The sequence below is a fragment of the Diceros bicornis genome, chromosome 2, assembly GCF_020826845.1.
Source record: "Diceros bicornis minor isolate mBicDic1 chromosome 2, mDicBic1.mat.cur, whole genome shotgun sequence".
Taxonomy (NCBI): Eukaryota; Metazoa; Chordata; class Mammalia; order Perissodactyla; family Rhinocerotidae; genus Diceros; species Diceros bicornis.
In genome coordinates, this window is record NC_080741.1 from 86,068,137 (window position 1) to 86,972,772 (window position 904,636).

Consider the following 904,636-nt stretch of genomic DNA (forward strand, 5'->3'; position numbering starts at 1 on the left):
CTGGGATGAGTTCTGGTGTGAGGCGTCACTGTCAGCAGGACCCCAGTGACAGAGGCCTTGAGTGTTTGAACCTTATCCTGAAATCAATGGGGCCCTTGGAGAGCTTTGAGCGGGGAGTGACGTGGCCACGCCCGCTGTGTGGAGGACAGATTGGTGAGGGCAAGACTGCTTGAAGAGAGCCATTGAGGGGCTTGGGGAATATTCAAGTGAGGGGACTATGTCTGCTCACTGAATCCCCAGTGCCTGGCACATCCTAGGAATTCAGTTAAATATTCACAGAGGAGTGTCTGCAGTGCTTCTAGAACATCTGCCGGAGAAGTTCACGCATGTATGAAGCACAAGTGTTCTTCTCAGAAGGGTGGGTTGGCCTGGGGGTCCCCAGCACTGTGGTTGCCTCAGCTGTGGAAGGCAGAGGGTTGCTCAGATGAAGCAGTTGTAGACAACTCACGTGCCTATAGGGACAGAGCAGGCTGTGTAAATAGGTAAGGGGGACAGGTGGAACGCACCAGGGAGTGTGCCCCCTCTAAAGAGCTCAGCAGCTACTCAGCCCCAGCTCACTGCTGCCCTGCAGACGCAGTGTTGCCAGAATTTTCAAGAAGATCAAGAAGTCTAGATTTTTATGTGAACTTGCCCAATCTTTAAACTAGAGCAACCTGATAGAAATATAATTCGGGCCACACAGGTAGTTTTACGTTTTCTTGTAGCCACATTAAAAGAAAAAGTGAGGGGCCGGCCCCGTGGCGTAGCGGTTAAGTGCACGCGCTCCGCTGCTGGCGGCCCGAGTTTGGTTCCCGGACGCGCACCGACTCACCGCTTGTCAGGCCATGCTGTGGCGGCGTCCCACATAAAGTGGAGGAAGATGGGCATGGATGTTAGCCCAGGGCCAGTCTTCCTCAGCAAAAAGAGGAGGATTACCATGGATGTTAGCTCAGGGCTGATCTTCCTCACAAAAAAATAAATAAATAAAAGAAGTAAAGTGAAACAGGTGAAATTGATTTTAATGATATATTTTTATTTAACCAAATACATCCAAAGTATTATTTCAACATGTAATTGATATGAAAAAAAAGAGAAATTTTATATCTTTTTTTCATACTAAATCTTTCAAATCTTTTATTTACAGCACATCTCAGGTAAGACTAGTCACATTTCAAGTGCTCAGTAGCCACCTGAGGCTCACAGCTACCGTCTTGGACGGTACAACTTTTAACGTTGGCTCTCATTTTTTTGAAACACAGTCAAACAGAAGGGTCAAACAGAAGATGGTTCCAGGCCTGGGTGCCCAGCTGGTGGGTCATGGAGTGGAATAACTTGCCCAGGGCCCCACTCAGGCCTCCTGCTCTGGCATTCCTGCACTCAGGCCTGGGGGGGGCCCCTCCCACACCTCTGCCCATGGGAGGTGTCTGCTGAGGAGAGACACCAAGGATAATGAGGTGCTTTCAAGCCTTCAGCAGGAAGCTCCTCTTGCCTGGCGTCACCGCTCCACGGCTTGTGAAGTGTGAGGACCAGGAGGGCGGGAGTCCAGGAGCTGAGCCTTCGTATCAGCAGACGTGGCCAGCTGGTCTTTGAAACCTGGTCCCCAGTCTCTGAGGCTGAGGCACATGCACAGGTGTATGTGCTTCAGACCCTCTCTCTCGATGCTGGGGTTGTGAGCAGCTGCCCCTCCCTCAGCTTCAGCGATTTTAGTGGGGGAGGAGGGGTGCACCGGGGCTCTGCGCAGGAGAACCAGCAGAACCCATGGCTCCTGTGGCCCTGGGAAGCTGCTGAGGGAAGTCCATGCTGATGACGAGGCAGAGTGGACCCAAGAGTAGCGCTGCCTCCCTCTCTGCCTCAGGGTGGAAAAGGTTGGGCTGCCAGGCAGGAGGAGGGGAGGCCCTGCCAGCTGTGGACAGCCCAGGGAAGGAAGGATTGGTCCAGGGGATGGTCCTAGAACCTCCAGCAGGCCAAGAACATTCTAGAAGGCTTCTTTTCTATTTTTTAATTAAGGTATAATTTTTATACAGTAAAATTCACCTCTTTTAGTGTACAGTTCTGCAAGTTTGGACAGATGCATACCGTTGTGTAACCACCACTCTAATCAAGGTACAGAGCAGTTCTGTCACCCCCCAAGTTTTCCCACATCACTTGTAGTCAACCTCTTCCCCTCCCCCAAGTCCCTGGCAACCACTGATCTATAGAGTTGCCTTTTCTGTAACACCCTATGGATGGAATCATGCAGTACGTGACTTTTGAATCTGGCTTCTTTCACTCCTCGTAGTGCATTCGAGATTCTATCACACATATCAGTAGTTCGCTCCTTTTCACTGCTGAGTAGTATTCCATTGAAGGATGCCCCAGAGTTTGTTTATCCAGTCATTCGATCACCCATGGGGAGACATCAGGGTTGTTTTCAATTTTTGGTAATTATGAATAAAACCACTTTATTTTTGTATGAAAAAAGTTTTTATTTCTCCTAGGTAAATACCTAGGAGTTGGATTGCTGGGTTGTATGGTAGGTTTATGTTTAATTTTATAAGAAACTGCCCAACTCTTTTTCAGAGTGGGCACACCATTTTGCATCTCCCCAGCAATAGATGAGAGCTCCAGTGCCCCACATCCTCATCATTTATTCTTTTCTTTTTGGCCATTCTGGTATTTGTTGGGGAGGTGTTACTAAGTGCCTCCTAAGTACTGGCATTGAGCTACGTGCTCTACACACATTATTTATCTCATCAGCAGCTGGGTCTGTGATATCATTTTGCAGATTTGGAAACTAAAGCCCCGGGGGGTTCTGAGGTCCCTCAGGACAAGGGCTGGCTCAGAGGGTAGACGCTCGACTGTCTGGTCTAAAGCTGAGCCTCTCCTGCTGGCCGTTCCAAGAGGTTCTGCCCCAGTGTGGGAACAGTACCAATGCACGCTCACTCCACGGGAAACCAGGTTCAGCCCCAGGCCCACCCCTCTGCTCGAGCACATCTCTCATGACAGTCAATTCTTAGCCTGTCTGCTTCCTTTGATGGTCTGTATCCCCCCGAGGGGCTGTGCCCTGGTCATCTCTGCATCTCCAGGCCTGGGACAGACCCAGCGTGAGCGAGGCAGCGAGTGTATGAGCTCCTGCTGCGAGGCTGACTCCCGTGCTGGCCCCCAAGGGACCTCTCTCCTTCCCTGGATTCCAGCAGCTTCTGTGGGCCACTCTCATCCCCTAGAGAGGGAGCTGCTTGCAAAGGGGGGGTAGCCAGAGGTCAGAGGACCAGGCCAGGTGGGTACAGCTCTGCCAGCTAGACCCCCCACGGGGGACCGTCCTGACCCACCGCAGCCCCCAGGTCCTCCGGAGGACTGGTGTCTCAGAGCTAGACGCAGGTCCGCCCCCAACGCTGTGGGCTTTCTTCCCTCCTCGCTGCCCCAGCTCATACCCAGACGAGAAGTCAGGACCTGGGGAACTTCCCACTGTCTCCCAGCTCCTCCTAATACCTGATACACGGCTCCTGAGGCACAGCCAGCTGTGGACGACTCTTTGGGAATCCAGCTGGACTTGAAATGTACAGAGGGAGGTTGTTTCTGTGGGTCTGTTTCTAGTTCTTTTTTTCTTAACAGTAACTTTCAGTCACTTAACCCCTCTGAGCCTCACTTTGTTTGTCTGTAAAAATGGGCGTAAAAAGCACCTCTGCCTCTTCAGGTTGTGGTAGCGATTCAGTGAAATGATGCCGTGCGTCACTTAGCGGGCAGCCCCAGGCAGTGCTCTGGGAGTGCTGGGTGAGGGCAGTCACCCCCTGTCTCCCCCAGACTCCGTCTCACGTGAGTCTCACCAGGGCCCGCAGAAAATGGTGCAAAATCCCCTTAGGACATTCATGGCAGGTGGGTGGGTACCAGCCTCCCCTTCTCCCGGCTGGTAGTTTCTACATCTGTGAAGTGGGAACGTTGAACGGGACGGTCTCAACCAGCCCCCCTGCTCTGCGAACCTTCCCCTTCCAGGTTCCCTTGCCCTTTCCTGGCGGTGCAGGGTGTGGGCAGACGTAGTGAGGAGGCTCTGGAGAGGAATTGGGGCTGGGGGCCTCGTGCAGGCAAGAGGGATGTGGCCCGAGATCTCTTCCTCCAGAAATCCGTGGTGGTGCTGGTGGCACTTGGGCTGGGCGAGGCCGGCCAGAGTTTGATGGAGGGGCTCCCTGCTCTTCTTGGCTGTGCGTCTGAATCAGAGCCGGGTACACAACCTAAGTGTCCAGCGATGGGAGCTGTGGGTGTCAGTCGTGGAACAGGCAGCCATCAGAAATGTGTCTAGGAACTTGGAAATGGGTTCACAAATATCGGTGAGTGACGGCTGCTGGGCACTCAAGGCAAGGGACAGTGTGATGCTCTCTGAACATCTGTCTCCTCCTCGAGACCAGCAGGTCTCAGTGGGGTGATTTTTGCCCGCCTTATCCCCCGACGCAGGGATGTTTGGCAATGTCTAGAGACGTTTTTGATGGTCATGACTAGGACGAGCTGCCGGCATCCAGTGGATGGAGACAAGTGCACATGGCACCCCCACCACAAAGAATTCTGCACCCCAGAGTGTCCCTAGGGCCTTTGATGAGAAACCTCACCCTCGTCCAGGGCTTCACAGGAGCCCAGTGCCCTGCACAGCGCCTCGAATGCAGGCAACATGCAGTGTGTCATTTGTGAATAAATGAGTTTGTGAAAAGATCATTTGTCCCCGTGGGTAAGTAAAATCTGACAGAGAATACTCCTAAATGTGCCATCCGTGTGGTGGGGTTACTGAAGATTCTTATTTTCCTCTTTGCTTATCTGTATTTTTAAAAAATTTCCAACTATGGATTTGTATTGCTTATATAATAAAAACTTTATTTTAGGAAGAAAAATCAGAATAATGTCAGAAAGGCATAAAATGAGTACTGAATATATATAGTTATTAAATTCATTCATTCATGTAACCAATATGTACTGATTTCCCACTATGTACCATGCCTGGTTCTAGGCACTGGGGACACACAGTACAAAAAAAAACAAAGTTGCCGTCTTGGAGCTAGTGTTCCAGCAGAAGGAGACAACAGGACTAAACAAATCAATAGATGGTATTTATTGAACAGTGGACGAGACAAGCTGGTGGTGACAAGCGCATGAGGAAGACTAAAGCCGGTCAGAGGACAGTGTGATGCAGAGCTGAGTGGAGGAGGCCTCTCTGACCAGGTGACTCTGAGTAGGGACCTGAGCAAAGCCAGGGAGCAGGACATGATAAATGGACCAAATGTGGGTGTCGTGTGTGTTTAAAACAGAGACGTGCACCGCCCTTCTCTGGAAGTCTCTGTCAAGCTTTGAGCAATGGCAGGAATTCTTATTTTGGAAGTGCAATCCATCAAGATGCTCCCTCTGACACCTCTGGGAAGAGGCCATGGCGGGTTTCTAAGCAGCGCCTTCCTCTGACAAGATTGGGAAGGATGAACGGGCATTTAAAGACTAGACCTTCAGGGATGGGGAAGCTGTTCTCTCGAGGAACTTCAGAGGTTCCCTTCCTAGAGAGGCAGCCTAGGGTTCAGCTCCACCGCCTGCCAGCCCTGGGACCTGGGGCAGGTTGCTCAGACTCTGAGCGTCAGCGTTCTCATCTGCAACAGGGCAACAGTAACACCTGCTCGGCGGGGCGATGGAGGCAGGCTCAGCTGAGCTGACATGGGGACAGCTCTGCAGAGATCCTGGCACACAGGAGGGCTAACAGTGTGCCCTCCTCCCTCTCTCCTGTGCTCCCAGCATCCTTCTCTCATTCTTGCTAGTAACTTGAGTTGAGGGGCCCCGGTTGCAGATGGACCAGTTTTCCATAATGGCAGCACAAGGACATCACTGGGCGAAAGTGCTGATGTCGTGGTTTTGATCAGCAGCAGACAAATGCCATTCTTCATCTTCTCTGAAAATGTCTCAGACTAATAAGAACAACCACTAAGGGGAAAGCGCTCGGGAGGAGGAAGGAGCCTGAGCGAAGGCCTGAGGCAGTGAGCTGGCAGGTGTTCACTGCTGCCTGCTGTTTTCTGGGCACAGTTCTGAGCTCCCGAGGCACCTCAGTAGACTGAACAGAGAGGACAGAGAGTCTGTGCTCTTGGAGCGTACACTCCAGTGGCAGGACAGAGGTGTTAAACGTGGACGCAGAGAAGCTAGTTTCGCTCTCGCTGCAAAGGACTGAAATGTGCTGAGGTTGGGAAGAAGCGGGGCTTAGGGTCAAGGCATCGGCCTTTCCTTTTCGGGGCGCTGTTTGCACGTGTTGTAGGACAGGGCAGACACTCCACGAGCATTTTCTTGGGAGCTGAGGAAGTGCGGAAGGAAATCGTTAGTGGACAGGCTCTCTTCTATTTGTTGTTCCTTACACACTTGACATCAACATTTCACTGCGACTCCAAGCAATCAAAACGCAACCCCTCCCAGCCGTGGGACTGGTGAGTGACAGGACCAAGACATCCAGCCTCCCTGCAAGGGCTTCAAGACCCTGTGTGGTCTACGGCACACCAAGCATCCCTTCTGCCCAGCAGTCCAGCAACTGATGTGGTGAGAGAAATGCACAAGAACCATCTGAAGGAAAGAAAACGCAGGCAGCATGCGCTTGGTTTAAAAACAAGTGAATTTGCTGGAGATTGAGGGCCTGTCAGAGACATTGAAGGGGAAGTGGGTCTTATGACTATTCAGTAAATATTTATTAATTACCTACTGTGTGCTGGGCATGGTGCCAGGACGGCGCTGCCAGGTCGAGCCATCCAAGGGACGCCGTGCATATAAAATGCAGTGTGAACAGTACCAGCTGGAGTTATGCTGTGGCTTCCCCACCACTCCCTGAGCCACTGTCCCCACCCTGGCTGGCCACCCAGCACCTCTTCCTGGGAGTCCTTCGGGGCCTCCAAATGGGTCTCCGTGCCAGTGTGGTCTGGCCCTGCCACTGCCTCCCGGCCGCTCTCGTAGCCCCTCACATGCCAGCACCCGCCCTTCTGTAGCTTTGAAAATCACCAGGCTCCACCCACTCTGGAACTTTGCACTTGCTGTTCCCTCTGCCCCCAACACTTCCCCACATCTTCCAGGCTGGCTCCTCCTCCTCATTCCCTTCTCAGCTCAAACATCACTGCCTCAGAAAAGCCCTCTCTGACCACCTGAATACCCTCACCTCCTACTGCACACGCAAGCGTCCTGTTTCCCTATTTAATTTTCTTCAAAGCACATGTAACTCTCTGGAATGATCTTGTTGGCTTGTTTGCTCATTTCCGTGTTCATTTTCTGTCTCCCCGCTGGAACATGAGCCCCGGGGCTGAGGACCCCTCTGTCGCACCCATCCCCATGTCCACAGTGCAGGCACGTGGCAGGTGTCCCTGTGTGTCTGTTGAATGAGAGAAGATGCAGCGTCTCTGTCTGAGGACCCCCAGTCCAGAGGGGTACAGACAGACCAACAGTTGTCAACTTGGGAGTTTGGTCAACAACCTACAAAGTCTCTTGCTGACTCTGAGTCACGGACGCCTGGAGCAGCCTCTGCAGCAGCTCTGGCTGGTACCCCTCCCCAGAGCCCAGGTCCCAAAGAAAACAACGACCCCAAAACTAAGGATTTCTCCCTGGACCTAGTTGCCACACAATGCTGCTTTGGAATGGGGAAGGTATTTTTAAATGTTCTTGCAAGTGCCCAAGTGTGTCTTGTTAAAAATAAGGTTTGTGTTCATTGAAATGCCGTTCAGGTTTGCCACTCTGCAGCAGTGTTTAAATTAACCACATTGTGCACCAAGCGAATTCCGAACAGCGTGTGAATCATTTGGGGTGAAAAAGTTGGGAGCTGATATTTGCTGAAGTTGGATCTTATTTGTGTTCCGTGTTTACCTAACAACCCTTCCACCGCACTTACTCCGTGCCCGGCACCGTCCAATGTGCTTTGCAGATATCACTGTCTTTCACCCCGCACAAGCCCACGGCCTTCCCCATTTTAGTTGAGGAAATCAAGGCACGGAGTTCAACTGTCTGCGCAAGTTCCTACAGCCTGTGCCCTTGGGGGAGTTTTCGCCAACATTTTGGCCACAGGGAAAACCTTGCTTATAACCCGACTTTCGCATGTGTCCTTTTTAGGTAATTAGGCATTCGTTGCAACGCCTAGGTAAGGAGTTTCCTGCAGCGTTTCCCTCCTCCTCCTGCCCGTGGACTTGGCAGGCTTTTGGGGCCCTGCAGACAAATCGCCCATAAGCATCACTTGCGGAGTGTTCTTCTATGGGTCCCCATCACCCTGGCTTTGGGGCAGCCGTCCCCAGCTGGCTCCTGCCTCTGCCTTGTCCCAGTTATCTGGCCCCCCTTCTGGATTTCCTTTGTGTGCCCTTCTCTCACCTCCCCCATCCGGCTAAATCGCTCCCTGGATGACTCAGCTCTGATTCCGCCTCTTCCAAGAGCCTTCTGGGCTCCTCTGGCCCCGATTACCCTCATCTGCTGAACTTCTCTTGTGCTTGTAGAATCTACTTGCAACATGCAGGCTAGTCCCGTTGTGTTTGTCTCCTGTTTGCAGTGAGAGCCGGTTCCTGGAATATAGGACACTGAGGGGTTCAAACCCCAGCTCTGTGCCTCCTGGTTGCACGACCCTGGGCAGGTCCCCTCATCTCTGAGCCTCCTTTTCCACATCCATACAATGGATATCCAAGTAATTCCCAAGCTCCTATAACGTTGTTGTGAAGCTGTAACAAAATAATACAGGTAAAATCTCATAGTCTGCACTTAGTCTATGGCAGAGGGCAGCAAACTTTCCCTGTAAAGAGCCAGATAGCAGATCTTTTAGGGTTTGCAGGTTGGATGATTTCTGTTGCAGCTTTTCAACCCTGCTGTTGTAGTGTGTAAACAGCCATAGAGAATATGTAGACAAATGAGCGTGACTGTGTTCAAATAAAACTTTATTTACAAAAACACATGGCAGGCTGATTCGAGCTGCAGGCCCTAGTTTGCCGACACCTGGTCTGTGGAGCAGCCTCTATTGTGATTATCTCTGAAACGCTGTAAGGATCAGAGACAGAAGGCTCTCGGTCCCTCCCAGACGTGGAAGTTTCTGTGAGAGCACGGCCTGGAGCAGGCGGACAGGAAGGAGGGGCCGGCAGGGGTGCTGTGCGCAGGGATGGGGCCCAAAGATGAGAAAGCACGGGGGAGGAGGCTCGTGGCGGGGGATCCTGGAAGGGCCTAGAGAGTGTCAGCTGGGGCAGGTCAGGCTGGCCCTGATGCCTCACGCATCCCCGGAATCACAGATCCCCTCGTGTCGCAGGCGTTTACTGAGCACCTACTGTGTACCACGCACTGTGCCAAGGCCACGAGGAGAGCAGGACACACAGAACCCTGCCTTCATAAGAGCTTGGGTTCTGGCGGAGGAGGGAAACTGAGGCCCAGAGAGGCTCAGTGGCCCCTCGGGGGCCACGTGGCTGGTGAGCGTCCTCTGGGTTTCAGTGCCTTCCCCGGTTACGGTGGCTGCAGCTCGGAGGGCAGAGGATTTGAGGTCACACTGACCTGGATTTGAGTCCCACTCCCCCGCCATCCAGCCCCATGACCCTTGTGGGCCTCGGTTTACCTCATTGTAACGTGAGGCCATGATCCACGCTCCCCCGTTGATGCAGGATGGTTGGGACCTCAGCCCCTCCTCGAGGTTGGAGCCTCTGGGTCGGGGCTTCGTGAGTCCCTGGGGCCTCTCTGTGAGCAGGGCGGCCGGAACTCCCACCTGCCTGGGGGCGTTAGCAACCTTGTAGTGCTAAATGGAGTGACTTGTGCTAGGTTTATGGAAGAGAACCAAAAGGGGTGTCACTTCGGGGCAGACCTCCTAGGTCTCCTCCTGGGAGCACCCCAGAGGGAAGGGCAGCTGCAGAGACCCCCGTTGGCCACCCGGGTGGCAGGCCCCCTTCTGGGCACCTTTGCAGCATTATCTCTGCGAGCTTTGAGCCCCTCCTCATTCCCATTTTAAAAAGCAGAACAAGGCTGGAGGGAAGGAGAGGCCCCTCCCCCGCTAGACGGCAGTGAATCCATGGCAATCCTTGGTTGAGAACCCACAGGCACTGGGTGCCTTCTCCTCCTGAACCTTATTCTCACAGCACCCTGGAGGGCAGAGACGACCCTTCCCGCTCTCACGTGCTCTCCCTCTCTCTTTCTCTCATTGAGTAAAATCGCACAGTAAAATAAACAAATCCAAGTGTACAGCTGGATGAATTTTTACCTCTTTATACCTGTGTGACCACCGCCCAGATCCAGCTATCACACATTTCCAGCACCCCAGGGGGCTCCGTCGTGCCCCTTTCCCAGTCACTTTCTCCTGCCTCCACCCAGAGGCAACTACTGCTTCGACTTCTTACTATGGATTGGCTCTGCCTGCTCTTGAATCTCGTAGCAATAGAATCATACACTATGTTCTCTCTCGAGTCTGGCTTCTTCCACTCACCGTGTCTGTGAGATTCCTCCGTGTTGTTACGGGCATCCGTGGTCCACTCTTTTTCAGTGCTGTGTGGTATTCCATTGCACGGCTCCATCACGAGTTGTTCCTCTGTCCTGTGTGTGGGCGTTTGGGGTGTCCCTAGTTTTAAGCTATCATGAATTACGTCTCTATGAATACTCATGTCAAGTCTTTATGTGGACATATATTGCATTTCTCTTACTTGGAGTGGGATTTTTGGGCCATAGGGTAGGTGTAGGTTTAGCTTTCCTAGAAACTGTGAAAACTTTTTCCAAGGTGGCTGTTCCATTTCACACTCCCAGCAGCAGTGTATGAGAGTTCCTACTGCTCCACATCCTCTCCAACACTTGGCACAGGCAGTCATTTTCCTTTTAGCCACTCTGGTGGGTGTGTAATCATACCCATTTCATGGAAGCAGAAACTGAGGCTCAGAGATGCTGAGCCCTTTGCCCCAGACCACACAGCTACCGATGTCAGAGCAGAGACTCAGGCTCTGGGGGATTCTGGGACTGTGTGGTAGCCAGAGTTCAAGGCACGGAGCTCGGGACAGAATCAGAACGAAAGAGGTGCTCGTAAATGTTTCTGAACGTGAGGTGGATGGTTGAAAACCAGAGCTCTCATCGGTGGCAGTGATGGGCCAAGCCGGTGCTCATCCTCCTGTGGCATGGTGCCTTGGGTCCCCTCCAGCATCCCCAGGGAGAGCCCGGGCTCCCTGGTAACCCTGCTCTTCCCAGCCACGCTGCCAGGAACGCGTTCCCAGGAGCTTGCCAGGAAAGACTGTTCTTTTGCGAGCTGGCAGGACACAGTCAACATTCTGCAGCCCAGGGCTCTCTCGGAGTCCCCATCCCAGGGGCTCTGCTGTCCCCAAAGGCACTGATTGTTCCTCTCAGGAAAACAACCCGTTCTGAGGTTGGGAGATTAATGAGGGTGCCAGGGCTGCCGGAGACTCCTGGCCAGCTCTGGCCAAGCCTCAAGTTTCTAGAGCCCTGTGTTCCCCTGGGTGTGCCTTGGGAATTAAGGCTGGGGCCTGGGACCCCAAAAGCCCGAGATCCCAGGCCAGCTCTGCTGCTGTCTTGCTGGGTGACATCAGGAAAGTCACCTTCCCTCTCTGAGCCCCTGTCACCATGCATAAAATTGAGAGTGGCTAAGAAGTTGGGGAAGCCGGGCTGGTGTGGAGCTCGAAGGCCTCTCTCGGTATTTCCTGTGGCAACTTGGTGGCTTTGCCACATCTGTGGACTACCCGGCCCGGAGCTTCTCAAGCCCTAATGTGCATATGCTTCTCCTGGGGATCTTGTTCAATTCAGATTCTTCTCAGTGGGTCTGGGCTGGGGTCTGAGAGCCTGGATTTCTATCAAGCTCCCAGGCGACATTGATGCTGCTGGTCTGAGGACCACACTTGGATAGTGAGAGCCTAGGCACCCTTCCCCCAATCCATGTGGTTCTTTAAATCGCATTTTTTTTTTAACTTAGATTTATCCTAAGCAGTAACATAAATGAACCACTGGTTTGAAGTACCAGGCGTATCTTTTGCCAAACACACAATAAAATGAACCTGTTAACTATTGACACAAAGGTGGCCTCCCAGGTTACTCCAGACTCATCTCATGGGCCAGCTCTTCACGTGGCCTCTGGCCCTTTAAATAACCCTTCTGATTGAACTTAGCCTGGGTGATGAGGTGAGGTCCGGCCAGGAGCCCTCAAGCCCATAAGGGGACGTTTGCAGAGCCGCGGCAAGATTCATCGGGCCCTGCCTCCTCTCTGGTTCCAGGTCCGTCCAAGCAAGGAAGTCAGCACAGGGTCTTAGGCACCTCTGGAGGCTGGGCGCAGTCAGGAGACCTGGGTTTGAGACTTTGCTTTGCCAGCAACTAGCTGTAGGGCCTGGGCAAGGCCTCAGCTTCCTCATCTGTGAAATGGGCACGTTAGCAGCCCTCAGGGTACAGAGACGTTGTGCGGAGAAAATTGAAGGGCTTGTTAAGTGGTGATGTGTGCCTTATGGATAAGGGATGATGTTTAATTTTCCTATTTTGTTTGGAACCAAACACATGGAGTCTATAGGGCCCAGACTTTGGAGTGTTTCCAGAAGTTGGATTCTCCCTCAAGTAATCAGCCCTCCTCTAGGTTATCCTAGAAGGCTATAGATTTGGGAAAAACTCCTACACATGGCCCTGCTGGAAGCCAGAGCCTCCCTCCCGCCCAGCTCCCCCCGAGAAGGCAGGAGCGTCACAGCTCAGCCTGCTGGGTGGCCAGGGGAAATTCTCCCCCTCAAGTACCAGTGCTAAGAGCAGGACCTTTTGTGTGCCGTCCCCACCCTCGGTGCGGGCCTGGTGTGGCCTACCTGTACTGCCAGCTACGACTCCCTGAGTCAGTGTCTGCATCTCACTCCCTCGCTCAAGAACTTCCATAAATCCCTACCATCTCTGGGATTCTATACAGATCCCTCACCACGACACAAAGCCCCAACATAACTTTCTTGCCTCCCTGCTCCCTCCACAGACCCCCACGTCCTGATCTGAGAAACTGGCTCTCCCCAGAACATTCCCTGAGCTTGCCCATCACCGAGTCTGCTCCTCGGCCCCTCCTCCCTCCAGGTAGATTGTGCCTTCCTTCCTTCTCTCAGTCTCCTCCAAGGCCTGCCGTCACCAGGCCTGATCCCCCCCCCACGGCCTCCACCTCCCCCATAGCCGCGTGTGTGTTTTCTTCTTGCTCTGACCTTTACATGTGCATATATACACTACACCCATCTTCAGCTCTGATCTACACTTATCATTCGTGTGTGTGTGGTGGTTCCAGCTCCTGCCAACTGTAAAGCTAGTCCTACCTGGCCCTGGAACCACACTCAGTGCTTTTCGCAATGACCTCTTATGGTCGTTGTCTCATTTAAGCCCCATTAGCCTCAGTTTTCTCGTCTGTAAAATGGGCATGCCAGCAGGGCCCACAGGCTCTGCCCTCTCCCGCCTTCCCCCAGGTACACCCTCTGCTCAGCAATTCTGGATTGTGGTTCACACGGCTTTTTCTGGTTATGGAGCCTGACTGGGGGGGTTGGGGAACCTAGCCTGACTCCAGCCCTTCCCCTCAGGTCCCTCCCCAGGGAGGACAGGCTGTCTCGTGACCCCAGGGCCTGAGCAGTCAGGAGGGCGCAGCTTCACCAAGGATTCAGATACGCTGTTGTGTAGTCAGGGGCCTTGTGGACAGGAGGGCCCTAGGTGTGTCCCAGCCCTGCAGGCCCTGCACGCCTGCGAGAGACAGACAAGGCCAGTCCCCTGCCCTCATACCCGCCCCTGCATCTCCTACCCCCATGCGTCCTCCCCGCCCCCAAGCCTCCCACCCCCGAGTGATGCACCCCCCACCTCCCCTGAGGCCTCTTTATTCTTTGAAAATTAGTGCAAGCTTTGCCAGGTTTTTTTTTTTAATTTAATTAATTAATTAATTAATTTTTTTCTCCCCAAAGCCCCAGTAGATAGTTGTATGTCATAGCTGCACATCCTTCTAGTTGCTGTATGTGGGATGCCGCCTCAGCATGGCCGGAGAAGCAGTGCATCAGTGTGCGCCCGGGATCCGAACCTGGGCCTCCAGCAGCGGAGCACGCACTTAACCGCTAAGCCACGGGGCCGTCCTACCCATGACCTAATTTAATGTTAGAAACATCATGCAAAGTAGATGTTATTTTTAAATATTTTTTCTCTGTGTTATGCAAGTGATATAGGTGTAGTGGAACCTAAAGACCAGTTAAAAATTAGAGATAAGGAAAAATAAGAAAACAATAATCACCCAAAATATCACACTCATTTCTCAAACAGGAAACTGCGGCTCAGACACACAGACTGACCCATTTAATGCCACGTGGTTGGCAGGTGCCAGAGGTGGGGTTCGGATTGGTTCTGATTATTTTTGATGATCCCACCCTGCCTGAATTTCAAATTATTTTTCTAAAAGATCTAAAAAGTAATAAATCAACTTTATAGAAAGTTTTTTAAATAGAAGGAAAACTACGACCACTATCATGTTCTGTATTCCCTTCTGGCCTCTCTTTTTCTTTTGCGTTCTGTTATTATACAGATGTAATTATGAGGTACGATCACTTTTGTATTGTATTTGTTCAGCCTTGACTCACGTCTCAGTGCTCTCTTCTGCGAGATGGGTGATAATGCGCCTGCCTTACGGGGCTGGTGTGAGGAGGGAATGACGTCTGTACGGGGCCCAGCTCCTAGGAAGCGCTCAATCGAAATAAACGCTGCGTTGCTGTAGACCTTATAATTATGATTTTAAGTGGGCACACCCTAGAACATCAGGTCCATGTGCCGTAATTTACTGAGCCATTTCTGTGTTGCTGGACAACGAGGGGGCTTGTGATTTTTTGTTAGAAATAACACTGCGATGAGCTGGATTATGGCCTCACATCCACTTGACATGGCTGCTTCCAGCAACCAGCGGGATGGCCAAGTGCACACTTGAGGACTCCATGCACCTAGGTCAAGGAAGAGAGGGGTGAATGTTCATTGATCACCAATGGAGTACCTAGTATTAGGCCAGATACATTTACACTTGTCTCCCTTAATTCTCACAAATCTGTGAGACTTAATATTCCCATTTTACAGGTGAGGAAAACTGAGGCTTGGGCAGGAAAAAAAAAAAAGAAAAGAACCTGCTCTCTGTTAGCTGAGGTTCTTGATTAATTATAGTGTCATTTTTCTTAATATGGCACTTTTAAAAGAAAGCAAACAAAAACTCCTTTACAACTTTTAGAAGAAAACAAGTCCACATGCCCTCCAGCATCTGTCTGGGGATAAATTCAGGAGTAGCTCCTTCTCCTTCTCTGGCCCTGGCTGGCGAGGAGTTGGAGGGCTGGGAGGGGGCTCGGTTATGAAAGCCTCAGGGGTCCAAGAACGACAGAATTCCTGTGCAGCCTCTGTCCCCTGGAGATAAACAGTGTGGGGCGGGGGCAGCAGGGACGTGAGGAAGCCGGTGTGGGCAGACGGTGGGGATTTGGGAACCCCAGCTGTCGTCTCACCTGTACCCCTCGCTGTGTGACCTCGGATGAGCCTGTTTGCCTCTCTGGGCCTCGGTTTCCCCACCTGCGCGGTGATCCTAAAAGGCACTTCCAGCTCTGACATTTGGTGGAGTTTTTAACAATGAGTTGAAACGAAGTGTTTTCAATTATTTTCCTTCAAGTTCTCAATCAATAAGAAAATAGGAGAGAGAGCGGGATGAGGAGTCAGGAGCTTTTACCATATTCCATATATTTGGCATGTGAGATGTGTTCATGCACTAATGAAGAAGTAGTTCCATTAAAATGAGAGAAGGGGGTCTGGCTTCTGCTGAGCGCTTCTGAGGTTCTTTCTGAGGCCCCCATGCTCTCGGTTCCTCTGTGTCTGCCCCCCCCTTCATCCCTGGAGACAAAAGCAGCAGCACCCCTTGGCCTGTCCCCACCCGGGCTGTGTCCACCGCCCCCCGCACCGTGAAACCTCCTTTTCCGCTTCGGGCCCAGGTTGAATGCGGAGCGTGCTGGACTCGAAGCGGGGGTGTAGTAACCGCCCGCAAGAGGAGCCGGCGTGGACGAGCGCGGCTCCGTGCCCGGCGCTGCGCGGAGCCTGCCACGCGCTCTCTGCGGTCATCCTCGGTGCGGCGGTGCTGCGCCCACGCCCCTTTCACAGGGCGGAGGCTAGGTCCGGAGCGGCCAGCGCTTGCCGGGCCCCAGCAGATCCTGAATTCGGGCCGTCTAGCTCCAGAGCCCGCACCCTTGGCGACCTCGCTGGGGGCGTGAGACTCAGAGGTGGGCCTGCAGTGCTGCAGAGATGGGGCATGCAAGCTGGGCCCCTAGGGGGTGTCCTCCAGGGCCTGGGGTGGGGGAAGAGCCGGGACCAAGGTGGCTGGAACCCGGCAGTCTCCGGGAGCAGGGGTGGTCTGGTGCACGGGGCTGAATGTATATTGAAGGCGCTGCTGAGGATCGGGGCGGTGTGAGAGGCCGCACTAGAAGGAGGGGATAGAGTGCAAGTCAGTAGAAGGAAAGGTCGATACAGGGAAGGCCCCTTGCCTCCTCTGCTCTCAGACTGCCCACAGCTGGGCAGATCCCCCAGGCAGCGGACTGGACCATTCTGCTGTAGGGAAACTCACCAGCCCCAGAAGAAACACCCCGTGGACACTGCCACCTTGAGGCCTCCCAGTGCACAGCCCACCTCAGCCACCGTCAGTGGAGCCCACCCTTCACTGATCACTCCCAGCCCTCGGAGCTCCCAGTCAGCTTCTCCCCGAAGTAGAAATAGACATCCAGGCTCAGCAGGCGCCTGAAGGAAGCGGGGACCAAAACAGAGAAAAAAGAAAGTGGGAGAAAATAGAGATGATGCAGGAAGCAGAAGAGAACCACTATAATTAACATCGCAGAGAGAGGAGGGACGGCATCCGTGAAACAGAGAGACAATACAGGGACCACTGGGAGAACAAAAAGAACTCTTGGAAATGAGTGTTTTAAAGTGGCAGAAACGAGTGTTTCAGTAGGGTTTGCAGTGGGGGAGCAGGCAGCTGAATGGATGCTTGGGGAGGGCTGCAGAGGGTAGAAGAGGCTCCTGGGTTTGAGCAGGGAGGGCTGGGCAGAGCCCATATTCGCTGAGCTGGCAGCTCACGAGGAAAGGCCAGTAACGGCTTCATTTTAGATGAGTTGGGCTGGAGGGAGATGCGCCGGCAAAGAAGCAAAGGGTGGAAACCCAGGCGGAGGAAGCGGAAGCGGTTGCTGTCCCAGTCTGGAGCCTAGTGCCTCACGGGGCGTTTCTGCCTCGGCCAGCTCTTTACAGAGGGAAACCCCCAACCCAACCCCTGAGATGCTTGTTAACAATACAGATTTCCAGGCCTGCCAGCTCAAAACCTGGGGGGCCGGGAATCTGCATTTCATCCAGCTCCCCAGGGAGTCTGATACAGACCAAAGTTTGAGACCCCCTGGTCTCAGGAGCGGGTAGTAGACGGGGATCCAGGGAAGAGATGGAGAAGTCAGGCTCAGGGGAGAGGACAGGAAGTAGAGGTAGGTTTAAATCCAGGGGGCTGCTCCTGTGGTGCGCTCTGCCAGCCCACTGCGGTGAAATTATTACTAATTTCAAAATAGCAACAGCTCTTCGGTATTCATAGCAAAATCACTGATTCAGGAAGCAATTATAGACATTCAATCAATTATTCATTGCATTACTAGTGTGTAGCAGTAATCAAATTGGCCTTTTAATATGTATTTTTTTCTTTTAATTAATCCTGTCCAAAACTAGAGTAAAGATCCCATGCAGAAATGTATTTGGCTTAATTAAAAAAAAGAGGAGAGGGAAAAACAACCGTTTTACCTCTTTATCACTGTGTCTGTGGAGCCTGCAGGCAGGGCTTGCTGTGGGCATTGGTGGATGTCTTACTCATGTGGTCTGAGACACACCAGAAATCCCCATATCCCGTCTGCAGGGTCCTGAGATTCCACCATGAGTGATCAGATGAAGCCTCATTGTGTCCCTGTCTTTGGCAGAGTAGAAAGAGCACTGGACTAGGAGTCAAGAGACCCAGCTTCCAATTTTAGATCTGCTACCAAGTTACTCAGTGACCTTGAGGTTGCCTCTCTGACCTTCAGTTTCTCCCGATGAGGGGATGGGAGTCAGACACTGCTAAACAGCCTTCCAGCTCTGACATTCTTCTTCCCATCATGTAACCACGTCAGCCCTTCAGCCTGTTGGGATGAGTGAGCCGACACACCCTCCTTTAGGATGAGCAGAGTGGCCAGGCATGGTCACCCCAGAGGCGCTCACCTGGGGACTTAACTGATCGCCCCTTGGAGTGTAGTTGGAGTGTATAGCGTCACCACCCCTCCTGCTGTCTGATAATTGCTAGCATTTATCAAGCACTCCCTATTGTTTTTTGTAGTAAAACATACGTGACAGCAAATGTCCCATTTTGACCATGCTTAAGTGTAAAGTTCAGTAGCATTAAGTACACTCACCTTGTTGCACAACCATCACAACCATCCATCTCCAGAAGTTTTTCATCTTCCCAGACTGAGACTCCTGTCTGAGAGATTTATGTGGATTATTTTCATTGAATTGTAGCTAAAACTCTGTGAGATAGAGTCTATTATTATCTCCGTGTGTCAGTCAACCGTGGCCATGGTAATGCTGTGTAACAACCACCATCCCTCCGCCAGGTGCCATCATGAGCACTTCGTTAGCTCACACATCTGCAGGTGGGCCCTGGGCGGCTGATCCAGGCTGGCTCCGTTTGTCTCTGAGCCTCTGCCTGGAGCCAGCGAACTCATTGAGGGAATGTTCTCCTCATGGGGATGGCAGAGGGACAAGGGCACAGACAGAAACCCACAACACCTCTTAAGGTCTAGATTCCAATGGCGCACGTTGTTCTATTGGCCAAAGCAAGTCACACGGCCAAAAGCAAAGCCAGGGGCAGGAATCGACTGCCCTCCTTGAACGGGAGTAACTGCTAAGTCACTTAGTGAAGGCCTGGATCCAGGGCAAGCTCCAGAATGAGGGCCAATTAGACGATCTTCCATAGCTCCACGTTAGAGATGACTAAGTCCTACCTCACAGGACAGTTAGAGGATTAGCCGGGATGCCAGGGGAAGTCATGCAGGACGCTCCCGGATGCAGAGGAGAAGCCCACAGTGCTGGTTTCCTTTAGGAAAGGATTCGCCAGGGTGCACTTAGATCAGGGCGCCCCGCCACCGTGGTTTCAGCTTTCTCCAGCAGCTTGCCACTCCACCCAGAGCTTTTAGCGTGGCCTTCAGTGCTCTGGTGGCTGAGCTTGAACCGCCCGGCCAAGCTCGTCCGGCTCTGCCCTCCTTCCGGACCTCCAGATCCTGCCGGACTGTTAGTCACATACCCGTGACTGTGCCTTTCTCGTGTGGACTTCTCTGTGGAAACCCCCCAGGCTTCTGCACCCAGGTCAGGGCCCCCTCCTCCAGGCTGTCTGCTGCTAGGGAGACTCCAGGCGGAGGGCTGGCTCCCTGGGCCTGTGCAGCACAGCTGGCTCTCACAGCCCTTGGGGCCAAGGCCACAGGTCACCTGCCCCACACCCTGGCCTCCCTGCTGAAGGTTCTGTCCCTGGTGCCACTGGGCAGTCCTCCTACCCCCAGCTTCTGCCCATCTCAGGGGAGCTGGAGAGCCCCAGGGTGATGGTGTTGACCCCGTGGGCACCAAGTCAGTCTTGGGAATACTATCCTCCTCTTCATTTGGGGTAACCACAGCATGAGGAACTTCTAGAACACCTCTCCCTTCTCAGCCCCCAGAGTTTCAGACTGGACTCTTGGAGCAACTGAAAAGTGGAGAAATTTCTCTCTTTTCATTGGGGGCCTAGGATAAATGAAAAGAATGGAACAGGCCAGCCCACTGACCCAGAATTTCGTATTGACACCCAGCTTTCCATATGTGCTTCAGCAATGATAGCGAGAATTTGTCTTTGTTAAGGACCAGGGGGCCGGGGCGGGGCTCAGGTGGGTAACGTGGGCCTCTCTGGGCGTAGTGGAGGGAGGGGCCTTTCAGGCCTGGGTCAAGCTGGCGAGGTGTTGGGGGCTAAGAAATCGTGGGGAAAGAGGTCTGTCCTTGGAGGGGCCGGAAGCCCTCGGCTCTCAGCCAGGGAGGCGTTGGGCGGGGCTCCCTGGGGGCCACCTGTGCCAGCTCATTGCTCAACACACCAGGGGGTTTCCAAATAACTCTCTCCACCAAGAAGCCGGCTTTTGTGATCACATAATTTTGGCCAGAGAAAGTGAGGAATCTACCTTCTTGCCTTCATTGTGGGGGAAAATCAGTTGGGATAGGTGACAACTATTTCATTGTTTCAGGCGCAACAACTAGGACACGTTACAGCTCCAGCCCAGCCTGCTGGCAGGACAGTGGTTTCTTAAAGTCACAGAAGACAGTGGACCAAGCTGACCTCGTGGCTAAGCAGAGCAGGTGGTCACCTTAGTGATGTGACTAGAGGGGTCCCAGGAAACTCCCCCCTGCTGAAAATCACTCCCATTCACCGAATCGCCGCTGCCCACAATTCCACCATTAGCACTTGAGTCATCAAGCGTCAAGTCTCAGATTGTCGTTAGCCTCAGAACCTGTCTAGTTCAGTGTTCTGGCTCAGAATGCTCTTGGAGGGTCCCTGAACAGGCCCCTTATTTTAGAGTGAATTAGTGACAGAGCAGAGTAGAGTCCGGGGGGGTGAAATTCTCAGTCCAACGCCAGTGTGTCCCAGACTTTCCTGTGCATCTCAGTCTCCTAGGGATTTTGTTAAAAATGCACATCCTGGATCAGGAGGTCTGGAGTGTGGCCTGAAATTCTGCATTTCTGACAAGCTCTCTTGTTCAATCCTCGTGACAGTCCTGGGAGGGATGTGATTATCCTCATTTTGTAGATGAGAAAATTGAGGCTCAGCGAGTTGGGTGATGTGGCGTGCAGAATAATTGCCCCCAAAGATATCAGCGCTCTAATCTTTGGAACCTGTGAATATGTTACCTTACGTGGCCAAAGAGACTTTGCAGATGTGATTAGGGTTAAGGAATTTGAGGTGGGGAGATTATCCTGGATTATCCAGGTGGGCCCAGTCTAATCAGATGAGTTTTTAAAAGTAGAGAACCTTTCCCGGCTGTGGCCAGAGAGCACTGTGATGGTGGAAAGAGAGTCAGAGGGATGTGACATTTGCTAGTTTTGAAGATGGAGGAAGGGGGCATGAGCCAAGGAATGCAGACTGCCTCCTCTAGAAGCTGGTAAAGACAAGAAAATGGATTCTCCCCTAGAGCCTCCAGAGAAGAATGCAGTCCTGCCAAACCTCGATTTTAGCCCAGGGAGACCTGTATTGGAATTCTGACTTACAAAATTCTGAGATAATACATTGTGTGGTTTGAAGCCACTAAATCTGTGGTAATTTGTTATGACAGCTACAGAAAAAATGCAGATTTCGGTGCCCAGAGCAGGTTGTTGCTTTAACAAATACCTAAAAATGCGGAGTGGCTTTGGAGCTGGGCAGTGGGCAGATTGGAAGAATTTTGAGAAGTATGATAGAAAAATCCTAGATTGCCTTGAATGTACTGTTAGTAGAAAGATGGTTATTAACAACTTGGTTAGTGATGACTCAGAAGGAAGTGGGGAGCATCAAGAACAAACTGTTAGTAGAAACGTGGACACTAAAGGCTCTGCCGGTGAGAGCTCCGGGGGAGAGGATGGTGTTACTGGAAACTGGCAGAAAGGGGATCCTTCTTATACAGCGGCAGAAATCTCGGCAGGATTGTGTCCTGCAGTTATGCGGGAAGCACAACTTGTAAATAACGAACTTGATCTTCAGCTGAGATTTCGAAAGTGTCGAAGGCACGGCCTGCAAGTATCTTCCTGCTGCTTATAGACAAATGTGAGCAGAAAGAGATCAGTTTGAGGCAAGAACTGTTAAACAAAAAGCAAGCAGGACTTGATGATTGGGGAGTTCTCTGCCTATCTTACTGGAAGGAGAGGCTAAAATTAAGAGGTTCGTTAGGAAATCATGGCTCTGAAGAAAAAGCTGAGTGTGTGGCTATATAACTTTCTGCTAATGCCTTAGAAAGATCAAAAGTTCAAAGCATTCAGTCACACAAAAGGCTCTTTAAAGAGATTAGAGTGTGAGTCACAGATCCCCTCAATCAAGCCCAAGAATATCTCAGAAGCTTAAGGGCATGTTTCCTCAGCCGTCTCAGCAAAAGCCAAAATAAAGAATGAATTATCTAGGAAAGATATCTGGATGAGCCACATGTCTAATGACAGTGAATTTCCATGACATACACAGGAGACCCACAGGGTCCTTGAGAATGTATACCAGCAGAAACACTGCCAGCTTGGACCGAAAGAGAATATGAAATGAAAGTAGGCTGTCAGATCCCAAAAATTCTACTGACAGGACACAGGCTGGTAAAACTACTCGTCTGCAAACACACACTACTTTTTTTGTGTGTGTGTGAGGAAGATCGGCCCTGAGCTAACATCCGTGCTAATCCTTCTTTTTTTGCTGAGGAAGACAGGCCCTGAGCTAACATCTATTGCCAATCCTCCACCTTTTTTTCCACAAAGCCCCAGTAGATAGCTGTATGTCATAGCTGCACATCCTTCTAGTTGCCGTATGTGGGACGCGGCCTCAGCATGGCCGGAGAAGCGGTGCGTCGGTGTGCGTCCGGGATCCGAACCCGGGCCGCCAGTACGGAGCGCCCACACTTAACCGCTAAGCCTCGGGGCCGGCCCAACGCTACCTTTCATAAGACGGGAAGGACGACTCAGTGAGTGGAGTGGCAAACCCACAGGGCAAAGGCCTGAGCCACAGAGGATTACTCCCAGACTCTGAGACCTAATGGAATTTGCCTGGCTGGATTTCAGAATTGCTTAGGACCAGTGATTCTTTTCTTCCTTCCATTTTCTGCTGTTCTGAACAGGAATGTCTATAACTGTTACCCTATGTCTGCCCCGTCATCATATTTAGGGAACAGTTAACTTGTTTCTTTAGAGGAATTGTGCCCCAGGATGGATCATACCCAGAGCTCCACCCCAATTTACCTCATTTAGCTGATGACATTTGGGACTTCTGAGCTGAGGAGATTCAGTTGAGATTTTGAACTTCAAGTTGAGGTAACAGGATGAGAATTTTGGGGACCTTGGGATGGAGTGAATGTATTTTGCGTGTGGGTTAGACATGAATCTTAGTGGGCCACAGGGCAAACTGTGGCAGACAGAATAATGGCCCCCAAATCCACATCCTAATCCCCAGAACCTGTGAATATGTTACCTTCCTGGCAAAAGGGACTTTGCAGATGTGATTAAGGTCAAGGAATTTGAGGCGGGCAGAGTGGCCTGGATTATCCAGGTGGGCCCAGTCTAATCACATGAGTCCTTAAAAGTGGAGAACCTTTTCTAGCTCTGGTCAGAGACAGCTGTGAAGATGGAAAGAGAGTCAGAGAGAGGTAATGTTTGCTAGCTTTGAAGGTGGGCATTGGTCAAGAAATGCAGACCAACTCTAGAAGCTGGAAAAGGCAAAGAAACATATTCTGCCCTACAGCCTCCAGAGAAGAACACAGCCCTGCCAACACCTTGATTTTAGCCAGTTGAGACTCGTGTTGGAATTCTGACCTAAAGAACTGCAAGGTGATAAATTTGTGTTGTTTTAATCCACTAAATTTGTGGTAATTTGTTATGGCAGCAATAGAAAACTAATACAAGCAACTTGTGCAAAGTAGCACAGCTAGCATAGAGATGGTGCTGGAACTTGGATCCCTTTGATCCCTGGGCTTCTGTTCTTTCCCCTGTAATGAACTTGGTAGAAGTTAGCATTGACCTCTTTCTGTGAGGCCTCTTATTTTAATTGTAAGTGGTCCTGGGCAAGTAGCCCACAAAGTGCTGGATCTGCCTGGATTTTAGACAGCAAACAACAGAGATTGACCCTCAATGATTTTAGCAGAAAAGGAATTTATTAAAAGTACATTGGGGCCGGCCCCGTGGCTTAGTGGTTAAGTGCGTGTGCTCCGCTACTGGCGGCCTGGGTTCGGATCCCGGGCGTGCACTGACATACCACTTCTCCTGCCATGCTGAGGCCGCATCCCACATACAGCAACTAGAAGGATGTGCAGCTATGACATACAACTATCTACTGGGGCTTTGGGGGAAAAAATAAATAAATAAAATTATAAAAAAAAAAAAAAAGTACATTGGGCCTTGCAGGAACTCTCAGCAAGTATGAGAACCAGGCTCAGGGCTTCTTGACCAGGATCAAGGCCCCGAGCTCTGCAGCGGAACCAGCCTGGGGAAGACCCCACTCCCAATGCCAAGTCTGGAGTGGCTGCTTCTGGCCGGTGGAGCCCAGGTCACATGCCTGACCTCGTGCAGCAAAGAAGATAGGGAAGCCAGTCACAGGCACTTTCAGATTCTCGAGTGGGAAGGTGGGCATCTCCCCAGTAGAGGAAACCCACACCAGGTGGCCAGAGTAAATGACAAGTGTCCCAGGGGCAATGTGATGGGCCAGGCTGGATTTTAAACATTCTTCCTGGGGTCCAGATAAGCCATAAAATGGCCCCCAATAAGCCACCAGTTTCGCTTCCCAATTTCATTTCCTCTCTTGCCACACCTGGAAATTCTCCAAAGTCTCTTAACCGACCAGGTGTCCTAGTCTGTGTCTGTAAAATAGAGTCAGTGGGCAGAGGCTGCCCCAGGGGAGGTCAGAGCGGTCTGTGCTGTCAACCCCACCTGTCTGGAGTTCTGACCCTCGCAGGACACTTCCCTTCTCGGGCCTCGCCTCCTCCACAGTCACCCCAGAGGCCTGGCCTGAGCCCCTTCTAGCTCACCTCTCCACAAGGCTCTGAATGGCTCAGCTTGACATCTTTCTCCTTGAACTCATGCATTTTCATCATTTAAATATCACCCTTAGCTTTGTCATAAGGAATAATGTGCAAGAGGTCAGGGTTTACATTCTGGTACCGTGGTTTTTCCTGGTTCGTAAAAATAATCTAAAATAAGAAAAACAGTTTGTCCGGGTCCCCTCTGAAAGCACCTGTACCACTCTTTGGAAGAGGAAAGAAGTCAAGTTCTGTTTCCACCACCTTCTCACGTGGGACCTGGGGCAGGTCACTTCACATCTCCAAGCTCTGATCTCCTGCAGCAAAATGGGCTGAATTCTTGCCAGTAGGATGGGGGTGAGGAGTGGAGCCAATGAAAATATGTCACCTGTGTAGCCAGGACAGTGCCTTACACAGAGTAGGTGCTCAATGAAGAGTGGCTGTTGTTTTCATGATTGTCGCCTTTGTCACTATTACTCTTGGTGAAGGGTGGGCTTTGGAGCCACGTGAGGATTTGACGACCGGCTCTAATGCTCCCTGGAGCGTGAGCTCGGGTAACTCGTGTCACCTCTCTGAGCCTGAGTTTCCTCATCTGGAAAAAGAGGGCAGCGGTGCCACGTCACGGAGCTGACCCGAGGCTCAGTCGAGATGGGAAGGGCTCTGTAAATAGCAGCTGTGGTTATATTTGGCCTGATTGTTTTTTCCTGTTGATGGCAAATCTCTATCCTTGCTCTTTTTTTTTCCCTGACACTGGTCCATTGGTAGGTTTTTAGCTTGCCTGTGTGTTATTCAAACAGAAATGAGGCAGGGAAAATGGAAAGTCTAGGCTCCGTGTCTGCATTCTAAACAGCGGGAACCACGCAAATGGAAAGAGATTGTTTGGGGTTGGAACGCGCTGCCAAGGCCGGGAACGCGTTCTGAGAGTCATCTGAGCAGCTATTAAGGGATGTTGCCTGATCTTATCGGGGAAGTCACGCATGATCCCCAAACCGAGCAGGAGGCGATGGTTCCCCGAGGCCCCTCTTCCAAAGGGACATTTCTGAAGCAGTGGGAGCCAAAAATAGCTGGTAGTAAACCGATTGTTCAACAGTGAGAATCGAGGTGTGGGAGGCAAACTTCCCCCGAGTTCCAGCCGCCTGAACCCGTGTCCCTTAAATCTCAGAAGATTTTGGCTCTCTCTGAGCCTTATGTTCAGGAGGTTTTTCTTTATTTGAACATCAGGTGTGTGGATTTGCACACCACAGGCCACGCCTAGCCCCTGATCCTGCCAGGAGCCTGAAAGCCCGGGCCCGCTGAGCATCTCCTCCTGGACGCCGGGCCTTTGGCGTGTGGGCGGCAGAAGGGTGGGACCAGGCTGGCTGAGCTCCAGCCTCGTGGTCCAGGAAGCACCCCCCACCAGTCTCCCCTTTGTGGGATGGCAGAGGCAAGAAGGCTGCCTTTCCTTCTGCTCTGCACCTGCTGCTGACAGGGCCTGAGCGTCAGAGGTACAGCCTGAGCCTTGGGCCCCCGGAAAGGACCAGGCCCACCCTCCCTGGGGCTCCTGGACTCCCCTGAGGGACAGAGCCTGGCCCAGCAACAAAGGGCCTCTTCATTTTGCCTCCCGCTCGCCTGGGGGGCAGGGGTCATTTTTGAAGTTGGCCAAACAGGAGACATTGTCTTATCCCTTCACAGAAGACTGCCAACTGCCTCCTTCACACAGTTCCCTCCCTCCTCACTGACCCCGCGGGGACACTCTGACGACTCACTGACCCCACCATGAACCCAGTAACTGTTCATTCATTCCCTGAGCACCTACCAGGCCCCAGCCTGCAGGGAGTGCCCAGTCTGATCATTGTTTCCAGCACCACATCGCATTCTCCAAGCCCAGCACATATTCTTCATGTTCGTTATAATAATGGATAGAAATAATGACAATAATATAGCTAACAGTTATTGGGGGCTTGCTCTGGCCGAAGTACCTCTGCGAAGCACTTTGCGTGAATTTTCTCATGAAATTCTCATGACTGTCTTGTGAAGCAGCCCCTGTTATCATCTCCATTTTACAGATGAGGAAACTGAGGCTCAGAGAAGTCGTGCATCTTGCCCAAGGCCACAGAGCTGATAAGTGGGATCGTCGATCACAAAGCCAGGCTGGCGAGCTCCTGGGCCCTCTCCCCCTCTATGCCTCTGTCAGCATGAACAAAATCAGGATTAGCAAATGCAGGCTTGATTTGATGTCCTCCTAACATGGGAAATGTTATTATTCCAATTTGGTGATTCCAGAAACTGAGGCTCAGAGAGGCCAATAGACTTCCCTGAGGTCACCCAGCTGAGTCTTTGGTTTCAGGACTTCCAGCTGCACGTGGCTCCTAAATTCCAAAAGGACATTTTGTCCTTCAGTGGGCTTTAATTCGCTATGGCTAAGATGAAATGAAGCCTTGTAGGTTGCAGAATATGCCTTGGGCCCCTGGCCCCTGTCAGACTCTGGCTGGGAGGAGGGACGGCACCAGGAGAATCAGCTCTGGAAGGAGGGGCCCGGTCTGGCTGTCAGTGAGGGGAGTGGGGAGCTTTCTGGGTTGTCACAGTGGCTGGAGGCTGCTGGCATTTATAGACAACGAACAGGGGTGTTGTAGGCCCCACGATGCACGTCAGAGGCCTGTGCTGAGTCTGACGCAGTGTTGACTGTCTCACTGCACACTGACGTCAATGAGAATCCTGTTGGTTCATACCTAAGCCCAGAACCTAACCCTGTGTTACATGTTAACACATTAATATATCCTGGAATTTCCAGGAGTAAAACTACCAAGTAAATCGAGGGAAAACTGTACTCCATTTTGTTCAGAACTTCACCAAGAACCGTCCCCATTTTAAAGTGCAGACCAGCATCCACGGTATCTGAGGTGCTGATACAACAGCCCTGTCTGTGTTAGGGGCATCACATTCCAGTGATTCGATGTGTGTCCGCGAATATATTTATTTAGCCCTCACTTCAAAATGTCAAATATAATGAAAAGAGTTGGCAATACTCAGTTGAATATTGTCTTCTCTTCCATCCAAACCAGTTCATCCCAAGTAGGATCCAACGTCTGGCTGCCTCCTTGTCTTCTAGTGTTGTCACACCCAGGCATTGTGACGTGGCCATGTGAGTTGTGTTGTCGTAGATGACTTTCCTTTTATTCCTCCTCTATATTACAGTTGGGGCATTATATGCCTTTTTAAAATGATGTCTACTGGTAGGTTATATTATCAGTGAATTTGCTTTCAAGATAGTACAAGGGCTGTTGGGTCGGATGGGGCGGAGAACCGCCGGCATAGTGGGGAGAAACGGGGCTGGGGATGCTGCCCTGCCCCGAATTGCTGGGACCTCGGATTCAAGCGTGAGCATTAGCTCTTCCCCCAGGCCTCTGAAGTCGTTTACTTCACTTGGTTCCCCTGCTAGAGTAGTGGGTGAACAGCAGGCGTTGACAGAAGGTGGGTGATGGGCATTGGATGGACAGATAGCTGGGTGAGTGGGTGGATGGGCAGGTGGCTGCACAGACGGAGAGGCGAGTAGATGGATAGGCGTGGTAGGCGGACAGACAGATGAGTGGGCGTGTGGCTGGGTAAGAGTGCAGGTGGACGATGGGTGGCTGGCTGGGTGTGTGGGTGCACGGACAGACAGGTGGTCAGCCAATGGACTGCTGGGTGGACAGACGTGATAGATGGGCAGAAACAGGTGAATGAGTGGATGGACAGGTGGGAAGGTGGGTGGATGGATAGGTGAGTGGGTGGGTAGGTAGAAGGATGGATGCGTGAAGGTGGAAGGTGAAGCACAGAGAGGTTTCTTCACTTGCCCAAGATCACGCAGCTAGTCAGCAGGATTAGAACCCAAGCAGTCTGACTCCAGAGACCCTTCTCTTAATCACTGCGTTACATTTGATGAAGTAACTTACCCAGGTCACCAGCTAGCAATAGATGAAGCCAAGATTTGAACCCAGGTCTGTCTGATTCATTACCACCCCTCTGGGCTGAAGACTGGAGAAGAGCATGGCAGGGGTGGGGGCAATTATGAATGCTGCAGGGAGCCAGGGAGGTGGCGAAGGGCTTTGTTTGAGCCTGGCCATCACACCACCAGTTCTGAGTTTAGAAAGGTAATTCACCCAGCAATGTAGTGGCCGGTTTCAGGGGAGCCACCCTTCAGGAGGCAGTGGTAGTAACAGTCAGTGAGGAGTTGAGCCAGAGATATGGCTGAGGGGGCAGAGAAGCAAGAATGGATTCCAGAAGCTTCCAGAATGTGAGTTGTCAGGACCCGGTGACTAAAGCCATGTGAGAAATGAGGAAGAGCAGAAATGGCAGACGTCTGTGTGACCCTGGACACAGTCGCTTCCCCTTCCTGAGCCTCGCTTTCTGCGTCTAATGTGTTAGTTAGGGTGACGAGGCCTGGCCGCTGTAACAAAGAGACCCCCAAATACTGTGGCCTAACCAAGCCAGAAGCATTTTTCTAGAGAAACGGTTGGCTGCTCTAGCCTGGTGCGGGCGCTGTACTCCACAAGGTTGCTCCCTGATCCCCATTCCTTCCATTGTGTTCTCTGCCCCCCTTAGGATGGTGCCCTCGTCTGCACGGTGGAAGCTGGGTGTTGGGCATCACACTCCAGTTACAGGGAGGGGGCCAGGTGGAGGACACACACCCCATGTGTTCAGTCAAGGTCTAGAAATGGAACACACAAGAGTTCCACTCAGTGAGGATTTGGTCACATGGCTACACTTAGCTGCAGGGGCGGCTGGAAAGTGTCATCTCTGAGCAGCTGTGTGCCCAGCCAGATGTCAGTTACCTGGGATAAGAGGAGAATGAATTTGGGAGCACGATGGGAAATCTGTCACGTCTGGGAATTGTTGGGATGCAGAGTTATCACTGAGACAAAATGAGATGCTGTCCATGGAGCGCCTGGCACAGGCCTGGCGGGAGGGGGAGGCTTGGGAATGGTAGATGTCGTCACCACTATTCTTAATGGATGTGCAGGTGACCCACAAAGGGGCAGCATGGCCCTCCCAGTACTGTGAGGTCTGGCTACAAAATCAGTACCTGGTGAGGGAGATCAGAGACAGCTACAGGTGGGTTCAGAATCCACAGTCTTTCATGCCCGACTCTGTGGGGTGGGAGGGGAGAGAGGATGTTCTAGGAGGAGAGGGAAGAAAATTCAGCCCGGAGCCAGGGTTGAGCAGAGGCAGAAGGATGTTGGCAAGGAGCACGCCCCTGTTGGGGAGGAGGGGAAGGGCTGCTGGTCTAGTGGCCACCTGTGGAGCTCAGGTGGGCTCAGCTCAGGTGTGGACGTGGAGGTGCTGGAGGCCAGTCGGGACAACAGAAAGCACCCGGGCTCTACAGACAGAGGGCCTTGAATGTAGGGAACTGGTCGTGTGGTGACAGAAGAATTGAAACCAAGTAAAGGGCAGGGAGGCCACCCAGGGACTAGCAGCAGCGGAAGATTGCTGCCACCTGTGGTGTTACTGATCAGCCCCCAAGAGTCAGGTTAGCGTGAGTCTGTTCCAGTGGGCAGATCTCCTTGGCCCTAGCCAACGGGGTTGAGATGCCAGGCCTCAGAGCAGAAGCTAGACCCAGAGTGGGGGTCTGCTTGTGTCCTTGACTCTTTCTTCTCACTGGGACTTGGGAGAACTTCCGGAGTGGCCGCCCCGTGGAAACACACTTTGTGTGGGGCCTGTGTGTGTGTGGACACCACCTCATGTATGTCCCATAACTGTTGCTCATCCCCTCTATCCACTCCTGCCTCTCTGCCTGCCCCTGCCTCACCATACCTCCCATGTCCAGGAGACAGAAGAGATGAGCCCCCCAATCTCTGAAGGGCCTCCTTGTCAGAATGTGTGCTTGTTTGCTGTAGCTCCCGTGGGGGCAACTGGGCTTCACAGGTGGAAGTTAAAGCATAAGCAGACTTGATTCTAAATACGGCTCCACTGCTTAGGAGCTGTGTGTCCTTGGACAAATTGCTTAGCCTCTCTGAGCATCAGTTTCCACTTCTGCAAAATGAGGATGCTAATACTGCCCTTGGAGAACTCTCTGCAGGGATTAAATGAAATAATCATAGCAAGGTGGCTGACACAGTGGCCTGGTTTTTCTTATTCATTGTTATTAGTAATGATATCTGGTTACAATGAGGCTAATTTCAGTGTAAGAAAAATATTTCCAACAATCTGAGCCGACCAATGTGGGGAAGCTGCCTTGGCAAGTGGCGAGCTCCCTTTTACAAAAGGTATGCAAGAAGCAGCCTGAACATCGCTTATCTCCCCCTGGAGACAGGGAGGGTCGCCCTGGGTGCCCCCTGAGGTCCCTGTGAGCCCTGAAAAGTGGTGGTGGGTATATTTTCTGCCCCCTTCTGGGGGCAGTCTGGGGGCCGCCCAGGTTCAAGGAGGCTCTGATTCTCAGACTTTACAAAGTCAACCGCAACCCAGCACTGCCCGGCCGTCTCACCCACGAGGGCAGAGGGGAAAAGCCACATAAGATCTTGGCCACCCAGAGTATGAGGGGCCGAGCGGCTCCCTGGTGGCTTGAATGGATTTTCCATTTATCAGGAGGAATGTTGGTTAGGACTCCAGGTCCTGGGGGCAGGCAAAACTGGGCCTTAGTCCTGATCCAGCCGCTGCTGAGCAGTTGACCTTGCAAAAGTTAATTAGCCTCTCTGGCCTCAGTGTCCCTGTCTGTAAAGTGGTGATGATAGTGTCTTCCTCGTGGGCTGACGTGAGAACTGGATGAAATAATACATACAGAGTTCTTGGCTCAGTGTTGAGCCATAGCCAGCACTCAGTATAAGGTGCCTATATCATAACTATTCTAATAGTTAAAAAGAGAAGGATTGGTGTCAGCCTGTTTATACAATGCAACAAGGTTGAAGAGAGATGAACTAGGGAATCAGAAAATAATGGTAGGAAAATGAGATGGAACCATGGGAAGGTTAGTTCACAGCACATATGCCTTATATTTGGTTTTGAGTTTCCTAGAAGCCAAAGCAAAGAGGGAAACCAGATTTACTATGCATATATACGTAATTGCAACCATACCTAATGCAAAAACAATCATAATCATTATAGAATATATGGATAGGTATTGCATAATTTATTTAATTAATCCCCATTGATGGGCGTTTAGGTTGTTTCCAATTTTTCTTTATCGTAAACAATGTTACAGTGAATATCCTAATACCCATATGTTTGACTGATTCTTGAATGTTTGCCTAACACTGTTATCAACTCAATGACCAAGCAGACCTTCCTAGTCTTCCTGAAGGGAAAAGACAGAGACTTGGTGGGATGGGGGTCCTGGGAAGAGATTGAGAAGGGGTTGGGCGTGGGGGGCAGGGCAGGGCAAGAGGTGATTCAGGGAATGAGACATCCAGGCATCGTTGCCTGCTATCTTCCCTCCTTCCCCAAGGCCTAGTGGGAGAGAGCCTGTGGACTGAGAAGGGGCGATGAGGCAGAATCCCCCCGCAGTGGGGAAGCTCATGGTGAGCTCACACCAGAAAGGAGAGTGAGAAGAGCCGCCCCCCTCCCCCCACCCAGGCTCATGCGCAGGTCTTCAGCCGCGCCAGCCTGCTCGCCGTCCCCGTCCAGTGAGACCACCGTGCCTCTGCTGCTGTCCCGCCAGCCCGGGGCGCCCTGGCGTTGGTAAAGTCTCCAGATGCAGCTCAGGTGATCTCGCTCCATCGAGTCTTCGTCCCCTCAGCACTCAGGAGCCTCACGGCACCTCCCACGGTGGGGAGCCTCCACGGGGGATATGCTGGTGAGCCCTGTCCCCCCCGACTCCGAGTTCCCCAAGAGCAGGGAGGCTGTCTCGTGGAGTCCCTCCTGGAGGCGTGTTCTAGAAATGAAACGTGTTCTAGAAATGAGGTGCAGCTTTTGTGTGAGGTGCTCTTGGAGATGTAGGATGGCCTAGCAGTTAAAGGCAGTGACTTGAGAGGCAGGCAGGGTTTAAACCGCGGCTCTGCCATTGCTCTCTGTGTGACCTTGGGCAAGTCACACCTCTGTGAGCCCCAGCTCCGTCATGTGTCAAATGGGGCCATAACAGTACTAGCGCCATTGCTGATCCCCGTGCAGACATCACGGGCTCTCACTAAGTGTCAGGGCTCTGCTGGGAGTGAGCCCCTGTGATGCCGCCATACAACACGTAGCACTTGTGCGCAGAAACTCAGCTGCTGCCACACACCGTTCTGGCCAGGCGTCCACAGATCAGCTGACTTCTCCCTGTCACTCATTCAGACTGTCGATTGAGCACTGACTGTGTACCAGGTGTGGTGTCAGGCTCTGAGAGTATAACTGTATACAGGACAAATGCTCTCTGCTCCCAGGAGCTCTCAGCCTGGTGGGGGAGACAAGAATCAGACAAATCATCACGCAGGCAACTGCCCAATGTCCATCCCAGCTCTGTGCTCTGAGAGACACATCCAGAATGCTGTGTGAGCACAATGGGAAAAGCTTCTGATTAGAGGGTTGGGGAAGACCATTCTGCAGCACTGACCTGGATGATCTGAAGGATTTACCAGGAAGAGAGCAGGGCACAAGTCGTCCAAGCAGAGGGAGTGGTACGTGCAAAGGCCCTGAGGCAGGAACGGGTCTTGTGCACTGGGGACACTGAAGGCAGGCCAGTGTGACTGGAGCCTCAGGGCCAGAGACTGTGCTGTGAGGAAGGTGGGCAGGGGCCTGCAGGACGTGAGTGGAGTTTGGATTTCATCCTAACTGCAGGAGAGCTATTGAAGGACTAAGCTTCAGGTGATAGGATTCAGCTTCCAGAAGACCGTTCTGTTGGAGAGTGGATCATAGGGGGCAAGAGTGGAGGCCAGGAGACCAGGTGGAAGGCAGTGCGTTCATTCAGGCGAGTAATGATGGTGGACTGATGAGGTTGGTGACAGTGTAGGGGAGAGGATGTAAGAGGTACTGAATGTAGAATCTACAGGATTGGGCGGTGGGCTGGGTGTGAGCAGTTGAGGGACGGCAGGCAGCTGGTTGACTGGCTGTGGGAGCCATGTCCTGAGATGAGGAAGACGGGAGGGGCAGGCCAGGGAGAAAGGTGGGGCTCAGCTGGGGCCATGAGACTGTGAAGTGCTCTTCAGCTGTGGAGGCCTAGCACACAGTTGGGGCGGCCACGGGGAGGTTCCTTTGGTTTCCGGCACATCAGAGAGAGCGCCTCCGTGAGAAAGCACAGGTGGCCAGCCCCTCTTGTACACCTGCCTTGCTGCGTCCCTCCCCGGAGGGCGGGTCTCGGCTCTCCACCCTTCAGAAGCTTGGCGCCTTCCCGCCACAGGGCCCCATCCCCGGGCTTCCCCGGCCCGCTCCGCCAGGGACTCCTCGTCGGGAAAGGCGGCCACTACGCCGTGTTCTCCCGGCTTTGTTCAGAAGCCCAGCTGCCGCCTTTGAGTTACTCCCATCTCGTTATGCCCGGAGCTTCTACTTCCTTTTGTGGAATTGAATTGCCTGCCAGATCTGAAAGGGCCTGGACCAGCTGTTCAGGTTTGGGAAGTCAGTGAAATGCCCCGTGATCAAAGACTGCGAGAGGCCAGTGTCGTTCCCCTCAGCAGCTCCTTAAAATAGGAGCAGCTTGACTCCTCCCCGAGTAGAAACCAAGTCACTCAGCACAGCAACTTGCAAGGAAGGGTGTGAAGCAGTTGCCTGCATTTGAACTGCCTGCTGCATCTTTAAATTGTTTTGCTTTGGAAGCAGAATACCCAGTGCTCATCCTGAGCTCCCCATGGGGGACATTGGCAGAGATGGCATCTGTGGGCCTCGCGCCTCCTTGAGGTCCCTTCTCATCAAGCCCGGATGAACCTTGAGGAGCAGGTCATCTCCAAGCTCCCACCTTGCCCTCCACCCCGGACCACCAGATCTTCTCGGAGAGCAGGACTGGGAGTCAGAGGACCCGGATGCAAACCCCAGCATCACAGGCGGGGCGACCCTGAGCGTGTCTCTGTGCCCTGGATCTGCCCATCTGCAAAATGGGCTGAGAACTTCCCTGTCTACCCACTAGGTTTTTGAGAGGCCTCATTAAGATGCAAAATGTGCAAGTTCCCTGTAAACAAAAGGCTCACACCCGTCAGTGGTGACTGTTGTTCACTCATTACCCCTCCCAGGGATACGTGCATTTAAAACATAAGGAACTTAGAGAAGCAGGCCACGTTTCTCATTTCTCAGGGAAGAAAAGCATTTCTGAAATGTTGGAAAACGAATTAACGTTTGAAGGGCAGGAATAACAGGCGTGGAGTTACCTTGAGAGCCACGAGGTATAAAAATAGCAGACGAGGTGACAGGAGCAGCTGGCCTCACCCCTGGAGGCTGCGGGGCCACCTTCTGTTACTCTCCTCTCCTGTTCTCCCCTCCCCTCTCCTGCCTCCTTTCCTCCCCTTCCCGTGCGTCTACCGTCTCCTTTCACCCATCTCTTTTTTTTCCCTTATACACTGGTTTTTAAAAATTTCCCATCCTAACCATTTTTAAGGTCAGTGCAGTAGTGTTAAGTATATTTACGCTGTTGTGCAGTAGATCTCTAGAACCTATTCATCTTGTAAAACAGAAACTCTATCCTCATCAAACACTAATTCCCCCTCCCCCACCCATCTTGCTCCCTTTTTTTCCCCTAAGTTCCCTTCTCCCTTTTTTTCTCCCAAGAAAGTTATAGGCTATATAAGCCAAGAGTCTTTTTGTTGAAAGTGACTCAAACTGATTTATTATTATTATTTTTGTGTAAGGAAGATCAGCCCTGAGTTAACATCCGTGCTAATCCTCCTCTCTTTGCTGAGGAAAACCGGCTCTGAGCTAACATCTGTTGCCAATCCTCCTCCTTTTTTTTTTCCCCAAAGCCCCAGTAGATAGTTGTATGTCATAGTTGCACATCCTTCTAGTTGCTGTATGTGGGACACGGCCTCAGCATGGCCAGAGAAGTGGTGCGCGCTAGGGATCCGAACCCGGGCCGCCAGTAGCTGAGCGCGCACTTAACTGCTAAGCCACGAGGCCGGCCCCAAACTGATTTAAGCCCCAAAAGGAATTTATTGGCTTCAGTCACTGAAAAGTCCTAGGGTAACAGGCTTCAGGTACAGCTGGATCCAGGGCCTGGAACAATATCATCAGAACTTATTCTCTCCTCTCGCCATCTCTCAGTTCTGCCTCTCCCTGTGCTGGCTTCACCCTCCGGCAGCCTCTCCTTGTGTGGTGGTAACGGTGGTTCCCCAGCAGCTTCAGGCTCACACCCTTCCAGCACAGCCACCCCGGCAGAAAGAGAGCACTTCACTCCCTATAGTCTTAGCAAGGTCTTAAGGGTGACTCTCAGTGGCTCACAGGTCACATGCACATCCATGGACCAGTCACAGTGTGGGGACTCAGCGCAAAGCTTTGTTTGGCCAAGGCCAGGACTCATTCCCATCCTAGGAGCCATTTGGGATCAGACTCATCGAGCCCCACAGTCTGAGAGTGGGGATGAGCAGTTCCGCAAAGGTAGTCCAGGCTGCTGGAACCCAGAGGAGGAGACGCGGATGCCAGTGGAGGCCCCACAGGTGTCACTGTGCCAGGCAGCACCCTTCGGTCTGCTGGCAAGCGTATTGGGCTCCAGTCCCTCCTTCCTGGTACTGCCTCACTCCTGCACATGGGGGATGCCCCCACATCACCCACTTGCCACGGGGCCTTCATGGTACCATCTTCAGCCAGGAAGCAGCCTGCACCCGCAGCTTTGGGGCATGGCTGACCCCACTACTGGACCTTCTGGTCCCCCCTCCTCCCTAACCACCTTGGTCCTGTCAGCACGATGACCCACCCTCTGGTTCTTAGGAGGATGGCATAGAAACAGCATGGGCCACAGACTCACCCAGATCTGGGTTCGAATCCCTGCTCTGCCACTTACCGAGATAAATGATGGCGGGGGAAGGAGAAAAACAGAATAATGGTGTAGAACATTACCCTCTGGTACAGTGCCCATTCCAGCCACCTCTGACTGCTCTCGCTGCCCTGCACACAGCCCTCGGTGACTGCGCCCTATAGTGCCTGCCTCAACACCCGGTCCCTTTCTCCTCCCTCCCTGTGAAGCTGGCTCCAGTGCCCTGTCCTCTGGGAATCCCGTCCCCCCACCCAAACCTCGCCCTTGCATCTCCCTGCAGCCTGGTCTCTCCTGGAGACCTGCCCTGGGATCACTCTGCCACCCCCCTCCATCAGCTCTCCTACTGGAAGATTCGCCCACCTTCTTCCATTGCACCACACGGGGGCGACTGCCCTGGGAATCCAGCCTCATCCGGGCAGCCCAGATGCCGCAAAGGTGGTGAGAGACCCGAGCCGACCCGGCAGTGCGTTTGCAGTTCGACTCTCCTGACCTGTCCTCAGAGGCTCACTCTTCCCAAGCATCCGCGTGCCCTCCAGCATCTTCAGTCACCTCCTCAGCCGGCAACACTCCTGGGCCCCTGGAACTCGAACCGCCTTCCAGAGGCCACAGTGGCCATCCTAGGGCCTGCACCCCATGCTCACCTCTGCGTCTCGAACGGAGGCCCAGGCTGGCAGGCCACAGACACTGGTTATAAATACACTACACAGCCAGGAAAGGAAGGAGAGACGTCACCCCCTGGGGCCTGGAGTGACCTGTGGTGGGAGAGCAGGAATTGTGGAGTGTGAGTACCGCCCCCAGCCTGGTCTCCCAGGAGAAAAAGCAAGAACTGAAATATCACACAGTCTTGGGTTCAAATCCTGACTTAGCCACCTATCTGCTGTGTGACCTTGGGAAAAGCACTTCACCTCTCTGAGCCTTAGTTTTGCACGTCTGCAGAATGGGACGATTGTACCCACCCCAGATGGTTGCTGTGAGCATTCAATGACATAGTACATGGAAGAAGCTCAATGAATAAGAGTTTCTTATTAATAAAATAGGAAAGAATAAATACATAGGTGTAACTAAATATTTTTAATAAAATAAAGTAAATAATGTAATAACATTTCAGTTCTGCATATGTTTTCTGAGCACACACTACGTGGCTTCCTTGCTGTTTCTCAGACACGCCAGGCACACTCCCTTCTTCAAGGATTTTACCCTTTCTGTTCTCTTCCCGGGAACGCTGTTCCCCACAGGTCTGCATGGCTCACTCCATTCCCTCACTCCAGTAGGGCTTAAACACCCCCTCAGGGAGGCCTTCTCTGGCCCCCTTTTCCAAAATAGAGACCCTCTGTCCCTCCCTGCCCGTTGCCCTGCCTTCTGGTGCTTCATCACAGCCGTCCCCTTCTGATAAGTTCTGTTTTTATTTGTGTGGGTTGTTCAACGTCTGTCTGCCCTGCCACTGGAAAGTCAGCTCGTGGGGCAGGGACCTTGTTCCCTTCTGTCCCCCAGTGCTAGAGGACAGCCTGGCACTGAAGGTGCTCGGTGAAGACTGAGGGCTGTGGAAGAGAAGAATCAGACCCGCCCCTGCCCTGGGGAGCTTGGGTTTGTACTAAGAAGCATCTAAGATAATAACAACCGTTCTAATGAGAACAACTGCCGTTGGCTGCCCGCCCACTCTGTCCATCACCACGCCAGCCCCTCTCCATGTGGCAGCTCGTGTGCTCCTTCCAGCAGCCCACAGCGGAGGTGCCGTCATTGGTCCCGTCCAACAGAGGGGACAAAGCTCAGAGGGCAGGTGTGACTGGGCCGGAATCACACAGGCAGGATTCGAGCCCAGGTGTGTCTGCTGCCACGGCCCTAAACACCAAAACCAGGGTGCCATGAGGAAGCTGGATGTCCAGCACAAAGAGGGGAGCGTGACCTTGCACCGAGGGGTCAGGGAAGGCTGCCTGGAGGAGGGAGCATTTGAGCTGGACCTTAATGGATACGTAGGAGCCTTCTAGGTAAAGAGGAGAGAGAGGAGCATTCCAGTGTCGATCCTGTAGTCCATTCCACAAGCGTTCAGTGAGCAGCTTCTGTGTGCCAGGCAGAGATAATGCCCCTCCGGGAATGAGGCTCTCGAATTCCCAAGTTAGTTGAGGCGTCAGAGCGAGCGGCCTTGGGAGACCCAGGGCAGGGCCTGGGCCTGAGTGAGAGAAAGGGAGGAGCAGGCATTGAGCACCTGCTGTGTGCCAGGCGTGGTGCCACAGGCTCCCCCTTCGCCCTCTCCTGTTGTATTCTCACCATTTGATGCCAAGGGTCCGGTGCCCATTTCCAGATGAGCGACCTGGGGCTCCAAGGCCGTGGGCTGTGGGTCTGGCTCCAGGCTGCCTGTGTTTGGTGGTGGGCCGTCGTAAAACAGGCCGCTGACCTGCCTCTGGCGAGAAGAGACAGAGGAGACGGTGTTGGGGCCCGGGGTCCTCGTCCCACCTGTCGGTGGAAAACTGGCAGAGAAGTGGCCTAGAAGACCTCAGCCCTCAGGGCTGTGTCAGTAGCCCTGGGGAGGTATGACCCACACCCGGAGGTCTCTGTCACTGTCTGTGTCACTTGCTTTGTGACCCTGAGCACGTCTCTGTTTCTCTGGGCCTCTTGTTTCCTTAACTCCGAGGAGCTAATGGATTGCCGAGGCCCCCCCTTGGCTCAGCCCCGGTAGGTCACTGTTACAACGTGTCAGCTGACAGTTCTCTGGGTCACAAGTCTGACGCAGGCCTCCTGGGCCGAAACCAAGGCAGAGCTGTGTCCCTTCCGGAGGCTCTCATGGAGAACTGCTTCCCTGCCTTTTCCAGCTCCTGGGGCTGCCCTGCTCCTCACGGACCTTCCTGCATCTTCAGGCCGGCATTGGCTTTCTCACATCACATCACCTGCAAACCGCCTCTTCTGCCTCACTCTCCCACTTTTCAGGACCCTTGTGGCTCCCTTGGGCCCACCCAGACCACCAGGGTCATCTCCCATCTCCAGGTCAGCTGATGAGCACCCTCAGTCCCCTTTGCATGTCACCTAACCTAGTCACACACTCCAGAGATTGGAACATGGGTGTCTTTGGGTGGCCACTGTTCTGCCCCCCACACCTGGAAACCAAGACAGTCTGAGGAGGCCTCGGGCAAGCTGTTTCTGCTCTTTGGACCTCAACTTCCTCTGTTTTGAAATGGGGGTGAGCGTTATGACCCCACCACCTACAGCTGCTTTGAGAACGAACTGAGATGACGTGTGTTCAGGTGGGTTCTAGAGGGTCAGGCACTGTATACAGGGTTCATTCTTCATTCCTGGGGTGTCTCTGTCACTGGTAACATCAGCTGACAGCTCTCACTGGCCACTCCAGCCTTCCTAAGCTTTGCTCTGAAAGGCAGCAGCCCCCCACACACACACACTACCCCCAGAAAACAAACACGGGTCTGTCAACTGCTCCTGCTCATTATAATTTCTCGCTTCTTTTCACAGACCCCAGGGGCCCCTGGGATTTGGGAGTTGGGGAATGTCACTCAAGGATGCCTATTGAGCACTGAACAATAGCCCCTCATGAGGTCACACGGCCGCTTAGCAACTGCTCAGGCCCTTAGTAACCAGCCCAGAAGTGTTGATATTTACCCAGCAGAACCTTTGGGTATATGGATAAGGCCCAGTTCCTTCCGGAGAGCTGCAGGCCCTCAAAAGCAAGCGCCACCCCTCGTAGCTGCTGGGCCAGCTCTTCGAGAGCAGGCCCGTGAGGGAGCTGGCGCCCCGTGTTCTGTCCCAGTGCCCGCGTCTCTCGCTGGGCCTCGGTTTCCCCCACAATGTGGGGGACAGACTAAATGATCTACAAATAAGGTGACCATATGTCCTGGTTGGCCTGCAACAGTCCTGGTTTATCATGAGTATTAAAAGTGTCCTTTTCATTCTCAAAAGTGTCCCCAATTGAAAGATCAATTGTCGGTCACCCCAAGGCCACTTACAGCCCTTGATTCCATTATTATTCCCCCCACCCTCTTCCTCTGTCCTGAATTAATCCTGAAGAGTTCAGCCAAGATTTTTCAAGGACTCTCTCTGTGCCATGCCTAGAGCTGGGAGCTGGGGAAACTGAGGCAAACCAGCCCTGATCCCTGCTTTCGGGAGCTTCCAGTCCAGGGAGGAATGCCACTTAAGCACTCTGCAGAAATCTAGGGCTGCATCCAGAACCTTGTAATTCTCAGCCTCACTTGCACTCTCCTTGCTAAGCTATTTTAGTAAATAATAATAGCCCTTAGTATTCGGGTGGCATTTTGCAGTTTCTAAAGCGTTCCCCTTCTGTCCCCTCATGTAACCGTGCCATCATCTGAGGGTGTGACTTTCATGAGTCCCCATTGTACGGATGAGGAGCTGGAGGCCGGAGGTCGTAGAGGGCGGTGGTTAAGACGGTGAACGGCTGAGTGACCCTGGGAAGCCACTCAGCCTCCGCCTCCTCACCTGCGAAATTGAAACGTCAGCCCCTGCCTCACAGATCCGTCGTGAAAAGTCAGTGAGACAACACATAGAAAGTCCTTTAGAAACAGCAGCTGCCAAAAATGAGCTCCTCTGCCCGGAGCTGTCGTGGCCCTGGCAGCTGCATTTTCGGAAGGTCCTCCTGCATCTCATGTGCCCACAGACACCAGTCTGGGGGGTTCCTCACACATGTCGGAGCCCCGGAAGCAGATCCTGTAGGAATCCCAGCTCTGCCTCAGGGCAGCCGTGGGACCTGCTTCCAGCCTCAGTCTCTTTGTCTGTAAAATGGGCATAAGAACAGGTAGTTCCGAGGATGGAATGAAAGACAGCACATGAGAAGCTTGGGAGGGGGCCCAGCACATACATGGTGCTCAAAAATGGGAAGTTCTGTCTTGCTTTTTTGCTGTTCAGTGTTTGAGGAGTCTTTGCTAAGTGTTGGAGGAGTGAAGTGTTGGGGGGTGGGGGCAGGCAGCACCCTGAGGTGGGATTTGCACCCCCTGCCCCAGGAGCCTGTGCCAGCGCACACTTTGGGCTCTCTGCTTCCAGCCGTGTTGGCAGTGAGGGGGTTCAGCTGATGAAAGCTGTTCCCTGTGCACCCCACTCACCTTGCAGGAGAAGTGCCCCTCTTCCCCTTTTCTTTAGAGAGCAGCTCCACGGGGGCAAATCTGTCAGATTCCATGGTGATGCCTAAGTGGTTTCCCGCCCACGCCCCTTGCCAGCGCCGTGAGTCACCCCCCGGCACCGAGGCGGCAGCCGTGGGAAGGGTGTTCCCTCTCCGGCTGCAGAAATGCCGCTGCAGGATTGCTCCGGAAAGCCAAAACCAGGCCCACAATAAGCACAGCTACCCTCCTTATGCAACTGTTAGCATTGTTCAAAAGCAGTGTTCATGTTCCTAACTTCCATTTGCCCAGGGCTCTGGAGAGCTGGCACAGCCCAGGCCTCAGGCCCTGCTGCCAGCAGCCCAGGCAGAGGCTAGCGTCCCCATTTTACAGGTGGGGAAACTGAGGCGTGTCTAAGGCCACATGGCTAGGACACTCCCAGCCCCGGCTCTCCTCGCCAGCCCTCAAAACTGCCCCCACTGGCGGTCCAGTTAGCTTTCGGAACCAGAGACAGAGCAAAACAGGTAAATATGATACATTTTATTTTTTTTCAAATGAAACGTAATTGTGAGCAATTACGTCCGATTGTTGGACTGGAAGTTTGAACTCTAATTTCTGATAAAAACAAAGAAAAATCTATTTCTAAGTATAAGTTCATTTAAAATAGAAGCATGTTTATGGGGAAATAGTTCTTTATACAAAACTTTGTATTATTAAAGCTGGGCTGTGGAGGATGCATGTGGTAACTGAGTATTAAAAAGAAAGATGTGTGGAGGATTGTATTTTGCAAGTAGCAGTGACCATGATTGCAGAGCCTCATCTGAGTTGTCGAGGTTGGCACTTTTGCCAACCTGTCTACACTGCGCCCTTGGTATCTGCTGAAAGTCGGAGCATCCGTTCACGGCTGCCTTGCCTGGTCCTAAAACCACACCACCTGCTGTGCTGTGGGCTGTGTCTCTCGTCTTTGCACTGAGCCCCCTAGTTGTTCTTCTGCCGGATACTCACTCGTGGTCCTGTGAGCTGAGTAAGATCTGGACCTGAGCTCCAGGAGGCCCTGTGGGGGCAGGAGGGACAGAAGATATTTGCATAGTCAGTTGAGTGATTTTGCATGTCGGCTGCCTCCAGCTGGGTCCCCTTAATGAAACACTTCTGCTGTCCTGTCCAGCCCAGAGGGAAACAGGCATAAACGAGGGTGGAGGGGGCAGAAAGGGTCCACACGCCCACCCACATTCCCACCCACCTCAGTCCTGTCTGAGCCTTCGACTTGCTTGACCCGCGTTGAGAAAAGCCGGTCTGCGCCTTTCAGCCAAAGAACCAGCAGGCTGCGTCGCGTCCTGGCGGCAGCCCGGCCTGACTGGAGTATGTGCCCTGTGTCAGCCTTGGCAGCTACACAGACCAGCTTCCTTCTCTCCTGGAGCAACTGGGAATGTTTCCGCTGCGTTTGCTCCATGACCTCACCCAGCATGGATTTCCTACTATTTAAAACTCTTCTGCAACTAATTCTGTAGACTTGGGGGTGACTCGATCCTCACCGTAATCAGAAGAGTGTGTGGTGTCGGTGCTCAGGCAGCCTGGGTTCCTGGAATGGGTACATTAAGTCTCGACAGGGTCCCTGTGAAGTGAATTTCTGTACATCAGAACCTGCATTCTAGCTGACTGTCATGGGAGCACTGGAAATGTGTCCTTCTGGAAGGGAGACGTTTTTAACTCTGAAAGATAAGAGATCTGTACTTAAATTGTACTAGGTCTTTTAAAAAAAAGAATCACTTAGAGAAAAGTGTGCTATCTGAAAACAAACAAATCAAACATCTATAGAATTAGGATCCAGTTTATTTCTGTGTTAAACAGAAAAAAAAACACAAAGGAAAAAACAAAGATATTGTTATGTAGTTAGGTTAATCTTGAGATGACTGAGAAGAGAAGCAATAGCCTGTAGCAAGGGAAGATGCTCTAAGGTCCCACACCGTCCTTATTCTTCAGTCAAGTGTCTTGTCACCTGTCTGCTATTTGCTCAGGTTCTAAGCCTCAGAAGGAGTTAGTATGTCCCTTTGAAATAAACATTTATTGCTTTTGTATTGTTCACAACTCTGCAGTTCCTCTTTCTAAGGAGACTTCAGAGGCTCTGTTCTCTTCAGAGGCAGCCACAAAAGTCTCCCTTAGGCTGAGTCCCTAAGACCTGTCTTGTGATAGAAGTCATTGTTGTTATGGATTCCTTGGGACTCTTAACAGAATATGACCACATGGCAGGATGTTAGGAATCATAGGATTTGGAGTCAGATCTACTGTTTACTTGCTACGTGGCTTTAAGCAAATGACTTAACCTCTCTGAGCCGTGCGGCTCCCTCCTCTCAATTCCAACATCACCAGGCAGGGTCAGGTGCCCCTCCTCGTGCTCCCGTGCCCTTGTCCTGGCCTTTGTTCACCACACTGATCTATACAGTTCCCTGCCTATCTCCCTATCTTCCCCGGGCGCTGAGAGCTCCCTGAGGGTAGAGACTTTGTCATCTCTGTGTCCCATTGCCCAGCATAGGACCTGGCAAGGAGCATAGGGAAGGGGTTTTGGGTGGGTAGGAAGAAGAAAGGAAGGAAGGGAGGGAGGGAAAGTAGGGGAAAATGCAAACTTTAAACTCCTCTGCAATTCGTAGTTATTTATTTTAATCATAGGCTGGCCTAAGTGATAAGGCCTGCTAAAAATGAGAGTATTTCTGCTGTGTATCCCTTCCCAGTTTTCAGCACTGACACTGCCATGATCTTATAGCTAACACATGTCGAGCACTTATTTATATGTGTGAGCCTGTTTATCTCCCAGCAACCTGCGGGCTAGACACCACTGGGATCCTCCATCTGGCGGATGACAACCTCTGGAGAGGTTGAATCATTTGCCCACATCACACAGCTGGCATGTGGTTGGAGCCTGGACTTGAGCCCATGTCCCCAGGATTCCAGGATGAGTGCAATTAACTCGTGTACCCCTAGCATCTAGTTCAGGGCTTGACAAGTAGTTGATTTTGTTACCGAGCAATGGGCTCGCTCTACTCACCATGATCTTAGCCAGTTAATCACAACGAGTTAGGGATCGAGAAAGGAAGTTTTAATTCAATGAGCCGGCATAAACCGGAAAGATGGCAGACTAATGTCTCAAGAAACCATCTTCAAGGATTACAGAATCTTGAGGCAGTTATATAGAGAAAATGGGCAGTAAGGAGGGGGTCCAGGGATGTTGGTCTCCAGGTATGATGGGCTCCAGGCATCACATTGTTCCATTCTTCTGTCAGCTGTGATGGATACCTTGTAGGTGTGTTTCCTGCCTGTGGTCAGCCCGTTCCTGGAGAGAAACTCAAAGAACACAGTTTTAGTTTATCAAACTATTGGGGAGTACCTACGTAAGTGAAGGTCGTAAATCAGTAGAGCATGTGAATATTTTTAGAGTACTTGCAGAGCAGTGAGTAGTCACACAGAGGAGGGGCTGGGGCCATTTAGTGTAACAAGATGGCCTCACCTATGCTCACTTACAATTTCCCCCCGATCAGTAGTAACTCATAATCTTATGGTCAAGGGGGGGGACAGGGCGTCGTACCTTCTCTAGTTACTTCCTGCTGAATCAGGACATCGTAGGGGGACCATAGCATGGAAAAGAGTTACTTTCCTTTTAAATTCGTTGGAGGGGACCCTTAAGGGGAGCTGTTGTGTTGTTGACTTGATCAATTTGGAACTTATGGCAGAAAGGCGTTTAATACCCAACTTAAGAAGGAGAAATATTAATGCCCCAATAAATAGAACTGTGAAAAGACGGGTTATAGAAGAGATCAAAGTTTTCTTTTAAAGACATATTTTAGCTCTTCAAGAGGCTCCACCACCCACTTTTCCCTTGATACAGGAGGGATATTTTCCTATGATTTGGGGCTGCCTTGATCCAGGAGTGATGTATCCAGGGTTTCACACCTGCAAGTTTTACAGATGAGTGAGTGGTGAGAAGAATCTCAAAGGGGCCCGTCCATTTGGGTGACAACTTGTTTTCAGGTCCAGGTTTTCAGCAAACATAATCACCAGGTAGGAAGGCATGTGGAAGTACATCAGACAGATATGCAGGCCTATGAGAAGCAAACTCATGGACAGAAGTTAATACAGAGCTTAATGATTTAACATAATTAGAAGTCATAACATTCTTTACAACTTCCTGAGATTCAGTCCCAGGGGAAGATGTCTGAAAGCGTCTCTCATATAGAATTTAGAAAGGACTCAATTTAAGTCTGCTTCGGGGAGCTACTCTAATCTGTAGCAGGGCAAAGGGCAATGCCTCATCCCAAGTTAGTTGTGTTTCCTGACCAATTTTGGCAATGGTTTTCTTTAAGGTGTGATGCATTTTCTCCGTCTCCAGTTGATGAGATCTCCAAGCTGAGTGTAGTATCTATTGGATGTCTAAGCTTCTGGACACTTGTTGGGTTATTTGGGAGACAAAAGCTGGTCCGTTATCACGCTGTAAGGTATTAGGCAGACCAGACCCAGGGATGATTTCTTAGCAACATGTGAGTGACTTCTGATGCTTCTCTGTCCAAGTGGGAAAAGCTTCTACCCACCCGGTGAAGGTGTCCACAAACACTAACAAAACCTAAAATTCCCAGCTGCCCGGGGCTTCTGGGTAAGTCTGTTTGCCAGTCTTCAGTAGGCCAATTTCCTTTCTGTTAGGTGCCCAGATCCAGGGGTCCAGAAGCAGTCTTGGAGTTGTTCTTTGCACAGATTATGCAATTTTTAATCACCCGTTCATATAGTCTCGTGTCGGTGGGGCCCTATGATGTGCTCTTGGACCCATTAGATTCTCCCTCTGGGGGCCAGGGCAATGCATGATAGCTACCTGGGCAGGCTTATTAATAGCACCAAGCAGTTTTAAAGGGGCAGGAGGAAGAGGAGCCAGGGGACTCCTCGGTCCATTGTCCCCTCTTCCCTGATCTAGATATAGCAGCATAAAGGCTTAAACATAGGAGATTTCATTTTGCTTTCCTTCATTCTTGCAGAACAATTCTAGCTGCAAGATGGTATCATAATTGAGTAACCTGTTTGGGGGCCGCTTTTCTCCTGAGCCCAGTATTCACTGGGGCCAGACTACCTTACAGTAAAAGAGCGTCCTTTTCTTTGTCATGGGCTCATGACTGAAATCAGCCCAATTGGCCAGCATGCACCCTAGCGGGCTTTTTGGAACAGATGGAGTGGTGCCCATGGCGATAAAGCTTGTGTCTGACAATTAATGGACCAGGAAAAGGGTGCAGGGCTTGACTCCAGGTGTCCAGATAACTATAGGATTTATCCAAATCCCACTCTACCAGAGTGGGTGGAGTGTGGTTTTCACACCAGTGCTAAACAAGCCCAAGAGGCAAGACGTAACTGTTTAAGGTGGGATAAAGATCTAATTTCCCAGCGCCAGTATAGGAGGTTAGGTGCCTGTCAGCAAGTTTCTATTTTGCAGGAAGTCCAAGTCCAGCTTACTTTAAGCCCAAACCTAACTTCCACACAATGACAGCAAAGAAGGTGCCAGAGAAGACAGGCAGAGGGGGAAAAGAGGGTCGGGCCGGGCTCTCACGGCTTTCCCCCAAGGGTGAACACACAAACAGCAGTGACTACACTGAGGCGTACCATTCCAGCTTGACACTTGACAGAAAAGGTTGCAGACTCCACATCCCCACAGATGATGTAACAGGCACTGGAAGGATGCTGTGGGATTCTGACACGGAAAAACTGCCACACAGACTAGTGGAACACACACACACTCAGGAGAGCAGAACACACAGGCATGTGCACGGCAGAAAAACCAGAGACTAGTCTTCCAGATAATATACTGGGCAGTCTGTACTTTCCTTTATCCCTAAACAATGGCGCCTAAATCAGATGGACCTTGGCCTGCGCAAGGCCCCCAGACCAGGAAAAAGCAATATAGTACCCGAGAGGTGCACTCCGGACGACTCACCTAGCTGCAGACACAAGCTCGTCAGCTTACGATCCAGCCCTTCGTTTCCCGATCACTGAAGCATTAGAGGCGGTCGGCAAGCAAGGAAGCCACAAGGGGAATTCCTCAGGCAAGAAAAAAGAAAAAGAAAAAGTTTCCTGGCAGCTGCAGGGGAAAATCCCAAAACAGCTTCCTCCAGGTCAACTAGCCATGGGCAGAGGCTATGGTTCCATCTGGGTCGCCAGAATTTGTTATTGAGCAATGGGCTCACTCTGCTCACCATGATCTGAGCCAATTAATCACAACAACTTAGGGATCAAGAAAGGAAGTTTTAATTCACTTAGCCAGCGTAAACCGGGAAGATGGCAGACTAAGATCTCAAGAAACCATCTTCAAGGATTACAGAATCTTGAGGCAGTTATATAGGGAAAATGGGCAGTAAGGAGGGGGTCTAGGGATGTTGGTTTCCAGGCATGAGGGGCTCCAGGCATCGCATTGTTCTATTCTTCTGTCAACTGTAATGGATACCTTCCTTGTAGGTGTCTTTCCTGCCTGTGGTCAGCCTGTTCCTGGAGAGAAACTCCCAGAACAAAGTTTTAATTTATCAAGCTATTGGGGAGTGCATACATAAGCAGAGGCCGTAAATCAGGAGGGCATGTGAATTTTTTTAGAGTACTTGCAGAGCAGTGAGTAGTCACACAGAGGAGGGGCTGGGGGCCATTTAGCGTAACACGATGGCCTCACTTATGCTCATTTACAATTTCAATAAAGAGTCTTTGAGTGAATGAATGAGTGAGTGAGTGAGTTAATGTTCCTGCATGGCCGTTGTCTCATTAGACTCTTAATCTCATTCTTAGTCCTTTCTTCCTGGCATATGTAATAATTAAAACAAAACCTCTAAGATAAGTGGGCCTGGGTTCAGATGTGGGCTTTCCATGTCACCCTGAGGAGGTTACTCCTCTCTGAGCATTGGCTTTGTTCCCATCAAAAGGGGAGTAATATTAGTGCCTTCCTTCTCAGGCGGGGTTCTCCCAGCAGCAGATAGTGAGACAATGATTCAAGTGCAAGTAATTTATTTGGAATGCTGGTAGGAGAGTGGGGAAGTGAGGCAGGAAAGGGAAGGAGGTGTTTTGAAGCAAGTCAGTGATCACTGTGGGCAGCTGGGGCTCGGTTGCACTGGGGACTCTGGGAGCCAGCATAGAGCCTACAGCTTACAGTTTTCCCACCAAAGGAGCAAGGGAGCTGGGGTATTTATACACCAACTCCCAACTCCCATCAGTCATTGGCTGAGTGCTGCTGGCGTGGGGGATTGGCAGTACTTCTCCAGAACTTTCAGATGCTTTGCCCACCAGAGAAGGCCCTCAGGCAAAGAGATGCAGCTGCTGTGCGGGAAATCGTACCACAGTGGTTAGATCTGTGGGATTACAGATATGCAGCATCTGTGCACTCTTAGCATCACTATGAGGTTAAGTGGGTTCATTGATGTGAAGCTTGGAGAAGAGACCCTGGAGCATATTAAGTTCTCAATGAATGGCAGCTTCAAGGGGACTTTTCCCAGCACCCTCTGTGTGATGCAAAACAGATGCCCGTGGGATATGCTCCTTAGACCCCCCGCAACCAGTTGACAGGCCGTGACGTGGTCCTACCGAGTGCCAGGCGCTGGGGTACAGCAGTGAGCTTTGCCAGCAGGCCCTGGCCATCCAGCATTCGTGGCCCCTCCTGGCTGACAGAAGATGAATGAGAGATGACAGACATGCATCCAGTAATGACCAGGGCGGTCCCTGGCGTGGTGAGGACCCAGAGAGCCACCTTGTCCAACCCCCTCACTTTACAGAGAGGGACTCTTCCCAGGGCACATGCTGAGGGGGCAGTGCCAAGACTGGACTCCTCGTCCAGTGCTCCTCCCAGCTGCCTTTGAAGTGAGTGTCACACATTTGGAGGGCATTGGACAAAGCCTCCAGCTGGGATGCCCAGTGATTATTTTTGTATCACAGGAAACATGTTCAGCAAATGCCTAAACTGAGAAGTTTCCTGGGTGGAGAGTCCCTCCCACTTTTGGCGCAAGATGATTTTGGCTCATAAGGGGCTTCCCTGGACAGGTGCCTGGAGAGTCCGTGCCCGCAGCTTTCCTGGGGACTAGAATTCAGAAATTTCATGGAACAGATGCATGGAAACAAGGATCTGTCCTCCGTGCCACGAGCCGGCTGTGTGGCCTTCAGGCTACTCCCTCTCCCTCTCTGGGGCTGTTTCCTCGTCTGCAAAATGGGGACTCTGAGTGGAATAGTGGGCATGAGAGTGCTTTGGGAAATGTAAGCTGCAGGCATCTTACAGGTAGGAGAGTATTGTTATCATTGTTGTTGTTAGGAATGGTGTGACCTTGGACCAGCCAGTTCCTCTCTCTAAGAATCCTCTCTGCTTCTCTGCATTGGTTGTTGTTGACCCCAAAGAACCAGGAATGTAAAGGCAGCCCCCCAAGCCCTGCATCCACAGAATATGACCTTGTCAGGCCTGGAAGGAATCATATGTTGCAACTCCTTACAGTAGGGAAACTGAGGCCTGGAGAGGGGAGAGGACTTGCCCAAGGGCACCCAGCCTCAATGGAGGTCATCTTTGGCCCCGGGATGCTGATTCCCAGCCCACGGCTCTCCCCCACCATCTGCCGAGAACTGGGCCCACCCCAGCCCCTCTGCCCTCCACCCTGCCCTGAGCCCCTCTCCCCTTCCCACGCCCATATAATTGACGACCATCAGCCAGGGGAGCCTGGAGGGTGCAGGGCCTCTCGCTGCTCACTTCCCAGCTGCCTGAGCGTTCAGTCTCTGCAGCCAGTCAACATTTCTGCCTCTGAGTTGGTGTGTGGCAGATGGCACAACAGAACTGAGCCTCAGTTTATTTTTGACTCAAAGAGGACATTGAACAATTGCATAGCGCTCACAAATGGGCCAGTAAGTCTGGAGCAGGGGGCAGCAGAATCTACTGGTTTTGGGGGCCACACAGCCTGGGTTCGAATCCTAGCTTGACCACCTGTGAGCTATGCATGCTTGGTCATGTGGTCTTACCTCTAAGAGCCTCAGTCTCCCCATTTGTAAAATGGGGCAGTAAGGTCCATAGGCCAGACCTCATCAATCTGATAGGCAGGTGACTTCACAGTGGGAGAGGATGCAGATGTGGTGGGGGGACTTTAGGGTCTGATTTCTACCTCTGGAGAGGGGGAATGATGTGAAAATGGGGACCTCAGGAGGGAGGAGTCCCTGGCAGGTCCCCAGTTGGGGCTTGGAATGGAGCTATCCAAGGTGTGGTCCCGCCATGCCCCCAGGTAGGGGGTTAGTGGCCCAGCTGTGTGGAGAGGCTGGGGGCTGGGGCAGAGCCAGGCAAAGTCCAGGGACTGGCTCCTTCCTCTCTTCCCAGTAGGTGACCCTGGACAGAGGGGCTGGGTGGGGCGGCCCAGGGGAGGAGGGGTGGGGCTGAGGTGGACAAGGGGGCACACTGAGGGAGTCTTGAGTCAGGAGATGAAGGCTGGGAGGAGGGAGTGAGGTGAGGGGTGTCTGAGGCTCCTTCTCTGCCTCTCCTGCCCCCTGGTGGAGTCAAGCTGATGGAGGCTTATCAGATAGTAAACTCCAGCCTCAGGGGCAGTTGGATAATCATTTGAGGGGAGGGGGCGTGAGCGTGCTGGAGATGGGCAGGCTGGTCCTCCTGTACTGATGTGCCGTGTGCTGGCGTGTTTTTATACGTGCACGTTTATTATAGAACACGGGGAAATAGAGACATGTGACAGAAGAACCAAAAACCTTAGTCCCGCCAATGTTGACATTTGGGGAACATCTTTCAACATTATTTCTCTTTTTTTCTATACTATAAATGTAATAAGTTTCTTGTTGGGATCATGAAGATTGAGATTCTATTTTATTTCAGTTCTCTACTCTGAATTTTTCACCACAGGTTATTAAGATATTTTCCTAGGTCATTAAAAATTATTTGAAAACATGATTTTTGATAATGCATAGTATTCTATCCTGTCATCTACTTAACTAATCCCCTAGGATTGGAAATTTAGATTATGTCCCAGTTATCACCATGATGAACATCTTTATGACTGAAACATTGTTTGCATTTCCAATTATTTCTATTAAAATAAGTTCTTAAGAAGCAAAATGACTGGGTCAGACTGCACCTTTTTTCCTTTATTATGTTTTTTAATATTATATTTGATACATATTTGAAATTATGTAGCATATATTTTAGCTTAATAATACAACATATATCATGGACCCACCGCCCCACTCAAGAACTAGAATGTCACCAATAATTTGCGTATTCCTGTGTGATTGTCAGCATTTCGGCCCCCTGCCTCTTCCAGAGGAAATGGCTGTCCTGTGTTTATCATTTCCTTGCTTTCTTTTTGTTCTATAGACTGTGGTTTTTAGAGCAGTTTTAGGTTCACAGCAAAATTGAGTGGAAAGTACAGAGAATTCCCATATGCTTTTTTCAAAAAACATTTTTATCTCGCGCGTGTGTGCTTATATCACCTATTGTTTAGTTTTGCTTTTGTTTTAGTTCTTTAACATGACATTGCACAGTATGCAACCTCTTGAGTCTTGCTTCTTTTGGGCAACGTTACGTTTCTCAGACTCATCCATGTGGTTGCTGCAGCTGGAGTTCATGCATTTGCGCTGCTGTATAATATTCCCTGGCATGAAGATATCACAGTCTGTCGATCCATTCTCCTGCTGGTGGACATGTAGGTTGTCTCCAGAGTGGCTCTTGTAAATGATGTTGCTGGCAACATTCTTGGCCGTGGTGCCATCACCTAGAAAGGGAACACAGGCGGTTAGAACAGATTCAGAAGGGGCTGGAATGCAGAGTGGAGGATGCACAAGCTTGAGTGGAGGTGTCTGCAGGCTGTGAACTGATTTGATTTCAGAGGAGGACTGCAAAGGACATCTCGTGGACTCGCCTGAGCTAGTGCATTCTTTCCCAAGCTCGGCTGCCCAGGTCAGTGATCCTGGGCTTGGGGGCAAGAGAAGGACCCTCTCCCCTGCGTGCTTCAAGGAGGCAGAAGCACGATTTGTGAAGGGAGCCACTCCCCCCACCTCTTAGCCTTGGTGCCATTAAATCTGAGCATCCCTAAGTGTGGGGCATGTACCTCTGATGGTACCTAAGAGGATATTAGGTGGTCTGAAATAACAGCCCATCCCTTGGTGGGAAAACTAGTTCATTTTCAATTCTCTTTCAGTCTTCCAGGTCACGTCAAGGCAAAAGGTTCTGTCTGGAACTAGCGTATCTTTGATTACAGCCGCCTCCCCACCTAAGCGCTGGCTAAACTCTGAGCAGAGAGCAAGCCGATTTTGGAGTCAGGGCCTTAGGCAGGCAATAGGATCCACTAAACGTAAGGACATCCACTTCTTTATTTTTTTCCCTCAAAGCTATCTTAATTCTCCTGACTTCTGTCAAATTATAAAATCTAAGAGAAGAGATCTAAACAATCTGGACTTCCTTCAGAAGATCACATTGGTCCACTCTATTGATGACATCAAGGTAATGGGACCAAATAAGCAATAAATGGCCAGCATGGTGGAGTCCTTAGTAGGACTCGTGTGCTACAACGGCTGGGAAATAAATCCTGTGAAGATGCAGGGGTCTATCATGTCAGTAAAATTTATAGGGGTCCAGTAGTCTGGGACATCACCTCCAAAATAAAAGATGAATTATTGCATCTTGCATCTCCCCCCACCAAGAAGAAAGCACAATACATCCTTGCCAGTATTTGGTATGGTCAGTCTTTTTACCTTTAGCTATTCTAATAGGTGTGTAGTGGTATCTTGTTTCATTTTTAATTTGCATTTCCTCAATGACTAATGATGTTGAGCGTCTTTTCAAGTTCTTGTTTGCCATCTGGATATCTTTTTTGATGAAGTTCCTATTCAAATCTTTTACTCATCTTTAAAATTGTGTTGTTTTCTTATTGTTGATTTTTGAGAGTTCTTTCCGTATTCTGATTCAAGTCCTTTATCAGATATATGCTTTGCAAAGATTTTCTCCTAGTTTGTGCCTTATCTTTTCATTTTCTTAACAGTCTCATTTGAAGAGCAGGAGTTTTTAATTTTAATGAAGCTTAATTTATTCATTTGTTCTTTTATGGATTGTGCTTTTATTGCCTAAGTCAAGGTCACAAAGTGTTTCTTCTGTTTTCTTTTAAAAGTTTTACAATTTGAGGTTAGACATTTAAGTCTGTGATTCATTTAGAGTTAATTTTTCTATGTAGTGTGAGATATGGACTCAAGTTTGTTTATTTATTTTTGCATAAGGATGTCCACTTGTCTAAGTACCGCTGGTTGAAAAGGGTATCCTTTCTCCACTAAATTGCTTTTATGGCTTTGTTAAAAATCTGTTGCCCTTACATGTGTAGGTTTGTTTTAGGACACTATTCTGTTCCTTTGATATATGTGCCTATCTTTACGTCAAAACCACTGGTTTTTTCCCCAACACATTGTATTCTTTAAACTTACACAATGTTATATGTCAATTATATCTCAATAAAAAAAGTACATTGGGTTTGATGAAATTGATAATTATTGACTAAGATTTGATGGAAACATCCTATGAAGACAAGGAAAAATATAGAGGTCAAAAATAATTTTTGAGGGGGCCAGCCCAGGGGCATGGTTAAGTTTGTGTGCTCCGCTTTGGCAGCCCAGGGTTCGCTGGTTTGGATCCTGGGCACGGACCTACTCACCCCTCATCAAGCCAAGCTGAGGTGGCATCCCATATAGGAGAGCTGTAACTCCACAACTATGATACACAACTATGTACTGGGGATTTGGGGAAGAAAAAGAAAAAGAGGAGGATTGGCAACAGATGTTAGTGCAGGGCCAATCTTCCTCAAGAAAAATAATAATAAAATAATAATTTTTGAGTATTAAGACATTTCATAATTCTCTAATTCTTAAGAATTCATGGGGCTGGCCTGGTGGTGCAAGCAGTTCAGTGTGCGCGCTCTGCTGCGGTGGCCAGGGTTCGCTGGTTCGGATCCCGGGCACGCACCAACGCACCACTTGTTAAGCCATGCTGTGGCGGCGTCCCATATAAAGTAGAGGAAGATGGGCATGGATGTTAGCCCAGGACCAGTCTTCCTCAGCAAAAAAGAGGAGGATTGGCATTGGATGTTAGCCCACGGCTGGTCCTCCTCACAAAAACAAAAACAAAACAAAATAAAAAAGAATTCCTAATGCTTGAAACGAGTCAATAGAGAATAAAATTTTGGACATATCAGAGAAGAAATAGAAAAATGACTTAATGAGATATCAGAGGAAATCCGGGGTCTAGGTGGAGGGGGTTGTTTTGAACAGTAAAATAATATTTGAATCTGAGTTGGACAGAAGAAGTGGATTTCAGTGTAGGATACAAGTCTCACGCTGAAAAAGAAGCGGAGGTTGATGTTGGTTTTATGCTGAACTGAATGCTCCAGGTATTACAATTTACAATGGAATATATTGGAAGAGATACAATTACCTGACTGTTCTAATGCATCTGGGGCCCCACGTGTAGCTATGGGGACACTGCTTTACACAGGCACACATATGTGTGACCCTTTCTCAAGGTTCAGGAAATATAGCAGGATAATCACAACCACCGTAAAGAGTATTCAATGAACTTAAATCAATTAACTGAATGTCAAAGACATGGGACTGTGAAAGAAATGATAAGAATGGCGTATCACGGCTAGAGCGTTCCTTTGCATACATTATGCTGAGCCAGACTTATTACCTTTCCCAAGGTCCTGAGGCCAAAGTCTCTGGGAACGATTTTTATCTTGAGTTGTTGACTCAATTTTGTTTCTTTTGGACATCAACTGTTATCGGCTCCAGCTCCAATTCTGAGTAGACTACTCCAGAACTGGATTCTTAATCATAGATGTCCTGTTTGGTATCTGACCTTTAACCGGCTTGTGACTGAGTCATGAGTTCAGTGCTTGTTTTGTGGTGAGATATAAGAATATAGATATATAAGAGACTCATCTTCTTTTTTTATTATTCAATTTATTTAAACTAAAAACAAACAAAAACAGTTCAGCCATTTCTCCCACCCCCTATACCCCCCACCTCTGGCAACCACCAATCTGTTTCTATATCTATAAGCTTAGTTTTGTGTTGGTTTTTTGTTGTTTTTTTTTGGATTCCATATATAAAAGAAATCATACAGTGTTTGTCTTTCTCTGTCTGACTTTTTCACTTAGCATAATGCCCTCAATTTCCATCCATGTTGTCACAAATAGCAAGATTTTATTCTTTTTTATGGCTGAATAATATTCCATTCTATATATATACCACATGTTCTTTATCCATTCATCCACTGATGGATACTTAGGTTTTTTCCGTATCTTGGCTATTGTAAATAATGCTGCAATGAATATGGGGGTGCATATATCTTTTCAAATTCGTGTTTTTGTTTTCTGTGGATAAATGCCCAGAAGTGGAATTGCTGGATCATATGGTAGCTCTATTTTTAACTTTTTGAGGATCCTCCAACTGTTTTCCATAGTGACTGCACCAATTTAAATTCCCACACAGTGCATAAGGGTTCCCTTTTCTCCACATCCTTGTCAACACTTGTTATTTCTGGTCTTTTTGATAATCGCCATTCTAACAGGTGTGAGGTGGTATCTCATTGTAGTTTTGATTTGCATTTCCTGATCGTTAATGATGTTGAGCATTTTTTTATGTACCTGATGGCCATCTGTATGTCATCTTTAGAAAAATGTCTCTTCAAATCTTCTGCCCATTTTTTAATCAGATTGTTTATTTCTTTGCTGTTGATTTGTATGAGTTCTTTATATATTTTGGATATTAACCGCTTATCAGATATATGATTTGAAAATATTTTCTCCCATTTGGTAGGTTGCCTTTCATTTTGCTGATGGTTTCCTTTACTGTGCAGAAGCTTTTTAGTTTGGTATAGTCCCATTTGTTTATTTTTGCTTTTGTTGCTTTTGCTTTTGGGGTCAGATTCAAAAAATCATCAGCAAGACCTATGTCGAGGTGCTTACTGCCTATGTTTTCTTCTAATTTTGTGGTTTCAGGTCTTACATTCAAGCCTTTAATCCTTTTGAGTTAATGTTTGTGTGTGGTGTAAGATAGTGGTCCAGTTTCGTTCTTCTGCTTGTGGCAAAAGAATCCAGGAAACGTAAGGACATGCTGCTACACTTGTTTGTTGTGGTCATCTTTTATTTGTGGTAAGTGGCACTGATTTCTCACTGATAGTAGTGATACAAGTTCTCTTTTAAAATAAATGTGTTTAAGTATTAATTGAGCAAGTTATTAAGGAAACAAACAAACTTGATATCAATTAAAGGACGGACGTTAACCATCTTTACAGTCATATGCGATTGACCTAAGTTTGGGGAAATGCTGACCTCGATCAGCCTTTCTCAAACTTGCTGTCTCGGAACGCTTTACACTCTTAAAAACTATTGAAGACCCAAACAAGTTTTGCTTATGTAAATACTGTCTCCATATTTACCATATTAGAAATTAAAACTGAGATTTTAACACTTCTTTATTAATTCATTTAAAATAATAATCATAAACCCATTATGACAACATATTTTGTGAAAAATAACTATATTTTCCAAAACAAAAAAAAATTAGTGAGAAGAGTAACGTTGTTTTCTATTTTTGCAAATCTCTTTAATGACTTAATTGAAGACAGCTGGATTCTCATCTGCTTCTGTGTTCAGTCTATTGCCATATTTTGGGTAACGTATATGAAGAGATTCCAACTGCACAGAGATATATTGTGGGAAAAGGGAGGAGTATTTTAATAGCCTTTTCAGATAATTGTAGATACTCCTCTTTGATACTACACCCAAACTCAACAAGTGATAATGTGTTGGTCTACTGGGGCTGCCACAACAAATACCACAGACTCGAGGCTTAAACAACGGAAAGGTATTCCCTCACAGTCTGGAGGCTGGGAGTTCAAGATCAAAGAGTCAGCAGGGCTGGTTTCCTCTGAGGCCTCTCTCCTTGGCCTGCAGATGGCCGTCTTCTCCCTGTGTCCTCACGTGGTCTTCCCTCTGTGTGTGATCATCCCTGGTGTCTCTGTGTGTGTCCGAATTTCCTCCACTATAAGGACCCCGGTCAGATTCCATTAGGGTCCACCCTAACGGCCTCATTTTAATTTAATCACCTCTTCTAAGGCCCTGTCTCCAAATACAGTCACATTCTGAGGTACTGGGGGTCAGAACTACAACATATGAATTTTGGAGGGGACTCAATTCAGCCCATAATAGATAGCATCTTAAAAATTAATTGCAGTGGAGAATCTGAAACCATGTCAATGAACTTTTCCTTCTGCACATTAAAACTCATTTTTTTCTATCTTACCCTTTGATGAATCTTTTACCCGTGCATGCTTTTGTAACATCATGCACTGGTCATTTAGAAAACATTGTGTCATTGGGTTATGCAGATCTTTCAAATGTTTGCATTTGTTGTACAATACAAAAAAAAAAAATTCACGGGTTTGTTATCTTACCACTGACCTCATCAGCAATGTCTTTCAGTACTAGGGGAAGCTGTCAAGCTCATGGTGGCAGATACAAGTTTTCCAAAATTGATTTTCACTTTGAAAACTCAAATTTTATCACTGGTGAGGAATACTGTCAGTTGTTTTCCTCCAAGCGATAGGCTCATTTTGTTCATTTTTGAGAAAATGTCTGCCAGATACCAAGTCTGAATGACCGTCGTGTGTTCTTTTATATTAAAATGGTACTTATGAGAACAGAGGCTAATTCGGCTCACAACCCAAAGGATTGCTCAAGAGCTTTCCCTCCAGCACCTGTCCTACTCCGGTGTGCCACAGAAGTGCTCTGTGCGCACTTCCCATTTCATGTCTCAACTGTCAAGATTTGATAAAATTAATCATTCTTTTTTTTTTGCTGAGGAAGATTGGCCCTGGGCTAACATCCATGCCCATCCTCCTCTACTTTGTATGTGGGACACCAACACAGCATGGCTTGATAAGCGGTGTGTAGGTCCGTGCCCAGATCTGAACCTGCGAACCCCAGGCCTCCAAAGCAGAGTGCACAAACTTAACCACTACACCACCCAGCCAGCCCAAATTAATCATTCTTGCTGCTTCACCTAGGACATTCCTAAGTGAAGCTGGTGCTTTTTCCTGAAAGTGTGGGGTGATGAAGACTATGATGACCACTAGTACAATGTGGTCGCTCCCTGGACTTGTGCTGGGGCACCAGCGGGTTTACTCACCATTGCTCCTGCACCAGCAGTGCAAATATCAACAGAGTGAAGATGGCAGATAGCATCTTGGTGTAATTAGGAAAATAGTTTTGACCTCTCAGACTCCCTGCAAGGGTCTTGGGCACGCTCAGGGACATGTGGATCACATTTTGAAAACTGCCAACCTAGATAAAAATACAGAGAAGATTTGGGGCGAGACAGTGCAGAGCCTCGAAAATGACATTGGTGCCAGAGTCACAAGACCTGAGTGTGATCCCCGCTCTGCCAGTGTGGAACTAAGTGGCCTTGGGTAAGTCACTGCCCTCTGGAAGCCAGATACTTCACACACAAAGGGTGGTGGGTGCTTCCTGCTTCCCGGAACTGGGGGGGTGGGGAGGAAATTAGGCCCAGACTTGAGAGCCTCTTGTAAATGGTAATGCACAACCCAGGCAGGAGGAACCAGCAGCAGTGGGGAATGAGGCAAAGTGATGAACTTTCACATCCTAGCTTAAGCCATTCGTGATTGGCAACACTGCCCAGATCCTCATGTTCCCCTGAAGTGACCTGAGAAGGCCAGGCCTGGAGACCCTGAAAGAGATGCCCAACTGGGTTTCTAGTTTTAACAAATAAGCATCTTTGGAGTTCTGCTCCAAGACACCCATTACCACGCCTACAGCTTTGAAAGGAAAAGGCCTCCTAAAAGCCCATAGTTCCTCTAGTCTCCTGACTGGACAGATAGGCACTCACCTGAGTCAGGTAGAAAGCCAGGAGCCACGGGAAATAACAGACATCTCAGAAAATCTGAGTGTTAGCAACGTTAAGAAGGTAGAGATGATTCTAGAAAACTCCAAGGAGCTGGGAAGCACTTGTTAAGAAGGCTTCAGGTGGGCTTCTGCTTCTGGGAAGATGGAGTAAAGGTTCTTTTCCCTAAGTGCAACTAAGAGCCCTGGACATTATATATGAAACAGACATGAGAAAATCTTGAAAGACAGAGAGAAGACAGATCTGCTAGGGACCTGAGGACCCAAGAAACAACATAATAGTGAGTTCCTGGGTTTTCTTTATGCCTTATATGTCCAAGAGTGGAGCTGAAGAAGCCAGAAATGAGGACATGCCAATGGGCAGGCAAAAACAGTCCCAACAAAAGCCTGCTCTCTCTGGCTAAAGAACAAGGAGAGTGGCAACCTAGCAAAACAGACACTTGTAAACAAAAACTGCTCTGCTCCAACCAAACACCACAGAAAATGCTGTGGTTCCACCCCCACAAGCAGAGACCCATGGGGGAGACTAGACTTCTACCTTCACCAGACTATAATGAGGCATCCCTCTGGGGTGGTGTCAGAGAAGATCAAGTAGGGGCCAGGACTTTCATTCCCCACTGAGTGGTAATAAGACCTTGTCCCCAGCCCTCGTGGTGCCAGTGGAGACCATGATGGGAGCAGTAACAAGGCACTCCTACCCTTCCCAGCCTGGAAGAATCAGTGGAGGCCTAAAGGGGAGCTGGAATTCCTCAATACCCCCTTCCTCTGATGGAGTAGGGTTAGAGGAAGTCAGCTGAAATGGAAGGTTTAAATAAGATCTCGAGTCTCAAAACATAATACTCCAAATGCCCAGGTTATAACTGAAATTCACTTACAACAAGAACTAGGAAAACCTCAAACTGAATGATAAAAGGCAATCAATAGACGCCAACATCAAGATGACAGACATGTTGGAATTATCTGACAAGGATTTTAAAGCAGCCATCATAAAAATCCTTCAAGGAACAGCTATGAACATACTTGAAACAAATGAAAAAACAGAAAGTCTCAGCAAAGAAATAAAAAACATAAAGAAGAACCAAATGGTAATTTTAGAACTGAAAAATATAGAAGGAGAACTCCTAGAAGGAGATGAGAGTGGAACTGAAAAAGTACTTGAAGAAATGATGGCCGAAAACTTCCCAAATCTGGCAAAAAAAAAATATATAAACCTACAGATTAATGAAGCTGAGCACTCCAAAGAGGATGGACCCAAAGAAATCCACACCAGGATACAGAATAGTTAAACTTCTGAAAACTAAAAACAAAACAAAAATCTTGAAAGCAGTGAGAGAGAAATGACAACTCATCTGTAGAGCGGAAACAATTCAGATGACAGCAGATTTCTCATCAGAAACCATGGAGGCCAGAAGGAAGTGGCACAACATTTTTCAAATGCTGAAAGAAAAAACCTGACAACTAAGAATCCTATATCCAACAAAAATATCCTTCAGGAATGAAGGGGAAATCAAGACGTTTTCAGATGAAGGAAAACTAAGAGAATTTGTTGCCTGAAGATCTACCCTAAAAGAATGCTAAACAAAGTTCTCCAAACAGAAAGGGAACAGTTTTTAAAAAGGAATCTTGGAACATCAGGAAGGAAAAAGGAACATGGTAAGCGAAAATATGGGTAAACACGAAAGATGCTCTTTCTCCGCCTGAACTTTCTAAATTATGTTTGACAGTTGAAGCAAAAATTATAAAACTTTCTGACGTGGTTGTGAGTGTACATAGAAAGAACAAATAGAAAACAAAATTAAAATGGCAGACTTCAGCTTTAACATATCAATAGTTACATTAAATGTAAATAGTCCAAATACACCAATTAAAAGACAGAGCTTGGCAGAGTGGATTGAAAAGCATGACCCAACTATATACTGTTTACAAGAAACTCACTTCAAATATAATGATCTAGGCAGGCTGAAAGTAAAAGGGCAGAAAGAAATATATCGTAGCAAAATTACTCAAAAGAAAGTAGAAGTATCTGTATTAATATTTGATAAAGTAGACTTCAAAGCAAAGAAAATTACTAGAGATAGAGAGGGATATCATGTAATGATAAAAGGGTCAATCTACCCAGAAGACATAGCAATACTGAATGTGTATGCATCAAACAACAGAGCCACAAAATATGTGAAGCAAAAACTGATGGAACTGTGATAGAGTCTTCAACACCCCTCTCTCAATAACTGATAGAATGACTAGACAGAATATTAACAAGGATGTAGAAGAACTCAACAACACCATCAACCAACAGGATCAAATCAACAGTTATAGAACACTCCCCCCAAAGGCAGCAGAATGCACATTCTTTTCAAGTGTCCATAGAGCATATACCCTGATAGACTATGTCCTGGGCCATAAAATAAACCTCAGAAAAATTAGAATTGAAATCATACAGAGTATGTTCTTCGACCACAGTAAAATCAAACAAGAAATCAATAACAGAAAGGTAACAGGAAAATCTCCAACCACTTGGAAACTAAACAATACATATATAAATAATCTATGGGTCAAAGAAATTCTAAATGGAAATTTTTTAAACATATTGAATTGAATTGAGTGAAAATGAAATATACAGTTTGATACAACATATTAAAATTTGTGGGATATAGCTAAAGCAGTGCTGAGAGGGAAATTATAGCACTGAATGCATAATTAGCACAGAGAAAAAGTCTCTAAACAATAGTCTAAGCTCCCATCTTGAGAAACCATAAAAGGAAGAGCAAAATAAACCCAAATCAAGCAGAAGGAAGGAAAGAATAAAGGTAACCCAAATCAAGCAGAAGGAAGGAAAGAATAAAGGTAAGAGCCGGAATCAATGAAGTTGAAGACAGAAAAACAATAGAGAAAACCAAGGAAACAAAGAGCCAAGTCTTTGAAAAGATCAATAACATTGACAAAACTCTAGCAAGACAGAAACAGAGAGAGACTGAGATTGAGAGAGAGGGAGAGAGAAGACACAAATTACCAAAATTGAGAATGAAACAGGGAATATCAGTATAGATCCTGCAGCTATCCAAATGGTAAGGGAATACTACGAACAACTCTACACACGTCACAGGATAGAAGATAAACATGCAGAAATCTATTCTATCTCTACACGCTAGTGATGAACATGTGGACACCAAAATTAAAAACACAATGCCAATTACAATCATTCAAAAATATGAAATACTTAGATGTAAATATAACAAAACTGTACAAGATTTGTATGCTGGAAACTACAAAACACCAGTGAAAGAAATTAAAGCTCTAAATAAATGAAGCAATATACTGTGTTTATGGATTGGAGGACTCAACATAGTAAAGAGATCAGTTCTCTGCAATTCCTACCAAAAACCCAGAAAAATTTTTGTAGATGTAGAAAAGATTATTGTAAAATTCATACGGAAAGGGAAAGGAGCTAGAATAGCTGGAACAGTTTTGAAAAAGAAGAATCAAGTGAGAAGAATTGGTCTACCTGATTTCAAGATGTGTTATATAGAAATCAATACTGTGTGGTATGGACAGAGAGATGACACATAGATCAATGGATGGACTAGAGGATCCAGAAATGAACCCACACAAGTAAGCCCACCTGACTTTTGACAAATGTACCAAAGAAATTCAATGGAGGGAAGATGGCAACCTTTTCAGCAAATAGTGCTGGAGCAGTTGGACATCTATAGGCAAAAAAAAAAAGAACTTCTGGAGTGACGTCAGTGTCATGGTGGAGAGAGCTTTCCCGTGAACTCTTCCCCCATAAGATACAACAAAAGGAACAGTCACAGACCAACAATGGAATCCCAGACAGTGAAAAGCTAGAACGGAAAAATCCACACTCCTGCACATCTGAGAGTGGAATGTGCTGGGCCCCCTGAGGAAGTGGGGAGAGGTAAGGAGAACTCCTCTCCCTCTCCATCAGATCAGCGATCCCGGTCCACGTGGCTCCCAGAGAGGGGGGAGGGGCGGCCCTCTGCAGGGAAACTGTAGCTCTTCGGGCTCTCTCAGCTAGTGGGAAACTCCCACACAGAGGACTCAGAACTGCTACAGGGGCACCATCAACATCTGAGCACCCCAGAGAGTGGATAAGGAGGGGCGAAGGAGAAGCCCCCCACGCCAGGGACCCAGAGGGCAAAAGAGAGAGCCCCACCACCACAAACCGGACCCTGCAGCTCAGCCGACCAGACCAGACCAAGCGATCGCGGCAGACCAGATCAAGTGATCCCACCCGCGGATCACAGTGGAAAAACCGAGGATCACAGCGGAAAAACCACGGCAGAAAGCAGGGGGCTTAGCTTACACAGCCCTTTACCACCACGCAGGGCGGGTGGAAATTGCAACCAGAGATTTCCAGGATGAGGAAAAACAAAGCCAACACAGGAACCACAATGCAAAGATATATGAAATCACCAGACCAGAAGGAAAATGACAAGCACCCAGAAACCAACCCTGAAGACACAGAAATCCATAATCTAAACGACAGAGATTTCAAAATAGCTATCATAAAAAAACTCAACGAAATATGAGACAACACAGACAACAATTCAATGAGATTAGGAGTTTCTTCACAAAAGAGATTGAAATCATAAAGAAAAACCAATCAGTGCTGATGGAGATGAACAACACAATGGAGGAGATAAAGGAGAATCTGGAATCTTTAAAGAACAGAGCTGACAATATGGAGGAAAGAATTAGCATTTTAGAGGATAGGAATACAGATATGCTCCAGATGGAAGAAGAGAGAGAACTAAGACTAAAAAGAAATGAAGAAAGTCTCCGAGAAATATCTGACTCTATTAGGAAATGTAACATAAGAATTATAGGTATTCCTGCAGGAGAAGAGAGGGAAAGAGGAACAGAGAGCCTATTCAAGGAAATAATAGCTGAGAATTTCCCAAATCTGGGGAAGGAGCAGGAAATACCAGTAAGCGAAGCCAACAGGTCACCTAAATATATTAACAGACAAAGGCCCTCTCCACGACACCTAGTGGTAAGGCTAGCCAGCGTCAATGACAAAAAAACAATATTAAGGGCAGCTAGACAAAAACAAGAAATAACGTACAAAGGAACTCCCATCAGGCTCTCAGCGGATTTCTCAACAGAAACTTTACAGGCTAGGAGAGACTGGAATGATATATTCAAAATACTGAAAGACAAAAACTTTCAGCCAAGAATACTCTAGCCAGCAAAGATATCCTTCAAATATGATGGAGAAATAGTAACTCTCCCAGATAAACAAAAGCTAAGGGAGTTCATGGCCATGAGACCCCCACTATAAGAAATACTCAAGAAGGCCCTCAGGCCTGAAAAAAAGAAGAGAAAGGGAATACAAAGCTTGGAGCAAGGAGAAAAATAGGCAGACAAACTCAGAAAAATAGTAGATCTTTACCGGAATAGGTTAGCAACCACTTAAATACTAAAATCAAAGATCAAAGGAAGGAATTCACCAAAAATAAATTTAACTTCATCACTGTAAACACACAGCCACAACACAAGATAGAATAAGGTATAATAAGAACGACTTAGAAGGGGAAGAAGAAAGTGATTGAATTGACTTAGTATAAGGAAATAGGAGGCCATCAGATAATGGACTATCTCATACACAAGATTTTTTACACAAACCTCAAGGTAACCACTAAACAAATAATCAAAACAAAACCACATATGATAAACAAAGAGAAAACTAGAAGAGTCATAAGACAGAACAACCAAACTGAATTGGCAGTCTGAAACAAATGGGACAAGAAACAAAGGAAACGCAAAAGAACCAGAAAATAAGTGACAAAACAGCAACACTAAGCCCTCATATATCAATAATTACCCTAAATGTAAATGGATTGAAGTCTCCAATCAAAAGATACAGAGTGGCAGGATGGATTAAAAAGCAAGACCCAATGATATGCTGCCTCCAGGAAACACATCTCAGCACCAGAGACAAGCACAGGCTCAGAGTGAAAGGATGGAAGACAATACTCCAAGCTAATGGCAAACAAAAGAAAGCAGATGTTTCCATACTCATATCAGACAAAGTAAACTTCAAGATAAAACAGATTAAGAAAGACAAAGAAGGGAAATATGTAATGATAAAAGGGACACTCCACCAAGAAGACATATCACTTATAAATATATATGCACCCAACATAGGAGCACCAATGTACATAAAGCAGCTATTAACAAACCTAAAGGGAGACATTAACAACAACACAATAATGGTAGGGGATCTTAATACCCCACTTACATCAATGGATAGATCATCCAGACAAAATGTCAATAAAGAAATAGTAGACTTAAATGAAAAACTGGATGAGATGCACCTAGTAGACATATACAGAGCACTCCATCCAAAAATAGCTGACTACACATTCTTCTCAAGCATGCATGGAACATTCTCAAGGATAGACCATATGTTGGGAAACAAAGCAAGCCTCAATAAATTTAAGAAGATTGAAATCATAACAAGCATCTTTTCAGACCATAATGCTATGAAACTGGAAATGAACCATGAAAAAAAAAACTGGGAAAGTGACAAAAATGTGGAGATTAAACAACATGCTACTGAACAACCAATGGATTATTGATGAAATTAAAGGAGAAATCAAAAACTATCTGGAAACAAACGAAAATGAAAATATGCCATACCAAACCATATGGGATGCAGCAAAAGCAGTCCTGAGAGGGAAACTCATAGCGATACAAGCCCACCTTAACAAACAAGAAAAAGCCCAAATAGGCAACCTTAAATTACACCTAACAGAACTAGAAAAAGAAGAACAAAGAAGCCCAAAGTCAGCAGAAGGAGAGAAATAATAAAAATCAGAGCAGATATAAATGAAATTGAGACCAAAAAAACAGTAGAAAGGATTAATGAAACAAAGAGTTGGTTCTTTGAGAAGATAAACAAAATCGACAAACCCTTAGCCAGGCTTACTAAGAAAAAAAGAGAAAAGGCTCAAGTAAATAAAATTAGAAATGAAAGAGGAGAAATTACAACAGATACCATAGAAATACAGAGGATTATAAGAGAATACTATGAGAAATTATATGCCAACAAATTGGGCAATCTAGAAGAAGTGGATAAATTCTTAGACTCATACAACCTCCCAAAACTGAACCAAGAAGAAATGGAGAATCTGAATAGACCAATCACAAGTAAAGAGATTGAAATAGTAATCAAAAACCTCCCAAAAAATTAAAGTCCAGGACCAGATGGCTTCTCCAGTGAATTTTATCAAACATTCAAAGAAGATTTAGTACCCATCCTTCTCAAACTATTCCAAAAAATAGAGAAAGATGGAACACTTCCTAAATCATTCTACGAGGACAACATCACCCTGATACCAAAGCCAGACAAAGACAATACAAAGAAGGAAAATTATAGGCCAATATCGCTGATGAACATAGATGCAAAAATCCTCAACAAAATATTGGCAAACCGAATACAGCAATACATTAAAAAGATCTTACACTATGATCAAGTGGGATTTATACCAGGGACACAGGGATGGTTCAACATCCGCAAATCAATCAACGTGATACATCACATCAACAAAACAAAGAATAAAAACCACATGGTCATCTCAATAGACGCAGAGAAGGCATTTGACAAGATACAACATCCACTTGTGATAAAAACTCTCAACAAAATGGGAATAGAAGGAAAGTACCTCAACATAATAAAGGCTGTTGATGACAAACCCACAGCCAACATCATACTCAATGGGCAAAGACTGAAAGCCATTCCTCTGAGAACAGGAACGAGGCAGGGCTGCCCACTCTCACCACTCCTGTTCAACATAGTACTGGAGGTTTTGGCCAGAGCAATTAGGCAAGAAAAAGGAATAAAAGGAATCCAAATAGGTAATGAAGAAGTGAAACTCTCAGTATTTGCAGATGACATGATTTTATATATAGAAAATCCTAAAGAATCCGTTGGAAAACTATTAGAAATAATCAACAACTACAGCAAAGTTGCATGGTACAAAATCAATCTACAAAAATCAGTTGCATTTCTATATGCTAATAATGAACTAACAGAAAGAGAGCTCAAAAAGATAATACCATTTACAATTGCATCAAAAAGAATAAAATACCTAGGAATAAATCTTACCAAGGAGGTGAAGGACCTATACAATGAGAACTACAAGACATTATTGAAAGAAATCCATGATGACATAAAGAAATGGAAAGATATCCCATGCACGTGGATTGGAAGAATAAACATAGATTGCTTTTACCTAAAGCAATCTACAGATTCAATGCAATCCCAATCAGAATCCCAATGACATTCTTCACAGAAATAGAAAAAAGAATACTAAATTTTATATGGGGCAACAAAAGACTCCGAATAGCGAAAACAATCCTAAGAAAAAAGAACAAAGCTGGAGGCATCACAATCCCTGACTTCAAAACATACTACAAAGCAATAGTAACAAAACAGCATGGTACTGGTACAAAAACAGACACAGAGATCAATGGAACAGAATTGAAAGCCCAGAAATAAAACCACACGTGTACGGACAGCTAATTTTCAACAAAGGAGCTAAGAACATACAATGGAGAAAGGAAAGTCTCTTCAATAAATGGTGTTGGGAAAACTGGACAGCCACATGCAAAAGAATGAAAGTGGACCATGTGCTATCGCCATTCACAAAAATTAACTCAAAATGGATCAAAGACCTGAAGGTGAGACCTGAAACTATAAAACTCATAGAAGAAAATATAGGCAACACACTATTTGACATTGGGCATAAAGGAATCTTTTCAGATGACATGCCTACCCAGACTAGGAAAACTAAAGAAAAATAAGCAAGTGGGACTTTATCAGATTAAAGAGCTTCTACAAGACAAATGAAACCAGAATCAAGATGAGCAGACAACCCACCAGCTGGGAGAAAATATTTGCAAAACATATATCTGACAAGGGGTTAATCTCCATTATATATAAAGAACTCACACAACTGAACAACAAAAAAAACAAACAACCCAATCAAAAAATGGGCAGAGGAAATGAACAGATACTTCTCCAAAGAAGATACACAGATGGCCAATAGGCACATGAAAAGATGTTCAACATCACTAATCATCAGGGAAATGCAAATCAAAACTACACTAAGATATCACCTCACGCCCGTTAGAATGGCTATAATCACCAAGACAAAAAACAACAAGTGTTGGAGAGGATGTGGAGAAACAGGAACCCTCATACACAGCTGGTGGGAATGCAAACTGGTGCAGCCTCTATGGAAAACGGTATGGAGAGTCCTCAAAGAATTAAAAATAGAGATGCCCTATGACCCAGCCATCCCACTACTGGGAATCTATCCAACGAACCTGAAATCAACAATCCAAAGAGGCTTATGCACCCCTATGTTCATTGCAGCATTATTCACTATAGCCAAGAAGTGGAAGCAACCTAAGTGTCCCTCGACTGATGATTGGATCAAGAAAATGTGGTATATATATACAATGGAATACTACTCAGCCATAAAAAAGACAAAATCGTCCCATTTGCAACAACATGGATGGGACTGGAGCATATTATGTTAAGTGAAATAAGCCAGAAAGAGAAAGACAAACACCGTATGATCTCAGTCATATGTGGAATATAAACCAACACATAGAGAAAACTGTACTGTGGTTACCAGGGGCAGTGGGCGTGGGGGGTGGGGAACAAGGGGTGAAGGGAGTCATATGTATGGTGATGGACAAACAAAAATGTACAACCCAAAATTTCACAATGTTAAAAACCATTAAAACATCAATAAAAAAAGAAAAAAAAAAAAAGAACTTCTACCTAAGTCTCATACCTTATGTGAAAATTAACTCAAAATGGACCACAGCCTTAAATGTAAAACTATAAAACTTCTAGGAAAAAAAAGTAAGAGGAAAATCTTCAGGATCTGAGGCTTGGCAAAGAGTTCTTAGACTTGACACCAAAAACATGATTCATAAAAGAAAAAATGATAAATTGGACTTCACCAAATTAATAGCTCATGCTCTGGAAAAGGCTCTGTTAAGAGGATGAAAAGACAAGCTACAGACCAGGAGAAAATATTTGCAAACCACAAAATCTGACAAAGTACTGGTATCCAACATATATAAAAACTCTCAAAACTCATGGGGCTGGCCCAGGGGCCCAGTGGTTAAGTTTGGGTGCTCCACTTCAGCAGCCTGGGTTTGCGGGTTTGGATCCTGGGGGCAGACCTACACCACTTGTCAGCCATGCTGTGGTGGCAACTCATGTACAAAATAGAGGAAGATGGGCACAGATGTTAGCTCAGGGCTAATCTTCCTCAAGCAAAAGGAGGAAGATTGGCAACAGGTGTTAGGGCCAATCTTCCTCCCAAAAAAAAAAAACTCTCAAAACTCAACAGTAAAAAAAAAATCAATTAGAAAATGGACAAAAGTTGTGAAGAAACATTTCTTCAAAGAGAATATACAGATGGTGAATAAGCACATGAAGAGAAATTTAACCTTAGCCATTAGAGAAATGCAAATTAAAACCACAATGAGAAGTATATCACACCGATCAGGATAGCTAAAAAAAAAAATTGGCAACACCAAATGCTAACAAAGATGCAGAAAAACTGGACCATTCTTAGGTAGCTGGAGGGAATATAAAATGGTACAGCCACTCTGGAAAACAGTTTGGAAGTTTCTTTTAAAAAAGACACTAAACATGCACTAAGATGTGACCCAACAATTGCACTCTAGGGCATTTATCCCAAATAAATGAAAACTCATGTTCACACAAAAACCCTGTACACAAAGGTTTATAGCAGCTTCACTCACAATAGTCAAAAACTAGAAATAACCCCGACGTCCTCTCAAGGGTGAATGGTTAAACAAACTGTGGTACGTCCATATCATGGAATAGAACTCAACAATAAAAAGGAATGAACTATCGATACACACAACAACCTGATGAATCTCCAGAGAATTATGTGAGTGAGAAAAGCCAATCCCCAAAGGTTGCGTACAGTGTGGTTCCATTTATAGAACATCATCGAAAGAACGGCATTATAGAGATGGTGAACGGATTCGTGATTGCCAGGGCTTAGGGGTGAGACAGGGAGAGAATGGGTGTGACTATAAGGCGGTGGCTCAAGGAAGCTTGTAGTGATAGAACAGCTCTGTATCTTGATTGTGATTGTGGTTCAGTATGGCTACATACTGATAAAATTGCATGGATCTACATACACACACGAGGGCACGTAACACGGGTGAAATCTGAATGAGCTCCGTGGATTGGACTCGTGTCGCGTGCCTGTTTTTGATGGTGTGCTGTAGTTGTGCGAGAGAACACGGGGGGAGGCTGAGCGAGGGGCGCTGGACCCCCCTGTACATTTCTTCTTTGCACCTTCCTTTGAATCAATAATTATGTTGAAATAAAAAGTCACAAATAAATGAATAAAAGGGGGGAAAAGTAAATAAAAGGAGACTGACGGAGAGATGCGTAGCATCTGGTTACTTCTGCTGCTGTTCATGGACCACTTCTCTGAGCCAAGGCACACAGTATGTATTTCAGCGACTCCTCACCAAGTCCTAAAGAACAGGTATTGTTCTCTGTCCCACGGGTGGGGAAACGGAGGCTCAGGACGGTGAGGCCACTTGCCTCAGGGCCTCTGTCTCCCCAGAGCACACGCTTGTGACCACTCTGCCGTACTCCCTCTGCCCTCAGAGGCCACACCAGACAGAGGACAGAGGACAGGGAGACTTCACTCCCCTGCTAGCGGGTGGACTTTTTCTCCTAAGATGGGCTTGGGGCCCAGGAGGGGTGAAGCCCACCAGCAGGTCTTGATGGGGAAGGCAGGGCTGGGGCCCCGTATGGCTGGTCAGCTCCTGGGGGCAGGTGGGGAGAAGGGGCACCCTGCTTCTCTTCTGTCTCCATCCCCACCTGACCTCAGCCCAGTACCAGCACCTGGGGGACACTCCACACCCCTGTTCCCTTCCTGCTCCTTCCTGACCTGGGTCCCCATTGGGTCTCCCATCCTTAACCAATGCCATCTTCCCTTTTCCAGAGCTGAATTTGTCACCCAGGCCCCAGAGCCAGCAAGACATGGGCCCCATTTTCCAAATCCTGACACCTTTCATTTAACTGGAAGATGTGGAGGGTGAGTTGGAGACTGGGGTTTGGCTGGGGCTGGGAGTGGGGCAGATCTGGAAAGAGAGCGCTCTTGGGAGGGGTGGTACTAATGGGGGTCAGCTGAGTAGGAAAGCCGTGTGTGACAGCAGCCACCCCTCTCTGCCACCCTGACAGGGACACATGAATCATTTATGCACCATTGTGCTGGTTTGGAAAAATTCCCCCACATCCCTTTTGCATTTGAATAGGAAGTATGGCATAGAACAGGGAGAAGGAAGGCAGCATCACCTGACACGGTGAACTGAGTCTCGATTCCCTGATCTGTAAAATGGGGACAGCAGCAGCATCTCCCTCTTGTGAAGGCCTGGCAAAGATAATCCATGTAAAGTGCTTCACAGAGTAGCTGGAACACAGTGGTGCTCAATAAATGCTTGTTGAATGAATAGACATGCTAGGTGCCTAATGCATGTTAGTTAAATGGGGCAGCCCTCTCTCTGGGGTCGAAAGGCCACCCAGCCTTCCAGAGCCAGACCATGTGGCAGCTCTGTAGGGTTCCTCTGGCTCCAGCTGGAATTAAGCACGTCTTCCTCTGTACACCCGAGCCCTTTCTTTGGGCCTCAGTCTGCCTTGCGCTGTATATCTATGAACCTCAAAGTCCATGCCCTCCGCCCCAATTCCCACCTCTCTCAGGAACCAGAGTTCGTGCTGCTCATCTTTCAACATCAGAGCCAACTTACCTTCCAAAAGAACGTCCTCAGAGCTAGAGCTCGGAGTCACCGTCTGATCTGACCTTCCCAGTAGGTGTTGTTAGCCTTTTCCCAGAGGAGAACACTGAGGCCCAGGAAAAGTAGCTTCCCAGCCAGGAGGTGGGAGAGCCAGGATGCGACTCCAAAATGCTGAGCTCGCTTCCTGCCGCCCCACGTTGCTGGTGCCCAGGAAGATGAGTAACTCCAACCCAAATTGGGGAGGCAGCAGGCAGGCAGACTGGCCACGTGCCGGTCCCCCACCCTCAGAGAGCACCCAGACATTTTGCTTTTGTTTCTCGCCCAAGCACTTTGGGACTAACCAGATTGTTTCCAAACACATTATATAATTGCTCACATATTTATTTAATGCCATCTCTTGAATATTAAACGACCAATAATACCGAACAGAAACATGGGCGTTGAAACCCAACAGCTTTTGACAGGCGTGGGCGGGGAAGCAGGTTGAGGAGAGCCCTCTATGAGCCATCCATGGGAGGAGGAGGTGATGTCCCTCCTGTCCTCCTCCTGAGGTGGGTTGAAAGGCTTCCCAGGCCAGTGGTTGGCAACCACATGGTGGAATTTTCACCGAGGGACTCAACCTTTTTTATTATATAATAACGAAGCTGTGTTATCGTTTCCCCAAAGGATGCTTGGCGCCAGGGCTCGGCCACCTGCTCGCTGGTTTACGAGGGTTTGTTGAGCACTTCTGTGCAGTCACCATTAGGCCTGTATTCCCCCCTGAGTGCCCTCGCGAATGAAACAGACGAGGCCCCATCCTCATGGTGCTGACAGTCCAGCAGAAGGGTGACCAAATCAATAAAGGAGACGGCTTCAGGGCGTGGCAGGAACTGGGAAGAAAGCAAAACAGGGTGGCAGTCACTGTGGAGGGGACGTTTGACTGAATATCTCAATGGCAGAAGCAGCCAGCCATGCAGAGTCCTAGGGTCAGAGAGAGCACGCCGGACAGATGGGAGGCCCCCAGGAGCACATGGCCTGTGGGGTTGAGGAAGAGCGAGGAGGGCGGTGGGCTGGGGAGGGCGAGCAAGGGCCCCGCAGAGGTGATGCAGGCAAAAGAATGCCCACTAGGGCCCGTGGGGAGATGCATTGAGTCTACACGCATGCATGCAAAGCTATCGGAGGGTTCTAGCGATCTGATGGATGCTTGGACAACGTCCCTCTCCTGCTAGGAGAGGGGGTGGGGGCATGCTGGGAAGGGCTGGGTCAACGTGCTCCGTCTGGAGGGCTGGGGGTTGGCAGGGAGAATCCGGGGAGGGCTCAGGAGGGGCTGTCCAGGCCCCAAATGCTGGTGGATCTGTCCAAGGTGGTTGTGAGTTTCTCCCAGGGCAGCTGTGGAGGGCCTGGCCTGAGCTGGCAGGAATCCAGTCACTCTGATATCGATGGTGATAATAGTACCTACGGTTTACTAAGCACTTACCATGAGCCGGGCATTGGGACAAACCCCTTATCCTCACCACCAGCCTGTGATATAAGTAGTTTTATTATCCTCATTCCACAGAAGAGGGAACCAAGGCACAGAGTGGTTAACTAGAATGCCTGGGATCACTCAGCAAGTAAGTAGCAAAACTGGTCCATCTGGCTCTACACATAAGGTCCTCAATCCACGTTGGCTGAATGAATTAATAACAATAATATCAATAATAATAGCTATCACTTAATACAGCGCTCGCCCTATTCTAAGTGCTTTAAAAATATAAGTCATTTAGTCTTCACAGCAGCCCCATGAGGTAGGCACGACCACTGTCCCCACTATCCCACTATGTTACAAAAGGAGAAACTGAGGCACAGAGTTCTACGTTACTTACCCTAGCTGGGATTCGAACCCAGATCTCTGGCTCCGGAGTCCAGGTTTTTAGCAAAATGTAGTGGGAGTGGAGGAAAGTGGAGAACCAGCAATCCGACTGGGCTCTGCCTGCATTTCCAAGTCTGGGGTTAAGGCCACTCGCTCATCCAGCAAGCATTCCGCATCACCCCTTCTGGGCCAGGCCTGGCTGGGCCTGGGGATCTGGGTGTGTGGGGTGGGGACAGGCCCTCCAGCAGCTGTGGAGACCACGCAGGGCTGAACTGTCCCCCCCAGAGCCTCCTGGCTCCCCAGGGGCCAGAGCAGAAGGGCCTCGCGGAGCCTCACCCGCCTCCAGCCGCCACGATGAGCCACGATAGCCTGAGTAGAAGAATGCCCCTCCTTGATAAAGGTGTGGAGAAAGCCCATCACCTTCTCTGCCAATAGGAGGGTCCAGAGAAAGAGAGAACCGAGAGACAGGTTAATTGAGTCGGAGAACATTTATGGGAAATGGTACAAGTCTGTGCCGGAACAACACCCAAAACACCCCCAGTGGAAAGCCTTTTTAATTAAAAATTACAAGCACCCTTCCTTATAAATAAATTCTATTGGCAGAATTTCCACGTTGGAGCAGTGTATTAGGCTGTCGTAACTAACACCTGTTTACACAGCAACTCGTCCCTCCTTTAAATGTGAACGGTGATTCCCATCGGGGGCCAGTGCTGGTGGCGGGGACAACGCATGGGAAGGTGCTTTGTAAGGGGCGAGAACTTGCAGCAACGAGGGCTTTAAAAGTACTTGAGGGAGCCGGCCTGGTGGTGCAAGCGGTTAAGTGCGTGTGCTCCGCTGCGGCGGCCCAGGGTTCGCTGGTTCGGATCCTAGGCGTGCACCGATGCACTGCTTGTCAAGCCATGCTGTGGCAGCGTCCCATATAAAGTGGAGGAAGAGGGGCACGGATGTTAGCCCAGGGCCAGTCTTCCTCAGGGGGAAAAAAAAAAAGAGGAGGATTGGCAGATGTTAGCTCAGGGCGGATCTTCCTCACAAAAAAGATAAATAAAATAAAAATAAATAAATAAAATAAAAGTACTTGAGGATTCTTAAACACCTTCTCCTTTTAGGGAGTTGAGACATTTCCTTCCATCCTATTTTCTTCAATGAGAGAGTGTAGAAAAATGTGGGCCCTCCCCCTGACCAGACCTCCCCAGAATCTGAAATACAGGGGCTGGAGCAGAGGTTGGGTGGACACCCCCAGACCTCTGGTGAGGACTTGTCAACCCTGGGAGCTCTTCACGCGGGCTCTGTCTGGGGAGGCGCTGGGACAGGCTGCACGGCTCACCTCTGCCAGTTCAGGCCCTGCCCGTGCAGTCCTGGTCACCTCGTGTAATGCTCTCCCACCTCAGTTTTATATTCTTTAAAATGGGAATAAGAAGGCCTCCCTTTTGAGGATATGGGAAAGATTAAGGGGAAAGAAAATCTGATGTTTCCAGCAGGGGCCTGGGATACCACCAGCTGCTCAGTGGGTCTCTGTCCTTCTGGTAGTCCCCAGTGGGAACAGTTGCCCCAAATTGTGAGGCCCCCGGCCTCTTTCTGCTGGGACCATGTCAAACTCGCTCAGCTGCACAGCTGGGAGCAGACGGTCTGCCATCTGACTTAGTTTGCTGGGGCTGCCGTAACAGAGCACCCCAGACTGGGTGGCTTGAAGAAACAGACATGTATTGTCTCACGGTTCTGGAGGCTGGCAGTCCAACATCGAAGTGTCGGCAGGGTCAGTTCCTTCCAAGCGCCATGAGGGAAGATCTGTTCCGTGTCTCCCTCCTAGCTTCTGGTGGTTTGCTGGCAATCTTTGGTGTTCCTTGGCTCGTGGGTGCATTACTCTCATCCCCCACCTTCACATCATCTTCCCTGTGTGCATATGTGTTCAAATGTCCCCTTTTTATAAAGACAGCAGTCATAGTGGACCAGAGCCCACCCTAATGCCCTCATCTTAATTTGCCTGCCTCTGTAAAGACACTATTTCCAAATAAGGTCACATTCACAAGTACTGGGGGTTAGGACTCCTAAGTACTTTTGGTGGTGGGGGGCACAGTTTAATCCATAACACCATGTGATGGTTTGAGGTTGGCTCTGAATGGGCTGCCGGTTCATCCACAACATTTCTCAAATAGACTCAAAGGATATTTTACATCATTTTCCAAAAGGGCAATGTCCTTCTCAAAGTCACTGACTCCTTAGCTCCCAGGAGATTCCCCAATAACCCTTGGCCTCCACAAACTCCAGTGTGGGTCTCTTGGGCCATTATCTTACATGAGAGCAAGTGGGTTTGAACCCAAGCTATTTGTCAGCCCCAACTGCAAGCTGGACTCCAGGAGCACGGGAAGCCAGGTCCTGGGCTTCGAGGCGGCCACAGGGGAAGGCCACAGGACAGGCAAGTGCATTACTGGGCAGGTGGCTGCAAGGGCCCCTGGGGCCCTTCCCAGCAGTGATCTTCAAGGATGAGGAGAAGAGGCTTTCTTCCCAGGATGCTCCCTGTCTATTTGCTCGAAGAGGGATGTGCCCTTCCTGAGCACTCCCAGGACCACGGGAGAAGCCACTCACTCGCTGTGTGGTCAGATAACGAATCACTCAACTTTCATTCTGGGATGAGACCCGCCCCTGAGTCTCTGTCTACACAGGAATTCCAGATGTGCCAGGGCACCCTGAGCCCATCAGCCTGTGGCATCCCCAGCTTGGCTGGGGTCCCTGGAGAGGGGAGGGGTGGATAGTAGACCCCCCTTCTTGCCAGATCCCTATTCTTAAAATAAGCTCCCCTACCCCAAATATTGAAGGGCCCCACATTGCTTGAACTGAGAGCCGGCAATCTGTATTTCCGATGCTGTAGTGACTGCTGAGGACAATGTGCGTGAACTGGGCAGAGTGCACCAGACTAGACACGAGCATGCCTGCGTGCTGGGTTCGAGTCCCAACACTGTCAGGATGAGCTCTGTGATCCTAGGTGAATCTTGCCACTTTCCCAGTCTCAGTTTCCCCATATGCACAGCAGAGATGGCTCCCCGCTCATGAGTGAGGGATGTCTATAAAGGGCCTCGTGGGGTGCTGGGCGCCCGGCTGCACTCTGCCTCTTCTCTCTCTGGGCCTCAGTTTCCTCCCCTGCACAGGAGAGTGTTGGACAAGATGGGTTCTGGCCAGCACTGTCTGGCTCTTGGGAGTGGCCTCCAGGGTGTCCAGTCCAGTCCCGTCTGGCCGGGCAGAGGAAAGCTCCCAGGCTCACGGGCCTGCTCTGCCAGGAGCTGCTGTGTGACCTGGGGTGACTGCCCCTGCTCCATGCAGGCCTGGTGGCTCATGGTGACGGTGGCGAGGTAGCCGGAGCCTGACCTAGTGCAGCCGTCCAGAGGTCTGAGTCTGCGCCTCACCGGATGCCGTAACTTCTCATCCCCCGTCCTCCTCCTGCTCCTCATGTGCCCATCTCATGGGCTCTGAGACCTACCCAGGGTGGCAGAGCCGGGAGCCACGGCTCCAAGTCAGACACTCCCTGCCCATCCCCAGGTCCCCGGCCCTCTCTGGAGCGCTGGAGGCGAAGGCATCATGGCAGGGACACCCCAGCACTACACAGGCCACGTCTCTAGTTGGCGCCCAAGCAGTGCCTGTGGATATGAGGTTGCCGGAGCACGTCACCCAGCCTGGAGTCCAGGGCAGGATGCTTTACCCTCTCTGGGGCGGGAGGCAGCGGGGGAGTCAGTGTCCCAGGAGTGTTTATATGAGGAGCCGCAGTGGAAGGAAACGCTCGGCTGAAACCACTGTTGCACTGACAGTGGACTTGCCGGCCGGCGCCCGGGGGCAGGAAGGCTGGGGACGGGCTGCCTTCCTCTACCTTCCTCCGCGCTTCTCGTCGCAGGGTGAGGCCTGTCCCTGAGCCTTGAGAAGGTGCTGGTGGTTCCTTTTCACCGTCTCTGGGGACCCCTGCTCATCCCACTGCACCAAGGTGAGGATGAAACAAGGAAACGTGCAGGACGTGGAGGGGCACAGAGTGTGGTGGAAAGAGCATGAACTTCGGGTTCAGATCTGCCCCAGCTGGGTGACTGCGGGTGAGTGGCTTCTCTTCTCTGGTCCTCGGTTGGCTCATCTGGAAACAGACCAGGAAACAGGTCATGGGGTGGTCATGAGGATGGAAGGCGCTCCTGGAGGCCGCGTGCCCACTGCAGCCCCTTCCCACCTGCAGGCCCCCAGCCCTACAAATTGATCGCATGGCAGGACTTGCCCCCTTTGCTGGGCCCCTGGTGTTGTGTGGACAGGCCAGGCGTCCAACCTCAGATGCCAAGAGCAGAATCCCCTGGGCCCTGACTGTGCAGTCCTGGCCTGGGGGGGGGTGCCCTCTGAGTGTTGCCCTCACTTGGTCTGTCCCCAGTGGGCACTGCAGCTGTGGTGGTAGGAGCACTGTGCTCAGACAGACCAGATGGTGTCAGTCCCCCACTGTGGGGCCCCTCACTGTGCCTCAGTTTGCCCATCTGTAGATTGGACACAGCACCCCCTGCCTTGGGCGCTGGCATGGGGGTTACTGAGGTAACCAATACACGGGGCCTGGTAGGTAATTGCTCAAAACTGTTTGCTGCATCTGAGTCCAATGGGGTCGAAGGCTGACAAGCTCCCAGGCCTCACTGAGCTCCTTCAGGCCTCACTCTCAGCCTCAGCCTGCCAGGGGTCGAGGGCTCCCCTCCCCAGGATCAGTGGGAGAACTGAGGAGGGGCCGGCCTTGCCACCACTAGGCCAAGAATAATAAAACTTGTAGGATCCTGTTCTTAGAAGGAACCATAGAACTCCTCAATGACCCCACCCAATGCTAGAAGCTTTCCCCGGAGTCCTTGGCTGATAACTTTTTAATTACTTCCAGGGACGGAGACCTCACTATCTGAGGTGTGGCAAAGAGCAGAGGTGGCACACAGCTCCTGCGCTTCACGCTCAGGCATCTTACGAGCTCACTCCTCACGCAGGTCATTGTGATTCGTACTGGAGACAGAATTTTTATGCCGTGGGTCATCTGATTTCTTAAGGTCGAGAATGGAACACCCTGCTCAGGTTTCACCTCTGGAACCATTCCCAGTGTAACTTCCGTGACAACTGGTCACTCCTCTCTGTCCCTGCAGCTCTTCAGACATGCCTCCGTTGGAGAATGTATCATATTGTGTCTTATTTGGTTGTTTAGTTACATTTCTCCCGCTAGACCCTAAACTCCCCAGGAGCAGTGGGGCAGTAGAAAGAGTTTTCTTGGGCCTTAGAATCAAATAGGTCTGATTTCCATGCCCGATTTCCTCCCAGCTGTGTGACGCAGAGGAAGTGACCTAACCTCTCTGAGCATGTGGATTATGGTCAGTGTCTTCATGATCCTCTCACCCACCCTGAGCACAGAGTCCAAGTCTTCTCTGGATCCCTAGTCCCTGACACACAGCAGGTGCTCAGCACTTGTGGAGTAAAGGAAGCACAGGGAGGCCACTGGGCAGAGTAATTATGAGGTTGCAGGGGAGGGAGTTTGCTACTGGAAGCCAACACTCTGCAGTCATGCAGAGCTTGCTGTGTTGAAGCCAGGAGCAGAGACAAATGGTCGGGAAAATAAGATGCACAGGCTTAAAACCTGCGGCAGTCAGTGCTCCTTGGTGAGGGGCAGCAGAGGCAGACGCCTGGGGAGAGGCCCCCGTCGCCTCACAGGACTAGCTGGGCTGTGGTCCCCACACTGGCTGTGCTCGAAAGGAAAGTTTTCATCCAGCACCTGTGTGACTTACACTGTGTCTTAAAAAGCCAAAGGCTGGGAAGTGGAGGAAGGCGCTAGGTTGACTAAATCGTACGTTTGCATCATAGATGTTCTACTGTTTGTCAAATAGGAGCCGTTGTGATTAGCAAAATATTGATTCACTTAAAAGTGAAAAAAATAGTCAGGGGTGAGTTCCCCACCCCTGAAATGTTTAAGATAAACATCAGCACGAGAAGGGGAGGATGGCAGGAGCGGGAGAGCGCCTGCGTGGAAGCACTCCTTCTCCAGGATGTTGGAGAAAGGACCGGTGCTCTGCTTGACGGGAAACAGTGTGTTTTCTTCCTGTTCTCTGTAAACGGAGAGAAGAGGATTGATTGGCACGTTGAGGGAACAAGCAAGGAGAGTCATGGGGCCAAGAGACAGGGTGGGTGGGGGACTCTGTCACATTTTTCCCCTTTAGTCCAGAGAGGCTTCCTGGAGGAGGCGAGATCGGGCTGTGTGGCCCAGGTCCTCCTCGCCTCTCCCAGCCTGGCCTCTCCCCAGCGTTCACACTCACGTGACCCGTTTCAGCGGAAGCCTCGGTTCCTGGGTCCAACCAGATGCACACTTGGTGGCCTCCCTTTCCTCACGTTCCCAGGGCCGCTCCATGCCAGCCAGTCGTACAGGGAGTCCTCAGAACAAAAGCACTTCCAGGTAAGCAGGCCTGGAGCCAGGGTGCCGCTGATAGGATCAGAAGCCTCAAGTGAACGGCGGCCCAGGAGGAACACAGAGAAATGCCCGCCACCCACACTGCTTTTGGCACAGGCCGCTCGCTGTTTTGCCCAGCACGTGGCACTGTGGAGGCCAGCTCATGGCCCCTGGTGGCCAGCCGTGCTCCCCCGCCCCTCCTCACCCAGCCTCCCCCCTCGCTGATCCCAAGGCCGGAAAGGGAGGCAGGCCCGTGGCAGCTGGACCAGGCCCCATGGCCGCCTCGCAGGGTGTAGCCGCAGGCTGGAGAAGTCTGCTCTGGCTGTTGGTGCTGAAGCCCAGAGGTCAGAGCGGGGTTTGTGTCTGTGGCCTGGGACGCAGCGGGGACGCCGGGGGACTCGCCATCGTCTCCAGCCCAGGTATGGGAGGGTGGGTGTGCCAGGCCCTGCCCACAGCCCTGGACTGGCTGGGCCCCTCAGGGGCCTGGGTCTCCAGTGCAGGGGGGTTGCTGAGAGGGAAACAGCCTCGTGCAAGGGGAGGGCCCTGCAAGCCTTTGAGCCCTGAGCTGGGAGGGCGGCTGGAGGGGGCGGCCTGCTCCACATGAGCCCTTTGGAAATTGAGGAGGAGCCCGGCCGGGGAGGGGGCTCTAAGGCACCCTCCCTGCAGAGGGCTGCCAGAGCGTGCAAGTGTGGGTGCTCTGGAGCCAGACGGCCCAGGTTCAAATCCTGACACCTGTATGTGACTTTGCACGTTTACTTCAGTCTCTCTGTGCCTCAGTTTCCCACCCTATAAAGTGGAGGTGGTGAACCTATTTCCTAAGACTGTTGGGAGAAAATGAGGCGACAGACGGGGCCCCTTAGCACCGGTGAGTGCTCCGTAGCTCTGAGCATCGGCAATGCTCCCTGTGACTCCCCGAATGGACCGAACTTCAGAGGCTGCAGGGCCAGAGCTGGAAGGAAAGTTAAGAGACCCTTTAGGTCACCTGCCGGTTTCACAGGTGCCACTGCAAAGGAGACGACCTAGGCTGGGTTCGTATGCTGTGTCTGCAAACATTTTTAGCTGGGCAGCTTTAGACAAGTTCTCGTTCCTCTGACCCCCGTTTTTTTCATACGTGGAGATAATTATAGGACCTGCTCCCTGGGATGCTTGTAAGGATGAAATTGTGCTGCACGCACAGAGGTCTTGTCCTACACCTCTTAACGTAAATTGGGAGCCACTATCAGCACCACCACCACCGTCACTACTGTTACTGTTTATTATTATTGTTGTGGTGGTTGTTATTGCTATCAGAAAAGGGAGACTCAGAGAGGGAAAGGGACTTGCCAGTGGTCACATGGCGAGTCAGAGGGCAGGACAGGACCCAGCCCTGGCCTCCTGACCCCCAGTGCCTGTCCCTTCTGCCCGCCTGCACCTCATTGGTCTTTGTCAGCCCTCAGCGCATCCTGCCTAGAGCTTGGTTTCCCCTTGAAAGAGGGCACCCTGAAGCATCTGAGCACCTGTCTCCCAATGGCCTCATTGCTTCCGGGCACAGGTCTGGGGGTGCCACACAGGGGAAGCTGGCATCCCCCAAGAGGCTGGGCCAGCAGAGAGCTGGGGTGGGAGGTTCCCTTCTCCCCAGGATTTCCACAGCACCCCTCAGAAGCCCTCCAGCTTCCCCACTGTCCCCAGGGGTCCTTGGCCAGGGGATCCCTGAGGGGGGCAGGACGCAGCTTTTGATGGCAGACACCTGGGAGCTGCAGAACTCCCTGCACCCCCAGGGGCTCCTTAGGAAGGGAAGGATTGGGACTCCAATTTCCACCAAAGTTTCCTTGGACGTTGGGGACAGGTGTACAGGTCATCCTCAGGAGTCTCCTGGCTCCGTTAGCAGATGTGGGCCACCTCTGCAGGCTTGTCTCTGACCCCTCCACCTTCTGCTCGTCAGGGTTTGGGCCTTCCCTGGCAGGGAGGGACAAAGACACGAGAGGAGGCAGGGGAGGAAGAGGAGAGAGAGGATGGGGTTTGCTCTAAGGAGAAAGGAGAGTTGTGTCCTTGTTTTAGAAATATAAATATTACGTGAGCAATAATAATAATTGCTCCCATTTGCTGAGCACTTACAATGCACCAGGCACTGTGCTAAGAACTTTATATATGTGATCTCAGTTCATCTTCACTACAGCCTTATCGGGTAGAAAATATCATTGTACCCATTTTACAGATGAGTAAACTGGAAGAGTCTTATTTATATACCATGTGGTGACTACAGATGCCAAGCAAATGATAGAAAAGAATGATGAACTCTGAGTGGAATGTAACGGGGAGTGCTGGGGACTGTGGCAAGTTGGAGAGAGTCATTCAGTCGTGTTTTTATTGAGGCTTGATATAGCTACATTACAGTGGGTAAAGTACGCTAATCTTCAATGTACCACTTGATGATTTTTACAGATATTTATACATGTGTAACCACCGCTCAGATCAAAGTATAGACTATTTCTAGGACCCCAAAACATTCTTTCTGAGGCATTCAAATTTAATTTTTAAAAAATTCTGCAAAACTATCGCAGCCAAGAGGATCCTGAAGGGACATGATGGCTAAATATAACATGGTACCCGGGTGGGGTCCCGGAACAGCAAAGGACAAAACTAAGGAAATTTGAATCAAATATGGACTTCAGTTAATATTAACATACCAACACTGATTCATAAATTATGAAAATGTACCGCACGAATGTAAGCTGTTAATAATACGGGAAACTGGATGTGGGGTAGGTGGGAACTCTCTGTACTATTCTTAGCAATTTTTTTTATAAGTCTAAAACTAAAAGTTTGTTGAAAAGAGAGCACTGCAGATCCTCAAGCAAAATATGTCTCTGGCTGGATCTGGCCTTTGAGCTGCCAGTTTGCGACCTCCAGCGGCCTCACGCCCTCATTTTACAGATGGGGAAACTGAGGCCCAGAAAGGGGAAGCCCCTTGTGCAGGGCCTCACAGTAGGTCAGTGCCAGAGCCAGGACCGAAAGGCTGGTTAGTGCTCCATCTACGAAGAGTGGGGTCTGGGCTGTGGGTGGGGTCTGCCGGGCTCTCCCTGAATCTCTAAGTGCCTTGCTGGGGACTCACCCCGCAGGAAGCTGCCAGGGGCATGGGCTTCCCTCTGCTGCCTCCTCCTGAGCTCTCCAGGGCTGTCAGTTGGAAACCAGTTCTCCCACTGGCCTCAGCCCCAGAGGGAGTGGTCACCGGCAGTTCCTGTTCTGGGAACAGAATGTCACCTTCCTGCCCCACCCAGTCTTGATGCCCCTTACAGGGGTCCTCCGTGCCCAGCACAGGGTCTGGGTTGAGTGTTGGATGGATGGGTGAGTGCAAAAATGAAGGAGGGAAGAAATGAATGGCAAGGGTGGGCAGTTAGGGGTGTGTGGGGGGAGATAGAGGTGCCAATCGTGTAGACTCCGCAGCCAGATGGCCTGGGCCAAACCCTGGCTCTGCCGCTTCCAGCCGCGTGAGCTTGGACAGGTCACTTAACCTCTCTGTGCCTCAATTTCTTCATCTGAAAATGGAGATACAGACAGTACCTGCACCCCGCAGGATTGTTAGGAGGATTAAAGGAGTTGATTGACGTATGAGGGAGGGAAGTAGTAAATATAGGAGGGGAGGGAAGGAGAGATGGGGAAGGGTGATGATTTTGTTTTCATATTGGCATGTGGAAACTTGGACAAAGCCACAAGACTGGCCACTTCCCAGAGAAGTGGGGTGGGTAGCTTCATGCAGTGGTGAGAGCACAGATTTAGGAGCCAGGTTGCCAGGGTTCAAACCTCAAGGCCACCACTTACTAGCTGTGTGGCCTTGGGCAAGTGAGTTAACCTCTCTGTGCCTCAGTGTCCTCATGTGTAAAATGGGTGTGATAACAGTGGTACTCACCTCATGAGGTTGTTATGAGAATTAAGTGGTTGACTGGTATATGTATATTGCTTAGGACTACACCTGATATGTTTAAAACAGCCCCTGGCAGATACTGAGTGTTTGTGAAATAAATAGGAAAGGTTTTATGCCAGAAGCCTAACCTCTTCCCAGGAGGGGCCTTGGCTCTCAGGAGAGAGTGAGGTCCAGGCACTGTAAACTCACTTTCCTCCTGGAGGCAGGCGAGAACCCACCCTTGATGAAGTCAGATGGGGAGAGGGCCGACCTGGTGACCAGCTGCCCGTCTCTCTGGCCTCACCTACCTCCGGCCAACGCTGGATGGGCAGCACTTCTAATATTATAGGAGAAGCCAGAAATCTGGATTCTTATGCACAATCTCCCGGTTTTTAAACATTGGCACTTAGTTCAATTTTATTTTAAGCTCTGAGCAAAACAAACAAATTTATTTTAAGCTGGCTGCTCTCCCGAGCGGCTGGTTTGCGTCTCCTGCCCCAGTCTGGTCCTGCCAATTTGCTTTCCTTTATTTCTCTCCTGCATTTTAGAGAAAAGGAAACTGAGGCCCAGAGAGAAATGCTTGAACCCCTTGGGTGTGACCACTTAGTGGAACCAAGAAGCATCCCTAGTTCCCCTCTCATGGCTGCAGGTGACACAGGGTCCCAGGTGATCACCCAGACTTTGGACCAAGTGAGGGAGGGGAGCTCAAGAGGGAGTTTCCCCTGGCCGGGGTTCTTCGAGTAGCATATTTGAAATAGGATGTTTGTTAACCAGACGCCGTCTACAGCAGGCGTCAGGGGTGCCGCTGCGCGGGAAGCGAGAGCACCCCACTTCCGAGCCGTAGCAAAGGTTCCCGGTGGACGAGCCCAGCCTCACTCCTGGCTCTGCCGCAGCGCAGTGCAGGGCAGGCTTCCAAGGGGCTCCGGAATCTCGGGCAAAGGGAGGGAGCTCGCGGTAAGCTCTATAGTAAAGGTCGCTCAGTGAGAGCTAGAGGGGTTGAGGAAAGGAAGGAAAGGTTCTGGAGAGAAGTTTTGGAGGGGTATTTTTGGGGAAGAGGGTTGATTTATAGGCTTGTCGTGCTCTGAACTTGAGTTGTTTTTTCTTTTCTGTTGAAAACTTGCTCTTTGGTTCCCACTCACTTAACCCGTCTGCACCTCTATTTCCTCGTCTGTGAAATGGGGATAAAGCTGTCCTCCCCTCCTGCAGCTTGTCATGAAGGTGAAATGCGCCGCGTGTGCTGAGGAGTAGACAACACCAATCGGCCGGCGTTACCATTGTCCGCAGCGGCCAGCCTGCCCGTTCACACAAGTACAGGCTTGAGAACTTCTGGTCTTGGCCTCTCTTTACCCTTACCATCTATGTGTCTGTGATTTTGCCTTGTCTGGGAGTCAGGTGTCTGCCAGCTGTAGAGCACATCTCGTGGGTCAGGTTCTGTGCTGGACCTTTCCGCCCATCTGCTCTTCCTTAACCCTCAGAGCCGCCCTGGGAAGCCAACACCATCATCCTCTTTGCAGATGAAGAACCTGAGGCTCTGGGAAGGAACATGACTTATCCAAGGTCACCCCCAGGTGGGAACGTGACCTTGCGCAAGCCCCATTAGCCTCCTGAGTGTCCAGCTCCGTCCTCCCTAAAGGAGGCTCAGGACCGCCGTTCAGGGCTGCCGTGAGGATCTGTGAGGTAATGCCTTGGCAGTGTGCTGTCTGCTGGCAGTCCCAGCCAAATGACAGCATCGGCCTGGGTCCTGCAGAGTCCTGCTCCTGCGCGGGGTTCAATGCATTTTGGCAGTGAAAGCTACGGAGAAAAGTTATTTCAAGTGTCTTTTTCTTGGGTAGTTTCCAAAATGCATCTCCTCCCTTCAGCTAAGTGCGACGCTGGCTTCAGCGGAGGTTGTGCTCAAAGCAGGGAGCTTCGTGTGGAAGTTGGGAGGTGGAAAGAGGATGGGCACAATGCTCAAAGGGGAGACAGATCACAGAGAAGGGCTCAGGCTGTGAAGTCAGACAGCTGTGGGATCAAATCCTGGCTCGTCTGCTTGCTACCTGTGCAACCTTGGGCCAGTTACTTAACCTCTCTGAACCTCACACAGAGGATTGTCATGATGAGGGGGATGAGCACGGCAGCTGAGAAGAAGCAAAGCCTGGGGGTCTGTAAACATCCAGTGAGACCAAAACCAAGTCCAAGGCTGGGGCTGTAGACCATGCAGGCGTGGGGAGCAGGATAGAAACCAGTCAAGGGGCCCAGGGAGAAGGAGCAGCAGCTGAACGGGGGAGGGAAGATTGGTCAGGTAGGACGTAGCAGTACACGTACACAGGACCCCAAGCAGCTGGGGGGCAGGCACTGTGAACATCTCCCCTCGGTGACCTGGGTCACAACAGGTGCACAGCATGCGTTTAAAAAACTGAATTTAACCTTCACTTTCCTTTCTGCCCCATGCCCACCATTTAATCCCGCTTGTCTTCCCATCTCCAACCCCACTGCCTCACCCCTGCAAAATGTGGAAGAACCCAGGCTCTGCTATCTGACAGACTTGGGGTCAAATCCAAACTCTGCCTTTTCTGGCTGGGTAGCCTTGGACAAGTTGCCTTCCCTCTCTGACCCTCAGTTTCCTCTTCTGTGAATGGGCTAATACTGCTGCCCAGCAGAGTTGTTGTAGGAAGTAGAGATGATGTATGTGACAGCACCTCGCGGGGACCCTGCCATGTAGCAGGCATTCTGACGGTGGCAGCAGCAAGGGCTGTTGTTCCTACGAGCGTAGCCTGTGGCCGCCTCTGGCTTCTCTACTCGCACAGACTAAATTCCCTAGGGCATTCGCAATTTGTCTTTGTATCTCACATGGCACAATACAAGCGCCTGGGCTATATGCACCTATGAAGAGGGAAGTGTCACCCCGTTCCCTTCTTTATGCGCTTTCCACCTTGCTCCTGCTTGGTTGGACGTGGTGGGCTTAACAACATCCATAAAACACCTCAAAAATGAGCATCGACGGACAAGTCACTGGGGATCAAGGAACTCACTGCCCTCAAGGGCTAAAACACGCGTCCGGAATCCCTAACACCGTCCTCTGGCTGGGGATTTGTTAGTGTCTGTGCACATTCTCAGGGTGGAAGTTCATGAGTGAAGGGCTCTCTGGTCCCGAATCCCATGGCTTATTTTCAAGGATGAATAAACTCTGCACCATCGCTCAACTGACTATTTATGGGTCTTTCTCTGGTACCTCCTGGTATTCTGGCTAAGTTCCTGAAGGTGGGGCTGGCTCTGTGTCCCTGTGAGGACGTGTGGGGGCAGGGTAGTGCTTGGCAGGAAACCCACTCAGGTGAGGCCTGTGGGGGGGTGGGGCCCATCGAGGGGCAGCCTGCCCATGGGGTGGGGGGTGTGCCCTTGAGGTCTGCAGCTGGCCACGGTCTCAGGCCAGAGCTTGTGTATCTGGCTCACATCCACTTGCCCTATGTGCAGCACAGGCCCCGTTCTGGGAGCCTTCTCCTGAGGGCTGGGGACAGGGTTCGCCCCGTTATTAGCTGGGGAAACCCTGCTTTAATGCCTGGCACTGTTGGAGGGTCTCCACAGCCGTCCGCAAAGGCCGTGGAGAGTTTATCTGCAGCAGTGCAGCCTCATTGCCACCCTCTGACTTGGGGTGGGGTGTCGACTACAGATGTTACGTAGTTTGGTCCACTACAAATCAGAATGTAAAGGCACAATCTCTAAGCCCACTCTCGGCCCCTTCAGCCCCCATCTTTTTCTCTGCATTTATTTAGGGTTTCTCTCCACTCACCTCTCATGGGCAGCAAGAGATTCACCCAACGCTCGTTACCTGGCAAGACCGGGAGTCAGAGCTTAAACCAGCCCCCAACCCCCACCCCTTACTGACCGCTCCAGTGTGGCTCCCACACCCGCCTCTCACTCCGGGCCCCTGAGCTAATTACAGGCTTCCCTAAATCATTGCAAGGAAAAGCTAATTAAATCAGGGTCGGCCATCAATTTTCTGGCTGAGGACAAGGAACCCGACACCTGTTTTCCACTGCAGGATCCTGAAACCACAGCTGGGAGCGTCATTCAAGTTTGAGGACAGGGTCTCATCTCTTAGGGCTGATTTGAGCGAGAGCAGCAAGATGGGACAGGGTGCCCATGTGGGGTCAGGCTGGGGGCCGGAAGACTGGGGTGCAGCCAGATCTGTGCAGCTCCGGAAAGGTGTGTGAGAAGACACAGCAGGGGATGGCTGCTCCTTCGAAACTCTCCACTGAGCTGATGCCCCACATCCGCCACCAGCAATTGTGTGACGTGCGCAAAAAGCCCGGCCTTCAGTCCCAGCCGTGCCCTTGCTAGGTGAGCGCCCGGGGGCAGGAGTCTCCCCCTCTGCGTGCCTCAGTTTCCTCATCTGGTAATGCTAGTGCCTACCTCACAGAGTTGCTGAGAATTAAGTGAAATAAAGCAGCCAGCAGGGAGCAAGTGGAACCAAGTGTGTTGAATGAACAAGTGACAAGAGAGCCTGGCCCAGTGCCGCATGCAGAGTACACAGCAAACAGTATTAGTTCTCTTGTCCCTCTAGGAACCCCCGAATGTAGCTGTGAACATGCATGGGACAAGGTGGCTAAGTTCCTAGAGCCTTTACGTGAATACGTTTATTCCGCGTTTTCCCCTTTGAGACGCGAGGGCGAGAGAAGACAGAGATGAGTGGGGGCAGCGGGGGGAACTGAGGGCTCCACTCACACAGCCTACTCCTCCTCTTTCTGGGCCTCAGCATCCCCCTCGGCTTGGACAGAGGGGCACCTTGATGCAAGTCCCGCTGTGATTCTCGTCCCCTCCTGCTCTGTCCCCTCGTTACCAGTGTCCTTGCTCACTTCCTCGGAGGCGCCGATGTCCAAGACCAATGTGTGGCCTTCGTTGTTTGCTCCCACCCCGGCCACTTGATTGCAGGCAGTGAGTGACATGCTCAGCTGATTAAGGAGACCTCAAAGGCAGGGACCAAATGGGGGTGGGTCCACTGTATGGCTGAGGACCCCTCTGTGTGCCAAGTTAGCTCTGCGCTCAGGATACAGACTCTGGAGTCTGGTTTGAATCCCAGCTAGCTCTGTGACCTTGGGCAAGTTACCTAACTTTTCTGTGCCTCAGTGTCCTCCTCTGCAAAATGGGTGTGATAATAATAGTATGTCCTCCAAAGGGTTGTTGTAAGGATTAAATGAGTTCATGTGCCAAATGCTCAGAGCAGGGCCTGGTGCATAGCTGGTGCTCCCCACGTGTGAGTCGTGGCTCATATTTCAGAACTAGGACGTGGAATCCTCGCCACCCATTTCACAGGTGAGGTTCAGGAGGATAAGTCACTTGGCTACCATCACCCAGGATGAAATCCCTGCTCCGCTGCCCTCTGTCAGGGAGGAGGATCTGACGGTGCCTGTCAGGACAGGCGGCCGGGGCAGCCTGGGGTGGCGGAAGAAGGGCCGGGCCTCCCTCGGAGGTGGCTATAAATACGAGAGGCGAGGGGCTTTCTAACTAGGCCAGGAATGTGTGTTAGTCATTGAGGTCAGAACGGCCGCAGTGGCTCTTGGCTGGGAAAAGAGCGTTTCCAGGAGTGAGGTCTCCGGGGCTCAGCTGAAGCTGGAGAGCTGAGCAGAGGAGGAGGGGGACAAACAGTGCTCAGCTGGGCGGCATGCCGGCACCCCCGACCTTTGTCACGGGCAGGGGCTGGCCCCCAGGAAAGCCTCTCCTGCCGCTTCTAATCACGGAGAAATCCTTCTGTAACCCAGATCAGATCAGCTGCCTAAAACCCACCCTCGGGCTGAGGCCACAGCTGCAGTTCCCAAGGGGCAGACCCGGTCCCCATTCTGGGGTGCGAACAGGCGCAGCCTTTCTATTTTAATTCCTGTGCACTTATTTTAATGTGTTAGGAGAAAAATACCACTGGCAAAGCAAATCCATGATCTCGTGGCTCTGAGTGCTTAAGATAATACCAAGTAGGTGTACATGTGTTTTAAAAGGGAGTTGATTTAAAGAAGAATGTGAAGTCGGCGCAGTGCACCTGGAACTGGCAAACATCATTCCTGAGGTTTGGGGGTCCGGCCCACAGGTGAAACGCTACTCTCCTTGCCACGAGGGTCCAGTTGCCTTCTGCGACTCCCACCCCACTCCCAGCCCTGCCCTCCCCAAACATCCCGGGCACTTGCAGCCCTCCCCCCCTCCACGCTCACTGTGCCCACCGCCTGGAATGCCTTTCCCTCCCCCTTTCAACTAGCAAGGGCCAGGGGAAATGAGCTTCTCGCTCTGAGACCTCCTCTGGCCTAATGGAGGTATCCTCCTCCCAGCTGCCCCAGGCCCTGTGCATCCGCTGCCACTCTCTATACTGCATGAGCATCACCACGGCTGGGACCATCGCTCCCTCTGCTTTCCATGGGGAAAGCAAGCTTTGGGTGTGTCTGTCCTCCTACCTGATGTGCCCAGCTCAGTACCTGGCGCAGAGCACAGGCCCAGGAGGCAGACACTAGGTCACATTCTGGAGCCATCACTGCCTGGTGCAACACCACGCATGTGCAGCCTCACCCTTGGGGCTCCATCCCCTCCCTCACCTGTCAAGTGGGGACGACGTTTCCTTCCCCAGGGGGACGGTGCGTGGAGTCTCAGTTCACTCCACCTAAAGGCTTCCTTAGCCCAGAGCCTGGCATGTCGTTGGCGCTCCACAGATGTTGGCTCTGATCATTCGCATAGTCAGTACTATCGTCATTATCAGGGACCAGGGACATTCATTAAATGAGGCCACAGTGGTGCAGGGTGGAGGGGAGGGAAATAAGAATAGAGCATCTTTGCATTAGGATGAGGAGAAAGTTCTCTGCGCCTATTTACTGCACCCCTCTCATTTTGAATATGGGGAAACTGAGGCCCACATCACAGTCCTAGAACCAAGGCCCAGGACTCCCGCCCTTCCGTCTGTGGTTGTTCCACCACCACTTCCCTGCCAGGGTGGGGGAAGAGGTGACTGAGGCCAGGACTCACCTGCCCAGTGAGGCCCTGTAGCCCGCCGCCCCCAGCTTCCCTCCCCTCCTCCGGGTGGCGGGCCAGACCTGGGGAGGAATTCCAGGGGCCATGGCTGGGGGGCGAGTTCTCACTTCACAGAGGCAGTGAATGGAGAGGTGCATTCTTTGTATATTCCTCCATTAGGCAGGAGCAGCCTTGACCTTTGTTGTTATTTTTAGCGGAGCTGGCAAAGAATGATAGGAACCTGTATGGGAGCTGGCTATAAATAACATGCCTGTGGCATGTTGTTTTTTTTTCCCCCCGAACACATCTAAAAATTGTAGATCTAAACAAGTATTGCCCTTCAGAGTAGAATAACGGCATTAGTGCGGCGCTCTACAACCTGCAGGCCGGTTTCACCAGAGCTATTGCTGGGGAGCACCACGCAGTTCCCTGGGGGGACACTTGTATTGTCCCCATTCTGCAGATGAGGACATAAGGAATGAGATGGGCCAGTAAAGCCGTTGGCACGGTGCCTGACCCATGACAAGAGCCCAATGTATGTCATTGTCTTTATTGTGGAGTTTCCAAGAGGCCAAGTAGTTTGTCCAGTGCACACAGGGAGGAAGGACCAGGACCCCCTCGGGGCCACCTGTCCCCAAATGCAGCAGTCCACTGGCTGCTTGCAGGTCTAACAGGGCCGGAGAGGAAGAGGTAGACTTGGAAGGATCAGAGGAGTGGGCGCTGGCCTTGTAGAACCTTCGGGATGCGAGTCTGAGCGAGAAGGTGGTGGCTGGGGTGCTGGAGGCCGCGAGGAGGAGGAGGGCTGGGCAGGGCTCTGCCAGGGGAGGGGCAGAGGCGGAGAGGGAGAGAGAAGATAATTGGCTGACAGTTTTCTGGGACAGTGCCACCCCGGGGTCACCTCATCTGACACTGAGATCCCTTTGGGCAGAGCGGTGATCCTCAGCCAGCCCCACGGCGGGAGGAAAGGAGAGAAATCCCAAGAGCTGGTCGCCAGTGTTGGGATGGGCGGGGGTGGTGGGGCGGGAGGGGCGGGTCGAGGGAGAGCAGAGCAGGAAGGGCCCCGAGACAGGGGAGGCAGTGCACTCCGGGCAGCAGGCTGAGCTCCTGCTGGACTCGTGCGGTGCTCTCCGGGAGGGGGTGCCCTGCCTCACAGTGTTTGCCAATTTCTGTGGGGTAAACGCTCCCACCCTGGCAGACTGAGATCGCCAGTACACACAGCTCTCACGAGCCAGTGCGAGCAACTCCGGAACACCGCTGGGCAAGACTGCCACCGCACCAAGCCCCCAGGAGAGGATACTGCGTCCTGCTTGCTTCAAGGAGGAGAGGAGGGGCTTGTGGTCATTTTAAGCTGCCATCAATTGTGCGTGGAACACAGGACAGGCAAAATATTTTACATGCAGTGTCTCAGTTAATTCTCAGCATAATCCTCTGAGGTAGACGTTATCTCTATCTTACGGACGAAGAAACTGAGGCTCAGAGAGGTGAAGTGACTTGCCCAAGGTCACACAGCCAGTGAGTGGTGGAGTCTTGATTTAAACCCAGATCTGTGTGTGGATTCAGGCCCATGCCCCAGCCATTCAGCACCCGGCCTCCAGCCAGAACCATTCTGGGACCTGAGTTGGGGCTGGGTTTTCAGGATTTCCCACAGGGGCTATGGGTTCCTCTGTGGGGCTGGCAGCCTAGAGCCCTGACCAAGTCCCAGAGGAGATGGTCACCACCCTCGGGGGAGGTCGTGAGGGGCTTGGGACAACCCCTTATGGGGAGGGCGCAGAGCAGGATCACCACCTGCCCCTCACCCCACGGCAGAGGCACCACCGGGCACCCTCGAGGTGCTCCAAACCCTTCCCTTCCTGAGTGTCCTCCTACAGAGCCCTGCTCAGGAGACAGTCCCCACACCAACAGGCATGTAGTAGGCACTCAATTAATGCTGAAGCAATGAACCAATGATATCTTCAGATTCTCTCTCATTTTGTTTGAAATCAAAGACCAGATTTCCTACAACTTAGAAGCATTGGCACCTTTGCAGAACAGAGAGGGAGCAGGAAGCCAGGCTTCGCTGGGCGCCAACTACGTGCCCCATACATACATGCTACTCAATTGTGCCTCCCAGCATTCTCATAATCGCAGGTATTACTGTTCCCACTTCACAGATGTGGACACTGAGGTTCTAGCTGGCCAAGTGACCAGCTCGAGGCCACCCAAGAGTAAGTGGCAGAGCTGGGGTTCAAGCCCAGGTCTCTTTGATCCCTAAGCCCCTCCTCTCCTCTGCTCTACTGTGCTGTGTCCCCCAGAAACAGTTTGTCGAGATCCTTCCATTTCCTTCTGGTGTTTCACTGTTGCAAATTGGCCCGTGGGGTTGGCAGCACAGGGAGGCTATGGGAGAGGAGGGGGACTCAGACTGCAGGATGCTCCCCTGGCCCACGGCAGTTAGTCCCAGCCCGGCTGGCTCCGGGTCCAGGGCTCACCCCACCTCCTGGGGCAGCCTGTCGGTGGCCTTGTGGGGAGAGAGTCGGCCCAGCCTTGAGGGCAGTCCCATCCACTGACGGCCTGCAGAGAGGTCACGCAGGCCTGGAATCCCCCACGGATGTGGAGTCTCCTTGGACGGTGGCCGGGGTGCCTGTGCAGAGGGCGTTTGGAGACATATCTGATGAGGACGGGTTCTGAGCAAGGTGGGCCCCACAAAGTGACGGGGGCTTTCTTGGAGGGTTAAAGGGCTTCTCTGGAACCAGCATTTGCCTCCTAGCCTGGCTTGCTGCGGAGTGTCCAAGGCAGGTGGCTGCCCTTCTCTGGGCCTCAGGTTCCCCATCTGTAAATTGGAAGGGTGGGGCTGAAGGAGGGGCACGGCAGCGCCTCCCAGCCCACATATACCAGCTCCACAGGCGGATCCCAGAGAGCATTCCCTCAGCAGAGACTGGGACAGCCCTGTGGGGACGACCTTGGAGGCCATCGAGGCTCCACCATCTGCCCGTCTTCCCTCCTCAGGCCCAGCCCCGGCGCCACATCCCACTTCTATCCTGCTGCCTTCAGCCCCTTGCTGGACACCCTGGCAGGGCCCAAGCATCCCCCAGACCTATGGCAGCTTAATGAATAAGATGTCTGAGTTCAAATCCCAACACCACTTACCAGCTGGACATGTTGGCCAAGTTACATGACCTCTCTGTGCCTTGGTTTCAGCATCTGTAAAATGGGGGTAATAATCCAAACTGCCTTAAAGGGTAGGAATTAAATGAGCCAAAACATGAGAAGTTCTGAGAACAAACAGTAGCTGGCATGTGGTGACTGTTCCGTTGATGCCCCCTCTCAGTACTATTATTTGTAATTTGTAGTAATATCATCTCTTCTGCCCAGCAGCTCTCAAGCGGGGCTCCCGTTAGGGGCAGCCTAGGGCCCTGAAGGGACACTGGATTGAGAGCCCTGAGCCCAGAGCTCTCATCTCATGACCCTGGGGGGTAGAGGCCCCTTCACCTCTCCTAGCCTCAGTTTCCCCTTCTGGCAGGTGGCTTCTGTCAGCTCCCAGCATACTTAGGACTCTGGAAATGTCTACTGGATGCTCTTATCCTCGCAGCGTGGCTCTGTGCAAGCAGGACCCCTTTTCTGCTCGCCGATGTGTCCCCAGCTCAGAGTCTGCCCAGTCGTGCTTTGATGGATGAATGTTACCTGTGGAAGGTGCAAGGGTAATGTGGTGTGGCTGTCTAACACCGCTGAGGAATTCTATCGTGGGGCAGGCCCCTCACCCAGGGCTTTATGTTCCTCCTCCTGTTTAATCCTTAGAGCCCTTCTAAGGTTCCTCCGATCCCAGGATGAGGACAGAGATCTGTAACCTGGTCCACAAGGCCCCTACCCGCTCCTCGCCTTGCCCACTCTCTCCCCTTCTAGTCATCCAGGCCTCCTTTCAATTCCTTGAGAATTGCTAAGCTCTTTCTGGCCTCAGGGCCTTTTCACTTGACATTCCTTTTGCCAGCAACACCATCCCCTTCTTCTACCTAGTGAACTCCTGCACAGCCTTCAGCCCCCAGCCCAGTGGCCACCTCCTTGGGGAAATCTTCTGCCACGCCCCCTTCCATGCCCAGCAGAGACGCCGGGTCCTCCTGCTGACTGTGCTCATGGCCCCTGCCCTTCAGCTCACACCCCTTTGTACACTTACATTGGTTCGTGTGTTCACTTCATCTCACATCTGTCACTAAACCCTTGTGAGAGCAGATACCTGGGATTTTCTGCCCACAGCTGTATCCTCAGCACCCAGCACAGAACCCGGCAGGCAGTAGGTGTCAACGGATATTTGTGGAACAAACGAGCAGACAGAGGAGCAGGGACCAGATGGCACCACCCCTATTTTACAGATGAGGAGCCTGAGGCCAGAGAGACTGAGAGACTTGCCCAAAGTCACACCGCCCATCGAGGAGAGCGGGATTTGAGCTAGTCCATCAGGCCTCAGCTCCCAAGTTCTTTGCACCCACCCCCACTCCCTTGCCACCTTCGGGTGCAGTGGAGACTGAGGCAGAGGAGCCCCTTTGTGTCGCAGAGGGAGGGGCCTCGAGTGACAGGGCAAGGGCTCTTGTTCCTCTGAGAGGCCTGGCTGCTTGGAGCCCTCATAAAGGATGAGCCCGCAACTCTACTGCACCCCTGTGAGCCTTCCAGGAAAGATGTGAGTTCTAATTCTGACCCCAGCAGTGTAATCCTGGGCTCGTCACCTCCACTCTGCAGACCTCAGTTTCCTCATCAGTAAAATGGGCATGGTACCCTCCAGACAGCAGGTTCAATGTGATACATAGACGTGTGCGTCAGCACTCGAGGAAGGCACTCGGCCGAGACAGCTGATGCGGCCTGGCGGTCTCTGCCCATTCTGACCACGTGCAGACTCCCAGGACAGCCGCGTTTCCTTCTGTCACTTCCCACGATTACAGTCCCAGCAGTGTCTGGCCATCCCGTCAGTCGGCAGGTAGGCCTCTCTGCTTGCAGCATTCTCAGTTGTCACCCCTCTGCTCCCACCCTCTCTGGGGACCCTCCTTCCCTGCTGGGTCCCCTTAGCGTCCTCAGAGGGAGGACATCCAGAGATCGTGGGCTGCAGGGCAGACAGTGCTAGGTTTGAATGCTTGGTCCTGTGCCACACAGCTGTGTGCCCCTGAGTAAGCCACGTACCTCTCTGGGCTTGTCCTTCACCTCTGAGTTGAGGACTGATAACAGCAAATTCGCCAGGGGTGGTGGAGAGGAGTAAAGGACAGCTCGGGCGCGAAGTCCCTGGCACGCAATGATGGGTTCCCTTCTCTCTTCTAACATCCCTGGATTTGTTGTCCCCTCTCCCTCTGTTTCCCCCTCCTCATCTTCTTCTTCCTCCAGGGAGTCAGCCTTCCAGCAGGAGTGAACACACACACACACAAATGTTAACTAGGGACCCTACCACAGTGCCTCACATTCCAGTGAGAGCTGAATAAATATTTGCTGACTGAATAATCCAAAGAAATGAATTGCTAATGGTGAAATGTCAGGCTGTAGGTAGCTGGAGGGAGCATTTAGGGGTGGGGGCTCCTCCCTGGGTGCTCAACTCACCTTGAGTCCAGCCCTGGGCTCAGGCATCCTGGTCCCGTGGAGACATCTCTGGACAGAGATATCTGAGTGATGTTGGGGGTCTTCCTTTCTCCTTCCCAAGCTGGGCATGCAAAGGCAGCCCCATGCATTGACAGGCTCAGGAAATAGCAACTCGTACCCCAGGACCTCCAAGAGAGTCCAAAGAGTATTTCCAGAGCCACAGAGAGATGCAAATACCATTTTGAAACCACCAAGGGAATTGTTTTTTCATTCAACAAACCTGCACTTATCAGTTCAATCAATATTTATTGAGGCTCTGTGCAGTGCTGGGGATATAAAAGGCAAATGTGACCTGAACCCTATCCCCAGGGAGTCTTGTATCCTGATGGACAAGACAGAACACACATAAAGAGGTTAATTGCAACCAACACTTCTTGGGGGTGGGGATGATGGAGGGGGAACCAAGGAAGGCTTCATGGTGGAGGGGCTGCTGAAGCTGAGTCTTGAAGGATGAGTAGGAGTTCTCCAGGCAGAAAAGTGGGGAGGGAAGGCATCCCTGGCAGAGTGGATGGTGCATGCAAAGACACAGAGGCATGCAATAGCATGGGTGTGTTTGAGAAGCAGCAGAGGCTTGGTGTGGGGAAAGCAGACCGAGGATAATGGGAGGTGTCTGGAATAGTCATCCAGGCCTTATGAGCCATGGTAAGGAGTTTAGGTTTTATGCTGTAGGCACAGGGGAGCCAAAGAAGGGTTTAGAGGAATTTAGAAAGCTCTCTAAGGTGTAGGGGTGGGGAAACAGGAGGAGGATGGCAGGAGGAGAGGCAGAGAGGCTATGGTGAGGAGGCAGGATTGATGGATCAGAGTGGGCAGTGTGTACCTGTGTGTGCATTAACATGCAGCATGAACCCCAAGGGTGGTATGGATGAGGCCGTGTTTCCCATGCCTGGAAAAGGCAGCCTCCCCCAGGGAGTCCGCCCAGAGTAGCTTTGATTCCCCAGGCTCTGTTCTTCCAGGAGACCAAGGGCCAGCTCCCTAATTGACCCTCATTCCTGGCCTCTAGCCTGGAAGAGGGGTGGCAAGGTCAGCCATCCCCGCACACCTGCCCCATCCCTCCAGAAGGCTGGGGTGGGCGTCCAGGCTGAGGATTTCTACCTGTATGGCTGGGAAGACATACCTACAGCTGTGGGAAATTCACATCCCGGGTGGCTCCCGGGACCCAGTTTACGCCCACCTCCCATAAGGTCCCAGGCTCCGCGTGGAGCCTCACGGAGTCCTGGTTTCAAGCCCTGGTACCCCTACTCACTCTATGATCTTGAGCAACAGTTTCACCTCTCTCTACCTCAGTTTCCTCACCTGTAAAATGGGGATAAAAATAAGACTACCTCCCAGGCTTTTGCGACGATCACACCGTATGAGACACACGATAGGATGTTGATGTGCATGGCAGCTAGAGTTAGCCAGCAGTCCGGCCTGCACCCTCCTTACTGAGGGAGCAGAACCAGCAGGAGGAGCTGGGAACTGGGGACCTGGGTTTGAGCCTCAGCAGGGCTGCCTGGGCCCGTCAGGGTCCTGGAGGCCAGCCCTGCCCAGCCCCCCGGGTGGGATCTGAGAACCATCACACACCAGTAGGGTGAGGGACTGGAAGAAACCTCCCCAACGTTTCCCAGGGGCCTCTGGAGACTCTGACCCTCTGTGTTTTTTCTACTAATAACAGCTGCCATTCTTTGTTAGCTGCAACCCTGCCCAATAGGTATTATTGTCCCCATTTTGCAGATGAGAGAATAGGGACTCAGGGAGGTTGAAGCCTTTACCCAAGGTCACACAGCCGGTAAATGACAGAGTGGAGACTTGAACCCAGATCTGTCTGTCTGGTCACAAAACCTCAGCCCGAGATCAGTTGGCTGAGGGAGTTTGGGACTTTGGTGGGAGTGGGTGTGGGGCCCCACTGTGACTGGAGGGGAGACTTGGGATGAGCCGGCCATGTGGTCCCCTGGATGCAAATGCTATGGCCCCTCAAAGTCATGGAACTAGGAGAGCCTGAGCCATGCGCCTCACACCTGGGTGACTTTAAGAGGGACAGAAGGAAGGGCCTGGAGCTTGAGGGGCAGATCTGGGTTTGATTCTCGGCTCTGGCGCTCACTGGCTCTGTTACTCCTAAGCACGTCACTTGAGGTCTCCAGGCGTCAATTTTCTCTTCTGTAAAATGGGAAGGAGCCCAGTCTCTCTGAGGGTGATTTGTGGAGGTCAGACAGGGCAGGGATGGAAGGGGCCTTTGGAAATGTTTCCTCATCCCCTGAGGGGCCCAGCAGGCAGCTCTGTGGCAGTAGCTGCCCCAGGACCCCTTCCCGGGCGTCAGAAGACCGTGAGCTGGGTGAGGCGAGGGCAGCCGTCACCCTCATCCCTGCTTCCCCTCCAGAGGGGAAGTGACACAGGGCCCAGGTCTCCAGAGAGGACACAGCTGGCCTCTGAGTACACTCAGTTCTGCCTCCCTCAGACCTGTCTGGACCTACCTCGTCTGTCTCCCTTATGCAAATTGCCTCCATCAGACTGGACGGAGCCGCCCACCCCAGCCGGAGGCAGAGTGACCCTCTCCACTCCCCCCGCTGGCCGGAGCCTGTCCCCAAGGGAGAAACATGGTCTGGCCAACTAAACCCCATTTGAAAATCAGACTGGGCTGGCTCTCCAGCCGCCCCCCCCCCCCCCCCCCGCCGCCCCATTTCTCACACCTTCCCCCACCCTGACCCTCAATCCACATCCACCATAAGCCAAATCATGCTGGAGGCAGAAATCATTGGTAATCCTTCCGTCTGGCCTCCTGCCTCTCCCCCTCTTCCCTGTGGGTGACCCTGACCTGCCGCTTCCAACCTTCCTGGAATTGCGACACTAACGCCATTGTTTGTCTGATTTCACAACACCTCTGCCTGTCCAGTACCCCCTGCCCCCCAACATATCCTGGAAGGACAGGCCAGATGCCCCAGGTGTGTCTGCTGCAGGAAGGCGAGGCACAGGGGGCAGGGGACAGATGTCTGTGTCCAGATTCCACCCTCAAGGATGACCTTGGGCAAGCCATCCTTTTCTTGAGGCCTCAGTTTGCTCAACTATAAAATGGGAGAATTGGATAGGAGTCTTTGAAGGTCCTTCTTGTTCTGGCATGTGGTGAATCAAAATCACACAGCACAGATTCATTCACGGCTTTCCTACGGCACCTACCACGTGCTGGGAGCTAGGACTCTGGAGACATAACTGATGGGGTTATAGCCCAGTGAGGAAGACAGAGGTGTAGACCATCACAGTATGGTGTGGTCAGAGGTAGGACAGAGGCATGAACTAATTCTGTTGGTGGAATCAGAAAGGACTGTCAGAGCAAGGGGCATTTGAGCTGGACTTTAAAGGATGAATAGGAGTTCATGGGCCTAGAGTAAGGAACAACTTTCAAACTATGCTATTCAACATTTGTGCCACCTCAGAAGTTAGAAAGAATCCTGTAGTTAGGGTGTTGATGCAGAGGCTGAAGGACACAAGGCCTGGAATGCCAAGGAGATGGGAGCTGAGCTGGGTGCCAGTTCTAGTCTTAGATTCTGGGAACCCAAATCCATGAGCTCCTGCGAGTTTGCTGTCTGTGGGTGAAGGCCCAGCCCACCTCAAGCAGGGGCCAGAGAGCAGGCAGGACTCAGGACGTGGAAGGGGACGAGTGTGGGCCCCAGACGGCCCACACCCTGCTGGCCTCCACATGTAGGGCACCCTAGGCCCGGAGTCCTCAGGCCTCAGTCACAGGTTTGGTGTACCCACTCCTGGCTGAGGACCCTTGTCCCGGCACCCAGCGCCTCAGAACCCCACGCAGCTCCTTTGTCTGTAACTTGGTGCTCACAGCAGCTGGTCCAGGGGTAGATGTGATGGTCAAGCGATTCACTGGTTTGTGGGTGGCCTTTGCAAACTGTAAAGTGTTCTGGACATGAAAGGGATTATCATTGTGGAGATAGTGGCTCATCAACGGCCCATCGTGGGGCTGCTTGTTCTGTATCCAGAGAAAGGGGTTTGCCCCCACCAATGCCGCGGAAACGCCAGTGGGGTTCCCGGCACTGACACCTTTGTCTGGACTGGATGTGAGTGGCAGTGGGCCTTTCAGCCTCTGGCCTCTCTAGCCCACCCTCACCCCAGCCTTCTCAGAACACTCTTACTCGGCCCCTCATTGGGAGGCAGAGGCTGCCTCTAGCCCCTGGGGAAGAGGGGACTCCTGGCCTGGCCCAGCCCTGAGGTGAGGGCGGACTTAGAAGTCTGCCTGGAGGAGGGCTGGCAGAGTCCCCCCGTCTACACCCCCAAGAAGAGGCCGATGGGGGAGCTACCTGTCCCGGGCTGTTGGTGGGGGGCGAGAGCCTCTCTGAGAGGTGTGCCAGGCTGCTCTGTGGGGACCCCGCTGGGCGCCTTCCGGCCTGCCCTGGTGGAGCCTAAGGCCACCCACACTCAGCACCTCAGCTTCTCACATCCTCCCTGCATTGGGGCCACTCTGCTTGGTCCAGGGGCAAAGTGAGACCCTCTGGGAGGGCTGGGGAGGTGGCCGGGGGAGGATGAAGGGCAAGAGGGTGTCAGCGTGGCCCTGCTGGCAGGGAGCCTGCCGCTCGTGCTCCCAGCTCCCTGCCTTGCGCCGCCCCTTTGCCCGGCCGGGTTCTGATTTTGGTGCAGTGCAGACTTTCAGCTTAACGAGACAAATTGATATTCTGTGCCAGCCCAGGGATGGAGCGGCAGCTCAGGACACTCAGCTGGGCAGCTCAGAAGTGGGTAGGGGGTGGGGACAGGGGAAGAGGCAGCTGCCTCCTGGGGGCAACCCTCAGCCCTGACCCTCGCCCCCAGGCACCCCCTCCACACTGACAGGTGCTCTGAGACAGGTCCTGAAGGTCCTTCCATCATCAATGCCCTCCTCCCAAGCAGGGCACCCCTCTGGAGGGGTCAGGGCAGTGGTGGGGGGGCTTCAGAATCCACTGTGACCTCCTAACCTTGCTCCTGGGGCTGTCCTCCCAGCAGTCTGGATTTAAAGGGGCAGCAGGTTTGCCAGACATGAGGCAGGAAGAAGCTGGCAGCTGGTGGGGGGGGATTCCATTCCTGCAGACTCCTCGTTGGGGCTCCCTGGGGTCCTCTGGACATTGTTAGTGTCCAGCTCATCGCAGATGTCCCTGCAGATTATGTGGATGCAGAAGACATGCAGACACCCCTGCCAGTGGGCACCTGCGAGCAGAGAAGTGGCCCCTTGAGGGGGTCTTCTGCCAGACCTGCAGCCCCCAGGCAGACGGGGATACTCATGGGTGGGGTGGCGGGGCTGCAGGGGCAGTGTGTAGATGGCAGCAGGGAGCTCACTGCCAGCTCTACTCTGGTGGCCCTGCAAGCACAGATGTGTTTAGTCTGTGCTGAGTCCATGGCTCCCCCCAAGTGACCTTTGCCCCCCGGTCTGGGGGTGTCCTGACCAGAAAAAGGGGGAACCAGACCCCCTTCCCAGCAGAACAAGTCCCCCAGAAAGTAGGGGACCGCTTAGGGCCATTTGAGCAGAACCCTGCCCTCTCCGCTGTCACTCCCGCCCCCACCGCTCGCAGGACCCCTCCCCTCTGGTTCGGCCCACTCTCCCCTCACCATGCCCTCCACATTCCCTCCCACTTCGGGGGAGCGGGCATATTCCTGGGACTCGGCCAGCTTCAGTGCCTCATGATCCCACGGGAGGGATTAAAACCGCAAACAACACCGTGGTGGTTCGGTCCACGCACCCCCGCCCCTCACTCTGCTCGCCCAGTCGCCCCGAGAACGGCCGTCCCCGCGCCCCTCCCTCGGCGCCCCCCTCCCCCGCCTCCGGCAGTGCAGGGGCAGGGGCGGCCGCTGCCTCCCCGAGATCGAGATCGCAGTCAGCCGCGAGATGCTCTCCTAGAAGCCGGCGGCGCCTCCGCCCCCTGCCCCCCACCTGCGCGGGCGGGATGGTACAGTCTGCAGAGGGACCCGGGCACGCCGGCTGGGCTCCGCCGCGGCTGCTGCCGCACCGCGATTCCGGGGCTGCCCGCCTGGAAACCGTGCCGGATGGGTGGTGATTTTCGTAGCCAAGTAAGTACCGGCGTCCCCCAGCATGAGAAAATAAAAAATAAAAAGCGCCCCACTCCGCTCTCCCCTTCCTCCCTCACCCATTTTATTTTGTTGCATTTCATTTGATTTTCTTCAGTGCTAATGGTGGTGGCGGTGGCAGCGTGGAGGGGGGGTGGGAGCCGCGCTTGTTTATCGGGCGGCAGCTGAGGCTGCACTGGGATCCGCCGCCGAGGGAGACACTCGTGTGAGGGTCCGTGTGTTGGGGAGGGGGTCTGGGGTGCTGGGGACATGGGCAGGGAGGCCTCGGACAGGCGGATGCCGGGGGTCTCAGGTAGATTCCGGCAGGCTCTGGACAGCAAATGCCCCCAGTGGATGTTATGCAAGGGCCAGCAAGCTGGTGATGGGGGGCAATGCTCTCTTCCCTCTGAGCGGCGTCCCGCGGAAACAGAGGACCAGAGGGTGCCCCCTGCCCACCATGGCCAGCATCCCAGGAAAGAGGCAGAGGGAGGCCCCCATGGAGGGTCCCCTTGGTAGAGTGGGCTGCTGTGTGCCGGGACTCACCAGCTCAGGCCAGCCAGGCTGTGTGGCGGCAGGGACGAGTCCCTGGGTCTCCCAGATGGCCAGGAGCGGGGCAGGAAGGGGATGGCCAGGCCATTTTGCAGCAGTCATGCTGGTGGTGGAGTTGGCACTTTCTGCCCGGAAGCCCAGTTCTTTGGCCAGTCTGGGTGGCCTCTGGCTGAGCTGCTCTGGCACCTGGGGCACCTCCCTGCCCCCTGCAGGGTCAGGACTGTGAATCTGGAAGGGGGCCTCTGGACTCCCCAGGGGCTGCTGCGGCCAGCTGCCCCTGTCTAGCCAGGTGGCCATTCCACATCACATCTGTCCTCTGCTCACCCAGGTTGTGTGGGGAGGGGTCTCTGCGGCTGGCCCGCCCCAGTCAGACAAGGGCCTGGGGGTTTCGGGGCCCTGAAACAGAGGCCCAGCCTGGCCTGACCTTCAGAAGGGTAAATGAGCAGTCCAGCTCCGCCAGCAGAGGGTCTTGGTGTGACGCTGCACACCCCTCGCCCGGCGCAGAAGGAGCTCCCCACCACACCTGCACTGCTTTCAGATGCCTGGGAGGAGAGGCAGAGCTGACGTGTGGGGCATTTCCAGGAGTGGCAGGCGCTATCCGAGAAATTCTCCTTTGACGTGTGAAGTAGGAGGGGGCTTGGAGCACAGGCCAAGGGGCCTCTGCCTGTTAACTTCGTTGAAGGGGCAGTGGCAGAGGGGGCTCAGGGGTACCTGCAGGGGGTGTCCAGAAAAGATGCTGATGGCCCACATTATTTAGCCACCTTCGTACACCCAGTCCCATTCTTATCAGGGCATGTACATATCCACAGATTTGCACAGATGCACACATACAAATATAGTCCACACAGTAGTTCATCGTATGTGTGCAAATCATACACACACATACAGAGTGCCCATGCCTCAGATATACCCCAGCACATGTAAATACAGCTAACATCAATGCATACCACGCGCTCACCTGCAAACTACAGCCTGCGCACGAGTGCAGCATGCACACACACACACACCCCTGTGAATGCAGCATGCCCACACATGCGTGTGGCACTAACAGGAATGCAGTAGGCTGCACATGGGTGAACTGGCCTGCACGTGGTGCCCTGCAGCAGCCACAAATGTGGCATGTGCCCATGTGAGGACTGGCCCTGATGTGAAAGTGATGAGCACACACACGTGGTGTCCTGAATGCCATTTGCATGCCTGTGCATTGGCAGGCACATGGCACGCTGAAATGTGCCCACAGGTGAATGTAGGTTGCACATGTACGAAGACGACCTGGGCACGGAGATGCAGCTCCTCTGCAGATGCTGCGTGCACACACCTGCCCCTCGGCTTCCAGGCATGCTCTGTTGGAGTAAAGGTGCCTCTGTGGGCACCGGGGAGAGGCTTGCCCCTCAGGGGACTGTCCGTGAGGACAGCAGGACACTGGCTCCTGAGTGGCTGCCACAGCCCCACACAGGCCTGAGGGGAGGGCCGGCTCACATTCCCCCGGACCTGTGATTGGGTTCTGCAAGGCCACCTGGGTTATTGATGTTCTGCAGAGAAGGGTGCCCAGAGTTGGAAAAGAGACAGAGGAGGGGTAGGGGCATGGCTGCTGCCCATGGCCCAGACTACCAGGAACCCAGACTGACCTTCTGACCCCCTTCCCTGGCACCAGGAGACCGACACACTGGTGTGGGGTCTCTGAGAGCTGGGGACTGGGATCCTTCGAGCATCCCCCACAGTCCTCTCCAGACTGAAGGTCGGAAAACTGCCTGTGGCTTATGCTTTGGAGAGATTGAAATGCTGGGCTCCTCCCTCAGTTCTCCCCCGGGCCCCCTCTCCCTTTCTCCCCACCCAGCACAGGTATGGGTCGGGGCACTTGGGTAAATAATAACAGCCCAGCTAGCATTCACTGAGCTAATTGCTCTGCACACATCACTATAGTGGGGCCTCCCGCAGCCTTGTTATTCCCATGCCACAGATGAGGAAGCTGCACAGAGAAATGAAGACCCATAGTCACACAGCTGAAACATGGCAGAGATAGGGTGGAAGCCAGGTCATCAAGCTCCTTGCATGCCCTCTTAGACCCTCCCCTCCCCTCCTGTGTGAGGCCAGTTCCAATTTGGGGTGCCAGCATCTTGGGAACCAAGAGGCCAAGGACTTGGGATTTGGGGCAAGTCTCCAAGAAAGGGTCCCAAGGCTCCTGTGGGTGAAGAGAGAACCCTCCACAGGCAGGTGTGGCCGTGTCCCAGGCAGCCCGTTTGCTCTGCCACCCCTCTACCCCATGGAACTGATGGCACCTGGAAAGCCAAAGCAGACGTGTGCACTCTGAGGTTACCTGGCCTGGGCCCCTTTATAAGAGGGAAGCTGAGGCCCAGCCAGGGGAAGGGACTTGTCCAAGGTCACACTGTGCTCTCTGGAGAGCGGAGAGTCTGCCAGCCTCTCTGAGGTCTCGGGCAAGAAGGAGCAGGGGGCCTGCGGGCCCCTGGTTTTCCCCAGGTGTTTGACTCCAAGTTAAAAGGATGAACGCACAAGGCCCAGCCTCTGCTCCTGACCAGCCGTGACCAGCTGTGTGACCTTAGGCAAGGCACTTTGTCTCTGCACCTCAGTCTCCTCATCTGTGACCGGGGCATGCCTGTCCCTGCCCTGCCTTCGCCTGTGGTGGCCTGAGAGCCTTGGGCACTGTAGAGGGCTGTGCACAGAGGTGTGATTGGTGTCGAGGCCTGGAACCAGGGCAGGTGGGCACCTTGCTGCTGCAGTTGGACAAGGTCAGAAGGGGAAGCAAGGAAGGGAAATATCAAGGCCGATGGGCCTCAAGCACTAATGGACCTAAAGAATCACCTTGTGGAGACCGACTTCTGGGTCCCCCCCGTGATTCAGGGGGTCCTTGGGGCTGCATCTTCACAGGTGCCCCAGGGCTCTCATCTCTGGAGCTCTGTGTACCCCAGGGAGCCGAGGTGGTTGAGAGTAGGGGAGCTTGAGGGCTTGGGGAACTCACAGGCTCTCAGAGCTGGGGGTCACCCAGGCGTCATGCTGTCCCCCGCTCCTCCCACATCTGGGGAAACTGAGGTCTCCTGGCAAGTTGGTGGCAGAGTGTGACTGAAACCCAGGTCTCTAGCCTGCCAGTCCCCTTATCCCACCCCCAGCCCCTGGTGTCACCCTGCACAGCTGAATTAGGCCATTGGGGGGGCGGGGTCAACCTTGAAATCCAAAATGAGGCTATCTTCGCTGTGTGGCTGGGTGGGGTGCTCCAGAGAGAGCACTCGACTTGGGGTCGAGTCCTGGTAACGCCTCTCCCAAGCCATGTGACCGTGGGGGAAGTGGCTCCTCTTCTGTGAACTTCAGTCCCCCTTCTCTAAAAGGGAGAGAGATGTCAAGCAGGGCTGCTGGAAAGGTTTAAATGACGTGTCTGAAGCAGCTGGCACATAGTAGGCGCAGGGTCCAGGTGGGGGGCCGTGGGGGACCCTGAGGTGCAGGGTGTGGCTCCTCTCGGCCTCCTTACCTCCCGAGGGGCTGCAGTGGAGCTGTGTGGGGTGCAGGCGCTGGTGCCACGTGCACACGTGTAGTGGGGGTGGGCAAGCTCCCTCCCCCAGCCCCGCCTGGAACCCACAGGGCAATGCGGGTCTCCTGCCGGGAACCTGGGCCCCTTAGCCCACCCTGCCCCTCCTAGACCCGAACACTGAACCTACAGTCATTCATTTCTCCCTCCCAGTGGGAGCCTCAAACAAGAAAACATTTAGGGAGAAAGTCCCCCTAGACAGAGTCAGTGGGGTATCTGGTGCACCCCTCATTAAGAGCTGGTAATAGACAGGGAACATGGCAAGGCCCTTGCGTTCAAGGCTGTAGGCCATTGGCCATCTATAAAGTAGAGTCCAGTCGGCCCTCTGTATCCGCGGATGTGGAGCCTACGGGTAGGGATGGACTGCTGAGGGATTTGGGCACCTGAGGGGGTCCTGGAACCAATCCCCTGCAGATACAGGAGGATGACTGCAGTAACAGAACTCACCTCCCGGGCCGTCGTGGGAGGCAGTGGGCGAAGTGATGGGCACAGAGTGCCGGGCTCAGGGTGTGGCCATGTTCTTGGTGCAGGGAGTGGAGGTTGTCGAGATTGAGAATCCGTCTGGCTGAGACTCGGAGGTGTGAATTCAGAACCTGCATTGCTGCCTACGAGTGCTCTTGAGTCGGGTGCTTTGCCTCTTCAGCCCTTGGTTTTTGATCTGTAAAATGAGAACATGCTACCAGGCTGCCCCCTTCACAGGGCTGAGGTATGATGACGAGGAAAAATAGGTGACGCTGTCCACAGCTCGGAGAACCCACTGTGTGCCAGCCAGGCGCTGGGGGCTTCCCCTGGTCTCCAGGAGGGAGCCCTGCAACAGAGGGAGGGACTGTGTTGAAGACCTTCGGAGCATCATACACAACCCAGGAAACCTCTGCAGGTCCGAGGACTGGGAGGCAAGGTGGCCAGGCCTGACGGGGGAGGGCAGGGGCCAGGGCTGGTGTCCCTGAGGCTTCAGAGGTCGCCAGGTATGGGGGGAGGCCTTGGTCTGAGGGTCAGGAGAGCTGGGTTCCAGGCCCAGCTCGGTCACTGACAGGTGACCTTGCACAAGTCACGTCAGCCCTCTGGTCTCACGCTCTCCCCTGGAAAGAGGGGGCTGTGATCCTGCCCATCTTGTGTCCTCAGTGAGGCAGATTCTCCTGCCGGCTGGCCCTTAGGGCCAGGGTCTGAGCCGCTGCGAGTCCAAGGGGTAACCAGCTGCAACAGCAGTTAGAGCCTCTGGGTTTGTTTCCTGTGGCCACCAGGACAAAGTACCACAGCCTGGGTGGCTCAAAACAGCACAGATGTATTCTCTCACAGTCTGGAGGCTAGAAGTCTGAGGTCAAGGTGTGGGCAGGGTTGGTTCCTGGGGAGGCCCTGGGAGAGACTCCGTCCCCTGCCTCTTCCGAGCTTCTGGTGGTTGCCTGCGATCTTCGGCGTTCCTTGGCTTGTAGCCACATCACTCCAATCTCTGCTTCCATCTTCACATCCCCTTCTTCTTAGTGTGTCTCTCTGTGTCCTCTCCTCTTCTGATAAGGACACCAGTCATTGCATATAGGGCCCACTCTAAATCCAGAGTGATTTCATCTCGGGATCTTTAACTAAATACGTCTGCAAAGACCCTCTTTCCAAGTTAAGGTCACGTTCTGAGGTTCCAAGTGGACATGAACTGGGGGGACACTATTCAGCTCACTTAATCACTAATATTTATTAAGTCCTTTGCACAATGTCTCATCTCTTCCTTGCTGTCACTCATTTTACAGATAAGGAAACCGAGGCTTAGGAACGTGCCCAAGTCACACAGCACGTGAGGTGCAGAGCTGGGATTTGAACCCAGGTCTCTGGTGCTCTTTATCCTTTTCACCTTTTTAGAGCTGGCTAGGGGCTGCCCAGAGCCAGGAGCCCGTGGGGAGGGAACTCCAGCTAGCCCCTTGTTGACCCAGGGCCTATAGGGGCTCCTGGGCCCCAGAGAGAAGAGCTGAAGGCGGGCAGGGGAGCTCGGGGATGTGAGGGAGCCCTGCTGGCCCCGGGAGGCCCATGCAGCTGAGAGCCCACAGTCCCTTCTTACCTCTGCCACATACTCTCTGAACCTCAGTGTCCTCATCTGGAGAATGGGGACAGCAACACCAACCTTGTGGGGTAATTGCGAAGTTTTAAAATGCAAATCGTAATAGTCATTACTAATAGCTAAAATGTATTCTCAAGCACTTTACAAATACTTTATCATTCAATGTGTGGGAGGGTAATTGCTTATTCTAGGCAACGTCTTAAGTGGCTCTCCCATTACATAGCTGCGTGTGGTTGAACTAGTGACTTAAGAAGTTTGCTTCTCCATACAATGGGGCGACGTTAGGACCTACCTTCCCAGTTGTTGTGAGAGGCAGATGGAGCTGAAGTAAAGTGCCCGGCCTGGGGTTATGGTCCAGTTGAAGGCTCAAAGGATGTTTTCTCATCTGTAAAAGGGGGTAATGATAGTGTTATTATTATACTATTATTTGTTGTGGGAGGATTTGGTGAACTAATGCAAAGGAAGCACTTGGCTCAGGGCTTGTCCAGAGATCGATATTAAAGCGGCCTCCTCTTGTGCCGTCAGAGAGGCTGGAATGACGCGATGGATACATAACTGTCACGCATGGGGCCCCAGTCATGCCAGGCATTCAGAATATGTCGAGCTTCTGTCCTGCGTCTGGGGAAAGGCCCCCGGAGGGCTTCCTTAAAGATGTTCTCGGAAGGGGCAAATCCTCGTCCCGCGGGGGTGGATTCAGGTTTTGTGAAGACCGGGAGAAGTCTTGCTGTCGTGGAGCGTGGGCTTGGAGGAGCCTGTGGGAGGAGGCCGTGAATGGATGACCCCGTTTGGGATCCAAGAGCTATTTAGCTTCGAAGGATGGAAGCAGGTCTCTGGGGCTGCCACCCCGAGGGCAGTTTTCTACAAAGTGGTGGCGTTCTCCACGCTGGCTCGGGCTGCTCCACTGTCCGCGTCTGCTGCCCAGGGGCCCCTTTGCAGGGTCCTTCCCCTCTGGCTCCTGCAAACCTCTGCCCCACTGGGCTCGAGGGTGGCACGGGGCGCTGAGCTGTCACAGGGAGCTGAGGCCATGGAGGGGTGGGGGATCCTCGGGAAGCGGTTTGGGGATGGCCTTGCCTGCCTGCGGCCTCTGCACTGGGTGAGGGCCAAAAGCTCAGGAGCAAGGAGCGCCGGGCTCTGGCTGCCAGAGTCTTCTCAGCGTCTAATCTGTGCTGGGGGCCGGGCGCATGTCCCCCGATGTGCTGATGGGCTGATGTAGCAGTGATGAGGCACAGTGGGGCTCAGGACCCAGGCTGGGCCCAGCCTGCTGAGCGTCAGATCCGAGGCCTGGGCCAAACCAGCTGTGTGTCCTGCATCTCCAGGCCTCAGTTCCCTCAGCTGTAGAATGGGGACAGGGATAGTGCCTTCCCTGTAGGGTTGTCGTGATTCATGCCAAATTGCGTGGATTCCCAGGTGCAGGTTTCAGCGTCTCTGAGACAGGGGTGCCTGTCACAACTGGTGGCATGTCACCATAGAACCGCATGCCTTTTTCTTTCTCAAGTAGACGTAAAGTAGTGATGCATCCTAACAATGGATCATCTGAGATTCACTGAAATGTGGTAAATAAGGTAAAACCTATGCAGGACTTAGAACAGGGCCACCAGGCTGGCAGGAACAAGCCAGTCTCCCATCTGCCTCCTCAGCTCAGTCAGCTCACAGGAGCCCTTGTTTCCTCTTCTGAAACTATGGGCATGAGAATACCTGCCTCCCAGAGTTCTTGTGAGCAGTCAGCAAGCTTATGTGTGTATCACATGCCCAGCAGAGTACCTGTACGCAGTAGGTGCTTAATAATTGGCAGCTCAAAACAAACAACAAAGACAGTAGCACAGGGAGGAGTTTAAAGCACAGACTCTGAGATTCCAGTTCCCACTCCACCACTGCCTTGCTGTGTGACTTTGTGCAAGTTCCTTAACTTCCCTGTGCCTCAGTCCCACCATCTATAACATGGGGTAACAGAGTATCCAGTTCATAGGATTGCTGTGAGAGTTAAATAAAATTGAAGTGTTTAGGGCAGTGCTTGGCAGAAGTATAGGCAATTATTATTTGATGAACTTCTAATGAGTCTCTTCTAGTTCAATAAACAGTAGCTAAAATAGACACTAGGCCCAATAAAATAATAACAGTGCAGACTGCCCTCGCTTTATGGATGGGGTGGCTGTGGCTCAGCATGCCCAGGGTCACACAGCTGGCTCTCCCTGGAGCTGGAACCAGACCCCAGCATCAAGGCACCGGCCTGATGCTGCCTCTTTGCCCACGTGGTTCCAGGCCTCTGATTCTTATGGAGAAAGGGGTTCTTGCCAGGGGAGGGAGGGTTTCTAGAAGAAGCTTCAGCCAGATGCAGCACCCCCTAAGTCAGGGCTTGCGTCAAAAGTTGTTTCCTTCTCCCTCCACGTTTCTGCCGTCCACCACAGTCCAGGGAGGGGCTGAGCCGGGCTGTTCCCCAGGTCAGCGGAGCCTGCCAGCCACCCCACCAGCCCACAGCCAGCACTTCCTGGCCTCTGAGTGCCTTCTCCGTGGCTGCTGCAGGGTTGATGCAGCAGAACTCCCTCCTGGGGAGAACAAAGCCCCCGCTGGCCAGCTGGTCCAGCCCAGGCAGGGCCAGGGCCACGGAATGGATTGGGGCAGGAGGCGGGAGCAAGGGGGCAGAGACTTGGGTGCAGCCAGGCCTTGACAAACACTCCAAGTGACCTTGGACCTGTTACAGTCCCTCTCTGGGCGCCATTTTCCCGTCTTTGAAATAAGGACTTTGGGGCCAGATGGAGCCCCTGGAACTTCAGATCTCTGAGATGTGGAATTGCCCAGGCATTGCTGACAGTCAAGGTCTTGGAGAGGGATGGGGTTGGAGGGAAGGAGCTGTGGCTGTGTGTGGAAGGCACGTCCCTGCAGATCTTGGGCGGGGGTCCCTGGGAGCAAGCCTGAGACAGCAGCAGCTGCTGTTCATCCCAGGCGATGCCGCAGAGAAGGAGGCAGCTGGGAGCTGTAGCAGCCACAGCTGGGCTGCAGGCTGGTGAGGGCACCTGGGCCGGGCACTGATGGTGTCCCCGCTGTCGTGTGTATTTGCGAGGCAGAGGTTGCTGAGAGCCAGTCTCTTCCTAGCAACTATCTGAAGGCAGGAGATTAAGAGCTCTTTAGGCCACTTCTAAATTTATCAACTTACATGACTCACTTCAGATTAAAATGAGGTCCTTCTCCCCATCCCACCCCCAGCCAATTTCGGGTTTGCAAGCTCAGAGGATCTTGAAGAGAGGAGAGAATGTAAATCAATAAAACCAATATCAGCTGAGTACTCAGTGTGTCCCGGGCTCTGTGCCGGGCTCCTCACTGAGCCCAGAGGTGAATCAGCCCCAGAAATGGCTCTCCCTGGAGGGACGAGGCTGCCCAGATAGAAGGCGGTGGCTGGTGGCAGACGCCCAGCTCGGGGGCTGGACCACAAGTAACTTCCGTGCCCGAGACTTGGCCTCACCAGCCACAGTCTGGATCTCACAGGGCCTCGGTTTCCTCATCTGTAAAATGGGGCCAGTGTAGGGTGGAGACCGTGGCCTTGGCCACCCCTGTGCTCAAGCAGTGGTAATAGAGTTAGGAGTGGCTGGGCACTGGGGTCCAGGGCTGTTACTGGGTGTTTTTTTGCCCTCTCAGAGGCCTGCGTCTGCCCTGATGGCCTCAGGACCTCCAAAAGCTTCCCCCGGAGCCTCTCTGAACTCCAGAGTCAGACCTCCGCAATGGGACTGCGGCTGCTGAAGATGGTGATGCAAATGCACGGGCTGAAAAGCGGCCCACGAGCCTTCACGTGGTGGTCCCCCCGCACCTCGCTACAGCCGTCAAGGTGACCTGGATGATAACAGCAGCTGGCGTTAACCGGGCGCCTACCATGCCGGGCGCTCTCCGTGCACGTTCCCTTACCCCTCACAGCGGCGACAGGCCGTTTACCGTGGGGAGACCTGGTCCCCGAGAAGGGTGCTGGCTTAGGCAGGCTCTCACCACTGGAAAGGGGGCTGGGAGGAAGCCCAGTGCAGGCTCATCCTGCCCTTCACGTTGGCCTCAAGGGGAGCCCGAGCCCAGAGCAGAGCTGACTAAGGTTGCCAGTGAGAGTCTGGAAGCCCAGGACTCCCCACCCCCAAAGCTCCAGTACCACCCCAACCCTCAGGAGAAAGGGCGAGGCCTGGGGCCAGACCTCAAACCAGGGACAGGGTCCTTCATACCCGGCCCGTGTCCCCAAAGCAACTGCCCACAGGGGCAAGTTCAGGATACCCTTGAGGCTGCCCCCACAGCGGCGACAGGCCTGGACCCCAGGAATCGACCATGTCCTTGCCCTTCCTCCTCTCTCCCTAAAAGACACCTGGAAGCCCTCACAGGCTCGGAGCCACGCTGGGGCCACAGTCTGGGGAGGGGAGTGACTGACATGTCTTAGCACCTGCCAGACACTCCTGAGGGAAATGTGGTTCAAACTCCACCTTTGCCGTTGACAAGCCGTGTCCCCCGGTGAGCAGTGTCCCTCTCGGAGCCTCTGCAATGGGGGAAACGACTGTAGCTGTCGTGGCGATTATGCAGGATGTGGGTGGAAGGTCTGTGCAGCCCCTGCCCGTTGCCTGATAGCTGGTGTGATTGTCACCCCAGCTAGCGATGCATGGCTCTCATGTCATCCCGTGAGGACGGCATTCCCGTGCTCACTTTACAGATGGGGACACAGGTCCCTCAGGGGTCTAGGCCTCGCCCCTGGTCACACGGGTTAGCAGTAGAGCCGTAGGGGAGCTGGTCAGTTCATGCACTTTTTTTTTTTGTGAGGAGATCAGCCCTGAGCTAACATCCGCCAATCCTCCTCTTTTTTTTTTGCTGAGGAAGACGGCCCTGGGCTAACATCGGTGCCTATCTTCCTCCACTTTATATGGGACGCCGCCACAGCGTGGCTTACCAAGCAGTACTTCGGTGCGCGCCCGGGATCCGAACCAGCGAACCCCGGGCCGCCGCAGCGGAGCGCGCGCACTTAACCGCTTGCGCCACCGGGCCGGCCCCAGTTCATGCACTTTGAGGGGCTTGTTGTCATATTCTGGGGGCCTCAGAGGGCAGCCAAGGACACTGTCCAGAAAGAGTTTTCTCTGCCAGAGAGACAAAATCCCAGAATGCAGAAGTGTGAGATCTCAGACGGAGGAGACAGCACAAGACAGTGGTTAAGAGCAGACCTTGGAGCCTGAGGGCCTGGGCTTGATTCCCAGCCCCATTGCTTCGCAGCTGTGTGACCTTGAGCAAGTGACTTAACCTCTCTGTGCCTCAGTCACCTCACCTGTAAGATGGGAGTAAATAATAGCACCAACTTCATGGAGTTCTTGTGCAGATTAAATAATTTAGAGAGTGTAAAGAGCTCAGCACAGTGCCTGGCACTCTTCATGGGAAGCTCTGTGAAGTTTCAGCTGTTACTGTTATTATTATTCATCATGGAATCAGAATGGGAGGGGAGCCAGGCCTGCCGTTTGTCCTCTCTTCCTGAATCTCGCCCCAGCCTCTTCCATGGCCCTCCCATGGCTGCCAGGGGGCCTTCTCAGGATGTCCGTCTGGCCAGCTGCTCTCTGATCAAGGCCTCTGGGGCTCCCCATTGCCAAGAGGATAAAGCCCAAACTCCTCTGCCCCATTCAGTGCGTCTGTGATTAACCCCCACCTCCCTTCCAGCACCTTCCTCCACACTTCGCCTTCACATCACTTCTCCTTCATCAGTTAATTGCTTCATCCACTGAGTTGGTCGGAAATTTGGTCGTTCAGGATGAATTGGAGTAGCTCCTGTTCACACTGACCCTTGTCCCCACCCCTGGGCCTTTGCCCAAGCTGTGCCCATCCCTGGACCACCCATTAGCCATCCTTCAAAATCCTACTTAAGTGCCTCCTCCTTCAGGAAGCCCTCCTACCTCTCCCTTTGTTGTAAGCTCTCAGGCAGCAGACCCTGGGCCTCTGGAGTCATGCCCCAGCTGAGGAGTTTTGTTTGTTTTCAATTTTGTGTTTTTCGGAGATTTCATTAGAACATTGTTGGATAAACACATGTTGAACAAATGAAAGGATGACCTTCCTCACTGGTCCTCCATATCCTCTCTTCGTCCCCCTAATCCTCTGTGCTCCCTAAGTGGAGGGATGGATCCTTTTAACCACGTAAATCAAATTATGATGCTCCCTGCTTAAAACTTCTGCAGTCCTCCCCATGATGCGCAGGATAAAACCCAAACTCATTTCCATAGCCTCCTTTCTGGCCCCTCATCCCACCCCTCTCTCCACTCTTTTCTAGCTTACGGGCCACCTTTCCATTCCTCAAACTCATCAGCCTCCTTCCTGCCTCAGGGCCTTTCCACGTGCTATTTCCGCATCTAGAATGCTTTTTCTCCTTCTCTTTCTATGGTAGGGTCCTTCTCATCAAGCTAAATGGCGTTTCCCCATTGAGGGCTTCCCCGATCTATTTAAAGGAGCTTCCCCTGTCACTGCACTTGTTTTTTAATAGCATTTCTGGCAATTGACATTCTTTTCAGCATTTATTCCATTGTTTGTTGTCTCTTTGCCCTCCAGACAGTCAGCCCCTTAAGGACAGGGGGCTGATCTGTCTCTTTCACAGCTGTATTCAAGGGCCCGGGACAGGGGGCGGCTTTCTGGTGTGTGCAGCTGTCACCCTTGAGCCGGTACCTGCAAGACGAGAAGAGGTGATGGTGGGAGGCTGCAGGAGTCCCACGCGCACCCCACTGCCTTCAGTGAGCCTCCCTGCCCCCGTCCCCGGGAAGGGGAGGGGAGGGGAGGGCTGGGGAGGGATGCAGCTGTAATAGAGATGCACTCCCCACGTTCCAGCTGGGGAGAGAGCATTCGAGATGAGCGGTCTGTAAGTCTTCTCATACCCGGTGGCAGCGGTGGTGGCGCGGGGCAGGGTGGAGCGGAGGAGTGAAGCAGAGAAGATGCGGGAAGAAGAGCTCCCGCTCTCCCCTCTGGGGAAGCTGGGTGTTGTCACATTGTTTGTGGCTCCACTGTGTACTTTCAAGCTTGAGGAGCCCTTAGTGATGGGTCTGGGGGCCAGGCCTTAATAAACGGGAGTTTCTGCTGATGAGCCCCGCCCGGGCCCAGCTCTGGGAAGAGCACGCCTGACACTTACCTGCCCCCCCAACAATCCAGACTTCTCCACCAGCGGAGCACCCCAGAGCTGCCAGTGACTGTGTCCCCAACCCATGAGGTGGCCAGAAAAGGAACCAGGTGGCAACCGCTTGGAAAACCCTATTTTCCTTTTTTAAACCGTAGTCATTTGAATTACAAAAATAACGGCCTGCTTGTCAAAACACATGGAATGGTACAGAAGGATCTACAGCAAACGACTAATTTTCCTCTCATCCCACGTTTACCTGGTGGAACCTCTGTCGAGACCCTGTTTTGTCGATTCTGGGATGCACGTTTCCCCCATTTTCACATCCCTGCCATCAGGGTACGTCTTGCAGGTGGTAGCACATCATAGTTCTATTGGAAGAGCTTGGAGCTTGTTCTTTCTTAGTGGTTCGTAAAATTGTGGTGCGACTTAAAATTCAACTTAGATTCGATGAAACCTGGCAATTTGCTGTTTCTTTCCCTTGCTTGCTCTTTCGCCTGCTGGTGGATGTTAGTTCGGAGGGTTCTGTTTCTTTTCTGGGGGGTCATTTGTTCATGCCCACAGCTGTGTGTTGTCCCTGGTGTACTGCAGTGAGCATCTGGGCCATCCTGGTGGCTCGGCGTCTTGGAGAGGCAGCAGAGGCTGGCGCAGACGACAAGGGCTTGGGAGCTGCCAGCTCTGCTGTCTGCCAGCTGTGGGGTGCCCTCTCTGTGCCCCCATTACTGTGTTAAGGTGCCGGCACGCGTGCAGCGCCCAGCACAGCCTGGCAGGGAGTGTGCGCCCGGGGCTGGCGCTGCCCCCCTTCCCCCGCCACGTGGATGGCGTGGCGCAGCAGGACACGTCATCGCCCCCTCCTCACCCAAGTAGCCCTGAGACCCAGAGCGGGGAGACTGAAAGGTTGGCTGCAGAAAGCCCCGCGCAAACAAGGGCGGGAGGGGGAGTCAGAAAACAGGGTGAAAGGTCAGGGCAGAAAACTCTGGGCCTGCAAGGGCACTTCCCCCAAAGCAAACAAGACACGTTTTTAAAAGTCAACTGAAGCAAATAGAGGCTTCTTAGTAAGGAGAGAGTCACAGAGAGACCCTGCCCGACCAGCGCCCCCAGGGCAGGTCCAGCACGGGCCAGGAGGCCCGGGGCAGCCAGAGGCACCTCCAGCCATGGCCCCTGGGCTCTGTCCCTGCGCCAGCATCCGAATCAGGTGGCGCTGACTGAGGCGGGTCTCAGTGCTTCGTGGGACTTACTTAATATGATGTCCCTCTGGCAGCTGCTGTCCCCATTTCACAGATGAGGAGACTGAGGCTCTGTGACCTACAGTGACCTGCCTGAGGGCACCCCACCACAGGCTGACTCGAGAGCCCCCAGCTTAATCGTGACAATGGGCTCACGGTCCCAGAGCGCTGGGTCTAGCAGGGAGACCCGCTGTTGCAAACCAGGGTGCTGACAGTGGGGCGAGAGGAAGCTTGGGGCGAGGGAGCCAGAGGAGCCCGGCCAGCGCATGGGCGGGGCTGTGGGGGAACCTCCTCGAGAGGGCCCCACGGCCGCCCAGGGGAGGGGTAAGTAAGAGCTAGCCAGCTGGAAGGGAGGGAGGAGGGGGGAAGGGGGCGCCAGGCAGGGGCGCAGCTTGAGTGGGCGCGGAGGCTGCCACCAGCAGCGCAGAGCAGAAGGCGCCAGGCAGGGGTGGGGAGCGCTCGGCGGGAGAGGTGGCCGGGCCAGGCCAAGGGCAGTGGGCTGGACGGTGTTAAGCTGGGGAGTGATGTGACCACGTTGGCCCAATGGAAGATGGCATGGCCCTAGTGGGGTGGAGGGATGAGGCTGGAGGCTGCAGGCCCACGAGGAGGGGGCTGGACGGCACCCGGTGAACAGGGGCCAAAGGGAGGGAGGGGCCCAGGAGGGGCGGGAGGGTGGGGTAAGCTGGCCGGGCCTTGGGACTGATGGGGGCAGCAAGGGCGAGGCCATGGCGAGTCCCAGCTGCTGTGGGGGCTGTCCAGAAAGGCATGGAGATGGAGAGCAGGCAGATCGGGGAGAGCCCACGAACCTGTGTCATGAGAGGCCAGAGGGACGAGGACGAACAGACACGTTCAGGACCCGCTGACAGAGGGGATGTGCAGTCCTTCATAACATGAAAACAACTACCCGTGCCTCGAGGGGGACATTCATTCATTCCACACATCAGTTGAGGGCCTACTGTGTGCCAGGCCCTGGGGCTACCACACTGAATACAGCGGCCGGTTCACTGCCTCACTGCCTTGCATCTGAGGGGGTGGAGACAGACGATGAACAAAGACGCCAGCGGGTGGCATGTCGAAGAGCAGTAGGTGTGTGGAGAAAACTAAGGCAGAGAAAGGAAGACCAAGAAGGTTGTTTCAAGTAGGGAGTCCGGGAAGGCCTCCCTGAGAAGTTGGCATTTGAGCAGAGACCTGAGGGAGCCTTGTGGCTGTCTGGGGAGGAGGGTTCCAGGTGGAAGAAGCAGCCAGTGCAAAGGTCCTGAGGTGGGTGTGTTCTCAGTGAGTTCAGGGAACAGCAAGGAGTTCAGGGAACAGCAAGTGGGGTGGAGGGGAGTGAGCAAGCGGGAGGGTAGGAGATGAGTTCAGAGAGGTAATGGGGTGGGGGGCTGCAGATCATGCAGGGCCTCCTGCGCCGTCGGGGGGACTCGGGCTTTTCCTCGGAGAATGACAGGAGCCACGGGAGGGTTCTGAGCAGAAGCAAGACTTGATTTGTCTCTGGCTGTGTGTGGAGAACAGACTGCGGGGGCGAGATGAGAGGCAAGGACACCAGGAAGGAGGCTACTGCGGTGAGCATGGTGAGAGAAGATGGCGGCTTGTGCCCTGGCAGAGACTGTGGATGTGGTGAGGAGTGAGCACATTTTGGATATATTTTGAAGGTAGAGCAGACAGGATTTGCAGAGAGATATTTGGTGAGATAATTTTATTACAGAATTGAAGAGCTGGGTTGATCCCAGCACCTAGCACATCATCGAGAACTTGGTAAGCACTCAGTAAATATTGGATGAAAGGATGGATGGGTGGATGGATGGGTCGGAGGGTAGGTGGGTGGAAGAATGGGGGGACGGATGGATGGATGGGTGGATGGGTGGATGGGTGGATGGGTGGATGGATGGATGGACGGATGGATGGGTAGACGGGTGGATGGGTGGACGGATGGATGGGTGGATGGATGGATGGATGGATGGACGGGTGGATGGGTGGACGGGTGGACGGATGGATGGGTGGATGGGTGGGTGGATGGGTGGATGGATGGATGGAGGGAGGGAGGCATGGACGGGTGGGTGGGTGGGTGGGTGGATGGATGGATGGATAGGTGGATGGGTGGGTGAAGGTATGGACGAAAGGAGAGATGGATAGAGAAAGGGATGGATGGATGGGTGGATGGATGGTTGGGTGGGTGGATGGATGGTTGGGTGGGTGGATGGATGGATGGATAGGTGGGTGGGTTGGTGGAGGGAAGGAGGGAGGATTGGTGGGTGGGTGGGTGGAGGGAAGGAGGGAGGATTGGTGGGTGGGTGGGTGGAGGGATGTATGGAAGGAGAGATAGATGGAGGGATGGATGGATGGGAGGAGGGATGGGTGGGCAGGCAGATAGAAGGGTGGGTAGAGGGGAAGCATGGATGAATGGATGGAGGTAGGAAGACAGGGAGAGAGGAAAGCAGGCAAGCCTTGAATGCCAGACTAAGAAATCCAAACTTTCTCAGAGGCAGTGGGAACCATTGCAGGTTCCTGAGCAGGGGCATGACAGGATGTGAGCACTGCTAGAGGCTGTCTCAGATGGTGGCACTGGGCAGTGCCTGGTACTATGGCCCAAGCTGGTGACTCTCATGGACACTGATGGCCAGTCCTCTGTTTCCTGCTTTCCAACCCCCTACCCTCATTCGTTTATTCATTAACAAGTGTTCAGTGAGCACTTACTCCGAGCTGAGGGTGCTGGGGACGTGGTGTGAATGCACCAGACCAGCCTCTGTCCATAGGACACATTCTTCACCCCTCAGAAGGCTACAGAACCAAAGACAGGCTACAGATCCCTCCAGGGCTCAGTAGCCCACCAGCCTCATGCTGAGAAGTGGTGGATTGCCCTCTGCCCTTTCCAGCGACTTTGACTTCCTGCAGCCTCACTGGGGACCCTCAGGTAAGCAGGCAAGGCCTTACAACTGGTCGTGGAACCCTAGAGACCCCTAGAATCCCCTCCTAGCACCAGGTCTTCTCCTTTGGGGATTTTGTTCTTGGTTTCATCTGGAGATTTATTTTGCTGGTGTGTGTGTGTGTGTACGCGTGCATGCGTGCTGTGGGAAAGCTGTGCTGGGAATGGGTAAAGGAAGAGGGACTAGCGTGCATTTACTGCTCACTGTGTTTCAGGTTCATTATGTATTTGTTTGTTCATTTAACAAGCATTTCTCGAACTCTCATTACATGCCAGGCACTGCTTGAGGCAGTGGAGATATAGTGTTGAACAAGACAGAGAAGGTCTCACTAATAAATAAAATAAATAGTTCTAGGCAGTGGTGATTGTTACAAAGAAAATTAACAGGGGAATTGAAAGGACTGCCTGGGACAGCTTGAGTAGGAAGGTGAGGGAGGGCCTCGCAGAGGAGGTGAGGTTTGTGATGATGAGAACTACTTGGCCCTGCCACCGTCTGGGGGAAGAGCAATCCCAGTAAAGGAGCCAGCATGTGCAAAGGCCCTGGGGTGGAAACAAGCTAGGCATGTTCAAAGGTCGGAGGCCACTGTGGCTAGAGTGAAGTGTGTGAAGGAGTGGATGAGGTAGAAGGGGTGATGAGGGGCCGGCTCATGTGTGGTTTTGTGGGTCACGGTGTGGAGTTTGGATTTGATTCCAACACTGAAAGGTTTTGAGCAGAGGTGGGACACGTACACAGTCCCCTCTGGCTGCTGTGTAAAAGAATTGTCATCTCATTCAATTCTTGCAACAATTCTGGGCAGTTGCCGATGACATTCCCATTTTACAGGTAGAGAAACTGTGTTCCACAGCTAGTATGTGGCAGAGCAGGGCTTGAACCCACGTCTGCATGACCAAACCCTGCCCTTGATCACCGGACACCCATGGAAGGTTCCTGGACTGGGAAGTGACGTGGTGCCAGTGGGGCTGAAGGATGCTGACCCGGGGGAGGCACCTCAGGTTTGGCTCCTGCCCTGAGCACTTCTGTGTCCGTGGGGCAGACTGTCCCCTCATCCCATTCATTGCCTTTCTGCTCTGGGTTCCAGGGGCTCTGGTTCGTTCTGTGATGCCTTGGACCCACATCCACTCACAGCCATTGTGTGGGGGAGGGCTCTGGGAGCATGGATTTCACAGGATTCTGCCAGAAGCTTCTGCAAAAGCCCTCCCCTGCCATTGACACGCGGCACCCTCGCAGAGTGACCCACCCCAACTCCCAGGCCCCAGGAGCAGAGTGCTGGCGGAGAGGCCAGCCTGGCAGCAGCATTTCGGCCAGAGTGTGCAAGCCCTCTGCCCAAGCTGCACAGCTGGCCAGGACAGCTCAGCCGCGGGCTCTGTGATGCTTGGGGTGGGGGGATGGACAAGGTTCCGCCATGCCCCACTCCTCCCCCACCCCCCTCTTTTCCCCCCTCTTCTCCCCCCTCTCTGGGGAAAACGTGGAGACAGGCAGAGTAACTTTGGTTTCTTTGCTGTGATTTATAAGGGCTTTGCTTTATAAAGGAGACGGGTAAGAAGCAAAGCCAGCGGGACCCCCAGGGCTGGGGGCAGGAGAGGACCTGTCGTGGATATGCCAAGCTGTGTCCCTGGCTCACCCTGAGCAGTCGCCCACGGGAAGGGGCACAAAACCATCACCCACCTCCCCTTCTAATCCTTCCTGTCACCCCACACTGCCCCCTCTGCCCTTGCCAAGTGCAGAGCTCAGGGGTAAAGGCCCTGGCCGTGTCGCCTACCAGCCAGGTGACCCCACTGCTCTGAACCTCAGTTGCAACAGCTATAAAACGAGGTAATGAACCTTCCTGGGCAGGACTTGAGTGAGGAAGTCACAAGAAGCCCCTAACTCAGGGCCTGGCGCGTAGTCAGTGCTCAGTTTAGAAAGCAGATGGCGCGTCTGTGATGGCGGTGATGGCATGGCTACCCAGCCTCTAACCTCTGTCACCTCTTCCCCCACCCCTCCTCTCACACACACCCCCATCTAACTGAAGCCACACGAGCCTCAAACTGGACCCTCACCCAGCCTTCCTCAGAGGAGGGGGTCCACCAGGTCAGCTCCCCAGGTCTCTCCAGGCCCAGCTCTGCGCCCCGGGCTTCCACCTCATTCTCATCTTATCCCACGACCACAGCACAAGGGACATGGCCTCATTCCCGTTTCATGGCTGGGGAAACTGAGGCTCACAGCTGTGAGGGAGTCTGTGCAGAGAGGGAGGAGCTGGGCTCAGAGCCAGGTCTGCATAAGGAGTCACCCCTTTTCCTGCCCTGCAGAGGATTCTTCTTGGGTTGTTGGCTGAGGCGGTACTCCACTGTGGCCTCTGACGGCTCAGGGCTGGTCCTGCGCCTGCAGGAGAGGTGTTGGTGAAGGGAGGGGTCATGCGCTGGGTCACTGCCCCACTTCTGCCAAGCTGGGAGTTGGGACAGGCTCAGAGCTGGGGCCAGCAGACCTGCCTGGCCACTGAGTGAACATGGAGCCCAGAGTGGGGCAGCCTGGGGACAGCAGGTGAGGAATTCACGGGGGCAAGAAGGGGAGTGGCCGCAGCAGGTCGTTGTGGCGAGCTCAGAATCCACCGAGCCCCCAGAGCCGGTAGCAGTGGGATGGCTGTGGGGTGAAAGTGGGGGACGCCAAGGGCATCCCAAGGATCCTCACCTGTGTGCACATCCCTCAGCTTGTCCCTTCCTCTCGTGGAAAGGCAGCTAGGGGAGCCACGTGCCCATGGAGAGGCGGACACTGGCCGGGCAGCGAGGAGGCTGCCTGTTCACCCCCCGTCTAGCACCCTCCAGGACCCGTGAGGTGTTCAGGTCATTTTCCTTCCCAGGGACTCAGTTCCTCTGAACCCTTCCTGGCCTCAGTCTCCAGAACCCAGGAGACCCAGAGTCAGAGCCAGCACTCGTCACCAAGACCTTAGAGAGCATCCCACGAATTGCCCGCTTTCACAGGGGAGGAGCTGGGCTCGGCGAGGTCTAGTAACTGCTCAAGGTCACACATCGAATCAGTGTCAGAGAAATGGACTCCGGGCTTGTGACTCACTCCCAGGGGAGCACCTTCCTTGTTCTTTCACACTTCCCTCCAGGAAAGAAAGGGGTCCCCGTTTTCCTTGACCCCTGGGCCACTGGGTGCCCAGCTCTGTGCTGGGCTGGTGGCAGTGTGCTGACCCTCCAGCCCTTCCCTGGGCGGCTCCAGTGTCTGCTCGGCTGCAGGGGGCCAGGCCCGTGGTTCCTTTTGGAAGTGTTTTCAGGAAGGTGTTTGGAGGACAGCCAGCAGGCCTTTTCCACCACCATGGAAATTTCCAACCATGGAACTATTAAAACCTCCTGCGGCCCTTCTCCCGCCCCACTTTGTTATGAAAAACAGCTCCTTGGTGGCCAGGCGGGGACAGAGCAGCTGAGATCCCAGAGTGAACCCTGCGGAGAATTCCCCAGCGAGAGGCTCCCAAGTAGATCGCTAATCAGACCCAGGGGATCCTGGTTTGGGATCCAGGCAGCCTCCCAGGAAGGGATTCCAGCTGCTCTGGGCCAGGAGCCAGGGCGGCCAGAGTCCAGGATTCCCGCCTGTGTCAGTGCCCGGGGTGGGGTTGGCGCAGCGGGCAGGGCCCTGCACATCATTGACGCTCAATGAGTGTTTGCGGGTTGCTAGATAGGTGCCTGGATAGGCTGACGGAGGAAGGAGAGGAGGGAGGGAAGCATATGGGCGAGACAGGTTCCATTAGGATTCATCCGTGCGCTGAGACCTCTGTCGGTCACTTCACTGGGCCTCACCTTCTTATAGAATGGAGACAGTCGTACCTACCGTACAAGGCTGGCTGAAAAGAGAAACAACGCATGTGACGTGCCTGTAAACAGTAAACAGCCGCGACTTGCGTCATTCCATCATCACCCTCACCAGCGAGATGAGGTGAAATAGATAACACATGAGCTTGGGAGACAGCCTGAATCCGAGATGAGGTGAAATAGATAACACATGAGCTTGGGAGACAGCCTGAATCCGTCTTGAGAATCCCCCGTATGAGCTGTGTCCCCTTGGGCAAATGACCTTTCCTCTCTGGGCCTCAGTTTGGTTGATTGTAGGGATCAAAGGAGAGGTAAATTGGCCTGGGGGATGCTCTGCTTGTTCTGACAGGAGGGGCAGGGCAGGGGGTAGTGGCAGGTCTGGGAAACAGAGAGAGGCCTTTCCCTAGCTGGGGAGGGAGGGGTGTCGTAGTTTAGGCCCCTGTGGGTGGGCAGAATGCAGGCTTCCCCAGCTCAGTGTCAGGGGGAGGACCAGCTGAGAGGGCAGCTGTGATGAGCCCTCAGGAGACCTGGCCCCAAGGGAGCCTGGACCCGAGGTGCCCTGTGGATGCACGGCTCAGGGGCCGTGGCCACCACACTCGGGTTCCAGCCTTCATGCTCTCCCTCTCCCCTCGCCACCAACCTGCCCGGAACCAGCTGCTCTCAGGCCGGGTCTCACCCGCCGGGTGGGGCGAGGTGGGGGTTGGGCTTCTCTGGGCCCAGAAGTGGCTGTTTAGGCGACAGGAGCGGAGAGTCGGTTGGGGTGAGCAGAGCAGGCGCTATCTGGGAGGCACGTGCTGCAGGATAGTTAAGGTTGACTCTGGAGGCCGACGGAGCTGGATTCCTGTCCTGCTGCCCCAGCTGTGGCCTGGGCCATCTGCCTAAGCCTTAGGCTCCTCATCTGTAAAACGGGAAAGACAGCAGAGCCCGCCCCGCAGGCTGGCTGTGAGGATGAAATAGAAGAGTGGCGTGAATACTGCGCAGCACCGCCTGGCCGGGCCTGCGTCCGTCCACCCACTCCACTGTCGCGCGTCCTCCAGGTGCCAGCACTGATCTGGGCGGTGCGATTTTACCATAAACAAACAAGGTGGGCTGGGCCCTGGTTTGCCCGGGACATTCTTGATTTTAGCACCCAAAGTCCTGCTTCCCAGAAAACCCCTCGGTCTCCGGCAACGCAGGACAGCTGTTCACCCTAACAACCTCTGCCCTCGTGGAGCTTCAAGTTTAGTGGGGGGAGACAGACAATAAGTAAATATATAACGTGTGTGGTGGTTAAAAGTGTTATTTAAAAAATAACACAGAGTAAGGAGGTAGGGTGATGATAAGGCTTGTTATTTTCGATGGGGTGGTCAGGGCAGGCCTCTCCGAGGAGGTGACATTTGAGCAGGGACCTCAAGAGTTAGGGAGTAAGACATGTGGACACCTGGGGATTGAGCACTCCAGGCAGAGGGAACAGCATGGGCAAAAGCCCGGCGTGGGCCTGTGCTGGCATGTCGGAGGAGCAGGAAAGCGGATGGGGTGAGGTGAGGAAGGGTCGGCCAGTCAAATTAATCGGGACTCCCTTCAGAAGCAAGTGATATAAATGCCAACTCAAGTTAGCTTAAGAAAGAAAGATGTATTAGCTAACCTAACAGGATTAAAAAAAACAACAGAAGGAATGTTGGCTTCAGGTATGGCTGTATCCTGATGCTCAAATGAGGTCTTTCCATTTCTCAGCTCTGCTTGCACCTGTGTTATCTTCATCCTCAGGAAGGTCTCAGCAGCCCCAGGCATACCTCCTACCCATCTGTAACTGCAGCAGAAAGAGATGCGCTGTTCTGAAGTCCAGGCGTGGCAGGTGGGAGCAGGCAGGTCTAGTGTGGCTGGAGCATATACTGTGTGAGATAAAGACATAGGAGAGGAGGGGAGAGGGTAAGCAGGTCCTGAGCACCTGGGCCCAGTTCTTGTAGATCCTGTTAGGTCTGGGCATATGCCCAAAAGAATTGAATGCGGAGATTCAAACAGATATTTGTACACCACGTACATAGCAGCATTATTCACAATAGCCAAAGGGTGGAAGCAACCCAAGTGTCCATCAGCAGATAAATGGGTAACATGGTGTGCTCCATACAAACAATGGAATATTACTCAGCTTTAAAAAGGAAGGAAATTCTGACGCATGCTACAATATGGATGAAACTTGGAGACATTGTGCTGAGTGAAATAAGCCAGTCACAAAGGAACAGTAAATGAAAAAAATTAAATTGAGATGACTCAGAGACCTGAACGTGAAAGCTACTACTATAAAACTTCCAGAAGAAAACAGGAAAACGTCTTCACCACCCAGGAATAAGAAATGATTTTTCAGAGAAGGCACAAAAAACACATCATAAAAGAAAAAACTGACAGTTGGACCTGAGATCTGTTGAGCATGAAGTGTGGGGACTCCAGGTAGAGAGGCCAGGTTCCCGCCTGGTGGCCGTCGCTCACGACGAGGCCTGGGCTGGAGAAACCATGAGAGACTCCTGCAGTCGGCTGATATTTCAAGCTGCACCCTGCCTTTGGGGCCCACAATGGGGTCACCCGCCCTGTGACCCACCAGTCTAGACTAGGTGACTTTGGGCTGTCTCTGGAAGGGGTCTAGTTGTGGATGTCCAAGCAAGATGAGCGCTGAGCATTTTCCCAAGGTTCCTGCTCTGAGGGGTACCTCACTGGGACGAGGCTTAGACCATCCGTTTACTTCTGTCACCAAACTTGGGGTACATCTGTGATAACGGCTCTCTGCCCAGCTCTGTCACCTTCACTCCCATCCCTGGGGCTAATGAGGGAGTCCTGTGAAATCTGATTTCCTCTGGACGAGAGGCTGCTCAATTCCCATTACAGGCATTTGCCGTCTGGGAGAATTGGCTTCGTATTTTGCTTGGGAGAGAACAGCATCCGAGTCCTTTCTCCTCTGCCAGTTGGTGTCAAGGGGGTTGATGATGCCAGGATTCCCAGCCACGGGACCATAGGAAAGCTGTGGAGTGAGAAGTGATTTCCTGGTGGCTTGCCTTGCTGAGGGTCTCCAAGCATGGGGTCCCAACCTTGCTCTCTGTGGCCGTCCACAGGCCCCTGGTTTCCCGGCTCCGCCGTCTTGGTGCTGTTTCTACATGGCATCCACTGGAAAGCAGGGAGTGGACTTGGTCCTACTAGACAGTGATGCTGGGTCTCTGTGGGACGAAGGGGTCAGGGACTCCTTTGAGAATCTGATGAAAGCCACAGAAAAACATAAATCTGCATAAACCTTTACGGAGAATTTCAGCAGATTCACGGACGCCTTCTGAAGCCCCCATGGACCTCAGCTAAAGACAGCCTGATCGGGCGTCCCCAAGTGCCTTCCTGCTTCACCGTCTGGTTATCTTCTGGGGGAGCTATGATTGTGCCGGTTTTGCAGATGGAGAAACTGAGGCTCAGAGGGCTCACCCAAGCTGCCTGCCTGGTCCTGAGAGGAGCCACTGGCCCTGTGAGCTGGGAATTCCCAAACTCAGCCTCTCCTCCTGTGCAGTCTGCGTCCCCTCCCCTCCCACCCACTCCCGGCTTCTCTGAGTGGGAGGAGCGGGTATAAAGTAGTCAGTGGCGGGAGCCCCTGACCCCAGGGGATGGAGCTTTTGCTGAACCACCTTCCAGTCCCCAGCATCCAGCTCAAGGCCCCAGAATCAACTGACTGAAGGACAAGAGACATGAGCCATCACGAATGAGAGGGCCTTTGGCTCTGGAGGCAGAAATGCTCTCACATCAGCTCTGTCGTCCCCGCTCTGCGATCCGGGCCTCTCTGAGCCTCGGTTTCCCTGTGTATAAACTGGGAGCATCAGCATCCCCTAACAGAGTTGTTAGGAAGATGAACGGAGACAGCGTGTGACAGGCACTTGCACAGGGTTTCACAGCATCGTCACATGTCACCTCCCCTAAAGCCTCGGCAGGTGCATGTAAATAGAAGACACTAAGGCCCAGCACGAGGCAGCGGCCTGCCCACAGCCATGCAGCAAGTAACAGGGCTGGAATCAGAGCCCAGGCCTGCCTCACCCAGTCTGTGCCCTTGACCAGTGCACGGTGCCCAGCACCTAGTAGGTGCTCCATAAATAGGAAGTCGCCCCTCCCCTCCCCAGAGGGGCTTTCTGCAGGATCCTGTGGGCGGGAGCATTAAACACAAGCAGAGTAAAAGTGGCCCGGGGAGCATACAGGGGCTTTGCATGACTCCTCCGGGCCAAGTCCCCACTCCCTGACTCCCTCTTTGGTTTCCTACATGGTAGTCTCTCGTCATGAGCTCCCAGCCCCGGTGAAGGAAGAGGAACTTGATTGCTCTTTTTTCCCCTGCTTTTGTCTTTTTGTTGTTTTTCCCTCCTGCTGCAGTGGCAGGTGGGAGGCCCAGCAAATGCTCAGTGTGGCCACCCCTCGTTCTCACACCCGCTCATCTCCTCCCTCTGTTAACCTTCCCTCCTCCCCATCTGTTCAGAGCAGCTGCCCAGGCTCAAACTGGAAGTGACCAAGTCCCATTCTCAGCGCCCCCAGCTCTGATGGTACGTTTCAGACTCGTGGGTGACACAGGGACGGACCCTGAGGGCATGAGTGCTCACCGTGAGGCACGGGCATGCTGGGCCCTGGACGCGGAGGTGGACCGGCCCCCTCCCCCAAGGAGCTCCCAGAAAGACAGTGCGAGTGTGGTGTGTCCAGGAGGCCGTAGAAACACAGAGGCGGGTATTGCAAGTCTGCCCAGGAGGGTAGAGAAAGCTTTAGAAGAGCAAGAGTTAGAATTAATTAGCCTTTAAGGGGGCACTTCAGCCACGGGGAGCTGCCTGGGCAAAAGCCTGGCTGTGTGGCACCTCACCAGGTCTTCATTATGACCAGAAGGGAGGGTACGAGGAAGGGGCTGATGGACACGAGACTGGAGAAGTAGACGGGGCTTGTGTATGGGGTGAAGGATCTGTTCTGAGGGCAGTGGGGAGCCGCTGAAGGTGCAGGGATGTCACTGGCCAGGTCTGCCAACGTGGCTGCGTGGCTCCGTTCTTCTCTGCTGACCTCTAAGTGCTGGGGCTCAGCTCTGAGCCTCTTCCCTTCTCTCCCTGCGCTTTCTCCTCCGATGATCTCACCCTGTCCCATGGCTTTAAATATCATCTTTAAGCTGCTGATTCCCATATTTATATCTTCAGCCGGAGCCTCTCTTCTGTGCTCCCAACTTGTCATCCAACTGGCCACTTGGCATCTCTGCTTGGATGTCTCACAGCATCTCGGAGTTAACAAGTCCAAAACAGGATTCTCGCTCTTGCCCACCCACCCCCCACACCCGCTCCTTCCCCGACTTCCCGTCCCAGTAAATGGCACCGCCGTCCACCCTCTTCCCGCAGGCAGAGCCTGCATCAGCCGTGCTCCTCCTCCTCCCTCCCCAGCTCATCCTCTTGGTTCCACTTCCTAACTGCTATCTGCCGCCATCTCGTCCTCCCCACCGTCCCCCGCAGTTGGGGCCTGTCCGCACTCACCTGGATGGCACAGTAGCCACCTCTTTCTCCCAGCTCTTCCTCTCAGCCCCTGACAGTCCATTCTCCAATGGATGATGGATCTTCAAAAAAAAAAGAAAAGAACTGTGCTAACCTGATGCCTAAAATCCTCTAGAGGCATCCCTCTGCCCTTGGAATAAAATCCAAACTCCTCACCACGGCTTTGAAGAAGCCTCGCGTGATCTGGCCTCTGCCTTCTCTGAGCTCACCTCCTCACTCTCCCTCACTCACAAGCCCCGGTGTGCAGGTCCTATGTCATTAAAAGCACACCCTGCCCGTCCTCGCCTCAGGGTCTTTGCCTGTGCTGTTCCCTCTGCCTGGTGCACACTGGCCCCAGCTTTTTGCCTGTCCACCCGGCAAAATAGGTCCTCTGGCAGTCGTCATAATGCCTTATTCTCTTGAGAGCACTTTTCACTCTGTCTTCCCCAACAGGAGCAAGCACAGTGTGCCTGGCGCACAGTAGGTGCTCATTAAATAATGTGGTGAATAAGTCAGAGAATAGCAGAAGGGGGCCTACAAGCAGGAGACCAGGGGAGAGAGAATGAGACCTGGAAGGACAGTGGAAGGACAAATAGAGGAAAGGAACGAGCACCAGGTGGGATGTTTGGATTTGATCTTAGAGGCACTGGGGAGCCACAGAAGGTTCTTGAGCAGAGTCATGGAAATGGAAGTGATCATTAGAGCAGGGGAGGCTGGATGCCTGGTGGTCATGTGATTGGCTCTGAAATCAGGCTGCCTTGGGTCAGATCTTGGTTCAACAACTTCCCAACTGTGAGACTTTGGGTAAACCATTTGGCCTCTCTGAGCCTCGGTTTCCTCCTTTGTAAAACGAGCCCTGCTAGTGAAGCCCACACATGAGCTGCTGAGATGTGAAATGAGATGGTGCGTGGAAAGTTTTCGGGATATCATAAGTGCTAATAAAACATGATACTCCCTGTCTGCTGGGGGAGACAGGCAGATGACCCACTGCCTGTGATCCCCAAGACGAGCACTGTACAGAAGGTACAAGCCAGGCCCTGTGCGAGCAGAGAGTTAAATCTGGGAGAGTCAGAGAAGGCCTCCCAGAAGAAGTGACATTGGGTTTCGGGGAGACAGTTTCCTTGAGAGAATATTTTGAGTCAGCAGCCACTGGCCCGTGAACAAGGGGGGGGGGGGTGCGTTCTGCCTGCTCAGCTCCCAAAATAACCCGGATCCGAGGGCGGACAGCCCTGCAAGCTCCGGGAGCCGCCACCGTGCCTTTCCTGGCCGGGTTCCGGCGACCTTGCGGCAGTCCTAGCCCTGCCCTAGGCCCCCAGGTGGCAAGAGGGGCTAGAGGCGGGATGCCCAGGCCGGAGCTCCACCAGGGCTCAGGGGGCCGGGTGGTCAGCACGGGCACCGTGGCGGCGGAGGCCTTCTCTCCTGCTGCACACAGGCCACTGAGCTGTCCCATGACACTGGAGTCAAGTTTGCATTTTGGCTTCTGGACCAGCTTGACCGCCAGGGCCAAGGAGGACATGCTCTAGAGCTCTGTCCCTCCCCCGCCTGCCTCCGTGTCCCTCGGCTCCCGATCTCCATGTTGCAGGCTCTGTGTCTTTGCTTCAGTTCCTCCGGCTCTGTCTCCCCCCACCTCCTCCTCTCCCTCCCTCTCCACGGCTCACTTTCTCTCTTCTGAAGTCGGCCTCTGTTTCTCTCTCCCTCCTCCACCTCCTTTCCTCCCCGCTCTCCCTCCCACCCCCAGCGGCTCAAGTTGCTCTCTGCCTCACAGCTTCTCTCTCTCCCCTTTCTTTCCCCTCCACCCCTACCCCTTCCTCTCCCTCCAGTGGGAGGCATTCTAGAACATACAAGCACACACACGTGCGCGCACACGCGCACGCATGCACGCACATGCACATGCACACGCTCTCTGAGCCCCTTTGAGACCAGAGCCCAGACTCCAGCGGCCCCCGCCTCCCACACTGGCCGAGCCTGGCCCAGAACACAGGGATAAGGGCAGGATTGGCCAGAGGGGTGGAAGTTGAGGCTAATGGAGGCAGTGAGGGGAAGGAGGCCCCGTCCTTCCGCAGGTCTTCCCTCACCTCCGTGCCCAGAGCAGGGGCCGGGTGAGGTTCCTGAGCTCTTTCGTCCCCTCTGTGCAGCCACTGGGCTTCCCGGGCTGCGGATCAGGTCATTGGGCCCATTCAGCAGAATTATAAATAGCAGCTTGTGCCCAGCCTGGCCCGCAGAGCACCCACGGCCACTGCAGGGACCCAGGTCCCTGTCCTCCACCTCTCCAGCCATCCCTCTGAGAAAAGGCCTTCCCCTCCCCTGTGCCGCCAGCGGGTCCCCAGGTCAGTAGCTGATGTGCCGTCCCCATGGCAACCTACATGTCCCTGTCCAGCCCAGGCTCAGGTTGCGGGAGGTGGGGGTGTGGGCACTGAGGGAGAGGTCCAATGGCCTGGAATCAAAGGTCACCGCTCTATGCTGGGGCTTGCTGGCTCTCTTAGGGGCTGGGGAGTGGATTCCTTTCCCCAGGAAATCTCACCCTGCTGGGGGACGATGGGGCAGAGATGTCTGACACTGGGAGGCCTGGCAGAGGGGCCTCTGCCAGTGAACTAGGCACAGTGGGTCAGCCTAGGCCTTGAAGCCAGAGAGACGTCAGTTCAAAACCTACTGCTTAGGTCGCCTTGGGACGACTGCTTACCCCTGTGAGCTCGGCATCCTCAGTGTCGAGACACAAAGAGTGACGCTTCTCCCCCCAGGGTTGCTGAAGGGATCAAAGACCAGCTGTGAGGCAGGTCCCTCGGTCCTCGTCCTCGTCCTTGCTCTTCTCAGTCCTGAGGACAGTGAAGGGTTGGGGAAGCTTGCAGACTTCAGAGTCACAGTGACTTCCTATCTGGCCTCTGCCGTTACCCAGCTGGATGATCTCAAGTAGGTTGCACAATCTCTCTGAGCCTCAGTTTCCCCATCTATAAAGTGGGTGTGCAAATCTCACTGTGTTGTTTTGAGGATGAGTTGGGTGGTGGTGGGAGAAAACTCTGGCACAGGGCTGGGCACATCGCCAGCCTGCTGCACATGGCAGCTGTATTTGCCATCACATTCTGAACTGTCACTTCTGTTCCAGCCTTCTTGGCAGAGATGACCCTGCCTTCCTCGCTAACTCACTGATCACTTCAGACAACTCCCTTTCCCTCCTGGGTCTCAGTCTCCCCACCTACAGAATGACCCCACAGGACCACTCTGGCCCTGCCAGGGTCTGAGATTTGTGGATCTCCAGCAGCCCCATGGGGCTGGGCTGTATCTAATATTATATCCTGACGTCCTCACCCGGGCCCTGTCCTCAGATCCCGAAACCTGAGCTGTGTGGTTGCCTGGCAACCCAGGCGCGAGCTGAGGAGGCTTGGGTGTCAGGGTGTCCAGCTGCAGCCCCCTCCCCACATGCCAGAGGCCCCGCATTGTGCGCCCGGGGAGTGGGAGGGCTCAGGGCAGGAACCCTTGCCTGGACCAGCTCAGGAGGAGCCTTTCATTCCTCTCATACCTGGTCAGGTCCAGCCTGTGTCAGAGCCCACTTTCTCAGGATAGAAGGGGCCATTGGCCTGGGATATTTTTATAGGTGGGGCACGTGGTCAGGCTCAGAGACAAAGAAATCGGAACCTCCTCACGCTGCTAACTGATATGGCGGCTGTCACCATCACCCTCCTCCTGGAGGCCTGCAGCCCAAGTTTGCCCAAAAGCAGGGAGAATTCCCTGACCCTCCCCGAGCGATGCCCTCAGGAGGCCTGATGCCACCTGGAGCTCCCAGGTCCCTTTGCATGGCCACACTTAACACCTTGTGTCACTCTTCTGTTTACTTAGCCTCCCGGCACGACGTCCCCCACGGTTTCATTCCTTCACCCAGCAGATATTTTACTGAGCGTCCATCCCAGCTCTGTTGTGTTCTGCTTGAGTGACCTTGGGCAAGTTACATAACCTCTCTTTGCCTCAGTTTTCTTTTCTGCAAAATAGGGATAAGGGGAATACCTGCCTTGTAGAGTTGTGATGTGGATCAAGTGAGGTGATGGGTATCAAGTGCTTAGCACAGAGCTGAGCACATAGAAAATGCTCCATGAATGTTAGCTTATCGTGATTCTCTGTGTTAGTTGTTGTGACGTGCAGGCGCCGTGCCAGGCAGGGAGGGAACAACCCGAAGCTCTTTGAGAACAGGCTGTGTCCTGCTCCTCTCCATACACATTACGCCACACAGGTCCCAGCACGTGGCAGGCCCAACTCGGAAGTCTGCCAGAGGAGCGGAGGTGAGCCATGCAGTGTTTCCCCTGGAATCCACTGCTGCTCAGGGAGCTGATCGCTGAGACATCAGCTTCAAACATCTCTTACAGTGCCAGGTTTTCCTTAGAATCTATTTTGTCTGTAGCATCCACAAAGTTACCAAAGCGGATTTGAGATCTCTGTGGATTTTCTGTCTCTGCCCTGTGTTTGGGTGGGGGCGGGGCAGGTAAGCCCTGGGTGATTCGGGTGGACTGGAGTGGCAGGGCAGATGGCTGGTGGAGGGGTGGGGTTTGGCACTTACAGGAACCTGCGGGCAAGCGCCTCCTTGCACTCTACGCCCCAAGGGCCCGCTTGCCTCACCCTGGTCCCAGCTCTGTGTCTGAGTGACCTGTGTCAAGCCAGTCACTAGTCCTGTTTGAGCCTCAGTCCCCTCGTCTTTAAAACGGGCACCCTCCTCCCTCCGCCGCAGGATCGCAGATGAGACACAGGAGGTTGTGCTGTGAAGAACTCCTTCCAACAGCAGTCCTGACTTATAAGGAGATAGCGATGCTGTCCATGGAAGAGGGCCAGGCTGGTGGCCGTGCCTCCCCAGAGTCTACCATTCGTTAGCAAAGCCACGTTGGGTGGCCGCCAGCCCTCTGGCCAGGGAGCCGTTTCTAACAGCAGGTGATGCGGCCAAGCTGATGGCTCCAGAATTTCACCTGTGACTTCCTCCAAACACAGGAAGGGGCTGCCATCTGCTTCTCGCCCCTCACACCCAGCCTGCCAGGCCAGCGAGAGCCCCCGCCTCGCACCTGTCAGCAGTGTGGGGGAGAAGAACGCCACTGGGGGTTTCCTTAGTGGAGGCTAAAGCCAGTGATAGCCTGGGGACCTCCTCCCGGCCCCAGGCCACTTGGACGCTGGACGCTGGTCTTCCATCTCGGGGAGGAGGAGCGGGGCGGTCCTGGCTTTCTCTCTCCCTCCAGAACACGGGGCGGCTCCGTCTGTGCTGGTTCCAGGTCCTGAGATCTGTTGAGTGCCAAGGTCGAGAGCACAGCTTTGGGACTCAGGCCCTAAGGCAGACCCTAATGTGACCTTGGCCAGTCACCCCACTGTCTGAACCTCAGTTTCCTCATCTGTACAATGAAAAAAATAGGAGTCTCCCCCTCAGGGGCTGTTGTAGGTGTGAGTGAGATCATGCAGGGAGAAGCAGAATACAAGGAATAGCATTTGGTCGGAATAAGACTTAGCTGCTCTCACAATTGTTTTTCTGACTGTTGCTACTCTGAGGCCTTATCACCACGGCCACCTCCCTGCCAGAAATGTGATCTGTTTCCTCTGGTTCAGACACAGCTTCGATCATTCCTGGAGGTCAGTGCTGGGTACACAGCAGTGCTCATCGCATGCTCTCTGCCTTTGTATTGAAAAGCAAGGGTTTGTTAAAGAAGTGGATGAGTCCATGGCCCATGCAGTTCTGCTCTCTCCCAGTTTCTGGGGTGAAGGTACATAATCCTACAGCCGCTTTCCCACATATCCATGCTGCGAGCTTTTGTTAGGCACTAACTGTGTCTGTCAGGTGCACTGGGGACCCGGAGATGGATGGACACAGTCCCTGCCCTCGAGTGCACAGTCAAGCCCCTTGGAGCGATCATTTGATTCTCCCTGGAGAGTGGGGTCAGCATAGGGTTCACTGAGGAAGGGCCCTCTGAGCTGGGCCCTGCAGGGTGAATAGGAGTCTACCAGGCAGAGAAGCAGGAGTGAGGGAATATTTTGTGCTAAGGCATGGCAGGTGGTCCACAAGGCAGCTCTGAGTTGATTTTTTATTGTTAAAACAAGGAATTTCCCCCATAGATGTCTCAGTTTCCAGAAGATAACTCTGGCCGATCCCACGGCACAAACCTGCCCACCAGGGTGGGGGTGCTGTGAGCCAGAAAGGCCCCCTTCCCTGGGCCCTGATCCAGTGTCCAAAACTTATTTCAAGTCAACACGTGAAGGTCTCTTAGAAACCATCTAGTCTGACCTCATTTTACAGATGGAGAAACTGAGGCCCAAAGAGGGAAGGCAGTGAAGTGGGCACAGCTACTGGTGGACCTCCTAGGCAGGCTTGCCCCAGGCCTATGCACCTGTGGTTGGGGGTGACCAGCTCTGGAGCTGCATGTTCCGTGCATGATCTTGTGCCCCCAGGTCGCTCTCCAGAGATGTCACTCTCTGCGGGACCTGCCACAGGCCCCTGAATCTTTCCAGCCTTAGTTTCCTTACTTATGAAATAGAAATGACCAGAACTTCAAACTGAGAAGTGTTCTGTGCACACTCTTATAAAATGCCATTTTGTCATCACTATCATTTTGTCCAGGGTGAACCCTAGTGACAGAGTTCCGTGAGAACTAAAGGCCACCCTGCAGACAGCCCCAGAGACACTGACAAGGCGTCTGCTACAGGTCAGCCTTCTATGCTGTTTCTGGAGCCATTGTGGGTGCCCCCTCTTGGTACCCACCCACCTCTCAAACTGGGAGACTGAGATAGTCTCAAGATAGTGGTAAAACTCTTCACCATGATCCATTGCTTCCTCACACCTCCCCCCACATGGTGTGGAGTCGTATTTCCGAAATACATACACTTTCTGCCCACCTCAACACGTCACCCGCCCAGATGTGCTCAGGCAGGCTTACACACACCCCGTATGCAACCACACATGTGCTCCGCCCTGCCCTGACATGCACCACCACACATCTGTGCATGCACGCCTGGTTGCACAGCCATGCACACATTCTGCACTGCCCTGGCACACACACACACATCTATGCACTCATGGACGTGAACTTCCAGTGGAAAAGAGGGAGCAGGGATATTCTGCATGAGTCAGAAAAGGCCCATTAACTATGAAACAATAAAAATAGTTAGCAGGAAGGAAATTTCAGCTCAACCTAAAGAACTTTGGAGCCACCAGCATTGACACAGATTATCATGGAAGGAGGGAGTGAACCCCCTGTCAAGGGAGGCATGTAAGCACAAGCAGGACTTTACACAGGTGCTGTGAAGGGGCTTGGGCATCACAGGAATTTTTATCTCCGAGGCCCCTTCTGGTCTCTGGCTTCAAGTGAGTTTGGGGAATAAGGGCCTCTTCTGGCTTTTCTGTCAAGCTTTGCAAACACTGGTGCCCCCTTGGCGGCCCTGTGTAGACTCACCTTATCTTCCCAACAACCCTGTGAGGTAAGGACGATTATTATGTGTATTTGGGAGATGTGTCAGCTGAGGCTGGAGAGCCGCCTTGACTTGCCCACGGCCGCTCAATGATGGCAGAGCAAGGGTTCTCACCCAGATCACTCTGACTCTAAGCCTCGAATAAAGCTGTTCTGACCCTACTAAGTTTCAAGTCAAAGGAAAAGTGTTTAAGAATCCACAGAAGGAAGAAGCTTCTGAGGGTGGGAGGGAATTGCCAAGAGGAGATGGCACTGGGGGTTGTAGATCTAGGGACCCAGCGATGGGGTGGAACTCAACAGGGAGAGACGAGAGGGCATGCCGGGGAGGGGTCCCAGCCATGCACGTGTGGAGGGGGCCCATGATGATGGGGATAGAGGGGAGACAGGCTGTACACACCTGCCGTGGCCTTGCGTATTTTCATTTCAGGGCCTGGAGCCTCAGCAGCAGGCTGTGGCTCTGCGCAGCTTCGGCGAGTCTGGGGTCCCCTGGGCCTGCGTCCCCCGGGAGGCTGCATTCGCATCTGTGCCTGTGCAGATGGCTGGTGAGCGCAGCTAGCGCCCCCTCCACACACCCCCTTCTGTCGCCGGGATTTGGCTGCGCTGGGGAGGGGAGCGTGGTGCGGCGTTATTTTTAGAAGTGGCACCATCTGTTCAAGGTGCCGGTGGATTCTGTTCATCTCCGCAGTGGCCAGGACGGCCATGCCAAGTCAGGGAGAGAACTGCAGAGCTGACCGGCTGGGACGGCCGCCGATCAGCACGCCAGCCTGCCAGGTGGGGAACCAAAGAGATTCCTAGGCCCACAGGACATGGGCTTCTGGGGTCTGGGGCTGCCGGTGGGGAGGCTGTGGAGCCAGGGCAGCCGACACAGAGGACAGGCTCAGCGTGGGGGGACGTCCTGTGCTCCCAGCACCCCAGCTGGTCCCTGGGCCAGAGCCCGGGCCTGCCTCCTGGCAGATTCTGAGTGTCCTGCCCTGGCCTTATGCTGACCTCCAGCTTTGGGTGGAGAATGGAGAAGAGGCGGGAGCAGAAGAGAATGATGGCCAGACCACAAGGATCTTCTATGGACCTGACACTGGGTGTGGCTGAAGACACAGGCGTGACCAGTGTGGCCCAGAAGGCTGGGACATCTCCCCACCAGACACGAAACGCTTCAGTGTGTCCCACGGTCTGAGCTGCCACCACCTAGGGCTTCTGAGTCATCTCAGGAGGGACTTAGGCTGGTGATTACGAGCAGGGGCTCTGACGGCAAACTGCCTGAGTTCACATCCAACAGTTACATGACCCTAGGCAGCCTCCTAACCTGGTCAAGCCTCCGTTTGCACGTCTGTGAAATGGGGTGCCCATGGCAGCTACTTCCTAGGGTTCAGGTGCAGATTTACTGACTTGATGCCTTTAAGGCTGTGGCACGCTGGCTGGGTGCATTCAACATCAGCTCTTCCTACCGTCTAGCTGACCAGTTTCTACTTTTCAAATGCAGACTGCACCATAATATTTGTTGTCCCCAGTGTCCTTCCATGGTCAGATTGCCTTCTCAGTCATGGAAGCAGCGTTGGTGGAGGTCTGTCCATGCTGGGGGCTGGGGATGCCCTGTTCTCAGGGAGTTCGTGGTCAAGTGGGGGAGGCAGGTTGGCAAAACCCACCCTAGACTGAGGGTGGTGGGTGCAGAGTGGAGGCATGAGCCGCACGTGATGGGCTGGCAGTAGGGAGAGGGTTGAAATTGGAGCAGGGGGTTTGGAGAAGTTGGCATTGGGTCTGCCTTGGAAAGGAAGATTTTGAGTAACAGAAAAGTAGGTGTAGACAATCCCGCCTAGAGGGAACAGTGTATGCAAAAGTTGGGGGGCAGAAGCCTGCATCATTTGTTTGAGAAATGCAAGGAGTTCCCTTAGACCAGAGCCCAGGGAGGCTAGCTCAGAGCCCATCAGGCAGGATCCTGGATGCCATGGTCATCAATATGTTTTATTAAATAGGCACCAGGGAGCCAGTGATGGTTTTTAATACGGAGAATGGCGTGCTCAAATCCTAGAGGCAGCATAATGTGGTGGTTTTAGAGTCAGACAGGTCCCACTTTACTCCCAGCTTTGCCACTAGTTACTGTGACCTTGGGCATGATGTTATTTCACCTCTTTGAACCTCAGTTTCCTCATCTGTAAAATAGGCATAATAATACCTACCTCCTGGGGTTGTTGTAGGATAAGGTCTCTTCAGAGCCTAACACAGCCCCTGACATGTGGAAGCCACTCAGTAAGTGGGAGTCCCCATTAGCATCACTTTGGGGACAGTGAAGTAGAGGAGCGAGGGGCTAGTTGGGAGGTTGTGGATGAGGAGCCTGAACTACGGTCAGGAGCCCAGGGAGGTGAGGAAGAGGAGGAAGCCTGAGCATTTACTCCACCACCCCCTGGGTCTGGGCATCTGATTGGACGTGAAGGAGGGGACAGAGTCAAGGGTGACCATGATAGAGCAACTCTAAGGACCTGGGAGGCTGCTTTAGATGCTATAAGTGACACCGGGGTCACAGAAGGATGAGGACACTTGAGGGAGTCTGAGGGCCTAGAGGACCTTCAGAGGGGACATTTGGCAATCACAGGAGGGCTGGCTCTAGAGCTTGGGAGAAGGGGCAGAGTGGAAATGTCTGTCTGGGAACCACCCGTGTTAGGATGAGAGTTGATGCCAGGTGGGTGGCATTGCCCGGGGCATTAAGAAGGTCAAGGCAGGACCATGGAAAGAGCCTACAGTTGGCCCAAAACAGAGAAACCATGCAGATCCCTGCACAGACATGGTCAAAGAAACCATAGAGAGTGGAAGAAGGGGAGGAGGGTGGTCAGCCGTCGGTGAGGGCATGAAGACTGAGAAGGGCCCTGGTGTCAGCCAGTAGGAGTTGTCCCCAGAAGCCACCCAAGGGCCTGGCCTAGCAGGAAGTGGCATTTGGATGATCAGGGACAGGGAGCCAGAGGTAATTTTGAGCTGGAGGCTGGGCCACAAAAGCAGGGCAGGTTCTAGAACCCAGAACCAGGAGAGTGTTGGCTACAAGATGAAGAAAGCTGAAAGAAGGGCTAGAACAGGAGCCCCAAAGCTCTAGGGCAGTGGTTCTGCTTGTTTAAAATGCGCAGTCCCCACCACCCAAGACCGACTCCTCTCTGCAGGCTTGGGGCTGAGGATCTGCCTTTCAGCCAGCCACCAAGTGATGCCAACATGGGTGGCCCTCAGGGAGCCACACTTTGAGCAGCCCTGCTCTGGGGTCCCCACGGTCCACCCAGAGAAGCCTTTATCAGGAGAGGAAAGAGAGGAAAGAGAGGAAACCTTGCCATGGGGGAGGCTGCAGGCCAGGTACAGACCTCCACTCACTCTCCTGCTCTTAGCTCCTCCTCTGACCTCCTTTTGATTCACCTCCTTTAAGTCTGAGGCCAAGGCAGTGGCCTGGCAGAGATCTCTGGCTTTCCGCCAGGGAGACTTCAAGGGAGATAACCTGGGATCAGGCGTGGAAGGCAGTGAGCGCACAGTCACCAAACCAGGGGCAGCTCTGCTTTAGCCCATGAGGCTGGCCACAGTCGTGAGAAATAGAATCTAAAAGACACCCCCCACATATATACACCAACCCTGGCCAGCGTCTGCCTCATTCTGACTTCCCTCCTCATTTGAATCTAGGAGTTCTGCTTTTCTGCTTTTTCCCCCTTCTCCATATAGTTTTATTTCCTGGCCTCTGCCTTCTCAGGCCATACAGAATGACTTTCCCCCACACCTTAGCTTCCTGCTTCTCTGGTCTGGACCCCAGAGGACTCACTCAGCTGTTCAAAAGTAATCTCCCAACTTAGACTCACCCCTGGCATGTCTGTAGATGAATATTCCTCCTCCACTCTGTGGAGGAAAGAATTTAATAAATTCGGTGAGACTGAGATGCCACCACTTAAATATGGTCCCAGCAGGAACCAGAGGGAAAGGACCATGGACAACACAAAAGAATGGGTCACTAATGGTGGGATTTCTGGCGTTGGTGACAGATGGCACTGATGGTCCAGGTGGCTCTTCTGTGTATGCACATAAGTGTCCATGAATGGCCTTTTGTGTAGTGTCATTTTGTTGGCTCAGGCCTGCTCACTGGGACACCCCATTGCCTGAGAACCAGGCTTTGGGTGTCAGTGCAAAATATCTGGGGTCAGCTTCCTATGCCTGCTCACAGAGTTCATGGAAAAGGCCTGTGCCCTCCCCACTCCACCCACACCCAACTCCTCAGGCTCTGCAACCCCATACTCTGTCTGTCAGCACTGCTGTACTGGAAAGCTCCTAGGGGCACTTATAACCCTTTGCTCTACATCGGCACCAAAGCACATGGACAGCTCCTTGGCACATGGTCCTTAAAGCCCACTCCACATCCCTAGTCAGCACTGTGGCCTTGGGGACAGCTCCCGGTGGAGACAGTTCCCCATGCCTGCTTCTTTGCAGGGGAGCTGTCAGTCAGCACCATGACTGCATGGACAGTGCTCACTTCCAACCTCTGCTGATCAGCCTGCAGGGGAGAGAAGGCTGCAGTTATCAGGTTCCCTGACCTCAGCCACCCAATCCCTATCCAGCACCCACCTCTGTCCTTCCATCAGCACTTCATCCCCCGAGACAACTCTCTGGGGCCCAGTCCTCCACGGTCAGAGATGAAGCGTGAGGACTCACCAACCAGCCAGTGACCTGTTGTTTGTGGTCAGAGCACTGACATGGCCAAACCCTGGGCTTCACTATAGAAACCAAGAGAAAAGGCAGGAGCCTGCTCTTGTGGACAGAGGGACGTGAGTGAGCCTGGGGGGCCCTTAGGAGTGTCAGTGTGTGTGTTTGATCACGAGGTGATCAAAATTCACCTGCTGCCTTTGACGTTCACTGACCCCCGCTGGGCCTCTGCACCGCAGCATTTGCATTCCAAGATTTGTACCCTCTGTGCTCCCTGTTTAGAAATCTTCCCTTTAATAAAATGTCTTTGAGGGCCGGCCCCAGTGGCCTAGTGGTTAAGTTTGGCATGCTCTGCCTCAGCGGCCCAGGTTCGGTTCCCAGGCACAGACCTACACCACTCGTCTGTCAGTGGCCGTGCTGTGGTGGCAGCTCACATACAAAAAGAGGAAGATTGGCAACAGATGTTAGCTCAGGGCTCATCTTCCTCAGCAAAAAGAAAAAAAATCTTTGAGAGTTTTTTGCCAGCCCCCAACCAAAGGACATTACACCATCACTTCATTCCTTCTCTGTTTTCTCCCTCTATAAAACAGGGGTGCTGGCAGTACCTGTGTTGTGGGGTTGTTGTGAAGGATTAAATGAGATCACAAGCATAAAGTGTGTAAAATGGTGCTTGGCACATAGTAGGTGTGATCTAAGTGTTGCTGCTATCATGATTTTTTGTCTTCCCTTCAGGCCTCTGCTGGTAATCCATGGGGACAGAGCAGAGGGTGAGGAGAAGGAGGCAGATGAAGATAAGAGGGGACAGCGTCCCTACAGTCAGTTAGAGCTGCAGGCTTAGGGCAGCCAAGACTGCAAAGAGGTCCTCAAGAAGTTCAGTGCAGCTGTAGGAAGAGTTGGGCAGGGCTAGAGCTGAGGCTGGGGAAGTGGCCAAGGCATTTTGCTGAAACCAGAGAACAATGTCCAGAGCGGCTGGTCCATCCCAGGCAAAGCCACTGTCCCCAACCTTCTCAGTGCATGCCCCCTCTCTTGCAGCCCAAAGTGAAGTCTCCTCCAACTCTTTTTCACCTCAACTAGGCTTTTCTGTTTCCATCTTCTGATGACTTCACTGTTTTAGCTTCATCAGAAACCTCTGAAGGACTTTTTTTTAAGAGAAGATTTCTAAGCCAGGAGCACATGAAGAGTACAAATCTTGCAAGGCAGACGCTGCCTCACAGAGACCCAAGGGAGGGGCAGCAAATGTCATAGGCAGCAGGTGAATTTTGATCAGCTCGTGACTCCCTGGTTCCAGGGCATTTCTCCGTCCTTCGGCCTCCAGCCAAGCAGGGCTTGGCCTTCAACTGGAATGTCTGCTCTTTCTGGGGCCAAGAGAGCAGCAGGGAGGCCCCAGGGAAGTGCCTGTGCCTCAAGAAGCAAGTATTATGTGATGGAAGAATCCTTGAGGATGGCTCTAAAATGCCCTTTGAAACTGAGTATCTGCCCAACTCCCCCCTCATTTTACAGAAAAGGAAACTGAAGCACAGGGCAGAAGGCCCTGGTCCAGGGCCATACTGGGAACTGGTGGGGAACAATGGGACACAGAGGAGAGGCAGAGGCTTTGGACTCAAGCAGGCATATTTAAACTATGCCAAGTCCTATCCTTATTGGCTTGGCCATCTATAAGCTCTCTGAGCCCCAGCTTCCTTGCCTGTAAGGTCGGGACAGTGATACCACACAGCTCATGGAAGCATTTTGCTAAGCAGTCACTGTTAATAGTAGTGGTCAAGCCAAGATCGGGACCCAGTGAATCTGGTTTCTAGGCAAGTGCCATCTGAGTTACATCTTACCAAAATCTGAAGCAAAAGTTGTGCAGGAATCACCCAACTCAGCCTGCTGATCCTGATCATGGGTTTATCGGGGGCTCTTTATGGCAAAGTGAGCAGACTTTAAACAGTGGGCAGGAGGATCTGAGCACCTCCCTTGCTCTCCTCAGAATCCCAGTGCCCAGGGCAGGGCCTGAGATGCACCTCCTTAGGTTTATTGGATGGGTGAATGGATGAATGGATGGAAGGACAGAGAGATGGACAGATGGGTAGACAGCTGATGGATGGGTGGACAGACAGATGGATGGGTGGATGGATGAAGGGACTGACAGCTGATGGGTAGATGGATGGGTAGATGGGTGGATGGATGGATGCATGGATGGATGGATAGGTGGATGGGTAGATGGATAGACAGATGGATGGATGCATGGGTGGCTGGATGGGTGGATGGGTGGACAGATGGATAGTTGGATGGATGCATGGGTGGGTGGATGGGTAAGTGGGTGGATAGATGGACAGATAGATGAATGGGTGGATGGATGGACAGATGGACGGATGGATGGGTGGATGGGTGGATGAGTAGGTGTGTGAGGTGCCTCTAGGACCAGAAATGGGGGAGGTGATTTCCTACCTCTAACAGTGGCAACTCCTCTGGAGAACAGGGGACAGTGGAGGGAGTTGACCCTGGTGGGCAGCTAAGGGCTGAACCTGCCCTACCCCAGGCCACGCAGGAGGTTGAGAAGCTCTGTGAGAAGCTCTGGGCCCCAATAGCTGGCCCTCTGGCCCTGCTTCCGCCATCTGTGCCTTCAAGGCTGATGCGTGGCTGTTTCTGTGGGATTTTTTTTTCTTTTTAGATTTTCCTTTTCTGGTTAACAGGATAGTTTTCTAAAAATAGCACTAAATTTGCTTCTGAGGTATTCATTTTCAATTCCCTTCCTCCTTCCTCATTCTCTTTCCTGAACTGTGAGAATTCAAAGCTGAGATTATCATTGACACACACACACACACCGTGGGGCTTGCACACTCAGACAGGTGTGCGCACAGACATCTGTGGCTCACTCACACTCACAGACACGTACTCATGCTGGCATACTCCAGTAGACCTGCACAGCAAACCTTGTGCTTCGGGGTCCCCCATGCTAAGCTCCGTCTGCCGACACGCCACAGGGACCTTCTGACATACAGACACTTACAGGCCCAACCCTACACTGGCATTTTCACACTCCTGACTCAGGTGTGCCTCCAGACTATGGACGGGCTGTGCTGAACGTCCACCATAACACGCTCACGTGAATCTTGCACACTCACACTGACCCCACACACCCACACTCACACTTACAGTCACGTAGTCCTTCCAGATCCATCGGACTTTCTCCCTCTCACGCAGGCGCGCACACACACAGGACATTCCCTCCCCCAGTGAGGGCATCTCAGACAGTGGCTAAGGCTCTCTGGGTGAGGCTGAGGGGGGAGCTGTTGTCCCTCTGCCCCTGGCTACCGGCTGAGTGCACCCGTTTCCCTGGGTCAGTGCCGAGGAGAAGGGCTCCCATCACTGGGGCAGGGGGCCCTCCAGAAAGCCAGAATTTGCATCCAGGATAGGAAAGAAAATGCCCTACCCCAAGGGAACTAGTTAGTCAGGACCAGAGCAGAGGGGAGACTAGCCTCGCCTGCTGTGCCAACAAACTGGGACCCTCCCCGGCCTTCCTTCCAAGCAGTGCGGGGCCGTGTGGGGTGGCCAGTCCGTTTGAGTACTGCGTTAAGCCCAGCAGCGTGGAGGACGGTCTGCTGAGCAGAGGCGAGAGCAGGGAGTGAGTTAAGTTATATCGTAAGAGCAGTCACCGTCCAACCCATTCTTCCTCTGTGCCAGGAACTGGGCTAAGCTCCATCTCAGTTAGTCCTCACAAAACCCTGTGAGGTAGGCTGTGTGGTTGGCTCTGTTTGGTGAGGAGGAAACTGAGGCACAGGGAGGGGTTAAGAGCAGTGCCCGTGTCACACAACCATCAAAGGGCAGAGCCGGGCCTCATCACCCGGGGTCTCCAGAAGGGCGCTGTGTCCCCCACATCTGTCATTGCTGCCAGGGATGATTCAAAGGAAAAAGTGACTTTAAAAATACATATTAAGGTGGCATTTAAATTCAGCACATCTTAAAACAGAAGGATTCAGTATCTGAAAGTTATTTTTAGCACATAATTCATTTGCAATTGTCCCAGCTACCATCCTTCAGTTAGGATTTAAAAAGCTGTTGGTTTGGGGTTTAGGGGTTTTGTTTTGTTTTGTTTTTAATCCTTCCTTCGAAAGATAGACTTCTTTGTTAAATTAACTCCAAAAAAACATTGCTCTTCCTCTGCCAGCGTCCCTCCCGGCAAAGACTTTTTATTAAGGTGCCCCTAACCTATTCTTGAGTCATTGAAATGTAACAATACAGAGTCATTTAAATGCTAATAAGATGAAGCTGAAATGCATAAATTCAATATCATCAGAATGTTCTTCTGGATTCCGAAGGGCCTGGTGCATCAGAGCCTGAAGGCACCCCAGAGAATACTAGTCCAATCCCTTCACTTTCCACTTGGGGAAACTGAGGCCCAGGGAGGAAAGGGGCTTGGTGAAGGTTAAGCAGCTGGAGCTTGGAAAACAGGGAGGAGCTTTTCAATGGGCTCTGGCCTCAGTTGGCTGTGTGACCCCTAGAGTGTTGCTCACCCTCTCTGGGCCCAGGACTGGCTCCTAGGCCCATGTCTTAGGCAGCTCCGGCTGCTATAACAGTATACCATAGACTGGCTGCTTACAGAACAGAAATTTATTTCTCACAGTTCTGGAGGCTGAGAAGTCCAAGATCAAAAGGCTGGCAGATTCTGTTCCTAGTGAGAGCCCTCTTCCTGGCTTCCAGATGACCATCTGGCTATGTCCTCGCATTGCCGAGAAAGATCATCTCTCTCGTGGCTTTTTTATAAGAACACTAATCCCATTCATTGGTGCTCCACTCTCATGACCTAATCACCTCCCAAAGGCCGCACCTCCCAGTACCATCACAACGGGAATTGGGGCGTCGACATATGAATTTGGAGGGACACATTCTGTCCACAGCAGCCTGTGTGCCCATTACTTAGGGCAGGGGTGACTGTGTAGGGTTGAGAGCTGGCTGCAAATGAACCTCATTGCAACCATGAGGGAGGTGCACTTGCTGATTATGGGGGGCAGGGGAGAAGGGTGGGGGTGCTGCAGAAGTAGAGTGTCTGCTCTGGGCCAGGAGGCCACGCCAAGAGCACACCCACGGGGCCCTCAGTGGGTCCTCACAGCAGCCTGTAAGACAGATGTGTCAGCTCCACTTTGCAGATGAGGCCCATCGAGGTTAGGTGACTTCTCCCAGGTCACACAGGTCATTTAATCCCACAGCGGTAGAGTGGTGGCTCATGTGCTGTTTGGACAAGGCAGCAGAGACGTCAGAGTCTGGTGGGCCGTGGCTGAGGAGACTGCTGCCTGCCCCAGCTCATCCTCACACCCGTGCCTCATTACAGTGAAGGGAAACTGGAGGGCAGGGGAAGCATCCAAAAGAAAAAAGTACTACTACTGATTCTGATGTCTTTTCTGATCTCCAGCAAACCTGTAACATAGGCAGAGTAGGAATCGCTAGCCCATTTTACAGATGAGGAAACTGAGGTCCAAGGACCTCCCATAGTCCTTGGGATGGATGACCCAAGGGCTGATCCAATATTCATTCATTCACCAAACATTTATTGAGTGCCTTCTGGATGCCACGCGCCGTACCAGGTACAAAATAACCATGGCTACTACCCACACAGAGCTCTCAGGCTCCTGGGGAAGGGAGACAGCTAAGCAGGCCTGAGTAATGAAGTGTGAAGTGCGCTATGGTACAGGAGGCATCTGGGAGTCAGAGGCATTTACAGTCCTGGGTGGTCAGGGAAGGCTCCCATGAAAGGACCCCGTGCTGAGCAGGACAGGGCGGCGAAGGCCGGGGGCGTGGAGAGCGCTCTGTTACAGGTATCGGTCGGGGCTGGGGGATTCAAGCAACTGATGGATTCTATGCAGACGACCAGTCTTCAGCCCTATCAGTCTGTCAGAAGGTCATTGTGTGGCATCGTACAAGTGCTTCTGTGCTGGTGGACCTCACACTCTCAAATTGAGCAAATGCCACAGCCAGATCAGGTATCAAATTAATTCTGCAACTTAGAAGGAAAAATGAAGACGCCCAGAACAGGGGTGGTCTCGTGCACCCACCCGTGAGACGCAGGAGCGGGAAGATGATGGGGCGGGGGACGAGCCCCGTCAGATGAGGTGGCTGCAGTGGGAAATCGCAAAGAAGGAAGTTAAGATCAATCGCCTACAGGGGTGGAGTTCTGATTTTTAACTGATTTTATTCTCCTGACGTTTCATCCCCTATATGTGCTCACGCAAGTCCCTTCCTGCACCTTTTACTATGTCCCTCTCAACCTTTTACTAACGGAGAGTTGTACATTTCCGTTTCTTCCATGTCCATCTTTTGGCTTAAGCCCTGCTTAACCTGCAGGGGAAAAAAATATTTCCTACTTGTATTGAGAGGAAAAATTTTCCCTGATACCCTGGGCCAGGTTGGATCTTCCTGCTCCAAATGTCCACAGCGCCTGGGACTCCTGTCACGGCAAATCTGTCATGTTATGGAAGTCACTCATATAATTGTCTCCCTTCCCCTCTGGCAGCTTCTGGAATGCAGGAACCATGTCTGGATTGTCCAGTGCCTGACATGGAGTAGGTGCCCAAAACACAATTATTGGTTGGATGGATGGATGGACGGACAAATGGACAGATGGGTAGATGGGTAGATAGATGGTTGAAGATGGTTGTTCATCTTAACACAATAGTCATTAAAAGTCACCAGTAGCCTATTAACTCATGCCTGCTACTATCATCACAAATACAATTACTGCTAAGGACTCTCATAGCTCGTGCTGTGGGAGATGTAATTATCAGTGCCTGTAAGCCACGCTGCAGGTAGCAGGGAGACAGATAGAAAACAGCACCTCAGGTTTAGCAAGTCCTTTGCGGTTTGCAAGCACTTTTGTTCACATATGGCACTGCATTTAAGCATTGTAAGAACCCGTGAGGGAGATTCGCCAGGGGAGGCAGCAAAGCATCCTGGTTAAGGGTGTGTCTCTGATCTCGACTGCCTGAGTTCAAATCCCAGCTCTGCCCCTCGCTAGCTGTGTGACCTCGGGCAAGTTACTTCACCTCTCTTGGCCTCGGTTTCCTCATATGTTCTATGGGATTAACAAGACTACCTATCTTATAAAGTGGCTGTATGGATTAGTAATAATTACAATAATTACTGAGTGCTTACTGTGCGCTGGGCTTGATTCTAAGTGTTTTACTTAACTCTAAGTATTTTGAATAACTCATTTAAGCCTCATGACACCTATGAGGTAGATATTATTGTTTCTCCTCCCTTTTTTTTTTAAGATAATGAAACTAAAGTTAATTTATCTCCCATTCTGCTGGGAGGTGGAGGAGGCAGAATTTGAACCAGAGACTATGGCTTTTAGAGCCCCTACCGTTAACCTCCAAAGCATCTCCACACACAGGCGTCTTGGTCCCTCCTCACCTGCTCCTCCCAGGGACACACTGTTGGGGTCACAACTCGTGGGTTCCGGGATGGTGCATGCTGGGTGTCCAAGGAGCATGAATGCTCCTGCAGGATTGGGGGTGGGAAGCAAGCACACACTTTCTTTGGTGTCTTGTGTCTCTGCTTGAGGCATCATGTCCATTTTATGGTTCTACTCCTTAAGATACCTGTTGGTCCCAGTGTAAAAATAAGGCTTCCTACTGTAGCCTTGGGTAAAAGTGCCCTCCTGGAAGGCATGAGAGGTGTCTCTTGTGCCTCCAGCACCCCCTGGCCCATGCGAGGAAGACCCCTACCCCAGGTGGAAACACACCAGATTTGAACATGGTTTATAATTAGTTCCCAGTAAGCTGGAGGTAGCAGGGGGGCAGGAGAGAATGACTGTTGTCTTTCAGGTAAGGAAACTGGGCCTTGGAAAAGTGAAGGGACTTGCCCAGGGCCCCACAGCCGGGATGTGGGGGAGCTCGGATTGAACCCGGATTGCTCTGATTGCAGATGGTGTATTCTTCACCCCTGTCAGGCACACTCCACCCACCAGCCTCAACTCTTCCGCGCGAGCGGAGGGAGCGCCCCTTGGGGGAAGGGGAAAGAGCCTTGGGTGGGAGTCAGGAGACAGGCCCACCTCTGGGCTCCCTCCATTCTTGATCGTTGTGGCTCTGGACAGGTTCCTTTTCCTCTCTGAGCTTCAGGTTCCTCCTGCTCTAAAATTCTGTGCAAGAGGAAAGGATTGTGAAGGAGAGAGATGGGGCAGAGGAGAGGGAGGAGGTGGGACTGGGGAGGGGGCTCTGTCCCATCTCCCTCCAGCCCCTCCCCCTCGCTGTCCTGGACCTAGGATAGCCAGCTGTCCACGGCTGCTGGGCAGGGCCAGTCCTCGTGCCAGGCCCACCGGAGCTCAGCAGGGGCCCTTTGTCACCCAATGCTTGCCGGGACCTCGGCCACCAGTGTCAGGTGTCGGGGTGGATTGGATTCTCTCCTGGCAGCCCCGCGATGCGGCACTCCTGCAGGGGTGGCCGGGCCGGCAGTGCGGAGCCAGTGCTCCCTCCTCCTCCTGGACTTTCAGAGGGACGTGGCGGCCGCTGTCCATGGTGCTGGACTGTGTGGGGGCCCAGGTGAGGGCTCCGTGGACCAGAGCTCATGCTGGGGGCCAAGCTGTGAGCTCAGGGGCGTCCGGGCGAAAATGCACGAGATGGCCTCTCTGGCCGGGCTGAGGGCCTTGATTAATGTGGTTGGGGGCTGCAGGTGGAGGTGGGCGGCTTTCTCCCATCCCCGTGCCTGTGAGACCCGAGTAGGGGGAGCAGAGTATATCGGCAGGTGTAGGTGACATGGACAGGGGCAGCATCTCTACTAGAGGGTCTGAGGCTGTGTACTTGTGGGGGGGTGTGCCCCAGATTGTGTGGGCATCAGATGTGTGTAAACCTGTTGAGGACGGTGAGAAAGGCTTCTGTGTGTGCACAGAGGGCCTGTGAGCACAGGCACTTCTGAGGGCAGGAGATGGGGATGTTGAGATGTATGCCTAGAAGTGTGACTGCTTGTGACAGTGTGCATGGGGCAGGGGGGTTCCACCAGAGTGTGTGTGAAGTGGGGCCTCTATTGTGTGTGTATGGCAGTGGGGTCAGCCAGAAAAGTAGGCGGGTCGAGTGTTGCAGGGCACCCTGAGCTGTGTGTGTCTGAGAGTGTGTTTGCACCAGGGTGGATATTGTGGAGTCAGCGTGTGACATGGCACGGTGGACAGTTAGAGGGCTGGGGTGTGCTAGGAAGATGTGTCAGGCTATGCTGTGAGGGTGGCATATTATGCAGTGCCCACGTGGGCACTGGTACATTTGTATTTACAGTGAGTGCTGCTGTGTTATGAGACATTGTATGAAAAACCCGTGTTAGGGTATGTATGGGTGTAGTGGGTATTATCTGGGGTGGTGAGTGTGTGTGCATGCATGTGCAGGCTGGGCCTTCCTGAGCACCTGTCCCCACAGGCCTCCAGTGCCTGACCCCTGTCACGCCTCTGCTTGCCCCCACAGGAGCCGCCACCCCTGACCATGTAGATGCAAGCTCCAGGGAGCAGCATGGGCCCCGCTGAATGGAGACTCCTGGGTCTACAGCCCTGAGCCCTTCTGGCCCCTGGACCTCGCCCCGCACCTGGGGACAGCCCCTGGAGTTCACCACCCCTGTCACCAGCCTGCCTCGGCCGCCCCCTCCCCCTGGGACCCAGAGTCGGCCGCCAGGAGCCACAGCCATCCAGTGAGGTTGTGCTGAGGACAGCCACCCGGAGCCGTCGCCCCGCAGCCTCTCGTCCAGCGCTGACCCTCGGGCCCACCCCGAGCAGGGACTGCGGCAAACATGGGTGACATGACCAACAGCGACTTTTACTCCAAAAACCAAAGAAATGAGTCAAGCCATGGGGGCGAGTTTGGGTGCACGATGGAGGAGCTGCGCTCCCTCATGGAGCTGCGGGGCACCGAGGCCGTGGTCAAGATCAAGGAGACTTATGGGGACACCGAAGCCATCTGCCGGCGCCTCAGAACCTCACCTGTGGAAGGTAGGTGTGGGAGACTCAAACCCAGGGCCATGGCCCTGCAGCTGCCACCTGAGCTGGCCCAGGGACAATTTCATAATATTTAACCACAGGGAGGCCTAGGACACGGGCTGAAATGCCCGTGTGGCCGGTCTAGTGTATTCTAGCTGAGGGTCAGCCCTTTGGGATAGGCCAGGGAAGAGGCCTCTATTTTCCCACCATCGTGGGTTGAGGTGTGATGCGAAACACCTGCAGAGAGAACCGCAGGAACAGAGCTTGGTCGAGGCTGTGTCCTGGAAACCAGAGGCCAAAATCAGCCCGAAAGAGCAGCTCAGCACCGGCGCGGAGGTAGCTCACCATCCTGGAAATCTGGGAGGCGCCCCGTCTCCCAGGCGGGGCCAGGAGGGAGGCTGGAGGGGTCTGAAGAAAAACTACACCCTGCTTGCCTGCCTCCAGGCTCAGGCGGGGCTCCACCCAATCCACAGTGGTTGGACTTGGGGGTCCAGCCCCCCAGCCCCCGCCCTTTCTTCCCCAGACCCCAGGAACCCCCTCATCTGAGCTTGAGCATGGGACCACAGCATTACAGCCACGCAGCCAATTCCAGCTCCCCAGCCCCTGCCACTGGGCTTCATCGTGTCCAACTGACCATAATCCAGGCTCTGGCTAGGGATCCTGGGCCTCTGGGGCAGCCGTAGGCCACGGATCTGCTGGGAAGACAGGGCAGGCAGGAACATGGGCCATAACGGGAAGGGTGACAGATGCCCATGTGTGTCTTGCCCTGGAGATGGGTGTGGGGCTTTCTTGCAACTGCAAAACGAGCACGCCTGGGACCTCTGGAGAGAGAGGGTCTGAGCTTTCTGGGGGTACCTCTGGAGGGGACAGAAGCCAGGTCATCTGCCACGAGGCAGAGAGGAGAGAAACCAGCCCAGCTTGGGCACCAGAGCTCAGAGTTCAGGTCCCCATCCCCGCAGTTACCTTCCCCTCGCCGTGAGGGATAAGAGTTCCCTACAGAAACCGAAAAGGCCTGGGTGTGAGGCTCTGCCCTAGGACTCCCCAGTCCTGCAACTTTGTGCAAAGAGGCTGCACCAAGCCTCGGTTACTTCCTCTGGAAAATGGGGCCAGGGGCCCGCCCGGTGGCACAGCAGTTAAGTTCGTGCATTCCGCTTCAGCGGCCCAGGGTTCGCCAGTTCGGATCCTGGGCGCGAACCTATTCACCTCTTATCACGCCATGCTGAGGCCGTGTCCCACATAGAGCGCCTAGAAGGATGTACAACTATGACATACAGCTATCTACTGGGGTTTTGGGGAGAAAAAAAAAGTGCAGCCGGAGAACAAACTATTAAAAATAAATGGGGCCAATGCATACCTCACAGTGCCTAGTGGAGGCCTGAGCATACAGTAGGTGCTCAATAAGTGGCAGCTATTATTATTCTGAGGAGAGTGGGTGACAGACCCTCCCCCAGGTATAGACTCCAACCTGGGAGGCAGGCAGCATCTGAATTATCCCGTATACCAGACGAGAAATCTGAGGCTGGGGGTCCCTCCCACGCCGTCTCGTAACTCCAGTCCCCATGCCCTGGGCACTGCTGGGCACCAACCCTGAACACGTGTCCTGCAGAGGCTGCTTGTGGACCAAGCCGCCCAGCCGGGGCCAGGCCGTCCATCTAGTGGTTGACTGTGCCTGCACCCCCTGCGCCGGGCGGCTCTGGGCGTCTGTGTCCCTCTTCCTCCGGGGCCCTCCTCTCCTGGGTCAGGAGGAAAAGCTAACACGGTCCTCCGTCCCAGACTGGCTGCCATCTCTGACATTTGGCCCACGTGCTGAGCTGGGCGGTTTAGAAACACCTTTCTTTCTTGGTGTTTAGTTTTGTTTTGGCAGGCAGGATGGAAATAGAGGAAGCCTCTCTTCTGTGTGATTCTAGATCAGGGCTTGAGAATGGCCGCCTGTGGCCCTGAGAAGGGAGTAGGCTGTGCCAGGGGCTCTGGGCTCAGCCTCGTGTGAACACTAGCCCGTGGCACGATGGCCTGGGCTCGCCTCTGCCGTGGCCTGCTAGGAGGCAGGGTTGCCGCAGTGGCCTGTGCCTTTGCAATGGGACCAGGAGATTCTCTTGAGTCAAGGATTCTAAAGTGTCTCTGGGCTCCGGACTCTGTGGAGGGCTTGATGGCAGCTGTGCCCCCTCTCCCCGGAGAAACAGCCAACAGCTGTGGCTCACACTATTAGCAGGTTCGCAGAGCCCCTCAAAGCCAGGCCGTGGACCCAGGTTCAGAAATCCACTCTCCCACCCGCCTGACGGGCTCTCAGACCCTGGGAAATAGGGCAGCGTGTGGCAAAGCTCCAGCGCTGTGCAGGCCCGTTACCACTTGGTTCATTGTGTCCACCATCTGTACTGCTAGGGGAGCATGAGTGCACCTGAGGGCAGGGGTCCTGTCCTGCTCCTTTCTGTACATCTAACACCCAGCCTGGAGCCTGGCACAGAGGAGGGGGGGTAATTGCCCAGTAAAACCCCAAGGCATGGCCACTGAGTCCCCACCCACAGGGAGCAGCTCAGACATCTGAGCAGCCAAAACAGCAGATAACCCAGAGTGAGAGCAACAAGGGCCCCAGAGCTCAGAGGAAAGGTGAGGCGGGTGGGCAGTGAAGGCCAGGGAAGGCTTCCTGGAGGAGGCGGTGTTTGAGTTTGGCTGTGGAGGAAAAAGAAGGGAAAGAATGTAGCATGGCATAGAATAGCATTTTTTAGAATTCGACGAAATACTGGTGTGCTGCAAGAAGTTAGGCGGTATGTGAAAAATGAAGGGGACTCACTTTTCTCATCTGTGAAATGGAAAGAACCATGACAGCTCTGACTGTTACTCTGCCACCAACTTTTGTGTGTGCTTTTGGCCTTTTGTCTGACCTCTCTAAGCCTTAGTTTCCAAATTTTTCATAACCAAATGAGATCTCTGATGGGAAAGATCCCTGAGAAGGAGGAGAGCCCATAGTGGGATTGGCCAGAGCCCCCCGTGCACTGGTCCCTCGAGGGATCTCCCAGGGGGCCAGTGGAGCTGGAAGAGCTCTGGGGAGGGGCAGAAGAGCATAATGCTATCAACCCCAGACGTGGGCGACCTGATTCAAATCCCAGCTCTGCCATCACCGGCTGTGGGACTCTGGGCAAGTTATTCAACCTCTCTGTGCCTCAGTTTCCTCATCTGTAAATGGGGATAATAATAGTGGCTACTTCATAGTAGTATGTTTTGGTGAGGATAAGGTGCAGCAGCTGAGAACAGCACTTGGCACACGGGCAGTGCTGTGTGTTAGGATTCAGCCCCAGAGACCACACACCTCCGTTTCCCCATCTGTGAAATGGGTTGTGAGCATTGAATAAGATCAGGCCACGTGCCCCGCATGTCAGTGCTCAGTAAATGTCGCCTCTTGTTCTTGTTTTCATTATGATCATCACCACTCTGGAAGAGGCAGTCATGTTCTCCAGGAGGGGTAGAATCTGACTCTTCCAGAACACCAGCCACTGTCCTCACGTGGTGCAACACTTCTCCCCAGGCTGTTCTGCATCCTTATTACGCATGTTCCTGGAAGCAGGAGTTGTTGCCCCGTTTTACAGACGGGGAGCATGAGGGCTCGAGGTCACCACCACCATTCACGTCAGAGCAGCCTGAACACAGCCCCGCTGGCAGCCACGCCCAGTTGCTGCCGGCCCTGAGCCAGGCGTGAGCACCTGGGAGCAGTCCTCTGAGGCTGCCCTCTGTCTGACGAGGGCCTGCGTGGGGGGGCCACGAGGGAACTTTCCTTTATTCTCTCTCGTGTTCAGCATTTGACCTGCCCTGTTTGGCCCTCTTCTGATTTAAAGAAATGCTTGGCCTCCAGCCCCCAACTTAAAAGCCACGTGGTCTGGGGCTGTGCCAGCTCCACACGGGACTCGGGTGGGCCAGTCCCCACAGCCCTGCCCCTGATCTGTGAGCGGGGAGCCGGCCTCTGAGTCACACGACAGGAAGCTGCTCCGGCCACGCGTCGATTAGCCTTCCCGCTCACGTCAGCTGATGTTGGGCACAAAGGTCTCTGCAGGTGATGGAGGGGGTTTGCGGCCACAGAGATCGACTCCCACCAGGGCACCCCGTGCTGCCAGCACGGGCCGTGGCTCAGGCCCCGCAGCCTGGCACTGTCGGATTTTCCACCCAAAGGCACGACTCTGGTGCAGCCTCTTGGGGAAACCTGGCCCCTGTGAGGCTGGGGGCCTCCGCCCCGGATCTGGGCTGCGTTCCTCTCCTCTTCCACTGTTGGTTCTGTTCCATTCTGCTGATGCCCTTCCCTCCTTGCCCTCCACTTCTCTCTTTCCTTCCCCACCCTTCCAGCCTAGGACGGGAGGGCCCCGGAGACTCAGGGTGGAATCCTCACTGGCTCACTCTTCCAGGGATGCTGGGAGAGTTAGGGAGACCTCTCCGAGCCTCACCTGTGCAATGTGGATGATACCCCTCCTCCCTCACGGGGTGTCTGAGTACTGACTCAGATAATCCACGCTGGGGTCTTAGCACCTTGTATGGCAGACCCCAGACACTTACAGAATCGTGCTCATTATCATTGTTATTGTTATGCCCAAATATTTCTTTTTAAAAACAACATTCTTTCCAGCCCTGTGGAAGAATTAGGCAATTAAATAAGACGGTGCCTGACAGAGAGTTACTGTGCTATCCGAGGAGGCTTCCCAGAGTAGGCGGCTGCGCAGCGAGTCTGGAAAGATGGGTAGTGGATGTTGGGGTGGCCTGTGAGGCCCTGGAGGCAGGAGCTGTTTGTCATTCTCCACCGTGTCCCCAGCCCCTGCTGCAGGGTCTGGGAGCTTGAAAAATATTGGCGGGAAAAAAGCAGGAGAGAGAAAGAAGAGGCGGGGAATGCCTTGGCTCGTCCCTGTGTGGGACGGAAGGCTGCGGCCTGGGGACAGGGCACAGGACACCCTGCGTCACCCATGGAACAATTGGATTCAGTTCCCGAGCCGGGAGAGGCGCTGCTGTGAGCCGCTGGGCATGCACGGCCTCGTCCCTCCCTCCCTAACACCCGCACCTCGGCCATCAGAAGGGGCCGCAAGGACGGGCCTGTGGGGTGCTCCCCTGTCGCATGTGTCCTGGTGGGGGAAGAAGGGGAACAAGGAAGATGGGGCAGCAGGAGGGTGGGGCGGGAACTGGATACTTCGGAGTGTCATGAAATGGAACCTCCAGTTAATTTTGTATGAATCCTACCGCCTGCCCAAGCGGAGAGGGAGAGGGGCTGAGGGGGGGCAGGAGCGCAGATCATGGGGGATGGCGCCTCGTGCTGCATAAACACGACGCTCAGCGAGAGCGCCCCTCGCGCCTAGTGGGGCCCACGTCATCCACAAGCCACCACCAGCTGGGCACAGGGGAGGGCATGAAGGCAGCAAGTGGGGTCGTCTGTTGTCATTGTGACGCCCTGTTTCTCCGTGTGCTCCATCTCCCTGGGATCACTGGGGCCCTGAGGGGTGGACAGAGAGACTGAGGCAGCCACAGATTCAGCAGTGTCCTAGGCAGGGTGAAGCTGGGGGCCACTCGGCCGCAGCGTCCATTGGGGGGGAGTCCACAGCCTGGCCAGAGATGAGTGAGAACGCCTCCCCCCAGGTCTTCATATGAAGTGACCCATGCTCCTTTTTTTTTTTTGTGAGGAAGATCAGCCCTGAGCTAACATCTGTTGCCAATCCTCCTCTTTTTGCTGAGGAAGACTGGCCCTGGGCTAACATCCATGCCCGTCTTCCTCTACTTTATATGTGGGACGCCACCACAGTATGGCTTGATAAGCAGTGCGTAGGTCCACGCCCGCGATCCAAACCTGCGAACCCTGGGCTGCTGAAGCATAGCATGCAAACTTAACCACTACGCCACTGGGCCGGCCTGACCCATGCTCCATTTTAAGGCCCAGGACTGTCAGGTGCCAGGCCTGCAGGAGAGAAACCCGTCACCGTATTTAAGAGGCTCAGGAAAGGTAGCTGCCCACTTGAATGCAGGCAGGGGTGGACAGAAGGCACTACCACTGGGGAAGTGTCCCAGACTTGCCTCTGTCACCAAGTAGGCTCACGACCTCAGGCAAGATACTCAGACTCCCACGACCTCAGTGTTCTTATCTGTAAAATGGCAATTGTGCTACTTCCCTCTCTGCCATTTGGAGACAGTGAGTTGAAAATGCTTTGAAAGTTTTCTACAAAAGAATCATCATCTTCAAGTATTTACTGAGGATTTCTATCTTGTAGAATTTTATTTGATAGAAATTCACCTCAAACTGGCTTATGCAAAAACGAACTTTTCTGGCTTGTGCAACTGTGAAGTCCAGGGACTGTTCTGTCTTCAGGCATGGCTGGATCCAGGGCCTCCAGTGCTGCAGGAGAGCTTTGTCCATCCCTCTCCTGCCATCTTTCACCTCCACCATCCTCTGTGTTGGCTTCATTCTCAGGCAGGCCCTACCCTCATGGGGGCCCAACAGCTTCAGGCTAACGCCCTCCCATCCCAGCCACCTCAGCTGCTAAAGGCTCGTCTTTCTCAGGGTCCCCCCTTAAATCCCAGAACAGACTGTGAGCGGGCCACCTGGAGTCACATGGCCCGTCTGGAACCAATCCCTGTGGCCAGAGGATGGAATAGGCTGATAGGTCAGAGCCGGGTCACATGCTCACCCCAGAGGGGGCGGGTCAGTCTATTCAGATCACATGGAGACTGGGGAAGGGCAGGGGATGGAGACACAAACCACGTGCTTGTGGGCCTACTGTGTGGAGGGGCCCTACTGTGTGCGTGCTGGGGAGGGTGTGGAGGAAGACCAGGCATGCTCCGTGCCTCTGAGGGGTGCTCTGCCGGGACGGGGAGAAAGGAGAGAACAGAGGAGGCAGCTGAGGAGCAAAGGCAGGGTTCAGGAGCACCAAGTTTGGAGTGGTCATAGCCAAACCACAGCCCTGGTAATAGTGACACCAGGGGCGTGGGCATACACTGGGCCTGCTCGGGCGAGGTTGTCCATGACTGGTGTCCCAGCACTGAAGTGGCCACCTGGGTGTCATGGTCAAATCCTGGCTCCACTCCTTTCCAGCTGTGGAACATTGGGCCAGTTGCCTAACCTCTCTGTGCCTCAGTTTCCTCATCTGTGACAGGGAATAATAGCAGTGCCTCTTTCCTGGGGTTGCATAAGGCTCAGAGTAACGTGTGTAAAGTGCCTAGTGCCGCTGTTAGATGGCAGGTGCCATACCAGTGCCAGTTGTTGTGATTATTCTAGGCCGGGGACTCTGTGTGACTTTAAGGGACAGGTTGGGTTTAAATTAGTGGAGAAGAGAGAGGTGGCTTATCTGGGCAGATCAGCGGGCTTGAACAGCACACGTGAGTCTGTGGGTTAAAAAGAAACAAGTCAGCCCCATATTGGATTTGCAAGGCTTCTACACCACCCCCCACCACCAGGAAAAATAAATCCTTTAAAAGCACAGCTTTCTATGCAAGTCTGCTGAATCACGTGTGGATGCGTGCCAGAATGCCACCCGCACATCTTTCTGAATCATCAATAAAATAAACCCACACGTTGATTGAGACGTGCTCTGTTTTCCCAGGCTGGGGCAGCAGAGGCTGCTAGGCAAACAGTCCTGCAGGCCTAGGGTGACGGGAAGGGTGCGGAACAGTTAGAGAAAGGGCCTGACCTCCAGCTGACTTCCAGGTGGAGTCCCACGGGATGAGGGGGACTTTATGTCCCATGAATGCGCTGCTAGGCCTGGGTGGTGCTTGGACAGTCAGGCCCCCAGAGCGAGTGGAGGATGTGGGTGGTGGGGAAGCATTTACAGGTGGGCCTCACTTGAGGCAGATTCACCACACAAAAAGCCTGAGTCCCCAAGGCACCCCGTGGCTGTGATTTACTGAGTTCAGGCTTATCAGGGCCAGGCCCTCCCGACGCATCGGCTCTCGTGGTCCTCACTGCAGCCCCTTGAGCGGGAAGCAAAGGCTCAGAGAGGAGGCAGGCCCTGCTTCTTACTCGGAAAGCATCTTTGCTTTGCAGAATAAGTGTGAACTGAACACTAAGCGCCTACTGTGTGCTCAGAAAAGAGAAGGCGTGAGAAGAGCATTAACTTTGAGTCCCAGCTCCACTGTCGAGACCCTGAGCAAGTCACTCCATCCCCCTGAGCCTCAGTTTCTGCCCCCGTAAATGGTACCATAATAATACCCACCTTCCAGAACCACTGGATATGGGTGTTCGACGAATGTCCCCACTGCTTCCCCCACTTCTAGCATGCCAGGCAGAGATGTGGGCTGACACACATTCGTTGTTGCACAGTATGTATTGTGTACCTACTATGAGCAGGCTTGGGCCACGTTGCTCTTCTGGGAAGAGAGGTTCTGTATGCTCCTCAGGAGCAGTGTTGTGTGATGGGGCAGGGACAGCCTTCCAAGATATTCCCTCTGGGTCCAAGGAGAGGGGCGGAGCGGGGAGGTGTCAGACGGGAGAGAACTGCAGGGGTACAGAGGCAGGCAGGAACCAGCAGGAACGATGGCAGCCAGGGGCCGGGGCCAGAGCCTCAGTCCAGCGAGGGGGGGCAGGAAGGAGGCCCCTCCCGAACCCCTTCCCCTCCAGAGCTCCCTAAAGATTCCCAGGAAGGAGGGATGCAGAGTTGGGTTGTAAACTACCCCTGCCCAGGAGACTCTCCCAGTCGAGCTGTGGTGCTGGTTAGCAGCTGTGGCAGCAGTCCCAGCTGATGCTGGAGGCTCGTTTACCCATGCTTAGCACTTCGACAGGCCCTGCTCTCTGCTGAGGCTTCATGGCGTCACCTCATCTAATCTTCACGAACCCCTGTGAAGTGGGAACTGCCCGTATCCCCAGCTTCCGGATGAGGAAATCGAGGCCCAGGGCCCAGCCAGGACTGGTACCCAGGCAGGCCGGCTCCAGAACGTGCACAAATAACCTCCTTAATCTACTGCCTTCTGTTGACAAAGTACTCTACAGCAGGAGGGAGCGGGCTAAAGGTCGGAGGAGGGGGATCCCTGCCTGACTGGGGACCACATCGGGAGAGGCTGCCTCTGAGCTAGGTCTGGGACAGGCAGGAGTCGGATATGCAGAGATGGGGAGGAGAGCACATTCTTAGGGGGAAAGCAGCATGAGCAAAGGCCCTGAGGTGAGAACCGGCCGTGCATGGGGAGAAGCGAGGAACTCACTGAGCCTGGATCCTGGGACGCGTCTCAAAGGGCAGAGGACTGCAGCCCACAGACTGTGGATTGATGTTTAGACACTGGTTTTAGTTGGTTGGCTCGTGCTGTGCATGCAGACTATCAGCTTGGGTAACAGTGCTCTCCACGAGAGTGTGAAGTGAGCCGCGAGCTCCATGAGGGGCGGCCTTGAACACAGCTGCTCTCCAGGGGCCAGGTAAACCAAAGAACTTGCCGAATACAGGGAAGTTGAGGGTTTGGGGAGGTGCTTCTCATACTGGGTTCCCTGGGGCTCCACGGGAAACAGGGAGATGCTGAGTGGGTGGGGCTCTGGGCTTCCTGCCCCACCATGTACCAGAGCAGCTCCTTTTTTATCTGTTTTGCATGAGGAAGCATCTGGTAAGTTTTTTTTTTTTTTAACAGAGTTAAGAAAAGAGAAAAGAAAAAAATTTTGGAAACCTCTGATACTGGGAGAAAGGTGCTAAACTGGAGTGTCTGAAAGCCTGGTTTGGGCCCAGGTTATGTAAGTCCTCAGGCCTCGGTTTTGACATCTGTCAAATGGAGCAGGGCGTGTCCAGCTCCCGGGGTCAGTACTAGTCTGAGGATTAAAAGAGAAAACACGCAGAGTGCTGGCCCACAGGGAGCCTCGGGGGAGGTTTGTCTTGTAGCCACCCACTCTGGCCGTGGTCTGGTCTCATGTGCTGGGCCTCCCGGGGTGCAGGAAAGGAGCTTCAGGTCCCGCACCTGCGTTAGAGGACACCCTGGGCTGGGGAGACTCAGGTGGGGAGCAGCCTGACCTTGGTCCTTAGTCACCGAGACCCTCTCCAAGCTCCTCCCTGATTCTGTGCCTCGTTTCCCCATCTGGAAAGTAAAGGGCGCGGGTCTGCTCATCTCTGAGGCTTCTCCAGACTCAGACGTTCGAGAATTGTGAGCCTCACTGGCTCTGCGCCCCCCGCAGTGCGGACATCAGACTGCAAAGTGTGGCTGACTCGCAACCAGACCCCAGACCCCCCTTCCCCTGAAAGACCGCGACCTCAGAGCCCTGGGCTGTGGCTGAGGCCCCGTCACAGCCCTTCCCTACCACATGTCCTCCGACCCCTACCCACACTGGCTTCCAAAGGCCTGTGTGTGTTCCCTGGCAGCAGTTCTCTCACTCGCAGAGGCCCAGGGGCCTGGACGCCAGACTCCGATTACTTCCCCTCGCTGACTCTCGGTTTCCTCATCTGTCCAGTGGGCTGAGGGGTGAGAGATGCTGCTCAGTACCTGCAGCCTGGACTGTCTCTAGCGTGAGGGCAACCTCAGATGTCTGCCCAGCTTGGGACCCACAAAGGCCCCAGGTTCAGCTAGAGAGAGCTGAACGGCCTCTCCCTCCAGGCCCGCCTGTCACACGAGAGGCCCCAGTGGGGCAGCTGAGTTATTTATACAGGCCCCCCTCACCCCACAGCGATTATCTTACTCCTCCTGGCTCAATCCGGGCCCCCGCTGTGGTTTCAGAGCCGGAGTTAGTTACAGTCAGTGGAAATTCGCGCCTCGGCCGATGGTTCCCTGGTGCCCACCTACCGGCGTCAGCTCCACCCCAAAGGAAGGCCCCTTGCACATTTCCCTGGTCCCAGCAAATGATGGCAGGGCCCGCTTCTGAGCAGAGAAGACACTCTTTCTGTGGGATGCTTTAGACAAGATGTCATGGGGCTGAGAGGTGGAAGTGAGCACTGCCAGCTGGAGGATCTGCGAGGGCTGAATGGGGGAGGCAGTATTTGAGCAAGATGTCGAGGGATAGACAAGGTTTGCAGTGGGGAAGGGCACTCCAGGTAGAGGGAACAGTATGGGCAAAGGCACAGAGGCAAAGAAGAAGGGTGTGTAGAAGGAAGAGCCCATCATTCTGTTAGGCTGGGGCTTCAGGGAGGGAGCGGCTAGAAGTGGTGATAATAATTCAGAGTAATTGGACATTACAGATGTTGCGGACACCGTTCTGAGAGCTTCCATACATCATTACCTCATTTATTCCTCCCAGCAACCCTCTGAGTAGGCGTTGGTATCATCCCCACTTTTACAAATGAGGAAACTGAGGCACAAAGGCATTAAATCACTTGCCCACATTCACACAGCTAATCGGTAGAGGAACAGGGACTTAGACGCAGGCGAATAACTCCAGAATCCATAGCAGCAACCTCGTTGAAGAGCTCTGAATGTGGACTCCGACAGTTAGGGCTTCAGTGTAGAGGCAGGGGAGCCGTGTTGCTGAGACAGTTGGTCTGGCAGCCATGAGTTCGGTTTGGAATGGGGAGAGCCCTCAGGGAGAAACCCCCCGGGGAGAGAGGGACAGGCACCTGGAAGAGAGGTGACAGGGCTGGACCGGGGCAGGGGTGTGCTGATGGAGAGGAGGGAGCTTGAAGCAGCAGGACTCAGCCTGTGATGGATGGTCGAGGGACAGAGGTGTCAACGCAAACTCAGTTTTCAGGGCAGTGCTGGCTGGTGGTGGTGGAGACAGGGCGACAAGGATAGGGGCAAGGTCGGGATGAGATGAAAGGTTTGTGCTGAGCACCGTGCATCCTCAGGGCCTGGGGAATAGGACGGCAGAGAGGCTGGGCCTGGAGATGGGACATCTAGGTGACAGAGATGCCTATCGAGAAGTCCTGTCTCTGCTGACAAGTGCCACACCTGCACGCGGGGAGATCAGCCATGGGTGGCAGGAACTTGGGCCTGTGTTGTTCACTGCTGTATCCTGGCGCCTAGAACAGCACCCAGCGCAGAATACACTTGACGAATGTGTAGGAATGAATTCCCCTGGGGCACTCACCAAGCACAAGTCCTTAGGGAGCACCAGCTACAGGGAGCAGGCCAGAGGCAGAGCAGAAGTCAGAGAGGTAGCAGGGGAGTGTCACCTGCAGGTGGGGTGTCATCAGGGTGTCTGACACGGATAGGCAGTCACTTGCACACAGGGGTTGCCAGGAGGATTCAGGGAGGGCAGTGAAGGAGTAGCAGCCTTGAGGACAGGCTGTTGGATGAGCTCTTGGGAAACCTCTGCTGGACAGAGGAGCAGCATGGAACACTCGCTGGGGCTTCCCCGCCCCCCCCACACCAGCTCAGTGGGGTAAGAGTGGATGGGACGAGGGCCTGAGGGACTCATGGATCCATGGGACCACAGGTCTGGAACAGCTCTCAAGGACCATCTCATCCAGCAATCCCAGTGTGCACGTGGGGGCATGGAGGCCCAGAAGGGAAGGGACTTGCCCAAGCACACAGTGGGTGAGGCCCCAACCCAGGGCTGGGGCCCTCGGGTCATCCCTGGACGTAGTGAATGGGACAGACCTCCCTCCTCCCTGGCCTCCATCGCAGCCTCCCTGCCTCCCTCAGGCCCTCAGCTCTCTCATCCCTCCCTGCCGTGCTCTGTGCGAGTCTCCAGCGACTGCCATGACCAAGACTACAGAGCAGGCAGCTTAAACAGCAGAAATGTATGGTCTCGCAGTCTGGAGGCTGTGAGTCCGAGGTCAAGGTGTCTGCAGGGCTGGGCCCTCCTGCGGGCCGTGAGGGCGGATCTGTCCCAGGCCTCTCTCCTTGCGTTGTAGGTGGCCTCCTCTCCCTGTGTCTTCACATCGTCTTCCTTCCATGTGTCTGTGTCCACATTTCCTCTGTATGAAGACACCACTCGTATCGGATTAGAACCTACCCTAGCGACCTCGTCTTAACGTAGTAACTACTCCCCTCTGCAATGGCCCTCTCTCCAAATATAGTCACATTCTGAGGGACCGGGGCTTTGACTTCAGCTGTGGTTTTGGAGGACACACAAGTTCAACCCAGAGCTGTCTCACTTGAGACAGTCACTTCTGCCTTGGAGCCCCAGTCTCTGTCCTGTAAAGTGGGGACGGAGATGGGAGCAGACGAGGACTGTGGTGAGGGCAGGCGAGCCCCTGCCCCAGGGGCCTTAGGCAGTAGCAGCGCAGCCTGAGCGTAGGGCAGCAGGCCTCCTGGGTCTGGGCCCCAGCTGTGCCGCTTCCTTCCTAGCTGTGTGTGCCGAGCGAATGCCTTCACCTCTCGGAAGCTGGGTACTCGTCTGTGAAACAGCACCTGCTCCTGGGCCGTTGTAAGGAATAAATGAGCTGGCGCAAATGAGAAGACACAGCACAGTACGGGCAGCCTGCGCGGAAAGGAAGCTGCCGTTATTATTCTTACTATTGTCATCATCATCATCATCGTTAACAGATTATAGGTTTACAAAGCTGAGGCCCAGAGAGGGACAGATTTTGCCCAAGCTCACACAGCCGTTGGGCACAAAACCACATGAGAACTTGGGTCTCTCAACCCACAGTCCCAGGTTTTTAACCACATCCCTATGTGGTGTTAAAAAAAACAAAAAGTGATTCCTAAATGCCCAACATTAGGAGAGCAATGAAGCCCCTTTCAGCTTCTCCATGTGCCTGATGGAACATTATGGAAAATGATTGCTACAGAGAACATGAAGCAAGGTGGATGAGGCTCTTAAAATAAGGTGATGTGAAAAAAGCGGGGTTCAGCATTGCACACGGCGAAAACTCCGTACAGACAGATGCGAGGGGAAAGAGGCTGAAAGGAAGCATCCCAATGTGCCGTGCTGGGTTGCAGGGTGAGATTAGGGGCGATGATTTCTCTCTCAGCTTCTCTCTGTGTGTTGCTGGGGACCTCGTCCTGAGGTGGGTCAGCTAGGGCACGGTGGTTGTAAGCGACAGGAGCTATCTGGGCAGCATGAGGAAGGTCCGTGGGCAGAACGGGAGCGGTCTCCCCACTCTGGAGCAAAGGCTGGGAAGCCCAGCATGGTTTTCCAGAGGGAAACTGGGAGACGCGGGGATGGTGGCAGGACTGACACCACAGACGCCCTTTGGGGAATGTGGGGTGGGGAACAATCCACTCCAGCTGTTCTGGGTCCTTGTCCCACTCAGGATGCCCAGCAGTGCTCAGAGGTGAGCTGGCTCCTGCATGTCACTGATTCCAAGTCCACGGCGAGAGCATGTGAGTGGCCTGGCTTGGTCACATGCCCACCCTTAGGCCAGAAAGGGGGGCACATCTTGATTGACAGCCACCAAGACTCCTCCCGGTGGGGGAGACCTAATTCCTCAAAAGGAAAGAAGAAATGCCCTGACGGCCAAAACCCAACCCCTCCTTTTGCTTCGCTTTTGATAATTTCTTTAAGTTGTATTTTTTTCTCTTATGTTATCTTTTTTACTTCTTTTTTAAAAAATTTATCATTGCTTACAGACTCTTTAAAAAGAGTCCAGGACTTAATCCTGAGAACAGCAAACCAAAGGACCCAGCCAGGAGAGGCGCAGGGCTCAGAGCCACCACAGCCACCCCCACACCCCACCCAGCGCAGCCCCCCGCCTTCTGCAGGGAGGGGGATGAGTGAACGAAGCCTCCAGTCATGCTGCCTGAGAGCCCACCTTCGAGAGTCTCCCAGGAGGACACAGACACCCCCAGTTGAAGAGTATCTCAGGGCAGAGTCTTCTCAAGTACCCCTAAGGGTAGGTGAGGGTGAATGGGGACCCTCGGGGGTCTGGAGTGGCCCACATATGGGGGAAGCACCCCTGAAGGCTTAGGCCTCGTCTTGAAACTGTAGGCAGAGTGGGTACCCTGAGCCTAGTGAATCAGGATGCAGGAAGATCCAGGAAGAGGCTAGGTCTCCCTTGTGGCTGCGTGTCCCTGGCTCATGGCCACAGATGGCCACGGTGAAGAACCAGACCCCACCCGAGAACTGAGCTCCTCTGGCTGCCCCCTCACTGGGGACCATCTGGTGGGCAGCAGAAGGCCTGGCCTGCGGCAGGCCAGGAGATCCGATTCAGAAGGGAGCCCGAGGGGAGGTGCTGCCCCTCCTCCAGTAATAGCTGCGTTGGCAACCACCTTGTGCCAAGTGGTATGCCAAGATGCCACTCTTATCCCCATTTTGCAGGTGAGGAAGCTGAGGTGCAGAAGGGGCGACTCACTGGTCCAAGTCACACCCGTGGGAGTGTGTGACTTGGACACTCCCACGTGTCCAAGGGAGACGTGGCCTGGATGAGACCACACCTCGTGCTCTTAACCAACTGTCAGAGGGGATGGGGGGGCATCCCCAGGCTCTGTGCTCCCCACAGAGTGGTGCTGGGACTCTGGCCCAGAGGCCTGGGAGTTTTCAGTTGCTCCAAAACACACTGCAGGTCAGGCCCAAATATGAGAGAGAGAGGCCAGGGTGGGGACAGGCAGACATCTGATCTGTCAACGGGGTAGCCGAGAACTTGATTCTGACTTGGATTTTATGCTTGCTGAGGGCAAGGGCAGTTTCATTCGCTACTGAAGCCCCAGCACCTAGCAGGGGTTCTAAGTAGATGAAAACATGAGTGATGATTGCATGCATGTGTTCCTGCTGAGGGCTCCCCAGCCCACCTCCCCACAACCAGAAGCCACAGCCCAGCTCAGCCTGGGGACCACAGAGAGATCAGGGAATCTAACCCTGGCCAAAGCCGCCAGCGGTGTCTCCACCACCCTCCTGTGCGTGCCCTGGCCCAGCTTTCCCGCCTTCCCTCCGTCTCCAGTGTGGAAAGTATGTCCCTCTCATCCCCACCTAGAGGCTGTGTCCTGGGGGGAGGGTACCAGCCAGGAGGGGCTGTGATCTGACTAGCAGAGACGCGCCTCCTGCTGCCCCTTGCCAGCTCAAGGATGCACCAGCTGGCGCAAAGCCGCCAGCATCCTCTTGAAGTCCTGGGAGAGCTGATTACCCAGACAAGGAGCAAGTGCAGAGTGAGTGAGCCTGGGGTTTGGACTAATCAGGTTTTTGACTGCTGCAGTTAATGCAGGGCCAGGCTGCAGAATTGTCCCTCTGATGTTCTGATGACGCGCTCCTGGGACGGCTGGCTGTTTGATCTAGAACTGCCAGCTTTTCTGTAGCCCCCAAAGGCTTTCCTAAATTGTCCTAACAATTACCACCTCGGAGAGCCAGCCATGCTTCAGGCCGCGGCACAGTGACAGAGAAAGTACAGCCACGATGTGGGAGGCTGATGGAGACCCCCTGGGGCTGGAGGGGTCCCAACCCTGAGGTTTAATTCTGAGTGCTGGGGGGCCGGGGGGGAGTTGCCCTTTATATGCAGTATCTCTTTTCAGTATTAGCACCATTTTACAGATGAGGAAACTGAGGCACAGTGTGTCCAAGGTCACTTGCCAACAGGTTGCAGAGGTGACATCCAAACCCAGGTCCACCTGGCCCAAGCCCCGTCTTTCAATGTGTTCTTCCCGAAGCCCTCAGATCATAGTTTTTCCCTGGCCCTATTTCGTGTATTTAAATTTCAGAGCCTCTTGGGACACGTCATGCCAGCTCTGTCCTGAAGTTTTGTCCCTAAAATGTGCCAGAGATGATTTCCTACTAGCATGTTTCTCAGTTAATGGGTATTTTTACCTTTTGCTATAAATATCTAAAAAGAACTGCCTCCAGTAGATGTGGGGCCAAGCAGTATGGTGTTTAAGGATGTTGCCCACGCCCCTTTGCAGAAAAGCCTAAAGTGAAACGAAGGGCACGAAGGCTCGTGAACACCTACTGCGCGCCAGGCGTCGGGGAAGCTTTCGTCTCATCCGTTCCTTCAGCAGGTGTGTCCTGAGCTCCTCCTGTGTGCTAGACGTAGTTCTAGCCCTGCGGAGAGCCAGCAGTGAACAAAGCGGTCACTGTCGCTGCCCTTATGGGCACAATTCCAAGTGTGGGTGGCAAGCAAAAAAACCAAGTAAACGGGAAAACGATAGAGGTTGTCCATTGTAATAACGGCTCCGGAGGAAATCAGCAAGGGCCTGGGGTCGAGAATAACAGAGCGACCTTCTGTGACCCTGGGATCAGGAGGCAGAGGAGACCTGGAGGATGAGAGGGAGGCTGCCCGTGGAAGGGGCGGGGGAGCGTGGGCAAAGGCGAGAGGTGAAGCCAGAGGAGTGAGCAGGGGCTGGATGATGGAGAGCCTGCAGGAGGAACGTGGGTTTTTCCTCTAAAGTGAGGCCGCCATTGGGGGCTGAGAACAGGGAGTGGCGTGGTGCGTTATCTCATTCATCTTCCCCAAAGCCCTGCAAAGCAGGTACTGAATCCTCACTCCGGCAGGTGAGGGGAGGAGAGATGGCTCAGCCGGTGAGGAGGTGACAAGGCCACGTTTCTAACCCAGACCCGGGTGAGGGTCTCTGCATGGCCCTGCCCACCAGGGCCAGCCTCCCGGCACAGCGCCCTGCTCCCGAATGTCTTGGTGCTTTGTTCTGTTCCTTTAGTTTTGTTGCTGGGCCTCAGGCTGAACAGAGCTCAGTGGAAGGTGATTTGAGGGTTCCTTGGGAACATTTTGTTTCCCCGTAAAATTACAAGCTGCAGCAGAGATGTGCGTTCCTGGTTGCTAGGCAACCAGGTGTGATCCGGCGAGCAGTGGGGTGATGATTCTTCGCAGACAGAAGTGGCTGGTCCACCCACTCTTCCCTCTCCACAGCCCCCCAAGACCCAGGCCCTCCTGGCCAGGAAGGAGAGCCCCAGGGACTCAACGATGAGGGGGATACATTACAGAGTAGATGCAAGCAGGAGACGGTGACAATTCCAAACAAATATTAAATAGGTTCAGCCCCAAAGGAAAAATAAAGAGAAGGACCTATCCCAATATGTAGGGAAAGTCCTTTACGACCATGATAGTGGCCCGCAATTTTACCATGTGCCAAGCACTGTTCTAAGCACAGTAACATATATTCACTCATTGTGTCTTCACAACAACCCTACGAGGTAGGTACTGTCATAATCCCCATTTTAAAGATGGGAAAACTGAGGCACCTGAGGGTCATCACGCCCCACCTACAAGTGGCAGAGCCAGGTAGTCTGGCCTGAAGCTCAGCACCAACGCAAATGGATGGATGGCCCGTCTGAGAGATCAGATTGGGGGTCAGTGAGGAGAAATAGAACACACGCGAGATTTACTCAACAACTGGAGTTGAATCAATTCAGCTCTTGTTGGGGCCCCACTGGACAATTTGCCATATGCAGAAATGAGGTAAAGAGCTCAAGTTGGTGGGAAGGGAGTGGAGACAGACCGGAACAGGCCGTCATAATATTCACCAGGTGTGGCAGGTACTGTGAGAGAGAAGAAAAGAATGCTGGGAAAAGGTGGCATTGAGGCAGATCCCAAAGGAAAGGCGACTTAACCAGGCCTGGAAAAGGTCCAAAGGTGGAAGGAGAGGCATTTCAGGTGCATTTTATCACCTCGTATTGGAATTAATTTTGCAGACGTCTGTCTCCACCCCAGTCTGTGAGCTCCTCATAGCAGCGGTCAGGTGTAGTTTATCTCTGTATCCTTAGGAGACAAGACATACCTGACATTTTGGATACAGCAATCACAAAATGTTTGTTTAGCAAATATGTGAGCAAAGAAGAAAGGAGAGGGGAATGAATGAATGAGTGGGTGAGTGAGATTGGTCCTAGCTGTCGAACAGAGAATGTTAGACACTGTTGAGCAGTTAGAGCCATAGCAAGTTCCAGAATCGAGAAGTAAAATTCCCTAATGGGCACTTGAGATCAGAGCAGCGTACATTGTGGGTCAGAAGGTGGTGGGAGTGGGAGGGAGACCCACTAAGGAGCCATTACAGGAATAGCCAAATGAGAGATGCTGGCAGCCCAAATTCAGATAATGATCTCAAGAATGAAGAAGAAAGGTCAAATCCAGGAAATATCAAGGAAGCTGATCAATATAGTCTGAAGGAGGAATAGATGTGAAGGAAACAAAAGGTTAGTCTTAGACTTGCTGAGTTGGAGATGTGGACAAAACAACCAAGTGGGGCTAACTTGTGGGCCCCATGAAATCCTGGCCCAGGGATGGAAAAAGAGAGAGGACAGGATGACAGGATGAGAGACAGAGCAAATACCTGAAACGCAAGTCCCTACTCCTGAACCCACATCTGTGGCAGACATCACTAATCAGTCCCAGTGCTCGGGCTCCTCAAGCTCCAGGTAGCCCCTACTAATCAATCACGATTGACCTGCAAGATGAAACTTATTTGTTGTCCCTGGCCTAGGGGCAGCAGGAGGAGCCTTCAAACTGGGCCACTCTCTGAAAGCCAGAGTAAGAGAGGGAGCGGGGCACTGAAGGAGCGGAGGTGGGAGCAGGGGGCCCTCGAGGTGAACGTTGATGTAAACCACCTAAAGTCCGGGTCGGAACCATGAACTTTTCTCTCTGTAAGTCTTTAAACTCTTTTTTAAGAACGACTTTAAAGGCTTACGAGTTTAATGCTTAAACTCTTTTGAGTTTAAAAAAAAATTTTTTAAGCAAAATCATCCAGCTATTATTATTCATTCATTCCAATTAGTGAAAAAGCATTCAATCCTATGAATAATAAGATTCTGAGGGTCCGGTTTGCTAACTTTCCTGATAAGCCTAACTGTTCTCAGCTGATTTCAATGTTATTATTTGGTGAGGACTTGAAGGACGTGCTTTTCCCGCCAGTCCATCACTCCACACCTGTTTACTGAGCACCCACCGTGTGCTGGGCTCTGTTCTCGGGAACAGGACAGTCCCCACCAGCCTCCTCGTGGAACTCGCCATCTGGCAAACTAGGGCAGGACCCGGCCTCAGAGCCATCTATGGTTTCAGTGGTCACCAGGCCCAGCGACCTTTCCTCCTCCACAGACGGTCAGCTTAACAGCTGGAGAAAGAGAGAGAATGTTCTCAGCCTCCTTCCAATTATCAAGAAAGTGTCACAGCCAGCCTTCCAGCATCCCTGCTTTCCACCTGGCAAGAGCAGGGCCTCACCTCCCAGCAGGAACAGCACCACGGGGTTGACCAGGGACCTGTGGGCCCTCAGGTGTCGCAGGAACCAGATTCCTAAAACCAGACACACGCCAACTTCTCTAGTGTTTAGAGTTAGCAAAACTTCAGCAACAGATTGCTAAAGGAAGCACACACTCTCCCAAAACAGCGCTCTTCTAAATAACACTTCAGAGAGAGTGGCAGGTTTGTAGATAGAGACTTCACTGTGTAGATCAGTGTGGTGGTGACAGTGGCTGTTCCAGCTGGATTCACTGGCAGCGTTTCCCCGATGGTCACTGTGGCTCTCGTGTTCACAGGAGCCTTGGTCAGTCCCGCGTCTTCACCAAGCCCCGGTGCTGCGCTCACCAGCACTGTGACCTCAGGCCCCGAGGGAAGGGAGTGGCCGCTTCCTGCTGCACAGGAAGTGCCACCCGGCGCCTGAAATGAAAGAGGTGCCAACCCTTGGCTATTGCACAGGCAGCAACAGAGGTGGCCTTTCTCAAGTGATTGGAGAGACACACAAAACGTTTAAGTTACAAAACAATGCCTAACAGTGTGCAGTTAGGCATCAGCATAAATGATAGCTGCGTGGTGCAAATGCTTAGCCATTCCCAGAAGAGACGCGCGCACACACCAGCATCATGGAGCAACAGAATCATGGGGTCTCGGTCTCTCAAGACCTGGGTTCTAGTCCTGGTTATGCCACTAATAGCTGTGAGCTCAAACAAGTCACTTCACCTCTGAGCCTCAGTTTCCTCCTCCATCAAGTGTAGACGAGGCTATTGGCCTTATGTAGTTGAAGTCTTTACCCAGTAAATTTAGAGAGTAATTATCACTGCCCGCTCTATGCCAAACACTGTGTGCCGTGCATTGTCTCACATAACCCTCTCATCAGCCCTCTGGGGCCAGCAGGATCTCCCCATTTTATAGCCCAAGAGGCCCAGAGAAGGTGAGTGACTTGCCTCAGGTCACACAGCTGGAAAGTGGTACGGCTGGAGCCATGGTTAGTCATTGGATACTGGGACCACACGGTTCAAAGACCAGAGGATCAAAATTAAGTGCGTGTCCCACTGACTCCCAAAGGATTTTGCGACGGCATGTAGCAGCAGTATTACATGGTTGGGCCTCCAAGTGGGTGTAGATAATCCAGGAGGGTGGGAGCTGACGCTTCTGCTCACCAGGGTGCGACCCGTGCTTGGTGCAGTGCTGGGGGGGGCGGGCATGGCCACAAGTTATTGAATGAGTGAATGAAGCCAAACACGTGGGAGTTCAGAACAGGACTCAAGCCAGCTTCCCTGGGTTCAGTTGCAGCTCTGCCCCTTACCAGTTGTCTGTAAAATGGGAGAGTAATGGTACTTCCCACAAGGAGCCACTTGGAGGACTAAACAAGTTTATACAGGTAAGAGCAGTTAGCGTAGGACCTGGCACAAAGTAAGCGCCAAGTGTTGTCTGTGGTGGTCGTGAGGAGGAGGGATTTCACCAGAGGGTTGCATGTAGATGCTGTGATTGAGCATCATAGCTATCGCCCCAAGTGCTGTCACACGAATGCTCCTCCCTCCCTCCCTCCATCCTCTCTCCCCTACCCCTCCCTCCATCCTCTCCCCCTCCCTCCATCCTCTCCCCCTCCCTCCCTCCCCTCCCCCACCCTCCTTCCCTCTCCTCCTCCCACCATCCTTCCTCCCCCCACAAGCACATAGTGAGTGTTCACTGTACACCAGCCACAACCAAAGATGCAAAATGAAATGACTCAGGCCTTGTCTTTCAGGAGCTCAAAATTAAGTCACCCGGAGAGTCAGTTAAAATATCACCTACTAACTTTGTGGGGGGAGAAGGCAGCGGAGAGGGGCCATCCGGTCAGAGTGGAGCTGGTCAGGGGTGGCCTCCTGAGGAGGGCGCTGTGATGAGAGCCTGGAGGGCAGCCAGGCAGGCAGAGGGCCAGGCAGAGAGAGAGCAGGCATGGTGGAGACACGAGGTTTGCCACCAAAGTGACACTGTCAGTGGGGCACCCTGCACCCGGGTGGGAGCCTCCCCCTCTGTGCCCCACACGCAGTGCAGGTTCGTCCCCTCACTCAGTCGGCAGGGCTCTCCCCCGGGTGCTGGGCCAGGGCGCTGACCCAGCAGCCTTGGAAGGCCCCTGGTGAAAGGTCAATCGCTTCGTGAATGAATGATATGGTTACAAGAGAAGCGTGCAGGCGGATCTCAGCATGTTCAAGCAGAAGGGCCTTCAGGGAGCAAATCCGGGCCCCTCAGTCAGGAGGAAGCAGCAGCCCAGCGAGGTCATGTGTCCAGGACGGAGGCAGGTCAGCGGAAGCCAGGCCCCAGGGCTTCTCACACACTCGCTCGCCTCCCCGCCGCCCCCCACCCCGTCTTCTTTTGGCTTCCCCCAAAGCAGAGCGTGAGTCAAGGATGGGGCGCAGGCGGCGTATCTGGGAGAGATCTCAGGAGAGAGCGAGGACAGGAGAGCAGCGGAGAGGAACGCTATTGAGCTGGGTCCTGCAGCGGCGCCTGGGGCTCACCCGCCGGGCCTTTGCGGGGAGCGTGTGGGTGCGCCTCAGCATTGCCCTCCAGGGGTGCCGGGAGGCAGCGTGCAGCCTGACTCCAGCTCCCGCAAGGGGCGGCGTGGGCGACCCCCGGCACTCTCATCAGCCCTCTGGGTCCCCGGCCGGGGGCACCTGGTGACCTCCCAGCTGCAGGAAAAGCCTCGAAGCAGGAGGCAGGTCTGGTAGGCACATGAAGGGGAGCGGTGGCCAGCGCGCTCAGGAGCTGCCCACCACAGCTGCCCTTGGAGTCACGGAGGACCCTGGGGCTGTGGCCCTGTGCACAGAAAATGGATGTCACAGCCCCTTAGGAGATAATAATAGTCCAGTGATGGCTCTCGTGAATGGAGGTGTTTCCCCGCACCAGGTGCCCGCCGAGTGCATTGTGGGCGTTACCTCCTGTAACGCACAAGCCTGTCCTAGGAGGTAGGGACCTGTCATCCCCATTGTGCAGATGAGGAAACCGAGGCCCAGAGCTGTCTGTGTAACTTGTTCAGGGTCACACAGCCAGAAAGCCACAGAGCCAGGATTCAGACCCCACAGACCTCCGTAAGCCCCTGGCCGTACAGCCTCCCAGGTGATCAGAACCTTCCAGGTGGCCCAGGTGCAACGAGCCTGTCAGAGTTCAGGCTCTGAAACACTTCTCTCAAAGGAGGCTACCTACTGGCACGGACAGTCCAGAGTGCAGATCCAGGCGCCCTGATGATTCGCGCTGGGGACAGTCACTCTCCCCTCTCTGTGCCTCAGTTTCCCCATCCGGGAAATGGGCCACTCCTAGCGTCCTTCTGGCCTCCTTTGTGAGGACCCGCCTGGTTGCAAGAGCATGCAGAGGTTAGATACAGTGGGAGAGACCCCGGAAACAGTGCCTAAGTCTTAGACTCTAGGTCAGACAGACCTGGAGTTGAAATCCAGAGGGTGGGTGTCTTTACAGCCATGCCTCAGTTTCCCCATCTGTAAAATGGAGGTAACAAAATGAAGTCACAGGGAAACCATGAGAAGTAGATGAAATAAGCCCACACAGGGCCCAGCACAGAGTCAGTGCTCGAGGGCGCCGTGAGTGTCCTCATGGTTCTGGTGTTTAGGTTTGCGGCCTTGGGTCGGACCCTTAGCCCTCATCTGCCACATGAAACTCTTAGTACACACCTTGTAGAGTCACAAGGCCCACACACGGGCACAGATGTGAATGCGGTGACAGATGTGGACGCGGTGACAGATGTGGACGTGGTTCCTAAAACAACTTTCATGAGGTAGTTACTCTCGGCTTTCTGGGGTCTTCATGGGTTTTCTGATTTGCCTCCTACCTGCCACGCCATCGTCTCACCCCCACCCCCCAGAATTCTGGCATCCTGGGGGAGAATCTATTTCTGGGAGACGCCTCCTGGTCCTCAGAGAAGCTGCCTTTTTTAAGAGCGGAGAAGCTGCCATGGCAGAAGTGAAGGCGTCTCCTTCCTGGCGTCTGTGTCCGACAGTGGACCTCCCCGACGGACCCCGTAGCACCTTCAGGCACCAAGGGGAAGGCGTGAGGGACGCCCCGAGGGGAGGCTGAGGCTGGAAACATGTGTTTCCCCGACAAGTCCTTTCATGGGGGTCTGGCTGGAGGCTCCTCCGTCCCTCCTATCAGCAGCAGGGACAGAGGAGGCCGCTGAGGCCATGTGGCCTTGGACACAGAGGGGGGTGACTCAAGGAGACCCCGGTATCTCCCCCGCCCCCAGTCCTCTGCCTGAAGGTGCCTCAGAGCTGACATGGCTGTGGAGTTGAGCACTGCCCTCTTCACCTCCTCTCTTCCTGTGCAGGTGTGTGTAGGAACATTTACCACGTGTCAGACCAAGACAGACGCAGTCCCTGCCCTCATGGAGCTCAGAGTCAGCAGGGAGTCAAACATTAAGAAAAACCAATTACATTGTTAATTATTAAAATAATGATAAAATGAAAGGGATTTTCAAGGAGTTATGAGAACATTCAAAAGGGGGTCCAGCCTGGGGTGGGGGCAGGTTCAGCCAAAGGGAGTGCTGAGTTACGTGCAAGGGCGGGGAGAGCATTCCAGGCAGAGGGAACAGCATGTGCAAAGGCCCTGAGGCAGGAAAGCACCTGTGTTAAAGCCACAGAAAAGAGGCTGATGTCGCTGGAGCGTTGTGGTGGGCAGGGGCCATGCTGTACGGGGCCTTCCAGATCTTGGCAAGGAGCATGGATTTTCTCTGGGTGCAGTGGAAGCCACTGAAGCATTTTAAGTAAGGGCCTTTCATTAACACAGTGCACTTTACACTTTTAAAGCATTTCTCTGACTGCTGGGTGGAGAATGGATTGAGGGTGGGAGCAGGGAGATGGATGACATGGCTACTGAAGCCAGTGTGTGGGCAGTGAAGGGGAGTGGTCAGATCTGAGATAAGTGTTTCTTTGGGTGGAGGTACACACAGGTAGCAAGTCATGAAGCCAAGATTTGAACCCAGGAATATTTGTCCGCAAGTCCACGCTATCCAAAGGTTATATGGAAACAGACATGTATTTTCTTACAGTACATATTGATTTCCCTCTTTCAATTAAACTTTGGATTATTCAAGTAAAACATGAACACATTCTCCTGGTTAAAATTAAAATATTTCAGTGAAAGCTCGAGTCCCCTTGACAATTGCAACCAATTGTAGTGCCCTTTCCCCTCCTCGCAGGTCCTACCTTCATGTGTTTGGAGCAGATCCTTACAGACCTTTTGTTATGCATATGCATATATATGTACTCACAGAAAATACAAACTATTGTGCTGTTTAGTTTTCTGTTGTACATAAAAGGAACCAAACTATACACGTTGCTCTGTAACTTTTTCACTCAACAGTTTGTCTTGGAGAGCCTTCGATGTTAGTACATATAAATGGATCTCATTTTTTTTAACTGTTGCATAGTATTTTATGGACTGGATGTACCACAGTTTATTTAGCCCACTCGCTTTCCAAAGACAGAAATGCATTTTTCTATAAATGTTGTAGCTTTTGAAGGGCTCGTGGATTTTTTTTCTTTCAAAATATAAGACTTTTATTTATGCTAGTGAAGGAACCCACACCGTAGTGACAACACAAATATTTAGCAACACCCACCCTGTGACTAAGTTTTCCCGTCATCCTTCAGGTGCTTGGCGTCCCTGGAGCCAGCTCTTGCCTGTTGCCAAGTCTCCGTTTATAGCAAAAGGCTGTCTGGAGAGCAGCAAGGAGGGTGGTGGAGTTGTCGGCTTTGATTTCAGTGCCGGTCCTGAAGCAGGCAGCCTGTCATGGTGTGGAAAGAGTACAGCTGAGGAGCCCCAAGGACCAGGGTTCAAATCTTGGCTTTACTTGTGTGACCCTGAGCAAGTCACTTTGCCTCTCTCAGCCTCAGTTTTTCCATCCGTAAAATGGGCCTTATCATCCCTGTCTCAGAGAATGGCCGGGAGAATTAAATGAAAGCTGCGTGCATCAGGTGATGGTCATGTAAGAGTGCATACGTGTGCACTTAGCACACCGCCTCCGTCTGCAGCCTCGGTGTAGTGAGAGAGTGGAAGAGTTGGTCCTGCATCCCTGGAGGGGTCACTCAAGGTCACAGGACAATGAGAAGACAGGAATAGTCTGCCACTGCTGGCTATGCAGTGTGGGGGTGGCCTTTGAGTTCGAAGGGAGGAAAGCGATTTTCTGTGCCGATTCTGGGCCCCAGCTGTGTGTCGGGCACTGCCCACATTGCACGTCTTTCATCTTCACCCCAGCGGGCAGAGCAGATGAGGAAACCAGGGCTCAGAAAGGGGACGCCACTTGCCCCGGGTCTCAGTAAGTGGTAGGGTGAAGGCTGGCACTCGCCTCCTGTGCCTCTGCGCGCTGTCCTGGGAGGCTGCAGGCAGCAGCTCTGCAGAGCGCCCCCTCCTGGAGGCCTAGGGAAGCTCCTCTTAGGATGACGTCTCCGATGTCTGCATCAACCATCAAGACTCCTTCACAGAAGGAGAGAAAGATGGCTTTTCTGGCCTCCATTCTTCCAAGGGGATGAGACAAGGGCTTCTCAGAGGTCATCTCAGGACAGTCGGAGTCAAATCTCTTAAATGACAGAGAGAGAATATGGAATGGCTATAATGCTTGTGTGTGCAATAAGGCTCAGATCTTCAGAGCTCACTTGAGCAGGACAAGTGTCCCCTCCCTTGGGCCAGGAGTCAGGAGTCCAGCCCTGGCTCTGCAGCTGATCACTCCATCTCTGGGCCAAGCCACTTCTCCGTCTCTGGGCCTCAGTTTTTCCACCTGTCAAATGGGAGGGTGAGACTGGCTGGCTGCAGGAGTCTCGCTCTGACAGAGAGGGAGCCAAGGAGAGGGGACTGGGGGAACTTTAGTGTTGTCAGATTCAACAAGGAAAAATACAGGACATCCAGTTAAATTTGTATTTCAGATAAACAAAGAATAATTAATGTTTTTATTAGTAGTGTATCCCCAATATTATATGGGACATAACTTATACTAAAAAATTATTTGCTGTTTATCTGAAATTCAAATTTAACTGGGCACCCTGTATTTTACCTTGCAACCCTATGCAGGGCCCCAGCTCCACTGGACCCCCCTTCTTTGGTAGAGAAACTCAACCTGATTTGGGAAAGACAAGTGGTGGATTTAAATCGGTGGATAAATTCGTGTCTAAATGTGTGTTACGATGGTTAGCGGGACACAGTGTCTGTGGGTGCTCACAGGCGGCTGGTCCCATTCTGTGCCATGTCCACGTGTGTGCACAGAAACTCGCAGACACTACAGCCACGTGTTACAGAGAAGCTGGCTAGTGCTGCGTGCACACCGGCCACCAAATGCTGCGTCCACCGCTGTGTGCCGCATCTGTGTCTGCCTGTGCCGGGTCTGCGTGTGAGCATGTGAGCCGGTAAACGCTGCCTCTGTGTCATCGTCCATAATTATTAGAGCCCCCGGATCCATGCGAAACCCCACCTGGGCCATGACGTGTCAGAGAGCCGCCTCTCACCCTGCACCCCGCCCATCAGGAACCACCCACGTGGCGACGTGGAAGCAAACTCCAGGCGCTGTACACGTGCTGGCCGTGCATGCTGGATGATAGCCGTCACATCTGCTCTGAACTTGCAGCAACTGCGCAGACAGATGCAGATGCCGACCGGAGGGATGCCCGCGGTGCGGGCTGTTCTCTTGCAGAGGTGTCCTCAAGCCCAGGTTTGTCAAATGTCTCTCACAGGTGGCGTGTGGCTGCCCGTGTGTGCAGGGGCCTCTGGGCGGTCTCAGCATGCACATCCTCATGTCTGGTCCCCAGTGAGGCAGGAGAGGGAAGGAGGTTTCCTGAGGGCCTACTGTGTGCTGGCACAAGCAGCCTCCCTCCAGGGGATGGTCGCTCCAGGGGAATCAACGTCCAGAAGATAGTGGCAGCAAAGGATGGGTTTCAGTCGGCGTTTGACCCCCAGGAGCAAAACCTGGCACAGGGGAGATGCCGATAAATGTGTTGGTGAATGACTGACCGGGGTGACAGATGCTCTCAGGGAGGCACAAGAAGGATGGATTGCTCTTGCTGGATAAATGCAGGAAGGCTTTCAGCAGGTGGTGGCAAACTCTCATCTGGGTCTCAGAAGATTAAATAGCTCAACAGAGGGGAGGAGTGGGCGTCCTGGGTTAGGGGCCAGATGAGCCAAGACAGGCAGACAAGTGCCAGGCATGCTGTGGGGCCTGTGGCCTGGCCTCAAAGTGGGATAAATATGGTGGGACTGGGAGTAAGGCGGAAAGAGTCCTTTGGGACCACCTCAGAGAGGCCACAGTGAGCCCAGGAGTGGACACAGGGGTGAATGGGGAGCCATGGAAGGTTGTAGAGCAGGGCAGGGACACTGTCAGAGCAACCTTGAGCATGAGCTCCTGGCCCCACACCGCCTGATCGCCTCTCCTGGTCTCCTTTCTCTCCCCTCCTCCTTTCTGGTTTCTCTTCTCCAGACTCCGTCAGCCACCAGCAGCAGACAGAGGGTCTGAGTGTGGTCCCCACGTCCCCCTCAGCCTTGAGTCTGGGTTTGTCAGCTTTTCAAACCACAGCACATATTCCCTCCTCTGCCGCCTCGGGACAGCTGTCAGGGAGGGAGGCCGGCCCTGCGGGAGCTGGCTCCCCCTTCAGAAGGAAGGGAAAGGTAGACCAGCCTAGGTCCAGGCTCTGTCCCCCACCTGTTGTGGGACCTGGACAAGCCGCTGCCCTCTCTGAGCCTCGGCAGTGACCCCCACATCCCACGGTTGTTGGTGAGACTCAGAGGCCTAAAGCACCTGGCAGGTGAGCTCCCATCTCCTCTCCCTCTTCCCCAGGGCAGCGGTCTTCAACCGGAGCCTCATCCAGGTCCCCAGAGGAGGGCTTGTCACAACGCACGTGGCTGGGCCCCACCCCGAGGGTCTGAGTCAGCAGGTCTGGGTGGGCCCGAGAGTTTGCATTTCCAGATGATGCTGACGCTGCTGGTCCGGGAGCCACAGAGTCCTCGGCCCTGGCTGCGGGCCGGAATCCCTCCCCAAGGAGCTCTTAGGACTCCCGGGGCTGGAGCCCAATTCAGCCAGCATCTCTACGTGTGGGGCCCAGACTTTAGTGTTTTTTAAAGCTCCCTGGTGCTTCCGATGCACAGCTGAGCTAGGAGCTGGTGCCCCGGGGGCAGCTCACCAACAACGGCAGTCACAGCTAACACTCACCAAGCCCTCACCGCGTGCCGGCCGCCATCCAGCACGGTAGATGCGTTCCCTTCTCTCAGCCACACTGGGCGGTGGGTGCCGTCATCGTCCTCAAGATGCACGACAGGAAGCTGAGGCCCAGAGAGGGGAAGTCGCCTGCCCAAGGTCACACAGCTGGGAAGCAGCCTCAGGCAAGGCTTAGATTACATCTTTCCTCCCGTTTCATTGTTTTGTCTTGAACATGGTGAATTCCCAAGACATCCCAGCAGTGGTGCCTTTGTAAGCTGCCCACTCTACCTAGCCTCTGACGGTGGACGCCCCCTTGCACACGCAGCCCCGTGTGACACACCTGTGCCTGCGCATGGACGCACAGCCACACGCTGGAGCGTGCACGTACCTGCACGGATGGTGCCTCCCACATGCTGAGTCACACGCCTGCCTTCTGGGTGCCTCTCAGGCGTCCCCGGCTTGACCCTGTCTCTGTTCTTTAAATCCATGTGGCAGGGCCACAGGCCATGTTGTCTTTCCTGGGGAAGCACTTGCAATTCACTTCATCTGAAATTTCCCAGGCCCCTCGGAGTTGACAGGGTCAGGCTGGCGGGAATCCATGACTCCATCAGCTTTACCAGGTGGCGTCGCTGTGGGGCGTTGTTCCCAGCTTATAGCCCACCCCTGACTGGATCAGGCCGGAGCAGGGGGGGGTGTGACCCCCAGGCTCCATGGCAGGAGGCCTGCCTCAGTTGCCTTCCTGGCCTGTCCCTCAGTGTACATACCTGCATAGTGGGGTGATCACAGTAGAAGAACTTCACGGTTCACAGAGCGCCGTTAGAGCCATGGTTCTGTTTCATCCTCAACGGAGGGGGACTGAGGCCCCCCCGGAGAGGGTGAGTGATCTACTCAAGGTCACACAGCAAGTAAAGGTGCATCTCGGGACCTAGGTGAGGGTGTGTCAGGGCTGTAATGATGGGTTCTGACACAGAAATATCCAAGAGGCACATTACAGGCCCGGAGTAACAGTAGTAGTGGTAATGTGGCAGTTAGTAGTAGTGCTGGTAGTTAGTAGTGGTGGTAGTAGTTAGCAGTAACAACTGCATCTATCATTTACGAGAACCAGTATGTGCCCGTCACTATTTACACACATCATATTCCTGATCCTCCATCAACCCCAGAAGACACTGTATTTTTCCCCGTTTCACAGAGGTGGAAACTGAGGCTCAGAAAGGGGAAATGGTTTGCCCAAGGCACCACTGTCAACCAAAGAGCAGCTGGGATTTGAACCCAGGTCTGAGATCTCCCACAGCCCACTGTTCTCACCCACCGCGCAGCCCGTCCCAGCTGAGGGCCCCCTGCCCCGGAAACAAGGGGCCGGGCTCCCACCCGCCCACCTCAGCTTACTTCTACTTCCCGCACGTCGCTGCCTCTGCATCCTTGGCCTCCTGCGCTGGCATCTGGGGAGGCCATTTTTGTATGAACATCGAGCAGCAGATGGAGAGTCTGGGGGACGTGATTATTGTGATTTCTTTTTATTAAAATCATTTGCACAGATAGCAGACAGGTCCGCCCAGCCAGACGATGCCCCCCAATATCAGCCAGCTCCATTGGACAGAGCTCACGCCGGCTCCCACTGGGGCTAAAAACTTCTCCGGGCTCCCTTTGCTGGAAACAGGGATCTCAGCCTCATGGGGTCTCAGAGCAGGGAAGAAGAGGCCAGAGGTCATCGGGATGGCCCGGAACACTCGTCCTGAGCCCTTCCGTGGCCAGACGCCCCTACTTTTGATAGAGCACAGCCCGTTGGCATGAGGTGCTTTGTTTCCTTGCCCCACCACACACAGGAAGAGCAGAGCCCTGTTCCCAATTACAGAGCAGAAGGGAAGTCTTACTTTATATATCCCCATTCCCTCATCTCACCCCTCCGTTCTGACCTCTCCCCCAGTCCCTGCACCTTTACCTACCTCAATAGCCCCTTTTTATGCTGGTTAATTATGCATGTCCTACCTCCAGGGCAGCTTATAAAAGTTTATCTCATGCAAAAAGATTTAAAATGACTTAAATGAGGAAATTCAGATAAAGGGAAGAAAGTAGAAATAAGACGACAATTCGTAGGCACAGCACATGCCACTGAGTCCTCTAATGCAGCTGCAAGAGGGAAACGGCAGATTCACTGCTGAGCTACCAGGCAGGCAAGGGGAAAAGGGCAAAGAGATGAGTTCCATGAGCCAAAGGCTCCATTAGATACCCCCTCACCCTCACCCCAAGCCCTGCATGATGATGACCCTGTGTGGCACACAATAGAAACCGCGGGCCCCATCTGCCCCCTCTCCCGAGGAGGAAACCAGGGATGCACCAGCCACATTGGCTTTTTCCAAGCCCTTTGGAGTTTGTTCTGCCTTTGTAGACCCCCTCTCACCCACACACACCCTTTCACCTGATTAACCCCCACTCCTTCTTCCAAGCTTGCCCCATTACAGGAAACCCTTCCTGGCACCCCGATCTTCCTCACTGCAGTATCTCCAACATCTAGAACAACGTTTGGCTTATAGTAGGTGCTCAATAAATATTTGTTGATAGATTAAAAGAGCCAGTGGGGCCGGCCCCGTGGCTTAGCGGTTAAGTGCTCACGCTCCGCTACTGGCGGCCCGGGTTCGGATCCCAGGCGCGCACCGACACACCGCTTCTCAGGCCACACTGAGGCCGCGTCCCACATACAACAAGTAGAAGGATGTGCAACTATGACATACAACTATCTACTGGGGCTTTGGGGGGGAAAAAAGGAGGAGGATTGGCAATAGATGTTAGCGTAGTCCTGATCTTCCTCACAAAAAAATTAAAAAATAAAAATAAAAGAGCCAGTGGGTGACTGGACGCACACTGTCTAATACGACCCTAGCTACCTCTCTCCCTCGAGAGGATCCTGAGTCCCCGGGGGCCTGGCGTCAGCCTCTGCATGCACTCTCCCTTCCCTCCCTACATCGCCCACCCTCCTTCAGCTCACCTGAGAGAGAGGCCTTCCCTCTAAGGAAGCCAGGACCCCTCCCTGTGCCGCCTCTTCCTGGTCCCTGCTCTGTGCTCTGGGCCAGACAAGGCGAAGGCTTCCTCTGCCCCCGGAAGAACTTAAGCCGGCACTCACTGTCCCCCGGGGCTTTCCTTAACTAGAAACATGTCCCAGAGCCGGGGCCACTGTTCGGGTCGGAGAGCTCTCAGTCACTGTCCCAGCTCCTGGGGTCTGTGCGCACGCTCTCACCAAGCCCGACGTCGGGATTATGTGGAACCACCTGCATTTTTAATGTTTGTGACAAACTTCCATTTTTCAAACGTCGTGCAGACCAAACAAGACCCCTCTGATGGCCTGAGGCTGCCCTTGGCAGCACTCCAGGCTGAGTCTGAAACGGCTGAGAAAAGAGAGGAAGGCGTTCCCGGCAGAGGAGTGGGGACTGGCAGTGGCGAAGGCTCAGAGGCTGGGGGAAGACCCAGTTTGTGTCCAGGACAGCTAGATAGAGATGAATTTGGGAGCAAATGTTCCTCAAATATCCAATGACAGCAAGCAGCCATTGCAACAAATAATTCCTATACAACCAAAGTCCCCTGTGCTCTGCACTTAGCTCTCTCCTTTTAGGTAATTAGTAGAACATACAGATTCTGACTCCAGCAGAAGCATGTGGACAGGTGGTGGGGGTTCTGTGTTCTCTTCCCGTGCCAGCACACTCACTGCACCGTCACAGTTCACAGAGGGCTTCCACACACACTCCTCTCTGTGGGCTCACCGCAGCCTAGGGGTTATTTTGCTCCCATTTTATTGGTGAGAAAACTGAGTCTCTGAGGGATGAAATAACTGGCCCAAGTCCATCCACAAACCTGACTCCTCACCCAGTACTCTGTTCTCTGCCTCTTGTACAAAAAAGAAACTCACGTCTGGAAACCCCCAGCCCCACACGGCGTCTGACATCAATTCCCAGGCATTTGTGTCTCTGAATATTCAGGGCCTTGCTGGCTTTGGCCAGCGACATTTGACACAGTATATAAATTTTTAATATGATAAATGGTGAGACGCTGTTTCGTCTAAATTCAATCTCTACCACCATTCATCTCTCATGCCGGCCTCAGTTGTTTCTGCTCCCAAAAATAAGCATGTTAATTTTCAGCCAGAAGGCAGGGAGGCTCCGAGATTCCTCTCCTGGGAAGGGAGTGGGAGGTGGGCTGGACTGGGGGCCGTCCCACCTGCAGATCCTCCAGACCCCTGTCTTAGGATACGAGGTATCAGAGCCACGAGCTCCCAGCCTTCAGCTAAGCCAGTCCTTCCTGTCATGTGGGGAAACTGAAGCCCAGAGGGGAGAGGTGGCGTGTCTGCAGGCACACAGTCCTTCTGCTGTGCCTGTCCTCGCCTCGCTCACCCTCCTCATCCAAAGTCGTCTTCCTCCAGGAGGCCGCAATCAGTTACCACATCACCTACGACTGGGCAGCAATCCTCGTACGCCGTCCTCGTCTGGTGCCGGGCACAGCTCTGCACACCTTACACGAGACGTCCTGCCGAAGCCTCACCCCGCCCCCGCGAAATAGGCCCTGCTGTTGCCTGCACTTTACAGATGGGGAAACTGAGGCGCGGAGCAGTGAGGTCACTTACCCCAAGTCCTTCAGAGCTGGAATTCAAGCCCATGACATCCGAGCCCTGAGTCTTCAGGGCTTAGTGTCCCAGCTTCCAGCTCAGGCCGCCTTCCCCTGAGAGGAAGAGCATGAGCGAGACATCACGGCCACAACCTGCCGTCTCAGCCGCCCCGTATGAGCCGCAGCACCCGGGCTTCCCGGCGTGGGTTTGTATACTGGGGTGTTTGTTGTTGTGGAGACGGCCTAGCAGTTTCTACCTTGGGAGCACATGAATGTTGTTATTCCACGAGCTGTTATCTCTGAACAACAGAGGGGCTCTTAGGGGAGCAGGCAGGGCCTGGTGCCGGGGAGCAGGCAGCCCAGGAGAGGGGAGGAAGGAACAGAGAGGCTGTTCTGCTCTGGCTCCTCACCCTTCCGGTCTCCTCCCCGCTTCCCAACCCATAGCCTTGAGGGTCTCAAACTAGCAACCCAGGGGCCGAATCCAGCTCACGGATATGTGGTATTTGGCCCTGGAATGTTTTTAATGGAGAGATTTTACATCAAATTACAAGTGTCCAGCTCCTCTTAGAAGATTGGAATATCTGCCACGCTGGGCCCACATTGCCACACGGGAGCTGAGAAATAGCTGCTCTCTTTAGGAGGGCTGAGATTCTTCACGTTGCCCCAGTCTCCACCACTCTCTGTTGTCTCACACCCACCTACCTCACTCATTCACAAAACCTGGCTGGCCCTCACAGCTGTTCGAATTTGCAACCTCTGCCCTGTTCACTGTCTCAAGACCTGGGATCTCACTGCCAGGCCTGTGAGTCCCCAGCATGGCAGAACCCCTGAGCCATGGCCAGACTCCCAGAATTGGAGAACATCCACATTTTCAACTAGTCACCCTATGGACTCCAGCACATTTGAGTCATGGAGCTTCAGAAGGTTCAGAGACTCGTCTCGCTTTGGATCAGTCAGGAGGGCCCAGCAGAGGGGCTGGCTCCACCCTCACCAAGCGCCTTCCTGTGAAGCCTTTTATTTACACCAAACCTTGTGAGGAGCCCCGAAATGTGAACAGCCCCAGAGGGACCACTTCAGGGCCTGCCAACCTGGGAACCCCTGGGATCCTCAGGGCCCGCCCATCCTATTGAACTCTCTTGTTGTCAAGATGGGGAAACTGAGGCTCTGAGAAAGGAACTACCTGGCCAAAGGCACAGCAAACTGCTGTAACAGGCCAGTGTTAACTGGGCGTAGCCCCTTCCACAGAGGCCCACCACCTTCTTGAGTTTTCCCTTCTTCTCCTTATCAAAACCCGCTCCCAGGAAAAAGCCTACAACTCATTCACACCATGGTGTCCAGAACTGATGATGGCTTCCCCTCCCAGGGAAGCTAAAGGAACTGGAGCTTTTGTTAAAGGATTGAAGCCAAATGGAAGAATTTCAGACGTTGGCTGTGGGTAGAATTGAACAAAGAATGGAAGACGAGGAACCTTCCTGCAGTTTCTAGAATCACACTACATCTTGCCTGCTTGCTCTGTATATGGATATTCTAGATGGCCACCCCAGCATAGGAGGATGGAAGTAACATTTCCATGTGCTTAGAACAGGGCTGGCCTGGGTTCTCAGGCCCAGGAGCTGCCCCAAGGCAGCAGCTTGGTCTCCTGGAGGCGCCAGTCTCCACATCTGTAAAGTGAGCCTACCCCAGCTCTGGGCTCCCTATTCTCACTGCCCAGGCAGGACGTGGATCTCCAGAGCTCACATGTGCTCATAGGCAGGGCGGGTGCAGTGTCTCCCCAGGAACCAGCCATTGCTGGGCTTCCCTCAGGGTCCCAGCCAGTCTGGCTCTGGAGGCTCCTGATGGGGGTCTCATTGTCAGCCTCAGAGGAGGATCAGCTCCTAGAACCCCAGGCAGGGAACATGCCCGTCTCTCTGTACCCCTGACCCGTAGGCTGTGGACTCCCAGGACCACTGAGCTCTTATGTCCATGAGCCGCTGGGCTGCTGCCTTCACACCACTCTCCCCAGCACCCGGCACCCAGCCCCGGGGACTGGGCTGGCCCACAGTGGAGGCCCAAGAAACACAGGTTGAACGAATGAATGGATGAATAGGCCAACAAATGACAGATGGTTAGAATGCTAGAATCACGTGGAATTAGACCACTAGGCCCCATAACTATAACAGCAGAATGTTCCAGCGCTCCAACTTCAGTGCGCTGGTGGTGCTGTTCTGGAGATCCCTCTGGATTCCTCCTTCTCAGGAGTGGATGGAGGCCAGAGACCCAGTGAGGGGTGTGCCCCTCTCCCTCCCCATCTGTTCCCTTCCCCAGCTGTCCTCATTAAGGCCCAGGTGTGCTGGGGTTGGGCTGGCCTCGGGGACGGGACTGACTGCCCACCTCTGGGGGCCCGTTTGTGCTGTGTTCTCCACGATGACACCCTGGGCCAGCCTCATAACACTCAGGCATGTCACCTTCATCCAGTGGGTGGGAGGAATCTAAGGTGGTTGGTGGCCTCAGTGCCAGGCCCTGAGGGACAGGAATCAGACCAGTATTTGCCCCCAAGGCAAAGGTGGGACGTGGGACGTGGATCTGGTGGACGGCTAAGTCCTGCTGTGGGGAGGGCCATGTGGAGGTGAGGGCAGGGGGCGGCTCCCTTTGGGGGTGGAGGGGAGGGCTTCTCAGCACAGGGGCCCTGGGAGTGGGCTCGCCAGTGCAGATGGAAGGAAAGGCTCTTCCCAGCTCGCTGAACAGCATGAGCAACGCAAGAAGCATGCCAGCGTGCTTGTTATGAAAAAATTAAATGACACACCACTGACAGGGTGACATGGGGCAGCTTCAGAGGAAGGAGAGAAGCAAGGGGAAGCAGTGGCCTCCGAAAGGGCCCAGGAGATATGAGGTGGAGGAAGCCCCCCACTGGAGCTGCCCCTCTCTGTCACACACCCGGACTCCGCCGTGAGAAGTTGATCTTTCGGGCTCCTCTTCTAGGGCACAAATGCACCCGGGACGACGGGCCGCAACGCTAGTGGTGGTTCAGTGGCCGCCACGCCCAGGCACCGCTGGAGCGTGTCACGTGTGTCCACTGGGAGGTCAGCTTCTCGGGGCGGGAGCTCTGTCTGTCCTGTTCACGGCTCTGTCCCAGTGTCCGGGACGGTGCCAGGCGCATAGCAGTGCCCGATGAACCCTCGCTGACTGGGTGAATTCTCTCACGAGATGCTTACCGCCACCCATGGATCAGGAACCATCCCCGTCCCCACTGCAGAGCGGGACCCCGATGCTCAGAGAGCCAGGGGCACAGGCTGGGGTTCGAACCCAGGCAGAGGCTTCCGGGTCTGTGCTCAGCGGGGAGGCCGTGCGCTGTGTGTGGGTGTGATGGGATGTACTCGCATCCTGTGGCCTCCCTGACAAATGACCACAAGCGGTGTGGCTTTGGACAAGAGAACTCTGTCACAGTTCTGGAGGCCAGAAGTCCTACACGAGGTGTCAGGAGGGCCGTGCTCCCTCCAAGGCTGGAGGGGACGTTCCGTTCCTCTCCCCTTCCAGCTTCTGGTGGCTCCGTGGTTCCTTGGCTTGTGGCTGCGTTGTTCCGATCTCTGCCTCCGTCTTCCCCCGTATCTGTGTCTTCTCCTTCTGTCTCTCTGGGACACTTGTCCTGGGGCTTAGGGCCCATGCGGATAATCCAGGGTGATCTCATCTCCAGATCCTTAACTTCGTTACGTCTGCAAAGACCCTTTTCCTATAAGGTCACATTCACAGGTTCCAGGGGTTAGGACACGGACGTACCATTTGGGGGGTCACTATTCACCCCCTCTGTGGTATCCCTGGCGTTTCACAGGAGCCCCTCTGGGCCTGGAGCGAGCGTTAGTGCCTGTTCCCTCCTCCGACTTGCCCTCTCCGGGTCTCTGCCCCCGCCATGTGGCCGCCCACTCGGGACGATCCCAGGATGTGCGTCGTCCCTGCTGGGCCCCCGGCCAACCTCTCTGCGCTCTGTCCACAGGTTTGCCGGGCACCGCTCCAGACCTGGAAAAGAGAAAACAGATTTTTGGGCAAAACTTTATACCTCCAAAGAAGCCAAAAACCTTCCTGCAGCTGGTGTGGGAAGCGCTGCAGGACGTGACGCTGATCATCCTGGAGATCGCGGCCATCATCTCCCTGGGGCTCTCCTTCTACCACCCGCCCGGCGAGAGCAACGAAGGTGAGGGGGCTGGGCCACCGCCCCACCCCGCACTCGGGGCTCACGGCCTCCGCCCCTCGGTGAGGAAGCCAAGGCCCACGGCAGGCCTGAGCCAACCCCGGGCTCGGAGCCCCCACCCCTGGTTCTCCCATGGGTGAGATGCAAGGGTTGGACCAACAATGGTAATACTTATAGTGAGCATTTATTGAGCACTTACAGTATGCCAAGCTCTGGGCTGAGATGTCTTCCTCCTAACAACCCCGTGAGGTCAGGGCCACGATTATGTCCATTTTAAAGATGAGGGGCCAAGGCACAGAGAAGTGCATTAACTTGCTGGAGGTCACCCAGCTAAGAGAGTCCTCAGGTTTTTCAGTGCAGCTTGTTAAAGACACTGCTGCCCGGGCCACCTGCTGAGAGTCGGTTCTGTTGGACAGAGCCCAAGTGAGGTGACCCCGGACATCCGTCCAGGCTGCTCTCTGAGGGCTCCCCATTCCACGTCCAAGGATGAAGCCCCCAAATCGCTTACCCCATGGGCAGCGTCACACTCTTTGGTTTGACAGTGCTTCAGCCTTGTTGAATGAGACCCCTCTTGAGTGCCCAGCCGTCTGGGGGCTCCAGCCTCTGAGGGACCCGCTTTCAGCTCCAAGGCTGGGCTTCTCCTCAGAGCCCCCAAGTCACTGCTCCTTGAGGCGTGTTGCCACGGAAAAAACTCATGATGGGGCCGGCCCAGTGGCGCAGCGGTTAAGTGCACGGGCTCTGCTTCAGCAGCCTGGGGCTCACAGGTTCGGATCCTGGGCGTGGACCAACGCACCGCTTGTCAAGCCATGCTGTGGCGGCATCCCATATAAAGTGGAGGAAGATGGGCGTGGATGTTAGCCCAGGGCCAGTCTTCCTCAGCCAAAAGAGGAGGATTGGCAACAGATGTTAGCTCAGGGCTGATCTTCCTCACACACACAAAAAAAATGACATCAGAGCTCTTTGCCCCTGATATTCAAGGATGAGGTTGGCAAACTACGGTCCGTGGGCCAGATCAGGCTCGTCTCCTGTCTTTGCATGGCCCATCAAGATTGGCTTTTACATTTATAAATGGTTGGAAAAAAATCAAAATAATGTTATTTCGTGACATGTGACTATGAAATTCATATGTCATTGTCTAAAAGCAAAGTTTTGTTGGAGCTCTCCCATTTTTCTTCCCTATTGTCTATGGCTGCTTTCCTGCTACCGTGGCCGAGTTGAGTAACTGTGACAAAGACTGTACGGCCCACGAAGCCTAAAATATTTCCTGTCGGGCCTTTTACGGAGAACGTTTGCCGACCTCAGTCCTAGAAGATCAGGGAGGGAGGCTTTTGCCTCAAGGAAGCCGTCTCCCTGTCCCCTGTGCACCCTCCTCCCCGAGTGTGGACGGAGGATAAAATGGTTGAAGACACAGATTCTGAAGCCAGGCCCCCCGGGTTAGAATCCTGTCCCCAGCACTTCCCAGCTGTGTGACCTTAAGCAAGTCATTTTCTTTCTCTGATCCTCAGTTTCCTCATCTGCAAAACAGGGCAAATGACCTCACCTGGAAGGGTTATTGTGAGGAGGTGATAAAGGCATGCATGGCCCGTGTCTGACAGCCTGGCACGTAGAAGGTGCCCGGTGGGTGCCGGACCTGCTACCACATGGGCGTGGCTGCCCAGGGCTTCCTTCTCTGCGTCCTGCTCTGGGATCTCATCCTTCGTGCCTGCATGACAAGGACTCTCTGTCCCCGTCCTGGGGGTGGTTCAGTGTGATGCACAAACCTATGGCTGATGCCGAGTATGTCTTCCCACGTGAGGAGTCCTGGTCTTGAGAGGGGAGCCCGAAATCTGTCCCCTGGTTCTGAATGGGGACGCTGCTCTGTGGTGGAGGAAGCACGATCCCACTCACCCAGGGAGGTTCGGGAGCAAACCCACTCTTCTCAAAGTCAGGACTTAGGACTCCTAGTGGAAAATCTGGACCTCACTCATCCTCTCATTCCAGAAACCGAGTACCTGCTAGGGGCCAGGGCTTCACCAACTCCATTTCTGCTTTCCTTTATGATGGCAAAGTCTTCTAAACCTCTACCCTATAGACGCGTAGACACATAGGTAGATAGATAGATAGATAGACGCACACACACACTATGGGATATATAGGATCACAGAAGTTATACTGTTTTGTTGTTATATTGTTTTATAATCTGATTTTTTATTAGTAGGATATTGTAAACACTTGTCTTTGTTATTAATTATGATTCGATATTTCCTAGTGAATGTGCTGTGTAAATAGATAATGCTACTATGTTCACTGCTTCAGGCAGGCACATAAAAAGTGAACAGCATATAAGAAATAACCATTATGGTCCTCATTTTCCCCAAACAAGGAAGTGGTCTCTGAGGTTCCTTGAACATCTGTCTCCTCCATCTCCTCCCAAGCCAGAGTTGCTGGAGAAACTGGATAATCGAGTCTACTAGGCCAACTGCCTCAATTTTATCCATAATATTACTAAGTTAATTTTTTTTTCTAAATGACCTCTTTCCAAAGAGGCTTAAAGACACAAGAAGGACACATCTCACAAGATGAGGTCAAGTAGAAAGCCAGACAGGAAAGGAATGGAAGCAAATAAACTAACTTTACTTGCTACCATGATTGAGATTTAAATTTGGCTTTGAGCTTCCTGGCAGCCAAGGCAGAAAGGGAATTAGGATGATTTGCATAAGCTCAAGTTATCAACAAGGAGAAAAAACAGTTCTTTAGGAAGATAGCGTGTCCCCTACAGTGAGTTCTGGGGTGAAGTTTCACAGAGGACATTATAAGACATGCATAAGGGGCAGCATTCTTTGCAGAAGTTTTATAGAAAATATAGAAGAAGATTGTACATGGCTCCTTGAATAAGCCTTGAACAAAGCTAAGGGTGCAACACAAGAGCATAATAGTCACAATAATTCTTACTGCTTTTACAGCCACCGCTAGTTGGGAACTTCTATGGTAGGAGTCCGTTTGATCCTTACAACAACCCCGTGGGTAGGTGCTGTTATTATCCAGGAAACCGAGGCCCTGAGATAGTGAATGACTTGCTAGGTCAAAGTCTAGGAAGTGGCAGAACCGTGACTCAGACCGAGACGTTCTGGCTGCTGAGCCCTCGCTCCTGTCCCTCGGCTACATTTCCTCAGAAAGGGACAGGGTTGAGTCACTGCCACCCGGGTAAGTGACCTCGTGTGACCCAGTTCAGTGCAAGATTGGAGCTAGGAGAGCAGGTGGTAGAGCACTGCAGGGGGAGCATGGATCGAGCTCCAGGGATGTGCCGGGAGGAGCCTCCCCGCAGCCAGTCAGACGGCTGCAGTCACCTCCATCCTGGAGAGGTGGAAACTGAGGCCCAGAGAGGGGAAGGACTTGCCTGGGGTCACAAAGCTTGTAGGCGGTAGGGCTGGATTTTAAACCCAAGTCTTCTGTCTCTTTCCACTGCCCCTCCCTGCCTCCAGCTGAGACACTAGCTCAGGCCACACTCTGGGTTAATGAGGGCAGCTGCACACCCGCCGGCCCCAGATTCAAGTTCCTGCACTTTGTGATTGTACTTACTCCCCTCTGACACCCAGGCCCCGGCCTGAGCTCTGAGCTCTGGGCCTGCCATGTTGCCAGGACCACCCCTGCCGAGTCAGACTCAGGCCTCATCAGTTACATATAAAATGATGCTGATGGTGGACTAACAGGCTGTCGAGTCCTTGCAGCACCCACAGCCCTTCCCTGTTTCTTGGCTCAGAGACCTCCAGACACTTGTTGGAGGCCACGCGGCATGTTCGTGGCAGGGCTGCACCTGGCTTACCCAGTGCTCCCAGCTCCCTGCCTGCGACAGCTCCCCTAGTGCAGGAGAGCCAGCAGAGTGACAGGTGCAGAGTAGACGCTTAGAAAACATCTGTGGCTTGACTGCTTTTGAGGGCCCTTATTCAACGTCACGCCCTAGTAACCACCTAGGAAGCAGCTTCCCCATTTTACTGATGAACCAGTAGAAGGAGGCCCAGAGAGGCCAAGTGGGGTCCCCAAGGTCACACAGACAGAGAGAGGCCACACCCTAGGAAGCCCCAGGTCCAGAGAGGGCGGCTGCAGATTCCCCAGCCCCTGCGGTCACACTCTCCAGATCCTGTCCCTGCTCCTGTCCTAGGGCGCCCCAGGGGAGAATGCAACGGGGCCTTCCCACCCCCCTTCCTCCCCTCCTCGTCTCTTCCTCCTGATTGCACGGGCAGCAGGAGTTGTTCCCAGGCATGGGTGGCCCCCAGTGGCTGAAGGCCTAACCCAAGATCCACAGCCCGCTCTCTGGCCATCCCGAGGCGCCGTGTACCCGTCAGACAGCTCTCAAAAGAGATGAAAGCCAATGGCTTTTGCTGGCAGAGGCTCCTTGGTGTCGCATCTGCAGGGCAGCAGGCAGGCTGGGATCAAGGGAACAGGGTGCGAATCCCACTCGGCCACCGTGCCCTGGGCTCCCAGAAGCCAGTCAAAGGGGAATAGCTTAGGAAGAGGGGGAGAGGACCGTTGTTTATCGTGTACCACTATGTGCCAGGCCCTCAGGAGGCCCTGGGCTCACAAAGTCCCTGGGGTCATCCAGCTTTACAGCTGTCCAGAATGAGGCCTTGAGAGGCCAAGTCGCTTATCCAACGTCACACAGCAGAACCTGAATTTGAAGCCAGGTCTTTCCAACTTCAGAGCCCGAAAGCTTTCCATCGTCCTGGGCTGTCTCTAAGCGTCCTAAACACTCCATCACTAATGGGGGACCCGTTGACGAAGCACGCAACAAGGGAAGAACAGCCCCCCCATTTACAGAGTGTGCCGCAGGGGCAGGGAGTCAGCAGAGTCCACACTGAAGGGCTCGGTATCCCGCATGACTCCCCCGAAGTCCGAGAGTGCGCGTCCTGGTATACCGGGTTCCCATTTAGCCAAGTTCCCCTGCGTTCCCAGCCCTGGACGTTTCTCCTGGCATCGTTCATGCGGTAGAGGGGCCCTCGTCCCCTCCTCCCGTCTCCACACGGTGCTGAAGCCCAGCTGGATCCCCTGTGCCGTGGGCCTGGGACCCGAATGCAATCGTGTGCCGTATGCGGACAACAGGAAGCCTCGGCTCTAACCAAGCACTTGCTGTGTGCTCGCTGCCATGGGGGCTTTACGTGAAGGCTCTCCCTGGGTCCCCTCAGCCACCCAGGAGGGAGTCCTGTCGTCACCCCCGTTTTGCAGACGAGAACACTGAGGCACGGTGGTCGAGTGGCTGGCTCCTGGCACACAGCGGTTAAGGAGCACAGCTGGATCTGAACTCAGGGCTGGCCCGTGTCAGTTATCATTAGCACGATTCTGATTATCATCGCTGCCAGAGGCCGGGCCAGTTGAACAGTTTGAAATTATCGGAAAAGTCTGAAATTCCCAAAGGAAAAGAAGTGGCTTTGAGAACCCCACATGATGATGTGGTTGTTCACTAGCCTGCAGGGAGCGGCTGGTTCAGCGGAAGACGTGGAATTTTCCCGTGACACGTGCCACTAGGCCGCAGTGATCCTATACCGTCCCGGGCTTGTGCCCCCCAGCTGAGCTTTGACCCTCCCGGGAGCCGGGAGCCGGAAACGTTCCCTGGTACACTTGGCCTTCTTGTCACGTTGCTTCTGACCCCTGCTTCCCCGAGGCTCCTGCTGGGGTCTCTTGAAACTGCTGTTCTCTCTGCCTTGGGACTGAATTGGACTTCCAGGCAGTCAGCCATGGGTCTTTGACAATGTTTTCTACTTTCCCACATGAAGCTAGTACATAGCAGAGGGGGCCTCTGGGCTCGGGGACAGTAGGCAGGCCACATTCAGTGTCAGATTCCAGGCCCGGATTCAAACTCCAGATCTGCTGTGTGACCCTGGGTGAGTCACCATCCCTCTCTGAACTGCTTCCCTTCTCTCAGCCAGCTTGAGAATTAAAGTGAATGCTTGGCACATAGCAGGCCTTGTACATGGCCCATGCCCCTGCCCAGCCCCCCTGGGAGGGAACCACTCTGAGTTTTCCAGGCATGGATGGTCAGATGCTGCCCACAGTCACTTTCCATGGAGAGGGCCGTTCCCCACCCCGCAGTGGAAGAAAGGGCCTGGGCTAGTGCTGGCTGCAGCGCTCACAGTGGCTGTGTCGCCTTGCCTCTCTGGGCCTCAGTTTCCTCACCTGTTCTGGGGATAACACCTCTCACTATGGATCCTGTGCGGGTGCAGGAGACGGGAAGAGCGGAGGGGCTTGGAGAGGCCCTCGGGCTCAGCTCCGCTGGGCAAGACCTGCCCTTGAGTCTGAGGCCCTGGCATCAGACGTGTCTGGTGGTTTTTCTTTTTCTTTGTCGCACGCTGGGCTTGGCAGGCCTCAAGCAACTTGGAGGCCCAGACCGGGAGGTTCAATGGTGTGAGGGTGTGGGGTGCGGGGTCACTGTAGGTCAGGCTGGCAGCCCGGAGCGTCGTGTCCTCGCTGTGTAGGGGCTCAAATCCAACAAGGGCTGAGGAAGGAGCTGCTGTGTGCTGAGCGCTGGCCGGAGTGTCCACCTTCCTCTCTCGGAGCCCGGAGGGTGGTCCCCGTGCCCCCATCCTGCAGACGAGTTCGCTGCAGCTCAGGGGGTGCGAGGACTCAACCAGGATCGTGCAGGGGCGGCAGCAGGATCACGACTAGCTGGTTGGAGGGCAAGTCCAGGGCTGTGGGTCCTGCCCCCCAGCCTGGAGCCCTGCCTCCCGGTTGCTGGAAGAATGGAAGGAACAGACATCAGCAAGACTGTGCTCTGACCCTAAAGCGCGTGCAACACTGACTGCCTTCGTTCTGTTCCATCCTCACTTTCCCTCTTTTCCTGTCAATCAGGCCTATCCTCTGTGCCAGGTCTGTGCTGGGGACGCCACGGACCTCACCCCATTAAATTTCAACCCTCACCAAGGGGCCCCTGAGATAAAGAATATTCTTCCCGTTTTACAGAAGAGAAAACTGAGGTTCAGAGAGGTGAAGTCATTTACCCGAGATCTCCCAGCTAGAACAGAGGCAGGAAACCGAAGTGGCTGAGGTGGCAGGCTCTGTAGCCCGACCCCCTCGCGCCCCACTTGCCCTGCCCACGTGGCATGGCCTCTGTAAGGAGCCTCAGCCTCCGCACACATGCAATGGTGGAGGGGCACTCGGAGATGATCTGTGTGACGTGCGGGCCCTGGCACCCGCACACACTGGAGAGATGGGTCGTGACCCCTGATCGTCAGTGTTTTTACTCACTGGAGCTGGGATTTAAGTCCAGGCCCAGAGCCCCTCCTGCCTGGCTAACCCCACCCCGCCTGCGTCCTTCCGCTCTCTGCAGGGTGCGCGACCGCCCAGGGAGGGGCGGAGGATGAAGGCGAGGCGGAGGCCGGCTGGATAGAGGGGGCCGCCATCCTCCTGTCCGTCATCTGCGTGGTCCTGGTCACGGCCTTCAATGACTGGAGCAAAGAGAAGCAGTTCCGGGGCCTGCAGAGCCGCATCGAGCAGGAGCAGAAGTTCACTGTGGTCCGGGCCGGGCAGGTGGTCCAGATCCCTGTGGCCGAGATTGTGGTTGGAGACATCGCCCAGGTCAAATATGGTAAGTGTTCCAGCCACAGAGCCAGGGGCTAGAGCTGGAGTCTGGGCAGAGGTGGGACAGGCCAGGCAGACCCAGAGAGGCTAGCCCAGGGAAGGCGGGGGGGGGTCCCTGAAGGCTGGTCCCAAGCCAGGATGTCTTCTGAGATCCTTTGGGAGGTGGAAGGCTACTTCCTGGAGGAGGTAGGACTCTAGAATCCATTTAAATCAGAAGTGGCAGATCCATGGCACATGTGCCACGCTCTCAAAACCTCCACCCGTAGCAGACATTACTAATCAGTCACAGCTCAGAGCCTGGATATAGCCTCAGAAGCCTTCTCAACACAGTACGCCAAGGACCACTAACACTCACAATGGGTTTATGAGATGAAATTCGTTTCCCGTCTCTGATTTGTCTGTTGGTGGATGGTTGCTGGGCTGAAGAAGGTGTCACAGGGAGTGATGCGGAGGAGCAAACATGCCAGACCTGTGATACTGCTGTGGAGAGAGTGGTCAGGCTGGTGCCAAAGGGGGTTTAGACGAGGTATGTCCTGGGTAAGCAGAGGCAGAATATGGAGGGAGACTGGAGAGTCCCCCCTCACTCAGCCCCGGGGGGCGTGGTTTCCTCTGATAATGTGCCTGTCGTGGGGTCTCCCCAGCCTACCCAAGACAGACTAGTCCCTTCCCAAAGAATTTCCCCCAACTGTAGGTGAGACCAGAGAAGAATGAGTCATGGGGAAAACCGGACCCCAGATCCACACCTGGCTGAGAGAAGCACTTTATAAACTAAAGGGCGTGCCCCCTCCAGCTGGGATTGTTGTTGGCCTGCCCTCAGTGTCCAGGCCCTGTGCCACTGACCTGGGCCGCAGTGGGCAGCGGCCTATCGGCCTGTAATGGGCACCATCCTGGTTCCTGTACCCGGAGCCCTAGGCAGACGGTGACCGTCCCCTTGTAATCCTCCACGTGTGGGGATGTCCCAGCCTCTCCGGCCCCGAGACCATGCTCACTCCTCTGCTCCCTCCACCAGGCGACCTCCTTCCTGCCGACGGCCTCCTCCTCCAGGGCAACGACCTCAAGATCGACGAGAGCTCCCTGACGGGCGAGTCCGACCAGGTGCGCAAGTCCCCGGACAAGGACCCCGCGCTGCTCTCAGGTGAGGCGCAGCCCGCCACGGGCTCCATCCCCTCGCTGGCCCTGCCCGTGCGGTGCCATGGGCGCCTGCATCCCCTTCATCCCCTTCGTGAGCGGGAGGGTCCGGAGCCTGTGGTCCTGGCTCTAGATCTCCGCCCAGCTCAGCCCCAGACGAGCGCCCTTCCCTCTCCCCCACAAACGTCCAGGGAGCCTACTGTGCGCTCAGGTGGGCTCCAGGCCCGGGGAGAGCACAGGGAACAGAGCTGGCTGTTCCCGCCCTGTGGAACTGGCCTTCTGGTGACTTGCTTTTCTGGAAGGTCAAACACTGAAGCCCATCGTCATCAGGGATGAGTGAATCAGCCAGGTGACCACCATTTTGGACACCTGCTATGTGCCAGGCACTGGGCTGGGTGCTGGGGATACAGCAAGGAGTGAGGCGGATGAGGCCCCTGCCCTGAGGAGCGTGCAGTGTAGTGAAGAGAGACATCAATGAGAAAATTCCAGAGAGTGGTAGGTGTATCGAAATAAAGCTGGGCAATGGAAGGCAGGTGGCTGGGAAGTGGCACATGTGAGCTGAGGTGTGCATGATGAGGAGGAGCCCATCTTGTGACTTTCCAGGGGAAGCATACATCAGGCAGTGGAAATAACAAGTGCAAAGGCCCTGAGGCAGGACCGTGCTAGAGGATGGTGAGCAAGATGGAGAGGTTGGAGGGCCCAGGTCTCAGGCCTCGTGGGCCATGGTCAGGAGTTTGGAAATTTTCTAAGTGTCATGAGCATTCTCTGGAATGGTTGTAAGCAGTGAGCTGATCACATTTACATTTAAAAAACCTTACTCTGGCTGCTGCAGGGAGCAAGAGAGGAGGTGGGGAGACCCTGCACAGCTGAGGCACCTGCCAGATGAGACACCCCTTCTCCGACAGGGACACCCAGAAGTCCTCGTTGTCCGGCAGTGCTCGGCAAACATTCTCCAAGCAGCTGCTCTGGTCCTGGCTCTGGGCTGAGCACTGGGACACCCCCATGATGATTCAGACCCTTCCCCTGGCCAGATAGTCTGGGAGGAACAGACCTGCAAAGAGCTAATTCCACAGTAGAGGAGTGAGGAGGGTGTGAGAAAGCCAGGAAGGAAACAGAACTACCCAGATGAGGTGGAATTGAGCTGGGTTTTAAAGGGTGAATCGGAGCTCACCAAGCAGAGTTGTGGAGAAAGAGCCCTCCTAGCAGAGATAAACGCGTGCAGAGGCACGGAGATCTGAAGGAGTGTGGGATGTCCTGGAAATACGAAGAAGATCAACAGGTCTGCAGGGTGGGATGGTAGAAAGGAGTGAGAATTGGGACTGGGGCATTTATTTATGCAGAACTTATTAACCAACATTTATTAAGCACCTACTGTGTGCCATTGGTTAATAGGACAAACAAGGTCCCTGGTCTCCTGGAGCTTAGAATCTAGTAAAAGAGATGGACAGTAAATGAAAAAGCAAGCAAATGTGTAAGGTCATTTCGGGTAGTGATAAATCAGATGAAGACGTTATACCATTGTAGTGAGATAGAGACTCTGAGGAAGGGGACAGGAATCTTAGCTGGTCAGAGAAAGCCTGTCTGAGAAGGTTGCATTTGAGCTGAAACCAGAACAATGAGAAGAAAGAGCATTCCAGGCAGAGGGACAGCAATTGCAAAGGTTCTGGGGTCCGACCGAGAGATCATGGAAAGCCTCAAATGCCCTCTTGGAATTTAAGGCCACAAGAGAGCTCAGTAAAAGGTCATGCCCTGTGGCCCTGGTTCCAGCCTCTGGGCTAAAGTGGTTGCAGAGAGGTGATCATCCTTAGGAGAAGTAGCCTGCTGGATCATCCAGATCAGTGGAAGTTGAGGGGAGGCTCTGGGCCTGAGTGGATGGTAACGAAGCTTCCAGACAGTTTGGAAAAGGGAGAGGAGGGGTAGTTACCTGGCAGGAGGCTGGGAAGAGAAAATGTTCAGAATCACTGACCCGAAGCATCACAAACCAGCCAAGGAGGTGGGCACAGGTGTTAGAGGGAACCTGGAAAAGGGTCAGGGCAGAGATGGATGGGAGGTCAGCTGGCCAGCCCAAATTGAATCAACTGCTTTGGTCCCGACCTGTACATCTGGCTGGAAACCTAGGTAGGTCGTATAGACCCTGGGCCGCTGGATGTCAGAAGGCAGCAGCCGACCCGTGCTGCCCTGTGGGCAGGATGGAGAAGGGTGTGCGGAGGCCAGGAGGGCTCAATCGGTTTGTGCTGAGTCTTAGGTTGTGGGTAACCTGGTGGACGGTTTCTAGAGGCCTCCCCTGGAGTTCTGTCCTGTTGCAATATGGATGGTGTGCCCGTCAAGTTTGCGGAGACCGCGAGCCCAGGGAGGGTGGCGAAAAGAAAGCAAAGTTAGGACCCACAGAGATGGCCAGAGTACAGAGAGAATTAGACTGCAGAAAATGAAGCTTGACTGTGAGCTGCAGTACTGACATCCAGAAACACAGGTGCGTGGGGCTAGGGAGGGGCGAGGGGCTTGGCCCAGGCTCATGGGGAAGACAGTGAGACGAGGGCGTGGCTGGCCCAAGAGAGAGCAGTGGAACTGGAAAGAGAGGAGCTCTGTGACAGGCAGAACCGTTCTAGCACAGAAGAGGCTGCCTGGAAGGCAGTGCGTGCCCCGTCACTGGCTGTGGGGTTGGAGAGTGGGCATAAGCACTGAGTGGACGCTGTGTTCAGTGCCCTCCCAGCGGTGAGAGTCACCTAGTCACCGCCCTTGTCCTCGCCCTGGGCCTCTGCTCTAGACCCACCTGCTTGCCTCCCTCGCCCCGCCTCCCCTGAGGCTCTCCCCTCCGCCCAGATGCCCTCTCCCTTCCTCATTTAACTCTTGCCTGTCTGCTCTGGCCTCACCTCCTCTGCGGAGCCTTCTCTGACCACCCCTGCCCTGGGGCAGTCGCCCCCGTGCCTCCTGGGACTCCCACGTGAGCCTGTGACACCCACACTGTGCTTGGCTCCTTCGTGCACAGCCTCGTCACGTTGGTTGAGTTCTGCACTGCACAAACATCTCAATAAAATGAAGAATAGAACCCCTCCGCCGTCCCACCACCCAGACTGATCTAACGGCTCTCACGTGTGTGGGCCCCTGCCGTCCTTGGCCGTGGGCAGGTGGACACCTCTGTGGTGGGCTTCTGCAACCATCCTCTCACCCAGACGGGTCCATGCAGGCAGGAGCCCGAGCCTGAGGCTACAGGAGGTCTTGCCCAGCTCCATCCGGGCCCTGCGCACCTTGGGGCTCGGGCACTGTCTGCCAGAGGGAAGAGAGAGGCCGCGCTGTGCTTAGAGCTGAGCTGGGCTGGACTGGGCTCTGGATTGAACTCGCTGTGTGCTCTCGGGCACGTCGCTTCTCTTCTCTGAGCCTTGGTTTACCCGTGAGGACAACAGGGACGTCCCGGTGTGTGACGTGGTTGACTCCCCTTCCTAGCGCAGCGCCTGCAGAAGGATGCGCGAGGTGGCCTGGTTCCCTTCCCCGTTCCTCAGACAGAGCCTGGACTTGAGGATGGAGTAAGCCTGGATTCAAATTCTGACGCTGCCCCCTCATTGGCTGGGAGACCCTGGCCGAGCTTCTGACCCTTTCTGAGCCTCTGTTTCCTCACCTGTAAAATGGGGGAGTAAGCCCAGCTCGTGAGGTTGTGTCGAAGTGTCCACATCTCCCTCTCTTCCTTCTCGAGGGTCCCCACGTTCCCCCCTCTCTGGGCTGCCCGCTTCTCTCCACCGTCCAGCTCCTCCCCTCCTCCAGCTGGCACGAGCCTGCCTCCTCCAGGGGGTTTTCCTCAACTGGTCTCTTCCCCAGCGCTCTGAACTCTGGATAATCGCCATTTGGACGCTCATGTTGTGGACACTTTCTCTGTGCTGGGAGGCCTTGCTGGGCCTTCTGGTCAGATGACCCTCGGGGAACAAAGAGGGATGAAGCTGAGGACACCTTTGGGGTCCTCGTGGTGGTTTAGAAGCCCCCCTAGTGGCGTCTGGCCACTGGTTCAGCCTGGAGGAGGGCAGGGAACACTCCGATTCTGGGCCTCCACGTCCGTGTCTGTGCCGTGGGGGAGCAAACTGGGGGGGCCTTCCCTGCCGCCCACCCCACAGGGCTGGTGTGGGGATCACATGCGCGGACAGATGTGACTGTCGTTGGTGAGTGCTCTGGGTGTGAGGTGCTGGGCGGTGTGGAGCGAGCGCAGTGTTAGGAGACAGAACACCCAGGCTCCAGCCCTCCGTCAGCTCCGGCCGTGACCTCTGCCCCTCAGGACCGCTGTCTCCCGTCTGACCAATGCGGGCAGACCAGCCTTCAGAAAGACTCGGATGTCCCCAGTGCTCGGGGCACGAAGGAAATCCGAAAGGCCTGGAGCTCGTCCCCCAGGACAGACGGGGGACACAGGCCCATGTTTGAGGTGTCTTCAGACCGGGCAGATAGAAATGTTCCAGAATCAAAGCCCACACTTCCATGGGGAAGCCCGGTGGGGCTGCGATGCTCACTTTGCAAGGGGAGCCGGAAATCCCGGTGTTCATGTACACTCTCGCGACGTGTAATGTTGGCAAGAAATTCCAATTGTTTAAAAGCCGGTGAGGGTCAGCCCTGGAGGGCAAACTCTGACCTGGGCCTGTTTTCTTTTAGCTTTGGATTTTAAGATAATTTCAAACTTCCAGAAAGTTTGCACGAATAGTACAAAGAACGCCTGACAGCCCTTCCCTGGGATCCGCTGCCGTTACCACGGTGCCGCTGGCGCTCCTGGGAACCTCGCTCGCCCTCGTCATGCATACGCGACGGCCCTCTGCCCCTCCTACTGCAGGTCTGTCTGCTGAGAAGAGGGCGGTCCCGTGTGCGACCACAGCACAGCTGTCGAGTCGGGAAGCTCCGCCTTGATGCTGTACTGGCACCTGACATACCGCCCATGCTCACGTTCCGCCGACTGTCCCCACAGCGTCCTCCAGGCCGGGACCCCGTGCAGGACCCTGCGTGCCATTTGGATGTCCTGCCTCTCAGCCTCCTTAACACGGAGCGGGTCCTGGCCTTCTCTCGACTTGCGTGGAAGTCCAGTGGTTCTGAACCCTCCCGGGTCTTGAACCTCCGTGAGAGTCCCGTGGAAGCAAGGGTCCCTCTCAGGAGAAACAGATGCCCCGACTTGTGACTTTGCAGCCTTTCAGGAGATTCACACATCCCTAGAGAGCCCGGTCTTGTCCCGATTTGCAGCTGTGGAAACTGAGGCCCAGAGCAGGAGTGTAGGGCCCCGCAGAGGGCAGGGCCAGAGTGAGACCCCAGCCCTCCGGCCTCCAGCCCTGCACTCTTCCTGCAGGCCCCATGCGCGAGCGCACCTCCGAGGGCTGCCCTCCGAGGGCCTGTGACTATTCCCCAGCAGCGTGGCCTGTTGAAAGCCTCTCACAGTAACTGCCATGGGAAAACCAATGACGAGGCGCCATAGCTGTGGCCGTGGAAGGGGCGGGGGCCAGGGGCCCGGCGTCGATGGGTGGGGGCTGTTCTCAAAAGCAGCGGGGCCTGGTCCAGCAAGCCCATTGGCTTGGACCCCTGTGGGACCCCCACCCTCCTCCGTCACCTCCGGAGCCAGAGCGTTAACAGCACAAAGTTGCCCAGGACATCGGCAAAGCCTCTCGGGCCTGCTGCTCACCATGCCGAGCAGAGGCCAGGCACGGAAAGCTGGACCTGCCACCGCCGCCACCTCCAGGGAGCCTAGGATGACACCGTGACTGCAGGAAGGCCCAGTCTGCCACTCGGCCCGCGCTCTCTCCATTACACTACCCTGCCTCTTCTCCATGAGAGGCAGCGGGGTGTAGTGGATAGAGCACGGGTTCAAGTCCCTGCTCCACCACTCACAGCTGTGTGACCCTGGGCCGTCACTCAACCTCTTGGAGCCAGAGAGGCCACGGGTGGTGGAGGGGCTCGGGGTTGTGCTTGCGCCAAAACCTACCTCACAGGGCTGTTGTGAGGCGGATGGGCTTGTGGGTGCTGAAATGCTTTGCCAACTGTCTGGTGCTCTGCAAGCATCCTTTATTACTGTTATTAACTACATTGATAACAATAATTGGGGAAGAACTGCGTCTGGGCTGGGAACCATTGGCTCGGCTTGGTGCCTGTGCCTGGAAGCACTTAATAATCCCCAGAAACGGCCTCCATCCCTTCTTCACATCTCTCCCCCAAGAAAGAGACCTTTTAGAAGACAAGGCCTCTCCCTGTCCAGAGAGAAGCCTTGGGTTTGAGCCCCCGACTGTCCCTCATGGCTGTGCAACCTCAGTCGGTTGTTTGCCGTCGCTGGGCTCAGAAGCCTCATTTTGTAAAACGAAGCTCCTCCAGCTGTGCCACCAGCGGCTTGGTGCACCCCACTTGCCACTGCATGAGGTTTTGGGCCCGAGACAGCCAACATCTGGATCAGACCTGGGGGGCCATTTTCTGCTGCTCAAAGCAAGTTGGAAGCCCAGGTGGGCTTGGAGCCTGCAGTCAGGAAGGTTCTGGCTTACCCTCTGCTGCCGGGTCAAAGGCCGCAGAACTCCCCTCCATGGGGACAGGACAGGTCAGCCCGTTAGTGGGAGCCCCAGTGTTCCCTGGGCCTGAGCTCTTTTCTCCCATGGATGGACAGGAGCTGGATGGTGACAGCCCCCCAGCACTCCCCTGCCCCCATCGCACTCCCTAGGGCCACCCCAAACAGCTTTGCCCGCGGCCTTGCCGGCAAGGTGGAAAGAGCACCAGGCTGGAGCCACACACCCGGCTCCCGCCCCAGCTCTGCCCTCACAGGCTGGACGCGGAGATGACCCCTCTGAGCTGCCTCTCTGCCTGTGACGTGGGGGCATGAGGTCATGACCTCCCAGAGTAGTGGTGACAGCCAAGTGGGAAAGCAGCCCAGCTAGAACTGACACTTCGTGAATGCTCAGTCAATATTGGTTCTCTTGCGCCTTCCCCAAAATGCTTTCAGTGGCTCCCTGTTGAACCAAGCAAAGACCCAAGTCCAGTCCTCCACTTGGGCTGCGCCAGGATCCAGCCTCCCTCCCGCCCCTCCTTGTGAGCCCCGAGCTTCAGCCACGCTGACCCGCTGCCGGGCACTGTCCCACCTCCCCACCTTCGCCCGGGCCGTGCCCCCGCCAGCCTGCCGGGCCCCTGGGGCTCTGCTGTCTTGTGTTGTTGCCCTGTGTGCCTGTCCACTCCCCTCAACCCCAATGAGCCTCTGAGCTCCTGGGGGGCAGGGACTGCGAGGACCCTCCCTGAGGGCCCCGGGGCCTGGCACGGAGTTGCCCTCCACTGCGTCTGTCCATCAACCAAACGACTGGGCCCCGGGCAGGGGACCCCACCTTTGGTCAGTCTGTCCGCAGAGGGCTTGGGGCCCCATCCAAACCCTTCTGCCCCTGAGATGCAGCCTTTGAATGGAGGCTGCCCTACCCTACCCAGGAGCGGCCCTCATCTCCCCGGGACCCAGGGTGCCCAGACTTCATCGCTGAGGTGGTGACCTCCCAGACCTCCCCAGTTTACAGAGGACAACGCTGAGGATCAGAGAGGAGAGGGCTGGCCTCGGGTCACACAGAAAATCAGAAGCAGACACCAGACTGGTTCCGGGTCCCCTCCTCCTCAGCCAGGGCCCTCTTTATCCACACCCCCTCCCCGTGCTCGCGTATTCTGAGGGTCTCCGTGGGAGCTTAGAGGACCCGGAGGCTACAAAATGGTGCCCAGAGGACCGTGGACGGTGAGGTCGTGGTGCCAGGCCCTGCCGAGGTCCCACACCCCAGGGTTCTCACCTCTGCCCCCACCCAAAGACCTCGCAGTTTCCTCTGAGGAAGCCTCTGTGCTTCCTCCACTAGGGCTGCCGCCGTGGTGTTAAGCTTTGCCCTCTGCGGGGGTCCTGGAGCTGGGCTGTGACAGCCCAGGGGGTGACCTGGTCCATTGTCCTTCCTCTGGCAGGAGGGGCCGCCAGGCTCTGAGGTCCTGGGAGAGGAGAGGGATGGCACAGTGAGGAGAGGGGAGGAGGGCAGGGCTGGGGTGCATGTGACCCTCTGTAAGACCATAAAGATGGCTTGTGGGTGGTGTGGGGGCTCTGCATGATAAATGTAACATGTGCCCATGGAAAATACAAAGAAGGAGGAAGCAGTGAACACGGTGCTGGGGTTCCAGCCCCAAGCCAGGCTCTGCTGAGGGAGACTAGTACTCAGAACCCGCCCCCAAGAGGCCCACAGTCTAGTGGGGTGGCAGGTCTGGAAGCAGCCCCGGGGAGACCGCGGGGCATGTCAGAGGAGGGAGTTCCCCTCTCTCCCCTTGTGGGGGTCAGGGAAGGCCACCTAAGAGGAGGGGCATTGGTCCTGAGGCTTGAGGAGGAGGTTTTGGACAAGAGGTGGGGAAGGGCACTCAGGCAGTGGTAACTGTGAGCAAAGGAGAGGTGGGGGGCGGTGGGGAGGGGCCTGGGCACAAAGGCCAGGGGAGCCTTGCGTGCCCGCAGGGCAGAGGCCACGCGGCAGGACTCAGTGGTCAAGGGCCAGAAGGAGGCTGGCGTCTGACCCAAGGGCGCTGACCGAGACGTTTGGACTTTGGGGAGCTATTGAGGGTGTCTGAGCTGGGGGACGGTGGTCAGAGCCAAGGCTGGGGGCACTGCTGGGGCACAGAGGGAGGGCGGACCAGAGGGGGAGGGTGATGCCCCCAACTCCTTGCTCAGATCTCATGCTGGGGCCTGGAGGACCACCCTGGGGCTCATGTAAGGCTGGGCAGGGGGCATGCTGTATCTTCACCCGTGTGCCCATGTCCCCGTGTCCCCGTGTTGTGGCCAGAGGGGTGTGGCCTCCCCATCTTCCTCCTCCCTCCTCCCTGCCTCCCAGTGCAGAGCTGCCAGCTCCCTGCCGTGATGGGAGTGATTAGATTAGAAGGTGATATGGGGTCTGATTATCTTGGGTGGAAATTGGCTCCCTGTGTCTTTTTCCATCCTGCCCAGAGCTGGGGAGGTGGGGAGCGGCCTCTCCTGTTGCCACCCAGCGCTTTCCAGGGTGCGAGGGTGGGGTGTAAGGGCCTTGTTTCCTGGAGGGGAGTGGTGCGTGACACAGGGTAGGCTTGAGAGACGGGAGAGTTCAAATCCGGGCTCTTCCCCTCACCAGCGTGTGACCCTGGGCAAGCCACCTTTCTCCGGGCGTCAGTTTCCTCCTCTAAACCGAGGGCCGGTGTGAGGAGTAATGAGATGATGGTGAAGGGCTTAGCACCATGCCTGCACGGAGTTTACTGTCACTGCCGTCTACACTGTGAGTGCGGTGAAGTGTGTTCATCTCTCACCTTTAGATCTGTAGGGCCCCACCCCGTGACCTCCGTTTCCTCCTCTGTCCAACATTGCTGGCTTTTAACACCCCCTCCTGCAGCCCCCACACAATCTGAGCCGCTGCACGAGGAAGCATTTTGTCAGCAAGTTATGGTCATTACCAAGCTCCTGTTCTTGGGCCCACTTCTCCCTGTTTGTGCCCCTTGGCGGGTGGGTGGGCTCCAGGGTCTGCCTGTGATGGGGAGACACCTGCCAAGGCTGCTCCGCCTGGAGTCTGTGTCCGAGCTCATCCTGTGGTCCCCGCTATTCCCCGCCCAGGGACAGAAGAGCCCTGTCCTTCTGTCCTGGGAATGGCCAAGGAGCCAGCTAAAGGGCTCGTTGTCTGAAAATCTGGGTTCTGTTACGGCTCGCCGGGCTTCGTGCCCTCTCAGGAAGCCTTCGTGACTTGGTTTACCCATTGGTGGATGGACAGACTGACCTGTACCTGCTTTAAAGGAACTCACTGGAGTGTCTGTCTGTCTGTCTGTAAAGCACTTTAAGATCCTGAGATCCTGGAGGCCAAGAGGCTAGAACACCACACACGTGCACACACACACACGCATGCACACACACATACACGTACGTGCACACATGCGTGCACATGCACACACACACAATCTCAAGGTATCCCTCAGCTCCTAGAAGGAAAGAGAAGGAGTGGGGGAAGCCTCTTGAGAAGTGAGAATGGATTCCTCTTAAGGAAGGTGCCCAGAATCCTGACTCCTACATTCTCTACACGCTTCTTCTAAGGTTGTTGGCCTGACTGCAGGTCTGAAGCACGTTGGAAAACAAAGAGAAGGCCGTTAGAGACAAGTGACCCCGAACAGGGAGAAGTGGCAATCGGTCTTGAGGGGTAAGAAGGACAAATTCTGAAAATCATAACAGGGGTCAAGAAGCAAGTCATCTAGGCCATTTAGTGTCAAGGGTCAGAGGCCGTGGTCGTCGGGGCCCTCAGACCCTGTCTGGTAGACAGCTCTTACTGTGCGGCCTGAGGAGGGCCTGAGCCACTGTGCCAGGCTGGGACCGGGTTCTTCCTTCTCTCTTGAAGAAGGAAATATGACTGCGTTGTAGAGAGCTTTCTACCCAGAGTGGTAAAAATTAAAATCAGAAAAAAATGGGTGCCTGATGGGCCAAACTTCACATATCTAGATTCTTTACTAAAGAAAGAAACTGAGGGCCTGAGGGGGCCTCTGCAGGTGCTCTGAGCCTTCTGCAGGTGACACCACTCGGGCCCAGTCGGCTGGACGTGCCAGCTCTCCTTGTGAGTGGCCCGTCTGTTCTGTGAGGGCTACCAGGCAGGACGCAGTGGCGATGCGTCTCCAGCGCCAGCCTGAGGACGAAGGGCCAGCAACGCCGCGCCTCCTGCTGTCAAAACTGTGCTGTCGTAGCTGCTGTCCGCTTCCCAGGCCAGGTCCCAGCCGCCCTCCCTGGGGTCACTCGTTTCCCCAAAGAGGCCACAGCTTCAGTGGATTTACTTTTTTCTTTTTTTGTATTTTTTTTCCAATGTTTTTTATCATGGTAAGATATACATAACATAAAATTGACTGTTTTAACCATTTTTAAGAGTACAGTTCTGTGGCATTAAGTACATTCATACTGTTATGCAGCCGTCCCCTCCATCCATCCACAGAACTCCTTCCATCTTGCAAAACTGAAACGCTGTAGCCATTGAACACTAGCTCCCCCCGCGCCCCTCCCCCAGCCCTGGCAACCCCCATTCTGCTTTCTGTCTCTATGAATCTGACGTGCAGACGCGTCGTGCGTACTCCACGTGCACAGACTCCTTCATGTGGACAGACCACGTGTTCAGTGAGTTTGTCTTTGCATTTTGTCGTCACTCTGCCACGTTGCTCCCCGAGCCTGCATGATGGAGTGGCCAGCCTGAGAGGAGCAAGAAGACTCTCTTTTCAAACACAAGCTGACACAGAAACCCCAGAGATGAATACAAGTGGAGCCACTCCGACCGAAGGCCCCTCTCGCTCCCCACAGCTGCCCCTCCTGCCCCTCGAGAGAATTCCAGGGCCCTTTGGAACTCAGTTTGAAAAATCTAAAATTCTAGGAAAGAGCTCTTAACTTTTCTTGCACCATGGACCCTGGCGCAGCCTGGTTCAGTACGTGCCACCCCTACTCGGAATAATGCTTTGAAATGCGTAAAATAAAATATATTGGCACATAAAGGAAGCCAGTTATATTGACACAGCTAAAGTGATTAAGAAAATGTGTGGTATATTAACGTCTGTGTTTCTTCATTAGCACACTAGATAACAAGATCCAGCTGTCAGTCTAACAGCTGCCTTCATTGTAAGATAAGGATGAGCATAAATGAGCACAACGGCTGGAAAGTGATATGGAGAAAACTTGGGATTTTTGTAATGCGTGTAATGGCATTGTGGGCACCACTAACACTCCTGGGGTTTGTTGCCTGTGTTCATCATGGGGGGACATGCTAAATTTCAGTTAGACGTTTGTGAAAATAAAGAGCCATTGTTTTCTCATCCAAGTTTGCAGAGCCCTGAGTTCTCTCCCCAAATTGTTGGGAGGGAGTGGACCCCATTTTAGGCAGTCCTGTCTAGGGCTTAGTTGGCATTTCTTTGCTGGTCACAGAATTAAGCAGGATGAGATCTAGCCCTAGATCCTATTGATAAGGAAAGGAGAGGGTGGTCCCTGCGTGACCTGTGAGGGTGGAGAGGAGGAAGGAGGGAGACAGAAGGAGGAAGCGACTCTCCAGGAGAGGGTAGTGGGTGGTGGGCCTGAGCTGTTTAGGGGCCTGAGAACTGAGATGCAGCAGTGTTTGAGCCCCATGGCCATCACAGCGCTGTCCCAAGGAGAAATCATCTTCAGAGGACCCACCACACATACATAGTTTGAACCTTAACCATGGGTGATGCCCTGGGACCTCAGCAGGCAAAGAGACGGGAGCTGACTTGGACGGAGGTCCTTCCACTCCTATGGGGAGGGGGCTTGGGCTCATGCAATGGTAACTTGGCTTTTGTCCCCTTCCCCAGGAACCCATGTGATGGAGGGCTCTGGACGGATGGTGGTGACTGCTGTGGGTGTGAACTCTCAGACTGGCATCATCTTCACCCTGCTGGGGGCTGGCGGCGAGGAAGAAGAGAAGAAAGACAAGAAAGGTAAGCCCAACCCCCTTGCAGACCAGGAGAGGAGCTCTTAAGGCCACATTTTTTTGATGTTTATTCATTCACTCAACAAAATAGTTACTGAGTGCCTTTTATGTCCACACCCTGTGCCAACAGCCACCTCCTGCATCCTTGAGGTCCAGCTCAGGCAAGGAGGGCTCTGTCTGTTCCATCTCCAGGGTCTTGTCCCAGTCTCTGTCTTGTCCAGTCATGTCATGGAAGCCCCTCCTTCCCCCTGGGCCAAGTCAAGGGTGCTGAGCACTTTTTTGAGTCTCCAGCCTCAAGTGTGACCTAGTCCCATCATCACCCCTGATATCGAGTAGAAATCCCCACCCAGGCATATTCCTGCCACTGTTCTCAACTCCAGTGACGCAGAGCTACAAATTCACCCAGCACAGACTCGCCCCAGATGTGGACAGAGGAGCCTCTGAGGTGGCCAAACACTTGGCTCCAAGTCAACTGCTGTGAGCCCCCCCCTTAACCCCCCAGATCTGCCACCTCACCTGAGTTCTTGCTCCTACTCCCCCTTAGAAACAATATTCCTTATTCTCTGGGCTCCTCATCAGTGCAGCAGGCTGGCAGCCTGGGCCACAAGTGCCTCTCAGAGCAGAGGGAGTAAAGCTTAGAAGACACAAGAAGCCCAAAAACCATCAGGCTGGTCGCAAATCCAAAGGCTCAGGCACAGCTGCCTCCTTACCCAACACCCACACTCAGTCTCAGGGACAGCCCCTCTCACATCCTCAGTCTTTTGTCTTGTCTCCTTCCCCACACTCCAGAGGAAGAACTCCAACACCCAGACCTTCTGGAGTCCAGGGGAAGGAGACGAGATAGCACATGGCCCCTCCCTGAGTTTTAGGGGCAGCCCTGCCCTCCAGCTCTCAGAGGCCAGCCAGGCACAGAGCCTGGGTCATGATCAAAGGTTACTTGTTCCCAAGGGTGAAACCCATTTTCTAGTGAAGTCCCCCTAAGATTATGGCTGCCCACCAGCAGGAACAATGGAGCGAAGCTGTGATCTGGGAAATCCAGAGGCCGGAGAGAGAAAGGGGAGAGCTGAGGTTGAAACTGAGGACAGAGTCCTGGCCAAGAGGCCCATAGGGTGTCAGGACAGCGTCCGCACAATGACGTAGAACCTGTGGCCCCAGGGTGCAGGCAGTTGGGCAGATATGGGCAGTTGGGCAGGATACGGCAGCCTTTGCCTGTTTCCTTGGCCTCACTGGGGACTGGATGAGGGGCAGAAGCCCCCAGAAGCTCCCACGGGCCAGACCTGTATTTTTGAAAATACCAGTAGGAAGACAGGCGTCTCCTGCCCCAAAGCACGGGTCGGGTCCCTGGCTGAATGCATACCTGCACCCCAGTGAGACGGGGGTGTCAGTGTAGAGGGAGGAGGTGGAATGTGGAGGGGACATGGTGGAGGAAGATGGGGATCTGTGCAGCCTCTCGGGCCCCTGTGAGCAGCATGGCCAGGGCTGGGTCCCCTCAGCAGTCCCACTCCATCACTCCACCAGGGACATTGCTTAGAGCTCACCAACTGTAGGTCCCCATTTCAGGATGAGCCTGGGCGTACGAGTGTGTGTGCATGAGTGTGTGTGTGCACACGTGTGCATGCGTGCACGGATGAGGCTGTGTGCTTCACCGTCATTAACATGTTTCAAAAATCATCACACAGGTGTGAAGAAGGGGGATGGCCTTCAGCTACCAGGTACAGTAAGACACCCCTCAGGGTAGATGTGGCTTTTACAAGTAGCAGCAGCCTTTGACCACAGAGCCCTGGCCCCAGACCCCCAGCACACAGCTGGAGGAGGCTACATGATGGCTGGAGGCTTGGCGCCACCAGACCCTCCACTGTGCCGCCCTGTGATGCCAGCCCCACAGGACCGGCCAGCACCCCTCTCTGCCTACTTACCCTTCAGGTGCTTCCCCGGCCGGCCAGTGTGCATGGCACCACCACTGTCTCCACACGGCCCTCAGCCCCGCTCACCACCACATGACCCCACAGCCCTGCCACCCCCACTGCACTCCACACAGCCCATCCTGGCTTCCCCTTACCATACGGCGTGTCCACGTCACCCAGCAGTGTCTCTTCCCTCTCCTTCCCCCAGAACCCCTTTCCCCACCCCAAGAAGGAACAACAAGAGTGAATTTGACCATCTCATGTCATTTTTAGTCTCTAAATTAAGGAAAACTCACTAGTATCGCCTCTGTCTCATGTGCAAAATGTAACATGCTCGATGTCACCTTTTAAATGGTGGGGCACCTCATATGGGGGTTAGCAAGGCAGTCTTTAGGGTGCTGGTTAGGGAAGGAAGAGATGCCCATGGGCAGTGGCCTGAGTCGAGGGCTTGAATCCTGCTAAGTCACCACCATCGACAGATGTTCTGCCGGTACACAGAGATGGTGGTCACAGCAAACACCCATTCCAAGTGGCTGGTGCCTGTACTGTACCGGTTGTTGAATGTTTTGAATTGACTCCCGGCCATGGGCCCCTCTGGCCCTGATGGGCAGCCAAACCCCCTCTCCTCATGGAACCCTCTCTGAGGGGGACCCGCCTGATTGGTTATGCCAACAGGGTGCATACATCCGGACCTCAACACAGAACAGTTCCATCCCGCCTAACCACGTTTGTCATCCTCCATGTTTTATTTCAAAGACCCTCCATGTCTGAGTTTTCTCCCCCGACTTCTGTGGCATCTCTATGGGAACATTTCACACACACACCACCCCCCCCGGCCCACCGCCCAACATGAGTTTCTTAATTTCCAAGGGAGACTTTTTTTTTAGGAGTATAGTCATTATTTCCCACAAGTTGGTTCATGTCTTTATTGTTGTTGCTGTTTGCATTGTTACGTTTCTCCATTGTGACACACTGCATTTTCATCCCTCCCACCCCCGCAGCGGCCGATGGCGCGGCAGGTTCAAATGCTGCAGATAGTGCAAATACCAGCCTAGTCAATGGTACGTCTCCGATGGCGAGCTCTCGGTCTCGGGTGGATGGGCGTCTCTCTCCTCCACCCCAACTCTGTGCTTGCCTCTCCCTGGTCTGGACCGCACAGATCTCGGATGTGCATGGGCAGCCCTGGGACAGTCATCCTCTCACGTGGGACAGGCGCTTAAGAGAGGAGCCGCCACCCGGGAATCAGCTCCACACCCACGTGTGGCTGCCGAAACGGCGCTGGCTCCTGTAGGGCCCTTGACCCCCAGTGGAGCCCAGGAGAGGGACATGACCTTGGCTTCAGATCTGGCCCCCAGGAAGCAGCATCCCGCCCGGTGTGGCCCTCTCCTAAGCACTTTCCTGGCCCCGGCTTTGGGAAGAAGGCCTGGGGTCAGGACCTGGGCTGAAGCTGGCGTCTGGGTCCCCGGTGAAGGCTCCAATCCTCGACTCTAAAATTCCCTCGAGGCAGGGGACCCAGGCCGGCGTTCAGCTCCTTGGCCCCACCCCGTAGCATGGCTGAGCCACTGGTAGACATTTCTTCCTCTTCTCTTTCACGGAGCGGACGGGCAAGGGGTTCACTTGGGCTCCGGCCGAGCTCCGTCCCTCGGATGTAGACTGGGGATTCTTGCTGTTGCCTGTGCTGGAGCGTTTGTCCTGAGTCTCTGCATTCTTGCTAGCCCCCTGGGGGTGGGGGCTCAGGGGCCTGCCACTGTACCTGGAGTCTGCGTCCTAACCTCTTTACACTCAGGCAGGAAGGAATTCCATGCACTGGCCTCCAAGCCTTTAGAAGATTTCTTATTTCTATACCCTCCCATCTTCAGAGTGATAAGGCGTCTGTTTACTCAGATACGTCCCCTGTCCTCAAATTAGGTGACATGAGAGTCACCCAGGCTGCTCCTGAACTGCTGAGAGCTGTTAGGGCTCAGTCATGAAACCATTGCCCCTGAGAATCGAAGGGAGGGGAGAAGCCTTTTTTCCGGCGTCACTGCATGCCTGGCACCAGGTCCCTCACCCATCGTATCATCTACTCCTCACCTCTCCCGGAAAACGTGGAGATTGTGGCCCACCTCATCCTCCCATCCCCTGCCCCAGAGCTCAGGCTGAGCCACCTGGGTTCAGAGTGACAAAGATGGAAGCTCTCAGGGTGCGTCAGGGGCTGGGCTTCTGTGAGCGGTGCCTTCCTTACCAGGAAGGCTAATTCGGGTGTGGGTCTATTTCAGGCGCAGGAGGAAGGAGGACAGCTTGGGGCGTGGGAGGTGTCGTGCGTCAGGGAGGGGTGGCAGAGGTATGACGGGGAGAACAACGTGGGCAAACCCACGGCGGGGGAGGAACAGGAGGTGGCATCCTGCTCCCCCGGGCGGTGAGCCTGCTGGGCTCCGTGAACGTATAGACGGATGCTGGTCCCCAAAAAAGGGCAGCTTCACTTCCAAACTGTAGCCGAAAACTCCAAGTATCCCAGGAAAAACTGCAGGAAAGATGAGGTGCTGCCATCTCACGGCCGCCTCCGCTATACCAGGCACCTCGCCGGCATCTCATGCTCTCCGTCTCATTTAATCCTCATGACAACCCTGTGATGCAGAATTTATTGCCCCACTTTAAAGATGAGGAAACTGAGGCTCAGGGAGATCAAGACGCTAGCCCAAGGTCACAGAGCTAGAAAGTGGCAGAGCTGGGATTTGAACCCAGGCCTGGCTGGCTCTGAAGTGCCTGTTCCTCTTCCTGGTCCAGGATGTCCCAATGGAGTATGTCTTGTAAACTTCACAAGGATATTAAGAGGTCTTCCCCCAAAGAAAAGGTTCCTCTGGTCACAGATGCTTAAAAACCACTGGATAGAATTTGTTTCTTCCTCGTTGCAGGACTTCTCAGAGCCTTGAATGTGCTGGTGTGTAGTGGAGAGTTATAGAGCCATGCCGGGATTCCCAGGCTGAGCTGGCTGCAAGACCCTTCCCGCCTGAATCTTGTGGGATTGGTGCACTCCCATTATATACTTTGGAAAACAGTGCTCTAGGCCGTTGCTACTCAAAATGTGATTGGAGGACCAGAAGCCTGGGCATCTCCTGGGAGCTTGTTAGAAATGCAGAATCTCAGGCCCCTCCCCAGACCTACTGGATGAGAATCTGCATTCTAACAAGCTCTCCAGGCTCCAGAGTGCCTTAAAGGCTGAGAGGCGCTGGGCTGAGCCTTGGTGAGTGAGAGAATTAACTGTTCCTGTCCCCTCTTTACTCTGAGCCAAATCAGGGTGACTTGGATATGAACTCTGGTGGCAGTGGTCCCCACCCCCCCCGCCCTGCCTCCATTCCCCCACAACCCTCCCAACTGAAAGGAGGGTGCGTTCCATCCATCTTGGAGGCGTTATGATTGTCATTATTACTTTATTATTTTCTTTTACATTTACTGATAAATCACTGTTTAAGACGTCACCTCTAATCACGATTAATAACACATCACTCACCTCCGGACGCTTACGCGGCACCGCACAGGGCTTTTCATAAGCATCGTCCCGTTTCATGGAGGAAGAAACAGAGGCGCAGGGGAAGAGAAGTGACTTTCCCGGGTCTCTTGGCTTGTGGTCTGTCTCCCCAAAGCTTGTTCATCAGATCACCTCGCGGGGGGTCCTTCACATCCATGCTTTCCACACCCACGTCCCTCACGATGCAGGAAGGTAACAGACTCATGGAAAAGCTCATCTGGCATCTGATGCAGAGAGGGGCCTGTTCTCCTGCTCCTGTCTCCACCCCTGTTCCCCGTCTTGGGTCCTGTCCTCCATCCCAGCTCCCCTGAAACATAGCCCGTCCTCCTGGTCCCACGTGGGGCGGAGCTGGCTGTCCCACCACAGTTCCGGCACCAGGCGGGCTCCAGTTTGGCTGAGGAGAGCCCCAAATCAGTCCCTTGGTTCTGAGAAACCAGGCCATCTGCACTGAAGCATCCCCAGAACACCGCTCCATTCCTCAAATATACTCATTGGTGATCATTTTTCTGGCCATGTGGTCACCATGGAAATAAAAGAGGAAATTGCTAGCTTGGTTAATGGGCACGCACACACGGCTGTTGCATCTGATAATATGCAGCAAAATGAAGGCCCTTTGTGCATCTGAAACTAGCTATTGAAGCGGGCCCTCTGGCCCCTTTAGCCCAGTTAGTAAAATTATTTTAAAAAATAAAAATAATTGTTGTGGTTCATTCCTGTTTGCTCTAAAAAGCCTTTTCTGTTTTGTTTTTCAATCCAGTAAAAAAAAAAAACTTGCAATAGAGCAACGGAGGCCTTTCTCCCTAACCCCCGGGTGGGTCTCTGGCCCTGCACTTCCCTGGAGAGGTGGCCTGGGGCTGGGATCCCGGAAAGCCACTTCTCCCCTCTGAGTCACCTATAACATGGCTGTGGTGATGGTGACGACGGTGTTTATGGAACTAATAGTGCAGCCACAGGGTTATCATCAGGATGCTCCATAGAGGGGGGCTGCCTTGGAAGCTCCCTGGGCCTCAGTTTCCTCATCTGTAAAATGAGAGTGATGAAAATCCACCCCCACCCCCTTTGCAGGGTGTGGGGAAGACAGACAAGAGATGACACTTGCAAAAGCCTTTCACCCTGCAAAAGGCTGATTGGGCAAGTGGTCATTACCAAGGCAACTTTTAGGAGCTCTGGGAGGAAAGTTGCATCCCCATTTCACAGAGGTGGAAGCTGAGGCTGGGAGAGGTAAAGCCACACAGCTGGTCAGTGTCCAAACAGGGCCTTCTGGAACCCAGTCCCACCAGCGCCACCTCCACACCCCTCCCCTGGACTCCGCGGGCTGAGGGGCGGCTGCGTTCTCCCTGACTAGGGCAGAAACATGCACACACTTTGGGGCCAGCTCTCCATTCACTTGCTGAGACCCAGGCCGGCCGTCTCCCTCTCTGAGTGTCAGTTTCTCGTCTGTAAGTGGGGGCAATACAGGAGCCCCTTCGTGGGGCTGTGGTGAGGACTCAGTGGAATTGTGGAGGTCATGTCTGCCCCAGCACACAGTGATTTCTCCTGGAAAGTGAGCTGTGACAGCAGACGTTTCACAGCAGACATCCAAGGGTGACCGTCCTTCTCAGATTCCTCCCAAGATGGCAAGGCCAGCGGACAGAGCTCCCGGTGAGCTGGGTGGCTGGAAGGGCCTCCCCTCTCAGCAGTGCTACCAGGCAGTGGCCACCAGTACCCCCTACACTGAGAGCCCAGCCCACAAACTTCTGACCAGGACTGGGGAGGGGACCCCCCAGGCATCCCTGATTAGGGGGTGGGGAGCCCCAAACTCAGCCATTTCCCCAGCACTGGGCAGCTTCATGCCCTGATATGTGGGGCTGGGGTGTACCCCGGGGAGCCCACCAACCTGACTTTTCCTGCAGCCCATCAACCTCGGAATAAAGAGCACGCAGCCAATGGAGGGAGCGGTCAGCAGCTTCCCCTTGGGAGCCAGGGTGCTCCCACCAAGCCCCCTGGACACACTTAGGGACCCTCAGAGCCCACTGCTGGGGAGCCCCTGCCAGCCCTTTGTACGGGTCACTCCTGTTGGGCTGGGCAGGGGTTGTCCATGCCGTGGCCGCACACCCCTTCAGAAGGCAAAGGAGAGAGTAGAACCAGCCCTCCTAGAGACAGAAACCAGGGCACACAGTGACCAAACTCCTCCTGGTCTAGAATCCCTCTCTCTCTCTCTCTCTCTCCTATTTCTCTCCTCCTCCTCTCAGCCCACAAAAGGCACCAACTGAGTTAATCACTGGGGACCTGAGAACTCCCAGTCCTGCTTCCTGCCAGCCTACTCTGGTCTCTTTTACCCTCAAAGGCTGTCGTTTAATCTGTAAGACGCTCAGGGCCAAAATAGTTCCTATAGAAGCTCTCTCTCCGAGCCCCAGACAATCAAGACAGGCCCTGCAGCCCACACGGTGGCTGGGTTGCTCTTCTCTCGGGGGCCTGGCCCAACTCGGCTTGGCCCTTCCTTCATCTGTGACATGAGTGTCCGTGGCCCTGTTGCCTCTTCGTGATGACCGATGTGTGTTGTCTGTTCTCTGTTGTCTGTTCAAATTCTTTGTCGTGTAGGTAAAATGCAGGATGGCAATGTGGACGGCAGCCAGAGCAAAGGTAACCCTTTTGTATTAACCGGCTTCTGTGGTCCCCGCAGCCCCTCCCCACTGCCTCTGAGAGCCACGCCAGAGGCAGACACATCCGCACCTGTGGGTGCCTGACGTCTTTAGGGCGGTAGCTATGATTCACGTGGTGCCAGGCCAAATGGAGGCATCACCCGGCAAGGACAGGGGACACTCGCAGGCCAGTTTCTCCCCAGCCTTTGAGCTATGCTGCCCATTTAGCTGAAGACTTGAAGCTGGTTTTTGAGATCCTTAGGAGCTAAGGGGTAGGGCCCCTGGCCCACCAATCAGGCCTGCACTGAAGGAGGAGGGGACTTGGCACCCAGGGACAAGGGCGCCCTCTTTTACCTTTTAAGCCTCCCTTTTTGTCCCTCCTGTCTGGTGACTAATATCTTAACAACATGGCCCAGGGACCAACTGAGTAACGCCCAAGCATATGTGTCTTGTCTGAATGTGGGAAAAGCCGAGAGGCCATTTGGGGAAGGGTCTGTGGGCTTGTTCAGGCCCAGAGGGGACCCCAGCCCACTCCTGCTGGAAATCCAGGGTGGAGCCGTGTCACTCTCTGCTGAGTCCTGGATTCTAGGTCCAAGGCAGCCAGTGGCCCTGGGACCAGGGTCTCCAGCTGTAAGAGGCAGACCCCCCACCATAGGGCTTCTGTGCCAGCCATGCGGGGGCCCGGGGGGGGGGAGTAAGTGTGCCAGCACACTCCCCTGGGCAGGCAGGGTGGGCGCCCGCATCCCCACCCCGCAGGCTGACCTGCGTGTGCCTGTGTGTGTCTGTGTTTGTATACACGTGTGTGCTCTGCCCCTTGCAGCCAAACAGCAGGACGGGGCTGCTGCCATGGAGATGCAGCCCCTCAAGAGTGCCGAGGGCGGCGACGCCGACGACAAGAAGAAGGCCAACATGCACAAGAAGGAGAAGTCGGTGCTGCAGGGCAAGCTCACCAAGCTGGCGGTGCAGATCGGCAAGGCGGGTGAGGGCGCGGCCCCGGCGGATGGCGCGGTATGGGACGCAGGGCCTGCAGGGGACCCCAGGCGGGGCCCTGCCCCAAGCTGGGCCTCCATCGCCTCATCTGCAAGGAGGGGGCTTGCGTGAGATGGCCCCTGAGACCCACCTTCTCTACACACAGCAATCAGGCTGAGTCCTTAGGCGGCAGGTGCTCCGTCAGCCCTTGGAGGGGCCGAACACGAGCGCCGCTAAGAAGCCTGGGCTCCAGGGCCAGACTGCCCGCGTGCTTCTCCAGCTACGGCTCTGAGCGCGTGGCAAGCGGCAACTCCACCTGGCCCTGAGCCTCCGCCTCCTGGTCTGTGATGTTGGGGTGCTGGTCCCTACTTCACAGGCTGCTGTGAGGATTCAAGGAGATTCTGTACGCAGAGCGCTTAACACCTGGCGGGTATGGTGGCTGGAGAGGGGCAGATCCTGCAGGGCCTGGAGTTTGCAGCTCGGGCCCTCTCCTGAGGACAGTGGGAGCCGTGGAAGAGATTTGAGCAGGGAGGGCAGGCACGGATTGGGCTCTATAATGACGACTCTGGCTGCAGTGCAGAGGACAGGTTGAAGGGGTCGAGGACAAGGCCAGGAGCCCAGGGAGAAGCCCCTTGTCTGAGCCTCGGCACAGAAAGCCGGGCCTCCCTGCTGAGCGAGTAGCTGCAGGTAATGGCTGGTGCCGGCCCCTCTGGCCAGGAAGCCCAGCCCAGCCGCAAGGTGAGCCCTGGCCCTTCTGACATGGCCGCGGCCTCCCCTCTTGGGTAAGGACGTGGCAAACGCCGAGGCCTCCCCACCTGGCTGCTGGCTCCTCCGCGGCTGTCTCCGGCTCTAATTATAGGCACCACCACAGCGTGGAGAAGGGAGGCAAATTACGGGCTTGGCTGTCTACATGGAAACTCGGGGGCCTGGTGACAGCTCCCAGCTGCTGGGAGCTTGGCTTCCCACCCCTGGACTGTCAGCTGGGGACGGAGCTGCCCTGAGGCTCTGAAACTGGAGGTGGGGGAGGGGCGGTGATGGGCCCAGGGATGTCCTCCATCCCTGCCATGGAGAAGACTCCATGGAAACGTGGCCCTGGGGGGCAGGGAAGGAAGCAATGAGAACAACCCCATGGCCATCAGAGTCCTCACTCATCTCCCCCCACCCCCCACCCCGCTCCTCAGCCCTGCCAGGAACGGAGTTCAGAGTCAAGCCCTTCTGGGTTCACGTCCCACCTCTGCTTCTCTCTTGGGCTGAACTCCCTGAAAGCAGAACCTGAGATGGGTGGGCACGGGATTTTCAGGGGGGTGCTCTCGGGTGAGACCAGTAAAGCGTAAGGAGTGCGCCAGGGCTGGGAAGGAGCTAGATACAGCTGAGGTTTCCGGAGAAACCCCAGTGTCCAGCTGACCCCGCGGGGAGCTCTGGAGCGTGAGTGCCTCTGCAGGGTCTGTCCAGCCTTGCAGCAAGGGGGCCAGGCTCTTGGACCACCACATCAGCCATTGGATATTGGCTGTCACATGGCCCGCCCAGGCACTTCCTGACAAGGAGACTCCAACCGCCAGGCACGCTCCTCCTCTGCAGAGGCTGCAGGTGTGCGCAAGGCACAGCACCTGCGGCAGGTGGGCTGGGCACACCAAACTGGCCAGAGGGACCCAGGGGATCCAGGCGGGTAGCCATCTGCAGTTGCTAACTCTCCGGCGCCTGCTTGCCCTGTGGCCTTCGCCAAGTCGCTTCCCCCACTGATCCTCAGTTTCCTCAGCCAAGAGGGGCCCCTGCTGTTTCCTCTACCTGCACCGCTGTTCCCACAGGTCGCCACCTGGCTGCTCCTTCTCATCATTCCTCTGTCTGCTCCAATATCACCTCCTCCAGGAAGCCTTCCCTGGCCGCCCTAGCTAAAGTAGCCACTCCCTTACCAGCCCTTGTCACCTTTTCTTTTTTTTTAGCTTTATTGAGATATAATTTTTTTTCTTTGCCAAGCACTTTTTTTGTTTATTGCAGTAACATTGGTTTATAACATTGTATAAATTTCAGGTGTACATCATTATGCTTCTATTTCTGCATGGATTACATCATGTTCTCATGTTCACCACCCAAATACTAATTACAACCCATCACCACACACGTGTGCTGAATTATCCCTTTCGCCCTCCTCCCTCCCCCCTTCCCCTCTGGTAACCACCAATCCAATCCCTGTCTCTATGTGTTTGTTTGTTGTTGTTATTATCTACTACTTAATGAGTGAGATCATACTGTATTTGACCTTCTCCCTCTGACTTATTTCATTTTGCATAATACCCTCAGTGTCCATCCATGTTGTCACAAATGGCTGGATTTCATCATTTCTTATGGCTGAGTAGTATTCCATTGTGTATATGTACCACAACTTCCTTATCCATTCATCCCTTGATGGGCACTTAGGTTGCTTCCAAGTCTTGGCTATTGTGAATAACGCTGCAATGAACACAGGGGTGCATGTATCTTTACGCATTGGTGTTTTCAAGTTCTTTGGCTAAATACCCAGCAGTGGAATAGCTGGATCATATGGTAGTTCTATCCTTGAGTTTTTGAGGAATCTCCATACTGTTTTCCATAGTGGCTGCACCAGTTTGCACTCCCACCAGCAGTGTGTGAGAGTTCCCTTCTCTCCACATCCTCTCCAACACATGTTGTTTCCTGTCTTGTTAATTATAGCCATTCTGATGGGCGTGAGGTGATATCTCATTGTAGTTTTGATTTGCATTTCCCTGATAGTTAATGATGTTGAACATCTTTTCATGTGTCTGTTGGCCATCTGTATATCTTCTTTGGAGAAATGTCTGTTCAGGTCTTTTGCCCATTTTTAAATTGGGTTGTTAGTTTTTTTGTTGTTGAGATGCATGAGTTCTTTATATATTTTGGAGATTAAGCCCTTATCAGATGTATGGTTTGCAAATATCTTCTCTCAATTGTTAGGTTGTCTTTTCGTTTTGTTGATGGTTTCCTTTGCTGTGCAGAAGCTTTTTAGTTTGATGTAGTCCCATTTGTTTATTTTTTCTATTGTTTCTCTTGCCTGGTCAGACATGGTGCTTGAAAATATGTTGCTAAGACTGATGTTGAAGAGCATACTGCCTATGTTTTCTTCTAGAAGTTTCATAGTTTCAGGTCTTACATTCAAGTCTTTAATCCATTTGGAGTTAATTTTTGTGTATGGTGTAAGGTGAGGGTCTACTTTCATTTTTTTGCATGTCGCTGTCCAGTTTTCCCAACACCATTTGTTGAAGAGACTTTCTTTTCCCCATTGTATGTTCTTGGCTCCTTTGTCAAAGATTAGCTGTCCATAGATGTGTGGGTTTATTTCTGGGCTTTCGATTCTGTTCCATTGATCTGTGTGTCTGTTTTTGTGCCAGTACCATGCTGTTTTGGTTACTATAGCTTTGTAGTATATTTCGCAATCAGAGAGTGTGATACCTCCAGCTTTGTTCTTTTTTCTCAGGATTCCTTTACCTATTCGGGGTCTTTTGTTGTTCCATATTAATTTTAGGATTCTTTGCTCTATTTCTGTGAAAAGTGTTGTTGGAACTTTGATAGGGATTGCATTGAATCTATAGATGGCTTTAGGAAGTATGGACGTCTTAACTATGTTAATTCTTCCAATTCAAGAGCACGGAATATCTTTCCATTTCTTTGTGTCTTCTTCAATTTCTTTCAGCAATGTTTTATAGTTTTCGGTGTACAGATCTTTCACCTCTTTGGTTAAGTTCATTCCTAGGTATTTTATTGTTATTGTTGCAATTGTAAATGGGATTGTATTCTTAATTTCTCTTTCTGCTACTTCATTGTTAATGTATAGAAATGCAACTGATTTTTGTATGTTGATTTTGTATCCTGCAACTTTACTGTATTCAGAGATATAATTTATATACAAAAAATTACCCACATGTAATGTGTGCATCTCGATGAGTTCGGACATGCATCCACCTGTGGTACCATCACCACAGCCAAGGTTCTGAACATATCCACCAATTCCAGAAGTGCCCCTGGATTCTTTCATGCGGTTTTTGGGTTTTTAGTTTTTGGGTAAGAACACTGAATAGGAGATGTGTCCTCTTAGCTGGTTTTGGAGTGCACGATACCGTATCGTTACTGTGAGCACTGTGTTGTCAGGTGAGCTCTAGGACTTAGTCATCTCGCATGCCTGAAACTTTACACCCATCGAAAAACAGCTCCCCCTCTCCCCTCCCCAAAGCCCCTGGCAACCATCCTTCTATTCTCTGCTTCTGTGAGCTTGACTCTTTTACATTCTTCATGTAAGTCTTTCTGTGTCTGCCTTGTTTCCCCTAGCATAATGTCCTCCAGGTCCATCCATGGTGTCAGAAATGGCAGGATTTCCTTCTTTTTTAAGGCTGAATAATATTCCATTGTCTGTATAGACCATATTTTCTTTATCTGTTTGTCTGTCAGTGGGAACTTGGGTGGTTTTCTTATCTTTGCCCATGTCACTTTCTATCACGTCATCCTGGAGTTTTTTCTCACAGCATTCTCTGTCTCTGAACTATCTTGTTCATGTGTTTGTTTCCTGTCTGCCTCCCCCTCTAGGATCTCAGCTTCCCAAGGGCGGGGACTTGGTCCTCTCTACTGTGTATCCCTAGTTCCTGGAATAGGAACTACCATGTGCCTGAATGAGTGAGGGAATAAATGGTACCAAGTGCTCATCATCATTGCATGAGAGCACTGTGCAAGCAGTTCTTATTCATTCACGTGCTCACTCGGCACATGTTTCCTGAGCACCTACTACGTGTCAGGCGTGTGCTAGGCACTTTACATGCATTCATCACACTTGATCCTTACAAAACCATGTGAAATAAATATGCATCCCCATTGTGCAGAGGAGGAAACTGAGGCTCTATGAGGCTCAAGGACTTGCCCCAGGCCACAAAGCAAGTAAGTAGCAGAGCTGGGATGTGAGCTAGGGTCTGGCTGACCCAGGGCCCTTTCGGCCAAGGGTTTGGTCCCCATCTCACTTCCCAGGGCCTCCACCTGAGTATGTCTCCCCAACCCCGTGTTGCAGGCCTGGTGATGTCGGCCATCACAGTGATCATCCTGGTGCTCTACTTCACTGTGGACACCTTCGTGGTCAACAAGAAGCCATGGCTACCCGAGTGCACACCTGTCTACGTGCAGTACTTTGTCAAGTTCTTCATCATCGGCGTCACGGTGCTGGTGGTTGCCGTGCCCGAGGGACTCCCTCTGGCCGTCACCATCTCGCTGGCCTACTCAGTGAAGGTGAGAAGGACAGAGCAGCACTGGCCAGCTGATGCTGCTGAGATTGGCTGCCCCCAGCTGGGGGTCTATGGGTAGCCAGTGGAGCGAGGCCTGGGGTGGGGAGAAGAGCTAAGAAGAAGGGAGTGGGCACACTGGAAGCTCGGAGAGAGGATGTGTGCAGGAACCCAAAACTCGTATGCCCTTGGAGAGTCTGGGGGCCGGTGGCAAACCAGAGAGCCACAGCCTGGCTAAGGGGACAGCCACCATTCAGCTCAGCCAAGTGTCGCCTTGAGGAGATGTAGGCCCAGTGTTGCCAGATCTTCACATTTTTTCAAGAGAAGCCAGAAACCTGGACTTAATATACACTCTTCTGATGTTTAAACCTTGACAATCAACTCAATTGAAAGAAAAAATTAAAAGCGGACATCACAGTGCAGGCCCAAACCCCCCCGTCCACCAAATGTAGGCAGAAGTCTAGCCATCGTAGTCACAGGCCCCACGGTAGCCGTAGAACTTATGCAGCTCATCTCAGAGGTTGCTCCCTAAAGTTTGGAAGAGATAAGCCTAAAACAAAAAGGACGTCTGATTTTATGGAAGCCCCCTCCTCTCAGGAGATGGGCTGAAAATGTGAGGTCTTAAAAGCAGTTCAGTGAAGGGCAAGTGGGCCCGTGAGTGACTGCTGTGGAAGCTCGGGTCTGGGGCATTCCTCAGTGCTACGTTGTGGCAGGGCCCCGCCTCCCCTGCTCCAGGCCTGTGGCATGGTGGAGCCTGAATGCTGGCTGAGTGGGCCAGCGTCGCCATGGCCGCTATGCCTCTGACCCTCTTGGGGACCTTCAAGCCTGCCTCACCACAGATCCTCACACCCTGAGCTCATTCTTTTCCCTGTTGGCCCCATGGTTCCCCTCCTCGGAGGGGAGGGCCCTGCCCTCCTGTTTCCCAGGACCCCAAGGCCAGGATGTCTCTGCGAGGATGGAGGCCTGGGCATGTTTATAAACAAGGCATTCGCTCCAAGACATTGGCAGAGCCGCCGGTGGGCACAGCGGGAGTCAGTTTCCAAGCTGGAATTTGGGCTGGGCTCATCGATGTAATTTCATACAGAAAAGAGATCTCCGGGCAGGTGCCAGAAAGTGGCAGCTCTGTGTAAAGGATACGGCCCTTATCGTCTCCTTGTTTTAGGGTTCTCGAAGAAACTCCATCCCACAAACCAAAGCACAAACAGGTCACAACACGGTGCTGCTTGGAGGCCCAGGGCCTGCAGATGGAGACTCTCACACGGCCATGAGTCGGGCCCCCCGCAGCTAGCAGCTGAGCTCAAGGTCTTCCTGAAAGTTGCTCAGAGTTGGTTTGGGGGAATCATGCACAGACAGTTTCAGGCCTCTGCCCCTTCTGCAGTTCGTATCTCTGGCACCTGGTGCCTTCGGCCATCTTGGGTAGTGTTACTTCTACAGTCACTTGATAAACTTAGCACAGCACCCCAACCCAGGAGAGGCAAACTCCCCATTCTGAGGACCCAGCTGCTGGGAGCTGCCGTCAAAAGAATAGATGGTGACCACTTAGATCAGCACTGTCCAGTAGAGAGAGAATGTGAGCTGCATGAGCAATTTTGAATTTCCTAGAAGCCACATTGCAAAGAAAAAGGAAAAAGAAGCAGGTGAAATTAATTTTAATAATATCATTTACTTAACCCAATATGTCCAGATTATTATCAATCCAACATGTAGTCAATATAAAAATTACTAGAGTGACATTTTGCGTTTCTTTTTTCATAATAAGTCTTCAAAATACAATGTGTGTTTTACACTTTCAGCACATTTTTCACGTCAGACCAGCCCCATTTCCAGTCCTCAGTAACCACATGTGGCTACCGTATTAGGCAGCACAGGCCTATACATTCTTAAGCCCAATAGACAGATCATCTTCAGAGGTGGAGGTGGGCGGAGTCCCAATGGAATGATCCAGGCTGTGAGGTTAAACAGAGCTGGGTTCAAATCCCGGCTTTAACTCTCACTAGGTGTGTGATCCTGGCCAAGTCTGTTTGCCTTGGTCAACTGCCAAAGGATTGTAAGAATCCACGAAGTTTCCACAGGATTCTTATAACATCAGACAGGAAAATAAGTGTGGAGAACTTTGCAAACTGTAAAGTGTGTTGCAAATTCAAATTGCTCTTGATCCTCTGCTCAACATACATTTCCTGTTACTGTTATCACAGGTTATAATAAGAGAACTACAATCGCATATAATCCTGCCAATACTCATTTTTTGGTAACATGAACTGCTATTACAATTATTCTAATTGCACTCCTTTTTTGCCCTTGTTGTAAAGAGTTATAATGAGGAGCAAGAATAAAGGAAATCAGATTCCTAGGCACAGACTAGAACTATGTCTGATTCAGCCTCTAGCAACTTTTCATGTCCATCCTTACCACAGACGGTCGTTATGTCAGGAGGGCCCGCATTGCATGGTGGTTCCTTGAAAATTACTTTATATGCATTTCTTGTTTGAGAACCTGGAAGAAGCTAGGAGCATGGAGCTGGAAAGAGAGAAAGGGAGGCGAATACAAGAAAATTAATAATAATATGTATCTTAGGATTCCATTTTTGTTTTAAATTTAAAAATGAAGGATGTTACTATATGAGATGTATCAGTTCTGGGTGGTAGCATTATAGCTGATTTGTTTTCTTTTTTGTGTATCTATATTTAAAAGAAATTTGTGATTTTTATTATGCAACTTATGTGTTCATTGTAGAAAAAATAGAATCTATAGATTTTAAAAAGGCAATAAAAATCTCCTATAATTCTACCACCGGAAATAATGACACTAATATTTGGTATTTTTCCAGGTATTGTCCTATGTCTATAAACACATATATATGCTAAATTTATTTACTTTTGGTGAAACCAAAGTAACAATAAAAACCAGATACCAGTGAAAGATGGCACATTTGAGAAAACCCGTAATCAAATAAGGAATGGTTATTTCTCTTAGGGTGTAAGAGAAAAATATTTGAAGTAGTCAGAGAGGACCTAACCTTAATTTATCATTCTTTTCCATAAAGAATACAGATTACTTCTGTAATCCAAATTAATAGAGTCAATTAAACCTTTTAAATGACTTAACTAATTGCACACACAAAAAGAGCCCAAATGTCAGAGGCTGCAGCAACCAGAGGCAGACTGCAGCCTCATTTACTAGGAGTTTGCCCAGTGCCCCAGCCACCCGGCCCCCAGCTCCCTCTCCTCACTGTCACCCTCCTACCTGCCCCTTTCCCCAGAAAATGATGAAGGACAACAACCTGGTACGCCACCTGGACGCCTGTGAGACCATGGGCAACGCCACAGCCATCTGCTCGGACAAGACAGGCACGCTGACCACCAATCGCATGACAGTGGTGCAGGCCTACGTCGGCGACGTCCACTACAAGGAGATCCCTGACCCCAGCTCCATCAACGCCAAGACCATGGAGCTTCTGGTCAACGCCATCGCCATCAACAGCGCCTACACCACCAAGATTCTGGTAAGTGGCGCAGCCTCCACCAGAAGGAGCAATGTCCCTGTGGTGATGCAGAAGTGCTGGATGGGCTGAGCAAAGTGATTCGTATTTTTCAGTCCTGCTGATGCATTTGGGGGTGGTTAGATAGTAAGCAACTTGTTTCTCTTTGACTTAGCTATGCTGTTTGTATGACAAAAAAAAGATTATTGTTGTGTTTTTTAGATCCTCTCATTGTCCCCCCCACTACAAAAAAAGTTTTTAATAGTTAGCTTTGGCTACATAACTGCTCCAAAACTTAGTGGCTTAAAACCAAACTGTGTATTTGGTTCATAATTCTGTGAGTCAGCAATGTAGGCTGTGCTCAGATGAGTGGTTCTTCTGATCTCCGCGAGGCTCCCTCACGCATCTGCAGCAGCTCCAGTGGTCAGCTCTGCTGATCTTGGCAGGCCTGTGGACTGATCTAGGATGGCCTCAGCTGGGGCGGTTGCTCTCTGCTCTGTGCGGTCCCACCTCCTCCAGCAGTCTTGTTCACATTGTCACTTGCTGTGTCCTATTGGCCAAAGCAAGTCAAGAGTGAGGAAATGGACTCCACCTCTTGATGGGAGGAACTGCAGAGTCATGTTGCAAAGGGCGTGGATTCAGCGAGGGGACTAATTGTGGCCATTTTCATGAACAATCTACCACCAACGACATTGTTGTTGTTAGTAATAGTAGTGGTGTTCCTAGTTCTGCTAAGAAAAGCTCTTGTATTCCTGTCTCAGCTAAGCTGCCTGGACTCATCATGCTGTAATCCCTATTTGGTTTAGAAGTACAGGCTGCCTTTGTGTAATCAACCAGCCTTTGGATGGAGAGAAACACGGAATTGTGCACCCAGCGCTCGGCTGGCTCCCAGATGTAGGGCATTTCTGCAGTGCGAGCATCTGGGTGAGCGGTTGAGCTTCTTGCTTACCCTCCAGATGTGCCCTGGCCCTGACCTCTCCCTGCTGCCCCTGAGCCAGCTTGAAGCTTCATGATGAGTGGGAGCCGCCCGCAGCTTTATCTAAATGGGGAGGAGATGGTGAGTCAGCAGCGTGGTGCTGAAGGCTGATGGGGGAGGGGGTGGTGGCTTCTGCCTCCAGACACTGGGGCTGCCAGAACTGCACCCTCCGCTGTGGCTGAGCAGCCACCCGCATCACCCTGAGCCGCAGGCCGAGGAAGGCAGCGCTGACGAAGGGAGAAAGTAGGTCGGGAGAGTGCGTGCAGATGGGTGATAGAGAGCCCTGGGGGTGATGCCAGAAAGGATGACGTTCCTGTCTTCTTCCCCCGCCTCAGCCCGGTTTGGGAATCAAGGGAGATCAGCAATGCTTTATTCTGTTCCCCAGGCCTGCCTAAAATAACTGAGATGCTGTTAATGATCTCGTCCTGCAGATGTGGCAGAGAGGGGAGCTGGGCGATTCCCAGAGCAGGCTTCGGGCGATGGGGGGCTGCCGCGTGGGCAGAGCCCCTCAAGGTGGGCTTGGATTGAGATGTATGTTATGCAATTACAGTAAAAGGAGTTCTGGGATCTGCCAGGAGGGCTGTGGAAACATCTCCTCGGTGATAAGTCTCAATTAGGCGGTGTTTCACAGCGCTGGTGGCAAGGCTAAAGGCTCATTTCCAGATATTGGTTGACAGAGGCTGCGTCCAGGTGGCTTGAAGGACAGGGATCAGCCAGTCCACCTGGGGCGGAGGTGTAGCTGCCGAGACTGGAGAGAGGTCAGGGACCTGGGAACTGAGGTCCTTGGTTTGTGATCAGGCCAAGTCACTTACCTCTTGGGCACCAGTGTCCCCTTTTGTGCCTTGAACCCTCATCCTAGGACCCCCGTGCCTCTCTTTCTGGTTGTTTCCTGAAAGACTGCTGGCCACATGGTTCTCCTTGCTAGGGGCTGATGGTCATCAGTGTGTAAGGGACAGCAGAGCCCCCTGGTATGACTGGGTGGTGGGTAGAGCTCATTCTCTGGAGCCAGATGGCCTGGGTTCAAATCCCTCACTAGCTGTGTGAATGTGAACAAGTTACTTAATCTCTCTGTGCCTCAGTTTCCTGGGGGAAATGATAGGGCTTATTGTGAGGATGGAAGGAGTCAGTAAACGGAAAGTGCTTTTAGCACAATGCCTGGCACACTCAGTGTCTCTCGCTCTCAGAGAGCCCACTCCTGCGTCAGACAACAGGAAGACACACAAGACTCATTGCCCTCGTGGAGGGGCAAATACAGCCCTGCCCTCGGTCTGATTTTCCCAGGCCAGGCTCATTTCCCAGTCAAAGCTGATGGGTGGTGTGGGGAGGACATTGGAAGCCTTCCTGCCCTCTCACCTCCTGCATGATTTAGGATGTCCTGCAGTCTAGCTGTCCCAGCCTGGTTTGGAGGGCGGCTGGACTTCCACCCTGGATCAAGCAGCCCCTGACTCTTCTCAGGATTCCTCTGGGCCTAGAGGAACAGTCCCCGAGACCCCCTTTGCCCCATATGGCCGGCAGGCCTGGCTATCAATCTGACCCGCTGGACCCGAGGCCTTCCTTCCCAAGACCACCCTCTGCTAATGATTCTGCAGGATTGGTTTCAGTGACCGAGAAGCTGTCTGGACGCCCTACTCAAAAGCTGGCTTCAGGGTGTCTGTAAGTTGGCTTTGCCACTAATTGGCTGTATGATTTCGGGCATGACCTTTACCCTCTGTAGCCCTGAGGCCTCGCTGTCTATTTATTTATTGGTTAGCCTCTGCATAGCTACAGATGGAACCCCCTTTCAATGGGTGATTTTATTGCTGAATAACAACAACACTGATCATCCTGAGTGCTGAATATGTGCCAGGCATTGTGCTGAGCACTTTCCACTTGCTAACTCATTTCATCCCCACAATAATCCTATCGTTTCCCCCCAGGAAATTGAGGCACAGAGAGGTTAAGTAACTTGTTTACATTCTGAGTCATCTCTGTTCCCCCTGGCATAGGCTCTTGGGAAGTTCTGGTTGGGCAGGTGAGGTAAGTGAATTGACTGGTGAATAAATGTATGGATGTGTAATTAATGAGATGAGGACCAGGGAGGGACAGGGATAGATGGATGGGGGATGGATGGTTGGATGGATGGATGGATGGATGGATGGATGGGGGATGGATGGATGGATGGATGGGGGATGGATGGATGGATGGATGGATGGGGGATGGATGGATGGATGGATGGATGGATGGGGGATGGATGGATGGATGGATGGGGGATGGATGGATGGATGGATGGATGGGGAATGGATGGATGGATGGATGGGGGATGGATGGATGGGGAGGGGATGGATGGATGGATGGATGGGGGATGGATGGATGGATATGTGGGTGGTGTATGGATGAATATGAGTTGATAAGAGGCTCAGGACAGGACTATCTGTAAGTTCTACTTTCCTGTTCTTGTGGCCTCAGTCCCAACCCCATGGCCAACACCAGAGAGAGCACCAGTGCTCTCTCGGTGCCTCCAGCATACTGAGCTGATCTATTCTGCAGCTGCCCTCAGCTCTCTAGTCTGCATTCATCCAGAGACCTCCCAATTACCTAGTGCCTTTTATTCTAAAAAAAAAACAAAAAACAGAACTAGATGAGTATTTATAAGGGTAGGTGGTAGGTTGTAGGTTGTGCGGGTGTCATCTACATGGATTCACAGAGCTTAGAGACCACCTGGTCCAGCCCCCTCACTTTACTCTGAGGCCCAGAAATGGAAAGAGACTTGTGCTAAGTCACCTGTGGGTTAGTTAGAATCCAGATGTCCTGACGCCGGGTCCGGGAGGTAATGGTTTAAGAGCTTTGGCTCTGAAGTCCAACAGACCAAGATTCAAACCTCAGCTCCAGCACTCACCACCTGTGAGCAAGTTACCTAACCTCTTCGAGCCTGTGTTTTCCAGTCAGTAAAGTGAGCATATAATTAATAGTAATCGCTAACATTCTCTTAGCCAGGCTCAATGATGAGTGCTTACTCCATGTTGCCTCGTACGATGACCCCATGAAACAGGTTACATCACATCTCCAGTTGATAGATAAGGACACTGAGGCTGGGAGGAGTTTAAAAATGTGCCCAGAGTCCCAGAGCAGATAAGAGGCTGAGCCAGCATTAGAACCCAGGTCTGTCCAATCCAGAGCCTGTGCAGCTCACCCCTACTCCATGCCCAGCTCATCTGGCTACACCTTTGCCTCGAGGCAGTTCCAGGGCTGCTGTGAAGATCAGAAGAGAAAATGTATGTGGGGCCCCCAGCACAGGGCTTGACATGTAGCACGTGCTCAGTCCACATCAGTTATTACTCTTATTACTTCTATTACTACTTCTGAGCCTACCTTCTGTAGTTTGCTTTGCCAGCCACTGTCTTGCTTGACCCTGCACATCCCTTCCATGTAATCAAGGCAAATACGACTGTTCTCGTCTTGCAGCTAAGGAAACTGAGCTGCAGAAATGTCAAGTAACCTGCCCAGGTTGCTCCTAACCCTGGCAGAGTTGGCAGAGAATTGGCAGAGTTGGCCCAGAGAATTCTGGAGGAGTTAACCAGGCAGGCCAGGGGACAAGGGCATTCCAGGCAGAGGCACAGCCCTGCGAAGACCCAGAGACCTGGAGGTGCATGGCTCATTCAGGAAACGTGGCCATCTGTGGCCTGGGCATTTCTACAGGGCTGGAGTGATGAGAGGGGAGGCTGGGAGGGCTGGGGGGAGCTGGGTGGTAGCAGATGAGCCATTAGTAGGCTTTCTCGTCACAGTGCTCGGAAGAACCACCCCAGACAGGGCTGGAGGATGGTGCGGGGGCCAAGGCTGCTAGTAGGGAGACCAGGATGGGGGCCCAGGAGGGCCTTCTCAGGGCCCAGCCTCAACGCCACGCCCCATCCCTTCTGAAGATGGCAGAAGCTTTTTTCTTTCTAATCATTAGGAACTAAACTTGCCCTCTGAGGGAAGCTGAGTGAATATCTTTTAGTCAGAAATTGCTTCCCTGCCTCAGAAATCCTGGCACACCCTCAAATTGCCTTTGTCGTCTCTGACTCTTTGAACGTCAGGACTTCTGCTAGCGCCTTCTCGTCGCCCTGCTGCTTCTCAGAGCCACAGCTGAGCCTTCAGATGGAAATAGCTACTTCCTTAGACTTTAGAGGCACTGTGCTTTCTTGGGAAAACATTCTCTTTCCTGCCTGCGTTTATTCTGTGTACTGAAACCACCCGAGCGGACTTTAATTTTATATTTTATGAGACCTCTTTTAAAGTAGGTTGATGCTACGGTTAACCTTTGAATTATTAAACTGAGGATGGGCACTTGAGGAGCTGAACTGCTGGAAATTTATGACATATTTCTGAAAATATAAACTATAGAGAGAAAAACAAATCATCTTGGAGCCCTGGAGTGGTTCTGGAGGAAGAAGTAAGGAGGATTTTCTTAGCAGGATGGTTTTCCTGAATAAATAAGCCAAACTTCACCTAGTTAGAAACCCCAGGGCTTCAGTATACTCCATTCTAGCTGAGGTGGCTATGACGGCACCTTATCCCAGAGAGCCCCAGTAACCCCCAAAAGGCAGGAAGGACCTGCTGGACTGTATTTCCCATAAATCTTAGAACTAGAGCACCTAGGAGAATGGGGAGGGTGGGGTGGAGTGCCTCTAGGAAGCAGAGTCAACCCTAGAACCAGGTCTCCTGGCTCCAAACCCAGTGCTCAACTGAATATTCGAATGAGCCTCAAAGTCCCCCTGTCAAGCCGTGCTCTGAGACTGGGCACAGGCCAAGCCAGGGGTGCCAGAAGACGTAGAAGACTCTGGAAGTGACTTTGCAGGGCATTAAAATGGGAAGGTGGGGCGGGCTGTAGTTCTGTATGTGAAATGGCAGGGGCCTTTGTGTTGAACTCAACAACTGATTCGGTTTCGTTTTTTTGCAAATAGCATCTCTGGGAGAAGAGTTTAAAGCAAATAACCCCAGATGAGAAAATTCCGATTTTTAACAGAGCTGTTAATCGCTACATGCCACCCCCTCATCCTGCACACACACACACTACACGCACAGCACATACACACGTACGCACAACACATTGGTGAGCTTGAGAAGGTCCCCAAGGAGTCTGCTTTCCAGGAGTGTGTTTCCCCAGCGGGTTTCAGCCTGTCCTGGTCTGTCGTTCTGGACACCCTCACTGACCTTCTGCTTTCTCGGCCCCTGGGGAAGATCCTGTGGCTCGCTTATGCTCCTCAGGAGACCTGGCACCCGAGAAGCTCCTGGGGAGGCAGGCCCTTAAATGGCAATTCTGGAAGCCAAAATTCTGACAAAATTCCCTTCCATCTGGCCTCCTGTTGGCAGCACCCCCACACACAAACACAAAATTATTCATTTATTCACTTGACAAATACTCACTAGTTACCCCACAGTGGGAGGCAGAGATAAGCAAGACAGACACAGCACCCCCTCATGGACTCCAGTCCAGTCACCAACCAGTTACCTAGTTAACCAGCATCTCCAGTGCTGGTGCCGAGAGGCAGGGCTGCTGGCAGAGCGGCTGCTGGGCCCAGAGCCGAGAAGACCTGGGGCAGCTCCTAGCTCTGCCACTTACCGCAGCGTGACCTCACCCCCCCCAGGGCTCCGTGTGCACAGCTCTCGAGTGGGTGGAGACAGCCTGCCTCCCAGGAGGCCGGGAGGACACAGCTGCATGACGCTGTGGAGAGCGTAGTGAGGTGCTGAGCAGAGTGGGCATGCGAAACCGGGCGCCGCTGCTGCTGCTGAGGCTGTCGGTTCATTCATCCAGGTGTTGGGGAAGGCTTCACTTCCGGTGCCCGGCCTCCAGGGGTCAGGAGGAGCGGCTGGGCCACCTCTCTGGTTAGAGACAGCCAGTGAGCAGAAAATCATCTTCTAACACCCTCTCAACCACATCATCCTATTGCAATTGCTGTAGTTTACTGAGCTATGGTTGTTGGGTTGTTTTGGGGTGGGGGTGGGGGTTGAGGTTTTTAAAAAATTGTGGTAAAATGCACATAACGTAAAATTTACCATCTTAACCATTTTAAGTGTGCAGTTCAGTGGCATTAATACATTCACATTGTACAACTCACCACCATCCATCTCCAGCACTTTTCATCTTCCCAAACTGAAACTCTGTCCCCATTAAACACTAACTTCTCATTCCCCTCCCCCAGCCCCTGGCAGCCGCCATTCCACTTTCTATCTCTGTGAAGCTGACTATCTAGGGACCTCCTGTGAGTGGGATCATATAGTATCTGTCCTTTTGTGACTGGCTTATTTATTTTACTTAGCACAGTGTCCTCAAGGTTCATCCATTTTGTTGCATGTGACAGAATTTCCTTCCTTTTCAAGGCTGAATCCTATTCCATTGTATGTATAGACCACGTTTTGTCTATCCGTCCATCCATCGATGGACACTTGGGTTGCTTCCACCTTTTGGCTGTCATGCATGATGCCGCTGTGAACGTGGGTGCACAAATATCTGTTCAAGTCCCTGCTTTCCATTCTTTTGGGTATGCACCCAGAAGTGGGATTGCTGGATACAGTTATTCTATTTTTAATGTTTTGAGAAACGCTTTACTGTTTTCCACAGAGGCTGCACCAGTTTACATTCCCACCAGCAGTGCACGAGGGTTCCAGTTTCTCCACATCTTCGCCAGCACTTCTTGTCTGTTTTTTTTTCATGACAGCCATCCTAATGGGTGTGAGGAGGTACATGCTAGCTACGTTTTTTATGTCATTTTTACAGATGTTTATAACTCGTAGCTCTTGAAGTCAGCATTCCGTGATCTTAGCTCTAGTCACTGCCCAGCATCCCAAAACAGGTGCATGAGTTGTCCTCTCAAAATGACGCCTGTGGCTGCCCCCAGCGCTCCCAAAGGGCTCAGGGCCCAGACGGGGAGGGGTGCCGGATGAAGCTTTGCTCTGGGAATCGGGGACACCGTGGGCAGCCCCAGGCCTGACCCTCCGGAGGTCTGTGACTGGGAGCAAGTCACTTCCCTCCTGGTCCTGTTTTCTGTCCCTCAAAACCAACGCCTTAAGTCCCTTACAGAATTAGAGTCCTGGAAATGAAAGGCTCTTGGAAAGTCTACAGCAACAGCAAATCTCTGAGTTTGTCAAGATAAAAAAAGCCAAAAGAAACGAGGGGCGGGTCCCTCTTCTTCGTAACGCACGTAGGCGATTTCAGAGCTCCAGTTCACGGGAACAAATTGAATTACGGAGGAGGCACCTCTGCCATTTGCAGCCATGGGTTGTTTGAAATCCTTTTACAGGAAAATTAAAATATCTCACAGAGAGTAATAAAATGCCGGGTGTTTGCAGGCATAACCACTCAGCTCTCTTGGGCAAATAAGTAATTAGGCGTTTTTATTTAAGTCCTCCGTGTCGTCATTTTCTTTCATTAGTGGAGGGGGAAAAAAAACTTGTGGAAGATACATAAAGCTCTGGAAATCACCAGAAGGTTAATTATAAAATTGTAAAAAAAAAAGTAAATAAGTATGTAAATTTTAAAAGCACAGCATAGCAGCATGCTGCAGTGACAAAGGGGAGTGCTTAGAATTTCTTCTCCCAAACGTCAGAAATGGGGAGCTGCATGGAAGGTTCCTCTGCTTCCAAATCAGTCCCACCAAAGAGCTTGGGAGCGGGGAGCCTTGCAAGGCCTGTGGTGCTGCAGACACGGTTGGGCGTGGCATGGGAGCAGGGAGGGCGTTCTGAACCTCGTCCTCGCGCACAGCCCCCAACCCCGCACGGAGGCACCTGCAGCTGTGTCCTGCTCCACCATCCTTCACCACGACCTGCTTGAAGGGGAGGGTTGATTTCTCTCTTAGCTAGAAATCATAGGCTCCAGCCTCTCCATTTTACAGATGAGGAAACTGAAGACCAGAGCTTGAGGTCTAAGGCTGTGGGTTCCTGGATCTTAGGACCACCCTGTTATCCATGCCCATGATCCCACAGGGCTTGGGTCTGCTCCCTGGGCCCAAGCCCTAACTCTAGAAGGGGGAGTAGGCCAGGGACATGTCCAGTTGATGTCCTATCCCCTGCACAGCCGGTCCCTGCCAGCATCTTCTGGAGTCCGCCTTCTTCTTGCCTGGGCTGCTGTTTTGAGCAGTACGAGGGAGGCTGAGGGTGAGGATCCAGAGGGTTCCCGTGCAAGGCTGGTCTGAGACCTATGAGAAGCCCCTAAAGGGGGACACGGGCCTGTTCAGGGGTATTTATTCCTCTTCAAAATCTCTCTAGGTTTGGATTTATCTCTGGTGGCTTTACCACTCCCAAAGCTACCTCCTCCTGAGGTATGCGGGTGTGTGTGGGGAGGCGAGTTTACCTGCAAACGTGAGCATCCCCCAGCCGCCTGCTCATCCCACCTTTAGCACCCGTATGGGGGCATCTTGTTCTGACCTGTTACCCTGAGCCTCCCCCACTAGAATGGTCTGCATTGAGCCATCCAGCAAACAATTCGTAAGTGCCTACTGTGTGCTGGGCTGTATGCTGGCTCTGAGAACCCAGAGAGGAAAAGAACACAACTCTTTTACTCAGCGGGAGACGGGTCCACAAAGACAAGGAGCGGTCTGAACTGATCCTGAAGGGGCGAGGAGGAGCGTGCCTGGCAGGGCAGGGGGTGGGGGCGGAGGCATGAGACAGAGGGGTTCTGGCGGCCACACCAGGCAGTGAGGGGTGCTGGAGGATGTGGTCAGTGATTTCTCTGAGGGTCTTCTGGCTTGTGGTGCTCATGCAGCCCAGCACCTGGCAGGGAGTACCTGACAGCTGCTTACGAGTGTGTGCCAAACGAGCAAGTGGAGAGAAGGAAAGAGGGAGGGACCAGGAGAGTGGACAGGTAAATTGTGGCTTATTCATAGAAGGGAACGTCTAGAGCAGTTAAAAAGGGTCACACTAGTGCCATAAACATGGATAACTCGCAGAAATTTAATGTGACGTGGGTAAAGCAAGTTACAGAAGAATGTGTACAGCCTCCTTGCATGAGGTTTTCAGCACGCGAAACAGTGCTACACCTGTGTGCATTAGGTTAAACATGAAATTGACAATGCCTGACTGTTTTGGCATACAAAAACAGCAGTTGCATTTGGTTCAACCTAAACTGAAATCACAAGGGACGGTCCATCCATAGCATGGAATACTACTCAGCGATGAAAAGGAACAAGCTATTGACAACAACTTGCCTGGATTGCAAGGGGATCATGCTGAGACGAGAAGCCAGTCTCTAAAGGTTACATACTGTGTGGTTCCGTTTATATAACATGCTTGCAATGACAAAATTATGGAGATGGAGAACGGATTAGTGGTTGCCAGGCTGGTGAGGGAGGTGACTGCGGCTATAAAAAGATGGCACAGGGATCGTTATGATGAACTGTTATGTATCTTGAGGGCGGTGGTCACAAGAATACACATGTGATGCCATTGCTGAGAACTAAACACACACATGTGGGAGTGCGTGTAAAACTGGTGAAAGCTGACGAAGGTCGGTCTGATTGCATCAGTGTCTGTCTTGGTGGTGATACTGTACTAAGTCATACAACAGGTAAGCTCTGGGGGAAACTGGATGAAGGGTGTGTGACACCTCTCTGTATTATTTCTCGTTGCCTGTGACTCGAGAACTACCTCAAAATAAAACGTTAAAACACACACACACAGGGTAATGATTAAGGCCAAATTTAAGATAGAGTTTTTTTCTGGGACAAGTGCTGGATATGCAGATGGGGAGGGGCCCACAGGGGGATTCAACTTTATCTGGTAGGTTTTACCTCTTAAAAAGAAAAATATGAAGCAAACATGGCGTGATGCTAAGTACAAAGCTGGATGGTTGGTATACAACTGTTTCTGTTATTATTCTCTGTCCTGTTTTTATGTTTGAAATAGTTCGTAATTTTTAAAAAGCTGATCTTGCTTAACTCCCTTCATACAAGCCAGGATTGGGTCTGGGATGCAAAGGCCTGAGAGTGCCCGGGGAGTACAGAGGGCTCACTGAGGGGAGGGGGTGGCCGGGGCTGGCACCCACTCCCCCCACCCCCCGGACCACCAGGCGACAGCCCTGGGGCCTCGTGGGAGCCCCCTGCCTCTCTCCACAGCCCCCGGAGAAGGAGGGCGCCCTGCCTCGGCAAGTGGGCAATAAGACGGAGTGCGGCCTGCTGGGCTTCGTGCTGGACCTGAAGCAGGACTACGAGCCCGTGCGCAGCCAGGTGCCGGAGGAGAAGCTGTACAGAGTGTACACCTTCAACTCCGTGCGCAAGTCCATGAGCACGGTCATCAGGCTGCCTGACGAGAGCTTCCGCATGTACAGCAAGGGCGCCTCCGAGATCGTGCTCAAGAAGTAAGCGTCGCGGGGAGCTGGGGACCGCTGAGTCATGCAGTGCTGGCTGTCATGGGGGCAGGGTTGAAGGGGCCATCTGGCACCCAGAGGCGCAGAGAGGGCCTTGCCCGACGTCCCACAGCAAGACCGCCTCCAGGTCCCCTTGGCCAGTGCTTTTTCCACTATTTCCTCTTAAACATTTCTACAGAGAGTCCTCCCCTTCCTCCTCCCTTAGTCACTGGTAGGAACGTCGACCCATTATCGCTGCTAGATCTTCCTTACTTTACTTCCCTTAGCATAGAGTTGGTTGATGGTAGTGATTTTCATTGTTAGCCAGTCTCCTCTGACCCCAGGTGCCAGAAATAAGCCTGGAGAACTAAGCAAATCACTCCCCCTCGCTGGGCCTCAGTTTCCCCACTTGTACCTGGAGGAGATTGGTCTAGCCCCGTGCTTCTCAACCCTGGGTACACATTGGAATCACCCCAGACAGCTTTTAAAAACCACTGATTGCTGGACATGCTGAATCGGACCCTCTGGGCTGGGCTTGCACGTGGGTATTTATTCAGTGCTCCTCAAGTCGTTCTAATGTGCAGGCAGGATCAAGAACCACTGGCCTAGGTTTACACCCTTTAAAAACCATTTTAGCCATGAAACTATTTTTTCAGATGACATCTTGTGAATATAGAACAGATCAAACTAGATCTGCTCTTGCTGAATGACCTGGGGCAGATATTGGAAGAAGGCTGCCTGATTTCTTTTTGGATGATGTTGATTTCATCCCTGCCTAGGGCCCCGTAGCCAGGACCAGTCCTGAAGCATCATGGGAGATGGGCTGGACGGCCACTGGATGATTGACCACAGCCAGCAGGGAGGGGGGTGAGCTCGAGCCGGTCAGAGGGAGGGTCCATGGGCCCTTGGCTGGACCTTCCCCATCTTCCTCCTGTCCTCCCCCAGGTGCTGCAAAATCCTCAGCGGGGCAGGCGAGCCCCGGGTCTTCCGGCCCCGAGACCGGGACGAGATGGTGAAGAAGGTGATCGAGCCTATGGCCTGCGACGGGCTCCGCACCATCTGCGTGGCCTACCGCGACTTCCCCAGCAGCCCCGAGCCCGACTGGGACAACGAGAATGACATCCTCAACGACCTCACCTGCATCTGCGTGGTGGGCATCGAGGACCCCGTGCGGCCCGAGGTAGGCCCCCTACCAGCAGGCTCGGGGCACAGGGCGAGGCTGGGGGTCCAGCCTGCTGAGTGACCTGGTGTGAGTCGCCTCACCTCTCTGAGATGCCCACGGGGTCTTCTCCCTACCTGCTCCTACACACTCAGACTCCTAAGGCCAGCATAGGCCGCCCTTGGCATCGGTCTGCCGAGGATCTAGGGCAGAAGCCATAGCCTGCCAGCGGGCCTTGCTCTGCCCTGGGGCAGTCCCAGAGCCATCTACTCAGCCGCCCAGAGACCTGCCCCCTGGCCCCCGAAGGACAAACGGGAGGGCTGCCCTGCCTTAGAAGCTGCCTGCCCCACAGGAGCCAGGATCTCCTAGATTCCAGGGTCCCTACACAGGAGATGCCGAGGAACAAATGTCACCACACTCAGGAAATCCCCAACTGCGGTGTCCCCGTCAGCATTTCGAGTGTCCCCATCCAGATGCAGTTCTCCCTAGCAAGCTCGCCAGGTGACCCAGCTGGCAGTGTACTTTATCAGGTTTCCAGGGGACAGAGTGGGAAAGTCAACCGAAGGTCAGATCCTCAGGCAGAAGGGAAGGGGTATATCGGCACCCCCACCCCGTAAGGATCAAGGGAGGGGATGTAATAAATGCACCCATTGGGGTGCTCAGCTCACCATAGGTCTCCAGTCTTCTTGAGCTGAATCTGCATCTGGGGGGAAGGCCAAGAATTCAGTGCTGGGGATTTGCAGAGTGCGGGGAGGACAGGCCGTGTGTGGTTAGTCAGGCTGTGCAGGCTGGAGAGAGGCTGTGGAAGAGGAGAGGGCTGCCTGGAATCTCCAAAACGCTGCTGTGGGCAGGCAGAGCGGGTCACCTGACCCTGTGGGGCCCCAGAGGGCAGAGCCCAGGACACGAGGCACAGCACAGGACGGGCCAGCCTCTACTTCCTCCGAGGACCGACACAGCTGCTGGGCCCAGCCTGATTCCCCGGCCAGGCCCTCGCTGGGCCCAAGTTGGCCTTGGCTGTGGGATTTGGTGACGATGCCCGTCGGGGCCACCTTCCTCCACCAGGGGCAACTTGAACATTCCTCATTTGCCCTGACATCATTCTCTGGAGGTCTCTGGCCATGCTCTGCTCCTCTTGGAGCCTCCATTTCCCCCTCTTTGAAGTGAAAGGAGGTAGACAAGACATTCTTCAAGTTCCTGGCCCCGATGTTATAAGAGTCTGCCTTCCAAAGACCAAGTGAAATTAGAAGGTCACAGACGTGGATGTCCACGTTTAGGCAGCAGGGAGAGGAGTCAAGAATGTGACCCCAGACATCAGACAGACCTGGAATCCCAAGTCCCAGCGTTAATTGCTGTGGTACTTTGGGCCAGTTACATAACCTCTCTGAGCCTCCACTTCCTCATCTGTAGACTGGGATAATAATGGTATTCTGCACGCACACACACACACACGCACATGCACATGCACACCGGGATATTGTGACCTGCCAGATCATGCACTTACAAGCAACAGGCAGAGTATCTGGCATGAGGTAGGTGGCCCATAAATGTGGGTCCCCTTCCTTTATGCCCCTCCCCAGTAAATTCATTACCCTGGATCCAGTGACACGTGACAGCCCCTAACACTGAGCCTGGCCTATGGAATGTGCTCAATAAGTGTTTGTGAAATGAATGAATAAGAACAAATGGGACTTGAACCCCAGTCTTCTAATACGATGCCTGGTGCTCATCACACACACACACACAGACACACACACACGCCTCCTCACTCCTACCCAGAGCCTAAAACAGCAAGGCGATTAGCGCCTCTGCTGCTTGTTACCAGAGGCCATCCACTGTTCTCTGTAGACTCTCCCTGGACAGATGGGCCGTTGATCAGCCTCCCTGTGGGATGTCTGCTCATTACCAGCTGCTAATGGGTCCAGGCTTTGCTGCGCTGTGTTATCTCCTTACAGGCGATGGAGATGCACAATGCATGAGGCCAGCCTGGCTCCCCTGTCCTTCTTGTCCCCAGAGCCCCTGGCTCATCACCCTGCAGTGGAAACCCCTCTGAGGTGGGGAGGAAAACAGCATTGGGGACACACTTTTTTTGGCCATGACCCCCAATAACAAGAAATGTATTTTATGACATGACTCCGTAAACACACACAGTGAACCAAAATAGGAGTCTCAGAGGGTAATGTGGTGCCCTTGAGTATTTTCTCTTCTCTTCTCTTTCTCCCTTTCATTTTCTAAATGCTGGTCACCATCCAGTAAGCTGATTTTACAATCCACTCAAGGGGCGCAACTCAAGGTTTGAACTGCTGATCTCGTCCAGACACCTTCCCACACCCCCAATTCACAGATGACAAAACTAAGGCCCAAACAGGGACAGTGATGTTCCCAAAGTCTCGAGTTAGTGGCTGAGCAAATCCGGATTAGAGCAGGCTTTCTGCCTTCCTGCCCCGGGGCCTTCTCCTGGGTGCCACCAAATGAAAGGACAGGTGGTTCTAAGTCAGGAGGGCGAGGGGAGGAGAGAGAGGGCCCAAGAGGGGCGGAGCAAGGTCCTTGAGTTTTCTGTTGACACATGATCCTCCAGAGAAGCTGGCAGCAGGTGTAGACTCTGGGAGGGCTGGCAGCCCTGTCATCCTACACTGGAGAAAGGGGGCCTGGGCCCATGCCCCAGCTCTGCCACGGACAAGCACTTCCTCTCTCTGGGCCTCAGTCTCCTCCTCTGTAAAACGGGAGGTTGGCCCAGGAGCCCCTCAGGTCCCTTCCGAGCTCAGACACTCTGAGCCAGCTGACTGGAAGTCTTGCCCTCAAGCCTGTCTTCACTTCCTTCAGTCAACGCATCCCTGTTGGTGACCTTCTCCCCGCCTTGCCCCCTCCCACCCCGGGATGTGGATTCAGAAGCTGTGAGCTGTGTTGGAGAGCAGTGACATCCTGGAGTGACACAGCAGTCGAGAGACGTGGGTTCTAATCCTGCCCCTGCCACTCCTTCCCAGAAGACCTCAGGCGCATCTCTTCCCTGGGCCTCAGTTTCCCCAAGTGGACAATGAGAAAGTTGGGCATTCACAAGTGGGGGACACAGCAAGGTCGCTGGTGACCCTCCTTGAGAGTATGAAAGCTCTGACCTGTTGATCCAGCGTCTCCCAGTGTGCGGGGGTGGACGCAGGGCCTGAGCAACCAGCAGGTGTGGTTTCTGAGCTGTGTTAGGCTCGGTGATTATGCACGTGGAGCCAAATTCAAAAGTTCAATAGCTAAGACAGGTTGAAGTGTTCCCCATGCCTCCCCTGGTCCCCCAGTTCCCACCTCAGAGCAGCCACTGTCGCTAGTTTCTTGGGTGACCTTTGGGGAGTGTCGATGTCTACAGGGAGTTGTTGGTGTCAGGTTCTCCTGGGCAACTGTGAGGCCAAGCAGACGAAAACCTCAGCCTGGACTACCTCTAGGGCCCTATAAGCCTGTTCAGATACGTTGTGCAGCTGCCTCGGGGAGACAAACTCTGCCTCCCTCAGTTTCCCCTTCTGTCAAGGGGGCGAATCTCACGTTGCCTTCCTCCCTGGAGAAGACGAAGGACAGAACAGATAAGAACAGCCTCGCCACACCCCCACCGTAAGACACCACCGCGGGGACATTTTCCAAGTCGGATTGCAGCCAGCGAGGATAGGCCGTCAGGACAGCGCCAGTCAGGGATCTGCCGGGTTATCCGGGGGCGTTTGGAGCCCTCAGAGTCACAGATAAATGCTGCCGCCAGAAACAACAGATGTTTAAAAGCCTTTATTTAATGAAAACAGGAAGCGCCCATTTCCTGGCTGTTTTTCCTGGGTGAGAAATATCTAGGATAATTTTAGCAAAAGAAGGAATTTTTTATTTTTTAATTTTACAGCTAGTTTATCGATGTGGAAAGCGTATTTCACCAGATCAGTGCCTCTGGGGCTCGAGTCTTAATTTTCTCTGGGTCCTCAGTGCCCCGAAGAGTTAGAGGTGCGATAGCTGTTTGCCGAATCAGTGACTGAGTGAACAATGGAGGAGGTAGGCATGGCAGCCGAGGGAGGCGTCCTGTTGGGTTGAGGAATCCAGGATGGCTTCACGAGTAGAGAGCATTTCCCAGGAGAGATGGGAAAGCGTTCTGACACACAGAGATGGAGGGAGAGAGAGCATTCCAGGCAGAGAGGCCGCACAGAGAGAGACAAGAACGTGGGAGGGGGTGCCAAGTGTTTGGGGCCTAGTGAATGAATACCCAGTTGGATTTAGGAGAGAAAAGGCTAGAAAGGGAGTGTGGAGTTAAATTGTGAAGGGCTTGCATGTCCCCGTCCACATCCATTCTCCTGGCTCTGCGTAAAGTCCTCTGTCCCGGGTCAGGCGTGGAGGGACTTGAGCACAGAGATGTTTCACAAGGACCCCCGTTTGCAGAGCAGCTACCCTGTGCCAGGCCCCTGCGGGGGTTCTGAGTGATTGGCAGCCCGTACCCTCCAGAGCCTACGGCCTGACGACACGTCTGATGAAAGGGGAAGTGTAGACACACAGCGCATGGGAGCATAAGGCAGGCGGGACTGACGCACGACAGACGTCCAGCGAGGCGGCTACTGCCCGGAAAGGAAGTGGGGTATCTCCAGGTGGCCCGAGGGTCTCGGGTGTTTCCAGGGCCATCTCGAATTCCCTCCATATTCGAGGCAGGTCACAGGCTCCTAAGGTACCTGAGGAGTCATGGGGGGCATCCCCCCTCCCACCACCGCCAACACCTGCGCCTCCACCTGCCCCAGGTGGCCACTGCGCCCCACCCCCACTGCATCTGTATCCACGCCCTCCCTCTGCAACCCTCCACCCCCGCCCCCGGCAGAAAGAACAAACAAGGAAGACTGGGGTCAGGCATCTAGCCAGCCTCTCTCGCCCCCTCATCACCGATATCTGCTGGCCCTGTGCTTGGCGCTGTTTGCCCCCCTGTCACAGAATTCTCCAGCCTTGCTGAAGGGCGGAGACTGTCATCCCCATTTTACAGATGAGGAAACCAAGGCTCAAGTGGGACCCCAGGGCGAAACCCAGCCCAGCCTCTTGGTCCCTGAGCCCTCTCTCCTGGAGGCAGGGAAGCTTCCACTGCACAGAGAAAAGTGTGGGAGCCGTAAAAATTAGCCTCCTCCTTTTTCCTCCCGAGCCAGTTTGTTTGGGGGAGGCCCAGAGGGTGGGGACTCCAGGCAGGCAGATTTCAACTCCCTGAGACAGTCGTGAAAGCGGAAATCTTCCTAAAACATGGCACCCATCACCTCATTCCCAGTTCAGAACCTGCCATCACTCCCAGGCCTGAAGGAGCAAGTCCCTGGTTCTGGCACCTTCGGACCTCAGGCCCCTCTCCAGCTTCAGGGCCCCAGCCCGTTCCCCACCTCATCCTTCAGCCTCAGGCCCTCCAGACCACCTGCCGCGCTCTGTCTGCAGCAGCCTTCGCACCTTCTCTCCTGTGCACCTCGTGGGACAGTTCTCTGCAGCCAGGACCACAATGGAGGGGTCACCTATGGAGCCCTAGCTTGGGCACAGTGCCAGGCACCACAGCCTCAGTTAGTGTTGGCTGAACAGAAACAGCTCAAACATCCCCTCCTCCAGGAAGCTCTTTCAGATTTCTCCTCCCCACTCACTTCCTTCTAAAGTAATGGTGCCCTCCTGTGCTCCCAGAGCCCTTTGTACAGATCTATAGCAAAGACCCTGTCTCCATACAAGAGTACAGGTCTGACCCAGAGTAACTGCTCTCTTACCTGAAAAAAGAGCAGTTATGCGAAATGATACGATAGACTTGTTCCACCGTGGAGCAGTCAGCCTTAGAGGGAGTGAGCACCCTGTCATCAGAGGCGTGCAAGCTGAGGCTGGCCGACCATCTGTCTGGAAGGCATGGGAGGAGATCTAGGCAATGAGCAGAGAGTCAGAGTCGTGACCTAAAGTCCTTTCCAACTCCAAGACCTCAAGCATCTTTGAAACAAACATAACCTAAATTATTCCTTTTGGTGCAGGAGCTAGATAAGGCTTGTGTTCCGAGGGCACAGTGGCTCTTCCCTGTCCTCTGGGCCAGGAGACAGCAAGGGGTGCAACCCTGGGTTGCAGCCATTGTGAGGACACCGATAAGTTATGTAAATGGGATCTTGGACGTTCCACATTCCCACTCCCCCTGGCTCCGTGAAAAGAGGTCCTGTTTGCTTATGTAAGCAGCCACTGTGGCGTGAGGCAGAGGCCTTGCTCACGTGGCCCCCGAGCCCTGAGTGGGCACCAGAAGGCTCCTCCCCAGGCCCCGGAAATGCACTAGAGGAGGCCCATGGTCAGCTCGCCCTGCCCAGCCCTTCAACGACAGGGAGATCACTACCTACCACCACAGAGCGGGTCTCTCAGAGAACTCTAGGAGCAGGAGGGGCCGCCTCGCTTGACCCGGACCCTGCTGTCCACGGTGTTCCTCACTCCTCCCCAGGACGGCCGTGCTCAGGAGTCAGGACATTCTCTACAGGTGGCAGGGTGCAACTGCTGAGGAGAGTGACACCACAGGCTGAATTCTAGTTCAGGGTAGGGGACAGACAGAAGAGGGGCAAGGCCAGAGGCAGGGAGACTGGGGAGGGGCTGGGCAGTGACCCTAGCTTGAGATGGTGGTGCTTGGGCTGAAGGAACAGTGGCTGGTGTGGATGGAGGTAGACAGAGGTGAGATATTTTCAAGGTCTATCTTTGTTCTTAAAATTCTTGGGGGCCAGCCCCATGGCCTAGTGGTTAAGTTCAGTGCGCTCTGCTTCTGCGGCCCAGGTTCCTGGGTTTGGATCCCAGGCTCAGACCTACACCACTCGTCAGCCATGCTGTGGCAGCATCCCACATACAAAATAGAGGAAGACGGTCACAGATGTTAGCTCAGGGCCAATCTTCCTCAAGCAAAAAAAAGAGGAAGATTGGCAACAGATGTTAGCTCAGGGCAAATCTTCCTCAGGAAAGAAAGGAAAAAAATTCCTGTAGGCAGGTAGGGGAGCAGCAGGCAGGAGTTGTCCCCAGTCAGCTTTTGGACCAACGTTCTAACTCTTTGTATTCGTTTCCTGGGGCCACAGAGTGGGAGGCTCAAAGAACAGAATTGTATTGTCTCACCGGCTGGAGGCTGGAAGTCCAGGACCAAGGTGTGGGCAGGGTTGGTTCCTTCTGCGGGCTGTGAGGGCGGATCTTTTCCAGGCCTCTCCCCAGCTCCTGGTGGCTTGCTGGTGCTCATCAGCGATCCTTGTCATGTAGCAGCATCACCCCGATCTCTGCCTTCCTCTTCACGTGGCACTCTCCCTGTGTGTGTGTCTGTGTCCATATTTCCCCTCTTTATGAGGACACCAGTCACACTGGACAAGGGCCCACCCTAATGACCCGTCTCAACTTGCTTACCTCTGTAGTGACCCTGTCTCCAAGTAAGGTCACCTTCCAAGGTGCTGGGGGTAAGGTTTCAATGTATCTTTTGGGGGGAACACGGTTCAGCCCATGAGAGTCTTCAGACTCTCTCAGCAGTGGCTTGGAGGGTGGGGGGAAGTGAGCTCCAGGTGCTAAGATGTGCGAGAGGCGTGGGGGGCGGGACCCAGCCCCTCCAGGCCTGAGATTCTGAAATGCTTTTGTCTTTTCACACAATTGGATTTTTTGCCTCTGACATGTCCTCTCCCACTCAAAGACGTTTTGCAGCAAATATTGCCTTATTCTTGTATCATTCGTCACCGCCTGTGGGTAAGAATCACTTGTTCAGTTGATGCATGTTGCGTGTAAAGGGCCACAGCAGCTCCAGGCTGGTTTTTGCATCCTAATTGCTGGGCAGACCCACAGCTCTGCGGAACACGCTCTGCGGAATGAACACACACACACGCACACACACACACACACACACACACACACACACACACACACACACACACACACCAGGCCTTGCTGGCTTCTGATTGGCTGAGTTTACTCTGGCCTGACTGGCCCAGATGTCAGTCTGTCATTGCAGAGCAGGCAGGAGGCAGTCCTTACTCTTGCAGGGAAATGTCATATTTTACATGAAGCATAATTGTTTGCATTTGTTCTAAGCCAATGTCACATTCTGTAAATAAAATGCCCCCAACTGCAATGTCCCCAACCCCCCCAAAACACCCTGAAAATACACAGACATATTTATCGTTGAGTTTGCAGGAAGTGTGTACGTGGATAAAGCAGGGACAAGATCCTGGGCAGTCGTAGTGCATTCTCTACTCTTGCCTGGGGCCAGATCTGGGGGGTGTTTATTGGGGTCTTTCTCCAAGTCCTTGCCCAGGCCAGGATAGCCGATGGTTTCATCTCAGGATGGGCTATTACCGTTGATAGGTGGTGGCTGCCTGGGACTCTGCACAGAAGAATTCTAAACCACATCAGCGTTTATTCAGAGGGTGCTGTGATCGATTAACAATGCCTGCCATGGGCACAGGAAGGGAGGAGATGGTCCATGTGCCGTCAGTATCTCCTGGTCGTCTAGGCCCCTTACAGTGGGGCTGCCTGTGAATAGGGCTCACTCTGGAATCCACGAGGGCAGGGAGGACCTGCCCGAGGTGGTACCTGCCCCCATGGCTCCTGCCCTCCCGCCCAGGTCCCAGAAGCCATCCGCAAGTGCCAGCGGGCAGGCATCACCGTCCGCATGGTCACTGGTGACAATATCAACACGGCCCGGGCCATTGCTATCAAGTGTGGCATCATCCATCCTGGGGAGGACTTCCTGTGCCTTGAGGGCAAAGAGTTCAACCGGAGGATCCGCAACGAGAAGGGGGAGGTATGTGGCCAATGCAAAGGGTCCTCAGAGGGATGAGCCTGACGGGGGACTGGGAGGCACGGGCGCTGCATGATTGTACAGAAGCCATCCAGCATGCCACTGACAGCCCAGTGACTCTGGGTGAGTCCTCTCCCTTCTCTGGGCCTCAGTTTCTCTCCATGACCCCACCAACCTGCCCTCCCCATCCCTCTCCAGATTGAGCAGGAGCGAATCGACAAGATCTGGCCAAAGCTGCGGGTGCTAGCCCGCTCCTCCCCCACGGACAAGCACACCCTGGTCAAAGGTAAGGCTCAGGTGGGCGTGGGCCACTCTGCGGCCCAGGCACCAGGCCTCTGCAGCTCTCCTCTCCTGGCACCTGCACCTTCTTTCCAGAATGGAAGAGGCTATTGCCTGGGGCTCTCCTATCCTGGGTACCCCCTGGTCTCATCCCCTTTGCAGGCCTGGGACGCCTCCTCGGGGCCACAGTGGGGGGAGGAGGTGGTGAATCTTCTCTGGGCTCCTGCTCCTGTAGGAAGCGATGGGCCTGCTGGTCTAGGTCCAAAACTCACGGCCAGAGGGCTGAGTGGGGCCCAGGGCGCATTTTATTTGGGTGTGACAACACCTTTTTTATGTTGAATTTGAATGACGTGACGCAGACCCTGCTCTCTCACATTTGACACCGTCTTCACCATTCCTTGTTGTCTGACCCTCAGCCCACTTCATTTATTTATGTTCTCCGTCTGGCCCCAGAGCTTGTGAGTTTGAGACCCTTGGCCTACCTGGTCTCTGAGGCCTCTAACAAATATCTGTCACCGGGACCATGGGAGTGGGCTCTCCTGGGAATAGCAGCCTGAGAGATGAAGCCCAAAGGCAGCATCCTTCTCCTTCCCTGTCTCCCTCCAGAGAGAGGGCACACCCCTTGCTGAGCCCATCCAAGTGGCCAGATGCTGGGCTCTTTCAGAGTCACACAGCAGGCAAGGTTTCTGGCCGAGGTCATCACGAGGGCATCTTGGATTCCTCTCCCAAAGTGCTCCCCAAGGACATTGATGGAGGCAGATCTGGCCTGGGAACAGAAACACAGAACCCCAGAACCGCAGATACCCAAGCAGTGGGCCCCCAACCCATCCCCATTTCTCATTCATTCACTCATTCTCTTGATAAGTGTTTTTTGAGAATCCACTATGTGCCAGACCTGGCTCTTGGCAGACGTGGTTCTTCCCTCTTGGAATTCATGGTCCAGGTTCCATCCAGCAGACGTTAAATAGGTGGTTTCCCTACACACAGCTGAAGGCTGCACTGGTGGAAGAGAAGGGTGATCCTGGGCCCTCTGCTGGCCTCTAACTCGAGCTGAGGAGGGGCGTCAGATCACGGGCCATTGAAGGTGGGATGGGGGTCCAGGAGAAAGGTCCTGTGTTTCAGGTAGGGCGGGGAGCTGCACTGTGAGAGCCCAGAGGCAAGGATTTCCTGGCATCTTCAAGGAGTGGAAAGAAGTTCAGTTGGCTGGGCTGGGACCTTGAGCGAGGGAGGGAGACTGCAGAAGGAGACCAGAGAGGGAGGTGCAGCATCAGATCATGCAGGGCCTTGAACGTCAGGCGTGTCACCTGCAGTCTCAGCCCGGGTGGGGAGCCTGGTTGTAGAAAGCTCCCTCCCTGCTGTGTCGAGGGTGCCTGGAAGCAGAGGGACTACCGGGATTGTCCGGCTGAGGGAGGTGACGCCGGGACCAGGGTGGTGACAGTGCAGTGGGCTGGAAGGTGGCAGGTCTGAGAAGAATTTGGCAGCGGGAGGGCCTGGCCAGCGATGCTTTGGGTGCGGTGGAGGGGTGAGGGAGCAGAGGGCCCAGGAGGCCTTGGTCTACGCCTGTTTGAGAGCCTGCTGTGTGCCAGCATGCTGCCTGGCTTTTGAGTGGGCAGCTGGGTGTTAGGGGTCGCAAGAGAAGGGCTACATGTGAGGCACACTGACCCCCTCAGTTTAGGACTGGCTGAGCTGGAGGCCCTCTCCATGCAAGTGGAGACGTCCGGAAGACAGCTGGACATCCATGGAGCCAGAGCTCAGGAGAGAGAGCTGGCCGGGGATGAAGACATAGGTGGGGTATGCCAAGTAGGGAGAGCAGAGGAGCTGGCTGAACCCCGGGATCTCCCTCCTGAGTGCTGGGCAGAGGCTGAGATCTGTCTGCAGAGGGTCAGAGGGTCACCAGGAGCAGTGGGGTCCAGGAAGACAAGGAAGGAAGCCTGCTGAGGAGGCAGGGGTGGCCCACAGCGTGACCAGCTGCTAAGAGGTCCGGAGAGACAGGACAGGGTTGTGACCACAGGAGGTGGCCACAGGACATGACCGTTCATGGCGGGGCTGTGTCAGTGGCGTGGCAGGGCCAGGAGGTGGAGGAGAAGAGTCTGGGGAAGATGTTCCCCCAGCTCCTCTCTCCATTGGGAGCAGTGGAGGGCTGTGAAAAGGCCAGTGCCAGCCTGGGGAGCCACAGAGAAAAAACGGGCCCCTCCCTGCATTGGAGGAGTGTCCAGGCCGGCCAAGGGAACCAGCGGGAACAAAGGCCTCGAATGCCAAGTGGACAGAGATTAGATAGTCCTGGGCAGTGGAACGGCTGGGAGAGCAGCCAGGACGACTCCCGGAGCCCATGCCTTGGAGCTGGGCCTGGGAGAGGGTGGAACTTTGACAGTTGCAAAGAGCTGGGGGTGGGGGGGTTAGGGGGTGCAGTGCCCCAAGTCAAGGGACCCTCATTCCACAGGCTGCTGCTGTTTGCCAGGCACAGGACAGGGAGACAAATGTATGGGAGCTACAGTGATCTGATTAGGGCGGGTGGGTGTCCTCAGGGTGTCACAAAGGCTTCCCAAGGAAAGTGGCATCAGACTACAGGTGGGTGACAAGGATGGCTGGCCGAGGGAACAGCCTGTGCAAAGACAGGGGCAAGCGGGAGCTGGCTTTGCAGGACCGAGGGCCGTTTCTGTAGCTGGAGCACAGATTGGGAGTGGCCATGGGGCGAGAGAAGAGAAGATTAGAGGATGCTGAGTCCTGACCACGGAGGACCTCAGACGTCATGAGTGGAGCTGAGAACGTGCGTGTCATCCTGAGTCTCTCAGCAGGGGAACAGGCTCAGACTCGGGGGTTAGAGAGAGATCCTGGGGCCGCAGTGCAGACTGGAGGGGAGCCTGGGGTTAGTGAGAGGGGAGCATGGAGATGCTGGTGGCAGAGGGAGTAGGGAGAGAGAGAAGTGGAAAGATTCCCAGGGGATTTCGGAACTAGGACTTGCAGGCCTTGTTGATGGATTTGATGTGCGGAATGAGAGAGGGGCATGTCAATGTTGACACTCAAATTTCTGTCCTGCCTGTGGACGTCTCTGCTCGGGGCCCCAGAAACGCACACATACCCAATAATGACATTTTTCACCCACCCTTTTCCACTGGCCCCAGCTCAGTGACGAGGGCCACATGTCATCTGTTCGTTCTGTTATTCGTTGAAGATTTTATTGAGCATAAGTGTCTGGAGAGAGGTCAAACCCAGAACGGTGGTCAGGGGTCATTGGTAAATGGCACAGCCCAGGCCTCCTCAGATGTGACTGGACCTCCCAGGGAGAAGGTGTCGGGGAGCCAATGGTGGGCCCCTGGAGAACAGAGGGGCCCCTGGAGTACAGGAAAGGAGAGGTGATTCTGGCCACGGGGGCCGCTGGTGTGGCCACAGGCTGCAGAGAGCAAAGAAGGTGCAGGAGAGGCGGGCAGGCCCAGACCACAGGGGGCTGAAAGTCAGCACTGGGCTGAGGTCCCCCATGTCCCCTGCAGGTGCTGGGAGCTCTGGGGGAGCCTGGAGCCGGGAAGGACCACGATGGAAGGGGTGGCGGGGCAGGGGCCAGGGAGGAGGCTGTGCCCAGCCTGGGGTCCTCCTGAGGATCAGGGCTGGCCCAGGCTGCCCCCACCCCACCGAGGGTCCCCGGGCCCTGAGCACCGTCTTGCCCCGCCCCACAGGCATCATCGACAGCACGCACACCGAGCAGCGGCAGGTGGTGGCCGTGACGGGGGACGGCACCAACGACGGGCCTGCACTCAAGAAGGCCGACGTGGGCTTCGCCATGGTAGGAGCGGCTCACAGGGGACCCAGGGCGGCATCTGGCAGGAGCTCATAGGCAGGGGGTTAGGAGGACGTGGGCTACACAGCCTTGAGCTGGCAGTGCAGGACCCCCAGTTCACACTCAGCCCACCTACAGTCCACCTTCTGTGCCCAATGCTCTCGAGGCTCAGCCTGGCCCCCAGGGTCTTCCTGGAAGGGTAAAGGGAGGCTCCCTGAAATGATGGGTCCAGGCCAGGGGGCGGGAGGCAAAGAGAGGCTTCCTGAAGGCAGAGGGTTGGCCTCAGGGGGCTGGGCCTGTGAGGAGTAGGGGCGTGTGTGTGCATGTGTGTGTGCGCCTGTGTGTTTGTGCGTGTGTGCGCACATGTGCATGTCCCGTGTGGTCTGGCTGTGCGGGCAGTTGGGTGTGTATGTGGGGGGTTGTGTAGGCCTGAGGACGTGTGGGGGTGAGGACAGTGTTGCTAGAGCTGCTCGCCTCCCTGGTCACCCCACCCAGGCTCCTGTCCCCGTCCCCACAGGGCATCGCGGGCACAGACGTGGCCAAGGAGGCCTCGGACATCATCCTGACGGATGACAACTTCAGCAGCATCGTCAAGGCGGTGATGTGGGGCCGCAACGTCTATGACAGCATCTCCAAGTTCCTGCAGTTCCAGCTGACGGTCAACGTGGTGGCTGTGATCGTGGCCTTCACGGGTGCCTGCATCACGCAGGTGGGTCCTCCGGGGGTGGGCAGAGCGGGGCGTGCCCCCAGGGCAAGCCTGGGGGAGGGCGGACACCCACATGGGGCATTCAGGTTGTTGCACCCACCGACAGAGGGCCTGCCGAGGGCCGGGAAGTGCCTCTCAGACTCAGGGAGGCGCCAGCCTGTGGAGTGGAGGCAGTGAGGCTCAGAGGCGGTGGGGTTTGCCCAAGCCCCCCGGCAAGTGGGAGAGGTCAGGCCTCACCTCCATGTCTGCCTGACCTGCGCACAGGCCTGGCCCTTGCTCCAGGAGGCAGGAGAGGCGATCCTTGAGGGAAGGCAGGGCGCCTGGCCACAAAGGGCCAGAGGGAGGCAGGGGCAGGGCAGGGCCCGAGGGGCATCAGGTGGCTGGCGGCGGGGAAAGGAGCCAGCGGGGCCCGAGGGCCTCAGTTCTGGCGTGGAGTTGTGTTGGGAGAGGCCTGTTTGCCTGGGTTCCTGAGGCCGGGTGGGGGCAACAGGAGGGAGGCAGGGACTCGGTGATATTGGGAGAGGCAGGAATCTGTCCAGTCACCATGTCTGGGTCTTGAGCAGCCCCATGCCGAGCCCTGCGGAGCCGCCCGGCAGGCCCTGACACCTGCAGCCTCACTGCCTCCTCAACCTGCCCTGTGAGGCAGGAAGGGTGATGATCCACATTTTACAGAGGCAGCAACTGAGGCTCAGCGGATGGAGCAGCCTTCATCTGCCATTGCTCCCACAGTCTCCTGCCTCCCCCAGGGGCTGACCAGCCTGGCCTGGGGAGGACAGAGTGGGTATTCCGACGCCTGGCTCCTCCCAGCAGCCATGTGGGAAGACAAGCTGCTGCCCACAGGAGCCCCAGAGGCCTGGAGGCCAGCACTGCCCCAGCAGCTGTGTGGCCCTGGGAATGCTGCCCCCTCTGTTGCGTGCTGAGCCCTTGGGGATGTACGTGGCAGCACCCAGTACCCCAGGCCTGAGAGAGAGAGCCCTCGGGGGTGGCTGGGGGAGGGGGGGACCTTTTGCTCACAAGGACCTTCTCTCCTGGTCTGTGGGTGAGACGCTCCCTCTAGTGGTGGCTTGGGGACACTCCCATGATACTCCCTCTCACACAAGCTTTCTTGGAGACCAACTGATGCCAGATGAGGAAACTGAGGTTCCAAGAGGACTATCAGTTTGCCTGAGGTCTTGGATTGAGTTAGGGTCAGGGCCATGCAGGCCTTGGTGGGGCCATGGGGGACCCGGACCCTGAAGTGCATGTAGTCAGAGAAGGCCAGTGGGCAGGAAGAATCTGAGGGCCCTGGGGAGCGTGACTGGGCCAGGGCAGAGGTAGGAGAGAGGCCCAGGAGGTGTGATAAATAGCGAGGAGGTGAGTGAGTGTGTGCGGTGCAGGCAGAGGGGGCCTCAGGAGCCGCACTGAGAGAGGACGGAGGGGCAAGGAATGGCTCAATTCAGGCTGTTGGGCTTACAGGATCTGTGGGCTTCCTGGAGGAGCTGTTCCATCAGCAGATGAGGCTAAAGCCACAGAGGGAGGTCTGGGCTAGAGAGGGGGCTGTGGGGGGAAAGCCGGCACCTGTAGCCGGGGGACAGGTATGGAGAGGAGAGCGGGGCCGAGGAAGGGACCACGGGGAGCAGAGATTTAAAGGGCAGGGGCAGAGGGGCCCTGAGGGAGATGGAGAAGGAGCATTCAGAGAGGCCGAGGGGGACCAGGAGAGTAAGGCTGGGGCTGCAAGGGGGAGGCAGTGGCCAGACACGGTGGTGAGGTCAGTGAGATGAGGCTGGAAAATGTGTCCCTCGACTTGTGACAAGGAAGGCCCTGGTGACCCTGGAGAAGGGCATCTGGGGGGCATGGAAAGACCAAAGTCTGGCTGCTGCGGACAAGGTATGCGCGAGAGTGGGAGGAAGGAGGAGGACAAATGGATTCAGCAACTTTGGGCAGTGTAGACCACGTGATATGATTGTGCACAGACCAGTCAGTGTGTGATCCCAGTCTCAGCCAGAGAGAGGTGTGGAAGGATCCACACCAGAATGCAGATGGTGGGAACCTGTAAGTGGTGAGATTGTTGATGAGTTTTAGCTTCTTCTGCTATTCCTTACTTGCTCAAATTTTCTACCAAGAAAATATGTTATTTTTGGAATCATACACAGAATAATTGCTTAAGGTAAAGTAGGAGAGTTGAGGGGAAAGAGGCAGCGGGGAAGGGCGGAGGGAGGCAGAGGAGATGGGGTCTGTGCTGGAGATGGTGGGGGAGGTCTTGGCCTCAGCATGGAGGGGAGACGCATCCACAGGGGTTGGAGGGAGGAGGGAAGATGGTGGGGATGTGGCTAAATTTACTGGAGGGCAGGGAGCTGGTGTCCATCAGGCCTGGGGCACTCCCTTTTCTCCTTGGGGGAGAAGAGGAGGCTGAGATGGGCAGCTCTGGGCTGTTCTCTAGGGAAGGCCTGGCAAACCTGCTCAAGAAGCCAGGGGGCAGGTCAGCCAAGGGCCGATCAATGGGCAGAGCCGGCCTCAAGGCTCCAGCAGAAGCTGCTGAGACCCCAGTAATGAGCCCCTCGCCGGGCACTGCATAGCAGCAGGTGGGGCCTGCCTCCACCATGACGCCCTCTCCACGCTGCTGTCCCCAGGACTCCCCTCTGAAGGCTGTGCAGATGCTCTGGGTGAACCTCATCATGGACACATTTGCCTCACTGGCGCTGGCCACTGAGCCGCCCACCGAGACCCTGCTTCTGAGGAAGCCTTACGGCCGCAACAAGCCCCTCATCTCTCGGACCATGATGAAGAACATCCTGGGCCATGCCGTCTACCAGCTCACCCTCATCTTCACCCTGCTCTTTGTTGGTGAGTCCCCCACTCCGTCCACTGGGGACACCATGGCCTGGACCTAACGTTCTGAATTCATGACCGCCTTCCTGTTTGCCAGTGGGCCCCAGGAGGTGAAGTTAGTTGCTCAAGGTCACACAGCAAGTCTTGGGCAGAGCCAGGCCCTGTCCCAGGTCTGGCCAACCCCAAAGCCAGGGCTTTTTCCACTGATGACAGCTCCAGACACAGCATACACCATGCCTGAGGCTCTGAGCCATTCCCCGCCTTATCCTTGCCCCGGGGAAGGGAGCCTCACAGAGACTGCCTTGGGGAAGTGCCACACACCTGCCTGCCAGCAGACTGTTTCCACAGTGCCTTCATGTAGGCCGCCTTGTTTGGGGCTTCTAACCGCTTCGTGAGGGCAGCCCCGGTGCCACCACCCACATTACAGTGAGGGCATGGAGGCTGGAGAGGGTTGGTGACTTGCCCGAGGGCACGCAGCTGGTCTGAGGAGGAGCCGGCCAAGAACCAGGTCTGGCTGGGGCTAAGACTGGCCTGGTTTCCATGGACACTTCAGACTTGACCCAGGCAAAGCCTACACCCGCGTCATGGATGAGGAAACAAAGGCCCAGAGAGGGGAAGGGCTGGCCCACTGTCACAGAGAGAGTCAGGGCCAGCTCCAAGTCCCAGCCTGGAAGGCTCCCTCCACAGGAGCCTCCTCCAGCTGGGCTTGCAATGCCAACAAGCACTTGCTCTCCAAGTCTAGAGTACAGATGGAGGTGGGGCATGGATCCCATCTTGTAAATGTTGAAGGTGATGGGTTGGCAAGAGTCTTGTAAGGATGATCCTGAAAAGCTTTAGAGGAAGCTGTGTGAATGCAAGACTAGGAGCGCCAGGCAGAGAGAGCTGTCAGGCAGGGGAGGGGGGCAGGGTGGGCTCCTGGTGTACTTGCTGGCTCCCCCACTTGAATGCCTGCTCTCGGTGGGCTTGGATTCACGAGACGCCTCACACTCAGAAAACCCCACGAGCCCTCTGGGCACCAGCTTATGCAGCTTTGCCAAAAGCTGCAGGACGGCGTCAGGCATGCCCTCAGGGGCGCCCACACAGCAGCCCAGGCTACTCTGCCCCCAGCACGTGACAGCGAGGTGTGAGAGAAGGAGGCCACGTGGGTGGAGCCTAGAAGCCGCAGCTCCATATAGGAATTGACACAGCCCCTGAGCTTCCGGAAGTCTCAGCAACCACGCTCAGTTACCAGCAGCAGCCCTCTTGGGGAGCCCAGAGCCGTGGCCTCTCACAGCTATTCCTAGTTCACGCCCAGTGCTCCCAGCACGGATGAGTTTCCCAACCAGGGGGACGTTGTACACGCAATGTCGCCAGCTGGCATTCCACTTGTATCAGATTTCCACAGAAAAAGTGAAAAACAGTCCTCCCCAGGTCTTTCTCCCCAGAGGAGAAAGGGTTTGTTACCCCATCACGCCCACTCACAGCCACCCCACAGCACAGGCCCGCCCTGCCCCCTACTCCAGGGGTGCCTCTGTGTCTGGGTGACGCACCCGGCTGCTCAGAAGAGGCCCCCACATGGGGCCAGGTGTCCCCCGGTCGCGGCCCTCAGCCGCGCTCCTGCCCTCTCACCTGGCAGGTGAGAAGATGTTCCAGATCGACAGCGGGAGGAACGCGCCGCTGCACTCGCCGCCCTCGGAGCACTACACTATCATCTTCAACACCTTCGTCATGATGCAGCTCTTCAACGAGATCAACGCTCGCAAGATCCACGGTGAGCGCAACGTCTTTGATGGCATCTTCCGGAACCCCATCTTCTGCACCATCGTCCTGGGCACCTTTGCCATCCAGGTAGTCAGGCCCCCCCTCTGACCTGGGCCAGGGTGGGCAGTGGGCCACCAGAGCCCTCCGCAGGGCTGAGAGCCCAGAGCTCCGAGCTGGCCCCTGACGGCCTGTCTCTCTGTCTCTGCCTCTCTGCTCCTCTGCCCTCCAGATAGTGATCGTGCAGTTTGGGGGGAAGCCGTTCAGCTGCTCTCCGCTGCAGCTGGACCAGTGGATGTGGTGCATCTTCATCGGGTTAGGCGAGCTTGTCTGGGGCCAGGTAAGTTCTGGGTGGGTTGTACGAAGTGCCTGTCAGCGGGGGAAGGGAAAGAGCACTGGAAGGGGACTCCAGGAGCCCAGGAATGGGTCCTGGCTTGGCCATGGACTCGCTGTTGGTCCAAGATCCTCTCCATCTTTGGGGGATTGGCCCAGTTCCCAAATGCTGGTCATTGGGGTACCACCACTATGATCTTTGCCTTGTATCTATATACCACTCATCCTGTTAATTTACTTAGTATTTTCTTTCAATCACATCAGTTTTTTAACTGAAATTTATTTCATAAGGCAACTTTATATTACTAACATGATTAGAAAATGAACATTTCTTGTCATAAACAGAAGCCAACAAAAAAGTAATGTAATGAGAACGATGTTATTAAACTCTAACCAGATGTCATGGCCTGTGAAGGCTCAGAGCCTGAAGCCAGCTTGTTGTTCAGAAGGGCAGTGAGTAAGTGGTGTGAGGGTGTTGACTGAGACAAGTAGGTGGTGTGGCACCAAGCAGAGCCTCCTTCAGAAGGCTCCGAGGGGATGCGAGAGGGACGAACTCTGCCGCGTTGCAGAGCTACTCAGAGCTGTGTCTGTGGCCATCTGAGATCCTCCCTGGCTTTGGGGACACCTAGGCTGGATGCTCTGAAGGGGCCCTTCCAGCCATGACCCCAGAACATTCTCCCACCAGCTTCCTTCCCTACTTTTGCCCAAATTCCAGGCTCGCAAACATGTACACACACCCCATGTCACAGTGCTCACAGCTCACAGGCGCCTGAGCAGGACGTGGTGCTGAGAAGTGCTGGGAGCTGGGTTCTGGGCCAGAGGGCCTTTATTCCTAAGGTCATGTCATCCAGGCCATGGGGGCCACAACAAGCCTGAGATTTGTTCTTGCCATCAGGCTCTTCCTGGGCTAGAGTGAGAAGTTGCAGTGGCAGAAATTAACTAGAAGACGAAGAAGAAAATTTAGTTTCATCTAAAAGGACCTTCTTTAAACTTTGGGGCTTCTTTGGAGAGTTGATAAACTAGAACTTAGCGACTCCATTCCCTGGGCACCCTCAGGGCCAGGCCATCTTTATCCCACTGGGGCCCACACCCTCAGGGAGCTCTCGGTGTCTGGGTGAGCAGACTCCTAGTCCCTAAGGATGATGCCGGTGGGCAATGCTGACCTTAAAGTCCCAGAAAACCCCTGAGGCTGAATGTCCAGGCCAGCCCTGTCTGTCCCTCCAGGAGATGTAAGGGGCCTCCTACCTCTGCCACCTCAGCATCCCCATAGGCCCTGCCTCTCAGGCCTCAGCCCCATGGACAAGCCCTTTGCAGGAAGAGTAAGAAAGCAGGCACGTCCCCTTCCCATACTGCTTTCCCTTTCTGGGAGGGCAACCATTCCCAGAGTCCCAGGACTGGCTGCCCCCAGGCCCTGAGCCCCTGTTGCCCATGTTGGGTATCCCAGGACCCAATGACCTCAGGAGGAATGAGCCCAGAGACCTAATATGATTGGTCTCGCGCATGGCAACTTAGCCACACCATCTCGCTTAATCCTGCAACTCTGAGAATTGCCTACGGATGGGAAAACCAGAGCTCAGAGAGGTTAAATGACTTGTCCCAGGTCACACGACCAGTAGGGTCTGGAGTATTCAAAGTCACATCTGTCCAACTCCTAATGGCCAACATCTTCCACTATGTCCCCCTGACTCTAGGTGAGTGAGTGAATTAAAAATGAAATTAATAAGAAATGTAAAGATTGAGTTGAGGAATGGGTGAGGTGAGTTAAGGAGTGAGTTGAACATATAACTAGGTAAATGGCTAAGAGGAGAGGGAGGGAGGGAGAGGAAGGTGGAGGTGGCAGGGAGGGAAGGAGGCCAACTGAGGGACAGCCCCCGTCACCCTGACGGCCGTGTCCTCTGCAGGTCATCGCCACCATCCCGACCAGCAGGCTCAAGTTCCTCAAGGAGGCGGGCAGGCTCACGCAGAAGGAGGAGATCCCGGAGGAGGAGCTCAATGAGGACGTGGAGGAGATAGACCACGCCGAGCGAGAGCTGCGGCGGGGCCAGATTCTGTGGTTCCGAGGCCTGAATCGGATCCAAACCCAGGTACAGGAGGCTCCCGGGGCTGGGCCCACACCTGGCTGGGGCGGGCAGGTGATGGAGATGAGCACGCTCCATGCCACCCCCCAGGGCCACAGAAGCTGGGGTCCAGACCTGCTCTCACCATCTCACCAGCCTTCTGTATGCCCACGTTCCTCACACGTGCTGTTGCGTGGCTGCTCGAGAAACAGCAGCCTTCTCAGGAATGTTCCACCTTGCCCTCTCAGCCCGGCGAGAGGTCAGACTGGGGATCACACCCACTGTGGGTTTCCAGGGGGGGATGCCCCTAAGAGGGTGGGGGAGGGGTCACTCTGAGGGTTGAGGTGAGAGAGGGGCTCTGGTCAGGGACTGTGGAGCAGGGTGGTGAGGCGGCCACCAGGAGGGTCAGGCCAGGCTGGAGACTGGTCCACATGAGGCTAGGATGGCAGCTTCAGGCCAGGGTCACCGCCGGATTCTCCTGGACCGGGTGGTCAGCCCATGAGCCCACTTCTACACATGCACACACATCCTCTTCCTCCACGGCGGGCTTCAGACACTGCCCCCAGCCTCCACTAGGGCGTCGAGGCAGCTCTGGGGAGCAAAGCTCCGTTTTCCCCATGCACACGCAGACACACATGTGCACACCAAGGACACACGTGCAGAGCACACATGTGGGATATGTGTCCATTCAGAAGTAGGTTTCTTCTCTAAGACAGAGACTGCATGGCTGCTACATGCTGCAACCACGAGGCCCCGCCACAAGCCACACACTGGCACACAGGCCAGTGCCTCACCCTGGCCCAGATTGTAGTTCATAGCATGTGTTCACAGCCCTGTAAGATGAGGAAGAGAAGGGACTATGAAACTAAGAGAGGCTTGGTCATGCCCAGCCTACCTGGGAGAGCTGTGTCTGGGAAGTACAGAGCCCCCCTACCCTCTCACACTCTGGGAATTACAGAGCCCCCCCACCCTCTCACACTCTGGGAAGTGCAGAGCCCCCCCACCCCCTCACACTCTGGGAAGTGCAGAGCCCCCCCACCCCCTCACACTCTGGGAAGTGCAGAGCCCCCCCCAACCCCTCACACTCTGGGAAGTGCAGAGCCCCCCCACCCCCTCACACTCTGGGAAGTGTAGAGCCCCCCCCACCCCGTCACACTCTGGGAAGTGTAGAGCCCCCCGACCCCCTCACACTCTGGGAAGTGCAGAGCCCCCCCACCCCCTCACACTCTGGGAAGTGTAGAGCCCCCCACCCCCTCACACTCTGGGAAGTGCAGAGCCCCCCCACCCCCTCACACTCTGGGAAGTGCAGAGCCCCCCCACCCCCTCACACTCTGGGAAGTGCAGAGCCCCCCCACCCCCTCACACTCTGGGAAGTGCAGAGCCCCCCCACCAGGTCACACTCTGGGAAGTGTAGAGCCCCCCACCCCCTCACACTCTGGGAAGTGCAGAGCCCCCCCACCCCCTCACACTCTGGGAAGTGCAGAGCCCCCCCACCCCCTCACACTCTGGGAAGTTCAGAGCCCCCCCACCCCCTCACACTCTGGGAAGTGCAGAGCCCCCCCACCAGGTCACACTCTGGGAAGTGCAGAGCCCCCCCACCCCGTCACACTCTGGGAAGTGTAGAGCCCCCCCACCAGGTCACACTCTGGGAAGTGCAGAGCCCCCCCACCCCCTCACACTCTGGGAAGTGTAGAGCCCCCCCGACCCCGTCACACTCTGGGAAGTGCAGAGACCCCCCCCACCCCCTCACACTCTGGGAAGTGCAGAGCCCTCCCACCCCCTCACGCTCTGGGAAGTGCAGAGCCCCACTTCACTGGCCTTGGTGACATGGCCTAGCCCTTCATTTAACAAACATAACAGGCAATAGATTCCCTGGGCTGCCTCACACCCCCTCACACTCTGGGAAGTGAGACAGTGCACTGTCTCAAACATCATCTCATTGGCCTTACAGACCCCTGAGAGGTAGGTATGCCCCTCCCCCCAGTTTTAGAGGTGACAGAGGTTCAGGAGAAAGCCCTTTCTGAGAGCTAGGGTGAGGTACAGCCTGACACAGCCTGGGCTCTCCTCCTCGACAAGAACCCTGGCAGCCAGCACCCCCCCCCCGGGGGCAGCTCTCAGTGTGCATGGCCCTGGGGCTGTCGCCAACCCAGCCACGAAGACTTTCAGGGGCCTTATGATCGCAGGAGGACGGTGGGACTGTAGTTTCTTGAGTGGGCCCGAGTCCTCTCCAGCCTGGCTCTTATGGAACAGTAAGGTGGGCCAGGGGCTTTGCCACCTACAAATAACCTTGCCAGGTAGGTGGCATTGCCCTTTCTGAAGGACAAGAAACTGTGCTCAGAGAGGTGACTTGCCCAAGGTCACCTAGCTTCTAAATGGCAGAGCCAGGATTTGGGCCAAGGTCCGTCCACCCCAGAGTCCCCACATACACCATTCTGGCTCCATGCCTGGCCCTCAAGGGAATGAGCACCCCTTCTTGCCTCTAAACACCATGTTTAATCACCCCCTGACCCCCGCCTGGCCCACTGACCCCTGAGCCGCTAGAGCGGGACAAAGGTGGGACCCCCGTGTCCTCCCTGGGACCCTGGGAACCACAGATGGCCCGGCGCTGAGCAGACGTCTTCCCGAGCCTTGGAGTGTGTGGTACTTTTTGTTTTGATTTAAGTGACGTCATTGTGCCGTGGCTGCAGCTGTTATCGTGGTTGCGCCTGTCAGTCGTGTAGCTGTCGTGTCCGTTCTTCTCGCAACTTGTCTCGTTCTCTCCTCCGTTGCAGATTGAAGTAGTCAATACTTTCAAGAGCGGGGCCTCCTTTCAGGGGGCCCTGCGGAGACAGTCCTCCGTCACCAGCCAGAGCCAGGACGTAGCCAATCTCTCTAGCCCTAGTCGCGTGTCGTTGTCCAATGCTCTTTCCTCTCCGACCAGCCTTCCTCCTGCTGCAGCTGGGCGTGAGTGTGAATCCTTACCGCCTCGGGCGCCACCGACGCCAGCACTGGGCGGGCAGGGACCGGGGCACCGAGCACACGGGGGACAGCCGGTCAGCGTTCGGCCCAGGGGGCTGAGGGGCCAGAGCCATTGAGGAGGGTCCCAGTTGGTCAGGAGGTCACAGCAAGTCATGGGTGGCAGTCCCTCGGCGGGCCAGAGTCAGCTGGGGTCAGGGGTTACACTCAGTGAGAGAGTCATGAGGGTTGCAAAGGGTCAAAAAGTCTGGGTCAGTCAAAAGATCCCCATCGGTCAGGGAGGTTTCAGAGATCAAATGTCTGAGAACACTACAGGGTCACAGCAGCCAAGGGGGAGCAGTCAGCCGGGGGGCACGGCATGTCCCAGTCAGTCTAGGGTCATACTCCAGGGCAAGGATCAGAGTTGGCCAGGAGGTCACAGTTTGCAGTCAAAGTCAGGCAAAGGGTCAAGGCCCTCAGGGGTCACAGTCAGTCACAGTGGGGTCCAGCCAAGAGAAGGGACACTGTAGGTCAAAGGTCATAGTCAGTCAGGGGTCTCAGGCCACCAAGGAGATCACAGCCTGGAGGCCCTGCCCCCAGTGGTTCAGAACCCTCTGCCCTCTCCCCTTGCATACCTGATGGCATCAGCTGCCTCACACACACTTGTCTCTTCCTGGAAGGGACAAGGCTCCTGACCCATTCAGTGTGAGCTCGGGGAGAAAGCTGGTGGGCCGAGCCTCATGTCTTGGCTGGGTGCCAGCAGGCCCTGAGGAGTCTGATCTAATGCTCAGCTTCCTGCCTGCCTTCTCTGAGGGAGAGCCTGGGACTCTGGCCCCTCTGTCATCTCCCTCCTGCCAAGCTCATCTCCTCATGCCACCGCTTCTGACCTCGGTTCGGTCTCTTATCTCTGGCCTTGTCTAGATCTGTCAGAACCCCTCCATGGCTTCAGGCCCCAGAGAGAATAAGAAGTCTCTGTTTACCACCTGCCTCCCTTACCTTGTCTCCAGTCGGGCCCTCCCACCCTGCACAGGAGCCCCTGGTCTGGTCTTCTTGGATTGACCAGTGTGTTTGCTCACGTAGCCAGCCCTAGGCCTTCTCTGATGAGGAACAGACTCCAGGCCTCATCCCTTGATACTTTATAAGGGGCCTCTAGCCCCACCCAAACACAGAACACCCACAAGATACATCCTGTGCCTCCGAGCAGGAGACGACCTGTGTGCTTGGTGGGAACTCTGCCATGTGAGCCTTCTGGCAGGAGGCACAAGCCAAAAAAGAGCCTGTTGGGGCTGGCCCGGTGGCACAAGCGGTTAAGTGTGCATGCTCCGCTGTGGTGGCCCGGGGTTCGCCAGTTCGGATCCCGGGCGCGCACCAACGCACTGCTTGTCAGGCCATGCTGTGGCGGCGTCCCATATAAAGTGGAGGAAGATGGGCATGGATGTTAGCCTAGGGCCAGTCTCCCTCAGCAAAAAAAAGAGGAGGATTGGCAGATGTTAGCACAGGGCTGATCTCCTCACAAGAAAAAAAAAAGAGCCTGTTGATGGCTTATGCTCACGTCCCATGACCGTTCAGTAGATGCGGTCCTGCTAGGTATGCAGGATGGCAGGAAGGATGCAGAAGAGGGGAAAAAGCCCCTCAGTGCTCATTCATTTACACAAAAACACAGCAATGCGGGGGCCAGAGAAGCCAAGGTGAAGTGGGGACGTATTTGAGCAGATGGTGTCTGAGTCACGTTTCCATAAGGTATTGTCACTAGGAATTCACTGCCAGGCTTTCTCAGGGCAGGAACACTTTGGTCCCATCCTCTCCCCCTTCACACCAGAGAACCCTCATCTTGGTGGGAAGCCCCCACCCGGCAGACCTACTCCTGCGTCAGCTTAGCACTGGCCTTGCTTAGTGCCGCCACTTGTCTTGTGCAATGACCAAAGTGTTCCAGCCTGGAGAGCCACTTGGAAAAAAGTCTGTTTCTCTCGGTTCCTGCCACCCCTCCCAGGGACTCCTGCATCCCTCTGGCTGGGTCTGACTGCCAGAAGTCTGGCTTCTGGATGCACGCCCCGTTCTTTGTCCATCCTGGTTCAGCCTCCTTCTTGAAGTGTGGCACTTGGCACTGGCCCGACAGAGCTCGTCTGGCATTCCCGGGCACCCACGCAGCCTCTGAAAGTCTTCCCTTGGTTTAGCCCCTCATCTTTGCTTTCAGTTTAGAAGAAAGAGCTCAGTCAGCTCGAACCTTGGCAATTTCATTTTCATCTTTTCTTCTGTCATCTATAAAACCACTCAATAAGGCTGGTCCTGAGACAATCAGTCCTCGACACTTCTCCTTCAGAGAAATGCCCCATTTCTGCCCACCTTTCACTTCCTATCTCTAAACCAATCTCTTCCAAGCCAGATTAATCCCCTTTATCCCATCGGGACCCCAACTTTGGAACAGCCTTTGAAAAGGAGCCTAGAGGCCTTCGCCAAGACCCTTCATTCTCTCAGAGGTCCCAAAGTGGCTGACCAGACATGACTCCCTCACCCAACCACTAAACCATCTTGCCTCTCCCCCAGGGGCCTCCTTAAGAATCTTACATTTGTACCCTCTATTGCAGAGTCCAGCCTGTAATTCTGGGTCCCTTCTGGGACCTTTTCTTAGGCATGTGGTCTTGAAGAGAGCCTGACCATCCCCCTGCACAAGGATACTGGTTCCAAAAGGGATCACAACCTCTGTGGTTTCAAGACGCACATTTTGGTCAGCATAGTCATAATGCGAACTCTAAATAAACATGCCCTAGTTTCCCCTTTGCTTGAATAGTTTCTATAACAATGTTACCTCCTCTGGTCTCCAAGGACTCTGAGGGCCCTCTAGATACCAGGCAGGGTCCCTTCAGAAGCCAAAAGGCTTTCTTCCCACAGGGAAGCAGGTGGCCAGGAAGTAAGAGAAGGGGCCCCCGATTGGGTGGGATGGAGAGGTGGGCTGCCTCCTGCCTCGTCTGAGTAGGGTCTTCTTCCTGGGGATTCTCCAGCAGAGGAGGGTGGCCGTGTGGCTGCTGAGTCGAAAATACCTGGGGTCTGTGTGCCCTGGAAGGAGTCAAACTGCTGTCCCCTGGGAGATCGAGAGTTGACCACAAAGGCCGGGGGCAGGGCAGTGTGTACTTGGGGCTGACTTCTGACTCATTGGGGTGAGGAGCCCCCCACCACATCACACATCCCTCCCCCAACACCACTGTGAGATGGAGGGCCCCAGGCATGCAGATACGTGCAGTGACACGACAGTCCATTCAGATTGGCATCCAGAACATTCAGAAGGGAACTCTGGTCCAGTCTCTTGCTTTTCTCTTCTGACTTACACACAGATGAGTTTGTTTTTTCTGCCAAAACCTTAATGCCATGCCCCTAATGCCTTACTGAGCCTCACGCAGCATTTTCCAAAGCAGTCCCTGCTTCCTTCACTTCACGTGTGCCTCACAACTGAAATCTGAGGAGGGAGGGTCTGCCAGCACATCCACCTCACGGAGGAAGACACTGAGGCTCAGAGAAGCAAGTGAGTGGCAAGAGCTCTGACTCTTAAGGCCCTCATTCCTCCCCCCCCCCCGCCCCCTGCCCCGCAGGGCTTCCCAGACAAGGCCACACCCCACAGAGGCTGAATTTCCACTCAGAACCAGTGTCCACACCCCAGGTCAACATGAGCATTCAGCTCTTTGATCTGCGGCCGAGCTGCACAGCCCCCTTCTTACTCCCCTCAAATCCCAACACATCTCAAGCCCCCTTTGTATTCAGAAGTCTGTTGCAGGCTCGTGTTCATCAGTGAAGGTTCTGCCCCCTCACGCCACCCAGGCCAGGAGCATCAGACTCCTACCCCAGGACCAGCACTTTCTGGACGCGGTACCCTGCTCGACAGGGTGTCTCCTTCTCCCACTCCCCCTTCAGATTCCTGGTTCTGAGGACTGCTAGGGCAAGGAGTTTGCATCTCTTAGGGGGAGAAATGAAGAAGGCAAGGAAAGAAAGCTGGACCTCTCATTAGCGTTTTGGTAATTAAATGAGTGCAACCTTGGGTTGGCGAGAAAATGGCTTGCTTCTGGGGGGGACCCTAGACCTCTCCGCTGTCTGAATATTCCATGTGTTTGTTTCCCTAGAGGGCTAGAGAACCCTGGACACAGAGTTCAGCAAGAGAGAGTGAAATTAAAAGAGGTTGTGAGTCTTTAACCTTGAGCCTGAAATGAATGTGAACTAATCCCAGACTCTTGGCTTCCTTGAAGCCGGGTAAACATTCGAGTATGTCGAACCCATCCCAGCCCGGGGCCTAGGCATTTCCTCAGAGCGCCGACCATGGCACGGGTCTCCCTGCTCCCCCTGTGCTGATGAAACCAAAACGTCTGAAACCCCACAGACTGGGTCCTTCCCTCTCCCCCCACCCCACGCCCAAATGTGGCTTATGCCCCCAAGTCCCATCTTTAGAGTAGGCAGGGAAGGAAGATAGAGGAGCTTTTTTTCTTCCCATAGTTTTTTCCATTTCAGCCGCGGAGAGAACCGAAGTGGAGACTTGAGATGGCCGTGGCGGGGTGTCCCGAAAAGTCTTGTCCCCACAGTCTTGTCCAGAGCAGTTCATTCTTTCTGTTGTCTCCATGCCAGGGGGAGGGCGAGGGGCCTGCATCTCATCGTGTGTCATCCCCTCTGCGTTGTCAGTCACATGACACGGTCCTGCCACCATCCCTCCTCCTCCACCAGGCACTCTAGCTGGCATCTTATTGCAGTTCAGCCTCAGAATATGCTGGGCACTAGGTTGGGCAGCTACAATGATAATTATCATTCCCATTTTACAGACAAGAAAACTGAGGCCTGCAACACCTTTTTTGTTGTTGTTTTCACTTAATCAAGGGATAATGACCCACTTATCATGAGATCAGAATATTTAATCATCTCTACTAAACCACAAATAGGGAATCCAGGGGAAAGAAGTCTCAGAGCAGCCAAAGGGCCGTCACAGCGCGCCAGCACTAATGCATGGCGTCTACCTGGCTCTTGCTTAGCCCGTGCTGCCTCCTATTTAAAGCAGGGTTCCAACATGCGGGATTCCCTGCTGTCCCCAGGCCACAGGACGTAAGACGGGGAAGGGACAGAGATGCTCTTGAGAAGACAAGGAAAAGTCAGAACTAGTAATGATGGCTGACAGCAAAGAAGAAAAACTCAAAAAAAATCGGAACTGTGGGGTCTTACACAAGACCAAGAAGGATTATTGACAAACTTAAATTCTTCTCTGTGTACTCTAAATTAAAAGGCAGAGGATCATATGATGTGCTTTAGAAAGACTCTTCTCTGAAATAATAAAATACACCCTGAGCTATGACACTTCAGATCATCAGCCACAGTCATGGGGAAAATTCACTTCCCTGGACAGGGCTCTCCTCACCTGTGCCCCAATGAGCCACCCCTGGGTGTAGCTGAAAGCTCCACAAATCCTGGGACCACAGGGCCTCCCCACAATCGCCATATCCAGTCCTCTGCCCCCTGTGGTATGGGGGCAGCCACCACTCTGCAGGGGCACCCTCAGCACCACGGCCACCTCGGCTGAGGCTCTGCTCCTTGGAGGCATCAATGCTGCCTTGTTTTCCCTGCCACTGGCTCTGTCCGCTCTGAGTTGGGGCTGGGAAGAGATAAGGAAGACCTTTGTCCTGAGTCTCATCAGCCCCTCGAGATGACAGGCATGGCTCTCCCTCCCAGGAGTCCAGAGAGGGGACACTGTTCCAAGTGAGGATCCTGTTCCTCTGCACCCTGTGAGGCAGGACAGAGGACGACCAGCGAGGCAGTGTGGCTTGCCCACAGTCAAGGCACCAGAGTGGCTCAGGTCTTCCTGCCTCCGAGTCCAGCTCTTTCCACTGGCCCGGAAGACCCAATGTCCGGCCTCCTTCCATTCCTCAAAGAACCACAGGTTCCACTGAGACACGGAAAATGAAAGAACTTGCTGTTTGCTGTCTCAGTGACACACTCCCTTAGAGTCCCGTCCAGGGCTGGGTTTGGCCATCTGATTCTGCTTCATTTTTTGGTTTTGTGTTTTCAAAGCACAAATGAAGAAAGAAAGAAAATACCCCAGGAAATAAGGGACCCCAGAGCCAACTCCAATAACTGGCCAGGGCTTTCAGTCTATACTCGAGTGTTTACCTCCCAAATGCATGAAGGAAAGAAACGTTGGGTACAAACGGCCTCCGTTCACATTGTCCAGGCTTCCAAGTGTAGCTGTGTGTCTGTCTGTGTGTGCCGTGTGGTTCCTGACCCCCACTGTGGCATGCTCCCACCCCCAAATGTCATCGGTCTGCCGGCTCCTTCGTGCTTTCTGGCTGCCTCTGCTCTGCACCCCAGAAAGCCCTGAGTTGGCTTTGGTCTGCTTTGCTGCCTTCAGTGTGATGTTCCCGTTCTCTGTTTGGTCCTTGTGTGTCTTCTCTCATCCCAGCTCATTCAACTGTCTCTCCTTTCTGTTCCTTTTCTGTTTGTGACACGTTATCTGTTCCATGTTGTATGGTTTCTTAACTGCGTGTGGTTTTTTTAAGATTAATTTTTTTTAAATAGCCTCTCCTCCTTCCTACTTTATTCCCACCTGGTCCCACTCCCCTTCTGCATGGTTGAACCTCTGCTTTGAAGTTAACAAGGCTCAGTCTCTCACTAGGTCTGGGTGCCCGCCGGAGTGGACTATGCTTCCTCTAACCACTGTTTCCCATCACCTCTTTGATGGGGCTTGATTCCTCCTGTCCTGATGCTGTAGTTCTGACCAAAACCAAAGCAATTTTAGAAACCTCCTGGATGCATATAACCTGAGCCCCTCTTCCATTCTTCCGCCTCCTGTCCATGCTCATAACACCTAACAACTGTGGATTCCAGCCACCTGCTATGCCCTTACCCCTCCCCACCCGCCCCTCCTCTGAGCCCCCAGAGCTTGGCTGTCACCCCCCAAGGGCAGCGCTTCTCATCCCCGTGCTTCCCTTACAGATCCGCGTCGTGAAGGCGTTCCGTAGCTCTCTCTATGAAGGTCTAGAAAAGCCTGAGTCTCGAACCTCCATCCATAATTTCATGGCTCATCCTGAGTTCCGGATCGAAGATTCACAGCCCCACATCCCCCTCATTGACGACACCGACCTGGAAGAAGATGCTGCGCTCAAGCAGAACTCGAGCCCGCCCTCGTCGCTCAACAAGAACAACAGCGCCATCGACAGCGGGATCAACCTGACGACTGACACAAGCAAATCAGCTACCTCTTCAAGTCCAGGGAGCCCCATCCACAGCCTGGAGACGTCGCTTTAGCTGAGGACCCCGCCGCCACCCCCCTCCCGGGCACCCACCCATCCAGGCACCCAACTCACCAAGCAGCAACGAGCAACAACAGGAAACCAAATACTGGCAAGAAAACCAACGTTTCCACCCAACAGACCCTTTTTCTGGCTGCGATGCTGTTTGAACTCTTTTTCACTTTGAGGCAAGGGGCAGGATCTCCTCCCGGGGCTTAAGGAAGTGAGCGATTTTTCCCAGAACACGCCCTTCCTGGCTCCCGCCCAAACGTGGACCAGCCATGCACCTGCCCGGCTGCCACGTCCCCTGCATGAATGTACTGCACACTTCCAGTCCTCCCCTTGTTTGGTGTTTGGGGGGTTGGGGAGGGTTTTTTTGTTTGTTTTCTTAGGCGGGAACTGCAAACAGACTCTTTTCTGAGACTATTTATCCAATGCACTGGTCTGTGAGTTTTTGAAATGCTTGCACAGCATGGTCTCAGTTGTATAGGTTAATTTAACAACTTTTTGAAATTGCAGAGGTTAACTCGCCTCGTAGATTTGCACCAACGGAACCGAAGAACTTCATAGACATTCACAAGGTTATATCCATTTCTTTGTATCTATATCAACGTATACTTCTCCAAGACTGTATACGTCCATATAGATAGGTAGATATATATATATATATAAATATATATACATGGATATATAAAGTTTCTTTGCCGGCATGTTGCCTTGTTTCCGCTTAAATTGCTCTATTTTAACTTATTTATGTCCTAAAAGAAGAATGTAATTTGTTTACAAACCTGTAGATAACATCTTTGGCTATTTGCACGGTTTAAGAACACTGGTGGCTGAGATGCTATCAAAACACCTCAGCCCAACAGACACTTCCCTGGATTGCATCCTCGATGTTTTACGATAGCCATGTTCTGATTTTTGCCTGCTATTTCCGTTCAATAATGTCACTACCGCGAGAGGCTCAGGCAGAAGCCGAATGCTACCGAGTACCCGTCCTGAGGGTTGAAGACCACGCTCCGTAGACAAAGGGAGAGGAAGAGAGAAGGCTTCCTGGGTCTGTGGCACTGACGGCCGTCCTGGCCCCAGGACGGACAGGAGTCGCTAAGCAGTGGTTGAAGACTTTGCTTTGAAGACTTTTCTCTCAATGAAACTCGCTTAAGTTTACTAAGAGCATTTCAGAAAGAGGTTCTTTGGCACTGTCTGTACAGAGATTGAGGTAGTGTTGCAATATTATAAATGCTATTGTGTTGATTTTTTTTTTTTTTAGTTAGTAATTTAGAGGTTTATTTCCTTATAAATTGCAGCGGATGAGCTGTTGGCATATTGGATGAGGATCATTATGGCTTGCTGCTTTTATTTTTTTTTTTAAAGAATAGCCTTTTTCTCTGCACTATTTAGATCCGAACAAACCTTATGATCTGTATATTGAGATGTATTCAGTGTGATTTTTAAACCAAATTGTCTTCCTGTAGTCGCAATATATACTGTAGCCTTTTAACAGCAAGTCTTGCTTTCCCAGACAGAAAGCCATTCTGAAACCCTACAGTATCACAGGTGAGAAAAGGTGGTTATTTTCCCCCCAAGACAATAACAGCACTAGTAATCCCACTTAATAAGAGCTTATTTAATTGTATGTCAGCCTCTTAACTGCTAAGCACTTTGTGGGTATCAGCTTTTTTCATAAAAGAACTTTTGTATTTAATACAAAGTTTGCTTTGAGACTTTTCAGCATACGATCTTTTTCCATAAACTTGTACAGTGCAAAAGACATTTTGAATACCATGATCGATGACGTCCCGTGCTTCAAGGAAAACCAAACACTTTTCCGCCTCGCTTGCGAACTTCATTCCTCATATGACCCTCCCCACGGTTGCTCTGTGTCAGCCCAGCCCCTTCCCTTCTCCAGGCCCAGAGAATTCTTCCACAAACAAGATGAGAGCCACTCGGGAAAAGAGCCATAGTCAGCCAGGAGGGCCTGTGTCTGGATGGCTGTGGAGAAACCTGAGGGTTTGGGATCCTGAGCCAGCCCATTCACCTGGCAAAACCTGCGTGGAAGGAGGACCTTCTCTGTGAGCGAGCATCACCTTGATGTTGTGAAGAAACATCTCTGAATGTACCCAGCAGAGGAAACTGCATCCCCAAAGGGGTGACCAGCCCTCAGATACGCAGATTGGATTCCAGTACGACCACCGCCAAAAGCCAGCCCACAGCTCTCCTGCCGAGAAAGGAAAGACCTGCACCCGTAAAACATGGGGCAGCCTTGGAACGTGGTGTTTTTTGTCGTTTCCTTTGTCAAGGTTTTCCACCCGCTTCTTTGTTCCAATCTTGTGTCCATGACCTTATTCCATGACACCAGGGAAGCTGCGCTTGCACACCATGCTCCCTGTTCCTTTGGAGCCAGCGCGCGAGGAAGACAGGAGGGGCTTCTCTGAGTGGAGCCTAGCTTGAGGAGCAGGGAGCGACGGCGCTACCAAGAGTGCCCGACATTGCTGTTGGTTTTCTCTGGTCAGGAATGATGGCTGTTCACCCACGCACCCTCACTCTCACACTTGCACACACATCCACACACACAGGAAATGATTGGTTTGTCAAAACTCACTGTAGTACATAAAGCTTGCACTCTGCGTCCTATATCTAGCAGCATGGGGTACGTTTGGCAGTTCACCCCATTAGGGGGTAAATAATTTATGACCATTCATCTGTTTTTATGAATTTTTTTATCTAGACAATAATTGTAAATAAAGAACTCACCGTCTCTGTTCATTTACTACTATGCAACGGTTATGCTTTCAATTGCTGACTCTTCTTACTCCAGCAGTGTGGTTCTGAAATGTCTGTGGTGTAAAAAAAAAAAAAAAAAAAAAAAAAGGGCAAAAACCAACATCAAACAGAACATAGTAAATATATACTCTGTAATGTATACTTTTTCTGTTTGGGACTGGACCACCCTCTTAGCTTCTTTTCTGTCTTCTGGACAGGGGCTCCAGGAGAAGGCAGCAGATTCATTTCTGAGGTCTAAGCTCACCAACTTGTCTCCCTCCAACAGATGAGGGACGAGCAGGGGCCCATTCAGTGACCTCTGGGGCTGTAGAGTCACCTGCCTTTAAGGTGGGCAGGGAGGAAACTCAGGCGTTTCCTTCCTGCGACTCAAGCAGTGCTCTCCCTAACCCAGAAGCAGCCTCGATTGCTCCCACCAACCCCTCACCATGGCCCCTTGCCCCCTTGTCCCAACCAAAGCATAGAGCTGACAAGAGGGAGGGTGCCCTGCCTCTGACACCAGACTCATGACAATGACTGCACTGGGGCAGGGACTCTGGACCTGTCTTATCCTGGGTATCCCAGTTACTGAAGAGCCACACTTTTCCCCAGCCATCCTGAAATGCCCCCTTTACCGCAGACTGACAGCTTAGATAAATGTGGGTCTGTTTCTGGAATTTCTCTTCTGTTCCCCTATCTGTGTGTCTCATCTGGCACCAGCCACATGGTTTTAATTACTGTCGCTTTATATAATGTTTTAATATGTGCTGGGACAAGTCCCCTTCACTCTTTTTTGTTTTTTACAAAAATTTACAAAATTCCCTGGTTATTCTCTCACATCTACTCTTCCAAGTAAACTTTAAAATTTTGCCAAGTCCTCCACCTCTCCCCTCCTCCCACCCCAAATACTGGGCCCTGTCATTCTATGTGCAAACATCCCGCCACTGGAAGTACTGTCCACTCAGGCTCGTTAAATAAAGTGTCCTGTGAGGAGAGACAAAAAGGGCGCCCTGAATCTTGAGGGAAGCCCAATGTTCCTCCCATCATCTCACCTGTCCCCTAAGCCAGGGTGTCATCAGAGAGGCCACCGAGCCACCACCCAATCTCAGTTTGAGACCCAAAGTCACCCCCTTTGGTTGTGCTGGGCTAGCCCCTCCATCTGCCCTGGTCCAGATGAGAAAGAGGGGTGTCCCCCAGACCCAGAACTACCAGAATGCGGGGCCCAGTTGCCTCTATTTCTAATTCTCCTCATGGAGAAACATTTATTCCTGTCTCCCTTTCCTGAACTGCTTTTCTTTGGGGGAGGGTCAACTCTTGCTCTTCGTTCGGAGTTTTCAGTAGTTGGGTGACAGGCCCTTTGGGGTGCAGCTGTTTCTTGCCTGGCCTTTCTCACCACCCGGACTCCCCTCCCCGTTCTCGCTCTACTTACAGGAGGCTGTCACCCGGGTGCACTGTGACGTGCCTCGCACCCCAAACTCTCTCCACAGTCTCTGAGATCCCACCATTGGAAGAGCAGGGCAGGGTTGCATTTCTAGAAGGCTTTTGGGTCTTCCAGAGCCAAGGCCTAAACCAGACAACAGCAGAAAATCCCCAAGTCTTCTCCAAGTTCCAAAGCAAGCTCTCCTGACGTTGACGTAGAGATCCCACCCACCCGAGTGGGGGCCGGGGGGGTCCCAGGCCCTGGGCATCAGCCATCACCCCCTCCACCAAAAGCAAGAGATTTGAGGCCGCTTTCGGACCGCCCTTCTCAGCCCCGAGTCTGTTTTGTAATGCCTGTGGTGCTCTCCCTCCGGACCTTTCCTCTCTGGGGTCACCACACTTTGCTAACTCTTGTGTACACATATTTTATAACAGAGTAGCGAGGAAATGGTGCCACCTCCAGCTTCCACAAGCTGCCTGGGCTCTGGGGGGCTCTGGGGGGCTCTGGGACAATCGGGGCTGGGAAATGACTGTGCTCTTATTGTACACTCTTTATTTCTCTGTATCTCTGGCTTGTGCTCTTTGTAATTAATGGGATTTGTCTGCCTTTTCAACACTATACTGAGCAATAACAATAAATGCACACATGGAAATGCAGACACGGTACACATCACAAGGCCTTTTTCCGTAGGCTAGCTGGGTCCCTACCCTCCGTGGATTTGAACTTAGGGGGAAACTGAATCCCTGGGAGGGAAAGGCACTTTGCCCAAGGGTGCACAGCGCAGTGGGAAGTCTCTTTCCTTCCACCTAGTCACACCTTTCAAACATCCACCGTTCAAGGGAGACAAGTTTAACCTGCCATGAGTCATTAACCTTTCACAAGGAATGGCTGACAGTCCCAGAGAGCAAGACTTTGGGGGAAGGGGCCTCAGGAGGAGGAGGAGATTCAGGGGCAGAGGGTCTGGGAGGTAGGGGCACAAATTGGAGAAAACTAAGAATGGGCTGATTTGGGGTCTGGGATTAACCAGAGGGAGGTGATGGGAGATATGGACATGGGATGTAGGTGGCATCCCCTACTAGGGAAGGGGAAGGCAGAGGGGAGCCTGGCACCCTAAGAGTCTGAACTTTGCAAACCTCTGCTGAACATCAGCGGAGAATGAGAATGTGCCCAGATCAAGAGATGGTCCCAGTGTTGGTACAAAGGGTGAGGGTTGCACATGCACACCACACACACACACACACACACACACACACACACACAAATCCCAGCTCTTTTCAGAGAGAACTGATCCCCAGATCAAGCACCACAGGCCCATCCAACTTCCAAACACCGTTTCACATCCAAGGGTCCCTTTAATCCCAAGATCCACCTTCAGAGGAGGTATTATAACTCCCACTTGACAGAAGAGGAGACAGCAGCTCAGAGAGGTGGAAGGTGTGCCCACCTAGTAAGTAGGAGAGTCAGTACTGATACTTAGCAGTCTTGATCCCAGTATCAGCACTCAAAACCTCCATGTTATAATGCTTTTCAGTCCCACCAGCAAAGACCCTAATGAATAAGATACAGTTGCATTCCTTGTCCCAAATCCCCAGTCTCTCCAACTTCAATGCCAACACCAAGGAATTCCTTTAATAACCACTATGCCCCATGCATTATATTTGTATTATATCTAATATGCCATTGTCCCCATGTCCACTTGAGGAAGGCGAGGCTCAGAGAGAAGTGATTTGACCTTATCACCCAGAGAATCACTGGTGCAGCCACAGAGCCAAGGCCAGGGCCTGTCCCTTGAAACACAGGGGGCCCAAGAGCCCCGCCCCTTTGTTGGCTGCTCCGCCCTAACGGCACGCCTTCACACCCCTCCAATATTTCTCCATTAGAGGGAAGTGAGGAGTCTTGAAAGCTGGGGTGGGGGTGGAAGGGTGGGTTGCTGCCCAGAGGCCCAGCCCTGAGTTCTGTGAGACGCCACTCGCTGGGCCCCCGCTCCAAAGCTCCTTGATGGTCTGGGTGTGTCCCACTCTCTGAGCCTTAACATCTTCCCTCAAGCAGCACCCTCTCCAGCTAGGGTTCTCACCTCCAGTTTCAAAAGAGGAAATGGAGGGACTGCGACGTACCCAAGCAGAGTCTAGTCTCCACCCTAGTCACCGGACTCCTTACTGCCATGAGCGGCCGAGGGCTGCCAGATCTGTGTGGCTGAGGGAGCCCCCGGCCCTGTCCAGCAGTGCAGCGTTCTCACTGTGCTTGTGGGAAGCGGGGATTGGGGTCAGGAGCCCCGGGGCTTGGGTCCCGGCTCTAGCTGCAGGAGCCTGGCTGAGATCCCTCCTTGCCTGGGGGCTCTACCTGTGAGCCAGACTCAGGGGATCCCAGCTCTCCGAGGAAGGGGCAGTTTGGAGCATGGGTCCCCCGGCTTGGAGAGGGCTCAGCCTCTGGTAGGGGGCATTTCCTGGACTTCTCTGCCCCTGGTCCCAGCCTTGGGTCCTGAGGAGGGACTAACAACAAGGAAGCACGAGGACCGGTCTCCCGACTCCCCCCAGAACTAATCAACCTACAATGGTCATCACAAGGCCGGCCGCACCCAGAACCGCAGACAGGCGGGTGACGCTGTGGGTGTGAATCCTTTCTTTCGTATACGGATCTCAGGAAAAGGGAAGGGTTGATCCAGAGCAAGACAGCCTAGATCTTCATATTCCAAAAGCCCCTGGTCAGGGTCGCCGGGGGAACGAGAACCCCACCCCGCGAGTCTCGCGCGTTCTGCAAGCAGAAGGGGCGGGGCCGCGGGGGGAGAGGTGGGGGCGGCCTTTGGAAAGCGCGGAACCTTGGTGTGAGCTGGCGCGTTGCTGCCCGGAGGCTCCTGCGCCGGGGCCCCACGGCCTGCCGGCCCGGCGACGGAAGTGAGGCTTTCGGAGGCGCCGCCGGGAGCTGCCACGTCCGAGGCCGGAGCCGGCACACTGCAGACATGGTGAGCGTGGGGGCCGGGGCGCCGAGCGGGTCGCGGCCTCCCGGGATCCTTGCCGCGCCGAGGTCTGGGGGCTCCGGCCCTGCCCCGCCGGGCGGCTGGGGTGCAGAGGGGCGGCCCCGGGCCCCGCCGGAGTTGTGCGGCCGCGCCGCGCGCCCCTGCCTGTCCTCTCCTCCCCCCCCGGCGGTTGGAAAGAGCCCCCGACCCGCGGGGCTCCTGCGCCCGAGCCCGGGGGCAGCCCGGCGTGGTTGGCAGTCAGCCCGCCGGCGGCCCTCGAGCGGGCGCCGTCGCCGTCCCCGCCGACCGGCGCGGAGCCGCGGGGCCAGAGGCCAGGCCTGCGGCGCGCCGAGGGCCCGAGCCGGGATTCGCCCCGAGCAGTCCCGGTGCCGCCGCCGCTCTCGGCAGCCGCTGTGGCGGGCGCCCGGCGCTGTGCGGGGGGCTGCGCGGCCCTGCGGCGGGGCCGTGTCTGCGCCCTCCGCGCGGCTCCGGGAGTGCAGGGACGGCCGCCTGAGCCCGGCGCGGGGGTCGGGAAGGCAGGCGTGCCTGCGCCCCGAGGGAGCCCGGGGGAGCCGGGAGTCCAGACGCTGGCTGCAGCTCCTGCCCTGCAGGCGCGGGTGCGAATCGTGCATCTGCTTTAGCCTCTGGTTCCTCAGCTGCTGAGAAGAGTTGGGGTCTTGTGCTCTGACAGTTAGCTCGTTCTAAATGGACTTTTAACTCGTTAACTGATTCTGAAGAGCTGAATTGTGAGGGCTGCTTCTTAATACTTAACAAGGACCAGACGACTTGAGGTGCTTGGGAGGAAGGACTTTTTAATAAAGGGTTTTGTTTTGTTTTCTTAAAAAGCACTTGTTGAGAAGCGGGGTTCACCAATCCTGTCTGGGGTGTGAGAGTAGTTGAAAGTAAGTGCTGGTTATCTCTGAGGTCCTTTGGTTAGCTGGTATGAAACTACCAGTGAATTTTCTTCCTGACTCTCCTTAGCCCTCAGCCAGTGATTTAGGGCATTGGATGTAACAACTACTTTATGTTCTAGATGAGCAGACTAGTGGAGTGGAAAGCTCGGTGGGCTGGGAGTTAGCAGGTGGGGCTCTTCCCAGCTCCACCTTTATCTAGCTCTGGGACTTTGGCAAGTGCTTTCTCTTCTCTGGGCTTCTTCAGTTCTTTAGTCTGTCAGGCAGCTCTGATTAACTCTGCTCTTCATCGTTCCCACTGCACATGTGATGGCACTTTGTAATCTAGACAGCTTGGCACACGTAAGAGACTCTTCTCTTTTATCCTCCTTACCTGCCTTTGCAGACCGAGGGGGCCCACTTTTTAGGGAGTCTAGACTTCGGTGAGAGAACTTGTGCTTACTTGATGTGTACCTTTTGGACTGCTTGGCAGCCATCCTCTTCCAGTGTTCACCTTTCTGAAAAGTCAAGTCAGACTTTATACCTGCAGGTCTTGTGCTGGAAAAGGATGAAATGGGGAAATGGTAAGAAATATCAGTTCCAAACTGAAACCTTTTCAATCCCGGGAGTTTGAAGAGAACAGTGGTTGAGTAAAGTAAAACTGTCTGTTTTTGTTCGTTTGCTTATTCATTCCTTCTGGTTGCAAAGCATTGTGCTGGGTGATTTGAGAGGATTCAAAACTATGGCCAACGCAGACCTTGGCTTGAGGGAGCTCACCTAGTTGGGAGAAGAAACAGCGTCAAGTGTTGTAGACATTCAGTGCTGAAGATATTCAGAGGAGTCCTGCCACTTGGGGGATCTGGGAATCTTCAAAAAGGGGGGCATCATTTGAGCGGGATCAGTAGGTGACAGTCTGAGATCTGTCACAGGGGGTGGGCCAGGAAGCAGCCTCAGGAGAAACTTGAATCAGTTCTCCAGGTCTTAGGTATTAACCGTGTTATGCAAAAAACTGCCTGGAACATGTGAGCCTCTGTCATCCTGGAAGGGAACACCAGCCACAGCTCCCTCAGGGACCCTCTTCACCCCCAAAGGTAGCGAGGACTGCTTGCTATGCCCCCTCTTGGTTCCTGTTATCCCCTTCTGCTTGGACTGTGTTTTTTCCCAGTGCCACCTGGCACTTGCTCCTCATCTAAGCCCCAGTTGGTGTCTACCACTAGTGGCCCATTAGGCTGCTACAGCACTCGTAACCACCGTCAGAGCATTTATCTTGCCATGTTCAGGTTACTTATGTGCAAGCTTCGCAGGGGCAAGAAGTACCTCTTATTTGTGTCTATATCTCCAACCCCTTGGCAAAAAGAAGGTACTTAGAGTGAATGTTTACTGAATGAATGAATGAACAAATGAAGTCAAGAGCTTTAGAAATGATCTGTGGATTTAATGACATGATTGTATTCTAACTGCCATCAGTTCATTTACCAATGATAACTTTGGTTCTAGGTGTCAGTAATTAACACTGTGGACACCTCCCACGAGGACATGATTGTAAGTATTCCCTTAGCGCTCCCTCCCACACTGTGGACATGGGCATTTCTGTGGGAGGGAAACATTTCTGTTGATCATTCATGAATCCAGTGTAGCTTTGCAGCCTTTACCAGTTAGGCTGTAGCCTCAGGGGTGTGGTCAGCCTCCCAGCAGCACCCTGTGGGTTGGCAGGGCTGTGGCAGTCTGGTCGCTCTCTGGTGGGAGGAACGTAGGATTAGTTTATAGCTCAAAGCCCTCAGTCTTCTGGCCAACAAAGTAACCTGCTCTGGGATAGAAGCTGAGTGGGTATAGGTTTGACAATAGTCTTCCCACCTGTCTTCTTCCTGAGGCCACTTCTTAGCCCCATTGGAAAGGGGGTTAAAAGAACAGAGAGGAGGAAGATGACTCAGTACAAATGCAGAGGCCAGGCACAGCGAGAGCCCAAGGCAGAGCCAGGTAGGACCACCACAGACACCCTTTGACCCAGAAGACATTAACTGAGGGCATTTCCGAGAGGCAAACACAAGGCTCAGTATAAGAGGACAGGGCCGTGGAGAAGGTCCAGAGGTTAAAGTCTCCAGCAGCAAAGATGCAGACTCGGTGTCATGCAGGGCCCAGCAGTCCAGGCAGCCTTACAGCCTTTTATCCCAGAGTTCCTGCCCTCACAGCCTGCCCACCAGTAGTTGCTTTTGGGCTTCTGAGGGGTTGCCTGGTCTCAGAGTTGTATATGTTCCCTGGATGCAGTCATGTGTGGTCTAGCTGTAAGACCACACCTCCTTGGAGATAGGGTGGCACCATGGATAAGAAAATCCAACTGGAGACTCCCTAACCAATCTCTTAACTTTTCTGAGCCAGCCTTGATTTCCTTATAGCTAAAATGGGAAAAATAATGGATATGCTACCTACTTGTGTGGGTTCAGTTTGAGGAAAAGATCAGGCAAAGTAGTAATGACTGACATCTGCATACTCACTAAGTGTCAGACTCCGTGCCAAATGCTTTTCATTCAGTGCCTCATTTAACCTTCATAACAACCCTTGAAGCAGATGCCGTCATTAGCCCCATTTAAAGATAAGGAAACCGAGGTTCAAGGGGATTAGGTAATTTTTCCAAAGTTGCACAGCAGATAAGCTAAAGAGATAGCATTTAAATCTCTTAGGTGCTGTGCCCTGCTTCCTCCCCAAGTGTGTGATAGCGCTCTGCAGGAGAAGTGCTTCAGAAGTATACTTGCGGAGAAGGTCTGTCTTAACACCTGCACTGCCTGCCTTCCAAGAAGCCAAGACCTGGAATAGTGGAGGGGGTTGACTTCCAAAGAAGAGTCGGGATGCTTTCCTTAGGTAGGGAGGTGAGGAAAGAATGTTGAAGCAGACGGGATGATTGCTTCCGTTGAAAGGGTATAACTGCTCCTGATGACCGAAAAAGTGACAGCTTAGATAGTTCCTGAAACCCACAAGGTGGGACAGCCAAGGAAAGTGCCATCTGTTGGACTAGGCAGGGCCAGCAAACAGAAGGGACCAGTATGTTCAGTGGGGCAGCACGCATAGTGGCTCAGAGGAGCCATCGCCCAGATGGACAAGGAGCTACGGGCAGGGGCCAACCCTAGGTCTGGATGGCCTGTCAGCATCAAGGAAGTCGGTTCATCAGTGGTGGGACCAGTGAGTTTTAAGGCATGGGTGGAGAGTCTGGGTGCTGGGTACACTACTAGGAACAGGTCGAGTAGAGACCCAGGAATAAAGGTCCACAAAGGATCCAGGGCCATGCATGGAGGAAGGAGCCCAAATGTCTGAATGGAACCCTGTGTCCAAGCCAGATATGCATCATGGAGGACCTGATTGGGGCCTACAGGCAGTCAGACACCTGCTCCTTTGGGTCAGCATTAGCCCTAGGTTCTGGGGCTGAGCTAAACCCCCAAGTATCTTCCCTAGTAGCCCACGGAGCCTCAGAACATGGTGGGGCCTGAGAAAGGAGGAAGAGGAGAGAGGCTAGGCCAGCTTTTTTTTCTCCCATACCCACCCTACAGAACATGATTGGAAAGGACTTCCTCTGTGTGTGAAGGGTCTGAAAGCAGCTGGGTATGGTTTTTCTTGTCCCTTTCAGAAAGACACTGCCTGTCAGAGAAGTGAGAATGTTGACCTGCTAGCTTCCTGACTAATAGTGATGATTCTTTGAGGGTAGATGAATTTCATCTAGATTCTGGTCCAAATGAGACTCTCTGTCCTGGTGACTGCCCCCACCCGTCCCCATCCACCCAGCCTGCAGGCTTCCCGAGCTGTCCTCCCTTTGCAGCACGATGCCCAGATGGACTACTATGGCACCCGCCTGGCAACCTGCTCATCAGACAGGTCCGTCAAAATCTTCGATGTGCGCAACGGAGGGCAGATCCTCATCGCTGACCTCAGGGGGTAAGTGGAGGGCAAGGTCTCAGAATGGTTGGGCTTCTCAGACATGGCGGGAAAGACTGAGAGCCCAGATCAGAGCAGCCCACAGTGCAGTTAAGAGAGGTCCCCGGCTGATGGATCCAGGAGTGAATCCCAGCTCTGCTACCCAAATACCCACTAGAATACCTTGGGCGAGAGAGTTAGTATACCTCTTGGAGCTTTCACCTGCTCACCCTCAAAACAGGCTGATGCTGCCTCCTCCCAGACAGAGCCTGCTCACAGCAAGCCTTCAGTAGCTACTGCCACTTGTAAAAATGGGAAACTACGTTTTTTTTTTTTTTTACAAGTTTAGCCAGATGATCTCAATTGTCTCTCAAGGGAGGTAATGTAAGAATAATGTTAATGTAAGAGTGTACTAGTAATTATATAATCCCGTAATTCTGCCTGTTTGCCCATGGCAGGTATTCGGTGAATATTTACAAATGTTTGACTTACCCTTCTCCCTACTGAGGTTCTTAAGATCCTGGCTCTCGTTCTTATGGCCACATCTCTACTGCTTTTCCTCAGTTCACTGCCTTTCAGATTGATGCAGGTTCTTAACCTGGTTCCACAGATCTCCAGGGGTTCTGTGGATAGAATTCAGGGGTTGGTGAACTGGGGCCAGGAAGAAAAGTTACATCTTTATTTTCAGTGACTCTGATATTTAGCATATCCTTCAATTATGGACATAGGCCAGAAACCACAGTAGTTTCATGGTACCTGTCACTTTGTTACCAGTAGAAGTCACGTATCTTCATATCACATTACAGTCGTAGCTATCTCAAAATAGCGTTTGTGCTCATCACTACTTTGAAATTAGAGTGGTTATTAGACCTGCCACTAGAGTTGGTTACTAAATATCTTAACAAAGAAGCACACATGTCACTATATCATAAAGTGTTCTTTAACGGTTTGATAACTGTATTTCAACATAATTGGGTTTCCTTTATAATCCTAGCTGTATGTATGTTATCCATTATTCTGAGAAGGGGCCATAACCTTCACCAGACTGCACAAGAGAGATTAAGAAGCCCTGACAAGTAGGTGCTCAGTACACATTTGTTAACTGAATTAAGACATAACTAGGGCCAGCCCCGTGGCTTAGTGGTTAAGTGTGGGCGCTCCGCTACTGGCGGCCCGGGTTCGGATCCCAGGTGCGCACCGACGTACTGCTTCTCCGGCCGTGCTGAGGCCGCGTCCCACATACAGCAGCTAAGAAGGATGTGCAACTATGACATAGAATTATCTACTGGGACTTTGGGGGAAAAAAAAGGAGGAGGATTGACAATAGATGTTAGCTCAGAGCCAGTCTTCCTCAGCAAAAAGAGGAGGATTAGCATGGATGTTAGCTCAGGGCTGAACTTCCTCACAAAAAAAAAAAAGACATAACTAAGTCAGTAGCCACTAGCGGAGATGGGCCTAGAAGTTCCCCTTTTCCTGAGTGTCAAGAATCAAGTGACTGAAGAGCCAAATGCCACTTTTCCTGAGCAGCAGCCCCTGGCTGAGCAGAGAGCTGCTAGGGTGAGGCTTGGCTGCCAGCACTGGCAGAGGCGGTCATGTCTGCTGTCACTCAGTCCTTTCTGATCTGTGTTTTTCTTAACGCTCAAAGGGTGTGAATTATCGGAGGGATACAAAATTCACACTGTCTTCCCTAGACCAAGAGGCAGCCCCAGTAAAGAACCCAACACAGGGTACATGCTCAGACAATACTTACAGGTGAATGCATAAAGATCAGATGAGAAGAGAGAGACATGCCTTAGGAACAAATTAAAAGAGTAGTGGAAAATATCGAAATGAAACAGACACTGCCTCCTCAAGAAGTTGACCATCTGGAAGGATGAATGGTAATGCATTCTACAAATTCTCACTGAGCTCTTGTGGGTGCAAACCCTAGATTGATCCATGACTGTGCTGATGGCAATAGGTGTAGGTGGTGCTGGCTGCAGTCTGGGGCAAGTGAGTGTTCTGTGAGTCAGGACGGAGAGGCTGACTTAGAGTCCTGACTCGCTCTCGAAGTCTCTGTGACCTCCCTGGGCCTCAGGGTGCTCACTGCCCAGTGAAGGTCCCTTTTGGCAGTGGCATTCTGCAGCTCTCCCTTTTGAAATTCTTAGGTAGTTCTGTCTTGAGACCATATCTCTGCCTACGAAGGAAGCCATTCAGTTCTGTCCAGAGTAGTGGCTGGCAGAGCACAGTGGGTTCCTCTGGCCCATCTGAGCAGCCTCTCCCCTTGCAGTCATGAGGGTCCGGTGTGGCAAGTGGCCTGGGCCCACCCCATGTATGGCAATATCCTGGCATCCTGCTCCTATGACCGGAAAGTCATTATCTGGAAAGAGGAAAATGGCACCTGGGAGAAGACGCACGAGCACACAGGACACGACTCCTCAGGTACACTGAGTGTGGCAGGGCAAGGTGGGTGGGGCCTCGGGGGAGAGAGACCTCGGTCCTGGCCTGTCGCCTGGTTCCTTGTCCCTTGTGATGCTCCTCATTTGTCCCTTGGGCTTTGGTTGGCCTTTCTGCTAGTCTGTCCACATTGGAGGGAAGGCCTTAAGACCTGAAGCCAGTCCAAAGCAAAATGAGAAAAGCAGAGAGAACACACTGAGTTTTTTAAAAGCTTTATTCATTTTAAGTACTGGCCTTGATTCTCCGATTGTTGCCCATCCTGCTTTTTGTTAAGGTAGATGTGTTTATGAAATGATGATATTGGTAGGTAATGGGTTTTTTAAATCTCCTTAATTGACAAAATTATAACTTGCCCCTGGTGATCCCTGCAATTTTTTTTGGAAATTTAGTAAAATGGTAAATCTGGGAAATGAAAGTGTACTCACTGTGCCTCCCTCCTTCTTGCAGTAAACTCTGTGTGCTGGGCCCCCCATGACTACGGCCTGATCCTAGCCTGTGGGAGCTCTGATGGGGCCATCTCCCTGCTGACCTACACTGGGGAGGGCCAGTGGGAAGTGAAGAAGATCAACAATGCTCACACTGTAAGTCCAGACCCTGCCTGCGTGGAGGGGGTACTCTGCTGCCTTGCCATGTGTCTCCTGTGGACTCCCTAGAGAGTGGCAGGAGTAGTGTCGCTGCTGTGCAGTGAGCCAGGGAGGGGGCTGCTGATCAGACATGCTTGGTAGAGTAGCTTTGAGCCACTTTGCTCTGAAGCCAGACAGAAGCCGCATCCAAGGAAGCCAGGCTACACCAGCCTCATTCAGCCCAGGGCAGGGGTTGGCACTGGTTCCTCCTTGCAAGCTCCCAAGTTGAGGAGGGCCAGGGCACTGGCAAGGTGGCAGCAGCAGCCTGCCTACCCGCCACCTTTGCAATGGACACCTCAAGTTGACATGCCTTGCAGTGGTCATTGGGACCCCCTAGAACTGAGTGGTGTTATAAAAAGCATGATAGGAGTTTAGTTCCCTGTACTTCTAGTTACTGGACGTTAAGGTTGAAACACTCAAGAAAGCACTGTGGACAGGGGGGACATCTTAGATTTCTTGAGCCCCTACTGTGTGTCATGTAATCCCCACAAACATTTGTGAATGAAAGGAGAAACTAACATGTAAAGATTTGCAAGGTAAGCAGTCTTATTCCCGTGTTATGATGAGGCAAGTGAGGCTCAGAAAAAGTGACTTAGAGAAGGTACTGTGTTGGGGTTAGAACCCTGGAACCTGTGTGCCTTCTCCACACAGCAGTTCCAACTTTGATGGCTCCAGGCATGTCTGAAATTTACCCAGATGGAAACTTAAAGTCAGTAGCCCCCAAGCTTGACACTGTACTTTTGCAGTTCTCAAATTCAGGGGATCCACAGCTTGTCCAGCCCTCAAGGCCCCAGGAGCCTGTCTCAGGGTCTTGTTACGTGGGCCCTGTGATCCCCATCTGCTGACTGACTTGCAAAAATGAACAGGCTGAGAGGCTCCTGGGAAGATGGTGGGGAGTGGCATCATGGTTTTTCAGTCTTTCCACATCTTTACATAAAAACCAAGAGCACAACTAGGTAGCAAAACCAAAACCTCATGAACAACATTTACAACAAAACTGTGTAACAAGGTATTACCACAAACTCCAAAATACAAGCAGAGAGGACTGTACCGCCAACGACCATGAGACTGCATGATACTGGTGTCTCAGTAGAGGAAGAAGGAAGCAGTGGGGTTCCTTATAATAGACCTGAGAAGAGGAGTACCCCAAAATAACCAACAAGTATTCACTGGAAAGCATAGCTGGCCAGTTTGAGAACAGCAGTTGAAACTGGGAGAAATTTTGTGTTTTTGTTTTTAACTTTTTTTTTAATTAAGATATAATTCACATATAAAATTCACCCTTTTTTAAAGTACATAGTTCCATAGTTTTTAGTATATTCACAAAGTTGTGCAACTATCACCACTATCTAATTTCCAGAACTTTTTCATCACCCCAAAAAGGAAACCCCATTAGTAGTCACTCTTCACCCTACCCTACCCCCAGCCCTAGGCAACCACTAATCTACCTTCTGTCTCTATGGATTTGCCTATTCTGGACATTTCCTATAAATGGAATCAAACAATATGTGGTCTTTTGTGACTGGCTTCTTTCACTTACCATGTTTTCAAGATGCATCCATATCATAGCATATATCAGTGCTTCGTTCCTTTTTATGGCTCAATAATATTCCATTGTGTGAATATACACATTTTATTTAGCCATTCATCAGTTGATGGACATTTTCAGCTGTTATGAATTACTGCTATATACACATTCATGTGTAAATTTTTTGTGAACATTTCGATTTTCTTGGGTATATACCGGGGAGTAGAATTGCTGAGTCATATGGAAACTTTATGTTTCCATATAACTTTTTGTTTCCAGTTTCCAGTAACTTTTTGAGGTACTACTAAACTGTTTTCCAAATTAATTGCACCATGGTACAATCCTACCAGCAATATATGAGGGTTTCAATTTGTCCACATCCTTGCCAACACTTGTTGTCATCTGTCTTTTTGATTATAGCTATCCAAGTGGGTGTGAAGTGGTATCTCATTGTAGTTTTGATTTGCATTTCTCTAATGAGTGATGATGTTGAGCATCTTTTCACATGCTTAATGGCCATTTGTATACCTTCTTTGGAGCACTGACTGGGAGGGATTTTGCACTATATCATACCAGGTGAGTGCAAGGGGCCCGCTGTAAGAAAGATTAAAGGGGCTTGGAGAAATCTGATCTTATGACCCACCAGGGCTTGCCTCCATGACAGGGCCCCTCGTGGGGAGAAACTGCTGGGAGTGAAGTCAAAATTGAGCCAGAGAGGTGCACAGGAAAACAAGAGAGGACGTAGACCAAGGTGGGGGAGGGGAAGAGAGCCTGGAAATCTCGAAAGCTATCACATTTGTTAACACTACACAAAAACAGAGACTTCTGAACTTAGAAAGGCTTTCCTGAGCCTCACTTTATTAGGAAAACTAATCTTACATAAAAATAACAGAAAAGTATTTGAGGTGAAATCATATACAAAGTCTTCCTTGTCAGAAAAATAAAGAATACACAGAATAACATCCCTACAAGCAATGAAAGAAAGACATGCCCACAAAACAGAACCAAACTGTCACCCATTATTTCAAATCAAGCTAAGAGACATTTTTTAGTACACCTGAAATTTATACAATGTTATAAACCAATGTTACTGCAATAAAAAAAAAATTAGAACTTAAAATACATGCGAAAGACATGTATAGAAAAAAACTAGAATACTATACACAAAAAAGTTAACAGTGACTATTGATGGAGAGTAAAAGAGTAGACTATTTTAACTTTAATCTTTGGACTTTTATCTAGTTTCCAAATTTTATACAATGAATGCATATTACTTGGACAATCAGAAAGAAATTACATGGAAAAAAAAGAAACAAAATATGTAAGTGACTACACTTGGGAAAACCTGCAAATAAATGTTTCTGTATCTTTCTTAAAAAAAAAAAAGACTTTTTAAAAATGATATGACATGAAAAAACAGCATAAATCAAAATTAGAGAAACAGAAATGATGGGACCGGCCCGGTGGCGCAAGCAGTTTAGTGTGCGCACTCCACTTCGGTGGCCCAGGGTTCGCAGGTTCGGATCCCAGGCGTGCACCGACGCACCACTTCTCAAGCCATGCTGGGGCGGCGTCCCATATAAAGTAGAGGAAGATGGGCACAGATGTGCCCAGGGCCAGTCTTCCTTAGCAAAAAGAGGAGGATTGGCAATGGATATTAGCTCAGGGCTGATCTTCCTCACAAAAAAAAAAAAAAAAAAAAAAAAAACAGAAATGAGGTGACAACTCAAGAAAGAATTAGAAATAAAAAATTATTTCAGAAATAAAGACAACTTAGAAGGAATACAAAAGCAAATAAACACAACAGATAATGCCCTAAGAGAAATGGAGTGTGAAAAAGAGGAAAATTTCTTTTCTTTTTTTTTTTTTTTTGTGGGGAAGATCAGCCCTGAGCTAACATCCATGCTAATCCTCCTCTTTTTGCTGAGGAAGACTGGCTCTGAGCTAACATCTATTGCCAATCCTCCTCCTTTTTTTTTTCCCCAAAGCCCCAGTAGGTAGTTATATGTCATAGTTGCATATCCTTGTAGTTGTTGTAAGTGGGACGTGGCCTCAGCATGGCCGGAGAAGCAGTGCGTCGGTGCGCGCCCGGGATCCAAACCTGGGCTGCCAGTAGTGGAGCGCGCACACTTAACCGCTAAGCCACTGGGCTGGCCCAGGAAAATTTCTTAAATCAAAAAAATGAAAAGCGGCCGGCCCGGTGGCGCAAGTAGTTAAGTGCACGCGCCCCACTGCAGCAGCCCTGGGTTCGCCAGTTCGGATCCTGGGCGTGCACTGAAGCACTGCTTGTCGAGCCATGCTGTGGCAGCGTCCCATATAAAGTAGGGGAAGATAGGCGTGGATGTTAGCTCAGGGCCAGTCTTCCTCAGCAAAAAGAGGAGGATTGGTGTCAGATGCTAGCTCAGGGCTGAGCTTCCTCACAAAAAAAAAAATGAAGAGAGAAAAAGGTTTTGAGAAAAAGTGAAGACAGGCAAAGATCAAACATATGAAGAATGAGAGTCCTTGAAGAAGAAAACAGAACAAATACTGAAAACTATCTTAAAATTAAAAACAAAAAGATTTGAAACTACATATTGAAGGAGCATACACTACACTTAAGAATATCAACCCAGAATTCACCAGCCAAAGGACATAATTCTAGTAAGATTACTGGGCTTTAAAGAAAAAGAAAAAAATCCTTTGGGTATCTAGGAAAAAAGAGCCATGTGACTTGTAAGGAAAACAGATTATTGTCAGAGTTTTCAACAGCAATGATCCGTGCATAAGAAAAAAGAACCCAGTTACAATACTCAAGGAAAGAATGGGTGAGCCAAGGATTTATAACCAGCAAAATTGACTTTCAAGTTCACACACAGTCTCATACACAAAATTTCATAGCAGCCCTAATAGCCCAAAACTGGAAATAATCCACATATGCATCAACAGGTGAATGGATCAACAAATGGTGGTATATCCATACTATAGAAATGCTACTTAGCAATAAAAAGAAACAATACTGATACACAAGAAGAATGAATTTTAAAGTTATTGTCCTGAGTGAAAAAAATCAGACAAAAAAATACATACTATGATTCCACTGATCTGAAATTCCAGTAATAGCAGATCAGTGGTTGCCGAGTTTGGGGGTCGGGGGGTGGGGATGTGGAGAGATGGATTACAAAGGGACCTGAGGAAACTTGAGAATGATGGATATGTTCATTATCTTTTTTTGCAATAAAATAACTATGTTTTTATTTATTTATTTTTTTTTTTGAGGAAGAATGGCTCTAACATCTGTTGCTAATCTTCCTCCTTTTTTCCTTTTTCTCCCCAAAGCCCCAGTAGATAGTTGTATGTCATAGTTCTACATCCTTCTAGTTGCTCTGTGTGTGACGCTGCCTCAGCGTGGTTCGATGAGTGGTGAGTAGGTCCGTGCCCAGGATCTGAACCAGTGAACTTCAGGCCGCCGAAGCAGAGCACACGAACTTAACCACTGTGCCACCAGGCCGGCCCCCTGTTTTATTTTTTTATTGAGGTATTATTATGATATGCACCATTGTTAGTTTCAGGTGTTCAACATAGTGATTCGAAATTTGTATGCATTGTGAAGTGATCACCACAATAAGTCTAGTTAACATCTGTCACCATACATAGTTACCAAAAAAATTTTTTTTTCTTGTGATGGGGACTTTTAGGATCTACTCTCTTAGCAACTTTCAAATATGGAATCCGGTATTATTAACTATAGTCACCATGCTGTACATTACATCCTTGTGACTTATTTATTTTATAACTGGGAATTTGTACCTTTTGACCCCCTTCACACAGTTTGCCATTCTCCTCCCCCCACCTCTGGCAGCCACCAATCTGTTCTTTGTATCTGTGAGTCTTTGGGGGTTTTTCTGTTTTTTGTTTTTTTTCTGTCTGACTTATTTCACTTAGCATAACGCGCTCAAGTTCCATCCATGTTGTTGCAAATGGCAAAATTTCATTCTTTTTTATGGCTGAATAGTATTCCATTGTATATATATACCACATCTTCTTGAGCCATTCATCCATCAATGGACACTTAAGTTTTCCCATATGTTGGCTATTCTAAATAGTTCTGCAGTGAACATGGGGTGCATGTATAGTTTTGAATTAGTGTTTTCATTTTCTTCAGATAAATACCCAGAAATGGAATTACTGGATCATATGGTAGTTCTGATTTTTTGAGGAACCTCCGTACTGTTGTCCATAGTGGCTGCACCAATTTACATTCCACCAGCAGAGCACAAGTGTTCCCTTTTATCCACATCCTCACCAGTGTTTGTTATCTCGTCTTTTTGATGATATCTATTCTAACAAGCATGAGGTGATATCTCATTGTGATTTTGATTTGCATTTCCTTGATGATTAGTGATGTTAAGCATATTTTCATGTACTTGTTGACTATCTATCTGTATGTCTGCTTTGGAGGAATATATATTCATATCCTCTGCCCATTTCTAATTGGATTGTTTGGTTTCTTTTGCCAGAGTGTATGAGTTCTTTTATATTTTGGATATTAACGCCTTATAGTTATGTGATTTGCAAATATTTTCTCTCATTCAGTAGGTTGTCTTTTCATTTTGTTGATGACTTTCTTTGCTGTGCAGAAGCTTTCTAGTTTGATCTAGTCCCACTTGTTTATTTTTGATTTTGTTGCCTTTGCTTTTGGAGTCAGATCCAGAAAATCATGGCCAAGGCTGATGTCAAGGAGCTTACTGCCTGTGTTTTCTTCCAGCGGTTCTATGGTTTCAGGTCTTACGTTCACTTCTTTAATCCATTTTGAGTTAATTTTTGTGTATGGTATAGGATAGTGGTCCAGTTTCATTCTTTTGCATGTGGCTGTCCAGTTTTCCCAACACCATTTATTGAAGAGACTGTCCTTTCCCCACTGTATATATTCTTGGCTCCTTTCTCATAAATTAATTGACCATATGTGTGTGAGTTTATTCCTGGGCTATCTATTCTGTGCCATTGATGTAGTTGTCTGTCTGTATGGCAGTACCATACTGTTTTGATCACTGTAGCTTTGTGATATAGTTTGATTTTGAAATCAGGGAGCATGATGCCTCCAGCTTTCTTGTTGTCTCTCAAGATTGGTTTTGCTGTTTGGGGTCTTTTATGGTTCCCTGCAAATTTTAGGATTGTTTGTTCTGTTTCTGTGAAAAATGCCATCTCTTTTTTTTTTCTTAGTCTAGTTAAAAATTTGTCAATTTTGTTTATCCTTTCAAAGAACCAGCTCTTAGTTTCATCTATCTTTCTGTTGTCTTTTTGGTCTCTATTTCATTTATTTCTGTTCTGATCTTTATATTCTTCCTTCTACTTACTTTGGGCTTCATTTGTTGTTCTTTTTCTAGTTTCTTGAGGTGTAAAGTTAGGTTGTTTGAGATTTTTCTTGTTTCTTAAGGTAGGCATTTATTGCAATAAACTTCCCCTTAGCACTGCTTTTGCTGCATCCCATAACTTTTGGTATGTTGTATTTCCATTTTCATTTGTCTCAAAGTATTTTTTGATTTCTCTTTTGATTTTTTCGTTGACCTATTGGTTATTCAATAGCATGTTGTTTAATCTCCAAATATTTGTGAATTTTCCAGTTTTCTTGTAATTGATTACTGGTTTCATACCATTGTGGTCAGAAAAGATGCTTGATAGGATTTTATTCTTCTTAAATTTATTAAGACTTGTTTTGTAGCATAACATATGATCTATTGTGGAGAATGTTCTATGTGCACTTGAGAAGAATGTGTATTCTATTGCTCTGGGATGGAATGTTCTATATGTATCTGTTAAGTCCATCTGGTCTAATGTGTCATTTAAGGCCGATGTTTCCTTATTGATTTTTCTCTGGATGATCTATCCATTGATGTAAGTGGGGTATTAAAGTCTACTGTTATTATTGTATTTCTGTCTTTCTCCATTTGTTTGTTAATATTTGCTTTATATATTTAGATGTTCCTTTGTTGGATGCATAAATAAATGTTATATCCTCTTGTTGGATTGAGCCCTTTATCATTATGTAATGCCCTTCTTTGTCACTTATTACAGTCTTTGTTTTAAAGTCTATTTTGTCTAAGTGTAGCTACCTAAGCTTTCTTTTGGTTTCCATTTGCATGGAACATCTTTTTCCATCCCTTCACTTTTACTCTCTGTGTGTCCTTAGATCTGAAGTGAGACTCTTGTAGGCAGCATATAGATAGGTCTTGTTGTTTTACCCATTCAGCCAATCTATGATGTCTTTTGATTACAGAATTTAGTCCATTTACATTTAAAGTATTATTGATAGGTAGTACTTATTGCCATTTTGTTAATTGTTTTCTGGCTATTTTGTAGTTCTTCTCTATTCCTTCTTCTCTTGCTCTCTTCCTTTGTGGTTTGATGACTTTCTTTAGTGCTATGCTAGATTCCTTTCTCTTTTTCTTTTGTGTATCTACTATAAGTTTTTGCTTTGTGATTATCATGAGGCTTACCTATAACAACCTATATTTATAACAGTCTGTTTTAAGTTGATAACAACTGAAGTTTGAACACATTATAAAGCTCTACATTTTTACTTTCTCCCTACCCACATTTTATGTTTTTGATGTCACATTTTACATCTTTTGTGTATCTTTTAACTAATTATTGTAGTTATAGCTATTTTTACTACTTTTGTCTTTTAACTTTCATACTAGCTTTATAGGTGCTTAATCCACAACTTTTACTATATATTTATTTTTACCAGTGCAATTTATACTAGCATATCTTTTCTTGTTACAATTAGCACTCTTTCTTTTCAGCTTAATGAAGTTCCTTGAACATTTCTTGTAAGGCCAGTTTAGTGGTGATGAGCTCCTTCAGCTTTTGCTTGTCTGGAAAACTCTCTCTCCTTCAATTCTGAATGATAACATTGCCAGGTAGAGTGTTCTTGGTTGGAAGTATTTCCTTGCAGCACTTTGAGATATGTTTGTTATCTGGAGTGTAGTGATGGTTTTACCTATGTCAAAGTTCATCAAATTGTGCAGTTAATGTCAATTATACCTCAAAGCTCTTTTTAAAATTTGATTTTGGAATATAAAGAACACCAAGTATTATCAGCATGCAAGAAGTCAAGGACTGTTGTTTCCAGGATCCCTTCCTAAGTTATCTACTAAAGAATAAGCTTCAAATGACAAAATGACTGGAAAGACATCCATATAAATACACAGTTAATTGTGGAGAACCCAGACTAAATGAGGGTTAGAAGGCAGAGTATAGGAAGTATTGGCCATGTGTTTTGCTAAGGTAGATAGAGTACAACTGTTAAGAATAGTGTGGGGCATGAGCAGCTGGAGATCCAGATTTGTTAATGTTGGCACCATTCACACAACCGCCCCCCCCCCCAGAAAAAAACTGTGGGGGAGAATGGGGAGAGCATTGCAAACACTTTCTTAAATGTTTTTAGTGATCATATTGGCAATATTATTATTCTGAGACTGTTGTGAAATGAGAGAAAATAAGTAGTTATGTGGCAGTGAGCATCCCTAGCAGCAGATTGTAGTGTTGAAATACAGCTTCTCACTAAAAGAAACCAGAGCTCTTGAGGAAGTGGTTGATCCCAGGTCTGAGGCAGGAAGTGTATGAGCCTGGAACACTTTGTCATACCAGATAGAAAAGAAATAAAGACATACTTTGACATTCTAGGGTTATGTCAAAGGAGCCAACTTGAATGGGCTCACACTGCCAAAAATGGGCAGTTTGAGTGTCAAAAGTGAGAATAATTGCAATGAACTGAAACCCATTAAATATGCTTAAATCCCTGAGTTCCTAATGGTACTAAAAGGAGAGAATCAGTCATCTTTGGAAAATGACAGAGAACCAGTTCAGAAAGAATCATGCATTTATCCTGCCTTTCCTATCTGATCTGTACCCCTGGGGAGCCAAATATTAATGAGGAGAATTACCCCTATCTAGAGTATTCCATGTAATAAATGACAGAGAAAGAGCAGAATTACAGTATCACCATTTTGTAACTTATGCCCAGTGAATTGAGAGGCATAAATTATTGACAGGTGCTAATAATATAAAAAGACAATCTGACATCATGTGCCTCCTGATGAATATACCACCACCACCTGTAGTCTTGGCAAAGGGACCAGACCTGAGTCTGATCCAGTCTTGGATCCAGCTGACAATTTTCAGAAATTCAGGGGAACATGTTGTACTGAGTATGCAACAGCAAAAGTCAGCCTGAGAGACTACAGGTCAGATGACCGGTTCTTCAACAGAAAAACTATAAGGAAAAAAAAGATCAGAGGAGGAATCTATAAATTAGGAAATGTAAAAAACATCAAAAAAATGTTTAAATGGCATGAATAAACTGTAGTGTCTAGGGATGCACATTTGGGTGACAAAAGAGAGACAGAGAGAGATGTCAGGATAATGGTTACAGGGGAAGAGAGGAGCTGTGATTCAGGTAGGACATAATGACAGGGCTTCATGGGTAAATGGCAGTTTTATTTCTTGATCTGGTGGTGGTTACAAGAGTGCTTTAGAGTAATTCATTAAGCTATATATTTGCTTTGTGTGGTTTTCTGAATCTGTGCCCTCCCTTCATATGTTTTAATGTTTGGAAAATGTTCTGTTTCTTAAATTCCTGAGAGTCCCTAATTCCTATTTTCTTTCTTTTTTTGTGTGTGAGGAAGATCAGCCCTGAGCTAACATGCATGCCAATCCTCCTCTTTTTTTTTTTGCTGAGGAAGAGGGGCCCTGTGCGAACATCTATTGCCAATCCTCCTCCTTTCTTTTTCCCCTTTTTCTCCCCAAAGCCCCAGAAGATAGTTGTATGTCATAGTTGCACATCCTTCTAATTGCTGCAGGTGAAACGCAGCCTCAGCATGGCCTGACAAGCGGTGCATCGGTGCGCGCCTGGGATCGGAACCCAGGCCGCCAGTAGCGGAGCGCACGTGCTTAACCACTAAGCCACGGGGCCGGCCCCGCTAATTCCTACTTTAAATGCGTATTGCTGAAAAATACATGCACCATTAGGAATCCTTGAAGGAGAATTATGAGTGGCTAATCCTTAGTTGATCAAAACAGCTGTCTTACATAATCCAGTCCTGAGAACTGAGGAAGAAATGAACAGCAGCCTTGGGTCTACAGAAGCAGTGTTTTGTTGCAAGGCAAAGGGCAGAGTGACCACAAGTTCCCTTCCTTACAGATTGGCTGCAATGCTGTCAGCTGGGCCCCTGCTGTTGTTCCTGGAAGCCTCATAGACCAGCCATCGGGGCAGAAGCCCAACTACATCAAGAAGTTTGCGTCGGGTGGCTGTGACAACCTCGTCAAGCTGTGGAAGTAAGTGGGGTTCAAGGGGACACTTACCTTCTACTCTACCTACCATGACTCAGCCACAGTTCACAAGAAGCAGAATCACCTCTCTTTTTCCCTCCTGCCGGTGGAATACTGCTTTTGATCTGTCAGAAGACATCCTTTAAAAATAAACTTGCCCTTTGGTGGAGGACTTTTACTCTCACCTGATTCCCAACTGCTGAAGCCAACTTGTTGGCTGTGGAGGAAACAGAGCCTTTCCTGGAGGGTTTCTTTACAGCTGGTGAACTGAGTAAAATTCTACAGGCTCAATGAATGAAATCAGAAAAATAGAATAGCTTCTTGGCCCCTGTGGAGCCTATGGGGTGGGAGAGGAATGGAGATATGGGAAAGGCAGATAAGCTGCAACCTGCTGGATTCTCCCTTCGATCTTCCGTTAGGGAGGAGGAGGACGGCCAGTGGAAGGAGGAGCAGAAGCTGGAAGCACACAGTGACTGGGTTCGAGATGTGGCCTGGGCCCCCTCCATTGGCCTGCCCACTAGCACCATCGCCAGCTGCTCCCAGGTCAGCTCAGACCCATGAGATCGTCCCGTGTTATTTAATGTCTGAGTAAGTCCCCTCAGCCCTGACGGTCCCCCTAGGGGGAAGTCCTTGAAAGGTAAGGGTAGGGCAACAGGCGCCTTTGGACCAGGGTAGATAGGGGAGTGCATGGGGCCAGGTCATCACGCAGTGAAGTCTTGGTGGGAAACCACAAGTGGCTTACCTCCACTAAGCTAAGAGCAGGGCCACATTCAGGACCAGTGTCCCCTCCTGACCCTCGTTTGGGTGGGGAATGGAGGTGCCCTAATGCAATTCTGAGAGTGTTCACAAGCGAGGCCCAGGGCAATGGGAAATTCTAAGACCTTGAACTCACCTACTATCCACTCTTCCCAGACAGATCACAGAAGTAAGACCAAGGACAAGCCTTTAATTATATGCTACCACCACCCTAGGTCCTAAATTTGAGAGGGATTTTTTTTTTTTACTTGTCCCTTCTCATTCTCTGAGCTTGGTTATTAAACAGCCACACCCATTGAGTTGAGAAAGTACAGACAGAGCCAGAGGGAGCCAAAACAAGAAGTAATTTGGCAGACATGAGGAAAACCTCAGAGAAAATTTGAGAGGTAGCAATGCAGACAAAATCCATACCTGGAACTAGTATGAGGAAAGGAATCAGGGAGACTCCTGACCAATTTGAAGTACATTCCTGGGGTAAAGGGATAAAAGCAAGGGTGCTGGGCTGGAAATTGGTCGTTAATGTTGTGGACACCCAGGAGGTCCTCGGCTGTGCTTTGCACTGAATCCCCCACCCTATTCCTGCAGAGGTCCAATGTGGCTCTGGATTGAGAAGATATCACCAGTGCAGGATCCCTGCCCCCATCTTCTAACTCTAGCCTATCTTCTCCCAGGATGGTCGTGTGTTCATCTGGACCTGTGACGATGCCTCGGGCAATACCTGGTCCCCTAAACTGCTGCACAAGTTCAATGATGTTGTGTGGCATGTGAGCTGGTCCATCACAGCCAACATCCTGGCTGTCTCGGGCGGAGACAACAAGGTACACCCCATTTTCATGATGTGATAGACAGGGCTCTGTTTGTCTTTACTCTGCCCACTAGAGAGCACGGTTGAATTTCCCATTTCACGGCAGGCTTGGAAGGAACCTTAATGAGGACTGCGTTTAGAACATCTCTTAATTCCAGCATTAAATCTGACAATCCCCCAGAGGTATATGTCCCTCTTTCACAGACAGGAAAGACGCTGACAGAGGCAATTTGACTTGCATAGGGTCACAAAACTATTAGGTGGCAGAGCCGATAATCAGGCCCAAGTTAAATCCAAAGCCACTGCCCTGGTAGTCCATCCCCCTAACCATTTGACTACCTCATCTTTGTGATGACATCAATTAGCTCTGCCCAAAAAGCAAGTCAATAAGAAGAACTCAAACAAAAGCGAAAAGATTGGGGGGTAGGTCCAAAACACCTAAGAGTCATATTTTTAAAAATCAGTACAGTTCATTCATGAGTACTTATTATGCACCAACTGTGTACCTCTTCCTGCTATACTATGAGCCATACAAAGAAAGGGACATGGAGCCAAAATGGCTACTGGAAAACTTAGTAAAACAAAGACCAGCACAGGCTGATAGCAACAGAGCAAATGGACTTGAAAAATCATCACGACCACTGCCTTTGAAAGTTGGGGACCCTCTGCCTTAGAATGGAGAAGTCCTCAGGGCGGATGACGGTGGCTTGTTACTTCTTCCTTTCTGCAGGCAGCTTTCTTTTTTTTTTAACTGTGGTAAAATACATATAAAATTTACCATCTTACCCGTTTGTAAGTGTACAGTTCAGTAGTGTGAAGTACATTCACACTGTTGTGCAATCATCACCACCATGCATCTCCAGAACTCTTTTCATCTTCCCAAACTGAAACTCTGTACCAGTTAAACAGCACCTCCTCATTCCCCCTCCCCCACCCCCTGGCAACCACCATTCTACTTTCTGTCTCCAGGAATTTGACTATTCTAGGGACCTCATGTAGGGAGACTCATACAGAATTTGTCTTTTTGTGTGTGTGTGTGTGTGTGTGTGTGAGTGTGAGAGGAAGACCAGCCCTGAGCTAACATCCATGCCAATCCTCCTCTTTTTTTGCTGAGGAAGACTGGCCCTGGGCTAACATCTGTGCCCATCTTCCTCTACTTTATATGGGACGCTGCCACAGCATGGCTTAAAAAGCGGTGCATCGGTGTGCGCCCAGGATCCGAACTGGCGAACCCCGGGCCGCCGCAGTGGAGCACACGCACTTAACTGCTTGTGCCACCGGGCTGGCCCAGAATTTATCTTTGTGTGACTGGCTTATTTCACTTAGCATAATGTCCTCATCTATGTTGTAGATGGTTTATGTTGTAGCATGTGTCGTAGTTTCCTTCCTTTTTAAGGCTGGATAACATTCCACTGTACCGTATTCTGTTTACCCGTTCATCTGTTGACGGATACTGGGGTGCTTCCAGCTTTTGGCTGTTGTGAATAATAATTCTGTGCATCTGCGTGTACAAATAATAATCTTTTCAAGACCCTCTGCAGGCCATTGTTATCCAGCCTAGGGTCCCTTTCAGGTACGGTGGTCCCAGAAAGATCTAGCAGGCCCTATCTCAAAGCCATAGAATTTTGGAACTGGAATGACCCTCGAAGGATAACTAATCCAGCCTTCTTTATTTCTAGTGAGTGCCAGGGTGAGCAGTAGAACTCAGGTTTGGTGGCACCCAGGACAGGCCAAGGGACCTTGACTTGCCTGAGGTAGCCCTATAGTAATGTTACAAGTTAGTAAGCAAGTGCCAGGTTGTACATTCCGCGTTTTGGAGTCTGCTGTCACTATGCTTTTATGTTTCTTACTCTTCTTTACAAGCCTGTTTCCTACAAAGACTCAACTCTTTTGCTGTCTCCATAGCATTTCTTCGCTTAAGGAGTTGGTATGTTTTCAGTCCAGAGCATTCTGCACAGTGCACGTTTAGTGAAAAAAACCTGTCCCTAAAGCAGGAGTTCTTAAAATCCATATTTTTATTTTTTTATCAAATTAATACATGTACATAGCTTTAGGTAGTTTTCATTAGGTTATAATTTTTTTTTTAATGCAGTCTCCTAATTTTCACTCTCCAGGAGCAAACCTTTTCAACTCTTAGCTGTTTCTTTTGCTGTTTACTTCAATGTAGAAGTAACATGCTTGTTGATCTGTTGTCTGCCACTACCACAGTTCTCAACTTGAGCATCGTTAAACTTGTTAAAACACTGATTGCCAGGGGGCCGGCCCGGTGGCGCAAGCGGTTAAGTGCGCGCGCTCCGCTGCGGCGGCCCGGGGTTCGCTGGTTCCGATCCCGGGCGCGCACCGACACACTGCTTGGCAAGCCATGCTGTGGCAGCATCCCATATAACGTGGAGGAAGATGGGCACAGATGTTAGCCCAGGGCCGTCTTCCTCAGTAAAAAAAAGAGGAGGATTGGCGGATGTTAGCACAGGGCTGATCTCCTCACAAAAAAAAAAAAAAAAAAAACACTGATTGCCAACTCCACCCTCAGAGCTTCTGAATCAGTGGGTCTGGGCTGGGACCCGAGAATGTGCAGTTTTAACAAGCTGCCAGGTGATGTGGATGCTCCAGTCTAGGGAGCGCTCTTTGAGCACCACTGCTCTTTGCCACCCCATATCCTCTCACTGAAGCTACAGCAACTTGGTGAAAACAGCATCCATGTTTACATCATCATTATTTTGTGTTACATCATTATTATTCACAGCATTGGCATCTCTCAGCTGCTGTTATTCATACTCTTTTTCTTAAGTGTTTTTTTCCAGTTTTATTGAGATATAATTGACATACATCACTGTATAAAGTATACAGCATAATGGTTTGACTTATATATATTGTGAAATGATTACCACTATGAGTTTAGTTAGCATCCATCATCTCATATAGATACAATAAAAAGAGAAAGCAAAAAAATGAAAATTTTTTTCCTTGTGATGAGAAGTCTTAGGATTTACTCTTAATAATTTTCATATATATATATCTCATATAGCAGTGTTGACTGGTCATCATGCTATACATTATTTCCCTAGTACTTACTTACCTTGAAACTGGGAGTTAGTATCTTTTGACCACCTTTTTCCTATTCCCCCTTCCTCCACGCCTCACCTCTGGTAACTGTTAAGTCTGATCCCTTTTGTTATGAGTTTGGTTTTTTAGTTTTTTGTTTTTCTTTAGATTCCACCTGTAAGTGAGATCATATAGTGTTTGTCTTTCTCTGTCTGACTCATTTCACTTAGCATAATGCCCTCAACGTCCATTCATGTCGCAAATGGCAGGATTTCCTCATTTTTTATGGCTAAATAATGTTCCATTGTATTTATATACCACAACTTCTTTATCCATTCATCCATTGATGGACACTTAAGTTGTTTCTTTGTCTTTGCTATTATAATGCTGCTGTGAACATGGGGGTACAGATATCTTTTTGAGTTAGTGTTTTCATTTTCTTCAGATGTATTCCCAGAAGTGGAATTGCTGGACCATGTGGTAGTTCTATTTTTTATTTTTTTGAGGATCCTCCATACCATTTTCCATAGCAGGTGTATCAGTTCACAATCCCACCAACAGTGCACAAGGGTTCCCTTCTCTCCACATCCTTGCTAGCATTTGTTATCTCGTCTTTTTGATGATGGCTATTCTAGCAAGTGTGAGGTGATATCTGATTGTGGTTTTGATTTGCATTTCCCTAATGACTAATGATGCTGAGCATCTCTTTATGTACCTGTTGGCCTTTCATGTATCTTCTTTGGAGAATGGTCTATTCAGGTCTTTTGCATATTTTTTAATTTGATGATTTGGTTTTTTGCTGTTGAGTTGTATGAGTTTTTTATATATTTTGATATTAACCGCTTAGGAGATATATGGTTTCCAAATATTTTTTTCCATTCTGTAGGTTGTCTTTTCACTTGGCTTTTTTTTTTTTTTTTTTTTTTTTTGCTGTGCAGAAGCTTTTTAGTTTGGTGTAGTCCCACTTGTTTATTTTTTATTTTGTTGTGTGTGCTTCAGGTGTCATATCCAAAAAAATCATTGCTAAGACTCATGTCAAGGAGCCTTTTTCCTATTTTCTTTTAGGAGTTTCATGGTTTCAGGTCTTAACGCTTAAGTCATGAATGTATTTCAAGTTAATTTTTGTGAGTGGTATAAGATAGAGGTCTAGTCCCCTTCTTTTACATGTGAATCTCCAGTTTTCCCAGCACCATTTACTGAAGAGACTATCTTTTCTCCATTAAGTATTCTTGGCTCCCTTGACAAATATTAGTTGACTATATATGCTTGGGTTTATTTCTAGGCTGTCTATTCTCTTCCATTGATCTGTTGATTTGTTTTTATGCCAGTACCACACTGTTTGGATTACTATACTTTTATTGTATAGCTTGAAATTGGGAAGTGTGATGCCTCCCATTTTGTTCTTCTTTCTCAGGATTGTTTTGGTTATTCAGGGTCTTTTGTGGTTTCATATAAATTTTAGAATTGTTTTCTCTACTTCCATAAAAAATGCCATTGGAATCTTGATAGGGATTGCATTGAATCTATAGATAGCTTTGGGTAATATGGACATTTTAACAATATTCTTCCAATCTATGAACACGGGACACTTTTCCATTTATTTGTGTCTTCTTTAATTTCTTTCATCGATGTCTTGTAGTTTTCACAGTAGAGATGTTTCACCTCCTTGGTTAAATTTATTCCTTAGTATGTTGTTGTTTTTGATGCTGTTGTAAATGGGATCATTTTCTTTGTGTCTTTTTCAGATAATTTGTTGTTAGTGTATAGAAACACTACTGATTTTTGTATGTTAATTTTGTATCCTGCAACTTTACTGGATTCATTGATTAGATCTAACAGTTTTTTGGAGGGGTCTTTAGGATTTTCTGTATATAAAATCATGTTGTGCAAATAGAGACAATTTTACTTCTTCTTTTCCAATTTTGATGTATTTTCTTTCTTTTTCTCGCCTGATTGCTTTGACTAGGACTCCCAGTACTATGTTGAATAGGAGTGGGCACCCTTGTCTTGTTCCTGATCTTAGAGGAAAAGCTTTCAGCCTTTCACCATTGAGGATGATACTAGCTGTAGACTTGTCATATATGGCCTTTATTGTGTTGAGATGTGTTTCTTCTATAATACCTCATTTGTTAAGAGTTTTTATCATGAACAGATGTTGAATTCTGTCAAATGCTTTTTCTGCATCTATTGAGATGATCATATGATTTTTTTATTCTATTAATGTGATGTGTTAAAAAAAAAATTTAACTGAGTAAATTTGAAGACCTAGTTGGCTTTATTTAGTGATTCATGAATTGGGTAGCATCTCATCTAGCAAATAAAAAGGAGCTCCAAGGAGTATACAAAATGGAAGGTTTTTATATGCAGAAGGGGGAAAAGGTTGGATTGTTCCAGGCAAGGTCACCTTCCTTTAGGGGACAAAAGTGGTCTGTCAGTCAGATTACTTCACTGGTGCTGACTAGGAAATTCCAGACTAACAAGTTAAGATTACATTCCTGGGGGAGGGTGAAACTGCAGTTATGTTAAGTATTAAGTCTTGGTTTGTTGATATGGGGCTTAGCACAAGTGACTCCATTTTTGGCCTGTTGTCTCTTTTTTAACAGATGTATCACATTGATTGATTTGTGTATGTTGAACCATCCTTGTATCCCAAGTATAAATCTCACTTGATCATGGTGAATGATCCTTTTAATGTGATGCTCAATTCAGTTTGGTAGTATTTTATAGAGAATTTTTGCATCTATACTCATAAGGGATATTGGTCTGTAGTTTTCTGGTAGGGTCCTTTTCTGGCTTTGGTATCAGGGTAATACTGACCTCTCAAAATGAGTTTGTTTCCAGGGCCGGCCCCGTGGCTTAGCGGTTAAGTGCGCGCACTCCGCTACTGGCGGCCCGGGTTCAGATCCCGGGTGCGCACCAACGCACCGCTTCTCTGGCCATGCTGAGGCCGTGTCCCACATACAGCAACTAGAAGGATGTGCAGCTATGACATACAACTATCTACTGGGGCTTTGGGGGAAAAAATAAATTAAAAAAAAAAATGAGTTTGTTTCCTTCTCTTCGATTTTTTTTGGAAGAGTTTGAAAAGGACTGGCTTTAATTCTTCTTTAAATGTTTGGTAAAATTCACCAGTGAAGCCATCTGGTTGTGGGCTTTTCTTCATTGGGAGATTTTTGATTACTGATTCAATCTCCTTCCTAGTAATTGGTCTATTCAGACTTTCTGTTTCTTCCTGATTCAGTCTTGGTAGTTTGTATGTTTCTAAGAATTTTTCCATTTCTTCTAGATTGTCCAGTTTGTTGGCATATAGTTGTTTATAGTAGCCTCTTATGATTTTTTGTATTTCTGTGGTATCAGTTGTAATGTCTCCTTTTTCATTAATAATTCTGTTGATTTGGGTTCTCTTTTTCTTCCTTGGTTAGTGTAGCTAAAGCTTTGTCAATTTTGTTTATCTTTTCAAAGAACCAACTCCTAGTTTGGTTAATCTTTTCCATTTTCCTCTTTTCTATTTCATTTATTTCTGCTCTAATCCTTATTATTTCTTGCTGTCTGCTAACTTTGGGCTCAGTTTGATCTTCTTTTTCTTATTTCTTAAGCTGTAGAGTTACATTGTTTATTTGAGATCTTTCTTGCTTCTTAATGTAGGCATTTATTGCTATGAACTTCCCTCTTAGAACTACTTTAGCTGTATCCCATAACTTTTGGCATGTTGTGTTTCTATTTTCATTTGTCTCAAGGTACTTTTTTATTTTCCCTTTATTTGCTCCATTGATTGTTAAGGAGAATGTTTAATTTCCACGTATTCATGAATTTTCCAGTTTTCCTCCTGTTGTTGATTTCTAGATTCATACCATTGTGGTCAGAGAAGACACTTGGTATGATTTCAGTCTTCTTAAATTTGCTAAGACTTGTTTTATGGCCTAACATATGGTCTGTCCTAGAAAATGTTCCATGTGCACTTGAGAAGAATGTGTATCTTGCTGTTGTCGGATAGAATGTTCTGTATATGTCTCTTAGGTCCATTTGGTCTATAGTGTTGTTCATATCTGCTGTTTCCTTATTGATTCTCTGTCTGGATGATCTATCCATTGTTGAGAGTGGGAAATTAGAGTCCCCAGCTATTACTATTACTGTACAGTCATGCACTGCCTAACGATGTTTTCGTCAGTCACGGACTGCATATACAATGGTGGTCTCGTAAGATTAGTACCATATAGCCTAGATGTATAATAGGATATACCATTTAGGTTTGTGTAGGTACACTCTCTGATGTTTGCTCAATGATGAAATCACCTAACAGCATATTTCTCAGAACATATCCCTGTCGTTAAGCGACACATGACTGTACAGTAGTCCACCCTTATCTGCAATTTTGCTTTCCACGGTTTCAGTTACCTGTGGTCAACCATGGTCCAGAAGCACATGATCCTCCTGACATATCGCCAGAAAGTCAGTAGTAGCTTCACGCTATGTCACAATGCCTATGTCTTTCACCTCACTTCATCTCATCACGTAGGCATTTTATCATCTCACATCTCAAGAAGGGTGAGTACAGTACAATAAGATATTTTGAGAGACCACATTCACATAACTTTTTTTTTTACAGTATATTGTTATAATTGTTTTATTTTATTATTAGTTGTTAAGCTCTTACTGTGCCTAATTTATAAATTAAACTTTTTCATAGGTATGTATGTATACATAGTACATACACAGTTCAGTACGATCCATAGTTTTAGGCATCCACTGGGGGTCTGGGAACGTATGCCCTGCAGATAAGGGGGAATACTGTATTTCTGTTTATTTTTTCTTTTAGCTCTGTTAGTTTTTGCTTTATTTAGGTGCTCCAATGTTGGATGCATAGATATTTACAATTGTTGATCCTTTGATATATTGGCCTCTTTATCATTATATAATGATCTTTTTTACCATTTTTAGTTTAAAGTCTATTTTATCTGATATAAGTATAGCTACCCCTCCTTTTTTTTTTTGGTTACCATTTGCTCGAAATATCTTCTCCATCCCTTCACTCTGAGTCTGTGTGTGTTTTTAAGGCTAAAGTGAGTCTCTTGTAGGCAGCATATCAGTGGATCTTGTTTTTTTATCCATTCAGCCATTCTGTCTTTTGATTGGAGAATTTAATACACTTAAGTTTAAATTATTGATAAGTAAGGCCTTACTTTTCCCATTTTGTTGTTTTCTGGAGATCCATTGTTCCTTGTTTCTTATCTTGTTGTCCTCTTTTGTGTTTTGATGTCTTGTGGTATCAGTATGCTTTGACTTCTTTATCATGTTTTTCTGTCTAATTACTATAGGTTTTTCCCTTCTGGTTATCATGAGGCTTACATAAAACGTCTTAAAATTATAATGCTCTATCTTAAACTAATAACAACTTCAAAAGAATTCCTAAGCTTTATAATTCTACTCCCTCTCACATTTTAGGTTATTGATGTTACAATTTACATATTTTTTATATTGTGTAACTAAGATTATTGTAGTTATGGTTATTTTTTGCTGTTTGTTTTTAACTTTTTAAACTAGAGATATAAGTGAATTATTCACCACCATTACCACTTTCCAGAATCCAGTTTTAACTATATTTTTGTCAACACCAGTGAGTTTTACATTTTCTTACGTTTTTATGATCTTAGTGTCCTTTTACTTCCACTCAAAGCATTCCCTTTAGCATTTCTTGTAAGGCAGGTCTAGTGGTAATGAATTCCCTCAGCTTTTGTTTGTTTGGAAAGTCTTTATCCCTCCTTCATTTCTGAAGGACAGCTTTGCCAGATATAGTATTTTGGTTGACAGTTATTTTTCTTTCAATATATCAAATATGTCATCCTGTCCTTTTCTGGCCTGAAAAATTTCTGTTGAGAAATCCACCGATGGTCTTATGGGGATTCCCGCATATGTAACTTCACTCTTTTCACTTGCTGCTTTTAAAATTCTTTCTTTGACTTTTGACAGTTTAATTACAGGCATACCTTGTTTTATTGCTAATTACTTTATTGTGCATCACAGATGTTGCATTTTTTTTACAAGACCCTCCCCCAGCAAAAAGATTATCACTCACTGAAGGCTCAGATGATCGTTAGCATTTTTTTTAGCAATAAAGTATTTTTTAATTAAAGTATGTACATTGTTTTTTAGACATAATGCTATTGCACACTTAACAGACTATAGTGTAAACATAACTTTTATGTGCACTGGGAAACCAGAAAATTCATGTGACTTGCTCTCTCACAGTATTTGCTTTATTGCAATGGGTTTGGAACTGAATCAGCAATATCTCCAAGGTATGCCTGCATGATGTGTCTCAGTGTAGCCCTATTTGGGTTGAACCTATTTGGGGGTCCTTTGGGCCTCTTGAATCTGGATATCTGTTTTTCTCCCCAGGTTTGAGAAGTTTTCAGCCATTATTGCTTTAAATATACTTTCTGTCCCTTTTTCTTTCTCTTCTCCTTCTGCAACTCCCATAATGCAAATATTGTCTTTTCATTGTGTCCCATAATTCCCATAGGCTTTCTTCACTCTTTTTCATTCTTTTTTCTTTTTGTTCCTCTGACTGGATGATTTGAAATGTCCTATCTTCCAGGTTGCTGATTCTTTCTTCTACATGGTCAAGTCTGCTTTTGAAGCTCTCTATTGAATTCTTCAGTTTAGTTTTTGTATTTTTCAGCTCTCAGACTTGTTTATTTCTTTTTTATGGTCTGTTGCTTTGTTGAACTTCTTATTTATGCATTGTTTTCCTAATTTCATTTAGTTATCTGTGTGTTCTTGTAGTTCACTAAACTTTAAGAGGATTATTCTGAATTCTTTGATGGTTCTTAGATCTCCATTTCTTTAGGATCAGTTATTAGAGCTTTATTAGTTTCTTTTGGTGGTGTCATATTTACCTGGTTTTTGTGATCTTTGTTTCCTTACGTTGGTATCTGCACATTTGAGTCAGCAGTCTCCTCTCCCACACTTGGCAGGTTCACTTTGGCAGAGACAGTTCTTTCCCAGTCAGCTCAGTCTGGGTCTCTGAGCATGTCTACTAGTAATGTCCTTTAGCAGGTGGAGCCTGCTGTTAGGGTCTGTCTTTGTGCAGGGCAACTGATGAGCTCTGAGGTCAGGGGTTGGGGGATGTGCCACTGGCTGAGAACAGCTGGGTAGGGCTGCTGGCTTGGTTCCCTGCCCAAGTGTGGCTGTAGGATGGGCTTCACAGTTGCCCAGATTCTCTGGTCAGGCTTACTAGATGGTCAGGACTGGATACTCTAATCAGCAGTAGGTGGGGCTGTGAATTATTTTCTCTGCCCTGGCAAGGACAGGACCAAGAGCCTGCATGGCTTGTACGGGGACCTGTATCAGGCAAGAGTGCACTGAATGTCCTGGTCAGTTGAGGCCACTGGTTTAGCTCTGCAGACAGGGGAAGCCACAGGCTGTGCTCTCTGTTCCAGTGCCACTATCAGCAGGGATGTCAGACGGGCTCTGCAGCTTCCCGTGTGCTTTGGTGAGGTTCCCAGGTCGGGGAGTCTGAAGGCAGTATTCAGCCATCAGTAGGGCTACGAATTAGTTTCCCTTCCCAGGCACAGTGGGAGAAGCAGCTTTAAGGCTGCTGGTGCTCTTTGTTTGTGCTCTTGACTCAAGCCAGCCCATGCCCCAAGTGCCCTGGCTGAACAGGGCCGCTGGCATTGCTCTGGGGGCCATCAGCTCTGCCTGCCCACCTGCCTCTCAGCTCAAGAGGTGCTGGGTCACGCAGCTTCCAGGTGTTCTTGCCAGCCCTTCCTGTCAGAAGGGGCCACACTTTGCCACAGGTGGGGCTACGACGCATCTCTGCTGCCTGGGCATGAGCAGACCAGGTTCCAGGGCCAGCAAAACTCCTCGTTTGGGGATACACATTAGGCAGACCTGCACCCCACCAAGTTCCCTGGTCAGACTGTGCCCCAGACTGGGTTCTTTAGATGAGCAGACCCACTAGTTGGCTAGTACTTGAGCTCTGCAGGTAGGAACTCCACCTGACAAGATCCGAGTGCTGGTTGTTGGAAGCCCCTCCCCTCATCCCCATCACAATCAGATTCCCAGTGGCTGAGCTCCGCAGATTCGCCTATGATCCCTGTGGGGTGAAATCAGAGTAGGGGCTCCCACGAAGTGATGATGCATGATGCTGTGGGGCTGGATGTCACCCCGGGCTCTCTTGTCCCTCTGCAGGAACTGTAGGTTCAGCGTGGTGCTTTGCAGCCTAGGGGAGGGGCAGTGTGGTCGGCATATAGCTGTTCCTCTTACCCTTCTAATGCAGTCTGTCTTGGTCTCCGTGGTGCAGGGGGTGCTTCAGCCTTGCTCCCATGTTCTAGGAGTCTCACAGTGGTGTGTCCATGAATAGTTGTTAGTTCTTGTGAGGGGGAGTGAAATCAAGGTCTACCTATGTCACCATCTTGGTGACATCACTTTTCCTCTCCTTTGTGTGGATTTTTATTCCTTTTGTTTTGATGATGTTTCAGTGGGGGAACCAGGGTACGTGCTCTGTTTACCTACCAGGCCTGTGAGCCATGGTTCTTCTTTTCGTGTGTGTGAGGAGATCGGCCCTGAGCTAACATCTGCCAATCCTCCTCCTTTTTTTGCTGAGGGAGACTGGCCCTGGGCTAACATCCGTGCCCATCTTCCTCCACTTTATATGGGACGCTGCCACAGCATGTCTTGCCAAGTGGTACGTCAGTGCACGCCCGGGATCCGAACTGGCGAACCCCGGGCCACTGCAGCAGAACGTGCGCACTTAACGGCTTGTGCCACCGGACCGGCCCCCTGAGCCATGGTTCTTGATGGGGATCTTGGCCCTCATTAGGGGACCCAGTGAGATGAGGACAGCAGAGGTAAGGGGCACAAACCTGTAACAGGCTGTGTATGTGCTGGCTTGCAGGTGACGCTGTGGAAAGAGTCAGTCGACGGGCAGTGGGTATGCATCAGTGACGTCAACAAGGGCCAGGGCTCTGTGTCCACATCAGTCACAGAGTGCCAGCAGAATGAGCAGTGACAAGACAGGTGGGCCCGGCTGCCTGCTGACTCCAGGACTGCCCTTTCCTGGGCCAACTGACCAAACGGCCAGGAGGAGGAGCTCCCAACTCCAACAAGATTACTGTTCCAGGAATAGTTACAAATGCAACCAGATTAATCATCTGCCTTAACATGATTTGATAAGGTTTGCAATTTACTGTCCAGCTGAAAGCATTCATGTTATGAGGAAAAGACTTCAAATGATCTTCAAATCTATTATTTTTGGCCATTTTTATGTACCTTTTGGGTTCAGGCATTATTTGAGGGGTTTTGTTTCCAAAGTAATTAAATAAACTCATATTGCTTATAATTCTTCCTGCATTATTCTAAGCCTGCCCTAAAAAGCTCATTTTGACTCTTGTTGGTCACTATACTTGAACAACAACATTCACCAAGACCCAGGTCCTTGTTGGCCTGGCTGAACCCCACACACAAAGCTGGTCTGTCACTGTGTAAGCATCTTTGTGATCCAGTTTATACCAAAGGCACCATACAAAGCACTGTAAACAGAGCACTAGACTTGACCTTCAGTGACGTGAACTGTAGCCCTGGCTTTGCTACTTAACCTCTCTGAGTATACATCCTCTTCTACAGACTGAGACTAATAAAGTCTGCCCTACAGAATGGTTGCAAGACTCAAATAAGCTAATGCATGTGGGTGACCCACAAAATGCCATGCAAATGGAGGACAGTATTAACCAAATACCAATAGTTAAAAGACTGGCCAGGAAAGTGGGGCACAGTTCATTCAGTTTACTGACCCTGTCAGTGAAAGGAGGGGCCTGTGATGGCGAACACAGTTCTGGTCCTAATAGACCCTGAACCAAGTATCACCTCTCAGCAGTGGCCCTGGGACCCTCCCCTGAATCAATCAGCAGGCACAATAGCTACCAACCACTTACTGAGACTTGCTGTGATTCAACACTACAGTTGGATCTTGCACACATTAAGCAACATAACAGACCTCTGTAGATGGATACCCCCAATTTACCAATGAGGAAACGGGCACAGAAGGTAAAAGACCTGCCCAGGCTTGGCCACGGCCAAGTGGTAAAGCCAGTGTTTGAGTCCTGATCTGTCTCAGCTCTGAAGTTGGTACTCTCAAAGGTAGAATCAGGGAGGAGGTGTGGGGGCTCCTCAGCTGTAATCCAGGGGTTTGCTCACTCCAGACCTTTATATGAACACCCTTAGGTAAAAGCTCAGGCCACTCACCTCAGGAAGCTGTGTGCACAGCTAAGGGTGGAGGCCTGTTCTTCCACCTGCTCTTCATCCTTTGTTTTTCAGCAGCAAAACCCATATTTTAAATAAATCTTAGATCATAATACATAAAATGGAAAAAGATGGAACTACTTTGGTTGCAGTGAGGATAGAGAAGCCAGGGCCCGGCTCACCCAGCCTCCCATCATTCTGCAAAATCTAAGCTTGCAGAGAACCATATGAAAACTGCTTACTTCCTGCCGTATTCAAATGAGAATAGATTAAGGCCCAAGAAGGCACCTCTGCATACACTTCTCAGTGGTCACAAATTACAGTGAATTTTAGTTAGCTCTACATACATGTCTGCCTTTCCTAACAAACTGTCTGCTCCCCAAGGACAGGCCTGGTCTTCCTTATGGTGCCTGCTACGGAAATAAATGAATAGTGAGAAGGGACTAGTCCCGTGTCACACAGTGGGTTGGTGATAGGTCAATAGGCTCCTGACCATATACTCTCTTTGTAGCTTATACCACCGAGGATCAGTTAAAATAATCTGGAGGTAAATAAAATTACTGCCATCAACAGCTTATGCTTAGAGTGGTAACATGTTAGCCATGCCTGGGGTAAGGGGAATCCCCCAGATTTTTTACCACAAAATAGGATAATCAAATGGAAATACCAAGTGTCAATCTTCCAGGGCAGTTGCCAAGCCCAAATGAGATGAATGTAAGGATAATTTAAAAGGCATGGAGAGTTCTGGTTAGGGCAAGATGGAAGTAGCAGCCACAATGTTTTTAATCCTTTCACAAAAAGAAAGCAACTAAGCTAGCAAAAGAAACCCCCCAACAACATTAAGGTAGTCCTTCAAACTCTAGAACATGAAAGAGTAGGGCAAAACCATCCATAGCCATAAAACCTGTGTGGAATCAGCATTGGGAAGAAAATGAGACAGTTTGATGGTCCTATGAGCCATGTAACCCAAGAATTACCATCAAATACTCACCCATTCTGAACAGAATACTCAGCAAGCCAAAGTGAGAACAAGTGACAAAATTAGGAGAAGATTCATAGGCTTTCATTTATAAATGAGCACAAAAAGACTAAGGGGAGGATTTCCACTTCCATATATGAAGGATTAAGAGCTATGAGTTTCCCTCACACCATAAACAACTAGAAAACCACACAAAATGTATGAAACAACTGCTTTCAGACATAGGACGACAGGCAGTGTTTGGGAGAAGGGAAACAAGTGAGAAGGGCACCACAACTGCCCCAGTTTACTCCCTAGAGGCAGTTTCCAGGCCAAAGGGCCGAGAGACAGAATCCAGAGTCTAGTGGTCTCACTGATTTAAAGAGAGAGATCAGAGTTCAGGAAGGCTAAGCTAGAACTTACAAGGCAGAAGAGAGAAGAGGGAGCTGCTCAGAGAGAGCAAGCTCCTGACATCAGCAGAAGGGTCTCCTGGAGTCTTTGACCAAATACTAACCTGCATATATGAAGGGTGAAACTCTTCGTGACTAGAAATAGACCAAACAATTCCCAGAACTCACAGAGGAGTGGGAATAGTTCATGTTCCCAAGAAATAGAGTGCAACAACCTAAAAATACACAGGGCATTGGGTAGAGTCCTAAGAAAGATCATGCCTTAAATTAGGTACATCTTAAATTAGGTCTACGTAAAGGCTACTCTGGACCTTAAAAGCAAGACTTGAAAGGATCAAACTGACCCACAAATAATTTAACTTGGTGCCAGATCAGAGCCCAACACTCTCTAAAGGAATAGCAAAATTCATCACTTGACAATATAAAATTCACAATGTCCAGCATCCAATCCAAAATTACCAGGCATGCAAAGAAGCAGGAAAATATGACCCATAACCAGGAGAGAAAAAAAGTTAATAGACACAGACCCAGAAATGAGAGAGACCATGGAATTAGCAGATAGGGAACTTAAAAAGTTATTATAAATATATTCAAAAATGTAAAGGAAAATGAACATAAGAAAAATGGGAGATACAAAAAGTTATAAATGGAATTTCTAGAAATGAAAAATTCAATATCTGGTGAAAAATACACTGGATAGGAGTAAGAGCAGATTCGACACTGCACAGGAAAGATTAGTAAGTCTGAAGACATAGCAATAGAAACTATACAAACTAAAACAGAGAGAGAAAAAGGAACTAAAAAAATGAGCCAAGCAACTGGGACCTGTGGGACAATATCAAGTAGTCTAAAATATGTGTAAGTTGAAGTCCCAAGGAGAAAACAAAAATTTAAGGGGGGAAGCAGACAGAAAAAATAAATGAAAAAACAACAGCCAAAACTTTTCCAAATTGCATCAAAGCTATAACCCTACAGATCCAAGAAAATAACCCCAAGCAGAAGAAACACTAAACATACACATACCCCATAATAAAACTGCTGAACTAAAAAAAAATTATAAAAGCCAGAGAAAAAAGAGATATTACATACAGAGAAACAAATATAAGAATGGCAGCCAACTTATCAGAATTACACAAACCATAAGAAAATTAACAACATCTTTGAAGTGTGGAAAGGAAAAAAACGTGAACCTAGAATTCTATACCTAGTGAAAATATCTTTTAAAAATAAAGACTTTTTCAAATAAAAGATGAAAGCATGGATCACCAGCAGAGCTGCATTATAGAAATATCAAGGGAAGTTCTTCAGGCAGAAGGAACATAATACCAGATTAATATTTGTATCTACACCAAGGAATAAGGAGCATCAGAAAGAGGAAATATCTGAGTAAATATAAGACTTTTTTTTTTCATTTCTTTAATCTCTCGAAAAATATTGACCATTTAAAGTGTCATGGGGCTTATAATTTACGTAGAAATAAAATGTGTGACAGCACAAATAATGGAAGTGAGAAAATGAAAATATTCTATTGTAAGGGTGTATATGAATGGGTATCATATTTGTTGAATGTAGACTGTGATATGTTGAAGTTGTATTTGTAAATCCTAGGTCAACCACTAAAAGAATAAAGCAGAGAGTATAGCTAATAAGCCAATACTAAAGATAACATGGTATCATTAAAAAAACTCAATACAAAAGTGGGCATGAAGAGAACAAAAAAAGGAACAAAGAACAGATGGGACAAATAGAAAACAAATAGTCAGAGGGTAGACTTAAACCAAACTATATAGTTCATTACAATAAATATAAATGGTCTAAACACTCCAAATAAAAGGCCCCTGATAAGAGATTATCAGAATGGATTCGAAAAAACAAGATCCAACTATATGCTGTTTATATAAAACACACTTTAAACATAAACACTAAAACACATAAACACTAAGAGAGATTAATAGGGGCCGGCCCCGTGGCTTAGCGGGTAAGTGCATGCGCTCCACTACTGGTGGCCCAGGTTCGGATCCAGGCGTGCACCGACGCACCGCTTGTCTGGCCATGCTGTGGCGGCGTCCCACATACAGCAACTAGAAAGATGTGCAACTATGACATACAACTGTCTACTGGGGCTTTGGGGAGAAAAAGGGAAAAAAAAAAAAAAGGAGGATTGGCATTAGATGTTAGCTCAGGGCCAGTCTTCCTCAGCAAAAAGAGGAGGATTGGCATGGATGTTAGCTCAGGGCTGATCTTCCTCACACACAAAAAAAAGATGTTAATAAACATTAAAAAAACAGTAAAACAATGGAAATGATTTTTAGAAAAAGATATATAAACACTTATCAAAAGAAAGCTAAAGTCTCTATATTAATATACATATAAACTAGACTTCAAAATAAGAATAAAGGGAGACATAATAAAATGGTCACAATTCATCAAGAAGACATAACAATCCTAAATATGTATGCATGTAAAATAGAGTCTCACAAAATATGTGAAACAAAAACTGACAGAACTACTACAGTCACAGTTGGAGCTCTCAACACTCCTCTTTCAGTAACAGAACAAGTAGACCCAAAAAATGAGTAAGGTTGTAGAGTACATAAACAAACCTATCACTCAATTTGACCTAACTGGCATTTATAGCACATTCTACCCAACAACACTTAAACGCATTCTTTTCAATTGCATCTAAAATACTCATCAAGATGGACCAATTTCTGGATCCTAAAACAAACTTTAACAAATCTAAAAGAATTGAAATCATACAGAACATATTCTCTAACTATAATGGAGGTAAACTAGAAATCAATAATAGAAAGATATTTGGGAAATCCTCAAATATTTGGAAATTTAAGCAATATACATCTAAATAACTCATGAGTCAAAGAAAAAAATCACAATAAAAATAGTTACCTACAGGGGGAAAAGAAGGAACAGAGTAGAGAGGACAGGGATGGAAGACACGGTCTCTGCATGTACCTTGTTTTATAACATTGACTTTGGACCCATGCAATGTTTAATAATTAACAAATAAAATGAAGTCATAAAGGAAAAAAATCCCTAAAAACTGAAAAAGAAAATAAGATTCATTAAGCCCATGGCATAACCATACTGAGAAAATAAATATTTGAGTGACTTTAAAAGTGTTTTGACTGCACATCCCTAGTGGGTTGCATTTAGTAGTTTTATGGTTAGTAGTAATTGTAGTACTTTCATTTTGAAAGTATTATGTTGATATTGTAAGACAGAGCAAGATAAAGGTAATTTTGTTAATGTAATTAGAGACCAAGATTATTAGGATAAAGCAAAGAAATGTAAGTATAAAACCCAAAAAGTGAAAATACTGTGACCTTAAATTTTATTTTGAAATAACACTATGTACTCATGACTTATTTTTCTCCTTCTAAAAAGTCTGTATTTCTATCTCTGTGCACTGAGAAGGCCTAGAAGCAATAATATTAATAGTTAGCATCCAGATTGTGACCTCTAAAAACTATTTCCCACTAAAAGAAACCAAGACTTAGAAAAAAGGTTGATTTCAGGTCGGAGGCAGGAAGCACATGCACAAGGTGAGCCCAGGATTTCTTATTGGGACAGAAAACAAGGAAGCTATTAAAAACTATAGGGTCATGTCAAAAGCACACAGGAATGAACTCATCAAATATGGAAGCATCAAAAAGAATCATAATGACCATAATTAATGGAAACACATATAAAAAATCCATGAGTTTATGATAGGAAAAAAACTTTGGAAGTTGCTAGGACACCAGCCTTCTTTTGAAAATTAGTAAATAAATAGCAAAAGTCATGTATTTATCTTGCCTTTCCTGTACAAACCTGTATATCGAGGTAATAAAATAATTGCTGAAGGACAAAATGCTAATAAATGTAGAAAAGAACAATAGAATAGAAAATAACCATTTGCAATCCCTAATAATGGATGTGGACAACAATTGTCAATGTTAGATGAGTTCATTAAGTGAAAATTTAACAGGAAACTTTAAAATAAATGGGATCATGTAACAACACTGAACCCACAGATAAACCTTATTCTTAAAACTCACACGGTACGAGTGGAGCCACCGGACATCGTATGCCCTGTAAGGGGATGCAGGAGGACGTGCACGACACCAACAATGAAGTATTCTGGCCAAAAAGTGAAAGTTGAATCTGAATAAAACTACATCTCTAGGTGTAACTGCCAGTTTCCAAAACGCACAGGGGAGAGAGGAACAAGTTAAACACCACCACAACGAAGCAATCAGCAAAGTCCAGAATGTGGGAACTTGTACAGGACAAATAACCTGTTTGTAAAATAAATTACTTGGGATGAAAGAGAGGAGGAGCAGGTAAGGGGGATGGTTGTAGACTAAGAGACCTAAGCGATACATCAACCAAATGTGGGCTTGCTTTGGATCCTGATTGAAACAAACCAACTATAAATTTTATCTGTTAAAGATACATACTGAAGTTTTTACGGCTGAAAGTACATGATTGCAGGGATTTGCTTTTAAAATATTCCCCCAAAAGAAAAAAACAGTGTGGGGGATAAACAGATGAAGCAAGATGCTAATAAATGTTGAAGCTGATGATGGGTGCTTGGAGATTCATTATAAAATAATCTCTCTACTTCTTTTGTATGTTTGAAATTTTCCAGAAAAAGAAATTAAAATATATGTTGGGAGAGAGAGAGTTTATCTGCCATATGGCCAAATTTTCTGCTGGAAGCAAGCATTTTATAATCAGAAAGGAATTGCTTAAGATACTTGTTAAGATACGGATTCTGGGGCCCTACTCCAGACCTACTGGATCAGAATCAGGGGACGAGGCATAAAAATCTGCATTCTTATAAGCTTCCCTATGAAGCACGCCAGCACAGGCCTGCTTGCAGCAGTTGAGGTTAGACGGCGCGAAAGGCCTCACTCTGAGATCCTATGGCTCTCAGTGGTCCCTAGACGAAGGCTGCACTACCAGCAGCTCTGAGAACGGCTGTAGTGCAGTGGTGGAGATGGGCGTCAAGCTGTAGGGTTTTGAGAGGCCAGTACACAGCAAGGAACAGGATACAGGGAAAGGGAAAGGAAATTATGCACGAGGGGAAGGCAGGATCAGTGCAAAATAGACCTTTCCAGGATTAGAGACCTGGGTATATTTTAAGGCTGAGAGCAGAAGCTGTTGGAGAGAAAGATTAAAGAGAGGAAAGAGACAAATTGTTGGGGCTCCAGCCCCATGATGGCAGGAGAACAGGGAAGCCCCCGTGGGAGAGGCTGGGTTTGGACTGCAGGAGGGAGAGAGCGAGCATGGCTCAGGTTATGGGAGTTTCAAGAGTGACACCCATGATTATCTAGAACTGCGTTATCCAGTGCAGTAGCTGTGAGCCACATGTAGCTACTGAGCACTTGAAATGTGGCTAGTCTGAATTGAAATGTACTGTAGAAATAAAATACACATTGGATTTTGAAGATTTAATAAAAAGAAAAACAAGGTCAAATGTCTCAATCATTTTTACACTGATTTCTTGTCAAACTGATAATATTTTGGATATATTAGATTAAATGAAGTACATTAAAATTGATTTCACCTGTTTCTTTTTGCATTTTTTTAATGTGACTCCTAGAAAATTTAAAACTACATACGAGGCTTTTGAGGCTGGCATGATACTTCTATTGAACAATGCTGATCTGGAAGTTATAGAAGCCAGAACTAGGAGAAAAAAGAAACCCCGCAAAAAAGCCCTATCTCAAAAAATAAAAACTTTCTACAACCCCAGAATCTGCCTCATTCAGACTGAGGTTTAGCCAAATTGATGAAAAAAAAAGTGCTTGCTAAGCCAACTAATTATCAGTACAAATAAAATCACAGTGGAAAGTATATAAAGATAATCTGTTCTCAGACACCATTTACATATAGCAATTAATTCAGTAATGATGAGTCATTTTCATCCATTCACTAAGGCAAGCCCTCAAGGCCCCGCAAGGGGAAGGAAATCACCAACCAGCAAGCAATCCAGAGGAAGCATGCATACTGAGCACCTACTAAGTTCTGAGGATACAGAACAGGGAGGTGCCAAACTGGCCTCGGTATTATCCACACTTCAAAGGAATGAGGAAGAAAATGAGCCAGGGGAAAGTCAGTCCTCTCCCCAAGTCACATGGTCTTCCTTCCTCCAAACTCCTCTTCATTCAGATTTGCCTACGTTTCCCACCCCATGTCTGTCCCCACTTCCACATCTATTCTGTGAGTGGGCAGTGGGGTACTTTCTGGGTGCCATCTCCCTCCTCCCTCAACCGTTCTGACATCCATCACATCTTCCTTCCTCCCCCAACCAGCCTTGACTCTGTGGTATGTGGTTAGGGAGGTTTCCAACTCACAGGCAACCTTTCTGTTCCCCAAAGATAACACAGCGAGCAGTGGGTGTTTGCTTGCTGGTAATGTTATCTAAGATCAACACTAGCAGCACCTGCCTCCAGAGGCCTCCAGGGTCGGGATTAAGTGGAGGCTTCATGTCTCAGTAGGTGCCTGGTCACCATAGTTGGGGTTTTTTGGGGGGAGGGTGGGCTCTGAAAAAGCTGCAAGTCTTCTCTGAGGACTTGAGATTTCTCCCCACCCTTCTCCACCTTCAGTCCTTCTGGGACCTGGGGCCAAGAGGTCTAAGATCAGGTGGCCGACAAGGGTGAAGGCCTCCTGGGGACATGCTCGCATTCTGCTGGGACTGAAGGAGGGATTCCAGCCCCACAATAGGCTGGTGATAGTTTCCAGCAGGAGGGAGTCCCCCACATTCTACTGAGGGCTCAGTCCAACCCCTCTGTGCCTCCACTGTCCCTAGAGTCTCTACGAGGATCCAGTGCCCCCCGAAGTCCATCTTTCGGTCAGGTGGTCATTTGAAGGTCAGCTGTCTACTACCTCAACATCCTCCCAACTGGCTGCCCTGCCCCATTCCCACCCTGCTCAGAGCAGGCTGATTTTCCCGGAATACCATGCTCACTGTGGAAGCAGGATGCTCTATCAGAGAAAGCCCTGAACTAGGGGTCAGGAACCTAGGGGGGAGTCCCAGCATTGCCAGTGAAGGTTGTGTGGCTTTGGGGCAAGTGTGGCCCTTCTGGCGTTCAGTTTTTCTTCCAGTGAAATAGAAGCTTCAGCCTCCCAGGTCTTTAAGGTCTTTCCAACTCTTTCATTATTCTGTGTTCTGTCACTCCTCTATTCGAGAATCTTCAATGGCCTCCCTCCTACAGATAAAGCCCAAACTCCTCGTGCTAGCAGCTTTAAAGCTATGCATAACCTGACCCCAAATCTCCTTCTAGGCCTTTCCTTATGACCACCCCACCACCACCACTGCCACTCTCCTCCAAGCTACCCAGCCTTCTCATTGTTGCCCCAAAGACTCTACACCCAAGCCTCTGTTCACCTTCGCTCACGCCACTCTGCTTGCAGTGGTGCCCTCCCTTCGAGTCCTGCTCATTTCCACCATCTGCCTCTTTCATGGAGCCCTTCCTAATGTCCCAGCCCCGAGCCCTAGCCTGAAATGAGTTCCTCCTCTGAAATGCTAGAACTTCTGTGTAGATAACTCATTGGGCCCTCAGGAGTCCCTGCCTGGGCATCCAATTAGATGAAGCACTCCAGATAGGTGAGGAATCCGCTATAACGTTAATTAACTCTTCATCCAAGACCATGTGACTGTGGCCTATGCTTGCAAGCCCTATGGGCCTGGTACAAAAATAGCTGTCATCTGCATGACACCTTAGAGGTTATAAAGGATTTTTACACCCGTCACCTCATTTAATCCTCAAAGCCACTATGAGAGGCAGCCCTGAAGCAAGGGGGATTATTAGTGACCTGCCTAAGGCCAATCAATTTATGAGTAGTTACCTGTGCCAGTACTAGGTCACAGCTCTTCTGCCCAGGTCCAAACTATTCCCTCAGAACCCGGCTGGAAGAAGGGGAGCAAACCGACATGTTAAGAAACACCAAGGCAAGCAGTCATGATGCACCACCCAGAAGAAATGTGAAATGACCCTATGCCTGCTCCTTGGAGAGGACACTTGGGAGCTTGTGCTGCCACCCCTCCCAGCAGCTTCCTCATCTGTAAAACAGGACTTCCCTCACTGGGGAGGCACAGGAATTGCATGAGCTGGGTTCTCCCTGCGCTCCAGAGGTTTTTGGAAGCAGAGCAGCACTGATCAGAGAACAGCAAGTGTCAGAAAAGCTCTTGGAGATCTAGTATCGACAGTCTCCTTCTATCACGGAGGAAGGGAGTTTCAGAAAGAGCAGCAAAGCCAGCCGGACCCCAGAACCACTCCTCTCCCTCACACCTAAACTGGGCCAGGCCCACGTAAGGACAGCTGGAGCAGATGCGCCACCCCGAGCCAACCCAGCAATCTCCCAGGACATTTAACTTCTATTGTTGATTTCTACCCAGAGGAGTGAGCGTTTTTAGCTCCCCAGGAATGTAGATCAGCCCCTGGAAGCTAGGCTCCCCTGAGCTGGGGATGCTGCTTTAAAACAAACACGGGGCTTCCTATATAAGGGCCAGACAGCCACCAGGCACCACCTCCACCAGGAATCCCAGGTAGGCACTCTCTCTCAACTCTTCATGTGTGGGTTTGTCTCCAGGTTTAACTTACTGTGCCTGCTGGCCGTTCCCAGGCCCATCTAAAAGGGGAGGCTGCACAGCCCAGGGCAACCTGGCTGCAGAGACCCAGCTGGGTTCAGGAGCTGCCCCCGTCCCCCTGTGTCCCTTGCTGGTTCAGCTTCATCATCCCTGTTGAGAAACTTGGCACAAGCTCCTTGGGGCCTGGGACAAACGACATGGGGAGTCCCACTGCCAAGCATTCTTCCCTGAACCAACAGCCTTGGAAAAGAGCACACACTTCCTTCAATTCGCTGCTACCTTGGGGAGCGGGCAGAGGGAGCCCCTCTCGCAGGGGAAGGAAGAGCTTCTTCAGGAGTCACGATCCCAGGTTGAAGTCCCCTCAGCCTGTCTGCTGGGCTCCTACCCGAGTGAGTCCTGAGGCACAGTGAGGGGAGGGGAGGGCACACTGCCTGCAGACCCTCTCTCCTCCAGGCCCATCTGTCCCCACCCAGCTAAGGCCATGCCCTCCCTGGGGACCATCCGCAGCCTGCTACTCCTCAGCGTGCTCTGGGTGGACTTGACCATGGCGGGCTCCAGCTTCCTGAGCCCCGAACACCAGAAAGTGCAGGTGAGACATCTCTCCACACAGCCTCACATTCTGACTGGGGTATCTCGTTTCAGCCCTGCCACATGGCAGCCGGCTGGGTGACCCGGGAAGTGGCTCAACCTCTCTGGACCTCAGCCTTCTCCTAGAGCACAAAGGAGGACTCTAAGCCTGACCATAGGCCCATGCCTCACTCCGATTCTGGAAGGATATGGGGGCTACGGGCCCTAAAGAGAACACCTCCTCTTTCCAGCACAGAAAGGAGTCCAAGAAGCCGCCAGCCAAACTGAAGCCCCGAGCTCTAGAAGGCTGGCTCCCCTCTGAAGACGAAAGTCAGGCGGAAGGAGCAGAGGACGAGCTGGAGATCAAGGTAGGTCCCTCTGAGTTTTATGCTTTTGTGGCAGTGGAGGGGATGAGGGGAGGGCAGGGGAATGGCTATGAACAAGGACCTACTTCAAGCTACTCAAGAAATATCAAATAGCACGAAAACAGTTGACTCCACACTGCGCTCTACAAGAGGCAAATGTCTGAGAGAAGTTGCTTTGCTACAACTGATGGGAATGTACAGGAGCCCTGAGCAGAGGAGAGGGGACACTAGCAGACACCAGGTGATCTCAAAGGGGAGCCAGCAAATATGGTACCAAGAGATAAAGACACTCAGGAAGAAACAGCTGGTCATAGACTGAAGGTGATCCCTGCAAAGAACTTTCCGGTTGGCTCGGGGGCCTTTCAGACCTCACCTGGGGCTGGAGCACTCCAAGATAGCACCCTGGAGAGGCGAGCTCCCACAAGCCTGGCTCTGGTGGCCAGCACTCCCTGAACCCCATCTGTAAATGAGGACGGGACCAATCAGGCTTGTTTTGGCTCTGACAAACCTTGCATGGGGCAGGGAAAACGTTGAGAGAGAAGTGGAGGACTTATTAAATGGAGACAGATAAACGGAGGGGAGGGAGTAAAGGGATTTTATAGGGTATCTATGTAGGCTTCCTGAAAGGCTGGCTGTGGTTCAGGGAATGGTTCCAACAAGCGTGTAGGTGGTGACATACACGTCCATGCAGCCAAACCAGAATTCCTCTAGGGTAAGGACTTCATAATGGCAATTATTATACTGCTGTGCCTGTGCTCCGTGATTACCCTTACTGCATATCGTTGATTCTCTACAACAACCTGTGAGGTAAGTAAGGCTGATATTATTGCCCTCATTTTATAGACGAGAAACAGAAGTTCACACAGGTGAACTCACTTGCCTGAGGTGCCAGAGCCAGGGTGTGGCAGAGTTGCGACTCCAGGTCAGGGCTGACTCCAGTCCCCAAGCCCTCTCTTCCTCTTCACTGGTCTGGCAAACAGAGTGCACAATGGCCTAGAAGAGCCTCTTGCTCGTCTCTTCTGGCCTGGGAGCAAAGAAGTTGCAGTAGGTCCTGCCTTGGCCTCCCTCTCCCTATCCACCAGCCTCTTCTCCCGTCAAGGATGAACCCCCCAATCCACACTCCCTCTGACCCTCACCAGAACCTAGAGGTGTTCTCAGGCACTTCCTCCACACCATGTGTGAGACTCCCAACCCACCACATTCCCACTCAATGGCCTGCAAATCCTTAAACTAAAACCAGGGAAATTTCCCAGTTAGATTGCTCCAGCCGGCTGGTACTCACCCCAGCCAGAAGAGCTCTAAATTAGGCCAGAAGGGGAAGAGACTTCTGTGGCTGACGACTCAAGGCAGGGCTGGGACAAGTGGAAGTTTCCAGTTTCCATTAAGGCTGGCCTTGGACGAAATGGCCCACCCCGCCTCAACCAGAACCAGAAGTCTGAAAAGTCTGGGAAGTGCTGGGGCGGCAGGCCTGCAACACTGGCTTCGGAGCTCCCTGGACGTGCTCCTCAAACCTCTCCCGTCCTGGGGTACCAGCCCTCTCATCGCAGGCCCCTCCCACCCCCCAAACGTTTTCCTCCTAAAATTGAGTTTCAGATCTGCAAGACTTTTGAGACCAAGTCCTATCCATTCCCCCGCCCCACCCCACTCATCCTCCACTGAAGAAATGAGGCACTGAGGCCAAGGGGGCCTTTTCAGGTGACGTGAAGCAGATCTCCCACCCAACAGCCGCCATGCCACCTCTCAACTGCCCCTGCCACCAGGTCCCCAGATCGGTGCTCATGTGGTTCCTAAGAAGTCTGTTCGGGCGATCTGACCACCCCACATTAGCCACAGGGGTGGAAGAAAAACGAATAGTTACCGAAGGGAGGGAAGAGAAGGGCCCAAGTTCCCTAAAAAAATCAACCATGTCATTCCCCACTCACTCCACCTTCACAGCAGAGACAAGGGGGGAAGGTAAATTTTAAAAAGGGAACAAACAGCTATTTGTTGTTTTAATACTTCTCTGAGCATGTTTGCTCATTTGTAAAATAGAAATCATAGTGGTACCTGCCTGGGAGGGAGGTACCGAGGACTTGACAAAATGCGGGAGGAGGGCGCTTAGCCCGGGCCTGACCAGGGTGAGGGCTGCGCACTGGGCGTTACTGCAGCACCGGGACTAGAAGGAGTTCCAGGGCTGGGGGACTTAGAGGTCCCGCACTCTAGCCCTTGGCCACCAACTTCCTCTGTGGCCTCAGACAAGTCATTTAACCTCTCTGGGCCTCTGCTGCTTCATATGAAAATGAGGATAACACCTCCTGTCTGGAGAGCAGGGGGCAGAAGGACCAATGACTTAGGCTCCCTTCAGCACCAAGATTCCTTCATTCATCTTAGTGACCCATATGGCCAGGTACCAAGGCAGCTACTGGATGAACAGAGACATGGTCTCTGCTCTCAAGGGGTGAAAACAATGATGTGGCTGCAAACAGAGCTCTTTCCCATTTACCCAAAGCTTTAGCACCAGTCAATCATCTCAGAGAATGACGAGAAAGTAGGGAAAATGGGGGCACTCTCCCTGCAGAAGGGAAGAGATGGAGGCAGAGAAAGAAGAAAGGACTTGGCTCAGAGCATCTTTCCAGGAAAAGGCCAGCTTCCTGTCGGATTTTCCACGGAACAAGGAAAGGCCTGTGTACATGAGGAAGAACGCTCAGGAAAGGAGAAAGAGGTGGTGGCAACAGAGGGTCAGAGACCATCACCCAGGCTAGCGCTAGGTACACCGGGTAGACCCGCTACCCCCCAAATCTCCCTGCCAGGGCCTGAAATTCTACCACTGGCACTTCAACCTTATGTCTTCCCAAATTGCAAGGGAGCCGAAACTTGATCTAGGGGACCTCACATTTTCTTTTTATCAGCAACCTCCTTAGAGGTAAGGAAAGAGTGCAAGATAAGTCTCCTAAAGATGGTGGGGGTGGGAAGAATGGTCTAGAAAGGCAGAGCAAGCTGGCTAACTTGTCCCTCAGTGGTGCCTGCAGGCCCACAGGCCCTTCTCCCTCCCTGCCCCTGTGGTGAGACCCTGAGAGCCTTCCTTTGAGATGGGGGTGTGTTTGGGGCAGGGGTGGGAGGGTATGACCTCTGACACCTCCTGGGTTCTCCCTGCCCCCCCTCCTAGTTCAACGCCCCCTTTGATGTTGGAATCAAGCTGTCAGGGGCTCAGTATCACCAGCACAGCCAGTCCCTGGGGAAGTTTCTTCAGGACATCCTTTGGGAAGAGGCCAACGGTAAGTCCTTGCCTGGGTCAGGTCAATTCAAGAGTTCCCTTGGAGTCCCCAGTGTGAGTCCCCAATGTCACCCAATGGGTGACACAAGAGAAGTTTTCTTCCCCCACCCCTGCCTTTCAAACAGAGCTTCTAACTCCTCTTTCTCAGTATCTCCAGGCGAGTGGGCTGGGCTGGTGTCTTCAAAGAGTGCACCATTGTTTGAGGACTAGCACATTAACTAGCTTTGAGGCCCCAGGGATCCCAGCTTCCTGAACCATAAAATGGAGCTAGCACCCACTGTGAGAGCATAAAATGAGTTATGTTAGAGCACCTTTACTGTAGAATCTTACTTCACAAATAAAAGGAACTGGTGCTGTAACCGCGCTCAGAACCAGCTCCGCAACCAGCTAAGCAAAGGGTTTTGGTTCTGTTTTGAAGCCCCTCTTACCACATAAAAAGAAACCACTCAACTTTTTCCTGATCCAGGAGGCAAACACCCGCCTCCAGAAACACACTGCACTCTGCAAAGCACTTCCCTCACCAACACTGCGTCCCCTCCACCCACCAACCAGGGCAGGCAGGAGGACAGCACTCTCCATGCTGCAGATGTGGAAACCAAGAGTCAGAGCTTTCAGGGCACTCGCCTAAGGCACACAGTCCATACTCCAAGGCCAATGCTTTCCCCCATTACAACACACCACCTCCAATGTCACCACTTTGCAAGAAAAGCCATCTTTGATGGCGCTGGCAGGATGGCGGACTCAGAATTTTGATTTGACCTCTTGCTTTTTTCAGAGGACCCGGCCGACAAGTGATCATCCACAAGACTGGCCCACCTCTTTCTTTTCCGCCCAACCTTAGACGCGCTCACCTGGCTTTCAGATTGCTCCTGCAACAACTCCCAGCTCTGAGTGGCACTAGCTTAGGAGGTGAATAAATGTTCAGACTGTATGCTGGATGTTCAAAATGGGAATTTATTTCACCAAAGACGAAAATATTACATTTCTCTGAAAACAAACAATTCTTGGTCTATCGTCTGTGGTCAATAGTAAGAAAAAAGGATACGCAGCAAGGCAGGTGTTCATGCTCAGAAAACCAAATTAGATCCACATACAAGCAGACAGACTATTGGGGGAATGTATGACAGGAGGAGGAGGGGGAGAGAGGGAAGAGAGGAAGACAGAAAGACAGTTTCCTTAAACGTCAGACTCCTGAGTGCATCAAAGTTGCATTGAGAGCTTACTAACAATCAGCAAGGACTGTCTGGACAAAGAAACTTCAGGTGACATTATCAGAGCCAACATCCATTGAATTGACATTCAAGATCAGAATAGGAAGCTGGGAATGCCAAAGCATGAGTTTGAAGTTATGTGATACATAAGTGGGGTGCTAACGACGGCTACTAGCCACTGCTAGACAGGGCTGAAATAACTGCTTCTCCTTCCTCCTTGTCCACTACTGATAAGGCCTGGCAAAGCAAATGCTGTCTCATATGGACAAGGCTGGCCATTGCCTTGGCCACTTCACTGATACAGGTAGGTGTCCAAAACATATCCAACTCCAGCTCACAGCTGAAATGAGCCTTGATCCTTAGGTTCTACAACTTAAGTCCACTGAAGACACCAGTCTTTCTGGAAGGAATGTCACTTATCAGTCATTTACACTTTAGCATAAACATGTGAACTGATTACTGAGAGCTGGTGATAATAGACAGGTCAATCACAAAGGAAAGGAAAAGGCAAAGAACAGGGAGACTCCAAAGATAAGCCCTGCCAACCTGCCCATGCAGACACCTGTAGGGCACCCCTCTGCAGACAGAGTTGGGGTAATATCCACACTCTGGAAAAACCTCTATCACAGAAGGCTCTAGGAGCCAAGTATCTTCTCCAGTAAAATTCTGGCCACCTGGCACTTAAGGCACAGCCCTATGGGCACTAACCATTGATCAGACTTGGCAGGCGCACCGAAACCCAACTGCCATCCCTAATCAAGGAACTGCATGTGGTCTATGGAACGTCACCATCATCTGCGAGCCTCTTGGGAATGCAGAATCTCTGGCCCTACCCTACTATATCAGGATCTGCATTTTAACAAGATCATCTGGCTATTACATGGCTTATATAAAGTGGCTTAGAGGCAACTATTAATTTTATTTATTTATTTATTTTCCCCCCAAAGCCCCAGTAGATAGTTGTATGTCATAGTTGCACATCCTTCTAGTTGCTGTATGTGGGACGCGGCCTCAGCGTGGCCAGAGAGGCGGTGCGTCGGTGCGCGCCCGGGATCCGAACCCGGGCTGCCAGCAGCGGAGCACACGCACTTAACCGCTAAGCCACGGGGCCGGTTAGAGGCAACTATTAGAGGATCCTATTCAGGCAGCACAGCACACTGCAGAGCCACATTACCCCACCTGGCATAGAGCAGGTGTCGACTCTCATATAACTCTTAGGAAAATTCAGACCTGGCCAGATGGGGGGCTGTTTCCTCTTTGACGTACCTTCCCCCACGTCTCTAGCCTCAGCTCTCTTGTCAATTCCATGTCCATCCCTTGGGCAGACCACACACATACTCTTCTATCTCTCAGATGACTATATACACACCTGACTATATGACTACACAGTGACTTAGTTCACTGAGTCTTTGCTTCCAAAAGCATCTGCCTCTAAGCCTCAGTAATAATAGATTGGAAGGTGTTATCACCGTTAAAAGAATTTAAGGTATTGGAGAAGAGATGAACTAAGTGGGGAAAGAGAGGGAAGAGAGAGAAAGGAAGCAGAAGAGGAGGGAAATGACCCCCGTCAACCTCCGGATAGCCAGCCGCCTACTACCCAGCTCCCTAGCACTGACGCCGAGACCGACATTCTGTCCTGGAGCTGAGCCACATCCCAGTTCTATTGCTTAGTGGGGTGCAACCCTGATCATCGCTAACCATGCCCACAGCCCTCTTCTCAATAGCTAGAGAGGAGGATCCAATGCCCGCAGGTGGTCAAAGTGGTCCAGGAAACCAGCTCCTAACTCGGTGAAGCAGCAGCCACCAACTGGGCTCGGGAGAGGACGCATGCAACGCCCTGGGGGGCAAGGCTGGTCACCTGATGCTTCCTCTAGCAAAGACCAGGGCTTACTCCTCTCTCAGAGGACTCACAAGCATTCTCTCCTACTTGCCTAGGTCATTCATTCAACACCAGGCACTCTCATCTGGGCCAGGCAGCAAGGTGTGGTGGAAAGCTATGGGCTTTAGGCTCAGACCCAAATTTGAATACCAGCTGTGTGATCCAGACCAAGACACTGAATTTCTCAGGCTCCTCACATGTAAAACACCCACCTGGGTTACTGTCAAGACTGAACCTAGTATCTCCCACGTGGATACCTGGCATATAGTAGGCATTCAATTATTCTAACAGCTATCATCTACTGCATTCCTGTTGTGCACCAGGCATTGAGTTCTAAAGACTTACATGTAATTAATGTAATTTCAGTTAATTTTCACAACAAGCCCACATAAGAGAGAGAAAGCTCAAGTTCAGAGAAATTAAGTAAACTTCCAAGGTCACATAGCAAATACACTGACTACTCATATTCAGAGCTGTAGTACTCGGGGTCTCTGCTCTTTCATATTCTACTGTCAATCAACGTTACTTCCCTGGCCCTACTGCCTAGGATCCAAGGGATTTCTTTTGTTTCTGTTCTTCATTTTCCTTCATAATACACTGGGTCAACTTGGAGTGGGATGAGAACAATTTCAAGTCAACAATTGGCAGAAATAAAATTTATCAAAGGAAACAGGACACACTTGAGAAAATGTAGCATTTCACGTACAGTCCTATGTCAGCTTTCTTAAACCTCCTCCTCCATGCATCATTCAATGATACCACTAACTTAAGGTTCTCTGAAGCAGTGTGTATTTACCCCTGGGGCGAGTGAGATATTTGCTGGAGAAAACAATTCTCCTTCAAAAACACTTTTATTTTCTGCTTTAACATGTCTAGTACATTAGTATAGTAGCACATGTATTTAACTTACTACACACTTATAGGTGCATGCTCAGAAATTCTCTTATGGCGGTGTGCCAACAGAACAAAGGCCCACACTTGGCTACCTTTCCTAATCTGAATACACTTTCAAAGATCACTGAGAAATGAGTGTTTACGGTGATCACAGGGCTGGCTGGCCACTGACTGACAGTTCTCTGCCATTTTTTTTTTGACAGAGTTTGTTCAATCATCGTGTATTTCAGTGGCCATTTGCCCTTACTTTATAAAAATGAAGCAAAAATGAAAATGCTGACAGTAAATGATTAATATTGGTCTCAAACTTAATACAGAAAGATGGAAACACCAGAAAAGCCAAGAGCAGCAGATTTTCAGCCACAAATAGACCATCACTGAGTGGACGCAGTCAACTGTTTTCAACTGGAAAGGAACTGAGACAAAGTGAAGGAATATGCTGAAAATACAGTCACTAACTGTGTCTCAAAGATGAAGAATCAACCGAGATTTCGAGTTTGTTTAGCATTCTTGGAACAGAGCCTTCCTTTTTACAGGTTTACTTTTGGCTTGTGCACTTGTGTTCAAGAATACCTTAGTACAAAATTAAGAGGACTGACTCCAAGTAGTGAAACAGAATTTCCTCCCAAGTTTACCCAGACGCATCAGAGGAGTTCACATTCCAAAGCCTACAGTACAACTGATTCATCAACAACACCCCCATATACTCCATTTTTCTTCCTCCTACTGCATCGCCCTGGAAAAAAAGAAAAGGTATCCATGTACTTTTCAAAGGCTAAGAAGCAGCAGTGCATCTGAGCTCCCAGGCAGTGCAATGAAAGTTAATGCACAAAGGCAGCAGAACTTTTAAGAAGGTACCATGCATTCTCATTTCCAGTTTAATTTTGCAGAGAGGCACATACATACTTGAGAATGTCTCCAGACCTTTGGATTCTCAGGTTATAAAGCTGGCCAACAACTAAACCATTGTTATCATTATGAGAAATCTAAACAAACATGGACAACATGGGAGTTGGCTGAAGATCCATCACTTTATTTTCAGAAAGAGATGGCCAAGCTGGGGGGATACAGTGGCATTCCAGCAGCACAGCGAAAACAATCAAGTCAGCCATTCAAAAACTGAATCAAAAACAATGCCCACCAGCTTTCACACCCTCACAGGTAAAGTTTCACTGTGTAACAGCACAGAAATGATAATCCTAAATCCTAGAGAAAAAAGTATATAGCACCTGTGCTTTACCTTGGCAGGGAGACTGCATAGGCTCAGAGACATCTGTTGAGTCATCACTTTTAATCCTAACCCAGGACTAGTTGGTTTCCCACGCAGGCAGTATTGACTTGTAGGGCTTGTTGTGAAGGAGATGGATATGCTGCAGTTTATTTGGGTGACAATAAAGCACCCTGAAAATACTTAGCAGTGCCCCAAATCTTGCAAGCAGGAGAACAAGGCCCGATTCCCCACATGGGCAAATCTGAGGCACAAACAACACACAGCTGATCCACGGAAAGTCGACAGTGAATCAAGGCCTACTTCCCTGGCTAACGACTTGTGTATCAGGGCAAGACGGAAATATCAGATTTGAAATGTTAAGTCCATTCACTTTTAGTTTACAAGGTTTAAACGCACCTTCCAAAAACACCTAGAGGAATCCAGCATAAGTGATGGATTTTACAACTTAAGCTACTGGCTTCCAAGAAGCAGACAAGGGACTCAGGGTGGCCTTCTCACTGTGGGAGATTGGGGTAAAGGATCCTTTTGGACAAAGTGCAGTGTCCTCACAATTAACCCGTGACCATTATAACCTTCCGGGGCCTGTAATGAATATACTTTTACAAGGCACCAGCAGGGAGCAGGGAACAGCTCAGAACTTGAGATGACCCAGCTTCTCAAAAGACAAAGAAGAGGCTCTCACTTCCAACATGGAGAAAAGACACAGAGGAGGCAAAGGCAAGGGAGAGCCCCAAGAAGGGGAGAAATTTATAGACACCAGGCCTCCTTGTTCTGCATAGGCAATAGAACATGGCTGAGCAGGCCCAGCAGAGCTTTGGAGAATTAAATTGGTTTACCTCTCAACCTGGGTGGGGGCAATCAAGGGGCTGTTATATGGGATGAAACAGAAGAATATTTTTGGTCCAGTGTTCCAGAAGGGGGCAAAAATGGAGCAAAGGGCAGCTAGGACTCTCTGACAGTAGACTAGCAGGTAGCTTCTGCTGCACAGTGGACCCTTATTAGTTTAACACACCGGAGCTGCAGCCCTGGGGGCATCAGAAAGTGGGAACACCTTCTTTGGGGTCCTCTTCCTCAAGAAGTCCTCTTCCTTGAGTCCCCCAATCTGTCAGGATCGCCATCTGCCAGGACTTTCCCTGGACAACGATCACTCCTCTGCCCCTCCATATTGATGGCAGTGGAACCAGTGAGACCAGCAGCCAAGGTCCTTTCGCCTGTGCTGATGCAAAGCTGATGCAGCAACAGTGACAGCCAAATTGAAGAGTTATCCAGGGAAGGAAGGGGGATGACTTCATGGGTTGCAGGAAAATAAACCTCTGAGACAAGTCTCCAGTGAATGTCCCCCAGAGATTTCCCACTTAGCAGTTCATTTTTAGAACTGAGAACCAGGAACCGAGTTACACGCCCACATATGCTTAGACGAGTAGGAGGGGGACTTTATTCACAGATTGTTAAAAACACAGGCTGCAGAAAAGAGGGATGTGGATTGGCAAACTTGTTGCACCCTTTTATCAGCCACTTTCTTCTTCACTGACTGTCCTGGAGCACTGTGGCCAGGAGGCAAAACCCAGCCCTAATCCCCCTCTACTGCACCCCACCCCACACCACCCCCCAGCTGGAAGCAGAAGCCTTATGATGAGGTTTCAAGGAAAACATCCTGCCTGGTTTTCTCCACTCCAATGGGCTCTCCAAACACATCCTTGACCCGGGACACAGGCAGAGGTCAAAGCCAGCCTATGTTCCGTCAGGTTGCTGGTCGTCCTGGAGGGTTGGGAAGAGAAGAGGAAGAAGGTTGCAAACCAAGCTCACTCAAGACAAATCAGGCTTAATGCTCACTCTATGTTTCCATTCTCTACATTAAGAAAATGCAGCAAAAGACATTTTTGTCTTGATTTTTAAAAAACATATAATGTGAATTTTATGACCTTTTCTGGGAGACTCCTGACTGCACCCTCTCTGCTTAAAGGTTGTAGAGGCGACTGGTGTTCTCACGCAGAGTGGCCAAAGTACGGGAGAGCGGCTGATCTTTGACCCTGGCAATCTCTCGAACCGTATGCAAGGCCAGGCCTGGGTGGGCATACTGGCAGAGGCTTCTGGGAACCTGGAAGACATCAAGCATTCAGAACATCACTGTGCCTTCTGTGCACAGCCATTACACAGAACTCCCTCCCCAGCAAGGACCTCTTTGGGGCTGCCCTGTAGAGACCCCTTTACCTGCAGGTGCAGGGAGAGTCCTAGTCATGGGGGGCTCTGGGTGAGCGGGGTCCCACGCTTCCTTGGACTATCCTCTACAGGGTAGGGCTTTGCACTGCCTGGAAGAGAGTGGTTACCCTTCAGCTTCTCAGCCCCCTAGACTTTTGGTTCTGCAGAGCAACAATGAGGAGACATCTACACAGCCAAGGGTGGGACCTGGAAGTCACTGGGGATCTGGCCCTGCCAACCTTGTAGGGGTGACCACCCACCTCCCCACTCTCTCTCCTCAGTGCCTCAACTCAGCCTGAAGACACCCCTACCTGTCGAGGCAGGAAGTAGGGAGCATCAGTTTCCACGATGATTCTCTCCAGTGGGATCTGTTTCAGAGCTTCCCGGGCCTCCCAGGCAGAGGAGTAAGTCAGTACTGCCGTGAAGCCCACAGACATGTTGGGGAAGTGTTTCAACAGGGGCTCGATGACAGGGTAGCTGCCGGTGAAGCAATGCCTGGGAGGAAGAGAATTCCGGATCAGGGCTCTCTCACAATCCCCTCTGCAGCAGCCCCCAACTCCCTCTAGACATACTACCCCTTTTAAGTTATTTTCTGTTGATAAATCTCCAGAAATGGAAAGACCGCATCCAAGGGAAGGACTCCACAGTAAATACAGACAAGAGCTGGCTCCAACACCATGAGACCCAAGATGACGCCTGGTGAAGGACACTCACCAGTCAATCCCTTACACTGCAGAATACTACACAACCACTTGAAATGATCGCCACGAAGAACACACAGCAACAATACAGGGATAGGGTATGCTCATAACACAGAAAGAGAAGCAGAATTAAAAATTGCGGCCCCTCTAAGATTACAACTATAATAGGTAAAAATTATGTCCACGTAGTCAAATGAACTGGAAGGAAATGAAAAATACTGGGCAGTGGGACTTCAAGTGAATTTTTTTTTCTCTTAATTTGCTACTTGTTCATGTTCTTAGTGCAATGTATTTTGGTCAACAATAAAATTCAGGGCTTCTTCCATTCACAACGCTTTGTTAAGCCATCTTAGCCTTGGTCTACCTGCCACCCATTAGATTCCTTCAAAGTCAGCCCAAAATGAAACAGTGGAAAACCAACCAACCCACCCAGAAGGGCCTGGTGACTGTGCCTCATCTCTAGTGGGAGCTACCACAGTCAGAGGTCAGAGGCCTCATTCTCTCTGCTTGGGCACCTGAAAGGCTGCAGCCTAGAGGCCTGACAGCCACCACGTTCTGCCACCTGTTAAGACCTGGTTTGGGTTCTCAATTCCTTGTTTTTTCAGTTAACTCATCCCACCCATCTTGAAAGAGGCAGCCCAGGCATCACCTGACCCCTTTCTAGCCAGCTAAGCTAATGGCACCTCCTCTGGCTCCCACAGCACATTACGCCCACCTCAGCCCCACACTCTCTACAGAAGTCACCAGCTGACTCGTCTGTCCCCCACAGCTCCTCTAGGGTGCTCCTGAGCCAGGCCAACGCCGAGGAGCACATGCCCAGGCACACAGTAGGAGATCAGAGTTTACCAAACTGAACTTAAGAACCCCTAGACACCATTCAGATAAAACACATCCTAGACTTTAACCAGGGGGAAATGACCTTTCAAATTCAAAACAGGAAGACAATTTCTTTTCAGGTGCCCTGGTATGTTCTCTGTGTGCTAAGTTACTGGACCCCACAGCAGCCTCTCCCAAGATCAACAGTCCTCATCTCTGAGGACTGAGACTCCATTTCAGCCTGCCACCTGGGATGGGAGTCACAAAAGCCCCCTTCTTGGTGATTTAGGGTATTAGCTCAGACCGTATGAAGTTGCTGTTTTATAAGTAAAAAATGGTCGAATATCAGAAATTTCATACGGTTCAACCTAATACTTAATATTTAGAAAAGATACTACATAAAGACATAATATTATCAATGTTCTCCTGAGTTTTCGTTTTTCCAGCTAATGTCCGAGACAGAGCGAAGTGTTCATTTCATTTGCCCGCTGAAGCTCTCGCCTTCTAACCTATGGATCTTGTAGTCCGAGGGCACAAATTTTTTCATGATGTCCAGCAGATCTTCGTCAGCTTCTCGGCAGTGGATCACCAAGGGCTTCTTTAGAGATACGGCCAGCTGCAGCTGTCTCTCAAACACCTGGGAGAAGACAAATTGATAACACCTGTGGATTAGGGCCACTTCAGAACTCTGTCACCTCCAGAACATCCAGTCTAATGGGCACCCCCACTGTCTTTCATTCTTGATTTTTAAACTATATAATGCATAATAGCTAACACTTACTGAGTGCTTATACAGAGCCAGGTAGTGCTCAAAGCACTCTTAGAACCTGTAATCCTCACAAGCACCCCGAGGTAGTACTGCTGTTAGCCCTTCATGCGGTCAAAGAAACTGAGGACATGAGTGAGGTCAAGTAACTTGCAGCTGGTAAGCTGTCGCGCTACGATTCACATCTGGCAGTCCACACAGCAACCACCATGCAATGCTTATTTGGGGTTGCAGGGGCAGGGCAGGACCCAGAAATACAAAGTACAAGTTAGATGTCCTTCCCCTCATTGTCCCCCGCCCCTATTCCCACTCCCAAGAGGTAATCACCTTCCACATCTTTTCCTATGCAAAGGGTTGCATACACACACACACCCCCCTGCACAATGCCTGGCTCTCAGACGGTGCTCAAATATTTGTGGAAAGAATAAATATTATATATTTTTTTTCTGCAACTTGCTTTCTTTACTCAATCAAAATCAGATATCCTTCTAGGTGAATACCTACAGCTATATTACGTTCTTTTTCTTTCTTTTTTTTAACTCTAGCCACTTCTAAATATTCATTAGTAAAATACGCATGTTGTTAATAATTTAAATGAAACAAGTAGGGCTAGAACTTATTCCTTCCTCTAACAACTTCAGGTTTAGAATAAAGAACAAAAGTATTAACCCATTATAAACAAATTACCTCGTCTTAAACTTAATGTTTCCATGAGTAGTTTTTTCAACTGTGGAATATAATTCATGTTTGCATTTTTAACATCAAATAATAAGATGGTTTTGGTAATTTGAGTGAGATGATATTCACCTGAGAATGAAACTTTCAAGTCTAACACTTGTGCTACCTCTTCTCAAAATAGCAGTACTGAGCCAATACCAATTCTGACGTAACTCTTGTTGAACCTGTGTTTTCAACTAACGGAAAATCACCATAGAAACCAGAATCAGAATTCTCGTCAGGGGCTTTAAAAACAGGCTAGTTCCAATATCTACAGCTGGCTGGATCCCCTCTCCAACACATCTGCCCTCCCTGGACCCCTAAAGAGGCAGGAGATTGTAAGAGATTCTAATTCCAACATTTAATTCCTGCTTCTAAAAAATTATTCCTTAGGGTAGTTAAACTACTATAGCCTTATGATAGAATATTACACAGGTTTTTCAAAGTATATTTAATGAAACAGGAATATTTTCAAAAGTGGAACAAACATTCAAAACTATTACTTTCTTTTTTTTAATTTCCTAATTTCTTTTTTAAAAAGCATGTATATACAACACACATTTCCTTGATTCTATGACAGGAGCTTGTAGGACAAGACACCAATTGTCCCTTGCAATTCTCCAAGGGACAATAATATAAAAATATAATGTTTTGTAAAACACATCCGAATTTCGAAAACGTTAAGATGGAAGAATTCGTTGGAAGCAGTAACTTGTGGCTAGGTTACAGCTATCTAGAGCATCTGTCCTCCCCAGGAACCCAGCTGAAAAAGAACAGGAGTGAATGAAGTGCAGACCAGTTGTGCACCCAGCACATGCTTGGGGTCCCCACTGATCCATTACTTCCGGGGATTCCAGAGTTGATCAGTGTCTCCAGGGGGTGGCCCCAGGAGGCTCTTGCATACTCATCACCTCAAGAATTAATTCCAGTCAAACACAAATAGAGGCAGAAGCAGTCTGGTTCAACCAGCCCAGGCGAGGAAGGACAGTCCATTCTCCCTGGCTTTCAAACCAGATACCAGGAGATTCTGATAATCATACTGGATGATGTGAGCAACTCACACACACACTATTCAGGAGTCTTAGGAGTCAAATAGGAAGTTCACTAGTTCAATCTACGAACACACAGATAAGCAAGGAGAAAGTTAACAGTGGTTTGCTCTGGGTGGCAGGATAATTACTGATTTTTTCCCCCAATTCTTTTGGTTTTCTCTATTTTCCAATCCTTTCAGAAAATATTAGGTAACAGAACCCAAGCTCTCTGTCAGAACGAGCCAGAGCTGGCACTCTATCACTTGACCAGATATGGTCCTTCCACAGGCTCTTCTTCTTCCCTTCGCAAGATAATATATTCAGCAGGACACACCAAGAACTTGCCAACCACTGTGCTTTTAGGCAAATGCACCTCGGCGCAGATGCCCGACCAGCGCAGTTGCTAGTCACCACCACTTCTCGTTTCGGTGCTGAAGTTTAGATTTAGATCAAGAACATGGCATCCACTTCCTCCGTCCAGGCGAGGAGTCTCTAGTGTTCTACAGAAATATTTTGTCTTCCTCCCCGCCACGTGCCCTCCCCCTGCCAGCAATTTATTTCCTCTGAATCACCATTTTCCCATCTTGAGTTCCATCTGACCAAGCCAAATCATACCCGCAAGAGTATATCACCCTGTGCTATAACAAGTTCAGTCTGGTGTGCAGTATGCCCTATCTACCTCTATATGCAGATCTGATACCATTATAATTAGAAAGGAAAGGAAAAAGGAAATAATCAGAAAGGAAAAAGTTACTCTGAAATATTTAGCATATTTCCTGGCACAGAATAGGCATTCAATAACATCAGCTGTACAATTAAATACTCCCCTCCCTCCTTCCAGTTGCCTCAGCATATACATTTCTGCACTGTTCCTCTTTCCATACCACACCTGCTCTGTGCCATAAACCAGTTGGGAAAGCAGAATATTAAATATTTGTCTCACTTTCATAAAAATCTATTTTTTCCTATGTATTCAGATTTAGCTATTTTTCCATTCCCTTCTGGCTAATAAATTACCACCTCAAGCTAGAAATTGCAAGCTTCCTAGTCCTAATAGTGAAAAGGAACTCTGGACAGGCAAGAGGGTGTTCGAATGTGCAAGACAAACCTAATTCTGAACAGAAACACTATTTCTAACAGAAACTCACTAGATAAAGTCGAAAACTGAAAACATTCACACAAACAAAATCCCACCCACTGGTCTGAATGTAGATCCTCAAGTCGAAATCATCCTGTTCCGAATTTAGTAACCTTAACAGGTCCTAGCAAACTCATCTGAAAGGTCAGAACATCTGAAGTTGTTTCTTGTGTAAATTAAGTGTCAAGCTTTGCACGCTTATTGGCTGTCTTGAACAACTGTATTCAAATGAGAACCTATATCACCTATAGGTCTGGAGTCCCCTGCTTCAGCAGAAGAGCACCGGTACCTATGAACTTTCTCTCTTTGGTCAAAGGAAAATTAAGAAACCAGTGGCTCTGAAAGATTCCTTCTCTTAAACAGTTCACATAGTTAACCACAGATGCTAGTGTCAATGGGGCACAGCATCAGTGCACCATGGAGGTTGACCCAGCTGGGCCGGAGACAGTGCCAAAAGGGTAAGCTGGTATGCCCAATTCTGCTCAGGCTGGAATCCATGCACCTGCTCACCAAGGCCTGGAGCATACTGGGCATGCAGACCCAGACCTAACGGGTGTCAACAGGAAGACAGCATACAACAAACTCAACCTGGCAACACGGACCGTGATGGAGTGGGAGGGTCTTCTTGTCCTGCTCCCTCCCAAATCAGAAACTGCCATGGAAACGCTACAACTACTCTCACACTGCCAAATCTCCATGCTCAAAAAGATATGTGGAGGGAAAGATACTAAGATGGTAATAGTTGTTATCTCTGGTGGAATGGGAAATTATTTTCTTTACACCTTTTTGCATTTCCAAACATTCTACAAAGGGCATACTTAACTTTAAAATCAGAATAAAAATAAATTGCTTAATTAAAAACACAAAATTTGTTGCTTCCCGAGAAGGAAGGAAAACAAATGTTTTGACATTTATATCATTAGCCATAAGAAGTCACAAAGTATCCCCCTCTCTTACATAATAAAACTGAAAGATTGTATATAGTTTGTGAAGCATTTAACAAATGACCTCTAGACAGTCTGGATAAGAGCAATTAGATTTTTAGAGATTCTAAATTCTTTAGTTCCAAAAGTAGAGAAACCCTTATTGTTGGTCTCAACAACTAAAAGAGGAATTAAAACTATAAGCAAACTAACGAGAACCTCATTACCTTGTGCTGCTCTGGGACAGGCGTGGTGCACTTGTAAGAGTAATCCAAGCCCATTTCCCCAAATGCCACAGCTTTGGGGTGCCTTAAGGCTTGCAAAAGATTTCTTTCTTGAATATCACTGTAGTAACGTGCAAAATGAGGGTGACAGCCAAAGGCCCCCCAAACCAGATCCTCTTTCAGCAGCTCCTCCCACAGGCAATCTGTCAGTGTCCGAGGATCACAGAAGTCAGAGATGCAGCCCTGAAATTCCTTAGGGAAGGAGCTGCTATAAATTTTTCTGAACTTGGTAAAGGTCCCTTTGAAAGACAACTTGGAATAGAGCATGTCCAAGTGACAATGGGTATCGATGAAACCCTCCTCTAGGCTTGGCTCCCGATGGCTCCTTGGCAGGGAGCTAGATGCACGTCCTCCGCAAGGACGTGGTGGCGTCTCCTCCTGGAAAGTCCTTCTCTCCTTCACCTCTTCTTCCGAGCTCCTGGAGAAACGAAATGAACGAGAATTCTGGGATCTGCCCTCCTCTGTCGCCTCCAGGTCTCTGGAGGTGTTTTGGGAGCTCACCGTAGAGTTGGGAGAATAATCACTCAGGAAGCCCCGGCTGCTCCTCCCAGCCTGCGATGTGTCATTGCTGCTGCTGCTGCCACCCGCGGAGGGGTAGCTAGAAGGCTTGGGACTGCTGGTCCAAAAGCTGGCGTAGTCACACCAAGGACTACTGTATAAATGAGCTGGGTACATGACATAGTCAGTGGGGAAGGTAGAAGGCTCTGGAACTGCTGGGAGTTTCAGCGAGACGGGCTCCTCCTGAGAGAATCTGACCGTGGAGATCTCATCCACATCGGACCAGTCACTTCCTGAAGAGGTGTGCTCTATCACCACCTCCCTTTCTTTAGGCTGCAGAAAGGAAAAGAAACAACAAAGGGTTAGCCTTCCTATGTAAAGACAGCCTGCCATACTCAGTCATCTGCAGAACATAAGCTCGGGCTTACTTTTCAGGCTGTGGCGAAGGCTTTGCCTTGGCCCATTAGCTCACTTTGCCACCTGGTTTCCTTATAATTTCCAGAAAGGTTACAGCTATGAACAGTCATATCAGGTTCAGGGAACAACTTGTGACCATGGTCTCATAACACCATCCCTAAAGGGAATGTTCTGCCTGTACTCCCTTTCTGAGTGAGCCCGCTCGAGAAAAACTGCTCCCGAAAACACACTATGTATTGGAGATTTTAGAGAAAAGCAGGGCCCAGCATCTCATTGCTAACAACATGTCTCTAATACGTTCAAAATGTAAAACCACACATTTGTGGTGGTTTAAGATACGTCCACAAGTTTTTTGACACTACCTCCCATTGAAAGGCGGGGTTTGTGACCTCTCCCCTTCGATCTGGGCCAACCTAGTGACTTACTTGTACCCAATAGAAAGAAAAAGTGATACTATGCAACTTCCAAGGCTAGGTCAGAACAGCCTTATAGCTTCCTCTGGTTCTCTCAGCTTGCTCCTCTTGGGGAAGCCAACCACCATATATAAGAAGTCAGACCACCCAAGACGCCATGCTAGAGAGGTCATGTGTAGGTGCCAGCATCAACTGCCCGACGTGTGAGTGAACATCTTGGATGTCCAGCCTTGTTGAACTTTCAGATTGCAGCCCTCCCAACATGTGAATGGAACCACATGAGACACCCTCCCGGCAAGACCTGCCCAGTCTGGACCTTTCTGAATTCGACTCACAAAACTGAGAGCAAAACAGAACAGTTATTTTATGCCACTAGGTAGCAAGAGTAACCGGAACAACTACACGTTGTGTTAAATCAGTTTAGCCCTGCTAGAAGCCAAGTTCCACGAGGTCAGGAATTTTTATTTTCCTCACTGATGTCTCCCAAACACCCAGAACAGTGCCTGGATGTAGTGCTTGCTCATAAATGTTTGTAGAATGAACGGTGCAATGGTTCTTGAACTTATTAGCTCCACATGAGAACCACTAGAGAACTTTTCAAAAACAGCTTTTTAAGGCTCACCCCACACTGAGGTATTGTAATTCAACAGGTCCAGAATGAGGCCAGGGAATCTGTATTTAATTCTCCATGTAATTTTGATACAGATCAGGTTTGAAAATATGTAAACACAGAGATTTCAACTTACGAAAAAAAAACCAACTGTGCTTAAGTGCCCTTGTTTCTTCTCATTAACGAAGCCATCTATATCAACCAGCACCAGATGACTTGAGAGACCTTACAGAGCTCTTTTCTTAACAATATTTTTATAAGCAAACATAATTCATACAATATAACAAAAAATTCACTATGAAAGAGCAGTATGGATAAAATGATTACCTCCTGAAAATGAAACAAAAAATTTTTGTTTCTATTGATTATACTAATTTTCCACACCTCTATCAATACTCCAAAAGGAAACAAATGTGGGTAACAAAAAGTCCAAAGAATTATAAATTTCCCATTTGACGCTTTCCCCACTGTAGATTTTTCCCTAATACTGCTCCTTTCCTGAATAATAGAGATATCCAAGCAAGAATCTTTTCTAAAATGCAACATAACTTAAATTGCAGCACATTTAAAATTTAATCTGAACTCCTGAAGCTGGGTAATGGGTACCTGGGGGATTCGTTACACTTGTCTGTTTACTTTGAATATGTTTTAAATTTCCCATAAAATGTTTTTTAAAAGTTAATCTCTAAGGGAGAACAATCCTTCAAAAATTATCATGCTTATGATAGAAATTTCCATCAACCCAGACAATAAAAAATTGCAGTCTTGCCTGAGTTCAACTAGTTTTTTTCCCCCACTTAATTTTCCAGTGAGACTTACTGGAAATCATTACTCTACTTCTGATTATGTGCACCTGAAAGTTAAAATGTTTCTCACATACACTAACACGTAATTATCAACTTTGCAATCCAGCTTTTCAAAATATATTTTACCATTTCTTTCAATAACAAAAGTTAATCTAACTAAAATTACAAATAAATACCCAAATAGAAGGTAAGGTTTTCTCCCCAAAAACGCTCTCTCAGAAAAGGAGGCATCATTTTATACAAGTCCTTACAAAGTCTCTTGTATTATAAGATGTAATCTCTTGTATTTGAGGAAGACAAACGACCCCAAACAGACCTCAACGAAGCTAATTTTGGATGCCTATAAAGGTTGCCTAAAATCATGTTTTTAAAACAGGAGGGGAGAGAAGAGGCAAAAAAATGTAACAGATTCAATATTTATTCCTGGGGATATGACCTCACAGTTCTATTTTTTTGAAGCTCACTTTTCTTTAAGTGGTTATGCATAAAGATACACTGAAAAAATACTCAAGAAACTTATAAAGTGGTATCTAGGTAAAGGAATAGGGCAACACAGGGCCAGGTTGGAAAGTTACTTTTCACTAAATACCTTTTATTTTTTATTTTTGAACCATGGGAATATATTTACTCAAAAAGTAATCTAAAAAATAATTAGAGGTTGTTACATTGTGGCAATCCCAAAAATACACCTCTAGAAAAAAAATGAACAAACTGCCTGAATGTGATGGGAACAGCTATTTGCAACTTGGGATATAATTTCCAGGGACAGAACCATACACAGATTCAAAAAGTCCTACATCACAACAGCAAAATCTTGGCTGCAGGAAACTCTACAAGACAAAAGATCCTGTTCTTTACAACAAATAAATTATAATTCAGGGGCAAGGGGAGGAATCTACAGAGACTAAGAGACTCAACATATTTAGAAATTGCCACATATGGCTCTTATTTGGATCCTGTTTCAAACTAAAACAATCATGAAACAAACAGGGAAATTTAATCACTGACTGGCTAGTTGATATTAAGGATTTTGTGTATATGAGATAATAAAATTATATTCATGTTTGGGTTTTTTTCTAAAGATCCTATATTTTTTTGAGATACACACTGAAATATTTATGGATGAAATGATATGGTAGCTGGAATTTGCTTCAAAATTCGTGGAGAGAAAAGAGATACAGAGATAAAACAAGACAAGATTGGCAGTGAGTTAATAATTGTTGAAGATGAGTGATGGGTATGTGGGTAATGTTCATAAATGTTTTAAAATTTCCAAAATAAAAAGTTAAAATAAAAATAACATAAGTTGAAATAAAAATCCAACTCAGATGGAAGGGTGCTTCTGGCTGCTTCCCAAACTTCTCTACCATCCAGGGGTATTTCTTAAAAAAAACACCAATTCCCAGGTCCCATCCCAGACCTTCTGAGTCAGATTCTCTCTCTCTTTTTTTTTGGGAGGGGGAGGAAGATCAGCCCTGAGCTAACATCCGTGCTAATCCTCCTCTTTTGGCTGAGGAAGACTGGCTCTGAGTTAACATCTATTGCCAATCCTCCTCCCTTTGTTTTTTCCCCAAAGCCCCAGTAGATAGTTGTATGTCATAGTTGCATATCCTTCTAGTTGCTGTATGTGGGACACCGCCTCAGCATGGCTAGAGAAGCGGTGCATCGGTGCACGCCCGGGATCCGAACCCGGGCCGCCAGTAGCAGAGCGTGCACACTTAACCACTAAGCCACGGGGCCGGCCCTCTCATTCTTATTATGGAAGTTCAGGAAATCACATTACATGACTCAAAAAGTAACTCTAGTGACAACAAAGACCATGTCAAAGACACATGTGAAAAGGTTTAATAAAATTATTTAATGAAATATGAGAGTGGGAAAAAAATGGCAGAGTAGGGAAAAAAAGTGATTTCAAAAATGCACATGTAACTAGAAATACGTAGCATAAGTAGACTTAAGGATTATGTCATCTAAGTCCTTGAAAGGCTTATATAGTCAAGTTGGCCAAGTAAAGGGTTTTGGATTTTCTTTTTATGAAAATGGAAGGTTACCTATATTCAAGATTGCCCTAGGTTCACACCTATGGTAAAATTTAAAGTTACATTTATTGAGGGCCTACAATACACTAGGCACTGAGCAAAATGTTTTCACATATTAACTGAAGGTTCAGCAAACTGTGACCCACAAGCCAAATCCAATGCACTGCCTGTTGTTGTAAATAAAGTTTTACTGGAACACAGGCTCACTCACTTAAATATTGCCTATGGCTGCTCTCATATTACTACAGGAGAGTTGAATAGTTGCAACAGTGCCTTATAGCCCACAAAGCCTAAAATATTATCTGGGTCTTTAGAGAAAAAGTTTGCTGATCCCTGTATTAATTTGTGATAACATTTGAAGAACCGTGCCTTTTTACACAGAGGAAGAAACTGGGGCTCAAAAAGGTTAAGTGACTTTCTCATGATCACACAGTTCAGGTGGCAGAGCCAGGATTTGAACCCAAACTGTCTGATCTCAACTCTCATGTGCTGCACCTACTATATTATGCTGCCTACAAATATACAGCTAACAGAGACAATCTAAATGTCCAGTCTGACAAATAGGAGTTTGGGTAAATAAGTTTGGAAAGTTTACCCATACAATGGAATTCTAGGTAGCCAAAGAGGAGGAAGATCTATATTAAACAGGAAACACAACCATTATATATTTAATGGGAAAAGTAGGTTACAAAACCTACTGTTCTTGGGATTTCCAGCTAAATATAGCACATATGGTTTTTGTCCTTCCTGCCAAAAACCCTTTGAAAATTATAGGAAATGGACTTGAAAAGGCATAAACCTACACCGAGAAAGCATACAGAATAAACAGCAAAGCAAATTAAAAATTAGATGCTAGAAAGCAGACAGATGAATAGTTATTGGATAAGCAGATCACAGATGGCCAAAACCTAAGCCTACAGTGAGAAAAACCCAGAAACAGGCTGAATCACACTAAAGGACCCCAGAAAGACTCAGGAATTGGAAGTACCAGACCTTTCAAAAAGAAGGTGAAGTTGGTGATGAAAATAGGAGAATGAGTTGGAAGTCTGTGAAGTCAGATCCCCAGATCCCTGCTCCCATCCTGTGCAGAGGGGTCTGCCCTTTCCCCACCCAGCAAAAGACCAAGGTTCACACCTGGAAAAGGTGAATCAGGGAGCCTATGGAATAATCAGGGACAAGAGACACACAGTCAAGGGTGAGGCACCATCACATGTTGGACAGTGAGAACCCAGGGACCTCCCTCAACCTGACTCGAAGGACACTAGCAGGCAGATAGATGTACGCCTCCTAGGCAGAGGAGTGGAGGATTTTTCCCAGGGGACACTGAGCAGCCTCTGAGGATCAAGCTACAGATCCCATTGGGGAGCCCACAAAATTACCCAAAGTCATCATCCTATGTTAACACCAGCAGCTGATAAGTCAGAACTTCCAATTGGCTTTTTAATGCTTCATCTTTAAATAGGAACAGACAGGCAAGACATCTGAGAAAAGCCCTACCACAAACGACAGAAACGAAAATATTTAGGGGAAAAAAAAAAAGAATCAGAAGGAAACTCAGAGAAAGTAGTGCAGAAAGCAGAAGAAAACTTTAAAACAAACCTATAAAATTAATATTCTCAGAGAGACAAGAGAAGTTATTGTAAGCTCAAAACAAAAACAGGGGGCCGGCCCCGTGGCTTGGCGGTTAAGTGCACGCGCTCTGCTACTGGCGGCCCGGGTTCGGATCCCGGGCGTGCACCGACGCACTGCTTCTCCGGCCATGCTGAGGCCGCGTCCCACATACAGCAACTAGAAGGATGTGCAGCTATGACATACAACTATCTACTGGGGCTTTGGGGGAAAAATAAATAAATAAATAAAATCTTTAAAAAAAAAAACAAAAACAAAAACAGGATGTTCTAAGAAAGGAATACTCAGAACACTAAACCAGCGTTCTTAGAAATTAAGTATGTCAAAAATGAAAAAAGTACATATTATCATTATATACATTCACCTTAATTACTCATAAAGAAAACAGAGACAAAAAGTAACAGGAAAAGGGAATCTTAAGGAAACAATTAAGGGAGGCACATTTCCAACTTAAAAATGGGACAGATTCCTTATTTTGACAGTATTGAGGAAAATTTTATGGCACTAGCAGTTTGGGGATAAATTAGAGTTAGGTACAGAGAAAACTAAAGAAAAAAACAAGGTAATGATGAATTCCAAGGAAAATAAATTTTTTACAAGAAAGAAAATGTAATGAGTATACTAGGTGACTCACCTATGAACATGGTGATAATAAATCTTAAATAGATTTAGCCAAAAATTGTATTACAACACAGGGAGATGCAGGAACGGGGAGAGAATATGTTTAAGGGTGTGGGTCCTGCCAAAGTAAGTGAAGAGAACTAAATTCTCATCTTCCTGAGCAGAAAGTCCACAGACGTCTAAAATTTAAAAATCAATAAACAGTGCAAAATTACTTAGAAATATGGAGGTAAATATTAGAAGAAAGAGCTAAAAGGGGCTGCCTCTGAGGAGTGGTAGTAAAGGACGGGCAGAGATGGATAGAACAGAGGAATGCTTTTTCCCCGCAATCACAAGCTATGTTAAAAAATGCTAGTTTTGGGCCGGCCCCGTGGCTTAGCAGTTGAGTGCGCGCGCTCCGCTACTGGCGGCCCAGGTTTGGATCCCGGGCACACACCAACGCACTGCTTCTCTGGCCATGCTGAGGCCGCGTCCCACATACAGCAACTAGAAGGACGTGCAACTATGACATACAACTATCTACTGGGGCTTTGGGGAAAAAAAAAAAGGAGGAGGATTGGCAATAGATGTTAGTTCAGAGCTGGTCTTCCTCAGCAAAAAAAAAGAGGAGGATTAGCATGGATGTTAGCTCAGGGCTGATCATACTGACAAAAAAAAAAAGCTAGTTTTCCTCCAATATCATTCTCTCCTTCTTCTACAGCAAAAGAAGTTGATCTGGGTGTAAATCTGCCCAGATGGAAGTTAATTTTCCAGAATCTCTTGCAGCTAGGTTTTGGCCAGGTTTCTAGATTCTTGTCAATAGATATGAGCAATATGATGTGGACAACTCCTGAGCCAAGCTCTTAAAAGGGAGGGAGTATACTTTCCTCTTCTCTTCTCCCCATCCTACTGGCTGGAATGTCAGTGTAACGTCCTGAGTCCTATCAGAGTAGCCACCTCAGACCACAAGATGGAAACTATGCTGAGGGGCAGCAGAGCATCAAGACAGAAGGCTCCAGGGTCCCTGACACTGTGGAGCCATCCTCAAGCCAAACTTCTATTTTCTTTAAGCCACTGTTATTTTTGCCTTTGTTAAGGCAGTCAAATTCACATCCTAAAAACTTTTAAATCCTAAAAAAAAAAAGAGCACTGAATTGAGGTTTCTTAATAATTCTGAAAGGTATGTTAGAAGAGAACCATCAACTTGTTTCCTTGAGTCCTGAGTAAGTAAAAGTACTGCTTTTAATGAATAACACTTAGGATCAAACGAGAAAGACCAAATACATTTAATCAAGAGAACTAAAATCCCGTGCTTGGTATGAGCTTGACTCACCTTTTGGCTTTCTAAATGAGAGTCAGAGTCATCCAAAAACTCTAGGGGTGGAGAGCACTTGTCAATGACTGTCCTTCGGTCCCCAGGTGGCTCCTCTCTGGGTTTCTCCTGAGGGTCTATCACCACTCTCCTGTCGCAGAAGCTGCTCTCCTCCAGAACAGGCTTTTTCTCCTCTGCTCTGACTTCTGGGGCTGACTCTCTCTCTTTCTGAGGAGCAGACACAGTGACACTCCTGGCTGGTCCTTCTCTGCGGCTGGGAGGCTCTCCTGTGCTTGGTTTTGCCCTAGAGGTAGCCTCTCCCTTCCTTTTTGGCATTGACTTTCCCAGAATGCCCTGGAGAGCCTTCAGGTAGATGACTGTAGAGCCTTGGTCTCGAAGTCTATCCCTCTTCCTTTTCTGGACCTTGTTTGGTTCCTCAGTCGCATCATTCTGACCTTCAGCTTCAGCTGCAAATTCAGAGTTCATGGAATTACGAGAACTATCTTTGGAATCAACCTGGAAGAAAAACCAGAGATTATGAAAGGGTGATTTCATATAAGAAGCACTTGGCAAATCAGAAATCAGTGGTGGTTCCACTAATCAAAGGGAAAGTAATAGTGGCCATGACAAAGATTCTCTCCGGGTGGTGGTTTCCAGCCCACCCACTGAGACGTGCCACTGTAAAAGGGACTGAATTGCTGTCATTTCTTATTACTCACCTTCTCACGCTCATCAGACAACATCCTCATACTGCAGTGGGAGGAATGCGCTGAGAGATCAACAGTCTAGTAACACAAGACTGCAAGCTCCTTGAGAACAAGGATTACCGCATACTTCAGAACACACACACAAAACAGAAGCTCAAAATTTTAGCACTGGAAGGGTCCCTAGAAACCAGCTAACCCAATTCCACAAATTAACAGTAAGGAAACCCAAAGGCCAGTAAGCAGTGGACTCCAATCTCCTGAGTCCTGAGGGCACAGTGCTTCCCGCCGTACCCCAAGCCTCTTTGAAGTTCTCTGCAAACTCCTTCCCACAAATCAAAACCTTGGTGTTGGAAGGTGCCTTGTCTCCCAGAGACTACACCAGGATCAATCAAGAGACTCTAACTACCCCCTGACCCCGAATCTCCTCACAGACACAGTGAAGTCTCAGCCCCTTTCTTCGCCCCCCGACCCACTCATTCCAGGAGTCCATAAGGAAGAAGCTCAACTATTTGTTCACAACATTAATTTGCTGTGAAACTCAGATCCAGTCTAATCCCAGCCTGGTGTGAGAACGCTCCATAAATCTTCCCCCAGAACCATCCCCAAAACAGTGAACTCTAAACTTCACCAGCTGCGATCTGGATTTACCATTATCCCAAGGCATTCTACAGCCCCTACAACTTGCACTTCTAATTCACTTGCATTACAGTCCTCTCAAATGTACATACACTTAGAGAAAGGAACCCCACACTAAGCTTGCTGATCCTTTTCCTCCACTGAGGAAAAGTAGAGTCTACTCCAAGACATGTCCATCAATAAGGGACTGGTTAAATAAAGTGAACAGACATACTACCAAACACAAGGAAGCTTTTAAAAACTATGAGGGAGCTCTGATGGCCATGCTATATAGTAAGAGTAAATACCAAGTAGCCAACTAACAAGCACAGTGTAATCTCACATTTGAAAAAACAAAAATGCTTTACATGTATACATTTGCACACAAAGTCTGAAAGACAAACTGTTTCTAATGGATATCTTTGGAGATTAAGGGGAAAGAGGAAAAGGAGCTGAAGCTCTCATTTCATACGCTTTTCATATTATTTGAATTTTTTTTCCCAAGAAGCATGTAATATCTTTGTTAAAAAAAAATCATCAAGCCTTTGGAAATATATAAATCCAAATACAATATTTTTTCCTAGAAGTACTCAAATTGTTGGCAGCTATTAACTTTGGGAAGATGGACAGGAAAGGTGGCTTTTACTTTCATTTTGAACGTCTCTGAATTTTCTAACATGTTAGACATTTAAAAAAAAATCTACAGGGATTATCTGAGAAAGAAGATTATGGGCTATTTTTGTTTTCTTTACACCTTCCCATATTTAAGAAAAATCTAATAAATATTAAAAATAAGCTTGAAGGCTCCCCAGGTCTGCCCTACAGGACACAGCCACAACTTCTCAGCCCACTTCTCCACAACTCGCTTCTCCACCCCCAACCACCTGCCATCCTCGGCCCACCACACCCTTGCCGACACTGGCACTGGCACGTCTCATTTCCCCTGCTTGCGCTAGATGGCTTCGCCTCGGTCTCATTGCATGCTTGAGAAACTCCCATTCGCCCTTTAGGGCCGCACACTCCTTCTCTGACTTCTCCACCTCTGCCTGTGAGACCAGCTGCCTCTTTCCTTGCCCCCTCAGGCCAGGTGTAAGACAACATGGGAAGGCGAGGTGTACTACAAACCGAGGAGCCCCTGCGCCTTCTGAAGGGCCACAGCTCCTCACCTCAAGCCAAGTGCTGCTACTCAGGAGTACAGACCCTGAGTTATAGATTCTGGTTTTTCACGTAAAACAAGAAATCTCAAATTTAATGCATTTTTCACCCAGTCAGCAAGCATTTGTTGACCACTTACTATGTGTCAGCAGGCACTGTTCTGGATGTGGGGGTTCAGCATTCAATAAAACATATAAAAATGCCTGCTTCCTAGACCTTATATTCTAGCTGATGAGGGAAGGAAAAACCAGGGGAAAGGCAATATATATGTTAGAGAGTGGAAAGTGCCAGGGAGAAAAATAAAACAGGAAAGGGAGTAGAAAGTGGGGAAGGGGAGGGAATCACTCAAGTCTTTTGAGTTCAAGGTAGAGGTCTGGACTGGAGGCATATATTTTTAGTGTGAACTTTCCAAAATTTTAAATACTGTGAGGACCAAGCAGGCCGCATTCAGCCTATGCACCACCAGTTTGCCAACCCTGGTAGACAAGACCAGGACTGTACCTGCAGGAGGAAGAAAGGCTAGGAATATAAAAACATCAGTTATATTTTCACACGACTGACAACTGACAGGCTGCCACAGCCATCAGCCCTCTTTTATACAAAGAAGGGCAAGTGCCACAAGGCTTGTAAGTGGCAGGATTCAAACCCAAGTTCCCCTAACATCCTAGAAATCAAGGCAGGATAGCGAAAATATGGAAGTTGAGAAACAGTATCAAAGGCTGAGATGTCAAAAGCCACGAGGACCTAAGACGGATCTAGGTCATGGAAGAAGAGTTTCGACAGTGGATGAGAGGCTATGGAGGCAAAGATGAGGCAGAAAGGGCAGGAGAAGAGACAAACCACCTGGCTTTAGAAAGGAGAGATTTAGCTTTTCCCGGCAGTACTGCCTGGTGAATTGTGCATCTCTAAAGGCAGAAAGGAAAGATCAAGCGGAGATGTCATTCCAGCTCTCACCACCGCCAGCCTGAACATTTTCAACGGTTCCTAACCAGCTCCCCACCCACTCCCCATCCTTTCTCTACAGTGTGCCAGGAGGCGTTCTACAATCTGGTAACGTCATGCCTCTGCTTCAAACCCTTCAATGGCTCTGCATTTGTGTACAGAATACATCCCAAACTCCTGAGCATCACATCAGAAGCCCTTCACAGGCTAGCCCCCAACTGTCCTTTCTAGCATCACCTCCCACCTTTCTCCACACACCCAGGTGTCCGGGGAATGGAGAAAGGCACTGGAGAAGAGGGAAAAAAGGGACCTCAGGGATCAGCAGCATTTCCTGACACTTTTTGGACACACATCGTTCTTGTTGCCTTAAATGTCCTTTCCTCCTCCTCGTTCATCAGGAGAACTCAAATGACACCTCTCCTGTGAGGACTTTCCCCAATGGTTAGTCACTCATTCCTCTGACCCTTGGTATTTCAAACATCCCGGTTACAACACTCCACGCACTGTACTGTGATGAATGATTTTTCAGTGTGTCGACCACTGCCTTCTTCTTTGCACCTCCAGCCCTTGACACAGACGTCCCCCCAAGCGCTGGACATCTGCTGAGTGAAGATGCAGGAAGTGGGATCACACGTGAAAGCTCTATCATTCGAGAGCCAAGATACACAATGGTTTCTTCTGTCTGGGCTGTGTCACCCTGCAGAGAGCTCCTCCAGGAAGGATCTTGCCCTCTTCCTCTCTCCACCCCTCACACCTAATGCTGCGCCAGGACAGAGCAGGTGTTCACAGAGGGCAGCAGCGGAAAGAACACGGACTTTGAAGACATACTTATCTGGGATGACATACAGCTCTGTACAAGCTGCATGGCCTTGGTCAAGTTATTTAACCTTTCTGAGTCTCATTTTCCCAGTGCCCAAACATAGTAGGTGCTCAAATATTTATTAATTGATATGTAAATATTTGTTAACTGATATGTAAAGATAATACTACCTATTTCATGAGACTCTGAGGCTTAAGGGAGAGTCTATGGGTCAAATACTGAGAATCATATTTCAGCAACTATATTATATCATAAATGCTCAAATTTTCCCTTCCATTCTTCCCTCTCTAAATTAACTGTAGAAATTTAGATACGTCATACTGAAGACTGAATATAAGGTAGGTGAAGATGCTCATAATAGACACATTTAACCTTTTCTATGGAGTAAATGAAGATCATCAGCTGCCATGAGAATTTGAAAAAACCTCAAACAATTGTCCTAGAAGTAATAAGGAACAAACAATGAGAGGTTGGCCAGCAGGAATCTCTAGTGATTCCAACATGCCCAGACTAGCTATGATCTGAATGTGCCCCCCCAAAATTCCTATGCTGAAATCTAACCTACCATCTAAGGTGATGGTATTAGGTGGGTCCTTTAGGAAGTGACAAGGTCATAAAAGTGGAGCCCTTCCGGCCCGGTGGCATATTGGTTAAGTTCACGCGCTCTGCTCCAGCGGTCAAGGGTTCGATCCCAGGCGCGGACCTGTGCACTGCTCGTCAAGCCATGCTGTGGTGGTGTCCCGTCTACAACACTGAGGAAGACTGGCACGGATGTTAGCTCAGGGCCAGCCTTCCTCACCAAAAAAAAAACCAAACAAACCCTGCTGCTATCTGCCCCCTACCTAGCTGTCCAGCCTCCACTCTGGGCTCTTTGCTCCACCGTACCACATCGTGAGGCAGTCTTGTGACTTCCTCAGCCCTCCCAACACACTGTGTGCTCCTTAGAAGCCATCTCAGGGCTCCACAATCCAACAGACTGCTTGGCAAGCGATAACTCTCAAGTGCTTATTGACTGAAAGCAAGGCCTTGGTGGAACCCCAAGACTGCTGAGACAGGACCAGACTAGGACCAGACTCATCGCTCCACAGTTAAGCATTAAATGGATTTTTGCAAAACAAGACCTAAATGAGAGAATGGTGGGTCCATGATAGGATTAGACCCACTGGATTAGAGGACACATCCTCAAATCTGGAGTTCCTGGTCTGTACGAGAGTTGAGCCAGGGATGCAGCACACCTGAAACACTAAGCAAGATTAATTTCCTGCCCCTTCTGATACCAGGCTTCTATCTATAACTGTCACTGAAATTAAATGTAATCAATTAATATTATTTTACACTGTATCCAAATCCACTGAAACTGTATCAAGAAGGATTAATGACACTAAATTATATGAGCAAAGCCCCATATTTACCTGATTTACATCTGAGTCATATTCAGTATTCTGAGGCCAAAGACAAAGCTTTTCAACTCACTATTAAGTTAAAAAAAAAAATCCATGTCCCCACACAAGGGTTCTAACTGTGAAGTCCACACTGAAAACACCTGGAGCACTTTGCCTAAGGGTTCCCCAGGATAAACACCCAAATACAGCCTCATTGCTCAGGTCTACATAAGAACCCACCCAGCAAAGCCTTAAAGACAAACTTATTTTCTTTAGGGCCTGTTTTTATTGTTTTTGTAAAATAACTTTATCTAGGGGCAGCCCATCTCACCCAATTAAGACTTTTCCTCCAGTCCTCCACATGTAGAACTTCTCCTCCCCTTTTAAGGCCCAGAGCTCCAAGACCTAGAATGCAAACTCCAAGAGGGCAGTGATCTCTGTTTTGTTACTAGAGAATCCCAAGCAACTAGAACACTCACTGCCTGGCACAAACTAGACCCTCAGTAAAATATTTGCTCAAAACCTGAATGAATGAGTGGATGAAGCTCACACAGGATGGCCGGCGTCATTAGCTAGTGCTCGCTGTCCTCTCTCTATCGGGAAACAACGGACTACAGGAGACTGAATTGTATTTGCTTCTATTTCCAACAGACTCATGGTCAACTTTCCCTCACACAAAAACAGCTGGGAAAATTTTATTAATCCTTTTTTTAAAAGTGGATGAAATATACCTCTTCTGTGAAGTACTCCTCCATCCGCTCCCAAATACTTATGAAACCCTCCTGGGTGTGTGTTCCCATTGGGCAATTAAATGTTTAACCTCCAAAACAAACCCTGCCCCACCAAGCAAAACCCCAACATGCTGGAAACCATAACTTTGGTGAAAAGCCGCAGCAAGAACCAAATTCTTATTCTTGGTTCTACAATTCAAAGTGGTTTAAAGTACAAGGGCACAATTCCCTAAATTTACAACCAAAATAGACAGATGCATCTGTGTCTCTTGAGCATGCAATCCACCTGCCACTGCAGCGATTCTCCAACCGGCCTGCACATCACAACTACCGGAGAAGCACTGAAGAATCTGGCAGCCCAGACTACACCCCAGCCCAATTACATCAGCGTGGGAGGCAGGCACAAGTATTTTAAAGCTTTCCAAGCAAAGTGCTGCCAAGTTTGAAAACTAGCTCTCTGGGAACTTTAGGCCACCTCTGGCCAACCGCTTGGTTTCCCGGGTTTGCGTGAAGATCTCTGGGAAGACCCAGAGATTTTAAAGGACACGATCTTTTTCAGTCTCCTTCCACCAAAATTCTCAACATCTCAAGCCACGTGCAAGGGGCTTCACCGGTTGCGAGGCGTTGCAGCCACGTACCTTAAGGCTGCAGGCTCCCTCCTCGAGAGAAGCCATCTCTTCTAGCGAGGGGTTGGCAGGGCGCGGAAGGGGTTCCCTCGACGAAAGGAACCCCTGTGTGCTCCGAATCAGGCCGCCTTGGGAGGCAGCCCCGCCCACGCCTGGGCCAGACGAATGGGAGGAGGAGGAGGAATTTCCGCGGCGGGATGAGCCCCGGGACAGCCGCGGCGTGCGGGCCACATCGTCCTCGTGCTGGGCTTTCAGGCGCTTGGGGCTGCCAGCCCCTCCCGAACGCGACGCGGAGCTGTGAGCGGACCGGCGGGCGGGGGCCACATCACCGGGCTCCCGGGGGCAGCTGCGCTTGCGGGGACACCCTCCCGAAGTGCTGCTCCAGTGGTACTTGACCTTGCGCCGCTCCGACGCCATGGGCACCTGCAAGGTAAAGAGGGGGCCTGGATTCCAGCCCCACCCCTCCTGGCTGCCCGGCCTCAGACCCCCGCCCTCCCGGGGCCCCCTGGGGGAGGGCGAGCCAGAAGGTCAGAGCCAGCGGCAGGCCTCACTGACCTTTCCCCCTTCTTTCCACTGCCCATCACAGTTCTCACGGTTCCAGAGATGCCAAAGCGCTTCGACTGCTTGCGATTCCAAAGCGCTTCGGAGAAGTCAGAACGATCCAAGATTTGCCAAAGGCTCCGGTTCGACTTTCAAGCCCACAGCGTGCTTCCGCGATCACCCAGAGCTCCAGTTTGCACGGCGCTACTTCGGAGATGTCAAAGCGCTTCCGGGACTACGAAGCGCTTCCATTTAGTTTGCAACACAAAGCCCTTCAGAGACGTCAAAGCGCTTCAGAAGGCTGCAAGGCGCCTTAAGGTCCACGCATGGCGGCCGGACCCGCAGCCCTGGGGCGGGCGCGCGGCCCAGAGGCCCGGAACGCCGAGCGCAGGCCGCAGGGCAGGGCCGGACCGGCGCGCAGCCCGCCCTGCTCCCGCGGCCCCGCCGACCAGCCCCGGGCCGGAAGGGGCCCGAGCCGCCCTCAGGAGCCGGCGGTGCCCCGGTCCGCCGCCTCAGGACGCCGCCCGGCCGCCGCGGCCCAGACGTCGGCCGCGCCACCCCCACGGCCCGGACGTCCCGCCCCGGCCGCCCGCTCGCCGCCAGCCCCAGTCCCGCGGCCCCGGCCCGGCCTCCGCCCCACCTCAGACCACTCTGGCCTCCGCCGCGCCCGCCTCCCGGAACGAGCCCTGCGGCCCGCAGCCCAGCGTGCGGCGGGGGCGGGTCTTGCGCCGAATGGAGAGCGCCCATTGCTCAAATCGGCAAGGGGCGGAACCCAGAGCAAGACGGCGCTCGCCTGTTGGTCAGGAGGCTTGGAGGCGGGACCCTACGCCTTACGGAACTCGTCCATTGGTCAGACTAGGCTGGGCGGGGCAACTCACGTGGGCCCGAAGAGCGCGAAGCTGAGGCAAGGCCGCAGTTCTTCCGGGCAGCCGCGTGTGGGGCTAAGGGCTGTCTGCGGTCGCCGATCCACGAGGGTCGCTCCCTCCTGCTCAGCGCGGTCCCCCTTCGCCGGACGCTTTCAGATCCGGATAAACTCATCGCACCCACATCAACCTAATCACCCCATTTACAGGGCAGGAGACTGGCTCAGAGAGGGCAAGTGACACACCCAGAAAGCGGCAGAATTGGAATTAGAAGTTAGAAGCCACGGAAAAAAAAAGGAGACTACGCAAAAATGTAAAATATCCGCCCGGCAAAAAATATCAAAGTCCAAAGACAGGAAACAAACTTAGAAAAATATTTGCAACACGTGACAAAGGGCTGATGTTCTTACTATGTAAAAACTCTTGCAATAAGATAATTCAGTATTAAAATGGGCAAAGGAAATGAACCAATGAACAGAAACAAATTATGAAAGGCTCGTTAACGTATGAAAAAATGGCTCCACTTCAGTCGTTTAAAAAGTACGAATACAATTATGTTTTTACCCATTAGACTGGCAATGATCAAAAAGCACGATAATCTTTGTAGCTGAAGATGTGGGGAAATGCACTCCCGTACATCGATGATGGACGTTGAAATTGGTACAACCTCCTTGAAAGGCAGCACTGTTTGTAGTAGCAAGGAAGAAAACAACCTCGATATCCAGAAAGCGAAGCTAGTTCTATAAAATCCATGCAATGGAATACCAGGCAAAAAGAATGAAGTGATCCCAAAGTACTGTTGAGGAAGAATGGCCAAGAAAGACATGAAAAAACACAGGATCTGGAACAGTGTGAATGAAATACCCTGTGAGCAGCAAAAAATAATAATAAATAATAATAATAAAGGAGAGAGAAGTGGGGCCTGAAGATAAAAAAAAATTTTTTTACACCTGAGAATAACCACTGTGTATTTGTTTCTACTAGCTTTATTGAGATATAATTTACATATCATAAAATCCACCCATATATAATTCAATGGTTTTTTAGTACACAAAATGGTTTTTTAGCATATAATTCCATGATTTTTAAGTATATTTGGAGTTGTGTAACCATCACCATAACCATAATCTAATTTTAGAACATTTTCATCACCCAAAATCTTGTGACAATTGCCACCACCCCCTCCACCCCATTTCTCTCTAGATTTGCCTGTTCCATAAAAATGGAATCATACGTGATTGGCTTCTTTTACTTAGCATAATATTTTCAAGGTTCATCCAAGTATATCAGTACTTCATTCTTTTTATGACTAAATAATATTCCATTGTAGGGAATTCTGTTTATGTTTATCCATTCATACGTTGATTGACATTTGAGTTGTTTCTACTTTGGCTATTCTGAATATTCCTGCTGTGAACACTGGTGCACAAGTTTTTATATATGGATATATGATTTCATTTCTCTTAGGTAGATATCTAGGAGTGGAATAAACTATGTTTAACCTTTTGAGGAACTGCCAGACTGTTTTCCAAAGTAGCTCACCATTTTATAATCCCACCAGCCATGTATGAAGGTTCCAGTGTCTCCACATCCTTGCCAACACGTTGATGTCTGTCCTTTTTTTATTCTAGTTGTCCAAGCAGGTGTGGAGTGGTATCTCATTGTGGTGGTTTTGGGGGTTTTTTTTGGTGAGGAAGATTGGCCCTGAGCTAATATCTGTTGCTAATCGTTTTTTTTTTTTTTTTTGCTTGAGGAAGATTGTCGCTGAGCTAACATCTATGCCAATCTTCCTCCATTTTGTACATGGGACGTTGCCACAGCATGGCTTGATGAGCGGTGTGTAGGTCTGCACCTAGGATCCAAACCCATGAACCCTGGGCTGCCAAAGCAGAGCATGCGAACTTAACCACTATGCCACCGGGCTGGTGTTATCATTGTGGTTTTGATTTACATTTCCCTAATGACTAATGAAATTGAGCAACAAGATAAAAAAATGTTTTATCATCTCTGGAAGGATACCCCAAACTAGTAACAGTGGTTGCCGGTGGGGAGAAGAAATGAGGCACTAGGATCCCAGTGGTAAAAAGGCTTCCTTTCCACCGCATAATCTTTTGTACTGTTTGGATTTTTTGGTCACGTGCATCTATTAACTTAAAAATAAAAAAGGCCAATCCTCTGGAGATGCATGGAAAGACATCGCAGTGCCCATGAACCCTTGGAATTCCTATATAGAATTGTATATGTACGCATTTACAGCTTGCTGAGGAGAGAAGGCCCGTAGCTTTCATCAGATTCTCAAAGTGGTTCATTGATCTCGCCAGAAATATATGAAGCCCTGCTCTGGTAACGCAAGTATGTCTGCATAACCAGTATCCTGTTGGCATCAGCCCTCTATTGCTCAAACAGCCCGGGAACAGCACCCTGCTCATGATTGTAAGGTGCTTACCACGTGCCAGGTCCTGTTTGGAGCATGTGACACACACTCTAGTTGAATCCTCACAGCCACCAGAGCTTAGACAGGGGTGTCAGTACAGCTCACGGTTCACCGGGGCTGGAGCCCATTCGGCTTTGTGACACATCAGCACACAGCCGACCTTGCTGTGGGGCTGTTGGATGCTTTCATCAGGCAGGATCTGCCCCTTGCCCTGACAACAAACCTATGAAACAGGTACTTTTTATTCTCCCCACTGTATAGATGAAGAAACAGAGGCTCAGAATAACTCCCTAACCTGGCCCAAGATCACGCAGCTATTAACAGCCAACATTTACAGCCGGCACCCAACCTCGGAGCTACCCCACGACACCCCTCTCATGGATGCAGAGCACCTTCTCCAAACGAGTTCATCTGGACACGAATAATTACAAGATATTTGTTGACTTTACCAATGTATTTTTATTTTACAAAAAGAAAAAAGACAAAATCACTATAGTAGGATTATTTAAAACAGGACACACTGAATTTAAAATAGCATTTGTTTCACAAAAAGATTTGCAACATGACTCTTCAGAAATATAGCCACTGCATAAACATTAGGTACATGGCAGAAATATATGCTTAAATTAATTAATTAATTTATTTTATAAAACAGGACAAGTGCATTTTCAATGTACTTCTGTAGCCATGTCTTACCTGTTCTTCCCAACTGCCCAGGGAGGAAGAACGAACAGGTGTTACTAACAAAGAAACTGAGGTTCCAGAAATAAAATGAGTGACTTCATTAGCAGCAGAGTCAGACATGAAACTCGTCCTCCTGATTCTTCATCCAGCCATAAATAACACACATTCTCAAAATAAAAACCCCAGGGGCCGGCCCCATGGCTTAGCGGTTAAGTGCTCATGCTCCGCTACTGGCAGCCCGGGTTCAGATCCCGGGCGCGCACCGAAGCACCGCTTCTCTGGCCATGCTGAGGTGGCATCCCACATACAGCAACTAGGATGTGCAAATGACATACAACTATCTACTGGGGCTTTGGGGAGAAAAAGGGGAAAAAAAGGAGGAGGATTGGCAATAGATGTTAGCTCAGGGCTGGTCTTCCTCAGCAAAAAGAGGAGGATTGGCATGGATGTTAGCTCAGGGCTGATCTTCCTCAAAAAAATAAAAATAAAAATAAAAACCCCATTGAAAATATGAGCATTAGTGGGACGGGAGGATAAAGGTGCAGAGCGGGCATCAAATAAATATCTGTGGGTTGCAAGAGTTCCAGTAGAGAAAGCGGAAGACTTACAGAGCCCTTTGCCAGGTGTCTGGCGTTTGTAAGACCTGAGACCTTGAGAAAGTCAAGAACTGCACTGGGACACAAGCTGAAAATCTTTCAGGTCACAGATATTTGCAGGCGGTTGTTGGCAAACATGACCCAGAGATCTCAATGTTGGAAAGTGCCATCAGCATTCAGAACGCTGTCAGTTGTCAAGGGGTGAGAGCTGGGTGACAGCATCTGCTGGGTGGTTATTGTCACACGCTCCCTGGAACCACAAAATCGCCCACACCCTGGGCTCATGTACCAGAATTTCCGCTTCAGTCTCCTGATACCCAGCTCTGACCGACAAATCCCAGAAAGGAAGAGGACTTCACGGATTTTTGTGTCTCCCACAGCTGACATCCCTTCTCCCCTACCTCACACTGGTAAAATGGAAGTTTCTCTCCCTCCCAGGAAAGCTGATGTTTGGTTTCTGTGTTTCCTGGGAGATCTTAATTCGCCTCAGATCTTTTTCTTGATTTGACAGTCGTCTTTCCACTTTAGGACAAGTGTCCCCAGCTGTGTTCTGATCATCAGAGGCCAAAGAGCTCGACGCTGTCCAGTTGCTCCTCTTTGTAGAGCAGGATATTCTGCATCAGCTTCCTTTTGGCCTCATTGATCTCAATTTTCCACGAAGTCTCTGTAGCTGACGTTCAGCGGAAAGTAAAAAAATGCAACTTGAACAAAAGGCATTTGGAAAGAGTTACTATTATTATAATCCCTAGAAAGTCAGACTTGGTCAGAGTTTCTCCGTTAAATTAGGTTTCTGAATCACGCCGAGTGTAATGAGCGTTTTCAGCGCTTCTGCCTTTGCAGGGACGCCCTGCCACCTGCCCCCACCTTTCAGAGAGGAGGGGGCTTCCATGCTCCTCCCCACGGGGGCTGAAGTGAGGTGGTTTAGAGTGAACACTTACACCCACTGTCTCTCTTTTTCCTCTCTCCTCCCCGTGGGAGGGGAGCAATAGGACTGGTACAGCCTGGGACATTCATTAAGCCACATTTACTAGGGGACAGGGACACTGCATTGAAAAGGCCTTCAGAATTTTTATTTCGGAAGGAAGCCTGGTATATTTGGACCCAAGAGGCAAAGATAGAAGGGATTTTTAGAAGCAGCTGGCGAGGATGGGGTTCGTGTTGAGAAGCGAGGATGGAGAGGCGAGCAGGGGCAGAACACAGGCCTTGCTGATCCCGAGGAAGAGTTTTGACTTGATCTCTAAGTGCAGTGGGGAACCATATAAGGGCTTTAAACAAGGAGTGACATGAGTTGATTTTAAAAACCATTCCGGCTGGCCCCTGGAGAAAGGCCTGGAGAGAGGCCAGGGTGGCCCGGGAGGCTGTCATCCAGCAAGAGAAGAGAGTAGCTTAGATGAGGGGGGCAATGCAGAGAAGCAGATGGAGCTGAGAGGTATTTAGGAGGTCACTGGATAGGACTGGGGGAGGGACTGGACATAGGAGGGCCAGGGGGAGAGGGAGGTATCAAGGACGACTCCCCCAGTTTCTCTGTGCAGTCGGCTGGTAGGTGAATGGCTGACTAACCAAGTGAACTTGTGAACAAGGGAGGTGGAAGGAGTAAACAATACGCTGAGTTAGGGACACACAAATGAGTGTGTATACGCACTCAAACCTCTGCACACTTACCATCCCCGGGAGGCTCCGGGCTGGCACAGGCCTCAGAGGAGGAGTTAGCCTCTATTTCCACACCAGCTGGAGGCCTGCCTTCTCCATCCTCTGTCGGGGGAGGCAAGGCAGCAGCCCCAGTCCAGGGTGCCACCCCCATGGAGGAGGCGGCATCAAGGCTGGAATTGTCCACGTCATCCGTTTCTTCTGGGGTGTTGGAGGAAGAGCCTGTGCCCTCAGAAAGCCCACTCCAAGGGACCGAGGTCTCCTGACCTCTGAGCTGCTCCTCCACGGCGGCCACAGAGCCACACACCTTAGGGAGGAGACAGACAAGCACTCACCAAGAACTCTTTCTGAAATCAAGCATCTAACAGGCCTCCCAGGTCTCGGGGGAGAGAGACACTGGAAAACCAAATGTTTGTTGCTCTGTCCAGAAGAACAGCTTCCTTTCTTCGAAAAGAGCTGAACTTGCCCCCATCCAACCCAGCCACAGATGAGAGTACATGACAGAGATGGACCAGAGTATACCATTCCTCTGACCTTAATGATTGGTCCAGGTTTGGGCACATGACCCAAGCAGGCCCATCAGAATCCTTCTCTGGGATTTTTTTTCCATCTAAAGTTTACTGAGGAAAGACTCCCCTTTCCTTTCTAGCAGCAGAGCCAGACTCCCCACCACACAAAGAAAACCCATTTATAGTAGGAGTCAATGAAGCCCCCATGCAGAGTAAAGCAGAGGCAAGAGATGGAGACAGAGCCTCAGGCACAGAGACACAGTTGTACCTCTGCTGGTTGAGACCCTGGATCTAGCTACCCTAGCAATGCAGGTCCTGTCTACTGTTTGGTTCATTCATTCATTCACTCATTCATATTTTCCCTCCCTCCCTCCCCTCACCCCTCTTTCTTTGTGTGTGTGTGTCTAAGAGTTTGAGTTGAGTTTCTATCACTTTCAACTAGAAATGCCCTAAGTAATATAGATATTGCCCTTGGGGCTTTTCTGATTAGGGAGATTAAGAAAATTAGAGACAGGCAGGGAAGGAATGTTTCTTCTTTACACACACACTCCCTTAATAACAATAACAAATCTCATTTGCTCAGTGCCTTGCAATTTACAAAGCACATTTGACATGTGTTGCACCATGAGTATAGATAAAAAATTAAAAGACCAGAGAGGTTAAATTCCCTGCTGAAGGCCACCCAGCCAGTGAGAGGCAGAGCTGACCACTGAACCCAGGCCTGCTTGTCTTCAAGTCCATGACCCAGTTGATCTCTCATCTTCCTAGCTTAGTTGTGAAATACTGGGGGCAAGGACTATTTCTCATTCCTCTTTGTATACCTAAAGGGCCCTATCCCCTTTATCCTACATAGCAAATGCCTCCACATCCTTCAACGTCCAGTTCAAATGTCACCTCTTGAGATAAATCTTCATAGTATATGCCCAGTAAATATTTGCCAAGCTAAAAACTACATTCCCTTATAGCTAGGTACAGCCATGTAACTAGGTTTTGGCCTATGGGGTGTGAGAAAAAGTGATGTGTCACAACTTTAAAAGGAAGGGGGTGTGTTCCCCTCTTCCTTTTAACCACCTTTCCGTGGCTGGAATGCAGATGTGATGGCCTGAGCTAGAGCAGCCATATTGGACTCTGAAATGGAAGCCACATGGTAAGGATAGGAGAGCAACAATATAGAAGGAACCCAGCGCCGAGGCCACATTAGCTCTGGACTGTCTATGTTCAAACTGTTAAGCTAAAGAGAATAAACTTCTATCTTTTTTAAACCACTGTATTTTGGAATCTCCTCATTTTAGTACCTTCTTTGAGTGTACTTGAACTGATACGCTGAACAAATGAATGAAATAATGAAGGGATGAAAGCCTGAATGAAGGAATAAGTGGTTGCGAGAGAGAGATCTTTTTATAACATAAATATGATTATGTTCTGCCCCTGCCTAAAACCCCTAGTGACTTCCTCAAAATCCTGACTGTGCCTGCAAAGCCCTCTATTATTGGGCTCCTCCCTCAGCAGCCTCATCACCAGCCACGTTGCCCCACGTACTTTGTGTTCTTGCCACTTTGACCTTTTCCAGGCCCTTGACCCTGCCAGGCTCTCACTCAACTCAGGCCATTTGCACGAGCTGTTCCTTCTGCTTGGATTGCTCTTCCTCAGCTTACACATCACTTCCTCGGGGAAGTCCTCCTGGGTGGGGCCCCCGTCATACACTTTCCCCACGCTCACCACATAGACGATTACTGTGCAATGCCTCTGAGCTCCAGGAAAGCGGAACTGGACCTGCGCTGTTCACTGATACATCCGCCGGGCCCAGCACACAGCTGCTGAATGCACGGCTGAACGCCGTGGCACTCCGGTACTTGGAGAACAGCCCAGGCTTAGAACAATGACCAGAGTCTCTAGCTCCTGCCACATCACAGTACAAGGGGCTGAACCAGGAGTCCGGAGAGCTCTGACAGAAACTCAGTCTGTGGCCTCATCTTCTCCTCTCTGGCCCTTTACTTCCCCATCTATAAAATGGGAGGCTTGGGCTACAGCAGTGATGTTCAAAGATTTTTTTCAGCTACCTAACCCTTTCCTCAAATAAAATACTGAGAACCCAATATAATCATGAGAAGTGAAAGTGGGTGTCTGGTTGCAGTCATGGGTAGGGCCTGCAGCTCCCCACAGCCCTCTAACTGCCAACGGCAACTCCTGAGGTACTCTCCAGGAGCACTTGAAAATCCCTCAGCTAAGTGATTTCTAAGGGCCCTCTCAGGCAGCTATTTTCTCCTTACAAAGACCTAGTACCTGTTACCATGGAAACCACCTCTACACATCCTGTCCATAGGAAAATGTTTTATCCCCTCTGACGGCTGATTTCCCGGGGGTCTGCCTAGCCCATGGGACCCGGCCCTTCCACCTTCCAGAGGTTGAGCCCCTGACCACTAGGTTTACATACCAGGCCCCCCCCCCCCCCCCCCCCGCACCAACACTGGCCAACAGGTGCACCTGATCCTAGCTAGGCCAATCAGGTTCTCTCACTGAGAGGTTGGAATTGGGCCTGGGAGACCCCGTCTCTCAGTGGGGCTAGGACTATGACATATAAATGAATATGGCCACATCCCCTAACCAAGAGGACTGAGGAAAAGAGAAAGGGGGCCTACAGAGACAAGAGGAGGAACACAGCGAGGCAGAGAAAGCCGAGCTCTGTTCACAGCCGAGGGTGTGGTCCTGGGCCCTCAGGCTCCTGCGACACCCTCATCCGCACACTTCCCTGTACGCGGATGTGAGCTCCAGTAGGTTCTGCTACTTGCAGCCCAATACAGCCCTGGTTTATGACATCATGTCTGGCAGAGGGAGCCACCTCAAGCAGTGACCTGGTCTCGGGGAGCGCAGACCCACGCCCTGCCCCCCGGGAAGGGAGGCCCAGCTGACCCGGGACAGGGCCCGTCGCGGGGGAAGGCCGAGTCGGGCTCACCTCCGCCAGGCTGGCGGTCCGCCTCCGCAGGCAGAGGCAGGCGGCCGTGGCCAGCGCCTCGGCGCAGTCCTGCGGCAGCCGCCCTGCTCTCCTCTCCAGGTACGTCTGGCAGAGCTCCTTGGCCATCGCTTTCTCCACGCCCGTCTTCCTGGAGCAGAGCGAGGTGCTGCTGCTTGGAATTTCACTGAGGAGTAAATCCTTCTGTGGGAAGAAGAGTGGAAACACCCTCGTGTGGGCTGAGGGGTGTGAGATCCAACCACGTGTGCCCCACCCACCGCCGAGACTGCGGGAGTTGCAAAACTTCTCAGCAAACCAAGAGGATTTTAAAAAATAAATGCAAGGATCCCAAACAAGTAAACGAGTCAAAAACTGGGGAACTGCTAGATTCCCTGTACACACAGAACATTCCACAGTAGCTCATACCACAGACGCAGAGGCTTAATCTTTCTAGGCCTCAGCTCATCAGGAAAATGGGACAATAGGACCAACACAAAGATCAAATGATATAATGCATCCAAAGCATCAAGTGTGATACTTGACACAGAATAAACATTCAACAGTCTATTAGTGATAATAATAGTAATAATAGCTATCATTTATATAGTACTTACTACATGTGAGCACTTTACTTAGATTAATAATGTAATCTTACAATTACAGGGACAATCTCTTGTGATATAAAACAAACATGTTAGGATGTAGGATTCTGACCCATGTATATTTAACAGGAGATCTACTATATAAATAATATTATATACATTTATATATTTTATAAATTTTCTATTTACATATTATATGTTTTATAACATTTTGTACTATATAGAGAGCAGGAATCTGAACTATACAGATAACAGAAGATATTCTATATAAATAATAATAAATATTTCTATATAAATATAAAAACATTTATATAGTATAAATTATGTTACATAATATATTTCATATGTATATATTTACGTATTTGCAAATATATAAATGTTACAAATATATTAAATACTTATATTGATTAAATGTATTAAATATATTATAAGAAAATTAATATATAATATAATTATGTATAATATTGATATAATATATAATGCAATAATCTATTATATTAACATATGAAACATTTATATTTGTTTTTATATCTATATTATATTTATTTGTATAAATAATATAACATTTATATATAAATTTTCCATGTATATTCTATTTATATATATATATTTACATACATATATTGTAAACTTTAAATATGTTATATATGTATATATTTGTAATTATATTTCATAGAATATACAGTATTTTATATAGTCACTCATGTATATATAAAATATTTATGTACAAATATTTCGATGTACTTTATATGTTATACACTATATGCTATATGCATTATATATACTGTATAATATTTCATACTACATAAAATGCAAAAATTGATGAATATCCATGCTATAAATATAAAATATAAATATATAAATAATATAACCTACATGTATATATACATATATAACATAAGACCAGAGGGCAGGTGGCAAAATATTTACAGTGGTTATCTCCAAGAATGATTTCTATTTTTTTTAAACTTTCCTATATTTACCAAATGTTCTACAAGCCCATTTTGCTTTTATAATTAGAAAAATAAAAGTTAAAAGTTTTTTGTATGTGTTTGTTTTCAACGTTAAGAGTTCCTAAAGTCCTATAATATTTCCCATCTGTTAACTACAGCCTTTGGAAACCCCAGATTTTGTGACACCCTGGCACCTGCCAACCTATCCCATATCTCCTCTCCTCCCACTCTCCCTCCACTCACTGTACTCAGCCACTCGGGCTTCTTTCTGTTTTTGGAAGCCTCTAAGCATGTCCTGCCTCAGGGCCTTTGCACTTGCTGTTCCCTCTACGTAGAATGCAGCTCCCTCAAGTTTTACCATGTCCTGGTCCCTCACCTCATTTGGGTCTCTGCTCAGATGTCACCTTCTCTGGGAAGCCTTCTCTGACCTAAAATAGTCCTCCCCCTACTCCTTCACCCTATCCCCTAAGCTTACTTCACATTTCTTCATAGCACATACCACTGGCCTGGAATAGTACATATTTTCACTTGCTTGACTATCATTTGTTCCCCCCACTAGAATGAAAGCCCATGAGGGGAGAAACTTTACCTTGTTCACTCTGTATCCCCAGCACCAAGAACAGAGGCACACAGTAAGTGCCTCATAATGTTGCATAAATCGTACATACTAACTTATTTTTTGGCTGTTTCATCTTTTCTTTTTTATGTAATTTTATTATTTTTAATAGAAGTGATACATTAAATGTAAAACTAAGTTAATTTTTATTGCTTTATACAGCTTTTCATACAAATACATTTACAATTCAGAAAAAATGATTATCAGAGATTATCAGACATGGGTTGTGATATTTACTTCAAAAACAAAACAAAACAGCCCCCATCTGCCTCAGTTTCCTCATCCAGAAAATGGGTTGCCTGAGGATCCAATAATACCTAAATGCCTGACACCATCAGGAATTCAATACCTGGAGACTAAAAGCCTCTTGCAGGCAAGGACTGCATTTTTGAATACCCTTTTGCACAATTCTCTCATGGGAGTTCTGCCTTTTGAACGTTTATCTTTTTAAAAAGTGTAATGGTGTTTAAAGTTGATAAATGAATAAATAACAGTAGAAGCATATTATTTGCAGATATGGAGGCCACCACCATCTGAAACAGATTTAGAAGCTGTTCAAAGTGATTGCCCTGACAGAACGGCAGCAGCAGCAGCTCACCATCTGACTACCCTCAAGGAAGCCACCGGTCTCATCCAGAACCCGGCGTCTAGAGATGCTGACCACACTGGGTGGCGGGCTGCCGGGAAACTCAGTGAGGAAGGGAATCAGCCACTCCACCCGAGTCCTCTGGTACCCCTTCGAGCCGAAAGGACGGCTATGCGCCTCACACGGCGGCGCGATGGGGACACGGCGCCATGCAGGAGCAGCCCTGACCACGAATCTAATCCAGTCGCAGGAGCTAACTACCCGCGTACAGGAGACTCGAGGCCCAGAGAGACAAGGGTACCACAGGGACGCAATCAGCAGCAGCCAGAACCTGAAGGAGTCTATAGGACAGATGACACACTTGACACAAAAATGCAACACACAGAAAGAAAAAGGGGAGAGGGGTACAGCTAAGGATAAACGAATCTTGAGAAACAAAACCAAAGGCAACACGTGGACCTTGTTTGGATCAGTTTCAAATAAAACAACTCTAAAAAGCAATTTTTGAGACAATTTGGGGAATCTATGGAATGGGTATTAAATGATATTAAGGAATTAAGAAAACTATATTTTATGGGTGAAATAATATAATATCTGGGATGTGCTTTAGAATACAAACACAAAAAAAAGTTTTTTGGATGCAAAAGAAATAAGAAAAGCATGATGTTGGTAATTGATGGGATGGATAAACAGCAATTCCTTATATTCTTCTCTTTACTTCTGTGTATGTTTGAAATTGTCCATAACAAAAAGGGCTTTTGAGAAGTGGCCATTCCTGAGAGCAGGACGGGGACGGTGAGGAGAGGGGTATGGAGCCGCTGCCCTGGGCTGCTAGGTTTTCTAAGCCAAGCATGTGGATTACTTGAATTTAAAATGTTAAACAGAAATTATTATTACAAAAATTTTTTGTTAAAAATTAAAATAGAAGTGGTTTAAACACAGACAGATAGAACTGTTTGGTGGTTACCAGGGGCTAGGGGGTGGGGGGTGGGCACAAGGGGTGGAGGGATGCACTTATATGGTGACTGATAAACAATAATGTACAACAAAAATTTCACAATTAAAAAGAATTGAAAAAGGAAAGAATTAGAGATAATAAAAAAAATTAAAATAGAAGTGGTTTAAATTCTATGGCAAAAGTTAACCTTTCCCCTCATTTGAACTCTCCAAAGATAACCCCTGCTAATAGTTTGGATTATATTATTCTAGACTTTCTGCTACAAAAGTTGACAGCTACAGTCATTTTAGTTGCATATAATAATTATAATAATAGCAAGCAGACTCCTAAGAGATATTAAAATAACAGAAATAATAATAATAATAGCTACCACATATAGTGCTTATTATGTTCTAGTCACTATTTTAGGAACTTCACATATTATTAACTCTCACTAAACCCTATCAGGTGGGTACTATTATTAGCCCTGATTTCCTATCCCCAAACAGGAAAATATAAGATACAATTTTTTTATTCATTCATCTATTTATCACCAAAGATGGGATTATACTATACACTGTTCTGAACTTCCTTTCTCACTTGGAGATACTTCCCTGTCAAAATATATGTCTTTCTCATTTTTTTTTATAAGAACGTCTATGTCAGCTTTACTCAGAATGGCCAAAACCTGGAAACAACACAAATGTCTGGTGAATGGATAAGCAAATGGTCAGACATCCATACAATGGAACACTCCTCAACCACGAAAGCAATGAACCACTCCCACGTGCAACAACATGGATGAATCTCAAAGGCACCTCGGTAAGTAAAAGAAGCCCGAAACAAGCAGGGACACGCTCTATGATGCCATTTATACGACACTCCAGCAAAGACGGAACTATATGGACAGACATTGGATCAGTGGTTGCCAGGGGCTGGAAGTGGAGTGACGGGATTGACTATAAAGGGGCCTGACAGAATTTTCTGGAATGATGGAAATATTCCATATCTTGATTGCAGTGGTGGTTACATGACTGTTTACATTTGCCAAAACTCACACCATTTTGTACACCTCAAAAGTGTGAATGACACCTATGACCCCACGGAGACCCACACACTAGGAAAGGTACCTAGTAGCTTTATTTGTAAGGGTCAAAAGCTGGAAACTCCCCAGATGTCCATCAATTTGGTGAATGGACAAACGGTGGCATACCCATGCAATGGACACTACTCAGTGACAAAAGAAATGAACCACCAACACACACAGACCATGGCTGTATCTCAGAATAGCTACGCTGGGTGGAAAAAGCCAGACAGCAAGAGAGCACACTCTCTATGGCTTCATTTACATGCAACTCCAGAAAACAGAAACTTTTGTACAGCGCTGGAAAGCTGACCAATGGCTATGGGGGTGGCAGGGGCAGGGAGGGGTGTGAGGGTGGGATTACAAAGGAGAAGAGGTACTTCTGGGGCAGCAGGCATGTTCATTATCTTGATTTGGTGACAATTTCACAGGTATACATGTATGTCAAGACTTATCATAGTATACACTTCATCCTCATTATTTATAAATACTCATAAACTTATATTCATAGTTATTTATAAATAACTTCATGGTATTCCACGGTGTGTATGATTATGTCATATTTCTTTAACCACCTCCCCGTTGACAGATATTTCACTTGTTTACAGCACTGCACTATCACGAATAACGTTACCACGCACATCGTTGTCCATCTCTCCTTCCTCACTTGTGTGCGTGTTTCCCTAGCATACAAATGGAATTGCTGCATCAGACGCTACACACATTTTAAATTTTGGTGGAAACCACCAATGACCTCCAAAAACACTGCAGCCATGAACACTGCCCCAAGCATGGATGAGAGGCCTGCCTCCTCCCACCCTGAGGTACCAGAAGCTTCCATCTTGGACTTGAATCTTAATTACATGCATAATTTTAATTTAAACAGAAGATGGTGAGAGATCATATTTGGGTCTAGAAGAAGAGAAAAAAACTAGATTTTTAAAAAACCATATCTTCCACAATTTCAGAAACCATTAACAAAAAAAACTAGAAAATTTCACACAAGTATCTCAAAAGGCTCCTTCTCCTGTGACATTTACCCAGGGAGCCCCAGTGGACTGCTGAGGACTGCATCTTGATAAAACTGTCAGAATATGTGCAACTGCCCCAAACCACATCCGAGCTGCCCAAACCAACCTCTGAGCAGTATCTGGGGCCCAGTACTCAAAAGTGGCAGAGCTCAGGGAGTTCAGCAAAGGGACAAGTTGTGACTTTCTCTGTACAGTGGAGGCCTTTAGTTCCCCACCCCAGGGCACAGGGGATGCTTTTGGGGCCCTGTCACAAAAAAACCAGCTGCTCCCATGGCCTCAACTTCAAGTCAGAAAAGGTACCCCCTCTCAAACTGATGAAAAGGACTGAGCTTGCACAGGATTTGGAAGACACGAGTTCAAATCCCAGGCCCACCATTGACCTCACTGCGGGGCATGAAACAAGTCTCTTCACTTTGGCCTTAGTTTTCTCATCTGTAAAATGGGGATGATAATAACCCTGAATTCACATGTTTGGACTGTCACGAGAAACACTCAGGAAGGAGTGTTAGAGTTAAGAACTCAGGATCGGCAGTCTGGCAGACCTGACTCAGAATTTCTAGCTCTGACACTTAGTAAAGCTGAGATCTCAGGCAAACCTCAGAGCCAGGTTCCCTCATCTGCAGATGGACATAATGACCCTATCAATCTCATGGCAATTTGGAGATGTTTTAGAAAGATAACATACATAAAGTGCCGAACACAGAGTCGGGCTGTGTTGTCATATTTTTGAAGTGACACTATAAATACATATATATATGAATGATAGTTCTTTGAACCTACTACATGGAAATTACTGTTTTTATTATAGAAACCTGCTTAAAAGGGCTGACATTAACTTTTACCAATTTGACGACATGAAGATATGCAGAGAGAAGAAATGGGTTTCCCCTAAACATTCTAAATTCTATTACCATGGAAAACTAATTGTTGGCTGGTTAGTGAGGAGGGGAGGTGGAAGCTACCTGGCACAGATGTAAATCAAACCCTAGGCGGAGGCCTCATTAGCAACTGTCAAATAGGTACAGTGGTGGTCCCTGCCCTCCCGACCCCCACCCCCCGCAGCTGTGACCCAGGAGTGACTTGTCCCCTTACCAGGTAAACCGGGCTTCGGTCGTTATCCATCGCGGGGATGCCAGTGAGGACCTCAGCCAACACCTGGAGAGAGCACGGAGTTAGCACGGTTCAGACATGCATGTACAAGGTCAGGCAGGGGATTCTGGCCAAGAGAGAAGCTTCTTCTCAGTAACAAAGTCTAAGCTCCAGGCCCGGCTCTGCCATTTGCCAGCACGGACAATTGTCCAAAATCTGGACTGTGGGAATATCACTAAACACCTCTTCCAACTGAACACACCACCCCACTGCTAGTAGAAGGTGTGAATTAATTGATAGGAAAGCAGGGAGGATAGAAACAAACGTGTGTGTCTCACCACACATATATGTATACACACACACCTCTCTCTCTCTATATATGCACACACACACACATATATGTGATCTTTGGGCAAGTAACTAAAATCTGAGCCTGTATCCTTCACTGGTAAATGGTGAATATAAAGGAGTACCCTAGCCTTAGTGTCAAATCTGTCTTCCACAACCTGTCTCGAAGCAAGTCAGAATAGGGTCATATTTACTGCCAAGAAATCCTCCACCCCAAGAGGAAGGGCTTGCAGGTTAATGACGGACTGGCAGTGGCCAGGAGGGGGCAGCAGAGGGCCCCTGCAGCAAGAGGACGGGAGCAACTCAAAGGGGACTCTAGGACCAGCTCTTGCCAGGAAGGGAGCGAAGAACCAGGGGAAATGAACAAACAAACATTTCCTCTGCCCCTTCCACGTGGCAGGCTCTGTGGTGGGCCTTTTACAGGGGTCATGTCGTGCTCACCGAGAAACACCGTATTCCCCACAGGAGGAACTGACATTCAGAATCATACTGTCAGTCAGCGGCAGGGCTGAGAAAAAGAGTGAAGGGAGCCAGTGGGCACTCAATGAATGAATGAATGAATAAGGAAGTCAACTGTTACATCAAGAGCTGAGTTACAAAGTCAAGAGTAAACAGAAATCAGGAGTGAGGGTGTGAAGACAGAAATAACCACAATAATCATCATCATCTGGATATGTGCAGGGTACTATGCTAAAGAGTTTATAGACATCTCATTAATCTCCATATGTATCATTACCCCCATTTTACAGAGGACGAAACTGAGGCCCAGAGTTTCAGGTGATGTACCCCGGGTCACAGAGCTGAAAGTAACTGAGCTGGGACTCTAACCCATGCTCTTAAGCTCTACACTGCAACACCTGCCAGCCTCAGGGCTCAGTCCCACGGGTTCTTAAAGGAGCAGGAGCCTGGGCTGCTGAGCATCACTGAGCCACTCACAGTGGGGCTGATGGGGGCAGGGAAACCAGAGGAATCGATGGGCTGGGAGACAGGGGAAGCAGAATCTGGCATGTGGAGGTTGGGCTGAGGGCAGAAGATGGCTCAGGGCGAGGGCACTACTGGGAGAGGTAGCCAAACAGGAGACTGTGGTCAGAGAGAGGAAGTGCAGAGTTCGAGGCTGGAGAGGAAGAGAGAAAGCAAGGTCCAAGATGCAGCTGTTTGCTCTTGGCAGAGGTCAACCAGAGACTGTCACTTTTCTCAGCCAGCATTTCCCAGACTGGGTTCCATGGGACACTGATGCTGAATGATACTGAGAAAACCAGGTTCCATAGTCAAATTAATTTGGGTAACGCTGCATCCCCTTTGCCCGGCTGTGGTGAATTCACAATTACCAGATTAAAGGCTCATTACCGGGGCCGGCCCCGTGGCTTAGCGGTTAAGTGCGCGCGCTCCGCTACTGGTGGCCCAGGTTCGGATCCTGGGCGCGCACGGACACACCGCTTCTCCGGCCATGCTGAGGCCGCGTCCCACATACAGCAACTAGAAGGATGTCCAACTATGACATACAACTATCTACTGGGGCTTTGGGGAAAAAAGGAGGAGGATTGGCAATAGATGATAGCTCAGAGCCAGTCTTCCTCAGCAAAAAGAGGAGGATTAGCACGGATGTTAGCTCAGGGCTGATCTTCCTCACAAAAAAGTAAAATTTTAAAGGCTCATTACCATAGTAAAGGCTCTGATTAATTTTGCGGTAAAGAAATCTGCTTGGGGCCGGCATGGCTTAGCAGTTGGGGCTGGCATGGCTTAGCGGTTAAGTGCACATGCTCTACTACTGGCGGCCCGGGTTCGGATCCGGGCGTGCACCAACACACCGCTTGTCCAGCCATGCTGAGGCGGCATCCCACATACAGCAACTAGCAGGATGTGCAACTACAACATACAACTATCTACTGGGGCTTTGGGGAGAAAAAGGGAAAAAAAAAAAGAGAAAGATTGGCAATAGATGTTAGCTCAGGGCTGGTCTTCCTCAGCAAAAAGAGGAGGATTGGCATGGATGTTAGCTCAGGGCTGATCTTCCTCACCAAAAAAAAAAAAAAAAAAGAAATCTGCTTGACTTCGCTTAACCCAGCATTTCTCAAACCTACTTGGTCATAAAACCCTTTCAACACATCAAACCTATAGAGATCTCAAGGAATTGGTGTTCTACAGAAATAGACTCTGGAGACAGCTACACTCAGACCACGAGCTCCTGGAGGAAGGACTGTGTTTAGTTACATTTATACTCCAAGTGCCTGGTACACAGTAATGATAGACAGGGATGGTGGCGGCAGCAAGGAGGGACATTGGATGGGTAGATGGATACAGAATGGATGGGAGGTTGTTGGATGGATGGATGGATATCAGATGAATGGTTGGATGGATGATTGGACAGATGGATGGACAGATGGATGAACAAACAAGGACAAACAACTGGATGGATCATTAGATGGCTGGCTGGATGGGAACCAGGGAGGTCAGGAGATGATATCTGCAGCCTACTAGAATCTGGACTCTCATAAGTGGCTTTACCTCAAGGGTTGGCAAAATTTTTCTGTAACATGCTAGGTAGTAAATATTTTAGGCTTTGTGGGCCACAAACCAAGTCTCTGTCACAAATTCTTTTTTTTATATTATTATTGTCCAATATTTTATAAATGTAAAAACTATTCTTAGTTGTAGGCCATATAAAATAGGCCATGGGCCAGTTTTAGCCTGTGGGCCGCAGTCTGCCAACCCCTACTATACTTTGATGGAACACATCTATGAGCCTCTATTATATCCTGTGCTTAAAAGGAGCCACGGGAAGGACAAATGAGTGCAGGCCCACGTCCAAGCAGACTGGGAAGCTCTTACTATTCCACAGCTGAAGATGTCCACTCGCTTTGTCAGCTGCCCCACCCTGATGAAATCTTCTGGCAGATATGCAGCTGAGGCCTGGAAAAGGTGGGTTCTCATCACAGTGTACCTTGACCTTTCGTTGGCAGGACACAGGTGAGCCATTGGATGTGCCAGCTTAGGGGTGAAGTTTTGGTCTAGCAAAACATTGGAGCTGTGGGAAAGAAAGCAGAGAGAACCCTCTCATTCTGAGCTGGACAGGAAGAGGTTGCCATGGAGACCCTTCTGGAAAACAAGTTAGCACTGAGCAGTGTCAGCCCCTGCAAGTCAGGGTCACTGAAGACCCTCAACACGGAGTTTCTGAGCCAGTCCTGATAGAGGAAGGGAGGGTATTAGGAGCCCACCCCCACCAGCAAATGAGGATGAAGCTAAGATTAGTCCTGCTGCCCAGGAATGGCATTTGGTGTGGCAAAGAGGTGCACCCATCCTGATCCCACAGATGTCAACCCTGATCAACCTCGGCTTGCCAAGCCCATAGGTTGTGTCAGCTCAGTCCCTTCCAAAGCTGTTCTGATCCCCGAGCTCTGGCCCGGCTCACTCAAGTCTAAATGCCAGCATCCTTTGTTACTGAACCCGCCCAGCTCATGTGGAAGAAGAGCAATTAATATATTCTTGGACCCAGTTATCTAAACCGTGGGAGTGAATACTCTCAGAAAGCACTCTGAAGGGGGAAAAAAAAAAAAAACTAAGCTACATTTGCAAAAATATTCAAACTAACCTTAAGTAGTCTTTTTAAAAACTAGACACCAACTGCATATCCACTATAAGGAGCAGTTAAGTAAATTAAGGGCAAATCCCTTCAACGGAAGACTAAGAAGTCACTGAAAATGATGACATATAACATGGGGACATGTTTACCATGTTTAAATGAAGGAGAAAAAAGAGACTATGAGTTGGTTACCAGGTAAGCATGCTACCTTGGGGCTAAGACTTCTGTGTGTGCACCAGCTGAAAAAAGAAACAGAAAAGTGGAGGCCAGCTGATGAGTCAGACTGGGCAGTAGCGTCACGACGACCTCTCACCCTTCCATTTCCTTTCTTACTATTACAACTGTTTGCGCAATCAAATAATAATGAGGGGAGAGAAAAGAGGAAAGGGCTCCACTTCCTAAATGGAAAGAGAGGGAGAACTTTGGGGAAGTGTGAGTTTTATGGTTTCGAGGTCAGTTTTGCCAGATTTTCTGGTATCTTCCAGAATCTCTCTCCATGCTGCCAGTCCCCAGACAGGGATCTCTTGCTCTTGGGAGCATGTACTGAGATGCTGGGGTGCACATCTAACCTGCAGGGAGCCGCCCTGACAAGAGCTGCTTTCACCAACAGATACACAGCAGGGGGCAGGTCCCCGAGAAGATCTGAGCAAGGAGCTCAAAATCCCAGGGGGCTTGGCAGACATGGCCCAAAGCTCAAGGAACGGGTCCAGACCAGCTGCTGTGTGGGAAGTGAAATCCATCAGGGGCATGGAGAGCTTGCTGGGAAAACTCCAGCTCAGAAAGAGCGTGGTGACAAGCAGGCAGTTCATGCTGACAGCAAGCAGAGACACAACCCCAAAACACTGATTTTTTGAGGGTATAACAAAGAAAGAAAGAAGAGACCCAAGGGAGGCAAGGTGGGGAGAGACAGGCAAAGAGAAGAGAGACAGAGGGAGAGGGAGGGGACCCAGGAAGGTGTGCTGTCTCATCCTGCAGCCCGGGCCCCCACGGGGTCCAGTCCACCTCTCTCACCTCTTGATGTTGCTGTGGATGATCTCCAGGCCGTGCAGGTGCTCCACAGCATGAAGCAGCCCTGAGCAGATGCTGACGCGCTGGGGCCAGAGGAGGGGGTCCGAGCCACCCTGAGAGAAAGGAAAGGGGGAGGTGAAACAGTCCTACCTGTGCCTTTTTACAGTCCCAATGGCAGAGTCCTGGGCTCCTGTTTCTCCTCCAGCCCTCCACGTCCTCGGCGACAGGGCTTGGCCAGCATGGTTTACTGGCAGGGCACCAGTTTTGACACCAGACAGATTCAGGTGTAAATCCCAGCTCAGACACACACTAGCTGTGTGACTTTAGAAAAGACCCTCAATATCTCTGAGCCTTGGTTTCTTCAGATACAAAATGGAAACGTTAATCCCTATGCTTTAGGGTTGCCGTAAGGATTCAAAGGAGTGTATGGTGTGCCCGCAGCCTAGTGCCTGCCACACAGTGGGTGCTCACTAAGCAGCAGCTATTTTCGTCACGACTACTACACCGCAGCTCTGGAATTTATCTCCAGGAGGGGCTGGCTGGGAGAGGAGCTAGGGAGCTTGTGTTGGCACACCAAGCACATGGGCCTTAGGCCGATTTTAAGTGTATTTGGGGAGACTTCACAAGGGCTGATGGGGATTGCTGGGTGGGCTAAGGCCCCCCACCTTCCCCACATGCTGCCAATGTTGTTCTAAGGCTGAATCTCCAGGCTAAATCACCACTTATTCTTCAAGTCCTGTCCTAGGTCCCACATCCTCTAAGAACTGGCCTATACTAATAGATTTCTTCTCAAAAATTCTGAAATCTGGAACCACATGAACTCAGTTTAAACCGTAGCCCTGACACTTGTCAGCTGTGTTCCTTTGGGCAAGACACTTTGCCTCTCTGTGCCAGAGACTCCTCTTTTGGAAAATAGACAAAACCTCTTGGGTTGTGGCAAGGCCTGAAGGAGATGTGTGTAAAGCCCTTATCACAGCATCTCACACACAGTGAGAGCTCAGCAAAGCCAACAATCGTCATTATACCCTGAGTAACTGCTTTGCCTGGGCCCTGCCAAGGGAAGCGATAATTCTGTTGTGGAAGAACTTTTTTCCATCTGTTGGAGGATTTTACGGGAAAGAGCGTTGTTTTAAAAATTGTAATCTTAACAGGTATTACACTCACATGGTATAATATACAAGAGGTACAAAAGGGTGTGTATGAAAAGGTTCCCTCCTGTCCTGTGCCCAGCTACCTGCTTCTCCCAAGGGGAAGCCAAGGCACCAGTTTCTTGTATCTTTCCAGAGATATTCCATGAATACATAAGCAAATAGGTATACATTAGAACAGCATTTTTTAACAAAAATTTGCCTCTACTTTTCCATACTCTGTATCTCTCAGTTCTTTTTCTTGTCCTATTGCATTGGCTGGCACCGCCAGAATGATGTTGAATAAAATTAGTGCTATGGGATACCATTGCCTTGCTCTTGACTTAAATGAAACGCCTCCTGTCAAATAATTTTTTTTCATAGATTTTTACCCGAAGATGTTTAGCCAGATCTTATCTATCCCAGCCTCACTTCTCTCCTTGAAGGGCCTCTCTGGATGACTTCTCTCCCCTCTGGACTCCTGTAAGTCCTTGATCTTTGACTCGCTAACTGGGTGCTGCCTGATCCTGTTCTCTGACCGTGACCCAGCCCCTTACCTGACACTGGAGTCTGTCCTGTAAAGAACCGTTTGCCATGTAGGGGTAGATCAAGCTGTAAAACTGTTCTCCAGTGCAGAAGCCCAGCAGAGGTAAGACGTTGGGGTGGCAGCATCTGAAAACAGGCATCAGCGCAGGGGTGAGGAGTCAGACATAAAGAATAATCAAAGACTGCTCCATCTCCTCACCTCCCACCTCTCTTCTGCCCTCGCAACCTCCCTGAGGGCCCAGCACCAGGGTAGCAGGATGAAAACTGCCTGCCTTCAAGGAGCTTGAAGTCAAGGGGCTCCCAGTTATCCTGCCCACGGCTCTGCAGTATATGACACCTTAACCATCCCATCTTCCAGAAACAGAAGTTTAGAGGTCAAGGAACTTGCCCAAGGTCACAACTAGCAAGCAGTGAAGCCAGGATCAGACCACAGGTCTGCTTGACTCCTAGGACTGGGGTGCTTTCCCAAAATCCTCTTCTGCTGGGCTCTAAGTTTCTGTTCCCTCCTCCTTCCTCTCTGGCCACTCTTTCTTGGCCTTTTTCACTAAGACCCTCCTCCTCTGCCTTTCTCTGAAACCTGAGTCTCCTTGGCTAGGCTCATCATCTTGTTTTATAAGCCGCTCCTCCAGGTATCTCCCACCTCCATGAGGAACACTCCAAAATCTCTCACCTCCAGCCCCATCCTAAGCTCCAGACCTGAATGCCAAATTGCATCCCGATGCTCCAGGTGAACAGCCTAGACTCAGCAAGTCCCAAACCTACTCCTCCACCCACAGTTATTATCTCAGCGAAGGGCACCACCATCCATCCAGCCTCCTAGAAACCTCCTTACCTCCCTTATCTAACTAGTCACCATTCACTGTCATAAATAGCTTTCCAATGTCCCCTTCAATCCCCACTCCTCTGCTTTGGGTCAGATCCTGATGAATTCTGCCCAGGACTATGTAATGGCCTCCTGCCTGATCCCTCTGCCCTCCCATACTCCCCTCAGGCCATCCTACTTCAAACTTTTCACGCTCATTAGAGTTGCTTACACTTCACTGTCCCCACTGTGTACTCCTCACGCCCGCACTCCCTAGAGCCAAGAACGGCCTTGACAACTTGCATTTGCCAAATCAGTGAATGAAGGAATGACTGCCGACTCCAGGAAGGCACTATGCCAAGGTGGAAGGGGATTAGACTTCCAGTTTCCATTAAATGTATGTGTATGTGTATATGTGTGTATGTGTGTGTATTCATACACGTGTATGAATAGAGAAAGGATTAAAGGATGGAAATCAAAATATTAATACGGTAGTAGTTAATTATAGGTGCTATGGAAAAATAGGTGATTTCTATTTTCTTATGTATAATTTTATTTCTTAAAATACTCTACAATTATCATGCATTACTTGGCTGCTCATTGGCAGAGGAACTCAGACAGGGACTTGCTAAGGTTGAATGACAGCTGATGTCCAGCCCACAACAGGTGCCCCATACACCTTGGTTGAACTCATCAGTCAATGATGGCAGAGCCAGGACAAGTCCCCGGGTCTCCAGACAGTCCTCCCTTTCTCCTTCCCAGTCCCCACCCAGCTCTGTGACAGGGCTCACTTCACTTCTCCAGCCTCAGTTTCCTCATCTGTAAAATGAGCAGGTTTGAAGATGACTTTTGAAGGTGCTTATTGCTCAAGACCAGAGGTCAGCAAAATTTCTCTGTAAAGACCTAGACAGTAAATATTCTAGGACCATATGGTCTCTGCTGCACTCAACTGTGCACTATCACACAAAGGCAGCCATAGACGAGACAGAAATAAATGAGCGTGGCTGTGTTCCAATCAAATTTAATTATAGACAGTGAAATTTGAATTTCATGAACTTTTCATGTGTCATGAAATACTCGTCGTCTTTTTATTTTTTTCAATCCTTTAAAAATGTAAAAATCATTCTTAGCTCTCAGGCCGTACAAACACAGGCGGGGCCAGAGTTAGCCTGTGGGTCATTTGCCCACTCCTGCTCTAGAGCACTATGATTTTAAGATGGATTTGCCCCTGGAGTTGGAATCATTAAGTCTCTGTCCATCTCAAAAAATGGGATAGAAACAGATTTCTTCCTCCCTGGCAGGAAGGAGTTGGGCCAAGTGAGCCAACGTTCTCTTATAATTCTAATCTATGAATATAGTTGCTACGTAGAAAAAGCATGGATATGGAGCCAGATCAACCTAGGTTCAAATTCCAGCTCTGCCCCTTACTAGCTGTGTGATCTTGGACAAGACACTTAACCTCTCTGTGCTTCAATTGCCCATGTGTAAAATAATGTGATAATAGCAGCTACGTTACAGAATTCTTGTGAGGATTAAATGAGTTTGTACATACAGAGTGCTTAAAACATGCCTGCCACAGAAGCAGCACTATATAAGGGTGAGCCGTCATCATTATGAAACAACGTATTTTCCAAAGGAGAGGCTTACCTATGAGAGATTTGTACCTCTGCCTGGAAAAATTTTTTGATTGATCCTAGACCTGAGCAGGCCATCTGTGGGAAAAGACATTGAAACATGAAAATCTAGCCTCACTCCTGCAGCCGCCACCCTTACTAGAAACCAAGAAGTGCTCACCTCTCTGAGCTTCTTGAAGACGAAGGGCTCGCCATGCCTTTGCCCTCTGTAGATGTCAGCAAAGGTCCCCTCGCTGATTTTGTGGTTTTGGTTGAAGTTGTCAGTTGCTTGGACCACGTCCACCTCACTCCAGAAAAGGCTGTCTCCCGCCAGGCTCAAAAGAGTTTCCTGCTTAGGAATGGAGGTGCTGACATCCTAGGAATTCAGAGAGAAGAGACAGAGATCAATATGGAATTAATATGGAAAATATTATTTTCCCTACCACTTCAGGGTATCTTAGAACACCAGAGCTGAGGGGTGGAGGGGATCATCTTATGCAGTGAGGAGGAACGGTAAAAACGACACGAACAGGGCCAGCTCAAATCCCAGCCCTGCCTCAAACTTGCTCTGTGAGCTAGGACAAGTTACTTAACCTCTCTGAGCCTTAATTTCTTCTTCAGCAAAAATGAAGCTAACAATAGTACTCCAAAGAGTGATTTTGAAGATTAACTAAAATGTGAGTATTCCTGGCACATGGTTGATGTTTCCTTTTTTCACCAGTTTATAAAGGTGAGCACCAAGGGGGTCAAAGAGCTGAGGTAAGGTCACACGGCTGGGCAATGGCCAAGCTGGTGCCCCTGGTCCTATACGTGGTGTACACGCTGGGAAGCAGGACACAGGTTCACATAACCAAACACGATTCTGTCATCAGAGCTTCGGAAACTGCTTACAAGTGTAAGCCCATAAAAAGCAGCTCTGCTCCAATAACTTCCCTTCTTAAAAATAGCTGTACATAGGGGCCGGCCCGGTGGCGCAAGCGGTTAAGTGCGCGCGCTCCGCTGCGGCGGCCCAGGGTTCGCTGGTTCGGATCCCGGGCGCGCACCGACGCACTGCTTGGTAAGCCATGCTGTGGCGGCGTCCCATATAAAGTGGAGGAAGATAGGCACCGACGTTAGCCCAGGGCCGTCTTCCTCAGCGAAAAAAAGAGGAGGATTGGCGGATGTTAGCTCAGGGCTGATCTCCTCACAAAAAAAAAAAAAAAAAAAAAAAAAAATAGCTGTACATAAACCTAAATCTTTTTAAATCATACATGTTCTTATAAACAGTTTTAGAAAATTAGATGAGGAAATCATCCATAATCCCATTATCCACTCAACTGCTGTTCCAGTTTACTGTGTTCCTTGCCAATTAGATATATAAGGATTTATTTAACAAATTGGAATCATGCCACACACATAGTTTTGATTTCTGGTATTTTCACTTAACATTAAACCATGATCATTCTCCTGTTATTAAATCATTTTTGAAAATGATTAATTTTCAAAGAAAATTAAAACCCTGCTTAAGTGGCAGTCTCCTTTCTGGGAGAGCTCCATTACGCAGACCCACAGAGAGCTGGCTTCCTCACCAGGCACCCGCCCACGACACCTTTAGGGGCCCTTGAAAACGTTTCAATTTCTTTTAAAATCAGAAGAACAAAAATAAACTTTTAGAGTCAAATAAAATGTTTCACTTTTTAATCCAGCTTAGATTATGTTCCTCTTTCTACTAATGCAATCGTAAGACATAATTTAAAAAAATTTTTTTTAATGAAGGAAAGGGCTCATGAAGACAGAAGTGCTGAAAACCCACATGCGGCCCTGGACCCAAGTGATTGAAAATTCAGGATAACTCAGACATATTTCAGGTTGAAAAAAGGTTGGAAGGGAGGCAGTTTGTAAGCAAATGACTACTGCAACCAATATATTTTTGGGTGGAGGAAGATAGATGCCAATGATCAGCTCCTGTTTAAATACAAATAATGGAAAAGCTCATTAAAAACAATATTCACTAAAGTGCACCCTCTCCTGGCCCCCCGCCCCAGCTTTACTGACTCCAACACTTACAGTCTTAGAAGCTCAGAGCAATTCGATGTCTCCTCTCCCCTCACCCCAACCCCAAACCCCTAAACTGGTCTCGGAGAATAAACACATTGCATTTTTGAGGGACAGCCACAAGTTGGGGGAGATTGCTTGGTGGGAGGGATTTACCTTTGAATCAGATGAAGCGGGAAGGTCGGTTTTTAAGGAAGAAGAGGCATCTTCAGGAGGAGGCAGGAGGCTGGCTCTGGCTGGAGTGGGCCCTGGAAAGGAGGGACTGTGGGTCAGGCCACTGATCACTGTAGAAAGGCGAGAGGGGTCTCCCTCTGGTCCCCAGACCAAGCCACTCTCTCACTCACTGCACAAACACTTATTGTCAATAATGACAGCGGCCATTTCCTGGTACTTCCAGACACCGGCTTACACACTCCTCACCAGTTACCTCATTGAAGTCTTATGGCAGCCCTATGGGTCGGTCCTATAAATAATCCCCATTTGATCAATGGAGAAATCGAGGCACTGGAGGTGGCCACTTGCCCAGGGCCACACAGAGAGCAATTGGCAGAGCCAGCCTTCAAATGAAGATTCATGTGACTTCTAACCCCTACACTGTCCTGCATAAGGAGCAGAGGAGAACACAGAGGTGAAGTAGCTACGGAGCCTGCCTTCCAGAAACCTCCACCAAGGCAGGAATGGCATTAACCAACCTCTGCGGTCAGAGGCAGACGAGGCTGGCCACAGCAGGCAGGGAGATCAAGGACGGTTACACAGAGGAAGGTGCATTTGACCTGGGCTTGAAAAACAGGGAAATGTTTTTGACAAGTGGCTATGAGGCAGGAGGGCACTGAGGCAGTGGAACCGGGCCATGAGGAGGCGTGGCAGTGGGAAAGCCTGGGCGTGCAGCAAAGATTACAGGCACGCTTACTTACCCAACACTGACATCACGCCAAGCACTGTTCTAAACGCTTCACTCTGTGTTACCTCATTCGACCCTCACAATAATCCTAGGAGATAGGTACCATCATCATCATCTACTTTTTACAGACGGTGAAACTGAGGCACAGAGAGGTTAAGTAACCTTTCCAAGGGCCCACGGTCAATGGCTCCAGTCTGTGCTCTTGATCCCTTAATGAAGAAGAATCACAAGAGAGAAGACTTGAAGAGCAGTTTAGGATTAGGTAAAAGTCAGGGTAAAGAGGGTGACACTTCTTCCCTAGGCACCACGTGAAGATGAATCTGCAGACTAATGAGGCAGTCTGGGGTCTGCCGGATCAGAGCGGGTGCAGGTTGGGCATGAGACGGGCTGTGGTGGCTGATCCACATGGAAGCAGGCCTTGGCCAGAAGCCAGAAGCTTCAGATGTCACCATCTGGAAATAATCAAGTGGCTCCCCAGCAGGAATGGCCTCTGAGTAACTGGGGGCCCGCCCTTCCTAGGGAACCTGGCTTCAAGCCCAGGGTTGCTAGCCAAATCCACCTGCTTCAGGCATTTCTGGTTCATGACATCCGGAAAGGAGTGATTAATCTGGAACTTTGGCCATAAAAAAAAACTATTTCAGAAGACTGAAAATAGCACCACGGTGAAACTAGCACCAGCCTTTCTCAACTATTCACCCAGGAGCTGACAAAACAAAACTCCCTGAGACGGGGTCTGAGGCTCCTTCATCCCACAGAGCCAAGCAGAGGGGCCGCCCTATGCCTCTCTCCCCGGGGCTTCTGCTGCTTCAAGGGTCTTTAGTTCTGTTTTCTTCACATTTTCCAGGGGTGGCTATATTTGAAAGAACTACATTTACAAGGTCCCGTGTTTGCACGCCCACACTGCATCAGGGAACCCCAGAATGGGGTACTAACAATAAACACCCCTCTCCAAAATACACACACAGGTGTGCACCCCAGGCACACGCACCCTCTTGGTCCCTCAGTGCACTGTAACTGTGAACTGAGCTTCAGAGGTAAGAGCTATAGCTCAGACTGGAGGTAAACCTTTGCCAAAAAAAAGGAAAAAATAAAACCAGAATATAAAATAAAATAAATAAAACCAGCAATGCGCTGCAGACCAGCTGCTGGCAGCATAACTGCGCGGGAGCCTGCTGCTCCCCCGAATCCATCCCCCATCTATACCCGGCCCACGCTGCTCGCGGGCTGCTCCCCTGTGCCCCAGGACTGAGTGCGGAGGGGAGACTGGGGGAGACTCAGGACTCTGATGACAACTCTGGTCTCTCCAAGGACACCCTGGGAGCCTGCCTGAGACTGCAGGCAGGCAGGACACTCCCACCCAACCTGCCCACCCTCTCTCCTTCCCTTGGGCTCCAAAGGCTCCCTCAGCCCCACCAGCTCCCTCCCCATTTTCTCTCAGGCATTTGTCCTGCGAAAATCCCTGCCTGTTAATCTTGGCTTCTGTTCCCAGGTGACCTGGACTAACACAGGCCTGTGCTGGCCGCTGGCCGCTGGCAGGGGCAGGGTCCCCGCCTGGTAGAAAGGCTCCTGCCACACTCCGGGACGGAGGCCTCTGCCCTTGCCCTGCGTTCTCTTGGCCTCAGCTCCCCACCCTTGGCCGGCGTCCCACAAACCACAGCCACGCAAAGCATGGTCACATTCATCCACCTCCTCGTTGTTGGCCACCTCTCTGAGCTGTTTTCTTTCAATTCACGTTAACTCACATATTACGCATTTAGCCCTGAAACCTCTCTTTTTTGTGTGCATGTGATGTATATTTTTTCTAACACCATGTTCTCACGTACCACTGGGGGTTCAGGCTGCACACCCTGGGAATCGCAGCTCCAGAGCTTGCCTCCGCGCTGCAGCCCAGCGCCGACAGGGCAGGGCTCTCACTGCTCACCTGGCCCTGCTCCTCTCCCTTGGCCCAGAGACTCCAAGGGCAGAGCTGGCCTCACACAAGCCATGACTTTCTGGTCTGACTTGATGCCTGAGGTTTGCTGTGAGGGCTGCACCAGGCCTCTCGGGCTGAGGGGACAGCTGAGTCTGCTCTTGTGACATATGAGGGCTACTAGTTGGAAGACTGGCTGAGTCTACTTAGCCCTGTGGTTTTGGGGAGAAAAGGACTGGGATTTGGGCCAATACCGCAAGGCTGACAAATCAAATAAGCACTAGCCCTTGCTTTGTAAAGGCTTGTGGAAGGAATGGGGCAGGGAGATGCTGGTCTCCACAGGGGTCATTTCCAAAACACTAAGAGTTAACCCTTCGTGTGCCAAAAATCTTACTAAAAAAAGCCATTTCCTACAGAAATCTTTCTTGAATGTCTATTTCCCAAGCAGAATGCTCTGAATCTCATCCTGCTGAGTTGCATCGTTGTAGGCACGAGTACAGGACACGGAGCAGTGCTGTACCTGATTCGGGGTTTTCTGAGTCCTGCCCCGTGGCCGGCAGTGGCTCTGCCTCCGCAGCTTCCCCACTTGCTTTCTTGGTATCCGACAGCACTGGGCTCAAGTCCTGTCTCCATCGTTACTAAAGATATGACTGGGGCGGGGGGGGGGAGCTGTGCTTCATTTCTTTTGCTTTCTCAAAAAAGAGCAATAATAGCCTGTTCCTCGTAGAGTTCTTGTCCAGATTAAAAGAGATGACAGTCCTAGAGCACAAAGATCAGTCTCTGCTACGTACGGAGTACCAAGGCTGGTGAGACCACGTGTAGAATAAGAATCAACAGCTTCTGACTGACAGCCCGATGGCCTCTCCTATAGCCAAGGCCTGTGATAGTTACTTCAGCTACTCAAAGCCCTTTGATCGTCTAGCTTTGAGAACCTGTTTAATGAGGTGCTCAGACCTGTCCGAGGCTCACTTGCTCACATTCTCCTCCACCTCTCTTCCCCATTTTCTCCCCACCCACTGTGAAGGGGTGAGTATACAGAAGGGCTAAGATGTGGGCTCTGGGACAACCCACCTGAACTGAATCCTGGTCCCACACCTTCCCAGCCATGAGGCTCTGGCAGGTTACGCATCCTTCCTCAGCTATCGGTGAGCAACGAGGGCCCCCGCCTCCCTGGGCTGTCAGTGGGATTCAGCGAGGCCCTGCCCAGAAGCTCCCGGCCCAGCGGCCCAGCGTCTCCTGGTCAGCAGGCAGTCATTGTTCCCACCTGTCTGTGCCCTCCCCAGCCCCCACCGCCCCCACATTCTCCACTCCGACAAGATACCAATCAGCTTGAACTTTGGGGCCCAATGGAACCTTGGGGTTTTCCTAAAAGACACGATTTGGGTTATTTGATGAAATTAACGATTACACTCTTCTTTGTCATTTGGGCTTCCTGTCTCCGTCTACAAATTGTATTTATCATTTTGACCTGCCAGGGCACATGTGTTCTGGAGGGCGATTCAAGACCGTGACTGGCGCACAGGCTGGCAGAGACATGACGCTTCTTTTTTACAGTCGCCTAGATAAGGAACATCAGAAGAAGCTGCTACAACTGTGACCTCCTCCATCCCGACGAGCAAGCCCCCTAGGCTTTCCCTATTTTATTACTATTTTTCCCTCTGGCCATCAACCAGTATCACATTTGCATTAAGGCTGTTTCCTCTTATCTTTAATTGCTAATCAAAGTTCTGTACATGTTTTTATCTTTAGCTACAGGCAATAATTCAGACTCCTTAGTCTAGAACTAATTTTCTAGACTCAACCTATCTGGAGTGTCTGGAACGCTCCTAAAATCAGCTAACATTTAATGAGCACTTACATGGTGGCAACAATATGGTGACGTAGGTTCTATTATTATGCCCATTTTATAGATGAAGAAACTGAGATTCTGAGAGGCTAAGGAACTCTCCTGCTAGAAAGTGGCAGAGCTGGGATTCAAATGCGGGTCTGTCTAACGCAAAAGCCCGTGTACGTTCCTCTCAGCCAACAATGACCTTGGCTTCAGGACCATGTTAATGAACTAAGGTTTCATGGATTTGGGATCTTGGGCTCACCACAGGAGGCTGCAGGAGAGTGGAAGGGAGGCCAGGCTCCAGGGCAGAGGTGGTGAGAATGGAGATGTGGGCGTGGGTAGCAGTCCCCTTCAGGGAAGTCATCCACAGGCTGAGTCCTTCCATCATTTGGCAAACTGTCCCGAGCCCTTCCCTGGGCATGAGGGGAGGGAGACCAAACTGAAGTGGTCTGACAGGCTTTGGGACAGCAGTGTGTGCAGGGGTGAGGGACACCGCGTTCAGATCACACTGCTCAGAAGCTGCTTCCTGCTCACAGGACCTGGAGCAGATCCCTCTCCCCCTCAGTGCTTCAGGCGCTGCAGAACGAAGCAGCAAATCTGCGACTGGTAATGGAGGGAGGAAGTGGGGGCGGGCAGCACCCGCAGTGCCCCACCTCGTGGCTGCCAGGGCCAGGCCTGTGTGGGGGGGCTTGGGAACCACAGGTGAAATACCTGGGCCTGAAGCACATGACCTTGGGAGGCTACGTGACCTCTCTGTACTTCAGCTTCCTCACCTGTGACATGGGGACAGTTACAATAGCTAACTCACGCAGCTGACTGAGGGTTAAATAAGGCAACCTCTGTGAAGTGCTTGGAACAGTGTCTGGCACACAGAAAGCTTTCATTGACTGAGTTATTTCTTTCTTTTTATAAAAACAGTAAGACATGGGGGCCAGCCTCCATGGTCTAGTGGTTAAGTTCAGCATACTCCACTTTGGCAGCCAGGGTTCAGTTCCCGGGCGCGGACCTACATCACTCATCTGTCAGTGGTCGTGCTGTGGTGGCAGCTCACATACAAAAAGAGGAGGATTGGCAACAGATGTTAGCTCAGGGCAAATCTTCCTCAGCAAAAAAAAAAGTAAGAAATGGTACACATTCTTTTGTTATCTGACTTTTTAAACTCAATATATCGTAAGCATATTTCCATGTACATATAAATATCTACCTCATTGTTAACAGTATTGTTGTTAACAGTATCGTTGTTATGCAACAGTATTACTGTTGTGACCTTCTGTCATTAATTTTACCATCCTCATTGTTGTTTCCAATTTTTTGCTACTATATGCTGAGCTGAATATCCTTATAGATAAATGATTTCCTTAAATAAATTTCCTTTGAATAAAAAATTAAATTTAATTAAAAATACTTGAGCCTGGGAAGGCAGCTGTCCTCACGGGCTGCCCCTGTTCCTCTTCATCCTTGGTGTTTCTTGCAGAAGCTGCCAAAGGCCTTCCTGGCTTCACAGCATCCGGGACATATGGGATGGAAGACTTGATTTCAGGAGCTGGTTTCCCTGAAACAAGGGGGAAAGAAAGTTATTATCGGTCAATGCAGTGGGGTAGCCATTGAGGGGCTGGGTCTAGAAGTAAGAGACCGGATTCTAGTCCTGGCTCTGCCCCGAATTCACGGCGTGCCCCGGTGAGCTCTTTCCCTCTTTGGGCCTTGGCCTCCTCCTCTGTAAAATGCAGCGGTTGGACGTGACAATCTCCTGTGATCGGCCCAGCTCTGAGTCAGACACATCTGCCTTCCAATCCTAGTAGCTATGTGACCTTAGACAAGTCACTTTCCTTCTCTGAGCCTGTCTCCTCACCTATAAAATGGAGATGATAATAATGATAATTGCTGCTTGCCTATCTCACAGGGCTGTTCGGAGCAGGGGAAATGAGAACACAGACATGAAAGGACTTTGTATGGCTATACAATTCCCTGAACATGTGGGGAAGTTAAAGATATCCATCTCACTAAGTCCCTAGTCGAGCCCCTAAATATAAAAGTTCTGGCAGTCCTTTCCCTTCCACAAGCAGTGGAAACGTGTGTTCTTCCCCATTTTATAGATGAAAACCCTGAAAATAGCAGCTACATCCACTGAGTGCCAACACTGCCAGGCCCAGGCCTAGCTTTGCATACATCAAATCCTCACCAGGTCTTTGCATTTCATCCCTGTTAGAGATGAGGAAACTGAGGCCTGAGCAGGTTGAGTGGCTTGCCAAAGATCACACAGCCTGGGCAGGCAGGACTGGCCAAAGAAGCCTGGGTGGAGGTCACCTGCTTTCTTGAGAGTAATCACTTCCCCTTGACATCGATTTGGGAAACCCCGAAGGTGCTGCAAGGGTATATCCTGCCCTGGCTTCCAGCCAGCTTCTCAGAGCCTGCTCTCTGCGAACTAGCTTCCTTTCCCCTCCTCCACCTTTGTCTTGGCCGCTGCCTCCAGCTGGGGAGGCCTCCAGATCCCTAGCCAGGGCGCATCTTACTAAAACACAGATCTGGCCTCATCATTTCCTTGCTTAAAGCCTTTATGACTCTTCAGTGCCCAGATAAAGTGTACACTCCACCTGAATCCTTATATGTCCCCTTTGCCTCCCAGATCAAGTCCAAATTCTACAGCCCTGCATTCAAGGCCCTTCACCCTCTAGTGGTTTGAGGTGGACCCATGTTTGAGAATCGAAAAAACGGGGGCACTGAAGTCTGAGAGAAGGCCGCTGACTTGCTCACCCCCACATGGAGCATCAGGCAGGGCTAGACAAAATGCCTCCAGCCTTTGAGTCTCCAGGAGCATTTATTCCAACAAGTAAACTCTGTCTCTAAACAAAACCGATCCCTACCGTGGGACCAAGATTTTCAAGCCCAAGCTTTGGGGCTAGAACAATATTAAGAATGCCTAGGGGGCCGGCCTTGTGTCGCAGCAGTTAGGTGCGTGCGCTGCGCTGCAGCGGCCCGGGGTTCGCAGGTTCGGATCCCGGGTGTGCACTGACGTGCCGCTTGCTAAGCCATGCTGTGGCAGCGTCCCATATAAAGTAGAGGAGGATGGGCACGGATGTTAGCCCAGGGCCAGTCTTCCTCAAGAAAAAAGGGGAGCATTGGCATCAGATGTTAGTTCAGGGCTAGTCCTCCTCACAAAAAAAAAAAAAAAAAAAAAAAGAACGCCTAAATTCACGGCACTACACTTGTATGGCACATGCAGATTTATTTGATTTTCACGACAATCTCCAATGGTTAACAGAATTAGCTGCATTTTATTTTTGAGCATTTTGAGAATCAGATAGGTGAAATGATTTGTGCCAAGTCAAATAGCTGGTAAGATTCAAACCTGGGGCTGGTTTTACGGTCCTCCCATCTGGCTAGGGCAGAACTACACAAACACCACTGTCACTACCCGCCCTCCAGCCCTTACTCCCCTCTGCAGATGGCACCACCCTGGGGCCACTGCAGAAAAGCAGGAGAGAAGGGTGGGAACATCTCAAGAAAGGCTGGAGGGAATGGCCAAAAGGAACAAGAAGGCTGAATAGGGGATAATGGGTGACTTTGTCCTTGTGTTTCCTTTACTGTCACTGATACATTGTTCTTTGAAATGAAACTATCTTATAAAAGAAGTGGCAGAGCTTAGCTGCTCAGAGTCCAGGCTCTGGAGTGGAAACCAGTCCCATCGCTTCCAGCTATACTTACTTTGGACCCCTTTCAGGAAGACTAAGGGAGACACTGCATGCAAACCCTTCACTTGCAGTACAGGAACTTCATTACTGTTGTTGTTGTTGTTTTAAAATATTGGTTATCTCTTCAACAGCCCACATACAGAGTGGAAGGAGAGTAGGGTGGGAGTCTTTTTTTTTTTTTTTTTTTGGTGAGGAAGATTGGCCCTGAGCTAACATCCATGCCCATCTTCCTCTATTTTGTATGTGGGACACCGCCACAGCATGGCTTGAGGAGCGGTGTGTCTGTCCGCACCCAGGATCCGAACCTGTGAACCCTGGGCCACCGAAGCAGAGTGCACGAACTCAACCACTAAGCCACCGGGCTGGCCCCAAGGGTGTACGTCTTTTATTTTTCATTTAATACAACTCTGAATCATTTATACTTTGTTTTTGTTTTATTATATTTATATTTTTAATCGTGGTAAAATATACATAACACAAAATTTATCATCTTAACTATTTTTAAGTCTACAGACGGTGGCATTTAAGTACATTCACATTGTTGTGCAGCCATCAGCACATCCATCTCCAGAACTTTCTCATCTTCCCAAACTGAAACTCTGTCCTCATTAAACACAATTTCCCATTCCCCTCCTCCAGAGCCCGGCAACCACCATTCTACTTTCTGTTTGTATGAATTTAACTATTCGTTTAAATTTTTTTAACTTGTGTGGGTTTTTTTTCACTTTAATAGCAACTAAAATGATGTATGTGTATATCCATCAACATGGAAAGCTGTTAGTATATTGTTTTTTTTAATTCAGATATAATTGACATATAACATTAGTTTCAGGTGTACAACATAATGATTCGATATTTGTATATATTGCAAAATGATCACCACAATAAGTCTAGTCAAGATGTGTCACACCACATATAGTTACAATTTTTTTCCTTGCGATGAGAACTTTTAAGATCCACCTTCTTAGCAACTTTCAAATATGCAATGCAGTATTGTTAACTATAGTCACCATGCTGTACGTTATATCCCCAGGACGTATTTATTTTATAACCGGAAGTTTGTACCTTTTGACTCCCTTCACCCATTTTGTCTACCTCCCACCCTCTGCCTCTGGCAACCACAATATATTGTTGAGTGACAACGAAAGAGGATATACATTACATTACAAGTTTTTTTTGTAAAATATATTTAAAAGTATAGAAGACATCTATACATGAAGAGAAAAAGACTGAAAAATATACAAAAAATGTTAGCGATTATTTCTAGGTGGTGGTGTCACCAACTAGGTGTGAGAAACTCAAAGGTGGGTTTGGAAGCAATTAACTGTTTTTCCAAGGTGTTTCTTTTCCTTTTCTATGTTAAGGAGATGTAACCACCAGCCATCCTGAAACTGACCAAGCCTCACCACAAGAGCTATGCCCATGACCTTTGCCTTATGTTTAACGCAAAGATCCCTCCAGGAGGAGCTTAGGCCTCATTACGTGGAAGCGTGTTCTCCAGCTGAGCCTGTGCAAGCAAATTCCTGCCTCTCCCTTTTGAATATTCATTCCCCAAACAAAATAAAAGTTCCTGCTTCCCTTTGTTCAGGGATGCCATGACTTTGGAAGTGATTCCTCATGACCTCCTATTTGCTGCAAATACACTTTACTTTGTGAGACATCCTCCACTGGTGTAGAGTCTTATTTAACTCACCAGGAGGCGAGCCCACTTGGTTCGGTATCAGTGTGATTATCAATGATTTTATATTGTGGGTTTTGGGGGATTTCTTGTTTTTTAGTTTATTCACATTGTAGAATTTTTCAACAATACAGTAAATTATGTCTCGAGAAAAAAAATCAGCAAGCAAGCTAACTAAAATAAAGATTAGAACGGCGTCTTCTAAACTATAGTGAGCGGCCGTTTGCCCTGGGGAATCCGTCCGGCCCAGATTCGCAAGCAGGCGAGCTAGACGCAGATCCAGCTCACTTCCCGTTTTTTGCCACGGACTGTCTAAGATGTGTACTTTCTATTTCCACTACAAGTATCCTCACCACAACCCTGGAAGTAGCAAGTAAGGAAACGGAGATGCAGGGAGGTGAGGAGACCCACCTGAGGGAGAAAGTGAGACAAATGGACCTTGAGACAGGAAGGTGGGGAGGCCAGGGCTGTGGGCAGGATTCATGCCCCACTGTGGGAGCCCCCCAGAACACACACTTCATTTCTCCCCACCTGGGGTCCTCAAGTACCTCAGAAAGGCATCCATGGACCACACGGCCCCACCCCAACTCCCATCAGGCCAAGGCCCTCCTGGCCAAAACTGGGAGCCTAAAAGCAAGGTTCCTCCCAACAGCAGCCTTGCCAGCAGGACTCATAAAATCACAGGTCCTTGCCTTCCACAGGCCCAGGGAGAACACACAGTCCCTTGTACACAAAGACAACAGTGAACAGTTGCCCACAGTGAATGCCGATTCATGATCCGGCACAGAGCTGCCCCGCCCCGGGGTGTGTACAGAAGCAAACACTGTGTCCCTGCCCCAGGAGGAAGGGGCCACCCCAGACCACTCAGAGTCCTCATCCTCCCTGCCTTCCCGCCTCTGGCCCGGGCAGACGGCCTCTTTCCTGGCATCTTCCCTCCACAAACCGCCTTGGGTAAGATCCCACCTGTGCTCCTCAAAGGCCCACGTCAGTGGTGTCCTCATGACATCTGTGTATGAGGCAAAAGGGTGGAGGGGGTTCCTCTGTGCGAGACCAGCCACAGCCTAGCCCCGGCTCCCCTTGGACTGGGCCTGCTGGTGAAGAGGACCCCAGACAGCGATTTCCTGCAGAGCCAGGCCCACAATCGTAGGAGATGCTCCCAGCTACATCGGCTTCCTGAAGCTCCCCCCTGCACCCCAAAATGCCTGTGGCCCCAGAGGCAGCAGCACCTTCCCCCGTCTGAGGCCCAGCTGAGCCTCGGTTTCCTCATCAGCCAAATAGAGGTGAGGATGATCATCTGGTCTGACCTCACTTCAGTGTCCTATTCCTTTTTTGTTTCCTTTTCTGCACAGATCTTTGCCTCTGTCAGGACATATTTGGCAGGAACATCGAGGCCACAGCCCATTTCTGGCTCATCTCTACTGCCTCCACCCACGAGGAATATAAGAGGCTGCGTTACGTTCTCATCCTAAAGAGAATTCAGCTTTTCTCTTTGTTTTTCTTGTTCTTTTGAAGTGACATGCAATGGCGTACAGCTGGCACCCTGTGTCACATGCAAGCATACGGGGGTGGGGGACCCGCACACGGGGAAGGGACAACCATCCTGCAACATCACAGGGGCTACAGTCAGCAACTGAGCCTGTCAGCACACCTGGGGCTGACACCCACCCTCCCACCTAGTCACACTTGGAGGGCCACACCCAGCCACAGAGGTCAGCTGACAGAGCCCCAAGTCAGGCCCCAGGGCCACAGTGACAATCTGATGAGCAGTTTCAGTTTCCGGTGAAACCCCTGTTTCAGCATGCAGTGGGTTTAGATGTCTTTCAAACGCAGACAATAGACAATATGTATAAACATCAAACATCTTCATTTCCAGCCTGGAGTTGCTGATGCCCGGTCTGAGCTGGATGGCGCAGGGCAGGCCTTAGCTTGCCTCTTTCCCACCATCAAAACCAGAAGAGGGGGAAAACGTGGCTTCTCTGCTTGAGTGCCTGGAAACCTGATCTCTGATAGCTGCGCAGATACGACGACACCCACTCCAGATTGGCATGTCACAGCGCCGTTGACATAAAAATAGAAAATCGAGGGCAGGATGGGGTAAATGAGGCCAAAATGCTCAAAGGAAAGGGTTGTGACAAGCTCGAACCTCACTCAGAGCTTCCTGTCTGCCAAGGCCAAGACGGAGAAGCAAGCTGGTTATAGCACTCCTATGACTGACACCCAGGAGCAGCCTCATGCTTCCAGGACAAGCTTCTTTTCTCCCCAGGATTACATTCTCAAAAAGATTCTACATATGAAGTTTATTCTGCAGGATCATGAGATCCAAAACTATAAACTGTGATCCAGCCTCTATTGTTCCTTGCTGTGTGCCTGAGGGCAAAGGTCTTAACCCTCTGAGCTTCATTTGTATCTTCTCTGGAGTCAGAATAATTACAACCCCTCTGTCTCAGGACTATCCCAAGACTCAGTGGAGCAAGATACGTAAAGCAGCTGGCCCAAGGCCAGGGGTGGGACAGAAACTGTGCAAATGGTCATCCTCTGTCTTCTCTCCTTGCCTGAAAGGCACAGCAAAAGAACCTCTGATTTCCAACTTCAGGTCTCTGAGGGAAGCATTTGGGGTGGACGGCTATTTTCCACATTTTAAACCCTCTAATGGACACCATGACTCTCAGTGGGCAGTGGCATGGTCCTGAAAGGCACAGTGGCCGTGGGGCAGAGTAATACAGGAGCCCAGCTGGAGGAGAGGTGGGACCTGCTTCCGCCTGCCTGTGCCATAGGCAGCCAGCTTTGGCGCACACAGGACAGGCAGCTCCGGGTTCCTCTCCCTGTCCGGACTCCCAGGGATGGGGAGGGGATGGCAGGGATCCAAGTAACAGCTTTGGTGGCTGTGGGTGGAAAGGGCTTGACCTATTGGTTCTCAGACCAATTAAATCAGAGTCTGGGTGTTCCTGCAAGTTCCCTGGGCGAGGCTGAGAACAACTGGCTTAACCCAGAGTGACAAGGGCTGAATCTCAGGCACGGGGGGGACAGAGGTGGGGGAGCAGAAGCGTTTCTCTGCGCCCCCTTCACGGTTCATGGCCGGGGACGGGCCTGATGCCTTGTTCTCTCTGCTCTGTATTTTCAGGATGTCCCACACTCTCTCTAACGAGGGTGAATCACTTAATGATGGACTCACAGCACTCCTGCGTGCCTCCAACCAGCTCCTCAAGCCGCAGTCAGGCTCTCGGTGGGACCTGTCCAAGCCTCATCAACAAAGCAGAGACAGAACTGCACCCCCACCCCCAGAGAGTCGCCATGAGGATGAAGTGCTCCACAGCCATAAGCTGTCACTTGCTATCGCCACTATCACATCCCCAACCCCAGGTCGAGCTTGGTCCCACACGCATGGCCTTTTCAACTCAGATAACAGCTTTGGGGAGAAGGTTCAATCGCTATCTCTGTTTTATCCTTGAATAAAGTGAAACCTAGAATAGTTACCTATTTATATTTTGTTTATTTACACCCACTTCCTTCCCTTGAGAGGCTTCTGCATGCAGGGCCCCTGGCTGAGGGTCCTGGGGCCTCCCTCCCCGGCCGTCCAAGAACATGTAACACAGGCAAATCCGGGAGCCGCTGCTGGAGCAGAGGGGCCTCCAGCTGCCAGCAAGGCCTTTCCTCAGTAAGCACACTCTGGAAATCCCCCCACCCTTCACAGCCCTCAAGTTCAACAGTGACGTAATATTTATATATTTGTTTTCATTCTTAAGGTGACTCATCTGGCTGAAACAGATCTATCCTAGAACAAATGAAAGTGATTCAGCCATAACTGAAGACCCTTGCGGCCGGGTGGCCACATGAGGGACAAGCATAGCTTTCTGGGCCCTCTCTTTTCCTTTCCCTCCTCATCCCTGGGCTCGACCCTCCTGGGCGTCCCAAGTCTACCACACACACACAGACACACACACACGCACACCACTTACAACTCCCAACTCACGCTAGACAGGCAATTCGGCAAATCTGAGGACATGACCCCTCTTCCTAATCGCTCTGCCTCTGGCTCTCCGGTGCACCTGTACGCCACCAGCTGCTGAAATGACTCATCCTTCCTCATTCATTCACTCATTGTGTTAGGACTGGGGATGCCATCCATTATTAAAACTGACAAGAGCCTGGCATTAAGCTAGTTAAATAAGAGACATCTAATTATAAACTGGGAAAAGTTCTATGCTGAAAACAAACTTGAGGGAGGGGTACCTGATAGACCTACTTATATAGGATAGCCAGGGAAGGCTCCTGTGAGCAGGTGCCATTTAAGCAGAGACCCAAAAGATGAGAATTAGCCATGGGAAGAATGTAGTGGAGTTAGGGAGGGACCAGTGTTCTAAGGAGAAGGAATAGCATATACAAAGGTCCTGAGGCAGAAAACACTTTGGTGTATCTCCTCAAATGAAAGATGACCCTAGTGGCTGAGCTGAATGAATGAGGGGGAAAGGGGAAGAGATGCGGTGAAAGAGCTGGGCAAGGGTTAGACTCATTCACAGCAGCACTGGACTTTGAGAAATCAATCTTAGTTTTATTGAACAACTGAGATTTCAGGGTTTATCTGTGACTGCAACATAACCTAGACTATCCTGGTTAACGGATAATCCCAATATGTGTGCTGACCTTGCAACCCAGAGGAGCCTGCTTACAACAGCTTAATACAGAGCAGGAGCTCAACAAACGGCAGTTCCCTCCATTCCAGCTCTTACCCTCCCTCTCTAGAAAAGTGGGGTCTGGTTAGGGGCACTGCAGAGGCCCCTGTTCCATCCTCACATACTCCCAAGAGACCCATAGTGGTAAAAGCCTCACTTTTCCCCAATGGAATAACTAACGTGTGGAAGGAAAGTCAGGTGACCTGGCCTGAGCCACACAGCGATAACTTTAGAAAAACCTCACCATCTCTTCTGCTTTGAAGCTTCCCAGTTTACAAGGAAAGTAGACAGGGCAAGGTCTGTACCTATTTTGCAGAGGGGGAAAGGGAGACTGGATGCCATCTAGTGACCTACCCCAGGAGGGGTTAAGGTCAAGCAGAACTGAGTTCCCATCCCAGCCCATTACTCACTAGCTATGTGGCTTTGGGCATGTCACTTAATCTCTGAGCCTCAGTTTCCCCATCTATAAAATGGGGATAACAGATTTGTGAGATAAGATGCTTGCATGGCACATCTTAGGTGCTAAATACAAATTACGACTAGAACCCAGATACGCTGACTCCTGGCCAGGGGGTCTTGGCCCAACATGGTGCCACCTCCAGTGGCAAGTCTCCAGTGGCCCCAGGGTCTGAATCCTATCCATGTTTTGTTGTTCCCTAGTGGCTGGAAAGGGCTGGTGCTGGGAAACCTTCAAAGAGAGCAAACACACAAGCCCTGTCTGGCCCTTGCAACAGCTCAGGCTCTTCAGGAAAGAGTTTGTTCTCCTCTGTTCCACTTTAGGCAACAGCCAAAAATTCCCCACCCCAATGAGAGCCCGGCTCCAGGAAGGAAACGTCTTTGGCTGAGATGCCACACCAAAATTAGAAACTGTCAAGATTGCACAACCAAGAAGAGACTGCATGAAAATTGTGACACTTAAAAGAAAACTCCCAGGAAGATGGTAGCAGCAGATGGGAAGATAAAATCTTGGTCCCCTCCCAAATGCCTTCAGATTCCAGAAACTTCTTGCTCTCCTACTCAGCTGACACCTGGAACCTCACAGGCCCCCATTCCACACAGCAGCCACAATGATGGGGTACTCCCAGGTAGAAGCCCTCCAAAATCTTCCCTTTGCTCCCAGCAAAGAAAACTCTTGACGGCGACCTGTGCGGCCTGACCCTGCCCTCTTCCCAGTCTCAGCCCACCTCACACCCACTGTCCTCTAGCTGAGGCTCATGGCCTCTCTTTGGGTCCTCAAACATCGCTCCTTCCCACCACCAGGCCTTTGCTCGTGCTGTTCTCTCTGCCTAGAAATGCCTATGTGGTCCCCCACTTCAGTCAGCGCACTCGTCCTTTGAAGGGAGGCTCCAGTTTCACTTCCTCGAGGAAGCTTCCCCTGATGAGATGAAATCCTCCCCTCTTCCTCTCTCCCACCTCTCTACCCGCCCTACCATGCTTCTCCTTTGAGCACCACACCGTGGTTGGTTACGCGTCTCTGTGTCATCACGGGGAGACTCTCTCAGCCTGTAGTTAACAATCCAAGTTGACTGAGAACCCCCATTTTAGGGGCTCTGAAGAGACAGCCTCAGCAGGAAGTAAGACTGTGATCCTAACCTTTCTAGTTAGCATTCCACCTTCGTCACTTCCAGCAAGGAACCTCAGAAGACGTTCTCTGCCAGATACAGAGAGCCCAGAGGCAACTTAAGAGTGCTTCCTTCCCATCCATGTTACTGTTTCAGGTGCCCTCAAGGGAGGCTCCAAGTAAGCGTATTAAATTAAGGGGAGAGGCAGGGAAAGCTGAGCACACAGGCCACTGAATGAAAGATCAAACATTTCAGGGTTAAGAACTAACACCTATCTAGCCTGAATTGTTAGCTGTGGTTATCACATACAGAACTGATTAGAAGCCAAGAGACCAGAAGCTTCTAGTTTTTTTCAGAGAATTGCATTGCCAAAGAAACCACAGGCCTGGTGTGACAAAAGCTTGTAATTATTTGACCCCTACAGCTCCCCCCAGGTTCCCAAACCCACAATAGCAGGAAGGGGACTGTGAAAGCCGTGTAGCCCTCCATAAGGACTTTCTCCAGCTCCCATTTCAGATGAGGCCACAGAGAATAATGAACAGGAAGGGTCCCCCCAATGCCACCTCCCCCCAAGACAGAGCCAGAAGTCAGGGAACCCTCATCCACATCAGAATCGCCTGGAGGGCTTGTTAAAACAGACTCAGGGCACCTACCTCTGCAGTTTCTGAGTCAGAAGATGAGATGAGGCCCAAGAATTTGAATTTCTAACAAGTTACCAGGTGCTGCTGATGCTTAGAAGTCTGGGGAACACACTTTGAGAATCACTGGTCTACTGAGAAGAACAAGGGGCTGCCAGATGGAGCAAGCAAAGGACTTGCTCTCCTAGCCAGATGGGACCTTTTACAACTGCTGCTCAGACAGATGTGTCGACTGCTATAGACAAGTAACTACAGGGTGTTTCTCATTTCAAACAGGAGTTTTGATTGTGGCCTCTTGTTCACATTCCACCATTGAGTTTTGGGGGTGTTGGGGGGAGGGGAGCAGATAACTTCTCTTGGTGGAGAGGTACCAGATCATCAGGGGCTGACAGAGAAGACTATGCATCACTCCACAGATCCTGGGCCTTGAGCTACAGGGAGGAACGGATTAGGACTCCAGGCCTGTCTCCCTTGGGGGAGGGTGAGCATGTTCTATGTGTGGGAAGACAGGTGTATATGGATATTTGGGTGAGAGGACTGTAGGGAGACTGCTGTCCCTCCAATATTTACTCCGTCCTCTTCTAGAGTAATAGAAGCTTTAGTTGTGTACATAACCTCCCAGTTGTGAAAATTAATAAACAGAAACCTCATTTAAAATGGAGTCGGGAGGCCAGAAGGGGCGGCTCTCAAGCCGTATAATGATGGCAGAGTCCAACAGGAAGAAGAAAAACTTCCTCTTCTTGCCCAGCAAGAGCTCAGCCAATGAGAGACTGTCACAACTGAGCCAATGGAAAGCCACTACACTTCGAACTCTCAATTTCTCCGATGGACTCTTTGTTTACAGTAGCCCTCCCCACTTCCTCTTCCCCTCTATAAGAGTTCTTTCTCCCCTGGTTGCTCAGAACTTGCATCTGGCTCACCATGGTTGCAGATCCTGAACTGCAATTCTTTGTTGATCCCAAATAAACCCATTTTTGCTGGAGAAATAATTGGCTGTCTATTTGTTTAAGGCCAACATTTGGCGGCCTGTATGGGGATCCAGAGAAGAGCCCTGACAACCCCAAGGCTGGTGGGCAAACAGGTGTTGGCGCCCACAGAGCCCACTGAGCTCACTGCTTTTCCCACCAACCCTGGAGTTTGAGGGTAGGTCTTGCTCCTGGATCCAGGCTTCCACTCTCTGCACTGTGAAGCTCTTCAGGCTCTATTCAGGATCTATTTTAAGGCTTTGTCCTCTTCTGGTTAAAGCCTTGTTTTGTCTGCAACTCTTTGGAATCAGGCTGTTCCATTGGAACTGGCTGCACAGCCTTCAGTCCAATTCCTCTGGAATCAGACTGTTTCACTGGAACTGTGCCGTTCAGCCTTCGGCCTGATTCCTTTGGAACAAGGCTGTTCTATTGGAACTAGCTGCTTAGCCTTCAGCCTAACTCCTTCAGAATTAGACTGTTTTAGTGGAACTGTGCTGGTATTAAGTCTGCAGGCTGTTTGAGCTGTTCCAGCTGTTTGAAAATTATTCTTTTACTCTGGAGAAAAACCTCTGAGAAATGAGATCCTAGTTATCTAAATATTTTGAAGGCACTCCCCTACAGGGACCCTGGCCAATTTTATGTTTAAAAACCTCAGTCCTTCCTCATGTGCATTTCTAACTAAATGGACTGACTTAACCAAAGGTAATTTAGAACACCAATGGCCATTATGGGAAACTTTTGAACTCCCCGAACTTACTTTTCTTAAAACCAAATTGGATAACCATAAGTCTGTGATTTCCAAAACTGAATTGAACACCTATTTCAATCGGTATTTTGAGGCTTCCAAATGTTATCAGGAGTCTAAGATTGCCTCTTTGCACAACAAAATTTTAAGATTAACTGAGGCAAACAAACGATTAAAAAAAGATATAATGGCTTCTGAAGCCTCATGTTCCTCTCCCCCAGCTCCTTGTGCTCAGGCCTCGCCTCCAATGCCTCCTTCCTCCTCCTCTTCTATACCGTCTACACCTCCTCTCTATTCTCAGTTCCCCCAAACTACCTCTCTCACCGAACTTCCCTTTTTCCCTGAGCCTCTCCCCACTCCCTCTTCCTCTGAAACTATCAGAACCTGTCCCTTTAAAATTAAGCTTTCTGAGGATCCAAAGGCTAAACCTTTAATTTCTAATATTCCCTAGACTAAAGCTAAACTTTGAACCACAGTCAAAGATTTTCCCAGAGTAACTGAAGATCCTCACAAATTTGCTGAGGAAGTTAATATAGTCATTCAACTTATCAGCCTGGTTTCTCTGACTTATATCAGCTAGCTCATATGCTTGTCAGTGAAGGCCAGGCCCAGCACTGGATGAACACCACAAATTGGGAAAATCCTGAAAGGTCTGTAGAATTACAACCAGGAGACCAACCCACTGACCTGCTGTATGATCAGGTTCAGGCACTCGCTAGATGACTTCATCGGACAATCCCTAGGGCTTTCCCGAAGCCTGTTGATTGGAACAAAATTCAGGCTTGCTCACAAAAACCTGATGAACCTGTTCATAGCTATTACAATGGACGTCAGATTGTTAATAAAGAAAATTCTGGTCTTCCTTCAGATGTTGGTTCCACCCAGGTAGCTTTTAACTCTGTGTTTACTAATGGGCTCCTCTTCTAGTAAAAGGACCAGGATGGAATGGGAAACTCTGTCCACTTCAGATTTAGTTAACCTGGCAAACCAGCTCTCTCACACCCTAGATGAGTCACCTAAAAGAAAGACCACTAAAATTCTTAATCTTCAACTCCAGCAAATGAAGGCCCCTAAACAAAACCAAAATTCTCCTAGTTTCTGTTATTACTGCAAAGAGCCAGTCTCTTGGAAAAGAGACTGTGACATATTTAAGTGCTTCAGGCACCTTCAGCCCTCTCACCAGCCTCTCCAATGTCCTCCAAATTCCCAATGATGGGGCTCCAGGAAACCACAGGGGCTCTTCCCAATCCTCCCTCTTAATCGGCTTGGGGAAACATTTCCCAGAGTGGAGATGAATCTCTTTCTGTCCTAACTGACACCAGAGCCACATTCTCGATGCTCCAACCCAACTACAGCCCCTGCCTCAGAGTACTAAAACAGTTCAAATAGTGGGGATTTCTAATAAACTTCAACAGGTTCCTGTTTCTAAACCTAGTCCCTTTTCTTTAGGCCCTTTGAGAGACACACACCATTTTCTCCTTAGTTCCTCCGCCCCTATTCAATCATTAGGCCGAGACTTCTCGGAAAAGTATCATGCCAGGATTTCTTTCTCGCGGGGAAAATAATTCTAGAATTTGACAGTAGTCATCAAAACAGCCAACCAGGTGAATGAAATGACCCTTTGATATCTTTTATTTGCTCCATATCTGACAGTACTACAGCCAAGTCTGGAAATACTGATCATTTGTGCCTATTGAGTCAGCTACCACCCTCCTTACCGGCAAAACTTCCAACTGATATCGGTAAAATTCACAGCTCACCTCCCCTCAAGATTCAAATAGATCCCTCAAAACAACTCCCCAGAATTAATCAATTCTTTACCCTGTAAGTAAAGAAGCCCTTCAAGGTATAAAGCCCATAATAGAGGATTACAAGGCTCAAGGTCTCATTATCCCTTGTACTAGTCCCTGTAATATTATTTTACCTGTGAGAAAACCCAACGGCAGAGGGTGGAGATTTGTCCAGGACCTCCGAGTAATAAACAACATCGTTATCCCTTGATACCCTGCTGTTCCTAACTCTCATGTGCTACTAACATCCATTTCCACTGCAAGCAAATTTTCTTTTTTTTTGGTGAGGAAGATTAGCCCTGGGCTAACATCCATCCCCATCTTCCTCTACTTTATATGTGGGACGCCTGCCACAGCATGGCTTGACAAGCAGTGCGCAGGTCCACGCCCGGGATCTGAACCTGCGAACCCTGGGCTGCCAAAGTAGAGTGCGCAAACTTAACCACTACACCACCGGGCTGGCCCCTGGAAGAAAAATTGTTTTTTAAGTTTTTTTTTCCTTCCCAAAGTCCCAATACATAGTTGTATATTCTAGTTGTAAGTTCTTCTAGTTCTATGTGAGCTGCTGCTACAGCATGGCTACTGACAGATGAGTGCTGTGGTTCTGCCACTAGGAACCGAACCTGGGCTGCTGAAACAGAGCGCCCCGAACTTTAACCACTAGGCCATCAGGGCTGGCTCAGCAAATTCTTTTTTTTTTTTTTTTTTTTTTTTTTGCTGAGGAAGACCAGCTCTGAGCTAGCATCTATTGCCAATCGTCCTCCTTTTTTTTCCCCCAAAGCCCCAGTGGATAGCTGTATCTCATAGGTGCACATCCTGCTAGTTGCTGTATGTGATATGTGGCCTCAGCATGGCCGGACAAGCGGCGCATCGGTGCTTGCCCAGATCCGAATCCAGGCCGCCAGTAGCAGAGCGCGCGCACCCAACGGCCAAGCCAGGGGGCCGGCCTGGCTCAGCAAATTCTTTATGATAATTGAATTATGGAGTGCACTTCTTAGCATTCAGTTGATGAAGCTAGCTGAAACCCTTTTGGGTTCACTTGGGAAGGAAAACAATTCACCTGGACAGTAACGCCTCAGGGTTTTACTGAGAGCCCATCTTATTTCTCACAAATCCTGAAGACTGAGCTGGATGATATAAAATTCCCCAGGGGTTCTACTTGGTTGCAATGTGTGGATGGTTTGCTTCTTTCCCTCCTAAGTCTCCTCACAGGAAGACAGCATCTACTTGCTCCAGCTTTTAGTCCTAAAGAGACATAAGATTGACAAAGAGAAATTGCAGTTTGCCCAAACCCAGGTTTGATATTTAAGGCGTCTGATATCAGAACGAGGTCTACACCGAGATCCAGATAGGCTTCATGGTGTTCTAAGTTTCCCAAAGCCCAAAACCAAGCGCCAACTGCAAGGTTTTCTCAGGCTAGTTGGTTACTGGAGAAACTGGATTCCAAATTTCTCTCTTATGGCCAAACCTCTGTGTGTTTTACTCAAGAACAACAATGCCGACCCAATTTTATGGGAAAAACCAAACAACACAGCCCTTAAGGCCTTAAAGGAGAGTTTGATGAGCCCACCTGCCCTTGGACATCCCAATGATCAGATTCCTTTTTTCCTTTTTGCATATAAAAAGGAAGGGAATGCCCTTGGGATCCTTACCCAAAAACATGGGGACCACCATCGTCCCAGGGTATTACAGGCAGCAACTGGACCCTGTGGCACGGGGACACCCCCTTGCCTTAGAGCCATCACTGCCACTGCACTTTTGGTTAAGGCCATTGGGAAAACTGCTGTGGGATCCCCTTTAACCATCTCTGTACCTCATGTAGTAGAAGCTCCCCTGCATTCCCATCACACTCAACAAATTTCAGCCAGCTGCCTCACCTCCTACGAAATCCTGGCGTTAACTGCTCCTCACTTAACTTTTCACGCTGTAATAAGCTTAACCCTGCCACTCTTCTCCCCTCTGTTACCAATGAAGCTCCTGCCGACTGTTTAACACTGATGCATCACCTCCTGACCCCTCGTGACAATCTGCAGGAAACTCCTCTGAGGAATGCCGACTCGTCATGGTTCCCTGATGACAGATGACAATGGCAAACACTGTGCTGGGTGTGCTATTGCAACTCCTTTTAATACCATTGAGGCAGCACCTTTACCTATGGCTACTTTGGCCCAACAGGCTGAATTATACACTCTTACACGGGCTTGTACTTTAGCCAAGGGCAAAACTGCCAATATTTATACTGACATTAGATACGCTTCCCGAGTAGCTCATAATTTTGGAACGTTGTGGAATCAATGTGGCTTCCTTAATTCAGTGGAAATAAAATTAAAAATGACCCCTATGTTCAGGAATTATTGGATGCTATACTTTTACCTGCTGCTTTAGCTATTATGAAGACCCCAGGGCATTCTAAACTTGACTCTCTGGAAGTTAAGGGAAGTCATTTGCTGGCACTTCCACAAGGAACACTGCCCTTAAAGGAACCAACAGCAGCTAAACCTCTGTCATGGCTCAAAGGGATATTTCCCCAAATTATATGTTAGAAAAAGTGGCTAGAGAAGCCCAACGATTGGCCTCAGAAAAGGAAAAACAAGAGTGGAAATTCAACAGTTGTTGATTTGATAAAAAGAGAAAGCTCTGGTTTGGGCCATATAACAACCCAGTCCTACCAGAGACTCTAAAATCCCACTCCTAACCATTGTACCTGCATTTAACCACTGGTCTCCTGACAAAGTGATACCATTCATGAATCAATATTGGAGGAGAAATATTAACAAGGATGTAAAAAGTGCCTACCTTGCTTATCCCACTTGTCAAAAATACAACCCAGGCAACCCTGTTCGTACTGCTCCCGGACATTTTAAATGCCTAATGGACCATCTGAGGTTTGCTAAATGAATCTCACACAACTTCCTCCATCTCACAGATCTAAATATGTTTTAGCCATGGTCTGTATGTTTTCTCACTGGACAGAAGCCTTCCCTTGCAGACTGGCTACTGCCTCTTCTGTGGCTAACGTCCTTTTGGGAAAGATTATCCCTACCTGGGGAACTCCTCTCAAACTTCACAGCGCTCGAAGAATCCATTTTACTGGTCAGGTATTTCAACAAGTCTGCACTGCTTGGCCGGTTTCACAACACTCACTGCACTTGGCACCTTCAATCTTCTGGTTTAGTCAAATGCACTAACGGCATTATTGAGACTCAACTGACAAAATTTGTAGAGACCCTCCAAATACCTTGGCCAAAAGCATTGCCATCGGTCCTTCTAAATCTCAGATCCACCTCTTTTGGAACTCATAAACTCTCACCCTTTGAGATAGTCACAGGTTGCCCAATGTACTTGGTTCCTGCCTCTTTTGATGCACAGCTGATAAATGGAGATATACTCCTATATTGCAAAGGCCTGACCACTTATACTAAAAATAACCACCTTCTGGTAGAGCAATATTTTCACAGCACATTCCAGGGAGACAAAGACCCTAAGCATCACATCTTGCAACCCAGAGATTTCATCTACTGGTAAAGACACCTCCAGAAGCACTCTCTTCAACCTCACTGGAAAGGCCCCCTCAGGTACTGCTAACTAACCATTGTGCTGCAAAACTCCACGAAACAGACCTTTGGATGCACATGACACACCGAAAGAAAGCACCAAACCCTGACTAGACCTGCACATCATCGGGTGACCTAAAAGTAAAGATTTCTCAGAATTGAAGCAGACGACAGCTGAGGAGACAGCTTTGCCAAGATGTCTGGACCAGGCCTGTTGGAAGTTTGTCTGTCAAACCTTTGATGATGACATAATGCTTCAGATGATCTCCAACGCCTATGATCTTGATAACATGTGCACTTTAGAAAAGAAAAATGCCTAAGAGTTCTACCTCCTATCCCTCCTTGTTACTCAAATGTGGCTTCGATAGGTTTCCAATCTGCACTTTCCCTCCAACATGGGACACGACACACAGGAAAGGTCCTTCTAGACATCAAGGGACAAAAGACCAATGAAACTGGAAAAACCTGACTCTATCAGTGATGCTTTCACAGAAAGATCTTGATCAAAAGGGGAAAATATGAAAATTAATAAACAGAAATCCACTTAAAATGGATCTGGGAGGCCAGAAGTGGGAGCTCTCACGCCGTACAACTGTAGAGCCCAAGAGGAAGAAGAAAGACTTCTTGCTCAGCAAGAGCTCGGCCAACGAAAAGCCACTATACTTCCAACTCGCCATTCCTCCAAAAGACTCTTTGTTTACAGTAGCTCTCCCAACTACTTCCCCTGTAGAAAAGAGTTTCTTCTCCCCTTATTGTTCAGAATTTGCATGTGGCTCACCATAGTTGCAGATCCCGAATTGAAATTCTTTATTGATCCTGAATAAATGCATTTTTGCTGAAGAAATAACTGCCTGTCTTTTTGTTTAAGGTCAACCCAGATAAAGATTACATTTCCCAGCCTTCTTTGCAGCTAGCTGTGATCACATGACTAGGTCTTGGCCAACGGGGTCGTGAAAAGAAGCTAGGTGTGCAGCTTCCAGGGCACGCCCTTCTTGCTGGCTGGAATGTGCATTTGGAGGCACAGAGGAGCCGTCTCCGTTGGCAGCCAGGTGTCCAAGACAGCAGAGCGATGAAATGATCCTTGACACACGGAGCTGCTCTTTCAGCCCTGGGTAGCCTGGACTGTCACAGGAGAGAGAAATAAACGTCTGTCTTACTTAAGTCACTGTAGTCTGCCCTTAGTAACAGCAGTGAACCTGGAATGCTAATACAGGAGACTACCAAGAAATGGCTAAAAGAGTAAAAAGGAGTTGACGCTACCAAGCAGATTTGCCAAAGGAAGGAACGGGTAGTTGGGTAGTAAGCCTTCTGTACTAATTTATTCTAATTCTTATAACATTCAATGTTTGACAAATTGAATAACAATGGTCTTGGCAATTCAAGCTGAGAAAAACATCAGGAAACAGAGACCCATAGACTCAGCTCTTTACACAGTCGGACCAGCAGCCACCCATAGTACATGACTTCAAGAGACTGGACACACACACAACACGGCAGTGGATCCCACACACTGCCTTTCAGCTCAGGCACAACCTTCAGAAGACCTGTGTTAGGGGTCAGCCCGGTGGCGCAAGTGGTTAAGTGCGCGCGTTCCACTGCGGTGGCCCAGGGTTCGCTGGTTCGGATCCCAGGCGTGCACCGATGCACTGCTTGGAAAGCCATGCTGTGGCGGCAACCCATATAAAGTAGAGGAAGATGGGCACAGATGTTAGCCCAGGGCCAGTCTTCTTCGGCGAAAAAAGAGGAGGATTGGCAGATGTTAGCACAGGGCTGATCTCCTCACAAACAAAAAAAAGAAGGCCTGTGTTAAATACAAATGTATTACCTGGAGACATGAGTCTCTGAGGAAGCCACTTTATATCTAGGACTTTTGGTGTGTGTGGTTTTCAAGGACTGTTTTATTCAAACCTATTCGTAAAGCCCTTTAAGAAGTGGTGGGCAGAAGTGAGGTTCTCAAACTGCTGGAGGCAGCTGAGCAAGTTCATAAACAATCTTCAGCAAGTAAATGCAAAATAAGGTTTAACTAACGTTACAATTAGGGAAGGGAATTTGACCAGGTGGAATACAGAAAATTAAACCGCTTCACACAAGCCCTCTATACCCACCTCTAAAAGCAACAGAGATTTATAGCACCTTTTTTTTCCTAGTGAAAAAACAACAAGATACAGAAAGGGGAAGTGTCTTGAGGACTCAAAGCAATAGTAAAAACACAACCACGAGCGGGTCCAGAGGCGTGGCGGTTACGTTCGAGTGTTCGGCTTTGGTGGCCCAGGGTTCTCGGGTTCAGGTCCTGGGCGTGGACCTACGCACTGCTCATCAACCCACGCCGAGGCGGCATCCCACAAAAAGCAACTAGAAGGATGTACAACTGTGACATACAACCATCTGCTGGGGCTTTAGGGAGAAAAAAGGAAAAAAAAAACGGAGGAAGATTGGCAACAGATGTTAGTTTAGGGCCAATCTTCCTCAAAAAGCACCACCAACAAAAAAAAAAAACCACAACCAGACTCTGCAAACAAAAGAAGAGCCAGGGGATTTGTGGATGTGGAAACAGGCTTTAATCTCTCTTCCTCAGGCAATTTTAATCAGCAGGGCTAAGGGGAAGAGAAAAGAGGTTTGGGGAACAAAGGCAGCCTCTCATTGCCCTGAGAGGTCCAAGGCTGCTGGACCCGGAAACCAGGGATCCGAGCCAAGTTCGAGGCAGAAGAGAGGCTGATGGAGAAAACACCAGTTTCCTGTAAGCCCAAACACTGCCTTCAGTGAAGTTCCCAGGAGAAAAGCCAAGAATGAGGGCTCTGGATCCAGAAGAGGCTGGTGTGACCTCCCCCTCCACCCGTGACCAGACCTATGCCCTTGGGGAAGTCACTTAGCCACTCTTGGCCTCAGTTTCCTCAGATGGAAAAGGGGCTCCTGGCAGCACGCACCTTGAGGGGCTGTTGAGAGGAGCCAAGCACGCAGCTCGGCACCTGGCACGTCAAAACTGCCCGGTCAGTGTTAGCTCACCACAAAGTGTCCCGCTGTGATGACTGTGCTTCTTGAAGTCTGGCACTGTATCGTTTGTGACCTCAAATTGTTAAGAACATTCTGAGATTAGTCAGCAGCCAGGTTCTGACGTCAATGGCAAGCTGGTGTGTCCACCGGGAGGCCTGTGTCTCAATCCCCCGTGCTTCTCCGCTTTCAGGCTCAGGACACCACAGCATCTCCGCGCTCCGCGAGGACAGAGGACAGAGCCGGGGCCCGGCGTGGACCCTGCGCTGCGCCCCCTCCTGAGGGGACTGGGCCGGAGCCCGGCCCTCGATTCTGACTGCACTTCACCCAGTGGCCTTTCCCCCGCCCCTCCTTGCCTCTTTGTGAACCCATTAAGAGTTCATCATTAATTCTCTCAAAACGTGAAAAATATTGGAGGGCACAGTCACTCAATGATCGTTTCTCAGCGTCTACCATGTGCCAGGCTCTGGGCACGCAGAGAAGCCAGAGCCGGGTCCACACAGGGAAACAGGGCAGGCAGCGGTCACGCCAACTGAGCGAAACGCCACGCGGGCCGAGCGACAGTGGGGGCCACAGCCCACGAGTGTCCAGAGGAGGCTCTGTGCTTAGAGCACGAGGCACAGATGTCATGCAGCCGCCCCCACTGGACAAGGGCAGGGACTGAGGCCCAGGGAAAGGAGGGGACCTGCCCAGGTCACACAAGCCAGGGCTGAGCCTCGCGGAAACGCAGGCCTGCGGCCTCCACCTCACTGTAAACCGCCCGCGCCTCCGGCTGAGCAGAAGAGGACCTGGCCCTGGCGGGGGATGCTCGGGGAGGGTGCTGTCTGACAGCACTAGGCGGAGCCCTCTCAGGACAGAAGGGCTGGCGGGGCCGGGAGGGATTTCAGGTGGCTCCAAAGGAACGGGGAGGCTCGGGGCTGAACAGACCAGCCCCCAGCCGTCTGAGGAGGACGGTGGGCCTGGGGAGGCTGGCCAGGCGCGGGTGGAGACGGCAGACGTCTTGAGATGTGCCCACTCTTGATTTACAGAACACACCGTTGGGGGCCGGGAGGTCAGCCCTGTGTGGAGCCAGCTGGAGTCTCACGCTGGCGTGTCACTCCCACCGTGAGCAGGATCTTCACCACGACCCGCCCCCAGACGGGAACCCTGCCACCAGAGGAACTCTCCTTTATCCAATGAGACCTGGTGTCGAGAGCCCTGTGTCCCCAGGCACCCTAAGTCTTGGAGAGCCAGTAGGTGGCTGAAGGGCAGGAGATGGTCCTGCTGCCCCACTGGCCTCCTGCGCCCAGTGTGGTCTGCCCCCATGCTGCCCCTGAATGCCCAGCTGGGCTGCAGCTCTAGATCCACACCCCCTGCAGGGCCACCCCAATGTCCCCTGCTGTCCTGATTTATCTCTGAGGGTGGAAGTCTCTAAGCCCCCATCCCTTAGTTCCTTGCTCTGGATCCCACCACCTCTCCTCCTGGAAGCCCTCCCTGATTATGGAAGGCCTAAGGTACAGTCAGGCAGGTGCTATACCTGGGTCTGTTGGTTCAGCCAGGTTATTCCCAGCTCAGGAAACCCAGAGAGGACAGCTCCAGGCCCGCACAGGGCCTTCTGCAGGCCTCTGGGGCCCTGAATGCCCTGCTCTCTACCTCCCCCACCAGTTCTCTACTAGTGCCTTCAACACTGTGGGCTCTTCAGGGCCTTTGCACATGCTGTTCCCTCTCCCCTGGGCTCTCTTACCCCAAGTCTTCTTTCCGTTCCTCCAATGTCCCCTCCTCAGACTGGGCTTCCTTGACCACCGTGTTCTAGGAGGCTCCCCTACCTGGTCACTCCATCCCGTTATTTGTACTTGTTTTCCTGTCTACTGACTGTCTCCCCGTAAGACTATGCTCTCCACGAGGGCAGAGTATTCTCTGTATTCCAGAGCATCCACTGTATTCCAGAACCTGGGACAGCCCCAGGCACTGGGCAGGTGCTCAGTAAGTACCGGTTAAAAGACTAGCTCACTGCCCCACACTGAGGGGTCTCTGTGGGGACGTGAGGAGGGGTGGGGGACCTGGGGGGGGGTAACCAGCCCCCTCACCCCTGTGCCTTCTGCTGAGCACCGTCTGAACACCAGGCACGTGACGTATTCCACTTCTTCAAAAGCCACCCTTCAAGGCAGGGAGGTATTATTACCTGCTAAATACATTCCCACCATGATCGAATTCTCTCGTAGGAGGGTAATTTGGTAATATTGATATCAACATCAACCAAAACTTAAAACACACAAACTTTCAACCCAGCCATTCCAGCGCTGGAAAGTCATCCTACAGCTAGACCCACACGTGTGCAAACAGGGCACGTATGTCATAGGGCATTGTCACGACCCTGTATACAAGAGAAAACTGCTAGGAGCAACCGCAACACCGATAAGTGGGGATGCGGCAAATAAATCACAGTGCGTCTGTCAAAGGAATGCAACGCAGCTGTGAAAAGACTGTGCCAAGGAGAAGCAGCCTGTGAGACTGATTGCCAGGAGGGAAAAAGTCCACAACCGAGTGCACAGTGTGCTACTCTCTGTACTAAAAAGGAGTTTAGATACATCTACACGCTTGGCCACGCATAGGAAATTTCTAGTAAGACAGACAAGCAGTTGTTAATAGTGGTTATTTCTTGGGATGTAAAACTGGGAAGTAGAATGAGGAAGTAAATCATTTTTACTGTAGACTTTTTTGAATTTTTGTTATAGCTACTTTTTTTAATTATAATTTATGTATTTTTAGGATAGAGAACCAAAATTAAAAAGGTACAAAAGGACTTATGGTGAAGTCTCTATCCAACACCTTGTTCCCTGGCCACCCAATTCCTCTCCCTGGAGGTGCTGTTACTAATTTCTTAGTTGGATGGTCAACTCTTTCATTCAAATTTTTTTTAAGATTAAAAAAGATTATGGGACTGGCCTGGTGGCGTAGTGGTTAAGTGTGCACTCTCTGCATCAGTGGCCCAGGGTTCGCAGGTTTGGATCCCAGGAGCGGACCTATGCACCGCTTGCCAAGCCATGCTGTGGCGGCGTCCCATATAAAGCGGAAGAAGATGGGCACGGATGTTAGCCCAGGGCCAGTCTTCCTCAGCAAACAGAGGAGGATTGGCGACATATGTTAGCTCAGGGCTAATCTTCCTCACAAAACAACAACAACAACAACAAACAAAACAAAACAAAACAAAGATTAAAAACGATTTTAAGGCCGGAGAGTGCGGCTCGTGCTGAAACACGCCGGGGGGCCGGCCACGAGGGGCGCTCTTGGTTACTCACAGTTCAGGATGATCTGGGCGGCGCGGTAGAGCTCCAGGCGGCACAGGAGGTCCACCAGCTGCTGGACGGTGGCCTGCCGCATCCCCCACCACCACAGCAGCTCCCGGGTGATGCTCACGCCCTGCACCCGCTCCATCGACTTGATCTTCCGCAGCTGGGTCAGGTCTGTGACCACGTAGGAGGCTGGAGGGCGAGGGAGAGCATCTGCTTAGAGTCGGAAAGGCGGTCCCTCCGCGAGAGGGTCACCTCGCTAGCCGGGCTTCATCCACAACATCTTCCCCACCTGCCCCCAGCATACCGGAAATTCCATTAGCTGGGGTCCACAGGCAGCCCAAGCTACAAGGCTGACTCCATTCAATACCCCAGGGACTGGCACATTAACCCTTGACCGTAAAGCTCAACTTCGCCGCCACACAGGACGCCAAGACCACCAGACAAGAGGGTTGGGGCCTTGAGGTCCAGCTGCTCGTGTGCCGCAGGCAAGTCGCCTCACCACTGGGAGCCCCCGTCTCCTCGACGGTAACGGGGCTAATAGAACTCTGCCTGCCTGCCCTTCTGGAATAGAAGCCCTGTGTGGGCAGGGACTTCTATCCGTCCCACCCACTATTAGATCCCCAGAACCAAGAACAGTGTCTGGCACAGAGGAGGGGCAGGACCAGAGTGAGGCAAGGGAGGCACCCCGGGGGGAAATTTGAGGAGGTGATCGCTCAGGGCTGATCCTGCACTCGCAGCAGCTGGTGAGTAGGCGTCTCCTTAAATTTTGCGCTGGGCGTCTCATTCTCCTCACTCCTAAGTCCCCTGGTAGGGGGAACTCAATGAATGAATGAATGAATGAACCCACAGCCCACCATCCTCACAGAACTGTTATAAGGGTCAAGAGAGCCCACAGATCTAATAGCACTTTGCCAACTCTGAAGCACTGTACAAAATTTGCAGAGGGCTATAGTTGGCAATACTAAAAATAATGCATTCCTTTTACAGTTTTTATTATAAAATGGTTGTTCCTGAAAGAAAACTTGGAATATGCAAGGGAAAAAACTAATAAAACAAGTTACACATGCCCTACTTGAGTACTTTCCCTTTCCAAAACTACCCCTCAACACACACACACAGGGGTGGTTCTGGATGCAGCTGCTGCCAGACTGCAAGTAAGATCGTGCACCCTGCTTTTTCTATCAACATGACCCCATAGGCATTTCCCAAGTGGCTAGAAGCTCTTCATAAATGGCATTTTGCATGGTCACATAGTACTCCACTGAGTTTACTAAAGTGAAGGGGGCATTTTTTTTTTTTTAACTAGGAATAAAATAATCACGCTTCAGTTCCAGGATTTCAGAAATCATGGAGCAGGAATCCATGTAAGCATCAAGCCATTCCTTCATTCATTCAACAAAATATTAGTGAGCACTACTGTGTTCCAGGTCTGTGACAAGCTCTAGAGATACTGTGATGAGTCAGCCAGAAGCTCATGGAGCTTTTGTGTTCGAAAATACAAACATAAGCGAACTGAGTGGGGAAGGGGAGGCAAGAGATGAAGCCCAGGACCACACGACAAGGGGCCTTGAACACCAGGCTGCGGGGTTTGTACTTGATCCTGAGAGTCCACATGGGAGACACCGTGGACAACCTTAGGGCCAGGGAGTGGCGTGATCACGTTGCATAATCCCCTCCCCTCGGGAGGAATGGGGAAGGTTGTGACAGCCTCCTGCGGGGAGAAGTGCCGGATAGGGATGGAAAGTTCTCGAGTTGCAGCTTTAGTCACTGGAAACCCCAGGCCAGACTCCTGGTCAGTGGGAAGTGATGTCATCAGGGTCAGGGGCCGCTTCCAGCAGCAGAGAGAAAGGAGCAGAGGGAAGAGGAACACTTCCCCCAGCCCCTTCCCTGCACACGAACCTGTCCTTCAGGGGCACACCTCCCACTCTCACTCTCAGGAGGCAGCATGACGTAATGGGAACGAGAGAAGCCCAGCCTGCCCTGGTGCTCCCAGCAGCGGAAACTCCGCCTCCGCCCTCCCCCTCCGTGGGCTGCACTTTCCCCACAGGCAATGCAAGAAAATAGGAAATCAACTCTGAGATGCCTTGCAGTTTGGACATTTTAGCTCCATGAAAGTGACAAATCTTAAGGTCACGCCCAGTGAGCTTTTAACCAGACCTTTAAAACAGGGTCAAGACAGGATAAAGCTCTTGGGGTGATGAGTCACTGCCCAGGGCCCTGCTAAGTCCACAGCTCTTTTCTCAACAAACACAAGTACTACCCGGTCATTATAGAATGTTTGGAAAATGGGAGGAAATCAAAGCACCCACGAGCATCCCACTTGAAGACCCCAAGGAAAGCACTGGGTATACTTCTGATTCTAATCTTCCAGACTTTTCTATGCTTATGTCGGCAGGACAGTACAACGGTGGTTCAGAGCCCAGACTTGGGATTCTGAGGCCTGGGTTCAAATCCTATCTCTGCTACTTTCTTGCTATGTTCTTGGGGAAGGCCCTTCACCTCTCCCGGTGCCTCAGTTTCCTCATGTGCAAACAAGGATAACAACAGCACCTGCCTCAGAGGTTGTTGTGAGGATCAGATTAGCTGTACGTATAGAAGCACTTGGAATAGTGCTCAGCTCATAGTAAATGTGATATTAACGTTAGTGTAATTTTCAGCCATCTACACTCTACGAAAACCTGTTTCTATCCCTCCAGGTCTGAGTTCCTGAATCCTGCAGGGGTTCACCTGCTGCAGTAGAAAACCTTGCCCGTCTTCAAAGCCCTCTGGGGCAGACACGGCACAGCCCCCTGAAATGATCCGCCCTAGGGTCAAATGCCCCTTGTCTCGACTAACCAGACTCCTCCCTGGTTGAGAGAAGGAGAAAGTGCGCCTGTCCCCTAAGCCTCCCAGCAACTCATCCCCATTTTACAGATGAGGAAACTAAAGGCTCAGAGAGAGGCAGTCACTTACTGAAGTCACACAGCTGGGCAGGGACAAAGCAGGGGGCTATGCACAAAGGCTGGCGCATGCATGAGTGAGAGAGAGAGCGGTCAAACCAAGGAAGCCCTGCCCCCAGGCCCCTCAGAACACACCTGGGGTGGGTGAAGCTGTAAGAAGCCTGTTTTCCCCCAAGGGAAAAATGGATGCAGCTGCAATCATAGGGAAATGGACAGAAGGCAGTCACATTATCTGCCAACAACTGTCAGATCCACAGAGTGTGCATATTTGTGGCTGTGTGATTTTCTGAATCACTTTAAGGATCCTCCCAGCCCCTCTCCCCAGTACCGCAGTCAGCCCCAAGGGACTGTCTTTTCTAAAGTGACTCACAGAAGCAGACTCTTTAGGACTGGAAGGATAATGGCAATCACTTGTTCTGCTGAGGAGGAAACCAGAGAGTGCTGTGACTTGGCAAGGAGCAGCTAACCAGGGGGCACGGCTGGCTCCCAGCCCAGCGATCCTCAGCCCAGCATGGAGAGCTGGCTGACCCTGGGCTCAAAGCCATCTCTGTGGGGCGAGAAGTGGACATGGCCCACATCCTCACCACTTCTACCTCCTTGAGCTCCTCATTCATTCGAGTGGTCACTGCATGTCTGCCCACTGGCCAGGCACTGTCCTAGGCTCTGACAACACAGGCGTGAACGAGACAGGTGAGGTCCATGCCCTCATGGCGCTTACATTCTACAGAGAGAGGCAGGCATCAACAAATAAGGAACAAGGTAATGTCGAAGCATGGTAAGTGGAATGAAGGAAATAAAATACAGTGATGGGACAGAGAGTAACAGAGGGCAGGGTAGGCCTCCTGAACTAGGTGACATATGAACTGAGAACCCCCAAAAGATGTCAGTGTCCTAAACCCCAAAACCTGTGAATATGGTACCTCACATGACAAAAGGAACTTTGCAGATGGTATTAAGTTAAGGGTTTGGAGATGAGATTATCCTGGATTATCTGAGTGGGCCCAATGTAATCACAAGGGTCCTTATAAGGGGGAGGCAGGAGTGTCAGATTCGGAGAAGATATGACTACAGAAGCAGAGGTCAGACAGAAAGATTTGAAGATGCTACGCAGTTGGCTTTGAAAGTGGAGGCAGGAACCACGAGCCACAGGATGCAGGCAGCCTCCAAAGCCGGGAAAGGCAAGGAAATGCATTCTCCCCTAGAGCCTCCAGAAAGAATGCAGCCCTGCCAACATCCTGATTTTAGGACTTCTGACCTCCAGAATTGTGACGTAATAAATTTGTGCTGGTTTTTTTTTTTTTTTTGTGAGGAAGATCAGCCCTGAGCTAACAACTGCCACTCCTCCTCTTTTTGCTGAGGAAGACTGGCCCTGGGCTAACATCCGTGCCCATCTTCCTCCACTTTATATGGGACCCTGCCACAGCATGGCCTGACAACTGGTGATTGGCGCGCACCCAGGATCCGAACCCGGGCCACCAGCAGCGGAGTGTGCACACTTAACCTCTACGCCACGGGGCTGGCCCCAATTTGTGCTGTTTTTAAGGCATTAAATTTATGGTTATTTGTTACGGCTGCAAGAGGAAACTAATATGGACTAGAGAACCAGTCATGGGGAACACAAGGGGAAAATGTCCCAGGCAGAGGAAACAGCAAGTGCAAAGGCCCTGAGTCTGGACCCAGGAGGCCAGTGTGGCTGGAGCAGGGTGAGCAAGAATGGGTGTGGGAGGAGAGGTGGTCAGAAGTCAGTGGGGGTCAGCTTGTGTGAGATCAGGCAGGCCTAGTGAGGAGTTTAGATTATATCCTAAATCACAATGGGAAACCGCTGAGGACTTTGAGCAATTCTGGTGTCTCCAGTGCCTAAAAAAGGCAGAGGTATTCTCCAGAGAGGATGTACAAAGGGCCAATAAGCACATGAAAAGATGCTCAACATCATTAGTCATTAGGGAAATACCACTCAAAACCACAACGAGCTACCACTTCACACCTGCTCAGATGGCTGCAATCAAAAACACAGACAATAACAAGTGTTGGGAAGAATGTGGAGAAACTGGAACCCTCATATATTGCTGGTGTGAATGTAAAATGGTGCAGCCACTTTGGAAACTGGCAGTTCCTCAAAATGTTTATTGTAGAGTCACCACATGACTCAGTAATTCCACTCCTAGTTATCTACCCAAGGGAAATGAAAACCTATGTCCACACAAAAACTGGTACACGAATGTGCACAGGAGCATTATTCATAACAGCCAACAAGTGGAAAGAACCCAACGTCCACCAACCGATGAAAGGATAAATAAAACATGGTACATCCATACAATGGAATATTACTCAGTCATAAAAAGACATTGAGCACTGATAACATGCTACAACACGGAAGAACCCTGAAAACATGCTAAATGCAAGAAGTCAGTCACAAATGACCACATTGAATGATTCCATCTATATGAAATGTCCAGAATAGGCAATGCCTAAAGCTGAGGAAAATGGGAGGTGTGTGTGGGAGTGTTGGGAGTGACAGTTAAGGAGTATGGGGTTTCTTTTTGGGGTAATGAATATGTTCTAAGATTGACTGTGGAGATGGATGTACAACTCTGCATATACTAAATTCTATTGAATTGTACACTTTAAATGGGTGAATTATATGGTATGTGAATTATATCTCAATAAAGCTGTTTAAAAAAAAAGTCATAGGTGTGCCTTCTAAATTAATATCCTAGGAACAGAAGTTGTTCTGATGTTCACAATTGAAGCCAACATGGAAAAAACTAGAGCGAGTCTCTTACACAAAGTTTGCCCCCTGCCCAGGAAACATTCAAAGTAGTTAAATCACATTTAATCACAGAACAAAGGAACATAGCGAAGTCTAGAAACTGAGGTGGTAACAGACCTTCTCAGAGGGGCCCTGAGTGTTATCAGTGACTGCTTCTAGGGAGAGGACCCTGAGGACCAGGGAGAGGAAAGATATTTCCCTTCCTCTCTATCTCCAGTGTATTATTTACATCATTTAACATAATGCATTTGTTACTTTTTCCATTAAAAATAGTTAATAAAAATACACATTGAAAATAAAAACCTAAATCCATGTTGCTAAAGAATATTGCTTGGCAAGGAGAAATAATTGTGATATATTTTAAGTGAAAAAAGCAGACTATCATAATGTACAAAATGATATGATTTTTGAAAAACGTATACAGATATATAAATATGTTTGGGAAAAAAGACTAGAAGGCACAAAACATCTCTGCTGGCGCACAGCAAGAAGACAATAAATGTTAGCTGCCGCTGTCATTATTATTACTGGTATCCAAATAATAAGAAAGGTTATCCCCGAGTAGTGGAGTTGGAGCTAATCTATGTTTGTTTCCTACAGTATTTTGCAAGAAGCATGTATTATTTTTGCTACTGGTTTAAAATGGGGTTTCTGAACCTCCACACTATTGACACTTTGGGCCAGATAATTCTTTGTGGAAGGGCTGCCCTGGGCAGTGTAGGACGTTCAGCATCATTCCTGGCCTCCACCCGCTGCATCCCCCAAGGTGTGACAACCAAAAATCTCTCCAGACATTGGCAAATGTTCTCTAGGGAGCAGAATCGCACCTAGTAGAGAACCACAAGGTTACAACACGTTATCAGTTGCTCATACTGGATGGATACCACATACATGTTCACTTTACTATTATTCTTTCAACTGTACATATATATTATATACTCTTGTATAAATGGTATATAACATAATCTAAATTTCAAATAAAATATAGATATTATTTAAAAAATGAAGTGGCACCAGTTACACTGACTTAAAACATAAAACTAAGAATGATCATTGTTAACACTTCCTTCTTACAAGAATCTCTGACACAGCAGTGTCAGCCGCTTTTTATACAATTTTCATTCCTCACAACAACCTTCAACTTACAGATTAAGAAACTGAGGCTCAGAGAGGTTAAGCAACTCACCCAAAGTCACCAGCTGGGAGGTGGTGGTGCCTGGAATGCAGACCTCTGCTTGGGGACCTGAGAACTACACGTGCACAGCCTCCTCCTAGATGCCACGCCCTCTCGGCCAATTATCAGCCACACACCAAGCTGTTACAAGGTCCTGGCGGAGCCAGATGCCCGGGTTCAAATCCCACCCTGCCACTTAGCAACGCCATGCCCGCGGTTAAGTTACTCTACTCTCTAAATCCGTTTCCTCATCTGTAAGACGGGGTAAGAGAAACAGGCACTTTGTAGGCTGTGATGGGAATTTAATGAGACACTCCGTGTCGAGGGCCGACACCAGGGCCTGGCACACGGTAAGCACGCGGTAATTGCTGATAGCTCTTATCAGAAGCTTCACCGTCAACAGCCAAGCCCCGCCCGTCATTACTTAGCGACAGACTAACAGGAGACACCTTCCCAGATCACACAACACCTTCCCGAGGACGGACGGCACCGGGGTCCCGAGCGGGCAGCGGCCGCGCCAGCGCTCACCGCGAGGCGGGCCCAGAGGGCGGCACACAGAAGTCCTCGCGCGAGGACCCGCTTCGACAGAGGCGGGGTCGCCCGGGCGCCACTCACCGAAGTGCATCCAGTCCCACTCGCTGAGCGTGTCCATGTTGCGGCACAGGTCGTCCAGCACCCAGGAGGGCAGCTGGTAGATGTAGCAGGCCATGGCGGGGCTGCGACGGCCGCGGGCACCACGCGGGCGGCCGACCCCGACGCGCCGAGCACTCGGCTCCTCTACCGCGGGCGCGGGCGCGCGCGGGCCGTCCCAGCCGGCGGCCGCGGGGAAGTGGGCGGGGCGGGCGCTCGCGACTGCCCCCCAGCGGCCCCGCGGGCGACGCTGCCCGCTCGGCGGGACCCCGGCGGCTGGGAAACCGAACGGCCGGAGCTGGGAGGGGAAACTGAGGCCCAGAGGCACGCGGGAACACGTTGAAGGTCACACGAGAATTCAGCGACAGTCCCAGGAGGCCTTCTGACTCCACTGTCTGGCTGTTTATCCTTGTGCTAGTTCGCAGTTTTCTCTTGTAAATTGGGTTCCTGCCCCAACCACTTTGAAGGATTCCTACGAAGTTTAAATGGACCCAAAATGCTCGAGTAAACTGCAAAGTACCGAGCCCAGGAAAGGACTGCTTTTATGCGAGGCCACCTCCTGGATGCTGGGAGGGGGACACGTTTCAGTGTTCTGAGACTGCTTCTCAGAAGTCGGGTGTTTCAGCAGTGGCTGAAGGTGGAATTTGAGGTAGAGAGACTCCAGCGGTGGTCTGAGTGGGAAAGCACCTCCTCCCGGGGCAGAGGAGGACAAGGGTCCTCTTCTTTCTCTCCTTCTCTCTATTTGCACAGCCCTCGGCCTGCTTCTCCCTCTTCTGCAGGCACACAGCATGTCTTTGCATCTCCCCTCCCTTAGTACCTGGAGGTCTCTTTCCCTTGATGAGGCTTGAGGACCACAGACCGCGGCATTCAGCCTTGGCGGGTCCAGGACAGACAAGCCCCGCGGCTCCTCCCTCTGCTATCTCCTTGGGCTCCATGGCAAGTTTCCTTCTCCCCCCTAGGATTTTCTCCTTCAGGGAGGTTTCAGTAGTTCAGGGCCTGAGCAGGCCATCTTAGGGGCACATCTTGGTCCCCATTCTTTTGCACAACCTTGGTCCCCATTCTTTTGCACAACTTAGTCCCCATTTTTTTTTTTTTTCTGAGGAAGATCAGCCCTGAGCTAACATCCCTGCCAATCCTCCTCTTTTTGCTGAGGAAGACTGGTGCTGGGCTAACATCCGTGCCCATCTTCCTCTACTTTATATGGGATGCTGCCACAGCATGGCCTGACAAGTGGTGCATCGGTGCACGCCCAGGATCCGAACCCAGGTGACCAGCAGCAGAGCGTGCACACTTAACTGCTGTGCCACGGGGCTGGCCCCGGTCCCCATTCTTTAGAATAGGTTCTTCAAAGTAACAGCTTTGCTATTGTTAATTAATAGAGTTGCCACTCATCTGCCAAGCACCAGGCATTTAGCATACATTATCTGGGATCCTCACAGGCAGGTTAATTGTTCCCATTCTACAGATGAGGAAACTGAGGCTCAAGTCAATTGTAACTTGGCCAAGTCAAATTGGCCAAGTGACAGGATTCAACTGAAGTCTGACTCCCAAGGAAGTTCTCTTTCTGCTCTAGTATTCTGCTTCACCACAAAAAATTTCCTCTGATCCTGCACAGTTCATTTCTTCCCCTAAGCAGCTATTTTCTATGGCTGACACCCTCCCTACCAGGCTCAGTTAGAAATAGTTATTGAGGCTGAATGTAATTAGTTATATAGTTATGTCATTTTGACCTGTTCGTGTTTAAGTCCCTTGAAATTACAATCAGTGGTTTGGAGCTTTAAAAAACTGCATGCCCAGCCCTACCTCCAGAGATCCAGACTCAGCTATTCTGGGGTGGGGCTCAGGCACTGGCAGTTTAAAAGCTTCCCAGCTAACTCTAATTATGTGCAGGCAGAGTTGAGAACCAGTGTCACATCAGGAAGCTGGGGCATGAAGGAAGACTGATGAAGAGGGAGTGATAATAATACAGCTTCTCTATGTACTTTGCACATGTTTTTCTTTTCTAACAAAAATATTTTATTGGTTTTTCTGATAGTACATGATCATTGTCAAAAAAGAGAGAGAGTGAATTCAGGAAAAAGCCAGTCCTAGTCTTTCCTCCTCCTATGTAGGGAAAAACCCAGTGCTCCCTTCCCCTGTGTATTGCTCCTTGACTTGCACACAGAACACTTTCTGTACTTCTGACACTCTGGTCACCAAATGTGTAAGGGGTTTTCCCCACAACAAGCAATTCTCTCTGACGCTGGCTGGGTGTCCTACAATTTATCTCAGTTCTGACACTGTCTACCTGGAGATGACGTCAGATCCTGCAGGTTAAGGGTTCAGTCCCACAACCCTACCCCCATTTCAGATGCCAATCACAAGTAGCCAGTCCCCAGGTTACCCACAAATTCTGGCCAACTTGGCTACAAATCGGAGGTTCCAATGACCCCATCCTCGGGTTCGGTTAATTTGCTAGAACTGTTCACAGAACTCAAGGAAACACTTACTTACATTTATCAGTTTTTGAAAGGATATGATACAGATGAACAGCGAGATGAAGATACATATATAGAGCGAGGTCTGGGAGGGTCCTGAGTGCAGGAGCTTCTGTCCCCGTGTAGATGGGGTGCATCACCCCACCGGTGTGGATGTGTTCACCAACCTGGAAGCTCCCATCCCCCTACTGTTGGGATTTCATGAAGGCTTCCTCACATAGGCGTTATCAATTATTAACTCCATTTCCAGTTCTCTCCCCTCTCTGGAGAAGGGGCAGGGCTGAAAATTCCAAGCTTCTAATCATGGCTTAGTCTTTCTGATGACCAGCCCCCATTCAGGTGCCCACCTAGAGTCCCCTTATTAGAACAAGAGACGCTCCTAGTGCTCTTATCATGTAGGAATTTACAAGTGTTTTAGGAGGTCTGTGCCAGGAACTGAGGGCAGAGACCAATATATATTTTCTATTATCTCACAGAGAGAGAGAGAGAGAGAGGGAGAGAAAATAAACACCTTCCCACAGTCTCATCCCTGATGGACCACCATTCATAGTTTGGAATATATACTTTCCCATGTTTTTAGATCTTTATAAAATTAATTTTTTAAACATGAAAATTTTAAAAACATTTAATTTTCTGTAAATTTTTTTCAATTCATAATAAATAGCTTTTCATGTCAGTAAATAAGCATGTACCTCTTCCTTTTTAATGGCTTGTCAAGGAGCACCATACTTTATTTGGCCAATCTTCTATCAATGTACATTTATTTCCAGCACTGGGGTATGTGCCAGAGGGGTCTGCTTTCTCTTCTATGGCAGGGGTAGGAGAATCCTAAGGTCTATCAAGGAAAACCGTACACCAGTATCTGGAGAACTGCTGCCCCAGGGGCACACCAGACCACCCTCGAAATTCCTCCCTGCTGCCAGTAGTTGCTCCAGACCTGCTAGAACAACCCTCACCTTCTGTTCCCACCTGATGCTTGTGAGCCCTGGATAACCACAGGGAGCACTCGCAACATTCTTGCGGTGGACCTAGGTAAATGATCACCCTCCCACAAGTGAAGAATGTCATCTCATGTCACTCTCTATCAAGCAAATTACTAAGCTGTCCTCTGCCCAATTAACTCTCCTTCAATGTATCTGAAGATAAAATGGTTCACTATGATTTCCTCTGTGTCTTTCGGTAATGTTAGTCTGTTATTAACATTTGTGGGGCCGGCCCCAGTCCTCTAGGACTCAACTTCTCCCAACTGGAACAAAATAATCTTTTTTTGTTTTCTACCTGAATAGGGAGAGAGCATACTGCTATTTGTTTGTATGTTAAGCTGACATACTTTCCGAGGTTTCATGTTCTGAATTCTGAAACAAGTTTTGTGGGTTTCTCTCTCTTTTATATATCCAGTGCTATTGCCCAGTCCTTTTGATGACCATCACAAGTATGTCTAATTTTTCTGTCATCTGCCAAAGGATTACTGGGTATATGTGGTGAGGGGGGAGCCTCCAGGAAAATGTTTGTTGGGGCAGGGAGTTTGGGTGCGCTGACAGAAAGGGGACATCAGGCAGCCCAGCAACTAGCATGGAGGGGATTGAGGTGCTAAGAATGGGATACAGAAACCCAGCGTGTAAGCATCTGAAAAGTTCACACTGGTGTTGTTCATATGTCAAGAGTGCAAAACACTGGTATTTATCTCATATCCTTAGTGCATTGATTTCTAGCCCAGTGCCCTGTCCTTTTACCACCTTCTCAATGTAAGTGTTGGTGAAATATTAACCACTTAGCTTTCTGGTTCTTCTTTTTTTTTTATAATTTTATTTATTTATTTTATTTTTTCCCCCAAAGCCCCAGTAGATTGTTGTATGTCATAGCTACACATCCCTCTAGTTGCTCTACGTGGGACGCGGCCTCAGCATGGCCGGAGAAGCGGTGCGTTGGTGCGCGCCCAGGATCCAAACCCGGGCCGCCAGCAGCGGAGCGCACGCACTTAACTGCTAAGCCTTGGGGCCGGCCCTCTTTTTTTTTTTTTTAATAGACTTATCTTTTAGAGCAGTTTTAGGTTCACAGCATAATTGAGAGGAAGGTACAGGAATTTCCCATACCCACTTACCCCCACATTTGCACAGCCTCCCCCACGATCAACATCTCTCACCAGAGTGGTACATGTGTTACAACTGATGAACCTTCACTGACACATCATTATCACCCAAAGTCCATAGTTTACCTTAGGGTTCACTCTTTGTGTTGTACATTCTCTAAGTATGGACAAATGTATAATGTCATATATCAACTATTATAGTATCATACAGAATAGTTCCACTGCCCTAAACAATCCTCTGTGCTCTGCCTATTCATCTCTCCCTCCCCCCAAACCCTGGCAACCACTGATCTTTTCACCCCACAGTTGTGCCTTGTCCGGAACATCATGTGGTTGGAATCATCCAGTGTGTGGCCTTTTCAGATTGGCTTCTTTCACTTAGTGATATGCATTTAAGTTTCCTCCATGTCTTTTCATGGTTGACAGCTCATTTCTTTTTAGCACTGAATAATATTCCACTGTCTGGATGAACCCCAGTTTATTTATCCATTCACCTACCAAAGGATATCTTGGTTGCTTTCAAGTTTTGGCAATTATGAATAAAGCTGCTCTAAATATCCATGTGCAGATTTTTGGACATAAGTTTTCAACTTCTTTGAGTAAATACCACAGAGCACAATTGCTGGATTGCCTGATAAGAGTATGTTCAGTTTTGTAAGAAACCAGTAAACTGTCTTCCAGAGCGGCTGGACCATTCTGCATTCCCACCAGCAGTGAGCGGGGGCTCCTGTGGCTCTGCATCCTCGCCAGCATTCGGTGTCAGTGTTCCAGATTTTGGCCATTCTAATAGGTCTCGCACTGCTGTTTTAACTTGCATTTCCCTGATGCCATATGATGCACAGCACCTTCTCACAGGCTTAGCTACCATCTGTAGCTCTTCTTCAGTGACATGTCTGTTAAGGTTGGTTCTGTTTTCATGAACAAAACAAAACAAAACACCTTTGTTCCCAATGTGAATACATTTCTTCTTAATACCTTTCTGTAGTGCTTAAATTTTTTCTTACAGTGATATTTCATTTTTACAATAAAAAGAAAGCAAAAAGAAACAATGTTTTTAAAAAATCCAGGGTTGGAAAGAGAAGGGACTGAGAATGAAGCTAGTTGCCTGTATCTGCCACCCACCTCCCCACTTTAAGCCTTTAAACAACCACAGCTTTCAAAACTCTCCAAGAGCAAAGAGCCTGGTTAAAATAACACCACGACACACCTTATTTCCTTTACTCAGCACCATTTAATGTAGCAAAGAACAGCTTTTTTTCTTTTTTTAACTCAAAATAGCAAACATCACAGTCTCTTAAAAGCCACACATTTAATACATTCATAAGGTTTCAAATGAAAAACACGTATTATTCATGCTACAGGTTTTCAATCTTCCTTGGACAACACAAAAAACACAGTACTCAAACTGCATGTTTTAACAAGAGGAACATGAAATCTCATGAAAGCCTAATCCAGCACCAGCAACTTCATTAAATGCCCCATCCTATCCCATTCTCAAACTCATACAGCTGCCTTCTATACCAGCATTTCTTCTTCTCTACCCAACAATTCAACAAAAAAAATTAGATATGTAGAGGTGTGTCACTGAATGAGTACTACAACATGCTAAAAACAAAAGCTGACGTATTTGCTGAATGTTGAAAGAGAGGAATAAGATGAGGTGAACAGAGGACAGTGGGGAAACTGGGGGGCGTTGGTTCCATTCACTCCACTCCAATTTCAGAGCACAGGAACCGTGCCCAAAGGTTAGCATGGGGAACTAAAGTTGCCAAGAAACGTCCCGACATTATCTGTACAAGGAAGACTGTACTAATGTCTATGAAGAGCTTTTAATACCATGGAAAAATATTTAAGTTATAAAGTTCAATGAGAAACAGAATACAAAACTGTATATTCAGTATGATCTTAACTGTGTAAAACCAAACCAACCAAAACATGCCCTAAAAGAGGCTGAAAGTTCAAAATGTTAAGTTAGTGGTTGTATTTAAGTAGTGTATCTATAGTGATCTTTTTTATTCCTTTTACTTTTCTGTCAAAAATCTTCCCTGCTAGGAGGATTTTTTTTCTTTAATAATTTTATTTATTTATTTTTCCCCCAAAGCCCCAGTAGATAGTTGTATGTCATAGCTGCACATCCTTCTAGTTGCTGTATGTGGGACACGGCCTCAGCATGGCTGGAGAAGCGGTGTGTCGGTGCGCGCCCGGGATCCGAACCCGGGCCGCCAGCAGCGGAGCGTGCGCACTTAACCGCTAAGCCACGGGGCTGGCCCTAGGAGGATTTTTTTTTTTAACTATCAGTTACAAAAAAGGAAGCCTGACAGAAGTATTGAATTTGAGTTAACGACTTTAAGTCCAGCCTATAAGAAAGGATTTGTACATTCATAAAACTATGAAACGTTCCAGGCTACTCTTTGAGTCCACTGTGTGTTAGGATAACTTTCCAGAGGTGGAAGGGCTTCGGCCTCTCCTCCAGCCAGACGCAGGGTCACCAGATCCTGCCTGATGAAAAATGCTGACCCCAACAGAACTGTCACGACTTTACAGAAAGGAACAGAAATACCCACACTTGGCAAAAACCCATTCACAGTACAGTATTAGCTCCTTAACACAAGAACTAAACAAGAAGACAGTTATTTTCTCTTATCTTCTGTGCAGATGTCAAGTTTCAAAAAAGCCAGCATCACAATAACTGTAGAAAGCTAATCCTGGTTTAGAAACAGAAATGACAGCATTGCAACAACAGTGGACAAAGAAAAGCACAAAATTTAGAAAATTATAAAAAGTGCTTTCTATAAAAATGATTCCCTTTAAAACATTTATATACTGTACATACTTTAAGGTCCCCTCCCCTCACAATAAGAGCAAAACCTCCAAACATTTTCTACCCAAATATCCACTGGTTTGTTCCTTGAACAAACACTGACTGAAGGCTCACAGTGCGCGAGGCATGGGGTCTCAACAGGAGACAGACTTGCCCTGCCTCAAGGACATCCCGGTCTCAGAGCAGGACACAGCCGCACCCCCAGCACAACACAGCAATTAAAAGCAGATGCCACTGCTTTCCTACAATTAAAGATGCTGCAATTCGCACTGAATTACTCACCCAAAAGTCCTTACACAGGAGCTTTCCTGACTTACAAGGAGACAAAAATGCACCACTTTCCCTTGGTAAATACTTCTAGAAGGAGCAGACATTAAGTTACATTTTGTGACATCTGGCCCTAAACATCACGATGCCTAACTCTTTTAAGCAATGGAGCATTTTTTACTCCAAGAAGGAGACCCCTTGAAGCTGAGAATAAGTGACCAGTCCTACAGCGAGGTCAAGACTAGTCAGTGCCATCAAAAGCTGAGACTCGGGAGCACAAACTTCAATTAAAATCTTCGGCCTCCCCTTCTATCCGCTGATTTTCAATATGCTCCTTTGTCAGCCGCTCCAGGTCTTTCCTCACATTCGGGTGGTCTTCCAGATCTTCGTAGAGTGATCTCACGAGGTCCAGCCTCCGGTAATTCTCAGGCTTGACTAAGCTTCGGACAACCTGGAGGCATCGCTCTTTCAGGGTATACACTGCAACGGCAGAAAACCGAATCCTCAGCAGCAGACTCAGGCCTTGGGCCGGGGGATGAGCAAGAGGCTTTCCAACTATGGTAATTACATTTACTACAGACCCACTCACTTTGGGCAAAAAAAGTGAGTACCTGTGTTGTGGAAGAGTGTAACGCGATGGCTCCAGTGGACATCTCAAGGTATGCACGACCTTGTGTAGTAAATTCCTCTTGAAAGTGGCTGGGCTGCGATGTGCTCTAACTAACTGGATGTGGGTGAAGCGGCATTGTGGCAGTTCTGGGCCTAAGACTTAAGAAGGTCTGGCAACTTCTGCTTTTACGCTCTCGGGAGCCCTGAGCTACCTTGCAGGAGAGACCACACAAAGGGGGACAGGCCCTGAGGCTACAGGGGAGAGAGGCCCAGCCCCCAGCGCACCGGCCAGCAGAAGACGGCCACACCAATGACAACCATGAGCAGAACAACGACCTAGTGAGCTCAGCCCAGACTGCAAAATTATGAACAAATAAAATGGTTGTTAGTTTTGGGGTAGTTGTCACACAGCAATAGATAACCCAAACTGTGTAACTGGATTTGAGAGTAACTCAAACCCTATGCTAAACTCACTGTGGAACTTACTCTTTAAGGGTATCCTATAAGGTAAAATTTACATTTAACTTATCAGTGCTCATTTCTGTATACCCACTTCCTTAAAACAGGATCTATATACACATATTAGTTTGGACCCTATGAAGCTGCAGGTATTTTGGTTTTTTTTTTTTAACCCACAGGAACATCAGTTTCTTAGGGTTCAACCTAATAAAATCTTCTGAGTCTTAAATAAATAGTTAACTATAATCCTAATGTTTAATTTGGTGATTTATTTAACCCCTAATTGGCGCTGTGAGCTTAACCAGGTTAAATAACATTAAAAGATACAACACTAGAAGTCATATAAATAAGACATGATATCTCGTTCTCTAAATCTTGTTCTTCCCCTGGGACTCCAGGGCATAACTCTGCTCAAGCCCAGGGAAACAAAATGCATTCATAATTCTACAATCAGATATTTTAATTCAGTCCACCTCTGACAAGCCCAAAGAGCTATGAGATACCACAGCATCTGTGTTCAATACAGAGCATACAAATAAATCATTTATGGTGTAGAATAGGGCACAGAAAGGGCGTAGCATCAGGGGAAAATCAGTAAGGCCTTGGCTCCTTCAAGTGGCCTATCCTGAACTTATTACAACAGCCTTGTCTCTTTAAAAAGCGACATGGAACATTAGTACCTGGCAGTGTGATGTTGGCAAAAATAGGCTGTCCATCAACATTGAGAGATGGCACAAAGAGTTCAGTTTGGTTAACCAGAAGCCCATCATATGTCCCCGCATCTCGGAAGAGCCAAAGGTGACCTGTTAAGACAAGCAGAGGCTGGTAAGTAGCCATACACCTATTTCCTCCATCTCCCCTGACCAACAGGAAAGGCTTGCCTCATTCTGCTTAACTATCATACAAAGCCTTTCCAATAATATTATTTCATTCAGTCCTCACAATAGGCCCATTGACAGAGGAGAAAATAGGTCTGAAAAAGCCAAGTGACTTGCTCAAGGCCACAGGGACAGCAAGCAGAAGAGCATGTACTTGAGGCTCCAAATCCCACGCCCTTTCTGCGACCACGGTGGGAAAGCAAATCACAGCAAACGCTGCGAAATGAGAGACAGAAGGGCACCGACTCCTCAAATCTGGGCTTCTCAAAAACGAGGTGCAAAAACATCATGTTGAGAGAAAGGAGCCAGACAGAAAAGGGTACATTCTGCAGGAACAGGCAAAACTAATGTGTGGTGTGAAAAATAAGAAGAGTGGTTGCCTCTGGGAGAGAGGGGACTGCAGGGGAAGGGGCAGGAGGGAACTTCCTGGGGTGAGGGAAACATTTTAATCTATACTAGGTGCTGCTACACTTGTCAAAACTCCTCAAACCCTAAGATCTGTGCATTTTACTGTATGTAAATTATACTTGAATTTAAGAAACAAAATCATCATATGCAAAAAAGGGGGAGTAGGGGAGGAAGGAGGCAAACCCCCAGGCCTAAGATCCTGTTTAAGGAGGGAACGGGTTGTCGCAGAACAAATATAGCAACTGTTCACAGAGCGTAAACTTACCTGAAGATTTGGTGGGAAAATTTAAGAAATGTAAACTGGTAATTTTTTTTATTGTGGTAAAATATACCTAACATAAAATTTACCATTTTAATCACTTTTTAAGTGTGTAGTTCAGTGACATTAAGTACATTCACATGGTAAGTAATTTTAAAAATTCTTTATATTAAATCAGGCAAAGATAAATTTTGGAGTAGAATGCAAATTCACACAATTTCCTAGATAAAACAGGAGACTAAAGAAATGCTGATCCTGGGGCCAGCCCGGTGGCCCAAGCGGTTAAGTGCGCACACTCTGCTTTGGTGGCCCGGTGTTCACAGGTTCAGATCCCCACCGCGCACAGACGCACCACTTATCAAAGCCACGCTGTGGCGGCGTCCCATGTAAAGTAGAGGAAGATTGGCACAGATGTTAGACCAGGGCCAGTCTTCCTCAGCAAAAAGAGGAGGATTGGCATTGGATGTTAGCTCAGGGCCAATCTTCATCACAAAAAAAAAAAGAAATGTTGATCCTGAGAAGAATAGTGTTCTTCCTCATCTAATATTAGCGGAAGTTTGGTATAAAAGTTTGAGAAGCTTTAGCTTACTAAGTATACTACCCTCAAGGAAAAAACGATCCATCAGGACCCTCCCAGGATAGTTGTGAAAATAAAGCTAGAATAGGACTACTCTGCTTGATAGCCATGGGAAGGAAGATTACTGCCTCCTTAGGCAGTAAGGCCTAGTTATTCTTCACCTGGGTTATTACAACAGCTTCCTAACTAGTAGTCTTCCCACTCCAAACCATTTTGCAACCTGGGTGAGCTTTCCAGTATGTAAATGCGGCAGTGTCAGTTCTCCGCTTAAAAACTTGCTCCATTACCCAAAGGGGTAAAAATCACCTTTTGGGCCTCCTCTCCCACCATTCCATACCGTCTCCTCTTCCCCGCAAGCCTCCAGGTGTTAGCCCACGCCGTTCCCTCTGCCTAGAACTCGCACTTCTGTCTTGGGGTGGTGAGCTCCCGTTCATCCTGCAGGACTCCCCTTCTTCTCTGGAAAGCTCTCACTAACTGAAACCACACGCCCCCTCCCTTCACTGAGCGGGTGCCTGCTCCAAGCTCCCGCAGCCCGCTGTGCGCGGTTCCTACCGAAGCAATTACGAACTGGCCTGTTCTTACCTGCTTACGCATTCGTCTGTCTCCTCCGCTGGACTGTTCCCCGTAAAAGCAGGGACCCTACGCGGACCTGGCCCAGTGGCGACATCGCGATTCTCCCATTCACGGACTGAACAAATGGGCGTTAGGGATGGAGCACTTCTTTTAGGGGTAAATACACGAGAAGGGGCAGGGGCAACCACCATCAAAGGCAAATTATTCAGTCTTATAAAGAATGCTCTGCCACTTACTAGCAGTGTCAACTTGGATCTCCCACCACCTCTCTGGGGCCTCAGTTCCTCGTGCGTAAAATGGGAATCAGCACCTGCCTCCCGGACGGTGGAGGGGCTTCAGTGAGATCGGGCCACCGTGACTGTGGTCATCAGGCCTCGAGCGCTGGGCAGCGCCGGGCACAACTCGGCACGGGCGCGGGCAGGCGCTCGCTGCGCCCCGGGACAAAGGGGGCGACCCCGGCCCTCCTACCTCGGTAGCTGTGGATGCGGCGGCCCGTGCCGGGCGGCAGCGTCGGGTAGGGCTGCGGCTCGCCGTCGAAGTTGAGCCACACGGGCAGCACGACGCGCGGACTGCGGTTGCAGAAGATGACCTGGCTCGGCTCGCGCGAGTTCACCGAGCGCAGCACCGGCCGCGGCCGCCCGGCCTCCATCTCCCTCTCGGCGCCCGGCTCCTCCCGGCCGTACTCTTCAGGGCTGTACTCCTCGGCACCCGCCTCGGCCTCTGCCACGTTCCCCGCCTTCAGGGGCATTACCTCCCCGGGCCCTGACACCCAGGCGTCGCCGCCGCGGGATTCGCGGGCCGCGCGGGGCGGGGCGGGGCGTGCGCGCGCTCCCGGGCAGGCGTGCGTGCGGTTTCCGCGCGCGCTCAGTGGGGGAGGGAGTACACACTAGCGGAAGCGGCCGGCCGGAGACTGTGCGCACGCGCAGGTGGATCCTCCAGTCACCAGAGCCGAATCCTCACTGAGGCGGAGGGCGGCGGTAGACCACGTGGTCTCTGGGTTTCTTCTATAAATAGGCTATTTTTCCCTCCTGTCAGTTTTTGACACAGCGTTTCTTTAGCTTCATTCATTCTCTTAAGACCTTTATGGTTTTTGCCGTATCCTCCCTACCATCTGCGCTATTATTTATTTAATAATTTTTTCATTAATCAAGTTCTTTCTCCATTTTGGGTCACAAAATTCATATTTTGTACAGAAGAATATAACAAAGTAAAAATTTTCCTCTGATCCCAGTTCCCTTAGCCACCCAGAAAGAGTCCCTGGAGGCAACAAGGATCAGCAGTTTTTCATACTTCCTTTCAAAGGTATTCTATGCATACACAAGCAATTAAACAAGTTTGAGAAGAAATTTCATACCACTACCATCAATGGAAATTCATTATCACTTGCCATAGAAAAGTACAGTTGGGGGGCTGCTGGCCCTGTTGTGTAGCAGTTAAGTGCTCGCGCTCTGCTTGGAGGGCCGGGGGTAGCCGGCAGGGGTTCGCAGGTTGGGATCCCAGGCACGAACCAGACGCACCGCTTGTCAAGCCATGCTGCCCCAGCGTCCAATATAAAGTAGAGGAAGATGGGCACAGATGTTAGCCCAGGGCTAATCTTCCTCAGCAAAAAGAGAAGGATTGGCATCAGATGTTAGCTCAGGGCTGATCTTCCTCACAAAAAGAAAAAAAAAAAGTACAGTGGAACTAAGTTCAAAGAAAACAAAACAACAGTTGGTAAATATTTTTTTGTGTGTGTGAGGAAGACTAGCCCTGAGCTAAGATCTGATGCCAATCCTTCTCTTTTTGCTGAGGAAGATTGGCCCTGGGCTAACATCCTGCCTATCTTCCTCTACTGTATATGGGACGCCACCACAGCATGGCCTGATGAGCAGTTCGTAGGTCCTGCACCTGGGATCCGAACGTGCAAACCCAGGTCCCCCCCCCGCCCCCACCGGGGCGGAGCACTTAACCACTAAGTACACCACCTGGCTGGCCCCAGTAAATTTTATCCATTGTCTGTTAAAGGCTCTAAGCCTGCTCTCTCTTGGTTCAAAACCGTTAGCCAAGTGGTAGATGTTAGATGTCAAATGTTAGTTGTCAAACCAACTTTCTCCTGGACATAATCAGGAAGATTAAAGGAAAGTGAAAAGGGAGTAACTTTTTGCAAGCAGTTTGTGTGCCCTCTAAAATTGGGTGCCACACCCACCTGGGTTCTCATTCTGGGTTTAGATATTGGGCAAAACTCTAAATTCTCTGAGCCTTCAATTGCTTCTCATTGATTTTATACCCACCACCTCCAAGCCCAGGACTCCAACAGGCCTACCGCTTACTGAAAATCCACCTGGTGGCCCAGGACAAAGAGGGACAAATGGCTACGCCGACAGACTAGGACTATGGCCCTAACATTTAAAAGAAATGGCAGGAAGAAGGGAGAAATAGGCTTTTTTTGTTTTTGGCTACACTCCTGGGCGGCTGATCTCAATCAAATATGCAAATGAAGAGCTTTAGATTTATGATTTTCACCCATCTGAGCAACCTCTTTCCATTTTTTCGATTACCTGACAAGAAAGACTGATGCAAACTTTTCTCCATAAACCATATTAGAAAATGGCAACCTCATTAAAACGTGGAAAAGTTTATTTAGGATATGGAAATGAAATAAAAGGGGGGAAGAGCCATCAAATTGTATCTGTAGCATGATATTTTTGAAAAATATATGCAGTTATTCCCCCCACACACACATTTTCTGGAATGTAGTTACATTACTTTTATAATGAAAACAACTAAATCAATTCTGAAAAGCCATAGAGGACTGGTGAAGAGAGAAAATTAATCAGACCCACTATGTGCAGAGTACTATGGTGAAAATTTGGGAAAGGAGATGTTTATTTCTGGGAGATTAAAACTACAAAGTATAAACACTCATTTCTTCGTTCATCCTGTAAATATTGAGGGCCTACTATGTGCCAGGTACTGTGCTAAGAATATTGCAGAGAAAAGTCATGGTCCCTGCCTTCACAGCACTTCAATAAGAGGGTCACACAATAATCAACAATGGCACAAGTGAAAACAAAGTTGCAACTGTGACTAGTGTAACGAGAGAGACCTGTGGTGGTATGGAAGGCTGGAGATCTGATGATCAAGGAAGATGGTATATAACTGTGTAATTAAATGTTCAGTGATGTGGAACAGACTCTAAGAGGAGAAGCAGCACAGAAATATCAGGGTTCAGAGGGTTTCATTTAGTCAAAGATGAACTTCAAGAAAAAAATCTAACAAGTGCCAGGCACAGTACTAAGCATTCCACACTCATTAAAGCTATGTCATTATCTCCAATTTACAGCCAAGGAAATCGAAGGGTACATAAGGGTGTGAAGAGGGTGGTCAGAGGAGAGTGCTGGATCAGCAAGGTTCATCATCTGGTGCCTTGGGGGAAAAATGATGATATGAGTGAATCTAAGGAGTCAGACAAATCTACAAAGGAACTAACAGTCTGAACCTCTGTAATTTTGCCGTAGGCTCTCCTTGCCAGTGCATTATACAAAGAGACGGTGTATTTTGACGGCCTCCAGCAGGATTAAATGACCAGCAGTGCCGCTGGACCTCTAGCTATACTGAACATTAACAACATGGAGGGGCCAACCAGGTAGCGTAGTGGTTAAGTTCACGTCCTCTGCTTTCAGTCGCCCAGGGTTCATGGGTTCAGATCCCAGGTGTGGACCTAGACACTGCTCATCAGGCCATGCTGTGGTGGCATCCTGTGTACAAAGTGGAGGAAGACTGGCACAGATGTTAGCTCAGGGACAATCTTCCTCAAGCAAAAAGAGGACGATTCGAAACAGATGTTAGCTCAGGGCCAATCTTCCTCACCAAAACAAAAACAAAAACATGGAAACATTTGTGGAGGAAAACCCCAGGAAAAAAAAAAGGACTTCCTGTTAATAAAATTACAGTGGCTCAGAGCCATCATAATTCACAGGATTCATGCAAACACATCCTAATTTCTACTCCCAGGCTAGCGAGGTAAAACATACCAGTTTAATATTACAGAAATGCCTGCATCCCTAAAATGAGAGCAGTTGTTTAGATAAATGCAGGCCTTAAAATTGATATTGCATCACTGCAAATAATGTTTATAATAAAGATCATTTAGGCACAAGGAAAACATGTTTAGGATATACTAATAAAACTACAGACTATATTGTTCTTACACTTTCCACTATGCAAAAACAAACATGTAGAGAGGAACAGAAGAAAATGCACCCAAATATTTTAAGACAACTGACGATTTTTTTTCCCTTCTACTTTTCCATCTTCTAAATTTTCTTTTAAGACAATATATTTTGCCTTGTTTATATTTTGACCAATTAAAAAATACAAAAGTACAATAACAAAGCTAAAACTGATAGTCTCACCATATAAAATTAAGAATATGTTGTCAAATTACTTCCCTTTAAAAAAAAAAAACAGCACAAATGATGAAGCAAAAATACCCTTTAATTAATGACGCTGGTCCTATTTCACTCCTTCCTCCCCAGGGGCAGCAGCTATCATGAGTTTGATGTGTATTTATCCACGCTATGTTTTTCTAAATTTATTTTAAATTTACATATAGTAGAATTCACTCTTTGTGGTATATAGATCCGAGTTTTGACAAACGCAGAGTCGTGTAACCATCACCACAATCAAAATACAGAATATTCCATCAGCCCCAAAAACTCCTTTGTAGTCAAACCCTACACCCAGGCTTACGCCTTGGCACCCACTGATCTGTCCTCCGTCCTTAACAGTTTTGCCTTTTCCAGAATGTCATATAATGGAATCATACAGTATGGAGCCTTTTCTGTCTGGTTTTTCACTTAGCATAACTCAGTTCAGATTCATCAAGTTGCAGTGTATATCAACAGCTTAATCCTTTTTAGTGCCAAATGGTATTCCCCATCAACTCACCAACTGAAGGACGAGTTGTTTTGTTTTTAGCAATTATGAATAAAGCTGCTATAAACATCTGCGTACAGGTTTTTTTTGAATGTTTTCATTTCTCTCAGGTGAGAATCATCCAGGAGGGAGATTGCTGGGTCATATGGTAAGTGTATGTTTAACTTCATGAGAAATTGCTAAACTGTTTTCCCAGAGTGGCTGTATCATTTTACATTCCTACCGGCAATGTACGAGCCTTCCAGTTGCTCCACTTGCTTGCACTTTGCATTATCAGGTTTTTGTTTTTGTTCTATTAAAAAATTTTTAGCCATTCTAATAGATGGCATAGTGGTATCTCATTGAGGTTTTAATTTGTAATTCCCTGGTGACTAATAATGTTGAAATCTTTTCACAAGCTTGTTTGCCCTCCTTTTGTCTTCTTCCAAGTGTCAGTTCAAATCTTTTGCCCATTTCTTATTAGGTTGTTTTCTTATTGTTGAAATCTTGATAGTTCTTTGTATATTTATCCAGGCCAATTTTTAATGCTTTTCAAACACTCGTGTGTACCCATAATCTACACATAGTGATGTTTTAACGATGGTAAAAAAACAAAAAATTAAAATAACCAAAAACTAAAACAAAAACCTTGATTTCCACATACAGTTTTGGCCTCCAATATCTTTCCTATTTAATAAAGTTGACCTGCCTTGTTCTATGTGTATGTTCTTTGTGTTTTCCTGAGGTTCTTCTCCAAACGTCATTTTGGTGTCCTTTGGGAAAACAGAGTGAGTGCATAACGACTCCACTGTAAGCTCCAAGAGTAGAGACTGTGTGTCTGTTCCTCACCATTGTATCTCAGTGCCTCACATACAGTACACGTGTAATGTATTTAATGCTAACAAACAACTTCTTAGGCAAAATGTCAAAGCAAAATTGAATTACTTAACATTTATTAAATTGGAACATTTTACTCCTAAAAAAATTGTATTAATAAAATCTGTTTCACCTTATAATGCACTTATTTTCCATCTTTAAAGTCACACTGGGATTGTCACATTGAATGACTGGGATTGTCACATTGAATGAGTTCAGATTTGAGGATAAAATAAATTTCAATTCAACAGTGTTATATGATGAATATATAGAAATTCTTTGTACTCTTCTTGCAACTTTTCTATAAGTCTGAAAATTGTTTCACAATAAAATTTCTTAAAAAAACATGTTATGGGTTGGGGGATGCAGATCCTGAATACCGGAAGGATACAGATTAAGACATAAGACCAACCTCACACTTTGTAGTCTCAACAAGCCCAAAAGGGCCAAAGGAAATCCTGCCCTAGATTTTTCCAAATGAAAATGTTGATGCCAACGGACACCACTTAGCTAAATGTGACAGACAACTGCCCTTTTGCTCTCTCAGGTTGTCAATGAAATCCAGGGAGAGGCTAATAAGGGATAAGCATGGCACAGAACACTGACTTGGGAGACCCTGAACAGCTCTGTACTGATCCAGGAACAAGGAGACCTGGGCTTTCATCTTGACTGTGCCACCAGGTAACTGGATGGGCATGTCACAGAACGTATCTGGGCTTGGTTCTGCATTTTTCAAAAGGCAGGAGTGGACTCGATTCTCTCTAAAATTCTTTTTCACCTTAAAGTTCTGTGAGTTTTACTTCTAGCTAATCCTAACCTTTGGACAACTAGTGTACTGGCTAGCTTTTCTTCAGAAAATAAACCTGAGAGCCCTAAGTCAACCTGATTTTCTTGGTGTAGGGTCCACCTGACAGCTACACTGCCTTTAGAAAGCAGCTGTATTTTCGTACGTTGACACTGTCTGCAAACTACCGGAGTAAGTCTCCTAACTAACATTCTCCAGAGCCAAGTGAGGGCAAAGCTTTTTTTGCAGACAACAGTAGGAAACTGAGTACAGATTGTGGGAAGGAGCCTAGAGATGAACAACAGGCTTTCCATCCCACTTAGTGTAGCCTACAGTAACAAATAACGTTTACAAACATGGCTTTAGCTTTGCGAGATAAAGGTGGAAAGTTTACAGTACTGAGTAACAAGAGCAAGACAGAATGTGGTACATCTCTTAAAGCCAAAAAGATCAGTTCCCTATCTCTTCCTGCTTCTGAAATCCAGTTTTAAAGACAGGTTGAAAACTGCTTTATTATCAAGAGATTTGTAATCTATCTATGCCTAACGGCTCAACGGTTCAAACCCCTTACTCCCTAGTTTTTCAATAAATATGTAAATTAAGCTAACTTACAGGGTAGAAAACATTTCCAAGTATAAGAGGATGAAGAGGTTCCTGTGAAGGCTCCTATGAATGGCTGAGAAGATTTCTCATACGTAGCTCATTTCCCACTCATGTTAGAAAACAGCAAAGTCCTTCATAATTATCCTTCTTCAGAAAGCATTAAGATTTCATGAGGAAAGAAAGAGAGGCACAATGTGGATAACTTCCCTATATTGTGTAACCTGGGAAGAAAAAAAAAGAACTCAATTCAATTTTTCACTATGAGGCGACTGAGAACAATTTGGATTCAGAAAATCTGAGTATACTGAACCTTTCTAAAACTCAGTCTTCTTGTAGTTTAAATCCAAGTAACGATCCTGTCAACGTCTTAGTTTTGTTATAAGGATAAAATATTACAATGTTAAAAAAAAAAAAAGAAACAACGATTTAGTAAACATAGATGAAAATGTAAAATATAGCTTTATTGTCCTCAGTGAGGGTAAAATGTTAGTCTATCAGAACTCTAACTGCATAAGTTGAAGAAGCGACACATTGGGGACAAACTAAATGGTGGGTTAGGGTAACACATTTACGGACTGCAGTGACCTGAGCACAAAGATGTGTATGACTTAAGGAAGCTGGAAGAAGTGAAACTAGACAATATAGACATCAACGCAAACAGTTTTGCCAGACAGCAAGAAAAACCACGAAGCCTTCTTTACAAAAGGAAGGTGAGGAGGCATATAACACTAACAGATGTGTAACAGCGTAAAGAGTATCTGATGTGAGAATAGTGAAAGAGCACTGGACTAGGAATAAGAAAGAAAGTTTTAGATCTGGTTACACCACATGAAGAGTAGAACGGGTAGTCTGAGGCAGGTAGGTCTAGGTTCAAATCCTAGCACCTTCACTTACTTCGTATGTCTCTAAACTTGTTCCTCATCTGTTACATAGAGGTAAGAATGCCTACTTCTTCCAGCCTGAGGATTAAATGAAATGAAGAACATAAAACAGCACATCTAGCACACGGTCACACTCAATGAATGACAGACAGTCCTAGCTATACCTCGCTTCATTAAGCAGGTGCTAACCAGGGAAAGCACTCTGACGCCTCACAGTGCCAGGTAAGATGGAGGAGTGACTACTACTAGACAAGGCTGGGTTCACTTGTTTCCTACACCAAATGTTACCAATTGCTCTTTACAACCAGCAGGTTACCATTAGCAAGATGGTATTATTTAGAGCACTAACTTTTTTTAGAAATATTACTGTGATATCAATAAATTAACAGATTAGTATCTATAGGACCATAAAAAATTTATCGAGCATTTTCACATGTAATCTCATTAAAGGATGGGCTTTTCCTGCTTATACAAATTACCATCACTGTTGCCCCTATTACCGTCTTACATTATAGTCCTTGTATACTGGAACTCAATAAAATATCTGTTAAATTGATGGCAGAGCACCAGATAATCCAAAACTTGAACTTCAGAAGTACTTCCTTCTCTATCCTGGAAAGGACAGGGGAGATATTATGAATAATGAACTCAAGTGACTGTTAAAAGCACTCTACAGATGAGCTCAGTAACGTTCAAAAACAGCACTTACCAAAGTAAAGGATATCTGTTTTGTTTCCATTGTAAAACCCCATTTTTAAACGAAGGGACTACTTAAAATGGTCTTCTAAAGGTCTGAGCAGGAGTTCTAAAAAGATGTGACAGTACAAAGCAGCTTCAGCTCTACAAGTCAGTTCAACTGGTACTTACTGACTACGTGCCTTCTGCAAGGCACCCAGCTGGGCAATACTACAGGAAAAGGCGCTCCTGCAGACACTAAATTAGGAACAATTCATGACAAGATCAAACCCAGAGCTGAAGTGTAGTGTTAGCATGGTAGGATGGGAGGGACTGAGAAAAGGAAAAGGGCGGTGCTGAGTGAAAAAGTCAAGCCAGGAGAACTTCCTGGAGGAGGTTTGGCTTGAGCTAGACTTTTAATGGCAAGTACGATTTGAATAAGGGGAAATTAGCGTGTACAGAGCATAATGATTTCTATGTGACTAAAATGAAGATTCTATATAGGAGATAAGCCTCTAGAAGTAGGCTGGCACAAGTTCATAGCAAGCTTTGAGTGCGAGAATGAAAAGTTTTAGACTCTTCTGTTTAAACTATTTGCTTTTCAAAAGGCGATATTTAGCTTGTACCTTATAAAACTAACAGTCTGCCCTGGATTGTGGTTAAATTGTGTGGATGCTGGTATTTCACAGACTGTAAGCATCACGCCTTGACTCAACACGGTGTCTTTTATTGGAGCTTCATGAGCCTACACAGTGAGTACTTGGTAAACGTCTGCTGAGCGACCAAGGGATTCCCAGGGTGAATCAGTCAGCGCCACGTCCAAACACGGGGCTCCGACTGCTAAGCCACCTGGGCTTTGATCAAACAGCTACATCTGAAAGTTCTATGTTATGACAGTAACCCCACACATCAGATTCCGTGGAACAGATGAGTCCCATCTCTAGCTCCTCTCCCCACCACAATCGCAGCAGTCGATAAAGTTGAGGAGTTTATTAGGGAAATATGAGAGGCAAAGACACCCCAAGTGACAGAAAGAAAACTCTGAAAATGTCCCTTTAAGCCAAGTGGGGATCTGGCCTGGACCTCCCCAAAAGGACAGACACTGTTGGGTTAGCAACAACACTCTCTGGCAGCCACCTTGCCAGGACGTGAGTGTCTCAGCCAGGACTGCCTCCCACCCCCCATCAAAGGTGGGGAGGAGACAAAGACTGTTTATAGAATCAATGCAGAGGCAATGAGAGCTGTAAGGAAAGAGAGAGAGAGAGCGAGCGGTGGGGAGGACCTTAACAAGGGCTCCCGGGCTTTTGGCTTTGAATGCCTCAAACACATTGACAAGTAGTTCTACAAAATGTTACTGAAAAGGTAAAATGCCTAATGTTGTTTCCAAGAGTTCCCCCCGGACCTCTCCCCACATGCCACATCACACTCTCAGATGTACACGGCAGAGCCCAAAGGCCACATTTTTGAAGGAAAGAAAAACAAGAATAAGCCCTGTTGCTCTTTAAGGAGAGAAGGAGGAGCTGACGGCTGCTGGAGCCTTTCCCACGTAGGCCTGTGTTCTGTAAAGCAACTTCCCAGCAGCAGCATGGCACAGTTCTAGGTGAGGGTCTCACCTTTTGTCACCTGTCAAAGGAAAACTGACAATTAGATAAATTCAAAAGGATAGGAGACAGGGCCGGCCCTGTGGCTTAGTGGTTAAGTGCACGTGCTCTGCTGCTGGCGGCCTGGTTCAGATTCCGGGCACGCACCGATGCACCGCTTCTCCGGCCATGCTGAGGCTGCATCCCACATACAGCAACTAGAAGGATGTGCAGCTATGACATACAACTGTCTACTGGGGCTTTGGGGGGAAAAAATAAATAAATAAAATAAAATTATCAAAAGGATAGGAGGGATCTTAAAAAAAAAAAAAATCATTTCAGATCCTAAGTGATTGGGAGCAGTAGAAAAGACAACAGCTTTGGAGTCCCAGACACCTGGTGCCGATCCAGGCAAGGTACTTAACTTCTTTTTTTTTAATTTAATTTAATTTTATTTTTTCTCCCCCAAAGCCCCAGTAGATAGTTGTATGTCATAGCTGCACATCCTTCTAGTTGCTGTATGTGGGATGCGGCCTCAGCATGGCCGGACAAGCGGTGCGTCGGTGCGTGCCCAGTATCTGAACCCGGGGCCACCAGCAGCGGAGCGCACGCACTTAACCGCTAAGGCACAGGGCCGGCCCGGTACTTAACTTCTTGAAGCCTGTTTCTGTTTCCAGGTTTGTTTCAGCAATAAGAGGAAATATGCGTTCTCTCTTGCACAGCCATTGCCCAGCCTCATGAGGAAGCACCTTCCCACCATACTCACCCGTGCTTCAATGTACTCTATTCTCCGTTCAAGGGCTGTCAATTTCTCGTTTAGTGTTGCAAGTCTTGAACGACAAGACATATCTGGTAAAAGGAGACTGATGTTCAGGATTAATGTCATTCCAGACACAGACACACAGACAGACACACACACACACACGGCCCCTAAGCTGAAAAAACGAATGACATATCATGCAGGGTACAAATGGGAGCAGGTACACAAAGCAGGGGAGCGGAGAGGATAAGGCGAGAAGTCTCTTAGGAGCACAGATCTGTTGAACTTCCTACCAAATGTGGCAGGGAGAGAATAATGGCTCCCCCAAGATGTCCACATCCTAATCCCTGGAACCTGTGAATACGTATCCTACCCAGCAAAAGGGACTTTGCAGATGTGATCAAGGTTAAGGACTTTGAGATCCTGGATTATCTAGATGGGCCCGATCTAATCAAGTCCATAAACGTAGACGGGAAAGGCAGAGGAAAGGCAGAAGAAGAAGAGATTAGAAACGTGAAAAGACCTCAACCTGCCATTGTTGGCTTTGAAGATGGAGGAAGGGGGCCATGAGCCAAGGTATTCAAGTGACCTTTAGAAGTTGGGAACCTCAGCTGACAGCCAGCAAGGGTACAGAGATCTCAGTTCTAGAGCCGCAAGAAACTGAATTCTGCCAACAACCCAATGAGCAAGGAAACAGATCCTCTCCTAGAGCCTCCAGAAAGGAAGGCAGCCCTGCTAACACCTTGATTTCAGCCCAGTGAACCAGTGTTGGGTTTCTGATCTACACAACTGTAAAATAACAAATTTATATGGTTTAAGCTGCTACATTGTGGTAATTTGTTACCGCAGCAACAGAAAACTAAGACACGGGGGCTGTACAGATGGCCATTGGCTCATAGGCAAACCAAGAGTTTCAAGAAAGGGGAAATAACAAGAGAAAGAAAATAATCTCAATAGGGACGAAAAGTGGAGGACAAGAAAGTAGCAGAGACCATGGGGAGGAGGGAAGGTGCCAGTGTTTCTGAGCTCCCAGAAGTCACATCACTACTGTGACTCCAGGAGCGTACTCAATGCTTCATCAAGATCTGCACAGGCCTTTCAGAACGAGAGAACACTTGGAAAACATCCGATTCCTGTGGAGCCCACATTCCAACTGCAAAATTCCTTTTCTTCCTTTACTTTTTGCAATCTTTTTTCACCACCTCACCCAAAATGAAACCTAGTTTTCCTCTAAAATACCTGTTCCTCTGCAAACTTCTCTAACAAAAACTACTTGACTATTCTTTCTCCAACTATTCTCAACATACAGGAGAAAAAGGTTTCTGGGCGTGAAAATTACTTCCTACCACCTCCTTCAACACTGTCGTTCAGTCATCTCTCAATAATCTTCACTGTTTAATTCTCAAATATCCGCTCCCAGACACTCTCTCACTCAGTGACTTAACACAACTCACAACCTTCCTATCCATCCCTTCCCTGGCCGTTATGCAAAAGCGCTTCAGCACCCATTTCAACAAATCTTCCTACAGCCTGATCTGGCCTCGACTTTCATTTCATCATGTCCAAATCTTACTCATCTTACCTGTCTAAACATTCTCCTTCAAGCTTCAGTTCAAATTAGACATCAGAGGTCTCTGCCAGAAAGATACAATTCTCTCTCTTCTGTATTTACCTAAATGTTCATGGTTGAATTTCTAATCTGAAAGTTACACACTTGGTCTTAGGTTATCATTTCCCCCTTTGGATAACAGATTTAACAGACAAGAATGTTCACCACTATTACTTAGGAATAGTTTGATAAAGTATGGCATATTAATGATAGACTATTAAAACAGCCATTAAAAACTACAAGTTTGAGGGGCCAGCCCGGTGGCGTAGCAGTTGAGTTCATGAGCTCCACTTCGGTGGCAGCCCAGGGTTCACAGGTTCAATCTCAGACCTACACACTGCTCGTCAAGCCATGCTGTGGCTGCATCCCACATACAAAATGGAGGAAGATGGGCACGGGGTTAGCACAGGGCTAGGATTGGCAATGGATGTTAGCTCAGAGCCAGTCTTCCTAACCAAAAAAGAATTACAAGTTTGAAAACTATTTAATGACATGAGAAAATGTTCATGCTACAAAGCCAAATGATATTTATGTACTTGTAATTTATAATTTATTATGTCTGTCTCTCCACTAGAATTAGTTAATCAAAGACAGATAATGTCTCTTATTACTCTTTGTAACCTTAGCATCTTGCCTGGCACAGAGATGTTTATTGAAAAAAATGATGGATTCTGGTATGTCAGTGATAAAAGATTGACTCTACTGTGACTCCACTAATTCTACAAGTGGGGAAACCAAGGCCCATCTTGGATCACTGAAGGGACAAAATAGTAGCAGAGCTGAGTTCTGAAGCCAGTTCCCTCACTGGGCAGTATGGTACTCTTTCCCATCACACTGTCCCACCACACACAGCTATCATCCTTTTGAACTTCTAGGCCATAATTTATTCCCCACATCTCTTAAAATTTGCTTACAGCCCAACTCTTCCACTTTCTAGTTCTTTTTTTCTTTTTTTTTTTGGTGAGGAGGTTTGGCTCTGAGCTAACATCTGTTGCCAATCTTCCTTTTTTTGCTTTAGGAAGACTGTCTCTAAGCTAACATCCGTGCCCATCTTCCTCTATTTTGCACGTGGGATGCCCCAACAGCGTGGCTTGAAGAGCAGTGTGTAGGTCCGCGCCTGGGACCTGAACTCGTGAACTCCGGGCTGCGAAAGCAGAGTGCACGAACTTAACCACTACACTACCGGGCCGGCCCCTCTTTTTTTTTCTTTTTGTTTCCATATTAGATCCTTTCCCACTCACCCATCTTCATTGCTACTCTTCTTATTCTTTTTTAAAAATAGCTTTATTGAGATATAATTTATACACCATAAAGTTCACCTACTTAAAGTATACAATTCGATAGTTTTTAGAACAGAGTTGTGCAAGCATCACCATAATCTAATCGTAGAACATTCTCATAATCCCTTAAAAAAACCTTGTACCTATTAGTAGTCATTCCCCACTAATCTTTCTGTCTCTATGGATTCGCCTATTCTGGACATTCTTCATTCTTCTTTTTAATCTTGTTTTTTTAATCTGCTAGTGCTGCAGCTTCTAATTCCCAGGTCTAGCTTGAGTAGGAGCACCTCAGCGTCCTCCTTTTCCTGGATACACTGCCACTGCCAGGACTGCCCAACAGGACTAAATCTCTTTCAGTCTAGCTTTTAGACGCTCAAAGGCACATCATGCATGCTCTTCAGTAAGACCATGAATGTTATCACTGACAACCTGTCATATCCCATAAAAAGAGACATGCCAAAATTATCTGGGGGAGTGAGGTGGTGAAAGGGAGGGTTCCTTCCTGGATGGCTGTTCTGTTCTAGCTCTGTCAATCTGGTAATGAATCAGAATCCAAGAACACCACTACCGTATGCTACTGGCCTACATAGACAAGCACTGTTGAGAAATATAAAATGTTCTACTCCAGAAACTTCACTCATATTTCAGATCCCATTAAATACATACTGGTTCAAACAAAACACTGGGAAAACATTCAGTAGCTGGAGAAATCTGAAACCAGAGTACACTTGTGTGTACATTATCACCAGACTTTAACTAAAAATGCCAGACGTCCTCATCAGGGTGCTTGATGGTGCATGTACATTATCACTGCTGACAAATGCCAGTTACCAGACAGCTCTTCTCTGAACTCTTACTGCACACAGCCCTAGCCTACAAAAACCAACACTGACTTGTTCTTCAATTGTTTGTGCAGCTAAGTCTTATTTCTCCAACAAAATTCTAAATTTCTTAGGAGTGGCAACTATGTCCATTTATTCCTATCTATTCCTTTCTCACAGCATCTGACACCCAGCTGGGGTCACAAAAGGCATGCTAATTTGTTGGCCAAGTATAAAAACTGAGATTTTAAAATAGCCACATAGTCTATTTTTCTCTTTACACTTCTCTGCACATATCAGCTTCAGAATCAGGAAAAAAAGGGATAAAAATAAAAAGCTATCATTTGTGACAATCTATTCTTAGAAACTTCAATTCCAAAGTACAAAACAGGCCTAGTGTTAGGATGTTATTACTGCATTATGATCTGTGTTCCTCAGGTTCAGGTGGTCCTCCAACACTGAAAGAGAAAACCACAAAGAGATCATAACTCTACTCTCACCAGCTGGAATCACAGGGTAAAAGCTGTTCAGAAAGTCATTAGCTATCCTGAAAAACAGTTCCCTCTCCAAAGCACACGGCCCACACAGACTCTGGGCAGGGTAAGGATTGTAGGATTGCTGCCATTTTCAAAGGGCTCCAGATGGCCCCTAAAGTCCTAGTAAATCTTTGCACCACCAAATCTTGTTATCATAAACACAATACAAGCCCCAGAGATATACATCAGAACTGAAGACTCACACTAAGGGCTTAGAATGGGAAAATACATCCCAAACATGCTCATCCTGAGTCATCTAATGCCAAGACAATGTATTCAAGTCTATCCTCATGATTTATCCAGTTTCTCAGCCTGTTGGTCCTTGTCTAAAGCCCTGTATCATGATGTTGCCAGTCTGCAGGAACTCGCCTCAGGTATACCTGACAGCTAAGTCACCTTGCTGTAACTTTTCATCTTGCTTCATAATTCTGTTCTTACTTATAATTAATTCTTCTTTTCTTTAAAAGGACTAAATTCCCGTTGTAAAAATCTTCAAAAACCACCTAGTAATTACTCCAAACATTAGGCTATTATCATCACTTTAAGGAAGAATCAGAGCTAAGTGAATGGAAGCCATTTCTTCTGGCTCCTTAGGATTGGAATTCTGTGTGTCTGCTTCCTCAGTCCAGGACTGGTTAGAAATCTCAAACAAAAAGAAAAGTCTTTATTCTCTTATCTGATCACAAAATGTGATTCACACACATTTGATAAATTCTCAGAGCAGATATTTCCTTGCCTATAAAGCAAGAAAAGAGACATTTCTCTTCTGCAAATCCTAAGCTCAAACTCTTCAATTCTTGGTCAGTTTCAAAATTCACCCACTCTAAATTTAGTGGATCTGGTATGTCAAGAAGATTTATGTCAAAGATAAATGTATACGTATTAAAAGTTTATTAATACAAGTCAGTACTCAGAAATGAAATTTTTACATTGCCTAGATCCAAATTTGGGGGACTGAGATGCCAGATTACTTTTAAGTTTTGAAAAGCAGCCCCAGTTTGACTTGTTATTTCGGATGCTTTATTGATTGAACTGACATCCTCAATACTTTCCTTGGATATTCTGTGTGTACATTATCAGATATTAACTCCTACCAGATAAATGAAGTCTTTTAATTTTGCCTTTTAAAGTTAAAACTCTCCATGTCAGTGATTCATCCAACTCCTTACTCTGCCTCTCCAGAGTAAGCCAGTCTCAAAGCTGTGATTCTGTCATCATTCCATCCTTTCCCTAGCGTGCAATATTTTGGTTTCCCTTATCTAGTCCTTCCTCTGAGGGAATGTTATGAATACAGAAGGTTGTGAAGAACCCCCAATAATAGTTTAGCTCTCTAGGAAAGCAGAAGAAACTAATTATGAGAACTAACATTGAAAGAGTTTGCACAGAACCTTAAAAAAAAAAAAAAAAACTGAGGAAACCCAGCCTATCTGAGTGGCAGGGTAAACAGGTCAGTATTTCTCAAATGTTTTCAGTTCATTAAAATCAATTAGTCTAGCCTCTTGGAACTTGAGTTTCCGGTCTCCAAAACCACTTATCTTTTTCACTAAACCATACTCCTTCACTCATAGTCCTCAAAACAGTTTTCCAGGATACATGACATCTATGATGTCTTGACTACCACTCCCTACGACAACCTCTCTCGCAAGCTGTGTGTGTGACCATGTGTCACTGACATATATTTATAATATTCTCTTCTCTCCTCAATAGCACCTTCACCCCCACTCCCTGGTGAGTGAGGAAATCCACCACACCAAGACACGTCAGGATTATAATCCCGCACACTTTGTAGGTAAATATATTAATACAAAAACCATGTTCTGCTTTGTTCTGAAGCTGTGATTACTTCATCTTCAAGAGAGAACTTCTGTGAGTGCAGGAAACGGTTCTCATTCTGTGTTGCCCAGTGCCTGACAGAGTGCCCTGCAGTGACATCTAGTTTCTTCTGACGCTTTCTGACCAGATGCACGTTCTGTCACCTTTACCGTCCTGAGGACTCCTCAGTCCTCCAGCTAGAACATAACCTGTTTCTAAATCTTTCTATACAGCAGTTTCCCTCGCTTAATGTTGCTGAATTAGTGGAAGAGAAGCACACTAGCTGGAAAAAGATACGAAATGTCACCCCTACACCTTGTGATTATGTAAGAAGGTCTACCAGTGCCCCGTCCTCTTAAGGAAACACTTGGAGAACATGGGGTGGGAGCCTCTGCTACAGGCTTGCTGTCCAGAAGGAGACGGAACAACGCAGAAAGAAGTAGGCCGTGCCTAGGCAAGATTTTGCTACAAGCAGACGAAACACCTACTGTCGGCTAGGTGCTAGCAGTACAGAGACTTCCACGGCCTTCCACGATCTGGACCTTACCTCTGACCCCATCTCCTACCTCTCAGCACAGCAAACGCGGCAGACAGGCAGGGACCGACGGGAAGGTGGCTGAAGGGGCGACGGAAAGGGGCTGAAAGGTCGACTCGACGCTGAAGGAGACGGGGCGCCGTCACGCCTTTACACGGCCGCGGCTGCGTTCTCGAAGGCGCGCTCGGCGCAGAGAGGGAACGGGAAGGGAAGCGGGGCACAGAGGAAGAGGGGAGATCACCGACGAGAAGAGAAGACACAGAGGGCGGACGCGGCTGCCTGACGCGGCCGGGAAAACCAAGGACTGGTTAATGGATCGGGGTGACGCAATGAGGCCGACGAGCTCAACCGGGGGCAAGATTACCCCACAGCGACTGCCCGGTGGAGCCTAAGGGTCAGGGCGAGAGGCGGAAGCTGCAGCCTGAAGGAGAAAGCGAAAACCGGCCGGTGCCGAGGGCGCCCAGAGAGCCCCCTCAAAGCTTCTCAGCGTCCCCGCCGAACTGCCTCAGAGACCTCCCTCCGTCCCGCCTCCCCTGCTCGCCCGCTGACCGAACGAGTTGAGAAAGTCCGCGATTTTCTTGATGCTGCTGGTGATGACCTCAATGTACTCCCGGTTCGCCCAGTCCTGGTGAATCTCCCGCTGCACCGGATCCTCTTGTCCCGCCATGGCTGCCGCCTAAGGACGAGCGACTGCGCAGGCGCTTCGACCCTACAGGCCGCCAGTGCGCCTGCGCCGCCAGCCCACGCCCATCCCTAGGCACTCACCAATTCGCAGACATTGTGGTGCGCCTGCGCGGTGTCACGTCCTGGACTGCGGTTCGGCTCTCCTCCCACGCCCCTGAAAACAGTCGCCTCCAGCCCGGTGGGGAGAATCGAGTGCGAGTCGGGAGGCAGCCACCCCTCCTCCCCGCTTCCCCCCTGGATGCCTGGCGTTTATGGACGTTAGAGGGCGCTTGGGCCCGCGTCACCCCGTCCCTCAGCTGCTTTAAACTAAGGTTGCGGTCTGTGTCAGCGATGAGATGCGTATAGCAGATTAAACCACATTAAATACGTCGTTTAAAAAATGTCTCTCAGCAACACAGCATGATGTCGCAGCCTGCACTTATCAAATGAACAAAACGTTGTTTTTCTTAAACGTTAATATCCAGTGATGGAGGGGCTAAGGGGAAATTGATAGGCTGGTAAATAGTTGGTCACACTAAACTGGCACAGTCCCTTCAGAAGGAAATTTGTAAATTGTTAGCAAGAGCTGTAAAAATTTTCAAACTTTTTGACCTAATCATTTCATTAAGAAAATCCTTGAAAAAGAAAAAAAATACTTTAAGCACAAAGGTGCTCTTTGTAGTATTATCTACTAAAAAACAACTGTATCTCAATAGATGGTATAACCACTTACGGCAATATTATGCAGTCATTTAAATGCTAATTATGAACACTATGGCAACATAACACACATCATAAATTGAAGGGAAAAACAAAATACAAATTTTTCTTTAATTGCAACTATGCAAAAATTCTGCTTGAGGACAAGGAGGATATACCAAAAATGTCAATATCAATATCTGGCTTGTGAAGATAGTGGAATTATGGACCATTTTATTTTTGTTTCAGGGAATATTTACAATCTGATTTGTGCAGTAAATGCTTTTTATTAAAAAAATATATATATATATAGCCAAACAGTCCGTTAGTACTCCAGTAGAAGATTTTACAAGCTATAAAACTGCTTTTATAGCTTTTACCTCACTGGACCTTCACAAACCCTGTTTGTGGTAGGAAGTAAGGAAGAGGTTTCTCATTTTGCAGATGAGAAAACTGAAGTTCAAGGTCACACAGCTAATCAATTGGTAGACCTTCACCAGCCAATTCCAGACTGCATTATCTTTTTACTGTACCACTCTGAAAACAGGTTACGGTCTGAGTTCTACGTTTTCATATAAATGATTTCTAAAATAATAATAAATATAGACCCTAAATGTCGAACCCCAGGCATCCAGAAGGCTCTCTGCCATTCAAGACTCAGCTTCCTAAGTGATGCTGTTGAAGCAGTATTTTGCTCACCACGTGTCACATAGAAGTCAGATAGACCTGCTTTTCCTTTAATGGTAGGGCATCTCAGTTTCAAATCCTAAATCTACCAGAGAGGAGTCACTTCACCTCTCTGAGCTTTGGTTTCTTCACGTATAATACAAGAATAACAACATGGATGGGTTAGGATCGTTGGCAGAATTATGTGAGAAAGGATAAATAAAACTCTAACAAGCACAGTGCCTGACTCCTCACAAAGCCTGCACTCATGATCAGTTTACATTTTTTTATACAGAAAGCTAAATACACATATCTATCCACCATTTTTTTTTTTTAATAACTAGTAGTCTTCCATGGACAAGTCAGGCCCAGCTCTTCTTTTGCTTGACTTCCTACACACCTGTTCCAGATCTCCCCTGTAATTCCAAACAACTCAAGGATATGGTGCGGTCCCAGAGTGAAGAATGTTCCTGGACTTCTGGAGCTTGTCCCTAAATGCCTCATGAGACTTGCTGTCAGGCAGTCTTCCAGTAAAAGGTTTGCCAGCGTGGTCCTTCTTCATTGTAGAAATTGTTTCTGATGTGTGATGCAGGGTTGCAGAGGCAAGATTCAGGAATGCTGCTGGTGCAACTACGAGTGCTTCCTGTGGCAGATTGCCTCAGCGTGGGGGAATTAAGTCCCCGTTTTCTCTTTGAGTCCATTATACGCTTAATGGACCTTGGGGATCTTGTCAATGACTGCAGAGATAAGAATCCGCATGGAATCAAATTCTTGAAGAAATGTGTCAGTTGCATTAATCGTGGTCATCTGAGCCTCCTTTGCAATCATATGCACTTGGACCATCATTTGCACAGTTATGGATATGGCGAGTGCACCACAGCAATGTTGTTGTCTGCTTTGAAAGCACCAAATTGGCTCTTGGCAGAGGGAATGTGGATATTGTCACAAGAATCCCTGAGCAGGGCAACCAGAATGTTGAGTGCTGCGTGATACAGACCCAGGTGATGTTGTAGGACATCAGTAATGTGTAATATGTGAGATTCCGGTTTTCCATGTGTGCGTGATAGCCATGGAGCTGGAATATCACACTCACAGGTGATGGCAAATGGTACCATTTGCTGCACAGAGGACTGTGGAGCAGATTGTCATGACAGCATGAAGCCCTCTCTATCCAACAATGTTTAATTATACAATTTTGCTTTGGGGACTTTCATTAAAAAACACAATTGTGCAATAAAAACTACTGTTGTATTTGTTTTTTTAAATAACAGGTATCTCTTTAGTCAAGAGGAAAATAAAAATAAACTTACTGGAAAAAGAAAGTATTGTAATTCAAAACCATTTTACTATCTTCCAAGATTCATCATTCTCTGCCCCTCTCTCCATTTTCTGACTCCCCTCCCCCCCAGACTCTCTCGACTTACCTCTCCTTCCACAGAATGGGCATCTGACAATTCTTGACAAGTCCCTCAAGATCATCTAGTCTTCCAAACCAGGATCTCAGCCCAACCCCATCCGCCCTGCCCCCAGTCTCTCCCCTTAAACTTCACCCACAGAGCCAGACAAAAGGTGACAGCTCTTACGTGTGCTGTGTTCTACAGTTCTCAAAGTGCAAGGCCTCTTTCTGAGTGTATGAGAGAAGGGCAGGTGGGCCATTAGTTAATTCCTCCCACAGATACTGCACACTGCCAGGAACTGCCATAGGCAGGCACCAGGGATATAGGAGTCAACCGGGTAGACCTCTCTGCCCTCAGCTGTGCAAAGTAATCATTCGCAGTGATGCTTACAAAGTTGTCAAATCACTCTTTCACTATAGTGAAAGGGTCAGTTTTTCAGCCTTGTGAGAATGGGACAGCATCCTCCTTTTTGAGGTTAAGCAGAAGGCAGAGAAAAGTTTTTTTTTATGTGAGCCCGCACCACAGCCTGGCCACTGACAGACGAGTGGTGTAGGTCCGCAAGGGGAACCAACTGGCCCGCTTAAGCGTTGCATGCAGAACTTAACCACTAGGCCACTGGGGCTGGCCCAGAGATAAGTTTTTTTGGTCAGGAAGTCAAGGGGAGACATACATCTTTCTTCTTGCTCTTGACAGGCAGGTATTTATAAATTCTCTTCGTACTGGGATCATTCCAGTGCAGCCACAAAGGCCTTCAAAACTCTGGGTAACAGCCTGAATACTCGCTGAGCGCGGTTTAATGAGTAGAAACTAACTTGTAACACTAACTACAGGTCCCGGGACCTTTATGCAGGTTTGTGACCGTAGCCTTTGAAGGGGGTCGTCCTCTGTAACTAGATCAAATGCACACACGTGTGGCGGGGTGAGGAGGCGGAGGAAGGCGGCGGACGCGCGGGGCGGGGGGCGCGGTGTGTGTGTGTGAGATAATGGAGGGGAATGGAAGGGACGGGATTCGAACCAGAACTCCTTAAGGCTGAGTCCTGGACCGGGTGTTCCAACGTGGTGGGGTGGGAAGCCTAGCCCTAACGCCCCCCAGCGGGGCGCCTCGAGCTCCCACCCCGCGCCGCGGCTCGGGCTCCCCCGCGGTCCTGGATCACAGAGGCCGTTGCCAGGCGCCCGGTGGAGCAAATATGCGGTCCGGGAACAGCAGCCGCCACTCTGGAGCATTCGTCTCACGGAGTTCAGCAGGTGAGACCCCGGCCCGGATGGTGAGACCGGAAGCGGGCTCCCACCGCCACCTCTGTCTTGTCTAGAGCCGTCTGGCCCCCGCCCCCGGGTAGACAAGCCCCTTCTTCGGGCTGGGAGAGGAAGCCTCCCCCACTCCAGGCAGCTCCAGCCCCTCGGGGTCACAGTTCACGAGAACCTCAGCTGCACTTTGACCCTGCCTTCCCCTTTCCCAGGTGGTGAAATCAAGGGACCCAGTTCCTTGGAACGGGAGGAGCGGCATGAAGGGGAAGCCCTTTTAGCCAGGAGAACCAGGTGTTCCCCGTTTGGGAGCTATTAGAGCAGCTGGAACGGACTTCCAGGTTCAACCCCTCCTGGAGTGGATGCGGGTGCCTTCTGGGTGGTGGGAGTCGGAGTGGGGTGTGACGAACTATTTGTGTGCAAGTGGTGGAAAGACCTGGGGTCAGAAGCCCTCGCTCATCCCGTGTTGGTTCTGCCAACTATTTAGGCAGGACATTTGATAAAGCCTTTTACGGCTGGTCCTATTTCCTCTTAGGAAAGGAGCCAGGAAAGGCTCCTGGGATTAAGTACTTCTTTTATACTAACCATTGTCAGGGGCAGGTCTTCTGCTTTCAAATGTCACATGCAATTCTTTTAAAAAAATGAACTTTGTCTCACAGCTATGATGGAGGTGTCAACTTTTCAGCCCAGCACTTCCTGGGCAATTACTGGATGGGGTGACATCTGCTGCCGTTACCTTTTGTGGGAGATCTGCTATGCCCCTTAACATAACAAGTAGGTGCTCAAAAATGTTAGCTTCTCCTGAATTCAGTAAAACCCTTTATACACTGGCAATTTTAAGGTAGAATGATGGAGAATCCAAATTCTACTTGGATAATTTTGAGTTAGCAACTTCTTCTCAGCCGTTTATCTTCAAAAGGGGAAAAAAAAAATCAAGTTCTTAACCAGTGGGTCTCCCATAGATAAGAAAACGAAAAACAGGGGCTGGCCCAGTGGTGTAGTGGTTAAGTTCACTGCTCTGCTTCTGGCAGCCTGACGGTTTGCAGGTTCAGATCCCGGGCGTGGGCCTACACACCACTCATTAAGCCAACGCTGTGGCAGGCCTCCCACATAAAGTAGAGAAAATGGGCACAGATGTTAGCCCCGGGCCAATCTTCCTCAGCAAAACAGGGGAAGACTGGCAGCAGGTGTTAACGCGCGTGCACACGCACGCACACACACACACACACACATGCACACCAGAACATGCCTCGAAAAACCAGAAAAATCTTTAAGAATTTTTAAAGATTGGCCTTTGGAAACATTTTGCTACCAGCCTGGTGTAATTCCTCTGAGGTGGTACATACGTAGCCCAGGTTTCTGAGAGAGCTGTTCCCTTGTCTCAGAAAAAGAAGTTTTTAGGGCCAAGAGGCGACTGTCTCCATAATTAAGAATAGTGAAAGCTGAAGTTCCTTAAAAGGAACAGCACAAGTTTTTAAACTATTTAAGGTACATCAGAATCCCCTGGAGGGTTTGTTTAAATGCAGATTGCAGGGCCCTACTCCCAGAGTTTCTGATTCTTTGGGTCTGAGGTGGGGCCCAAGAGTTTGCATTTCCACCATGTCCCAGATGATACTAGTCTCTGGATCACACTTGGTGAACCACTGGTGTGAAGTTCATGGGATGTAGTCACAAATAATTAGCAAGACGTGGCCTTTCTTGAGCTTCTAACCAGAAATAACAAGGTCTCATCATGAAGTGCCAGCAGCCTCTGCCACCTCAGAGGCACAGATTCTGTCCTGAGCAGTTATCAACACAGCATAGGTCCTAGTGGTGAACTGGGATGCTCCCTTTGGACAAATCCATTTCTTCATCTGTACAATGGGTTAAAACCTACCTTCAGAGGCTTGTGATAAGGTTTAATAAAGTTTTAGTACACATAGCAGTTTCCAGATTCAATACTTGTTACCATCCCCTACTGCCCTTTATAGAATTAATAGTACCCTAACATCTATTGGAATCTGTTCATGGGAATGACAGAGTAAGTTAGTCAATAATGAGGCAAAGAAATGTGAATTTGAATGGCCATGCCTTCACTAAAAGCATGCTAGGCAAATTCCATGTTCTGATTTCTCTCCTTTAGGCCTGTCAATGGCAGGATACCAGCTCTGGTCACCGTGGTCCCCACTGGACGAGAGCCTCCAATGGCTGCGGCACACGACACCTACACCTTCTTCCAAGCACCCCTTTAGGGCTTCCCTCTGCTTCTCACACACTCCTTATCTTGAAGTGCAGCCGTGCTTTCAAGAGGTCCCCCCAGTCCTAGACAGCCCATGCCGGGAGGCTGGGGTGAGTCCTAAGTTACCCTGCCACACATCAGAGCTCCAAACTATGAACAAGAAAGGGCTGGTCAGGAAGCCCCAGCCTGTCCGCCTCAGTGGAGTGGATTCAGTCTTTGGCAGGATCATCACGGCTCAGCCACCAAGGTGGACGGGGACCTTCAGAGTTTCAGAAAAGTCAGCCTTTTGCAAAATCATCAGCCAGGAGCAGAAGTGGCCCACTGGATTCAAGGAACCTCAGATTCAGATGTTAATGACCATGTGCAAACAGATGCTGCGCTCTATGCTCTTGCTGTATGCAACATACAAGAAGTGCACCTTTGCCTTGTACCACTCCAAGTAAAGGGTCCCCATCTGATTCCTGTTCTGCACACCATACCCTTTGCTATGTGCCTGAAGCTTACAGAAACCTGTCCATGTAAATAAAACTGTGACACTGCCCCAGCCATCTTGCTTTTCTGTCAGGTGGTGACAATTCAGGAGCCTTCTCCTCCCTTCCCCTCCAAAAAAGGGCCAGTGACAGAGTAAGGGAGAACATTCCCACTGTAAAGTTGAACAACCATTTAAAAGAGAGTCAAATGTATATACAGAGTCAAATTAGCAGTGACAGGTACATGTGATAAAGAACCATTAAACAAACCATATAAACCAATGAGGCTGGTGTGAACTTACTTCAACATCTAAGACCACAGTGAGGTGGGGAAACAAATGGTGTCAAGGAAGGAGATTTTGGAGTTCTATGTGCATGAGGATGAAGGGGTCAAAAATCTATATGTGGGTCAAGGATTAATTTAAAAAACAAATAACCTCCCCCACCAAAGCAAGAACAAAAATCCCAACCAACCATACCCTAATACCACTGGAGAGTACAAAAGTGGGTAGAAATATTAACAAATATTAAACAATATTTACAACCTGGCAAGAAAGAACTAGGTAACAGCACTGAAATTGGGCTTTCTGGCAGAAGACATGAGAACTCCCCATTTTAGTTGAAGTGTACTCGTAATGTTCTATTTCTAATAAACTACAAGTAATTTTGTAGCATTCTTGTAACTAGATTATAGGGATAACTCAGAAAAATGTGGAAATAAAGTAAACATTGTATATACAAAGTCAATATGAGTTCAGTGCTGCGTTTTTCCCCTTTGTCTTGTATCTACATGATGACCAAAAATAAAAAAAAGCAGCCAAAATATTGCTTTTGATTTCAATCTTTGGGCATTGACAAGAAATTCGCCACTCTTCCAAAAAGATGACAAAGATCTCATCTCAAGCAAAGATAGTCCTTATAATAGGAAACAGATGATTTTGATTGTTAGAACTGATGTGGTGGCATCGGTCTCCATTATTTCTCCACAGAAACCCTAATTCAATTCCATCTAATCCTTGAATAATGAAGGAAATCTAGAAAGAGGAATGAGGTAGCTGAGGCAGAACCTAAAACAGAATTTATCTATAAAACTGGTAGAAGCCTAAATTCTAGAATAAATCAGAGTTTTAAAACTAGTTCCCAAAGCCCAGAATCATGACCACTCTGCAGCATAGCACTGCTACGTTTGCCCAAATTGAAAGTACTGCTACATTCAAATTCTGAGCCAGGGTCTTTGATGATGTTAGACAATCTATAAAATCCACAATTAAGTTGATTCAATAAAGCCCCCTCTTTAAGGACAAAATAGGATGCTTCCAGTTAGAAAGGCAGAGAGCAGATATCAAACCCTGAACATAAAATGCTAAGAGGATGGCAGAGATGGAGGGGTCTAATCAGAGTCGTCATCACCTGCAACACTATTGTGCTCCTTTTCTCCATCACTTGCTTTATCTTCTTCACCACCCTAAGGGGCAAAGGATAATAAAATATTTTAGGTAATCTGGAAGACTCCATGAATTGCTATGCTGCCCTCACAGGATATACAACTGTACTGTAACATTGTTAAAACCAATGATAGGTTTTAAACCATTCCTTTGAAAAATGAATCAGAGGCTCCCCCATTCTTCTTGTATCATGACCTCTAAGCCAAGACAATGAAGGGAGGCCATTTTGATACGGACTTAGGTCATTCTGCAACTGAACCAAATTTGCAAGATTTTTAAATAAGCCATGGCCCTCCAGCTCTATTGCACGTATGTGACATAGAAACAAAGTGGGCATTCAATATAGAACGAAATCTTTGTTAAATTAAAAATTCTGGTGTATTTCAACTGGAATCCAGCATAAAATTCTCTCTGGTCTGTAATTCTAATCTGGGAAGTTTGCTTAGGACAAAGTACCAAACTCATAGGATACTGTCTGCTTCAAAATTTTTTATGAGAACAAGGTTCAGGTCTACTATACAAATAAAACAGAAGGCCATGTAATAAAATATTTTTTTCATACTAAATGATCTTTCTGCATCAGCCTCACATTGCAGTACAGAGAGGCTCCACAGCAGGGGTTCTTAAATCTGAGCTTCTTGGGGTCCATAACCCACCTGAACTGTAACGAAATTTCACAAACATACACATTTTTCTTTAGCTTTCTTTAAAGCCTGGAAAACATCTGTAGTAGCCCAGAAAAGAACAAGAACCCCTACTCTTATTTTAGTCCTCAGTGGTGGCAGCTTTTGATTCTGTGCTTTGGCTCTCACATTTCTATTTTATATATTCAAACAACATGTTTAAATGGTTTATCTCATTCTTCTCAACATTCAGAGAACAATTTGACCTCTTCTTTTCTCTCCTCTAAAATGGTTTCAGATATGAATTCAGGGAAAACAGGGGACTATAATGGAAGGGAATTTTCAACTCACTAACATACGCTACAACCTGAGATACTCAAAGGTGATTATAAGATCGTGTGGGTTTTTTCTGGCCCCCACTGAATTCATATAAGCGTAGAAGCTTTTCTGGAGGGAATGGAGAAAGGCATAGAAGTATTTGATTATAAACATAAGCAGGAAAAGTTCTGCACTCAGAATAATTCACAAAATGCAACCATCAGTGCCTCATGCAGAGATACCTCCGTTGCTTTGCTCTTGGAGACCTGGGATGACGTATCATCCCCAATGTCATCTGCTGTGCTCTCCTGGGAATTCTGGGACATAATCTCTTCGCCCTAAACGTGGATGGGCCAAGACAAACGGCGGGTTATAATGATCACATTTGGGGTATCAAGGGGAAAAAGGCTTAGTTTACAGACAATACAAAGGAAGATATTCAGCCATTCAAACGTGGTCAAACATGGACACCAACCTGTGATCCAGCGTCTGGAGAAGTGATAATCAACCCAAAGTTTCTGAAATGCCTGTGGCTCTGATACAATATGGAGTTTTACAAAAGGTCCATCTTTGTATTCTAATTTACCAGATTTTACAAGGCCAGATTGTATTGGTGACTTTTTCAGTTAACGCTGAATATAGTTCCAAAATTTCCCAAATACCTTAAGGTACATGAGCATGAACACACCAACCATGAATGGCCAGGTAGAGGCTGAAGGATGGTATACTAAAGTGACTTAAGAACATCAACTTTGGATCAGGACTGTTTGGACTCAAACTCTGACTCTACTCGTTTATTGCTGAATGACTTTAGGTAGTTACTTAACCTCTCTGAGTTTCAATTTTCTCATGGAAACAATAGAATCTACCTCATAAAATTGATGTGAAGAAGGGAAGCTAATTCTCTGGGTTGCTGTTCTTTTCATATATAAGATTATAAAACTCAGATATTGCAAGCATGAATGAGAAGGGCTTGAACCCCATTTGAAAAACGTTGTAACTCCAAACTAGTAGTATAAGCAACATGAGATTTCAGCCAGTCAATCAGACAATTGAAAGAACTTAGAAATGCTCATTTGTTAAAACTAGCCAGAGAATAATTTCAGAAATAAGACAGACTGGTTTAGGGGAAAAAACCCAAAATAACTAAACAAAAAAAAAGTTATCCATATACAAAAGTGTTATTAGGAATCTACCCTCAGTGGGGCTTCAAGGCACCCCTCTAGATCTTACTGAGCTCGCTCCTCTGCCTCTGAGGCCTTGTTTCTATCAATGGTATGTTTCGGTGCTTCACTGCCTGGGATGAGGGGTGCAGCCTGTGACCGGGGCCCATAAGCAATCTACCCTAACTTTAAGAGCTAAACAGCCACAGACTTAAGAGGAAAACAGTCTCATTGAGAGAGCAGGGCTTAGGTGTCCCCCGACATGCTTTCCAATGTTCTCACAAAGAATGGGAGTAGATTATTGCTGGCAAGGCCCCAGACTTACCTGCAAGTCCCGGTTTTTGAGATTGCCCAGCCAGAAAGCCTCCCTGCAGTTGTTGAGGACGAGCATGGCTTTCACTCTGCAAACTAACAGCTCCAGGGTCTTTTTGAGCAAAGGCACATGTTTGGTGAGTTTCGTGTCCTGGTGAATCTGAATGGAAACAAATGCACCCAACTCGTCTGCATTTATCAACATGCTTTCCTGTTTCCTGAACAGAAACTTTGAATTCCTGACATCTTGAACACCGAATAGGAGCATAAACCCTGCCAGTATAGGCCCGAGACACGGTCCATCACACAGCAGTAGTTTGGCAGAGTACTCCGAAGAGAATGGCAGCCATCCTTCAAGCTAAAAGAGCCTAGAAGACATACCACCAACACCTCCAGGTTCCTCTTCATAACCTCTTATTGACCAATTATCAATGGATTTACCTGAAATATTCTTGAACATATATTATACTGGTATTAAACAACAGAGAGTAGCCCTCTTTAGCTGAGAGTTCTTAAAATTCCACTGTTAGCACCTTCTGAAGTTAGAACCAGCGGAGGAAGTGAGCAGTAGGAACTGGGTCAAAGAATCACTCTGTTTGCCAGTAACTGCAGAACTCTATGGTTCTGTGTTCCTTCAGACAAAAAGTGACAATGGTTCGCTGTAGGCTTCAAGTAGAAAAGTCCTTTAATGCTAAAATGTTCTCACAAGAGGCAGATGTGTTCCCTGACAAGTACGTAGAACAGCTGAAAAGCTCTAAAGATAGCTGCTGTTAGAACTCCCTCTTGTCTCCAGCAGAGTCATCACTTACATAATATTCCTCCTACCCAGAGTACTTTGAAGCTATAACACAGCCCCCAACATTCTATCTCTCTCACCAAAGAAGAGCTTCTAGAGGAAATAGGGCTATGAAGTTTGAGTCAAATTTCAGATAAAGAAATTCCCCTCTAGATGATCGCTCGATCTTAACCAGCAACTAAGGATCTGACCACTCTGAATAAACTTCTTTGGACAGACACAGTTCCAGAAATGAAGGCTCAAGGAGGGTAAAAAAGGAAGAAGGCACTGGAGCTCGTGGATCTCCCAATCACAACTGCAGATTAAGCCAACAGGCAAGCTGCTGACATGACCTGCTTGCCCTCTTACCTTGGAGTGCCCACACAGGTGATGAAGCAGCCTCGTGTCCAACTGGAAGGTTTCCAGTAAGCTCAGAACATCTTCCTATAACCAACAAAACTCAGAAATGCCGTATGAAATGTTCTCATTTCACTTTAGATATCCTTGCAACCAAAGGCTTTAAAGAGGATAAACCCTGCAGGTTCCAGCCGTATATTGATAATTATCTTAATTTGGCCCTCAAACAGGAGGAATGCTGGCTAGCTGTCCTCCCTCTTCTCTTTCCGGGTTATGAGGGAGCAACCAAATATTGTGAGAGTGTTTTGCAAAGTTCAACTTGCTAAATATGTGTAAGAAATCATCATCTCTGTTTCTGTCCTTATTTCACTACTCTAGCCCTGGATCCCACTTGGCTAAAACAACTCTCAAGACTGTCCATTATAACAGCAAAGAGTTTACGACACAAATGAGCTCTTTTTTTAATTATTCCCTAGAGTAGATCTAGAGAAGCACAAAGGAATAATCAAATGACACAGTGATATATGAGGTCCTGGGAGTGCAGCAGCACAATAAAATCAATCTAAAAGGAACCACCACCTTCAGATCTGGAAAAGTAGGAAGGTGGGTTTGAACCAGAGTGGGTCTGAGGAGTTCACCCTACTTTGGAATATTCCGTCCTATACAGGCATCTCTGGCAGTAGCTGAAGTGGACCAAAGGTGCCCAAGTAGAACTGTGGCCCAGAACGTGGCCAAGGGGACTGCCCCCACACTCAGCCCACGAAGCACCATGGATGTATCTTCTGAACAACTGTACAGAGCAGGTCTTTGCTCTCTGCTCTCAGTTCTTACCCGGTGTTTTCTAAAACTGAAGTCTAAGAGCGGCATACACTGCTTCAGAAATGCTTCCACAAAGAGACGCCCATACTGAAGAAGAGAAAAGACACATTGGTGATGACTTCTAGCTGAGGTCTTTCATCTGAAAGGCCCCTGCTTGGGGCAGCATAGCATCACCTAGCCCAGGGGTTTTATTTTCTTATTTTTGTATTGGGAGGGGTCCAAAAGGTTAATCTGGAGAATGTAGCTTAATGTAAAAACTAAATGGGCCTGCTAACTAAGCCCCAGTATTAGGCAGACTTACCTACCCTAGACACAGCCAATGGGCAGGGGCCTTGCTCAGCTTAAGAATGAGGGCATAGAAGAACAGAGTTCAGGAACCCCAGCTCCCTGAGGACAACTTACTCCCAAGAGGAAAAAATTGGGTAGAGCTGGGGAAGCACATGACCATTGCCAAATTTACCAATCAGATAAATCACTCCCCCTACTCCCATCTCCTACACTGGCACCAGGGTGGAGTGAGTAAAGAGGAAGAGAGAGGCCAGGAGAGAACAAGAATGGGGCGCCGTCCACTTGGAAGAAACCATCAGGAGTGAGGAAGAAGCATTCTTCCCGTAACATTCCCCAGCTCTTAACCCATTGAGTTTACCAGCAAATCTAGGGCTAATCCGGGTGATCCCCATGGGAGAGGAGCTCAGCAGTTATCAGGATATCAGCTCCCGCATTCATGAGGCTACCCATGGGCTTTAAAAAGAAAAATCAGTCACTCCTCCTTCCTCCCTGTTGCCTAGGAAGGAATGCAGGGAGTGACTACTGCTCCTGAAGTCAGCTGTCCTGAAGCCACTCCTCCTTGTGCTAAGATTAGAACCAAAAGTTTTCAAACTCATAGGAAAATTGGCTTCTCTATTCATCCAACTAGTGTAGGAAAATGTATCTACCGTCTTTTCTAAACTACCACCTGTTAACACAGATTCTGGAGACTCTGGCTTGTGGGCAAGGTATTAAGCAATTCCTGTCAGCTGAGGCCCTCTCTAGAGAGATCCGCAGGAAGAATAAACACTCAAGAGAGCCCGGGCACTCTCTCACCTTCAAACATACATGCAGAACAGGACGACTATCAAACACCTGGAGAGACAAAAGACAAGAAACCAAAGCGGAGGACTGCTCCTTTGAGCACCCCAGCCTCTTTTCCATTGTGCAAAGCACAGCTCTGGGTGTTGTAGAGAATTCTAAAATGAAGAAGGCATGCCAACAGCTAAATTAACTAGAAAGCAGAATAAAGTAATCACCATAATTGAAGTTCAAGAAAAGGAAGAGGGGAGCAAAGTGGAACAAAAAATTGATTCCAACTGGGGATGTTAAGAAGATGGCACTGTAGAGGTCCAAAACCTTGATCTGAAGCCTTAAAAAAGAGTGGATGAGAGGCGGAAAGGAGAGAACGACATTCTAAGCTGGGAGAATAGCCTGAGCAAAATCACGGAGTGGGTGAGAGATAAAGAAGGTATTTAGGGTTGGAAGAGGGAGATAGTGGGGAATGTGCTCAGATCACAGAGACCCAAGGCACGGTGAGGAAGTGGGGGAATGACACGTGGAAGGAGTCATTAAATAGTAAGTATGGTGGCACAGATGGGAAAGAGGAAGGAAGAGAAGGAAAAAGACAGTGCCTAGGGAGAGAAGGGGTTATCCAGGATGGGCAGGGGGACAGGGAAGAAGACGAGGGAGAGCAGGTTCCCAAGGAAGGTTGGGGAGAGGAGCAGGGAGAGTCCATTTGGAAGCCAGGACCCTTGTTGGTTTCTGTAGTTAGCTGATGAGATGGGTCAAGGAGCCTCCAAACTCACCTTTGTCAGGTTGATGAGGATAGTGAAGTCTCGAACAGCCCTGTGCCAGTAGAGGAGCTTCTCTTCATAAATCTGGGGGCAGCCAAATATACAGGCATCTCTGAATCACAGCCAAATACTTCTCTTACTGTACTCCCACTAATATATGGGTCTGGAATTACATAGCTATTCAGAGATTTTAGCCAATTATCTTCTTAAAGAGATATGGCAACCAGTGCACCCACAAGATGGTTCTGAGGCCTGCATATATATAAAATATTAGGGTACCTTATAGAGACTTCCTAAAAAGATGACCCCTCTTCAGTAATTTCCAAGTAGGAAAAAGCCTCTGCAACAGACCTACTGGCTATCAGATCCCTGTGGCTTCTCTGATTCCCTATGCTAGCCCTTGCTCTCAGCGGTCTAGCTCAGTTCTGGTTAGCGGGCTGCCAAGGCCCAGTACCACAGCACCTCAAACAGGCTTGCTCTCCTCATGCCAGCTTATAAGCAGCAAACTGCCAGGTGTGTGCAGCTATAAGCAAAGACTTTTTTTTCCAGAGCTAGGGCCTATGGAGCAGTCCAAGCCTTCCCCTGGATAATAGCCAGGAAAAACAGAGCCTAATCCTCACCTCCAACTAGAAGGAAAGGAAATTAAACCAGGAGCTCTTTGAAAAAAATCCTGGATCTTCATAACTCAAAGGAAATAGCTTAGGAGAAACCCTAGACCCAAGAAATAGAAGACCAGCTTCCAAGCAATTGAAGCTTGGAAGTGGGAGTATTTGACCCACCTGTTGTGAGGCTGCTGCTGTGCCAGCCTGAAGACCTTTCACTGTCTTCTCGAGTTCAGCCATCATCACACAAAAGAAAATGACAAAGGTGTGCCTAGAAGAGGGGAACAGCACGCATGCCCACATAATGACGCACTGGTTAGAAAGAACTTCCTGGAAAGAAGCCAAGGAACCAAAAGTCATTTCCTTCCCCACCTCTCTAAATGTCCTCTCACTAGGGTCCACTGTAAGACAATGGAGGAGTGGAAAGAATTCAGAAAGGAGACCAAGATGGCCTGTGAAACAATGGAATTGACTTTATGAAGGGAGATGGTGTGGTGGTATGGAAAGAGCAGTGAAGTCACGTTGAGAAGAGGCAAGTTTAAGTTCTTGGTTCCACATTTGCTTTATTGCCTGTGTAAGCCTGAGCAAGTTCCCTCTCTAACGCTCATTTTCCTCATCAGTAGAGTAGGGGTAATGATACCTACCTCATAGAACCATCAAAAGGATCAAATGAGATAAAGAATGTGAAAGTGCTTTATAAACTGTGAAGACTATACAAGTGTAATATAGCCGTTGATATTATGAGACACAAAACCCACTAAGTGAGACATACACGATTAGACAGAACAATCACTTTATCCGGTAAAGGTGGTTAAAATATTGGAAAAATAATCTCATGTTTAAAGGATGAAATTACTGATAGAAGTTTGGTGACTAAATATTCATTGCCTTTGAAGACTGTAACTACTGAAAATTCATTCCTCAGTAAGGTCCTTTCACATGGGTTGGCTGAGAGCTGCTACTAAGAATGCATAGTACACATTCTATGTGTTGAATGAATGATTGTACCTACCATCTATATCAGAATTAGATGAAGAGTAAGGTAGTTATTTGGAAACTACGGACATTGCACAGTGTGATTCTAACTTAGGGGAAGAACTGGAGGAGGGAACTCCCTTACCTGGTCAGTGTAGGGAATGTGGAAGAAGATGCATCTTTAGGAGAGTTGATCAGTCCTGGGACACCAACGCCAGCAATCTCCTCTATGGCCTTCAGAACACTGTCTGTGTGCTCCAGGTAGATGCTACATTGAGAGCCATAGGAATATGAACACATACTACAGAATTCCTAAATCAAGATTTCTCTCTTGAGATATTACCAGGTATTAAGCTTTAAAACAACTACGAGCATTTATTTTTAATAAAATAAAGATTCCAGATACTCGTCAGGAAGTAAAGGAAATGATGTCTCAATTGGAAATACAGTGTCTTGAGTATGGTAGGCAATAAATAAATAAATACCTGATTCATTGGTTAACAAGGCAGGATACAACCACAGATTCCTCCACTTCCTCTATGATTTGATTTAACAATAATGGACTAGCCGACAGTATAAAACAGAACTAGAGGATCTTACCATCCACATATTCCAAATTATGTTAACTTCTAACCTACTTCATTACTTCCAAGTTCCCCCTAACGAAGGTAATTTAATTTCTCAATCTTTGACCAGCTGAGGGATCCCAACAGTGGCAAAATGAAAGGAAACAGAGCATCTCACCTGAGCAAAATATGAAGCAGGTCATTAGGGATGCTGCTCTTCTCTTTCTCTCCATGTGGCCACACCCGACAGAGAAATTGTCTAGCCAGGGAACCTGTTGGAGAAACAAATGGACCTCACTTGTGTTTTTCAGGCTTTTGGGGATGACTGCTGATCAAAAGGAGTATTCTTTTATATCTACAATGAAGTTCCTGATCTAACAGACAATTTGAAAAGAGCTGTCATGTGTTCCTGCTCCACTGGCCCTTCTACCAGAAATAAACCCACTTGTCTAAGACCCAGAGCATCCTTACCCTCTCAACTCATCCTGACACACACAAACATGAGCTACAGAGACGCACACAGAGAAAAGGAATGCTGCTGGGCAGTGGGAAAGCCAACCTTGTTCCTCCTGGGCACGCCAATAAGCAGTGGCCATCTCACACATTCAGACCAAACCCTCTCCTTTTAATCAACAGGGAATAATAAAAGCTTGTTTTGCATTTTCTTCTTGCTTTCTGTTTGTGCTGCCAATTAGGACATATAACAAAGTGAGTTGTATTCCAAGAGCTATGGCAAAAGATAGTTAAAGAAAAAGATCAGGGATAGGGCCAAGCCTTTCTTTGCACTGATTTCACCTCATGGTTTATATCTCTTTTCGTCAAGTCAAATGTCTCAGATAATTTAGAGAAAAAAAAAAAAGGAAGGACATAAATAAACAGAATCCAAACAAAAAATTATCTAGCCAACTGAACTAACCAAATTGAGACTAAGCAATATCAGCATGGATCAGTCATAGCTCTTCTGGGAAAATGTCCTTTTTGGTATAGCAAGAGGGCACATCCACAGTTATGGAGGGATTTACGTGTAAAATATACAAGATTCTAGGAAGCCCCAAGTTTACAAGCTTGAGTTATTAATCCTATTCATGAAGAAAAAAAGAGAGGATCTGGGCTCATCACCAATTTTTCCTTTGTTCTGAGTAGGAGCTGTAGATTTCTCTAAAAGGACCATCAAAAGTTTGATGAGATAAAGAGCACACTGGAAAGTGGGAATGCTGTGATGGAAATTCTGCAAGTAATGGAAGCTCTGGCTGTAAGGAGACAGGAAAAAAAAAGGCATCACAAGTATTACAGATATGTCTAAATCCCTGAATCGTCCAAGTCCACTCAAGTGTTTGGTGGTCTAAACAGAATTCTCCTCATTTTCAGGTGCTTTTTTTTGTACCTTTTTTTGTTTTTTTTGTGAGGAAGACCAGCCCTGAGCTAACATCTGATGCCAATCCTCCTCTTTTTGCTGAGGAAGATTGGCCGTGGACTAATATTTGTGCCCATCTTCCTCTGCTTTATATGGGATGCCACCACAGCATGGCTTGATAAGCGGTGTGTGGGTGCATGCCTGGGATCCAAACCTGCGAACCCTGGGCCGCCACAGCAGAGCGTGTGCACTTAACTGCTGCACCACTGGGCGGTCCCTCAGGTGCTTTAATAGCAACCCTCTTTCAACACCTTGATAGAGAACTCTAACTTTGTATGGAGAAAGCCAGGGCAGAACAGAGCCCAGTAGATGGAATGCTGGCCTTGAAGGGGTCATGTACGTCAAGATACCCAAGGACTAGTCTAGGCCATGCTTATATGTGCAACCCTGGATAAATTATTTGCTCTTTAAGGTCTTAGGCAACACACTGAGAATGTTTAAATTCTGGGTTCACAGGGACAAAGTGAAAGCAAATTATAAGGCAGAGAAAGCAAAGCTTTTAATAAAGGTACCATATATGGTCTGCTTTCAATGCACACTGAAGTAATGGGAGATGGGGAGTCACAATTTCATCCAAAATCATAGTTGAAATAAAACTAAAGTCAACTCCTGATTGATTGGTGAGAAGGAGGACAAACAAATTTAAAAGTACTGTATTTGAAATGAAATAAGTTCCTGCCGTACAGGCAGAAATGACAAGCATTGATTGTGGACCCAGTGATAGCCTAGGCTCTCAGGGGAGATGAGAGGAAGACCAAGTTACTCTGGTTGAAGCTGGGGTAGGAGGCTGGGAGCCATGCTCCTTAGATCTCCTTCACATCCACCTCCTCCACTGCCTAGCCCTCAGCCTAGGCTCCTCTTCTTCCAAGAGTGGGAGAAGGAGACAGGCAACCAGTGATAATTAGTTGCTACCAAATTACCTAACCCTACTGGGAGATAGAGTAGGTCCCTGGATAATCAAGAGTTGACTAGAGATGGTCAGTGCTTTCATCATCATTACTTGAAAGGGCAAGCTTTATAGGATGAAGGATCCATGAAGATTGAGTATGATTTGTTCAATAGTTTCTAATGCTTCAGGATTTATCTGAATACTTAGATGAGAAAGCTCATATAACTGAGGAAAAGCAGCTGATAATACCAATTTCCCTCACAACTACTGAGAGACACCCAAGTTTTGCCAAGTAATCTTGCCAATCTCGTTCCTAGGAGTTTCTTCTGGACACTCTGGAACATGTAGTCTGACCCACCTGAGCAGTTCCTCCAAGGGCTGGTCAGGCTCTTTCTGCTTCAGTTGGCTAGTAAGGACCTCGAGGGCTGAACACAGTAAATTATAATTTTCAGGTTGAAAAAATCCACTCCTAAGGGAAAATCAAGGTAAGATGGTTTAGCTTAGTTTCAGGAAGAGTGCTTGGACAGCATCTGAGGATCCTGGCTTCCAGTCTGTACCATCAACGTAAGTCAACAGAAAGAAGGAGAAGTAGAATACCAAAAGTACGCAAGTGCCAAATTCAGCCACAGCTCTGAGTGTCAGACTAGAAGCTGAAGTGCACCTGAAATAGTCTTTCCTTAAGGACCTAACAGTCCTCCTAGGTTTATTTTCAAGGGAAAAAAGCACTCCTTCATTCCCTATATTTTAGAGATAAGTCTCAGTCTTCTACAAAAAAACAGGAATAATTTTGTCAATTTGCTAAATCAATATGTAATCCACGGTAGGCGCTCAATAAAGAGTTTATTCCTTCTTCTATATTAACAAGTCTTTTCAATTCTATCTTCAGATTATCTTTTCTACTACTGTCCCTTTCTTTCCAAGCCTGGGCCGTCACACTAGGCCAGGTCCTTATCATCATCCCATGCATAGATCCTCGCGACACCTTTTGACTGGTCTTTTTGCATCCCTTTCCAATCTGTCCTGCACACTGCTGCCAAAAGGATTTTCTTAAAACATCGCTTTCATCATACCATGGCTGTGATCACAAAACTCCAAAATTGCTTCCCTGGAGAACATTCACATTCTTCTGCCTGACCTTGGAGGCCTAGCACTGTCTGACCCCTAGATCTTGTACTCCTCTGGAAACATTTCCACATCACCAGCGGTAGGCCTTCTTCCTTTCAACAAATGTATTCTGAGGGTCTATTTTTTTTTAGACAGCTTTATTGTGGTATAATTGACATACAATAAACTGCATGTATTTAAATTGTTGAATTTGATCAGTTGACTACATAAACTCATGAAACTATCACCACAATGAAAATAATGAACATATTCAGTACCCTCAAAGTTTCCTTGTATTCCTTTGTAATCTTTCCCTCCCTCCATTCTCCCACCCAATGCTAGGCAACCACTGATCTGTTTTCTGTCACCATAAGATTATATGCTTTTTCTAGTATTTCATATAAATGGAATCAAACACTACATACTCTTATGGTCTTACTTTTAATTCAGTATAATTCTTTTTTCATCCATGTTGCTGCATGTAGTATTCTACCATATGGATATACCACCATTTGTTTATCCATTCACTGGCTGATGGACACTTGAGTTGTTTCCAGTCTGGGGTTATTACAAATAAAGCTGCTACAAGGACTCATACACAAGACTTTGTGTAGACATATGCTTTCGTTTCTCTTGAGTAAATACCTACAAGTAGAATGGCTGGGTTGTATGGTAGATGTATATCTAACTTTTTAAGAAACTGCTAAACTGTTTTCAAAAGTGGGTGTACTATTTTACAGTCCCATCAGCAGCAAGTGAGAGTTCCAGTTGCTCCACATCCTCACCAACATTTGGCAAGGTAAATCTTTTTACTTTAGCCATGGAGTGATTTTAACTTGCATTTCCTTAATAACTAATACTACTGAACATCTTTGCATGTGTTTATTTGCCATCCATCTATCTCCCTCATGAAGCATCTATTGAAATCTTTTTTCAGGCACTGTTTTTTAAGTACTAAGGATACGACAGTGACTTGTTTCTACCCTCATGGAGCTCACAGTCTAGCAGGGAACACAGATGAACAAGTAATTATAATAAAGTGTGATGAGTTCTATCATAAGAGGATAGCAGAGTATTAGGAGAGAACTGGGGGTTAGAGAGGCAGGAAGGAGGCTTACCTGGCCTAGGGTTCAGAGAAGATGCCCCTGACGAAGTGAGGTTTAAATCCAGATCTCAAGGGTGAGTTAGAAAAGACTGAGGATCAAGGAGGGTAGGAATACTCGTAGAAGGATGAGTATGCGTGAAGCCTTCCAGGTGAAAGGTATATAGGGTCCTGAAATTAATTCAGTATAGCTGGAGGCCAGAGTGCAGGACAGTGAGTGGAATATTAGGAGTCAGATAATGAAAGGCCTTAGAAGCTAGGTAAAAGAGTTTGAACTCAAGAAAAATCTAAGGGCAATCAGAAACCAAAGTTGGGACAGGACAAGACTGGATTGCATTGGGAAGACACTGATGGCTGTGTGAAGAACGGACTGAGGGGGCAACTGGAGACAGAGAGACCAACTGTGAAACCAACCTAGTCCAGGCAAGAGATGACAGGAGTCTGGAAGCAGTGGAGATGGAGAGGAGCAGATGGCTATCTAGATGTTATCTAGATGATAAAAATCAACAAGATTTGGTGATCGGATGTGGGAGAGAGAAAAGGAAGAGAGTAGAGGAAGGGACAAAGAATAACTCCTGGTTTCTGGCTCAGACAACTGGTGGTGCCATTTACCTAGCCAGGCAAAGCTGAGGGAGCGGTGGTAAGGATGACACACTCGGTTTTGGATGTGATGAGTCTGAGGTGTCAATGACACATCTAAGAGGGTGTTGAGTAGGCAGTTGGATATAAATGCCTGTAGCTCAGAAGATCAATTTTAGCAAAAATTTAAGCTTGGGTGAGATTGCCCAGGAAACCTGTATAATGAGAACAAAGGGGCCAGCGCCCAGCCCTGAGGAACAAAAACACTTAAGGGACACACCTCCCTCCTTTCTACTTTTGTCCACGCCGTGTCTTCCAACTCTTTCCTTTACCTCCCCAAAGGCCTTCTACCCTTCAAGCGTCCAACAAAGTCCCACTGCTTCCACGAAGGTATCCCTAAATACCCCAGCTCACACTGTATTCAGCTCTTTACCACATAATCTGGAATTTATCTACAACTTGTTTAGAAGCAACTTAAGTAATAGTCTCTCCGGTATTATAAAAAGCTTGCCACAGCAAACTTGGCTAAGAATCAGATGGCCAGATTTGTTACAGGTTAGCCAATAGCAAGTCACCTAATTTTCAAATGAGTTAATAAATGAGCAGCTCCATAAGACACAGAGGGTGGAAGATCAAATGAAATGATGCAGACAAAAACACTCCAAAAAGAATAAGCACCATACTTACATCAGGCTTTTGGAGCCTTCTCTTTCTGTCCTGGCATGGTCAAGTAAAAGCAAGTACACACTCGATTATCTCTACCTACCATACTTGCCACATACTCACCAAGCAAAAAGCCCATGAAAAATCTGCAGTAGCCTCTGATAGCAGGAAGACGTAATGTGGTACTCCTGAATTTTCACTCCTGGTCCATCAGCTACACCCTGATTCTCAGCAGCTAAGCACTAAAAGGGAAAAATGCTTTTAGAACAGTTGCTGCAGCAATTGCCCTCATTTTCCTTCAATATTTCTCTTACTGATTTCTAAGTCTCTGTAACGATAAGAGAGGCTTCTGACCTGAAAACAGTTGTGAATGTTCTCCAGATGGTTACACATTGGAGTCAGCAGTTGAACGATACTATAAGCAATTTCTTGGGCACATCTCTGATGGAGATGTGAGAATCAATATTCCGGCTTCCTTTACTCTATAGCAAATTCAGAGTTATCGGGGAAGAAACTGCTGGATAGCTTCTCTGGAACTAAGAGTTTGTTATGGAGTTTAGTCCAACCTGTGCCACCAAGTAGGAATGAACAGAAGAAACTGCTTGCCGAAGACTCTATTCTGAAAGAGGGATATATTCTGACAGAAGGATCTTGTTCCATCTTCAAATAACCAAGAGATTGGCTTTTGGAGAGTACAAACAATGTTTGAGAAGTATAGATCCATAATTACTAATGAGATAATGCACACACAAAAACAGAAATCATTTAGGCTGATAAGAATGTAGAGAAAATAATCAGTACAAAAAAGAAAGAATCAAGTAACTGGATATATTAATGTTTAAATGCTTACTCCTAAAATCTTCACATTTTGTTGTGTGCATCATCCAACTGCTTCACCAGATGCTATGAGCACATTTGTACATTATACACACATTCGAGGTTTTGGCCTTTTCTAGACAGCCAACTACTTACACTGAGGCTTGGGCATGGGCTTAGTTTGGGAGGCTGTTAAAACCAAAACCTAAGCAAAGAATAGGATTCAGGAATATTCAGGGCATTTAGAAACACATTTCCTGTTTTGGGTGGTTTTTTTGTTTTCTCTGTTTCAAAGTTCCTTTCTAAAGCAAGGTGAATATGGTCTGGCAATGGGGCTACCCAGTGACCCAAACACAATGCAGAGAAAGTAACAGCTTAGTCACTACTAAGACGTCTTATTTCCAAATCCACCAAGGCCAGCACCTGTGCTTCTGCCTATACTAACCTTGAGGAAGGGTACTCTCCTGGCAACAGGTATGAGCATATTCTCCACCTTCTGGGAGAGATCTTCTAGCAAGAAAAGCAGCTCAGGGGGCTTAAGTTGCACAACTTCTGTAGCCTGTCACAAGGAGAAAGGAAAGAATAATTCCAAGCATGTCCTAGCTATCTTTTTGGAGGCGCACGTCATGTTTACTCCTCCCAATGGGTGAATAATCTGACCATTACCAAAAAAGGGGAACATTTCCCCACCTCATATAAGTGGCTGTTGCGCTCTGCCAACAAATCAAAAAGTCAAGCATTTCCAAAGTAAAACAAAATTTCAAATTATGAAAATAGGAATTCGAGAGTGACATCAGCATCGTGGCAGAGTGAGCTTCCCCCATTGAACTCGCCCCCTCTAAGACACAACAAAAAGGACATTCATATTCCAACAGAAGCTATTCACACAACACCGGGGACATCTGAGGCACCCAGGCAGCCGTACACCCGAGGACAGAGGTGCTGGAATCTCCAGAGGAAGTGGAAGGAGGTAAGAGGAGCTCCTTTCCTTCCCCAAGGACTGTGACCCAGAGACTGAGACCACATGGCTCTCAGAGGAGGGGTAGGGGCGGCTCGCCGCTTGAAAAACGGTGCTCTCCAAGACCCCTCACAGCCCGAGGGGATCCCCCTATGGAGGGAGCAGAACTGTTGTGAGGGTAGTTTCAACAAGCTAGCCCCTCAGGAGAGCAGAGAGCAACAGCGAGGTGAGAAACCTCTGAGATCGGGGACGCGAAAGTAAGCACCCCTCCCTCACCCGGCCCACCTGACTGGCGCTTCAGCACAGCAGGGCTTCAGCTCAGCCCTGTCCCCCCAGTCAGCGGGCCCCACCAGCAGGGGTAGTGTGACCGCCCCACCCCCACAGGCAGCAGCCCCCAGGTGCCCGGCCCGACCAGCAGTGGGGCGAGCCTGCACCCCCGCACCAGAGGCAGCTGCAGCTTAGTCCCCACCATGCCACAGCCCCAGCTGCTCCAGCTGGATCAAGCCATGGGCCCAGCTTCCCTAGCTCCACCGTGTCACGGCCACAGCTCTTTTGGCTGGAATGTGCCCTGCCCCCAGCTCCTTCGGCTTGACCGTCCCCCCTCCCCCTGGATCTAGCTGCTTTGTCTTGGCCTATGCGCAGGCTCCAGCTGACTTGGTGCCAGCAACTTCGGCCCAGTGCACTCCAGTTCCAGCTTCTTTGGCCCAGCAGCACTCCAGTTCCTCCTTCTTCAGCCCAGCACACTCCAGTTCCAGCTTCTCCGGCCCAGTGCACTCCAGTTCCAGCTTCTTTGGCCCAGCGGCGCTCCAGCTCCTCCTTCTTCGGCCCAGCGCACTCCAGTTCCAGCTTCTTTGGCCCAGCGGCGCTCCAGCTCCTCCTTCTTCGGCCCAGTGCACTCCAGTTCCAGCTTCTTTGGCCCAGCGGTGCTCCAGCTTTTCCTTCTTCGGCCCAGCGCACTCCAGTTCCAGCTTCTTTGGCCCAGTGGCACTTCAGCTGCAGCTGCTTCAACCCACCCGCACCCGAGCCCCAGCTGCTTTGGCCTAGCTGTGCTCCAGCTCCAGCTGTTTCAACGCTTTCCGCCCAGCAGCCTCCACTCAGCCACACTGCAGATCAGCCAGGGGCCAACAAGAGTGCCCACAGATTGAGGCGGGTCAGAATACACAGCACTTGACCCCCACCCAGCAGCAGCAAGAGGAAACTGCGACCATATATTTTCACTAGGAGGAAAGGTAGGCCAAAACCAACAGGCACCATGGAAAAATATATTAAACCTCCAGACCAAAAGGAAAATGACAAGCACCCAGAAGTCAACCCGGAAAGAACAGAAGTGTATAACCTTAACAACAGAGAATTCAAAATAGTCATCATAAAAAAGCTTAATGAAATACAAGAAAACACAGACAGACAATTCAGTGAAATCAGGAGTTTCTTCACAAGAGAGATTGAAACTATAAAAAAAAACAATCAGAAATCTTAGAGATGAAAAAAACAATAGAGGAGATAAAGACAAATCTGGAAGCCTTAAGCACCAGAGCTGACAATATGGAGGAAAGAATTAGCAATATTGAGGACAGCAATGCCGAAGTGCTCCAGATGGAGGAAGAAAGAGAACTAAGACTAAAAAGAAATGAAGAAACTCTCTGAGAAATATCCGACTCAATTAGGAAATCCAACATAAGGATTATAGGCATTCCAGAGAGAGAAGAGAGGGAAAAAGGAGCGGAGAACTTGTTCAAAGAAATAATATCTCAGAAATTTCCAAACCTGGAGAAGGAGCTGGAAATACCAGTGAATGAAATCAACAGATCTCCTAAATATGTCAACACGAAAAGACCCTCTCTAAGGCATATATAGTAAAGCTGGCAAAAGTCAATGACAAAGAAAAAATATTAAGGGCAGCTAGACAAAAAAAAATAACATACGAAGGATTTCCTATCAGGCTCTCGGCTGATTTCTCGACAGAAACTTTACAGGCTAGGAGAGAGTGGAACGATATATTCAAAATTCTAAAGGATAAAAACTTTCAGCCAAGAATATTCTATCCAGCAAAAATATCCTTCAGATATGATGGAGAAATAATAACTATCCCAGATAAACAAAAGCTAAGAAAGTTCATCGCCACAAGACCCCCACTACAAGAATTGCTCAAGAAGGCCCTCATCCCCGAGGAAAAAGAGAAAGGGGATTCAAAGTTTTGAACGAGGAGGAAAATAGGTCATCAAAACCAGAAAAATTGCAGTCCTCTATCAAAATAGATTAGCAAACAATTATAAAACCAAAGATCAAGGGAAGGTAAGCACCAAGCATAAATATAACCTCATCATGTTAAACATGAACTCACAACACAAGAAGGAATAAGATGTGACAACAATAACATAAAAAGGGAAGAAGACAGGTGTCGAATTGACTTAGTCTAAGGGAATAAGAGGCCATCAAAAAATGGACTATCACATCCACGAGATTTTTTTTTTGTGAGGAAGATCAGCCCTGAGCTAACATCTATTGCCAATCCTCCTCCTTTTTTTTTGTGCCCCAAAGCCCCAGTAGATAGTTGTATGTCATAGTTGCACATCCTTCTAGTTGCTGTATGTGGGACGCGGCCTCAGCATGGCCGGAGAAGCGGTGCATCGGTGTGCACCCGGGATCCGAACCCAGGGCGCCAGTAGTGGAGTGCGCGCACTTAACTGCCAAGCCATGGGGCCGGACCCTCCACGAGACTTTTTTATACAAACCTCATGGTAACCACTAACCAAATAATCAGAACAGAATCACACATGATAAAGAAAGAGAAAACTAAGAGAATCCCCATACAGAACTACCAAACCGCATTGGTAGTCCGAAACACATGGAATGAGAAACAAAAGAAACGCAAAAGAACCGGAAAAAGAGTGATAAAATAACAACAACAAGCCCCCATATATCAATAATTACCCTAAATGTAAATGGACTGAACTCTCCAATCAAAAGACATAGAGTGGTGGCCAGGAAACACATCTCAGCTCTAAAGACAAACTCAGGCTCAGAGTGAAAGGATGGAACACAATACTCCAAGCTAATGGCAAACAAAAGAAAGCAGGTGTTGCCATACTTATATCAGACAAAGTTGACTTCAAGATAAAACAGGTAATGAGAGACAAAGAGGGGCATTATCTAATGATAAAAGGGACACTCCACCAAGAAGACATATCACTTTTAAATATATATGCACCCAATACAGGAGCACCAAGGTACATAAAGCAACTATCAACAAATCTAAAAGGAGATATTAACAACACCACAATAATAGCAGAGGATCTTAACACCCCACTCTCATCAATGGACAGATTATCCAGACAGAAAATAAATAAGGAAACAATGGACCTAAATGAAAAACTAGATGAGATGGACTTAATAGACATATACAGAGCACTCCATCCAAACGCAGCAGATTACACATTCTTCTCAAGCGCGCATGGAACATTCTCAAGGATAGACCATATGTTGGGAAACAAAGCAAGCCTCCATGAATTTAAGAAGATTGAAATCACAACAAGCATCTTTTCAGACCATAACGCTATGAAAGTGGAAATCAACCATGAAAAAAAAAAACTAGGAAAGTGACAAAAATGTGGAGATTAAACAACATGCTACTGAACAACCAATGGATCATTGATAAAATTAAAGGAGAAATCAAAAACTATCTGGAAACAAACGAAAATGAAAATATGCCATACCCGGGCCAGCCCCGTGGCTTAGCGGTTAGGTGTGTGCGCTCCGCTGCTGGCGGCCCGGGTTCAGATCCCAGGCGCGCAGCGACGCGCCGCTTATCTGGCCATGCTGAGGCCGTGTCCCACATACAGCAACTGGAAGGATGTGCAGCTATGACATACAACTATCTACTGGGGCTTTGGGGGAAAAAATAAAATAAATTAAAAAAAAATTAAAAAAAAAGAAAACATGCCATACCAAATCATATGGGATACAGCAAAAGCGGTCCTGAGAGGGAAACTCATAGCAATACAGGCCCACCTTAACAAAGAAGAAAAAGCCCAAATAAGCAACCTCAACCTACGCCTAACAGAATTATAAAAAGAGGAAAAAACTAAGCCTAAAGTCAGCAGAAGGAGGGAAATAATAAAAATCAGAGCAGAAATAAGTGAAATTGAAATTAAAAAAACAGCACAAAGGATCAATGAAACAAAGAACTGGTTCTTTGAGAAGATAAACAAAATTGACAAACCCTTAGCCAGACTCACCAAGAAAAAAAGAGAGAAGGCTCAAATAAATAAAATTAGAAGTGAAAAAGGAGAAATTACAACAGATACCACAGAAATACAAAAGATTATAAGAGAATACTATGAAAAACTATATTCCAACAAATTGGACAATCTAGAAGAAATGGATAAATTCCTAGACTCACACAACCTCCCAAAACTGAATCGAGAAAAAATAGAGAACCTGAATAGACCAATTACAAGTAAAGAGATTGAAACAGTAATCAAAAACCTCCCAAAAAATAAAAGTCCAGGACCAGATGGCTTCTCTGGAGAATTTTACCAAACATTCAAAGAAGACTTAATACCTATTGTTCTCAAACTATTCCAAAAAATACGGGAAGATGAAACACTTCCCAACACATTCTATGAGGCCAACATCACCCTGATACCAAAGCCAGGCAAAGACAATACTAAGAAGGAAAACTACAGACCAATACCCCTGATGAACATAGATGCAAAAACCCTCAACAAAATAGTGGCAAACTGAATACAGCAATACGTTAAAAAGATCATACACCATGATCAAGTGGGATTTATACCAGGGACACAGGGATGGTTCAACATCCACAAATCAATCAATGTGATATACCACCTTAACAAAAGGAGGAATAAAAACCATACAATCATCTCAATAGATGAAGGGAAGGCTTTTGACAAGATCCAACATCCATTTATGATAAAAACTCTCAACAAAATGGGTATAGAAAGAAAGTACCTTAACATAATAAAGGCCATATATGACAAACCCACAGCCAACATCATACTCAATGGGGAAAAACTGAAAGCCATCCCTCTGAAAACAGGGACAAGACAAGGGTGCCCACTCTCACCACTCTTATTCAACACAGTACTGGAGGTTTGGGCCACAGCAGTTAGGCAAGAAAAAGGAATAAAAGGAATCCAAACAGGCAACAAAAAAATGAAACTCTCACTGTTTGCAGATGACATGATGTTATATATAGAAAACCCTAAAGAATCCACTGGAAAACTATTAGAAATAATCAACAACTACAGCCAAGTAGCAGGGTACAAAATCAACTTACAGAAATCAGTTGCATTTCTATATACCAACAACGAACTAACAGAAAGAGAACTCAAGAAGACAATCCCATTTACAATTGCAACAAAAAGAATAAAATATCTAGGAGTAAATTTAACCAAGGAAGTGAAAGACCTATACAATGAAAACTATAAGACATTATCGAGCGAAATCAACAATGACATAAAGAAATGGAAAAATATTCCATGAACTTGGATTGGAAGAATAAACATAGTTAAAATGTCCATACTACCTAAAGCAATCTACAGATTGAATGCAATCCCAATCAGAATCCCAAGGAAATTCTTCAGAGAAATAGAACAAAGAATACTAACATTCATACGGGGCAACAAAAGACCTCGTATAGCTAAAGTAATTCTGAAAAAGAAGAACAAAGCTGGAGGCATCACAATCCCTGACTTCAAAACATACTATAAAGTGATAGTAATTAAAACAGCATGGTACTGGTACAAAAACAGACACACAGATCAATGGAATAGAATTGAAAGTCCAGAAATAAAACCTCATATCTATGGGCAGCTAATCTTTGACAAAGGAGCTAAGGACATACAGTAGAGAAAGGAAAGTCTCTTCAATAAATGGTGCTGGGAAAACTGGCCAGCCACTTGCAAAAGAATGAAAGTAGACCATCTTTTTTCGCCATACACAAAAATTAACTCAAAATGGATCAAAGACCTGAAGGTGAGACCTGAAACTATAAAACTCCTGGAGGAAAATATAGGTAGTACACTACTCGCTATCAGCCATAAAGGGATCTTCTTGAATTCCATGTCTACTCAGACAAGGGAAACAAAAGAAAAAATAAACAAGTGGGACTTCATCAGACTAAAGAGCTTCTACAAGGCAAATGAAACCAGGATCAAAATGAATAGGGAACCCACCAGCTGGGAAAAAATATTGGCAAACCATATATCTGACAAGGGAGTAATCTCCATAATATATAAAGAACTCACACAACTGAATAACAAAAAAACAAACAACCCAATCAAAAAATGGGCAGAGGAAATGAACAGACACTTCTCCAAAGAAGATATACAGATGGCCAATAGGCACATGAAAAGATGCTCAACATCACTAGTCATCAGGGAAATGCAAATCAAAACAACACTAAGATATCACCTTACACCCGTTAGAATGGCTATAATCACCAAGACAAAAAGCAACAAATGCTGGAGAGGCTGTGGAGAAATGGGAACCCTAATCCACTGCTGGTGGGAATGCAAAGTGGTGCAGCCTCTGTGGAAAACAGTATGGAGACTCCTCAAAAAATTAGAAATAGAAATACCTTATGATCCAGCTATCCCACTACTGGGTATCTACCCAACGAACCAGAAATCAACAATCCAAAGAGGCTTATGCACCCCTATGTTCATTGCAGCATTATTCACTATAGCCAAGACATGGAGGCAAGCCAAGTGTCCCTCAACTGATGAATGGATAAAGAAGATGTGGTATATATATACCATGGAATACTACTCAGCTATAAAGAAAGACAAAATCGTCCCATTTGCGACAACATGGATGGACCTGGAGGGTATTATGTTAAGTGAAATAAGCCAGAAAGAGCAAGACAAACAGGGCATGATTTCACTCATATGTGGAAGATAAACCAACACACGCACAGACAGAACTGTTTGGTGGTTACCAGGGGCTAGGGAGGAGGCGGGTGGGCACAAGGGGTGGAGGGATGCACTTACCTTATATGGTGACTGATAAACAATAATGTACAACAAAAATTTCACAATAAAAAAAATTTTTTTTAAAAACTGCAAAAAAAAAAAAAAGAAAATAGGAATTCGAGGCAGTATAGTTTTAGGAGACATACTTTTTCTCTAGAAATAAATGCCTCTGTGTATCCTTACAGCTATGGACCTGAGGTGCATTTCTTAAGTATCCCGGGATAAAAAATGACGAATTCAAGGGAATTTCGCTTTTTTCTGTTTGTTAAATAATCCTTTCCTATTTTCTTTCCCCTAATGTTTTGCTACTATTAACTATGGGCAGGATCCCTATAAGTGTATTACACTATCAGAAGCAGAATGGGCCAAATACAGTCTAATTTTTTTTTTTTTGGTGAGGAAGATTAGCCCTAAGCTAACATCTGTTGCAAATCCTCCTCTTTTTGCTGAGGAAGATTGGCCCAGGGCTAACATCCATGCCCATCTTCCTCTACTTTATATGTGGAACTCCTGCCACAGCCTGGCTTGATAAGCAGTGCGTAGGTCCACGCCTGAGATCCGAACCTGCAAACCCCAGGCCGCCGAAGCAGGGTGCGCGAACTTAACCACTACACCACTGTGCTGGCCACCCAGTCTCACTTTTTAAGTCTCACTGTGCACTCAAGATATGGAGAATCTCTAAGTATAAGCTGATGTAGAAAGACTGGTGGGGGAAAAGGATACTATCTCTATTCTGAAGGAGCTTAAAAATCTATGGTAAAAAATCCACGCTATTTCTCAATTTTTTTTTTAACCTATAGAAACTCTACTCTCTGTTGAAATCCCATATGAAAAGTAGTTACCTCTTCTGTGAAAACGTCCTTTACTTCCAACTTCATTATAAATACCATTCTCTTCTCAGAGTTTCACTGGTACTTGGTTCAGACCATCAATATAGCATGTACTGCTAGTTATGTCTACTTCCTTTATTAGATTATGAGCTATTTGAAGGCAAGCATCATGCTGTATGTACTACTGAAATGCCAATGTTTAGATTAGTGGCAAACACAAAAAGGCCTCGATAAGCATCTGATGGATGCTGAACAAATGTCATGAAAAAGTGAAAACAGCATTGATCTCTATAAACCAGAACAGTGCTGCTCTACAAAAGTAATCCAAATAGCTTATTATTTAGTAACCTAAGGTAAGGATCACATCATCAGCATGGTTTTTTATAATGCCTAGTATACTATTAAAAACTCAGAATTATAAACATCAAGATGATGAGGATGATCATTCATCATTAGTTTTACACGTAAAGGCTTTGGCAGCCAGAGTCCAACTTCTCTCAATGTCATGGTGTTCTTTTTGAAATAAGAATAGAACTAAGGAACTTTTTATTTTTTTTAAAGATTTATTTATTTATTTTTCCCCCAAAGCCCCAGTAGATAGTTGTATGTCATAGTTGCACATCCTTCTAGTTGCTGTACGTGGGACGCGGCCTCAGCATGGCCAGAAAAGCGGTGCGCCGGTGCACGCCCGGGATCCGAACCCGGGCCGCTAGCAGTGGAGCGCACGCACTTAACCGCTAAGCCACGGGGCCAGCCCCAGAACTAAGGAACTTTGTGAACGAAGATTAAGTTCTGGACCTCAGCTCTGTCACTTACTTCAGTATGCATTTCAGTATCTAAGATAAACTGGTCACAAGCCCACAATGCAGAATAGAGAAGACTTCAATATCCAGCTCTCGGAAAAAAGCTCGGTAGTTCTGTAGTGACACTGATGTCTTTTCTTCTTTCCCTTTGAACTCCTGTGGAGAAAGTAGCAGCAATGAATAAAATAATTAAGGCTTCTATACAAATCTAATCTTTTTTTTTTTTTTTGTGAGGCAGATCAGCCCTGAGCCAACATCCATGCTAATCTTCCTCTTTTTGCTGAGGAAGACCGGCTCTGAGCTAACATCTATTGCCAATCCTCCTCCTTTTTTTTTCCCCAAAGCCCCTGAAGATAGTTGTACGTCATACTTGCACATCCTTCCAGTTGCTCTATGTGGGACGTGGCCTCAGCATGGCCGGAGAAACGGTGTGTCGGTGCGCGCCCGGGATCCGAACCTGGGCTGCCAGTAGCGGAGCACGCACACTTAACCGCTAAACCACGGGGCCGGCCCACAAATCTAATCTTTAATGTAGATTTCAAAGTGCCATTATGCATTCATTTTATGCAAAAAGTTACATTTTCATCACATCACTGACTTTCTTTCACTAAAGTCCCTAAATATTCCAGAGACCTCATTTAATACTGGAATATAGGTCACACATCAAGACCCTTGGTAGGTTTCCAATGGATGAACTATTAGACAAATCAAGGCATTATGGTGTGCTACAGAAAACTATGAGCTTAGAAAGATCTGGCTTCAAATCCTTGTTCAACCACTTATTAACTGTGTGACCTTGGGCAAGTCACTCACCCTCTCTGGATCTTACTGTCTTCATCCATTAAATGTGGATATTAATACTAACTTTGGATTTTTAGGAGGATTAGAGGAGTTATACATAATAAATACCCAACAAACAGTACCTAAAAAACAGAAATAATTAGGATCCATGTGGTTCAGGCAATTTCACACACACATGAAACCTACTCTGTGAGTGGTACAGAGTTACAGGAAAAGGGACCTGCTGTTTACTAATGACCACAAACTGTACTAAGCATTTCATGTTATCTCGATTCATCAAGAAGTCGATAATCTGGGATTGGAAGGGGAAAGAGGCTAAAAGAAGTATATCCACATCTACGTTCTAAGCGGAATTTGACAATTGCCACAAGAGAGAATTCAAAGTACTGCTGGCATGCAAAAAAAGGGAGTAAAATACTCAAAAAAATAAGTGGAAAAAACAGTGTGGCAGTGATAAGGCCTTGGAGTCTAACTAACCCTAACTCTGTTACTGAGAGGCCACTCCAAGGCCTAGGGGAGTTCGCTTGCCTCTCCTTATCTAATTCTTCTCTCTGTAAAATGCAGAGAACAATGCTGGCCCTTTGTTAATCTCACCGGGCTGTCACACACCTTCACGGACACCCGTCATTCCAATACCTTTTCCAGCTGGCTTCTATCAGACGGTGTAGCGTCACCTTCCGAACTACCCTCCTTTGAAAGTGTGTCAAGGGAGAATGTTTTTCTGCCATCTGCTTTTCGGTTCCTTCCTCCTTATGTTAAAAAGAGAAGAGTGACTCAAAACATCAATAATCATGTTTGCTAAATATCACTGCCTTAAGGAAACAACTTGCTAAGGATTACCTGGAGGCAGAGGAGGCAATTTTATAACTGTGTAAAAGAAAGGGTTCAATTATATAATCTCTCCAATTACTGATGCTTTGATGCATATGATCTCTTTGGTTAATTCAATGCGGCTCATATGGAGACACAGAATAAGAAGAAAAGAACATACCTATCTTTCCCTGTTTTCTGATTTTTGCTGAAACAGCAGTACTAGCATGAGGTGTTATATCTAAAGTTTCCAAGTCAAAGTTTGCAAGGGTAGGAACATAGTCTGGGGTGACTGAAACAGAAAACAGAGAATAGATAAAAGCTCAACGTATACCAACCATATACCACCGTTAGACTTGGAATACAATCATCTGATTGGTTACAAACTGGTTTCTAGAACTACCAAGCATGGCTGAATGCCTGTAGGATGCATTCAAGTCACCTGACATTAATTGTTTTGGCATAGCAAAATGGACAGAGACATCTTATAGAAATATCATATTGATTATGATCAATTAACGTAAAACCATTCTAAATAATGATATAAAATAACCAAGCAGATAAGGACTAAATATAAACTAAGATTGAAAATCTAAAAATATTAACAATAGTTGGTCACACAGACGTTTGTTTTATATACAATTATTTAGATGAGGGCCTGAGGGAGGCTCCATGTTTTCCCCAGAGAATTAAGTGAGCACTTTAAAATGACAAGTCTACTTAATGGTCAGAAAGTATTAAGAGGCCTTTCAGCTTTACTCCTGGTTCATACTATGTTCAGGTAGGCAAATGGCAGTGGGAGTTTGATCTCCCAAGAAGCAAAGTAACTTTACAAAAGCCCAGTCAATGTTTTACATTTTTTATTTTCTTCAGCAGCAAGATCTCTGGGAGGTAACAATGGGAGGAAAATGGACATACTCATTTAAAAAAAATTTTGTTGAGCATATATTTTCTTGTCCCAGATGAGTAGGGGACAGCTATCATTGAGCCTAGCTTAAAAGCATAGTTCTTTACCTCCTCACTGTGTCCTAGCAGGGCTACCAGTATAGGACACTTCCCTTACCTGCCAGGTACTTTTCCAGGATTCTCTGTAGCTCTACAATGTGCTTTAACCGGGTGAGCACCTTCCCCTTCATCTCGGGTGACGTTTGCCGGCAGAAGGCATTTACACTCTGTAAAAGTACAAATTAAATTCTCATACTTTGAACTGTTCCGATTTTAATCCTGTTTGTATTATTCATCCAGAGCTAAAAGATGCCATTCAGTGGCAGGATCTGTGAGTTTAGTCTGTAACGTAAAAGTGTTCTCAGCAAGGTGCTGTAGAAAAAAAAAGCCCCGGGCCAATAGAGAAGATCTGACTTTTAATCCTAGTTCTACTTATTACTAGTTAGGTAACAAGGCAGAATTTAGTACAGTGGCTCGAGAGCACACATTCTGGTGAAACCAGTCCTGTTCTGCTACTTACTAGCTGTGGGGCTGTGGGACCTCGGCCAAGTCATTAACCTTTCTGAGCTTTTCTTTCTTCAACTATAAAATGGGAATGCAGTTGTCATATGGATTGAATAGTGTAAATAAAGAAATTAGCCCTGCATTTGGCACAGTGTAAGTGCTTGACAAATTTTAATAACATTGAACCTTCTATACCTGCAATTCTGCATGTATAAAACAAGGATTATAATACCTGTCCTTGGGGCCGGCCCCGTGGCTTGGCGGTTAAGTGCGCGCGCTCCGCTACTGGCGGCCTGGGTTCGGATCCCGGGTGCGCACCGACGCACCGCTTCTCCGGCCATGCTGAAGTCGCGTCCCACATACGGCAACTAGAAGGATGTGCAACTATGACATACAACTATCTACCGGGGCTTTGGGGAAAAAAAGGGAGGAGGATTGGCAATAGATGTTAGCTCAGAGCCGGTCTTCCTCAGCAAAACGAGGAGGATTAGCATGGATGTTAGCTCAGGGCTGATCTTCCTCACACACACACAAAAATAATAATAATACCTGTCCTACTTATGTCATAATATAATTGTGAGGGTAAGAAGAGATAATTTAAGTGAACAAACATTATCAGAAATAATACACATGGGAAAGGAAGTGAGGTATAGATGTAAGACATTACCATCATTTTCACTATATTGCATTATTGTGCATTTCATTAAGCACAAATACATTCTAAAGGAAGAGGAAAGCTACTATTCACTTGATCTCACTGAATTGAAACATTAAGTGCACACCTATGCAAGGAGGAACAGTATTTTCACAGTGGAGAAGGTCAAGTTATTCCCGGCAGAAGTAAGAATAAACCAGAAGGCTTGGAGACAGTAAAGCATAGGCAATATTAAGTGAATTCTAAGTATTTTGAATTGGCTACATCAGAAGGTACATATAATTGGGGAGGGGTAGGACATAACAGCTAGAGAAGCACACAGGGGTTAGTGCTTGGTGGAGACTTTTTAGGGAGTCTCATGGGAACCAAGGAAATAGTTTCCTTTTGAGAGGAACTACAGACAATAGGTGAAATGTCCTAGTAACTCTGCTCACCTCTCGGAACCAGTTGAGAGTAAGAAATATGAGTGAATACACGAACAAATACTCTTTAACAGACATGGACTCCAGCCTCTCTCCAGGCTCTAGGTCAGTGAGGACTACAGGCCAATTTGAAAGAGAAGAACAAACATTTCTAACTCCCTTTAGTTCAAGTCAACAGAACCTGGATGCTGTCGCTAGAGCTAGCTCTCCTTCTACTTATTTTCCCCTTTAACTCGTATTTGAAGGTCAAGCTTTGATTTGTCTCAAAAATACTTCCATACTATGCAGCAGTCAACAAATATAATTAAGAAGTCTTTGCAACAATTATAGAGGCAAAGACCATAAAGCAACATGGAACTATGATAACAATTGATTTGTTAATATGATGGGAATCTGTATGTATTATTTTGTCTTTGGAATTCCATTATTACTGCTATGCTACTCTGTGAAGTTAGAAAATTCCTTCCCACACATATCATGTACTGGTCTGCCCCTCCCTAAGTTTACCAAAGAAAGGATACAAAGAAGAAAGGATCTGATAACTTCATGCTATACCTATAAACCATCAAACTCCTCCAGGTTTCCATTATGTTGTCTCTCCACACAAAGTCTCAGTAACCGGAAATAGGGAGCCAGGCACAGTGGAGACACCAATCTGGGAAGGAAAAATTCATTTCTGGATCACGCTTTATAGCCATATTATAGGCACATTAGTCCATGTTTATAGGGAGCCCAAACTTATAATCAAGGAGTTTTGTCCAAAATAAATGTCTACTTTTTTGGGGGGCGTGTGTGTGGGGGAGATTGGCCCTGAGGTAACATCTGTTGACAATCTTCCTCTTTTTCTTTTTTTCTCCCCAAAGCCCCAGTACATAGTTGTATATCCTAGTTGTAGGTCCTGCTAGTTCTTCTACATGGGACGCTGCCTCAGCATGGCTTGATGAGCAGTGAGCAGGTCCGCACCCAGGATCCAAACTGGTGAACCCCAGGCTGAAGCGGAACGCACAAACTTAACTACTATGCTACCAGACCAGCCCCCTGTCTACTTTTAAGAACATATGACAAGAAACTTAATAGATGCTCAGCAAATAAATAATGGACTGAATTGGAGGAAGGCAGAGGATGAGTAGAGTGAATGTTCATGTGTTAGGAGAAGTGGAGATAAGATGGAAGGAGGGAGAGTGGCAGAGGTAGACAAATATGTACATGGGAGGGAGAAAGAAACAGAAACAAAAATAGCCTCGCAGAACATCTGTTGGCTGGCATGAGGCAATGCAAATCCCAACCCCAGGATCCAAGAAAAAACAAGGAATCTGCCCCATTCTCGCTAACCCCTCCAAATACCACCTGTCTTGGGAGAAATCCTTTTCAAACAAGTTCCCCACAGATTGCAAGAACTGTGGAATTCCCTGTAAATATTCAAATCACCAACACAGGTTTTATTTTTTTATTTTTATTTTTTTATAATTTTTTATTTATTTATTTTTTCCCCCAAAGCCCCAGTAGATAGTTGTATGTCATAGCTGCACATCCTTCCAGTTGCTGTATGTGGGACGCGGCCTCAGCATGGCCAGAGAAGTGGCGCGTTGGTGCGCGCCCGGGATCTGAACCTGGGCCGCCAGCAGCAGAGCGCGCACACTTAACCGCCAAGCCACGGGGCCGGCCCAACACAGGTTTTAGAAAAGAAAAAGTGTACTGACTTTTGGTCTGATTCCTGTGAGGTCATTCTACCCCCATCTCTTGCAAAGTCCTGGGAGAACAACAGTGGCAGGAGGTTGATGGCGATCCCATCAAGACTATTATATTCTTCTAGTCCATAGAGAGCTTTCATGGGAAATGGACAGTCACTGTGGAGAGAACCCAGAATCTGATCCCCAACTCAAGGGTATGCAAGTCTACAGTGGAAACCACTAGAACAAACCAATCTCCTCTATTATGAGGAGAAATGAGAAACAGAAAGAACAAGTGGGGAACCTTTCAGCAATTTTGGAGCTGGGGGTGTTGGGGTTGGGAGGAAAGAAGCTGTGGAAGTAGGCTAGCCTTGGCTGAGGTCAAGGGCATTCTGATGTCTGTACCAGCTATTGACATAATTGACACAATGTCTTCACCGGTACAATCAAGTCAGTGGGTAAACAGTACTTACCCTTCTGGAACAACACATAAGTCCACCACAAAGGCATCTTGGAAATCATTAGAGATGGTCTGCTCAACCCATTCCTGCAGGAAGTAAGCAAATAAAAAAGACTGTGTAGCCCAGGGTGTACTTGCTGTAGTGCCCTAGACAAACTATTAACTTTTCTAAGGCTTTTCTCAGTGTCCTCATTTCTGAAAAGGAAATACCAACAATATGAAGTAGAAAAGACATAATGCATGAAAAGTGCTTAATGCAGTGCCTGGTATAGAATAAATGCTGGCTATCAACAACAACATTATCATCATCCTCATCATTACTATTATTATTGTTATTATGTGAAGGAGGCCTGGGGCAGGGTGAGTCAGAACAGCCTTCCCAACTGGACTATGGAACAGCTCACAGGATGATCTATTTTTGCAGTGCAACAGAGAGAGGGCTTGTAGTAAAGCAGCCCTCATGCTTCATTGCTATAAGAAAAGATACTCGGCCTTACCAGGGCTTTTGGGGCCAGCTTTCCTTCTTGGATCAGGTTGGCAAATTCATCATAATAAAGTGCAGAGGCCCCAGGAGACTGCTTACTGCAGGAATGAACCAACTGCAGCAGGGAGGGCACCTGGAATAGCTGAAGAGAAAGAATGGGTCAGTTCTTAGGCTGCCAACCTTTCTTGAACACCATTCACCCCATTCAGTAGCAAGTTTTTCTCTTTCCGATTTCACTGGCAAAGCTCTTTTTTTTTTTTTTCTCCCCCAAAGCCCCAGTAGATAGTCGTCTGTCATAGCTGCACATCCTTCTAGTTGCTGTATGTGGGACGCGGCCTCAGCATAGCCGGAGAAGCAGTGCGTCGGTGCACGCCTGCGATCCGAACCCGGGCCGCCAGCAGCGGAGTGCGCGCACTTAACCGCTAAGCCACCGGGCCAGCCTGGCAAAGCTCTTATTAACTCTCACCTGAGGTCTTCCTGAGCCCCCTGATCAGTCCATCTCTTTCCAATCTCATCTCCTTTCCAATTGATCAGACACATGCAGCCAGATTAATTTTTCTAAAGCAAAGCTTGGATTATGCCATTTTGTTGCTAAAAAACCCCTTAAGGACTACCTCTGCGTAAAAAATTAAATCAAAATGTCTTGATCCTCTGTTTTCTATCTCCCGAACTAGCCTTATCTCCAACTCTCCAATTACACACTTACTTGTCCCTAAGCTCCAGTCAATCTGCTATTCTTCCCACCTTTCTTGCTCTCTAGGAATTTGCAATTTAATTAGGGAGATTAGACAGATACAGAAATAAATGCAACACAAGCCAGTAGATTCTAAGTGCCACAAGGGTGGTACAAATTGCAAAAGCTACGAGTTTTGGAAAACATATTTTGAAAAACAAAGCACTCTTTCTGGTCAACTGACAGTGACCAGCAGCCACTCCTCAGTTACTCATAAGTGCACTGACCACATTACAAGAACTCACCTGTGTGCACTGTTCATTGCTCTCCCTTGGGTCAAACTGGAAGATCTACTAAAAACAAGGAATTTTAGCCTCACTTTTATAATATTTTGTAACAGCTGGCAATAAGTTTAAGAATCTTGCCTTCCCTGGGATGGAGGTGGAGATAAAAGTGCACAAAGGTACAGAGGAATATTTATTTAGGCCACACAAAATGTGGATTAGAGTAAATGATGGCTGGGCTGGCCTGGTGGCATAGCCGTTAAGTTCGCATGCTCCGCTTCAGCGGCCCAGGGTTTTCAGGTTCGGATCTCGGGCATGGACCAATGCACCGCTTGTCAAGCCATGCTGTGGCGGCATCCCATATAAAGTAGAGGAAGATGGGCACGGATGTTAGCCCAGGGCCAATCTTCCTCAGCAAAAAGAGGAGGATTGGCAATGGATGTTGGCTCAGGGCTAATCTTCCTCACAAAAAAAAAAGAGTAAATGATGGCTAACTTAGATTTTTTAATTAATTTATTTTTTTATTATTTTTTTGTGCACACTAAATTAGTAATAATCATAAGAGCAAGCACTGGGCATTTTTCTAACCACTTAATGCTCTCAACAACTCTATGAAGTACATGCTATTATCTTTATTTCACAGATATGAGAATACAAAGTCACAGAGAGGTAAAGTAACTCACCCAAAGTCATTCAGCTAATAAATAATGGAGCCGGTATTTGACCCAGGCAAGCAGTATGGCTCCAGAGAATGAACTCTTAATTAGTACACTATGCAGCCTCTACAGATTACTAATGCTGATTCTAAGGATGTCTCCTGAGGTCTCAGGAATTCTTCTTTTTGTTTGTTTTGTTTTTGCTGAGGAAGATTCACCTTGAGCTAACATCTGCTGCCAATCTTCCCCTTTTTGTATGTGAGCCGCCACCACAGCATGGCCACTGGCAGACGAGTGGTGTAGGTCTGCGCCTGGGTACCAAACCTGGGCCGCCAAAGCAGAGTGCACCGAACTTAACTACTAGGCCACCAGGGCTGGCCTGCTCTCAGGAATTCTTGAAAGATCATTTCTAAAGATCATGAACTGAACTCCAAAGTCATTTTGCAATGTCAACATCTTACCAAGCCCCAACTTTGATGCTTCTTTAGATGCTACAACTGTGGCATCAAAGTGCAAGTGGGAAAAAAATCCACAAGAAGACTTTATTTGTATCAAATATGATGTCCCAGACAGGAATACAGAGCAATGGAGACAGCTGTATTGTCTAGTGCCTAGGACAGAAGCAGATGCAGAAAAATGCATCCCAGGAGGATTAGGGTTCCCCCTTTGTGGAAACATTTCTAGAACTTTATTTCTTGGGAATCCCTAGTTTTTAACCATCAGACTGTAATGACAATGATCACAATTCTGTAAAAATTATATGTGGTATATACAGTCAAGATTAGAAGGAAACATGGGAAAATAGCAACAAACATGTGCTCACTTCTCTTATCGTTTCAATGTCTACTGTTATAACGATGTCTACACAGTGTAACACTTTATTTTGTAAGGCAGCAACCTGATTAACTGATGTCGAGCCAGAAGTCAGAATTTCCATGCATACCTGTCTGCCGCCATGATGCCAGGCATGGTGACAGCGCCAATAATACCAACAAGCTTGTACTTGAATATGGTGCTAGACAGCTGTTTTCGTATCACCAAGTGCATGTCATCCTGCAAGGAGACAATGACAGAGAAAGATGAAGATGCTGAAATTGTATCAGAGCCAAAAAACCTAGAACAGCAAGGGTTCTATCATTTATTAACTGTGTGGCCTTTGGCAAGGCATTTCATCTCTCTGAGTCTCAATTTTTTTCATCTATAAAATGGGAAAGGTTTTGTAAGGATCAGATACAAGTTACAAAAAATTCCTAGAACAGTGCCTGGCACATGGTAGACATTGAATAATAACAGCTATTATTGTTATCATTGTTACAGTTGCTCAAATTATCATAATATCATTGGCTGTTCAAATAATGAAATAGAAAAAGATACTCAGGAATAAATTTAACCAAGGAGGCAATTTAACTTTCTAACTTTTAACAATTCAACTTGTACGTTAAAAACTATAAAACATTGATGAAAGAAATTAAAGAAGACCTAAATAAATGGAAAGATATCCCACATTCATAGGTTGGAAGACATCATTATTAAGATGATAATACCATCTTAATATGCACATTCAATGTAATCCTTATTAAAATCCCAACAGCATTTTTTGCAGAAATGGAAAACCCCATATTAAAATGCATATGGAATTAGAAGGGATCCCAAATAACCAAAACTTTTTTTTTTTTTGTGAGGAAGATCAGCCCTCAGCTAACATCCATGCCAATCCTTCTCTTTTTGCTGAGGAAGACTGGCCCTGAGCTAACATCCATGCCCATCTTCCCCCAATTTATGTGGGACACTGCCACAGCGTGGCTTGACAAGCGGTGCGTCGGTGCGCGCCCAGGATCCGAACCCGGGCTGCCAGCAGCGGAGCGCACGCACTTAACCGCTATGCCACGGGGCCGGCCCTAACCAAAACTATCTTAAAAAAGAACACGAGGGCTCACACTTCTTGATTTCAAAATTATTACAAAGCTACTGTAATCAGAAAGTGTGCTACTAGCATAAGGACGCACATATAAGGAGAATAGAGAGTCCAGAAATAAACCCTCATGTATATGGTCAACTGATTTTCCAAAGGTGCCAAGACCACTCAATGAAGAAAAGACAGTCTTTTCAACAAAAGGTGTTGAAAAAACTGGACACTCACACACAAAAAATGAAGTTGAACCTTTACCTTACACTATATACAAAAATTAACTCAAGTGAATCAACGATCTAAATTTAAGAGCTAAAACTATAAAACTCTTCGAAGAAAACATAGGAAAAAATCTTCATGACTTTGGATTTGGCAATGGTTTTACTTAAGTATGACACCCAAAGCACAGGCAACAAAAGAAAAAAAGAGAATAAATTGGACTTCATCAAAACTGCATCAAAGGACACTATCAAGAGGGAAAAGACAATCCACAGATTGAGAGAAAATATTTGCAAATCACGTATCTGGTAAGGGATTAATATCCAGAATTTATAAAGAACTCCTACACATCAACAACAACAAAAAACAACCCATTTAAAAAATGGGCAAAAGACTTGAATATACATTTTTCCAAAGAAGATATATGAATGACCAACAAGCACATGATAAAATGTTCAATATCATTAGTCATCAGGGAAATGCAAATCAAAACCATGAGATACTCCTTCACATCCAGTAGGATAACCGTAATTAAAAAATGGAAAATAAGTGTTGGTGAGGATGTGGAAAAATTGGAACCCACAGCTGTTCGTGGGAGTGTAAAATGGTGCAACTGCTGTGGAAAACAATTTGGTGGTTCCTCAAAATGTTAAACATAGAATCATCATGACTCAGCAATTCCACTCCTAGGTATATACTCAAAAGAATCGAAAAGAGGGACTCAAACAGATACTTGTACACCAACGTTCATAGTAGCATTATGTACAGTAGCCAAAAGGTGGAAAAAAGCCAGCATCTATTAATGGATAAATGGATAAACTAAACGTGGTATATACATGCAATTGAATATTATTATTCAGCCATAAAAAGAAATTAAGTTCTGATACATCCTACAACATGGACGAACCTTGAAGACATGCTAAGTTAAATATGCCAGACACAAAAGGACAAATATTGTATGATTCTATTTAAATGAGGTAACTTAGAATAGGCAAATTCAGAGACAGAAAGTAGATTAAAGGTTACCAGGGGCTGGTGGAAGGGAAATGCGAGTGACTGCTTAATGGGTACAGAGTTTCTGTTTGGGATGATGAAAAAGTTCTGGAAATAGATAATGGTGATGGTTGTACAACACTGTGATGTGTACTTAATGCCACTGAATTGTACACTTAAAAATGGTTAAAATAGTAAAATTTATGTTATGGATATTTTACCACAATTAAAAAATAAAATAATTTAAAGTGGTGCGGGCACTATGGAAAACAGTACGGAGATTCCTCAAAAAATTAAGAATAGAACTACACAGCTATTCCATTTCTGGATATTTATCTGAAGAATAGGAAAGGACTAATTCGAAAAGATATATGTACCTCTATGTTCACTGCAGCATTATTTACAATAGCCAAGATATGGAAACAACCTAAATGCCTACTGATGGATGAATGGATAAAGAAGACGTGGTATACCTATATACACCATGGAATACTACTCAGCCATAAAAATGATGAAATCTTGCCATGCGCGACAACACCGATGGAGCTTGAGGGTATTATGCTAAGTGAAATATTGAAAATAAAACAAAAACAAACTCATAGAAGCAGACAATAGATCGGTGGTTACCAGAGGGGAAGGGGGTTGCGGGGAGGGCAAAATGGGTAATTGTATGGTGACAGATGGAAACTAGACTTTTGGCAGTGAGTATGCTGTAGTATATACAGATGTCAAATTATAATGTTGTACACCTGAAACTTATATAATGTTATAAACCAATGTTACCTCAATAAAAAAATAAAATAAAATAATGACAGCTCTATATTACTGATGAGAAGCAATCTCCAAGATATACTGCTAAACGAAAAAAGCAAGATGCAGAACAAGAAGCTAAGGGGTGGGATATAAGTAAATAGCAAATTTGTAAATGCTCAGAACATCTCAGAAAGCTATAAATTAGTAACGGTGATTGCCTTTAGAGAACCAGATGCCTAGAGGACTGAGAGGGAGAGAGATTTATTTTTCACTACCTTTCTATACCTTTCCAGTTTTGTACCGTGTGTCTATATTACCTAGCCAATTTTTTTTTTTTAATTAAAAAAGGGTGCTGGTTGTTCGAAGTCACAGTCCAGTATGGATTACTGCCACTGGGTGGCACTAAAGACACAAAAGACCCATAATTTATGATTCCAACCTAATCTCTTCTTTTAGTCCCTTTGCCTGGCTCTTTCAGTGAATGGCGTCACAGATGAAAGCAGGCCCAGGTGAAGTTCACGTTAGATGCAGATGTTCCCTAGGAAACAAGGGAATTCTCTGTGTCCCCACAGTCCTCAGTACAGAACCTGAATGGTTTTTCTTACTCAGTTTCATAGTTAGCTGATTACAGACCCATTTCTACCCTAATAGACTAGCCCCTTGAGGGCGGAAGGTCTATTATACCTACCATCTCAGCAGGCACATTAGGCACTTAATGTTTGTGGTATGAAAAGAATGAACAGGGGCCGGCCCCGTGGCTTAGCGGTTGGGTGCACGTGCTCTGCTGCTGGGGGCCCGGGTTCGGATCCTGGGCGCGCACCGACACACTGCTTGTCCGGCCATGATGAGGTGGCATCCCACATGCAGCAACTGGAAGGATGTGCAACTATGACATACAACTATCTACTGGGGCCTTGGGGAGAAACAGGGAAAAAGGGGAGGAGGATTGGCAATAGATGTTGGCTCAGGGCCGGTCTTCCCCAGCAGAAAGACGAAGATTGGCATGGATGTTAATGCAGGACTAATCTTCCACACACACACAAAAAGAAAAGAATGAACAAATGCTGGGACTTTCTACAGCAATGTATTCTATTTCTACTACTCAAAGACTGGAGTGATTTTGTTCAGCAAATTTCAATTGAAGAGGTTTAAAAGATTCTTTCATGCTTCCTCTTACCTGAATGTGACTGCTGGCTTCACGTGGTTTGCTAAATGCCAGTGTGCTGAGAATATAGAAGAGTTTTCGTATTTGTTGAGGGGACATGTTATCTAGATAATCTAAAATGCCCTGTGAGGGAAAAAATGCCAATGATGAGTCAACAACTAACAATTTTTCCTTTAAATCAAAAACTTAAAATCCTTATAAGAGGCATACACACAGATAGCCAGGCGTCTGTTCCATAAAAGCTCAAGGTCTCTAAAGCTATGCTCAAAGCCCCAAGGATTGATACTCTCTTAGTCTTCCTAACATACCTTCAAGTTCTCCCTGTTGTCTCCACCCTTCCTTTTTCCTTAGTGAAAACAATATTCTGCCAAAACTTATGTCTCTGACCTTATTTCTTATCACAGCATCCCTTCTCAGCTTCTACTCCACGAATTCCTTATTCATTTTCTACAGGTGTGGAAGGACTCACACGGGAACTACTTACTTTTTGACCTTGGGCAAAGCCTCAGCTTTCTCATCCCTAATATGGGGATAACATGGCCTACATAGACTTGACTATGTCAACTCCGTGTTAAAAACCTGTAAAAGCTCCTTATTGTCTATAAAATAAAGTTGAACCTCTTTAACATGGTATTCAAGACCCTTTATAATCTGGCCTTCTCCTATGCCTTCCCAGCCTCACCTCCCACCACCCCTCACCATATAGCTTATTTGCCAACCATGCTAGTCTACTTGTCATCCCCGGCACACCATGGACTTGGGTGCCAACGTGCTTCCGTTCAAACTGTCCTCCACCGACATGCACTTCCCTTACCTTCTCTCATGAAATCATTCCCATCCTTCAAATCACTCAAATGTTCTCTCCTCTTTGAAGACTTCTCTAGTTTTCCAGGCCAAATTAATTATTTCTGCTCTGGTGTATCTATAGCACGTATCTTTATTACAGAATTCATCAGGTTATATTTATAGTGACCTGCTTGTGTGTCTTACTTTCTATCATCAAAGGCAAGGATTGACTTTTATATTCACAGCACCCAGAATAGAGCCTGGCACATACTTAGGTATAAAGTATTTGCTGAATGAATTAATACATATACATATATGAGTTATTTTTTCTATTATTTGCCTATCACCTCACTTGCTTCCCACCCCTCCTAGCAATTATAGTGTTCAATATCTAGAGTACAAAATAAATTGTTGCTAACTAACAGATATATCTCTCAGATATATGCAAGAAAGAAAAATGATTCACTGTGTCAATGGAAAGACTAGATACCTTCACAAAGACAGCATTCAGCCTCATAGCAGACAGGTTTAGAGCTACCAACTCTAGGAGGATATCCAGGGCAGTGTCAACTTCAGCTTCATTCCCGCTGCAGATATGGGTCACTAGGGCACCAACCACTTCCTATACAGAGAAGAGTCAATAAGACAGTGTGAAGCAAAAATATGGTATGGCCATCTTAAAGGGGCTCATGCCTGAGGTCATTCTAATCAACCTGGTTAAAATCCCAACTCGCCCTATCCCATTGTCTAATTCTGTTATCTAGTTTTCATTAATGCTGGATTCAAGAGGCTTAGGATTACGCCAATCTAACTATACTACCATCCAGTCTTGACTTATTTCCCATGATTTTTCAGTGAGTACTATCTAAGCCCTCCTGATTTTGCTCCTTGGTGTAGTCTAGTCTTTCTCTTTCTTTTTCTCATATGGGTTAAATATTACCCTTTAAGTTGTGGTTGAACTTAATCTGCTGAAATTTATTGAAAAGATGGCACTTAAGGAGCTAAAGGTTTTAAAGGGTTTTATAGGTTAGACTTGTATGTTTCAAGCAAACTAAGTCATGATAGTGTCTTTAAGACATTAAGGTGTTTCCAAAAAAAGTCTTAGATGCCATTGCCCTTTCCTTCATATTGCTCTCCATACCAAGTCATAGGGTCTTCTCAATTGCAGTAGCTAGCTCATACCAGCTGAATCTATTGCTCTGCTTTAAATTTTTTAAATTTTGTCTTCATTTTTATAAGTTCCATTCAAATGCATTTTACCATTATTAATAACAGGTATAGCACATATAACAAATACAAAATAAGACACTTTATTCTTTGTTTTCATAATCACTTTCCACCAGTACAGCCCTCCCTCTCTGGAAGTGTTATTAAACTTTGTGTCTCACATTCATGGGAATAAGGTTAGGCCCTCAGGCATTTCTCCTTTATCTGTTTTTCACCACACCTTTTTCTAAAGAAAACTCTAGGATCAACTGGCAGTTGATTATTTGCAGCTGAATTTTCTTTTTTTTTTGTGAGGAAGATCAGCCCTGTGCTAACATCTGCCAATCCTCCTCTTTTTTTCGCTGAGGAAGACTGGCCCTGGGCTAACATCTGTGCCCATCTTCCTCCACTTTATATGGGACGCCGCCACAGCAATGGCTTGCCAAGTGGTGCGATGGTGCACGCCCAGGATCCGAACTGGCGAACCCCAGGCTGCCGCAGCGGAGCGTGTGCACTTAACTGCTTGCGCTCCCGGGCCTGCCTCTGCAGCTGAATTTTAAAACTGCCATTCCTGTACTGTGAAAACTGCCTGATAACCCCAGCCCTTTAAGCCAAAGTTTATTTGAAGAAGACTGGATCCAGACCTGTTTTAGACTCAGAATTTTAGAGCTCAAAACACAGAGTTAGATCCTCCACTCCAATCTCTTCATTTTATTGAGACTAGGCCTAGAGCTAAGCTTTGCCAACTCCCAGTTCAGAGTTCTTTCTCCTTCAACAAGAAATAAACCAACAATAAATAAACATCAGATCACATCAAGCCACTCGGAATTGCATTTCTTTTCTTCTCCATGTTCCCTCCTTTCCAAAATAAATATTTCAACATACCTGCTGACAGTGTGTCAAAAAACTTAAATGCATATTTGTACAAGAGACTGCCAAACAAAACTATACTCTGATCTAGGGAGTGCAGGAAACTCTGAGCCAGCGACAGAATGGACAGAAAAACATCCTTAAGAACCTTGACGGGGGAAGAGGAGAGAGAAAAGCTGTGGGAAAAACTTAGTTATTACAGCACCCAGAGTTGCTAACCCTTTTGGAATGTGGGAGTTCTCCTCATCAACTTTCATTTTAACTTAAGGAACCTTAATCTTTGTTTTACTCAGAATAATCCTTCATCATTCTGAGTTTTCTCTCAGGATCAATGGAATTCAATATATGGACAATAATTGACAATGAAGCTCGAAGAAGTTAAATTACAAGCCTAATATTGGCACTGTTCCTATCTGCCCAATTTGGGACTAGATTCCAGATCTTCTAAATCTCAGTTTCCTAATCATATTGCCTCCCTGGGGATACACTAGGCCTTCTCTGCCTTGGTTATGATTTGAAATCAGTCTATAAGGTTCAATGCTAATTACACTGATTTCTTTTACAGAAGATCAATAAGGCAGTAGATGGACATTAATGGACACAGAGTAAATAACACTTATTAAGTCCAGGTTCTTTACTAATATCCTCACATTAAAAAAAAAATCTTAAATTAAGCATTGAACTGGGTATAACGCTTTACTGAAGAAAATGCAATAAAAAATTATATATAGTTTCTGCCCTCTAGAAAATTACAGCCTAAAATGTATATGATTGCTAAAAATAAGCACAGAAAGGACTGCAAGATAAAATAATACAAACATTAAATCTATTCCTGAATATAAAATCTTAAGATCCAACTACATATTCTCATTAATTCCTAAGCTAAGCCCCAAACCACAGGTCTACCCCGTTTTCTAAGGAGGTATACACCGTTAATGTCCTGAATATTCACCTGGAAAACACCATTCCTAGCTTACAAAACACCAATTTAATGGTTTATATTTCAACAGGAATGATCACCTAAGGGTCACAGCATTGAATGGCGAAATAGTGATGGTTCAAGATGCATAATTATGTCTCTACTAGCATTCCTCTGGTCCTGCTATGCTCAGGGCTTCCAAAAACTACTTAGAACAGGACACAGAAGGCAAGTTTGTCAAAGCTGCAGATTGCAGACAGCTAGACAACTAAAATGACTAATGTAAAATTAAAGTTCAAAAGTCTTAACGGGTTCAAACAAACCAGATGGAATTTTATATGGGAGTGGTAAAGCTTTCCATTTTAAGTTAAAAATCAAGTTACATGAGTACGTAATTAGAAGACTTGAATTAAAACACTTACTATAGGGCTGGCCCCGTGGCTTAGTGGTTAAGTGAGCGCTCTCGGCTGCTGGTGGCCCGGGTTTGGATCCCGGGCGCGCACCGACACACCGCTTCTCTTGCCATGCTGAGGCTGCATCCCACATGCAGCAACTAGAAGGATGTGCAGCTATGGCATACAGCAATCTACTGGGGCTTTGGGGGGAAAATAAATAAATAAATAAAATCTTTAAAAAAAAAAAAACATTGACTATAAAAAAGAATTTGAGGTTTGAGTCTAAGTTCAACATAAACCAATTTTTTGACCTTTTTGCTAAAAAGATGAAAACCAATCTTAGATTGGTTTTATTAACATCATAATATCTCAATCAAGGTAACTAATAATCCTACTGTTTTTGAAATATACTGAGCTCCCTGTAAAACACCAACACCCAGCAAAGCTGGTGTTGTCAAGATTCCCTCGCTGGGTGGGAAAGGTTAAAATGACCTGTTTATAACTTTCAGACTAATGTTTTCTGATTCTCTGACACTTACCAAATAATGAATACAGAATGTACTCTGTAGCAGCTGTTCTTGAAAGCAGCCTGATCGAATCTTATTTCTTAGCACCCTTTCAATGTACTTCTTTGTCTGAGTGTTTATGCTATAGATGATGAGAAGCATCGTCAGGTCAAAAACCTATTGGCAATAAATGTGCAACAACAGGAAAACAGTTTAATAAATCAGTACATTTACTACAATGAAACAGCAGCCCTCAACTTTTTCCCATTAAAACACTCCCACGGGAGGACCTACATTTTCACAAAACCCAGAAATATTTTTCAGAGAAATAAAGTACCACAATTATTAACCACTGGTATCTTTTAAGAAAGCACTGGAATACAAGTGAAAGTGAAATTATTACAGAAATAACTTTGAATATCTTCACATTTATTAAAGAAAAACATTAAATCACTTGCAAACTCCAGTATATATTTTCATTATGAGGAGTAAAATCACTTTGTGAAAAGTTGGAGAGATTGTAAATGCCTGTCAATATGGAAAAGGTTCAATAAATTATGATAGTCACTTTTGGAATATTGTAAAGCCATTAAAAAGAATCATCTAGACTATATTTTTTGACAAAGACATTCATGACATATTGTGAAGTAAAAAAAAAGCAACCTGCAAGACAAGACTCATAATAAGATCCTACTTTAGTAAACGCAATAAGCAAGTACACATATGTGTACGTATACGAGTGAGCATGCCTGTACTCACACACACATACAACTTGTATATGAATAGGGAAAAATCTGGAAGAATGATTATCCATGAAGAATGGTGAGGAGAAACTTTATTTTCTATATTTTTAGATTCCTTGTGGGTTTTTTTCTCCCCAACTATCTTCTATTACCCATTTTTTTTAAAAAAGGATGAGCATGACAAAAAGGAAAAAAACAAATTACTTGGAACTCATACAACTCAACAGTAAAAAAACCAAACAATCCAATTAAAAAATGGGTAGAGGAACTCAATAGACATTTCTCCAAAGACGACATACAGATGGCCAACAGGTAGATGAAAAGATGCTCAACATCACTAATCATCAGGGAAATGCAAATAAAAACCACAATGAGATATCACCTCACACCTGTTAGAATGACTATTATCAAAAAGACAAGAAATTACAAGTGTTGGTGAGGATGTAGAGAAAAAGGAACCCTTGTGCATTGTCGGTGGGAATGTAAATTGGTGCAACCACTATGGAAAACAGTATGGAGGTTCCTCAAAAAATAAAAAATAGAACTACCATATGATCCAGCAATTCCATTTCTGGGTACTTATCTGAAGAAAATGAAAACACTAATTCGAAAAGATATCTGTACCCCATGTTCATTGCAGCATTATTTACAATAGCCATTGTATTTTTTACAATGTAAAAAAATAGCATTATTTTACAATAAATAATGGTTTATATTATTTACAATATAAACCATCTATATAGTATATACATATAATGGAATATTATTCAGCCATAAAAAAAGAATGAAGTCTTGCCATTTGCAACAACACGGATGGACCCTGAGGGCATTATGTTAAGTGAAATAAGTCAGACAGAGAAAGACAAATACCATGTGATCTCACTTATATGTGCAATCTAAAAAAATGAATAAACAAAAAACCAAGCTCATAAATACAGAGAACAGATTGCTGGTTGCCAGAGGTGGGGAGTATGGGGTGGGTGAAATGAGTGAAGGGAGTCAAAAGGTATAAATTTCCAGTTATAAAATACATAAGTCATGGGGATGTAACGTATAGCATGGTGACTATAGTTAATGATACTGTAATGTATTTGATGTAATGTAATGATTTGAAAGTTGCTAAGAGAGTAGATCTTAAAAGTTCTCATCACCAGAAAAAAAAATTTTATACTTATGTGTGGTGACGGATGTTAACTAGACTTATTGTGGTGATCATTTCACAATATATACATGTATCGAATCACTACATTATACACCTGAAACTAATATAATGTTATATGTCAATTATACCTAAATAAAAAAAGATATTTTAAAGGTTAGATGTTGTAATTAAAACAAAAAACAAAAACAAATTACTTGGGACATCCCTTCACTGAAGGTTCCACTCATTTAGACACCAAAATTGAGAATCATTGTAACAGAAGAGAATACAGCTATTAAAAATGACAATACAGAAGCATGCAAAATATTTATGACATAATGTCAAAAGAACAAAATCAGAATACAAAATTATATTTATATAATGATTACAAATCTGTAAAAATAGGTATGCAGGTGGCCAAGGGTTATGCAAAATAAAAAGTTCTGTTAGGGTATTTTGATGTTTTCCCCCCATAAAAAATTGAGTTTTTCATTGTTTTATTCAGTATCATAAAAGCTTTTATAACAGTCACCCAACAATTGGATAATCCTAATGAAACTAACAAAAGCCCCCCAAAAAAAAACAGATGCCAACTAAAGAAAAATCCTGAGAGGGAACCAATCAGTACACAAGAAACTCGGTCATCTGGCTTCTTGAGAAATATTTCCAGAATTAAGATAGATTTAGTATCATCACCTTGACAGTGGATGGACTGTTTATGATTCACTCTGGTCAGGTCTACACGGGCAAAGGAAAGTAAAACACGGAAGGACATCATCTCGACAATTCTATCTGGCGGGAGGAAGGGCGATGAGACAGACACAGGGACCTGGCCCACGCCCGGGGACTCCAGCTTCACCTCCTCCTCCCCGGGGACTCGGCTCACTGTGCTTGTTGGGAGTGTGAATATTTCCCCTTATAGATATTTTAGACTTATTTTATTGCCAGAATGAGTAGGGAAGACCATCTGGCAAGTCACCCTCAGATCAGCTTCCCCAGACAGCTAATGTTTATTGGAGTACAAGGCACAGAAGGGATGTCTGGAGGGAGTGAGAGAAAGAAAGCAGGAACAAAAACTAGCCAATATCACTAATTTTAAGCCTGCAATACTTAAAATTCACATTACATGAACATTACCTTGTGTTCAGACTCTGAGGCAGTGTTTTCAATTGCCTGGAAAAACAAGGGTCACAAAAATATTACAACACATAAGTAGAACACTTTTCACCTTATTCAGGATGCCCTGTACTCTTATTTGAGAACCAACCTGCCCACCTGGGCATCTAACCATCATCTATCTACTCGATTGACTTTTAAGAGTTTTATTTCAACCTGCCTTTACTTACATATCTGTCACTGACTGCCACCCATTTCCTCCTTAATGTTCAAAGTTCCAAAGATCTCACTCACCTTAATCCAGGCTTCTGAAATGGTTTTCTCATATCTAACAGCTGACTTTATTACATCAAAGAGAAGAATAACACAGTCCTGACCGCTGTTTTCTTGATTTCCTGAAGAACTACAAAGTAGCAGAGGGAAAAAAACTCATTCTCCCACTTAATGGAGAGAAACCTGTAAGATCTGGGTTCTGTTTACTAGCCATGTGCCTTGGAACAAGTCACAGCTTCATGTGTAAAATGGCTAATAAACTTGTACTGCTGTATCTGAATAGCCAAGAGAATACACACATACACATACATACACACACATATATTCATATATACATATATATGATTTGAAAAACTATACAGTATTACATGAGTGTAACACTACTACCATTATTTGAGGTTGGTATTAAGATCTATTGTCCTGGCTTTAGGATAAATGTCACAAAACTTTTCTTGCCTATTTGAGAAAAAGGGTGGAAACTGTCTATGAGCTTATACCTTCTTTGTTCTTTATTTTTCAACCTGCTTTGGAAAGCCTGCAACTGTGACGGCAAAATACAATGCTGCAGATCCAACTGCTCCTGAAGCTCAGAAATTACCTGTGGAAAATATATATTAGCTATGTGTTCTGCTTATTCATAGTGGATAGGCACAGTCCATTCTCTCAACAGGAGAACCATAACAATCTCCTGAAAGACTGACTAAGAAGAATTATTAAATGTTAGACAAGGTATTTTGAAAAACAGGGTTGATCAAAATAGCTAATACAAGTATAGTACGTCACGCCCTTCAAAATTCCAGAATTCCTTGAGGTATGACACCAAAATAGCAAATATAACCTGCAGCAGCTTACACAGAACAATAAATCTGGCTAGTAGCTCCACTGTCTCTCCTGAATACTATCTGGATTAATCAGCATTATTAATTAGTTTGGAGAAAGACAAGAGCAATTGGAACCTATTAATTTAAATAATTTATCTTGATGCATTCTCCTCTAGGTTAGTCTTTTTTTAATTGCTGAATTTCACAAGGGCACCACTGCTATTCTCTGTACTCTCCAGGATCGAGCACCCTCTTGGTGTTTATTGGGAAATAATAGAGTACCTCAAGTGCATCTGCGGTTGTTACAGAATGAATAATGAACTTGATTATCACAGGTAAATCGTCCAATCTGACAGATGACAGCTTCCCCATCATCAACTGGCGGACCTAAAGATAAAAAGCATGAAAACCTTAAATATTTTCATGTTAATACCTCAACCTAGTACTGACTTGTTAGGTAAAATTAGAAAAATTACTTCTCTCACTCAGTTTTCTCACTTGTAATTTAGGAAGAAAAATACCTTGTTTTATTTTTTTCCAAATTACAAGCTTTCCATTGTTAACACCACAGTGTTTTCAAAAACAGACAGGTGATAAATGTTAAAGCGTTATTATCTTACATTTTGGAGCCTGAATTTTCCACTCACTAGAGGGAGGCATAAAAAACTATTATTCCTATGGGAAGCAGTTTGTAAATACTCAGGCAATATAGAAGATTTCTACTAAAACTTATTGCTTAAAAACAGAGCAGCAAATCTATTATGGTATGGCATACAAAATTCATCAAAAAGAAAAAAAGAGATCAAATGTCATTCAATATTGTTTCAAAATGAAATTTTTATTACATAAGATGGCTCCAAGACAATGGCTGACCGACATTGGTTCTGGGAGGTGAGAAAGTTGGCTCTGTTTCTGGAAAGGAGAGTCCTTCCTACCTTAGACAGGAGCTTTGGATCAAGTCAGAGGCTAGAAAGGACGTCCAGGATAGGAACCATGAGTAAGGTATTCTCTGTTAGAAGGTCACTGTAAATGGTGGAAAAGAAAAAAGTTGTGCAACTTTTAACAGAGCTTGGCAGATAACGACTTGAAAATAACTCAGTATGGGAAGAGAGGATATACCTAGTTCCCTTTAAATTTCTGTTTATAGTATGTTTCATTGAGAATTGTTTTGATTTAAAAAAAAAATACATGCTCATTATAAAAAATTCAAACAACAAACAGAGTAGAAACAAGAAGCCCTGCCTCGCCATCCCCTTACCTCCCACCAGAGGTAACCACTATTGAGTTTGGTTCATATCCTTCCTGGGAAAGGGAAAAGAAAACCTACAGCAATTACAATGAAGTGTGATAGGTATGACAGATGCATGTACAGGGTGCTACAGGAGCACAGAGTAGAGAAGGACAGTGATGAATTCTAAGAGAAGGCTATACAAAAGGACAAGCTGGAATTAAGCATGCAAAGTGGATGGTACAGTGCTACACCCAGAGGGAGCGTCCTGCCCAAAAGCACAAAGGCAACAAATCACTGGACATTTTTGGAGGTAGCTTTGCAGACAACTATAGAAAAGGAAGTATTCCAACTGAATTTTTTTTAACTACTTCTAGGATAAGCAAGAAGTTGCATTAAAACAGAAACATTATTACATAGGGATACTGTTCTCCCCTTAACTACTGCCCTACCAATTACTATTTTTCACGTAAATGATAGTAAGCAGTGGGTCTCAGAAATGGGTCTGATGCTGATGCAGCTATGTGCATTCCTCTTTTAGAGACCAAAAAATATAGGTGTTTAACAAGCTCCAAAAATGATTTGGATGTGCAGTCATGACAGAGGACCCCTTGGGTAGAGGAAATGCTAAGGAAACAAAGGGATCATGTTTCAGTCTCCACAGACCAAATTTATATACCTAATCCTAAGCCAGACTTCATATTCGCAATAGCTATACCATTTAAAAGAAAGTAGACAGGTCTACTCAAATATATACTGATTATTAGAAAAACAAGTCAAATCCCATACCCTACTCATGGAAGGTAGGTGTCATCCTCTTTTATATAAAAAGGAACACATTATTACTACTCTTTTCATACTGCAGTGATAAGGCTCCCAGAGTGGAGCCTTGCTTTGGATGGTGACAAGGTGCTTACCCATCTGAGTTCTTTCCCCACATCAGCATGCTGGGAATCCCCCAGGATCTCAGGTAGGCTGGTGACGAAGTCATGCTGCAGGTACAGGGGAGCAATACTGATCAGCTGCATGATCTTGGTGGTGAGATCCTGCAGTGGAGGAGACTATTAGAATTGTAGCACATTATCCAGAATAGAGAAAGACTTTCTACTCACAAAAGGGAGAGCTAGAATTATTTCATGTACAACATGACAACTACACACACTTAAGCTCAAAGCCTAAATTCAGAGGTAAATGGCCCAGAAATTTTCATACATGTGATGGTATATAGAAAAAAAAAAAAGGCAGGGTGGATGGTAGGTTATCTAATAGCTCTGTTATATACTTTATTTCATTTAATCTTCACAACTCTATGAAGTTTGTGTGACAATTTCCATTTTTAAAATGTGAGGATATGTGTTGCTCAAGGACACACAATTAATAAGTGGCAGACTCAACATTCCAGCCCAGGGAGACTCCAAAACTTATGTTCTTCCACATAAAGAATTGGCCCTGGAATGTCTGACAAAAATTAGTAGCATGAATTAAAGAACTCTGAAAAGAAATGGTTCTTAAGCACCAGGCTCAAAGCAGATTCAATCTTCCCAAGGTGCTTAATAACAAATCACATAATTGCAAAAACTTCCTGAAACTTTCCTCAATATGTAATCAAATTAAAATATTTGCAGTGAAATAGGATGGCTTGGGATTTCATCACTTTTTTTTTTAAATTTTTTGTTTATTGCAGTAACATTGGTTTATAACATTGTATAAATTTCAGGTGTACATCATTATACTTCTATTTCCGCATAGATTACATCATGTTCACCACCCAAATACTAATTACAACCCATCACCACACACATGTGCCGAATTATCCCTTTCGCCCTTCTGCCTCCCCCCTTCCCCTCTGGTAACCACCAATCCAATCTCTGTCTCTATGTGTTTGTTTATTGTTGTTATTATCTACTACTTAATGAAGGAAATCATACGGTATTTGACCTTCTCCCTCTGACTTATTTCACTTTGCATAATACACTCAATGTCCATCCATGTTGTCACAAATGGCTGGATTTCATCGTTTCTTATGGTTGAGTAGTGTTCCATTGTGTATATATACCACAGCTTCTTTATCTATTCGTCCCTTGATGGGCACTTAGGTTGCTTCCAAGTCTTGGCTATTGTGAATAATGCTGCAATGAACACAGGGGTGCGTGTATCTTTACGCATTGGTGTTTTCAAGTTCTTTGGATAAATACCCAGCAGTGGAATAGCTGGATCATATGGTAGTTCTATCCTTGAGTTTTTGAGGAATCTCCATACTGTTTTCCATAGTGGCTGCACCAGTTTGCACTCCCACCAGCAGTGTATGAGAGTTCCCTTCTCTCCACATCCTCTCCAACACTTGTTGTTTCCTGTCTTGTTAATTATAGCCATTCTGACAGGTGTGAGGTGATAGCTCATTGTAGTTTTGATTTGCATTTCCCTGATAGTTAATGATTTTGAACATCTTTTCATGTGTCTGTTGGCCATCTGTATATCTTCTTTGGAGAAATGTCTGTTCAGGTCTTTTGCCCATTTTTTTAATTGGGTTGGTAGTTCTTTTGTTGTTGAGATGCATGAGTTCTTTACATATTTTGGAGATTAAGCCCTTATCAGATGTATGGTTTGCAAATATCTTCTCCCAATTGTTAGGTTGTCTTTTCGTTTTGTTGATGGTTTCCTTTGCTGTGCAGAAGCTTTTTAGTTTGATGTAGTCCCATTTGTTTATTTTTTCTATTGTTTCTCTTGCCCGGTCAGACATGGTGCTTGAAACTATGTTGCTAAGACCAATGTTGAAGAGCATACTGCCTATGTTTTCTTCTAAAAGTTTCACAGTTTCAGATCTTACATTCAAGTCTTTAATCCATTTGGAGTTAATTTTTGTGTATGGTGTAAGGTAAGGGTCTACTTTCATTTTTTTGCATGTGGCTATCCAGTTTTCCCAACACCATTTGTTGAAAAGACTTTCTTTTCTCCATTGTATGTTCTTGGCTCCTTTGTCAAAGATTAGCTGTCCATAGATGTGTGGGTTTATTTCTGGGCTTTCGATTCTATTCCATTGATCTGTGTGTCTGTTTTTGTGCCAGTACCATGCTGTTTTGGTTACTGTAGCTTTGTAGTATATTTTGAAATCAGGGAGTGTGATACCTCTAGCTTTGTTCTTTTTTCTCAGGATTCCTTTACCTATTCGGGGTCTTTTTTTGTTCCATATAAATTTTAGGATTCTTTGTTCTATTTCTGTGAAAAATGTTGTTGGAACTTTGATAGGGATTGCATTGAATCTATAGATGGCTTTAGGAAGTATGGACATCTTAACTATGTTAATTCTTCCAATCCAAGAGCATGGAATATCTTTTCATTTCTTTGTGTCTTCTTCAATTTCTCTCAGCAATGTTTTATAGTTTTCCATGTACAGCTCTTTCACCTCTTTGGTTAAGTTTATTCCTAGGTATTTTATTCTTTTTGTTGCAATTGTAAATGGGATGGTATTCTTAATTTCTCTTTCTGCTACTTCATTGTTAGTGTATAGAAATGCAACTGATTTTTGTATGTTGATTTTGTATCCTGCAACTTTACCATATTCGTTTATTCTAAAAGTTTTCTGGTGGATTCTTTAGGGTTTTCTATATATAAAATCATGTCATCTGCAAATAGTGACAGTTTCACTTCTTCCTTTCCAATTTGGACCCCTTTTATTTCTTTCTCTTGCCTGATTGCTCTGGCTAGGACTTCCAGTACTATGTTAAATAGGAGTGGTGACAGTGGGCATCGTTGTCTGGTTCCTGTTCTTAGAGGGATAGCTTTCAGTTTTTCACCATTGAGGATGATATTAGCTGTGGGTTTCTCATATATAGCCTTTATTATGTTGAGGTACTTTCCTTCTATACCCATTTTATTCAGAGTTTTTTATTTATCATAAATGGATGCTGTATCTTGTCAAATGCTTTCTCTGCATCTATTGAGATGATCATGTGATTTTTATTCTTCATTTTATTAATGTGGCTTATCACGTTGATTGATTTGCGAATGTTAAACCATCCCTGCATACCTGGAATAAATCCCACTTGATCATGGTGTATAATCTTTTTAACATGTTGTATGCGATTTGCTAGTATTTTGCTGAGGATTTTTGCATCGATGTTCATCAGTGATAGTGGCCTGTAATTTTCTTTTTTTGTGTTGTCCTTGTCTGGTTTTGGTATCAGGGTAATGTCGGCTTCGTAGAATGAGTTAGGGAGCTTCCTCCCCTCCTCAATTTTTTGGAAGAGTTTGAGAAGGATAGGTATTAAGCCTTCTTTGAATGTTTGGTAGAATTCACTGGGGAAGCCGTCTGGTCCTGGACTTTTATTTTTGGGGAGGTTTTTGATTACTGTTTCGATCTCCTTACTGGTGATTGGTCTATTCAAATTCTCTACTTCTTCTTGATCCAGTTTTGGAAGGTTGTATGATTCTAAGAATTTATCCATTTCTTCCAGATTGTCGAATTGGTTGGCATATAGCTTTTCATAGTATTCTCTTATAATCTTTTGTATTTCTGAGGTGTCTGTTGTAATTTCTCCTCTTTCATTTCTCATTTTACTTATTTGTGCCTTCTTTTTTTCTTGGTAAATCTAGCTAAAGGTTTGTCAATTTTGTTGATTTTTTCAAAGAACAAGCTCTTGGTTTTATTAATTTTTTCTATTGTTTTTTTGGTCTCTATTTCATTTATTTCTGCTCTGATTTTTATTATTTCCCTTCTCCTACTGATTTTGGCCTTTGTTTGTTCTTCTTTTTCCAGTTCCTTTAGGTGCATTGTTAGATTGTTTATTTGAGATTTTTCTTGTTTGTTGAGATGGGCCTGCATTGCTATAAACTTCCCTCTTAGAACTGCTTTTGCTGTATCCCATAAATTCTGGCATGTCGTATTTTCATTTTCATTTGTCTCCAGGTATTTTTTGATTTCTTCTTTGATTTCTTTGTTGACCCAGTCGTTGTTCAGTAGCATTCTGTTTAATCTCTACGTATTTGTGGCTTTTCTGATTTTCTTCCTATAGTTGATTTCTAGTTTCACACCATTGTGGTCAGAAAAGATGCTTGGTATTATTTCAATCTTCTTAAATTTATGGAGACTTGTTTTGTGGCCTAATATGTGATCAATCCTGGAGAATGTTCCATGTGCATTTGAAAAGAACGTGTATTCTTCGGTTTTTGGATGGAATGCTCTGTATATATCTACTAGGTCCATCTGTTCTAGTGTATCATTTAAGGCCAATGTTTCCTTATCGATCTTCTGTTTGGATGATCTATCCGTTGGTGTAAGTGGAGTGTTAAAGTCCCCTACTATTATTGTGTTACTGTCTATTTCTGTTTTTATGTCTTTTAATAATTGCTTTATATATTTAGGTGCACCTACATTGGGTGCGTAGATATTTACTAGTGTTATATCCTCTTGTTGGATTGTTCCCTTGATCATTATGTAATGCCCTTCTTTGTCTCTTTTTACAGTTTTTGTTTTAAAGTCTATTTTGTCTGATATGAGTACTGCTACCCCAGCTTTCTTTTCATTGCCATTTGCATGGAGTATCTTTTTCCATCTCTTCACTTTCAGTTTGTGAGTGTCTTTAGGTCTGAAGTGTGTCTCTTGTATGCAGCATATATATGGGTCTTGTTTTTTCATCCAATCAGCCACCCTATGCCTTTTAATTGGAGCATTTATTCCATTGATGTTTAAAGTAGCTTTTGATAAGTATGTACTTACTGCCATTTTTTAACTTCTTTTTTCTCAGTGTTTTAGTAGTTCTTCTCTATTCCTTTCTTCTTCTATACAGAATTGATGGTCTCTTTAGTTTGACCTCTGTCTGAAAGCTCTACTCTTTAACTCCCCTCCTCCCTCATGTTTTTGAAATCATATCTAACCTCTTTTTTGTGCATTTGTATCCATTACCCTCTTATCATGGAAATAGATAATTTTTCCCATTTGTGGTCTTCTCTTTTCCCCTAAATCAGTCCCTTTAACATTTCTTGTAGCACTGGTTTCTTGGTGACAAACTACTTTAATTTTTGCTTGTCTGGGAAATTTTTGTTCTCTCCTTCCATTTTGAATGATAACCTTGCTGGGTAGAGTATTCTTCGCTGTAAGTTTTTTCCTTTTAGCACTTTAAATATATCATACCATTCTCTTCTAGCCTGTAAGCTTTCTGCTGAGAAGTCAGCTGATAGCCTTATGGGGTTTCCTTTGCATGTAACCTGACTTTCTCTTGTGGCTTTTAGGATTCTCTCTTTAATTCTGGACATTTTGATTATGATGTGTCTTGGTGTGGGCCTCTTTGGGTTTATCTTGTTTGGGGCTCTCTGTGCTTCCTGTACCTGGATGTCTGTTTCCTTCCTTAGGTTAGGGAAGTTTTCATCTATTATTTCTTGAAATAGATTCTCTGCCCCTTTGTCTCGCTCTTCTCCTTCCGGGACACCTATAACATGGATGTTAGTGTGCTTGATGTTGTCCCAGAGGTCCCTTAGACTGTCCTCACTCTTTTTAATTCTTCTCTTTTACCTGTTCAGCTTGGGTAATTTCTTCTAGTCTTTCATCCAGCTCACAGATCCGTTCTTCTGTATCCTCTACTCTGCTTTTGAGTCCATCTAGTGAATTTTTCATTTCCAGTATTGTATTCTTCATTTCTGATTGGTTCTTTTTTATATCTTCCATTTCTTTGTTGACATTCTCACTGAGTTCATCTATTCTTCTCCCCAGATCAGTGAGCATCCTTAACACTCTTTGTTTGAACTCTCTGTTGGGTAGGTTGCTCATTTCTGTTTCACCTAGTTCCTTTTCTGGGGTTTTGTCCTGTTCCCTTACTTGGAATGTATTCCTTTGCCTCCTCATTTTGCCACTTTCCCTGTGCTTGTGTCTACGTATTAGGTAGGTCAGCTACGTCCCCTGCTCTTGGATAGGTGACCTTATGTAAGTGATGGCTTAGGAGGCCTGCCGTGTGCTTCCCTCAGTTCTCAATGTTCCAGGAGTGACCCCTATGTGGGCTACGTGTGTCCTTCTGTTGTGGCCTGTTTGCTCTCCCTGTAGGCGCCCAGGGAGGCCGAGTTATGCTCCTGGCCAGCTGTTGTAATGCTCAGCTGCTTGTAGTTGTTGTGGGCCCTTCAGTCTCTTTATCAGGTGTGGGGAGCCCCAGCACAGTTGGCTGCAAGTTCTAATACCATATTTGTGTTGCAGTATTTCTTTTAAGTGAGTAGGCCCCCAGCGTGGCAGGTTGTTAGGCTCAGGGGCTTACAATTGCTATAAGCCTCCAGCCTTTAGGTCTCTTGTCAGCTCTCTGAGGATTGCAGCTGGGTGGGGCTGGCCTCAGGCACGGGAGCACCCAATTGTTTCAGGCTTTGGAAGGTGGGGCACACCCCCTACGTGGGTCTTTGAGAAGCACAAGTCTTCTGCAGCTGACAACCCCTGCTGCCCACAGGTCCACACACACAGTCAACACGGTCCTGCCCCGTGTGCGCGCCCCAACCTCCCAAAGTGGACCCAGTCTCTCCACGCCTGGAGCCCCACACACTCCACCACCGCCCCACACTCTCCACCTGCTCCTTGTGCACGCCTTGCCCCAATGAAGTGGGCTCAGTTGCCAGGCTGCAGAGAATCCAGTCACCAATCTATGCAGGCCCACAAGTTGCCTGAGGGCTTGTTGTTGGGTGGGGCCAGTCTCTAGGGTGGGCTGCCTACCCTGGCTAAGCTGGATTAAGTCAGTGCTCTAGTGGGTGGGGCAGACCCTGGGCTAGCAGGCCTGAGGGAGAACTCCAATGGCATCTGTGTCAGCATGCCCACACCAGGCCACAACAATGGCCACTGCCAATGTCCCAGTCCCTGGAGAGTTCTCACCTCTCACCGAGATGCACACAGGGCCTATTAGGTGAGTCTCTTTTCACCAAAGCACTGTGCACCTTTCTTTCTGGTGATTTTAACTTGCTTTCTGAAACGGGTGAGTTTGCATGTGGGCCCTTTAAGAGCCGGTTTTAATTTCTTTGTGAACCAGCTTTTCTGGGGGTACTCCCCAATGTTTTAGTAGCAGGCAAAGTCAGATATATGCCACTCGTCTCGATTGTGCTGGGTCCACAAAATGCCCACAGCGGGGGCGCTCCCCGGCTCAGGGCCCCGCGCCTCCAGGGAGGGCTACGTACCTGTGGGCGGCTCCTGGGCGGCCGTGAAGCTGGCAGCTTGTGAAGGCGGCGTTTTTCCTCTCCAGAAAGGAGTTTCTGCCTCTTCTACCTCTGATAGGATTGTCCATTGTTGCAGGAGTTCCTCTTATCCAGTTTTCAGTTCTGTCTCAGGGGTAATTTTTCCACGAGTAGTTGTAAATTGGCTGTGTCTGCCGGAGGAGGTGAGTTCAGAGTCTGCCTATGCCGCCATGTTGACTTCCTCTCGGATTTCATCACTTTTGAGAAATAAAATATAGTAATCTCTGTACTTTGAAAAGTTAATGAATTTCTTTCCAAGTATTCAATTTATTTAATAAATATCTAGTCATCATAACTAGATAAACTTTTTTCAGAGAAATTTAAAGGGTGAAATATCCATGATTCTCAAATTATGAAAGCTGAAAAAAGCTAAAGGATGGATAGAAAAATGTGAATTTTCTGTTTAGAAAGAAAAAAAGAAAACCTTGCAAATTCCGAAAGTTTGGTTGTTAAGTGTGGAAAACACACTCTCCAAATCCAAGAGACAGAAAAAGTCCCAAAGCCTACCTTGCCATCCACAATTCTGTCAAGCCATTTCAGTTGACTGATGATGAGTCGAGGCATGCTGATTCCATCACTGTTCACTCTGAAATGTTAGAACAGAAGACAAGGAACTTAGCCTTTCGGAGTTATACAACAGTAAGCATTAATACTGCATAAAATATTTCAGCTATTCAATTAACATTTACTGAACACTTACTATGCATTGTGCACTGTGCTAGACACGCAGGTAACACAAGAAAAGCATGAGACATATGCTTAGATACGTTGAGAAACGTCTGGAAGAAAAGGCACTAAACTGTTAACAGTGGCTACATCTGGGGAAGGGTTTAGAGAGAGAGGAAGAAAGGTCTGGAGAGTACCTCTTAGTAATAATGTAAACAATTAAATATAAATAAAGGTAATAAACTTTAAAAAATTGAATAAGATGAAATTTTAAAAAGGTAAAAAACTAATTACATCAATGTGGTAAGTACTGAAAAAGGCAAGCATATTGTGTTATGGAAACATAGAAGGTCAAATTAGATTGTTCATGAAAATACTGAAAACCATTTATGGATGAAGAAATGTTGGCTCAGTTATTATTATTTCCCCCAAAATGACATTCTCTGCTTTCCTCCCAACCTCCTATGTCTAAAGTTTGGACCACCTCCAGTTCTTCTTCTTGATAGCACTCTTGATGTTTGTTTACTACAAATTTAACTGCTGAAAAAGACTTAGTCAAGACATTAAGCATGTATGTGAGCCATTCAGGCAAAGCACAAATTTTTAAGGATAAATCTTCAAGTTTATTATTATCACATACAAGACCCTGAAAAGATGCAGATTAAAAAGGAGAAAATAGGGGCCAGCCCCGTGGTGTAAGTAGCTAAAGTTCCGTGCACTCTGCTTTGGCAGCCCGGGTTTGCAGTTTTGGATCCTGGGTGTGAACCTACACCACTCGTCAGCCATGCTGTGGTGGCGACCCACATACAAAATAGAGAAAGATTGGCAATAGATGTTAGCCCACGGTGAATCTTCCTCAGCAAAAAAAAAAAAAAAAAAAAAGAGAGAAAATAAAAACGACCCATAATCCTGTCACCCAGAGATGTCCACTATTAATACACATAATAATAATATATGTATCTATGTGTATGTATGTATCTTTTTTTAACAGAATACTGGGCTGAACTGTAAATACTAATTTGTAGCCTGAATTTTTTTTCAATTAATATGTGGTACTAAGTAGTCTTTTATAATTTTTAATGTCCACATGATATTCCATTGTGGGGATGTACCTAATTTACTTAACCCATCTCCTATAGTTGAACATCTCAGTTGTTTACAATTTTTTGTTATTTTAAACAGTAATCTTATTCAATATTGCTTTCATTCAGAGTTATTACCTTAGGATAAATTAGGAGACATGGTTGAGCATTAAAGAGCATGTAAAATCTAAGGTTTTGATACTCACAACATACTGCCCTTCAGAATAACTGAGCTGATTTATATGTTCATCAGTGATGTATGAGTGTGCCTATTCATTACATTCAAAAAAAAAGATCCTGGGCCGGCCCCGTGGCGTAGTGGTTAAGTGCACGTGCTCCGCTGCTGGCGGCCCGGGTTTGGATCCCGGGCGCGCACTGACGCACTGCTTGTCAGGCCATGCTGTGGCGGCGTCCCACATAAAGTGGAGGAAGATCGGCACAGATGTTAGCCCAGGGCTAGTCTTCCCCAGCAAAAAGAGGAGGATTGGCATGGATGTTAGCTCAGGGCCTGATCTTCCTCGGAAAAAAAAAAAAAGATCCTTTGAGAGTGGAAAAAATCTATTTATTGTTTTAAATTTATGTCTTTATCAATGACATTGACCATTTAAAAAAATGTTTGATGCTCTTGTATTTCTTCTTTGTGAATAAATGATATTTATGATGTGAATAAATGATATGATATTATGTCTGTTCATGACATTTATCTACTTTTCTATTAAGCTGTTCATTTTTTTCTTAGTTATTTTTTAAAGTAAATTAAAAAAAATGGTAGCACACATACACTACAAAATTGAAAACGTAAAGAACAGTATTCAGAGAATATCTGACTCCAGCTAATTGGCTCCCCTCCTTGGAGACAACGATTACCAGCTTATTGAGTAGTCTTCTAGGAATATGTAGTCATATAGATAAGATTTCAAAGAAAGACAACCCAGTGAAATTTTAGGAATCACTTAAGAATCTGGCATCATGATAAATATGACTTTCAGAGAAACCAAGGATATATCAGAGCAATCTTTTCAGAGAGAAACTTAAGTTCACCAGGGTACTTTGAGTATTCTAAAATAACTCCACTTACTTTTCAAAAAGAAATTCTGGCAACTTTTCAAATAAAGTTTTGATAATGGCAGGCTAAAAAAGAAGACATAGGGAGTTAGGAGATGGTCTCAAGATACACAACAGAAGTGTATAATTAGCCATAAGTCTCTCCAACAAGAGTTCTTGGAGGAAAAATTCTGCTACAATTGAAATCCTCTTATTAGAAGAATGTCCACATGAATGCTACCAATGTTTTGAATATAAGCTGTTGGAAAGAAAAGCCTTATCAATAATTTGTATTCTGAAAAATTGCAAAATGACTATCAAGGCAATATTAAAATAATCAGATAATCAAAAATATTATTAAATATGATAACTGTTAACTCATTAAATGCAGACTTTAAGATATTATTAAATGGTTTGCAAGAAAAGAATATTTCTCTTCAGAGGAACATGAGGTCTCTTAGATTTAAGCTAATTAAATTATACCCAAGATTTCCAATGAAAAGGAAGAGATAAGAGTGTGGGAAGATTAACGGTGGGAGAGAAGAAAGGAGGAAAAATGGAGCCCAGGGTGGGATGGAGACTTTTCATTGTATATACGTTTTTATAATTTGAGATGTTTAAAACATGTCAATGTATCGTCTACTAAATAAATTAAAAGAGAGAAAAAGGAGGAGAAAAAGGCAAAATCAAGTTAATAAGCAAATAAAAAGCTAATTGGGAGGTGACACAGATGTGACTACGGCAGAGATACACAAGGTACCCAGAATACACAGAATGAAGCTTTACGAAACAGGAATCAGAGGCTGAGGGAATAAATGAGACTTTGATACGTACTGTGCCAATCAGCTCAGTCCAAAGATGCAGATATTGCCCCACCAGATGCATTTCAGCAACAGGGCTATGGTAAACTGCTGCAAACCCCAACTCTTCCCTTCACCCCACGCTACCCTGTGCTCCGGCCACTTACAGGCATACACCACAAACTGCATCCATCAAATGTTCACAGAAAAAGTGGCACGGTCTCACCTGTAATATGTCAATCCCCAGAAGCAATTTAATGAGGCTCTTAGAGTAAGATGCGCCCATGCTGTAAAAAAAGAGATATTTGTTTTCTATTTTGTTTTCCTTGTTTTAAGGATTTTATTATCCTCTCTCCATAAAATTGGTTAAATATATAATCTTTAAAGACAAACTATTCTGTTAGATAAGAAATACAGAACATGAGAAGATGGTTCTTAAAGGAGAAGTAGAGAGTTGAAATTCTATCAACACAGGTAAGACAAATTCTATCAACACAGGTAAGACACATTCTAGAAGACACTCTGCTTCTTAGTCTCGTAACCATAAACTTAGTAACTTAAAGGCTAGGTTAAAACTCTGAGGAAAAGAGAGCTATAAATCAAAAGTAAAATTCCAAAAAATTGCATTCTGCCCCACTCCTCCAATCCAGTTAGTGTAACAGACTAAATTTCAGCAAGACTCCATGCCTCTGTTCCACACCTGGCTTCTTCATCCTGCAGACACTCACAAGACAAAAGGCAGTTCCTGAAATTGTCTCGGTCCTCAATGTAAGACTCCAGGCCACTAATAAATTCTTCTATTATCTTAGTGACATTAAAAAAAAAAAAAGATAGGGTAAGAGCAAGATTTTTAGTTCAACATTTGCTGTGGGTTAGCTGAAAATCATTCTAGCCCATTCAACTTTATGCCAGTGTCTTTAAATTTCCAATTCCAGAGTACTGCTGGCAAGAGCAAAAGTATCTGAGAGAAAATACATATGTTGGGATAAGAAGGATGCTTCCTCAGAGTCTGAAAGAGCTTCTTTTGGACAATGATTTGATCCACAGCTATGAGGAAAGAAGAATAGTTGGTCAGCAGAGACTTTACCATCTCCTACCACAGTTCTAACTTCCTAAAAACCTAAGTTTCCTGTGTGATGAAACCAATAAAGATACTTTCAACCTAATTTCAGAGCCAAATCTTCTAAACCCACAGTAAAACAGACAGCTTTGTAGAGGACAGTTATTAGGTGTTCTACAAAAGACATGCCATAACCTTAGCTGAATGGAATAATCTATATCCTCAAAGCAGGGCCGTCCATGGTTTTATAAAATTTCTCCTGAAATTATTCTGACACAGATCTAATTGCTCTCTGGGTATTAATGAATTTTTTCATAAGAAAACATAAAGTGACACTAGTATATATTTTTTCTCAAAAAAAGAAAAAACAAGATTAGAAGTACTTTACTTCTAACATGCGTTAATCAGGACCAAAGACTCTAACAATATTCTCTAAAAAGCAATTTCAGTTTCATCCTTGTCTAAAGATGGATGGTGCTCCATTTCCAATCTTCACTGCCTCTCTATTTAGATAATCCATGGTTCAGTTCTGAGCCCTTTCACTATACCCAGAGAAAAGATTTAGATTAAAATATTACCTAGTTGATTCTGACTCTTTCCTGGTTTAAGAATAATTCCTGATGTCTTAAGAAGCTTTACAAAGACACTGTTGTTTTCTTCAACTTCATTATGAACACGAGATTTCTTTGTCTTTTTGGAAAGTGGTTGCTTCCCAGCTTCTGAAAATAGACAAAAGTTTCAAGAATGAGACAAATAGCAAAGCAAAGATTAAAAACTAAACCCTAGAATAACCCTAAGAGGAAGGTTGATGAGTTCCTAAAGAATTATACTGGAATTGATGCTGAAGTGAAATTTTATCTCTAACAATGGTCAGTGATAGCAGCTTTCAAACAAACAGATAAAACAACCAAACAGAATTATTTTCACCTATTGACTTCTCATTTGAAGAATTCAAAAATGTGCCACCTGTAACAAGAATATGCATGCAAATATTTTTCACTGAAATTCTAAAGCAGTCAGGGTCTTTAAAGCTGTTGTCTGCAAACCACTGCATTGGAATCCCTGGGAAACTTATTAAAAGCATATCCTTAGGTCACATCTCAGAGCTACTGAATCAAAATCTCGGGGATGGGGCCTGGGAGTCTGAATTTTTATCAAGCTCTCCAGGTAATAATCCTGATGCACCCAAAGTTTGAGAACCAACGATCTGGATGCAGGGGTAGAAAGAATGGGGCAGGTTCTCCTGCATCATATCTTTGAGTAGAAAGCCCAGATTGATTTCATCCCGAGCCTTTTAACCAACTGGAAGTAATAAAACAAACAAAAACAAACAAGTAGTTGAAGTATGACTATCTACTCTTCTCTCTTAAGGATACAACAAATTAGAATTGCCTTGATAAAGTAGATGAGGGTAAGAAATGAAAAAGACCATTGACCTCTTCTTGTCGGAACTCTTAGGGCCTCTGTCAACCACATTCTCAATGGACAGGGTCTGCAGTATTTTTTTGCCTCTGGTGTGCTTGCTTAGATGACGCCTTTCCTTTACACATCATCACCATAGCATTTATCTAGATTCTAATTTTTTTACGGGAGGAGAGGGGACCATAGGACTTTTTAAAGGGTAGGGACTACGCTGTATCTTTGCGTCCCAGCACCCAGATGATGTACAGTAGATAGGCTCTATAACACTAACTCGTCTTATGACGTGGAGCCTGAAGCTCAGAGACCGTGGGCATGCCCACAGTCATACATGGAATTAGAGGCAGAAACTCAATCCCACATCTCCTGATACTAGATTCTATGTGCTCTGTCCATTAAGACTTGATGACTCTCAGCACTTGAAACTAGGAAGTTTATGTCTCTTTAAGTGCCTCACACATTTGCTACAGGAAATAAAGCAACAAATGACCAGACACTTACGGGAGGCATGTGCTGTCGTGTTCTCTTTCTCCTCAGATTTTGACCGTCTTCTTTTGGAAAACATTTTGACCAAAGTCTTCTGCAGTTAAATTACTTTCTAGAGCAAAATCAGAGAACAGAAGCTACCCTCTAGAAGCTAGATAAATTCTGAAAAGTTAAAGCTATAGCTCAAAGAAAACTACTCTATTCAAGACCAAAGAGGTTCTAGTCTTTACACTAATGCTATCTAAATCCAGGTGCTGAGAAACTTTCAACTCCTGTATCTGGTCAATACTCCCTTGCTTTCAAGACTTACTTGTTTAGCTAGTTGCCTCTTTAGCCAGACCACTTGCCTCTTGCTGAAGGATAACACCCACAGTTCTCTCTCTGCCATTCAAGATCCTTCATCATCTAGCCCCATCTACCTCTCCTTTAATTCATTAATCCAGTACTATATGTTAGAGACTGTGCTAGGTGCTGGGGTTACAACTACGAACCAGACACGATCCCTGTCCTTAGGGAGGTTACAGTATAGTAATGAGCAGTCTTGATAGTCACTTAACTACAGTTATGTAGGTGCTATACAGGAACAGCACAGGGTGCTATCACGGCTTAAAAGGAGATTTAATCTAGTTGGGGGTGGCGGTGATGAAGAAAAGCAGGGACAATTTTCCAGGTGTAATCTCTTTGAGAAAGTGATTTTTAAGCGGGGACCTGAGGGTTGAAATAGGAGTTAGCCAGTAGAAGAAGTATGAGAAGAGTAGTCCAGGCAGAGAAAAACTCAACACTGAAACAGGAAGACTGCAGAGATAGGGGAGGGCCTGAACTACAGGGCCTTCTAGTCTATCTTGTAAACCAGAGCCTCCCTGGTCTCAGTGCTTTTGCATAAGGTGTTCTTTTCACCTGAAATGTTCTTATCCGCCTGGAAACTACTACTCATCTTTAAAGACAGTCAAATGTCATCTTCCTTGAAAAATGCTCCTCCTATCCCCCAGGGAGTTTGGTACCCCAGCTTCCCTGCTCCACAGAGTATACCGAGGAGCCCTGACCACATCACCTAGACTGCGGCTCCTTGAGGGCTCCCTAGTGCCCAGCGCAGTGCCTAGCATAAAAATAATTCTAAGAATATCCGCTAAATAAGAATGGCTGGCAGGCAGGTACATACTAATAGCTAACAACAACTATTTTAAGTGCTTTATACTTAACACTTCATTTATTCCTCACAAAACTTTTTGAGGTAGGTACCATGATTACTTCTCATATTCAGTGGCAGAGCTGGGATTCTAACTCAGGCAGTCTGGCTCCAGAATCTGCAGTCTTAACTACCACCTACACTTACTCTTGATTATAGTAAGGGCTTCCAATAACAGTTAACATTTACTATGCACCAGGCACCATGCTAAGCGTCTTCTTTGTCCGTTGCCTCGTTTAATACTTACACCGTTATCAGCCGTTTTGCAGACGGAAAAACTAAGGCAAGTCAGGGCCGTCTGACTTCAGGGCACACACCCTCAACACATGCTAGACCGTCTCGCCTCCAGAGAAGCCTGAGAGACGGGGAGGGGCCGGCGGCCCTGACCCCGTCATCCGTGAAGGGGGTAGGAGTAGAAGCCCTTCTCATTTCATCATTTTAACGACGCAGGGAGGTACCTGGGGGATTATTCCACGATAGGACAGACGAGGAAGCCAAGGTTCGGGGCGCGAAGCCCCAGAAGGAAAGGCCGGTTTGGCTGGGGCCTAGAGACTAGGCCACAGGGGCGCGGAGCCTCGAGAGACGACGATCATTGCTCAACTCACCCGCCGAGAAGCCGTCGCCGCCTCCCGTTTTCGACTTTCCCGCCCGGCGCGACGCCACGCTGACGTCACCGAGGCGCGCCGCGACGTCAGCCTTCCGCGCCAGAAGTGGGCGACCGGGTGGCCTGGCTGGCGGCAGTGCGCCAGGGCCTAGGCGGCTGTAGCGTGCAGGGCCTGCCAGGCTGAGAGGTGTGAGAAGGTCCAGAGGCGAACTCGAAGAGGAGCCCCGGCTCCCGGAAGAGAAACCCGGCTCCACCTGACCGGGAGGCGGCGCTCTGTGAAGATGGCAGGGCCCGAGCTGCTGCTCGACTCCAACATCCGCCTCTGGGTGGTCCTGCCCATCGTTATCATCACCTTTTTCGTGGGCATGATCCGCCACTACGTGTCCATCCTGCTTCAGAGCGACAAGAAGCTCACCCAGGAACAAGTCTCCGACAGGTCAGCGCCCTCCCCTCTCTGGCGACCTCACTGCCCCGTGTCCTTGGGCAAGAAAGTGCAGGGGTTATGTGAATTTGCCCGGGTTCACGTCGCGCCCCCACGGGCTGGGTGATCTTGGCCGAGTTACCTCTGTGTTTCACTTTCGTCATCTGTAAAAGGAGGTTGATGACAGGACATGCCTCATAGAGCTAGCGAGGGGATTAAATGTTAGATAATGTCTATATGTGCCTTTAGCCCAGGGCTTGTGACGTATTCAGTGCTCAAAAAAATGTTGCTGTTAATATTGTTGGGCTAGTCGCCAATCTTCGGTGGGCTTATCAGTGAACTATAGATAAAGTAGGTGTGATCATACTCGTTTTACCAGACTACTATGGTGGTCAGCTGAAACACTAAGTAACCAAGTGCTTTGCAAAGGTAAAACTACCACAGAGATGTGAGGAGTTGTAATGATCAGTTTCCCTCCTGCAGTGGAGGCAGCTTCTTCCTCATGTGCTTCATTACAGTATTTATCTATGGAGAGAGGTAATTTGAGATGATTTTAGGTGGCATCCGGACCTGTGCCTCTGCCATATTAAAATAGAAAACATTTTTCAGTCAATCGTTCTGATTATTTTCGAAGACCATCTCAGGTAAATGCTAATATGTCTTTAACACTTCCCTGTCACTTATTAATCTCCCATTTTAACAAAGAGCAAGTCTCAGGTTCAGAACTTTCCACAGGCAACAGTGTCCAGCTAAAATTTAATAATGTTTTGTTTTTATTGTATTTATTATAACAGTTACTTTTCTCTTTGTGGCAAATAATAGTGGTTTTCCATTTGCTGGTAACTTAAAGATTTCTTTTACGCTTATATAAGCAGAAAAAGGTGAAATATAAGAAATACCAAGTTTTTAATAGTTCAGGTACTAGGCGAATAAGACAAAAATCATAACTGTGGAATAAGAATGACTGACGTTTGGGAAGCACTGCTTTATTGTTTCCAGTTGTGCTTCCCAATTATGCTAATAATAATAGTAAACCAACATTTATTAAGCACTTATTCTATGCCAGGCATTATGCTAAGCACTTATATTCATTAACTTAGTTAAAATTCAGAGCAACTCTATGAGGTAGATGCTGTTGTCCCATTTTATAGAAACTGGGACTTAAGTTCTGTGGTCACACATGGTGACATTTAGGGCTTGAAGCCAAGTCTTCTGGTTCCCAAGTCTGGATCTCTTTCTACTATACCACAGCGGCCACTTCAGTTATTTCTCTGTGGCATCAGTTTTAGAACTGATCAGAACCAACCTCCTGGCAATAACCTTAAGAAGTCAGTTCACCACAGAAAGGAAGGCTATAGAAAGATGCAAAATGGAAAGAGGTCAGACATTCAGCATTTATTTTTTTATTGACATCAATAAATTGTTCTCATTTTATCTTGACAATAATATGAGATAATCCTGAGCCCATTTTTACAGTTGAAGAAAAGGAAGCCTGGAGAAGTTAAGTAGCCTTCCCAGAATAACCAAAATAGTAAAATATTGTGCCCATACTTGAACCCAGATCAGTCTCACTCCCAAGTTCAATTCTCTTGACCAGGATTCCTGCTGTCATAGATTCTCTGCCACAATTTTCTGCTCCTGGTTCTCTGTGTAATTTCAGAGTGATGGTTCTGAATGATATCAAACCCAAAGCTCCCTTTTCTAACCCAGAATGGAATTCACAGTTCATGCAATCTACATACAAGAACGTTAAAAAAAAAAAAACAAACAACTTAATGCTCTAGTTGTAACCATCAGGAGAAATAAAAGGAAAATAACTTAATTTGTATTTCATAAGTGCTTGTGCACAAAGGTCCTAGAAGGTGTAATGCAGAAGTCAGGTGCATGCACGTAGCTATAAAATCGCCATAGTTGGGACAGGTTCAATTGTAAGCTGATACAATATGTTAGCTGCTTAGATATCACAGAAGGCAGTGCTGTCTTGGATGTAATTTTCCTAAATAGTGAACAACTCTTGATAAAGTTCTGAACAAAACAAAGTGCAGTTTTTCCAATATTTGCTCAGTCGTTGCATAACTGGAAATTTAGAATATATAAAAATCATTACCCCCTCCCCCACAAAAAGTAGAATTAGGCTTGAGGCTCAAATAGTTAAAAATAATTTGGTGAGATATTCATAGTGTGAGACATGGGACAGTTTTTTGTATTGCATGACTGTCTCCAGCATTGAGGGCTCCTTAGCATCCCTTACCCCTAACAAATGACATGTGCTCTTTCCACCCCATCATTTTGACAATCAAGAAAGTTCCACAGATTTCCTTAAGGCCCCCTAGAGGGCGGTACCACCTCCATGGAGAACCACTGCTTTAGAGAAAACTCAACGTCTCTGGTCATAATTACTCCATCCCTTAAGTGAGGTGGTTGGATCATGCTAGCTCTGACATGGTGTGACTGTACCCCACCAGGTCATCTTTTGAACTTGGGTGGAATGCTGAGCTCGTGATTCTGTTTTTTTTGGTTTGTTTGTTTGTTTTTGTGAGGAGGACCAGACCTGAGCTAACATCCAATGCCAATCCTCCTCTTTTTTGCTGAGGAAGACTGGCCCTGGGCTAACATCTGTGCCCATCTTCCTCTACTTTATATGGACGCCGCCACAGCATGGCTTGACAAGCGGTGCCTTGGTGCGTGCCCGGGATCCGAACCGGCGAACCCCGGGCCGCCGCAGCGGAGTGCGTGCACTTAACCCGCTTGCGCCACCAGGCCGGCCCCTGAACTCGTGATTCTGAACTGGCCAAAGTCCAAGGCAAAAAATGTTTTTCAGTTGCACGACATTCCTCTAAATACAGTCATCCCTCGATATCTGCAGAGGATTGGTTCCAGGACACATACACACACACCGCCCCCCACAGATACCAAAATCCAAGGATGCTCAAGTCCCTTGTATAAAACGGCTTAGTATTTGCATATAACCTGTGCACATCATCCCATATACTTTAAATCATCTCTAGATTACTTGTAATATCTAATATAATGTAAATGCTATGTAAATAGTTGTACTATATTGTTTAGGGAATAATGACAAGGAAAAAAAGTCTGTCCCTGTTCAGTACAGACACAACCATCGTAGGCCTTTTGATCCGAGGTTGGTTGAGTCTGCAGATGCGAAACCTGTGGATATGGAGGGCTGACTGGACAGTGTAAGTTTCCATTAGCCTGAAGGACCACAAAATGGGACATTTGGTTTCATAAATGATTAAGCTTTTACTCAAAACTTACTAAAATTTTTCTAAAATGTATTAAACCCAAACTGGAGAATATGTAAATGAAATATATTAGACTATATTTGGGGATAGAATGTATGTAAAAAGTGGTTCTCAAGCTTGAAGAATATGCTGAGTCTCTGGAAAGAAAAAAAACACAGATCTTTAAGAATATGGAACTCTAGTTTGAGAAATACTGACTTTAAAAACTAAAGTTGTATTTTAAGAAAATGTCTTTCAGTTGTAAATTACCACTGCAAAAGAGAAGCTTTATCTTTATAACCAGTACAAGGACCTAAAAAGTATTAATGGAAATGAAAATGCAAAATTAAAAATTTCGTATAGAATTTGCAGACCTCAGAGAATACATCGGGGGATCTCAGTTGAAGAAACTAAGTGTTTGGAATATACAGGATAGTTTAAGCTTGCCTTGGTTCAGGGTTGAAATGCCTCAAGGTCATGATTCTCAACCCCAGTTCTACGAAATTACTCAGTAATGTAAATATAGGAGATCTAGCTGAATTTCTGTTGATTGCAGTGCCTGTAGAAGTCCCAAATTATCTATGGTGAACAAGTTTTTATTGATGACCCACCATGTGCCCTGCACTGTGCTGTATGCTATAGGGTACAAAATAAGACAAAATCAAGACCCTACTCTCAGGGAGTTTTGGTCCAAGTGATAAAACATACAAAAGGAAAATAACAGATACTATTAATGTAGTGCTTAGGATGTGCCAACTACAGTGGTAATTACTTTAAATGAGATAATATATATGAAGAACTTAGCTTAAAATCCTTCAGTATTTCCCTTTTGCTCTTATTTTTAGTTGTGGTAAAATATGCATAACATAAAATTTAACATTTTAACTGTCTTTAAGTGTACAATTCAGTGGTATAAGTACATTCACACTGTTTTGCAACCATTACCACCATCCACTTCTGCAATATTTTCATCATCCCAAATAGAAACTCTGAACCTATTAAATAGTAACTCCCCATTCATTCCCTTCTCCCTGCAGCCCCTGGTAACCACCATTCTACTTTCCGTCTCTATGAATTTGACTACTCTAGGGACCTCATGTAAGTGGAATCCTACAATATTTGTCCTTTTGTGTCTTGTGCATTTCACTTAGCATAATGTCCTCTAGAGTCATCCATGTTGTTACAAGTGGCAGGATTTCCTTCTTCCTCATGGCTGAATAATATTCCATTGTATATATATACCACGTCATCTTTATCCACTCCTCTATTGATGGGTGCTTAGGTTGTTTCCGTATTTTGGCTATTGTGAAGAATGCTGCAATGAGCGTGGCAGTACATGTTAAGAGAGGTTCGGGGATTCGATCGGAGACGTAAAAGACACTTTTTATTCCAAACAAATGGACTGAAGGTATATTTTATTATATAGAGGATAGTAAAGGCGACAGTCTGCAAACAGATCCAAATAGGTCAAATATTAAGAGGGAAAAAACATCAGCCCGACTGGAAAGGGAAAACACCCACATCGGCTGAAGAGAAATGACATAAATCAACCAGAAAGAGAAACACCAGGTTGACCGAAAAGAGAACACATCAAATCAATTACTTCATATCAAATCAATTACTTTACATCAAATCAGTTACTCACAACATCCACGCCCCACTGCCGGGAGAGCCCTGTCAGTCGACGCGGCTGGGCAAGGATCACACGTCCTGGGCAAGGTGTCCCTTCCACAGGTGGAACTCTCACCGGGGCTCAGTTTCCAGCAGTTTTTATACCATCAGTAATTTTCAGAGTAAGCAATTACAGAGTTTGTAGAGCAAGCATTTAGTGTTTCCATGCACAAATGGTTATCAGTGGCGTATGTGCACTGAGCCCCCTGGCTAACGTCCCAGCCCAGTAGTTGTGTACGTGCATTGTTCTCTTTGGTTATCGTCTCAGCCCAGCACAGATGGCCAGTCCATCCCGTGCTACGACGCTCCAAGAGTCTTGAAATGTTACAACTTGCAACTCTCTCCGTGGGAGAAAGGCCAGTTCCCGGGAAAAGGCCAGTTCCCACCACACAGAAAGCAGCTTTGTATTTCTTTTTGTGCTGGTGGCTGTAGGTCAATGGAGTGGCCAAACATGGCTGTACTCATGTCAAGACATATTCGGCCGTGGCCGTCTCCATTAATCGTAAGACACCATATGCACAGACAATGAATTTTGTACACAAGTACATAAGGCATATCCAAGAATCCAAAATTTAATGACTACAATAATTATAAAACTATCTCACAATAAAGGACCCAAACCCCAAGGCAACCAATTAAATAACCCCTTAGAATATGAAATGTTATTAACTTGATTTTGTAAATCATGTACAGTATCAAAGATAACATTAGACAAGATAACACTTAGGCCTAACAAATTAGCTTGCAGAAGTCCAGACCAGCCCCCATCACAGAGGGTAGCAGAAGGCAGGGTAATAGAGAAATTATAACTAGTTTTTCGTGACTGGTCAGATATAGGCTTATATTGAGAGATTGTTTGATGTTTTTGAGACCAAATTTCTCGGCCATTCATAGTCCAGGTTATAGGTCCCACTGGTGTAGAGCAGTTGGTCCAGCAGTGCAGGGTCAAAGATTGTCCTACGGAGACATTACTTGGTGTGGAGGTCTGCAGCAGACATGGAAGTGCAGCATAGCATAGTGAACATAGCAGGAGTATCTATTCACGCAAAGAAACAGAATTTTTAGGAACGTGATATAACTTTATTTTTTGGATACATAACTATGAGTGTTGTAGTGGGCCCTTGGGCCACTATTTTTGCGGCACGGGGAGCCGCATTGGGTGGATGTGTCACCCACACTTTTGTTTCAGGTTTTCATCCATCTGTAGACCCAAATCCTTGCATTCCTCTTTTAGTTAATTTACTTGGAGGTTGTCCTTGTGATATATTTGGAGTCAAGAGGGGAAGCACCAATAATTGTCCCACTCGTTCCCCAGACTCTGCAGCTAGTACTGTGTCACTACCATTATATAATATAAATTTTGTTTCTCCTTGGTAATCTGGATCAATGACTCCTCCCAGTACATCAATATCTTTTGTTGCCAGTCTAGAGCATCCTTTTAACAAACTAAAGGTATTTTTGGGAAACTGTACCCCTATCCCAGTAGGGACTATAGACTGCTTCTTAGGGGGCAATTGAATAGAATGAACAGTAGATAAATCCAATCCAGCCGCTTCGGCCGTGGCACGAAAAGGCGGTTTAGCAGACTGAGTCAGGGGCCAACAGGTTAAGGTCATAAGCTCATGGGTGGCGGCTGCCACTTTTGTAATCTTTGCTGGTAACAACCTTGACAGAGGAGTCTCATTAGGGCCTAGTGGCCTGTTATTTAACAGATTTAGAGCAGTACTTAGATGGTTGTGCCACCCCTTTAATGAGCCATGACCAAGTTTCCTCAATTGTTGTTTAAGCAATCCATTTATTTGTTTTATGAGGCCTGCAGCTTGGGGGTAATAAGGTATATGATAAATCTATTTTATATAATTTTTCTTGGTATAAGTTTGAATCAACTTACCTGTAAAGTGGGAACCGTTGTCACTCTGAATTTGCCTTGGTGTTTTATAATATAACTTAATTATATTCAATAATTTTATGGCATTCTGTTGAGTGGCCACTTTAGTTGGTATAGCCAATACATAACCAGAATATGTATCAATAGCAGTGTAGGCATAAGTATAGCCATAAGAATTTGGCAATGGTCCAATAAAATTTATTTGCCATGTATGGGTGGGAAATAATCCCTTTTGGATATGACCTTGGTAGGGGTGTGGAACTCCCCGTTTATTTAACTGTTGGCATAACTGATATTGTTTTATTGAAGTGGCAATATCATCATGGGTGACAAGGATTCCCCTTTGTTTTGCCCACCTGTATGATGTTTATTCTCCCAAGTGTCCACTCTTTTCGTGGATTCATTGTGTTAAGCCTGGGTTGTGTGTTGCATGACTTTGCACCAGCTGATCAGCATAAGAGTTATACTTTTGTTTTGTAGAAATTACAGAACTGTGAGCATCAACATGAAATACAGTAACAATTGTATTTTGGCATCATAATTATATGTCTTTTTGTAATTTTTTTTTTAAGTTAAAAAACTTTAATTTTGGCAGAAGTTTATCAAAAATATCAAAAGATTTTAAAACACTTGGTCAAATAGGAAACAATGCCTAGTTATTTATTTAATCAAGTTGACAACAGAAACAGTTAAAGGCAAACAGAGAGTTAAAACAGTCAAAAAACAAAAACAAAAACCTTAAGGGAGAGACTTTAGTTTTTTTGAATATAGGAAGTTATTTTAACAAAACATAGGTGTTTTGTCTTTTACATAGACTTACTCAAAAGAACATCTTTTAATTTTTATGTAAAGAGCAGACCAAAAGTTTAAGAAAATTATCTTTATAAGAGAGAAAGCCAAATTTTAATTTTTTATCAGCTTACTTTAGCCAACTTGATCATGTGCAAAACTCCTCAGGGCTTTACTTTTATAAACCTTTTGTCACTTATTTTTTATATTTAGAATTTGTCCTATGTCTTTTTTTTTTTTTTAGTACTTTAGGATAAATTTATTTTTTTTAACAAAATAAACATAAATATTTTTATTTTTTATATCTTTTTTATGGACAACATACCTTTTGTTTTTTTTGTATATAGACTTTTTAGAAATGTGTATTTTTTTATAGAAAATTTTTTAACATGTACATAACATGTTTATCAATAAATGTAAGCATTTTTTAGTTTTTTTTTTTGAGATAAGAGACCATAGGCAGACAAATTTATGTTTAGTAACCAATTTTTAATGTTTTATCTTATGTGGAAACGATTTAGAGACTTAATAAATTTTTATCAACTTAATTTAGCAAAACTCTAAAGCTTTAAGTTACCAAAAAGATTTTGGAAGCTGTTTTTGAAATAACTTTGTCTTTTAGAAGCCTCTGTGTATTAATTAAAGATTGTATTTTATCGTGAGAGGTTTTGAATCCTCTCTTTTAAGGGTGACCCTTAAGGTGAGCTCATCTGAAACAGATTTTCCAGAATAGCCATCCCAATTTTAAATTATTTTAAAAGTTTATTTATTTTTACTTGCTTAATTTTAGATCAGGAATTCCGGGGGAGTTGAAGCGGGGAAGCTCAGCAAGAGAGGGGAGGGGAGCAGCAGATTCAGCTTAGGCTGCTGGCATGTTTAATTGTTTAATTATTTTTTCTTAAAGAGGCAATGTAGTATTTTTGATTTTGTTTAAAAACCTCAAAAGATTAAAATAGGCTTTCCACTAGTGGTTTAACTTTTTAGCTGGCTTTTTCCAATTGCATAAGCAAATACATTAGTTTTGGTAAATTGAAATTGCCCCATTTTGGTCATTTTTTTTCTCTGGAGTCTATGGAATATTGTGGCAATGTGGTGTTATAATAAAGAATTATCTTTTTTTTGGATATGGGCTCCTAGCTGAATATAGCCCATTTAGCCAAGAGGTGGCCCAGAGGGCTCTCTTTGGGGATAGATGGAACTTCCCCCCTTTAAAATTACAAACATATAGAACAGACAGTTAAATGGGATCCCAAACAGAACAGATAGATGTATCTAACAGATTCCGGGTAAAAGTCCTGTAATTATTCCCACTCCAGTAGGGATAGCCCTGCCTCTTAAAGAGACAGGACTCCAGATGGAGGGGAAGGGAGTTGTTGGTGTAAGCAAAAACAAACAAACAAATAGGCAAACAAACAAATAATTCTAGAGGCTGTTTCCCTGTCATAAGAAAAATGTGCCCAGGGTCAGCGGTGCCAGGTCAGATGGAAAGCACTGGGAACAGTCCCCAGGGCAAATCACCTAGGCAGCTGCTGGACTGTTTCCCAGGACATCCCACCCGGCCCAGGCCCACCCAGCCACGGACAAAGAGCCTCCCGGCTGGCTCGCCAAATTATTATTGGATACACATTTAGGCTCACTATTTGTCACTTAAGAGGGGCCAAATAAAACTAGAATGCCAGGCTCACGGCAAGGAAAGAGTTTCTATTTTGGGTGACATCAGCCGGGACTGTAAATTTGAAACTTCTTTTTTCAAGAGTACATTTTCCCTTGTATTTTATCCCTATCTTCCGTAGCCCGACGATAAGCAGTCAATAAACATTAACCTGGCCGTGCCAGAAAAGAAACATTATCTCTTTTTTCCTACTGTCTGTAAAGTTTTGGTCACATCCAATGATTCATATTTTGCAGACGAACATCCCAAGTTTTACATAATCCTGACCTGTGAGCCCACTCCCCAGCCAGAGTGTAAGAGGGAGGGTCCTCCCATCCTGGGATCTCTTCCAACTTGGCTTTAGTTACCTTTTGTTTGAACAGAAAAGCCATCTCCTTAATCGAATCCTGCTCACAGCGCCAATTATGTTATGAGAGGTTCAGGGATTTGATCGGAGACGTAAAAGACACTTTTTATTCCAAACAAATGGACTGAAGGTATATTTTATTATATAGAGGATAGTAAAGGTGACAGTCTGCAAACAGATCCAAATAGGTCAAATATTAAGAGGGAAAAAACATCAGCCCGACTGGAAAGGGAAAACACCCACATTGGCTGAAGAGAAATGACACAAATCAACCAGAAAGAGAAACACCAGGTTGACCGAAAAGAGAACATATCAAATCAATTACTTTATATCAAATCAATTACTTCACATCAAATCAGTTACTCACAACATCCACGCCCCACTGCCGGGAGAGCCCTGTCAATCGACGCGGCTGGGCAAGGATCACACGTCCTGGGCAAGGTGTCCCTTCCACAGGTGGAACTCTCACCGGGTCTCAGTTTCCAGCAGTTTTTATACCATCAGTAATTTTTAGAGTAAGCAATTACAGAGTTTGCAGAGCAAGCATTTAGTGTTTCCATGCACAAATGGTTATCAGTGGCGTACGTGCACTGAGCCCCCTGGCTAATGTCCCAGCCCAGTAGTTGTGTACGTGCATTGTTCTCTTTGGTTATCGTCCTAGCCCGGCACAGATGGCCAGTCCATCCCGTGCTACGACGCTCCAAGAGCCTTGAAATGTTACAACTTGCAACTCCCTCCGTGAGAGAAAGGCCAGTTCCCAGGAAAAGGCCAGTTCCCACTACACAGAAAGCAGCTTTTATATTTCTTTTTGTGCTGGTGGCTGTAGGTCAATGGAGTGGCCAAACATGGCTGTACTCATGTCAAGACAGCGTGGCAGTACAGACACCTCTTTGAGATAACTGATTTCATTTCCTGCAGATGTATACCCAGAAGTGGGATTGCTGAATAATATTGTAGTTCTATTTTTAGTTTTTTGAGGAACTTTCATACTGTTTTCTGTAATGGCTGCACCAATTTACATTCCCACCAATAGGGTTTCCCTTTCCTTCCCCTTTTGCTGTTAAGCTAAAGATTAAAATACAGTGGAACCCTTAAAAGGGAAGGAAGTCCTGTCACATACTACAACACAGATGAACCTTAAGGACATACTAAGTGAAATAAACCAGACACAAAAAGATAATAACTATGATTCCACTTATGTGAGGTATCTAAAGTAGTCAAATTCATAGAAACAGAAAACAGAATGGTGGTTACCAGGGGCTGGGAGAGGGGAGGAAAAGGAGAGTTATTGTTCAATGGTTATAGAGTTTCAGATTTGCAAGATGAGAAGTTCTGGAGATCTGTTTCACAGCCAGGTGAATATACTTAATACAACTGAACTGTGCACTTAAATATGGTTAAGATGGTAAATTTTATGTTATGTGTCTTTTACCACAATTAAAAAAAAAATACAATGGAACCCACATGGCCTTGTAGAGTCTGGCCGTTGCCCACCTCTCAAGCCTCGTTTTCACCACATTTTCCATAGCTCTTCTTCTTCCAGCCATATTACCTTTCTCAGGTCTTCAGAGACACAGTGCTTCTTCCTGCCATAGAGCTTTTGCCCATGCCCTTCCCTCCAGCAAATTGCCATGTGAGTAATCTCTACTCATCCTTAAGATTCCAACTTAATCATACATCCTCAGCAAAGCTTTCTTTGAGATGTTGACTTCCCAGACTCGGCCAAATGCCCATGTTATACACTCCCATCATACCATCCATCTCTCCTTCCTAGGACATAAGAGGTGAATTTCACATTTATTCCTGTGGTTATTTGATTAATGTCTTTCTCCTCCACTAGACTTTAACCTTCATGAGATATTTCCTTTTTGATCACTGTTTTCATATCACTTAACACAGTACCTGGCATTCAGAAGCTCAAGAAGTATTTGTTCAATGAGAATAAATGTTATTGTACAGAATATGAATGGAGGTGTAGGGAATTTAAGTGACTTGCACAAGATCACATAGCTAATAAGTGGCAGAGCCAGTATTTGAACCAATCTCTCCAACTCCAGAGCTTAAAATTTTCCCCGTTGTTCTAGACCCAGTGCTGCTTAAACTATGAGTGGTGAAGGACTAGTTTTTTGGTTTTTTAATTTTCCATTTATCGCACATTCCTGCTTTTGTAAAATATTTTGATCACATATTTGGATGTTGTGACAATGTCAAATTACTGTAAAAGTTTCTAAACTCTTATTCTTAATGTCTGTACTTATCTCGTTACAGACCAGCACTGGTACGTAGGCCATACTTTGAGTAGTTTTAGACTAGCTCCCAGGGAACAGAACATATGACATGTCACCTCTGTAGGCCTGTGTATAGAGCAGTCAACCGTACAGTATAACGAGGTCAAGAGGAGGAAGACCAGAGAGAATTCCATGAGGATGCCAGGCATCAGGAAGAGTTTCATGGAGAAGGTGGGGCTGGAAGAAAGTGTTAAGGCGTGTGGGGTAGAATTGGTAAAGGAGAGGGGCGCTAGAGCATTCCCAGGTATGGAGAAGCTAGAATATGCATCAGGTGACACGGGACCTTGAGGGTGTGAACTGACTGCTTAGAGCAGGTGGTTTGTGCTGAGGAGTAGAGAGAATACCAAGCACAGTTTTCTTGTGTTCATTTCTGTCTGGGTTATTTTTTTCTTTTCTTTTCAATAAGGAATTCTGTTAACTTAAGGGCTTTTCCCCCCCATTAAAACAACTTTTTAAGACCTAGAAAAAATTAGTATTTTGATGTCTCTTTTGTTGGGTCTTTGTATCTTCATACCAGCCGTTTGTTGTGTTGCACTCTATTATCTTTAATGATCAGTTATGTTCAAATATCACCAAATAATTTCATTTATTAATTCATTATGTGTTTATTGAGAGCTTCCTAACTCCATCCTGCATGGAATTTCTATTTGTTGTCTGTCAGATAACAACCCTGTCAAGTCCTGTACTCGTTTCTCTGGGGAGTTTAAACAGTTCCTTCCTTATCTTCACCCTTCCTCCCTCCTCCTGCCCCCAAATCTTCTGAGTAACATTAGCTGCTACTCTTTTCACTCAGAGAAAGTTCCTTTTTAGCTCATTATAAAGTAAGAAAAAGCTGAGTGTAACATGCCAAATGTGCCTACCTCAGAAATCTTTGATGTGCAGAAACACAGTCATTTCAGAAAAATGCTTTTTTGGAAACCTGATTGTTGCGTTAAATATAGTATATTGGTTTTAAAGATATTTGTGTTGTGTGAAAAGTTTCCGCACAGGATTGTTGCCAGGTAAGCCCTCTCTTGTGTTTAAATAGGTCTTCTACTTTATTCTCTCATTTTCTTCTAGTGTTATCACTTTTAAAAATCTCATTGTCTTGGTTGTATTTTTCAGTCAAGTCCTAATTCGAAGCAGAGTCCTCAGGGAAAATGGAAAATACATTCCCAAACAGGTACTCATTTATCTTTTATTAAGAGCTCCATGATTCACTGTTGAGGGCAGTAGATATCTGAATGTTTTATAAGGGGACTCTTTGGGGAAAGCTGAGGGCTGGCAAGTCGGTAATGAAGCTGTGGCCTGGTGGTGTTTGCTGTCATTGTGACTTCATCCTTCTTAGGAAATTGTTTTTAAATGTGACTCAGCTAAAGTGTCAGGTTGGCTGCCAAGTAGGCTACCAGCTTTGAGTGTAACAGCATATTCCAAGGGCCTTCTGACTAAGCCTCTGAGAAATAATTTGACAATTTGCTATATCACAGTTTTACGACTTAAAAAGGTCTTTTTTTCTACTAGTCTTTCTTGACACGAAAATATTACTTCAACAACCCAGAGGATGGATTTTTCAAAAAAACTAAAAGGAAGGTAGTGCCTCCTTCTCCTATGACTGGTATGTTTATTCCCTCCTCTCATCTTTAAGGAAGATTTTTAACATGAGTTGGGGAAAGGAGGGCAGGGAGGATGTCGTTTTATTTAAGTGTTAAATTGTAGAAGATAGCAACCTAAGGGACCTTAGAGATCCTCTAGTACAGGGATCTACGGAAGTGGAGTTCTCTTTTTCAAATAAATCTTCTGGGGACCCCATTGTAGACAGTGTATTTAAAAAAAGAGCCCTTGGCTGAGGGGGTGGGGAGGCTAGAGCCATTGTCCTTGGGTCTCTCCTCTTTGCTGTTCCTCAGGACCCGAGGCTCTGTGGCACACGGTTGTAAAAGCATTCCAATCCCAGCTCCAAGCAAGTGCTGGATCCCGTTTCTGGCAGATGGCCCCCAGCTGCTGCCTGAATGAGGAGGAGCTCTCACTACTTCGTACCTAGACCAGCCATTTTCTTGTCAGACATGGTTGCTTGGCCCACCCTACAAGTTTTGCTCTTAAGAGATTTCTTACTTTCACTGATCCCAGTCGTGTGAAAAATACAGCACCTTTAAATAACACAAAATAATTTTTTATTCTGTATTGACTGTCCTCTCATTGTAGTACCCGTTTCTCTAGGTGAGAGAAGCAGCTGTTTTAAACACAGACAGAAGGTACTGGAATTGATTTTAATAAGTCTTTTAGAAAACTTACAAGAAACAAAAGACCAATAAATATATGAAAAGATACTTGACTTCACTAAAATCCATGGAATGCAAATTAAACAAGATGTCCTTTTTAGCCCAGTACACTGGCAAAGATGGAAAAGCTTGATCAAAGCCACTACTGTGGAGGTCATGGGAAGTTAGGCTGTTGCACTGTTGTCAAAAGACAGTCTGATGGTATCTGTCAATTTTAAACATTCAAACCCCTTGACCCAGAAATTCTTCTAAGAGTTTCTCTTACAGAAATGCTTGCATAAACATGCAGATTTATGTACATGATAGTTGTTGGCAGCATTGTTTATTGGCAAAAAAAAATTGGGAATAATCTGTAGGTCCACCCAAAAGTGATGAGTGTGACCACACAGTGGCCTCCTATGCAGACATCGAAAATAATGAGAGACATTATACCAATGTGGAAGTACCATTCACAGTATAGTAATGTTTTAAATTAGCAAGCAGAATAGCAAGCATAATATCCCTTTGTTGTATATACATAGAAACTATTGTGTGTATGTATATGTATATACATGTATAGGTATGTGTGTATATTTTTATTTATATATATATGTAAAGGTGGAATGATATGCAACAAACAGTTAAAAGTGTTTAGAGAGTGGGCTCAGAGGAACTGTCTACATCCTGTGTTTCTATGTTGTTTGAACTTTTTACAATGAACTTGGATTACTTTAGTTATCAGGTGCATTACAAATTTACAGAAAATCAGGAGGAAGTCCGTGCCGACAGTGGTAAAATGTTGTTCTCTTATGTTTTTAGATCCCACTATGCTCACAGACATGATGAAAGGCAATGTAACAAATGTCCTCCCTATGATTCTTATTGGTGGATGGATCAACATGACATTTTCAGGCTTTGTCACAAGTAAGTTACAGCGCCAGAGGACTTCAGGTTTACTTCATCTCTGATTCTTTCACATGGCCCTGTTCAGAGAAATCCAAGTGCCGCTATAAGATACTAGTATCATAGGTTCTGTGTTCTCTAGTGGAAACTGATACCATTCTTTGAACAAACAAATTTAATATGCTATGATTTTATGGCTCTTATCCCAAACTGATTGTAAGTTCACGAAGGATGCTTTTCTACTAAATAGGTACTCGACTGAGTGTCTTGCTAGTTTGTATCCAAAACTAAACTGGTTGAGTAGGATGTGGGGAAGCCTATTTCTATCTTGACTTCATTTTCTAGGTGTTGGGGTAAGTCGTTTGTCTATTTGTTTATAAGTTGCTTGGATTTGGTTTGAATCCGTTTGGTTTCTTAGTAATGTAGTTCTCTGTGTGTATATATTCCACTTTGGGTTTAACAGATTAGTGCAAGTTTCTTTTCAGATTTTAGGTCACAGCTCAGTTTGAGTCTCTGCTTTTTTTTTTTTGTGAGGAAGATCAGCCCTGAGCTAACATCCATGCCAATCCTCCTCTTTTTTGCTGAGAAAGACTGGCCCTGGGCTAACATCCGTGCCTATCTTCCTCCACTTTATATGAGACGCCACCACAGCATGGCTTGATAAGCAGTATGTCGGTGCACGCCTGGGATCTGATACCCGGGCCACCGCAGCGGAGCGTGCACTTAACTGCCCCGCCACTGGGCCGGCCCCGAGTCTCTGCTTCTTAAGCAGTGGAGAAGCTGGAGTTGTTCAGGTTCTATAGTACAGTGACATTTGACAATTATTTCCTCAGAAAATGACGCAAATTTCCTTGTGGAAATCATTTTGCAAACTCTGTATGGGACAGAGTTCCCAACTCCTCAGGGAAAGAATGTGTGTGTTCACATTTAAACTATTCTGAAAATAAAGAAGCTAGGAATGATTGTGAACTTTTTCGTTCTTCTTTGCAGCCAAGGTCCCATTTCCACTCACCCTCCGTTTTAAGCCTATGCTACAGCAAGGAATCGAACTACTCACATTAGATGCATCCTGGTAAGGGCTTTCTTTCATTTAATAAAAGCAAACCAAAATCTAAAACCAGTGGCTCTTAAAGAACAGGACTTCCAGTTTTCATACTTCACTGGAATAGGGTTTTGGAGTTTTTCTCATTGAAACTCCACTCAAAATGCCACAGGTGGATTAAGGTGACTTTTATATGAGTCTTGAAAAAGGATAGAAGGTGTCAGCCTCTTTTTTCTAGCTTCTTGAGGCTTAGGAGTGGAAGGGTGGATGTGTCCACCCCAGAAAAGCTAAAAAATAAAGCCAGGAACTCTGGCCAAGGCAGACCTTTTAGCAATACCCTGGAGCTTATGGGGGTGGATGTTTGTATTATTTTTTCCAAAATACGTTACTGTAAGTAGTAACATTAATCCTTTCCGTTGGTACCAGTCACTGTGCTAGGTGTTTTCCATATGTTATTTTATCCTCATAACAACCCTATGAAGTAAGTGGAGGAATTGAGATTTAACCACAAAGTCTGTCCAAATCCAGCACTCATGTCTTATTTACCATTTTATTTTTTATAGCAGAGTAATAAAACCCAAAATCTGAAAAGTTTTAGAACACTGCTACAGCATCTGGAACCCAGTAGTGCTTCTTCATGTGGTCTCTCCAGACTGTTTTGTCTATGGCTTCCCAGAGACTGGCATGAAAAAGAAGCCAGACAAGAGGAGGAAGGGGAGAATGGGCAGTGGGGGTCACCAGCAGGAATCTTGACTCATTCTTTAGTTTGAGCAGAACAGTCTCTGGTTGTGTGGGGGGCAGGACAGACCAGGCGCTGGGAGACTCTTGCCTGTGCACAGTTCCACTAGAGGAGAAAAGCTGTACTTCATATGAGTAGTATGACTTGATGAAACCTGACCTTCCAGTCTCATTTGGGCTAAACAAAAACTTCACAGGCTCAAGAAAAGTTTTTTTATCTTTTCTCAGCATCTGGGCAGGTATGTGATTGACATGCTTGTGTGGACAAAGGAGACTGGAACCCAGGTGTACAACTAGCTGACTATTAGATACAGATCTACAACATTATGTACAGATAGGTCATTTACCTACCTGCAACCTGAGGGAGTAACCAGAATAGGCCCCTGCTGTTGTGTAACCCAAGTGTTAGAATGAAGTGTAGATTTCTTCCCTGTATCATTTCTCATACTCCTTTTAGTTTTTATTATATGCAAGCATATTTGTTTTATGGGGGCAAGATGGGAAACCTAAGCTAAGGAAAGCTTCAGTGATAAAGTTCAAAACTTGGAATGGCTTCCCCAGTAGCTGCAGTCTTCTATATGCACGTGTTTCCTGAAAGCCATCTCTAATCCTTAATTGTCAGTATGAAGCTCACCAACACTTGTGATTTCCTTTAGAGAATGGGATTCAGGACAGGAGGCCTCTTTCAATTTTTATTTTATGTACTTCTGTGTTGTTTGCATTTATTATATATAACAAGTGTGTATTGTTTTTATAATTAAAAACAATAAATGGCTTGAAAACTCATGTAGAAAGGAAAATTAAATTAAGCAAAGCTTACATTCCCTGATAAAATGAAGAACACCAGTTGTGAGTTCAGTTCCTGCTACTGAATGCAGAAGAATTTATTGTATAGCTGTAAGTAAGAGTTTGCCTGCAAAGAGCTATAACTGTTTGTAAGACTGCTTTCATAACTTGTATTTCTTCTTTGGTTGTGCTTTGGATGAATATAGCCTACCCCAGGTGATTTCTTTACATACTCTGAACAATGGGTGGTAGAAAAGCGTGAACTACATTAATTCTGAAATAACTACTTACATTGTCTCACTTTTGCTTTGCTAGGGTGAGTTCTGCATCCTGGTACTTCCTCAATGTCTTTGGGCTTCGGAGCATTTACTCTTTGATTCTTGGCCAAGATAATGGTAAGAAGCACATCAGGTTTAATAAGCAAATACTTCAATGGATGAACCATCCGTGCTAGGGCCAGAAAAATCATATAGGCTGTGCTATTTGTTAGGATAATCAAATATAATGCTTCGTTCCTTAAACTTGTTCTTAAATTTCTGAAGTATTCCAAGAGTCTTAAAATTCCAGGGTCAGACTGCAGTTCTGAATTCTCCTTGGCAATCCCAGGGACAATATCTAGTTCCCCGAAATCTGACACCCTCATGTGAGGAGCAGCACCAGCCGTGCACTCCTGTGAACCTGCAGCTGTGAGAAGACTGGTTTATCAGTTAGGTCATTGGCTGGAGTTCCTGCCAGTCCCAGTCCTGGCTCTCTTGCTTAATGGCGGGGTCCTTGGGCAAGTTACTGAACGAGTCTCATCCTCTGTTGGCTTATCTGTAAAACAGGACCTTAATAATTAACTTCAGAATTTGTTATTAGGAGTGGATGAGGGAGAATATGTAAAGCACTTAGTGAAGTACCTAGCATGCAGTAGTGGCTCAGTAACTGGTGGCTGTTGTTATTGTTGTTTCAATTTAAAATAAAGTTTAGTGCTTCCTGTAGTTATCTTTCTTCTCCTGCTATTATCATCCCCATTTCTCAGAAGAGGTGAAGTGACTTTCCCAGGGTCGCATAGCCAGTGTGTAACAGGGCCAGTCAGTGAAGCTGTCATGTGGTTCTCTAATCCCCTGTGAGCGTCTGTAAGTGTTGTGTAAGGACTGTTCTTCCTCGAGGGTGCGGTGTGCTTGCTGAGCCCTGGCACTCATGGACTGTCTTGTGCTGCAGCTGCTGACCAGTCACGGATGATGCAGGAGCAGATGACTGGAGCCGCCATGGCCATGCCCGCAGACACCAACAAGGCTTTCAAGGTACACTCGCTTCTCTTCCAGCTGCACTGAAGCTCCAAAAGGCGTTACCAGAGAGTTACTTTAAAGATGGGTTCCCTGAAGTGGGTGTACTATGTATGGTTCTGTCATTTAAATTTAAATTTAGCAAAAATGCATTTTAGTTTACATGTCTCTTATTCCTGAGATGGAATCATCTATTAAGTAAATTAGAGATTCTTAGTACTTTCTCGTTTTCAAATGCTCACCCAAATTTAATCCACACTGTAAATGAAGCTGTAAAAACAGTCCAATTGTTACCAGATTCACCTCACTCCAGTGGGACTCCAACCCATGTTCAGAGGAGCTCCAAGGAGGGGCCCACGGGTGGGTCTCCTACCCGCAATCCATCCCTTCCTTGGAGTGTTCCTGTTTGGTGCTGCGGATTTGAAATGAAACTGAAGCTGAGCGGTCAATGGCACAAGCTTTTATTCAATGGCCAAAGAATGGAGAAGTGGGAACTAGGTTCACAAATCAACTTCTCATTTAGTCATATCCTGCCATTGCCGTGGCAATTGTAAACTGTCATGGCGCTAGTGGGTGTGTTATGTAGCATGGTAATGTATTACAGTGAGCGTACAATGAGCTGTGGGACCGGTCTGTGTCAGGTCAAGTCAGACTGCCATGTTGTCTTCACCTGGTTTTAACTTGTTTTGACTACATGTCTCAGCCATCTCCTCCTTCCTCTTGTTGTGGTTTCCTGTAAGCTGAAGAAAATGTGTTAAGTGTGTTCTGAGCAGGGCTGTGGTTAATGTCTTATGGAGCTAGGGGCTGGGTTAGCGCAATCAGAGACACCAGGTAAACATTTGGAATATTTTGAACTTTTCTGAACCGTGTAGACATCATACATAAATTTCATTAACAAAAATAAAGACTGAGGTGACATCAGCGTCATGGCGGAGTGAGCTTTCCTGTGAACTCTTCCCCTGATAAGATACAACAAAAGGAACAGTCATAGACCAACAATGGAATCCTAGACAGCAAAAAGAAAGATTGGAAAGATCCACACTGCCACACATCTGAGAGTGGAATGTGCTGGGCCCCTGGAGGAGGTGGGGAGAGGTAAGGAGAACTCCTCTCCCTCCTCATCAGATCAGGGATCCCAGTTCATGCGGCTCCCAGAGAGGGGAGAGGGGCGGCCCTCTGTGGGGAAACCATACCTCTTTGGGTTCTCTCAGCCAGTGGGAAACTCCCACACAGAGGACTCAGAACTGCTACGGGGTACCATCAACATCTGAGCACCCCGGTAGAGCGGATAACGAGGGGCGAACGAGAAGCCCCCCACGCCAGGGACCCAGCGGGCAAAAGAGAGAGCTGGCCCCCGCCGCACCCCCTGCCGCAAGCCAGACCCTGCAGCTCAGCCAACCAGACCAGACCAAGCGAGTAGGGGACCGCAGCAAACAGCTGGGGCCGAGCGCAGGGATCTCAGATTACACAGCCCTTTACCCCCACACAGTGGCGGCAGGTGGAGATTGCAACCAGATATTTCCAGGATGAGGAAAAACAAAGCCAATACAGGAACCACAATGCAAAGGTACATGAAATCACCAGACCAGAAGGAAAATGACAAGCACCCAAAAACCAACCCTGACGACACAGAAATCCATAACCTAAACGACAGAGATTTCAAAATAGCTATCATAAAAAAACTCAACAAAATACGAGACAACACAAACAATTCAATGAGATTAGGAGTTTCTTCACAAAAGAGGTTGAAATCATAAAGACAAACCAGTCAGTGATGACGGAAATGAAGAATACAATGGAGGAGATAAAGGAGAATCTGGAATCTTTAAAAAACAGAGCTGACAATATGGAGGAAAGAATTAGCATATAGAGGATAGGAATACATATATGCCTAAGATGGAAGAGGAGAGAGAACTAAGACTAAAAAGAAATGAAGAAAGTCTCCGAGAAATATCTGACACTATTAGGAAATGTAACATAAGAATTATAGGTATTCCTGAGGGAGAATAGAGGCAAGAAGGAACAGAGAGCCTATTCAAGGAAATAGTAGCTGATAACTTCCCAAATCTGGGGAAGGAGCAGGAAATACCAGTAAGCGAAGCCAACAGATCACCTAAATACGTTAACAGGCAAAGGCCCACTCCACAACATCTAGTGGTAAGGCTGGCCAAAGTCAATGACAAAGAAACAATATTAAGGGCAGCTAGACAAAAACAAAAAATGACGTACAAAGGAACTCCCGTCAGGCTCTCAGTGGATTTCTCAACAGAAACTTTACAGGCTAGGAGAGACTGGAATGATATATTCAAAATACTGAAAGACAAAAACTGTCAGCCAAGAATACTCTCTCCAGCAAAAGTATCCTTGAAATATGATGGAGAAATAGTAACTTTCCCAGATAAACAAAAGCTAAGGTAGTTCATGGCCACGAGACCCGTACTACAAGAAATACTCAAGAAGGCCCTCAGGCCTGAAAAAAAGAAGAGAAAGGGAATATGAAGCTTGGAGCAAGGAGAAAAATAGGTAGACAAACTCAGAAAAATAGTAGATCTTTACCGGAATAGGTTAGCAACCACTTAAATACCAAAATCAAAGATCAAAGGAAGGAATTCACCAAAAATAAATCACTGTAAACACACACCCACAACACAAGATAGAATAAGGTATAATAAGAACGACTTAGAAGGGGAAGAGGAAAGTGAATGAATTGACTTAGTATAAGGAAATAGGAGGCCATCAGATAATGGACTATCTCATACACAAGATTTTTTACACAAACCTCAAGGTAACCACTAAACAAATAATCAAAACAAAATCACATATGGTAAACAAAGAGAAAACTAGAAGAGTCATAAGACAGAACAACCATAGTGAATTGGCAGTCCGAAACAAATGGGAGAAGAATCAAAGGAAATGCAAAAGAACCGGAAAATAAGTGACAAAACAGCAACATTAAGCCCTCATATATCAATAATTACCGTAAATGTAAATGGATTGAACTCTCCAATCAAAAGATACAGAGGGGCAGGATGGATTAAAAAGCAAAACCCAACAATATACTGCCTCCAGGTAACACATCTCAGCTCTAAAGCAAAGCACAGGCTCAGAGTGAAAGGATGGAAGACAATACTCCAAGCTAATGGCAAACAAAAGAAAGCAGGTGTTGCCCTACTCATATCACACAAAATAGACTTCAAGATAAAACATGTTTGGGCCAGCCCCATGGCTTAGTGGTTAAGTGTGCGCGCTCTGCTACTGGTGGCCTGGGTTCGGATCCCGGGCGCACACTGATGCACCGCTTCTCCAGCTATGCTGAGGCCGCGTCCCACATACAGCAACTAGAAGGATGTGCAACTATGACATACAGCTATCTACTGGGGCTTTGGGAAAAAACAAAAAAAGGAGGAGGATTGGCAATAGATGTTAGCTCAGAGCCGGTCGTCCTCAGCAAAAAGAGGAGGATTAGCATGGATGTTAGCTCAGGGCTGATCTTCCTCACAAAAAAAAAAGGTAAAACAGGTTAAGAGAGACAAAGAAGGGAAATATATAATGACAAAAGGGACAATCCACCAAGAAGACATATCAGTTATAAATATATATGCACCCAACGTAGGAGCACCAATGTACATAAAGCAACTATTAGCAAACCTAAAAGGAGACATTAACAACAACACAATAATGGTAGGGGATCTTAATACCCCACTTACATCAATGGATAGATCATCCAGACAAAAAGTCAATAAAGAAATAGTAGACTTAAATGAAAAACTGGACGAGATGGACCTAGTAGACATATACAGAGCACTCCATCCAAAAACAGCTGACTACACATTCTTCTCAAGCAGGCATGGAACATTCCCAAGGATAGACCATATGTTGGGAAACAAAGCAAGCCTCAATAAATTTAAGAAGATTGAAATCATAACAAGCATCTTTCAGACGATAATGCTATGAAACTGGAAATCAACCAGGAAAAAAAACGGGGAAAGTGACAAAAATGTGGAGATTAAACAACAAGCTACTAAACACCAATGGATCATTGATAAAATTAAAGGAGAAATCAAAAACTATCTGGAAACAAACGAAAATGAAAATATGCCATACCAAACCATATGGGATGCAGCAAAAGCGGTCCTGAGAGGGAAACTCATAGCGATACAAGCCAACCTTAACAAACAAGAAAAAGCCCAAATAATTGCAACCTTAAATTACACGTAACAGGACTAGAAAAAGAAGAACAAACAAAGCCCAAAGTCATCAGAAGGAGAGAAATAATAAAAATCAGAGGAGAAATAAATGAAATTGAGACCAAAAAAAACCGTAGAAAGGATTAATGAAACAAAGAGTTGGTTCTTTGAGAAGATAAACAAAATCAACAAACCTTTTGCCAGGCTTACCAAGAAAAAAAGAGAAAAGGCTCAAGTAAATAATATTATAAAATAAAGAAGAGAAATTACAACGGATACCACAGAAATACAGAGGATTATAAGAGAATACTATGAGAAATTATATGCCAACAAATTGGACAATCTAGAAGAAATGGATAAATTCTTAGACTCATACAACCTCCCAAAACTGAACCAAGAAGAAATGGAGAATCTGAATAGACCAATCACAAGTAAACAGATTGAAATAGTATAATTAAAAACCTCCTAAAAAATAAAAGTCCAGGACCAGATGGCTTCTCCGGTGAATTTTACCAAACATTCAAAGAAGATTTAATACCCATCCTTGTCAAACTATTCCAAAAAATAGAGGAAGATGGAACACTTCCTAAATCATTCTACGAGGCCAACATGACCCTGATACCAAACCAGACAAAGACAATATAAAGAAGGAAAATTACAGGCCAATATCGCTAATGAACATAGCTGCAAAAATCCTCAACAAGATGTTGGCTAACCGAATACAGCAATACATTAAAAAGATCAAGGGCCGGCCCCGTGGCTTAGCAGTTAAGTGCGCGTGCTCCGCTGCTGGCGGCCCGGGTTCGGATCCCGGGCTCTCACCGACACACCGCTTCTCTGGCCGTGCTGAGGCCGCGTCCCACATACAGCAACTAGAAGGATGTGCAACTATGACATACAACTATTTACTGTGGCTTTTGGGGGAAAAATAAATGAATAAAAATTAAAAAAAAAAAACAGATCATACACAATGATCAAGTGGGATTTATACCAGGGATGCAGGGATGGTTCAACATCTGCAAATCAATCAACGTGATACACCACAATAACAAAACGAAGAATAAAAACCACATGGTCATCTCAATAGACGCAGAGAAGGCATTTGACAAGATACAACATCCATTTATGACAAAAACTCTCAACAAAATGGGAATAGAAGGAAAGTACCTCAACATGATAAAGGCTATTTATGACAAACCCACAGCCAACATCATACTCAACGGGGAAAGACTGAAAGCCATTCCTCTGAGAACAGGAACAAGGCAGGGCTGCCCACTCTTACCACTCCTATTCAACATTGTACTGGAGGTTTTGGCCAGAGCAATTAGGCAAGAAAAAGGAATAAAAGGAATCCAAATAGGTAACGAAGAAGTGAAACTCTCACTATTTGCAGATGACATGATTTTATATATAGAACACCCTAAAGAATCTGTTGGAAAACTATTAGAAATAATCAACAACTACAGCAAAGTTGCAGGGTACAAAATCAATCTACAAAAATCAGTTGCATTTCTGTATGCTAATAATGAACTAACAGAAGGAGAGCTCAAAAAGATAATACCATTTACAATTGCATCAAAAAGAATAAAATATCTGGGAATAAGTCTTACCAAGGAGGTGAAAGACCTATACAATGAAAACTACATGACATTATTGAAAGAAATCAGTGATGACATAAAGAAATGGGAAGACATCCCATGCACGTGGATTGGAAGAATAAACATAGTTAAAATGTCTATATTACCTAAAGCAATCTGCAGATTCAATGCAATCCCAATCAGAATCCCAATGACATTCTTTACAGAAATAGAAAAAAGAATACTAAAATTCATATGGGGCAACAAAAGACCCCAAATAGCTAAAGCAATCCTAAGAAAAAAGAACAAAGCTGGAGGCATCACAATCCCTGACTTCAAAACATACTACAAAGCAATAGTAATCAAAACAGCATTGGTACTGGTACAAAAACAGACACACAGATCAATGGAACAGAATTGAGAGCCCAGAAATAAAACCACACATGTACGGACAGCTAATTTTCGACAAAGGAGCTAAGAACATACAATGGAGAAAGGAAAGTCTCTTTAATAAATGGTGTTGGGAAAACTGGGCAGCCACATGCAAAAGAATGAAAGTGGACCATCTGCTATCCCCATTCACAAAAATTAACTCAAAATGGATCAAAGACCTGAAGGTGAGACCTGAAACTATAAAACTCATAGAAGAAAATAATAGGCAACACACTATTTGACATTGGTCATGAAGGAATCTTTTCGGATGACATGCCTACCCAGACTAGGGAAACTAAAGAAAAAATAAACAAGTGGGACTTTATCAGATTAAAGAGCTTTTATAAGACAAATGAAACCAGAATCAAGATGAACAGACAACCCACCAGCTGGGAGAGAATATTTGCAAAACATACATCTGACAAGGGGTTGATCTCCATAATATATAAAGAACTCACACAACTGAACAACAAAAAAACAAACAACCCGATCAAAAAGTGGGCAGAGGAAATGACCAGACACTTCTCCAAAGAAGATATACAGATGGCCAGTAGGCACATGAAAAGATGTTCAACATCACTAATCATCAGGGAAATGCAAATGAAAACAACACTAAGATATCACCCCACGCCTGTTAGAATGGCTATAATCACCAAGACAAAAAACAGCACGTGTTGGAGAGGATGTGGAGAAACAGGAACCCTCATACACAGCTAGTGGGAATGCAAATTGGTGCAGCCTCTATGGAAAACGGTATGGAGATTCCTCAAAGAATTAAAAATAGAGATGCCCTATGATCCAGCCATCCCACTACTGGGAATCTATCCGAGAAACCTGAAATGAACAGTCCAGAGAGGCTTATGCACCCCTATGTTCATTGCAGCATTATTCACTATAGCCAAGAAGTGGAATCAACCTAAGTGTCCCTCGACTGATGATTGGATCAAGAAAATGTGGTATACATATACAATGGAATACTACTCAGCCATAAAAAAAAGACAAAATCATCCCATTTGCAACAACATGGATGGGCCTGGAGGCTATTATGTTAAGTGAAATAAGGCAGAAAGAGAAAGACAACACTGTATGATCTCACTCATATGTGGAATATAAGCCAACACATGGACAGAGAAAACTGCATTGTGGTTACCAGGGGCAATGGGGGTGGGCAGAAGGGGTGAAGGGAGACATATATATGGTGATGGACAAACAAAAAGGTACAACCCAAAATTTCACAATGTTAAAAACTATTAAAACATCAATAAAAAAAATCAATACTTAGAGCCTTTTCGTGAAACGATTCTGAAATTTATAAAATCCACTAATTTTTCATGATAAAAACTAGAAATAGAAGGGAACTTGTTCATCTTGATGAAAGGCATCTGTGAAAAACCCACATCTAACATCATACTCATACTGACAAACTTTTCCCCTAAAATTAGGAACAAGACAGGATGTCTACTCTTGCCACTTCTATTCAACATTGTACTGGATGTTCTAGCCGGAGCAGTTAGGCAAGTAAAAGAAAGAAAAAGCATCCAGGTTAGAAAGGAAGAAGTAAAACTATCTCTGTTTGCAGATGACATGGCCTTACATAGAGAATATCCTAAGGAATCCACAAAAAAAACTATTAGAGCTGATAAAACAAGTTCAGCCAGGTTTTAGGATACAAAGTCAATATACAAAAATCAATTATATTTCTACGTATTGATAATATTATAAGGAATCTGAAAATGAAATTAAGAGAACAATTTCATTTACAATCGTATCAAAAATAATAAAATATTTAGGAATAAATTTAACAAAAGAAATAGAAGACTTGTACACTGAAAATTACAAAACATTGCTGAAAGAAATTAAAGAAGACTGAATAAATGGAAAGACATCCATGTTCATGGATTAGAAGACTTAATATTGTGAAGATGGCAATACTCCCAAAATTGATCTATGGATTCAACACAATCCCTATCAACATTCCACTTACCTTTCTTGCAGAAATTGACAAGCTGATCCTGAAGTTCATGGATGGAAATGCAGGGTACCCAGAATAGCCCAAATAATGTTGAATAAGCACAAAGTTGAAGGACTCACACTTCCTGATTTTAAAACCTTCTTCAGAGCTACAGTAATCAAGATTATGTGGGACTGGCAGGATAGACATATAGGTCAGTGGAATAGAATTGAGAGCCCAGAAATAAACCCATACTTGAAGATCAGTTGTCTTTCGACAGAAGTGCCAAGACAATTCAGTGGGGGAAAGAATAGTCTTATTGCTTACTGGGTACAGAGTTTCTGTTTAGAGGATGAAAAATTTTGGAAATCGGTAGTGGTGATGATTTACAACATTGTGAATCTAATTAATCCCACTGAATTGTCTACTTGCAGTGGTTAAAAGTGGCAAATTTTATGTTATATATATATATCTTACCATGGTAAGAAAGTAAACATTTTTTTAAAAAAATAAAAACTTTTAGGGGCAAACCTGGTGGCGCAAGCGGTTAAGTGCGCGCATTCCCCCGCGGCAGCCCAGGGTTCACTGGTTCAGATTCCGGGCGCTCACCAACACACTGCTTGTCAAGCCATGCTGTGGCGGCATCCCATATAAAGTAGAGGAAGTTGGGCATGGATGTTAGCCCAGGGCCAATCTTCCTCAGCAAAAAAAAAAAAAAAAAAAGGAGGAGGATTGGCAGATGTTAGCTCAGGGCCGGTCTTCCTCACAAAATAAATAAATAAAAACTTTTAAATGGTTCAAAGACCTAAAATAAGAACTAAAAGTATAAAACTCTTAGAAGAAAACATAGGTCTAAATGATTGTGACCTTGGATTAGGCAATGACTTTTAGATATTACGTTAGAAGTACTGGCAACAAAAGGAAAAATAGATAAATGGGACTTTGTCAAAATGAAAACTTTTGTACTTCGAAGGACACTATCAAGAAAGTGAAAAGACAACCCACAGAACTTGAGAAAATGTTTGCAAATCTCGTATCTGATAAGGGTCTAGTATTCAGAATAAAGAACTCAACAATAAAAAGACAACTCAGTTAAAGAATGGGCAAAGGTTTTGAATAAACATTTCTCCAAAGAAGATACACAGATACCCTATAAGCTCATGAAGAGATGCTGAACATCAGTAGCCATCAGGGACATGCAAATCAAAACCACGATGAGATGCCACTTCATACCCACTCAAATGGTTATACTGAAAAAGGTGGATGATGACGAGTGTTGACAAAGATGTGGAGAAATTGGAACCCTCATCCATGCTGGTAATGGTGCAGCCACTTTGGAAAGCAATTTTTAGCCTTTCCTCAAAAAGTTAAACATAGTTACCATATGACCCAGCATTTTCACTCCTAGGCAAATACCTAAGAGAATTGAAAACATGTCCACACAAAAACTTAATACCAGAATGTTCAGAGCACTATTCATAATAGTCAAAAAACAGAAACAGTCCAAATCATCTGATGAAGAGATAAAGAAAATGGAACATTTTGGAATATTTGTATAGTGTATGGACAATGGAATGTATAAAATGGAATATTATTCAACCATAAAAAGGAATGAAGTACTGAATCATGCTGCAACAGGGAGGAGCCTTGAAAACATGCTAAGTGAGAGAAACCAGTAAGAAAAGGCTGAACATGTCCAGAATAGATGAATTCAAAGATACAGAAAGAAAAGAAGTATTTGCCAAGAATTGGGGGAGGGAGATAATGGGGAGTGTCTGCTCTTTGATATGGAGTTTATTTTTGTGGTGATCAAAGTGTTCTGGAATTAGATGGTGGTGATGGTTGCACATCTTTGTGAATAAACTAAAAACCACTAAATTGTACATATTAAAAGGTGAATTTTATGGCATGTGAATTATATTTTAAAAAACCCCACACCCATGAGCTAGCATTTGTATTGCATATTAAATTTCATAAAGTATTTTTTTAAAACCCACTAAAGGCAAGAGTAGTCAGCATTAATAGACTGTTTGAGAAATGTAATTATTTCCTAGCTCTAGTGACCTTAAACAAAGTATTTTACCGTTTTTAGCTTTAGTCTCCCTGTCTGTAAGTTGGGGTGGCGTGGACCGGGTGGATAACAGCACCTCCCTCATAGGATCGAATGAGCTTCTGCATGTGAATAGCTTAACCGAGCCCCTGACCCAGAGTGGGTGCTCACTGAAGGTCAGCACTGTTCTTGGTAACAGCCCTGGTGTCCCCTTCCTTTGCAGACAGAGTGGGAAGCTTTGGAGCTAACGGATCACCAGTGGGCACTAGATGATGTCGAAGAGGAGCTCATGGCCAAAGACCTCCACTTCGAGAGCATGTTCAAAAAGGAATTACAGACCTCTATTTTTTGAAGACCAAGCAGGGTTTAGCTGTGTCAGGAACTCAGAGTAGCGCTTAACCTTGTAACTGTCGTTTGAGCTGGAGCCTCTCAGAATAAAAAGGAGGATTGTTCTTCTCTGAGCCGGGTTCTCCTTCATGTGTGAAACTGGAGGAAAGATGAGGAATGTGTGCTGTGTGACTTACTTGGAAACAGCTATTTTTAAAATGTTTTAAGTTTTCCTTCTGGTGACTCTAGTAATGAAAGAGAAAGAAGGGGAAGTCAAGCTGGTGATAATATATAAAACTCAGCAAAAATTCAGTCTTTGGAAAAAGCATTATCAATTATACCTAATTATGATGTACAGTCAGCCTGACTTCTAACCACAGTAAACTCCTGTTTTGGGATCCAAGCACCCTGTGCTTTACTTTTAATTTTTCGTTAGTATTTTTAATAACTTTCATTATACAAATAATACATTTTCATTACTGAAAATTTCGGAACTATGGATGAGCAAAGTGAAGTTCCCTGTGTTGTTCATTTTGAGCCTACAGAATGACATAAAGAGCAAATGTGTCAAAACCTTATTCAAATAAACTCTTTTCAGAGTGAATACCCAGGGCCGGGACAGACTTAGCAAACCTTCTGCAGCTCTTAGTGCTGTCCAGTGAACGTCAGTGACCCTGAGGCACTGCCAGATTCTCACGTGCCTTTGGGACCGTCAAAGATAGGTTAAATGACGCGAGGTCTTGATGTGGAGTTCAGAATAGATCAAATCCAGTGACAAATCAATGGTGCTCTACTGTATATGGCTACTCGGTTGAACAAAAGACCTCATTGCCCAGTTATTCTGGATAAGCGAGAGTTTACATATTGCTGTCAGAAGGGAAAGAGGGTGATTGCTGGCAGACATATCTAAGGGTTGTGTCAGGAACCCTGTGTCAATATGATAGGAATAATTCTGCCTGGATTAACTCTCCCAGGAAAGTGGCAAGGTGCCATTTCTGTACCAAGAGGTGAATGTAATATGCATGTTGAGCACTGTAATCAAGAACAAACAACTCTTGGGGCTGGCCCTGTGGCGCAGCGGTTACGTATGTGAGCTCCGCTGCTGGCAGCCTGGAGTTCGGATCCCGGGTGCGCACCACGCCGCTGGTCAGGCCATGCTGTGGTGGCGTCCCGTATAAAGTAGAGGAAGATGGGCACAGATGTTAGCCCAGGGCCAGTCTTCCTCAGCAAAAAGAGGAGGATTGGCATGGATGTTAGCTCAGGGACAATCTTCCTCACAAAAAAAAAAAAAAAGAAGAACAACAACAAACAACTCTTGACTCTACAAATTAAACCATCCTGTTTTCTCTTCTTTGCCCATAAAAATGTTGCCTCTGTGGGTCACTAACAGCTTTCTGCCACAGTTATGTCTATTGTGGACCAGTGCTGGAGAGTCTAAGACGAAAAGATGTGACCCTTGCCCTCAAGGAACTCAGAAGAGAGACACATAAGAAATTGGTGGTTCTGAACCCTTTTTTGGGTCACAGAACCTCTTTGAGAATTTGGTGGAAGCTCTGACACTCCCCTGCAGAGTAGTGCACGTGGGCACAGACACACGGATTTCCTGGGTAACCCAGAATGTTGATAGGCCCTCCAAAGCCTATTCAGAGTGACCCACAGACCCAAGGTAAGAAACGCTGATATTTAAATAGCTGCTTAAACAAAATGTTAAAGGAACAAGGGTTTACGGGAGAGCTAACCTTTGGCCTGGGCCTAAAAGAGTTCTGCAGTGTGGAAGGGCATCCCAAGCAGAGGGAACAGAACCAGCAAAGGCCCACAGATTAAAATGTCCACACTTCATGGCACCCCAGGAAGTGGGGGTTCTGTGGTATATACGGAAAGGTCCAGGTGGGGCTGGAAAGCAAGCAGTAACTGGCGACTGAGTGATGTCACCCTCGTTCCTACAAGGCATCTTCAGCATTTCAGTCTGCCTCTTCACTCACACACAGTTTGTCTTTTTCCCCGTAGCAGAGGTGGGTGGGTGAAGTGTGTGAGACTTTCCTGACCCATCGTGTTGGTGGTGAATGCACGTGTCCTTGGCACCAACAAGTCAAAGGGAAAAGCCAGGTTTGTTTTAGCAGGTTCTTCCCAGAACCCGCACACAAGTTCAGGGAGCAATGCTTATCGTGTGTGTTTCTTGGCGTTCAGTTTGGGCCAAGCTACTAAAGGAGCATTTTACCTTTTCCATCAACCTGGACTTATCACCAAAACCGTTTAGGACCATCTGAAATGTCCACTTACTGATCATGGTATAGAAGGTGCCTTGCATGGAAGGCTAAATATTGACAGTCAACTGCACAACACAACTCAGAAAAATAGTGATGACTTAAGATGTGAGGAGAGTAGGTAAACCTGCACTTAGGGGCAAAAGTCAGTGTGGTTCTTCTGTTTGGTCTATAAGGAATGTGATGGGCATGTGTGTATGTGAAAGACCTGGAGGATTACTAACTGTGAGAAATATTGCAGTTGCAAGTGACAAACTGAACTCAACCTGGCTTAAGCAATTAAAAAAAGGAATATAATTGGCTCAATAGCTAAAATGTCCAATGGTCAGTTTGCTGCAGGTACAGCTGGATCCAGGTCCTCAAGTGATGTCATTGGGACTCAGTTTCTTTATCAAGTCAGCCTTTTTCTATTCTCAGGCGGTCTGGCTTCTCATGGCGACACCAGCTTAGTAACCCCAGTGAAAAGAAGGCACCCGTTTCTGAAAAATTTCATTAAAAAGCAGGATAATTTTCCTGATTTGGATCACATGCAAATTCCAGAAACTGCTTAGCCCCAACTAGGCTACAAGGAGTGAAGGTGGAATGGGGTGATTCCCTAAAGGAAAACCGGGGTGCTGTTGCCAGAAGAAAGTGGCATGGGTACCAGGCAAGAAAAAACAATGTTTTACCCTTTAATCACCCAAACTGTCTGGAATGTTCCCAAAAGGAGCTACTGCTCCTGTCTAGTAGGCAGTGAAGTCTGCAAACATTTACTGGATTTCTACAATATGCCTAGTGCCATGCTAGATATTTTCAGATCTTTCTGTTCACTCAGCAAACATTTATTGACCATCTGCTAGACGCTGCACATAAACAAGCTGCACTCCCAGACCTTAAGAGCCTGGCCTACTGTGTCCCGGGCGTGACAGGGGTCTGAGGGGGGCTGTGGGATGTCCTGCAGGCCATTCGACCAGCCTGGGGGGTCAGGGAAGGCTTCCCAGCTCAAGTGTCATCTTGAGATGGAAATATATTCAGAGCAAGAGCAATAGGTAAGGAAAGACTATCGCAGGCAGAGGTGACAATGTGTGCAGGGTCCCAAAAGCAGAGGTGCTGGTGTTTTCATGAAACTGAAACAAGACCCGGATGACCCTCAAGTGTAGAGAATAAAAAGACATGATGAGCGTTGGGTTGGACACTAAATCAGTGAATGATGTGGCATGTGAATTATACCTGAATAAAGCTGCTTAAAAAGATGTGATGAGATGAGGCGGCGGCACAGCCAGATGGCAGAGAGCTTGTAAGTCATCCCTCAGAGGCAAACTTGTTGCTGGTGTGGCAGCAGGGAGCCTTCGGGAGAGGCCAATGTGAAGGGATTGCTGCTGGCAGGAGAGGAATGGAGGGTAAAGTGGGCCTAGGGTGTTAGGGGGAGAGTGACATGGCACCCAGGTCAGAGGAGTGTGGGCGTGGAGTTGAGGCCAGTTACACGATTAGCTCCTGCTTTCTTGCACCAACTCAGTGCTTTGCATAAAACACTCCCCTCTCGAGAAGGTCAAATACCGTATGATTTCTTTCATTAAGTAGTAGATAATAACAACAACAAACAAACACATAGGGACAGAGAGTGGATTGGTGGTTACCAGAGGGGAAGGGGGGAGGGAGGAGGATGAAAGGGATAATTCGGCACATGTGTGTGGTGATGGGTTGTAATTAGTATTTTGGTGGTGAACATGATGTAGTCCATGCAGAAATAGAAGTACAATGATGTACACCTGAAATTTTTACAATGTTATAAACCAATGTTACTGCAATAAACAAAAAATTTTAAAAAATAATAATAATTAATCATTTTCCTATGAAAAGCAAAAAAAAAAAAAAAACACTCCCCTCTCTGGGCCTCCTCTCCTGGTCTGTGAAAAGGAGATAATACAGTGTAGCCACTTTGGAAAACAGTCTGGCACTTCCTCCAAAAGTTGAACAGGGGCCGGCCCGGTGGTGTAGTGTTTAAGTTCGGGGCGCTCAGCTTCAGTGGCCTGAGTTCGCGGGTTTGGCTCCCAGGCATGGACCTACACCACTTGTCAGCCATGCTGTGGCAGTGACCCACATACAAAATAGAGGAAGACGGGTGCAGATGTTAGCTCAAGGCTAATCTTCCTCAAGCAAAAAAGACGAGGATTGGCGACAGATGTTAGCTCAGGGTGAATCTTCCTCAGGAAGAAGAAAAAAAAAAAAGTTAAAGTTTCCGTATGATCCAGCAGTTCCACTCCTAGATGGATATATACCCAAGAGAAATGAAATCATTTGTCCACACAAAAACTTGTACACGAATGTTCATAGCAGCTTTATTCCTAATAGCCACAAAGTGGAAGCAACCCAAATGGCCACCACTGATGAATGGATAAATAAAATATGCTACATCCATACAATGGAGTATTATTCAGCAATAAGAAAGAATGAGGTGCTGATATAACCTGGGACACAGATGAACCTTGAAGCATACTAAATGAAAGAGGCTAATCATGAAAGACTGCATGTACCATCCTATTTTTTGTGAAAAGTCCAAAATAGGCAAATCCATAGAGACAGAAGGTAGATTTAGTGGTTGCCGGGGGTTGAGGGGAGGAGAATGTGGAGTGATTGCTAATGGGTACAAGTTTCTTTTGGGGGCAATGAAAATGTTCTAAAATTGAATGTGGTGATAGTTGCACAACTTTGTGACTATACTAAAAACTACTGAATACTACACCTTAAACAGGTGAATTTTGTGTATGTGAATTATATCATTAAAGCTGTTAAGGAGGGGAGGGAACATAAGCCCTTGGCAGCTGACATCGAGATCTCTCATGATCATGGCTATGAGGGGCTTTTGTAGGCTATCCAGACTGCAGATGGGGGGCATCGAGGAGACCCCTGCAACTGCTGGGTGCAGAGGGCTTTCAGGGGTCAGCCAGCGTGTTCCTGAGCCTCTCATGTGCTTTAACCCCCAGCCCTGCCAACCCTCCTGCTGACCCTGCTCTCACTTTGGTCCTACCTCCCTTCCAGGTGTCCTGGCTCTGCCTCACTGGAGACAGCCTGGAAAGATCAGTGGGGTTCAGAAACCTGGGTTCTGGGGCCGGCCCCGTGGCGTAGAGGTTAAGTGCACGCGCTCCACTACTGGTGGCCCAGGTTCAGATCCTGGGCACGCACCGACGCACCGCTTGTCAGGCCATGCTGTGGTGGCGTCCCACATAAAGTGGAGGAAGATTGGCACGGATATTAGCTCATGGCCAGTCTTCCTCAGCAAAAAGAGGAGGATTGGCATAGATGTTAGCTCAGGGCTGATCTTCCTCACAAAAAAAAAAAAGAAAGAAAAACACCTGTGTTCTGTGTCTGTGCCCCTCCAAGGTGGGACCCAATAAATGAAACATTTTATTCCTGCAATCAGCTCACACAATGCACAGCCAGCCCTATGCAACCTTTTCCTTTCTCCTATTTCTTTGCAAATTTCTTTTTCATTTTTAGTTTTTTATTATGGAAAATTTCTTTCTTTCTTTTTTTTTTTTTTTTGGTGAAGAAGATCAGCCCTGAGCTAACATCCGTGCTAATCCTCCTCGTTTTGCTGAGGAAGACTGGCTCTGAGCTAACATCTATTGCCAATCCTTCTCTTTTTTTTCCCCCAAAGCCCCAGTAGATAGTTGTGTGTCATAGTTGCACATCCTTCTAGTTGCTGTATGTGGGACGCGGCCTCAGCATGGCCGGAGAAGCGGTGCGTCGGTGCGTGCCCAGGATCCGAACCTGGGCCACCAGTAGCAGAGCGCGCACTTAACCGCTAAGCCACGGGGCCAGCCCAAAAATTTCAAACATACGCGAGAGTGGAGAGAATAGTGTAATCATGTACCTATCACCCTGCTTTAATAATTATCAATATTTTGCCAATCTTTCATGTATCTTCCAAACTCACTTTTTTCCTGGAATGTTTTAAAAGTAAATCCCAGATACAATATCATTTCACACATAAATATTTTAATAAATACCTCTAACAGATAAGGAATTTTTTAAACATAACCCACAATGCCAATATCTCACCTAATTAGACATTCTTTTTTTCCTGAAGAAAATCAGCCCTGAAATAACATCTGTTGCCAATCTTCTTTTTTTTTTTTTTTGCTCGAGGAAGATTGTCCCTGAGCTAACTTCTGTGCACATCTTCCTCTGTTTGTATGTGGGACACCGCCACAGCATGCCTTGATGAGCAGTGTGTAGGTCTGCACCTGGAATCCAAACCTGTGAACCCGGGGTCGCTGAAGCAGAGCGCGAGAACTTAACTGCTACACCACCAGGCTGGCTCCTAGATATTCTTTAGTATGTTCTGAGGCCCAATCCACGTTCAAATTTCCCCAATTATCTTAAAATGTACAGTTGGTTTGTTTGAATGAGGATCCCAATGAGGCCCCCACATGGCATTTGATTGCTATGTCTCTTAAGTCTCTTTTATAACAGTTGCTCCTCCCCTGCTTTTTTTTAAAGCCATTTCTTTGTTGGAGAAACCACGTGTTTGTTCTGTAGAATTCCATGAGTCTTTTTTGAAGTGTTGTTATCTGGATGGGAAATCAAATCTTCAGATTGTTTTTCACTTCAAGGAAAGATTAAGGAGAATAAATTAGTGATAGACGCATAGAAAAGTAAGCAAATAAAAAACCAAGCAATACTTACCCCAGGTAAAGCAGAGCATCTAGCAATGGCATTATAATCACAGTACACTTCTTGAATTAGCTTGAACAATTGTTCACGATTCTAATATTGTAATTACAGAATAATGATATAAACAAAAGCAGGACAAGAAATGTGGAACGTGATGTGAGTTAAATCTTCATATTCCTTAGTAATAGTCAATAGGTAAAATCTAAAACTGAAAAAATAATCAACATTAGCAGTGTCAGTCTGACGCTTAGAAAACAGATATAAAAACTGAAGAAATAGCCAGAAATGCCAGGAAGAGTGGAGAGGCATTGGCAGTAAGAGGGGATGGAATGGGGAACAGCTGATTTTAAAGTCTGTAAAGATATGTCTTCTTAAAGAGATGAGGTTCATCCAGCTGGTGTCTGGGGAGGCGACACTCAGAGAAAGAATGAGTTAAGACTACAGGACCCCTGAGGCCTAACGTGGCCAGTGTGGGGAAAGAGTGGGACTCACCGTGCCCTCGGAGGCCAGGACGTCTGGCACAGCACAGAGAGGGTGCGCCAGGCTGCACGGTCTCCCACCTGTTTCACCTTTTGTCTCTTCATTCGTGCCTGCCGGAGCGACCAGCCAGAAGGAAAATGCCAGCCAGCTGTCCGGGGCCTTGTCTAAGGAGGAGACTTCGTCATCCCCAGCCACATCACCTTTGCCTTTTCCTTTCCTCTCCCTTTCCTTGGGAGTTTCCAAGGTACTTTAAGATGGGAGCTCCCAACAGCTCCCAACAGCTCCCAACCCTCTTGGTTTGAAGTCCCTTCAATAGAGATCCAAATTGGAGGCCTGTTTTCTTAGACTCAAACTCCTAACACAGCAGGGGCCACCTGGCAGGCTTGGGGTTTTCATCTCCCCTTCTCTCTCTGAGGTTCTTCCAGAGGGACAGGATGGTGTCATCACTATTAAGAGCGCTGGCTCTAAAGTCAGACTTATAGCTTGGCCTTTTATTTGCCGTGTGACTTTGAACAAATTACTTAACCTCTCTGAGCTTCAGCTTGCCAGCTGTAAAATGAAGAGCATAATAATATGTAGGGTTGTTGTGAGGACTTAAAAGGAAATAATGCATGTACGGTAGCATAGCTCCTGGCAGTCTGACTGCTTGGTAAACGGAGCTATTGACCGTCCCCATATGCTTGGAATCATCCCCTTCCCTCTGTCCCAGAGTCTCCAGGATAATACTGGGAGCCCCTTTTGGAGCCAGGGTGCCCCCCACCTATGCCTGGCACCCCCTGTTCCCTGCTTACATTCCCCTCCACCCCCAGCCAGTCTCCTCTTTCCACAGGATCAGCTTTCATCTTGGCCTCTGGCCAAAGGGGCCCTGATCTCTCTTGCCTTTGTCTGGACTCTCAAAACACCTACCAGTGGTTTGGAAACACAATGGGACTGGGGCTCCTGGCTCTGAAGAGGGCAGCCAGGGAGCAGCCAGATGCTGTGGGGACCTGGGGGGTTGGGCGCTGTCAGGCCAGTGAGCCTTTGCGGGGGCGCGAATGGGGTGGTCCTAGCACACACATCTGCCCTCCTCAGGGGAAACTGAGGAAGGGAACCAGGCCAGCTCTGAGCCTGCTATGGGAATCTCAACATCTCCAAAGGCGGCTTACCAGAAAGGTCACAGGAGACAATGTGATAAATAAATGGCAAGCAATAGGATATATTGGAACATATGAGGAAGCCATTTGGGGTAAAACTAATTTGGTCTGGGTTTGTTTTTCCAAAAGGGCCTGTCACCTGCGTTGTGTATCTGCTTTGCCATGTGCCAAAGAGAAGAGTAAATGCCCTTAAGATAAGGATGCAACTTCCCCCACATTGACGTTTGCTTAAGGATAAGCATTTCTCCCTAGGCTAGGATTTGATTGCTGCACTCATCCTGTGACCACCCAGCTCAAGACAGCAGACCTGACACCAGCCACGCCCATCGAGACAGCAGATCTGCTCCCCGCTGTGTCCATCAATAGCTGTTCTGGCAGGGCAATCTGGCAAGGCCATCTTGTGGCTGTTGTAAAAGGGACATTGCAATCTGATGCTCTTTGACAGTATATAACCGCTCTGTACACCCCACTTCTTCAGTGCCCTTCCTTCCCTAAGGAAGGCCTCTGGCCATGGTCCTCAAAAGTTGACTCATAATAAACTCACCCCAATTTTGATTGGTTGTGGATTATTTATGTCGATGAATGAGAGGAGGAATCTGGACCCCTCAGCTTCTGTAGTAGGCCCCTAGAACTGCCCTCCCACCAAGACTGCCCACGGGGGAAAAGACATAGGTCCCTCAAGGGAAATTAGGATGCTGTCAGGAAGAGAAATGGATCTTGGACAATGCCCCCAAATGCCAATTATCTATTATACGTAGAACCAAGATCCAGATAACTTCCCACAAGATCAGAACTGGCTAGATCTAACGAGATAAAATAAACAACAAACAAATGTCAAATTCTACATTGAAGGTCAAGAAACCAACTGCTCACAAAGAGATGGGGAAGACCTAGTAGATCAATTCTGGGCAACAAAGTGAAGTGGCTGCCGGAAACATTAATCCAGCGTGAGGCCATATTAATGGAGGAGTAGAATCTAGGAAAGGGGAGGTGAAAGTTTGGCTTTATTCCCAACTGGCTTCAGTTCCAAGAGTCATTCTTTAAAGGGGACATTGTTGACCTGGTAAGAAGCAAATAGAGGAGAGATGTCACAATGGTGAGAGCCCAGAATCCTGTCCTTTGAGGAAAGGCTGAAAGAACTGGGAGTTTTTGGCCTGGAGGAAGAAGATTCTAGAGAAATGAGAGATGTACAATTCAGAAGCGATTCTCACAAGGAAAACAGTAGAGCTGGTCAGACAATATGGGGAAATGGGAAAAGCCTGAACTCTCTCCCAGAGTTGGAAAAGCTGGATACAGGCTCCACCATTTACCAGCTACTCAGGACCGAACACTCTTCCAACTGCAACATGTCAGACACGTCCGAAGGCTGAGTGTTGCCTTTCTGTGAGAGCCAGAAAACACTGGGAGAGGGATTTCAGCTCAACTCTAGGAAGAAGTTTCTTTCTTTTTTGAATAAATTTATTCAAAAAATTCATTTATTGTTCTTATCTCTGATCACAAAAGAAATACACGGTTGTGTAGAATATTGGTAAACGGAAAAACAAAATTAGATAAAAAATCATAGCAACCACTATTTACCCTCCAATATTGAGAGATAGGATAGATAGATAGTCAGGCAGAGAGAGAACAAAAATGAGATCAAACCAATGACTGTCTGAGAGAATCAAGAGTATTGGCAGGTGGGGCCGGCCCAGTGGCACAAGCGGTTAAGTGTGCGCGCTCCGCTGCGGCGGCCTGGGGTTCACCGGTTCAGGTCCCAGGTGCGCACCGACGCACCGCTTGGCAAGCCATGCTGTGGCGCCATCCCATATAAAGTGGAGGAAGATGGGCATGGATGTTAGCCCAGGTCCAGTCTTCCTCAGCAAAAAAAAAAAAAGAAGAGGATTGGCAGATGTTAGCACAGGGTTGATCTTCCTCACACACACACAAAAAAGAGTATCGGCAGGTAAAGATGCGTGTATTGGCATGTAAGGATGTTTATTGCAGTATTGTTTCTAGTAGGAAAAAAAAGCTGTAAATCACCTGATTGCCCATCAGTAGGGGATATTGGGAATGTTTGAGTAAATGACAGTGCATCTACACCATGCAGTAGGGTGTAGCTAGTTGAAAGAAAAGGGTGGAGCGGATATGTATTGCCTTCAAAATGTTTCCAATGTCTATCACTTAAGGCAAAACAAAGTTATAGAATAATATGGATAGTATGATCACATTTTTCTAAAAAGAAATGCATGCACGTATGTGTTTTTATAAGCAAGGAAACAGTATGGTGTTAACAGTGGGTCCATCTGGGGGGCAGAGTCGGAGAGGCCAAGGGTAAGACAGTTAATGTGTTGTTTGAACGTTTCTGTGTTGCTTGAAGTGGGATAGTTAGCGTATATTATTTTTATAATTTGAATGACTGAAATTTACATAAACAACAATCCACCCTGGAAGTTTCTCCATGCCATTAAAGTTTCCACATCATATTTAATGACCATGTATATTCCTCGTGTGGATTTCTCTTAATGTATTGAACCTAGAGGGGCACAGTTAGTACGTCAGGAGCTGTCCCAAGAGGGACCAGGAGCGTTTTGATGGTGTCTAGCAGACCCAAAAATGTGCAGACCCATAGATCTAACCATGCCTTGGGTAGGAAGTCATCTGACAGGTACACCAATGCATGTGCACGAAAATGTCTATGCAAAAATGGTCCCTGCGTCATTATTTCTGCTAGCAAAAGGCTAGAAACAACCACCGTGTTCAACCTCCAGGACTGGATAAATAAACATTACAGGCGCACCATATGCTGCAATTCTCACCAGCGAATACAAGAAATGAGATGGAGCTGTAGAAATTTACATGGAAAATGTGCCAGGATATATTGCAAAGTGAAGAGAAAAAAGGCAAGTTACAGAAAAATATGTACAGTATGATCTCATTTCTATTTAAAATGCATATGTGACTGTGCCTCGAACAAGATCTGAAGGACACACATCAAGTAGGCAGGATTTGTCTATAGGTATATATGTATGTATCCCTATAAGGAAATAGGTATAGAGCTATAAAGGAAGTGAGCTCCCGGTCCCGTGAGGTATGCAAACAGAGATTAGCTGCTGCATTTTCAAGGATGCTGCGGAAGGGATTTCCATGTCCCTTGGAGGTGACCTCGCTTCCCCGCTTAGCCCTGAGAATTTCTGAGAGAGGGGAGGTCAGGACTGGGAGGAGAATCCACCCCTAAGGGGAAAGGGTTAAGCGGGGATGGCGCTCCTGTGGGCGGGCTCCTCGATCGGCAGCGCTAGGCTCTGTTAGCCAAGTCTGAGTATCTCGGAGGATGCGGCGCGGAGAGCGGCTGCAGGGACGCGCGCAAGGTGAACGCGGGGCTGCCGGCGTGGCGCCCAGGTGAGGAGCTGGCCGAGGGAGGGGGCGATGGCAGAGTCCTGGCCGGGAGTATGGCCTGCAGCCCCCCTCTCGGGCGCGAGCAGCAGGGCCTCCAGCTGCGCCCGCCCCTACCCGGGACACTGCGGGAAGGTGCAGAGCCAGGGGAGAGGAGACCGAGGAGGAGAGATAACCCGAGATGGACCAGCTCCTGGAGGCTGCCCTGCGGCGGCATGCGCCCTGCCCCCAGGCCAGCCTCTCCCCAGTCCCTGGGGCAGGGAGATACTCCCCACCCCCCACCAAAAAAAAAAAATCTCTCCAGCAGCGGGAACCTAAGGCTGGCAGCTGCCTCCTTGTCCTCAGAGGCCTACATCTCTTGGATTGGGGGTGGTGAGTAGATGGTATATGCTTATCACTGAAGGCCCAACTCAACCATCTCCTCCTCTGCAAAACTTTTTGGACCTCCTGTGAGAAATGAGCCACTGTGGGTTTCACAGTGCTTAGAATGGCCATGTGCTGGCTGTGTGATCTTGGGCGGGTTGCTCAACCTCTCTGAACCTTGGTTTCTTCCCCTATGAAATGGGTATGCCAACATCTGGTTGTGTTGGAGGAGGCTGGATGAGATTGAGGATGTGCAGCTAAGCTTAGCACAGGAGCCTAACTGGGTAAGAGCTGGACACAGGAGCACTGTTATTAACCAGTACCAGTGTTAGTGGCCTTTCAGGCCTTCCCCTCAGCTCACCACCACTCCTGACACTGGAACTGAGGCTTCTCTTTAGGTCCCCAGCACCTAGCCTGGGCCAGGAGCAGAACATGGGGCTCGGTGAATGTTTGAGAAATGAGCTCACGAGGCTATAAGGCAGAGTCTAACTCAGTTTCGGGGATGGGTTTAAAGGGTCTTTGAACCCCCTGAAATTGTCCACAAGCTTTGGTGAACCTGCACGTTTTCCTGGGGAGAGAGCCTGGAGTTTTGTTTGTTTACCATTTTTCACATAAAGATTTTTTTTTAATTGAAGTACAGTTGACATACAATATTACAGGAGTTTCGGGTGTACAATATAGTGATTCGACATTTGTATACATTATGAAATGATCACCATGACAAGTCTAGTAACCATCTGTCACCATACAAAGTTATTACAATATTATTGACTATATTCCCTATGCTGTCCATTGCATCCCCAAGACTTACTTATTTTATAGCTGGAATTTTGTATCTCTTAATCTCCCGCACCTATTTCACCCATCCCCGCACCCCCTCCCCTTCGTCTGGAGTTTTCATCGGCTTCTCAAGGTGTCCGTGAGCCACCAAGGGTTAGGAGCAGGGAGCTTTGGGCACGGCTGCTTCCTGGAGGGGAAAGGAGCAAGGCCTTTGCCCCTAAACACACGCAGGCCTCGCTCTCACGGCCGCTGTCCCCCTTCTCCTGGCCAAGGGTCCCTTCCTGCTTCCCTGGCTCAGCTAGGGACTCGCAGAAAGAGGAACCTTCAGGGAATATCCACCTGGAGCCAGGCATATGTGGGGGGCTGGAGACAAGAAATGAAAGATGCAGACGCAGCCCTTGAGAAGCCCCAGGCTGGGGGGCAGAATGGAGACAGGAGATTATTAGACTGGGTGACCAGGGTGACGGCGGGGGTGTCAGGGAAAGAATATCTAAACCTAAACGAGCCGCCGTCATATCCTGCCTGGATTTCCGCACTCTCTCCCCCTTTTACAATACTTCTCGGACCTTGTCACTCCCATATTTACCATCTCCATTGGCTTCCTGTGATCCTGAGAATCACATCCAGGTGCCTTATGTGGTTTACGAGGCCCCTTGTGGCCTCTTCCTGATTTCATCTCCCTCTGTCACTCCTCCTTCAGTTGCTGTGCTCCAGCCACGCTAGCCTTCTTCTTCCTTGAACTCACTCATTCCTGCTTCAGGGCCTTCGCACTTTCTGTGCCCTCTGCCAAATGCTTTTCCCCCATGTCTTCAGTGGCTGCCTCGTTCAGCGTTTAGCTTAAATGCCACCTGAGAGAGGCCTTCCTGGCACCCCTGTGTAAAGCAGTCCCCATCCGTCTATGTCCTGACCTGTTTTATTTTCTTCATAGCTCACCTTATTTGAAAGTATTCACCGTCTGTCTCTCCCCTGGAATACCAGCTCTGTGAGGGCAGGAATCTTGTCAGTCTGGTTCACTGCTTTCTCCCCAGGGCCTGGCACACAGTATGTGCTCAAATTGTCTATTGAACTAGTTAGGGAGGCTGGTGGGAAAGAAAGCTTTTTGGACAAAGGGAAAAGTAAAGGGCTCTAATGCTTACTGAGCTCCTTAATATGGGCCTGGCCCATAGTGTGTTTTGTTATGAGGGTCTTATAAGAGCCCCTTTGAGTGGGCTACTCTTATTATACCCATTTTACTGGCGAGAAAACCATGACGCAGAGAGAGAGGTAAAGTAATTCCCCCAGGAAATGGCGAAGCTGGAATTCAAACCCGGGTCCTTCCTCAAAGGCAGTGGCCTGTTCCTCTGCCTCTGCACTTCTCTGATATTTGAGCTGGGCCTTCAACAATAGGATTTCAGCAAGTGAGGGAGAAGGGAGAGGGCATTCCAGGCTGAGGGAACAGCAGGAGCAAAGGCGTGGGGCGTCGGACAGTCCAGAGGGTGTTGAAGGATGGGCGAGCAGCCTGGTGTGGTCTTGGAAAGGCAGGAGAGGAGCTTATATTCTCTCCCGAGGGCGGTGGAGAGCCATTGGAGGTTTTGAAGCAGGGCAAATGGCGTGACCAGAGATGCAGTTTTACAAGGTCACTCTGGGCAGCATGAAGAGGTTGAGCAGGAAGGCGTGGGGGAGGGGCAGCTGCTCGTGTCACTCTTCTTTCTTTCCCACCAGCCCCCTTTGGGCAGCGGTGGGAGCCCCCAACCCTCACATGTCACCCCCTCTCCTTTTTGTAGGCTCATCCGGTGAGGACTGGAAGTTGAGGGCTCTGGGCTCAGGCATCCGAGTGGACCATGGCCCCCAGCCCATGGGGCCCTCTACGTGGCCTCCTGCCACTGTTGCTGCTGCCGTCCCTGGGCGCTGGCCCTGCCCTGGGCTGGGGCCGTCCCAGACCACTTGAGGACTCGGAACCACAGCTGCTCCCAGGAGCCCACCCCAAGGGTCCTGTTGGCACAGAGCCCCAGGCCTTCACCTTCCTCTGGGAGAAGCCCAGAGATGAGAGCCCCTGGAACTCCAGTGTCCCCCAGGTCTCTGCTGAGGAGGCACCCGAGAGGCCAGCAGACTCTCCCCTGGGCCCAGCCCTGCATGGACCTAAAGCAGCCCAGGGGGCTCAGAGAGAAGGACTCCTAGTAACTGATGACCTCCAGATGGCTCGAGGGCCGAGTTCTCAGGGCTGGACAGGACCTCCTGACTCACAGGAGCCTATGGAGCAGGAAGCACCAGCCCTGCCCCCAGTGGGCCCCCCCCATCTCACTTTCATCCCCACGCCTCCCAGACCCCAGCTTGGGGTAGCCACAGTTCCTCCCTCTCCAGGGGAGCCTGGAGGCCAACTGGGAGGGCAACCCCCTGGAGAGGAGGGTCTGGTGCCGAAGCTAAGACTGGGGTCTCAGAGACATCCCCCTCGGCCCACCAGGGCCCTCCGCACGCTCTTGTGCCCCACTCCGGCACTGTCAGGAGGCCGGCACTGGAAGAACAGGCTGGGGGTAAGGAGGACTTCCGGGAGGCAGCTCGAGGTCCTCTCTTTGCCCAGCGGCATCCAGCAGCCCCTGATGTTGGCTCGGTATTCCCGGTTGAGGCGGCGTCCTCTCGGGAGCCTGGGTCCCAGCCAGACCTGGCAGCGGCCAGAAGCCTTCCTCCTGCTGAGGAGCTGCCAGTGGAGCTCCCCGAGAAGGCTGGAGGTGTGGACACCTGGGAAGTCAGTTTTTCAAGTCCCTCACCCAAGCAGGCTGACCTCCCTGACGTTACGGGCTCACCAGGACCCCAGTCCTCAGGTCCCCCAGCCTCAGAGACTTCTGATGGGCGGCCCAAGCCAGGTGGGTATCAAAGTGAGAGTGCTGAGTAGGGCTGGGAGGAGGCAGCGTTCCAGGATGCCCCAGTTTCTCTGTGCCCTCTGGTCCCTCTGGGTCCCGGTTTCCTCATGCTGACAAATGAGGGTGATGGTGCCACCCTCCTGGGGGATGAGACTTTGGAGACCGCTGGGTGGTCAGGCAACGTGATGACTGCTTTTATTATTTCAGCGAGAGCAGCAACGAACGGAGCAGACCCCGTCTCCCCCCAGCGGGTGAGAGGAGCGGTGGAGGTCCCAGGTCCCCTGAAGTCCCTCATCCCTGTCCCCTTGGACCCTGGCCCAGCTACAAACCGAACAGAGAGCCCTATGGGGGCTGTGCAGCCAGGTGAGGGCATGGCTGGGGGTACTCTGTCTAATAACTAAGAACCTGTGTGAGGTTATCTGTTGGGGGGGCGGGGGACAGTGAATAGGGACAAACACTCTCTTAAAGGAATTGGCCAGGACCTCCTTGAAACCACTTACGATAATAAACACTCACTGGGTACTCTAGGAGAAGTCATTTGTCCTTTGGGGGCTGGAATAGTCTTCAGTGTAACATGGGGATGCTTAGTGCAGTGATTCTCCAACTCCTGCATATCACTGGAGGAGCTTTAAAAAATCCCGGTGCTCAGGCCCCATCCCAAGGAGTTCTGATTCAGCTGGTCTCCAGGTGATTCTGATACGCAGCCCGTGTTGAGAACTGCCGGTATATTATTAATAAAAATGATAGCTCACATCCATTTAACACTTACTGGGTGTAGGGAGCTCTGCTAAACATTTAATCCTCACCCCCTCCCAGTGAGGTGGGGGCTCTTACCATCCCTGTTTTACAGATGTGCTTGGGAAAGTTAAACACCTGGCCCAACTACACTAGAGAATGATGGAAAATCAGAAACGCTTTTCAAAGGGCGATTTTAATATTGTTATTATCGCAGATGAAGCCGAGGAGTGGCGGGGCGCCCCCAAAGCCATCCCCCAGCACCCCCAGTGCAGGCCCCCTCGACGTCACGCCAGGGCCTCATTCGGGTCACCACGCAGCGTGCCCTGGGCCAGCCACCCCCTCCGGAGCCCTCAGCCAGCTCCATGGCATCAGCCCCAGCCTCCAGCCCCCCGGCCAACGCCACCGCAACCCCCCTGCGCTGGGGTCCCCTGCGGCGGGTGCTGAGCTTTTCCTGGGAGCTGCACGTCTATGGGGTGGGGGTGCTCTTCCTCCTGCCCGCCTCGTTGGCGCTGGCCTCGCTGGCAGCCGCCCCTGCGGGGTCCCGGCTAGCACTGGTGGCTGCGGTGCTGGTGCTCCTAGCGTCGGCGCTGCGATCCGCCTACATGCTGGCTGACCCCTACGGCTCGCAGGCGCGGCTGGGCTTACGCGCCAGCCTGGTGCTCTACAACCTGCCCTTCCCCTTGCTGCTCACTGCGCTCGCTGCCCTGACCCTGCTCGGCCTGGGCGCCGGGCTGCCACAGCAGCTGCAGAACCCGCTCCTGCTGGGAGCGTTGGCGTTGGCGCACGGTGTGGGGTTGCTCACTGCAGACCTGCTGTCCGCCAGGCCTGCACTCAACCTCCTGGCCCAGGGCTTATCGTGCGCCTGGGGCGCGGTGGTGGCTCTGGGCACACTCTGCCTGTGCCGTCGCCGCCTGCTGGACGGGCCGCGGGGCTGGGATACGAGCCCGGGCCCGCGGCTGCTGGCCGTGGCGGGTGCGCTGGGGCTGCTGGCCAGCGGCTTGCAGCTGGCGGCCGCGCTGTGGCTGTACCCGGGCCCAGGCCGGGTGGGCCGCTTCTCGTGGGCCTGGTGGGGTGTCCACTTTTGGCTGCGCCTGCTGGAGCTGACATGGGCGCTCGCCATGGCGCTGGCCGCCGTGGCCGCCGCACGGCCCAGGCCGCCCACAGAGCACGCTTGCTGGGCTAAGCTGCTGCGCCTGGCGTGCCCCCCGCCCTCGGGCAAGAGCGAGGTGCCGGAGCGGCCCAACAACGGCTATGCGGGGCCCAGCGGCGTCGGCCCAGGTAGCTTGGACATCAGCAGGAGCCTCATCCGCAACCCAGCGGAAGGTGGGCCGCCTGCCACGCCCAATTCAGACGCCTGGGGCTCGGCTGCGTCGCTGGGCCATGGGCCCCAGGGTGGCCCGCGACTGTCCCGCAGCAGCGTGGGGCCGGCGCCATCGATGAGCGAGCTGGACCTGCGGCCGCCGTCACCCATCAACCTGAGCCGCAGCATCGACGCCGCGCTCTTCCGAGAGCACCTGGTGCGAGACAGCGTCTTCCGGCGCTGCGGCCTGCGCGGCCTGGCCTCCCCGCCGCCCGGGAGCGCGCTGCGGCCGCGCCGGGGCAGCCACCCCGACGCCGAGCTCGACGGCGCGGGCTCTTCGCTCCTCCGCGGCCGCTGCCGGTCGCTCAGCGACGTGCGCGTAATCTTTCTGCCTCTATGCTGCTTCTGGACGTTTCCCATAAATGGAACCATATAATATGTGGCCTTTTGTGTCTGCTTCTTTCACTTAGCATAATATTTTCAAGGTTCATCCACGTTGCAGTATGTAACAGTATTTCATTTCTTTTATGGCTCAATGATGATGTATTTTTTAGGTATATTGTACTTTTTAGATATTTTGTTTATCAGTTGATGAACATTGAGTTGTTCCTACTTTTTGGCCATCGTGAATAATGCTATGAATATATGTAAAGTTTTTTTTTTTTTGGTGAGGAAGATTGGCCCTGAGCTAACATCAGTTGCCAATCTTCCTCTTTTTGCTGAGGAAGATTAGCGCTGAGCTAAAATCTGTTCCCCTCTTCTTCTATTTTGTAGAAGGGACACTGCCATAGCATGGCTTGAGGAGCAGTGTGTAGGTCGGCACCCAGGATCTGAACCCGCAAACCCTGGGCCACCAAAGTGGAGCATGCGAACTTAACCACTACGCCACCAGCTGCCCTGCCTACAAGTTTTCATGGGGGCATATGTGTTAAACTCATGTAGGTATATATCTAGGAGTGCAATTGCTGTATCATTTGGTAAGTCTATGTTTGACTTGTGAGGAACTGCCAAACTATTTTCCAAAGCAACTGCACCATTTTAGATTCCTACCAGCAATGTGTGAGACCTCCAGTTTCTCACATCTTCATCAACACTTGTTATTGACTTTTTTATTTCAGCCAACCAAATGAATGTGAAGTGGTACCTCACTGGTTTTGATTAGCATTTCCCTGATGACTAGTGATGCTGAGCATCATTTTATGTGCTTATTGGACATTTGTGTATCTTTTTTGGACAAATGTCTGTTCACATCCTTTACCAATTTTTTAATTAAGATATTTGTCTTTTTATTGTTGAGTTGTAAGTGCTCTTCATATATTTTGGATACTAGATTCTAAATCGTAAATCAGAAATATGATTTGCAAACATTTTCTCCCATTCTGTGGGTCACTCCCTTTATTTTTAATTATTTCTTTTAACACAATATTCATTGATTTTTTTCCCTCATAATTAAGCAGATTTTGATAGAAATTTGATGACAGTGAGCTGTAAATTTTCTGTTTTCTCCTGGAAACTATACCAGGCAACAAGAAGAATGGAAACAAAATCTCTATATCCTCAGCAAAGGAGACAGAAAAAGAAATTCCACGAATTCCATATTGTGTAAGTATGGCTAAGAGCAACTGAGAACAGCAATATCTGCACAGGAAGCCACAAGTGTGGCAGGGAATAATCAGAAGATTAGAGGAAGCCCAGTGTGGCAGCTGTCCAAAATCTCAGACAAATAGTTATTTCCAGAAAGAGAGGGCATCACCCTCTATGTGAACTGTATTTAGAATAATAGAATAGAGCCCTGATCCACGGTTGCGACAGAGAAATTTTTATATTATACAGGCAAAGAACTGGTGTTATAACCTCAGCACTATTTCTGGAACAAGATCTTCAAGTTAAAAACAGTCCTGAGTTTCACTTTCTGAAATATGTTAAACAACCTAGTCAAGAATGCTGAAAATGGTAAAGCGTTCATTCAGGCAGTCATTCAACAAATATATTTTTGAGCAACTTGTACATGTCAGGCACTATTCTAGGTATTAGGAAAAGACCAACGGACAGAACATACAAAAGTCCCCAATGTCACAGAGCTCATAGACTAATGAAGCAGACAAACAATACATGAAATAAAGAAGTAAAATATACAAAGAAAGTGATAAGTGTAATGGAAAAAAATTCAGTAGAAAAGGGAGCTGGGTAGTACCAGAGAGTTAAGGGTTGCGATTTTAACAGGGTGGTGAGGTAGGGCCTCACCGAGAAGGTGACACGGGCAAACACCTGCAATAGGTAAGGGAAGAAGAAATCCAGATACCTGGGGAAAGCCATTTCAGGAGAGGAAACACAAAAGCATGATTATTTATCTAATAATTTTCTTTCACTCAGCTTACTTTCTGAAAAAGTCAGGTGTATATAATTTACATAATTGGAGACAGAATTTACATTCAGTACAATTTACCCCTTTTAACCATGCAGCTCAGTGAGTTTTGACAAACGCATGCAGTCGTGTAACTACCAACGTGATCAGGAGACAGAACAGCGCCGTCACCCCAGAAACGCGCCTCGCCCTCTGCCATCAGTCCTGTCGCCACCCTCAGCCCCTGGCAGCGGCTAATTGATTCCTCTTCCTACAACTTCGCCTTTTCGAGAATGTCATGTGAATGGAATCATAAAGCGCGGCCTTTTGTTTTTGACTTCTTCCACTTAGCATACTATTACCTTCTTTTTTTTTTTAAATCAAGCTTAAACTAAAACCCACAATTTATTCACTTTACTGTCCAACATTCATGTATTTACATATTGTGTTTGTGTGTAGTAATTCAACAAATCATTGGCCTCAGTCATATTTTAGTGTTTTTTAAAAAGTCAGGTTTATTGAAGTTTATTTTCCATACAGTAAATTCACCCTTTTTAGTGTGTGGTTCCAGCAGTTTTGCCAAAGGCGCACATTTGTGTAACCAGCATCGCAATCATGATATAAAGCAGTGTCATCACCCCAGAAACTTCCCCTGTGCCTCTTTCTAGACAATCACTTCCCTGCCCTAGCCCTGCAGCCACTGAGCTGACTTACATCCTGTAGCTTTGCCTTTTCCCGAATTCCATATAAATGGACTCATACAGTGTAAGCTTTGGAGTCTGGCATCTTTCACTGAACATGCTTTTGAGATTCATCCACAGTGTTGTTGCACGTGCTAATATTTGGTTCCTTTTTATTGCTGAGCAGTATTCTATTGCATGGATGTGCCAGTTTCTTAATCCAATCACCAGTCAATGGACTCTTGGGCTGTTTCCAGTGTGGGCCTGTTATAAATAAAGCTGCTATAAATATTTGCACACAGGTCTTTGGCCTTATGTGTTCATTTCTCACCCAGGAGTGGAATTGCTGGGTAGTATGATAAATGTGTGTGTGACATCATAAGAAGCTGCCAACCTCTTTTCCAGTGAGGCTGTGCTGTTTCGCATTCCCATCAGCAATATGTGAGAGTTCTGGTTGCTCTGTGTCTTTGTCAGCATTTGGTATTGTGAGCTTTTAAATTTTAGCCAATCTAGCAGGTATACAGTGGTAGCTCATTGTGGTTTTAATTTGCATTTCCGTAATGTCTAATGATGTTGTGCATCCTTTCAGATGCTTATCTGCCATCTGTATCCTTTCTTTGGTGACGTATCTGTTTATATCTTTTGCCCATTTTGGGAGATTGATTTGTCTTATTATTGAGTCGGAAGAATTCATTTTATATTCTAGATATCAGCCTTTTGTCAGATATATGGTCAACAAATATTTCTTTCTTAGTCTTTGGCTGCTTTTTCATTCTCTTAACAGTGCCTTTCAACGAGTAGGAGTATTTCATTTTGATGAAGTCCTCAACTCACTTTTAAAGCTTAAAAATGTCTTACAGCTTTAAATGGAAAACCCTTATTACTTGCCATAAATTGATCTACACTCATGTGCTGCATAACAAGGTTTTTGTCAATGACAGATTGCATATATGATGGTGGTCCCATAATATTAGTACCACATAGCCTACGTGTGCAGTAGGCTATACCATCTAGGTTTGTGTAAGTACACTCTGTGATGTTCACACAACGATGAAATCGCCTAATGATGCGTTTCTCATAACGTAGCCCTGTCGTTAAGCAACGTATGACTATATTAGAAATGCTTTTGGTAGAAAGTAACAGGAAACCTTACTTTCAGGGGCTTCAGGGGTTATCTTAATAACCATGTGATTATCCCACAGAACAAGAACCTTGGAAAGGCAGCTCTCCAAGATCCCAAGCTCTGCCCAGCTTTGTAGCATGGTAACCTTTGCCCTCAATCTTGTTGCCTCGCATCACCAGAGAGTTGCCTGGTTCTGGGCATCACGCCTGGGTGTCAGAGCAGGAAGAAGAGCAACAGCCGGACAGAACGGGGCTGGGACTAGGGTGAGGCAGGAGAGGTGCTCACATTCCAGGAGGCATTTGCTCTCAGACGCTGCATATGCCCTTGTGGGGCCCTGAGAACCAGCGCCTCCTTAAATCTGCACTGTGGGCACTGTCTTGCTTCACTCAATCCCAAATCTGGCACAGACCTGGAAACTCTCCTGCTCTTCATTCATCACATTCCATAACATCTGTCTCAGAATCTCCCCTAGCAGACTCCTGCTTATGCCTCAGGATTGGAACACAGACCTGTCTCATGGCCATTCCTGATGGCGAGGGAGGCTGGGAGAGGGCTACTCGTGTGTGTTGCAAGGGAAAGTGAAGAAAGCATACTTTTATTTGAAAGTGAAGAACATTCCTATGTGTTTAGGATGCAGACAAGCTGTGTGTGTCGTAAGAACATGACCTGGGGTGCCACATTGAAACCAGCCAGTTTTGCTTACTTGCCACACCTGTTCAGCCCTGGATGCATAAAGTTTGTGAACTTTATTAAAAGCCACGCACATTATGGTATTACAAAGCACACAGAATAGCCAAAACAATCTTGGAAAAGAACAATGTTGGAGGACTGCAATTCTCAATTTCATAGCTTGCTGCAAAGCTACAGTAATCAAGACTGTGTGTACTGGCATAGGGCTAACACACAGACCAATGGACTAGAATTGACAGTCCAGAAATAACTTACAGTTGGTTGATTTTCAACAAGGGTGCCAAGACAACTCAATGCAGAAAGAATAGTCTTTTCCAATAATGGTGCTTGGCAACTGAATATCCACACACAAAAGAATGAATCTGGACCCCTACCTCACACCATATACAAAACTGAACTCAAAATTGATCAAAGATCTAAATGTAAGAGTGAAAACTATAAAATTCTTAGAAACATCGGGAAAAATCTGTATAACCTTGAATTAGGCAATAATTTCTCAGACATGACACCAAAAGCACAAGCAATCAAAGATAAAAATAAATAAAATGGACTTCATCAAAAGTAAAAACTTGTGCATCAAAAGACACTATCAAGAAAGTGAAAAGACAGCCCATAGAATAGAGAAAATATTTTCAAATCATATGTCTGATAAGGGTCTAGTATTCAGAATATATAAAGAACTCTTACAAGTCAACAATAAAAAGATGAATAACCTAATTAAAAAATGGACAAAGAATTTGAATAGACATTTCTCCAGATAAGTTATACAAATGACAAATAAGCACATGAAAAGATACTCAACATCATTAGTCACTAGGGAAATGCAAATCAAAACCACAAAGAGACCTGATACCCATCAGGAGAGCTACAATAAGAAAAAACAAAAGGGAAATAACAAATGTTGCCAAACATGTGGAGAAATTAGAACCTTGGTACATTCCTGGTGCAAATGTAAAATGATGCAGCCACTGTGGAAAACAGTTTGGTGGTTCCTCAAAAAGTTAAACACAGAATTAGCATTTGCCCAGCAATTCCATTCCTTGGTGTATACCCCAGAGAGTTGAAACTATGTTCACACAAAGACCTGTTCACAGAAGCATTATCTATAATAGACAAAAAGTGAAAACAACCCAGATGTCCATCCGTCAGATGATGAATGGATGAACACAGTGCGGCATATCCATACAATGGAATATTATGCTGCCTTAAAAAGGAATGAAGTACAGGTTCACGCTACAACATGGGCGAAGCTTGAAAACGTGATGCTAAGTGAAAGGAGCCAGTCACAAAAGACCACATATTATAGGATTCCATTTATATGAAATCCCCAGAATAGGCAAATCCACAGAGACAGAAGTAAAATAGAGGTGACTAGGTGACAGAGGGAGAGAGGACATTGGGACTGGCTGCTAACAGGTACGGGGTTTCTTTTGGGGGTGCTGAAGATGTCTGGAATTAGACAGTAGCCATGGCGGCACACTGTGAATATATCAAGTGAAACACTCAGAACCACTGCAGTGTCCATTTGTAAATGGTGAGTTTTATGTCATGTGAATTATATCTCAATTAAAAAGATAATAAAAGAAAGAGTCACGCGCCTGCAGAGGCTCCCGAGGGACAGCTGAGAAGGGCAGCTCGTCCACCTGAGAGGGTAGCATCTTCTTCCCGGGTGGAAGAGCCCATGGTGGTGCAGGGCCTGAAGGGAACAGAGATAGAGGCAGCTCCTGAGCCTGGGAGGCGGGCGCCTGCTGCCTTCAGAACGCGGCAGAGGCCTGCTCTGGCTACGGAAAGCTCTGCGAGTCTCGGGCTCAGGGCGGGGATCCCTGGCCACCAAGACAAATATCACCTGGGGAGGTTCCAAACCAGCTTGGCGCAGGCTGCTCTCGAAACATGTGCACGGAGCCTCCGAGACACCTGGGGTGCCAACTTCGGAGACAGCCTGCCGTCTTCCTCCGTCTGTTTGCACAGCCTGGCTTCATTAGTGGGGAGGTGATGATCTAATTCCCTCCAAACAAATGTTTGGGACGTGGAGTTTTCCCTCAACAATGAGCAGTGGCAGAGGGTGCGAAATCTGCTTGCACCTTCTGGGGGTGGGGTGGGGGAGCCACCCTGGCACGCCTGCCAGCACGGAGAGCTCTGTCTGCCATGGCCAAGGGCTTCCCGACATCCTGGGCTGGGACACAACTGGCTGGAGACACACCAAAAAAGAGGATGCTGGCCAGTCTGCATTGGGGTGGACATATGGCGGTCAGACTGGTGGGGGCTCCTCAAATGGCCCCCCACCAGCTTGGAGGGAGAGAGCCCTGGATTCCTGCACCCTGTGGGTGGCTTGGGCAAGGCACTTAACCCACTCTGTCTCAACATCAGAGCTCAGTGAGCAGGATGTCCGTCAAGGAGGGCTCTGGGGTCAATGCAGGGAGGGAAGAAGCAGGAGCAGACAGAGGGGGATGACAAACTGAGTGTAGGTGCCATGACAGCCTGGGTGAGACCATGATGCCCAGAGCTGGAGTGGCTTCCAGAGCTGTCCCTTATCCGGGAGATGGCCAGGCCTTGATGCACCTGGGTGGGTGCTCCTCCTGGGGTGGCAGCACCTGCAGTAGGGGTGACCCCTGAGGAGGCTGACAGCTGAGGCCTTTCTGCCCACAGCACTGCCCGCAGCTGAGGAGTTTGCCCTTCCTTCCTGAAGGGGGGTCTGGGCAGCGCATCACAGTGCCCACCCCATCTCTACAATCAGGTACGGCGCTTGGGAGACCGCAGGGAGGAGCTCAAGACGCCTGGCATTTCTCATCCGCTGCCCTGGGCGCGCAGGGCCGGGAGAGGCTGAGGGGCGCCCCCCGCAGGGCTGCGCAGGCCTCGCGCTCGGCCTCTGCACTCGTGCTCGCGGCGCGGGGCTGAGTGGTCTCCGCGGGCGGCCCTGAGACGGCGCGGGAACCGGAGAGAGGTCCCCAGGTCGGCTGGTCTCTGTGCCCGTCCCCGGAGGGGGCGCGCAGCCCGCCCTCTGCCCGGCCGCCTCGCGCTCACGCCCTTCCTGCCCCCCAGGAGCCCTCCGCCGGCCGGGGGCGCCCACCCGGTCCTTAGGTCTGCTGTCCTAAAACCCACATTGCCTTTTCCGAACGAAGCCAACGAACAAAGAGATTTTTGTCTTAGCCGAAGCTGACAGTTCAAGGTGTATTAGCAGCGACACGATGATGTCGTCGGCCTCGGCGAGGACGCGCCCGGCTCCTCTGACGCGCGCTGGGCTCCGGGCGCCGTGTTGACCGGCTGCCCCGGCGCCCGGGCCGGTGCGCGGGAGGCCGAGGGCCGGGCCGCCTGCTCTCCCGCCTGCGGACGGCGCGGCGCACAGGAGGGGCCGGGCGCGTCCTCCCAGCCTGCGAACCGGCCCGGCGGACCCACTTGGTGGTCCCCGCGGGCAGACGCGGGGCCCGGGCGGGGCGCGGCTCCACACCCCAAGGGCAGCCCCCCGCCGCGCCTCCACACCCGGAGCGCGTTGGGGGAAGGGGGCGGTTGGGGTTCCGGAACTGCTGCTTCCGCATCCCTGCACACTGCCCAGCTCCCACACATCCTCCTCCCAGCTCCTGTCTGCTCCCTCTCCGCCCTTCTGAGCCAGGAGCATCTCTGCGGTTTCTCTTTGGAGGAGCTTAGAGGTGGCGAGGGGTGAGGTGGTGGGGGCTTATGGGACTTGCCTTCTTAATTTAACTCGTATGTTTACTTGAGGAGACTGTCAGGAGGATGCTGGAGATTATGGGAAGGAGAGCTAAAACATTCACAGACCTTGGTGCCACCAAGGCAAATTTCTAGAAAGAGCTTCTACATTCACCATAGAATTCCATCTATCACTCTTCAACCCATTTAAGCCTGGATTCCACCCCACCACATCCCCAACATTGCTCTCTCTAGGGCCAGCAGCAGTCTCTATGTTGCTGACACCAGTGGCTCTTAAGTTCTTGTCTTAACCGACCTCTCAGAAGCTTTTGTTTCAGCAGCAAGTAGCAAAACCCCAAAGTAATATGGGCTGAAGACGATGGAAGTTTAGTCTCCTATGCACGCAGGCAGTTCAGGGCTGACATGACAGCTCCATGATCAACACCAATTCAGACTCCTTTCGTGCCTTTGCTCCTCCATTTCAACGTGCAGCTTTTTACCTTGAGGTCTAAAGTGGCTGCTGCAGCTCCAGTCATTGCACCCACATTCCAGCCAGTGGGAAGGAGAAAGAGGACAGAGGTCTGTCCCTGCCTGCAAGGACTCTTCCAGCAAGTTGCACACACTACTTCTACCTACATCCCATTGGTTAAAACTTTGTCGCATGGCCACATCCAGCAGCAAGGTAGGCTGGGGAATGTTTTTATTCTGGGCAGCCATGTTCTCGGCTAAAGATGAGCGGTTCTAGTACTATGGTTACTGCATGGTGACTAGCTACCTCTGCCACCCTTGACTTCTATGACATCAACCCTCCCAGTCTTCATTTGCTTCTCTCTTTGGTCAGCGTCAACTCTTCTGCTGGCCCATCACACTCTGGGATCCACAGGCTCTGTCCCAGACCCTGTTCTATTCCATCCAGGGCCACCGGCTTCTGAGCCTCCATCTCCAGCCCGGCTTTCACTCCTGAACCACAGATGTCTTTTCTAAGTGCCTGCTCACAGGCCCCTCAAACTCAGTCCTAGTTATGTACCTCTCCCTGCTCCTGTGCCACACACACGCCCCTCCCACCATTGCAGTGAATGCTCCCCACCCCCCGCCCCCAGTTCCTCCACATGGAGTCCAGGGTCTCAGCCCTGATTGCAGGCTCTCCTTCCCTTCCAGATTTAATCCAGATGCCTCTGAACCCTCGTCCCCCCTCCTGCCATTACCACTGCCCTGGTGCTAACCGAGGCCACCATCTTCTTTCCCTGGATCACAGCGCAGCCTCCAGATGGCCTCCCTGCCTCCGTCCACGCTCCACTCCCGTCCGCTCTCCACACTCGTGCTGGAAGCCTCGTGACAACGCCGGATGAGCATTTCCCTCTCTCAGAGGTGGACCCACGTTGCTGTCTGCATGTTTCTCCATCCCTACCTCTGGCTCCCTACTCCTCACTCTGGAGGCATCGTGCTGTATCTTAAGAAGCCCTGCAGGTTCCTGGAGGACGAGGCGCACGTCAGCCCCGTTCATGCACTACTGTGTCACCGCAGCCAGTGTCCCGCACAGGGGAGGGCTCAGGGAGGGTTTGCTGTGAGTCCGAGACGGGCCGGGGGCGCTGGAGGGAAAGAACTGAACCAGCCGAGCGAGAGCGAGACGCAGTCGTGGGGCAGACAGGCACCTGCAGACAGGCCCAAGTGCACGTGGGCGTTCAATAAGGACGAGGTGGCATTTCAAACCAGGGGGAAAAGATGGGTTAAAAAAACACGTTAGGACAATATGGGCCCGCGTTTTAGCCTAGAATGAGTGGGTTTAGGCCAGGCGCTGTTCAAGACCTGGGGCCACAGTAACGACAGAACAGAGTGCGTGGAGGCTAACGGGAAACAGAGGCCAACAGCAGGAACGGAACTGAGGGCTGCGAGTGCTGGGCGGGCAGGTGAGCCAGGGCCAGGGCAGCGCTGGCCGCTGTGTGGGTAGGGGACGGGGTGAGGTCTCTCCGAGGAGGCGGCACGGGAGCAGAGCCTGACCAGAGTGCGGAAGAGGCACGCAAACAGCGGGAGGGACAGATGCCCAGGGGGAGGGAACAGACAGGCAGAGCCCTGGGCCGGGGATCTCGGTGGGCTTGAGGACCAGGAAGGCAAGTCTGGCTGGAGTGAAGGGGCGGGGAGGTGAGAAGGGGGTGAGGTTGGGCAGGGAGCTGGGCCACGCAGGGACTTGGAGTCTTCTTCTGAGAGTGATGGTCATCTTTGGAGGGGGTGACTGGATACGGTTCTAGCCCTCCTGGAGATTACGTTAGGGAGAAGGTGATAGTGAGCCACCAAGCAAATCAAGAAAGAAACTCATTAAAGTTGTGACGGATGCTATCAAGAAAGTAACAGGGTGTTTGGGGAGAGAATGAGGGGTAGACGAGCCTGTTGTGATCAGGGAAGACATCCTGGAGGAGGTGGGATTAAAGGAAAGTCAGCCATGGGAAGGGCCGGAGTCAGGCTATGCCAGGCAGAGGGAGGAATAGCTGAGGTGCTGGAGCTGGGCGTGCTCTGGGATTGCAGGAGGCTGTTGGGACTGTGCGATAGGGAGTAACGGGGAGCACGGAGGAAGGGGGCCAGAGTGGTGCCAGAGGGCCAGGGTGCTGGGGCCAGACAAAACCATGGGGCCGCGGTGCCCCAGCGTTTTCTCTCCTGACAATGTCAGCCGTGCGTTTCCTCACGCCAGTGCGGGCATCCCCAGCCTTTCTGATGGCTGCGTGTTACTCCACACGCCCCAGCACTGCGGAATAACAGTGATGTGCTTACCAGAGCAGATTCTCCAATTTCCTCGTCACATTTGACATTGGATTTTTTGTTTTTGCAAATTTTAGTATTGCAAGCAAAGTTTCAATGGACACTTTTGCACATGCATCTTTGAGTAAGTGTGAGTGTAAGATATATCCCTAGAATTTGAATTGCCAGATAAAAAGATTTGACAGTTACAATTATATTAGTTGTCACCAAATGACCCTCCAGAAAAGTTGTCTGAGCCTACACTCCCATCACCACTGAACTCCTTACCAGCGATGGGTGGTCGATCTCTTTCATTTCTTTCAATAAAGGAGGTGAATGTAATATCATATTCTTGATTGAATTTGCATTTCTCTCATTAATAGTGAAATTGGGCTTCTTTTCATATGTCTTTTTTTACGGGGAGGGGAAACATTTGGACTTCTTCTTTGATAAATTGTCTACTCATCTACTTTGCCCATTTCTCTATTGTGTTGTAATTTTTCCTCAGTGATTTGTGAGAGTATTTTTTACATTAGAGAAATTTGACATTTGTCTAGCTTCCGGATGGCACATAATTGTTCTCAGCTGGCTTTTATCCTTTTAAATGGGTATTTCGCTGAGCAAAAGTCTTACACTTTTATGTAGTCTAATCTGTCAGTCTTTTCCATTCTAGCTTCTGGGTTTTATGTCACGCTTAGAAAGACGTTTCCCACACCGACATAAAAAAATTCACCCACGTTTTCTTCTATTATGTTTTTAGATTTATTTTTGACATTTGAATTTTGATGCTTTCGGATATTTTTTTTAGTATAAGAAATAAAGTAGAGATTCAGCTTTATTTTTTCCAAATGGTTACACATTTATCCCAATACCATTTATTAAACAATCCATCATTTCCTCAATTTTCATGCCATCTTTATTAGCTACTAAACGCTCATATATTCATGGGTCTTTTTATGGATCCTTTATTCTCTTCCATTGATGTATCTGCTCCTATTTTGAACACTTTTGTCAAATTCAATTGAGATTTTTGTCAAAAATTCAATTAGAATTTTGGTTTAGAGAGGATTGACATCTTTACAACTTTCAGTCTTCTTATTTAATTAAAAGGTATGACTCTCCAATTATCCTATCTTATTCTATGTCTTTTAGTCGAGCTTTATAGTTTTCTTCATGTAAGTCCTTCACCTTTCTTAATTTTTTTAGGCATTTCATATTTTCAGGTGCCATTGAGAGTGGGCTCTTTTCTTTCGTATTTTTAGCTGTTTATGTCTTACATAAAAGTATTGCTTTTGATATGTTCATTTTATAACTAACTACCCTGTGAATTTCCTTCCTGTGTCTAATATTTTTGTATTCCCAGTTGATCACACCATACTACCGTCTTCAATGATAAATTTTCTCCTCCTTTCTGATTTGTATGCCCCTTATTTTGTTCACTTATTTAATTGCACCAACTGTTCAGAAGAATGGTAAGTAAGTGACTGTTTGCTCTAAGGGACTGTTAACTTGAACCAGCCCCTAGCACTGAACTTCTGTCTCCTTCCTCCAGGGGGTGGGTGGGAGGCAGGCCTGAGGGCTTTCTTGGCAGTGGGGGAGATGGGCTTCAGGGCAACTGTTCTCTGCACTTTCTTCCTGTCTCCTTTCAGCTACAGTTTTGGTTTATTGCCTGACATACTTAGTTCCAGAATTGCAGTGTCCAATAGGGTAGCTATTAGCCACACATGGCTATCTGAATTTAAATTTAAGTTAATTATAGTGAAATAAAAGTTAAAATTCAGTTCCTCATTTGTTAGCCACTTTTCAAGGGCGCAGTAGCCGTGTGTGGCTCATGGCTCCCGCACTGGACAGGGCAGCTGTGGGGCATTTCTCTCGTGGCAGAATGTTCTCCTGGAGAGCACGCTGCGGACAGCTGTCTACCCCCAAACAACACACTCTGCCTCGAGGGGTGCCCACAGTGCCTCCAGGTTCTCCATACTGTTTATCTGGGCTAGGGGAGAAGGAGTCTCAAAGTTCTTAAAAATGCATTCCCCCACGTCATCTCCCCCCAGAACTGCCTTCACCTTCGACTATCAAACTGGAAAGTATGGCTGAGTCATTTGCTTCTTTCTCAGCGTCCTTTCCCTCACCATTGCCCGGTTCTCCTCTCTGTCCTGGGGAAAGGCAGTGTGGCCACCAGAGCACTTCTCGTCCCTTGTGTTCCTTCAGAAACTTGCCACTGTCCCGTCAAGGGGTGGGACCTGATTGGCCTCCTCTTGTGACTGGCCTGTAACCGGCAGGGTGTGGTCGAAGTAACCCTGTGGGACTGCAGGCCAGGTCTGAGAAGGCCGTGCGGCGTCTGCCTCGGGCAGGAGCGTTTCTCCTGGAGCCCGAGCCCCTGTGTCAGCCCGGGGACTGCCCCGAGGCAGCCGCGTTGGGAGGCCCACGGGGGAGACCGCGTGAGGAGGCCTGAGCTCCTCGTGGGGGTAGAGATGCCCAGCCGGCCACCGACTGCAGCGGTAGCAGAGGCTTCAAACCAGAGCCGGCCGGCCAAGCCCTTCCTGACCTGCAGAAGGGTGAGGGAGTAAAATGGCGGCTGTTGTTTCGAGCCACTAAACGCTGGGCACTGGAGCACACACACACGGGTGTGTGTGCCCGGGCCTGGGGGAGCTGGGGCCGGCTCCCGAGGGCTCCAGCCGTCCCGCCCGGGACACGCTGCCGGGCGTGCGGTGCAGCTGAGATCGGGCTGCCTTCCTCACTTCCCACGCTGTCAGCGGGACTCTGGGCCTGTCCCCGTACAATGACGGCCTCGACGCTCTCGTGTGGAGGAGCATTGGGCTCCTCTCTGCGCCTGGCGTTCGGCTCCCACCTGCGGCCATGGCAGCCGTGACTGGGACCCTGCCGCCATGCAGGAACCCAGGCCGCTCCACGTAGACTCCTCTCATCCCCGAGATGGCGCCTCATCTCCCTAATCCTCAGCTGTTAGAATTTGGAGGTCTTCTCCTTTCCTTTTATGATTTCCAGAAGAAAAGCTCTTCGTTCTTTTGCCTGGACTGTTTGGATTGATAACAAAATCTCATTTGATTTGAATTTAGCTGCCAAGTCTCTCAGTTTTGTTGAGGCTAATACCCCTTCTCTGCAGCTTCCTTCAGAGGCGCAGTCTTGCACCTTGGTCCCCCCTCAGCCGTCCGAGGGGCTCCTCGGGGAGGGCAGGGAGAGAAAGCAGCCTCCTCCTGGGAGTTTTCTGTCGCTCAGCACTGGTGTGCCCCTGACTGGGACTCTGGCAGTGGTGGACGTGGAGGCAGAAGAGGAAAGCCATCCTAGGAGGGCTCAGAAAAGGCTGGGGAGATAACAGAGAAGCCAGGATTGGAAATAGGCCAGGCGTGGGAATGTGAACTGGTGCAGCCACTATGGAACACAGTATGGAGTTCCTCAAAAAATTAAGAATAGAACTCCCATATGATCCAACAATCCCTCTTCTGAGTATTTATCTGAAGGAAATGAAATCATTATTTTGAAAAGATTTCTGCACCTCCCTGTTCATAGCAGCATTATTCACAATAGCCAAGACATGGAAACAACTAAGTGCCCATCGATGAATGTATGGATGCAGAAGATGTGGTGTGTGTATACAATGAAATACTATTCAGCCTTAACAAAGAAGGAAATCCTGCCATTTGTGACGACGTGGATGGACTTTGAGAGCATTATGCTAATGAATACATGAGATGGAGAAAGATACTGTATGATCTCATTTATGTGGAGTTAAAAAAAAATGAACTCATAGAGATGGAGAACAGTTTGGTGGTGGCCAAAGGTGGGGGGTTGGGAGTGAGTGAAATGAGTAAAGGATTTAATAAAAAAAGGAAATAGGCCAGACAGAGAGCAAGTCTGAGCCAAGGAGAGGATGGGTCAGGGAGCAAGAAGCCGGGACAGCGTGGGGGCGGGGACAACCGTCCATCTAATCATCTGTTGATCTATTCATTGATTGATCCATCACCCTTCCTTCATTTATTCATTCCATACGTATTTATTGAGCACCTATTGTGTGCAAGGCTCTTTTCTAGGTGCTGGGAGATAGGAGACAAACCCCTGTTCGCAGGGAACTTATAGTCTCGTGAGGCAATTAGTAAAAACAGCCATATAGAAATGGGAGTGTGGAGGGGGGTCAGGGTGGGCCTTACCGCAAAGGTGAGGCCTGACGATGCAGAGGCGGCGAGACAGACGGGACAGCAAGTGCGAAGGTCACGAGTGGGGCATGCCCAGCTTCTTCAAGAAATATCGAGGGAGCCAGCGAGCGCGGCGGAGAGAAGTAGCAGGAGGTGAGGCCAGAGAGGTCAGGGCCAGACTTGGGCTTTTGTGGAGAGCAAGATGGGAGAGCAGGAGAGCAGCACGAAGGGACAGGGGTTTCCAGCTGAGTGGCCCCCGTGTTCCCTCCACTTCTGAGAAGGCCCCTAGCGTTTGCTGGAGAAGGCTCTGGGGAGTCTGCGTTTGCAGAGTGCGTGCCGTGGCTGCCCACCCACACCCAGACGGATGAGCCCACCACTCGCCTGGGCAAATGAGCCCACTGTGGCCAGCAGCCTGTAGGGCCCTACGGACCAGCTCTCTTTGATGCCAGAAAGCCGGGCAGAGAAAGTCCCTCACGGGCATTGTTGTGGGAATCCTAACAGGAGGTCCCTTCACACAAGATGACGAAGACCACAGGGAGGGTACCGAGGCCACTATAGCTCCTCATGTGCACATCTGGACAGATGTGCAACTAGCTGTAGCCCTTGGTGTTGGGCAGGAGACGGGGGAGACAGACAGAGACAGAGAAAGAAGACAAAGAGATAGAGACACGGAGAAAGAGATAAAAAGAGAGACAGAGAGACAGAGACAAGAGAGAGAGCTAGAGAGAGAGCGGTCAAGGGCCATGGAGGACAGCCCTGTGCTCCCGCAGGACTGCTGGTGTGGTGTGCGTCTTCCCTGACACCCAGCCCCCGCCATGCTCCTCTCCTTTGGGCCTGTCTGCTTTCTCTGACCTGGCTGGCAGTGCAGGGGGTGCCATGGAGTTCTCCACGGCTTTCTCTGGAGGCTTGCTCTTCCCAAGACGAGGTAACCCCAGGACATTTTGGTCATGTGGCTCAGAGCGAGGAAGGCCCCACACACTTTCCAGCCTGGTAGGGGACAGGTGCTATGCAGCCTTTGCAGTGAGAGTATCCTCTCGGCTCTTAGGTGGTCCACCAAGGCCAGCTCCCCAGAGGACCGCTCCCGGGCTCCCCTGCAGCCACAGGGGCTCAGCAAGCACAGGAGGGCTGGGGCCACAGCCAAGGCCCTGAGGAGGGTGAGAGAGGGCCGGGCGTGTGGGCAAAGAGAGAGGGGCACCCTCTGAGGGAGGGAGGCCACTGCCCACGCCCTGTGCCCAGAGACGAGTGGCACAGATTGGACTCCCACAGAGGGAGTGTTGGGGACCCTGGTTGGGTAGGATTATTCACCCAGGACAGGAGCACCAGAGACCTGCTCCAGGCCTGCCCCACTGTCGGAAGCCCCCTGGACCTCACAGTGTGAGTCAGGAGCAGGGAACTCGGGCCCCTGACAGATGAGGCTGCTTCTGCTGGGAACTTCCTCCCGTAATGAGAGCCTCACACTGGTAGAGTGAAAGGGGGAAGCCCAGCTTTGGGGTGGCCCGATTCCTCTCCCTGCCCCACCACTGACTCGTCGTGCCAGCACGAGCACCACCCTGGGCCTCAGTATCCTCATCTTGGAGATGGAGCCGAGGGGCTGCCTTGAAGGGGTGTCCTTCCCTCACCAGCACATGGCAGGAGCCGGGTGGCCTCTCGCTCTGCTCAGAGCACAGCCTCACTCCGAGCGGACACGACACCTGCCCCTCCCCTTCGATGACCCAACTTTGATTTTCTATTCCATGGTCTCTCTTTGGTCTAACCAGACTGCATGGTCACCCATTGATTTTTAAACCTTCTGTATCATTTTGTTTTAATTGTTTTTACTTAAAAAAAGCATCATCTTTGGATTTTATTTTTGACCCTTACCTTTTCATGAGGGCTTTAGGCTACCCGTGTTAACCGGTCAGGTCACGTGGTCTGACAGCTGGGACTTTCTGGCTTCCTCCCTCTGCTGCCTGTCTTCTCACCACTTACCTTCCTGTTCTTTGATTTGCCCTCTGGTGACTGGGAAGGTCTATGTCTTATGTTCAGTTTTGCTGGATTATCTTTATTTTTAAATGGACATATGTTGTAAAAATGAGCATCAAGAATAAATATATAACTACTGCTTCCCCTCTATGTAGAAAGAAATTAGTGGATTTCACCTTCCTCCCCACCGTTTTTATAGGTACAATCTAGGATTTTAGATCCAATTTTCATTTTTCATCTGTTCATTTATCTTATCATTATGCATCTTCTTTTTCCAGAATAATTGTCGATACTTAGAATCCCTTTCTTTTCTAACTTAACTGTCCCATCCCGGAACCTTGATTAGGGCGAATGTTTTTATCCGCTGAGTTTTCAGGAAGGTCGTGACCTATGAACTCTGCACACCTGGGACGATCTTTCTTTTCTGTTGCTCTCATGCATATGAACAGTAACTTGACTGGACATTGATTTATTTTTTAAAATTTACCTTTAGTTTTTTAAATCAAAATTCTGAGTCTACATAGTTTAGAGTCACAGGTCATTTTTGCTGTGAGAAGCAGCAGCCCTCCTTCCACCCCTCCTCACTTCCTGCTTCCGGGGGAAAACACTTCCAACCCTTGTCTTGGGTCCTTTTGGAATTTGTCTGCTCACCTCTGCAGGACAAGCTTATGTTGCCTTTTTTGACTTTATGTTCTGTTCCAGGCACTGTGTGCTGACCCGCCGGGGACAACGAGGTTTGGCGCTCTTGCGCACAGACGCGGTGCCCTCCCCCTCAGTGAGGACGTGCACATCCCACCCCTGTCCGTGCCTCGTGGCTTAGGTCCACACTGAGACTTCACACAGCGCTAAGCCGTAACCTATGGTTTATTTTCCTTTCCTGCACAACTTTTTATACCCTGGCATTAATAATTGTCTTTGCTTAATTTTCTATAATCTATTGATAATCTAGTCTATCAATTTCCTATTCATTGTCATGGATCCATGTCCAAAGGGTCCCCAGCTGAGCCGTCTCCTCTCAGCATCTTTAAATCGTCAGCTTTTCTACCATGCACCCCTAGCTCGTGGTCCCAGGCCTGAGCGCCCGCCACCGCCCCTGCCCCACCCCTCCTGTCAGCGCCTGCTTCCCCCGGGGTCATTCCTCGGTTTTCAAGGCATTGAATGCTAGAACAAGTTTTAATGTCCCTCATTCTTACCCGGCCGGTGTGGGATTCTAGGTGGGAAATGAGATTCCTGGAGTGGTGACGACGCCGCTGCCTTGGCTCCCGGCGGCCTGAGCTCTTTCGGAAGGGCTTGCGACACCATCCTTGACTCTGTGCGTGATTTTTGTATTTGTTTGGTTTTGCTACGCTCACTCCCTCCAGAAGTTTTTGGTGCCTTCTCTTTGTCTTCAGTGCCCTGCAGTTTCACATCGTGTCTTGATGAAGGTCCATACCCCTCCGGTTTGTGGCTCTGTCTGGTCTAGCATCTCCAGACCCCCCATTCTGGGACCTTCCCTGGATTGTTTTCCCTTTGGTAATTCTCCTCCATTCTCTCTGAAACTCCTGTTATTCCGATAGCCGGTTTCCTGAACTGGTCCTCTAACTTTCCGATCCTTTTTCTTCTTTTCCCTCTCTTTGTTCTCCTTTACGGCTTCCCTCAACAGTATCCTCCAAACTCTTCTTCCAAGCTTTTCATTTCTGCTATCACATTTTTAATTTTCAAGAGCTCTTTCTTACTGGGTTCCTTTTGTTTAATAATACACATAATTACCATTTCTTTTTTTGTGGTGAGAACGTTTAAGATCTACTCTCCGGCAACCTTCAAGTATAATACAATATTATTAGCTATAATCACCATGCTGTACGTTAGCTCCCCAGAACTGGATAATCTTATAGCTGGAAGTTTGCACCCTTTGACCCACATCTCCCCATTTCCCCCGGCCCCTGGTCACCACCACTCTACTCCGCTTCTCTGAGTTCAGGATTGTTAGATTCCACAGATAAGTGAGATCATACAGTATTTGTCTTTGTCTGACCTATTTCACTTAGCACAATGCTCTCAAGGTCCATCCAAGTTGTCACAAATGACACGCTTTTCTTCTTTCTCATGGCTGAGTAATATTCCATTTAACACAATATATGTTTAAAAATTGACTCACTTGTGTCACTGGGATATTGAAGAAGTGTAATTCGAAGGGTGTGATCATGAACATGTGTGCTCGTGCCACGCCTTCGCTGATTGGCCTTTGGCGGTTTAAAAGTTTCACATTTCAGCACGAGTGCCCAGGCCCAGGTAATAATAAAAACTTTTCCCCTCTGCACAGGGTGCCTCTGTGGTGGAAGGACAGCAGAGTCCTCCTTTGGGTGACATTTCTCTCTTCTTCCCCCCATTTGGGGTGGAGGGGACGTAGGTGCTGTGGGGAGATGGCATCGTCACACTGCCTGGGCTGGCCGACTTTGAAAGGTGGCTCTTGCCCAACGGGCCTTTTATGGTTCTTTGTAGGCCCTTTCCCTTGGCGGGCGTCTTCCTCTCAGGACGGACCTTCCCATTCCTGTCGCGCAGGACTGGAAACAGCTTCTGGCTATTTCTCTCTCCCCGAGGCCCACATCTGCTCCACGAGAAGCACTCTCTCACCCTTGAGCCCTCTTTGTTCCCAGCGTGGCTACTGCCCCTTCAAAGACATCACTTGCACAGGCCCCGCGACCCGGGAGAGGCCCAGCAAGGCGCTCCCCTGGGAACCTGACTCCCTCTTCCCTAAAGAGGGTCTCCCAAGGTGTGCAAACCTCCAGCTCCACAGGACCCAGACGGCCCTTGTTCTCTGTGTGGGTCTTTTCCTCTCTGCCCTGAGGCCTGTGGCCACAGCTGCCTGCCTTCCCATTCCACAGACATGTGTCACAGACCAGTTCCCGTGTCCCCCAAGCTCAGAGACATGCACTGAGCTCTCCGGAAGCTTCTCCCTGAAGCCCTGTTCACTAAGTAAGAGGTGAAGGATGCATTCATTCCCATCAACCCCCTTGTCACCTCCTAGCATACAAGCCACTCTGTCCCCAGCATCCCTCTTCAGAAATCATCTCTCTCCATTCTCTTGACCCTTTAAACTTGACTCTGACTTATTTGGGTCACCTCCTTTGTGAATTCTGCCTGCAGCCGCTCGTCAGCTTTGGGGAGCAGCACCTATTGGATTTGGACGCCTCCACTGAATTTTCCAATTTAGCATCCAGTGGCACTTAAATTTATTTTAAACAGAAACATTACTTCATAGATTGCTTGAGATAGATATATTTTACTGGCGTATACCTGAAAATAAATACACTAGAATATTACAATAGAAAACGAAATTATTTGAATTTAAAATGCTCGTCCATATACCGCTGAAGATCATTGCTGGTGTCATCAATGGTGATGGCATCATCCTTTGGGAACCGCTGGGTTAGCAGGTGACCCAGGTGAGCCTTTGTGTAAAAGTACACGCTGGTTGTGCCTGATTGGCCAGGAGAGAGACAGCCTCATTGTGCAGGAGAATTAAGCAAGAAATTGTTGAGACTTCTCTGGCAGACCAGGAAGGAGTGGCAGGGGCCAGGGGGCACCCAGAATGGAGAGAAGCTGGGGCAAGTGAGAGGGGGTGGGAGAGAGGAAGGGCTGAGCAGGGACAGGGATGTCTAATGAGTAGTGTTAACCTACTTGCTGTGGTGCTGTGTACCCTTCCCCTGCATTTCTTGTCACCCAGCCTTTAGGATGGGGGCTAGAGCCTAGCCTCAGCCCAGGGTTCTCAGGCTCTGTTCAGACTGTCTGGTTTCAGGGAAGGGAGCACATCATCAGAACAACCTAAGAGAGTCCTTGCCGTCTCCCCTGGCTCCTCTAAGGGGAGGTAGCCATACTCTCATGTATCAGTTAGCTGTTGCTGAGTAACAAATCATACCATAACCTGGGGCCTTGAAACAACAAACATTATTTCTTACAAGTTTATGGGCTGGCAATTCTGCTGATCTTGGGTGGGCTCACTCATGCCTCTGGGGCCAGTGAGGGTCAGAGAGGCAGCTCTGTTGATCTAGGTGGGGGTGTCTCCCATGTTGGACGGTTGGCTGCATGAAGCTGGTCTAGGATGCCTAGGGCCTCTCTTCTGGGTCCTCCAGCAGGTCAGCCCAACCTAGTTCACAGAGCAGGTGTTAAAGTTTCCAAAAAATAGAGTGGAAGCTGTAAGACTTCTGAGGCCCAGGCTCAGAATTGGCACAATGTCACCTTCACTCCACTCTATTGGCCAAAGCAGGTCACAGTCTAGCCCAGAAGGGGTGGGGAAATGGACTCCACGCCTTGATGGGAAGAGCTACAAAGCCACATTGCAAAGGCATGGACACAGGGAGGAAGAACTGGGACCAGGTTTGCATCCATCTACCACATCTTGCAACCCATCGACAGAAGGGCCTGTGAACACCTCCAGCAGCCACTGGTCAGGGCCAGAGGCCATTGCTTCTTTGCCATCCGTGGGGCCCTCCCTCGGTGCAGTTTCCCGGGTGGGAGGCGCACGTCACCTCAGGAGGAGAGCAGGACTGACGTGACTGACGCTGTGAAGGAGCCACAGAGCTGAGGAGTCAAAGGTGCAGCAGCCCTGAAGGCGACCTCTCCCAACAGGACAGCGGAGGCAGGGTCAGGAGCCCTGCGGCCTTCTGATGGGTGGTGGGAATTCATCTCCTGGCCTCGACAAGCCCTGGGCAGGGAACCGGAGGACGCAGGGCCCAGATGGAGTTTTATCTCGTATTCCAGTTGGCGGCGAAGGCTTTGGAAGAGAAAGGAACATATGGGAACTGAACAGCTGGCTAAGCAGATGCAATCGAAGAACAAGATTTGGTTTTCTGGACCGTGGCTTAAGACGGGTTCTTGGCTAGGACCTAATATTACCATCTTGCTGTCGTGCGTCTGTACAGGACTTAACCGTTTAGAAATCACTTCGGTCAGCACGCTGTTTCATCCTCACTCTACGTTAACTGGGGTTGACGGTGGGCAGATTTTAACCCCATTTCGCAGGTGGAGTCAGAGAGGAGAGGCCCCCTGCCCTGGATCTCGTGGCTGCTGAGGGTCAGGCAGGCCTGAAATCCAAACTCACGCTCTTGACTCTTCCTCATGCTTCTAGTGAGAATGGTTTGCAGCAATGCTTTTCCTTTCTTTGTGACCCACAGAAAAAAAATTCACGTCAAGACTCAGGATATATATGTGTATTGTGTGTGTGTGGGTGTGGGTGGCGATTGTGAAAAAGACAAGTGGGAGATGGGATGTGCCCTAATTCTCTGAAGGAAATAACAGGAAGGACGGTCCCCCACATGCCTGGGACACCTCTGCAATAGGACAGAGGACGGGGAGGTGTCCACTGTATTCCCAGGCCCTGCCACGCGCCCAGCCTGCTGCCCCGCCCCAGGTGACAGAGAAACCCACATTCCCAGCCGTGACCTTTCGTGGTTCCTGTTTCCTCTCCACTGCCTTCCTGCTCTCTGCTCACTGTTCATAGGGTCCCTAGCCTGCCCACACACATGGGATGTCGTCCTCTAGCCGTCGGGGGTGGCGGCTGTCGTCTCCTTCCCAGCATCCCTTCCCTCCGCTGCAACTTGCTCGTTGGTTTCACACCCAGTGGGTTGAGGTCTGCGGTTCGAGCAGCGAGAACTGCCCCGTCTCACCTGCTGGGCCTGCCTTCCTCATGGTCCCGCCTTGCCAATCATGGAGGTGGGGACGTGACCCAGGCTGGCTAACCAGAGTGTCCGATTCCCCTGGGCAGAGTTGGACCCTCCGAAGCTGGGCGACTCCCACCGAGCCTGACCTCTGGATGTATGCTCTCGTCTGTGCCCACCAGAATCTGACGTGAGGGTCTCTGACTTGTGCGCTGCAGCGCTTCCGGACACCCAATATCATGTGGCCACTGACTAGCTGGCTCCACGAGGAGGAGGTGTCAGCATCTCAGGAGAGGGTGCTGCCCAGCAGCTCTCCAGTGAAGTCCCTGCCCGTCCCCGCAGGAGGGAGCATGGGCAGTGTTTAGCATTGGTGGTTCCACCGGCTGTTCAGGAGTTATCACTTTTGACTCCTCCAATTGGCTTCCAGCTGGTCCTGGCCAGCCACAGCTGGGTGGGCACATCAGGCCCCCTGCCCTGCAGCTGCAGAGAGAGCACTGGGCTGGATGGTGTCAAGATGGGGGGAGGCCGGGGGGGCCCTGTCCATCACGTCTTCCCTAAGGGGCCCTTCCACGACCGCCCTGGCCATCCCAGGGTGTGTGGAGGGAGCTGTGACAGGTGCCTGCAGCACTGCATCTCCCCGCACCCTCCCAGAACTCTGACGGAGACCATGGACCGTCTTTGACAGATAAGGAAACTGAGGCCGGGTAACCTGCCCCAGGCCTCAGCTCATCAGCTGAGCACAGCTCCCTCTGATGCTGGGCTGAGGCTGTTCCACGTCCCTGGTGTCCCCCAAAGCGTGGTGGCACTCAAGAGACCCGCTGAAGAGAACCATGAGCCCAGCATCGAATGCTATCAAATTCCATGGTGAGAAAGTTATTTCCCTACAAATTATCTTTCAAGTCTTCTAATGGCTTCAAGCAGAATGCCTCAATTTGGTGCTAGGATGTTTTAACACCTTTACGATACTCGCTAATCTCTCTTCTTTTAACAAAGAGAGAGTGGGCCTCGGGCTGAGAGACTTGCCAGGCAGCGGTATCAAATTAGGGCTTAATAACATTATTTTGACTTCATTATGTTTTCTTGTACACATATTATGGAAAATGAGACTCCTTTCCGTTTATGAAGCGATATAAAGTTCCTTGTTAGGTATACACTAAATCTAAATAAAAGAAATAGAAAAATAAAAGAAAGTTTAGGTATAAATTAAAATTAAGTAATGTTTGAGAAAACATAAATTTGAGAAAGTCTGAAATGAGAGTGAAAGGAATAGTTGAAGGAGGATTTGGCAGGGGTGTCAAAATCCAGAGGACATGGGTGACCGCAGGCCAGCACGCTGCCCTTCACACCAGCAGGAGAGCGTGTGGTGTCCTGGGACCGTGCCCAGGCGCCAGCCAGCCCACCACTGCTGGTCCTCAAGGCTTCTCAACCCACCCCTTCCCTGCCACCGCACACCTGTGTGTGGACACACCTCAGCTGGAGGGTCGAGATGGCTGTTGGTTTCTGGGACCTCTAAGCTGCATCCATGATTGAGAGTTGAGGGCCAAGCAAAGTATCCGCATCATCCACCTGCCATGGCCTGGGAATGGGTGGGCCAAAGGCTCGACTCTGGGGAACTGTCCGTTTTCTCTGAATCTCAGGATGCTGGCTGTGGTCCTGGCACCCTGCCTAGCTCTCACCCAGCCCAGTCCCTCAGTCAGAATCTTGATAATTATGGAGGAGAATTACCCATCACACTCCTAAATACAGACTCTGTCCAGACTCCCCCACTGTGCGCCCGCCTTCCCTCATGCCTGGGTTAATCAGGACTCTTTTGGGTGCTGAGACAGAGGTAGTGGGCTGGCTGATCTAACCAGGGTGGAGTGAACCTGTTGGTTACTCAAGCAAAGCCATCTCTTCCAGCCACTGCTCCCCGCCTCCCCTGTTGTGTTCTGTGTTGTTAGAGCCCCAGACTTGCCTGGATGTCCACTCTCCTCCATGAAGCCCTGGGGAGGGGTGGGTCTTAGTTAGTTTAAGCCAATCATAGTAATTCCATTTACCTAGCCAGTGATTGGCTTAGGAAGAAACAGGTGGCCTGATTCTGGCTACTGAAATGTGAGGTTGCATGTGTGATGCCTGGAATCTTGGCAGCCATCTTAGGCTCATGAGGAATATTAGCCTGAGGGAAATGTGCTGAGAATGACAAAGAAGAAAGATGGAAATCTCTGGGTCCTAGGGCTTCTTTTTGAGTGGGATGAAGTCTTGTATCTAAGCCACTTTTAGTTGGGTTTTCTGCTACTTGCAGCCAAAAAGCAGCCTAACTAATACAGAGAGAGTGGGGAGTAGTGACCTCAGGGACCAGGCGCCAACACCCTGGTTCTCTGTCTGCGCTCTCGTCCTCGGCTCTTTCCCTGTCTGTTTCACTGCCCATCTCCTGTGAGAAGGCTGGTGTTTTCTTCTATCCTCTTTGCTGTAGCCTGAGGGCAGGAGGCTGGGTTTAGGAGGCTTATCTGGTGGGGGAGGCCTGGGATCTATCCTCTCCTGGATTCCGGCCCTAACTGTGGCCCCAGTGGTCCCAGGCTCCGGCTCCTTCCTGCACACAGCACAGCCTGGAAGCTTCAGCACCCCCACTCCCCGTCCCCTGTGTGGGCCCCCTCCCCTGTGCCTTCTCCGGCATGGGGCAAGGTCAGGATGCCCAGACCAGAACATTCACTTTTATCGTCACCATTTTTAAAAGTGGTTTTATGGCACAAGGTTTTGCTATTTCCTTATAGGTTACTGCTCATCAATTTTTAACTGTTTTTCTAAAAAGTTTGTCCCCTTTGCTTTATTATTTTTCATTTGTTTCACTAGGTATTGAGGTAGGAGATCCAGTGATCCTGCTTCATTTTACCATCTTTATCCCAATTTCAGCCTGGCCGGCCTCTGTGGCCCCCCCTGAGCAAGCCACCCTGTCGCAAACTCCCTCGGGAACAGCGCTTGGCTCAGGCAGAGCAGAGGCACACATCGCCATCCCTTTGTGGCTTTGCCTCTCAAAGGTGAGCAATCCAGAGGCTGCAGGGTCTTTGCCAGCACCAGCCGGCTACAGGGGACAAAGGGGACGTGTCATCCATCGTACCTAGACCACCTGCCACGTTCCCTGTGCCCATGGACCTCTGGCTCTGGGTTATGGGACACTTTTCCATATATTCTCACTTATTGTGAAACAAAGTAGGACTCTGTGAATATAGCTCAGCATAAGCTTTTTCTGTATTAAAAAAAATGAAGCCTATTTATGGAAAACAGTTGAGCGCCGTGGGTCAGGTCCCATCGAGGTTTTCAGAGTCAGGCAGATGCGGGGGTGAATTCTGGCTCTGTGTCTATAGCTGTGTCTGCAAGCGGTCAGTAGGTTCTTATGTAACTAAGGGACAGAACACAGGCAAGTTATGTCGTCTCTCCAAGTCTAGGGCTCTTTCTCTGTGGAACGCGGGTGATGATAATAGTGCTCCTCCTGCTGCTTTAAGAGGATTAAAGAGATGGCACATGTAAGGTGCCCGACACAAGGCTTGGCCTGTGTCCAAGTCAGCAATTGTTGTCACCGTGTAGAAGAAGATTTAAAGAAACGCAACCCTCAGGCACCCTTACGCGCACAATGCATTAATTTACAATGTGTGTCAATAATCATTGCTGGATTCAACCCCAGTTTTCTCACAGACCTGAGCCAAATGAACACAACAAGCTGCTGGGAAGCCCCCAGGCCTGGGCCAGAGTCTGAGAGGCTCCTCGCACCCAGCGCTGGGCAGGCAACTGCAGACCTCTTCGCCTCCAGCAGCGTGTGCTCAAAACTGAGTTTACTCTCACCCTCGCCCCAGGGCCCCTTTCCAACTGCCCTGCCCTGTCAGTGTTACCCTCATTTCCCACCTAGAAGGTGCACCGTAGACCTTCCTCTTCCTCTCCCGCATCTGCTGTAATGCCCACACCCAATCCCCACAGCCTGACGGAGGGTCTCACCAACCCCATCGAGGTTGGAGAACAGGGTCCACGTCTTTTCCCTCCAGCCCAGGGCTGGACATACTGTAGGTGACTAACAAATGCCTAGTGGCTGAGCCTACTGCAGGGTTCCATGACCACCTCATCTGAAAGTGTCCCCCCTTCGCTCCCCATCCTCTCATTTGTTTTATTCTCCGCAGTGCTCATCACCAGCTGATGGGAAAGGTTTACTGTCCATTTGTTGTTGTCTGTTTGGGTCCAAGGGAACGTAAGCACCACGAGGGCAGCTGCACCACCTGTTTGGTGCTCTGCTCTATCCCCACCACCTGCAAGTTCCGCCTGGCACATGGTAGGTCTTCAGTGCATATGCTTTAGATGAACAAAGTCCCCAGACAGAGTTCACCACTGTGGACTTTGGTTACTCAGTGCAGACTGGACTCCTACAGGGAATCACAACTGTGCACACACTTGATTAAATGGGAGAAAGTGTGGGGCCAGCAGAAAGAGGGAGCGAGGGGAAAGAGAAAGACGGAGAGAGATGGAGAACACACACACACACAGCATTGTACCGATTAACTGTATCTAGTGACAAGTCACCAGGAGCCGGCTCAATACCTTTTTACCTGTCTGATGGCCTGATCAAAGTCTGCCTTCTTTAATCCTGCTCACCATCCCTCACATTGATCCCAGACCATAGAGGAGAGACGGGCACATGCCCGGGGGCAAAGAGAATGCAATCAACAGCCAGGGGCTTCATTTCAAAGCTGTCACCCAGCAGTTTGCCCTAACATTGCAGATTTTTTTTCCTCTGGGCTATTTCTCTTCTCACCTTTCCTGTCTGCGATTCATGTTTTGAACAGTAAGCAGGCCGAGAACTTATAAAAAGAAACTATGGGATTGTGCCAGGGATTCCCAAACTTTTGGAAGTCATGGAACTTTGGTTTAAAAAAAAAGTCATTGGGAGAGTGACGTCAGCATCATGGCGGAATGAGCTTTCCCGTGAACTCTTCCACCCACAAGATACAACAAAAGGAACAGTCACAGACCAACAACGGAATCCCAGACAGTGAAAAGCTAGAACGGAAAGATCCACACTGCTGCACATCTGAGAGCGGAACAGTGCTGGGCCCCCGGAGGAAGTGGGGAGAGGTAAGGAGAACTCCTCTCCCTCCCCATCAGACCAGCGATCCCGGTCCGCGCGGCTCCCAGAGAGGGGGGAGGGGCGGCCCTCGGCGGGGAAATCGTAGCTCTTCAGACTCTCTCAGCCAGTGGGAAACTCCCGCACAGAGGACTCAGAAGAGCCACAGGGCTACCATCAACATCTGAACACCCCAGAGAGAAGATAAAGAGGGGCAAACGAGAAGCCTCCCACGTCAGGGACCCAGAGGGCAAAAGAGAGAACTCCCCTCTCCCCGCAAACCAGACCCTGCAGCTCAACCGACCAGACCAGACCTAGCGATCCGCGGCAGACCAGACCAAGAGATCCACGACAGACCAGACCAAGCGATCCACAGCAGACCTGATCAAACAACCGGACCCGTGGATCGCAGCAGGGAAAAAAACAAAAAAACGAAAAACAAAACTGTGGATCGCAGCAGAAAAACCAGGGCAGAGCGCAGGGGGCTTAGACTACACAGCCCTTTACCACCAGACAGTGGCGGCAGGTGGAAATTGCAACCAGAGATTTCCAGGATGAGGAAAAACAAAACCACAATGCAAAAATATATGAAATCACCAGACCAGAAACAAAATGACAGGCACCCAGAAATCAACCCCGAAGACACAGAAATCCATAATCTAAATGACAGAGATTTCAAAATAGCTATCATAAAAACACTCAACGAAATACGAGACAACACAGACAAACAATTCAATGAGATTAGGAGTTTCTTCACAAAAGAGATTGAAATCACAAAGAAAAACCAATCAGTGCTGATGGAGATGAAGAACACAATGGAGGAGGTTAAAGGAGAATCTGGAATCTTTAAAGAACAGAGCTGACAATATGGAGGAAAGAATTAGCACTTTAGAGGATAGGAATACAGATATGCTCCAGATGGAAGAGGAGAGAGAACTAAGACTAAAAAGAAATGAAGAAAGACTCCGAGAAATATCTGACTCTATTAGAAAATGTAACATAAGAATTATAGGTAATCCTGAGGGAGAAGAGAGGGAAAGAGGAACAGAGAGCCTATTCAAGGAAATAATAGCTGAGAAGTTCCCAAATCTGGGGAAGGAGCAGGAAATACCAGTAAGCGAAGCCAACAGGACACCTATATATATTAACAGACAAAGGCCTTCACCACGACACCTAGTGGTAAGGCTAGCCAGCGTTAATGACAAAGAAACAATATTAAGGGCAGCTAGACAAAAACAAAAAATAACATACAAAGGAACTCGCATCAGGCTCTCAGGAGATTTCTCAACAGAAACGCTGCAGGCTAGAAGAGACTGGAATGATATATTCAAAATACTGAAAGACAAAAACTTTCAGCCAAGAATACTCTAGCCAGCAAAAATATCCTTCGAATATGATGGAGAAATAGTAACTCTCCCAGATAAACAAAAGCTAAGGGAGTTCATGGCCACGAGACCCCCACTACAAGAAATACTCAAGAAGGCCCTCAGGCCTGAAAAAAAGAAGAGAAAGGGAACACGAAGCTTGGAGCAAGGAGAAAAGTAGGTAGACAAACTCAGAAAAGTAGTAGATCTTTACCGGAATAGGTTAGCAACCACTTAAATACTAAATTCAAAGATCAAAGGAAGAAACTCACCAAAAATAAATTTAACCTCATCACTGTAAACACACAGCCACAACACAAGATAGAATAAGGTATAACAAGAACGACTTAGAAGGGGAAGAGGAAAGTGATGGAATTGACTTAGTATAAGGAAATAGGAGGTCATCAGATAATGGACTATCTCATACACAAGATTTTTTGCCCAAACCTCAAGGTAACCACTAAACAAATAATCAAAACAAAACCACATATGATAAACAAAGAGAAAACTAGAAGAGTCATAAGACAGAACAACCAAACTGAATTGGCAGTCTGAAACAAATGGGACAAGAAACAAAGGAAATGAAAAAGAACCGGAAAATAAGTGACAAAACGGCAACATTAAGCCCTCATATATCAATAATTACGCTAAATGTAAATGGATTGAACTCTCCAATCAAAAGATACAGAGTGGCAGGATGGATTAAAAAGCAAGACCCAACAATATGCTGCCTTCAGGAAACACATCTTAGCACTAAAGACAAGCACAGGCTCAGAGTGAAAGGATGGAAGACAATACTCCAAGCTAATGGCAAACAAAAGAAAGCAGGTGTTGCCATACTCATATCAGACAAAGTAGACTTCAAGATAAAACAGGTTAAGAAAGACAAAGAAGGGAAATATATAATGATAAAAGGGACACTCCATCAAGAAGACATATCACTTATAAATATATATGCACCCAACATAGGAGCACTAATGTACATAAAGCAACTAGTAACAAACCTAAAAGGAGACATCAACAACAACACAATAATAGTAGGGGATCTTAACACCCCACTTAAAACAATGGATAGATCATCCAGACAAAAAGTCAATAAAGAAATAGTAGACTTAAATGAAAAACTGGATGAGATGGACCTAGTAGACATATACAGAGCACTCCATCCAAAAACAGCTGACTACACATTCTTCTCAAGTGCGCATGGAACATTCTCTAGGATAGACCATATGTTGGGAAACAAAGCAAGCCTCAATAAATTTAAGAAGATTGAAATCATAACAAGCATCTTTTCAGACCATAAGGCTATGAAACTGGAAATGAACCATGAAAAAAAAAATGGGAAAGTGACAAAAATGTGGAGATTAAACAACATGCTACTGAACAACCAATGGATCATTGATGAAATTAAAGGAGAAATCAACAACTATCTGGAAACAAACAAAAATGATAATATGCCATATCAAACCATATGGGACGCAGCAAAAGCGGTCCTGAGAGGGAAACTCATAGCGATACAAGCCCACCTTAACAAACAAGAAAAAGCCCAAATAGGCAACCTTAAATTACACCTAACAGAACTAGAAAAAGAAGAACAAACAAAGCCCAAAGCCAGCAGAAGGAGAGAAATAATAAAAATCAGAGCAGAAATAAATGAAATTGAGACCAAAAACCAGTAGAAAGGAATAATGAAACAAAGAGTTGGTTCTTCAAGAAGATAAACAAAATCGACAAACCCTTAGCCAGGCTTACTAAGAAAAAAAGAGAAAAGGTTCAAGTAAATAAAATTAGAAATGAAAGAGGAGAAATTACAACGGATACCACGGAAATAGAGAGGATTATAAGAGAATACTATGAGAAATTATATGCCAACAAATTGGACAATCTAGAAGAAATGTTGTTTTTTGTCTTGGTGATTATAGCCATTCTAACGGGCGTGAGGTGGTATCTTAGTGTTGTTTTGATTTGCATTTCCCTGATGATTAATGATGTTGAGCATCTTTTCATGTGCCTATTGGCCATCTGTCTATCTTCCTTGGAGAAGTGTCTGTTCATTTCCTCTGCCCATTTTTTGATCGGGTTGTTTGTTTTTTTGTTGTTCAGTTGTGTGAGTTCTTTATATATTATGGAGATCAACCCCTTGTCAGATGTATGTTTTGCAAATATTCTCTCCCAGCTGGTGGGTTGTCTGTTCATCTTGATTCTGGTTTCATTTGTCTTATAAAAGCTCTTTAATCTGATAAAGTCCCACTTGTTTATTTTTTCTTTAGTTTCCCTAGTCTGGGTAGGCATGTCATCTGAAAAGATTCCTTTAAAACCAATGTCAAATAGTGTGTTGCCTATATTTTCTTCTATGAGTTTTATAGTTCCAGGTCTCACCTTCAGGTCTTTGATCCATTTTGAGTTAATTTTTGTGAATGGCGATAGCACATGGTCCACTTTCATTCTTTTGCATGTGGCTGTCCAGTTTTCCCAACACCATTTATTAAAGAGACTTTCCTTTCTCCATTGCATGTTCTTAGCACCTTTGTCGAAAATTAGCTGTCCGTATATGTGTGGTTTTATTTCCGGGCTTTCAATTCTGTTCCATTGATCTGTGTGTCTGTTTTTGTACCAGTACCATGCTGTTTTGATTACTATTGCTTTGTAGTATGTTTTGAAGTCAGGGATTGTGATGCCTCCTGCTTTGTTCTTTTTTCTTAGGATTTCTTTAGCTATTTGGGGTCTTTTGTTGCCCCATATAAATTTTAGTATTCTTTTTTCTATTTCTGTGAAGAATGTCATTGGGATTCTGATTGGGATTGCATTGAATCTGTAGATTGCTTTAGGTAATATAGACATTTTAACTATGTTTATTCTTCCAATCCACGTGCATGGGATATCTTTCCATTTCTTTATGTCATCATGGATTTCCCTCAATAATGTCTTGTAGTTCTCATTGTATAGGTCCTTCACCTCCTTGGTAAGATTTATTCCTAGGTGTTTTATTCTTTTTGATGCAATTGTAAATGGTATTATCTTTTTGAGCTCTCTTTCTGTTAGTTCATTATTAGCATACAGAAATGCAACTGATTTTTGTAGATTGATTTTGTACCCTGCAACTTTGCTGTAGTTGTTGATTGTTTCTAATAGTTTTCCAACAGATTCTTTAGGGTTTTCTATATATACAATCATGTCATCTGCAAATAGTGAGAGTTTCACTTCTTCGTTACCTATTTGGATTCCTTTTATTCCTTTTTCTTGCCTAATTGCTCTGGCCAAAACCTCCAGTACTATGTTGAACAGGAGTGGTGAGAGTGGGCAGCCCTGCCTCGTTCCTGTTCTCAGAGGAATGGCTTTCAGTCTTTCCCCGTTGAGTATGCTGTTGGCTGTGGGTTTGTCATATATGGCCTTTATTATGCTGAGTTACTTTCCTTCTATACCCATTTTTTTGAGAGTTTTTATCATAAATGGATGTTGTATCTTGTCAGATGCCTTCTCTGCATCTATTGAGATGACCATGTGGTTTTTATTCTTTGTTTTGTTGATGTGGTGTATCATGTCGATTGATTTACAGATGTTGAACCATCCCGGCGTCCCTGGTATAAATCCCACTTGATCATGGTGTAAGATCTTTTTAATGTATTTCTGTATTTGGTTTGCCAATATTTTGTTGAGGATTTTTGCATCAATGTTCATCAGCGATATTGGCCTGTAATTTTCCTTCTTTGTATTGTCTTTGTCTGGCTTTGGTATCAGGGTGATGTTGGCCTCGTAGAATGATTTAGGAAGTGTTCCATCTTCCTCTATTTTTTGGAATAGTTTGAGAAGGATGGGTATTAAATCTTCTTTGAATGTTTGGTAAAATTCACTGGAGAAGCCATCTGGTCTTGGACCTTTATTTTTTGGGAGGTTTTTGGTTACTATTTCAATCTCTTTACTTGTGATTGGTCTATTCAGATTCTCCATTTCTTCTTGGTTCAATTTTGGGAGGTTGTATGAGTCTAAGAATTTATCCATTTCTTCTAGATTGTCCAATTTGTTGGCATATAATTTCTCATGGTATTCTCTTATAATCCCTTGTATTTCCGTGGTATCTGTTGTAATTTCTCCTCTTTCATTTCTAATTTTATTTACTTGAGCCTTTTCTCTTTTTTTCTTAGTAAGTCTGGCTAAGGGTTTGTCAATTTTGTTTATCTTCTCAAAGAACCAACTCTTTGTTTCATTAATCCTTTCTACTGTTTTTTTGGTCTCAATTTCATTTATTTCTGCTCTGATTTTTATTATTTCTTTCCTTCTGCTGACTTTAGGCTTTGTTTGTTCTTTTTCTAATTCTGTTAGGTGTAGTTTGAGGTTGCTTATTTGGGCTTTTTCTTGTTTGTTAAGGTGGGCTTGTATCGCTATGAGTTTCCCTCTCAGGACCGCTTTTGCTGCATCCCATATGATTTGGTATGGCATATTTTCATTTTCGTTTGTTTCCAGATAGTTTTTGATTTCTCCTTTAATTTCATCAATGATCCGTTGGTTGTAGCGTGTTGTTTAATCTCCACATTTTTGTCACTTTCCCAGTTTTTTTTTCATGGTTGATTTCCAGTTTCATAGCATTATGGTCTGAAAAGATGCTGTTATGATTTCAATCTTCTTAAATTTATTGAGGCTTGCTTTGTTTCCCAACATACGGTCTATCCTTGAGAATGTTCCATGCGCGCTTGAGAAGAATGTTTAGTCAGATGTTTTTGGATGGAGTGCTCTGTATATGTCTACTAGGTCCATCTCATCCAGTTCTTCATATAAGTCCACTATTTCTTTATTGACTTTTTGTCTGGATGATCTATCCATTGATGTAAGTGGGAATAATTGGTTTTTGAAAAATACATTGAATGAGATTACTTGGGAGAGATCTGTGCTGAGTCCCATCTTGCCCACGGGTAGGGCAGGGAGCTATGGTGTGGTCTAAGAAAGGGCCTTGACGAGGGCCGGCTGGCCCCAGAAGACAGCAGGGACAAGTGAAAGGGGACCTGGAGCCGCTAATCTGGGGACTCACTTTGGAAAGTCACCCCCCAGGGCCCACCTACTGGCTGCCTGGAGGCGGGAGGCCACGCTACAGAGGGAAGCTGGAGATGGATCCCCCAAAGCCCAGGGCTGCAGCCGCCCTGAGGGGGCGTCTCTGAGAAGCCCACGAAAGCACCTGTAAGAGGAAGTGTCGGCCTCAAACACCTGTCAAGTTCCAGAAATCAGAAAACAGCCACATCCCAGTCAAGGAAAAACTTTTCTGCTTCCCTCCTCCGCTCAGCCCTGCAGCTGGCGAAGGTGGACGGGAGGAGGAGCAGCAGGAGAGTGAGGGCCGAGAGGGGGAGAGCTGAGCACACCGCCCTTCCTGACTGCAGCAGGCCCTGGCGGGAGAGACGGGGTCGGCTCTGATAGGTCTGGTTGTTTCCTGAGAGTGGACATTCGGATCCTGGGATGGAAACGGCGGACGCGGTTTTGAGCGGCTGGAGGACACTGTGCTGCCATCGCAACTACTGTGACCACCGCTGCCCTGTCGTGCGCCAGGCCCGGGCGGGTGCGGGGCCTCCAGGGGCAGGGGAGAGTGAGCTGGTGGGAGAAGAGCGCGCGTGGAGTGACGTCTCTGGTCCCGACACTCGCGGGCGGGGCGGTCGGGGGTGGAATTCCCGGGGTTTGGGAACCGGGAGAGGAGAAACCCTAGTGCCTGCTTTCCAGCCGGGGCCTGGGAGGCCGCGAGCTGCCCAGCGCGCCCCCCGCTCCACGGCTGGGAGGGCGGAGAGGAGCCAGTCCAGGCGAGGCCTGGCTTCCCCGAAATGCCCCGCCCGGCGGTGCACGGAGGCAAAGGAAGTGGGTTCCAAAAACGCAGCAGAGTGACCCTCCTGTGCGGTACAGGAGATAATGTGAAAAGGGATATATAACAGCGTTATCTAAATATTCATATGTGACATCTGGAAAACTTTACATTAAGATGTTAATAATTTTGGGTTATGGAATTGTGGGTAATTTTTATTTTAATTATGCGTGTTATAATTTTTACATAGAATATGTATTACTTTGATAAAAACGATAAAACTTCTTTTAGAAGCCCCTTTCCATAGCGGCATAAGGTAAATTATCATTTTTATTTACTTCTGCTTCTTTTATAGGTTCGCCTTGTTTGTTGAAATCTTTAATCCATCTATAATTTACTTCAGTGCAAGTTGGGGGTCTGTCTATATTTTTTCAAAGTATGTAGCCAACATCCCAGTAGCGTTTACTGAAAAATCCAGCCTTTATCTCTGACGTCTTAGCTTTTCTTTCTATTTCCCTTGCTCCTCAATTTCATGTCACCTATACCACATATGAAAGGACCATACCTGTGAGGGTCAGCTTCTGGGAGTTCCCGCTTATCTGCTCGCTCTTCCGGTGGCAGTGTGTTATCTGGGAGCACAAGATTGACCTCATCATTGCTCTACACGCATTCTTCCAGAAGACTTTGGAGCTCTCTGTCAAGTTTGAATTAAATACTACAACAATTTAAGAAGAATTGGCATATTTGAACTAGCTAGGCTTTCCATTCAGGGCTGTGGATGTGTCTTCCAAGGTTATCTTCTTTAACGTCTATCATTACCTTAAATTGTTTTTTCCTTTGACTGGTACCTGCAGCCTTCTCAAAAAACGTCCTTGGCCAGAGAAAAATAAGGCTCTAATTAAAGTTTGCTTAAAAAGTAACAACCGTGAAAGCACTACATATTTAAACAAATGGAAGCAACCACGGCTACGCTCAGAGGAATAGTCAACGCCTTAAGTACTTTCAGTAGTAAATAAGAAAAACTGAAACTAAAAATTGGATTTAAAAATCTTTAAAAAAAGGCAGCTAAAGAAAGTAAGAGGAAGGAAATAATAGCATTAAAAGCAGAATTAAAAAAACAGAAAACCAGGGGCCGGCCTGGTGGCGCAAGCGGTTAAGTGCGCGCGCTCCGCTGCGGCGGCCCGGGGTTCGCTGGTTCGGATCCCGGGCGTGCACCGACGCACTGCTTGGTGAGCCATGCTGTGGCGGCGTCCCATATAAAGTGGAGGAAGATGGGCACAGATGTTAGCCCAGGGCCAGTCTTCCTCAGCAAAAAAAGAGGAGGATTGGCGGATGTTAGCTCAGGGCTGATCTCCTCACAAAAAAAAAAAAACAAAACAAAAAAAAACAGAAAACCAGAAGAATTGAGGAATAAATGCAAGAGCCAGTTGTTTCGTCTCCAGCTGTAATAGTAGATTAGTGTGTTTCTTTGCTCAGTGCTACTGGTTTCCGCTCCCCCTGTTTCCAAGCTCCATTGTGAGGTGCATAAACATTTAGGATTGATAATGTTTTCTTGGAGAATTGACTCCTTTATCTTGCAGAATGTCCCATTTTCTACTAATAATATTCCTTTTTTGTTTTCTGGAAGCCTAGGCTATCTTATGTTAAATCTAGTCACTCCAGCTTTTGATTAGCATTTTCGTGGTGTATCTTTTCCATCCTTTTGCTTTTTTCCTTTCTATATTTATATTATAATTTAATGTGGATTTCTCACAGACAGAATTTAGTTGGGCAGGACCTAGTTATTTAAACATACCAGAAAAATATTTCAAACCTCTGGCCAAACCAATCAAAGTGAAGCAAAACAAAATTTAAAAGAAATTGACAAAAGAATGCCATTGTGCAGTTTGAGAAAACTTGATTTTAGGAAGAGTTCCCTCCCTCCTGATAGGTGGAAAGAGGGTAAAGCCTAGAGACTTACAGGTTCACAATGACAAAATTATTTTTCCTGCAAGAATTTTAGTAATAATGGTATTTTTAAAATAGGTGTGAGTGGGCAGTTATAAATCTGGCTATCGCTGATAAAGTTATTTCTTAGATGATTTTTGCTCAAAAATTATAACCTTCTTCCTTTTGCCCTCACCACCTCCTATCATAGAACGTAAACTCTTACACAGTGTCGTCTCATTTTGTCGCTCATCGTTATGATTTTTTGTTTTAAATCGTATTTAAATTTAATTTCAATAGGCATTTACACACAGCAGTCACATTGCTCTCATCTGCTCTACGTCATCTGAAGATTTCTTGTCTTTCTAAACCACAACTTCTACAATGTCAACATCTCCCTACCAAGATGTATCTGCTTTATTTTGTCTTTGTCATACTTAACATACTCTATGTTTTTACTCGCATCTCTTGTTTATAGCCTGTCTCCCCCACATCAGAACATAAGCTCCATGAAAGCAAGGCTTCTTGTTGGTTTTGTTCACTGGTGTATTCCCAGTGTCTAGAACCAGGCCTGGTATGTGCTCAATAAATACTTGTTAATGATGAATAAGTGAGTTGCTTAGGATGTGAATGTAAGTTGTGGTATAATAAATATATCTGGTCTTTATCCTAGTTCCTGGCCCAGAGCTTCAAAAACTCTTGCAATTTCCTGAGTGACGGGAGTGTCTTTGTGGGAGTGTCTTTGTTATGCTAAAGAGGTGATTCAAGGTGGCCCCTAGATAGCTTCTAGGATGGGAGCTGGTCACCAGAAAGATCAAGCATGTGGTTGGAGGGTTGGAACTTTCAGCTGCCCAACCTCTGGTGAGGGGAAAGGGGCCTGGAGAAGGAGTTCAGTTGTGCGCCAATGATTTAATCAACCATGCCCACATAACGAAAGCCTGATACAAACTCTGGACACCCAGGTGCGATGGGTCTTCCAGGTTGGTGAGCGCATTGGTGTGCTTGGAGGGTGACGCGCCAGATTCCACGAGGAAAGGGCACAGGCCCTCTGTGTCCCCCAGTCCCCCCGCCTTGCCCTATGTGCTCCTTCATTCGGCTGTTCCTGATCTATCTCTTATACAAGAAAGCTGTGACCCTAGGTATACTACTTTCAATGAGTTAGTGAGTCGTTCTGACAGAATACCGAACCTGAGGGGTCATGGGCACCCCTGAATTTGTAGACGATTGGCCAGAAGTGCAGGTGGTGGGTGAAGTCGGCCGTCTTGTGGAGGACTCTGCCCTTAACCTGTGGGGTCTGACCCTAACTCGGGGTGGTTAGTTTTAGGACTGTATTGCAGTACACTCACTTGGGGTAGAAACAGAGCATAAGTTAAAAAAAAATTTTTTAAGTTAAAAAACTGTAAGTTGATTTAAAGAAAAATATTGAGTAGTAATGGCAGATGGTGAGGGGTCAAAGAAACACTGATGGATGTGGCATGCAAGTGACAGTTCATGGAATGACCCCCGTGAGACCCCTGATCAGACAATGAAAGTGAAGGTCCCTAATGTACTGACTGTGGCCCGTTAGCAGCACAGGACATTAAGTCATGAGAGAAAGAAATTTATATAACATTGGAATGAGAAAAGCATTATTTCTACTGACAGAGGAAATATATGCGTTAGAAACATACCACGCTAAACTCTATGTTGATAGATTTGAAACCTTGAAAGACTGGAAGATTTTATTTAAAAAAATACAAATGATCAACACTGACTCAAGAAAAGGCAGAAAGATGGAATACAGCAGGAACCAAGAAAGAAGACAATAAATTCATATGAAAGAAAAAATGACCTTCAATGACAGCTCTCAAGTTTTGATGGGTAGGTTTTTTTTTCAAGCTTTGAGAGAGTGGTCAGTTCTCAGCTGTATAAACGTCCAGTGAACTCTCTCACCGAGCGTGGCTACAGGAAGTATTCTTTCCCTGTTTAGTCTGGATTTATCATCTTTTCTTGCCCAGACTATTGATGCTCTCGGTGTCCCAAGAAGGCTGCTGGGCTGGTTACGCCTCGCCAGTGCGGCCTTGTTCCTCAACGGAGAGGAGACCGGTGGTGCCCCTACCCCGGCTCAGAGCACAAACATTTCATAATGGAATCCTTATAAACCAATTTCTTTAAAAAATGTGTAAATACACAAGGAATGCACTAACATTACGAGAAAATAAGGGGAAAATAGATATTATGAAAGTCCCTGGTTCTGGAGATCTGCTGTAAGATACTGTGCCTGTAGTTAACAAGACTGTATTGTGCTCTTAAACATTTGTTAAGAGGGTAGATCTCATGTTAAGTGTTCTTACCACAATAATACAAAAAGGATATTAAAGTTCATGAAAACATTACAAAAATTTTTTAAAAGCTTTATTTAATTCATATACTTAAGGAAATTATTTTAAGAAAATGTTTTTGCTTCTAGAAAATAAAAGATGTGTGCCTAGAAATAAAAATAAAGCTTGATTTTTTTAAAAAATAAAAAAAAGAGAGAGAGAGAAAGTCCCTGGAGACAAGCTTCTTCCTTCTGAGCAACGTCCCCTCTCGTGGGAAGCAGGCGGAATTAATAGGCGGGGACCTTGTTCTTTACCAGGGTCATCCAGACCACACGCTTTCTGTGGTGAAGAAGTGGTCTGCAGAGACCAAAGTCCCTTTGTGCAATGAGGTGATATTTTTGTTTTATAATTATGCTATATCTCAACAGTCTTTATCTCATTTTTCTCGCTTTTCCTTTTGATGTATATAAAAAGTTATGGGAAATTTTGTTTATTGGTATCTGAACTAAGGTAAAGAATATTTTGATTAGATGTTAGCTTGGGTCTTTATTTTATGTCTCAAGAGAAAACATAAAAAGGAATAGAACATCGCAACACAGCCCACCCCCCTCAGCCGCTGGTGGAGCTCACGACGTCTTGGCTTTGACCCTAGAAAAGACCTCAGCTGTCTCCTACCCACCCGAGTGAGCTGCACGAGCTCAGGTCTTTGCGGAATCCCACCTTTCAGAGGCAGGCTGAGACTGGGGAAAGATGTATCTGCACGGTATTAAAACACGATGTGAAAACGGGGCTTTCCCTGGCGTCTCTGTGTTGGCTGAGGGCCCAAGCCCGAGGCCACGGTGCCAGGAGGACATTCTTAGGCCAGGTGCTCGGCCATCTGTGGCAAAGCACAGCGCCCCTTCCCGAGCTCCATTCTCCTTTCTCCCCACTCTATCTGGAGTGGAGACGGGACCAGCTCTAAAAACATCTCCCAGTGCTCCCTGCAGTGCAGCGGTCACGCAACACAACGCAACATAAGGGAGAGGAAGGAGGCTGATGCCGCTAGCCTGCCCCTTCCCTCCTTTTCCTGCTTGAAATACAGATACGAGGCTAGGTTTCCGGCAGCCATCCTCAGGACATGAGAACATGGGTCAGACCTTAAGACAGGCCGGGTGGGAACCTGTGTAGGCACCAGGCCAGCCCCGGAATTCCTATCCTCAGGCTTCTTTTAGGTGAGAGCAAAATAACCTTGCAATTCCATCAGGCCACTGCCTGGGGGAGAAACACAGATAAAGCACAATTCCTAAGAAATACAACAGCCACACTGGACCTGTAAAGGCATAGAAGGGAGAGTTCAGAATTGACTTGGGGATAAGAGACTGGAGAGCGGAGGGTGCGAGGACTCTGCTGCTTTCTCTCCCGTCGCCAAGTGAAGGGCCGCAAGGGGACAACTCTGAGAGGTTGGCAATCACGGCTCCCTGAACGGGGTGACATGGGCCTGAGCTGACTCACCTTCGAGCTGTCTCCGGGAGGGAAGCAGGACGGGCTGGCTGCCCCGGAGGCAGAGCGAGATGTGGCCCTGCAGCTACGTGGGACTGAGCCTTCTCCCACCTCCAGTGCGCCCTGCAGGCCAGATGAGGGCCCACGGGGAGAAGCCAGACTGGGTCGCCTGGAGAGAGATTCTCCCCAAAGGACCTCCTGCAGAGGGAGGTGGCCTGACAGTTTGAGCGGGGGGCATGGCCAGGAGGGAGGAGCTGCAGAGGGAGGACCGGGAGACAGGCTCGCTCGAGCGGGAGACTGCGTGTGGAGGCCCCGGGGGGAGATTCTAAAGAAGCTGCAGAAGCTCCCGGAGAGAAAGAGCCCGCAGGAGGGCGTGCGACACGGGGAGCCCTGGCGCCCTCCTCGGCCGCAGGGGACCTCTGGAGACACAGGATCTGGCACGCAGAGAGGAGAAGAGAGCAGAGTAACCAGCCTTCCTTCCCCACCGAAGGCCTAACAAGACGAGAGCTGGAGGAGCACAAGTTTAAATTAGACAGGAACCTGGCGTTTGTTTGTTTGTTTGTTTGTTTTTGGTGAGGAAGATTTTAGCCCTGAGCTAACATCCGTTGCCAATCCTCCTCTTTTTGCTGAGGGAGATTGGCCCTGGGCTAACATCCGTGCCTGTCTTCCTCCACTTTATATATGGGACGCCGCCACAGCACAGCTTGACAAACGGTGCGTCAGTCTGCACCCTGGATCCAAACCTGGAAACCCCGGGCCGCCGAAGTGGAATGCACAAACTTAACCGCTAGGCCATCGGGCCGTCCCCAGGAACCTGGAGTTTTGATACCAGACCAGACCAGACTTTCTCGTCTTTGTAGGGACCACAAAGCCTACGAAGCCTGCTCGAGATTCCATGGAGGAGAGGGGAAAGGCAGTGGTGTGAAAGAATGAAGCTGCTTTCTCCCTGCCTCTTGCTGAGTCAAGTGAGCTTGCTCAGTGACACGGTCCACTGTGCCGAAGGGAGCAGCGGGGAGGGCGCTCCTCTGGCCGCCTCTGCCTCTGGGTGACCCGCAATTTCTGTTTCATTGCAAGCAGAAGACTCAGAGTCCTCTGCTGTCACAGAGGGAAGGTTTTCCAGTTGTGGCAGACCACCAGATAAGAGATAAGCATAAAGAATAAAATAAGTTGCCTGTGTTCTGCTTCTCAGAGATACCATCTTTGTGTATGGTCTTTCCGATTTGATTACAGGATGGTGATGACACTTTCTGCGTCTCGGAGAAGTGCTCCCATATTTGAAAGACTGGTGCGAGACACATCCACGCAGGATTTAATAGCAACCAAACAGGATCCATCGTTGTCATCCACCTCCTCCAGCTCGTGTCTGGGGCTAGCGGGTCAGTACAGTAAAGAGTGATTTGCAGGAAATGCGTAGACGTAGAGGGCATGTCATTATTTGGCCCTTCACTCTCCATAGTCAAAGAGGGCGCATCCCTCCTTCAGGCCAGGCATGAGGGGGCCCCAAGAGAGTCACTATAAAAATTGGGGTGTTGTGCCATAGGGGACACCAGGTCTTCCTCCGTGGCTGGATGCTGGCCTGGCCAGGGAACCTGCACTGCTCTTGGATTGAAGCATCAGATGGTTCCTGGGTGCCCGACTCTCCCCAGGAGGCTGGCTGGCGATGCTCCCAATAGCTGGCAGGGGCAGGGGACCATGAAAGCAGTCTGCAGGTGCAGCGTGTCAGGGCAAGGATGTTTGACGTCCCCCCTGTCAGTGGGCACCAGGAAGTAGATCCAGTCATGAGCCTCCTCAGAAGGACCGCGCTCCAGAAGACTCCTGCCAGGCAGACATGTCCCCCAACAAAGGGACTGTGGGCATAACCCTGGAGGACAGGAGCAGAGAGCAGAGGTGAGGCAAGAAGGATGTGCCCTGCCCACTCATCCTAGAGGATCCAGAAACACAGAGAGGGTGATGGAGCAAGGGGCTGAAAGCAGACTGTGCTCTCCCTTGGCTCCATCGCATGTCCTTGGGCTTGGTGCCCAAGGGGTTGGGGAAGGAAGCAGCTTAAGTTGTATTTGAGACTAAGTTTTGATTTAAACTGGCTGGATTTTTTCATACTTGAAGATGAGACGTTTCTCATTCCTGAAAGTGACCAGATGTGGCCAAAGGGTGGGAGAGGGAGCCCTGAGGATCGTGTGACCAGGTAGTGCTGGGAGAGGAATAAAGCTGACCCCCGACTGTTGCTGCTGGAGTGCAGACCCACAGTGTACCAGGCGTGCGAGTCACTTCTGCTCATGTACTCAGGTCGCTCTCCATACAGTGTTCTGGATCTTGCATTAGAACTAACAATATATCATGAACATTTTCCCATAGAAAACTTCTGCAACTTCTTTGTCAAGGCCTAATTGAGTAATGTATTTAATTCCCCAAGAGAAATTAGGTATTTGGAAGGATTCTTTTTTATCTAGTCTTAGAAACTCAATCTCAAATCAGCAGCCATCACACTACAGTCTAATAGAAATTAGGAATAAAATCTGGTTATTGGTTTTCATCATTTTTATTTAACATTTTCCTGCAGTTTCTAGCCACTTCAATTATACATGAACCATAAATAAGAGGTGTGATTCTTACACATGATGAAACAAAATTGTAATTATTGCCAATGATATGTTTATATACCTATGTTTCCAAAAGTATAAAAAATAACTGGAATTAATTAAGAGGCTTCAGTATAAATAAAGATAGCTACTCAAGTGAATGGATTTTGTATATAATGTAAGTAACCAGTTAGATAGTAGCATCAAAAGAGACCCCATTCACGACATGGACAGAAAATATTCAAATGTTTGAAAATAACATTTACCAAAAAATTGAAGAATGTTATAAAAATTATTTTTGTATTTTGCTGGGAAAAAACGATGGCGAACTTTATTTCTAGATAAGAACACCTCATATACTTTTTAAATGTCATGACAACTAAGCATTTGAAAAGATGCTCAAAACCATTTCTCATTTGGGCATTGTAAATTAAAACAACGAGATACCACTACACACCTATTAGAGTGGCTGAAACCTGAAACACTGACACCACCAAATGCTGACAAGAACATGGGGCAACAGGCACTCTCATTCACTGCTGATGCAAAATGGTACAGCCACTTCAGAAGATAGTTCAGCCATTTCCGACAAAGCTAAACATAGTTGTTACTATATGGTCCAGCAATCCCACTCCCAGGTATTTACCCAAATTATCTAAAAACTTATGTCTACACAGAAACTTGTTCATGAAGGTTTATAGCAGCTTTATTCATAATTGACCAATCCTGGAAACAAACAAGATGTCCTTCAATTGGTGAATAAATGAATAAACTGTGGTAGCTCCACACAATGGGATATTATTCAGCAGTGAGAAGAAATCAGCTATCAAACCATGAAAAGACGTGAAGGAGTGTCTTAAATGCTTATTGCTAAGTGAAAGATGCTGGTCTGAAAGCTACATACTGTATGATTCCAACTATATGACATTCTGGAAAAGGCAAAACTATGGCGATAGTGAAAACAGAAGTGGTTTCCAGGGGTTGGGGGAGGAGGGATGAATAGTAGAGCACAGGGGATCTTTAGGGCAGTGAAATCATTCTCTATGATACTACAAGGGTGGATACATGACATTATACATTTGTTAAAATCCATAGACTGTACAATACAAAGAGTGAACCCTAATGGAAATGATGGGCTTTAGTTAATTATAATGTATCACTCTTCATTCATCAATTATAAAAAATGTACCACACTAAAGCAGGATGTTAATAATGGGAAAAAATGTAGAGGATGGGAAGGGAGTATTTAGGAACTCTGCACTTTCTGCCCAATTTTTCTGTGAGCCTAAAACTGCTCTCAAAAATAGAGTCTATTAATTAAAAGGAAAAAAACAAAGAGCTATCAAGCCCCAAAAAGGCATGGAAGAACTTTAAATGCATATTGCTAAATGAAAGAAGCTAGTCTGAAAAAGCTACGTACTGTACGATTGAGTTATGTGACATTCCAAAAATAGGCAAACTACGAAGACAATTAACATATCAGGATTGAGAGCTGGTTGAATAGGTGAAGCACAGGAGACTGTTAGCGTGGTGAACTGATTCTGCATGATGCTGTAACAGTGGATACACAACACTTCACATTTGTTAAAACCCATAGAACCTTATAGCACAAAGAATGACCCTAATGTACTCAAATTTTAAAGTCACTTAGGAGATAGAGAGATCCCAACATGCAAGGCAGAATTTGACAAAACAATTTAACTGTATTACAAATGTATGAAACAACCTCATTGAAGGGTGTGGAGAAAAAGGTGCTGTCCTAAGTAACTCTGGAAATGAGTGGACACTGAAAAAGTAAAGGCAAAAAAAAAGGTCACACAAGCACTATACTCTGGGTGATAAAGTTGTTTCCCGTGGGGGTACAGGGTAACAATTCTAACACTGCCATACATGTGTACTGGGATTCCACAATTAGGTGCGTGGACTGTGGGTGGTGGGAGGCAATTTCTTTCTCCCTGTTGGAGTGGGAGGTTACAGAGGAGGAAACCAAGGAAATTGGAATCAAGTACGGACGTTAGTTAATAACAATGTATCAGTATTGGTTCACTCATTGAGACGAATGTACATTAACTGTGACTAAAGGTCAGACTTGAGTTATGGGGGAGCTGGTGTGAGGTGTAGGGAACTCTCTGTACTATCTTTGTAATTTTCCTGTACAACCACCTTCCCTCTCGCAGTGGCACCCAATCCAATGTCTGGTTTACATGTTTAGAAATGCAAGCACTTTTCACAAATAGGTAGTATTGCTTTACATATGTGTTTTCAGCTTACATAAATGGTAATGGCCAACAGGTCTGATTGTATGTCTTCCCTTTTTCACCCAACAGTATATCTGTTAAGATCTGTCCACATTGCTGTCCATACTTCTAGCCGGGTGCTTTGGATTGCTGCAAAAGGGGCCAGAATACACACCGCCATATTTATTTATCCATTTCCCTCAAGGGGAGTGTACAGGTTGCCTCAACCTTCCCAGCCCCTTAAATACTACTGTGAAGAAAGAACCTTCTCATTCCTGTTCCTCATTCATGCTTGACTTTCACTAAGTTAATAGTCAGGAGGGCGGGTTCCACTGGGCTATTCACACTTAATTTTACTAAGTACTACCAGCGTGCTCTCCCAAATAACCACACAAGTTCACACCCCAGCTAGCAGTGCATGTGGGCTTCCTACATCCTCTCCAACGTTTGTACTATCTAATTTTCTCATCGTTGTGGTCTAATGGGTGTACAGTCACATCTCACTGATGTGATGTTTTAATTTCGTAAGTGGAGAGGTTGAGCCTCGCTCTTTCTGTTCTGGATTCCCACTTCCCCTTCAACGGCTGCCCCGCATGTTTTTTGCTCACTGTTCTCTTGGATTTCCTGTCTTTTTCTCATCGATTTGCAGGAGTCCCGTGTGTATTCTAGATGAGCCCCTTTGGCTGAGTGTTGTCTTTGTGCCTTACTGTGGGGATCAGCAGGCTGTGGTTTATTCGAGACAAAGTACACCCCCTCACCTCTCTCCACACAAGGGGACAGCCCTCTTTGACTTGGGACTGCCACTGCCCAATCCCCCACCACTCACCAGGATGAACCACAGTCAGGAGCCCTGGGGGTTCTCACTGTTTTCAGGGTTGGTTTGACAAATCCATCGACCTCCCTCTGGCTTTGCTGGCATCTCCAAGACTATTTTGGGGAGCAGTGGCCCCACGCTAATTTGATATCTTTCTAGAGCCAGAAGACAGCGTGCCACATGCCAATTTTACAAGGAAAAAAATTGGGAGAAAAACATTTAAGTACTCTTTATATATGTGTATTGAAAGTATATTAAAGTGTTTTTCTAGGGAAAATATATAATTATTGTGTTTGCCACATCTAGCAGCTGAAAGCTGCTCTTCTTGTTTTCTCCAAGTCCTTATCATTTTCTTGGTTGGTGGCAGACCAAAGTACAGCTCAGCAGCCCTTCACGATGCCTGTAACATTAAACAGAACCCAGTGTCACAGCAACAACTCGAATGCATTGGCACTGTGGGCTGTGGAAGTGATAGATTTAAATATGAACGGTTAGGGAATCACCCAGTCTCCCGTGTCTTGATCGTCCTGGGGCTGATTATTTTTGTGAAGACATCTACCATAGGAAGTGAGGCTTGAGTCTTCCTGTGAGGGTTTTCCACTGCCGTGCTCCACCAGATCTCCGGGGTGAGACCCAGGCATCAGTGTTTCTAAAAACTCTTGGGGTGATTTCAAGGACAGCCAAGGTCGAGGACCAGCGCCAACGCAGACAACTGGTTCTTATACCTGGCTGCGCATCGCATCTCCTGAGAAGTGACAAAAGATGGTCTCCCGGGTCGCACGCCCAGAGGTGCTGATTCTGTCGGTGTGGAATGCAGCCTGGGCACCAGGAGTTTTAAATGCTTCTCAAGTGATTCGAATGCGCAGCGAAGTTTCAGGACCACTGCTTTCGCTCCTTCCACCCCTCAAACTGCCACGTCGTTGTGCTTATTAGTTTAATTCCATCTGATTCGTCAGTGCCCCCGCTCCAGTCACTATTTATTTTTTTGTATGGAAGGCTTACTTGGATTTTTCATATGTTCATCAATTATTTATTCATCATTGCTTCTTGTATCTCACGCCTTCCTTTGGAATTCCTTTTTTTTAATGAGAGCATCCTTTAAAACTTCTTTTAGCAAGAGTCTGGATGTAGCTATAAATTCTCTGCATTTTTTTTCTTAAAAATACTTTATTTTAGCTTCTCTACTGATGGTTTGGCTGGATCCAGAAATCTGAGCTGACGTTATCTTCTCTCAGCACTCTGAAGATGTTATTACGTTGCCTTCTTTTCTCCACTGCTGCCAACAAGAAGTCTTTGTCAGTCTATTAGCAGTTTTTAGATAATATGTTTCCTCTTTTTTGGTCTGGTTGCTTTTATGCTTTTTCTCTTTGCCTTTTGTTTTTGGTGGTTTCACTCACATAATGTTTGGGTGTAAATTTATTTTGTTTATCCTGCTTGTAATTTCCGATTCTTCCCTCTGAGCATTCGAGTCTTACCTCCATTCCAGAGAAGTTTCAGTTATGGTCTCTGTGCGTATTGCCTCTTCTCCCTCCTCTTAGGTGTATGTTGATGCTTTCTGCCCCTCCCATGTCTCTGCACCTCCCTCTCATGTTTTCCATCTCTTCGCCTCTCCATCTGCAGTATGTTTGAATTCTTTACCTTTAAAGTATGTCATATTCACTTAATTTTAAATTTCAATGACTCGACTTCTTTCTAGAAGTTGCATTTGCTTCATTTTTAAATCTACATGTTTTTGTTTGCTTTCATATTTCCCTGTTTTTGCTTATGCTTTCTATTCCTACTTCATCTCATTAATAATTTTAACCATATTTACTTTATACTTCAGACTGATTTGTTATTTCAATTTCTTGATATGCTAGTCCTTCCTATGTTTTTTCAGCTGACTCTCCCACTCGAAGACTCACTTCACTATGTTTTAGATAGGAGTCCTTATCTTTTCGAGACATATATTGAAATATGTATGATTGAAATGGCATGATGCCTAGGGTTTGCTTCAAAAGAATCAAGTGTTGAGGAAGTGAGTGTGGGTGTAGGCGAAGCAAGACTGATTTTGTGATTTGTAGTTTTCACTTATGGGCTCATCTTGACCAAAGATCTTCTGTTTCTTTTGGGGATTCCCACATTCTGTGTTGTGGAAGTATTGCTAAGAGAAAATTTTTGTTTTCTTCAGCTAGTTAACCTCATTAATTTCATGGGTACTGGATAAGATTTTTAAAAATTGGTATCTTGTCCTTAGGATTTCTGCAACATGTGCTTAGTATAAATTGGGACCTTTATACAATTTTTTTGCCCAGAGCCTAAGTTGACCTAAGCTTCTTCATTGCTTCTCTGGGCCGCTGGACAGATTCATTTTAGTTCCCCTTTCACTGAAGGGCAGTTTTTCGAGGATCCCAGGTTTTAACTGAAGTCTTACTCCTGGCTCTCAAGTGTGGGGGTGCAAGGGCAAGTCCCCATTCCAGAGAGAGAACATTAAAACCTCTATCTCTGCCTCTGAGATTTATTTCTGAGCCAATACATCTGAGAGCCACCATGACCTCAGTTATTTTGTTAATGACACACAAAGATTCCTTCTTTGTCTTTCAAGTTCACCTCCAAATTTGTACATTTTCCAACATTTCTATTCTGTGTGTATGTGTATGAGGGGCAGTGTCCACACTGGCTCATTCTGCCATGTTGTTGGTTATTAATGGTATACAGAAAATAATTTAGTTTCTTGTGTTTAAATTTGTAACTAAGGACTTTTCTTAATTTTCTTATCCTTGGGTTTCTTAGATAGACAATATCACTTGAATATGCTAATAAGAATAATAATTAATATCCTTTGCCTACAAACAATATTATCCATTATTGTTCCATTATTTCAAGTTATCCTCAGAAAAATCTCTGTAGCGTGGATACCATTACTAACCTCTATTGTGCAGATGGACAAATTAATGCTTAGAGTATTTAGATGTCTTGCCCAAGATCATATACAAGGAGTGGTAGGGTTGGAATTGCAACCCAAGCATAACCACTCTAAGGTCTGCACAGTTAACCCCTACCGTATAGCACCCCCTCAAATGATGGATATGTTTGCCTTAAAAAAAAGAAGTGTGTGTGTGTTATTGAAGGGGCTAAAAGTTCCAGAATAATCTTCCAGTGCAAACCTCTTGTGGGATAGAAAGTTGGTCCACACCCAGCATCCACGTGCTCCTCCACACCACTGGAGTTGGCCAATGCAATGGGAGTGGGAGAGACGTGGAGGCCATACGTTTCTCAGGCGGGAAGGCCACCCAACTCCCGTTGACCTTCACATGAGAAGTAAACCTTGACTGGATAAAACCACTGGGATTTGGGGAGGGGGCTCTGCTGTGGCAGCTCGTGCTAGTTACCCTGACTAGGATATTTCTTTCCCACCACTTCCCTCAGTTTCAGCAATGCTTTCTCCTGCTACATGACAGAGAAAATGGAAACCACTAGATGACGACTCCAGTGACAAACACACACACTCACCTCAATCTCAGATTCTACTTATTTCATGTCTCTCGTATATTCCATCCCATTCTCTTAACAATTTTCTTCATTTCTTTTCTTTTATTTAGACATCCTCATCATGGTTATGTTTTATAAAAGAGCCCTTACCTTTTAGAGATACATAATGAAATATTTATGGTTTAAATGGCATCGTGCCTGGGATTTACTTCAAAATAACCCAGTCTTGAGGGGGTGGGGGGTAGAGATGGAGTGGGTAGAGGCTGGCCGCGTGTCGGTAACTGTAGAAGCCGGGTCCGGGTACACGGCGGAGTTGCCGTACTCTTCCACTGACTTTTCTGTAGATATATCTGAAATTTTTCATAATTCACAATTTTCCTTAAAATGGCACATAAAAATTAACAGAAGAAGAAAAACTTCTTATGAAATTATTTCTCAAAAACTGGAGAAGAAAATGTGTTTAATACAACCTATGAAAGACACGTACCTCCAATGCCTCTTCCTTTCACCCTCTCCCCAGGTAATCAGCACTGGGGACTCTGAGAGTATTTTTGCTACGCTGCTGGCTTTGAAGGTAGAGAGAGTGGCCATGAGCCACAGAAAGCAGGCGGCCTCTAGCAGCTGGAAAAGGCGAGGAACCAGATTCTCCCCTGGAGCCTCCAGAAGGAACCAGCCCTTACACCTTGACTTTAGCCCAGTGGGACCTATTTTGGACTTCTGACCTCTGGTACTTTTTTTCATCATTTATGGATTTATAGAGCACCCATCAATGATCGAGTGCTTTACAACACAGTAAACATCACAACAGAACTCATATAGTTAAATACAATCACCAAATTACAGAACTAAAAAAACTGGAATGAAGCAACAACAGGTCAAATTTCAAAGATGCTGAGAAGTAGCAGGATAGAAAAGGTAATTCCACCAGCTGGAGAGCAGACAGATAGGCAAAGATACACAGGCACCACAGCCCCGAGTGGGCAGATTTGTGGAGGGTGAGTGAGCATATAAAATAAAATTTCACAACAGTACAAAGACAATAAATTTGTGTTAAGTCGCTAAGTTGTAGTAATTTGTTACAGCAGCAACAGAAACTAACATGCACATTTTCCAACTGAATCAAAATATGATCTTGGTCTGATATTAATTTCCCTTATGATGTCAGCAATACAGTGGAGAGGTTAAGACCTCAGGCTCTTGAACAGAGAGTCAGGTTCGAATCCTGGTCTACCCCCAGTAGACAAGCTACTTAACTGTCCTGTGCCTCAGTTTCTTCACGTGTGGAATGAGACACGTGCTACAATAGCACCTACGTGTGAAAACATGAGAAGTCCTGAGAGCTACGCCAGTGTGTGGCAGGCACTCAGTAATGTTAGTTATCGTCGTTAGCTCTTATGTTTTTCTCATCGATTTTCATCCACTAATTCGCTTGTTCCTTTGCCAATACCATAGTATTTTGAGGGGTGGGAAAGGTTTAACTCACTATTGTTCTTTTTAATGGCTTTTTTTCCTGATCTTAATATTCCATATAAAATTTAAAACCATTTCATCTGGTTTCATGAAAGAAAAAACAAACAGCATTGATTTCAACAAATGGTGTTGGAACAAACTGGATAGTCATATGTAAAAATACAAAACTTAACCTTTATCTCACATGTTACACAAACATGAACACAAATGGGCCCTTGACCTAAAGACAAAAGCTAAAACTATAAAACCGCTAGAAGAAAATACAGGAAAAATTCTTCATGACCTTGGAGTAGGCAAAAATTTCTCAGATGGGACACAAAAAACCTAAGTCATACAAGAAAATATTGACACATTTTATGTGGTGGGCACTGTGATTTGCCACCCAGACTCTTCTTCGGAAATAAAGGATTTATGACCCCACCTGCTAGAACTGTCACTGGCAGACAGCTCTCAGCCCCCACAGACAGTTGTGGGGTTTTACAAGTCAGCAGAGGCATAACATTGAGACTGCCCGGTCCCGCCTCCTTCCCTCTCACACCCCTAAAAGGCACCCCTCATAAACCTACTGCACTCAAATTTCCATCTCTGATCTGGCTTCCCAGAATCTCAATCTGAGACATTGGGCTTCATTAAAATTAAAATATTCTGTTCTTTGGTAGATATTGTTAAGAAATAGACTGCAAGCCACAGACTGGGAGAATATATTTACAATACATATATCCACCAGAGGACTTGCATCCATAATATAGAATGAACTCTTATAACTCAGTAACAGAACGTCAACTCAAAAATAAAAGGGTAAAATTTTTGAAGAGGTACTTCACAAAAGTATTTATAGGTATGGTCAGTAGGCACATAAAAACCCAATAAGGACGGGGAATACACAAGAGGAGCATGGAACATCTTGTGGCGCAAGAAAGTAAGGAGGCGCTCAGAAACAAAACACGAGGCCACAATGACGAGGGTGCACGTCAGAAGGACACAGGAGCTGACTCCGAGAGCTCCCGATGGCCAGAGCTGGAGCCTTTGAGTAACAAAATAATTGCCGTAGTATTGGAGTATAACCCAAAGTATAAAATAAATATCCATGAGTCCATACCACTATAAATAAATGATTGAATAAACAATACATGAGGGAGAATAGACAAATCATCCATACAGAGGAATTTCAAGTAATTTATGTAGACACTTCCCTGCCCCAAGGAAATGAAGTACAGCTCTCCTCTCCTTAAGCGTAGGCTGTGCACAGTGACCTCCTTGCAAAGAAGAGAGTGTGAAAAGGGGAAAGAGCAACTTCACGTGGAGAAACCCGACAAACGCCCTCAGCCGGGTGGGCAAGGTCAACACCACCAAGCCACGTTGACGGTACGTACCTTGGTGTGACGTGATGAGAATGGCACTTTACCTCTGTGGTCTTCTTCCCAGTAATACATAATCCCAGTCTAATCGTGAGAAAAACATTAGACAAATTCCCACAGAGGACATCCTTCAATATACTTGACCAGCACGCCACAAAATTGTCAAAGCCATCAAAAACAGAGAAGGTGTGAGAGACTGCCATGGCCAAGTGGAGCCGTGACTAACTGCAACATGTATCGTGGATGCGATTCTTGAATTAAAAAAGGACGTAAGGTCGGGGCCGGCCCGGTGGCATAGCGGTTAAGTTCTTGAGCTCCACTTCGGTGGCCCAGGGTTCGCCGGTTTGGATCCTGGTTGTGGACCTACGCACCACTTGTCAAGCAGTGCTGAGGCGGTGTCCCACATAGAGCAACTAGAAGGATGTACAACTATGACATACAACTATCTACTGGGGCTCTGGGGAGAAAAAGGAGGAAGATTGGCAACAGATGTTAGCTCAGGGCCAGTCTTCTTCTTCTTCAAAAAAAAGAAAATATTAAAAAAAAAGGTACATAAAGTAAAAACTAAGGAAATTTGAATCAAATATGGGCTTTAGTTAATAATAATGTATCAATATTGGTCCATTAATTGTGACAAATGTGCCATGCTAATAAAAGATGTTAATAACAGGGGAACTGAGTGTGAGGTGTATGGGAACACTGTATCACTTTCACAACTTTTCTGTAGGGTTAAATTATTCTGAAGTAAAAATATTTACTTTTTAAAAAAATAAGCACTTCATTAGTCATCAAGGAAATGCAAATTAGAGCTACAATGAGACACCACTCCACAGACACTAAAACAGCTAAAATTAAAAAGACGGATAATACAAAGTGTTGGCAAAGATGTGGAACAACTGGAACCCTCATACACTGCTGGAGGGAACGTAAAATGGTACTACTACTTTAGAAAACAGTTTGATAGTTTTTATAAAGTTAAACAAACACTTGATATTTAGCACAGAAATTCTACTTCTAGGTATTTACCCAAGTAAAATGAAAACATATGTCCACCCAAAGACTTGCACATGAATGTTCACAGCAGCTTTATTCATAATATCCCCAAACTGGAAACAACTCACATGTCCATCGGTTAGTGAATGGATAGACACGTGGTATACTCTTGTGATCGAACGTACGCAGCAATAACAAGGAATAGATTACCCATACATCCTACAACATGGATGAACCACAACAACATTATTGTGAGCAAAAGAAACCAGACATAAAAGAGCACATACTGTATGATGCCATTTATATGATATTCCAGAAGAGGCAATCTGTAGTGATAGAAAGTGGATCAGCAGTTGCCTGGGGCAGGTTGGGGGGATCAACTGCAAATGAGCCTGAGGGAACTTTCTGAGGTGATGAAAATGTTCCATATCTTAATTGTGCTGGTGGTTACCCAAGTGTATGCGTTTAAAATGGATGTGTTTTATTGTGTGTAAATTATACCTCAATAAAGTTAATTTTTTAAAAAGAGAAAAGAAACAAAAAATAACATTGGGAGTCTTAGTGGAATTGCAGTATTTATACACTGATTTTAGGAGATTTTCTAAACAACATTGTGGTTCCCATCCTGTGTCCTGGCGTGTCTCTATGCTCCCTTCTTGGACCATCGTTTTCATACCCATAGCTTTAAACGCCAATGACGTGTGTCTCACGCACAGATCTCCAGCCTCCACCTCTTCTCTGAGCTCCAGACCCAAAATTGCCACTGGACATTCTCACACTTGGTTGCTTCAAATGTCCTTTAACCCACTGTGTGCAAACCCAGCTCATGATGCTCCTGCTCAGAGAGGTTCCTGGTACATCTTCTGTCTTAAGAAGGGCACTACCACTTTGCGGTCTCCTTCCCGTCCAAGGCGTGTGCAGACCATCACAACTTGGCTTCTTTCCTTGTCAGTTTCTCTCTCACGCTGGGACGTTCCCTTCTCCACCGCCTACTGGCCTCGTCTGATGAGACAGGGGACTGCGGGAGCCCTGCCCCTCCGGATTTCATCTGGGCGCCTGCCGTTTGCTCTCCATTTCGTGGCCAGGCTGACCTTTCATCACAGCATCTCCCTCTGCCTGGAACCCTTCCGTGGTTTTCCATCACCCTTAGAACAAGACCAGAAGCTGCATGGTCTCCGCACCTCATCTCACATGCCTCCCTCAGTCCGGCCCCCGCCTCCTCTGCATTCCTGGAATGGCCGGGCTCCCTTCTACCTCGAGCCTAGGCACCGGCTCATCCCTCCCCTTCCTCCCCTCCCTGCCTCTCCCAACCTGGTTCACGTCTACTAATCCTATAGATCTCAGCCCAAATATCCCCTCTTCTAGACCTAATCAAATGCTCCTATAAGTCACTCTCATGGCATCCCACCTCCCTTTCACTGCAACTTAACACAATCGTAATTACGCATGTTTTCTGAGATGATCAGATCAATCAAGCAAGCATGCTTTTCTATGCAGGGTTTCGTCATGCAGGGCCCATTCAGCAGGCAGAAAACGGTCGCCAAACAAACTCCGTCCACGTCAAGCCGCCGCCCATCCTGGCTCCACCTACTCTCCACTCCCGTCCAGTTACGGGCCAGGGGGATCCAACAGCTTTAAACAGGGGCCTGGGGTAGGCGAAGAGCAGTGGGCTTCCTGAAGGGCTCCTAGGAGAACCGAGCCTGCCCCGCGCTTCATCCTGCCTGCCTGGTGGGAGGCACGTCTGAAGGCTGACTCGTGGGCACCTCCAGACACTCAACCCTCAGGCCTCCCTTCCTGGGAGGGTCTCCTGGAAGTGGCCCCGAATCTCCAGACTTCCAGAGCCAGCTGCAAAGAAGTCGACAGCAGGGAGAGCAGGTATCAGTCTGGGTGTCCCTGGGGGACGGGTAGATTTTGTATTGTCGGGCTGGGGACAGAATCTCTAGTGCCCTAGAAGGGAAGAGCCAGGGACAACTCCCTGATTCTCCCCTACCTTCCCACCTCTGCTCTCCAGCTTTATGCTCCCTCCCCACCTTCCTTCCCTCTTCCCACTAGGGAGGGATAATCCTTTCACTTGGCCAAAGTTAATCTCATTTCTCCCACATTTGCCTGGAGGATTTGGGATAAATTCGTGAACCTCCCTCTAGGCCGATCCCTACTGGCTCTTCCTTGACAACAGTTTAACATAAGGAAGTCTCCCCCCAACCCCAAACTCCCCCCTCCACACTGCGTCCCCCGGAGCTGCCAGCCCAGCGTGCTCCTTGCCTGGGCAGCAGGCATTTCGAAGGCACGACGGGTGCCGGGGCAGCAGTGCCCACCAGGAGTGGTGCTGGGGAAGCTGGGTTGCTGCTTGGTGCTTGGGAAATGAGGGTGTGGGCTGAGCCCCCAGACTGACTCCTTGTCATCTCTCCGGCAGATTCCTCATGGAGGAGCAAAGACCTCCCAAACGCCTGCGCTCAGTGGCCCCCAATCAAGGTACTGTCAAATGCCTGTCACTTTCTATTGGAATTTTTCCTGACCTTTACTGTACTTTTGGTTTTTATGTAATTATATAACTTACAGATTCAAATAAGGCATATTACGAGAAACAGCAGCCCCTGCTTCTTCTCAGTTTCCACGGCGTAGACACAACCATTTTTGTCCGTTGAGACGGTTCCTTTCAGCGTTTACTTCCTGTCCTCTAAATGCCATGCCTACACTACTCCTAATTTTTTTTTCCATTTTGGACTTTTTGTAGGCCTTCCCTCTCTGGCAGGGGGTATTTAGCTCTAGTTCACACGTTCCACCATCATCACCACCACCAGTCCGCGTAGCCCCCCCACGCCCTCCAGCCCACACATGCCTCCTGCCCATCTCCCGGTGGAATTCCACTCTTCAGAGTGGAGCCATCTAGGATCCAGGATTACTTTCTCCTCTGGCATAACTTTTGAATTTTCTAGGACTTAACACCTGGGCTATTATTTGCTTATTGACCACTAATTCCTTCTCAACTCTTCCCCAATTGTTTAAATTCAAAGACAGTCAAGGATTCTACCAATGTCACCTTAACTCGCCCAACTAGACTGGCTGCTCTGAGCCAACTTCCTAGCTGTCCCTCTGGGATCTCCCTTCACCATCATGGGGAATTCCTTTCCCCTTCTGAATTTTATCCCCTGTGTCCTCTATCTGGTGTCTTTTTCTTTCTTGGTTTATTCTTTCTCTTTGGTGGAGCAAGTCCTCTAGTAGCCTCCCAATAAAACATACATCAAAAAGAAATTATTTGAGACTTTGCATGTTAAAAAATATCTTTATTCTACCCTCCTTGATTCATAAGTGATAGTTCGAAGACACTTTTCTTTTTTTTTTTTTGTGAAGAAGATCAGTCCTGAGCTGACATCCATGCTAATCTTCCTCTTTTTGCTGAGGAAGACCAGCTCTGAGCTAACATCTATTGACAATCCTCCTCCTTTTTTTTTCCCCAAAGCCCCAGTAGATAGTTGTATGTCATAGCTGCACATCCTTCTAGCTGCTGTATGTGGGACGCGGCCTCAGCATGGCCGGAGAAGCGGTGTGTTGGTGTGCGCCTGGGATCCGAACCCCGGACCGCCAGTAGTGGAGGGCGCGCACTTAACCACTAAGTCACGGGGCTGGCCTCGAAGACACTTTTCTATTGTCTTCTAGATTCTAACATTGCTTTAGACTTGTCTGATTTTTGAGACACTCTGATTTTTGAGACACTCTGATTTTTGACACTTTTCATACGACCTTGTTCTCTCTCTCTGGAAGCTTTTACGACCTTCTCTTTGTCCGAAGCACTCTGAAATTTTATGATAATAAGCTTTGGTGATACTACGCCTCTAATTTTCTTATATTTTATCCCCGTTATTTTTCATCACTTTGAATTTTTGTCCTCTTTTCTGGGAGATTTCCTCAACTTTACCTTCCAAAACTTCCGTGGAGATTTTCATTTCTGCTCTTATTTTGATTTCAAAGAGCTATGTTTTTTTTCTGAATGTTCCTTTTAAAAAGTACCCTGTAATGGATTGATGGGTATAATTTTTTCTCTTATCTCTCTGAAGATATTAACAGTAGATTTTCTGAAAGATTCATCTATGGCATAAACTGTTTCCTCCCATTGCTTTTCTGTTCGATTGTCTCTCATGGTAGAGTCTTTCCTCTGATGTTTGGTGACCTCCTTTGGCTGCCCCTATTGGGAAGGGGACCCTGAAGAGGTGAATGGCATCCCTGAGCCTGTGGGTAGGGCTTGTTGACTGTGGGTTCCACAAAATTTATGTGGCTGGGCTGTCCCATTGGGGAACCCCCAGTGTCGGTTTCTTAGACTCTTCTCTTAGGCTGCACGGGCTTCCCAGGGAAGATTTTTCAGATGATTTCAACACCAGCTCTGTCATGGGTCAAATTTCCATAGATGTGCATCTAGTCCGGGCTTCCTGTTGTGTCCGTTGCTCAGGCATTTATCTCCGTTCAAACACTGTCTTCATTCCTACAGCTGCGTGCTACTTCATGCTGTATGATAAAACAAGTACCTCCACCTTGTTCTTTTTCTGGAAGGCATTAAAATTTGATAGCTATTGTCAAATTGTCTGCCAAAACATTGCCTGCTGTACACCGAGTGTCCTAAATCTTTTGGTCTTTGCTGGTTTGATAGATACATAACAACGTCCCAATCTTTTCTTTAATTTGAATTGCTTTTGATATGTGAGGTTCAGTATCTTAGATGCATATGGACCATTCACTTTTCTTCTTCTATGGATTCCCTACGACTGCTCTTTGCTATTTTCCTGTTTGGTTGTTTATCTTATTGATTTTTAAGTGTTCTTTGCATCTCTGGGGTTTGTTAATTCAGACTTTCTTCAATTTAGGATCTCTCACCTCTCCCCCAACCACCACTTCTCCTGGGGTTGCATTTAGTTCAAGAAAGGGGAAGGTGACTTACGCACTGTCGTGTGATCAGAAAGCGTGCTCTGGCCCTTGGTCCGTGAAGCCATCCCTTGCTTCTGTTTGCACCCGTGTCTGGTCATCAGTCCTTCAGGTCACTGTGAGCCCTCCAGGTCCTCCCTACAAGGCCCCCGCCAGCCCACCAGCTCTCCTGTAGCTCACCAGGCCATTCTTGGCTGCTCCTGAAGCTTGAGCTTGGGAGAGCAGATGTAAATGACTCTGAAGGGCCACGTAAGTCACATAAGACTGTTAAATAAAGCACAGACTTTATAAGCCCTGGATCACACACGGCTCAGATTTTTGATGCTCAAAAACCCCAAACTCAGACGTTTTTATTATATTTGTCGTCAGTTCCAAAACTCTCCTTGACCCGATATGGGCAATGACTAGTGTCTCTTTCCTTTTGATTTGTCCCCTGATTGCAGAGAAGGCAGGGTCAAAGGAACCACCAACAGGACTGTCAATGTGTCACAAAACATGAAGCCACCATAGAGCGTGCGGTGAGAGCACCCCAGGCTCAATCCTCCGCTCCGGTGCTGTTGGGACTCTGACCTTTTTGTAGATTGATTTAAGGTATTATTGTGAGTTTGAGATTTCCTAGCCAAGAACTGGGAAAAAAAGTCACCCATGAGAAGATCTGAGCCTGGCTTATTATTTTTTTTAAATGATGATTGTGGAGAAAGAGAGCACTCGTTAAAACATTCTCAGTTTGTTCCACTGTAGCGGGTCTACTGGAGCTGCTGTTTATTCCTGAGCCCATTTGCCCCAGTCCTGTCTCCACACGGTTCCATCGCCCCGGTAGAAGTCTGCCCACTGTGTCTCCTCCCTGCCACTTCATTCACTCTCCACCTCCCCCACCACTCACAGCTGACACCTGCCCCAACAGCCCCCTGCAGCGCCCTCACCAACTCCAGGAACAGCCTCCCGTGACCAACCTGAGGGACCCTACCCCCAGCCTGCTCTGTCCACTCAGCCAGCACCGTTGGTGGCTCACCCTTCCTGATCTATTCTCTCCACCTTGGGTCAGGGTGCGCCCTCCTGATTTTCCTCCATATCGGTAGCCCTGGAAGGTGCTTTTTCTCTACCTTTCCTTTAAAGGTAGGTAGTGGTTCTTAGGGATCTAAGGGAGGCCTTCCCTGCTCCTCCACTCTCTTGGCTGATCTCGTCAGCACCCATGGTGGTGATAACCAACTCTGTGTAGCTGACCCTAAATCCAGCTCCAGCCCAGCCCTCCACTGAGCCCCAGACTCACATCTGTTTTCTCACATCTCAACGAGGATAACACACACCTTATCGTCATTGGGCACAAGACTGAACACATTGTTTGTCACCCAAACTGGCATCTTCTCCCTAGAGCTCTACCTCGAGAAAGGCTTCATCCCCCTCCCTGCTGGGGGCAGGAGGATGGGGGGGCACTTAAGGGATGGTCAGGAGAGTGCCCTGCAGACAGATAGGGCTGGATATCCCCTTTCACCCAGTCACCACCAGCCACATCAGCGCTGCTGCTCCTCTGCTGCCTTTCCTTACTCCTTCAAAACTCCTTGGAGGAAGCTCCACCCTTCCTAACACTCCTGCCTCCAGGCATGCCCTGCCCTCCCATCCCCACCTTCACTCTCCAAGTCCAGATGTGATGGTGTTGCTCCCTGCCTCTAAATCTTTCAACGGCTCTCCTTTGATCTCAGGATAAACTAAAACTGGGCTTAGCTTAAAGAAGTCTTTATGAGCTTCTCCCTCCTGCTGTGCTACACCAGCTAGTCCAGGCTTCTTTCAGTTCTGGAAGCCCTGCTGCCAGCCTCTCTGTCCCACCTGGAATCCTCTCCCTCCCTGCTCCTCTCTTGCCTGGCTACATCTCGCTCATTCCCGAGGTCCTGGTTTACAGGTTTATGTTAAGTCCTCTTGCGAGCCAGGTGCTAATCTAAGCAGTTGCCTGTAGTAACTCAGTCCTCATAATAGCCCAGGGGTGGGTACATTTTGTCAATTTGTGACAAAGGAAACTGAAGCCCAGGTAAGTTAAGACAAAATCCCAGGCATTCTGGATTCAGAACCACCTCCCTTGTGGTACCCTAACTCCCTCACTTGCTGACTTGTCACCCATCAGTGTCATTACATTTTCTTGTTTTGTTCTGTTTGTCTCTCCTATTGAAGTTCAAGCACAGCGAGGGCAGGGACTGTCATTTTTATTCAAATTGAATCTCTCTAGTGAACTCCAGACTCAACTTACGCATCAGTAAAATCGGGAACGTAATACCTAGCTGACCAGGTGGTTGTGAGGGCTACGTGAAATGACTGGGGGGCGGGCATGGAAAAGGCCCCTGCTGTCGGGGCTCTCCAGGGTCGTCCCTTAATGTCCCCCATCCTCCGCCCCCCAGGCCTCCTGGACAAGCCCTGCCCTCCTCTTCTCACTCTCTGCGTCTCTATTTTGCCTCAGATGGGCATCCTCGAGAGCCAGGCCACTCTGGTGTGGAAGGTGAGGACCCCAGGGAAGCAGATGGCCCTGCGGAGCCAGGCCATCCCTCGAAACCCTTTGCTTACGTGAAACCGATGAGACGTGAGACCCCCGCTTTCACAGAATCTGCTCATCTTGCAGAGAGAGGCCGAGGCCGCCAGCAGGGCAGAAGCCGGAGGACAGAAAGAGGCCGCCGCAGGCGGGCCGGCCTCCACCGGGACCCGGGCCTCCAGGCAGGGCCGGGACACTTGCCGGGATCAGGTCTGCAAGCAGAGTTCGACCACGGTGAAGAGCCCGCCCACCACGTGGAGCCCGACGCCAGGCAGACCCCATCCTTCCCTTTCACTGATGCAGCGACGGTGCCCGGATATGCACTGCAGGGCCGCAGCCCCCACACGGCCTCGCTTGGGGTGGGCCTCCAGGGGCTGCCCGGCGCCCCTGGGTACTGGGCTCTCGTGGCTTCAGCCCTCTCTGCCCACATCGGGTTCAGACCCTCGGCCGGCCCAGCGTTGTTCTTCATGGTGACCTCCTCCGGCACCTACCTGTGTGGGCTCCCGGCATTCTTCATCCACACTGCCCGCTGACCCCCCAATAACCTGCCGCCAGCCCCCCTTTCTCTAACCTGGGCGTTTGCTAAATACCCCTTTTTCCCCAGACCAAACCTGAGGCTGCATTTCTGTCCCCGCTGTCTCCTCCCACCCAGAGCAGAGCTCCCCTTGTGTTGTGCGGATCAGCCTGCAAGCCTCTGCCCAGGGTCCCGGCAGGGTCCTCCGCCCCTGTCAATTTTTATCAAAGGTGCACGTGCATTTAGTCCCTCGGTGCTTGCTAAAAGAAGTCAGCAGTCTGCCCCCGTGCTCCCCATCTCCCTCTGTTCAGGCTGCTGTAACAAAGCGCCACAGACTGGCGGCTTAGAAACAACAGACTGATTCTCAGAGTTCTGGATGCTGGGGGTCCGGGGTCAGCGCAGATCCAGGGTCTGGCGGATCTGGCAAGATCCCACTTCCTGGTCTGTAGACAGCCGTCTTCCCACTGGGTCCTCACACGACTGGAGAGGTGAGAGAGCTTTCTGGGGTCGGAGGGGTCCTTTATAAGGGCACTGACCCCATTCCTAAAGCTGCACTCTCAGGACCTAACCACCTCCCAAAGGCCCCTCCTCCATCACACTGGGCGTGAGGCTTTCAACAGGAATTTTGGGGCACACAAGCATTCAGTCTGTAGCATCCTGCACCACCATTTTTTCATTTTGGTGTATAACGATCTAATTTAAGAAAAGAGGACACAATGAAAGAGTGAAAAAAGCAAAAAGTTACATCCAAGAAAATGGAACCAATAATACATTCAGAAAAAGACTTTTAAAGAATATAATTAATATGCTCAGAGAGACACAGGGTGAAATGATATTCCTGACACAATAGTGTGTACTCACATGCAAAGCCAATTAAAGATGCTTGAGGGGCCAGCCCCGTGGCTTACCGGTTAAGTGCACACGCTCTGCTGCTGGCGGCCTGCGTTGGGATCCCGGGCGCCCACCGACGAACCGCTTGTCAGGCCATGCTGAGGCGGCGTCCTGCATAAAGTAGAGGAAGATGGGCACGGATGTTAGCCCAGGTCCAGTCTTGCTCAGCAAAAAGGTGGATTGGCAGATGTTAAATCAGGGCTGATCTTCCTCACACAAACACAAAAAAGATGCTTGAGATGAAAAATAAAGTTTGTTGGAACAAAATTATGCTGTGATTTGAATCACAGAATGGGCGGGACTGAGGAAGAAATCAGTAAACTAGATGTTTGCGCAGAGGGAGCTCCCAGAATAGGGCAAAAGAGAAGTGGAAGGTTTGAAAGGTGATCCACACTGAGCCCAGCTCCAGCAGCTGGGATCTCCCACAGAGGAGGTCCCAGGAGGAGCAGAACGTTTGGATGAGAGCAACAGAGGAAATTTGGCTAATTTCCCCACACTGAAGAAAGACATGAATCCCGAGCAGGACACGAGAATAACAGACACTTGAATAAAGTATGGTGAAGAGAAAGTCCCAAAAACAACCAGAGAGATGAGCCCTACAAGGAAAGCAGAACTAGCGTGACATCGGGCTCCTCTCCGTGGCAACAGCGAATCCGAGGAAGCAACGAGACGGCATCCTCAAGGCCTGGAGGGGAAACAACCCGAGTCTAGAATTCCATAACCAGTCAGAGATGCTCGTGTGCTCCGGATCAGGTGGGGCACAGACAGAAGGTTCTGGAACTCCTGCGGCCCTTTTACCAGGTAGGGGAGTGGGTGAGTCAGGTGGGGGTGGGGGGAGTGTAGACAAGGAGCAGAAAAAGAGCCTGAATCCTAATCAAACTCAACCTGAAGCATGAGTTGAGCTGAATGTCTTGTTACCCGCAGTGAAAGCACAGGTGTTCCTCATTCAGGAAAGAAAGAATCCGGAGGAAGAGGTGGGATGCGAGGAGGACCAGTGAGCGAGGAAAACAGCAAACTGTATTATGAAGTCTAAGTAAGTATGACTCTGGAAGAAAGATGCATAACCTGGCATTAAAACTCCAGAAGACGCTGACGTGGTAATGTGGGGGAAGGAGAGCTCGGAAGCAGCTAAAAATTACCAACATTCTTGACTAGTTCCTGAAGATGTTATAGATGCTGAATATGAGGGAGCAGTGGAGCTGTAGACATTTTTAAGCATGTGTCCCCATCGGTAACTACTAAATGAACTGAAATCGAATGTAAAATTTAGAACAGGTTAGGAAAAAGTGGATCAAAGAAAATTTGATGAATCAAACAAAAGGCATAGGGGGTTAATGAACAAGCAGAAAGCAGAACATTCAAGATCTGAATAAGGAATAAGTAACCCCATGGCAGCCTGCTCCCGGTTCCTGGCTTCAATGGGAATATTTTAACTGTGTTGCCATTAAGCAGGGCGTTTCCTGTAGGTTTCTCACAGATAGGCTTCATCAAATTGAGATCACTCCCATCTACTCAGAATTTGATAAAAGGTTTATTATGAGTTGGATTTGGTTTTTTATTAAGTAAGCTTTGACTGGCTGATTTTAAGATTCATCTGTAAGAGAAAATGAAGGGCATTTTTCCCATGAAAGATTTTTTTCTTGTATACTCAACTATCCTCTTAAACCCTTCTCTTTGGCTTTTATTGTAGTACAATTCTTTGATTAAAATTTTACAGTTTTCATCTTGCCAATATAAGATGAGTTTACCAAAACCAGAAAAAGAAACATCCAAGAAGACAAAGAAAAAATGTGTGCTCCCCTCCTCTCCTTTCCTGTTGTTCCTTCCCGGTAATCATACAAGCCTATACACACGTGTCCATTAAAGGTATTGTTTGTGGCTGGATTGTACAAAAACGGGGCATACTCTCCGCCCAGGGTCTCTCGAAGTCACTACAGGGTCCAGTCAGGTAACAGTGGTGAGGCAGGTGTGGTGGGGACTGGCTCCTCGGGGGAGCCCATTCTCCATCGGACGTGGGCGAGGAGACTTGCTGTGGGAGCGCTGCACAGACCACCACGAGCACGTCCGCGGTGGGAGCTGCTTCTCGCCTGGCCGTTGGGGTGTCTCCTATGTGACCGGCCAGCTTTCACGCTGGGGCAGCTTCTGGTCAACCCACGCACCGCCACCTCCCTGGTGGCTGCTTATTGCTCCGCGAGATGCGCACAATTCAGGTTATGCGGCGGGGCCCTGCCGACGGGCTGTTTCCAGGGTATTGCTACCACCAAAACACCTCACTAAACATTTGTACATGCAATCTTAAGTATTGATTCTTTCAATTTTATTAAATAAATTCTCAAAGTGAGATTCCTCTGTCAAACGGTATGGCCATGTTTTATTTTAACAGCTATTAAGAAATTGCGTTCAAACTAGGTTGCATGGATGTCAATTCCCGCCAGCAGTCTAGGAGGGCACCGATTTCCCCACAGTCTTCCCAGCAATAAATGTCGGGACTCTATAATTTTTGCCAATCTCTTGAGTAAAAATATGTCATTATTGTTCTAATTTGAATTGTCTTGACCACTAAAAAGATTTAGTACATTTTCATGCATTTATTGGCTATTTTTACTTCTTTCTCTGTTAATAGGCGACATCTGTCCTTTGCACAATTTTCTCTTGGGTTTTAAATCTTTTCCTTATCAGTTTGTAGGTACTTTTGTGCGTTAGCCGTCAGGGTAGTTTTCGGGCGCGCTGCAGGCTGTGGCCCGGGCGCAGCAGTTCTCTTGCGCCTGGAGAGGCTGTCTGGTGCCCGCGGTGCGTCCAGCCTCAGCGCGCAGCCCACCCTTCCTCGTGCCGAGCCCTCGGGCTGCTCCTCCAGTTCCTGCAGGGGCTCTGCTCCCTCCCCCAGGGCCAGAGGGTCTCACCTGGCAGGGCCGCTGGCCCACCTTGCAGCGCGAGGACAGTGTTTTCTGAGGCAGTTCCAGATCACCCTCTGTCACGCACGGTCTAATCAGAGCGCAGGGCGCGCTGGCCGGCTCAGGGCTCCCCCCGCCAGCACCGCGCCCACCCTCCGTCTCGGGGGCTGTACCCACCTTACCGGAAGACTCGCCCACCTCCAGGCAGCAGGAAGCTTTTTTCCCCCCACATTTTTATGTCCCTTTAATTTCTTTTGTTTAATAATATACATATTAGAGTGGTGACTAATTCATACTGAGACACATATTCCACTTTTATTAATGGGATGTTTATCCTAAAACTTGAAGACCACTGATCTCTCTCTGTTATATATATGTCTTTACTTAGGAAGGAGAAATGTTTCCAATAACAAGTCTGCATCAAGTTTTTTTTTTTTTAATTTTATTTCTTATTTTTTCCCCCAAAGCCCCAGTAGATAGTTGTATGTCATAGCTGCACATCCTTCTAGTTGCTGTATGTGGGACGCGGCCTCAGCGTGGCCAGAGAAGCGGTGCATCGGTGCACACCCGGGATCCGAACTTGGGCCACCAGCAGCGGAGCATGAGCGCTTAACAGCTAAGCCACGGGGCCAGCCCTGCATCAAGTATTAAAATCTCCCTGCTGCTCACGACCACCAGAAGATATGTGTCTTTACACCTTCCTGTTCAACAATTAATCAAAAAGCCTGTTTTGCACCTTCAAGTTGTCTGAGGATGGGGACGTCTTCCAGGACCTGGAAGCACACTTGTTAAAGGACTGGCATCAGATGCTGTGAGGGACCCTGGCAGACACTAGCCGTCCGGGCCCATGGCTGTGGGAGCTTTCTCCCGCCGACTCCCGTCACTGGGTCACCTGATCTCCCTTAGGAAGGTGAAGTCTGCACAGGAGACACCGGATTTCCCTTGTGTCTCTGCCCTCAGGCGGCTGGGGGAACCCACTCACACTTGCCTCGGGCCCCTGTGCCAAGATGTTCCCTGAACCCATTTTAACACCACTCTCTACTCAAAGATGGCAGGAGTTCACGTTTCCTGCTTTTCTCTGATCTGTCCTTTCCCTCCAGCTCCACCTGCCTCTGGCTGTGGGGGGGGCAAGTCTCCCCCACAGCCAACTGTCCTCTCCACCTCTCTCCTTCCTCCCGCTCATAGGAGCTCATCTTGCTCGGCAGGGTGGGGAAAGTGGTCCAGAATGGTCAAAGATTCTTTTATGCCTCTTCTTTGTAGCAAAACTTTCTCCCCAGCATGCTTTGGGGCACTGGATTTTGATAATCAAAAATTAGGATTTTAGGACTCAATATTTTTTTCTCAACTATGGATTTCAAGAGTGTATTTTGAAAGTTAAAAAAAAGAAATGATGCACACTCAAGCAGCACAGAACTATTTCATTATTTTTGTATTTGAAACAGTGTAGCAACCCTGCCCCACTGATGGCCTCTGAGTGTAGAATGCCATTAATGGGTCCAGAATGTTGGGCAAATGACTAGGGTAACAAGTAGGATCAGATTTAGAAGCTCATAACTCTGGCTGAAACAAGTAACACTGGCTGAAACAGAATGGAAACTTATTTATCTCTCACATGAAGGAAGCTTAGAGCTATGCAGACCAGATCTTAAATGACAGCTTCAGAGTCCTTATTCTAGTGTCACCTCACAATCCAAAATGGCTGCCAGAGTGCCAGACATCTTGTCCTAGTTCCAAGAAGTAGGAAGTGGGAAAAACCAAAAAAGCAACCTCTGAGTCAGCTCCCTTAAATCAGCCTTCTTAGAAGTCCAGCCCAGACTCGTTCCTTTATATCTCATTAGCCTGAACTTTGTGACATGGTCACACCTGGTTTCGAGGGAGGAAAGGAAAGAACCTTTTAGATGATCCCGTGGTTATTCCAAATAATATCAGGGTCTCTCTTAAGGAAGAAGGGGAAGGGGGCTGGGAGGTGGCAGATAGCAGTCCTCAATATAACAGAAAAATAAATTGCAGGGAAAATAAACATCTGTTAATACAGACGTAAAAAGTATCCCACCACAAACCATTTTGTCAAGTCCCCCAAACTGTCATTGATATTTTGAGTGGAAGTGGGTTTGTTGAACGGCTAATTTAAGAAAAGCACACTTTCACAATGTTGAGTCTTTCTGTCCATAAGTGAGGTATCCAGAAATGCATGTCTCCATCTACTCACTTCTGTAGAAATGTGGGCTGACTCACTTTTGGAGGGAGGGTTAGTTCTTCAACAACGTCCTCAGTTTTATTGTGATTGGGCACATCGTTATCAGTCTATTTGACTTTCTGTTTCTTCCTGAGTCAAGCCTGTCCCCAATGCCGATTCCCGGCCGTGGCCCCTCCCCGACATGGTGGAGTGGGTCTCAGCTTTGGTGACCCGTTGGAATCACCAGGGGAGCTGGGAGGTGGAAAATGGCCAATCTGCTTTAAATCGCCTCACAGGTGCTGATTTAATCAGGCTGGCCTGTGGCCTGGGCGATAGGGGGTTCAAAACCTCTCCAGGTGACTCGCCTGTGTGGCCAAGGTTGAGAACCACAGCTCTAGTTTAAAAACCCACTCCTGTACCACGGGAAAGAAGAAGTTTGTTGTGAAAGCATAGGCAGTCGGGGACCAGAGAAGCAGAATTTGTCAAGGCATGTCCAGCAAACCCAGGGCTTCGGTGCCCTGGGCAATTGGACAGTCTTCTGTGTCCTTGTAGGAAGAGCCACTCTAACAGACCTGGTGCGTCAGGAGAAAATGTCACGGTGCTGTCAGCCCTCACCCTGCCACGGCCACCCAGCAGCTTCGTAAACTGTACTTCCGTTTCACTTGCAGCTTTCTTCCAGAAAGAGAAGGGGTCCACTGATTGAAATAAACATCCTAGGTGCATGATACTTATGTTTCAAATCATAAATTAATAAATTGACATTTTACTTTAAAAAAAAGAGCAGCCCCCCGAGGCTCATATCCCAGCCCTCCTGCACTGTCATCACCCACTTGCTTCCCAGGCATCACCCACTGCATTTTCCGTGTTCTCACCGTCCCTCAGTCCTCCTCTCCAGCCCACGTCTTCCCCACATTGGCTGACCCGTCTCCACTTGCTCTCCCCCAGCCCTGACTCCTCCACCCACCACACGGCAGGTCCCGCCTGCTCCATCGTTCCATTAAAGCTCCCGCACGGAGCAAGTGTGGACTTCCCCGAGGAAAACCCAGCGGGTCCCCGCAGGTCCTTCTGTGATTTGACCCCTCAGCATCCTGGACACGGTGACCATTTCTGCTGCCTGGAGGATTTTTCTTCTCATGGAATCTGGAGTTCATATTCCTCTGCTTTCTCTTTTATTTCCTTTTTTTTAATTGAAATATATTTGACATATAATATTGTGTGAATCTAAGGTGTGTAACATATTGGGTTGATACATTTATATGTTGCGATATGATTGCTATTGTAGCCAAAGTCAGCACTTCTATCACATCACATAACTATCCTTTCTTTTTAGTGGCTGGAATGATTAAGATCTAGTCTCTTAGCACATTTGATGATTATAACACAGTATTGTTATCTGTATTCGCTACACCGGGCACTGGAGGTCTGGGACTTATTTACTACTCGCTGCAAGTTTGTCCCCTTAAACAAACAACATCTCTCCTGTCCCCTCACCTGTCTGGTAACCACCATTCTACTCCCTGTTTTTATGAGTTTGGCTTTAGATTCCACATATGGGTGGAATCATACAGTACTTGTCTTTCTCTGTCTGACTTATCTCACTTAGCATAAGCTCCTCAAGGTCCATCCACGTTGTTGCAAGTGGCAGGATATCCTTCTTTGTATGGCTGAACAATCTTCCCTTGTATATGTACACCACATCATGCATTCATCCATTTCATTTCTAAAGCTGCCGCTCCACATCTGCCTTGTAGCTGCTCCTTTATGCAGTTTCCCGAGGTGTCGGTGTGCACTGGGATTCTGTCTGTTCTTCCCTCTAACCACTCCCAGCCTCCCTTGGCGCCTCGTCCATACACGTGGCTTCAGTTTCTCTCTCTGTAGACAGAACCAGGCACTGGCTCCGTGATGACCCCACGTCAGACCTGTTCCAGGACCCTGAGCCCTGGCACGCCGGGGCAAACTGCACACCTGCCCTTGGACCTCCTGCAGGCGCCTCAGCTTTCCGCCCATCTGCATCCCCGCCCTTGTGTTCAAGCTCGAATGGCTGCACTGCTCAGCTGGCCGCTGCAGAGCAAGCCCGGCTCGTCTCTTCCCCAGTCTTCCAACCCCTACAGCCATCTCCAGCTTCTCGCGTTTTTACCTCCTAAATAGACTTTAAACTTCACAGCTGGTTCCCCCAGTGGGCCATCCTCACGGCCCCTCCCATGAGAGATGTCTGGCTCCCTGAGGGACCTCCCTCCAGTCTTCCCCACGTGCCCTCTGTTGTGTACACCCCAACCGAGAGGTCCCGCTAGATGCGGAATTCGGTCATGTCATTTGCTGCTAAAACCCTTCATTATTTTCTCTCTGCTTCAGGATCTGCACCATCGCCACCTCTCCTGCCTCTTCTCTTATCACAGCCCCACCCCCCGGCTCTCCTCCAGCTCTTGGGAGCTCCTTGGGTCCCCCCAAGTAGCACTTTTCTCGGGGGCTTTGCTCACGCTGTGTCCTCTGCCCTGCTGACCTCTCTTGGCCTACACTTGGGCAACACCCCTCCAGCACAACCACAGTGACCCCACATCCAGGTGAGTAGACAGGCGGTGACCCCACGTCCAGGTGGCAGGCAGGCGGCCCTCCTGCGTGTCCCTTAGCAGCTCCTCCCACCCTCCCACTCTGGGTCACTACTTCCTTAAGCTCAGCAGGAGTCGCGGCCACATCTGTGTGGCTCACAGCCGTACCCCAGCAGCTGGCACTCAGTACACACTCAGTGAGCTCCTGCCTAATACGCTGGTGAGCCTCTCTGAGCCTCGCTTTCTCACTCAGGTACACAGGGTGACAAACCTAGCTCATAGGGCCATTTTGAGGATTCAGAGAGATGACTAACTGAAAATGCAGAGCACAGAATGCAATTATCTTTGGCCTGCTGACATCACAGCGCAGCCTGCTTTTTCTCCGAGTCCTGCCACATCTCCCGACCCTCCTTAGGCGTCACGGGCTCTCCTGATGCATCCCGTGAGCCCCCATGTCCCCACCCTCCAACCTTTGGCTAAACAAACCCCTGCTCCTTTGCCTTTTCCCACCATCTGCTTCTCCCTTAGAAATTGCGGTGTGTTTTTGGAGCCAGCTGTCTCATACCGTGCTGAAGAACCAACTTCGTGGAGTGGAGCCAGGTGGACTCGGGCTACGGGGTCCTAGGCTGAAGCAGACCTCGGTATAGGACCCATCCTCCGGGTAGAACCAGGTGCTTCCACGGCAGCAGGACACGTTGTGGAATCAGGCCGCCCAGTCTCCCCATCCTGGGGAACTGGATGATCTCCTGCTTCTGCCCCTGGGTAGACACCAACCCACAGCCAGCCTGGCCTCTGGGTCCAATAAGGGACCCTTACGGCACACGGTGTTACCTCGCAGGACGCCTCTGCAAGTCTTGCCGGGACACCTGCCCTGGGAGGGGCACAGACCCTGACTTCCGTGTTCCCCAGATGGGACCTCCTCCCCTAGCTGCCTCAGGCCTGGGAAACCGCCAGCAAGGAAAGAAAATGAGTGAGAGGGAGAGGAGGTACGCAGTCCGGCGTTGAGGAGGGCATTTCGAGTGTGCATTCATTGTCTGCTCCCCAGCGCTGCTGACCGATGGCTCCCTAGGTTTCTCGGCCATCTGGGTAACTCTCCAATAAAGTGTCTGTTCAGTCTTTTGCCCACTTTTCTATTAGCTGGCCTTCTGATTCTTTTATAATTTTATTTTCAATTTTCAGTCATTCTTGTGCAGTTGTGTTTTGGTCTAGGGCACATTTCACGTCGTTTTCATGTCCCCAGAAACAATGCGTAGTCTCATCTCCAGTGTTTTTAAGTTTTACGTAAACGGTATCACACTGCCTATATCCTTTGGCATCTTGCTGTTTCACTCACCATTCTGTCTCTGGTATTAATTCATGCTGACAAATTCCACTGTATGAATTAAACAAGGTGTAAGTGTCCACAGCCTTATTTATGAACCGCAACACTTTTCCTTTTTTTCTTTTTTTTTTTTAAATTACAGTGTGGCAACAAACATCCTCTCACATTGTACCCCCTCACATGTATCCTTCTTGGCCTACATGAATGAGAATTTCTCTGGAGTGGATGCCTAAAAGTGTAATTACTGACAGCAATGTAAGTGCATCTTCAACTTTTCTAAGCACATCCAAACTATCCTTCTGGGTGGGGGTCCCCTGACCTCCCCATCGGCACCGTCTAACACCTTTCCCACAGCTTTCAACACTTGGTGTTGCCAGCCTTAGATGATTTATTTTGCATTTCCCTGATGACTAGTGATATTGGGCATCTATTTCCTTTCCTGTTGCTTCTTAAATTCCCATCCTCACACTTTGCCCATAATACCACCCTCCATAAAGTGACAATAATAGTAATACCTCCCTTATAGGGACTATTAATTAGATGAGGCCATATGTCGTACATGTATATACGTTGTATCGAGGCTTTACTTCCATTATTTATATGTTCTATATCCTTAACTAATTTCTTAACTTATTCTACTTATCTATCAGTTACTGAGAGACATACACTATATTCTCCCACTATGGTTAGGGATTTATTCATTTTTCCTTATACTTTTGCCAGTTTTTGCTTTTTCAGCAGTTTAGTTTAGAAGCTGGTTATTGAGGCATACAAGTTCAGATTTTTTATATCTTTCTGGCGAATTCCTGGTGAATTTTTCCTTTTATTGTTATGTATTACTATCTTTATACCAATAATACTTTTCCACTGAGTCTGTTTTGACTTATATTGATATAGATACATCAATGTTCAAAATTTATTAATAATTGCTTAGTTTATCTCTTTTTCCATCCTTTTACTTCCGAAGTTTGGGTCAATTTGTTACGGATATGGTTCTTCTAATTAGCAGGTTAAAAAACCAATTTACCTAATCTGAGAGTTTGTCTTTTAATTCAAGGGTTTAGTCTTCAGGTTATTTCTATCCTCTTCTTCTGGGGGCATTTATGGTTTTCCTGGCTTCTCTCCTCCACTGTCTTTCCTGCCTTCCTTTGGTAGGATGGAGTTTTCTCCATCTTACCTTTGTTCATTTGGAAGTGATACAGTGTATTAGGTTGAACCATATGAAATTGCCATTATGTTGGTCAAAACCAGTCAGTCATCAGCAGTTTCATAGGGTTCAATCCAATCTATTCACTTGATGGTTACTCTTAATTTCTAGCATGCATACTTGACTTAACAAAGTCAAAACTCAGTTGATCTCTACCCTTCCCTTGAATCCCATAATGACCTTCAAATATGTTTATTCTGATCACTACTGTTTGCACGTTACATGGCATTATTGTCCAGTATTTTAGTTCCATTTTGTCATCACCAAAATAATCATTATTGATACAATTCGTGATTACTGTCAATACTTATTTTATGATATTTCCACATTTCCCCAATCCATTTGATGTTTTTCCGTGCATTCCTCCTTTGTCTGGAGTTCAGTTTCCTTCTTCCTAAGGTCCCTCTGTACAGATATTCTGTAAAGGGCATTAGTAGTAAGCTTTCTCAGCCCGTCTGAAAATGTCTGCTTCATTCTCACTTCTTTTTTGTGTGTGTGTGAGGAAGATCAGCCCTGAGCTAACCTCTGTTGCCAATCCTCCTCTTTTTGCTGAGGAAGATTGGCCCTGGGCTAACATCCGTGCCCACTTCCTCTACTTTATATGGGACGTGGGCACAGCATGGCTTGATAAGTGATGCGTAGGTCTGCACCTGGGATCCAAACCTGCGAACCTCGTGTAGCTGAAGCGGAGTGCGTGAACTTAACCACTATGCCACCGGGCTGGCCCTGTCACGCTCACTCTTGAATAATAGTTTAGCTGGATATAAAATTCTAGTTTGATGCCTGTTTTCTCTCAGTGCTTTGAAGACATTTTTCTGCGGTTTTGGACCACTCTTGTTGCTGTTGAGAAGCATCCTGCTAATCCAAACATTGTTCTCGAGGAGTAAACTTCTGTTCTTCTCTGGGTCTTGTCACAACTTCCTGTTTGTGTTTAGTCTCCTGAAGTTTCTCCAGGAGATGTCCACATATAAAAGCTTCAAAAATCTTTCTCTAGGTTCATTGAGAGTCTTCTGAGAATATATTTAATAAAAAATGGAAAAAAATTAAATTTAATGGGACATTCTAAGCTCTTATCTCTTTCATTTTCTCTTTTCTCCTTCTGGAATCCTTTGTAGATAGATGTATATTGGGTCATGTCGTTCTAATCTGTGTCTCTTAACTGTGCTGGATTCTGTACTATCTTCCGGTTGATGTCCTCAGATCTGTTTTCTGCTTTACTAGTTTTTCTGCTATCTTCAATTGGCTCTTTAATTTTGATTTGATTCGTAATAATCCATTTTGTTCTTTTCTAAATCTACTTGTGAGAGTGGTTATTTGCTCTTTATTTCTGATTTTAATAATGCTTATTTTTTACTCATTTTGAAGATTGTTGTTTTATAATTTCTCTCAGATTTTTCAGTTAACTCAAGTTTTCAGAGAACAAGTCTTCCTGGGTTTTTTCTTTTTTTTACCAGCAAAATTTCGCTCATGGTGGAATCGCTTCTTTTTGGGTGTCCGTGTACCTATGTGTGTGGGCATATTCAGCTGATCCCAAGCAAGGTTCATGTTTACTGTGGAAACTTTATGGCACCTGGATTGTTACAGCGCCCTGTCATGGTGGCTTATTTTGGTTTATGCTGGGTATTGGGGTGAAGTGGGTGTCCCATCACCCTAGGAACAGATTCTGTGTTAGTTTCTCGGCTTCTGGTCCCCACACCAGGAGGCAAAGTTTAAAGCCAGGCCCCAGGTCCTCAGGAAGGGAAAGCCCAGGACCTTGGTTTATCATTGAGGATTATACTTCACACACAATCACAGTAGAGGCAGGCTGCTTCCTCCTGAGCAAGTGTGCAAACTTGATTCATTTTTCCCCACTGGGGTTGTAGCAGTCCCGGTTATTCAGAGGCATCTCAGCTTCAATTCTTTACCTGCTATGGGCCAAATGCCTCATCCCCTTTCCTTGTGTGTACACAACACTCCAGCCTCTAATCCGTGGGGTCCAGAGCTGCTGGTGCATGAGCCTGCATGCCTCTATTCCATAATCACTTCCCTCTTGGCCCTGGCACCTGGGCATTTTCCTTTCTTTCTTGCCATCTATGCCATGCATGGGTCTGCATGGGCAGCACAGAAGAAAAGCTAAAGGTACAGCCTCTGGGGCCAGACTCTTGGGTTCCAATCCTGGCTTTACCACTGACAAGCTGTGTAACCACAGATAAGTTCTTTGATCTCTCTGCTCTCAGCTTTCCCAGTGACAACATGGACATAAGAGAGTACCAGCCTCATGCCACTATCAAATGAGTTAATAACTTTTAGGTGTTTGGAATTGTGCCTAGAACATGATGAACACCCAATAGATATTACCTGCTATTATTTCAAAAATGGGGCAAGGTGGTTCTATTTTATTCAGCATGTTCCGTGCTGCTTAGTGCTTCCTGACGTGCACCACTTAATCTTTTATGCTTGTTGTTTATGGAGTAAACTGTATCCTCCAAGATTTTCAGGGCTCTGGCTTTGTTTTTGTGAGGCGGGGTACCAAATTACTCTCTTGGAAGGAATGGCACAGTCTCACACTTTGACTTATTTTTTAATTGCTTTTAATCGTCTTTTGATTTACAGATGTTCTTAATCATAATGTTTTCAAATATGTCAGTCTTTTGCTTTTATGTTAGCACTTTTTGTACTTTAAGAAATCCTTCCCTACCTTGAAATCAGAAATTCTCACCTATATCTTCTTCTAAAAATTTTAAAATTTTGCTTTAGACATTTGCTTTGACACAGTTCTTAATACACCTGGAATGGATTTTAGCATACCATTTAATTTTTTCCATATAGGTAACCAGATACATTCACTGAAAAGGCACTCCTTTCCCCGCTGGTTTGCCGTGTCACCTGCGTCATACGTAGAAGTTCCAGAGCGCACGGGTCTGTTCGGGTGCGTTCTATTTGTTCCGTTTGTCAGCTTGTTTCGCCTGCACTAGCACCACACAGCGTCCCCTGGCACAGCAAGCCTACCTTCCTTTTCTAGAACCGTCTTAGCTGTTCTTGGCCTTTTGTTCTTCCATTTTAATTTTAGAAGCAAATTGTCAAACTCTACAAAGGATCCTATTAAGTTTTTATTGGAGTTGTATTAAACCGTTAGATAAGTTGGGGAAGATTCTATTATGATATTATATCTTCCAATTCGTAGACATAGGACATTTCTTCCTTTATTTAGGTCTCCTTTCATCCTGCAGGAAAATTTTACAAACTTCTGCATGTAAGTCTTTACAACTTTTGTTAGACTTATTTCCAGTTATGTTTGTAGTTTTTGTTGCTACATAAATGGTAGCAATCTTTTAAAGTTTCCCAATGATGTATAGAAATGCAATTGACATTTGTATATGCAATCTGCATATGGATCCTACCTTCAGCTACATGGCTAAAATTCCCTTATTAATACTAGCAGTTTTTCTCCAGATTCTTTTTGACTTTCTGAATAGAAAATCATATCATCTGCCAAAAAAAGACTGATTTATTTTTTGCCTTTCCAATCCGTGTCTTCAACTTCTTGTTCTTGTCTTATTTCACTGTCTAAGATCTTTAATATAATGTGGAATCCGAGTGCTGGCTCTGGGCATTATCTTTTGTCTGATTTTAGAGAGAATGCATAAACAGAGTTCTCTTCACCGTCTATACATTTTCCCTGGGTGATCTTCAACAAGGAGGATGACTCCTCAGCCACTTTCATCCCAGCTCTCCCCCGGCCCCAGAGCGAGCTGGCCACGCAAGACCCCCGGACGTCAGGCCCCAGAGCGAGCTGGCCACGCAAGACCCCCGGACGTCAGGCCTCAGAGCGAGCTGGCCACGCAAGATCACTGGGACATCAGGGCCCAGAGCGAGCTGGCCATGCAAGAGCCTAGGACATCACACAGGAGCTCTTCGCTCGCCATGTTCAAAGATGCACACGTGATCATTCTCACAAAGCTTTTTCTCATGCAGCATTCTCCGTCCATCAATGCCTCCCCCGTCCACCCGGGAACCTTGACATCATCCCTTCCTTTCCCTCTCTCTAGTCACCAACACCCATTACATTCTACCTCCAAGAAAATCTTAGATCTGCCCACTTCCCTCCCTTCCAACTGCTCATCCACCAAGTGTTTCCTAACTCAGGTTACCATCTCCTCTCTCCCAACTGTAGCTCCAGCCCTCCAATTTGTCTTCTTTACAGCTGCTGTGTCCTCTTCCAGTCTTCCCCATCTTTTAGGTGAAGTATACTCTCTAAAATATATAGAATATCAAATTGCTACTCTGCTTAAAAGCCTTTGATGGTTTCCCATCAAAGGAAATGGTTGCTGTTCTTGAAGTAACTGTGAAGGAACCTCCACGAGCTGGCCTCTGCCGGCTCCTCCAGCCTCACTTCCCACCTTGTTCCCCTGCCTGGAGCGCTCCGGCTCTGCCGCTTTCCAAGACCTTACAGCTCTGGTCCGTTATTTAACCCCTGACTTCTGCCTGTGTATTACCATCTCACGTGCCACAAGTGGTGGCTCTGCCCTTTGGAAAAGGCTGACAGAAGAGGCATGTGGAGGGCTAAGCATCCTGTCTGGCATCCATAAATATTGGCTACTTCCACTCACAGGAATGCTGTGTGGGGTTATCCTTTTTTCAGATGCCCAAACTGAGGCCAGCGGGATGCAGGGAGCAACTTAGGGGGAGCAGGGGTGAGGAGGGGGAGGTGGCTTCCTCTGTGGCAGGTGAAATCTCGTGTGGGAAAGCAGAAATGGCATCAGCCTCTCTGACCATGGGGGGACTTGGAGAGGGGACTGGGAGTCAGCTAAAGACCTCTCACTGACCCCTACTCAGGGCTAAGGTTCCCTGTCTCTCTCCCAACACATGGACTATCCTTCTCCCCTCCCACCTCCTTTTCTAATTGCCAATATTGTGATGGAATGGGCGTGGCATTCAAGGTCCTGCAGACCTGGGCACAAACCTGGCCTGGGTTAGCCATGCACAAGTGAGCACGTTACTGAATCCAGCAATCCCCGGGGTCCCTGATCCGCTCGGAGAGCCGCTGTGATGGCTGATGGTAGCCACGCTAGGGGACGAGCAGCTTGACTGCGTCTCCATCCAGGAGAACCTGGCCCTGGCCCTCTGGAGGTAAGTGTCCTCTTCCCTACATGGGGCCCCATACCTGCCTCCTCCCTGTGCGGTCTCCCAGACGCGGACATTACCTCTTCCTCCCGCCCCACCCCACCCCCACTCTCCTGCTTCCTCTGACGTCCTCCTGGCCTGTGGGCAGCGCCTTCCTGCACTGTGCAGCTGGTCTGATCCTCCGTCCGCTAGGTGAAGTGGGCAGGTGAGGGTTATTAATGGTAACAGTAATAACTAGCATTTATTGAGCGCTTACGATGTACTTGGCACTGCGCTGAGCATCTTAGATGCATGATCTCAATTGATCCTCACCGTGCAGCTCCCTTAGCACTTGTTTTCTTGTAAGAGTCTTTGGAATTCGCGAGACTCTGGTTTTTACACTGGAGCAAATTGAACTCCAGAGACAGAACTCTGCCTACCCAAGGTCACCTAGCAACCCAGTGGTGAGCAAAGTTCCATCATCTGTGCAGGGGCCCGGACACCTGGACAGGGGGCACAGGGGGCGGGGGCTCGGCCTCCTGATGGCCTGCGCCTGCTCCTCCTGCCAGTGCCCTCAACCTGCCCCGGGCCTCTGAGCAGAAGGGTTGCTGCCTGAACCGGGGTATGGTTCAGTCTAGGGCCAGCGTTAGCCATCAAGGCCTGCCTGGTGTTAGGGGCCAGTGTGGTCAGTTAAAGGGTCAGTGTGGGCTGGGGTCAAGGGTCAGAGCATGGCTGCCAGAGGCCAGCATATGGCTGGGGTCAAAGTCAGGGTGTAATTAGGGTATGCGTCTGGGTTTAGGAGTCGCTGTGGGTCTGGGTCAAGGGTCCATGTGGGGCAGGGGTGAGTGGGTGGCCAGCTCCCCTCAGGAGGCTGAGCCACTTCCAGAGAAACCCAGACCCTCTCCCTGGCCCCATTGGGTCAGCACACTCTTCTCCGCGGCCCCAGCCTGAAGAAATGTTCCAGAAGGAGCATAGGACGAAGGGAAAGAGACCAGTGTGAGGGGAAGCGCCTCCAGGGGAAGCTGGCTTGCAGGGAGGAAAAGGGCTCCTGAGAGCCACCCCCGGCTGCCCCTCCTCTCTGTGCCCCTGGCCCTCGCACCCCCACCCACAGCAGCCACCATGACCTCTCCAGGCGCAGCAGCACAGCTCACTCTGTTCGGGCTCTATCAATGGGGCCCTTCTGGGTGTGGCTGCACTTCCTGCAGAGCTGCAGCCCCCCGTCCCCCAACAAATGCAGCCTTTCCAGGGCCGAGAGCCCCTCCAGGCTCCGAGGAGGTCCTCCGCTTTCCTACCCCTGACACCTTCACTTACATGGTTCTCTCCCGAGAGATGCTTCCCGGCCCCTAGCTTTGAAATCCTCTCCATTTTTTGAAGCCCACCTCTGACACCTTCCAAGCCCTGCCCAATTCCCAGCCAGAATTATCACTTCCTGGGCCCCTCAACACATACATTGCCTTGTCTCATCCCTGTGGGTTGCAAGCCCCTGGGGAGACCAGGCAGAGAGAGGAGGCTCGTGGCTTCTGCTCTGAGTGACAGTGACTCTCTGTGGAAGAGGGTGGTTTCTCCTCACCTCCGGGAGAAGGGCTCAGGGGGCCGCTGCCGTGTCTACCACCTTCCTAACACTTGTGAGTCACCCTTTACAAGGGAGAGAGAGGAAATCTCAGGACAAATCAGAGGAAGGGGCCTTGGACCTCGCCCAGCTCGAAGGTCTGGAGGCTTGGGAGAGGGCGAACGTCAGCTGTGCTGCCTGCTGGCGCCCTAGCCACACACGCCCGGGCGCCGGAGCCCGGAACTTGGCTTTGTCATGATACTCGCGTTGTGTGTGGGCCCCTCACCCGTGGCGGTGGACACTGCTCTTCCGTGAACAACGGCCATGTGAAGTTTCCTCTTGAAACGCTCGGAGAGGAGAGGCGGCAGTGAGTGCAGGCCCACGGGTGCCGGCCCCTTCTCCGGAGTCCCCAGTGGTCCCCCTTTCCTGCGGCTGCAGGACCCCCGCCCAGGCCTCATAGCCTGCGGGAGAGTTGGACTCATTAAAAATAATTGCCTGGCCGGAGTTATTAGCTTCCCCTGGCAGAGCCCGTTCCCGGCTTCCTCGGCAGGCCGTGCTGCCTTTGCTGCCGCTGCTGCTGCGAATCAGAACCCTGGGGCCCCGGGAGTCCCTCCACCCGGAGGAGAGGTGAGACCGGAGATCAGAGCCGCTGGATAACGAGGGGAAGAGCTGGCACTCATAGCCCCGAGCACCCTGTAGGCACAACTCAGAGCCCGTGGCTCAGTTCTGTGGGGCCGATGCAGCTGCTCCCCATTTTCCTGGAGAGATCGGGGCTCAGAGAGGCAGAGCACCGGGCAGATGCACGGCCAGCCAGCAGTGCGCAGCTGTGTCTGGGAGCTGGCTGTCAGAGCGGGGCAGAGGGCTCAGGGCCAGGTGTGCTGGCTGGAGAGGCAGGGCCACCTGGAGCCTGACCAGGCCTGAGGGGGGTCAGGGCTCTGAGGTCATCGCACCCGGGCAGGGGGAGGGAGAGGGGCATGGCCAAAAGCAGGTCATCGCTGACCTGGAGGGTAGACAGGGACACCCAGGCAGACCTAGTGCAGGTGGGCAGCCAGAGCTCCCAGATGTCAAACGGCTGTTAGGCTACCACACCCAGCAGGTGATGACGCCCTGCCTGCCCTGGCCAGCCTGGCCCTGGGCGGGGGCGCCGGGCTCACTGCCCCAACACTTGAGCTGCGTGAGGCGAGTGCCACAGGCCCTGAAACTTCCCGCCTGTCCCAGGAACCGGGAACTTTCTCAGCATCTGGGAGGGCAGGCTCACGTGCCATGCCAGGGGTGACAGAGAAGTGCCAGACAGGCCTTCCTGCTCTGAGACACACAGCATGCGCGCACGCTGCTGTGGACTGCTTGTCCACGTCCCCTAAGTTCACATGTGGAAGCCCTAACCCCCCGTGTGCATTTGGAGACGAGGCCTCTGAGGAACTAATCAAGGCCTCATGAGGTCATCAGGGTGGGGCCCTGCTCCTGACAAGACGGGACATCAGAGAGCCCTGCTCTCTCTCCATGTGTGCACAAGGAAGAGGGCACGTGAGGACGCAGCAGGAAGGTGCCAGTTGTCTGCAACCCACAGGGAAAGCTCTCACCAGAACTCCACCATGTTGGCCCCTTGCTCTGGGACTTCCAGCCTCCAAACCTGTGAGAGAATAAACGTCTGTGGTATGTTGTTGTACAGCCCAAGCAGACTAATACCACACACCTGGAGTTCCTTCCTTTGTCTCGCTGCCTGGGTCTCCCCTCGGGAGACGTCCATGGTGAACAGGCTGGGAGGACCCCACCAGATCTGGAGGGGCTGGAGCCTAACTCAGAGGCGGCACTCCCTCGAGAGGCTGGGGAGGGGCTTTGAACGACTTACCTTTCAGGGTCTCAATTTCCTTATCTATAAAAGAGGGACCCTCTCTACCTCTGAAGATGAGAGGGGCGTGAGTGAGGCTTTCAGAATGCTCAGCCCAGAGCACGTGCCCAATGAAGACTGCTATTTATCAATAATATGAAGGTCCTTGTGTGATGGGAGGGGTGGAAAAGCAAAGATAAGAAGTGATGTGTAGATAGGCAGGGGCTACATGCATGGAGAAAGTCCATCCTAGTGTGGAGACAGAACTCGTAACAGAGGAAGGGAGAGAGGAGGGACAACACTGGGGGCTGGAAATGGTGTGGGAGAGAAGGTGGAGTGGAAGAGGGAAGGGCCCTCGGGCTGATGCACGTTCATCAGAAGACTCACAACGCAAGTGCTCAGCTGGGCCTGGGGGGCCGCCGCCCAGCGACCTCCTGCTGCACCCTGGAGTCACCTGGGAGCCGTAAGAACTGTGAGGTCTGAGTCCCACTCCTGGAATCTGATCCGATGTATAACTATCTTCATGCCAATCAAAACAGACTTTAGGCCAACAGAATAGAATGAGGGTTAGTGAGGGTCGGTGCATGTTAAGAAAAGGAACAATTCACTGAAAAGATATCCTCAACTTGTGTGCACCAAATAACAGAAAACATAATCCCTAGACAAATGACAACATGTTCCACCTCACCAATAATTGTAAAAATCAAATGGAAAGAGGGCTGGTCTAACGTTTTCGCCGATTAGGTGTGCAAAGTCCAAAAACGTGTGTGGATATATGCACATTCAGTGGACATCAGTCGCTACAAGCTTTGGGGAAGCCAGATCTATCAAACAAAACTTGCAAACCGTTTGCCCCAGCGTTTCCTCTTCTGTGTTCAAGATGCTGTATTCGGTAGGACGAGCAGGAGTGCGGAGCTTCTGTACAAGTGGATTCTGTGGGGGGCACATGCGGGGGTTGTCTCCCTGGGTGCGGATCCCCAGGAGCGACAAAGCAGGCGAGTCTGGATCCCAGCAGCCCTCAGTCCCGGCTCCAGTCTAGCCAAGGAAGTCACCTCTAGAGGGCGGGGATGGGGCAGGCTGAGGGGGGAGCACTCTCCAGAGAGACACCAGGTGATGCTTTCAAGCTGCTGGCTGCGAGCAGGAGAGTAATGCCTGGAGGTTAAGGAGAAGGGGATGGAGGCTGGATGGTTTTCCCAAGGAAAGGCCTGGGGAGTGTTTCTACTGCTGGGAAGAAGCCAACAGGAGCAGGCAGGAGAGGGAAGGAGTTATTCACTCATTCCACATCCTAATAGCGAGAGGGAAGAGAGCAGGAGAAGCTTTGCCTGGAGGAGGACCACTTTCCCATGAGAACGAGAAAGGGAGGAGGACCCGTCCTGGCTGGATCTCCTGGAGGCACAGACTGGGGCCTGGCTGCTTCCCATGCCTGGCCGCCCCATACTCCAGGAACTTCACGAAGTTCCTCTCCTGCTTAAGTCTGCCGGAGCTGGCTTCTGCTGTACGCCAGCAAGCCCCCTGACCAGTCCAGAGCTCAGACCAGAAGCAGAAGATGGATGCTGTTGACCGGGCATGAGACTGGAGCGCAGCACGGGCCTTTCCCAGGACCCTGGCGTCTGTCCTGCCGCCACGGATGGATTTGCTCTCCAGTGCCCTCTACTCTGCTGTGCAGCCCATGGGTGAACCCTTTCTTTTTTCAGTAACCATATTTTTTTATTTCCAAAATCCCTAATTAGTTCTTTTTCATAACTGGTAATTTTTGTGTGTGTGTGTGTGAGGAAGATTAGCCCTGAGCTAACATCTGTGACCATCTTTCTCTATTTTGTACATGGGACACCTCCACAGCGTGACTTGATGAGCGGTACGTAGATCCGCACCTGGGATGTGGACCTGCAAACCCCGGGCTGGTTTGCTGCTGAAGCAGAACCCAGGAACTTAACCACTATGCCACCGGGCCAGCCCCAAAAATTCTTATTTTTACAGTGCTATCCTTCCTTACCTCTGAGGATATTCATTTTCCAATATCATAAAATAATACCTGTTCTGATTGTTCTGCTAAATCAGGCTCTTCAGGTCAAGTTCTCACGTTAGTTCAATATGCTGTTTCCCTCTGTGGTGACGGCTCTCCTCGAGTGAGCACGTCTTCATCATGCGATGTTCAGGCCACACCCACCTGCAGGCTGCTTCTGTCTTCAGCCTGATGCAGTCTTTGTCTTGCTTTCAGGGAATCAGCACGTTTTCTGGCTCACCAAGTGTTCTTGTTTTGGAGTGGTCATTTTCATACCTATTTTAAATCAGTTTGTGGATTTAGTGGGCAAAGGGAAAGGGCGACAAGTTCTCAGCCCATCATGCAGAACGAGAAGCGGCTCCACGGCCTCTGAAGTCACTCGTAATGATCTGTACCATTTTTACGTTATATTTTCTACAGCAAATGTAAATGTGGTCTTCAAAGATAGCATCTAACTGGCAATCTATCTTCTATAGGAAAGCTATTGATTTTGATTATTTCTATTGTGTTCAGCCACTTAACCAAGGACCTTCAATTAATTATAAGTAGCTTTTCACCTGATTCTCTGGATCAGGACTGGAGCAGGCGGCGCCTAGACAGACACAAGGTGAGAGTAAGCGCATGGCGGTGCTCTCCACACCTCACCACGCCCCTCCAGCTCACCTGTCACCCTCACCGGGGCAGGGCCCTGGTCTTCGTAGTCCATGGGTCCACGGTGGGCAGCTCCAGCCATCAAGCGTGTTCCAGACTGCAGGACGGAGGAGGAAGTAAAGGGGTATGTCTTTAAGGAAGGTCCTTGGAAGCTGCCACTGGATGAGTCTGCTTAGGTCATTGTGCTAGCCCTATGCAGCCACACCCGCTGCGAGGCGGGCGGAAAGTCTGGCCGCTCCCCTAGGTGGCCATGTGCCCAGCCACAAATGCAAGATCTGAGGACCATGAAAGAAGGAGAGAAGACATGTTAGGAGACAGTTAGCTGCTCTGCCGTATCATTGACAAATAATAATGACTTTATCTCTTCCTTTTATGTTATAATATTAATATTTACATTATATTCATCATGCTTGCTGGATGGAAATGAGAGACAAATGTCAGATATGCTTTTGGAGGAGATTCAAGGAGACCAGCTGTTGGATTGGACATGGGGGTGGTGGGGAGGCCCAAAGTTGACACTGGACCTCGCATACACAGCCCTGGGACGACGGAGGAGCAGCAGGTACTGGGGAGGATTCTGAGTTCAGCTTTCACAGGCTGAGTCTGAGATACTCTTCAGAAAAGAGCCTTCACTGCAGTCCCTAACTGGACCAGGAGACAGAGCAGGGCCAGTCCTCCTAGGCAGCCAGGCCCTCACTCCTCCTCCTGCCCATCCCCATGAGACCGGGTCCCAGAGACGAGCCCCTCCTGTCCTCCCCTGCCAGCCCAGAACCTGCACACAGCAGGTGCTCAGGCAGAGCGGGGGTCTGAACACACAGGAAGTAGGGAGAAGAGGAAAAGGGTGCTGAACACGGATAGACCCAAAGACCCACAGATCCCCCTGTCCCCACAGGTCTCACAGAGCAACAATAACAGGAAGAATACATAACTTTTTTTGTGTGTGTGTGAGGAAGATCAGCCCTGAGCTAACATCCACGCCAATCCTCCTCTTTTTGCTGAGGAAGACCGGCCCTGAGCTAACATCTATTGCCAATCCTCCTCCTTTTTTTTGTTTCCCTTTTTCTCCCCAAAGCCCCAGTAGATAGTTGTATGTCATAATTGCACATCCTGCTAGTTGCTGTATGTGGGACGCGGCCTCAGCATGGCCGGAGAAGTGGTGTGTCGGTGCGCCTGGGATCCGAACCTGGGCTGCCAGTAGTGGAGCGCACACTTAACCACTAAGCCACGGGGCCGGCCCCTGTGTAACATTTATTGAGTCTTTAGGACCCGATAAGTGCTTGCTAAGAGTCCTGTGTGGTATCCTGGAGTGGCCGGGTTCTATCACTACAGAGATGAATGAACCTGGGCCCTGGCCCCAGGGGGTCATGGACATACAGTCGCCCAGGTGAAAGGCGACTCCATTTCACCTTCAAACCAGCATCTCTGATCAGCCCCCCACGCCCTGCCAAGAAAGCGCCACTGTTGGGATGAGCAGTCACCAGGGCTCAGATTCGGCTGCCACAGGGGTTTCTCCCAGGGCCCAACTGAATGAGCCCTGGATGAGTCTTGTAGCCTCTATTTTAACTCGGGCCTTCCTAAATCCACCCTCTGAATCTGGTGAAAATCCACCCAGCCACTTGGTGTAAGGTAATAGACGAGCTCATAAACAATATGAGCTTTCTCTTCCTTGGATCTCTCACCTAATCCGGGGAGACTCAGAAGGGCATCATTATTCAGAACAAAATGTTGAGGCTCCATGTGATCAACAAGAGGTGGACATGAGGCCTCTCAGCCAGTCGGGGAGAGATGAGGGAGGTTTTCTAGAGGAAAGTCCTAAGTGGATTCTAGAAGGCCAGATAGGCCAGATGTGGTAGGGATGGGAAAGGCATTCCAAGTAGAGGGACCAGCATGTGCAAAGGCCTGGAAGCAAGAGAGCAAATTCCCCCTTTGACTTCTACATGTCTTCCTTCCCTCTTCCTAGCGGTGGTGACCCCAGGACTTCATGGACCCAGGGCTTGTCTCCATCAGAACTCTTGGGGACTCTCTTTGGATCTTCAGCAGAACCCCCATCCTTGAATACTGGTGGGGACATGCCTGGGGGCTTCATTAACCCCAAAGAGTCAATGGCAAGCTTTGCAGGGAGGGCAGGGGTCAGGCCTGCTGCTCGAGTCCAAGCTGGGGGATGCAGTACAGGTATGAGCTCTGGGCTAGAGGGAGTTGTCTGATGCCAGACTACTGAGTTCAGGGACTGGGTGTGTGACGGGAAGGGAATTTTACACTGGGATAAATTACCCAGAGGTTGGCCTCCTTGAAGTTCCAGGGGCCTGAGCTGGTTGGAGACTGGACACCCATCCAGGGAGAAAGGCTGGGATTCTCCCACATCATGTGTGAGCAGGTGGAGGCACCTGGACGTGAAAGTCCCACACGGGAAGGAAATAAGCCAGAGGGATTCCTTGTTGCAGCCCTAAAGACCTAAGGGCTGCCGCCTGGGCAGCCCCTCTGAAAGCCCAAGGATGGGGGCAGGGCGGCTGTAGTGGGACCAGAGGCCTGCGTCTTCATGGCGCCTGACTTCGCCGGAAGTCAGGAACCCTGTGGAGAGCTGGCTCTGTGCGCCAACTGGTGCCAGACTAAAACAAGGCTCTGCCAACGGCATTCCCACTCAGAAAACACACCTCATTCAGCTTTCTGTGGTGGAGACAGAGGGCGAAAAAATGAGGACGACATGGGCCGGCTCAGGGAAGGGCACTCAGGTGGCCAGGAGAGCCCTGGTCATTCTGAGGGGGGGTCTGGAACCTTCCACTACACCCTGCGGTCAGCAGGGAGAGGAGGAGGGCAGCGTTCTGGGAGCACCTCAGCTTATGTAAGTTGTCTAGGCTTCTATGAGTGTATTGGTGTTACTGTGCCAAAATGACAGGCGAGGAAACTGAGGCTTGGAAAGACTCACTAGGCAGTGAGGAAGAGCAGGAGATGAGGCAGGGGGACCAAGGGTGAGGGGGGAGTGGGGAGAGGAGGAGATGAGGCAGGGGGACCAAGGGTGAGGGGGGAGTGGGGAGAGGAGGAGATGAGGCAGGGGGTCCAAGCGTGAGGGGGAAGTGGGGGAGAGGAGGAGATGAGGCAGGGGGTCCAAGGGTGAGGGGAGCGAGGAGAAGAGGAGATGAGGCAGGGGGTCCAAGGGTGAGGGGGAAGTGGGGGAGAGGAGGAGATGAGGCAGGAGGTCCAAGGGTGCGGGGGGAGTGGGGGAGAGGAGGAGATGAGGCGGGGGGGTCCAAGGGTGAGGGGGGAGTGGGGAGTGGAGGAGATGAGGCTGGGGGACCAAGGGTGAGGGGGGAGTGAGGAGAGGAGGAGATGAGGCAGGAGCTCCAAGGGTGAGGGGGGAGTGAGGAGAGGAGGAGATGAGGCAGGGGGTCCAAGGGTGGGGGGGGGAGTGGGGAGAGGAGAAGATGAGGCAGGGGGGAAGGGAGTGGGGTAGAGGGAAGGGGGAGTGGGAGGAGACGGGGCAGCGGGGGGGGTGGGGGGCAGGCTTTGCCAAGTGAGTATGAGGAAGAAGCCAGGGGACAGAAGCTGCTGCCAAGGAGCAATGAATCTGCGCAGGGAAGGCGGGAGGTGAGCACGGAGATGGAAGGGGACGGAGAAGGCTGGGGGTGGACAGATGAGGACCCCAGGTGGCTGGAAGAAGTATTAGGATCCAGGGGCTAAAGAGAGTGATCGGGCAAGACAGGCAGTGGGGGCAGGGGTTGAACTTGAATGGATGGGTCGGGTTGAGACGCAGTCCTGGGCCTGACCCCAGACGCTGACCTGACCCCTGGCCCCTGGCTGCTGGGAGGGGCAGGGCCAGCAGGACAAGGGACGTGGTCCAGGGCTCAGAGGACGAGCATAGGAAGGATGTCAGCAGGGTGTGGGCTGGGAAACCCCAAATGGCCAAGCCCTCCAGGCTCCCACTCCCGCAACACCAGGCGGAGGGTAGAAATCCAGTTCACGAACCAGGGACAGAATCACCCTGTCACATCTGCGTGCCTCTGAGAGGTGAACCGCTGCAGGTTCAGAACTCAGTGGGACGGGTCTTCCTGCAAAACTATCCAGAGACAGACAATCTGAAAAGTAGAGGCATGCACACAGTGGGAAGGCTCTCCTGGCCATGTCACCAAGGGCAGAGACCACTAAAGGTAAACTGATGTGATGACAAAAAAATTTAAAAACATCTCTATGCCGAATAATAATAATAATAATAAATCAATGAAAAACAGAAACAGAAAAGCAAAAGAAAAACCAAGGCCGTGTAGAGCCCAGTCACAGGGGAAGACTCAGGAAGGCCAGTAAGCACACGAGAATCCTGTCACCTTCGAGAGTAATCAGAGAAACAAAGTCAAGGTAAGACTGCGATGTAGCTTTCCTTGGTCTGACTGTCCGATCAAGAGTGTAACAGTGGGCTCTGAGGTGTGGAGAAACCCATTCATGTGCATAGTTGGGGGCAGGGACCGGGTACAACCTTTAGAGAGAGCAATTCGGAAACTACTCGCAAATGTAAGATGTCTGTTCCCTTTGGCCCAGCTATTCTGCCTCCACGTCCAAGATGAACTGTTAACTGAAAAAGGCAATTCTGACTCCAGTGGGAGGCTCCTTGGTAGTGGAAGTCGGTCCATGGATATCCATTAGGGCAGAAGAGAGCAGGCGGGTGGGTTGCAAACCAGCCCCCAGGGCCCCTGAGTTCCGTGTGGGGACAACCGAGGTCCTGAGCAGACTCCGTGCGTGGCAGGGACTTAGCTCTGAGTAGGAGAGCGCTGGGCCGGCACCAAGCGGGACAGGGCAGGGAGGACCAAGGGGGTGGCAAATGGGATGTTCAAATGCCCCCCAGAAGAGAGCTATGGCGGGGAGGGGTGAGGAGCAGAGGGGGCTGGATTAGGCAGAAGCCGTGCTAGCTCACCCTGGGTGAGGTGGCTGGACTGGCTTCTTCACGGGAGGTCCTGCCCCCAGGGACAAAGGGAGGAGAAGGGAGGAGGAGACGGGCTGGAGGAAGCCGAGCTGAGGTGGAGGTGACATTGGCGAGCAGCCCAGTGACCCTATGCCCAAGGCAGGGGACCATCCCAGCTACACACCCATTGTTCCCTCCACGTCTGACCAGAGAAACCCCAGCTGCCCATGTCTTCGGAGCTCTCCGAAGCCAGCCGGCTTCAGTGACAGCAGCACACGTTCTCTCGGAAGGCTGCAGGCCCACTGCCCACGGGAGCGGCTGTCGAGGCAAGTCCCCTGGCAGACCCCAGGAGACAAGAGTGGGCCCAGGCTCCCTGAGGCCCTCCCACGTGGACCTCCGTCTCCCGACAGGGGAGGGCAGGTGGCTGCTGCCCTCCAGGAGGATTTCAGCGTCCAGATGGGCCCGGCCATGATTCAAGCAGAGAGGATTCAGGGCTACTGGGGAACCCTCATCGCAGGTCAAGGCCGTCCAGGTCGTGGTGCCCGTGGTGGGAATCCTGGTCTTCTCGCTTGGATGGGATGTAACTCCGGTCTCCTCGTGTAAGGATGAGGTGAGCCTACACAAACTGAAAACAGGCCTGTGATGTGTGCACAACTCTGTGAACACACTAAAGATGACCGAGGAACCCACTTGATGGGGGATTTGTGGTGTGTACACCCTGTCTCGGCACAGCTGCTTAGAAAAGACCGGAAGGATACACATCCAAGGGCTAAGCGTGGTCGCCTCTGGAGACAGGCAGTGGAGGACAGGGACAATTTTCCATTTTCACTTCATATGCTCCTGTATATTTACAATAAACACGGACTACTTTCATAATGAAAACCCTGATTTTAAAGACAAACCCAGAAAGCAGGGTCTGACTGGGTACGCATCCACACCACGACTGCGGGCACTGTCGTTCCCATACACTCTGGTCACCAACAGGCTGGCTTTGACTGGGCTGAGAGGGCTGGGGGCTTCCCCAGGACCCCATCCTGCCTTAAATCTGCAGGGCAAGAGGTGTTGGCTGTGGGGGCAGAGGGGCTGCAGGGAATGAGGGGAGGAAGGGCCTGGTAACTGGAGTGATCACAGCACGGCCAGGAGCGGGCCCCTCCCACGCGCAGATGCCCAAGGGGTGGCTGCTGTTAGAGACCCTGGCCCGAGGAGGTCAGGAAGCCCAGCCCGCACTCCCTCCTCAACTTACAGTGTGGGCTTCCCCAGCCCACGCCTCCCCTATACCGGACCCCACCACACACAGGAGCCGTGCTCTGCAGCGCAGGAGGTGGTGCACTTTTCCAGCCGGGTGGTAACATTCACAGATTTGTGTAGGGGCTACAGAGGGTGGCGGCGGAGTGGAATCCGGCAGGGGCAGGACTACTCCTAGGGGTGAGGAGGGCAAGGTGCTGTGGGGGGCCCAGCAGGGGGATCTGAGCTCAACTCAGAGGTGGGGACAGGGGCTCCTGGGGCGGAAGCTGGAGGAGAGGTGGGTCGGGAAGGGCAGGGAACAGCCTGTGCAGGGGCCCTGAGGTGGAAGGGAGCTGAGAGCTGAGACTCTGACCCTGAGTTAGGGCTGGGCTGAGAGCACCAGTTCTGAGAGAAGGGAAAAGGCAGGGGGCTGGAAGCTGCCTCAGCATTGACTCCTGAGGGCAGAAGGAAGCCGGTGAAGGAACTAGGGCAGGAGTAACAGCAGAGTCTAAGGGCCCCTTAGAGGGAACCTACCAACAGGAATTGGGACTAGTCTGGACAAGCAGACAGGGAGCAAGGATGGCCAGGTCTACAGGGAGATGGGAGGGCTCCACCTTTGACCCGGGGAGGCAGCGACATCGTGGGCAGCTGTGAAAGGGCATGAGGTCAGGGGTACATCTGTGAGATTTGGGGCAAGAATCCACTTGCCTAGGGAAAGGGTGTAGAGACACCAGGACAGGGGCTGGGAAGCCTCGTTATCATAAAATTAACCCTCCCCAAATCAATAAATGCATTTCATACCATTCCATTTGGAAACTCAACGTTGTCTGTTTCAGGATCTGAACGAAATGGTTTTAAAGTTTACATAAAGTAAAAGCACACAACCACAGAACAATGAGATACACACAAAGAGGATCTTCCTTGGGCATATTAGAAGCATTGCCCTTGGGGAGAGGAGGAGACACGAGGGAGGCACTACAGGGAGAGGCTCCCTGTGCCGCAGGGCCTCCGACCAGGAGTGGGATGAACCCGGCTTCCAACCTGAGTGCCAAACAGAAGGAAACGTCACTTATGGAAATTAGGAATGTGTCCACTCCCCCGGTACCAGAGAAAGACAGTGATAACTAAAGGAAAGAGGCCGGTTCCCCTCAGCCCCGCCCCCTGCCCTCCCCTGCCCTGGTGACAACATACGTCCAGGCAGAGGGCTCTCTGCTGCTTGCTTCCTCAGCACTGGTGGTCCTATAAACCCAGCAGAGCAGACCCAAATGTCTGGGGGCCAGGCAAGGAAAGATGTCCTTTACAGCACCTAGCAAGTCTTCTGGATGCAGCGGGAGGTGTGCCCCCAGGCTCGCGTCCTGGATAGTAACCAGTTTCCCAGCATCAGAGAGCAGATACAGGCCCCTTTTTGCTTTGTCTTCTGTGAGTGCCCACGTGGGTCTTCCCAGCCCCAGACCGCTGGGGAATCCTTTACTCCTGCACTGATCCCTGAGTGTTCTGGTTCCAGTGGCTTTCTGGGAAGGGGCGACATCTGGTCAGTCACAGGACCCTCATGTTTTTGCTTAAGCTTGGGGTCTTGTTAAAAGGCAGGGTCTGATTCAGCAGGTTGGGTGAATTTCTAATAGGCTGCAGGGTGACGCTGACGCTGCAGGTCCTGGGCTGAGGCCCACACTGAGCAAGGAGCTCTAGAGCTCATTCTGGTCCTTTCTTTTTCACTCCTGCTGCTTTAGGGTCCTTCCACAACGCCCTGGGGTCTGACTGGCGAGTCATCTGTCCCATGGCGTGTACCTGCCAGTTTTCTCATCTAGTCATTCCCACATGGACCCACTGGCTGCTTCCCACTCCTCACGCAACATGGGCCACATGAGATCTCGTCCAGGGTTGCGGGGTCTTCAGAGCGGGCATGCGCTTAATTTGCAGAAGCCCCCCGTGGTCTGTACCAGCTGCACCATCCCAGGCAAGAGGCACTGCCAACATTGGGCACTGCCCAGCTTGTTAATTTTTGCCTATCTGCCAGGCTACAGTGGTCCACCACAGTTTTACTTTGCGTTGTTCTAATAAACAAGACGTTCTCCTCACACGCCTGTTAGCCTTTGGAGCTTCTTGGTCTTTTGCCTGTTCTAACCATTTGCCTGCTTTTTTGAGTCGTGGTCTTTTCCTTGTTGATTTGCAGGGATATACCTATGTCTGTATATGTTACACTAGATATTAATCCCTTCTCAGTTTCAGACATTGCAGATATCTTGTGCCAGTCTGTCACTTGCCTGTTAACTTTCCCCCAAGTGTCCTTTGTTGAGCAGGAATCCTTGATTTTGATGTAAGCAAATTTGCCCATTTTGCCTTATGATTTTTACTTTGGGGCTTTGTTTCAGAAGTCCTTCCCACCCCAATGCCGCAATTGTCCTACATCATCTTCTTTTCACTTATGGCTTTACTCCTCACTTTTAGGTTTTTTTAATCCTTCTGGAAGCTACCTCTGTATATGGTGAATATGGAGAAAAATAAAATTAGACACCCACTACCACTGTCTACAAAAGTGGATGGCATTTTATTATTTTGGGGATACCTGACATCTTTATAATATTGTCACCCCCATTCAACAACGCTAAATGCCCTCCATTTTTTTTTTTTTGGTGAGGAAGGTCGGCCCTGAACTAACATCCGTTGCCAATCTTCCTCTTTTTGCCGAGGAAGATTAGCCCTGAGCTAATATCTGTGCCCATCTTCCTCTATTTTGTATATGAGACGCTGCCACAGCATGGCTTGATGAATGGTGTATAGGTCTGCACCCAGGATCTGAACCTGCGAACACTGGGCCACTGAAGCAGAGCACATGAACCTAACTACACTACTGGGCCGGCCCTTCCCTCCATTTTTTTCAGGTCATTTTTCAAAATCTCATTTAAAATTTTCCTCACTGGGCCAGCCCCAGTGGCCTAGTGGTTAAGTTTGGTGTGTTCCACTTCAGTGGTCTGGGTTTGTTTCCTGGGCATAGACCTACAACACTTGTCTGTCAGTGGCCATGCTGTGGTGGCAGCTCACATACAAAATAGAGGAAGATTGGCAGCAGATGTTAGCTCAGGGAAAATCTTCCTGAGGGGGAAAAGAAATTTCTTCATAGAGTTTTATGTACTCTTTGCTAAGGCAATTCCTAGATACCACACATTCTATTGCTGTTATAAATATCCAATTTATTATATTTTCTAATTGGTGTGGAGAAATGCTATTGAGTTTTTTAAATTTATCTTGTATCCAGCAACCTTGCTGAATTCTTATTAGATTTCAAGGTTTGTATCTGATGCTATTTTTTTATTGATGTCTTAATAGTTTATAACATTGTGAAATTTTGGTTGTACATTATTGTTTGTCAGTCACCATATAAATGCCTTCCTTCACCCCTTGTGCCCCCCTGAACCCCCTTGCCCCTGGTAACCACCATATAGTCCTCTCTGTCCGTGTGTTGGTTTATATTCCACATGTGAGTGAGATCATGCAGTGTTTGTCTTTGATGCTTTTGTTTTCAATATATGACATATTAAAATAAATAAATGACATGTATACATATATACAAATAAAATAACATATATATTTACTTATATGTAGACATAACGACAGTTTTATCTCTTCTCTTTACACTCCTCACCCCTCTTATGTCTGCTTCTTTCCTCACAGTTTTGGCCCAGCCCTCAAGTTCCAAGCTAAAACTAGTAATGACTGGGGCATCCCTTTCTTGTTCCTGGTCTTGAAGAGAACGCACCTCAAGTTTCTGCAAAGTATAATGTTTTGGTGTATAGCCTTTATCAAGGTAAGGAAGTTACCTTCTATTCCTAGCTTGCCAAGAAGTCTTATTATTTTTGTTGTGGTAATTATCATCATTATAAATAGGTGATGAATTTTATCAATGACTTCTCTATATCTATTGAGATAATCATATGACTTTTCTCCTTTAATAAATCATAAATAACATTAATATATTTTCTAATGTTGAGCCATCCTTGCATTCCTCAGATAAACCCTACCTGGTTATAATGTGTATTTTTAAATATATTTACATTCTATTAACTAACATCTTGTGATATTGTGATTTATAATAAATATTTATTTGGCCTTCATCCTTTACTGGTACAGAGCTCCTGAAACCCTTGGAATTTCCTAAATGATGAGGGCCTTCAAGGTAACTTTTGTTGTGTTAGTGAAGTGACTTCTGAAAGCCCCTAGGTCACCTAAAGATGGGGGCTGGTTTCCAGGAGAACCAGCCATGTGATAGAGGTGACAAGAGATTTTCACATACTGAGGTATATGGGGTAACTATTCGGGTTCAAAACTGATTCGGCTTGAACTAAAAAGCCTGATTTATGGCCTATCAAACATATATTGTACATCTGCTTAACCATTAGAGTAAAGAATGCCCTAAGATAAGAATGCATACTTCTCCTCCTGTGCCCAACCCTATTGGCAACGCCGGTTATTAGTGCCTTTCTCGACATCAGGGTCATGTTGACCTGCTAATTTGTAACTGAATACCTCTTTGAAACTTTGATGAATATATATCCTGGGTGTGTTTAAAGTATGATTCTTTGTTCTAAAAAGGTATAAGACTGTAATGAGAACCATGCTTCTCTGAAACTCTTTCTTCCTTTCTAGAAAAGACCTTCCCGAGTTATAATCCTCAGTTTGGCTCAAGTAAAACTCGCCTGATCTCTCTTATCTATAGAACGGTTATTGGTTATTTTGTCTCTACAGAGGGTTGGAACTTTCAGTCTCACCCCTCACCTCCCAGGAAGGGAGAGGAGCTAAAGATTGAGCTCAATCACCAATGGCCAATGATTTAATCAATCATGCCTATGTAATGAAGCCTCCATAAAGACTCAAAATGACGAGGTTCAAAGAGCTTCCAGGTTGGTGAACATGTGCAGATGTGGGGAGAGTGGCTGCACTTAGAGAGCACGGAAGCTCTGCACTCCTTCCCACATACCTTGTCCCGTGCATCTCTTCCATTTGGCTGTTCCTGAGTTGTATTCTTTATAATAAACTGGTAATAGTGCATAAAGCACTTTCCTGAGTTCTGTGAGTCATTCCAGGGAATTCTCAAACCTGAGGGGGTAAGGCTGTGGGAACCCCCAAATTCAGCTAGTCAGAAGTGTGGCTGGCCTGGGCACACCATTTGTGGCTGGTGTCTGAAGTGGGGCAGTCTCATGGGGCTGACCTTTAAACCTGTGGAGTCTGCCACATTCTCGGGTAGTTAGTGTCAGAATTGAGTAGTTGGACACCCAGCTGGTGCCAGAGAATCAGAGAGTTGGTGTCAGGGAAAAAAACCCTTCAAGGACGTACAAGGGCTTCTGTTTTCTCTGCAACGTATGAGACAAAGTGATTTACTGACAGAAAATATGGTTCAATAATCCAAGAAAAAAAGATATAAATATTAAAAGTAAGAAGCAGAGCTCTAATTTTGGAGAGACAGTGGTGTGGTGGCTGACTAGTGAGTTGGAGGCTGACTGCCATCGTCACCATTTTACTAACTGGTGACCTTGGAAAGTGACTCAGCTGCACTCCTCCTCCATTTCTTCTCTGTAAAATGAGGAGAGCAGTAGGACCAGCCTTGGAGTTCTTGTGAGGACTAGATCAAAGATTCCCAGCATGTCCCCAGTTCTCATTAATTATTATCTGCTATGATAGTTATTTGCAGTGAGATTGTTTTCTACCTAAAAACTCAAGAGAATAGATTGAAAGCTTTAAAAATATTTTAATAAGATGACCAGTTACAAAGTCAACAGGCAGAAATCCAAAGCTTTTCTAAATGCCCGTAGTAATCAAAAAGGAAATACAATGGATAAGCCTCCAACCACAAAAGCAAAAGTGCTGGATAGAATATAACAAAGCAAAGCTTAAGGTTCATATGGAAGCATAAAGGTCCACGAGAGGGAATAAGGTAGCAGAAGACCAAACCTTTTCTTTACCAAACATGTAGACTTATTAGGAAACTAGTGTAATTAAAGACAGTTTGGTATCAGAGTAGGAGTTTTAAAACGATCAATGAAATAGACTAGACAGTGCAAAAATGGCCCTGAACCCATATGGGAAAACTGGTATACCACAGGGATGCCATAATAAACCGCTGGTGAAACAATAGACTATTACACAAATGGTGCTGAGAAATTGGTTAGTTACACAGAAATTTTAAAATGAATTCCCTATATCATAGCATGTGCAAGAATAAATTCCACATGGATTAAGTGCCTAAATTTGAAAAGCAGCATGATTAACATTAGGGGAAAATAGTGAGAAAATATCTCTAATGATGTTGGGTAGGGAAGGACTTCTTGAACAGGCATAAAGGGTAAGTTTAATTAATTCAACTGCATTAAAATTAAAGCTTTTAGATGATAAAAGACACCATCAACAAAGCAAACAGACAGGAGGGAGAAGATACGTGCAATATGCATAACTAATGGAGAATTCATATCCAGCTTATAAAAAGAACTCCTACAAATCAGTAAGAAAACGACAAAAATCGGAATAGAAACATGAGCAAAGGGTATGAACAGGCAATTCAGAGGAGAATAAATCTAACTGAGAAATAAAAATGAAAACGTAATAAAGCACATTAAAAATCAGGGAATGCATATTAAAACAATAATAAGATGCTATTCCATACCCATCACTTCAGCAAAAAGTATAAAGTATGACAATAAACAGATGTTGGTGGGAATGTGGAATAACAAGAACTCTTGTGTGTTGTTGGAGGGAGTAGAAGCTGGTACAGCCACTTTGGAGGACAGTTTGGCATTTAGTGCAGTCGAAGATGCACCCACACCGTGACCTAGAAATTCCACTAGGTATCCAGCCTAGAGAACCTCTCACATATGTGTAGAAGGAAAAATAAACAAAGATGTTCACTATTTGTAATGGTAAAGGATAATAGCAATAAGATGGAAACCACCTAAATGTCCATCAACAGAACTGGATACACGAATCACAAATTGTGGCATTTTCATAGAGCAGGGAAAAAGAATGAAGTATATCAACATCCATGTGTCTCAAAAACTTAACGCTGGTAGAAACGAGCAAGTTACAAAACAAGATTTACAGTGTGATAATATAAAGTTATAAATGCATGCAAGACAATTCTACATGTTGTTTACAGAACATACATATTTAGTAAAAGTATAAAACTGAATGGCCCACAGAATGGGAGAAAATATTTGCAAATTATATAAGGGATTAATACCAAGAATATATGGAGAACTCCTAAAACTGAGCAACAAAAAAATAAACAACCCAGTTCAAAAGTGGGCAAGAGCTTAAATAGACTGTTCTCCAAAGAAGATATACAACTGGCCAATGAGCACATGAAAAGACGCTCAACATCACTAATCATTAGAGAAATGCAAATCGAAACCACAGTGAGATACCACCCTATCAAAAAAACCATTAGGATGACTACTATCAAAAAAAAAGAGAAAACAAGTGTTGGCAAGGATATGGAGAAATTGGAAAACTTGGGTACTGATAACGGGAATGTAAAATGAAACAGCCACTGTAGAAAACAGTATGGAGGCTCCTCAAAAAATTAAAAATAGAATTATTATATGACCCAGCAATTCCACCCAAAAGAATTAAAAGCAGGGTCTTAAAGAGATATTTGTCCACTCGTGTTCATAGCAGCATCATTCATGACAGCTAAAATGTGGAAGCAACCCAAGGGTCCGTGGATGGATGAATGGATAAAGAAAATGTAGTCTACACATACAATGAAATACTATTTGGCCTTAAAAAGGAAGGAAATTCTGGGGCTGGCCCTGTGGCATAGCAGTTAATTGAGCGTGCTCTGCTACTGGCAGCCCGGGTTCGGATCCTGGGTGCGCACCGATGCACCGCTTGTCCGGCCATGCTGTGGCGGCATTCCATGTAAAGTGGAGGAAGATAGGCACAGATGTTAGCCCAGGGCCAGTCTTCCTCAGCAAAAAGAGGAGGATTGGCATGGATGTTAGCTGAGGGCTGATCTTCCTCACAAAAAAAAAAAAAAAAGGAAGGAAATTCTGACACATGCTACAACATGGATGAACCTTGAGGACATTATGCCAAGTGAAATAAGCCAGTCACAAAAAGACAAATACTCTATGATTCCACTGATATGAGGTCCCTTAGAGTAGTCAAATTCGTAGAGACAGCAAGTAGAATGTTGGTTGCCAGGGGCTGGGGGAGGGGAGAATGGGGAATTATTGTTTAATGGGTATAGAGTTTCAGCTTGGGAAGATGAAAAGTCCTGGAGACGGATGGTGGTGATGGTTGCACAACAATGTGAATGTACTTAATGCCACTGAATGTGACACTTAAAACTGTTTAAAATGGAGACAGTCCAAGACAGCAACTTAGGAAAATCGTGAACTCATCCACTCCCACAGACACCCAAATCTACAGCTACACATGGAAGAATTTCCTCTGAAAAACACCTGAAAAGCAGCTGACCAGCTCCTTCACACTGGCAAATGGGAAAAGGGCCACATCGAGGCCGGTAGGAGAGGCTGAGACACAGCTCGCCATAAACTGCACCCCCGGGAGGGCGACCCACAGTCAAGAGGGACCTCACAAACCTGGAGCTTCTCCCTGAGGAGCAAAGAGTTGGTACCCCACATCAAGCACTCCAACTTTTCAGACCTGCACCTGAAAGACGAGCCCCTAAAACATCTGGCTTGGAAAACCAGCGGGGCTGGCACCCACAAAACCCAAAGGGCTGTGGCGAACTGAGAAACCGCTGTCAGCGGGCTCACTCATGGCCGCACCCACCCCAGGGCCCGGTGCAGAATCAGCCGTTTGAGAAGTACCCAGACTTTACACGAAAGTGATTTGTTTGCTAGTCTGAAAGCCTCGGCTGGAGGGGCAGGGGCCTGTGGGGAGAATCTGCAGTGACAGAAGTGCTCGTGGGCGCCATCTTCATCCCCTCTCTCTGCCTTGCTAAAGCTCACAGATGCCCCTTTTTTTTCTTTCTCTCGTTGGGTGCCATCTTTACCCCCCAACTGGTGGGTGCCGTCTTCATGCCCTCCCTCTGCCATGCCACACAGCACCAGTATCTCCCGGAGGGAGCTTTTACACATCTGGTGCCCCAGTTTTTGCAGCTGCCACCCCGGGGACACCCCTTGATGGCCTGGCTCTGGAGGCCAGGGGGCTTGCATTCCTGGGTTCCACAGGACTATTGGTGGAGAGACAGTTCTTGGCAGACCAGCACCCCCGGGCACTGAGCAGACAGCAGACTGAGGCGCATGCCCAGTCTTTCTGAGAAACAGGCCATCTGCTTGCCCAGGAGCTTTGGCCTGAGGGGCAGGCTTCTGGTTTTGCTCACTTATAGGGGCTTACGGAGGGGCCCTCAGGGTACCAAGTTCGGTGGGTGCCATCTTTGCGTTCTCCCTCTGCCTTGCTCCAGCTCACCAGTATCTCCCAGAAAGGAGCTTATACCCTTGGCTGGTGCCCTGATTTTTGCAGCTGCTGCCAGGGGACACCTCTACATCACCTGGCTCTGGTGGCCACAGAAGCTTACGCTCGCAGGTCCCACAAGACTGTAACTAATGGAGGAAGAGTTCTTAAACAGCTGCCACTCTCGGGGTACAGCAAGAGGCAGCAGACCCAGAAGGTCAGTCTTTCTGTGAAAGAGGCTGATAGCTAATCATCACAGATTAGACACACATCTAAGGGCTGACTGTAAACCTTTCCTGAGACCTCGGAGGGTGGGTGGCTTCTTCACGCTCTCCCTCTGCTGTGCTCCAGAGCGCCAGCATCTCTCAGAGGGGGGCTCTTACACATGTCCGGTGCCCTGGTTTTTGCAGCAGCTGCCACCCAGGGGACACCTCTTGATTGCCTGGCTCTGGAGGCTGGGGGCTTGCATTCCTGGGTCCCATGGGACTGCAGCAATCAGAGAGACAGTTCTTGGCAGGCTACCACCCAGGGCACTGCACAGAGAGCAGACTGCAGCACACCCCAGCCGTTCTGTGCAAGAGCCCATTTGCTTGTCCTGGAGCTTCAGCTTTAGGGACAGGCTTCAGGTCTGGCACACTTATAGGGGCCTATGGAGGGGCTCTCAGGGGATGGAGGCCAAGGGATGCCATCTTTGCACTCTCCCTCTGCCTCACTGTAGCTCGTGGTATTTCCCAGAAAGGAGCTTATACAGTCATCTGGAGCCTCGAATTTTGTGACTGTTGCCCAAGGGACACCTCCAGATTGCCTGGCCTGGTGGCCAGTAGGGCTTACACTTGCAGTCTTGCAGCTGTATGTATTTGCATACTTTAAGAGCTGCTGCCTGAGAGTCTGGCTTCCAATCAGCTGGAATCTAGGTGCTGACTGAGATCCCCCGCTTTGGGACACTAACTGGTCTTGGCACACCCTCAACTACTGGGAGCTATTAAAAATAAAACAGGCTTCTTGGACAATCACAAAGGTTTAAGAGAAAACTAAGAGCTAGGGCAGGGCTGAACAATAAGGTTTATCTCCTACATGAAGCCAACCCTTCAAGACTGGGAGGGGGCTGTTGCATCTAATGCACAGAAACCAACACAGAGAGTTAAGTAAAAATGAGGAATCAGAGGAATATGTTCCAAACAAAAGAACAAGATAAAACCTCAGGAAAAAACATCAATGAAATGGAGTTAAAGAATCTAGCTGATAAAGAGTTCAAAGTAAAGTTCATAAATATGCTCACTGAACTTGGGAGAAGGATGGAGGAACACAGTGAGAACTTCAACAAAGAGATAGAAAATATTAAAAAGTACCAAACAGAAGTCAAAGAGCTGAAGAATATAATAACTGAACTGAAAAATATACTAGAGGAATTCAACAGCAGACTAGATGAAGCAGAAGAAAGGATCAGTGAACTCAGAGACAAGGCAGTAGAACTCACCCAATCAGAGCAGCAAAAAGAAAAAAGAATGAGAAAAAGTAAAGATACCTTAAGGGACTTATGGGACAACATCAAGCAGATAACGAGGAGAAGAGAAAGAGAAAGGAGCAGACTTCTTACTTGAAGAAATAATGGCTGAAAAGTCCCCTAACCTGGGAAGACATCCAGATCCAGGAAGCCCAGAGAGTTCAAAATAAGATTAACCCAAAGAAATCCACACCAAGACACATTAAAATTAAATGTAAAAAGTTAAAAACAAAGAGAGAATCTTAAAAGCACCAGGAGAAAAACAACTATTATGTACAAGGGAACCCCTTGAAGACTATCAGCAGATTTTTCCACAGAAACTTCAGAAGGGACTGGCATGATACATTTAAAGTGCTGAAAGAAAAAAAACTGCCAACCAAGAATGCTTTACCCAGCAAAGTTATCCTTCAGAATTGAAGGACAGTTAAAGAGCTTTCCAGACAAGCAAAAGCTAAAGGAGTTCAGCACCACTAAACCAGCCTTACAAGAAATGTTAAAGGGACTTCTTTAAGCTGAAAAGAAAGGGTGTTAAACAGAAATGAGAAAACTTATGAAAGTATAAATCTCACTGGTAAAGGTAAATATATAGTAAAGATAGTGGATTAGTCACTTATAAAGCTAGTATAAAAATTAAAAGACAAAAGTAGTAAAAATAACTATAACTACAATACTTAGTTAAGGGATATACAAGATAAAAAATGTAAAATGTGACATCAAAAACATAAAACATGGGGGAGGGGGAGTAAAAGTGTAGAGCTTTAGGATGTGTTCAAACTTAAGTTGTTATCAACTTAAAATAGACTGTTATAAATATAGCTTGTTACATATGAGCCTCATGGTAACTACAAAGCAAAAACCTATAGTAGATACACAAAAGATAATCAGAAATGAATCTAAGCATAACACTATAGAAAGTCATACAAACCACAAAGAAAGAGAGCAAGAGAAGAAAGGAACAGAGAGGAACTACAAAACAGCCAGAAAACAATGAACAAAATGGCAATAAGTACATACCTATCAATAATGACTTTAAACGTAAATGAACTAAATCCTCTAATCAAAAGACATAGACTGGCTGAATGGATAAAACAGCAAGACCCATTTATATGCTGCCTACAAGAGACTCACTTCAGATATAAGAACACACACAGACTGAAAGTGAAGGGATGGAAAATGATGTTCTATGCAAATGAAAACAAAAAGAAAGCTTCAGTAGCTACTTATATCAGACAAAATGGACTTTAAAACAAAGACTGTAATAAAAGACAAAGAAGGGTGCTACATAATGATAAAGGGGTCTATCCAACAAGAGGATGTAACAATTGTAAATATTTATGCACTCAACATATAAGCACCTGAATACATAAAGCAAATATTAGCAGACTGAAAGGGTGAAACAGACAGCAATACAATAATGGTAAAAGACTTTAATACCCCACTGACATCAATGGATAGATCATTCAGACAGAAAATCAATAAGGAAACATTGGCCTTAAATGTTAGAGCAGATGGGCTTAACAGATATATACAGAACATTCCATCTAAAAGAAGCACCATACACATTCTTCTGAAGTGCACATGGAACATTCTCCAGGATAGATCATATGTTAGGTCACAAAACAAGTCTTAATAAATTTAAGAAGATTGAAATCATATCAATTACCTTTTCTTACCACAATGGTATGAAACTAGATATCAATTACAAGAAAAAAATAGGAAAATTCACAAACATGTGGAGGTTAAACAACAGGCTACTGAACAACCAATGAGTCAAAGAAGAAATCAAAAGAGAAATCAAAAGATACCTTGAGACAAATGAAAATGGAAAAACAATATACCAAAGCTTATGAGATGCAGCAAAAGCAGTTCTAACAGGGAAGTTTATAGGGATAAATGCCTACCTCAAGAAACAAGAAAAATCTCAAACAAAGAACCTAACTTTACACCTAAAGGAACTAGGAAAAGAAAAACAAACGAAGCCAAAAGTTAGTAAAAGGAAGGAAATAACAAAGATCAGAGTGGAAATAAATGAAATAGAGACTAAAAAGACAATAGAAAAGATCAATGAAACCAAAAGCTGGTTCTTTGAAAAGACAAACAAAATCGATAAACCTTTAGCTAGACTTACCAAGAAAAAAAGAGAGAGGGCCCAAATAAACAAAATCAGAAATGAAAGAGAAGATGTTACAATTGACACCATAGAAATACAAATGATCATAAGAGACTAGTACGAACAATTACACGCCAACAAATTGGAAAACCTAGAGAAAATGAATAAATTCCTAGAAACATACAAAAGAGAGATTAAGTATATCTTTTAAAAATCTCAAATAAACTGTGGCATAATATTAAATTTGTTAAATTTGCCAAATTATAGTGGTAAGTACATGGGTATTCATTGTCTTGCTCTCATCACTTGTCAGTGTTTTAAGATCTTTCATAATGAAAAAGAAAATAGATTAAGTCATGAACCTCAAAGTCTAGAAAAGGAACAACAACAAACAGCAAAAAAAGGAAGGAAAAAATTTAATAAATTTAAAAGCAGAAATTATTTTTGTATTTTTTTATTTCATTAGTGTTTATCAATAAAACCCAAAGCTTATTCTTTCAGAAGACTCACAAAATTGGCTATTGGCCAATCTTTGTAAGAGACAGAGAATGTGGAAGGGGACATAAATTCATATCAGGGAGCTTAACTTCTGGTAAAGAGGAGATTTTTAAAAATTGTAAGAACACACCATCTACAACTACTATCATTACATTTTAAATGCCTAATGGAATAGACAACTTTCTAGGAAAATATAAAGAATCAAAATCAGGCCAAGATAAAGTAGACAATTAAAAGAGTTCAATAAGTTTAAAATAAACCAAAAGTGTAACCAAAGATCTATGTTAAAATATTACCAATATGAGATGGTTTTGTGGGTGAAGTCTACCAAACCATCTCATGCAACTTGTTTTGGAACACGGAAACATGGGGCACCACCCCAGGCCGGCTACGACGAGTTCTGCTGGCTGACTAACCGAATCCTTGTCCCCAGCCCCCTCCACTCTCGTCTAACTCTACCAAGAGGGGCTGGAGAAATGAAATCCTCACTTTCCCAGTCTTGCAGTTAGAGGTTCCCATAGGACAGTTTTGGCCAATGAAACACAGAAATTTTCTGGGAGCCTCAGGGAAAGTTTTCATTCTCTTGGCCAAAGGGAGAGGGCCGCCTGGTGCCTCCTCCCCCTGCTCCTTGCCATGGACGTGATGCCTGGAGCTGAGACAGCCGTCTCGAGACCGCAGACGAAAGGCCAAGAGAGCTGCAGAGATGAAGGCCCGGGTCTGAGTGAATAACTGGAGGAACGTCAGCTGCCACCTACCTCTACGCTTCTCGTCACGGACGCTGTTGAAAGCTTTGATGTTTGTTCATTTGTTACTTACAGCTGAGTCATTTCTAAAATAAGCACAAATCTGATCTAAAGCCCAGTCAAGGACACCATAAGAAAGTTAAGTTACAGCCGATCTCATACACAAACAGATGGAAAAATCCCAAATAACATATTAGCAAGGCAAAGCCAGCAGTGCATTAGTAGAAAACGCCAAGTAAGGCTTAGTCCAGGAATTTTAGCCCAGGAATTTAAAGGTAATTTAACTTAGGAAAGTCATCCATGTTATTCACTTCATTAGCAGACTAAAGGAGAAAAACCATCTGTTCATCTCAGTAGATGCTAAAAAAGCATTTGATGAAATTCAAAACTAATTCATAGTAAACATTCTTGTGAACCAGGTGTAGATGTCATCTTTAATTGAATAGAACTTTTATCAGAAATCTGCAGCAAACATCTTCCCAGGAGAAACAGGGGAAGAATTCCCCTTCAAGTGAGAAAGCAGACAAGGAGCACGGTGCTGCTGGGACCGCTCAACGTCCGCGTCAGCCAGACAGCTAACCAGGAAAGAAGGAGCAGCGTATGTTTTGGGAAGAGAGAGAAATAATGGTCATTGTTTATAGGCAACAAAGTCAATCATCTGGAAAATTTAAGAAATTCTACAAAGAAACAACCTTTCTGTGACCTCCTTTTCACAGCTATAAATTAGAGATACTATTAGTATGTACCTCATAGGGATGTTAAGACTATTAATTAAGTTCATGCATGTAGAGAACTCAGAATGGTGTCTGCAAACAGACCAGTAATAAGCAATTAGAAATTGAAAAGAAAAATTTCTTCAATCTCATTCACAATGGCAACCAAACCTTTGAAATACCTAGAAATAAACCTAACTAAAGACATGATTTAGGCAGCAGATGACAAGATTCCACGAAGGAACAATACAGAAGACGTAAACAAATGGAGAAAGGAAGCCTCCCTGAGGGATGCCAGGAAATACGCCATCGCCCTCCAGAGGAAGGCAGGAGTTCAGTGCAATTCAATCCACATCGCATAGGGAGTTTTCCTAGAACTCAGCCAGCTGGCTCTCAGATGTACACGGGAAGAGTGAAAATCCATGGATACCCTAAAACAGGCCGCAGGCACAGAACAGGGATCCCCAGAATCACCTGCAGATATCTCCTCAAGTCTGTGGCTGTCTGTCATCCTCTCCCCATCGCTTTACACCTGCCCTTTGTGGATAGGTGTAGGTGTAGGAACTCGCTTTTGTGACGTGTGCCTTACCCCCGCTCCCATGAGCATGCAAACACCTGTGATGCTTTCCTCTAACTCAGCCCGAATCTCTCTGCTGAGCTCCAGACCCCGTGCCTGAGGGCCTTCTACAGTCTTGCTGTTTGAACAGCCCACAGAAGAGCAGCGCCAGCATTCCCTGAGGGCTGGTTGGAAACACAGCCTCTAGGCACCACCAGACCTCCTGAGTCAGAATCTGCATTTTCAACAAGATCCTCAGGGGCTCAGGTGTGCATTCAGGATTGAGGAAAACTGCCCGGGCCTCCTCTGCAAGGCTCCTGGGGGGCACCAGCACTCAGCACGTCCCTCACAGCGCGCGGGCCCGAGGCTCTCCCCCTGCGTCTCCTCCCGCAGCCCTGCTCCTGTGAAGTCTCCACTCTCCACCCGGAGCTCAGGGGAACCAGGGCCGCCCACAGGCGGGGAGATCCCAGCCACTTCCATTTGGATGTTTCACGTGTGCCCACAAAATGAACACACGGCAAAACAGGGAAACCCAAATCGGATGCATTTACATAGTCAAACCTAGCAAATTAACACTTGACTCATACATTCCACGTGTAATGGCAGTACTTGAAACTCCACTGGAGATAACCAAAGTCTAGATTTGAGGCACTCTGAAAATGAAAACCCCAGGCCAAATGGGGTCGTTGGCTCTTTTGTGACAACCCTTGCAGAAACCTAGGCACCCCCAATGCTCCGTCAGTCAGTCGTCTCCTGTCCGCCTCCTAAAGAGCTGTGAAATCCACCTGCTTCTCTCCATCCCCGCTATTCACATCAGCTCTCTACTAGACTCCCGCCTCCTCTCCCAATGGGCTGCCGGGTCCACTCTTGACCTCCTAAAACCTATTATCCGCCCTTCGACCAGAGCGCTCTTTCTAGAATACAAATCTGATTGTGCGACTCCTGGCTTAAACCAATTCAATCACTCCCTGTTGCTGTCAGGATACAGAGAATCTCCTGACATAGCTGAGGAGCGCTCAGCTAACTCCAACCTGGCCCGTCATCCCTCCCACCATCCCACCAGCCACAGTGAGCTTCTCTCAGGTCCCCCGAACACTCGCTCTCACGAAGGGCTGGCACTAAGGGCTCTACCTGCCTCCATCTCTGCCCAGAGCTCTCCTTCCCAACCACCTTCTCTAATGTCCGGGCCTGGATCAGGGGCCTCAGGGCCTCTGCTTCCCTGTCAGAGCACAGACCACGCTCTCCTGCCACGGCCCGCTCAGGGGTCTCTCTCCTGCATGGAACACTGAGGCCACCAACTCCGGGGCCCACACCAGGCCTGCTCATTGTGAGCCCGGCGCCCCGCATGGCGGCTGACCCCGAGTCAGCCCTCACCAGGTGATGGTGCACAGGTTCTCTCCTGTTGGGATCATTACAGCTAAAGAAAGCTGCAGTGAACGTGACACACAGGGCTCTGTGTGGGCAGACGAGGTGATTTCTCTTGGGTAAAGAGCCAGGAGAGGAGTGGCTGGCTCACCTTCCCATCCGATTATGAACAAAAGTGCCCTGGTGAAGTGGGAGGGGCAGGTGATAAACATCCAGCCTGCCGGGAGTGGCAGGTTCTGTGAAGGTATAGGGAGGGGACAGAAGGGGGCCCCTTCTGAGGAGGCGAGGACATCTAAACAGAGGCCTGGAGGAAGTGAGAGGGGAGCCATGGGTGTGTCTGGGGAGACCGTCCCTGGCAGAGGGAACAGCGAGTGCAAAGGCCCTGAGGCAGGGTCTCAGGCTGCAGGAACCTGTGCCGGGGGAGTACAGGAGGGCCAGATGTGAGGGTCTGGGGTGCGTGGTCTGGACTTGGAGTTTTGTCTGTGTGAGACAAGGAGCCGTCGCGGATGCATGGAGGAGTGATGGGCTCATGTGTGTGTCTCAAAAGACCCAGGAGAGGAGAGCCGGTGGGCAGTGTCTGTCATGGCGGTTCCTGAGGTGGGGTCAGTACCCTGTCTTCCAGATGAGCACGTGGAGCTGCAGAAAGGTCCAGCTGGTTGCTCAGGGCACACAGTGGGGGCCACGGTTGTTGGAGGCCCGCCCAGCTGCAGACCACTGTTGTCCTGTCTGCACGCAGACGCTCAGCTCAGTGGTGCCCCAGATGCACTAGGGCGGGAGCGGCAGGGCCCCTGCACAGTGGTCCCCACGGCGGGTCTGGGGGTGACTGAGGAAGTGCAGCAGGGAGCTCCTGGTGCTGGGGGTCCGTGCTGGGCTCCTGGTCTCCTCCTCAAAGCTGAGCTGGGCTCCAAAACCCGTGGGAGGTGCTGTCTTTGAGCTGATTTCCACTGAGCGCCTGCCTTTGGGGCAGCTACCAACCCATTTCACGGATGAGGAGACTGACCCAGAGCTGAGCAGCTTTCCCAAACGCACATGTCTCCAGGGCCGGGGCTGCAGCCCAGAGCCGGGTCTGCTAGCGTGAAACCCTGTGCTCTCCACCGAGTTCTATCGCACGGCCGTGGAGCAGTTTTGTGGCAGAAGATGCGGCTGATGTGTGCACAGTCCAGCGTCACGGCCCAGCACATGGGCCAGGCCCTGCAGCTGGTCCAGGGCGTCCCCTCATGTTCGCTCTCCTCGCCCGATGGCTCTGTCATCTGCGGCGACTCGCTCGGAGGTGATTGGTGGTGGAGGACCGAAGGGGTTAACAAAGCTTGTTGGAGGAACCGTTCACCACGGGGGACTGTTTTGCGTTTGCTCCGTGTGTCCTGACACTGTAGGGAAGGCCAGCAGTACTCGGTTCTGTGTAGATGGGGGGCCGCGGGAGGTGAGGGGGTGCTGACCGTCCTCCTCGGTGCCATTGCTGTCAGCCCAGCGACTCTGTTCTGAGCCACCCTTGGCTCAGGGCCCGGCAGCCCCACACAAACGGATCTTTCGTGGCACTGGTTCTCAGACATGTTATCTCTTTAAGTTTTTCTCAGCAGAACCCTCCTTCCAGACAAAACTTTCTGTATGGAACCAGGGTGTATAAATCAGAGAAGAGCACAGATGCTCCTTATCGGCGGGGGGAGACAGGGCAAGGCCACCCCAAGGCAGCCCCACCCCTGGGCCCGGCGTCTGGGGGAGCACCGTGGGCATCTCCCCACCACCAGGAAGCTGCTCCCTGGGCGGGAGCGTCAGGGGTTGTGAACAAGGTGTGAGGCAGCCTCTGGCCAGCCCAGGCCCCACAGGCCTCAGACAAGCAGAGCAGCCCTCAAGACCTGGTTGGGGGCATTTTGTTGCTTCCAGAAGAAAAGCCCAAAGCCCCTGGGATACTCAGGGCCCGGCCAGCAGGGTTGGTGGGTAGCATGGGCTGCCTCCAGTGGAGGCCAGAGGCCCCAGGTGCAGGAAGCCAGTCCAGGAGGCTGATGGCAGCAACCCTACCCCTTCTGCTGCGTCCCCAACCCCAGCCCAGGTCCCACATGGAGCTGGCAGCTTCACAGGCCCTCGTCTCTGCAGGGGGGTCTCGGGCAGAGGGAGCAGGTGTTCTCACCTTGAGAAGGCAGAGGGGATCTCAGCTCACTGGGAAAGGTTCTGCGATTGGGAAGTGTCTGGAAATGGGGTGGGGGCCTTGGTCAGGTAGTAAGCCTCCCGTCACTGGAGTGTGTGCGAGCAGGGCCGCATGTCCGCGTGCAGAGTGGGTGAGGAGTGGAAGCTTGGAGAGGGTCGGGAGACCTTGGGAGACTCGCTCGCCTGGGCTTCTCCTCTGCTTTCTGTCCCAAGCTCCTCTCAGGAGAAAGCGTGCTGGGTGTGGTTGTTGAGAATGTGGGCCTGGAGCCAGACAGCCTGGGTGCCAGTCCTGTCACCACCCACTGCTGCGACCTCGGTCTCCTCACCTGACAAATGGGGGTAAAGTGGGCCCCACTTCATAGGGCTGATGTGAGGGTGGAGGGAATTAATGAATCCGCAAAGGCCCTAGCTTTCTTCTTTTCTGAAGACTCTCCAGACTGCCCGGTGACAAAGCTGAGGACTTGAGGTGGGAGGGCAAGTTCGCGGCGCCCTTAGGACCATGTGGAGCCATAGTTTCTCCATGAGTGAGATCAGGGCAGAGACTTGACCCCCCCCTCAGCAGAGGGCCCAGCCCCTAGAAGTGTACACTGAGGAGACAGAGTGGCTGGCTTCATTTAGAAAACTCTGGAAGATCAGGGTTGTCGAGTGGTTTCCGGCCCAGCACGGCCAGGCCGTAAAGGATGCAGCCCGGGGAGGCTGGGGCACCGAGACGTCAGACTTCGAGGTCCTTTGCTGCGTGTCTGGACTCTGATCTGCTAAGACACCCAATCCCGTCCGACAGGCCTTCTTCCTGGCTCTCCAGGTAGGAGCTCGTGGCACGGTCTCTCGCCCTTGAACTTCTCTGCAGCGGGAGCAACGGGCACGGCAGTTAGCAAATGTCGGCTGTGCCCGGCAAGGTGCCAGCGCTCTGTGTCCATGGTCACATTCACCCTGCGGGTCCTTGGGGGCGAGACCCACTTGCCTCATTTCTCAGGGAACAAAGACATAAAGAAGTGGCGTCTCCTCTGAGGGTCCTGCTCCCAGAAGGTGGCAGGGCCAGGACGAGGACGAGGCCTCTCTGCCTGCAGAACCCCTGCCCCTTCTGCCCCAGCCTGCAGTCTCCGATGCGCCGGTCACTCAGAGGAGCGAGGGGCAGCCTGGGAAACAGGGTTCCGGGAGCAGCCTCATCGGGGTCGTCCTGGGGCACTCGCCTCCCGCCCTCTCTCTCAAGTCTGTGACAGCCTCGTGCCTTCAGATCACAAGCACTCTGCATTAAGCCCGTTGTGGCGATGACTTAAGACGTTTCATGGAGGTAAGAATAACCTGCCTAGGCGTTTGTCACCACCATGGGGATGCCTGACGCCTGGGGTCCTCGGGCCCTGGATGAATGTCCACAGCAGAGAGACCGGTGGGCTGGAGGCCGGAGGAGAGGTGGCTGGCCTCGGCGTCAGCAGACAGCGCCGACCTCCCAAGCCCGCTCAGATGACACTTTTGGACAGAATCTCCTCCTCCTGCTGTGATACTTTCATGTCCCCGTTTAGTTCAGCGACCAGCCCCCTGTCACCCCCCACAAGCCCCCCACGACCAGCCTGGATTATTGGGAGACACTGGAGAGAGAGGCCTGGCAATGAGAGGGCATCTGCCCAGAGAGAGTCTTCCTGGGCCGTTTCATCCAGGAGTTTCTGTTGGGGTGGTGTGGGGGTGCACAGGCCCCACCCGTGAGCAGGGATGTTTCTGGATGGATCTGGGCTCTCTCCACGTCTGAGCCCATGGAGGTAGGTGCCTACAGGTCCTTGCAGGGCCGGCGCCTACAGATGGGGCTGATTACGCAACCCTGCCACAAGCTGGGAAGGGCTAGGGCACCCTCCAGACCCGGTCTTGGGGGAGACATGGCAGGATGTGGGAGCCAGGCCCCAGTGCCTCCCTGGAGAGCCAGGCGCAGGGGACGGACGGCTGACTGAGCCCCCGCTGGGCCCCCTCTCCCTGAGGGAGGGCAGGGCAGCCCAGCCCTGCTTCTGATGGGGCCTCCCTCTGAATCCTTCTCTGGGTCTGGAATCCCACAGAGGAACCTGATGGATCTCATCCTTGAGAGAAAATAAAATGCAGACACACAAAGCCAGCACCCCTCGGACCCCTGGAGCCTGGCCCCACGCCTGTGGGCTCGGAGCCCCCGGTTCACATGTGGAGCCCCTCCTACTCTCATCTTTTCCCGGCACCTCGGCAATAATCCACATCTCAGAGCTGACTGCTGGCAAACTCAGACCGGGTTTCAAAGCAAACATGGTGTGCAACGGTTGGGGGAGAGAGGCAGACAGGTTTGTTAGCTCTCATGGGCTGAGGAACTGCAGGGACGGGAGTAATAGGACATGTTTCTCATTAGTTGTAAACACTGGAGAAGCATTGAGGAGACTAACATTCTCTGTCTGTAGTCACGCACAACGAGAGACGTGAGTGCAGGGGAGACAAAGGGAGGAACAGTGGGTCTTGCGTGTGTGACTTGGGTATGGGGCTCCGCCGGGCAGTCTCGCTCTGTCCTCCCATCATGCAGACGCCCCCTGCCTGGGGTTGGTTTTTCTTCTTTTATCCCAGCCAGCCCAGCCCCCGGGAGGGATGACCTGGGGGGGCCCGGTGATGTCTGTTGTCCAGCTGCAAGGGTCTATCAGTGTCAGCAGCAGCAGGACAGGACAGCACACAGGGAGAAGTCAGTGTGGAGAAAATTCCGTGTGCAAGGGAGGGTCCGACGGGCTCCTGGAGGAAGGGGAGGCTCGGGGCTTCCCCCGTGAGGGCATCACCTGCACACAGCTCCGGTTGTTGTCCCCGTCGCTTCTCGTGGAGCTGACCTCCCAGGTGCTAGGGCGGGACACGAGGGCCTGTGACCACCTGGCCTAGGCCGGAGGGCAAGGACGGCGGCTGGCTCCTGGCTGGGGCGCCCACAGCCCTGTCCTGGGCACGTGGCCGCTCCGGGAGCCCACAGCACTGCCGGGTGGTCCCGGTGGAGGGCACCCCTATCCTGTGAGGAGGACGTGGGAGAGGTGCCTGGAGCTGGGGAGGTGTGGGCAGAGCCGGCTTGGGAGCAGGCCCTGGACAGGGGGCTCTGGAGGTGGTTCTTGGAGAGCGAGTTGGGGTCCTCCAGGGGGCTGAGGGGTTCCAGCTGCAGGACAGAACGAGCAAAGGCACAGTGACCGATGGCGCCTGGCATGGTGAGGGAACAGTACTCTGCCAGTGTGCGTGTGGGGGGCACAGGGTGTCTGGGCATCGGGGGTGGGAGGAGGGGTGGGAGGAAGGTGGGCTCCATCTCAAAGGGTGGTGGTGGGGGGTGCCTCGATGCTGTCCTGCTGGTAGTGGGCTTGTCCCTGAGACATCTCCCCAGGGAGAGACATGCCAGCCTGTTTGAAGAAAGGCCACATGCAGATGCGCACACACGGACAGACAAACACGGGGCACACGCAGGCACACACTGAGACACACGGACACAATCTGTGCCAAAGTGTTAAAGCATAAAATTAGACAAACGTGGAATTTAAGAGCTAGAGGAAGCTTGTATTTTTTAAAAATTCCGTTCAGATCCCAGAAGTAACATTCAAAGAGCATCTGCCTGTTTCACGTGGTCAGTAACAATAACAAGGGATACTTAAGTAGCATTCACTGGTTGCAGCCTCTGTTCTGAACACTCTGCACATTTGACCTCATTTCACCCTCCTGGCCACCCTGTGCGGATTGCTAGGTACCCGAATTACTCCCAGTTTACAGGGGAGGCACAGAGAGGTCCAGGGCCCTGCCCAAGGCCGCACAGTCCATAAGTGGTGGGACTGGGGTTTGAAGCCCCAGAGCCCACACTCTTCCCTGGGGAGCTGAGTGCCTCTTGGCCTCCTTTCTCAAGGAGAGGACAGGATTCTTGAAAACAGAGCTGGAAGATCACGTGGCAGGCTGCTCTGTGTGGAGAGAATTAATAGAGGCTATGAGGATCGGAAAGTCAGACAAAGATGCAAGGAAGGAAAGGAAGCTTCTGGGGGCTGATGGAGCTGGAGTCGGGGAGAGAGTGGGCCAGAAATTCGGGACTAGACCTGTCACGCTGTGCCGCACCCACCAGGCCCCTCCCGGGCTGTGGGACCAGCCACTCAGGGCTCCCAGGTGTGCAGGGTGCCACCTGGCAGAGCCACTCACCTGCTGAGCAGCCCTCGCTGCAGGTGTGGCTGTGGATGGGGGAGCCCAGGGCCGGCCTCACCAGGACCTGAATCCCATAGGAGCCCTTGTGACTGGCGGGGTGTGCGGGGACCACAGGGCCTCGGCACATGGTGGGGCCTCATCCACGAGGTGCTCTTTCTCTCCAGACCAGAGAGCCGAGGGCTTCAGCAGACAGCTCGGGGAAGCTAAAAATAGCCTGGGCAGCGTGAGAGGCAGGAGAGTGCAGTGGGCACAGTTTGAGCTCTGAGGCTGTACTGGCCGGGCCCACATGCCCTCCCCAGCTCTGTGTGCCCTTGGGTAACTTACTTTATCTCTCTGGGCCTCAGTTTCCCCATCAGCACAGTGGGTGTGATGGTGGTTCCATCTCATGGGGTCCGAGTGTGAGGGCTCGGGACGTATTAGCAGGTGCCTCAGGCAAGCAGATGGGGGCGGCCAGGGCAGGGGCCTGATGCCACAAACAGGTGTGCAGCCAGCAGCCAGCAGCTGAAGTGGCAAAGCCTGGAAACTCCCCTTCAGGGTGGAGGAAGGAACAGGCCGGGAAGGTGTTGTTTCTCAAAGTGTGTTCACCAGAACCCCTGCGGCCTGGTCACTTGGGGGGGTTTTGGGATGCAGCTTCCCAGGCCCCAACCCAGATCTGCAGTCTGGGTCTGCCCTGGAATCTGCATTGCTAATGAGCATCCCAGGTGACACTAAGTTTTTTTTATTGTGGTAAAATACACAGCATAAAGTTGACCATCTTAACCATTTTTAAGTGTCCAGCTCAGTGGCATTATGTACATTCACATTGTTGTGCAACCGTCACCACCATCCATCTCTGGAACTTTTCCATCTTCCCAAACTGAAACTCGGTCCCCACTAAACACTGACTCCCCGTTCCCCTCCCCCAGCCCCTGGCACCCCCCCCTTCTACTTTCCATCTCTGAATTTGGCTCTTCTAGGGACCTGAAATGAGTGGAGTCATACAGTACTTGTCTTTTTGTGCTGGCTGATTTCACTTAGCATGATGTCCCCAAGGTTCATGGATGTTGTAGCATGTGTCAGAATTTCCTTCCTTTTCAAGGCTGAATCTTATTCCACTGTATAAATTCACCACATTCTGTTCATCCGTTCACCTGTCTCTGGACACGTGCGTTGCTTCCATGTTTTAGCTGTTGTGAATAATGCTGCTCTGAACGTGATGTACAGATATCTCTCCGAGTTCCTTCTTTCCACTCTTTGGGATAAGTACTCAGAAGTAGGATGCCTGATGGTGTGGTGATTCTTTGTTTGATTATTTTAGGAAGCACCATAGCGGACACTAGAATTTGAGAGCCGCCCGCCCCTCGGGAGCCCTGTGCTTGTTGAGTGTTAGTGCCATTGAGCCGGGCCCAGGTGCTCCTGCCTTTGGTCTCCCCCAGCCCAGGCCCCTGGCGGGGCAGCCTTCTCTTCAGTGTACTTAGATCCAAAAGTTCAGCTCTGAGAGGCGGGCCGAGCAAGGCCAGCTTTGATGTCCATGAACCAAGTCCTCCTTGGCAGGTCATGTCGGGGCTTCAGGGACTGGGTTGTGTCTCAGTCCTCGATTTGGGCGCAGGGCTCAGGCTGGAGGTGAGCAGAGGAGAACCTGAGCGGAGTAGTCCGGCTCTCAGGATTCTGCGAGCGACCCCGTCATTCGGGCGCTGGCTGTCTCCTGCTGGAGGCTGACGGTGGGTGCAGATCATCACAGCTAATGGCAGGAGGGGGCTCGCCAGGCCAGGAAGGCACCGAGGTTCCCCATGGTGGATCCTGGGAACCTGGATCCCCCGATGGGAGGGAATATAGTCATGAACAAGACAGACACACTGCTTGCCTCTTGGAGCTGACATTCTCCTGGGGAAAACAGACAATAAGCAAGTGGACAACTGAGATGATTTCAGACTGTGACAAGTACGCAGAAGGAAGGATGGGATCATGTGGGAGAGGATTGTGGGTGGGTTGGAGGGGCCTGTTCCCGTGGAGGGTACGGGGAGAGCCCGTCCTAGAAGCTGGCATTTAAAGTGAGATCCCACAGATGAGAGGGAGCCAGTAAAATGAACAGCCAGGGGAAGATCTTCCAGGCAGAGGGAACAGAAGTTAGCAAGATGCCAGAGTTGGGGAGCTCAGCTGCAGGAGGGATGTGATGGAAGATGTGTGACTGGCGCAGGATGAGCCAGGGGGAGGTTGGAGGGTGAGGGAGCTGGAGAGGTGAGCAGGGCCAGACCCCTCAGGCCTTGTGGGCTGTGGGCGGACTTTGGGTTTTGTTCTGAGGGCAGAGTGTTACAAGAGGCTGGAGAGGGGGTGTGACATCAGGAAGACGGCAGAATAGGAGGTCCCAGCCCTCCGCCCCCATGGAAACACCGACCTGACAACTATCTACAGGCAAAAATACCTTTGTGAGAGCTCTAGCGTCCAGGTGGGAGGTTCCAGCACCCCAGTGGACCTCAGAATCCAAGATCGGTGGCACTGAAAAGGGCGAGAAGAGCAGTTTCACTTGGCTCACATCAGCCCTCCCCCAGGCTGACACAACTGAGAGCCGAGAGAGCTCCCCCAGCCTACTTCTTTCACAGGAGAGAGAGCAAGTGAGGGTTTGGCTCTCCAGCCTTTTGGGGCGATGTCCAAAAGGCCTGCTTGTCTTGATGCACCCAGAACACTGAGGGCATCAGCGTGGCTGGATCATCCGGGAGCAGCTAAGAACAAAGAAAATACAGAGACTCATAGCAACCAGCTTCTGTGCCCCCAAAACCACAGTGCCCCACAGGTGGTGCCCCACACACTCCCACAGATGGCACATGCATCACAGCAGCCAGCACGGATCTCAGCAACCAACTTGACTCTGCAGGATTGGGAGAAGGCCACAGCCCTGAGACTGTTCCTTCAGGAGGGAGGGACAGAAGTGGAACTTGTGCCCATTGTCCTGGCATCTCAGTGCACTGCCCTAGGGAAAAGGTATGGGTGACTCTTGGCACTTGACATGGCTCTGTGGGATAGGGGGCAGGCATCCAATCCTAAGACATACCCTTAGGGAGGGAGGGAAATGGAGCTCACACCCAATGCCCCAGCATATCAGGGCGCTGACCTAGGGAAAAGGAATGAGCAGCTCTCAGCACCTGACAGCTCTGTGGGATTGCGAGAAGGCACACAATCCCAAGACTACCCCCACCCCCGGAGGGAGTGAGAGGAATGGAGTGGGCACATCTGTAGAAAAGGTTTGAGAGATCCCCAGAATCTCTAACCAGGCTGTCTGGTGAAGGTCTTTCCTTCCTGAAGCCAGTCCATAAAGACTGGAAAAAGTCACTACTTCTTCAGATGTGCGGACACCAACCCAGGCTACAAGGATCACAAAGAATCAGGGAAACGTGACACCACCAAAGCAACAAAATAAAGCTCTAGTAACTGACCCCAAAGAAATGGAGATCTACACGTTGCCTGACAGGAGATTCAAAACAGTCATCTTCAAGAAGCTCAGTGAGCTACAAGAGAACACAGACAGACAACTGAACAGACACCTTCTGGAGCTAAAGAACACAATGACTGAACTGAAAAATTCAGTAGAGAGCTTCAGCATCAGACTTGAACAGGCAGAAGAAGGAATCGGTGAAGTCAAGGACAGGTTATTTGAAATTATCTGGTCAGAGGAGCAAAAGGAAAAAAGACTGAAGAAAGACTGTAAGACTTAGGAGACACCATAAAGAAAACCAGCATAACGTAATGGATGTTCCAGAAGGAGAAGAGAAAGACAACGGGGCAGAAAGGTACTTAAAGAAATAATAGCTGAAAACTTTGCAAATCTGGGAGAGAGAAATGGACATCGAGGTGCATGAAGCCCAAAAGACCCCAAAGAAGTTGAACTTAAAAAGGGTCCACACCAAGACACGTTAATTAAATTGTCAAAAGTCAAAGACAAAGAGAGCATTTTGAAAACAGCACGAGAAGAGTGAATGATTACATACAAGGGAACCCCGTAAGATGATCAACATGTTTTTCAAGAAAAACCTTGAAGGTCGGGAGAGAGTCGGATGATATATTGAAGGTGCTGAAAGAAAAAACCTGCCAACCAAGGATACTATATCTGGCAAAGGAGAGAGAGAGACTTCCCCAGAGAAACAACAGCTGAGGGAGGGGGTTTGTCACCACTAGACCTACCTCACGAGAAGTGCTTCAAGGTGAAATGAAAGGATAGTAAACAGCAGCACAAAAGCACATGAAAGTATAAATCTTACTGGTAAAGGTAAATATATAGACAAACACAAAACAATGTAATACTGTAGTGGTGGTGCATAAATCACTTTTAATCCTGGTATAAAAGTTAAAAGACAAAAGTATTAAGAATAACTATAATGACAAAAACCTGTTAGTGGATGCACACTATAAAAGATGTGAGTTGTGACATCAGTAACATAAGATGTGTGTCCATGACCAGATGCCTTCCCAGGTGAATTCTACCAAGCATTTAAAGAAGAACTAATACCAATCCTTCTTCAACTCTTCAAAAAAACAGAAGGAACACTTCTGCACTCATCTGTGAGGCCAGCATTACCCTGACACCAAAGTCAGACAAAAAATTAAAAATAATGCTACCAAGTGATCCAGCAGTCCCATTTCTGGGTTTATACCCCATGGAATTGAAATCAGCATCTCAAAGAGATATCTACACTCCCATGTTCATTGCAGCATTATTCACAAGAGCCAAGACATGGGAGCAACCTAAATGTGTATCAGTGTGGTGAATGGATAAAGAAAAGGTGGTGTGCACACACAATGGAATACTATTTGGCCTTGAAAAAGAAGGAAATCCTGCCATTTGCAACAACTTGGATGAATCTGGAGGACATGATTCTAAGAGAAATAAGCCAGACATAGAAGGACAAATACTACATAATATCACTTACATGAGGAATCTAAAATAGTCAAACTCTTAGAAGAAGAGAGTACAATGGTTGCCAGGGGCTGAGGAAAGGGGAAGGGGAGAGGTGTTAGTCAAAGAGTACAGAGTCTCAGTTACTCAAGATGAGTAAGTCCTAGAGATCTGCTGTGCAGCAGAGTGCCTCTGGTTAGTAATGCTTGGTTGTGTGCTTAAAACTTTGCTCAGAGGGTAAATCTGATGGTAAGTATTTTTATGGCAGACGCACAAAATAATAAAAAGGATTGAGGAAACTTTTGGGGGTGACGCATATGTTTATGGCGTAGATTGTGGTGATGATTTCAAAGAGGTATACTTATCTCCAAAGTATACCTCTCCACTGCTGGATCAAATAGTGTGTGTTAAATATGTACAGCTTTTGTATGTCAATTACACCTCAGTAATGTGGTTTGAAAAGAGTAAGAGTGGGTGGAGAGGAGACTGACTTGGTCTAGAAAGCTGCTGGAGGCCTGTGGACCAGGCAGCTGGGACACTTCTACAAGCCATGTGAAGTGAGCAAAGCTGGCGTAGAATGATACAAAGTGTCGTTGTGACTGTGTGAACACATGGATAGAATACAAAGCCCAGAAGGAAACACGCACGAATATTACAGTGATTACCTCCAGGTGGTGGATTACAGATGAGTTTTACTCGTTTTTCTTAAGCTCGCTTGTATTTTTTTCACACAAGGCAAACAATAGAGGTGATTTCAGAATCTGAATTTGTGCCGGTCCCAGTGATTAGTTGCAGACGACAGAATCCACTCTTTCTGGATTGAGCAGACGGGAATTTATTTATGGGCGTTAGGACTGAGATTCCAGGACTACCAGGGGACCGAGCTTGGATGCCCCATGGCCAGGGACAACAGTAACAGTCACCTCGACAGTCACTAACCCCCCCAGACTGTTGCCATGGAAACCCCCCTGCCTGTGATCCTCAGGCCCAGACACTGGAAGACGCTGCTGTGGGAGAACCAGACCCCTCTGTTCCCTGCCAGCCAGGAGCCCCCTCCTCCATCCCCTTGGGTCGCTCACTTCCACCTTTCAAACCTCGGGCAGGCATCTGTCCGGAGGAGCTGAGGCCACTGGCAGAACCATGGCTGCAAAGGAGTCGGAAATGTAGATTTTGGTTTTTCCAGAGACTCACATGCAGCCAAGCATCGAAGGAGGCCGTTGGCACACATGTTGAATGAGTCAGCCTGCAGGGTCCAGCAGAGAAGTGAAACAAGAGTGACAAAAATGATCACTTGTCTCGTTGACCTTCCGGAGGCCACATGGAAGGCTCAGTTATCCACTGGGTTATATGATAAGGACAGCAGGAGGCTCTCTCTTAGTCCAGGGAGCACCGGCTGTCAGAGCCCCTCGCCCTCGCCTCCTCAGTGCTCACTGGCCTGACTGCCAGCTGCCAGCCCTCCTCTGCCTGGGGACTCTCGTTACTGCTGGAGGCTCCTCGGCCTGTGTGACAGGCTGAAGTGTGGACTTGCTGTCCCCCAGGAGCACCTTCAGCCGCACCCCTCGGGTGGGAGAGCTCTGAGGGGCGTGCTCTGCCCCGGCTGCCGGGGCTCCCTGGTGAACCGAGCCTGTTGCCCACAGGGGTGGGTCTCCAGAGCGGGGGCCCCCGCGGTGTTGGGCAGCTTGATAGTAGCCATTACTAGCCGCCTTCTCTTCCTTCTCTCGCTTCCCGACCCTCCTGCCTTCACCTTCCAGATAAACTCCTTGCTCCAGAATCCTCCTCTCTGCATCTGCGTCTGGCGCCGCACAAGCTGAGGCACCCGTGGCCTGAGCGTGCACACGTGTAAAGCCTCGTCCTGGCTCTGGAAGAGCTGGTGGGCACGGTCCCCTGGGCCGTGAGTTAACAGGTGTGAGGCTGCTTCTGTGACCTCGCATCTATTCACTGCAGTCTGGAAAGTCATCCTGTTCCTGGTTCTCACCCTCGTGGGCAGGAAACCAGAGGGCCCCGGGACACTCTCAGCTGCCCGGTGCCCCACCCCTGCTGCCGCCAGGACCCCGTGTCCGCACAGGTGTCGTCCACCCCAAGGTTCTGCCAGGCCCCTCTCCACCTCTTCTCCCCACATCAGTCAGGGCTCCTTCTGCCCTGGGACCGGCGACGATACTCCCTGGGATTCAAGGGCACCCTCTGAATGTGCCATGCCTGGTGTAAGTGGGGCTCTGCTGTGTGTTGCTGTTAGTGTGTGAGGTTGGAGCCAGCTCTGTCATGGGTTCACACAACAGACATGGGTTCACACACCAGGACGCTGGCTCCAGGCCTGGGGATGCATCATCTCCTACAGATATCAGCTGCCCTCCTCACTCTGTAGGTCTGCCCTTGAGCAGTCGCCCAGCAGCCCACCGGCAGGGAGCTCACGTTCTCATATTACACCTTCAGGCAAGTGGTGAGAGAAGCAGCTTTACCATCAACTACTCTGTGCCAGGCCTGTGCCTCGTCTCCTTACAGCATTCTTGGGGGCTAATGGTTACTATCATTCCCAATCCACAGACGAGGAAACCGAGGCTCCTACAGGTTGAGTGACTTGAGGTCGCTTGGGCCTGAGGCTGGGGCTGGGACTGGGAAGGTCTGACTCGGGGTCTGTGCTTGTTCCCTGGTGTGTTGTGGCCTCTCAGACACGGGACATCCCAGAATGATGGGGCTCCCAGTTTGCTGCATTGCTGCACCTCAGCCATTTCACAAGGAGCCTCTGCGTTGTCTTGGCACTGGGGACCCTACAGTGAACCTGACAAATCCCTTGTCCTCCTGGGGGTTTCCTCTTAACGAGGAAGAGAGAGACAGCAAACAGACATCAGTAAGACGGCGTCAGGTGGCCCTGAGGGAAGGCTGTCACGAGGGACAGGGACAGGCTTTGAGGAGGCGTCTGTCTATTGCTGGGTAACAAACGACCCCCACCCTTGGCAGCCCACAGCAGCAAATGTTTATTGTGTTGGTCTCTGGGGGTCAGGAGCCCAGGAGCAGGGTGGCTGGGTGGTTCTGACTCAGGGCTCTCGTGAGGTCACGGTCAGGACATCGCCTGGGGCCGCATCGTCCCAGGGACTGGGAAATCTATCTGTCAGCTCACGTGTGTGGCTGGTGGCAGGAGGCATCATGTCCTCTCCATGTGAGCCTCTCCACAGGGCCGCTCACAGGCAGGGCAGCTGGCTTCCCAGGGGGAGAGACGGAGATGGAGATAGAGAGTGAGGTACACACACGCGCATGCACACACACACACACGCATATGCACGAGTCCTCCTGCCTGCTTTCCTTCCGCACGGCAGTGATGAAATGGGAAACAAAACAAGGAACCAGCACCCTCTCCCGCTGCTCCCGGGCTGCCCTTCCTCCCCACCCGTGGCTTGCTTTCCTTCAGGCTTCCTGAGGATGGCCTTGGAGAGTCGTCCAGCTGACAGAGGGCTGTCTGCACCTTGTCCCTGTCCCCTGGGGCAAGGGGACAGCACGAGTTTCTGCTGGCCATTCCGTTCTTCCATCACTTGCCAGCACAGGGGGCAGTGTGGTGGGCACCGATGCCCACTTGGAATTGCTGGACAGGGAGTCCACTGTCCCTCTAGAACAAGGGGTTTACATTCAGGCAGCTGGAACACACATTGCTGGGAACTACTTGCTCTGGGTCTTATTTGCTGCTGGTGAGAGCGCGGGGGAGATTGGGCGCTGCCAGGGGATGCTGGGTGGTCCTCCTGGGACAACGGGCCTGAGTGTTCAAGGAGCAAAGTGGGGGCTGTCTCCCCCTTTTCAAAAATAATAATGCATCACTTTGTTGAACAATTGCTCATTTTTTCCGTTTTAAAATTGTGACATGCACACAGAAGACACACACATGATATATATGCATACATATGTATGTGTGTGTGTGTATACAGTTTAAAGATTCACGTGGCAGACATCTGTACTCACCACCCAAGTCAGTAAGTGGGACATTTCCAGCAGCCCAGAAGCACTCATGTCCCTCCTGACAACAGCCCCTCTCCCCGGGGTGCCTGGTGCCCTGACTTTTGTGACGGTCATGTCCTTCCTCAGCCTCACAGTCTCACTCCCCCGTGGGCATCTCTTGGCTGAGGCCCTGCATTTTGCCCATTTATCTTCGTTATCATGGATGGTGATGCGTGCCCCTTTGGGGACTGGCTGCTGGGGGCGGCCAGGGCGCATGCGTTCCCGTGGCTGTTTAGTGTCCCTTGTGTGGATGGGCCACATTCATCTATTGTCCGGTTGAGACACACTGGGCCCATTCGAACTCGGGGCTCCGGGAGCGCACCGCCCCGGGCCGTGTCCCCCACTTCCCTGGCGTTTACAAGAAGGAGCAGAACTTCTGGCTCAGAAGGTGCCCTCGCCTTCCTGAGCAGTGCCGCTGTTCCTTCTACAGGGGAGCACTTGTGTGTGCCAGGTCCTGTGCTGAGCTCAGGGGGGGCAGCATCCCCCCAGGCATCTCAGCTGCAGACTGGCCTGTGCTGTGGTGGGGGGCCTCTCCATCCTGTGCTTGGAGAGGATAAACAGGGAAGGAGGCCTGCCCGAGTGTGTGGAGGGCGGTCAGAGATGCCCCCCTGCGTCAGAGACACGGTTGCTGAGAGTGGCCGTTGGTCAGACGTTAAGCACATGGAGCGTTCCAGGCAGGAGGAGTGTGTGCAGAGGCTTTGAGGCGGGGGTGACCCATCAGCTCAGCTGCCACAAGAAATTGCCAGAGACTGGGCGGCATGAGCAACAGAAGTTCATTTTCCCACAGTTCTGGAGGCTGCAAGTCCCAGATCAGCGTCTGGCAGGGTGGGCTCCTAGTGGGACCACTCTTCCTGGTGACACCTTCTACCCTCGTCCTCACATGGCGGAGAGAGAGCTCTCGTGTCTCTTCCTCTTGAGAGGGCACTAGTCCTGCCGAGTCAGGGCCCCACCTTTATGGCCTCATTTTGCCTGTAGCTCCTCCTCACAGGCCCCGTCACCAGATACGGCCACCCTGGGCATTAGGGCTTCAACATATGAATTTGGGGGGCCACAAACATTCAGTCTGTAATGGGGTGAGGGGAATTTGAAGAACTGGAGTGTGCATGGACCAAGGGGTGAGGTGGTGTTTTAGTTATCGGTCGTTGTATAAGAAACCCCCCTAAACTTAGTGGTTTAGAACGAGAATCATCACTTATTTACTCAAGATTTCAGTTTGGGCAGGGCCCGGGGGGACAGCTCCTCTCTGCCCTATGTGACGTCAGCTGAGGCCTTGCTCACAATGGCTGGCACGTTGGTGCTGGCTGACAGCTGGGAGCTCAGCTGGGCTCATGGCCGGGGCCTTGGTCCTCCTGCCCGTGGCTCCATGGCCTTCCTCACAGCCTGGTGGCTGGTCTCTAAGAGTGAGAAAGCACAAGTTGCCAGACCTTTCAAAGGTTGGGCCTGAGCCTGGCAGGAGTGTCATTCCTGTCATTGTAGAAGTCCAGGTACAGCTACTGGCCGTTCATATCACAGACTTCATCTTTTGTGGGGTGTTTTTAATACAAATCATGGATATTTAAGGCGTACAACATGTTTTGGTATGTAGATATGTAGTGAAATGGTTGCTACAATAAAGCTAATTAACATGTCCATCTCTTTACGTAATTGTCTTTTTTTCCCCATGGTACAAGCACCTGAGATCTCTTCTTAGCAAATTTCCAGTATATGAAGCTGCATTAACTCTAGTCATGGTGCTGCACATTAGATCTCTGGACTTATCTATCCTCCCTCACAGCAGCTGTGTGCGCTTTGAACGCCCTCCCCCCGTCTTCCCCCCACCTGGGCCCTGTTGACCACACAGACCTCGTCTTCTCTCGGCTACATGCTGCAGGAAACGCGCCCCCTTTTGTGTTGGGCATCACCTCCTAGGCTATGTAGCTCCTTATCCTTGAAGTGCATATTGGCGGGCTCTTGCCCCACGCCAGCACAACCTCAGATGGTCAGACACGGGCCGGGAGCACACCAAAGCCGAGAAAGTCAGGGCCAGTTGGAAGAAAAGAGAAAAGTGGACCGTTCACCCTGCTCAACGGAGAAACTTCCCCTGTCCCCCCTTCTGCAGCAAACTGTCCTGAAATTAGTGGGCAGAGGGGCTGCATTTGATGACTCAGAAAGGCGATCTGGATTTCATCATCTTGGCGCACTAAGGTATTGATGGACGCCAGGAGCTGGTGGTCTTTGCTAAATGTGAAGGAAATGAACCCTGAGAGTGCCTCCTGTGCGCCACCCCCTACCCCGGGGTCCCTGCTTGCTGGGGTTATTTTTCTTTAGTCGCAAGTGATCCTCGCCGCCACCTTTCTGGTTGGCTGTTTCAGCCTCCCGGGGCAGCAGGGAACTGTTTTTACCAGAGAAGCCTGTTTGTGAATTCGTGTGCACTCTTTTCCCCGAGGTGAGCCTTTTGCAAGATCAGATGTATGCATTTTCCACAAGTGAAACCATTAACCAACCGGAAGTGGGTTTGCCCACCCATCACACAGCAAGCTGATCTCTGACTCGGGGTGTAGTGGAAGAAAGTAGGAATTGTACTGCAAAGTGCTGAGCGAGGAGAACGGGCAGCCAACACTGTAATCCCGAACTCCCTGAAAAGCTACACGCAAGGGTTTTTATTTGGGGTTTTAGGTGAGGGAGGGGGAGCATCCGTGTGGTTTTGGGAGTGAAGTTTTAAGACTGTCTTTCATATTTCCTCATGGGTCACCTGTGCAAATTCGAGGGGTTTCTATGTGTTGCATCTGGTGGATTTTTAGTCTGTGACAAGTAAAGTTTGCGATCAGTCATTGTAGCTTATATCTTCCTGCTGTGTTGAACCTCATATTAATATGTAATGTCTTTCTTTGTCTGTTGTAAACTTTTTTGATTTAAAGTCTATTTCGTCTCATATTATTATAGGAACCCCAGCTCTCTCTTGGTTACTGTTGCGTGGACTGTCTTTCTCCACTCTTTCATCTTCAGCTTTTTGTGTCGTTGGGTCTAAAATGAGTGTCTTGTACACAGCAGATAGTTGGAGCATGTTTTCCTATCCGTTCTGCCAATCTGTCTTCTGATTGGACAGTTTAATGCATTTACATTTAAAGTAATTTCTGACAAGGAGGGACTTACCTCTGTCATTTTGCTGTTTGTGTTCTATACGCCTTATAGCTTTTTTGTCATTCCCGCATGACTGTCTTCTTTTACATTTAGTTGACTTCGGGTAGTGAAACATTTCAATTACCTGCTCATTTTCTTTTGTGTATATTCTATAGCTTTTTTCTTTGTGGTTACGTTGGGATGACACAACATCCTAAAGTTACAGCACTCTAGTGTCCATTCACACCAGCTTAACTTCAGTAACGTACAGAAACTCGGCTCCTATACAGCTCTGACTCCACCCTACTTCCGTTATTAATGTCACAACACTACACCTTTAGGCATTGTGTGTCAAAAACATATACTAATAATTGGGTTTTTTGGTACTTTAGTCTCTTAACATAGAAAACAGAAAGGGGAGCTACACACCAAAGTTCCAGTAGCCCTAGCTTCTGTAATCACCCACATATCTGCTTTGACCAGAGAGCTTCATTTCTTCCTAAGGCGTTGAGTTACTGTCCCCTGTCCTTTCGTTTCAACCTGAAGGACTCCCGTCATGGGAGGGCAGGTCTAGTGGCAAGAACTCTCTCGGCTTTGGTTTATACGGGAATGTCTTAATTTCTCCCTCATTTTTGAAGGACAGTTTTGCCAGATACAGGATTCTCGGTTGGATTCTTTTTTCCTTCAGCACTTTGAATACATCAACCCGTGCCATCTGGCCTCCAAGGTTTCTGATGAGAAATCTGCTCATGATCTTCCTGGGGAAGAGACGATGAAAGCTCTCTCCCTCTCAGCTTTATAAATGCTGATGATGTCCCTTCTCGAGTCTTATGCAGCAGAACACTTTCTTATAGTATTATAGTATCAGATGTAGGATCATTTGGAGACTAATCAGAGTTTAAGGAAAAGGAATTGAACATTTTCAGTGTAGACATTATGAGGTCTTTAAAAGCCAAAAGTTATTACAGATTTTTAAATTAGAAATGAAAAAGTCACTGAAGCTCCTACAGATTTTAATTTCTGACAAAGGAAATATCACTCTCTAATATCCCACAGAAATAAAAAGCTCTTTGGGGTCCTTTTTTTTTAAGCGTAAAGGAGTCTTGAGACCAAAAAGTGAGAAAACCAGTGTGCGTTATCCCAGCCATGGCTGGCCCATTTCTTGCTCTGACCTCATAAGGAGCCACTGTGATGGAATTTACAAATCCCTATATGTGTCTGGCCGGGCCTAGGTTTTTGGTCCTTATAGCCTGGGAAGCTCAATTGTGGTGACCTATAGCGCTTGGACTGAAGTTAGCTTGTTTTCCCATTTTGTCGTTGTTTCTTTTTCTTCCCATTTTGTTTATTTTTCCCCTATTTTGTTTTTTCCCATTTTCTTTATTTTTCCCCATTTTATTTCTTTTTCTTTTTTCCTAGTTTTATTTTTTCCCCTTTTGTTTCTTTTTTCCCATTGTTTTGTTTTCTTTTTTCTCCTTTAGTTTATTTTTTCCCCATTTCATTTTTTCTTTTTTATCTACTTTTTTTACTTTTCTTTATTATTTTGTTTTTTATTTTTCTTTGTTCTCCTTTCTCATTTTTTAATTCTTTTTGTCTTTTTCTCACTTTTCTTACTTTTTTTATTTTTCTCAATTTATCTTTGTTCTTTTCTCATATTTTCTTTTTTCTTATTTTTTTTGTTCTTTTTCTCATTTTCTTTAACTTTTCTATTTAATTTAATTTTATTTATTTAAGTATCTTTATTTTATTTTTTACTTTTTTTATTTCTTGTTGGTATTGTTAGTCCAGTTAGTATAGTTAGTATTGTTGGTACAGTTAGTAGAGTTAGCACATTTAGTCTAGTTACTATTATTTATTAGCATAGTTAGTAAGTATAGGTGGCATTGGTAGTATCATCAGTTAGTATTAGTTAGCGTCCTATAGTTTTGTTTGTTAGCATAGTTAGTAAGCATAGTTAGCATCGTTAGTTAGCACTGTCAGATAGTGTAGTTAGCAGGTCACCATGCTTCCGGGCCGTGTGGCCACCTCTTCTGACAAGAGGACCAGTATTAACAATTATGAGTTCATTAAGACTATTGGGGAGGGCTGCTTTGCCAAGGTGAAGTTAGCCCCCACATCCCGACCGGGACAGAGGTGGCCATTAAAGTCATTGAGAAGAACCAACAGAGCTCCTCAGGCATCAAGACACTTCCCCGGGAAGTCCACAGCCTGAAGGCGTTGCACCACCCAAATATCGTCAAATTGTTTGAGGTGATTGACACCAGGGAAAGGTTATTCCTCGTTATGGAGCACGCCACCGGAGGAGACATGCATGATTACTTAAGAAGCCGGGGCCCCACGGCAGAGGAAGAGGCCCAAGGGAAATTTCGGCAACTAGTTTCCGCTCTCCACCACGGCCACCAGAACGGCATCGTCCACCAGGACCTGAAGCTGCGGAACACTCTTTTGGACGATGACCTGAACGTAACACTCGCAGACTTCGGTCTGAGCGACGTGTTCCTCGGCCGGAAGCTGACTAGCTGCTGCGGCACCCTCTCTTACACGGCCCTGGAAATCTTTCGGGGCCAAGACTACGACGGCCCCTCGGTCGATGTCTGGAGCCTTGGTGTCGTCCTGTACGTCATGGTCACTCGGCGCCTGCCTTTCCGGGGAGACGACATCAGCACGGTGAAGCGGCGGGTGCTGGAAGGGGGATACCCACTTTCTATGTTTCTATCACATGGATGTAGAACACTGTTGAAAAAACTGTTGATCGTCGAACCCAGTGAGAGAACAACTCTAAAAGATATCCTGAACGACCCGTGGGTGAACATGGGCCAGGAGAAACTCAGTCCTCACAGGGAGCTGCCCTGTGACAACGGGGACCCCTGGGTCACAGAGGTAATGGTGAGGGACCTGGGCTTTGAGTGGGACAAGATCCGGCCTTCATTAAGGGGAAGGAAATACGACCATGTCATGGCCACGTACCTCATCTTGAGATCCAAGAAACCGAAGGAGGAGGACCCCCCTACTGTAATCCCTTCCTTCGACCCCCATAGTTCTTTGCCAGCCGGCGAGGGGCAGCTGGTCTCTGCAGCTCCACTGAGACAAAGTCACAGCGAACTTCTTCTTCCAACCTGGTTCCGCAAGAAAGATCAGCGGCCCGAGGAGAAGCAGGAGTCAGGGCTGAAGGTCGAAGAGCCCGCCAGTCCCCTCCCCAGCCTGGAGTCGAGGACCGCGACCCCCAGCTCAACTCCTCTGAGTGGCCCTGGGTCCTTCCCCTCCGCCCACAGCACCAGCACGGGGAGTGGAGCCCCAGGGAGCCTCTGCTGCCCCCAGCATGTATCCTACAATGGAAACTCCCCCAATGATGGGCATCCTGATGGGGCGACCCCAGCCTCTCCCTCTGGCCCCAGCCAGGGCCGACGGGGGGCTGCTGGGAGATTCCTAAGCTTTATAAGTCGCTTCTGTTTTTGTCTGCCCAGCAAGAAGAAGCATGGCAAACTCAATAAAGTGCAGCCACTGTAATGTCTGGCAGGGACAGATCACAGACCGTGGGGAGGTCAAGCCGCACTCCTGCAGTTGCAATGGAGAGCAAGATGCTGAGCTCCAGGGAGCCTGGCAGCGTGGCGTGGGAGGTTGGCCAGAGGCTGGAGGCATTCAGCTGTGAGTGGGAGCAGGGCAAGGAGTCCAGGCCGTCTGTGCACGGACGTCTGGGAGAGAGGACTTGGTCCAGCAGATGATGGAGGGGTGGAAACCGCTGCGGCGTTCTCTGCACGAGATTCAAGTCACAATGGTCTCTGGCACCTGCGTGGCCTTCAGAAGCATCGTATCCAGGACACTTGGTGAACTTAGAGGACAGCCTGGAGGCGCCTGGGGGATATGAGGAGAGGCCTCCCTAGCTGCATGTCTGCCAGACCGGACTCTTCTTCCTGGGGCACTTCGTCCCTCCCCTGTCCTCTCCGTCTCTTCTTCCATGTTTGTGGGGAAGAGGGATGGTTCTTGTAAAGAACTTGGTTTCCCAAGTCTTGTAATAAACTTGAAGCTCCAGAAAGATGTGTCACAGAGACGCTGTTTTGCATCCTCCCTGCACAGGATGGGGCTGTGCGTGCTCCAGTGTGAGAAGCGTGCAGTGATGTAGTGCTTGGAGTCAGAACAACTGAATGGGAAAGTGACTTAGAATTATGATGCTAACTCTCAACAGCAACAAACGTGGTTCTGAAGGGAAAAGGCTGTGAGCCACATTGCAGGGCAGAAAGGCAGAAACCGGGTGCTGACATTACCTGACATTCTCAGAGGGACCAAGGGAAACTTCTGATCCTGTAGCCTTGATTAACTACAACCAAGAGGTCCGTGATAGCATAACCAAGTCCCGTGAGCCAGCCTGTGTGGGGCGTCAGAGAAGTGTCACGGGTGGGGGCCCCCAGAGCAGCTTCAGGGTCACTTACAAGTGCAGCTGAGTTTTCTGACTACAGTGCAGGCGTTGGGCCTTTCCACTGTGAGGATTTCTCCTGTTTATAACAGTGGCACAGAGCAGTCCCTCTAAGAGTCCCCCACAAAGTGTGGGCTGTTCAGCCAGCTCAAGGTTCCAGGGGAGCTCCAGGGGCAGCCAGACATCCTGGGGGGTCCAGAGGGAGGGTTCCTCTATCAGGGAGCTTCCGCATGGGCTCCTAAGAAGCCCAGGGAATGTCCAGGAGGCCCCTGGCTGCTTCTTGCGAGGCTGGGTTGCAGTGTGTGCAGAGTCTTTCAACGTGCTCACGAGACTGCCCAGGGTCGGTCCTAGCGTCTGGCCAGTGAGAGAAGACTTTCCTTCTCCCTCTGAGAGCTGGGCCAGGGGAAGTAAGAAGAGGGCTGGGGATGGGCTGGGAGTCTTGTCACTCCCCCTTCACATCCCCCATTTTGGTTTTCTTGACACTGAACAGCGCGATGTGTGGTCAACCAGGGTCTCTCTCCTTGAAATCTGTGCATGGCTCTCATTCCCTTCAGGGCAAGTCTCAGTTCCTTAGTGGGCTTTCGGGACCCTCTGTGACCTGTGCCCCTGTGGACCTTTTCACTACCACCCCTTCCTTGCCCTTTACTCACACTGAACTGTTCAGTGTCCCACAGATACTCTGCCCATGAGGTTACTCTCTGGGAAGCCCTCATGCCGGGCACTTGGCCAAACTCCATCGGGCTCCCCGAGATGAATCAGACATAGATCCCGGCTGAAGAGCATGGTCCAGCTGGGAGACAAGACAGGGACTTAACTGTAGTGCAGTCACCTGTTCACAGGGAGAAAGGAAGGACATTCACAGCACAGCACATGCTCACCCGCTGCTGGCAGTATCGGGAGGTGGCGTCTACCGGTGCCTCGATGCACGGCTCTGACCACAAGAAATGGAGACGAGGCATTCCAGACAGAAGGAAGCTGGAGGGTTAGGCACATACAAGACAGAGGTGGGGAGCGAGGCTGGGGAGTGGGGGTTGGACCAGCACCCATTGTTGCATTTTAGATATCCTTCAGCTCATAGCCTGGAAAGCAGTCAGCTCCGATAGTAGAACCCTCTGCTAACGAGACTTTCTCCTCCTCTTCTGTGAGCTTTGGCCCTTGGCTGGCTGGGCCAGCGGCTGCCTGTGATCTCCCTCGTTAGTCCACGCTCAGTTCCACAGGAAGGGCTGTGGGTTTGGTTCTAAGGAGCAGAGGAGTGACATGATCGACTTCCATTGGAGAAGACGCTTCTGGCTGCTCATGCACAGTGCGCTCTGGGAGGGAGAGACCCTCCGAGTTGGTAATGGAGTCCCACCAGCGATTTGCCAGCAAATCTAATGAGAAGCAACCACCGGCCCATGATTTTCAGCTGGTTCCTGAATTATGAATTACTTAATGCAGTTCGTCTGATGGACCATTTTTCATAAAACTTGAACTCAGGGCAGGGAGTGGTCGGGTGGAGGGAGGGAACATTAAAAGGGGTGTGGCAGAGAGGTCCAGGCGGCTCGCAGTAGCAGCGTCCACTTCTCAGAGCAGCCGAACAGCTGACTTTTAGCTGGGCATGTGGCCACCCAAGACTACAGAGCTCCCAGCCTCCTCTGCAGCCAGGCTGGGCGTGTAACCGAGCTCTCCCTCCCGGCCAGGAAGGGAGCAATTTGTGCGGCTTCTAGGATATTTCCTAGGAGAGAGAAGCAGGCCCCTCTTTCTGCTTCTCTCTCTGTCCTGTGGCTGGGAGCACAAGCTCTGAGGCTGGAGCTCCGTCCTGACCCACATGGATGAGGGCAAGTGCCCTGGGGTGACAGGGCAGCAGGGAGAGGAGCCTCCTGGAGCAGCCCTGCCAGGCCGGCCCTGGACCGTCTGCCTCCAGACTGAGCGTGGTGGCGAGGCTACCTTCTCTTGGCCACCCTCCTGTGGGGGCGGTTTGTTACAGCGGCTGAACCTGATCCTGACCAGGACAGCAGGCTTGGGGGGTACTGTCTGTGGGGTTCCCTTGGGTCAGGCTGCTTCCGGGGCCACAGCTGTCTGAAACTTTCAGCCATCCTTCCCATGGGGTGACAGCCAAGCTCAGCTCCAACCTGCTTCCCTCTCCGGGCGCTTCTCTGGAAATCTCACGCATGAAGGTCGATGCCCCCGAGTAGACGAGTCTGGAGCTGGTATCTCCCAGGGCGTCCTCTCGTTCTGTCCTCCCACACCGTGCACCCCCCACGCTGTCCCAGAGATGCACCTTCTTCTGAAATAGGCTGGGCTGACTCTTTCCTGGTTAATATCTCTGGCGACTTGTTAAATAACTCAGGGAACGGGCCATCTCACACGTGGTGTAACTTGGTTATTGTTAGAAAGATGAGTTTGGAACTGACAAGCTCCCTGCTAAGCTGACGAGTTTAAAAGCTGAATTTGAAAAACCAACCAAATTCCAGTCACAGTGTGAGGGCAGAGGCTGGGACTCGGTCAAGCCTCGGCCTGAGCCCTCAGTCTGAGGAGATGGATATTTAGGACTTCCCAGGGGTCTGGTCCTGTCCGTGTAATTTCTGATATGCCCTCCACTCTTATGGAGGCTCCAAATTTATGAGGAAAAGGAACTCTAATGTATATTAAAATATTCAACTTGTTGAAGATATTGTAAAAGTGTACACAGTTCATTCGTTCTTCATTTGTTTACACTAAGTGTCTGCCAAGTGTCTCTTAGGGCTGGTTTAAAATAGAATGTACTGATGGAAGATTTGAGGTTCAGTAAGGCCAACAGATCAGGAGACGCAGCCATTGAAAAGACACTTTGTTACTCTCGGTTCCCAGAGGAGGGGGCACGGCACACGGGGCCACACGGGGAAGCGCCCTGATGGTCAGCAGGCAGAGGGAGCGGGGCAGCTGTGGGCAGGAGCCTTCACTGTGGGTTCTGCAGAAAGGAGCAGCCGGGCGGGGTTAGCAGGCTTAGGACCGGCTGGTCTGAATAATCGCACAGGCTCTGGGCATAGGGGCTGTCCCAGTTGTCTGGTACCTGCCCTGGGTGATGAGGGCGGGAGGATAGTGGTCCAGTAGAGGAGGTGGTTGGGGTGTGGATGGACACTGGATTGGTTGGTTTGTCTTTGAAAAGTGGGCCCAAGAAGGAGGATTCTTCCTGGGGTGGGGGGGATGGCGCGCCAAGGGAGGCAGGAGGCCGAGTCGAGGGGATTCAGAACAAGGCGCGTGCAGCAGATGCACGCAGGACAGATGCTAAAGCATCAGGTTTACAGAAGCTAGAGAAGTGGTCCAGACAAGGGCTCAGCTCAAGTGTCACCTCCTCAGAGGAGCCTTCCCTGCCTACTCCATTCACAGTGACAGCCTCCCCACCCCAGACTCCCTACGGTCACCCACTTCATTCCCCTCACAGCGTTCAGCACCCCGCCCTGACTCACCCCACCCAGAGGAAAAGTCCTCACCGGGGCCCCCAGGCCCTGTACCATCTGGGGCCCTCCACCTCTCTTGTCTCCTCCCACCACTGCCCCCCACCCCCGCCTCCTGCTCCCCGAGCCCTGCTTTTCCTCTCTAGCACTTCTGCCTTCTAACCTGCCGTGCTCCGCTCACTCTTTGTCCCCCTCCATGATGTTGGCTCCAGAGATTTTCTCCTCTCCTTCACTGCCATCCGGGCCTACAGCCCAAGTCGGGGCCGGGCACAGAGTGGGGGCTCCGTAAGCAGCGAATGAGCGAACAGCACTTAGCACTCCCAGCAACGTGCTTGTTTGTGGTCTGCAGCGTTCCCTCGCCCAGCGCATGTCCCCGAGGCCCTACTGCACGCTGGGCCGGCTCCAGACACCGGGCACAGCAGCAGGTGAAGCAGGCAGAGGTCTCCAGTCTCGTCCAGCTGACAGCCTGGTGGGGGAGGAGGCAGAGAAAAAATAAGTAAAATATACAAAGTCAGGCGGTGATATGTACCATGGGGAAAGACAAAGTCAGGAAGGACGTCTGAGCACACTCCCGAAGATGTTTAGGGAACAAGCCATGCAGAGGGTAGAGTGTTCCAGGCTGTGAGACCAGCAAGTGCCAAGGCCCTGAGGCCACAGTGGGCTGCATGTTTGAGAGTCTTAGTTATTAGTGTGGATTCTTAGTTTTGTCTCGAGTCTGTATGCTTTTGTTTGTAGTCCTTGGTTTCACCTTTCTAGCTAATTAGCCTGAGTTCAGCAAATTCTATTCCAGAGATTTGAAGTAGAAACAGGCAACTTTGGGTCAAGTCAGTACACATTTATTGCATGGCCTCCCTGGGCCCAGCCGTGTTAGGCACCAGGAGGCTGTGAAATCAACGCGGCAGTCTCTGCCTTGACGACCCCAGTTCATGAACGTCCTCGACATCCTCCAGCCCCTTCCAGTGCCCCTCTGCTCCATCTCATCTGGGTCTTAAGCTCTGACCCTGACCCTCTGTCGCACCTTCACCCCCACGTCCAGCTCCTCCTGGACTTCTCTGTCTGGGTGTCCCCTGAGCTTCTCGAAGTCAGCGTGTCCCAAACTGAGTTCAGCCCTTGCCCCATGACTGCCTCCTCTCCAGGAAGTCCCTCTTGGTGAGGGAGCCACCGCCAGCGGGATCCTCAAGCCCCAGGCAGGGCTCTTCCCCACCCAGCCCCACTGATGCGACCCGCCCCATGGATCCACCGCCTCGGGAACCCGGTGATCTTCTCCCTCCCCTCCTCAGCCTTGCGCTGCACACCGACCTCCCCCTCTTCACAAACCCCCGAGAGGCTGGTACAGTTGCACACGGGGACTCGGAAGCGACACGTGGGTGTGGCTGGGAATGACGAGCAGTGTCCCAGAGCGGAGGGCTCCCGAGTGGCCAGAGCACAGCTGTTGTGGCAGCAAGACGGCCATAAAGTGGGTGAGGCGGGCGCCCCACTGCAGCCCCTCCGCCGTTCCCCAGGGTGCCCTGGGTTTCACGCCTCGGCTTGGGCTGGCTGCCCCTCCTTGCTATCTGCTGGGTGGGTGCCTATCCATTCGTTCACTCACTCACTCGTTCATCGTGGATTTGCTGCCTGCTCGGGGCCAGGCCCTGGCTTGAGGATGACTGGTCCTCAGAGACCCAGCTCAGACGTCACTTCCTCCATGAGGCCGTTCGTGATCCCCACCCCCTCCTGCTGCCCCCTCTGGCCTCCCCTGGGCCCCGCCAGTGCTGTGATCACACTCTGATGACCTCCCCAGCCTGTGAGCTCTGGGCGGGCCCTGGGCCAGGCGCAGAAAGGGGCTCAGGAACGTGCGATGGCGGCTAAAACACTGAGCAGACGAAAGGATTACACAGAGGCCACCTCTCTCCCTCTCTCCTCCCTCTCTCCCTCCGGGACCGGGCTCCTTCAGGACCAGAAACCTGAGGGACCTGCTCTTGCCCTGTGCTCGTTTAGACCGTTAACAGTCTGGATTTTGTTTTCAGTTTTAATTTTTTTTAAGACTTTGCAGACGTGTCATGAGGGTATCCCTCAGTAACAAGAAACTTATTTATCACTTCAAGGGCGGGAATCCATCTGTTGTGTCTGAGCCAAGACAGGACAGTATGGAAACCACAGGATGCTGAGGAGGAGCTGGCTTGAGGGCTGGGCCTCAGGGCGGCAGGAAGAGGGGAGACAGAGAGAGAGATGCGGGCACAGCCGCCAGGGCCCCGTCAAGCCGGGAGGAGGGGGAGTCCAGGGGCTTCCACAGGTGAGGGCAGTGGCTTCCAGTGTGCCCCTCGTGACACACAGGCCATGTTTCTCACACTGGAGCACACCTCCAGGCCGTTGCACAAGCCGGGTCCTCCAGCAGGAATGCCTTTCCGCTACGCACCAGACTGCAGTGCCCTCACCCTGCAAGACTCTGCCTTTCTGGGGATCGTTCCCGAGCCTGCCTGGCCAGTATCCCCGCCCCACCATGACACACGCAGCCCGCTCTGTGCTCAGTTCACCTGATTGTCATTGCCTGAGGCTGGCCTGTCTCTGTGCATGAGAGACCGGCAGACCTAGCTTCCAAGCCTCCTAAGTCTGCGTGACCTTGGACACGTCCCGTGTCCCTTTGGAGGCTCAGTTTCTCACTCTAAGTGGGTCTGGCAGCGGCCCCTCACAGGGCGCTGTGCTCTGTGAGCTGCTGGAGATGGAGCGTTGCACGGCGCCTGTGGCTGGTGCCCTTGGTGCAGACCCTGGGGTCGCGGCCGCGTGCCCGGGCTTTGCGGAAGCCTGGGTGCAGGGATGCACGAGGCAGTGGGAGATGGGCAGGAGGTTAGGGTGCAGCTTTGGAATCAGAAGACATAGCGTTCCTTGGGGACACTTCCTAGAGCCCTTGGTCCCAGGCTTCGCCCACCCACACCCCTTCTCGGCTGCCTTTGTGGGGCACACGATGAACCTCTGCTTTGAGGGGGTTCAAAGTATTCCCAGCCCATTCAACCCGCCTGCCCAGGCTGGGCGCTGCTGTGGTCCTCGTGTACCAGATGAAGAAGTGAAGCTCCACGGGGCTAAAGGGAGGATTACAAACTCTGATGCCTCCAGGGGTCAGGCCTGGAGAGGCAGAGGGAGGGCCTGGGCCAGGGGGAAGCTTAGGGAGTGGTGAGGACTGTGGCGAGCTCGGGACACAAGCTCCGTCCAGAGAGCGGCTCCAGCTCGGCTCCAGAAGAGCGTTGCCCTGAGGGACTGTCACAGGTGGGAGGTCTTCTCATTTCATACAAAACAAAAGCTGGACACCTGAAACTTCATCTGTAATCTTCCAGTTTTCGAATGTTAGAATGAACTTTTTCAATCTAGATTTGCCCCTGGGCCCTGGGTTGAGGCTCTTGGTTTAAGATGCTTGGCCAGGTGTGGGCTCAGGAGCAGCTCCCCAAGGCAGGGTCCAGACTCTGGGTGCTCTTGTCACTGCAGTGCCCCCGTCCCCCCGGCCCAGTGCCTCCTCATGGATGTTCAGGGGACACTTCATCCCCCAGGGCGGAGTACGGTGGCCTGCGGGCTGCTGGGTGGCTGGCTGCCGGTCGGGGGGCTGGGCTCTTGGGGGAGCTGCCCTTTCCTTCAGCGGCCCCGTGGCAGGTGGCGCCGCCCAGATCCACCCCCCACCCCACCCCCGCATACCCGGGGCATCCACCCAGCCCTCTGTGAGCCCGGCTGGGCTTGCTCTGTGCACTGACGTTTTTCAGGGCACCCATGGGAAGGAGAGTAGGTGTGCCCTCACGTTGGAGGGCAGTGAGCAGGATCCTGCAGCCTTAAACGTGTATGGGGCGCCTGCTGTGTGCTTGGTCCCAGGTGGGGAGCTCAGGGAACTGTGAGGAGGAGGAAGCCTGGGCATCTGTCCACAAGAGACCAGATAACACCCGAGGAGGAGGCAGTGATGGAGAGGGCTTCAGCGAGAAGGGGGTACAGCTGATGCGGGAGAGGGGCCGGGATCTGGGGTGGCCTCAGAGCATCGCCACGATTTGATCTGGTGGGGGCGGGGACTGCCTGTGGGTGTGCCTGGCGGAACAGCATGCACATCGGCTCAGAGGCGAGATGTTCATGGCGTGGGGAGTGAGCAGATGTGACTGAGGCTCCCCGATTTCACCCAGCTCCTGCACCAGGCCTCCTCCTTCCCTCCTCTGTGATGATGGAGATGGTGAAGAGAGCAACTCTTAGTGAGCACTGCTGGGGCCCCTATTATTAGCGCTCTATTACAGATGATGACACTGAGGCACAGAGGGGGAAGTGGCTCGCTCAAGGTCACAGAGCAGGAAACCTTGCTATATCCCAGGCCCCTGACCCACGTCCTTAACTACTGCTCTGTGCTGCCTGCAGGGACACAGGACTCGAGTGGCCTTTGAAAGCTGCCTGATCCAGTGCCCCATGCGATGCCAAGCCATCCTCAGGAAACAGCACTCAACACCTACTTGCACATCCCCAGGGACAGGGAGCTCGTTGCTGTTCCTGGAAGCTGGCTCAGCCTCCCTGTGAATTGGCCCGGGACAGCCCGGGAGAGACTCGGGGCAGCCACAGGGCCCCGAGGCTCCCTGTCCCAGGCCGAGCAGCTCCAGGCCCCTTGGCTGTCCTTGGCAGAGGGCCTGCTGGAGGTCACAGCCGTGCAGCTTGCAGTGGAGACAAGGACATGTGGGCACAATGCATTCTACACGCAGATGTTCAGGTATTCACTCAACAAATGTTGATTCAGGCTCTGAATGTGGCCAGCCTGGTCTTGGGCCTGGGTCTCCAGCTGCAAATACAACACAGCCCCCTGAGCTGCCGGTCTCGTGGGCAAGCCGTGCTTGGAAAAACCGGCCCGTGGTGCCCCCATCCTGTTCCCCATGAATAATCACACTGCTGTGAGGCTGTGGCTGTGAGTCCCAGTAGAGGGTAAAGGCAGGCCCCGGAAACCCCCGTGGGCACTGACCAAGAGCTGGACACTGGAGCCGGGCAGCCTGGGCTCCACGATCTGAGGCCACTACCTCACCTCTCCGTGCCTCAGTTTCCTCATCTGCAAAAAGGTGTGATAACAGTGGTACCTATGTCATAGAATTCTCATGTGGATCAAGTGAGTGTCTTTTTCAAGTGCTTAGGACAGTGTCTGGCAGTGGATCCGGCTGCCGCTCACCTCAGCCACAGCCCCATGATGTAGGTTTTGCTGTCCCCGTTTTAAAGATGAGAAAACCAAGGCCGAGAATGGCTATGAGGTCAGCCCTTGGGCACCCCCTCCTCATGCTGCTCCATGAACGTCCACGGGTCCCCTTTCTGCCCAGCTAGCCCGTGTTCACCTCGTCTCTCCATCCCCAGCAACCACCCAGCAAAGGAGGCGCTGAGAATTGTTGAATGAATTGGTGCCCGAAGAAAGACTCAGACCCTGCGCCCCAGCCTGGGCTCTCTGGGCTGCGGACAGTACTGGGGTACTGAGCACCCTCCGATCGACCGTCCATCGCTTCGCTCACACCCAGCGTGGCCGAGGGCCTGGGGGCCTAGGGCCCCAGGGTGCTGGAGGAAGCCCTGGGGGGAGACGCCGGGTGGGCAGGGGAGGGGCGCAGGGGCCTCAGGAAGTGGGGCGCACCTGGCCGAGTCTCCAAGCGGCCGAGGTGTGGGAATGAGGACGCCCCCCCACAGGGCAGAGAACGGAGTCCAGCCTGGGCACCAGCCCGAGTCTGGCAGCGGTGGGAACTGGGACAGCCCTGCCCCCACCGGATCTCCTCCCCGTCCAGCAAGGGGAGAGGAAAAGATAAGACTGGGGCAGCTGACCCCCCAGTGTGCCCCGAGTGCTGGCCACGGCCTCAAGCATTTTGTGCGTAGGAGCACGTGTTGTCTTCCTGGAGACCTCGTGAAGTGGCTACTGATTCCAGCCCTCGTGGACCGGAGAGCTGAGCACAGAGGACTCAGTGCCTCAGCCCAGGACAGAGCCAGGACTCAACCGCCTGAGCGTGCGCTCTGCGCCCCGCTGGGAGCAGCCTCCCGGTCATTGTGCACGGTGCGTGTGAGCGGGCCGGCCCTGCAGGTGCACAGGGAATGCTCTGTCTTCCCTCTTATGGCGCCCTGGCTTGTTAAGACAGGGAAGGCTCCCAGTGCCGATCCCTGGTGCCCCTCTGAGGGACACTGACATGTGGGGTCCCAGGGGCTCCTGGGAAAGGAGAAAGGGCGTGGGCATGGGCATCAGGTCTGCGTCAGACCCCAGCTCTGCCCCTAAGAGCTGTGTGACCTGGAAGCTTTCCCTAACCTCTCTGTGCCTAGCTTTCCAGACCTGACTCACAGGGTTCTGTGTTTGGCACACAGTGGACCCTCATTCAAAGGGCAAAAGCCAGTCCTCCCAGAAGGACCTTGTCCTCCTTCGTGCTGTTGGGGAAGAGGGAGAAGTCCCCTCCACCCTTTCCCTTAAGGTTCTTATGGCTGGTGAAATAATTAAAGGACAGGTTAGCAGGATAAAATAATACCAAGTTTAATAACATGTATACATGAGAGAAACCTGGGAAACTGAGTTTCTCTACAAAATGGCAGAGATTCTCGTCTTAAATACCATCTTCAGCTAAAGACAAAGGAGGATGTTGGGGTGGGGAGGGAGACAGAAGGGAGACAGAAATTACAGTAACCAAGGGTATGCAGATTTAAGTCCTCTCCTTCCCTACTGATAAGAGTTTCCAAATATAAGGCCATCCTCCCCCTTCCTAATACAGAGAGGGAGATACCTTTACAAATGGAGATTTCCCTTATAAATGTAAATGTTTTTGTCCGGCAACTCTTTGCAGGGCCACCTAGAGAATGTGGCCTGGGAGAGACAGAATTTTTGATAAGATGGGCTTGTTGTTGCCTTTCCTATTGTAACATCTATTTTACTTTATGTTACAGCCATCATATGATAGTAACTCCTTCCTGAAACAGGTCTTCTATGTTAAATTCTTTAGGCAGTTTGGGGGAGGTCAAATGTCCATCAGAGAAAATAATCAAGGTAAAGAGATATTTCAGGGTGGACAATTTTGATCTCCCACAGTGCTCAAAAGCACAGCACATGTGCCCATGTCACCTAGACCCGCTCCTTGACGAGGGCGGCAAGTGTAATCCAACACATCCTCTGGTCCCCTGCCTGAGGCCTTTCCCTGGTCAGTGACAGTGAGGAGGGGCGGGTCACAACATCCCAGAAAGTCTGAACTGAGCTTCTGTGACTTGGCAGAATTCACCGTTCCATACGACTTGGTTTCCAGGTTGTTCCAACAAGGAACAGAACCTATGCCCCCACCCCCCCACCCTCCTTCCCTCAATCGTGTTTCAGCTGCAAGGCACCCCAGAGGCAGGATTTACAAATTGCCCTGCCACATTGGGGCTGGGAGATGTGGATTCCAGAGCATGACTGTCTGCCCCAAGACTTGAGGGAGTCTTGCCTTCACCAACCCCCCACCCTCCTCCTAGCCAGCCTCCTAGAACAAGGGTTAGCCATCTGTGGGCAACCATAGTTTTATCAGAACACAGCCTTGCCAACTATTGGAAGTGCGAGTGTGTCAGGTGAGGGGTCCAAGGGCCTGGACCCCCACCATCCAGAAAGCAGGGTTGAGAGCCTGGTGCCCATTTTTGGTGCTGCTTTTGCACTATGGCAGCAGAGTCGAGGAGTTGTGACAGAGACCACGGGTCCCTCAAAGCCTCAAGTATTTGCTTTCTGGCCCTTTCCAGAAAAAGCATGCCAGCCCTGCCCGAGAAGACAGTCCTCACAACAGCACCGACAGCGTGTCTGGGGGCAGCACTCAGCCCCAGATGGCTCCGAGCTCTCCCTGTACCTCATCTAGTCCTCAGCCCCAGGAGGCAGAGACTCCAACGTGCCCATTTTACAGATGAGAAAGCCAAGGCCCATTTTGCTCTTAGTAACTAACCAAGTGGTGGAGCCCACTTTGAATTCCAGCGTTCTGATTTCAAAGCTTTCATGTGTCAACCCCTGCTCTCTGCATGGCTGGGTCCAGACACGTGGGACCCTCTGTCTTGCACACTTACAGCCGTGCTCCAGGGCCCACCATCCCAGAGACGGCTGGATTAACACATTTAGTTGACTTATTCTGAACCTGCTCAGCCCTTGGCTGTGGCTCTCCCTGCTGCCTGACACTCCAGCTGGCTGAGGTTTTATAGGTGAGTCATCACTGTCCCCCCTACCCCCCACCCGCCCCCCGCCCTGCCATGTGGGCAGACCCCTCCCAGCCTCCTCCTCCTAAATCCTTAGCTCCTGAATCTGCAGAGCCACAGTAAAGGGCCCGGCTTGCCCAGTGCGGAGGTGGTGACACAGGGCGGGTAGAGGAAGAGAGGGAGGGCCTCTTATGCTGAAGTAGACACCTCAAAGGGACAGTATTTATGTCCATAATGGGACTCAACTTGAAACTAAGAACTTGGTCCCAGAGAGAAAGAAAAGCTGAGGGGCTGAGGGCTACAAGGGGACAGGGTAGGGGGCTTGGCTGTTGGGTTGTAAATGTGTAATTTAATTAAAGAAATCAGCCTCCTGGATGATCCCAGTTTGCCTTTCAGGCCAGAATTGGCCAACCTGAGCCCCAGGCGCCCCTCACTTCCAAGATGTGAGTGTCCGGGCATATGGGCCTGAACCGGGTGCTGTCCTCCCAGTCGGGGGCCGGACTGTGAGGCCTCACCTGCAGCACACCTGCCCATGTGTCACTCCATGGACTGTGGGCCCTGTGGATGCAGGGTGTTACTCGTGCTCGGCCTCAGAGGCCCTGGCTCATAACGAATGACATGTCTGTGGGGTCCCCTGGGTGACCCTCTGCGTGGGTGAGCATTGCATAGGGAAGAGCCCTCCACCCCTTCCCTGCCCACCTCCTGGGGGAGTGCTGGGGTGGGCAGGGGTTCTGAGCGCCCTGGGATTTAGCAAACTCCCTGGTCTGAAGTCAGAAAGCAGCATGGTGGATTGGGAAAGACAGGCTCGGGGTTCAAAGCCCACCCCCAGAATTCACTGGCACGCCCCTGGCCGCTTCCAGCCTCTGTTTTCCCCTCTGTAAGCTGGGACACAGTCACCCTCACCCTCAGAGGTAGGGGGGCGTCTTGTGTAAATTACAACAGCTGTGCTGTGTCTTCTGGGGTGTCTGGGGGGTGTGCAAAGGCCCAGGGCAGAGGGGAGAGGTAAGGTGTGGGTGTCACAGCGTGACAGCCTCGCTGTCTAAAGGACCGAGCAGCATCTTTGTGTTTTATCAGATACAGAAACAGGTCATTGCCATGGGCAAATTCGTGAATTAGGGTCGTGTTTACTCTCTCTCATCAGTTATGATCATCTGTTTGAACAGAGGCCTCCGGGGTTTATTAGCAACATTGTTTCCTGTCACAGAAGGCTCTGCTCAGCTCCTAGAGGACAGGGGAGCCCTGCACACCTGCGCTTCCCATCTGCGCCTGTGCTCACTCTCTTGCTCAGCGGCTCTCAGTGGCTCCCCATTGCCCAGGGCCCGCCCCGCTCCAGGCGTAAAAGGTGACGTGAGGCCCTGCCCACCTTTCGCCACCTGAGCCGTGCTCCCGAGGTAATGAAGCAGCAGTAATCCCGGGCACCGGCTCGTCTCCCGCACCTCTGCTCCTCCGCGCCTCCGCACGTGCCGCTCCTCCTGCTCCTCTGTTCCCTTGTCTTTGAAACCTCAGCTCCCTTGTCCATTTCTCCCTTATGGCAGGATTTACTCACACAGCAGCCTTTGCCCACCCCACCTGCCTTCTTCCCGTGGATGCTCAATTTGGAGGAATCACGGTTGGTCCAGCCAGTCATGGCAACTGCTCCCCCCTCCCCTCGCCCACCTCTAGTGACTGGTCAGGGCAAGGACTCATTCTGGCCAGTGAGACATTAGAGCAAGTCTATGGAGGCTCTGTGAGAGGTTTTCCTTCCTGAAAAGACAGAGATGGGCGGGGAGGAAGGTGCCCCCTGTTTCCAGCTTGAGCACTGACTATGCAGATGTGATGGCTGGAGTGGAGGCAGCCACACTGTAATCATGAAGAAGTGACACTAACACTCTCTTAATGGTGGAATGGAGAGGTGGGTGGCATCTGAGTCACCGATGACATTGTTGGGCCACCAGACCACCTCTGGACTTCCCATCTCCCACATCATCTTTAAACATTAAACATCGGATGCCTTTGTAGTTTAAGCCACTCAGTGGAGTTTTCTGTTACTTCAGGCAAACACATATCTAACTGGTACAGCCGTCAAGTCTCAGTTAAAAATTCTGTCCTTAACCAGTTCCCCAGCAGACATGGGTCTCTGCCCCTGACCCCCACCCTTCACCCATGAAAACAGCCCGTGAGCCATGCTTCTCTGTCTGCCTGGCCGGCTCGTCCGTATTTGGTTTGTGAACACCTCGGGGGCCGGCCTCTGCCCTTTCTTCTCTGCGCACCCTGAGCCTGCACACGGCGGGCCCTCAGACACCGCAGGGACCTCGCCCCCCGACCGTGGCCAGAAGCCCCCAGCCGTCAAGAAGCCTTTGGGATCACTTTGGCCCGAGCACTGCTTCTGGCCCTCGGGGCCCTCTTCAGCCTCTTCAGCTGGTGTGTGAGGTCCTTGTGAACAGCGCATTCCAGCGGGCAGCTCTTGCCTCTTGGGGGCCATCAAACGCTGAGCTGTCGAGTGACCTCAGCTTGGTCTCTCCTGTGGCAGCCCCGGGAGGCCACGATGCAAGGAAAGGAGTAAACGAGCTGCGTTTCAGGGAGATGTGGAAAGGGCAGTGATGGGTACACCCCCTTTGAAAATGAGTGACATTCTCTGCATATTCTGGAAAAGACCTCTGGTGTGCAAGTGGAGAAAAGGGTCCCCCAAGGCCCAAAGGAAGGAGGTGTCCCCAGGTACAGTGGGGACAAAGGCTCCTGGCCTCCCCTGCAGCAGCTCCAGACACTGGCCTGTGAGTGGTCACACGTGCGTGACTCTGCCAAGCAAAGCAAGAGACAGGGACGCCGGGCGTGGGGGAGCTGGGAGGGGTAGTGGTGCCGGTGAGCAGAGGTTCCCCTTCCTCCCTTCAGTGGGAGCTGCCTCTGGGAGTCTCCTGATGGCCACGTGGCAGTTACCAGGTCTCAGGCACTCACAGTACGCCACACGTGGCGCTGGGCGCCTTAGCTCCCGTCACATGGACAAGCCACACCACGCAGCTTCCCCAAGTGCAGGCAGCAGTATCTGGGTTTACTTCCTGGCTCCACACTTCCTCGCTATAGCCAGTTACCTCCCTTCTCTGAGCCTTAATCTTGTCCTCTAAAATGAAGGTTAATTTGGGTCATGTGAGTGGCCCAGCACATAGCAGGTACCCAACAGATATTGCTTGAGTCCATTTGGATCTCCAGGTTCGACTGGAGTCTTGCAGTGTTTTCTGGAAGTTCTTCCTTAAAGCTAGCCTAAATCCTAAATACTATTGCTGTTCCAGAGTGCTCCATTTAGCCAGCTGGAAGGAACAGTCAGAATTTTTTTGATAGCCAGTGACAGAAAGCCCAAAGTGACTTAAACTAGCAAACAAACAAAGCAGGAAAGAATGATTTATGTAACTACGAAGTCTAAAGGCAGACAGCTTCAGGCAAGACTGTACCTGGGTGCTCGATGCCATCAGCAGGAATCATCTCCCCCAGCCTCTTGGCTTGGCTTACTCCCCTCCCTGAAGGTGTCCTTCTCAGGGGGGCTTTCCTTTTGTGAAAGCAAGATGGCCACCACCACCAGTCACAGGCTGGTCTCATGCCCCCTCAGCAGCCCAACAAGAATAGAACTTCTCTTCCCCCAAGATTCTAACCCTACCTGCTCCCCGTTTCCTGGGTGGGAGATGGTGTGGTGCCTGGGAGAGCAGGGCCAAGGGTCCAGCCACCACACTCCCCTGTAGCTGATTTCCTGGGGTGAGCCTGCTCCTTTGGGCTTCCCTCACCCACTGTTTTCTCCATACAAAGGATTCATGGCCGCACTTTCCCCCCTCCGCCTCCTTCCCCAGCCCCACTTCCCCCGTACCAGAGAGAAGCGGGACTTCCTGTGGAAGACAGGATTTGGGGTGCACTGCCAGCTTCACGGCCTGCTTTCTTTGTCCCACTATAGTCAATTATTCAGTCCGCAAATGTCCACTGAGCCCCTACTGTGCGCTCCTCTGAGTTTTCAGGCCTGTTAGTTGTTCCGGGCAGTGGGCATCGCCCAGGAGCCCCCCAAAGGCGATGAGTTTTGTCTGGCGGCTGGCTTCCAGTGCCACTCTGCCCCTCGCTGTGTGGCCTGAGGGAATGCCTTCCCCTCTCTGGGCTTCTGCTTTCTCATCTGCAAAGCAAGGCGCTGGGAAGCTGAGGTCCTGGGACCCCGTCAGCTCTGACACTCTGTGGTTCGGTCTTAGAGCGTGTCTCCAGCTGTGAGGCAGCCTGTGAGCGTCACGGACGGTGACCACGCTGCTCCAGAGGCGGGCTGGGCTGAGCCGAGTCCACAGTCACACCACTGCTTACCTGAATCCTTCCCCTTCGCGGCTGCTGAGGGCGCCCGGGGCAGAGGAGGATGTGGGGCTTCCGAGCCTGTGAGGACCCCGGGCTCTGAGTTTCTGTGAGCGTGCCCGATGCTGCTGCTGCTACAGAACATCCCTTTCGCGGTGTCTGACTCCCCAGCCCTCCCAGAGTCAGGTTGTGGACTCTGAAAGGGAAGTGCGGGGAGGCCACGGGGAGGGGAGGAGAGGAGGATGCAGAGGTTCCACGGGGCCCACCCACCGTCCGCCTCCCTCTCCTTCCCCTCTTCCTCGCCCCCCTCCCGTCTCTGTCACAGATGAAATGGGTCGTGTCCCTGGAGGAGGAGAGACCCTGAGGTATTGGGAGGGAGGGAGGGATCCCTCTGAGGGATCCCTCCCCTCCCCCCCAGTGGGGAGGACTTCCTTCTTCTGGTCAAGCCTAGTTTCTCTTCATTCTTTGAACATCTGGGGACATGAATGACTCCCCTGGTCACCCTGTCACTCATTTGTCAGCTCACTCAGCGCTCATCGCCGTATTAATCCGTTTGTTCTCTCCTTTATTCAGCTCATGCTTTTTTTTAAAGCAAGAGGGGAAGATGTGTTAGGAGAACCAGGGAGCCCCAGAACAGAGAATAGGCTAACCGGTCTGCCCAAAAGACCAGAGGCGGTGACTGGTCAGACAGGAGAAACCAAGCCAGCTACGCTCCTTCCCCCACCCTGGGGCCGCGTAGCCACTCATCTCTGCTTCTCTTTGCGTGTCAGCGGCCTTCCCACCTTTTAAATCTGTTGCTTTCTCTCTGTTTCCACTGCCATGAGCCTAGTCTAAAAGACTGTCTGTTTTTTGCCTGGAAAACTGAAATGGCCTCTGTATTCTTCTCCCCAAATCCACTCTTGCCCATTTCCAATCCGTTCTCCTCGCCGCAGCCAGAGTGACTTGTCACCAGTGGAGGATTTGTTCAGTGGTTTTCCTTTGCTCCTGGGATAAACGCCAGAATTGTAAGTGTGGTGCGGATCCGGGTGACGACGTGCCCCCCTCAGTGCCCTGGCTGTGGCTCCTCCCTCACTGGGGCACTAGACAGCCCTGCTCCTTGTTGCTCTCAGGCATGGCAGAGGGGCTGAGGAACAGTGACAGAAACCTGAGCTCACACTTCAGGAACCGGTGTGGGCTTTCCCACATCTCCTTCCACGGCCGTGGCGATATTCCAGATAGAGACTGCCCTGGCAGCCTGCGTCCAGAGGGTGGGTGACATGGAGCAGAGCCGTGTGGACACGTAGCACGAGAGACAGACAAACCTGAGTGCAGGCCCTGACATCTGGGGCGTCATTTGTGGTTCAGCATAACGCAGCGTCTCCCCGCTGGTACCGGTGCTCCAGGAGCTCTCGCTCATTGCCCGTCTCCCTGCTAGAGCCTTTCAGCGCTTACACGAGCCGCTCCGTCCCACCGTAGAACGTGGTCTGTTATTCTGTCTCCTTGGAAAGTTCTTTACACCCTTTTCTGCCCAGTTTATGTTTACTCACCAGTGAGAGCTCGGCTTAAATGTGAAGTACTCAGGAAAGGATTGCCTGATCTGTGTTCAAAGTACCTTGAAGTCACCTTCTTTGTCATTAGGTCTCTTTCACTAAACTATAAGTTCCGTAAAGACACAGCCCAGGTGTTTAGCTCATGCTTTTTTGAGGCCCTGCTCCATCCTCACTGTGTGCCAGGGTCCGCGCCGTGGGGCTGGAGGTAATGGGGGTGCCTAGGAGTATAAGCCCTGTTCCCACAAACCTACCCCATGGTAGGGGAGACGGACATGCAAGCAGCAGCATTTGAACCCACTGTGATTGCTCAAGCCCATATAAGAGTCTAAAAAGAGTATATGAAAGAGGCCAGAGGGAAGGCAAGGGAGACTGCCTGGAGGAGGAGGCATCAGAGCGGGTTTTGAGGAGGTGTTGGAGTAGTCCAGGTGGGGAGCTTGCTGGGAGAGTGTTGGGGGGGATTGCAGAGCCAGAAACAGCATGCCCAGAGTTTCCAGGGCTTGAAAGAGGGTGAGCCAGGAGGAGCTGGGACCAGAAGTGAACATCTGGCGTCTGATTCCTGTGGACACAAGCGTTCTTGTTTCCGCACCTTTGCAAGTGAAGAGTGGTGTGTGGTGTTTGCTTCCCGGAATCTATGGACAGTGATGATGACAGCAGGTTCCAGGCCCTTCCACACAATGGGCGACAGGGGCAGACTCTGATTGGGGGTCTGGCAGGCCACGTGTGGGCACGTGCTGGTGCTTTGTTCCAGGACGAAGCTGCCAGAGACAGCTTTGTCTCCACTTGCTCACTGGAGACGTCGAGATGCCATAAGGTCCTGTCCTTGTCTCCTAAGAACCCACCACCGTTCTTTCCAGTAAATCAAGACTTCCTGCCCACGCAGCCCGAGCAGTCACTTAAAATTTGCATAAGGTGAATAAAATGGAAGAGAGATGGATCACCAAAGACACCATGTCACTGGATATAACGTCTCTCCATGTGATCTCGTTACTGCAATAACCTGCTGGTAGTGGGATGAGACGGGACGAATCCCGCTGCTCGGGGACTAGGGACTGTGGTCACTCAGCGGCCCCTGGCCTGGGGGAGGGGGGCATGTCCACACAGGACTGGGGTTTCAGGGCCCTGGTGGAAAGTGGCAGAAAAGCTTTCCTGGCCTCCTGGAAGGTGGGAAGGTGGGATGGTGGGCAGCGATGCTGGAAAGTCACTCTCCTTTGTGGCCCTGACTTTCTCGTGGTCACAATGGGAGTGAAGTGTGTCCCCTCACTGCCAACTTCACTGCTCTGAGGCAGATGCAGCAGGCGAAGCGTGTTTGGAAAAGTCCACTGATTCCAAGGAATTATTGTTGTTCCTGACGGCATTATTATTTTCATGCCAGTTGTGAGGTGGTCTCTGAGGGGCTCCCCAAAGTGGGGGACAGACACCCACAGAACCTGGCTAGATTCCCAAAAATCTGTCCACAGGGTCATACCAGAATAGAGTGGGCCCTCAATCCAATATGATCGGTTTCCTTTTAAAAAGACAGTATGGACAGATTTTGGGGACCCCTCTCCCTGCTCTAACAGGCAAATCTAGCAATCAAACTGCATAGACTTTTAAGTCAGGACGATGAACTCTATGCTGTCCTGTGAAGCAGCCGTGCAGGCCATCTTCAGCCTGTGTAAGAATGACCTTGAACCCCACACCTCATGGCCGGAGACGCCAGCTGGAGAAACCAGCAACAGGAACAGACAGAGGGCACCTAGCTCCTACATCCACAGCTGCGTTTCTTGGAGATTGAGGGAATAAACGACGACCCTGGTCCTTGCCTCCCTCCACACATAGATAATGTCAGCATCTCTGAACTTGTTTGACGTATAACCAAGGAATTTCTGTTTATGTTACTTTTAATGTGTAATCTAGAGAAGAACCAGATGTACCCTACCTACCATATATGGAGTCTGGTTGTAAGTTTTCTTCCTCTTCCCCGCACGTCTACCGTTTTGTGAAAGAGACATAAGCTGCACTTAAACCCACACCTCGGAGCACTTCCGTCAGAGCCCTCTGCTGAACTGTTTCCCGGGCTCAAACCCTTCACGCTGATTAGTGAGTAAGCTCCTTCACTAATCTCACCTAGACTCTCTATTTCAGTCCACAACGGCCACGTGAAGACAGAGACACAGAGAAGAGGCCAAGCGAAGATGAGGATTGGAGTGGTGCATCCAGAAGCCAAGGGATGCCAAAGGTCACCAGCAAACCAGCGGAAGCTAAGAAGAGGCGAGGAAGGCTTTCCGGACAGGCTGCAGAGGGAGCCCAGCCCTGCCGCCACCTGATCGCAGACTTTAGCTCCAGAACTGCCAGACAATTCGTTTCTGCTGTTTCAAGCCACCCGAGTTGGCCCTAGGATACTAACACAGGGCCAAAAGGAGGGATTGGGGGACAAGGGTGAATGAATGCTTTTCTGCACTTCGTGCCCCCAGCATCGCCAGGTCCCTCACTTGCCCTCTGTCCCCCATCCTTGGAGGCCCTCCCTCACTTGGCTTCAGGCTCCTTCCCCCCTCCCAGCTGTCTCCGTATATGCATTGGGGCTGGGGTGAGGTTGAACGTGGTGAGGCATCTTCTCCTGCTCTTAGGGAGCCACTGGGCTGAGGTTGGGGGCAGCACTCAGGCCCTATTTGTTGGCAGTTGTCTTGAGCCTGTAGAGTTCTTAGCACCTCTTGTTTCCAACTGTGGCCTCAGGTACCAATTTCCCAGGCTGCAGGAAAAGTCCCACCCACCATCCTCTTGCTCCACAGGTGCAAGCTCCGCTGGGCCCTTCAGGCCACCCACCAAATGATCCTTGTCCAGTCCCAGCCTGCACCATCAGGCCTCCTGGCATCCGCCCAGTTGGTCCCTTCTGCCTGCAATGACCTAACGACAGGTCCCTGCTGCAGAAATATTCTAGCGCCAGCTCCTACAAAATTTTCCCCCTTCCCCAGTAGAGCTGAACGGATGAATGAATAGATGAATGAACGCAAAGCTTATATAGTCTCAGATCCACTGGGGGAGGACAGAGTGAGGTCCTGGAACTAGGCTGCCTGGGTTCAAATCCTGGGACCAAGACTAGCTGTATGACCTTGGATAAGTTACTTAGCTTCTCTGTGTCTCACTTCCTTCATCTACAAAATAAGGACAATAATAGCACCTGTGCCTGAGGTTGTTGTGGGGCTTCAATGAGGTGACGCCAATAACAGATTTCATGCCTGATGCTGATAAAGGTTAGCTTCTTTGTCATCCCGGGCATGAGGGTGTCTTTATGCCTTACCCCGCACCCATGCTTAGAACCTAATTCCCTTAGGTCCAACCTAATCTTTTTTCTCACGCTGAGCTTGGCTAATTCATCCACTGCTGAGTAATTTATCATCAGAGACAGTGTGCTGGAGACGGAACAAAGGTTAAGATGCTGCAGGCTGGACGCATGGGGGAGAGACACATTTTTAGTTTGAGGAAACAGGATATGTAAAAAATCTTTCACATGCCAAAAGGGGGCCTGGACTAAATTAAACCTCTTGACGTAACCACCGATGAAAACATTACAATAGCAGCACAGGCTGCAGCCTGCAATCATGTCACTAGGAGCCTTCATGCTGGAAAATGATTGCAGGGCTCCCTTTAAAAATAAGAGCATGGCTTGGTGGCCACACTCTCCGGGAAAATAATTGCCGTGTGTTTCCAAAGGCCTCCTCTCTCCCCCTTTATCTCAAGCACCTAGGAGATTTGACAGACAATTAAAATCTAACGAGATGGAAAGGAAGAGGAAAATCGATCTCCCACACGGTCCCACCACCTTGGGACCCAGCAGGGGTGGGGACAAACCGGAGCTCAAACCACACAGAATATGCAGCGTCGTCATGTCAAGTGCGTGCCTTCCGCTGTGAGAAAGCTGGCGCTGAGCAGAACTTTCATATCCCGCACCTGATGCGTGCACAGCACTTTTCAGCCTGCAAACCATTCCACAGTCTTTGTCTCAAACATCCTGTGTGCCCAACCCGGCATGAGAACTGAGGCTCAGCGGGGTGACGTGCTGTTCTCACGCCGCAAGAGGGGCGAGCGGGGACTGAGTCCCGGTCTCCTCGGAGGAAGCCCTGTGCTCTTTCACCAGACTAGGGTGTCCTGCCAGCCCCTTTCTTCCAGAGCAAACCCAAGACCACGTGTGAGACACTGGCCTGGGATCTGGTTTAGAGGATGACACCGTAGGAGGAGAATGGGGTCTTGTAAAGAATGTAGGGGCTGTGGCCTCAATTCCTGTACTTGGTGGAGGAAGGCAATTCCAGACAGACCCAAACATTTGGAAGCATCAACAGAAGAGGAGAATTTGAGGACATAGGACATGTGAAGAGTCGCTGGTGTGTCAGGAGGGCATTCCGGTCACTCCAAGATTAAGCTTTCTGTGCTTCTCTAGACCTCGAAGTGTTCGGCGGCTGGGGGAGTAAAGGAGACTTCTTCGCTTTTTCTTAGCAATTTAACTGGCTTGGAAGGTAATTAAAATCAGCCAGACGCCACTCTAGTGCCATCTTCTGATAAGGGTGATGATACCAACCTGCCTAATGAACATGGAGATGACAACAAGGACACTGGCGGGCATTAAACAGAGAAAGCTAAACGCTCACAGTCTTCTGCAGGGTCCATAAACAACTAAAATCACTTTCTTTCCAGCTGCCCAAAATCAGAACACTGTTCTCACCGCCAGTGGCTAGCTGGGCCAGGAAACCAAAGTTCATGGTTTCCAACCTGTTTATGGCTTTTCTTTCTCCCCTCTTCTCTCTGTCTTTTATACAAATCCTCTTCTAGGCTTCTTCAGATGAAGTCCACCTGTATGGGTTCTCTCTTTACAAGTAAACAGTGTGCAAATAATTAACTCAATTCTGAGCTATTCTTGGACTCTAGGCTCTATCACTTGCTAGCTGGCAAATGCCCTTTGGGATGTCACTTAACCTCTCGGGCCTCATTTTTCTCCTCTGTAAAATGGAGATAATAGCTCCCACCTCTGAGACGATCAAATCCAAAAAAATCATTGCTAAGACCAGTTTGGGCTCAGTTTGTTTCCTTTTCCCTAGACGGGGAACCAGTAAGCTCTATAGCCAGACACTGAGGACAGATAGCACCTTCAGGTTTGAACTTGCTCTTTCAATTATAACTATATCTGGTGTGGTGAACATCTTTGGGGAATGAGGCATTCATAGGAGCTGAAGGAAGTCATTAGGTGGCGGCACTCCAATGGTCTTATTCAATGTTTGTGCTGACCTGAGTGAAAGGAGAGGCACATTTGGAGTACCTCATATCCTCAGATGTCCTGCCCTTACAGGTTTAGTGGCGTTTAACTCATAATTACCAGTCACCTGTGACTTGCACAAAATTTCTAGAACAGACTATTAGTGAAACTGCTAATTATACAAGGAAAACTGAAATTCCACTTGGGCTTTCTTCTGCTCCCAGTGTGCTTCTACTAAATTTTATTTATTTATAAACTTTTTACATTGAAATAATTTTAAATGTATAGAAACTTTGCAAAAATAATATAGAGAACTCCTGTATATCCTTTACTCAGATTCACTCATTTTTAACATTTTGCCACACTGTTTTCTCATTCTTTATCTCTATTCATATATATATTTTAAGGACAAAGAAAAATTTTAAATAAGAAGCTTAATTCTCCCTGTTGAAAATAAGGACAGAGATTTCTCCCCCATCACTTTTCTTAGAGCATTTACTTTAGAAAACTTGTAAGTTCTCGCTCTGTCTCTTTGAGATGTGCATAAGTCCTTTTAGAAGCTGAATAAGCCTCTTGCCTGCTTCTCTACCAAGGAATGTCTCTCTCAAGGACCTGGGAGATACTTCTCCGGAATGTGAACATCAGGGGAGACAGCACCCCTGTCTTCCAGTCCCTGGGGGAGGGTGGGAGACTCACTTTGGTGAGGACCTTGCTCCAAGTTGCAAAACGATCTCATCTTATAAAGATATGAAAAGTTTGCTTTTCCTCTGGATAAAGCCAATTAGCTAACACAGATGGTCACCCCAATTACTAGGTGAATCTAGGGCAAACTATGTGTGACAGTTGGTGCTATCAAGTCCTCTTACTCGAGGGCTAGTGATCGTTTACCATGAAAACATGTATGTAATGGAGCGTATCTGTGTAAGAGGGTGGGATTTCCTTCCATCTTTACAATCTCTTAGCGGACTGCCTGTGATGTGCACGACATTCCTGTTTAACGTTTATTCTTATTAAAGCTGTTTTCTTTCTCTACTACCTTGGGGAGAGATTTTCTGGGTGGGGTGAAGATTTTGTTTTTAATTATATTTCCCCAACACTACACACATATTATTACTATCTTTTCTGAACCATTGGAGAGTAGGTTGCATACATCATGCTCTTTTTTTCTTTAATTTTCAGTGTATGTTTCCTAAGGATGTTCTCCTACATAACCAGTACAGTTACAGCACAGTACAATTCAGGAAATTTAATATTCATACAATAATTTTATCCCATCTACAGCCCATGCTCCAATTTTGTCAATTGTCTCAAAAATATCCTTTATAGAATTTTTTTCCTCCAGCATAGAGTCTCATCTAGGATCTTGTATTGTACTGAATTTCCATGTCTCTTTAGTCTTCTTTATTTGGAATAGTGTTTCAGCTTTCTTTGTCTTTTATTGCCTTTTTTTTTCTGAGGAAGATTTGCCCTCAGCTAACATCCGCTGCCAGTCTTCCTCTTTTTGTATATGAGCCACCACAGCATGGCCACTGACAGAGGAGTGGTGTAGGTCCACGCCTGGGAACTGAACCCGGGCTGCCAAAGCGGAGTGTGCTGAACTTAACCACAAGGCCACCAGGGCTGGCCCTTTTATTGCCATTTTTAGAGAATATAGACCAGTTATTTAATAGAATGGCCTTCAATTTGGATTTGTGTGAGAGTTCCACATGATTTGCTTCAGGTTTCTATGTAGCAAATCTTGTTTCCTCTATACTCCCACCTATTTCCTCAGCCCCTTGGATTATTTCAAAGCAAATCTCAGACATGGCATTACTTCATCCATAAATACTTCATTAATTTTATTGCAGTTGAATTTATCAATTTTTAAAAACTATTTAGCATTATCAGGTCTTGTTTAAGAAATTCTTCCCTATAAATTCTGTAAGTTTTCTTAAAAAATGAAAGTTTTGCTTTTTACATTTAATTATGTGATCCATCTGGAACTCCTTCTGTGTGGTTGAGGTAGAGAATTTTGGGGGGTGATGGCGATGTTCTATATCTTGATTGTTATGGTGGTTACACAACTGTATGCATTTTTCAACGTATCGACTGTACAGTAAAAAGGGTTAATTTCACTGCATGTAAATTATATCTTAATAAACCTCACTTAAAATCATCACGAGCCACTAGGGAAACGCAAATGAAAACCACAGGAAGAGGATGGGGATGTGCCAAAAAGACACAGGAGCTAACATAACCGTTTCCCTGTATTTTATTCAGGGAACCGTCTCTTCTCCACTCTTAGCCCATCTGGTTTAGGGGCCTGATGGTCCCTACAAGTGAGTATATGATCCCAGGTCTGGCCAGTCAGAGCTCTGCACTCCCCCGGCCACAGTAACTGGTTCAAGGTTAGGCCCATGAGCTAGGACCTGGAACAAATAGCATATTCCAGTCCTGGGATGAGACTTGGCCAAAGGGGAAAAGAGGATTAAAGCTCTAAGGATGTAAGCCTGGGAGTTGCTGGGGCCCAGAAGGAGGGGAGAGCTTACTTGAGAATGAAGCCTTCTCAGAGGAGAAAAGAAGCAACAGAAAAGAGAAAGAGAGTAGGCGAGCTCTGAGGACATCAATAAATTCCCATTTTGCTTAAGTCAGCATGATTTGGTTTATCACTGAAGGAGTGGGTACAATCAAGCAGCCAGTGAAGTGACCAATGATTGTTATGTAGCAGACGCTTTATGAGACACTCCGAGGAAAAGAACTGTAACAGAAATAAAACGACTGGCCTGCTCCTTGAGGTGATGGCAACCAAAGGGAGTAGGTAAGTGAACTTTACAAGAAAAGGACATGAAATCACTGGTCCTTACCCTCAAAGATCCACCAAGGGAGAGATAATGTATTCCACTGATTCCAACGTGTGTGTTTTTTTTCACATTTTCACATCTCTGAAATTAGAATGTCTTGTAATCAATGGCTTATTACAATTGTGGTCAGCCAGGAAGCAGTGATGCTGTCCTTGCTGGTGGCTTGGTGACCCTGATCACACCTGTTTATGTTGTCATCCCTTAACACTGAGTTTGGTACTATGCATGTTGATCTAATTGCCTTTTTAAATGTCTTTTAAAAGATTATGCTGTGATTCAGCACTGAAGTGAAAAGGTGGTTCATAGGCACAAAGGCACCGGAGCAGAGCAGCAGGTGGAAATCTGATATCAGTAAAGAAAATAAGCAATGTTAGAAAAATGACTATAAGTCCATATTTTCTGCAAAGTAATAACCATGTGCTTTATAGGAAAGGAGAGTATCGACAAATAAATGACATGACTCAGGTTTTATACTGAGTTATTGTGCAGAAACAGTGTAGGTGTTATTCAGAGGAGCTGGACTCAGAATATGAAGTTGTTTTTGGAATACTAGAACCACAGTGTTTTGCTTATACTTTCCTTATAATGTGTGCACAACAATGTACAGGACAAAAATATAGGTCTAAATAAGTCTAAAAAGAGAGCTCTCTCAGTACATTTAAAATACAAAGTACAAGTGATAGCAAGCATTGTTACAGTTTCATAGGTAGCATTTTCTTTTCCTTTTTAGTGGCGTATAAAACGAAGCGGCCCCTTAGAATTGAGTGTGCTTAGAATCAATGAACTCTATCGAGTGCTTCTTACGGGACAGGGTTCAGGAATGTAAGAATACCCAATTCACTGTAGAAAGTTCTCTCCGCACGCAGATTACAAGCTATTGAGGGTGAAATGTTGCATAAGGGAAAAGCTGGCGCACTACTTACCGGGTCCAGGGGTTTGGGTCGCGCCCAGGTCATTACTGTGGACACTAAAATAAGCACTTTTCGCTTTTCAAAATGGCTGACTTCTTCATTCAGTGCTGTAGGGCCAAAAAAGCAGAGGGCACATTTTATCCATATATGCAAATGTTTTCTCTCATTTCTAACACTTTATTCCTTTCTCCTATGTCATTTTGCCTTCCTTTCACAGTATCTGTGAAAGGTAGAAGAATTTTTTTAATATAAAATATTTTATAATATTTAATAATTAATTAAATTTAATAGTATTAAATATTTATAATTCTTTTAATATAAAACATTTAAAATAATTTAATAAAACATTATTAAGAAGTAATACATAGCCATTGAAAAAACATAAACCCCAAAATCTAAGAATGTGCATCAGGTAAAATGACAAAGTTCCTGCCCCTCTTCTCCATGGCCCCACCAACCGCATACCCTCCAGGTGACCCTGATGACAGACCCAGGGCCTCTGACTATACTTTTTGAAGACACAAATACTCTATATCTCAAAAATGAGGTATACAGTCAAAGCCTTTCCACCAAATAGAGAAGTAAAATTTTCTTAATTTTTTATAGCTCTTTATTAGAATGAAGAAGCAGCAATAAAACATACTCTGCATTTAAAGCTCCTGAAAGGAAATGCAGTGTCAAAGTTTGAGAAAGCATTATGTCCCCTGAGGGGCATGGGGTGGTCCTACAAGGGGCTGAGGCTCACCTGTCAGAGCAGGAAGTCAGTGGTTAATGTCTAAGATGCACAATCAAAGGACATCAGTGCAGGCATTTTTATGTGTTAAAAGGAACAACTGAGTTAAGTGAGGTTCCTTTTGAGGGACAGGGATGGGATGGAAAGGATATGCAGGAAATTGTTGCTTTTTATTCTAAGCCCTACTGTGCTGCTTAATGTTCAAACCATATCCAGACTTTATTTCAGAAAGAAAAAATTTTAAATTAAAACAAAAACTGCAAGTGTACATTATATAGAAAAATCAATTTTCAAAGCCTGGCACAAAATAAGAACTCAGTAAACATTAGCTCTGATTATTATTTTAGGTGTTGCAATTATTTTAGAAGGTGCAATTATACATCACCTGTAAATATTTGCAAAGGGACAAAATGCAGAAAGTAGGCTTTAAAAACGCTCTGTTCTAAAAGATGACACAGTGTTCATGTTTTTGATTTGTATCTCACTGAATGAAATTTAGGCACAGAGTTATAAATGAGAAATCAAACATTATAAGCTCCTGAGGAATCCCAATATCCAGACAGTACTTTTCCATCATTATTTCCCTGAATATGTGTTATGAGAGGTTCGGGGATTCGATCGGAGACGTAAAAGAAACTTTCCACTCCAAACAAATGGACTGAAGGTATATTTTATTATATAGAGGATAGTAAAGGCGATAGTCCGCAAACAGATCCGAATAGGTCAAATAATAAGAGGGAAAAAACACCAGCTCGACTGGAAAAGGAAAACATCCACATGGGCTGAGATAGCAGCAGATTCGAATAGATCATATAATAAGAGGGAAAAACATCAGATCGATCGGAAAGGGAAACACCAGATCGACTGAAGGGAAATGACACAAATCAACCGGAAAGAGAGACACCAGGTTGACCAAAAAGAGAACACATCAGATCAATTACTTTACGATAAATCAATTACTCCACAATAAATCAATTACTCACAACATCCACGCCCCACTGCCGGGAGAGTCCTGTCAATCGACACGGCGGGGCGGGAATCACACGTCCTGGGCAAGGCATCCCTTCCACAGGTGGAACTCTCACCAGGTCTCAGTCTCCAGCAGTTTTTTATAGCATCAATAATTTCCAGAGTAAGCAGTTACAGAGCTTTTTTCAGAGCAAGCATCTAGTGTTCCCATGCACAACTGGTTATCAGTGGCCTATGTGCACTGAGCCCCCTGGCTATCGTCCCAGCCCAGTAGTTGTGTACGCGCATTGTTTACCTTGCTTATCGTCTCAGCCTGGCACAGATGGCCAGTCTGCCCCAGGCTGCGGCGCCCAAAGGGCCTTGAAATTTTTACACATTGCAACTATCTCCATGGGAGAAGGGCCAGTTTCCACCACGCAGAAAGCAGCTTTTATATTGCTTTTTGTGCTGGTGGCTGTGGGTCAATGGAGCAGCCAAACATGGCTGTACTCATGTCAAGACAATATGGTACAGTCATTCCTGAGGCCCCATTCTGTTTCTTTGAATTTAAGCCAAAATATAGCTTTGCTGTTGATCTTATTCAGGGGTTGGCAAAGTAGTGCCTGTTTTTTGTAAATAAAGTTTTTTATTGGAACCTGGTCCATTCATTTATATATTGTCTATGGCTGCATTCTCTACAATGGCAGAGCAGTTGGCTTGAAAAGCAAAAATATTTAGTATTTGGCACTTTACAAAAAGGGTTCTCTGACCCCTAATCTAATCTGCCTAAGACAAAGACACTGAAGTGCAAAAACTATTGAAATGTAAGGAGCTCTGTGTCTTTTTGACTGTCCTCCTAGTCTAGAATGATAATTCAAGTAAGCTAATTTGTTTTCTCCTTTGCTTTTGATTTAATGAGGAGATGACTTACAAAGCACCAAATTGCTAAACATCATCTTGTTCTCTTAGATCAGAGGTCCTCGGAGCTCATTCTCCAAAGCATTTTGAAAAGGCAGGGATTCTCCACGAGCCCTTCCCAACCCCTGCTATCAGGGAACATTTGTTGAATTGAATCAGATCCTCACAGTTAGAAATAATTCCTGTCCTCTTAAAGTCACATCCATCTTGTGAACGTGCTATTCTCTATCCTGCATTCAAGTTCCTCGCGTGTGCCGTAGCTCTCGTGTGGGTGTACAAGTGCCCCGACGGTATAACCTTTTTCTTATTTGTCTTTGTATCTTCCAATAAATTCAACCCCACCTCCTTAAGCAGTGCCTGTGGAATGAATAAAGGTTTAATTTGGGAAGTTAATGTTTCATTTCCTTAATGATTAAAAATAGTCTATTCTTTGGAAGCATCTATTGTTAAATTAATTAAACAGCTGGTCATTAGACTGAAGTGGTTCTAATAAGTCTGTAAACGCCTCAAGGTTAAGAAATCAAAACCTAAGGACAAACCCCTCACAAACAGCCCACTAGGATCTTCCACATAAGGGAAACCCTAAACTACAGCCGATCAAATAACTTCCTTGTTTTGCTTCTGGCTTTTCTCTATAAAAGTCCTTCCCCTGGCTCTTGTAGGTGGAGCACTCTTAGCCACTCCCAATGTGGCACTGCCCGATTCGAATTGATTTTTGCTCCAATAAACTCTTAAAATTTTTAAGAGGCCTCTGTTTCTTTTAACACTATCCACAGGCATACTCATTAGCCTGACTTCATTTCATGTTTTAAGTAAGTCTTGGATCAGTTTTCCCATGGCCCTGATTTGCCTAGTGTTCATAAAATGACTCTTAGGCAAAGTAAATTGCACAAAAATAGCGTGCCTGGAGACAAAAGCGTGCACTTCACTGCCCAGAGACTGCCCAGATGAATGCCTCCCCTTGCTGCAGGCTCTCGGTGATGTTACAGATAATAGCATCACACTCCAGCAGCGCACCAGAAGGACTTCTTGAGAGGTGGCCTGAAAAAGAAAATTGACAGCCATTTGTTGCAAGCTAACAAAGCAACCTTAATATTTAGACGGAATCACAATTTCCAAATTAGATATGCTGCATTGAAGAGTCCCACAGGAAACATTTGCAGAAGCATTTCTATTTAAAATGAAATTTTGGCTCTCTTCTGTGTGTCGTTTTCAAGTAACAAAGAAGTTTATGAAAATAGCTGGGAACAGATGATTTAAAAATTGCATAATGATCTTAGGTACCATTTCTGCATGCTATTTAAACCCCAGTTCAGAAGGGAAGAATTAGAACACACTGGAAGGAAATGTGTGAGGCATTTAAAACTAACTCAAATTCTATGCAAGATTATTTGAGCAATTATATATCATGAATCACTCAGAAGTGCCGATGAGCGATTAATGTGGATTGTTTCAGAATCCTTAAGGTGGAATTAATCTGTTCTCTTTCTAGATGTAAGGTACCTTTATTACAGTTGACAGTTGGGAATATTTTTGAAAATACAAAAACTTTTAATGATTAAAAATGGGAAATTCTGACATTAGACAAAAGTAACTTTGGTGATTGTTGTGTTTTAACTAGTTATTCCTTGCTGTGTAGATGCCAGCACATTTCCCAGTAGTGCAATACCCTGGGTGGGTATTGAGATAACCACAAAAGGACCCCGCATCTCCAAACCAGAATTTGCATTTGTTGTTAACCCCACTGTCCCGAGGATCAGATATTCCCCACAGATCCTTGACCAGTTGCATTAATGTAGAACATTTCAGATCAAACATGGTCTCTCACCACACAATTTGGTTGGAGAACAAAATAAAAGTAGATATTTTTCCTTATTAAACAAGAAGACTTGCCGTTAACCTTGGCAGGGTTAATGCATCCATGCTAAATGTAACAGTGTGGACCGCTAGTTTCTCCAGCCCTTTTGCATCCAGCTGTATTCGTTTCCTGGGGCTACTGTGACAAGTACCACAAACTGGGGAGCTTAAACAACAGAAATTAATGTCTCACAGTTCTGCAGGCTGAAAGATCCAGGGGTTAGGACTGCAACATATAATTTTTTGTGGGGGACACAATTCAACCCATAATACCATCCGTTCAATGTCTTTTCTGGACTGAATGTGCAAGAGGGAAGACACTTTGGAAGTGCATTTTTTACTTTGTCAATAGCATGCAATGTGAGAGGACTCTACTCTCCCAGACCTGGGACTGGTCTAGATTCACGAATAACATGCGAAAGAAAGGAAGAAAGAATGCTGGAAGAAGGGGAGAAATTGAAGATGTGTGTTCCAGATGTAGTCCAAGAGAAAGAAGATAAAGCATCTATGATTCCAGCCTGTAAGAGCACGTGAGAGTGGTGTCCAAAGAAAAACACACACGCTTATTAATCATAGTTGGATGGATTTAGGATGAAACAGCCATGTTTTCAAGAGAAGAGTCCTGACCAGGTGTTGAGTGACCACGTTCGTGTATTCATTCGTTCACCCGATAAACATTTGTGGGCCCTGTTTCTGACCCTAAGGATAGAGGTAAAAATAAATAATATATGGTTGCTGATGCTAAGGAGCAGTATGTGTGTGTGTGTTTTTGTTGGGAAAACTTTTAGCAAATAATTACAGTCTAATGTAGACAAAGACACAATTAAGCCATATGATGCTTTTGTACAAATTAGAAAAAGGCAACCTGCTCTTGGTGGAAAAATTATAAGAAGGCATGCACTCTGGGGCACAATATAGCCAGCAGAACAGGTCACTTTTCAGTCCTCATAAGCCAGGCACCCTTGTTCAGTGTGCAACCTGTACAGCCTTACATGGCAGCCCCCAATTTGGAAAGAGCTCTCATGGAGGTAGATTTCAGGTTCAATGGACCAGGAAGAATATGTGATTACGGCTAATAGGAGCTGACGTTTGAGCTGGCTTAGAAGGGTGAATATGAGCTCACTCAGCAGAGCCTGGGATGCTTAGGGAATAGCAGGCAATTTGCTGAGCCAGGGAGAGGCACCTTTCACAACCTGGACCAGCCTACTGTTTTCCATCCTTCATACTCTCTCACCTTTTATGCCACCATTGCCTCTTTCCCTTGGCTCCCTGGAACCCATGTTCTAGGTATACTGATTCTTTCTATTCCAAAACACGCCATACATTTGCCCATGTGTTCCCCCTTGAGTGGCATTTCCTTGCTCCCTTATCTGCCTGGCAAGCTCTACTCAGCCCTGGAGGCCCAGCCTCAGTCCCAACATCTCCAGTAGACCCAACCTCCCAAAGGAGGGCCATCTGCAGGACTGTGCTGATGGAGGCTCCAGGATCTCCAGACCAGAGGAGCTGAGGGGCTTCGATCAGTGTGGGAGGGAGGGGTTTGAAGCTCCATTTGCCTGGCTCTCTAGACGAGACTGAGAATGCATCCCCTACCCATTTCAGAGCATATGGACGCTGCTGTGTGCACACCTCTGTTGTCGTGTTTACCACACTCCCCTGGAGCTCCGAGTTTATATCAGGGTCCCTGCTAGGCTGTGAGCTCTACATTCATCTGTGGATCTTTAGGTTGCTCAGTGCACACTCCGGGAATCAAATTCAGGTACAAATAGTGAGAGATGATGGAGATCTGAACTAATGCAAACGGCTATGAGAATGGAAAGGAGATGCTGCTTAGAGAGCTATTAAAGAGACGGGTGGAGGATCCCATGACCAAGAGGGTATGGGAGGCAGGGGGCACCCAAGAGCCCACAGAGATACCAGGCTTTCAGCTGTTGTGGGGTGAGTACATGATGAATGGCATAAAGGACACTGTTGGTTGTCTACAAACATCCAATTCCTCTTTCCCAACAGATACTCCCCTTCTCAGCCTGTGGGAAATTCACTCCATCCTGTAGCTTAAGAGATGGGCCTCACTGATCTAAGGGTATGTGATTAGTTCAAGAATGGGCGTGTGATTTAATTCAAGACAGTGAGATTCAAGGAGATGCTTGCAGGAGGCTGCTGGAATGTTCATCCTCCTTTCTCTGAGACCTCCTGAGAGTTCTCTTCATCAGGGTATTGCTCTATATGAATGTAAGGCCCTGGACTGTGCTGCTGGCCTGGGGATGAAGTCACCCCCAGAGGAAGGCAGAGCCCAGGAAGGGGCAGGAAAAAGAGCTGTAGCCCCTGGATCATGCCAGCCCTGAAGATGGTTCTTCTTTGAGACCACCAGCCACATAAGCTGATGAATTTCTTTATTTATTAAGCCAGTTTTCATTGCCTTTTTTTATTATTACTTGCAGCCCAAAACAGCCCAAACTGATATAGTCAGCAAGGTCCTTAAAAAAACTTAGGAGTACAAAGGGCAGAGTGGTTTTGTAGAGTACTGTAATAAATTTAATTTGGGGTACGTTGATTTAGAGATGTCTGCAGGACATCTGGGTGGGTGGGCTAGGAGGCTGTTGGATTTGTGGGTCAACAGGGCTGGAGATAGATTTGAAAGGCATTGGCTTGTATGGGGGAGCTGAAGCCATAGGAGTGGGTAAGATTTAGGAAGAACACCTACTATGAGAAAGGAGGGAGCTCTGGGGAAAAAGGAGCCAGTGAAAGAAGCCAAGAAGGAGCGCTTGGAGGCACAAGGGAAGTCAGGGTGTAAGGGCTGCAGAAGGAGGGAGGAGCGTTTCTCCTAGGAAGCCAGGCTGCTGCTGCTGGGAAGCCAGGTAAGACAGGCCCTTGGGAATTAGGAGCTCTCTGGTGACAGTGGCCAGGGCACTGCATGCGAAGGGGTGGGGACAGAGCCTGCCAGTCCTGGACAGGCCAGGGACTGGGGAGTGCAGGAGTGAGGCCTGAAATGTAGCTGCTGGTCCCTCTCTGAAGGGCCGTGGTGGCAGGGGCCAGGACTAGAGAAAGAGGCTGGTAGCCAGCAGGGAGGCCAAGTTAAGGTTTTTACAGTGGGAAGGATTTGAGCACATATATAGGTGGAAAGAAAGAAGCCAGTGTCGAGTGAAGACCTGGAAGAGTGTGCAAGAGGGTAAGTGGTGAAGAAAGTTCCCAGAGGTGGTGGGAGGGGACTCATTCATTCATTTCATGAATATTTATTGAGGGCCACTTTCTGCCAGTTGCTGTGCTAAATGCTGAAGATGCAGGGATAAAAGGGGAATAAATGAGGCATAGTCTCTCCTCTCAAGGAGCCGATAGTTATGGTCAGAGGGACCCACAATAGATGGGTGATAACAATGGCGGCGTGAAAAGTGTTACGATCTAGGAAGGTAAAGGAGGCTATGGAAGCACAAGAAAAGAGCTCAGAATCCAAGCTAGGAGTGGGGAAGAAGTGGGAATCTTGGAGGCCTTCCTGGAGGAGGAGACCTCCTGAGTTAAATGTTGAAGGATGAATACAGCTGGTAGGGGGAGGGAAGAGGAAAGGCTGTTCCCAGAAGATGAAAAGCGGGTGCAAAGCTGTTTGGTAGGGTCTGGAGAGCAGCAGGCAAGGTGATGAGAGGGGTTAGCCTGGGAGGGGCACCTCTCTTGGAAAGTATTTGAACATCTCCGGATGAGGACTGTGCAGAATTTGTCATGTGAAGGCAGTACTGTTTCTCAATAAGACAGCATATAATGGTATGTTATTCTTGAGTGGCTTATTACCAAAGGAGATTTCTCTTTCAAAGACAGCACCCACCATGGCCCAGAGTTCTGTTGGGGTGATGTAGTGCAGAAGACATTGTAAACACAATATAGAGAAGTGTGTAAGTCTGAAAGTCCAAGTTAGATCTGTTCTTTCCAAGAATACCTCAGGTCAATTCTTTCAGGCAAACACGTAATGTGGAGACGATGGTTGTTGATCTCCATCAGAGGATAAAGTCCTGCCTGCACCCTGTCCCTCATCATCCCCCATCCTCATAGAAGAGATGGAATGAGGAGCAGAGTAAAAACACACTGTATGAGTGTTAGAGCAGAAGGCGACTCTTCTTTTGTCTACTCTTAGCAAAACTCCCTGGACTTACACAGTATGTCTCCACCGCAAAGCTGGGCCGAAGGTTTTCGGGCTTGGAAAGCATGCCTGTGATCTGGAACGTGGCTTCCGTCAGTTTGGCTGAGGAGGCTTCCTGCATAGCTGACTTGCTTTCATCTTCTTCTTCCTCTTCTGTAATTTCTTCAAGTGAAGCCCCGACTACACAGTTAGATGGAAACTGCAAGAAAACAGAAATTTCCCCATACTAAGAACAACTTAGAGGGAGGGCAGTCAGTGAATGATGACTCTAAAAACTAACCTTTATTTAAGGCTTGCTGGAGGTGCCCACATGCAGAGCAAATGCCTTATACGCTGGTATCTCGTTGAAATTGATTTAATTCCCACAACAACACAGCGAAGTGGGTACTATTGTGATTCACCCTTTGATAGATGAGGAACTCAGGCTCAGAGAGCTTAAAGAACTTGTTAAGGGTATGATCCTGCTCTGGCAACAGGCAGGGCTGGGTTATAGTCACTATGTTCGTCTTGTCTAATAGAAATATAGAAATGTAATGTGAGCCACTCAGGTAATTTAAATTTGCTAGGAGCCTCATTTTTATGATCTCCCATGCATACATATTAAATTGGTTTTTCTCCTAGTGATTGGTCTTGATTTTTTTTATTAGTCCAGCCAAAAGAACTCAAGAGGGGTAAGGGGAAAATGTCTCCCTCCCTGACTTCATATTCCCACTCTCATGTTGCCTAGTACCTGTAACAGCAATTACTTGGAATCTGAGAAAGAGAGGTCCTGGTTAGTTAAAGAATAACTGGAAGATTCATTATTGAAAAGCTTTTAAAAAAGATCTCTTTATTATAAAAAGGTTTTATTATAAAAAGTTTTATTATAAAAATAGTATGTTGTAAAAAATAATCAGAGATCAAAAGAGGGTAAAGTAGAAAGTTAAATCCTCTTCCCTCCCTCCCTCCCAATCTCAATCATGTCACTTCTCTTTTTAAATACTCCAACAGCTTTCACTGGATGTAGAATATAAACCAAACTCCTACCTCTCACAATCTGGGCCTTTGTGCTTTATTCCACTTCGTTAATTTATGCAACAAATATCCATAGAGCGCTGACCACATGCCTCAGTTTAGCTGCTGAGCAGGGCCACATTCTGACTTTCATGGCCCTTTCATCCATAAAAGATATTAAAAATTATATTTTACAACTGTATTGCTGTAAAGACACAATCTTTGACTCTAAAATTTCATTTGTTTCTTTCTGACTTTAAAAGAAATTAAAACATTTTTGTGGGCCCCAGAGTCTCGTGGGCCCTGGGCACTGTGCCTGCTGCACCAATGAAGTCGGCCTTGGAGCCCCTGGTTCACTGCACCCTTGCCACTCTGTCCTCTGAAAATGCCAACTTGATTCCCACCTCAGAACCTTGGCCTTTGCCAGGCCCCCTGAGAACTAGTTCCTCCAGCTCGATCTTTATCCTATATATGTCAGATTAAATGTCACCTTTCAAGAGAGCCCTTTCACACAACTCTATTTAAAGCAGTTGCTCTCACCCACTAATCAACACCTATGTTCTCTTTCCTTCAGAGTACTTATCACATATTGAAATATCTCGTTTATTCTAAAAATTATTTCTTGTCTGTCTCCTTCCAGAGAGGCAGGGTCCTTGAGGGCAGCAACCTGTTTTGGTCTGATTTGTAGTTCTCTGTGCCTGCCATCTAGTAGGTGTTCATGAATGAATGAATCCCATCCTCCAGAGGTGATAATCAAGTTTCTCATGTATCCTTTGAGACATTTTCTGTGTGATTGATTGACCTATCTTCTCTATATCTGTATCTATCTTTTTGAAAAGCACAAATAAGTTCATATTACACCTGTCTTTTTAATGCTTTCGTTCTTTAAAAAAAATACGTTGTTATTGTTTTAGTTTTGTTTGTGTCCTTGTCCCTTCTTTCCCCCCTTTTCTGGTAATGTGGAAGATATGTCACGTGTCTTTAGTCCCCTCTACTAGATATAGATCATATGTACTGTCACATATATTGTTTATCACATATAATTACATGCTATATATAAAATATGCTATTTTTACATGTAAATTCTATATCTAAATCTATATATTTTTGACTGAGCAACTTTAAGTGGTGCACCGGGTTTAATAGTGTTTTCTCGCCCCCCCAAATTCCTGTCCACCTGGAACCTGTGAATGTGACTGTATTTGGAAATAGAGTCTTTGCAGATATAATCAAGTTAAAATGAGGTCATACTGAATTGGGGTGGGCTCTAATCCAATGACTAGTGTCCTTAGAAGAAGAGGGAAGTTTGGACACAGAGACACTTGGGGACAAGACCATGTGAAGATGGAGGCAGAGATTGGAGTTATGAGTCTACAAGCCAAGGGTGCTAAGCATTGCCAGCAACCACCAGAAGCTAGGAGAGAAGCATGGAACAGATTCTCCCCTGGAACCTCCAGTAGGAACCAACCCTGCCGACGCCTTGATTTTGGACTTCTGGCCTCCAGAACTGGGAGAGAATAAATTCCGTTGTTGGTGGTAATTTGTTACCACAGCCCTAGGAAACCAATACAGATGGTACGCACTGTAGCCTCAATCTATTGTAGGTAGGTTGTGTTGTCAGCACGTGTGATCATTACAGCCTCACAGAAATCTGCCCGGGGTGAAGTTAGACTTCTCTGTAGCTCCAGAGGGTAGAAATAGGATCAGGGATTCTTACTCCGGAAATGATAAAATTATGGCTTTCTTTTGACTACTGAGAATTTTAAGATGAAGGCCCCAGGGTCCTCTTTTTTGAATATCTTCATTTTCCAGGGATAAAGATGGAGAAGGGTGAGGAAGCTTAATGGGAGTCAGGGCCCAAAACAGTGCCTGGCACATAATAGACGCCAAAACCGTTATGTTGAAGAGATGGATGAATGAAAAATGCTTGGTGAGTGAAATAACCATTGGACTTATTATCTGTCAGTTGCCTGCTTCAGATGCGGTGGCAGAGGGGAAACAGAACCCAGTTAGGAGGCCAGAGATCTGGTCCCATGTCCGGTTCCTGCCCTCGACTCGCTATGTGATCTTGAGCAAGCCCCTGTCTCCATTTGAGCCTGAGTTTCCCCTCATTAACAGAGGACCCGAGGCCGAACTGGCGATCTCCAGACACCTGGGCTTCCAGGAGGGGCTCTTGTCTAGCCTGGGTGGGAGTGGGGTCCAGGGAGCATAGGCCGTGCCCAGGACGAGGGACCTCCCTTAGGGGAGGCCTGTCAGCGCCCAGCGGTGCAGGCTGCCGCTGGGTTTGGGGGGCCGGGCGCGGGGGACTGGGTGCTGGGGGCTGGGGTCCCGCTCTGACTCTCCGCCGCTCACCCTCCTGATGTTCCCGCTGCCGCATGTGTCCAGCAGGTTGATATATACCCTCTGGATCCGGATATCTTTCTCCGTCGGGGCAGCCACTTCGTCGTCTTCAGCTCCGGTGGGAGCCGCGCTGGTTACTAACGGGAAAGCGTCCGTCTGGTCGCCGGGGAGGTGGGCGGGCGCGGGGACCGACGGGATGGGCCGGGCCGGGCGGGCCGGGCGGGCCGGGGCCCCGGGGGCCGCCGGGGAGGTGGGCGGGCGCGGGGACCCACGGGATGGGACGGGGCGGGGCCCCGGGGGCGGGGCGGGGCCGCCGGGGAGGTGGGCGGGCCCGGGGAAACCACCGGGCCGGGGCGGGGCGGGGCCCCGGGGGCGGGGGCGGGGCCCCGGGGGCGGGGCGGGGCCTGCCGGGGAGGCGGGGCGGGCGGCTGCCCCGCGAGCGGTCCCTGCGGTACCGCGTGCTTTTGGCACAGCGCGTCCTCTCTCGGAGCGTCCCAGGGCCTCGCCACGAGGGGCCGCGTGATCCTGCTCCCTTTCACCTCTTTCCTTCAGAAACTCTGGAAACACGTCCCAGTGTCCCCTTGACAGCGAGGACTAAAACTACTGACGACTCTGGTAAAAAGCAAAGCCCACAGCCCGCCTCTCCTGAAATGCTGGAGTTAATTAACGGTCCCCTGTGGGATGGTCTGACCAGGAGGACGTGACATAATCGACTACTGCAAAGAAGGGCTGTTGCCATGGAGTTTTGGGTCCGGGACAACCCAAAGACAGTGTGTGTGGTCCCCACTGTGCAGCCAGTTGCTGCTTGGTCCACGGGGCTCAACTGGCTTAGGGGTCCTTTCAAAGCAGTTCCAGAAAGACCTCTGGGGGTGGGGTGGGCTAGGGGGCGGCCAGAGGCCGTGCGGCCGGGCATTCGCCCACATTCACCAGGGGATGGAATATACACTTTTGACCTTTCCAAATAAGATTATACATGCAGTTGCTGAGATAAACTGACAAAAGATAATTAGCTGGTGTTATCACAGGACCGCAAAGGTCGTGGTGGAGTGGGAATACATCTTGCTATTTTCTTGGAATAGCCTGATTCTATTGAAATACTTTTGTGCTTTAAACATTATGTAAGTATTTAACACATGCAACAATTTTTTGGCATTTTTAAAAATACTAATTGCCTCAAAAAATGGAGGTGGCGCGGGAGCTCCAGACAGCCTGGAGGCTCTGGGCACTCGGGAGATTCAGCTTCACTGACTTCCAGCTCTGCAGCCATTTGTGGGAGACTGGGACCAATCTTGGAACCTTCTCCAAACAGTTCAATTGGCTGTAAAACAGGAGTGAAATCACCAGCCTAACAGGGCTGTTAGGATTAAATAAGACATATATGAAAACATTTTAGGAAGTGGTCCTCAAAGGTGAAATTTTCTTTTTTCCTGCAAGGCTAAGGCACACTTCTACAAATCGGGAACCTTTTCATTCATTCAGTTTTTTGGGTCTCCACCCCCTTTTCTTTTTTATCCATATGTCTCATTAAAATTTCTTTTTTGTTGATAAAATAATTAACACTTTGAAATTTTGCAAACAATTTGGAAATAGCTTGCTCATAGCAACATTCTTTTTTTAAGATTATTAACAAGAAAGTGTATCGATTTAAATGTAAAAATACTCGTGCAAGACCAGTGCAAAACTCGATGGAATAAATATTCTTCAGCATTCTTTCAAATGACTTGTAAGATCAAATATTCTGGAATTCACTAGATAACTCATTTCCAGATTTTTAGTTTGTCCCTATTGATATGCAGTTAAGCAGGTAAGTACTTGGAAATTTATTCAACTGGTCATGCTATTATAAAATATAACTCACCTCTGTTTCATTTTTGTTGTTTACACTATTGATAACAAGTAGATAAGCTAGCGCCATAGTTAGAAGTAGATGGCTTCCATGGAATTTTATATCTGATCATATTGGTAGGTTAGGAAAGGAGATTCTATTGATTAATTCCATTATACCAAGTAACCTTTCTTTTACTGTTATTCTTTTCCTCTTTCAAAATCAGCTTTCATATAACCACGAATTTCGGGTGATGCTTTTATTAACGTGTACTGTATGGGGATAGTTGGGGGAGTCAGAAGACCTGGGTTCTGCCTAACTCGACTGCTCACAGGTGGGCTGCTGAGCAAGTCCCTCAATCTGTCCAAATCTCAGCTGTGTCATCCACAAAATAAAGGGGTCAAAGGCAGAGTTCTCAACATGGCACATAGCAGAATCTCAGTGTTTTCCTACTCTGTTCCCCCTTAGCAATCAAACAGCACGTTTTGTGTTTTTGAACACTGGAGAGAGAATGGTGCAGTTTGAACACTGGAGAGAGAATGGTGCAGGGTTGTGATGGAAGAAGCTAATGATCAGTACACCATCAGCTGCTGCTGATTAGCTGTGTGGGAAGTCTAACAATTGATTCTGGACCTGGAGGAAAGGTGGGAAGAGTGTCATTATGGGAAATGAGGTATGCACTCTTTTTTCTTCATCCTCTTCAAGGATCCTGGGAGCAGACACAACTCAGCACGACTTGGTGCTTTTGCTAGAAAGAAACGTTCATCAACTACCTGAACCCCATATCTATTGCATTTCCCCTCCAATTAGTACATACAAGCTAATGCAGAAAATGTGAAAAAGCATAAAGAAAATGAAAATTACCTATCTCAACAGCTAGTGATGACTACTATTAACATTGTAGAATATTTTATTTCATTTTTCCTTCTGTTGCATATAAGGATTACTTTTCAAAATAAATCATAGTTTTATATCCTTTTTTTCATGTAGTATAATTTTTCCGCACTGTCATTTTTTTTCACAATTTTAATGGCTGCATATTTTTCCATCAAAAGGATGTCATAATTTAACCACTTTTTAGAGCCTTTCCAATTTTCCACTAGAGAAAATGAACATCCTTGTCGTATATCTTCTGCTGAATCATTTCCCTATGCTAGACTGTTAGGATATTACAGTACAGAAGTTATAAGCTTTGTAAAAGCTCTATCGCCAAGGTTTTCCAGAAAGGTTTTACCAATATATCCTCCAACAGAATGTAAGAGTGCCCCTTACTAAATCTTTGTTGATATTGTTATATTTAAATAAGAGGGGGCCGGCCCCGTGGCTTAGTGGTTGGGTGCGCGCGCTCCGCTGCTGGTGGCGCGGGTTTGGATCCCGGGTGCGCACCGACGCACCGCTTCTCCCGCCATGCTGAGGCCGCGTCCCACATACAGCAACTAGAAGGATGTGCAGCTATGACATACAACTATCTACTGGGGCTTTGGGGGAAAAAAAAGGAGGAAGATTGGTGATAGATGTTAGCTCAGAGCCGGTCTTCCTCAGCAAAAAGAGGAGGATTAGCACGGATGTTAGCTCAGGGCTGATCTTCCTCACAAAAATACATAAATAAATAAATAAAAAGAAATTATTAGATTACTAGGTGAAATGGCCCAACATAGCTAAACTCATTTTTCTTTCTTGAATCACTGGTCAGGTTGAATATCTTTCAAGTGGTTACTGGTCATTTGTATATTTTTCTGAATTGCTTGATCATATTATTTACCCATTCTTCTCATTTTTTTCTTATTGATTTGTAAGAATTATTTATTTAGAGTTTCTTTTTTTCTTTTGGAAGTGAAATTAAGGCTTAATTTATTTGGTTAAATTCTTTAAACAACCTAGATAAAATAAAGGTTTTATTATCTAGTGGAGGTTTTAATATCTGTGTAGTTTTGTTAATGTTTTCTCTCTCTTGTTCCTCTTACATTGTAATAAGAAGACCATATCATTTCACATCAAAATGTAACAATAGAGAATTCAGAAATGGAAGGGCAGGCCCGGTGGTGTAGCAGTTAAGTTTGCATGCTCTGTTGCAGCAGCCCAGGGTTCACAGGTCCGGATCACGGGCGCGGACTGATGCACTGCTTGTCAAGCCATGCTGTGGCAGCGTCCCATATAAAGTAGAGGAAGAGGGGCACAGATGTTAGTCCAGGGCCAATCTTCCTCAGCAAAAAGAGGAGGATTGGCAACAGATGTTAGCTCAGGGCTAATCTTCCTCACCAAAAAAAAAAAAAAACAAAAAGGAAACAGGAGTTCTTGGAATCAATCATTTATCACAAAACAAACAATTTCAATTTTTAAACATACAGTCACTTTTCTTCATACTTAACTCAAAGCGAGTAAACAGAATTTTGTTTCAAATTTACAAATATCCTTTACATTTAGCTTGAGATTAAGCATGAGAAAGTTCAACTTGAAGTTAGACTTCATTGCCCAAACAGGTAAGCATCTGAAAATAAAGCTGAGAATGAACATGCATTTATCAAACATAATTAAAGCATTCCAGTGAAGTTTGACAATGAATAGTAACACAAACTGAACTTTAATTTGCTCTGGTCCATATGATCTTCAGAGTCTACAAGTACCTATTTTTTAATAATGATTAAAAAAAGTCTGCAAATGACAAATTATAAAGGTCTGACCAGATACAGAATTTTAGCTCAACATTTCTACAGCTGCTGCTTTAGACTACTTTTAAACAAACAACTCCCCAATCTTTATTATTCAACGTGTACTTGAAAACGTAGCAGCACAGTATAGTTTATTTTTATAAATATTAGTACCTGTAATAAAATATAAAATACAGAGTCTCTTTTTTTCAAATATTAAGTCTCTGAATGCTCCACTCATCCTTTGGTTTCAAACGCATACAATGCACTCGCATTATATAAATCATAGATTTAGTGATGAGACAGAACACTACATCTGTTGGGGAAGGAGGGGTGCTGTGGGAATACCAAAGCACTACACTACAGAAAGTAAACGTTGAAGCAAAAACATTCTGAATATGTACTGTGCATTGTGTAAACAAATGTTTATAATAAGAATCAACACAGGCCAAAATATTGTTTTCTCGGAAATCAAAATCTTCTTTCTTTTAAATCACACACATTGAAGAAGCTTTTTTTTTTTTTTTTTTTTGGTGAGGAGATCAGCCCTGTGCTAACATCCGCCAATCCTCCTCTTTTTTTGCTGAGGAAGACGGCCCTGGGCTAACATCTGTGCCCATCTTCCTCCACTTTATATGGGACGCCGCCACAGCATGGCTTGCCAAGCAGTGCGTCGGTGCGCGCCCGGGATCCGAACCAGCGAACCCCAGGCCGCCGCAGCGGAGCGCGCGCACTTAACCGCTTGCGCCACCGGGCTGGCCCGTGAAGAAGCTTTTTGTTAAGAAAAAGAATGGAGCCTCTTCCTGTATTTGCTTATGTGCTTAAATAGCTTGGAAACAAGTAACTATCACATTCATTTGCTAAAGGTTTGTCCTCTTAGTTGGGTGGCTGTTGCAAACAAGGAATACAGAACTATTTCAGTATGTGTTTTTTGTTTAATACTAGCTAAGTAATATATAATTAATTCATCTTTATTAGTCCATATTAGTGATATAGAGTAAGTGAAGCACTGAATTTCAAATTTTGTGCAGGGCAAACTAGTTTATAATTTGTTTCCAATAAGGATAGTAGCAAAATAATTACTACAAAGTCAGTGCAAGCTAGCAGTAAACCCCTGATTTCGCAAGCTAATGAAAGTTTGACGTTAGGTCATTTTAATTCCTATATTACTGTGCAAACCTAGAATTTCCTATGTAAAAGAGAGTGCTGGCAGCATTTAAGTCCTCTGATAACAGAATGAAACACTGATAAGGTTTCCAAATGCAGAGATACTATATGAAGAAATCTGATTGTCTTAATGATGGTGTCACAGCAATGGCCTCACGATTCCCTTAATGAATCAGAAACCAAAAAAGACAATTCATTAGTGAATAAAATTCTGAGTCAAAGCCTAAATTTAAAGCAAGAAATGATAAAGACACAAAACCAAAGATGCATTTTCTTCTACGACCATATGCAAGAATTTCAAGCTTTATGTCAAGGTTTTGGACCAGCAGCAGCTCCCTCTAAAAGGAAATGGCTGTGTCATGACTGTCCATCCCTTTTCAAAGCTTCCAGTCTTGGAAAGAGTGTTTCCAAATGCTTCCCAGTAGGCGGGGCTGAGTGTATCCAACAAGGAGTAGAGTGTTTCATGGTAGGGAGTCTGTAAATGATCATCCACCTGGTCAAAAGCATAACCTACCACCCTAAGCCCTGCTTCAGTGAGCTCCAGGCAATATCTGTTCCTTTCTCTTGTCTCCACATTGCTATAGACCACATCACCTGCACAGCGCAGGTTTTTTGAGACAAACATGTTGTTAACAGCAAAGAGAAAATTGTTTACAACTGCCTCAGATTCTAGCCTCATGTCTTTTATATCAGTTCTATCAAAACCATTAAGCTTTGCATCTTCTTCAAATCCTGACACACCACTCAGCTATATGGGCTTACAGTCTGTTTCCATTCTGCGAGCACCCCGTGTCCCCTTCCTGCTTCCCGAGGCATCGCACTCTGTGTTCTTTCACCAGGCTAGGGTATCCTGCCATCCTCTTTCTTCCAGAACAAACCCAAGTCCACGTGTGAGACACTGACCTGAGGTCTAGTTTAGAGGATGACACCTTAGGAGGAGAATGTGGCCTTATAAAGAACATAATGGCTTAAAGTAAGGGCTGTGGCCTCAATTCTTGAGCTTGGTAGAGAAAGGAGACCCAGACATTTGGAAGCATCAATGGAAGAGGAGAATTTGAGGACACAGGACATGTGAAGAGTTGCTGGTGTGTCAGGAGGGCATTCCGGTCAATCCAAGATTAAGCTTTCTGTGCGTCTCCAGACCTTGAAGTGTTCAGGGGCTGAGGACAGTAAGGGAGACTTTTTCGCTTTTTCTTAGCAATTTAAATAGCTTGGAAGGTAATTAAAATCAGCTGGATGTTACTCTGGTGTGATTTTTTTTTTTAAAACAATTTATTCCTTTTTCTGGTGAGGAAGATTGTTGCTGAGCTAATGTCTGTGCCAATCTTCCTCTATTTTTTGTATGTGGGACGCCGCCACAGCATGGTTGATGATCGGTGTGGTGTGTAGGTCTGTGCCCAGGATCAGGATCGGGATCTGAACCTGCAAACCCCAGGCCACCGAAGCAGAGTGCACGAACTTAACCACTATGCCACCGGGCTGGCCCGCTCTAGTGCCATCTTCCAATAAGGGTGATAATACCAACCTGCCTAACGAACATGGAGATGACAACAAGGACACTTGTGGGCATTAAACAGAGAAAGCTAAACGCTCACAGTCTTCTGCAGGGTCCATAAACAACTAAAATCACTTTCTTTCCAGCTGCCCAATATCAGGACACTGGTCTCACTGCCAGTGGCTAGCTGGGCCAGGAAACCAAAGTTCATGGTTTCCAATCTGTTTATGGCTTTTCTTTCTCCCCTCTTCCCTCTGTCTTTTATACAAATCCTCTTCTAGGCTTCTTCAGATGAAGTCCATCTGTACGGGTTCCCTCTTTACAAGTAAACAGTGTACAAATAATTAACTCAATGTCTGAGCTATTCTTGGACTCTAGGCTCTATCACTGCTAGCTGGCAAATGCCCTTTGGCATGTCACTTAACCTCTTGGGCCTCATTTTTCTCCTCTGTAAAATGGAGATAATAGCTCCCACCTCTGAGATCATTGCAAAGATTAAACAAGATAATCCAGGAAGAGTTACATACACGCCTGACATGTAGTAATGCTATTGCTACAGTCATTATATTTTGTATCAGTTTCCTATTGCTGCTGTAACACATTACCACAGACTTAGTGGTTACCAACACAAATTTATTCCCTTATAGTTCTGAAGGTGGAAGGTCTGAAATGAGCCTTACAAGGCTAAAAGTCTGGGTGTCAGCAGTGCTGCATTCTTTCTGTAGGCTCTAGAGGAGGATTAATTTGGCTTTTCCAGCTTCTAGAGGCTGCCTGCATTCCTTGGCATGGGGTCCCATCCTCCCTCTTCAAAGCCCACAGTGTAGCATCTTCTGATCTCTCTCCTTGATTCTGAACCTTCTGCCTCCCTCTTATAATGACCCTTGTGATCACATTGGGCCCACTCAGATAATCTCATCTCAAGATCTTTAATCTAATCACACTGCAAATTCCCTTTTGCCATATAAGGTAACATGCTCACAAACTATGGGGCTTAGAAGATGGACATCTTCTAACGTTGTTAGAAGGGAGAGAGGTCATTGTGTGTCTATCACAATTATTAATATTTTTATCAAACTAGCTCATTTAACTTATTTAACCCTCATTAAACCCCGTGAAGTAAATACTATTTTATTCCCATTTGTATTCCGAGGCACAGAGAAGTTAAGAAACTTTCCCGAGGTCACATAGCCAATAAGTGGTGAAGGAGCAATTCCAACCGAGGAAGTTGGCTTCCGGAATTCATGTTCCCATGAGCTGAAATATGTAAACTGGCACATAGTAAGTACTCTATTAATGTTAGCTATTATTATTATTTATTTATTTAAACTTATTTATTTATTATTTATATATTCAGTAGAAATATATATTTATATATATATTTACATATTCTATTTCAGTAGAAATTAATATAATAATCCTTATCTCATATGACTTATGAGAATTAAATAAATCAATGTGTGAGAAGTACCAGACAGCGCCTGCCACACAGCAGATCCTCTAACGGTATTTGGATCTTTCCAGTCCTACTAATCCACGTTTCCTTTCAAATGAAGACTTTGAGGTGGTTTGGCCCTCCCCAAGACGGCGCCATTGCCCACACCATCTGCCCCACTCAAGATGGCGTCCACTGCTCTGCAAGTCATATTCCGACCTTCTCAATATGGCGCCGCCACCCGCCGTTTTCCTCTTTCGCCCTTTCCAGAGGGCCTGGGCAGGTAGGTTCAACCCCGGGCGTCTATGACCTTCTCAAAATGGTGGTGTACGCAGTACGTGCCGCATCGTGACCTTCTCAAGATGGCGCCAGCGCTCCGCCCCAGCGCCGCTGTCATAAGGGACACTTCCGGTTGCGCCGCAGGCAGGCGCAGGAGGCCTGTGGGGCCCGCGGAAGATTGGCTTTGGGCCGCGCTGCTCTGGCGCGAGCATGGACCGGAGGAAAAAGCCCCTGGACGTCACGGCCTCCTCGGTGAGTGCGGGTGTAGATGATGCTCCGGGCCCCGCGGTCTGCCCGCCTGCACCACACAAGAGCTCGACCTGGCTTGTCTCTTCACCTGGGGACCCAGGCCGGGCCTCCCTCGAACAGGAGCCCGGACCTGGCTTTTCTCCTCCGACGGGGCCCCGGGCCGACTTCCTTCCTTACAGGCCCTGAACTGGGCCTCTCCCCTCGGACGCGGGCCCAGACCGGGCTTCCCGCTCAGACAGGGGCCTGAACCCGGCGTCTTCCCGGTTAGGGTCGGGCGCCCTTGCCAGCCCTGCTGTGCGCGCCTTCCCCTTCCTGGGTCCTCCTCCGGTCCGGGGGCCAGCAGGGTCTTCCCAGAGCACGGGAGCGTGACATTCCCCAGGACCGGAGGGTGCCCAGCGGCCCCCCGGGAGCTAAAAGTTGTTAATGCTCCCGTAGGGTGCCCCGCCCGGGAGCTGAAGGCCCAGCAGGGCGCGGGGGGCTGTGTTAAGGTAGCTGCTTCTGGGGAGAAAGCCTGTTCTGAGCACCTACTTGTGCCAGCACTTTACACGCGCTGTCGCGTGGAATCCCCCCCGCTGCTTTAGGAGGTGGGTGCTAGTGATACCCGCGTTGCATAGACGATGACGCTGAGGCTCAGGAAGGGGAGGTGGCTGTCCCAACCTACTTACAGAATTCTTAGTGATAGAACTGGCTCGGTCCCTCTGGTTTACTCCAAAGCTGTTGCCTTTTCCGTTACACCAGGGCACGTTGCCTAACCTTGGATTTAATCTTGAATTTACTGCAGAGTGTTAGGATGCCAAGGAAAACATCTGTGTGTCCCGATATCTGAGCCTCTTTTCTCTCTGATACTGAAAATTGGTACTAGTTGTTATGCTCGAGGATTAAGAACGAAGAAGCTATCAATGTTGAAGTTATCCTATCCCAACAGACTAAAATTAGCAATAATCGTAATAGAAATGCCTTCTGGGAATTGACAATTTTCTGAGCATCTTTCTTTTAAAATTCAAAAGTAGTTGTAGAATAGGAAAATGTGTGGCTAGAAAATTGATGTGGTAAAGAAAGCTTAAAAGAAAAGGTGAAAGTTTTTAATTTGTCTTTAAAATTTTAGAATATTGGATCCTAGGATGAACGGCATTATTAAAATCCCTGCCAAGGCTACTACTTTAAATTGATTTCTTTCAAAATAGAAATCATTTAACTCAGTCATTTTGGTTTCCTTAAAAGTCAGTCCGTGATGCTGGGCTCTATAAGGAAATGATTTACAAATGGTCATGTGTATAAGCAGCTGTACTTGGATCCTTAAAAAGGAAACTGTCATTATATCCTTTTTTTGCAGAGTCGACAGTGGTGACTGATGCAGCTGAGGGCTGGGCACAAGTTTTCACTCAACTGCCCTGTTCCCTTTGCCCTGGCCTTTCCTGTTCTTGAACCCCGTGATTTAGCTAAATTTATAGTTTCTAAAACATACAGAAACAAACCTGGAGCTGCCCTTATCATTCACTCAGTCCATTTTATTTCTGGCTGCCGAAATCGGCCTGTCTTTTAAGCTTGAGCTCAAAGCTGCTTCTGATCACTCTGGACAGAAGGAAATGCTCCCTTATCTGAACTTTTGTGCTACTTTCTTCCACTCTTAAAGTCATTTATTACATCTCACTGGTGTTGTAAGTTACCTTTCTTATCAGATTGTAGGCTGCTCTTGAGGCAGGAGTAGATCTGATTCATGTTTGTATCCTGCTCTTCAGTGTTAAGTGCCAGGCACATACTGGGTACTCAGATAGCTGCTAAACAGAGACATTTCCCTGTAGAAATAATAAATTGTTGTGAGGATTAAATGAGATTATACCATAGGAAAAAGCCAAGTACAGTGCGAGTCAGAGAGAAGGTGTTTAATAATGTTAGCTGGATTTGAAACTAAAAGATGCAGGCTTCATTTACTTCACTTCATCACTCTCCCCTTGCCCAGAGGAAAGCCTTTGAGTGTTGAAAGTTGAAGTAGAAATACATTTCCAACAGACCTGGGATGAAATATGACTTGGTTTTATTTTGTACTGGATTCTGCGCTTAAACATTGAGTTTTGTATCCATTTATGTCCATTTGTAGGAACTTGAAATCTTGCTTTGAGAATTACAGTAACTTAGAAATCCAGTCAGTCATTAGAATCAAATAAATGTTTTGTTTGTTTATTGGTTTTATTCTAGTTGGTAGACCTTAAGGCCGAACTCTTCCGAAAACAAGAAGAATTCAAACAAGAAAAACTTCTAAAAGATTCTGGAGTTTTGGGAAAACCAAAAACAACTAATAAGGTAAAAGTAAGATCTAATTATCTCCATTGGTTCCAAACATGGAGGAATTATATACCATACTTAGGTTTTTTGAAAGTGACTGTGGTGTCTGCTACAGATAAATGTTAAGGAAAAATCTCTGTCCTATATTTGAATATCTGCATGAAGTGCTTTAAATATTAAAATAGAAATTGGTAAGATTATTTAAAAGCACATGATAAGGCTCTAAATCTTTAGCACTTCTTTTGGAAAAGTACATGCTCTTAATAAGTGGTTTGTTTGCATTCCCATGGAAGATTATCTAGTTAGGTAGGTATTATAAATCCAGAGATAAGCAATAGATAATATAGAAATATAGCAGAAAATATCAGGGTCTTTAAGGCTTGTGAATGGTTTTCCAGTTTTGTAGGTAATAGTATCTACTATTTGTATTATGAATTCTCTGTGATACATACATTTTCATTAGAGTCTTGAATTAGGTTTAATCATTCAGGAGATAAAAGTTGGGAAGGAACCCTATGCATTTGTGTAAAGAAATTCTTTATATGATTTTGGGCTTTTTTTCAGCTCTGGCTTTGCCATGTGCAGTCTATTTGCAGGACATAGGTCAGCTGTCAGAAGATGTAGTATCTCCATGGATTCATAAGAGCTAATGATCTCTCTCTTACTTTTTTTTTTCTTTTGATGTACAAGCAGAGATTTTTTGCAATCATTTTGTGGTTCGGTTTTGTCTTTTTAAATTATTCTGCAGAAACCAAGTATCTGGAGCAAACAGAATGCAGGAGTTTCCAGTCGAGCTGAGAAGGATGCTGAGCAGAAGACTGAGGAACAGAAGACTTTAGACAAATCAAGGTGAAGTTGAGCTCTGATAAATGTAGTTACTGCTGAGGCTACCCAAGCAAAGAAATGAAAGTTCAACTTTTACTCTTTTTGATTTACAATTTTCATTTTTATCATCCTTCTAGCCAAATACTCTGTAAATATAAAATAGACTCTAAAAATAGTATAATTGGCAGATGTATTTGGAGTCTTATGAGAAGAGAAGACATAGCCTCAGTTTAAAATATGAAACAGAGTCCCACTTTGAGCCCCTGTTAGGAATTAAGACTCAACAAGTGTTTAAGTGTCCCCATGGTAGGCAGTGTGGTTCTGGGCTAGGTGGTATGACATTAGCATTTAGAAACCAAATTTTTTCCCCAACTTTTTAGTATGAAAAACTTCAAATCAACAGGATAATTGAAAGAAGAATACAAAGAACGTCCTAATACTCTTCACCTGAGTCCACCAGTTATTTTTCCACATTTGCATTCCTTTTCTTTCTCTCGTGTGTGTATAGAGAAACTTTGTTAAACGTGATACTTTACTTGTAAATATTTCAGGGTAGATCTTCTAAGAGCAAAGACATTCTCCTACATAACCACACTAGTGCTGTCATACTCAACAAATTTAACACTGATAAAATGGTATTATCTATTACATGGTCCATATTCAGATTTCATCAGTTATCCTAGTACAATTATATCTTTTATAGTTGTTTTTTAAAATTTAATCCAGAATTTAATCAAATATTACGCGTTGCACTTAGTTGTCATATCTCTTTAGTTTCTTTTAATCTAGAACAATTCCTTTACCTTTTTGTTGTCTGTTACACCATTGATGTTTCTGAAGAGTCCAGGCCGGTTGTTTCTACAGTGTTCCACAGTCTGATTCGAGTCACATTAATTGGTTTTGGTGAGAATACATAGGTGATGATGTGTCCTTCCCATTGAATCTCGTCAGGAGGTTCATAATGTCAGTTCGAGTCATTATTGGTGATGATAAATTTGATCCCTTGGGGTTAAGGTCGGTCTGCTAGACTTTTCCACTGTAAGGTGCTCTTCCCCATTTGTAATTAATAGTAATCTGAGGAGGGAAACCATGAGACTGTGTGAATGTCCCATTCACCAACACATTTCCATGCAGCGTTTCGTCATCACTGATGAGTCTTGCCGCTCATCAGTTATTACATCGACGATTTCAGAATGATGATTTTTCTAATTCTGTCGTTTAGTCTTTATTACTTTTTCATTCCGTTTGTTAGCTGGCATGCTGTAAAGAAGAGCTCCTCCCTTATTTGCAGTATCACCCTGGACTCAGAATCCCAAGTCTTAATGTCTGTCCTGACTGCCACGTGTGCTTGTGGATCCACTGCACGATAAAACTCTGCGGTGGCAAAGAGTGGTTGCCGAGACTACTCAGCTCTTTTGGGTCTGAAAATAAGACAGAATATTAGCCCATTTGGGGGATTGTTTTTCTTAGCGTTTGACATGTCCCCAGCAGACATGAGACTTTACTTAAAGATATGTTCATTTTGAGACATCTTTCTCACTACTGGACATAGTCTCAGAATTTTAATTTTTTTGAAAGGTAACATAATCTTTTTTTTAATTATATATGTTTTTCCTTGAGATATAATTGACATATAACATTAGTTCCAGGTGTACAATATGATGATTCGATATTTGTATATATTGCAAAATGATCACCACAGTAAGTCTAGTTAGCACCCATTACCATACGTAGCTACAGAATTATTTTTTCCTGTGAGGAGAACTTTTAAGATTTTTTAGCAACTTTCAAATATACAGTATCGTATTATTAACCATAGTCACCATGTTGTACATTACATCCTCATGGCTTATTTATTTTAGAACTGGAAGTTGGGACCCTTTAACTCCCTTCACGTGTTTCACCCCACCCCCCTCTCTGACAACCACCAATTTGTTTTATGTATCTATGAACTTGGGGTTTTTTGGTTATTGGTTTTTTTTAGATTCCACATATAAGTGAGATCGTGCAGTATTTGTCTTTCTCTGACTTATTTCACTTAGCGTGACGCCCTCAAAGTCTGTCCATGTTGTTGTAAAAAGCAAGATTTCCTTTTTTTTTTATGGCTGAATAGTATTCCTGTGTGGGTGTGTGTGGCTGTACACACCATAGCTTTTTCATCCGTCAGTGGACAGTTAGGTTGTTTTCGTATCTTGGCTATTGTAAATAATGCTGCAGTGAACATAGGGATGCATATATCTTTTCGAGTTAATGATTTCATTTCCTTTGGATAAATACCCAGAAGTGGAGTTGCTGGATCATATGGTGGTTCTATTTTTAATATTTTGAGGAACCTCCATACTGTTTTCCATCGTGGCTGCACCAATTTACATTCCTACCAACAGTGCACAAAGGTTCCCTTTTCTCCACATCCTTACCAACACTTGTTATTTTTTGTCTTTTTGATAATAGCCATTCTAACAGGTGTGAGGTGATCTCTCATTGTGGTTTTGATGTGCATTTCCTTAATGATCAATGATGTTGAGCGCCTTTCCATGTACCTGTTAGCCATCTGTATGTCTTTGGAAAAATGTCTATTCAGATCCTCTGCCCATTTTTTAATCGGATTATTTGTTTTTTTGCTATGAAGTTGTGTGAGTTTTTTATATATTTTGGATATTAACCCCTTATCACATACATGATTTGCAAATATTTTCTCCCATTCAGGAGGTTGCCTTTTCACTTTCTTGATGTTTTCCTTTGCTATGCAGAAGCTTGATAATTTGATGTAGTCCCACTTGTTTAATTTGCTTTTTCTGTCTTTGCTTTTAGTATCAAATCCAAAAAATCACTAAGACTGATGTCAGGGAGCTTACCACGTAGGTTTTCTTCTAGGAGTTTTACGGTTTCAGGTCTTATTTTCAAGTCTTTAGTTGATTTTGAGTTAGTTTTTGTGTGTGGTGTCAGTGGTCCAGTTTCATTCTTTTGCATGTGGCTGTCTAGTTTTCCCAGCACTATTTTTTGAAGAGACTGTTCTTTCCCCATTGTATATTCTTGGCTCCTTTGTCGTAAATTAATTGACCATATATGCATGGATTTATTTCTGGGCTCTCTAGTCTCTTTCACTGATCTGTGTCTGTTTTTATGCCAATACCCTACTGTTTTGATTACTATAGCTTTGTAATATAGTTTGAAATCAGGGAGTGTGATGCCTCCAGCTTTATTCTTCTTTCTCAAGATTGCTTGGGCTATTTCAGAGTCTTTTGTGGTTTCATACAAATTTTAGGATTGTTTGTTTTATTTCTGTGAAAAATGCCATTAGAATTTTAGCAGGGATCGCATTGAGTCTTTAGATTGCTTTAGGTAGTATGGACAGTTTAGCAATATTAATTCTTCCAATCTGTGAGCACAAAATATCTTTCCATTTATTTGTGTCTTCAGTTTCTTTCATCACTGTCTTATAGTTTTCACTGTATGGTCTTTCACCTCCTTTGTTAAATTTTTTGCTAGATATTTTATTTTTTGATGCAATTGTAAATGGGATTATTTTCTTAATTTCTCTTTCTGATAGTTCATCATTATTATTTTTTATTGAGGTAACATTGGTTTATAACATTATATAAATTTCAGGTGTACATCATATTTTGATTTCTGTGTAGATTACATCATGTTCACCACCCAAAGACTAATTACCATCCATCACCACACACATGTCCCTAATCACCCCTTTCGCCTCCTCCCTCCCCCCTTCCCCTCTGGTAACCACCAATCCAGTCTCTGTCTCTATGTGTTTGTTGTTGTTTTTATTTTCTATTTATGAGTGAGATCATGCGGTACTTGACTTTCTCCCTCTGACTTATTTCACTTAGCATAATACCCTTGAAGTCCATCCATGTTGTTGCAAATGGCTGGATTTCATCTTTTTTGTTTATGACTGAGTAGTATTCCATATATACTACATCTTCTTTATCCATTCATCTCTTCATGGGCACCTAGGTTGCTTCCAAGTCTTGACTATTGTAAATAACACCACAGTGAACATAGGGGTGCATATTTCTTTACACATTTGTGTTTTCAAGTTCTTTGGATAAATACCCAGCAGTGGAATAGCTGGATCGTATGGTGGTTCTATTCTTAATTTTTTGAGGAATCTCCATACTGTTTTCCATAGTGGCTGCACCAGTTTGCACTCCCACCAGCAGTGTATGCGAGTTCCCTTCTCTCCACATCCTCTCCAACACTTGTTTCCTGTCTTGTTAATTATAGCCATTCTGATGGGCCTGAGGTGATATCTCATTGTAGTTTTGATTTGCATTTCCCTAATAATTAGTGATGTTGAACATATTTTCATGTGTCTATTGGCCATGTGTATGTCTTCTTTGGAAAAATGTCTGTTCAGATCTTTTGCCCATTTTTTAATTGGGTTGTTAGCTTATTTGTTGTTGAGATGCATGAGTTCTTTTTCTTTCTTTTTTTTTTTTGTGAGGAAATCAGCCCTGAGCTAACATCCATGCTAATGCTCCTCTTTTTGCTGAGGAAGACTGGCTCTGAGCTAACATCCACTGCCAATCCTCCTCCTTTTTTTCCCCAAAGCCCCAGTAGGTAGTTGTATGTCATAGTTGCACATCCTTCTAGTTGCTGTATGTGGGACACAGCCTCAGCATGGCCGGAGAAGCGGTGCGTCGGTGCATGCCTGAGATCCGAACCGGAGCCGCCAGTAGCAGAGTGTGCACACTTAACCACTAAGCCACGGGGCCGGCCCATGAGTTCTTTATATATTTTGAATATTAACCCCTTATCAGATATATGGTTTGCAAATATCTTCTCCCAATTGTTAGGTTGTCTTTTTGTTTTTGTTGATGGTTTCTTTTGCTATGCAGAAGATTTTTAGTTTGATGTAGCCCCATTTGTTTCTTTTTTCTATTATTTCCCTTGCCTGGTCTGACATGGTACTTGAAACTATTCTGCCAAGACCAATATCTGATAGCATACTGCCTGTGTTTTCTTCTAGAAGTTTTATGGTTTCATGTCTTATATTCAAATCTTTAATCCATTTTGAGTTAATTTTTGTGTATGGTAATGGTGTAAGATAATGGTCTACTTTCATTCTTCTGGATGTGGCTGTCCAGTTTTCCCAACACCGTTTACTGAAGAGACTGTCCTTTCTCCATTGTATGTTCTTGGCTCCCTTGTTGAAAATTAGCTGTCCATAGATGTGTGGGTTTATTTTCTGGGCTCTCGGTTCTGTTCCATTGATCTGTGTCTGTTCTGATAGTTCATTATTGGTGTATAGAAACCTAACAGATTTTTGTGTATTGATTTTTGTGCCCTGCAATTTTACTGAATTTGTTAGTTCTAACAGTTTCTTGGTGGAGTCTTTGGGGTTTTTATATATGATATCATGTCATCTGCAAGTGGAGACAGTTTTACTTCTTCTTTTCCAATTTGGATGCGTTTTATTTCTTTTTTTGCCTAATTGCTCTGGCTAGGACCTCCAATAGCATGTTGAATAAAAGTGGCAAGAGTGAGCATCCTTGTCTTGTTCCTCATCTTAGAGGAAAAGCTTTCAGCTTTTCACGTAGTGTGATGTTAGCTATGGGCATAATCTTTTCTTATTTGCTCTGTATGACAGAGTTTTCCTTGGTACTTTACTGTGATTCTTCTATCTGGTAACTTTTTCTGTAATACTTTGGTTTCATGTACTTGTGAGCTGTCAAGTCTGTCCGTGATCTGTGGGACCTCTGCATCTCTCCTGAGCTCAAAACAGGCAGAGGCAGTTCCAGGAGGATATAAGGCCTTTGGCAAGTTACTTATCCATTAAGCCTCTTTCCTTATCTGTGAAATGAGGTGGTTAATACCCAGCTCATGAAGCCCTTTAGGGATTAAAGGCGATACGTAGTGTCTGACATGTAGTGGGTTCCAGATAAGTGTCTCCTACTCTTGCCCTCTGAATTCCGTCTTCCTTGCTCAACTGAAGAAAATTGTTCTTCCAAGGCCCCAATGACTTCCTCATCTACTGAATCCAGTGGCCATTTCTCTGACATCTTCCTTGATCTCTATGCATTTGTAGACTCTTCCTGCCATCTTGAAACTGCCCTCTTTGTGTCCCACTGCCTCCAGACTTCTTGTGCTTTCCCGTGAGCTCTTGTCCCTGCCTGTCTCTGTCTTTGCTTTGTACCACTCTCTCCTTGGCTCCTACCCTTTGCCATGCTGCTCTCTCCTTGAACATGTCAAGCTCATTCCCACTTCAGCTTTCCTCTGCTCGACTTGCTCTCTCCCTCCAGATCCTCCCAGGGTCGATTTCTCCTTGCTGTGCAGGCCTCAGCTCAAACATCGTAAGAGGTTTCCCCTGACTACCCCACCTTACTTAGCATCCCACCCAGGTACTGTGTCCTCATGTCTGCTTTTTTGTGTGTTTTGTTTTTTAAGTGTTTTGAACTTTTATTTTCACTAAGACAATAAGATTCCATGATGACACAGGTTGTTACATTAAGCCCCCTCCGAAGTAGAGCAACTTGACCTCTTAGAAGTTGAAATGACTAAGCTGGTCCACAGAGCACTCCATGAATGCATGACAGGGCCTCCACTGGCGAAACCTGCTTTTATTTCCTTCCCTTTAGAGCACTTCTCACTGTCTGAAATCCTCTTTTTCATTGATTTCTTCATTATCATTCTGCCCCTCTAGCATGTAAACCCCGTGAGAGCTGGGACCTTTGTCTTGTTCACCACTGAGTCCTCAGCACCTAAAACAGTGCTTGGCACAGAGGAGGCATGAACTTGTTGAATGAATGTGTGAAATTAAAGAGGACTCTTTCTGACATAGATGATAAAGATGAAGATGACATAACTGATGTCATGCTTTACATGTGTTATCTGATTAATCTTCATGACAACCCTAAGAGGCAGTGCTGTCTTCTTCATCTATTATGATTTGGGAATTGAGGCACATGAGAGGTTAAATAACTTGTTCCAGAGCAAACAGCCATGTGACCAGGGGACTTAATTGCCTCAGGACACCATTAGAAATGAAATTTTCCCTTATGATTAAGTGTGATCCTTCACAGCAAAAGCTCAGATGACCTCTTTGGGGCTCTTTACCATCATTAAGTATTTCTAGAATAAAGAATTGTCCGCCGTCTTACCTGGTCTCTGGCCACTAAAAAATAAATGTCACCAGAATGAATGTGAGCAGAGAGGCTGCTGTATTAAAATACCAGGGTTGACGTTTGTTTTTTATTAGCTATGTGTATGAGTAAATTATTCATGCTCTGTATAAAACAGACATTATATTTTTAACAGACTTATAGGAAGTGGGTCTCTAGCTCCCTTAGAGAATAAGGAGTGGATGACCAGGGACCTTTGTGTAAAAACAGTAATGCAAAGAGTTTGCATTGATCCATTTGGAAGGTTACAAATAGAAAATGTTTTTGTTTAGACATCTCTCTCTTTTTTTGATATTTAAGTTGCATTTGGCATTTAAATTAAGTTGGAATCTTCATTCACTCATTTACTCATTCATCAAATACTGATTGAGCACCTACTATGTGCCAGGTGTGTTTTAGGCACTGGGATACAGTCATGAATGAGAAATGTAGGCCGTGCTCTCATGGGGCTTACATTTAGTTGGCAAATCAGCTGTGGCTGGGTCTGAGGGTCCCTGCAGGACAGGGTAGTCAGCTCTAGTTATGGTCACCTCATTGGGCTGGACTTCTTGGGCAGATGGGTGCAGTCAGGCCAAGAGTGGGGCAGCCTTACCAGGAGTGAGCCTGTAAGACCATTTCTAATACTTGTCTTTTTTTTTCCTAGGGAAAAATTGGAAGAAAAAGCCAAATTATATGAAAAAATGACTAAAGGAGACTTTATAGGTAAATAACAATTATTTGTTTATATTTCTTTATTTTCTGTAATTCATACAACTGTATGATATTTTTATTATTTGTTAAAATAACTGTAAGAATAGGGTGAAATTTTAAAAATCAAATTGATTACTTTCTGTGCTAGCACAGAGACAAGAAAATCAACAATAATTTTTAATTGCCCAGTGGGTGCTGGGCCTCGTGCTGGGTGCTATGAGGGGACAAGCAAGGACAGTCTAAGCCAGATTCTCGGCCTCTACCCTCAGAGAGGTGTCAGCAGTGGAGGAAAATGACGTAGAACAAAGCGAAGTTAGGAAACAAGGTCTAAGTAGGCCACAGTTACGAACAATTATAGCTGTGTTTACAAAGAAAAGGACTGGGAGGAATTACGGTTATATCAATGTGCTAGAGTTATGTTTCCTTTTTCCCAGTTTTTCTCTATTTTCTGTTTTTTCTGTGATGTGCTTTTAATTGCTTTAAAAATAATAATAATAAAAAGATCCTCCTTTCCTCATACCCTCTAGAAAAAGAAAACTCACCTTCAGTTAGACAAGAGTAGAAGAGCTTTTACAAGGCATTGCGTGTTTCATTGCCAAAAGGCAGGGAAAGTGAGTATGTGGAGGTCCCAGGGAGAAGGTGAGCTCCGGTAGTGGTCTTAAAGGCCCTGGAGAGCTGGAGAAAGGGTTTCTGTGGAGGGAGAATGGTGAGAGCAGATGAGCAGAGGGAGGAGAGGGCAGGGCATTGTTGGCAGGGCAGACTAGCGTGGCTGGCCCGAGGGGCTGGGAAAGGGGGCAGCAGGGCAGCAGGAGAGAGGTGAGGCTGGCCTCAGGTCGTCGGCTGCCCCGCCAGCTGAGCTCCCTCTTCCAGACAGCAGGGGCAGGTTGCTGCATGGCAGGGAGCCGCCCTAGGAAGGTCAGGCACTCACATGGCTCGGGGCCGTGCGGAGAGGTTTTGCCTTCCTCCTGAAGAAGTGGCAGGGTGGCCATCTACCAGGAGGCCTCACCTTATGAGATCTTGTTACTCAGCTCTAGGAGAATCCGTCTCTTTCTCATTTGAGTTTTGTGGCTTAAAAAAAATTAAAATCTTGTTTCTTTTGATTCAGACTTACCTTATATAGTTAATAGAGAAATCAGGTCCAAAGGAGTGTGGCTGTGGATGTAGAATTTGGTTCTGTCCAAACTGGCAGGCCCACCTCCTGACAGGCATATTGGACCTGCATGTTTGGGCGAGTTAAGTGTTGGAGCCTCAGTTATTCTCCCTGTGCACGGGGGTAACACCAGCACCCAGTAATAGGAAACCTAACATGTGTTCCATAGAGCTTCATCTCTGCTCAGAGGAAGACTCCAGTGACTGTATCTTAACTCCTGCTTAGGGAAACGTCATGTAAATATTATTTGCAAATACATCACCTGCCCTGGGTTAAATTAAATCAGAGTCATGGATTGCTATTTAACCTTCAGTGTGTTTTAGCTCAGATAGATCGTAAGCCATGAGGACAGACAGCGTCTCACACAGCTCTGTATGCCTGCAGATCCTGGCACCATGCCTTGCCTGAAAGTGGTGTTTATTGGATTGAAAAGATTTCAGATGACTTCTTTGACCTGCGTTATGACGCTGAAAACAGCATACCACAACAATATAATTAGGGTTAAGTGATACAGCCCACATGATTGGAGAGGTGTATTACGTGTAGCAACAAAGATCTATTTTCCTGGTCTGACATGAGAAATGCAGTTCTGCTTCTGTGTTATGCAGTTGGCTGTATGAGTCTCTTGAAATCAAATGGTTTTGTGATCTTAAAATTGCATTCTGAGACAGTATTGCTCAGTCAGTGTATTGACGAGGCAGTAGAAAACTTTAGGCTTTTTAAAGATGTTTTTCATGTGTATGTTTCCAGTGGCCTACTTACAGCTCCCCTGTGGGGTCCGGTGGTGGCTCTGTGTCTTTGTAAGTGTTCCAGGGGGTGGAGGCATCCACTAGTGAACCATCAGGGGTGATGTAGCTGCCCAGCGAGGAATGTTGCTGCTTCATAACAATTCCACGTGTAGTTTTCTTCTTTGATGTCAAGAATCTGAAAATTGGTTTTTGTGTCCTAGATGAAGAAGTGGAGGATATATACCTTGTGGATTTCACACAGAAGATCATAGATAGACACAAAGAAATGGAGGCGTTTGGTGCCAATAGAGATTCTAGAAAGGCAGGAGAACGAGACGATGATGAAGAAAATCTTTCTGAAAAAGACATACCTCCTCCCCAGGACCCCAGTGAAGAATGGTTGGTGATATGCGATTTGATCATGTTAACATCATCAGACTCCTGTTTACTTTTTGAGAGTGATTTTGTTTGGTTGTTATCAAGCCATTTCTTTTTATTCTTCCTAAGTTTTCTTTCTTTTGAGACTACACTTTAAGTAAGATTGGATTTACAGATGTAGAAACAGTAGTTCCAATGAAGAAATAATTACAAACAAAGACTGAGCTCCTGCTGTGTGCCAAGCACTATGCCAGGCACAGGTGTCAGTCCACCTGTCTCATTGATGTGAAAGAGTTGTTTAGGCAGAAGCACGTTCCTCTGTTACCCGCACTGCTGTCTCACCACGTCCTTATTCAGACCTCGTGGAGAGGCATCATCTGGGTGGTGGTGATCTCTGTTTCCTGTGAAAAGAGGCCGGCAGAGCTGGCCCAGAAAGCGTTACTCTGGCTGTGACATTTTCTGGCAGTGTGGGACCTTGGACCTGGACGGCACTGCCTCCGCCTTTCACTGGCGATATGACCTTTGTCAACTTCCTGACCTCCGAGGCTCAGTTTCCTCACCTGTAATGCAGGGGTGGTGATGCCTAGTTCCCTGATTGTTTGCCTTACACTCCCTTCAGGAAGTGAGAGTGTTCTAGGCTACGTTAGAAACTGCTGTCTTTGAAATAGAAGCAGACGTTTTGTGAAGCTTTGTTATTAAAATTATTCTGAGTTTTACCTCCCTGTAGGCAAATGGTGGGAAACCAGTGTTTTCTTTACAGAGAGCCCAGTGTGTCACTAAGTAAAGAGATCAGAATGAAAATTCCAGTATAATGATTTTCTCTACCTAAGACGCTGTTTAGAAACTTGTTCAGAAGTGCCTGGGGCCGGCCCCGTGGCTTACCGGTTAAGTGCGCGTGCTCCGCTGCTGGAGGCCCGGGTTCAGATCCCGGGCTCGCACCGACACACCGCTTCTCCGGCCATGCTGAGGCCGTGTCCTACATACAGCAACTAGAAGGATGTGCAGCTATGACATACAACTATCTACTGGGGCTTTGGGGAAAAAAAATAAATAAATAAATAAAAAATTAAAAAAAAAAAAAAAAAGTGCCTAAAATTGTGTAGAGAGGCACTGATGCCAGGGACATGTCCCGGGAGTAACCCTGCCTGCCACCTCCTGCCTGTGATGAGCTCACCCATCTTCCCTTCAAGGTTTGGGTGTCCTCGTCGGGGGTGTTTGTTAGGAACTGCTCGGGATTGTCTGCAGCCTTGGTTGACCTTGGGTCAGCCATCGGCCCCGTGAGCAGAGTCATTTGTGAGCTGAAGAGAGCAGTCCCGGCTACCGAGGGCCACTGGGGATCGCAGAGAATCCGCATCTTCACACCACTGCAGATGTCCACATTGGTCCAGAAATAACCTTCTCTTGGGGATAGAACAGGTGTCTCCTTACCTACCTTCTAAAACACGTCTACTTGGGGTAGGTTATGGCTGCACGCTTGCTGTAGGCGCCAAAGGAGAGGCACGTACAACGCAGTCTCTTCCGTGGACGCTTTTCTTCATCATTTCTAGTCTAAAGGACTTCTCCCTCATCTGAACTCTGGTAGCACTTAAATATACTTCTGCTCCTTTGCGTCTTACCTTTTATTTATTATTGACACATAACCGGCCTCATTACCAGAAAAAGATTTGAGGCAAACTTTTGGTACTTTTTATATCCTGCCTGCGGTTGTTGGGAAGCGTGGCATGTGCCTTAACTCCCCCCAGAGCCCTTTGAAGATGGCGACTCTGAGCCTCCCCTATTACTCTCCTACCTCGAGAAAGGGTTTTCCTGAGAGCTTGCTCAGTGGGTGCTAATTACACAGAGCAGTTGCTGACTGCTGTCTTGCTACTTGTGTTTTGATGGGATCTGTATGTTTTGGAGGCCTTCTCCAGAAGCAGTATAGCCTATGATGGCTTTTCATAGCAGAAATCTCATCTCCTTTGAAAGGTTTTAATGTATTTTCTTTCTCTTATTAATGCCTGTAAGTCCTGTTAGAAATAATTTGTCAGTGATTTGAAGTTTGGAGGGCAATTGAAGGTGTCACATGCCACCATATGGTGAAGGAAGACGCACTGCAAGCAGTTCTGACACTTTTTTTGTTTTTAAATTAAGCTCCAGAGTTGTAACTGCTTGTCAGATGTTTTTGGTAGTTAAGTTGCAGGTGGTGGAAAACCTTTCCACAAAAGTACTGTCAGTAATTACTCAGACCATCTGGCTAGATGGTTTTCTTTTCTCCATTCATTTAAAAAAAAAGAAAAGGAAGAAAGACGCCACTTTCTGGAGTTGGAGGTCTATTTCTTGTAATCCGCTTTAGGACTATAGTCATGGATTCCTACACATTCCGTTTTTAAATCATGGGCTAGCAGTTGGAGTCAGCATGTGTGAGAGGAAAGAAAGTGCTAACAAAAGCAAAGCCACATATGTGGGAATCTGGCCTTGCATTAGTCCAGCAGGAGTTCTGGCCCCTTACTGTGCGTCTAGCAACCTGCTAAAGGCTGTGGGAAATTCCCCGCCCATAATTTAAAAAGTAAACCATCTGTTGTATCATAATGGAAATAAAATGTTCTCCCTGACGATCTGCCCGTATTTGCTGTTGGGGGAAGTCCGTGTATTTCATTTTGCTTTGCCGTCTGCCTGGCTCCTCTGTCTCTAACTGCTGTCTAGTTTGGGCAGAGGAGGAAAGGAGAACAAAGGGTAAAGGATTACAGCCTGGCCGCTGTTGACGTGCTTTTGTATACCAAATGTGTGTTGCTTGGCTTCCTCCTAATTAAGAGTCCCCAGAATACTGTGACTTATTAAGAAATTTCTAATTCATTGGGAAGAATTTACCGACTGGAAGAAATAAAGTCAGATTTGGGAGGACTGTGAGGAAATGAGCAAGTTGAGAATCTGGTACGAGCAGAGTTATTACGATGCTGATAAAATGTTTGGATTTGTCTAAACCGGGTTAAAGTAAGTTCTGAGTTGTTGCAGCAAGGGGGTCTGTATGGGGCATTTATCTTTGAAATCAGAGACGTACATGATCAATCATTGTCTACAGTTTCTAAAACTAAGATTTAATAAAGGGCACGATGAGCTTATTGTGTCAACTTTTAACTTGAAAAAGCTGTTCTTTTCAGTGGTGGTGGTCTCAGGTTGAGGGGTTTGCCGGAGGAGAGGCCTATGTTAATTTTTTGCTGTGCTCCGACTCCCTCACTTAGGGAACCGTGTGTCGTGCACGAAGCCTTCTTCATGTCTTTTTACTTTTATTTCAGGGTGGATTATGTGGATTCTTTAGGGCGATCCCGGCGCTGTATGAAAAAGGATTTGCCAGATCTGCTGGAGATGGACAAAAAACTTCAGGGGAGGCTGTAAGTGTGTGATAGGTGAACCTTTGCCCAGGTCTGAAATGCAGACCTTGGGATTGTTTTGTGGGCGAGGCAGTTTCTAGTTAATTACCTTTGGAGCTCCAGTAAGGAGATCTTTTTTTTAATGTGTAAGAATATTTGCTGAAGCACTTTTTCATGGTTAGCATACACATACACACATAATCTACACTCGGTGAACAACCTGAATGGTTGATCATCCGTATTGTGTAGCTACTAAAAGGGCAGAGTTAGAGCTATATCTGTTTACTTGGAAGGAGGTCTAATTACAGAGTAACAGACATAGAATGAGCCCAAACCAAATCAACAAACAAACCTCTGTGGAGAAAGGTGTTTAAGAATGTACACTTAGGGGCCAGCCTGGTGGTGTAGTGGTTAAGTTCGCACGCTCCACTTGAGTGGCCCAGGGTGTGCAGGTTCAGATCCCGGGCGCAGACCTACACACCACTAGTCAAGCCATGCTGTGGCATCGTCACACATATAAAAAGAGGAAGATGGGCACAGATATTAGCTCAGGGCCGATTTTTCTCAGCAAAAAGAGGAAGATTGGCAACTGATATTAGCTCAGGGCTAATCTTCCTCACCAAAAAAAAAAAAGGAATATACACTTGCACAGCAAGTGGGGGCAGGGAGGTGGTTAGCTTATTAACTTTTTCTTTGTGTATCTTTGGATTTTGAAGTAAGAGCCTTATAGCTAGATTTTTTTCTGTGGGACCTAAGACACACCTAAGAGATGACTTGCTAAAACATCCCAGGGAATAAAATTCCCCTCACCAAGGGCGGCTTTTGTGTGGAAAGTGTTGGGAGAAGGTCCACCTTGTCCGAGTCCTCCAGGTTCAGGTAGGCCCGAGCTTGGCACGAGGAGGGAAGTGCAGAAGCCCTGAGCCGTCTGACAGGATACGAGGCGCTGCCCGGGGTGCAGCGTCATGCAGCTCCCTCAGCCCTGTGTGGGAGACCATCCAAAGGAGGCCCGGGGTTCCTTCTCCCCACTGGGGCTGTTTCGCCCTATTCAGCCCAGGATCAGGGTGGGAGGGAAAGGGATTTGTCTGGAGTGCCGAGGCAAGGTTCCATTATGCTAATATAACAGGTGGGCTGCTTGATTCAAGAACGGTGAAAATAGTTTTTGCAATTTCCCGGTGGTAGTGTGGGCCAGAAACCTCTGTAAGGAAGCTGTCTTTATCAGCTGGAGTTACTTATCCATGATCCAGCTGCCTGAACAGAAGCATTGCTGTCACAGCTCTAATCTAAAGATAGCTTTTGCTCTATTCTCCTCCTAGTTTTGTTAGTCCTGCTAATGAAAACACCTTACTCTCTGAAGATATGAGAAAAGAACTTCAGCGCCAGCAGTGGGAGGAAGAAGAAAGGGAGGCCCTGAAAAGGCCAGTGGGGCCCGTACATTATGAAGACATTCGTGAAAACGGTATCATCATCATGCAGCATTTAAATCATTGTTTTATCTTGAACTGATGGCAAGCATAAAGGGAGTATTCATGAAGCAGCAGCTCTTACTTATGTAGAAATAAAAGATTCTGCTTTGGAAATCGAAAATATCCCTTGTTCACTTCATAGCCTAAAAAATACTCACATTGGGAATATCTTCCTAACAGAGAGTCAGTTAATCCAAGTGGTTGTTCCCCAAGAGAATGGAGACAGCCTATGGCTGAAAAATTAATGAATCTTCGTAATGTTATCACTTGGCCAACAGGATGTAAACAACTTCTAACTTCTTTTGGCTTAGCTTTTTTTTTTTTTTAACTTGTGCCAAATATCACTGCGTTTCTTTTGCTCTGGTAGGAAATTTAGTCTGAGTCTATTGACTGGTCAGGGAAATCTAATCTTTTGGATAATTTTGACTTATTTCAGAGGCCCGGCAACTTGGTGTTGGATATTTTGCCTTTGCCCAAGATAAAGAGTTGAGAAACAAGCAAATGAAAACATTAGAGATGCTACGCGAACAGGTACAAATTCAGTTCCGGGTTGATGTTAAGAAGGATTTGAGCGATTTGTTTCTTGTTGGACCATGATGCAAAAAATCTAGTAAATTAACTAGAAATTTAAATTGATATTCAGAATGCTTTTTTCTTTTGAAAAATTTATGTAATAGTATTCAGAGCAGTGATGGACAAAAGTACATCAAAATAAACTTTCAATTTTATTAAAGATTGATATTTCTGATATTTAATAAATACTGTTATAACTATAAACCAGATATTTTATTATTTTTTATTGAGGTATAGTTGACGTATAACATTGTTAGTTTCAGGTGTATAGCATAATGATTCAATATTTGTGGATATTGCAGAATGATCACCATAAGTCAAGTTAACATTTGTCACTGTACATAGTTATAAAATTTTTTTCTTGTCATGAGAAGTTTTAAGATCTCTCTCATAGCAACTTCCAGTGTGCAATACAGTATTATTAACTGCAGTCACCATGCTATACATTACACGCCCATGACTTATTTGTTCTATAACTGGAAGTTTGTACCTTTTGAGTCCCTTCACTCATTTTGCCTACCCTCACTCCCACCTGTGGCAACCACCAATCTGTGCTCTGCATGAGCTCATTTTTGGTTTTGTTTTTTATATTCCACATATGAGTGAGATGGTACGGTATTTGCCTTTCTGTGTCTGACTTATTTCACTTAGTGTGATGCCCTCAAGGTCCATCCATGTTGTCACAAACAGCAAGATTTCATTCTTTTTTTATAGCTGAATAATACTCCGTTTTATACATATACCACATTTTCTTCATTCATGCGTCGATGGACGCTTAGATTGTTTCCATGTCTTGGCTGTTGTAAATAACGCTGCAGTGAACCTGGGGGTGCGGATATCTTTTCGAGTTAGTGTCTTCGTTTCCTTCAGATAAATACCCAGAAGTGGAATTGCTGGATCATTTTTTTCGTAGTGTTTTCCATAGTGGCTGCACCATTTTACATTCCCACCAACAGTGCACAAGGGTTCTCTTTTCTCCACATCCTCGCCAACACTTGTTATGTCTTGTCTTTTGGCTAAGGGCCATTCTGACAGGTGTGAGGTGATATCTCATTGTGGTTTTGATTTGCCTTTCCCTGATGTCAGTGATGTCGAGCGCCTTTTCATATACCTGTTGGCCATCTGTATACCTTCTTTGGAAAAATGTCTGTTCAGATCCTCTGCCCGTTTTTTAATCAGATTGTGGTTCTTTTTTTGCTTTGAGGTGTATGAGTGTCTTCATATATTTTGGATGTTAATCCCTTATCAGATATATGATTTGCAAATATTTTCTCCCATTCAGTAGGTTGCATTTTCATTTTGTTGATGTTTCCCTTTGCCGTGCAGAAGCTTTTTAGTTTGATGTAGTCTCACTTGTTTATCTTTGCTTTTTGTTGCCTTTGCTTTTGTTGTCAAATCCGAAAAATCATCACCAAGACCCATGTCAAGGAGCTTACTGCCTATGTTTTCTTCTAGGTGTTTTATGGTTTCAGGTCTTATATTCAAGTCTGGAATCCATTTTGAGTTAATTTTTGTGTGAGACAGTGGTCCAGTTTCATGCTTTTGCATGTGGCTGTCCAGTTTTCCCAACACCATTTATTGAAGAGATTGTCCTTTCCGCATTGTATGTTCTTGGCTCCTTTGTCAAAAATTAGCTGTCCATAGATGTGTGGGTTTATTTCTGGGCTGTCTTTTGTGTTCCACTGATCTATGTGTATGTTTTTATGCCAATACCCTACTCTTTTGATTACTATAGCTTTGTTATGTAGTTTGAAATTGGAGAACGTGATACCTTCAGCTTTGTTCTTTCTCAAGATTGCCTTGTCTATTTGGGGTCTTTTGTGATTCCATACAAATTTTAGGATTATTTGTTCTATTTCTGTAAAAAATGCCATCAGAATTTTGATAGGGATTGCACTGAACCTATAGATGACTTTGGATATTTTAACAGTATTAATATTTCCAATCCATGTGCATGGAATAGGTTTCCATTTATTTGTGTCTTCTTCACTTTCTTTTATTGTTGTCTTACAGTTTTCAGTTTATAAGTCTTTCCTTGGTTAAATTTATTCCTAGGTATTATTCTTTTTGATGCAGTTGTAAATGGGATTGTTTCCTGAATTTCTCTTTTTGATAGTTTGTTATTAGTGTATAGAAATGCACCAGATTTTTGTATATTGATTTTTGTATCCTGCAACTTGACTGAATTCGTTTATTCTAACAATTCTTTGGTAGAGTCTTTAGGGTTTTCTATATGTTATATAATATCATGTCACCTGTAAATAGTGACAGTTTTATCACTATTATTTATCAGTATCAGAATACTATTATAGGTTTCATAAAGGTAATTGCCATACTGTTTTGCTGTGTCAGACTTTAAGATTATATCTGCTCAGAAGTAACCTGTGTAAGTTTCATGTTTTAAATTTGGTGTCAAATATGGTACTTTTGGAGTGGCCTGGGTAAGAAAATACAAAGTTGTTTAAGGGATTAAAGAGTAGAACAGAATTAGTTAGTTTTCTCGAATGTTAAGCATTCTAGGATACTCCAAGAACTCTTACTAAACTTTAAAAAACACAGATGGCTTGTGTAAAAGTACTTCAAGGGTCTTCATTTTGAAGATATCAAAGATAGCTTCTTAGAGTGACATGAAAATCAATTAATTAGTCTGTTTTTAAAATAAAATTAATTATTTCATCCTTTTAAACAGCAATATTGTGAATTTGGCTTGAAGTACCTAATTTTCCAGTTTCTATTCTGTTCAGACAACAGATCAGAGAATAAAACGAGAAAATATAAAGGAAAAGCGAAAGGCTATGTTAGAAGCAAGACTTGCTAAACTCCGACAAAAAAAGATGAAGAAGTCAAAAGAAGCTGGAGCAGAGGAGGAAAACAGAGGTACATCGTGGCTCGTGTTTCTAACCTTCAAAAGGAAAAATTTTAAGTTCCATTGATGTCTTGTCTCACCAACAGAACTGGCAGTATGGAAAGCAGTCATTTAGTTTTATTCTTTAAGCAAGTGGTATACCTTTGAGGTACTGCCAGGAGCGGTTTCTATAACCAAAGTGATGCAGAATGACACTCCAGAGAGTCTTTTTATGTCGACAAGGATGTTAACAGACAGTACATTGTGTTGCTTCATAGAACAGCACAGTTCAATAACTGAGGCTTAGAGAAAAGGTATTTTAGGATGAAGTTTCGTTGTGCGCACACACGGTTTAGACCTAATTTCTTTTGCTACAGCTATAGTTTTTGTTGGATATTATATATTAAATTATTTTAAAGAAGAAATACATTCACAAAGTCAGATAATATAATAAAGATTTTACAAATAGGAGTAGAGACAGCTTACCAAAGGACTGTTAAAAATCGTAGTCCTCTGAGCTCACTATATGAGTTATGCTAGTCTGGGCTCGACTGCCATGACAAAGAGACCCCTAGGTAGACCAGCTCAAACGGGGCAGACGTCTGTTTCTCTGTTTTAACACTTCAGGCGTCAGGGGTGTCCAGGCAGGTGGTAGCTCTGCCCTGGATTGTCACCCGGTCCCCGGCTTCCTCCTGTCTTCCTGTTTCTGCCATTCTGAGTGTTGCTCTCAGCTGCATGGTTGAAGCTTGCCCCAGCGCCTGTTCATGATCCAGCCCCGGGGAAAGGGGATAGAGGGGAGGGGAACCAGCTTCCTTTTTGGGAGTGTGACTGAGTCACACACAGCCTATGTGTTTACATCCCACTGGCCAGAACGCAGTCCATGGGCCACACCCAGCTGCAGGGGAGGCTGGGGAATGGCCTGTCTCACAGGGTGGCCACGTGCCCAACTGAAACTGGGGGCGTTCTAGTCCCAGAAGGAAGAAGGGGAGTGTGGGTGTTAGGGGCATATAGAAGCCTCTCCACTCTCCCTGAAGCCGTGTGCTAAGTGTGGGCCGTTTTCTAATTCTGAACTCAACCTCAGTTTAGTCTTGAAAGGAGCCCAGGAACATTTAGGGATTGGAAAATTGTCTGTTTAGTTTTGTATAAATGCTATCTCCCTGTAACATGCTCTGCATATTGTTTCTGTTTTGCTCTACTCCTGAACATCTGTCATTTCCACAAGATGTGAAGTGCCACTACAGTGTTTTTTAAAAATCCATGTTCTTTTCAAATATGGCTCAAGTTGAATAGCCTACAGCCTGTCACCAGGCTCCAGCTCTTCATCACGCTAAGTCTCCTTGCTTTGTCTGAGACTCTGATTTTAGTTGAGTAATTGGGGATTTCTGGTCCTTCGATTGTTGGTCTGGGGAAGTGGAGTGGGGAAGTGGAGTGGCGTAGTGGGAAACACAGAGACGCTGAAATCCATCCAACCTGGGTTTGGATCCTGGCTCTTGTCTCTTTCTAACCTATGTAGTGTTTCTGAGCTTAATTTTCCTCATCTGTAAAATGGGAATACTAATACTGGCTTTATGAGGGTTGTTACAAGATTAAATGAACTACTGTATACACACTACTTAGCCCCCTGCCTGGGATGTGATGAGTGCTCAGTAAATACTGGTTATTACCTTTACTCTCAGGATCAGCATGTTCTATTTAATGTTTGTTTGTTTTTTAAATAGCTTTAAGCTTTATTATAATGATGTCTTACTCTCCTGCACAAACTAGATGGAGGTGTTATTGGGCCTTTGTCGCCAGAACCAGAGGCCGTGCCAACTCTGCATACTGCTGCCCAGGGTAGCAAAGTAGAAGTCATTGTTGAGGAGAGGAAGGACACGAGGCCTGGAGTGCCACACATCCGGGAGTGGGACAGAGGAAAAGGTAAGGGGGTGGGCTCCAGGGTGAAACCCTTTCCAGTGCTGGGCCTTGCACAGGAGATTTTTCTGGTTCTTCTGATCGGAGTGTGGTTCCAGTGAATCTTAGTGGTCTTTTGAGGCTTAAGAAATTCTCCAGATCCTTGAACTTGTTTCTTCTCGATATCCAGACACTACCTGTAACCGGGAGCACTAGACACTATGATTACAAAAGACCAGGGTCTACAGCACGTCATGTCAGAAGGGTGATTTTTGTGTGTGTATGTGTGTGAGGAAGATTAGCCCTGAGCTAACATCTGTCGCCAATCCCCCTCTTTTTGCTGAGGAAGACTGGCCCTGGGCTAACATCCATGCCCATCTTCCTCTACTTTATATGGGATGCGGCCACAGCATGGCTTGACAAGCAGTGCGTCGGTCCATGCCCAGGATCCGAACATTTGAACCCCAGGCTGCCGCAGCGGAGCACACGCACTTAACCGCTACACCACCAGGCCGCCCCTGGACGATTTTTTTTGAAGTACTTGGGGGATGTTTTTTAAAATTTGTTCTGCCCTTGTGGTTTTACAGCTTTGGAATGCCATTTCTCAGGAATCGCTTTTTAATATCTTAGGAAGGTTTGGTATTTTAATGTCCTCTATGTTTTTAGCAGTCTCTTTTAGCAGTTCAGTTGAAAACAGTCTGCGTGCTAGAATATTAACCTGGATTCACATATGGTTCCACTGGGTTATGCAAAATTTTCCGTAAATTTTTTCTGTAAATACACCACGGTGCCCACAGCAGCCTCTCTTTGGAAGAAGACTGTGGTTTATGCCTCTTTGAAAGGGATGTTTTCAGTAGTACGTTAGCTCATGCTCTTTGAGCTGATGAGATGCAAGACTAAAGTAAAAGCTACGCAAGTAGGTGAGTGCCTTGATTAGTGCTGCTGGTAGAAATAGAGATGAGATACCAAATTAGACTTGGACAGGTGCCTTTTGTGTCTTCCTAAAACTCAGTAAAGGATAAAATTTGTGTTTTAATGTTAAGTATCTATGACATCATATCAAGCAAATGATTTGTTTGATTTTTCTCTATTCCTCTCTCAAATGTACTTTTAGTGCCTTTCTGGCAGTGTTTCCAGAGCCTACAGGCCTTCTCCACAGAACCTCCCTTGAATCCTTCCCCATCTGGAAGTAGTCACTCCCTTTTCTTAGCCTTGTTTCTTATACTTTTGTAGGCATTACATATACCTTGCATTATAGTTTTGTTATTGCTATCCTTGTTCTCCAGAGAATTGGAGGTGGCTTTTAAGAAATATATACAATAATTGAGAAGTAATAACAATAAAAATTCAGCTGATTCAATAATCAGTTCTAATAATACCCTTTCTTATTTTTTCTAGAATTTTCCTTTGGGTACTGGTCGAAGAGGCAGTCAGATCTCCGGGCTGAGAGAGATCCTGAGTTTGCCCCACCATCAGATTACTTTGTGGGTCAAAAGAGAGCTGGTTGCTTCGGTAGCCAGAGGTGGAGCAGACCTGCCCCTGCGCAGAGTGACCCCGGGCAGCGCTATGGCCAAAGCCATGACCCCGGTTCTTCACACATGTCATCCACTCCTGCCCCCAGCAGCCCGCCGCAAGCCCCCACGGTCACTTTCAAAACTCTGGATGATATGATATCATACTATAAACAAGTGACATGAACTTAAAAAACATTCTGACTTGAGTTCGTGCTGTTGAGGGTGCCTTCCTCTCCAAGAATGGGCAAAATAACTTAACTTTAGGGACTGAATTGTACTGTTCTGTTCCAGTCCTTTCCCTAGGATGGATTTGTTGGATTTGTTGGATTTGTCAGCAAGGAAGAGAGTGAATGGCGCTGTGGGAACTTGATGGCCCTTGGCCCTTCCTTTCTTTCTAGTTGGTGTGGAGACGTATTCCTCTGGATTTACGTTTAGCTGTGAGAGAGGAGAAATAGTCTGTATTATTTGACACCTAGGAGCTTGTAGCCCTGTCTGTTGCGTACGCACCCCCACGGCTCATTCAGATCTAAGGCTCCATGCCTTTTCTTTTGCAAATACTAGCATGCAGATGTCTTTGTTCCCAGGATTCAGCTTCCAGATCCGTTAATGGAGCATCTCTCAGGAGGACTTTTTGCCTGTCCCACGGTGGCCAATGAGGGGACACTGTGTGGGAGGGCAAGTGACCTAGTCTCCAAGAGGACCCTGAAGCTGGTGGACTGTTAGACAATGACAGTTGAAAGATAAGGAAGACCAGGGAGGAGAACTTGGTAATCCAGAACGGTAGAGGTTGAAGTCACTTACTGTGATTGTCATCCCATCCTAAGTGGCAGTTATCACCACCGAGGCACAGTGGGCATTCAGTGGGTGTGTGTCGAATGGCTGGGGCACATGTGGAGGCTGCCGGGCCTGGTCAGACAGCCAGATACTCCTTAGCTGTAAGAGTTAGTTTTTCAGTTCAGCCTGCCTCCCTGCTGTTCCCACTCTAGGCCCTCATCACTCTCGGAGCCAGGTCACCTCAGAAGCCTGATTGGAGTAGACGTGGGCTGGAGTGAGGGGCAGGTAGGTCCCTTCATCTTTACTAACAGTGGGGGTGAGCAGGGCTCTGGAAGGACTTCCTGTGCCTGAGTACTGTCTGCATCTTCTGCCTGTTACACCTCAGTGTCCTCTTTACAGCTGCAGGCGAGCAGTAGGAGTTGGCCAACCAGGCCCACAGGGCTCCTACGGCCGCCTCCCAGGCCAGTGAGTCCTATAAGAACATGCTAGAGCAGATCTTCCAGTGCTCGAAGGAGCCCGCCCTCCCGTGGGCTCGGTGATGCGCAGTCTCTGTGGTGTTGATGGGAGTGCCTCATTCTCATGGCATATTGCAAACTGGAGTGCAGAGAGGGTCAACGACTCATCCAAGGTTATGTGGCACCTAAATGGCAGATCTGGGACTTAAATGCAGTTTGTTTAGGCTCATGTTTGTTCCAGACTCATGCTTTCTCTGATGCCTTCTGCTCTCAGGCTTGTTGCCCCAATATCAAGCAGTATTAGACAAAAATCCCAAATTCTTGCAAACTTAACCTCTAAACTCCATGTCATTGGCAGAGTTTCAGTCCTGTTGATGGTCATTCTGTCGGCCTAGTTAGGCAGATACCTCTTTGAAATATGAAATTTAAACAAGAAAATGATAAGCTGATCCTAAAACTCATATGCAATCGCAGGGGACCCAGAATATCCAAAACAGTCTTGAAGAACAAAGTTGGAGGACTCACACCTCCTGACTGCAGGACTTACTGCAAAGCTACAGGAATCAGAACAATGTGGCACTGACAATGAGCCAGTGTGGACCATTGGGACAGAGTTGGGAGTCCAGAAATAACTCCACACGTCTGTGGTCAGTTGAGTCTTGACAGTGGTGCCAAGACCATCCAATGGGGAAGAACAGTTTCTTCAACAGATGATTCTGGGACATCTGACTGTCCACATGCACAAGAATGAATCTGGGCCCATACCTCACACCACATACAAAACCAGCTCAAAACGGATCGAAGACCTCAATGTAAGAGCTAAAACTAAAAAAACAACTGAAATAGCTTGTGGGACAAAGGGAGAGGAGACAAAAAGAAAAATTGCAATATCAAAAAGAAAAAATAGAATTATTAGATATCCTAGAATCAGAAAAAATAGAATTATTAGATATCCTAGAATCATGAGAAAAAATAGAATTATTAGATATCCTAGAATCAGAAAAAATAGAATTATTAGATATCCTAGAATCATGAGAAAAAATAGAAAAAAGGAAGGGAAGGAGGAGAACGATAGACAAATATGAGCGAGATAGAAAGAGGACGTGTGTATAAGGTAGAACAGAAGGACTGGAGAGGCTCATTGTGGAGAAGGCACGGGAAGACTAGCCTGGCAGCAGTAAGCCCAGGGGGATGGAACGGTGGCCACGAAAGGGGTCCCAAATCACCTTTTCTTATTGCCCAGGGCGCCTAGGGTGGACAGCGCAGTAGTCCCTGCACATTAGCTCATGGTCACTGTCGACTAGTAACTGTAAGTTACATTTCCTCTAGGATTTCAAAGACTGTAGGGACCTATTTCTCATCCCCCCTTAGCATACATTTACTTTAGTATTTTGTGATCCCAGGTTACATCCTCTTCCACTTCAGACCCAGAGTTCTTCAAGTGTTAGTTTTCCTGTTTCTCACAGGCCTGTTTTGTACGAGGGTATCCAGCAGATGGCATCAGAGTTCTCAAGACTTGAGATCCATGCTCTAAGACAGCACTACCCTATAGAAATATGATGTGAGCCCTGTGTCGTTTTCAGTTTTTTCTAGGAACCACATTAAAAAAGTGAATTAATTTTATGATACACTTCGTTTAATCCAGTATAGCCAAAATATTTCAACATTCAATCAATATACAAAAAATATTAATGAGATATTCTCCATTTCTTTTCACGTCGAGTCTTCAGAATCCACTGTGTATCTACGTATAGCACATCTCAGTTCGGATGCTAAATTTTCATCAGGACTACTTGGTCTATATTTAGATTTCATAAAATATACTTGAAAAAGTAGATTCACGTACCCAAGTTGTTCCAAACATACTTGAACATATTTAAAAGTTTGCCAATAACTGAATTGAGTATGAAGTTTTAAATTTAAATTAATAAGTTAGAATTTAGTTCCCTAGTCACACTAACCACTCTTCAGATGCTCAGAAGACTCATGTGCCTAGAGCTACCGTACTGCATAGCACAACTCTGAATGATCTGTTTTCACATGCTTCGTGGTCTGACTTCGTAATCCACCTGTCAGTACCTAACGGATTGCCAAACGTTTCTCCCAGGCATACATTCAGCGTTCAGGATATTCTTATGGCTGTGTTTGCCTTGGGAGCAAGTAGTGGTGAAACCTGCTGGAAACCATGACCACATGTAATTTGTGTCTTTGTAGAGCTAAGCAAAATGTTTCATATCAGAAATTGCTTTGAATTCTTTGTTTTCATTGTAATCTTTTCTCCAGGCCTTTGTGTGTTTTGATACAGTTTGTTTGAATTGGCTAAATAAATCATTTTGTTTGCTTGTAAAATTCCCATAGGAGAAACGTGAAATCCATATACATGAGGTTCCTGTTACGTTTAGCTGTATATTTACCAAAGACTTGTGAGATAATTTATTTCCTCCTAAAGTCAGTGCAGCCTGTGGGATGGTTTTCAGCGAACCTTGTTGTGACATACAGATGAGACAGTAGAATGTAGCATTTGGAGCGGGGGTGGGCACTGGTCTTTACAGTTAATATAACATGGAGTAGCCACACCATATGTGTTTAGTTTCTTTTTCAGCCGGTAAATTGGACTGTTATGTGTCAAAGAGTTTGTGTAAAAAACTATATGGCTAAAGTAAGTGATGATAATTGAAAAGAATTTGTTAACCTGCTGAAAACCTTGAGAGAGAATGAAATCTCCCTGGTCCTCCCACCTGTCCCTGCGAGCTGGCTCGGTGGGGAGGCGTTTTGCTAGTGTAGGTTGTGGAAATCTAGCTTAATATTTGTGTGTGTGTGTTGGGGTGGGGCTGGAGGAGCCGGGAGAATGATGCGATTGGTGTAGATTGTTGTCTAGGGAAACTGGAAAATCACAGTAATCGCGTGAAGCAAGGTGTTTTAGTGAAAACATGTCACCCAAGCCTAGTATCGATCTCCTGTTGCTGTGTTTCTTGATAAATCCCGGGCTGCGTTTATATATTCATGCCTAGTAGAGGTAGGTTTATCCAGTGATGGGAATGGAAATATTAGTCCTTTTTTACCCTCAATTTAAACAGCTCCTTTCTCTACCACGTTTCTAACTGCCGCGTTCTCCCTAACTCTGAAAGCTCACTGCTTGGTGGCAGTTTTGCCCAGTTGTGAGCATTTTCCCTGCGGTCTGTTGTATTCTGTTTCTATTTGGTCACTATCAGCAGTTAAGCTTCCCTGAGCTTGAACGTGGGGTGCAGCCTAAGACACTTGACCCCTCACCCCCACCCCTTGCCTGCTCCATGCCTCTCCGCACATGGTTCAGGGTTGTTCCTGAAAACCAGAACACAGGAATGGGCCCTGCGCCCAGCCTGGGTCTCCTAGGTCACAGGCGTGTCTGAGGACAGCACTGTGGTCTTTGCAGGGGACCCATATTTCATTGTCTTCTTCCCAAAAATAACCGTCCTTACCTTAAAAAGATGAGGATTTATATCTCTTCTTCCAGTATGATCTGCAGTAGGTTTTTAAGGGATGTGTAATCAATGTAAACGTGTAATCAGTGTAAACATACCATTTCTTTTTTGTTATTCACTTAACATTATTTCTGAAACGGAGCTTCTCAGTTATATTTAATTGCTGCCTGATAGTTCATCAAGCTGACACATATCGTTGTTAAACACCTCCTCAGTTGTTGGCTGTCTGAGCATTATTTCACTATTATGAGTGAAGTGGTTATAAGTATCTTTTTGTTTGGCTTAACCAACATTGATTTTTATCCGAGTACCTTCCCTTCCCCTGTTTAAACCATCCCCTTGGGCATTACTTTGAGAGGTGAGATCACTTGGTCAACGGAATGATCATTTTTATGGTTCTTGATAGGTCTTGCCAGGAGACCGTCTTAATAAGGGCCCTGGGTGCTGCAGTAAATCTCCCTGGTGGAGAGTGCAGGTGGCTTGCATATGAACTCTACTGCAGGACGAGCGGTGACCATGAGGTTCCAGGCTCGCGGAAACCTTACTTGGGAGCTGGCAGTTCAGCCTGATCAGATGCGCATGGCCCCACCTCTGCTTACTCTGAAATCCACTTCTCTCTATAGCTCTGCCCTTCTTTCTTCCTCTCATCTGCTAAGAGAATTCAAGCATCTGCCCAGGACATGCTTTATAGACCGAATAGAGAGGACAATGTCTATTCGTTTTCCTAGTCCCATCTCCACTTCTTTCCTGCCTCGTGAGGGCTCATTCTCCTGCCCGTCCTAGCCTGAAGCTGTACTGCTCACAGACTGCGGTCACGCGGTTACATCTGGACTGCTCACTGTCCTTATCAAAGCGTTTCTGATTAAAACCAGACAGAGCCAGAAACTGGAGAAAATAGCGAAGAACGCCAGGACCAGATAACCTGAGGGAGCGAAGTTTAATTTTGTTTTCAAGTGTACGGCTGTGTATGTTCCTACCCAAAAATGTATTCTTGGATCTGTGCCAGTAAAGGGAAGGAGGGATGCCCTTTTCTCTTAAATCTGTACCCGCATTTCCCCCTCAGCTTCGTTCTAGTCGAGTGCACTTGGTTTTCCCAAAGCCTGTTGAGAACTTTTCCCCTTTTCACCCCTCTTCTGCTCGTGCCCCACTGTGTAGCTCTGGCAGTCTGCTGTGTCTGTGCCTTTTAAGTACCTTTCCAGGTGCACCCAGGACTGGAAATCCCCTTTTGCTGTGGGCAGAAATCAGGGTGCTGTGGGTGCAGCTCCCCTCTTTGGCTCATCCCTGTGGTAGCTGTACATCTCACACCCTCCTCCCCACCACACTGCCGGCCCCTGGGAGGAGCACCCTAAATACAGACGCCGCCTTTGCAGTCCTTCAAGGCTCTGCTGTCACCTGCAAGATGAAGTCCAGGCTCAGCGTTTTACACACGCTCCCCTCCGTTGGCCCTGCACACCCCTCCACGCACACCCTTACCCCATCCACACTAGCGTGTGGCATCACCTGGTTACCTGCAGTTCCCCAGACCTGCCAAGCTGGTTAAAGCCTCCAGCCTGGACGAGCGCTGTGCCCGTCGCCTGGAATGCGCTTCCTTTTCTTGTTCGCTAGTCAGCTTCCACCTCCGAGCAGTTTCTGTCTTTTCGGTTGTGCAGCCTCCTTTGACCACTTCAAATAGTTACTTTTCTACTTAACCTTCATTGAGCACTCACCTCTGTGCCAGGCGTTGTGCCAACCCTTTGCACGCATCTTCTCACTCAACCCTCGTGGTCCTGGGAGGTGGGCACTAGTGTCCACACAGGGCCCTTGAGAACGTCACGTGGACCGAGTGCCAGGCTCAAGGTCACGTAGCCTGAGCTCTTAGCCGCCCGGTGACACTGCCTTCTCTGGGCTTCCCTTCTTGTGGTCTTGTCGTTGTAGCGTTGTGTGAGTGCCTCTGCCTTTGTCTCTGTCCTGCCCCTAGCCTGGAGCAGAGGAGACGGGCAGCGGATTGTTGGATGGAGAAGGCGTTGGGGCTGTGCTCGTCTTTTACGTGCTGCATAAACTTCTTATCCAATCTTTTCATTTCTTTGTGGGAGCTGTTTCTTGAGACTTTGTTTACAGCCATCTGTGTGGGTGTTTTAGGCTAACTGTGGGAATTCAGTGCCACAAAATCTTTTTCAGTTTCTGGCCCGTGGCAGCACTGTACGGTAGTATTGTGAGTACTGTAAAAGGGAAGACAGACACGGTCCCTGCCCTCCATCTGCAGAGATGAGACTCACCACATGGGATGCAACTAGCAATTAAAGACAGTACATTTGTGTGTTTGTATTGAGTATGTGATTACATAACATGCAGATTCTTCAGCATGACGTACAAGGCCCTTCCCAATCTGACTGTAGACCCCTTTCCCAGCTTCACCCGCTCCTCTCCCAGAGGCCCGTAGACCCCAGCCATACTGACATGTTGTGCAGCTCTCTGAACTCACCATGCTCAGATGTCTCTGTTCCTTTGTACATCCCGTTCCTTTTGCCAAGAATGCCTTCTCCTTCCTGTCTGCCTGGCAACTTGTTACTCATCTTTTATGACAACCTTCAGTGCTGCTTCCTTTAGACCTTTTTCTTTGGGTTTTCATGGCCTTTGCACGTTTTTCTGTAGCGTGACCTCATCGTATATACTATAAGTTAATTTTGTAAGGCTGTTCTGCCTTTTCAGTGTTGAGCTCCTGGAGAGCAAGGCCTGTCTCTCAGTGATGGAAAATTGAATGAACGACAGGATAAAAACTGGATGAATGGCGAGGAGGGAGTGATGATGTTCCGCCATGGCTGACTGTCAGTCAGGAATCACACTGGAGCGCAAGACTAGAGATCTGAATAAAGTGGCTTGAAGGGAGGAGGGTTCATTCGCTCACGTGACACAAGTGTGGAGGTAGGTGGCTAAGTGCTGGTGTGGGTGTGCCATGGTGTCATCAGGAGCCAGGCTCTGTCACTCTGCTCGGCCACCTTCAGTGCGTGGCTTCCTTCCGCAGGGTAACGTCACGGCTCCAAGTGACTGCTGGAGCACAGCCATCTCGTCTAGTCCAGACGGGAAGGCAGAGAAGGGCTGTGAGTAAAGAAAACGCGTTCTCTTCGCAGAGGCAGCCTCCTTTAGAAAGATTTCTCGGGGTCCCATCAGCTCCACCCTCGTCTCAGGCCAGAATGCAGCACATGGTCACCTCCCGCTGGATTTTGAAGAGATAAATATATAGTAATAGATACAGGTTCTTTGTGCATTTAACTTAAAATGACATTTCTTAAAAAAAAAACAGCTCTTAGATCTGAATAGACATTTCTCCAAAGAAGATATAAAGTGGCCAATAAGCACATGGGAGGATGCTCAGCATCATTAGTCATTAGGGAAATGCAAATCAAAACCACACTGAGATACCACGTCACGCCTTCTAGGATGGCACTGGAATCAAAAAGACATAATAACGTGTTGACAAGGACGTGGAGAAATTAGAAACCTCACGCGTTGCTGGTGGGAATGTGAAGTGGTTCAGCACTTTGGAAACCAGTCTGGCAGTTCCTCAAAATGTTAAACATTGAGTTACCATATGACCCAGCAATTCCTCTCCTAGATACATATCCAAGAGAAATGAAACACCTGTCCACACAAAAACTTGTATGTGAATGTTCACAGAAGCACTGTTCATAATAGCCAAAAAGTGGAAACAACCAAAATGTCCACCAACATTTAAATATTTATCTATTTAAATAATAGATCAACAAACTGTGATATATCCACGTAATGGAATATTATCCTGCCATAAAAATGAGTGAAGTACTGATACCTGCTATAACATGGATGAACCTCTAAAACATTATGCTAAGTGAAAGAAGCCAGTCAAAAAAAGCCACACATTATGTGATTCCATTTGTATGAAACGTCCAGAACAGGTGAATCTATAGAGACAGAAACCAGATGAGTGGTTGCCTAGGGGTGAGAGGGAGTGGAGAGTGACCGCTAATGGGTTTCTTTTTAGGATGATGAAGATGTTCTAAAATTAGATAGTGGTGTTGGTTGCACAACTTTGAATATCCTAAAAATCATTGTACACTTTAGAAAGGATTTAAAAGAATTATATGGTATGTGAATTATATCTCAAAGCTGTTTTAAAAATCAGCTTTTATCTGTCTGTAAGACGTAGTTTCAAAATTAACCTCAAAAGAAAAACTGGTGGGGAGTCGGGAGAACTTCTTCAAACCAGTTAACAGTCAGGGATGTATTCATCGTTTTCTCTTTATTTGAATCTTGGCTTTAAAAGAAAAATCTGCCCTGTGTGGTCAGGGTCAGATCCCCCTGGCTGGTTGCCCAGACGGCCAAGAGTCTGAGTGGTTTCTTTGTTCTGTAGACTTATCATCTCAAAAATGAACCTATTTTTTCGAGTCTCCATAGCTGAGGAATAGAGATGCCAGGGGGTCAGCAAACAGACATAGGAAGCCACTTGATCTGCAAACCAGCAGGCTCTCAGGAGGGCTTGCTCCGTGGGATTCTTGCTCCCTGGAGACTTGGTTGCTGATGGAGGGGCAGGGGCAGCTTGAAGGCTGTGGGGAGGTAGTGTCGGGTTTGGAAAAGCCTCTATGCCAGGAGTCTGCAGACAGGTGACTCCTGACCAAGAGCTCTGTCTCTCTGAGAGCCTCTGAGCCCTCATCAGTGAAACCGGGGAGAGAAGAGCCTTCTCACCCCACGATGGTCGCACTAGATCATGGCCATGAACCTGCTCTGTCAACACCGAGGCTGTGCATCGGGATGCCGTCCTGGAATGGCTAACTTCAAGTGGCTCCAGAGGACAGACGGGGTTTGAAAGGGAAAGAATGAGGACTGTCTGGCAGGAGAAGAGGCCTTGGATGTGGTGGGGAGTGGCTGTCAGGATGGAAGGTGGTAGAATTGATGGGTGGAAGGCTGTGGTAACAAGGATTGTCGAAGGCGCTGGCCAGCGGTCCTTCCTCTGCTCTCGAGGCCGACATTACTAGCAAGTGTGCTGGTTGGGGCCATTTAAGCCAGACAGCAGGGGCAGCTGCTGACACAGCATGGAAATGCTAGCAAAGGTGGTCAGAGGGGCCCCCACCCCTCTGCTCGAAGCTTCCCTTAGGTCCCTCTTTCCCATGTGTTCTGGATTCTTGAGCGTCTTTTACAGAGGCTTGTGTTCTCACAAAGCCCCTCAGTAGTTAAAAGAAATAAATCGGCATCGTTGTGTAGTGTAAGATCAGGAAGTGACCTTATGTTTCTGTACATGTATTTGAGATTGGTACATTACTCAAGGGTGGCCTTAGGGGGTTCAGTTTGATCAGATGAATGAAACTTTCAGATCCGATTATAAAACCCTGGAAGTCTATTTGCGGATTTTTCTAGCCATGTTTGTGTTCATCAAATCGTCCTTCACACTCCCTCTCCTCAACCAGTGGTCTGTTTTTGGTATACATTAAGAAAGTAAGAACAAAGTGCAATTTAGAAGTACATCAGGCTAAAACCACCATAGCTTTCCCAGACACGAGTACGCTGATCTGCTAACCTCACAGCCACATATGTCCACTTGGTGAGCACTCAGGGCCCTCAAGACGTTCTGTTCAAGTGGGAAACTATATTCATTATAGTTTATTGATTTCAAGGTATGCATTTTTCCCCTTGTAACATCTCTGAAGTTGTGATACATCTTACAGTCAATGGTATCTTACATTCATTTTTTTCTTGTAAAATGGTGCATCTAAGAATCAGTTACATCAAATCTTAGATTTGATGAAATGTGGCAAATGATATTAGTCATTGAATTAAGAAAATTCATTCTCCTCATTCTTCCCTGTCTGCCCTTGGATATACATGTGGAATAATTCCACGCCCATCCTATCGCTGCAACCAGGAGCTTCCACATCACCTGCCTCTGGAGAGAGCCAATGAAACATCTTTTGTTTTTGAGGTTTTTATTGATAGACCACGAGCAGATCTCCCACCCACGGGTCTCTAACTGCGAAAGGTGTGGTGGAACCTTTCTCCCTTCCCATTCTCCCAGCCCCCCAGGGTCCCTCCGTAGGTACTCAGTTAGTATGACTGTCCCTGGAACCGTTTCTGGAACCAGCTCATCCCCCAGCCCTTCCCAAAGTGACTCACTGATGTGAGTCTATCTGACGGTGTCACTGGGAAGAAAGAAGAGGAGGGGCATCCCTCTGCCCTACTGTGGGGAGAGTGACCAGTTACTTCCTTATCCTTCCTGGAGAGGACCTGCTGTTCTGTCCATCTCTAAGGCTTCACCTGAGGTGAGAACTTTCGCTCTCATTCACCTCTCAGGGTGCCCTGACTCTTTACAGCTGAAAGTCCCTCCTGTCAGACATGGACAGTATTACCTAGCAGTGTGCCTGCTCTAGCAACACGAGCGACATCAAGAGGAACCGAGAACTGGGCCAGCAGTACACAGCCATGGCCCCTGAGCTGCTGGCCTGCCTCTCCAAACTGCTTGTCGTTTCCCGGAAGGCAGGCACTGCCGTGCCTGAGGGCCTGTCCAAACTGCTCATCATTTGCCGGAAGGCAGGCACTGCTGTGCCTAAGGGCCTGTCCAAACTGCTCATCGTTTCCTGGAAGGCAGGCACTGCCATGCCTAAGGGCCTGTCTAAACTTCTCGTCATTTGCCAGAAGGCAGGCACTGCTGTGCCTAAGGGCATCAGAAACGTCTCTTGAGTTCGCTTGGTAGGAGCTCATCACTGACCCTACGGTACCTACCCCATCCAACATCCCTGGCCTAGAGATCAGCAGTGGAGCCCCGCCCCCCGTGGTGCTTGTGGAGTCGACCCCCATGCCGGCCCCCGTCTGGTTGTCTCTACCCCTAGTACCACTGCTGCCGATGCTGCCCACATCCACTAGGCCAGCCAAGTTCTCCACCCACTCCCCCACCCATGGCCATCTGGTGCCCTTTGCCCATGAGGCCTTACACAAGCCCCAGCAGCAGTCCATCCACCTGCTGCCAGAGATTATGAACCTGAAGGTGACGGTCACTGAGAAGTCTATGTCTGGTAAGGCTGGCTTGCCAGATCCTTCTCCATTTTGGGGGGGGCCTAGAAGGGTCTGGCCTAGACAAATATGTTTGTGTCCACTGCACCCACCCCAGATAGGTATATAAGAATGCACTGGGAGTAGGTGGCAGCCATGAGTCTGCTGTAGAAATTGAACTCCTTCCCACAACTACTCCCAAGAATCATCCTCTCACCCCGCTCTGTTCTCCACTTTTTCCTCCCATCCCCCTACTTTGCTGAGCCCAGATTGGAAGGTTGGCTGTGGAGAACAGTGAGAGGTCAGAGGTACTGAAGGATAGAGTTTGTGGAAATGATGGTGGAGAGAGGCAGCACCCAGGAGGAGAGGGCGAGTTGGGAGGGCCGATCGGTGGGCAGCAAGAGAGAGCTCAGTAGGCTGGGACCTAGATCCGCATCAGTAATCCAGTCTTCTAGAAGCTACATTATTTTAAATACCAACAGCATCCGTACCCAGGCCTATGAGTAGGAAGAGAGCAGAGTAAGGGGGGTGGAGAGCAAAGTGCCACCTGACAGGTCTTGAGAGCTCGAGACCCTCCCATTAGGAGCCCCCTCACGCTTCCTTGCCCTAGGAGTAGATCTTCACTCCACCCTTATTTCCTGACCCATTTGCGGATGTCCTCTTCTGGAAGCATTAGCCTCACGCCTGCAGAAAAATGAGTTGCCTTCGATGATTTCTTTAGTAGGCGCCAACCCTCTGGACATCACGAGGTGCCTTGTGGATGAGATCAACGCCAAGGAGATGGCTCTCAGCTGTCTGATTGGCGCAGTCAAGAGAAGTGGCTATGGTGTTGGACAGATGGAGAAAGGTGGGTACCCAAGCTTCAGCCCTTACGTGAAAGTTCAAACAATAGCAACAAGAGTACAGTGGAAAGGTCAAATCCCCGGTTTAAACGTTTGATGTTTCCAAGAGTTGAGGTAAAGGTAGAGCAACAGGAAGTCTCAAACACTGCAGGCGAGTGTGTCAATTGGTGCAGTTCCTGTGGAGAGCAGTTTGGTGGCATCAGTGAGGTGGGAGATGCTCTAGTGTCTTACAACCCAGGAATTTCTCTCCTAGGTCATTCCCTAGAGCTGTGCTACTCAAACTATCTGTGGTGAAGGGCCAATCTGTAAAATTTCCAATCTGTTGAGAACCAACCCTTTTAAAAATATGATAAAGATGTCACAGCAATATCAAATTGCTAGAAAGTTTTCTAAGTGTTTATTCTCAAATTTTTTACTCACCTGGTCATGGCCTGGTGTGAATTCATACCAATCCACAGGCCACACTTGAGAGTCACACTGCCCTAGAGAAGCTCACACACATGTGAAAGAAGTTGTATCAGAATGTTTATTGCAGAATTGTTTGGAATAACAAAAAAAAAGTAAACAACCTAGATGTCCTAAACGGGAGAAAAATAAATAAATTATAGTCTAGACAATGGAACATAATGAAAAGTGAAAATGAATCAAACACTAAAGCACACATAACAATACAGAAAAATCTCAAAAACATAGTGTTAAGCCAAAAAAAAAACAAAAACCAAGTTATAGAAAGATACATTTGTTATGATACTATTTAAAGTTTAAAAAAATGCAAAATAATAATATATTGCTTACGAGTACATTATAGAAAGTGCAAGTGTAAAAACATGAAGGGGAATGATAGATGCAAAGCTGGAGGAAATAATCTCTGGAGGCGGGAGGAAATGGGATCTGGAAGACACCTATGAAATCCGTCCCCATTTAGCATCTCTCTCTGTCCACTGAATGTCAGGCTTCCCTTGATGGTCAGAGGTTAAATCATCTAATAATAATACACACATATAGTGCGACTAAATTGCATAGTAAAATTGCAAACCTTGGGAAAAAATGTAGGATTTTATGAAGTTAGTGAAAGTGACGTTGGAAAGCTGCTTGATTCCCGTGCGAAGCCACTGATGAGTGCTATGACGGGGCAGAATGAGGTAACCACTGACGAAGGGAAAGTCATCTAGTGTAATGATTCCGTGGAGAAAGGATGATCTGTGTAGCAAAGGGTTAACAATAAAAATTGATAAAGCCCTTGGATATTTTTGCAAAAGGCCAACATGAAGGGACATGTGTCATTGCTATCATACAACCATTTAGGAAAAAGAAAATCACGTGGACTCAAAAAAAAATCCACAGATTTTTATTTCTTATAAGAATTAGCATGTGCTTACTGTATCAACAAATTTTGGTTAAATACAAGATAAGGAGGTTATTTTTGATAAATTTTGGTTTACTTTTCTAAGATAAAATTCCAATCAAACATATCCCTCCCACTATTGACCGTGAAATGGAGGTCTCCGTTTTGAGGGAATTTACTCTGTGCCGGTTCTGTTCGGGATCAGCTAAACCCTGATAAGGCAGGTCTTCGAATCATTCGGTAATTTTTTATGCAGGTGGTTACCAGCGTACACGGAGTTTGGCACCTTGTGTTCCATATAGGGCTTCGAGCTCCACCTCACTTGTGGGGACAGCTGCTGGATGGTCTGTTGTATGGGGAGGAGAGTCCCCCAGGGAGATGTCCTGGTAGCCCTGGCCCAACCACCCACCCTCAGACCTGCCCATGGCGCTCTACCTGAACCTTATGTTTCCTTGCCTTGGAAAGGAAACGATGGTCACCTTTAGCACTCCACCGCGTAAGGGGTTTAAGCATTCTTGCAGGATCACAAGCTTTCACCTGGGATGCAGTGGCTTCCACATCCCTCGTGCCTTGTGGTTAACCTAGTGGAGGAGAATTCGCAGAGCTGAGCTGAACTCTGGAGAGCTGTTGGGTGATTTCTGCATCCTGCTGCATCAGCAGAGTGCTGAGAAGGCCATCCCTCCATCACTCCCCAGGAAATCTCTCTCGCTTGTTGGCACTTGGTTCTGAGTTTGAAAAAAATATATAAATAACAGAATATAAATGAAGGAGTGATCCATTTCTTTTGGAAAAGCATTTGTCCTAGAAGGACTTGAACTAACTAGCTCTCTCAGGGCATTAAAGAGAAGATAGAAACTCTCGATGTATTTTGCTTGAATTTTGCTTTTCTGGACCATCTTATTGCATGAGGTAGACCAAAGCTGTCACTGAGTCTGGAGTATTCTTCTCTTAAAGCTGTAGCCAGAATATACCCCTCGCTAAGGGAATATTTTTGTAGCAATAAGACTGCTTCCAGCCTTTTCTCCTGTCCTAATACCCACTAGTCCTGGCATGTCATGAAAGAAAACTGGACTGCTCCTTCATTTTTAGTTGATGGCAACATCATTAAATAAAACATAACAACAACAACAACAAAATCTTGCCATCTTTGCATAATAGCTATTTTTCACTTTTACAGTTCACTTTTTCTGTCTATCTGTCTCTCTCTGTATTTTTAACAATACCACAATTTTTCTGTTTCTCAGTTTCCTTTACTTGACAGACACAAATGTTTTCCAACATGGCTATATACTTTTAATAATTGTCATTTTGAGTGGGTGTAGACTCCTTCTAATGTTCATGTTCCATAATTAACCAAATGCTTAGGTTTCCAGGGTTTTGTGTGTTTGTGTGTGTGAGGAGGACTAGCCCTGAGCTAATATCCGATGCCAATCCTCCCCTTTTTTCTTGAGGAAGACTGGCCCTGGGCTAACATCCATGCCCATCCTCTTCTACTTTATATGGGACGCCGCCACAGCATGGCTTAGCAAGCTGTGCGTTGGTGGGTGCCCAGGGTCCGAACCCGCGAACCCTGGGCCGCTGCAGCAGAGCGTGAGCACTTAACCACTGCGCCACTGGGCCGGCCCCCAAGATTATTTGTTGTTAGTATAATATGCATTATAGTCTGCAAGTTTATGTACATCACTTCTTATTTCTGTTGTATTGGTTATTAAGATTGATTTCCCAAGAGAGGGATTATTGAGGCAGAGAGTCTTAGTATGTGTATAGCTCTTCCTAAATATTGCTTTGTCGGTGGATTTACTCTACACCAGCTGGGTTGACTAATTTTGTTCCATCTTTACCAGCATTGCTATTGTTAGTTCTTTTCATTTCTGCTCAGTTAGAAGGTACTGAAAGTTGGTCTAATTCCAACTTTTGGATCACTAGCAAAGGTGATTGTTCACGTGTTTGCATCATGCAGTGTGCAGTCTCTGATTATAATCTTTGTCTACTTGTGAGGTCTGGTTTGCCATTTTCTTTATGAATTTGAATGAGCCATGTCAACGAATGAATTGCTTAACATTTCCTAACAATTTCATGCCTAACCAGTGAAATGACCATATTTGGGGGAACAATAAGCAAAGATTTGATGAAGTTTATATAAGAATGATTGAGATTTTCCACCAGTAACGGGGGTGCTAAATTTTAATTCTTACGTTGTCAGATATGAAATGATTCTACACAAGACAGTGTGATTCTGCAAGAGACTAAAATATTGTTGAAGAAGCATCTGATTCCTATGGTTGGGATAAGGGGAAATAGATGCCTGTAAATTTCCTTCTAGCTGGGCCAATGTTTGTTCTCTTGACCTAGCACAACAGTTATGTCTGCCTTTGCCCTTAGGGTGACATCGCTTTGGTGCTTGCTTGCTGCTCCCTGCTCTGCTGTCATTTCACTCTTGAGAGATATTGGACGGGGAGTGCTGTAGAGAGGAACCTTCAAGATTTCCCTTAATTACTCTGAGCCTGCTCATGCGTTAAAAAGTCTTTTTCTTCCAAGATCTGGTTGTTTCGTAACAACAGGGCACTTTAGAATATCTGGTTTACTATACTGCTAGAACAAAAAATCCATATTACATTTTTGGTTAAAAAAATAAAATTAAAAAATTGAAGGAAGAATCCCTCTCTCTTCCACTCCAGAGTTTCCCCGTGGACATCTTAGCCATGGACGTGAACTTGCTTTACCACCTTACCTACAACTCCTCTACTCGCTGTCTGACCTTTTCCCTCTTGACTGGAAGGGAAGTCAAGAAGAAAAAAGGTAACAGTGGTTTCCAGCAAGACCTCTTGACCCATCTCTGGGGGTGGAGATAGGGGTGGGAAGAGAGATAGAAGATTCCCTGAGTAGGTTGGTGGGATGGTTTGATTTGGTTTTCTGATAGGAAGGATATATAGCTGCCCTGGCTGGAGACTCAGCAGCTATTGACACAGATTTTTTCCCATAAAAGTTGATGCATCACAACCCAGTCATTCCATAGTGCAGTCTCATCGTTTGAATGTTTGTATGTTCTCCATTCCTGGTGATGTGGTTCCCCTCACCTGGGACAATACCCCTATTAAACCCACATTGCCCACCTCCTACAGTATCCCAAATACACCCTCTCTGCTCAGAGAGAGATCTGTGTTGCCCGTTCTCACATACCAAGTAGGGGAACCAGTATCTGAAGAGAGGTATTTGGACACCAAACCTAATAGCGTGTCCCACACTAGGCCAGTTCATGCAGGCAGAAAACAAAGACATACAAGGCATTCCTGTTCTATTGGGGAAGACATGCAACAGAGGGAAAGGCTTAAAGGAAAGAACAGGTGGCAGATGAGACCAGACAGTGTAGCAACAACCATGCAGCCAGAAGCTCAGGGGAGAGATAAATTGGAGCTGGAGAGGGCAGGGTAAGGCCTCATGGAACTCCCAGGGCCCCCTGGGCTATGATGGCAGAGTGGTGGAATGGGGTAGGTAGAGGAGGATTGCATTTGCAAAGAGGTGGTGGAAGGATCGACATAAGGCGGGAATGCTCAAAGACCGTCCAGCTGATTCCCACAGACACTGGAGCTAAGGCTGGAAGTTGAGTAGTTTGGATTTTATTCCTGCCCCTGCCCCTGATTGGCTGTGTGATTTGCCTTCCTCCAGGCCTCACCCTCTGTATCAAGCTGATCCTATATCCTTTCAGTCAGTGAACCAATGTTTATTGAGCAATAGCTAGTTGTCAGTCAGTGTCCTAAATGCTGGGGGCACGCATGTGGACTCTAAGACAAAGAATGCCTTCCCTAATGGCGCTGACATCCTCAGCTTCCTGCATGGAGTAGATTCAACTGCCCCCTCTCGTCGCCCTGGTTCCTTTACCTCTGTGATGTGTTTTCTCTCATTGTGTTTCAATAACCCACAGCATCATTTCTGGTATCCCACTTTATGTGCTTCTGGTTTTATCTCCCCTCTTGAGCTGGCCCTAAATGGACACAGTCCCTTTGAGGGAAAACAAAGTATCCTCAAGACACAGTGATTTCATGATTTTTCTTCCTAATGACCTTGAGGGTGATGCCTTGAGTGAGGTTGTTCCAAAGCAAAAGTTATATATGTCTGTTGGTCTCTGTGTCTATGTGGCTGTTTTCCTCTGCTACCCCACTAAGATGTAATTTGTTATGATGTTGCATCATTCTCACTAGGATGTATGTTCAATGATGCTGCGTTTATTATAGGTTCTTCTTACGTTTCAGAATTATTCTCACACATGTGTGCTAGGATGGGTGGTTAACCTTCCCTAATAGTTTATAAGTAACTATATGTCCTGTCTTGCCCAGGAATGTCCCAGTTTATGCTTATCATCCTGACATAACTATTAATTATGCTCACTCTCACTCTAAGAACTTCCCCAGTTTGGACAATATATTGTAGAGTCGTTCTAGTTTTCAGTCACTTTGGGTTTGGGACCGCCACTATCTGTTCCATACACATGTGCTGTCACACCTCACCAGCTGGCCCCCTTTGCAGTTCTAGGGTAAGGCAGACTTGGAGCAGATAGGCTCCAGGAGGTGGGCCCACCATGAGGGTCCCCCATGAGGGGACAACAGCTATTTATGGAAAGTAGCCCAGTGTTACAGGAAGAGAACTGAGAAAAGTGTGGTTACTGGTTGGAACAAGAGGCTGTCACCCCTGAGGATGCAGGGCATCCAGGGGCAGGCCAGACATGGATGCTCAGGCTAGTAGATGTTTCAGGAGGTCAGCCAGCTGGTAGCTGGGCCTTAGGGTCAAGTCTCTCGTCTATGGTGGCAGGAGGAGTGGGGGAAGGGATCGGCAACCACTCAGGTGGCACATAACAGAGGTGGTATTCAAGCACAAGCCAGAAACCCCCCAGGCTTGGCTGACAGTGGGAAGACTCCATTCTGAGGCCCTCAGGGCTCAGTTGGAGCCTAAGCAATGCCTCTGGCCTGAAGCCAGGTTTCATTCTTGAGACCAAGGTGAAGTTGAGCCTGCATCTATCGAGGGAGAGCATGTGGCTCCAGCTGGGTGGGCAGCAGAGGCTCAGAAGCAGGCAGGACCTGAATAGATGCCTTTGGAACTTCAGTCTTGGAGGATCACCTCCATGATTTTGTGTCACCAAATCCTCATGCCGCCTAACACTTGCCATGAGAGATAACTGTGAAAATAAGTGCGGTAAGCACAAAACATTGCCATTCACAGGTTTGAGCAGGCAGAAGCAAGAACCAGTGAACCTGAAGATAGGACAATGGAAGTTATTGAATCTGTAGAAGACAAAGAAAAGATTGAAAAAAAATGAGCAGGGCCTAAGGGACACCATCAAGGGGAATAACAGAGGCCTTGTGGGAGTCCCAGAAGGAGAAGAGCGAGGGAAAGGGACAGAGAATATGTGAAGAAATAATGGCTAAAAAATTCCCAAATTTGATGAAAGACATGAATATAAACATCAAAGAAGCTTAACAAACTCTAAGTAAGATGAGCTTAAAGAGACCCACACCAAGACACATTATAATCAGACTTTTAATAGACAAAAAGAGAATCTTGAAAGCAGCAAGAGAAAAGCAAATTATTACATACAAGGAATCCTCAGTAAGATTATCAGCAGATTTCTCCTCAGAAACTTTGGAGACCAGAAGGCACTGGGCTGACACATAGTCATGTGCTGCATAATGATGTTTTGGTCGATGACAGACCGCATATGTGATGGTGGTCCCATAAGATTAGTACCATATAGCCTAGGTGTGTGGTAGGCTGTACCATCTAGGTTTGTGTAAGTACACTCTATGACATTTACACAACAACAAAATCGCCTAATGACGCATTTCTCAGGACTAACCCCATTATTAAGCAAAGCATGACTGTATTCAAAGTGCTAAAAGAAAAAACTGTCAACCAAACATCCTATATCCAGCAAAACTATCCTTAAAAAGTGAGAGAGATATTAAAACATTCCCAGATAAACAACACCTGAGGATGTTCTTGACCACTAGACTTACCTTGCAAGAAACGCTCAAGGGTGTCCTGCACGGTGAAATGAAAGGACACTAGACAGTATCTCAAAGCCATAGGGAGAAATAAAGATCTCAATAAAAGTAAATACATGGGCAGTTATTAAAGCTGGTACTATTGTAACAATGGTTTGTAACTGCACTTTTTGTTTTCTACATGATTTAAAAGACTAATACATTTAAAGAAAAGAATATTAGTGTAAAAGCTAGGATTATTGTAACTTTCATTTGTAACTCCAAATCTTGTTTTCTACATAATTTAAGAGACTAGTGCATTTAAAAGAATTATTAATGTATGTTAGTGGGCACATAACACATGAAGATATAATTTTGTGACATCAACAACTGAAAAGAGTGGGAACGAAGCTGTAAAGGAGGAGAATTTTTGTATGTTATTGAAGTTAAGTTGGTAAAAATTCATATTAGAGTGTTATAACTTTAGGATGTTAAATGTAATTCCCATGGTAACCACAAAGAAAATAGCTATATACAAAGAAGAAAATGAGAAAGAAATTTAAACATTTCATGACAAAACATCAACTCAACACAAAGAAGACAGCAGTGCAGGAAGTGAGGGACAAAAAGCTGTAAGGCATGTAGAAAACAAACAGCACAATGACAGAAGTCCCTCCTTATCAGTAATTACTTTAAATGCAAATGGATTAAACTCTGCAATCAAAGACAGAAATTGGCAGAATGGATAAAAACACATTATCCAACTATATGCTGTCTACAAGAGATTCGCTTGAGGTCCAAACACATGAACAGGTTGAAAGTGAAAGGATGGAAAAAGATATTCCATGCAAACAGTGACCAAAAGAGGGCAGGTGTGGCTATGCTAATATCAGACAAAATGACTTTAAATCAAAAAAGGTTACAAGAGAAAAAGAAAGACATTATATATTAATTAAAGCTTCAATCCAGCAAGAAGATATAACAATTGCAAACATTTATGCACCTAATGACAGACCAGGAAAATATATGAAGCAAAAACTGACAGATTAAAGACAGAAATAGTTCTACAGTAATAGTTGGAAACTTCAATACCCACTCAAAATAATGGAAAAAACAACCAGAGAGAAAATAAATAAGGAAATAGAGTACTTAAGTAACAATAAACCCACTAGATCTAACAGATGTATACAGAACACAAACAACGAAAACAGAATACACTTGAGAAGACTCAAGTGCACGTGGGACATTTTCCAGGATAGGCCATGTGTTAGGCCACAAATTAAGTCTCAATAGATTAAAATACATAGATACCATACAAAGTATCTTCTCTGACCACAATGGGGTGAAGTTAGAAGTCAATAACAGAAGAAAAACTGGAAAATTCACAAAATTGTGGAAACTAAACACATTTTTTTCAGTCATTTCATTGAGGTCATAATGATTTATAACTGTGTAATTTCAGGTGTACATTATTATTTATCAGTTTCTGTATAGACTGATTCATGCTCACCACAAATAGTCTAATTTTTATCCATCACCATATATATGTGCCCCTTTACCCTTTTGCACACCCCCCAGGCCCCTTCCCCTCTGGTAACCACTCTTCTGTTCTCTTTATCCATGTGTTTGTTTATCTTCCATATATGAATGAAATCATGCAGTATTTGTCTTTCTGTCTGGCTTATTTTGCTTAACATCATACCCTCAAGCTCTATCTATGTTGTTGCAAATGGGATGAATTTGTCTTTTTTTATGGCTAAGTAGTATTCCCCATTGTGTGTATATATACCACATCTTCTTTATCCATTCATCAGTTGCAGTGCACTTGGGTTGCTTCCATGTCTTGGCTATTGTGAATAATGTTGCAGTGAACACAGGGGTGCAGAAATCTCTTTGAATTGTTGATTTCATGTTATTTGGATAAATACCCAGTAGTCCGATAGCTGGATCATATGGTATTTCTATTTTTAATTTTTTGAGAAATCTCCATACTGTTTTCCATAATAGCTGCACCAGTTTGCATTCCCACCAGCAGTGTATGAGGGTTCCCTTTCCTCCACATTCTCTCCAATGTTTGTTATTTTTTGTCTTGGTTATTATAGGCATTATGACAGGTGTAAGATGATACCTTATTGTAGTTTTGATTTGCATTTCCCTAATAATTAGTGATGTTGAACATCTTTTCATGTACCTGTTAGCCATCTCGATATGTTCTTTGGAAAAAAATGTCTGTTCCTATCCTCTGCCCATTTTTTGTTTGAGTTGTTTGTTTTTTTGTTGTTGAGTTGTATGAGTTCTTTATATATTTTGGAAATTAATCCCTTGTCAGATATATGATTTGCAAATATTTTCTACCACTTGATGGGTTGTCTTTCTGTTTTGTTCCTGGTTTCCTTTGGCTTGCAAAAGCTCTTTAGTCTGATATAGTCCCATTTATTTATTTTTTCTTTTGTTTCCCTTGCCTGAGTAAACATGATATTTGAAAGGATGCTGCTAAGACCATTGTCAAAGAGTGTACTGCCTATATTTTCTTCTAAGAGTTTTATGGTTTCAGGTCTTACATTCAATTCTTTAATCCATTTGAGTTAATTTTTCTGTATGGTGTAAGATAATGGTCCACTTCCATTCTTTTGCATGTGGCTGTCCAGTTTACCCAACACCGTTTATTGAAGAGACTTTCTTTTTTCTATTGTATGTTCTTGGCTCCTTTGTTGAAGATTAACTGTCCATAGATGTGTGGTTTTATTTCTAGGCTTTCAATTCTGTTCCATTGATCTGTGTGTCTGTTTTTGTGCCAGTACCATGCTGTTTTGATTAGTATAGCTTTGTAGTATATTTTGAAGTCAGGGGTTGTGATGCCTCCAAGCTTTGTTCTTTTTTCTCAGGATTGCTTTGACCATAATGGGGTCTTTTGTTGTTCCATATAAATTTTAGGATTCTTTGTTCTATTTCCATTAAGAATGTCTTTGAGATTCTGATTGGGATTGCATTGAATCTGTAGATTGCTTTAGGTAGTATGGACATTTTAACTATGTTTATTCTTCCAATCCATGAGCATGGACTATCTTTCCATTTCTTTATATCTTCTTCAATTTCTTTCAATAATATCTTATTGTATAATTCATTGTATAGGTCTTTCACCTCCTTGGTTAAATTTATTCCTAGATATTTTATTCTTTTTGTTGCAATTGTAAATGGGATTGTATTCTTGAGTTCTCTGTTAGTTTGTAATTAGTGTAGAGAAATGCAACTGATTTTTGTAAGTTGATTTTGTACCCTACAACTTTGCTGTAGTTGTTGATTCTTTGTCATAGTTTTATGATGGATTCTTTGGGGTTTTCTTTTTTTTTTTTTTCTTTTTTCTCCCCAAAGCCCCAGTACATAGTTGTGTATCATACTTGTAGAGTTGTAGCTCTTCTATGTGGGCTGCCACCTCAGCATGGCTTGATGAGTGATGAGTAGGTCCGCGCCCAGGATCCGAACCAGCGAACCCTGGCCCACCGAAGCAGAATGCACGAACTTAACTGCTACACCACCGGGCTGGCCCCTCTTTAGGGTTTTCTATATATAGAATCATGTCATTGCAATTAGCGAGTTTCACTTCTTCCTTTCCAATTTGATTATCTTTTATTTCTTTTGCTTGCCTAATTGCTCTAGCCAAAACCTCCAGTACTATGTTGAATAGGAGTGGTGAGAGTGGGCACCCTTGTCTTTTTCCTGTTCTCAGAGGGGTGGATTTTAGTTTTTCACCATTGAGTATGATGGTGGTTGTGGGTTTGTCATATATGGCCTTTATTATGTTGAGGTACTTTCCTTCTATACTCATTTTATTGAAAGTTTTTGCCATGAATGGATGTTGGATCTCGTCAGATGCTTTCTGTGCATCTATTGAGATGATCATGTGATTTTTATGTCTCATTTTGTTAATGTGGTGTATCACATTGATTGATTTGCAGATGTTGAACCATTCCTCCATCCCTGGTGTAAATCCCACTTGATCATGGTGTATGATCCTTTTGATGTATTACTGTATTTGGTTTGCCAATATTTTGTTGAGGATTTTTGCATCTGTATTCGTCAGGGATGTTGGCCTGTAATTTTACTTCTTTGTGTTGTCCTTTCCTGGTTTTGGTATTGGGATAATGTTGGCCTCATAGAATGAGTAAGGAATCATTCCATCTTCTTCAATTTTTTGGAATAGTTTGAGACGGATAGGTACTAAATCTTCTTTGAATGCCTGGTAGAATTCTCCAGAGTAGCCATCTGGGCCTGGACTTTTGTTTTTTGGGAGGTTTTTGATTACTGTTTCAATCTCTTGTCATTGGTCTATTCAGATTCTCTGTTTCTTGATTCAGTTTTGGGAGGTTATATGAGTCTAAGAATTTATCCATGTCTTCTAGGTTATCCAAATTGTTGGCATATAGTGTTTCATAGTGTTCTCTTATAATCCTTCATATTTCTGCAGTATCCATTGTAATTTCTCTTCTTTCATTTCTAATTTTATTTATTTGGGCCTTCTCTCTTTTTTTCTTAGTGAGTCTGGCTAAGAGTTTGTCAATTTTGTTTATCTTCTCAAATAACCAGCTCTTAGTTTCATTAATCCTTTCAACTGTGTTTTTAGTCTCTATTTCATTTATTTCTGCTCTAATTTTTTTTTGGTGAGGAAGATTTGCCCTGAGCTAACATCTGTGCCAGTCTTCCTCTACTTTGTATGTGGGTCCTCACCACAGCATGGCTGATGAGTAGCGTAGGTCCGTGCCTGGGATCTGAACCCACAAATCAAGGCCACCAAAGCAAAGCTTGCTGAACTTAGTCACTACACCACAGGGCCAGCCCCTGTGCTATAATTTTTATTATTTCCCTCCTTCTCCTTGGGCTTTGTTTGTTCTTTTCCTTGTTCTGTTAGGTGTAGTTTAAGACCACTTATTTGAGATTTTTCTTGTTTGTTGAGGTGGGCCTGTATTGCTGTGAATTTTCCTCTTATAACTGCTTTTGCTGTACACCATAAGATTTTGTATGTTGTATTTTCGTTTGTCTCCAGGTGTTTTTTAATTTCTCCTTTCATTTCTTCATTGATCCAATGGTTATTCAGTAGCATGTTATTTAGTCTCCACATATTTCTGGCTTTCCCAGCTTTTTTCTTGTAGTTGATTTCTAGTTTCATAGTATTATGGTCAGAAGAGATGCTTTATATCATTTCAGTCTTCTTAAATTTATTGAGGCTTACTTTGTTTCACAACGTATGGTCTGTCTTTGAGAATGTTCCTTGTGCACTTTGGATGGAATGATCTATATATGTATCTATTAAGTCCATCTGATCAAGTGTTTCATTTAAATTCACTATTTCCTTGTTGATTTTCTGTCTGGATGATCTATCCTTTGATGTAAGTGGGGTGTTGAGGTCCCCAACTATTATTGTGTTGCTGTTAATTTCTCCTTTAGGTCTGTTCATAGTTGGTTTATATACTTTGGTGCTCCTGTGCTGGGAGCATATATATATTCATAAGTGCATATATATATTCGTAAGTGTTATGTCCTCTTGGTGGAAAGTCCCTTTTATCATTATATACTGCCCCTCTTTGTCTCTCATTGTCATTTTTATCTTGAAGGCTGCTTTGTCTGATATGAGTATGGCAACACCTACTTTCTTTTATTTGCAATTTGCTTGGAATATCATCTTCCATCCCTTCACTCTAAGCCTATGTTTCTCTTTAGAGCTGAGATGTGTTTCTGGAGGCAGCATATTGTTGGGTTTTGTCTTTTAATCCATCCATCTACTCTATGTCTTTTGATTGGGGAATTCAATCCATTTACATTTAGAGTGATTATTGATATATGAGGGCTTAATACTGCCACTTTATCTCTTGTTTCGAGTTGTTCTATATTTCCATTGTTTTTCTTCCCTTGTATTTCTGACTGCCATTTCAGGTTGGTGGTTTTCTGTGATGGTTTTCTCTTTATTTATGAATTGTGGCTCTGCTCTGATTTCTTGTTTAGGGGTTACCGTGAGGTTTTTATAAGAGATCTTGTAGATGAGATAGTCCATTTTATAATAGCCTCTTCTCTCCATTAGCCTAAGCAGGATCCATCCCTTTCCTCCTCCCCTTCTGAGTTATTGTTGTCACAAATTATTCTGTTTTGTGGTGTGAGTTTGTGACTAAATTCAAGTGTTTAGAATTGTTTTTGGTTCTTTCCTTCCCTTTATCTTTTATGTTATAGTTAAGTGTTTGCTAACCTGTTCTGATATAGAGCTGTAGTTTTCTGATTTTGTCTATTTACTCCTTGCTCAAAGCTTTGTAGACTTTTGCCGTTTTGTTTCAGATAGGAGAGATCCTTTATCATTTCTCGTAAGGGAGGTCTGTTGGCAATGAGCTCCCTCAGCTTTTGTTTATCTGAGAAAGCTTTTATTTCTCCATCGTAACTGAAGGATAGTTTCACTGGATGGAAGATTCTTGGCTGAAAGTTTCTGTCTTTCAGTATTTTGAATATATCATTCCATTCTCTCCTAGCCTGTAAGGTTTCTGCTGAGAGACCCACTGAAAACCTGAGGGAGGTTCCTTTGTAGATTATTGTCTTCTGCCTTGCTACCCTTAATATTTTTTCTTTGTCATTGATTTTTGACAGTTTTACTAATGTATGCCTTGGAGAAGATGTTTTTGCATTGATGTAATTAGGAGTTCTATTGGATTCATGTATTTTTAAGTCCAGTTCCTTGCCCAGGTTTGGGAAGTTCTCAGCTATAATCTCTTTGAACAAGCTCTCTGCTCCTTTCTCCCTCTCTTCTCCCTCTGGAATACCTATGATCCTTATGTTGCTTCTCCTAATTGAGTCAGATATTTTTCAAAAAATTCCTTCATTTAAAAAAAAACTTAGTTCTTTCTCCTCCTCCACCTGAAGCATTTCTATATTTCTATCCTCTAAATCACTAATTCAGTCCTCCATAGTGTAAGCTCTATTTTTTAAGGATTCTAGATTATTTATTATCTCATTAATTGTCTTCTTCATATCCAGAATACCTGTTTGGTATTTTTTTAATACTTTCAGTATCTTTGGTGAAGTATTCCTTCTTCTCATTAATTTTATTCCTCATTGAATAATTGAAAAGTCTTTGAACATTCATGTCTTTGAGTTCACTGAAATGTCTTTCTGAGTTTTCTTGTAACTCATTGAGTTTCTTTATGACAGCTATTTTGAATTCTCTGTCATTTAGATTGTAAACTTCTGTGACTTCAGGGTTGGTTTCTGGATACTTGTCATTTTCCTTCTGCTCTGAAGTGTTCCTGTAGTTTTTCTTGGCGTTTGATGAACTGATCCTTTGCTGGCGCATTTGGCGTAGTATCAGGTCAAAGGTTCCACCTGCTACCACTGGGGGGAAGCAGGAGCTGTGTTTCTGATCCCACCCCATCTGCTGGAAGTTGTGTGTGTACGGTGGTGCTCCAGCAGGCTAGGATAGCGTTTGCACATGTGCTGGGCTGCCACCACCTCCACTTATGGTGGCGCCGGCTGCTGTGCTTGGTGGGCGGGGCCTCTTCACACAGTCTGAGCCAGGGTCATGTGTTGGGGCCATGGTGGTATGGTGGGCCTTCCCACAGGCCAGGATATCATTTGTGCGTGTGCAAGACTGCCACACCTCCTCACACAGTTGCTCTGGGGTACATTCCCACTCATGGGGCTGTGATGGCGTGGTGGGCACTCCCACTGTCTGGGAAAGTATTCACGTGTGCCCACAGGGCTGCTGCCACCTTTCCTTACAGTTGCACTGAAGCACATTCCCACTGGTGGGGCCGTGGTGGCATGGTGGGCGTTCCCACAGGCCAGGAAAGCACACGCGTGCATGCAGGGCTGCCACTGCATTTTCTTACGGTTGTGCTGAGGCGTGTTCCTACTGGTGAGGCTATGGCACCTCGATGTGTGTTCCTGTGGGCCAGGATAGCATTAACCTGCAGTCTTGTCTGTCCTCACCTCCTCAGAGTAGCTCTGGGCCCTGTGAGAGGACCCAGGACCTGGCTCACTGCTGCTGGGGAGGGGAAGGGGAGTGCTCGCCTATCTTCACTGCTTCCCAGTGACCCAGTCCATCCATCTTCAGATATATAGCTTCCTGGGTCTCTCAGGCATCCGGTTGTACTGTGTGAGTATCCTCTGTTGGTCAACAAATGTCCATCTAGTTGTAAATCAGAGGAGGAGAGACAAAGGGAAGAGCTCACTCCGCCATGTTGTTAACAAACAATAACACACTCTTAAACAACCAACAGATCAAAGAAGAAATCACAAGGAGAGATAGAAAATACTTACAGTTGAATGAAAATGAAAACACAACATCAAAACTTATGGCATGCAGGGAAAGTGGTACTAAAGGAGAAATTTATAGTTATAAATGCTTACATTAAAAGTCAAGAGAGATCTCAAATAAACAGCCTGACTTTACAACTTAAGGGACTAGAAAAAGAAGAAGAAACTAAACCCAAAGCTATAAGGAAGGAAATAATAAAGATTAGAGCAGAGATAAATGACATAGAGAATAGACAAAACAATAGAGAAAATAAATGAAACCAAGAGTCAGTTCTTCAAAAAGATCAGCACAATTGACAAACCTTTAGCTAGGTCAACTAAGAAAAAAAGAGAGAAGACTCAAATTATTAAAATGAATTGAAAGTGGGGATACTACTTCTGATTCTACAGAAATAAAAACGATTATAAGAGGGTACTGTGAACAGTTGTACACCTACACATTGGATAACCTACATGAAATGGACAGATTCCTAGAAACACAAAACCTACCAAGACTAAATCATAAAGAAATAGATATTTGAGTAGACCTATAAATAGTAGGGAGATTGAATCAGTAATCTAAAATTTCTCAGCAAAGGAAAGCCCTGGACCTGAATGAATTCCACCAAACATTTAAAGAAGAACTAGTGCCAGTCATTCTCAAACTTTTCCAAAAATTGAAGAGAGAACATTTCCCAACTCATTCTGTGAGGCCAGCATTATCCTGATACCAGAACTAGACAAATACACTACAAGAAAAGAAAACTACAGATCAATAACCCTTATGAACATTGATGCAAAAATCCTCAACAAAATACTAGCAGACAGAATTCAGCAGCATATTAAAAGGATTATACACCATGACACTAAGTGGGGTTTATTCTTGAAATGCAAGGATGGTTCAACATACAAAACTCAGTCAATGTAATACAATAATAAACACTATAAAGGAAAAAAACCCACATGATCATCTCAATTGACACAGAAAAAGCATCTGACAATTCAAAACCCTTTCATGATAAAAACACTCAACAAGCTAAAAATAGAAGGAAATTATCTTTACATAGTGAGTCATACATGAAAACCCACAGTAAACATCATATTCAATGGTGAAAGACTGAAAGCTTTTCCTCTAAGATCAGGAGCAAGGCAAAGATGCCTGCTTTCACCATTTCTATTCAACATAATACCGGAAGTTCCTGCCAGAGAAATTAGATAAGAAAAGAATTAAATGCATCCAAATTGGAAAGGAAGAATTAAAATTATCTCTGTTTGCAGAAGATATGATCTTATATGTAGAACCTAACACCATATACAAAAAAATAACTCAGAATGGATCAAGAACTTAAGTATAAGAACTAAAACAATAAAACTCTTAGAAGAAAACATAGGAGAAAAGCTTCATAACATTGGATTTGGCAGTGGTTTCTTGGATATGACACCAAAGGTACAGTCAACACAAAAAAAATAGACTTCATGAAAATTTTAAAAATTTGTGCATTAAAAGACACTGTCCACAGAGTAGAAAGGCAGCCCACAAAATGGGAGAGAATATTTGCAAATCATATATCTGATAAAGGATTGATATCCAGAATATATAGAGAATTTCTAAAACTCAACAACAACAAAACAAACAACCTGATTCAAAAATGGTCAAAGGACTTGAATAGACACATCTCAAAGAAGATTTACAAATGGCCAATAAGCACACAAAAGGATGCTAAACATGGCTAATCATTAGGGAAAGACAAATCAAAACTACAATGAGATACTACCTCACCCCCAGTAGGATGTATACTATCAAAAAAACAGAAAACAACACGAGTTGGAGAGGCTGTAGAGAAATTGGAACCCTTGTACACTGCTCGTGGGAAAGTAAAATGGTGCAGCCACTGTGGAATACTCTGTGGCAGTTTCTCAAAAAATTTAAAATGGAATTACCATAAGATCCAGCAATTCCACTTCTGGGTGTATACTCAAAAGAATTTAAAGCATAGTCACAAAGAGATATTTGCACACCCATGTTCATAGCAGCATTATTCACAATAGCTAAAATGTGGAAGCCATCCAAGTGTCCATCAATGGAAGAATGGATCAAGAAAATGTGGTCTATACATACAATGGAATATTAGCCTTAAAAAGGAAGGAAATTCTGACGCACGCTACAACATGGATGAAACTTGAGGACATTATTCTACATGAAATAGGCCAGTTAAAAAAAGACAAATACTCTATGATTCTACTTAGAGTAGTCAAAATTCTAAAGACCAAAGGTAGAATAGTGGTTGCTGCCTGGTGATGGGGGGAGTGGAGAATGGAGAGTTATTGTTAAGGAGTACAGAGTTTTAATTTTACAAGATGAAAAGAGTTATAGAGATGGATGGTGGTACTGGTTGCACAACAACGTGAGTGTATTTAATATCACTGAACTGTACACTTAAAAATGATTAATTTGGGGGCCGTCCTGGTGGTGTAAGGGGTAAGTTTGCATCCTCTGCTTCTGTGGCCTGGGGTTCACAGGTTTGGGTCCCAGGCACGGGCCTACATACTGCTCATCAAGCCATGCTGTGGTGGCATCCCGCATACAAAGTAGAGGAGGATGGGCACAGATGTTAGCTCAGGGCCAGTCTTCCTCACCAAAAAAAAAAAAAAAAGATTAAGATGGTAAATTTTAGTTATGTATATTTTACCACAGTTATAAAAAAAAATTGCGGTGTAAGTCTCTGCCCTCTGCAGAAGGCCTGAGATTAGCCAACATCAGAGAAGTGTTGAAGCCAATTGTTGAAGCCAGTTGAGACTTTTTGTCTTTAATCAGAGGTATCAGAAAGGGAAGCACTTCAGCGTCCATGGCAGCCACATCTGTGCTCTGCCCACCTACAACTAGTCGGCCCTTGGGGAAACACAGCTGGATTCATCACTCTATACCGTCTATTCCTGGACACACGCTTAGTGATGTCTCTGTTTTATAAGTGACCTGCCAGGGATTCCTGTCCCTGGGAAGCACAAACAATTATTTTGAGTCTCAGGGGATGCTGCTCTCCTACTCTCCCCAGCCCCTCATCCCCAAGTGAAAACAACATCTGGAGAAACCATTTTCTAAAACCCCTCCCTAACCTCTTCATCTCCAATTACAGGGAAATCAAAAACTTTAGAAGAGGTAACCACACTGTCCCTCCAACAAGGAGCTGGAACCTTGACCTCTGACAGCACTGAGTTCAGCGACCCCTGCCCCGAAGTCTGGAGGAAGCTGCAGGAATTGCGTGGCGATGCGTGAGCACCTCAGTGGGTGGGGGTGGATGGGAGAGGAGGGCACGGCTGCCAGTTGCCTGTGTGTGCATGAAGGGGAAATCACAGAAGCGTCTGAGCAGGAAGTGTCGGCTACCCAGTGCCCCCAATGACAGTGACAGGATGATCGCCATCCCTTACACGCACTCATGTCCCCAGTCCTTTCCCACTCACAGTCCTTTTCAGTCCTCACTACAACCTTATGAGGAAGATGGGATTCATGCCCATTTTGCTGATGAGGAGACTGAGGCAACCCGAGAAGGAGGGTGAGGCATTGCCTGGGGTCCCACAGCTTGGTGAGCCTGACACCAGGTCCTCGATCTTTGCCTCCTCACCAGTGATACCCCTTTGCGGGGCTTTTTACAGTTTACAGCCTTTGTGCCCTGAATGTTTATTTCTTAACATAGTTTGTCAGATATTCTCCTACAAAAAGAGAAACACCTCTTAAAACAAACAAAAAACATTGGCATGGGTGATAAATGATGTTGATGATTTTGTGTGTTCCAAAGTCCTAGCAAGTTAGTATACATTTCTGTGAAGGCCCAGACTGTGGGCCATAAAGGATTGAAAACCTAGTCACATCTAAGCCATGTATGTCTTGGGCTCCCTGGGCCGTTGAGCATTTTTGCAGCCATAGAACATGGGGAGAGGGCAGCCACCCCATTTGCCCCTTACTGTGACATTCCGGAAGAAAGCTCTCTTTCCTTGTAACCTCAGGACTGGGGGCTGAGCAAAGCCTCCAGCCCCCCCAGGCCATCTTTCTGCACACAGTCCCACTCGATAGGTCCTCACCCAGCACTAAAGGTGGAAATCGGGTGAGGACTGGTCTCAGAGGGGTCCCAGGGCCTTCCTACTGCTTCCTAAAAATACTACCTTTAAGGATGAGAGAGGATGGGCTGGGGACGGGTACTTTTGGGACAGGGAAATGAGATGGGAGTCTTGGGAGCAGAGGAGGGGCTGTAGAGCGCCTCCCTGGTGAGTGGGAGCCAAATGACTAGAAGATATGTTGGTCGCCTTCCCTGCAGAGAAGCATAAAGGGCCTCATGGAAAGAGAGGAATATCTCCTTCTGCAACTACAGGGCAAAATTACCCTCTCACCCAATGACGGCTCCGAAAGGAGACGTTCAAACCCTGAGCTCCCATCACTCTCACCCTCTTGGAGCTCAGGCTTCTGCTCCCACCCCTCACCAGTCTCCCTCCCACCAGCTGCGCTTCAGCCAGCATTCACAGGAGTGGAGGTTACCCAAGAAGGCCAGGAAGTTGCATTACACCTTCTATAAGTCCTCCTTCATTTAGTATCCTTTTCTTTGGTGCCACCCTTTCTCCCCAGCAACTCAGCCCTAGAGAACTCCCAGGCTTGAAAAAGCCTCAGTATTTACTTTGGCTTTTCAATTGACTAGAAAAGCTTGGTGACGGGTCCTCCAGGGTATTAAGAGTTTGTCCAGGTCAAAGAAGGCTGCCTTTGGAGAATGTTGGGGTGGGAAGCAACTGATCGGGAAGTCACCTTGGACCCCTGTGTTCCTTGCAGGGGTCCTGTTGCCCACTCCCCAGCATGCTCGAGAGCTGGACCAGACCCCAGATGCCCCAACCCGTTTGGCAGCAAGGCTCAGAGGCCAGAGAGAGTGAAGCACTTATTCTACGTTCTGTAGTCTGATTTGGACGAGATGGCAAAGAGGGAAGGACACTAAGCCATTCATTCCTGTCCCTTCATTGTAGGAATGCGTGGTGTGACTCATTCAGTGTCACAAAAGGAATTTGGTGGCAGAATTTGGGTTCAGGGCCACCGCATCTCCATTTAGGGCCCCCTCTCTCTGGCGCCCTTTTTACGCCTTTCAGGCTTGTTTCCTCCAGCAGAGAGCAGGATAGGGGGATGCAGGGGGCCTCATTTAATAATGAAACCACTGAGCACTCAGTGTTCCCTATCTTTGGGGGAGAGGGCAGTCTCTGAGCTGTCAAAGAGGCTGCCCAGCCAGGGCAGCCCCCCTTACCTCATTTGGCTTCCTCTCCACTGAACTGGGAGTTCAGAACTGAAGCGCCTTGTCAAAGGAGTCGTCTTATCTCTCTGGCTGTAAATGAATCCACTCATCACACTCTGCTCAGCCCCGCTTCCACAGAGCCTGTGATGTTGAACACAGCAAGCTCCTTCCAGGACAGCTGCTGCTCGCTATGGGTCATGGGGCTCCCCTCCCTCTTTTCTCACTCTTCACTGCATTGAATAGGATCGTCTCCCTGAGCTCCTTGTGAAGCTGTGTCTGAATTAGGTTGCTGTTGGCAGGACCAGAGAGATGGTGGGCTGGTGTATGATCTTTGTTCTCTCACCTGTCGCAGAATTCCGAGGTCCGTCTGGATGGGACCACCCCAAATCTGCAGGCCGTGCTGCCAGCATGCTTGCTTCATACCCCGACAATGGCTTACCCCACACCCTGGCAATTAATGCATTTCCTCTTTGGGAGTCCCAAGAGGCCTGGGTTCTAGGCCCAGTTCTTCTTGGTGACCCTGCACAAGTCTTCATCTCTGTGGGCTGCACTTCCTTCCATTGTAACATGAAGAAGCTGTACCCAGTGATCTTGAAGGAGAAATTCTGTCTTACTGTGTTCACATGGCCAAAACACATGTGCAGCTGTTGGATCCCTCTCGAGTAGAGAAAATGTTTGGAGGACACTTCCCTCACCTCATGGCTTCCACGGAACCCCAGGCTCAGCAGTGGATTCTGTTTTCACCGAGATTGCTGGGCAAAGCTCTCAGGTAGAAAGGGTGTATCTGCCCTTAGGATGCCAAAGAGCTCCGAGCCCTGATTGGTTTGCACTTGTCAGCATCAGACCCCACAACCATCCAGGATTCATTTCATCTGGGTTATCAGCATCTCCTGGATGTCTTCCCTCAATCGCTGATTCTCCCGTCAAACTTCTCTCAAAGCCTCTTTTCATATGAAGATACAAACTCATCACCTCGATAGCAAACCTTAATCACCGTGTGCCAGCACTGTTCCTTTAGGGATTTGTTGAGCACTCAGAACCACTCTGTGAGGTAAGCATTTTTTTTAATATGGTAAAATGCAATTAACGTAAAATTTACCCATTTTAACGATTTTAAAGTGTACAGTTCAACGGCATTAAGTACGTTCACCGTGTTTTACAACTATCACCACTATCTAGTTCCAGGACTTTTTCATCTCCCCAAAAGGAAACCCCATACCTATTAATCAGTCACTCCTCATTTCTCCCACCCCTATAGTTCCTGGCAACTGCTAATCTGCTTTTTGCCTCTATGTATTCCAGATATATCATATAAATGGAATCATATAGTATATGGCCTTTTGTATCTGGCTTCTTTCACTTAGCATGTTTTCAAGTTTCATCCATGTTGTAGTATGCATCAATACTTCATTCCTTTTTTTAAATTTGGGCTGAAATTCATATAACATAAAATCAATCATTTTAATTTGTACAATTCAGTGACATTTAGTGCATTTACAATGTTGTGCAACCACCACCTCTATCAAGTTCCAAAGCCTTTTCATGATCACCCCAAGAAAAACCGTACATTCATTATGCAATCACTTCCTGTTTCCCTCTACCCTCAGCCCTGGCAACCACCAGTCTGCTTTCTGTCCCTATGGATTTGCCTATTCGGGACATCTCATGTAAGTGTCATCCCACAACATGTGGCCTTTTGTGTCTGGCTTCTTTCACTTAGCATAATTAGTTCTCAAGCTTCATACGTGTTGTAGCAGGTGTCAGTACTTCATTCCTTTTTGTGGCTGAATAATATTCTGTTGTATGGATACGTATGCCACTTTTTTTTTATCCGTTCATTTGTTTGTGGACATTAGAGTTTCTACCAGTTGGCCATTGTGGATAATGCTGCTATGAACATTCTTGTAGAAGTTTTGGTTTGCACATCTGTTTTCAGTTCTTTTGGGTCTATACCTAGGAGTAGAATTACTGGGTCATATGGTAATTCTATGTTTAATTTTTGAGGAGCCTCCAAAATGTTTTCTGCGGTGGCTGCACCATTTTATATTCACACCAGCAATGTGTGAAGGTTCCAGTTTCTCTGCATCCTTGACTACACTTGATATTTTCCAATTTTTAATTCCAGCCATTTTAGTGGGTGTGAGGTAATATCTTGTTGTGGTTTTGACTTGCATTTCCCTAATAACTAATGATTTTGAGTATCTTCACATGCCTTCTTTGTATATCTTCTTTGTAGAAGTGTGTGTTCAAGTTTGCTCATTTATGATTGTTTGTCCTTTTCTTGTTGAGTTGTAAAAGTTCTTTATATATTGTGGATATATCAGATGTGTGACTTGCAAATATTTTTTTCTAGACAGTGGTGTGTCTTTTCACCCTCTTGGTAGCGTCCTTTGATGTACAAAAGTTTTTAATGTTGATGAAGTCCAATTTTTCTATTTTTTCTTTTGTTCCTTGTGCTTGGAGTTTCATAACTAAGAAACCATTGTTTACCCCTATGTTTCTTCTAAGAGTTTTGTAGTTATAGCTCTTACATTTAGGTCTTTGATCCATTTTGAGTTGATTTTTGCATATAGTGTGAGATAAGGGTCCAACTTAATTCTTTTGTATGTGACACCAATTGTCCCGGCACCGTTTGTTAGAGAGACTATTCTTTCCTCCATTGGACAGTCTTGGCACCCTTGTTGAAAATCAATTGACCATAGATGTCTGGGTTTAATTTTGGACTCACAGTTCTATTCCATTGATCTACCTGTCTATTATTGTGCTAGTACCACAAGTTTCAATTATTGTAGCTTTATTGTAGTAAGTGTTGAAATGACAAAGTGTGAGTCCTTCAACTATGTTCTTTTTTCAAGACTATTTTGGTTATTTGGGGTCCCTTGGAATTCCATATGAATTTTAGGATCAAGTTTTCCATTTCTTCAAAAAAGATCAATGGGATTTTGATAGGGATTGCACTGAAGCTGTAGGTCACTTTGGAGAGCATTACCATTAACAACATTAGGTCTTCCAATCCATGAATACCAACAACAGATTATCTGAGATGCTACATGAGCAACAATAATAAAAATACAATGAAGAAAGGGAAATGATGCCATTTACAATAGCATCAAAAAGGATAGAATACTTTGTAACAGAGGAGGTGTAAGACTTGTACATTGAAAACTACAAAATATTATTGAAATAAATTAAAGAAGACTGAAGGGAATGGAAAGACATCCCATGTTTATGAGGGACAACTGATTTTTGTGTGTTGGTCTTGTATCCTGCAGTTTTGCTTTATGTGTTTATAGGAATTTGTCCTTTTCAACTAGGTTATCTAACTTGTAGATGTACAATTGTTCATATAGTTCTCTAATGATATTTTTCCATTTCTGTAAGGTCAGAAGTAACATCTCTGCTTTCATTTCTGATTTTAGGAATTTGAATCTTCCTTTTTTTGTCAGTCAGTTTAACTAAAAGGTTTGTCAATGTTGATCTTTTCAAAGAACCAACTTTCGGTTTTGTTGGTTGTCTCGATTGTCTTTCTAGTCTCTATTTTGTTTTTTTATGCTCTGATCTTTACTATTTCCTTCCTTCTGCTAGCTTTAGCTTTAATTTGCTCTTCTTTTTATAATTCACTAAGGTAGAAGTTTGGGTTATTGATTTGAGATCTTTCTTTTAATATGGGTATTTATAGCTATAAATTTCTCTCTGAGTACTGCTTTCACTTTATCCCATAGGTTTTGGTATGTTGGGTTTTTGTTTTCATTTATCTCAAAGTATTTTCTGATTTCCCTTATGATTTCTTCGTTAGCAATTGGTTGTTTTAAGAGTGTGCTGTTTAATTTCCACTTATTTGTGAATTGTCCAACTTTCCTCCTGCCAATGATTTCTAGTTTCTTTCTGTTTTCAAAAGATATTTTCTCTGTGGTTCCAATCTTTCAAAATTTATTAGACTTGTTTTGTGGCCTAAAATATTGTACATACCAGAGATTGATCCATGTGAACTTGAAAAGAATGTGTATTCTGCTATTGTTGGGTGGGGTATTCTGTAGTTAGATCTAGTTGGTGTATAGTGTTATTCATGTCCTCTGTTTCTTTATTGATCTTTTGTTTAGTTATATCCTTTTTGAATGTGAGGTAGTGATGTCTCTGACTGTTACTGTAGAACTATTTCTTCCTTTAATTCTGTCAGTTTTTGCTTTATATATTTTGGGGCTCTGTTGTTAGGTGTGTAGATGTCTATAATTGTTATATCTTCTTGAGGTATTGACTCTTTTCTAAATATATAATGCTTTTGTCTCTTGTGAAAAAATTTTACTTAAAGTCTACTTTGTCTGATGTCAGTGTATCCACCTCTGCTCTCTTTTGGTTACTATTTGCATAGAATATCTTTTTCCCTCCTGTTACTTTCAACCTAATTGTATCCTTGGATCTAAAGTGACTCTCATGTAGACAGCATATAGTCAGATCATGTTTTGTTTGTTTGTTTGTTTTATTTTATTGTGGTTGTAATAGTTTATAACATTGTGACATTTTGGTTGTACATTATTATTTGTCAGTCATAATATATATTTGCCCCTTTACCTCTTATGCCCAGCCCCAACCCCCTTCCCCTCTGGTAACCACTAATCTGTTCTCTTTGCCCATGAATTTGTTTATCTTCCACATATGTGTGAAATCATATGGTGTTCATCTTTGTCTGTCTGGCTTATTTTGCTTAACATCATACCCTCAAGGTCCATCCATGTTGTTGTGAATGGGACAATTTTGTCATTTTTTATGGCTGAGTAGTATTCCATTGTATATATATACCACATCTTCTTTATCCATTCATCGGTCACCGGACACTCAGGTTGCTTCCATGTCTGGGCTATTGTGAATAATGTTGCAGTGAACATAGGAATGCATAAGTCTCTTTGAATTGTTGATTTCCTGTTCTTTGGATAAATACCCAGTAGTGGGATAGCTGGGTGGTATGATACTTCTATTTTTAAGTTTTTGAGGAATCTCCATAGTGTTTTCCACAGTGGCTGCACCAGTTTGCATTCCCACAGTGTCCGTTTTCTCCACATCCTCCCCAACATTTGTTGTTTTTTGTCTTGGTAATTATAGGCATTATGACAGGTATAGGGTGATATCTCATTGTAGTTTTGATTTGCATTTCCCTGATGATCAGTGGTGTTAAACATCTTTTCATGTGCCTCTTGGCCATCCATATATCTTCTTTGGAAAAATGTCTGTTCATATCCTCTGCCCATTTTTTAATCGTGTTGTTTGTTTTTTTCTTGTTGAGTTGTATGAATTGTTTATATATTTTTGAGATTAAGCCCTTGTCAGATATATGATTTGCAAATATTTTCTCCAAATTTCTGGGTTGTCTTTTCGTTTTGATCCTGGTTTCCTTTGCCTTGCAGAAGCTCTTCAGGCTGATGAAGTCCCATTTGTTTATTTTTTCTTTGTTTCCCTTGCCCAAGTAGATATGGTATTTGAAAATATCCTTCTAAGACTGATGTCAAAGAATGTACTGCCTGTATTTTCTTCTAGGAGTTTTATGGTTTCACAACTTACCTTGAAGTCTTTAATCCATTTTGAGTTAATTTTTGTGTATGGTGTAGGATAATGGTTCACTTTCATTCTTTTGCATGTGGCTGTCCAGTTTTCCAAACACCTTTATTGAAGAGATTTTCCTTTCTCTATTGTATGTTCTTGGCTCCTTTGTTGAAGATTAACTGTCCATAGATGTGTGGTTTTATTTCTAGGCTTTCAATTCTGTTCCATTGATCTATGTGTCTGTTTTTGTGCCAGTACCGTGCTCTTTTGATTACTACAGCTTTGTAGTATATTTTGAATTCAGGGAGCGTGATACCTCCAACGTTGTTCTTTTTTCTCAGGATTGTTTTGGCTATATGCGATCTTTTGTTGTTCCATATGAATTTTGGGATTCTTTCTTCTATTTCTGTTAAGAGTGTCATTGGGATTCTGATTGGGATTGCGTTGAACCTGTAGGTTGCTTTAGGTAGTATGGACATTTTAACTATGTTTATCCTTCCAATCCATGTGCCTGGAATATCTTTCCATTTCTTTATGTCATCACTGATTTCTTTCAATAATGTCTTAGAGTTTTCATTTTATAGGTCTTTCACCTCCTTGGTTAAATTTATTCCTAGATATTTTATTCTTTTTGTTGTGGTTGTAAATGGATTGTATTCTTGAATTCTCTTTCTGTTAGTTCATTATTTGAGGGTAGAAATGCAACTGATTTTTGTAAGTTGATTTTGTACCCTCCAACTTTGCTGTAGTTGTTGATTCTTTCCAATAGCTTTCCAATGATTCTTTAGGGTTTTCTATATATAAAATCATGTTGTCTGCAAAGAGTGAGAGTTTCACTTCCTCCTTGCCAATTTGGATACCTTTTATTTCTTTTTCTTGCCTGATTGCTCTGGCCAAAACCTCTGGTACTATGTTGAATAAGAGTGGTGAGTGGGCATGCTTGTCTTGTTCCTGTTCTCAGAGGGATGGCTTTCAGCTTTTCCCCATTGAGTATGATGATGGCCATGGGTTTGTCATATATGGCTTTTATTATGTTGAGGTACTTTCCTTCTATACCCATTTTATTGAGAGTTTTTGTCCTAAATGGATATGGGATCTTGTCAAATCAAATGCTTTCTCTGCGTCTATTGACATGATCATGTGGTTTTTATTCCTCATTTTGTTAATGTGGTGATCACATTGATTGATTTGTGGATGTTGAACCATCCCTCTGTCCCTGGTATAAATCCCACTTGATCATGATGTATGATCCTTTTGATGTATTGCTGTGTTCGGTTTGCCAATATTTTGTTAGGGATTTTTGCATCTACATTCATCAGCAATGTTGGCCTGTAGTTTTCCTTCTTTGTGTGTATGGCTTTGGGATCATGGTGCTATTGGCCTCGTAAAATGTGTTAGGAAGTGTTCATCTTCCTCATTTTTTTTGAGTAGTTTGAGAAGGATAGGTACTAAATCTCCTTTGAATGTTTGCTAGAATTCTCCAAAGAAGCCATCTGGTCCTGGACTTTTATTTTTGGGGAGATTTTTGATTACTGTTTCAGTCTCTTTACTTGTGATTGGTCTATTCAGATTCTCTGTTTCTTCTTGATTCAGTTTTGGGAGGTTGTATGAGTCTAAGAATTTATCCATTTCTTCTAGATTGTCCAATTTGTTGACATATAGTTTTTCATAGTATTCTCTTATAATCCTTTGTATTTCTGTGCTATCTGCTGTAATTTCTCCTCTTTCATTTCTAATTTTATTTATTTGAGCCTTCTCTCTTTTTTTCTTCATGAATCTGGCTAAGGGTTTTTGTTGATCTTCTCAAAGAACCAGCTCTTAGTTTCATTGATTCTTATTGCTTTTTTTTGGTTTCAATTTCATTTATTTATGCTCTAATTTTTATTATTTCTCTCCTTCTTCAGACTTTGGGCTTTGTTTGTTCTTTTCCTAGTTCTGTTAGGTGTAATTTAAGATTGCTTATTTGAGATTTTTCTGGTTTGTTAAGGTGGACCGGTATTGCTATGAATTTCCATCTTAGGACCACTTTTGCTGCATCCCATATGAGTTGGTGTGGTCTATTTTCATTTTTCGTTTGTCTCCAGATATTTTTTTATTTCTCCTTTAATTTAGTGAATGAGCCATTTGTTGTTCAATGGCGTGTTGTTTAGTCTCCACATGTTTGTCATTTTCCCAGCTTTTTTCTTGGAGTTGATTTCTTGTTTCATAGCATTATGGTTGGAAAACATGCTTGATATGATTTCAATCTTCTTAAATTCATTGAAGCTTGCCTTGTTTCCCAACATATGGTGTATCTTTGAGAATGTTCCATGTGCACTTGAGAAGAATGTATTCTGCTGATTTTGGATGGAGTGTTCTATATATATCTAGTAAGTCCATCTGGTCTAGTTTTTCATTTAGTTCCATTATTTCATTGTTCACTTTCCTTCCAGTTGATCTATTCATTGATGAAAGTGGGGTGTTAAGGTCCCCTACTATTATTGTGTTGCTGTTAATGTCTCCTTTTAGGTCAATTAATAGTTGCTTTATGTACTTTGGTGCTCCTGTGTTAGGTGCATGTATATTTATAAGTGTTATGTCCTCTTAGTGGGGTATCCGTTTTATGATTATATACTGCCCCCCTTTCTCATTGCATTTTTTATCTTGAAATCTATTTTGTGTGATATAGGTATGGCAACACCTGCTTTCTTTTGTTTGCCATTAGTTTGGAGTATTGTCTTCCATCCCTTCACTCTAAGCCTGTGTTTGTCTTTAGAACTGAGATGTGTTTCCTGGAGGCAGCATATTGTTGGGTCTTGTTTTTTAATCCTTCCAACCACTCTGTCTCTTTTGATTGTAGAATTCAATCCATTTACATTCAGAGTGATTATTGATAAGTGAGGGCTTAATGCTACCATTTTATCACTTGTTTTACTGTTGTTCTGTATTTCCCTTGTTTCTCGTCCCCTGTATTTCAGACTACCAGTTCAGTTTGGTGGGTCTCTGTGATGGTTTTATCAGTTTCCTCTTTATTTATCATTTGTGTCTTTGTTCTGATTTTTTGTTTAGTGGTTACTGTGAGGTTTGTGTAACAGATCTTGTAGATGAGATAGTCCATTTTATGATAGCCTCTTATTCCTTTGGTCTAAGCAGGTTCTATCCCTTCCCTCTTCCCCATCTAAGTTGTTTTTGTCACAACTTATTCCATTTTGTGTTGTGAGTTTGTGGTTAAATGAAGTGATTTTATTTATTTTTGATGTTTTCCTTCTCTTTATCTTTAAAGTTATAATTAAGTGTTTGCTAATCTGTTCTGAAAGAGAGCTGCAATTTTCTGATTTTGTTTGCCTATTTATCTCCTTGCTCAATCATAAACCCTTTCTTTTTTTTTTTTTTTTCAGGTATGAGGGCCTTCTTGAGCATTTCTTGTAGGGAGGTCTTATGGTGATGAACTCCCTCAGCTTTTGTTTATCTGGGAAAGTTTTTATTTCTCCATCATATCTGAAGGATATTTTTGCTGGGTAGAGTATTCTTGGCTGAAGGTTTTGTCTTTCAGAATTTTGAATATATCATTCCACTCTCTCCTAGCCTGTAGGGTTTCTCCTGAGAAATCTGCTGAAAACCTCATAATGGTTCTTTTGTAGGTTATTTTCTTCTGCCTTGCTGCCCTTAATATTTTTTCTTTGTCATTGATTTTTGCCAGTTTTACTACTATATGCCTTGGAGAAAGTCTTTTTACATCTGTTAGCTTCTTTTAATTCCAGCTCCTTCCCCAGGTTTGGGAAGTTCTCAGCTATTATTTCTTTGAACAAGTTCTCTGCTCCTTTCCCTCTCTGTTCTCCCTCTGCAATACCTATAATCCTTATGCTGCATTTCCTAGTTGTGTCGCATATTTCTTGGAGAACTTCTTCATTTCTTTTTAGTCTTATTTCTCTTTCCTCCTCTATATGAAGCATTTCTATAGTTCTATCCTCTAAATTGATATTTCTGTTCTCCATAATATCAGCTCTGTTATTTAAGGACTCCAGATTTTTCTTTATCTCATTCATTATCTTTTTTTATCTCCAACATTTCTGATTGGTTTTTCTTTATAGTTTCAATCTCTTTTGTGAAGAATTCCCTTTGTTCATTAAGTTATTCCAGATTTCATTAAACTGTCTTTCTAAGTTCTGTTGTAACTCATTGAGATTTTTGGGATAGCTATTTTGAATTCTCTGTCATTTAAATTGTAAATTTCTGTGCCTTCAGGATTGATTTCTGGGTTTGTCTTTTTCCTTCTGGTCTGGAATATTAATATACCTCTTTGATGGGGTGAATTTGTGACTTTGCATAGTGATAATATCTGGTTGCAGATTCCACCTGTCACCACTAGGGGAGGGGAGGAGCTGTGTCCAAGCCTGGGCCATTCCTTGGGACCACAGTGGTCCTGTGGGCTATCCCACTGAATGGGAAAGCAATCACACAGGGGCTCAGGGCTGCTGCTGCCTTCTCCCACAGTCCTACTGAGATGTGCTTCCCCATTCAGGGTTGTAGTGGTACTGTGGGCATTTGAAGCACCAGGGAAATCATTGATTTGGGTATGCAGATCCGTTGTTGTCTCCTCCTAGGTCACACCAGCCGTTGTGCTTGATGGGTGGGGCGTCCACACTGGGTCCGAGCCTGGGCCACTCCTTGGGGGCCATGGCAGCTCTGTGGGCTCTCCCACTGGACAGGAAAGTGATCACACAGGGGCTCAGGGCTGCTGCTGCCTGCACCCACAGTCCTGCCAAGATGCGCTCCCCACTTCAGGGCCACAGCGTTACTATGGGTGTTCACAGCAGCTGGGAACTTATTCAGCTGGGTGTGCAGTACTGCCGCTATCTCCTCCTAGGTCACACCACCCATTGTGCTTGGTGGGTGGGGCCTCCCCACTGGGTCTGAGCCTGGGCCACTCCCTGGGGACCATGGTGGCACTGTGGGTTCTCCCATTGGACAGGAAAGCAATCACACAGGGGCTCAGAGCTGCTGTCACCTGTTCCTACAGTCATGCTGAGGCATGCTCCTACCCTCGAGGCCTCAGCAGTGCTATGAGTGCTCCAGCTGGGAGAGTGATTGCACGTGTGTCACAGGGCTGCTGGGGGGCCAGAGAGTGCTCACCTATCTCCATCACCTCCCTAGGGGCAGTCCATCCACCATCAGATGTATAGTTATGCAGTTCTCTCAGGCATCCTATTGTGGTGTGTGGGTATCCTCCATTGATCAATGAATGTCCATTTAGTTGTAGTTTGAAGGGGGAGAGATGAAAGGAACAGCTCACTCTGCCATGTTGCTGATGTCACTCTGTTTGTTTTTTGTGAAATCCGTTCTGTCAGTCTCTGCCCTTTGATTGGAAAGTTTAATCCATTTATATTTAAAGTGATTGCTGATATGGAAAGCTTTACTTCTGCCATTTTGCTATTTGTATTCTATGTGTCTATATCTTTTTTGTACCTCAATTTCTCCATTACTACCTTCTTTTGTGTTTAATTGATTTTTTGTAGCATGCCATTTTGATTCCCTTCTCATTCTCTTTTCTCCATATTTTTTAGTTATTTTCTTAGTGGTTACCTTGTCTGGTGGGTTGAATAGTGTCTCCCCAAAATGTATATTCATCTGGAACCTCAGAATGTGACCATTTTTGGAAATAGTGTCTTTGCAGATATAATTATTAAGTTAAGATGTGGTCATATTGGATTAGGGTGGGCCCTAATCCAATGACTAGTGTCCTTATAAGAAAACTGAGACACACACAGAGGGAAGAAGGCTATGTGATGACTGAGGCAGAGACTATAATGATGCATATATAAACCAAGGCATGCCAAAGGTTTTTGGCAATGACCAGAAACTAGGAAGAAGCAAGGAAGAAGTCTTCCCTAGAGCCTCCAAGAGTATGGCCCTGTCAACACCTTGATTTCAGATTTGTAGCCTCCAGAACCACAAAAGAATAAATTTCTGTTGTTCAAGTCACCCAGTTTGTGGTACTTAGTTATGGCAGCCCCAAAAGACTGATACACTTGAGTATTACACTTGACAACAAACTAGTTTGAATTAATGCCAATTTAGCCTCAATAGTACACAAAACTCTACTCCTATATAGCGCCATTCCTCCTCCTTTATGTTGGTATTATCAGAAATAACATCTTTATATACACATTGTGTGCCATTAACATAGATATACAATTATTATTTTATGCATTTTTTTCAATTCATATAGGGAAAAAAGAGGAATTATAAACCAAAAATACAATAATAGTGGCTTTTATACTTATTTATATAGTTATCTTTACTGGTGTTCTTTTTTTAGTTTGTATAGCTTTGAATTGCTGTCTAGTGCCCTTTCATTTCAGCCTGAAGGACTCCCTTTACCATTTCTTGTAGAGCAGGTCTACTAGTGGTGAACTTCCTCATCTTTTGTTTATGTGGAAAGTCTTAATTTCTCCATTTTTGAAGGATAGTTCTGCTCAATATAGAATTCTTGGTTAACAGCTTTTTTCTTTCAGCTCTTTACATATTTCATCCCAGTGTCCTCTGGTCTCCATTGTTTCTGATGAGAAATTGGCCATTAATCTTATTAAGGATCCCTTGTACATGATGAATCTCTTTTCTCTTCCTGCTTTCAAGATTCTCTCTTTGTCTTTTGGCAGTTTGATAATAATGTGTCTCAGTGTGGCTTTCTTTGAATTTATCCTATTTGGAGTTTGTTGAGCTTCTTGAATGTGTAGATTCATGTCTTTCATAAAATTTGGGGAGTTTTCAGCCATTATTTCTTCAAATATTCTTTCTGCTCCCTTCTCTCTGTTCTCTCCTTCTGGGACTCTTCTTATACATATATTGGTTTGCTTGATGGTCTCTCACAGGTCTCTTAGGCTCTGTTCATTTCTCTTCATTCTTTTTTCTTTCTGCTCCTCAGACTGGATAATTTCAATTGCTCTATCTTCAAGCTCACTGATTCTTTCTTCTACTGCTCTAATCTGATGCTAAACCCATCTAGTGAATTTTTCATTTCATTTATTATACTATTCAGTTCCAGAATTTCTATTTAGTTACTTTTTATAAATTCTATCTGTTAATTTCTTTTTAATCAGTTGGTAGGAAATAATTAAGCATGTGCACCCCAGTGCCACCACTGAAATTCTTCTGTCTGGGGTACTTCTGAAACTCCTGCACACAGGATGGTAGCTGCCCATACCATGTCCCTCTTAGTCAAGACCAATGCTTTTGGGGGCTTCCTTAGAAGGAAATGAGCAAGGATACATTGCCTGCTTTCCTAGATTAGTCAAAAGGGGAGGCAGCCTGACAGAATTAGAAATATCACTGGCCTCAGAGTTCAGATCCTGGCTCTGCCACTTCCCTGTGAGGAATATCATTTCTCTGCACCTTGTATTCCTCATCTGTAGGGTGACCAACTTATCCTGGTTTGCCTGAGACTTTCCTGGTTTTGGCATTGAAAGTCCTGCATCCCAGGAAACCTCAGATGCAGGGAAACCCTACTCATCTATGAGATGGAGATAATACTAATACTAAAGGATGGTTGTGAGGAACAGAAAGAAGATACAGGAAAGCACCCAGGGCATGGTTGGGTTCTATAGTCATTTAATTGTTACTTATGCAAAGTGCAGGGAGGGTCTTTGAAGACTGGGAATGATACACCAAATAGCTAACACTTCGACATATAGACTTGCTTTCCATGGGGCACCTGAAAGCAGAACCTGGAGAATTTTCTGTTAGTTCTACTTGACCATTTCTGCCAGCTATCCCTCCGGAAAGATCGCCATGTGTCAGATCCCTACATGCTGCAAAGGGAGAACCATCACCTACCTCTTTGATGACACACCCAACGTCTCCTTCCTGGCTCTGTTCAATGCTGAAAGCCAGGGCTAGGTTAACTACAACGTGAAGGACTGGTGAGTGGGTTGGGGGAATCTTTCCCCTGTGTAAGTATCTCTGGGGGTAACAAAGGGGGGCACTGAAGTGACAGTCTCTGGGAAAAGGAGAGGCCAACAGTGTCCAGAGGTCTAGGAAGGCAGTGAGGCAGGGGTGAGGCCAGGCCTGCAGTGATTTGGGTACTTTGAGGCCTGGCCCTCACTTCCTGGATCCGTGTCATAGCCAATGAGAGGGGCAACTCCCCAAGTCCTGCTCCCAGAGCACTAAGATCTTAATTGTTGGCTGGACTCGTGGAAGAATTCTTTGGTGGAGAAAAGTGTTTTATACCAGGAGAGAGTGAAGGAGAGGCCTTGGGCACCAATTCCGTGGGGTCTTTTAAGAGAAGCCCTTATTCTTGTCAACAAAAAGTTGATTTTGTCTGGGCTTTCATAAGGTAATGTTCTCGGAAGGAATGACTTACTCGCATGTTACAGATGTTCTAGTTCCCATTTTTGTGCCTGAGATCTTATATGCTCAGGCTCCTGGGCACCAGGGCACAGGATCCATTTCTTCCCCTGTTGGGTTTGGCCTGAGCCTCTGTCATCTCCCTCAGACCCACCCTTCCTGACAGACTCCCTAGTAGTGTCACCAGGTGAAGGGGCCTCAGGCTATATTAGATGGGGGCAATGAGGCTGCCTGCAGGACTTCATGGTTCCTCCAGCCTGGGACTGAGTCTCAAGGCCCTGCCTGCCTGTGGCCTGAGGTGAGGCGGGCTGCCTTCAGGGGCCTGGTGGCAGCTCCTCACCTCTGTCTCTCTTCTAGCTGCCCATTTGTCTTGGTCTTGGATGCGGGAGGTGGGACCACCTACGACTACAAGGGCTGTGTAGTCCACAAGTGGAGCTGGGCCTCCAAGATGGAGACTTTGCTCTCCCTGGAATATAAGGTATGGGTGGGCAGCACAGGTGGGGTGGTCTCAGCAGCCTTTTTCAGGCTGCCCAGCATTAAGAGCCAGAGAGCTACCTGTGAGACAGGAGCCCCCCCCCCCAGGAGCTTGTGTTCTCACTTGGATGTTCCCAAGTTGGTGGGTGGTGGTGGTCCAGGGTTCACAGTGAACTGTTCACCAGCCTACAGCAACTGTTGGCTGCTGTACTGACCTTTCTTGGTGATAGCCTTCCTATTTTATTATTATTATTACATTTTGATAGTTAAAATGTCCTTTCTTTTAGAAAGTAACTGTTATAGTAGTTGATAGTTTTATTTTTAACGTCTTTATGTGGCAATAAGAAAATTCTATGTTGGTCTGCGCAGTTTTTGTTTTTATAACTTTAATTATCTGTTAAATAAAAAAATCTGGGAGTCAAAGGTGGCTGATAGACACAAACCCTTTTCTCATTCATTTGATTTTTCAGACAGCCATTCATCAAAGATTTATTAAATATTAAATCAATGTTGAATTACTAATATTAAATAGTAACTTAATACATTTAATTTACTAATAAAGTAATTAGGTGTGCTTGTCACTTTATCTAAGGCAGAGTTTCTCATCCTTGGCAATACTGACATTTGGAGATGGGTAATTCTTTGTTATAACTTTGCATTGTAGGATATTTAGCAGCATCCCACTAGATGCCAGTAGTACCCCCTCCCCCAGTTGTGACAACAAAAATATCTGCAGACATTGCCAAATGTCCTCTGGGGGCAAAATTGCCCCTGATTGAGAATCACCAATCTAGGGGATAGAAAGATAAGAAAGGCCCCTCAAGGGACTCAAAAGTCCCAGGGAGTAATAAGAATGTAGGGTAGAGAAAGATAAGGCCATGAAAGAGGTACAAGCTCATAGGGTTGGGGTTCAGAGAAAGATCACAGAACATAGAATCCACTTAAGGTGGCCTGAGATTAAGAGCCCCAAGGTAAGGTCATGGACAGAAGCACTCTTGGAGTGCATGGCGGGGCTCAGGCACCCTACCCCTAGCCTCCTGTCTCCTGCCCTTCTTGTTCATCCTCTACATTGGCCACTGGATTATCATTCTTATATCCCAGTTTCTATAGATCACACTTCTGCTCAGAACCATTCAATCCCTTAAACATGTCTTACCTTTCCTATCTCCTTGGCCTGAAATACGTCCCCTTCTCTCGCTGCCAATCCACATTTTCCCTCCTTCATAGCCCTGCTCAGATTTCCCCTCCTTCGTGGCACCCCAGCCCACATCCATTTCTCTCTTCTCACAGAGCCCACAGTCTGAGTTAGTTATTTGACAATTAGTCATGCAATGCAGAGATTCTCAGCTCTGGTCACATATCAGAATCACCTATGGGACTTTTAAAAAGTGCAGATCCTCAGGCTCAGCCCCAGAGAGATTCTGACTCAGTTGGTCTGTTATGAGTTTGAGCTTTCTGTAGTTTTCACAAAGATTTCCGATTCTTGGCTAGGTCCAAGACGCCCAATCAATCTAGGGGTGTGTTGAGTTGTCTTAATATAAAACTTTTTGTAGCTGTATGAAAAGTTTACCATCCAAGAAGATTATGAATCGGTTGCAGGCAGGCATGATGTGATGTGTCAGTGTGGCCAAGTGGACAAAGAACTGGGATGAGAGTCTGAGGAGCCAAGTGCTAGTGCAGGCTTTGCTAGACTCTGGCTGTGCAGCTTTGTGGAAATGACTCAGCTTCTCTGAGTCTCGGTTGTCTCATCAATGCAAGGTGGGTCACCAGACCTGCCCTCCTGCCTCCTGCTGCTTTGTGAATGAAATAATGGTGGGGAAGGTGCCTTGATGTCACTCAAGTGTTTTAGTTCCTTGTTCTGTTGCCTGGAGCTGCATACGTAAAAGCACAGCAGGGGCTGGTGCAGCCAGGAGTGGGCTGGAAGACAAGGTGGCCCTGGAGTTGGAACATGAGTGTGTGTGCATGTGATTCAGAGGGAGAGGGAGTAGCATCTCTAAAGGCTTGGAGTTGGGACTCAGTGTGGCTTCTTTACAAGTTCACAAGTGCTTCTTGTGAAGGAAGGGGAGCAGGAGGTGTACGTGTTCTGGGGAGGGGGTGAGAGGCGTTGGGTGTCAGGCTGAGGCGTTTGCATGTTGTCTTGGAGGCTGCAGGGGCCAGTTTGTTTTTACCCAGATATTTACCATTTCCAGTGTTTTTCCTTCCTCTCTGAAAATCAAAATTTCCCTCTGTATCATTTCTCTTCAGCCTGAAGAACTTCCTTTAGTATTTCTTGAAGTGCAGATCTGCTGGCAGCAAATTCTCTTGTTTCTTCCGTGTGAAAAATGTCTTTATGAAAGGATGCTTTTGCTGGATGTGGAATTCTGGGTTGACTGCTTTTCTGGGTTTTTTTTCTTCCAACATTTTAAAGATGTTGTTCCACTGTGTCTGTCTTCCATGGTGTATGATGAGGAGTCTGTAGTTATTCAAACCATTGTTTGTTTTCTTTAGCTGCTTTCAAGATTTTCTCTTTTCCTTGGTTTTCTAAGTGTGACTGTGAGGTGTCTGGGTGTGGTAGTCTTCATATTTATTCTGTTAGGGGTTTACTGAGCTTCTTGAATCTTTAAATTCATGTCTTTTACCAAATTTGATAAGTCTTCTGCCATTATTTTAGAGATAAAAAAGTGCTCCAATTTCTGTCCTTTTCTCCTGAGACTCCAATTACATGCATTTTAAGGCTTTTAGTATTACCCCAAAGGTCCCTGAGGCTCTGATCTTTTTTTGTGTTCAAATGTTTTCTCTTCTCAGATAGGATAATTTCTATGGATCTGTCTCCAAGTTCACTGACGTCATTCTGTCATCTCCATTCTGGTATTATGCTAATTCTGTGAAATTTTTTTATTTCAAATATATATTTTTAGTTCTAGAATTTCCATTTAGTTCTTTTTATATTTTCTGTTTCTCTGCTGAGGTTTCCTATTTTTTCATTCATTACAAGTATATTTTCCTTTGCCTCATCAAGTATGGTTAAATTAGCTGCTTTAAATTCCTTGTCTGATAATTTCAACATCTGGAATGTATCAGATGGGAATGGGTATCTGTTGCCTTGAGAACAGCTCACACATCACTGGTTCTTCACGTGTTGAGTAATTTTAGATTGCTGACAATGTGACTGTTATGTTGTGGAGTCTCTGAATTCTGATGTATTACTCTGAAGAGTGTTGATAGTTTTGTTTTAACAGGCAATGAACTTGATTAGGTTCACACCACAAACTTTGTCTCACCTGCAGTGGGCAGCAGCTCAAATCTCACTTCCATTTTTTTGTTTTCCCAGCTGTAAGCTGTCTTGAATTTGCCCTGCTCATGCATGGTTCAAGGATCAGGCAGAGATGTGGACAGTTTATACATAGAATTTGGAGCTCTATTTCTCTGGCTCTGTCCCTTCTGGAATTCTCTCCTTACTTTTCTGTAACTAGAGTTGCCCTAGGTTGTGTCCTTCAGTTCTTTGAGCTAGAAAGATGGTGGTATTTTGCCCATGGCTATGGCCTGCATTCAGGCTAAAGCTGTAAAATGAAAACTCATCCCATGCTGGTCCTGTCTTTTAAGTTTTGACTTTTCAAAATCTGCCTGCTTTGGTTTACTCTTCAGGGCCTTTGGGTTTTTTTTTTTTCAAGTTCTGTGGGAGGGTCAGCCTGTTAGGAGCTGACTCAGCTATGTTGGAAGCATAACTGGCTGGTTAGTTTTTAAGCTGGGGGCTGGCGTGCTTGGTCCAGCATTTGTGTGGAAGGTCAACTAGAGAGGGAAAGATCAGTGGATGGGCTAGTAGAAAGAATAGCTAGGGAGTTACTAGCCAGACCTCACATGATGAAGGGTGGTAACAACATTTTTTAAAGGAGCCTTTTCAGTAAAAGAATTCGATGGCATTCAGGCATGGGCTATAGCAGATAAATGAGAGGAGAAGGGAATTATAGATGACTCCTCAATGGAATGTGTGTCTGGATAGACATAGAGAAGTTTCTGAGAGGGTCGGAGATCAATGTGGTTTTAAACATGTTGATTGGGCACAGTGGCCATATCTCTCTGGGCTGTTGTGACATAATCCTCACCTAGGATGAGAGATTGAGATGATGGATATATGTGACTGGGCTGGCTCATGAGCTCCCAAGAAGATGAGCAGTGACTGACTTTGTAGAGCACTGTTATTTTGGGCAGTGGGGAGGGGAAGAGAAACCACCCAGGGAGCAGGGATAATAAAAACAGCTGCACCATGCTAAGCCCTTGACATGATTTATCCCATGAAATCTGCTCAGCACCCTAGGAGAAGGATTCTATTCCTGTCCCCAGGCTCAGAGAAGCTAATTAACTTGCCTAAAATTGCCCAACTGATAAGTGGCAACACTGGGATTTGAACCCTGTCCAACTGCAGGACTTGAGCTCCCAACCTCTATACTACCCTCTCTAGAAGGAGAACTGGAGAGGGTAGGGTTTCTCTTAAGTGAGAGTGATCTACAAGTTGTGAAGATGTCAAAAAACTTGGCAAGAAGACAGTTATGGATCAGATGTTTTCAGGGTGCTGGAGGGGACAAGCTTCCAGACTGTAGAATGTAAGGAAGGGGCTCAGTGGTGAGGAAGCTGAGTGTTGATCTTTGGGCCAGCAAGTGGGGTAGTAGAAAGAAATGGAGAGAGCAGAATGGAGAGTGTCTTCTTAGTTCAGAGGAGTCCCGGGGTGCGTGTATGGCCAGGGATTTTGAAGACAGAAGGAAGAATGCCATGCAGCAGTGCAGGGCTGTAGACTCCTAGGCCCTTGAGTAGGGCCACTGTGCATAAATAACTCTCTACACACATGAACCACCCAGGGGCCTTATGTGTGAGTTGCTCTGCCACGTCCTGACAATATCTGCTCATGTTTGGTATGGGCCTTTACGGCTTCAAAGCCACTTCCATAGTATTCATGTCATTTGACCCTAATACTAGCCTTTCACCTATTTCATATTGAAGAACTTGAGCTTCAGAGAGTCTCAATGGCTTGCTAACAGGAGGAAGAACTGGGACTTACCCCTAGACCACACAGTTCTCAGTACAGAATGAGTTGCTACAAGGGCATCTCGCCATCTCCATGTTCCTATCTGGGGCTGCTACATAGGAAATCCCCACCCTTTTGAAGTGGTAACAAAAGGTGGGTCCTTTGGGCCCTCCTCAGAGGAAGAGTAGTGAAAGAGTAGTGACGATTTGGTGACTGTATGGGAGGAGACTGAACACGTGTGGCTTGGCCCCTGCTGCGTTCCCTTTTGCCACCTGCCCACCCCTCTGCAGAGGGGTGTGTTCTGGAACCCCCTGCCGTGTGGTCAGCTTCCCAAGGCAGCTCTGCATGCTGTAGAGCAAGGCTCGTAGTCAGACCTGGTGCCTGGGTGGACACGTCATCTGATTCAGGGATGGTGCTGGCTTCTGACCCAGGTTGCCTCCCCATCCAGCTCTCGCAGAACTGAAGCTGATTCACCTGCCAGACGCCTGGGTCTCTTTCACAGTTGGTTCCTAGCTTGGGTTGGAAAGGGATGGGGCAGGGGTAAGAAGGCATCAGTTACTTTTTTCTGCTAATCCCCCAAAGAAAGGCTGGAATTCTTCTGTTTTCTCCATGAAAGCTAAATTCCAACATAAGAAATGGAAAGCCAAGCCCCGAACCCAGAAAGGTTTTGTTCTTTGTGGTGGATCAGGAAGGGGTGGGTGAGACAATAGAAACAGGCATCCGCTGATTACTGGTTTCTTCACCTGCAGGTGAATGAGCAAATGAAGCTAACGGTGCTGGGGCAGGGCTCCATCATGGTTACCTTCACCTCCACGAAGGAAAGAGTTATACTAAGTGTGTCCGCCAACAACTGTCCCCACAGGATACCACATTATAAAAAGGTACGGCAGAGCAGATCAGGCACCCATGCCTGACCCCTGGGCATCTCAATGTGGGTTTCCACTCCACGTCTCAATGCCTTTGCTCCTCTTACCTTCCCACCTCATGCAAGGCCCTGCCTCTTTCTCTGCCTAATGGACTCCTACTCATCATTCACTGTCTGACCTTAGCACCACCTTCTCTGTGAAACTTCTATCCATGAGTAGTCTTTCAGTTGTGCCAGGATCCAATGTAGACTGGCTTAAGCATGAAAAGAGTCTGTATTGGCTCAGTACACTGAAAAGTCTGTTGATAGGCAGCTTCAGGCATGGCTGGATCCAGGCCCTCAAATGATTCCATCAGATCTCCCCATCTCTTGGCTCTGCTTTCCTCTTTGTTGGCTTCATTCTCGGGGAGTTTCTGTCCTTAGGCTGACAAGATGGTCATGAGCATCTCTGAACACATTATTCTACCAGCTTTGGTTTCCCCAGGAGAAGGAGGGCTTCTCTTTCCTGAGTGTTCCAGTAGAAGTGCCAACACCAACATCATTGACTCTGTTGGCTGCACCTGCTTGAAATGTTTCCTGTAGCCAGGAGAGTGTGTTGCTCTCACTGGTGAGGCTGAGTGTCATGTCCTTCCTCGAAGCGAGCAGGTACAATCAGCCCCAGGTGTACCAGCTGGGCAAAGGATGAGGCAGGAGTATTTTCCCAAAGGAAAATCATAGTGCTGTCACCAGAAGAGGGAGAGATGATACTGGACAGAATAACTACCAATGGGTGTTGACGACCCTCCCACCACCCCCTTTCCCATCCTGGGTAGAGGCCACCTCTCTCTCTGCTCTGCCCTCGCAGCCGTGACTCACCTCTGTTCTAGCACTAATTTACTTACAAGCCAGTCTTCTCCACCAAATTGGGAATTCCCTGTGACTCCTACTGATGTCTGTTGCTCCAGGCACACCACAAAGACTGCTTCTAATTAAGTCCTTACTAAATATTTGTTGGGCAGGTGAGAAAACTGTGGGGACTGGGAACTCAATTCTTCCGTTCACTGGATCCGACTGTGTGCCTGGTCTCGACTCAGCATCATGGAGAGAGATGGAGAGGATGAAGGGGACACAGTCCCTGATCTTTGAGGAGTTTATAGTCTAGAAGAGAGCAGTTGACATACACCATGAAACTGGGGTGACCAAGGCCTCATGGATGGAGTAGGCCACTTGCACTGCGTGCAGGGTGCTTGGCTGGGATTGGCTCACTCTAGAAGGCTCCATGAAGTAGGAGCGGGGGGACCACACCTCCTAGTTTGCCCAGGGCCAGTTCTGGTGTATAGCTGTCAGCCTGGAGGAATTGTTAACAGCATCCCTTTTTGCTCTCAAAAGTGTCCCGGTTTTGATGATCAATTATATGGTCATCCTGAGCAAGAGGCTCTCGTGCCGAGGGAGCATTTGCCGCCACATGCCACAGGTTCACAGACTCACAGAGCTCCCCTAAGGAGCAGTCAGCCCAACGTCCTCACTTTACAGAGGGACACGGGCGACAGGCATTTGTTAGGGATCCGAGTTATCTGAACAAGAACAGAGAACACCTTTGTTTCTCCTGGAGGAAAGCGTTGCACCTGTTTTTTCCACCACATTTTCATTTCAGCAGCATTTCAACTTCATTAATTCATTAACTAATTCAATAAACATGTATTAGCACCTGCAGTGTGCCAAGATGGCTGCTGGGGATGTAGAAATGAAAGAAGTCTCTCCCTGTAGTTTCTGAAGTACTCTCAGTCTCGTGGAAGGGGCAAAAGCATCAGCACCAGTTGTAATCCAGCTAGACTGGTGTGGTGCACCAGAGAGGGCACTGTGGGGGCTGCTGGGCTGCAGGGACAGAGAGTGTTTGTGAAAGGGGTCTCTTAGGAGCACCCAGGACACCCAGATGCCTGTGACGTCAGCCTGCACTCACTCATTACTTCAAAGAGCAAAATCATCCCAGGATTTTGAGCCCATCTGGGCTGAGCTGAATGATCACACTTCTTGATGAGTCCATCCTGTCCATTTGGTTCCATACTCTTGCTCTATAAGCCATTGTTAAGTGACTAAGTATGTAGGAGGTCACATGTCTATATGTCTTAAAAACCTTTTTCAGACTGTGTAAAAAAATGTGTTTACTTTTCTGATAAAAGGCAATCAATATTAGAAAATTATTTGTTCCCATAAAATTGCAGTAATGCTGTATTTTCTTGGCAGCCTCTAATCTGTCATCGCTGAAGTTTGGAACACAGCTAAGAACCAGGACATAAGCAATTAAAGACCCTCGTGAACAGCCAAGAGAAACTGCTCTGAGTCCCTGTACCAAACCTGCCCTCTAGGCCTAGGAAAGCCCCTCAGTAATTCAAGTTTTATTTTTTCTTACCTAAATGCAACCTTAGCAAGCTAGAGCTAGAAGCACAGAGCTGTGCTGTCCAGTGTGGTAGCCACAAGTCGCAAATGGCCATTGAGCACTTGTATTGTGACAAGTCGGAATGGAGAGGGCAGAAAGTGAAAATACACACTGCAGTTCAAAGACTCAGTAGAAAAGAGGATGTAAAATTTCCCATTAATCGTTTATTTTGATTCTATGTTGAAATAATCATATTTTGATATATTGGGTTAGATAAACGTTATTAGAATTAATTTCACCTTTTAAGGAGGTTTTTTTTTTTTAATTGATGTTTTAATGGTTTCTAACATTGTGAAATTTTGGGTTGTACATTTTTGTTTGTCCATCACCATATATATGACTCCCTTCACCCCTTGTGCCGACCCCCCACCCCCACTGCCCCTGGTAACCACAGTCCAGTTTTCTCTGTCCATGTGTTGGTTGATATTCCACATATGAGTGAGATCATACAGTGTTTGTCTTTCTCTTTCTGGCTTATTTCACTTAACATAATACGCTCCAGGCCCATCCATGTTGTTGCAAATGGGACGATTTTGTCTTTTTTTATGGCTGAGTAGTATTCCAATGTATATATATACCACATTTTCCTAATCCAATCGTCAGTCGAGGGACACTTAGGTTGCTTCCACTTCTTGGCTATGGTGAATAATGCTGCAATGAACATAGGGGTGCATAAGCCTCTTTGGATTGTTGATTTCAGGTTCGTTGGATAGATTCCCAGTAGTGGGATAGCTGGATCATAGGGCATCTCCATTTTTAATTCTTTGAGGAATCTCCATACCGTTTTCCATAAAGGCTGCACCAATTTGCATTCCCACCAGCTGTATATGAGGGTTCCTGTTTCTCCACATCCTCTCCAACATTTGTTGTTTTTTGTCTTGGTGATTATAGCCATTCTAACGGGCGTGAGGTGGTATCTTAGTGTTGTTTTGATTTGCATTCCCCAAAGCCCCAGTAGATAGTTGTACATCATAGTTGCACATCCATCTAGTTGCTGTATGTGGGACGTGGCCTCAGCATGGCCAGAGAAACGGCGCGTTGGTGCACGCCTGGGATCCGAACCCGGGCCGCCAGCAGCAGAGCGTGCGCACTTAACCGCTAAGCCACGGGGCCAGCCCTAAGGAGGTTTTTCATTGTGGCTGCAGGAACGTTTAAAACTATGAATGTAGCTTGCATTATATTTCTGCTGGACAGTGCAGGTCTAGAAGGTGGAGTCTCCATAAGGGAAGCTCCCAGAGGCAGTCTGACAGTGTGGTGGGTAGAGGTTGGAAAGTTATTTCTTTAAAAGGACATCATAACTCAAAAAGCATAACTGTCTTGGGGACATTTAGCATAGGGATAAACAGACCCATACTTTAAAACAGCTTCTGAACGCAATATTGCATTCTAGATGATAGTCGTTGATGTTGACCAAGAAGACTGGCCAAAAAACATCAAGGTCATAACCCCTTCTGTTTGAGAATGCAGGGAGGTGTAATGTATATTACAACTTTCTAACTAGATTAACAACAAATTAAGAAAGATCAGATTTATTGTAGGTAACAGGATTTCCGAAAGTTAGCTGCCAGGTTAAGCCTCTCAAGGCTCAGGGAATTGGCTCATCTTCGAGTCTTGGACCACGAGAGCTACAAGGAGCTCCGGAGGAAATTTGCTGAGTGTGGGGCCTGGCAGAGAGCCTAGGCTAGGAAGAGGCCACAGGGCCTTGGGCTAGTCTCTCTTCTTTCTGGGCCTCAGTTTCCCCATCCATAGAGTGATGTGTAAGGGCCCACCCAGCTTTCACACGCTCCCGTCCTGGGACTTGCCCAGTCTGCTTCGTGTCATCCTGTGTGTGTGTTCAGGGCTGGTGATCACTCGTGGCAGTCTAGGAAAGCTGAGAGTGGGGGGTAGGGTGGCCTCCTCTCTCAAAGTCCCTGTCACTGGGAAGCTTGTTAAATGGCTTCCCCAGACACCCGTCACCCTGGCCGGAGCCACGCATCAGAGCGACAGGCAGAACGGCAGTCCCCGCTTTTACGGCCCTGCGGCCGGGCTCCTCGCTGTACATTTCTATCAAGGCAGCGCTGTGGAAGGGAGGCGACACCTCAGTTTAAATGCTTTATTAGCTCAGAGTGCTGCCTCAGATGGTTTTTGGAAGCAGGCTGGGTACAAATTACAAATAAATAAATAAATTTAGCCCAGAGGCTGCAGCGGGGGCCAACAGTCGGAAGTGGTTGAGGCTTCACGATTAACTGGGGCGTCCTTTACAGAAGTCCTGCCTGTGGGCCGGGAGGGACACGTGGCCGCCTGCATTGTTCTTTAGAAAATCTGTCCACCATCCACCCCATTCTCTCTCCACCTGAGGCTTCAATTCCACAGAAGAAACATTTTTTCACCCCTCCTGTCTGTTAACTGGGAGATAGAGAAAGCATGGTTCCTGCCTTCAAGGGGCTAACCAAGTTTAGAGATAAAGTAAAAAATGACCAGGACCCAGGGCAGCAAGGACAGAAATGGGCCGACGCTCAAGTTTTAGCACACGCAGCGATGGCTGCTGGCTGGGGAAATGAGTGAGGGCTTCCTGGAGAAGTCAGACCTTGACTGCAGTTAACCCTGGGATCTGAGCCTGGTTCTGCAGGACCATTGACATGCTCCAGCAGAAGGAGGGGTTGAACTGCAGGAACTGCCGTCCCACAGGGAGCGCCAGAGCCAGAGTGCCCTTCAGAGTAACCCCAAATTGAGGCGGGAGGCCTGGGCCTTGTGCCCCACAGGGGTCAGTCACTCTGTGTAACCTTGTCTGAGGGCGGTTTCTCAGCTGAGATTCTCTGGCAGCTGGAGGGATGAAGGCGATTCTGGAGGATGCGTACAGAGGGGGAGTGGCAGCAACGGCTCTGGAGAGGCCTTTGTCCGTCCAGTTATTCGTTCATGCAACAAGCATTTATTGAGCACCTTCTGAGAGCATGACAGGCCCTCAGACACAGAGGAGACCGAGACCCGGTCCCAGTCCTCTAGGAGCTTAGTCTAGCTGGGGAGACAGGCTCAAATGTCTGCATTTCCTTCATCAAGGACAAACTTCTGTCTTCAGGCTGTGTAGAGAGCATGATGGGGGTCCAAGGCAAGGAACAGCTCTGCCCAGCAGCATCGGGGAAGACCCCCAAGGAGGGGACGTTTGCGTCAGGTTGGGCCAGTGTGCAGGCATTCGCTGGGCTGAGGGGGGGGAGGTGTGTGCCAGGCGGAAGGGACAGCACAGCCTCCAAACTGGAGCAAGACCCGGTTGTCGCTGGGCTGGGCAGACAGCCCCTGGCAGGGCAGGTGACCATGCCCTCCTTCCCCTTGGCATCTCCCCAGGTGAAGCACAGAATCAACAGAGGAAGGGTCTAGGCTGAGCCAGGCCGTGGTGGAGATCAAGTGGTGGTTTCAGAAGACAGTGTCTCTGTTCATAAATTCTGTCTTTCTGGCAGCAGGTAAGGGGACAGAAAGATGAGTGATGGCCTGGCCGATGGCTTCCCAAATCCTGGGTCTCCTGCAAGTGGCCTCCAAGGACAGCTCTTGACCACCCCAGGGAGGTGGGCATGGCAGGATGATTTCCCCGTTGGTAGATGGGACGATGAGGCTCAGAGTGCTAAAGGGACTTGCTCGAGGCCACGCAGCTAATAACAGCGACCTTGACCAAGTTCCGTGTCTGAGTGCTCTCCCGTGTGTCTTCAACGTCTCCATGTGATGGTCCTGTTTTCCTGGGCCTCTCATCATCTTTCATATCTCTCTCTGTCCCTCCCCCCACACCTAAGTCTCCTTTCAGCTCTGTCTCCCGTACTGTCCCGTCAGCTGTTTGCAGCCCCCATTCCTCTCTCCTTGTTGTGGAAGATCTCAGCAGAAGAAAAAAAAGTAGCCACCTCACCAGGCTGTCTCTGTTAGGCCCACAGAGCGCCCCCCGGGGCTCGTGTGGGTGGCCTCGGGACCCCCTCCTCTCCGCATATCTGGGCTCTCTTCCTCACTGCTGATGGGCCTGGAGACAAAGGAACATTGATCCCCGCTCCATGCCACCCCCTGGCTGGGCATGGAGAGGCTGTGCTCCCCCCATGGCCTCCCTGGGGGTTTCTCCACATCCCTAGAAGACTCGGTTCAACTGTGCCCTTCTTCCGAGAAGCCTTCCCTGATTCCCCCAGCAGGAAGTGTCACACTCTCCTCTGGGCTCCCACAGCACTTTATATGTGCTCTAATTATAAATCTTACTACCTCGTGTGGTATTTCTTTGTTTGCCCATCCCCCCTGTACCCCCACTAGGAGTTCCCAGAGGCAGGAAACCCTGTTTTGGGTCATCTCTGTATGCCCAGCACCCAGCATTCAATAAATGTTTGGTAAGTGAATGAAGGAATAAGAGGTCCCTGGCCTCAGAAGTTTTCTAGTCTAGTAGGGAAAGCCAAACAAGAATATAAATAAATAGAACAAAGAAAGTAGATGAAAATGGCTTAAATTTGGAGACAAAGGGAACAGCATTCTCAGGGAAAGGAACAGCATGGATGCATTGTGTACCCAGCCTCTACATTGAGTGCTATGGAGGACACAAAACTGAATGAAACACAGGCCTTTTGGGAGAGGAGGAATCTAAGCTGGGTCTTGAGGAATGAATAGAAATGAGATTGACTTGTTCTTACATTCAGGTAGCATTTACTGATCACTAACTGTACTAGGGTTGGAGCACTGTGCCAGATAACAGAGGGAAGGCAGCCTGGCAGGAAAATCTGAACAAGTCCAGGAGTGGAGAGGGAGACGAGCAGAAGGGGGGCCAATGTGCAGAGCCTCACAGCAAGGCAGGGAAGGCCAGGCCATGAGGTAGGGTGACAGCAGTGTCTTCTGTTAACAAGCCTGTTAACCATCGAATATAGTGTAAAGGGAAAGACAGAAATCAGCCGACCCAGGACAAAATCGGGGCCCTTTCTCAAGCAGGGCGCCAAGCTAAGTTTACCCTCAGAAGCCCTTTTATTAAAATCTTGTTCAACCCAACGCAAAGCCTCGGCTTTGAGGGAAGAGCCTGAGTCTGCTCTTGTGAGGCCCACTGAAAGGAAGACCAAGATTGAAGCCAAAGCCGCGGTCACACGCAAGTGGGCTTGCCCCTTCATTTCTTCCAGCTTCCCCATGTCAGACTCTGTAATGGGGAGTAGACACCCAATGGTGACCAAAACAGCTGAGGCCTCTCCCTCTTGGAGCCGAAATTCTAGGGGTGGGGAAAGAGAGAAGAGAAACACACGAACAACTGAATCATTGTAGAGAGTGACGAGGGCTGGGAAAAAAATGCATTGGGGTAACGGGGTAGAGCAGAGGTTGGCAAACTGCAGCCAAGGGCTAAAATCTGGCCCCGCTGCCTGCCTTCTTTATGGGCAGGCTAAGGATGGTTTTTGCTTTTTTAAACATTTGGGGAGGAAAAAAATCAAAAGAAGAATTTTTCTTGACAATGTGAAATGATATGAAATTCAGATGTCAGGATCCATAAGTAAGGTTTTATTGGAACAGCCACACCCACTCATTTACATATTGTCTATAGCTGCTCTCCTGCTAGGATGGCAATGTCCAGTGGTTGTGACCGAGACCTTCTGGCCTGCAAAGATGAGAATATTCACTCTCTGGCCCTTTATAGGAAATGTTGACCAACCCCAGGGAGGGAGAGTGACTGGGAAGAGCAGTGGGATGTGCTGCATTAAGGGACGGGCTGGGGAAGCAGTTCTGAGGAGATGGTAGTTTAATGGAGACCTGAAGCATGAGAAATAGGCAGCCGCAAAGACGGATGGGGAGGGAACACAGACAGAGGGCAGAGCAAGTACCAAGGCCCTGAGACAAGAACAAGTTCGGTACGTGTGAGGGAAAGTAAGACCCGTGTGGCCAGAGCATCGTGAAGAGGGAGAAGGATGCACACTGAGGACAGGGAGGTAGTCAGGAGCCGGATCAAGTGGGCTTGTTAGTGTCACAGGAAGCCATTCCGTAACTGCAAGACAGGAAGTGACATCATCTGATTTACGGGGTTTTATTTTAAACTTTTTAAAATAGATAAAATATGTATCTTTTGTATTTTAACTTTAAATATATGTATAAAATACACACAGAAAAATGAACAAATCCTAAGTGGATAGCTCAATGGGTGGCACAAGGTGATATACCTGTATAGGGTATGGTGGTTATAGGTGTCATACCCTATAACCAACTCAAGAAGTGGACCCTTACCAGCTCCTTAGGTGTGCCCTCTTGTCCCCTCCCCATCATGCACCCCCGCCCCCTCCCCAAAGGGAAGATTTCTAACATCATAGATGAGTTATTCTTTTTAACTTTATTTGAGTGGAACTATTCGGTGTGTATTCTTTGGTGCCCAGCTTCTCTTGCTCGACGTTATAGTTGTGAGATTTATCCATGGTGTTGCTTATAATAGCAGATTGCTCATTTTCATTGCTCTATGATAATCTATTGTATGAGTACACTAAAAATTGTACATTCTAACATTGAGGGATGTTTGGGTGTTTACAGTGTGGGTAATGAAAAACTGCGCTGCTGTTAGCAGATGTCTTATTTCTGGTTGATGTAGGACTGGGTGTGGAACTGCTGTCATGGAGTGTGTGCACGTTCAGCTCCTAGTTGAGACTGTCCGTTTTCCCACACGGTGGTGTCAAGTTCCACTCCCACCAGCAGTGCACGTGGGTTCCAGTGGCTCCACATCCTCACCAGTGCTCGACATTGTCCGTCATTTGAATATAGCTATTCTATGACAACGAAATGGTGTTTCATTAGCATTTTCCTGGTGACTACGGAGGTTGAGCACCCTTTCAACTGTTCGTTGACCATTTTGGATATGCTCTCTGGCAAAATGCCTGCTCAGTTCTCCTGTCCATTTTTCTTCTGTTTGTTTGCCTTTTCTTGATTTATATTCTGGAGTTCTTTATATATCATGGATACAAGACTTTTGTCATTAATACATGTTGCAAATGATTCTCCCACTTCTTGTCTGGTGATGGTGTTTATTGATGAATAGAAGTTGTTAAATTTAATATCTTATTTTCAATCTTTTTCTTTATAATTAGCTTTTTCTATCCTGTTTAAGAACTTTCCTGTCTATGAATGTTTCAAACAACATGATGATGTTTCCCTAAGTTGCATTCTAGTAGTTTTTTTCACTTTTACATTTATAGCTATCCTCCACTTGGAAATGATTTCTGTGTACAAGGTGAAATAGGGGCCAAGTTTTATTTTTATGTATATATTTTATATATTTTTAAAATTTATACATATTTATATATTTAATATTTTTATTAATTTATAATTATTATTATGTATATATGTATGTAATATATGTATATTTGATCCAGTGTCACCTATTGAAAAGACTGTAATTTTCCCTCAGCTCTTTGGTGCAAATTCTGCCATAAATCAAGGGGCCCTATATTATTATTATTTTTGTGTGTGTGTGAGGAAGACTGGCTCTGAGCTAACATCCATTGCCAATCCTCCTCTTTTTGCTGAGGAAGATTAGCCCTGAGCTAACATCTGTGCCCATCTTCCTCTACTTTATATGTGGGATGCCTGCCACAGCATGGCTTGATAAGTGGTATGTAGGTCCATGCCCGGGATCTGAACCTATGAACCCCGGGCTGCCAAAGCAGGGTGTACGAACTTAACCACTACGCCACTGGGCTGGCAAGGGGCCTTATATTATAAATCAAGGGTCTTTTATTTTCTGGACTCTCTATGTCGTGTCCTATTTGTCCAACTTTTTACCAACACAAAACTCTCTTAGTTATTATAGCTTTATCATAAGTGTTGATATACAGCAGAGTAAGTACTCAGACTTTGTTGTTCTAAATTGTTTTGCTGTTCTTGGCCCTTTACATTTCCATATAATTTTAGAATCATCCTGTCAATTTAAAAAAATGTCCTGAGATTTCAATTGGATTGTTAATGTCTTTGTGATATTGGAGTATTTCAATCCATGAGCATGGTATGTCTTTTTATTTATTCATTTATCTTCTCTAATCTCTTTTATAATATTTTGTAGTTTTCAGCATAGAGGGTCTTGTTTGTCTTTCATTAGATTTATTATGGGGTATTTAATAGTTTTTGGTGCTATTATAAATATATTTTTAGTTTAATTTTCTATTTGTTGTTGGTATATAGAAAGGCAATTGATTTTACCTCAGTTTAAATTTATTTTTAATTTACTTACAGTAAATTTTACTCTCTTTTGTGTAAAAGTCTATGAGTTTTGACAAATGCATAAAGTTGTGTAACCACCACCATAGTCAGGATACAGCTGTTTCATAACCTCTCCCCCCTCAAAAAAAAGAAGTTCCCTCATGCTACCCCTTTGTAGTCAGTCTTCCCTCACCCTTAATCCCTAACAACCACTGACCTGTTCTTTGCAGCTATAGTTTTGCATTTTCCAGAATGTCATATAAATGGAATTATACTGTATAAAGCCTTTTGAGTCTTATATAGCTTCTTTAACTTAGCATAATGCATGCAATATTCATCTATGTTGTTGTTGCGTGTATCAATAGTTTATTTCTTTTTATTACCGAGTAGTCTGTTTCAGGGGGCCCCAACACCACCCCACATTCAGAGATTTACTAGTACTCATGGGATTTAGCATATAGTCAGACTCACAGGTAAAATTTATTACAGTGAAAGGATACATGATAAGATCAGCAAGGGACAAAGACACAGGTAGAATCTGGAGAAACCCATATACAGATTTCGTTATACTCTCTCCTTGCTGTGAGGGGAAACATCAAGCATACTCCTTTCTCTAGCACTGAAAAATGCAGTAACATATGTGCAATGTTTCTGCCCAGGGATGCTCATTAGTGACTCAGAGCCCAAGGTTTTTGTTGGGTGCTAGTTACATAGGCACTCTCTGCCTAGCAAATATCAAAATTCCAGACTGCCAGAAGGAAAGCAGTTGTTCGGCATAAATCACATTGTTTACACAAACAGTCTAGGCATAGTGTAAAATATGGTTGAAGTGCCCAGTTCCCAGACACCAGCCAAGGGCCAACCTTGTAAGCAGGTTCTTCTAAAGACAGCAGCCTCAGGCTTTCTATGTTAACTCTTTTCTGCACATATTATATGGCATAGATGGGCAAAATTTTATTTATCCATTCACCCATTGAAACAGATTTAGATTGTTTTCAGTTTTTGGTGATTATGAATAAAACCGATGTAAATACTCAAGAACAGGTTTTTATGTGAGCATACGTTTTCATTTCACTTGGGTAAATACTTATGAGTTGGATTGCTGGGTCATATGTAAATATGTTTTTAACTTTATGAGAAACTAAATGAGAAACTGCCAAACTGTCTTCCCAAGTGGCTGTACTATTATACATTCTCATCAGCAATGTATGAGGGTCCCACTTGCTCTGAATCTTTGTTGGTACTTGGTATTGTCAGCTTTTCTTAAATTTTAGCCATTCTAATAGATGTGTAGTGATATCTTGTTATCATTCTGATTTGCGTGTCTCTAATAACTAATGATATTGTGCATCTTTTCACAGGCTTATTTACCATTCGTATATCTTCTTTGGTGAAGTGTCTGTTCAAATCTTTTGCACATTTTAAAATTGGATTATCTGTATTATTATTGTTGTTGTGATAGTTCTTTATTATGTGTATATGTCCTTTATCAGAAATGTGACTCAGGGCCAGCCCCGTGGCTTAGCGGTTAAGTGCACACGCTCTGCTACGGGTGGCCCGGGTTTGGATCCCGGGCACGCACCGACGCACCGCTTCTCTGGCCATGCTGAGGCTGCGTCCCACATACAGCAACTAGAAGGATGTGCAACTATGACATACAACTATCTACTGGGGCTTTGGGGAAAAAAAAGGAGGAGGATTGGCAATAGATGTTAGCTCAGAGCCGGTCTTCCTCAGCAAAAAGAGGAGGATTAGCATGGATGTTAGCTCCGGGCTGATCTTCCTCACAAAAAACAAAAAAAAAGAAATGTGACTTAAATATTTTCTCCCAGTCTGTGGCTTGGTTTTTCATTTTATCAGTATTTTTTTGCAGAGCAAAATTTATTTTGATGCAGCCCAATTTACCATTTTTTTTTCTTTTCTGGATTGTGCTTTTGGTGTCACGTCTAAAAACTTTTTGCCTAATCCAGTGGTTCTCAACAAAAGGTGATTTTGATCCCCAGGGTACATTTGGCAATGTTTGAAGACATATTTTTTAATTGTCAAGACTGGGGAGGAGGTGCTACTTCTATCTAGTGGGTAGTGGTCAGAGAGGCCATTAAACATCCTACAATGCACAAACAAACCCCTATAAGAAAGGTTTATACAATTCAAAATGTCAGTAGTGCCGGTTGAGAAACCCTGGCCCAACCCAATGTCACAAAGGTTTTCTTCTAAAAGTTTTATAGTTGTATGGTTTGCATTTAGATCTATGATCCATTTTGATTTAATTTTTGTATAAGGTACAAAGTATGGGATGAGGTTTATTTATTTATTTTGCATATGGATATCCAGTTGTTCCAGCAGTATTTTTTGAAATGATATCCTTTTCTCCACTAAGTTGCCTTTGCACTTTTGTAAAAAGTCAATTGGCCATATATGTGTGGTTCTCTTTCTGGACTCTGTTATGTTAATATGGTGAATTACATTGATTTCAAATGTTGAACCGGCCTTGCATTCCTGGGATAAACTCCACGTGGTCATAACGTATTATTCTTTTTCTCTGTTGCTGGATTCAATTTGCTAATATTTTGTTGTTATGAAAGTTATTGGTCTATAGTCTTCTTATAATGTTTTTGTCTGGATCATCAGGGTAATGTTGGCCTAAAAAATCAGTTGGGAAGTATTCTCTCCTCTTCTATTTTGTGTTGAATTTGTATGAATTTTTTCCTTAAATGTGTGGTAGAATTCACCAGAGAAACCATCTTACTGGGAGTTTCCTTTGGTGGAAAGCTTTTAAAAACCGACTTAATTACTTTAATAACTATAGGGCTATTCAGGTCATTTGTTTTTCTGAGTGAATTTTGGTAGTTTGTGTCTTTAAAGGAATTGACCCATTTCATCTAAATTGAATTTATATGCATAGAATTATTTGTAGTATTACCTTATCATCTTTTTAACATCTGTAGAGTCTTTAGTGATATCCTCTATTTTATTTCTGATATTGGTAATTTGTGTCTTCTCTTTTTTATCTTGGTCAGTCTGGCTACAGTTTTATTGATCTTTCAAAGAATCAGCTTTTGATTTCATTGGGTTTTTTTCTATTGTATTTTATATTTTCAATTTGATTGATTTCTATCCTTTATTTTTACCTTCCTTCTGCTTGTTTTAGGTTTAATTTGCTCTTTTTCTAGTTTCTTAAGTTGTAAGCTTAGATTATTGGTTTGAGGCCTTATTTTCTAATACATAAGTATTTAATTCTGTAAATTTTCCTCTAAGCGCTACTCTTCCTGTGTCCCACAAATTTTGATATGTTAGATTTTCATTTTTATTCAGTTTAAAATATTTTCTAATTTTCCTTGTTTAATCTTTGAACCATGGGTTATTTAGAAGTCTGATGTTTAATTTACAAATATTTGAGGATTTTCCTGATTTCTTTCTGTTATTGATTTTTAGTTTATTTCTGGTATAGTCTGAGAACATACTTTGTATGATTTCTATTCCTTTAAATTTTGTAAGGTTTGTTCTATGACACCAGAATATGGGCTACCTTGGTGAATGCTACATATACACTTGAAAAGAATATGTATTCTATTCTTGATGGGTGGAGTCTTCAACAAATGACAATGAGGTCAAGTTGGTTGATAGTGTTGTTAAGGTCTTCTACATCCTTGTTGATTTCCTGTCTTGTTCTGTTGATTACTGGGAGTGGAGTATTGATGTCTCCAAATATGGTTGTGGATTTGCCTATTTTACCTTCAAATTCTATCTTTTTTTTTTTTTTGATTTATACATCTGGGAGCTATGTTGTTAGGTACAGCACATTTGGCTCTTTTTTCATTATGTAATGTTTCTCTTGATACCTGATAATTTTTCTTGTTTTGAAGTCTACTTTGTCTAATAATAATATACTCTACTTTGTCTAATAATCATAATATACTTCAGCTTTCTTTTGATTAGTGTTTGCTTGGTATAACTTTTCCATCCTTTTACTTTTAATCTATGTCATTATATTTAAGGTGAATTTCTTATAAACAGCATATAGTTAGGTATTGTATTGTTATCCAGTCTGACACTCTGTCTTTTAATTGGTATATTTAGACCATTTACATTTAATATAATTATTGATTTGATTGGATTAAGTCTACCATTTTATTATTTTTCTGTTTGTATCCTCTGCTTTTTTGTTCCTCTCTTTCCCCTTTCCTGCCTTCTTTTTTTTTTTTATAATTTTTATTTATTTATTTTTCCCCCCAAAGCCCCAGTAGATAGTTGTATGTCATAGCTGCACATCCTTCCAGTTGCTGTATGTGGGACGCAGCCCCAGCATGGCCAGAGAAGCAGTGCGTCGGTGCGCGCCCGGGATCCGAACCCTGGGCCGCCAGCAGCGGAGCATGCGCACTTAACCGCCAAGCCATGGGGCCGGCCCCACCTTCTTTTGGATTGTTTGAATATTTTTAGTATTCCATTTTAACTTATCTATTGGCTTTTTGGCTATATCTCCGTGTTTTTCTTTTAGTGTTTGCCTTAGGATTTACATTATACATCCCTTACCTCAAACAGTCTATTTATGTTTAATATTTACCATCTCAAGGGAAATGTAGAAATCTTACAACTATGTAAGTCTTTCTATTCTCCCCTCCCCTTTATATTATAGTTTGTCATATGTATTACATCTACATATATTGAAACCCCTCAACAATGTCATAATCTTTGCTTTCAACAGTCATACATATTTTTTTCCCCCAAAGCCCCAGTAGATAGTTGTATGTCATAGCTGCACATCCTTCTAGTTGCTGTATGTGGGACGCGGCCTCAGCATGGCTGGACAAGCGGTGCATCAGTGCGCGCCCGGGATCCAAACCTGGGCCGCCAGCAGCGGAGTGTGCACACTTAACCGCTAAACCACGGGGCCAGCCCAACAGTCATACATATTTTAAAGAACTTAAGAAAAAGTATATAGTCTTATATTTACTCGGTTACTTAGCATTTCTGTTGTCCTTTAATTCCTGAAGGTCTGTATTTTCCTCTGGGATCATTCCTCTTTGGCCTGAGGAATTTCTTTTAGTGCAGATCTGCTGGTGATAAATTCTCTTTGTTTTCCTTAAACTGAAGATGTCCTTATTTTGCCTTAATTCCTGGAGGATATTTTGGCTGGATATAGAATTCTGGTTTGACCGACTTTTTTCTTCTTTCAGTGCCTTAAAGACACTGTTCCCCTGTCTCATGACCTCCATGGTTTCTGGTGATAAATCCCATCATTTGAATCATTGTTTTTCTATATATGTGGTGTCAGTTTTTTTCTGGCACCTTTCAAGATTTTTTCTTTATCTTTGGATTCTAGCAGCTTAACTTTGGTGTATCTGGATGTGCTTTTATTTTATTTTATCCTATCGAGTTTGTGAGCCTCTTGGATTTGTAAATTCATGTATTTCACCAATATTTGGGAAGTTTTCAGTCAGTATTTCTTCAAAATAAAAATTTTTTTGCACGAACCTCTTTCCCTTCTACTTCAAGGACTCCAGTAGTGTGAGTGTTTTTATATTGTCTCAACAGTTCACTGAGGCTCTGTTCATTCTTTGAAATCTGTTTTCTCTCTCTTCTTCAGATTGGGTAAATACTATTGCTCCATCTTTGAGTTTGCTGACTCTTTCCTGAGTCTTCTCCATTCCCATCGGATGGGCTCATCCATGGAGCCCATCCAATGAATTTTTGTATTTCAGATATTGATATCAGTTCTAAAACTTCCATTTGATTCTTTTTTACATTTTACATAGAAGAGAGGTTCTATCTTTCCATTCATTTCATGGAGGATAGTTGTAACAGCTACCTTGAAGTCTTTAACAATTCCAACGTCTGGGCCATTTCAGGATTGGCATCTGTCTTTTGTCTTTGATAGATTATCCTGGTTAGGGTATGTCAAGTAATTTTGGTTTGCATCCTGAACATTTTGTATATTATGTTGTCAGACTCTAGATTGTTTTAAAATCCTCTGGAAAATGTTTATTTTGTTTGTTTTGGCAAGCAATCAACCTTGTTAGGTTCAGACTGCAAGTTCTGTCTTGCTTTCTGGGTGTAGAGTTCCAATATCTGTTCAATTTTCAAAGTCTTTACAATGCTGTTTAGGTCTGGCCCTTACATGCATACTCAGGGGTTACTCTGGAACTAGGGTAGTAGTTTAAATGGTAGTTAAGTTCTTAAAGCTTTTGCTATGCTTTTCTGGGAATGTTCTATGTATGCACAACTTGGGTGTGAGCCCAGGACTTATGTCAGTTCAGACATGGAAATAGGGGATCCCTTTCTCCTGCCCTCTCCTCTGCAGGATTTCCCCATGCTCTCCAGCTCCCAGGAGCCTCACTTTCGGATGTTCTGAGTAAAAATCCAGGAATTACTCAGAGTTGTAGCTATTAGAACTCTCACATAGATCTTTATAACTGGGCCTTTCCTTTGGGTGAAATGTCAAGAGAAGAAATATTTTTAAAATATTAGGGCCTCCACCCACACTCTGCACATGAGGGGCCCCTTTTCCTGGTTCCTCTATCCAGAAGGACAAATTTTCCCTCAGAGTCTTTAGATGCCCTTGCCATTGCTGCCACTGTCACAACAGTGCAATTGTGTTGCTGGAACTGGCCTTGTGGCAGAGCCAGGGGAGATAAAAAGAGGGAATAAAGAGAGAATTCTCTCCCCACTCGCAGGATCACAGGGACCTCTTTTCCTAGTCCCTTGGCTAGAAAGGTCTTTCCTTGGAGTTTTTATTAACCACATCCACTGTCCAGTTCTCCAGATTCAGTTCACCCTCAAGTCCAAGCTGGGATATATAAGAAGAAAAAAAAAGGTAAGACCGGGAGACTCCTTACCACCATACTGATCTTCCCTCAAGGTTTTGACTTCTTGCTTCCGCCCCCCACAATCCACCAGCTATTGTTTACCTTTCAAAGTCATCAAGTAGTTTAAAAAATATTCTGTCCAGAGTTTTTAGTTGTAATCAGTGGGAGAGATAAACTGTGGTGTGCTTACTCCATCTTGGTCAAAACTGGAAGCCACAATTGAATTCTACATATTGACTTTTTACCCAATGATCTTGCTCAATTCATTTATTAATAGTTTTTCAGTAGATTATTTGAATTTCCTACATACACAGACTTGTTCTCTGCAAGATTAATTTCTTCTCTTCCAAATATTATACCTTTTTATTTCTTTTCTTGCCTAACTGCACTGGTTAGATCCTCCAAGGCAATGTTCAATAGAAGTGGTAATAATAGGCATTCTTGCCTCATTCTCATCTTAGAGGAAAAATTTTTAGTATTTTTCCCGTTATGCTTAGGTGTTTTATAGAGATCCTTCATTAGATTAAAGAAGTATCCTTTTAGTCCTAGTTTGCTGAGAGTTTCTATCATAAATAGATATGAAATTTTATCAAATACCTTTTCTGCATCTATTGAGATGATGATTTTTTTTACTTTATTCTATTATTGTGGTGAATTTTATTGATTGGATTTCAAATGGTCAACCAATCTTATATTCCCAACATAAATCTAACTTGGTTTTAATATATTCCCTTTTTATATATTGTTTGATTTGGTTTGCTAATATTTTATCTAGGAGTTTGGTACTTGTGTGTATGAAAGAGACAGGCCAGTAATTTTTCCTTTTTTGTCATAAGGAAAGACTGGTAAGGCTGGCCTCTTAAAACAATCTGGGAAGTATTTTTTCTTTTTCTGTTATGTGCTAGTGTTTGTGTACACGTAGGTTATTTCTTCCTTAAATATTTGGTGGAGTTTACCAGTGAAGCCATCTGCCCTGGAATTTTCTTTCAGTGGAAGTTTTAATTAAAACTTGTATTTTTAATACATAGAGGACTATTCAGATTTTCTATTTCTTTTTCTGTTTGTTTTGGTAAGTTGGATTTTTCTAGGAATTTACCCATTTCATCTAAATATTTAAATATATTGAAATAAAGTTTTTCAAAATGTCCTCTTGTGGTATTTTAAATGACTGTAGAATGTATAGTGATATCTGCTTTTACATTAACTAATATTTATTTGTGCCTTCTATCTTTTTTCTCTATGCTTCCATTTTAGGATCATTTTTCTTCTGCCTGAAGAACTGCCTTTAGAATTCCTTTAGTATGTCTGCTGGCGCTTCCCCTCCACCCCCCTTAATGTTTCTTTATTTCACTTTCATTTTTGAGTGATCTTGTCTATGATGGGCAATTATTCTTTTTCAGCACTTTAAAGATGTCTTTCTGCTGTTTTCTGGCTTCTGTCATTTTTATTTTGAAGTCAGCTCTCAGTCTTATTGTTGCTCCTCTGAAGGTAAAGTGTCTTTTTTCTCTGGCTTTTTTTTTCTCTCCACCTTTAGTTAGTGGCCCTTCTTTAGTTCACAGCTTTTCTGTGATGTCCCTAGATGTGATTCTCATTGTATTTATCCTGTTTGTAGCACTTCTTGATCTATGGCTTTCCTTGATTTTGGAAAATTCTCGGCCGTTATTTCATTAGATATTCACTCTCTCCTTCTCTCCCTCTCTGCCTTCCTCCTTTCTGCCTCTTCCTCTTCCTTTCCTGCTCCTCTCTGTCTGAGACTCCACGTATATCCAAGTTACACCTTTTCACTGAGTTCCATGTATCTTTTTTTTCTCTATTCTATATTTTCCATCCTTTTCTTTCCTTTGTACTTCAATCTAGGTATTTTCTACTGACCTGTCTTCCAATTTACTAATGCTCTTAAACTGTGTCTAATCTGCTTTAACTATGTCTGCTAATCTAAAACTTCATCTTGTCTCCTATTTTCTTGTACATATTAATCATGGCTACTTTAACATCTGTGTCAGATGTCTCCACTATCTGTATCCCGGTGGATCTGCTTCTCATGGTTTTCAGTCAATTCTTGACTTGTTGTATACCTGACATTTTTTGTATGCCAGACATTGTGTATGAAAAAATGTAGAGATAATTTGAGGCTCTGGAGGATGTCATGCTCCTTCAGAGAGGATTTAACTTTGCTTTCATCTGTCAACTTGGCTAGGGCCAGATCACCCTCATCTAGATATGGATTGAAGCCGTGTTTCGATCTTTGTGAGGGCTTGTCTATTTCTGTTTTACCTTTACTCTTCAGGTATAGCCTTCAGGTCTTCAACCAAAAGCCAGGATCGTTTATCAGGGCCATCTTCTTTGGTGGGCCCTGAACTCCCATTTTTCCCCCTGCAATGCATAAACATGTCAGGAGCTCTGCTCAGCTTCTCAGACTGTCATCCCCAGGTTTCACTTTCCAAGTCGATATTTGCCTTCAGGGGTAAAGCTGTCCTAAAGGTCACACTCATCTTTCTTGGTTTCTCTCTTCTTCCAGATCCTGATCCCAGAAATTCTCACTGACTTGTGACATCTCTTAAGGCATTTTAACAGATTTTTGAAATATATGCTGTTGAACTTTTCTCATTTTTTTCAGGAGAGTTGGTCTAAAACACCCAGTCAGCCACTGTTGGAAGTGGAACATCTCTGATTGCTCTGTGGGAAAATGATTTTAGGGTGGAAAGAGTGGAATCAAAGTAGTTAGGAGACTATTTTAGTAATCCAGGTGACACTGATGATGTGCTGTCAAGGACAATAGCAGGGCAAAGGAGAAACTTAGACATAATTGTAATCCATTTTGGAAGTAGAGCTAACAAAACTGATAGATGTGGAGTAAGGAAATAAGAAGTATCACCGATGACTTTTAGGTTTTGGGTTTAAATAACTGAATGATGATGGTGTCATTAACTTGGATAGAAAAGAGTGAGGGAAAAGTAGGTTTATGAGGGGTTAGAATACATGTGCAAATTACAAATATACTCACTTCAGTATGCATTTGCCCCTGTGTGAACAGGGATCCTGGCCCAGATGGAGAGAACTCAGGAGTCATTCAGAGCCATTGTTAGGAATTCATAGGGCTGTTCAATGGGCCTCTGCATCCTTTTCTCCTTGATCCTAAAGCTCAGACTCCTCATGTCATAGAGGAGGTTATAGGAATTGACTAAGTTCACACGGCGCTGTAGGAGAAGTCTTTCTGGTCTAAGTAACTCAAACTCTTGAAACCTCAGTTTCCTCGTTTGTACAAACGTATCTGTAAATAAAGTTCTAAAGATGGCATTGTTAGGCCAAGTGTCACGTGCCTTTGTAATTTTAAGAGATAGTGCCAATTTAATCTCTGTAAAGCTTATACCAATATACGTTCTCATCAGTAGCATATATTCCCTTAGTATAGTCTTAATTTGTATTTATTTTATTATATGTGAAGTTGAGCGTCTTATAATATCTCTTTCAATTTTTTCATTGTGGTAAAATATGCACATAATATAAAATTTACCATCCTAACCATTTTTAACTGTAAAGTTTAAAGGTATTAAATACATACATAATGTTATGCAGCCATCACCACCATCCATCTCTACAACTTTTCATCTTGTAAAACTGAAACTCTGTACTCATTAAACAATAATTTTCTATTCCCCTTTTGCCCCAGCCCCTGTCAACTACCATTCTACTTTCTGTCTCTATGCTTTTGACTAGTCTAAGTATCTCATATAAGTGGAATCATACAGTAGTTACCTTTTTGTGACTGACTTATTTCACTTATCATAATGTTCTCAAGGTTCATCCATGTTGTAGCATATTGCAGAAATTCTTTTCTTTTAAAGTCATACGTATATACCACATTTTGCTTATCCATTCGTCTGTTGATGGACACTTGGGTTGTTTGTCCATTCATCATTGATGGACACTTCAGGTTTTAGCCATTGTAAATAATGCTACTATGAACATGGATGTACAAATATCTCTTTGATACCCTGCATTCAGTTCTTTTGGGTATATACCTATAGTGGAATTGCTGGATTATGTGGTAATTCTGTTTTTTTAATTTTTAAAGGAACCGCTATAACAGTTTTCCACAATGGCTACATTCCCACCAACAGTGCACAAGGGTTCTGGTTTCTTCATATCCTCACCAATACTTGGCTGTTTTCTGTTTTTTTGGTAGTAGACATCCAATGGGTGTAAGGTGGTATCTCATTGTAGTTTTGATTTCCATTTCCCTGATGATTAGTGATATTGAGCATCTTTTCATGTGCTATTGGCCATCTGTATATCTTCTTTGGAGAAGTGTCTATTCAAGTCCTTTGCCCATTTTTGAATCAGGTTGTTTGCTATTGTGTTGTTGAGTTTTAGATGTTCTCTATATGTTCAGGATATTAATCCCTTATCAGATATATGATTTGCAAATATTTTCTCCCATTCTGTGGGTTGCTTTTTTACTTTGTTGGTAGTGTCTTTTGATGTAAAAAATTTTAAATCTTTCATGAAGTCCAATTTGTCTATTTTTTCTTTTGTTGCCTGAAATCACTGCCAAATTCAGCATCATGACACTTTTGTCCTGTTTTCTTGTAAGAATTCTATTGTTTTAAGTCTTACATTTAGGTCTTTGATACATTTTGAGTTAATTTTTATATATGGTATTAGGTCAGTGTCCACTTCATTCTTTTGCATGTAGATATCCAGTTTTCCCAGCACCATTTGTTGAAAACACTGTCCTTTCCCCATTGAATGGTCTTGGAACCACTGTCAAAAATCATTTAGCCGTATGTGTGCGAGTTTATTTCTGGGGTCTCTATTCTATTCTATTGGTCTATATGCCTGTCATTATGCCAATATGACACCTTTTTGGTAACTGTAGTTTTGCAGTAAGTTTTGAAATCAGGAAGTGTGAGGCTTCCAGTTTTGTTCTTTTTCAAGATTGTTTGAAGATTGAGATTCCATATGAATTTTAGGATGAGTTTTTCTATTTCTGCAAAAAATGTCATTGGGATTTTGATAGAGATTGCATTAAATCTGTAGATCACTTTGGGTAGTATTGACATTTTAACAATATTAAGTCTTCCAATCCATGAACGTGGAATATGTTTTCATTTATTTATGTCTTCTTTAATTTCTTTCAGCAGTGTTTTGTAGTTTTTATTGTACAAGTCTTTTACCTCCTTGGTTAAGTTAATTCCTAAGTATTTTATTCTTTGTAGTACTATTATAAGTGAAATTATTTTCTTAATTTCCTTTTCGGTTTGTTCATTGCTATTGTATAGAAATATAACTGATTTTTGCATGTTAATCTTTTATCCTGAAATTTTGCTGAATTTATTAGCTCTAATAGTGTGTGTGTGTTCTTTAGGATTTGCCATACATAAATTATATAATCCATGAGTGGAAATAGTTTTATTTCTTCCTTTCCAATTTAGATGGCTTTTATTTCTTTTTCTTGCCTAATTGCTCTGGCTGGAACTTCCTGTACAGTGCTGAACAGAAATGGTGAAAGTGGACATCCTTTTCTTGTTCCTGATTACTAAGGGGTAAAGCTTTCAGTCTTTTACCATTGAATATGACTTAGCTGTGTTTCATAATTGTCCTTTATCATATTGAGGAAGTTCTCTTTCAATCCTAGTTTGTCGAATGTTTTTATCATAAAAGGGTGTTAGACTTTGTCAAATGCTTTTTCTCCATCAACTGAGATGATTGTGTGTCTTTTTTCCCTTTATTGTATTAATGTGATGTATTACACTGATTGCTTTTCATATGTTGAACCACTCTTACATTCCTTAGACAAACCCCTCTTACTGATAGTGGATAATCCTTTTAATATGCTGCTGGATTCAGTTTGCTAGTATTTCATTGAGTATTTTTACATCTATATTCATAAGGGTTATTGATCTATATTTTTCTTTTCTTATAGTATCTTTGTCTGGCTTTGGTATCAGAGTAATGCTGGCCTCATAGAATGAGTTAGGAAGTGTTCCCTCCTGTTCTTTTTTTTAGGTGAGTTTGAGAACAATTGGTATTAGTTCTTTAAGTGTTTGGTAGAATTCACAAGTGAAATTATCTGGTCCTGGCCTTTTCTTTGTTGGAGGGTATTTTGAATACTGATTCAATCTTTTTACTTGTTAGAGGCTTATTCAGATTTTGTATTTCCTCTTGAATCAGTTTTAGAGTTAGGGTTTTTCTAGGAATTTGTCCATTTCATTTAGATTATCTAATTTGTTGGTATACAGTTCACAATATCCTCTTATAATCCTTTTTAGTTCTGTAAGGCCAGTAGTAATGTCCCACTTTCATTTTTGGTTTTAGTACTTTGAGTCTTCTCTCTTTCTACTTAGTTGGTCTAGCCAAAGATTAGTTGATTTTGTTGACTTTTTAGAGAACCAGCATTTGTTTCACTGTTTCTCTATATTGTTTTTCCATTCCCTATTTTCTTTATCTTGATTCTAATCATTATTATTTCCTTCCCTCTGCTAGCTTTGGGCTTAGTTTGCTTTTGTTTTTCTAATGTAAGGTCAGGTTAGGTTGGGTTATTGATTTCTTCTCTTTTAATGTAGGTGTTTACAGCCGTACACTTCTCTCTGAGTACTGCTCTCAGTGCATCCCATAAGTTTTGGTATGTTGTGTTTTTGTTTCATTCATGTCAAAATATTTTCTAATTTCCCTTGTGATTCCTTCTTTGATCCACTGGTTGTTTAAGAACATGTTGCTTAATTTCCGCATATTTGTGAATTTTCTAAATTTCCTTCTGTTATTGAGTTCTAATTTCATTCCATTGTGGATGGAGAAGACATTTTGTATGATTTCTTTTTAAATTTTTTGAGACTTATTTTGTGACCAAATATATGGTCTATCTTGGAGAATGTTCCATGTGCACTTGAGAAGGATGTATTACACTGTAGTTGATTTAATTGGTCTATATATGTCTCTTAGGTCTATTTGGTTTATAGTTTTCTTCAAATTGTCTATTTCCTTGTTTCTCTTTTGTCTAGTTGTCCTGTCCATTATTGAAAGCAAAGTCTTGAATCTCCAACTATTATTGTAGAATTGTCTATTTCTTCCTTCAATTCTCTCAGTTTTTGCCTCATTTATTTAGGGGTTCTGTTGATATGTACATACACGTTCATAATTGTTGTATTTCTAGAGGGAGTGACCCTTTTCTCAATATATAGTACTTTGTCTCCTGTAATAATTCCTTTCTTAAAGTCTATTTTTGTCTGTTATTAATGTAGCCACCCCTGCTCCTTTTGGATTACCATTTGCTTGGAATGTTTGTTTCTCTCCTTTCACTTGCAACCTAGTTGTGTCTTTGAATATAAAATGAGTAAATAGTTGGATCGTGGTTTCTTTTTTTTCCATTCTGCCAATCTCTGACTTTTGTTGAAGACTTTAATCAATTTACATTTAAAAGTAATTACCAAAAAGGAAGGACTTACTTCTGCCATTTTGCTATTGGTTTTCTTTAAATCTTACATCTTTTTTATTCCTCCGTTCCTTCTTTATTGATTTTTTGTGTTTGATTTTTTTTTTTTAGTGTATGGTATGCTGTTACTTTTATGTGTCAGCTTGACTGGGCTAAGTGATGTCTGGGCTAAGGGTAAAACATTTTTTCTGGGTGTGTATATGAGGGTGTTTCTGGAAGAGATTAGCATTTGATTAATAGACTGAGCAAAGAGATCCATACCCACCAATGTGGGCAGGCATCATCTAATCCATTGAGAGATTCATTGCATCATGAATTAAACAAAAAAAAAGCAAAGGAAGGGAAAATTCCCTCTTTCTCTTCTTGAGCTGGGAAGTCCATCTTTTCCTGCCTTTAGACAGTGGAGCTCCTGCTTCTTGGGCCTTTGGCCTTGGACTGAGAATTACACCATTGGACTGAGAATTACACCATTGGCTCTCCTGCTTCTCAGGCCTTCAGACTCAGAGTGAATTATACCACTGGCTTTCCTGGTTCACCAGCTTGCAGACAGCAGACTGTGGGACTTCTTGTCCTCTGTAACTGCATGAACCAATTCCTATAATAAATTTCCTCATACATAGATAGATATGTAGATCGATAGACAGACAGACAGATATAGATATCTATCTATCTATATATGAGGAAATTTGTTATGGAAAGAAAGAAAGGAAGGAAGGAAAGAAGGAAGAAAGGAAAGAAGAAAAGAAATATATATATATATATCATATTGGTTCTGTTTCTCTGGAGAACCCTGACTTATACATGTTTTTGATTTCCTTCTCATTTCCTTTTCTGTATATTCTTAAGTTATTTTCTCAGTGGTTACTCCGTGGATTACAATAACAATCTAGTTTGAATTACTACTAACTTAGCTTCAATAAAATACAAAATCTCTGCTCCTATACACCTCCATCCCTCCCCCTTTATGTTCTTATTGTCACGATTACATCTTCATGCATTGTGTGCCCAATTAACATAGATTTATAATTGTTGCTTTATTTATTTGTCTTTTAAATCATATAGGAAAAAACAGATGATTTTCAAACAGAAACTATAGTAATATTGGTTTTATGTTTACTTATGTAGTTACCTTTACCAGTGTTCTTTATGTCTTCATATAGTTTCAAATTACTGTCTAGTATTCTTCTATTTCAATCTAAGGGACTCTCTTTAGCATTTCTTTTTTTTTTTAATAATTTTATTTATTTTTCCCCCAAAGCCCCAGTGGATAGTTGTATGTCATAGCTGCACATCCTTCTAGTTGCTGTATGTGGGATGCGGCCCCAGCATGGCCGGAGAAGCGGTGCGTCGGTGCGCGCCCGGGATCCGAACCCGGGCCGCCAGTAGCGGAGCGTGCGCACTTAACCGCTAAGCCACTGGGCCTGCCCTCTTTAGCATTTCTTGTGGGGCAGGCCTAATGACAAACTCCCTCAGTTTTGTTTATCTATGATGTCTTAATTTCTCCTTCATTTTTGAAGGATAGTTTTGCTCAATATAGAATTCTTGGTTGACAGGGTTTTTTTTTTTTCTTTCAGCACTTTAAATATGTCATCCCACTGCCTTCTCACCTCCATGATTTTTGGATGAGAAATTGGCAGTTAATCTTATTGAGGATCTCTTGTATATGATGAGTCTCTTTTCTCTTGCTGCTTTCAAGATTTTCTCTTTGTCTTTGTGTTTCAAAAATTTTATTATAATGTGTCTCAGTGTGGATCTCTCTGAATTCATCCAAAATGGAGTTCGTTGAGCTTCTCGGATGTGTAGATTCACGTCTCTCATCAAATTTGGAGAGTTTTTGGCAATTATGTCATCAAATATTCTTTCTGCTCCATTCTCTTGTCCGTCTGTAACTCTCATTATGTGTATGTTGTCCCACAGGTATCTTAGGCTCTATTAATTTTTCTTCATTCTTTTTTCTTTCTGTTCCTCAGACTGGATAATCTCAGTTGGCCTGTCTTCAGGTTCATTGATTCTTTTTTCCGCCTGTTCAGATCTGCTGTTGAACTTTTCATTTCAGTATTGTACTTTTCAATTGTAGAGTTTCTGGTTGCTTACCTTTTAGAATTTCTATCTCCTTATTGATATTCTCTATTTGATGAGAATTTGTTCTCCGGGTTTCCTTTAGTTCTTTGTCCGCAGTTCTCTTAGTACTTTGAGCATATTTAATATAGTTGATTTAAAATCTTTGTCTAGTAAGTCCACTATCTGGGTTTCCTCAGGGACAATTTCTATTAATTTCTTTTTTCCTGTGAATGAGCCATACTTTCTTGTTTCATTGCATGCCTCTTAATTTTTTTGTTGAAAACTGAACGTTTTGAATATTATAATATGGTAACTCTGGAAATCAAATTCTCTCCTCTCCCCAGGGGTGGTTGTTGTTGCTTGTTGCAGTTTGTAGTTGTTTGTTTAGTGACTTTTCCAAACTATTTTTGTAAAGACTGTATTCTTTGTCATGTGTGGTCACTGAAGTCTCTGTTTGGTTAGCTTAGTGGTCAGCTAGTGATTTGGCAGACACTTACCTTGGAGCCAAAAAAAAAAAAAAATGCTCACCCGTTCTTTACAGATTGACTCTGTGTTGGGGTACTTCATCGGTGCTTTTAGCCAGGCTGTTTACAACTCTGCTTTAGCCTTTACTTCTCACTTGCACAGAGCCCAGAGGTCAGCCAGAGGTGAAAGCTTGGGGTGTTTTGACGCCTTTTCTAACCGTGGTTCCAATCCTGGACATCCCTGTGCTGCTTTAGATTCCCTAGTATACATGGAAATTTTCAAAGCATTTATTCCTCCATGTATTTTTTTCCATAGCCTCTTTCTTCCCACACGTTTTGATCTGCCCTGTCTTTTATCCCTGGCACCTGGAGGTTGTGTCTGATATATTTGCCTTTAAATGCTTTTGATAAAAGCTGTCCAGGAGTCTGCTACATCCCTGAAAAGGTTCCAAGGTGGGCCAAACAAAGGCAAGCCCCTTAGCCAATACCTCAGGGAACCTTCAGACAGGTCAAACCACACAACCACAATTCCTTGAGAACAAAATCCAGATTGCCCTCTCTGGTGCCAGCAAACCACACCAGGAACATGGGCTGCCAGCCCAGTGGATGCCACCAAGCTGGGGAGTCGGGGGTGGTAGGTAAGTTAAAACACCACAACACATTCTTACCAAAATTTAGCAGTTTCTTTCTTCATTAAGCATTTCCCTGATTGTTGTGTTTTTAAATTAGTTTCCAGAGCTCTGATAAAGTTAATTCTGACAGTTTTTGCCAGCTTAATTTTTGCTTAGTGAAGGGAAATAGCTTTGGAGTGCCCTACTCTGCCATCTTTGACAATATCACTCCTATCTTTCTATAGTTAAAAAAATCATTTCTATATACTTTTCTCTGAATTTTGTGTTCACTTCCTTTGTCCATGTTTTATGAGTTATTAATTTTTTCTAATTCATTTAAAGTTCTTTACATAGTAGGGAAACTAGCCACTTGTCTGTGATAGGAGTTGCATATATGTTTCCCAGTTTGTCATTTGTCTTTTGTCTTTGCTAGTGACATTTCACCACTTAGGGTGTTTTTTTTTTTTTTTCTTTTGTGTAGTTTAATTTATCAGTCTTTTTCTATCATGACTTCTGGACTTTTGAATCATAATTAGGAAAGGCCTTCCCTGCTCCAACATTATTAAATGCTTCTCTCATATATTCTACTAGAACTTTTATGGCTTAATTTTCCCACATTTAAATCCTTGATCTATTTTGGATTTATACTGGTATAACTTATGATTAATAGATCCAACCTTTTCCCCTCCAGATGTTCATATTCTTGAACGAGAGATATTCTTTAGTTTGTTTAGCAAGTATTTATTAGTATCAAATAGTCTCTGAAAAATTATGAGTAGTAAATTACTTGCTTTGCTCTTGTTGGGATGACCTGGTTTCTAATCCTAGCCCTTGCCACTTAATTGCTGTGTGAACTTGGGCAACCCATTCACCTAGTGGGAGCCTTCTGTTTTCTGACCTGTAAACAGTGATAATAGTTTCTGCCCAGCCTATTATACAGGTTATTACAAAACTAACCAAGACAATGTCTATGCCAAGGGCTGTGGATGCTGTAAAATGCTAACCATGATGTAAGGCAGTAGGAATGATGAGAATAAAGTCATAGCAGCACTTTATATTTAGATGGTGCTTATTCTCATCTAAATACAGCAACCCTCACAATCCTCCAGCAACCCAGTACAGTGTCTGGCACATATTAGGTGCCTGATTAGTATTTGCTTGAGTAGTTATCGAGTCTCTATTGAATCTTTCATATTTGCCAAGGGCTACTATTTACTCCACTGAGGAAAACACTTCAAACTCATGAACTAATGGAATTTATGTTCTAGTGGGAGGGAGAAGTACAATAGCCAAAATAAATAAGCAAAATGTATAGTATGTTAGATAGTAAGGAGGAAAATAGGCAGGGAAGGGGAAGGAGTGTTGGAAGTAAAGGCACACAATTCTGAACAGGATGGTCAGAGAAAGTCTCACTGAGAAGGAGACATTTGCATAAAGATGTAAAGGAGGTGAGAAAGTGAGTTGTGTGGTTCTCTGGAGGAAGAGCCAAGCAGGCAGAAGGAACAGTAAGACCAAAGGCCCTGAGGTTGGAGGATAAGCAGAGGCCAGAGTGGCTGAGGCCAGTGAGCAAAGTTGAGAGTGTTGGAGAAGAATAAGAGGTCAAGGGGATGAGGAAGGGGGCCAGATCATGTACAGCCTTGAAGGGCATTGTAGGGCCCTTGGCTTTTATTCTCTGAAAGGTGGAAAGCCACCGGAGGGTCTGGAAGAGAGTAGTGACATGACATAACTTGGGTTCTAGCAGGATCCCTCAGTCTGCTGTGGGGAGAACAGACTGAAGAGGGGCCAGAGGAGAAAGCAGAAGACCATTAGGAAGCACTGGGAGGCATCCAGGCAAGAAACGCTGGAGGCCTGGCCCATGTTAATAGGAGTAGAGGGCAGGAAAGTGGTCGGGGTCTGCATCTGTATTGAAGGTAGAGTGGACAGGCTTGCTGGTACACTGGATGGGAGGATGGGACATGAGGTGTAAGAGAAAGAGGAGTTCAGGATGACTCCGTAGCTTTTGTGGGATGGATGAACACGTCACTTGTTAATCTTGTTCTGTACCTGAGGAAGCCGAGGCCCAGAGAGGTGAGGGGACCCATCCAAGGCCGTGCTGCAGGTCAGTGGTGAAGACCAGGCTAGAACCACCTGGAGCCTGAGCTTTGCAGCAGCAGGGCCTTTGTCCATCTAGAGCCCGGGTATGGGGGGCCTGGGGGCAGAGGCCTGCGCCCCGCCCACTGAGCATCTGCCCACTTGCTCCTCCTTGTGGAGGGAAGGAGGGAGAGGTGCACAGCCCCACCAGGTGGGAGGCCTCGCCCTCCGACTGCCCACTGCTGCTGTGGAAGCTCATTTGAAAGGAAGACATCAGCCATGGCTGCAGGTGCTTAGTGAAGGCGCCCCTGGTGTCCAACGTGGAGCTGGAAGGCTTCCTCTTGGTGCCCCGTCACCCCACCCAGGTGCTGCTGTTCAGGATAGTGTTGGGCCAGAGCCCCACCAGCATGGCGGTGGAGCTGGACTAGCTGCTAAACACACTCTACAATCACCAGCAGCAGCGTCGTGGCTCACCCTGCATCCAGGTTGGTCCAGGCTCTAGCTGAGCTGTTGCCGAGGTCTGGGGGTTGGGAGGCGGGCAAAGGAAGACCCCCATGGGGGCCAGGACTGACTGCACGTCTGACCAAGAGGCTGCCCCGGGGCCTCAGCACAGCAGCCCTTCTTGCACTTCCTTCTCTCCTCCCGGCCTTCGCACACACTGTTCCCACCTCCTGCCCCCTCCCTCTTCCCTCTCTCCCGCTCACCCTCCTGTCCCAGGGTGAATGTCACCACGGCAAGGCGGGTGCCTTTTCTGAGCCTTTAGACGAGGTCCGGCACTGTCGTGTTCTCCCGGAGCACTCACGCACGGGGTGCTTCTTTACTGTGAGAGAATTCAGAACAGAGCCACGTCAGCACCGCATCCCCAGGGGTCAGGAACGTGTGCGGACAATGGCCGAGTACCTACTGTGCACACATCCTGTGCAGGACCCCAGAGGGGCTCCCAGCCTGCTGGGGCAGTGACCACAGCGGGCCCCAAGGAGGGCCACGAGAGGACAGCTCTGGGCGTGCGGGAGCCGGGAACAGGGCCTGCCGCCTCCTGACGGTCAGGGATGGTTTCCCGGGCCGAGGGGGTTTTCGCAGGCAGGTGAGGGTTCCTGGCAGAGGGAGCGTCTTGTGCTAAGGTGGATGGGGGAAGAGGGCTGCTTTAGGTCCCGGTTCGTTGTGGTGGAAGTCCCAAGGGTTGGTTGGTCAGGGGAACACGTGACCACCCCCACCTACTTGCTGCAGAGTTGTCCCTAAGTCTCATCATCATCCTGAGTTAGCAGCCATTCCTGGCAGGGTTAGCACAGTTCATGGGGTGGCCCCAGCCCCAGACCGGCTGGAGCAGAGAGCTTCATGTCCACGTGGTGCCTTCCTTCAAGCCCTCTTTGCCCTGGTGCCCTCTCGAATCCACTGTCTCTGCCCTGTCTCCCTTTGGCCACAGCCCCGAGTTCTAAGTGTTTGTGTATGCCCTGGGGACACCTTCTCCAGCCCTCCTGCCAGGAGAACCGCCTCCCTGACCCCCGCAGCCTACCCTCGGGCCTGCACTCCAGCCTGTGCCAGGAGCCTGGTGTTGGAACCCTTCTGGTCCGACACCAGGAGGCTAATTTTTACTAGTCTCGTACGTCAAAGCCACAGATGTCTTCTGGAGTCCATTCCAATTCAGTCAGATTCAGTGAACACTTAGTGAGACCTGCTCTGGCCCATCCATGTACAGACGGATGTCATCCCTGCCCACGGGGGAACTCAGGGTTGACTTTGGTGTAGCTGGCGGCTATTAACTGTCCTCTTATAATTGTTCTTAAGCAGAGAACGCACAGTGGTGCAGCCCAGCCATGAGCAGCATGAATAGGGACAGGGCCTGGCCAGAGGTGGCTGAAGCTGATGGAGGAGTGGGCAGCGGGATTTGAGGGGTGCAGAGGTCAGACCTGGAGGGTGTCTGATTTCAGAGACTCTGGTTCCACTATTCCAGTGTTTTTGGTTAAGGCACAAACGTTCCCTCACTCCTCTTGCTCTGACAGCTAGAACACCTGGTGTGGGTCTGAGTTTCACGTCTTAAACTGAAAGGTCAGGCAGGACAGCTGGACGCACCTGGAGTAAAAGGCAGATAAAACCAGAAAACATCACATTACACATTAGCCATATTAATGGATCCGGAGCATCTGGAGAAAGGAGGGGAAGGAGACCAGCTTTACTCTGGATTGACCAGGCCCAATCTAGAGGTGTAGGTTCAATTCAGGTCCCAGTGCTGGATTTGATGACTGGGAGGTGTCCAGAGGGGCAGCCCTAGGGGAGTAAGGGGTGGAGGAATCCCGGAAATGGGTACACCAGGAACATGGTACACCTTCAAACCTCCACAGGGCTTCTCCCAGGCAGCGGGAACAGTCAAGTCCTGCAGACCCCAGAGGACCAGGCTAGCGGATGTCACATGCTGGGGGCAATCATCTCCATGACAGCCTTCACCAGTAGAGGGCACTAAATGGATCCAGGGCCATCTTCTGGGGATGGTCAGGGGAGGTGCGCACGCAGGGGCTGAATGCCCCGTTGGGGTAATGCAGGAGTTGGGAGGGGTGCTGTCCGGGGCTCCAGGACTCAGCGGGAACCGGGCCTGGCTGAGATGCGGGAATCTGAGTGCATCCTCTTGGCAGGGGGTGATGGGCACGGCCTTCTCTGTTGGCAGTGCTGGCATGACCCCTACCGCCTGCTGTGGTACAACCTGGACAGCCCCCTGCAGGAGGACCCGCCTCTGCTGGTGAAGAACAATGCTGTGGTGCAGGGCATGGTTCTGGTGAGCCGGGGCCCAGGAGGGAATTCGCCGCTGACTGCCTGCCACCCTGGTCGCCTGCAGCCCCTGCCCTTGTGGAATCACAGATGTGGGGGGCTGGGGAGAGGGAGCCCGTGGGATCCTCTCCCTGTGGAGGCTGAGGCCCAGAGAGCAGAAGGAGTGACCGAGAGGCAAGCAGCACATAGAGCCCGTGTGTCTCCCATCCCAGGAGATGAAAGGGACAGGTGACACTTAACCCGGAGGACCAAATTCTCTTCATCTGTTTGTTTTTAAATCACTTTTTACTAAAAAGGGTATTGTAAAAACATATACATTCATTGTAGAAAATTTGGAAAGTACAGTTTAGAAACTGGTTGCCTCATGCTGGGATTCCTGCGTTCCCAGTGGGCCAGGTCCCCGCGGGCCAACGCCTCGTCTGTTCACGCAGCTCCCGGGAGCCCGGGGCTCACCCTGCTGGTGTTTTGCTGTCTGGCCTTTCCGTCTTTCTTCTGACTTTGAGATCCTGCTTTGTGAAGTACGATTTTGAACCGCCGTGTAGCAGCCTGTCGTGTCATTTCTCTAGCTGTGCTCCTTTTATCTGCTGTTTAGGTTATTTTGGTATTTTTTTTTTTTTGGCCATAACAAATCTTTGGCCCGCACAGAAATCTTTGGACAGCTCTCAGCTTGTTGGAGACTGACACGTGGAGGGTGGGCTTCAGAGAGCAGTGGGACAAGCTCCCTGCCCTCACGGGGCTCCCATCCCGTGGGGCCAGCTGGTTGTTGATGCGGATGAGCGAGTTAGAGGCAGCTGGGGTCGGGGCCCTTGAGTAGGGAGACGCCCTCTGGCCTGGGGCCCTGGGAGGGCTTGTGTGTGAAGTGGCATTTGAGCTGGTTGGGCTGGCAGGGCCAAGGCTGGGATGGGCAGTTGCCCTCTGACTTGGGGGACCTGGACGGGGGACAGGCTCAGCCACACCTCACTGGGCGACTAGGGGAGGGCAACGCCCCTTGCCCGTCCACGGAAGAAAGGCCTGGGTTCTGGCACAAGCTCTGAGAGCCCTGGCCTGCCCTGAGAGTCAGGGCTGACGTGCTGAGGGCCTCTGCCACTGTCTCCTTCCTGTGTGTCAGCAGATGTTCGCTGCGGGGAAGCTCCTTGTTCCTGGGGGCTTCCTTTGGCCCCGCTTAAGCAGGGAGAATCTGCTGAACTGGATCGACCAGGCTCGACACAACTACAAGGGGGGCTGCTACCTGTGGGAGGACTACAAATTTAGGTAAAACAGAAACAGGCGGATGAGGGGCGGGCCCAGGGCAGGGTGGAAGGGAGGGAGGAGTGGGCCCTGGATGGTGGAGGCTGGCGAGGTGCCCACGCAGGTGGGGGTCAGGCAGGAGAGCTGGCGGTGAGGGGGTGAACAGGCCGTGCTGTTGGCGTCTCTGGGAACTTGGGGAAGAGGCCCTCTTGGAGACAGGGACACAGGATCGTTTGTGAGGCGCCAGGTTCTGTGGGGGAAATCATGAAGATGGGTTTGGGTGGGCCCCTAGCAAGACCCCTGCGGTTTGTCCCACTGCACCCACCCCATCCTCTGTGGATCCCAGTCCCGTTTCGACTTTGTTTCCCAGCAGGCCACATAGACAAGGGTCGCTCATGGGGTGAGCTCAGTGCTGGCCCCAGCCTGCCTCTCGGCCTCTGAGCGCCGGCTTTTCAGCCAGGTGATGCCCATCAACTGAGCGCCACCCAGGCCTGGCTTAGGTGAGCTGAGCAAAGGTAGTTCTCTCACTGGTCCAGGGACAGAGCCTGGGGTTTTACGCCATTGCTGCAGGCTATGTTAGGAGATAGGAGCGGGTTCTAGAATGCCTGGGTAGTGGGGTGCAGTGAAAAACCTACTGGGTTAGGGGTCCCAGGATGAGGCTGGAGCCTCCACTCTGCTCCTTACGAGCTGGGTCACCATGAACTCATCCATTTGCCTCCCTAATCCTCACTCTTCTCACCTTTAAAATGAGGGTAATAATGCCCGCCTCAAAGGGTTGTTGCGAGGATCTTATGAAAGCGTGTTTGCTGAAGTGTTTTATAAACCATAAAGTGATGAGCAAATGTGTGTAAAAAGCGGTACCCGCCTGCAGCTGCGGCTTGCCTGTGATTGCGCCCCCACTGCACCGAGTCCGGGCAGCCCCTGCTCCCACCAGGCCCCTCAGCTTTCTAGGAGCCTTGACACCAGCCTCTCCCCAGTGCACTGAGTTTGCACCTAGTCAGAATGTCTTCCTGAGCCTCAAGAGGTCCAGGGGAAACCCACCCCTGGAGGAACCGTGGGGCTCATGCTGTGACCCCAGCACCCGGACACTTGCTCGAGAAGCAGGATCCGGAGGAAGTGGTGGACGTCAGGAAGGGCAGATACTGACAGGTGCAGGGCAAAGAGTCACTGAGACCTCAAGGCCTGAGACCCAAAGAGGGAGGGCTTGGAGGTCCTTGAAGACCAGTTCCTCGACAGTGCCAGGGAGAAGGGAAGATGAGGCAGTGGGGCTGCTCAGGTTTGAGTAAGAAACACACCAAAGACCAAAGGGCTGGGGAGGACACCATCAGGAAGGCCCTGATGATGTAGATCAGCAGAGGCCAAAGACGACAAGCAAAGGCATTTTCAGAGACACTCAGAAGGGGAGTGGGGGATGCCAAGAGCCAGTTACAAAAACTAGTTACAAAAGGACACAGCTCTTATTTGGCTCTGCTATCCTCAAAAGGAGGATGACCTTTAATAGGAAAGGGCAGCCTATACCTAAGATAGGCAAAGGGGCAGGAAAAAGGAGTCTGGCCACCTTTAGTAGCTGTGTGACCTGGGCACACCGCTTACCCTCTCTGTGCCTCAGCAAGAATAAGCATAGTTTTCACTGGACTGGGTTCTGAGGATTAGATGAGTCAATACATGTGAAGTGCTGGCATCACTAACATTTACTGAGAGGTTACAAATTACAGTTGTCAGTGCTATTATTATTCTTACTAAAATGAGTTCTGGGCTCCTAATTTGTTATATCCAGCGGTTCTAAAAGGACTTAATAGTATGCTTACAACAGTTTTCAACAATTTTTGAGGAATGGTGGGAAAGAATGAGAAAACTATACAGACACATAGGTGGTTTAGGTTCTTGAAAGGAAAGGGGCAGATTCCTGAGACTGTAAGGACTCTTCCTAATTCTAGAATGGCCTATTAGGTTGACAGTGTGAAAACACTTAGGGAAGAAGGGAATGGAATCTCGACAAGAAAGTGTTGCCACAACAACAGTGGTGTTGTCTGTACCTGTGCAACTAACTGCCCAAGCTTGATGGTGCAGAACTCACAGTCATTTATTGTTAGTGTCTTGATGGCCCAGAGGCTGACTGGGCTCAGCTCGGTGGCTCTTGCATGCCGTTGCCATCAGAAGTTAGGGCCTGGCATCATCTCAAAGGCTTGCTCCCTCACACGCCTGGTGGTCAGTGCAGGCTGTCAGCCAGAACACTTACACATGGCCACTCCATGTGGTCTGGGCTTCCTCACAATATGGCGGTTCAGTTCCAAAAGAGAGTGTCCTGAGAGAGAGCTGGGTGGGAGCTGTGTTGCCTTTTATGACTTGGCCTCTGAAGTCCTGTAGCATTACCTTCACTGCGTGTGAGTCCCCAGGGCGAGCCCACATTCAAGGGAGGGGAATGAGACTCCACCTCTTGACGGGAGGACTCTTGAAGAATTTGTGGACATGTTTGAAAACCACCCACTGAGCCCAGTTCCTCTTCCAGCAGGGTGACTAGATCAGTAGTGAGAGACGTGCCGTAGGCCTAGAATAGCCAGATTCCAGGAAGACACTGGGTGAAATCTCTTGTCCTCATGGACAAGGTGGATAGATGTGGCTCAGGTAGCAGCTTGCTCGGCCACACCCCGTGAGCAGTGATGAGCCTGAAGGGCAGACCTCTGTGCTTGGCCTGGTCACTTCTTCCCTAAATATGCAGCTTGGCTGAGGACATGGGAGACTTGCCGAGCAGTTGTGCCCTAGACGGGGAGAGATGACTGAATCGAGGTTTGCAGCATGCTCAGCCGCCAAGAAGTGTTTGGGAGGAAGAAGAACAAACGTTCCCCTTGAGGTTTGGAAGGTTTACAGTCAGTGGGTGTGGACGTCGCAGCATAGTGGACTATTATGCTGAAAAGAGATCTCAGCAGTCAGAAGCATCAGGTGCGGATCAAGGTGTAGTGCCTGGATGCTAACGTTTCATCTCCGGGTCCTCTGTTACAAGAGGGACAGTGGCAGACAGCTTTGCATTCAGAGCTCTGGGAGGGGGGCCTCACCATCCCTTGGTGGGAATCATGTCTTGCTTAGCCAGAGCAGACTTTGAATCTGCTGGGTTTGTACAGCTGTAGTGGGAGGATTCGAGGTAGGGAGGTGGGAGGAGAAGAGACAGGTCAGCAGAGTAAACGCAGAGGCGGGCAGAGCCGGGAGCCAGATCCGGACAGGCTGCGCTGGTCACTGGGCTAGGGGCACTTCAGCCTTCTCTTTTCTAAGAGGAGCCAGGTGCAGGGACAGTCCTCAGTCTGGGCCTGGGGTCTGAGGCCATCGTGGAGAAGCAAGGGCTGTGAGCGGGAGGAGGAGCCAGGTCTCTCCTCAGCCAGCAAAGGCGCTCAGCTCCCCAGGGAGGCAGGGCTCCCTCCGGAGCCCCAGCCGAGACTGCGGTGGGCTCCTGCCTAGCGAGTAGGCTAGTTGTGACTGACAGAGCAGAAGGGAGGGGGCAGACCAGGCCAAGGACAACCCGGGGAACACTGAGACCACTGTGTGGGCCCCAGGCTCACGCTGGCCTGAGGGGCTGGGGCTGCCTTGGGACAGCCCTGCCTGAGGGGCCGGCAGTGGGTGGGAAGGGGCTGCAGATCTCTCTGCGTGTGTGAAGCTGTGCCAGCCCAGAGGGCTGGGTGGCGTGTGTCACATGCCCTGGACATCCCACCTCCCTCCCTTTGTGTCGTGCACTTGTCCCGGGGCCCAGCACACAGGATGCCCTTGGGAAATGTCTGCTGGATGGTGACCTGGCGCTGAGTGTACCCCAGGGAGGCAGAGGTCAGGCGAGAACGAGGAAGGGCTAATTGACAGAGTGCCCACTGATAACTGGCTGCTGTGGTTATCTGGCTGCCCCTCCGTGCCTCCAGTGACGGGGACCTCCTCGCTCCAGGAGTGGCTCCTCTTTCACCCTAAACGTCATGCCGCTCCTTCCGTTTCGGAGCAGCTGCTACATGCTCAGCTTCACACTCGGCACTGGGGATCTGGAGGCGAACAAGACCTCGACCTGCCTCACCTTTGCTGATCCAAGGACCTGGAAAGTGATGTGGAAAAGAGTGAAGGGCACTAATCATTAGGGAAATGCAAGGCAAAACCACAGTGAGATACCACCTCGTACCCATTAGGATGGCTTTATCAAAAGAACAAAACCAACCAATAAATAGCAAGTGTTGGAGAGGATGTGGAGACATTGGAACCTTGTGCACTGCTGGTGGGAATGTAAAAGGGTGCAGCTGCTGTGGAAAACAGTGTGGTGGTTCCTCAAAAATTAAAACTGGAATTATCGTATGGTCCAGGAATTCCACTTCTGGGTATAAACCCAAAGGAATTGAAAGCAGGGTCTCAAAGAAATATTTGTACACCCATGTTCATAGCAGCGTTCTTCACAACATCCAAGAAGTGGAAGCCATCCAAGTGTCCATCGATGAATGAAGCGATAAAGAAAATCTGGTCTGTATACACAACAGAATATTATTCAGCTTCAAAAAGGAAGGAAATTCTAACATATACTGCAACATAGATGAACCTTGAGGACATTAAGCTAGTGAAATTAGCCGGTCACAAAAAGACAAATACTGTATGATTCCACTTATATGAGGTCCCTAGACAAGTCAAAATCAGGGACAGAAAGTAGAACAGTGGTTACCGGGGTCTAGGGGGAGGGGAGAAGGGGGAGTTGTTGTTTAATGGGTACAGAGTTTCAGTTTTATAAGATGAAAAGAGTTATGGGGATATTGGTGATGGTTGCACAACAGTGTGAATGTATTTAATATCACTGAACTGTAGACTTAAAAATGCTTAAGATGTCAAATTTCATGTGTGTATTTTACCTAAAAAAAAACCTTGCAGCAAATACTTTTCTTATTGGAGACCCTTTAAATGCATTCTCTGTAAAGTTAGGAACAAGACAAGGATACTACTGTCAACACCACTATCCACAATAGATTGGAAATCCTGAACACTATATGGAAAAAAATAGAAATAAGAGTATCTTAGTCAGTTCAGGCTGCTATTACAAAATACGATGGACTGGGCGGCTTAAACAGCCATTCTTTCTCACCATCTGGAGCCTGGAAGTCCAAGGTCAGGGTGCCAACATGGTCGAGTTCTTGGTAAGGGCCCCTTCCTGGGCAGGGCTTCCTTGGTGTGTGCTTGCAGAGGGCGTCTCCTGTCTCTCCCTCTTGTTGTAAGGGCACTAATGTCATCATGGCGGCTCCACCCTTGTGACCCCGTCTAGACCTAATTACCTCCCAAAGGCCTCTCCTCCAGACACCATTGCACTGGGGGCTAGGGCTCCAACAGATGAATTTGGGAGGGACCCAAACACATGAATGCTCAGTCCACAGCAAAGAGATAGAAGGCTGTGAAAAGAAATGACAAAATTGTCACTGTTTGCAGTGAATTAATCGTCTACCTAGAAAAACCAACCAAGAATCAGTAGGCAAACGATTAGAATTAATGTGGATTTGCCGAGATGCTGGACACACGAACACCACATGGAGTCAGCTTCCCACGGTGAGAAGCGGTGGGCCAGGCTACAGGCACACGACCCAGTGTGAGCGGAGGAGAAGCAGAAGGAGATCCGTACCAGTGGTGCCTGGAGGGGACGGAGGCCAGAGAAAGACAGAGTGCTGGCCCGAGAGAGGACGGGGCCTCTGCTGAGAGCCCAGGAGGTCTCAGGAAGATGCAGATAAATCCGAGGCCCCTGACATCCCTCACCCAGAACCTGCAAGCATCTCCCCTTCAAAACACAACGCCTGCTTCTGCCTGTGCTCCTCCTCCCACCCAAGCCTTGAGACTGGGGGTGAGCTCCTTCGGTCTCCGGGCCTCCGCTTCCTCATCTTAAAGTGGGGTGTTCACAGTGACAACCTTCCAGGGCTGTGGGTGGATTAAGTATGATAATGGGGGGGAAAGACTTAGCTCATACTTGGAAACGTGGATGAGAGGAACTGTTTCTTAATAAAGTGACTGAAGAGCCCCCACCCCAGTGCCAACCTCCCACAGTCCAGAGGGAGGCCTGCCTGCTGGCCGCCTCCCAGGCTCCAGCTCCCTCAAGGGTTAAGGAGCGTGGCTGCCTGCTGAGGAGCAGGATGCAAGGACCAGCCCCCACAGCAGCATCTCCCTATCTGTGAGCAGTCTCCTCCCGCCCCCCAGCTCAGGCCTTCAGCAATGAAAGCCCCTCTAGGCTGAAGCTCTTCTGCTGGCTGCCTGGTAATGACTTTCCCTGAACAGGGAGATTGGGATGGGCCCTCCCCCTCCGCTCGCTCTCTTCCCAGGTCTAGGGGCTGCAGGGACCCTGGAGCTGTCAGCTCACATGTGGGAGAGAGATTGGGTCTCTCCAGCTCCGGGCCCCGTGGGGCTGAAGGAAGGGGAACTGGGGTGGGAGGGGGCTGGGAGGGGGTCCTGGAGCTGGGGGTGCTGACAGGTTGAGGAGCACCCAGTCCGTGTGCCCCAGGCCCTCTAGGTCTCAGAGAACCAACCCATCCTGCTGTGGGTCTGCAGATCATGACCCATTAGTGACTTATGAAATCCATTTAGTGGGTCATGATCTGCATTTTTAACAAGAGAACTGGAGTAGAAGGTAGCATGCATGGCATATAATAAAGCGACAAGCTTTATTTCGGTCACCCTGAGTGCAGTGGCTAAAAACACAGAGGCTGGAGCCCGCCCGCCGGGCCATGTGACCTCAGATACATGATTTAACCTCCTGTGCCTTGGATTTCTTCTCTGTTGGTAGGGAGAAGATTCACATAACGTGGGTTATGTGAGGAACCAAGGAGTGACACAGCAGAGCTCAGGGAGCGTGGAAGCGCCGTGAGTGCTGGCACTTTCTTTTTGTCCTCGTGGGTAAAACGTATTTCTTCTCCAGGAGAATAGTAACAAGTGCTTCAAAGTCACTGACTGGAGGATTGGCTGCAAGGCCTGCTTACAGCGAGAATTCAGGGTGCAGCCTTGGGCAGGGGGCTTTCCGTAGCAAATTAGAAGAGGGGCCTGAGAGGAAAAGCCAGAGTCCCCAGAGGCAGGTCTGTGTGTGCACAGCCCACCACAGTTTACCCCACCTGCTGGCCCCCTCACCCGACAGGTGGGCGGGTGGCTGCGGCTGCGGGATCACTACACCCTTTTCGCAGGTGAGTGGAGGCTCTGGGTGAAGCGCATTCTTCATGTGGTCACTGGTGGCTACAGGCCTGACTGTGGACACTGAACTGTGCTGCCCCTCACACCCGACAGGGTCTCTGTTTTGGGGGTGAGGGATATGGAAGTGATAAAAATTCCCTTAATTTCCCAACAAACTGGCACCACAAGGGAGGAAATAAACTTGAAAGAGTCTCATGGCTGGCCTCTCTTTTGCAGTTGCCCATCCTCTGGCACAGCGTCTGCAGAGAAGAAACCACCACAGGAAGGACTTGATTCCAATGTAGTTCCCAAACAGCATTCCTGTGTCCCCCAAGCCCGCCAGGAGCCCGCCAGGAGCCCGCCAGGAGCCCACCAGGAGCCCGCCAGGAGCCCGCCAGGAGCCCGCCAGGAGCCCACCAGGAGCCTACATTTCAGCGGAGCACCGGCCTTGACCAGGAGCAGTGATAGCTCGGAAACTCCACAGATGGGACCTCTGCTGTGGTCGGGATGGTGGGGCAGGGAGGAAGGGACCCTGACTGGGGCTGAGCTTGTCCCAGGACCCTCATGATGACTCTTGAATCTCTTGAGTGGCTGTAATGTACATCTGTTCATCTAATCCTCCACACAACTCTGTCATGCCCATTTTACAGGTGGATAAGCTGAGGCTCAGAGGCAGAGGCAGCACTGGAATGCAGGCTCTAGAGCCTATGGGTGTAAGAACTGGGCTCCACAGCCTCATGTACACAATTGATCCTCACTAGGATCCTGGGAGGTAGGTATTATAACCCCCTCCTGGTCATCCAGTCGACTGATTTTTAATGAGCAGCTGCTACATGCCAGGCCTTGGCAATTTAATGGTGAAAGGACAGGCAGAGCCCGACCCTCACTGAGTGTATGAATGAGGAGGTAATCATTTCTTGTCCTCCTCCTGTGGGTCAGGTGCTGCACTCACCTGTGTTAGCTGGTTTGATGCCCACCCCAATGCCTCCCACACTCGTAACCCCATTTTCCAATGGGAAGCTGCAGCTGGGAGTGGGACAAGGCCTGGCCCGTGACCCCACAGCCAGTCTGCAGTGGAGCAGGATCTGACCCAGGACTCCATGCCCTGGCAACTGTCCCGCTGCCCTCAAATCCCCCCCGAGCTACTGAAGCCCTGGCTCCTCCCTGCCCAGCTGAAGCACAGAAGAGTCCATCTCACACCCTCTGCCTCCAACCACAGCCTCCCTCTTCTCTCCCCATCATGGTGCCCTCCTTTCCAGCCTTCAAGCATGCCACCTCAGGGCCTTTGCATGGCCATTTCCTCTGCCTGGAAGGCTCATTCCCTGGATCTTCATATGGTCAGCAACTTACTATTGGTCAGTCTCAGCTCCTCAGAGGGGTGCCTGCCCTCTCCATTCATGTTGTCCTCCACCTCCATGCCCAGGCCCTCGCCAGCACATCGCCTATTTTATTTTCCTCTTGGTGCCCATTACTACCTGGTTTTTGTTCAGTTGTATTGTCTGTCTCCCTAATGGAATGCAAGGTTCAGGGTTCAGGTTCTAGTTGTATCTCAACAAAGCAGAGTGACCTTGGGTAAGTCACTTCCTTTCTCTCAACCTCAGTTTCCTCAGCTGTAAAATGGGGATACTAACACCTACCTCTCAGCATATTGGCGAGGGTGCAATGTGACAATGGCATGATGCCTGGCACACAATAGGTGCATATCACACAGTAGGTGGTGTAATAAAAGTGCACATGACAACCCACTTAAGAAATGGCAAGGCAGCTGAATAGACATTTCTCCAAAGAAGAAATGTGAATGGCCACTAAACACATGAAAGATGCTTGATATCACTAGCCACTAGGGAAACACAAATCAAAACCATGAATACCACTCCACGCCCACTAGAGTGGCTATCATAAGAAAGACAGACAATAATGAGTGTTGGTGAGGATGTGGAGAAACTGGAACCTTCTTAGACTGCTGGTGGGACTGTAAAATGGTGCAGCCATTTACCAGATGGTGTAAAACAGTCTGGCACTTCCTCAAACAGTTAAACATGGAGTCACCGTGTGACCCAGCAACTCCCCTCCTGGGTATGTACCCAAGAGAAATGAAAACACATGTCCACGCAAACACTTGTTCAGGAATGTTCACAGTAGCATTATTCACAATAGTCAAAAGGTGAAAACAACTCAAATGTATACCAACTGACGAATGGATAAACAAAATGTGTTCTATCTATGCAATGGAATATTATTCAGCCATAAACAAGGAAGGAAGTACTTATGCATGCTATAACATGGATGGACCTTGAAAATATTATAAGTGAAAGAAGCCATCACAAAATCATACATACTGTATGATAGCATTTATATGAAATGGCAAATCTATAGAGACAGAAACCAGATTAGTGGTTGACTAGGGCTGGGAGGTGGGGAAGAGATGGAGAATGACTGCTCAGAAGTACAGGGTTTCTTTTTGCGGTGATAAAAATGTTCTAAAATTGATTGTGGCAATGGTGTACAACTCTGTGGTACTAACAACAGCTGAACTGGACACTTTACAAGAGAGAATTGTAACTTATGTTACAAAAGTCACCCCATGAGGTAAGGTCTCTTGTTAGTACCATTTTACAGACAGCTGACTTGAGGCATAGAGAGATGAGTTCAGTGGCCCAAGATCACACAGTCAGTGGCAGGGCTGAGATTAGAAGCCAGGCAGTTGGCCCCAGAGCCCATGTTCTGAGCTACTTTTCTGTCTGACACCGAGACGAGTGTTAGAATTCCTGGAAGGTAAGCTCTTGTAGCCTCTCACAACCCGACAGGAAGCACTGCGGTCTGTTAGATGGCTGCCTCGTCAAGCCGTCCTTCCTCTGAGATCAGCCCGCTCACTCACCCCCGTTTGTTAGACGCGGACAGGCTCAGGGAGGCTCCAGCAACTTGGCCAAGGCCAGTTGACAGCAAGGCTTGGATGCAAGTTCTCCCGTCTGACAGGCAAGCCTTTGCTCTTTCTGCTCCTTGCAGCTGCCTCCTGGAAAGTGCAGCAAGGGCTCATGGAGCCTGGCACTTCCTTTACAGGTGGGGAAACTGAGGCTCAGAGCAGGCAAGTGCTTGCCCATGGCTAGGCAGCCCTTGGGCCTCAGCTTCCCCCAGTGGGCAGATACCCCCTCCAAGATTCAGTGCTGCTTACTGGGGGGTTGATGCTGTGATTCTAAACGTTTCACCCCCAACCAGACGTGTCTCCCCAAACAAGACTTATTAAAAAGAAAAGAGAGAGAGAGAGCAAAGTCAAGATGGTGGCGTAGGCAGACTCTGAACTCACCTCCTCCTGCGGACACAGCCAATTTACAACTACTCGTGGAAAAATTACCCCTGAGACAGAACTGAAAACTGGATAAGAGGAACTCCTGCAACAACGGACAATCCTAACTGAGGTGGAAGAGGCAGAAACTGCCTTCTGGAGAGGAAAAACGCCGCCTTCACAAGCTGCAGTGCCTCACGGCTGCCCGGGAGCAGCCCACAGGTCCACAGCCTCCCTGGAGGAGCGGGGCCCTGAGCTGGGAGCACCCCCGCTGTGGGCATTTTGTGGACCCAGCACAATCGAGACGAGTGGCATAATATCTGACTTTGCCTGCTACTAAAATATTGGGGAGCACCCCCAGAAAAGCTGGTGCACAAAGAAATTAAAACCGGCTCTTAAAGGGCCCGCATGCAAACGCACCTGTTTCAGAAAGTAACCTAAAATCACCAGAAAGAAAGGTGCACAGTGCTTTGGTGAAAAGAGACTCACCTAATAGGCCCTGAGTGCATCTCGGTGAGAGGTGAGACCTCTCCAGGGACTGAGACATTGGCGGCAGCCATTGTTGTGGCCTGGTGTGGGTGTGCTGACACACACGCCATTGGCGTTCTCCCTGAGGCCTTCTAGCCCAGGGTCTGCCCCACCCTCTAGAGCACCAATTTAATCCAGCTCAGCCAGGGCGGGCAGCCCACCCTAGAGACTGGCCCCACCCAACAACAAGCCCTGAGGCAACTTGTGGGCCTGCTAAGAGTGGGGACTGGATTCTCTGTAGCCTGGCAACTGAGCCAACTTCAGTGGGGCAGGGCATGCACAAGGAGCAGGTGGAGAGTGTGGGGCGGTGGTGGAGTGTGTGGGGCTCCTGCCGTTGAGAGACTGGGTCCGCTTTGGGAGGTCAGGGCGCATACACGGGGCAGGACTGTGTTGACTGTGTGTGTGGGCCTGTGGGTGGCAGGGCTTGTCAGCTGCAGAAGACTTGTGCTTCTCAAAGACCCACATAGGGGGTTTGCCCCACCTTCCAAAGCCTGAAACAATTGGGTGATCCCGTGCCTGAGGCCAGCCCCACCCAGCTGCAATCCTCAGAGAGCTGACAAGAGACCTAAAGCCTGGAGGGTTATAGCAATTGTAAGGCCCTGAGCTTAACAACCTGCCACGCTGGGGGCCTACTCACTTAAAAGAAATACTGCAACACAAATGTGGTATTAGAACTTACAGCCAACTGTGCTGGGGCTCCCCACACCTGATAAAGAGACTGAAGGGCCCACAACAACTACAAGCAGCTGAGCATTACAACAGCTGGCTAGGAGCATAACTTGGCCTCCCTGGGCGCCTACAGAGCAAACAGGCCACAACAGAAGAACACACGTAGCCCACGTAGGGGTCACCCCTGAAACGTTGAGAACTGAGGAAAGCACACTGCAGGTCTCCTAAGGCATCACTTACATAAGATCACCTATCCAAGAGCAGGAGACGTAAGTGACCTACCTAATACGTGGACACAAGCACGGGGAAAGAGGCAAAATGAGGAGGCAAAGGAATACGTTCCAAGTAAGGGAACAGGACAAAACCCCAGAAAAGGAACTAAGTGAAACAGAAATAAGCAACCTACCCGACAGAGAGTTCAAACTAAGAGTGTTAAGGATGCTCTCTGATCTGGGGAGAAGAATAGATGAACTCAGTGAGAATGTCAACAAAGAAATGGAAGATATAAAAAAGAACCAATCAGAAATGAAGAATACAATACTGGAAAATGAAAAATTCACTAGAGGGACTCAAAAGCAGAGTCAAGGATACAGAAGAACAGATCTGTGAGCTGGACGAAAGACTAGAAGAAATTACCCAAGCTGAACAGGTAAAAGAGAAAGGAATTAAAAAGAGTGAGGACAGTCTAAGGGACCTCTGGGACAACATCAAGCGCGCTAACATCCGTGTTATAGGTGTCCTGAAAGGAGAAGAGCGAGACAAAGGGGCAGAGAATCTATTTCAAGAAATAATAGATGAAAACTTCCCTAACCTAAGAAAGGAAACAGACATCCAGGTACAGGAAGCACAGAGAGCCCCAAACAAGATAAACCCAAAGAGGACCACACCAAGACACATCATAATCAAAATGTCCAGAATTAAAGAGAGAATCCTAAAAGCCGCAAGAGAAAGTCAAGTTACATACAAGGGAAACGCCATAAGACTATCAGCTGACTTCTCAGCAGAAACCTTACAGGCTAGAAGAGAGTGGCACGATATATTTAAAGTGCCAAAAGGAAAAAATCTTACAGCCAAGGATACTCTACCCAGCAAAGTTATTATTCAAAATGGAAGGAGAGATCAAAAATTTCTGAGACAAGCAAAAATTAAAGGAGTTTGTCACCAAGAAACCAGTGCTACAAGAAATGTTAAAGGGACTGATTTAAGGGGAAAAGAGAAGACCACACATAGGAAAAATTATCTATTTACATGATAAGAGAGTAATGGATACAAATGCACAAAAAAGAGGTTAGATATGATATCAAAAACATAAAAAGAGGGAGGAGGGGAGTTAAACAGTAGAGTTTTCAGACACAGGTCAAACTAAAGAGACCATCAATTCTGTATAGAAGAAGAAAGGAACAGAGAAGGACTACTAAAACAGAAAAAAAAACGTTAAAAAATGGCAGTAAGTACATACTTATCAATAGCTACTTTAAACGTCAGTGGACTAAATGCTCCAATTAAAAGGCATAGGGTGGCTGATTGGATTAAAAAACAAGACCATATATATGCTGCATACAAGAGACACACTTCAGACCTAAAGACACTCACAAACTGAAAGTGAAGGGATGGAAAAAGATACTCCACGCAAATGGCAATGAAAAGAAAGCTGGGGTAGCAGTACTCATATCAGACAAAATAGACTTTAAAACAAAAACTGTAAAAAGAGACAAGGGCATTACCTAATGATCAAGGCAACAATCCAACAAGAGGATATAACACTTGTAAATATCTACGCACCCAATGTAGGTGCACCTAAATATATAAAGCAATTATTAACAGACATAAAAACAGAAATAGACAGTAACACAATAATAGTAGGGGACTTTAATAACACTCCACTTACACCAACGGATAGATCATCCAAACAGAAGATCAATAAGGAAACATTGGCCTTAAATGACACACTAGAACAGATGGACTTAGTAGATATATACAGAGCATTCCATCCAAAAACCAAAGAATACATGTTCTTTTCAAATGCACATGGAACATTCTCCAGGATTGATCACATATTAGGCCACAAAACAAGTCTCCATAAATTTAAGAAGATTGAAATAATACCAAGCATCTTTTCTGACCACAACGGTATGAAACTAGAAATCAACTATAGGAAGAAAATCAGAAAAGCCACAAATACGTGGAGATTAAACAAAATGCTACTGAACAACCACTGGGTCAACGAAGAAATCAAAGAAGAAATCAAAAAATACCTGGAGACAAATGAAAATGAAAATACGACATGCCAGAATTTATGGGATACAGCAAAAGCAGTTCTAAGAGGGAAGTTTATAGCAATACAGGCCTATCTCAACAAACAAGAAAAATCTCAAATAAACAATCTAACAATGCACCTAAAGGAACTGGAAAAAGAAGAACAAACAAAGCCCAAAATCAGTAGAAGAAGGGAAATAATAAAAATCAGAGCAGAAATAAATGAAGTAGAGACCAAAAAAACAATAGAAAAAAAATTAATAAAACCAAGAGCTGATTCTTTGAAAAGATAAACAAAATTGACAAACCTTTAGCTAGATTCACCAAGAAAAAAGAGAGAAGGCACAAATAAGTAAAATCAGAAATGAAAGAGGAGAAATTACAACAGACACCTCAGAAACACAAAAGATTATAAGAGAATACTATGAAATATGCCAACCAATTCGACAATCTGGAAGAAATGGATAAATTCTTAGAATCATACAACCTTCCAAAACTGGATCAAGAAGAAGTAGAGAATTTGAATAGACCAATCACCAGTAAGGAGATCGAAACAGTAATTACAAACCTCCCCAAAAATAAAAGTCCAGGGCCAGACGGCTTCCCTGGTGAATTCTACCAAACATTTAAAGAAGACTTTATACCTATCTTTCTCAAACTCTTCCAAAAAATTGAGGGGGGGGGGGAAGCTCCCTAACTCATTCTCCGAAGCTGACATTACCCTGATACCAAAACCAGACAAGGACAACACAAAAAAAAAGAAAATTACAGGCCAATATTACTGATGAACATCAATGCAAAAATCCTCAACAAAATACTAGCAAATCGCATACAACAATACATTAAAAAGATTATACACCATGATCAAGTGGGATTTATTCCAGGTATGCAGGGACGGTTTAACATTCGCAAATCAATCAACATAATACACCACATTAATAAAATGAAGAATAAAAATCACATGATCATCTCAATAGATGCAGAGAAAGCATTTGACAAGATACAGCATCCATTTATGATAAAAACTCTGAATAAAATGGGTATAGAAGGAAAGTACCTCAACATAATAAAGGCCATATATGAGAAACCCACAGCTAATATCATCCTCAGTGGTGAAAAACTGAAAGCTATCCCTCTGAGAACTGGAACCAGACAAGGATGCCCACTCTCACCACTCCTATTTAACATAGTACTGGAAGTCCTAGCCAGAGCAATCAGGCAAGAAAAAGAAATAAAAGGGATCCAAACTGGAAAGGAAGAAGTGAAACTGTCACTATTTGCAGATGACATGACTTTATATATAGAAAACCCTAAAGAATCCACCAGAAAACTTTTAGAAGTAATAAACGGATATGGTAAAGTTGCAGGATACAAAATCAACATACAAAAATCAGTTGCATTTCTGTACACTAACAACGAAGTAGCAGAAAGAGAAGAATACAATCCCATTTACAATTGCAACAAAAAGAATAAAATACCTAGGAATAAACTTAACCAAAGAGGTGAAAGATCTGTACACCGAAAACTATAAAACATTGCTGAAAGAAATTGAAGAAGACACAAAGAAATGGAAAGATATTCTGTGCTCTTGGATTGGAATAATTAACATAGTTAAGATGTCCATACTTCCTAAAGCAGTCTATAGATTCAATGCAATCCCTATCAAAGTTCCAACATTTTTCACAGAAATAGAACAAAGAATCCTAAAATTTATATGGAACAACAGAAGACCCCAAATAGCTAAAGGAATCCTGAGAAAAAAGAACAAAGCTGGAGGTATCACACTCCCTGATTTCAAAATATACTACAAAGCTATAGTAACCAAAACAGCATGGTACTGGCACAAAAACAGACACACAGATCAATGGAATAGAATCAAAAGCCCAGAAATAAACCCACACATCTATGGACAGCTAATCTTTGACAAAGGAGCCAAGAACATACAATGGAGAAAAGAAAGTCTCTTCAACAAATGGTGTTGGGAAAACTGGACAGCCACATGCAAAAAAATGAAAGTAGACCCTTACCTTACACCATACACAAAAATTAACTCCAAATGGATTAAAGACTTGAATGTAAGACCTGAAACTATGAAACTTCTAGAAGAAAACATAGGCAGTACGCTCTTTGACATCGGTCTTAGCAACATATTTTCAAGCACCATGTCTGACCGGGCAAGAGAAACAATAGCAAAAATAAAAAAACGGGACTATGTCAAATTAAAAAGCTTCTGCACAGCAAAGGAAACCATCAACAAAACGAAAAGACAACCTAACAATTGGGAGAAGATATTTGTAAACCATACATCTGATAAGGGCTTAATCTCCAAAATATATAAAGAACTCATGCATCTCAACAACAAAAAAACTACCAACCCAATTAAAAAATGGGCAAAAGACCTGAACAGACATTTCTCCAAAGAAGATATACAGATGGCCAACAGACACATGAAAAGATGTTCAAAATCATTAACTATCAGGGAAATGCAAATCAAAACTACAATGAGATATCACCTCACGCCCATCAGAATGGCTATAATTAACAAGACAGGAAACAACATATGTTGGAGAGGATGTGGAGAGAAGGGAATTCTCATACACTGCTGGTGGGAGTGCAAACTGGTGCAGCCACTATGGAAAACAGTATGGAGATTCCTCAAAAAATCAAGGATAGAACTACCATATGATCCAGCTATTCCACTGCTGGGTATTTATCCAAAGAACTTGAAAACACCAATGCATAAAGATACATGCACCCCTGTGTTCATTGCAGCGTTATTCACAATAGCCAAGACTTGGAAGCAACCTAAGTGCCCATCAAGGGACGAATGGATAAAGAAGCTGTGGTATATATACACAATGGAACACTACTCAACCATAAGAAACAATGAAATCCAGCCATTTGTGACAACATGGATGGACATTGAGGGTATTATGCAAAGTGAAATAAGTCAGAGGGAGAAGGTCAAATACCGTATGATTTCCTTCATCAAGTAGTAGATAATAACAACAATAAACAAACACATAGAGACAGAGATTGGATTGGTGGTTACCAGAGGGGAAGGAGGGAGGGAGGAGGGCGAAAGGGATAATTTGGCACGTGTGTGTAGTGATGGGTTGTAATTAGTATTTGGGTGGTGAACATGATGTAATCTATGCAGAAATAGAAGTATAATGATGTACACCTGAAATTTACACAATGTTATAAACCAATGTTATTGCAATAAACAAAAAATTTAAAAATAAATTAGTTTCAGAAAAAAAAAAAGAGAGAAATGAAAACTTTCCTTGGTTTTCAGTCTGTGGGTGTCACAGGAAGAGCTGGTAACAATAAAGCAGGAGGCAACCGGCCACAGGCCAGTGGGCGAAGCCCCTAAGTGAGTTCTTCCCAGAGCAGATGGGCCGAAAGTCTTTTCTCAGTGCAGGAAGAAGGAAGAGAATGTTTTGGGCATCCTTGGGCCAGCTGTCCTGAGCACCTGCTCAGCTCTGGGAACTGGAGTAGGCATATTTAGAGACATTGCCTTCTTTAATCCTTATAATGTGTGCTGTTAGCTCTCCCTTTCTCAGATGGGGAAACTGAGGCCGGGGGACATGTCTCAAGGCCAAAGCCAGAGACAAGTGCCCAGGTTGGCAGGAACCACGTCCCAGGGATGGCCGGGAAGGTGGTGAGGAGGGCTGGGCTGACGAGGGGGCAGACGGAGCCTGCAGGGGCTTCTTGCAGGGGCATCACTGCCCCCTCCACTGGGGCGGTGTTTACCGACCTGAAATCGGGGGACTGAGCTGGGGGGGTTGAAGAGGGAGAGGGACACGGCGTGCAGGGACTCTGACAGGAGGGCCTGGGGAGCCATCGCCGCGCCTCTCCCATCTCTCCCCACTCTGCAGTCTGCTCTGCCCCACTGGCGTCCTTTCCAGGCTTTCTCTCCCTCTCCACCTGCCCCCCATCTCTCTTGGAATGGGTGTGTAACTGTACACATTCGAAAGAGGCTCTGCCTCAGCATGGCTTTCTGCCTCGGTATCTCTCTGCTATCTCTCGCTCTCTCTCTCTCCGTGTCTCTCTCTCTCTCCCTCTCTCTGTCTCTCTGTCTCTCTCAGCATTTCCACTGCCTCTTTAGCTCCCTCCCTCCTGTGGTCCCCTTTTGGACAGAAATTCCTTCTAGACAAGCTACCCCCCTCCCACTCATGCCCACCCCTCCTGAAAGCAGGAAGGTTTCTATGGCTGCAGACAGCGGTCAGCTGGGCAGGGTCTGGGAAGACCACCCGGGCTTCCTCCTCCTCCTCTGGCACCAGCAGTGAGCTGGGTGCTGTCTTCAAGCCACAAGCTCAGCACAGGGAGTAGACCATGGCAGCTGTAGTTTTTCTCTGCCTAGCGGGTTTTCCCATCCCTCTTCTCCAGGTAACAAACTCTGACTCGCCCACCTGGCGGGAGGCCTGTACCCCAGCCTGGCCAAGCATAGTTGTCTATCTGCCTGGCAACAGTGACTTGTCCAGGGGGTAGCCAATCAGAGTCCTTCCCTGAAATGGACTTAGAGTTGCTGAGAGCAGTCACTCCTTTCTTTGGAGCTAAGCTGGGAGTTTCCTCATCTGTACAAATGAGGTTGAGGGCAGGGGAAAGGGAGGAGTCTCGAGTGACTCCTCCCCCTCAAACCTGCAGAGTCTCATTGTGCTGCTTTTGCTGTTTTGTCAGAGGTCAGTTGATACTTTTGTGGGTCTATTTCTGGGCTCTATTCTGTTCCACGGATCTATGTGTCTATTTTGTCACCAATACCGCACTGCCTCGATTAGTGTCGCTTTATGGTGAGTCTTGAAGTCGAGGAGTGTCAGTCCTCTGGCCTCGTTCTTCTGTCCTCTCCATTTTTCAGAGGTGGGAATTGAGACACCAAGAAGTTAGGTAACTTGCCCAAAGTTGCACAGTAAACGGCAGAGCCAGGATTTGAACTCAAGTCTTGACTACAAAGCTTGTGCTTAGGACAGAGATTAAAACACAGAAAATGGGAAAAGAGAGGGGGGAGAAAGAGAAAAAAGGGAGAAGGAGAGGAGAATGTCAGAAAAACTGAAAGCACCAATTTTCCCCAGAAATACAAACATGGGTCTCTCCTGCTCCAGAGCCGTGAGGAGGTGGGGAGGGAGTCGGGGAGAGTGGCCAGGCAGAGGGGGAGCAGAGGGAGGGCACGCAGGTGGCGTGCACGGCTGGACAAAGGCTCGGAGGCAGGCAGTCCTGTGGAGCGTTGGGTGCGAAGCTCAGGTCCCTGGAAGGGAGCCGCGGAAGACGTGGTGGAGAGTGGACTGCGGCCAAAGGGCCTCGAAAGCCGAAGTGGGGCTCCTGACTCCCGAGGACCCCGCTCCCCGCTCTCCACAGCGCAGGCTCCAAGGGGCTTGGGGCGGAGAGAGGAGGAGAGGGAGGAGCCACAGCCGGAATCGTCTCCCCTGCCCTGGGGTCAGCTGGCCTGTGCTCAGAGTCTCCCACTGGCGTTGCGGTGTCCTCGGTTCGTGGAGCTGACGCTCCCCACCTATGTGCTCGGCCCGGGCTCTGGGGCCAGGAAGGTTCCGGGCTAGGGACTCTTGGCCACAGTGTGGACTTGGGGGCCCAGCATGGCCCTGACCAAGGGAAGGGAGTAGGCCTCCTCCACAGCCCTCCTGGCCAGCCCCTTCTATCGTCCCTCCCGCCCCTGCCCTGGCCCAGACGCCCATCAGAGTTCCTCCGGATGACCAGTCACCTGCTCTCTGCTTCCTCCTGGCCCCTTACAAGTGACCCTGTTATGGCACAATCTCCCCCGGCACTCCCTGCTCAAAACCCTTCCATGGCTTCCATCGCCTTTGCAAATGCTGCTTCCCGTATCTTGTTTCTCCCTGCCCCTTTACCTAGCTTACTTCTGCTCGGGGTTCAGGTCTCAGAGATCACCTCTTCCAGGAAGGCTTCTGCAAGCCTGGTGGGGTTCCATGCCTCTTCTTGGCTTCCACAGCCCCCCTCCTCCCCTCTCCCATAGTCATTCATGCCTGTCTGCATCAGCCTCTCCTACAGACTCTGGGCTTCTCCAGGCAGGACCTGAGTCTCATCTTTCACTGATGCCCCTGCTCCTGCCAGGGGCTGGCACACAGAGAGTCCTCAGGGAGTGTTTGTTGAATGACTATGTGACCAACCAAGTGAGTGTTGGAAGGAAGGGAGGCAGGCTGGGAGGGAGGGTGGGAGAGGGAGACTGCCACGGGGCCTTTGGCTTTGATCAGCCCTGACCTAGGAGCAGACCTGCATGCCCCAGAGAGGACCCCAATGTACCCAACAAAGCTCCCTCCTTCTCCCCTTGTCCCCACCTGAGCTCCAGTGCACTCACTCCCTGGCTCATCTCTCACCCTCTGCCTCAGTTTAGAAGCAGCACAAGGCCCCTTTCCAAAATAGTTCTCCCTCCTGGACTGCACTGTGCCTGAAATCCCTCAGGAGAGTCTCTCCCAACAAGAGGTCCCCGAAGGCTGGCACGACTTTGACTCAGGGCCGGATGGTATTCTGATCACCCCACGTGGGCCACGGCATTTAAACCTCCTGGAGGCGCTCCCATGGGACCATTTTAGAGGGGGTGTGCAGAGCGTCCAGGTGAGGAACTTGGTTATCTATGTGAGAAGTTTGGAATCAGGAGACATGGGTCCAGTCCTGCATCCGTGACAAATTTGCTTATGGACACAAGTGGGGTCAGTGGCCCCCTGTGGGCCCTGGAGCCACCGCGGCCCACTCCTGATGCGCACTGGACTGATGGGCGAGGACCCAAGGCCAGGCTGCTCTGCAGAGCGTCGAGTCCAGCCCAGAGGCCACCCAGCTCTCTGAGCCCTTGGAGGGCCGCTAGCCCCAAGCTGGACATGACAGGCTCCGCTCTGACCCATGAGCCTGCGGCTGGAGCTGCTCATGGGGTGGTGCTGGGCTGGCCACGGCGATGGCAGCTAATGCCCCCAGGGCAGCAGGAGTCCCTCTCGCCATCTATCAATCATGTGTTCAACATATCAACGAATATGTGTTGACCCCTAGCGCATGGCACCCGCCGGGCTACAGCAGAGAACACAACAGGCAAAACCCCTCTCTCTCCAGGGAGGGGAGAGACAGACACCAAACACTCAGTGTGTCCCACGGTGATGAATGCTATGGGGAAGTAAAGCAGGGAGGGCCTCACGGAGGACGTGACCTTTGAGCAGAGGCCCACAGGAGGTGAGGGATTAGCCATGTGGATGTCTGAAGGAAGAGCTTTGCAAGCAAAGGCCCTGGGGCAGAAGTGCTTGGAGTGTTGTGAACACTCAGCAAGAGCTGGGTGAGGCCTGAGAGGAGGAGCTGAGGGTCAGTGGGGGAGGAGGTGAGGACAGAGAGGTAACATGTGGGAGGGGACACCTTGTGGACCACTGGAAGGGCTTTGGCTTTTACCCTGAGTGAGGTGGGAGCCATGGAGGATATGGCGCAGAGGAGGGAGGGACCTGACTTGGTTTCAACAGGATCCCTCTGGCTGTCGGGGAAGAACAGTCTGTCTGCAGGCAAGGTGGAGGCAAGCAGAGTGTAGATATGTTTTGAAGATCAAACCATAGGATTTCCTGAAAGATCAGATTGGAGGCGGGGGAGAAGAGAGGCTGCAGGCATGCCTCCAGTGTTCTGGAAGGGTGGGTGCTGTTCCCGAGTTGGGGAGGCCGCAAGAGGAGCTGGCTTGGGCAGGGACATTAGGAACTGGGCTGGTGTGTGTTAATTAGAGATGCCCACCAGGCATTCACGCAGAGGGGGCTGATGCCATCTTCCCCAGGTCCCAGTCCAGCGTGTCACCTCTGCAGGTGAAAGAGGAAGGGAGGGGCTTTCTGGGCAAGTGAGACACTGCAGGGGCTGCCAGCTGTAACAGAGGTACCAGAAAGGATCACACCTGCTGAGAGCTGGGGTGTGGCGGATCCTGGGGTTCCCCAGCCTGAAATCCAGGATGTTCCCCCAAGCTGGCCTGGGGCTCGTGCAGGGAGGGAGGTCTGGAGTGACTCCCGGAGGGTGGCTGGAATTCTCACCTCGTTAGCACTTTCAAGGGACGCTTTTCAGCTGTGTCAGTAGCTGTAAGCAATTTGTTTTAGGTGGAAGCAGACAGAGCACAGAGTGAATGGGCTTCTCTCCATCCTCCCGTTGCATCGTTACACGGAGGAAAGTCTCAGGTGGATGCCACCCCATCTCTGACACCTCTGACACCTGCTGATTTCCCTTCTTCACCAAGGGGAGCAGGTCTCGAGCTCAGAGCCTCTGCAGCCAACAGTGTGGCTACAATTTAGCAATGTAGCTTACCTCCAGTCTATTTACAGTACCCTTGTGTTTATGGCCAATCATGGCAGTGATCAGAAGTTTCTTTTAAATACATCTAAGTTGAAAATGTGAATGGATTTAATGAAAGATTTAGTAAATAAATGTGGCAAATGTCACGGGGGTGAGGCATAAATACCCACATTTGGGAAACACTCCCTTGATGAACATGTTTGTAGGGAGCTGGGGGGTGGCATGGGTCAGTCCTTTGGTTTGGGGTACTTGCTGTGTCTGTCCCCTCTCTGTGGTGTTTTGCTCCCTCTTCTTTCCTGTCCTCTCGTCGTTTCCTCCAGGAAGTAGGAATGGGTGAGATCCAGCTTTTGCCCCACCCACCCTGGCCAGGCTCTGGAACATCTGAGAACCTTTCTGTGGAGCTGAGTCGGCCTCCTTGTTGGCTCCCAGTCCCCTGGGGGGGCGTCTCCACACTGGCTGGGTCTGCCCACACTTGCACTGTCTGCATCACTGACCTTACACCTTCCACCTGGGGCCTGGGGCTTCGAAGCAGCACAAGTTTCGCTTTCTGTCTACAGGGCTTTCCACGTCATAGTTCCCCCGCTCTCTGTGCACCATCTCGTCTACCCCTCTCCCTCTCTGCAGCCCTGGGAAGTGGGGACCGGCACTGAGAAGAGACCAGGCTGGTGAGGTCACCTGGCAGACCAGCCGCTGATCTAGGATGACCCAATGATAGTGGATGCTGGGCTGGGCCCCCGTGCTCCAGGAAAGAGCCCCCTGGGAAGGGGGAGCAGGGATGAGCAGAGGGAGGGGCCCTAGGACTGTGCCTCTTCCCAAATGCATGGGCTCAGCCATGTGGCCAGTGGCCGCCTTGCCACAGCCCAGCCTGTTAGGGACAAGACCAGGTCCCCCAGACATTGAGGATTTCCTCCTCCCTTGGCGGGGCTTAAATCTGACCTCCAAAGAGGACAATGCTTAACACAAAACACTGCCATTTCTGACATATGGAAGATGGCTCCTCCTCAGAATCCCTCGATAATAAAAATATAATTTTATCATATTTACCCTGTGCCAGGTGCTATTCTGAACACTTTACCGGTGTTAACTTGCTTGCTTCTCCTAAACACCCTATGATGTAGGTGCTTTTATTATTCCCATTTTGAAGATGGGGACATCGAGGCACAGAGGTAAAAAGATGTGCATAAGGTCACACAGCAGGTCAGTGGCAGAGCCGGAAGTCAAGGCCAGAGAATTTGGTGCCACACTTGCCAGAAGCCACAGACCAGGACTGCGTGGGCAGAGGGGGCAAGGCTGTGGTCTCCGTTCCCTCTGGGACCTCCAAGGCTGCTGGTGCAGAAGGGCCAGCCCCTCCTCACTGGCCTGGGTCAAGGCCAGAGCCACAGAACCCTGGAAGGGCCCTTGGGCAGCTGCCTTCCACCTGGCACTCTTAGCCCTTGACAGCTTCCCTGGCAGGTGGGCATGCCACCTCTGCTTGCACACCCCCAGTGATGAGGGGTTCACGTCCTCCTGGCTGCCTGTGGCCTCCCTGCTCTGCTCTGCCTGAGAGAAACCTCCTCTTCCTCGTCTTGTGAACCCAATGCCCGGAGGGGTCTGGCTCTGCCCTGTGGCCTTCCAGACCTCCCTGCTCCCCCTGCTCTGGGACAGCACCTGGGGCCCCTCTGACTCCTACAGACCCAGTAGGCTTTTCTGAACTCCAGAGACTATGGCTGTGGCCCAAGGGGCTCTTCTAAGGGCAGTTTGGGGAATTAAAATGAAGACCGGGCTGCAGGCACCTATGTATAAGAGTGTGTGTCGGGGCTGGTGGGGAAGTGGTGGCTTCGGGGCTCTGCTTTCACCCAGCCCCCCCACCTTTGCCCCCACAGTGAGGCCAGCCCGGTGCACTGTTTCCAGGGCCTGGCCCTTTTAAATTTAGCTGCAGGAAAAAGCAGTTTGTGCAGGCCTGGAACGCAGAGACAATCAGCAACAGGAAAAAGTCACCCGAGGGGAGTTTTCACTGAATTATGGAGGCGTTGTTCCTGCGCCCGAGGAGCCGGGGCTGCTGGTCCAGGCCTCACGGACCCAGCCCAGGCCTCTGGGGCCAAACCCCGCCTGGAGCTGCGTCAGGAGACATAGCGTGGGCGTCTGAAGGCCAAAAGAAAAGCAGAGGAAGAAAGATACTGGGAATTCCCTGTGTCCCAGCGATGGAAGAGCCTTTCTTGAAAATCAACAGCAAGAGAAAGGCTGCTGCCCGCCCAGGCGGGGGGCCTCGGGAGCAGGAGGAAGCCACAAGCGATATTTTCAGTGTGGTGTGATGCCGGTTGATTTTCCAAAACATTAGGGCCTCATGCTGGGGGAGAGTTGAGGTTGGAGGGGGGCTGACCGGGGGTGGGGCCGGGCCTCAGGATGGGCCAGGATGAGGACATAAACAGAGGCTGACCCAGTTGGAGTGCTCTGGTTTCCCAGCTGGCTGGCTTGCAGGCCCCTCGCAGCCCTGGGAGCACAGGGGGTCTCCTGTTGATCCAAAGGGCCTCCCGGACTTCACCTTGATGAGAGGACCGCAGATGAATACTGGGATCTCCTGCCCAGAAAGCCTGCTAGGTGGCTGGGCAGATTCTGCTTGCTCGCCTCTCCTGACGTGGTGCTCACTAGCTGTTGGTCAGCCCATCACATTTCTGCACAGCTCAGACTGGGAGAAACCAGGATGATGCTTCTGGAGGGGACACAGTAGTGAGATCAAAATTTCTGTGCTAACTGAGCTGACATTCTAGTGAGGAGACACAGACAGTACACAAAGTTACAGCATGTTAGAAACAGCAAGCACTATGAGAAGATAAACCAGGGAAAGGAGGAGGAAGTGCTTGGGATACAGTCTAAAAATGGGGGTTAAGGAGAAAATCCCTTCTCACTCTCAGCCGGGACCCAGCTCCTTGGGCTGTCTCCTGAGCCCGTAGTCTTCCCCCTGGGCCCGTAGCCCATCTGCTCCCCATGTCCTGGGACAGCCCTGCTCTGTTCAAGGCTGAGCAGGGCCAGCTACTCACCGCAAAGGGGCTTCAGCCCCCTCCTCATTCTTCTCAGCAGCTCAGAGCTGAACGCCTTTCCCAGAAGTGGGCAGAGCATTTTAAACCCTCTATGAACGCACCTGAGGTCCCAATTGAGCTGTTCTAGCAGCTGTATCCCACTGTTAGCGCCTACCCAGCTCCTTGACCTCTGCAGCCCCGTGCCTACGACAAGCCCCGCCTCCTCCACCCACGGGCAGCGCCGACCCCCAGAGCGAGAATGTGCATTTATTCCTGTTGTTTCCTCTTGTGGAATTCTGTCTTTGCAGCTTGCAGACATCTTTTTGGCACAGAGGTGGACCACATACGAGACAGACAAAGAGTTGATATTAACATACAAAGAGTGCCTAAAAAGCTATAAGAAAAATACACAACAAAAATAAAGAAACTTGGGCAAAGAATATGATCAGGCGATTCGCTGCAGAAATGCAAATTGCCAATAAACAAACGAAAAGATGCTCCAACTCTCAGGCAGTTGTGGAAATGCAAATTAAAAGAACAATGAGATGCCATTTTTCTCTCATCAGATTGGAAAAAACTAATAAATATTGATGACATCCAGTGCCAGCAAGGAGGGGGCAGTCAAGCAGCTTTGACACTGCTGGTGGGAGTGTGAGCTGCCACGATCGTTTGGGACAGTAATCTGCAGTTTCCATTAAAGTTTAAAATGTATATGCCCTTTGATCCAGCAATTCCACTTGGGAGAATTTATCCTGCAAAACCGTATAGATACATAACTGTGATACATACAACGGTGTTGGTTGCAAAAAATAAAGAAAGAGTGTACTAAATGTTGATCAATAGGGCAATGATTGAATGAATCCTGGGACATTCACTCTATAAAATCTTAGGTAGCTGAGAAAAATAATTAGATTTGCATGTATGTACATACATATGTATGGACCTGGAACCATGTTTATATTATTAGACAGAAAACAAGTTGCAAAGTCAGGTATGTGGAATGATCACATTTTTGTAAATATGTTTGGAAGAGCAAAGAGTAAAATGGAAAGAAATATTCACCAAACTGCTAGCATTGGTTACCCCAGGGCAAGAGGATCACTAGGAGCAAAAGGATTATATTTTTTATGGCACCTCTGTATTGTTTGACTTGCACAGTAAGTTTTATAGCTCTAATAATTTAGGTAGTAAATACTCTTTCTTAAAAATCACTTGGAAGTGGTTCTTATGGAGACTTGCCCATCCTGTCAACCTCACAAAGGGCAGCAGTGTCGAAGGCTGTCCTCTCCCTGCCGAGCCAGGGGGTCCAGCTCACTGCAGACCCCCTTCCTGGGCCTTCCAAGGGATATCTTCTAAGAGTCCACTCCCCTTCTCACCCTCACACTAGCAGGAACCCCATCGCTCACTGAGCCTCATGGATGGTCCCTGCCTCAGTTTCCCATATCTGCCTCTCCCATGCCTCATCCTACCTCTCCTGTCCTGTGAATGGTACTGGTTCCAGAAACCATCCATTAGGGACTGGGCTGGGTTTCCTGATCTTGGTCAAAGATTTGGGGGTGCAGGACTAGGACCGGGACAACAGTCGGTTTCCATCTTGCCTGCCAGCTCTGAACAGTGGCAGAGGCTGCTATGCAGGAAGAGATTCTGAGGCGGTTTCTAGGCTCCACTGGCAAGAGTTCTGTGATTGATCAGCAATGTCTGCTCTCGGCAGAGGACTGGTGAACCCGAGCACCAAAGTTACTTACCGGCCATGCTTGGTTTAGGCCAGCGATTCTCAGACTGAAACAGGCACAAAAATCATGGGGCATCTTATCCACATAGAGATTCAGGTCCAGCAGGTCTGGGGCCTGGCCCAAGATTCTGCATTTCTAGCAAGCCCCCAGGAGATTCCAATGCTGCTGGTCCGAGGACCACCCTTTGAGGAGCAAAGGGCAAGGATCCTTGAGATCTCCGTTCACAGCCACCTTCGCTTCTTCTCCCTCAACTTTCCACACTCTTGCAAACAGAACTGATCAACCCCTCCCCACTGTCCAGCACTATGTGTATCCGTCACATCTTTGACTCTTGGAACAGCCCAGGTTATTATTATCTTCCTTGACAGATGAAGAACTGGAGGTCCAAGAAGGGAAAGAACTCATCCAGGGTCCTCCAGCCTCTGGCGGCAGAGGTGGGCCTGATGGCAGATCGATCACCAACCTCTCTAAGCCCCAACCGTCTCCTTTCTGGAGCCAGAAGCTGCCAGACAGACCCTGCGGCTCCCCGAAAGCACTGCATTCAGTGCCATAAATAAGGCCTCGCCAGTCAGGTCCCTCCTCCTCCCTTGGCAGCATCTCACAGCAGGCTTGGGTCTACAGCAGCCGCGGAGGGAAGGGGGGCTTGCCGACAGCGTGAGTTATGGGCTCCAGGAAACCCATTAGTCACCAAAGCGAGAGAAGTTAACTCGAGCTTATTAACTCTAAACGTTTATTATTCACATTGGTCACCAAGGCAGACAGCACCGCCACCCCACCCCCCGGAGCCGGCTGGCGCATTCTGATCACAGGATGGCGATGTGGGCTGGAGGAGCTCCTGCACCCAGAGTCCCCAGGAAACGCACACAGGACACAGCCAGCTCAGCTGCCCCTTCCAAGACGCCAAGAAGGGTTTCTCATCCTGTCAGTGGCACTCATCCCCTCCCCACACATCTGCCGGCCCCTGTTCTGCCGGGTCCTGAGGCAGGAGCTGGGAAGCCCTCATGCACACTCTGACACCATGTCCATCATGAGGGCTGCCCGTGAGGCGAGGGAGGTGGGCAGCCTGGCGGTCAAGAGCGCGACCTCCCGACTGCCACTCAGCAGCCGGTGACCTTGCCTACAATCCCGTGACTTTTCAGAGACTCCGTTTTGTCATCTTTAAAGTGGGGCTGTGTTCGTTCATTTGACAAATGATTGTTGAGCACCTGCAGTAAAGAACAGGAAAGCTCACTGTCCTCACGGAATTTATATTCTGGAGATGGAGACAGACATAAAGCAACTGAAGAAAATAAATGGAGTGATTTCAGATAGCGGCGAGTGCAAGGAGGAAAATAATCCCGAGTTTCGTGGACAAGAGCGCCCAGGGGCTTGGGGCAGTATTAGTGGCAGTGCCCAGGGAGAGCCTCTCCAAGGAGGTGGCGTTTGAGCTGAGACCTGAATGATGGGAAGGAGCCAGAGAGAGAGATCAGGGCCAAGCAGAGTCCAGGAGAAGGGAGCAAACAGCAAGGACGAAGACTGCGGGTCAGGCAGAGTTTGGCAAGCAAGCATGGTGACCGGCAAGGAGGCCAGGGTGCTGCGAGTTAAGTGAGATGAAGGAGGAGAGAAACGGGGGCCAGCGGCTATTGTAAGGACTTCAGATTTTATTCTCAGTACAGTGAGGGGGCCACTGGGTGGTGGTAGGTTAACAAGGTCATTAGGGACATAATCATACTTGACCTCCCTCCACAGCCATTATGAAGTGGAGTCGAGTCTGGGGGCCCCGCCCTGATCCCCGTTATAGGACAGTGCTCCTGTCCCCCAGCTGCAGTGATGTTTGGTGGTCACTGCTGACAGCTGCCCCTCTCTCCTGAGCATGGGCCCTGGCTTCCACCCTTCTCCAGCGTGGGCCCCTGCCCCTCAAACTCTGCGGGGCTCTTTGTGCTCCAGAGCCCCCCCCCCGGGGGCCAGGCCGAGGCCTGTCTCCAGCAGGGACCACAGCTCTGCCTGGAGCTTTTCTCTTGCCCTCCTCGCATCCCTCACCCCCGGCCGAGGGTGCTTCTTCAATAATTCACGTGCACCTAGATCCCTGACTCAGGCTCTGCTTCTGGGGGCCCTGACCCAAGACATAAGGACTAGATCAAATGTGACTACTAAGTCTGAACCCAAGGCCTGCCACACGGGGGTATCTTAAGGTGATCAACTTGTCCTGGTTTGCCCAAGATGTTCATGGTTTTCACACCGAAAGTCCTGCGTCCCAGAAAACTCCTCCATCCTGGGTAAGCCAGGATGGTTGGCCACTGGTAACTGCTTGATAAGATTTATTCATTCATTCACTCATTCGTTTGTTCATTCATTCAGCAAACACCTCCTGATGTCTCCCTGTGCCAGGCTCTGTCAGTAGAACCAGGACAGGGTCCTGTCCTCACGGAGCTCAGAGTCCAGTTGCAGGAGGCAGGCCATATCATCAGATGCTTATCAGGCCTGCAGGTCAGGAGAGCAGTCCTGGGCTGGTGAGGCCGGGCTGCCTTTCAAGGAGGAGGAGTTGCTGCCCAGGGAATGGGGAGGGGTGTTCTGGGCAAAGCACCCACCCTGGTGAGCTGATAATCAGGAAAGCCCTGAGCTTCAGGTCTGCGAATGCAGAGAGATGCTATGAGAAGCAGATTCTGGGGTCCTACCAGCCATGCCTTCAGCTGCTCCAGGCCTCAGTTCCCCCATCTGGGAAGGCCCCTCCAGATCCAGCAGGAAGCCCAGAATGTCTGCAAAGGAAAGATCTCTTTGGGAGGAGCCCTCTGAGGCCACCAAGGCCCATAGGCCATCAGTCAAGAGGGTTACAACAAGACAGGGAACCTCCTCTGAGCCAGCAGCCACCATGCTGGTCCCTGAAGTCCCCTGACAACTCAGAGTCTACAGGTCTATAGACCTATAAGTAGGTCTATTATCTCCATTTTACAGACAGGGAAACTGAGGCTTAAAGAGGAGTAATGACTTGCCCAAAGTCATGCAGCCAGGGAGTGGTGGAGCTGGGGTGGGGCCCCAGGGCTCTCAGGCTCCCCAGCCACTGAGCCACCTCATCAATTCAAGAAGATAAGGAAGACATTGTTGCCTACATTTGATTCATTCCTTTATGCACTTCCCTTTTATCTGCTTTCTGACATAGAGGGGGGTGGATGAAAGCGCATGTTCCATAGCCAGCCTGCCTGCATTCAGAGCCCAGCTCCACTGGGCAGAAGATGTGCACTAAAGGCAAATGACATACCCTCTCTGTGCCCCGACTTCCTCATCTCTCAAAGAGGAGATCACAATAGCACCTCCCTTGAAGGGTTGTTGTGAAGATTAAACCAGTTAATATATGGAAAGCACTTAGAACAGAGCCTGGAACATCATCTCAGCTATTATTGCTTTTTTTATTACTATGACTTAGTACAGTGCATGTCATAATAATAAAACATTGGAAACAACCTAAGTGTTCAGCAATAGGGGAGTTATTAAGCCAACCATGATTTATTGATTTCATTGGACACAATAGTAATTAAGACAGGTGATCTTGGCGCAAAGATAGACAAAGACTAAGGGAACAGGATAGAAAGTCCAGAACTAGACCAACGTGTGTAGAATCACCAGATTTATGGCAACGAGATGCTACAGTGGGAAAAGGATGACGTTTTGAATAAACGGAGCTGGTTCAGCTGGATATGCACTTGGGGGAGAAGAGTCTTGACCCCTACCTCACACCATACACCCATATGTGTTTCAGTGAACTCTAAGCAGCCATTCACCTTGACCAGAATGTTGGCTGTGTGTATGTTTACCCAGTCCTGCACTTTGCAAAAGGTGAACTTGGGATAATAAAGCACTTCAAATGTGTGCACAGACTCTGATGAGGAAGCCAAGGTGAATTTCAGTGGTGTCAATGGCTTCACATGAACGAAAATTTTGGTCGTGATAGTTGTCCTTTCAGTAAAACGAAGGACAGTCCTTTATTTTGAAGTTCAATCACACAACTCACCCATTCCAAGATAATCACAGGAGGAGGAAGATGAATTTTAGGCAACAAGTAGTCAATAAGAAAGTTCCGATTTCCTTTGGAGAAAAAGGAAAACATGTTTTGTTGTCCCCCGACAGTGAGATGGAAAAAAATAAAATAACCAAGGGAAAAGTCACCCCACGCTTTCCTCGCGGCCCGTGGGCCCCCACCACTGTGGCACCATGAGGAAGTCGAATGTTGAGCGAGCAAAACATGTTTTCCTTCGGCAGGACGTCTGTAGGAACTGTTGCAATCAATTATTGAAAAACACAAAAATAAAATAAAGTTCAGCCCGTGGTAAACACTACCACCCTCTCTGGGATCAGGAAAACAAAGGCCAGGGTTGGGGTCAGCATGGAACAGTGGGCAAGCACGCCAGGCAGGAGGCAGGGACCTGGACTTTGGTGAGGCCATGTAAGGCGGGAGCCTTTCTGAGCCTCAGTTTACCCATCTGCAAATTCACAATTCTGCGTCCATCTCACAGACCTTGGGGTGAATGTGCCATTTCAGTCACTCAATAAATGTGTATTTAGCTCCTACTCCGTGCCAGGCTGTGAGCTGGGGGCTGAACTCCCCGAGATGTCGCTTTCCTAGCACTGCTGTGCTCTAGGCCAGCTTCATGGGCGTGCGACCAGTGCTGTCACACAGGGACCCACACTAGGAGGGCCTCGTGCTTGGTTTAAATCCCCATGCTCTGCTGTCAGCATCTTGAAATTCTTAATTTTTGAACAAGAGGTACTGCCTTGTCATTTTGCACTGGGCCTCACAAATTATGGAGCTGGTCCTGGGTGTGAGGCAAGAACCACTGGGCCTCACAAATTATGGAGCTGGTCCTGGGTGTGAGGCAAGAACCAATGATGCTTTTTGATTGCTCACTAAGTGGGGTTGAAGTGAACAGGAAAGGAGAAGCTAGGTGTTACCAGTACTGTTCTGCCACCTGCCCTACGTGTGCCCTGGCCACAGGAACCCGTAAAGCCCTCGTAAGTGCTGCGGCTGCCACTGTTTCAGGGAAAATTATCTCTATTTTGGTTGTGAAGGTCTTGAGTTAAATGCAGTGGGAAAAATGCCAGCTTTGTGGTTACAACAGACCTGGGACCACAACCTTCTGCTGCTGGCTGCCTGTGTCTCCCTGGGCAAGTCTCTGAGGCTCAGTTTCCTCATCTGTAAAATGGGTATAATCACATCTGACATACAGAGTGCTTGTGAGGAGTAAACAGATACTGTTTAAAGCCCCACAGCTCTACCAGTTTGGGGAGACACAAGCCGACATCCGTAGGTGGGGGGTATCTGGATCTGCAGGGAGGTGTTCACAGCTAGAGGCAAATCCTCCTCTGGCTTTAAAATTAAGAGTTTGACTAGACCCTGGGACACTCTCCCTGGAGAGCAAGGGCTGATGCTGCTACCTGTTCATAAGTGAAATGCAAACAAATTTTATTTATAAATAGTTAAAAATTAGTTAACCAAACTGTCAAGTCAGCAAGAAATGGTGTGTGGGTTAGACCTCCACAAAACACAAGCAAATGTCTGCCTGCTAAAAGACATCAGATCCTAACCCATCGCCCACTTGGTGCCAGGTACTTCTTCATCAGTGACAGTAAGTAATAGTATCTAACAGTTATCAAGACGTTACTGTGTGCCAGGCACCGGGCTGAGCGCTTCCGGGTCATTATCTTAGTTCATCTTCCTAATGGGCATGTGTGGAAGGTGCTGGAAATGCCCCGTTTCACAGGTGAGGGCACACAGAAGGGAAAGGACTTGCCCGGGGCTCAGAGCTGGGAAGCGGTGGGACTGGGGCTCAAACCCCAGCGTGTCATCCACACCCTCTTCCCCTCCCCACACCCGCCATTCCCTACTCCCCTGAACAGGAGAGGGTCAGGCTCCAGCCTGTGGCCCCCTGCCGGAAGGCGGCGTGGCGGCAGCTCCCACAGGGAACCATGCATGTTGACCACAGTCTCTTCTAGAAGGAAGGAGGACAGCGGCCGTGGGGCGATGGACCAGCGCCCAGAGCGCCAAGTGTTTTAATGGTGTTCCCGGGCTGGGCCTGATTCATTTCTCTAAGTGTCTGGGGTCCAGGTGGGGGGAGGCTCACCCCAGCAACTGATGGTGCCCATGACAGGGGTCACATTGCCTCCCGGGTCCCTCTCTGCGCACAAAACTGCTGGGGTGCACACGTGCTTAGTAAGCTAATTAATATGGTCTTTCGAGAGCCGCTATCTCCCTCACCCTCTGCCACGGGGCTGACAAAGAAACACATCTCCACTCTGGGTCTCCATGGGGAAAATAAATCAGCAGTCAGGCATTGCGGCTCATGGGAATGCCTCTTTTTAAACCGCCGCCCTTCCTGGTGCCTCGGGGAAGGTGACATTGCCACCCTCATTCTGCGAAGCTATCCCGCGAGGGAAGGATGGCCCTGAGAGGACGGGAGCTGTCTGTCACTGGGGGAGCTCAAGTGCAGGTGGCTGTCAGAGGTAGGAAGTTGGAATCCATCGCTCAGCAGGGCCTTCCCGGGCGGCCCCGGCTCCCGGCTCAGCTCAGGGGCAGGGTGTGGACACGCGCTGCCCCTTTGGACATGACTACACGCTTGGTGGATTACTAGCGGTCGGGTTCTCGTCTCATGACCCAGCTGGAACTTCGGTCCTTTGGCTGGAAAGGGGCCCCCGTCCCCCTCCCACCCCAGGCTCCTCTTGCCTTTTAATGGGGCCCCCAAAGCCTTAGCCCCATGTTTCCCAAAGAATCTTGATCCCAGCCCCAGGGAATCTTAACTCATTGGACCTGGGACAAGGCTTTGGAATTCATATTTTAACCAGCCTAGAAGAGTCTTCAGATCGGGAGGTTTGAGTTCCCCTGTGTTAACCCAGAGACGTGGTAACCCACGGCCGGTGGCACTGACCTTGTCGAAACCTTGGAGGAGACTTTTCAGAAAGTCAGTCACCCTTTTTCCCTTCTCCGTCCTGCACGAGGCCCCTCTCAGCTTGGTGGGAGGAGAGGTGAAAGGCACAGGCTCCCCATCATCAGTCCTGAGTCCCCTCAGCTCCGCCACTTCCCAGCCATGGGGTTTCGGGCACGAAACTTGACTTCTCTGAGCCTCAGTGTTCTCATCTGGAAAATGGAGATAATGCCACATCCCTCCCAGTGCAGTAGCCGCGAACACAGCTCCTGGGGGTTGTAACACAGTGAACAAACATCAGTGTGTTCATTGGTGAACAAACGTTAGTCCCTCTCTAGGGCAGATATTTAATCCTCGCTCCCCTCATCCACTAACTCCTCTTGAGAGCTGCCTTCCTGGCAGAGAGACCACCAGTCCCTTCAAACTGAGGGGGTGAGCGGGAGTCTGGTGACAAGCCCCAGGAACGGGTGTCTCTGTCGCTCTCCGTTCACTCGGTGCGGCAGATACTGCAGTGAGCTCTCACTGTGGGCCAGGCTCTGTTCCAGGTGCTGGCAGAGAGCAGCCGACAACGGAGACCCAGCCCTGCTCCTCAGAGCTGGCTTTCTAGGTGCAGACAGACAGCACACGGTAAACAGATAAACAGGAGGACCTCAGATATGGGTAAGTGCTGGTGCAGAGGAGACATGGGGTGATGAGATGGTGAGGGACTGGGGTGGGCGGTGGGTGGGGACACCTCTGTGAAGAGGTGACATCTGAGACCTGACTGATGAGGGGAGCTGGCCCAGCCATGTGAAAATTTCGGAAGGTGTTTTCCAGAGAGCAGTGGATGGCAGATGCAAAGTCCCTGGGGCTGGAGGGAGCTAGGCAGGGTCAGGGATGGAGGGGAAGGCCAATGTGGCTGGAAAGGAGGGAAAAGGCGGTAGGTGGTGGGGGCCGAGGGGGGCGGGGGCATACTGAGGTGGGAGTGCCGAGTCTTGGAGGCTGGGGCGAGGACAGGAGATGTTATTCCCAAAGCAGCTGTTGAGCAGCTGCTGCGTGTGACATGACGCTGGAAGCCGTGTCCGTGGCCTCCTCACAGCAGCCCTTGGGCACCCAGAGAGAGAGGGAGGGAGGGGTGTGTCCTGGTGGGAGGTCACGGAAAAGGCTGGGCTCCTGAACGGCAGCCCACCAGGTCCTGCCCTGCCCCACCCCCCAAAACAACAACGAAGGGCTGCCTCTCCCCAGGACTCAGGCCTCTCCGGGATCACAGGGCAAGGTCCCCAGGAAACACACCGTTCCGAGTCCCGAGTCCCTGTCACGCTGCGCTGCATCCCGCCGGCAGCCACAGCCAGGGGCGCCTGCTTCACCGCGTGGCTCTGCCTTGTTCTGAGAGTATAGCCGAAAGCTTGAGGACCAGCCTCCTTCGCCTTCTCCCCGCCTCGCCCACTCTGTTCCTGGGGTGGCGCAGCCCTTCCCCACCTCTGGGTCTTTCTCCTGCTGGCCCCTCTGCCTGAATGCTCCCCTCAGTGTGCTCGCCTCTTGGGGGCCGCCACGCTGCAGAGGCCTGTCTACTCCCTGTCCCATGCTTGCTCACAGCACCATCACTCTCTGAAAGTCTCTCGTGTGCACTGAGTCGTGGACTTCTTCCCTGCCCGCCTCCCCCAACCATGACACTCGCCCACGGGGCAGGACTGTTCGTCAGTGTCCTTGTCACTGCCATGTCCTTGGGGCCTGCTACAGCTCACACAACACCAGTGAGGATGTGCTGGATGAGTGAGCAACCTCATAGATGCTCACAACAGCCCCTGAGGCCAGTGCTCTAATCATTCCATTTCACAGGTAGAGAAACTGATGATGCGGAAGTTAAACCACACGGCTGGCAGGGAGCCAAGACTTTGATGGAGACAGCCCAGCTTTGGACCCCACACTTGTGCCCTGCTGCCCTGGACTGACTGTGTGCCACGCCTTCACCATCTGAGTTAACCTCAGCGTTGTCATCCATACAATGGGTATAAAGTCCCAGCTCTGCCTTTCCCTAGGAATGGGGGTGAGACTTGGAGGACGTCGCTGAAGCTGACCCTGGTCACCTGTACAGTGCCACAGCCACAAGGGGTTAGTAAGAAGGGCTCTCAGCCAGGCCTGCACTCGGAAGGGTTAACGTGGCCTCTTTGTCCCCTGGTTGCCATGGGGACAGTTCCTGTCCTTCAGGAAGCAGGGAGAGCAGTTTCCTGTTTTGAAGAAGGCTTGAGGGCTGTTTCCCTCCAATCAGCCTGCCCAAAGAGGGGCAGGAAGCCTAGGGCCGGGCCGCCCCTGCTGCTGGGTGTGTGGTGGAGCCAGGCCCACACCCAGCCAGCCAGAAGGGGCCGGTGTGGAAACACGGCCTCAGGAAAAAGCCAAACTAGCCAGCAGAAGGAAAAAAAATGGCTGGCCGGAAGAGGGTGGTCACTTCCTCCACAGACCTTGGATCCCACCCAGTGGTGATAACTCTGAGCTGGCCCTGCCCAGCCCTAGACTCCCCTCCCTCAGAGCTCAGCCCTTCCTTGGGGAGCTGAAGTCCTGCTGGACAAAGGCCTTCGAGGCCCCTGCCTGCCTCTCTCACCTAAACGCACCCCACCCCGCACAGTGGACACGTCAGCCTAACTGGGCCACTGGCCGCCAGTTCCCACCCCAGTCCCTGCCTGGCATGCCCGTTCCTGCTCCCCTCTACTTGTGTGATTCCTTCAGGGTGCAGAGCAAAACCTGACTCCTGCTGGAAGCCTTCCCAGCATGCATTTGAGCCCCTACAACTGTGGGTCAGGAACATTAATGACTTCAGGCCTAATCTCTCTTGGGGCCCCTGCCCCAGCCTCCTCAGGTCATCCCACCTCCAGGCTCGTCCCTCCCACCCCTCTCCCACTCCAGCTACCACGCAGGTCTGACCATGTCACTCCCTCCCCCAGGAACACTCTGTGGCTCCCCATCACCTGTGGGGTCAAGTCCAAACTCTTCGGCCTGCCATTGGAATTGGAGAGCTTTCCCTACCCCCACCCTGTGCTGTGACCACAGCACACTTCTCGCCTTGCCCCAACCCTGCCTTCCTCTTCCACCCGACAGGCACTTGCTCAGGCTGTTCCCCTGCCTGGAATGGCAACCCTACTCCTCCACCTGGAAAATGCCACCTGACCTTGAAAGACCAGCCCAAATGTTACCTCCCTTCCTCCAGCCCCTCAGCTCAACTAAAGCGCTTCTCGAAACCGTACTGTGAGCTCTTCAAGGACAGGAAAGTGAGGAGAGACAGGAACCAGCCTTCCTTTAATCCTCACCACGACCCCAGAGAAAGGTCTCATTATTCCCATTTTACAGAGGGGGAAATTGAGGTGCAGAGAGGGGAAGTTTCTTGCCCAAGGCCACAGAGCCAGGTCCCCCGCTCCTCTCTCTCTCCACGCCTGGCCCGGTTGTGTGCAGTGGGGATGGAGACGCCTGAGCTGCCATTCCCCCCACCCATCTCTGGGGCCCAGGAAGGGAAGGGCGGCCTTGTGAAGACTCCATCCACCCGGCAGGTGTCTGGCTCAGATTTGCCTGCTCCTGGACCCAGGAAGGCAACTGGGTTACTCTCCAGGGGAAGACAAGGCCTGGACGCTGATGTTGTTGCAGCCCTGGCGCTGCAGAGTGAGCAGTCCAAGGCTGCGGGAACCTGCGGGTCAGCAGCCGCAGAGGCTGTGGGGCCAGGGCACCTTCTTTCTAATAACATGCCCTTATCCCTGTAGACAACAGGTATCCTGCTCCTTGTGGAAAACGGGAAACCCAGGGGCGCTCTGCCAAAGGAGCGGGACGGGAGGGTGGCCGGCGTTGGGCCCCAGCTTCCTGGAAGAGCCCCAGCCCGGCGGGAAAGCAAACCTGATTGTCATGCCCTCTGGGCTGGGGCAGGAGCAGAACCCAGGCTGTCTCCCCAAGCTCCCATGGGGTTCCCACGTCACCCCCTCTCACTCATCCCAGCATACGGTGGCTGCTCCATAACTGCTCTCTCCCGTCCCTCTCCTGCTCTGACTGGGGGGTCTGCGTGCCCCAGCTCCTGGTGTACTTTGTTTGTAAACCTTTCTTAAGCACCAACTATGTACTAGACATTTAAATGATAATGATCGTTTATGGAGCACCTCCTGTGTCCCTCTTTCCCCTCCTGAATGCTTTAGATGACTCATCTCCTTTAATGAGCAGACATCATTATCACGTCCACTTGATGGGGGGCAGTGTGCTGAAGTGGGTAGGAAAGCCGGCCCCAGAGCCAGGGCGGGGTCCCCACTTCTTACTAGCTGGGTATCCCTGGGTGAGTGCCTCAGCCTCTCTGTGCCGTGGTAGCCTCATCTGAAGTATGGGGGTAACAACACTGCCTACTTCATAGGTTTGTTGAGAGGATTAAGTGAGTTAATAATATATGCAAAACACTTACTGAGTGCACAGAATAAACACTCAGCGAATACTTGCTGTTATGATTTGCCAGTGGGGTAACTGAGGCTAGGACTTGCCCCCTGCACCCCACCCAGGTCACACCCAGGTCCCTGCGGCTCCTGACCGCCGAGTTCTGCTGCCTTTCTGGTGGGCTCGGCCACGCCGCCTTCACATGCTTGCAGAGCCAGGCGCTGTTTCTGGAGGACATGGCCCCATCCAGCTCCCACGCTGGCGCAGCTCTCTACGAGGCTTCAGGCAGGAACAGGAGCTGGATTCCCGTGGTTTTGACCTAAGGTCACCTAAGCTGTGTGCAGGGAGGTAATGAGCCCCAGATGGTCTAAGGGTAACAAAAAGATGGGAGACATTTGCTCACTTGGAGAACCTGATCGTTTATGCCACATTATGCCTATGTATGAGAGCTGTGAGGGAGGGGGCTTCAGTGGGGAGGGGCCTGGGGGTCTTAAAGGGTCCAGTGAGGGGTGACTTTGATTTCACAGGGCCCCAGGGAAACTGTCGGCCCCACAGCAGGGATTTAAGACACCTGAGGGGAGTCAGGAGGTCTGTGTTCCCGCATCAGTGCTCTCATCAAACTCACGGGTGATTTGCCGTTGGGTGGCCTGCCTCCCCAGCTGGCCTGGGAGCACTAGACAGCACAGAGGGAGTCTGTTTACTCAGTACCTGGCCCAGTGCCTGGCACAGAGTAGGCACTCAGTGCATTTTTGGAGAAGGAAGGAAGGGAGAGAGGGAGGGAGGGAGGGAGGGAGGAAGGAAGGAAGGAAGGAAGGAAGGAAGGAAGGAAGGAAGGCAGGCCGGCCGGCCGGCCGGCCACCTAGGATGGTGGTCCTGATTCTGGCACTGTGACCTTGGACAAATGTGGTATAAAGTGAACAGCACAGGCCTTGGGGACAGACAGACCTAGCTTTAGTCCCAGCACCACTGCTAGCTCTGAGTCTTGAGTAAGTCGCTCACCTCTCTGCCCTCGGTGTTCTCATCTGTAAAATGGAGACTAATAAAAATCACATTTTCACAAGAAGCACGTAAAGGGTTTAGCACCATGTGCTCTCAGTATCCGTTAGTATTATCAGTGTTATCACTGCCTGCTGTTACTGCTACAGCCTCCTCATCTGGCAATGCACTGGTCCCCCAAGTTCCTTTCACCCCAAGTTCCTCAGGCTCTGAGCCTCCCACCTGGCTGTTCCTTGGACATATCAGAACCACAGTGTTGGCCCCTTGACTGCCCCTTCCAAGGCTCCTGCAGACGTGGGCTGGCTCATCACTGTGAAGCTGGGAGCCGCTGGGCATTCTGACCATCCAAGGCAGAGGGAGAGAAGGAAGGGAGGAAAAGGAAGAGGGAGAGAGAAGGACTGCCTGCTCAGGGAGGCCAGGCTCCTGCGGGGATCTGCCTTAAAGGGGTCACGCCCCCACCCTGCCAGGCTCCTTCAGCAAAGCAGGGAGGGGCTCCTGCCCTCAAAAGGCAAAGCAAGAGCCTGCAGCCACTTGAGGAGAAGGTGCATGGTTTCAGGGGCCACATGATTCCAACTTGGGCCTGGATGGCAGGAGGTGTGGATTCCAGCACTGGCCATTCCCCTAAGTTCACTGTGTGATCCGAGGCCAGTTATCTTCCCCTCCAGGCCTCAGCGTCCCAAACTGTCAAGTGGGCATAACATCTACCCTGGGCAGCTCAGTTTGCTGAGAGGAACAACTAAGACAGTGAGAACAATTTGGAAAATGTGAAAATCTCGGCAGACTTTTTGCCCATCACAGAGAAAACAGTGTAGCCTGGTAGTTAAGAACTCAGACCATGTTCCCAGAGTGAATGGGGTGTGAGTCCTGGCTGGGCTGTAAGGGCAAGCCACTTCCCCTGTCTGGGCCTCAGTTTTCCCATGTGTGAAATGGGGAAATAATAATCCCTGTATAGGGTTCTTGGGAAGAGTACATGTGCAAAAGGCTTGATGATGGTCATTACCCCGACACGGTCGTGTTCTTTGTGGGTATTTTCAGCCATCCCCTGAGCTCAGTGAGTGGTTAGGGCTCAGTTCCATAAGGACTAAGCAAGTCCAACCACCAGTATTAACCCCGGGTGTTTGTGAAGCCTTATGGTCTTTCACATCCATTTTCTCTTATTAGGAAAAGCAAACAAAGGAATAAGCGTTTCAACTTCACAGCCCATCACTCCAGCAATGTGTGGTTTCAGCTAAACAGGTTCAGACCTGTGTCTCTTCCCAACTGTCATTGGTACTATGATCTTTTTAAGTAGACTTTGCTTAGCCTCAAATCCCCAATTCAACAGTCGTGGAAACGGCTTAGCAAAGACTGAGGTCTCTTCCTGCCCTCCCTTCTTCTTTGTGCAGGCCCTACAGTGAAGGGTAACATTGCCCATTGATCGGATTATCTGAGCCTCCCTCTCCTGCTCTGCCCTGGGGTCCTAGGTTACTTGGGTTTTATTGCTAATTCCCAGAAACAAGCTCAATTTTTAAAAGATATATTCTTTTTGCAGCAAATACTGAAGTGATGTATCCACTCACTCATTTGTACCCATGTTCAAACAGACACCCCCAATCTCCTCTACCACCATCTCCATTCCCTCCACCACCTCCATCACCTGACTCACCTCCACCATCTCCATCCCCTCCATTACCTTGACCAATTGCACCCCCTCCATCACCTGACTCACCTCCACCATCTCCATCCCCTCCATTACCTTGACCAACTGCACCCCCTCCATCACCTCACTCACCTCCACCATCTCCATTCCCTCACCACCTTGACCAACTGCACCCCCTCCATCACCTCACTCACCTCCACCATCTCCATCCCCTCCATTACCTTGACCAACTCCACCCCCTCCATCACCTCACTCACCATCTCCATCCCCTCCATTACCTTGACCAACTCCACCACCTCCATGACCTCACTCACCTCCACCATCTCCATCCCCTCCATTACCTTGACCAACTGCACCCCCTCCATCACCTCACTCACCTCCACCATCTCCATCCCCTCCACCACCTCCACCACCTTGACCAACTCCACCCCCTCCATCACCTCACTCACCATCTCCATCCCCTCCATTACCTTGAGCAACTCTGCCCCCTCCATCACCTCCTCCAAATGCATCTCCACCACATCTATCAATTCCACTACCTCCACCTCCTCCACCACCAACTACGCCACGTCTGCCATCTTCACCGTGACTTCCACAGCTGCTTCTCCCACCTCCTCCACCTCCACCACTTCTGTCCCCTCACCACCTCTGCCTCCTCCACCTCCTTCACCTCCAACACCACCTCTCCCACCTCCACCTCACCTCCACCATCAGCACCTCCATCACCATCTCTACCATCTCTGTGCAGGGACTCATACGGTTTATTAAGAGCCCAAGTAACACAGATTCTGCTGTAGATTTTCTATTCCAGAGGCACAAGTATTTCTCCACAAAGGGCTTGAGGCTTAAAAACTCTGTGGTGGCTCAGAGAGGAAAAGGTCATTTGAAAGGATCAAATTCAATTCCCGATTTGGGGAAACTCAGATCCTTGCCTGAAAGTGTGCATGATCTAATTCTATACTATGGGCATTAAAATACAAAAACAAAACCAAACCTGTTAGGTGTATGAAAGTGTTTGCTGAGTGCAAAAACACTATACAAGATTTTTCATAATGACAAGAAGAAAAGAGTTTAACCTCCCAGAGCCTTTCCACATTACCTAACTGAAATGCGTTCATTCCTCTCTTCAGTATGTGTGCGTTGGACACGTTGTGTGTGCCAGGCACCAACTGGCTCACGTACCAATTCAAATCAGACCTTCATGCATGTCATATGTTTTTAGTGAGCACCTAATATGCACCAGGAGTTCTGGCCCCCAGATATCTGGAAACTACCAACCTTCCCATCATGTATCAATAAAGAGACAGAGGTCAGGGGATTACGTTCTCACCCCAGTGAGAAACCGGGGAAACTCTGAGGTCTTTTCTCTACTTCTGCGTACTTTGGCAGCACATCTGGCCACAGAGAAATGGGATGGACTGTCTGGGGCAGTGTGTCTCCAACTGTGATGTGTATGCAGAGCACCTGGAGGCCTTGTGGAAATGCAGATTCTGGTTTAGCAGGGCTGGGGTGGGGCCTGAGGTTCTGCGTGTCTAAGAAGCACCCAGCGCTGCTGCTGCTCCACGGACCAGGCTTAGAGCAGGAAGGCGTTTCATCTGTGCAGTGAAGACATCTGGTTACCTGGGACCACCGGGACCAAAGGCTGGACCAAAGGTCTCCGGGTTCAGGGAGACACAGCAAGGCTGTGAGGTGCCTGTGTCCATGTGGAATTCTGCCTCCTCTCAAGGTCCCCGCACAGCTGGTCAAAGGCACAAAAATTCTAGCCTCTGCCACCTTCAACCCCAGAAAACCAAAGTGATTCTGAACAATAGTCTGAACCTCTGTCCTGGGCCTTTATTCTTGTGGGCAACACGTATTATTTGCTACTAAGTGCTGGGTTCTTTGTTCAGATGCCAGGGCTGCAGTAGTGAGCAGGGCAGACACAGCCTCTGCCCCGGAGCCATCACCCCGGGAAGGGGTCATTTCTGGGCCTCTCTTCCCCACTTGATGGACAGGAAGGGATGGTGGTGGTAGTGGGGGGTATGTCCCATGCTCCTCCCCCAACTTCCACACAGCAGACACCTTGGCTAAACTGCCAAAGTGAATTTGAGACATCCCCCCTCCCCGCTCTTCCCACAGAGCGCTGGAATTGCTGAAAGCCCACACCCTGAACCATAGTAGACTCACAACCAAATTGCTAAATGACCAAGCCACACCTTGAGATGGGTTCTGGAGACACAGCAAAGGCAAGAACAGAGCCGGGAAGTCTGGTTCTAACATTTAGTTTACTCAGTTCCCTCAAATGTAAAATGGGAAGAATTTTGATACCAGCTTCATAGGATTATGGTGGGGCTTAAACGGGTCAACATGCATGTACAGAGCTCAGCAGCGTGCCAGGCACACAATGGCGCTCCATAAATGTTAGCTGCCAGATATATGAAAGACACGATCCTTGCCCTCAGCTTCCAAAGACTGAGGGAAGGAAACCCCCATATGACATTTTAAGCACCTGTCACCCTGGCCCCTCTGTACCTCCTACTGGGAGCTTCCACCCTCTGTGTCCCTGCCAAGCCAAACCCCTCACAGCCTCCTCCAACAGGCCATGCCCTTTCACACCTCTAAGTCTGCCCCAGCTATTCCCTCTCTCTGAAAGGCCTTTCTTTTGCTTGAACTCTCTCCACTCGGGGGCCACCTCTGAGTTCCCACAAGCTCCTATGCACTTCTGTCCCCATCCCAGCACTTGTCCGGGGAAGCAGAACTATCTGCCTATGTTTGGTGGCCAATCACACAAAGAGCTCAAGGGCAAAGGCTTGGTCTGAGTCATCCACGTCACCCAGCACCCGCCTGGTCCCAGGGAGGTGCTGGCCGGCCAGTGTGCGCTGAGCAAACAAAGAAAGGCTTCCCTTCAACCGGGTCTCCCTTTCAGCGTCCCCTCCTCAGGGAGGCCTTCCTTGATCACCCATTCTCTAGTCAAGTGGTTCTCAAACTTTAGCTTGCATTAGCAAGACCTGAAGGGTTTGTTAAACAGGGGATTTCTGAATCAGTAAGTCTTGGGAGGGTCCCGAGAATTCGCATTTCTAACAATTCTGATGCTGGTCGGCACACTTTGAGAGTCACTGCTCCGCCCCATTACCCTGGTTTACCTCCCTCAAGGCACTTATCACTCTCTGAAAGGATATTTATTGCTTATTTGTCTTGCGTCTCCACTGACGTTCTCCCATCTTAGCTCCACGAGGACAAGAATCCCGGGCTGTCTCAGTCCACGCTCAGCACAGAACTTGGCTGAAGAAATGCCCGGGCTCGAAATTAAAGAGATGGATGGTCTGCTGGGCGAAGGGACCGGGAAGTCCCCAGAAGCCCAACTCGCCGGCTTCCTCTCGCCCCCCCGCCGGGATCCTAGTCCCTTGAACCTCGCGCGGTTCCCCGGGACCTCAGGCCACGGCCCCTTTAAATGCGCGCGGGGACGCCTCGCCCCTCA

The 904,636-nt window shown here is 48.0% G+C and overlaps 13 protein-coding genes, 1 long non-coding RNA gene and 2 pseudogenes across 22 annotated transcripts; 10 read left to right on the forward strand and 6 right to left on the reverse strand.

The window, feature by feature from the left end:
• Nucleotides 1-102,958: 102,958 nt before the first annotated feature.
• On the forward strand, nt 102,959-274,077 carry ATP2B2 (ATPase plasma membrane Ca2+ transporting 2). Its single transcript, XM_058565539.1, has 23 exons — nt 102,959-103,003; nt 151,139-151,656; nt 189,263-189,460; nt 196,755-197,012; nt 198,015-198,140; nt 210,422-210,547; nt 212,220-212,252; nt 213,446-213,505; nt 218,533-218,574; nt 219,394-219,552; nt 224,587-224,801; nt 228,054-228,296; nt 239,313-239,554; nt 240,488-240,722; nt 249,259-249,438; nt 249,634-249,721; nt 253,386-253,492; nt 254,004-254,195; nt 256,802-257,015; nt 258,616-258,827; nt 258,970-259,077; nt 260,972-261,154; nt 271,016-274,077. The coding sequence occupies exons 2-23, from the start codon at nt 151,458-151,460 to the stop codon at nt 271,325-271,327; spliced, it is 3,732 nt and encodes a 1,243-aa protein (XP_058421522.1). The 5' UTR covers nt 102,959-103,003; nt 151,139-151,457; the 3' UTR covers nt 271,328-274,077.
• Nucleotides 274,078-278,370: 4,293 nt separating this feature from the next.
• On the forward strand, nt 278,371-311,073 carry SEC13 (SEC13 homolog, nuclear pore and COPII coat complex component). The gene is made up of 9 exons (XM_058565579.1): nt 278,371-278,450; nt 280,832-280,876; nt 283,140-283,255; nt 285,504-285,655; nt 286,118-286,251; nt 297,003-297,136; nt 297,550-297,673; nt 298,558-298,704; nt 310,630-311,073. The coding sequence occupies exons 1-9, from the start codon at nt 278,448-278,450 to the stop codon at nt 310,741-310,743; spliced, it is 969 nt and encodes a 322-aa protein (XP_058421562.1). The 5' UTR covers nt 278,371-278,447; the 3' UTR covers nt 310,744-311,073.
• An 11,305-nt stretch (nt 311,074-322,378) lies between these two features.
• GHRL (ghrelin and obestatin prepropeptide) lies at nt 322,379-326,919 on the forward strand. Its single transcript, XM_058567977.1, has 4 exons — nt 322,379-322,528; nt 322,758-322,874; nt 326,017-326,125; nt 326,900-326,919. Exons 1-4 carry the CDS (start codon nt 322,421-322,423, stop codon nt 326,917-326,919), a joined length of 354 nt encoding a protein of 117 aa, XP_058423960.1. The 5' UTR covers nt 322,379-322,420.
• A 139-nt stretch (nt 326,920-327,058) lies between these two features.
• TATDN2 (TatD DNase domain containing 2) lies at nt 327,059-356,346 on the reverse strand. 2 transcript variants are annotated; one of them, XM_058565582.1, is made up of 8 exons: nt 355,772-356,345; nt 355,229-355,639; nt 348,260-348,754; nt 339,858-340,745; nt 335,565-335,692; nt 333,850-334,033; nt 333,262-333,437; nt 327,059-333,097 (listed from the first exon to the last, which is right to left on the reverse strand). In XM_058565582.1, the coding sequence occupies exons 2-7, from the start codon at nt 355,631-355,633 to the stop codon at nt 333,297-333,299; spliced, it is 2,241 nt and encodes a 746-aa protein (XP_058421565.1). In that variant the 5' UTR covers nt 355,634-355,639; nt 355,772-356,345; the 3' UTR covers nt 327,059-333,097; nt 333,262-333,296. The 2 variants fall into 2 exon arrangements, 1 of the variants encoding a protein (XP_058421565.1); XR_009223411.1 differs by lacking the exon at nt 327,059-333,097 and adding an exon at nt 333,551-333,648 and having other exon boundaries at nt 333,354-333,437; nt 355,772-356,346.
• A 1,249-nt stretch (nt 356,347-357,595) lies between these two features.
• Nucleotides 357,596-441,284, reverse strand: IRAK2 (interleukin 1 receptor associated kinase 2). 4 transcript variants are annotated; one of them, XM_058565593.1, is made up of 15 exons: nt 440,571-441,284; nt 432,986-433,545; nt 430,503-430,625; nt 413,594-413,776; nt 389,442-389,588; nt 383,552-383,643; nt 381,543-381,737; nt 381,396-381,460; nt 378,958-379,072; nt 377,277-377,386; nt 375,515-375,710; nt 372,341-372,403; nt 365,443-365,643; nt 361,996-362,287; nt 357,596-361,003 (listed from the first exon to the last, which is right to left on the reverse strand). In XM_058565593.1, exons 2-15 carry the CDS (start codon nt 433,263-433,265, stop codon nt 360,891-360,893), a joined length of 2,175 nt encoding a protein of 724 aa, XP_058421576.1. In that variant the 5' UTR covers nt 433,266-433,545; nt 440,571-441,284; the 3' UTR covers nt 357,596-360,890. The 4 variants fall into 4 exon arrangements, with proteins under 4 accessions (XP_058421576.1, XP_058421583.1, XP_058421604.1 ...); XM_058565600.1 differs by lacking the exons at nt 430,503-430,625; nt 432,986-433,545; nt 440,571-441,284 and adding an exon at nt 421,086-422,377; XM_058565621.1 differs by lacking the exons at nt 357,596-361,003; nt 361,996-362,287; nt 365,443-365,643; ... (7 more) ...; nt 389,442-389,588; nt 413,594-413,776 and adding an exon at nt 424,512-426,574.
• A 923-nt stretch (nt 441,285-442,207) lies between these two features.
• On the reverse strand, nt 442,208-450,870 carry LOC131419984 (probable protein BRICK1). The gene is made up of 3 exons (XM_058565630.1): nt 450,715-450,870; nt 443,579-443,661; nt 442,208-442,855 (listed from the first exon to the last, which is right to left on the reverse strand). The coding sequence occupies exons 1-3, from the start codon at nt 450,830-450,832 to the stop codon at nt 442,829-442,831; spliced, it is 228 nt and encodes a 75-aa protein (XP_058421613.1). The 5' UTR covers nt 450,833-450,870; the 3' UTR covers nt 442,208-442,828.
• A 3,854-nt stretch (nt 450,871-454,724) lies between these two features.
• On the forward strand, nt 454,725-457,705 carry LOC131419991 (FANCD2 opposite strand protein-like). The gene is made up of 2 exons (XM_058565642.1): nt 454,725-454,835; nt 456,955-457,705. Exons 1-2 carry the CDS (start codon nt 454,778-454,780, stop codon nt 457,491-457,493), a joined length of 597 nt encoding a protein of 198 aa, XP_058421625.1. The 5' UTR covers nt 454,725-454,777; the 3' UTR covers nt 457,494-457,705.
• A 668-nt stretch (nt 457,706-458,373) lies between these two features.
• On the reverse strand, nt 458,374-507,559 carry LOC131421369 (Fanconi anemia group D2 protein-like). The gene is given in 37 exon segments (XM_058567978.1): nt 458,374-458,985; nt 460,149-460,244; nt 461,395-461,541; nt 462,526-462,600; nt 463,345-463,419; nt 464,416-464,454; nt 465,168-465,239; nt 465,935-466,028; nt 466,878-467,000; nt 467,477-467,570; nt 468,418-468,548; nt 469,960-470,070; nt 473,173-473,291; nt 473,404-473,510; nt 473,513-473,531; nt 474,311-474,424; nt 483,465-483,493; nt 483,496-483,607; nt 484,889-485,001; nt 485,244-485,354; nt 486,126-486,234; nt 487,601-487,716; nt 488,143-488,243; nt 489,289-489,435; nt 489,732-489,805; nt 490,216-490,335; nt 491,171-491,225; nt 492,759-492,868; nt 496,867-496,977; nt 498,131-498,262; nt 501,570-501,713; nt 504,558-504,593; nt 504,831-504,939; nt 505,307-505,407; nt 505,913-506,017; nt 506,566-506,653; nt 507,555-507,559. Coding segments are annotated over 37 exon segments (3,519 nt in total). The 3' UTR covers nt 458,374-458,910.
• Nucleotides 507,560-507,785: 226 nt separating this feature from the next.
• On the reverse strand, nt 507,786-523,480 carry LOC131420024 (uncharacterized). Of its 3 annotated transcripts, none has more exons than XR_009223438.1 (9): nt 523,253-523,480; nt 521,624-521,720; nt 520,282-520,422; nt 519,344-519,447; nt 518,870-518,930; nt 517,878-517,930; nt 515,559-515,637; nt 514,995-515,248; nt 507,786-507,904 (listed from the first exon to the last, which is right to left on the reverse strand). It is a non-coding gene; the product is annotated as an uncharacterized LOC131420024 (long non-coding RNA). The 3 variants fall into 3 exon arrangements; XR_009223439.1 differs by lacking the exon at nt 523,253-523,480 and adding an exon at nt 523,042-523,187; XR_009223440.1 differs by lacking the exon at nt 517,878-517,930.
• Nucleotides 523,481-523,537: 57 nt separating this feature from the next.
• On the forward strand, nt 523,538-562,298 carry LOC131420009 (ER membrane protein complex subunit 3-like). 2 transcript variants are annotated; one of them, XM_058565689.1, is made up of 8 exons: nt 523,538-523,834; nt 536,820-536,877; nt 537,216-537,309; nt 538,769-538,873; nt 539,843-539,924; nt 541,734-541,813; nt 542,622-542,704; nt 561,996-562,298. In XM_058565689.1, exons 1-8 carry the CDS (start codon nt 523,680-523,682, stop codon nt 562,005-562,007), a joined length of 669 nt encoding a protein of 222 aa, XP_058421672.1. In that variant the 5' UTR covers nt 523,538-523,679; the 3' UTR covers nt 562,008-562,298. The 2 variants fall into 2 exon arrangements, with proteins under 2 accessions (XP_058421672.1, XP_058421662.1); XM_058565679.1 differs by lacking the exon at nt 561,996-562,298 and adding an exon at nt 553,107-553,344 and having other exon boundaries at nt 523,542-523,834.
• A 677-nt stretch (nt 562,299-562,975) lies between these two features.
• Nucleotides 562,976-569,852, forward strand: LOC131419998 (proline-rich transmembrane protein 3-like; annotated as a pseudogene).
• Nucleotides 569,853-570,057: 205 nt separating this feature from the next.
• On the forward strand, nt 570,058-574,458 carry LOC131420005 (proline-rich transmembrane protein 3-like). The gene is made up of 2 exons (XM_058565663.1): nt 570,058-572,735; nt 573,597-574,458. The coding sequence occupies exon 1, from the start codon at nt 570,196-570,198 to the stop codon at nt 571,567-571,569; it is 1,374 nt and encodes a 457-aa protein (XP_058421646.1). The 5' UTR covers nt 570,058-570,195; the 3' UTR covers nt 571,570-572,735; nt 573,597-574,458.
• A 52,897-nt stretch (nt 574,459-627,355) lies between these two features.
• LOC131420016 (proline-rich protein 20E-like) lies at nt 627,356-632,897 on the forward strand. Its single transcript, XM_058565699.1, has 2 exons — nt 627,356-627,407; nt 632,296-632,897. Exons 1-2 carry the CDS (start codon nt 627,356-627,358, stop codon nt 632,895-632,897), a joined length of 654 nt encoding a protein of 217 aa, XP_058421682.1.
• A 112,026-nt stretch (nt 632,898-744,923) lies between these two features.
• On the reverse strand, nt 744,924-745,347 carry LOC131411241 (GSK3B-interacting protein-like; annotated as a pseudogene).
• A 2,570-nt stretch (nt 745,348-747,917) lies between these two features.
• LOC131420028 (coiled-coil domain-containing protein 174) lies at nt 747,918-775,008 on the forward strand. Of its 2 annotated transcripts, XM_058565731.1 has the most exons (11): nt 747,918-748,024; nt 750,218-750,322; nt 751,053-751,153; nt 758,915-758,973; nt 761,061-761,238; nt 764,490-764,585; nt 765,878-766,020; nt 766,464-766,558; nt 769,345-769,477; nt 771,210-771,362; nt 772,734-775,008. In XM_058565731.1, exons 1-11 carry the CDS (start codon nt 747,983-747,985, stop codon nt 773,030-773,032), a joined length of 1,404 nt encoding a protein of 467 aa, XP_058421714.1. In that variant the 5' UTR covers nt 747,918-747,982; the 3' UTR covers nt 773,033-775,008. The 2 variants fall into 2 exon arrangements, with proteins under 2 accessions (XP_058421714.1, XP_058421720.1); XM_058565737.1 differs by lacking the exons at nt 758,915-758,973; nt 761,061-761,238.
• A 5,325-nt stretch (nt 775,009-780,333) lies between these two features.
• On the forward strand, nt 780,334-860,447 carry C2H3orf20 (chromosome 2 C3orf20 homolog). The gene is given in 16 exon segments (XM_058567980.1): nt 780,334-780,390; nt 783,900-784,045; nt 784,203-784,555; nt 785,254-785,432; nt 789,398-789,518; nt 804,097-804,232; nt 805,273-805,542; nt 819,504-819,656; nt 820,438-820,558; nt 826,303-826,434; nt 831,871-831,982; nt 832,164-832,252; nt 833,653-833,902; nt 856,601-856,905; nt 859,080-859,187; nt 860,292-860,447. Coding segments are annotated over 16 exon segments (2,676 nt in total). The 3' UTR covers nt 860,436-860,447.
• The last annotated feature ends 44,189 nt before the right edge of the window (nt 860,448-904,636 follow it).

Excerpts from the sequence above, each read along its gene's own strand:
- SEC13 (XM_058565579.1), top strand. Across the intron at positions 283,256-285,503 it reads CTCATCGCTGACCTCAGGGG|TCATGAGGGTCCGGTGTGGC; the intron begins GTAAGTGGAGGG and ends CTCCCCTTGCAG. Across the intron at positions 297,674-298,557 it reads CCATCGCCAGCTGCTCCCAG|GATGGTCGTGTGTTCATCTG; the intron begins GTCAGCTCAGAC and ends ATCTTCTCCCAG.
- IRAK2 (XM_058565593.1), bottom strand. The coding sequence starts at position 433,265 with ATGCCCCTGAAGGCGGGGAACGTGGCAGAGGCCGAGGCGGGTGCCGAG. Across the intron at positions 379,073-381,395 it reads GAGGTACAAATCTCTCATAG|ATGCTGCCACCCCAACGTCT; the intron begins GTAAGCCTCTCC and ends GCCTGTTTTCAG. Across the intron at positions 361,004-361,995 it reads CCCGGAGCCTCCCGGGGATG|CTACAGAGACTTCGTGGAAA; the intron begins GTAAGTGTGCAG and ends GCTGAACGTCAG.
- TATDN2 (XM_058565582.1), bottom strand. The coding sequence starts at position 355,633 with ATGGCGTCGGAGCGGCGCAAGGTCAAGTACCACTGGAGCAGCACTTCG. Across the intron at positions 348,755-355,228 it reads AGGGAGCCTGCAGCCTTAAG|GTTGATTCCAAAGATAGTTC; the intron begins GTACGTGGCTGC and ends TTTTTCTTCCAG. Across the intron at positions 334,034-335,564 it reads TCGGACTACAAGATCCATAG|GCATTGCTTCACCGGCAGCT; the intron begins GTTAGAAGGCGA and ends TCTTCCTCCCAG.
- GHRL (XM_058567977.1), top strand. The coding sequence starts at position 322,421 with ATGCCCTCCCTGGGGACCATCCGCAGCCTGCTACTCCTCAGCGTGCTC. Across the intron at positions 322,529-322,757 it reads CCGAACACCAGAAAGTGCAG|CACAGAAAGGAGTCCAAGAA; the intron begins GTGAGACATCTC and ends TCCTCTTTCCAG. Across the intron at positions 326,126-326,899 it reads CCTTTGGGAAGAGGCCAACG|AGGACCCGGCCGACAAGTGA; the intron begins GTAAGTCCTTGC and ends TGCTTTTTTCAG.
- LOC131419984 (XM_058565630.1), bottom strand. The coding sequence starts at position 450,832 with ATGGCGGGACAAGAGGATCCGGTGCAGCGGGAGATTCACCAGGACTGG. Across the intron at positions 443,662-450,714 it reads GGACTTTCTCAACTCGTTCG|ATATGTCTTGTCGTTCAAGA; the intron begins GTCAGCGGGCGA and ends TCCTTTTACCAG. Across the intron at positions 442,856-443,578 it reads TAGAGTACATTGAAGCACGG|GTGACAAAAGGTGAGACCCT; the intron begins GTGAGTATGGTG and ends TTCCTTTGACAG.
- ATP2B2 (XM_058565539.1), top strand. The coding sequence starts at position 151,458 with ATGGGTGACATGACCAACAGCGACTTTTACTCCAAAAACCAAAGAAAT. Across the intron at positions 249,722-253,385 it reads CAAGCACACCCTGGTCAAAG|GCATCATCGACAGCACGCAC; the intron begins GTAAGGCTCAGG and ends CCCGCCCCACAG. Across the intron at positions 253,493-254,003 it reads CCGACGTGGGCTTCGCCATG|GGCATCGCGGGCACAGACGT; the intron begins GTAGGAGCGGCT and ends CCGTCCCCACAG.
- LOC131419991 (XM_058565642.1), top strand. The coding sequence starts at position 454,778 with ATGCGGTCCGGGAACAGCAGCCGCCACTCTGGAGCATTCGTCTCACGG. Across the intron at positions 454,836-456,954 it reads CGTCTCACGGAGTTCAGCAG|GCCTGTCAATGGCAGGATAC; the intron begins GTGAGACCCCGG and ends TCTCTCCTTTAG.
- LOC131420028 (XM_058565731.1), top strand. The coding sequence starts at position 747,983 with ATGGACCGGAGGAAAAAGCCCCTGGACGTCACGGCCTCCTCG. Across the intron at positions 748,025-750,217 it reads TGGACGTCACGGCCTCCTCG|TTGGTAGACCTTAAGGCCGA; the intron begins GTGAGTGCGGGT and ends GTTTTATTCTAG. Across the intron at positions 758,974-761,060 it reads GACTAAAGGAGACTTTATAG|ATGAAGAAGTGGAGGATATA; the intron begins GTAAATAACAAT and ends TTTGTGTCCTAG.
- LOC131420016 (XM_058565699.1), top strand. The coding sequence starts at position 627,356 with ATGGAGGAGCAAAGACCTCCCAAACGCCTGCGCTCAGTGGCCCCCAAT. Across the intron at positions 627,408-632,295 it reads CTCAGTGGCCCCCAATCAAG|ATGGGCATCCTCGAGAGCCA; the intron begins GTACTGTCAAAT and ends ATTTTGCCTCAG.
- LOC131420005 (XM_058565663.1), top strand. The coding sequence starts at position 570,196 with ATGGCATCAGCCCCAGCCTCCAGCCCCCCGGCCAACGCCACCGCAACC.
- LOC131420009 (XM_058565679.1), top strand. The coding sequence starts at position 523,680 with ATGGCAGGGCCCGAGCTGCTGCTCGACTCCAACATCCGCCTCTGGGTG. Across the intron at positions 537,310-538,768 it reads GCCTCCTTCTCCTATGACTG|ATCCCACTATGCTCACAGAC; the intron begins GTATGTTTATTC and ends TTATGTTTTTAG. Across the intron at positions 539,925-541,733 it reads CTCACATTAGATGCATCCTG|GGTGAGTTCTGCATCCTGGT; the intron begins GTAAGGGCTTTC and ends TTGCTTTGCTAG.